Source organism: Martes martes, assembly GCF_963455335.1.
Source record: "Martes martes genome assembly, chromosome: 2".
Taxonomy (NCBI): Eukaryota; Metazoa; Chordata; class Mammalia; order Carnivora; family Mustelidae; genus Martes; species Martes martes.
The window spans coordinates 64,391,869-65,545,301 of NC_137889.1; the positions used below are offsets into that span (position 1 = coordinate 64,391,869).

General features: G+C 38.9%; 6 protein-coding genes and 2 pseudogenes across 10 annotated transcripts; 5 read left to right on the top strand and 3 right to left on the bottom strand.

Annotated features, from left to right (window-relative positions):
• The first annotated feature begins 1,113 nt into the window (after nucleotides 1-1,113).
• On the top strand, nucleotides 1,114-58,363 carry EDNRA (endothelin receptor type A). Its single transcript, XM_080796700.1, has 8 exons — nucleotides 1,114-1,527; nucleotides 5,450-5,923; nucleotides 31,047-31,174; nucleotides 45,196-45,394; nucleotides 48,783-48,935; nucleotides 53,367-53,500; nucleotides 53,924-54,032; nucleotides 55,987-58,363. The coding sequence occupies exons 2-8, from the start codon at nucleotides 5,504-5,506 to the stop codon at nucleotides 56,125-56,127; spliced, it is 1,284 nt and encodes a 427-aa protein (XP_080652826.1). The 5' UTR covers nucleotides 1,114-1,527; nucleotides 5,450-5,503; the 3' UTR covers nucleotides 56,128-58,363.
• Nucleotides 58,364-136,830: 78,467 nt separating this feature from the next.
• Nucleotides 136,831-161,903, top strand: TMEM184C (transmembrane protein 184C). The gene is made up of 10 exons (XM_080796701.1): nucleotides 136,831-137,523; nucleotides 144,709-144,839; nucleotides 144,938-144,974; nucleotides 145,693-145,898; nucleotides 156,257-156,331; nucleotides 157,424-157,517; nucleotides 158,482-158,594; nucleotides 160,140-160,239; nucleotides 160,726-160,897; nucleotides 161,121-161,903. The coding sequence occupies exons 1-10, from the start codon at nucleotides 137,305-137,307 to the stop codon at nucleotides 161,384-161,386; spliced, it is 1,413 nt and encodes a 470-aa protein (XP_080652827.1). The 5' UTR covers nucleotides 136,831-137,304; the 3' UTR covers nucleotides 161,387-161,903.
• Nucleotides 161,904-163,271: 1,368 nt separating this feature from the next.
• PRMT9 (protein arginine methyltransferase 9) lies at nucleotides 163,272-202,977 on the bottom strand. The gene is made up of 12 exons (XM_080796702.1): nucleotides 202,528-202,977; nucleotides 200,039-200,187; nucleotides 195,969-196,205; nucleotides 195,217-195,384; nucleotides 192,422-192,524; nucleotides 189,877-189,983; nucleotides 184,678-184,870; nucleotides 182,697-182,880; nucleotides 178,085-178,799; nucleotides 168,694-168,847; nucleotides 164,258-164,380; nucleotides 163,272-163,956 (listed from the first exon to the last, which is right to left on the bottom strand). The coding sequence occupies exons 1-12, from the start codon at nucleotides 202,714-202,716 to the stop codon at nucleotides 163,741-163,743; spliced, it is 2,538 nt and encodes an 845-aa protein (XP_080652828.1). The 5' UTR covers nucleotides 202,717-202,977; the 3' UTR covers nucleotides 163,272-163,740.
• Nucleotides 202,978-260,051: 57,074 nt separating this feature from the next.
• Nucleotides 260,052-600,517, top strand: ARHGAP10 (Rho GTPase activating protein 10). 2 transcript variants are annotated; one of them, XM_080797689.1, is made up of 23 exons: nucleotides 260,052-260,442; nucleotides 340,614-340,709; nucleotides 340,785-340,846; nucleotides 368,521-368,592; nucleotides 377,044-377,145; nucleotides 383,153-383,263; nucleotides 391,680-391,784; nucleotides 401,487-401,616; nucleotides 404,435-404,541; nucleotides 406,842-406,936; nucleotides 433,714-433,795; nucleotides 435,744-435,789; nucleotides 437,854-437,919; nucleotides 456,714-456,788; nucleotides 463,486-463,573; nucleotides 472,377-472,435; nucleotides 483,834-483,939; nucleotides 485,395-485,554; nucleotides 546,659-546,809; nucleotides 573,840-573,996; nucleotides 589,798-589,950; nucleotides 591,123-591,214; nucleotides 599,782-600,517. In XM_080797689.1, exons 1-23 carry the CDS (start codon nucleotides 260,289-260,291, stop codon nucleotides 599,868-599,870), a joined length of 2,358 nt encoding a protein of 785 aa, XP_080653815.1. In that variant the 5' UTR covers nucleotides 260,052-260,288; the 3' UTR covers nucleotides 599,871-600,517. The 2 variants fall into 2 exon arrangements, with proteins under 2 accessions (XP_080653815.1, XP_080653816.1); XM_080797690.1 differs by lacking the exon at nucleotides 456,714-456,788.
• Nucleotides 468,229-468,533, bottom strand: LOC308339234 (large ribosomal subunit protein eL43-like; the record flags this gene model as incomplete). The annotated part of the gene is made up of 1 exon (XM_080797691.1): nucleotides 468,229-468,533. One exon carries the CDS (start codon nucleotides 468,531-468,533, stop codon nucleotides 468,255-468,257), a length of 279 nt encoding a protein of 92 aa, XP_080653817.1. The 3' UTR covers nucleotides 468,229-468,254.
• On the top strand, nucleotides 505,367-505,762 carry LOC308339233 (peptidyl-prolyl cis-trans isomerase NIMA-interacting 4-like; annotated as a pseudogene). Its single transcript has one exon. The product of its transcript is annotated as a peptidyl-prolyl cis-trans isomerase NIMA-interacting 4-like (transcript).
• A 5,802-nt stretch (nucleotides 600,518-606,319) lies between the features above and the next one.
• On the bottom strand, nucleotides 606,320-943,510 carry NR3C2 (nuclear receptor subfamily 3 group C member 2). Of its 2 annotated transcripts, none has more exons than XM_080797692.1 (9): nucleotides 943,384-943,510; nucleotides 935,661-937,419; nucleotides 775,378-775,517; nucleotides 706,742-706,858; nucleotides 677,260-677,604; nucleotides 675,837-675,981; nucleotides 648,872-649,002; nucleotides 643,124-643,281; nucleotides 606,320-609,078 (listed from the first exon to the last, which is right to left on the bottom strand). In XM_080797692.1, exons 1-9 carry the CDS (start codon nucleotides 943,487-943,489, stop codon nucleotides 608,923-608,925), a joined length of 3,057 nt encoding a protein of 1,018 aa, XP_080653818.1. In that variant the 5' UTR covers nucleotides 943,490-943,510; the 3' UTR covers nucleotides 606,320-608,922. The 2 variants fall into 2 exon arrangements, with proteins under 2 accessions (XP_080653818.1, XP_080653819.1); XM_080797693.1 differs by lacking the exon at nucleotides 943,384-943,510 and adding an exon at nucleotides 942,702-942,901.
• Nucleotides 688,670-689,140, top strand: LOC308338996 (large ribosomal subunit protein uL23-like; annotated as a pseudogene). The gene has a single exon. The product of its transcript is annotated as a large ribosomal subunit protein uL23-like (transcript).
• Nucleotides 943,511-1,153,433: the final 209,923 nt, after the last annotated feature.

Consider the following 1,153,433-nt stretch of genomic DNA (forward strand, 5'->3'; position numbering starts at 1 on the left):
TTGACAGGTGGAGGCAATAGCCCCTCACCTTTAACCTGGGATCAGTCACTGATTTGTAATAGAATCCTGCAGAAGTGACATGTACCAGTTTCCAGGCCCAGACCTTACAAAACTGGCAGCTTCCACTTCCTGACTCTTTGGACACTCCTTCTTGGAATAGAGCCACCATGCTGTGAGGAAGCCTACAAATCACTCTCTACAAGTCTCTTTGTAGAGAGACACACATGGAGAAAAACCAACAGTCATCATCAAGTGAGCGAACTGTCTTGGAAGTGGAGCCTCCAGCCCCAGCAAAGATGAGCTGTCCCAGCCAAGCCCTGCTCAGATTGCAGAAGGATGAGTAAAGTAAATGACTGCTGTTCTTTGTAGCCACTACATTTTAGGGTGATTTTCTTTAGCTGCAATAGATAATCAGAATAGTCTGTAATATAATGTTACCAGGGCTCCAAACTCACCTTTCCACAATATGTTTCACACCGGTAGTGCCTTAAAGGATTCCAAGGGAGAACTTTCTCTAAGGAGCCCTGAATTTATTCTCGTATGTCACAAGCGATGGCATTTGTCCCTCACCTCCTCGCCCACTCCCCAATTTAGGGTAAAACTCTCTATCATAGAAGGATGCTGAGACCCACCTTCTGCAGTGTCTGCACAGTGTTTGGATTTCTTGAGGAATCACAGGTTTCTCTAAGCCACGCGCTGGGCCCTTTCACAGACTCTCCTGCCTTCCCCCCAGCGGTACGGAGCAGTGGGGAGCAGGCTTCTAGAGGTGAGACAGAAGCAAAACTTGACCCAGTCAACGTTGTGCAAGGTGGCTCTTTAACTTGGGTTAAGCTTAAGGAGGGGCGTGGGGGCCTAGAAGCCAAGCCAAGAGGCAAGGAATGCGGAGGAGACTCCCCACCCCCACTTGGATCCTGGCTCTAGCCATCGTCCTTTCCTCACGAATCAAATCTGCCTACACTTACTATGAAGGGAATGGGTTTTTAAGCAAGTCGTTCCTCACTTCTGAGTCTTGTCTGTAAAACGCTCTTCCTTTCATTGCCAAACCCCCTTCGTTTCGGGAAGGAAAGAGTTAAAAGACTTGCCCTTCAGGGCCTGGGAGGGGGCGGCAGCTTTGCGCTTTATAGTGGCAGCCTCGGGAGGGCTGGAAGGGTAGGACGTTCTTGGCGTCCCAAAGTGGAGGAGAAGGTCTGGGAGTGTTTCGAGGAGAAGGGGAGGACAGATCCGGAGGCGTGTTCCCCTGGAGTTCTCTTTTTCTTGCGAGGCTTCGCGCGCGCGCGCCTGCAGTCATCCCTTTGGTTTGGCGGTTGCGGGCAGGAGGTGGAGAGACTCCGTCCCACACGGTGGCCAGAAGACCTCCCGGGAGAAGCTGTGCCCAGGAAGCGTTCGGAAGCCGAGGCCGCCGCGCTCTCGGGCCGCCGCGGCGCGGGAGCCGGGGGACGGCCACCACCCACCCTCGCCGGCTCGGCTCCCTCCCGCCCGGGTGCGGCGCGCGGACCGGGCAGCTGTCTGAGCCCGCCAAGCTCCACGGTCGGTGCAACTCTTTGCTCTCAGGGAGCCGGGGAGGTTGGGGTGGGGGGCGCCGCCTGGGCCCCTGGGCTGGGAGGAGAGGCGAGCCGGGCGCCTTTACGGCCGGCGCCCTGCGGCTCGGCGACCCTCCGCGCAGGGGCTGGCACCCACCTGCCCGAGGGCGCGCGCCGGGGCGGGCGCCTTCCCGGGAAGGGAGCGCTCCGAAAACGTTTGGGGGCTGGGGCACTGAGCGAAAGCCCCCCAGCCTCCCCAGGCGGGATTCGGATTTTTAGAGGAAGATCAACGGTTCTCCCCAGGCATGCGAGAACTTTGTGGAACATCACGCCCTTGTCTGTTGGTGGCTCAAAAGCCTACTAGTGAAGTTTGCCTTTCAGACTTGCTTGCTTCTACCCCCCCGCATACCCGGGGTATGCCAAGGGTAGCCAAGGGCAGTCGGTGTGAGGGACTGATGTGTTTTGGAAAACCCCCAGTGCAGCTAGTTTGGAAACCTGCCTGCAGAGGTCTGGGCGTTTTGTTCTGTGCTCTCCTTTAAAGGGCACTTGTTGCGTTTCACGTGCAGAAAACAAGGGCTGTTTCTAGATAATCAGCCTCTGTTTACACCATCCTAATGGAGTTCCCGGATAGAGTTGGCGGCGGAGGGGGTGGGGTGGGAGGCATATTAAAGTCAGGCGTCGTCAGTAAGACCAGCTGCTAATTTATTACCGAGAGAGCAGAACCCACGGAAAACTAGTAAAAAGTTCCTGGTTTATTTGTTGAGGTTTGGGATTTTGTGGTTTTTTTTTCCTCTCCTCCTGTAGATATTCATGGCTTTCCCCCCACCACCTAGTACCCCCTCTGTGTTAAGTGTTAATTGAGAAACACCTTGATAATCATTTCAGTCAATTACCTGCTTTAAATTTATGCCATTTCAGTAAGATCGGAATTTCCAAATTACTAGTTATATAGGTGAACCTTAATCCTGAGAATCCAAGGTGTTAAATGCTTACAGTGTCAGCCGAAGGAGTCAGTCCTCTTCCTTAGAAATAGCTTTTTGAACTCCACCAAATTCTTAGCCACCAAATAGGGAGCATGCCTATAAACCTTGGGCTGAACCTGAGATGCCTCACTAGAGAGCCAGGTCTGATTATGACTGAGAGTTCCAAGCATAGCGTAACTTGGATCCATGGAAAAGGGCTACAGATTCATCCTTGGAGGAACATGCATTTGAGAGGGGGGTTTTTGTTTGGTTGGTTGGTTTTGTGTTTTTCACCCAATAATAATATGATACCCACATATCTTTGCCAAGTATCCCTGAATTCTGCAGCTTAATACATGTAGAGAGCTGACGGAGATGTCATCAGAAATGATCTGGTGGTGTCGTTGTTGGAGGTGGAAAGAAAGTGATTTTGGTGGTAGCTAGCTCGCACCTTGGTAAGAACCCACAGTCGTGGCCTCCTTAGTTCCTGCATAATCAGCTGACCAAGCAAACCAGCATGTTGATGCTCAGACACTAGTGGTACCTTTCCTGAGTGTCATAATCACCCATGATAGCCGGGTCAGTTCACTAAATACTCTCCTAGTGGATTCTACTGGGCAAAGAGCCACTCCATTTCCAGGAAAGGCCATCTCTCTCCCATATTTAAGGAAACTTTACTGAAGGGTCCATTCCAACTGGAAAAGTGGATTAGCCATCAAATAGCACAAGGTATTGAAGGATTTCTTTTCTCCCATATCTATGATCTAAAGAGGAGAATGACCATATGCTTTGTTCTTGGGGTCCTGGTCTCCACTGTGGAATGCAAATAGTGGCATTTTGTAGATCTGTCAACATTCAGTCAAATATTCACTCTAAACTGTAAAAAGCAGAAAACAACTGCAAACTACTTATAATTAAGCAAAGCAAAGTGAGGCATTATCCCTGTCCTGCCACTTATTGGCCATGAAGCCTTACCTTCTTCAAGACTCACTTTCCTCACAATTAAAATGGGAATATTGCCCCTTCCTACTTAGGGTTGCAAAGCTCAAGTCAGATACATACACAATAAATTATTGATATACATACAATGTCATTATTGTTTCAGGTTCCTGGAAAAATCTCAGGGGAAGGCAAAAGTATGTGGTATTTGCACCTTGTACTTACCTCAGACCTTTACAACCTGAATAAATCTTATTTCATTTTTATATTATCTAAACCTAAGCTCTATTGGTTTCCCAAGATAACTGTCAAAATTCCTACAAGTCATTAGTACCAACCATAAATAGACCAAGAAAAAGGACACAATTTTTTAAAAAATTAAATTATGACTGGGCCTGAAAATCATAGACACATGCCACTGCATTAATGAGCTTATGGGTCTTCATTTAAAGAATCATTAAAAACTCACAGAGAAGAAAAATTACAAAATATTTAAATGGGAAGAACCATTTTTATTTACCTTTGATTACTGTGTTACCACCAACCGCCTCATTTTCCCCAGCATCTTTCCTTAAGGATTAAAGTAGAAACCTTTACTTTCTGAGCAAGAAGGACCATGTGTTCTCTGCAAATCACTTAAGCAGAAACCACAAATGATCTTTTGGAAACATGTAATCGCCCTCCAGAGTCTATTGCTTCATCAAAACTCTGGAGACTCTGTTGAAACATTATAGAGTTAAGAAGGCAAGAGAATGGGAGAGAGTGTGGGCTAGTGGTTAGGAGCTTGGGTTCAGCATCACACTAACCTGCCTTATGATCAGCATTTCCACTGCCACCTGTGGACTTGACAAGATACTTGCCCTTATGAGCCCCAGGTTCCCTGTGTTTGTAATGGAACTATGTATTGGCTTCACAGGAACATGGTTTGTGTTGGATGGCACCGTGCATGCCAAGTGCTCAATAGGTCTTATAAGATTTTATTTATTTGACAGAGATCACAAGTAGGCAGAGAGGCAGACAGAGAGAGAGAGAGGGAAGCAGGCTCCCCGCTGAGCAGAGAGCCCGATGCGGGACTTGATCCCAGGACCCTGAGATCATGACCTGAGCCGAAGGCAGCGGCTTAACCCACTGAGCCACCCAGGCACCCCTCAATAAGTCTTATAAACATAGCTATATAGGATGTTTAAAAGAGAGCCTGGGACAGATGTCCCTTGGAAAACCAGATACTGTGCCTGACCTGAGAAAGCCATTACTGCCAGTTTCAGCCATTGGCAAATATTGTGATAATAATTTCTGAGGAATGGAAAAGAAAACATAGGGCCTGTCAGGTGGATTGTACCCATTGATCCTCAAGATTTTCAATAAAATAAATATTTTTTCTTTACCAATTATATAATTTTTAATCAAAATGAAGATTGTTAAATGTATCAATGGTGTTCACCACCAGAGTTCTGATTTTAAAAGAGCATTTTATAACACTTTAAATGGCTACCTATGCTACATTTTATTCCCATGTCCATTATTTATCATGTGCAAAACAGAACACATTTTGGAATATTGAATTACAGACTTGGGCGATTTTTAGAGTTAATACCATGCGACTTCTACTTGGCAAATAATGCCTTTTCTCTTCCATTAATAAGTAAAATTTTGTATCTCAACTCTTGAAGATTTTTGTAATTCAGGTTCTTATCAGCCTAGGTGTAATGGAGAAAAAAAAGTAACTTTTTATCTACTAAAGGAAAAACCAGCATATCCTCATCCATATTATAATCTAGATATAAGGATAGCTGTGGATGGAGATGAGAGAGGGAAAGAGAAGGAAGCAGAGAGGCATAGAGAGAGAGCCATAATGGAGCTTTGCTCTTTTTTTTTTTTTCCTGCCATGGGATAACCTGACACAGATTATCTTATCTGATTACCAAATATATACTGCTTTTTACTTGAAGTAGTAAATAATCAATGACTATAATTTTGTTGGCAGCTATATTTGGTAACCAAAATTATTTGTCCTCCTTTCTTTTCCAGGTGAAAAAAAAAAAGGCAACACAGTAAGAGACTTTTCCTCAAATTTGCATCGTGATGGAAGCCTTTTGCCTCAAGGTGGCCTTTTGGGTAGCGCTGGTTGGATGTGTAATCAGTGACCATCCTGAGAGATACAGCACAAACCTAAGCACTCCAGTGGATGATGCCACCATTTTTCATGGGACAGAACTCAACCTTCTGGTTACCACTCACCGACCCACTAATTTGGCCCTACCCAGCAATGGTTCAATGCACAACTATTGCCCACAGCAGACTAAGATTACTTCAGCTTTCAAATACATTAACACTGTGATATCTTGTACTATTTTCATCGTGGGAATGGTGGGGAATGCAACCCTGCTCAGGATCATTTACCAGAACAAGTGTATGAGGAATGGCCCCAACGCGCTGATAGCCAGTCTTGCCCTTGGAGACCTTATCTATGTGGTCATTGATCTCCCTATCAATGTGTTTAAGGTAGGAAGTAACCACAAATATATTTGCAGGTTTGAACTTATGCTCTGATTCCACAATAAGAGAGTCGCTGCTGACCTTCGGAATTTTAGTCCATGTTTTTGCTAAGTGATTTCTGCAGCCTTCAAACTCAGTGGCATTTAAAAATTTTATGATTTGTGAAATGTTACACTTATTGGCTAACTTAATTGTAAACAAAATCGTATTTCTGGGGTGACTTTTCAAAGTCATGGTCTTTCATGAAGCAGGTTCTCATGGCAACCCTGCACTTGCTGAGTGGTGGGCAACTTGGGAAGCAATGGGATTTTTCTGAGATTCATTTTGCAGGGGGAGATCTGTGGAGCCCAAACAGTACTTAAAATAAGTGTCTCTTCCGTTTCCTTTACCTTTTTAAGGTGCTGCTGTTCAGCAGCCAGACATTCACCGTATGTCTTGAAATGAAAAGTATATATTTTATTTTGACTGTCTGGATTGATATGGAAGGGCAGGCTGGCTTCCCTCCTTGATCTGGGTGACCTAGACTCAGTGGGGTCCACGGGATCATGGGCCAGTGCTAACCTTGTTGAACAGTCTCATTAAGCTGTTTCAAAAGGCATCAACTTACTGTCACCTCCTTTGTTCTTTGGGTTTATGGAGTTTCCATTTATGGAAGACCCACTGTGTGCCCACCCTTGAGCAAGGTAGTCAGGGTCCCAAAACCAGTAAGACAAAGCTGGTGCTTCAGTAGGAGAGGAAGATATCTAGCCCACTGTCACTGTGATCACCTCTCTTTAGGGATCGATTAGTACCAAAACAAACTAAAGCCAAAAAGAATTGGATAATTCATCCTTTCTCTAGTGGCTGTGAGGGGAAATTGCTGCAAGAATCCAAACGACCCAAAATTCACGTGAAATCACATGGTCTATATCTGCTGTTGTGGATGTCTTTATTCTAAGCTGGAGAGAAGTGCTTTCCTCAGCCTTTTTCTCTTCTGTGTAATTATCCATAAAAACAAAGTTATTCTGGGCCATAGTATTCGGCATGATGACTTTAAATGCAAGTTTTGTTCAAAGACATGATAAATTTTAGGTAAGTCTCTCAGTTTCCAATAGATACACTTAAACAGTGGCAAAATTGTACTCACCTCCCAGGAAAAGCCATGAAGTGCTAACAATAAGCTGAAAACAATAATTACAATCTCGAATGTTACAAATAAGAAACATTTCAGAAGTTCTCCAATATACTGTTTGCAACATTGGGGAAATTAGACAACAAATTATTTTTTAAAAATACACCATCCCTTTTCACAGAATAGCATGAAAACATATGTTTTCTATTTGAACTTAAAATGGGATTTTAGAACTGAACTATGATGCAAAACTTAAAATGTGCAATTAACTTTAAATGTTTAGCACATGCTACAGAACTTTAATTTTTTTAAGTTATTAATTTTATCTTTATAAAATATTATGTGTAAACACTTGACTTTCTCATGACATCTTTCTTCAATAATAGATTTAAAATGTTTATATGACTCTTATTCAAAATTTTACTCTAGCAGTCACATTGTAGAGTATTAAATATTGATTATTCATACTTACACACGAGTTAACCAACCCATCAAGTCCCAGGAGAGTAATTAACTATCTCCAAATGAACTATTCCCATTTGACCATTGGCAAAGAAGCTCTTTGGAAAATCAATGTCTGCAACTGGTAGGAAGGAGAGTTGCTTATCTCTTTGAGGTGTTACCTGCCAATCACCAGACAAAACGGCATTTCTGTTCCATAGCAACATTGGAAGTCAGATCATCTGTTTATCTCCAACTGGTGAAAATTCAAATAAAACTTTGTTTTACATTCATATAACAATGGATAATAATTTACACGTTCTCATTTGACCATATGAGTCTTCCCACTTGGGAATCCAAGACTTTATATACCTTATGTGTTTTTACATCACAGGAGTACATTTGTGTATTTCCTGTTTTTCTAAAACTCATGTAATGAGTCATTTAACCAACATTCATTTTAGAAAGTAAAACTTTGGGGTTAAAAAATATATATACAGTTTAGTTATTTTAATCTTCTTCCAAAGGAAAAGAAGAAAACATTTGAGTAAGCTAAAAAGCCTCACAATATTTAGGGGTTATTGGTCCTTTATTCTGTCAGCCCTCTTCTCTAGGTTAGGAGACCATAAGATGTTGTAGTTTCCCCAAATTCTGCCCAGGAGAGTTAAGAGAAATCCTTCCAATCGATTTGGAAGGATCATGCCTTTTGTCCACAGCTGCCTCCTGCTGTAAGAGTCTGATGCTTGAGGGTCTCACATACTAGACCTGTGGACTCCTCTGACCATGGCAGGCTGCCCTGTGTTGCAGGGCAAAGTAGCAGCTGTCCATCTCACTTTACTGTTTTGTTTAGTACTGAGTGGCTCCTGATGGTCTGTGAGAGTGGCAGAGGAGGTCATTCCACACTTGATTTCCAGAAGTTTCCTAATTGATCTATCTTCAGAGTTTCTTTCCCCCAGCTTATACTGGTCTTCACTTCTACTTACTGAGCATTGCTTTAATAAAAAACACCCAGGAGCTTGCGTGTTTAGTAGTCAAGATCCTCCCTCCTCTAACCATATTTCACCTGTTTCTTACTGGCTCCCAGCACGCATACACAGCTCTGGTCAAAATGCCATTGCTACCCCTGAGTAAATGTCATTCTCAGAGAGGCTAGATCTAGTCTCTGAATGGTTGCTGCTGAAGCATTAACAGATCTTAAATTGAAAAAAATGAGTCTGGAGTTAAATATGTTGCAGAGAGAAGAAATAAGCCAAAGAGTAGGGAGCGACTCCTCTGGCTCTGGCTTATACTTGCGCACACAGACATGCTACCTGGTGATAAAATCAGACAGTCCGAGACAATAAATGTAAAGCAGAAAGAACCAAAGAAGCCAAATAAATGCCAGTTTCCTTCTTGGTTTTTGAGCATACAAGGGCCTTGCAAATGGCAATGTTAAAGAAAAGTTATTACTGAGTTTATCAAAGGATTACTCTAACTTTTAATTATACAAAAAAGAGAATATCAATAATTACAAGAGAAGACTGACAAAAACAGGAGAGAGGAAGGGAAGGAAGTCACAAACCCTTTCAGATATCTACCCTGGTAACCTAAACTGATGATGGATTTGAATTGTCAAGAATTTTCATTATCTGATAAGTGCATTTTGAAGAAATGCACAAACTTAGACAGTAAATTAATCTGTTATGTAAATTGTTTACATTCATTACAATGACAAAACAAGTAAAACATTGTATCTGTGTTTAGGGTCACAAATAACCTCCCGACTACTAAATGCCGATATAGGTCGGAAGTACAGAATCTGATAATTGTACTCTTTAATGATTCCATGAGATGATGTTAACGCCTGAAGTGTTGTCTACAGGGAGGAGGGTTATAATTTTGAATAGATTGGAAACCCTGCAAATTATTTGTGTGCACGGGTAAGCCAAAGTAGAAACAAGAATGTGGGGAAATATGTGTATGACAGAAGTAGATCAGACGGGATTCGAATGGTGGCCAAGGGAAGAGGTAAGAAGTTGAGTCCTATGGGTAGAGTAGAATTGCTAACGTGTCGCTAGGAGTTGAAACCAGTGCTGTCCTAGATCTTACTGTAGGTGAATAAGGTCTCTATTCAGAATGGGGGGTAAACGCGGATTTGTGAGGACAAGCTAACCAGCCTGTGACAGAATCCCATAACTGATCGTCAGTTACTAATTTGGTCTACTCTAAGCATCCACCTCTTATTGAGAACAACAATGAAAAATAAACAAAGAAAATTTCTGTTTGAAATTATCAAGAATATTTTGCAATGGGAAATCGAGACTCAGTCCCTTGCTCTGGCAGCGGATCTGAGCAATGTGGAAACCAGAGACGTTCGCTTGGAGTCAGTTATCTCCGTGTTCACACAGCCTTTGACATCTTGTGCAACTGGAATCTGGCTTGTTGTTGGGACAGCCGTACCAAAGTTGTTTCCTGACACATCAAATCACCAGGGCAACTTCTGCCACAAAGTTAAATGGCCACAACTTACAAATTGTGTGTCTCCAGTGTAATAGTTGTTCAGTAAGTGCTTAGTGGTATGATTTGAATTGATTAGGGTTTTTATTGTTAAAACTCACTTCTAATCCGATTTCTCTGAGATTTTTACGTTAAATTATTCATGCTGCTGCTGCTGATGATGATGCTGATTTGTCAGAGGGAACTTCCATTCTTATACAAGACACAGTATCACCTGTGGTCTGTACATCCTATTCCAAGTTGATCGAATTACCCACCAAATTATTGCAGATGTGATAATGGCGATGTTTCCCTTTTACTCAGCGTCAACCAAATAAAAACAGATCTTTCTCATATACTCCAGTAATAGTGCTATAATCATATAATCATAAGATTAGGGCGCCTGGGTGGCTTAGTGGGTTAAAGCCTCTGCCTTCGGCTCAGGTCATGATCCTGGAGTCCTGGGATCGAGCCCCGCAACGGGCTCTCTGCTCAGCGGGGAGCCTGCTTCCCTCTCTCTCTCTCTGCCTGCCTCTCTGCCTGCTTGTGATCTCTCTCTGTCAAGTAAATAAATAAAAATCTTTTTTAAAAAAATCATAAGATTAGGAATAAAAACTGTATTCCCTAAATTTTGTGAAAGAAAAGTGTGTCCCTTAACCAAGATCTCTGCCCCTTGTTGGTGCGTTGCGTCCCAGCTAATGTTTCCTCTGGGGTAGTTCTGACCGTGCCTTCCCTCCCAGGGACTCCTCTGCACACTTTCCTCTCCCTCCATTTATCTCAGCTAGCCTGGCCTGTTTAAGGATATCAATACGGTCTTTCTACCTGGCATATTTTTCCTTCATGCCTCCTCTGACTTATTCCACTTGATTCTTCAGATCTCATCTTAAACATTTCTCTCTTGGGCAAGTATCTCTGACCCAAACTGGGTTATTGCCTTTCTCATGGCCGTGCATGACACCCTCTATTAACTCTGAAATAGCATTTAATGTATATACTCGATTATTGTATTTGCCAGTGCACTTGCCTCTCTGGCCCACTAGCCTGCAAGTTCCTTGAGGCAAGCTGCCATCCTTCTCATTTATCAGTGTATCTCCTGCATCCAGCATGGAACCCAACTTAAAAAAAAAAAATTGATAAATGAGTAAAATAAGAAAATGTACTCTATTTGCTTCTATAAGAATGTTTCTCCTCCCACACAATTCCAGGTCTAAAAGCTGACATGCCTTTAGAATTTACTGAATTTCTACTTTTTTCCTGCAAACCAAGAAAGTCTCAGGATCCATAAATCTGTGAGATGTGTGTGCAAAGCAGAGCAGGACATAACAACAGGATCATTTTCCCCCTCTGTCTGGGCATTGTGTCCCCTTCCTCTCTCTGGTACATACAGTCAATTGAAGAGTCTTTTTTTCAAGATTTCTGTGCAATATACATTCTTTGAGCACACTTGGAATTGGGATTGAAATATTAAACCTACAAGTGATTTGGAATATCAAAGCCATGTTCATGTTCTTAAAGATTGTATTTGCTCTGTAGAGGACAGGAAATAGGTTGAGTTTCTGGCATTACTAAGTCACATGCGCATTGCAGAAGTTCATTATGCTAACTAGCTGATTTCAGAATATCTGTACATAAAAGATGACAGAGTGATAAATTTATTACCCAATTTGCTGTTTGTTACAAGGAAGTTGCTGTCTGGAAAGGCTTTAGAACCCTCTCCAACTCTACCTCCCATTCTGACTTTTCGTTTCCTGTGTCTGGGAACCTCACTGCTTTCTCTCATGGTCATGTTAAGTAATTATTCTCATGTGAGGTTACTCTGCTAACCCTCAGCATCTGGCTCACAGCACAGGGTTTCATACTTCAGGGGGATGGGGGATGGAAACCGTCCATAACTATGCGATTGTTTCTCTGGCTGAAGAGGGAGGGATGGTTTCAGTCCTGTTCTCATTAGGAAGGTGTTGAGATGAAAAAAGCATCATGATGATATTCCTCCATCAAACACTTCAGGTCCTAGAAGAGGTTTCTGTGTTCTAAATTTAACATAAAATAGGAATGCATAAAAGCTTTATTTTTGAGAAAACAATTTTCACAAGCTATGCTCTGTGTGTATGTGCGTGTGTGTGTGTGTGTGTAAATGTTGCGCTCCTTTGAGCACTCAGGTCAATAAAAGCAGGTGTTCAGGCTATTTCGTTCCAAAATACTTCTATGTGTCTTCATCTCATGAGTTGCTAGGATATGAGTGTTAATTCTTTATTATCATACAAGTGTATGCAGTTGATAGAAAGAAAAGAGTGTGCGCACTAAAATGAAAGAGAGCGGGGAATCAACTTGTCTCTGAAGTTGATTCTAAGACTAGAGTGATTAAATAAGGACTGTTCTAAGAAATTGTCAAAATAAATTTGATATACTGCCAGAAATTCTACAACTGCTTTCTGGAGCTACCATACTCTCCTGGGAGTTAGAATAACTGCTTTCTATAGCTACAATTTTATTTTTAACTATGTCTAGTTTTTCTTGGAAATACTTTCCTGCATTATAAAGTTAATGGTTGAAATGGAATTCAGTAAGAGGACTAAATGTAGGTATCATTCAGTATTAACTTTTGGTAGCCTTATATTTAAACTTGAACATCAAAAATATTACAAAACCACGTGCTCTGAAATGTTTACTTAAATTTGTAAGATTTGAAGTCCCCAGTGTTACTGGACTCAGGATGCAAAGATCAAGGATGCCCTCAGGAAGATGTACTACTACTTTTAGATGTTCAAATAGAGGTTACTTTTAGAGTTTAAGTATCTCTATGAGTTTCGTTGACCGTTTGCTGTCTCAACTTTTTTTTAAACAACTTACATAGAAAAGATCATCAGTAATAGAAACCAGTCAAATCATGCTTCTCGTAACACTAATCCTAAACATAGGATCCCTATTATTTTTTTAAAGATTTTATTTATTTATTTGAGAGAGAGGCAGTGAGAGAGAGCATGAACGAGGAGAAGGTCAGAGGGAGAAGCAGACTCCCCATGGAGCTGGGAGCCCAATGTGGGACAGGATCCCTATTATTTTAGATCAAATCTTGTACTAGAAGATAATGGGGAGGGCAGTGGATTGGCCATTTGGTTACTCAGTGACATCAGATCTTTCTTCTCTCAATGTTGTTCTTTTATTCATTCAAAAGATATTTATTGAGCTCCTGCTGTATACTAGTCATTGGGGAAATAGCAATGAAGAAAACCATTCATCCTTCCCCTCCTGGAGCTTACATTCTGGTAGAAGAACAAGACGATAAGCATGTGAAATAACTAAATATATAGCATATGAGATAACTGCTGAGGAGAAAAGTAAAATGGGAAGAAAAAATAGAAGGAAGGGGGAGAAGATAATAATTTTAGAGTGGGTGGATAAAGAATGCCTCAATACAAGGTGACAGTTGAATAAAACTGAAACATTAAAGGAGTAAACCATGCCATTGTCTAAGTTAAGAGCATTCCAGCCAGAAGAAAGGGTGAGTGCAAAGGCCCAGAGGCAGGAATGTGCCTGGAGGGTTAAAGGACCAGCAAGGAGGCCAAAATGGTGAGTGGCAGGGAGAGAGTGGTAACGTGAGGTCACGGGGATAGGTGGGTAAGGTATGAGGAGAAACAGATAACATAGGGTCTGCCTAATAATAGGGTAACCATATATTTTAGCATCCAAACCAGGATAGTTTGAGTGTGAAAGGAGACATTGTCAATAATTGCATGTGGACAGTAGGCATAGACCCAGATTGTCCTAAACATACCAGGAAATATGGTCCCCCTACCTGTACATCTTTATAAAGCCCTTAGTCTTTTCCTCTGAGTGATAAGGAAAACTTATTTTTTTTTAAGATTTTATTTATTCGTTTGAGAGACAGACAGACAGACAGCACAAGCAGCAGGGGCTGCAGGCAGAGGGAGAATCAGGCTTTCTGCCGAGCAGAGAGCCCGAGGTAGGGCTCGATCCCAGGACCCTGGGATCATGACCTGAGCTGAAGGCAGATGCTTAACTGACTGAGCCACCCAGGTGTCCCGAGATGAAAAGATTTTAGAAGCCTGAGAGCAGATGAGTAGCATGATTTGGTTTTTATCTTAACAAAAGCATTCTTACTACTGGTTTGAGAAGCACTTCCTGAATCAGTGAAGGAAAAACATACAATTTTAAAATGCATTCTGTATACCAATGTATAACATGAGAATAGTGTTACCTGTGGCTTAACTAGTGCTGGCTTTGTGCCAGGCTAACTCATTTGATCCTCACAACAAACCTATGATGCACTGCCGTGGCCTGAAAATGAAGAAACTGAGTTTAAGGAATTTTCTCAGGGTTACACAGTGAGCAAGGGGCAGAGCCAGGGTTTGGGGCCTGTCTCATCTCAGAGCCCAGGCTGTCTCTGAGCAGCCATACTGCTTCTCTCTGACATACCTCAGAAGGCAAACTTTACAGTCATCCAAATGCCATCCCTTGTACAGAAATATAATTTCAAAGGCTGTCTTCAAATATAGTCAGACCCTTTTCTCTCCTCCATTGAACCCAACAGCTTCTTTAGTTGCTTATTTAAGACAGAAGTCACACATCATAAAGGAAAATGTGTGTGATACAGAGACTGCTCTCCAGATTAGCATCTATGTTGTAAATCTCGCAGATTGCATTGGCACATCTGGGAAACAGATTTTTATATTCCATACTCACTGTCATGTTGGTGAGGCCAACAGACAGAAAGGAGCCAGAAAGTAAAATAATAAGCTGAAAAGAAAGGTTGAGTTCTTGATGAACTGCTTGTCTAGAAACATGCATCTGCTTATCTGCTCAGAGGGACACATTTGCCAAATAGGTGTCTCACCCGGTTCTTGTTGGGAAGGCTGGGCAAATTTTCTGTGAACTTGAGACAGAAAATGAGTATCTATGGCTAGCCCATAGTTTTATTTGGGGTGGAAACATCAGATTTTATTGATGAAACTAAATGCATTCCTAGACTTTCCTTCTTGGTTTCACAGATGCACAAGAATTAAAAGGGGAGTGTGATACACCATGGATGACATTTGGGAACAGGTCTCAACTGATATTTAAAAAGAAGTCAGAATTCTTCAATAAAAAAATTTACATAAGAACTATAAGTTTTGTGAAGTGATTCCATTGACTCTAAAACTATTTAGGGATGCCTGGATGGCTCAGTCAGTTAAGCGTCTAACTCTTGATTTCAGCTCAGGTCATGATCTCAGGGTCTTGAGATGGAGTCCCGCGTTGGGCTCCACACTGGGCATGGAGCCTGCTTCAGATTCTTTCTCTTCCTTTCCTTCTGTTCCTCCCCACTGTTCTCTCACTCTCTCTCTCTTTCTAAGGAAGGAAAGAGGGAAGGGAGGGAGGAAAGGAGAGGAAGAAAAACTTTTTGAGTAAGGAACTTGAATAGTCCTAATTGTAAAAGCAACAAGTGAAGCAAATCATTATCGAACATGTTAAAAGTGTCCACAGTCATTGCCTGTCGAAGTGTGAAAGGTAATGGGCAAACATCGCTGCCAAATACTGAATGCTATACTACACCCCATCCCACATGAGCTTTCTATCTGATGAAGGAATTCTGCAGAATGTCCGTACCAAGAGAGAAAGAAAAAAAATCTCTGACTGCTGTGAACTTTTAACTTAGTTCCATAAAATAAAAATGTCTCGGACACTCCAGAATTTCTCCTTTAAAATAATGTCATTTATGTCATAAACACTATTTCTCGGCATATTTTCACCATTTCCCCAAATCTGATTTTCTTATAGAAGCCAAAACCTATGAAAATAGGGAAATGTTACATAATCTAAGAGCTGTAATACTGTGTGAACTTTTAAAAATTTTTATTGAAATATACATCCAGAAAAATGTCCGTCAGCTCCACGAGTTTTCACAAAATGAAGACATCTGTGTAACTAGAATCAAGAAACAGAACATTACCTACACCCAGAAGTCCCTCAGTCCCTCACCACCCTAACTCCCAAGGCAACCACTTTCCTGACTTCTAATGGCATGAATTTGCCTGTCTTTGTATTTTATATAAATGGAATCATACAATATATATTCTTCTCTTTATAGCTTCTTCTGCTGAACATTATGTTAGTGACAGTAACCCACGTTGTGTTGTAGCTTACTCATTCTCATTACTGCATAGTACTTGCGTGTCTGAATAGGCCACAATTTATTTATCCACTCCACTATATGTAGGCATTTAAATAGTTTCTAATTTTGAGCTAATAAGAATAGTGCATTTATGTATATTCTCAAATGCATCTTTGTATGCACACATATGCTGAAAAAAATATATACACACACATATATGACCTACATATGGATACATTAAAATACATATGTAATCCTTACATATCAATATATACCTATATATTAAATATATATTCTAATATAAACCTTGATTATAAATCTTTAATATAAATTTTGATCAGTAATTTGGAGAACTTATCAGGGCATGGTACAATATTAGGAATTGGGCAGGATTTCTTAAACAGGAATTATTTTCTAAAATGCTCCAAAGACCCGTGTGGCCTATGTGTGAATTTTGTTCATTGTAATTCTTCTTTTTTTTTTTTTAAAGATTTTATTTATTTATTTGACAGAGAGAGAGAGCATAAGTAGGCAGAGAGGCAGGCAGAGAGAGAGAGGGGAAAGCAGGCTGTCTGCTGAGCAGAGACCCTGATGCGGGGCTTGATCCCAGGACCCTGAGATCATGACCTGAGCCAAAGGCAGAGGCTTAACCCACTGAGCCACCCAGGGGCCCCTATTGTAATTCTTCTTTGCCTTTTAAGCAAATCTATTAACTGCCTCCGTAATGAATAATCCCCAAATCAACTCACACATTTGCTAAGTGTCTATAGAAAACACAAATCTAGGATAGTCATGACTTTGAGTGGCACACATTCTGTTTGAGAATACAAATGCATACAATCAAGTTAGCCCAAATGCCACTGTACTTTAGTGTTTTGTTGGAAGTTTTTGAGACCACCAAACACATACACATGAAAAACATTTTGAATGCTAAACACCTATTAGCCTTTTCTTTAAAAACAGAAACACTGTCATTTCTCCTTCTCCCAAAGTAATATATGCATCTAAAACAAGACTAGTCAAATTAATTCCAAAAGCTACAGAAATAAAATTAGGTTTCAGCATTTTCCATTGAGGCTATAATAAATGGTTATTTATTTTAAAATGTTGAAACACAGCATGACATGCAGATTTAAAAACCATGATTGCAGACAGTAAATGTTATGACAGTTTAAGTTGAATTGATGAAATTTTCCACACAATCTCTCTGAGGTTAATTTTGTTAAATACATATCTTGGCTGTGTCAGTTGCTAGGTAAAACTTGGAGATTTAGTTATAATCTGGTTACCACACTGGTAAGGGAGGGTTGCTATAGAAATTTACCAAGTTGTAGCTTATGAAGACAGTAAAATCCCTCTTAATGTCATCCACAAAATTTCCATTGCAGCATCCTGAAAAAGAAATTGTATTCAGCAAAACCACTGACTATGGGGCGCCTGGGTGGCTCAGTGGGTTAAGCCTCTGCATTTGGCTCAGGTCATGATTTCAGGGTCCTGGGATAGAGCTCCATATCAGGCGCTCTGCTCAGTGGGGAGCCTACCCCCCGCCCCCGCCCCCCCGCCTGCCTCTCTGCCTACTTGTGATCTCTGTCTGTCAAATAAATAAATAAAATCTTTAAAAAAACAAAACAAAACACTGACTTGATTTCAAATGGAACTTCAGTGGTCTTACAGTGCAGATACTACATACTCCCAGAAAGTATTCAGAAGTGTGTAAAATGTGTGAGCCCTGGGTTTTGTAATCTTATGAAAATGCATTTGAACTCAGGTAATGTGTTGAAACTTTTCCTGATTTTTGTTCCAAGGAAATCCTTAGCTTCACAGTAATATTTTCATTGGTGTTATGGACTGACCCTAAAGTTGCCTCCAGCTCCCGGGCCTCCTTAAAGGAGGGGAAGTGAATCTGGAAGGTAGTAGACACTAAAAGGGAGATTCCAGTACCTCATCTGCAAGCCCTCAGTACTCACCACTTCTGCTTTCTCCTGATTCTCTGACCCAGGGGTGGGCAAAATACGACCAGTGGGCCAAACCCCACCCAATGCCTATTTTTATAAATGAATTTTTATTGGAACATAGCCATACCCAATTACTTACATAAATAGTTTTGACAGATACCATATGGTCTGCAAAGGCTAAAATATTTGCTATCTGGCCACTTACCAAAAAAAAAAAAAAAATTATCAACCTCTGTGACATCTCACCAACTACCCTGCTCCTGTTTCATCCCTGCCTTTCATTCTCCTTCATTTTGTTCTGTAGCAGATCAAAACTCAAAACCCGAACTTCAAAAATATTACTACATCTTCCTACCTTTGATTTTTTTTTTAAGTAGCTTTGGCCTTCAATCCCCCACAAAAGTAAATGGGCATAATCCCAAGAAATTGAAATATGTTTCTTTTTTTTACAATGGTTTGTGACTGATCTTGAATAAATCACTAGATCTCTCAAGTCATTATTTTTAGATGAAAAAATTAATGAAGGGGCTCCCCATTTCATGGAGTCCCATTAGGCATAATGACACATAGTAGGCTTGTTCCTAAGGTGACTACCAATATCAGTTAGAAGAATAGCTAGGGGCTGTTATCATCTCTTTGTCTTCCCCATTTAGTTATCATGCATCAGAACTTTGGCCTCATTGAGGGTCTTAGTGACCAAGTATCCAAGAAGCCTATTGGACAAAGCATGTATCTGTGGTCAAAACTGAAGAAGTTCTAAATTCTTTGTCATGAACTTAGAGATGTTCACTGTATTGTCTTTCAAACAATGAAGAGCAGCACTAAACTAGGTGACCAGATCTTTGGGCAGCCATTCATGTTTCAGTTAAGAAAAAAAAGAAGTAAAGAAGATTATTCCATCTATTTTGGGGAAATTCATGCCAAAAAAAAAACAAAAAACAAAAAAAGAGTACTCTAAAAATCTTGAAGACAAAAAACCTTTACATATTTGGAATTATTTTATCAGAAAATCACTGCACTTTATATTTCTTTGATAAGCCAATTAAATTACATGGTTATAAGTTAAAATAAATGACTTCTTTTTTTTAATCTCTGTGATATAAAATTCAAGGAATTTGAGGGCCATGGGCCAAAGGGCCATAATGCAAAGGGGAAAGTAGGGAAAGGATCAGAAATACTCTGCATTCCTTTTTTATACACTGTGTGTGTGTGTGTGTGTGTGTGTGTGTGTGTGTGAATCCATGTAATTTTGTGGCATCAGATATTCTCTGTATATATTAACCCTTTCCTAGTTGTTGGGGGAAAGAAGGAGGTGCTATGGGGGCTGGAGGAAAGAAGACAATGTTGGGTGATGGATCCATCTCTGGGGCTCAACCCTTAGATACTATGTAATTCATCAGGTACACAGAAGACAGTTCATATATATTTAGGAAAAGAAGAAGAGATGGAAGGAGGGAGGGAAAGAGGCAGGGACCACAGATTCTCAGAATGTGAGGCGTCAACATCTTTGGTTCCAGTTGTGTGAACCAGAACACTGAGCTGTTTATAATCTTACAGAGATACTAATTCAAATCGGTCCTGCTTTCAGGTTGATAGAATAAAAGCAGTCCCTCAGCTGACAGACCAGAGCCCACCTCTACCATGGTTCTGAAATTCTTAACTTGTTTGCAGTAACTCTTAACTCTCATGAAATGATAGAAGTTTCATAGTTGGTGGAAATGGTCCAGAAGACAAAGCTGGTACAGAATTGATTATATCTAATAAAATATTACTGCTTAGCCAGAAATGGCTAAATGAATGAATGGGTAAATGAATATTTATTAATTTGGATATTCATTTAGATAAATGAATGAATGGAGAAAAGTAAGTGTCTTAGGACCTAATATTTGTTATCAGTCCCTTTTTAGGTTCCTTGATCCTCAAGTGCATCCCCTCATTCTGTTCAAACTCTCTCTTCTCTGCTAAAGATATCCATGACCAATGACTAATAGCTATTTTGGTAATTTTCATGTTATGTGTATTTTGCCACAATTAAGAATAATTTTTTAAACTAGGATCATAAATGAAAATGTAGAAATATAAAACTTTAGGGACAAAAAGTAAGAAAATCTTTGGGATCTAGGACTAGGTAAAGAGTTCTTAGACTTGATACCTGAAAGACAATCTATAAAAGAAAAAAATTGATAAATAGAACTTCATCAAAACTTAAAACTTTTGCTCTAAAGAACCCTCTTAGGAGGATGAAAGAAGGCTACAAGAAAATATTTGTAATCAACAAACCCTACAAAGGCTAATATCTAGAATATATAGGAAACTCTCAAAACTCAACAATAAAAAAAAATCCAAACAGAAAATGGGGAAAAATATGAACAGAAACTTTGTAGAAGAGAATATAAAGATGATCCAATAAACATACAAAAAGATGTTCAATGTCATCAGCCATTAGGGAAATACAAAATGGAAACCACAATGAGATATCACTACACGCCTATCAGAAAGGCTAAAATAAACATACATTGCTGGTGAGAATGAAAAATCGTAGAACCACTCTAGCAAGAAGTTTGGATGTTTAATATAAAACTAAACATGCAGTTATGGTCAGATCCAGCAATTGCACTCTTGGGCGTTTATTCCAAAGTAATGAAAATTGTGTTCATGCAAAAACCAATTCATGCATGTTCATAGTGGCTAATTTGTAATAGCCAGAACCCAGAAACAACTCAGATGTTCTTCAGTGGGTGAGTGGTTAAACAACTATGGTACATCCATTTCATGCAAAATTAAAAAGGAACAAGCTATTGAGATATATAATTTGGACGAACCGCAAGGGAACCCTGCTGAGTGAAAAAAAAAAAAAGCCAATCTCAAAAGATTTTATAGTATATAATTCCATTTATATAACATCCTTGAAATGACAGTTATAGAGACTGAGGACAGATCAGTGGTTACTAGGAGTTAGGAATGGGGAAGGGGACGCAAAGGGAGTGTGGTTATCAAAGAACATCAAAAGGGATCCTTGTGTGAAGGGCCTGTTCCATATCTTGACTAGTGGTAGATACACACACCTCCATGACCTAAAATTACATAGAACTAAATACAAACAAATGAGTAACATTGGAGGAATATGAATAATATTGCTGGATCATATTAATATAAAAAAGATAGTATCTGTTTACACTCCCAGCAGCATTATATGACATTTCCAGTGCCTCCACATGCTCACCAACACATATAATCAACTTTTTTATTATAGCCATTCTAATGATGTGTAATCATATCACATTGTGGTTTTAATTTCTATCTCCCTAATAGACTCATGATTTTGAATATCTTACATTTTCATGTTCTTAGCTATTTGTATATCTACTTTGGTGAAATGTCTATTTAAATCTCTCATACTTTTTAGTTGTTATTTATCTTTATATTTTTTAATTGTAGGAGTTTTTTATATACGCTAGACAGAAGTCCTTCATCAGAGATGTGATTTGCAAATATTTTTCCCACCCTGATTTTTCTTTTCATCTTAACGGTGTCTTTTGAGGAACAAAAATTTTTAAATTTTGACTAAATACAATTTATCAAATTGTTCTTACATGGATCGTGTTTCTGGTGTTGTATCTATGAAATCTTTGCCTAAATGAAGATCACAAAAAAATTCTCCAGGGTTTTCTCTAACAGTTTCATAGTTTTAGCTCTCACATTTAGATGTATGATCACAATTAATTTTTGTGTAGGATATGAGATAAGTACCTAAGTTCATATTTTCTTTGCATAAGCATATCCAGTTGTTCCAACACCATTTTTGAAAAGACTACCCTTTTATCATTGAATTGCCTTGGCACCTTTATCAAAACTCATTTGATGATAAATGTTAAAGAGTTATTTCTGGACTTTCTTTTCTGTTCCACTGACCTATGTGTCTATTGTTATGCCACTACCATTCTGTACCAAAGTTTATAGTGAGTTTTTAAACAGATATTGTAAGTCCTACTTTGCTCTTTTTTTTTTTTTTCAAAATTGTTTTGCTTATTCTAGGTTCTTTACCTATTACCTTTACCTATTCTAGGTTCTTATATATAAATTTGGAGATAGGGGTACCTGGGTGGCTCAGTCATTTAAGCATCTGTAGCCTTTGTAGGATTTGTTGATTACAAATATTTTATTCATTTCCTTGAAGTTAGATAGGAATTGTATTGACCCTTTAGATGATTGCCATCTTAACAATATTGATTCTTCCAATCCATAAACATGTATTTAAATCTTTGATTTCTCCAGTATTGTGTAGCTTTCAGTACATGTCATACATTTCTTTCGTCAAATTTATTCCTAAGTATTTGACACTATTTTGAGTGATATTGTCTCTTGATTTCATTTTTGGATTTTTGGATTTTCCATTGCTGGTATATTGAAATGCAACTGGTATTTGTATATTGCTCTTGTATGCTGTGACCTGCTGAACCCCTCACCATTACTCTTACAGCAACAATTTGTTGTTGTTTTTGTTGTTGTTGCTAGTGTGTCATGGTTAAGAATGCAATGACCATTAAAACAGTTTGGTGCCCCGTCTTGATTCCTGCTAAGGCACCCGTGGTTTTACCCACCATTGGTTTTGTACCAGCAGGGCAAAAGGCAGTAATCTGCTAGTGTTATCTTGATCTTGCAGACCCTAGGAAAGGTTCTCAGGGATCCTTAGGAGTCACAGACAACACTTAAAAGAACCACTGATCTAGATGATCTGTAAGCACCTGTTCAAGCCTGAAACAGCTTTGAAATCCTAAGATAAGTGTTGTTTACCAAACTTGTCTTAATAACATTTGATTAAATGGCTGATTTTCATGGCAGTTAATATTCCTTAAACCAGTACAAGTATTGCTAAGTAACTGAGTGTCTAGAAGAGGAAACTTGTAGACTAATTACATTAGACTGCAAACTTGTATGTTTTCTGTTCTGTTTCCTTAATCCTTTTGGACAGAAAGAAGGGCAAAGAGGACTAAAAGAGTCACAGATGGGAAAGATAAAAGAGAAATTGGGGGAAAAATCATATAAAATCAAGGGAAGGACTGAGGTAAGATTAGGGATAAATGGAGTTGATAATAGTTTCAGAGAAACCAGTTACAGACTGGAGTTCTGATGTGAAAAAGAAATCACACAATTTATGAGCTGGCAAAGAATTTAAAGATAAGAAATGTTGGGCGAGAACTAGATTATTTCGCAGAGGAGGGAAGCAAGGCCCAAAGATTTCTGACAGGACTGGAGCTGGAAGTCAGGATTTCCAGTTTCCCCCTCAGGATGTTCCATCTTCTCTCTTCCCATTAAATATAACTTTTATGGTTTTAATACTCTCTATACCACACATAGAACTTCCCCAGAAGATAGCCAGGCCTCCAAAACTTTAATAGTGAATTGTTAAAATGCACGGCATTCTTCGGTGAAGTGTCATCACATTACTGGTAATTCGAACATCTTAGGTAGGTTTTTTCTATTTCACTCTATGTCTCAGCTATTGGAAAGCTTGAAGTTTTATTGTCGAATGACTTTCTGTCATTAAATACTCAAAATCACCTCAAGCGTAGGTATCATAACACGTCAGCTTCAGCATCAATTGTATTCTCCCCACCCTCCCTCCAAGTCACGTAGGATACCATTTCTTCTCGCTTCATACCATTTCTTGGTTGGGTCATTGTTTCTAACTACGCATAGCATAATTAGTTTCCTGTGACCACGTGACATACTTTACAATGAAGAACTAGCTCCAGTTTTTAAGATTTTGTACATTAAATCATTAAATAAGCTGCATACCTTCAACTATGCCATTGGTTTTTCCCTTTTTCCTACTTATCACCAATTCTTGTTAAGTCTTTTGTAGGTACTCCCTAGATCTTTATGTGGGGATCTCTACCAGTTTGTTTTGTTTTGCTTTGTTCTGCTTTGGTTTTGCCTGCAGGTTTCTTTAAATAAATACCAGCAATGTACTACCATAGACAGTGCTGATTAAAAGAAACAATAAAATTTTTCATTAGGCTTTGGGCCTTACCGTGTGTCCAGGTCAGAGCACTTATTGTCTATAATTAACTATGTTCGTACTGTGTTACAAGAAAACGTAAGCCTCCAGTCATGACACATGTATAAAAGCTTTGCTCCATTCAGGAAAAACCAGGATTATTTTTTTCCAGTATGAATCTTCTCTTGGTTATGAATGAAATCTTAAAGTATTGATACATATCTTTGGCACTGACCTGTATAATTTTGATATTGAGTCCTTCTAATGTTCCTGCTTTAAAGAAGTTTCATTCTTCTCCACCCAATGATCCTTTGGTTTTCTGCATGCAAAATCAGCAGATGCTCATGCTTTTTTCTTTCTTTCTCTCTCTCTCAAATAAATGAATAAAATCTTTAAAAAAAATTCTCTGCCTCAATCCTGAAACAATTAAAACATAAAGGAAAAGCAAAACCCATTCTCAGTCACGCACAGTGATTTATTTTATTGTATCCAATTTGAGATTTGCAACAGCCAGAGAACATGTTCACATTAAAGGCTTGTCCTGGGCATCACAGGCATTATAATTAACTCAGTCTGCGCTATTGGAAGACGTTCTTGTTTACTACTGATTTGACTGCTCAAGTTCTACACCCTGTTCTCTCTGCCATTCTCTCTGTTCCTCCCCCAGCAAGGAAGAAAACCTAAGGACCCCACTTTTTGAAACGTGTACCTGGTCCATCATCTTCAAGTCCAAGGGACACTACCAGAATTCATGTTGAGGAGAAGAGAACAATTAATTTGAGATTTTCAGCTACTATCGACTGTGCTCATAAATCCCTCGTTCCTGTCTAGGATGGGTGGAGTGGCCCGGAGGGAGGAAGAGAATCCCTCAGCCGCACCGGATGGGCTGGGAGGAAAATTATCACACAAAAAAATGTGCCACTGGTTCTATTTATCCCACTATTAAGATGCCATGACAGTAACAAAAGTAATGCTCAAGCAATAGCATTAAGTGGCAAGAGATGACATCTGGAATAGATAAAGAGGGGTAAATTCATTTCTATTATCCTTGTTTTCATTAAGTTGTGCATAAATGGTACATTTCCACTTATGATTACAAATTATAGCAATTCAAAATAACTAATGTTTGTGTGGCACAGATTCAGTCTGGAGAATTCTTTCATATGCATTGTTCTGATTGAGCCCCCAGATGGTCATCATACCGTTGTTGGAGGCATGAGAACCACCCCACTTAACAAATACAGAAATGAAACTTACATGAGTTTACCCAAGGTCAGGTAGATCTTGATTTGGGGTTTTTTAAAAAATTATTATTATGTTCAGTTAGCCACCATATAGTACATCATTCCTTTTTGATGTAGTGTTCGCTGATTCAATACTTGTGTGTAACAGGTAGATCTTGGACTTGAATCCAAGTCTTATGCATTCACAACCTAAGTTGAATTGAGGGGGAAAACAGCCGTATTCTATAGTGCCAAGCTGGTGAGTCCTGAAACATCAGGCTATAACATTCAGTGAAGTCACCGGTTATTGAACTGTACCTTTATGTACTGATGCCTTCAGGGACTACTTGGGGGAGGGAGTAGTGGGATGCAGGCCCTAAACCAGTATGAGTTTTGATTTCATATGTCTATGTCCTATTCTATTTCTGCTCCTCCTGCACTACTGGGCGGTCAGCTCTCATTTTTTGTGCTCAAGGTGCTTCTAGAGCAGTGGTTCTCCAAGTATAGTTGATGGGCCAGCACTATCAGTATCCCCTGGAAACTTGTAAAGTAAGAGTGTAAAGGTGTAAAGTAAGTAAGTAAAGTAAGTAAGGGTGTAAAGTAAGAGTAAGTCATTCCGTGGTGAAGATTCAGGCAGTTTGCCTATAAGGAAAGTGCATGAGCTTGAGGGCATAAATTTCACATCAGCCAATTGGCTCATTACATTTTTGCTCACTTTCTGCTTGTTGTGTTCCAGAAAACTGACATAAACAGGCACAATGCACATTTCTGAAAGGTTCCTGCCACATAGACATTGCTTTGTATTAAACATAGTGGTGGACAGAGATCCTGCTTTTGGATCTAGTCATTCTAAAAACAGGTTGCTCGGGGCACCTGGGTGGCTCAGTGGGTTAAGCCTCTGCCTTCAGCTCAGGTCATGATCTCAGGGTCCTGGGATCGAGCCCCATGTCAGGCTCTCTGTTCAGCGGGGAGCCTGCTTCCCCTCTGCTTCCCCCCCTCTCTCTGCCTGCCTCTCTGCCTACTTGTGGTCTCTGTTAAATAAAATAAATAAAATCTTTAAAAATAAAATAAAAATAAAAATAAAAAATAAATAAAAACAGGTTGCTTATGGGTGTACCACGTGGTAGAAGTCCTTCAGTAAATCTGTTCTGACAGGTTAAAAAAATGCAGCCTGTCAATTTTGTATTGGTTTGGACAGAATCCAAATCAGCCACACACATACGTAATTTCTACATTAATTTCTGCCATTCAGAGGTACTTTAGTTTTCAGGTGATGATCGGGAACTTTATATTTCATCTGTAGAAAAAATCCCGTAGGTTAGAACCAAGGAAAGTATCCTTCACTAGCATCCATACTCAGCAGGTTGCCCTCTCCTGTCTCAGGGATTAGTCTGTGGTGTCCTCTGTATCCACTTGAGAATGCAGTTAGATGTGCTTCATGTCCAAGCGTCTGCTCTTTGGTTCTTATCAGGCTGGACAGTCTCATGACAGCCCAGACTGCGAGGGCTCCAAACTTTGTGGCAGTTCCTCTTTTACCTGAAGTCTTAACTAGAACAGTGTTCTCCCAGTTCCTCAAAGGACTCACTGACAGGTGCCTGGTTTCTTTCAATGTAAAAAATGGAAATATTACTCTGGGATACAGATAAACAACTTCTAAATAAAAAAGTAAATTACAAGATGAATTTGTTTTCAAGGCAAAATTGGTACTGCCTAATTTCAAAATATGAAAATATTTTCCTGAATTAACGATTGAGGATTATTAATTCATTCAACACCTACGATGTGCTAGGGACTATGTGATGTCCTTGGAAGTTATAAATATGAGGGTTCATAATAGCATAAGCCCTTGTATGACAAAAATAAGCTATGACTACCTGGTGCCTGATTAACCCTTTGAACCAATCCAACTTGTCAGTTTGTCACAGTGGTTTGGTTTTTCTTTCATTGAATTGATAGTGGCTTATGAACATTAACGAAATCAACTAGTTCCTTTGCTGTGGTCTAGATTTATCTTATATAGTTACTTATTTTTTCCTATCTTAGTCTGAATTCTTTCATTGATGTGCTTTTAAAAATCAAAACCTTTCAATTAGGCAATGGGACTACTTACCAGGAAAGTACACTAGGCAAAAAAGATTATAAGAAACTGTTAAAACATATTATTTCCATATGTTCCCACTCTTTTTTAAGGGCATTTGCTTTTATGTACAAAGGAACTTTTCTGGAAGAGAACATTTAACAATTAACAGTGGTTGCCCTTGGGCAGAGAGTTTAGGGGTCTTGATCACAAGGGAGATTTGCTTTTCATTTTATGTTTTTATACAGCTTAATTTTTGTCATTTTAAGTATTGTTTTCAATTTTGAATGCTAGTAAATAAGAGCAAGGATGCATTCCCAGCAAGTAGTCTTTCAGAAGTTCTAAAATATCTCTTCTAAATAAGAGAAACATAGATGAGCTACACTCTATGCCTTTTTGATTCCTTTATTGCTAAAACAGAGTGAACTGAGACTTGGAATGTAAAATTACTCCCACACTGGTTCCATGAAGAAAGATTAACAAGCAGAACCTACCCGATAATGGGGTCTCTTTGAGGAAGCCACCTTTAAACAGAAAAGGAAGAAGTTACCCCGACAGTGCCCTCATTTCCCCCGGTTGCATTAGGACAGTTACTATCCATACATCCTTTCAGAATGAAGTAGATATAGGTTAGAGAAGTCTGCACTGTGATTGTTTGGAAATTTCCTCCAATGATTTTTTTTTTTTAAAGCTTTATTTACTTATGGAGAGCGGGGTGGGGGGGAGAGGGAGAGAGAGAATCCTGAGTAGACTCCCCACTGAGCATGAAGCCTAACTTGGAGCTTCATCCCATGACCCTGAGATCATGACCTGAGCCAAAACCAAGAGTTGGACACTTAACCAACTGAGTAGCCCAAGCACCCCATCCAGTGATTTATTTCATTTCCCTTTGTCTTTAATTTCCAAGAAGAATCAATGCTCACTCCTGGGGAAAGGAAAAATAACAGCGAAAATAACAAAACTCTATTTCAAAGAAAGGCAATTCTATGATCTTTTTAAGGTGCCCACCAATTCTGTGATATCTTCCCCTTCAGTCCTTCTTCTACATATAACCCTAGTTGAAAGCTTTGCCAAGCATGAAAAAGGAAACAAGTCAATTGAGATTGGAAGGGCCTGAAAAGAGTTCATGCTCGGTTGTGTTTTTCTCTGGATCATTTTTCTTACCACTTGTCATTTAGAACCTCATAGGACTTCTTCGAAGTCTCCCTTGTTAAGCAAGAAACATCCTTTCTCTCATTATTGGATCTGTGAATTGGGAAATCCATCCACATGGATATCAGGATCCTCTGTTTCTGAAATGAACCAACCATAACAACTCAGTCACTGTAAAGCATACCCTGTAACTATTCCTACACATTTTAATTACATCTCTGTAGTCTTCAGGGGAGAATTGCAGTTGCATGACAAAATACTAAACTCTCATTCTATAAAAAGTCGTTTTCAGGTTTTTGTCTCTTTATGGGGGGAAATTCATCTCAGAAATAGTGTTTTATATCTTTACTTGTATCGAGCATCAACAACCAGCAATCAGCAATGGTATAATTATTTGTTAGTTTCAGGAAAACCGTCAAGAGTTTAGGGCAGTGTTCCTGTGAAAAGCCCACCCATTGTCCTTGGACAAAAGTTTATGCAAAAATTCTGAGAAGATAGTAACCAAGATTCATCAGAGTGCAGGGGAAAAAGAAAGAGATGAGAGGCAGAATTGCATTCCTCAATTCAAAATACTTTCAGAAAAGTATTCAAAAGAAAGGGAAATATACAGGAAACAAACTAAAAGTTGCTGAAGGGGAGGTAGGTGGGTAACTGCCTGATGGGCATTAAAGATGGCACTTGATGGGGCGCCTGGGGGGCTCAGTCTGTTAAGCGTCTTCCTACCACTCAGCCTTCCACTCAGGTCATGATTCCAGGGTCCTGGGATCGAGCCCAGCATCAGGTTCCCTGCTCCACAGGAGCCTGCTTCTCCCTCTCCTCCCTGCTTCTGCTCTCTCTCGCTATCTCTATCACTATCTGCCTCGCTCAAATAAATAAATAAATAAAATCTTTGAAAAGAAAGATAGCACTTGATGGAATGAGCACTGGGTGTTGTCAGCAGCTGATGAATCACTAAATTCTACCCCTGAAAATAATAACAGTGTAAGTTAATTAAATTGAATTTAAATTTTAAAACTTTTAAAAATGAAAGGGAAATATGTTTGAAGACTGAAAGGAGAGGATTTCTGAGATAAGTCATACAAGGTCTTAGCCATAAAAATAGAATTTTAGAGAGCCCTACATTACTAAATTCTCAAAATGAAGATTATGTTAATGACCACATTGACCATGAAATTAAACCTCACATAATCTTTTAGATATGTCAGAAGAGAAATTCAAAGCTCTCCTCAGAGCTACTAAGGCAATAGGTACTTTGCAAAAAAAGAGAAATAAGGTGTGTCAAGTTAGGACGGTTTTTCCTATTGTGTGGAATCCGTTTCAATTCCGAGTTACTAAGCAAAAATTAGAAAGGAAATCAATACCATATTTACTCTTAAAAGGCATCATGTGTTCAGCAGGGTCTCCCCTTTTAAGTAGCTGAGCTAGTATTTAAGCCCATGCTCTGGGTATAATACCTAATTAGATAAATACCAGCAACTCACAGGGGGTTTTATGATCTTGCTACTTGCCATGGCCACTAGAGGGTATCCATTTTTTCTTCCAACAGAGGTTTTAAATTGTCAACATTTAAGAAAAGACTTTCGGCGGGCGCCTGGGTGGCTCAGTGGGTTAAAGCCTCTGCCTTCCGCTTGGGTCATGATCCCAGGGTCCTGGGATCGAGCCCCACATCGAGCCCCACATTGGGCTCTCTGCTCAGCAGGGAGCCTGCTTCCTCTTCTCTCTCTGCCTGCCTCTCTGCCTACTTGTGATCTCTGTCTGTCAAATGAATGAATAAAATCTTTAAAAAAAAAAAAAAGAAAAGACTTTCGGGCAAATGCTACAAACAGATCACAGTAACCACATTTGTCTGTAGGATAAAGGGAGGTCTAAGCCTAAATAAAGAAAGGGCACTTATGATACACCTGGTGAAGCAGAGTCAGCCCCATCGGCACAGAGGAAAAGTTAAGTTCAAAATGACTCCAAGGTGTTAAGCTGCTGACAAGTCAGTACATCCTAAACTACTTCCTTTTTCCAGGATTCTCCATCACCTCGCATTCAGAGCCCATGCTGCTTGTCAAGAGATAATATAATCCTCCAATGCTGCTACTTGAAAACTAACTTTACTTATGGGTTAGTAAAAAAAGATAAGAGATAACTGCCTCCCTTCTCAGTCAAGCTGTCACCCAAACCTTAACCTTTTGCTGCTTTTTGAAAAGTAGGTGGTCATTTGCATCGACATGGATGGAACTGGAGGGGATTATGCTAAGTAAAATAAGTCAAGCAGAGAAAACAGCTATCATATGGTTTCACTCATATATGGAACATAAGGAATAGCATGGAGGACATTAGGAGAAGAAAGAGAAAAATGAGGGGGAGAAATCAGAGGGGAAGATGAACTATATGAGACCTTGGACCCTGATGGAGGAAATAAACTGAGGGTTTCAGAGGGGAAATGGTGAAGGGATGAGGTCGCTGGGTGATGGGTATTGAGGAGGGCACATGTTGTGATGAGCACTGGGTGTTAGATACAACTGATGGATGTAAGTGTCCACGTTTTCCATGCCACCTCTGTTGTTTCTGACCCCGGCGTCTCCTTCTTTCAGCTTCTGGCGGGCCGCTGGCCTTTCGATCACAATGACTTCGGCGTATTTCTTTGCAAGCTGTTCCCCTTTTTGCAGAAGTCCTCGGTGGGGATCACCGTCCTCAATCTCTGCGCTCTCAGTGTTGACAGGTAATGGGGTTCTCTCTCTGCACTCCTGTTGGGTTTCAAAAAGCATTTTTCTCAAAAAGAAGAGAAGTCAAGGAGCCTTGAGAGTTGGTGCACAGGACAGTTGTTAATTAGTTTCAAGTGAATTAAAATATCAAAAATCTAGCCCTACTGTTTAGAATCACTTTACACATTGGCTGATCATTAGCCATCTTTCGCTCAGCAATGTGTATCTAGAACATTTTGCCAGTTATAGCCGTTTGGCACCCTATCGCAGCAAAGGAGAAATGAACATATTGGATGGAAAGAACCTTGGAAAAGGAGATTTTAGGACATGCAAATGCTATATTTTCCATGGTGCATTTCTCATTAGAAAAAAAATATATCATTCAGTTATATGTATAATACTTGATTACTTGAGCTGAGTGGTGAATACATAATATTGTTATATTCTTCTCAAAGTGTCTCTGAATGCCTGAAATGTTTCACAGTCTTTAAAAAGAGGGCAACAACAGAAGAACTCCTTGATCGGATTCTGAAAAACCCATCAAGTTTCTCTAAGTCTTTCTAGAATTCTCAAACAGGGATGCCAAGACTTCTCTAAAGGGAGTCCTTCTAGACAATATTTTCTGCACCTCCTAACTTTCATAGCAGTAACTATAAAGAATGAAGTTAGGAACCATATAACATGTTCTATGGCGTCCCTTTATATTGAATATTACCCTATGCAAATGCTCTTTAATGTCCCACTTAATTGATCTACCACAATTTAGAAGAGGTTTCCACTTTTGTGCTCTCACACTCTGGCAATCACTCTGTCAGAGCACCTGAGTCCCACCATCATAGAAATAAAAGACTCCTTTTCTTAAAGAACATTTAAGCCTTTACAGACATTCTGTTATCTATCACCTGCAATCACTTTGGGGGACCAAATCATTATTGTTAAAACATAAAAATACTCATTCCTGGGGCGCCTGGGTGGCTCAGTGGGTTAAAGCCTCTGCCTTTGGCTTGGGTCATGATCCCAGGGTCCTGGGATCGAGCCCCACATCGGGCTCTCTGCTCAGCAGGGAGCCTGCTTCACTTCCTCTCTCTCTGCCTGCCTCTCTGCCTATCTGTGATCTGTCTGTGAAATAAATAAATAAATAATCTTTAAAAAAAAAAAAAAACTCATTCCCTTAGTAGATGAAAATTATCATGGCATCCTTATTATAAATTATGCCACGTATGCCTGTAATACCTGTGAAACACAAAGTGAAAAGTTTAGCTTTTTAAGTGTTCTTAAAAATAAATGTATTGCAAAAAAATGTATTGCTGAAATTACAGCACACAAAAATTCCTATAGTAGTTTAAAATGTCATGATTCTACTGACAGAATTGCTGCTGATGCAGTGGTAAACACGAGATCAGAGAGCATTTCTCCTTTACTAGTCGCATTCTCAGTTGTTCCCAGGAAAACCTGAGGTCTGTGTGCTTTTCTTCTGCATCATGGCAGGCATTAAGGGCCACTGTATTAACACATTTACGGAGTGTAGGTGGCCATTGTGTCACTTCCACTGGACAAAATAATTGACTGTGTTACCTGTGGCCACGTCCTAAGAAACTGAGTAAGCATTTGTAATCTGGATTTTATTCACTAATGAGTTCTCACTCTGCTGTTCCTATTCCTAGCATCCAATAGCACTATTTCATCTTGTATCTGAGGTGGTGTAGTATCTAAAAATTAAAGCACTTAAATTATATCTGTGACATTACTAATAAGTGTGAAATATTTCCTGTATTTATCAAGTTGTATATTTAGAGATGTGGCTGTGTATGCTTATTACAAAATCCAATTAAATTTTTAATTACAATATAACTCTAGAATCCCTGTGGGGAAAAGAAAGAGAAAATAATCATTATAGTTTAAAAAAGAATTATGTTTCCTACATGCATACTCTTCCCATATAATAGTGCTAAATGTTATAAAGCTACAGTATTGAAAACAGTATGGCACAGGGGCACCTGTGTGGCTCAGTCAGTTAAGTGTCTAATTCTTGATTTTGGCTCAGGTCATGATCTTAGGGTCTCGGGATCGAGCCAAAACAAGCAAACAAAAAGACAGTGTGGCACATACATATAAATATACTGAGAAATAAATGGGAAAGCCGGAAACAGGTGTTATAGTGTAGTAGAGTGTAATATAGACTGAAATCACTTTGAGTATAATGAGGAAAGGAAAAACAGTGCTATTTAGCCATCTTGGGAGAAAAGTATGTTAAAGTCTTATCTTTTACTATATGTCAATAATAATATTTATAATAGTTACCACTTATTGAGTATAAGTACATGCTAAGCCATGTTAAAAATACTTTACAGCAGTTCTTGTCCTCGGTCCTTCTGACATGAGCTTATGATGGTCCTATAATCACCCTCACTTTACAGATGAGGGACCTGAGGACAGAAGAGATTAACCAAGGCCAGTTGGTGACCAAGGCAGTAATCAACTATAAGTCGTCCACCTTGTTAACCACTACACTCCAGCATGTAGAAACTTATGCCATATAGAAGAAAATAGACTAATATCTTTTTGATCACTAGTAAAGGAGGACTTTTTGAACTTAAAAAGGTGGCAGAAATGCTGAATATAATTATAAAAGGATTTCAGAACATAAAACTTTAAAGCATGAAGATCAAGCATTCATAAATTTAAAAAACAAATTAAGCAAGAAACTGGGGGAAATATTTGCAGCAAATACCTGATACAAAAGCTACAACATGCTAATATTCTTGGTAACCAAGGAGGCTATACAGATAGTAATTAAAATCATAAGACTTCCATATAAAAAGAGCATGACTATAAAAATACCAAAGAAGAAACTTAAATGATTAATTAACATATGAATAATGTTCATGTAATCAAAGAGATTTCAGCTGAGGAAACATGTTTCTCAGTATCTGGTGGGAGTAGAGATTTAAACAGCCCTTCAGGAAGGTAAAATCCTACAAACGCTTTTGTCTTGTGACCCAGTAATTATAATTTTAAGGATTGATTCTAAGAAAACAATCTAAAAAATCTGAACAGAGAATTCATGCACAAAAATGTGCTTTATAAAATTATTTACAGGAAAATATAGCAATCTTATTACCCATGTTAGGCCAATGGAGAAGGAGGCTAAATGACGTGTGTAGGTATATGAACATAAAATTCCTTGAAGACAACATGACAAATATTAGCAGTAGTTATATCTCAGGATGGGATGATGGGTGTTCACAATGTTGTTCTAGGAGTAGAAAAAAAATTCTGAAAGTATATTTACTTTTATTGCCTATTACCCATTTTCCTTATTTACTCTATGCTATTTTATACATTTTATTTATCTCAGTTATGCAGCTCATTCCTGTGACCTGTGTCTATATCAAGATTAATTTTCTATGGGCAGGCAGCTCTAAAGGTAAGCAATATAGACACATAGACATGACCACGGAAGCTTCTGTATGTGGAGAAATACATGCAGGTGCCCAGCCCAGAGCTGCCTCTATCCCTATTAGTGCCTTTACAAAAACCATCATATTTTGGAAAATATCATTTTATTAAAAAAATAACTTTGTCCCAAAGGCTTTAAAAACCAGAACAATAGGTTACACCTGGGTGGCTCAGTCAGTTAAGCCGCTGCCTTCAGCTCAGGTCATGATCCCAGAGTCTTGGGATCAAGACCCGCATCAGGCTCCTTGCTCAGCAGGGAGCCTGCTTCTCTCTCTGCCTCTGCCTGCCACTCTGCCTGCTTGTGCTCTCTCGCTCTCTCTCTGACAAATAAATAAATGAATAAAATCTTAAAAAAAAAAAAAAAAAAGAATCAGGACAATAATGAGCGCTGGGAAAGAGGAACCCAGCTTTCTATAAGAAAACTGCACCTCTGAGGAAACATCCAACCAAAAGCCAAAGTTGGACAAGATCAGCATATGACAAAAAAGAATGAGAAACAGAATGAAGACAAGGACGATTCTTGTTCCCTATAAATAATAACATCTTTTTTAAGACATGTAAGTATAATCTCCTAAGGGGCATGGATAAAGAGAGAAGCCAAAAGAGAGGAAGAACTCATCATCAGGGAAATGCAAATCAAAACCATGGTGTAATATCATCTCACGCCTGTCAGAATAGCTAGTATCAAAAAGACAAGAGACAACAGGTGTTGGCGAAGATGCAGAGAAAAACGAACCCTGTGCACTACTGGTAGGAATGTAAATTGGTATAGCTACTGTGGAAAACAGTATGGAAGTTCCTCAAAAAATTAAAAATAGAACTACCATATGACCTAGCAATTCCAGTTCTGGATATTTATCCAAAGAAAATGGAAACACTAATTTGAAAAGATATGAGTAGCCTTATCTTTATTGCCACATTATTCATGATAGCCAAGATGTGGAAACAACTCATGTCTACCCATGGATGAATGGATAAAGAAGATGTGGCACATATAAACAATGGAATATTATTCAGCGGTAAAAAAGAATGGATCTTGCCATCTGTGACAACATGGATGGTCTTTGAGGACATTACATTAAGTGAAATGAGTGGGACAGAGAAAGACAAATACTTATGATCTCATTTATATAGAAAATCTAAAAAATAAAACAAGCAAAACAAATCAAAAACAAGCTCATAGATAGCACAGATTGGTGGCTGCCAAAGGGCAGGGTGGTGGGGGTGAAATGGCTGCAGGAAGTCCAAATGTACAAACTTCCAGTTATAAAATAAATAAGCCATGGTATGTAATGTACAGCATGGTGACTATAGTTAATACTGTGCTACATATTTCAAAATTTCTAAGGGACTAAATCTCAAAAGTCCTCATCACACACACACAAAATTCTATAACTGTGGTGAGCGATGTTCGTTAGACTTATTGTCATGCTCATTTCACAATGTATACAGATATTGAATCGTTATGTTATACACCTGAAACTGATAGAATGTTTTATGTCAATTATACCTCAATACAAATACATACATACATATATACATACATACATGTTTTAAAAGAGAGAAGATAGAATTTGCTTGTTTTAGTAAGCAATGTAGGCAAATTGTCACCCTTGAGATATATTTTCTAGTGAGAAAATTTAGAGTATATTTTGTACGTCATGTTATGTGGCATAGTTATGGTGTTCATTTTATATTTTATATAAGTCTAGGTAGTCAATTTTTTGTTGAAAAAATATTTTAAGGTACCTATTCCTTAGTGACATACTATATAATAAATTATCCCTAGATAGATTGAGAAGCATAATTCATAATTTAATTCCACAGGGGCTCAGGCAGGAAGGGGATGGTACACAGATGTGAAAAATAAGGCCCAGCTGCTGCCCCTTAGAAGTCTTCACACTTGTGAAGATGGCAACCTGAGGACAAGGGAGAAGGAAATGCATGAAGGTATTTAGGCTACAGAATGCCTAAATCCCCTAAGCCATCAAAACCCCAAATTGCTCTTCCCTCTCTTCCTTGGGGGAATCTCAAGCAACCATTTTGCAGTTTCATTCTCCCCAGTAGAAACTCTACCTGTAGGGGTTGAGGGGGGTTGGGGCATGGAGTGGATGGAGGGAATCAGTCATAGGTTCCCATGTCAGGTGTAGGCTCACCTCATCTTACCACATCTTCCCCACTCCCATCTCGTGCACGGAGAAAAATGAACTAAATGTCCCATCATAAATTATCAGCTGTGTATCCAATGACATGTTCTTGGTTAAAAGGAGGAAAGAAAAAATGGCATCAAAAGTCTATTTCATTAAGACGTGGGCTCAGTTTTAGATCAAGACAATAAATCATTTTAAAATTCCACTCCCACAAAAATCTGCCTTAATTCAGGTTTTCCTTGGTAATAAACTCAACATTCTTTGTTCCCTGGGTCCTTTCTTTATTATTTTACATTTCATTTGGTACTGACTCTAAGCTTTGGGACCTGAGTGTAGGGAATCTATTTTGACATTTCCAGTTCAAAAGCTTTCACCCTAGAGAATGAATCATTCACACTTAATTCTAGAAGATACGATTTGCTTTGGGTCTTGATTTGGTTGCATTATATTCTACTAAAAATAAGAAAATCCCTCTTTCCTTTTTTTTTTTTTTTAGAAAATCCTTCTGTAAAATAATAAAACTAAAACAAGAAATAATAAGAGGGAAATTGCAACCTATTACAAAACAATTTGCAGTTTAGGAATCCCTGCCTTCCTCTTGTGAGCTGAGTGAATCAAACTACAGTTCAGGAAGAGTTCTCGTGATTTTTTAAATATATTTTCAGTATAATTATCTCTCATTTCAGAGTTGTTATTTTGAGAGAAAATAATAAAAGGAACTATATATCCAAGTTCTATACAATTTCTTTATTACCTCATTGATTATTCAATGAATATGGAATACAGAAAGTTGAAAGAAAAAAATCTAGCTCTTTTCACTATCAGCTTTTAATCTAAATGAGGTAAATAAGAGAGTAAGAGGAAACCATGACTTGCCCCAGAAAAGATAAACTTTCATTGTAAATATTGACTATGGACTGCCTCCTCTACATTTTCACTAGTTCCTCCTCAAATCAAACTTTCATTGATTTTTACTTTGCATCCTTAGTCACTTAAGAAAAAGATAAACAGGAATTTCAGAAAAGACTGAGGAAATTTAGAAACAATTTTGACCTTTCCTCAGCTTTATCAGTGAAAAATTTTTTTAACACTACAGTAATATATTTCTAACATGAATGAATTTTTCCCAGCAAAATAGGACTAACCAGCCATTACCAACAATTAAAATGGGTATTTTTGCATGCCATAAATGACATATTTCAGATGTTACTTAGAGTTTGTTTGGGGGTAAAAAGGACGGAGCAGAATGGAAGGGGAATTCAACGCTGTTCTTTGTAAAGTTAACTGTCATGTTTAAAGTGGAAAATGATGGGGTCAGTCAGACCAGTAAAAAGGTCTGGGTACAGATCTAACTTGTAGTTAAAAATTGCCTGGGGAAGGAGGCTATGAAAAGATAAAACTCTCTTGACAAATGCTCCAAGAATGATGTATAATTAGATACCTGGAAAAGTTGCAGAGATGATTAATAAGGCAGTTTTGTTTGATAAGCCTCAAATTCAAAAGCCAATGTCACTTCTTCATCCCAGCATTTCACGTAATTGCTTATTGGTCTCTATGATGTTCTCAAAGGTTTGTCCTAAGTCAAGAAACATGAAAGTGGTCTTCTGGAAAGCTTCATTTTTATTTAGAGTCAGACTTGGTTTCTCCTTATTCTCCCGCTGGTATGATGTCCTGTTGCTGCATGAAAATAGGGGAGACATGAAAGGAGAGTCAGAGCCAGAAGAGAGAACCCAGGGCCAGGAGAGAGACAAAGCCAACGCTGACTGTAGGGCAACCTGGGATCTCATTTTGAGGTCTGTGCCCATGCACACAGTTATGTATTCTTTTATCTTAATTCTATTGACAAGATCAAGCGACTGGTTAATTTTGCTATCTTACTTTTCTTTGCTAACAGTCTACCCCAAAACTTAGCAGCTTTAGACAACCACCATTTTATTATTATCTCACCATGTGGTGGGGTAGGAATTTGGGCAATTCCTCTGCAACTTGTCACTTCGCCTGGGTATTTTGGTGGATTTTAGCTGATGGCTAAGCCTCTCTCTTGGGTCCAAGACAAATGACTAGCCCATTGGCAAGAAGACCTGGAAGTCTGAGCTCAGCGGAGCCTCACCCCCTCTCCTGCAGTCCAGCACCTCTCAACACGTTCTGTGAGACAGGCACGCGGGTGGAGCTGTGGCTCTGCTCAGAGACCAGGCCTGAAACCCACAAAACATCCTTCCAGCTCCACTCAGCCAGTCCAAGCAGTCACTGGCCAGCCCAACTGAAAGACTCAGCTGAAGAAGTGTGAAAGTGCTCATCGCTATCTTTTAATCCACTGTGCCTGGTTTGTCTTTCAAATTCTTCCTGCTGGTTTTGCCTCCAGACCTCTGTATGGCAGTTGGTTTGTCTATCCCGTAAGAGACAGAAATCAGAAACAAACATTATAAGTGACTGCATTTGCTGTTAGTTTAAAATGTGCCCAGGTGAGGATAGAAGTGATAACTGAAGGGAAGTGGCAGAATTGAAGGAAAAAGAATAATTTCTAATGTAGGCAAGTATGGACAGGCACCCGATAGAAACTTTTTAAAAGTATGTTAGCTACCTTTTCCTTCCCTTGATTCAGTAATCTCACTCAAGATAATTAATCCAGGAAAATCATTCAAAAACAGAAAAAACTATATGTACAAACATATTTGTAGATGTGTTATTCACAACCTTGAAACACTAGAATTGATGTGACCTTAGGAGAAATATTTAAGTCAACTCTATCAATACCCAGTTATACTGTGTAGCTATTAAATTAATAAATGCCATGCCTCTACAGAAGCATAAGGACTTTTTTTTTAAAGATTTTATTTATTTATTTGACACAGAGAGAGATCACAAGTGGGCAGAGAGGCAGGCAGAGAGAGAGGGGGAAGCAGGCTCCCTGCTGAGCAGAGAGCCTGATGCGGGGTTCGATCCCAGGACCCTGAGATCATCACCCGAGCTGAAGTCAAGAGTCGGATGCTCAACTGACCAAGCCATCCAGGTGCCCCTAGGGATATTTTTAATAATGAAAAGTGGATAAAACTAAAAATAAAATTTTAATTGATACGACTGTAATATATATTTAGTTTATGCATATGTGAATAGAAATAGACAAAGAATAAAAAGAGATAAAAATAGATTTTGTTGAAGTATTATCTTTTGAATTTGTTTTATTTTATATTGTTTTAAAGCACATTCAATAATAAATATTTTAAAATTTAGTGACCATCCCATACCATACCTCAAAAATTCAAAAACATGCATTAAATGCTTTTGGCCTTGAGAACATCTAAAAATCTATTTATAGACATATACAGTAACAAACATCTTTACATAAATAAAGCATGTAATTTATAGTTTTATTTTGGTACATCACATGACAGGGTAACAAGGTGATGTTGTGGGAAAAGACTCCCCCTGGGAGTTGGCACACCAGAGCCCTGGTCCAGGCTCTCCACATTCACAGGAGACCAGGCAGAGGATATAGTAATACTCCAGCCCTCAGTTCCCAACTAGTAGAACATGAAGGGGAAAAAGAGCAACCCAAGTGTCCCTCATGGGTTGTGTTTTTTTTTTTTTAATTATTTGATTCTAAGATTCTCAAAGTATTAGCTTTTTATCTGTTGCCTACTCAGGGATGGCTTGAAAAATAAGAAAATGCTCAGAATGTAGTATGTATTGGCTGAAGCCAATAAAGAGAAATGCATGGCCAGGAAACAAAGACACTTAACAGATATGGATTTGGCATCTATTGTTCTAGGCATTAGGACCAACATATAAAATGTCTGCCCTCATGGAGCTTATATTTTAAGAAAAGGGTGGACATAAGCAATAAAGAAAATAAATACAATCTTTGATTGGTCACATGGTAGTAAGTGCTATGGAGAAAAATAAATTGGGGTGAGCAGGTCAGTGTAAGTCTGGAGGGATTCCGGCAATTTCAAATAGCATGTTCAGGAAAGGGCCCTGTAAGAAGATATAAGTGAGCAGAGAAGGAGATGATGAAGCAGCTCTGAGGACACCAGTAGGCATTCTCCTGGGATGGGAAACCAGTGGGGGATTTGAACAGAGGGATGACATGATGGACTTCCGAGCTAACAGGCTCACTCTGGGTAGAGTACAGTAGGCAAGTCGATGCAGGGAGCTCGGTGCGGAAGCTACAGGAGAGCTGGTGGGAGGAGGTTACATTTGGATGCATTGTGAAGGAGGAGGTTGCAGGGTTTGCTAAAGAACTGGATGTGTGGTAACAAAGAGAAAAGAGGAGTGAAAGCTAACTTCAGATTCTGCGCCTGAGGTGGTAAAGACTGGAGAGAGGTTAGGGTGGGGGGTCATGGAAGAGGACCAGGAGTCTGGCTTGGGTGAGTTCCGATGCCTACTGGATATCAAGTGGACATCTCAATTAAGCAGTTGGATAGACAAGTTTGGAGCTAGAGGCCAGGTTCTAGGTTAGAGTTGTAAATTTGGGAATTAATGATCAGTATATAGAAAATTGATACTAAAACCATGAGACTGTATAAATCACTAAAAGAAAGTGTGTTACCAGAGGCGGAAAGAGGTCCAAGGACTAAGGTGGAATCCAATGCTACTAAAAGTTTGAGAATTGAGCAGTTTCCAGCCAAGGAGATGAGATGGGGAGTGGCCAGTCTTATCAGCTGGAGAAAACCCAGAAGAATGTAGTAGAAGCCAAGTGAAGAAAGCATCTCAAAAAGGAGACATCATTTCTGGAATATCAGTTGTTAGTGGTTCAATCTACACTTGCAGATTTTCTGTGGCAAGTGAGGATGTCATATGTACACATCAACTCCCCTGAAGGATGCTTTATAATCGCACCTAGTAAGGAGAACAGGTTTGCATATATGTATGTTGTATCATTATATTCCAAATAGACATCATTTTTGGAACATCCAGTATTTCTTACTTTCCGCACCTATTCCTACGCCCATCACCACAAACGATTGTTTCTAATTGCACTTAGGGTTGTTTTCTCATCTCATGGAAATGTTATCAAAATCAATGTGATTACAAAAGAATAATAATCTAATTCTCAGCCATGTGGGTTTGCTACACCACACACTAAACATTACTTCTATTTCTTTAAAAATGTTGAATTTACATTAGATTATAAATGTGTAATATTCTGGGAATGCAGCACATTATAAAATGAAGCTGCTGTGTGAATGTATTCATCATAAGAACATGTTGACCATATTTTCTTACTCAAACCATATTCTATCTCCAATTCTGCCTAAGAAATCTGGCTTTCTCACTCCCTTAGGAGATAAAGTATTTTATTTAAATCACCTTTCCTGATAGTTGATCTAAGGGAAGAGGGAAAAGAAATAGATATAACTCACAGCCTCAGGATATAGATATCCTGTCTCCATTCCTTTTAGCTTTTACTGGACATCAGGCTGCTAGTCTAATAAGGCAACAAAGAAAAGTAAACAGAAATGAAAAGCAAAATAAATAGCAGTCTTTATCCCACTGGAAATAACCATAAATTTAAAAATGCAACCTTGGCTATATCGTGAAAGGATTTTCTTGGTCTGTTTCCATAGCTGTATTTTATTCTCTTCTGAACTAATCTAGACTTTTTCTTAAGATTCGTATTGTACACCAGTCTTATTTACCCTAAAAATCTTTTGCAAAACAATTTCTCAATAAATCATGCTGTATCTATGCCATGTGGCATCGTTCTGCAAACCCAAACTATGGATTCTAAGCTATAGTGAAAAACTAGGTAGCATCATTTTTATGACTTGTGTTTTCATGGATGTACTGAGATGGAACACTAAATATAAGGGATACGGGTAGCTTGCCTTGGCTTCACAAATCTTTGATGTTAAGTCATGTGTCTTACAAACCCATGTGCACCTGTCCTCAATGCCTTGGTCTGTTTTACAGTCTTCTTTTGGCATTATCTAATGAAAGCTATAAAAAGAGAATGTTGGGGCGCCTGGGTGGCTCAGTGGGTTAAGCCTCTGCCTTCGGCTCAGGTCATGGTCTCAGGGTCCTGGGATCGAGCCCCGCATCAGGCTCTCTGCTCGGCGGGGAGCCTGCTTCCTCTTCTCTCTCTCTGCCTGCCTCTCTGCCTACTTGTGATCTATCTCTCTGTGTGTCAAATAAATAAATAAAATCTTTAAAAAAAAATAAAATAAAAAGAAAATGTTTCCTTCCTATTACAACAGCAAAAAAAAAAAACCCAAAACATTTCAAGAATGAAGCCAAATATGTCATACCACGTCACAGGTCCCATCTTAATAGTAGGTCTAAAAGTCATTAGCACCAGACCATCACTTCAGGTCAAAGCAGAATTTCAAAACCAAACCCTCTCTAGACTTAACATTGAAATGTGATTATTATCACAAAAATATTGAAGTAAAAAATGAGGTAAACAATTTCTTAATGTCATTTTGTTTTTTGATTTACATCATTGTTCTGTTACATTTATGTTCTGTATTTTGGTATGAACCATTGTTTTCTTTTTAAAAAAAATTTTTTTTATTAACATATAATGTATTATTAGCCCCAGGGGTACAGGTCTGTGAATCACCAGGTTTACACTTCACAGCATTCATCATAGCACATACCCTCCCTAATGTCCATAACCCAACCACCCTCTCCCTTCCCCCTCCCCCCGGCAACCCTCAGTTTGTTTTGTGAGATTAAGAGTCTCTTATGGTTTGTCTCCCTCCCGATCCCATCTTGTTTCATTTTTTTCCTTTCCTACCCCCCAAGCCCCCCACGTTGCCTCTCAACTTCCTCATATCAGGGAGATCATATGATAATTGTCTTTCCCTGATTGACTTATTTCGCTCAGCATAATACCCTCCAGTTCTATCCACGTCGTTGCAAATGGCAACATTTCATTTCTTTTGATGGCTGCATAGTATTCCATTGTACATATATACGACATCTTCTTTGTCCATTCATCTGTTGATGGACATCTAGGTTCTTTCCATAGTTTGGCTGTTGTGGACATTGCTGCTATAAACATTCGGGTGCAAGTGCCCCTTCAGATCACTACGTTTGTATCTTTGGGGTAAATACCCAGTAGTACAATTGCTGGGTCATAAGGTAGCTCTATTTTCAACTTTTTGAGGAACCTCCATGCTGTTTTCCAGAGTGGTTGCACCAGCTTGCATTCCCACCAACAGTGTAGGAGGTGAACCATTGTTTTCCATTAGGAATCTTCCCTAAAGATTAGAAACCAAGGTAAATTTAACTCCATTTTATCTGTTCTACACAGGACCATAATGGGAGAGATACAGTCATTCTTTGATATTTACCGAAATATTTACTTACTAAAACTGTCACATGGTACAAGGCCACTGTACCAGTTGTACAGTGAGAATAGAAGAAAGGCGAAGATGATGGGCTTTCTGTGGCTACTATTCACTTAAGGGTATCTAGATCTACCTCATAGATAATGTTTTGAGTTTCTTTTTTTAAAATTTAAATTCTTGTTAGTTAACATACAGTGCAAAGTTGATTCTGGAGTAGAATTCAGTGGTCTATCACTTACATATAACACTCTGTGCTCATCACAACAAGTGCCCTTTTTTTTTTTTTTTAAAGATTTGATTTATTTATTCAGCAGAGAGAGATCACAAGTAGGCAGAGAGGCAGGCAGAGAGAGAGAGAGGGAAGCAGGTTCCCCACTAAGCAGAGAGCCCGATGCGGGGCTCGATCCCAGGTCCCTGGGATCATGACCTGAGCCAAAGTCAGAGACTTTAACCCACTGAGCCACCCAGGCACCCCCCCTTTTTTTTTTAAAGATTTTGTTTATTTACTTAACAGACCGAGATTACACATAGGCCAGAGAGGCAGGCAGAGTGGGGGGGAAGCAGGCTCCCTGCTGAGCAGAGAATCCAATGCAGGGCTCGATCCCAGGACCCTGAGATCATGACCCGAGCTGAAGGCAGAGGCTTAACCCACTGAGCCACCCAGGGGCCCCAACAAGTGCCCTTCTTAATGCCCATCACCCAGCTAGACCATCCCCGCCCACCTCCCTCAAGTTTTTTTTTTAATATATAAAGAGGAATAAGATACGACCTTAATGAGTACCAGCAGCTTTCACTACTCCTTCCATCATACAGTTTTTCCTCCAGTGTAAAAAAAAAAACAGGCAAATCTATCTGATGCTGCCACATTATAAACTGTCACAAGATTTTGCTGAACCCCAAATTAAGATTTCAGACTTAGGCCTGCTGAAGCAACTGATTCCCAAAGGGATGAAACTCTTAAGGATCCCACTTATTTTTCACATCAGGACTCAGAGAAAGTGATAAAAAGCCAACGATTCGTCATTGGCCAAGGGAAAGATCTTTCCGGCATTTCTAATTTCTTTAATTTAAATAAATTATAAATTTTGTAACGACTGCTTTCCACCACCACCCCCTTCCCCCCCTTTTTTTCAGGTACAGAGCAGTTGCCTCCTGGAGTCGCGTTCAGGGAATTGGGATTCCCTTGATCACTGCCATTGAGATAGTCTCCATCTGGATCCTTTCTTTTATCCTGGCCATCCCTGAAGCTATCGGCTTTGTCATGGTGCCCTTTGAATACAAGGGTGAACAGCACAAAACCTGTATGCTCAATGCCACGTCAAAATTCATGGAGGTATGGAGAGTATAAAGGGAATTAACTGGGGGAGGTGGAGGAGGTCTTCATTTATACTTTATCATCGCCAAAACTTGTTGATATTTCTACAGTGCCCAGTGTGGTTTACTCTTTTAGTTTGGTCACATATTCTTCAGCTGCATGAAAAGTACACGTTATGGCAGGGTTTAGCTTCTTGAATAGAACTATTTTGTTTTCACTCTTATAGCACAATCGTAGACAGGACTGTTCTGCACCAAACAACTCAGAGTCTAAAACAAACGTACTCAGTGCTCACTTCGGTAACACATGTACTGAAAGAAACTGAGAAAAAAAGATCGATGTGCTATTTGTTTTTATAATAAGCAACAGCACAACAATTTCCATCTGACAGGCATGCTGATAGGCATTTTATATTACTTGGGCAAATGCACAATGCTCACATTTTTTTAAAAGATAGATTTATTAGGAATTTAGTAGGAAGCCATACTTACAGGTACTTATGGTCTTACAAATTCTGCATGTATTATACAAATAATATAAATTTGCAGAACTTTTTTTTTTTTTTTTTTTTTTTTTTTTTAAAGATTTTATTTATTTATTTGACAGACAGATCACAAGTAGGCATAGAGGCAGGCAGAGAGAGAAGGGAGGAAGCAGGCTCCTTGCTGAGCAGAGAGCCCGATGCGGGGCTCGATCCCAGGACCCTGAGATCATGATCTGAGCTGAAGGCAGTGGCTTAACCCACTGAGCCACCCAGGCGCCCCTAAATTTGCAGAACTTTTTAAAAGTGTTTTAGTTAAGTGAATTCCATCTTCATTTAATACACCTGACCATATTAATGTTTTTCTGCAGACTTTAATTATGTAATTGAGTGTATTGGAAAACATGTTTAAAATGCATATTTCCTTTACCAAACTAGTCAAATGTGGACGGAGGAGAAAAACCAAAAGGATAACTACTTCTCTTAAACCGGCATAATTTAGTGCTTTGATGTAGGTTTCATGCAGCTCAGATTCCACATTTAATCATTTACAGACATCTCCAGGTATGTTTTCCTAACTTGGAAAATTCACAAAATTAGTGGTTTTACAGTTGACCAGTTTTCCTCTTTGGAAATTCTTATTTTAAATTTAAAAGTGCTCTTGAAAACTGCCAAACTGGCAATGGTAAAATGAAGGTATTCTGTTTATCTACTGACCTTTTTATTAAGTCAGTCTCCAAAGTGAAAGAACAAAGAAGACGGCAGGAGGTTATCAGAATTTGGGCAGTGGGAATAAGCCATCTAGATATTCCAGAGTTAAGTGTTCGAGAGAAGAGTCTTGATATAAGAAGGGGCTTACTAATCATGTGAACCAGGCAAAATGAAAAGGGCTGTTTCACAAAGACAAGTCTCTCTTATGAGTGGGCAAGCAAAGGTTGGCTACCTTAGGGTTTCAGTAAAAGGTAGGAGTTTAAACTGATCATTTTTTACATTCCGTTCCAAGTCTGAAGTTTCCAGATTCTTTTTCTCCTCTTGTTCCTTTTTTCTCATTTTATTCCCCAGATTGTGTTCCATTCTTTCCTCCTCAACTTTGCTCTAACCCAGAGTGGAGGGAGGTCCTTTCATACCCTGGCTGATGACATTAGTTCAAAAGAAATGTGTGACCCCTTTCTCTACAGGCCTGTGCTTTGGAGGGGGCAGGGGCTCCACCCAGACCCTTCAGGGGTCAGCTTCCAAACCCTCTGCAGCTGCTTCTGTGGCATTCATACCCAGTCAGCAATGCATCTTGGAGGGGGAGGGTGGTGGTGGTAAAGAGTTCTAATTTTTTTTTATTTATTTTTTATTTTTTTGGTTTTTTGACTTCAGTACTGAAATCTTCTACAGTATGATGTGGAGAGGGTGATACTTGTATGAATACATCTGAATAAACCAACTACTTTGGTAGTTTATAGTAACTTTAGGACAGAATTCAGGGGTCTGTGAACTTAAATGGAAAAGAAATTACATATTTATTTTCACTAACTTCTAACTGGAATTTATCATTTTCTTCTATTATGAATGTAGGCAATGAACCACAAGCATATTTAACAGAACCATATTTCTACTAATAGGAATAATAGACATTTTCTTGTCACAATAACGGTTGGATAATCTTGAAATATCATTAATGCTCATCACTTTTCAACTTCTGATAGTTATTAGAACCACCATTAGATTTCTCCCTTAACTTGTTAATAAACACCTCTATTTCTGTATCAGAATTTTCTTTTTACTCTTTCAATAGCTGTGTTTCAATGTAAGTGGTTACCACTGTAATCTTACTTTTATGCATATAGAAGTGTTATTCTCAGAAAGGATTACAGTCTTCACGAGACGTTCAAAGGAATTGATGGCATAAGAACAGTTAAGAACCTCTGCCCAGAACTTTTTTTCCTCAGGAGCCATTTATAGATTATTTTAATAGACATGTTACAAGTGTAGCCTACTGGGCCTCTTTCTATATTCAGCAACTGTCCAGTTTTTCACAGAGCAGCATGATTATTTTTTACTGTGGGAACTGAGATGATACAGGAGGCCGCATTATCCTTCGTAAATAAACAATCTGGAGAAAGAACACAGGGAAAAGCATTTCTAAGTTAGCGATTAATTTAGTGGAAGGAAGAATGTAGATATAATTTTCTAATTTCCATTTTTATAGGGTACTAAATTTTCTCCTTTAAAAACACATAAAACTGAATAATCCTATTTACAAAGCCTGCACACGAGGAGATAATGCTAACTATGGCTTCAGATAAGATACTCGGCCTCAATAGTTTCCAGGTGATAAGTATTAAAGAGTGAGAAAGGGCATGGTTTTTGAGGGCTCAAACCCGCGGGCTGCAAGGTCACATAGCAAGCATACCAGGCAAAGGGTTAACTCCCAGTAACCAGAGCTGCACAGATAAGCCATTCATAACCTTCGCTGTTACCGAACAAGACTCACATTAAGTACACTTTAACCACAAGAGTCAAAAGGAAACCAGGCACTAGCAAAATGTTGAGGCTCATCAGTAAGTAAAGATAAATACATATTCTGTATATCTCAAAATCATACTATATGAGCTTTGGAAGGGAATTCTTTTTCTTGATTAGGGCTCTCCCATTGTGTAATTAAAACCAACTTCAGTTCATAATAAGTATCTTTGTCACGATCATTTATTTCGAAGTGCCATTCCTTCATGGGCTTTTATAAATCCAGGATGATTTTTGGAGTTTCCAATTGAATTGAGTTTTGAGCGTCACCCCCCAAGCCCTTTGCCACAACCAGAGGGTGTGTGCATAGAAACATTCCTGCAGGCGTGAAGATTTTGAAGCCATCTGAGGTACTGCCCAGTAAGTTTAGATTATAATATCCCTCTGTTTCTCTCCCTTTTCTTCACCTTACAGTTTTACCAAGATGTAAAGGATTGGTGGCTCTTCGGGTTCTATTTCTGCATGCCCTTGGTGTGCACTGCTATCTTCTACACCCTTATGACCTGTGAGATGTTAAACAGAAGGAACGGCAGCTTGAGAATTGCCCTCAGTGAGCACCTTAAACAGGTAAACTTCATAAGCTCGCGAAAATTTGGCCAAGACGGATTTGTCCAAACAGAAAGCCTATAGATATTGTATTCAGCTGACGTAGCCTCATTTCCTAAAAATAAAAATAGTGTCTTATAACTGTTTTCTTTATAGTTATAATATTAGGAATTTCTTTTGTGAATGTGGAGAGCCTACCGATAAAAGAGGTGGCCGTGGGGGCAGGGCCAGATAGAGAGGAACTATGATTTAGTTTGCCAAGAGTATATTCAACACGTGTGTTTGTGTGTCTGTGAACTGAACTGGGCTTGTTGGAACTGTGCCAGGACACAAAGAAGCAGGTGAAGTCTTGGTGCAGAAATAAAATACAAATATGAAACATTTGGAAAACAGAATCACAAGGTATGGTAGAAGTGGACTGTGTTGTGGGAAGCTAAGGAGGATGTAAAACAGAGTCACTGAGACACTTGTCATGAATGAGGGAGATTGAATTGTTTGTCAAGGATAAAGGCATTTGATGGGGAAGGAGATGACAGAGGGCATATTTCAAGTGCAAGGACAAGAGTCCAGTGGGAACATGGCATGGCACCACGCATTTGGGGAGTGGGGAAAAAGAGATGAACCTCATTAGAGAAACATCTCAATGTCCACAACAGCCAAACTATGGAAAGAACCTAGATGTCCATCAACAGATGAATGGCTAAAGAAGATGTGAGATACACACACACACACACACAAAATACTATGGAATACTATGCAGCCATCAAAAGAAATGAAATCATGCCATTTGCAACAACGTGGATGGAACTAGAGGGTATTATGCTGAGCGAAATAAGTCAATCAGAGAAAGACAATTATCATATGATCTCCCTGATATGAGGAATTTGAGAGGCAGGGTGAGGGGCTTGGGGGGTAGGGAAGGAAAAAATGAAACAAGATGGGATCGGGAGGGAGACAAACCATAAGAGACTCTTAATCTCATGAAACAAACTGAGGGTTGCAGGGAGGAGGGGGGTTGGGAGAGGGTGGTTGGGTTATGGACATTGGGGAGGGTATGTGCTATGGTGAGTGCGGTGAAGTGTGTAAAACCTGATGATTCACAGACCTGTACCCCTGGGGCAAATAATACATTATATGTTAACTAAAAAAAAAAAAAAAAGAAATATCTAAGGTAAGACTCATGATAGGATATGGGATTGGGTACAGAAAAAGTCAAATTTTGGAGAGCCCCAGGAGGCTGTCGTTGGTCCCCCACGCCCTTCCCCCAAGCAGCAAACAGAACAGATACAGAGGTGGCTTTAGAGGGCAAAGCTTTACACTTAGACTTGCTGGGCTCTGTGATTTTGGGCAAATTGCTTAATCTCTCTGAATCCCTAATTTTTCATAAGATGCATGTAATAATACCTGCATCTTTCTGTACAAATATTAATTCAAGTCTTAAAAAATTAAATAAAATGTATATAATAATACATCAAAGGGATCACCTAACGCATATACCATGTCTCATAGTAAGTACCCAGAAAATGTTTGTTATATATTAATTCAAAGGGTAAAACTAGGACCGCCCATAAGTTCTCAGTCTGAGCAGAGAAGTATATAACACCCAGCCGCACCAGAAGTTAATGAGTTGTTGATGGAGCCCATAAATCTGTCCTATACAATCACCATATACAAGCACCATTCTTCATCAGTGACTCCTTTCCACTACTGTACTGATTTTTCTGAGCTTCAGCTTCTTTATCTGTAAACTGGGCATATAGTATGTGAATTGATATCACTACAGAAATCAAAAGAATTAAGTGTATACAGGGGCTCCTGGGTGGCTCAGTGGGTTAAAGCCTCTGCCTTCGGCTCAGGTCATGATCTCAGGGTCCTGGGATCAAGCCCCGCATTGGGCTCTCTGCTCAGCATGGAGCCTGCCTCCCCCTCTCTCTCTGCCTGCCTCTCTGCCTACTTGTGATTTCTGTCTGTCAAATAAATAAATAAAATCTTAAAAAAAAAAAAAAAGAATTAAGTGCATACATATACTTTTAAAATCTGACATGCATACAAATGGTAGCTATTATCTTTCAGTAAAATTTAACAGAAAAAGTAGATCGAGTATGACTTTGTTCAGGCATGAATGCTTCAAGGGCTCCAAACAGGAACTATATTAAGCAATGCTGGCCTCTCACTCCTGCAGTAGAGGTAATTAATTAGAATAGATTTGTAAAAAACAAAAAGACAATGTTCTTCAGTGCTGAAATTTTCATTAATACCATAATTGAGCCTGTTTAAGTTATGAATGGTAACTGCTCTGAAAATAACTGAAAGGGATTGCCTGTGAGGATAATAGGATTCTGCTTCACATTTTCAGTGCATTCTTTACGTTTCCAAAGAGCATGTCATTTGTTTATTTGATTCCTCCAAGCACCCTGTGATATAGGCAGGACAGACCTCCTTATACACTTGATTATGAGATTGGCTAATCCAAATGCAGATTAAAACTGAAGTCTTGGTCCTATGAGGCATTGCTTAGTGTCACACCAAAAGTTGTTAACAGGTTTTAACAGCAGGAGAGCAGGCCGGGCTGGAAGATCTTCCGTTGGGGCTGTGGGGAACTAAATTCACAGTGAAAGGCCCTGCCACCCTTTGGCTAGTATCCTGCATGGCTCCCGGTTTTGCTTCCTGCGTGCTTTTCTCAAATTTCTCTTCATTATTCTGACAACAACTTTTATCAGTTAGGGATTGTGTTTGGATGCTGGTAGCAGAAAACCCAAAATAACATTGAGTAAAACAAGTGAGGGTTTCTTCTTTCTCCCACAGCAAAAAAATCAGATGTCACGGGTTCAGTGCTCAAGGGACTCGGAAGCCAGGGCTCTGCTCTTTTGCTGACTTTTCCGTTAGAAGACAGGAACTACAGCTCTACCTTCTCTCAGATTTCCAGGCAGCAAAAAGGGCAAGAATATAGACCATATTAGTGTTTGTGGATCTAAGGACTGGCCTCCACTTTTTAGTAGCTTTTCCAGCAAACTCACACAGCGATTTCTACTTGATCTCAGCGGTCAGACTGTGTCAAGTGGCCTTGAAGTCGATTAGCCTGAACTTCCCTGCTGCAGCAACAAAATCAAGGATTTGACTGATAGTAAGGAAAACAGGAGAAGAGATACTGGTTAAGCAAATACAAATACCAGACTGCCATGGCAACAAATTAATAATGGGTTTTGAAGGATCATCCTCTTTGAGGATTTGCTCAAGGGAGACAGCCTCTCCCCCAGTACCCTCCTTTTCTCTTTTTCTGGTCACACTTTCCATGTACACAAAAGGATCCTTTAAAATGAGCCCCTATTCCTACAGATCGGAACTCTTTATTTTCTCAATTGTTGCTCAGCTCGGATGTTCTCTGAAGCCCTAGTCAGTCCACCCAATAACTCTGAAAGATTAAAGAACCCCAGTCCTTCGGGCTAGAGCCACAATTTGTGAAGACTGCCTTGAAATCTTTTTAAACGGCTCTATTAATCATGTGGGTTTATTGTAGGCTGCCCATACTTAATGCTATATGCTTTGGGTTGAACCAACATTACCCTTCCAAATCCTGTTTTCAATCAATTTTATTTTGACATTAACTGATCCCAGTTACAGACAAGTTGCATTTTATGTTCCTAGTTAGGCTTTCAAATGCATGCATTGTAATACTCAAGCATGATGCACACAAATGTCTGGTTGCAGATAATTCCTAACCTATGATTTTTCTGGTCCTACACAAACTCTAAAGTATGTAAACCTTCAAACTGAGGTCAGTCCAGGGTTAACATGTCCCAGTCACTCTAATCAACATTGCTGATAATCCTTTTCCCTCATCCCTCTGTTTGCAAACAGAGGTCTTTGGAAGCTACATGTCATTAATAAGAGAATTTTAAAAGCAAAAAACTCCCAATGTTAGCTTTCTTCAACATCAAGAAATGGAGAAAACACATCGCTATTGGCTTTTTATCTTCTATTCCCTACTTCTGTTTTCCAAATATCTTCGTAGATTTGTTCATTCTTTATTATGTTGGGTTCAGTCACGTTGACTGCCATGCTGTCATTAATGCTAGTTACCCATCATTGAGGCTTTTAGTTAACCATTCCCCCCATATAGTCACACACATGGGTGCACACACACACATTCAGCTCGTGTTGGCTCAGCTCCAGCCAATTTCCATTTCCCTGACATCGAACTTCTATCCTGACCCTAATAACCAGCTTGAGGCCACCATCCTTCCTGGCAGCTGCCCAAAAGAATCATTAGCAACTCCTTGATTAGAAAGTTGGACTCCAAATTGAGGACATGGAGGCACTGTGAGGTGCACTCTTCTGGCTCTTTTTAAAGTAATTCTTTCTCTGCTGTCTACTACTTCCTTTGTGTAGCTCTCTCCTCTAGCAGAAAAACACTAAATTTATTGTGCTTTTTTTCCCCTCACTTTCCTTTAGCGTCGAGAAGTGGCAAAAACAGTTTTCTGCTTGGTTGTAATTTTTGCTCTCTGCTGGTTCCCTCTTCACTTGAGCCGTATTTTGAAGAAAACCGTGTACGATGAGATGGACAAGAACCGATGTGAATTACTTAGGTACGGTCCTGTGTACTCGTTAGGAAATTGGAGTTTCTCCAATTGTCATGCTTATGATATTTTTACAAAACTGTCTAGTCTACAGTCTCGTTAGCCCTAAAAATTAAAACTGCAAAGTTGATTATTTTTCTTTCGCTGACATAGCCCATGACTGATCCCAGAGTTTGTGTGAGCCGTATCTGTAATTTTGCGGCTCTCCTCCTGGGGCTGTACATCATGGTTTGAGCTAACCAAGTGGCAGGTATATCCGTAAATGTTCGGCAGAACTGAAACTGCCACTTAAACAAGGCCTTAAAAAAATTCTGACTGCCACCTATAAGAAATGGCTCCTGGGCAAGAAAAATGCTTATTCTAGGGATAAATGCTAGTTAGCAGGTTGAAAACATTATCTTCTAATTATTCCACTATTTTCTTCTATTCTAGTTTCTTGCTGCTCATGGATTACATCGGCATTAACTTGGCAACCATGAATTCATGTATAAACCCCATAGCTCTGTACTTTGTGAGCAAGAAATTTAAGAATTGTTTCCAGGTGAGACTGGTTTGCATATATCTTTTTAAGGACAACCAAGGGGGTACATGAAGTCACCAACGAGCTTGGCTAATTTCCAGTAGAGAACTGAAAATCCTATTTTGTTACCCAGAAAGAGGGTCAGATTGCCAGCGTAAAGCAATATTGTCAGAAAAATTGTCTGAAAGGAAATACCAATTCAGACAACAAAATATTCAGGGGCTTGACTAAAAAGAACTAACTTAATAACTTGTTAATTTAGTATGCTGCTTTATAAAGAAATGCTCAACTGTGAGCTCCAGGCTCCAGAGAATACATACAACCTAGTCATGCCTCCCATTATCTTAGATGTTAACCACAGCCTCAACAAAACGTGAAGTCTGCTGTCTAAAAAAGTTTTTGCTAAATAATAGGATATTTAATAATAGCCTATGCAAGGAAAGGAAATGCTTATTGCCCTGGCCATCTGAGCTAATATAATTTCATTGGAAATCAGTTTCCTTCTGTTCTTCAAACTTCCTTGCAGCTAAGCCAACCCATGTCTTCCAGAAGCTCCATGTCCTTCTTCCTGAGGTATCATCTCTCCAGTTCTTGGGACGATTAGCATGGCATAAATCCTAACTGGATTCTCTGGCCAGGATGTTTCACTGCGGTTTATGGCACATATTAGGAAGAGTAGTATAGAGGTCGAGGGTGCAGGATCTGGAAGCAAACAATTTTGATTTACATCACAGCTCTGTACTTGCTAACTGTCTAACTCAGGTCCAGGTGGTACCCCTCCTACCTCCTCAGTTCGATCATCTGTAAAACCAGATGATCACTGTATCTATCTCATAGCTGGGATTCAGTGGGTTAATATTTGTTAAGCACTTGGGACAATAATAAGCTCTCAGTAGGAGTTTTTTTATTATTAGGGATAGAGAAGAGAGGAAAAACACCATGACTGCCCTCATGGAATGGACAGGAGAATGGAAGGAGATTGACATATATTTACCAAAGAATCTTACAAACAGATGAAACTTGGTATGGAAGTTCTAGCTGCTACCTTTTTGAAGTCTACCTGACAATGTTTACACGTCATGAAGTGCTCTACGAAAGATTCTGCCCAGGGAGCCCTGGTGGCTAGTCTGTTAAGCATCTGCCTTCGGCTTGGGTCGTGGTCCCGGGGTTCTGGGATTGAGTCCCGCATTAGGCTCCCTGCTCCGTGGGGAGTCTACTTCTCCCTCTCCCTCTGATCATTCTCCCCACTTGTGCTCATACTCTGTCTCAAGTAAAGAAATAAAATCTTAAGAAAAGAAAGAAAGAAAGGTTCTGCCCAAGGAAGGATTGACTAAAATGCTGGTCATAATTAATCCATCATATAATCTGGAATTAATCTGATTTTAATTAATTTACATATTAATTAGAGGGGAAGGGAAAATCAAGGTACAAACTCTCAGAAATTAAACCAATCTTTGTATTAATCTTCATACAGAGGCAACATATGCAGGAGAAGGACCTTAATCCAGAGAGTCCTGGGTTCTAATTCCAGTTCTGCCTGTTTCCCCTCTAAACCTCCTTGTCCTCATTAATAAAATGGGGAAAGTAGCACCTACCACCTAAGGCTATGAGGAGAAATGAGGTTTCCAAAGCAGACAGCCACACAGGTGAGGCACACTGCAGAAATGCCAAGCCCCTCCAGACCCTTCTCTACCCATGCCCACCCCAAGTCATAGGACATGTTCCCTCAGGCCAACACTGCCTTCCCTTCCACTTGGATTTGGTGAATAAATTATAACAAGAAATAAGGGATCTATTTCTCTGCACTAGAATGGACGGTTTAATTTCTACCTAGAGATTACTGGCTCCATACTCTAGATTATTGTTCAGGTTCACATTCTCTCCTCACGTTTTGTTGGTAGGAGCCCAAGGCTTCTGTGTTCTGCTGGAAACAGGTTGGTAGGCTCATTTATTTAGACTTTGTTCCTTCCCCCAGTCCTGCCTCTGCTGCTGCTGTTACCAGTCCAAAAGTCTGATGACCTCGGTCCCCATGAATGGAACAAGCATACAGTGGAAGAACCATGAACAAAACAACCACAACACAGAGAGGAGCAGCCATAAGGACAGCATTAACTAAACATCTTAAGAGATAGTCATCAGTAATCCTTCAAATTCTATTGGAGAAAAAAATCACACAGCAACTGTGTTTCCAGAAATCTTTTCTCCAATCCTTCTCCTGTGACTCAGCCCCAAACCCAGAAAAATGCTTTCCAAAACATCAGAGGGTAGACTGGTTTATGGTCACAAATTCAATGAATCTTATTTCTTTAATTTATCTAATTAACATATTCTGCTTGTTATTTACATATTATGCACTAAAAAAATGGTGGGAGTTGGCAGGAGGAAGGGAGACTGTTTGGTTAAATCAGATGGGTATTTACTACTTTTGCATGAAAACAGTCTTCCAGTACTTGACAGCTTCTGTGGAATGTCCAGTGAGAACTAGCCACCATGAAAATTTAGCAATTATGACAAGATTTTCAATTTTTTTGAATTGGCCAGATGCAGTAAGGTAAGCAATCAGGTTAATGTTTTTCATGTCACTTTTTAATTTTTAAAACATCAATTCTCAAGCTGCGGCAAATACAGGCACTTAAAGCACAGGCTGATATCCATATGTGGCAGTGTAATAGCTGGTATTCAAAGAATTTTTAAGACCTATATTTTCTTTTGTAATGAGGTTTCATTACAGGAGCTCTGGAGCACATTTTTATGTGAAATTTTAAAATAATGCTTGAATCAAATAGTTCTATTTTTCACAAGCCCAATCTTTTTTTAATGTAGATATTGTATGTAAAATCAATATCATGTACTAAAATTTAAATGTGCATATCATTCAACCATACCCAAGACTTTCAGTGGAATGTATTTACATCTAAAGCACAACTAGTAGAAAAAGACAAGGTTTTTAGAAGACTTGGAAATTTTCATTGAGGTTTTTTTTTAAAAATAATAGTAACATATATGTGTGCATTTGGTAATAGCAACATGTATATGGACATATACGTATATGTACATACATATATGTTATACATATCACCTCATAATCTCTTGATTTCTCTAAAAATGTTAACTGTCGGTCCAACTTTTTTGGTCATTCCCTTTTCCATATAAGAAACCATTTCAAAGTGACCAGCGGAGTTTATCACATCAGTGAGATATAATTACCCCCAAATGCCACCATGAATTTATAGTTCTTCACTTCCCTGGGTTGCCAGCATGAATCTAAACACCTCTCCCACCCCCACTCTTCACATGGTCACCATTTCAAAGGGCCCACAGTGACTTTTGCTGGGCATGTTCCAAGATGTTTACAGACTGTGAGTACAGCAGAAAATCTTTTACTGTGGTGTATATAAATATATATATAAACAACTGTACATTTTTTTAGCCAATTTTTCTGTGATTGTCTTTATGGAATGTACTTGTGTGTGTGATATATGCATGTGTGTTATGGTATGTATGGATTTAATGTAATCTAATAACACTGCCCTGTAATCATACCGCAGGACATACTCTGAGTGGAATCTAAGTGGTTGCTCATCATGACTGCTGGCCTTAGTCAGTTTTAATCTATCTGCGTCATAATTCCTGTGAACATGTCACCATTACAAATGGGATATGGGAGGCAGCATGAATGGAGATGAACCATGGGTTAACAATAGTGTTTGTTGAGCCGGTTGGTGGGTTGGTTTGATAAAACAGCATTTGGGATTGTACTTTTTCCTCTGCTAGAGCAAAAGTCATTAAATATTGAAGTATTATATTGTCTTGGTTCCTCAACTCAGTATGCTGATGAGACTGACAAGAGGTCCGATGTTTCCTATCAGGTTTCACCAGACAGATTGCTGATGATAAATTAGCTAAGCTGACTTGTTGGGCTACATTTTAGCATAGTTGTATATAAAATGATACCAGGTTCCAGTTGATCCAATCGCAGGGCTCCTTTATGTGTTAGCAGTCGGATTCCATAACTTACTGGTGCATCACGTGCAGTGATATATACCTATAATATAAGCCATAGTTCACAGCATTTTGTTTAGACAATTGTCTTCTTTTTTAAGATGTTTTGTCTCTTGCATATGAAAATACATTTCATCAGTTCAGAAAATCATAGATTTCTGAATAACACACAGGCTTCAATGTGCATTTTGGTTATGGACCAGTAAGTAGCCATGTTTACTAGAGGGAATATTTCCAGTTTTTACCTTTATCACACCTTCCCAAGCAAATCTGTAGAAATGAGCCAGAAGCCAAGGCCCCTGCATTGGCAGTGGCCCACAAGTATAAAATAAAAGTTTACAGAAGCCTTGCAAGTGTCTCTTCATTTCTACATAGTTCTACACAGAAAATGTTGATTACATGATGCCTATTGCTAATATCATCTTAATAATAGCTCAGCAAGCAATTTAACTTTCAAACAGATACTTCCTAACTGTATCCTATTCGCAACCTACTTTGTCATACAGAACATTTACTCTTTCATCCATTCCTTCATTCACATTTCCAGTATATTTTACTAAGCATCTACTTTGCCCCAGTCATTCTTCTAGGTACTGGGGACACAGCAGTAAACAAAACAGGCAGAGTTCCTGCCCTCAGGGAGCCGGCATTCTAGAGGAGGGAGCTGGACAATAAACAGTGCATCAGGTGGATAGCTGGACGAGGAGACTCACATATATCCAAGCACTTATTTGACATCTCCAATTGAATGGCTAACAGACATACTGTATCTAAAACTAAGCTACTCGTATCTCTCTAACTTGGGCTACCCTAATATTCTTCCGCTCATGTATTAGTCAGGGTTTTTCTCTGGAGAACCCCAAAGCAATAGGACATATTAGATAGATAGATGACAGCTAGCTAGCTAGATGTATAGATAGGAAGAAGAGGACATTTATTATGGGAATTGGCTCACGTGATTATGGAGTCTGAAATATGCATGATCTGCCATCTACAAGCTGGAGAACCAGGAAAGCCTGTAATGTAATTCAGTCCAAGTGCGAAGGCCTGAAAAAAAAAAAAACAGGGGAGCAGATGGTATAACTCCCAGTCTGAGGCCCAAAGCCTGGGAACCATGGGGCAGCCTACTGGTTGAAGTCCCAGAGTCCAAAGGCCCAGGAGCCAGGAGCACCGAAGTCCTAGGGCAGGAGAAGATGGATATCCCGTGTCAAGAAAAGACAGGGTACTCACCCTTCCTCTGACCTTTTGCTCTTTTGGGGCCCTCTATAGATGGAGGATGCCTGCCCACACTGGTGAGAGCAGATTTGCTTTACTCAACCTCCTGATTTCAATATTAATCTCTTCTGGAAATACCCTCACTAGCATACCCAGAAGTGATATTCTTACTAGCTTTCTGGGTGTCTCCTGGCCCAGTCAAGTTGACATATAATGTTAACCATCACAGCTCTGTTAAAGACAGCCCCATCCTTTGAGCTGTCATGATATGTGTGTGTGTGTGTGTGTGTGTGTGTGTGTGTGTGTAGGTTTCTATCATGCCTACTTGTTTCCAGCCTTGTACACATTATACCATAATTGGAGCCGGTCTCTCGACCCCCATAAATGGTCTAAAGATATTCACATTTCCAAGCTAATTTGACCAGCATCCCCTGGGGAGTTTTCTCAGGAACAACTAAAGTAGGAAAGAGCCCTTTCCCACTGCGGCACACCTAGTAGGTCATGAGGCTGGGAGGTGCTCATGAGGGAAGTCAACCTAGAGTGTGTTACAAAGATGGAAGAGGGCACAGAAGTTCTTGGTGCCAGTTCTCCCTGATGCATTCCCATGACTTCAGTAAGCAAACCAACATATTTACTTTTGTGCCTATGCTAATTGCATTTGGTTTTTGTTGCTTATAATACATACATTCTAAGAACATCTCATCTAAATTATCTTGGTTTGTTTCTTCTTACTGCTTAAATTCAGAGACTTTGTTTTTTAGAGTTTTAGAGTAGATTGGAAAGTACAGACAATTCCCATATGCCCTCTTTTCCCCTTTCCCTACAAAGAGTTCTCCCACATCACCTGGGTAGCCCAGTCAGTTAAGCGGTTAAGCATCTGCCTTTGGCTCAGGTTGCTCAGCCGGGGAGCCTGCTTCTCCCTCTGCCTACTGCTCCCCCTGCTTGTGCTCTCTCATGTGTGATATATCTCTCTCTCAAATAAATAAATAAAATCTTGGGGCACCTGGGTGGCTCAGTGGTTTAAGCCTCTGCCTTCGGCTCAGGTCATGATCTCGGGGTCCTGGGATCGAGCCCCACATGGGGCTCTCTGCTCAGCAGGGAGCCTGCTTCCCCGCCCCTCTCTGTCTGCCTCTCTGCCTAGCTCTGATTTCTCTCTGTCAAATAAATTAAAAAAATCTAAAAAAAAAAAAAAAAAAAGTTCTAAAATCTTATAAAACAAAGAGTTCTCCCTATTATTTCCTTTTTTGTTAGTATGGTGTACTAGCTGAAGCAATATTCATACAATCTTATCAACTAAAGTGCATAGTTTACATTGGGGTTCACTATATTTTACATTGTATGGATTTTGATAAGTGGATAGTGACAGTTTTTCAGCATGACAGGATCATTCAGAATCTTTTCACTGCCCTAAAAATCCCCTACGTTCTACCTTTTCTTCCCTCCTTCCTTCTCCTTCTTGATTTATCTTTTCACCCAGTACAAATATAGTGACTACCCTCCATTATTACACTGTGCGAGTTGTGCTGGGAATACGAAACCAGATGTAGAAATAAATAAATGCACTGAAATGCTTAGTGATGACTCAGCAGAGGTCAGCACAGGGGCCTGTAAAGGCACAAAGACAAAGTAGTCAAAATTCTTTAAACTCCGGCTGGTGACATTAGTGAAAAAACACCGTGTAAGGGTTCTTGCTTCTGTGATTTTTATCTTAATGCAAAAATATGTCACTGCCAGGAGAATGGCATAATAAAAAGCAACAGACTATTGTCTGTACATTATGAGCTTTTTTAAGCCTGTAAATACATATTATTCTCTACTCAAAAATAAACTTAATATCAATGCGTTTAAAATTATTAAGGTAATGAAACAAATTGGAGATTAAGTCCAGGACAGAACCAAGACAAATATGAATCTTTTCCTTGTCTATTATCTCTATCATTTTTAATATTACTAGTCCATAAATAGTATTAAACAATATATAGGTGTGGAATGAAGAAAATGCACTACCAGTATTCCCAGGCCTCTCCAGTCCTGAAATTCTGAGACTATGATTCCTTCATTTGTAACATAATCTGGTACAGCACTCTATTGATTGATTTTTTTTTCCATACCTCAGACAAACGAAGTTATAGTGGCACAAGTCCACCATATGCAGTTGTCTCTGAAATTCCAGTGGGGTCTTCATATTGAAAACTGCCCCATTTTTAAAAAAAATAATCTTATATTTGGAGAAGCCTCTGTCACACTTTTGCCTAAGTACTTACAAAGACAAACTAATGTCCATATTTGGTCAGGACCAATACTCTGACTTTTGTGTTTCCAAAACTGAAAGGAGAGGCTACAGTTCCTAGAATGAGGGAATAATCAAGAACCCAAAAATAACAGGGCACCTGGGTGGCTCAGTTGGTTAAGTAGCTGCCTTTAGCTCAGGTCATGATCCTGGAGTCCCTGGATTGAGTCCCGAATTGGGCTCCCTGCTCCATGGGGAGTCTGCTTCTCCCTCTGACCTTCTCCCCTCTCATGCTCTCTCTCACTGTCTCACTCTCAAATAAATAAAATCTTTAAAAATAATAATAATAACGTTGTAACTGCAAAGTGGGGCTTTGCTCCTGAAGCAAACTAGCATGGATTAGTTTTGCTTTGATGAAGGCAGAAGTCCTAATACCTCATGGTTTCCCAAGCTTTAACAACAGTATTATTCAGTAGATGTCCTTATTTCTTCCTGGGAGGTAACAAATTAGGAATGGCATTGCTAAACCTAGATATAATAAGGAGAGTACTAGACTCTCCTGAGGAAATATAGAGTATTCCACATATTTTTCCTTCCTGGCCTTAAACCACAGTCCTCTTTCCTAATTTATCTACGTGGAGCTGACCATCTTTTGTTTGAATTGGATTCTATGATGATAGCTACAACTGCCTTTTAGAGTTGTTTGACAGATTTGTCCCAGATGGGAGACAGTAATGCATGCCGCCCAGACTGCCAAGTATCATATGATCAGTAAAATCACAGGCCCCAGCACCTACAGGACACAGCCCTGACTCACTCCACTTATGCACGTTTTCACAGAATAAAGCCATTTCTCTATGAACATGAGCTCTTCATTTTTCTCGAATTGTGACCATTGAGAGTAACTGTAGTTAAATGCTTAGGGTTTTAAAATATCTTGAAATAAGAAAATCTAGTAAATGTGATCAGGTGAAGGGAACATATGGGCCCTTTTAGGCTTTTCAGGCGTACATTTGTGCCTAACGCAAACCTGATCTCTTCGATCCGGTCTTTTGTCTACATCATGAAGCCTAATGGGGTTGGGCCTGGATCGCTTCTCTTCACTCCCAGGCAGAACCTTGTTGGGAGGGATGGATTTCTGCTGATCAGTTAAGGCCAAACAGGGCCAACAGGGAGGTGGGATGGGGGGAAGAGTGACTTCCCAAAGGAAACCCCACATGGCCTTAGAAAGGGGAAGGGAGAACAGCTGCACCACTTCCTCTCTTTTTTGAGGATACCATCCATATATCCTGCCACTCCTGATTTCTGCTGCTTTTTCACATTTTTAACTTAGTTAATTCTTCAATTTTTAGTACTTTCTTTCAAAAGAATTTTTGCTTTTCAAATTATAAAATCATACACAAAATAGATCTATAATATATTTAAAGCTCTTTCAGAACAAAACAATAATTAATGAATGATCCATGTATTCGGGGGGGAATCTTTATACATGAGACTTTAAATATAACCTAAGACATATATGCAAATATATTTACATAGATTGTTTACATTATATTTGCATATATTATAATCACATGTTTGTATTTACATATATATCTTACATTTATTTATCTAGTCCTTTCGTACCACAAACAAGGCTCCACCGTACATCTTTGTACAAGACTTCGTGGAGACTTGTGTGATTTCCCTGGGACAATTAAAAAGGAGTAGGACTGCTGCTGGGTCACTGGGATTTTGCACAAATACTGTCCTTATGTACTGCCAGACTGTCCCCACCAGGTCTGGGTGGAGCTGTGATTACTTCAGGGCTCCAGGTGCCTTGCAGTTATACCACTGTACACAAGCACTGTCACATTGAGGGAGCATATATACCTTTAGACATATGTACAGATGCTGTTGGAGACCTGATCAGATCCTCCTGGATCCCTTGTACCGTCTCTGTTCACCCATCCCTAGCTTCATGGTTTTTGCTACTATTTGTACCTGTCCTTGGACATCGGAGCCCCCTAGCTTATAAGGAGCAGAGGAAGTGACTGGGAATTTTATGTCCACCTATGACCCCCCACCACGACCTGTGGACAAGGACTTACTGGTGTGAGAGGACCAAGTCGAGCTCTTGTGCCTCAGGTGGGGCTAATACCCAGCACCCAGGAAATGGGGCCAAGTCTGTGACTTTACCTGAAAGCTCACCTCTCTTAGGTTCTTCCCTCTCCTCAGTCTGCTTCTTCTACTCCTTTACTGGTTTCTTCTTCTGAGTCTGGGTATTAGCAAACCACTTATGCCAATTCTTGGCTTGAAGACTGCTTCTGGAGGAACCTGACCAAAGAGAGCACACTTTTTATTTCACGGCTGAATGTGATTGGCAAATTCCAACAATGAACGTGTTAGATCCTTTAGCATACTGAATTGGGGCTCATGTTTGAAACTACTCTTGATTTCTCTACCTGGGGCATCTTAGGATGTATGAGATCTCTTCACTAATCGGCAGTCCAAACTTCCTCACCCTCAACTTCAGTCCCATTGGCTGTTAAGAGCATGTTTTCTGTTGGGTGCTCACACAGACCACTCTGGGAGCTCCACTGCAAACTCTAATGTTTTCTGTGTGTCTGACATTACTTCTAATGGAATGCGACTGTCCTTACCCTTAGAAGAACACACCTCTCCGAAGTGTCTGCCAAATGAAAGCATCAGTCATTTATGAAGCTGGAAATCAGTAAGAGAGGTAACAAGATTAGTCAGCTCTAGCTTGGGAAGTGCAGGTAGCAAGCACAGACCACTCTTTGAAAGGGCTGGACGATGAGAGTCCCAGAGAACTAGGATGGCGACTTGACAGAACAGCAGGGTCAAAGGAAAGGCTTTTGTTTCTTTAAGAGAAAAACCACCTAAGCACTTTTAAGATGGAAGAATTGAGGCCACTGAAAAGGAGAGGTCATGGAGGGGTGAAAAAAAAGAAGGTAATTGATGGATCAAATGCCCAGAGAAGATGAGAAGAGTCAAATATGGAAGCCTTTAGTAGAAGGAAAGATTTGAAACTAAAAAACTCTGTGTGTCAACTATATGAACATGAAAGGGAAAAAAAAGGAAGGGAGGGAGGAGAGAAGGGATGGGAGGGAGGGAAGAAGGAAGATTCTTCCTGACTGATTAATCAATAGCATCCATCTCTTCAGGCATGTGATCTCCTATTATCTTACATTTAATGTATTCAGTCCTTTACTACCACAAACAAGGCTACACTGTACAGCTGCCAACGTAAGAATGTCCTTTGTCTATGTTTTAGGCTTACAGACAAGAACAGAGCCTGTTTGTACTGTAGGTAGAAGAATGTCTTTTTTTTTTTTTTTAAAGATTTTATTCATTTATTTGACAGACAGAGGTCACAAGTAGGCAGAGAGGCAGGCACAGAGAGGGGGAGGAAGCAGGCTCCCTGCTGAGCAGAGAGCCCGATGTGGGGCTCGATCCCAGAACCCTGAGATCATGACCTGAGCCAAAGGCAGAGGCTTAACCCACTGAGCCACCCAGGTGCCCCAAGAATGTCATTTTTAAATCAAACCTTACAAGAACAACCTGGAAAGATACCAAGTGCACCTGTATGAATGATCTCTCCACTTTGGGTGCTCCCAGCTAGAGGGACACAGAGAAGACTGTTCATTCAAATGCTAATCTCCTCCAGACACATTCTCATAGACACACCCAGAAATAATGTTGGTGTTTTGTTGTTGTTGTTTTGGGTTTTTTCAGAAATAATGTTTTATCAGTGCAGCATCGCTTAGCCCAGGAAAGTGAAAATAAAATTGACACATAAAATTAATCATCACAGTTATACAATAAATACACAAGAAAAACCAAAATCATTTCATTACATGTTCATGTGTTCTTATAGAACCTATCAGGGCAAACAAATTTCCAATAAGCTGGAGACGCATACCAACTACGTAACTATGCCTAAAAGCCTTTATTTTATAAACATCTCCCAATCTCATAGCTGTTCCACATTAAAGAGTCTTTCTCACTGTTCCAGACCTATCAGTCAGGGTCGCTGGTGAAGAGTAAGCCTTGAAGCTGTTGTCCAGCATGCTTCCCTTCCCTTCCCTTCCTCTGTGTGTGTCCACAGAGAATCTCTAAAATGGTAGACCGTTTTCCAACTCCTCCCCTTCCACTGAGTGCTCCACTTCCAAATATACCTGGACTTAAAATCCATCTGGCAGAAGGGAGCCTGAGTTCCTTACTTCCTCCATGCTGATACCGTTTCTCAGATGCTACATCATCTGCAGATACTCGGCAATTGCGTTACAAATTGCACAACTCCTTGGGCTTGGTTAGTGAGTACAGTCTTCCATTTTTGTCATCAGCCCAGCATCCAGAATCTCCTTCAATCAAAAAGTAGAAGGGTCATGGGAACTTAATATGCTACTGAACCATGACTTGGTTCAGGAAAAATAACGGTATAATTTCTGACCACGCTTGGGATCACACAGCATTCCACCAGGTTGCCCCAGTACTCCAGGGAACGTTATGTGGTTATGCATGAGTAGTCTCATCTAGGAATTATGCTGTGTGACGTACAATCTCACAAACTCTTGCCTCTGTCGATTACACGGTATGCAACAAATAAAAGGTTGTTATTCTGATTTCAGCTTAAATGTCACCTCCTCAGAGAGACATTTCCTGGCCACACAATGTAAATTAGTCACCTAGTCACTCTACCATATTATTCTGTTTTAATTCTCTGCACAGCACATATCACTAAGTGATACTTTTTTTATTCACTTAAGTTTGTCTATTGTCTGCCTCCTCTGGTCTGTCTTGTTTTTTGTAATATCTCCAGTGCATGGGACAATTCTGGATGACACATAGTTAGCCCTCAATATGTATATGTTAAATTAATTACATCAAGGTGATATGAAAGAAAAAATGGCTAGGAGGATACCTTGAGGCGACTTTTAATATAGGATGGTCAAAGAAAGTCTTTCTGGGAGATGATTTTTGAGCCAAAACCTACATGACAATTAGATAAACGTATGAGGCTTTATTACATTGGCCTGCACATTTTTACTGTTGATATGAGACTTTTCTTGTGAAGAAAGGGCTTTATAACTATTGAAGAGTAACCCAAAAAAGTATGGGATTGGCCCAAAATTTCAAAAGAACAGGTATAGGACTGGACCTATAGAGTGGGTTTAAAAGAAGTAATGACAAAAATTATTTTCAAAGAGGTAATGAGAGAAATCATTGCTTCCCTGAACATTTTCCTTTTCAGTAATCCAGAATTATTTTTCCTAAAAGCTCCCTCCACCATTAAGGCTTAATCACCCAAGGGAAGGGAATGGCAGACACCACCTAAAACAAAAGTTCCCAGTGAAGATGGTAAGATTCCACCAGTTTAAGAAAAATGCATGCTTTTCTACTGAGCAGTGGGAAAGCTTAATTAAGAAGGAACAATATGTACGTCCCACCTAGGTTCCCTTGGGTTTCAGAGCTCACATCCCATACCCCTAAGATTTAGCCAGTTGAAGAGTTGATTGTGGAAACAGAAATCAGGTAGAGAATAGAGACAAGTTTCAGACTGGTAAATTGTGCCCTGTGTAGAAAGAGGCTTGTACTGCACACTGCAGTTTCTATTTGGAACACATGAGCAGACCATCTCATAGAGCGTTTGCTGACCTAAACCAGCATGAGTGTCTGCAGTTGCTGAGAAATAAGCACGAGTTGTTGGGGAGAATTGTATTAGCTATCCTCAAGCCTCCCATACTTTCCCATGCAATGTGGAAAAGATATAGGTATTCCTAGACTTGACCCTGGAACCAAGAGTCAAGAGCCAGAGAGTTTGCCATTGAGTTACTATAGAGAAAGGTGAGATGACACCAAAGTCCACAGGCTAGACAGGGTAAGGCAGACAGCCAGTCAAGAGCAAGACTGGACATTTCAGCAGTAGATGCAGAAAGGATGAAAGTCATTCACTGAGTATGTATCTCAGTTGATGATCAACAGAAGAACAGAGAATGATATCACTCAGTCAAGGAACCCTTTCCAAAACTATGAGGCTAAACAAGCTCCTCCTGGCACCTAGCTGCCATCTTTGGCATAAGGAAAAGGAAGGAAGACTCTTCAGAAGAGAAACAACTCTGGTGGGGCTTATCTTACAAATTTCAAATTGCTGAAACATATACGACCATAAAAATGAAACTATAAACTAGAATAGATGAAATTATCTTCTAATAATAAGCTTTAAATAATTATTTTCTGCAATCACCAGGAATTTAAGTGGCTCCAAAGGAACATGAAACAGTTACAGAAATACACATTTTAGATTGCTTCAATTTTGACCCTACTGTTGTGGATGGTTTAAGTATCCACTTCTATTGTTCTAGTTTGAGATGCTCAAGTATGCTCAGTTCAACTCACAAACCTCCACACTAGGTATCCAAGGATTCCTTTGGTCTTATAGTTGTCCTGGAGGCAAAGGTAGGGTATAAGTAAGAGAGTAGCTTCCTCTATTTGCTGTAGAGCCAAGGAAAGGAAACTTAGGTGGGTATTCCTTCCACACCCACAGTACTGTATGATTTATTGGCAGGACACTTGAAGGCAGTAATACAAAATTCCCAGTAAATACCTGGGCCATCAACGGTGTGACTTTGAACTTCTCTGGAAGTGACCCTTCTCCCCTAGCCCGTGTGTTCATCTCTACATTCCCTTATACAGTACTGCTTCCGTCCTCGACTTCTCCAAGTTAAACCTATGTCCCCCTTCTCCTGTTGCCACTACTAAAAAAAGTTATCTTTTCTCTTTTTCTAACACAGAGTTAGAGTTAATAGGTAGAGCCAAGATTATCCATTAAACCAGGATCCCATAGCATTGGTTCCTTTTCCTCAAAAGCTGGAAGACCTTTCTCCAGAAATAGATTTCCACATCTCCCACCCATGGAAGGGAAGAGAGAGCTTTGTTTTCCACGCTGGAGAAGGCTGCCCAAACATTCACTACTACTTTCCTCCTATTCCCAAATAAGACAAATGACTCCTATAAATGCCAAAAAGAAAAGACAAACCCAAGATGAGTTTTGGGGACAAAAGAAATTGACTCAAGTAAAATGAGGTGGTTAACCAAAAAAGAAAAAATGTAGAATGCAGTAAAACAGAGGCTCTAACAGAGCAGAGAGACAAAGAAATTCCTCAGAATAACAAAGAACAGCAGCAGGCCTAGAACAACAAGTGCAAATAGAAACAGGAGGACAGAAAGCTCGAGAAAGAAGAGCTTGTCCGCAGGGGAATAATGAGATAGAATTAGCAAATATACAAAACTGTCCAAATTGTGACATTGCTCTAATGGGGTAATCAGAGAATGGAAAGTGTGTGTGTGTGTGTGTGTGTGTGTGTGAGAGAGAGAGAGAGAGAGAAGAGAGAGATTGAGGTAAGACTTCATTCACCCTGAAAAGAAGCCAAAATAATATGTAAAATTGTTAAATCCAGGGAAATGACAGTGTTAAGTACATTGTTCAAGAGATGGAGTTAAATATCAGTGAAAACAAGTTAAAAGTTGAGAGTGATAGCCTCTGGGTAACAGGTATTAGGAGAGGTAAAGGCAAGGGGCTTCCTCTTTTCATTATTAGCTGTGGTGGATTAAAGATGACCACAAATTCCTTGAAACTCTTCCCACAGAAGGGTCTATTTCCCCTCTCCATGAGTGAGTTTGGGTTGACCTACGGAAGCTTACCAATAATATCCCAGTGGACATGATACTCTGCCATTTCCAGTCCTCGGTTTTTAGAGGAGTAGAAGCTTCCACTGTGGTCACATGAATCTCTGAACCAACATGTAAGAACACCAACCACCTCCCTTGAGAGACCACATGGAGAGATCTTTAGACTGCATTAAGAGAGAAATAACCAGCTGAGCCCAACCTTGTAGCCACCTCTTCAAGACACCAGACATGTGAATGAAGCTGTCTTTGAATTACCAGACTAGACCAGACACCAGCTGAATACACTCAGTTAATGCTACACAGAACAGAAAAATCACACCAGCCAACCCCTGCTTAAACTCCTGATCTATAAAATCTTGAGACTTAATAAGATTATTGTTGGTTTAACCCATTACATATTGGAGTAGTTTGTTACACAGCAGTAGATAATTGGAGACTAAGTGTTTTAGAGCTCAAAAGTTAAGTCTTTAGTAGTAAATTTTTAACACGTATATATATAATTTTCATAAAAATTAAAATTAAAATAGTCTAATCTGGGGTACCTGGGTGGCTCAGTTAGTTAAGTGTCTGCCTTTGGCTCAGGTCATGATCCCAGGGTCCTAGGATCGAGCCCCGCATCAGGGTCCCTGCTCAGTGGGGAGCTTGCTTCTCCCTTTCCCTCTACCTGCCGCTCTGCCTGCTTGTGCTCACTCTCTCTCTCTGTCAAATAAATAAATAAAATCTTTAAAAAAAATAGAATAGTTTGATACGAGTAAGGTCAATGAATTATATTGAGGTCAAGTTCATGGTTGCAATATTGTACTGTAGTTATACAAAATGTCACCCTTGGAAAAATGGAGTGAAGGGCATATGGGGATCTCTCTCTCTTATTTCTTACAACTGCATGAGACTCCATAGCTAATTAAAAATGAAAAGCTAAAAAAAAATTCAGGGGTGCCTAAGTGGCTCAGTCAGTTAAGCGTCTGCCATCAGCTCAGGTCATGATCCTGGGATCCTGGGTTAGAGCCCCACACGGGGCTCCCTGCTCAATGGACAGGCTGCTTCTCTCTCTCCCTACCCTTACCCAAGCCCCACCACCACCATCACCCCTGTTCATGCTCTCTCTCTCGCTCTGTATTCTCTCTTTCAAATAAATAAACAAAATTCTTTAAAAAAAGTAATTCAAACAGTTGAATGTTTCTAACTTGTCATTCTTATTCATTTTAAGCAAAAAATAGTGGCATACCTCACATATTATACTACATTTTTCCACTTAATATATTTTGTACGTATTTCCAAGTCAGCACTTATAGTTCTAGTTTATTAATTTTGATGGCTACATTATAGTCCTCTGTATGGATTTGCTGTAACTTACTAGCTAGCACCTTAATGATGGATATTTATGTTGTTTCCCTTTCTAGAGACTATGTACTCCATCAAATTAGAAGAATTCTAAATTCCCTTTGAGTAATAAAATCAAAAATTGGGCAATCTGGCAATATTCCTCTACTATAAACTGATAGAACTTATTTCTATCATTCTTAGGATAATTCCTTTCCTGTCTCACATCTTCAATAAGCAATTCTAGAATCAGTAAGCCTACTTCTAAATCCAGGAAGTGTCCACATATCTATACATAGCTAACTCAACTTCTGTGTAACAGATTGTAACTCCAACTGCTAGATGTCGGGAAAAAAAAATAACTAACTAAAACTCAAAACTCCAGCCCTGAGTCACCCTGACTGAAGGGGTTTCAGAAAAAAATGAAACCAGTAAAAAACACAGATATATGAGAGAATTGATCTTCAAAACTAAGTCTCAAATCATAATGCTTCCAAAACCCATCATCTCAAAATAATTATTTAATCTGACTAGCATGTTTTACATTAATTATATCATTAAGACCGAAAGGAAAAGTAAAAAGGATGTTCCAGGCAGATACACTGAATCTGCGGCCAAGAATAAGTCATTCTACCATCTAAAGACTCTGTGCTTTTAAGAAGGTGGATCTGAAGTGTATTATTTGCTCATTCATTCCCCAAATATCTAAATATCTGATAGTGTGTCAGAAGCATACAAAGGCAGCTCTTTCTCTCTGGAAGAACTCATACTCTAATGGAAGGACCAAGAACTAAACAGATAAATATAAACAATGTGGCAAAGGATAATAAAAATAAGCACATGATAGCACCGGGTTACACAGGAGGGCATGCAAGGCTTTGTGACAGAGACTTCTAAAATCTTAAAATAAGGATAAGCATCATCTGTGGGAGAGACAGCTTATTCCGGCCAGAGGGCAGCACGGACAGAAGTGAGGATAGGGTTGAGTGTAGCTTGCAGGGGTGGGTGGCTCTATATGTAGTTAAGTACTACCCGAGTATAAAATGGAGCATGGGGTTCTATTAGAGGAGCCTGGGTCCAGATCATATAGGGCTGGGTGCCTTTCTGAAGAATTTGACATACATCCCTCAAGCAAGGGGGATGAACATAGTTCCCAATTTGACCAAGACTGTTCCAGTTTATGCTTGTGGTCCCGCTGTAATTATTAGTAGTCCTCACTTTCACATTCAAATGTATCCTGGTTAAGATGACAAGCCTAGTTATCACTGTGGTTATGATAGATCTACTTCCAATGGTACTCAGATCATTGAAAATCTGCTTATGTGAGAAATAATTGACAGTACAAAGAAAGGAGGAAGAAAACAATCTATTTCCCACCCTGTAGAAACTGTTATCAATGTTAAATTAAACAGTAGTGAAAGAGTAAATGCAAAATTTTCATGAGATACATGCAGAAGCAATTTTTATAGTCTTTTGCAATATGAAACCCCAAAATATGTACTCTACAACTTTTACTGTTCTTTCTTATACTTCATTTTTAGGATTTTCTTTCCTCTGGATATACTTGTTGATTTACAAAAGGAATACATGAACATGATAATAATTATAAAAGTGTAAGAAAAGTGTAAAAGGAAAACTTAAGGTCTATCTTCCCTCCCCAACTCTGGCCCATTACCCAAATGACACTATATGAATTCAATTTACTAAATAGTATAAATCTAATTGGGCAAAATAAGAGGATAGGTTTTTTTTTATTATTATTCTATTGCCTTCGAATATGTTTGAACTGCCCCTCTCAGGGTTGGCTAATTCCTAAAATAGCCAACAAGTAGCCTGCAAGCACACCTTTCATAAGCAAAGCCACAGCACATACCCCTACAAATTCCTTTATCCAACTGTCACACTTAAAGCCACTATCCCCTGTCCTAATCACCCAAGGCAAACAACTAGGCAAAGCTCCCATGCCCCAGAGTGCCAAACAATTAGGCACAGCTCTCATGCCCCAGAGCTCCCCCAAATTATTCAACCTAGGGGTGATACCAGCAAGATGACCAAATAAGACATCCCAACTAGTACCTCCCCACCTCAACAATTTGGTGTCTTTGGCTCCCAAAACTGCCTTTGTGGGAGCTGTGGGACTCAGCACCATATGCCAAGGGATCCAGAAAGACCCTTGCCACATCCCACACCCACCCCTATGCTATGAGTAACAGGCATACAGTCTTTGGTTCCAGCTGTGGACCCTGAAGTGGACCATGAACCTGCTCCAGTCTCTGCCTCTCTTGGCTGCGGTCTGAGAGCAGCTGGAGAATGCACTCTTAAACAATCACCCATAAATGAGAGATCTCTGTGGAAGTCCAAGTTTCTAGCAGAGATGTTCCATACTGGAGCACTGGAGAGAAAAAAAAATCCAAGTTTGGATACACTGGAGAGCATAAAAGGAATAGTTTGACTTTATCAGTACTATCCCTCCCCCAAGGCAAAACAGCTTAGGGCCAAGAGAGTGATTTTTCTGCAAGGGGTTGGGTAGTGAGGTGAGCATATGTGACTAAACACCTGGCTTCCCCAGATTTGCAGGATGCTTCCAATGAGGCCTATTTCTCTCCCACACCAACTGAGTTGAATTATGAACTGCATGACTGGGGGGCAGAGAGTGACTGGGAAAGAGATAGATGGGATTCCTGAAGGCATTAAAGAGAAGAAGATCCTAATAACCATGTCACAAACTCTATCAAGAAGCCCACCCACAAGCCCCTGGAAACCCCTTGCCCTCAAATCTTCCCAACCAGCACCCCCAGAACTCCATGTACTTCACACACACACATACACACACACACACACCACCCGTGGTCAGCTCCCTATGTATGCTCATAACAGTAATGACAGTAAGCTTTGGTAGACTCAGATAAAATTAGAAATGAAAGAGGAAACATTACAACTGATACCACAGAAATATGGGGATCATCACAGACTACTATAAATAATTATATACCAACATATTGGATAATCTACAAAAAAATTGTATGACTTCCTAGAAATATACAACCTACCAAGACTGAATCATGAAGAGATGGAAAATCTGAACAGACCAATACCAATACCAATACCAACAGACTAATTATTGTAATTAATTAATCAATAATCAAAAACCTCCCAACAAAGAAAAACTCAAGACCAGATGGTTTCACTGGTGAAATTCTACCAAACATTTAAAGAATTTATACCAGTCCTTCTCAAACTCCTCCACAAAAACTGAAGAGCAGGGAATATTCCCAAACTCATTTATGAGACCAGGAATACCCTAATACCAAAGCCAGATAAGGACAGTACAAGAAAAGAAAACTACAGGCCAATAATCCCTGAGGAATATAGGTGCAAAAATTCTCAACAAAAACTAGAAAACCAAATTCAGCAGCATATTCAGGAGATCATATGGCATGATCAAGTGGGATTTATCCTTGGGATGCGAGGATGGTTCAAAATACACAAATCAATAAATGTGATACGTGATGTTAACGGAATGAGAAAAAAAAAAAACTCATGATCATTTCAATATATGCAGAAAAAGCATTTGCCAAAATTCAACAGCCATTAATAATAAAAATTCTCAACAAATTGAGTATTGGGAAAAAGTATCTCAACTAAAGACCATATATGGCAAGCCCTCAACTACTCTTCTGCTCAATAGTGAAATGTTGAAAGCTTCTCCTTTAAGATCAGGAACAAGACAAGTGTGTCCACTCTCACCAGTCCTAATCAACATAGTACTGGAAGTCCTAACCAGAGCAATTAGGCAAAAAAAAAGAAATAACAGACATCCAAACCGGAAAGGAAGAAGCAAAACTGTCTCTGCTTTTATATGATATGATCTCACATATAGAAAATCCTAAAGATTCCACAAAAAAAAAGAAAATGTTATAGCTAATAAACAAATTCAGTAAAGTTGCAGGATACAAAATCAACATATAGAAATCAGTTGTGTTTCTATATACTTACAAAGAAATATCTGAAAAAGAAATAAAGAAGACAGTCCCATCCACAATAGGACCAAAAAAAAAACCAAAAAAACAAAAAACTTAGGAATAAATTTAACCAAGAGGGTAAAAGATCTGCACACTGAAAAACTGTAGGAATTGGATGAGAGAAATTAAAGAAGACACAAATAAATGGGAAAATATCTTATGTTTGTGATTAGAAGAATTAATATTGTTAAAATGCCCATGCTCCCCAAAGCCATCTCTAGATTCAATATGTTCCCTATGAAAATTTCAACAGTATTTGTCACAGAAATAGAACCAAAAAATTTTTTAAAAATATTTTATCTATTTTTCAGAGAGAATGAGAGAGAGAGAGAGAACAAGCAAGGGGAGCTGCAGACAGAGGGAGAAGCAGACTCCTGCCTCAGCAAGGTGCCTGATTCGGGTATTGATCCTAGGACCCTGAGAGCAAGACCGGAGCTGAAGGCAGACACTTAACTGACTGAGTCACCCAGGCATCCCCCAAATTTTAAAATTTATATGGAACAACAAAAGACCACAAAGAGCCAAAACAATCCTTAAAAGAAGAACAAAGCTGGAGGCATCACACTCTCTGACTTCAAAGTTATCACAAGGCTATATTAATTAAAACAGGATGGTACTGGTATAAAAATGAACATATAGACCAACTGAACAGAATACAGAACCCAGAAATAAAATCTCATGTGTATGGTCAACCATTATTTGACAAGGGAACCAAGTATACACAATGGCAAAATGATACGCCCTTCAATAAATGGTGTTGGGAAAACTGATTAATCACATGCAAAAGAATGAAATTGAACCCCAAATCTTACATCCCTCACAAAAATTTACTTGAAATAGATTAAACCTTAAACCTAACACCTGAAACCATAAAACTCCTAGAAAAGAAAATTGGGGAAAGTGTCCTTGACACTGGTCTTAGCAATCACATTCTGGGTATGACTCCAATAGCACAAGCAACAAAAGCAAAAACAAACAAGTGGGACTAGACCAAACTACAAAGCTTCTTTTAGCAAAAGAAATGATCAACAAAATGAAAAGGCAACTTATAGAATTGGAAAACATATTTCCAAGTCATATATCTGTTAAGGGGTTAATACCCAAAATATATAAGGAACTCCTAAAACTCGACAGTCAAAAGCTAAATAATGCTATTAAAAGTGGGGAGAACCTGAATAGGCATTTTTCAAAGAAGGCATACAAATGGCCAACAGGTACATGAAAAGATGCTTAACATCACTAATCATCAGAGAAACAAAATATCCACGAGATACTACTCACAGCTATTAGAATGGCTATTATTTTAAAAAGGCAAGAAATTAAGGATGTGGAAGAAGTGGAACCCTTGTGTATTACTGGTGGGAGTGGAAATTGGTACAAAAACTAGTATGGAGTTTCCTCAAAATAGTAAAAATAGAAATACCACATGATCCAGTAATCCCACTTCTGGGAATATACCCAAAAACAATGAAATCAGGCTCTTACATAGTTATCTGCACTCCTATATTCACAATAGCAAAAAAAAAAAAAAAAAAAAAAAAAAGGGAAAAAACCTAAACGTCTAATCAATAGATGAGTGGAATAAGAATATGCAGTGTATACATACTATGGTTTATTATCTAGCCCTGAGGAAGAAGAAAATTCTGCCATTTGTGACAATGATGAACCATGAAGACATTGTACAAAGTGAAATATCTCAGAGGAAGATGAGTACCCTACGATCTCACTCACATGTACAACCTAAAAACATCAAACTTATAGAAACAGAGAACAGAATGGTGGTTACCAAGGGCTGAAGGTTGGGGGAAATGAGGTGATGTCAGTCAAAGGGTACAGACTTGCAGTTATAAGATGACTAAGTTCTGGGGATCTAGTGTACAGCATGGTGACTACAGTTAACAACACTGTATTATTTACTTGAAATTTGCTGAGAGAGTAGATCTTAAAGGCTCTTACCACAAAAAAGAAATGTAATCACGTGAGGTTTGGGAAGTATTATTTAACCCTATTGTGGTAATCATTTCAAAATATATAAGTGTATCAAATCATCACATTTTACACCTTAAACTTACACGATGTTATGTGTCAATTATATCTCAATAAAACTGAAAAAATAAAAGAAAATATTAAAACTAGCCAATTCTAAACCTACTGATCATTCCTCCCCCTTTTCTTCCAACAGACACCACAATAAAGTTTCTGCCTACATTTCCCCCACCCCTCTGCATCCTGATGGACACTGTGCTTCTCTCTGTGCCCCCCATGGCACTGCAGGGCCCCTCTTCTTGGGGTCTGTGAGTATAACAAACTATCTTTTCAATAGCAATCATCTCCTTATCTGTTTGCCTTGCCATATTTGAATAATAATAAAACCTATATTCTAAAGGAATGTTATAACAGATTCGCCTTCTTTATAGTTTAACCATTATCCCAAATAGATCTTACGGCTTTCTAGCCACTTTTATTACAGAGGCTTTGTTTTCAGATATTGAAGTGTTACTCCAGTTGAAACCAAAATTTTCACTTCTCATCTGTCTTAAAGCTTTCCCCCTTGCTCCCGGGCCTGGCCCAACTCAGAGCAGCGATGGAGAAAGGCAGAATGATCTTGCTTTTTCACGTCTCCTCTCTTTCTGTTGCCGGATTATCCAGGGGCAAGGGATGGGAAAGGAAGTATTAGAGGAGAAAGGAGTAAAGGAATTCTTGCCTAGACCATATTGGTGGTTGTTCTTTGGGCAACACTAGTCCCTTTGTTGTGGCAGGTATTCAAAGGGAGAATCAATAAGTAAAAACTATATAAAAAAACTACAAAGATCCCCAAACTGTACCATTTGTTGATTTAATTCACCTTTCAGCTGACGTCATGTCACCACTCTTCCCAGCTCTCCCCTTTGGCATTATACTCTGGAGCATTTTCTTCTGATGCCTCCCCACTCCAGCAGGCAGTTCCTTCAACATGACTGGAGTCTTGGTACCTCCACAGCATCCGCATGGCCTGCGATAACTCAGATACTTTTGTCCTCTGAATGATGAAAGTGTAGCTTGTAACCACTGCTGCTCTCTGCTGTTATAGGAAATGTCAGCCAGCATCTTCAGGTCCTCAAAATTCTCATTGTAAGAAATGAGCTCCTGAATCTAGAATCATCTACAGCCTCAAACTCCAGAAAGCACAGGCAAGCTCTCCCAAGATCTCTCTCATCGAACTGCTCCAATCTCATGGAGCTGATCTCACAGTTGAGAGCATCAGTCAGAGATGGTTCTAGTCTTGATTATGGAGAGGAAATTCCCATGGGTCATCACAGACATCTGCACTCTCCCACAGGGAGTCTTCTCTTATGTAGGCTGCTGTAGTAATGATTATGGTACTCATGTTGCTACCTCTAAGCAAATCCTTAGCAAATGACAGTATCTCTAATACCTTTCTTTAGAATGTGGAGATTCTTAACCATTTTTCCCTGCTTTTTTTTCTTTTTAAAGATTTTATTTATTTGACAGACAGAGATCACAAGTAGGCAGAGAGGCAGGCAGAGAGAAAAGAGGAAGCAGGCTCCCTACCGAGCAGAGAGCCCAATGCGGGGCTCGATCCCAGGACCCTGGGATCATGACCTGAGCCAAAGGCAAAGGCTTTAACCCACTGAGCCACCCAGGTGCCCCCATTTTTCCCTGCTTTTAGAGTTTAACCAAAATTCTGAGCCAATAAGAAAATTCTCATTCTACCTCCTGTTTTTAACAGAAATGAGTTACCCACTTTGGAAGCCATTATAAAAATTATAATCCTCAAGGAGTAAAAACCGACGCCTCTGTCCAGTCATAAAGGTCCAGAAGTGTGTTTGCAGTGAGTGTGTCTACTCCCAGAAACTTGATGAGATTGGGATGGGGAGGAGCATGAAAAAAGATAAAGGGGCCAATCAGAAAGGTGAGGAAGATTAGGACAATACCCAAAAAGAGGGTGGGGGAAGGCCCTTTCACCATAATAAAAGAACGGAGCCCAATGTGATTCAACCCAAGCTATCAATCCCATTTTCATCCTAGAACCATTCACCACTAATCAATCATGAGTATCCAGTTTGCAGTAATGCTCCTCAGTCTCTGGAGACTTTACTACTTTGTGGGATGACAGTAACATAATGGGAAAACCTCATTTCCAACCAAGATGGGACCAGGAAGAACTATCTAGATGTGCCCTATAACCAGAAGAAGAGAGAAACTTGCTTCAGTCTCTATCTGGACCATGTATGGCATAGAACTTCTTACCTTCTAATTGTCTTCTTTTTACTATTTTGATAACTGAAGAGAAATATGCTTTCATAATATTAAGATGCCCTGTGTTTTTAATCACACAAGTTATGGATAGATATAATTTTAAAGATATTCCTTGGGCTACTGGGTGGCTCAGTGGGTTAAGCCTCTGCTTTCAGCTCAGGTCATGATCTCAGTGTCCTGGGAGGGAGCCCCCATCGGGCTCTCTGCTTGGCTGGGATTCTGCTTCTCCCTCTCTCTCTGCCTGCCAGTCTACTTGTGATCTCTCTCTCTGTCAAATAAATAAATAAAATCTTAAAAAAAAAATATTCCTTACAGTGCCTCTGTCTTCCTCCCCATTGGGAACTATTCCTTCTAAGTCTACATGCAACTGTCACCCTGTAATTGCTTTACATTGAACTCCAGACTTCTACTGTGTCTGGATTCTGTACGTTCCTCTTAAGTTTTCTTTTTTTTTTCCCCTAGTGAATATCCTTGGGTAATTTTTTTCAGATGGCAGAAGATGTCTTTCTTTTGCAAGTACTGGAAATGTCTATTTTTCCTTCATAACGGAACGGTAATTCTGCTTATAATGAATCCTAGGTACAAATTCTTTTCCCTCAAAATGTGGCTGGTATTGCTTGTGTCATCAGTACCCATAGTTGTTGAAGAGACATCTAGTAACAATCGAATGTATATTTATTTGTATATGTGCTGCCGAAGCAAGCACTAGAATGTATATTTATTTGAAGTAAACTGTTCTTTTATTCTCTCTGGTCATATTTGAGATTTTTCTCCTTTTCCCTCAAATTGAGATATTTTCATCTGTTTATTCATTTAACAAATTTTTCCTGAACAAGTAATGTAAGAGTGCAAGTGATACAGCTGTGAACAGAACAGATTAGAATGTTGTTTTCTTATTTATTTTTGTTTTATTTGTTTTCTTGCTTGGAATTCTGAGTCATAAAATTCACATAAATGGATTAATTATTATTTTTTAAATTTTATTTAAGGAAGCAAGATGCCATCTCTTTTTCTTTTCAGCTCTCGATTCTGATAAATGCATTTTATCTTTCAGATTATGGACTTGATCTTTTCCCCATCAATTTTGTAATTCCATACTTCCAAAAAGTCCATACACTTCTTAAAATTTTGCCATTCTGTTTTTAATTTTGTGTATTCTTTCTTCAACTCTGCTTTCTCCTTTTATAGCAGCCTGATTTTGTTTGGTGGACACAATATTTTCTTAAATATCTCTGGGGATAGTACTTAGAATTTTAAAAATTCTCTTCTGTTCCTTGAATTACGTTTTCTCCAGAGTCAATTATCATTTCAACTTTGATCTTCCATTTCACATGTTTTGTTTCCTCCTGTGTCTGATTAGCTGTTTTCTATTCCTATCCATCAAAGATGGATGATACAAGTTAACACAAGGAGATGAGACATGTTTTCTCTCTAATTGTGTAGAGCCCCATTTCCCAATGGTCTCTCCCTTGAAAACTGGACAGTAGAAAAGTGGACAGAGTTGTGTTTCCAGGCAGCCAATATGAATGATTAGCCAAGAACCCTTCCAAATATCAAATCATGAAGGACTTCCTTAGTGTATTTTACCCCTGAAAACCCTTCTCCTCCATCCCTCCTTTCTTTCCCTTCCTCTTCTTCTTCATTTGGTTTTGTTTTAGAAGTCTAGAGTTACTTTAAATTCTGTGCTACTTTTTTCTCAGGCATGAGTAATCTCTCTAGGAGCCTCTTGCAAGCCTATTGTTGTCTAAAAGCAGTTATTAACTTGGGCCTAAGGGTAAAGTAACTGCTCCCACAGTCCCAATTTAGGGCATGGAAAAATAGAGTAGCAATTAGGACCCAGCATATAATTTCAGGCCTTGGTGCAAAATGAAAATGCAGGATCCCTTGTTTAAAAATTATTAAAAAAATTCAAGACAGTGATAGAGCTTTAAATCAAGTAGAGGCCACTTCCAAGCATGGGGCACTATGCCACTGTATGGTTCCATGCCTATGAAGACAGCTCTGACTTGCCATTGGGAATTTTTCCCAAGTTCTACCATAAATACCCTCAAACTCCTTGTTATTACCTTTCTTCTTTGCCTCTACTGTCCTGCTTTTTACATCAGTTCAACACCTTTTGCTTTCTACCAATCAGGAATTCCCCAGATCTTCTTGTCTGCTGATGGTACTTCACCCCACTTTCCAGTGACTTTTTTGGTTATATTCTCTTATAAAATATATTTCTATTATCTTGGAAAAGGAAACAGATATCCATTTGAAAGGAAACCTGGTATCTTTTAGTGACAAATAATCAGAAATATATGGGTCACAAACTGATTTTAAAAGCATCCAGTCCCCTATAATTTATTAATCTTAGTAGCACCAGAGCTTACATATTAACCAGGAGAACCAGAGCTATATTTAGAAGCAATAAATTACTACATTTCTAGACACACTTGTGCACTTCTCTTTTAAAAATTTCACATTACTTCCTATATGAATTCATTTTAAAAATAACCTCTCATATCAATTAAGTTGACAGGCTTCAAAGTTGGTGGGACTTTCCCATTATACAAAGGAACGTCACTTCACCAGAAAAGTCAACTATTTTTAACGTCTAGTTTTCTTCAGCCAAAGGATGTAATTTATATAGGGAGAGATAAATGAACACTATAAATATGAGGGAGGGGATAGGAATTTTCTGATTTTAGCTTCTTACTTTTTCTCTCTATGTGTATATCTTCACAAGCTCCACCCCATCATAAAAGAGATTTAACCGATAGATCATTACCTGGTAAAGGCCCTTCAGCAAGAAGAGACTTTCATTTGCCTCTCTAGAACCTATTGCAATTTTATTGAAAAGACTTATCATAAAGAGTTCAGAGGCCTAAGACTTCCTTGTACATTGACATAGTTTTTTTCTGTAAATTTTCTTTTGTGTGTCTAGCATTTGGCTGTTTCTAGCTATACGGTGTCAGTTAGGGGGAAGTGGGCTCTACTAATGAAACATCATGTGAGAACCATTGTTTCAAGTCACTCATGACTACTACTTCATGAATTTTGAGACAAGTTTTCTTGTTTTCACAATATTATCTTGCAACTTACAGAAATGAAAATAAATAGGCCAGGAAAATGAGACATAACAATGTCATATTTTTCCTAGAAATAATACAAGTAGATACACTGTTTTCAATGGACAGACAAGAGCCTTTAACACAACCTACACCTTTTGATCTAACACATCCAGTTCTGGAAATCTACCCAGAAAATCATCTGAAAAGCAAGTTGTATGCTAAAGATTTCCAGGTTTTTGAGGGTTTTTTTTCCCTAACAGCAAAAAATAGTATATCCTAAGAAGTATATCCTAAGAAGTGTCTGAGTATGGCTAAAACAGTGTCTAAAACAGAACCTGGGATTCGGACTCAGGTAGGTAGCTTATTTGAAAGATGACTCTAAGAAAGAGTAAAGGAGATGGAAGATTAAGGGAGAGAGAAGAAAGAAAAAGCAACAGGTGGTCTATTTTGAGCTGGTTCCATCTGTAGGTGGCATTGGTCTGGTCCTGCTAGGGACTCTCTGAAGAACCTGGCTTTGGGTATCTCAGAGTTGGGAGACAGAGCCCACAGGATGTTGTCTCCAGCTTTCATTGTATCTGAGCCTTTAATAGTCCATTCCAACACCTTCCAAGCTGATATAGTGGATCTTGTGGTAATGAGCCCATGGTCATACATCCTTTGCCCCCAAAATGAGTCACTGGGTCCAAGGTAATGTTCCACAGAGGATCCATGTCAGGAAGTTGAGGATAGTAGGTGATAAGACACTCATAATAGTAGAGGCACTGTGGGCAGGGAATATAAACCCCTATTCTGCTGTACAAAAGCTTGGGCAAGACAAATGAATGATAAGCCTGAGTACTAAAATAGAGGCCACACAGAGAAGCACTGAGACACTGAGGTGCCAAATAATTGGGTAGAGCCTTCTTGGACCTATAAAACCAGACCAGCCCCTAGCTGAGTGCAGCTAAATGAGTGGCTAACCCCATGTAGAACAGAAGATCCCATCCCAGCCTAGCCCAAACTCCTGATCCAGAGAATGATAAGAATAGTAAGTCATTTTTGTTTTGAGCCACTAAGTTTTGGAATGACTTAATAGCAGCAAGAAGCCAGTAGCTTCTGTTTTCATACTCTTGGAATGCTACCTCTTAGAAACCAGCTACCATGTGAAATGTAGGACTACTTTGATACCATCATGCTATGAGGAAACCCAAGCTAATAAGTAGAGGGGCTTTATGGAGGAGCTCCAAGTCTCTCTAGCCAATAGTCCTACTCAATCAGAATCAAGTAATGGAAAAAAAAAATCAAGTAATGCAGAATAACTACCTATGCAATCCACAGAATCATGAGAAATTTAAAAATAAACAAATAAAAATATTTAAATAAATTTAAATATTTAAATAATTTAACTAAATTATTAAATAATTTAACTAAATTATTAAATAAATTAAATAACTTAAATAAAATATTTAAAAATAAAACAAAATAAAATAAAACAAAAGAATCATTGTTGTTTTAAGCCCCAAGTTTTGGTATGGTTTATTACATTGCAATAGATCATTGAAACATATGGCCATTCCATTCCTGAGCGCATTGCATAAGCATTGACAGAGGCTGGCTAACATTCACCAGATACATCTGTCCATTCTATTGCCAAGTAACTCTACTGCTGTGGATGCTTCCTAGCAGATACCTGTTATGAGCATAAAGCCTTTGTGCCTACACTCATAGTTCCATCTGCCTCACTCTTTCCCTAGATCTTTACTAACTGCCTGATTGCCTACCAATTAAAAATTTAGACTTCAATCTTCCAATCTTGCTCTGTTCAGGACTCTGACCAACAAGCCAAGACATTTGCCAATGCTCAGACCATTTTTGTCGTACAAAAATAACAGAAGTGTACTGCTGAGGCTCTCCCCACTGAAAGGATTTCATCTCATCACTGCCTTATAGGGTGTACTCCAAGGAAGGACCATTGTGTAGCAGCAGTCCATTTTCAGGTATCACCAGCATATTGAGCTAACTCATCCATGAACTGGCTGGCTGGTTTTCTCCAATTTTGGTTGGTCATAGGGAACTCCTCAAGAAGCTATGGGGTGAGCTGAAGGAAAGGTAAGGGTACAAGAGAAGTAGGTAAATGGAGGGCAAGGCTACCTATCCCTGTTAATTTATGCCCTCTGATTAGCTCCCAGATGTACTATATTATCATACAATATTGCAACTTTCTTTCCAACATTATGATGTGGGGGCTCCAACACATGACAAAGTTCATGATAGGTAGTTTTAATAACATGGTTAGTTGATATCCCTATTTTCAGACATTCAATTTCTACCACAGTAACATTTGAAAAGCCTGTCCTTTCCTGTCCATCATGGGACTCCTCTACTCAGCAATCTTTGCACTGGGTTTCCCATTGGCCTAGGAAAGACTATCTCAGAGACTCTAAATTATTGTAATGTTACTATCACCAGTGATAAGGTTTCATTGTTATCTGGTTGTTAAATTACTTAGTCCAAATTAATAATTACAGCTTGATTGTCTAAGTTCTAGAAACACCTTCATACTCCCTGTCTTAGATACAGACTTGAATGCAAGTTTCTTTGGGAAATGATCTCAGAAAAAAGAAGAGTAAAGGAATGGGAGACAGAAAGGAAAGGGGCGAAAGTCAAATAAGGGTAAAATTTTACCCTTATTTGGGCAATTAGGGCTCAATCCCATTATGGATTCTGAGAGGAATCATGTTAATATACTCAAAATTATCTTCCCAAAGAAAGAAAGCTGGAATATTTGCCAGCTCCCACTCCCTTATTACTTGAGAGTTGTTCCAGGGTGTTAGTTTTTCTTGCTCTTAATACTTACTTCTATGGAACATAAGAAATGTTTTAAAAGCACAAGATTTTTCAAACTCAATCCCTTGGCTCCTTATTCAGGGTTTTTCACTGCCGGAACCACACTAATAAAGGGGTAGAGGTAGGTGTCCTCTTCTAGCAGGCACTTTCAGAAAGGCACCAGAAAGCCTTCCTGACTAAACAATGGACCTGTCGAACAGCTTGGGGATGCTGGAAATGACCTTCACTCAATGGAAATGAGACTTCAAATGCAAGACCCCTTGGAGAGGAAACTGGCAGAGTTAGCCCAAAGCTTGAACAACCTAGAAGAGACCCCCAAGAAGGGCAAGGGAGGGACTGCATGGAGGGACTGGTGTCATGGAGAGGACCAAGGGACTAGGAAGGAATTGTTAAAGGCTCTTTATTTGTTTCCTATGGCTGCTAAAACAAAATACCACAAACTGGGTGGCTGAAAACTACAAACGACTATCTAGATGCTACAAGTCCAAAAGCAAGATGTTGGTAAGATTGTTTCCCTCCAATTGGAGGGGGAGGTGAACCATGAGAGACTATGGACTCTGAATAACAACCTGAGGGTTTTGAAGGGGCGGGGGGTGGGAGGGTGGGGGAACCAGGTGGCGGGTATTGGGGAGGGCACAGATTGCATGGAGCACTGGGTGTGGTGAAAAAACAATGAATACTGTTACGCTGAAAATAAATTAAAAATTTAATTTAAAAAAAAAAAAAAGATTGTTTCCCTCCAAAGCCTCTGAAGGAAGAACTGTCCCATGTCTCCTAGCTTCTAGTGGTAGTAGACATTACTTGGCATTCATTGGTTTGTAGATTCATCACTCCATTCTCTGCCTCTGTCTCCACATAGTGTTTTCCCTTTGTATGTCTATGTATCTGTGTCCAAATTTCCCTCTGCTTATAAGAAAAACAGCTATTGGATTACAGCCCAATCTAATCCAGTGTCGTTTCCTCTTAACTTGATTACATCTACAAAGATGTTATTTCCAAATAAGGTAACACTCTGAGATTCATAGTGGACATAGATTTTGGGGGGAAACCCAAACCCAACCCAGTGTAGTCTCTAAGGACAAATAACTAACCATCTAGTTCTGTCCTTTTGGCCACTTAGATTTGTGGTTTCAGGGGCCCACAAAGTAGCTATTATTACACACTTCTCATCATTTACATCATGGGATAACCAGAAAATCAAAGTCTTCCCTTTGCATGTGCCAGAGCCAAAGCATAGTGGTAAACCGTGTCAAGAACATTCTCTAGTCCAGTGCCTTCTAAGTCCTTTACCCATAGAACTCTTTGTTCAAATGAAATTTTACTAGGAGTGTTCAGAAAAATATAATGGATAACAGCTGCTCTCATGGAAGTGGAGCTGGCAGGAGCCAGGGTCTCCCCCTCCTGGATGAGATTATGAGGAAAGGAACTTCACAGAACATGACTGGAAATCCACTTATCCACTTCTGTGTTTAGTTCAGGAAGCAATTGATAAGTGCCAGTAACAGCAAAGTAAGTACATAAGAGCTAAGAGAAGAAGTAAAGAGAAGTACAAGGTAAATTTAGAAAGGGCTAGAGAAGGGACAGTTATGGCCACCTTATGTATTTTGTTGGAAAAGGGAGAGGAAAAGTCACAAAATATCAGTCTGTGGCTTCCTGGTAATACCAGGGGAGAGGGTAAAAGGATGAAAGGAGCGGTGGTTGAGCATCCTGGGATCAAGCCCTGGATCAGGATCTCTGCTCAATGGGGAGCCTGCTTCTTACTTTCCCTCTGCTGCTCCCCTTGATTATGCTCTCCTGTTCTTTCTCAAATAAATAAATAAATAAAATCTTAAAAAAAAAAAAAAAAAAAGAAAAGGATGAAGGGAAAAGGAAGAAAGGACCTCCTTATACAAGGATTTAGAATGGTAGCTAGTATTTTATGGCCCATGGTGGACTTATAGAGGGAGCTCTAGAGTTTCCTGGGTCAAGTTTGAGGCAATTAGCTACAAAGTGCAACCAAGTTTATATTGAATGAATTTGAGATCTTCTGTTTCCCAAATAAGTGGATAAACAGAAGACTTAAGGCTCCAGACTCATTAATCTAATACCTCTGTGAGCACTCAGCATTCATTTGAGGCCAAATAAAAGCATTCAATATAAATAAATCAATAATAATTTATATCTCTTGATCTCTCCAAAGAGAACTGTTTATATGTAGAGAAAAAATAAAAAGAAAGAGCCATTCCTACTCACAAACACACAGAACATTAAAAAAAAGTGAGACCGGGCAGATGGGGTACTGGGTGATGGGCATTAAGGAGGGCACATGATGTGATGAGAATTGGTGTTATATGCAACTGATAAATTATCGAACATGACATCTGAAACTAATGATGTACTATCTGTCAGCTAATTGAATTTAAATTAAAAAAAAAAAGTGAGACACTAAGCCATTTGTTGCCATTTGTTGTGTCTTTAAAGTCTTTACCAAAGGAGGGAATTATCTGTCAACAAGCCAAGGCGTGTGAGTCAATGGGTCAGTTTTAAGTTTTTCTAGAGTCATGCTCCCAAGAAAGCACTTTAATTTTTATCTTAAATAGTTTAGTAATTTAACCTATTAATTAATTTTTTATTCAAAGATTTTATTTATTTGTCAGAGAGAGAGAGCACAAGCAGGGGGAGTAGCAGGCAGAAGGAAAAGCAGACTTTCTGCTGAGCAGGGATCCAGACACAGGACTTGATCCCAGGACCCTGAGATCACGACCTGAGCTGAAGGTAGACGCTTAACCAACTGAGCCACCCAGGCATCCCTAACCTATTAATTCTAATACCTTAAACTAGCTGAGTCCAATATAGGGTGAAGTAGAAGGTGGAAACCATTCTGATAGAAAAATACTGCTAAGCAGTATTACAATTTCTTGAAAGACCTGAATAAAGAGTGTTTTGCTCAGTTGAATACCTGCCACCTGACTAGTTCTCAGTACAAGGCTCTTCTCATAGAGGGACTTAGTCAGCTTAGGCTGCTGTAACAAAATACCACAGCCTGGGTGGTAAAACAACAGGAATCTATTTCTCACAGCTCTGGAGGCTGGGAGGTCCAAGATCAAGGTTCACAGACTCAGTGTCTGGTGCGAGTTGCTACCTGGCTTGAGGATGTTCAACTTTTTGCTATATCTCCACCTGGCAGAGACAGAGAGAGAGAAGGCTGTCTTTCCAGAGCAGGGGCTCTTCATCCTTTTGAATTATAGACTCCTGTGGAAGTCTAGTAAATAATATTCTTAAGTGCATTTTTAAAAGCATAGAATAGGATACCTGGGTGGCTCAGTCAGTTAAGCATCTGCCTTCCACTCAGGTAATGATTCCAGGGTCCTGGGATCAAGCCTGACATGAGGCTCCTTGCTCAGTAGGGAGTCTGCTTCTCCCTCTGCCCCTCAGCCCACTCGTGCTCTCTCTCTCTCTTTCTCTCAAATAAATAAATGAACACAATCTTTAAAAAATTTTTAAAAAGTTAAAGCATAGAATATATTCCTAGGAAACATAGAAAAGCTACAATAGACACGCCTGTGTATATGTAGGCACCCACATATATACCCATCGATACATATGACAGTAAACATCACTTGGAGACGGAATTACAGTTTAGAGATCAACTCTGCCTTCCAAAGAAAAGAAAAAATAAACAATAAGATAAAATACGTAGAATTGTATGAATACCAATTACATTAGAATACAGTTGTCACCCCACTCCCCTCCAAAAATATAGTTATCAGATTATTTTTTAAAACCAAAATTTATAAGGCAATATATGTCTTTTGTATTAACACATTAAATAATAAGATCTAGTGGCAGGTCAAACAACTATCATAATTTCAAAGGAATGATAAAGGTAGATGATATTTTAGGAGACCTTTTAATAATTGCAATATGATGTGAAAATATCAGTGGTTTCTATTGGTATAAGGTCAGAGGTACAGCTAACACTACTGGGACATGTTGCCCATATTCATAACTGAAGAAAAGGCTAACTGTCATTTGGAAATGCTTGAAAATAAAAATGCAATTTTTTTCCCATCCCATACTCAGCTCCCCAGATTCAAAACTCCTCTCTTTGATTTCAAAAGTTGTCCTTTTCTCAGTGCTCACAAGGGCCTGGATAAAGAAACACACCTTCAGAAACCCCTTCTCTTACAGTTCCTGCTCATGGCTCTCTGAATAAAGCTTATTCCTTATCCTACCCCCGACACCTTGGCTAAGGGTCTGTGCCTTAGAGGCTGCCATTCCTGGGGCATGGAGAGGAGGGTTGTAGTTATCATTTCCCAAACAATGTCCTGAACCTAGGATGCAGTTTGTAAAAAGACAGAGAGAAAAGAATGAGCATTTACTAAGAACCTACTATGTGCCTGGCACTCTACTATAGGCACTTTATAGTCACTATCTCAAGACGCCCTAAGGAAAGAGAAAGAAAATGGATTGGAGTGGATAAATGGGCTGTTGCCAGATAGCACATGACTGTCCTTGGTTTTGAATCCAAGTCTATCTAATTCTAAAGTGCACAATCTTTTTTTAGTACATTATGCATTGCTGACACTGAGCTGGCCTTTTGACCATTCAGAATCAGTTTCCTTATCTGGATATAAGATATTGTGGATCATTTGAGAATCTGTATACAAGTGTTCTGTAAACTATAAAACACTTAGCACACATTACTGTTGTTATAATCATGTCACTGTTGTTATTATTAACGTCAGAAATTTGGCATAACTTCCGCAATCATCGGAAATCCTGGGCACCTAGACAATTCTGTAATAAATAAGCCAAAGTCAGGAAGACTATGTCACAGTAATGCGGGGAATAATATTCTGATTTTTCCTGATAATTACCGTATTATTTAAGGAAATTGGGTCTTTTCTAGTGAGGAAAACAATTTGCAAATTAAGAACGATTAAATATAATATTCACTTTCTAAGAATTTATGTAAAGCAAAAAAAAAGTAATTAATAATCTAAATATGATAAGAAAATCTTATTCAACACTAAGGTAAGATAAGCTTTATTTGAGGGGTCAAAATTTCTCATAATTCTTGGGCAGCAGCTCCATGAAAATGGATGTACAATATCTTCTGAAATGCAAACTTGTTCTTGATTTCCCCAAAAGTTTCATTGAAATACGCATTCACTTAAAGTAAAATGGTTTGTTTTGTCAATTTTTAATACTCTTTTTTCCTGTTTACAAAAACACCTGCTTATTTTGGAGGGGAAAAGAGAAATGCAAATCAAAGTTAAAATACCAGACAGAGATAACCAATGTCAATTTGCTGCACAAACTTTTCAGCCAATTCTTAAACTTTTCAATAAATTCAATACTTTGTTTTCAAATTCTGACCCCTTTTAGCAAGCCAGATCCCTTTTAGTGGATTTAGCAACAGTGACTTTCTATATTGGGGGCAAAAAATCTCTTTCCAGATAAAAGGAATACGTTCCAATGACCAGCTATGCAGCAACAGTTTAAAACTATAGATGATCCACAGATCTTTAGGAAAGACACTTATTCTTAAAAAAAAAAAAAAAAATTAAGAAAAGTAACCATCTGAAACTCAAACTAAAGGAATAGGATTGTGTCAAAACCTGAGGACCTTGGGGAGAGGCAGAGGAGGACAGAGTTGGTTAAAAGAGGCAGGGAGGGGCGCCTGGGTGGCTCAGTTTGTTAAGCGTCTGACTTCACTTCAATTCATGGTCTCGGGGTCCTAGGATTGAGCCCCATATCAGGCTCCCTGCTCAGTGGGGAGTCTGCTTCTCCCTCTCCCTCTGCCCCTCTCCCTGATTACTCTTTCTCTGTCAAATAAATAAATAAATAAGGTAGAAAGAGGTTCTCAAGCCCCAAGCCTGTGTCCTATTTCCTAGGGCCTCCTCGTGGTCCTCTGATACTCTCACATTAGCAATCTGGCATGAGCTGGCTTCTCACCCCCATTGTCACTGTGGGGGTGGGAAAGTAGAGGGAAAGCAGTGCCCTAGTCCTTCTGACCTTCCTTTTTCTCACTCTGGCAAAGCAAAATTGGTATTCAAGTCTTCATGATCCACTAAGTTAAATAAAATGTAATTTCTGGGGACTGTAGAGCCCCACATTTTCTCACCAATTTGCTAATGCCAGCATTTCTTTTAACCAGGGCTAAATCCTTCACTTTAGAAATAGAAATAACAAGATTCAGCTCCCAAAGTCTGGCTGAGGTAATAGTGCTGCATAAGAAAGTTTTAATCAAAGTGTAATCAGGTGAGATGGAAAGTCATTTTGGAATACGTGTGGGGGCAGGGTACCCAGGACAAGAAGAGACTTGAATGAGGAAATTCATGAAGATCTGATGTTTCCCAGAATAAACTTTGTTTACTTTCAGCTGATGGAGAACAAATAAAGGCCAGGCCAAATTATTTTTGTCATTCGGTTGCAAACATAGATGACACTGAGTACATAACTCCCAAGATGTGTCCCTGTGTGTAAGACTGCCAGTCACCACACAGGGCTTCCCTTGCAGTTTATTCAACAAGAATCCAAGATGCTGGAGCTGGATGTGATTTTTCAAAAATCACCTAGTCCAACCCCCTCATTTTCAGAAGAGGAAAGCAAATCCCAAAAAGTTAAAGAAATTGTGAAAGATTGGATCTCTAGTTAATAGCTAGAATGCAGGTCCCCAGAAACTTCTTGCAATCTTACTTTTATTTTGTTCATGATCCCTCTGTATAATTTTAACATTAAGAGCTTCACAGATACACTAAATGGGGTTTACTTATATAAGGTTGCTGACCTATATCTCTGTTAACTCAAGATGTTGCCACTCACTATTTTTTTTTTATAACAAGTATACCATGACACTAAAGAATTAATCATGGACACAAAAGATAGAGTGACTATGGTTAATTTTATATGTCAGTTTGATTGGGCCACAGGGTGCCTAGCTGTTTGGTTAAACATTATTCTGGTTGTTTCAGTGAGGGTGTTTTAGGTGAGATTAACATTTAAATCATTACACTTAAATGAAACAGATTGCCCTCCCTCATGATGGGTGGGCCTCATCTAACCATTGAAGGTCCGAATAAAACAAAAATGCTGACCCTCACCCAAGTAAGAGAAGAATTCCTGCCTAACAGTCTTCAAACTGGGATATCAATTTCTTTTCCTACCATTGGACCCAAACTGACATACCAGCTTTTCTGCGTCTCCAACCTGCTAGCCTTCAGATTAAAAGCACACCAGTGAATCTCCTGGTTCTCTGGCCTACAGACTCAAACTTTCCTAGATTTCCAGCTTGTCAATTTACCCTACAGATCTTCGGACTTGTCAGTCTCTATAATCATGTGAGTTAATTCCCAATAATAAATACACCTCTCAATGAATAAATGAATATCTTATTGGTTCTACTTTTCTAGAGTATCCCAATACAGTGACCTTTCCTAATGTTTTTATGTTGTGTCTCTCATGTACCTCAAAATACACTTTCAAGGAAACTTTATGAGCTTTTGCCCAGCTGTCAATATAAACCATTAGGTACCACCACCATAGTTCATATACATTAAAGAACAAAGGAGTCGAATGAACATGAACTCCCAAAAGTCATTGTTAAAATGAATACTGTAATATTCAGGTTGTCTTAGGTAGCCCATCTGAGAAATATGGTTAGATTAAGTACTTGGACTGATAAAATTTTATTACCAGATCAGAAGTTCTCTGGGAAAGAAAGTCAGGCTGGTGGTGACTGGCAGAAAATGGGAAGAGAAAGAAGAGGCTGATAAAAATAGCAATAACCAGCATTTATTTGGTGCCTACTGTATTCCACACACTTTGCAATCATTTATTTATCCAACAGATATTATCAAGCACTTCTAATGTGCCAGACATTGTTCAGGGTGCTAGGGATATAGCTCTGTGTAAAGAGACTTGATTTTCTGCTCTCATGGATCCTAAAGTTTAGAGAAGGGAGATAGGCAAGTAACAAAACTGGTGCAGAAAAATAAAGCAGGGCGGAGGAAGAGGTAGTATGAGGTGGAAAGGGTTATCACTGTTAGGGTTGTCTAAGAAGACATTACCAAAGCCAAGGTAATACTTGAGACTAGAGCTAAATGAAGGAAGTCATATGGAGCACGTTTTTCAGGCATGGGACTCAGTAACTGCAAATGGCCTAAGGCAGATGGATGTTTGTATACTCAAAGAACAACAAGAAAACCACTGGGGCTGGGGTTGAGTTTTTAGCAAGAAAAGAGCAGTAGAAGATACAGTCATAAAAATAACGATGAGCCGGATCATGCAGAATCTTGAATGAGAAAGACAGTAATGGTGGTATAAATGAGATAACTGAGGCTCAGAGTGGTTTGTAATTTTCCCACAACTTAGCTAGTAAATGATGGAGCCTAGGATAGACCTGTGTCTATCTATTTGGGTCTAAATCCTTTACTCTTTCCATTTCATTACATTGTTTCTCCAGAAAAAGCTTCAAGCCTCTCCAGTAGTTTTGTGTAGCCCTAGTATAGTATTTTCAGTAAATATTTGTCTTTTTTTTAAAAACTCAACATATCACACATCCTTCCTCCTTGGAGGGAAATCCCCATTGTGAGTCTTGGCTCGCCATAGTAAAACCAAACCACCACACAGTCCTTCTCCCTAGCCCACAGCAGCTGGAGTGAGAGCATGAGACCTGGATCAACTTGATGCCACTACCCTAGACTTTGAGCCTTGAGGGTGTAGTCCAAAAGGACAGGGTCAGGTGGCCGTCAGGGGTATCTAGCAATGCTGGTAGCAGGGATCCAGCAGAGGCAGGGGCCGGAGGAGCACTTTGACCAGAGGTGCCTCCAGCAGGACCTTGGTTGTATTCCGTGATTCCTCCCATTTTCTTAGCCTGATTTCAGCACTGCTAACAATGCTGCAAGCCAAAAAAGGCGAGGGAACATCTCCTTCAGCTCCTTCAGCTCCATCTTCCCAACTCCTATTGGGAAAAATTGTGCAAGACTTTGGAAAGAAAAAAAAGATTACCAAGTGTCGTCTTTAATGTATCCATCCCAGGTATCTCTGCCTTTTATCGTTTTTGAGCTATTTTACAACTCTGTAATTTGTAGAAAGCTGAAAATAATGCAAATGATTCTTCTCCATACAAATGCAAATTAGTTGTGTCAGATAGAATGCATTCCCCCTTTCCTGTATCATTGTGTGGTAGTTTAAATTCACCTTTCAACCAGTTGTAAGTTCTCATCACACCCCCTCAGTAATTAATGGGTTAAAATCTGAGCTATGTCAAATCTTTTCCACATTCTGTATATACAAAAATGTATGGTGCATTGGAATTTTTCAACCAGTGACATCTTACTGGTTTCCTTAACAATTAGTAAGTTAAATAAAATCCATGATGCATTTTCACTTTATATTTGCATCAGAAGCATGATTTGCCACTTAAAAATAGTATTCTTTAACAACAGTGAATAGGAAAATGATAGCACTGTCCTCTCTTCTCCTGACCTCCACCTACGACACACAGCCATGTACTTCAAGAGACGGGAGCCCCAAATGTTGGCCTTAGCTCTCACATTAACCAACTATTAAATTCACATAGCCTCCCTGGACTTCAGTTTCCTCATCTTTGAAATAACGAGGATGAATTCAGTATTCTTCAAGATCCACCTCAGTTCTGGAATGCCTGGGTGGCTCAGTGGTCGTGATCCTGAGGTCCTGGAATCGAGTCCCACATTGGGCTCCTTCCTTCTCAGGGAGCCTGCTTCTCCCCTGCCTGCCACTCCCTCTGCTTGTGTTCTCTCTCTCCAGCTCCTCAACTCTCTGATAAATAAAAAAATAAAATCTTCTAAAAAAAAAAAAAAAGATCCAACTCAGCTCTGCCTTCTCATGACTGACTATGTTACATGCCCTTAGGTTTTCTCCCCACTATCTTTTGTGAGTTTCTCATCCCTTTTCCCAGGTACTGCTGTATTTATTTCCCCTTATTTCACTTTCTGCCACAGCATGCCCTATTTTCCTCTTCTTGCTTTCTCATGGTTCAATTCCTTGATACTCAGCTTCCTGTCTCCCCACATCTCAATAAACACACACAAGAATACAAACCTCTTGTGGGAACCAAAAGATAACAACAAACTTGTAGTTATTATAGGATTACATGGAAGAAACGAGTAATTTCCACTCTGCTTTGCCCTTAATCCCTCCAAAGGAGCTACCTCAAAATAAACAAACACTTCACTGAAAAACAAACTAGTTGAACAAACAAACCACTTTGATCTCACTATTCAGAGGTAGGTAATAATAGCACAAGAGGTGGGCTTTTTTTTTCTTCTCCATTCCCCTTGCCAGAACCACACTCGGGCTTCCCCAGCTGGGTGGGGAGAATGCACATTCTGAGGATGACTCTGTGGCTTCCATAGACAACTGGTCAGGCCTTCATACCAGAACTCAGGAGTTCCGGATTCTCTCCCAGCATCTTTGAGGTCAGCCATCCTCAGGGAATCTGCTCTTACAAAATGCTTTCATGTGTGATTTTGTACCAAGTTCCATTAAGAATTCAAATGGATCTAAAGAAAAGATCCAGGAAGAAAGCCAAATTAGATTCTCCAAAGAGTTGTTTCTAGCAGTCATTGCTGGCCAGTGTGATGTTCTTTCTGAGCTTTCTTATAGTTCATAAAATGTCATGGGGTGTTTGGAGTTTGAAGGGATTGTGCCAAACAGAAAGGCAAGAAGAACTTCCAGCCCAAGGATATCCATGTAGGACTCTTCAAAGGATCCCTGTAGTTCAATGTGGCTGCAGCAAGGGGGCCTGGTAGGGACAGGGAGCGGGGAGCGGAGAGGATGGAGAGGAGGCAAGCCCCGGAAGATAAGGGGAGAGCTAGACTACCAGGGCCACACTGCTGCCTATGCCACCAGGAAGCTCCCAAAAGGAAACCTCTGTCAGATTTGCCACCTTGTTAGTTTATAATTCCACAAAATGTGGCAATGTGACTTCTGAAATGTCCCCATTTGAGGTACTCATTCAAACCAATAGCATTTCCTCAGAGACAAATACTGCATAGTCATTTGACCCTGAATGTTTGCTGAAAATAGATGCGTAGCTGGGAGTTTTTGTTTTTCTCCATGCAAACATATGTGAGCGATTATCTTTCTCTTCCCACACCTCACCTTCCAGCAGCAAGAATACATGGAGCAATCATCAGTAAAATAAACAAGCATAGTTGCAATAATTCCAAATACTTTATGGTGCCTTAACGACCCAGGAATTTGGTTGGAAGAACATGATCATCTTCTGTCAAAGAATTTCAAACACATATTCACTTGACTGATTTTGGTCTCCTAGGGATAATCTGGACAGGTGATTCTTCAGCCACCTTGTTTAATGACTAGCACTGGGGAGGCATGGCTTCCACGCCTGGTGAACTTTGTTGAGGAGAGGCCTAGAAAGAGGAACTGCCACTTTGATAAATTCGAAGGGTTGCTTGAATCTAAAATCTCCTGGTCCAAGGAACAACCAGCCCCGAACAGACTCAAGAGAGCAGGTTTGCCTTTAACGTGCTCCCACCTCACGCGCAGCTTCATTCTTGTTCTGTCTCTTTCCTACTGAGACACACCAGGCATCTTAGTCAGCCAAAGCTGCCATAACAAAATGTCATAGACTGGGTGGTTTAGCAGGAATTTATTTGTCACAGTCTGGAGCCTGGGAAGGCAAAATCAAATTGCTAGCACGGTCAGTGAGTGGTGAGAGCTCTCTCCCCTTGAGTAGCAGACAGCTACCATGGGGCTACATCTTCTTGTGGCCTTTTCTCTGTGCTCAGAGGGAGCAAGAGATCTCCTCCTTTTTCTAAGGGCACTAATCCCATCATAAAGTCCCCATCCTCATGATTTCATCTAATCTACATACCTCCATTGACCACAACTCCAAAAACCGTCACATTGGAGGTAAAGCCTTCAACATATGAATTGAGGGGGAGGAGGACACAAATATTTAGTCCATAACATTCCACCCCTAGCCCCTCAAAAGTCATGCCCTTTTTGCACACAAAACACATTCATTCCATCCCAATGGCTCTATGACTCTTAACTCATTCCAGTGTCAACTTCTAAAGTCTAAAGTCCAAAGTCTTATTTAAATATCATCTAAATCAGATATGGGTAAAACTTGAGAGATGATTCTTCCTCAGGCAAAATTCCTTTCCAGCTGTGAACCTACGAAATCAGACAAGTGATATGCTTCCAAAGTACAATGGTGGGACAGACACATTTCCATTCCAAGAGGGAGAAATAGGAAAGAGGGGGAAAAGTGGTGGTCCTTAAGTAACTCTAAAGCCTAGCAAGGCAAATTCCATCAGATCTTAAGACATGAGACATCCTCTTTGGTTTAACGGCCTGCCCTCAGAATTCACTGGGACAGCAGTCCCACCTCCAAGGCTTTGCCAGACAGGAGTTGCACCCCAACATTTAGAGTTAGAGGGAGCTCCTAATTTACCATAGGTCAGCTCTACTCCTGAGGCATGAATGGGATCTTCCTGGTACAAAAAACAAGAGAGGCAGCCCTACCCTTTGAAAATGAGGAAGAGAGAGACTTGCCTCTGGACCTCTGATGGTTGTGGTAGTCCTCATGATCTCTGGATCTCCTTCTGGGTCATTCTTCCCTTTCCTTGAAGAATAGCACACATTCACAGCCAACTAGGTCGATTATCTTGTCTTATATAGAATCCAAGAACTCTGGTAGCCTTTTTTCATTTTGTCCCATCTCCAACCCTTCAGTTCAAACTGGCAGTGTTTCTTCTATAATCCTCTCACTTTTATCAAGTGATAGTACATTCATTCCCTTGGTGTTCTTTTCAGAACATACTTTTTGTCATTTTTTACAATATGGACAGGTGAGAATTTTCCAAATATTCAAGTTCTGGTTATTTTTTACATAATAATTCCTTCTGCAAGTCATCTGGCTCTTCTCTCATTTTACCCTACTCTCACCTCTCTGTTCTCTCATTCTTCAGTCAGGGGAGTCAAGCCACTCCTTCTACACTTCGCTTAGAAATCTCCTCAGCTAAATATCTAATTTCATCACTCACAAGCTTTATCTTCCATAAAACACTAGAACATAAATTCTTTGCCACTTCTTAACAAAGATCACCTTCTCTCCATTTTCGAATAAGATGTTCCTCATTTCCATCTGAGACTTCCCAGAACCATCCTTAATGTCCATATTTCTAGCATGCACCTCAAAACTCTTCCAGCCTTTACCCATTTCCCAGTTCTAAAGCATCTTCCACATTTTTAGGTACCTGTTACAATAGCACCCCCACTTCATATATTCATATATATATATATATATATACATATATATATATATATGAATGATATGGAGAGACTGATTGATTAATTGGTTATAAGTAATTGGCTTGTGCAATTATGGAGACTGAGAAGTCTCAAGATCTACAGTTGGCAAGTTGAGAGACCCAAGAGAACCAAACATGCAAGTTTCATTCTGAGTTCAAATCCAAAGGCTGGAGAAGACTGATGTGCCAGGCAAAAGACAGGTAGAGAGATAGAATTCTTTCTTTCTCAGACTTTTTATTCTATTCAGGCCTTTGACAGATGGGGTGAGGCCCACTCATACTGAGGGGGTGAGGGCGGCTGGCAGACAATCTGCTTTACTCAGTCTACTGATTCACGTGTTAATCTCATTCGGAAGCATCCTCACAGATACACCTGGATAGAATGTTTAACCAAATATCTGGGTACCTCAGGGCCAGGTCAAGCTGACATATAAAATTAAACAACACACAAGTCAATCTATCTTGAGCTGATTTCTCATCTTTTCCTCACATGTTTTACCCTAGCTTTTCTTGTTTCTCACAATTTTCTGACTTTGTCCAATAATCAGAGTCTTTCAAAGAGACTGCTTGATTGCCCTAAAAATTACTACAAAGATATTGATGAGTGCAAATGACTTAACAATTGTTCTACCTATTGCATTTAACTTGTACTTAAGAAAAAAATTTTCTGTTGTATTCTGGTAAATACACACAGCATAAAATTTACCATGTTAACCATCTTAAAATGTACAATTTAGTGAGGTTAAGTACCTTAACAATATCACATAGCCATCACCACTATGTATTTCCAGAACTTTTGCAACACCTCAAGAGGAAACCCCATACTGATTCCCTGCTCCCCAGCCCCCAGCCCCTGGAAACCACTAATCTGCTTTCTGTCTCTATGTATTTGTCTATTCTGGGGATTTCATACACTATGTAACCTTCTGGATCTGGCTTCCTTCACTTAGCTTTAAGAGAAATGTCAGAAGGTGAAAATGGAAAGTAGAATATAAACATTTGAGGTATCTTTAAAATTACACCAATTTTGGGGGCACCTGGGTGGCTTAGTGGGTTAAGCCTCTGCCTTCGGCTCGGGTCATGATCCCGGCGTCCTGGGATCGAGCCCCATATCGGGCTCTCTGCTCGCTCGGCGGGAAGCCTGCTTCTCTCTCTCCCACTCCCCCTGCTTGTATTCCCTCTCTCGCTGTGTATCTCTCTGTCAAATAAATAAAAATCTTAAAAAAAATAAAAATTAAAATAAAATAAAATTACACCAACTTTCAGGGTGCCTGGGTGGTTCAGTTGGTTAAGGGTCTGCCTTCCGCTCAGGTCATGCTCTCAGGGTCCTGGGATTGAACCCCACCCTGGGCTTCCTGCTCAGTGGGGAATCTGCTTCTCCCTCTTCCTCTTTGATCTCTCTGGCTCTCACTCTCTCTCTCAAATCAATAAATAAAAATCTTTTTAAAAAATTACACCAACTTTCTATTTAACTATTTTAGTTTACCAAGATTTAGGGAACTCATCTGTGATCCATCTCCCCCAGACATTCCACTTAATGTTATTCTTTCTTTCCATAGAGCTTTAAGGCAGCCAAACACAGGCTAGCATCAGGCCAGGAAGGAGACTGTGAAGACACTTCAGAGGGCCCATTTCCCCCAACAGAGAGGCCTTCCTTCCCTGCAAGTGACCTAGCAAAACCATGGGAGTCATAAGGTCATAGAGCCCTGAGGGACATGAAGATGTTTGTCCCCTGACACTTTAGGTCTTGATGAAAATAAAAGCAAGCACATCTCTGGCACCAGAGTAAATTATTCACGGGCTTTATTTTAAAAGACAGTATTTATAGGAAAAAGAAATGGACACCATTCCAATTTCCAAAATCATTTCCAGAAAAAAAACATTCCTAATCAAATGTGAGTCAAAGATACTGCCTTCACAGTTCGCCCAGCATAGCGACTGAATTATCAAAGGATCCCAGGTTTGCTTGGATACTGGTTTCTACAATGTGGCTAATTTGAAAGGATACATAGCTTTACTGGGAATGTGCTACACAGATGGCCAGCCCAGACTGCAAGTCTGCTAAGTTTTATGGGAAACGAGCAGTTTGGCAGCCCCCCAGTCTAAAGGGTTTGAGAATGGCATGCCAGCAGGGCTCAGGCCGCAGGAGTCATTCTGAAACACTGAAGCCTGGAGGCCCCACTTGAGGGTTTCAGCCTGCGCAGGAGATTTTATGTGCTACAAGCTCCCACAGCTTTATTAGGTCTAACGAACCTATATAAGCACAAAGCTTTACTTTTTCAGATCTTCATTTTTACTCAGTTCCTATTTTTATTAATAACCAAATGCAAAGAGGTTGTAAATGTTTTTAGTCTTTATTTCTATCCTGTTACTATTTCTATTTTTGCCAAGATCAAAGTCTAGATTCATCCTCAAATGAGTTCATGTGCCTTTCCTGCTCCTGTTTCAAAATACGGACTACGTAGTCTTTATAATTTTATTCCATGATGACTAGCTTAGATTTAATCATATACACAAGCCTCGGTAACTTTGTAAACAAATCCATGTGAGGATAAAAGAAAGACCATAGGCCCAGTCTGAGTACAAAAGCCTTTATATTTTTCTCCTTCTTTTTAGAAGTTTCTGAGGTTTGTAACTGAACATAGTGGACTCTGGTTAAAAATTCATGATTCTTTTTTAAATAACACCATTTCTCTTTTTATGAATCTGTCAGTCCATAAGGATCCCTATTTAACAGCATAAATATTTACATTCAAAAAACATGACTACAAGGTGAGGTCACCGGATTTTAACAAATACACCTGAATTTATCCATACAAATAAATGTCTCCCTTAAATAGGTAGCAACATTCCAAGGATATTGCTATTGTTCAAAAGGATTTTGGAACTTCAATGAGGAACTGCCTTTCTTCACACACTGAGGGAATTGCTTCAAATATCCTTAATGGTTAAAGATATATATGTGTTTCTCATCGGTATAAGCTTCATTTTCAGAAACAACCAAATCACTCAGTAAAGCAAATGGTAATTAACTGGATAGAACTGCTTTAGCCTAAATAAGAAGTGACTAAAATAAAGCTAGAAGACTAGCTTTTTCTTTAATATGATTCCTTAATTAATTATTTTTAGTGGTAATTCCAAAAAAATTTCCTAAAATATTTAGAACAATAGCAGTATAGTTGAAAGAAGTATCTAGACCTCCGAAGCAACTCCGGAAAAGGAGGACTTTCGTGTGAATATATGGAGGGTTTCGGTTGTTGTTGTTTTTTTTTAAGATTTTATTTATTTATTTGAGAGGGAGAGAGAGACAGAAAGAACATGCGTGGGGGAGGAGCAGAGGAAGAAGGAAAGGGAGACGCAGACTCCCTGCTGAGTATAGAGCCACCTAGGCAGGGTTTGATCCCAGGACCCCCAAGATCATGACCTGAGCTGAAGTCAGACACTTAACCAACTGAGCCATCCAGGCACCCCATGGAGGGTTTGGTCTTGTTTTAAGAAAAACAGACTATCCTACTTGATTTTCACAGAAACCACATGTTAACAATGACTAGATATGGGAGTTGGCTGTTTTTCAGCTTATGCCAGGATATAATTTAACAATTTGATCTTTGGAGTGAAGAGAAGGGCAAAATCCAAAATACCTTCATAGAACTCTGCTTTTGTGGTATCTTCCAAAACAAAATGTTCATATGGCTATACAATCTGGAAGTCAATATATATGCTAAACCTAAGAGATAAAAGTATATTCAATGTACATATGAATATTAACAAAATATTCAAAAATTAACTCTGCTCTTTAGAATTTATTCTTTTGGTTTCAAAGTCTTGTTTTCCAAAGCTAATTTCTTTTTTTTTTTAAGATTGATTTTATTTATTTATTTATTTATTTATTTATCAGAGAGAGAGAGCGCACAAGCTGGGGAAGTGGTAGACAGAGGGAGGAACAGGCTCCCCACTGAGCAAGGACCCACCCCCCACCCCCCCACCCCCCACCCCCGCCATTGTGAGACTCATCCCAGGACCCTGGCTTCATATTCTGAGCTGAAGGCAGACACTTAACCAACTGAGCCATCCCTCCAAAGCTAATTTCATTAAGCATGTTTATGATTGGGTTGCAAAAATAGAATGTACTGGAATGTTGGGCACTGTACAAATTGATTTAAATGAGTTTTGTATGCCATCCACATAGAGATAAATAATATAGGTAAATCTGTATTTTATTTTTGTATTTCTGTTGATGAAAGGGAGAAGGTAATTCTTGCATGCTGGGCACCTATTGTACACAAAGGCTGAACAAGGTTACTAATTTAATCCTCTCCACATCTCTGAAGTAAATATTTTTAGCCCCATTTATAGGTGAAGAAACTGAGACTTGGGGAATTTAAACAGCAGAATGCTGGCATACCACTGGCAAGTAGAAGAAACACACTCAGAATTAGCTGACCGGGGCAGAGAGAAAATTCAAAGGTCACACTCATGTGGGGTTTTTTTTCTCCCCCAAAAAACTGATGCTATCATTCCACCTAATTTTTTTCCATTAATCTCAAAATTCTTTTGTCATAATTTTCTGCAAAATGAAATAGTGCAATTACCTCCTGATCTGGGAAAAAAAAATATTCAATTAATTTTTATTGAGTTATTTATATAAGGAGCCTTTGGAAACCAGTTAAGTGCTTGAACTGGTTAAGTGCTGGGTGGGAGATATAAAAATAAAGCAAGCTAAATGAAGAACTGTTGAACTGAATAAAGCAAATGGAAAAAAAATCATGATCCTGAGTTATAAAAACCACTCGCAGCCTTAATCATCTATGGAGGTTATAGGTTAAAGATTTAACTTAGGAAAAGGATAAAGAGGAAATCCTTCAAATAAAACATAAGAGGAAGTTGAGAATCAACACCAGGGCATTTCATTTGACCTTAGAGACATATTTAAATTGGTGACTTTTTTGTTTTTAAGGGTGTTTCTGATTTGTTGTTGCTATTGTTGTTAATGGCCTCAATTTTCCAGTTATCTCCTAGTTTTATTCTGCCTAGTGAAGCTTGTTCATTTTTTTACCTTTTATTTTCTTGTTCAGCCCCTACTGACTGACAATTTGAAAGGAAAGAAAGTAAAATAAAGCACCTGGTTTAAGTAATGAATTTTTTTCATTATCCTGATGGATAACAATCCATTTTCCAAATAAATACAGGCTCTATAATTTACTAATATTTTGTGAGGTTCTTACCTTATTTCTGAAGAGTTTCATTCTCATTGTCTTCTCTCTCTCCATTCATCACCCAAACTAACACCCCCCAAATCCTAAAAGGGATTAAAGCTGAAGTGATTGATGTTTTGACAGTGATGTGGCCAAAAAATTATCTTATCCGGAAATTTTGACTTAATATGTTATCTGAGGAGCTCACAAAATCTCAAAATAAGTTGCATAATTCTGGCTTTTTTTGGTTTGTTTTCTATAAGTCTGTGTCTGTTTCTAAGCTAAAAGGATATACAGAAACTTGTATGCATTGTTCATCTTAAGTTGACATCTTATGAAGCTGCGCTGAGTACAGAATTTTCTTTCACTTCAAAGGGCAGACCACAGGGTACACAGAAAGAAGGAATTGGGTCCTTCCAGCCAAACACTGCCCTCTGGCACTCATACTCAACTCCCCTGGGATAGAAGAGGGCAAACTCTGGCCCCTTGTAGCCCTAGGTAACATTTCCCACAACCCCTGACTCATAAATATTGACATTTGGGAAAAACAAGAGCAGAAAAGAAAAAAAGAGCTTACCCCAGAAAAAAAGTTGTTTTCAAGTTGAAATGGTCATATATTTTCTGAAGCCTGATTTATATCGAAGATACTGATATAATTTTAAATAAAATATACCTCATCTTAATACTCAAAATATAGTCTTATCCATCAACAACTTGAGAATATAGAAAACAAAATTTTTGACAGAGTTTTAAAATGTATTTTTCCATCCAGAAAATGGTTTTAACTAACAGGACTGGGTTGATGCAATTTTTTCTAAAAGTAATAACAATGTTCTCAGAGAAAACCTTTTTTGCTGGATATCAATTTTTAAATCATTGTGAATTTAAAATTCTTTATTCTCAGCAAAGTCTTTTTTTTTTCCTCTTAAATACTTGTCTCCCCCACAACCACCACCCCAGGCTTCAAAAAACAGAAATAATATGGCTAGCTAAGACCTAAGAGAATTCTTCACAGACCCAGCCTGTGTTTTTCCACTGTGGAACTACAGCACAACCTCGTGGTGATTACTGTCTTTACAATGGTTTATGCCTGCGAATGACCAAAATTACAAACCAAAATAAAAGAATGCCTAGAAAATAGCCTTTTAGAAAATAAAGTACCAGGATAAAGAACTGTAGAGTGGCACTCTTAAATCATAATTATGATAGATCTCCTGATACTTTCTAAAATAATATACATGAAGAACGGTTTAGTAAGGTTACTGATGAGTCATTGACACACACTGATACAATTTTAACATTCATATATTTTCATAATCCCCCTTTTTATGACTTTTCCAATTGTGTCAACAATGCTGCAAAAGCAAAAGCATTTAAGGGTAAAGATATCTTTAGTAGGTGACAAAGTAAACTAAACATTTTATCAGCCGTGGCAGAATTCTTTTCTGCTTTGTGCCACAGGTAATAAGCACCATCAAAAGACCAAAAAGAAAAGATGTACTTGTCATAGGAGTTTCCTTAACTGTCAAATTTTAGCCAACAAGAATCTAGTCAATTAGGCTCATTTCCATTCTTTTTTTTTTTTTTTAAGATTTTATTTATGTATTTGAGAGACAGCGCACACAAGCAGGCAGAGCAACAAAGGCAGAGAGAGGGAGAAGCAAGCTCCCTGCTGAGCAAGGAGCCTGATGCAGGACTCTATCCCAGGACCTAAGCAGAAGGCAGACATTTAACCAACTGAGCCCACCCAGGTGCCCCAGACTCATTTCCATTCTTAAAAGCGTTCTTAGAATTGTTTCTCCTAGAAGCAAAGAAAATTTTATATGCTTTTCTTTCACAGCTAACAATACCATTGATGCAAGACCTTATGGACAAAATGGTGATTCACAGTATCTATTATCACTATGTGTTTTGAGGACTTTACATTCATTCTCTTATTTAATCCTTTTAATAACCCTATGAAATTAATGATCAGTATCTCCCTCTTACCGAGTATGACACTAAGGCTTAGAGATATAACTTGTTCAAGGTCACTCACCCAATGAGTGACAGAACCAAACCCTTCTCCAAGGCCATGCTTAGGCTCTGGCACATCATAAGTCCTCAAATATTGGTTGACTCAGTGAACAAAAACACCTGTTAGAGGATAGTAAAGGTAAGCCTGTATTAGATCCAGTCCTTTGACTCTCCATCTGGTAATTTTTTCAACAAGGTTTAGACATACTTTGACTTTTCTCTTGCATCCGCATGCAGTTGTACTCTTCTGAGCCTGTAAAGTGCCTTCTATTTTCCAGAAAAGAACAAAGCAGCAGCAGTACCAGGCCAGAGACACCTGAGCCTCACACCTGAGCTGTTTTATCCATGAGGTACTAACAGGATCTCTATAGTTTTTATGCCACAGATTCCTTTGGAAGTCTAGTGAAGCTTCCGGAACCCTTCCCAAAATAATCTTATTAAATATATTACAAAGAAAACTAACTTTAAAATATTTTCAAATACTTTTTTTAAGATTTATTTATTTATTTATTTATTTATTTATTTGACAGAGAGAGATCACAAGTAGGCAGAGCAGTGGGCAGAGAGAGAGGGGAAGCAGGCTCCCCGCTGAGCAGAGAGCCCAATGTGGGGCTCGATCCCAGGACCCTGAGATCATGACCTGAGCTGAAGGTAGAGGTTTAACCCACTGAGCCCCCCAGGCACCCCCATCAAATACTTTTTAAAAAGTAATTGGCAATATATGTGCTAATTTATTAACCCATGAAATAATGAGACTAGCATTAGTAGCAGATTTAATAACCACTGTGTTGATATAAATGGTATTTTGAGATATCTATAACTACTATAATAACAATATCTGTGACTTCTATTGGCAAGAGAGATATTACATTAATATGATATGTGACATTGATTCGTAATTAAAGAAAAAGCCAAGTTTCAGTTTGAAGTTAATGAAAATAATTTTTTTTTCATTCAAGTTCATGCTCCCCTCACTCCTAAAATTAAGAAATCAGGCTAATCTCCATCTATGAAAAACCCAAAGCAAATATTATTCTCAATGGGGAAAAATGGAGAGCTTTTCCCCTAAGGTCAGGAACACGGCATGTCCACTATCACCACTGCTATTCAACATAGTACTAGAAGTCCTAGCCTCAGCAATCAGATAATAAAAAGAAATAAAAGACATCCAAATTGGTAAGGAAGAAGTCAAATTCTCACTCTTTGCAGATGATATGATACTTTATGTGGGAAACCCTAAAGACTCCACACTAAAACTGCTAGAACTCATACAGGAATTCAGTGAAGTGTCGGGATACAAAATCAATGCACGGAAATCAGTTGCATTTCTATATACCAACAAAGAGACAGAAGAAAGAGAAATTAAGGAGTTGATCCCATTTACAATTGTACCCAAAACCATAAGATACTTAGGAATAAATCTAACCAATGAGGCAAAGAATCTGTACTCAGAAAACTCTAAAGTACTCATGAAAGAAATTGAGGAAGAAACAAAGAAATGGAAAAACATTCCATGCTCATGGGTTGGAAGGACAAGCACTGCGAAAATGTCTTTGCTACCTAGAACAATCTACGCATTTAATGCAATCCTTATCAAAGTACCATCAACTTTTTTCAAAGAAATAGAACAAATTGGGGCACCTGGGTAGCTCAGTCATTAAGCATCTGCCTTCAGCTCTGGTCATGATTCCAGGGTCCTGGGATAGAGCCCTGCATTGGGCTCCCTGCTCAACAGACAGCCTGCTTCTCCCTCTCCCACTCCCCCTGCTTGTGTTCCCTCTCTCTGTGTGTCTCTCTCTGTCAAATAAATAAATAAAATCTTAAAAAAAAAAAAAAAAGAAATGGAACAAATAATCCTAAAATTTATATGGAGACAGAAAAGACCCCAAATAGCCAGAGGAATGTTGAAAAAGAAAGCCAAAGTTGGCGGCATCACAATGTCAGACTTCAAGCTCTATTACAAAGCTGTCATCATTAAGACAGTATGGTACTGGCACAAAAACAGGCACACAGATCAATGGAACAAAACAGAGAGCCCAGAAATGGACCCTCAACTCTATGGTCAACTGATGTTCGACAAAGCAGGAAAGAATGTCCAATAGAAAAAAGACAGTCCCCTCAACAAATGGTTTTGGGAAAATTGGACAGCCACATGCAGAAGAATGAAACTGGACCATTTTCTTACATCACACATAAAAATAGACTCAAAATGGATGAAAGACCTCAATGTGAGACAGGAATCCATCAAAGTCCTTGAGGAGAACACAGGCAACAACCTCTTCAATCTCAGCCACAGCAACTTCTTCCTAGAAACATCGCCAAAGGCAAGGGAAGCAAGGGCAAAAGTGAACTATTGGGACTTCATCAAGATATAAAGCTTTTGCACAGCAAAGGAAAAGTCAACAAAACCAAAAGAAACTGACAGAATGGGAGAGGATATTTGCAAATGACATATCAGATTAAGGGCTAGTATCCAAAACCTATAAAGAACTTCTCAAACTCAACACCCAAAGAACAAATAATCCAATCAAGAAGTGGGCAGAAGACATGAACAGATATTTCTGCAAAGAAGACATCCAGGTGGCCAACAGACACATGAAAAAGTGCTCCACATCTCTCCGCACCTGGGAAATACAAATCAAAACCTCAATAAGATACCACCTCACACCAGTCAGAATGCTAAAATTAACAAGTGAGGAAATAACAGGTGTTAGGGAGGATACGGAGAAAGGAGAACCTTCCTACACTGTTGGTGGGAATCCAAGCTCATGTAGCCACTCTGGAAGATAGAATGGAGGTTCCACAAAAAGTTGAAAACAGAGCTACCCTATGACCCAGTAATCGCACTGCTGGGTATTTACCCTAAAGATACAAATGTAATGATCCGAAGGGGCACGTGCACCCAAATGTTTATAGCAGCAATGTCCACAAAAAACAAACTATGGAAAGAGCCTAGATGTCCATTAACAGATGAATGGATAAAGAAGATTAGACACACACACACACACACACACACACACACACACACACACACACAAAGGATGGCTATGCAGCCATCAAAGAAAATGAAATCTTGTCATTTGCAATGATGTGGATGGAACTAGGGGATATTAAGCTAAGCGAAATAAGTCAATCAGAGAAAGACAATCATATGATATCCCTGATATGAGGAATTTGAGAGGAAGGGTGGGGGGTTGTGGGTGGAAAGGAGGGAAAAATGAAACAAGGTGGGACCAGGGAAGGGAGACAAACCATAAGACTCTTAATCTCACAAAACAAACTGCAGGGGGATGGGGGCTAGGAGGGATGGGATGGCTGGGGGATGAACACTGGGGAGGGTATGTGCTATGTTGAGTGCTGTGAATTATGTAAGACTGGTGATTCACAGACCCATATCCCTGAAACAAGTAATATATTATATGTTAATTTAAAAATTTTAAGAAAAAAAAAATCAGGCTAATCCTAAAAGAGTTCCCTGTAGACAAATCTTTTCAAAACTAAATTATAAAAAATTCTTAAATTCAAGAAGTGCTTTCAGCAAATATACTTATTTACATTTATATATATTACCATTGATTACTAGGTGAGATATTCACTTTAATATGAATAGTCTGATATGAGGAGAGTCTCCAAAAATAAGCATGGCTAGGTTTGGGGAAGGTATTAGAACAGTACCTGAGTTTTATGACATTAATCAGCAAATAAACAAATGTTTATTGATTGCCTATAATAATAACTCCATTTGATTTAGCAAATATTTGTTGAGCAGCTACTGTGTACCAGACACTCTCCTGGAAGTATTAAGAACTAGGTAAAAAAACCGAATAATTTTGTATTATTTGTTTGTGTAGCACTTTATAATCTTCAACGCAGTTCTATATACCTCCTTCATTCAAGCCTAATTGTAACACTGAGAGGTAAGCAAAGTCTGGAGACTTACTCATTAATTCTGTATTTCCACAATAAATGCCACTTCAAACACATGGTAGATGTTCAATAAATGCAGATATTGTACTCTGTTCTTACCACTTAAGCCCCTGAATTAGGGTTACCAGATAAAATGTAAAACACTCAACTAAATTTCAATCTCAAATAACAATTATTTAGTGTATGTCCCAAGCATTATTGTAATATACACTGTATTCATTTAGTGGGGCTGTCATAACAAAGTACTACAGACTGGGGTACTGAAACATTTATTATTTTCTCATAATTTATTTTCTCATAATTCTGAAGTCCAGAAGTCCAAGATCAGAGTGTCAGTAACATTGGTCTCTTCTGAATCCTCTCTTCTTGGCTTGTGGATGTCCATTTTCTCACTATGTCCTCACACAGTCTTCCCTCTATACCTGTGTCCTAATCTCTTCTTACAGGACACCAATCATATTAGATTAGGGCCCACCCTAATGACCTCATTCTCTCTTATCTGTTTAAAGGCTCTATCTCCAATCACTGTCACAATCTGAGGTACTGGGGGTGATGGCTTCAATGTACAAGTTTGGTGGGGAACATAAGTCAGCCCATAACACACATTAAAACATAGTTAGTTGTTTATCTAACATTCAAGTTTAACTGGGCATCCTTTATTTTTATTTGCTTAATCTGGCAGCCCTACCCTAGAGTTCTCTGGATTTCTCTGCCTCAGAGCTCGCTCCACTGCAGAAACTCAACTATGGGTAGAAACAGGCCAGAATTGTAGGGAGATTCAGTCGGGTGCTAGCCACCAGCAATCAACGCTAGATGTTGTTTAAAGGATAAAGGCACCAGCTTCTCTCCATCTCTCTCTGGCAGATAATTATGAGTGTGTGCTACAAAGTCTCCCAAAGGTTCCCAGTGGGTTGGAGCCCCAGCTGCCCATTAACATCCCTTACCCTCACATTGGCTTCCTTCCCTTCCCTCCAACTCCTTCCCACACCCCTTCTGCACTTCCTGGAGTCATCTCCCAAATAAACCTTCATATGTACATCTTTGTCTCAGCATCTGCTTCTGAGGGAACTCCACCTAAAATAAAATGCTTATTGAACTACATCTTCATTTTCAGATGAGACCTTTGGGGAGCATAGCACATGTTGAAGAGAATGGGGGATGGGGGATGAGTGCACTGGGCCTTCTTTCTTCTATTCTGCACTGCCTCAAATACCAATCATTACGTTCCTATCCCATACCACGCCCTGGGAGAGTCCCTTTACAGTACCTTGGTTAATCCTTTCAACTACTCTGTGTGGTAGTTATCTATTGTCAAATTGCGAATGGGGAAATGGATGCTCCAAGAGATTTTCTTTAGTCACATAGCTCTGGCAAATGTCTTTTCCTTTGCTTAAAAGTGAATTGAGAACACATAGCACCTATATATGAAAAGATAACTACAAACACAAGGCAGTAAGTGGAAGTATATAACAGGTAGCTCAGAGAGGAAGTCTTACAGGCGTCCAAAGAGAGATAAGGGTGAAAATAGGGAGATCTTTATACCGGAGGTTGGACCTGGGCTGAGTCTTAGCAAACATGTTAGGTTCAACTGTGAGAGGAAGGGCAGGGAGAGCATTCTGGGGTGGGTGAGCACAATGCAGTCGCAGAGCTGGGCAGGTGAATATAAGAGGATGAGCAAAATAACTCCATCAGGATATTATCATTTCTCTAAAAATTACACTCTTAAGATTTTCTGAATGATCTGGAATCGAGACTATGTCCCCAGCTAGACTAAAGTAACTCAAACCTATGGATGAGGCATTTATTTCTTCTCTATCCTCCCTATCCCACACATGACCTTGCCTCGTGCTTAAGACCAGAATCAGTCAATTGCTAAACATAGAGGACATTGGTGGCTTCTGCTTGCCCAGTATTGCCCGGCCCCTCAATTCACCTGGTAACGGCATTCGTCTTTCCCATAGGGGTCTCATTCCATGCAGTCCAGGAGGGCCTGAGCTGCCACCATTCCACTCCACCCCTCCCCAACTCCCCCATCCCTAGGCCAGCTACAAAACTGTACCCCAAAGTTCATAGCAGCAATGGCCACGGTCGCCAAACTGTGGAAAGAACCAAGATGCCCTTCAACGGACGAATGGATAAGAAAGATGTGGTCCATATACACTATGGAGTATTATGCCTCCACCAGAAAGGATGAATACCCAACTTTTCTATCAACATGGATGGGACTGGAGGCAATTATGCTGAGAGAAATAAGTCAAGTAGAGAGAGTCAATTATCATATGGTTTCACTTAATTGTGGGGCATAAGAAATAACACGAGGACATGGGGAGATTGAGAGGAGAAGGGAGTTGAGGGAAATTGGAGGAGGAGATGAACCATGAGAGCCTATGGACTCTGAAAAACAATCTGAGGTTTTGAAGGGGTGGGGGGTGGGAGGTTGGGGGACCCTGGTGGTGGGTATTATGGAGGGCACTATTGCATGGAGCACTGGGTGTGGTGCATAAACAATGAATTCTGTTACACTGAAAAGAAATTAAACTTTTTTAAAAATGGGGGGAAAAAAGAACTTTCCTAGTATACTGTAGAGGAAGTATCTAAAGACTTAAGGAGATTGGAACTCTGAGTTCCTGTCTCAGGCACAAAGACAACAGCCCTACAAAAACTATTTAACCAGCTCCCACAATTGGTTAAGTTCAAATCTTTGTATCAAATGTGTGTGTGTGTGCACACACTTATCCTAGTGTTTCTGCTTTTCTGGTTGAATCCATAGTGATGAAGGAGAAGCCATTGTCCCTAATTCCATGTTCAAGTTGTAACCTTTTTGCCCCAGGACCTGGTGTTAGGCGTTAGTTGGATACTAAGGGCCAGAATCCCCAACAAGAAGATATGGCATCAGGACAGCTAAGATAAAATGGCACTAACATCCTGTTTTGCAGCTTAGACAGGATCACACTAGCATTCTGTTTTGTAGCCTTTGAAGAAATGACTTCTGCAAAATATTGTAAAATAAGACAATTAACCACAAGGCATTTGTCTCTATCACAGGCAAGGGGCAGTTAAGACCTAAGCCTTCTTGGGGCGCCTGGGTGGCTCAGTGGGTTAAGGCCTCTGCCTTTGGCTCAGGTCATGATCCCAGGGTCCAGGGATGGAGCCCCACATTGGGCTCTCTGCTCAGCAGGGAGCCTGTCCCCCCCCCACCTGCCTCGCAGCCTACTTATGATCTCTGTCAAATAAATAAATAAAATCTTAAAAAAAAAAAAAAAAGACCTAAGCCTCCAGATGTCAGCAAAAAAAGACCATCCACACGTTGACATTAACCCAATAGGTAGACAGATATGTGACCAAAACCCTGATTGGCAGGACTCAGCATACCCTGATTGCTTAAGATAGCTCTGCAAAAGAGCTCATAAAACCCCCTAAACTTAGAAACTCTGGGGATAATCCTTTGGGACCACCTCCTTTTCTGGGAGCATGTACTATTGCACAATAAACTTTACTTTGCTGCCCCCATTCTTTGTCTGGTCTACCCCTTCATTCTTTGAAGCAGAGTGACCAAGAACTGTGGCCACGAAAGACAGAAAATTCCTGTAACACTGGTGTCTTTCTAATGTACCTTCCTCAAAGTGTTATTACCTACATCTCTGGAAGAAGCAAAAGTCACACTGATTTTCTTGTTTGACTCAAGAGGTTCAAGACATAGTAGGCAATTTTAACAAAATCACCATGAGTTATTATCAACCCATTGTTTATGTATAAAAAAGAATAATGTGAGAAAATTTATGAATGTTTTGCTCCAAAATCTGTATTTTTTTCAAAAGCATTATCTTGATACTTCTCTGTACTCTATGAGGGTTTTTTTGTTTAAAGAATGTGAAAAATCTAAAAAATATATATCCTTTTGGTTTGTATGCAAGTGAAAGAGAAACAAACTGGTTGTAGCAATCAGGCTTCAACCAGAAAAGCAGAGTCATTAGAGTATTATGGGAATAAGAGATTTATTATAGAAAATAGACCACACACAAATGTGGGAGTAGCTGAGGAAGTGAAGGTCAAAGGATTTGAGAGAGAGTCTCTAACTAGTTCTCAAAAAGCATTGGCATGAGTGGGTTAGTTGGAGGTTGCAGGGAAATCTGAGAGGCAACTATATGCAGATCCTTCAGTGGGATTGTGAAGGGGGCAAATATTCCTTCTGTGGAGCTATGACCTCTGTGGGCCTGCAGCCAAGTTTTTGCATAAGGGGATAGGAAAGAACTATGCCTGCTTTGGATGAGCAGGGCCAGCAGTTGAAAACCAGACAGTGTGGAGGAGAGCTGGAATAAGATGGGATCTGGGGCATCTCTGTGTCTGTCTGCCTTACCAGGATGCTCTTCTGAAAATAATGGTCTTTGGTTCTCCTCAACCTTCCAAATCTTGTGGAAGTTGCTCTTTAGCCAACTCTGAAAACTGCACAGAAGAGGATTCTGGGAAATGTAATTCCCAGCTTAATGAGAAGTCATACCATCATCCTGCACACTAGCTTGGTAATAGAGGGATTTATTGATCCTAGGATTCCTCCAAGAACTGAGGACAGGAATGAGATTAGGTCTCGGGAATACTAGAAAACAGGAACTCCAACACCATCACCTCTCTCACTGTCTTGCCTCTCTTGCTGGTCTCCACTTACCTTCTTCTTTACCTTCCTCTCCACAGATGGACTTGTTCCCCTGCAGGAAACCTATGCAAACTGCTGACAACTCCTGAGTTTTTATTTATTTTTTTAATATTTATTTGTTTATTTGAGAGAAAGAAAGAGAGCACAAGCAGGGCTGGGAGAGGCAGAGGGAGAGGTAGAGGGACAAGCAGACTCCCCACTGAGCAGGGAGCCCAACATGGGGCTCAATCCCAGGACCCTGAGATGATGATCTGAGCCAAAGGCAGACACTTAACTGACTGAGCCACCCAGGCACCCCTCTTGAGTTTTATTTCCTACAACTTCCTCAAATGTATTAACTGGAGAGACTCTCCAAGTTCTGTCTCTTGGTGCCTAGTCCAAGACATGCTGAGAAAGGACTCACTGGCCAGCAGACTGAGTCATGTTATAATATTGCTGCTCCTGCTGTGCCATGTGCATTGGGAAGGAAGGAGCAGTAGTCACAGGAAAGTAAAGTATTTTTGAACAAAGCAGCTCATATATGTCCACTGCATGGGGAACTACTCTTAATATAATAGGCTCTATGCTAAGAGCTTTGCATGTATTATCTCATTTAATGCTTATGTCAACCCTTTGGGGTTGTTTTCCTTTTTGTTTCCATTTTACATTTAAGGAAATTGAGGCTCAGAAAGAAGGTATCTTACTGAGTGTCCCAGCATGCACAAGTAGTAAGATTGGTCTGGCTTTAAAGATTACTCTTTGTACTACATCAGTGGCTTCTAGTGTTTCAAGGAGCCCCAGTAGCTTTATCTGAATGTCAGTATGTGATGGGCTTTCCCCCAAGATTGCATTTCAACAAAACTTAACATTTTTTTAAAGTTCTTAAAAACCACTATGCCATATTGTACTACCTCCTTTCCCATTTCACAAGTAGCAAAGACACAAAATGATCACCTAAGATACACATCTGGAGAAAAGCTCTGACTCCTGGTACAGAGTTCTTTTTTCTATTCCACACAGCCCCTGTACTCTTTATCATCCGCTAATAGTAAATATGATAAAAAGTGACTTTTAATTTCTTACATGTAGCAAGAGAAAAGCTGTGTTCCCTCTCAAGTTCATTTGGTTTAGCATAATTAAAATAAAACCCACACTTGATATAATCACATAAATTGCTGATACTACTTCAGACTCAAGAACTTTCTACCACAAAGAAAGATAAAAGCAAAATGGAACAACAGCTGGGAAGTTCATTGTTTCTTTTCCTTCAAGAATTTCATTATCAAGGGGCGCCTGGGTGGCTCAGTGGGTTAAAGTCTCTGCCTTCGGTTCAGGTCATGATCTCAGGGTCCTGGGATCGAGCCCTGCTTTGGGCTCTCTGCTCAGCGGGGAGCCCGCTTCCTCCTCTCTCTCTGCCTGCCTCTTTGTCTACTTGTGATCTCTCTCTGTCAAATAAATAAATAAAATCCTAAAAAAATTAAAAAAAAAACAGAATTTCATTATCAATAGCAACCAACATATATTGAACATGCTATCATAAAGTAGAAAAAAGTAAGCATATAAAACACAATCTTAGACTTTTCTTTTTAAAGTTTTTATTTAAATTCTATTCAGTTAACATACAGCATGGTGTTAGTCTCAGGTGTACAATATAGTGATTAAACACTTCTATACATCACCCGATGTTCATCACAACAAATACTCTCCTGAATCCCCATCACTTATTTCACCCATTCTTCCACCCACCTTCCCTCTGGTAACCATCAGTTTGTTCCCAACAGTTAACTCTATTTCTTGATTTGTCTCTCTCTTTTTTTCTCTTATGATCATTTATTTCTTAAATTCCACAGATGAGTGAAATCATATGGTATTTGTTTCTTTGATTGACTTATTTCACTTAGCATAATACTTTTTATCTCCCTCCATGTTATTGCAAATGGCAAGACTTCATTCTTTTTTATGGCTCAGTAATATTCTATTATGTATATATACACCACATCTTATCCATTCATCGTGGACACCTGGGCTGATTCCATAATTTGGCTAGTGTAGATAATGCTACTATAAACATCAGGGTGTATACATCCCCTTGAATTCATATTTTTGTATTCTTTGGGTAAATATCTAGTAGTATGATTCCTGGGTTGTAGGGTAGCTCTATTTTTAACTTTCTGAGGAATCTCCATACCGTTTTCCAGAGTGGCTGCATTAGCTTGCATTCCTGCCAGTAGCACAAGAGGGTTACCCTTTCTCTACAACCTTGCCAACACCTGTTGTTTCTTGTGTTGTTGATTTTAGCCATTCTGACAGGTATGATGGATATCTCATTGTCGTTTTGATTTGTATTTCCCTGGTGGTGGGTGATTTTGAAAATCTTTTCAAGTGTTTGTTGGTCATCTGTATTTCTTCTTTGGAAAAATACGTATTCATGTCTTCTGCCCATTTTTAATTGGATTATTCATTTTTGGGGTGTCGAGCTTTATAAGTTCATTATATATTTTGGATACTAACCCTTTATCAGATATGTCATTTGCAGATATCTTCTTCAGCCTTTGTTGATGGTTTCCTTTGCTATGCAGAAGCTTTTCATTTTGAAGTCCCAACAGTTTATTTTTGCTTTTGTTTCCCTTGCCTCAGGAGACATATCTAGAAAGAAGTCACCATAGCTGATGTCAAAGAGGTTACTGCCTGTGTTCTCCTCCAGAACTTTTATGGTTTCAATACCAACAGCATTTTTCACAGAGCTAGAGCAAACAATCCTAAAATTTGTATGGAACCACCAAAGACCCAAAATAGCCAATGCAACCTTGAAAAAGAAAAGCAGAGCTGGAAACATCAGAATTCCAGGCTTCAAGTTATATTGCAAACCTGTAGTGATCAAAACAGTATGGTACTGACACAAAAACAGACACATAGCTCAATAGAAAGAAGAGAAAGCCCCCCCCTCAAAACCCACAACTATATGGTCAATTAATCTTCAACAAAGCAAGAAAGCATATTAAATGGGAAAAAGACAGTTTCTTTAATAAATGGTGTTGGGAAAATTGGACAATAACATGAAAGAGAATGAAACTGAACCACTTTCTTACACCATACACAAAAACAAATTCAAAATGGATTAAAAACCTAAAAGTCTCAGCCTTTTAAATTTGGTTGAGTGGACAGAAAATAAACATGGAATATAATCAATCGTTTATGCTAGCCTATTTTAGCCACTAATGAATGACACAGAATAGGGAATAACACCGAGTCCTGGAACAGCCAGAAAAGGTATCAGGGAAAGGGGCACATGTGGCTCAGTCAGTTTAGCAGCTTACTCATGATCTCATCTCAGGTCTTGATCTCATAGTTGTTGAGTTCAAGCCCCACCTTGAGCTCTGTGCTGGGCATGAAGCGAAGGAAGGAAGGAAGGGAGGGAGGGAAGGATGGAGGGAGGGAAGGGGGGAGGGAGGGAAGGAAGGAAAGGAGGAAAGGTATCATGGGGTACATTGAAACCCTTGACTTTAACACTTATTCCTATAATTTATTCGTTCATTCATTCATTCATTCATTCAATACTTATGAGTTGAGCATCATACTTAATGCATGTAAGAGTAAATAAGCAATGGCATATAGGCTGGATAAGAGGTATGGGAGACTATTATTCCACTATTTCAAAATAGTACAATTGAATGTCAAGCAGGCTCTGTGCTCAGCACAGAGATCGATCTCACAACCCTGAGATCACGACCTGGGCCAAAACCAAGAGTCAGACATTTAACCGACTGCATCACCCAGGCCCCCCTAGATCCCTTTTTAATGAAGTAAAAGACAGCCTGGTCACTGTCTACAAAGACACAGAAAACATCTAAATAATAAGTCTCTGTAAGAATAAATGTCTAAATAGCACCCTGTTGAGGACAACCACGTCTGTATCACAGAGTTGTCTCAAAGAAACAGCACAAGGAAAAGAGGATGTACCCAATACCCTCAAGTTCTTACCATCCAACTGCTTATGAGGAACATAGCCGGCCATACCATGTTTGTGCTCCAGAGAAGAGGCATAGATCCTCTGCCATTCTGCAAATTTATGGGAGCAATGAAAAGGGGCAGGAATTACTCAACTGACTTGGGAAATTCAGCCTAGCTGGTATAAGAAACACTCTTTGCTGGCATGTTAATGTACATATCAGCAATAGTTTTAGGAAGAGGCCTTGAAATTTATATCACCCCCTACTCAGTCAACTTAGTGCTAGATGCTTGAGGGAGGCACCTATTTCCAATAGAGAAATAGTATGTCTTCTCAGAACTGTAGGAAATCAGAGTGATGTGGGATGCGGAGATACATCCACAGACAGGACTTGACTAGGTAGGAAGAAAGGGCGGTTGGGAATTCTATATAAGGGGCCCGCACAGGTGAAGGTACAGAGAAAGAAATCAGGATGTCACATTCCCCATAGTAATTCAAGTGCTTAGTTCAGTGCCAAATAATAATGGGTAAATATTTGTCCACTGACTGAAAGATATTTAGGAAATCTGCATGCCAGAATCTCAAACTTGGCCCATAAAATAACTGGCTATGTCTTGGGGCATATTCAAAGCCACAAGAAATAAATGACAATTTTCCCAGATATAGTGATATAGTAATTTAAATATATGCACATATATTTGTTTTAATTTTCCACATTATATGTGTGTATATATAACTAGATTCTTCAAACAAAACATGAAATGAGATTTTTAAAAAATGAAATCTAGCCTTTGCAATGAGCTATAGAGTATTATTCTAAGCAAAAAAGGTCAGAGAAAGACAAATACCACATGATGTCACTCATATGTGAAATTTAAGAAACAAAATAACCAATAGGAGAAAAAAAAGGGAAAGGCAAACCAAAGGACGGACTCTTAAGTATAGAGAACAAACTGATGGTTGCTGGACGGGAGGTGGAAGGGGGATGGGTGAAATAGGTGATGGGAATTAAGGAGGGCACTTGTAATGAGCACTGGGTGATGTATGGAGGTGTGGAATCGCTATATTGTACACCTGAAACTAATATTATACTGTCTGTTAACTAACTGGAATTAAAAAAAAACTTCTAAAAAACATAAAATGACAGAAATTTCTTCCTTGCAGTACCTTCAGGTGCTATTTCAGACCCCTTGGAAGGACATGTTCACTCTTTTCCACTATTAGGAATACTGTGATGGAAAAACTTTAAAAGCATGAGTAATGGGTTCCTATTAAGCAAAAGTAAAAGAAAAAAGTAATGGAAATAGCAGCAGAGATGAGTTGTAAGGTTCCTAACCTTTTCTGGAAGAAAGAGTTGTTAAGACTAAGGAAAAATTTTTCTTTAAATCAGCAGTAACCTGGATTATGTGGCCTCCACAATAAATATTATTATAATATGTATGCATATAACATATATAATATGTATTATTATATAAATTTACATATAATACAATTAATTTAAACATAAATATATAAAATATCTAAGATCATTATATATTTATATTGTATTATATATAGTATATATAATATTAAAAATAAATGTTAAAAATAGAAATATTAGTTCATATCAATAAGAAGGTGTCTAGCTTTATAAATCACCTTTGGGGAAAAATAAAAAACTGGACCACCAAGATTCACTTTGGTATATTTTTGCATAAAATTTTACTAGTCTTCAGTTTCAAAATTTGCTCTCACTGCCTTGCTTCACCTCTTTCAGAAAATATACATTGTGCAATTGGGGGCTACCTGAGATTAACTAGTATGGTCAGTTCGATGTGGCTCTAAACTTCAGATCTGGATATTGTCCCCCATTTGCTTTTTCTAAAGATGCAGGGCACTTATTTCAGTATACCTGTCCTACTGTATTAGCTTAAAAAATGCTGGTGACAGTGTGGCTGAAAAGTCAAATGGAAAAGAATTTGAAAGGCTCAGCATCTTCCCTTCTACTGATTTTTTTAGACTGATTCTTGAGAAGAATGTTCCTATACAGAATGCCCAGGCTGTGACTCCTCTAATCTCATCACCACGAGCCCCGTCATAATCAGTGGAGATGGCCACACCGTTCATTCACCCCATAGTGATGAGAATCAAACGTGAAAATGGCTGAAATAATTGGGTCAAATCTGCAGCAGGACACATAAAAATGAGGGCATATTCAAAAATCATAATGGATCATACTGTCTGTGGGTAAAATAGGAGTGATGATGGGAAAGTATCCCCCAGTTTCAGGAGGACACTAGCAAGTAAAATGATGTAAATCATTCATATTTATACAGGTGTGGAATAAAAATAAATAATACTGTTCATTATATAAATTTAGGCAGCTTTATGTCCCAAACATCTAATTTCCAGCTCATTCCCTTTCATAATAAAAAAGTTAGCCAGCAATGGAAGCATTGGGAAGTCAGAATATTTTAAGCTTAACTATTATTTTTTTTTTTTTTTAAAGATTTTATTTATTTATTTGTCAGAGAGAGTGAGCACAGGCAGATAGAGAGGCAGAGGGAGAAGCAGGCTCCCCGCTGAGCAAGGAGCCCGATGTGGGACTCGATCCCAGGACGCTGGGATCATGACCTGAGCCGAAGGCAGCTGCTTAACCAACTGAGCCACCCAGGTGTCCCTTAACTATTATTTTTTAATACTGTTCCACTATGCTGGGTTGGATTTCTTCCATTTGTCATTCCAAATCCATCCTCTGCCCTTTTCTGCTGTGTTCCATGCCCTGGGAGGACAGTTTGTTTGGACTGGATCAACAGGCTTCCTTGTTCTCTGACTTCCAGTTCGGCCCATAGAGGGCATGAAAGAAGATAGAGAAAGGGAGGAGAGTGAGGTTGAGCATTGATTCAGCTCCCCTTGATGAGGTCATTCCTCCACAGAATGTCATGGCTCTTTCTAGATGGCCTATTCCAAACAGTCTATCTCCAGATTCCTGCAATTTATTCCTCCTCTTCACCCTGTTATTGCACCACTCCTACTGGTTTCCATAGTCCTCGTCCCAACCTTTGTAAACACTCTCTCTAGTAAACTCTCCTCAAAACACGAACCTATTTGACCATGTGTGATCTTGGCTGAATCATATGACCAGCTACAACCTCGAATGAATCATATAACCAGTAATCACTGTTTACAATTATTTGGCAATGCGTTCAAAGGAATTGTCTGATGATAACAAAAGGTGTGGCTGTTTCCCTTCACCTTTTGTATGCTTTCCTTGATAAACCTGAGACAAGATTCATGGAATGCACCTTCTGTATTATCTCAGACCTTCCTCAAGGGTATGTGGCCTTGCCTTTATTAAAACAGCTCTAAGTCTAACAGCTGTCTTGGGGATGGAAAACAACTAATTCTGTCAAGTTGATTCAAGTCAGGCCCCTATTCACCAAATGTATACTTTTTTGGTGATACAAGTCAAGGAGGTCTGCTTATCTAGTTTAATCTTTACTCTGGGACAATTCATTCATTACATTTCCTTGCTTTCTATCAGCTTTTGCTCTGAACCATCTTTTCAAGGATTTATATGCCAAACAGCCTTGGAATGTAGAGATAATATCTCATTGTAGGGCAAAGAGCACATTTGTTTCCTGACCAGGATAATAAGTTCTCCCTCCAGGGCAAAAGTTGGGCAGGTTTGCCTGCAGGTCATTCTAAAAGGTTGGGGTTTTCTAAATTTGAAATTCCTCAGCTGTGACGCAAATCCACTACATTCACAGCATACACTGGGAGCTTTTCACCTAACCTATGGAACTTGGAAGGCAAGGGAACAATGCAGACATGAAGCTCACACTTACTGCTGTGCTAGGAGTAGAAAAGTCCTTTGTCTCTGACCAAGATGTCTATCTTCTATTGGCGTTTATGAAACTATGGCAGGCTAATCTGTTAGTTTGCAAACAGGGTAAAAATCTTATACCCTTCACAGTTCTTAACAGTCCAAGGACTCCCACTGTAACTGTGACTCACTCCTTGGTGAGTCACAGATAGAAACTACAGCAGATGGAGTTATTGCACAAAGTAAACTTTATTTGCAACAGATAAGGAGATCATAAGGAATAACTTCCAAAGCCATGACTCCTCAAGTAAGGGCAAATAGGTTCTTTTTATTTAGGGTTAGGATGAATGTTTAGATGGGGAGCTTTGTCATCACATACAGAGGTGGACGTAGGGTGGGGGATTGACTTAAGGAAATATGCCTATACATACAATGTATGTTATGTGAAGGTGGCTTGTGCTCCTCCTTGGGCACAGATTTTAGTATTATGAGGTAAGGGTAACTGTTGGTCACTCCATGGGTCACTCCATGGTCCATCTGTGCAGGTGTTAGTCAGGGTTAAGTTAAAACTGGTCCGATGCCAAGTGATGTGGAGCATTTCTTTATGCATCTGTCGTCTGTCTATTCATGTCTTCTGCCCATTTCTTGATTGGATTATTCGTTCTTTGGGTGTTTTGAGAAGTTCTTTATAGATGTTAGATACTATAAATGTCTGATAAGACATTTGCAAATATCTTCTCCCATTCTGTCAGTTTTCTTTTGGTTTTGTCAACTGTTTCCTCTGCTATGTGGAAGTTTTTTATATTGGTGAAGTCCTAATAGTTCATTTTTACTTTTGTTTCTCTGGCCTTTGGAGACACATCTAACAAGAAGTTGCTGTGGCCGTGGTCAAAGAGGCTGCTGCCTGTGTTCTCCTCAAGGATTTTGATGGATTCTGTCTCACATTGAGGTCTTTCATCCATTTTGAGTCTATTTTTGTGTGTGATGTAAGAAAATGGTCGAGTTTCATTCTTTTGCATGTGGCTGTCCAATTTTCCCAACACCATTAGTTGAAGAGACTCTTTTTTCCATTGGATATTCTTTCCTGCTTTGTCACACATCAGTTGACCATAGAGTTGAGGTTCCATTTCTGGGTTCTCCATTCTGTTCCTTTGATCTATGTGTCTGTTTTTGTGCCAGTACCATGCTGTCTTGATGATAACAGCTTTGTAATAGAGCTTGAAGTCTGGAATTGTGATGCCTCCAGCTTTGGTTTTCTTTTTCAACATTGGTCTGGCTATTTGGGGTCTTTTCTGGTTGCATATAAATTTTAGGATAATTTGTTCCATTTCTTTAAAAAGTTGATGGTATTTTGATAGGGACTGCATTAAATGTGTAGATTGCTCTAGGTAGCATAGACATTTTCACAATGTTCTTCCAATCCTTGAGCATGGAACATTTTTCCATTTCTTTGTGTCTTCATTTCTTTCATAAGTATTTTATAGTTTTCTGAGCAGAGATTCTTTGCCTCTTTGGTTAGATTTATTCCTAAGTATCTTATGGTTTCAGGTGCAACTATAAATGGGATCGACTCCTTAATTTCTCTTTCTTCTGTCTTGCTGTTGGTGCATAGAAATTCAACTGGTTTCTGTGCTTTTATTTTATATCCTGCCACTTTACTGAATTTCCGTATGAGTTCTAGCAGTTTTGGAGTGGAGTCTTTTGGATTTTCCACATAAAGTATCATATCATCTGCAAAGAGTGAGAGTTTGACTCTTTCTTTGCCAATTCAGATGCCTTTATTTCTTTTTGTTTTCTGATTGCTGAGGCTAGGACTTCTAGTACTATGTTGGATAGCAGTGGTGATAGTGGACAACCCTGCCATGTTCCTGATCTTAGGGGAAAAGCTCTCAGTTTTTCCCCATTGAGAATGATATTTGCTGTGGGTTTTCATAGATGGATTGGATGATATTGAAGTATGTACCCTCTATTGCTACACTGCGAAGAGTTTTGATCAAGAAAAGATGCTAGGGAACCTGGGTGGCTCAGTGGGTTAAAGCCTCTGCTTTCAGCTCGGGTCATGATCCCAGAGTCCTGGGATCAAGTCCTGCCAAGCAGAGAGCCTGCTTCTTCCTCTCTCTCTCTGCCTGCCTCTCTGCCTACTTGTGATCTCTGTCTGTCAAATAAATAAATAAAATCTTTAAAAAAAAAAAAGAAAAGATGCTATACTTTGTCAAATGCTTTTTCTGCATGTATTGAGAGTATCATATGGTTCTTGTTCTTTACATTGATTGATCTGTGGCTGTTGAACCAACCTTGCAGCCCAGGAATAAATCTCACTTGGTTGTGGTGAATAATCCTTTCAATGTACTGCTGGATCCTACTGGCTAGTATTTTGGTGAGAATTTTTGCATCCTTATTCATCAGGGATATTGGTCTGTAATTATTCTTTTTGATGGGGTCTTTGTGTGGTTTTGGGATTAAGGTAATGCTGGCCTCATAAAATGAGTGTGGAAGTTTTCCTTCTGTTTCTTTCTTTCTTCCTTCCTTTCTTTCTTTCTTTTTTTTAATAGTTTCAGGAGAATAGGTATTAATTCTTCTTTAAATGTTTGGTAGAATTTCCCTGGGATGCCATCTGGCCCTGGGCTCTTGTTTGGGAGATTTTTGATGACTGCTTCAATTTCCTTACTGATTATGGGTCTGTCCAGGTTTTCTATTTCTTCCTTATTCAGCTTTGGTAGTTTATATGTCTCTAGGAATGCATCCATTTCTTCCAGATTGTCTAATATGCTGGGATATAGTTGCTCATAATATGCTCTTATAATTGTATTTCTTTGGTGTTGGTTGTGATCTCTCCTCTTTCATTCATGATTTTATTAATTTGGGTCCTTTCTCTTCTCTTTTTGATAAATCTGACCAGGGGTTTATCAGTCTTATTAATTCTTTCAAAGAATCAGCTCCTACTTTTGTTGATCTGTTCTACTGTTATTTTGGTTTCTATTTCATTGATTTCTGCTCTAATCTTTATTATTTCCCTTCTACTGGGTTTAGGTTTTATTTGTTGTTCTTTCTCCAGCTCCTTTAAGTGTAGGGTTGGGTTTTGTAGTTGAGACCTTTCTTGTTTCTTGAGAAAGGCTTGTATTGCTACATACTTTTCTCTTAGGAACACATTTGCTGTATTCCAAATATTTTGAACAGTTGTGTTTTCATTTCCATGTTTCCACGAATTTTTTAAATTCTTCTTTAATTTCCTGGTTGACCCATTTATTCTTGAGTAGGATGCTCTTTAGCCTCCATGTATCTGAGTTCTTTCCAACTTTCTTCTTGTGATTGAGTTCTAGTTTCAAAGCACTGTGGTCTGAAAATATGCAGGGAATGATCCCAATCTTTTGGTACTGCTGGCCCATACCTGATCTATGACCCTGGATGTGATCTATTCTGAAGAATGTTCCATGTGCACTAGAGAAGAATATGTATTCTGTTGCTTTGGGATGGAATGTTCTAAATATATCTGTGAAGTCCATCTGGTCCAGTGTGTCATTTAAAGCCATTACTTCCTGGTTGATCTTTCGCTTAGATGATCTGTCCATTTCAGTGAGGGGGGTGTTAAAGTCCCCTACTATTATTGTATTATTGTCAATGTGTTTCTTTGATTTTGTTATTAATTGGTTTATATAATTGGCTGCTCCCATGCTAGGGGCACAGATATTTAAAATTGTTAGATCTTCTTGTTGGATAGACCCTTCAGTATGATATAGTGTCCTTTTTCATCTCTTATTTATAGTCTTTGGCTTAATATATTTGTCTGATATAAGGATTGCCACCCCACCTTTCTTTTGATTTCAAGAAGTGCTTTTCAAAGGAAGAACAGTTATAGCATGAACTTCCTCCAGGCACACTTCTTTTTTTTTTTTTTTTTTTAAGATTTTATTTATTTATTTGACAGACAGAGTTCACAAGTAGGCAGAGAGGCAGGCAGAGAGAGAAATGGGGAAGCAGGCTCCCTGTTGAGCAGAGAGCCCGATGCGGGACTTGATCCCAGGACCCTGAGATCATGACCTGAGCTGCAGACAGAGGCTTAACCCCCTGAGCCACCCAGGCGCCCCTCCAGGCACATTTCTAACGCCATTAGATATGATCTGCCTTAAGGCCCAACAGGCATATCAGCCTGGACCTGTTGCAGAGTTCATTCTTGTTCCAGAACCCACTTAAAACTAGCAGCTGATGGCTTATCTCATGAACGGAGTGGTGCAGCATGCCCAAATGTGGTACAGATTGCCACTAAAATCCACCATACACCATGCCTTTCTTTGCCGTAGTAGGTGCAAGGTACTGCCACTTGTCTCTCTGTAGTAGGGATCTCCTAATATGTCTCAAACCACTGAACCCCTCGAAACTTCATCAAGGTGGCAGGGCCCTGAACTATCACAGTTTATCTCCCACCCTCCGGTATACATAGTTTCTACTTCCTGCTCACTAGGTTCAATTAACATTGCAAAAAAATCAATGTAAAAAGAAAAATGTGATGTTCCATAAAGCACAATTAATTAAAGGTATAGCATTGTCTCTGCTACCTAAATGAAAACTTTTCCTGATTGGGTGGGAAAGAATGCATTTGCCAGATCATTGGTCATGTGTCAGGTGCTAGGGTGATGACTTGTTCCAGTCAATACACACCTAAAACTATAGCTGCAATGAACAATACAATCTGATTAGGTCAACAATAATCTATCATTTTCCAAGACCCTTCAGGCTGTTGCTCTGGTCACAAGAAACATTTTATGCAGATATAATAGGAATCACTATCCCTGCTTCTCTCAAGGTTTTTATGGCAGTGGTAATTTCTACAATCCGTTCCAAAGTATTGCTTCCCAATTACCATTGGTGTATTGTACGACAAGAGTTCTAGAGACTCTAGATGGTTTTTCCTTTCATAATAGCTCTCACTCTGAAGGACAGGGAACCAGAATGGTTGCTTTGTTAGTTATCAAGTATATGTGTGTTCATTCTCACCATATATCCTGTAACTGTAATAATAAACATAGTGTGGATCTGCAGTTTCCACTAGACCCACTGTTAGCTGAATTTGGGTCAAGACCTTATGTAAAGCCTGACGTCCATAAGCACCTACTTTGGTGGACTTTTGTAGTGTTTGTGGTCTTTGGGGATCAGTGTAAAATCAGAGTCAGTATGTCATAGCTCCCAGAAATGCTGGGTTATTTCCCTTTCCTCAGTGCACATTCCCATGGGTAAATAGCTACAGGTCACTCTGCAGAAAGCTCTTCTCCACCCCGTGGAGGAAATTCACTGTATAGCTTCCTTCACTATAGTTTCCTACAGGGTTCTTTTGTAGAGGCATATAGCCCCCTCCTCTGCTGTGGGGCTTCAGGTCTGTACACTGGCTTAGTTCTGTGAACCTGGTAAGAAGTCATGAATCCCAACCGTGATGTCTAGTCAGTTTCTTTCCAGCTGACCTCAAAGTATTCCTTCTATGTAAACCAGAACTTGAGGAGGGTGCCCATTGATTCCAGAACACCCCTCTTACTAGTCTCTGTGGATTCATTGTACTAACTGCATCAAACATGTCTTTGTTAGGATCTACCAACTAGCTTCTTCCCCTTTGAAATTCCATTTTCCCACCGTAATCAGGAAATGCAATTTCTGTGGCATTTCTCACCATCTTCTCTGGATGTCAGGAGAGCCTCAGAGAGATGCCCTCTTGATCCCTTACTCAGTGCTTGGTGAAAGAAGTGGCCTCTAGGCTTTCCTAGAGGGCATAATTAGGCGGGAGCAGAGCTGGCAACCAATGATAGGTTTTAGAGAATCAAATCAAGAGGTTGCCACTGCCTCCAGTTTCATTGTGAACTCTAGAATGCTGCTGGAAGACCAAGCTGTGCTGGACACCTCATTCTGCCTTCTATGCATCAGAGGATGCATCACTGGAGAAACCTAATCACTATTCAGAACTTTAGCTCCAAAGGGTTTGAGAAATGTACCTTCTAGCTAGGTGGCCTTGTGCCTAACTACAAATCTTTTACTGTGGCAGAAGAGATGAACAAACAGATGTGGGGGAATTACTTCCAGTTGCCATACTTTCCTCTCCTTCTCTACTGATTCCCTCCCATCAGCATTTAAACATGCAGTTGTTTTCTGTCATTTTTGTAAGAGAAAACTTCTCCTCATCTCTTTATCTCCTTTATTTCCATCCCTTTATTCTATATGCTTCTATATTATGAATTATCCCCAAATACTTATTTATTGGTAGATGTAAGAAAGTCTGAATTCAGCATAGCAAAGGAAGCTATAGATATCCATATGCAATGTATGAAACTGACATTTCAGTGGACTGACCAAAAGTTGAAGACTTTTCCAGTGTCAGGTCATTTATTAACATCACCAGATGTGGTATGCAGAATAACGGGCCCCAAAGATGTTCATGTCCTACTTCCAAAACCTGTGAATATGTTACCTTGCATGGCAAAAAGGATTTTGAAGATGTGATTAAGGATCTTGAGATAATTTAAAATAATCTGGGTGGTACCAATCTAATCACATGGGTCTTTAGAAGTATAAGATGGGGGCACTGGGGTGGCTCAGCTGGTTTGGCATTTGTCATCAGCTCAAGATGTGATCCCAGGCTCCCTGCTCAATGGGGAGTCTGCTTGTCCCTGTCTCTCTGCCCCTAACCCTAGCTTGTGTGTTCTCACTCTCTCTTAATAAATAAAATCTTTAAAAAAATAAATAAAAGTATAAGATGAAGAAAAAAGAAGGGACTCTCAAAAAGAACTCAGCTTATTGTTGCTGGCTTTGAAGGCAGAGGAAGAAGACCATAAACCAAGGATGTGGACATCCTCTAGAAGCTGTGGATACCCCTCAGCTGACAGCCAGCAGGGACAGGAACTTTAGTCCTATAACTTCAAGGAACTGAATTCTGCCAATGACTTGAATGAGCAAGGAAAGACATTCTCCCTAGATCCTCCAGAAAGTAACATTACCTGGGCAACTCCTGGGCTTTAGCTCTTTGAGGTACATGCCTCCAGAACTGTAAGATAATAAATATTATTTAAGCCACCACATTTATGTTTGTTATGGCAGCAGTAGAAAATATATCAAAGCAAGGTACTTTTGCCACATAAATCTTCCTTCCTGGGGACACTGATTATAAAACCAGGGCCCCTGAGATTAGGGGGAGTTGAAAAAGATTAGTTGTGGGACAACTGCCCGACTCTCATATCCTGACTTAGAAAGAGTTCTAGGGAGAATTATCAAGCAGGAAGGGAAAAAACAAAGACACTGCTCTTCTGTTTTGTTCTCCCTTCCCAAATGAGAAAATTGGAAAGCATAAATCATAGGATTTACACAAGAGCAGCAAAAAATTCTAGTCCTACCTCTATGTAATAAAGATGATACATAAATAAAAGCACTGATTACACTGGCCCAAGGCTGGTGGGATTCCATTCAGAGCTATGCATGTACAGAATACTGGTTCTACAGTGGTATTCTTACCCCAACACCATATCCTTCCTGTGTAAAAGCACATAGGACATGCACTTTACATGAGTTTACACAAGTGCAATTCACAGCCTGAAATTACCCCATAAAGAGCTCTCCTCATAATTGAAGAAAACCATTCCTCCACAGTAGACCACAATCCTCCCATGAATTCTCCTTACCTCATATAAATCAAAGCCTTCTTTCTATGGGGATCACCATAGTCTAGCATCTAATATACAAATGAATGACATATTGATCTTTGTTTAAATTCTAAAATAATTTGTCTCAGTATAAAAATATTTTTCCTTTCTCACATTTTTATAATGCATAGAATCTTCTTCCTAACCAGAAATACCTTCTCTCCCAAATCTTCTGAATTATCTAGTTTTGAATCTAATATTTAATAAAGTTATTAAGGTTTTTCAAATTTCTTTTAACCTATAACTTGGTATTCAGAAGTGTCACTTAAATCAGCCTGAAAATAAAACATCCATGGAGATAGAGTGGGAAAAAAGAGGGGGAAAAAAGGGGAATGAAAAAAAAAAAAAAAAAAGCAACTTCCCTACCAGACAGAGCTATTGGAAAGTTATCTAGTGAGTAATAATTTATAGTAAAGGCAATTTATTATTTACCATGCAAGTTGTTTACCCCTTGTTGTTTACATCTTCTTCACTTTCGTGACAAAGGCCAACATATACTACTAAGGATTATCAGGTAGCTTAAGACACTTTATCACTTTTCTTGTGAGGAAACTAAAGAACCCTACAGTCATTAATCCAGTAATTCTAGTAACATACTTTTGAAGATGAGGGTGAATGTTCTACTCATTTAAATACTTATTTCAGTAATTTAAACACAGAAACTTCATTGAAAAAGAAACAATATAAAAGCTAATGAAGGAAGAAACAAGAAACCTGATCAAGAATGTAAAAATTAGGGGCACCTGGGTGGCTCAGTGGGTTGAGCCACTGCCTTCAGCTCAGGTCGTGGTCCCGGGGTCCTGGGATCGAGCCCCGCATCGGGCTCTCCGCTCAGTGGGGAGCCTGCTTCCTCCTCTCTCTCTGCCTGCCTCTCTGCCTACTTGTGATCTCTGTCTGTCAAATAAATAAATAAAATCTTTAAAAATGTATTTTAAAAAAATGTAAAAATTAAATCTGTAAGCAGAGAGTCATCAGAAAATATTGTACCAGGCAAATCCTGGAAATGTGGGAAATAGTAATTGGGGTAAAACAAGAAGCAAGGGCAAGGACAAATCAAATCCAAGTCAGAAACACAGGTAGATGACCCTAGGACTGCAATTCCCAAATTGTGTGCTCAGGGGCATAGGACACTGGAGTGAACTCAAAAAGCACCATGGGATATTTTAAATTTTTAAGAGAAGCACAGAAACATCTGCAAGACATTTATAAGAATGTCTATGATTAGGTTGTCTGGACCTAATGACTTAATAAATGAAACTATGCAGTATTTCTTAGGCTCAAGAACACCATGAAAAAATTAAGAGATTCCAATGGTGCTGTCAAACAAGAAAGTTTGGGAATCTCTGTCTTAAGGACATACTAGGATTCAAAAGACATAGCTTACCCAGAGCAGAATCAAAAAAGTAGAGCAAAAGTAAAAATGACAGTGCCTCCAGCCTCTATATGCTTACTTATACCTAGTGGAGCCTTTCTTTCACTCTATCCTGGCTCTAAAGAAGGGAAACTTTGTGCCCTATTACTCTGAATTTACCGCAGGATTCTTTCAAAATCAATGAATACTGATTATAAATCAGTGAATCTTACTCTTACTTAGTAACAAAAACCAAACCATGATATTTTCAATGTTGGTTTGGGGACCAAATAACTAGAGTCCCCCAAGTATTTAGTATAAGAAAGGCTACTAAAGTTTAAATACTTCTCCAGTGAAGAGATGAAGGAACTTTATGTTGAAATTCATTCAGCAGTAACAGTCATTAAACTCATTAAACTTCTTTAATGAGAAGTTTTAAAATTTACTCTAAATTAAAGGTTGGAAAACTTTTTCTGTTCTATTTTTTAACAACTCTAAAAATGTAAGAGCCAACTGAAAGCAGTGGGTATATTCACGTTGTTGTCAACCAATCTCCAAACCTCATTACATCTTAAAAAGCTGAAACTCTATACTCACTGAACTAACAGTTCTCCATATCCCCTTATATACCAGTGTACACAGCAGCACTAGACACCATTAGGAGATTGAAAGGGGGGCTCTGTGGTCAGGTTTAAAAGGTCAAAGTATATACACCAACATCACAGCAGCAATATTCACAACAGGCAAAAGATGGAAACCCAAAGGCCCTTTAACAGGTGAATGGATAAAGAGCATGTGGTATATACATACGATAGCATACTAGGCAGCCTTAAAAAATAAAGAAGTTCTGATACCTGCTATGACATGAATGGACCTTAAAAACATTATGCTAGGGACACCTGGGTGGCTCAGTGGTTAAGCCTCTGCCTTTGGCTCAGGTCATGGTCTCAGGGTCCTGGGATCAAGCCCCACATTGGGCTCCTGCTCAGCAGGGAGCCTGCTTCCCCCTCTCTCTGCCTGCCTCTCTGCCTACTTGTGATCTCTCTCTGTCAAATAAATAAAATATTTTTTAAAAAACATTATGCTAAGTGAAATATGCCAGATGTAAAAAGGACAAATACTTTATGACTCCACTTACATGAAGTACGGAGAATAAATTCAAAGAGACAGAAAGTAGGATAATGATTACCAGGAACTAGGGGAAAAGGGAAATGGGGAGTTATTGTCAAATAGATACAAAGTTTCAGTTTGGGACAATGAAAAAATCACATATGGATTTGGTGGTGGCAGTTTCACAATATGAATGTACTTAATGCCACTGAACTGTTAACTGCCACTTAAAAATAGTTGAATGGTAAATTTTACATTATTATATTGTTATTTTACTACAAGAAAAAAAGACGTAAAAACAGCTCTTAGCTCCTGAGCCATACAGAAATAGACTGCAGACCACAACTGTGTGGCAGCCCATAGTTTGCTCTGAATTCTAAGAACCACTGAACAAAACGAATAAAATGACGTGAACTAGTTGAAAAAATTTTCCAAGCTATTATAATTCATTTTTCTTTTAACATCAACATGTTAAACAGATTTTCACATTTCATATATTTGTTACATCTCCAAAACTTGCAAGTGCAGCCAAAAAGATACTTGAGAGACATCTAAGATGAGGTCAAAATCTATATAAAGACATACAGATATATATGAGAAATCTGGTAATAGACATATGTACAGCTTTACCTCTTACAGATGCAATAAATATGAATAAACCACAATGAAGCTTAAATGTAACCTGAACAATGTGGGAGGTAAAGCTGACACTTAATGGGCAAAAATACTCAGTTTTAAAGTTCAGATTTTAAAGTTTGATATTACAGCTTGTTCCACTTTTATTTTCTTCCCCTTTCATTTGGGACATGGTAGGCTATTTTCCCTCTGATCTGGGGGGAGGAGGAAAAAATGACACATACAGAATTAAATATAATGTAAAGACCTACTCACATCCCTTTCCTGCATTTGCAACCTTTAAATCTAACACTCACTTAACTCTTTCATTGGTTACCACAATCTCAGACTCTGAAGGCAACATATTCCTACAAAAGAAAACCCTAGATGCCTTTTCTAGGCTTAAAGTCAGCTCCAGGCAAAAAGTCATTCTAAGCAAGAAGCCTTTTACAAATAGGTAGAGTGTACACAAATATAAAGGACATGGTTCCAGTTATCTATTCCCTGGCACAGACACAAAACAAACAACCCTAAACAAAGAAGTAAAACAAACATTTTCATAATGCTTAAGGATTCTTTTTAAGATTTTATTGTTTTCTCAGAACAGTTTCAGATTTACAACAAAATTGAGCAAAAGGCACAGAGAAATCATGTATAACCACTGTCCCCCCATATGCACAGCCTCTCACATTATCAGTATTGTTTACCAGAAGGGTACGTTTTTTACCAAGGATGAATCTACATTGACACATCAAAATCACCCGAAGTCCACTGTTCACCTTAGGGTTCATTATTGGTGTTGTACACTCTATGGATTTGGACAAAAGCACAGTGACGTACATTTATCATTATAATATACAGAATATTTTCATTGTCCTAAAAATCCTCTATATTCTGCCTAGTCATCTCTTCCTTGTCCCCATCTGGCAATCACTGATATCTTTTACCGTCTCTATAGTTATGTCTTTTCCAGAATAGCACACAGAATCATAGTGTGTAGCTTTTTCAGTTTGGCTTCTTTCACCCAGTAGTATTCGTTTAAGTTTCCTCTAAGTCTTTTTACAGCTTGATGGCTCAATTCTTTTTAGTGCTAAATAATAGTCCATTGTCTGAATGTACCACTGTTTATTAATCCATTTATCTACCGAAGGACATCTTGGTCACTCCTAAGTTTAGCAATTATGAGTAAAGGTGCTATAACATTCAATATGCAGGTTTCTGTGTGGACATAAGGTTTCGCTTCCTTTAGGTAAACAGTAACAAGTGCAATATCTGGATCACATGGAAAGAGTATGTTTCATTTGGTAAGAAACTTACAAACTATCTTCCAAAGTGGCTGTATCAATAAATAAATAAATAAATAAATATTAAAAAAAAACAAACAAACAAAGTGGCTGTATCATTCTGCATTCCCATTAACAATGTATGAGAATCCTTTCACTCCACATCTTTACCAGCTTTTGGTGTTGTCAGTGTTCTGGATTCTGGCCATTCTAAATAGGTGTGTACTGGTAAGTCATTTTGTTTTACTTTGCATTTTCTTGATGGTATAATGCGGAAGATCTTTGCATATACTTATTTGACATCTGTATTATCTTCTTTGGTGAGGTCTGTTAAGGTGTCTGGCCCATTTTTTAAATGAGTTTTTATTTTCTTATTGTTGAGTTTTAGAAGTTCTTTATACATTTTGAGTAACAATCCTTTATCAGATGTATTTTTTGCAAATATTTCTCCCAGTCTTTGTCTTGTTTTCCAATTCTTTTAAAGCCATGGATTCTCCAAGTCAGGAATTAGGACAAGATAAAACAGGAATGGAACGCTTCTGGTCCACAAGTCTACAGCCTCAGCTGGCAAGACAGGGCTGAAGGGTGGCTCAAACGGCTGAGAGCTGGAATCTGCTTCCCCACTCACGTAACTGGTACCTGGGCTAACTGGATGGGGTGGCATCAGCTGTGATTGTTAATGAGAGTACTTCCAGAGGTCTCCCTATTGTTCTGGACTTTTCACACCACACCAGACTCAGGTAGTCAGACTTCTTACACGATGGTTGTGAGTTCCAAAAGTAAGTGTTTCAACATATAAGATGGAGTTGCATGGCCTTTTGTGACCTAGCCTCTGACATCACGTATAGGGATTATGATGACTTTCACTATAGTCTATTGTATAAATCAATCATAAGTCCATCACAAGGTATATCTTTTTATGGGAAAGACATCAAAGAAGTTGCACCATATTTTAAGACCACCATGACATATTTATAGAGATGGAAATATATGCCAAAGGGTTAACAGTGCCCATCTCTAAGGATCCCTCAAAGGGAATTCTATTAACTTATTATTTTGTCAGACTAACATAAACATAGCCTCCATAGATGGCAAAATTCCATCTACATATATTCATATAATACAGTGACAAACAGAAACTTCATTTTATCTATATAAACTTCATAAAGAATGACTAATATCTTACTTTTGGCCCTATTACCATCTGCCAGTTACAACCAGTTCGTATTTTCTAAACACCATCAAGCTGAGATCCATCCTCAGACTTAGGCTAAGTCATATCCAGAAAGAATACAGAAAATACGTATAGCAAGTAAAGCAAGTAGATTAGGGTCATGCCAGCATTATGACTGCTGAAACTCCTGGCCATTCTCTATTTCAGTGATTGCTAGATTTTAGGACTTCATGAACCAAGAAAAATTTCAAAAATAAACTAAACTAAATGGGAGGAAATAAAGTTAGCAATATTTTATTTTCCAAGGAAGAATATTTAGAAAACAACTACTGCTCTTTAACTGTCATCACATACAAGAAATAGAAGAGACAATTTCAAAATAAAGCACAATCCTTAAGAATAAATTTGACTAAATGAAAACTCACTATATGTATCCTTCTCTCATTCCTCCGCTGATCTGCAGAAACTTCACCATAGATGAACCCCAGTTCACAAACTGGTGTGTGAAACCACTTGTGCATCTGACATTCTGGTCTCTTCTATCTCTTGCTTTATTCTAATAGTTCTAGAACTTTAGCTTGCTCCTAGGAACTTGGTCCAAAAGACATACAAATAGGTAATTATCATACAACATGAATGCTGTAAGGATACAGAGGAAAAAAATCGCAAAAGGTTTCATACATTGGGTGAAATAGGTTTGCCCGCAGCAGGAAGGATTAAGACTATTAAAGGTGCCAGTGACTACAGCTGAAAGCACAGAGACAATCTGTGTGTGCAGTATGTCCAAGGAAGAAATACTGCGTACCAAAAAGTAAGTAGTGAGTATACTTGGTTGCACAGTAAGGGTTACTTTTCTTTATTCTTCTATTTTCTGAAATTTAACAATGGAATATGCATTAATTTAGTGACTAGGAAATAAACAACTATTTTAATTTTGTAGATTACCTTAGGAAGAACAAACAAAAGGCTCATTTTGCTTTAAGAAAGCATTTTGTATTAAAAGAGGCCAGGTTGGAAAATGGAGATGTTAAGGATTTGATAGATGGGTGCAGAAATCCAGCTCCATACTTCAGCTAGGACAGATGACATTGGGGAAGATAACACTCCCTCAGTGCTTCTGTGAGAATTCTAGGCTAAGTGCACTCAACACCAAGGTCTTCTTGTCCACAGAGTCATTAGTCAGAAATTCTCAGGTGGCAGGTACAGTCTGACAGGTCAAATACTTAGCAGTGCTTTTGGAGTCAAGAGACCAAGGTTAGAATTCCCACTTACCACTAACTAGCTCAATGAGCAAAAGCAAATTACTTAACCTGTTTTCTTACTTAACATGGAAAACTGCCTACCTTTCTGGATTTTTGTACAGATTAACTGATATAATGCAGGTAAAGAATTCAGTACAATGCCTGCCCCTCAGAAAATGAGAATTACAATATAGGACACTTCCCCTATACCTAATTGAGAAGTTTAGATATCTGTTTGGTTTATTGGTTTTGAAAGGCTTTAAGATCCTATTTGCCAAATTTGTTCTATAGGTTTAGCTAAAAGCTGTAAGCACATAAATAGTCTGTCAGTTGGAATGTCAAAGCCTTTTGAAACTTAAGGGTATGAGAGTTTCTAACACAAGTTCTAAATGCGGAAAGGATATTCATTGTTTACAGCTGCTTCTAAAATGAAGCTACCTTCAGAATGTTCTGCAGGATCCAGAAATAACTAAGTAGCCCTCCCCTGGAGTCTAACAACTGATAGAAAACCAGGAGGACGTTTCCCATTCTTCACGGACTTATTCCGGCTCCCTTATCCACTCCCAGAGAGAACCGGGGATCTTTGTTCTAACGTCTTACCCAGGCTTTCTTAATGCTGGAATACAGCGAGGAGAATGCAGTAGGTATTCCTCAAGTCTTTTCAAACAATTCGTCACAGCTTCCAGAATCCTGTTCGCCGGCCACCAGGAATCCCTACCAGTTCCAACAACTCCCAACTACCTCCTCTCTTCCCAACCTTCTCACCTTTCTACGCCTCTCTACTGCCCCGCCCCCTGCAAATGACCAATCAGAGAGTGTAAAGCGAGCCGGATGGGGTGGGCCCAGTTTGGCAGTGTAGACGAATCAGCACCCTCAAACAGCGGGGGCGGAAGCGGAAGCCCTGGGTTGGCCTTGGGTTCCGCTGGGGGGGATGTCCCGTGGGAGAGAGTGAGGAAATCCTGGCCCCCGCGGGTTTGAGTCCTCGCCTCTTGTCTGCCGGCAGAAACGGGCCAAGAGACCCCTGCAGGCACGGGAGGGAGGAAGCTCGACTACCCAAGGAAAGAGCAAGTGGACAGGCAGCTGCGGGGCAGAACCAAACTGTGTTCAGGGTGTTTAGAAGTCGGTCCTGGTCGGCGCCGCTGTCCTCGAGGCCATGGTGCAGGCGGAGCTCTGGGCGATACCCAGGTGAGGGCAGCGGCTCCGCCCGGGGATTCCACCGCGGAAGAACTGGGTAGATGAGGGGCAGGGAAGAAAGGATGCTGCCCGCACTGCTCCCTGGTAGCACCCTGAGCGGCCGCAGTTGCGGTAGCAGCAGCAGAAAGCACAGCGCGGGCCGAGGAGGCGGCTCGAGCTGCTGGTAAAGTCCCCCAACAGCTCTTCTCTGTAGTATGCGAGTTGACAAAACAGCCAAAGAACAGGGCTCCCCATTACAATCTCCTTCGAGCTCTTTTTCCTTGCTACTTGGAGCTGATTTATGCGGAAACATGCCTTGCACTTGTACCTGGAGGAATTGGAGACAGTGGATTCGACCTTTAGCAGTGGTCATCTACCTGGTGTCCATAGTGGTTGCGGTTCCTCTATGCGTGTGGGAATTACAGAAGCTGGAGGTAAGAGGGTCCTTCACCATCGGTCTCTACCCTTTCTTCTACGGTCCTGCCAATCCAAGGTTGCCCATTTTTTTACCCCAGATGCCCCAGACTTGATATCTTGAAAATTACGTCATGTAAATGAGCCCAGTCTTAGTTGATAAACCTGTCTGGTTTCTTGTTCACGGTATTTCAAAGCATGCTGCAGGTGGAAGGAGGGCCAGGTCGAGAAAATAGTTAGACTATATTAAGATTGCTGCTTAGAAGAGCACCCTTTTGCAAGTATTTATCAATTCCCAGAAAGTAAGGTAATTTTATTCCTGAAATCTGATCTGTTCAGATATTGGACTTGACTGGATCAAACAACCTTGAAAACCATGTATTTGAATTCTGTTAGCACTTAACTAGCTTCCTGGATTAAAGGATTCTAGTGGGTTTAACTTTGTAGTTTGTTTTTACTTAGAAATTAGCTCTTAACCCACAAAGATTTTGCAAAAAGTCCCTTGTATATTTTTTGATGTCATATTCTTATTGTGACATCAGTAAAGTACTACAAGCTGGAAGACCCCAAGATAAATACTCAACTTAGATGGGTACTTTATAAAAATTGTATAGTGAATTTTCAATTCTAAGTTAATAAATACCAGAAAGTACCTTTATTTAGCAACACCTATTTTACAAGAGCAATGGCAAGCCCGTGGCTATTTTAGGTTTTGGGAATGATTCTTACATAATTAAACAAAATGCAGCTTAATATACATTTTGTTTTCTCTATGTTCACTAAAGTATATTTTGTTGACTTTCCCATATTAGCATAGCCTATGTAGTTATTTGTCATGTTAATATAATATTCCACTATGTTAAATAGTCCCCATTTGTTAGATGTGTAGGTTATTCTCATGATTTGTCTACCAGAAATCAAGTATAGACATCTTCATACAACTAGGATTCTCTTACTTGGGAGTATTTTTTTGGAGTGTGGCATAGGAACTCCTTTTAAGGCTAATACATACAATATCAATCCAATGTAAGATTTCACTTAGTTGTTAGTTACCTGTGGTTTTTAAGTGCCAGCTTTTAAGGAACATTTTAATCTGCAGTCTCTACTGCAAACACCCTGAACCACGTTCTCTTCATGTCTTATCTGGACTATTCTCAATTCACCAGCCAAATTATCTGATTAAAACCTAAGTCACATTATGTGCCTCTTCTGTAAATTTTCCAATCACTCAGCGTTCCAGATTAAAAGCCGATAGCTCTAACTATGGCCATTATGGCCCAACATAATCTGACACCACACCTGCCTCATCCCCCTCTGACTTTCCCCATTTCTGGGCTTCTACCAGTGATTTTGCTCAGACATTTGGAGTAGGCTACGGCCTTTACATTAAATGTTCCCCATCTGTGGCATTCTCTTATCCCAGGTGGTATTATTCCTTTATGTCCTTCAGGTCCACTCATGTCACCCAGCTACCCTGTTTAAAAATTGCAAACTTTCCTTCATCCCAGTGATAAATCAGGCGTGTATTCGGTATGGTGAGAGCTAAAAACCTGGTTCCCACTTGCATGGAACTTATAGTGGAGACCACTACAACAAAAAAAACCAACCCCAAAACCAACCCCAAAAAACAAACAAACAAAACCCCAAATCAGTAAAATAAAATTGCACAAAATGCTATGGAAGAAACTAAAAAAAATCTAAGAAATGAACAAGTGGGCATCTTCAAAACACCACTACCAGCTATGGAAAATTAAGTGGAAGTAAAGGGACATTAGAAAGCTCTTCACGATAGTTAAGAAGTCATCAGTGCCTGAGTTACAATGACTTACGGCCCAAATCAGGATAGTAGAAATAGAGATGGAAAAGTGAATTTTAAGTATCCTTAGCAGTGAAGAAACAAGACTTTACCGAAGGTTGGGTTGGGGAGGAGAGGCAATGAAAGAAAGAAAGTAATCAAGAATGACTGGGAGTTTTTTTATCTTGAACAATAGGGTAAATAGTGATACCAGTTACTGAGATGGAAAATTGATTGGAACAGGTTTAAGAGAAATTTGAGTTCTGCTTTGGACATTTAGTTTGAAGTGGATGAGAGACAATCAGATGGGCATGTCAGATACACAGTTGGATATGCAAGTCGAGAGTTAGAAAGGTTCGAGCTGCAGATATTAAAATGAGAGTTGTCAGAACAGAGATGGTGTTTAAAGTCATAAGGATAGAGTGCCTGGGTGGCTCAGTTGGTTAAGTGCCTGTCTTGTGCTCGGGTGGTGATCCTGGAGTCCTGGGGTGGAACCCTGAATCAGCCTACCTACTCAGAGGGGAGCCTGCTTCTCCCTCTCCCACTCCCCCTTGCTTGTGCGCTTGCTCGCTCTCGCTCTCGCTCTCTCTCTCTGTCAAATAAATAAATGAAATCTTCAGGGGGAAAAAAATCCGTAAGGATGAATGAGATTATAGAAGCTAAGGACCTGGCACCAACATTTAGAAATCTGGTAGAGGAATAGGAACTTAACAAAAGAGCATCAGCCAGTGAGGAAACAGAATGCCAAAAGAGTGGTGTCTGGAAGCCAGAACAGGAGAGTGTTTCAGGAGTTGAATACTGAACAGTGTACAGTGCTCCTGAGTCTGCTGGTTTTCATAAGGTAGGAGGGTCATTGGTGATCCTAGTAATGGTTTCTGTGGAGCTGTAAGGACTGAAACTGTTGGAAGAATGAATGTGAGTCAAAGAAGTGGTATCAGGATACGAAGATAAGTTTTTTTGTTCATTTTTTGTTTTGTTTTGAGTATTTTTACTATGAAATGGACCAGAGAAATGAATGGCATTATGGATAGGAGTGTGGGTTAAGGCAGGTTTTTTTGTTTTTCTCTTGTTGTGTTTTGTTTTTAAGGTTACATGCAATAAGTAGAGCATGTCCCCAAGATTTAGGTGTAATTTTATTTGATCTTCTTAAAACCTGTGAAGCATAGGAATTGTCCTCATTCTATGGGTAGGAAAACTGACACAGAGAGATAGTGGCTAACATGACATTGGTGCTAAGTGCTTTATATACGATATATCATTCTCTTCATCATTATTCACTAAATGAGTTTATGTATGGAAAATGCTCAACATGGGGCCTGCCACATAGTAGGTGTTCAGTAAGCCCTAATTATCACTGTTGTTTTTAAAATTTCACTATTGCTTTGGAGCCCCAATTTCTTTTTCTTGTGGAATAACATCTTGGTTGGGATTGGGTTCTCAGTTGAACGCCTGAAGCAGAGTAACACACATTTGAGCACTAAATGTTAAGGAACAGTTTGCATGAAAAACATTTGTGTTTTAAACACGAGAATTCCTGTGCTTCCACAGTGAAAAGTCAGTGGGAACTGAGATTGTAAAAAATAGGAAGTTCATAGAGCCCATCCTATGCCCACGGTGGGGTATATACTTACTTATTGGAATGGGAAGATGACCATCTGAACTACTTAAACTATTTCTGTCTCTTATTTGGCTGAGCATGGATAATGGAAGTCCAGTAAGTTAAATGCACACATACTGTCAAACTACTCTGCTGTCATTTTACCCTACCCTACGTGTACTTATGCCCCAAGTAGCTTCTCTCTATGTAAGTGCTCCTCTCTTCTCCTGAGGATTGGATCCAGAGAGCACTCTCTTATTGCACTCTACTCCCTGCTCTGAACGCATTTGGCTCAGGTTTACTTAACTCACTCCTGGATGTTTGTCCTTAATGGTTTTTTCTTTCCTCTCTGCTTTCTTTAAGTTACCATAGGAGGAAAAAATCTACACTATGTATCTCCGCTTATGGCTGATAAGTCTAATAATCTTAATGATATCCTCATATCAATTCAAATGTGAATAATTTATTGAGAAATAAATGTAAATTAAAATAAAGGTAATAATTATATTAATAATTTGTACAGATACCTAACGTTTACTTAATTTCTTAAATATGTGTGCACACAAAACATTAAATTTCTTATGGATATAGCTTTTTTAGGTATCTCAAAAGTCAAAAAACTATAAAACCAATGATTCAAATTAATGGCATCAATATGGACAGATGATGTGTTTCTGAAACTACCACCTGCAATGTAAAAATGGTACTAACTCTTTGATGCAAGATTTTTTTTTTTTAATTTGGCATCACTGTACTGAAATGACTCAGTTCTCTAGTCACTTGTTTTATGATCATTTGAAAAGAACTTTCTTTTTTATAGCACACTGAGGATGCTTGGCCTTCATTAGTCACAGGCATATCATTTTTCTCTTAAGTCTACCACCAAGTTGGCACCAAGGAATTATAACAACAAACGTGGGCATTAAAATTATTTGACAGTACTGTTCTTAATTGTCACCTTATAACAGAGAAGATCTAGAATATGCTGCTATTATTATTCTAGGTCATCATTAAAATGAACACAGGTCTTCCTTGACTTATAATGGGGTTATGTCCTGATAAGCCCATCATAAGTGGAAAATATTGTCCGTAAAAATGCATTTAATGCACTTAACCAGCCAAACATCATCTCTTAGCCTAGCCACATTAAATATGCTCAGAATAACTGTAGCTTACAGTTGGGCAAAATCATCTAACAGCTATTTTATAATAAAGTATTGAGTATCTCATGTCATTTATTGGATACTGTACTGAAAGTGAAAAACAGAATGGCACTGTGGGTATACAGAAGGTCCTCAACTATGATGGTTTGACTTAACGATTTTCTTGACTTTACAGTAGTGTGAAAGCAGTATACATTCAGTAGAGACCATACTTCAGATTCTGAATATTGATCTTTTGCTGGGTTAGTGCTTTGTAGTATAATGTTCTTCTCGTGATGCTGGGCCTGGGCAGCAAGCTGTAGCTTTCCACCAGCCATGCAATCATGAGGGTAAACAACTGATACAGTTAAAGCCGTTCTGTACCCATATAGCCATTCTGTTTTTCACTTTCAGTATAGTATTCATTAAATTACATGAGATATGAGATCTTGAACACTTTATTATAAAGTAGGCTGTGTTTTAGATGATTCTGCCCCACAGTAGGCTAATGTAAGTGTTCTGAGCATGTTTAAGGGAGGCGAGGCTATACTGTTTGGCAGGCTAAGTGCATTAAATGCAGTTTCAACTTAGGGCATTTCAACCACTATGGGTTTATGGGTTTATCGGGATGTAATCCCATCACATGTGAAGGAAGTTGTAAGTGTATAGATTGTCTACCCTCCTGATCCCATCTCTGACTGGGAGCTACAGCTCCCTGCCCCTGCCCAGCATCAGAAGAACATCAGACCACACAGCAAAAAACTCAGGAAAAGATAAAAATTTGAAGTATAGTTTCTATTGAATGCATATTATTTTTACACCATTGTAAAGTCAAGAAATCGAAAGTTGAATCAGGTAAGTCTGGGACCGCCTATACTAAATATTAAATGAAATTGAACCAAGCAAAAGTCCTGGAAAATGATTGCACAGACATTCCTTTTAGAATCTTCATCTCCACATACTTAGTTTTCACTTACTGTTTTGATTATTCTCCAGCATTCAGCAAGACTTTTTGTGTAGTTAATCCTTGAACAGCATGGGTGTGAACTGCTATAGGTCCACTTATACACAGATATTTGTCAATAAATACAGTGTAGTGCTATAAATGTATTTTCTCTTCGATTTTTAATAGCATTTTCTTTTCTCTAGCTTACTTGCTTACTTTAAGAAAGCAATATGTAATATATGTAACATACAGAATGTCTGTTAAAGGACTATTTATGTGATAGATAAGGCTTCTGATCAGTAGTGGGCTGTTAGTTTTTGGGAATCAAAAATTATATAGATTTTCACCTGTGCAGGAGTTGGGGTGCTAACTGTCAAATTGTTCAAGGGCTAACTGTGTTTGCTTTTCAGGTTTTCCATACTGTTTAACGTAGAAGTTCATTGTTGTAAAAAGCATATGTTCTCTCTATACTTCTGTTTTTATGCCCCTGCTGAAAAAAAAAATGGTGTTCAAAAAAGTAAAACTAGAAGTTGTGAACTTTAGCTCTTTTAATTAACTGTTCACATCCCCAAAGTACCAAAATTAAATGCCCACTTTTTTTCCTTTAAAAAATGAGCATTAATTTGTACTCCTGCCTTGAAGAGTGAATTCACAAATTAATATAAAATTCATGCCCTCTGGCTCCACAGATAGAACAGAAGTTCAAAATTTGGGAGGAGAGGGTAGGAAAGTGAGTGAATTGCTTCAACTCTACCTTAAGATGAGATAGCTCAGGGGTGCCTGGGTGGCTCAATCAGCTAAGCATCTGCTTTCAGCTCAGGTCCTGATCCCAGAGTCCTCCAAATCCAGCCCTTCATCCAGCTTCCTGCTCAGCATGGAGTCTGCTCCTCCCTGTTCCCACTGCTCCTCCCCCTTGCTCATGCTGTCTCTTTCTCTCTCTCAAATAAATAAATAAAATGTTTAAAAAAAAATCATCCAAAGTATATTTTTAGAAATTGAGTGAGCTTTTAAAGGATAAAATATTGATCAGATACTGACCTAAAAAATGAAATTAGAGCTTTTTAAAATGTAATATCCTGAGTTGATACTGTTGTATATAAAAGAGGTAGCATGAATTAACACAGTTTATTTGGACAGTAGTTCTGGCAGTACTTATCAAGTGGGAGGGTTAAAAGACATAATGCATATAAAAAACTTAGCAATTGGGGCACCTGGGTGGCTCAGTGGGTTAAAGCCTCTACCTTCGGCTCAGGTCATGATCCCAGGGTCCTGGGATCGAGCCGCATTTGGCTCTCTGCTCAGGGGGGAGCCTGCTTCCCCCTCTCTCTCTGTCTGCCTCTCTGCCTACTTGTGATCTCTGTCTGCCAAATAAATAAATAAAATCTTTAAAAAAAAAAAGACTTGGCAAAGTTACTAGGCAATACTCTGTACATGTTCTATTAACATGTTGGGTAACAATAAAGTTCACAGAAAATGTGGGTAGGATTTTTAACTCTCCAAACATAAAATCAGAGGCGTAGACCATAAAAGATTTTTTTGGGGTGCCTGGGTGGCTCAGTCGGTTAAGTGTCTGATTCTTATTTCAGCTCAGGTCATAATCTCAGGGCATGAGATCAAGCCCTGAGTTGGGCTCTATCCTGAGCATGGAGCCTGCTTGTGATTCTCTATTTAGCTTTTCAGTTCTAATATCAGGATTTATTTTATTAATATTTATTTTTTTTAAAGGTTGGAATACACACCAAGGCTTGGTTTATTGCTGGAATCTTTTTGCTATTGACTATACCTATATCGCTTTGGGTGATATTGCAACATTTAGTGCATTATACACAACCGGAACTACAGAAACCAATAATAAGGTAAGTGTGAATATGTTTTAATTCTCCTAGTGTTATGTTCACTTATTTCATAACTGTGATGTAAAATGTTTTTAATTTATGCTTTGCTTTCCAACTAGGATTCTTTGGATGGTACCTATATACAGTTTAGATAGTGTAAGTATATTTAATTTTATCTCATTAGCTAAGAACTTGCTTGATGATATAACTATATTTACAGAATGCTTACGGTAATGAAAGTTTATTATTTGGCAGTAAGGAGTCAGATTAGTAAGAAAAGTGCAAAGATTCACTTGTTTTTAATATTAGTAAAAAAGATGAAGTATGACAAGAGAAAAGACGGGTGTTTTAAATTTTAAAAAATCTATAGCTATTTTCTTTGCTTAATCGTGTAAAATTCCTAAGTACTAGCTCTTAGTCCTTTAAAGAATATAATATTTAAAATTATATTATCATCCTTTTTATGTCGTAAATCTTTTGTTTGGGGGGGGGACCCTTCCCTGATGGATTCAAACATGCAGTTGTCATAGATCACTGCTTTAATTTGGTTAAATATAAAGGAAAATATCTTTAATTACATTTTCTGTGATCATCTCAAAGAAAAATTTCAGATTATATTTAAGAACCTAATTACAGAATAATTTAGCTGCTTCTTCATATTTACTATTTACCCCCCCAACACGAATGTTTTTACCAATATCCAGTACCTTTTTTGCTTTTAAAAATTCATTTCACAGATTGTCTGGTAGCTCTCATAAATTTTAGAAAGTTTGATGTAAATATCAAGTTTAAAAATTAGCATTGTGATAACCATGAATTGGAATGGCAATTCATTTTAGCTGCAACTATTTTTAACATCTGTGTTTTTTCATAGTGGATAGCTTTGAAATACCCCAGCATTGCAATATATGTGGATACCTGCAGGGAATGTTATGAAGCTTATGTCATTTACAACTTTATGGGATTCCTTACCAATTATCTAACTAACCGGTATCCAAATCTGGTATTAATCCTTGAAGCCAAAGATCAGCAGAAACATTTCCCTCCATTGTGTTGCTGTCCACCATGGACTATGGGAGAGTAAGTATGACTGATTTTAATCTTTTTATGTATTTAAACAAAATTTTTAAGCACCAGTCATTTCTCTGTAAAGCAGCATGTTAAGTACTAGGAGCAGGACTGAAAGTTTAAGAAGAGTTCCTACCCTCAAGTAGTTCATAGTCAAGTTTAAAGAGTATGAAAACACATTTTTATAATCCACACATACGAAGAACTCTCTTGTACATTATTTATCCTAAATAGACAACTTGCAGGGAAGAAAACTCTTATGAATCATTTAGTCAACATCCTTTTACTGTTGAGACCTAGGATCTACAGAGATTAAGATTACATAGCTAGTTAATGGCAAAATCAGGTGTAAGACCCAGGGATAAGATAGTCTAAGTGGGTAAGTGGGGAAACAGCATATGATATGAAGGACCAACAAATAGTGTTTATTCTAGTACTATATAATGGTCTGTTGGCCTTATTCAATAGCCATAGAGGACAATAAAGAAAAATAAATCCTGAAAATTTCAGTTGAAGCTAAGATTGCATTTTTTATATGAGTGAGCCATTGGATATTTTTCATCAAGGAAACTCTTGAAGGTACCATTTTAGAAAGATTAATTTTGCAATACTATACAGAATGCATTGGAGGGAGGAAGATTCCAGAAATGGAGAAATAAATTAGGAGGTTGTTATTTTAGTCCATTTGTGAGATAACCTGAGAAGGAGAGATGAAATTGGAATGAAAGGAAGAGACTGCAACTGAAGATCTGGTAGGACTTGATCACTGATAATGGGGACTAAGGTGAAAGTTGCCAGTCAAGATAACTGGAATGATTTGGAGTTACAGTAATCATTGTAAATCTACAACCTAGGGAGACCTGTATTGCAGAACCGTTTGTCCAACATTGGGACTATATATGTCTCTAGTTTACACACTTGGAATGACAGGGAGCTACCTAGCTATTTTAAATGGTAAGCTCTTAATATGTTCATTAACACACTTGATATGTATTGAGCACTTAGTATGTGCCAATATACAGATATATTCTAGCGCATATAACATGTAGAATTCATAGAACCTACATTTCGGTTCGGACGTTTGGAATTAAATGAAGACACAAATATAGAGTTACATCAGGAAATGCTATGAAGGTAAAGGAAAAGACTATGAAAGAGGAATAGTAAGAGAAAACTATTTTAAGTTGGAAATGGGGGAGAGATACTGTGCCCAGCAACAAATACAATATGGATAGAGAGATTTATAGCTAATGAGCAGATTGAGGTGATCACTGGATGAAAAATTACTGAGAGGAGACATCAAGAGAAGGGGGATTCTCTTTAAAATGGCATAATAGAATTCTTTCGAAGGGCAGACCAAGCACTTACACATCAAGACTGTGGGTGAGGAGCTTAGCAGGTATCAAGGGTAATCAGGTATCAGGAGTAGGGGGATGACTTAGCAGTATTCTTACTCAGTCTGACTTAGGCCAAGGACAAGACCTGAGAATGATGCCTAGTTGAAAAGACAACTAAGGGGGCGCCTGGGTGGCTCAGGTCATGATCCCAGGGTCCTGGGATGGAGCCCCACATCGGGCTCTCTGCTCAGCGGGGAGCCTGCTTCCTCCTCTCTCTCTGCCTGCTTCTCTGCCTACCTGTGATCTCTGTCTGTCAAATAAATAAAACCTTGGAGAAAAAAAAAAAAAAAAAGACTACTCAGAGGAGACCTGCCTGAAGTTTGTGAGAAGATAGTGAGAAGCCATTATAGGATGTTGAATAGAGGACTAGTGCCCAAATTTCATTTTCAGAGATTATTGTGCTCTTTGTCGACTGAATTGAGAGTGGACAAGGATGGAAGAGATTGCAATGATCCAGTAAATACAATGACGATGGCTTGGCTTTGATTAGGACTCTCCTCCTAATACTACAGAACCTAAAATGAGACTTCAGCTCTATCTTCAGGATGGCTCATCACAATTAGCTAGGGGTCCACTAAAACCCCAAACCTTTTTCAAGGGATACTACTGGTCAAAATCTCCCTAGTCTGTGCTTGTGGAATTGATTTGTTCCTCACTGCACAATTACATTTATTCTTGTTAAATCTCTGAGTTGGTTTCATTTTTTTCCTGAGACTTGAATTTTGACAGCTGCTGCCTGAATAATGTCAGCAGTGCATCCATGTTTATAACTCAGGTATTCTTTGCTTTGAAAAAAAGAATAAGTGTTTACCTATGTTATGTAATTTAGAGGTATGGTATTAGTAATAATAAAACGGCTCTTATGTATAAATGCATTGTGGGTTACCAGTCTCCCTCTAGTAGGTAACTGTTGTTACAAATATGATAATTATTCAGGCTCTGCTGTTTAGGATAATTCAGTATAGTGCTTTGGTTATAAGATGTAAATAGCATGGCAAGTTTGCAGTTGTTAATTGATTAAAAAACTAGGTCAGTTTTTTGTCCTCTTGCTGTAACGTAAACAGTGAGCACATTGAGTTTTCTTTCAGTGAACCTTAAATTTTGTATAGAGGAGGGGAAACCATTTACCAGTTGATTTAGTATACTGGTGAAAGAAATGGTTTCATGAAATGGTACTAATCCTTACTCTATATTTCTTTCCTTCTTCTTGTTTTTAAAATTCAGGTCATGGCCTAACAAGTTAAATTTGACAGTTTGAAAAAAATTGCCCTAGGGTGTGTACCTTGTAGTGGCATGCTGATAAGTCTTTAGGTTTTGTTCAGCTTTGTTAGTGGTAAATTGTTTTCTGAAGTGGCAGTACCATATTCCTCCCCACTGACAGTATAAAACACTTCTTGAACCACATCCTCACCTACATTTGGAATTACCTTGACTTCTTTATGTTTGCCTGTCAAGGGAATATAAAGTGGTATATTGCTGTGGTCTTAATTTGGATTTCCCTGATTAGTAATGAGGTTAAGCAACTTTTTATGTTTATTAAGTATTTGTATTTCCTTTCCCAAGGAATGCTTGTTTCTGTTTCTTTCTTTTTTTTTTTTTTTTAAGGTTTTATTTCTTAGGGTGAGAGAGAACATGAGAGGTGAGAAGGTCAGAGGGAGAAGATGACTCCCGGCGGAACTGGGAGCCCCATGCGAAACTCTATCCTGGAACTCCGGGATCATGACCTGAGCGGAAGGCAATTGCTTAACCAACTGAGCCACCCAGGCACCCTGTTTCTCATTTTTTCATGGGTTGTCTGTCTCATGGCTTTGTAGGGGATATTTATATATTTAGACACAAATCTTTGTTTAGTGTGTATAGAAAATACCTTTTTTACAGCTTTTGGCATGCTTTGCCACCTTTATTAAATCTTTTGATAAAAAGAAGTTTTGAATTTAATTTTAATATAGTTAAATTTATCTTATTTTATAGTCAATACTTTGGTGTGTCTTGTTCAAAAAATTATTCCAATTACAGGATGACAAAAACATTGTCCTGTGCTTTTCTTATAAAGATTTCAAAAATTTCTCATTAAGATTTATAAACATATGATGTTTTATGTTGTGTGAGGTAGGAATGCAGTTTCATTTTATTCTAATAGCTAATTGTCCTAGCACCATCCTCTCCCTTCTCCCTCACTCACTGATCTTGTTGTTTCTGTCTTATGTCAGGTTTCAACACGTATGGGTCTGTGTGTCTTGTTGTTTTGGGTTTTTTTTTTTTTTTCTGTTTTATTGGTTAACTTTTCTATCCCTGGACCAATTCCATACACTAACTACTACAAGTTAATAATAAACCTTAAAGTCGGGGCACCTGGGTGGCTCAGTGGGTTAAGCCTCTGCCTTCGGCTCGGGTCATGATCCCAGGGTGCTGGGATCGAGCCCCACATCGGGCTCTCTGCTCAGCAGGGAGCCTGCTTCCCCCTCTCTGTCTGTCTGTTGCTCTGCCTACTTGCGGTCTCTCTCTGTCAAATGAAAAAATATTTTTTAAAAAAATAAAAAATAATAATAATAATAGTAAACCTTAAAGTGAGGGGCAAGGGCCCTGACCCTATTGTCTGGGCTATTTTGGGGTCTTCGCTCATACATATAAACTTTAGGAATAATTTGGCAAGTTGCTTGAAAAACCTGTGGGTTTTTTTTTTTTATTGTAATTGAATTGTCTTTGGTTTATTGACATCTTTATGATTTTTTGAGTCTTACCTATGATTATGGTCTAGCTTTCTACTTATTTCACTCTTCATTTACCTTTCAGTAAAGTACATTTCCTCAGATGTACTTTGAAAAGTCTTACGTATCTTTGTTGATTTTATAAACATATTTATTGATATTATAAATGGCATCTATTTTAAAAATCATTTTAATTGCTTCCAGTGTGTAGAAAGGCAGTTGGTTTTGGCATGTTGGTCTTATATCCAAAAATCCTGTTACATTTTCTTAGTCTGTAGATATAAGTTCTCTGTGAAGATAGTCCTCTTCAAGTGAAGGATCTCTTTGCTTTCCAGTCTATACTATGTATTTCTCTTCTCACTGTGCTGTTGGTAGCCCTAGATATTCTTACATTATTCCTGATTGTAAAAGGGAATTCTTATAAAATGTAATTGAATTTTGTGTTTTTAAAGGTGTTTTGTAGGCATCCTTTATCAAGTTAAATGAGGTAGCTCTCTTTTACTCCTAGCTTGGTTGAATTTTTAATCATGAGTAAATGATTAAATTTCATCAAATGCTTTTTTTTTTTTTAAGATTATTTACTTATTTATTTGACAGAGAGAGAGAGAGATCACAAGTAGGCAGAGAGGCAGGCAGAGAGAGAGGGGGAAGCAGGCTCCCTGCTGAGCAGAGAGCCCGATGTGGGGCTCGATACCAGGACCCTGAGATCATGACCTGAGCTCAAGGCAGAGGCTTAACCCACTGAGCCACCCAGGTGCCCCATCAAATGCTTTTTCTGTATCTTTTGAGATGGTTGGTTTTTGCCTTAAACCTGTTAATTTAGTGAATTAGATTAATAGCTTTTCTAATGTTAAAACCCCCTGTATTTCAAGGATAAATGCAAAGTGATTAAGATGTATCATTTCCTTTGCTACACCACAAGGTTTGGTTTGTTCATATTTTGTTTAGAATTTTTACATCTATGTTCATGAGTAAGATTAGACTATAATTTTCCTTTTTTACATTGTTCCTGTCTGATTTTCATATCCAAGTTATACTGCCTGAATAGGCATTATCGCCTTTTGTGTGTCACAGGAAAAGACTGAAGATTAGACTTGGACTTTATGGGAGAACAGGTATAGAACTATTTAGGCATCCCGTTATTTCTGAAATCATTTTTTAAAAAATAAAATTTTTAGGAATTAGGCAGAATAAAAAATGTTTAAAAATGTATAGGCAGAGGCATCTGGGTGGCTCAGTCAGGTAAGCGTCCTCCTTAGTTTCAGTTTGGGTCATGATCTTGGGGTCCTGAGTTGGAGCCCCAAGTTGGGCTCCAAGCTCAGCAGTGAGCCTGCTTGGGATTCTCTTTCCCTCCCTGCTCCCCCTCCTGCCCCAACTCATACACGCACACACACTCTCTCAAATAACTAAATCTTTATGGGCATACATTTAAATCTTCTCAGTCTCTTCAGGATCTGTTATGATTCGTTTTCCATTTGAAATGCTGTTAGTATCTTTATTTTTTTCCTTGAACAATCTTGTGAGAAGTTTGCCTATTTTTACTAGTCTTTTCAAGAACTGGTTTTTGGGGGCACCTGGGTGGCTCAGTCAGTTAAGCATCTGCCTTCGGCTCAGGTCATGATCCTGAGGTCCTGGGATCAAGCCCCGCATCAGGCTCCCTGCTCAGTGGGGAGTCTGATTTTCCCTCCCCTGCCCCTGACTTGTGCTCGCTCTCACTCTGCTCACTCTCTCTCTAAACTAGATAAAATCTTTTAAAAAATTTAAAATGATAAAAATTTTAAAGAACTGATTTTTGGCTTTGTTGATTTTCTGTGTAATATATTGGTTTTCTCTATCATTAATTTCTGCCCTATTTTTACTTCCTTTTTCCCATTTCTTCTGGTTTACTATCTTTTCCTAACATGTTAGAGCCTTTGCTCACTGATTTACACAGCCTTTCTTTTTTTTTTTTTTTTTGAGAGTTTTTAAATTTTTTAACAAATCTTTACACCTAATGTAGGGCTTGAACATAACCACTCCAAGATGAAGTCACTTGGTCTTCTGATTGAGCCAGCCAGCCATCTCCTTTTTTAATACTGCATCGAGAACTGTATTATTTCCCTTCAAGTTCTGTATTCACTGAATTCCAGGTTTTTTTATAGAAATGTAATGGACATACATTATATTTCAGTTGTACAGTATAATTATTCAACATTTATATGTATTGCAAAATGGTCACCACAGTAAGTCTAGTTAATATCCTATTACCGCATAAATCCCAGATTTTATGTTCTGTAATTTCATTATCATCCCATTTTAAATTCCTATTGGGATTTTTTCTTTACCGGAGTTATTCTGGAATATTTTTAAACTTCCAAACAGGATTTGGAGTGGATTTTCATTTTATTTCTTTTCATTGCAGTCAGAGTATATACTCTCTGAGACAGCCTTTGGAATTGGTTAAGATTTGTTTCATGTCCTTAGTACATGATCAGTTTTTATAAAGGTTTTCTATATGCTTGAAGAGAATGTATATTCTGTATTATAATCAATGGCTGTGTTATATTTATGTGCATGATGGGGTCAAGCTTATGTGTTAATCAGCTTCTCTGTATTTCTTTTGATTTTGTAACTTGTACTGTTACTGAAAAAGATACTTAAATTCTGCCAGATTGTCACTTTCTTTCTGTACTTCTGTCAGTTTTTGTTTTATATATTTTGATGCTGTTTCTATTCCAAATAATCTTTTCTGTCTTAAGTGCCTGAGAGGCTCAGTCAGTTAAGCATCCAACTATTGATTTTGGCTCGGGTCATGATCTCAGGGTCATGAGATCAAGCCCTGCATTGGGCTCCAGGCTGAGCATGGAGTCTGCTTAAGTCTCTCTCCCTCTACCTTCTTCTGCCCCCCTCCCTTCAGTCTCAGGCATGCTTTCTAATTAAAAAAAAAAAAAAAAAGTTTTTGTCTTAAAGTTATTTTGTCCGATATTAATAGGTTTCCCATCTTTTGTTTAGTATTTGCCTGGCATATCTTTCTCTACTTTTGGCTTTCATCTTTTCCATTTCCTTATGTTTTAGATATATTACTTAAGTTTAGTGTTTTTTGAATTCTAATCTGACAGTTCATCACTTAAATTAGGCCATTTAGATTTTTTGATTATTGATACAGTCATTTAAAATCTTGCCATCTGTTTGTTTTCTTTTTGTCTTCTTTTATCACTGACTCCATTTTTTAAGTAAGCCTTTATTTTAGAATAATTTTAAATTTACGGTAAAGATGCAAATACAAGACAGATTTATAATACACCCTTACCCAGCTTCCCCTAATGTTTAACATCTTATGTAATTGTGGTACATTTGTCAAAACTAAGAAATACATTGGTGGGGTGCCTGAGTGTCTCAGTCAGTTAAGTGTCGGACTCTTGATTTCAAATTAGGTCCTGAGATCAAGCCCTGTGTGGGGGTCTGTGCTCAGCTGGCTTGAGATTCTCTTTCTCACCCTCTGCCCCTTCCCCCACTCACATGCGCGTGTGCACGCACTCTCTCTAAAATAAATAAATCTTAAAAAAAGAAAGTACATTGGTATGATACTTTTAACTGCAGACTCTTCACATTGCCCAAGTTTTTCCACTAATGTCCTTTTTCTTTCTAGGATCCGGTTCAGGAATCCACATTTTAATGAAGATTGTAGTAAATCATTTTAAAGTTTTCCAAACAGAGGAGTACAAACAAATGTAAACAGAAAAATCTGTTTTAAAACACCCATGTTTAACAAATAATATATTATAGATTTTTTATTATAAAATACTTTTTAAGAAACCTTGAAAACCAAAAGCTTTTTCACAGCTCACATAGTGGCAGAACGGGGTATAATCTTTGACAATTTATAATTTTAACATGACTGTTTTACCTATTATGAAAATATGTATTTTATTGCAGCTGTATCAACCTGTTTGCTACCTGGGTGCTACTCCAGATTCCACTGGTAGTTAATTATTTTGTTATTGTTGCTGTTTTCATTTTTTTACTCCATTTTTTTTTCTTATTCCATTTTTTACCACTGGTTTAAAAGTTACATAATTTCTGATGTTATCATGACTACTTAAGAGTCTAAAATTTACTGTGACTACTTAAAACCTAACTTTAATCTTAAAAATTAGACACTTTTTTTGGATAGGCTTTTTTTTCTAAGATTTTAGTTATTTATTTGACAGAGATTACAGGTCGGTGGAGAGGCAGGCAGAGAAAGAGGGGGAGGAAGCAGGCTCTCCGCCAAGCAGAGAGCCTGATGCCGGGGCTCGATCCCAGGACCCTGAGATCATGACCTGAGCTGAAGGCAGAGGCTGTAACCCACTGATAGGCGCCCCTGGATAGGCTTTTTTAAAATCTTCTGTAGATTTAACTACAAATATTAACAATTTACTTACTCTGCACTCCTTGCATTTCAACTCTCTGTGGGATCATTTCCTTCTTTCTAAAGTCTGGCCTTTAAAAGTTCCCTGTAGTGTCAATGTAGCAGTGTCAGATTTTCTCAGGTATACCTATCCAAAAGTATCTTTATTTGCCCTCGTTCTTGAAAGGCAGTTTTGTTGGGTGTAATTCTATGTTGGCAGGAATTTTTTCCAAGCACTTTGAAGATTTTATTCTACCTAATTCTGCCTTCGATTATTACTGTTAAGCTTCTCTTGTCAGTTTGTTATTACATTATAGATGATCTGTCTCCATCTGCATTTAAGACCGTTTTTGATGTTTTGCAGATTCACCATGAAGTACTTAGATTGTTTTGTTTCTGCTTTAGTCCTGCCTAATTTACAGGGTCCCTCAACCTGTAGATTTTTATCTTTCATCAGTTATGCAAAGTTCCTAGCCATAACCTCTTCTGATTTTGCCTTTCCTCTACTATAATCTGTAACTAAAAATATATGTTAGATACTCTGATTTTGTTCAGTTCTTTGTAACTCTCACATTTTCTCTTTGTCTCAGCCTTTGCTACATTTTGGGCAATTTCTTCAAATACATCTTCCAGTTCAGTAATTCTCTACAGCTTTCAAAGGTAGCTAATTGACTTTATAAAGAGGATGGGGCAGGAAGCACAGCATGTATAGCCAAGGCATTCTCTCAGGAGGTCTTCCAACAAGCCCAGGTGCACCCCGTAGGCTCCCACATGGGGCACACTTGGCTTTAAATGGGAGTGAACCACCTCAGCAGGGAGAAGGCTCTCAGCATACAGAACCCCAACAGTTTCTTTATTCAGTTTTATTAACATAACACCTCAAGGCTTGAATGCCAGATTCTCAGTCTTCTCAGTTTAGATGTAATTCTTTTTTTTTTCCCCCTAAGATTTTTCCTAAGATTTATTTATTCATTTGAGAAAGAGAGAGAGTGCACATGGGGAGAGGAGCAGAGGGAGAGAGACTTCTCAAGCAGATTCTCTGCTGACTGCAGAGGCCAGCATGGGGCTTGATCCCAGGACCCTGAGATCATGACCTGAGCTGAAATCAAGTGTCAGCCACGTAACTGACTGAGCCACTCAGGTGCTCCTAGATGTAGTAATTCTTAAAATTAGGGGATTTGTAATTCCTAACACTGATAATCAGTTCTCCTGATAGTAGTGCTAAATAAAGCATTTGCCCTCAGAGCAACTTGGTCTTTTAAGAAGGCTTGCACAAGGGTCACAGGTAGAGAGGCTTTTTTGTTTCCGGACTTTTTGTTTTGTTACTCCTTGTGAATTTTCTCCTATGTTGAGTGAGCCCAGCAATAGAATAAAAACTGTTTATGCAGGATCTTTTTTTGTCCTTTCAAAATATCTAATCAGTGATACTCTCTGGAATGATATTTAAATTCCAAACTTGAAACTGAACCTTAAATGTAAATAATACCTTCTGAATATGCTTTCACATTTACATGCATACAGTTCATTTGTTACTCAGTCTTTCTTCCAGAAACATACAGGGACACAATTCTTTCTGTGCTGCAGTAATCAGGAATTTTTTTTTTTTTTTTTTTTTTTTTTTTTAGTAATCAGGAATTTGAGACTGAACACAGAAAGGGAAATCTTTCAGAAGATGTAGTTGTCAAATAATTTTTAAAAACAGCATTTAAACAATGTTTGCCACCATCTAAATTCTTCCCCAGTTATCATTTAGAATGACAAGATTAAAAGAATTAAATACAAATATGGCATCATTTGTCAAAGTGATTTTAATTTGGGGGGCTTTGGAGAAAATCTGGTACTATTTAAATGAGTAGTTGAAATGCTAAGGTGTTTTTTTTTCCCACCCTTTGGCAGAGTATTGCTGTTCAGGTGCAAACTGGGTGTTTTGCAGTATACAGTGGTCAGACCATTCACCACCATTGTTGCTTTGTAAGTACAAAGAATTTATATTATCGTTTTTTAAAATCCTCATGCTTTGACTTCAGTGGAAACAACTGTTACACAAAGAGCATTAGTTTACTTGTTTATGCTATAAATCTAGTGTGTTATAAAAAACAGTATATAGAAACCCTACTATAAAAAATAAATAAGATGACCATTTATAAGCAAAAAATCACCACAGAATTCTTCTAAATAACAAGCTCCACAACTCTCTGGGGAACATTTTAAAAATGCTTTTTTTTTTTTCAAATATTAATGTTCACATAGCCCTACAAAAACATCTGTTACATGAAGTTAAAGTATGCTACCTTAAGTTCATTATGTAGTTTTATTTTTATATGGTTAACCTAGAATATGAGTACTATATTTCAAGGATGAATCATATCTTTCTTTTATAAGAATTCTGACAAGGCTTAGGAGATGAGGTAAAATGGCATATCATTAAGCTATCTGGTAAAACTATTCCCTAAAAATTTAAGAATATCAGATAAAGTGAATAGATTACATGTTTTATCTGCTAATCATAATTGTGCATGTTCAGAGAAGAGGGGGAAGAAGGGTGAAAGCAGCATTCATTTCTTTATTCTGCCTTTGAGCTAGCATTTCTTTAGTAACATTTACCTTAGAATTAAACTAATTTATTTATGAAGGCATGCTTTATTTGTCTGCAGTTTAGAAACTGGGGAATCATGTAAGTTAATTCCGAGATCTGGGTATTCATAAAATTTACCTCCCAAGATAGTTTGGGGAAAAAATTATAGTTTTATTTATTGACTTGCATTACATGCCTTAACAAGGTTTTCAAAATTAGGTGACATTAATTTTTTTTAATCTAGTAATTACCTCCTCTAATTCAATGTATATGTCTTATTTTGGATTTAAGATGGGGGATAATAATATGGTAGCATTACTGGAAAATTTTTTTCATTTTAAACCACCTCTGTGACCAAAAATCAAGTGGGGTCTTATCTATGGGTCTTTTAAATAAACTGACTTATAAATTTAAGTATTACTGTCAGTGCTGTTTTAAACTATATTTTGATTTAGTTAATCATAAATCTCTTTTTTACCATTTTTAAGAATCTGTGAGCTGCTTGGTATATATGATGAAGGGAACTTTAGCTTTTCGAATGCTTGGACTTACTTGGTTATAATAAACAACATGTCACAATTGGTAAGTAAATATTAATTTTAATTGCATTATATTAGTATCTTTGACTTTTAATTTTCTTAGAAGTTTCTTTGGGAATAAAGTTCATTATTTTTTAATTTTGAAATTCAATTTATAGGAAAGAACTTAAAGAAACTTTAACATGTCTTTATACATATATAAAAATACAGTATCTTTGTAAATTATCTGGTGACTTTTACCTTGACCTGTTGTTCATGTTTGTTCATTTGGTCCTGGTAGTCATTACATACTTGTGTGGATATCATAAATGAAAGCACAGTATTCTCCTTAAAAAACACATTACCTAGGCATACTCAAAAAGAGAAAATGTCTATGTCTTTAAAAAAAAAAGTATAATTGGTATATGACAGGACCATGTTTGTTGGGCTTTTTTTAAACATTTGGTTGTTTTTTTTTTTTTTTTAAAGATTTTATTTATATATATCTGAGAGAGTGCACGTGAGTGTGCACCACAAACAGGAAGAGAAGCAGGCTCTCCACTGAGCAGGGAGCCAGATGCAGGGCTCGATCCCAGGACCCTTGGATTATGACCTGAGCCAAAGGCAGACGCTTAACCAACTGAGCCACTCAGGTGCTCCAGTACCAGGTTTGAATAAAAATGGAGGAATAAGTGGCGCCTGGGTGGCTCAGTGGGTTAAAGCCTCTGCCTTCGGCTCAGCTCATGATCCCAGGGTCCTGGGATCGAGCCCCGCATCGGGCTCTCTGCTCACCAGGGAGCCTGCTTCCCTTCCTCTATCTGCCTGCCTCTCTGCCTACTTGAGATCTCTGTCTGTCAAATAAATAAATAAAATCTTTAAAATAAAATAAAAATAACAGAATAGAAAACCTAGAAAAAATTGCCTAAAACATTACTCTGTACCAGGTCTCTGGTTTGTAACTGTGTTATTTCTGTTACTGTATTTAGTTATTCTTATTTAAGTTTAACTGTTAATAATTTTGTTTCTAGTTTGCCATGTATTGCCTGCTTCTATTTTACAAAGTACTGAAGGAAGAACTGAGTCCAATCCAACCTGTTGGCAAATTTCTTTGTGTAAAACTGGTGGTTTTTGTTTCTTTTTGGTAAGTGTTGCTTTCTCTTAAATGTAAATGTTTTCATTTTCTACAGGGCAATAACACTGTTGATTAGGGAGGATTCTCAAAATAGTCTTAATATAGAAAATGAATTAAAATGTCTCTGCTTACCTTTTGAAAAGTTCATCTGTTTAGCCCTTCTTGGTTTTTCATAAAGAAATAATCAGATGGTCACCATAACATTTATAAGAAGAAAATAATTTGAGACAGCCTAACTGTCTCAGCACTAGAGGAATCATTAAAGAATATATGGTGGTCCTTTCATTTAAGAGAATAGTCTATAGTTTGAAAGATAAACATAAGAATATTTAATAATGTGAGGTAATGTTCATTTACTTAGTAAAATACATTTTTTTAAAGGTTTTATTTATTTATTTGACAGAGAGAGATCACAAGTAGGCAGAGAGGCAGGCAGAGAGAGAGGAGGAAGCAGGCTCCCCGCCAAGCAGAGAGCCCGATGTGGGACTCGATCCCAGGACCCTGAGACCACGACCCGAGCCGAAGGCAGAGGCTTAACCCACTGAGCTATCCAGCAAAACTGTACATGGTCCCAGTTTAGTAAAAAGGGTGGGTGATAGGGGACCTAGAAACAAATACACCAAATTTAACAGTATACAAGTACAAAAAGGGGAAAAAGAATAACCTTGAAATCCTACCACCCAGAAAGAATGATTAATATTGTGGTGTAGGTAATGTTACATATAAAATGCCACAGGAAGAGTTTCATACCATAAAAACTTGCTGAATTCAAGGATACATTCAGTATGCTGTGGATATAGTTCTCTATCAATAAAGTGAGGATACAGTTTTCTTATCATTTGGGGTTTTTTTGGTTTTACTCTGTATTCTGTTCTGTGGATCTAACTTTTTAACTACTCTCCTATTGACATTTAGGTTGTTCCTAATTCTTTGACCATTACAAGCAGTATTGAAGTAAAATTTTTATATACAGAACTTGTCTATCTCATTATTAGCTGTTAAAATTTAACCTTAGGGTCATAGCCATGGATGTGCTGGAAATGTTCATTGTGACTCCCACCTTGGGAGTCCAGTGCCTTGTGAGTTTGTCTGTAGTTCCAGCACTTCCAACAAGACTGGTTTCAAAATGTTTTAAAAAATAATCTGAATAATTAATATATGTGTAAATAACACTTGTCTGTCCTTATTTTAAATGTTTATTGTTCAAGGTTGTGGGCATTGTTTGGGTATAGGAAGAATTTCAAATCTAATTACTTGTATACACTTTCAAAACAAAGACATATAAACCAAGTTTTGAAGTTCCATGTGTATAAGAATGCATAATCAAAATTCGTATGATGAAACTGTACTGGAAGAATAAACTTTTAAAGCGGATAAATGTATTTACAATAGATGTGCAGTGTCTTCAGGAGTATGCTATGAAGGCAGGGTGGTGGTGGTGTGGTGGTCCACAAGTTGTGCTGGGGTTTAACTTTTTAAAATGGCATATTTTTAAAACACCTGCTCATTTTATGCTTGATATAGATATGGCGTTTACCTTTTCCTAACATATAGGCAAGCAGTAGTTATTGCTTTGTTGGTAAAAGTTGGCGTTATTTCTGAAAAGCATACATGGGAATGGCAAACTGTAGAAGCTGTGGCTACAGGACTCCAGGTTAGTGCTTTACTGTTTACCCATTTTATATATTATCTCCTGAACCTGACAACATGTAGGCTGTGGGGCTACTATTCTGCTCACTCTGCAGAGGAGGAAATGGAGGAACCCTAGAGAGACTAGCCATCATCACTAATTTGTGGTGGAACCAGGAATAGAACCTAGATTTGGTTTTTCCTAGTCAGTTTCTCTCTGGGCATTTCTCTTAGTCTTTGGGCAGTGGATTGAGAATGCATTGTATTTTGCTAAAACATACTTGACTGAGGTAGTATAAAATAGATATAAATTTTTGCCATTTTGTCCTTTTTTTAAGAGATCAAAAATAGTTATTTTAGAAAAAGAAAAAATGAATATAACCTTATGAGGAAAAAACAGCTGTTGATATTCAAATACTTATTGAGAAGAGAGAAAGATAGTGCTTTTCCTTTATCTACAAAACTAGATTTAAGCTTAAAGATGGCTGGTTTTTTGTTTTTGTTATTGTAGGACTTTATCATCTGTATTGAGATGTTCCTTGCCGCTATTGCTCATCACTACACTTTCTCATATAAACCCTATGTCCAAGAAGCAGAAGAGGGCTCATGCTTTGATTCCTTTCTTGCCATGTGGGATGTTTCAGATATTAGGGATGATATTTCTGAACAAGTAAGGCATGTTGGTAAGTACCAGCCATTTCATTCACCCAAATAGATAGGTTCTTGCAGTTCTCCTACTAGGGCAATTTAGTAGCTATTTAAGAGATGAAAAGACTTTGTTTAAAGCAGTACCAGTAAGGCTCTTCAAATTGAGAGATGGGAGGGAGAACTTATTCTTAGCATGGTAAGTTTATAGTGGTAAAAACAACTTTTGGCTAACTTGGAAACTTTTCTGTTACTTTAAAGGAAGGACAGTCATGGGACATCCTAGGAAAAAGTTTTTTCCTGAGGATCAAGATCAAAATGAACATACAAGCTTGTTATCCTCATCTTCACAAGATGCAATTTCTGTTGCCTCTTCTGTACCACCTTCACCCATGGGTCACTACCAAGGGTTTGGACACACTGTGACTCCCCAGACTACACCTACTACAGCTAATGTATCTGATGAACTATGTAATGATACTACAGAAGAGAAAAAAGAACTTATAGATAAATCCGTGGCCTCCTGAACAGTGTGCAAAAGCAAACTACTCCTGCTACCATGTTGTTTCATTACCTGGTATCCCATTGCTCAGGATTTTGTGCTTGGGACAAGCCATAAATGATAAATGATGGAGAACTTCAACACAAAGAAGGTGAAAGCCAGGTGGAACTACTGGATTTATATAACTGACTGAGTTTTGTATATCACAAATAATTAGTCTGAATATCCTAGACTTAGACTTGATTTCTTCTTAACATTAGAGTATCACATACTCAAATGGTAGAAAGTGATTCTACTAAATGTTCCTCATACTACATTGCTTTATCAAGAGGATGGACATTAAAAAAAAAAAAAAAAATCAATGCTCCCTACCACTGCTGCATGAATATAATGCTCTGGGTTTAGCAGAAAGTGTAATTTGGAAATATGAATTAGTGGAACTTAATCATAATCATGTGCCATATATGCCTACCTAACAATTATTTCTCTATTTCTCAACTGGATGTCTTTCAATAAATAAGAATTTATCATTTATTTTCTGCAATTTTTTGTCTCTCATTCTTTAAACATAAACCCTTAATGTTTTTACAAAAAGTTCTTGATTAGAGGCACAGCAAAAAAGAAGTACAGAACAATTAAAATTTAGAAATTGCATACCTACAATGAAAAGACACAATTAAAGTTTAGAAATTGCATACCTACAATGAAAAGAAGGGCATGCAAAGCGAATGAAAAGACATCTTCTGTTCCTTTTAGGAGAATTAGCTAGGACCTAGTATTAATCTTTAAAACAACTACTATCTAAAAATCCTACTTGCAACACTGGTAATAGATTAACAGATTATCCATGACTTTCAGATGAAAATAAGCTGGATAGAAGACTAGGAGAATAAATAAGAACCTTGTGATAGAAATGGGAGTCTAGGGATGCCTGGGTGGCTCAGTTGGTTGGGCATTTGCCTTCTGCTCAGGTCATGATCCCAGGGTCCTGGGATTGAGTCCTGCATTGGACTCTTTCCTTACTCGGAAGGGACCCTGGTTCTTCCTCTGCCTGCCTGCCCTGCCTGCTACTCCCCCTGCTTGTGCTCTCTCTCTCCCTCTGACAAATAAATGAATGAAATATTAAAAAAAAAAAAAAAAAGAAATGGAGTCTACTTTTCCTCAGTGCTTTTAAGGGTGTCAGCAAACAAAGCTAGGCTGAGTATTCTTAATTATTCATTAAACCACAGTCAGAAGATGTGGAGGTGCTATTTCAGAGACATTTATTACTTAGGATGGAGTTTCTCTAATTGCTAATCACAACCCACTGAGTAATGTTTAACATTATATACTGAAATCTAGAAAGTGCCAGTGTAGGATGTTATAAATAGCAAGAATATTTTTCTCAAAATCTTTGCTTCATATATTTATGCGCACACACATTCACATTTATGTACTGGTTCACAGTAATTAAATGCAGTCTTCATTCTTTCCACTCTTAAAAACACTTCTATTTAAAGTAAAGCAATGAGAATAGGCAATGTAGAGAGAAAGTGCATCTTACTTTCTTTGTGGCTTCCTTACAAAGAGCACACAGTAAATACAAGGCACAATAATCTTATTAATCTCCCTATTGCAAGTCTTTAAAAACTGGGCCAATTATATATTTCTTACTATGCATTCAGACCAGAATTTTTAAAAACACTGGTTTGAGTTTAGCTCTTTCTTGAATTTACAAGTTTTTAAAAATTTTCTTTGCCAAAGTAGACCAGGAAAAATGCTGTCTCCTACAGATTTTACTTCATCCCTAACTTTTACTCTCTTAGATTTAGCATATAGCTTAAATTCTTAATTCAAGTCTGCATTCTCAAAACACAAAACCCAAGGAGTTTCAGAAGTATAGTATTTAAGAGAAGCAGCCTTCGAATTTACAGGTAACCATAACCCTCAGTCTTTAATGGAAGCCAACTTTCTGATGTATCCCAATTAAGAAGTTTGGACTTAAAAAAACCAGGATGCCTTAAAATTAAAAGTTTTGCTCTACTTACTGGCATAGGACAATGAAGATGGGACTCAAATCCCTTATCATAGCTATAGAGTGTAGACTATTCAGCAAAAATGAAACCTCTGTGAAATATAACCAAGCAATAAAAACAAACTGCTAATTTGGAAAATCAGTGATAGCCTTTTTGAGAAAGGAAGTCTGCAGCAATATCTCTGTAATAATGCTCCTCCTTAAGATCTTTTAAATATACTTTATTAATCAATTTTAAAAAATACTTGACCATTACAAGGAATTAAATCTTTATACCCCCATTTTTCATCACAATTCCACTAATTCAGACCAGAATCGTGTACTTGCTGCTCTACCTGGACAGTTTTTCATTAGAAAACTGCTCTTCATTGCTTTACTGTGATGCTGACACTGCTTTTGTGGTGCTGGACACTGAGTACTAATTCCTCTCCCATTTCCACCTGGATAGGATTCTCTAAAACAACTGCCGCTTGTTTCCAGTGGGAGGCTTCACTTGAAGTATCCAACCTAATCTCGTCATCAAGGTACATATGATACCAAAAGGGAATGGCAGTCACTTGTCCAGATTTACAAATGTGTACCTATGAAAATTAAGAAATCATGAAAATTTTATCAGAGTAAGTAGAGTAGACCTGGATAAGTAAGTCTGTTTTTTTAGTCAATTTTAGCTCCAAATTTTGTAAAGATTTAATCACCCAATTCAAATTAATACCAATCTACTGTATTCACTAGTATTTACCCAAGCTCATTTTTGGATACTGTTTAGAAAAAAACATAACATTTAAATTGTCAAAGAAAGTGGCAAATACTATTTTGTGTACATTAAGTATTACCTAGCTTAAGATAATTCTAAATATGAAAAAAATAATCATTTTGTATTACCTTCACTTCTCTGTTAGAGGTGTTTAAATATGGAGTCATTAAATCTAGTCTTAAGAGTTCCACTGGCTTGCTTAAAGGTATACAGGGCAATGAGGACAGATCCAAAAATACGCGTATAGGTACCTAAAGAAAATACAAATTTTTCACTTTTACTCAATTCTTTTTGTGGCCATGTACCCTCTAGTGCTTACTTCATACTTGCATCCGTAGGATATAATGCTTTATATATCTAATACCTCATTTAATTCCCTTATCAACCTTAAAGCATAAGCACTTTCATGATTTCAAGCTTTGTAAGGATGAACGAACCAAGGCTTAGTCAGGTTAAATACTTTCAATTATCTACAGATTCTTTTCTTGGATGAAAGCAAATTTTTACTTAAGGCAAATAGCTCCAAAAATTTTAAACCCAGGATGTGCTTATGTGTGAAAGATGAACTAATAAGCAAATAGTACAGTATTATTTATTGTACTATTTGAGAAAATATGCCAAATTCAACCAAATAATAGTGGATTTCACTTGGAAAATAAAGTTTATTTGTATAAAGCAATGGTTCTCAGCTTTGGCTGCCAAGTTAAAATCACCTGAAGAGGTTTTAAAAGCCCCAACTGCTCAGGCCACATCTCAGATAGATCTGGAGTTGGGATCCAGGTATCAGTAGTTCTGAAAGTTCAGTCAAGGTTGAGAGTCACCACTATTAACGTGTTCCGTCAATTTTAATATCAGTGGAACATTCCTACTAGCAACTTTTAGCCTCTTCATTTGAAATAAAAAGGGAACTTGTTTTGAAAGTACCCTCTTGGGGTGCCTGGGTGGCTCAGTGGGTTTAGCCTCTGCCTTTGGCTCAGGTCATGATCCCAGAGTCCTGGGATCGACCCCTGCATCAGGCTCTCTGCTCTGCAGGGAGCCTGCTTCCCCCTGCCCCTCTGCTTGCCTCTGCTTACTTGTGATCTCTCTCTCTGTCAAATAAATAAATAAAATCCTTGGGGGAAAAAATGATTGAAAAAAAAAACAAAAAGAAAAGAAAGTACCCTCTTTCCTTTTGAGTAAAATATTAGAGCAACTGCGCATGGTGAAGCAGTGGACACAGATCTATCAACCTCTCTCCCTCGGCATCCTTGAAGGCATCCAACCTTCCCTGCCATAACAACACAGCAGTTCCATGCCATTTCCAGGACTCATTGCCCTTTATCCTCGTTTGTATCAATCACCAGAAGAAGCTCTAGATTCCTGTTACCTCTCATCACATGCCCTCTAACCCTCATAGTCTGTCCTCACTCCTGTTTCTCAACCTAGCCTCCTGGCCACTCCTGGCATCTGTGCTAATTCTTACATTTCCCATCTAAAGTTCATCATTTCATGAATTCTCTAGAGTTCAGTTCTTTCTACATAGCCCCAAGGTGATTCACTCAGGCTTTAAATATCATCTACCAATTTTTTTTCATCTATCAAATTTAAGTACCAAATTTTATCTCTAGCCTCAATCTTTCTCTGAATTCTTATCCTACTGTTCAATGATCCCACAAACACATGAACACAACCTGATCCTCATGCTATTTTCCCCATTTCAGTAGATGATAACTATTCTTCCAGGTGCTTTCATACCCCACATCCTATCTACCACAACCTACCCTCCAATGTCTCTACAATCACAACACTTGGCACCACCTCCACACTGCTACCACTTATTCTAGTCTTAAGTCACTACCAACTCTCACCTGGATTACTGCCGTAATACCTTTGCCTGCTCTCACAAGTGGTTTACTTCTAACACAGCAACCACAATAACTTTCAAAACAAGATACACGGTGTCATTCCTCTGTTCAATACCTGCCATGTGTCTTCCACCCTTTTCAGAGTAAAAGTCTTCATAGGACCAAAAGGCTCTACAAGATCTGGCTCCTAATACTTTTCCGACTGCATCTTTTACCTGACCTGCTGTTTCTGAACACTCCAGTCATGCTCTTGCCTCAGGCCACTGCACTTTTTGGTCCTTTGACTTGTTTATGGTTTGCTTCCTTATTTCTTCAGTTCCCTGCTTAAATATCACTTACCCATGAGTCCTTTCCTTAGTCTTCACCTATATAAAATAGTTTATCACATACCCCCATTCCCTATCTCATAACCTGCTTTATGTTCATAGCACTTTTAACCACCGTCATTCTAATCTTTTTACTAGTTTATTATCTATCTCTTGTTTGTCAATCTGAACAGCTCCATGAGCGCACGAACTTACCTCTAAGATGCACAGCTATATTCCCAAAACCTAAAGTAGCACAAATATGGTACACATTTGTTGAATGAATAAATTTCTGTTATTTTCTGTACAGTCCTCTTTGTGATTTCACTTCCCATGGTTTCAGTTACCAGCAGTCAACCAAGGTCCAGAAGCAGAGGATCCTCCTCCTGGCAAACTGTCAAGTCAATAGTAACCTAACACTTACATCATTTCCCTCACATGATCTCATTAGGATACTAATGAGAGGATACGAGAGGCATTTTATCATCCCACGTCATCACAGAAGGGTGAAAATGGTACAATAAGCTATTCTGAAAGAGACCACATCCCTGTAAGCTTTATTACAGTACATTATAATTATTCTATTTTTAGTTATTGTTATCTCTTACTCTACCTAATTTATAAACTAAACTGTATCATAGGTATGTTTAGGAAAAAAAACAGTATAGACAGGTTCAGTACTATCTGGTGGTTTTCACTGTGGGTCTTGGAAAGTATCCTCCATAGATAAGGGAGGACTACTATGTAGTTTTTCTCTTTTTTAACACCTCTCATTTTATTTCATTGGTTCACTCAGTTGTCTATGTAACAGATAATTATCATATTAGAAGAGAGGAGACAATACCACCTAAGAAAATGAGTAAGTGGACCAGGAAATGTGAAACTACCAGGCAACCTGCCTCTTGAGATGAGTAGTCACAAGCGGAGGAGAGACCAAAGTCTGCATATTCAGCTGCAGGGCTACTGGTGTAGAGAAGGCAGAAAGCTAGATTTAACCAAGGTAGGATTTTCCTAGCCCACTAAAGAGAATGGATATCTGAAAAGTATATGGACCATGGAATACACACTCGTAAGGAAGGGAGGATATAAAATGGGAAATACAGTGAAATGATGGCAGGATCAAAATATCATAGATTCTGATGGAATCAAAGAATTATAGACACCAAAATCAAGAGGGAATAAGCTAGAAAGGAGATAGTGGTATTTCTGAACCACACAAACAACTAAAACTTTTTTTTTTTTAATTGATTTTTTTTTAGTAATCTCTATACCCTACATGTAGACTCTGAGATTAGGAGTCATACACTCCTCCAACCAAAATAGCCAGGTGCTCCTAAACTTCTGTCTTCTTTTTTTTTTTTTTTTTAAAGATTTTATTTATTTATCTGACAGAGAGAGATCACAAGTAGGCAGAGAGGCAGGCAGAGAGAGAGGGGAGGTACAGGCTCCCTGCTGAGCAGAGAACCCGATGTGGGACTCGATCCCAGGACGCTGAGATCATGACCTGAGCCGAAGGCAGAGGCTTAACCCACTGAGCCACCCAGGCGCCCCCTAAACTTCTGTCTTCTGATAAGTATATTCTCCTTATTAAACTCTCCAAAATCTGAGATTAAACAAACACTAAAATCTCAGTTAGCCAGCCCTAGAAAAAAAGCATTTTCTCAAAAAATGTATATTTGCTGAGCAAGTACTACTCACAGATCTAACTGTATATTCAAAGCCTTACTATGTATAGCCATTAGATAAAAGTTTTAGATGTCACTTCTTTAAACATGTACTCAAATCCTACTTCCCAAAATTCTCCTTTGGCTTACATATCAGTATTCCACCTACTTCCTACCTCTGTCTTCAACCCCAAACCTCTTCCCTTAGACACTCCACCCACTCACACAATTTTAACTCACAAATTTGTATTCTGAGGCTAATGCCTCTGCCAGCACTAAATCTTGAGTCCTTGTTTCCCAAATAACAACTAACCCCTTTGCTTTGAGCTCCAGTTTCCTAGGTTTCTGCATTCCTACTCACAACAGTCTGACTGTCTAGACATTAGCTGCTTACATCTATCACCTGCTAACCTGAGTTTTCAATGTAATTAAGGGTTCCTGTTTAGAATGCCAGTCTTTCTCTGGCTGCTTCTGTTTTAGACAAGAAGCACCCTTTTCCCTAAGACTAAATCTGGGACCCTATTTTTCACTTGTAACAATGGTTCAGAGGAATATCTGTAGCCTTTTGTCAGTGGGAACAACAGACTTCCTTGGCTATTCTAATCTCTAGGGATTTTCACTCATAAATTCCTTTGCTCTAGGACACTGATTACCATCCTAATCCAGCTAAACACACTGTCTCAATAAAACTACAGAGAAAGATAAGGTAGATGGGGTTAACATCCACCTGGCTGAACTTCTAAACACTTACCTGAAATTGATTAATAAAAGGTGCTATATTTAATCCAAGAGTACGTTCTGTTCCTTGAACAGCACTCTCTTCTACCAGTGTCTGTGATTCCACAAGCAACCCGAACATCAGTACATACTGAGGAAAGATCTTGCCTCCAGATTGTAGCAGACACCTAGAGAAGGAAAAATATTTTAAAAAGCGTCTTGAGGGGCACCTGGGTGGCTCAATGGGTTAAAGCCTCTCCCTTCGGCTCGGGTCATGATGCCGGGGTCCTGGGATCGAGCCCCGCATTGGGCTCTCTGCTCAGCGGGGAGCCTGCTTCCCCCTCTCTCTCTCTGCCTGCCTCTCTGCCTACTTGTGATCTCTGTCTGTCAAATAAATAAATAAAATCTTTAAAAAAAAAAAGCGTCTTGATTCCCTACATTTTATAAATGCCAATAACTAAATCAGAATGAATTGGTGGGCTACAGATTGTACATAATCTAATAGATTTTATGTTATTGGCTGGTAGTTCAGAGTGGTAAACCACTGGAAATAATTTCCCAAAAAGTCAAAGTGGCCACTGATTCATGAAAGAGAAAAACCACCAGCTGGCTGGATGGATAGGTCTTTAGATTCAGGAAGATCATCAACTGATATTAAAACTAGTGACTGAAAGTCTTATTAGGAAAAAGATATTACAAAGTCTCAAAGTATTGCCCATCCCCCAAATAACATACTCATTACAAAGGGAAACACAGCAATTTATTGTGGAAAAACTTGATAGATACAACTTAAACCAACTGATCTAAATTATTACATCAACAATAATGGAATAAAGCAATACTATGCACCTTGTAATGTGACAAGACTTAGGTAAGATTCCTCTCTAAAATGGATAATCCAAATCTATTAAAAACAAAAAAATGGGGCACCTGGGTGGCTCAGTGGTTAAAGCCTCTGCCTTCGGCTCAGGTCATGATCCCAGGGTCCTGGGATCGAGCCCCACATTGGACTCTGTGCTCAACAGTGAGCCTGCTTCCTCCTTTCTCTCTCTCTGCCTGCCTCTCTGCCTACTTGTGATCTCTATCTGTCAAATAAATAAATAAATAAATCTTTAAAAAAAAAAATGAGGAACATTCTAAAAAATAAATGACCTACATTCTACAAAACTGTTTATGTCATGAAAAACTTCGGAACTGTTACAGAATTAAGGAGACTAAAGATACAGGACAATTAAATGCAGTATGTGATCCTCAACTGGATTTTGAACCAGAAACAAAAAAAAGCTGTAATGGATACTACTGCAACAAATGGTGAAATCTGAGTAAGACTGTACACTAGACATAGGTACTGTGGCCATCCTTCCTGATTTTGACAACTGTATGATGGTTATATAAATGAATATCCTTGTTCTTAGAAATATACACCAAAGTATTTAGGGGTAAGAGAACATGATATCTGGAACTTATTCTAAATGGTTCAGAGAGGGGGCGCCTGGGTGGCTCAGTGGGTTGAAGCCTCTGCCTTCGGCTCAGGTAATGATCTCGGGGTCCTGGGATCAAGCCCCACGTCGGGCTCTCTGCTCCCCCCTCTCTCTCTGCCTGCTTGTGATCTCTGTCTGTCAAATAAATAAATAAAATCTTTTAAAAATATATCAAATAGTTCAGAAAGAATAATAAAGCAAATGTGGCAAAATAGTAACAATTTGTGCATCTGGCTATAAAGTGTATGTTAAAAATTCTTTTTTGTTGCTGTTGTTAAAAGTTCTTTGTTATTCTTTAACTTTTCTGTAAGCCTGAAATTATTTCAAAACAGAAAGTTAAACACTGAAAGAAAAAAATGTAATTAAAAATCGAAATGTTCTAGTAAAGAACATTAAGAAGAGTATTAGTAAAGGGTTAATAAAACATTCTCCTCCTACAACTGATCTTGGGTTCACCTTTTGATTCCCTGGAAATCCCATAAAGGAAGAAGACCAGCCATCTTAGTGTGATCAGCAACACTGCTTAGGACAAAGATTTTTTTAATTGCCTCTTAGTAGGTAGAATGCATCAAGACTGAGAGAACCATGAACAAACTATAAGCACCTGATGTACCATCTTTCGGCTTCCCTGAGGGTGGTTATCTTGCAACCAAGTTTTCCTATTGCTACACCTACAGGAGGTATTAGTTCCTATGTAAAGTTTAGGGCTCTTAAACCAAGGCAGCTCCCATGTCCATCTATATAGTCTTACCTCCTCACATCCCAGCTGTGAGAAGCATGAGGCAGTAAGTGGGTCTTCTACTACCATCAAATGAAGCAATTGGGAGAATACTTTAAAGGACTTTAAACCAAGTCATTATTTTCATTTGCCACATTTAGAGTCACACATTAAATCCCTCATTTTTACTGAATATTCTAAGCTGGTTTCCACCTGAACTTCTAGGACAGGCTATTTATAGACAAATGGACTTCATATTATCATATGTATCTTTCATAGTAAATTTTTCCTCTTAAATACACAGGATTAGTAAGGATCTATCTATAATAACACAAGGCTAAGGTCTGGTTTTGCCAAGACATTTATCCTCCAAGTTACTAAAATTACTAAAAGACATTTATCCTACAAGTTACTAAAATTTTATGCTATGTAGTTTCCCTGAATGGGTCATTAAAATCTTGACAAACTTATATAAAACACCCATTCCTCAAAACCACTTTGGCATTTCTGCTCTTAAATTAGTTTCAAATCATTAATTCTTCTGTCTTTTACTAAACTGATTCTCTCAACCATTTAAAAATACTACATCTAAAACCAGAATGACAAACTATAACAAGACATGACAACTAAATGCAATGCAGGACCCTTGATTAGAACCTAGATAGGATATTACTGGGACAACAGGGGAAATTTTAATATAGACTATATATTAAACAATAGCATTTTATCAATGCTAAGTTTCCTGAGTGTGATTTTATTGTGATATGTAGAGGGGGGGAAGCCTTTGTTCTAAGGAGACACACACTAAATGTTAAAGTAAGAGTGAAGGTTATAAAGACAAAACAGCAGTCTTGTTTTCACTGTTGCAACGTTTCTTCAGTTTGAAATTTTGAAATATTTCAAGATAAAAAGTTGGTGGAAAAGTTTACAATAAGTAAACAGACTGTTCTTGTAACAATTCTCCCTAAAGATTAGCTAGCTTATCAGAAGCCATGTCATAACCAGATCATTTGAAGAACACAGAATCAGCAAGGGAAGTTAGAGATGATTCCTAAATATAATGAGACAAGTCATGATCCTAAATCAGGATAATCTCTCTTCAGTAAATATAAGTACACGATCATTTACATTGTAATAAATCCTATATATTACAAACTAGCCTAAAAAAGACTTCCATATTGACCCCAATGCTTTGCTTATTTTCGTTACTGCTTTCCTATCAACTTCTAATATTTTAGGTAAATTCTAGTAGAAATTAATCTCTACAATTAGTAAAATTACATAGCTCTTAACAAAATTCCTCTTAACAAAATTTATCTTCCAAAAAACTGAAGAAACCTGTTTTCCTCAAATGGATCAGGTTTAATTCTGAAAATTCATGTTACTAAATTTTTCTCAAGTTATTTGCTAATTGTGATCTGTTTAAATAGAACCAGATCAGGGCACCTGGGTAGCTCAGTGGGTTAAGCCTCTGCCTTCGGCTCAGGTCATGATCTCAGGGTCCTGGGATCAAGTCCCACATCGGGCTCTCTGCTCAGCGGGGTACCTGCTTCCCTCTCTATTTCTGCCTGCCTCTCTACCTACTTGGGATCTCCCTCTGTCAAATAAATAAATAAAATCTTTTTAATAAATAAATAAATAGAACCAGATCTAATTTTTCTTTTAAGGGCACAAGATCTCAAATGACAGATAGCCACAGAGCTTTATGCTGCTTGACTAATCCCCTCCACCCCCCCAAAAACACAAGAGGGTTACTATACTATGAAATCTGCAAGCTGAAAAAGCACACAGGTTAAAAGTCAATCTTTTAACCATAAAAATCTATGGAAAAAAGGAAGGGAGGGCAATACATAAAATCATTTTGGAAAATCAGACCAAATAAAGTATCAAAATTTTACCCACTGAACGTTTAAAAAGTTATAAAAGGCTGAATCAAGTACTAATGACCATGCCAGAGATAAATACTACACAAAGGCAGTATATGAAAATTATTTTAAAAGTCTGTAGTCCTATTATTTTAATCTAAAATCTAAATCCTTAACTCAATATTACTGTTCTAACAGAAATGCTTCTTAGTCACGTTAGATAAAACAGTAATCGCCTTGCAACTATGCTTAGCTTTACTGACATTGTTTTGTTGTCACTTATGCCACTGGAGCTGCCAGACTCCTCAACGGAATCTTCTTCAAAGCCAAATAGCACTTCTAAACCATCTGTGCCTTCAGGGGTGAAAAAATACATTCCAACTCAAAAGTTTAACCATAAATGGCAAAAATTCTGAAGCGAAGAAATCCTTCAGTTTCTTTGTGACCCAACACAAGATGTTTTTAAATGGGTTTAAATTAAAAAAAAAAAAAAGTACCAAGTTTTAAAACTTTCTCCTGTGTTTTAATTTAGTATGACTAAACATTTTACAACAATGACTACGAAAGTAATTAGAAACTACATACTGAAGTCTGCGAAATGACTCATTTTCCCTCGCTTTGGGCAGGGGGAGGGTGGAGAGGGATGGTGTCTGGGAGGAGTTCCAGTGAGAAAGCTCCCTTATCCCAGATATAATTTATTCTTCCAATCACTAATTGCACCCCCTTTCCCAGGCATGAGACTTCCCCTTTGTTAGAGGCTAAAGTAATAACAGCAAGCCTGTGTGAGAGTATCTACATACCTCTATCCCCAGAATCAAGATAAGCCAGGTAAGGAGGTTGTACAATAGCTTGGGCTAAAGGAAAGAACCACTGGTTCCCCACTGTTCCTCAGGAGGTATTTGGGGGAGAGGAAAGAATACCGGTTAAAACAATGATGACAGGAGCTACTAGCATTTAGTGCCTAGAGATGCCAAACATCCTGCAATCTATAAGACAATCCTATATAAGAACTGTATTTAAAAAAAAGAAAGAAAGAAAGAAAAAACAAAAATGAAAAAACAAACAAAAAAACTGTCCCACTCAAACTGCTAATAGGACTCCTCCCCCCACTAAGAAACACAGGGAAGAGGAGTTGGTAGCTTTACATAAGTCGTTTTCCACTATTATAACACAGAACACATTGCTAAATTGTTTTTATAACTTTTAAAAAATCCTTTAAAGGTTCCATTTAAATAAAATGTGACTGACTGAAAGCTTTCCCACTAAGATCAGAAACAAGACAAGGATACCCACTTTCACTACCTCCATTCAACATAGTCTCTGGAAGTCCTAAAGGAAGCAATCAGGCAAGAAAAATGAAGGGCATCAAAACTAGAAATGAAGAAGTAAAATTATCTCTGCTCATAGACAACATTATCATATATTTAGAAGCTCCTAAAGATTCCACACAAAAATGTTACAACTAATAAATTCAGCAAAGTTGCAGGATATAAAATCAACACACACAAATTAGTTGTATTTCTAAAACTAGCACAAACAATCCAAAAAAGGAAATTAACAACCCCACTTATAATAGCATCAACTCAGGAATAAACTTAACCAAGGAGGTTAAAGAGTTGTAAGCTGAAAACTACAGACATTGCTGGAAAGACACAAATAGGAGCAAATGCACGGCTCAGCCAGTTAAGCATCTGCCTTGGACTCAAGTCATGATTCTGGGGTCCTGGGATTGAGCCCCGTGTCAGACTCCCTGCTCAGTGAGGAGTCTGCTTGTCCCTCTCCTTCTGTGCACCCCCACCCCACCTCCCCACTCCTCCGCATACGTGCACTCCCTCTTTCTCACATAAATAAATAGAATATATATTTTTTTAAGTCGCGAATAAACTGAAAGACATCCCACATTCATGGACTGGAAGAAAATATTGTTAAAATGTAAATACTACTCAAAGTGAGCTATACAGATTTAATGTAATCCCTATCAAACTCCAACAGCATTTTTTACCAAAACAGAAAAATTGCCATCCTAAAATTCATATGGAATTTCAAGGGATCCAGAATAGCCAAAACAATCTTGAAAAAAAAACAAAACAAAAAACAAAAACAAAGTTGGAGGTTTTACACTTACCAATTTCAAAACGTATTACAAAGTACAGGGAAAATGACCATATAAGCAAAATGGTGAATAGGAAGCCTCCAACTCACCTCTCCCCGGAGACACTTAACAAAAACACACAGACTAAACTGTTTCTGAGATATCTAGAAACTAGTTAGGAGGTTCCTATACCCCAGGCCAGTGCACAGCCAGAAAGAACTACATGGAAAATGGTAGGAAAACGTATCACATTTACTTGCCATAGTCCCTTCCCCTAACACATACAGCATAGTACAATCAAGAGAGAACTCCCAATCCCCTGCTTCCCGTTGCAGAGAAAAAAAGATAAATGCTCCAAAAAAATGCTGGAGCATATATACAACATTCTGACTTTGGGTGGGGGGCTGTCCAAAGGACTGGTTTCTCTCTTGAATGAACCTAAGCAGCGACAAAAAAATGGGAGTCAGGTTGGGATCTCTGATAGACAAAGGAGATCATTTGACTTGGTTAAGGAGCATAGGGTGTGCGGTACCACAGAGAGACATTAGGGTGAGCTCTAGTACCATGGCTTGCCATAGCACCAAGGAAGCTGCAGTACTGAAGTTGGAATTATCATGACTCAACCGCACCCCTAGATATATATGAAACGAATTGAAAGCAGACTCTCAGAGAGATATATGAACACTCATATTCACGCACCATTATTCACTGTAGCTAAAAGGCAGAATAACTCAAATGTCCATCAACAGATGAATGGCCAATGAAACGGGCATCTTCATACAGTGGAATATTAGGCAGTTTAAAAAAAAGAAGGAAATCCTGCTACATGTTACAACATGAATGTACCTTAAGGACATTATGGTAAGTGAAATATATCAGTTACATAAGACAAATACCATACGATTCTACATATGAAGTATCTAAAGTACTCAAAAAAATAAGAAACAGAAATTGGAAAGGTGGTTGCCAAGGGCTTGCCAGCAAGGAGAACTAGTGTTTTGTGCTTATAGTTTTAGTTTTCAAAGATGAAAAAGTTCTACTGATCTGTTGTACAATAATGTGAATACACCTTAGTACTACTAAACTATATGCTTAAAAATGGTTATGATTTTTAAACATTTTAAATGGTTAATCATTAAATAATTTTTAATGGTTATGATGGTTTTATGATTTTTCCACCTAGGAATGCCTCGGTGGCTCAGTCAGTTAAGTATCTGCCTTTGGCTCAGGTCCTGGGATTAAGCCTCCTGCATCTGGTTCCCTGCTCAGTGGGGAGTCTGCTTCTCCCTCTCCCTCTGTCCCCCTACCATGTTCTCTCTAATGAATAAATAAAATATTTTTTTAAATGGTTAAGATGATAAATTTAATGTTTTTTTACCACCACCACCACAACAAAAAAAGGCTTAGCTGCTTAAAAACACACTTATTATAAAGCTTATTATAAAGAATAGGATGGTAGTGTCATAAAGACCAGATACGTACATCAATGAAATGGAAGTAAAGACTTCAGAAATAAATTTTTACATATATGGTAAAATGGTTTTTGCCAAGGCTGTCAAGACCATTCAATGTGAGGGGTGCCTGGGTGGCTCAGTTGGTTAAGTGACTGCCTTTGGCTCAGGTCATGATCCCAGGGCCCTGGGATCCAGCCCCACATCGGACTCCCTGCTCAGTGGAGAGCCTGCTTCTCCCTCTCCCAGCCTGCCCCTCTGCTTACTTGTGCGCTCGCTCTTTCTGTCAAATAAACAAATAAAATCTTAAAAAAAAAAAAAAAAAAAAAAGACCATTCAATGTGAAATGGATGTCTTTTCTACTAATATGATAACCATACTCAAAAGACTGAAGCTGGGCCCTAAATGTATGCCATATACAAAAATTAAATCAAAATGGATCAAAGATCTAAATATAAAACCTAAAACTATAAACACTCTTAAAAGAAAACATAAGAGAATAGCTTTAGACCATAGCATTTGACAATAATTTCTTGGAAATGACACCAAAAACAGGCAACAAAAGTAAAACAAAAAACAAAGTGGAATGTATCAAAAAATTAAATTTCTGCATATCAAAAGATACTCTCAATAAACTAAAAAGGCAACCAACCCACAGAATGGGAGAAAATATTTGTCAATTATCTGATAAGAGATTAATATCCAGATACACAGAGAATTCCTAAAACTCAATTAAAAAAAAAATCTGACTCAAAAATTGGCAAAGAACCTTTAGAGACATTTTTCCAAAGAAGATATACAAATGGCCAATAGGCACTCAGATCTGAGCAGCACAACTAAAGGACTTTGAAGCTTAGTCGAATTTGCTTTCAATATTAAATACAGGGTCAGTTTTTGCCTCCACCAACCAACACTAAAGGGAAAATACCTTGAAGAGAAAACTGTATTATAAAATAAAGATTTTAAGACCTAAGACGACTGGGACTTGTTTATAAGAAGCACTTTGCGGGGCACCTGGGTGGCTCAGTGGGTTAAGCCTCTGCCTTCGGCTCAGATGGATGATCTCAGGGTCCTGGGATCGAGCCCCGCATCGGGCTCTCTGCTCAGTGGGGAGTCTGCTTCCCCCTCTCTCTCTGCCTGCCTCTCTGCCTACTTGTGATCTCTCTGTCAAATAAATGAATAAAATCTTAAAAAAAAAAAAAAAAAGAAGCACTTTTCTCTGCCAATGTACCATCGAATGTGTACTATATGTTTCTTAAAGGTATTTTTTAAGATTTTATTTATTTATTTGAGAGACAGAAACAAAGATAATGACAGAGACAGCTGGAGAGAGCATGAGATGGAAGAAGAGGGAGAAGCAGGCTCCCCACTGAGCAAGGAGCCTGACTTGGAACTCGATCCCAGAACCCTGGGATCATGACCTGAGCCAAAGGCAGACACTTTACTGACTGAGCCACCCAGGTGCCCCATTTAAGATATTTCTTATATCATAAAGATGAGATTTGATTTTTTCCTTATTTACCCTGAATATCTTTTCTGTTCTTATAAACCTCTACTTAATTCTCTATACTATATATAGGCAGTCCAATCCCAAAGCAGGCTCTCTTCTTCACACCTATAGAGAAGGTGTTCCTTTAGATGAAAAAAAATGAGTACTGACATGCACACAAAGAGAAAGGGATAATGTCTCATATCCTGAAAAGCAATGTTTAAGGAACATACATGATCATGACTCATTTGTACAACTACGCCATTAAAGAATAAAAGAATTTACATGAATTTAAGCTCAAAAACCAGAAGTTGTATTTTATGTTTTACCTGGATATTGCTGCTTTTTCCATTATTTCCTGCTGAATGAGCCCAGATGGCTCAATGACATCCAATATAATTATACTCCACAACTTGTCTGATTTTGGCCTTTGCAACACAGCAGATTCATCTTCCACATGCCTTAACCAAAACTCAAGTGTTTCTTTAGGAAAGTGATTGGCTTCAGATATGAGGTCCAGAGTGATACGATGCTGGTCTTTTTCCACAGAACTGTAAGGTTTAACCTGCCCAAGTGTGCCAGCAATTATGGGCAGAATAGAGAAGCCTTCAGACACATCTAACACATAGAAAGGTTCAGGGATGATCTCTTGAGAATTACTCTCTTCACTTCCATAGCTCATCTCATTCTGACACTGAGTGTCCATGGCCTGACACAGTTTCTCTGGAGTCAATGAAGACAACACTTTTCTCATTGCCATTTTAAAGCCTTCATGATAGACGTTGTTATTAAGCAAAGCAATTTCTGTGGATTCCAATATACATATCTGCTCCACAGCATCTGGTTTACTGGTCTGAAGGTTAGCCAGGGCACTACAGAGTTCAGCCTCACTTCCTAAAGTGAGCAAGTCTTTATTTTTGATAAAATTTTTTCCAGTATCCACTTCACATTCTGGACCAAAAACACTGATATTCTGGATTCTTAAGTAACAATCTTGACAAGACACTTCCATCATCACATGGTCCCCACGTTTTATCTGGTAGTCTTCATAAAATAGTAAGAAAGAAAAAAATTGTAATTGATGAATATATTTATAAGTCTGAGGATCATACAAACTCCCCCACCCTCCCCTATTCTGAAATCACTACAGGAAAGATTACATCTATTGATTTAATGGAATTAAGTGAATTAATCTATTCATTTCCTACAAAAACCAGGAAAAATGCCTCTAGCTTTCTTAGCCAAAAACTTAAATTTGAAGACAATTAACTTATAGCATAATAGAGAGATTAGATTCAAGATCTCTACTATTAGACCCCAACTACTAGTACTACAGTGCTTTTAGTGCAATCACTAGCTATCATCGTCTCCATATTAGGGGATGGGGGAAGGGTTCCAGGGGACTCTTAGTCTTCTTCAGTAATGAAGCCAACCAAACCCTCACCTTAGCTTAAAGGGATATTCTTTTCTCTAAGAAATTTCCAGAAGAACAAGGCAAGATTTAATAGAATATATTTCTAACTGTAAGTATTTAGACACTTGGATGTTTAAGAATTTGATAATATAAGGAAGGATTAAGTCCTACAATAAAGACTATATCATGCTCTTATCCATGAGCTTTCAAACTCGGTAAAAATTTAAATGTAAATGTATAATCACAATTCCTTCTTATCAGCTTTAGAACCAGTTGCAAATACAGGTTATTCTTGTTTACACATTTAAAATGTCCTTTCCCGGGGTGCCTGGGTGGCTCAGTGTAAGGTTAAGCCTCTGCCTTCGGCTCAGATGATGATCTCAGGGTCCTGGGATTGAGCCCCGCATCGGGCTCTCTGCTCAGCAGGGAGCCTGTTTCCCCCCCTCTCTCTGCCTGCCTCTCTGCATACTTGTGATCTCTATCTGTCAAATAAATAAATAAAATCTTTTTTAAAATAAATAAATAAATAAAAAATAAAATGTCCTTTCCCTAAGAAAGATTAAAAAAGAAAGCCCACCCAAGTAACTATTAGAAAGAATAAAAAAATAACACATGAAAAGATGATCAAAATCATTCATCATCATGGAAATACAAATCAAAACCACAATGAGATATAACCTCACACCTGTCAGAATGGCTAAAACCAAAAATACAAGAAACAACAAGTGTGGGCAACAATGTAGAGAAAAAGGAACCCTTATGCACTGTTGGTGGGAATACTGTGGAAAATAGTATGGAAGTTCCTCAATAAATTAAAAACACAACTACTGTAATTACCGTACGACCCAGTAATTCCACTACTGGGTAGTGGAATATGAGAATGAATAATGAAAATGAATACAAAAAAGAATATGGAAACACTAATTCAACACTAATACCTACGTTCATAGCAGCCTTATTTATAATTGCTAAGGTAAAGAAGCAGCCCAAGTGTCCACTGATAGATGAATGGATAGAGAAGATGTGGTATAGAAGGGAGGGTGTGGGGATGAGTTAAACAGGTGATGGGGATATGGGGAATAAGGAGTGCAGTTGCTGTGATGAGCAAGTGATGAGCAGGTGGTATATGGAAGTACTGAATCACTATATTGTACACCTGAAACTAATAAATACACTGTATGTTAAATGGAACTTAAAAAATGTTTCTAAAAGATGTGGTATATAGATAGAATATTACTCAGCCATAAAAAAGAATGAAATCTTGCACTTACAACAATATGTGATGGATCTAGAGAGTATAATGCTAAGTGAAATAAGTCAGTCAGAAACAGACAAATACCATAGTACATTCACATGTGGAATTTAAGAAAAATAAATGAACAAAGAAAGAGACAAATGAAAAAACAGACTCTTAACTATACAGAACAAACTGGTGGTTACCAAGGGTGGGGGGCAGATGGATGAGTGAAACAGGAGAAGAGGAGTAAGAGTATATTTATGATGAACACTGAGTAATGTAGAGAATTACTCAATTATTACAATGATTATCTGAAAGTAGTATAACACCATATACTATACTGGAATTAAAATTTTTTAATAAACTCAAATAAAAAATGCTACTAACTGAGTGCCAGTTGCTATGCTGCTTATATGCATTTTACATCCATTATTTCTTTTTTTTTTTAAAGATAGATTTTATTTATTTATTGTCACAGAGAAAGAGAGATCACAAGCAGGTAGAGCGGCAGGCAGTGTGAGAAGCAGACTCCCTGCCAGGCAAGGAGCCCAATGCCAGACTCAATGCTGGGACCCCAGGATCATGACCTGAGCCGAAGGCAGACACTTTTTTTTTTTTTTTTTAAGATTTTATTTATTTATTTGACAGACAGAGAGACAGTGAGAGAGGAAACACAAGCAGGGGGAGGGGTAGAGGGAGAGGGAGAAGCAGGCTCCCCTCTGAGCAGGAAGCCCAACTCGGGGCTCGATTCCAGGACCCTGGGATCATGACCTGAGCCAAAGGCAGACACTTAACCGACTGAGCTACCCAGGCATGCCTTGTCCATTATTTCTTAAAATCCCTACAACAATCCTGCAAGGTAGGCAGCATCATCCCATTTTTGTATATCAAATAATAAAAGCTCTGGAGTGCCTGGGTGGCTCAGTGGGTTAAAGCCTCTGGCTTCGGCTCAGGTCATGATCTCAGGGTTCTGGGATGGAGCCCCACATCGGGCTCTCTGCTCAGTGGGGAGCCTGCTTCCTCCTCTCTCTCTGCCTGCCTCTCTGCCTACTTGTGATTTCTCTCTCTGTCAAATAAATAAATAAAATCTTAAATAATAATAATAATAATAATAATAAAAGCTCTGAGACATAGCAAGCCAGCCAGGAAGTCGGTAAGCAGCAGTGCCAAGACCTGAATCCAAGTCTACCTGACTGGCTCCAAAAACACCATACTAGCCACAAAACTATACTCATTTCAAGATTTAACGATCTTGCCAAATTAGATCCTTGACTAGGAAAACTACACAGAAATAGAAACTTATTACCTGCCCCCACTTAAAAAAGGTAGAATTTTTCTATGTAATACAACTTATGTGAACTATATTGAAATCCACCAAACTGCTGGTAAAAAAAATTTCTATACAAAAAATATCTTTAACACAGACTTCTCTAGGGAAGTCCGTGAATTTATAAACCCTCTAAAACTGCGAAATTTTGTTTTATATGTGTGTGTGTGTGCGCGCGCGCGCGCACGCACTTTTATGACCTGGGGCTCCACAGATTCTACAAGCAGCAAGAACTCCTACCCTAGTACTTTTCCACTGTTCTATAACAAATAGACTAGCATTTCTCTTATCTATGGATGACCAGAGTAATCAGAGCTAAAGAAATCACATTTTTAAAAGATTTATTTATTTATTTGAGAGAACATGCATACGAGCAATGGGAGGGGAGAAGGAGAGAATCCCAAGACGACTCCCTGCTAAGCACAGAGCCCTACACATGGTTCAATCTCAGGACCCGAGACCATGACCCCAGCCAAAACTGAGAGTCAGACACTCAACCAACTGAACCACCCTGGCACCCCAATGATAGGTATTTTTGAGTGGTATGCAGCAATTACATTTTAATTTCTCTTCTTAAAACATATATTAATTATTTAAAACTACTTTTTTTAAAAAAGTAAGTTCTGGGGTGCCTGGGTGGCTCAAACCTGTTAAGCAGCTGCCTTCTGCTCAGGTCATGATCACAATGTCCTGGGATTGAGCCCTGCATGGGCTCCCTGCTCAGCAGGGAGCCTGCTTCTCCCTCTACCCCTGTCCCTACTCAAGCCTGAATGCTCTCTTCTCTCTCAAATAAATAAAATCTTTTTCAAAACAATAAAAAGTAAGTCCTAAAAAACTTAACCAATCTCCCTTGACTGGAAATTTCTTATTCAAAGTAAATTTTTTTACACTAATTCAAATGATTACAGGATTAAAGCAACAAGATTTAAAAAAACAAACAAAGAACAATTAGATAAGACATACCTGCAAGGTCATGTACAGGGTAGACAGCTTGTTCCCAACATGTTTCCTCATTAGGACTTGTGGATAAACTATGTTCATCATCAAGATGGAGTACAAACCAAACCACAACGGCATCTAGTATGCCTTCTTTAATAACAGGAATATCAATTTTACCAGGTTTTTTAGTTGCAAGACTTTTTAATTCCTGACAAAAATGTAAAAGGAATGGAAACATTTTATATATTTAATATGTATATATCATATCACCAATATTATATCACTTTCCATTTCTGTAAATTCTCACATCTGCCTAGTATCCTTAGGAAAATCAATATCCTTACACACCTGCAGCCATTTGAGGCATACTGGATGAAAAGCTCCCATCTATCATAGTGGAATACTGTGTAACTATTAAAAACAATGAGGCAGATACATAATACTGATGTAGAAAGAAGTCCATGACCAAAAAAAAAAAAAAAAAAGGAAAAAGAAAGAAGTTCATGATATATTGTTGAATGAAGGCAGCAAGTGGCAAAAAAATAGGGATTTTATTTTTAAAAAGTGTGTGTGTGTGTGTGTGTGTGTGTGTGTGTGTGTGTGTGTTTAGAAGAATAGAAAAGCAACTCTAAAAAGATGCTCCTCAAACTCGTGGTCTGGGGAAAGTAGCACCTAGATTTTAAAAAGGGAGACGTGGGGCGCCTGGGTGGCTCAGTGAGTTAAAGCCTCTGCCTTCAGCTCAGGTCATGATCCCAGGGTCCTGGGATCAAGCCCCGCATGGGGCGCTCTGCTCAGCAGGGAGCCTGCTTCCCTTCCTCTCTCTCTGCCTGCCTCTCTCCTTACTTGTGATCTCTATCTGTCAAATAAATAAATTTAAAAAAAAAATTAAAAAAAAAATAAAAATACAAAGGAAGACGTATACTGTTTCTTTTCTTCTTTATTACTTGAAAGTGTTAAACAAGTAAATACTACTTCCAAATTAAAGCCTTACTAAAGTGTTTTTTTTTTTAAACTGTGGCAAAGAAAAATTAACATAAGCTCAAAATAAGAAAACGACAGCTTTGGAGTATTTAGCAACTATAACTGTATTGTTCCCTACTATAACTGTTATATCAGAAATGAAATGCTCTTGAAGCTCAGCCTCAGTAAGTAATGTCAAAAGTGTTAATGCAGCTCCAAACCACCTTAAGAAGAACCTAGTAACAATTAGTAGGGGATTAAATTATACTAAATTTATGAATTTTAAAGATCACAGGCTATAATGGCCCTTACAAAGTCTTCTGTCCCCAGACACATCTCATCTAACCTTAATGATCTTCAGAGCAGGACTCTGTGTAACCTTTCTCAATTTCCTTGGGCATTTTCTTTATGCAGCACATCTGCCCACCACCCACCAATACATACACAGATAGAGACATAGGGCAACCAACTTGTCCTGGTTTGCCCAAAACTGTCCTAGTCTAAAACTGAAAGTCACATGTCTTGGGAACCTCTCATTTCTGGGCAACTGATTTGGGTGATCACCCTGATACAGATATGATCTAGAGATTTGGGTTACTGTTCTTTTCAAGGAATACTGTTAAACTGAAATGGCAGCATGACATTGAGAAAGTCAGAAAGCTCTAGGTTATAACTCTTGCATTCACACCTGCATAATTTGGGGAAAATTAATGTAAGAAACAATTCCCTCATCTATATAGCACAAGGATAATCTTAACTGCAATTATAGTTGCAACACTGTTGTAAAAACCATCTAAGAACACATGTGAAAGCACCTGTCACGTTATACATTTCCAACAAACCTCAGGGATTTTTTTCCCTATGTATTTAAAGTAAGTACATAATTTCAGGAGAAAATACTGATTATAATTAAATCATTTTCCTTATATGTAGTAAGTAGAATCCCATGTAAATTCATAAAAGAAGACTGTCCTATGTATTACTTTAAAGAATGCTTGAAATTTAATGCTCAAAAATTATGTGTTCTTTCTTTTTTTTTTTTTACCTGAAGATTGTTGAAATCTACTGTCATAATTTCAAAGCGCTCTGTCAAAGCCAAATACCCGCCAGGAACTCGACTCATCTTTTCAGTTGTATATGGTTCAACTGTCTCATCAGTATCTAGAGAAGAACAAGCTGGACTCTGAAATTTCACGTTTGTTGGTAAACAGATCCCAGCAACATTCTTAGTACCCACCCTGGTAGGAGGGAAAATGAGAAGGGGAAGGGAGAAAGATGTTTTGGTTTTTTGTTTTGTTTTTTTGTTTTAGAATCAAGTAACACCATCTAATACTGAGTCCAGAAAGAACAAACATAAAAATGAAGTCACTTTACTGGCAGAAGTTTAAACACAATTCACACACAATCACTAACTATAAAGCAAAACAAATGACAAATAGGTCTATAATAAAACTAAAAACTCTTTTCATCAAAAGCTACTCAGCTTTAAAAAAGTACAAAGGCACATTGAGTAGAAGCAATTTATAATACATCTATTCAAAAAAGGGCTCATATCCAAAATATACCTTTAAATTTCAACAACTTCTGAAAAAAAGGGCAAAAGACGTAAACGGACACTTCACAAAAGAACATATTGCCAATAAGCATGCATTAGTCACCAGGGAAATGAAGTTAACACCTACACAACCACTAGAACTGGGAAAATGAAATAGTCAATACCAAGTGTTGGTGATGATACCATCTCATACACTATTGGCAGGAGTATAAAATTAATAAGATCACTCTGGAAGACTTTTCACAGTACCTACTTAAGCTGAACATAACCACTCTAGATTCACTCTTAATACAGGAACCTCAAGGTATTTGGCTTTCCTACTTCTGGGAATACAGCCAACAAAAATTCATAGACACAATCACCAAAAGAATCCTCAAGAATGCTTACAGATGTACTATTTCCAATAATCAAAGAACTGGATATCACCTAAATATCCATCATCAGTAAAAGCAAAAGTTTTGGTATATTCATCCACTGGTATACTATACATCAATGAGAATGTGCAAACTATATACACCAGTGAACAAGGATATTGAAAAAAAGAAGTCAGGCACAGAAAAACTTACTCTGTATGATCCCACTTGTACGAAATTCAAAACAGTCAAAATAATCTATGGTGTCAGAAGTCAGGATAGTGGCTACTCTAATGGGGGACAGGGAACCTGTAAATGGAAGGGGTTTCTTCCTGGGGACCTTCTGGGGTGGTGGTGTTCTGGATCTTGATCTGATCATTGGTTACGCAAGTGTATCAATGTCATGAAAATTCATCAAATCATAAATTTATGGTTTATGCACTTGCTTTAACAGTGTTCTGATGTCAATAAAAATTTACACCGGAAAAAAAAAAGCCAAAACCATTTCGTATACATTTTAGCAACACCATTTTATGAGAAATAAATACTCCAGGGACACCTGAGTGGCTCAGTCAGTTAAGTGTCTGCCTTCGGCTCAGGTCATGGTCTCAGGGTCCTGGGATCGAGCCCCACATTGGGCTCCCTGCTTAGCAAGGAGTCTGTTCCTCCCTTTCCCTCTGCAGGCGGAACAGCAAAGAAAGGGTTTTTTTTTTTCATAATTATGTATATATTATATACATTTTGGGTGTAATATTACATAAGTGATATATCCTCAAAGCATCAGATTTAGAAGAATCTTACTGGTGTCGTTAATTTTGATCACTTGGTTAACATGCTATGTGGTTTTTTCCCTGTGTAATTAACATTTTTCCTTTTGTAATAAATTATTTGTGAGAAGAAACTTTTAAACTTACAAATATCTTGACCTTCATTAAATTTTCCCCCCTTTGATTTGATCCATTCATAATTTTTGCTCCCATCTTTACATGGGGATTGCAAACAATAATTTTGCAACATTTGTTTTATTATTAGTCAACATTCTCCTGCTGGAAAGAACTGTCCTTTTGTCCCCATTTATGAATTTATTAATCTATTAATTACAAGTAGGAACTCATGGATTCTTATTTTATTCAATGGGTTTTAATTTGTAAATGCCCTTATGTATGTATGTATTTGGTGCTTAAATTCTCTCAGATTTGGCCAGTGGGAGACTCTTCCAAACATGCTTCTATATCCTTTTAATGGCCTGTAATTTTTTTTTAGTACTTCCTTAATTTCCAACGCAAAATGTTTCAGAGTCATCTTGAATCTGTCCTACCCTAATCCTGAAAGCAGCCATTTCTCCAAGGAGCTATAGTTCCCTTCGGCAAGGAATGGAATTTAGAAACCAAGACCTAGTGCCAGGTATGCTCACTGCTCCTAGGATTATACCTTGTCTTCTTCACTTAATAGTATATCATGAACTTCTTTCCATGTCTGTACATGTACCTTAAATAATTCTTTATGACAGTTGCACAGTACTACACTAGGCGAATGTTTTATCAAAAATTATTGAAATATTTTCTTATTAATAAGCCTTCAGATAGTTTTTTTCCCCAATTACAGCATTACATTAAGCACCCCTGTACACACATTCCTATACACACATGTATTTATCAGGACAGCTTACCAGAAGTGGAAATACTAGGTCAAGGACTATACAGATCTTTAGTTTTCTTAGATAATGCCAAATAGAGCTACTAAAATGTTGTACTAACAGTGTGTAAGTTTTCCCCACACCTGTGAGAAAACAGGATATTATCATTTTTAATGCTAATATAATTACTCAAAAAAATGTTATATTGACTTTATTTCCATTTCTCTGATTAACAATTTTAAGTATATTAATGCTTTGTTGTAAAAGTTGCAAATTTTTATCTCAGCCTGTCAACTGTCTTTTAACTTTATTTACACTTTCACCAGATATATTAAAATTTTTTTAAAGTGGTCAAATTTGTCACTCTTCTATGGCTTTTAGACTCTATCCTGTGTTTTCCTTTGGAAACCCTTCATCACTCAATGAATTCTCTACACTTCGATATTTAATTCACCTTGAATTAAAGTAAGAACCTAATATTTTTCCCTATATGAAAAATATCTCTATCTCCATTCATCCTTTCTCTGCTGATCTGAAATACCACATCTGTATCATTACTAAATCCCTATAAATTCCAAGGTCTGTATTTATTTTGTTCCACTGATCTGTTTTTCGATTTCTGCATCAGTGTTTTTTATTTCTAGAGGTTTGTATCTAATAAGGCAAATTTCTCACTTTTCTTGGCTATTCTTAAAAGATTTGCTTGTTCAAATAAGCATAAGATTCAATTACTTAGGTTCCAAACAGTGATTTTTATAACGGTAGTTAAAATTGTTTCTACCAGGGGTGCCTAGGTGCCTAAGCTGGTTGAACATCCAACTCTTGGTTTCAGCTCAGGTCAAGATCTCAGAGCCATGGAACAGAGCCCCACAATGAGCTCTACTCTCAGTGTGGAGTCTGCTTGGGATTCCATTTCCCTCTCTCTCTGCCCCTCCCCCCACCTGTGCTCACTTCGATGCTCTCTCTTGCTCTCAGATGAATAAATAAATAAAATTCTAAAAAAAAATTGTTTCTACCAGATAAAATAGTAGCACTCATCTCTATATCTTTCAGCACCTCTCTTCATGGTCCTCAACCCACACTTCTGAGCTTCATGAAAAATAAATACCAGGTCTAACTCACCCAGACCTACTCAAGCAAAATGTATGGCATTTTTATTTTTACAAAAAGTGCTCTGGTGTTTCTGTTGTATAGTCAGACCCTTATTTGCTATGTAAACGAATCAATGATAAAGGGATCCTTTTTCAAAACAGTAGACACCAGTCAATTTCTATTTTGCTTAGGCAAACAATTTTAGTGACTTAACTATAAAATATAAAGAGAAACTACTTATGGCAAAGAATCTAGAATCATGTGATAGCAAGAAATCTCAGCAACACACAACCTAGCTTTTCTGGTGGGCAATTCAGCTATGTGTCTCCATAAACTGAAAAATATACATACCTTTTAACTCAATTCTTTTTTTTAAGATTTTATGTAACTCGGGGTGCCTGGGTGGCTCAGTGGGTTAAGCCTCTGCCTTCGGCGCAGGTCATGATCTCAGGGTCCTGGGATCGAGCCCCACATCAGGCTCTCTGCTCAGCAGGGAGCCTGCTTCCCCCTCTCTCTCTGCCTGCCTCTCTGCCTATTTGTGATTTCTCTCCCTCTGTCAAATAAATAAATAAAATCTTAAAAAAAAAATTTTTTTTTAAATAAGATTTTATGTAACTCAATTCTTTATTAAGAAATTTATCCCAAGAAAATAATAAAGCCAAGTTCTAAGTACGAAGATATTTACCCTTGTTCTTATATGCAGAACAGTAGAAGCACCTAAAAATTCTAAACTCAGAACAAAAGGAAATTGGTTTTAAAAAATCATGAAGCATATCTATTAACATGAAGAGGCTCACAAAGAAAAAGCAAACATATTTACTGAAACTTTTGAAACAAAATTAAATTGATATACACACAACTTTACTTACACAGAACTGACACTCAACCAGCACACTAATTCAGCCAATCTATTCATTAAGGCCACTGCCTATTTGGTTGGTGCCCTATGCCCTACTGATAACTATTTTACTTCTTTATCATCCTGTAACATGCACAGAAAAGTAAGGAAGAGTATACAGCAAAGAAGAACAGTAGCTATCTAACAGTGAAGAGTTTAGAATAATTTTTATTTTCTTCTTTTACTCATCACTATGTCTTAAAATATTTATATGTTACCTTTACTACCATGAAGTTATTGAAGGGGGCCTCTTTAATCTACGACAAAAAAAAAAAAAATACTAAGTTGTACCAAAATTAATTTTCCACTAAGAAACTGAAAGCTGGTCTTAGTTCTACTTTGTTTTTTTTTAAGATTTTTTTTTTTTTTGAGAGCGAGCAAGCATGTGTGCACAAGCTGGGGGAGCAGCAAGCAGAGGGAGAAGCCGGCTCCCCCAGAGTGGGGCTCAATCTCAGGACCCTGGGATCGTGACCTGAGCAGAAGGCAGATGCTTAACCAACTGAGTCACGTAGGCATCCCTAGAGTTAAACTTTAAAGGAAAGTAAGAAAAAGGCAAACAGGGAATTAAGACTGGAACAAACATCGTGAATTTAAAGGTCACAAAACTGCAAATTCTCATCCAAATAAATACTCACTAAATAAACTTTCAAGTACTGTTTACTCTTTAAAATTAATGTTTTCTAGTATTTACTATTTAAATAACCACTTACCTATGATGTCTTCTTATCTCTGCACATTCTACTGCCATCCCAAATATGACAGCACTTGCTGGTATAACTTTCCCATACTTTTCACAATTACCATTTTCACCTCTGCTCTAAAATATAACAATAAAAATTATATTCAGTTATATTCATGTATATAAAAACATGTGTGTATGATTATGAGAAAGAAAACTAATAAGAAAAAAACTTTAAAAGCAACAGGTAAGGATAAACAAGGTCCTTTTTTCTTTCAAAAGATTTTTTAGGGGTGCCTGGGTGGCTCATTTGGTTAAGCAACTGTCTTCGGCTTGGGTCTCCTGGTATTGAGCCCCTAATCGGGCTCCCTGCTCAGCTGGGGCCTGCTTCTCCCTCTGCCTGCTGCTCCCCTGGCCTGTGCTTTCCTCTTCTCTGTTGAACAAATAAATAAAATCTTTAAAAAAATAAAATAAAATAAAAATGAATGAATGAATAAATAAATAAATAAGTTTTTTTTGGTGGGGACATCTGGGTTAAGCGTCTGACTCTTGGTTTTAGCTCAGGTCATGATTGCAGGGTCATGACATCAAGCCCTGTGGCAGACTCCACGCAATCCTCTCCTCCCTCTGCACCTCCCCCTATTCGCACATGCTCTCCCTGTCTCTCAAATAAATAAGTGAATAAATATATAAAATCTTTTTTTTTAAGATCTTATTTATTTATTTGACAGACAGAGATCACATGTAGGCAGAGAAGCAGGCAGAGAGAGGAGGAAGCATGCTCCCTGCTGGGCAGAGAGCCCAATGTGGGGCTTGATCCCAGGACCCCGGAATCATGACCTGAGCCGAAGGCAGAGGCTTTAACCCACTGAGCCACATAGGCGCCCCAAAATCTTTAAAAAGTTTCTTATGGGGCACCTGGTGGCTCAGTGGGTTACATATCTCACTCTTGGTTTCAGCTCAGGTCATGACCTCAGGGTCATGAGACAGAGCCCCACACTGGGCTGCACGCTGAGCTGAGTCTACTTGACATTCTCTCTCTCCTTCTCCCTCTGCCACTCCCCCTGCTCCCTTCCCCCCCCTAAAATAAAATAAATAAAATCTTGTAAAAAAAATTTTTTTTAATTAAAAAGTTTCTTTGAGGGGTGCCTGGCTGGCTTAGCTGGTAAAGCATGCAATTTTTGATCTCAGGGTTGTGAGTTCAAGCCCCACATTGTTTAAAAATGAAATCTTAAAAAAAAAATTGAAATTGAAAAGCTTCTTTTGTTTACTAGCCTTATTGTGGAGATCATTTCACAATATATACAAATTTCGAATCATTACATTCTATACCTGAAACCAATATAATGTTATGTGTCAGTCGTACCTCAATAAAAAAGCTTGAATATTACTCAGCCATAAAAGAGAATGAAATTTTGCCATTAGCAAGAATACAGATGGATCTAGAGGACATAATGCTAAGTGAAATAAGTCCAAGAAAGATAAATACTATATGATTTTACTCATATATGGAATTTAAGAAAGAAATAAAAAGCAAAAAAACAGAGATAAACAAAAAACCACTTAGATGGAGAGAACAAACTGATGGTTACCAGAAAGGAGGTGGATGGGGGGATGGGTGAAATAGGTAACAGGGATTAAGAGTACACTTATCATGATGAATGCTGAGTAATATACAGAACTGCTGAATCAGTATGTTGTACACCTGAAACTAATATAACACTGTATGTTCAGTATACTTAAATAAAAACATAGTAAATTTAAAAAATGAAAAACAATGAATGTGATGCCATGTTAATACTAATTTTATTTAAAAAGTTTATTTCACTTTCATTGCTATATGTGTGTTTGTATATGTATATATGTATATATATTTTTTTCAACAATAGAAATAGGAAGAGGAGGGTATGACTTTAACTGAGAAGCCAAAATCACTACTACCTATTTGAAAGACCAACTGCTCTTCTTTTCAGCCTTTAATTAGGTATTTTAAATTCAAATCATTTTCTGTAAATAGTAAATTCTCATGACATGAGACTTTCATTCACATTACATATTATAAAAGACTTTCATTCACATTACATATTATAAAAACTAAATCTATAACTCATGGGCCACCTTAGAGAATTTCACTGCAAAACACAATTTGGCAATTTTAAGAGTTAGTCCTGTCCAATCAATTGGTACCTTAAAACCACACCAAATCAGTTATCACTACACTCCCCTTTGATAGTTTGCCAAAAATCCAAGCAGTGAGGGCTACTGAGACTGAAAGTACTTCCCTTTCTCAATCCTACTCAAGAATTCCACAATAGCTGCCCCACAGTGTAGCCTCAATTACTATGAATTCCTTCCTGGAGTCTTTTTTTGGCCTATCTACCCCATGGAGGTACACAAGTATATATTACATTACATGATTAAACTGGTTTTTGCATGGATTTCTTCCCAACTACATAGTATAAACCTTGATAGGAGGGTGTGTTTCATACTGCTTAGCAAGTACACAAAGGGGCTCAATAAATACCTACTGAAATAATGAGTTCTTTATCAAATTTAAGTGTTTTCATGCTGCTTACCTTTGGCTGCAAAAGTAAATGCTCCCATGCATGAATCAAACTCTCCACAATTCCTTCTCCAAATAAACCTGCATCGACAGTTTCTGTTACAACTAGGGACACTCTATAGAACGATTTTTTAAAGATATATGTAAGTAAAATATCATGCTATTTAAGTAAAGATGTCAAAGCTGAGAGAACAAAGGAAAAGTATATTATAGAAACAGTTCACATATAAAATGTTCTAATACATTTCACTTTTTTAGTATCTACCCTCAGATCTTAAGGAACTTGACTCTACTGTTTCACAGGCTCCTCTGTTCTCCACTCACCCTCTGGGGGCAGGGAGACACACAGCCTTCACATGACCCTGGAGCCTCTTCAGGTGATTCTTTCACTGCTTAAATTCTTAAGAGTGCTTCATACCCATTATCTTTACCAGTCCCCTCTTTAATGTGAGTAAATGGATTTTTAACCCCAACACTCTATAAAAATATTCTCTATCATAAATAACTCCCCTACTTATAAAGATGAGTAATCTTTCTTAGTTCTCATTTTCCTTAATCTACAAATAACATGTAATGTACCTGAGAAGACTTCCCTCTCAAAATCCTTTCTCTCCCTTCATTATCCATGTTTACCTCTTACACATTCACTATAGCTCTCTGGTTGCTTCTTTTGCTTTACTACTACCTGTGAGTTTTCACAAAAGCTTAAGTCCACAGAGTTGGGATCTTCTGACCATTCTTTCTAGAAAATTTCACCCAAAGACATATAAAAATATTTTCTCCCTTCTCTGAACTTCTTTAGCACTTATTGCTAGTAATATTTATTTATATAATTAGAAGATAAAGAAAAGTTTCATGAATATTCCTTATCTTCCTCTCTAGATTATAGGTGCCTTGAGGAAAGAAACAACTTTGGATTCCTCAAAGTGCCTAAACCCAATATTATTTAATTACACAGAATTTTCAATATTGATGGTTGCATACATTTAAAATGTGGAAGGTATCTCAATCATCTAATCCAGTATCTTGAAATCTCTAGATTTGCTCAAGGTCAAAATAAATTAAAAACAGAGTTAGTACTGGAATCCCTATCTCCTAATTCAAAACCCATAGGTCCTTCTATAACACTATCCGTGAGAGAAATGAAGGTTAAATTAAGGTAACTGATTCATGCCACCAAAATTCATAAATTGAAGCCCTAACTCCCAAGTGACTACATTTGGAGCTAGGGTCTTTAGGAGATTAAAATTAAAGTTAAATAAAGTCATAAGGGTAGGGCCCTAATGTGACACGGCTGGTATCCTTATAAAAGTGGAGAAGACACAGGTGATCTCTCTTTCTCCTCACATGTACAGAGGAAAGGGCAGGAATGTAACTGTCTGTAAGCTAGGAAGAGAGCTCTCACCAGAAACCAAATTTGCCAGCACCTTTGATCATGGACTTCTAGCTTCCAGAACTGTGAAAAAGTAAATGTTTGTTGTTTAAGCTACCTAGTCTGTGGTTATTTTGTAATGGCAGCCTGAGTGGATTACGATAATTCAGGACATTGTTTATTTCTATAAAATGTGTCTCTCTGTTTCAACAAGTTAGTAAGACTTCTTCCATGAATATCAATGCTGAGCCCATTGGAAGTATAATTATTAAGTAAACAAATATTATTATATATACGGAAGAAGACTTTTAAAAATCACAGTCCAAATGACAACACAGTATAAAAGTCCTCTTTCAATATAAATTGAATTTAAGTAAGATGAGAAGACAGACCACCCAGGAGAGATATTAAAGAAAGTGCTACATTAAGAAAACTGTCTCGAGGCTCCTGGGTGGCTCAGTGGGTTAAGCCACTGCCTTCGGCTCAGGTCATGATCCCAGGGTCCTGGGATCGAGTCCCACACCAGGCTCTCTGCTCAGCAGGGAGCCTGCTTCTCCCCTGCCCCCGCCTCTCTCTGCCGGCCTCTCTGCCTACTTCCGATCTCTGTCAAATAAAAAAAAAAAAAAAAAGAAGAAAGGAAGAGAGAAAAGAAAACTGTCTCAAAAATGATAGTGTTGGACCAGATGATTTGTAAATCCATTCCAGCTCTAAAATTCCATCATCCTTGCAATATAGATTAAAGTGAGATGATATAGTAAAAAGCCAAGATTTATGAGATAATATCCAAAGCATCTGAAGAAGCCAGGCCAAAATACTTTGATGGCTTTCATTTTAGCCAAGGTTAACACAAAATATGACAAGTCCATCAAGCCAGATCTACTCTTGCATTATTTTTAACCACAATTTTTAAATAGTGACCACACAAAAGATAGTATCCATTTTCACAACCAGAATACTAAAATTAACAGAAGAAAAGTAACTTGCTAAAGGTCAAGTATATTTAGTAAATATCTTAGCACAAGTTTTTTTTCCAAGATCTCTCTAAATATTTTTTATCAAGAATATGACCTTATGGGGGCGCCTGGGTGGCTCAGTGGGTTAAAGCTTCTGCCTTCGGCTCGGGTCATGATCCTAGGGTCCTGGGATCAAGCCCCACATTGGGCTCTCTGCTCAGCAGGGAGCCTGCTTCCTCCTCTCTCTCTGCCTGCCTCTCTGCCTACTTGTGATCTCTGTCTGTCAAATAAATAAATAAAATCTTAAAAAAAAAAAAGTATATGACCTTATGAAAATCCATCTTATGCTAAATGATCCCATATTCCTATCTTTACAATATAAGGGTCTTAGAATTTTTATTTGGGCTAGAAGCTCTAAACAGAAACATCTGATTTTTAAAAATTATAAAAATAAAATTATATTACATAAATACTATATAATACCTTTCAGGAATGTGTTTTGGAATTTCTATGTCAAGTGACTTCATATGTAACAGTTTGATTCCTGCTTCCATCTTGTTTGCGGCCACTACATCACAGGCAAGTTCATACATGGTCTTGGACAACTCACAAGCATATACTGAGTGTGCTCCAGCTTTTTTAGCAAACATGCTGCAAGGGGTAAAAGTGCTCCATCAAGAAAAAATAATCCACTGCAGCTTTTCACATTTTAGTGTAATTATTAGGCTTGACATGCTTTTTTCCTTTTATTCTTTAACTAACACAACCATTATTCATTCCACATTTTAAAAAAAATGAACCAGTATTCTTATCAAGAAACAAATCATACAATAAATCATGATACTCATGTTTTTAAGAAGACATAATTGACATGAAAAATGTCGACAGGCTTTAACTTAGACAATTAGACTCAACCACAATATTAATGCAAAAAGTACTCTTAAAAGGCATTATTCAAAATTTCAATAGTAACCCCAAATTCTTAGTAGTTATGTCCAGTTCTTGATAAAATAGTTACAGTGAAAAAAACAATAATAGTAGTTTACATGAATAATCATAAGATTATAAGAAATAAATTGAACTCTATTTTTAAATTCCACTGTTAAATTTTCCATATTTGGTAAAAAGCTTTAATTTACCTTAGTGTGTGTGTGTGTGTGTGTGTGTGTGTGTGTGTGTGTATGTGTATGTGTGTGTGTGTGTATGCATATAATTAAAACACAATTAAAACAAACCTTAGTATTCCAGTTCCTGCTCCAATGTCCAAAACACTCTTGGACCCCAAGCAAACTGCATTTTGGATTGCTGCATTATAAACTGTATTCCTTTTGGTGTCATTAAGCATGATAAAGTGCCAGCGTTCCACCAACCAGTTTGCAACACGATAAAAATTCTCCTTTGCATCATTGAATTCAGGGTTTAGTTTTACTGCTTTATGAAAATATCCAGCTGCTTCATCTCTAAAGCCCATTCTACAGTAAAAAATGACAGACAAAATGTTCGGTTATTATGGTATCAATTACTGTGCCTTTGTTCATGCCACTCATCAGGCATGAGAATCACTCCAGCACCCCAAATCCTACTCACTCCAAGCACCATCACTTATGAGAAGTCTTTTGTAAGGATGACAATCTTCGATCATTTTTTTTCCTTTCTGAACCCTTATTGTATTTATACATTCTAGGAAACTGACTATAAATTACTATTATACTAAAATATAGTAGAAGCTCTCAGAGTCATCCTGCATTTAACCAACTCACTAGAAAACCAGTGCTTTCTAAAAATCATTCCTGTGTAAAACATACTAATGCCTAAAGCTAGTACGGGGTGTGACTGTATACCTTTTCTCACAGCAACTGAGTGAATTATCAAGAGCCAGACCAGTTTTTATCAGTTGTACTTGTTATTATAATTACATATAATTACACATTTCAATTAAATGTATTTAATATATAAGTATATAAAATATATATATTATATAAATGTAATAAATATATATGATAGAAACTAAATAAACATAACTGCAAAGAGAGAGCCACTGTTTCTGAGGACATTAAGCTAAATGCTTTGATAAAAATCAAAGGGGAGTCATCCAAAAGTTCCTACTGAATTAGATGCGAGCAAATCAACAATAAAAGCGGGAAAACTACTGAACTATCTAGAATAGGGCTTCTTGAACTTTCTGTAGTAAAGAATCCATCTCCCCCTTTTTAGATACATAAATATTTATGGACCAACACAGTTCTACTGCATGTGATTAGCATGCAACTCACCCATCAGATTTCAGCAGCGCCCTAACTGGTCCACACTCTCTTTCACAAGTGAGTTCCCTGATCACATGCTTGGATTTAAAGCAGTATCAAAGTGCTATATACATTTCTAAGCACTTACGCTCAATTTCTATACTTACCTGTCACTGACTGATAATCTGTGGACCTGCCCCAGTATGTGTTCCACAAATCGAAGAGACATGAGCTAGTAAAACCCTTTTACACTCACACTTCTTCACGAGACCTTTTAAGCATTTGAAAATCAGACTATTCATTCTAGGTATGGTTTACATAAAACAAACAAACAAACAAACAAACAAACATTCTGGAACTCCAAACAGGTAACTACACTCTAACAAAAGGTAATGGCCCTATGTCAAATGACTGGCACTCATGTTTAAGATTAAAATAAAAATGTTTAAGGTTAGTATCTGTTAAATTTTAAGTATCTTGAAGACAGGGTTATCTTATTCTACAACTGACACTACACAAAATACAATACGAAACACATTTTACATAATCATTACTCAGTGAGACAAAACTAGCAATGGGTATTTTAGAATGTTTAAATATCAACAATCTGCTGAATCAATGCCAAACCTGCCCCTAATAATTTCCTGGGGTTTGTGCTTCCCTTAAGTTTGATTCTTAATATATCATTCAGGTTTTTTTTTTTTAAGATTTATTTCTGGGGCGCCTGGGTGGCTCAGTGGGTTAAAGTCTCTGCCTTCGGCTCAGGTCATGATCCCAGGGTCCTGGGATCGAGCCCTGCATCAGGCTCTCTGCTTAGCAGGGAGCCTGCTTCCTCCTCTCTCTCTCTCCGCCTGCCTCTCTGCCTACTTGTGATCTCTGTCTGTCAAATAAATAAATAAAATATTAAAAAACAAAAAAGATTTCTTTCTTTGACAGAGGCAAACACAACGAGAGAAGGAACACAAGCAGGGGGAGTGGGAGAGAGAGAAGCAGGCTTCTTGCTGAGCAGGGAGCCCAATGTGGGACTCAAGCCCAGGACCCTGGGATCATGACCTGAGCCTTAGTCACTTAAGTCACTAATGACTTAGCCACCCAGGTGCCCCATCATTCAGTTTTCTTAAACCATAATGTTAATCTGAAAGATATATGGTCCACTCAATTAAAGTTTATCTGATATCGATAGACCCAACACGTGTGTCAGTATCAACAAACTATAAAACCACCCTTCTTTTAACTAGAAAAAAAGAAATATCTTCCTAATTAGCAACTTAAATGTTTTATTTAAATCTGATGCTATTGGACTATTGGACAAGGTTGTAAAGTTGAGACTCTCCAGGCACATACTGCATTTCACAAAGAGAAGGAAGGAAGAAAGGAAAGCTATCGTTTAAACTGGAAATTTTTTTCTCCTGGAGCTGTGATTCTCTTAGTGTGGAGTGAGTGACCGCTGTTTTTGATGGGGAAAGTAGAAAGGACAAAAGGTAAGAACGACTGTTGTTGAGAACAAAGACAAACTATATACCAAAAGCCACATTCACACTTTTACAAGTTCTGAATTCTCAAATATTTTGCATAATTACATTTCCTGAAGCAAACAAGCATTTTTGTCTCAATAATTGGTAACTGCTCAGACTAATATCTTAAAACAATAGGTAACCAAATTATGATCCATCAAAAGTGTACAGAGCTCCAATTTTCTGTTGAATTGAGCTTATCCTAAACATTAGTTTTAAAATGTTATGATCATTACACGCCTATAATCTGGAAATATAACTGAATCCCGTAGACTAACTGTCCTTATATGGACTGAAGAACTAAAGAAAATTTTGAAATTAAAATGTACACTTTTAACTAATGTGACAAGTTATTTAAAAACTTCTTAAGTTAAATTTCATTTAAAAGGCAAGCAATTGCTAATTAGTAGAGATGGAATCTGTGTATCAGGATCAGGTTAGCTGTTAGTGTAAGCAAACAAGCCTCAGTTGAAAAATCTGCCTCCTATTCCCAGTCATTATCATACTCTACAATTAGAAACTGTCAAATATTTGTCTCTTAAAGGAGTACTTATTTCACTCCCCAAGCCATGCTGATTAAGACTATTAAACTGTATACAGCTACATCCCTGAGACTAATACATTTTGATAAAGATACTTCCTTTATAGAACTTTTCATTGAATAAAACTCAATATGATTGGATGAACACAGCAGTAATACTAGAGGACAACTGCTGGAACATGTAAAATGATCTCACTATATAGAACAGGATATTAGCACGCTGTTTCTTACAAGAAGCCTCCTGCTAATTTGTACAAAGTGAAACCAAATTTAATAAAACAAATCCAAAACAAAAATTGAGGGTTTTCGGGACGCCTGGGTAGCTCAGTGGGTTAAGCCTCTGCCTTCGGCTCAGGTCATGATCTCAGGGTCCTGGGATCGAGCCCCGCATCGGGCTCTCTGCTCAGCGGGGAGCCTGCTTCCTCCTCTCTCTCTCTCTCTCTCTCTCTCTCTGCCTGCCTGTCTGCCTACTTGTGATCTCTCTCACTCTGTCAAATAAATAAATAAAATCTTAAAAAAAAAAAAAAAACATTGGGGGTTTTCATGTTTTCCTAGTTCTATAGTTTCTATGGAGAATGGATAGAATTTCTAATGTCAAGATTCCAGCCAGATCCAGAGAAGAGATTCACAAGTTCCCTGGCAAGGTACCACAGTGACTTACTTCACAGCCATCCTGCAACATACACCTTGGTCCCCTCCGTCTCAATCTTAGCCCAGTGAAGGGAACTCTTCCTCAGATACTCTGTGTCAACCCTTGGGGCAATGGCTATTATGTAGCACAAATATAATATTAAAATTAATCTGTTATTACATATTATATTTGCTATTCTTATATTCTTTTGAGTTCTCTCTACTTCTTACTAGCCAATCCTTCATTACTCTGATCCCTGGTCACAGTTAATAATTCTTTATATTAAACTTTCCTTTTCAAATTACTGTGAGATTTATCCCTGATCAAGACTGATACAGAGTAATGCTTAACAAGTAATACTGAAATCACTACAAACCTGAAGAGATGCTCCCCCATACTATTACAAATCACTTCATCATCAGGAAACAGTTCCAAAGCTTGTTCATAACAACCAAGTAAGTCTTGTGTTCGATTGAGAGAATCAAGTTCTTCAGCCCATCTAAACAGTGTATACTGAAAAGTTTCCTATTTGAAAGAGAAAACAGTAATTTAGTCAATAACATAAATGAAGAACATACAGCATCTGATGATTCCACAGAGAACAGAACTTAACTACTATTAACTGATTACTTTAAATTTTATTTAGCTTTAGTAGACAATTTGCCAAATAAACAAATGCACAAATGAATTTTACCACCTATGTAGCAATAACATGCAGAAGTAGAGAGTATGACCACTCTAAACTCTCTCCATTCTTAGCTATCATATCACATTCTCCACCTACCTCTCTTTTGTGGGCTCCTATGTTTTAGGAGTTGTTTTTGGCCGCCTTCTCCTTTCTCACCCATCTCCAATGCATTAACTATCACTCATGCATTGAGGGATGAAGCGACATCTACATCTCCAATCAAGACTCTCTCCTCTTTTGAACCCGACTCACAGACACAACTTCCTATTAGTCATCTCAACAAGGAACTGCACCCTCATCCATCTCAAATTGAGCTCAACTCAACTATTTCCTGAACAATCAGTATGCAAAGAACTGGAGCTAAAACACAGCAATGAACAACATAAATCCTGTTCCTGTCCTCACAGAAGACTTGCTGGGAGAAATTAAACATGCAATTTTAAAAAATTCAAAATGCTCTAAAGTGAACGTATTATATTCCTCTTACACAGGATATAAGGTTAAGGTACCACCCAACCTCAAACTACTTATTTAACATAAGTCATCTTATTTAACACTACCTTAACTCCAATGCAATTAGTTTCAAACCCAGCCAATTATAGCTCAACATCTTTAAGTCTGTCATCGTCTCTCCATCCCCACTGTTAAAACATAGTCTGGGCCTTCTAATACTTGTTGGACCACAGTAACAGCACTCCCACTGTCCCCAGCTCCAATCTCACCTCCCTCCAGCTATTCTCCACATCACAACACCATAGAAAGAGGGAAGGCTTTAGTCATGCCAGTTTTATGGTGAGCACATTTTACATCATCCTCACAGATTTACAGAAGAGTTGATACTTGTAACTGGATTCTGATGTAGTTTACTAGAGAGAAAAGGATATGTAAGAAGAGTCTATAGTATCAGGGGCTAAAAAGCACAGATGACATGAACTGGGTCAGGGAATCTACAGGTAATCAGCTTGGTGTGGCTGAAGTGTGGGCATGGGGAATAGAGTGAGTAGTGAAAAATAAGACTAAAGAGATCTTTTGCTAAAGCCCGCACAAGGAATATGGCCTTGGTTCTGCAGGAAACAGAAGTAGTTTCTGAACTCTACTGAACATGAAGCATTCAAATACAGGCTTTAGATACACTTTTGATGTGCACTAAACAGGTATAAAAAAGGTATTGTCACTGTTTTACAAAGGAGGAACCTAAGGAACAAAGAAAGAAACCACACTTGGGTTGATTCTACTGCTCCTACCGATAAGAGCAAACTGTATCTCAAGATAGCACCTTCTCCTCTTCTTGGGGCCAGCTGCTCATGAAATTTACACTAAATTTATGTTAACCACAAACATCTAGACATTACTGACATCTAGCAGGTAGAGGAGATCAACAATGTTGCTAAACATTCTACAATGCACAGGCCAGCTCTCCAAAACAAAGAATCACTCCGTCAACAGTCAGTAACGCTAATGTTGAGAAACGCTGGGTGAAATAAAGCAAGTAGCTTGAGGCTGAAAACTGAATGCAAAATTAAGTGAAATCATTTAAGTTAGATTCTAAAATAACTTGAAAAAAATTTCAACATTTAAATAATAACCATCACAATCCAGTAGTTGCAGGTTAAAGAATGCATCATCAAATGATAACTTTAGGCTACTTCCAAACTTTATTCAACTGTTGATACCCACAACATTCCTTCTGCATACAGCTGGGCCAGGGGCAAAGGTCCTGAGGCAGGGATACTAGAATTAGATATAGGAGGAGGGAGAAGATCCCTTGCGGCCTTATTTGCAACACAGTCTTTATATTAAAATGGAAGTTTTGAAAACGAGAAGTGACATCGTTTGACTTGTTATGAAATGATCACGCAGGCTGTATTGGGACAGCCTACCGGGGAATGCCTAGTTAGGAGCCTGCCGCAACAGCCAACAGATGACTGAGGCTTTAACCAAGGTGGTAAGGGAGAAGGTGGTGAGAAGTGGTCAGATTCTGGATATATTTCAAAGATGGAGCCGACAGGATTTTCTGATGGGCTGATTTCGGGCGTGAATAAAAGAGAAGTCAAGCATGAACAGTAAATATTAATAGCAACCACTAGCCACCCATCGCAGCCACCCACCTCCCCCAACTTATTTTACGTGAAGAACACAGATCTGCCAGCAAGTGAAAGAAGGGACCTCCTCCTCACCTTCACGTCGTCTTTAAGCTCCGGTGCCAGGCTGAGTACGAGGAGGTAGTGGGCATAGGCGGTGCCGAAGTCCTGGGCGCCCAGGCAGTGCTCTGCGCTCTGCAAGGACCGCGACACCAGCTCCTCCCGCCCGGCTGCCCCGCCGCCACTCCGGGCACCCCGACGGGGCCTGGGCCGCGAGTTCGGCATGCCAGAGCCACCGCCCTGAAACCTGCGCTTGTATAACCAAAGGGAAAATGTTTGGCTAAACGGTACAACAAAACTGTGCCGATGGCCACACTTCCAAGGGACTTAAAAAGAGCGCGAGAACCCGTACAGGAAAGTTATCCCTCTGCAGCGTCCGTGCGCGCCCACCACCGCCAGACAGAAGCCCCGCCTCCCCCCGACCAGGCGGGCTCCACAGACCGCGACTCCCAACCCCGCAACTAACGACACCGGCCGCCGGCGCACGCCAAGAGAGCGTCAGTGCGCCCGACGTGGGCACGTCGCGGTCCGCCCCCTCCCGCAGGAAGGGTGGTGTAGGGCGGTCAGTGCGCGTGCGCGAAGCGTGCCTTCGCTGGTCCTCTGTGGTATTCTCGCCTTCTTCTCCCCTTCCCTCCTCCTTCTCTCCCTCTTCTCCCGCACTGAATCCGAACTTTTCTCTTTCCTGGCGGCCAGGAGTGTGTGATTTCGACTGCTAGACCTCACAATGCAGACCCAGTCAACGCGAAGCAGCACCCAACCGTGAGGGACCTGAGTGGCTATGAGGAGGGAAGGTCAGGCGTTCGCGGTGATGCTTAAGACCTTTGGGTCCTGATTCATCAAATCTCAAATTGGCAAGACTGCAAAGAACCCCGAGATAACAAACGTACCTCAGAGGTGCTAGAGCAAATGCTTTCACAGGCATTATTTTAGATCACCCTCACAAAACCCCATGAGGTGGGCCTTTAAATCACAATCTTAAAGACGGAGACAAGGACACCCTGAGAAGTTACTTGCCCAGTATCACACAACCGGTTGGTGGCAGAGGCGTGGCTCAAACCCAAGTTCCATGAGTTGTTTTAAAACGAGTTTAGGGTCTATTTCACTGTTCGGTGTATCACCGCTGTACAGTGATTATATTAATACATAGAAAAAGTTTTTCTGCCTTCAAGTGTGGCCCCTAAGAGATGGATTCAAAACTTTAAAGGGGATGAGCTTGGGAATTAACACTTGAAAGCAGTCATTTTTGTCTTCATTTTCACACATGCCAGTGGTGAGTAATTTACTTAGCAAAAAACAACAAATAGAGCATCAGCGTATCAAACTAACACGTTGGGGGCTCCTCCAAGTCTCTGCCTTCTCTATTGATCTGATTCTCTGAACCACCCTTCCTCTGAGCGCCTACCAAAGTCATTCCTAATCAATTTTTCGGAGTCCTGGTCACTAGATTGTAACCTGCTCTCTTAGAAAGTCCCTCAAAGACAGTAACTATTCTTAACCATTTTTGTAACCTTTGCCCCTAGCAGAGTCTAGCTCAAAGTAAGGACTAAAAAAATTTTTTAATGGAAAGTACCTACCATACTACCAGGTTTTGTAGATTTCCCCAACCATTGAGGTCCTTATTTCTTGCCCCTTCTGATTTGCTACTTTTTGTACTAAACAATTTAGGATGTAACTATATATTTCCTTAACAAGACTGAAATGCTAGTCCCCAAAACCTGCAGGGAACCACATTAGAATGTAGTAGAGCAGGAAAAGACCACCAAACTTAAAAAAATTAAAAAAAAAAAAAGCATTCTAGTTCAAACTTGACCTTTCCTGCCCATCCAATTTTCTTTAAGAAGCATTATTTTAAAAAAAAAAAAAAAAAAAATCTTTAACAAAGCTGTATTTCCTACTTTGGACCAAAAATTGTTATAACCATCAAGTGAGATAATGAGATGTATAAAAGTATTTTATATATAAGATATATTTAATGCTAGGCATTGTTACTATTATCTAGAGTTATTTAAAATTTACCTGGCTTATTAAAATAAAAGTTAGGTCACTAACACCTTCAAGCACTTGATCAGAAATGTATGCAACTCATATCATTTAATAGTCTAAAGTAATTGGCCAGATTCTCCCTTCAGAATGCAGAGGGAGACCTACCAAACTTTCTCTGCAGAGTTTTTGGGTTAATGCGGAATCACTTAGAGGTCATCGTTCTAGTCACCTCTCTGAGTCCTTGATTCAGCTGAATTACTTCACTTCACAGCTTATCTTGTAGTCCAGGGCATCCTTTCCCATTCTACAGTGGCAAGGTTTCTCTTGTCTTGTTTTATTTTGTTTTGTTATTTTGATCTGTTGGTTTATTGAGATAACCTACGTCCCTCAAACACCTAAACTGCATGAAGTTTAATGTGGACATATATTATCAATATAGGCTAAGAGATGAAGGAGGGACTTGGCAGGAAGTGGAGAGAAGACAGAGAAGAAATGAAAGGAGCCAACCTGCCTTGTTTCATTATCATCTACAGTATCATCCTGTGGACAGTGACTACTGCTAAAAAAGTGCAAGGGGTGCTTCCTGCCATTTGTGAAATCCTTCACTTACCTCTGTGAGCTGCTAAGTTGCACTGAGTTAAAATGTGATTAATTTTCATAGAGAAAGCACAAGTGACTAACGTTTCTTTGTAGTTCATAGCTTGGACACTATGTAGGTTGATGTGTGAAACAAAGTCAGAAAAAAATTTTTAAATTTCCTTACAACCTACAGCCCATTGACAAGTCATTGAAACAGGCAGAATGACATTCCTCTAGGAACTCAACTGCCTAGATGTTAATACTTTATAAAGGGCAAAAAGCCATCCTAGTCTGACCAACCCTTCCCCCTGCCACCCCACACCAGGATCCTGTAAGTCTACTTTAACATATAAAAATTCCTTTGGAAACTTCCTTTCTCTCTAAACCTCCCTCAAGATATGTGATGGCAATCATCCCCCAAGCACATGGCCCATTGATACACATCTGAAGGGTCTCATGACTAAGGTTTTATTAAACAGTAATAAATGACCTTTTCCCAACAATAGTTAGCCCGCTCAAGGTCCTGGCAACCTTGCTTCCAAAATTCCTTAGAGACCTAACCTAGAGACTTACCTATCCCTAACCCCTTCCTAACTTGAAATTATATAATGGGCCACTCCTCATGACCCCATTGTATTTCTTTCTGCCCACAGGTCCTGTCCCCGTGCTTTAGTAAAATCACCTTTTTGCACCAAAGGCATTCAAGAATTCTTTCTTTGCTGTTGGCTTCAAACCTTAATGTCATCTTCCCTACATCAAAGGGTAAGCCATTTGAAAAAAATAGAACTGATACAAATAACATGGGACATATGGTTACCTTAACAAAATGGAATAAAGAATATATTTTGACTATTTTCCTTTATTACCTCATTTCTAATTAAGACTTAGAATTACTCAGATTGTTCATATTTATTGAAGGTCAACTGTATTTATTGTAATTCTTTTTCAGCCCTTTTTGAAAGAGTATTTATTTGATTAAAAGAACTCAAAAACATGTTGCAAAACAAATGCAGAATGTAGATTTTACTTCCTGAGACTTAATCAAAGTTTTCTTTAAAAATATTGAGGGTTGTGGTGCCTGGGTGGCTCAGTAGGTTAAAGCCTCTGCCTTCAGCTCAAGTCATGATCCCAGGGCTCTGGGATCAAGCCCCATATCAGGCTCTCTGCTCAGCAGGGAGCCTGCTTCCTCCTCTCTCTGCCTGCCTCTCTGCCTCCTTGTGATCTCTGTCTGTCAAATAAATAAATAAAATCTTAAAAAAAAAATTGGCATCACTCCTATGTTTCCAACTGCCTTCTTCCCACTCCCACCTCACAACCAAAACTATAATCTTTAATTACCTTTGAGAGGCTGTTTGATTCCTTCACTTATGTGTTCTAGCTCACCATCTTTTAGTGTTCCAAGAAAAACCCCACTGATTAGAAAACCACAGCTGACTCAGAAGCAAGTTTAATGAGGTTGTCTTTTACCATGTTCTGGGCAGCTTGTCAACAAACCACACATGCCAAACAAGGAAGTAAAACCAACTGAAAGGCTCTCAGTCAACTTTACAATGTGCAAAAGTTGAAAGTTAACAATCAAAAAAAGGGCTCATAGTAAGTTCATTAACAAGGGATAAATAGCTTGCTGGTCACAATGATCTTGTGTTTATACTTTCTGTGGAGATTCATACTTTTTTGTGTAATTTAGTTTGTTTTCTTTTGTGGTTTGGAGACCTGTTCTGAACTCTTGCATTTGAAGATTGTTTAGGGAGCTTTTAAACAATATCAATGTCTAGTCTTTGTACCTAGAGATACTGATTTAATTGGCCTGGGGGGGAGGGCAGGGAGAGGGTCTGAACCTGTGTCCTTTTTTTTTTTTTTTTTTAAGATTTTATTTATTTACTTAACAGAGAGAAAGTGAGAGAGCACAAGCATGGAGAGTGACAGGCAGAGGGAGAGGGAGAAATAGGCTCCCTGCAGAGCAGGAAGCCCAATGTGGGGCTCTATCCCAGGACCCTGGGATCATGACCTGATCCTAAGACAGATACTCAACATCTGAGCCACCCAGGTACCCCTGGACATGAGTACTTTTAAAAAGCTCTCTGAGTGAGTCTAAAGTGTGTGGTAGGGGTGGGAATGTGGTGCAGGCTTCTATTTTATCTGATATATTTGAAGTATTTAAGGTATTGTAGTATAAAATGTGAGGGCAATGTAGGGAGTAGAAATATAATTTTTTATGGCTTAACAAGAATTGTAAAAATTCTCTAAATTCTTTTGAAGTGATTGCTATGTGATGAAGAATAGAATGTTCATCATATTGAATTACTTGTTGGATAAAAAAAATTATAACTAGATCAACAAAACACTACCACCATCAACCAACTGATTGGGCAGGGAAATTTGCATTGATACATTCCCAATGCTTAATTTTCCCAGTTTCTTCTATCTTTTTTGTTTTACTAAAGTTAGGATTATTTTGTTGTTTTATAATAGCCCCTTTCTATTGCTCGTGGCATTTCAAAATACAAAACTCTAATAATAGCTAGATCAGTGTTAAATTCAGGATCTGGATGTACAAGGACATAAAATAACAGTTTCAGAGACAAGGTAAGAGAAGATTCACTTATGCAGTGCTACTGTGTACCAAGTACCATGCTTGCTTCTGGAGTACCTGCCTGAAGCCCCTGCTGGGGATACCTACCAAGGTGCTGGTGCTGGGACAGAGTCCAGGTAGTTTGGACAGAGCATGTCCTCACAGAGCATTCAGGAAAATGCTAAAATCCATTAGGGAGCAAAGAATCTAAAGCCCAGAGTCACCTCAGTTCTCTGTACTCCTCTCCCTATTCCCCATCAATCATGACTAGTCAGGTCTCTGCAGGAAAAAGATTCAAAAGGCTTAATTCTAGAGAGCTTAACCGAAGGACATTTTATAGAGATAGAGTTTGTGAGATACCCACAGAACATCAATAGCTGGACGCTATTACCATCCTCTGTCCCGAGGAAGCAAAATAAGAAGACTATATTACTGGAACCCAGAAAGAGCTGTAGCTGTGGAAGAGGGGCCACTGAAATATAGGTGTACTATAAGTAGAGGAGAATTCCCTGACCTTTTACTCTTACTGTCCTTGTCTCTCACTGTCCTCCAGCCCTCAATAATACACGAGCCAGAAAGGGAGCTTGGATGATACAGCCTATAGAGTCACGCCCTCCAGAGCAAAGAACAGAGCAAAGACATGTAGAAAATGGTTCAGTAGAGCAAAGGGTAAGTAACCATCAGAATTTACTATGTTTTGCCTCTTTTACTCAGTAAATTTTTTTTAAATCTGCCTTGTCCTTTCAATGCTTATTACCATTCTCTGTGTTCATGTTCTTTTTTTCTTTTCCCTTATATTTTATTTATTTATCTGACAGAGAAAGAAAGACAGCAAGAGCAGGAACACAAGCAGGGGGAGTGGGAAAGGGAGAAACAGGCTTACTGACAAGCAGGGAGCCCTTGTGGGGCTCAATCTCAGGACCCAGGGATCATGACCTGAGCCCAAGGCAGACGCTTAACTACTGAGCCACCCAGGTGCCCCTGTCTTCATGTTCTTTTAATCTTTCACATTGTCTGTTATAATGGCGTTTTCATCATCCAGCTTTCATTTACACACTCCTTAAATTCATCTTTTATGTTGTAGCTAGAATGATCTAAAATACAAATTCCCCATTCAAACTGTATTTTACAAACTGTATTTTACAAACTTTTTTCTTAGTTGTTTGTGTCAAAAATTTCCTAAATCCTAATTGAAAATATGATCATCTTTCATTAGGAAAGGGTTGTGTTGAATGTGTAGGTTTACACACAGAGATGGTTTGGTTTAGAATGTATTATTTGAATAAATGAATTGAAGATCATCTGGTATCCTTAGAGACAAAAAGCCAAAAGATTGTTTAGTTATATTGTCCACCCTGGGCAAAATAAAATGGTTGAGCCACTTAAGATTGGCCCTTAGAGGTAAATGAACTGATAAGGATGCAGCCCCAATTTCTTTTGTAGCAACCTTGGAGGAACTGGACCATCAGGGTACAGGCTTTTCTTTCAAAGGTAGGAGATGAGACAAATTGACTTTAAAAAATCTAAGCCAGGGGCACCTGGGTGGCTCAGTGGGTTAAAGCCTCTGCCTTCGGCTCGGGTCATGATCCCGGGGTCCTGGGATCGAGCCCCGCATCGGGCTCTCTGCTCAGCGGGGATCCTGCTTCCTCCTCTCTCTCTGCCTGCCTCTCTGCCTACTTGTGATCTCTGTCTGTCAAATAAATAAAATCTTAAAAAAAAAAATCTAAGCCATAGTCATAGGCTAGGCTTTTTGGAATTGGCCTTTTACATCCTCTGCCTTAAAGGACTCTCCTTAAGACGCACTTAAAAACACATTATAGCTCAGTGATTGTGAGATCAAATACTGGAGCCAGATAGTCTGGGTTTAAATTCTAGCCCTGCCACTTTCCTTCTAGGTATCTTGAATGAGTTAAAATCCTTAACTTCTGTACCTGAATTTCCTCATCCATAAGATGAGGATCACACAGTATCTGTACCTTAGCTTTGTTGTAAAAAGTAAATGAGTTAACACACTTAAAGTGCCTGAAACATACGAAGCCCTCAATTAAATATTAATTATTGCTGTTACTACTCCAGCTTTCCCTGGAGGAAGACTCTAGTTGTTCTCAGAGGAGCCAGGCTTCCACCCAAGAGGAGCCAGCGACTATCTGTTGGCCAGTCATGTAAGTCTTAACACAGAGCTTGGATCTAGAGAACTTTAATGGGGGTAAGAAGACAAGTCCTTCCTCCTCTGCCTACTGCCTCCCAAATAAACTGACATCTGTCTCAGAGCTGAACAATAAATGCTTAATTTGGTTTTCTCCCACAGTTGAGTTAAGGAAAAGGAGCAAAAACAGTGTTTTTCATGGTAAAGTAGATCTTAAAGGATAGATCTTAATCTGTGATAACAAGCCCTCTGAACAGGTTCTTAGAACCTGATGGAAAGCAGTGTTCACAGTAAATTCCTATGACCTATTTTTTGTGCAGAGTACCATTTGAATGTGAACCATGAAAAAGCCATAAAACAATGCAGAAATAATAACAATGTCTCATTCTGTGCTTTGTCTTCAGAGTAGAGTTCCTGAACTGTTCAGTCCTCATGCTTTCCAAGCCAAAGATATCTTCTCCACCCTCTTTATTTGTATTGTTTTGATAAGCACCCAACACCTTTAGGTAAGGGAAGTATTTGCAAGTGGTGGTGTGAAAGTTAGCTGAGCTGCTCTGATTAAAGTAGGTATCAGAACCAAAGCCATAAAGCACAGTTGGCCTTCTGCCCATCCCCCCCAACCATTCACCGAACTCTGAGGGGCTTTCTCTGAGGGGAAAATTGCAATCATACAAGATTAAGTCCAGGTTCCTTAATTAAGTCCAGATACGTGATTTGGTTTCCACTTAACCTTTCTAGCCTTAATCTTTAACATTTCCTACTTCACTGCCACCATTCACACCTTTGCTAAGGTGGTTCTTTCTCCCTATGTTTTCCATCTTAGTTTGCTCTGTTACTTTGTATCGCCCCTACTCAGTTCAATATTCTTCCTTCCAAAAATTGCTAGTTTAGAAGGAGCATTCTTTCTTTGATTTCTCATAGTGCCCTGTCCATAGCTCTCTCTTAGCATTCACCCAATTATGTAAGTGAAATGATATATTTGTCTTCCTGACTGAAAAGTGAGTTCTAGGCCTTAGGAAGTATACCTTTATTTATTACTTGTCTCCACCATTCAAAATAGTGACTGGTACTTAAAAGGTAATGAAATATGTGGTGAACTAAGCTAAAGGCAGTAGCAGGAAGATCAGAGAAAGGAAGACTCAGAAGATGTGTAGAGAACAGAATCTATTGGACTTGGAACAATTACATTTTAGGAGTACCAAGGACATAAAAAAAGGGGAAAAAGTTAAGGTGATGCCAAAACTTTTAGCATGAGCAACTAGGGACATGGTGGTGCTGCTGACCAGGGTAGACAATTCAGGCAACAGCAACAACAACAAAGATTTGAAAAGAAAGACGATGAGTTAAATGACCGTGTTTTAGATATTGATGGGATAACAAGTGAAGATGTCCAGTGAGAAGGGAAGAAAATGTATCTAGAGCTCACAAGCAAGATTTGCTCTAGAAGTATATTTGGAGGTTTTCATTATATTGGTAGGTTGAAGTTGTGTGAATGGTCATTATCCTCGGGAAAATGTGCAGAGGGTGGAAATGCTCAAACCAAAATATAGAATGAAGAGAGAACAGCAAATCCTCTGGCAGAATCTTCTGAAATTAGTAGTGGATGAAGGTAAATCCTGGGTAAGATGGAACATTTTGTAAAAATGCACTATTCTAAGGAATGGTTTATAAATGAGTTGCCAGTAGGATGAGTGTCTCTCCCAAATCAATCAGGGTAAGGGCATATAGAATAGATAAATATAAGGAATATAAGTGTTATATTTTTTTCAATAGACAGGTATAAAGTCCTCTTCAGATTTCTTTTGGTTAGTGAAAACAGGTATTAATGTAGGGGCTTTGGTAAAAGCAAACTGATGAAATGCAAACTTTTGGAAAGTGCAGGATACTCTTTATGCCATTTCAGCTTACAGAGATTTCATAGGAACATTCCACCTTCAGATAGCAGGAAGAAGCTGTGTTCTAACTCATTTTTATGAGGATTTTTTTGTGACTTATTAAAAGTGAGAATCGGAAAGTTGGAATTTATTGGTATCTCTCCAAGGAAGTCTATAGTGAATGTATTAAGTAACTTAATGTTTAAGTAATTTAATATTTCACCAGCCAGCATCTCCCCTCTCTTTTTCTGGGAACTGCTTGCACTTGTCAACTTTCCTGCTTATGCTATATAACAAACAACTCTGAGAGTTCACTGGCTTACAAAACAAAGTACTTCTTGCTTACATTACATACAGACTACAAGTTGCCTACAATGGTGCTTCAGGCTTTGGGAAGTAATCTACTGTGCACCATGTCTTATCTCATCCTGGATTCCAGATTGGAGAAGCAGGTCCTAATGTGAGACCTGCCATTCTCATGGTGAGAATGGGAGAAACCTGTTAGAAAAATTATGATGCCTTTTTTTTAAAAAAACTTTATTTATTTACTTGGTTGGTTGTTTCAGTAATCTCTACATCCAAGGTGGGGCTCAGACTCACAACTCCAAGGTCAAGAGTTGTATGCCTTTCCAACTAAGCCAGCCAGGCACCCCAAAAATCATGATGCCCCTTAAAGCTTCTACACAAGGGTGTTGTATGTCATGGCATTTCACTCCATTGGCTAAAGCATGTCATATGACTAAGCTCAGCCTTAATGGATAGGGGATATATATTCACCAGGAAAGAGACACTTCAAGTCACATGTACATGGAAAGGGAAGGACAAATAAGTCAATAATACAATTTGCCATACTATTCCTCTGTCAGCTTAATCTCCATGACTCTTGTGGGAAAATTCCCATGTTCTTACATGTTCCCAATTTTTTGGCCATAATTGAAAATGTAACTCAAACAGAGCCCTTCTATTTTCTTTTTTATTTTTTTAAAGATTTTATTTATTTATTTGACAGAGAGAGATCACAAGTAGGCAGAGAGGCAGGCAGAGAGAGAGGAGGAAGCAGGCTCCCTGCTGAGCAAAGAGCCCGATGTGGGGCTCGATCCCAGGACCCTGGGATCATGACCCGAGCCGAAGGCAGAGGCTTTAACCCACTGAGCCACCCAGGCACCCCGAGCCCTTCTATTTTCTAATAGGATTTGGTGGGGGGGACCCAAATTGTATATGTGGTGCTGAAGCGAGCACTCCAGTAGCCCAATTGTAAAATGTAGTGCCTGGGAGTCATCAGTGACCATGTTCCTCAGCATATAGAGAAAACTAGGCTGCAGTAGTAGGGAATAGAGCTGACACACAGAATAAAGTCAAACAAGGACAGGAAGTTATGGCATTTCTGCTCTTCCTGTGGTTTGGTTGTTCAGCCATTCCTTGGATTCTGTGAATCATGAAGCTTTTTTTTGTCTAAGCCAAAATTGTATTGGTTTTTGTCTTTTGTAATGATATCAAGGTAATGGATATGTAATTTCATACATTTAGGTAGTCACTGTAATTGACAGTTCACAAATGAGGATTAGAATTAGGGATGGAAGTTCTCTCTGATACCCTGGCTGGAAGAAATATTTAACAAGAACACCCAAATACATTATTCTACACTATTCTCACCAGCAGTTCTTTGTACTGGTTTCTTCCAAGGGCACTAACAAACTGGGAAACAGTGACCCAAAAAAAATGGGCTGATGTTGATTATCTTGCCAGAAATGTTTGCATTATGAACTAATTGATGTTATGATTTTTAAACTAGCTTTTTAGTGAGTTGGGTTAGTGTGAATCATTTCTAAGAATTTGAGTTAAGTATTTAGAATTTAAGAATCTGAAAATTGAGGATCATATTAGAGGCAAAACTTATCCGGGTCTGACCTTGCCTACAGCAGGTATACAACCTAATTTTAGGCATCTCTTTAACTGAACAATCATCATAAACCTGGATTTTTCAAGGTGTTGAAAGATAGAATTTCTATGAAGAACTGACTTCTGAACACAAAATTCAACTTCCTGATCATCTCTATCTCAAAAAAGATGTAAAAGATGTATGTTATCTACAGTGTTTTTAGCCCTAGACTATCAATGTTTAGAACAACCTGAGGTTATATTAGTGAAAATAGCAGAGTAACATACTCCAAATTTCACCCCCCTATAAAAGCAAATGAAAAATAGGCAAATGAAATAATGAAAAATGATCAGAATTAACTTTTTTATGACTTTAAAAATTAGCCAAAGGGCTATGGCAAACTGTCGCATATTTATTTGGCAAAAAGGGCTGATTTTTAATATGAACAGTAAAATATACAGTGTTTTAAACTGTGCCAGCCCTATCCTCTGCTCCCCAGATCAGTGGTAGCTGTGAGAGTAAGAGCCTGCATTCCTGGTACCAGAGGGAACAAAAACATACTTCATAAGCAAAGAATTGTAATTAATTGCAGTTGACCCTTGAATAGTATGGGTTTGAGCTGCACAGATCCACCTACATACAGATTTTTTCAATAAATGCAGCACTGTAAATGTATTTTCATTATTATTATCTTCATATTTTCTCTTGCTTACTTTGTTATAAAAATACAGTATATAATATATACAAAGTATGGGTTGATTGTTATTGGTAAGGTTTCTGGTCAACAGTAGGCTATTACTAGTTAAGTTTTTTGGGAACCAAATGATATAACTGGGTTTTCAACTGCCCAGGAGGATCATGAGGGGGCTCACCACTCAACTCCCATGTTGTTCAAGGGTCAACTATATTTGTCCTAACCATGTCTGGTGGCTCCCTGGAATATTGGCCCAAAGACTTGTCTTTATTTTGCCTAACTCCAAACTAGCCTAGTGCTAAAGCTCCTTCCCACAGAGCATGTGTTGAAAACATTTACAGTATAATATCTTGGGTTATTGTGCCTGCTATGATAAATAATAGCTGGGATAAACATAAACTAATCAGAAAGGCTGGGCTCTGAGTGTCTTGTAAGGGCTTACAAAGCTCCTAAGAATTTAGAAGGCCAAACACATGCTCAGGGTGCTGTGCATGCTCAGGAAAGATCCAAGCAAGCCCTACGTTCTCACTCCCTGCTGACTTTGAGGTTCTAAGAAAGAAGGACAGAGTTGTACAGTGCCTGGTGAATGTCGAAAGGATGGCACAACAAACATACATGGGTTCTCCTCAAAGACTGGGACATTTTTTGGTTCCAAGTATTTAAGGAAATCTCTGATCAATCATTTAGCTGGTCACTAAGCTACTGTAACAGGTACTTTAGGGGCTATATACAACAAAGAACAGACTGCAGAATTACTTCAAGGAGAGGCAGAAACAGGGGCTCCTGGCTAGCTTAGTCAGTAAAGCATTGCCACTTGTTATCTCAGAGTTACTGGTTTGAGCTTCATATTGGGTGTAGAGATTACTTAAAGATAAAATCATAAAAAGAAAGTCACTAAACAAACAGTACGAACTATAATAAGCAGTAACATCAACCAATCTTAGGGAATGGGAGATTTAATATAATCATTATCACCCAAAGTCTATATTTACATAAAGGTTCACTCCTGGTGTATAGTCTATGACTTTTGACAAATATATAATGCCATGTAGCTTCCATTGTAGTATCATACAGAATAGCTACACTGCCCTAAAAATTTTCTGTGCTCTGCCTATTCATCCCTTCTTCCCCTCTAACCCAAGGTAACCACTCTTCTTTTTACTGTCTCCATCGTTTTGCCTTTTCAGAATGTCATATGGTTGAAATCATATAGTATTAGCCATTTCAGAACTTCTTCTTCATTCCATTCCATTCAGCCATTCCAAAACTACTTCTATTTACTCATATGTATCAAAGGTTCCTCTATATCTTTTAGTGGATTGATAACTCATTTCTTTTTAGTGCTAAATGGTATGTGGTTTTCTGGATGTACACCATTTATTTATCTATTCATCTACTAAAGGAAATCTTGGTTGCTTCCAAATTTTGGCAATTATGAATAAAGCTGGTATAAACATTTGAATGCAAATTTTTGTGTGAACATAAGTTGTTTTTTTTTTTTTAAGATTTATTTATTTTAGAGAGAGAGAGAAAGTTGGGGGGAGGGGCAGAGGGAAAGGGAGAGAGAGAGAAAGAATCCCAAGCAGATTCCCCACTGAGAAGGGAGCCTGATGCAGGGCTTGATCCCATGATCTGGAGATCATGATCTGAGCTAAAATCAAGAGTCGAACACTTAAAACAACTGAGCCAACAAGCCACCCCAACATAGGTTTTCACCTCCTTTGGATAAAAAAATAAAGAGCATGATTGCTAGATTGTGTGTTAACACTATGTTTTGGGGGCAGTTGGGTGGCTCAGTTGCTTAAGTGGTCGACTCTTGGTTTCATCTCAGGCTATGATCTCAGGGTCCTGGGATGGAGCCTGGCGTTGGGCTCTGTAATTGGTGTGGAGTCTACTTGAGATTTTCTCCCTTTGCCTCTGCCCTCCCTCATGCACACTCTTCTCTTTCTCCCTTTCTCTCTCTCTCTCAAATAAATAAATAAATCTTAAAAAAAAAAAAAAAAAGATCATGGGGTGCCTGGGTGTCTCAGTTGGTTAAGCATCTGTCTTCCGCTCAGGTCTGATCCCAGGGTCCTGGGATCAAGCCCTGCAATGGGCTCCCTGCTCAGTGGAGAGCCTGGTTCTCCCTCTCCCTCTGTTGCTACCCCTAAGTTATGTGTGCTTTCTCTCTGTCAAATACATGAAATCTTAAAAAGAAAAAGCCTATGTTTAGTTGTTTTTTGTTTTTTTTTTTTAGATTTTATTTATTTATTTGACAGAGATCACAAGTAGATGGAGAGGCAGGCGGGGGGTGGGTGGGAAGCAGCATCCCGCTGAGCAGAGAGCCTGATGCGGGGCTCGATCCCAGGACCCTCGGATCATGACCTGAGCCAAAGGCAGAGGCTTTAACCCACTGAGCCACCCAGGTGCCCCTAGGTTTTTTGTGTTTGTTTGTTTTTTATAAGATTTTATTTATTTACTTGACACAGAGAGAGAGAGATCATAAGAAGGCAGAGAGGCAGGCAGAGAGAGAGAGGGAAGCAGACTCCTGCCAAGCAGAGAGCCCAGGGTGTGGGGCTTGATCCCAGAACCCTGAGATCATGACTTGAGCCAAAGGCAGAGGCTTAACCCACTGAGACACCTAGGTACCCCTATGGTTAGTTTTTAAGAAGCCTCTAGTCTTCCAAAGTGGCTATACCATTTCACATTCTCTGCAGCAATGGATGAAAGTTCCCATTGCTCCCCATCTTCACCGACATTTGGTACTGTAATCAATTTGGATTTTGGCTGTTTTAATAGATGTGTAGTGATATTTCTTTGTTGTTTTAATTTGAAATTTCCTGTTGGCATATAATGAGAAGCATCTTTCCATATGCTTATTTGACATTTGGTGTATCTTTTTTGATGAGGTGTCTGTTCATATCTTTTGCCCATTTTTTAAAATCAGGTCATTCGCTTTTCTTATTATTGAGTTATAAATATTATTTGTTTACTTTGGATAACAGTCCTTTCTCAGATACGCCTTCTGCAAATATTTTCTCCCACAATATGGCTTCCCTTCGCATTCTCTTGATAGTGTCTTTCACATATAAGTTTTTAAATTTAGCAAAACCCAATTTAATCATTCTTTTTTTCATGAATTGTGTCTTTGACGTTCTTTCTAAAAAGTTATCACCATTCATAAGGTCATGTAGATTTAATCCTATGTTATCATCTAAGGTTTTTATAGTTTTGCATTTTATACCTAAGTCTGTGATCTATTTTTAGTTAATTTTTGTGAAGGGTATAAAGTCTGCGTCTAGATTTTTTTTTTTTTAACATGTGAACATCCTGTTGTTCCAGCACCATTTGTGGACAAGTCTGTCTTTGCTCCTTTATTAAAAATCAGTTGACTGTATTTATTTGGGTCTAATTTGGAGCTCTCTAAACTATTTCATTGATCTATTTGTTATTTGGCCAATACCACCCTGTGTTGATTACTGAAGTTTTATAGCAAGTCTTGATGTCAGATAGATTTAGTCTTTTGAATTTGTTTTTCCTTTTCAATATTGTATTGGCTATTCTGAGTCTCTTAGCTCTCCATATAAACTTTGCAGTCAGTTTGTTGATGCCCTCAAAATATCTCACTAGGATTTTTATTCGGAGTGCACTGAATCTATGCACCAAGTTGTAAAGAACTGACATCTTGATAATATTGAAACTTCCTATTCATTAAATTTGTAATTTCTGCCCATTTATTTAGTTTTTAAATTTCTTTCATCAGAGATTTATTGTTTTCTTCAAATAGATCTTGTACATATTTTGTTGGATTTATACTTAATTATTTCATTTGAGGGGGTACTGATATAAGTGACGATGTTTTTAATTTCAAATTCTACTTGTTCACTGTTGGCATATAGGAGAGTGATTTATTTTTGTATATTAATGTGTCCTATAGCTTTGCTGTAATTGCTTTTTCATTCCAGAAGATGTTTTTGTCAGTTCTTTCTGATTTTCTATATAAGTAATCATGTCACCTGTGAACAAAGACCCATTTTATTTCTTCCTTCTTAGTCCATACACCTTTCATTTTCTTTTCCTGTCTTACTGCATTAGCTAGGGTTTCATTACAAGGTTGAAAAGGAGTAGTGAGAGAGGGGACATCTTGGCTTTGTTCCTGATCTTAGCAGGAAAGCTTCTAGTTTTTCACCATTAAATATGACATTAGCTTAGGGGTTTTGTAGATTTCGTAATCAAGTTGAAGGTGTTACCCTTTATTCTTAGTTTGCTGAGAATTTTTGTCATGAATGAATGTTGCGTTTTGTCAAATGCTGTATCTGTGATAAGATCATATGATTTTTCTTCTTAGCCTATTGACATGATCAATTACATTAGTTGATTTTAAAAGGTTGAATCAGCCTTGTGTATCTGGAGTAAATTTCACTTAGTTGTGGTATATAATTCCTTATACATTGTTGACTTTGATTTGCATTGTTGAATTTGATTTACTAATATTTTATTGGAGATTTTTATACCTATGCTCATGAGAGATTTTAGCCTGTAATTTTCTTTTCTTGTTTTTGTTTTGTTTTGTTTTGTTTTGAAGATATTATTTATTTAGTTGACAAAGAGAGAGCAAGAGAGGGAACACAAGCAGGGGGAGGGGCAGATGGAGAGGGAGAAGCAGGCTTCCTACTGAGCAGGAAGCCCATTGTGGGACTTGATCCCAGGACCCTCGGATCATGATCTGAGCTGAAGGCAGACACTTAGCAACTGAGCCACCCAGGCACCCCTTATAATTTTCTTTTCTTTTGATAGCTTTGTCTGGTTTTGGTATTGGGGTAGTGCTGACTTCATAGAATGAGTTAAATATTCTCGCTGCTTCTGTCCTTTGAAAGAGATTGTAGATAATTGCTATAATTTTTTCCTTAAGTGATAGAATTCATTACTGAGTCTAATCTGGGCAGGAAATGGTTTTTCAAACATGATACCAAAAGCAAAAGAACCAAAGAAATAAATAAATTGGACTTGATCAAAGTTGAAAACTGTTGTGCGTCAAAGGACACTATCAAGAATAGGAGAAAATATTTGTAAGTCACATATTTGTTAAGGATCTAATATCCATAATATATAAAGGACTCTTATAACTCAACTAAGAAAGACAAATAACCCAATTAAAAAATAGGCAAAAGATCTAATAGACATTTATCCAAAGAAGATAAACAAATGACCAACAAGCATAAGAAAAGATGCTCAACATCATTAGTCATCAGGGAAATGCAAATCAAAACCATAATGAGATACTACTTTGTACACACTAGGATGGCTATAACCAAAAAAACAGTAACAAACTCAAAATTAAAATGAAACTACCCTATGATCCAGAAAATGTATTACTGGGTATTTACCCAAAGAATACAAAAACAGTCATTCAAAGGAATATATATACCCTTGTGTTTATTGTAATATTACTTACAATAACTAAATTATGGAAGAAGTCCAAATATCCACTGACAGATAAATGGATAAAGAAGATAAGGTATACATATACAATGGAATATTATTCAGCCATAAAAAAGAACAAAATCTTGCTATTTGCATCAAAATGGATAGATCTAGAGAGCATAATGCTAAGCAAAAAAGTCAGTCAGAGAAAGGCAGTTACCATAAAATTTCACTCGTGGAGTTTAGGAAACAAAACAAATAAGGAAAAAAGAGACAAACCAAAAAATAGACTCTTAACTATAGAGAACAAACAGGTGATTACTAGAGGGGTACTAGGGGGGCAATAAGTGAAGGGGATTAACTATACTTACATTGATGAACACTATATGAAACTGCTTGTTCACTATTTTGTACACCTGGAACTAAGATAACACTGTATGTAGAATTAAGATTTTTTTAAAAAGCAGTAACAATTGTTGGTGAGGATATGGAGAAATTGGATCTGTCATACATTGCAATGCAAAATTGTGTGGTCTCTTTGAAAAAGCCACTTGAAAGTTCTTCAGAATGTTAAACAGAGGATTACTGTATTACCCAGTAATTCCACTTCTAGGTATGTATCTGAGAGAACTGAAACATGTTCACAGTAAAACTTGTACATGAATTTTCACAGTGGCATTATTTATAATAGCCAAAAAATGGAAACAAGCCATATGTAATGATGATGAATGAACCAAAAAATTGTATAGCCATATACAGTTTGTTTTTAGATTCCACATGAAATATTATTCAGCCAGAAAAAGGAATGAAGTACTAATACACACTACAATGTGGATGAACTTAGAAAACATACACTAAGTGAAAGAAGACTGGAACAAAATTCCTTGCATTGTATGATTCCATTTACATGAAATGTCCAGAATAGGAAATAGAGACAAAAGGCAGATTAATAGTTTTCTAAGGCTGGGGTAGGGGTGGACAAATAGTGGAGTAACTGCTAATGGGAATAGGGTTTCTTTTGGCAGGTGATGAAAATGTTCTGAAATTATATTGTGATCATGGTCACACAACATAGTGAAAATACTAAAAACCATTGGAGTATATACTTTAAAATGGTAAATTTTGAGATGCCTGGGTGGCTCAGTCAGTTAAGCATCTGACTCTTGGTTTTGGTTCAGGTTATGATCTCATGGGTTGTGGTATCAAGCCACACATCAGGCTCCATGCTCAGTGGGGAGTCTACCTGAAGATTGTCTTCCTCTGCTCCTCTCCTCTCCTCTTTCTAATAAATCTTCGGGTGCCTGTGTGGCGCTGTCAGTTAAGCATTGAACTCTTGGTTTAGGCTCAGCTTCTGATCTTAGGGTCATGAGATCAAGCCTTGTGTCAGGCTCTGTGCTAGCACAGAGTTTGCTTGAGATTCTTTCCCTCCCTATCTGCTTTTCCTATTTGTGCTTTCTCTCTCTCAAAATAAATAAATCTTTAAAAAAATAAAATAAAATGGAGAATTTTATGTTATGTGAAGTATATCTCAATTATATGCATATGTATATAAGTATATCTATACCTATATCTATATCTATATCTATATCTATATATGTTATAAGGGAGAAAAATAACCTGGCAGGGGTTACAATTTCTAGAGAAGAAACTAACATGAAAAATTAGAGAAAATATAAGCCTCTATTCAATTCAATTCTTATTTTTTTTTAACATTTTTAAAAATTTGTAGTTGACATACAGTATTAGTTTTAGATGTACAACATAGTGATTTGACAATTGCATACATTAAAAAGTCCTCACATGGTAAGTTTAGTTGTACCTTTTGTCACCATAAAAAGTTATCACAATATTATTGACTTTATTCCCTGTGCTGGACTTTTTATCTCCATGATTTACTTATTTTATAACTGGAATTTTGTACCTCTTAATCCTTTTCACATATTTCACCCATCCTCCGTACACTCTCTTTGCCTCTGGCAATCACCAGTATGTTCTCTGTATCTATGAGTTTGCTTCTGTGTTGTTGTTGTTGTTGTTGTTGTTGTTGTTGCTGTTGCTTTGTTCATTTGTTTTATTTTTAGATTCCACATGTAAGTGAAATCACACAGCATTTGTCTGTTTCTGACTGACTTATTTCAATTAGCAGAATACTCTCTATATCTTTTCATGTTCTTGTAAATGGCAAGATTTCACTCTTTTTCATGGCTGAGTAATATTCCTCTGTGTGTGTGTGTGTGTGTGTGTGTGTGTGTGTGTGTGTGTGTGTACATATGACCTTTTCTTTACCCATTCATCTTTCAGTGAACACTAGGGTTACTCCCATATCCTGGCTATTGCAAATAATGCTGCAATAAATATAGGGGTGCCTCAATTTAGTGTTTTCATTTTCCTTGGGTTAACACTCTGAAGTGGAATTACTAGAACATACAATATTTTTATTTTTAGTATTTTGAGGGACCTCTATACTGTTTTTTCATACTTGTTGCACCAATTTACTTTCCCACCAACACTGGGAACGTATGTTCCCGTATGTTCCACAGCCTTGTTTCCACTGGGAACATATGTTCCTGTATGTTCCACAACCTTGTTTCCACAACCTTGCCAAAAGTTATTTTTTCTCTTTTTGATATGGCCATTCTGACAGGTGTATGGTAATATCTCATTGGGATTTTGATTTGAATTTCCCTCATGGTTAGTAATGTTGACCATTTTTTCAAGTATCTGTTGGCAATCTGTATGACTTTGGAAAAAGTCTATTCAGGTCTTCAGCTCATTTTTTTTTATTAGATTGTTAAGTGGGTGTTTTTTTGGTGTTGAGTTGTAGAAGTTCTTTATGGATTTTGGGTATTAACCCCTTATTAGGTATATCATTTTTTAATATCTTCTTCCCTTCAGTCAGTTGCCTTTTTCTCTTGTTGATGGTTTCCTTCACTTTGCAAAAGGTTTTTATTTTGGTGTAATCCCAATAGTTAATTTTTGCTTCTGTTTCCTTTGCCTGAAGGTCCAGGAAAATATTGCTAAGGCTGATGTCAAAGAAATTAGGACCTATGTTTTCTTCTAGGAGTTGTATGGCTTCAGATCACATATTTAGGTATTTAGCCCATTTTGAGTTTACTTTTGTGTGTGGTATGAGAAAATGGTTCAGTTTCATTCTTTTGCATGTAGCTGTCCAGTTTTCTCAGCACTATTCACTGAAGAGACTGTCTTTTCTTCCATGTTATATTCTTACCTCCTTTGTCATAGATTAATTGGCCATATAAGCATGGATTTATTTCTAGGCTTTCTATTCTGCTCTGTTGATCTATGGGTCTGTTTTTGTGCCAGTACCACGCTGTTTTATTATAGTTTTGTAGTGTATCTTGAAGTCTGGGATTGGATACCTCCAGCTTTGTACTTCTTTCTCAAGATTGCTCTGGCTATTCAAAGCAATATTCAAAGCTTTGGTCTTTTGTCGTTTCATACAAATTTCAGGATTCTTTGTTCCAGTTCTGTGAAAAATGCTGTTGGTATTTGATTAAGAACTGCACTGAATCTGTAGATTGCTTGTGGAGTATGGTCATTTTAACCATATTAATCATTGCAATCCATGAACATATATACCTTTCCATTTATTTTTATTGTCTTCAATTTTGTTCATCATCGTCTTACAGTTATCAGAGTACAGATATTTTACCCCTTTGTTTAAATTTATTGTTAGGTATTTTATTCTCTTTGATGTAATTGCAAATAGCATTATATTTTAATTTCTTTTTCTGCTATTTTGTTAGTGTACAGAAACACAACCAGTTTCTATATGTTAATTTTGTGTCCTACAACCTTGCTGAATTCATTTATTATTTCTAACAGTTTTTTTGGTGGAGTTTTTAGGGTTTTCTGCCCCCATAACACAAATGTTATTGTGTTTGATGTTGTCCCAAAGATCCCTTAACTTACCCTACTTTTTTTTTTTAAGATTGATTGATTGATTGATTGATTTGAGGGAGAGAGAGAGAGAACATAAACATGAGTGGAAGGAGGCAGAGGGGGAAGCAGATTACCCACCAAGCAGGGTACTGTGGAGTACAAGCAGGTACTGTGGAGCTTAATCCTAGGACCTTGGATCATGACCTGGGCCAAAAGCAGATGCTTAACTTACTGAGTCACCAAGGTGCCCCAATCTACCTACTTTTTAAATTCTTCTTGCACTTCAGCTTGGGTGATTTCAATGCTCTGTTTTCCAGATTACTGATCCGTTCTTCTGCATTCTCTAATCTGCTGTTGATTTTCATTAGTGTATTTTTCATTTCAGTTATTGTATTATTCAGCTCCGATTGTTTCTTTTTTGCATTTTTTATCTCTTTGTTGAAATTCTGAGTTCATCTACTCTCAAGTCCAATGAACATTTTTATGACCATTATTTTGAACTGTATCAAATAAATTGCTTATCTCCATTTTATTTAGTTGTTTTTCTGAGTCTTTTCTTGTTCTTTCATTTGGAACATATTCCTTTGACCCCTCATTTTGTCCGACTGTCTGTGCTTTTTCTGTATATTAGGTAGGTCAGCAATGTTTCCTGGTCTTGAAAGTAGTGGCCTCCTATAGAAGGCATTCTGTGACACTCAGTAGCCCAGTCTTCCAGGTCACCAGAACCCAGCACATAAAGGGTATCCCCTGTGTAGGCTGTGTGCACCCTCCTGTTGTGAATGCTGTGGGCACACTTGCGGGCAGGGCTGACCCCCAGCCTGGTTGACTCTAATGATCAGTTGTGACTACTGTGGGCACACCAGTAAGCAGGACTGGCTCCTGGTATGACTGGCTGAAAGGCCTGCATTTGTGCTGGTGGGTGGGTCTGCTTCCCCAACCCAGGGCAATTAGTGCTTTGGAGGGGCATTGGTCCTGGCCAGGGCTGTTTGCTGGATGGGGCAGGGGGGCAGTTGCTTTTGATAGACACCAGTCCTGACCAAAGCTGTCTGCCATGTGTGGCATGGTGGGAGCTGCTTTGGAGGGCAGCCTTTCACGGTGGGTGGGTGGATGGGACTGGTTCACAGGGGAATACCAGATCATTGTGAGTGGTGTTCTCAAGGTAGATGGACAATGTCAGAACTAGCTCCCACCAATGTCTGGCCAGCTAGCTGAAGATAAGTTATAAAAATGGTGCCTACTATCACTTCTGTTCCTTGACAAAGTTTGTACAGATTTCTATCCCTTTACCACAAGCCTTAAAATTAGTCCATAAATCTCCTTCACATATAATTCAGGCACTATTTTAAAAGATTTTATTTCTTTGAGAGAGAGTGAGAGAGAGAAAGCACAAAAAAGGGGGAGGGGCAAAGGGAGAGGGAGAAGCGAACTACCTACTGAGCAGGTTGTCCAGTGTGGGGCTCTATACCAGGACCCTGGGATCATGAAACCCAGACACTTTTCAAACTGCTGCCTCTGTGCTGGGTCTCAGACCACATGATATAATGCATTGGCCCTTTACTAAGAACAGAGTCTCAGCCTCCTATAACTGTCTCCTGGAGGTAAGCCCCACTGGTTTTCAAAGCCAGCTATTGGCTTTGAAATATTGTGGGAGCTTGTCTTCCCAGTGCAGGTGAGGAGGTGCAAATTTTGGGCTTGATCCCCTGGCTCCTCTTGGAGAACCTCTGTGTCTATGATATCCTTCCCATTTTGGGGTCACTGGACTTCCAGGAGGTATGGGTCCTAAACCCATCTCGACCCCTGCTGCCCTTCTCGATGTGGCTTTTTCTTTATTTTTATCTGTGGAAGAGCTGTTCTATGAGTCTCTAGGTTGATTTCAGAGTGAGTTGCATTGTATGTGGTTGTAGAGTCAGTGTCTGTGGGAGGATGTATGCTCAGGGCCCTCCCACTTTGCCATCTTCTCCATCCTCCCAATTCAATTCTTAATTTCTCTAAAAATTGTATTATAAGTTCATTTTAAATGGCTGCAACAAGTGCCTAGACCTTTAGGAAGGTGATAGGACTCAAACCAGGTCTTGAAGAATGGGTAGTATTTGGGATATGTTGAGATAAGGGGAATGGTATTTTTCCAGGAGAAGACACCAGAAAAGCAGAAGCAAAAAGCTGAGAATGGATGCTGGAGAGAGTGAAGAAAGCTGTCTCCACAGAAAACTATTTATTGTTTCAGTTGAGTAGCAGTGGCAAATAAAATTGAGAGTGTAGAATGGGTCTAAATCATGGGAAACTGGAGAATAATACAGGGAAACTCTCAAGGCAGTAAAAAGAAAGTGTGTGTATTCATTTAAAAAAAAGAGAGAGGGAGAGAGAGAGAGACAGGGTCACTGGGGTGGCACAGTTGGTTAAGCCTCTGACTCTTGGTTTTGGCTCAGGTTGTAGTCTTGGGGTCTTGAGATGGAGCCAGGTGTCAGGCTCTGCACTCAGTGTGGAGTCTGCTTAGGACTCTTTGTCCCTCTCCTTCTGCCTTCCCGTTCATGCTTGCTCTCTCTTTCTCACTCTTTCTCTCATAAATAAATAAATCTTTAAAAGAAAATAAAGATAGAATTCACATTTCTTGAACACTAGAAAATTACTCTAATATCAGTTGCAAGATAAAAGAATTTAAAATAATTCAGGCATGAGCTAATTCAAGCCTGAACTAGAAAAACAGCCCTGGGATTAGGAATAAGGAAGATTTAAAAGGGTTTTGTTCCAAAGATAGAAAGAAAGATTATTTAAAGATTTTTTTTAATTTATTAATTTGACAGACAGAGATCACAAGTAGGCAGAGAGGCAGGCAGAGAGAGAGAGGAGGAAGCAGACTCCCTGCTGAGCAGATAGCCCAATGTGGAGCTCGATCCCAGGACCCTGGGATCACGACCCGAGCCGAAGGCAGAGGCTTTAACCCCCTGAGCCACCCAGGCGCCCCAAGAAAGATTATTTAGAAATAAATTGCTCGTGATGAAGAAAAGAACCAAGTGAAAATGAATCATTAGATAATTAGGTCAAAGAAAATTGAAAGAAAAATGGAAATTGGAAGAAAATGAGAACTTACAGATATATGAACAATATTGAGATAACCACAGTTAGTAAATAAAATTCCAGTTCAATAGTGGGACTAGGGAAGCATGATCAAGGGATCTTTAATTTAAAAGTCTTTAGTATTAGGTGCTGGGGTGACTCAGTTGGTTAAATGTCTGCCTTCACTCAGGTTGTGATCCCGGGGTCAAGAAGCCTCGAATCTGCATCTAGCTCCCTGCCTGGTATTATTGAAGCAATGAATAAAATTTTTCATTTTGATATAACCCAATTTCTATTTTTCATTTTTGTTGCCTTTGCTTTTAGTGTCATATCCAAGAAATCATGTCATAAAGCTTTTCTCCTATATTTGTTTTATCATTATAACAGATTCTCTATACATCCTTCTTTAATGAACTGTGATATCAAGCATTCATTCAATATTTGCACAAATCACAAAATACTTCACTAATTATTAGTAGTTATTCTTCGTAGTGAATTTATCATAGATGTTACGTCAATGATCATACAAAGGCACATTGAACTTAAGGGTTTTTCGTAGAACAATGGTTCTCAAACTTTTTGGCTTCAGGATCCCTTTACATTGCCCCAAATTATTGAGGGTACCAAGCGGCTTTTGTTTATGTGAGTTATAGCTATCTTATTTACCTTATTGGAAATAAAAACATGTTTTTAAAATATTTACTTGAAACAACAGTGATACATTTGTTACATATTACCATACATAACATTTTTATAAAAAATATTATATTTCCAAAACACAAAACATGTAGTGAGAAGAGTGGCATTGTTTTACATTTTCAGGTCTCTTTAATATCTAAGTCAATAAAAGATAACTGGATCTTCATATCTGCTTCCCATTCTATCAGTGCAACATGCTGTTTTAACTGAAGTTTATAAAACAAAAAAAAGTCCAGCCTGACTGGGCACCTGGGTGGCTCAGTTGGTTAAGTGACTGCCTTTGGCTCAGGTCATGATCCTGGAGTCCCAGGATCAAGTCCCACATCAGGTTCCCAGCTCCATGGGGAATCTGCTTTTCCCTCTGACCTTCTCCCCTCTCATGCTCTCTCTCTCTCTCAAATAAATAAATAAAATCTTAAAAAAAAAAAAAAAAAGTCCAGCCTGACATAGATATGTTGTTGTAAAAGTGAAGAGCATTTTAATAACAATTTTGGATGATTGAGGATATTTTTCTTTGTTACAATACTCAACAGTAATAGTTTTGTTTTCTTTTTTAAGATTTTATTTATTTATTTTAGAGAGAGAGAGCACATAGGAGGAGAGGAGCAGAGGGAGAGGGACAACCAGACTCTGTTGAGTGTGGAGCCTGATGTGGGGCTCAATCTCACAACCATGAGAGCATGACCTGAACTGAAATCAAGAGTCAGATGCTTAACCAACTGAGACACCCAGTGTCCAATAAGTAATAGTTTCTTAAAGGCTAAATACAATATGGTATTATTTTGTGCTTTATCTTACCCTTTAATGAATCTCTAACTCAGGCATGATTTTGTAACATTGTGCTTTAGTCATTTGGGAAGTAGTTCACTGAGTTATGTAGATCCTCCTAATGTTGGCACATTTTGTCATACGTTACTTTAAAAAGTCATATTTGTTAATATACCACCACTCTCATCAGAAAATCTCCGTGTTTTGGGAAGTTGGTCAGTCTAACAGTGGTAGATACAATTTCCAAAATTCTAATTTTTGCCTGAAAGTTGAATATTTTCATTGGTAACAAATACTGTAAATTATTTTCATAGAAGTTGGGGGCTTGCTTGACTCATTGACAGAAAAATGTCCGCCATATTTTCAAGTCTAAATAACCATAGTTTGTCTTTAAGTTCTTTCAAATAAAGGTGGGGTTTCATTTTAAAAAGCAGCTAGTTCTGGGGTGCCTGGATGGCTCAATCGGTTAAGCGTCTGCCTTTGGCTCAGGTCGTGATCCCAGGGTGCTGGGATCTAGCCCTGTGTCAGAGCGGGAGCATGCTCCTCCCTCTCCCTCTGCCACGCCCACTGCTTGTGTTCTACCCCACTCAAATAAATAAATAAAATCTTTTTTAAAAAGTGGCTAGTTGCCTTTCCTCAAGACAAACATTATACTTCTGTATGCAGAAGTGCTTTATGTATTATTCCTGTTTTGTCACCCAGAATATTAAAAGGATATGTATTCAAAGGATGAAATTTAATATAAAAGTTAGTAATTTTTACTGCTTCACTAAAGACTTCTTAAATAAAACTGGCTTTTTTCTTTTTTTTTTTTCCTGCCAATGTGTAGTACTAGAGAGTACATAACCACTAGTAATTTGGTACCACTGCCTTGATTCATACCAAGCCACTTGCAATTTAACACAACATTGTTTTCATATGATCATTGCAAATGTGAACACACTGGGGAAGTCAAATAATGCCATAATATTATTAAAAAATGTTTTGACCTCTTGGACCCTCTGAGGTATTTTGGAGGGATGTGAGGACCACACTTTGAGAACTGATGATCTAGAATATGAGCAATATAAAAGCAGTGAGTTTCTTTTTTTCACTTTGTATTTTCAACACTGTTCTATCTAGAAACAAAATAGGTGATTAACAAATATTTCCTAAATGTATTAATAAAATAAGGATAAATGGGAGATTAATTCTTTATAGAAAACAGAATAATAATTTTGGATGTATTTCTTTTTACCATATGTAACTCAATAATTAACCAATACAAGCCATAAATGACATAAAAATCTAGTTTCATTATTACCATTTCCTTTCATAAAGATCCCATTGACTACTAATTTATGAGCAAAAAGACTAAAAGATGTATGTAAAGGAAGAAATGTGCAATGTGCCAGAATCAGAATAAATGTCTTCCCCCCCCCCCCACAGAAGCACAGAGATTAAATGCTTTCAGAGGTCATCTAGCCCAGTTCCTTCAATTTTGCAAATGAGAAAATTTAGCTGCCCGGGCTGCTCAATGACTAGCCCAAAGTCTTAGAGTGAGTGGCAGGACTAGAATACAGGATCTTTCACATTTTTTCTTGCATAGAGAAATGATAGGAACAATCATGGAAGGCAAGAAAACTCTTGTATATTTCTGCTTTGAAAAGGGGCCAAGCAGGTCAGAGTCAAATCCTTAAACCACTCCATAGGTACTTTAGGACAGAAGAGAAACCCAAAGTTAAAGGATAGGACACTTAAGTAATACTTCCTGGTCAAGTACCCTGCTCCTTCCCCAGACAGCTCAGGCTGGAGACATGTAAAGAGTACATACGGAGTCAGCCTAGCCCCGCAGAACTGTGACGAGGAAAAGATTCAAGTTCTGAGAAGTAAGCAAAGGGCAGGTGGTGGGGAGGGGGGCTGATGCCTAAAAGGAGGAACTTGGAGCTGTACTGGATAGTAACATGGATTGGGCCAGGGACTGAAAAAGCCCCAACAGAGAAGAATGTCTTCGGTATTTGCCAGCAGGGAGTTAATTGGCATTTTGTATGAACTGTCTGGCACTTTCAGGCTGTTTACTATCCCTGCCCTCCCCCCACCAAATGACAGTAAATTCCAAGTCACTGTGACAATTGAAAATGCCCTGCACATTTTCAAGTGCCCACTAGAGGGCTTGTACCACCCCTGATTACCCTGATTGGCGTGTACCACATATTTACCAAAAAACACACTTCAGGATGGATGTGGTGGGACACAATTTGGAGATGCTTCTCTTCTTCACAGGCTTTTTGGTTTTCCTCCTCCACCACTGGTCCTCCCCTTTCACCCACTGAATCAATAGCATTCATGGCTTCAGGATGAGGGTAAACAGCTAAGAACAAAGAAGACAACTAAGTTTTGGAATGGGGTTTTTTGTTGTTGGTGGTGGTGGTATTTAGTTTTCTAGTGAGTGACTTTTATTTTTCTTTGACCTTATACAGTCAATTTCTACAAAACTTTCTCCAGAGAAAATCCGAATGGAATTTTAAAATCAAAGCCAAAACAGTAGGTTTTTATTATAACAGAAGGTTTCTTAAAAGAAGAAACAAGGGATTTTTTTTTTTTTTTAAGTTTTAAATCTGTTAGAGGTTGGAGAACTCAGGGCAGATTGTTTACACCATCAGCTGAAGAGTTATGAGGTATGAAGTTGTCTACCAGAAGAAAACAGAAGTTCAACCTCTTGGAAGGAGAAGAGAATCTGAGGGCCTGTTACTGTAATTTAGATGCTGGCAGGCACCTATGAAAGGCACCCCCCATTCATTCTTCTGAGTCAGCTGAGAGGACAGAAAATGTCCTGGAAGAAGACAGTAAGGACTTTAAAGCCAAGAGGATCTTCACCTTGCTTCCAGCAGACCTCATTGAGAGGGCCCCTGCTCACCACACAATTGAAGTGACTGAGTCATGCCTACCCACCCTCCAGGATACTGAGCATCCAACAGTTGTTTCCTGAGCTCCCCAAAGCAGCACATAAGTGGCTTGAGTGGGATGGCAGAATGGGAGGGGGCCTTGTGGTTAGGAGGGGGTTGCAGACGATAGGCAAGAGGGAAGGAAGCTGACAACCATAAGCTGGAGGTAACTACCTATCCCAGCAGATCCTGGACCAGCTGACTCTGAGGTTAGTACAATATACAAATCCCAAGAAAAGGAGAGTGAGGGGCAAACTCCTGGGTTGACTAAGTTTAAATCTGTAAATTGCAAAGTTTACATAGAAGGTCAAGTTTTAGGGTCTTAAATGAAAAGGGGCTTAGGTGCAGTAATGCTCTAGTGCAGTAATGCACTATAGAATGCAGGAAATTCATCCTCAATTCAGTAATGAATTTTACTCCCTCTTTGCTTAAGCCCTTTAAATTTGCAGAAGGTACCCAGATGCCAAATATCAGCTGTTTAGTTTGTTCAGGTTTTAGTATTTCTGTGGCTTTGATGACAATTGATAAACAAGTCCTCTTTTTACTTCTCTAGGTTTGGAAATACCACTGAAGTGGCTCCTAACTATATAGAGGAGGCTGAAGATCTGTTGATTTTGCTGGTTATCAGTGGTTGAGATACTTTGGCTGGAATCTGTCCCTTTTTAAATCAGTGGAATATTCACCCTCTTTTGTACAAACTGTAGTTTTAAAGTTAACTGTCACTCAAAATAGACTTTAGAACAGGGACTAACAAGAGCCAAAAAGGCATTACATAATGATAAAGGGATTGAGTCAACAAGAATACAAGATATAACACTTGTAAATATCTAGGCACCCAACATTGGAGCACCTAAATGCATAATGCAAATATTAACAGATATAAAGGGCAAAACTGATAGTAATACAATAATAGGAGGGGACTTTAGCACCCCATTATATCAATAGATAGATCAACCAAGCAGAAAATCAAATAAAGAAATGGATCTTTGAACAACACATTAGCCCAGATGAACTTACCAGTTATACACAGAACATTCCAGTCAAGAAAAACAGAATACACATTTTTTTCAAATGTACATGGAACATTCTCCAGGATAGATGACATGTTGGGCCATAAAACAAATCTTAATCAGCTTAGAAAGACTGAAATCATATCAAGCTTCTCTTTCAACCACAATGGAAAAAACTGGAAAACTAGAAAAACCCTGATGGGACAGATGGCATTCATGGCCACTCAGGTGGCCTTGGGATTGGCTATGGGACACATTGTGGATAGTACCCTGACCAGAGCCTTCAGTGAGGTGAACTCAGAGCCCACCCAGCCTGCTACTCAGGAGGTCCCCATCCACTCTATCCCCCTGCCCCTGCAAATGGGGCCCTGTGCCTCTGAGATCAAGCAGTTCCTGAATGCTTCCAACACTGAGTGACCTGTCCCTGTGCCAGAGCTTCAGTGATGCCCTGGAGCAGTGCAAGTACAACCACGGTCTGAGCTCCCTGCCCTAAAAAGATGGGGGCAGATTTGTGCAAATTGGCGGGCCAGCCCTGCAACCACCTTCCTCCACTTTACTGATGTCAGATCATACACATGTAGCTGGGATTGGGGGTGAGGATGGGGGTTTTCACCCCAGAGTTACAAATGTGCAATTAAAAGAGGTGTTTTTTTTTTAATCCTAAAACTTATATGCAACCACAAAAGACCCCAAATTGCCAAAGCAATTTTGAAAAAGAAAAGCAAAGCTGGAGGCGTTGCAATTCCAGACTTCAAGTTGTATCACAAAGCTGTAGTAATCAAAACAGTATGGTACTAAGACAAAAAAAGACACATAGATGAATGGAACAGAATAGAAAACCCAGAAATAAACCCATATTTATATGGCCAATTAGTCTTTGACAAAGCAGGAAAGAATATCCAGTGGGAAAAGATCATCTATTCAACAAATGGTGTTGAGAAAACTGATAAACTACATGCAAAAGAATGAAACTGGACCTCTTTCTTACACTGTACACAAAAACAAATTCAAAATGCGTTAAAGACTGGACACCTAGGTCTGAGATTTTATTTCAACTCAGGTCTTTATCTCAGGGCTGTGAGTTCAAGCCCCATGCCCTGTGTTGGGCTCCACACTGGGCATGGATTCTACTAAAAAAGAGAAAAATGTTAAAGACCTGAATGTGTGACCTGAACCCATAAAAATCCTAGACGAGAAAACAGGCAGCTAGGTCTCTGACAATGACTATAGCAACATTGTTCTGGATATGTCTCCTGAGGAAAGGGAAATAAAAGCAAGAATAAACTATTGGGACTACATCAAAATAAAAGGCTTCTGTAAAGGAAACAACCAACAAAACTGAAAGACAACCTACTGAATGGAAGAGATATTTACATATGACAGACATATCTGATAAGTGTTTACTATTTAAAATATATAAATAACTTATAAAACTCAACACCCAAAAAACAATCCAATTTAAAAAATGGGCAGAAGGAATGAACAGACATTTCTCCAAAGAAGATAACCAGAAGGCCAACAGACACATGAGAAGATGCTCAACATCACTGGTCGTCAGGGAAATCAAATCAAAACTACAATGAGATATCACCTCACACCTGTCAGAATGGCTAAAAATAAAACCACAAGAAACAACAAGTGTTGACAGGCGTGTGGAGAAAAAGGAACTCTCTTGCACTGTTGGTGGGAACACAAACTGGTATAGCCACTATGTAAAACAGTGTGGAGGTTCATCAAAAAGTTAAAAATAGAATAACTCTGTGATCCACTAATCATGCTAATGGGTATTTACTGAAAGAATACAAAAACACTCAGGGCGCCTGGATGGCTCAGTGGGTTAAAGCCTCTGCCTTCGGCTCAGGTCGGGATCCCAGGGTCCTGGGATCGAGCCCCACATCAGGCTCTCTGCTCAGCAGGGAGCCTGCTTCCTCCTCTCTCTCTGCCTGCCTCTCTGCATGCCACTCTGCCTACTTGTGATCTCTGTCAAGTAAATAAATAATTTTAAAAAATCTTAAAAAAAACCCCACACTCATTTAAAGGGATACATACACCCCTATGTTTATGACGACATTATTTACAATAGCCAATTTATGGAAGTAGCCCAAGTGTTCATTCGTAGATGAATAGATAAAGAAGATATGGCATATATGTATAATGGAATATTACTTAGCCACAAAAAAGAATGAAATCTTGCCACTTGTAACAATGTGGATAGACCTAGAGGGTATAATACTAAGTAAAATAAGTCAGTCAGATAAAGACAAATACCATGCGATTTGATTTATAATGTGGAACTGAAGAAACAACAAATAGACAAAGGGAAAAAACAAGAAAGGGAGTGAGAGAAGCCAAGAAACAGACTCTTAACTGTTGAGAACAAACTGATGGTTAGCAGAGGGGAGGTGGGTAGGAGAATGGGTGAAATAGGTGATGGGGGATTAAGGAGTCCACTAGTGATGAGCCCTGGGTGATGTATGGAATTGCTTAGTCACTATATTTTACACCGGAAATTAATATAACACTGTATATTGATGAAAGAAATTGAAGATGATATAAACAAATGGAAAGACATGCCATGCTTGTAGATTATAATAATTAATATTGTTAAAATGTCCATACTCCACAAGCAATCTACAGATTCAGTGCAGTTCTTAATCAAATACCAACAGCATTTTTCACAAAACTAGAACAAAGAATCCTGAAATTTGTATGGAAACACAAAAGACCAAGGCTTTTTGTTTGTTTGTTTGTTTTAATTTTAATTTTATTTATTTATTCGATAGAGAGAGATCACAAGTAGGAAGAGCAGCAGGCAGAAAGAGGGGGGAAGCAGGCACACTGCTGAGCAGAGAGCGTGATGTGGGGCTCAATCCCAGTACCCCTAGATCATGACCTGAGCTGAAGGCAGAGGCTTAACCCACTGAGCCACCCAGGCACCCCAAGACCAAAGCTTTGAATATTGCTTTGTATCCCCAAAGCAATCTTGAGGAAGAACAAAGCTGGAGGTATCACAATTCCAGATTTCAAGATATACTACAAAACTATAATAATCAAAACAGTGTGGTACTGGCACAAAAACAGACCTATAGATCAACAGAGCAGAATAGAAAGCCTAGAAATAAACCCATGTTTATGTGGCCAATTAATCTATGACAAAGGAGGCAAGAATATAATATGGGGGGAAAGAAAATCTCTTCAATGAACAGTGCTGAGAAAACTGGACAGCTACATACTAAAGAATGAAATTGGGCCACATTCTTATACAAAAAATAAACTCAAAATGGATTAAATACCTAAATGTGTGATCTGAAGCCATGCAACTCCTAGGAGAAAACATAGATAGTAATCTTTTTGACATTAGCCTTAGCAACATTCTTCTAGGTATGTCTCCTTAGGCAAGAGAAACAAAAGCAAAAACAATAACAACAACAAAAAATTATTGGGACTACACCAAAATAAAAAGCTTTTGCTGAGTAAGGAAACCATCAACAAAATGAAAAGGCAACCTACTGAATGACAGAAGATACTCACAAGTGATATCTCCAATAAGGGGTTAATTTCCAAAATATATAAAGAACTCTATAGCTCAGCACCAAAACAAAACAAAACAACCCAAAATCAATCTAATTTAAAAATGGGCCAGGGGTTGGGGAGGAAACACCTGGGTGGCTGGGTCAATTAAGTGTCTGCCTCTGGCTCAGGTCATGATCTCAGTCTCCAGGAATTGAGCCTTGTGTAGAGCTCCCTGCTCAGTATGCTTCCCCCCCTCCCTGCTCAGTATGCTTCACCCCCTCCCTTTGTTTCTTCCCCTTGCTCACATTCTCTCTCTCTCTCTGACTCAAATAAATAAAATCTTTTAAAAAATGGGCTGAGGAACTGAATAGAATTTTTCCAAAGAAACATACAGATGGCTACCAGGTACACAAAAATATGATCAACATCAGTAATCATTAGGTAAATGCAGGAAAAAAACCCTAGTGTGATATCACCTTATACCTATCAGAATGGCTAGTATCAAAAAGAGAAAAAAAAAAAAACAGTGTTGATGAGGATGTGGAAAAAAGGGAACTCTCATACAGTGTTGGTGGGATTATAAGTTGGTGAAACCACTGTAGAAAACAGTATAGAGGTTGCTCAAATATTAAAAACAGAAATGACATATGATTCAGTAATTCCACTACAGGGTATTTACCTGAAGAAAAAAACACTAATTTGAGAATATACATACATTCCTACATCTATTGCAGCATTATTTACAATAGCCAAGATACAGAAGCAACCCAAGTGTCCATCAGTAGTTGAATGGATAAAGAAGAGGTGGGATATACACAGAATGGAATATTACTCAGTCATAAAAAAAAGAGTGAAATCTTGGGGTGCTTGAGTCACCTAGCCGGTTGAGCATCTGACTCTTCTCAGCTCAGGTAGTGATTTCAGGGTCATGAGACCAAGCCACATGTAAGGCTCTGTGCTCAGTGTGGCATCTGTTTGAGTTTCTCTGCCCTCCTCTTTGTGCTCTCACTCTCTCTCTCTCTCAAAAACAAATAAATCTAAAAAAAAAAAAAAAAAAAAAGTGTGAGATCTTGGCATTCACAACAACATGGATGGATCTAGAGGATATGATGCTAAGTAAAGTAAGTCAGACAGAGAAAGACAAATACCATATGATTTCATTATATATGGAATCTAAAAACAAAACAAATGAACAAGCAAAGCAGAAACAGACCCATAAATACAGAAACAAATTGGCTGTTGTCAGAGGAGAAAAGAGTGGGAGGATAGGCAAAATGGGTGAGGGGGATTTGGAGGTACAGGTTTCCAATTATGGAATGAATAAGTCATGGGGATGGAAAATACAGCACAGGGGATATAGTCTCAATGGTATTGTAATAGCCTTGTGTGGTGACAGATGGTAGCTCCACTCATGGTGAGCACAGCATACAAGGGTGTGGAATCCATATTGTCCACCTAAAACTTATGTAATATTGTGTATCAACTATACTTCAGTTTAAAAAAAATGGAATTTAAAAATGAATAATATTAACTGTCACTAAGAAAACAAGGGTTCACACCTCATGGAGGTTTTTAAATTTAGATGTCATTAACATTCAGATTTTAAATTCGGTAGGCATACTCGGTGTAGAGACTCAGACTGCCTGTGGTGATGACCAAAATAGCCTTTCTTACCTTACTGCATACACTCATTCCAAGTCAACCTTGTTTTGATACTTGTAAGAAGCTCATGTTTTCATTAGTATGTTTGGCCTTTCTCTCTTTCTCTCTCTCTCTCCAGAAAACAAAAGAATTTCAGTTGTTCTCGGAGTATACCAAAATAGTCTGAGAAAGAAAGAAAGGGAAAGGAAAGGAAAGGAACAGAACAAACGGGAGGAAGGAAGGAAGGGAGGGATGATGGAAGGAAAGAAAGAGAGTCTTAAGCTCTCATAAGCACATAATCAGATCTTCCCCTCTTTCATGGGACCTGTTCTTTAATAAATTATGTTATGTTCCAAAAGAGCAAATGGCAGTATTGTAATACACTTCTGGTTTTGCAGCAAAGTCCTGTAAAATTTCATGTTCTCATTCTTAAATATGTGGGGTTTTTTTTTTAAGGGCAGCCTTATATCTAAGTGATAAAACAAAGAAATGTGCTGAAGTTAGTCAATTTTATGACAAATCTGACACCTTTTGTGGTTGAATTTGATTACTCCATTCACAAAAAAGTCTGCAGGCTTGGCTTTCAGGTAATTTGGATAGCCTTGTGGTTCATTATGTTGCTTTGGAGCTTTGCATTCTGCTTTTTATTTGTTGGTTTGTTTTATTTTTCAGTGAAAATAAGTTGGTAGTTCTAATGGTATTTATGTTTTAGTTAAGTAAAGAATCAAGAGAAGACTTTGCAGCCTTCTTAACCATATTAATGTTCTCTCTGGTAAAGATGGTGACAGACTGGAATAGGAGAGACAGTTGTGAATTTAGAATTTCTTTTCTTCTTTTGATCACTTCATTCTGTAAGTAACAAAAAAACAGATGAAACAAAATTCTGAGAACTAACTTTTAAGCTCCACCTTTAAAAAACAAGAGAAACTATGAGTTAAAAACTGGGTAATTAGTGACTGAGCATGCCAAAGCAACTTAACTTCTCTCTCGTAACTACTTTTTCTAACGGGTTAAAAACTGATAAGAAGCTCTTGGGAAAGTCTTATCAGTCATTGCAAAAAATAGGTTAACCCATCCTAATCTGGCAAAGACTTAAAAGGCCTAAATTCCTAAAAGCATTAGGGGATTTTTTTTTCTATTTGCTAAGTATGCTGTATAAGAATCATTTCTGTTACAACAAATTCAGGGTTAAAATATCTTTTTATTCATGTGACATGTTCTATGAGTGCATTTGCAGCCTATAAAAGAGACGGTTGCTTAAGCTGACACTGCAGAACATGGCAGGAAGTGTTGATTAGAATTTGCACATTTGTTCTGAGTTTGTGAATTCCAAGAAGGTGTACTAATGGAGAAGCAGTGGCTTTTTCACAACTGTTCAGCTGTAGATCATGGCTACTTTTTTGTGTTTCCTATGTTTGTTTCCTATGTGGTAAAGGCTATTAGTATTTAAGTATACATCCTTCCTAGTATATATCCATGTCTTTTCCTCTCTTCATATGTGTTTTTCACTTTGCAAAGTTAATCTCATAGTATACTTGCTATTTCATAATTTTTTCTCTAATGACAGGTTATTAATTTTTTGAAAAATTACTCTCAGTCATATAAGATAATCTATCATCTAGCTATAATATAATTTATTAAACTACTTTCCTATTGTTAGACACTTGGACTATTTCTGATTCTTACCTCTGTAACTATTATAGCTAGAATCCTTGAACTTAAACTATTGGCACATTTTTTTTTTTTTGAGATTTTATTTATTTGACAGAGCACAAGCAGGGGGAGGGGCAGAGGGAAAGGGAGAAGCAGATTCCCTGCTGAGCTGGGGCTCACAGGGCTTAATCCCAAGACCCTGAGATAATGACCTGGGCCAAAGGCAGATGCTTAACCAACTGAGCCACCCAGGTGCCCCCAAACCTTTGGCACATTCTAGTCATTGTTTCCTATAGATAAGTTCCCATAAGTAATACTATTGGATCAAAGGCAAATATTTTAAATGATCACCACCCTAAGATAGCCACTGCCAACAATTTGATGTGTATTTTTACAGTCTTCTAAAAAATTAACATTTATGTGCTTGAATGGATGTATTCATACAAGAAACCTAGTTAGGAGTTCATAGCAGTAATCCAGGAGATGGATCAGAGTGGCTTGCAGCAAGAGGCAGTAGTGGAGGTAGTGAATGGTGGTCAGATTCTGGATAGATTTTTTTCTTTTTCAGGAAGACATCGAATATGGAGTAAGAGAGAAAGAAATGAGTGAAGATTTACTCCAAGTTTGAAGGCCTAAGCATTTGGAAGGATGGCACTGAGATCAAGTGGCAGGGGAAATGCTGTTGGAGGAGCAGGCTGGGGGAGACGGAGGAGCAGAGTTCAGCTAGGAGAGAGGGAGAGTGAGATATCTATTCGGTATCCAAGTATAAGTATATGAGTCTGCACTTTGAGAGTGAGCAGGTAGCGGAAGTATAAATGTAGGAATCCTTGGCATATAGATGACATTTGAAGCCAGGAGATTGGGTGAGATCACCAAGAGAGTGAGTACAAAGAGAGGAGTCTAGACTGGGGAGGAGGGCATTCCTACCTGAAGAGCACCAGGCAGTCTTCTGTGTGCTTTGCATAGATTATAGGTTGACTCATTTAGTCTCCAAAGCAACTCAGTGAAGGGGTATGATTATTAACCCCATTTTACAGAGGAGGAATCTGAGCCACAGAAAGATTCATTTAGTAATCAGTAACTATTTCATGATAGGAATTGATGGAATAGGTTTTAACTCCCTTTTTGAATAATGGAAACTTGTTTTGAAATATATCACATAAACCTTTTCTGCATAGGCTTTATCCATTATGTCTCAAAAATCTTAGTAGATATGCATTCCAGTTATACTTTAACTAATCAGCATGACTAATCTGTTCAAAGGTACTTTTCTTTTCAGCTGACACCACATTCTAGAAGGGGATATTGAGGGGGGTGTCTCGGTAGCTCAGCTAGTCGAGGGTTTTGGCTCAGGTCACGATCTCAGATCATGATCTCAGATCATGATCTCAAGGTTGTGAGACTGAGCTCCAGGAGTGGCTCTGCTCTCAGAGGGAATTCTGCTCGAATATTCTCTCCTTCTGCCCCTGTTCACACTTGCACATGAGTGCATGTGCTTTCTCTTCCTCTCTTTCCCAAATAAATAAATAAATAAATCTTAAAAAAAAGAGAGAGAGAGAGAGAGAGTATTGAGAAGAGACTGGAAAAAGAAAAAGCTTATTTTCAAAATGTTAAAGAGAGCTATTTTTAGTGTTCAATTTTTCTTAAAGACCTTGTGTTTATTTGCTTTCATGAGTCTCTTCCTCAAGAACCATGTATTTTTTAATGATACTTAAGGATGGGAGAGGCAAGTTAATAAAGGGAGATTGTCATCACTCCTACCATCTCACTCTATGCCATATTCAGAATATCTCAGTGGGATGGCTTCTAAGACTATACCTCACCTTTAACAGAAATGTGCATAAGACAGGGAAAGACAAATTCACTATGATGGATTAATCATTACAGAAGGCTTCCAGAAAAAAATATTTCAGAGTGTCCCCTTGGTACCCTGGAGCTTTTAACATCTTGGGACAAGGTTGCAGATGAATGAACTTGCGATGTGCTTTTCTACCTTCTCCTCCTTGAGAGAAGGGTTAATGTGAAAGGGGAGGTGGGTAGGAGAACTTGCAAAATGCTTTTTCAGATAGTTGAGTTTAAGGAAAAAGGACATATAGAAGTTGAGGATCTGGAAATAAAATATTCCCTGCCAACAGTGCTCCTTGAAAAGTATTCACATACTTTCAAGGGTTCTTATAACTCAGGTTGAATACTATTGTTTTTAAAAATCCCAATAGGGAAGAATAAAAGAGATATCTTAACACTCCAAGAGTGACTTCAGAGGCATTCCTTTACTGAGGCCAAAATATGAAATGATGGAAAGATGTGTACATTTACATAAATACTAGAGAGTGGCATGACCCTTGAATAACAATACCAGGAAAAGCAGAATCCAGAATTAATACAGGGAAGTGAAAAATATTTTTAAAAAGGAGGGAGGTACACACCAGTCAGAATGGCTAAGATTAATAAGTCAGGAAATGACGGATGCTGGTGAGGATGCAGAGAAAGGGGAACCCTCCTACACTGTTGGTGGGAATGCAAGCTGGTGCAGCCAATCTGGAAAACAGCATGGAGGTTCCTCAAAAAGTTGAAAATAGAGCTACCCTACAACCCAGCAATCGCACTGCTAGGTATTTACCCTAAAGATATAAATGTACTGATCCAAAGGGGCACATGCACCTGAATGTTTATAGCAACAATGTCCACAATAGCCAAATTATGGAAAGAACCTAGATGTCCATCAACAGATGAATGGATAAAGAAGATGTGGTATAGGGGCGCCTGGGTGGCTCAGTGGGTTAAAGCCTCTGCCTTTGGCTCAGGTCATGATCCCAGGGTCCTGGGATCCAGCCCCACATCGGGCTCTCTGTTCAGCGGGGAGTCTGCTTCCCTTCCTCTCTCTCTGCCTGCCTCTCTGCCTACTTGTGATTTCTGTCAAATAAATAAATAAAATCTTTAAAAAAAAAAAAGATGTGGTATATATATACAATGGAATACTCTGCAGCCATTAAAAGAAATGAAATCTTGCCATTTGCAACAACATGGATGGAACTAGAGGGTATTACGCTGAGCAAAATAAGTCAATCATAGAAAGACAATTATCATATGATCTCTCTGATATGAGGAATTTGAGAGGCAGGTTTAGGGGCTGTGGGGTATAGGGAAGGAAAAAAAGAAACAAGATGGGATTGGGAGAGAGATAAACCATAAGAGACTCTTAATCTCACAAAACCAACTGAGGGTTGCTGGGGGGTAGGGGAGTAGAGAGAGGGTGGTTGGGCTATGGACATTGGGGAGGGTATGTGCTATGGTGAGTGCTGTGAAGTGTGTAAGCCTGACGATTCACAGACCTGTACCCCTGGGGCTAATAATACATTATATGTTAATAAAACTTTTTTTTTTAAACAGGAGGGAGGTGGTTGGTGGGAAGGGCCCTTTAAAGGTCATGTTCATAGCAAGAACAAAAACATAAAGACACTGGGGAAATATGATGTAATGTTTAAAAGATAACAGAGAAAACAGAACTAACCAAAGCCTCTTTTTCTCTGTTCTTCTCTCAAAAACTCCTTCAAATGAGAAGGTAATGGTAGGAGGGAACATTAATGAGTTTGTTTTTGATACCCAGATAAATTGTATCCTGAGATACTTAGAGAACTTGTAGGTATAATCATGTAACCACAGTTAACAACCTTAGAAAATGATTTCAGAAACAAAGTCATCATAGATTCATTAAGAATCAATGCTGTCAAACTAAGGTTACATCTAAGAACTTATTACTCAAGACCTAGACTTCGTATCTTTTTCATTTAATGTTATATTAGAGCATTTCTTTAACATTTCTCATCAAATATACTTCAATACTATAATTTTAGATAGCTACATAGTTCTCAGTAGTATGAATATAACCTAAATTGCTTAACCAATCCACCATGGTCAAGTTTAGAATGTTTCACATTTTTGGCTTTTAAAACTGTGCTATGGTTAAGATCATTTAACATAAAACTTTATAAATTATGATTTTTGAATTTTAGGTTGAATTCCCAGAAGAGGAATAGATGGATCAATGGCATCATATTTTTTTTAATGGCATGATATTTCAAAGGCTTTTTAATAACACCACCAAAACACCCTCTAGAAAGAAGTATCTATTTATATTTTCTTTTTCTTCTTTTTTTAAAGATTTTATTTATTTATTTGACAGAGAGATAGAGAGAGAGCACAAGTAGGCAGAGTGGCAAGCATAGGGGGAGGGAGAAGCTGACTCTCTGCTGAGCAGGAAGCCTGATGCCGGACTCGATCCCAGGACCCTGGGATCATGACCTGAGCTGAAGGCAGCCGCTTAACCAACTGAGCCACCCAGGTGCCTATTTATATTTTCAACAACAGTATATGAATGACTGTGTTTCCAACCGTTATAATTACTGGAAGATTTTGGTAGAAAATCTTTATATTGGTGATTTTTTTATAGTGGTGAAATATAAACAACATACAATTTACCATCTTAACCAGTTTCAAGTATACAATTCAGTAGCATTAAGTATATTCATAATGTACACAACCATCACCACTACTTTCAGAACTTTTTCATCATCCCAGAGAGACACTCTGTACCTGTTAGACAAAAATTTAAAAAATAAATATTAAAGAGACACCTGGGTGGCTCAGTCAGTTAAGTGTCTGCCTTTGGCTTGGTTCATGATCCCAGGGTCCTGGGATAAAGTCCTACATTGGGCTCTCTGCTCCTCGGGGAGCCTGCTTCTCCCTCTGCCTGCCTCTCCTCCTGCTTGCTCCGTCTCTTTCTCTCTCTGACAAATAAATAAAATCTTTTAAAAATATTAAACAATATTGCCATTATCTTGCTGTTTATTATTCAATCCCATCAACAATACTCTTTCCCCTTCCTAATATGTTAGAATTCTTCTGTATTAGGATAGGACAGGCTGTACCATGGTAACTACTCCAAAATCTTATGGGTTACACAAGAGTTTACTTCTCATTCAACTTACATATTCTATGCCAGTCAGCGAGTATACTTGTTTCTCAAACTTTCAGAGGTTCAGGCCCAATCGTATAATCGATTCATAGTTTGCATGGTTACCGCCAAGGCAGGGCAAGAAAGTGCTGTTGAGCCTTGAGGCCGCAATCAGATGCTTCAGCCTGTAATGGCATGTGCCATTTCTAAGTACTTGGTTACAACTAATAACACAATGAAGGGTACAGGCACATTCCTCCCATGTTACCTAAAGAGAGAGGAGAGTCCTACAAGTTCTACGTTTTCCTTTCTATGCTTACTGATCCACAGTTGGCTTCATTTAACTACTTGCATTTTTTTCCTATTTGCAAAGCCTACACATTAATGTTTCATTTTATGTATTGCCACAAGAAATTCTAGAATAAGTGAAAACAATTAATCTAGAAGAGTAGTAATTAGATTTAAGGGAAAAGACACATGTTACAGAGTAGTATATTGTGGCTAACATGATAAATTGCCATCGTTGGGCCCAGTGTTCCTAATATATTCTAACTTCTGAAGTAGGTACTGAACATTTCAGTGACATTGGGCCCTCTGGTTTTCATGTATCACTGTGTATGTCCCATGGAGGACAATAAATATTGGCAAACACTTCACAAGTTCATTAGGAACTTTATTGAGAAATGGGAAATCAGTACTTAATTTTTCATTAGACACACACTCTCTCTTAGCTCATTTCTGCCAAAAGGTGTTTTTCTTGTACAAAAAATGGTTATGAAACAGTAAAATATTTAGTTATATAACTATAGCCATGGAGTTCAGACTTTTCTCTATATGTTCTGTGGCAGCTCCAGTAAGCCTTCATTTTCTTTTTTTTTTTTTAAATAACATATAATGTATTATTTGCCCCAAGGGTACAGGTCTGTGAATCATCAGGCTTACACATTTCACAGCACTCACCATAGCACATACCCTCCCCAATGTCCATAACTCAGCCACCCTATCCCTCCCCCCACCACGACCCCCAGGAACCCTCAGTTTGTTTTGTAAGATTAAGTGTCACTTATGGTTTGTCTCCATCCCGATCCCACCTTGTTTCATTATTTCCTTCTCTACCCCCCACAACCCCCCCGCCCTGCCTCTTAAATTCCTCATATCAGAGAGATCATAAGATAATTGTCTTTCTCTGATTGACTTATTTTGCTCAGCATGATGCCTTCTAGTTCCATCCACATTGTTGCAAATGGCAATATTTCATTTTTTTTGATGGCTGCCTAGTATGTATGTATGTGTATATATATGTGTGTGTGTATATGTGTGTGTGTGTGTGTATATATATATATATATATATATATATATATATATATATAACATCTTCTTTATCCATACATCTGTTGATAGACATCTAGGTTCTTTCCATAGTTTGGCTATTGTGGACATTGCTGCTATAAACATTTGGGTGCACGTCCCTCTTTGGATCACTACATTTGTATCTTTAGGGTAAATACCCAGTAGTGTGATTGCTGGGTTGTAGGGTAGCTCTATTTTCAACTTTTTGAGGAACCTCCATGCTGTTTTCCAGATTGGCTGCACCAGCTTGCGTTCCCACCAACAGTGTAGGAGGGTTCCCCTTTCTCCACATCCTCGCCAAAACCTGTCATTTCCTGACTTATTAATAATGGCCACTCTGACCCGTATGAGGTGGTATCTTATTGTGGTTTTGATTTGTATTTCCCTGATGCCAAGTGAAATGGAGCACTTTTTCCTGTGTCTGTTGGCCATCTGGATGTCTTCTTTGCAGAAGTGTCTATTTATGTCTTCTGCCCATTTCTTGATTGGATTATTTGTTCTTTGGGTGTTGAGTTTGATAAGTTCTTTATAGATTTTGGATACTAGCCTTTTATCTGATATGTCATTTGATATCTTCTCCCATTCTGTCAGTTGCCTTTTGGTTATGTTGCTGTTTCCTTTGCTGTGCAAAAGCTTTTGATCTTGATGAAGTCCCAATAGTTCATTTTTGCCCTTGCTTCCCTTACCTTTGGTGATGTTTCTAGGAATGAGTTGCTGCGGCTGTGGTCGAAGAGGTTGCTGCCTATGTTCTCCTCAAGGATTTTGGTTTTTATTTTTGTTTTTTTTTTTAAAGATTTTATTTATTTATTTGACAGATGGAGATCACAAGTAGGCAGAGAGAGAGAGAGAGGGGAGGAAACAGGCTCCCTGCTGAGTAGAGAGCCCAATGGGGGGCTTGATCCCAGGGCCCTGGGAACATGACCTGAGCCAAAGGCAGAGGCTTTAACCCACTGAGCCACCCAGGTGCCCCTCCTCAAGGATTTTGATGGATTCCTAACTCATGTTGAGGTCTTTCATCCACTTTGAGTCTATTTTTGTGTGTGGTGTAAGGAAATGGTCCAGTTTCATTCTTCTGCATGTGGCTGTCCAATGTTCCCAACACCATTTGTTGAAGAGACTGTCTTTTTTCCATTGGACATTCTTTCCTGCTTTGTTGAAGATTAGTTGACCATAGAGTTGAGGATCCACTTCTGGGCTCTCTGGTTTGTTCCATTGATCTGTGTGTCTGTTTTTGTGCCAGTACCATACTGTCTTGATGATGACAGCCTTGTAATAGAGCTTAAAGTCTGGAACTGGGATGCCGCCAACTTTGGCTTTCTTTTTCAACATTCCTCTGGCTATTCAGGGTCTTTTCTAGTTCCATATAAATTTTAGGATTATTTGTTCTATTTCTTTGAAAAAAATCAATGGTATTTTGATAGGTATTGCATTAAATGTGTAGACTGCTTTAGGTGGCATAGACATTTTCACAATATTTGATCTTCCAGTCCATGAGCATGGAACATTTTTCCATTTCTTTGTGTTTTCCTCAATTGCTTTCATATGCACTTTCTAGTTTTCTGAGTACAGATTATTTGCCTCTTTGGGTAGATTTATTCCTAAGTATCTTATGGTTTTGGGTGCAATTGTAAATGGGATTGACTCCTTAATTTTTCTTTCTTCTGTCTTGTTATTGGTGTATAGAAATGTAACTGATTTTTGTGCATTGATTTTTTTTAAAGATTTTATTTATTTTATTTGACAGACAGAGATTACAAGTAGGCAGAGAGGCAGGCAGAGAAAGAGGAGGAAGCAGGCTCCCTGCTGAGCAGAGAGCCCGATGCGGGGCTCAATCCCAGGACCCTGGGATCATGACCTGAGCTGAAGGCAGAGGCCCAACCCACTGAGCAACCCAGGCACCCCTGTGCATTGATTTTCATATCCTTACACTTTACTGAATTCCTGTATGAGTTCTAGCAGTTTTGGAGTGGAGTCTTTTGGCTTTTCCACATAAAGTATCATATCATCTGCAAAGAGTGAGAGTTTGACTTCTTCTTTGCTGATTCAGATGCTTTTAATTTCTTTTTGTTGTCTGATTGCTGAGGCTAGGACTTCTAGTACTATGTTGAATAGCAGGGGTGATAGTGGACATCCCTGCCATGTTCTTGACCTTAGGGGAAAAGATCTCAGTTTTTCCCCATTGAGAATGATATTTGCTGAGGGTTTTACATAGATGGCTTTGATGATATTGAGGTATGTACCCTTTATCCCTACACTTTGAAGAGTTTTGATCAACAAATGATGCTGTACTTTCCCAAATGTTTTTTCAGCATCTATTGAGAGTATCATATGGTTCTTGTTCTTCCTTTTATTAATGTATTGTATCACATTGATTGATTTGGGGCTGTTGAACCAACCTTGCAGCCGAGGAATAAATTCCACTTGGTCATGGTGAATAATCCTTTTAATGTACTGTTGGATCCTATCGGCTAGTATTTGGGTGAGAATTTTCACATCTGTGTTCCTCAAGGATATTGGTCTGGAATTCTCCTTTTTGATGGGGTCTTTGTCTGGTTTTGGGATCAAGGTCATGCTGGCCTCATAAAATGAGTTTGGAAGTTTTCCTTCCATTTCTATTTTTTGGAACAGTTTTAGGAGAATAGGTATTAATTCTTTGTTAAATGTTTGGTAGAATTCCCTGGGACACCGTCTGGCCCTGGGCTTTTGTTTGTTGGGACATTTTTGATGACTGCTTCAATGTCCTTACTGGTTATGGGTCTGTTCAGGTTTTCTATTTCTTCCTGGTTCAGTTTTGGTAGTTTATACCTCTCTAGGAATGTATCCATTTCTTCCAGATTGTCAAATTTGCTGGCATATAATTGCTCATAATATGTTCTTATAATTGTTTGTATTTCTTTGGTGTTGTTTGTGATCTTTCCTCTTTCAATGATGATTTTATTAATTTGGATCTTTTTTCTTTTTGATATGTCTGGCCAGAGGTTAATCAATGTTATTAATTCTTTCAAAGAACCATCCCCTACTTTTGCTGATTTGTTCTACTCTTCTTTTAGTTTCTATTTCATTGCTTTCTGCTCTGATCTTTATTATCTCTCTTCTCCTGCTGGCTTTAGGCTTTCTTCGCTGTTCTTTCTCCAGTTCCTTTAGGTGTAGGGTTAGGTTGTGTACTTGAGACCCTTCTTGTTTCTTGAGAAAGGTTTGTATTGCTATATACTTTCCTCTCAGGACCGCCTTTACTGGGTCCCACAGACTTTGAACAGTTGTGTTTTCATTTCCATTTGTTTCCATGAATTTTAAAAATTCTTCTTTAATTTCCTTTCTGACCCATTCTTTCTTGAGTAGGATGCTCTTTAACCTCCATATATCTGAGTTCTCTCCAACTTTCCTCTTGTGATTGAGTTCTTCAGAGCATTGTGGCCTGAAAATATGCAGGAAATGATCCCACTCTTTTGGTACTGGTTGAAAACTGATTTGTGACCCAGGATGTGATCTATTCTGGAGAATGTTCCATGTGCACTAGAGAAGAATGTGTATTCTGTTGCTTTGGGATGGAATGTTCTGAATAGCTGTCCATCTGGTCCAGTGTGTCATTTAAAGCCTTTATTTCCTTGTTGATCTTTTGCTTAGATGATCTGTCCATTTCGGTGAGGGGGTGTTAAAGTCCCCTACTATTATTATATTATTATCAATGTGTTTCTTTGGTTTTGTTATTAATTGGTTTATATGAGTGGCTGCTCCCATGCTAGAGGCTTAGATATTTAAAATTGGTAGATCTTCTTGTTGGACAAACCCTTTGAGTATGATATAGTGTCCCTCCTCATCTGTTATAATCTTGGCTTAAAATCTGATTTATCTGATATAAGGATTGCCACCCTAGCTTTGTTTTGTTATCCATTAGCATGGTAAAGCTTTTTATCTCTCCTATTTTCACTGACAGCCTGGCTGGATATAGTATTCTTGGCTGCATATTTTTCTCATTTAGTGCTCTGAGTATATCATGCCAGTCCTTTCTGGCCTGCCACATCTCTGTGGATAGGTCTGCTGCCAATCTAATATTTCTACTGTTTTATGTTACAGACCTCTTGTCTGGAGTTGCTGTCAGGATTTTCTCTTTGTCGCTAAGACTTGTATGTTTTACTATTAGATGTTGGGGTGTGGACCTATTTTTATTGATTTTGAGGGGAGTTCTCTGTGCCTCCTAGATTTTGATGCTTGTTCCCTTTACCATATTAGGGAAATTGTCTACTATAATTTGCTCCAAAATACCTTATGCCTCTCTCTCTCTTTCTTCTTTTTCTGGGATCCCAATTATTCTATTATTGTTTTGTCTTGTGGTATCACTTATCTCTAGTATTCTCCCCTAGTGTTCCAGTAGTTGTTTGTCTCTCTTTTGCTCAGCTTCTTTATTCTCCATCATTTGGTTTTCTATATCACTAATTCTCTCTTCTGCCTCATTCATCTCAGCAGTACGAGCCTCCATTTTTTATCGCACCTCATTAATACCTTTTTAAATTTCAACTTAGTTAGATTTTAGTTCTTTTATTTCTCCAGAAAGGGATTTTATTTCTCCAGAAAGGGATTCTCTAATATCTTCCCTGCTTTTTTCGAGCCCAGCTAGGATTTTGATAATCATCACTCTGAACTCTAGTTCTGACATATTACTAATGTCCATATTGATTAGATCCCTAGCCGTCGGTACTGCCTCTTGTTCTTTTTTTCCAGTGGTGATTTTTTTCTGCCTTGTCATTTTATCCAGATAAGAATAGATGAATGAGAGTACAAAATACTAAAATGGTGGCAAAGACATCAGAAAACATATGCTAACCAAATCAGAAGAGACCCAAAACTGGGGGGGGGGGGGAGAGAAAGGGGGAAAAAGTTAAAAAAAAAATATATATATATATATATATATATATATATATATATGTTAGACTGGTGAATAGAACAGAGCCAGGACCTTGATTTTGGGTGTATTCTGGTCTCTTAGAAGAAACTACCTCCCAAAATCTTAAAGAAAGAAAAAGTTATATATATATATGCACAAAAATAAGGGTAAACATGATGAAGGGATGAAATATGAGTGTAAAGATGAAAATCAAAAAAGATTCTAAAAAGGGAATTGATAAGATAAGAAGTTGGTTGGGAAAAGAGAAAGGAAAGAGGAGAGAATGTGATCAGGCTGGAGAGTAGAACAAAGCCATGAATTAGATTTAGGATATATTTTGATCTATTAGAAGAAATTGTATCCCAAAATTTTAAAGAAAAAAAAACCTACATATGTATAAAAAATAATGTTAAATACAATGAAGAGATAAAATATGACTATAACAATGAAAATTTAAAAATATATTTTTTAAAAAAGGTATTGGTAAGATAGTTAAAAATGTTAAAATAGGAAAGAAGAAAATTTAAAAAAATAGAATAAGAAAAAATAAAATTTAAGAAATTTAACTTTGAAAGACTAAAGGATCATGGGAAAAAGCCATGAATTCTATGTGCTGCATTTCCCTAGATCTGGAGTTCTGCAGTTCTCAATGATAGGTGAACTTGGTCTTGCTTGGATATTCTTGCTGATCTTCTGGGGGAGGGGCTTTTTCCAGTGATTCTCAAATTTCTTTGCCCAAGGCAGAATTGTACCACTCTTGCTAGGGGCCATGCTAAATAATCTGCTTTGTTTTGGTCTTGGGAGCTTTTGTTCCCTGGATGCTTTCTGTATAGCTTTGGAGGACAGGAATGAGGATGGCAACCTCCCAATCTCCAGCCCCATAAGAGCTGAGAGCTTGGGGCCCCACTCCTCAGTACGCCCTCAGAGGAAAGCAATCAATCCCTCCTGTCTTCCTGGTCTCTGGCCACACTCCGGGCTCACTCGGCCTGTTACTGAGTATTTCTACCTCTGGTCCATGGCCCCGTTTGGAGTCTCCAAACCAAGCAGATTCCTGCCATGTGTTCCCACACTGCTTCTTCTGGAGGAGGAAGGGGGGGGGTGTCTCTCTGGATCTGCCATTTGTGGGGTCCCTGCTTGAAGAACCACGGCTCTACTGTGCTATGGATTATGGTTTAAGGTAACCCCGAGCTGAGAGCGGACTCCTTGCCTCTGTCTCTGTAGCCAGCTTCCCCGCTCCGATACCTGGGAACTCTGCCACACTCAGGGACCCCCAGTCTTTCTGTGACCCCGCAGGTCCTGAGACCACACTGTCCCTGGGAGGGCTCCACCCCTGCTTAGCCTCTGGAGCAGCATTCCTCAGTGTAGCAGACTTCTAAAAGTTCTGATTTTCTGCTCCGCTGCTCTTTCGCTTGCCAGAAGCCAGTCTCTCCCTGCCGCGGTTTATCTTCCTGTTGCTTCGGATTCATTTCTCCACATGTCCTATCTTCCAGAAAGTGGTCAATTTTCTGTTCCTATGTTTGCTGCACTTCTTCTCTTCTATCTCCTGCTGAGTTTGTTCCGAATGGTTTGATAACTACCTAACTGAACTCTTGGGAACTGATGTTATCTTAGTCTGCTACTCCTCCACCATCTTGCTTCCTCCCCCAAACCCTCATTTTCTTTTGTATCTTATACTTAACCTGAACATTTTTATGAATCATGTTGACCCTGATGCCCTGGCAGCTTTTTTCATCTTGTAGGTTATTGCATGAAACTTTCTAAAATTGGCTGATATATTAAACAACCAAGAGTAGTGGTGTAAACTCCCAGAAGGAGTAACTCTTAACTATAACTGTCTCTACCTGATCATATTCCAGGGAGCTTCATTAGACTCATAAGTGCCCTTCTTAAAAGTGTGCTGGTTACACTGCTTCTAGGAAGGTAAAAAAAAGAGAGATAGGTTGTCCTTGGTCACCTTTCAGATGTCCTTCTTGTCAAAGTAAGAACTCTGTTGACTGTGTTCACTGCACATATGTCTCATGCACTACTAGATGAGACCATGGCAGATCAAACACAGGGTGGAGGTCCAGGAAGCCATCTTGGCTTAATTTTAAAAATCTCTTCCATGATGGGGGACCTGAGTGTCTCAGTCGGTTAAGCGTCTGACTCTTGATTTGAGGGGTGTGAGTTCAAGTCCTGCACTGGGAGTGTGGAGTGTGCGTGCATACATACATACATACATACATACATAAAATCTCTCTAATGCAATTATTTATGTAAAACTCTATTTCAAAATGACACACCCTGTGGAAAATTGTGAAAGGACAACAGCTTGGCATATCAGCCTTGGAACAGGAAGCTGGATAGACTGCCAGGCAGCAGGTCTCTTTTGACACTCTTGGCTAGAACAGATGAACTTTGTTTCTTTTGTCAGTGCTTTACTACGCTTTAGAGTCAAAGTCCTGGGAAAAAGAATCTGGTTGGCTGAGCTTAGGACATGTGCCCCACCCTTGGCAATTGCAGGTCTGAGAGGAAGGATTAGCAGAAGGAATCTCCAGGGATCCCTTTGGATTCCCTAATGTGAAGCAGGCACATAAATTTTACCAAGACTCCATGCTATGTGGTAAAATAATTACCCAGGTGAAAATCAGGATGCTCTTGGGAAGCGGGAAGGAAGGCTAAGCCTCCAAAGATGCCAGTATCCACCATTAAGAGCAAAAAAAAGTGATCATTCTAATGGCATCAAAGCCCATGTACTCATTAATCTGTTGAGTTGATGTGTTGATTTATTTTACTATTTTGCAATTGCTAGATTCCTTCCTTTTGTTTTCTTTCTTGCAACAAATAGCCCTGAGCAGATACTTTTAAAAATAATTATTTTCTTAGGACAAATGATCAGGCCTGGAATTATTGGGTCAAAAGATAACACACGAGTATTTAAACCTTTTTCATTTTCTATTTTACTGAAGTGCTGATGGACTCTGAAAGTATGCCTCTAGTCATTGTAGATTGGCTTTCCCGTAATTGGATAATTGCCCAGTTGAAGGTCACCCTGTGAAACCTCTCTCAGGGTCATATCAGGGGCATTTGCGGTCCTGGGAAAAGCATACTCTTTAGAGCTCTCCTCTTTCCTTCTACTAATGTTTTTTTAAATATCCATTGCTATCTGGATGAAACAAAGTACAAGGTTTCTGCTTTGGTCAATTGATTCACATGTTATAGAAAAGAGGGCAGCATTTGCTGGAGGGATCTGTGGGCAGTGGGGAGTGGCTGCTGATATGTATCAGCATATATCATAGGATATGCCCAGCTCCCTCTTATCCCTGCCAAGTCTCTCCAAACCCAGAGGCAGGAAAATCAGTGATTTCACTGACAGGGCACTCCACCCAAGAAAGGTTCTGGTTGTGTGCCTTGGCCCACATGTTCTTGAGCCAGTTTCTTCTAACTCCAAATGTGAGCTGAGTCCTTAGGAAGCAGCAGTGTGCTTTGTTTTATAATTATCCCTATGTCACTTATTCCCCATGGCTAGAGTACACCAGATTGTAGATGCCTTGAGATTAGGAATTGTCTCACCTTGGTGTTTCTTGCAGCACTTTGCACAGTGCCTTGCTCATTCCAGGTACTTAATATTTGCTACATATATTGTTTTAAGATTTTATTTATTTGTGTGTGTGTGAGAGGGAATGCCAGTGGGGGAGGGCAGAGGCAGAGGCAGAGAGAGAGAAGCAGACTGCCCACTGAGCGGGGAGCCCAAAAGGGGCTGGATGCCAGGAGGCTGAGATCATGACTTGAGCAGAAGTCAGATGCTTTAACTGACTGAGCCACCCAAGTGCCCCAATATTTGCTGACTACCTTAAGTGGAATAGTTCTAGTACTTTCTTGGGGTCTAAATTCTTCCAAGTTATGTCTCAAGGTGCTGGAAAAGGTAAGCATCCCCTAAAAGCCATCGGGAAACCCTAGGGGGTTTTGAAACCCATGCTTAGCGATCCGGAGGAAAATTGCTAAGCCTGGTGCAGATGCAGATGGATGGGCACTCGCTCCCTTTCCAGGAGTTGTATCTTAGCCCACGGTGCTCCAGCCACATGGCCATTTTGGTTTCTTGTACTAGCTCTCTGACCAAGGTTTCACTGGGCATGTTTCTCCCCCTCTAGATCATATCCACTTAACTGGCACTCGTTAAATCCTCGTTCTTCAGATCTCAGCTCAGTTGTTAATTTCTCAGAAAAGGCCAAATTCCTGTTATATATAGCATCATGGACAGCTCCTTCCTAGCACTTATCAGTGATTTCATTGAATATTTATATTTGTAATTATTTAATATGTTCCTTCTCCCTGACTGGAGACATTAATCCATTAGGGCATGAATTGTACCTTTCACAGAAAGTGCTCATTTTGTTTACTTTGTCTTCCTGGTTCTAGGGTCCTCTCTGGCATATAGTGGGTACTGTGTTAACATTAGAGGCATGAGTAATAATTTCTCCACAGCACACACATGTACCCAATGTACTCCTGGGAGATATAGAGTATATTGGTCAGGATTCTCCAGAGAAAAAGAACCAACCAATGCGGTATGTAAAAATACATGTTTTTATTGTGGTTATAAATATTTATATTATTTTTATTGTGGTAAAATACACATAACATAAAATCTACCATTTTTAGCCATTTTAAGTGTACAGGTTAGTGGGATTATGTGTATTCACATTGTTGTACAACTTTCACCATTATATTTTATAGATTCCTCATTCACCAACTCATTGTATAACATCATCATATTTTGGTAGATTACCCCACCTTCAGCTCAAAGGATTTATATATACAATACCAAGACGTCCCATGATCTTCCATTTCCAAGCTGAAGAACCAGGACAGCCAGTGGTGAAATCCCAGTCCATGTCTGAAGGCAGTAGAACCAGGAGCACCAGTGTCTGGGGGTAGGAGAAGATGGACATCTCAACTCAAAAAGAGAAAGGGAATTTACCCTTCCTCTACCTTTTTGTTTTATTTCTGCCCTCAATAGACTGCATGATGCCTACCTGCAGTGGTCACCCCCAGCTCAAAGGGTAGCCCCTGGGTGGCCTAAGCAACTTCGCATCACCCCTACTCTGCCTCAGTGAGCATTTGAGGGAGAAGACTCCGGATTTAACTAAGATAGGTCATGGCAGTCTCCTAAACTGGTTTGATGCCCTGATGGAAGTAGTTGTGATAGGGGAGCATCTCTCTAGTGTAGGAAGTGACATTGTTTATAGGCAAATCTGGAAATGATGAAGCCATTCGATTCTCAGAAAGGAAGTGTCCAAGAGGCTAAAGTCAATACTTAGCTGGTGCAGAGCTGAGCAAATCACAGAAAAGTGAAGCTGGAGTGGTGATAAATCTACAGAACCCTGTCTTAGCTCTCCAGGGAGGATTTTAGTGATATGGTCCAATAATTTCTTGTTTACATTATTTTGACAATTCCCCCATCAATACTTGTGAGAAAAAGCAGTTTGATACAAATTTGGAAGACACTCAAAGATTTATCTTGCATTTCTTTATATCATTTATGTTTTGCCATAGCTATAATCTATGGGCCTCACTCATAAAGCTGTCACCCTGCAGCAGAGATGGTAGGTCTCTGCTCAAAATCTGTTGTCCTTTTTCTCTTTGTAAAAAAAAAATTCAAGTTTCACTTAGGTGACAGTGTACTTGGATAAAAGACCACCTTTTCCATTTTCCCTTGCAGTGAAGCAGTGAAGTGTGGCCCGGTGACTAAGTTCTGGCTAATGAGATAAATACAAAAATGTCTGAGACCTGCTGGAAGGCTGACCAAAGTGCTGACTTAGCTTGCGGGGGGGGGGGGGGGGGGGGAGGGTGCGGAGTACACTTTTATCCTTTCCCTTCCTCCTTCACAGAGGGAGCTCTAGGAGCCTCCTTGTATTATTGAGGTGAAACTGAAGATGGAACCCAATGCTTCCCTGGGGACTGTGGAATCCTGTTAGACTATCTACTTCTGGACTTCCTGTACATGAGAGAGAAATAAACTCCTTATGGTTTAAACTACTGTTATTTTACATTTCTCTGTTACAGTGTGTCTGAACCTATTTCTAACTGACTCAGCCTGAAACATATCCAAAGATTAAGTAGAGGCCATGTTTGATTTTACATGTGGTAACTTTGTTACTCATCAGGGAAAGACAACATTGTATGTAGCAAAACCTACATAAAGAGAAGATTTCATCTGTATTAACCTCTATTTTATCTAGACTGGAACCTGACCAATTTGCATTGTTTCAAATCCTTAGCTAAATCCAAGCATTCAGCAAAGCGTAAGAATGCTTACCTGACATATATACTTGAATGTCTCCCAGGCATCTAAAAATGAGTCTGAAACTGAAACTGATCTTGCCCATCCCAGTCATCGTTAATTACCACCACCACATGGACTTCTCTATCCCGTTTTCCTTTCAGTGAATGTGCAGTGAAGTTCATATCCACCCACCTTACTTATCATGACAAGAGCCTGGGGGCCATCTTTCACACCCTCCTCATTTCTAATATCCAGGCCATTGTCAACTCTCAGAATCTCCCTCTACAATATATTTTCATCTATTTCTGTCTCCGCTGTTACTTAGAGGTTAAAACTTTCCCATTTCTTGCTCAGACCACTCCAAAAGCCATTCTTCTGGACTCCCATTCTCCACCCAGCAGCTAGAGAGAAAACACAAACCAAATCACATCCCCATCATGCTGAAACCTCTTTAAAGGCTCCCAATAGCATTACAATACAATCCAAAATCATAAATATGGCCTATGAGGCTCCGTGCAATTGGGCCCCTTCCTCCCCTCCACCACCTGTGTTGTCTTGAGCCAGTTTCTCTCACTGACCATGCTTTAGCCGCCTGACCTCTTTTGTCTCTTGAATGTACCAGACTCTTTCCCATTCCAGAGGCTTCCACAGGCTGGTTCCATGCCTGGACTACTTTGTTCTCAAAGCCCTCTATTTAATGCTGAATTCCTACTGATTCTTCTGGTCACTGATTAAATACTTCTATTAAGTCTTCCTGACCCAACTCTTGATTTTTATCAGTCCCTCGGTTATAATGTCTCACACACTCTAACTGTATGGAACTTTCATTTTAAATTAGATATATATTTGTGGGGGGGGAGTTGGGGGGGTAGTTAACGTGTCATTTTCCCTCCAGAGAACAAAAGCACAGTGAGGACAGACACTGTCTGTTTTGTGTACTGCTGTATCACCAGCACCTAACACATAATACATAATACATGTAGAAACTTAACAAATATTTGTGGGAAGAATGAATGAGTTAATGAACAAAAACGAGACCTAGGAACCAAGTAGTATCTGCTTTTGTGATCACTTTCTTTGAATTCTGTCTTATGTGGTTTTAGAATAGATTCTGCTGCCCTGCCCCCATTTTCCCCATATTGATGGAATGTAATCTTCATCTCCTCTTCCTCCTCCGTCTTTTCAGCCTACCCTCCAAACTTCCTCCTCCTTCTATTGATCATCAGTATCATGACTTTCAGCAGGTACTTTACAAAAACAATTTTATTAAATCTTCTCAACCAACTTGCAGTTGCAAAGTCATCCTCTCCATGCCATGGATGGCAAGCCTGAGATTTAGAGAAAATTTACCTTTGCCAAACTGGTACAACTGCTATGTAGTAAAGGTGACAAGGAGCTCCTAAATTTCTATCTTTCCACTGTACCATAAGGTTTCCCTTCACTTGGCCATACTCGTTCTTTCTAGTTACTGATCATCTCTACTAGGCACTGCACAAGATGTAATTGAATAAAGCTAAACTTCTTAGGCCTTCCACTCCTGGTGATCACAGTAGACCTGTTGAGTGTTGAATTAAGATTCATATTCACCTGCTCTTTAACACTTTAGGGGTGTGCGCGTGTAAAAGACAGAGGTAGCAATGTTTTTGTGATGTTGTAAAACTGTTTTAAACAACTCATTTTCCTCCAAATATCTAAATATCTAAAGAAGAAATGGCCACACTGAATGAACCAGAATTTTTGTGGCTGGGAGTAGAAACTAATAAGGAGAGAGAGGAATTTTTGGAATAGCCCCCACCCCCTTTTTAAACTTTGTAATTCAGGTATTCTACCCATTAAAAGGTACAATTTAATGATTTTCAGTATAGTTACAGAGTTGTGCAATCATTACCAAAATCTAAGTTTCTTTTCATCATCCCCAAAGGAAACACTCTACCCCCACCCACCATCCAGACTCTGGCAATAACTCATCCACTTTCTGACTCTACAGATTTCCTTGTTCTGGACATTTCAAATGAATTGAATAATATATATGGTCTTTTATGACTGGTTTCTTTCACTTACATGTTTTCCAGGTTCACTGTGTTGTAGCATGCATCAGTAAATTTTTTCTAATATTCCATTAGTAGATTAATATTCTGCTGTATGGATACACACATTTTCTTTATCCCTCCATTCATCAGTTGTTGGACTTTAGGGTTGATTCCATTTTTTGGCTCTTATGAACAATGCTACTGCGAAGGAGTATTTGTAAAGACATAGGATTTCATTCCTCTTGGGTATATACCCAAAGAGTGGAGTTGCTGGCTCACGGGTTATTTTTATGTTTAGTACATTGAGGAGTATCTGCAGCCGCTGTGTATGAGGATAAGGTTAGGGTTTTGTCTAGAGGATTGAGTCAGTTTCTGTTTTGCCAGGTCTTCACTGCTTGTTTACATCCCTTTTATTCTTGTATCTTTCCCCCTTTATTTGCCTCTTCTCTCCTCTTTGTAGAATCCAGCCCCCTGCTGATTTTAGTAGGAACTGAAGCTTTCAATACCTAAAAGTTATTTGTAAAACATTTTGAACTCTCTGGAGGATGGACGTTAAAGCAATAATGTTTATGTTTTTCTTTGGGTCCGCCGCACGCAGTGCTATTTTGTAACAAAAGAGCTCATTGAGTAGGAGGCTTATTTAACTTGTTCCTGAGGGTTACACTCCAACAACATGCTGTCCAAACAGATTCTTAATTACCCAGAGCCGAGCCTGAACGTTTTAAACAAGCAGTTTGAAGTTTCTTGGAGGATATTAACATCTTTAATAAACCTGGATATGTAAACATATGTTAAGAGCTTGTGAAAAATGTATGTAGAGTTCCTGGTGTGTGCCTGGCACATAATTGCTTAATAAATTGCTAGTTGTCACTATAAAAAGTTGCCGTAACGAACAACCGATTTCTTTTAAGTATAAATCTCAACTACTTAAAATGTCTTTTTTTGGAGACACATTTGAGTTCTGTTTCAGAATACACAGGATACTTTTCCATGAGTGCTGACATAAATTCTCATTTAATCGTCACCCCCACCTCGTGAAACCTAGCATTTGTTTTCCAGTGGTTATTTTTAGAACAATAAAGATCATCTCCACCTACCCAAGCAAATTTAATCTGAATACAACAGAGACAACTCTTCAGTGGTTTATCCACCCGCTCCCTCCCTCCAAATCCTTCTGTGTAGATACGCAGAAGAGTATAATAGGAGCTGCCGGCCTCCAAGCTCTCCCTGCTCGGGTAAAGCTTTCAATTAAAGCGGAGATTTAACATGCATTTTACTTGAGATGAAGAACTGGAATAAGGAAAAGCGAGCCCTGCGTGCGAGAACTTCCACAGCTCCGGGTCGTTCTCAGAATAAATGAGATCAATGAGTCAATCGTTTCCCCTCGCAAGTCAGACATCTGAGCGCGATCTCCCGGCGGAGGGGATTAGAGGCTGCTAGGAAAACGCCCCTTCCCCGTTCTGGTCGAGTTCCCGGCCTCGCGGAGCTGACTTTGAGTCACCCCAAGAAGGGAGCCGGAGAAAGGGGAGGGGCACGCGCCCCGGGGGTGGAGGAGAGCCGCGGGACGAAATTCTAGACCGAGTGAGGCTCGGAAGGAAGAGGAGGGGCAACTGCGCGTGGGGAAGAGGAGAAGAGGGTGCTGGGGAAGGGAAAGGAAGGGAGGGAGGAAGAAGGAAGGCGGAGGATAAAGAAGGGGGCGAGCGGGGGCGGGGGCGCGGGCGGGCCGGGGAGGCGCCCGGGGCGGGCCGGCTCGCGCCTCGGGGAGGGTGTGCGGCGCGGGGGCCGGGCGGGGCGGGGCCGCGGGCGCCCGGGGCTCGGCGGGGGCTGCCGGGATTGGGGCGCCGCGGTTCTCGCTCGCCTCGGCGGCCGGGCTCAGCTCCGAGGGACACGTCCGTGCCGCGCTCGCCCGGGGCCGCGCGCCTCTCCGGGACTTCCTGCCCGCGCGCCCCGCACCTGGCCACGGCTCCGCAGCCCGGCTCCGGCTGTAGTGCGCGGCGGGCGGGCGGCGGACCGCGGCAGTCATGGGGCTGCAGCCCCTGGAGTTCAGCGACTGCTACCTGGACAGCCCGTGGTTCAGGGAGAGGATCCGCGCCCATGAAGCGGAGCTCGAGAGGACCAACAAGTTCATAAAAGAGCTCATCAAGGACGGGAAGAACCTCATCGCAGCGACCAAAAGTAAGAGGGACGTGGGCGCGGGCAGGCTGCGGCGCGGCGAGGCCGGGAGGAGCCTCTGCGGGAGGGAGACGGGCATTCGCGTGCCCGGGGTCAGCCGGCTGCGGAACAGGAGACTGGGGACTGGCAGGCCCCGGGCTTTCTCCTGCCCGGCTCCCCAGGCAGCGGGTGGCGAGTCCCCTTTCCCGCCCCTAGTGCTTTAGCAGCGGCCAGAGGCGGGAGCTGTGCGTGGGAGCGCGCCGCCCGCAGCCGGGTGCCCCTAGGTGCCTGCAGTTCCGTGCCCCACCCGCCCGAGGTCAGGTGGGATTGCGCCCTAAAGCTCAGTTTCACTAGTTTTGCCTTGTGACCTCTCTAGAGGACTTTCCTGGGGATTCTTTGAAAACCTGCTGTGTGATTTACTCAAAAGTCCCTTCAACTGCACCCTTACCCTATCATTTTCTGATCTTTTCGGATAGTTTCGGCCCGGATCCTCCACTGTGCTAAACCAGAAAGTTCGCCTGGCGTTGTGCTGCTTTCCGCACATTCTTTCCCTCCTGCGCTGGGGAGGGTTCAAAGATTGGGACTTGGAAGGGTGAGCAGGCAGCCTACCCTTTGGCCGGAGCCAGCGTTGCCTGCAACTAGGGAATTCCACCCACGTCGGGCTTGATGCCTTCCTCCCTGGTTCTTTTCTGCTTTTTGAAAAACTAGGAAGTGGCCACCGGGGAAATAGATCTCAATAGATAACATCTGTATCTGAGGATAGTCTAGGAGGGAGAAGGTCTAAAATTCTTGCTGAAACACCGAGTTGGTGATGCTGCTGGATGGGGGTGGGGGGTGGGGCGGGGAGCCTTAGCTCCAGTGAGGAGCTGGGCGGCCTGAGCACACCTGTAGTCCATAACCCTTCTGAGGACGCCTCTGAGTGTCCTCTTAGGAAGACAGCAGACGAGGGACAGGGCAGTACCCAGCCTCACAAGTCTGTGTTGTTAGGGTCTTTACCACTTTTCTAGTTTCTCAGTTCAGTAATTCCCAGCTTTGGGAGTTAGTCCCTTGTACACTTGTTTGCAGACATCACCTCTAGGAAAAATACTCCTTATCACTCTCCCCTCTACCACCATTTTGTATTAAGGAAGATTAAAATACACTGAACAAAACCGTCTCAAGAACCCAGCACAGTGCCTGGAACAGTAAATATTCATTTAATGAATGAGTTGATATAAGTTTTAATGGGAAGAATTTAGTGAGCCATCCCTGTAATTCTGGAAGCAAGTCACTGCCCTGGATGTCGTCTGGATGATGTTCTGTCACCTTGTTGGTGATGCAGAATAAGGACTGGGAATCACTTTGTTTGGGATATGTGACAAGTGGGCTTATTTGGTTGATGGCTGTCCAGTGTCTTGGCATTAGGTATGTGTGTTGGGTAGGAAGTAGGGAGGGGTTATAGATGTGTAGGCAGGAGTGAGAAAAGCAGTTTGTGTGTGTACATGTGAGTGCCCCTGAGGACATGAGGGAGAGGTCTCCTTCCTCTGTACTTGGTATTAACCACTGTCACTGGTGGTGGGAGTGTACCTTCTCTCTTACTGGCTGTAGCAGCTCCCTCTGGAGTTAGGATGATGAGGAGGGAGCCTTTGGTATGGGGAGAGGCAGATGGCAAAGCGAGTTTGGCCACTGGTAGAAAGCTATTTATGTGACTGCATGTAAGCTCTTCTGCCAACAGGACACATGCCTGGTGTTCCAGCAGCAGCTGGTGCATCTGGGGGGCCAGCTGTCAGCCTTCCTCCCCAGAATGTAGACTTTCTTGAATTTGTCAACTGCTGTCTTACTCCTTTTGATTCTTGTCCTTTACCATAAGAAACATAATTTATAATCATGATTAAGAGAGCAACCCAAGGGGGCACCTGGGTGACTCAGTGGGTTGAAGCCTCTGTCTTCGGCTCAGCTCATGATCCCAGGGTCCTGGGATTGAGCCCTGAGTCGAGCTCTCTGCTCAGCAGGGAGCCTGCTTCTTCTTCTCTCTCTGCCTGCCTCTCTGCTTACTTGTGATCCATGTCTGTCAAATAAATAAATAAAATCTTAAAAAGAGAGCAACCTGAAAGTATCTTTTTTCTCATTATATTTGATTAACTTAAAGTCCTTCCCAGAAGACAACAAAAATACAGCGTTAGCTCACATGCTTTAGGCCAGTTAGGAAGACCCTGCATTTGCCCAACTTGCTCCTCAAAGTGTAGTTCTAGTTCATATCAAATACTACGAGCACCTGACTTAAGTCAGGACACCTGTGTTTAATTCACCTTTCCTGTTGGTTCGGGCCTGGCCACATGACAGCTGAACAGGTCACTTAATTATTTTGTGTTCGGCTTCTCTTGTCCTACTTCTTAGAGGTACTGGTAAGGTTCTGCAGTGTTTGGAAATTGCAGTGTAGGTCAGTCATTTGCCTAACCAGTTGAGCCTTTCTATCTAACATCTGCGAGTCAAGAAGTCAAGGAAGGACGACGTGAGGTGGGGAGAGGAGCTGCAGAAAGAACAGCAATCACCTGGGTCAGACTGATTATATTTTCAGGTGTCTTATATTCCGTTGTGCATAAATGGCATTTGGTGCGTTTTCAGAATTGTGAGTTTAAGTGATTTGTTTTTAATTGCCCTGTAAGATGTCTCCTGCATGCACTAAATACTTGTTGGCTTTATGTAGTTTTGATGTCATGATGCTTTGAGTACTCCATAAATATTTAAAGAAATTGGAGGTGGCTCTGTGGGACTTGAAGGCTTACTGCTGAGTTCAGTGATGCAGCAATCAGCAAATATTTAGCATCTATGATTCATTAAATATTGGGATTGAGATACAAAGAGGTAATAAGACAGAAACCCTTGTCCTTGAGTTTATCATCATGTAGTTGAATTCAGCCCAATTTAGGGAATGTGTTTGAACTCCTGTAGCATTGTGCTAATTTCTTAAAGAAACAAAGGATACCCAGACACACACATATTAAAAGGTTAAGGGGTTCCTGGGTGGCTCATTCGTTAAGTGACTGACTCTTGGTTTGGGATCAGGTCATGGTCTCAGGGTCCTGGGATTGAGCCCTGTGTTGAGCTCCGCTCTCAGCACAGAGTCTGCTGGAGATTCTCTCCTTCTCCCCCCCCACCCCCGCATGTACATGCTCTCTTTCAAATAAGCAAATATTTTTCTTTCTTTCTTCTTTTTAAATATTTTATTTATTTGACAGAGCAAGAGAGGGAGAGAGAGAGCACAAGTAGGGGGAGCAGGAGAGGGAGAAGCAGGCTTCCTGCCAAGCAGGGGCCCCACTTCGGGCTTGATCCCAGGACCCTGAGATCATGACCTGAGCCACACAGGCACCCCATAAATAAATGTTTAAAAATAAATAAAAGTTTAAAAATATAGTGACGAGGAAGTATTCTAACTTTGCCAGAAACAAGAGTTTGTTGTAGGTTAGAATGAAGACATGTGACTGGCAGTTTGGGCACTTGTTTTAAGGAAGGAATAGAACCTTGTAGAACTTGTCAGATTAAAAACAGCTGAGAAGAAACCTGAACACCACAGTGTTTAAGGACCATGAGGAGACCAGTTAGGAATGAGATGAAGGGGGAGGTCAGTTTCAGATTATGGAGGGTCATAAAAGCGAGGTGAGGAATGTGGACTTTATCCTGTGGAGAATCACTAAGGTTTGTCAGCAGAAGGCTGACATAATGGAAAAGAGTTGATTTTGAGACAGGATTTGACATCTGTGTGTAGGGTGGACATAACAGTGGAGGTAGGCGGGAGCTCCAGAGAAGTCTGGGATCACTGATTTATGTGGTACATTTGGAGATCATTCACTGAGTTCAATGGAGTCTTTGTTTAAATGGGTTTTTTAGTCTCTCTTCTTTTTCACGCCTTTCCTTTCCTAGAATAACCAGTGTCCTCTTTTAATACAGTCTTTCCTTTTGTAAGCCTTTCATGTGCTGTCTGTATAGTTTCAGATGCTTATGATTCATAGAAATGTTTAGCTTATTTGCCAGGAACAGAAATAGGCCATATATGCTTTTCTCACAAATTTTACATTAGGCAGTCTTGAGAGAATTTGTTCTGTTTTTAGAGGGAATAATTTTTTTTAAAGGAAATAGTCCTTACAGTTATTAAACACTTATACAGTTATATAAAATGTTCTTTAGTAAGCTTAGATTGTTTAGCTTTCTTGACATGTGTTAAGCTGGAGAGCCCCTCATAAGTGAGCCTGCTTTTAGCCCAGATATGGAGAGAGGTGTTAGTGGCACCCAAGCCTAGAATTGAAGTCTTCCAAATCTTGGTTTTAGTACTTTTTTTAGGCCTTGGTATTTTAATCTTTGCTTTGCGTTTTCCTTTAATATTTCCTTGATTTTTTGCCTTGCTTGCTTTTTTTTTTTTTTTAAGATTTTATTTATTTATTTGACAGAGAGAAACCACAAGTAGGCAGTGAGGCGGGGGCGGTGGGGGGGCAGGGAGCAGGCTCCCCGCTGAGCAGAGAGCCTGATGCGGGGGTTCGATCCCAGGACCCTGAGATCATGACCTGAGCCGAAGGCAGAGGCTTAACCCACTGAGCCACCCAGGCGCCCTTGCCTTGCTTTCTTTAGGACAACGTAAAAGTTCCTTTTTGCTTTCTTTATGTTAAACGTTTCAGAGAAATTGTTCATGCGATAATGCCTTTTAGGGGAAATTTCCCAAGTTGCTATTGCATTGGAATATATAGAAGTTTGGAAGACTTAAAAGAATTTCACTTTGCAACTTGAGCCTCAGTTTCCTTATTTGTAAAATGGGACTATTGCCGAAAGCCCAGTCTGAGGATTAAATAAAATGGTGTGGAAGTGTTTTGCAGACACACATATAGAGGGGTTGTGTAAACTCTGTTGTTTGCCCAGCCAGTGTTATTTTTCTCTATCTGAATTTTGTTCAGGTGTCTATACCTTTTCTCGGGAGACACAGGGAAAGGTGATTGCGGGTAATTCTGATTAGTTTAACTCAGTTTCTCAGGCCCAGCTGATCTTAAGAATCACCTGGGTGGCTATAAAAACATGTGGTCAGGGTTAAGAGTCGCAGAACTCTAACTCAGTTATGGTGAACTTATTTTCTGGGCTGGTGACCGGTTTAAGAATGAGGCTATATCTCCGTTCTGGCCAGTGAGACATGATAGGAAGGCTGCTGGAGACTTTGGAAAAGATTTCCTTTTTTGTGAGGAGACTCCTAAAAACGGCTTTTGGGGTGCCTGGATGGCAGTGTTGGTTGAGCGTCTGACTCTTGGTTTTGGCGCAGGTCATGATCTCAGGGTTGTGGGATTGAGCCCCATGTCAGGCTCTGTGCTTAGCTGGGAGTCTGCTTGAGATTCCCCCTCTTCCTCTGCTCCTCCCACTCGTGTTCCTTCTGTCTTTCAAATATATAAATCTAAAAAAAAAAAAAAAGCCAAGGGGCTCCTGGGCGGCTCAGTTGTTAAGCGTCCACCTTCATCTTGGGTCATGATCCCCGTGTCCTGGGAATGAGCCCCACATTGGGCTCCCTGCTCAGTGGGAAGCCTGCTTCACCCTCTGCCACTCCCCCTGCTTGTGTTCCATCTCTCACTGTGTCTCTCTCTGTCAAATAAATAAATAAAATCTAAAAAAAAAAAAAAAAAAAGCCAAAAAGGTTCTTTACTCTTCTGTGATATCTGGTTGTGTTGCCTGGAGCTACTACCACCATCTTGCGACCGTTGAGTGGAGCCAAGGTAAGGATTGCGGAGCAGAGAGGTAAGTGTATCTGGGTTTTTTGACATCATTGTGGGAGCCACAGATTGTTCTATGACAAAAGCCCAGCTCTGGATATGTTGTTAAATGACCTAAGCCAGTTTGAATTGTGTTTTTTGCTACCTCATACCCCAATTTTTTCATACCCCAGTTTTGATGGAGTATAATTGAAGGAGTATAATTCTAAATTTCATGCTGATGCTGCTATTGAGTGGAATTTAAGGAGGTATAGAAATAAAATATTACTTAAAAAGTTGGCAAATTACAAATGTAATTTTTCCCTGAATGGAAAAGAGCACTCATATGTATTTTTGTCACAAAGAAATCATCAACAGCTCAGGGCATCGCCTGGATAAGTCTTTAACTCTCATTTGGGGTTTTAGTAAGGTTGGCCAGTCTCCAGGGTGAACGCAGACTTGCTGTAGAAAAACTATCAGACTGGAGCTAGGATGTGGACCCAGACAGGCTTTAAAGCTTCATAAACTTTACTCACCACAGGTAGTCCTTGACTCCATAGAGAATAGATTTTTTTTTTTTTAAGATTTTATTATTTACTTATTTGAGATAGAGAGAACAAGCAGGGGGAGAAGCAGGGGGTTGGGGAAGAGGGAGAATCAGGCTCCCCACTGAGCGGAGAGCCTGATGCAGGGCTTGATCCCAAGATCCTGAGAGCATGACCTGAACCGAAGGCAGATGCTTAACCAACTGAGTCACCAGGCGCCCTTATAGAATAGTTTCTGTTTAGAGCTCTCCACTGGCCAGCCATGTTCATTTAGAATGTTTTATGGGTTAGTCATCCAATGTTCTCCATGTCTTACTAACATTGCCTTTTCCCTGCCCTCCCATCTGGTGGGCGTCTTCTGACCACCTCCCTTCTGGCTAATTTTTTTGATGAGGACCAGGGAGCATTATTGACTTTTGGAAGAGGGAAAGTCAGGAGGGCATTTTTATGTTTTAATTTTAAAAGTAGCTGATGATACAGTACAGTTTAGAAGATTAAGAGCACAGGTTGAGGGTACTGGTCTGTCTGGGTCCTTATCCTAGCTCGACCACTCACTGGCAGTGGGGTCCTGGTCAAGTTACTTAGCTTTTCTCTATGTTGTCTCCTATAAAATGGAGATTATAATACTATCCACTGTATAGGGTTGCTCATTGGATTAAGTGAGTTAATACATATAAAGCATTTAGAATAAACATTCGGATGTGAAATGTTAACACTTACGATGTATTACCTAAATTGCAGGTCCATGTTTTAATATCAAGGTCCTTTTCTTGTCTGAAGAATGGCTGCTTGGCCTAGTGACTAGTATGTAACCTTTTGGTGCTTATTACCCTTAAGAGCATATGGGTTCATATCCTTATTAGCAGTGACCAAAGAGAGGCCCAAATTTGTCAAACTCTGGGAAGGCTTCCAATGTTTAAATGAGTGCAGGATACTGAAAAATCTGGAAAATAAGTTGATGAATCAAAGCTAAATGGTATCTTGGAAAAATATTCTTCAGAATTTATTTCCAATTCATAAGGATTTGAAGATGGAGAGGTGTCAGTAAGGCTGCTGTGGATCTCATGAGTCCCTGCATCTAGGGCTCAAGCAGTCAGCTGCTGGAGGACTGATAAGGAGGAGTTGAAGGTGACAGAGCTGTGTTGAAGGTACTGAGATGATAACATCAATGAGGAGACTTAACAATTATGTGATACTTTTAGAGGATACTAACTAAACTAGTGTTTAATCTGTAGGAAACCCCTAACAAGTAATGGACAGTGCTTGTGTCTGCTATTGGAAATTCACGATGAGAAAAGGGAGTCAGAGACCTCTCTAAGAGGGCTGTACTGAAGACCTATTAGGTAATCCTATTCTCTATGAAAGAATCCTCAAAGTCTCCTCAACAAATTCCCAAAGACGCTGCTTGGAGTTTGTGACTCCAATAGCTATTTATCACCTTATGGTTTTGTTTATTTTTGGGTCATAAGCTAGAATTTTGAAGGATATAAAAACACTGGGTAGTCTGCTACCATAAACCGTGCTTTAAGTGATTGCTGACTGTATGTGGCAGTGAGTAGGTACAATGTGAAGGCTTGTTCAAATCACAGTTTGTCAGTGGAGGAGCTGGAATGTGAACCCACTTTTGTCTGACTCTGAAACCCTTAACCACAATCATTAGCTGGCCCCATAAAGGGGTGTAACTGTGGTCTTGTGTTAAGGGAAGTTATTATGATAAATCTTGGTTATCTGGAATGTGTGTACATTTCATGATTCAGTGGGGAGGCTGTTCTTTTTTTTTTTTTTTTAAGATTTTATTTTATTTATTTATTTGACAGAGATCACAAGTAGGCAGAGAGGCAGGCAGAGAGAGAGGGAGGAAGCAGGCTCCCTGCTGAGCAGAGAGCCTGATTCGGGGCTTGATCCCAGGACCCCGAGCCCGTGATCTGAGCCAAAGGCAGATGCTTAACCTACTGAGCCACCCAGGTGCCCCGGGGAGACTGTTCTTATTAGCTCAGCACAAGGACCACGACTGACACAATTTCAGGCCTCCCGGGATGATTATTATGAATAAAACTGGCTTCCAGTTTGTATAATAAGTATAGACATTCAGAGATTGGTTGATTTAGAATCAATTACATTCAGATCTTTCCTTAGAACTCTATCCTTTCCTTCCCCTCAGTCTCTGTCTCTTAATCTCCACTCCCCCCTCCTTCCTTTGCTTCCCATTCCTTCTCCCACCCTTTAGTAGAATACATTTTCATTTTGTTCTTATATTTTGGCATTAGGCTTTTTTGCTTACCAAAATTATGAGATAGTTTAGAAATATAAAAAAATATGGAGAATCTCATAATAACTACAGTGTGTGTAATTGCGTCCTTCAGCTAACATCTTGTTTCATTAAGATGCAAGTTTGTGTAAACATGTGCAGAAGCGTATAGGAATAGCTGTGTTCTTAACTCATTGAGGGCACACTGTATAAGTTGTCTTTCAAGTAACATGTTCTTTCATTAAGATACAAGTGGTTGTAAATGTTAGTGAAGAAATATATGGAAATAGCTCTATTCTTAGCTCGTTAAAACTATACTCTGTGTGTGTGTGCGTGTGTGTGTGTGTATAAAGAATCTCAAAATAAACATTTCTGTATTTACATCTTAGTGTAGAAAAAAGCTTACTATCTGCCTCTCCCCAGTAGCAACCTGTCCTTCTTCCTAAACAGTAGCAGCTATCTCAGATCCGGTGTTTATTTTTTCTAGACATTTTAATATCTATGTACGAATTCTTAGATAATAGCATGTTTTTAGACTTTATATAATGGTTCTGATACTATATGTGCAACTTCGTTTTTTCCCTCAGTTTCATGTTTGTGAGATTTATCCGTGTGGATACATGTGTAGCTCTATTTCATTTAGTTCAACCTCTTTTTCCTCCAAACTGTGTTTAAGAAGACTTTGTTAATTGATGTTTTGTAGATGTTATATAAAAGCATAAGATGTTCTATCATGTGTCATATAATAATGCATTTTTTGATTGCCAGGCAACTTATTGGAGAATTTATGCAGCATGAAAACCTTACTGTAATTAATTTTATAAACTTTAAAACAGTGGCTTTGACAACAATCTGCAAATAATGTGCCCATGAATTTTGAAGTCCTTGGGTAAAATTTCTTTTTGATCACCTTACTCTGGATAATCGGAGCAAACCAATTTAAGTTTCAGTCACTGGTCTGAATCACAAACAAAATTTAAGGCCATTTTACTTCCCTGAAATCAGACTTCTGATATTGGTATCTAGAAGGAAAAAAAAAAGATACTTATATCCGTAAACACCGTGTGCAGTAAGACCTCTGGTAACTGTCAGTCTAGTTAGATCAGATGAACATGATTTTTAGGCAGGGATTGGTTGGTATTTTGCAGTAGCCCTCAAAGCCAACGGGAACCACAGCCTGCTTTATTTGATTATCCTAATATAGGAACATAATTTGTAGACTTGCCAAGGGGATACTTTTGTGATGAGGAAGACTTGACATCCCTGTCTTTTAAACAAACACACACATGCTGAAAAACCCCTGACACTTTACATTCTAAGGGCAGGCATCTCTAAGTCCTAAGCTCTACCAGTATCACACCCCTGTTCCTCCTGCTGGAGACCTGCCTCCCTGGTTGAACTGGAATTTCCTCCCTGTGTTTCCTGAGGAAGATGTTAATCCTGTGCCACGTGATATTTCAATGGTGAGTGTGATTTCTCCTTCCGTTTTGGCTTCTTCACCCATGGGCACTGTCTGCCCTTGGGTATCAAGGTGTGTGTTCTGCCACTGTCTGGGAGCGAGTCATGGTGAGGTATGTGGCTGGAGGAAATCCATTTGGCCAGAGTAAGGTCACTTCAGGTCTGAATACAGGATATTTAATACTCTCTAAAAAGATGAATGTGTTTATCTCTGTAAAGTTGGCTCCCCTACTTCTTAGTAGTGTAGACTGGTAGATTTTGGACAAATGAGACTTTGGGCAAATTACTTAAACCCTCAGTGCCTCGCTTTCTCACCCCCCGCCAACCTTTTTAAAGATTTTATTTATTCATCAGAGAGAGAGTAAGAGATCACGAGCAGGGGGAGAGTGGCAGAAGGAGAAGCAGACTCCCTGCTGAGCAGGGAGCCTGATGCAGGGCTTGATCCCAGGGCTCTGGGATCATGACCTGAGCCAAAGGCAGACACTTAACCAGGCATCCCATCTCACTTTCTGTTTCGTCATTAGTAAAGTGGAGATAGTGGGAACTCTTTCTGATGGGGTGTCATTATTTAACCCTGGTATTCCATAGTACAGGATCTCAGAACTGTGTCTGGTCCCTGTTAGGAGCCGTCATCAAAAGAGCGCCATTCTGACTTCCTTGGGTTGAACTTGGACATAGTTGTGGCTCTACTGGTGGAGATAGTAGAAATAGTCTGTGAATACATTTTCCTTTCTCTTTCAGGCTAACAGTATTTTGAAGTATAGGGCTGAATATAGGCCTCACATTTATGAAATAGAAGAAGCCAGCTGTAATAGCATGTTGAAATACAGTGTATTACTAAGCTCTTTGCTTGAAAGTTCTGGGGACAAGCCAAAGAAGTACAAGGGAGTAGAGTGTCATTGACATGTCATTACTTTTATTGGAGAATCTGGCAGATAGGACTTCTGTCACTGTGGCAGATAGTTTTGTTTTTCTTTTGTGAAATGCAGGTCAAAGGCAGCATAGCAAAAATATTGAAGAGCATGGTCTTTGATGTCAGATTTACTATGTGATCTTGGGCAACTTGTTTAACTCCTTTGTGCCTTGATTTCCTCTTCTGTAGAATGTGGGTAGTGTTTTATCTCCCTAAATGTTGCTAGAATTAAATTAGTTAATTATTTCCAAAGCACTTAGAAAACTGATTCATAATGACCCCTGAATGTGTTTGCTAAGCATAGGAAAAAAAAATCTATTCACCATCATCACTATAATAACCTCATTTATGACAGAGGGGACGAAGTGTCATCTGAAGTCATTAAACCCCACCTATTGTGGGCAAGTTGCTAGAGGTTTAGCAGTGAACAGAGACCTTGTGTATCTGTGCAGAAGGCAGAGTTCTAGTAGGGAAGATGGAAGATTAATTAAGTCTTGTCATTCACTTTGTTGAGTAAGATTGGGATGCTATGTCCCTAGTTAGGACTATCTAGGGAGTCAAGACTTAAGAAAGTAGCAACTTCTAAGCTGAGGCCACAGGGAGGCTAGGAGCTTTCCATGCTGAGGAGAGGGAAGAAGGGTTCTTCAAGCATGGTCAAATGCATGCAAGAGGACTGGAGGCCAGAGAGATCGTGTGCTACATGGCTGGAGGAGCAGCACCACTGGTGGGCTGGGAGTGAGTCAGGAGCACAGTGAGAACAATGGGGCTGCAGAGTGGACAGGTGCAGGGTTGGGAAGGACCTGCTGAAGCCGTTAAGGAGGTCTTCACACTTCATTTGAAGCACAGTAGGAGGTGATGGAAACATTTCCAGTGGGGGATTGGCATCATCGGAATTGCATTTTAGAAGTTTGTCCGGCAGGCAGTGGTTGTGAGAGTGAATTTGAGGAAAGGGGACCTGGAGGTTGGGAGGTCGCTCATCTAGGGCAGAGACTTTGGTAGCAAAAGAGGCAGATTCTTGAGGAGGAGAATACAGAGGCTGCAGGCTGTGGTGGGTGACTGGGTGTGGGGGTTGAGGAGGAGGCACCCAGGGTGATTCCTCAGTTCCTGCCCTGGGCAGTTGGGTGCTGTTCACCGAGGTAGTCCAGCTAGAGGAACAGGTTTTGTGGGAGAGAGGAGACATTTTTGGATTGGCTATGTTGAGACTGAGGTGCTTCTCAGCTCTCTAGTAGACACATTCAGTAGTTTGCTTCTTTTCTAAGTATGTATTTCAGGAACACGGTATAAAGCTGAAGGTAAAGATTCTGGAGACACAGCGTATAGATAGGAAAGGACACCGTGTAACAGTAGCAAACCTGCCCGGAGAAGGAATGTAAAGTGAGAAGGCAGGGAGGCTGGGCAAATCCTGGGGAATATTACTCTTTTTTTTAAAATTTAATTTTTAAAAATATTTTATTGATTTGGGAGAGAGAGTAAATGAGCGAGAGGAAGAGCAAACGAGAGAGAGTACAAGTGGTGGTGGGGAGGAGGGAGAGGGAGAAGAGTCCCTGCTGAGCAGAGAGCCCGATGTGGGGCTCGATCCCAGGATTCCAGGACCTGAGCGGAAGGCCCGACGCTTAACCCACTGAGCCCCCCCAGGCACCCAGGAATACAACTTTTAAAGGGTGGTTAGAAGAAGAGCTTGAGAAGGACATTTGAGAGCAGTAACCATGGGGCAGGGGGAGGGAGCAGATGGAAAATCTGGTGAGGGTTGCACATGTCATGCAGAAAGTAGGAGGGAGGAGAAAAGGTCATTTTACAAAGAGAACCAGTACCAGCAGTACAGGTGACATTGCATTAAGGCAGTGTCATTGGTCAAACAAAAAGACTCTTAACCATTGAGAGCAGACTGATGGTTACCAGAGGGGAGGTAGGAGGATGGGGGATGGGGGACATAGGTGACAGAGATTAAGAGTACATTTGTCCTGAAGAACACTGAGTAATGTGTGGAAGTGTTGAATCACTATATTGTACACCTGAAACTAATATGACGCTGTATGTTATACTGGGGAAAGAAAAGGACAGTGACATTGGTAATAACTGGGATATTAGTTTATGTTACAGCAGGGATGAGACCCTGACATAGAGGGTTGAGAGGGAGGGTATAAGGGAAATAATGAGCCTGTAGTATGGATAGCTCTCCCAAACTCTTGGTTAATGGGTGAGATTTGAACATGCTGAGGACGATATCCAACAGAGAGGAGGAGACTGAAGATTCAGGGAATATTCCAGACTACAAAGTACTTCTGCCTATAGAAAATGGGATTCAGAGCCCAGGTGAAGGCAGGACCACACCCTTCATCTACTTCAGTACTGGAAGGGGTGGAAAAGACAGATGCAGGCTCACATAAATTTGTAGATTTGTTGAAGACTTTGAGGAAATTATTACCAGTAGATTTATTTTCTCTGTGAGGTAGATGACAAGATAGTTTCTAGTAGTTAATTGTGTTTTAATTTCTCCTCCACCACATTCTTTTTCTCGTTAATAAATAATACATGACTTGTAAGACTTTCATTTCATAGTCTGTTTGAAATGGGGGTGGGTGGGTGGGTGGAATTTAGACATTAAACTGAGACAAGGTAATGGTAGGTGTATGGGGAGAAAAGATAGGAATAAAACGTCTGGATAAACATCATCGACATTAACAAATGCCTCAATTCCAGACTTTTATTCTGATGGCACTTAAAGTTGAATACTTTATTCAGTCTTTAAACTTGTGTGTGTGTATATGTGTGTGTTTTACGTATTAAATGAAAACAGCTTTTTCTTTTTCACGGAGTGACACTGCTGAGTTTTCTGTTTTATCTCCGTGGAATCATACTGGTCCTCTTTAAATGCCTACAGAGGCGCCCCAGAGCCCTTTTTCTTTCTTGACAGCTTACATTTTTGACATAAAACAGGCTGTATATCCTTATTCATTTCTTTCAGTTGCAAGTAAGAGAAATCCAATTAAAATCGTTGAAGCGTAAAAGAGATTTCTGGGCTCACATAAGTGAAGTCTGAGGAGTGGGGCTTGCTTTAGGTACACGTCAGTCCAGGGGTTCCAACAGTGTCATCAGGTCACTCTTCATATCTCGGGCATTTCCCTCAGTTGGCTTGACCCTCCGATGGGCACTCTTTGCATGGTGGTAATAGTTTAAGGCTATCTTTCTCATTGCTCTGGGAATTCTAGAGAACAGTGACTCCTTTTCCTTAGAGGACTTGTTCTCAAATGGATGAATTTGACCCGCCTGGATACATGTTTGGTTGTCCTGATTGGGAGGTGCTACTGGCATCTGGTGGTAGAGGCCAATGAGAGCGTGCTGGTGAGTGTCCCGCAATGCACTGGACAGCCCCCTGGAACGAAGAATGGCCCAGCTCTAAGTTAATTGTGCTGTGGCTGAGGAACGGACCATATAGTCTAACAAAACACTTTTGAGAATAAAATGATGCCAGAGCAAAGGGATAAACTGGGATCGTCCCAGGGAAAGCCTGGACCTGTGGTTGCCTTCCCTAAAGGCCCTATCAGTCCTGGGTCACTTGCCCAGCCTGGACCAGCCGCTGAGCACGGCAGATGGTATACTTGGGTCAGCTGAGTCCTGTGCCCCCACTGGGGTGAAGAAGCAGGCAGCAAGTAATTGCTTTACCAGAATGCTAAGGTTCATAGCAAAAGGATTTGTAGAATCCAGGAAAAGAAGCAGACAGCTAATATGTAAGAGAACTTCCATTTTTGAAAGTGACTTCTAGACCTATTTTGATCTGGGCCTAGGGGCTTCATGGGGCAAATGAGGGCTGTGAGAAGATAGAATAACTTTGCCCTTGGGCACCTGGGTAGCTCAGGTGGTTAGGCATCTGACTCTTGGTTTCTGCTCAGGTCATGATCTCAGGGTCATTGGATCAAGCCCTGATTTGGGCTCTGTGCTCAGCAGGGAGTTGGGATTCTCTCCCTCTCCCTCTGCCCCTCCCCCTGCTTTCTTTTTCTCTCTCAAATAAATAAATGAAAAAAAAAAAAAGTTTTGGGCACCTGGGTGGCTTAGTCAGTAAGTGCCTGCCTTTGGTTGAAGTTATCATCTCAAAGTCCTGGGATTGAGCCCAGCATTGGGCTCCCTGCTCAGTGGGGAACCTGTTTCTTCCTCTCCTGCCTGCTGTTCCCCCTGCTTATACAAGCTCTCTCTCTCTCTCTCTCAAATAAGTAAATAAAATCTTAAGTAAATAAACAAAAAAGGAAATATAAGAAAACAAAAAGAGTAAGGTTGCCTTCTATTTTTCCCATTGCTTCGTTGTTGATTCCTTTAAACCAAAATTGAAAAGGGCAGGAGAGATGAGAGGATAGAAATGTAGTGCGACTTGCCTGGATACAAGGTTAAGGTTGTTGATAAAGTGAGGCAGTTAGTGTCTGTGCCTTCCTGTAATTTACCTCTAAAATACGGAGTGACTGTGACACTTTTTTGGATCACTGTGGAAAAAGCTTAGACTAACATAGCTAATATTTGTAACATTTTAATTTGTGATAGCCCAAGAAAATACTTTAAAAATTAAATAGTGATTTGCTAGCTTAATTGAAATTTCTTGCACTGGTATAGTGCTTCCATTTAGTTTTGGAGAAATAAAGTATTGCTAAGAAGAACTGATATTTGTGAGTATAATTCATCTCACACAGTAGATTGAGCAATTTTACATTCTTTTTTCCTTTTAAGGAAAGAAAACTTTTCTTGAACAGAAATTAGAGGAGGTGTTTTTTCTTTGTTTGTATATATTCAACCTTATTTTTTTTTTCTTTGTATATATTCAACCTTAATTTTAAGTTTGAAATCAATTGAGATAATCCTGTAAGCCACTGGAAAACTTGTCCCAATAAGTTTATTTTCTTCTGAATTGTCTGATAGTCTCTGGAAATATTTCCCTTGTCTCCATTTTATTGCGCATGCCGGATAGTATTTAAAGCAAATATTTAGGGGTGCCTGGGTGCTCAGTGGGTTAAAGCCTCTGCCTTCAGCTCGGGTCATGATCCCAGGGTTCTGGGATCGAGTCCCACATCGGGCTCTCTGCTCAGCAGGGAGCCTGCCCCCCCCCCCCGCCTACTTTTGATTTCTGTCAAATAAATAAATAAAATCTTTAAAAAAAAATAAAGTTTTGAAAGTAGGTAAGTGACCTACTTGGACTGTTTTCTTTTCATTGCTAGTTTAGGGGAATTGTGATGGTTAAATTGCCCATTTATGATGTAAACTCTGAAATCTTTGAGAATTGACTGTTGTGTCTTAATTGTTACTGTCTAAAAGGCTTATATGGCGATGCAAAATTGTTGATGAGCAGTCATACATCCAGAAACCGGATGTATCACTTAACCACAGTTAACAGTTTTTTGTTGGCTTTAAGACGGTGCACTGCCTTTTGGCTGTGTCTACGAGTGTCTGCAGTACTGATTTATCTCGACAATCATGGAACAAACAGGTTTAAAAAGTGCTTCTTTGTCCAGAGAACAAAGAGGCAACTTTGTAAAGACCTTTAAGTTTTGGGACTTTGAAGTTTTCATTTCAAAAGCTTTAAAGCTGAGTGTGTAGTTTTGAGTAAATGTACTTCCTCAGTTTAATGTATGCGGTGAGAACAAAATAGAAAGGAACAGGGAGAGAGTGGGTTCCCTGATGGAAGCTAGTGCACCGGTGAGGATTTGACCTGTGGAAGGTGATGGAGGGCACCTTAGAGTGAGGCGTGCCAGACTGTGATGTGTTTATTGAATGTGTACCAAAACTCAGAATTTACATTAGGAAGGAAAGTTGGAATGGAATTAATATATAATCAGCTCTGTAGGTTCCATTATGTGTGTGTATATAATTTAATTATAGTTTAGATGTTACTAAACTGTTTTTTAAGAGGAATCAGTGATGATTCCTTTAAAAGGAATAGTCCTCTCCCAGCCTATTTTTGGGATGTGTATGTGAATATCCATTTTTATCTGTTGGATTTGTTTAAATGAAGGTGCACGTAAGATATCTTCAATTTAAAACAGCAGTGAGTAGGTTACTGTTGTTTTAAGTTGGAGATACTAGATTTTGCTTTAATTTGCTTCGTAATTATCAGTTGAGCTGTCAGAAAATAATAACTGAGATGTCCTAAAACATCGAAGCTTACTAAGAGTAAGGATAATACTGGTAGTTGTGGTAGTAGCAGATAGTATGTTTTTATTTATTGTTAATTTTTTGCGCTTACTGTATAAGTATGTAAGCCCCTCACATGAATTAACATTTACTTTTCTTAGTCTTATTTGGTGCACTCATTCTTAGCGCAAATACCATTTTGCAACTTAGGAACCTGGGTTTAGAAAGGTTGAGTTACTTGCCCAAGGGCACTTACCCAGAAAGCTGTGTGGCCCCTGCCACTTACACGCTGTCTCTGAAGCCTGTAGTTTTCACAACATGCATTATTGCCATTGACATAGTATTTCACAAGTCTTATTTACAGTGTTATCTTGTATAAAGACACAGTGTGGTGTGGTTATGTCTGCAAAGCACACTTCAGGAAATTAAAAAAAATTTCTGTGAAGGTGATAGAAACTTCAAGATATTAAAAGTCATGGGAAAGGAGGTCATTTTCAGATGTTCTGGAATAGTGGCAATACAGTTCTACTTGTATTAGAAGAAGTGAAAAACCTTAATGTTGTTGCCTTTTTAACCAAAGCAGAATTTTAAAAAGTAGTGTTATGGTTAATGATCCAAAGGGTGTGTGGGTTTGATGCATTCTGACAGCCTGATAGTGTTGCCATTTACAGCTTCCCTGTCTTATCATGATAGGCCTGTAGGAGTTCTTCCCTTAAAGAGAAAGAAATACTTTGTTTTGTGAAATGGATGCTTTACTGTTTATGCCAGTTTGGACCTTTGCTTACATTTGTTGCTCTTTTATGCCCCAAATTGTATTGGCATCTTATTTCTTTCACAAGCAATGACCGTTTCTTTTCTTTCTGGGTGCAGTTTCGTTCTTTTTGGTGATGTATTTTGAATGCATTTACACCGAAGTAGATTTTTTTTCCTAGTTCATCCAGGAAGAGCTTGCTACCCAGGAGTTTAAGAATTTTGTGTAGAGTCATAGATGGTATTAAGAAGACACTGTAGTTAGTTTAAAACTATTTTGGGGCTTTTTAATAAATCTTGAGTTTAGTGAATTTCAGTTTCCATATAAAAAGCTAGAATTAAAGTCTGGTCTTCTAACATGTGCCACAGAACTGGAAGGAATGCCAAACCCTTGTGTTCTACAGATGAGGAAACATGTTCTAAGTGGCCCCTTTAGGTATCTGCTTTGTCTTCTCTGTTGGTTTCTTGAAGTTCATTTATAGTGTTGAATTTACATGGTAGTAATTTTTTTAAGGTTTTTAATTTATTTATTTGACAGAGAGAGAGCGATCACAAGTAGTCAGAGAGGCAGGCAGAGAGAGGGAGGGGGGAGGCAGGCTCCCTGCTGAGCAGAGAGCCCAATGCGGGGCTTGACCCACGGAGCCACCCAGGTGCCCTACATGGTAGTAATTTTAAAAATTTATTTGCAGTATTAATGGACAAGTAAATTTGGAAGTCACATTTAAAGGGTGATTTTTTTTTTCTGCTTTTGAGACTATTTTCATGATGCTCATGTCATATTCATATATGTGGAAAATTTAGATGTGGATGAGAGAGCAAATTTTGAGACTTAGCAATTTAATTTACACGCGTGAAAGCCCTTCTTCCTGATGCTTCATTTAAAAATTAAAGTAGAGAAATTAGTGAATTGAATAAAGATGATGCGACATTGTTTGTGGTGGGGGTTTCCATTTGTCTGCTACTGCTGGTCCTAATAAAGACTGAACATTTCTAAAAGCTTTGCCCCTCACCCTGTTCACATTCTAGATTCCAGTAAACTCTTCGATCCTTTGAGGGTTCTATCTCCTTGGGGTCCTCTACTAATGCCTAGCACCATACCTGGTTCTTAGGTCTTGGATTAATACTTGCTTGAGTAAATGCCTTTCTGGCTCCTATGATGTTGGAAGTCCTTGAATTCTGGAGAGGTTAGGTGACACCAGTGAAGACACCGATAAGAATGTGAGAATCCAGGCCCTTTAGTTCCTGTCCTGCTCCGGAACCACTGATGTGAGGCAGAAGTTTCTTGTGTAACTTTGTATCGTATTGCGATCCCAGCTCTTCTGCAAATTCCCACTGAGTACTTTGCATCTTATGAAAACAGGAAAATCCTAATGCTCAGGAGGTAAAAGCTGCTGTATTTCTGGTTAGGAAGCTGTTTTGGGGGCACCTGGGTGGCTCCGTGGGTTAAGCCTCTTTCTTCCGCTCAGGTCATGATCTCTGGGTCCTGGGATTGAGCCCCGCATCGGGCTCTCTGCTCAGCAGGGAGCCTACTTACCCCTCTCTCTCTGCCTGCCTCTCTGCCTACTTGTGATCTCTCTCTGTCAAATAAATAAATAAAATCCTAAAAAAAAAAAAAGCAATTTTGGTTTATAGTTGATAAATGTTGGAGCGTGAAGTCAGACCTAGGGGGAGTTAGGGCACAGTTGGGCCAGCATGCCCATTCTTCTGAGGGTTCCAAACTGCCTCTGGATGCAGAGAAAGCTCAGCATGGTTATTGTCAGAAGGGTACTTCTTTTGGTTGACTTTCTGTTGTCACTTTTTTTTTTTTTTTTAAGATTTTCTTTATTTGACAGAGAAAGAGAGACAGCAAGAGAGGGAACACAAGCAGGGGCAGAGGGAAAGGTAGAAGCAGGCTTCCCGCTGAGCAGGGAGCCTGACGCGGGGCTTGATCCCGGGACCCTGAGATCATGACCTGAGCCAAAGGCAGACGCTTAACGACTGAGCCACCCAGGCACCCTTCTGTTGTCACTTCTTAACGATTGTTTCTATTTAATATGCTGAACATTGCATACTTATTTTTGTTGTTCTTGTTGTTGTTGATTTAGTCTCTTTCCACATAGAGATAAGTAGTATGGGTAAATTTTCATTGTTACACGTGAATAAAGGTGGGGTATTAGCGTTTAATTTGTTTCCTTTAATGAAAACTAACAAAAAAGAAAAATAACAATTTTGCTGCACAGTTAGGTTGTACATTCTTTTAATTGATTTATAATAGAATAAGGTTCCTGGAGAAATAGTAAAATCCTTTCAAAATGATAGCTTTAGAAAATTCCCATGCAGTCCCACAATTCTGTGCTCAGTTAGTCTTTGACAAAGCAGGAAGGAATATCCAATGGGAGGGACGCCTGGGTGACTCACTTGGTTAAGCATTTAACTCTTGATCTCAGTTCAGGTCAAGATCTCAGGGTTGTGAGATTGAGCCCTGAACTGGGCTTTGTGCTCAGCATGGAGTCTGCTTTTCCTTTCCCCTTTGCTCCTCTCCCTGCTCATGCTCTCTCTCAAATGAATAAGTAAATAATTTTTTTTTTTCAAAAGAATATCCAATGGGAAAAGACAGTCTCTCTTCAACAAATGGTGTTGGGAAAACCAGACAACAACATGTAAAATAATGAAACTGGACCAATTTCTTACACATACGCAAAAGTAAAATCAAAATGGATTAAAGACCTACATGTGAGACCTGAAACAATAAAAATTCTAGGAGAGAGCACAGGCAGTAATTTCTCTCATGTCAGCTATAGCAACTTATTTTCCTAGATATGTCCCCTGATGCAGGGTAAATAAAAGCAAAAATAAACTATTGGAACTACATCAAAATAAAAAATTTCTGCACAGCGAAGGAAAACATCCACAAAACTAAAAGGCAGCCTACTGACTGGAAGAAGAAATTTGGAAATGACCTGATGAAAGGTTAGTATCCAAAATATATAAAGAACTTAAAAAATCAACACCCCCAAAAACAAATAATCCAATTTAAAAATGTGCATAAGAAGTGGAAGACATTTCTCCAAAGAAGACTTCTGGGTGGCCGACAGACACATGAAAAGATGCTCAACATTATTGATCATCAGGGAACTGCAAATCAAAACCACAATGAGCTAACACCTCACACCTGTCAGAATGGCTAGAATAAAAAACACAGGAAACAACAAGTGTTGCAAGGCTGTGGAGAAAAAGGAAACCTCTTGCACTGTTGGTGGGAATGCAAACTAGTGTAGCCAATTGGAAAACAGTATGGAGTTTCCTCAAAAAGTTAAAAATAGAACTGGCCTGCCATCCGGTAATCGCACCACTAGGTATTTACCCAAAGAATACAAAAACACTCATTCAGAGGGATATATGTACCCTGATGTTTATAGCAGCATTATGTATAATAGCCAAATTATGGAAGCAGCCCAAGTTTCCACTGACAGATGAATGTATGAGAAAGATGTGGTGCATATGTACACACAACGGAATATTAATCTGCCTTCAGAAAGAATGAAATCTTGCCATTTGCAACAACATGGGTGGGGCTAGAGAGTATAATGCTAAGTGAAATAAGTCAGAAAGACAGATAACATATGATTTAACTCATGTGGAATTTAAGAAATGAAACAAGCAAAGGGAAAAGAAAGCGACAAACCAAGAAACAGACTCTTAATTACAGAGAACAAACTGATGGTTACCAGAGGAGAGGTGGGCAGGGGGGATGGATAAAATGGATGATGGGGATTCAGGAGTGCAATTGTCATGATGAGCACCAGTGATTAAAAGAAAAACTTAAAAAAATTCCCGAACAGTAATAATAAAATACAAGCAAATGTATTAATGGGTTAAGCAAAACCAAAACTGTGATATTAGAAGTACTTGTTATTTTAAGAAGAACAGACTGTCATTTTTCCTTGTTAAAATGTTTCCTTACATAACCAGTTCTTGTGAAACTAAGTCTGGACATTCTGTGTTCACAGCATCACTTCTCATCTAATTTCTCCTAGAAAATTGTAAGGCATTCCGTCCCATTTAACTGTAAACAAGAAGGGACCCTAGCTATAGGAATATCAGTGCTATGTTATAAAAAAGAAAGAGGGGCGCCTGGGTGGCTCAGTGGGTTAAAGGCTCTGCCTTCGGCTCAGGTCCTGATCCCAGGGTCCTGGGATCGAACCCCACATTGGGCTCTCTGCTCATCGGGGAGCCTGCTTCCTCCTCTCTCTCTCTCTCTGCCTGCCTCTCTGCCTACTTGTGATCTCTGTCTGTCAAATAAATAAATAAAATCTTAAAAAAAAATGGCTCTTTTTGAAAATATCATCCTTGGCCTTTTCTTTGGCAACCTACCAATATGATATTTTAGGGAGTAGCTTTGCTTTTGGTCTTATAAACATAGCAAATAGATGCTGCCCTCTTGTCCTTCTCTTGCCCTCATATAGTGCTGGTGCTACTTTTCTGTTTGTCTCTTTTATTTTTTTATTTTTAAGATTTTATTTATTTATTTGACAGAGATCACAAGTAGGCAGAGAGGCAGGCAGAGAGAGAGAGGGGGAAGCAGGCTCCCCGCTGAGCAGAGAGCCCGATGCGGGACTCCATCCCAGGACCCTGGGATCATGACCTGAGCCACCCAGGTGCCGCTATTTGTCTCTCTTAGAGACCAGACTATCACTAAAGAATGTAGAGATGTGCACAAATAAACCAAAGACAAAACACACACCAACAGCCACAGAGCAGGCTCTGTCTTGAGGAGCAATGCATCAGTCACAGCTGGTGGCATGTAACAGTAGACAGACCCTGACCAAGTTGGTGATTTTTTTTTTTTTTTCTCTCTCCTAATAAGTCAGTAGTAGGTGGTTGATGGCTGGTTGTGAAGGCTGAGGGTTCTACACATTGGCCTTTTCCTCATGGTTGCAGTGTGGCCCGGCCATTACACCCTTCTCCTAGGGCAACAGGAGGAGGAAGTAGTAGTAAGGAGGAAAAGTCTGTATCAAAGGCTTTCCCAGGAATCATCCATCGGCTTCTGCTTGTATCCCATTGGCCTCAGTTTTCAGGTGGCCTCCCCTCACTGCAGGAGGTCTGGGAAAGGGTTGTCTCTGGACCAGCCTTCATTGTAGAGGAAGGCGAGGGAAGAGAAGATTGGAATGGCTGTTGAATGAGACAATTTCTGGACCTGCCAAGAACAGTTTAGGATCTTAGTAGTGTTTCTCCACTTAACCTTAGCTAATCAACAGGGATTCACTGAGCACTGTTAATGTGAACTCTGTTGTTAATTGGTGTTGGTGAAGGAGAGAGAGAGGGTTGCAGAAATATCATGTGTTGTCATATTAGAATTTGCAGTCCAGATGTGGAAGTGAAAAACATGAGACAAAGGTTCTGTGGAATTAAGTGCTGTTTTCTCACCAGATTTTTTTTTTTAAAAGATTTTATTTATTTATTTGTCAGAGAGGGAGAGCGAGCGAGCCAGCAGAGGCAGAGGGAGAAGCAGGCTCCCTGCTGAGCAAGGAGCCCAATGTGGGACTTGATCCCAAGACCCTGGGATCATGACCCGAGCCGAAGGCAGCTGCTTAACCAACTGAGCCACCCAGGCATCCCTTCTCACCAGATTTTAAGAAGAGGGGCCTTCATGTATATGCAGTATAGTTAAAAAAAAAAAAAAAAAAAAAGACTCCATATAGAAGGTAGAGTTGGCAGAGCATGGGCTGATGGGAAGGATAGAACTTTCTGGAAAGGGGGAACAGCTTGAATACCCAAGAGTATTTAGGATTTAGTGAAAAATATTAAGGCCTATTGGAAGGATGAGTATGGAAATAAGTTCTGCCCTGAAACAGAACTGGGGAGTCGTTGGGGTTTGGGAGTAGGAAATAGGGAAATACGCTGTTTAAAGGGAAAATAATCAGGTACTCCTTTGTGTAGAGCAGGGAGAGCCTGGGACCGAGAAACCTGTGGAGGGCTGTCCTGCCCACTTGGAGGACAGGGGCTGTGGTCCACGTTGGTGGCAGAGCAACCGGAGGGAGAGATCATGCCGGAGGGAAATGAGCGATGCCAAAGGAAAGTTAGCAGGAGTCCAGGGCTTCTAAGATTTGCTGAAAAGGCTAAATCAAAGCTAATATTTCTGGCTTGGTTCGATAGGAGAACATTAGAGACCAGAACCAGAAAGTCCACTGGGAGCACAGGGCTGTCCAGGTTGTGCTAAAGGCTTTGTGACCCAGCTGGTCTTCACCGTCTAGGCTGCTCTGTGGCCATCAGCTTTACCCACTTCCAACTGTGTAGCGTCCACAGCTTTTGTTTGTTCATAGTTTCTGTGTCCTTCCGATTTTGGCTTACTTGTAGGCTGCTTCTCTAAGTGTGCCAGCGGCCTCACCTTCCTCTACTATGTGTCTGGGTAATTTCCATATTCTTAAGTCAGCTTCCTAAGAGAATCTAGTTGGCCCAGCTAATTACCCTTGTCCTTGTTTGGGGAGAGGTTGTCTGGCTCCGCTCTTGGGAGGTCACTAACCCACCTGTCAGTTGTCTGCTCTTGGATCTGGTGCCTGCCCCTGTCCAGCCAGCTGTAACCTGTGATACAGAACAGGTTTGTCTAAGACTGCCACCTCACCAGGGCCTGGAAGAGGAAGGGTGGGCTGATTGAGGGGAAGGCACAATTATTTAGTTATGTGTGTAACTAGTACATGTGCCATAGCTTGCTTTGCATTTTATAATCACTTCTATATGGGGAAGAGCTGTTTTGTATCTCTATAAAGAATGTAGTGCAGGGGCACCTGGGTGGCTTGGTGGTCGGTTAAGCATCTGCCTGTTGCTCAGGTCATGATCCCAGGGTCATGGGATCGAGTCTCTCACTGGGTTCCTTGCTCAGTAGGGATTCTGCTTCTCCCTCTCCTTCTCCCTCTGCTTGTGCTCATGCTCGCTCGCTCTCTCAAATAAAAAACATCTAAAAAATCTGTAAAAAAAAAAAAATGTGCAGTTACATATGCATAAGCCTTTGGCTCATACTTTGTGCTTGGTATTTTTAACCACTTTATTGAAATCTAATTTATACACCATATAAGTTACCCATTTAAAGTGTACAATTCAGTGGCTTTTAATATGTAAACATATTAAAACAAGTTCTCATATCGGTGTAGCCACCTCCACAATCAGTTTTAGAACATTTTTTTCATCCCGAAAAGAAGCCCTGGACCATGTGGACTACAGGTTTTTTGTGTTTCTGTTTTTGTAGCTGATAATGTGTAACATGCTTCTGCACTTCACCACGTTTCAAGGTGAGGCGTTTCTGACCACAGTGTTTCATTTGGCACCCCTTCCTCGTTCTTTCTCCCCCTTACCTGCCTATGATATGCCACAGCCCTTATCACCTGATATCTTTTATATTTTTGTATATCTGTCTTAATGTCTGCTTTTCTCGGAATGTAAGCTTTGTGGCAGCGTCTTTTGCCTGACTTAAAATATCCAGTGTGTGGCAGGTGTTTAGATATTTATTGAATGCATTCTTTAAGCTTCCCCGCTACCAGTGCGATGGTCTCAGCTCCTTATTTTTCACAAAAACCAGAGGAGGAGGTAATTCTGTCAGGTCCTAGTACCTATGCAGTTGACACAAAATTTTATAGATGACAGTATGGCGATCTGAAGAGTTTATTAATAGCTTGTCCAGATTCACAAGCTTTCTACTTGGTAGGGTCAGGGGTAGAATCCAGCTCGCTTGAGGCTCAGGCTAGTCCTTCCACATAAAGGGTTTGTCTCTTTGTCCCCCTGGTCCATCCTTGGCCTTCTGAGAGACTCAGTGTGTCAGAGAAACCCTGAAGTTCTTTGTTGTTGATTTCAGCCTCTGCTCATTTTGACACCTCCCATTGTCCCTCTTGTTTTGGGTGGCTGTCCCTCCTCCCTACCCTAATTCATTTGTATCTTCTCTCTCTTTCTCTTTTTTCCAGACTGGGTTGCTTTTAAGACTTTCTTGTTTTCCCCCAAGTTCTCCCCCTGAAAGTTCCCTGTTCTGTCTCTTTCATGTTAAATAACTTAAAAAGGCAAACAAATCTTGTAAGAAAAAGATCTATTAATGACTGATTTGATTATCTGAGGGCCCGTTCATCAATTGGTAGTACAGGACTAGACAAAAGATGTTCTTGTTCGTGACGTTATCTGAGGTCACGGGGGATTGTGTTGAAGGGGGGTTGTGTTAGTCTCTTCTGGGGGTGATAGAAGCACCCTGCTGCTGTGCAGGGGATAGGGGGTACTCAGGGCTGGGAGATGGGACCCCTGGCTGGACACTGTGGATGGGAACAAAAGCCTGGGCATGAAGTGAAGGACCCCCACCTGAGAGCTGGAAGGGAGCTATTTATGGGCAATTATTTCGGAGAGGTGGTTTATTTGATGAAGTTACGTAACCCTCTTTACAGCAACCTGGTGTTGTTTAAAACTGTCGAAGCCTTCTCTAGGGCTTCCCCCTTCTAAATAATTTCTTCACTGGCTCCAAGTGTGTCTCATGTGTGTTTTGTATTTGTAGGTGGCTGCTTTGGTACTTTCTGAGTGGGTGTGGCAACAGCATTCAATTGAAACCACATGAGTCTGTTGCAATACATAGTGGTTCCTCTCTGATTAAAAACTTGGGGTTTGGATTTGCTCCCCCTTCTCTCCAGAGCAGCAGAAGTCTTTCATGAGTGGAAGAAAGGACTTTATCGGGAACATAGCCATTACATCAGGCCTTTACATTTATCCACTATAAAATATAGTTGCATGGAATTCTGCAACCTAGTAGGAGCCAACAGTCTGAATTGGAAGATCTGTCCATTCGTAGTATGTGGGCTAGTTAACCTTGCACAGTACGGACTCTTCCTAAGCTTTTGTGCTGATGGGTGCTAATCAGCCTACAGGGTGATATTAAGAAGGCTTTGCTAGAACCAAGGAAGGAGAAAAAAAAAAAGTTAAATGAATTGAATTGAATGCGTGGCCATTTGCTTTTGCTGTTCTGAGCAGCAGCAGTGTGTTCCGTTCTTCTGACTCTGCTTTGCATGCTCACACCTAGATCAGAAACCGCGGATTCTCCAGCTTCAGAAACTTATTCCTTTTGAAATGTAAATGTGATATCAGTTAATATGTTCCTATCTCCTACCAGATTACAGTTGCTATTTTTTTCAGCTTACTGAGATATAATTGAAAAACTTATATTTAATGTGTACAGTGTGATTTGATATATGTGTACATCATTTTCCCCAGCACTGATGTACTTCATAAGGACTAGTTGAGGCAGATACAGAATGATAGTCTGGTAGGGGCGTAGGAAAAGGAAGATGAGTGTTGATGGGTTTGGTGAGATAGCCAAACAAAGAAATGATTTATTTTTTCATGGCCAAGTGGAATGGGGTAGGTAATTCAAGATCGGTTGTTGCTACTGATGCACTCTCTGCCCTATTTGCTGGGAATTATGAATGATAACAGATTTTAACAATTGAGGTAGGACATAAACTGTGACAGGACACCAACAGAAGGAAAATAAGAATGAGTCAACCAACTAATGATACGATATAAAAACAAAAGACCCATGATAAGTATGTATAAAATTCATTGCAAGGTACATGTTATACAACAGTGTTTCTCCATTCTCATTATGCACTAGAATCAAATGGGAAACTTTTGAAAAATTCTGATGCCTTATAAAATGATTGAGTGATTTTATTCTGCTTGCTTTGGGATAAAGCGTGGGCACTGGTAGTTTTGAGAGCTCCTCAGCTGATTCTTATTTGCTGCCAGGATTGAGAGTAACTGGTATAGATGTGAATTAAATCTTACATAGGGAGTGATTATTGAACTTCAGTGAGAGTCAGACTCACCTAGGATGCTCTTTAAAAATGTAGTTTCCTGGGGCGCCTGGGTGGCTCAGTCTGTTAAACATGTGCCTTCTGCTCACGTCATGATCCCACAGTCCTGGGATTGAGCCCCGCATCGGGCTTCCTGCTCAGCGGGGAGTCTGCTTCTCCCTCTCCTTTTGCCACTCCCCACAATCCGTGCTCATGCTCTCTCTTTCTTTCAAATAAACAAATAAAATCTTTAAAAAATAAGAAAAATAAAAATGTATTTTCCTGATTTCCACTCACATTCTCTCTGGAGTATGAGGCAGTTTCTTGGGCTACCCTTTGAGAAACACTGTGTTGGTATAGATTATTGGATAATAAGATCACTGGGCACTGACTGGGGTTGGACAGATTTCATGTGAAGTGGGACATGAGCAACTGACTGAGTAATGTGTAGGACTCAGAAGAACACAGGGTGGCAGAATAGAAGGTATATTCGGGACATTGACAGCATTGGTTTTGGTGAAGGAGTAATGGAAGGTGAGGTTGGAAGGTAGAGGGACGGCTGTACCACTTTATGGAGCTTACGTTTTGCGTTTTTAGGTTTGGAGAGACTTGAGTTTGGAGAGCCTGGCCTCAGCTAGTCCTCAGCAAGCTAGGTCAGTAAACAACACCGAGAGGATCGGCGTCCTTAAGTGTATCTGAAGTGATTGTTTTATGAGAGGCGACTTGGGAAGTCGGGTCTCCTTTCCCATCGGCCCCCTGCAGTAATAAAATAGTGACACTGGAGCTAAAAAACCTCTAAATCTGGAATAAATTAATCCAGCAAACATTTGTTAGGAGACTTTTATATTTATATTTAATTTTTAAAAAATTTTTAATAATTTATTCATTTGAAACAGAGATACAGAGAGAGCGAGCATGAGCAGAGGGGAGGCAGAGGGAGAGGGAGAGGCAGACTCCCCACTGAGCAGGGAGCCTGATGTGGGGCTTCATCCCAGGACTCCAAGATTATGACCTGAGCCGAAGGCAGACGCTTAACCATCTGAGCCACTGAGCACCCGTTGGGAGCTTTGATATGACCAATATCCTGAGGACCTCTAGGTTATTTTTAAATAACATGCTAGAATGCTTTGTTGGTAACACATTTATATAAATTCTGCAGACTCATCAGACACCAGCCCATCAGACTAGGAAGAAAAATAGCCAGTGTCACTTTCGTTTGTGCTCAGATTCTAGTAACATCGTCAGGACTTACCGGAAATATTTTAATCAGGACAACTTGCAGTGTTTTTGATGATCTTGATTTGACAAATACAGTTGTTTTGTGTTGGAAATATTACCAGAATAATACTGGAAGACTGTTCATTGGGAGTATTTTAAAAAATATATTTTAGGGCCCAGAAACCTTTCAGTATTGACTACAAGCAAGAGCTGTCTTTCCACAAAAATGCACAGATACATATAATCTTGCTTATAATTTAGGGCACTTAAATGCTGTAAAGTCAGATTATAACCCCTGTAGGTATTCACAGACTCTAAGTTAACACTTAGAATCGACTAGGGATAACCCTGATGTCATGTACATTTTGGGGAGGTGGAGAAATATGGGTGTTCATGACAGTTTCTCTTCTTTTAATTGTTAGCCACAGCACTTCACAATGTGTAATTCAGCATCTGTTTAGCAAATGTTTTTGAATGAAGTTTGCATAAGCCACAGTCAAAGTATTTCCATATCATGATGCTGTCATTAAGTACACTTTGGAACAGGGGCAAGTGTGTATGTGTATTTCAGTGTGCCACATCCATCTGCCCTCTGGACAGGCTGCAGACTATTGGGTTGTCTATTGTTGTTGGGTCTCCTGAAGTAAAATACAAGACAGGATTTAATCCACCAATCCCCAGTGTGTTTCTGGGGAATCCCATTTCTGATAGAAGCTCCATGAAAACAGTCTCAGAAGACCAAGTCCTTCTGTAACACATGACGTGTTCTATCCTGTCTTGGAGATACACTAAACATGTGATTATAGTAAAAGAATTCTGGCAATAAAGAAACCTGTTTCACTTGGCTTAAACCCACCGATTCTTAAGTTTATTTAACTAGGATTTCTTTTCTCAAAATAACCTTTAGCTTCTCAGAGATAAATATTGTGAAATATTAATTTCACTTACTGTTGTCAAAGTGGGCTGCATGAAATACAAGTGAAGCCTTAATGTGTGTGAGCTGCAGATTTTGCTCTCAGAAAACCCATGTGGAAAGAATTATGTTGGCACTCTGAGTGAGAACTTAGTTTCCCTGCAGATCTAGAGTTAGAATTTTGAAAGGCATTCTGAGATGACTGCCTAGACATTACCTTTTAAAAATGGCCATATTTGCTGGGCTCCTGGGTGGCTCAGTTGGTAAGTGTCTGACTCTTGATTTTGACTCAGGTCATGATCTCAGGGTCATGATATTGAGCTGTGCATTGGGCTCCACGCTTAGTGGGCAGCTTGCTTAAGATCCTCTCTCCTTTCCCTGCTTGTGTGCACTCTCTCTCAATTAATTAAATCTTTAAACAAACAAACAAAAAAAAGGTCACATTTACTCTTACAAAAAGACAGAATTCATGAAGAGATTATTGAGGATCATGTTGAAAATAAAACAGAAAACTTTTACAGTTTTCTTCCACTAACCCATGCCTTTTGCTCAACCGAAGTCCTTTCTCCAGTATAAATTGCAAATTTGAAAATAATAATTGATGGGGTGGAGAATCAGGGAATACCATATTTGAACGATCAAGGGAATGGTTCTTAAATAACAGGACGGATAAATTAGAGTGTTTATGTATGATGGAGCAAAGATTTTGGTTATAGAAATTAAGAATATTATGTATACTAGGGCATTACTATATAAGTCTTTAGGGATGAAAATCATACTCTAATGGATTATTCCTTCTTAATAGTTTATTGATTTTGGGGGGATGATTTTCAAATATTTATTTGATTTAGATCATGTATCTGACACTGAATAAACATCTCTAATTGGCTGGTACCCTAGCTGCCAGATATTCGGGAACAGTTAAGATTATGGCTCCTGCCCTTGAGAGGCTCATAATTTTGGTGGGAATTCCTTTCCCACCAATGTGATTTTCCTCTGGGTGGCAACTTTTTCTTCTCTGGGCTTTCTCTCCTGTGCAACCCCCCCCCCCCATTATTGCCGCCTACAGTTGCTAGCCTAATCTCAAGCTGAATGAATCATGGACCTGAGCGCGGTAGTGCTTATATTGCTTTATTATATTGTGAAACACTTCCCGAGGAGAAGAACATAGAAGTGGTTTTGAGTATCTGGAAATACTGCAAACCTATTGCCAAATAATCCTAAAGAATCCACTGTTAATGTCAGTGTAAAGATTTGTTAGTGACTTATTTGCCAATTCCTCCTTCCTGTCACAGCTGTCTGCTTAATTAAGAAAAAGTCATCAATGCTTTGGGTTTAGTGAATTTTACTTAATTTTCTTAGAAGAGACTTTAGCATATCCTCATAATAAAATTGTTCATTCTAAGAATCTTCTCTGCCAAAATTTTCATTTTTTTCAAAAAACTGTTTTTGCCAACTACTAAGTATAAATGAATGATAGAGACTCTAGAAATTGCAAGAGTTTTATATCACCTTTGCTGTTTTTGAAAGTTTTGATTTAAATACTTAACTACTTAAAAATGAGGGAAGAGATGAATAACACAGTGGCGATCCATATTCTTCATGTAGCACCAATCTGTTTCAGTGATGAGGCATTTTCTTACCATGTATAGTAGGGTAGTTCTGGTCTTCAGGGAAGTTACTCAGTGAACATTCTTGAGGAAGGAAGGAAAAATGAAAGTTATCCATCCTGGTCCATAATTTTTAAACTTAAAAACAATGAATTCTGTAACACTGAAAAGAAATTAAAAAAAAAAAGTAAACCCATAATCAGAAAATAAATGTAAGTTTTATAGGCATCTAGGTTCTTATATGTCTCTGTTCTGTATTGTTTTCTTTAATATGGACATTAAAAATAAACTATGCATCAATAGGAGTCACAGTGCTTATGTACATTGCAAATTCCCTATTAGCTAACATTCTGCTACCGTGGAATTTCCATATATTAAGAGATTCTTTCTACAGCGATGATTAATACTTGTAATGATTACCCTGAGGATCCACAGAATCCTCTTGAGTCATCCAAGATGACATTCAGTACAGCTTTAATGTCACATACTTACTGTCTTCTAATTGTTTGAAAATTGAGAATCTATTTGTGATTTTTTTTTTCCTCTTGGTTGAATGCCCTATTTCCCGATCATTTCATGTAAGAAACTGCAGGATGCTATCACGAAATCTGTTTTTCTTTGGTATCCCAGTTTAAAAACCAGTGGTTGTGATTAAGAAATGTGTTGTGGGGACGCCTGGGTGGCTCAGTTGGTTAAGCAGCTGCCTTCGGCTCAGGTCATGATCCCAGCGTCCTGGGATCGAGTCCGCATTGGGCTCCTTGCTCCGCAGGGAGCCTGCTTCTCCCTCTGCCACTGTGTCTGCCTGTGCTCTCTCTCTCTCTCTCTCTCTCTCTCTCTGACAAATAAATAAATAAATAAAAAATCTTAAAAAAAAAAAAAAAAGAAATGTGGAGTTTCAGAGAGGAGGCTGAAGTGACGTCTGCCTTCTCTAACTATGGAATACGGAGTAGAGCTTTGGACTAATGATTAAAAAGACGGGTATTGAAAAGTCCTCCCACTGTTTCTGCACATATTCCAGATAACAAAAGGGCCCAAGGAAAGCAGGGACTAAAGTGTGTGATGAATCTGTCGCCTTTGATCATGGAGATGTAGTGTGCATTCATAGATGAGCTCCTCCTCCCTAGCCCGTCACCACTTCCGTGGGCTAGGTCATTATCCGTCTCACCTGTGCTGCTTCATCAGTCATGTAATTGGGGCATTTACCCCAGTTCTGGACTTAACCCCAAGCCACTGAATTGCTGATACAGTAGCGTTTGTCTATCATAGCACTTAGGAATTAACCTCATCACAGTATATTATGGCTTTACGTGGGGATCCCGGATTCCAGTTTATAGTCAGTTGGTATAAATAAAGAGTGGTCAGTATTTATTGAGCACTTACTTTGTGCCAGGCTATGTATTAAACTTGTAGAGTGTAGTTTGTGTTTTGACCTAGATTCAAATTCTAACTACCACATACTAACCATGTGACCGTGGTTCAAGTTATCTTCTCTGGGCCTCAGTGTCTTTTTCTGTTATAGCAGTTACATTAATTTGTTCGGATTGGCATAGCGAAGTGTCACGGATTGGGTGGCTGAAACAACATGAATTTATTTTCTCACAGGTCCGGAGACTAGAAGCTGGAGATTAAGTATCTGCATGGTGTTCCCTGATGCCTTGTTTCTGGACTGAGATGGCTGCCCTCTCCATCTGTCTTCACGTGGTCTTCCTTTGTGCATGTCTCTCTGTCCTAATCTTCTCTAATAAGGACACTAGTCAGATCAGATTAGGGCCCACCCGAGGGACCTCATTTTAAGTGAATTACTTTTTTAAAAGACCCTATCTCTGGGGCGCCTGGGTGGCTCAGTGGGTTAAGCCTCTGCCTTCAGCTCAGGTCATGTTCTCAGGGTCCTGGGATCGAGCCCTGCATCGGGCTCTCTGCTCAGCAGGGAGCCTGCTCCCCACCTACCCCGCCGCCTGCCTCTCTGCCTACTTGTGATCTCTCTCCCTGTGTCAAATAAATAAATAAAATCTTAAAAAAAAAAATAAAAGACCCTGTCTCTAACCATGTACAATCACATTCTGAAGTATTGGCAAGTAAGACTTCAACACATGAATTTTGAGGGACACAGTTCATCAGCCCGTAAGAGCAGTGGACATAATATATGCTCAAATATTGTATTGTTGTGAGGATTAAATGAAATACACAAAGGTCAAGCCTGAGTATGAGCTTAGCGCATACTCATTGTTAACCTACTCCGTGCTAGAGGTGGGATGGAATCTTGTTTTCTTTGTGTTCTAGCCAAGTGTAAAAGTAAACACTGGTGAATTGTGCTGTGAATATCTAGATGTCTCTTTCCAGAGGCTTCTCATCTTCTTTACCCCCCACTCATCAGCCAAATGAGTGATTTGCTTCGAGGCTCCTATGCTCTCTTTTGGGAAGTTCTCTCTCCTTCGGCTCCGCATCCATCAGGACATCATCTCGAGTTTTAAAGTCCGTGGGCCTTTCCTTCCAGTTGGCAGGAATATCAGGCTTCTCCTGAGAACAGCCGTGCGCGTTGACTTGCTCTCTCCCTTGATTCTTATGGCGTTTCCAACTGCCAATAGCATGTTTCAGCACTTCACGCTTTTCAGATGTCATGGTTTATGTTATTTAGACCTGTTCTTCCCCATCCTCCCTCCCCTTCCTTCACTTATCAGTACCCTCTCCCCACCACAACCACATTTCCACACACAGACCAGAGGTTTACGGTGGGCTGCGATAGATGAGTGAGGAAGTAATGTTAAAGGAAATTGAGCACGGGCTTGGAATGACTTACTGTTTGTGTTCAGACCGGTACCATGTGGCCTGTGCCTCATGGTGAATGAGTGGTAATTCCTCTGAGAATATTCTCTTGAAGGATCATGTCTGACAAGGCATTAGCCAGGGTGTATCATCCAGGTAATTCCAAGTCAATGCACATGAGTTTAAGATCCTAGGGTATAATAGGTCACAAAATCATTTCACTTGTTAACTTTTGGGAGATACTATGTATAAGTGTTACTTACAAATCTTTTATGGGCCTTTTCATTGTTAACTATTGAGAAGTTTCCCCCCAGTGTTCTCTCAAGTTGAGAACGTGTCGTTTTCCAACTGGAGCTTGGTTTCCTGAAAGCTATTCTTGGTGTGGTAGATGAGTGCAGCTGTTCATATCTTAATGTTTCAGTTTGAGTCATTGGGTGGGCGGAACTGATTAGAATTCCAAATGCAATATACAGGGGGTTAGGTGGAGCTCTTGGAATTTACTAGGAGAGGGTTTTGACAGAAGTCCTGCATTCTGGGGTTAGGTGGCAAAAAGAACACTTTAAGTACAAAGTATCTGAATAAATGTCTTCTGCGTTTCGCTTTGGTTTTCTTTTTTGGTTGGTGGAAGGGACATTCTTCTTTATATTACGTGGTGTCTGGGTGGCTCAGTTATTAAGTGACTGCCTTCGGCTCAGGTCATGATCCCAGGGTCCTGAGATCCAGCCCTGTATTGGGCTCCCTGCTGGGCAGGAAGCCCGCTTTTCCCCTCTCCCACTCCACCTGCTTGTGTTCCCTCTCTTACTGTCTCTCTCTTTCTTTCAAATAAATAAATAAATATATAAATATCTTAAAAAAAAAAAAAAAAGAAACAGTTAAAATACGTTGTCGAGATAGGATTCTTTGAAAATATTTAAAATAATATTCTTCCCTTCCAAAAAGCGCTTATTTACTGTGGGTGAGCGTGACCTTATTCTCATGAATGTTCATATGTGTGTTCAAGATATCATTTTTTTCGGGGCGCCTGGGTGGCTCAGTGGGTTACGCCTCTGCCTTCGGCTCGGGTCATGGTCTCAGGGCCCTGGGATCGAGCCCCACATCGGGCTCTCTGCTCAGCAGGGAGCCTGCTTCCCCCTCTCTCTCTGCCTGCCTCTCCGCCTACTTGTGATCTCTGTCAAAAAAAAAAAAAAAAGATATCATTTTTTTCATTTAAACACTTTATGAAGCTTTATCATAATACCACTCAATTTACCACAAGTTGGAATTTTGCTGTATCCCATACACCACTTGGGAAGAGAAATTATATTTATTGGATGGAAAGTGGCTTTTGGGCTGGCTAATATAAACATCCCTGGAATGTTAGCCAGTGTAACAAAGAGGGGCAGTGGAAAGCTTCATATTTGAGGATTCCAGCTGCCCAGTGACGGCTTGGGAAGCAGTGTTGAGTTTTTGAGTTTGTGTTAGGAGTCAACCCCAAAACATATGTCTCAAATCTTACATTCTGAGTTATGACATAAACATTGTTATGTTTTCTAGGATGTGGTGTTCAGCATTGCCATGATGTCATAAGTAAGGCTTGGAAAACAGTGATTCACGGGTGAAGCTTAAAACAGTCTGTTAGAAAGCGTGCACTCCCTCTTGAAACAAGCCATAAATCAACGTGGAATGCTAGGGAATCCCTACGGGGCAGAGAGGGAAAGAGTGTTCTTGGTTCTCTACCTCAGGTCTTCAGAATGTGAGTCAACACAAGCAAGAACATGGATGGCTCTGAAGCAGACGCGTTTTAGAGCTCCTTGAAGCTCGTTTAAAGGGTTACTCCCTTGGGGTGCCTGGGTGGCTCAGTGGGTTAAAGCCTCTGCTTTCGGCTGGGGTCATGGTCCCAGGGTCCTGAGCGGGGCTCTCTGCTCCGCAGGGAGCCTGCTTCCCCTCCTCTCTCTCTGCCTGCCTCTCTGCCTACTTGTGATCTCTGTCTGTCAAATAAATAAAATCTTTAAGAAAAAAAAAAAGGGTTACTCCCTTTTCTCAGCCATTTAGTCCTGGATCAGCTCCAGAGCATAGCCTGAAATATGTTTTGACGGCATCTGTGAAGCTGCACATCAGGTTAGGTGGTACACACCTTGCCTGGGGGGGGTACACACCTTGGCCTGCCCTTCAAGCTATGTGATCTTGGTCAAGTTACCAACCTCTCCGAGCCAGAGCCACAGTTTCCTTGGCTATAAAATGGGCATGATAATAGCATTCATAGGGGTGTTGTGAGAATGAAATGCATTAGCATATGTAAGGCACTTAGGCCTAGTGCCTGGCACCCGGCCAGCCCTAAGTGTTGACCGCTAATATTATTTTAGCACATACTAAAAACCCATACATGACCCTGAGCAGACCAGGTTGATACCCAGTGGCATTGTTGTCCATCCCTGACCTAATTTGTCCCGAGTTCTCCAGCTAAACTCTACAATCCCCAGGCTAGTTAAGCATGAACTCTTGCTCCTGGTGGAGTGTTCATGGAAGAATTTGTTTCTGTAGGTATCTGATGTTGTTTGACAGGTCTGGTTTGTGTGTAAGGGCATAGGTGGTGCATGTGACCTGGGCTTGTGTCTGTATGTATGGCTTCAGGTGAGGGTGAGAAGGATGATTGTGAGATCAAAGTTTTCCTTATCTCTTTCTCTCATTAGTGCTCTCCATTCTGTAACATACTTAATTTTTTTGTTTTAACCTTTAAACAAACCCTTTTTATGTCCTGTGACTTTATTTTGTGGAATGGTGACACCCAGGAGTTAGAGAGCTTGCTGCCTGTGCATTGTGGGAGATTGTATAACCTTCACATAATGCTTTTACTCAGGCGCCTGTGTGTGTTTAATTTTTTTTTTTTCCTTGGGCTTGAAGAGGCAGAGATAAGATAAACCTTTCGGTGTTGACTGAGCCCCGTGGGACTCGGAGTTGACACAAGCAGCATTTGCTCTGTGTCTCCTCCATGCTAACACTTAGCCGTAGCTCCTTCCCCCTTGATGGGCCTTTCTGGCCCTCCACGTCCTCACCTGTGGAGTCCAGGTATAAAGCTTGCGTCCTGCCTCCAGGCCAGTCTGGAGCCCTATAGAAATAAAGGGGGCTTGAGACGGGTCCCTGCTGTTTGCTGCTTCATGTTTGTCTCAGGCGCAGGGAGGTGGCTTCTCTGCAAGGGCCGAGCTGTGCAGATGGGAGGCTGCTGGAGGGAAGCCGTGCCTGCGGTCTCAGGGCTGGCCCGAGGGCCGGTGATGGTGCAGGCTTTTTTTCAGAGTTACGTCAAGGTCCTGGTCTAAACCTCATTGTCACAGGGGCCCAGCTGGCGTAGTGTAACAAGGCCTGGTCAGGCCAAGAACGGTGATTATTGTTGGTACAATAATCACCATGACTTTTGTCTTTTTTTGGTTCACTCAGAAGGCTGTGGGAATATGGAAGGCAGCTATGCTCACCACTATACCACCAACGCGACTGTGGGAATATGGAAGGAGCACAGGCTTTGCAGTCAGGCTGACCTGGATTTGAATTCTGCTCTGTCGCTCACTGTATTATCACAGATCAGTACCTCCCACTGAACCTCAGTTTCCTCCTCTGGAGCATGGAGGTTCTCATTCTTCTTGCTCAGGGTTATGGAGTAAAAAAACTGGTGCAGCACACCAGGATGTGGCAGGTGCTGATGGCGGAGTGCTTGCTGGGCACCAGGTATCGTCCTCAGATAGGACGAATAATGAGTTACTCGGGCCTTGCCATGACAGCATCTCCATTTTGCACCCTAGGAAATTGAGGCACAGAAGGGGTAAGTATGTTGAACATGTTGGTACTGAAATCCAGACTCAAATCTAGGAACTCAGAAGTTTGCTTCTGCAATTATCCCGATGTATACCTTTTTGATGATTTCTAAGGCATGGTATTATACAATATGGTTCCTTCTTAAATCTTAGTGTCTGCATAGCAGCTTATTAGCTGGTACCTGTATCTTCTGCAGACCTACCAGTGGGCAACAGATAAAACCTACTGATGAGAAAATTGTCCTTCTGCAGATGTTATGAGGTTATAATGGTTGTTCTGATTCAATGTGAAGCCTATTTCTCCCCTCAGATACCACCTGTGATACCTCCACAGACAGCACACAGACTAGGAATTATTGTTCTAGAACTTTTGATACATTTGTGAAAAAGAAAGTCTCCAGACCTGTTGGCATCCCTGTGCATTGTTGCTTAATCCAAGCTGACCGGGAGTTCTGTGGCTGCTGAAGTAAGGTTTGAGAGGGGGCAGCTACCCTGCTCACAGGGCAGCATCAGAAGCTTACACACTGGGACTTGCCCTGGAGCATAGACTGTTCCCTTAGCTTCTGGGAGGCTCAGATGACATATAGTGGTTCATTTTGATCCTGCTAGAGTGTCGGGGACTTTTGCCAGGGCATGGTGAAAGCTTTAGGATAGGTTCTGTGCTGGGGGAGAACAGGTCTGCCCTCTTCCCTCGTGGCCTGCAGTCACATGGAGGCTTTGGGGGTAGGTGTTTGGCTATATTCGTCACTGACTAGTCCAGAAAAACTCTGGCTGGGCTTGACCTGGCAGCAGAAAGTACTGTGAGGCACTGGTCACAGTCACGATCGGTTTTCTTCATTTGGACTTGAGTATATATTCATGTTAGGCTGTTTCAAGATGGATGTGCCAGATCTGAGTTTCAACTACATATCTATGTCTGCTCACCATGGAGAAGTTTGGTGGCCTTGCTGTGCTAATTAAGTGACAGTCTGTGTGGCCAGATAGAGTTGTCTGCTTAGGGTGTGTTTTTCAAACTTGGCCTTATGTTGAACCCAAGGCTTGGAGATGTGGCCATTCTGTCAGGCAGATCTGTGAATCACACTGGGCTTCCAGGGTGATTCATGCGTGTGTCATTTCTGACTGTGTCTTTACTTCTGGTGGGGACAACTTGTGTCTCTAAATAGTAATACGAAGTGCGGGAGTGTACCCTGCTTTTTATTACCTTGAGTAACACCCATGAGGTTATACACCGGCGCCCATATTGTACCATAAATGTTGTGTTTTTAATGACCTAACTTTCTAAAATCTAGATTCTGTTTCATAAATGCGGGGAGATGTCTTTAGAAATGGGAGCCCTAAAACTAGAAAAGAGTTTTTTAGGTCTAGCCTGTGTGTGGTTACCTTTCAACACAGTCTGTGTGTGGCACACACACAATGGAATGCAATGGGAAAGATCCTCCTGGAAGTGTATGTTAATATGGGCACCAAGAAGAGCAAAATGACTTGCAATTGATGGATCCCTAGTCTCTGAGTCTCGCTTAGACATGATTTTTTTGGTGTGTGTGTGTGAATTTCCTAAACTCGGAGACAGAAAAGTTGGGTGTTGTCTGTCCTATGGCAGGTGTTACCATTCTTGACGGGAAATGGGTCTTCTTGTCCCTCATGTCACCTGGTAGAATATAACTATGGGATTCTGGAAAAAAGCGTGATATGCATTGGGTTTATAATGTGCTACAGCTCTTTAACCTGGGGCAGAACATAACTGATTTCTGCTGTGGCCTGGGCTGAGCTCTCAGACATGTCAGAGACCTGCCTACAAGGAAAATGGTACTCAGAAAGTCCTGCTTCCTGTAGTCTGTTTTGTCTCTGGGTCCTAGAGAGCCCTTTTCCTCTATTTCCTTTTGGGTTAAAACCCTAGAGCAGGAAAGAGACGTTTGTGATAAGTATGCTATGGCATTGTCCCTACTCTCTCAAGGAAACTGCTCATAGGGCTGTCGCTAGTTGAAATGTCCTTTTCCTACCTGGGTTTAGCTGCAGAATCCTTCTTAACACATGGTTCCTGGATGTCGCTACTTTTTGCCTCAAGTCGGCACATTTTATGAAGTTTGTAATTCCCACCCTAGAAGTCTGAGGTGTTGTCCTCTTCTCTGTTGCATTTTAATAGGGGTTGAGCGAGTGGTAGAGACCATAGGTTCCACTGGCATTCAAAAGGGAAGAACGCATTAGAGAGATCAGTAAAGATTTTATGGTGGAAGAGGGACGTTGTGGTCTGTGCTTTGAAGGGTGGCCAGGAGTTGGATGGAGGAGTTGGATAGTGGGGAGGAGTCTGTTCTGTGACTGAGGAACAGAAGAGGAAAGTATGAACATAACCTGGGGATGGTGGCTTTAGAGGATTTCTATGGGGCAGTGGGTTTCAATTTTACACTATCAGTCACCTGTTGGGCCCTATCCCTAAAGTTCCTGTTTTAGTAGGTTTGCAGTAGGTCCCTATAATTTATGTTTCTAATGGGTTCACAGGTGATGTTGATGCTGCTGGTCCCAGGACTGTCCTTGAGAACCAGGGCTGTAGGGGAGCAGGTACAGTGCTGTGGGTGGAGCTCTATTAAAGCAGAGGTGGTGGCTGGGGCGGCCCTTACAGCCAGCTGCGGGGATTACTGTTCCCATGCGTGCTCTATTTTGAGGGGGTGCAAAGTAAAAGTCCTACTGAGGTCTGGAGTGCCGGCCTCAGGACCTGGCGCTTGATCGTGGGTAGTGAGAAGCCATAGGAGAATTTTATCAGGATAGTATTGTTGGCATCTCCTTTCCCAGTTTACTGGGTAGCAGGGAGGGAAGTGGCCAGAGATGGGAGACAAGCTGGAGGGTCGTGCAGTGTCCAGGGGATGAGTTATTTTAGGATTGGATTTTAAAGAAAGATCTGGAAGGTAAGAAAGAGGAAGTATACAAAGGTGACCCAACATTTCCTTCAGTTCCAGAGCCTGGAGAGTCGTGGTCACATTGCCATAAAGGGGAAATCAGAGCCGTTGCTGTTTTTCCCAGTTATTTTTAAACTGAGTTTAAATTGTATATCTTTTTTTTTTTTTTTTTTTTTTTAAGGAATCAAGTTTAGCAAGTTAAGTGACTCCTTTATTTATTTTTTTTTTTAAAGATTTTATTTCTTTATCTGACAGAGACACTGAGAGAGGGAACACAAGCAGGGCTGGGGTGGGAAAGGGAGAAGCAGGCTTCCCACCGAACAGGGAGCCAGCCCAGTGTGGGGCTTGATCTCAGGATCCTGGGATCATGACCCAAGTCGAAGGAAGACACTGAACGACTGAGCCACCCAGGCACCCCAAATTATCTTTTCTTCCAAGAAGATTATTGTCTATCCTGTTTTCAAGATGAAGGTCTATATAATAGTCCATGTCTATAAAACTTCCCCATTTTTAAATGTCTCTGCTTTTTGTGAGTCTACACATGTGGTCACCTGTCTCTCGACATAATTTCCTCTTATCCTCAAATTTAAATGGGAGAATATTGTTTGAAAATCTCTTAGCCTTCATACTGTAATTTACTCTGGACTCTTACATCCCTGTCGAAGTATAAGTGAAGGACCCTGAGATCATGACCTGAGCCGAAGGCAGATGCTTAACCGACTGAGCCACCCAGGCACTCCCCCTCCTTTAAAAAAGTAATTAAATCTATTTTATTAATTTTATAATTAATTATACTAATTTATTAAATAAATTTAATTTATTACTTTAAATTTGGAAAAGGGACGCCTGGCTGGCTCAGTTGGTAGAATATGTAAGTCTTGATCTTGGCATTTTAAGTTTGAGCCCTACGTTGGGTGTAGAGATTACTTATTACAAAAAAAATTTGGAACATAAATATATGATAAGAAGTTGGACTCAACTGCGAACTACCTGTAAATCATGTCCGTAATATTTTCATTTATTTCCCTCAGTTTTTGCATGACTGCATGTGTATTCAGCAGTAGAGTTGGGCCTGTCAGGGTCAGAGCTGAGGCCCAGTATGCTGGTGTGTGGAGTTGAGTGACTGATTTTCTCCTACGTCCCCTCTCTTTAGTATTTGGTTACCCCCCATATTTTGGGTGAGGCCGGATGACTGGTAGTGACAGCAGCTCCCCTGAGAATGAAACAGAATGCCAGCATTGTTGAGGAAGGATTCAGGCAAGCAGGGCCTGAAATGAAGAGGGCAACGTTTGTATTTCTTTTTTTTTATTTTTTTATTTTTTATTTTTTTTTTTTTTTAGAATTTTTTTTTTAAAGATTTTATTTATTTATTTGTCAGAGAGAGAGAGAGTGAGCACAGGCAGACAGAGTGGCAGAGGGAGAAGCAGGCTCCCTGCAGAGCAAGGAGCCCGATGTGGGACTCGATCCCAGGACGCTGGGATCATGACCTGAGCCGAAGGCAGCCGCTCAACCAACTGAGCCACCCAGGCGTCCCAACGTTTGTATTTCTGATGAGCCGATACTGTGCTCATCTCAGTTTCTCCTGGTTCTGTCCTCCTGAGGCTTCAATGGCCTTTGGCAGAATTCTTGTCTGGGAAAAACAGACTCAATTAACTGTGTCACAGCAGGGACCACACAGCTCTTTTGTGGGATTCCCCTTGCCTAGTCCACAGAGAGGGACTCGAGGAGGGGAAGTCACTCGCCTATCACGCAGAGAGAGAAGGAAACATTTGGGGTCAGTGACAGGTCAGCCTCATCCTGTGATGAGCCAAGCAGGGCAGCAGCCATGGAGTAGGACATCACAGATGACAACGGATGCAGCCAGTGACAGAACTTAAGGCATAGCTGGGTGAGCAGATGCCTAGGGGCGTGTTGCTGGAGTGTCCTCCTCTGAGACGGGGTCTGGTGATGGTGGAGTGGGTTAATCTCTCTAGGGAAACCTAGAGAGACAGAGGCATAGAGAGCAGCCTGACTTTGGAGTGGAGGTAGGCCCTTTCTCCTCCACCTATCGCCTTTGGGAACTCCAGAGAGAGGGAAAGGAAAAAGAAAGGGCTCAGGTCTGGCACTTGGCCATAGGAGCCATTGATCCTGCAGACTTGGGGAATGACTGTTAGTGACCTTACCAGGGACCTGGAAACCACTGGGATATGGGTGTGGTGACCATTTAGCTTATTGATCAAACTGGATACAGTTAATATTTTCACTGGGCCTGGACCTGGCAAACCTGGTCATAGGGTCAACCGAAATTTTGGAGATACTCAGGTTACATACACCTATTTTTTAAAAAATGTGGGACTTGCTTTTATAACTTAAGTAGCTCCTTCCCAAGGCTCTAAGCTTTTTCATACTTTGACTTTTTTGTTCTCCTTAAAAAAAAAAAAAAGAAAGAAAGAAAAAAGGATAACAGTCCCTTTCATATTAGGAGTATTTTGGTATACTAAATATTGTACTGAAGATACTATTAATGGGTAATTGTGTTTCATCTCATAAATGTACCACAATTTCATTAATTGCATAATGTTACTAATGTTAATTCTTTTCCAGCTATTTACTATCAGGAATGAAAGCAAAATAAGTAAATCATGGTATATCTCTCAATACCTTCGTAAAAGTCAGATTCTTAGAAATACAATAACTGGATCAGACTGTATATATATATATTTTAAATGATTTTATTTATTTATTTGACAGACAGAGATTCCAAGTAGGCAGAGAGGCAGGCAAAGAGAGAGAGGAGGAAGCAGGCTCCCCGCTGAGAGGAGCCCTATGCAGGGCTGGATCCCAGGACCCTGAGATCATGACCTGAGCCGAAGGCAGAGGCTTTAACCCACTGAGCCACCCAGGCACCCCCAGATTGTATAGTTCTTGATATGTATTGCCAAATTGTAGGCATTTATTTTAAATTTGAATTTCTAAATTGAAAAATTCGGAGAGTTGAGTTGCTCTGATTTGGAAGTACTGTGAAATAAGTGAAAAAAAAATTTTTTTAAAGGCACTAAGTATAGTTTTTACCACTTCGTATTTCTCATCTGACCTTGGACAACAAAGGTGCAATACAGTGAAGTAACACTGGAATAAAGAAAACACTTTTATTGCTAATGCAGCCTGTTTCACGTTGCTGTAGAGGGAATGTCTCTTCGAGACTGGGATTACTAGATTTAGCTGTGGTGGGTGTGTGGGGTGTGGACACAGATATATTTGACCATGAAAATCCTTAACTGTTTTTATTGATAATTCACACAGTATGGTTGAAAGAACAAATATTGGGCATGGTTAGCTATGTGTAGTTTCCATGAGGAACGTGATTCTTTATGTCTGTGGTGACAGTTGTAGAACATATTGGAGTGCCATGGCATTTTTCATGTGGCTTATGCGTTTTTATCACCAGCATGAAACTAGCACATTTTCAGGAGTGGGTTCTTCTAGTGTGAGTCAGCTTTGCAGCTGACCAGTCAGCTACTAGTTATAGGATACTACTTTGTGGAATGGTCGTCAGCAAAAAAGAAAAAAAAAAAGTCTTCCTTACCTCAGCAAGAATTAGAGCTGAGAAATCAGCTTTGAGAGAACTGTGTGTATAGACAGTGGGTCAAATGAAGTGAAGGTGCTTTGTTGTGCTTTGTTGTAAAGCCCGTGTGGTAACTGGCTCAGTCACTGCCCGAGTCTGAATGCCGCACGCCAGCCCCTGTGTCTGAGGTGCCCATTACTGGCTCTGTTACAACTTGCTCAGAGGGGCCAGACCAGTTTGCAAACAGAAAAGAAGAAACTTCTGGAAAGTTAATGTATGGGTAAGGACTTCCTGGTTAGAGAGCATTCCTCAGTTGTTTCCAGTTCCACTGTCTCTAAAGATTCAGAAGACCCAGGAAAGATTTCCTCATTTTAAATATGACCGACTGTAAGCAGCGCTGCAGTATATGGGGGATTATGTTCTAACAGGGAGATAAAAATGTTATTAGAAGCATGACACTCAGAAAGTAACATCAAAGCTAAAAGGAGAGAATACTCTTGAATATTGACTTGTTTAGCTCTGCTAGCGTTTATGCCTCAGACTTAAGATGCAAACATGAGAGTTCATGCATTTGGAAGTAGCACTAAACCTCAAAATAAAGTCGCGCTGCTGGAGTTCTGCTTTCTGAGATTTCCCGGTTTTCTAATGATGGCCTGTGCTGTTTTGTATCGTTTGCTGCGGCTGTGATCCAGTGCCCCGTTTTGCTTCTCTGTTTTCTCTGGCCCCAGATTTAGCATTCACTGATTCAGGTTCCTCGTTGTTTTTGAAAGATGACTCGACAGTGCTGGGCATCAGGGGAAGCTGAGTTATGACCTTCAGATTAACAGCCTGTAACATCTAGACTGTGAGTCTTGCAGATATAGGGCTTTTGATACCTTAAGCACCTCCTTGAATTCCTTGGACGCCCCCGAAATGGACGTATGTGCCTGGTATCCAGGACACACGTCAAGTGCAGTTTATGTTTCTGAAGAAGTCATCCAGCCCATCTCCCTTCCCGCTGCCACATTGTCGCATCTGAGCTCTTTATTCTTAACATGCAGTATGAAGTCTGTTAAAGATAGTTTTCCCTCTGTCATTAGGTTTGACTTTGGCCCATTCTTGTGGATTTTCGTCCTCTCTGAGATTTCAATATTACAGTGGGTTCAAAAGTAACTATCAAGGCTTGACTCATAAATGACTTTTTTTATTAACAAATAATATGTTATTTGTATGACTCTTAAATGACACTCATTTTCTTAATCCTATAGGTATGCAAACCGCTCCCTATTGTCATAATTTACCACTGAATACATGTTTCTTATATCCCAAGTTAGTTGTGAGAGACTGAGCCCGTGATTGTCTTTTACAGGATAAACTTGTTTCCGACTGTAGGAAAACTGAGATTGGTGTGTTCATGTTTATTGACAAGAATTTTTCTGAGGTCGGTCACTTACAAGCTCTTGGTTTCTTAACTTTCCATGTGCAAGGTTGCTTTTTTTCGTTAAAGACTTATGGAAGGAGACCCTTGGCTAAGGAGCTGTGAAAGTTTTAAATGGAGCCTGCAAGTCGGTTGTTCCAAGGCAGCTGGAGTGCCTGGAAGCCTCTCTCAGGCTGGGGCAGCATATCAGATAACTGATTTGCATTAATGTTACTAGGCAGTGTCATTAAGTATATTTGTTTTGTTGATCTGGCAATACCAGCATTGTAGTTGCGTGACACCCCAAGTCATTCCCTGGGAATGTGGATTGTAGGGTGTAGGATCCTATGGGGGGGGTCCCTTGTTATGGAAGTCTAGTTCTTACAAAGAGCAGAGAAAAGTAGTGACTCAAAACATGTAGGGAGTATCTTCTTCTTTCCCGTTCATTCATTCCCTTAACCTAGATACTTTCCCATCTGTAGGAGCAAAAGAGGGAAAAAAAAATCCACACAACATTTTGATTTGCAGTGTGGGAGCAGAAAAGTTGTCCTATGTCAAAGGATAACTGAGGATAAAATGGTAACTTAAATTCTTGGTGATACAATGGAGGTCATGTATACTGGATGGCACCAATTAGTTTTTGTATCTGATTTAATTTATTGATTTAAATTATTCAAATTTAAATTTAAATTATATATAAAATAAATGTACATAATATATAATATATATTTTAATATGTTAAAATTCATATTTATATATAAATAAATTATATATAAAACACTGATTTAAATTATTCAACAATAATTGCTCTCTTGGACCTGTTAAAGTTATTTGGGGATATGGATGGAGGAGAAGTGGGTATACACATGAGTCTGTGTTCAGTCTCCATTTCATTTGCCTCCTGCTGTTTCATAGCTCAGACCATTGTCTTCTTTTCTGTCTAGTGACAGTTGTCCTCATCAAAGTCACACCCTTTTGAGTCAGTGTGGTGGATGCATTTTTTAATGTCTTAACTTCTTAGCAGCATGTGATACATGGTGAGCCACTCCTTTGTTCTGGAAGCACTCCCTTCCCCATTCTGAAGGGGCCCAGAATGCTCAGTCCTTACGCTGAAGAATGTCTCTTCGTCACTCCTTTTATCTCCCCAGCCAATAAGCAAGATGGAAGCTAGAAAATCAGGGCTGTAACACATGTGAGGTGCTGTAGGCCTCCAGAAGACAGGCGCGACCCTGGAGGACCGGGTGTGATTTCCTTGTAGAAGTAGTACTGAATTTTTTCTTTTGTTACATGGCATTTGAGATGCACTTGGCCCAGTGAGGGGTCTGTATTTGAATGGGTAAAGGCGGGGTTTAAACAGAGGTGGTGGAGGATGATATGTTTAATTTAGAAATCAGCACAGGCCACACGTCCTCTGCAGAGGGGGACGATGGAGCTGGTGAAGTAGAAATGAATCATTCTCTCAGCTGCAGTGGAGTGATGGCAGAGGGTGGGGCAGGCGGACAGTGAGTGTGTGTTCTTGCCAGACTCTGGAAGGCTGCGAACATCAGCCAAGGAATTTTGGGTTCTGTTTGTTAGGCAGTGGGTGGACTGGAAGGATTCTGAGCAGGAGAAGCTTTTGGAACTGGGAAGACTGATTCAGCAGCAGTTTGTCTGATGGGATTAGATTGAGAAAAGCCTCATTTTGGTCTCACTTCTGGGCTGCTTGAAGGCATTTGCCCCCCCAGAGGGGCGAAGCGCTGACCTCCTGCCTTCATGCTGCAGTGGCTCTGTCCTCATGACCGTTGCCTCATTGTCCTTTGGGCACTTTACCTGCGCTGCCTGGTTCCGTGACCACTGACCACTGAGTTCCTGTCAGCGTGTGTGCACAGCATATCAAGTAACAGCCGTGACTCTGGTCTCCTGATACCACAAATACCCATATGGTAACCTTAGCAGAAGTTAGGTACCTCGTGGAGGCACAGCAGCAGTGTGGCTAGGGTTCATGTGGAGCATCAGGTCTGGCGGGGTGAGAAGGCCTGCGATTTAGAACACGAGAGAGGAGGGCGTGGAGGGTGTGAAGTGGGCCCCTTGAGTAGGTTCAGGAGTGAGGGCTTAGGGAAAGATCAGGACTAAGTTTGTCTGAAAATCTAAATAGTTCGCAGATATGAAAAAAAATCATGAGAATGTACTTCAAAGTTTATCAGCTCTTCCTGTCTAGGCATCCTTCCCTCCGTATCCATAAACCAGTCACACCCCCAGGACCCCATATAGACACCATAATAGCTTTTTTTTTTTCCTTTAAAAGAGTAAGTACTTCTGAAGTCAAGTGAAAGTACGAAGGAAAAATTCTGAAAGTGCCACCCTTTGTCCGTATGTCTATAAGCTTGGGGGTGAGGACAGGGGTGGGAGGGGAGGGGGCATCAGCACACAGGGCTGGGAAGGGTAGTGCCCTTCACGTTACCTGTGCCAACCTACACATTTGGGAATGTTCTACGAGTATGATATGAGCAGCAGTAGTAGTCTGTGTTGTCATTAAATGATGTCTATGCTAGGTCTTTCTTGCTGATAAAAATGAGGATAATAGAATTATGAAATATTTGTAGAGAACTCTGATTCTAAGGGCTTTGGTAGATTCCTGTGACACCAGGAGAACTAGAGATATGAATATATCTTGGGAGCATATGAATATGCTTGGGAGCATATTCATGCTTCATTGTTGATAAGCTGAAAACATCTAGAAAGTCACTCACATGGAATAAAAGTAGGTCCAAATTAGAATGTCAGTGATATTTACCAAAGAACCATAAATATGATGCTGGTGGGGCACCTGAGTGGCTCAGTGGGTTAAAGCCTCTGCCTTCGGCTCAGGTCATGATCTCAGGGTCCTGGGATCGAGCCCCGCATCGGGCTCTCTGCTCAGCGGGGAGCCTGCTTCCCTCTCTCTCTGCCTGCCTCTCTGCCTACTTGTGATCTCTGTCTGTCAAATAAATAAATAAAATCTTAAAAAAAAAATATGCTGGTGCCGTAAGTCCATTCAGTTCTTGTGACAGCAGCGGCAATTGGCCTCAACCAGTGTCATTTTCACTGGACTGACGACATCAGTGAAAAATGATGGCAAGATGGTCTCTGCTCATTTGGAGGGTGGCCTCCCCTCTTAGCTATTCCAACTGCCTTTGGGAGGGAGGCTGGGAAAGAGGCTCTTTTAGAAGCATTATCTGCTTTCCTTTCCATCTTGAGGGAGTCATTTTAACTATAATCCTAAATTCAGCTGGGCATAATTACAGTCTAAGCACTATTTTGTCAAGATGTCTATTTTTGTGTAAGTGGGCAGTGTCCATTGGGCTCCAGGGTCCACATATTTTAAGTGAGAGGTGCAGAAATGCCTGATTAGTGGGACACTGAATTCGGAAGCCGAAGAGCCTTTGGTCCCCGGGACCAGGCTCATGTTTTAGATATGGTTGTCAGCTAACTAGAGATCAGCTAGCCTGCCTGTGTCCCACAGCTGTGCCAGACCTCAGACCTTCCTGGTTAGGACTTGCCCCAATAAAATAAACTTGTTCTGTGTAAAACAATGGTGGAAGTCATTTAAAATCAGAGCATTCCTGTTGGTCCAGGGAGACAGGATCCAAATTGGGTGGTACAAGTCTCATCCCCTCTCTTTGGCGGGGAATTTTGTGGGCTCACAGCAGGTGCTTTCTATTAGCACTTATGAAGGTGTGTGCGTAATGAGCAGAAAGGTTTTTTTGTTTTGTTTTTAATCCTAGTGTCGTAGTCATCTTGGACTGCTATAACAAAGTATCATAGACTTCATGGCTTAAACAACAGAAATTTATATCTCACAGTTCTGGAGGCTGGGAATTCCAAAATTGAGGTGCCAACAGATTTATTCGTGGTATGAGCCGTCTTCGTGGTGTGCACACCTTTTTGCTGTGTCCTGACATAGTGTCGGGAGGAGAGCTCTGGTCATCTTACAAGGGCACTGATGCCATCACGGGGCTCCACCCTCATGAATGCCTCTAAACCTAGTTACCGCCCAAAGAACCCATCTCCAAACTCCATCACACTGGGGGTTCGGGCTTCACCATCTGAATTTTAGGGAGACACAGATAAGACTCAGTCCATAACACATAGTGATGCTGTTTTTTAAAATAGGTTGGCTATCTGGTAGAAAGTATGTTTTCAATTTGAGTCCAGTGTATCAGTAGTTATAACTCATGCTCACAAATATTCAGAGACGTGATTAAAGGCTTTTGAAAACATCCAGAGACGGCTTTGTTAAGAATTTGACTTTTTTTCTACCTACTTGTCTTTATTCCACAAATGCTTGAGCACATCTTACAAATTGGGCCCTGTGCTGGGTTCCAGGCCAAAGGAATAATAAAATAAAGCTTTTTATTTATTTGAACCATTTAGTAGCCAGTACTAAAGTGACATATAGTTACTTTCCTCCTGTCTTCTTTCAGATACATTTTGTCAGGTTTCAGTCTTGTCCCGTATGCCTTTTAGAGGAAATATTATAACATACATAATATATAGATAATATAATAAACATATAAGTACTCAAACCTAGCTTTATCAGTTCTTAATATTTGAAGGAAACATGTCCAAACATTTTTTTAATATGAAAAATAAACATCACTGGGAATTGAAGATTCCTATACACACCTCCCTGTCCTATGTCTCTTTCTCCCTCTCTAGGAGTAACTACTATCCTGAATTTGGGGTATATCATGCATTCCATGTTTTTATACTTTTATTATGTGTGTATGAGTTTATGAGCAATAGAATATGTGTCATTTTTAAAACTTTATGAAAACAATAGCAAACTATATGTTCTCCTGTACCTTGAGAGAAATAACAGCCAGGTTATCTGGGATTTATTCCCCTTGATACTCAGCTCTAGTTCTTTTTAAGAAAACTGATGTATATAGTATCCCATTGCTGATTATTCTACATTATTAGTCTGTTCTCTTGTTGTCAGATATTTTTGGAATGTTTCCCTATTTTCATTATTGTAAATAGCACTGCTGTGGACATTCTTGTACCTGTCCTGCATATCTGTAAATTTCTCCGGGCACATAAGTAAGTGTGTAATTGCTGGGTTATAGGATGTGAGCGTCTTCAACCCCAGGCTTATCTCCAGCTTTCCTAGACAGTGCCACATCGCTCGGCATGGCAGACAGTTTGCATTCCCCCTACAGCGTATCATTGATCTCATGGATCTGTGTCTTCTCCAATACTTGGTTCTATCGAACGTTTGAGTTTTCACCCATCTGTTGGCTGTAAAGTGATATATTATTGTTTCTAGCTTTGGTACTGCATTTCCCTGACTGCAGTGAGGTTGAATATCTTCTCACACATCTCTTGGCCTTTTGGGCTTTTGCTTCTGTGAATTGCCTGTTTGTCACGTAGCCCCACTTCTTTACTGGTTGTGGTGGTCACACTCTGGTGCAGAGAAGTGGATCGATCATAATCCTTAATTCATGACACAGTATCACCATTTGGTTTTGCATGACCTGCTTCTTTATTCATATTTTTAGTAGAATGTATTCCTGAGAACTCATGAAAGTCTGAAACCCTGCCAACAACTGACCTCTGCCCATGCCTCTCTCCCTTCCATTCCTCTGCCTTCTGCCCCCATATATACTGTACTGAATGTCATCCTTCCTTGGCATCTGGTTCTGTATCTGGTCTTCCTTCTGAGCCTTGCTTTTCTCAATCCCCCATTATTAGCCTGATTTATCCAAGTTGTTGCACTGACTTTAATCTGTTTTCATTGCCATAGAACATTCCCCTGTGTTGTTATTTTTCTACTCTTTCACCTTTGAATAGGCATTTGGATTGCTTTCAGATTTTTTTTTTGTAATTATGAACCATTCTTTTAGAAGCGTTCGTGTATGTGAATCTTGCCATGATCAAGACAGTCTTTTGAGTTTGACGTGGGACTGAAAATGCTCGATTAGATACTCTGATGTCTAACTGTGTTCGCTAATGCCATTTCCCCCCTCAGAGTTGTACCATTCATATTCCCACAGGCTGTGGGTCTAGTTGCTCTGGAGCTTCTTTTTGTGTCTGTGATTCTCATGAGTCAACAGTTGTTGGTTTGGTGGGATTGGGTAGTAAAGTCTGGTTTCCTTGTAATATGCCTGCTGGTATGAAAGGGGTGCAGGGGGAACACATAAGCCTGCCCTGCTAACTACTGGAGGCCCTCAGTGTTTATGAAAAGACCCTGATATTTGCTGGATCGCCAGGTGGGCTTAGGTTCATGTGAAACATCTCTCTTTTATGCCTATAATCATTTTAAATTTATAGTGTATCTCACAGTTTGTTATTTAAAACTCACATGGGTTTAATTCCTGCTCTTCTATAGTGTCTACTCTGTTTTGTCCATGGTCAATTTTTTTCCCCCCATGTGCATGCTTTTTAGTTTTGGGTTGTGAGCTCCTTTTCAACTGAGCATTATCTATTGGGAATCCTGGGACACCTGGTCAAAGGTGTATTAAAAATACAGGGTAGGGGGCGCCTGGGTGGCTCAGTGGGTTAAGCCTCTGCCTTCGGCTCAGGTCATGATCTCAGGGTCCTGGGCTTGAGCCCCTCATCAGGGTCTTTCTTCTCAGCAGGGAGCCTGCTTCCCCCCCCTCCCCCGCCCCGCCTACTGCTTTGCCTACTTGTGGTCTCTCTCTCTCTGTGTCAAATAAATACATACAAATTTAAAAAATAAAAATATAGAGTAGGTGTTTCAGTTTCAAAATACTTAGTGATGTTGGATAAAATAGAACAAATATCCTTTTAAATGCAAAGCTGTGATTATTTATGTATATACATATATATAATTTTTTAAAGATTTTATTTATTTATTTGACAGAGAGAGACACGGCGAGAGAGGGAACAGAAACAGGGGAGTGGGAGAGGGAGAAGCAGGCTTCCTGCTAAGCACGGAGTCCAATGCGGGACTTGATCCCAGGACCCTGGGATCATGACCTTAGTTGAAGGCAGACGCTTAATAACTTAGCCACCCAGGCACCCCCAAAGCTGTGATTATAAAAAGAAAGCATGGAAACTCCCCAGAGTTGAGTCTTACACAGGGTCAATAATAAGGGTCTTAACACCAATATGGGGAGAGAGAATGAAGCCTTGAGCAAAAAGTTGTACCTGGGATCTTACCTCATATATGGTTAGCCAGCACCCTCCAATGGCTGCACCCTTGGTGAAGGAGTAGATCAGGAAAAGTCTGCCCAGCACAGAAATATAGAGAAGTTTGTCCATCTCAGCCTGGGTTCTGGGTAGAGGATAAAAATGCTCTGATCCTGTCTTAAAATTAGGAAGCACAGGTGTTTCCTTTCTTCTTAGGGTTCAAATGTATACTACCCACATTTTCAAGGAGTCACGAAGTCAAGAAATGAGCTTAAAAACCAATCCAGAGTGAGTGATTCTCCTCTGCTGAGATGCCTCCCAGAAGCAAATCTGTGCTATTTGTCTTCTTCCTTAGTAGTAAGCTTCTTGGAACGTAGCCATGTAAGTGATCTTAGGCACCTTTACACGTCAATGTATTTTTGAAATGAATGAACAGGTGAAAAGTAAAAACACATGGGCATCTTTAACAGAACCTAAAATTCATCTACACGGTGGATTTTCAACACATACTAAAATATAAAGGCTAGAAGAGATATTATTTTGCAATTAAAGTTCTTAATTTTCAAATCATTCTTGCATTAGAACCTTCGGCACATCGCCGAGTCAGCAGACATTCATTTATTGAGCATCTTCGCTGTTCTGTGTATTGTGAAGGATGCAAAGACTACCATGTGCTTTGTTCTTAGGGGGTTTTAAGTGTAGGGGAGTGACAGGCTTGAACACAGATAGTTACAGTGAAAAGTGCAAAGTGAGTGCTTTAGTAAATTTTCAAAGTAGTTTTGGGATTATAGAGGTTGGCACTGATTCATTTGGCCCGAGGACTTTATTCATTCGGTAACATTTAATAGAGCTTCTCATGTGGTCAGTATTGGGAGGGATTACAAGAGAACCTAATGGTTATTGTGTGATCACCCATATATTAGGTGGTAAACATTTTATGTACAGTTAATCTCTACAACATAATCTTAATTCTCATCATCCCTATGAAGAGGAACCTATAATTATCCTCGTTCTTAAAACTATTTATTGGAATTTAGTATATATATAGAGAAGTATACTTTCGTATGTGTACAACTGGATGGACTTTCATGAATTGTATATACCTGTGTAGTCAGTACCAACGGCAAGAACAAGCTGAACATTACAGACATTCTGGAGGCCCCCCTTTGCCCCCTTGACTTCCAGAAGCAATGTTTCTTTTCTCATTTCTGTATTTTCTGGAAACAGAATCATATAATATGTGTATAGTTTTGGATTGCTTATTCCTCTGCTTGCCTCATATTCCATTATCCCCATTTTACAGATGAAGAAACTGAGGCTGAGAGGTCAGAGTACCCTGACATCATACAACTAGTAATGAACATATTACAGTGCCATACCACCGAGTGTTTGCAAAACATGATTTTTAATGTTCCTGTGGTGTCCTGTCATGTACGTACAGCACCATTAATTTAACTGATCTGCTTCTAATGGATATTTGGGTTGTTTACACCATGTTATCATTTATATTTACCATAAAATTTTAAAAAATCACTTTAAATAGTTAAAGCGTGTTTCTGAGTTTCCAGCTACTTTGCCATTGACTATAATCAGTTCCATGTAAGTACAGCAGCTAATAGACATTAATTTCCCCTGTGGCTAACATAGCAGCTGCTAGTCAAGTGTGGCTTTTGTAGTTTCCATGTGGTCGACTTGTCTTTTCAAAGTGCCTTGTGAGAATGTGCAGTGTCCTTGCTTTTTTCTTCTTGCCATATTTATGCCTTCTTCTTCCTCCTCCTTTTTGGGAAACTCCTTATTAGAGTATCTCTGTTCTGCTGTAGGCCAAATTTACATCCCATTGCCTGAAGGAGAGCTCTCCCTCTGGCCTGCTGGTGTGTTCTGCAGCATGTTTTGTGTGGATCAGTCCTTCAGAGGACTTCATAAAACATTCTTCAGGAAACCTTCCCTAGTCCAGCGATTCACAAGGGAACTTGGGGAGTGTGGACCTTGGGAAAGGAGGAGCTGTGTGTTCTTCACCATGATGCCTGGCAGGTAGTAGGTGCTCACTGAGTGTGAGGTGACCAAAGGAATCTGTGCTAGAGCCTCAGACTGTCTTCTTTTCATTGACCTTTATCATGTTACACTTTATGCTTTTGGGGAATATGCATTAATTTTCTTAGGCTCTTTAAACAGAACTAGGATACCTAGGGTTGTTTGTTTAAACTTTTTTTTTTCCTGTTCTTGTAGTAGAATAGGAGTGATTTAAGAATCCAGTGGAAAATAAGTTTGTGGTGATTTTATTATAGCACGAAGTTTCTTATATTTTCTCCATTCATTGAACATTTGTTAAAACCCTACTGAGTGTCATGCAGTAGAGATACAAAGATGAATATAATAATTCCTGCCCTTGAGGAATCTAGTGGGAGATACACATGTCTAAGTATAATGCATTGTGGTAAAATGTATCCACATATAGCTGTGAGCTATTTTTTGTTTGTTGATTTGTTTTGAACACAGCAGAGAACTGCCAGGAGGGTCCTCTGGGAAGATCTGACCCCAGCACTGAATCTTAGGGGAAGTGCATAAATCCATACTGGATGTTTCATCCAAATGCTGCTCTCCTTTCTGTTTCCTTATTTCTAGAATGGGAGTGCTGCCCATAGTTACACCATTCTATCCTTTCTAACGTAGAAACCTCACTCTTGTCTTTTCCAGACATCAAACAGCTCTTTTTCAGAGTCCTGTTGATTCTAGCTCTGAAGTGACTGTCCTCTTCCTTTCCATCCTCACATTGATTCCTCCTTGTTTTGCAAGAACAAGCATGGGAGTCAGTCACCTTTTTGCTTTAAATATCTGACATATGGCACATAATATAATAGACTCACATTTTTGTTGAACTAAAGTGAACTGAGTGATCTGTAACTGGCCTGCCTTCCCCTAATACCCTTTATTTTCCTTTGATTCTATACAGGGTTTCACTGCTCTGCTTAAAGTTCTTCCATGGCTCCATATCACTCCTAAAATGGAAATCCAGCTTCTTGGCTGGGTCCTTAGCATTGACCTCAGTCTGCCTTAAGTCATTCTACTGTATGTCAGAGCATGTCTGGGGTTCTGTATGTCATTTTCATGGCCCCATGTGCCTTCTCCTTTGCTGATATGTCACTGCCATCCCATGTGTTAAGATCCAGCTCAGCTGTCACCAACCCTGTGAAACCTCCCCTACCTTTCCCAGGAAGAATTAGTGGTACCCTCCATTGGGTTCCCTGAAGTCTGTCCAGTTCGTGAGGGCTAGGAATTGTGCCCGATTCTTTTTTTGTCCCCTGATCAGATGCTTGTTACCTGTTGGACGAATAGGTCCTGCATGCACTGCCCCTTAAATACACCATCTGTTTTCACATCTCTTCAGTTTTGTGTGTGTGATTTTCATGATGGATACACCCTTTCAGCAGCTGTATTTAAATGTAGTGCATTATTCAAGGGTCAGTGCAAGTCATGCCTTGTTTGTGAAATTGTCTTTGATGGTGGCAGCGCAAATATTGGCACCTACCTCTAAACCATCTTAGTTAGTGCTGGCTGTGGCACTTACACAATACTTGATGTTATTTGTATTTTTGTTGTGTATATATCATCTCTCCCTACTTATAAACTCTGGAGTTAGAGGTTTCTCATAGACTGTTGTGGATCTTCTCTGTTGAAATATATAATTACTTATTTAATAGTCATTTGTGCTTTAAAGATAGGTCTGTTAGTGACATATTCTTTTAGTTCCCTTTGTTTGAGAGTGTCTATTGGCCATTCATTCCTGAAGGATACTTTTGCTGGGTATAGAATTTGCTTTTGACAGTTATTCCAGCACTAGAAAAATCTATTTTCTTTAGTCTCCATGGTTTCAAATGAGAAATACACTGTTGTTTTTCTCTGGCTTATTTCAAGATATTTTGTGTTTAGTTTTCAAATGTTTAATTGTGATGTATTATTATTAACTATTGACCCTGTGACATGGCTTTCTTTGCATTTATCCTGATTCACAAATTTGTGCAGTTTCTTAAATCTGTATATTTGTGACCAAATTTGGGAAGTTTTCAGCCATTGTTTCTTTGAATACACTTTTAGCCTAACTCTATTTCTCCTCTCCCTCTGGGACTCTAATGATACAAATGTTGGATCATTTGTTGTTCCATAGATTCTTGAGGTTCTGTTCATTTTTTAAGCATGTTTTCTCTGTTCTGATTGAGTGAATTCTCTTGTTCTTTCCCCAAGCTCACTGATTCTGTTCTCTGTCCTCTCCAGTCTATTATTTAGCCCATCAAGTGAGTTTTACTTTCTATTAGTATATTTTTCAGTTGTAGAATTGTGTGGTTCTTTTTTGTAACTTCTTTTTTTTTTTTTTTTTTTTTTTTTTTTTTTTAAAGATTTTATTTATTTATTTGACAGAGAGAGAGAGAGATTACAAGTAGGCAGAGAGGCCGGCAGAGAGAGAGAGGGGGAAGCAGGCTCCCCGCTGAGCAGAGAGCCCGATGCGGGGCTCGATCCCAGGACCCTGGGATCATGACCTGAACCGAAGGCAGAGGCTTTAACCCACTGAGCCATCCAGGCGCCCCTCTTTTTTGTAACTTCTATTAATTTGCTAAGAATTTCTATTTTTTCATTTGACAGAATTTATAATTGAGTGTTGGAACACTTTTAAGCTTTAAAATCCTTTCAGGTAGTTCCAATATTTGTCTCAGGGTTAGCATTGGTTGATTGGCTTTTCTTATTCAAGCTGTAGTTTTTCTGGTTCTTGGTATAATGGATGATTTTTTATTAAAGATTTATTTATTTATTTTAGAGAGAGTTTGTGAGCCAGGGAAGGGAAGAGAGAGGGAAAGAATCTCAAGCAGACTCCCTGCTGAGTGCAGAGCCTGATTCACAGCTCGAGTTGAGGCTTGACTTCACAACCCTGAGATCATGACCTGAGCCAAAATCAAGAGCTGGATGGTTAACTGACTGAGCTATCCTAGTGCCCTGATGGATGATTTTTTATTATCTCTGTTTTGCCTAGTCCTGTTAGGATATTCAGTGTCCCATTTAAGTTTTCTCTTTTAGCAGTTAGCCTATCTGGTTTTAGCACACAGGTCTTGACCTACACTTGGGCCAGGATTCTCCTGATGGTTAATTTTTAGAGCCTCTGTAGTGATGTTTTAATTTGCTTGGTGGTGAGGTGTTGCTGGAGCTCCCATTGCTCCCTGCTCACACTGGCTGTGGGGAGAGAAGGAGTTTCCCTAGGCTGGGGCACTGGGTGTCTGGGGGGAGGGCAGGTAGATGCAGGCTCCTGGGAACTTGGGGCTTCCCTGAATGTGATAGAATCCCCACTGCCTGCGTGGGAGAGAGGGTCACCTTGTTCCTGTCACTTGTTGAGGTGAGATCTTTTTACTGGTGTTCTGTGGCTTTCTCAAGGTCTTCTGTACATGAGAAAGGAGCGGATCCCAGGCCTATGGGACCAAAGAGACTTCTTGGGCCACTTGTGGCTGGGTTTTTGTTGGGTTGACTTATCCTTGGGCATATGTCTTGGTTCCCCTAGTTGGTTATTGTTGGCAGGGTTTCAGATAGGTCCCCCTTTTGGATGGTATAGGGCTTGTCTCATGTTTCTAGAGGGACTCTCATTTGGGTAGGAATCTACATGGTCCATCTACTGTTAGGACAGGGACTAGAAATGGTGGGTCTGAGTGGCTGCCTTCCTTGTGTGGCAGGAATGTATGCTTTCCCAAGGTCTTCTGGACAAGGGAAAGGAGGGAGTCCTTTTCAGTTATGCTGCTCCTCTAGTCTTGAAGTTAAAGACTGGTTTGCTTTTTTTCTTACCAGTTTTCAGAGTTCTTTGGTTGTCTCTTTCAACATTTCCAGGATTTATAGTGCTTAGTAGAAAGGAATAGAAAGAAATGAATCTATTCTATCTTGTCTCTTGTCATTCATTCTTAAATGTTGGATTTTTAAAAGCAATTAAAAATGTTAAGAAGTTTAACATTTATTTTTTACCTTTAGCAAATCATGTCATTGAGCTCTCTTACTTTATAGGTAAGGAAACTTGAGACCCAATCAGGTTAAGTGACTGGTCTAGGGTTCCCACTGCTAGTTAATTGCAGAATTCAGACCAGAACTAGGCTCCTGGTGAGGAATCTACTATTGGTTTTATTGTAGCAAACTGAGTCAGAGAGTTATCTAGAGGAGAAAACAAGGGAACCTTGCAGTGCAGTAGTATTCTGGGCTTTATAAAACATTAGCACACTGAAGAATTAACACCCCAAATGAAAAACCTGTCAGAATGCAAGGTAAAAGATTCAATTTTAAATTATATTGACTGAGATTGAATGACATGCTGTATATTTGTCCCCATTTTAAAACTGAAAATTTTTAATAAAGTCTAAAATAACATACCTCCTGTTTTTGCTATAAAATATCCAAATGACCTTATAAAATGATCCTTCTTACAAAAAAGTTCCATCACTGGTTATCATCACCATTCATATTCTACTTCAAAAAGAGTAAAAAATATAATTAAGATTGGTGGCATTACCCAAACAAATTAACATCCTAGCTTAACATTCTCTGTGCCTTTTAAGATTTTTTTAAAGGATTTTATTTATTTAATAGCACAAGCTGGAGGGAGAGGGAAGAGGGAGAAGCAGGATCCCTACTGAACAGGGAGCCCAGTGTGGGGCTGGATCCCAGGACCCTGGGATCATGACCTGAGCTGAAGGCAGAAGCTCAATCGACTGAGCCAACCAGGTGCCCCACCTCTGTGCCTTTTTATCAGATGATCTTTGTGTGCTCCACAGACTAGCTACTTCTCACAGTATTTCCCCACAAAGCTTTTTCCTACATCTCAGAACTGGAGAAATGGAGAAACCCAGATGTTAACTGTTCAGTTGTTTATAAATTTTTTGACGTCTCCAGGGTTTTAGAGCAGATAGGGTCAGAACTGAACTGATGCCAGAACTCTTTGGAGATCTGAGATGGGAAGCGTCTACTTCTTCCCCTGGGACCTTTCCCTGAAGCACAGCAAGAATGAGATACAATGAGGAGGGCTATACACTGGCTCTTTTTAATGTCATTTGAGTCATGAAGAATGACTGAAGGGGCCTTTGCGGGGGGAGCATTGCTGCCTCCTTTCCACGCCTTGTATACTAAGTTTCTTTCTTTCTGCTTTGGCGTTTTTTTCCCTCTTTCCTACTTATGCAGTCTTTCTGGAAAGTAGAATCTCTGCACTGAAGAGAGGAATTTAACATTGGGCTTTGGAGAACTTTTCCAGTCACTCATGATAAAACTCTACCATAGGCAATCCATATGCTAAAATCAGCTGCTTAGAATATGGAGTCAAGTTTCATAAAAATTCTGTACAGTACAATGGTTAAATTTTCAAATCTGTCTTATTTAATCCATTATGTGTGTACTCTCACATTGTGCTATAAAGGTAGGAAAGTATTAGTGCCAGTAATTCACCAGCTGTTGATTGGCTTAGAAAAAAAGTGTTTGCACAGGGCAGGACCTTTTTGGACCACTGCTCTGAAGTCCCACACTCAGTAGGGTGTCGCTACCATACCAGTTAGTGGCGATGTCTCATAATTGCCTGCCCTGTGAGATAGCCCATTATATTACAGTTAGCAAATTCTGCTTTACTTTAAATCAGATCTGCTCCTACCTATATTGGCTTTTGGATGAGTCTGTTAGGACCATGTGTGGTGAATTTAAGAACTGGTTTAATTAATGTCCCTCAAAATTCAGAAACCTTCCCAAGATTTTTGTCTTAATTGGTAGGGTTTTTGGAATCCCCATTATCCTGATAACTTTTCTTGGATGTTTGGTTTTGCTAGCATCCCTTTAAAATGTAGTCCAAACTAAACACAGTGGGCCCAAGCTTTCTTACTCATGCTGGAAATGTTTTTTCTTTAAAAAAAAAAAAAAAAGCCTAAAAATTAAAAACATAAAAGCAAGCTTGTAAAAAACAAAATAACTGTTTTATATGCTCTGTATAATATCATGTATGGAAAGGGGACATTTTTTTATTTTTTATTTTATTACTTTTTTAAATTTATTTTTTAAAATTTTTTTCAGTGTTCCAAAATTCATTGTTGATGCACCACACCCAGTGCTCTATGCAATATGTGCCCTCCGTAATACCCACCACCAGGCTCACCCTACCCCTCTCCCCAAACCCTCAGTTTGTCACTCAGAGTCCACAGTCTCTCATGGTTTGTTTCCCCCTCTGATTTCCGCCAACTCACTTCTCCTCTCCTTCTCCCGATGTCCTCCGTGTTATTCCTTATGCTCCACAAATAAGTGAAACCATATGATAATTGACTCTCTCTGTTTGACTTAATTCACTCAGCATCATCTCTTCCAGTACTGTCCATGTTGATAAAAAAGTTGGGTATTCACCTGGAGAGGGGACATTTATTTTATTTTATTTTATTTTTTTAAAGATTTTATTTATTTATTTGACAGAGATCACAAGCAGGCAGAGAGGCAGACAGAGAGGGAGAGGTGGAAGCAGGCTCCCTGCTGAGCAGAGAGCCTGACGCGGGGCTCGACCCCAGGACCCTGGGATCATGACCTGAGCTGAAGGCAGAGGCTTTAACCCACTGAGCCACCCAGGCGCCCCGAGAGGGGACATTTCTTAACTTGAATCTTCACTTACCCTTTCTATGTCCGTTCCCTCATTTGTAGAGTAGGAAGCACAACATCTGTTTCTGGAGCCCTTACCCATGTTAGAAACCACGTGTCAGGAATGCCTGCAGGAACCTGGAAAGTCAGTCTATGGGCAGCTGGCTATAAGGAATGGAGGCTCCTAATCTCTGTACTGTGTTGCCGTTTCGTGTTATCTCTGGGAATCTGTTTCTCCTTCTCAGGGATGGCTCCAAGTGCATAGTTTTATACTTTGGGGTTTCTCCTTTGCTGTATGGAGGTATGAATGTGATATATAAAAGTTGGGTGTTTCTGAACTCATTTATCAGCTTCTCTTTATTTTTTAAAAATCTAGTTCTTAGGGTGTACTGGGGCAGCTCAGATGGTTGTAATCTGACTCCTGATTTCGGCTCAAGGTCATGATTTGGGGTTGTGGGATTGGGCTCCACACTGAGTGTGGAACCTGCTTAAGATTCTCCCTTTCTCTCTCTCTCCCTCTCCCTCTCCCTCTGCCTCCCCCGCTCATGTATTCTCTCTCTCTCAAAAAAAAAAAAAAAAAAAAAAAAAAGCTAGTTCTTAGAAAACCAAAGCAAAAGAGTAATCTGGAAGTTAGAATTAATGATATTACTTGCATGGTATTGCTTACAGAGTGGGTAACAAGCCTGGTAAATCCAGTGCTAATACAAAGTGCTAATCTAAGAGCTGTCCCAATCCATCTCAGTACACTTAAAAGAAGCCTATAGGGGTGCCTGGGTGACTCAGTGAGTTGGGGCCTCTGCCTTCGGCTCAAGTCATGATCCCAGGGTTCTGGGATCAAGTCCCACATCGGGCTCTCTGCTCGGTGGGGAGCCTGCTCCCCCTCCACCCCGCCCCGCCTGCCTCTCTGCCTACTTGTGACCTCTGTCAAGTAAATAAATTAAAAAAAAAAAACTTTAAAAAAAAGCCTATAAATTTTGTACATACACAATATTTTCCACTCAATGAGTGGGAAATATATATTCACTTATAAAATTTATACCCTCACCCAATGAGTCCTTTATACTTATCTTACAAGAATTACCAGTTTTGTTCAAAAGTGTTTTTGTACCAGCAAATTGTAATGCCCTACCTGTCTTTAACTCTGTAAACCAGAGGACCCTATTTTCTTTCTCTACTATTAAAAAATGCTTGTATGGCTCAGTGTACTGATTTTATCACCCACTAAATCATAGATGGTGCACTGAAAAATGCTGCTCTGGGTGCTTTGAAAAATGCTGCTGTAGGTCAGTGCTACTCAAAGTGAAGCCTGTAGACTTATTCTGGCCCACAGACTGTTGGTTACGATAAGTTGACTTCATTTATCAAGAAGTTCTTGCTGTAGGGGCGCCTGGATGGCTCAGCGGTTCAGCCTCTGCCTTCAACTCAGGTCATAATCTCAGGGTCTTGGGATCGAGCCCCACATCAGGGTCCTTGCTCAGCAGGGAGTCTGCTTCTCTCTCTGCCAAATGAAGAAAATCTTAAAAAAAGGTCTTGCTGTAAAATAGTGTCAGCCAAACTAAACAGGTGTGCTCCATTAATTTATGTTTTGTCCAAATTCCTTGGGTCTCTGGGACCCTGTGACCAACCGTTCAGGGGCTGGCACCTTGAGTAGCATTGCCTGCAGGCACCACAAACCTTCCTTTGCCACCTAGTTCTTAGCCATGTGGCTCTCAGATTTCCAAGCCTCTGGTAGATTTGAAAGGTGAGGCAGTGCTACACTAATTTGGTATGTCAGTCAAACCGCCATAGCCCAGTGCTGCCTAGTGTGCGAGCAAGTAATTCTACCAGAGTTTAGGAATGAGGAGATCACAAGCTGGGAATCAAGAGTGACCTCGACTTACTTCCGGTTTTACTGTGTGACCTATTTTACTTCTGTTTCCCCACTCCCCCTCTGTCTACAAAATGAAGACATAATATTTACCTTTTTCATATGATTCTAAGGATGAGGGGTACATGATAGTAGTTGCTTATTGCTTTTAAGGATAATTCTGAAATGGTAGGTAAACTTGTGAAAAAGAAAAATGGTAGGGATGATTGGTTGTATTAAGTAAAAAGTATGGCATGAGGCTGTGGTTTAAAATGTATAGAAAGAGAGACAGAGGAACAGAATAACTCAGAGATGCCAGAATTGTTTGTTTTTTTTTTTTTAATAAAGTTTAGAACAATTGGAAATAGTCAGTTTAGTTTTCTTCTAAAATGTTCAGGGATATAAAGGGATGGGTGCTTTTTAAGTGTGCAAATGATTGAAGATGCTTCTTCAAAATAATGGGAAAAATTTGACTACTTAAGAAGATACAAAATTCAAAATCATAATCCAAAAAAGAGGCCACACAAAAAGAGGGGAAAATATTTAAACCAAAATTGTGGATCAAACTCTTTGGAGTAGAGAAAATAAAGTCAGTCCATTAGTAGCAATTTACACCATAGAAATACTTGAAATCAAGGAAATAAAGATTAAAGATGAGAAAGTACAAAAAAACTTAGCTTTAAAAAAATTTGGGCAAATGGAATAATGAACTCCCATGTACCTGTATGTAAGCTTTCTCAGGAATTATGAAGTCATGGTCCAGAGCTGAGGTATAATTTAGGCTTGATTGGAAGGTATCTATCAATGAAGTTTATAACTTACAGATTTGATCCTTGGGTTTCATTAAATTTCATTAAATTTTTAATGATTATATCTTTGCTTTATCAGTTTGTAGAACATGAAATCCAATATTTCCTTTTGGAAACTTTCCATCTCTAATTCAACTTTTTCTTTTCCTTTTGTGCTAACTGTCCCTGTGGTAGATACACTTTCTGTAACATAGTTTGGTGAATGAAGGATGTGGAGACTGAGAAAGTGAGCAGATCTGTGGGATATTTTGGATGTAGAGTTGGATATGTAGGGGGTTAAGGGAAAGGGAGGAGTCAGGATGGTTTGTCAGCCTTGCAAAACATTTGCCACTTTTGAGCATTCCCAATTTTGTGTCTTCTCTGATTCTGCACACCCCTCGTACCTCATTTTGGCTCTGTCTTTTCTCTGTCTTGTCTTCTTCTGCCTCCCCCTTTGTCTATCGTGAGTGTCCTTCATGGTTCACTTCTTTATTTTCAGCTCCAGATTTTCTCTACTTTTTCCTTCGGACAAGGAAAATTCACTTCAGTTACCTCTCTGCACATAATTGACAATGAGAATCTCTGGCCTTGACCTTTATCTTAGTTGCTTTCAGAATTTGTTTGTTCATCTGCTACTTTGTGAAATACCTAAAATGCAGTTGTTTCCTCACCTTACCTTGGCTTCCTCTCTTGACTTCCCCTTTTAAAAAAAAATTGAGTTCACCACTCTTTTATTCAGATAGGATAAAGTTGTAATTTTTTGATTCATTACTTTCCTTTATTACAATTTGTTATATGAAAACCAGTATTCTTCCCAAGTTGTCGGTGAAGCTTGGAAGGGATGTCTGTCTGCCTGCTCAGGGCCACCTGGCTGGTCCCTGGGGGCACAAGTGTGTGAGCCCCAGTCTGTCTGGACATTGTCCAAAACCTGTACTCTCAATCACTGTGCTGTGTTATAGGCCAGGGAGCTTTGTGATGAGGCTTTTTTGAGGGACAACTAACCTTACTTTGTAAAGTATGTCAGTTTTCAGAGGTTGGGACCTCAGCTATTAACAGTAGTCGTGTTGGCTATCTGAGTGTTTTCTCTGGAAATGTTGCACACATATTACCTTTTTTTTTTTTTAAATAGATATAAAAGAAATGGGTCTGCTGCCATGGCAGGTTGTTTGCATTCTTTCCTCTTTCAGGGGAAGGAAGTGAGGAGGAACAGTGAGCGGTAGCTGCAGATTCATTTTCTTCTCTCCCACCAATATGTGAAAGGTTATTTACTCATATGCTTGCCAATACTGAGTTTCACTGAAATCATATTGGCCATCAGGTGAAAAGCTATTCAAGTTTTCTTTCCTTCTTTCATTACTAGTGAATTTTAATTTTTTTTTAATGTTTGTTTATTTGTAGTTGAATCATGTCAATCCACATTGGGGAAAGCCATCTGCTTTGCTCAGTCTACCGACTGGAACGCTAGTGTCTTCTGGACACATCTCCCAGCCATACCTAGAAATAATATTTCATGTGATATGCAGGCATCCTGTGGCCCAGTCAAGTTCACACATAAAATTTACCATCACAGCCACGATGTCTTATACCTCAGTTTATCCTTATGATCAGATATATATTCTTCTTTTTTGTCCCCAAATACCATACCTTCTCTTCTCTTTTCTCTTCTCTTCCCTTCCCTTCTTTTTTCTTTTTTTCCAAAGATTTACCTATTCATTTGATACGGAGAGAGAGAGCGTGCACAAGCAGGGGGAGAGGCACAGGGAGACAGAGAAGCAGACTCCCTGCCAAGCAGGGAGCCTGATGGACTTGATCCCAGGACCCTGGAGTCATGGCCTGAGCTGAAGGCAGACGATGTAACTGACTAAGCCACCCAGGCATGCCCATCCATTCTTCTGTTTTGTTTTGGCTTTAACTTGTTTTTTGTCCCTAACTCTAAAAATAGTTTATGCTAGATGAGGAATATTTTGAAAATACAGAAAATTAGAACATTTAAAAAAAAATCATTGTTTAAGATGGGGCGGGAGAACTTTTAAACTGTTAGATGTGCACTTCTATACTTTTCTCATGCTTTCAGTGATTTACAAGTTGGCTGTGCCCTCTTTAGTTATATAACACCTCTTTCCTCTTTTTTATTTTTTAAAGATTGATTTATTCATTTGTCAGGGAGAACAGAAGCAGGGGGAGCAGCAGGCAGAGGGAGAAGCAGGCTCCCCCCTGAGCAAGGAGCCTGTTGCAGGGCTCAAATCCAGGACCCTGAGATCATGACCTGAGCTGAAGGCAGATGCTTAACTGACTGAGCCACCCAGGTGTCCAAACCTCTTTCCTTTTTAAACATGACTAGTTTTCAGGAGGCAGACTTGTGTCTGTCTACTCTAAGAGGCTTGGGTTGTGCAGATCCTGCTGTCCGGGGTCCTGGTGTATGTTGACTTTGCCCTTTAGGAAGCAGGAAACCAAGAAGCATACCTCACAGACCTGACTGCCTGGCTGGTACTTGTTTTCTAAGAGTGGCTTTTCCAATTACTCTTTCCTTCTTCCTGTTGGCTGCGGGTTCCTCTGCATACCTTTCTTATCCTGTCCTTCTTGTTCAGTTTTCCTTTCCTAGGGACGGTCCACAAAGCTGTTTTTTGTTTTTTGTTTTTTTTTCCCCCAGAACTAAAAAAAAAAAAAAAAAGTTAATTTCATTCTGAATAAAAGATAGAACTCTCGGAAATCCTCAAAACAATGTCATCACTATAGCAAAATTTCCCAGAAATCTTTGCACACAGTATGGAGACCAAGCCTGGGCCCCAACCAGTTGTGAAGCCTGCCTCTCTGAGGAGCAGCATGAAGGGAGCAGTGGCCTTGGTGGGCCAGGCACAGGTGGCGGCTGTGCCCTGTGATAAGCCCTGCTGGGTGCCCCTAAAACCAGGCTCAGGGCCCAGCCTTCAGCTGCCACTGTAGACGGCCAGGGAGTGGGCTGAGAGGCATCACCTTGTCTTCGCGGGCCTTCTATGTGGGAGCCTTTCCAGCTGCCTGTGCCCCATGTTGCCCACCACTGTAGCAGTGTTGCTAGAAATTCCATAGTTGGAGCAACTCCACTTCCAGGCCTGCTTGCAGGACCCTGTCCAGGAGCTCCCAGTCTTCCCCTCTCCTCCCCACTGGTTGCAGAGCTCCTCGTTGTTCATGTGTCGGATGCTGTCAGAGTCTGACTTGTAGAGAGACCAGCGAGGCCAAAGCCGTTCACCTTCCAACATGAGCTCCTGTGGTCCAGGCCTGTGACCACACGTGCAAAGGCCAGCAGCTTGTCCTCCACACAGTGTTTGCAGATGCCCATACAACCTTGAAAAAAAAAAATTCTTGACTTCTCCTCTAACGCTGCAACAAAATCCAGACATTTTGATGATTTATATATATTTTATAAGAGCATCATAAGGAAAGGATCTTGTGGCCCATCTGTGGCCTGCGTAGTTTTACCTGTGGGGAGGCGGCAGCATATTGTGACGATTTAGGTGGAAACCTGGAGCAAATCCTTGCTCTACCATCTAACTCAGTGTGACCCGTTTGTGTATTCCAGTGCTTGTCTCTAAAATACAGTGGCAAAAAGTGTGCCGAACTGGGCACAGTGAGGGTTAAATGAACTAATACAGGTAGAGTTCTTCCTCGCAGCCAGCAGCACATGGGACATGCTGTGTAACTATTAGATGGTTGTTGTACACATTTTCACCGTTTGGAAGCACTGGATCCGAACCCATGTTCTAGTTTATTAGGATTGTTAAAACTGCCTTATGTCAAACATAATTTCTTAGTCTAAAATGGCCCATCGCGTAGACTTCCGCCCTGCCTACTGCAGTTTTTCAGATGGACTGGTTTCTGTCTTTAGGGGCATTTTGTAGAATTTTTATGGTTAACATAGTAAAGTCTTCCCAAGTAGTTTTGACCTTTAAAGGAAGTACTTTGTCCTCTTTGGCTTTGTACCCAAGTTGTCACTCTTGGCATTTGCTACCTACTTCACAGCAGCTATAAGGGGAAATGGCTTTGCTCACAGGCGCCGCTGAGAAAGCTCTCTGAGGCCCACATGACCTCTCTCCTCTCTTCTCCCTGAGCTGGCTGACTTGCTTGGGGTGGGACACTAGACAGCTACTTCTGTCATGGCCTTCTGTGGGGAAAAAAAAAAAATGAGCTGGATACATTTTGTTCTCTTGAGAATTTTAATTTGGGAAACAAGGGAAAAGCAGGTAAGAGCTCCACTTCAGAGAACATGAGAGAGAGAGAAAAAAGTAAACACTCAGAAGCCAAGTAGTGTTAATGGCAACGGTCCAGAGAGGAGATCCCATGGCAGGCTATGCTGCGAGCTCTCTGTAAGGACATGTTGTTTACTTAATTTTTCTGGGTTCTTTGCTATTGTATTCTCATTATTTGAGTCTTTACTTCTTGTCTTCAGAAGGCCCTAATTTATATAGGGGGTGCAGTATAGATGGCCTTTCTCATTCCCATCTGGAGGATTCCCCTCATTTTGTTCCTGTTGCCTGGAATGTCTCCTCTGTGGTTTAAAGTGATATAAATTTAACTCACTTATTTGGACCCTCTTCAAGCTGCCCATTCCATGCTGGGCTTTCCTGATGCCTTTCACATTTCTTTTGAATTTGTCTTTCATGGAACTCTTGTGGAGTGTGTAATTTGGACCCCTCGGTGTGTATGCGGTATGTGACTTCATGGGGATCTCTTTCCAGTGGAGGTCACAGACTCCACAGCGCAACCGTCACATCCGGGTGTTTGTATGACATGTTCAGCTGTGCTAAGTGAGTGATGTGAGTCATGGGACATTTCTTGGGGCATTTCTTTTAGTTCTTGTGATCCTGTTTTATCTTGGGACACAAAAGAAGAGGTTTTCGCTCCCCCTTACAGTGACTCCTGTTTTACTTAAAAAAGATTATTTTAAAGGAAACAGATGATTAAAGCATTTGAGGGGAACGAGAGTTACATAGTTACCCTTAGCTTTGGCTGGCAACTATGTTTTTCTTTCGTGCGACTGGGGCATGGTGATGCTCGGATGGCAGGAGATGGGGAAATCTTTCAGTCATGAGCCAGATGAACACCTGACACCGCACGCCCTACCTGTTTACTTTGGGCTTTAAGCATGTACTGTGGTTAACACGGTAGCTTATCTTGACATTATCCCCTGTATATGGTTTTGTTTTTCTTTTTGTCTCCCCTTTCTTTGGCCATTTTGGAAACCACTTTGTTTGGCAGCTCGCTATAGTCAGTGACCAGAATGTTTGAATAATATTGTTTTGCTACAGAGCTTAAATCCCTGATCCGTAAGACCAGTACTTACTAATAGTGTTCTTATGCCTTTATTACTTACTGTTAACCCCAAGGTCACCTTATTTTCTTAAAAAAGTCGGAGGGGAGAAGAATCCTGTTGAATTAGGTTGCTAGGGCTGCCATACCGAAGTGCCACAGACTAGGTAGCTTACGTATGCAATTTATAGTCTCTTGCCCTGAAGGCTGGAAGTCCAGAACTGAGGTGTCTGCAGGCTGGTGCTTTCTGGGAGCTCTGGGAGGCTTCCCTCACAGTGGCCTGGAACACTGTCCTTAGCTTATTGATGGCCATCATCCTCTGCATCTGCACCTTGTCTTCCCTCGATGTGTCTGCATCCAACATTCCCTTTTTTAGGAGGACACCAGTCCTATTGGCTGAGAGCCTACCCTAATGATCCAGCTTTAACTTGATTACACATATAAAGACCCTCTCCCCAAATAAGGTCACGTTCTGAGATCCTGAAGGATAGGACTCTAATATACGAATGGGGGGGGGCACAATGGAACCCGTAACACGGCAACAAGAATACTTTACTCATTTTAAGCACTTACAAAGCAGACTTTCTTGGCTTTGAAGCCAAGAAGTTTCAAAAGTGATAGCTATTCTTGGGGAAGTTTTTGCACGTAGATTCCTCCGCACACTAGGTTGAGATCCCAGAGTCTTACCAGTTGTTGGCACAGTTTCCAGAAATTTTTTAAAGAGGTACTGTCATCTCTCCCTAGATCGGGGGAGTAACCTCCTAACTTGTTTTCCTGCTGCCTCTCTTGTCTACCTTCAGTCTGTTCTCAGCACAGCAGCCAGAGTGATGCTGCTGGATGTTCAGAGCTCCCCATCTCACTCATAATAGAAACTGAAGTCCTTTCTGAACTGGCCCCCCTGATCTTTGCCCTTCTTGCCTATTGCTTTCTCTGTCCCTCCTTGGCTTCAGCAGGTCTGTGTAGGAATGTCCCTCTGTCTGGAAAGGCAATTACCTGTATGGCTAGCTCCTTGCATCATTCAAGTCTTTGCTTTGGCGCCATATCTTCTACACCATCAACTCAGATCTACCCAGCCTCGCCCCAGGCATTCCCATTTCCCTTACCTTTCTTCAGGTATCTCCATAGCAGTTACCTGCTCCCAGCAGACCGTAGTTTATGTTTTATTATCTGTCTTCTCTATTCCCTTTCTACTCCTCCGTCTTGCCGTGGCCTGTTACCCACTCTCACCCCAGTTCATGTGATTTATTTGTTGCAGTATCCTCTGTGTCTAGAACACTGCCTGGCAAATATTTGGATAAATCCACAGCATGAGTAGAATGTGGGTGCATAGAATAATGTTTCTATGGAATGAGATGCTGAGAAGGGAACACTGGATGGAATTCGGGCCGCTTGGGTTCCTGGAAGTATAGGAGTGAGAGGAGTGTAGATGGGATGAAGGACAACAAAATGGTTCATTGATTCAGGGATGTGTGGGTGTCCTTGTTTCTCTCATTTTAATACATTGTGATCATTTTATTCTTTTGTGCTAATTATTTTGTTTTATGAATATCTACTACAAGAGTTGCAAGGAGAGATTAATGACCATCTGCATATCCCTTCGTAACCCCACCAGTTGTTTTACATTTTGTGGGCTTTACTTCATTTCTTTCGTTCTGTATATACACATTCCATGTGTTTGTGTCTCTGGCTGGCCTGTAGGGACTGTTCTTAGGTCACCTGTCTATCCCCCTTAACTCAGCCCTGGAGAAGTTTGGGTAGGGTCATGTGCCACAGAACCGGCCAGTATAGGAAGCGAAGGCTCTGGCTCAAGCATATTGTTCTAGAAGGGAAAGTGAGAGGTCACATGTTCCTTAGATGGGACATTCTGTGTATTTTCAGTTTATAGATGGGAAATCTGATACATATGGTGTATCTTGCCCAGAGCCACACCTGGGTTATGTCAGAGCCAATATTTCAAGCCAGCTCTGCCTGTCTTTTTATAAACCATACTGCTTCTAGCATACTGTGCCTTCAGTTCCTCATCTGTAAAATAGAGTCATTAGTCTAGGTTGTCTCTAAGATGATGTTCCCTGCTAAAGTTCTTTAATTTAGGCCCAGACTTGGAATCCCAGTGCCTCCAGGGGCCATGCAGATATTTTACGTATGTGAGGCAGAGGAGCAGAAGACTGTAGGGAGTAGGGGGACCATTGGTAATAACTGGAGGGTTTGAGAGATTCAGATTAAAACTGTAACAAAAGGGGTGGCCAAATAAGTCTATGGGACCATCGGTTTTTGATGCTCGGATTTAGGTATTTCCCTGGAAATGTCAAGCTATGCAAACGTCAGCGTGCAGCTCTGTTACTGTAATGTTTGTTGGCCCCTCAGCCGTTCTTGTTCTCTGTGAATTATAATCAGAGAGGGTGGAGCTTGGGAGGGTGTTCGGCTTAATATTCTTTTTCATACTTAAGCACGTCACCTCGGTCCCCTTCCCCATCTGTGTGTGAATGTACCCCACCTTTGCAGCCTTTCTCTGGGGTATACTGTCCACCTGCTGGGGCACACTGTCCACCTGCTGGACCATGTATTCCTTCCTAACAGGTGCAGCACTGGGTTATCCTGAAAGCAGGATTCTGTACTCAAACTTGGACTCTAGTTAGTGCTCACCTTGAACTAGGTGTGTGAAATTGAACTCGGTGTTCAAAGTTGCGCTTTCCTTTCCCAACTGTATAGTGAAGGGGAGAGACTGTCAGTGATTTTCAGATTGAGTTTTCTGCAGGGTGAGTTCTCATTGGGGAGCCCTTTGTGGGAAATGGGGACCAGTTGAACGGGATCTTTATCTTACCTCCAGCTGAGCACCTTTGATTATCTCTTGGTTCTACTACTTACTGGTTGTATAATTTTGGGCAAGTTGCTTAACCTCTGCATGACTCAGTTTTCTTCTCTGTAAAGTGGGTATAATAATAATACCTGTCTCTTAGAGTGGTTGGGATACTTAAAGCAGTCAATAAATATAAAGTGGTTAGGAGAGTATCTGACATTAGAAGGTCTGGTTGGCAGAATGAGGTCCCTTTCTCTTCCTGGAACCTATGAATATGTTATTTTATTTGGCAAAAGGAACTTTGGAGATCGGATTAAGTTAAAGGCCTTGGGGTGGCGAGATTATCCTGGGTTAGGATGGTGGGTGCACTGTAATCACAGTAGTCCTTGAAAGAGTCAGGGAAGATGTGTGATAGAAGTGGAGGCCAGAGTGATGTGACTGGGGGCCGGGGGCTCTGAGCCAAGGAATTTGGGCATCCTCTAGAACCTGGAGAAGGGAAAGAAATGGATGTTCCCCTAGAGCCTCCCAGAGGAATGCCTTCCAGTGAGACCGACTTTGGCCTTCCGACCTCCAAGACTATAAGAATAAATCTGTGTTGTTTTAAGCCATTAAGTTTGGGGTGATTAGTTATAGCAGCAGTGGGAAACGAATACTTGTTTGCTAATTTTTCTTTCTCACCGTCTTTGTGGACTCATCTTATTTTCCTCTACCCCATAGATTTGTCAGTTCAGGTCTGGAATATTCTAGTGACCTTAGAAGCTGCTTTTTCTGTGAGTAAGAAGATCTCACTCTAGGCACACCGCAGTTAGGCTGGAATTGGAGAGTCAGGGCCAGGAATGCCTTCCTGTAACAGTTCCAGAGATGGGGCTGGCCCTTGAGCTGCTCCTAGAACAGCCTGTGATTTGGCCTTCAGGCCTCGACTAGCCCAGTAATGCATTTTGGGCTCATGAGATGTTTGCATCATTTAAAAAATCTACAAAGTGAGTTATTTACTTTCTTACTTGACTCGCACAGAGTCAAGAGCACATCATGCTCTTCTTGGATATAGTGCCGCTGCCTGTTGTGTGAATCTGGAAAAGAAGAAGGAATATGTGAAGCCAGTTTACAGGCCTAGAGGAATTTTGTTTCGTTGCCAAGTTAAGTTGGATTAACATCGGCATTATTTCCTTGGCATGAATCTGGCATGAAAGATATTATGTTCTTAGAGTCTGTACCCTGTTCCTCTCTAAATAAAACGTTGAAGAATTTTGGTACCTGTTTTGATGTGCAGAAAGGGTGGCAGAGCTTCTCTTGGCAGAACGTTTGCATATTTGATAACCAGTTACTTGGGTCTCTACATGCAGAGGAATGTGAACATCTAGGTGCAGTTTGCCTCGTTGAAAAAAAAAGGCTAATTTAGAACCCACTATGGTGTGTGCAGTCTTGAATCTCAGACTTAATGAGTAAGAAAGATGTATTTATTTGCTGTTTCATTCTTCTTAAGCCCAGAAGTATAGAAGCTGCCACGTCTCCTCAAGTGGCCCCGTTCGTGCTTTGCTCGATGGTGTGGGAAGTTGCTGGAGACCATAGTCGCAGGGTTTATCACCAGAGTGGGGCCCGCCATTTCCCCGGTTGTACCTCGTGCAGAAGGCTGCCTCAAAGTGTAGGAAAGCTAGAGCAACCTGAACAGAGAGGCTTCCCATTCACCTCCTCTAACTGTCTGTATGTGTCTGAGTTCACAGTCCTAACTGAAAACTGTTAATGGGTGGGTATTCCGTAAAAAAATAATGCTCTCACCTCTAAAATCAGCAAGGGTGAGCTGTGGCAATTTGGGCCAGCATCTGGAGGCTATTCGAACCTGGATTGAAACTGTGGTCACATCTGGCCACGTGGTGCCCTACATCTCAAACCCACCAGGTCTCCAAAAGAACTCCTCATCTCCCACACAGCTCTTAACCCTGGGAAGGGTTCTGTTGCCTGTGCTTTCTTCTGTTTGTCTGTGGATTGAAGACGTTCAAGTTCTAGTCTGGGGGACTCTGAAGGGGCAGGTTCATTTGAAAGAGCACAGATCGCATGAATTCTTTACATTTGCTGTGCTTGTTTGTGTGTACCTTCAAGGTACTTCATTCTCAGTGCTCAGGAATTAGTCGGCTGGAGAGGACGGGGGCATGGAGCCCCGTGTATGCGAATTTTCCCGTTAATTACAAATCTTTATTAGCACCGTTCCGATAACTGGGTGAGATCCGGGCAAAGTAATAACACTCTATCTTCTGAAAGTTGGAATGATGTGATGGAAAGGACATTGGTAGAAGCTTGAGGGACTGGAGTTGATCCTTTGCCTCCAGAACTTATTACTAGCCGTCTGAAGAGGTCTGTGCCCTTGATCAAGTCACTGATCTATCTCTGAACTTAACCTATTTGTAAAAGAAGGTGACACCAACGGCTGCCCTCCCGGCTGATTATAAGGAGTAAGTGAAGTAGTATCTGTAAGTCCGTTAGCACAGAGCAGGCACTCTGTCACGGTTAGCACAGAGCAGGCACTCTGTCACGGTATTCCCATCCAGGGGCCCCTTGCCATCTTCGCCCCAGTGGAGGAATGTGGCCAGCTTTTGTAACTTGAGAACTAAAGACTGGTTGAGATTCATGTGCAGTGATACTGGAAAGACGAAACATTATCCTTCGCACAGAGCATCTTTGTGCTTGTTTGATGGACTGTACTAAATAAATATGGTGAACCGTCTTACAATTTTTGTGTTACATTTGAGAGGCAGAAGATAGCTGTGGAAGTATAAACTACATGGGAGAAGAAAATGAAAAGTACTACATGATGGAAATGTGATTAAATTTGTGATTCTTAAAAGGAATGGAGTTTGGTATGGTCAAATTTTTAAACAATAAAAATTTTGTGTAATGAAGTCCAATAATACCAGAAGGAAGTCAACAGAAAAGAAGAACCATTTATTTTAAAATAAAGTATTACTGTGACTATAATACTTAGGACTTAATAAGAGAGAAAAGTGTGCTATTTACATAGGAAGAAATATATTAGCTGTGCAAATGAACCCAAATTTAATCTGCCTTTACAAATATTTTAAACTAAAATGAAATTAGGTACTATGAAATGATAAAAAACTGGTGCCTTTAAGTTTTAACTTTCTAAAGAGAATCCTGCCCTGGCCATAGGAAACATGGTCTTTGTTTGTTTTATTTTATTTTTTAAATATCTTATTTGACAGAGAGAGTACAAGCAGGGGGAGTGGCAGGCAGAGGGAGAAAGAGAAGCAGACTCCCCACCCAGCAGGATGCCTGCCCAGGACTCTAGGATCATGACCTGCGCTGAAGACAGATGCTTAATCCACTGAGCTACCCAGGCACCCTGAAACATGGTCTTTAAAGTATACCTCACCTGGTGATTTGGATAAAATACTGCAGGAAACAGCTCCAGAGGGGAAAAGTATAATTTATGCCAGTGTTTATATCTTATATGAATATTATATATAAAATGTGTTTATAAGTAAATATACATTAACAAAACGGAATAACATAAAGTGATTCAAAATGATAAACCCACGCACCAGTAATATCTGAACATAAATGCATGAAATGCAGAAGGAAAATCCTGTTGCAGTCCCTGTTTCAGGGCTATAAGGAAGCACAAGACTGTTGGGTGTTGCCTCAGGGACTTGTCAGGATACTGTAGGGTAGGAAAACAGATGACGCTGAGTAAGTTGTGACTAAATAAGGTAGTTTCCGGTAGTCAGTGCTATGAAGTAAAATAAAGCTGCAATAGGATAGAGAGGGATTTAGGTTTGCGGGGAAGGATGGTAGGGAGGAGGACTGAATGGGCTGAGCCATCAGGGTTATGAAGGAGGCAGCCCAGTGGGGGTGGGGAAGGAGTGTTACAGGTGGAGCAGCTTAAGGGTGTCAGAATAATTAGATATTTGTTTGGATTACAGTAGAAACTAAGTTGCTTTGGAATGGTCTAAATAGCTAGGTTCTATGGTTTAAAATTTTTTATTTTTAGTTATGAGAATATGGCAAAAATACAGAGGTATACAAAACAAATCTACATTGTAAACAAGAACCATAAAGCAAATATCTACAGACTCACCACTAGGTTATGAACTAAAGTACCTTTAATTCCTTTGTCATTTTCTGTGTGTCTTACTGTCCTTGGTCCTCAGTGGTAAGTATTGTATGGCTTTTGAAGTAACGATTCACTTGCTTTTCTATAATTTCGTGACCTGTGTATGAAATTCAAAATGCAGTGTAGCTTGTTTTGAACTTTATATGAAAGAGCCATACTGTGTGTATTTTTTTGTGTGTGACTTCATTCTGTCCAAGTTTTGAGAGTCATCTGTGTTGACATGTGAATTTATAGTTATTTTTACCCTATAGTGTATGGGTGTAATGTAATTTTCAGTTCTATGGTTGATTGGTATTTGCGTTTTCCAGTGTTTGGCTATTATTGTGATTGTTCTGTTACAGATTTTCTAATATATGTCTGCAAGTGCCCATGTGTTAAGAATTTATCTTGGAAGTTACTTAGAAGGATAATTTCTGGGTTGTAGGAGATCATCAAATTTACTAGAAAATGTCAAAGTACTTAAATACTAAGTATTCCAATTTTTACTCTCTCTCTCTCTCTTTTTTTTTTTTAAGATTTTATTTATTTATGTGACACAGAGAGAGAGAGAGCAAGAGCAGGAACACAAGCAGAGAGGTTGGGAGAGGGAGAAGCAGGCTTCCTGCTGAGCGGGGAGACTGGGGCTCGATTCCAGGACCCTGAGATCATGACCTGAGCCGAAGGCAGATGCTTAACGACTGAGCCACCCAGGTGCCCCCCAGTTTTCACTCTTAACCAGCAATATGTAAGGATTTCTATTGTCCCACATAAAGGATTACACTAACACCTGAGCTTGCCAGACTAATTTTTGCCAGTCTGGTGAGTGTTATTGAGGTATGTTGAGATTTTCATTTTCATTTACTACTGCTAATGAATTTGAGTGCCTTTTCATGTGGTTATAGGCCATTTAGATTTCTTTCAGTTCCTTTTGTGAAGGGCCTATTCAAGTGTTTTGTTCAATTTTTTATTGGAATTTCTGCCTCATTGATTTATAGCTGTTATTTATGCCTCCTGGGTATGTGCTTATCTTCAACTCTTTTTATGTCTTAAGAATTTTTAAAGTTTAACACAAATTCCATTAATCTTTCTATGTTATCTATGGCTTTGTAACAAATCATTCCCAAACCTAGTGGCTTAAAGAGCAGCCATTTATTTATTTCAGTCTGGACTCGGCTTGTCTGGATGAGTTCCTGCATGGAGGGCAGGAAAGCTCTGCTTCTGTGGGTTGGCCATCTTACCACTGGGGCAGTAAGTGGGGTGACTGGGCCAGAGGTCTGATGAACCAGCGGGCTAGCTTGGGCTTGTTGACCTGGAAGGCAGAGGTGTACAAAGTTTCCTGAGATGGCTCTCGATTAGCACAATGTCACTTTCACTACATCCTGTGGGCAATTAAGACCAGCCTAGATTCAAGGGGTGGGAAGAGAGACTCCCCCAATTGCTGGAAGGGCGGCAGAGTCACATCAAAAAGAGCAGTGCCTATATGGAGGGGTGGAGAATTGTCTCCATGCTTGTAGTCCATCACAGTTTACCTACGGTGTGTGCTTTTTTCCCATATGCCAAGGGTAAGAAATTACAGTCCTGTATTATCCTCTTAAAGTGTTGTGATTTAGACTTCCACATTTATTTCTTCCAGTCTCTTCTTTATTTTAATGAGAGAAAGGATTTGAGCAGAGCAAGCAAAACATGAATTAGGTAGAGGGAGAAAGAAGTTTCAAAAACCATGATAGCGAGGGGGTGTTAATAATAGGGGAGGTGATGCATGTGTGTGTGGGCAGGGGGTCTTTGTGCCTTCTGCCCAATTTTGCTAGGAATTTAAAATTGTTTTAAAAAATATAGTCTTCTGGAACGCCTGGGCTTGTCAGTCAATTGAGTATCTGCCTTGGGCTTGGGTCATGATCCCAGAGTCCTGGGATTGAGTCCCACGTTGGGCTTCTTGTGCAGCGGGGAGCTTGCTTCTCCCTCTGCCTGTTCTGCCTGCTGCTTCCCCTGCCTGTGCTCTCTCTCTGACAAGTAAATGAATAAAATCTTTAAAAAAAAACACAGTTCTTTAAGAAAAACATTAAGAAACAAAACCAAGCCATGACAGTAGCTGAAAGAGCTGATGAGCATGACTAGAAAGTTGGAGAAGTGAGAGAAAGCAGCTACTGCTGGGGGTCACTGGGGGAGCCTTTGTACTTAATGATTGGATGTAAAGAGTTGGTAAAAGAAAAAAAAATCAGATAGCATTTTCTAATGTAAAAATAAGAATCTTTTGCTTTCATTCCTTGTTTAGTCAATGACTAAAATAAAAAAGAAAATTTCTTCTACTATCTCATTAAAAATAGCCCTCAGTGTTTTACATTCTTAGCTTTCCTTTCGTGTCAGTATTTATTATTTGCATGAGTACTCTGCCCAGCAGTTATGGATTGCATTTTTTTTTTCAACTTTTCAATTTTCTTGACATGAAACTTCAACACAATGTGTTGATAGTCACAGTATTGAGACAGGAAGTGTAAGGAGTACAGGAGTCACTGAGCAGCTTCTTAGAAAGTGCTTTAGACCCGTGGCAGGATTGTATCCTGGTCAGGGTATGGCTTTGTGCAAATAGCGCCTGAATAGAATCAAGCCTTTGCTATTGTAGTAACTGTGTAACTTTGTGTAAATTATTTAACATCTCTGAGCTTTTGCACCCCATTGTAAAATAAAGATAATCTTTATTTTGTATATGAGTATTGAATGAGGTAAAATTACCTAGCGTGATCTATGGCCCATAAAATAAATGTTACCCTATTTTAGAAGTAGAGTTTTCCATTATTAAGGGTTTTTTTCTTTGTATGTACTTCCTATTAATTTCTTATTGAGGAATAATTGTGTTAGTATCAATATAGTGATTCAATATTTGTGTACATTATGATATGATTGCCACAATAAGCCTAGTTACCATCTGTCACCATACAAAGTTATTACAGTATTAGCTATATTCCTTATGGTATACTTTACACCCCTGGGTGTTATTTATTTTATAATTGGAAGATTACACCTCTTAGGTCCCTTCCCTGTTTCATCCATCCTCCCCAAACCCCTCCCTTCGAGTGACCATTAGTTTGTTCTCTGTATCTGAGTCTTTTTCTGTTTTGCTTTTTGTTTGATTTGTATTTTTATTCCACATATAAATGAAATAGTGTGATATTTGTCTTTCTCTGACTTATTTCACTTAACATAATGCCCTCTAGTTCCCTCTATGTTGTCGCAAATGGCAAGATTTCATTCCTTTTATGGCTAAGTAACATTCCATTGTATATATAAACCACATCTTTATCCACTCATCTATCGATGGACATTAAGGCTGCTTCTGTGTCTTGGCTATGGTAAATGAAACTGCAGTGTCATTTTATACTATTTTCTATTAATCCCCAGTTTAAAAAAAAAATGAGAACCTACAGGTCTTTTGCAGAATAAATTCTTCCTACCACTTAAGGTTGGCCTTTAGTTACCTCCATGCTGCTGTCTTCTATGAAAACTCTTTGATCCTCCTGGGTTTCTCTGGCTGGAGTTTGCCAGTCAGTTAAGGGCATCTGACTGGCTGACTTTGAGCTTTGATACTTTTATATTTGAAACCTTGGCATCCAGCCAGTTCTCATACAGCCCTGGGAGAAACTGTCAGGTGTGTGTGTTCCTAATCATAGCATGAACCTTTGAATTGGGCAAGTTGTGACCTGAGTGTGCAGCGATAGGGAAAGAGCTTTGGGAAATGGGAACAATGAGGAGCAGTCACATCTCTGAGGAGGAAGAGGGTGGGGGAGGGAGTAAACATTTCTTCAGCACCTGTTCTGTGCCAGAGTCTAGAAGTGAAGACAGAAGCATCCCAGAGCGTGCCAGATTGAGGGCAATGGGCCCCTTGACAAAGGAGTTGGGTTGTGCCTCCTCATAGATTGCGTGGAGAGCTCTACAGCTCTGGTGATCTTAGGAGGAATACATTTCTTCTAAATCTGGACTTAAAACAAAGCTCAAGTAACCATAAACTTTTTCTTTCTAGGTCTTTCAGCAGCCCAGCGGAAGTTTGCACATTCACTCAGAGACTTTAAATTTGAGTTTATTGGTGATGCAGAGACAGATGATGAACGCTGCATAGGTATGTAAAGATGAGGTTTTATGGTTTGCCTTCCTTTGCTTTGGCCACCAAATAATCATAACTTTCTTTTTGTAGATGCTTCCTTACGTGAATTTTCTAATTTTTTGAAGAATCTGGAAGAGCAGAGAGAAATTATGGTGAGTTGTGGGATATAAATTAGTAAATTCAACTTTAAGCAGGGAAAATCTGGGTTCAGAAGCTGGTTCTAGTAGAAGTTTTTTTTTTTTTATTTTAAGATTCTATTTATTTATTTGAGAGAGTGAGCAGGGGGAGGAATGGAGGGGGAAACAGACACCCTGCAGAGTGCGGAGCCTATGACAGTTTGGGGTTCTGTCCCAGGACCCTGAGATCATGACCTGAGCTAAAATCAGAAGTCAGATGTTTAATCAACTGAGCCACCCAGGCGTCCCTCTGGTAGAAGTTTTGATGCATTTATCTCCAGATGAAGTAACACTTAATAGTGGAAAGAGCCCTGGATGACACTTCAGGAGCCTGGATTTCTAGTTTCATAGTGGTGCTGACTGCAGTAAGATCTCGGACAAGATGCTGGACCTCTGGAACAAGGCCCTGTTTCTTTATCCGTGAAATAGTGGTTTGGACTGTAGCAGTGCTTTCTAGATTTTTGTTAGCAGTGGAGCCCTTTTTGTTGAAATTGAGTCTCAGGCAGAACATTCGTGTACCCAGAAGATGAAGGCAGAAAAGCTTATGTAGACGCAGAGGGACAGCAGAGCAGCCTGACTCGTACTTTGGCAGATTTTTATGTTGTGTGATGGAGGAGAATTTGGGTCTGGTAGTCTTCAGAATCCCACTGTACCTTGAGATTTGTGATCATGGTAGTTCATCATACTAGCTGCTCTCCACATGCCTGATGCTATGCTGAGTGCACTGAGGGGATGATTTCATTTAACAAACACTCAGCAACGGATTTGGAGGATATTGAATCATATTTTCTCACCATTCTTAAAAGCATCCCTCCTAATATCTGTTATTCAATAAAGATTCATAGTCGAATTGCCCCCAGATCATTATATACTATCTATTCTCACCGGTGTTTAGACTTTAAAAAGTGACAACTATTTTTTCTATGTCCTTGAGAATGAATACTAGCTAGAATTATGTTCAAGTGTAAGTGTACCAGTAGGTTCAGATGTGGTTGTAATAATAATACGGATTGTGATAGCCAAGATAGCCTTCACTCTGACTGGTACTGGTTTAAGCTGTGAACTTAGTATTTCATCTAATCTTCGAGTGAACCCTGTGATATAGATTCCGTTATTGCCCCTGTTTTGCCATTGAGGAAACTGAAGGGTCGTGCCTTGCCCAAGATCACAGGGCCGCTGAGGGGTAGAGACAGGCACTCTGAACCACCCGCCATTTTGGCCAGCTTCCTAGTTGTTACGGTAATTAATCTTGTGGGGGGGGTGGTGGTGGTGGGATTTCTGTCTGGTTGAGTGGCAGGAAAGGAAGAAGTAGTGGTTTTTTATTTAAAACTGATGGGGAGGGGTGCCTGGGTGGTTCAGTGGGTTAAGCTTCTGCCTTCAGCTCTGGTCACGATCTCAGGGTCCTGGGATCGAGCCTGGCATCGGGCTCTCTGCTCAGCGGGGAGCCTGCTTTCCTTTCCCTCTCTGCGTACTTGTGATCTCTGTCTGTCAAATAAATAAATAAAATCTTTAAAAAAAAAGAAATACAATAAAAGTGATAGGGACATATGGTCTCTAAAAGCCCCAGTATAATTTGCACTGTACCTTACTTCCTGACATAATGTCCATATATGGTAAATATCGTAGAGAGTAGGCGAAGGTACTGTGGTCCCGTTAGGTTTTTCGGGCACAAACTGACCTATTCAGTGATTATTTGTGTGATTCCCGAGTCATTGATTTTTAGCAGTTTCGGAAAGTCTAAATGTGATAGTGAATAAAAATTGTGCTGTGACATTACCTGTCTACAACACAAAGTGGGTGTGGGTGTGTTCTTAGTTTATGTGCATAGGTATCAGCTTTTTTGTTCTCAGCCCTCCTTGATCCTTAATTGTACTTCTGGGATCCTCAGCATTCTGCACATGCACATTTGATCTGCTTCTATGTTCCAGTTACTGTTTAGAGTCTGAGCACACAGAGGCAAACTGAGCAAGGTCCCTCATGGAAGTTGCATCCTGGGAAGGGGAGGTGATAAATAAGCGTATAATATAGGTCAGGCAGTGGTAAGTCCTATAGAACAAAATAATGTAGGGTTAGTAGAGAGTGGGGCGGGGTGCTATTTTATCTGGTGTGGTGAGGGGAGGCCTTTACTGCCGAGGACTGTGAGAGGCGTCCTGGCATTAAAGGGAAGAGGGTTCTGGGAAGACTGGTGCCGGATTTTAGCTCCACTGAAATACTGTGTGACTAGTTCCTGTCTTGATGTTCTGTTTTTGTCTCATGTTCCTTGAGATGAACGTGGTCTTAGCTTCAGGCTGTCTGATCTCTATCAGACAGCATGGTTCTCAGAGCTATTAGTAGCTGGCATCTTGACTTAATCTTCACCTGTGATGGGGGTTGATAGGGTCTCTTAGATAGGGTGAGGATGGTGGGGCTGGGTTTCCAGTACAGGGTAGAAGTGGGAATAGGATGTTGTCCGCACAAGGTCATGAACCTCAGGGAGGGGTGGGACAGTGTGTTACCACACATTTGGGGGAACAGCAACTCTTTCTGCATAGCCCGAAACTCTTCAAAGCCAGAAAGCAGTTTGGGATGTGGGGGTGGGAGGGAGAAGCTATGACCAACCATAGAATTAAAAAGACACCTAATGCCTTTTAATTTATTTTTTTCTTAAGCTTTTCAGTTTGGAAGATTTTGAGCATGCATGAAAAGTAGAGAGAAAAATATAATTAAACTATGTGTGCTCAGTATTCAGCTTCAGTTGGTTGCCACTCAACCAATCTTACTTCTCCTATATGTCGTACTCCCTGTCCCAGTGAGTTTGACAGAAAGCCCATTATGCTGTCGTTTCATCCATAAATACTCTACTACAGAGCTCTAAAAGGTAATTCTCTTTTTGCTCCATCGTATTCTCGACACGCTTAAAGACAAGCAGTTAATTTCTTAATATTACAGAGAATTAGGCTGTATTCAGATTTTTCTGATACTCATTTACATCCGCCTTTAGCAGTTGGTTTGTTTGAATCTGCCTCCAAACACATTGCATTTGATTGATAAGTTTCTTTATTTTTCAAAGATTTTATTAATTTGAGAGAGAGAGACAGAGAAAAGAACGAATGGGGAGGGGGAAATGGCAGAGGGAGAGGAAGAAGCAGACTCCCCACTGTGCAGGGAGCCAAACGCTGGCTTGATTCCAGGACTCTGAGATCATGACCAGAGCCAACGGCAGATGCTTAACTGACTGAGCCACCCAGGTGCCCCTTGATTGATAAGTTTCTAAGTCTCTTTTAATCTGTAAGTTTTTCTTCCTCCTTTTTTCCTTTGAAAAGGATTCCTGATATTTTTTAATTCACTTTAAAATACCTTTAAAATAGTATTACTTCCTAAGTTATGGGTTAATAAAAAAATAGTAAAAGCAAAAGAGTTTGATATTTAACCCACTTTTGGTGTTTTTGTCTAATCTTGATCATCAGGTGTCACTTTTTCTAACCAAGAAAATTGCATAGAGTAATGGCTACTTTTGTTTTGTTTTAAATAGCTTTGAACACTTAGTAAAGAAAACTTGATGCTTTATTAGACACTAGCCTTAAACTTTGAATAAGAAAAGATACCTCTGTCAGGAAATGCTCAGTGTGGCTTTGGAGAATAGCTGGTAAAAGTGAATCAAAATCTATTCCACTAAGGGGCACCTGGGTGGTTCAGTTAGTAAAGCATCCAACAACTCTTGGTTTCTGCTCAGATCCTGATCTCAGGGTCGTGAGATTGAGCCCTGCATCAGGCTCCACACTCCCATTCTCTCTCTCTCTTAAATAAATCTTTTAAAAATTATTTATTTATTTATTTATCCTCTTAAACCTTGAAAAAAAACCTCTATTCTACTAAGTGTGATAACACAGGTATAGATGGGGTTGCGTGAAGTGGAGAGCAGCTAAGTCTGTGCTTGTTAGGAAGGACTTTGTAGAAGAAGTTGTATTTGAGCTGGAGTTTATGGAGCAGAGACAACAGAGGAGGGCCTTTGTATGGTTTAAGAAGTTCATATCTCCCCAACATGTGACAAAGAGATGAGGAAGGTCTTTAAGTAGTTAAATGGGAGACAGTGTATTGTGAGAACTTTTAAAAAACTCTAGTTTTACTTAAAATTACTACGCATAGGAGTGCCTGGGTGGCTCAGTTGGTTAGGCATCTGACCCTTGATCTCAGCTCGGGTCTTGATCTTGAGGGTCATGAGTTCAAGCCCCACATTGGGTTCCATGCTGGGTGTGGAGGCTACTTAAAAAAATGGATTAAGAGTACTATGATTATTAGTATTATCATTACAGTACCTCATTTTCATCTTTTATGTGACATAATGAAAAACCTACATTAAACACATGTTAAAAAAAGTCATTTCACACCAGCAGTACAGAGCCACATATTAAAAAAGGAATGCAAAATGACAGCTGTAAAATAGAGGTAGAAATATTCTAAAATTGGTTCCAAGAATTTAACAAAATCTTAGTGGTCACTTAATCTTTAAAAGCAATCAGGGGCACCTGGGTGGTTCAGTTGGCTAAGTGTCCGATTCTTGACCTCAGCTCAGGTCTTGGTCTCGGGTTGTGAGTTCAGGCCCCACCTTGGGTTCCATGCTAAGCATGGAGCCTACTTTAAAACAAAAACAAAAACAAGTAGTATTTTCTGAAGTCATAAATTGAATGATGTTGTACCATAATAATTAGATATTCATAATTAAGACTGAGTCATTGAAATGTGAAAAAATACTTTAAATCTAGTGTTTTAGAAGGCAAAGACCTATGTCAGAGAACTTTAAAAAAGCTTTCCATTTCTTAAATAAATGTTAAAATAGGATGCTTGGCTTTAGGAATAAAGTCATCAGACTAGAAGCTCAACAATAAGTTGAGCTTTGTTGGTTTTGAGCCCCTACACACACACGGGACTGATCTGTATCCCTCAATAGGCTTAGATATAAATAGTTCAACAAATACCGTGTGTCTATTACATGCCAAACCCTGTGCCAGGTGCTTTAAAAACAAGGGCATAGTTCCTACCTTCGTGTGGTTAGCTGTCCATTGGGAGAGACTGCTTAAAGCATGCTATGTGGTAACAGAGTTATCGGGGATTTCAGGGAAGACATGTTGGGACACCATTTCAGACCTGAGTTGACAGATGAATTGGAGTTATCCCAGTAAGAAAAGATAGAAGTGAAGCACTAGTTTCTTCCCTGTGAGGAAAGCTGGTGGAATTTGGGAAACAGGGAGGCATCTGTTTGCATATTTCCCACCAGTGTCTGGGTCTGTGGCTATTAAAGCCAATTTTATTGGGGAGGGAACTGGAAAGAAGGCCAGTCTGGAAGTCAGAATGTTTCCCCCCAGCCCCTGCATGTAAGTCCATTTTCTGTGAATGGATGCGTCATGCCCCTTACTAGGCCAATATTGACTTTTTCAGGGTAGTGTTTTCAAGTGAGTAGTTTTTACTGATAATTTTCCTAGCCTTGACTGTGAAAGAGAGTAACCCGACTTGGGGAGCTTGGTACTATTTGTGGCCAGAATTGCTGAGCTCACTTCTGTGCGTGTTCTCCAAGGAAAGTACTGTGTGTTTCACAGCCAGAATTCTGGAGATGTTCTCTCTGGCATGGCGGGACATGGCGTCCTTATCTGAGGTGGGCAACTGTCCAAGAATTTAAGGACTTTGAAAATAGTGACGCAGGGTGTGTGATGCTCCTCTAAAAGCCCTTCGTGCTGTATTTACTTCTCTTCATGGGTTCTTTGATCATAACTTTTTTGTTTCTGTCCTTTTCCTAAACATGTTTCTGAGGATTGAGGAAAATCAGGACAGTTGTGAAAGGCCCAGGGGTTGAGGAAATCTTCAGGGAAGAGGGGATGCCTGGAGAGAAAAGGCAGAGCTTGCCAGATGGTGCACAAAAGGCACTTGCCTCTCATCCCGAGGGGGCTGGGCGCCTGCTGGGCTGCCAAGCAGGGTGAAGTGCCAACAGCGTCTTACGCACCAGCTGTATCCCTTTTCCTCCTTGAGCAAGATGACCCTGTTTGCTGTTAGGAATTTTGGTGTTACTTAATCTGTCTTTAGCATTACTTAGGAGTTCTTGAAATGTGGTAAGTATCTCAGGCATTACATGCCATTGGGAAGATTGTGTCTGTAGTTTTATCTTATTTTTATAATACATCAAATCTATTTTAAACAGTTCTTTTACATACTCTTTAGGCTCTTGAGACCTCCTCCTCCTTTTCTTTTTTCTCTCTCCCATGTTTTTCTACACCACAGATTTCACTCTTGTGAAAAGTAGGGTAGGGAACACTTCCTGGGTGATTATGTCCCCATAAAGAAGGCTCTGGGCTTAAGTGTACCGAAGGCTTTCGTTAATCGTTTAGGTGGTTCCAGGCAAGACACAATGGCGTGTTTCCTCAGCACTTGCCTACTTGTTTCACTCCTTTCTCATCGTTCTTTCATTGTTTCAAGTGTCTCATAGAGTGATGTGCTTAAGTGATTTCTGTATCTTTTGAGGTTTTTGATACAGATTTTTACTCCAAACTTCCTACTTTCTTTTTTTAAAAACGTGTCACGATATTGTTAAAATAACATGTTGGTTAAAATGAACTTCTGGGGAGAAATTTTCATGCTGTCCTTTCATCAGTACACTCTAGGGCAGTGGTTCACAAGGCATGCTGGACATGCTAACTCCGCCCTATCCTAGTCCTACTGAATCAGGAACTCTGGGGTGCAGCCCCTCAGTGTGTGTTTCAAAAAGCCCTCCAGGTTATTGTGAAGCATGCTTAAATTGGAACCACTGGCTTGGGGTGCCAGTGAAATCTCCCCTGGCATTCCTAACCTTGGAGCTAGAGCAGTCTGAAAGTTGGAAACACTGTAAATTGCTTTTTGATGACTTTCTCTTTACCAGGAGGTTAAACTAGACTTAAAAAACCTAAGCTTGGGGTGCCTGGGTGGCTAGGTGGGTTGACCCTCTGCCTTTGGCTCAGGTCATGGTCTCAGGGTCCTGGGATCGAGCCCTGCTTCGCGCTCTCTGTCTGCCTCTCTGCCTACTTGTGACTTCTCTCTCTATCAGATACACAAATAAAATCTTTAAAAAAACAAAAAACAAAACAAAACCAAAAAAACCCTAAGCTTTCGTGTGTCATTTCCAATGGATTTTGAACTATATCTAGTTTAATTTCATAGAACAGGTTTCTGCTGTTAGGAATTTCAGTGTTACTTAATTTGTATTTAGCATTACTTATGAGTTCTTATAATGTGGTAAGGCATCATATGCCTTTGGAAAAATCATACCTTTAGTTTCATCTGATTAAAAATGTTATATTTTATGTGGTACATCAAACCTGTTTTAATCAATTCTTTTACAGTTAAAGTGACTTTTTTTTTTGCATGAAGTTCTAATGGAAAGCATATTCAGATGGGGAAAAATCCGTCTTGAACTTCTTTGTGAAAACACTTCTCAGTTTAGTTGAAAAGTTGTCAATGACCTAACTTTTTTTTTTTTTTTTTAAGATTTTTATTTATTTATTTACTTGACAGAGATTACCAGTAGGCAGAGAGAGAGGAGGAAGCAGGCCCCCTGCTGAGCATAGAGCCTGATGCGGGGCTCGATCCCAGGACCCCGGGATCACGACCCGAGCCGAAGGCAGAGGCTTTAACCCACTGAGCCACCCAGGTGCCCCGTCAATGACCTAACTTTATGAAGAATTTCACTTCTTGGAACTGACCCTTAAAATTTGACATCAGTTTTTCTTTTCCCCATACAAATCCCCCTCCCCCCCCCCCTTGTAAACTCACTATAATTCAGTCAGATGCAGATGTCATTGTGAAACCTGTTTTCTAGGAAGATAGCTTTTGCCAGTTGGATTTTGATGAACCTAGAATCTTACAGAGGTTATAGTCTGAACTAACTCAAATCAGAATTCTAAAGTGAGTGAGGATATTTTAAGAGGATTGGGCTCCTTGGTGGACCCCTTTCCGTGGAAGGCCTTGCTCATGACTTGGTGTCCTATCTTAGTGACTCACAGTCATCTGTGGTTTCGAAGCCTTGTCATCATCAGCTTCTACTTCCCTATTGAAACTTACGTTTCCTATATTTTATGTCCTTGGGCTCGCTCTCTGCTTCTGAGGAATCAGCTGTTCTGATAAACCAGTTACTACTGACATGAAAGAGGACACACGGACTCCCCCTCATCCCCCCTCCCCCCACCAACCTCACACACACACCAACAACAGACACCAGAATGTGACTAGCCCACTCATTTCATTGTCTTATGGAGAGGAGTGGTTCCATTAGTGGGAATTAAGTTCAGCTGAATCTACTGTTTCGTGAGAGACATATTTTTGTCAGGTCCAGTTATGAAGTACTCAAAAGTATGGCCTTGTCCCCTAAAACAAAGAGCTGAGAGAGAACTTAGGGAAACTTTTAACCTTTTTATTTACCAAAAGAAAAAGAAGGGAAACAAACTCAGTGAGATGGAGTGATTTGATCCACATCACTTCACAAAACGAGTTGGTGACAGTGATGAAAAGAGAATCGACTATCTCCTGGTAGCTCAAGGACATTGTTCTTTGCCTTTAGCCCCTGGTAAGATTTACCAACCTTTCCTCCATCTTTAAACATGGGTGAAATGGAAATGTATCCTTATAGCTGCCATCGATAAGGCAGCAGTCTTGAAGAAATGTGAATTTTGTTATTTCTCCTGTCCTGTTTGGACATGTGTAAACCACCCCCTCTGCCAACATTTCAATCAACAAACCACTTGGCCACTTAAGGAAGAAATATGAATTCTGGTGGATGTTTGAAAACCTTTCAAGGCCTTTTAGTTAGGTCAAAGAAATGCCAGCATCAGTAAATACCTAGAGTGGGTGCTATCCTCTCGGTAGAAGATCCTGGGACCCATACCATCGTGGAGCAGCCCTTAAAGAAGTAATGTACTTCCAATATTCTTGATTGCACAGAAGAGAAAAAATGTGTGGGCAAAACTTGCTACTGGTGACAGAGATGAAAAGTGATTCAGAAGAGCTGGAGTCTGAAGAAGTTTTAGAAATATCTTAGATATATTTTGATTTTTGTTTTTTTTTAATGTATGCATGAAAGGGACACATGATATAAATCTACCAAAGAGCTCTTTCAATAAATGTCAAGGTTCTGAGTATTCAATTTTAGTCAAGATTTCATTAGCAGTATTTTTTCCATGATAGTATATGAAAAGTGTATTTCAAAATAGTATATGAAAAATACTGTCAATATTATTATTATTTATTTATTTATTTTTTGAGAGAGAAAGTGCTTGTGAGTGGAGGGAGGTGCAGAGGGTAAAGGAGAGAATCTTAAGTAGGCTCCACGTCCAACCCAGAGCCTGACATGGGGCTCAATTTCACAACCTTGAGATCATCACCTGAGCAAAATCAAGAGTTGGATGCTTAACTGACTGAGCCACCCAGGTGCTGCTGGAGTGTCTTGTTATTAGTGTCATGTTGGATTGAATGAAATATAGAACTTCCTTGGTGATGGGGATTATGAGAGGCCCAGGGGTATACCAGTGGCCATGATAATGTAGTGGAAAGAATATGGACTTTAGGGGCAATGGCAGACAGGCACCTCTCAGTTCTACCACCGCAGGGAGTGGAAGGGACCATTGGGCCCCAGGGGCTGTATGGTTCCATCACTGCATTAGAGTGAAGGCCATGCCTCCCACAGGCTGCTCCCAGCCGGTGACCAAGACAGCAGGGGTACAAAAGCAGCTCGTTTCTGGGGACCCTGGAGTCCTCTGACAGGAAGCCTTGGCTCAGGACTCCCCAATGACCCTGCTGAACTTTCCGTAGAACTGCCCTGCAGTCTAACCTGTGTCCCCGCAACCATCCGACCTTCCTTTCCTCCCTGTCTCCTTCCCCTGGGGTCAGACCTGCATCACTGTCTGACAGCTCTTCCAGCCTCCTCATGTTCTCTCACAGATGTTTCTCCTCATTCATTTCTGGCATTTCTAATCTGGTTGTGATGTCTGCTTCTTAGAGGATGTGGTTTAATACAGAAACAGATGGTTTTGAATGGAGATAATGTGTAGAGGAGCCTCAGCACAGGTATTCATGGTTACTATTGTCACCATCAGCAGGGAGTGCTGAATTTCTGTAGAAACTCTATTCTTCATGTTATCTAAATTTGTAGGCAAATCCTACCTCATTCGTACAATAAATATTTATGAATGCCTGTTAGGAGCTAGGTGGTGTTCTAGCACCTGAGGATGCAGTGAGAAGTTAGGTCCTTGTGGGGATGAGGCACTCAGCTGCTGACTGCTTAGTGGAGAATGAGAGCCTTTCTGCCTCCCGCCCTCCTTTTCTGTCTCGGCCACTCTGATAGCCCAGGCACAGAAGGGCTGGTGATTAGACTCTTTTCCATTGACCAAAGGTTTAGGCGTTCTTTTCTGAACAGGTCTCCCCACCCTCCCCTCCTTCTCTCTGTCTTTCTCATATTTCCTTCATTCAATCATTTATGGCCTGATTTATGAGGTTCCATTAGGAGCTTTGCCTCTGATTTACACTGTTCACTTCAGAAATTAAAATATTCTCTGGAGGCCCCTGGGTGGCTCAGTCCATTAAGTGTCCACCTTCGGCTCAGGTCATGATCCTGGGGTCCTGGGATCAAGCCCTGCATCAGACTCCATACTCAATGGGGAGTCTGCTTCTCCCACTCTGCTCCCTCTGCTTGTGCTCTCTCTCCTACTGTCTCTTTCTCTGTCAAATAAATAAAGTCTTTTTTTTTTTTTTAAGATTTTATTTATTTATTTGACAGAGATCACAAGTAGGTAGAGAGAGAGAGGGGGGAGCAGGCTCCCCAGCAAGCAGAGAGCCCGACACAGGGCTCGATCCCAGGACCCCAAGACCATGACCTGAGCCGAAGGCAGAGGCTTTAACCCACTGAGCTACCCAGGCACCCCTAAATAAAGTCTTTGAAAAAAATGAAATGTTCTCTTATTTAAAGCTAAAAAATAAAATTTTAATTCTCTTGTGATACTTTTGCAGCTTTCTGTCAGGCTCCTCTTTCCCTCACTTTTGTGGGGTTTTATTGTTTCTCGGATTGTTCTGGCTGGGTATTTATTAAAAAAAAAAAAATAGAAGCTAGATCCTTATTGTCCATCATGCACAGATGGAAAGAAGATCAAGGTTAAATCTCTTATTTAATGTCCTCATTAGGTTAATTTATTCATAATATACCCAATTTTTGAAGATTCTCAGTTTTTCTTAAGAATAATTAAAAAAAACTTTATTGTTAGAGTCTATTTGATTTAAATAATTGGAGTAAAATTGCAACCTTTAATGAATGGCTTTCAAAATTGATGCAAGGCTTCCTTTTTATTTTTCCTTTCAAATAAACACGAAGATATTTGTTTGTAGAAAAGAGACATTAAGGGAAGCTTAAACTTTTGTGATGTGTAATGGCTTAACTTTTTTGAGGGCAAGATTATGGCCAAATAAGCCAGAGAGAAGAAATTGTCAGAACTTCAGCTCAAATCCTCTGGTTTTGTTAGGCTCTGTTTAGAGTTCAGGATTGAAAGTAGTCAAAAACTCTAGCAACTTTTTATTCTTGGACTTTCGGAAGAAAGCAAAGGTGTGGTGACTGATCTGGTGAAATTAGAATGTATATTTTATCAATTACAATTTCTAGCCTGTTAAATGGGACTGCTGTGGCCTAAAAGAATGAGACATTCAAGAAACTATTTCCCAATAATTGGTTCTTAATTTTCAGGTTTAAACTCTATAGAATTAACTTATTGCACCTCTGTACCTATGTCCCAGTTAGACCTTTGTATATGGGTTTGTTAAGATTCTCACCAAGTTGAGCTGGTGATTTGAGCTACCACTGCTCTAAAATTTAATTTTGTTTTTATGTTAATTTTTTTCCACCAGTAGGATTAACTTAGCTTGAGCTGTGCTCATAAATAAAATAACATCCAGGGGTTTGTTTGGAAGTTAAAATTGCTTCTAGTATGGCATTCCCTTCCTTTTTTTTTTTTTTAACACTTAACTGTGTTAAGTAGGTAGAGCAAGTGTTATTCTTTTTTTAAAGTTGAGAATATTTAGGTAACAAAAGAGAATTGTTTTTTTCTCTGGTCTAAGACCAGAACTGGTGGTTAGGACCAAGCCCAAATGAGAGAATATTGGCCTCTTGTCACTGTGACAAGGCTCTCTTAGCACGACCAATTAAATGTTTTCATTTCTTCTCAGCATCAGAGTCTTTTGCCTTCTTTCTCTTATTATTTTAGCTACTAGAAAAATAGGAGGGCTTTATTGTGCATTTTAATTTTCCTATTAGGACCCAAGTCTAGGTTGATGGGGGAAGGCTCAGTCCAGGGAGACACTGGCTAGATGGAGAAAAAGAGAGATCGCAAAGGATGAGTATGTATGGGGAATAATCAAATTCATCAAAAATAATACGGTTTAATCAGGTTAAAAAACTTACTTAAGAATTGAAATGGATAGTATTGCATTTTGACAAGATTGTTGAAAGTTCTGCAATTTAAACAAATGTCAATGCTCTGTTAGTCTAGATTCTCAGTTGCAAGGTCTAAGTCTTCTGAACAGAATGGGAATTAATTTAAAGAATACTTGGTAGTGCGCCTGGGTGGCTCAGTCAGTTAAGTGTCTGCCTTCAGCTCAGGTCATGATCCCAGGGTCCTGGGATTGAGCCCCGCAACCGGCTCCCTGCTCCTCGGAGGGCCTGCCTTCCTTCTGCCTCTCTCTCATGAATAAATAAATAAAATCTTAAAAAAACAATACTTGGTAGCTTGTAGGATCTTTATCTGGTTCTGGGAACCAGGAATAATAGTCAGAGTTGCACTTGCAGAACCCAGCTTGGAGAAGAACGTCGTTTGCTGCAGGGTGTGCACAACATGGCATGTCCCAGCAGCGCCGCTGCCCCTGCTGGTGATTGTGGAACAGCTCCTTCTGGAAACGATGGCGCTGCCACCCACCAGAATCTCTGGTCACTAGTTTCTTGAAGTTCTAGCTTCTGAATCCAAGTCTGGGGGTCTGGGGTGGGAGCATCTCATTAGTGGAACTCTGGCCAGGTCCCATGACCTCACTACCAGGTGGCTGAGAAAACAAGTGTCTGTCATTTCCAGCTTTTATAGTGGAAGGTGGGCTGTTCCTTATTTGATAGAATTCTCCAATATAGGAAGGTGTTTTAAGCGTTGTGTATCCCAAAGGGCAGATATGCACTACCTGTAATGTTTATGCCTGATTGTATGGCAACACCATTTTCCTGTGAGAAGATTAAACAAAAAATGTTTTGGGATGGCTTGAGTGGACACACTTGTAGATATGCCTATGTTTGTCTACTAGATAATCACATGCCTACTTTCATGTAGTTGATTAAATATGTGGCAGGATTTTAAAATCAAATTTTCAAAAAGATTTATTTGTCAGAGAGAAGCATGCACATGTGCACACATGAGCAGGGGGAGAGGCAGAGGGAGAAGCAGGGAGCCTGACACAGGGCTCTATCCCAGGACCCTGGGATCATGACCTGAGCGGAAGGTGACTGAGCCACCCAAGCGTCCCTAAAATCAAATTATTGATGTATACTTTAGAATTTTTCCCACACTTCATAAAAAGTTATTCTAAGTCTTGATCCCTTTTATGTTAATATGTTTATCACTGATATACTCTGATTTTTTTTTTTTTTTTTGCATACCTATCCAGAGTATTTCATGGCCACATTCGTCTGAGTTCTTTGAGATATGGCACCTTAAAAAAAAAAAAAATCTCTTTCTGATGCTTTCATTGGACATTTTATCTTAAGCTACAGGTACTCATCTGTAGCACATTTGGACAGTCTCTTTTACAAATTTTGTAATACAGATGTATTTTCATGACTTAAACACTCTTATTTCTTTTAAAGTGATCTTTACAAAAGCACGGAACTCTTATAATTTGAGGTTTTCTCAAGAATAACTACATCTCTTAAATTTCTTAGCTTCCTCTTGTTTTTGTGACCCAGACACTTTTGTGATCTGTAGCATCTGAAACTAGGTGTGATTGGGGGGGGGGCTTCAGGCTAAGATTCCTCTAACAGCTCTTTGTTGATCAAAGTAATGGAAAGCACACTCTTTAAGGAGACTGTAAGAATTCTTATATAGGGTTAAGTCCTTTTTTCCCCCCCGAGAGACAATTTTGGGAAGTATGTTTCTTAGTTCAGATATATATTATAGTTCCTTGACACCCTTTCTTGAGGTTCTGTTTCAAGAAGAAAGTAAGAAACATATCTTTTATACATGGTTTCTTGCTCTTATTCTTGATGTGGGAGTTGGAAAGTAGTTTTCCCTTTAATGAAATGGGAAGTATCTGGAAGGTCATGGGAGAAAATAGTGGAAATTCTCCTTTGCTCTCAGATTATGCATTCCTCTGGGGTCAAGAACACTTGGAATCCAGGCTTAAAATAACAAGGGCCATGGGGAACAGACGTAATTCCTTCTGTTTCATTAGACTCAGTCTATCCTTGTTAGTACTGAGTGATTAGAAAGGCATGGTTTAGTACTTACATGGACTTAATCACTGTTTTATCGAGACTGAGGCGTGAAAAAAATGTTACTAAAGATCTCATACAATGTAGTTTCGCCTTTTTACTGAATATAGGTTTCTAAACCCAGGCCCCATTTTCTTTAGATTTAGAATCGGAACTTAGCCTTCGATCTCAAATGGGGAGACTCAAAGCAGCAGCAGAGTTCCTCTCCAAAGCAGAGTCTGATTTTGTGCTTGTCAGCTCTCCCTTGTCAACAGGTTTCCTGGTGACTGCTTCAACTATGGAGACAGGCAGAGATACTGCCCTACCTTTTCTTTTCTTTTTAGACATTTAAGTTCTCACCTCCAGGTACCTAATAAAAGGGATTGCAGACTTGACTAGTTGGAAAACTTTTAATTCCCCAGGCTGTTATAAAATAATCCTCTTCTTTTACTTTGAATTGTGAAGTGTTAATGGATTCTGTGATTGGCCATTCAACATTGAGATGTGGCTTGTGTTTCTGCTTCTCGGAACTCCCACAGAATCCTGGAGCTGGTTAAGACCCCAGAGGTCTCCCAGGCCAGCTGTCTCTCAGTGCAGGTCTTACTGAGCTCCTCTTGACGGCGATCCCAGAATCTGATCTATAGTGTTTCCCTATTAGACCTGGTTTTGTCTTCTCTAAACAAATCAGGATGATTTTTTTTCTTCTTTCTTCTAGCATCTATTCAAATATTTATGGATAGCTTTCATGTTCCCTGTGAATATTCTCTTCCTCCCCAATTCCATCAAATACCTCTGGTTTTCTTATTCTTCCTAAACTATTGTAGCATTCTGGGCACATTCCTGCTTCACTCCAGTTAGAAAATCTCTCTTGAACCCATGCTACTGAGATAGGACACAGGTGAATGATTGCCTTGTTTAGTTTGAGCATATCCAGTGTATGTGTTCATTCTTTTTTAGGGCAACTTATGATTCCTTTGACTCACGCTGACTTCAGTTAACTCAGTTTTAGGGACTAAAGCCCTTATTAAAGCCTGCTATTAAGTTCACATAAATTGTTAAGATAGTTTTACACTTGAGGGGGGTCTGGGTGGCTCAGTCATTGTCTGCCTTTAGCTGAGGTCATGATCCCAGGGTCCTCGGATCGAGCCCCTGCATCTGCATCCCTGCTCAGCCGGAACCCGGCTTCTCCCTCTCCCACTCCTCCTGCTTGTGTTCCCTCTCTTGCTGTTTCTTTCTGTCAAATAAATAAAATCTTTTTTTTAAATTAATTAATTTATTTTAATAAACATATAAAGTATTTTTATCCCCAGGGGTATAGGTCTGTGAATCGCCAGGTTTACACATTTCACAGCACTCATCATAGCCCATACCCTCCCCAATGTCCATATCCCCACCACCCTCTCCCGTCCTCCCTCCCCCCAGCAACCCTCAGTCTGTTTTTTGAGATTGAGTCTTTTATGGTTTGTCTCCCTCCCAGTCCCATCTTCTTTCATTTTTTCTTTTCCTACCTCCCCCCAATCCCCCCACATTGCATCTCCACTTCCTCATACCAGGGAGATCATACGATAGTCGTCTTTCTCCAATTGACTTATTTCACTAAGCATAATACCCTCTAGTTCCATCCACGTCATCGCAAATGGCAAGATTTCATTTCTTTTGATGGCTGCATAGTATTCCATTGTGTATATATACCACTTCTTCTTTATCCATTCATCTGTTGATGGACATCTAGGTTCTTTCCATAGTTTGGCTATTGTGGACATTGCAGCTCTAAATATTCGGGTGCACGTGCCCCTTCGGAGCACCACGTTTGTATCTTTAGGATATATACCCAGTAGTGCAGTCGCTGGGTCATAGGGTAGCTCTATTTTCAGTTTTTTGAGGAAGCTCCACACTGTTTTCCAGAGTGGTTGCACCAGCTTGCATTTTCACCAACAGTGTAGGAGGATTCCCCTCTCTCCACATCCTCGCCAGCATCTGTCATTTTTTGACTTGTTAATTTTAGCCATTCTGACTGGTGTGAGGTGGTATCTCATTGTGGTTTTGATTTGTATTTCCCTGATGCCGAGGGATGTGGAGCATTTTTTCATGTGTCTGTTGGCCATCTGGATGTCTTCTTTGCAGAAATGTCTGTTCATGTCCTCTGCCCATTTCTTGATTGGATTATTTGTTCTCTGGGTGTTGAGTTTGCTAAGCTCTTTATAGATTTTGGATACTAGCCCTTTATCTGATATGTCGTTTGCAAGTATCTTCTCCCATTCTGTCAGTTGTCTTTTGGCTTTGTTAACTGTTTCCTTTGCTGTGCAAAAGCTTTTGATCTTGATGAAATCCCAATAGTTCATTTTTGCCCTTGCTTCCCTTGCCTTTGGCGATGTTCCTAGGAAGAAGTTGCTGTGGTTGAGGTCAAAGAGGTTGCTGCCTGCGTTCTCCTCAAGGATTTTGATGGATTCCTTTCTCACATTGAGGTCCTTCATCCATTTTGAGTCTATTTTCGTGTGTGGTGTAAGGAAATAGTCCAGTTTCATTTTTCTGCATGTGGCTGTCCAATTTTCCCAGCACCATTTGTTGAAGAGGCTGTCTTTTTTCCATTGGACATTCCTTCCTGCTTTATTGAAGATTAGTTGACCATAGAGTTGAGGGTCTATTTCTGGGCTCTGTATTCTGTTCCATTGGTCTATATGTCTGTTTTTGTGCCAGTACCATACTGTCTTGATGATGACAGCTTTGTAATAGAGCTTGAAGTCCGGAATTGTGATGCCACCAACTTTGGCTTTCTTTTTCAATATTCCTTTGGCTATTCGAGGTCTTTTCTGGTTCCCTATAAATTTTAGGATTATTTGTTCTATTTCTTTGAAAAAAATGGATGAGATTTTGATAGGGATTGCATTAAATGTGTAGATTGCTTTAGGTAGAATAGACATTTTCACAATATTTGTTCTTCCAATCCATGAGCGTGGAACATTTTTCCATTTCTTTGTGTCTTCCTCAATTTCTTTCATGAGTACTTTATAGTTTTCTGAGTATAGATTCTTTTCCTCTTTGGTTAGATTTATTCCTAGGTATCTTATGGTTTTGGGTGCAATTGTAAATGGGACCGAATCCTCAATTTCTCTTTCTTCTGTCTTGTTGTTAGTGTAAAGAAATGCAACTGATTTCTGTGCATTGACTTTGTATCCTGACACTTTATTGAATTCCTGTACAAGTTCTAGCAGTTTTGGAGTGGAGCCTTTTGGGTTTTCCACATGCAGTATCATATCATCTGCAAAGAGTGATAGTTTGACTTCTTCTTTGCCAATTTGGATGCCTTTAATTTCTTTTTGTTGTCTGATTGCTGAGGCTAGGACTTCTAGTACTATGTTGAACAGCAGTTGGTGATAACGGACATCCCTGCCGTGTTCCTGACCTTAGCGGAAAAGCTTTCAGTTTTTCTTCATTGAGCATGATATTTGCAGTGGGTTTTTCATAGATGGCTTTGATGATATTGAGGTATGTGCCCTCTATCCCTACACTTTGAAGAGTTTTAATCAGAAAGGGATGCTGCACTTTGTCAAATGCTTTTTCAGCATCTATTGAGAGTATCCTATGGTTCTTATTCTTTCTTTTATTAATGTATTTTATCACACTGATGGATTTGTGGATGTTGAACCAACCTTGCAGCCCTGGAATAAATCCCACTCGGTCGTGATGAATAATCCTTTTAATGTACTGTTGGATCCTATTGGCCAGTATTTTGGTGAGAATTTTCGCATCTATGTTCATCCAGGATATTGGTCTGTAATTCTCTTTTTTGATGGGATCCTTGTCTGGTTTTGGGATCAAGGTGATGCTGGCCTCATAGAATGAGTTTGGAAGTTTTCCTTCCATTTCTATTTTTTGGGACAGTTCCAGGAGAATAGGAATTAATTCTTCTTTAAATGTTTGGTAGAATTCCCCTGGGAAGCCGTCTGGCCCTAGACTTGTGTTTGTTTGGAGATTTTTGATGACTGTTTCAATCTCCTTACTGGTTATGGGTTTGTTCAGGCTTTCTATTTCTTCCCGGTTCAGTTGTGGTAGTTTATATGTCTCTAGAAATGTATCCATTTCTTCCAGACTGTCGAATTTGTTGGCGTCGAGTTGCTCATAGTATGTTCTTATAATTGTTTGTATTTCTTTGGTGTTGGTTGTGATCTCTCCTCTTTCATTCATGATTTTATTTCTTTGCGTCCTTTCTCTTTTCTTTTTGATAAGTCTGGCCATGGGTTTGTCAATCTTATTAATTCTTTCAAAGAACCAGCTCCTGGTTTCGTTGATTTGTTCTATTGTTTTTTTAGTTTCTATATCATTGATATCTGCTCTGATCTTTATGATTTCTCTTCTCCTGCTGGGTTTAGGCTTTCTTTGTTGTTCTTTCTCCAGCCCCTTTAGGTGTAGGGTTAGATTGTGTATTTGAGACCTTTCTTGTTTCTTGAGAAAGGCTTGTACCGCTGTATACTTTCCTCTCAGGACTGCCTTTGCTGTGTCCCACAGATTTTGAACCGTTGTGTTTTCATTATCATTTGTTTCCATGAATTTTTTCAATTCTTCTTTAATTTCCTGGTTGACCCATTCATTTTTTAGAAGGATGCTGTTTAGTCTCCATGTATTTGCGTTCTTTCCAAATTTCCTCTTTTGATTGAGTTCTAGCTTCAGAGCATTGTGGTCTGTAAATATGCAGGGAATGATCCCAATCTTTTGATACCGGTTGAGATCTGATTTATGACCCAGAATGTGGTCTATTCTGGAGAATGTTCCATGTGCACTAGAGAAGAATGTATATTCTGTTGCTTGGGGATGGAATGTTCTGAATATATCTGTGATGTCCATCTGGTCCAGTGTGTCATTTAAGGCCTTTATTAACTTGTTGATCTTTTGCTTAGATGATCTTTCCATTTCAGTGAGGGGAGTGTTAAAGTCCCCTGCTATTATTGTATTCCTTTCAATGTATTTCTTTGATTTTGTTATTAATTGGTTTATATAGTTGGCTGCTCCCATGTTAGGGGCATAGATATTTAAGATTGTTAGGTCTTCTTGTTGGACAGACCCTTTGAGTATGATATAGTGTCCTTCGTCATCTCTTATTATAGTCTTTGGCTTAAAATCCAATTGATCTGATAGAAGGATTGCCACCCCAGCTTTCTTCTGATGTCCATTAGCATGGTACATTGTTTTCCACCCCCTCACTTTAAATCTGGAGGTGTCTTCGGGTCTAAAATGAGTCTCTTGTAGGCAGCATATTGATGGTTTTTTTTTTTTTTTTTTTTTTTATCCATTCTGATACCCTGTGTCTTTTGATTGCGGCATTTAGCCCATTAACATTCAGGGTGACTATTGAGAGATATGAATTTAGTGCCATTGTATTGCTTGTAAGGTGACTGTTACTGTATATTGTCTCTGTTCCTTTGTGATCTACTAATTTTAGGGTCTCTCTTTGCTTAGAGGACTCCTTTCAGTATTTCCTGTAGAGCTGGTTTGGTGTTTGCAAATTCTTTCAGCTTTTGTTTGTCCTGGAAGCTCTTTATCTCTCCTCCTATTTTCAATGATAGCCCAGCTGGATATAGTATTCTTGGCTGCTTGTTTTTCTCATTTAGTGCTCTGAATATATCATGCCCGTTCTTTCTGGCCTGCCAGGTCTCTGTGGATAGGTCTGCTGCCAATCTAATGTTTTTACCCTTGTATGTTACAGCCTTCTTTTCCTGGGCTGCTCTCAGGATTTTCTGTTTGTCACGAAGACTTGTAAATTTTACTATCAGGTGCCGGGGTGTGGACCTCTTTTTATTGATTTTGAGGGGCGTTCTTAGCATCTCCTGGATTTTGATGTTTGTTCCCTTTGCCATATTAGGGAAATTCTCTCCAATAATTGTCTCCAATATACCTTCTGCTCCCCTCTCTCTTTCTTCTTCTTCTGGAATCCCAATTATTCTAATGTTGTGTCGTCTTACGGTGTCGCTTATCTCTCGAATTCTCTCCTCGTGGTCCAGTATTTGTTTTGTCTCTCTTTTGTTTAGCTTCTTTATTCTCTGTCATTTGATCTTCTATGTCACTAATTCTTTCTTCTGCCTCATTTATCCTAGCAGTAAGAGCTTCTATTTTTGATTGTACCTCATTAATAGCTTTTTTGATTTCAACGTGGTTAGATTTTAGTTCTTTTATTTCTCCAGAAAGGGTTTTTATCTCTCCGGAGAGGGTTTCTCTAATATCTTCTATGCCTTTTTCGAGCCCGGCTAGAACCTTGAGAATTGTCATTCTGAACTCTAGATCTGTCATATTACCAATGTCCGTATTGATTAGTTCCCCAGCCTTTGGAACTGCCTCTTGTTTTTTTTTTTTTGAGGTGAGTTTTTTTGCCTTGTCATTTTGTCCATTTTGCTTTCTCCTCCTCTGGAATTCCGCTGTTATTGGTGAGTGAAGTCGGTCTTGGCTGGGTTTCTTGTTGATCTTCTGGGGGAGGGGCCTGTTGTAGTGATTCTTAGGTGTCTTTGCCGCAGGCAGACTTGCATCACCCTTGCCAGGGGCCGGCCTAAGTAATCCGCTCGGGTTTGCTTTTGGGAGCTTTTGTTCCCTGAGCGCTTTCCGTAGAGTTCCGGAGGACAGAAATGAAGATCGTGGCCTCCCAATCTCTGGCCCGGAGGAGCTGAGAGCTCGGGGTCCCATTCCTCAGTGCGCCCTCAGAGAAAATTGCCCAACCGCCTCTGCCTCCCTGGCCTCCGGTCGCACCTGGAGGAAAGCAGCCAATTGCTGGCATTTGGAGAAAAGCGCCCGGTTGCTTCCGTCTCGTCTCCGTGGCCTCTGTCTGCGCTCCGAGCCCACCCAGCCTGCGACCGGCTCAAGGTAACCCCGGGCTGAGAGCTCACTCCCCGGCTTTGTCGCTGTAGTCGGCTTCACCGCTGTAATACCTGCGAGCTCTGCGGCACTCACACACCCCCGGTCCTCCTGTGACCCCGCGCGACCTGGGGTTACGCTGACCCCGCGTGGGCTTCCCCCCAGTTTAGCCTCTGGAGCGATGTCCCTCCATGGAGCAGAGTTTTAAAAGTCCCGATTTAGTGCTCCGTTGTTCCGCCGCTTGCAGGGAGCCGGCCCCTCCCCCCGCGGTCTGTCTTCCCATTGCTTTGGATTCACTTCTCCGCAGGTCCCCTACCTTTCAGAAAGTGGTCGATTTTCTGTTTCTAGAATTGTTGCTCTTCTTCTCTTCGATTTCCCGTTGGATTTGTAGGTGTTCGCAATGGTTAGATAAGCTATCTAGCTGATCTCCTGCTACCCGATGTCGTCTCAGCCTGCAACTTCTCCGCCATCTTGACTCCTCCCACCCAAATAAATAAAATCTTAAAAAAAAAAAAAAGAATACAAAAACAGATCCTGCCTTTAAAGAAAAAAAAGATAGTTTTACACTTGAACAGTTGCCTATTAGTATTGAAACCCCGCTGGTTTGCTTATCCCAGCCAAATTCTATAGCATCACTTTTGAATCTCTTTTCAGCCAGATAGCTACTTGAACTGTGGTTCTCTCATCCAGCAGTCAACCTTACCTTCCAAATTTTGGTCCCCTTCAAGTACAGTTAATGTATATTTAAAAAATACACAGTTGGTTGAGAGTAATTAGAATATCTTTGGCCATGATACTTGAGATGTTTCTCTAAGGCCGGGTTTGGTTAATTATGGTTCAAGCCCTCCTTGCCTCCTATATTTGTAAATATAATTTTGCTGGAATCTAGCTATGCTCATTATAGACTGTTTACAGCTGCTTTTGTGCAAATGGCAGAGCTGAGTAGTTGCAACCCAGCCTTTCGTCGAACAAGTTGGCTGACTCCTGCCCTAAGGTGAATGCAACTGGTAAATGAACATGTTTTATGTTCATGTAGATGCATTCTGTTTCTAAGCAAGACTATCTAAAATCCCTTCTAAAGCTCATTAGTGAAGGCTTTTTATGACTTCCTTTTGTTGCTTGTTCAAGTATTTTATGGGGAAAAATATGGTTATATAATCTTTCTTGTGGATTCTAAATTCACAGTCTGTGTTTGCTTTTTCTTTTTCTCTTTAAATGACTTGATTCATATCTAATCTAGTATTTGAACGCTTTTATATTATTACTTCAGCTGTATCTTTCAAATTGGGATACTGTTATTAGAGTAATTTCCTTTAGGGTTTTAGGGGCAGTCCTTGATTAGGTATTCACTTTTTACCAGGGAAGAAGCATCACATTTTGACTTTAGAACATTTTAGTAACACTCATTACTAACAAATATTATATAATACTTCTGTGAAATTCATAAAAGGAACTGAGAGATTCCAAGGAGTCTCCAGTCTATTTTGAGAAAAAGAAGAAAACAATCCTCGTTGCTCAACCAACATTGCCTTACTGAAGCATTTAGTCGTCACTGTTATTTTGTTCTTTGACAGAATACTTAAAGTTCAGTTCAGAAGTTACATAACCAGATTTTTTTAAGGAAAAAAAATGATAATTTTAAATTTAAGAAAATTTTAATCAAAACATTTTATGAAAAAATTGGATGTTGGAAAATTGGAAAAAACAGGTACTCCTTTCCTTATTCTGGAAATTTCCTTATTAACCTGCAAATAGTAAGACAGAAATCCCTTATATTCTTTTCCTACACTTGTGTTAGACCTTGGGAGCTCGATATTGCATCAAATTAATTCTCCAAGTGAAGGACACACTTAATGACCTACAATTGCTCATGTGTAATCTTTGTGTCCTGGTCCTTTTATAAAGGACATTTACTCCACAGTCTGGAGTTTTAGGGCTCACATTTCAAAAGGCCTTCACATGTCCCTGTTATTAATGTCCACATCTAGCATTCACAGGGCATTTCCTATGTCCTACTCTGATGGCGAGTGGAGCCCATTTGATCTCTTCAGCTGCATTAGTGACACCAGATTGCTTGCAGCTCTGTGCCCTGAGATTTCCGTTTTCCCCTCCTTGTTACTCTTATTCTTTGCCTGAAGAATTCCAGTGCCCGGTTTTGGGCTCAGGTCTGTTCTATCCCCTTCCAGAAGTCCTCTTTTACCCAGTCAGAGTCCCATCTGTGCAGCTTGCCTGTGCAGTGTGATGCTGATAAGTTTACATCTCCTGGAGATCCTCCTACCAGGGACGACCCTCACTGCTCACCTACTCCCTGCCTCACGAGAGAAAATCTCACAAGGGGGCGATGGGTGTCTGCACAAATTCCTGCTTGCTTATCTCAAAGGGCCTGCAGGCCTGCCTGGGAATGTTCATGTTTCTCTAGGAAGTACCCTGCTCACTGTTTGTGAGGATTCTTTCCTTCCTTCTCCTCTCTATACAAAATTTCCCCATGCCCAAACTCTCTTAGTAAGTGACCTTGCCTTGTACTTCATAGAAAAAAGAACCAACAGGTAGCAGGTCCCCAGCCTCTCTTCGTGAAATCTGCACGCTCATTTGTGCTGACACTTGTGTTCTCCTTACTTCCTGTTAACAAGGGAGGGAAGGAGCCCAACTCCTGTGACAGGGCAGCACCCATGTGAGGACAGCATCTCATCTCCTCCCCACATTCGAGATTTTGAACCATCCTTTCTGGATTCTTCATGTGGGCATTTAGGTATTTTACTGTCCTTGGGATGTCTCCTGGAATCTCAGATTTAATGTAATCCCTTAGTGCTTGCTTCCAGCTGCTTTCCCTCAAAATTTTCTTACTTTACTAAATAGTATTCTTGCGTATACTTTTGCTCATAGCAGAAATCTGGGAGTGATCCTGGAAACGCCCTCCTTTCCCACATTCAGTCTATCCCCCGTTACTTTGATTCTACCTGCAAATATCTCTGAAAATGGTCTCCTCTCAATTTTTGTTATCATGAAAAATTTTTGTTATTCTAGCCCCCCATCCTCTATTGTATGTGCCATTCTAGAAACCTCCTAGCAAGTCTTTCTCCTTCTAGTTTTCCTCACCTCTAATCTCTTCTTCTCAGAGAAGACTGAGTAATCTTTAAAAGATCTAAATAATCATTGTTTTAGTGCGTTGCTTAAAACCCTCCAGTGGCTTTCATCATGCCCCAAATCAAAGAACTCTTTCCCTGGGCCCCGCAGGGCCCTGCATGTTCCCATACCCTTGCCTTCACTCCTCTCTTTCCATCCACTTCTTTGTTCTTAATGCCCTCCACCCCTCAGCCTTTTGCTAGTTACTGTAACGCGCAGATTCCTCACCTTAAGCCTTTTGACCTCTGCTGGGTTCAGGCTGGAAACTGTTTCCCTTGCTCTCTGCACCCTTAATTCCTTCTCATCTTTCAGATCTGAGCTTAAATGTCATTTCTTTGATGGAACTCTCCTGAGTCTTTTTTTCCTTTTAAATCCTCTAATAAATTCCTCACCTTAGCCCTGCTTTTCTCCATATGAAGGGATTCCTAGAATTTGCAGTTAGACGTTTACTTATGCATTCATGAGTGCATCCTGTGTCTCCCGTGCTAGACAGTAACTTCCAGGAGGGCGGAAACTGGACTGATTTTGTTCATCATCGTGTCTTCAGCACCTGAGGCTGAATGCTCAGCAAATACTTGTTTCCCGAAATACAAGTTTATTGCAATGGCTGCTTGGAATGGGGAAGTCCCCATCTGGCACTTTTAGGGCTCATACTTATATGATTTGGAATCTCTGCTCCTGTCTTCTGTGAACTTGAATGGTTCCTGGTGTTAGGTCCCCCAGTAATGGGTCTGTGATTAAAGGAGTGAGACTGATATAAAGCGAAGGTCAAGCAAAGCTTTATTCGGCGCCAAGCATCAAGAATCAAACCAAACATTCAGGGCCACACCTCTTACAAGTGAGGGTGACCCTTCTCTGTTTCACAGACTAACTTTTAAGGGCAAAGGCCATCTGGTTGGGCCTGGCCACGCACAGGTGGCCAATGAGATTGTAACACACAGAGGAAACTCCACAGTCATGTTAGGTCACACATAAGTGACCAATTGAATTACAGTTTACCCTATAGTAGACATTTGACCTAGCCTATCACCTTGGTTAGAATTGGCACCCAAAAGGCTCCCAAAGGGCGGGGCTCATACTCCTTGGTAGCTAGGGAGACAGTATGCAACCCCCCACTGATCGGATGTCTCCACCTGGCCTGACTCACCCTTGTATCTGGGCTTTGTTACCTGGGGCTGGTTTCCGGGACTTGTTTTTTAGTAAGTTCCCTGGAGGAAGGGGAGCAGGGACAGTTAAAGTTTTAGACAACAAAGTTATCGTTTAACTGATGGAAGCGCTCTGGCTAAATAGGTCCTTACACCTAGCTCCTGTGTTCCCAGCATGGCTTGCTGGGCTGACTTCTTTCTTGAGTGGGCCAGCCACCATGGAGGATGTATGTGTATATATATATGTAGGTTTATGTAGGTTTATGCAGGAACACGATGTGGAAGCTAGACAGTGACTCTGGTGCTCATAGAAGTGTGCCTTAAATTATTTTGAGAGGTTGTGTGTGAGCTGGGTCACTTTGGAAATGTATGGCAGACCCTCTCCTATCTGCTGGAGGTATATTCCCTATTGTTCTGAGTGTTTGGGATTCCTGGCATGTGCTTTGTCCCTGCTCTCTTCTTTAGTCCAGAGAATTTTCTGGTTTGCCATTGTTGTAGGTCACATGCTCAACAGTGTAGAGAGGATGAAATGAACCCAGTTTGAAAATAATCCCTTTCCCTTGACTAGTTGTTGCTCTTAATTCTTGTAGTTCACTGTTGCCTCAGCTCCTTGATACCTAAGTGACAAATTGTCATGGTGGGAGTGAGCAGAACCTAGTTTTTGGCCCAAGGAAGAGAGTTCAACTTCTAGGCATCTCAAGTAGGCACAGTCACTTTTTTGAGGATTCCCTGTCTCACCATTCGAAGGGTCTCTTCGGGAGAAGTCCTTACCTAATGGAACATTGCAAAGGAGCCTTTGGTTAAATTCAGAATCCTTTCCTTTCCTTTCTTCTTCTTCTTTTTTTTTTTTAAATTAGAAAAAATGTGTTTGAAGATTTTATTATTTGAGAGAGAGAGATGGGTTGCCTCGGTGGCTCACTCCTTGAGCATCTACCTGCTGTGCGCGCGCGCTCTCTCTCTCTCTCTGTCTCTCTCTCAAATAAATAATAAATAAAATAAAAAGAGAGCACAAGAGAACATGAGGGGAGTGAGGGGCAGAGAGAGAGGGAGAAGCAGAGGAGCCCAGCTCAGGGCAGGATCTCTGGACCCTATGTCGTGACCTGAGCCTGAGGCGAATGCTTAACCACTGAGCCACTCAGGCGCCCCAGAATCCTTTCCTTTTCTAAGTCACTTATTCTTTCTGTAATTTAAAGCTTGGATTTCTAGGGGCCTTTTCTTTTTTTAAAAAGAAAAAAAAAAAAAAAGGAATGGCACATTGTTGTAAAGTATTTTGAGGTTTCCTTTTCTATCCTGGATGTTTTCAATATCCTGGAAATACACGGTGAGAAAACCATCCTCCACCTGCATATTGTTTAAATGCATTTTCCTTAGGTAATTGTTCTCTTTTGTTTGGATTTTCAGCCTTGTTTGTTGTATATTCCGTCTTAAAATGAAAAGCCCCAAACCAGTCACTATAAGAATGAGAGCAGTTGTGGTTGGAGTCTATGTGTGGTTCCTACCACGTAGGAGCTGTTTGCCAGCCCGCCCAATATTGACTTTGCTGTGAGCGGCAGTGACTGCTTCACTGATAATACCTTAAATCCTCAAGAGGAATTTCAGTAAGACTGAGTGTATTTAAACTTGTAACCACAAACCTAGCCCTTTACATAATGTAGTCTGATAACTAATAAAGGAATGTAATTGACTTGTAAATTTCTGAGGAGGGGGAGGGGAAAAAAATCTCAAACAGAAGTGTTCTGTTAATGAATGTGATAGACCCCTTTGTTGTTTAAAGACAACCCTCTCGCTATTGCCCTGAAGAAAGAGCTGTGTTGGGGCTGTGTTGCCCATTTCACTGGCACTTTGCCCCACCTCCTCTTCCCTGAAAATATTTATGGAGATCTAGCGTGTTAATAAATTTAGAAGTGATTTAATGGTTGCATTGGCGGGGAGAGATAAGGTAGTTAAAATATGTTGTTCATTTTATTTCTGGGTGGGGTGGAAGAGGGAAATGAAATACTGATTTTTTTTTTTCCCTTTGGGGAAACCTAATACTGTGTCCTTTTGTTATCATTCTTGTCCTCTAGGCATTAAGTGTAACTGAAACCCTGATTAAACCCTTGGAAAAATTCAGAAAAGAACAACTTGGAGCAGTAAAGGTTTGTGTCTAATTTGAGTGCACTTGTAAAGGGAAGATGGAGAGGCCGCCGCTGTTTCAGAAGAACAGCGTAAAGTGTACGCTTTCTTCACATTTGGCAGCTTTGAAGGAGATGCTGGAGTAAACCATCTGTTGTTTTATGTTTCAATGTGCTTTTTCCCCTTTGGGCGATATGAAATTGTAAACAAAACCAAAACACCTGGGCAGGAGAGTAAAACCTCTAGTCCTCTCTGGCTACACCTTCCCATAACAAGTTTTGAAAACATCCTTAACCAAACAGCACACTCGCTCCCAACAGAAACATCTTACCTCTGCAGGGAGTGCAGTGGCTTCCTTGAATGCCTCTGTTTTATGGAGGAGTGCAGCCACATGTGAGGGTTCAGGATTAGAAACGCTGCTACACCATGATGACACTGAAACTAGGAAGAGAATATTGGGTTATTGGGACGTAATTTCCTTCCATTGAGCACAAATTTATTGAGCTCCTGTTATGTGCCAGTATTGTTAGATGTCGGGGATTCAAAGATGAGTAACCCCACAGCCTGTGTGCCAGGATCTGGGAGTTAGCCAGGATTTCTGGGAATAATATGGTGACTTGACCACAGGGAGCCTGGAATATATGTAGCAACTTCTCAAGTTTGTGAACAGAGCTTCGAAATTATCCCAGAGAAATCATTTCCACCAGCCTTTCCTGAAGTTTATGTATTCACTTGAGGAACAAAAAGTAACATTCGTGTGTTGACTATTTTTGTCTTGGCCCAGAAGAGAAGAACATCAATTTTAGGTAGGGAAGAGAGTTTTTACATTTGCATTCCTCCCCCCCACACAACCCCATCCCCCAACATGGCTTGGGGATGTGATTCTTCTTCTTTTTTTTTTTTTTTCTTCCCTTTATCTTCCTAAACAAAATATTAAAATCCTTCTGTACAAATACACATTGTGACTTCAAGGGCTGTAGCTATACAGTTGGGCCCAAAGAGTACCAGCATTTCCCTTGCTATTTATAGAATCAGTTCTCCTTTAAGTGACTTGTTAAAATATTAGACATGTCCTTTTGGTATAGTATTTACCATTTTTAGTGAAGGGCTGTGTTTTGAGAGGGGTTAGTGGGGGTACCCTCCACATCCCTTTCCTGGGATTGTTTGCTGAGCTGCACCACTGACTGTGTCTTCTGGCTCTGCAGCAGGTCCCTGGAGGTCTGCTTTCACACCTGTGACCTTGGGCGAGTAATAGGTTTTAGTTCCTAATCTGTAAAATGAGAGATCTGGGGATCTGACTGCCCCCCTTTGTAGTTTATGATTCTGTTCTAAATCTTGAACATCTTGGTTCTTTCTTTTTTTACACTTCATTGGCAGGTATGGAACGGAAACAGGGTCCATTTCTTTTATTTTTCGTATTTTTGACTGGGTGAGGGTGGTGGTCAGTGAGGATGTATTATAGAAATGGAAAATGAATATGTCTTAGATAATATATTTTCTTTTTATTTGCCATCTACCCTATGGGTTTTTTGTTTGTTTGCCTGTTTGCTTTTAAGTGGGCTCCATGCCCAGTGTGGGGCTTGAACTCGTAACCGTCCCAGACCATGCTGTACCAGCTGAGCCATCCAGGCAGTCCCTTACTGGGTTTTTATAAATTTCTGACCCGAGTTTTCTATTGATGGACAGCTCCTCCCTCTGAAACTTTCCCCATTCCTTGTTCAGAGTACATCTTGTAGGTAGGATAGACTACCATATTAAAAGACGAAGTTATTTTAGTAGTTTTAGTCTATGCCTTGAGTTGTTTAGTGGCCAGATTCCATCCTGAAGTCTTTTTTTCTTTAATTCCTCATCGTTCTCCTGGCTTTAAGTTTATGAAGGATTTATCCCATGTTCTTATTCTGTACAGTATGTATGTTGGCTTTCACATCATTGATACTGTTTGAGGCAGCCGGTCCTTGTGGGTCACAGGGAGAAGCCCTTTTTTACTGACAGTTTTATATGTTATAATACAGAGTAGAGAAAGGTGATTTTCTAGGTGACCCAGTGCTACATAAACACCTATCTCTTTCTTTAGATTGTTAAGTGTTTCAGAGAAAAGGCTGTGCTTTCCTTATTTTCTACCAGCCTCGACTCTGCCTTATTATATAAGGTATCTAATAAATAGCCTATTTTGATAATTCTAGGAAAACCTGGGGAGGGTTTGTCATCTGTATACTTGATTTTCTACATCTGTGCTTCCTAAATATTAAATCATTTTTTTTTTAAATTTATTTATTTATTTGTCAGAGAGAGAGAGAGAGTGCACAAGCAGGCAGAGGTGGAGAGAGAAGCAGGCTCCCTGCCAAGCAAGGAGCCCGATGCGGGACTCGATTCCAGGACCCTGGGATCATGACCTGAGCCGAAGGCAGTGGCTTAACCCACTGAGCCACCCCGGCATTCCTTAAATCATGTTATGACAAATATATTTTTGTTTTCACTGGTTAACTGGGATACTTTAAAAAATGACGTAGGTTATATCTCTTAGGTTAAAAGTCTTTTTTAAAAAACAGAATAATGCTTTTTTTTTTTTTTTTTTTTTTTGTGGTGGGGATTAAAACAAAAAAAAGTCTTTAAAAGTTGACCACAGCAGAGTGTTTAAAATATCCTTGTCAGAATGTTGATGCCGTCTTTCTATTCTCCTTCCCCACCTGGCGTGTCCTGCTGTCTGCCGGTTCAACTAGAGCTCTTTCTGTTCCTTTCAGTCTTGGTTTCTCCAGTTTCCAGAATCCCTGTGATGCATTTGAATTGTGGTTTTCGTATTATCTAAACTGCTAGGTGGTTTTCACAGGTTGGATTTTTTAAAAGCCCTGAGCTATTCTTTTCTACTATTTGCCTCTACTTGGATTTGTTCTCCTTCTGTTTAGTTTGGGCTTATTCCTCTGTTCTTGGAGGTTCTGCGGATTTTCTTCCGTGCTTGCCAGCTTCTCCTCTCTGTTGGAAAAATTCCATTTCCTGTTGCAGGACACCAGCCCTTCTGTGCTGTGTCACATGAGGTGACTCGTCAGAGTTCCCTCCAAGGCCTAGACCAGCTTTTACTTCCTCTGCAGCTCTTTGTCCTTCCTCGGGTTCTCACTTCTTCCCAGTGTCTGCACAGCGCTATCCGTAGCTGCTGCCCCTTAAATGCTGAATTAGCCACAGGAGACTAGTACAGGTTCTGACCAATGCAGGAGCCTAGTCAGTTGTGTAAAATCTCCAAGAAGTACCCCAGCTTGCGAAGGCTTATGGTGGGAGAATTAAAAATTGCTCTTAGGTATTTGAGCAATCCAGTTATGACAACGTGGCTTTAAGCAAAGGGCAGCATGCAAATATCAAATAGATGCATTTAAACTATATTGATAATAGAGCCTATTCAAATCTGGGTTGGAAAGAGCCCATTACCATTTTATTCCATGGAGTAAAAAATTTAACCCGAAGGGTTGAAACAGATGTTCATTTCATTTATTGTAACTGCTTTAGCCATTCACTGGCCCTCACACCAAATGCCTTTTGTATTTCTAAGAATGTATCTAATGACTAAATATTTAATAAAAGTTGATTGCCCAGGATTCTGTAAATGACTGCAAAATATGGGTAAAAAGCAAATCTACCTAAATAGTCTCTCAAATTATGTTTGATAAAGCAGAAAAAAAATGCTGATTTAATTTAATTACATTTCTTTCATTTTAGTTATAACACACTTCCCAGGGCCTGTTACATGGCAGGAGGCACTGGGGTACAACTGTGAATTAAAACCATGGCTGGTTGGCCTTCAAGAAATTGACAACTCTGGAGGGGAGATGCCAAATAGAAAAGCAATAAAAATACACTAAAAAGTGCCGTAATTGCGGTGGGCATAGGTGCTCTGGAACGTGCCCCCTGATCTTTGGAGTTCCAGGCATGTCTCTCAGGAAGACCTGACTCCTTCTTGTGTGAATCCCACATCTGCCCCTTAGCTCGCTGTTCAATTCAGAGTGAGTTACTTTCAACCTCTAGCTCTCAATTTCCTGATCTTTAAAATGAGACAAATGACCCCTGCCTCGCGAGCTTTTTTGTGAGGATGACATGAACATGATGCTGTATTTTCCATGTCTAGAGTAGGGTCTGGCTTACAGAGTCATGATTTATTTTATTGCCCCATTTACAGCTTGTGCTGCACCAACTTGCCAAATGAATTGCTCAGGTTTTTGTCCACTCTCCGCATACAAGCTGCAGAGATAACATGCCACATATGACCCTTCTGGCCAAGTAGTGCTGAGGCAATGTGTAGGTGACTCTAGAGCGGCTGCACGGGACCCCAGCGTGCCCGTCAGCTTTGTTGTTGGTACCTCTGCAGCCATAGCTTCTCCCTTCTCTCCTCCTCCAATGGGCGATGGGTGTCTCCTGGGTGCGGTGTCAGTTGCTAGATACTGTGGGGAGAAAAGCCGAATTCTTATTTCTTTGAATAGGTTGACAGGACTTTACAGAAAGAGGGACTGTGGGATTGGATCAGGCAAATAAAGTGTCAGGCAGGGATATAGGTGACACTTGGTTAGGACTTAAGAGGGGGGAGTGCTGTTTTTATGTCCCCGAATGGTAGAGGGGTGCCTCTTGGAAGAGGTGGCATTTCACCTGCGCCTGTAGGAGGTTGGTAGATCAGGGGAGGAGGAGAACAGGGATGGCAAAACTCTGGTTGGCTTGGATATCAGGATTCCATTTGAGAAGGTGTCCTGCTGGGTGTATTACCTGTGGATGAATCTTGCTTCTTGAATGTGTGATATTACTCCCATCTTCTTATTTAAGTAAGGGAGGGAGAGTTGGAATCTCTGAGAAAGTAGCTAGTTCTCCAGACTAGTCATGCCTTATTATTTAATGTGTATCGTTGTAAAATAAGTCTTTTCATTTCCTCATCCTAGGAAATTTGTGAAATAACCAAAACCTTTTAAAAAGATATCTGGGAACTTTAAAAACTGCCCCCCCTTCTTCTAAAACAAAAAACCCCCAAATTCTAGTACCCTAAAGAAATGTGGACAATTCACACTAATATTCAAGCTTTTGTGAGTTCTTTATATGTTCCTTACTCATTTTTCAATGGAAATATTAAGTGATTTTAGCAAAAAAATTGCTTAACCTTAAGAATGTTTTATGCATTAGGAATATTTGCTTCCTTTCTTATATATTGCCTCTTCTCTCTGCTTTGTGGTTGGCCTTTTAGCTTGTTTATTTTGTGTGTGTGTGTGTGTGTGTGTGTTTAATATCTAGAAGTTCTTACGGCTTCTCCCATTTCTTTTTTGCTCAATAAGTATGCCTCTGTTCTGAGATCTGATGAAACTGTTCTTTTTTATGGCTTCATTTTTTACTTGTGACTCTTTCAATCCATCTGGAATTAGTTTCAAATGACATGTGGTTCTCTGTTTCCATGTAGTTAACTAATTATATCAATACCATTGGCTGAAGAATATTTTTTTACCCGATGAATTATGATAAAATCATATATATATGTTTACTTCTAACATATTGAAGACACCTGATTACTTAAGTTTTATTTCATAGGTTTCTGATCTTCCTTTACCATTTATATAGCATCAACTTACTTAGTTTTGCTGCTTTAAATAATTGCTCTTCTTTACCTTTTTTTGGGGGGGGATGGGTGGTTTTGTAACAGATTACAAACTGACTTTCAGTGAGTCATATTTAACCTGTAAACATAATTCTGCTTGGCTTACTCATGTGAAAGTGTAAAAACAAAACAAAAGTAAACTGTTGGCACCATTTAAAAATCTTTGGATTTTTCAGCTGGTCCAGAAAAATCAGAGGACATGGTTTATATATTAGCCTATATTCCCACATGGTAAAAATCTGCTGGAGCCATGATATGGCCACCTTCCCCTCTAGAATAGTTGTGGACAATCTGGTTTTCCATAGCCCCTACCTCTCCTACACTTGATCTTAGTCAAAAGGCGGAGAAGCGATCCCACCTCTCCTTAATGAGTTCTCTCTTGCTTCACTCATTGTGCCTGAGTTCAGGTACAATCTCATTGCACCTGGCTCAGACTTACTTGAATTTGTACTGCTGTTTTTATAAAAGAAATTTTCATTGTATTAGATTCGATCCTTCATAGAACCTTTTGTCATAAGTTACTCAATTTATTATATATATATCTCCACTTTATATAAATTATATTTATATAAATTATATATTTATATAAATTATATTTATATATTTATATATTATATATATCTCCACATATATATATATATATCTCCACACACATCTATGTTACATATGTCAGCTCTAGCAGTGTTGAAGAAAAAATGCTGTTCTTTACTGAGTGCTACTTGAACATAGTCCCTTTTAAAATTCGCATTATTTCAGCGCAAAAGCCACGTGAACACAAAGAAACAGCAACGGCATTGAGAGAAAATGCAAGAAGAAATAATTATTTAAGTCTTCAGGTTTAACAACAAAACTGCATTTGTATGAGCCGTACGGTGTGTGAACGAATGCGTTTCTACTCTTTTGGTGGGTGGAATGTTGTTTCTTGGCTGAATTCCTTCTTCACAAAGCCTTTGATACCCCCGCTTTCTTTCATTCTCAACTTTACCCACGTGTTAACTTACAAACCCCACAACTGCTGAGTGTGCTGGGTGTTTTGACTGCTGATTTTAGCATCACTGCTTCCTTTGTCCCATTCTGTGATTCACATGAAATCAAATGAGTAAAAATATTTTCAGTATTCCTGCGAAGGATGAATCTGCGAGGATAGCAAATAAGTTTTTTCCTATAAGATCCGGCTTAGCAGTCCTCTTGTGGTGAACGCAGGGGCGGGACTTCTCTTCCTGTTTTGTTTCCACCGGAGAAGCGGATGCCCAGAGAAGGCTGTGACGCTAGTGCAGTAGAAAGTGGCCCGGACCAGGATCTGTCTTCTCACACCTAACCCAGTGTGCATTCCACCATATCAACTTTTTAAAATAGTGGGGATTCTGAAATGGTGGCCACATGTTTGTTTTACATTATTTTTCTGTTAGTCATCAAAACAGTTGATGAAGAGTATAGTAATAAAAAGCAGAAAAGAGTAACCATGTATTAATGCCTTAAATTTTTTTTTAATAATTGTAAATTAAGAGCATAAAGAAAATGTGCTTCTGTTTCAATAAAAGTGTGACTCTTGTCACACATAGGTGAACCATCGGATCACTGAAGTTTAGGATTGGATCAAAGAATGAGCTAGTACCAAAAAAAAAGTCCCTTATATTTTCAGTAAGAGAACTTAGGTTCTGTGTTGTTACATTTTTTTCTTCTAAATTGTGCAGCTAGTTTGTAATTAAACTTGGAGTAGAAATGGGAAGAAATGTCTGTTCTGGAGACCGCCTGTCTTCCCCCAGTGTGGAATGAGTTCAGGGTCTCTAGATGAGCCCACACAGCAGTTTGTAGTCCCTTGTGGTGGTGGTGGGGGAGAGATAAATGTGAAGAAATAGACTTTTTACACTTTGTTCAGTCGCTTTGCCTACCAGGAAAAAGATCATTATCAGAAAAGATTATTTTTGCTTTAGAAGATAGAAGTTGGAAAATAGGGAAGGGAATGTTCCTTTCCAGGAGCCCTTGGAGAGTTAGGAAGAATTTGAAGTTAATGGAAACATTTTGACAGTGTGAGGACATAGTGTGCTCTCATTGGTGCTCAGAAATGTTTATTAAAAATCCACTCAGGTTGGCAGGCAATGTTAGGGAAGATAGTCTGTCTTTTCTGTATTTAACAATTAGGAGACTTGTTTTCTCAAAAACTTCTATAACAAAAGAAAAGCAAATGCTAATTCTAGGCAGTACTGGAGAAATGTTTGTAACGTCACACCAACGAGTCTCAGTATGAGGGTATCTGCGTTACTTTACGCCCTGTTGACCTAGTGATACATGTTCTGAATGATGTTATAGAAATCACTGTGAAGGTTTTGGAAAGACGATGTTTCTGATCAGCAGGTCTTATTATTAAATTCACACTGGACAATTAAGGAAAATCTTTCCCAAGTTTTTTTTTTTCTTCCCCAATTGTGATGATGATTTTTTTAAAAAAAAATCTAGACCAAAATGTACTCAGTTTTAAAAGAATCCCATTTCTTTGCCAAAGTCTGTACAAGTTTGCTGTTTTAAGCCTGTGTTGTTCTTTTTATTACTTCTTTCAACGAGGGACAAGTGACATGGCTTTGTTTCTAAACACTAAGAGTAAGTATTGAAAAATACCGTGCTCCATAAAAAGTACATTAAAGGAAAAACAGAAAAGATAAGTGACTCTTCAGTCCTAACAGTGTTTTGAGGATGAATAAGTAGTGGCCTGGGTACAGATCAGGTTTTCAGATAACTTCATCACACTTAGTGGTACTTTATTTTTAGATACTCATCCTATTTTGAGCTTCTCAGTAGATAAACTGTATTATGCATTTCCCCCCCTGTTTAATCAGAGTTGTCTATGTGTTCTGACTTGTAGGAAGAAAAAAAGAAGTTTGACAAAGAGACGGAAAAGAACTATAGTCTAATTGATAAACATTTGAATTTATCAGCAAAAAAGAAAGACTCACATTTACAAGAGGTATTGTTTTTACTTTTCTGTTTATTTGTTTCTACATTTCAGTAAGCAGTGCATACCTTTTCTTTTTAAAATGTGCTTTTCTTTTGTAAACTAGGATTATTAGGGATGAAAAAAAATAATCTAGGATTATTAGGGATGAAAAAAAAAAAACGAACGGGTATCACCATGAATTAAGAAAAGAGTTCTTGTGGAACAAGACACAAAGTAATGAATACATCTTACAGTGATTAATTCAGTAGAGATTCATAGTATTAACATTTTTGGTTCTGAATATATTTTCACAGGAACAATTTTATCTGGCATTACTGAAGAACAGATATATTATTTTCAGGAATAGATTCATTAATTGGCTTTCAAGATTTTTTGAAGAAATGAGTTAAATTTAATAAGCTCATCTACCATTTTGCTTTTATGTGAAGGCAGCATTAATCTTATTTAACGCTGAAGATTCAGGAGTTCAGCATCATTGGGAGGAGAGAATCTGTTTTACTTGTGTTAATAGACTTTTTTTTTTTTTTTTCCTTTGGAGGGAGCCCTGTGTAAGGAGAAAGGAATTTATATCTTATCTCTCATTTTCTCTGTCTTTCTCTTGTCTAAATTCCCTGGCACTTGTGTTTTCTCACTCACACACTTGAGTGGAAACTCAGTGGCTTGCAATTTGGAACATATGTTTTCATTAAAAATAATGGTGTTTTGCAGCTGTTGGGATCTTGACTCATTCCACAAAAGTGTGATTTTTTTCTCATTTGTTTATTTTTAAACACACAAGGAATCTGGGCATAATATACACTTATTGAAGTATCATCAAAATGACACTAACAGATTGGCTCCAGTATATTTAAATGCCAGATATGTCGTTGCACACCCGGTGTGTGTATGTGTGTGTGTGTGGTCATTTTGACATTACCCACATGTCGCATTTACTCTTTCCTTTTTAATAATTTTGACTGACATTTGGAAGGTGTTTGACAGTTTATAAAAAAGGAGGGGGGTGCACCTGGGAGGCTCAGTCAGTTAAGTGTCTGCCATTGGCTCAGGTCAGGATCCTGGGGTCCTGGGATCGAGCCCCGCATTAGGCTGCCTGCTCAGAGGGGAGTCGGCTTTTCCCTCTCCCTCTGCCCCTCCCCCACACTTTGTGTGTGTGTGTGTACACACGCACACACACAAGTGCACGCTCTCTCTCACTTATACACTCTAAAATAAATAAAAAATCTTTAAAAGAAAAATAAGAGAAATGAGCTTTTATATTACTTAATCCATACTTAACAGTTCTGCAGGTAGGTAGGACCCCTTTTCTGCTTGGTCCATATTATGTAGAAAACCATACAGATGTTACAAACATTCCATTATCTCCTCCCCTCTGTCCATTTTGATACGACAGCTGTTGTTTTACTCGGCTCTCCTTATGCCAGCGGCTTTCTACCTGTCTTCTCCCCTTATTTTTCTTTTCAGGTATTCCGAAGGGATTTTTTCTTTAGAAAAAATTATTTTCTGTGCTACAAGTAAATTTCCATCTTCACTTCCCTCTCTAATTACGTATCTTGTTTGGGCTGTTGCTCAGGCAGAATCTTTATGGCCATCCTTGGCCCTTCCTCTCCTACGCCACACCTAGTTTGTCAGCCCGTGTTTTCCTTAGCTTTAGGATATTCTCAGGATATGGCCACCTCTGACTCCTACCGCCATCATCCTGGCCCATGCCCCTTGCGTCCCTTACGCGGATTACTGTAAAGACCTTTTAGTTCATTTCCCTGCTAACACCAACGTATCCCTGTAGTTTACATTCTATACAGTGAGCAGGGTGAGCCTGTCTTTGTGTTGCTTCTCTTCCCCAGACCCTCCCTAATTGATGTCTCCAGAGGCCCAGGGCCCACCCTCCTGTTCTCACACCTACGTGGGCTGCTTTGCCCTGACTGTCCTGGGACGCGCCTACTCCATGCTCAGGGCCTTTGCTTTTGCTGTCCTTACTGCCTAGTACGTTTCCAGCCTAGACTCACATGCTTTACTCCTCCACGTACTCTCAGATACTCTCCACTCAGAGTCCACTTTACTGGAGATGTCCCTGAACATCTTATTTAAATTGCCCCCTGCCTTATGCTGCTTTGATTTTTTTCATACTCTTAGTCCCATTGGACAAACTGTATATTTGGTTGTTCCATGGCTTCTTGCACTCGCTTGTAAGATCCTTGAAGGCAGCAACATTGTTTTATTCAGTACTCTATCCTTTACACCTAGAGCACTGCTAGTCAGGGAGGAGGCACTTAATAAATATTTACTGAATGAAGAAGGGTGAAGTGCTTGCTCAGTGAGCTGGGGCTTCACTAATTTCATCGTTCCCCAGGATAATTAAACTCCAGATCAGAAATTTGAAGAAACCCTCGAGATGAAGAGTTTTCGTTTCATTTAAATTGTATATTCTCTCCTATCTTGGCTGTATGCGCTTTACAAACGTACAGATTCCCACTTAAATCGGCTTTCTGTTGAAAGTGTGAGGGTTTAAAGGGGGGGGGGTTGCTCTTTAAAAGTAAAAGGTTAGATTTGGATCTTCATTGTATATGTGCTGCCGAAGCGAGCACTAGATTTGGATCTTCATTGATCTTGGTATTCGTGTATGTGTTCCTCATCTGCAGTGAACTGAGTTGAGGTGCTGGGGATGTTTATAAAGGTTGCTGAGAGTGGTACGAACAAAGGCATAGAAACTTGGATCATTCTTTCTCCTTGTTTCAAATGAAAATAACATAGGAGATAATTGTCGCAGACAGCCGGCTGGCTATTCAGTAATTCTGTTAGGACGATTACCTATACCTCTACATTTATTGGGCATGATATCATCTACTTCCATCCACATTCCTGAATTCAAATTAATATTTGCACTAGAACAGGTATCAGAGATTTGAGAAAAATCTATTTCTGTTAATTTTTGAAGTATATTTTTGATTTTCTGAGCAGTCAAATGATTATATTTCAGTACATATGACTAGAGAAGTACATATTTTGACTACCTTTGCCTGAGATTAGTCTGTTCTCATATGTTACATATTTACAGCAGGAATGGCCAGAAATTAGATGATGATCAAATAGAAATTTGTTTAAAAAGTCACTTTTGCTTGGTATGGCGAAAAGTATAGTTTGAATGTGTGTTTTCTCACAGCACCCAGCAATTAACTCAGTTCTCACAGTCTACCTGGAGACTGCATCAGTCCCAACAGGTTAAGGGCTCCGTCCCACAAGACGGTCCCTTCTTCAGATACCAGCTGCAAATCAAGGTTATTACCTGTGCTTCTGACCTACTGGCTCTAAATTCGATGTTCCCTCATCTCCCTCCTCCAGTTCGATTCATTTGCTAGGAGTGGCTCACAGAACCGAGATAAAACACTTACTTACATTTACTGATTTATCATATAGAATAATATAAAAGGTAGAGATGAATAGCCACACAGGGTGGGGGCTGGAAGGGTCCCAAACTCAGAAACTTCTGTCCCCATGGAACTGCGGTGTGTCCCTCTCCCGGCACGCGCATGTATCCAGCCACCTGGAGTTCCAGAGTTCTTACAGAGCTCAGTCTCCAGTGCCCCTCCCGCCTTCCATTGCGAGAGGTCAGTGTGCAGGACTGAAAGGTCCAGGCCCCTAATCAGCCTTCCTGATGTTCTGTAGAAGCCCCACCCTGCCACCTCCGTAGCATAAACTCAGGTGTGCTCCAGAGGGGCTCTCTATCTAGGTATAAAAGATACTCCTGTCACTCAGGACCTTCTGAGGCTTTAGAAGCTTTGTGCTTTATTCCACACATAGCACATTCACGTTCTTGTGCAGCCACCACTACCTTGCATATCTCAAGCTCTTTTCATCTCCAAAGACTGAAACTCTGTATCTGTTGAAGACTACTTCCCCAGCGGCCCACCCCCAGCTCCTGATTACAACCCTTCTGCTTTCTGTCTCTATCAGTTTGTTCTAGATACCTTATAAAAGTGGAATCCTACAGTATTTATCCTTTTGTGACTTGCTTATTCCATTTAGCATAATATTCTCAGGTTCATCCATGTTATAACATGTGCCCAAATTTCCTTCCTTTTTGAGGCTGTATAATATTATCTCTATCTATATGTCACATTTTGTTAGCCATTTATCTGTCAGTGGACACTTCGGTTGCAGCTGCTTAGCTTTTGTAAATAAGGCTGCTATGAACAGGGTTATATAAATCTTTTAAGTCCCTGTTTTCAGTTTTTAGGAGTATATACCCAGAAATGGAATTGCTGTATCATGTGATAATCCTGTTTTTATTTTTTTTGGAGAGCTGCCATGGTGTTTTTTCATAACAGCTGCGTCATTTTGCCTTCCCACCAACAGTGCACAGGGTTCCAGTTTCTTCACATCCTCAATGACACTTATTTTCTGTTTTTTGTTTTTTTTTAAGTTAGTTTTGTGTTGTTACTATTATTATTATTTTTTGATAGGTGTAAGGTAGTATCTTGTATTTTTATTTCCATAATACTTAGTGATTTTGAGCATCTCTCTAGGTGCTAATTGCCACTTATATATACTCTTTGGAGAGATGTCTGGATAAATACTTTTAAAATTGGCCAACTTAGGAAACCTGTGATGCCTTGTAAGAGTGGTTTCTAGGATGACCATTCTTGCTCTGCTGTTCCCCCATGGAGCCCTGTTTCTCCCCCAGGTCCCTTCTAGTTAGACAAAATAAGCTGGAACTCCCCCCTCCCCCCCGCCCCGGAATAGTCTCCTGACCATCGGTGTCTGTTTACTCCCAGAGGATGACACATTTTGAGGGCCTATGAGCATGATTATCTATAGATGGGCTTTAAGCCCTGGCCTACTTTTTGAGAATCAGGTTCTTTTATGTTTTTTTTAATTGAAGTATGGTTGACACACAACGTTACATTACTTTCAGGTACAGCTATCAGTTGTCATCATAGAACACTGTTACAGTACTGTTGACTATATTCCCTAGGCTGTCCTTTCATCCCCATGACTCATTCCTGCCGTACCCGGAAGCCTGTACCTCCTCCCCACTTCATGCATTTTGCCCATTCTCCCTACCACTCCCCTCTGGCAACCATCAGTTCTCTATTTTAACGGATCTGTTTTGCTTTTTTATTGCTTAGTTGTTGTTTTTTTTTTTTTTTTAGGTTCCACAAATATGTGAAATCATGTGTTATTTATCTTTCTCTGACTGACTTCACTTAGCATAACAGCCTCTGGGTGCATCCATGTTGTTGCCAGTGATTGCCGCCCCACCCCTGCCTCCCCCCCACGCAAATCTCACTCTTTTTTGTGGCTGAGTAATATTCCATCATATGTATATGTACCACATCTTTATCCATTCATCTATCAGTGGACACTTGGGCTACTTCCTGTCTTGGCTATTGTAAATAATGCTGCAGTAAGTCAGTCTTCTCAAAGTAGTGTTCCTGTTTCCTTTGGGTTAATACCCAGAAGTGGAATTACTAGATCATATGGTATTTGAGAACCAGATTCTTGACATGGTACCCTAGTTGCCACTTCCTCACCACCTGCCTTCAGTCATGAATCCTGAGGTGACTAGATTTCCCAGGTCAACTGCATTCTTAGAGGGTTTGTCAATGGAAATAATGCTTATGTGATTTTGATTGTGCGTGTATGGTTCAACCTTGGGTATCAGTTGGGGTTGAGGTGAGTTTTTCATGAAGAGCCACACTATTTGATGTTCAATCCTTGGGGTCAATCTCATAAAGGGCAGAGGCTGGCAAACTTTTTCTACAGAGTTAGATAGTAAAAATTACTTTTTTTGTAGGCGGTCAGGTCCCTGTTGCAACTACTCAGTTTGGCTGCTGCAGCAGGAAAATAGCCATGGAAGACATATGAACCAGTAGCTGTGACTATGTTCCAGTACAACTTTATGTAGGAAAACAGGCTGGGGGCCATATTTGGCATGGGGCTTAGAGCGTTGCCAACCTCTGATCAGGAGTTTCACTCCTCACCATCTCTGATTTAACCAGCCTCTGTTGCTTTACCACAGGCAGATATCCAAGTGGAGCAGAATCGGCAGCACTTTTATGAACTGTCTCTTGAATATGTATGTAAGCTTCAGGAAATCCAGGAAAGAAAGAAGTTTGAGTTTGTGGAGCCTGTAAGTATCACAGAAGGTTATTCCATTGTTAGATTTTTGTGATATAATAGAAATATTTTTCTTCCTAGATCGATTTTACCATTGCTGGGGGCCATTGTGCGTACACGTGAAGCACAAAGCATCATAAATTAAAAAGAGTAAATACATCACCATGAAGTCAAGGAATCACCTTACAAATTCGTGGTTCTCAGCCTTACTGGCACAGCAACATATATGGAATATTATTTCTCAAGGACTCGGCAGTCAGGTGCAATTTCTGCCACCCTATCGTAGGTCTGCCCTTTAAAGAAAAGCCCTGTGACATAGATGTTAGGATGGGAGAGACAGTGGTGCTGTTGATGGATAATCTTCCCTTTGCTCGAGTTTGTTCGGAAGCAAGCACACCAGTCCAAATTTTGGTACTTTGAACAATTATCAGTAACAAATTATTTCTAACACAAGTAAGTTATGGCAACCTAAATTAAGAACCAGCAGGGGAGGCACTTGAAACTATTTTGTGAGTTACTCTGGCTAATCTATAGACCTGTTTACAGACATGTGATTTGTGTTTGTGCTTATATGGATGTGTTCTAATAGCTTCAGTTCTTTATATATATATATATATATATATATATTTTTTGTGTGTGTGTGTGTGTGTGTGTGTATATATACACATATATATATGTATATATATAATGTGTGTGGACACATGCATATATGTAAAGGGTAATTCATACTGTGGGTTTTAGTAAAAAAAAAAAAACCAAGAAACACTGGAATTCATGATTCTCAAGATTAATTTTTTTTTTTTTTTAATTTTTTATTTTAATAAACATATAATGTATTTTTATCCCCAGGGGTACAGGTCTGTGAATCATCTGGTTTACACATTTCACAGCACTCATCATAGCCCATACCCTCCCCAATGTCCATTTCCCCACCACCCTCTCCCGTCCCCCTTCCCCCCCGCAACCCTCAGTCTGTTTCTTGAGATTGAGTCTTTTATGGTTTGTCTCCCTCCCAATCCCATCCTTTCATTTTTTCTTTTCCTACCTCCCCCCAAACCCCCCCACCTTGCATCTCCCCTTCCTCATATCAAAGAGATCATATGATAGTTATATTTCTCCGATTGACTTATTTCGCTAAGCATGATACCCTCTAGTTCCATCCACGTCGTCGCAAATGGCAAGATTTCATGTCTTTTGATGGCTGCATAGTATTCCATTGTGTATATATACCACATCTTCTTTATCCATTCATCTGTTGATGGACATCTAGGCGCTTTCCACAGTTTGGCTATTGTGGACATTGCTGCTATAAACATTCGGGTGCACGTGCCCCTTCGGAGCACCACGTTTGTATCTTTAGGATATATACCCAGTAGTGCAATTGCTGGGTCGTAGGGTAGCTCTATTTTCAGTTTTTTGAGGAACCTCCACACTGTTTTCCAGAGTGGTTGCACCAGCTTGCATTCCCACCAACAGTGTAGGAGGGTTCCCCTCTCTCCGCATCCTCGCCAGCATCTGTCATTTCTTGACTTGTTAATTTTAGCCATTCTGACTGGTGTGAGGTGGTATCTCATTGTGGTTTTGATTTGTATTTCCCTGATGCCGAGTGATGTGGAGCATTTTTTCATGTGTCTGTTGGCCATCTGGATGTCTTCCTTGCAGAAATGTCTGTTCATGTCCTCTGCCCATTTCTTGACTGGATTATTTGTTCTTTGGGTATTGAGTTTGATAAGCTCTTTATAGATTTTGGATACGAGCCCTTTATCTGATATGTCGTTTGCAAATATCTTCTCCCATTCTGTCAGTTGTCTTTTGGTTTTGTTTACTGTTTCCTTTGCTGTGCAAAAGCTTTTAATCTTGATGAAATCCCAATAGTTCATTTTTGCCCTTGCTTCTGTTGCCTTTGGTGATGTTCCTAGGAAGAAGTTGCTGCGGTTGAGGTCAAAGAGGTTGCTGCCTGCATTGTCCTCAAGGATTTTGATAGATTCCTTTCGCACATTGAGGTCCTTCATCCACTTTGAGTCTATTTTCGTGTGTGGTGTAAGGAAATAGTCCAATTTCATTTTTCTGCTTGTGGCTGTCCAATTTTCCCAGCACCATTTGTTGAAGAGGCTGTCTTTTTTCCATTGGATATTCTTTCCTGCTTTGTCGAAGATTAGTTGACCATAGAGTTGAGGGTCTATTTCTGGGCTCTCTATTCTGTTCCATTGATCTATATGTCTGTTTTTGTGCCAGTACCATACTGTCTTGATGATGACAGCTTTGTAATAGAGCTTGAAGTCTGGAATTGTGATGCCACCGACTTTGGCTTTCTTTTTCAATATTCCTTTGGCTATTCGAGGTCTTTTCTGGTTCCATATAAATTTTAGGATTATTTGTTCTATTTCTTTAAAAAAAATGGATGGAATTTTGATAGGGATTGCATTAAATGTGTAGATTGCTTTAGGTAGAATAGACATTTTCACAATATTTGTTCTTCCAATCCATGAGCATGGAATATTTTTCCATTTCTTTGTGTCTTCCTCAATTTCTTTCATGAGTACTTTATAGTTTTCTGAGTATAGATTCTTTGCCTCTTTGGTTAGATTTATTCCTAGGTATCTTATGGTTTTGGGTACGATTGTAAATGGGACTGACTCCTCAATTTCTCTTTCTTCTGTCTTGTTGTTAGTGTAAAGAAATGCAACTGATTTCTGTGCATTGACTTTATATCCTGACACTTTACTGAATTCCTGTATAAGTTCTAGCAGTTTTGGAGTGGAACCTTTTGGGTTTTCCACATATAGTATCATATCATCTGCAAAGAGTGATAGTTTGACTTCTTCTTTGCCGATTTGGATGCCTTTAATTTCTTTTTGTTGTCTGATTGCTGAGGCTAGGACTTCTAGTACTATATTGAACAGCAGTGGTGATAACGGACATCCCTGCCGTGTTCCTGACCTTAGCGGAAAAGCTTTCAGTTTTTCTCCATTGAGAATGATATTTGCGGTGGGTTTTTCATAGATGGCTTTGATAATATTGAGGTATGTGCCTTCTATCCCTACACTTTGAAGAGTTTTAATCAGGAAGGGATGCTGCACTTTGTCAAACGCTTTTTCAGCATCTATTGAGAGTATCATATGGTTCTTACTCTTTCTTTTATTAATGTATTGTATCACATTGATGGATTTGCGGATGTTGAACCAACCTTGCAGCCCTGGAATAAATCCCACTTGGTCGTGGTGAATAATCCTTTTAATGTACTGTTGGATCCTATTGGCCAGTATTTTGGTGAGAATTTTCGCATCTGTGTTCATCAAGGATATTGGTCTGTAATTCTCTTTTTTGGTGGGATCCTTGTCTGGTTTTGGGATCAAGGTGATGCTGGCCTCATAGAATGAGTTTGGAAGTTTTCCTTCCATTTCTATTCTTTGGAACAGTTTCAGGAGAATAGGAATTAATTCTTCTTTAAATGTTTGGTAGAATTCCCCTGGGAAGCCGTCTGGTCCTGGACTTTTGTTTGTTTGGAGATTTTTGATGACTGTTTCAATCTCCTTACTGGTTATGGGTCTGTTCAGGTTATCTATTTCTTCCTGGTTCAGTTGTGGTAGTTTATACATCTCTAGAAATGTATCCATTTCTTCCAGGTTGTCAAATTTGTTGCCATAGAGTTGCTCGTAGTATGTTCTTATAATTGTTTGTATTTCTTTGGTGTTGGTTGTGATCTCTCCTCTTTCATTCATGATTTTATTTATTTGTGTCCTTTCTCTTTTCTTTTTGATAAGTCTGGCCAGGGGCTTATCAATCTTATTAATTCTTTCAAAGAACCAGCTCCTAGTTTTGTTGATTTGTTCTATTGTTTTTTTAGTTTCTATTTCATTGATTTCTGCTCTGATCTTTATGATTTCTCTTCTCCTGCTGGGTTTAGGCTTTCTTTGTTGTTCTCTCTCCAGCTCCTTTAGGTGTAGGGTTAGGTTGTGTATTTGAGACCTTTCTTGTTTCTTGAGAAAGGCTTGCACTGCTATATATTTTCCTCTCAGGACTGCCTTTGTTGTATCCCACAGATTTTGAACTGTTGTGCTTTCATTATCATTTGTTTCCATGAATTTTTTCAATTCTTCTTTAATTTCCTGGTTGACCCATTCATTTTTTAGAAGGATGCTGTTTAGTCTCCATGTATTTGCGTTCTTTCCAAATTTCCTCTTGTGATTGAGTTCGAGCTTCAGAGCATTGTGGTCTGAAAATATGCAGGGAATGATCTCGATCTTTTGGTACCGATTGAGACCTGATTTATGACCCAGGATGTGGTCTATTCTGGAGAATGTTCCATGTGCACTAGAGAAGAATGTATATTCTGTTGCTTTGGGATGGAATGTTCTGAATATATCTGTGATGTCCATCTGGTCCAGTGTGTCATTTAAGGCCTTTATTTCCTTGTTGAGCTTTTGCTTAGATGATCTGTCCATTTCAGTGAGGGGAGTGTTAAAGTCCCCTGCTATTATTGTATTACTGTCGATGTATTTCTTCGATTTTGTTATTAATTGGTTTATATAGTTGGCTGCTCCCATGTTAGGGGCATAGATATTTAAGATTGTTAGATCTTCTTGTTGGACAGACCCTTTGAGTATGATATAGTGTCCTTCCTCATCTCTTATTATAGTCTTTGGCTTAAAATCTAATTGATCTGATATAAGGATTGCCACCCCAGCTTTCTTCTGATGTCCATTAGCATGGTAGATTGTTTTCCACCCCCTCACTTTAAATCTGGAGGTGTCTTCGGATCTAAAATGAGTTTCTTGTAGGCAGCATATTGATGGGTTTTGTTTTTTTATCCATTCTGATACCCTGTGTCTTTTGATTGGGGCATTTAGCCCATTAACATTCAGGGTAACTATTGAGAGATATGAATTTAGTGCCATTGTATTGCCTGTAAGGTGATTGTTACTGTATATTGTTTCTGCTTCTTTCTGATCTACTACTTTTAGGGTCTCTCTTTGCTTAGAGGACCCCTTTCAATATTTCCTGTAGAGCTGGTTTGGTGTTTGCAAATTCTTTCAGCTTTTGTTTGTCCTGGAAGCTCTTTATCTCTCCTTCTATTTTCAATGATAGCCTAGCCGGATATAGTATTCTTGGCTGCATGTTTTTCTCGTTTAGTGCTCTGAATATGTCATGCCAGTTCTTTCTGGCCTGCCAGGTCTCTGTGGATAGGTCCGCTGCCAATCTAATGTTTTTACCCTTGTATGTTACAGACTTCTTTTCCCGGGCTGCTTTCAGGATTTTCTCTTTGTCGCTAAGACTTGTAAATTTTACTATCAGGTGACGAGGTGTGGACCTATTTTTATTGATTTTGAGGGGCGTTCTTAGCATCTCCTGGATTTTGATGTTTGTTCCCTTTGCCATATTAGGGAAATTCTCTCCAATAATTGTCTCCAATATACCTTCTGCTCCCCTCTCTCTTTCTTCTTCTCCTGGAACCCCAATTATTCTAATGTTGTGTCGTCTTATGGTGTCACTTATCTCTCGAATCCTCTCCTCGTGTTCCAGTAGTTGTTTGTCTCTCTTTTGCTCAGCTTCTTTATTCTCTGTCATTTGGTCTTCTATGTCACTAATTCTTTCTTCTGCCTCATTTATCCTGGCAGTGAGAGCTTCCATTTTTGATTGCACCTCATGAATAGCTTTTTTGATTTCAACTTGGTTAGATTTTAGTTCTTTTATTTCTCCAGAAAGGGCTTTTATCTCTCCGGAGAGGGTTTCTCTAATATCTTCTATGCCTTTTTCGAGCCCGGCTAGAACCTTGAGAATTGTCATTCTGAACTCTAGATCTGTCATGCTACCTATGTCTGTATGGATTAGGTCTCCAGCCTTCGGTACGGCCTCTTGTTCTTTTTTTTGAGGTGAGTTTTTCCGCCTTGTCATTTTGTCCAGGTAGGATTTGCTTTCTCCTGCTGTGGAATTCCGCTGTTCTTGGTGACTGAAGTTGGTTTTGGATCGGTTTCTTGTTGATCTTCTAGGGGAGGGGCCTGTTGTAGTGATTTTCAAGTGTCCTTGCCGCAGGCGGAATTGCACCGCCCTTGCCAGGGGCCGGGCTAAGGAATCCGCTCGGGTTTGCTTTCGGGAGCTTTTGTTCCCTGAGCGCTTTCCGTAGAGTTCCGGAGGACGGGAATGAAGATGGCGGCCTCCCAGTCTCTCGGCCCGGAGGAGCCGAGAGCTTGGGGTTCCGCTCCTCAGTGCGCTCTCAGAGCAAAGCGCCCAACAGTCCCGCCTCCCTGGCTTGCGGTCGTGCCTCGAGGAAAGCAGTCAATTGTTGGAGCTGGAGAAAAGCGCCGGGTCGCTTTTGTCTCTGTGGCCTCCGGCCGCGCTCCGAGCCCACCCAGCCTGCGACCGGCACAAGGTAACCCTGGGCTTAGAGCTCACTCCTCGGCTTTGTCGCTATAGCCGGCTTCCCCGCTCCAATACCTGTGAGCTCTGTGGCACTCAGACACCCCCAGTCCTTCTGTGACCCTGCGGGTCCTGGGGTTATGCTGACCCCGCCTGGGTTTCCCCCCAGTTTAGCCTCTGGAGCGATGTCTCCCAGTGGAGCCGACTTTTAAAAGTCCCAATTTTGTGCTCCGTCGCTCCGCCGCTTGCCGGGTGCCGGCCCCTCCCCCCGGGGTCTATCTTCCCGTCGCTTTGGATTCACTTCTCCGCAGGTCCTACCTTTCAGAAAGTGATCGATTTTCTGTTTCTGGGATTGTTGCTCTTCTTCTCTTTGATTTCCCGTTGGATTTGTAGGTGTTCACAATGGTTAGATAAGCTATCTAGCTGATCTCCTGCTACCCGATGTCGTCTCAGCCTGCTACTTCTCCGCCATCTTGACTCCTCCTCAAGATTAATTTTAATGTAGGTGCTTTTGCCTATGATTTTTTAAAAAAGCTTTACTGAGATAGAATTTATATCCCATACAATTATTCATTCTATGTGTGATTTTGAGAAGCAAAAAAAAAAATAACCACTAATGATAAACTTAAAATTGGCATTCATAGAAGCAGTGGTCTAGTTAGATAATAGAATTAACTTTATTTCTTTAAGATTTTATTTAATCAAGAGAAACAGAGATAGCAACAGAGATAGGAGACAGAGCATGAAGTGGGCAGGGAAATGAGAAGCAGGCTTCCTGCCAAACAGGGAGCCGAATGCAGGACTCCATCCCAGGAGTCTGGGATCATGACCTGAGCTGAAGGCAGACATTTAAGCAACTGAGCCACCCACACACCCCTAGAATTAACCTAATTTAAACAGAAAAATTCATCTCCATAAAGCTTTCTTTTATGTGAAATACTAATGATGACCTGCGTTTATTGAGCATTTACAGTGCTCAATCATTGTTCAAGTTGTTGTTCTAATACTTCACCATGCTCATGTGTTTATTCCACACACTAACTCCATAAGGAGATATTTTTATGATCCCACTAAGCAAATAAGGAAATAGAAGTACAGAAAGTTTCAGTAATTTGCTCAAGGTCTCGTAACAGAGCTGAAGTTGGGGATTGACCCCTGCTGGCCACTTGACATTAGAGTCCCAGATTCCTAACTTATGCAACACAACATTATAAGGAAATTGAATTTCAGAATTTCCCTATTTCTTTAAAGATTTTTTTTTTTAAATTTATTTATTTGACAGACAGAGATCGCAAGTAGGCAGAGAGGCAGGCAGAGAGAGAGAGAGAGAGAGGAGGAAGCAGGCTCTCCGCCGAGCAGAGAGCCCGATGCGGGGCTCGATCCCAGGACCCCGGGACCATGACCTGAGCCGAAGGCAGAGGCCCTAACCCACTGAGACACCCAGGCGCCCCAGAATTTCCCTATTTCTGACCCCAAATCACTTTTTCTCACTTTAAATTCACTCACATGTTGGGCAGAAGCAGGTGCCCTTTAATCAAGAGGGGCAGGTGAGGGTAGGTCAGAACTCAGAGCTTAATGATCACCCCGTCTCTACCCATCTCTGCCCCAGTCACTGAAGGTCCATAGACACCAGAGGGAAGTCGGACTGCACTGAACGCCAGTGGAGAGAGCCTCTAGCTCTTCGTTTCTGTGATTTCACTTTCATTATAGATTATATTGACATATGGTGATAAGATTTCAATTATTAATGAATATAGAGATTCTCTTGATTGAAAGAACAAATGGGTGATATTGAACTCCATTTCTCCAGTACACTGTACTCTCAAAGCTATCTAATGGCTCTGATTTTTAAGGAAAAATCACAAACCTTTCATTTTGTAAAAGGACAAATTAATAAATAATATGTAGTTAGATTTAGTTGAATTCTAGTGACTTCTTTTAATTATCTTCAATAGAATCATAGTGGGATGTGGGGGGCGTGGGGGGGCGCAATACATGACTGTTTCTATTCTTTTTTTCCCTCCATCCTGAGTTTGTTTGTGCTAATGTCATTTTTTTTCCCTTTGTCTTAGATGCTGTCATTTTTTCAGGGAATGTTTACTTTCTATCATCAGGGCCATGAACTTGCCAAAGACTTCAATCACTACAAGATGGAACTACAGATCAACATTCAGAATGTAAGGAAATGAAAGCTTTCTGGTATAAGAGGATGTTTGAGATGTGTATTTTCATTTTGCTATATGAAAAGCCTTAAGCTAAGACCAGGCTGAGCTGTTGGTGTCGAGAAACTGAGGCTACGTTGCCACCTTCTGGTCAGTTCTCAGTGTAACAAACTGCTCTTCAATTAGGTTAGCCTCAGGAATTCTGCCACCTAGTGGCGCTTTTTTTTTTTTTTTTAAAGATAGTGAATTTAAGATTTGTTTTCTTGTCTGACATTCAGATAAGTCATTAGGTATATGTTTTTAATCAGGAGCCCCAGAATTTATTTTTATTTTTTTTTCCGTTTTATTGAGATGAATCCACATACAGTACTGTATATGTTTCAGTTGTACAGTGTATTGATGTGACATACCTATTGCAAAATGATTACCACGATGAGTTTAGTTTATGTTTACCACTTCATAGAGCTGCAGAAGAATTTTTTTCTTGTGATGAGAAATTTTAGGGTCTACTCTTAATAACTTTTAAAATATGTCCTAAAGCAGTGTTAACTGTCACCATATTGCCTTCCGTAGGGATAGTTGTAAGGGTAAACTTAGTTATATAACTCTTAGTCTTTCGTGTAGGGAACAAACAAAGGAACACTCTACTTTACATGTAAGGCATTTCAGTTATTATGACCTCATTTCTATTACCTGCGTATCTTACTTGATTTTTAATCCCAAGTAGGCATCTGGTTCAAGAGGAATTTCTTCCCTGTGTTTATGCATATTCACTAATGTATTGAGTGCACGGTTCCTGTTGGTCTATATTATTTTCCTAGAAAATGTATGCTTTCAGAGAAGTCTTGGATAAAGAGATTTAGGAGAGCGGTATCAAATAGTATAACATAGATGGTATTGATCAGAAAGTGGTGGATGTTTTTCCTCTCAGCACTTAAATTGACTTTGGAAGTGTCCTCATTGAAATTCTTTTCATGTTATGTTTAGTATAATGTTAGACCTCATTAGGGAAAAAGAAGTGAGTGAGTTTTGGGACAAGCACATTCTAGCTCATCCTGAAAGACATATGAAGGATGGGACTGTGCCTGACTTTGAATTTGATCTCATCATAGAGACTGAGGAAGAATGGTTTTGTGTAGATTTCGGTTCTAAGTATTTTGTTTAGTTCCCTACATTTGGGAGTGTAGATAAATCTTTCTGTCTCTCTCTTTTGGTAATTCAAGTGTCATTTTGAATTTGTAGATTATTTGGATGTTGAGCTGGGTTAAATAACTAAAAGAATATCCACCCCCACGCACAGCCCCCACTATCAGTGACTATAGTGGAACAGAATTCTAAAAAAATGTCAAAATGTATCTGTATGTATAGGTTAGTTCTAATTTTAAAATTGTCTCTGTAGGTAGTAGAATAGTCTAATGTTGCTGCGATTTTTCAGAGTACTCTTACAGAGAATGGAATGCAGTTTTGTAAAAAGAACGCTGTATAGTTAGTTTAGAAGATTAATTATACTCTCGATTTTTTTTCCTCTACCACCTGGCTATATAACTTATGGAAATTTACTTCTCCTGTCTGGATGTCATCTGTCAAATGCAGGGCTGGCCTGGATGAGAACCTTCAGGCAGAATGGGTTCCATAATTTGTGGGGCCAGTGTAAAATGGGAAGGCAGGGTCTTTATTTAAAAATGAGGAATTTCAAGACTGAAACAGCAGAGTTTGACACGACCTTGTCCATGAAACTATCCCTGCACAACTTGCTTGTGGATGGACGTAGTCTGTAACACGCCTGTGTAGTATAAGGGATACGGTTACCTTATTTACACCAGAATGATTTTGAGAGATTAAATATTTTAGTGTAAATGAGCAATGCTCGGTCATGAAGTTTTAGAAGCAAAACCTAAAAATAAGCTATCCCTTAAAATGGTTTGGAAAATAACTTGGTTAATATCCTTACGACATTCTGAAGTTAACTTACACCTTTGATAACAGTCATTTCCCATAGAGAAATGGGCAAAGAATGGTTGGCTGGAAAATTTCTCTGTATCCTCTGCAATTCAAGGGTCCTCATCAGTAAATGGCCCTAAGAACTCTTCTCTAAATACCTCTTTTATTCTGCGTCTTTCATCCAGAGCCTCCTCTTTCCACCTCACCTGCAGTTCTGAGAACACCTGGTCCAGGTGTCTCTGCTGTTACTGTTTGTTCCTAGTTCATTCTTCTCCCTTCAGAAATGCCGACACCTTTGAAACACGTGCCACTCCTTCCATGGTACCCGCCCGCTGTACCCGAGTGTTGCTGTGCTTTGGTCATTTCTTGGCCATTTTGCTCATTCCCTGATGATACCAGCTTTTAGTGTAATAAAGGGAAAATGCTGGTGGTAGAAAACTACAGATTACAAAAATCCCAGTTATATGTCTTTTTTTTAATGCAATGTATATTTATCTATTAAGGAAGTAGACCCACATATTAAAATCTTAACATAAACTATCTGTGCGCTCTAAGGCTATGGATAATTTTGGTCAACTTTTAAGTATTTGTAGTAAAAAACAGCAAGATCCTTTTATAAAATCAGAAAAAAGGTAAAAGTTACTTAAAAATGAAAACAACCTAGTTTTCCCCATCTGGTTTCACCTTTTCTGTTGTAAAAATGGTAACACCTCTTTTATTTTTTTGAAAGCAATTTATTCCTCTTCGACTTTCCATAATCCAGAGTAAAACATGAAAAGCAAAACAGCAAGATGGCTTTTAGAAAATAGATTTTCAAGAAAAATATAAGTTGCATCAAAATTGAAGTATATTTTAAAAAACTAAATTTAAACTTTTGTTATCTTTATCCCCAGAGGAATGTGGGGAAAGAGAAACTAGAATAGAATTCTTCCTAGAAGGAAATATAATTTGAGAAATCTTAGAATTCCCAGAATCCCCAGAAGAGCCTAAGAATAGTTAAGTTTTTAAGAATATCCCCAGATATTTTTGTTACAGTGTTGTGAGAAAAGTAGAACACTAAAACAATAAACTACTTTTTTTTTTTTAAAGGATTGGAAGTGATTGTGTAAAAATATGAAAGTGCTTATTTCTGAGGGATAGATTTATGGTCACTTTTAATCACTTTTAAACATTTCCTTTCTGCCCCCAAGGCAGGGCTGTTTATGCTCCTTCTCTCTTTCTATTTTATAATGTTGTGGATTTGTTTTTATATTCTGAAAAAATTTTTAAAAGTATGCTTTCACTTACAATCAGCTTTACAACAAAGAACTATTAGTCTGATACTGAAGATTTTCCTTTATCCTTTGACAGGGAATAACTGTCACTTTACGGTGACATTGTAATAGTCATCATAGTAGTAATGTCATCTACATTTATTTTGTTACTGTGGACCAGCTATTACCTGTGTGCTTTATTTGGAATTTGCACATTTCGTCTTCATAGAAGTCCTATGATGTAGATTTTGTCATTCATATTTTACAGATGAGGACACCGAGGACAGTAACTTCCTGCTGTCCTACTGCTTTTGGGTCAGGTCCAGCATTGGAACTTGGGCGGACTCCCTCCAAGTGACCATGGTGGTTGGTTTCAGATTCTGTGCTGGGATATAAATGGGTCTCTCATGGCATGTCTGGGGCCCGTTAACATCGAAGCTGGGGAATGTATTGATACGGCCATCTGCTTGCCCAGACCTCAGCAACTTGTGGGTGACACAAGAGTCCCTTCAATTGTAGAAACTCAGATTTAGGCCTCATGGGTGAATCTCCGTTCACCTCCACCTCTTACCATCATCCCCATGGAAGGCGTCTTATATGGGATTTAGACTCTATTACCTTTTCACCTGGGGTCTGTTGCCTGCCGTTACTTTTTCTGCCACCTCCCCTGTGTGGGGGCGTGGGGGCGTTCCATAGGGGAATATGGGGATTATAGTGAGGGTGCGTGTGTGTGTAGGGCCTTATCTCTTTTCTGTTACGTTAATTTGCAAGGTTACTAAAGCAGGGCTGCATGGAACCCACCCTCATGTTTTACAGCTGTTTCCTGAAACCTTTTTTGTATTTTTTTTTAAAGATTTTTTAAAAATTTATTTGACAGAGATCACAAGCAGGCAGAGAGGCAGGCAGAGAGAGAGGAGGAAGCAGGCTCCCTGCCGAGCAGAGAGTATGATGTGGGGCTTGATCACAGGATCCTGGGATCATGACGTGAGCCGAAGGCAGAGGCTTTAACCCACTGAGCCACCCAGGAGCCCCAAAAGTTTCCTTTCTCGCTGAGCAGGGAGCCCACTGCAGGACTCAATCCCAGGACCCTGTGATCATGATCTGAGCCAAAGGCAGATCTTTAACCACCAAGCCACCAAGGAACCCTCCTTTTTTGTATTTTTTAATTACACTTTGCCTTCCTTTCCTCTCTGAATGAGGTCGTGGGGCCAGGATGGGAAAACTTAAAATGGCTATCTGTGCTTGGAATCAGCCTTTTCCCTCTGCCTTGAAAGCTTTATTTCTGGATGTAACACTGTGAAAAGCTCCTCCTCACTCTTGGCTTCCTTTTTCCCTTACTATGGGAGTGAGCCTATGTTAAGCCTGACCCACCAGGTTTCTAGACATACTCAAATGTGTCTTAATTCCGGCCTGGTCCCCAAATTGAATCCTCCTCCTCCCAAAGAGGTGATGTAATAATATATTTTATTTATAAGGCTTAATTTAAGACTGGTTTATTTGGGAATTTATTTAGGAAAGCGTGCTAGGAAAGGAATTTCCTTTTCCTTTTCCTTTTTATTGACAATGGATAGCACAGACTCTCTTAGAGGTTATTTTGAAGATTTAAAGCACCAAAAAGTATTTTCAGTTGTGCTAGCCACAGTGTAAACACTCTACTGGTCACTTACTGTACTGTTTCCAGTCTAACATTATTATTATTTGATGATAATATTTACCTGGAACTTAGAATTTGAGATTGCGAGTTTCTAGCCATTCTATTATTTATATTCAGATTTTAAAAAATGTAGGGATACCTGGTGGCTCAGTTGCTTAAATGTCTGCCTTTGGCTGAGGTCACGGTCCCAGGGTCCTGGGACGGAGTCCTGCTCCACGGGAAGTCTGCCTCTTCCTCTGACCCTCCCCCCACTCATGCTTTCTCTCTCAAATAAATAAATAAATAAAATCTTAATAAAAAAATAAAAAATGCAATTTTCACTCTTATTCATAATTTACCTAAAATGGTAAAATCCTTCTTCTCGCTCCCCAGTGCAGAGTCCTATGCATCTGAGAAAGTCGGACAGTAAGGCAGGTGGTACTCCTTGGCGGGGTCTGCAGCAGGGAAAGTGGGGATGATGGGGGGGTGGGGAGGGTATAGAGGCAGCCTGCAAAAGAGGTGGCTGGAGTGTTTGGGAGATTGATTATATTGAGCAGACGTGTTAATTGAACAAGTAAGTAAATAGATTGAGAATAATGGGAGCTGGAGTTCTCACTCCCTGAAAAGAAATGTATCAGATCAGGAAGCGAGGGGTGCCTGGGTGGTTTAGTTAGACTGCTGACTCTTGATTTTGGCTCAGGCCATGATCTCAGGGTCATGAGATCAAGCCCTGTGTCGGACTCCCCGCTGAGCAGGGAGTCTGCTTGAGATTCTCTGTCTTCCTCTCCCTCTGCCCCCTCCCCTGCCTGTGTGTGCTCATGCACGTGCTCGCGCTCTCTCTCTGTCAAATAAATAAGCAAATCTTCCAAATTGGGAAGGGATAGGCTAGAAAGAAACTGGAGTATTGGATTGGGGTTATACTTGTTGGTGTGAACATGTGAGTTTTTTAGTATAGCAACACATAGAAATGTATGTATGTAAAGGAAAACTCCACCTATCTTTGTGTACATATACATACATCTGTGTAGTTTTTCTGTCTGCCAAGAACACACAGAAGTAGTGACACCCCTTTAACTGTGACACACTGTGACCAGATTTTGGTTTCTAAATACTATACTCCACTAAAAGGAACAAGGGCTTCTAGGGGAAAAAAAATTGTTGCTTCTAGGACCGGGACAGAAAAAGTATCAGACTCCTTTTGGGACCAGAAAGTAAGGGATTACTCGATTAAGGGAGCGTCTCAAAAGATTCAAGATTCAGCTAGAAGGGGCCCCTGCTGGTCCAATCCCAGGACAATTTGAGCATTACTATAAGTAATGAAAGTATTGGGTGCAACTCATGAGATTAACAGGAATGTCTACGTGTGTGCAGGTGTGTGCTTGTGTGTATGTGTGTGTGTGCGTGCCGGCGTCTGTACACACATGGTATGCACGTATTTGTATCTGTGTATATGTACAGGCATGCCTCACTCCGTTGTGCTCTGCTTTTTTAAGCTTCAAAGATCCTGTGGTTTTTTTTTTTGTTTGTTTGTTTTTGTTTTTTACAAATTGAAGGTCTACGGCAATCTATGTCACACAATGTGTTATTTTTTTACAGTAGCAGTTGCTTACCTTGTGTCTCTGTCTCACATTTTGGTAATTCTCGTGATAATTCAGGCTTTTTCATTACTGTTACATTTGTGATCATGATCCATGATCTTTGATGTTACTATCGTAATTGTTTTGGGGTGCCACAAACTGTGCCCACATACGATAGTGAACGTAATCAGTGAATGTTGTGTGTGTTCTCACTGCTCCACTGACCAACCGTCCCACACCCCCATCTTTTTCCCTCTGCTCAGGCTTCCCTGTTCTCTGAGACACAACAATATTGAGATTCGGCCGGTGAATAACCCTATGTTGGCTTTTCAGTGTTCAAGTGAAAGGAAGAGTCACACATTAAATCAAAAGCTAGAAGAAAGCTTAGTGAGATAGACATGTCGAAAGCTCAGATAGGCTAAAACCTAGGCCTTTTGCCCCAAACAGTTAGCCAAGTTGTGAGCGCAAAGGAGAAGTTCTTGAAGGAAATTAAAGGTTCTACTCCAGTGAACACACGGATGCTAAGAAAGCAAAACACTCTTACTGCTGATATTGAGAGAGTTGGAGTGGTCTGGATAGAAGATCAAACGAGCCACAACATTCCCTTAAGCCAAAGCCTAATCCAGAGCAAGGCCCTAATTCTCTTCAGTTCTGTGAAGGCTCAGAGAGGTGAGGAAAGTGCTGAAGAAAAGCTGGAAGCTGGCAGAGGTTGGTTCATGAGGTTTTCAGGAAGAAGCTGTCTCTCTCATGGAAGAGTGTGAGGTGAAGTGGCATGGGCTGGTGGAGAAGATGCAGCGAGCAGCCGGATCCAGAAGGTCCCGCTGAGAAAACCCGTGAAGGTGGCCTTGCTCCACGGCAGATTTTCAGTGTAGATAATGTTTGGCTTCAAAGCTTCAAGGGACAGACTGACTCTCTTGTTAGAGGCTAATGTAGCTGATGACTTTAAGTTGAAGCCGGTGCTCATTCTGAAAATCGTAGAGCCCTTGAGCATTAGACTGAATCTGCTCCACCTGTGCTCTCTGACGGGCGCAACAAGGTCTGGATGACAGCACATCTGTTAACAGCGCGCTTTACTGAATATTTGAAGCCCACTGTTGAGAGCTAGATGCCACTAAGAACATTCTTGATTCACGGGAAGAGGTCAAAATATCAACATAAGCAGGAGATTGGAAGAAGCTGATTCCAGCTCTCAAGGATGACTTTGAGGGGTTCAAGGCTTCAGTGGAGGCAGTAACTGCAGATGGGGTGGGAACAGCAAGAGAACCAGAATTAGAAGTGGAGCCTGAAGAAGGGACTGAATTGCTACAATCTTATGATAAATCTAGAACAGATGAGTTGCTTTTTATGCATGAGCAAAGAAAAGGGTTTCCTGAGATGGAAGCTTCTGCTGGTGAAGATGCTGTGAAAGTTGGTTAAAATGACAACAAAGAAGTTAGAACATTCCGTAAAATTGATTGATAAAACAGCAGCAGGGTTTGAGAGGGTTGAGTCCAGTTTGGAAAGAAGTTCTATCGTGGGTAAAATGCTACCAAGTATCATTGTTGTCTTATTTCAAAACATGGCCCCAGGGGTGCCTGGTAGCTCAGTGGGTTAAGCCTCTGCCTTTGGCTCAAGTCATGATATCAGGGTTCTGGGATCGAGCCCTGCATCGGGCTCTCTGCTCAGCAGGGAGCCTGCTTCCTCCTCTCTCTCTGCCTAGATCTCTGCCTACTTGTGATCGCTGTCTGTCAAATAAATAAATAAAAAATCTTAAAAAAAAAAAAAAATTGCCCCAGCCACCCCAGCCTTCAGCAGCCACCACCCCAGTCAGTCAACAGCTGTCACTATCAAAGCAAGATCCTCCACCAGCAAAATGATTATGACTGAAAGCTCAGATGATGGTTAGTATTTTTTTTTAAGCAAATAGTGTTTTACATGTAAGGTATGTACATTTTTAAGACATAATTCTGTTGTGCACTTAATAGACTACAGTATCGTGTAAACATAACTTTTAGATACACTAGGAGACTCCAAAATTCATTTGACTTGCTTAATCACAATATTCGCTTTATTGCAGTGGCCTGGAACCGAACCTGCAATATCTCTAAAATCTTTATATGTATAAATATTATACACACACAGACACACATTCAGGAAGAAGTGAGGGTTGACAGAAATCTAAGTAAAGTGACAAACGAGGCATATAAATAAAATCAGGGTATAATCGGTATTAAAATGGGGACAAGAAATCCTGGAGGCATGAGAAATAGGAAGGGAAGGAGGGGACAGGCCGTTAATAGATGAGTCCCACCCTCCTTGCAATCCTGCATTTTGTTCTAGTACATACTTTTTTTTTTTCTTACTCTCAGCTTGTGCTTAAAATAAGCTTCTGCAGATAAGTTTTCCCCTTTGCAATCCACATTTATCAGACTCCCATTCCCCTAAAAAATGTGTACCATTCTACCATTTTTCTGTTCTAGGACCTTTGGTAACCTCTTTCATTGTAGGGAGGAGAGGGGAGGGATCAATAAAGAAATTTTTTTATCTCCAATTCTCCGCAACTTCACATCAGCAGTTTTTTGATGTTAATACAGTTATTTTAGAGTGTGGATAAAGGAAATGTCCAGAAACTTGGTGGTGCTGACTCATCATGCTTGCCTTGGTAATTTCGTCACTTCACCTTGCATGTACGTTTCCAGTGTGTCCGTGTGACAGAGATATTAGCATTCCAAGTCTCCTGGGTTTCAGAAATGTGATTTGTCTCTCCAGATATCAAAGACATTATTTGTACATGAGATTCCTTCCCCTGCTCTCCTTTATCTGAGAAATGTCATTTCAAGTGCAACTACCATGACCTGCAAAAAATGACCTCATAATTATCAGTTGGCAGAGAAGAATTAACTTTTTTAGGTTCTGAGTACCTGATACTGCTGGTATAATACTAGTGAGTCAGATTGATTGGGCAAAGGAAAGACTTCTCAGATCTTTTGTGACCTACTTTTAAAAAAAATCTAAGATTTAGTAATATTGTGGGATGTGGAGCTATGAATTCTTATGTTGAATAACACAAGCATTCTTGCTGTTCAAAAGCTTCAAGAGTAAAGAACTTTCAGTTACCTTAGCTTAGACTCCTCTATTAGCTATTCTACCACTAATTTTTTTTCTTTTAACGGTAATCTTAACAAAGAGACACACTGGAAAAGATGTGTATATTTCAAGAATTTTATAGAAAAATCCTACCAATTTAATTATAGTTATCCAGAGACTTAAAAATGTACATGAAAAAGGTCATATGAGAACTTAAAACTTACGTGTGTTTTTTTATCTATTTCAGACACGGAATCGTTTTGAAGGAACAAGGTCAGAAGTGGAAGAGCTTATGAACAAAATAAGACAGAATCCCAAGGACCACAAACGAGCAAGTCAGTTCACGGCAGAAGGCTACTTGTATGTACAGGAAAAAAGTAAGAGGACCTCCAGCAGTGATGAATGACTAATGAAAAATTATTTTTAAAACTCTTACTGTAATTACTCTATTTTTGGAACAGTTATTCCTACTACCTCCTTTGCCCCCTCTTGTCTTAGAAGGTATATTTTATATTGTGAGGGAAAACACATTCTTGCTCTAGGGAGAGGACAGTGAAATTAGGAACTCAAGGAGCACCCCACTTTCCAGATGCACCCCGGAATTCTGCATCACACTTGGCTAAAACTTGCTTATAAGGATGCCAGAACTTGGTGTAAGGCTGAAAGCAAGGCGAGGTATTTTTCCTCCCTTCCCTTCATCCCTCACCGTCCTTATCACCTACGCACACACATATGCACATTCATATACATATGCACACCCTCCCCCTCCCACAGCCCTCCTTCTCCATGCGCAAGTCAACAGGGACATGTTCCTCCTATTCCTTTACATCAGTTCTTTCCACACCGATCTGAGATCATTTGTTCTTGCTAAAATTATCAGGGTGATTGCAGATGGCTATAAAAAATAGTCCTAGATGGCATTCTAACTTATCTCATGGAATTTTTAGTATTGTTGCTCTCAGTGGATATGCGGTGCATAAAGTGTCCTTATTTTGAAAATTAAGGCACCTAAAAATTCTTGCAAACTTTTTGATAGTTTGGTCTTATTTTAACTGTTCGGCTCTTAAACTTTCCTTCATTAACTGTAGAACCCGAGTACTGTTTAGTAGAAGGGAGGAGAATGCGAAAATATTTCTGTATTTGCTGTTTTCCTGCCTTCCCACACCTGACTGTAGCCCAGCGCCCTTCAGTTTTCAGTAGTGTGGCTGATTTACAGGACTTTCCAACTGGCCACTGGAGTAGGAGAGCGTACTCAGGGAAGAGCTATGGGATATCTACGCTTCCAAGTGAAGTTAATGCATATGTGGCCGGCAGAGTGGTTCTTTTTCCATTTGTCCTTATTCAGTCTGGGCTTACCACAGTCTTCATGTCTCACGAAGAGGAGTGGCATGGCGAGTAGAACTTGAAATCTTTCTGATGCTTTAGCTTTTTAATCTCAGTTTGTTTTGAATTTGAAATAACTAAATTAATGTGTAGGTTGGAGACATAAGAAGGATAGAATTTTTGTATTATATGCCCCGATGAAAGTGATAGGAAACTTTAATTTTTAAATTCGTAACTGTTGTTCAACTTACTGTCTTTGAGAGGAAGTGGGCTGAGTCTAGTTGGAAGAACAGAATGAAAACATTAGGAGCAAAATCTACTCTTATTAACTGCATGCCAGATACCTTGCTAAACTTTTTATACACCTTGTCTCATTTAATCCATTAAAAAAACCCTATGAAGTGCACAGTACTATTGTTACTCCATTACTATTATTACTCCATTTACCGTTGAGAAAATGGAAGCACCGTTGAGAAAATGGAGAGAATATCCCCTAGATCACAGGTTCTGAATGCTGGAATTGTTAGCCTGTGTCACGCTATCTAGGATATTACCTGGAGTATGGACAGCTGTGAAAAAGTCTATATGCTCGGGTCAGATGGGAGTCAGGAAAGGACAGTGGCTTAATGAGTGGGAAGATGTTGGTATTAGGGACCAAAGACTCCAGTTTGAGGATAGGCTTTGTCATTTCTCGGGCATTTGGTCTAAGCGTAAGTTCTTTAAAATTAAAGAGATAATAATGAACCATCCATTCCCCCCAAAGTTTTTTCTTAGTATTTAGTGAAATATCTGCACAGTATGTTCTGAACCGTAGAATAGGATGCAAATACTAGCTATTTGTAACACACACACCAGTGGTCCCTGGATTTTGGTCTTTGCACTCCTGATGACCTGAGGTGAGATTTACTAAGGTCTAGTAACACCTGTCATTCCCCACTGCCCCCAAAACAATGTGAATGGCTACTTTTTAAAGCTCAGTGGATTCCTTTTGAAAGAGTTCTTTTCTCCTTCCTAAGCTTGTCCTTCTTGATTTTTAGGTATAGAAATTTTGTTTGCAGGTGAAATGATGATGATAAAAGGTGTTACTTTTTTTTGTTGTTGTTGTTGTTCTTTACTTGGTAAAAACACAACTGTCAACTTCTTTGGGGAGTTAATTTTGTTATGATTGGACTTTTACTGGTGTGTGAAACTCTAGATTGCTAGGTATTCCTGACACAGACCCCTGTCTTCCAAGAGCTCAGGTGGTAATAAGACTGACTTTACAAGAGGTAGAAAGAGGTTCTGAGAATGTTCTGGTTGTATGTGAATAGCTCACCTCTCTATGCTTCAGTTTTCATTTTAAAGCTTAGCTTTACCATCGTTAGTAAGGACAGCTGCCTACCAAGGTGCTATAGTGGGTTTAACACTCTTGTAGATGCTGGACTAGATGCTTTTTCTCAGCATTGTGATTCTTTGATTGCATCATTTTGAGAGGCCAGAACTGAATCCAAACCCGTCACGTACATTGAATGGAATACTTGAAACCCTTGTGAGATCTTAATACCTGGAAATAAACAAAAAATATAGTTCACAATGAAGAGATTTTTAGGTGTAAGATAATGGCCCAGTCTGGCAAACTGTTTGAAGAGTATGTCTTCAACTCATTGCTTTGTTGCTGAAAAGTATTGAATCTTCTCTCAAATAATCTCTCTCAGCCTTCATATTTTCCCTACTTTTTTGCTTTTTAAATTGGAATCAACAGTGTTGCTGGTTTGTTTCCTGGAGCTTTATTAGTTGCTGCTTAATGGGTTTCTCCTCTTTAGTAAAATGTTTGAAACTCTGTGTATCTGCTTATTTATGAGGAAAAATGTAAAGTTCTACTTCTTGTTGAAGGGCCCGCTCCGTTTGGTTCCAGTTGGGTCAAACACTACTGCATGTATCGGAAAGCAGCCAAGAAGTTCAACATAATCCCGTTTGAGCACAGATCTGGGGGAAAACTTGTAAGTATTTGATTATATATTATGTATTCTATATGAGAGGTAGTTTTTGAGGCTGACAGTTTATTGATTGATTGATTGGTTTTATTTCCTTGAGAGAGAGCATGAACAGAGAGGAGGCAGAGGGAGAAGCAGTCTCCCCACCAAGCAGGGAGCCCAATGCGGGACTCCATTCCAGGATCCTGGGATCATGACCTGAGCCAAAGGCAGACGCTTAACCCACTGAGCCACCCAGAGTCCAAGGCTGACATTTTAATGGTGTTTATATTCTCTAATGATAAAGACATTATATTTTGATTTTAGGATTAAAATCTTTGTTTTCTTTCTAAATAAAGTAGGCCAGTGAACAACAATTCTTGTGGTTTTTGGATTGTATGTATGGGTTTTTATGGTCAGGACTAGAATCCTTTTATGTCACTGTTCTTGGAGGATAAAATGAACACCTATAATGAGCTTTCATAACTCAGTGTTCTGTCAGGATGGTATTTGCAAAGATCTGATATGCACATGTGTATTCACAGCCCGAAAACATTTTACGATAGTTTGTAGTGAATTTTGTTGTTTTACATTTAGACTTACAAAGTTCTCACTTAGGCCATTTGCAGTTAGTTAACTACTCCTCCCACAGAAATGAATTACAGAACAACACATGATAGCATGTGTTCTGCATGACCTCAGGAATTGGCTCTGTAGGGAAGATGATTGTTATTTGGGTTTTAAATAGAAATGGCACCTCATAGCAATAATTTATAGTCTGGAGGCAAAGCTCTTCCACCAATATTGAACACAATTGGTAACACATTAAAAAAAAGGGGGAAGACATTGCTTGTTGGGTAGATGGGCATGATTTTGCTTGGGTGAATACAGAACGGACTCCAGTTCACTTCTGTTTACATATATTTTGCCTCTTCATGAAATACATTTAAAACAGCTTATAATACAGACATAGTTTTGTAATAATGAAATAGATGTGGAAAATCAAGGCCATGGAGAAGAGGACAAAGTGAGGATATCACTCATAAAGGCTGTTGGGCTTAAGATTGAGTATGAGGTTCCTGTCAGGACTAATTCAGGTGCTAATGCATGTCTGCTTAGCGATGTCTCTGTTTAACCACCACATAATAAAAAATACACTTCAGAATAGAATGACTGACATTTTGAATATTGGCATACTTGAATGTTTGTTTAATATTATTTGGAGATTCTCCTATTTTAGAAAATATAAAAATGTCTAGAAGGAGGTACATGGGGTCTTAGAGTTTTTTCCTTAGAACCTGTGTTCCTGCATTGCTTCCATTATTTCCCTTGGATGGTTTAGCGAGGTAAAATAGTACCATATTAAAACAAATTAAATATGAATTCAGAGTGATCTTCTCTGGAAACAAAACCCACATTGATTGAGTGGTTCTAGCTTCCTATGATCACAGTAGCTACTCGGCCTTTTGATACATAATACCTTTTAGGTAGATTCATATGGAATTGAAGTTTTTGTAGGCCAAGAATGGTCACATACTGCCTATTTCATATGGTGTCATATAGTATGAATTAAAAAATTATTCCTTTTTAAAAAAGAGTATAATAAAAGAATAGCAAATATTCTGGCATGGGGAAACTGTTGTTAATCTGTCTTTTAAAATTAGTGCTCACGAGGTCTGGTTTAGTGTTATTGTAATCAAAGCAAGATCTAGAAAACTTTAAGGAGAAGAGGATGACATAAATGATTAAAATTATAAATAGGGATGCCTGGATGGCCCAGTCTGTTAAGCATCTGCCTTTGGCTCAAGTCATGATCTCTGGGTCCTGGGATCGAGCCCCATGTTGCGCCCCTGCTCAGCTGCGAGTCTGCTTCTCCCTCTCCCTCTGCCCCTTCCCCCCACTCATGCTTTCTCTTTCTCTCGATTTCTCTCTCTCTCTCTCATATAAATGAATAAAGTCTTAAAAAGAAAGATTATAAATAGTGTTTAAACAGATTTGTTTGAAAGAGAATAGGATAACTGGACTTAAAATCTTAAAACTTGAGGGGCGCCTGGGTGGCTCAGTGGGTTAAGCCTCTGCCTTCAGCTCAGGTCATGATCCCAGGGTCCTGGGATCGAGCCCCGCATCGGGCTCTCTGCTCAGCGGGGAGCCAGCTTCCTCCTCTCTCTCTCTGCCTGCCTCTCCAGCTACTTGTGATCTCTCTGTCTATCAAATAAAAAAAATCTTTAAAAAAAAATTGAAACTTGGGGGCACCCCCTCCCCAATATAGGGCTCTTTAGTGTGTCTATATTATAATTTTTGAGAATGTTTAAAATGATTTTTTGCAGGGAGATGGAGAGGTGTTCTTTTTGAAAGAATGTACCAAGAGGCATACTGACTCCATTGACAGAAGATTTTGCTTTGATGTGGAAGCTGCTGACCGGTAAGTGATTAGAATTCTTGCACTTAATGAAAGAGTACTATAAAAAATGATTTAAAAAACGGAGGTTAATTGAAACTAAGATTTCCTTGGCCTGAAGAATTTTATCTTGTTACATTTCCAGGCTTTGTATTCCTTTTGACCTGTTTAGTCTTTGTCTCTGTGTTTAGCTGTGGAGTGATAGCGTGGTCTTGGCTGGAGTTTGAAGTCCTTCTAATAAGTAATTAAAAAATTACCTTGAAGCATTTCATTGTTGATCGAAGCCTAATTGTGGCCTGAAAGAATAATGAATGAAAGTGAGGAAGTGGGTGACAAAGCTGACAAGAGATGGTGGGTTGTTCATGCAGAACAATATTAATTTTCGTGTGTGGGAATTTTCGGTCTGTATATTTTGTATGTGATGGAGGCTCTTAGGCAGACTGTTTATTTAAAGACTGCTTATCTTTCCCCTTGTGTGACTTTCCATTATTATAAAAGAATCTTTGCCAGAGAGGAAGGAGTGAAAAAAAGAAAAACGTATTTCCGATAATATTACTTCTCTGGCATTTCTTTCTGTGTCCTCCTGTCCTACTAAGAAAAATCTTGGTACTCATAGACTCTTTCTTCAGTAATGTCTGACAGTGTGGTGGTTCCTCGCCAGTGCTGGTTTTGGCAACACTGGTCTTTAGAGAAGGCTGTTTCTTAGTTGTATAACAAAAGTTTACCGTATGAGATTTCTGTAATAAAAGTTCATTTCATGTCAGGATCCACGAATACAAAAATAATTAAGGCTTCCTTAGTTATTATGGAGCCTAGTCTGTGGGGTGGATGCAGAGAGGGAAGAGCTATGCTTTCCTTTCCAGTAAATGAACTGAAGACCACATACATAAAAGCATGCCACTAGGCACCATGATAAATTTGGCACCATCATGAGAAAGGTAGTTGAACAAGCATTTTGCCAAGAGTGGAATAAAATGAAAGAGAATGTCATTGTGGAAGATGTTCAATTTCAGGCCAATAAGGACTGGTTCAGAGACCTTAAGAAGAGTTTCAGGCTGTGTAGTACAACTTGAGCATCTGCGGGTGTCGACCCGTAGTGGGCATTTACTGAGTCCTAAGTGCCAGAGAGTGCCAAGTGTTCTAAGTTCGTCTGTGTTTTATCTCATTGAATCCTCACCACAGCCCTATCAGGCAGGTATCATCCTTCCCATTTTATGATTGGAATCTGGGCCACAGAGAGCTTAGGTGATTCTTCCAAGGGCATGGAGTTGGTTAGTGGAAGGGCGTTGATTTGAACTTCTCTGCATTCTGCCTCTAGAGCCCATTCTACCTCTCAGCCACTATACTGTAAGTCTGAGTATCGTGTGTAATTGTGACAGTCCCTGAATAACTGACAGAGGTGAGTCAGCAGTGATGTCTACCAGAAAATGTGTTTAATGGGGTTAATCTGATTTGATTTGAAAGCAGGACACTTCTAGGGCTTTCATATATCATTCTAATAGAGCATGTATTGTTTTTGCCTAACCCCATATTTTCTCTAAGACTTGGTCATGCCAAATGCACTTGGTCAACGATGATCCTAGATTGACCAGGGATTACTGTGGAGTTATTTTTGCCTATATAGGGTAATACCTTACAAATAGAGAAGGGGGTAGGAGCCTTTAGAGGTGATCTAGTGGTTTTTAAACTGCTTTATAGGGCTTATAGGCTTTTTGAATAAAATCTTACATTTATGTATATGTGAAACAAAAAAGAAAGTTCCCTTATTGAAGTAGGGTAAGGGGGCCTGGTTCCTTACTTTTTCAACTTCCTTCTTGTAGACATCTCTAATTTACTTCTGTTGATACCAAGAGCTTCTTTTTTGGAAATTGTGGCTGGGGGACCATTAATCTGGTCTAGATAGATGGTCAAAGAAAGGCATATAGAAGGTCCGACATCTAATTGTTGACTGATGGATTATTTAGAGTCAGCTGGGATGGAGACTCCTAGGCAGAGTGGATGGCTCATGTGAAGGTCTGGAGTCAAGAGATGTGGTCCAGAGACACCAGCAACACTGGAGCAGCCAGGAGGAGTAGGAGAAGAGGCTTGAGATATGGGGTCAGTAGCCTGACACTGAGATTTTTTAGTTCAGTCCATTAAATGGCATATTTTTTCAAAACCCACTCTGGCCGAGTAAAGCCTGCAGGCTGCAAGGACAGATGAAAGGGCCCTATATTAGTGTTGGTAGCAGTGGGAATGGAAACTAAGGGATCCATTTGAACAAGAAGTTTAGAGCTAAATTTAGAGACAAATTGAATGTTGGAGTATAGAGTGCAGGAGGGAAAGGTTTCTGGCTCAAACAACTAGGTAATGCCAGTTACTAAGATGGAAAACCAAGGAGGCCTAAGGGTGGAAAACAATGAATTCAACTGTGGTCATGTTGAGTTAGATTGCTGTGGGTCATTCAGGAGGAAATCCAGTGGGAGATTGGGTATAGCATTGGCAGCTTTGGCAATATTTGACCCCCATGGCTAAATCATGTTCATTGCCCCAAATTTCTTGGACCTCTCCATTTTCAGCTATTGCTTTTTTTTTTTTTTTTAAATTCCTATGGCTATCTTATTCTTTCCTTCCTTCCTTCCTTCCTATTCACATGGTTTCATTCTCAAAGTGAATCACTCTGCTGTCGGTATTTTTCTTTTTTCCTGTGTTTGGAGCTGCTTTTAGAATCTTTAGCTACTTATATGGTTTATTTCCAATTCTACTCCTTTTATAATTCTTGGTGATTTCAATACTGCTTGAGATGATCCTTTTCAGCACTTTGCTTCTTGACTCCTGGAACTCCTCTCCTTTGCTCATCTTGTCCTTTACTCAACCTCAGCCATTCACTCTCATGGTCATTGCTTAGGTCTTGTCATTACAAGGACCAGCAACCACCCTAGAATTTCAACCACTAGGCTTTCTCTTTTCGGCACCACCTTTTGTCCTTCTCTGCTTCTTTCTTGGGAAGTATTCTTAGAGTCTCTCTCATCAGTTGAGCCTATTGTTACTCAGTTTCTTACACCTTCACTTCCTTTCTAACCTGGTTTTAATTTCATGGTAAATCATTATAGTTATTCTTTTAAATATGCTCTTTTGTCTTTCTCTTCCTTTATTAGACTTGCTGGTACAACCCCAACTAAACTCTGCCTTCTCTCTTCCTAGAGAGACATATTTAACCGTGTTCCCCAGGATCACTTCAGATTCATGACCACTAGCCTCATGAGCCATTAATTCTAACTACTAATTGTGTTACATTTTCTGGTTCCTTCATTCTCCTCGTTGATGAATATTTCATATATTTCTCTTTTGGAGCCTCTGACACTGCCTCATTCCTGATAATTTTGTGTCCTATTTTGTTGTGAAAGTAGAAGCAATGAGAAGAGATCATCCACTGCCATAAACGCCCCCTCCATCACCACGTCCAGACACCCTGCCTTCCCTTGGTCTTTGTGTGAGCTGTGTTCCTGAGCCTCTCTGTTCACTTCTCTCTCATCCTATATTTCTACTCCACAAAATTACTCAAGCATTCTTCTTTCTTGTTAACCTGCAGATTGCCTTTTCTACTGGATTATTCTCATCAGCACACAAAACACTTTTTTTCATCCATCTTGGAAAAAAAAAATGCCACCACTATCACCAATGAAAGACCCTGTCTTGACCAGTCTTCCCTTTTGTCTGTTGCCCATTTCTCTCCTCTAATAAACAACACAACTTCTTTGAAAGCTGTTGTATTAAGGTCTCATATTTTCTTCCTCCTGTGCTCTTCTGAGCCCTCTCCGGTCTGGCCTTTTCTCTCCTCTCCACTGCAGTTGTGTTTGTCAAGCTCTCACGATCTCCATGTGCAACATCCAGTGTCAGCTGTCCTGTCTTTCCTCTTCTTTGTTGGCAGCAGCATCTGACATGGCCAGTCACACACTCATCCACGACCTACTTGCTTCACTTCTAGAAATCATATCTGCCTGATCGTTTCTCCCACCCCACTGGCTTTTCGATTCTTAGACTCATTTATAGCTAGCTGCTTATTTCCCAGACCTCTTGATGTTAGAGTTCTCTGATGTTCATCTTAGAGCTCTTTTCCTCATCCTCACCCTTATCTTGTCCAGCCTCATGGCTTTAAGTGCCATCCTTATGTTGGTAACTCCAATATTTATTATCTCTACCTACATCTTTTCCCTGAATTTCAGGTTCTTATCTGGCTGCCTACTCAGTATTCTCAGTATTGCTTCTGTGATGCATTTTGAACAGTGTGGAGGTGGGAGATCTTGTTTGTTTTGTAAATTTTCCCAGAATTCTTGGAACGAAAACAGTCTCTTTATAGGATCTAACATTTTATATAAGTCTATTCAGTCTTATGTAAATACTAATATCATAGAAATATGTTTTCAAAAATAATATATGCTTATTGTGTGTCTTTTTCCAAAGCTTTTTGGTTAACTTGGAAAATAACTTTCTTCATGTATGTGTCTCCTTGAGTCTCTAGGATTATGTTACTTTTGAGTTAAATTACTGATTCCTCTTGTGTTTGCTTATTTCTTCATTTCTAAGCAGGGAAACATCTATTCAGACTTGATGTTACCAAAGGATAGTGTTCGTGGGGCTGTTAGGTTTCTGCTACCAGCTCCCTTCACCCTCGCCCACTTTTGAAACAAAATTTGGAGGGAGTGTGAGGGTACTTTGAGGTCACTCCCCTAATTCTGGGGTTTTGAAAAGCTTATTAGTGAATGAGATAGGCTCTTCTGTTGTCTATTTCTCCAGTTCCTGGCCAAGTAGACTACTGGGAATTATAAGGAATTTGTTCCTTGTCTATTAGATTATGAATTCCATGAGGGTAGGAACCCTGTTTTAGGATTACTTGGTACTGCAGTACCAAATGTAATGCTTTATATATGGTGGGCATTCACCAAATTTGTACTGAATTAAATGAAATTGAATTGTTGTTTAGAAGTGACAGAACTGGGATTGGATTCAATCAAGCAGCTGTCAGTCAGCTGTCCTTTTCTTCTATACCATGCTGCAGAGCTGTGAGCTCCAGTGGTTTTTTGTTTTCGCTTTTTGTTTTGCTTAAAAAAATAAACTTAACCCATTATGGAGCAGGTGGGTATTGTAAATGGGTTTCTGATGGATTTTGTAGAGAATTCCTATTGGGTACTTTCCTATAGTAATTTCACAATTGATTGCATATGCTTAACATAAACATATTTTGTCATCTTTCCTGATATCAATTTTTGCTGGTTTTTTTTTTTTTTTTTTTACTTCTTGGGTTGGAAAAACAGTAACATTTTGGCAATAGGCAATGCTTCCAAAACTGCAGAATGGAGCCTGGGCTTGCATTTGATTATGGAGATATAAATCAAGAGCTTTCACTTAATTGTTGCATGAGTTGAGATCAAGTTTGATTGCATGTAACAGAGAAACTCAAAGTAAGATGGCTTAAATGTGCAAAAGTTTATTCGTTCCCATTTGGGAGAACCTAGAGGAGGTCAGATCAGGGTGGATATCATGCTTCTTGGTGCCAGATCTAGCTCCCCCTTGTGCAGGGCTTAACCTCCCAGTCACCTTAGGTCCAGGATCCCAGATTCCACTTCTACAGCACTACCTCTTGTAGGAACACTTTCTAGAGGTTGAACATAGCACTTCTGATCACATAACAATGTGAATGGAGTTGTGTGGTTATACCTCATTGCAAGGGAGGCTGGGAAATGGTGAGTCAGGGAAGTTGCTGTCTTTTGTTTCCACACATCTGTGTGCTCTTCTGATTTGGGGGGAATCTGTCACTGACAGTGAAAGAGAGAATGGTTGGTGGTGGAGGTCCAATTCGCCATTACTATTTTATCAATGTTAAATGGATCTGTGCTTCATTTTCCTCCTCTCGGCTCACCAGAAGTTTACTTTGACTATTTCAGCTAAGAACATTTAGGAACATGTGCTGAGAATACCATCCAAAATGTGAAAAGGCAGCCCACAGAATGGGAGAAATACTTGCAAATGGTATATCTGATAAGGGACTTGTACCCAGAATATATAAATAACTCTTATAACTCAATAATAAAAAGACAAGTAACCCAATTAAAAAATGGGTAAAAAATATTTGAATTAGACATTTTTTTCAAAGAAAATGTACAAGTAGCTGGTAAGTACTTGAAAAGATACTTAACAGAGTTAGCCATTAAGGAAATCAAAACCACAGTGAGGGATGCCTGGCTAGCTCACTTGGTAGAGCATGTGACTCCTGATCTTGGAGTCATGAGTTCAAGACCCATGTTGAGCATCGAGCCTACTTAAAAAATAAATAAATAAACATATTAAGAAAAACAATGAGATACCACTTCACACCCACTAGGATGACTATAATTAAAAAATCAGATAATAACTAGTATTGGTGAGGAGTGGAGAAAATGGATCTTTCTCATACACTGGTGGTAGAAATTTAAAAGAGTATAACTGTTTGGAGAAGAAGTTTGGCAGTTCTTCAAAAAGTCGGTGGAGTATGTGACTCTTGATCTCAGGGTTGTGAGTTTGAGCCCCATATTGGGTGTAGAGATTACTTAAAAATAAAATCTTAAAAAAGAAGTTAAACATGAAGTTATCACGTGACCCAGAAATTCTGCTTCTAGTTATATATATACAAGAGAAATGAAAACCTATATCTTCATAAAAATCTTGTACGTGTATGTTGATAGCAGCCTTATTCATAATAGCCAAAATGTAGAAACAACTGAAATGTCTGTCAGCTGATGAGTGGGTAGATAAAATGTGCTATTCATACAATGAAATATGGTTTGGCAATATAAAGGAATGAAGACTAACATGTGCTATGATGTGGATGAACCTTGGAAACCACATGCTTAGTGAAATACGTGAGTCACAAGAGACTACATGTGATATGATTATATTTATATAAAACAGCCAGGACGGACAGATTGTTATAGGCAGAAAGTAGATTAGTGGTTGTCTAAGGCTGGGGGTTTTGAGGGAAATGGACACCAACTGCTAATGGGTATGGAGTATTTTGGGGAGATGATGAGAATGTTCTAAAATTGATTTTGGTGATGGGTTATACAACTCTTAGAATATATTAAAAGCTGTTGAATTATATATTCTAGGTAAATTTGATAGTGTGAATTGTATTTCAGTAGAGCTTAAAAAAACACAGCTGCAAATAAGGACCATAAGTAAAATAAGGCTTTTAAAATGATATAAACATTCAGTACCTCAGACCAGCCACATGCCAGATACCACAGGCTGCGAAATGATCATGTCACTCATTTCTTGGGGGAGAAGAGGATTTTGGGTGGCTAGTTTCTCCCTGGCAAGTTATAGCATGTCAGAAGATGCAGCTTTCTTCTCTAAAGGACGAAACACCATCTCGTTCCTCCTGCCCCAACAATTTTGTTATATAAGGTGCTTTTGCTTCCTTTGCATGCTTATCACATGCCTCATTGTGCTGTGACCCCCACACATTTGCTTGATAAATAATTACCATTGTGTGAGGTTCTCCCACACATCACATTCAGGCGCTGCTTAAAGAAAATGCTTCCCATTTTGCTCTCATTAATCTGACATTTCAGATATTCTGTTTGGTTTGGTTTTGCCTGATTCCTAGTATATTTGTCTTGAAGGATGGCAAGATACTTGTTATGTTTATAATTCACTCATTTATGTTTTCATGATGACAGTGTGTGGAGGCAGTGGCCCGAGTATCTGGAGCAATAAGCGTTTTTGCATGCTGCTACGCCGAAGACTTTATTTCACAGCTGTGTGCATGGTACCATCTTGTTTGTCCCTTGAAAAGTGAGTTAAGAACAGGTTGCTTCCAGAAGCCCATGCAGTTGGGCTGAATAATAATGTTTCCGTAGCACCTTAACTGTGGTAGCATTTGTAAGTATTTTATAGAGCATGTCATTCAGGTACCTAAACTATCATTGACGGTGTTTGGCACTTAGGAGGCAAGAATGAGAAACTAAAAGGCCTGACCTTGAGGGAACTCATAGGCCAAGAGCGTTTTCAGAGGTCTGAGGCGCTTTAGGGACTGTGAAGCAATAGAAGTGGGGCTGGCTGGGAAAGCTTGCTAGACAAATGGATGGTTAAATTGGATCTTGAAGATCTGGTAACAGTTTAGAAACTCAGAGGAAGGGTTGCCCACGGCAGAAGGAGTCATAGGAAGTCTTGAGAAAACATATTGAGATAATCCTTTAAGTCTAGTTCTCAACTGTGAGTGTTTGTGTCTGGAGACACTGAGATTGTCACTCCTAACATCTAGTGGATGGAGGCCAGCCCTGATGCTAAATATCCAGCACAAGACAGTACTCCGCAACAAAGTATCATCTGATTCAACATATCCCTGGTGCGGCTGTTGAAAAGCCCAGCTTTAAAGAGTTTGTAAAGGTAACAACTCCATCACATTTGTGGAATTGAATGCAGTTGTTGTTATTATCATTGTTGTTTTTAATGACTATATTTGTGGGATATATATTTCAATTAAAAAAATATAACAGCTAGGGGCACCTGGGTGGCTCAGTGGGTTAAAGCCTCTGCCTTTGGCTCGGGTCATGATCCCAGGGTCCTGGGATCAAGCCCCACATTGGGTTCTCTGCTCAGCGGGGAGCCTGCTTCTCCCTCTCTCTCTGCCTACTTGTGATCTGTCTGTCAAAAAAAAACACAAAACAAAACAAAACAAAACAAAAACAGCTTAATTGGTTCAGGGGATGAATAAAGCCAGAATGTGAAGGGATCTGTCAGGGCTGATGCATCATTCAAGAATTCTTAGATTCTACTGTAGAGATACTAGGAAAGGAAGTCATTTTAAAAGAATTTAGGTAGAGCTGGTAGAAAATGGATTACAAAGAATTAGAGACAGCATTTCTTGTCTATGAGCTTCTGTGTTTTTCACAGTGTGTAAGATTTTGCCCTAAAGATGGTAGTTGATAGTGGCATACTGAAATTTTATTATACTTTTAAAATTGTATTTTATTTAAAATCAGTTAATTAACATACAGTGTATTATTGGCTTCAGGGGTAGAATTTGGTGATTCATCAGTTGCATATAACACCAAGTGCTAATTACATTACGTGTTCTCCTTAATGCCCATCACCCAGTTACCCCATTCCCCCACCCCACCTCCCGTACAGCAGTCCTCAGTTTGTTTTCTGTGGTTAAGAGTCTCTTACGGTTTGTCTCCTTCTCTGATTTCGTCTGGTTTTATCTTTCTCTCCCTTCCTCTATGCTACTCTTGTTTTGTTTCTTAAATTCCACCTATGAGTGAAATCATATGATAATTGTTGAAAGACACATTTTATATTGGTTCCAGTTTTTAAAGATTTTATTTATTTATTTATTTGACAGACAGAGATCACAAGTAGACAGAGAGACAGAGGGGGGGGGGGAAGCAGGCTCCCCGCTGAGCAGAGAGCCCGACGTGGGGCTCGATCCCAGGACCCCGGGACCATAACCCAAGCCGAAGGCAGAGGCTTTAACCCACTGAGCCACCCAGGCGGCCCTGGTTCCAGTTTTTAAATGGAAAACTAAATTTACATTAATATGAATTTGTTCTTGAAATACTTGCTGACAGACATTGGAATGTGGATCATAGTGCAGTTCTTAGCTTTTGTGGATAAAGTTGTAATGAACAATTGTATAGAAGTATGGACACATACTTTCATTTCTCTTCGATAATTACCTTGGAGTGAGAATGCTGGTGTGTGTGTGTACATATATATTTATGTATATTTGGCTTTTTATGAAATTGACAGTTTTCTAGGGTAGTTTTCTCCTCCTAACAACAATAGGGAGAGTTCCAGTTGCTGTACCCCCTTACCAACCTTGGACTATGGCAGTCTTTTTCTTTTTAGCTAATTGTGGTTACTGATGTTGAATAATTTTTCATGTGCTTTTTGGCCATTTCTATTTCTTTTGTGAAGTGTCTATTCAAATCTTCTGCTTATTTAAAAAATTATGTTGTTGATCTTTTTGTTATTGGATTATAGGAATTATTTTAAGTATTCTGTATACAAATCCTTCAACAGATATTAGTTATGAATATTTAATCTATGGCTTGCCTATTAATTTTCTTAAGTGTTTTTTGATGAGAAGAACATCCTAATTTTGATAAAGTTGAATTTATTAATTATTTTTAAAGATTTTATTTATTAGAGAGAGAGAGTGCCACATGTGAATGGGGGTAAGGGCAAATGGGGAGGAAGAGGGAGAGAAAATATGAAGCAGACTCTGAGCTGACCTTGGAGCCTGACTCTGGGCTCAGCCTCACTACAGTGAAATCATGACCTGAGCTGAAACCAAGAGTGAGACACTCAACTGAATGAGCCACTCAGGCTCCCCTGAACTTAACAGTTTTTTAAAAATTTTAGTGGTAGAGCTCTTTGCTCTAAGAAATCTTTATCCCAGTATTATGAAGATATTTCCCCATGTTTTCTTAGAAAAGTTTTAAATTTGTTTGCAACCTGTGAAGATTTTGGGTGGTGGTGTGATGTGTAGAGAGTGAGTGTTATTTATTTTTTCTTATGTAGGTATCCAATATTTCTAGCACCATTCAATGAAAAGGACTTTGGCGCCATTGAACTGTTTTGGCATATTTATCATAAATTATTTGACTGTGTGTGTAGGTCTATTTCTAGATTCCCTTTTCTGTTCCATTGATCAATTTGTCCTTTGCCAGTTTTACACCATCATTATTTCTGTAACTGTATAGTAAGTCTCAAAGCCAGTTGTGAGTCCTCTGTTCTTTTTCAAAATTGGTTGGCTATTGTAGATCCTTTGCATTTCCATATAAGCTTTACAGTTTATTTCTACAAAAGCCTACAGTTCAATATCACCAATACAGAGTTTTAATAATTCCTGAGTAATTACCATTTATTTAGTCTTTAATGTCTCTCAGTAATGTTTTATAGTGTTTAATATAGGGGTTATGGGCATCTTTCATTAAATTTCTCTAAGTAGGGGCGCCTGGGTGGCTCAGTGGGTTAAAGCCTCTGCTTTCCGCTTGGGTCGTGATCTCAGGGTCCTGGGATCGAGCCCTGCATGGGGCTCTCTGCTCAGCAGGGAGCCTGCTTCCTCCTCTCTCTCTCTGCCTGCCTTTCTGCCTACTTGTCTGTCAAATAAATAAATAAAATCTTAAAAAAAAATTTCTCCAAGTATTTTATGTTTCTAAATGTTATTTTTAAGGAATAAGTTTTACTTTTCATTTTCCAAAGTACTGTTAATACATAAAAATGCACTTGCTTTTTGTGTCCTACAGTATCGCTGAGTTGACTTATTTCTTCTTAAAATGTCTTCATGATTTTTTTATGTACACAATGGTATCATGTGTGAAAAAAACAGCTTTCTTTTGGATTGAAGATGTATGTTTTTTATTCCTTTACCTGTCTTACTGCAGTGCCAATACCTCTAATAAAATAGAATTGATATTGGAAATCTTAATCTTATTCCTGATCCTAGGGGAAAAGCATTTATTATTTCACTATAAAATATGATGTTAGCTGAAGATTGTTTGTAGAAGCCTTTAACATGTTGAGGAAGCTTTTATCTATTCCTACTTTTAATAATGAATAGATACTGATTTTGATCAAATCTTTGTTATTGTCTATCAAAATGATCATTAAATATTTTTCTTGAACCTGTTAATGGGTGAATTACATTGAATCTTCTAAGTTAAACTAACATTGCATTCCTGAGTTTACTGTACCTGGTCATGATGTATTAGCCTCTTTATCTATTGTCTGTTCATTTTGCTAATATTTGATTAAGGATACTTAAATGAGAAATTGGATGTTATGTTCTTTTTTTGTAATGTCTGTGTCTGATTTTGATATCGGGGTTATGGTGGTCTCAGAAAAGAGTTGGGAAGTTTTCCATTCCCCTCTACTACTTAGAAATGTCTGTGTAATATGGTATTATTCTCCCTTAAGTGTTTCAGAGAACTCACCTGTGAAGTCCTCTTGGTCTGGCATTTTCTTTGTGGGAAATTTAAAAATTACAGGTAAAGTTTAGTGAGTAAAGAGGTGTTCAGATGATCTATTTTTCTTGTTAGTTTTTCTTTTTTTGCTTAATTTTTAAAAATTTTTAAAATTTAATTTAATTTTTTTTTGTGTGTGTGTGTTCTAAAATTCATTGCTTATGCACCTCACCAGTGCTCCATGCAGTACGTGCCCTCCACCACCAGGCTCACCCAATCTCCCACCTCCCTCCCCTCCAAAACCCTCAGTTTGTTTTTCAGAATCCACAATCTCTCATGGCTTGTCTCTTCCTCTGATTTCCCCCAACTCACTTCTCCCCATCTCCCAATGTCCTCCGTGTTATTCCTTATGCTTCAGAAGTAAGTGAAACCATATGATAATTGACTCTCTCTGCTTGACTGATTTCACTCAGCATAATCTCCTCCAGTCCCGTCCATGTTAGTACAAAAGTTGGGTATTCATCCTTTCTGATGGAGGCATAATACTCCATTGTATATATGGACCATATCTTCTTTATCCATTTGTCTTTTGAAGGGCATCTTGGTTCTTTCCACAGTTTGGTGACTGTGGCCATTGCTGCTATGAACATTGGGGTACAGATGGCCCTTCTTTTCACTACATCTGTATCTTTGGGGTAAATACCCAGTAGTGCAATTGCAAGGTCATAGGGTAGCTCTATTTTTAATTTCTTAAGGAATCTCCACACTGTTCTCCAAAGTGGCTGCACCAACTTGCATTCCCACCAACAGTGTAAGAGGGTTCCCCTTTCTCCACATCCTCTCCAACACGTGTTGTTTACTGTCTTGTTAATTTTGGCCATTCTAACTGGTGTAAGGTGGTATCTCAATGTGGTTTTGATTTGATTGTCCCTGATGGCTAATGATGATGAACATTTTTTCACGTGTCTGTTAGCCATTTGCATGTCTTCTTTGGGGAAGTGTCTATTCATGTCTTCTGCCCATTTTTTGATGTAATTATCTGTTTTGTGTGTGTTGAGTTTTTGGAGTTGTTTTTTTTTTTTTTTTTTTTTACCCCCTGGGCCATCCCAGCAAATCTCAACTTCTATTTTTTGAAGAGTTAACCAGTTTTACTCAATGAAATCTTATTTTGATATCCAAGATACAAAAGTAGACCTGGCCTGGTTGGGGGAAGAAGTGAGGGTGGAAGGAGAAAACTTTGTTTAACCTCCCCATTCGCCATCCTCCATCCTCTTGCCCTTTCACTGCCCTCCCAAGACTTGAAAACTCCTAGGATACTTTCAGGGTCCTCCAGGGTTCCATGAAGCACAGTTTGAAAACTGCTAGATTCTGGAGTTGTTCAGATCTCTTTCTTTCTTTTTTTTAAAAGATTTTTATTTATTTATTAAATTTTTATTTTAAAATTTTTAAATAAACATATAATGTGTTTTTATCCCCGGGTCACAGGTCTGCGACTCACCAGGTTTACACATTTCACAGCACTCATCATAGCACATACCCTCCCCAATGTCCATAACCCCACCACCCTCTCCTGTCCCCACTCCCCCCAGCAACCCTCAGTCTGTTTTTTGAGGTTGAGTCTTTTATGGTTTGTCTCCCTCCCGATCCCATCTTCTTTCACTTTTTCTTCTTTCCCTACCTCCCCAACCCCCCCACATTGCATCTCCACTTCCTCATATCAGGGAGATCATATGATAGATGCCTTTCTCCCATTGACTCACTTTGCTAAGCATAATACCCTCTAGTTCCATCCATGTCATCACAAATGGCAAGATTTCATTTCTTTTGATGGCTGCGTAGTATTCCATTGTGTATATATACCACACCTTCTTTATCCATTCATCTGTTGATGGATATCTCTGTTCTTTCCATAGTTTGGCTATTGTGGACATTGCTGCTGTAAACATTCGGGTGCACATGCCCCTTTGGAGCACCACGTTTGTATCTTTAGGATATATACCCAGTAGTGCAATCACTGGGTCATAGGGTAGCTCTATGTTCAGTTTTTTGAAGAACCTCCACACTGTTTTAAAGAGTGGTTGAACCAGCTTGCATTCCCACCAGCAGTGTAGGGAGGGTTCCCCTCTCTCTGCATCCTCGCCAGCATCTGTCATTTCCTGACTTGTTAATTTTAGCCATTCTGACTGGTGTGCGGTGGTATCTCATTATGGTTTTGATTTGTATTTCCCTGATGCCGAGAGATGTGGAGCACTTTTTCATGTGTCTGTTGGCCATCTGGATGTCTTCTTTGCAGAAATGTCTGTTCATGTCTTCTGCCCATTTTTTGATGTGATTATCTGTTTTGTGTGTGTTGAGTTTTTGGAGTTCTTTATAGATCTTGAATATTACCCTTTATCTGTAATGTCATTTGCGAATATGTTCTCCTATTCCGTGGGTTGCCTCTTTGTTTTGTTGACTGTTTCCTTTGCTGTGCAGAAGCTTTTGATCTTGATGAAGTCCCAAAAGTTCATTTTCGCTTGTTTCCTTGGCCTTTGGGAACATGTCTTGAAAGAAGTTGCTGTGGCTGATGTGGAAGAGGTTACTGCTTATGTTCTTCTGTAGGATTTTGATAGATTCCTGCCTCATGTTGAGGTCTTTTATCCATTTTGAGTTTATCTTTGTGTATGGTGTAAGAGAATGGTTGAGTTTCATTCTTCTATACATAGCTGTCCAATTTTCCCAGCACCGTTTATTGAAGAGACTGTCTTTTTTCCACTGTATATTTTTTCCTGCTTTGTTGAAGAATATTTGACCATAGAGTTGAGGGTCCATATCTGAACTCTCTATTTTGTTCTGCTGGTCTATGTGTCTGTTTTTGTGACAGTACCATGCTGTCTTGGTGATCACAGCTTTGTAGTAAAGCCTGAAATCAGGCAACGTGATGCCCTCAGTTTTTTCTTTTTCGATGTTTCGTTAGCATATAGGAAAGCAACTGATTTCTGTACATTGATTTTGTATCCTGCCATATTACTGAATCGCTGTATGAGTTCTAGTAGTTTGGGGGTGGAGTCTTTTGGGTTTTCCATATACAGTATCATGTCATCTACGAAGAGAGTGAGTTTAACTTCTTTGCCAATTTGAATACCCTTTATTATTATTTTTTGTTGTTGTTGCCTGATTGCTGTTGTTAGGACTTGTAGTACTGTGTTGAACAACAGTGGTGAGAGTGGACATCCTTGTCGTGTTCCTGATCTCAAAGGGAAGGCTGTCAGCTTTTCCCCATTGAGGAGGATATTCGCTGTGGGTTTTTCATAGATAGATTATATGAAGTTGAGGAATGTTCCCTCTATCCCTATACTTTGAAGAGTTTTAATCAGGAACAGATGCTGTATCTTGTCAAATGCTTTTTCTGCATCAATTCAGAGGACCATGTGGTTCTTCTCTCTTCTCTTATTGATTTGTTCTATCACATTGATTTGCAAATGTTGAACCACCCTTGTATCCCATGGATAAATCCCACCTGGTCATGGTGGATAATCTTTTTAATGTACTGTTGGATCCTATTGGCTTGGATCTTGTTGAGAATCTCGGCATCCATATTCATCAGGGATAGTGGTCTGAAATTCTCCTTTCTGATGGGGTCTTTGCCTGGTTTGGGGATCAGGTTAATACTGGCTTCATAAAAAAAATCTGGAAGTTTTCCTTCTGTTTCTATTTTTTGAAACAGCTTCAGGAAAATAGGTATTATTTCTTCTTTGAATGTTTGGTAGAATTCTCCAGGGAATCCATCAGGTCCTGGGCTCTTGTTTTTTGGGAGGTTTTTGATCACTGCTTCAATCTCGTTACTAGATATTGGTCTATTCAGGTTGTCAGCTTCTTTCTGATTCAGCTTTGGAAGTTTGTAGATTTCCAGGAATGCATTCATTTCATCCAGGTTGCTTAACTTATTGGCATATAGCTGTTGATAATAATTTCTGATGATTGCTTCTATTTCCTTGGTGTTAGTTCGTGATCTCTCCATTTTCATCATAATTTTATTAATTTGGGTCCTCTCTCTTTTGGATTAGTTTGGCCAGTTGTTGATCTTTTCTTGTTAGTTTTTATAAATTGGGGTTTCAAAGAATTTATTTCCTTTAAGCTATTGTCTCTGTTAACATGCCTTTCTTCGTAGTATTCATTTCTTACTACTTCATATCTATAGGATCTGTAATGGTACTTCATTTTTTATCCCTGCTATGGGAATTTTTGTTTCATTTTTTTGTGACGTCTTGCCTAGAGCTTTGTCAGTTTTGTTAAATTTTTTTTTCAGATAACCCATATTGTTCATTTTATATTTCATTGGTTTCTGCTTTTATTTTTATTATCTTTCTTTTAATGCTCCTTAAGATAAAAGTATTGATTTTCCTTTTTATTTTTGAATGTAGACTTCTTTTTTGAGAGAGCACCTGTTGCGGGGGAGGGACCGAGGGAGAGTCAGAATCTTAAGCAGACTCCACACCCAGCAGGGAGCCCCATGCAGGGCTCAGTCTCACAACCCTGGGATTATGACCTGAGCTGAAACCAAGAGTTAGACACATAACTGACTGAGCCACCCAGGTGCACCTGAATGTAGACATTTAAATTTATAATTTTTCTTAAAGAACTGCTTTAGTTTGCATCTTACTTTTTTTTTCATCCTACAAACTTTTATGTATTGTGTTTTCATTGTAATTCAGTTGCAAATATTTTTTTTTAAAACGTGAATAGGACATAAATGTTGAATTTTAACCTAGGTGTTATTTGGGAATACGTTTTACAAGTTCCAAATGGTTGGGGATATTTCTGTGTGTACTATTACTGTTTTTCTATTTTTTTTATTATTTTCTGTTTTTCCTTTATATTCTTTTGCTCAAAGAACATACTCTACTTTATCAGTACTTGGAAGTTTACTAGACTTGTTTCACTGCCCCAAAGGTGGTCTATTTAGTAAATGTTCCATGTGCACTTAAAAACAATGAGTTTTCTGGTGTTGTTGGATATAGTGTTTTCTAAATGTCATTTCGATCAAGTTAATGATAGTGTTGCTTGACTTCTATATTGTTTTGATTTTTAAATATTCTGTAAGTTACTAAACTAAGGGTGTTAAAATCTATGATTAGAATTTGCCTGTTTCCCTTTAATTTTGCCAATTTTTTTGCACATATTGAATATTTGAGATTTGAGCGTTTGTGCATTTTTATGATTGTTACATCTTATTGATGAAATGACTCTTTTACTGGGGTGCCTGGGTGGGTCAGTTGGTTAAGTGTCTGCCTTCGACTCAAATCATGATCCCCGGATCAGGGAATCGAGACCCATGTTGGGCTCCCACTCACTGGGGAATCTGCTTCTCTGTTGACCCCTCCTCCCAGTTCATGCTCTCTGTCTCTCGGGGCGGGGGGAGGGAGGAAAGAAAGAAAGAAAGAAATGACCCTTTTATCATTATGAAATGTCTGTTCCTGCTAATCTTTATTTTGAAGTCTACCTTGTTTGATATTGATGCAGCCATTGGTATATCTTTTTTTTCTTTTTTATCTTTTTCCTTTTACCTGTATGCCTTTATGTTTAAACTTTGTTTTTTATAAGTAGTGCGTTATTGAGTCCTGATTCTAAAAAACCCGGCCACTTAGTCTTCGCATTTTAGTCAAGGTTTCAGTTAATTTATGTATAATGTAATTACTGATTGTATGGGTTTAAGTGCACCACCTTGTTGTTGTTGTTGTTGTTTAAAGTAGGCCCCACACCCATTGTGGAGCCCCGTGTGGGCCTTAACCTCACAAGATCTGAGATCAAAATCTGAGCTGAGGTCAAAAGTCAGACAATCAGTTGAGCCACCCAGATGCCCCTTCGTTTTGCTTTCTATTTGTCTTATTTTTCTTCTGCTCCTATTTTGCTTTCTTTTTAGTGAATTGTCTTTTAATATTCCATTTTCTATTTCTAGTTATGCTTCTGTGTATGTACATTTTTAAATCTGTGTACACTATGAACACAATATACATTACTATTTTTACTTTATGAAATCAATAATTAGTAATCTTTTAAAAATTTGATATTTTATTTGTGTATGTGATTATCTTTTTAAAAAAATCAATATATTTATCCATTTTGATTTTGTTCATTTCTTCCTATAGGACTGAGTTTCTATCTTGTGCCATTTCCCTTAATTTCCTTAGGCTAAGTTAATCTAAGCATTTCATGTAATGCAGATCTACTGGAGAATTCCTTCATGTTTCATCTGTCTGAAAATGTCTTTATTTTGCTTTCATGTTTGATAGATGTAGATTTCTAGATTAATAGCTCCCCCCCACCCACAGCACTTCAAAGAAGTCATTCTGTTTTCTTCAGGCCTCCCATTTTTTTTTAATCATGATAAATCATCCATCTTTCTTATTATTCCCCTGTATGTCATCTTTTTGCTGCTCTTAAGAATTTTTTTTTTTTTTTTTTTAATGACCTGCATAGGTGTGGCTTTCTTTTATCTTGCTTTGGGTTCATTGAAATTCTTGGATATTTGGGTTTATATTTCATAGCAAGTTTAGAAAATCTAAGTCATTATTTCTTTTTTTTTTTTTTTTAAAGATTTTATTTATTTATTTGTCAGAGAGAGAGAGGGAGAGAGAGAGAGCGAGCACAGGCAGAGGCAGAGGGAGAAGCAGGCTCTCCGCCAAGCAAGGAGCCTGATGTGGGACTCGATCCCAGGACGCTGGGATCATGACCTGAGCCGAAGGCAGCTGCTTAACCAACTGAGCCACCCAGGCGTCCCTAAGTCATTATTTCTTCAAATACTTCTCCATTTTCTCTTTCTTCAGTTTCTGGGATTCCAGTTATATTATCTCTGACCATTTGGTATTTGTTTTGGTTGTACCTGCAGTATTTTAATTTGTGGAAGTGACTGAGTGACGACGTGGACAGACTAATAGCACTGAAAGACCATTTATTAAGAGTTTCTAAGAGAAGAGGGCATTCCATGCCACATAGGACCACATGGGGAATGCCAGGTTTTGGTCAGGAGTCAGGAAGGAGTGAGAAAAAAATCCCAGACCAATCTTTATTGGGATTTTCACAGAAAAGGCAAGGCAGAGAAGGAGAAGCAATTTAGGACTGGCTAGTTTGAATAATATTGGCAGGCTGTCTCCTCTAGGGGTGGTTGTCCTGGGTGACTTAGGGCATAGGAAATAGTGCCTCCCTGAGTGTAAGTTAGATAAAGGAGATGGTTGCAGACACTGACTCCAGACTGGTTGGTTTGCATATAAAAGGTACCCTCCTGAATTCTTCATCACTCTTTTTTATTTTCTATTTCTTACATATCCATTTGTCTCTTTTTAGTAGTTTTCATTTCTTTGCTGAAATTCCCATCAGTTTATGCATGTTGGCTACCTTGTATGCTAGATCCTTTATTTATTTAAGATTGTATTTATTTATTTTTTTAAGATTTTATTTATTTATTTGACAGAAATCACAAGTAGGCAGGGCGTGGGGGGGCGGGGGAGAAAGCTCCCCGCCGAGCAGAGAGCCACAGGGCCGGATCCCAGGACCCCGGGATCATGTCCCAAGCCAAAGGCAGAGGCTTTAACCCACTGAGCCACACAGGCGCCCCTGGATCCTTTAATATACATATTGCCGTTCATAGGTTCAGTCTGATTTTTTCTTCCTCTAATATCTGGGCTATTTCTGAGTCTGGTTCTCCTAACTGCTTTGTCTATGTTCGGTTACATTTTCTTGCTTCTTTGCATGCCTCATAATTTTTTAGATGAAAGCCAGATATTGTAAGAGAGCAGTAGAAAGAAAGTAAGTAATATTTATGCCTGGGAAAGGATATGCCCTTTCTTCCATGGGACTGCTAATGTGCAGGGCTGTCCCTTTAGTTGGCAGTTGAGCTGAGAATCTATATTGTGACTTCATTTAGATTCTGTTTCTCAAGTGTCCATGTGATTTGAGAACACCATCAGACCTTCTCTGGAGGTTTTTCTGCTCTGCCCCTCATACTTAACACACAAACCTCAGGGGATGGGGGTGGGTCTCAGCTCCACTCTCCTATTTCCTCCTGAGCACTTGATGAAGTCCCATGGGAGGGAGTTGGAGGATGGGTTCAGACTCTCTTTGTGTCTCCGTTTTATAGGGATTTGAAACCATCACACTCACCCATACTCTGCCTTTCAAACTCCAGTTCTACTGTTGTCCTCCTCTCTGCGGTCTTCCTCTTTGTCCTGTTGCTTCTCAAAGGATCAAAGTAGCTGTGTGTACATGTGTGTTTGTTTTCTCTTTAAGAAAGGGCTTGCTGCTGTCTGCATTTTAGTTCATTAGGTTTTGGTTTGGTTTGGGTTTTGTTTTGTTTTGTTTTTGCATCTTCAGTTCTCCAGTCTTTATTTGAACACTGTGATTTCATAGGTTCTCCATCCTTCTGTTGTTAGGAAAAGAACTATGTTCTCTTACAACTTCCTGCATTCTAAAGTAGCAGTTCTCTAATGATTAATGGTTTGAATTCACTTTTATTAGAGGAAATAATCATACTTCTAACTCTATCAGTGCTTACTTCCTCTATTTGAAACTTTTTTTTTTTGGTGGACAGAAGAAGGAAGTTATTATAAAGTTTTCACCCTTAGTAAAATCATGCACCTTGCTTTGATCATTTCTGGAAAAATGTAAGATTCATAGGTTGGTACTAAAATTTTCCCCCCAGGAATCTTTGTAAGAAACTGATTATGACAGCTATGTTTCTATAACTTTAGAAAGTGTTTGGTTTGGCTTTGGCACTTTCCCCTTCTCATAGTAAAATTTAGTGCAGGACTTACAACATGCCTGTTGGTTTTTTCCTTTTCCTTTTCAACATTCGTCTTAGAAAAACATTAGAATATTCCTAATTGTTACCGTTTTAAGTTTTGATAGCTGCTTCTTAGTTTGTTCTCTTAACTTCTCTATTTACAAAATCTCATTAATTGGCATCTCATAAATGTCTTGTGGATGTTTCTATTTCTTACATTTTCTTAATTTATAAGCTCATTGAGCTATCATATAGAATATAAGGAAAACAAAGGTCTTCCACATGCTTTGATTGAACTGTAAAAAATGCAGTTGAAAGAGAATTAATAGATATGGGGTCAAATGTAGAATATAGATAATAGGTCTCTAGACCGCTTCTCATGTGTGGGCCTCCGTAGTACTCAGTAGTGCAGAGTAATGCATATTTTCTTAACGAGTGAAGGAAAAAAGATGAATTGCTGATTTAAGAACAAGAACTTGCTTAACCTAAGTGTTTTTCTTCAGATTTCAATTCTCTACCTTGTGCTCTACAGACAACAGTTACGGTTTTAACAAAAGAAAGATAGACTCTCTGGGCAAGTGGTGCTCTTTTCCCCCATTGGTTTTTTCTTTATGAAAATCGCACTGTTCCTTTTGTATTTGCTAAGAATTAGTTTTGCTTACTGTGCGTGATTACTCAGAGCTTAGCACAATGCCTGGCACATATGAGGTGCTCAGATGTTAGTTTGGTTGAAATGAATTTTCTGATGAAGAAGAGAATATTGTGTCCTCAGTGGACCACGTAGTACATGGTAGCAGTATCAGCTCCAAGAACCAAGAGTTAGAATTGTGTCAGTTCTAGTTCCAGCTCCAGTGGCGTCACTGATGTTACCGTAGCTTCTCCATAGAATGAAGATGCAATTGGGAATACTCTAGCACACTAGAATTTTCTCTTCTTTGCTATCCATATATTCACTGTGTTGTTCTATGCATCCAGTAAATTTCATGCATAAAACATGTCTTTATTCCAAAAACTAAAGAATTTTTATAGTTTGGTTTAACAGGGAGATGTTGTTAATATTGTAGTTTAAAATGTGTCCACTGTTTCCTAAAGTCTCATATTTGCAAAATGATTTCCTAGCAATTGATTATTAAAAGAAACTTGAGAAATTAAAAATATTTAAAGCATGTTTTATTTTTTACTTTTCCTACACTAGTGTTTTAGAGGTGAGGGCTGAGCCATGGGGGATGAATGTGAGCCATCTCTGTGATAGGATGGGAACCCAGCTTTATGTAGTATTAGTGACAGATCCCTGTCTGTAATGTTACAAGTGTGAAGTGTTCTGAACATGTGTACTGTGATGAATTAATTCTCAAAGGGGGAGTTGTTTTGAGTTACTGTGCTATTATTTGTCAAAATGCAAACAGAAATAGACTCCTCTCCTTGTAGGTGATATATTTCTATTTAATCTCTCATCTTTCAATAAGTTAGTTTGTTTTCTGCTGTATTCCATGAAGGGCTAGGTGGCTCAAGTTTGAGTTATTGTCCTTGGAGATAAGGCATATAATAATACTTTGGTTTTTATGCTGCATTGGGGTTTTATACAGAAGGACTCTGGCTACTTCACTGGAAACCTGATAGTTTTTTTTTTTCTTCCCCCCTGCTTACTGTGCGATCTGTAGTTCTAGTTCATGACTCTTTAGACTTTTCATCATTCAACACTTTTTTCTTGGGTTTCAAGTTACCAGAACCAGTCATCCTTTCTCTTACCCAACATCTCTATTTGCCGCTCTACATGAATATCCAACCATCTATGTGTAGTAAATGTTATTTCCCCTCACATATGCATGGAGAATCTTAGGGGGAAACAAAAAAGTGAGTAGAAAACATAGGAATCTCATCAGGCTCAGTGTCTGTTTTTGTTTTTGTTTTTTAGGGTAAAAGTATTAAGTCCTTATTTGCTACAGTTGTTTTGACTTTCATGGAATCCCTTTACTATTTGTTGTATTAAATATTTACTATTTATTTACTGGTTATTGATGAAACATTGTAATCGACCTGTCCTTCACTATTGATTTTGTTGTTGGTGGTGGCGCCTATAGCATAGAGAAGCAGCCTCCCATTTCCAAGTTCCTGCGTATTTTCCTTCATTTGTGCCTTTCCAACTCATCCCCTCATCCTGCTAACAAGCCTCTGAAGCCAGCTCTTGCCTGTCTTTAGTCCATTTCCACCCAGCAGCCCGTGTTCACATACACCTTCAATCGTGTTATTCCCCTACTAAAAACCTTTGGTGACATGTAGGATAAATCAAATCCTCTGCATAGGCAAGGATCCCTTTGTGACTGGACCCCCGGGCTGCTTCTGTAGCTTTCTCCTGTGCTCCTCTCCAGCTGGGTGGGAGGACAGTTGATGAGGCTGACCCAGCTCCTCCAAGGTATGCTCCTTCTCTTCTGTGTGCCTTCTCGGCTTGGGGGATAACTCTGGCCCTGGATGCTCTGACATGACCCATGTATCCTTAAAGCCTTGGGTTAAATGTCCCTTTCCCAAGGAAGCCTGACTTCCTTGGTCAAGGTAAGTAAGGTAAGATCTTTAGCTTACAATAATCACTGCAATTTTACCTAGCTTACAAGGTAAGCTAGGTAAGATCTTTCTCTTTCTTAACCCCCTCTAGCACCTTGAATGTTGAAATTTCCTCTGAGACTGGCAGCCGAATTAGCCATAGTCAAGTCTTCTTGACAACAGTTGAACTCAGTCATGTCTTCTTGACAAATGAACATCATTGAAGTTGAATGCTTTTGTATTTGGGCATACAACTTCTGATGTCTTTATTACTCCCTCTTTTTCTCCTAGGTAGCTGACTTTTTGCAGGACTCCGTATAATCGTAATTAATAGATTATTTGTAATTTTTTTTTAACATTCTTCTTTCTCTAATTAGACAGTAAGCCCTTTGTGGGTGGGAGGCCCAGCTCAGGGCCTAGCCCATGGTAAGGTATTCGATAAATAATGCCCAGCGCTCCTGGCACAAGATCTAGAGCATAGTAAGTACTCACTCGATGTTTATTGAACTGAATGTAGACTCTGTGTCTTTCTGTGATAAAAGTTGACTTGTTTGGCCTTCTGTCCCATTTTCTCTGCTTATTTTTCCATTCCTGGACTAGAGAAGCTGTCTGCTTTCTATTATGTATTTGCTACCACATCTCATTTTACATTTTATATTTTTGTTCACTTAATTACATACTAAATGTTTGAATACATCTCTGTTTTAGAGAGGTATCTAGATATTTTTCCTTCTTGACAAGAATGGAGCATTCTTGCAAACGTGAGACCCCCATATGTAAATATTGTTTTATCACTTAAAGAATGTAAAGAAAAACATTCGTACCATCTGAAGTTTTCCCTCACAATTTTAATTAACTCCCTTGAGCCCAGTGTGGGTTACTAAGAATAAGGGCCAAAATCTTCACGTCCCAGTCAAGGAACTTCTTGAAACAGACTGGTTGTCTGGGCATCTTGCCTTGATTCTTGCTCCAAAAAGATGCTGTGTGTAGTAGAGCGGGAGGAGGTGGGACCTTGGGTCTGTACTGTGTGGTGCCAAGGTGATGGAAAAGTGGAACCATGACAAAAAAGTGTCGGGTAGACAATTAAGAGTCATTTTGCTATTTAGGGGTGGGGGAATAGTGATGTTTTCCCCCCCTACCCCTCTACAGATTTCAGTCTGGAGAAAATGATTGTAGACAAGAGCCTATAATTTGTAGCTATAGTTACTTTGTAGTGAACCCTAAGCAGATAACTTCTCTTGTGCTGTATAAGGATCATGTGGGAGAGAGCACAATGCCCGTGTGAGTGAGGGTTGGGAAAACTACTTATTCACGTTTGGCTCGTTGCTTTTGGAGGACTTTTTACTTTACAGTACTTTATAAAAATTGCAGTGATTATTGAATTACAGTTGATTATTACTGCTTGCTTTACTTGAAAAAGATTATCTGTTAGTTAAAAGTGAGTTTTGAAATACTACCACAAGAATGAAAACTTTAAAAAGTATATTCCATGTCCAATAGGAATTAATATTTACTTTTTGTTTCAGCCATCTACTTTCATTTCTAGTTTTCTGTGTTTTGCCTTTTAATTCTTTGCCAGAAAAGTTCTTTTCGAATACTAATTCATAATATTTGAATCAAATATTCAAAATCTGTTTCATTCGAGAAACTGCCCCCAGGTGAAGAGGCATTATCAATGGCTTTTCTACCTAGTTATTCCTTCCTGGTATAGAGAATTTTTCTGGCTGAATCTTTGAACAAATTGAACTGAGAAAGATAATTTGGCCCAGAGGACCAACACAGGGCTCTAAGAAAATATGAAGGAAACACCAAATGGTGAACAGTCTGCCTCCTTGAACATAGAATTGGGATGGGGTGGAAAATGATTATTCTGGTTTTACACTCTATCTGTGCCCAGGGAACACTAAGCATGTATCTCTTTTATAAATAAAATTTAGTCATCGCTAGCACTTCACACCCATTATGATGGGTACTTTAAAAAAAAAAGATAATAACATAACAAGTGTTGGTGAGGCTGTGGAGAAATTGGAAGCCTTATGCACTGTCGGTGGGAAGGCACAATAGCTCAGCTCCTGTGGAAAAGGTGTGGCAGTTTCTGGAAAAATTAAAAACAGAATTACCATTGAGCCAATGGGAGGCAAAATTATTTCTCCCTACCCACATAATACTTTTGTACTCCAAATATGTGGGTTTTTACCATACCTAGCAAGTCTCCAGTTCTCTGCAGAGACCGAATATCCTACAGCTTAACTGAATTTTGGCACTACCTCAAGTTAGTGAAGACGTTTCAGGGTAAGGGCTCGCTCGTACCTGTCTGCCCCCACCACCTCAGATGCTAGTCCAAGTCCAGGTTGTCACCTGTGCTTTTGGCGATAAATTGGGGATTTCATATCTTGGGTTTGATAATTTTCTAGAATAGCTCTCATAGAACTCGGGAAGACTGTTTACTTACTGCTGCCAGTTTATGACAAAGGATTTTCTAATGGAAATAAATGAACAGCCAGATGTAGAGATACCTAAGGCAAGGTATAGGGGAAGGGGCTTGGAGCGTCCATGTCCTCTCTGGACATGCAACCTTGCTCGTGCCTCCACGTTTTCACTATCCTGGAAGCTCTCTGATACTTGCAGTATTTTATAGAATCTTCATTGTGTAGGAATGGTTGATTGACTCATTGGCCATTGGTGATTGAACTCAATCTCCAGCACCTTCCCCCATCTGGGAGGGATGTCGGGTGGGTGAGGCTAAAAGTTCCAATCTCCTAGTCACACATTTCCCTTGGCAACCAGCCCCCATCCTGAGGCTGTCCTGAAGCTCCCAGCTCTGTTATCTCATTAGTATATAAAATGACATTTATTTTGGAGATTCCAAGAGTATTAGGAGCTTTGTTCCAGGAAACAGAGTCAGAGACCAAATGCCTCATTTCTTATCATGTCACACCTAGTAATTCCACTTCTGGCTATATCCCTACAAGAAATGACAGGTAGGTCTTGAGAGATTTGTACACCTATGCTAATAACAGCGTTGCTTAGAATAGCCAAAAAGTAGAAGCAACCTAGGTGTCCATGGGCGAGTGAGTGGATAAGCAAAATGCAGTGCATACGCACCAAGGAATATTACTCAGCCTTAAAAAGGAAGGAAATTCTGACACATGGTACAACATGGACGAAAATGGAGGATATCATAAGTGAAACAAGCAAGTTACAAAAGGGAAAACACGACATGATTCCACTTATAAGGGTTACCTAGGAGTAACCCAATTCATAGAGACAGAAAGTAGAAGGGGAGCGTGTCAGGGGCTGGGCAGGAAGGGAAAGGGGCGTGGTTTCTTGTGTATAGAGTTTTAGTCTTACAAGATGAAGGGTTCTGGGTTTGGTTTCCTGATAACGTGAACATACTCAACACAGCTGCACTGTGCAGTAAAAAATGGTTAAGATGGTATATTGTACGTTATGTGTCTTCTGACGCAATTGAATACTCACCCCTGCTTCCTCCCCACAATAAAACATGAGAAGGTGGAAAAGAGGTTTGTTTTACCAGCTCCGGGCTCACCTGCCGCATTTCTGGTGTCTTTCAGGCCCGGCGCTGCTCTGACCATGCAGGCATTCTCCGAAGAGGAACGGAAGCAGTGGTTGGAAGCTCTGGGTGGAAAAGAAGCTGTAAGAACCCTCACCAGTGGAATTGTAGTCCACATCCTTCAGCGTTGACTTGTATTCCTTTTTATGGGATTTTTGCTTTATGGTATTTGGAAAAAGAAGTTCCCTGCTGACGCTGGTGTTTTGAGTCCTCTTGGAAGCGTTCTGCGTTCCAGTCGTTTGGCTGGAGGTCGTAGCCACCCACGGAGGACCTGTGTGTCCCTAGTTTTTACTTTTGATTTTTCTTGACTTTGCCACTCAGATTTGCTGTGCTTGAGGGAGTCGTGGAAATGCTCATTTTTTTTTCCTTTCTTACCTGACAGTTCTTTGGGTGATGAACACAATAAATGTTTGCGGTTCATTTTGATCTCAGTGGAGACAGAACAGTAAATACGAGGCAGTGAGCGACTCCTGTAGTTATTTTGCTTGATTTAACAGTTTCTGGTTCAGGCTCGTGGTTTAGGGTATGCAGGAGCAGGTAGCCTTAGTGAACGGGCCTCGTGTGATTGGTGTGAAGAATAAATTAAAGGTCGTGGTAGAGATCCAGAGGCACACGAACTAGTCTGTTTGCGACTTCACTCAAGCACAGCTTTTGTTGCAGTGGACTGGGGCCTTTGGAAATTGAGAATTGGGCAGATCACCTATTGAACTGGAGACTTAGAATAATTATAGAAAACACCATAGAACCAATTTAAATAAACTGTGCTGAAAGTATTACGACTCTAAGTAAACTGCCAGTGCAGGTAACCAGGTGGGCTTAACTGGAAAGCGTTTGTCATCTTAGCAGGATTTAAAGAAAGGGAAAGAGTGCCTTGCAACGTGAAAGAGGGGTCATATATAGGAGAAGGAGAGGTGTCAGAATAGAGTTGTGAAACTGGCAAAAGATAATGTTTTCTGATGGTCACAGACATGTTGGTAGAAGTATAGGGTATGGGGGCCGGGGAGCTGGGCCACGGTGTGTGTGGCAGTCCGGGTTCAGTGTTTGAAAAATGAAAACCCAAAGTATATGTGTTAAAAATACATGCTATAAAGGAGAATATATCATGCTTGGGAAAACAAAAAAGTAGTAATCCAATTTGCCTATTATTTTATTGTATTTGACCTACATTTAGCCTCCATAGTTTTATTTCTGTCTTGTCCTTGAAGTTTTTAGCTAGGAATCAGGAGTATTTACAGCATTTCTGGTTACTGAGATGCACAACACATTATACTGATCTTCTCTAGAAAAGGCAGTGCAGTGACTAGGACTTCTCTCCCCAGAGATTCAAGAAGTGCTTTGGAAAGTGACTTTGGGTAGCATAAAGATCACATGACTAAGTCTTTGAGAAATAAATCTGTTGTCAAAGGCAGTGTAACCTTGAAGACATATATAACCTCTTTTAGAGCAAAGAAACAAGTAATTAATTTGAGATACACAGACAAAGGCAAATCTGCAGAAAGGAAATATTTAGCTATATATTTATGTGAGGACACTTAAGGTTGCATTTTTTTTTTTTCAGGTGTTATATATACCTTGCAAATAATGGGTCAGTGCTGAAGTTCTTTGAGGCAGCCTGGAATTAGCACCTAGCTATTTCAGATATGGTCATTTAAATTATGAGCAAGAGTCATCTCTTAAGGAAATACCAGATTTTAGTAACAGTGGTGAAAAAAATGAGCTTCATCTTATGGCTTAGAATGCAGCAGTTCCTTTGTCATTCTGTACCTATAAGGCTGAGCATTTCAAATTTACATAAACTTCCAATGAGTTCCTAAAGAGTCATAGCTCCTTCATCTTAACCTTTGCTACTGTAGGAGACGAAGTTGACTCAGAGATGCCCTTTATTGTTACTTATCTTAGTATTTGAGCACATTAGTATATAATTAGCCAGTATTGATGTGGGGTTTTTTTTGCGTTGTCCTGGGTATGCTTACTTGAAGACTTTATATTGATGTGTTAAAAATACTGTTTTCCCTTTTTCTCTTTTACTAGCTGTTACACAGTTTTAATAGAGCCATCATCCCAAGACCAGAAGGAAGTAAGTGTTAATTCATGAAAAGGACTGTTTGTTCCCCTTTTTCATGAGTTTGTTCTTTTTCATTACTGATGTCAGACTGTTGCTGAGTGCTCTGTACCCTCTCTAAGCTAGTCCTCCAAATAATATATGGATTCTCTTTGACCTACTGGGGACCAACCCAGATTTGCCTGGACTGCTGTAATCCTCATTGGTCTTTAACATCTCTGACATTTTTTTTTTTCTTCTCTTTCTCTACAAAACCCAAAATGCTTCCTCCACAACCCACTTTGTTATTTATTCTCATAGCTGTAAATAAACACGTAGCAGTTTCAGGGATGCACCTTCCAGCTTCCTAAATTATAAGCTCCCGTGGACCTGTTCATCAGGTCCCCTGTTTGCAACCCCCTCATCCTGACCCTTGATACTTTTTTATCCTTTAAGTCTGCGTATGGACTCTATAAGTAGCAAATCATTGCATTTTAGAAAATAACAGCAATCAAACAAATTCAGATATTCTAGGACATCGATCTTCACATGTGTTGTATGAGCTTGAGGAACATACAGCCTAGCTCTGTAATCTTGATTTTTACAGAAATGAAACAAAAATATGATCAGAGTTGTTGGATTCTTTGTAAATTTACTTTGGATATTTTTGGAGAAACTAAGGCCATGTTTATCAAATGTGTACAGTTTGGAAACTTTATGTTCTCTAACACACAATTTCAAAATTACCATGATATGTGTTTCATTTGAGCCAGTGCTTGAGTCAAAGACGTCTTGAGCCTACCATTGAAAATTGCTGGTTGTAAACCTACTTGAAGTGCTTTCTTACCCTCTTCTCTCCCTCCCTCCCTGTCTTTCTCCTCTTCTTCTTTCCTCCTCCCATTCCTTATCTCCTTCCCCCCTTCCTTTCTGTTATTTTTTTTATAGTGAAATAAGAACAAGCACTTTTTTGAAAAAGAGTTTTGCTAAACATTTCATAAGATGTTGTGGAGAGTGGATCCTTAAACAGTAAACCACTGCTCAATTGTTCTCCTTAAAGTTCTCTTCAACCTTAGCATTTAAACCTGCACAGTTTATATTCATGGATTGTTTGTGCCGTCGCCTCTGAGAGACAAGTGTTAATATTAGTGTTCCCTCGTTCTAAATAGACTCATGTATTCACTTCCCTGATTTCATTTTTGAAACAAGAGACATCTTTTATTAGGATACTCTAATGTGCCAGCCTAATCACAGGCAAGCATCTATATTAGAAAAAAAAAAAAAGGAAATTTTCAAAATAATTTTTTCTGCTACATGTATCATTTGTTTTAAATTCATTATGAAAATAATAAAATATTAAACACTTAGAAAGTGGCATGAAATGTGAAATTCTTTTTCAAGCTCATGGCCCAAATAATACCTTCTTTTCCCCCAAATAATAATCTTAGAAGTGTTGAAAACAATTTTTTTTTAAGATTTTATTTATTTGAGGGAGAGAGAGCATGACCCTGGGGTGGGGAGGGGCAGAGGGAGAAGCAGGTTTCCTTGTAGGGCTCCATCTCAGGACCCTGAGGTCTTGACTTAAGCTGAAGGTAGCCACTTCACTAACTGAGCCACCTAGGGACCCCTAAAAATCTTTTTCTTTAGGTTTAAGGAAAAAAAAAAAAGCTTTGTGTTATTTTTCTGTCAAGTATTTTACTTCATTTATATATAACTAAAAAAAAAAAAAAAAAAAGTCCTGAGGTGGTGGTAGAATTGTGGCAAAATGTATCTTAACCACCTTTAGATAGATTCCCCCTAAAGATTTGTACCACATTCTTTTCCGCTGCTTAAAATAAGTTATATTTATTAATATAAAAATTATTTTATATTATAAATTTATAAATTATTGGTAATAGATGTCCTAATGTTCCAGTAAGTGCTTCTCTAAATATATGAAATTCTCATTTACATTATTTAAACAGGGAACACATGGCCTTTAGCTTTTTTTAATAGTGAAATAAAAATTAAATTGGATTTAAATAATTTTTTCTATTTTTGTAAAGAAGAGAAACGTAAATAATTCATTGTGCCCTTAATATTTTATAACTGTATTTCTTTTAGGCGCACAGTTGGATAAGATGGGATTCACAATTCTCAGAAAATGTATCAGTGCAGTTGAAACACGAGGTAACATGATTGAATCATTTTATTCATGAAAGGCTATAGGTATGTAAAATCTAAGAGTCATTTAAAATGCCTGTTGCATGGTTAAGAGTAGCATGGAATACATCGATGCAAAATGTACATTCTGATCGTCAGAGATTGAGCTGTTCTTTTATCATGACAGGGTAGGGTTTTCCTTTCTGTTTATATTTCTACCTCCCTCTGCCCCCATGGAGACTTGAAGTCAGAGCTGAAATGAGCAGCATTTGAAGAATCAGCTATGTTGGACAGCCATTCTGAATCACTTTTTGTTCACTATTAAGATAGTCTCACCTTCCACTGTCTTGTTGGCCTCCTAAAAAGTCTGTTTCATCAAGGTGTCCTTTACATGAAAAAGAATTCACGGACTTTGTAGAAATTGGTGACTTTTGACAAATGTACTGTTGTGTACCTGCCACGACACAGAAGTAACAATCATAGAAGACTTCTAGCTTTCCTCCCCTCCCCCATTCCTTTGTGCCCCTTTGTAGTCAGTCCCCACTCCTTGCTTGGCCCTTGGCAACCACTGAACTGCTTTCTATCACTTTAGTTCTTCCTTTTTAAAATTAGTATTTAATATATAATTATAAATTTATATTACATTTATATTTCATATAAATGGAATCATAATGTATAGTCTTTTGTCTATAGCATAATGCTTTTGAGACTTATCTCTTTGGGTGTATCCCTAGCTCCTCTCTTTTTATTGCTAGGCGTGATTTCATTGCGTGGATCTACCATAATTTGTTCACTCATTTGCCCATTGATAAATACTTGGATTGCTTCCATTTTAAATTTAAGGAACACTATTCCCTCCCCTCACCGGAAGCTTTCTCTTTATAGTCCCTCGAAAACAGGGCCCTTGCACTTTGCAGGCATGGTAGCAGACCTCGAAGGAACGAAATATTGAACATTACAAAATGGGCTCCTTCTGGAGGTCGAGTTTCTCTTTGTTTAGAGACCTACTGAGGTATGGATAAATGGATATTTAATTCACTCTCACATATTGCATATCCCAGTCCCGCCTTGGCTGACTCTGTGGGTTGAGGCATTGCCTTTATACTTTCTGTCAAAACAAGGTCTTTGTGGTGACGCCAGGTGCCTGCCATGTCTGAAACGAGAGTGTCAGAGGACAGAAGACCAGCCGCTTTATGATCTGGGGATTTGCCCAGCGATAGTAAAAGCTCAAGCCACAGATTGCCTTTTCTCCTGTGCTCTCTTAGAGTGGCAATTTGGACTGGAACAGATTTTCCTTCATTTCAGCCTGCCCTCAAGTTGAGCGGACAGATTTCTTCATTTTTCTAGTGCTTCACACATTTCCAAAATTTAGATAAAAATACTGTGATTTTCATATCTCTCACTTCATCATTCATGGTTCTCTTTCTCCTGAGCTCCTGAAGTGAAGCACCTTAATTGTACCGCTTGGGTGCTTATTATTTTGATAAATTATGTTCCTTCCCCAAAGGATATGTTTTATACATACTGGCTTCTGCCTGAACAGATTAAAATCTATCTTGAATGCTTTCTGATTGGTAGGTGTAGCTTTATGGAGTGTTACATATGTTGAATGGAATATGTACATACTAGAATCTGTACTGAATATGTTTTTATTGTAAATTTATGATTATTGGATTTTTTTAACAGAAGAATGAGTCTACACAATTTTTTTTTTAAGATTTTATTTCGAGAGAGAGAGTGTGGAGGGCGGGCAGAGGGACAGACAGACTCCCCACTGAGCAGGGAGCCCAACTCAGGGCTCCATCCCAGGACCTTGAGATCATGACCAGAGCCGAAGGCAGACACTTAGCTGGCTGAGCCACCCAGGTGCCCCAAGTTTACACAATTTGAGTTAGATTTTCTCACTTAAAAATAACAAATAGTGTATATTTTCTTTTTCAAATCTTTTGTTCTTAAAGGTCTTCCATTACTGAATGGAGTCTTTCGCTTTTAATGGAATATTAGACTAATAACAATGTTAGAAGAATCAATGGTCAGATTATATTATTAAAAATGATGAGAAACATTGTAGAATCTCTGAGGCTTTTATCCTAAATTTGAAGTTCCTTCAAGGAATATTGCTTTTAATGATTTCCTCCAAATCAGTTATTATGGCTGTTGATTTTTTTTTTTAATACTACAGGTATGGTTGCCTACTTTTTTTCATCAGAATAAAGTAGCTATCTATGTCCTGTAATAAGAAGCCCACAAGTCCCCATGGCTTAAAACAGCAAGACTTATTTCTCACTCAAGCATTGGTTGGAGGGCTTTGCTCATCACCAGTACCTTGGCTTACGGGTTCCTGGTTGCCTTTGCAAACCAACCAAATTAAATTTTCCTGGTTGCCGTGCCAGAGGGAAATGGTTCTGGAGGGTTTGGGCCAGCAAGTAGAATGGTCTGGCCTTAAAGCAAATTACATTCGCTTATAGCTAATTGGCCAATAGAAGCCTTATGGCCCCACTCCACCCCAAAGAGTTTGGGTTGAACTAACTCTCCAGAGGAGACTCTGGAAAACACACAGAGAGCTGGAAATATTTGGTGAATAGCATTAATGACAACTGTGTATTTTGTGGACCTACATGCCTAAAGATCAGGGGCATTTAATGAAATCTGACTGGAAGATTATTTCTAATCACTGCTTTTAGTGTTTAAAACATCACTATCATTGTCTGAAAACTACTATTTCATGTATTTGGATTAAAACCATTCATGTGCCTTTTTCCCTAATATGTTCTTATAAAAATGACTTTTGGCATTTTAATTACTATCAACCTTAATTGTGACATCACTGAAATATTTGGAAAGCATCAGATAAATGTCTAAAATCTACTGTGGTCCTCAGTATCCCAAGAAGAGGTAACATTTTTAGTGTACTAACATATTTTTGACAACATATATAATATATATGACACTAAGATAATATATATGACACTAGCATGATACCAATACATGACACTAATATGTAATCTGTGTGGCCATGTACAATATACACTGCCATATACAGATGCTCACATCTTGATCTGAGTGGGACTCTTTAGCAGTTACTCTGCTTTTGAGATAAGAAGAAACTTGTTTCACTACAATATCAGCCTTGGTTAACAAATCATACTCATCATTTCCATAGAGTTGTTTGCTCATGAAGTTAGGGGGTATGTGAGAGTCAGATTACCTGATCTTTCAGCCATTTACTAAATATTTGTAAATGCTTTGTACTGGCTCTTCATGGATTCAGGCCAACTGACTACAGCTAGGAAATTACTGCTTATGTATACCAAGCTGAAGGCCTTCCTAAAGCCATGATTCCCAGATATTGCTGCACATTGGAATCATCTGGGTTCCTCAAAAAATATGACCTCTCAGCCCACTCCCCCACCCCACCTTATCAGTCTGACTTCACTCTTATGTGGTATGAACTGGGAAGTGGGATTAAAAAAAAAAAAATGTTCTCCAGGTGATTCTACTATGTAGCAAGGTTTGGGAGCCACTGTCTTAATGGAAGGATTGCTTGTGTGTTGGGGAAATGGGGTACGTGATTATTATCTTTATGGTTATAGTATTCTGCCATGTGGGGAGCTTTTCTTTTAACTTCTTCTTAAAAAAACCCAACCTAAATCCAAACAAACAGTGAAAACAGAGAAGTTCTGAAAAAATAGGACAGTGTTCTTTTCCTTCCCTCAGTTATCAGGTGACCTATCCCAGTTAAATCCTGGATCTAACATGAAGCCAGTCAGCTAACCAGTATTTACTTATTGAGCAGTCACAGTATATACATAGCTTTGTTCTAGTACTTAGAAGGACTAATATATTAAATTAACTAACAAATTAAATTAACATATTAAAGGTTAATTACATATGATACTGGATACATTAATAATAAACCTAGAGATTTGTAATATAAGTATACCATGCGATAAAATAGAAGTGTTAACGTTTGCAAGAATTGAGAATTTGAATGCATATCGATAGATTGCAGTATATTTGATGTTAATTGAGGACTGTGTTTTGGAAAAGGTTTCCTTAGATTTAAAGAATTAGGAAGGTATATTTTGGCATTTAGAGACACCTCTGCAAAGGTGTGGAGACGGAGTGTGACAGGAACAAGGCAAATTTGATTGGAAAGGAAGAATGAAGAAACAGTATAAAAGCAGGTACTCAAGCATTTGAATTTAATTGTGAAGGAACTGGTTAAGTCCTTGAGGGTGGTGGATAGCAGAGTAGGAGGCTTTAAGGTAAATTTGGAAACTAGTATTGGTAGGAACCTGTGGGATGACTGAGTGCAAAGGAGCCCCAGAATTCTGCCTAGGTTGGAGGACCCGGCAAGGCAGGTAGCTGATTCGGGATGGGAGATTTGGCAGTGGGGTCAGATAGCATGGAGGCACCCCAGTGATTTAGCAGATGAAGTAGGGATTACATTTCACACTTGGTCATACGTAGAGGATCAGAGTTCTACAAGGCATTTCACCTTCAGATTTTAGTTTAGAAAACAAAGGATATCAAGGAAACTTCAGGGTCCATGACAGACTTGTTGTCATGTATCAAGATCACCAATGGTGCTTCTTGAAATTGCAGATTCCTGGGCTCAGTTGCATTGAACCATAATCACTGGTAGCTGGGCCTCGGCTGTAGAGGATGTGAGTTCCAATAAGAACAGTTGAAGGGAAACAGGAATTTTCTCACCTTCTGCTTTTAGGAGGTAGGTAGATGAAGCCATGAAGTTTTCCTGAGAGAGTAGAGTTTTTGAGGGCCCTGGGTCATGGATCCATGTAGCTTTGGGGATTATGAGTGTGAGTCTAGCAGATGTAGGGTAGAACCTCCATCTAAACTGTGCAGTTGAGAGAAGAAATAAAATGGCTCGAAGTGGCCAAGTCTCAGTCAGAAGCCAAGGGCATTTCAGATTTCCAACATGTTATAGGTGGATCCAAGGCAAATTCTGACGTGTTCATGGTGCCTGCTGTTCACTGATCCTGTGCTTCCCTCCAGCCCCTTTACCTGCTGTTCCATATGATGCCTAGTTTCTGGTGCCCTGTAGTAGTAGTTTGTACCTTTGTGGGAAAACGCCTGGTTATTCTCAAGCTGTTTTACACCACCTTTCCTCCATTGTGTCTAGGTTGAAAGCCATGCAGCCACCACGTCTCTGCCATCTGATGATGGAGAATATGATGGGCTCATTTGCCCTGTCCCTACCCCCCAACCCCACCCCCAGCCTCTGAATCACCACTGACTCAGGGCTTCCCTGGGGACTCAGCACATAAGCTGCATTCTGAAGGACAAGGGGAAATTGGCCATGTGCACACGTGTGGGGTGTCGGGAAGGATTTTGGTGGTGGGGTTGAAGTGTAGATGTTTGACAGAGCGTGATGCATCTGGGACCTGGGTGTCATGGGCGAGACCAGAGGAAGAGAGGCGCTTGGATTGCTCTGCAGAAGGTATGCACCTCTCTGTTGGCTGGTACGAGAGATCAGGTTTACACTCTAAAATGATGCAGTAAAATAGGCATTTTGGAAAGATTCTTAACCCTTCGGACCCTTAGTCTTCAGAAGAATGTGACTAGGAAGTTCATTCACACTGTCTACCCACACCCACATTTGTGAGGGTTAGAGCTAATTTTTGCACATAGTAGATATTCATTAAATGTGTTTTTAAAACTTTCCTCATGAAAAGGAAGTTCCTCATTTGGCACTTATATTGTCTGATATTGTTAATTATATTTGATCTATTTATTTTGTTTCTGGAACTTTATGGTTTCCTTGGAGTGAAAAAAAAATATCTTGTTCTTTGCTTGCCTCTTCTCATCTCTGCATATAGTCTGTAGCGGTTGTGTTTGCTTGAGTCTTCAGAGATTTAACTAATGCCACATCAGAAAATTATGTGTTCCAGCAGTTGGTAAAATTATTGGAAGGACTTTCTCCTCTATATGTGGTTAGAATTAGTACTTTTGAATAACATATAGGATTGGTTTTCATTCCTTTAGAATTTATGTCAGCATCTCTTGGAATTACTGGTAATACTTTAGACATAGAAAGATATGTCACGTTACATGTTGAAGCATTTTATGATTTCAGAGCTTGGAGAGTAATTACGCGACTTCCTTAAGTAAATTACTCCCATTCCTATGAAGGGACCAACTCCCACGACCAGTATGTTCACTTTCTCTGGAACTGCACGCCATCTAGTTTTTCAGGTGCGCGCATTCATTGTAAAATACACAAAAACAAAGTAAGACTCTTAAAAACTTCCTCTGGTTGCTGTTTTTTAAATAGTCATCATGATTTAAAACTAAATTTGTATGCTACTTTTGTTTATGAAGTTTCTCTTAAAAAAATCTTCCATATGTGAATAATTTGAATATTCACTTTAATTTCTAGAGTATGGCATTAAAATGTCGGTCTAGGCAAGCTGTCAGTTATCCAGTTCAGCACTGTAACAAGCTGTGAATTCATGGGGTAGAAGGAGAAAGCCTCATCTAAGATGTGTCAGTCTTTGATTTGTCGTATGTAAAAGTGAATTTCTCTTCCTTTGAAAAACAGAGTTTTAGGTTTTTGGAAAATCTTTTTGAAGTCAGCCTGAGGGTTTTTCTACTTCCGGAGCACCCCTGGAATTGTTTGGGGTCTCGAGAATGGGCCTGGTAGAAGATGATGCTGTATAACTTCAGTATTAGTCTTTGTGGGAGGGAAGATGCCCAGAGTGAACTTGCAACATATTTTACCGTGATTGCACATTAATCTTAAATTGCCAAGGGCAAATTATATGCAAAATGAAGAAAATAAAGAACAGCTGTCCCCAGAAAATTTACAGCAAGCAAACTTGAGTTTCTCGCTCACTGTCTCTTTTTTAATCATAATGGGTGTGAGATGGGAGTGGGTGGAAAGCAGAGGACAGTCTTATGTGGGAGGGAACCAGAGAGTCTTGTGGTGTCTGCAGAAATGCAAATGCAAAACTGAAATACTAAATTCAGGCGAGTCAGGATTATTCATTTTCTTAATTAGTAATCTTATTTAAGAACAAATAAGCTTCCAAAGCTATTAGTTTCCAAATGAGTGGTTGCATAAAGTTAATAGGGAAAAATGGTTCAACTGTCTTGCTACAGAGTAGGCGTGCTAAGTTCTCTGGGTTTGGTTCAGATCCTGATGAGGTCCATGGCGTGTTATTGCAAGGCTATGTCAACACTTTTAGCATAGTCCTAAAGGGCATGAGCTCAAAGGTTAGTCTTGATTCAAATATCTTTCAGCACTTACTAGCTCTGCAACCATGGCGGGTTAGCTCCCTGTGACCTGGTTTTATCATGTGTCACCTGGGATAACAGTGGAATCTCCTTTGCGGGCAGGTGGTGAGAATGAAAAAGGAACTTGGGACGTTGGCTCACATGGAGTGCTCTGTAAATCTGAGTCTCTTGTTTAGAAATATATCTGCGAATTGAGGCCAATCACAATTAAGTAGTTCCATTATTGATTCAAGGCTCTGGGAGCACTGAGGAACTTAGTTTAGTTCACCCTTTTTTTTTTTTTTAAATAGTAATTTACATAGGGAAATAAATCACTTGCGTTCACTTTAGTAATTTTATGTGGTGCTTGTAACAAGCAGTAACAGTAACTGCTTTGGCTTTCACTCTTCTCTTTCTAGGGTCTTGTGGACCCTTGAGTGAGAAGGTGGCTGGGAGGCAGTGAAGAAAGGAAGGAGCCTCAGGAAGGAGACCATGGCTTTTAGATTACCTCAGGCTCCCCCCTTCCCCACCCGCTCCCCTTAAAAAAGAGATTGCCCAGAGTTGGCCAAAATTGGTTTAGTCCCTGATGTCGCAGCTGCTCTGAGGTGGAGAGACAGATGGCAGCAGCGAGACACCTTTAGGCCTTTCCTGATGTTCTGCTCTCTGTAGAGAAGGGAGGAAACAGAGTCTTGCAAAATATAATAGCCAACTTCTGCCTTGAGTTTGAGTCTCTTTTCTGATACATGTAAGTAAAATTTTTTGATGACTTAAGCTTAAGCTGCATGAGTGAGTTTGAAAATAAAATGCATTTATTTTTTATTTAGCTGTTCCATCATTCCAGCTTATTTGATACTTACGTATTCCTGGGCATGCACGTGTTAGATGGGATTCTTTTGGGATGTTTCCTACGGGAAAAATACTGGAAGAGAAAATGGTGGTGATATGCTTCCTTTTCTTAAAGATTATCTTCAGTCTAGTTTCAAGGCAGTGAAGGCCCTGATTTTATGCTTTCACGTGAACAAGTTATTTTGCAGTTTCATGGATGCTAGTAGAAAACTCAAGACTTCTGGGGCGCCTGGGTGGCTCAGTGGGTTAAGCCTCTGCCTTCGGCTCAGGTCATGATCTCAGGGTCCTGGGATCAAGCCCCGCATCAGGCTCTCTGCTCAGCAGGGAGCCTGCTTCCTCCTCTCTCTCTGCCTCTCTGCCTACTTGTGGTCTCTGTCTGTCAAATAAATAAATAAAATCTTAAAAAAAAAAAAAAAGAAAACTCAAGACTTCTGGATCAGAGATGAAGGATAATTTATCACTCTCAGTAGCCAGAGTAGTAAATTTTGTGTTGGTCCCTGATTCCCAAGGGCACTACGGAGACGGTCATATTATAAAAGCAAAAAAGCCTCTGAACTTGGGAAACTTGAGTCTTTCATTATGGCCAACAAGCATGCCTACCCTTTGTTCTAGATGGAGACACTATCTCTATTTTCCAAGGTTGCAGGCAAACCTGTTCTTTGTTCCAGAGGGAGATGGTGGAACAGATGGTGTTCACCTGCCTTGGGGTATTGCTGGCAGAGTGGGTGGATGGGTATGATGTGACAAGATGCTTTGTGAACAGTCGAGGCCAGAGTGTGGCAGATCCCAAGGGCTGTGCTGCATGCTTGCCTTGGTTCTATAGGCAGTGGTGAGATGTTGACAGATTTGAGCGGGAGTGTGTTCACATCTTTCAATGGGAGGAAGTAGATTTAATGGGAGCCGGCTGGGATGGAGGGGATGGTAGGCAGCATGCCTGGTTGGATTTTAGAAATAATCCACAAAGGAGCTAATGGAGGTTTAACTGAGGGCGTTGGCCATGGAAAGAAGGGGTAGATAGGACGAGAGACTTGGCAGAAAAACAAAATCTGATGACATGTTAGCTGTAGAAGGTAGGGAAAAGGGAAGGTAAACTGTAAGCTTTCCAGCCAAGGTAGGTGGAAGACACGTTTAGCCAAGACAGAGAATGCAGAAGGAGCAGTAGGTTTGAGAGGAATAAAGGGATTGGGATTGGTCTCTGGTACGAATTCAACGTGCCTGTGACATTTCTGTCAGAAATAAAATGAAGGCAACAGAAGAGACGGTGGGCATGATTTTCAGAGAGGTGAAAGTTTGAGTGTCATAAAGTCATGGGAGGTGGATGGTGAGGGAAGAAGATAAGGGTGCAAAAGGCAGAATCTTTGGGAGGATCTTTGCATTTAGAGAGTATGAGGGAAAGAGAATACTTAAGGAGCACAGCATAGTCACGGGTCAGAGAAGGAGCCCAAGACGATGTGGTATAAAGGAATCTAGAAGAGGGGCAGTTCCAAAGAAGAGAAAGTCCTACCATACCTATGTCAATCAACTGCTCTAGCAAGTTCAGGCAGGAAGAAGACTAAGAAAAAAACCACTGGGTGAAGAGTTGGGAGGCAAGAAGCTAGAGAGTAGCCAGGCTGGACAGGTTGTACTTCTTCCAAGAGCCCTATGAGATAATATTTCTCCATTTTACGTGAGCACCTGAAGCCGAGAGACGTGATTTGACTTGTGTTTAAGCTCAGCTAGAAAGCATTAGCCTGCAACTCAAATCCAAGGCTGAGTTTTTAGTGCCGATGCTCTCAGCATCCATGAACACAAGGAGATGGAGACTCTGTAGGCTGATTTTCTAAGGATGCTGGAGATAAATGAAAGAATACAGACACATTTTTATTTTTTAAAGATTTTATTTATTTGACAAAGACGGTGAGAGCGTACAAGCAGGGGGAGCAGAAGAGGGAGAGGGAGAAGCAGCCTCCCCACTAGGGAGAGAGCCCAATGCGGGGCTCAATCCCAGGACCCCAAGATCATGACCTGAGCGGAAGGCAGACGCTTAACTGACTGAGCCACCCAGGCGCCCCTAGACAAATTTTTAAAGAATAGAGGAAGTTAGAAACTGTAGATAGCAGAAAAGGGGAGCAGGGAGATTTAAGTGTCAGTCTCCGAAGTGCTCATCCGGATTTGAGATGAAGCCACTCTAAAGTGATGCTGCTTCTTTCCTTATCAGCTCCACCATGGACTTCTGAAGGGGCACCATCAGCCCAAGAAAGATTTATCCCCTTTGCTGAGAATCCTTGCAGCACCTTGGAAAGTCTCTTAGTGGAAGACATAATATCAGTGTGGAATCTGCATCTGACACTATTTAAAACCCTAATAATAAATGGCATTTTGTTTTCCAAGTATTTCGTGTACTGTAGCTCACCCAATGCCTACGAAACTCAGTAGGTGGTTGAGGAGATTGATCTTGTTTATTAGGCTCAGGTGCAAATGAGGATCTGAGGCTTGGAATACGTTAAGGGTCAACCTGTCATAGTTCGCACAACTAGAAAGTGGCAGAGCTGGGATCTGGATCTTCACCTCCTGCCTCGAAGACAGAAGTAACCTGTGGCAGTAGAGTAAGGTGAGAGGAAGGTAGGAGGGGAGGCCAGTTCTGCCGGGCGGCCCAGGGTCTGTGAGACACTCCTTTCCCCAGGACTTACACTGTGAGGAGACATGGAAGGACACATTGAATGAGTTGTAGTTAGATCTGTCAGATCTGGGACAGCAAAACGTCAGACCTCTGGAGAGAGTTTGGGACCGCAAGTATTACTAATGAAAGAGGAAACTTCCTGTTAGTTTGTAGTTTCTCCCCAGCCCTGCTGGGGGCGCCCTGCCCACTGGTTTGGGTGTTGGTGCAAGGAATAGTGGCAAGTCTGGGGGTTGTCTGAAGCAAAAATGCTTTTCCTCACGTGGGCTAGGAACTAGAAATGAGCCTGGCCACATGGAATACTAGGAATATATATTCTGTACTGACCCTGATGTCACATAGCAGCTAATAAACCAAATACCCTTCGTACTTGAGACTTGGATTTGAGAGGATGAGTCTTAGAGTCAAGCCTGTATGTGTCTGAAGAGTCCTAAAGTGTTCATTGCTTCCAAAAACATTGGCTTGGACTTGGACTTGGATATTTGCCTTGCACTTTGTCCATCCTCATGGCTTCTGCTGGGATGGGATGCAGTAACGGAAGTGGATGTGGTCGCCCGCCTCAGTGGGCACCTCGGCCCTCGAGCACCCAGCTGTCGGGGTTCTGAGCTCAGTCCAGGGTTGGTTTAGGCATGCGAATACCATGTGAATGAAATCACGATACCTTTCCTCAAAGTCCCTGCTGGTGGAGAGGCCATCCATCACAGTGCAGAAGTGGATTTATCTGAAAAGAGTGTGTGGAGGCACCTGAGAGTGAAACCCCGACTTCGTAGGAGTCGTTCCCCCCGCAGACAGTGGCTGTCTGTCTGTAACTTTTCTCTGTCTGCGCCCACATCATCGTCCTGTCAGGGAGAAATTCCAAATGTGATCAGTGAACAGGAATTTCACATTTTCCATGAGCCCATTCATACTGAATAAACTTTGACCCTCTTCTCAACCTGTGCTTTATGGTATACAAGTAGGCTATAGACGACACGCCTCAGGCAGGGCAACGTGTGTATGTATTGTGGCTTGTACCTAGCTGTTCTGATACTGATTTTGAATGTTATGCTCAACTAAAACTTGTGATGAGTGGTTGGTATGTGAGGCTCATGCACATGCTTTATACATGTTGTCTCCTTTCATTTCCGTGACAACCCCATGCCACCATTAACCTCATTTTTCAGATAAAGAATCTGAGACACAGATTGAGCAACTTACCAGGTTGTACAATGGGGGTAGTGGTACAGTTGGAAGTTTCCAGGACATCAGCAACCTTAACTCATAATAATTTTCATCTTACAGACTTAAGCTCAACAAACTTGTATTTCCTGATTATGCTTTTTTTGAATGAGGGAACCAAGATCTAGAAAGCTTAAAATGTTCTTATCAGCTGTAGTCAGTCTTCTCTTTCAGAGCTTAAAATCCGTTTCTTACCCTTTTTGTAGTATTTAATTCTTTGGATGTGTTAAAAACCATGCATCATTCTTCCAAAGTTTTAGAGTTCTAAAATTCTAGAAATCCTGTCTCTTAAATTGATGATATTGAATGGTATGTCCCTTTGGTGGACTAGAGCAGATGATTCTTGGTTTTGCCTGCTTATACTTAAAAATAATTTAATAAAATGTGTGTTTTTGACAGAACCTTGAAGTATTATGAATTGTCCTGTATCTTGGAAGGGCATCTTTGTATATGAAACTGTTTATTTTTATGTAACCCAGTTATGTGGGTAGCCTGGAAAGTACTTACTAGATTTGTGCAGCCATGTAAATAGAGTGTGTATTGGGGATTAGTTATAAATAGATGTAAGGGACACATTATCAATTTTTTGTAATTCACTGATGACCTGCAGCACTATTCACGAGCCTCCTCCTTGCTAATTTGGGGTCACCTTTATAGTGTATCATTCTTAGCCTTGTTGCTGGGTCATTTCCTCACAAGTTTTTCCTAATCACTTTACCTATGGTGCTTTTTTCCTTTTATTTTCAAGAGTCTCTCAAGGTTAGTTAATATTTATTATATATGATTATAAAAATGCACTTACAACTATGATTAATATTTATATATGCATGCAATTATATGTTTGTTCATTACATAGCCCAAAGGGGAATTCATCTTTGCGGCACTGGGGGACATGTAGACCTACATTTGTATTTATGCGTGCGTGTGTGCGTGCGTGTGTGTGCGTGTGTGTATGCTTTATTAATGATGGCATGTGGCAGACTTTTGATGTAAATTCTGTGAATGTGAGCCTGGATATTAATGACCTTTCATTAAGGTCATTGACCCTGTTGTCAGCTAGCACAAATGCAAATAAATGACTCAGTCCTTCCACAAATATTGATCAATTACTTCATTCCATGCCAAGCACTCCGCTGGTTACTATATGAGCACTGAATGAATGTTAGTTGATAGACCCATAACATATGGTCATTTATTTCTGTAGAATCATACACTTGGAAAATTCTTTTTAATAGTTTTGTGCCTGTTACCATCAAAAGTATTTAGAGTTCCACTTTGAGTCTTACTCTTTTTATACTGTTACATCTCTCTTTTCTACTAACAAATAACCTTTTCTGTCCCTTTTCATTTTTTGTCCTTATCACTTTACAAATCAACCATCAACTTATTTTTATTTTTTAAAAAATTTTATTTATTTATTTGACAGAGAGAGAGAGGGGGAAGCAGGCTCTCCATCAAGCAGAGAGGCCGATGTGGGGCTTGATCCCAGGACCCTGAGATCATGACCTGAGCCGAAGGCAGAGGCTCTAACCCACTGAGTCACCCAGGTGCCCCAATCATCAACTTTTTAATCATTTATCCAGTTTATCCATTAATTTATCCAGTTCATTTGTTAAATGTATACCATGTGCTGAGGATCCTGCAAGTTATTAAGAATCCTGAGTTACCAGGTTTGGAATCTGCTCCTGAAGCCAGAAAGGAAAGGAAAGACAAGGCTTTATGGCTGGGTTGGTCCCAAGTTGCTCTCTCTTTTAATTTTAGTTCTCTTCTAAATTTTACCTGGTCTTCACTTTATTCTACCTTGGCACTTAAAATACAATAAGTACACAACGTTTTATGAAATTAATAAGAATTTAAATGTTATATAATTTCTAGTCTGTTATCTTCTCACTTATTTCCCATTACTCCTTCCTTTCATTCTGGTTTTGTTGACCTTTCCTCTGTGTGTGCGTGTGTATTTTAATTATCTGTCTTCTCTCTTCTGCTTCCTTTACTCTAAGTGCCACTTCCTGTTTTCTTCTTACTCAATACATTTATTTCCCAGTTGCAGCCACTCCAGCCTTTGCCCCCACCTCTGTTGTTTAACTGAACTTATCCACCCTCTTTGGGTTTCTTTTCCTTCTGCATCTAATTCTTTTATTGTCCCAGAGCATCTTACTTTTTTGCTTCTTCAGCCCACCTACCACGGCCTCTGAGTGCCCGCTGGTGTTGGGTAGTTCTGTCAGGTGTTTTATAGAATAGACTAGACTCTAGTTCTGGCAGCATCATCTGGTCTCTGAGAGGAAAGCTGTTGGGCAGAGATGATGATGAAATCTGACTCATTTCCACTTATTAACTTTCTCCTCAAGAAAGATGTGGCTGGTGCTCAGTGACAGGACTGTGTGAGATTGGAGGAGACAGGTGGTGGGAAGGAAGACACATTTGATTTTACCTTGTCCATTTTGCCCAGGGACAGCTGTCAGCAGGTGCTCACCATGGTAATGGAGAGCACTTGCCCTTTCTTTACTACTGATCAGAAACAATCTTATTTATTAAAAGAAAAAAAACTTTGGGTCTGTAACATTTTGATCAGGTGACAAATTTTTGTCAAAAGTTAGAAAGTGTTGTAGTAATGACATCAGAGAATGTTGATATCCTGAAAAGATTGTAATAACTTGGATATTTTAAGTGTTTAGTTCCTAATTGCAATGTCTGTTTTAGACCAAGTCCAATCTATCTCTGCAGTTCCAAGTTAATTTCAAGTCAAATCACCCTGGCCATGTCTCTTCTTTACTCAACCATTCTCTGCAAGGCACCATGAAAGCTATTAAAAACAAAAACCAAGATTGACCTAGTATCTTTCCATGTCTCTATGTATTTGGGAAGAGAAGGTAGAACACATGTATGAAAATCATGAGGCTGGATGTGTTTTAGAAAGGTAATGTAGACAGTATATAACATCTCCAGATGGGTTGTGTGTGGAAATTACCTTTAACATGGTTAATTAGGACTATTTACACTGAGTGGGGGAAAAATACAGACATAAATAATCCGATATCAGGTCAAGCCTTCAGATTTTTATTTTGGGAATTACGAATAAGAGATTGTGGGCTTGTTTTAAAATGTGATCAGGTGTTAAGAGGAATTAATTATGAGTCCCGTTCAGAGAAAGGGAATATCACTGTGGGCTGGTGGTAGGAAAGGTGGGACTTTATCTGGTTTTGAAGGTCTGGATGGGACTTCATTTTGCTCACTGTTGAATCTTGGGCAGCTAGAACAGCACCTGGCATGTATTTGATGAATAAATACTTGACAGATGAGTAATTTGTGAAGAGAAAGGGAAGAACATTTCTGTCAGGTGAGACCTGTGCCTCAGGAAGGAATGAATTTAGTTCCTCCGGGTGATAATCTGGGGTCTGTTCTGAAGAAGGTGAATAGTCCACGATAAATGTGGGTAGGTGAGATAGGGTCCATGTTGGTATTTATGTGTTTATGCCTTGCCTGCTTGTTCTGGAATTGAGACTTGATCTGATGGCTTTTTTTTTTTTTTTTCTTTCTGATGGCTTACTCTTAAATGGGGATGGAAGAGAACTTAGATAATCAAAGTTGTTTGAAAAACAAAAAAAAAATGATGATGTTCAGAATGAATTATGGTCATGTGTGCTTCCCTGCAAGGATGCCTTAATAAATGTGTATGTATAAAATTCAAGACTGTTGAAGGAGCAGAGATTAGCCTGAAGTTTGAAGAAATTGTGCACATTGACCTATTGAATTTGGAAAGTGACAAAGAGGAAGTAAATAAAATTTCAAAATTCTAATACTTGGCGATTAGACATAGTGATTCCTTTGGCTGAAAGGGGAAAATGTGGAAGAGAAGCCAGAGAGACTGTGTGATAAACCCACTCATGGCACTTGGCATATTGATTGGTTTATATTCTTCAAATGTATTTATTTGTTGTCTTTTATAAGACATGTGTGTGTTCGTAGATACAAAGTATGTTCCAATTTTCTTAATTCAGAGCTTTTAAGGACATTGTAACAAAAACCAAAATCCTACATGACTTGAGTGTGTGTGTGTGTGTGTGTTTTACAGGCTGTTTCCAAGCTGCTTTGATATAAGGTTTATTTAAATTTCACCTTAAAAAAGTAGAAACTGTTGAGTCGCATCAATTCCCCCTTGCACCTTTCATTATGCATTAGCAATTAACTCAGCTTCTCTCAGGTTGATGAATTTGAACTTGATCAATTATCTGATAGTAATTACCAGCACAGAGTGATGATTATTGCTGAAGTAACATTCTTATTTCATTTCTCTGTGTATCTCAGGCCCTTCTCAAAGACACATGTTTGTTTGACTGCAGAATATGACTTACTCTTGGCTTCTGGCACTGAGGTCAAATTATTTTAGGTTTCTTAAATAGAGGAGTATTGAGGAAACAAATCCTCTGGTATTTTAAACTCTCCGGACGTGGCCTTCTGGCCTCTAGGAGAAGGAAGGAATGAGGCCCAGTCTTTTCTCGTGTAGCAGCCTCAAACTCTGATCTTTGTGTTTCTGGACAATTTCCTTTCCCTTTTATCAACTCCTGGCAGGGCTGACCTGAATTTTTCTCTCTCTCTTGGAGTCTGTGAGCTTCCCCATCAGGAAGATGCCTCTCTGCTGCTTTGATTCTTTAGCATTCAAAGCACCTTTAGAACAGATATGTGTAGACTGAAAGGCTAGCCTTTGCTCTTCTGGTTCTTTGAGCTCTTTGGAGATAATTGAGAGAGAAGGGGTATGTGTTTGCTTGGACTGCCATAGTGAAGTACCACAGACTGGGTGGCTTAAACAATAGACACTTATTTTCTCTGAATTCTTGGGGCCAGAAATCGGAGGTCCATGTGTCAGCAGGGTTGGTTTCTTCTGAGGGCCCCCTCTTCTTGGTTTGTGGATGACTATCTTCTTCCTGTGTCTTCACATCGTCTTCTCTATGTCCCAATTTCTTATAGGAACATTGGTCCTGTTGGTTTAGGGTCTACCCTAATGACCTAATTTTAACTTAATTACTTCTTTTAAAGACTTTATTTCCAAACAGTCAAATTCTGAGGTAGTGAGGGTTATAGAATTTGGGGGGATGCAAAATTTTGCCTATAATAGACAAGTAGGACATTTGAGAAGCTTAAAAGATGATTTTTATTTATTTTTTTTAAGATTTTATTTATTTGCCAGAGAGAGAGAGAGAGAGAGTACACACAAGCAGGCAGAAAGGCAGGCAGAGGCAGCGAGAGAAGCAGGCTCCCTGCTGAGCAAGGAGCCCGATGCGGGACTCGATCCCAGGACCCTGGGATCGTGACCTGAGCCGAAGGCAGCGGCTTAACTGACTGAGCCACCCAGGCGTCCCTTAAAGATGATTAAGGAGAAATATATGAAAGGCAAAATAGAGAAAAGGAAAATAAAGACTTGTTTTCTTGCAAGGAATAATAAAAGCGTGTATGTGTGCCGTGTGTTAGAACTGACAGTATGTGTGTTAATATCGCCACAATATCCTCCCACTGTAACACAAGGTGCAAGATGCTATCCATGAACTCAGATACCTTATCAAGACTCAGAGCTAAGTCTCCCGTCTTGCCCAAGGTCTCAGAGCTCAGGAGTGACTGAGCCTTGACTGGAATCCAGCCCTTCAGAATCTGTTTGGTATTCTATTCATCACCCATGCAGGGAGGCAAAAAGAAAGTAAGCTTGCTTGGGCAAATTCCATGGCCTTTTGGGTGGTGTTTTGTTTTGGAAACTTGGAGGATTAGAGGCATCATCTTCCTTTTAGCCAGTTGTGTTCTTGTTAGTGTTAACATTGGTGGTGCAGACCACAAACACAGGGAGCAAGCTGTAATTCTTTTGAGAAATAAAGATAAGTCTTGTTTTTTTGAAAGTCATTTTATTATGCAAGGTTTCAAGCATAAGAACAGTAGAGAGTGGTACAGTCAACTCTTGTATTCCTAGTACTCAGGCTCAACAATTATAAAGGTTTTACTAAAATTGCTTCATCTGTCCCTTCTTTGCTCTTAATGCAAATCTCGGATAGGTTCCTTTCACTCTTTCCCGTATGTACCTTAAAAAAATAGGGACATTTTCTGAGCTAATCGTCATGTCACTTAGACTTTCCTGATTGCCTCAAAAATGCCCTTTTACAAGTTGGTTTATTCAAATCAGAATCCAAACGTGCCATGTATTCAATATACTAAATTATGTTGGACAGTACATTTTCTTGCCTTTACTTCTTGTCTGTTGTGCAAAGACATACTTTGTTTCCCCTGGCTCTGCAGAGAGAGAATGCTGTGACTTGATTCATTTCGATGTATACTTTGTAGTAATGTTCCTTGGAAGTTTCAGAGCTCCTCACTGGACAGAGCATGTAACAGCTCTTAAAAACAAAAACAAAAACAGTTCTGCCTTAGTTTTGAATGCATTTCCATGGTCTTAAAGAATCATGCAGATAATGATTTCTTTCTGTATACTAATTAACACCATGCTATTCTTAAAAGGCTAAAACTTCTCAAGAAAAACGTCCAGAATAAGTAAACATAATAAACATGAAAGTTACAATGCATCTTTACAGAATGCATTGGTACACATGAGTACTACTTAAGGAACTTCTTTCATTAACATTGACTCATTACATTTTGTCCACATGGAACAATGTTTTTATGAGATTATTTTCCAACCATAACTCATGAATACCAAGCTGCTAAAACAAGTTGGTAAACACTTGCTTTTGTCAAACGTTATTTTTATAGTCAACAGGAATGCTGCTAATGTGAGTTAGCAAAGATTCTGAATGCAATTGTTTGTTGCCAGCTTTTAAACTATGACAGTCTTGTATTTTGCTAACAACTTTGTCTCTCTCAATAGGTATAAATGACCAAGGATTGTACAGAGTTGTGGGGGTGAGTTCAAAGGTCCAGAGACTTCTCAGTATGTTGATGGGTATGCCTCTTTTCTAATCATTTTCCATGCATTATTTATTTATGTTCATTGACTTCACCACTTAATTTTTCATAGTAATGTACATACAGCATACTTGTGAATCCATTCTGTTCTTCTCCAGCCTGGATGAGCTTTCTCCTGAGCAGAGATAGCTGATGCAGAGTAGATAAGTGTTCGCCTCGGCACAGATTATCCACTCCCTCTTTACTGACTAAGAAATGGTATGGGGAGGGGGGTGTGGAAAAAGAATGCAGGCTCATGGCTGAAGGTCTTCTTGCGCTTGCTTCTCAGAGGAGAGTAGCAGGCAGGCCTCTGCGATTTGCAGGGCTTCCAAATTGCCTGTCCAGAGTCTTGACAGTACATTTGGTTGGACAAGACCACTGGGACTCACTCATTTTTATGTTGCTTCCAAAACTGTCACTTGACAGCAAGGATCTGATTCTCCGGGATTCATTGGTATTCACAGTGGCTTGTTTGTAGTTTGCACCAGGCTCTTCTCCAGAACCATGCCTGCTCCATCTGTGCTGATAACACAGTGTTCTTTGGCATCGCAGGCTAGAGGAAGCCAGAAAGTGAATTCATTTCATTACCCCAGACATTACGTGAATGACAAAGCGCTTTTACATTACACGCTGCTGTCATTTCAGCGCCACCTGTAAGGGGCCCTCCTTCTCTCCCCACCCCAAAGCAGGCTGCCTCTTGAGGAGTGATGATAAGTCATCAGGCTTGAGGGCCTGCATGTCAAACCAATCTGTCATTTTGACCTTGCTAAATATTAATTAACTTGATATCTCACTTTAATTAATCAATATTAACAATGCCCTTAGGTATGCTGTCAATGCATCTAAACCTGTCTGCATCTTAAAGCATTGTAGGGAAGACTCAGTTTTCGGAAGAATAAACCAAGATGAATCAAATCAACTGACATGTTGCAGATAGGATTGCTTGTTTGGCTGTATTTGAATTAAAGATTTAATAAGCAATAACCTTTTTTAGCTATTAACCGCAGGAAAAATTGCCCGTCATCCGTTGGAGAGCTGTCTTAGAATACATTCACTTTCATGAGCTGTTTTCATTTTCTGCCTCTCTGGTTTAACTTGGGTGTGTAATTTTGGCAGTCAGATTTTCCTTTTTACCATTAGTGGGCTCCAAATTAAATAGACTCAGGTTGCCAGTGGTTCAGTAGCAGCTGGAAGAATTTAATGGGACTCCAGCATCTGCTTTTAGTTAATTTTAAAATTAGGAACACTTCTCTCATTTCCAAGATGGTGTAATAATGATTAGAATTGGAAGACTGTTGGTATCAGAAGGGGATATTTTGGCTGAAAGGCACACTTTGGCAGTAAATTGGTCACAAGGATCCTAGCATTATTTTTATTATCTTGTTCATGTTCAAGGGAAGTTCAAACAAGGGTGTCTCTGTGGTCACACTGAAGTGTTAAGCTGTCTCAAAAGTTGTTCTTAATCTCATAAAATCCCACTTGATCTGCATCCCTGAACTAAGGTGGTAGTTTCCTCTGCTCTCATGGGAAATGTCTCAAGATAATCCTGAACTGGCAAGGTGTTTTAAAATACCTAAACCCTCAAAAATTCATGACCTGGAAAACGGTTTTCACTTTCCATGAGACTCAAGAGCAGAGAAGTTGGGGATACAAGCATGATACAACCTGATTTCAGCTACTCATAAAGGAAATGCTATGTTTTTCCAAGAAGTGATTCTTCAGGAAGTTGAAGAATTGATGAGAGGGAAAGATAATGACTTGTTATCTCCTTATGGGGGAGGGGTGAGCGCTACAGAGTAGAATATTTTTTTTTATTTAATCCATAAATAATTCCTAGTATGAATTTAAAACTGCCAGTCACAAACCTTGCATTTTTATTAGGATTAATACCACTTTCTTGTTGCTTTGTTACCACTCAAACTTTAAGCTCTTAACAGAATAGACTTATTCACTGTATCCTAATTCCCTTAAGAGGTCTCTTTCCATCAAAAAAAAAAATAAAATCTTTCCATCTTGATTCACTAAGTGTTCAAAACATATAATTTATACCTCTTCCACAAAAAGGGATTTTAGAGTTTCTGTATATTTGTGTATACCCTGTCCCCTCGACATTCTTTGTTTCCATCTTTGCTCACCTCCCTATGTTGTTCCAGGGTTCTTTATCTTAAAGAGAAAAAAAAAATTGGATGAGTACACCAGAGTTTTAGCTTTGCTCTTTTAAACCAATCCATAATTCCTCCCCTCTAGATGAGTTAGTTCTAATGATTTTAGTGCCCATTGTGGTACTAGGCAGTTGTTATTATTTATTTGTTAGGTTACCATTTCTCTAGGTAGTGTTTATTTCAAATTTGAATTTTTCAAAGTACAATTTCTGTGTAATGCTTTTGTTCTTTGTAGAGATGAGAAATAATTTAATTTTTCAGTATCTGAGGAAAAATTCCAAGACATTTACAATTTTTTGACAACTTCCATTTATTTGGTTTCCTTAGTTCTGGAGAGCTAATTATTTACTTGGATGTTTTTCTATTATTGCCAGTTTCTATGTAAGATATTTGTATATTGTTTGAAATGTTTTAAGTATATAAGTACGCTTGTGTAAATGTGATAATTTCTAAAGAAAGGATGCATGCTTTGTATCTTTCATGTTTTCTTCCCCTGTCTTATTTTTTGGTGTGTTTTCACTCCTTGTATTTAAGATTAAAATAAGAAATGTTTCTTTCCATTCTTTTCCTCTCCCATCTTCTCTCCGCACCGCCTTTTCCTCCACCCCATTCTTCTCTCTTCTCTGCCAACCAGAAATCCTAATGACAATGGACCATACAAAGTCCTCTAAATAGGCCTGTCATCTCTGCTCCTCCTGGTCAGGTCATGGTGATGGGTGGTGTTTGTCTTCTTAGTCGTCTTCCATTCTGGGAGCAGAAGTTAGAGGTCTGCTACATTTCCTGGACCAACCTCCTTAAGTTTAAAACAAAAAACCAAAAAACCAAAAACCCAAGTGAGCAATTGTCTTCATTCCCTTTCCAGGTGTTTTTCTTTCCTTCCCCTTTTGCTCTAACAGAGGGCATGCACAGACATAGTTTTGTACAAGTTGTTTGTTTGTTTAAATAGAAACTTGGAGCACTTGGGGAGGGAAGGGAGAAATATCAGATGAGGTGTCTTTGGGTGAGTCATGGATTTTTAGTAAATGGGGTGAGAATATAACAGATTAATTACAATAGCTATTGGTAGGTTAGAACTGAGATGGGTTAGAATTGTCAGTATTCTTCCCACCTCCCCACCGAGGAATGAAAACATCAGAGCAGGGTGGGGAAATGGTGAGAAAAATGGGGTGGTAGCTTATGTGTGTTGGTGAATTTGGTGGCTATTTCTAAATTTAACTTGCAAAACAGGCTGGGTGATTTTTTTTTTTTTTTTAAAGATTTTACTTATTTATTTGACACAGAGAGAGAGATCACAAGTAGGCAGAGAGGCAGGCGGGGGTGGGGGACAGGCTCCCTGCTGAGCAGAGAGCCCGATGCGGGACTCGATCCCAGGACCCTGAGATCATGACCTGAGCTCAAGGCAGAGGCTTTAACCCACTGAGCCACCCAGGCACCCCTGATGTGTGTTGGTGAATTTGGTGGTTATTTCTAAATTTAACTTGCAAAACAGGCTGGGTGATTTTTTTTTTTTTTAAAGATTTTATTTATTTATTTGACACAGAGAGAGAGAGAGATCACAAGTAGGCAGGCGGCGGGGGGGGAGGGGGAAGCAGGCTCCCCGCTGAGCAGAGAGTCCCATGTGGGGCTCGATCCCAGGACCCTGAGATCATGACCTGAGCCGAAGGCAGAGGCTCAACCCACAGAAACATAGAAAACAAGAAATAAAACTAATTTAGAAGTTTTACTTTATAAAATATTACCTTGTTTATTTGTAGGACAACTTTTTTATGTAGATTGGAGGGAAAAAGTAATATAGGTGAAAAAATTCTGATTTTGATTAAAAAGAATGTCCTCAAAATTCAGTCAGCGTGCTCCGTCAGGTACTTTAAAGTGGGGCCCAAGTCAATATTCAGAAGTGTGTCAGCACTTTGTATTTAGGTGGGGCCAAAAATTTCCAGTTTCAAAAAAAAGAACACTGGTTACATAATTATGAAACATTAGCCCAAATAAAAAGTCAACTATTTGTATCTGTGCTTGTTCATTTAGAGTTTTAACTAATCCCTAAGGGTGTTGTCCCTTGGTCAGAAAGGAAGCAAAATCCCTTCCTTGTTTAAAGTAGAACATATATTCTGATATGAACACTCAGGTGCATATTTAAGTTTGAATCCCAAATAAGTTATTAGCAAATGTACCTGGTCTCAGTGCCTCCACTGATTGTAAAGAACTGCTAGGGATGATTGAGTTATTTGAAAACAGTGAAAATTTAATAGAGGATTAGTACCATGGGCACTGTGTAGTCATTAGCTTCTGATATGACAGCTACTTTTTATCCTGTGAATTCAAAGGATGGCTTGTTTTTCCATAGAAAGAATATTATCCTCAAAATATAGACTGATTATTTGATAGAAAGATGAAAATAAAAGATTTCCTTTAGAAGCCTCCTGATTTTAAAATGCTGATTTGCCAGTAGCAAGTTGATTGAAAATGTTATCTGACTTGTATGTTAAAATGAGATTTAAATAATTGATTTAATGAGAAAGAGAATATTCAGTTACTGAAGTAATTGGTTGGCAAAGCCTTTAGAACAGAATTATTTAGTCCTAGTTATAAAGGATTGCACCTTTAATCAGGGTGCTTAATTTGATTTCTTGAATGTATCTGCGGCTTGTCTGACAAGCTCAGTAACAAATGAGTTCTGAATTGTAGGAACTGATCAAAATGTAATCAGTGTCAATTGCCATTGTTGTAGTTTATTGCATGTTGCTGTCAGTTGCTGTAATCAAGAACTGTTGAAGTGCTTTAAAAAGTCTCCGGACTTGGGAGTAATTGACTTCCTGTGTATGATGTTACGGCTGTGGAAGAATCATCACTTCCTGTTTTACTTTGTTTTCAGAGAGTTTGGGAATAACATTGAGTTGCCATCTATCCTTCCTCCTGCCCAAGCCCAAAGCTTTATCAGTGGCGCGTCTGCCTGAATGCAGTGGTCCCATTCTGACAGGCTTTTCTTTTCAGTGCCTTTCAGGAGGAAATAACTAACAAGACGTTTCCTCCCCTATATAGACAAACACAGGGTAAGGGAGGGAAAAAAGAAGCCTGAAACGACTCGTTTTCTTAGGTCTTAGTTGAAACATCATTCCGGAGCGAGGGAGAAATAAAATCTCTTCCAGGAATGTCTGATTTTTTTTCCTTTGGATGATGGGAGTATAGAAAACCAGGCAAGTTCTGTTGATTGTTTAATATCACTCATCATAACCCATTTGCTGCCCCCTCCCTTTGAGTAGGCACCACCTCTGAACGCTTATACTTCTAGTGACTCAGCTGTGGTAATTGCCTACTCATTTAAACAATTTATGGGAGTCTGTACACATTCCTGATGTGCTTTGCCGCTTTTCAGAGTTCTCTGAGAGCATTTACTTAATTTCCATGGTGCAGACGAAAACCTGAAATTCAGATAGGTTTGGAACTGACTTGGTTTGGGTGCTGTAGAGAGCTACTCGGGGTGGTGGCGGGATTTAAGCCCAGGTTTGTGATAACATGCCACCCCACCCCACCCCCGCCATGCCGAGCCAACAGCCGGTACAGTAGCCCAGCCTTAGGAGTATTAAAGGTACTACCCTACCCAGAGTACTGGCCTTTCCCTTTTGCACTATTCTCTCCTTTTATTTCAACCACAACTCACTTTTTCCTTTTCAGACTTTACTACCTCCCTACCCCTGCCATTTGTTTGTTTGTTTAAGCCCCGCATCTTTTTCTGTCTAGTTTTTTAGCTATCTAAAAGGGCATTTGGAAGAAACACATCATTAACACTTTTAGGACAAAGAAAACTGGTTTCATTCAGAATGAATGTCAGAAGTTTTGCATAGAGGCTTCTGATAAGTATTTCTTAGATGAGCGTATTAACTGTGATGTTAACGTGAAAGTTGAGTTTTACTGGGCATATCATTGTATTGTTATTTTGGTGGATCATGCGCTAATCTTCAGAAAAGTAATGTTGAGTACAGACCTTAGAAGCATGGGACCAAATTCACTGTCCTTTTCTTCCCTCTGACTTGCTGCCATTTTGCCGTTAACAGTGCTGTTTCCCTTGTCATAACAAGTGTGATGACCGTAATACCACCCGAGACACAGTAAAATATGTAGACACTGCCAATGCCACACACTCGAAGCCATGGCTGCTGAGTATTGTCTTTAATAATAGTAATAACTATCCACATCGTGGTCATCATGGCTGCGTACACTTTGAGTTGTGGATATTGAAATGCTCCACTCTGTCCAGGTCTTCCCTTCGCCCAGCCCCATCTTGTCCTGTTCCTTCGATCTCCACTACAGATCTTCTGAAGTTGCTTAGGAATGTCCAATATAATAGAACACAGCTTATACCAGAAAAAACTGTGTATGTTTTCATAAGGAATCCTAGAATTAATTATTTGTGGTTTGGCCATTTAAAAGTGGAAGCTTTGTGAGCCATTTGGGGAGGGGGGTGTCATTGAATGTTCTGGTTTCTAATTACTGGTTTTTTTGTTTGTTTGTTTGTTTTGCTTGCTTGTTCACTAGATGTAAAAACATGCAATGAGGTGGACCTGGAGAATTCCATAGACTGGGAAGTGAAGACAATAACAAGTGCCCTAAAACAGTACTTGAGGTAAGCTCCTCTCAGTGACAGAAGGGAAGTGTGCGCTCCTGGGCATCTAACACACGGCAGATGCCGACTCTGCCTGGAGGGACCAGTCATTGAGTTAAACCTTATGAAAAAAGGGGACATTTCTGTGGGATCTGTGTCTTCAAAAGTGTGCCAAGTAGTAGCTGCATGTCAGTTGTTAGGTAAGTTGCAACACAATTGGAATAGACTTGGTTTTTGAAATAGATGTCTATGGTAGACGTGAGTTTTAGGAGATAAGTGTTAGGAAACAGTGAGGAAGAAGGCTATTTCCTGAATTCATTAAATCTTTTAGGCAAAAATGAAGATTTTTTTTTCATTTAAATTTAAACCATTGAACTTAGAGGCTTATAATGATAACATGTAAATATAAAGTTATTAGAAAAGAAGTTCACTTGATATTTTAAGCTCAACTCAAGTCATATTTATTATGGAAGATATTTAGGACTAGGGTTAGACAAGGGTTCAGCATCTCTATAGGTCATTACCCTTTTTATAAAAAAGAAAGGAATTTAATGATAAAAAGCTTCAGATTAGATGAAGAACAATGCCAGGAGAGGGGAAAAAAGAAGTGAGTAAAAGAATGGAAAAAAGACCATGACTAATTCCTCTGCTGTGGTGCTCGGGAGGACTTTGATCTTTGTGTGGCAGACAAATGGCAGTGCTCCCTCAGGACTAACTCTTGGTCACCAGCACGTAGGATTGTGTTTCAGGTATCTATTATTTGGGTTTGAATGAGCACATGAAATGAACTGCTATTACCTATTTCATATTTTATGCAATCCATCTATTGGAAAAATTCCAAGTCGGTAACCCATGGAGGTTAGGTATACTGAATCCTCATAGCCCCATTACCCTGTGTCTACAGTTATCAACGTCCTACCCTTCTTGTTTCTTCAATCTCCCTACCTGCTACTTCTTTTGGATACTTTTTGAAGGATTTTCTAAAACGTCATATTGCTGCCCCCATAGATTTGTAAGTATATGTCTACAAAAAGATAAGGACTTAAAAAAGACAATATAAAAGTTAAAAAGAATACCATGATCATACCCAACAGAATTAATATCATCCAGTACTGAGTCCATGTTTGATTTTTTTACTGATTTTGTTTTTCAAAAGGTCTTTTCATACTTATTTAAATTCCTACAGGGTTTGAATAATGTCAACACATTTCATTTGATTGATAGGTTTTAAGTCACTTTTAATCTGCACAGTCACCTGCCTCTGCACAGCTTTCTTCTCCCTCAGCATTGTTGTATGTTTCTTTATAAACCTGGCTCCTTTTTCTTTTTTTATTCTTATTTTCTTAAGGATTTATTTATTTTAGAGAGGGAGCGAGGGGTGGGGCAGAAGGAAAGGGGGAGAGAGAGAGTCTTAAGCAGACACCGCATTGAGAATGGAACCCAGTGTGGCGCTTGGTCTCACAACCTCGAGATCCTGACCTGAACTGAAACCAAGAGTCCGATGTTCAACTGACCATGCCCCCCAGGTCCCAGCCTGGGTCATTTTTAAGTAGAAATGGCACATTGTGTCATGGTGTCATTTAACGTGTTTCTCTAGCCATCAGATTTCCTGTAAAACAGTTAAATCTATAGAATTCATTAGATTCAGAGAAGGTTTTTAAAATATTGATTTATTCCAAGAATACATCATAGTGGTAACATATTAGAAGGCCTGTTACCTGGTTGTCCCACTTTTTTGTCCCCCCCCCCACCCCCGATTTATTTATTTATTTTAGAGAGGGAGAGAGCGAGAAAGAGTGCTAGTGTGGGGAGAGAGACTCTCAGAGAATCTCAAGCAGACTCCCAACTGAACATGGAGCCCGACATGGGGCTTAACCTCACAACCCTGAGATCATGACCTGAGCTAAAATCAAGAGTCGAACACCCCAACCGACTGAGCCACCCCAGTGCCCCTGGTTGTTCCACTTTTTAATGAGATTTAAATTTGTCAATGGATAGATGTGTATTACCTATTTTTGAGTATTTTATTTAAATAAGTTATTTTTAACCACTGCTTGAAATTTTTTTTCTTAAACTGTGAAGGATGTTATTATTGTCCCTCGTTGATAAAGGGATAAAATTAATGCTTAATCTATGTGTTAATGTCTCCCTATCTGCCACTGATAGCGACTAACTAGTTTGGATGAGAATTATGGACAAAATGAATCTTCTTAGCTCCCACCTGGGGATTAGAATGTAAGCTTCCTGAGGACAGGCATCATATGTGTCTTGTTCATTGTAGTATCTCCAGCATCTAGAGCTGTACCTGTCACCAGGATATGAGGCTTCTTGACTGGGGAGATTTTGCTTTCCCTAGGAGATACCTGGCAATGTCTGGAAATATTGTTGGTTGCCACGATTGCTGGAAAGGGGGTGCTACTGGCATGCAATAGGGGGAGGCCAGTGATGGGCTTCTGAACATCCTACAGTGTGGGAAGCAACCTACCATGGTCTCTAAAGGCACAGAATGTTAGTAGTGCTGAGATTGAGAAAGCCTGTAAGAGATGGGTGAAGGAAAGGATGGGAGAGGGATATAAAAATACAGTGAGCTGCACATGTTACTTGATGAGCAAAGGATGCTGGCATTCCAGGAGGTAGCTTTAAACCCATTTTATTCTTTGGTAAATTCATGGCTAAAACAGTTAAAGGGATTGACCAAGGGGACTCAGTTATTGGTGGGAAACTAAAGGCAAAAATCCAGTTGTTTTATAATAAATTGTATGAGTGTTTTTTTTTCTTTTTTTCTTTTTCTTTCTTTCTTTCTCTTTCTGTTATTTTTTACCTGTTCCACATGGTTCTTTTTTCCTGGTGGAGTAAGGAGTTTAATAAACTTAGGGGATCTTTTTGTTGAGCACTGCACATAAAATTTCTTTTTGGTTCTTGATGCTTTCTGAAGCTAGTTCCTTACTGCTCCTGGTCTTGTGTTGCTTTTTCTGCCTTTTTCTCTCGTTACGTTGCTTTATCCTTCTGAATTCTGCTTTGAAGCAAACATTGCCTACAGAACAACATTATGAGATGCTATTATTATATAACTTCCCTCCTAACAATATACACAGTCTGCCTGAATGTGATAAAGTGATTATCATAAAATGGCAGATGCCTTGGGAGATTTTGAAAGTTAGGTTGCTGTTCTTTCCCCTTGTTATTTTTAGCAACTAAAAATGCAGTAATTAGGATTTAAGTAATACTTTCTCTGGTGATGCACCAAAGGGGAGAAGATGGAGATTTTATTTTGGCTATCTGGTTCTGGCCTGAGCCCGTGCATTTCTTTCAGCACAGGAGGTCGTATGGTGTGATGGTCAAGAGCATGGTGGGAGCCAGCCTGTGTGGGTTGGAATCCCAGCTTTGTCACCTAAGGTACCCTAGCACAAAGTTGAATATAGCTTTTCTCACCAAAAAAAAAGCTGTTGCTCTTGAATTCTTGTCACTGCAAATAACCCAGCCATCTTATTGGTTGGAAGATTGGAGATGTTAGAAGGGAAGTCGCCAAACCCCTAAAACACTAAGAGAAGGATAAAGTTGTGCAGCAGATACATGTATGGCATCTTCGTATTTCTTCTACTGACCTGAGACAGGAATTTCTTAGTTTAGTGTTTTAGAGGGCTGAATACCAGCTCCCTGATGGATCACCTATCTATTCAGACCATAATTTTGATTTCCAGCAATGTGTGCATTACAACGGTTTCCCATTGTGAGGGGACAAATGAGCGGTTTTGTGAGGTTTTTCGTAAACTGATTTGACCTAGAGGAAACTTTTAAAGCCTGGAAATTGGAGTGGAACTTTTTAGGAAGAAAGTGCCAGCTTAGATAAATATTATGATTTATATTCATAGACAGATCCCAAAGGGTGGCAAAGGGAGGTAGCTTTAAACCTGTTGGATGGCAAGTTGAGAGATACAGTGATTCGGTATGATATATTTTGTATGGAGAATTTGTCATGTTTATTACTGCTTCCCTACCATCAACAATATTTAATACTTATTATTTATGCTGTATTGACTAGCAGACATATGACAATGGTAGAACTAGCTCAGAGAAGGTATTTCGATGCAAATTCATTTTTATTGGAAAAGAAATTCTCCCTCTGGCTTTTCTAAGTGTTCTCTTCCACCCCCTCCATTTTCTTTTCAGGACTATTTTGTTTGCCTTCTGTGCCAAGTCATCATTTTCCTTCCTTGCCATTTTTCACGTATTTTGAAACAAAACCTGAAGGTTTACTTCTTTTTATCTAGACTATGATATAATTGATTTTATTTTTCTTCTTTAAATGAGAGTGTAGGAGATGAAGGGGAGGGAGAGAGGAAATAAGAAAGAGCTTTTCTTCACGAGGGCTTTAAGTTTTAACTGATGTGCCTGTTGTTGTCAGTGTGTGTGTGTGTGTGTGTGTGTGTGTGTGTGTGTGCGCGCACGCATGCGCACGCGCATGCATGTGCATATACAGTAGTATCCTAGGTTGTATGTAGGGAATATGACCTGTAAATATATATATATATTTTTCCAACAAAAATTAGAAGGATTTCTAATTTCCAAGTCCTCTGAGAACGCAAAATTAATGCAACATAAATTGAAAGATCTAATTAATAAATTTAACAAGCCAGAACAATTTTGTTACATAAATTAACCCATTTATTATAGGCTAGCAATGTTTCAAACGGTGGCGCTTCTACTGGTCTTTCAACTCCTTCAGTCTTCTGAGGGCAGACTTTACTGTGACAGCAGAAGTGGTGTTGTAGGTCCAGGCACCACCAGCGACGGTTTTCATGCAGGAGCCACAATTCCAGATCCCCACAGCTCGTCTTTTCATCTTGGTTTTGCCACAGAAGGAGCAAGTGTACTTGGCGTGCTGGCTTATCTCAATCTTCTTCACCGTCTTCCTCAGGGAGGTACCATAACGGGTCCCGTATTTGCCCACGATTCCGACCTTCTTGGTGTGTTTAGCCATGTCGCTGCAAACTAGGTCTGAGCCCAGAGTGTAAATATATTTTTACATCTGTTTTATTTGTTTTTTAAACAGCTTTACTGAAGTGAAATTGACCTTGGTAAACAGTGTATTTTATAGTGTACATCGTGGTGAGTTTGACATGTGCATACACCTATAAAGCAGTCACTGTAATCAAGATAGTGAACCTCACCACTACCCCTCAAAGTTTCCTCATTCCCCAGAGGAATCCCTCTCTCCCACCCTTCCCTTTTTCCTCCCTCATTCCTAGGCAACAACTGGTCTGTTTTCTGTCACTGTACATTAATTAGCATTCCTTAAAATTTCATATAAATGGAATAAAAATATATCTTCTTTAAAAAAAATCTGGGTTCTTTCATTTAGCATAATTAGAGGGTTCATTTATGCTGTAGCATGTGCCAGTAGTTCATTCCTTCTTGTTGCTAACCAGTGTTCCATTGTAGGGATACATCACAGATTTTTTTTTTTTTTAAGATTTATTTATTTGAGAGAGAGCGTACACATGAGTGGGGGAGAGGAGCACAGAGAGAGCGGGGAGAGTCTCAAGCAGACTCCCCACTGAGCATGGAGCCTGATATGGAGCTCACTCTCAGGACCCTGAGATCATGACCTGAGCCGAAATCAAGAGTAGACTTGAGCCAACAGAGCCACCCAGGTGCCCCTCTGTCACAGATTTTTTAAAAAATCCATTCACCTCTTGATGGATCTTTGGGTTGTTTGTAGCTTCTGGCTATTACAAATAAAGCTGCCTAAATCCTTTCTGTACACATCTTTGAGTAAACAGGCTTATATTTCTCTTGGGTCAAGCGTAGGAGTGGAATGTCTATCTACTTCTATATTGGTTGTGTGTTTAACATTTTGGGAAACTGACAAACTTTTTTTTTTCCCAAAATGGTTATATTTTTTTGCATTCTCACCCTTAATGTGCAAGAGTTCCATTTCCTCCGCATCATTGTCAACTCTTGATATGGTCCATTTTTTTCATTGTAGCCATTCTAGCAGGTGTACAGTGGTATCTCATGTGCTGTGAATTTTCACTTCCATAATGACCGATAATCTTAAACTTTTCTATGTGCATATATGCTGTCTCTGCATCTTCTTGGATGAAATGTCTGTATTCTTTCATGCAATTAAAAAAACTGAACTATTTGTTGCCTTATTATATTTTGGTATTTTTTAACTGTATTTTGGATACAAGTTCTTCCTCAGCTTTGCAGATGTTTTCTTCAGTCTGTGACTTGTCTTTTCCTTCTCTCAATAGTGTCTTTCAAATAGCATCAGTTTTGATGACGTTCCACTTTATCAGTTTTTCTTTTTTTGAATTGTCTGTTTGGTGATATATCAAGATGCCTTTGCCTAATCTAAAGTCACAAAGGTTTTCTTTTGTATTTTCTTCTAGAAGTTTTATAGTTTTAGGTTATACTCTTAGATCTGTGATCTGTTTTGAGTTCGTTTTTATTTAAGATATGAGATACAGACCCAAGTTTGCTTTTGAATATGAGTGCCCAGTTAATCTAATACCATTTATAGGAAGAGCTGTCTCTTTTCCCCTGAACTTTTGAGATGAGCATACAGTTTTTCTATTTCAGTTTGCTACTGTGGCGAATTGCATTCATTTTGTTTTAATATTAAGACAATATCACATTTGTATGATAAACCCAACTTGGTCATGATGTATTATCATTTTTTTAATCTTGTTTAATTTGAATCTTGTTGATTTTATTTGCTTTTGCTTATTCAGGGTTTAATTTCCTCTTTTTTTTTTTTTCCTGACTCCCCAAGATTGAAAGTGAAGTCATTGGTTTAAGACCTGTCTTCTTAATATAGGTGTTGAATGATACAAATTTACCCCTAAATACTGCTTTACTAATAGTATCCCTTAAATTCTGATATGTTGTGTTTTCATTTCCATTTTGTTCAAAATACTTTTCTAGTTTCTCTTTCTTTGGGGTTTTCCAGATTTTTCTGTTACTGATTTTTAATTCAATTTTTATTGTAATCAGCAAAATAGCTGGTATAAATTAAACCCTTTTAAATTGATTGAGATTTGACAGCCTGAAATATGGTTTATCTTGATAAATGTTCCATGTATACTGGGAAACAATGTCTTTTCTGCTCCTTTTGGATGGAGTATCATTTAGATGAGAGACATATCAATTAGGTAAAATTGGTTGATAGTTTTATTCAAATCTTCTGTATCCTCATTTCTTTGTCTACTTGTTATATCAGTTATTCAAATGGAGAAGTATTTAAATCTCCAGCCATAGGTGTGGATTTGCCTGTTTCTTCTTAAAGTTCCATCAATATTTGCTTTATGTATTTTGAAACTCTTGTTATTACTAGACACATTAACACTTAGGATTGTTATGCCTTGTTCATTTTTTTTTTTTTTAATTTGACTGAGATCACAAGTAGTCAGAGAGGGAGGCAGAGACAGAGAGAGGGGGAAGCAGGCGTCCCACTGAACAGAGAGCCCTATGTGGGCCTCGATCCCTGCCCCCTGGGATCATGACCTCAGCCAAAGGCAGAGGTTTTAACCCAATGAGCCACCCTGGCGCCCCTGTCTTGTTGATTAATTGTCCTCCTTAGCAATACAAAATGAACTCCTTTATCCCTGTGTTTTTTTCTTGGCTTTTGTATATGTCTTAGATTTGTGTGTGTGTATATATCTTTGATTTTTCTTTTTTCTTAAGCATTTGAAGAGGAATTTCTGGGTTACACGATTTAAATCTCTTAAAGATTTATAGTATCTTGCCAGATTGCCCTCCAGGAAGACTGTGCAGATTGATACTTGCCTAAGTGTTCTTTAACTGTTTTTACAGAGTTCAGAGATCTGTTTTTTTATAATTTAAGATATGTATACAGATTGACTGAACTGCAGCATTCTGTTGACCGCAGGACAAAATACACTACCATTTGTGTTATCTGGTTGGTAGAAGGTTAAAATTATGTGGGCATTTTCCACATTGTTACATATTTCATATCTCTTTTATTTTGTACACATAAGTCAAAAATGGACATCATATTTCTGTAATAGAGATTTGTAAAAGGAGAGGATATGATCTTTAACGTTTTTAATGTTTTCTTTTTTTTAATAATTTTTTAATTTTATAATAAACATAAAATGTATTATTAGCCCCAGGGGTACAGGTCTGTGAATCGCCAGGTTTACACACTTCACAGCACTCATCATAGCACATACCCTCCCCAGTGTCCATAACCCCACCACCCTCTCCCTACCTGGCAACCCTCAGTTTGTTTTGTGAGATTAAGAGTCTCTTAGGGTTTGTCTCCCTCCCGATCCCATCTTGTTTCATTTATTCTTTTCCTACCCCCTAAGCCCCCCACGTTGCATCTGCACTTCCTCATATCAGGGAGATCATATGATAGTTGTCTTTCTCTGAAAGATTTTAATGTTTTCTTATAGCATCATCTTCAGTTAATATCCTAGAGATGATTTTCAAAACTATATGCTTATATTTGGTTGAACAGAATGTTTGACTTTAAATAAGTTGTACGTGGAAAGAAGTTTTGTATATAATCCCAGTTGTTTGTAAAGGCATTTTCCAAGATTAAATATGAAATATTATGTGATTAAATCTGATAAGGATTTGTGGCTGTTAAACTTTGTTAGTGCCTGGTACAGATAATAAATAATCCATTTGATTTATGTATCTATTTGATATGTAAAAAATTTCTTAGGGAACGTTCTACACATTAACTGAGAAATGCACATGACATTTATAACCTTTTATAAAAAATGGACACCAAGAACAGTGACCTCTTTGTATGTGTTTGGTAATTCTGGGCTGTCCTTTCATACAGGAGTCTTCCAGAGCCTCTTATGACCTATGAGCTACATGGAGATTTCATCGTTCCAGCCAGTAAGTATTATGTGGAGGTGTAGTGGTTGATAGTGTGTCTAAAGTTTCCACATGAAGAATCTCACTTAATGTTCTTGTAATCTGTTTTAATTTCTATTTTTAATAATAGAAATCACATTAGAAGATGTTTGATCTCTTTCCTCTTTTAGAGGGTGAAAAAGCAGGACTATTGATATTCATTCATTCACATTTATTTATTGTCTACTATGTGCTAATCACTGGTAGATACTGGCTATGTGGAACCCTGAAAGGATTTCTGCCCCCAGGGGTCCATTCTCCAGCAAGTGTTGGGGCACACACGCCTCCCATTAACCCATAAAACCTAGAATCATGACATGAGCAAAATGCTTTGGGAACGCAGAAGTATTTAACTTGCAGAAGGTTGGGGAAGATTAGCAGATTTGGAGAGATTAGCAGGTTGGAAATGGCTTCACATAGATATTTAGATGGAAATTACAGGCAGAAGGAGTAATGTGAGATAATGCCAGAAGCCCACACAGTATCCAATAGTGAATTATATGTGATAAAATGTTAAATAAAAAAGGCCTATAGTTGGTAGAATTTTAATTTGTGATTAAATTTTTCGTGAGTCATACTCATTTGAAGCTGTCTTGTTTTCTCTCTCTTGTTCGTACACCTCAGTTTTTGTGTTGACACATGGTGTTTAATCACCAGAATCGTCTGAAATACATTGGTGTGAGGTATTTAATAGTTAAGGAGATGAAGGTTGAGACATGTGAAGTCACTTGCCAGATTATAGGGATCTTTATTTAAAATTCAAAACCCTAGCTCCAATGGCTAAAACCTGCAGGATTGGTTTTCACAGGTGCATTGACAGTAGCTATAATTGTGTTTTCATTTCCTTTTTTTTTTTTTTTTCTTCCCCCTTGGATGTATTCCACAGTTTAATCTGTTGAAAAATTTAGAGCAATCCCTTTGGGTCCTCTGTTACTGCTGCCTGAACATTGCTTTAAACGTTATCTTCTTGTGAGGTCTTTATGGCAGCCTGGGTAAAGGTTCCTAGTGTGTTATAGAGAGAAGCAATGTGTAGGCCCAACTAGACTGTGCTTATAAAATCGGCCTTTGGAAAAGGCAAAAATATGGGTCTACCCACTTCTGTTTTCACGTGGAAGTTTTTTTTTTTTTTTTTAAAGAGAATTGTGTGATCAAGGAAGTGGGGGAAAGTTTTCTTGGCAAAAACTCAAGCAAACGCTTAGTTGTTTTGATTCCTTCCCTGTGGCATTTTTGGCAAGCAGGGAAAAGAAAAATTAAACTCTAGTTGGAGGACAATTGCTTCATGTTGTTCGCCTTAGAGACTGGAAAAAGCAGAAGAGTGCCAGTTTTCATCTAAAATCTTTTGAGAATGGGAGAAAGATAAAGTGATTATGGAGTAAGGTTTTAAATTACCACAAGTTAGTGTCATTATGATTATCACGCCTTGCAACTGAGGCTGGTGTGTTTGAGATTCTAATGTCAATGATTCTTACCAGATGAAGGTTTCGTAAGAGGCAGGAACTTGCGAGTGGCAATGGAGTCTGTGGCGGTAGGAAGGGAGTTTAAAGAGTTTGTCGAGGCCGTCCTTGAGGGATGTGGTAGCTTCGCCTACTAGCCCGGTGCCTTGTGTTTGGCCTCCCGACTTTCTGGGGATGCTGTAAAAGAGTCTCCACAATGATTTGAATAACAGTCCCTGTTCCAGGGAAGTACTATAGCTACTGTAATTACTGGCATGTGTTTGTACCCAAGTGGAGTTGCGGTTGGAATGGGACCTGTAGTTACCTTCTTTAATGAGAAAAGTACACGTGTTAAACTGGTGTATCCAGTATTCCCAGCGTGGTCTTTAATTTTTTATTTGAGTCTCTATGAGTACCCCCTCTTGGTCCTCACTGTGCCTGTCTTAGGAAGGAGTGCGGGAGCAAATTCTCTCATCTTCTGCACATGGGCTTGCAAGAATTACATAAAAACAGTTATAGAAGTCAGGTGGCCAAAATTAGTCTCCCCTTTTGAATATTGTTGGAAAAATTGGGACCGTGGTCAGGCTATCATTTTCCATTAACAACGGCACAGATGACCTTGTTATGCAAAAGTGTCTGTTAGCAGAGCTGACTGCTAAAATTATCAAGCATCGCCAGTCTTTGTTATTGCCTCTCACACCAGCACGGAAACTAATTTTTGATTCCTTTCAGTCAAGTGTGGTTTCCATCCATTCTGGGCTGTTGAGATGGTCTCTTTTGCCTTCCCTGCTGAGAGTTCTGGAAGTTTCTCTTGGGTCCCTTTATTTTCTCTCCTCAGTTTCTTCTCTGCAGGCTTCTGTTGAGAACCTGTGGGTTAATTTCTGGAGTGCCTCATACAAATATGAATTTTATTTCTTTTTTGTCACCACAAGACAGACATTTTTTGTTCTTCATTCTTAAAAAATACTGACTGTTCAGTGTTGAATACATTGGGAAATTAATTTTTTAAAGAGAAGATTAAGAGAGTGAACTCTCTCAGCTGAGAAAGTTAACTAAAATTGCTGAAAGGAGCTGGAGTCTCTCTGTATAGAAAACCATTCCTTTGTTTCTTCTTTACTCACACACAAAATACTTCACTTGTGACACCAACGGTGTGGTCACCAACAGTGTGGGCTTCTTTCCCCACGCCAACCAATTCTGCAACCAGCCGAGCATCCTACGATTAGATTCAGTTCTGATTCTACCTGGAGTTAGCATCGGGTCCCACAGGGCAAGGGCTCAGTCCCACAAGCCTACCGGCACTTGAGCCATCAGTTGTGAGTCCCAGGTTGTCTGCAGGACTTCTGATTAACTGGCTGGAAATCAGAGTTTCACAACCCTCACCTTAAGCACAAAGTTGTATTTGCCAGCTTGTTATATAATAAAGGATATGATAGAGGATACAGGTGAAGAGCCAGATGAAGAGATACATAAGGTGAGATCCGGAAGTGTCCTGAGTGCAGAAACTTCTGTCCTTGTGGAGTTGGGGTGTGGCACCCTCTGGCCATGTAGATGCGTTCACCCACTCTGAAGTTCACCAGACTCTACTGTGTTTGTGGAGGTGTCATTATGTAGGCATGATGGATTATAAACTCTATTTCAGGAGAATGAGAGGTGGGACTGAAAATTCTGAACTTCTAATTATGGCTTGGTCTTTTTGGTGACCCTTTCCCGTCTGGGAGCCCACCAAAAGTCACCTCATTAGAATAAAAGATGATCTTAACACTCAGGGAATTCCGAGGGACTTAGGAGCTCGGCGTCAGACACTCCTCTGTCACTTACGAAATTGTGGAGGTTGTCGGAGCTTTGTGTCAGGAACTAGGATCAAAGACTAAATATTAGAACAAAAGATTCTCTGAGCACTCCTATTCACAAGACTTTTAGGAGTTCTATGTCAGGAACCAGAAGTAGAGATCAATATATATTTCTTATTACTTCATACCATCCATCTTGTGAGAAAATATAATGAACTCAGTATAGAAATTCGTACAATGAAAACATAGTTTACTTGGTCTGTGCAGGAATGCAAATGATTGTGCCCATCTAGGGAAGGCTATTAGGTGTCTGTGTGGATGTCTTTCTATGGTGTTTATTACCTCTGAGAATGTTAGTCCATGGTCTGTGTCTGAGCCTTTAAGGCTCAGAGTTCTTGATATGTCATATTGATAAAAATCAGACCCATTCAGGATTGGACTCATGTTAAGCTTAGCTTGAGAATGACCACCAAAGTCTGGATGCCTAATATGGCGTCATACAAAAATAAATTCCTCCTGAACAAGAATACTTGTCTTGCTACATTCTGCATGTTTTCTTTCAGTTATCAAGTTACCTGGGAAGCAAAATCATAATCACAAAGCTCTTAAGTCATTTATGATGAAAAATTTAACTATTAGAGGATCTAGGGCACTGGTATTTGCCTAAGTGGAATGTTCTATTCTAGTTGGTAAACATGCGTGGGAAGCAGGAAAATCATGTGGTCTTAATTGGGAAGGACTTGAAAACCTGGACATTGAAGGAATTGAATGCCTAATGACATTGAGCTATTTTAGACAGATATATTCATTTCCCAGTGGATAGGGTCACCCACAGAAGAACTCAAATACTTGATGTCTGTTGAGTGAAGCACCTTGGGTAGTGTTTGGATGTTTACTGCTAATATTTTCCTAAAATTACTGTACTATTGATGTATGACATTTAAATATTGAAATAACTTAATATTTACCTGCCTAGGTATCTTTGATAAGCTCCAGTAAGCTATGATCATATCTTTTTCAGTCTCTTTTAGTTGGCACAGCATCATAGACATTAAGTGTTGTGGATGCTGATTTTTAGTTCCACAATTAAAAACACTTTGGTATTACAGTAAACTAATTCCTGGCTGAGGTTAGGGTCTGGTGTTATGATTAATTCAGTGTCCTAGATTTTAAAAAAAGTTATGCTTTTCATTATATAATTTATACAAGTTAAAATGAAATGCATATAGCATAGGCCACTAAAGATAATTTATCTAATTATATAATTTATCATTTAGAAAACTTCTCAAGTGCCTTAAAGTAATTATTATGTTACAGCCACATGGAAATGCCCACTTAGTAGGGATTTCTGATTAACATCAAAATAAAATGGAGGAAAAGTAGTTTTACCTTAAAAGCCTTACTTTTGGGGCGCCTGTGTGGCTCAGCTGGTTAAGCATCTGAGTCTAGATTTGATTTCGGCTCAGGTCATGCTCTCGGGGTTCCGGGATCAAGCCCAGCATTGGGCTTTGTGCTCAGCGGGCAATCTGTTGGAGATTCTTTCTCTTCCTCTGCCCCACTCCCCTGCCCCCCTCAAAATAAATAAATAAACATTAAAAAAAAAAGTGCCTTACTTCCAAATATCCTTCTTTTTGAAAGAGGGGAAAAAGCAGACTTGAGAAAAATGCGTGTGTGATTTCAAACGAAGATGGCTGTGAGAGTGGCCCTCAAAGAAGGAAGTGGAAGGTTTTGATTCTGTTTTTCAAAACTAATTCTACTGTTTTTAGAAATGAAGAACCTTAACCTTAGAGAGTGGGAAATGATTTCTCTGTCTTGTGTTTCTGAATAAGTAATAAATCCCCAAATGTTAAAATTATATTTTCTTTTGAGAGAAATGATTATTAATGGCAAGGTAGACAACATCAGTTAGAAGTAGCTTTTTAGTGCAAAGTTTTATAAAATTTTCAGCTTTTGAATGCATGAAATTCTTATTATAGGGAGTTATCTTTTTATTCCTTTGGAATTTTTATTATATTTCAGAGTCCTGGCTTTAAATTTTCTCCTAGTTTATTTTTATTTTTTAAATTAAAGCTGTGAATTGAAAATGTTATTTTTTAAAAATGTCTTTCATTTTCCTCCAGCTTTGATTTAGTAAGGTATTATCTTGGTTTTAACTCCAGACAAAAACTTGTATAATTTATCACATAATTTTTATTTTTTTTAAGTATTGTATATGAAGTATTGACACACAGTGTTTGTTACATTAGTTTCAAATATACAATAGAGTGACTTGACAAGTCTATTTGTTACACTGTATTCATCACAAGTGTAGCTGTCACCTGTCACCGTATCTCACCATATCATTGACTACATGCCCTATGCTGTACCTTCTACTCCCCTTCACCCATTTGCCTGTCTCCCTACCTAACCCCCTCCTGCAACCACCTGTTTGTTCTGTGTTTATGAGTCTGTTTCTACATTTTTTGTTCGTTTATTTATTTTTTTTTAGATTACACATTTAAATGAAATCATATGGTATTTTTCTGGTGACTGATTTCACCCCTCTAGGTCCATCTATGTTGTTGCAAATGGCAGGATCTCATCTGTTTTTATGGCTCAGTGATATTCCTTATTGACTCTTTAGGTAGTTGTACTTTTGTTTTCAGTGGCAAATTTAGTCTATACCTAAGAGGGTTTTTTATCCTTTTTTTTTTTTTTTTTTTTTTTTTTTTAAAGATTTTACTTATTTGAGAGAGAGAGTGCAAGCAAGAGGAGTGGCAGGCAGAGGGAGATGGAGAGGTAGACTCTCCACTATGCAGGGAGCCCAATACGGGGCTCAATCCCAGGACCTTGGGACCATGACCTGAGCTGAAGGCAGACACTTAATGGACTGAGCCACCCAGGGGCCCCTGTATCTGAGAGTTTTCATTTATGTGATATGATTTGATTTTTCTGCTTTATCAGATGCCTTTTCATTTCTTAGCCTTTCTACTTCCTTTGTCTTTAGCAACAACTGTGTCCTGTGTTGTGAAATCTCATTCCTCACTGTAAACCATTACTATTGGAAGTGTAAACTTGAACAGACTTAACTGCACAATCACTGGAAGGAACTCAGATGATCATAGAATTGATGGTGTGGGGCTCCTTTTAAAATGACACGGAGAGATGTCCACGGTACCTTAAATGAAATAGCCGGTTCACACATTTCATTTTGAAAAACCAAATTCTGAAAGGATTAAACCTAAAATTTGCCAGCCTCAGTTAGGTGAGATTTATTATGGGTAGCTTAATGCAAGTGAACTTTTTGTTGAAACATAATAGAAATGCACATGAATAATAAGTATACAGCTTAATGAACTTTCACATATTAAGATAGCTGTGTAAGCAGCCCCGGATCAAGAAATAAGGTATTGTCAGAGTCCCAGAAACCCTTTCTCACACCCGCACAGTCCCCGTGACATATGAGCACTCCCCTGACTTTTTTTTTTTTTTTAATTGATTTATTTGACAGAGAGCACAAGCAGGCGGAACAGCAGGTAGAGGGAGGGGGAGAAGCAGGCTCCCTGCTGAGCAAGGAGCTTGAGGTGGGACTTGATCCCAGGACCCTGGGATCATGACCTGAGCCAAAGGCAGTCGCCTAACCAACTGAGCCACCCAGGTGTCCACTCCCCTGGCTTTTGACACCATAGGTCCAGAGGTTAGGCTTACTGCATTTGCATTGTATCTAAATGGAATCATCCACAATATCCTCTTTTGCATTCAACTTTTTTGGTCATCTTGTGACATTCCTCCATGCTGAGTGAATGAGCAGTTCATTCTCGCTTCTTGTGGTATAGGATTCCTTTGTACGAACACACCACAATGCATATATCAGTTCAGTTGATGAGACTTGAATGGTTTCACTTCTGGGATTATCAAGAGTGCTACTGCTATGAACGTTCTAAAATGTGTCTTTTAGTGAACGTTTATGTGCATTTCTCTTGGTTTTGAGTAGAATTTTTGGGTTGTGGGTTGGAATGTGTGTGTTCAGCTTCAGTAGATACTGCCAAAGAGTTCTCCAAAGTGATTGTGCCATGCCATTTAATTATTCCCACATAGAGTTCCATTTACTTCATATCCTTGCCAGAACTTAGTACTACATTCATTTAAAGTCATTCTGCTGGGTGAGTGGTAGTAGCTCATTGTGGTTTTAATTTTATTTCCCTGATAAGGAGGTTTAGCACTTTTTCATATGTTTATTGGTGATATGGCTAGCCTCTTTCCTGAAATTCCTGCTCCAGTCTTTTGCCCATTTTTCTTTTGGATTGTCTCTTTCTTTTCAGATCGATTAGTAATTCTTCATAGTCTGATGGCATGTTCTTTCCCTACTATATGTATTCCAAATTATTCGTGATTGCTTTTACTGAGTTGTTTTATGTATGTCTTCTAAAATGTTAACAGAACAGATACTTAGTTCTTACAGTAAGGAAAAAGTAAAACCATCAGCATTTTGAAGAAACAGATTCCTGAAATCAGACAAAGACAAAAACTGTATTATTTCACTTATATGTGGAGCCTTAGAAAAGACAAACAACAGCAAGCAAGCTGATAGATACGGAGAATAGATTGGTGGTTGCCCAGGGCTGGGGAGTGGGCAAAATGGGTGAAAGGAGTTGGAAGATGCAAACTTCCAGTTACAAAATAAGTAAGTCGTGAGGATGGAATGTGCAGTATGGTGACTATAGTCAGTAACACTGTATTGTATATTTGAAAGTTGCTAAGAGAGTAAATCTTAAAAGTTTTTTTTTTTCCCTAAGATTTTATTTATTTGAGATAGAGCTTGAGAGAGAGAGAGAGCATGGTGGGGGTTAGGGACAGAGGGAGAAGCAGAAGCAGACTCCTCACTGAACAGGGAGCCCGATGCAGGACTCGATCCCAGGACCCTGGGTAGGTGCTTCACCAGCTGAGCCCCCCAGACATCCCAATCGTAAAAGTTCTCATCACAAGAAAAAAATTTATAACTGTGTGGTATTGGATATTAACTAGATGTATTGTGGCGGTCATCTAACAATATATACAAGTATTGAATCATGTTGTACATACAATACAATATTATATGTCAATTATATTTCAATAAAAACAAATTCCCCTTTCTTGATCTGGTTTACCTCTCTTCCCCCTTCCCTTCCATTTCTTGATTTTTGAACCAATGATCTGAAATTCCACTCTCTCTGTCCCTTCTACCCACTCACTCTTTAACCTCCTTGTATAACTGGAGAAGGACTCCCTGCTGGCCAGCTTAGTGGTGGGTGTGCAGGCCCTCCTCCTCCCTGTCTTGCTCTTCCTCCGTCCCTCGTTAACTCTGGATACCACTGGCTACCCAGGCCTTGCCTGTTGCTTCTCATTTGACTTTCTCATGACATTGAACCTCCTGGCCCTCCCTCCTCTTCCTCCTCCTGTGCTTTGTTTAGCCCCCAGCTGGCATCTCCACTGAACCCCAATGGAGCTGTTTCCCCCACAGGATGCTCTGTTGGCTTTCTGAAGTAGTCAGGCAGCTTTGACCATGTGCTGGAGGTCCCCGTGCCCCTCCAGAGAATATTGCTACCTTCATCTCTAATGCCTCCTGCCATTCCCAGCTCCCTGCCAGACATCTGCCCCTTGCACATCCCTTCCTCTGTCACTCCCACCGTCATTGTCCCCTTCAAACCAGCATTGTCTCCTCTGCTCCTATCTGTCAGTGGGACTGACCATACTACTGCATAACCCAGGCATGAAGCACTGGTTATCTTTGCCTTCTTCCTTCTGATCCATGCGGTCTGCAGCTAGATCCTGTCAATTCTACGTATCCCATAGGAGCGCTCACATAGTAAGAGTAATGCAAACAACGATGGAGATGATGGCTAACAGAGATGGAGCGCCTGCTGTACCTGCCACCGGTGCTCAACCCTTTGCAGGTGTTACCTCACTGAATCTCATAATGGCCTTTGGAGATAGTGCTGTTAACTTTATTTTGCAGATGAGGAACTGAGGCCCCAAACCTTCTGTTAGCAGGTATCTTGCTCTTGTTGTCAGTTGGAAGCAACAATTCTGAAGCCTGCCTGCCGACTCTACTTCCTTACTTGTAATTCTGCCACCAGCCCCCCTTCCTGCCTCATTGTTACTTCTTGGCCAAATAGCATTTCCCTCCTAATTTGCTTTTCTCTCCATTTGAATCCGTCCTCCAAAAATGTCAGGTATATCTCCCCAAATTTGACTCTGTTCATATCTCTTCCCAGCCTTATTTACAGGGACGAATTTAGTAGCCAATGGCAGAGACAGATTCTTCAAATTAGCTTTTACAAACCAGAGTTTGGCCTCGGACTTTCCATAAGCTTAAGGTGCTCTCTCTGAAAAGGCTGTGCGTTTTCTTATATCGTTTGTAGAATCTGGAGTGTGTCCCTAACTCCTCATTTCTGCCTTGCTTTAAATTCTTCCCTGCTCTTCAAGACCCAACTCAGATGCTGTCCTTTATGTGAAACCCTCCCTCAGCTTCTCCTGCCGGCTCTCTGTGAGCCTCCAAGCAGTCTGTACTCACTGAATTCTCATCAGTTGCTTCTTTGACATCCCCTGAAAATTCCAGGGGAGGTCTCAATAATAAGCATTTTATTGATTTGGTATTTTCTGTCAAGAACACAATAAAAGGAATTTGGGCGTGTTGCTAATAAGAGCCATGGATAATTCATTCCAAAATCTCAGGGGAAAGTGAGTGTGTGAGTTCCCTCTCATTGCTGAATAGCTTCAATCAATCAGTCAGTCAATAAGTAAGTAAATTCACTTACTCACTCACTCACTCACTCACAATTCTAGAGAATGGAAGTCTAAAGCCAACGTGCAGGTTGGTGGGGCCGACCTCTACAGGCTCCAGGGAAGGCTCTTTCCTTACCTCTTCTGGCATGTGGTGGTTCCCAGCCATCCTTGGCATTTCTTGGTTTGTACATACATCATTCCAATCTCTGCCTGCATTGTCACATGATAGTCTCCCCTGTGTCCATCTTCATATGGCCATCTTCCCTTTGTTTTTTTGTTTGTTTGTTTTTTGTTTTATTTTTATTTATTTTAATTTAATTTAATTTCCCTTTGTGTCTTTATTTTCTTATAAGGGCACCGGACATACTAGATTAAAGGACCACCCTGCTCCAGTATGATCTCATCTTAACTGATGGCTTCTGCAATGACCTTATTTCCAAATAAGGGCATTATGCTAAGCATTTCTTTTTATTCTGATGTTTTGGTATCTGGGGCTTTACTGATCCTAGGGAGAATGCCCTTTCTGGGGCTAACCAATTCCTTGAGGTAGTAAACTGAGCGTGCTCTCCATATACCAACAAGTCCAGAGCCCATTTTCTCTTCCTGACTCTGTCTTTTGGGCTCTTACACTTCAGGTCCAGATCCTCCTGCCCTAGTCACCTCAGGGACAGGTACCAGATGTCTCGGCACAGCCCCTGTGCTCTAAATCCTGCTACAGTAATTCAGACCAACCAGTCCTGAGTCTGCTTACTCTGCCTCGCCTCTTCCTTCACATGGAAAACAGTAAAGCCTCTTGCCCACATTTTCCCCTTCTTCCCTCTGCCTCTTGGCTGACCCTGGCTTACCACACCTCCTGTTTCTAGGGGGTATAACTATAAAACTCTTCCTTCAACTCCGTCGTTTCCCTGTCTGTGTGTCTTACCATACCTGATTGAAATAAATCCCAGGTATGTTTTCAAAACAATTATGTTCTGAGACATTAGGGGATTATAACCACAGTGTATCTTTTGGGGGGATAAAAATCAACCCTAAGAGGGAAGAACCTATTTGCTCCTATTCTATTTGTGGGGCAGTGACCCAGTGACTCGACTCCTTCAAGTGATGAGCCGACTTGAAGTGTAGAATGCAAGAAGGAGAAGCTGTAGTAGCCCTCTGTTCTTAAATATCACCCTAAGGAAAGGCACTCATTGCATTCACACTGGAATTATCTCCCAGGGCAGGCACAGAAGACCAAGAAGAGGCCGAAAGATAGATCCCCCCACCCTTTTTGGGAAAGGTATCGAAATACGTTTAAATTCTCTGTTGAAAGATGTTGAACAGATGAGCTGTTGTCATGGTTGATTTTTACGAATATATTTGATTCTATGTAAGCTAACTATTCTTTTCTTTTCTTTTTTTTTTTTTTTAAAGAAAGTGGAAGCCCAGAATCTCGTGTTAATGCTATCCATTTCTTGGTACACAAGTTGCCAGAGAAGAATAAAGAAATGTTGGATATTTTGGTGAAACACTTAACAAAGTAAGCCCCTTTGTCTTCCTAACTTTCTTTGTTTCACTCTGGGTGCCATGTGGGGTTCTTGGATTCGTGACGGTTGGAAGTGGGGCTGTCTACACAATACCAGGGACCACGCCTGGAAAGGCAGGCTGGACAGTTGACTCACTGTGTATGTTTTGGACAAGAACATTGAAATATGATGCTTTGGTGAAGTCGTATAATTATTTGCTTAACATCACTGCCAGCAACTTGGGGTTTGATTGGAGGTAAAAGAAGAGAATATTATACACTTCCCTGTACACAGATTCTGGAAATGTGATTATAAGTCTGTTAGCAAATTTAGCCTGGTTTCACACCTACCTAAGTTTGAACATGGCCTTTAAATTAGTTTAATCCAGTAATAGGTAGTTATTTCTTAGGATCTTTTTATTCCCTCTTTAAAAAGCGAGCAAAATCTGATCATTTAGTGGAGAAATTAGCCCTTTCTTCATGTACAAATGACTCTTAGATCACTGTAGTTACAGAAATTTGGAGGTAAAAGGGAGCTGAGGAATGCTGTTTTAGAATGTTTTTAATTTTCTTTTATTATCCTATTTATTTTATTATGTTTTTATTTTACATAAAAAGAAACTGAAGGCCAGAGGATATTATGACCTGCGAAGTCCAAGTGTCCTACAACTAGTGAAACCATATTCATTCATTTAGTCAACACGTATTTATCGAATGCCTTTTTTAGGTGCTAGTGGATACATAGTTGAACAAGATAGACAGATAGATAGATAGTCCCTGCTTTCATGGAGTCCCTTCTTTATAAGAGGGAAAAGATCATAAACAGAGTACAAATAAAAATACAAGATAATTTCAGGTGATAAGTGATTTAAAAAATAGAATGAGGAGATAGAGAATATATATTGGGTGTGAGACTATAAAGAGGGTTATTATGGAAGGTATCTTGAGGATGAGGCTTTGAATTGAGACCTGAATTAAGCATCAGTGCTTCTGAGAACAGTTGTCTGGGTTGCTCACTGCACAGTGTATTGGGCCAAAGGGTAAATGCGGGAGCTCTGACCCAAGTTCTCTGTGCTTGTGAAGCTAATTCTTACAAAGGTGCCATACAATCTGGTTATTAGTGGAAGCCAAAGATATCATAGTCTGGGGAAAGAGGGGATATTCTTAGTAGAAAGGAATGGTAACAGAAGGTCTTCGGAGGGACACAAGCCTAGCATAAACATGGAATTATTAAGAAAGCCATTGGGGTTAGAGCAAAGCATCAAGAAGAGACGAATAGTAGGATGGTAGGCAGGGGCCTCATCCCCTAGGGTCTTGTCAGATCTTGTTATTTCAGAAGCAGAAATTAAGGACATTTGAGTGTCTTGATTACTTGTTTTTAAGGAAACACACAGCTGTGGAAGATTGTACATTCCCCAGCTGTTGTCTCTCTGTTAACTGAGACTTTCTCCCCCATCCCTTCCCTACCAGTGTTTCGAATCACTCCAAGCAGAACCTCATGACTGTGGCAAATCTAGGAGTGGTGTTTGGACCAACTTTGATGAGGCCACAGGAAGAAACTGTTGCTGCCATCATGGATTTGAAGTTTCAGAACATCGTGGTGGAAATCTTAATTGAAAACCATGAAAAGGTAGGGGCACCTGGGTGGCTCAGTGGGTTGAAGCCTCTGCCTTCGGCTCGGGTCATGATCCAGGGGTCCTGGGATTGGGCCCCGCATCAGGCTCTCCGCTCCGTGGAGAGCCTGCTTTCTCCTCTCTCTCTGCCTGCCTCTCTGCCTACTTGTGGTCTCTGTCTGTCAAATAAATAAACTCTTAAAAAAAAAAAAAACATGAAAAGGTAAACTCTATTTGTTTTTTTCCTTAAGGGAATTCCTGGTTTTGGCTTTATCACCCATCTGAAACTAGTCTTTAAGAGCCCCCACCACCATTAATGATTTTATTATTATTGTGACGATGAGTTTGGTTCTGAGAAGTTCCCACTGAGCTTCTGTCTTCTGATGGATTTCCATAAATTCTGATATCTCACTGGTTTAAGGAAGAAGCATTTCACCCAGATGCAAATGACGATCTGCAGTATAATACTGGACTGTTTGGATTCTTTGCAGCCTTCAGTCCTATCCTTGGGTTTCTCAAATTCTATTTCTGTAACTCACGGAAAATATTTTTGCCAGTCTGTGTCACATTAAACACAACATATAACTCTCCCTTATCTCCCAAATTGTGTGGACAATTTCAGGGGATTCACATGCCTCCCCGAATCTGGGAACCCTAGGTTAAGAATCTCTGGTTTAAAATGAAAAATCTTAGTGACAGGTCTTCTTACTTGTTTCTCTATAATCAGGGAACTGCAGGAGTTTTCAAAGTAGGATATATTCTTTGAAGAACTTTTATGTAGTTTTTTCTCATTATCATCATAGATCCAGACCTCTGGTAATAATTTTCCTCAATTCTTTTAAGATAGGGAATTTGAAAATTGTTAAAATGCTTGGTTACTCATTTGTTTATTAAAGGTTTGTTGTAGTTTGTTTTCAGCTGATATGCTGAGCATGTATGAGGTGCTAGGCTATGAAGACGAACATTGCAGCCCTGATGGAGAGTAGCTCACAGTCTGGGAGGTGGAGCGCCATTTTGGGACTTGTATCCCAAAGCCCTTATCTCTGTCTAACCTGTTATATAGTTTATTTATTGTCATAGACGTCTGTTTTTCCCTGCCAGATCCTTGAGGCAGAGATTGTTTTTTACACTTAGAAAAATACCTGGTACATAGTAGGTGTTCAGTTCATATTTATTGGATGAATTAATGAACTCAGGAAATTTTAAGGGGGTGAGAGGAGTGGGAAAGAGAGAAACAGAGGTGTAGTCTCTATGAGCAAAGCATTGAAAGAACCTCGTTGCATTGACTGTTTGTTAGAGCAATTGTATCTTGTGTGAATATTGGTTCCCACTGAAGAGTTAAATGTGAAAGCTGGTCAGAGATTTTCTTGCCCAGTATAGTAAAAGTAGCTTGTTTATGGAAGTAAAAAGTTTAGGTCTTTTTGTTTTTGTTTTTGTTTTGTTTTGTTTTGTTTGGTTTGTTTTTAGGTAGCAGGTGGTGTTCTAAGCTATCCAGATAGCTTTAAGTAAAGATGGCTTCTAATCATTTTAGAAAAAGAAATAATGAAGGACACCTGGGTGGCACAGTTGGTTAAGTGTCCAGCCTTTGGTTTCAGCTCAGGTCATGGCCTCCATGTTGTGGGATCGAGTCCCACATTGGACTCGGTGCTCAGCATGGAGGCTGCTTGAGATTCTCTCTCTCTGCCTCTCCCCTCGCTTGTTCTCTCTCTTTCTCAAATAAATAAAAAAAATATATATTTAATAAGATAAAGAAATAATTAAACCCACAAGCTTTGAAATAGTGCTGAGTGGTATAATTGTCCTTAGATTAAGTCCCAGTTAGGCAACTTTTATACAGTTTATTTGTGATAATACTGGCTCTGGGTCTTGCTCTCAGATAAAAGGATCTCCGTGGAATGTTGCAGCTTCCTATTTTCTTATTTGAAACTGAGAAGATAAGTTCATGATTTTTCTGCTTGGGAAGTCGATAGTGCTGCCTTCACCTTGTTAACAAATCTTACAGGAATTTCCAAGTGGCAGTGGCGAGCCAATTACAAGAACGATGGCATTGAAAGTGGACCCACTGTCAGAGATCAAGCTCCGTAGAGTCAAGCAGAGGGCTCTCCCTGTTCCCCTCTGCCTTTCTGCGGCTGTGCTGGAGAATGCTATAAATGCACGGCCAACGTGAGTCGACACACTGACTTCCCTATCAGGAAGGGGGCATGTGGGATATCGAGTTTCAGATTCTCCACTGAGTGCGTGGGTTTATGTTCGGAAGCACAGGGTTGCTTGGGATGGGGAGCTGTTAGCTTGGATTAGTTCATATTTCCGAGAACTTAATTTCCCCATTTCCTCTTCTTTTCTCTCCGATTTCATCCTTGTCCACTTTCACTCCCAGCTCTTTGTTCTTGCTCAGCTGGACGTCACTTCAGAGTCCAGGCTCTGCTCTGAGAAAGGATATTTCTGCTGATGAGGGTGGTTGTGCAGGAAAACTTCACATGGACGCATGTACCCATAGGAGCCTGAGGTTTCCTTGGCAACTGATCCATGTCTACCACCCAAAGATCTTGTGTTTGACTTGAATGTGGTGAGGGAGGGATAGGATTCCTCTTAGTAAATGTTCGAGAACAAAATGAGATAGAGGAAGGAGGATAGAAGGGTTAAAAGGAGGAGTCTCCTGGGGGAGGAAAGAGTTCCGATCGATGGGGAGGCAAACAAGGGCAATGAGAGAGGGAACGGAGAGTCCTAGGTTGTGTCTGAGAAGGAGAACAGAGGGGAAAGTGACAGTAGAAGGAAGGCCTTTCTTTTCCTCAGTTACTTATTTTTTAATGTTAGGAATGTGAAAAATGTTGACTCTGACCAGGAACGTCACTAAAGCAAAAGAAGAAATTTTCAGCATATAATTAAAGCAAGAAAGCTCTAGATTAATTTTAGAGTTAGAAAAAGACCCAAGTTAATCTGCCTCGGAGATCACATTTTATCCTAGCCTCTTTGCTGTTTTCATAAAACCCATATGTACTCTATAGGAAACTTAATCCACATGTTTTGGCCTCATTCCCACACAATACATTAAGATGTTGTTTTAAAAGAAGCGTTTATGGGCCAAAAATATTATCGAGGTCTTTCTTCCCGTGCACACCAGAAAATTGCATTTCCCAGGTGGAAAAGGGTACTGTGAAATTCCCACAGATTTTCAAATTGGGATTGCGCCTTTTAATTTATGAGCTTTACATAAATATTTTTTCTTTTTTCTTTTTTTTAAGATTTTATTTATTTATTTATTTGACAGAGAGATCACAAGTAGGTAGAGAAGCAGGCAGAAAGAGGGGGAAGCAGGCTCCCCGCTGAGCAGAGAGCCAGATGCAGGGCCCGATCCCAGGACCCCAGGATCACGACCCAAGCCGAAGGCAGAGGCTTCAACCCACTGAGTCAACCAGGTGCCCCATAAATATTTTTTCTTAAAGATTTTACTTATTTATTTGAGAGAGAAGGAGAGCCTGAGCTTGTGGGGGTGGGGGTGGGGGAGAGGGCGGCGCCCCAGGGAGAGGGAGAAACAGGCTCCCCACTGAGCAGGGAGCCCAATGTGGGGCTCAATCCCAGGACCCTGGGATCATGACCTGAGCCACTCAGGTGCCCCATAAGTTTTGTTCTTGACAAAGTATACTTCTTATGGATCAGTGCAGTATGTTTGTGGTGAGCCCCTGCTTGGAGTCAGATGTGGTGTGAGATTTGGGGAAGATTCCCGCAGGGGAAAGATCTTTCCACCAGTAACTACAGGATGCCATAGAGAATAGTGCTCTCGGAGCGATGCAGAGACTTAAGAGGAGAACTTATGTCCAACTGTGAGGAATCTGGAATGTTTCCTGACTAGGTGGTTTGCATAGGTTTTAGAATGTAGTTTGAACAGGTGGTGGGGATGTTTTAAAAGAGGACATTTCAGGTATGGGGAAGTCGTGTAATCAGAGAAGTACAGAGAGTAGGCGTGTGTTCTGGGAATGCAGCTTCTGTGGGAACAGCGGTGAGGGGCATGAGAGATAGTTGTAAAGAGATTTGGGCCAGGTGTAGGGAGGTTGGGAATGCCACCCTAGGACTTTTGGATTTCGTTTTATGGGTATCAAGGCCTCTCATGGTTTTTAGGTAAACTGCTTCAGGAAGTTTAATGTGGTAGCAGGTTAGCAAATAGAAAATGGGAGAATCACAGCCGGGTGAGAGGTCAGATGGCTGAGGTCATAGTAGTGAGAATGGGAGTTCAAGGGTAGTGGGCATCATGTCCTGAGGCACAGTGGACACAGTCCAGGGACTGGATCGGTGGGCCGTCTCAGAAGAATGTGTTAGGAATGATAGTAGGTCACTGATGAGGACCCAGAGCTGGAGGAATATAGGGATCCTTAATAAAAAGAAGGAAAAAAAGTAGGTTCGGGGCAAGAGTTCAGTGTTTAATGTGCTGAATTTTAGCTGTCTGGATGTCTAACAAATAGCTGGAGATGTGGGGCTCAGATTTGTGAGAGAATTTAGTGGTAGGAAGTGTACGATAAGAAGACATGAGATTAGCGTAGGGGAGCATGCTCACTGTGCTATAGGCTTGGTCCAACTACATGGTTGGGGTACTTACCTCCTGTAACCCAAGTGTGTACCTGTGTGTACATAAAATAGATATAGTTACTTAAAATAGATATGCTAGATACTTAAAACAGATAAATAAAGTAAAGAATATATAAAGGTCCTATTGCATGCATATGTAATAGTATTCCTTTATATGTGCAGAATTCTTATGACAAATATTGTCCCTTCAAATCATGGGAGAAAACTGAAGGGTGAGAGATTAGCTTGTGTATGGGCACCCCGCTGGTGAGTGGCAAGGCTTGGGTTTGAACTAAGGGTTGTTTGACCCCCAAACCTTTGCTTCACCTCCCTAGGAGAAGGTTAAGAGCGATATCCTTGAGAAGCACCAAGATTTTTCTATTAGCGGTAACACGGGAGCCAGAAGAAACCCAGGCAGGTTTCAGAGTTAGGGTTGCCAAGGGGCCTTGTCAGTGATGCTGGAGCTGTCACTACGGGAGAGCGTGAGTATTTACTCTGAGAGTAAAATGTCTGTTGAGAGCAAGAGCTGAAGTTGACGTCAGTGAATGAGTGTTTGGGAATAGGTGATAACAGGTACGGATTTACGTTTTATTTTTCCCGCACGACAGAACGTAACAGAGGAAAAAGCAGAGCAGACAGGACAGGGGAGGGAAAGGACTGGCAGCTCCTGATGTGTACACAGTTTGCCAATCAATCTCAGTTCTAGTTTTCTGTTAGCTAAATTCTGGGATTGGGGGCTCTTTAGAAGAACTTAGGGATGGAAAGAACCCCCCTGGGAGTTCATAGAGTTTGTCGAAATGGAGCCCGTTCTGCTGTTTTTATACATTTGTAGTGTCGTAAAAGAAATTTGCGTTTATAATGTGACTCTCTTCTGGTCTCTCCCCAAGTCCCTGAGGGCCCTTGAAGATTATGAAGACCTTTGGGAATCACCAAAGAAATCATTAATACCAGTGTGTTTTTCTTTTATTATCTGTCATATTTTGTGTTAATATTTAAATTGGCAGTTCATATAAAGTAAGATATAATGTTACTCTCAACTAAATCACTTTACATAATATATGTGATTTTAATCCAGATTATAGGCATGCCTTGTTTTATTGTCCTTTGCTTTACTGCCCTTCGTAGATACTGTGTTCTTTACAAATCAGAGGTTTGTGGCAACCACGCATGGAGCAAGTCTGTCGGCGCCATTTTACTTTGTGTCTCTGTCACATCTCATGTGTTGGTCCTTGCAGTATTTTAGGCTTTTTCGTGATTCTGTTTGTGATGGTGGTCTGTGATCAGTGATTACAGCTTGCCGATAGCTCGGATAATGGCTAGCATTTTTTAGCAATAAAGTATTTTTTAATGGATGTACATTGTTTTTTTAGACATCATGCAGCTGCACTCTTGATAGCCTACACCACAGGGTAAACATAGCTCTTCTATGTCTTGGGAAACCAGAAAATTCACTGGACTCGCTTTATTACAGTACTCGCTTCGTTGCAGTGGTTTGGAACCAAACCTGCAATATCTTTGAGGTATGCCTGTGTATTTATCTTGTTAAGGATTATAATTGGATTTTCAGTGGGATCGGCCAGATGTGGTGCTCTGGTTGCCTTCAGCTTTGTGTGGTGCTGCGGTTCACCTTGATGTTCATGGATTCTCTGGTGGTCAGTAGGGCATGAAGTTGTTTCCGAGTGTTAGCCTTTATCTACTGTGATTTCTGTGGACCCCAGGGTGCCGAGAGATAATCACATTTTATTTACATAAAACTTTTCCTCGGTTAAGATTCTAAAAACTTTGTCGAAATAAACAGTGTTGTCTTTGAAATGGGTGTGCTGGCACCCTGTGCCTCATTTTTCCTGGTGAGAAAAAGGAGGTGATTTGTGATGCTCACGCTTTGTGAAAAAGGCTGATGTTACGTTCCTGTTCTGAGGTTTCTTCAGTAACCCTCTCTGTAACATATGTTGCAAACTCCTTGAAGAGGTGGTGTCCCTCCAGCACAGAAAAGTTGAGAAGGGCATAATATACATTTCTTCTCAGGTGTGCAACACAATCAGAATATTAAATAACACACACACATGATGAGTATCAAATGGTACGTTGCATTCCTCTGTTGACCTTGGGTTCCAGTTTCGGACCTACACCCCTGTCTTTGCCAAGAGCTAGAAGAATGTGTCCCTGCCCCCAGGCTCTGCAGTGGCACGGATTCCCTCGTCGGTCCCAGCCAGCAGTCTGGCAGCAGCCACATGTGGACTGGGTTCAGTTTGGGGCAGCCTGTTCCTCCGCTCTTGTGGCAGCAGAGACCAGGCACATCCTAACCCTCTTCTGCGGGCTGGTCTCTGTCATTCTTGACTGGAAAGGAGGCCCCAGGGGGTATGCAAACTGTTTTCCTGGAGACACAAGGAACCTTTAAGTCTTAGAGCGTGCCTGCCATTCAGTGGAAACAAGAAATCTCTCTCTCTCTCTTTTTTTTAAAAATTCAGCCTAAAATGCTTCTTGATTTAGCTTTGCTGGCACTGGGTTGCTAGGCAGCACCAGTTTTCATGTGAGAGAAAAATAAATATCTGAAACAACAGCAACAATGGTAAAACTCCGAAGTTTCTAAAAGCTTTATGTTTGCCTGAGTAGTGACGCTTCAGTGTAGAAGTCAAAACCCCACGGCAAGAATAGTAGAAAATTGCAGGAGGGTGACTTTTTCCTTCTTCCAGGTTTCTTGAACGTTGGCATCTTTGGCGTAGCCACGGAGACTTACTTTACTGCTGTTTTTTCCCCCCTCAACAGGGCCTTGCATTCTCTGGAGTGTTTAAAAAGGAGCTTTAAAACCACAGACAACTTTCTGTCTGCCTTTCTCCTTCCTCAAAGGCGAGTCAGAAAATAATGACGACATTGTTTTCCCAGTTCTGCCGTCTTCATTTAGCTCTGCTATATAGGAAGTCCCTTCTTGGTGCTGTCGTGTGGCTCTGGAGGGGGCAGGTAGCATTTTCCCAGGGTACTAGTGTGGTTTGATAAGAGAAAATTTGAAAGGCAAGATTCTTTCATTCTGCATTAGTGTCTGGTATAGATGGAAAACCGGGACTGTCTCAAGAAAATCTAAGAGCTGCGATACAAAAGGGTGGGGGTAGATTTATTCTCTGTTATCTGTGAACGCATAGTCAGTACCAGCGAGCAGAACTTTCTAGGAGGTGAGTGTTTGATTCAATACAAGGAAGAACTTTATGATATTTTTCATAATGAGAATGTGTTCATGTTGGAGATGAGGATTGAGGAGCTGGAAGAAGCAAGCAGGCCTAGGAGGTCTGGCCCACTCAGAAATTCTCTGCCAAGGTCTCTGGAGACGCAGAGCTGTGAAGACAGGTCTCAGAGCAGAGCCCTGGGCTTTGGAGCTTGGCACTCGGTTGTGTGTGTAGAACTAAGGATGATGAGGAACAGGATCCTTTTGTTCATCTCTCTTTTATGAGCAGCATCAAGAGTTCTTGGAAGGGAAAAATAAGAATCCAGGAGTGAGGGGCTGGGAGTAGTGGGAAAATGGGTAGGTGAGCAATGGAGAAGGTACTGAGGGATGCCTTTCCTTAAGGGACAGGATAGTGTGGGGCATTTATGGGCTTGACTCTTTGCATGGATGTGCTCATTTTTATTTTCTCTTATAAAATAAAAACCCCCAGCTTTCAGCACTATCTCTTCCACATCTCTCAATATAAAATTGAGAACAATAATAATTATAATAGCCAGTACTGACAGAGAGATGATTATGTGCTGGGCACTAGACTTAGGTCCTTCTGTGACATTTTATTGAAATACTCTGTAGCCAGGACCACATAATGTAGCACAGTGAGCTCTAAATGAAATTCCTTGGGTTGGCATCTCTGTTCCACCAGGTTATGTGACTTCTGTGTGATCTGGCCACCCTGTTGACGCTCACTGGCAGTTTCCTCCTCTGCAAAATAGAAATAACTTAAGTACCTCTTCAACAGAGTGGTTGCAGAGATGAGATAAGCTGACCCACCTGAGATAATCCTCTCACTGCTGTTGCACAAATGAGGAAGGTGAGGCTCAGGGAGGCTCCATAACTTGCTCAAAGTCACAGTCGTAGAAAGTGGCCAAGCTGGGATTTGAACCCAGTCTGTCTCCAAAGCCTGTCCCTTAACCTTACACTGTCACTGTCAGATAATGTCTCTGCAGCCACTCAGTATGTGTTATAACATATATTCATCATTATAATAGCAGCGTATTTCCACAGTCCTAAAAATCCCATGTTCTGTCTGTTCATCTCTTTTGTTGTCTGCCCTACCCCGCCACCCCCCATTTCCAGGCCCACCACTCACTGGTCTTTTTACTCTCTGTAGTTTTGCTTTTTCCAGAATGCCAGGTAGTTGAAGTCCTATGGTAGGTAGACTTTTAGACCGGCTTCTTTCACTGGCTAACATGCACTTAAAGTTCTTCCATGTCTTTTCATCATTTGATAGCTTATTTCTTTTTAGTGCTGACCTGTTTGTGTTTTGAGAGAACCAAGGGGTTTATGTGATCACTGTACCCAGCAGGCAGTGGCAGGAAGGGCAACTTCTCTCAGCTGGCCATCTTCTCTCCCCTCAGGTCACCCCTCTTTTGCCGCATCATGTACGTCACGCAGCCTGCTTCTGAGATGCCTTCTCTTTGGGGTCGACAGGTTGTGTCAGGCCTCCTAGCTCAATTTTGCCAGAAATTCCAGTGAAGAAGCTGTGCTCCTCATCTCTCTCCTTGTGTTCCTCGCCATCAGGATAACATATAATAATGCAAAGCCTAATATTTATTAAGTGCTCATACTGTTAAGTATTTTACATTATGATCTCATCTAATGCCCCACTCAACAGGTCTGTGAAGTAGACATTGTCCTTATTCTACAAATGAGGAAATTGGGGCTTAGGGTAAGAATTTGCCCCCGGTCACACAGCTGGTAAATGGCGGTGGTGGGATTTAAACCCAGGACTGTCTGGCTCTGGAGGTCGGACCGTTAAATTCTAGACTGTACTGCTGTTCCGTCCATTCTTAATGGCTTTACGTGGAAGGTTCTGTCTGTGTGGTCCCTGGCTCATAGACTGGGCAACCACCTTCTGATCCTCGGAAACAGCAGACCTAGAGCCTATGCAGACTGAACGAAATCACTAAAAACAGAATGTTTCAATGTCTCAAATAAATTTTCAGAAATCCAAAAATACACCAAATAGTGTAAGTGGGGAGATACCCACATGAAGTATCACTTCAAACGTATGATTTTTCTAGACTGTAAGAGTACTAGGAGTAAGCTACCTATTTTTTAGCAAAAACTTTAGAATCAACAATAGAAGCTTATATTAATGCAGTATGTATTCTCTTGAAGCCTACCTAATAATAATATGGCTACTTGCATCCGACTAGGATGCTTGCAGAAGAAAGTTTTTTTCGTTTTGTTTTTTCTTTTCCTGGAAAGATGGCCTACTACTACGTAGATAAGCAGGGCTGGGAGAAGGGTATTTTTCTGGCCTCTGAACTCCGTCTCTTCCCCTTTTACCTCTCTCTTGTCCCCCTCATCTGTACTGCCCCACAGTCATTTAGCCCAAATATGTCCTGGCAGACAGGCCCGTGCCTCTGAGAACTGCTTACTGTAGACTGGATCCCTAGGTTTATAAGACATGGTGCCACACTAATCTTGATCTGCTGGTGAGAGCTGGCTAGGCCCTCGAGGAGTCTCACGGGAGTATGGGCAGAGTCAGGTTCTCTCCTCTCGAGAGTTGGAATTGGAGGGGGAGAAACTCAGCCAGTTACTGTGACATTGCCCTGGGCGGGAGGCTACAGGAACCCTGGCGGAGGGTCAGGTGCCCAGCAGAGAAGGCAGAGCGCTGGGAAGGATGGGAATCTCATTAGAAAAGGGCACAGAGGTGAGAAGTGGAGAGTTATTAGTTGACTCCTGATGGCCTCAGAACAGTTTTGAGTTCCAGCTCCTTCTACTTCCTGCTGATTCCTTTTAATAAATCCCTTTTTACTTCTGTCAGTTTAGTACTGTTCTGGTTGCAACTAAATCATCTTTGGGCAGTGTGAGAAAATTCACAAGGCGCTATACCTGCAGTTTGATAAATTAACAGATGCATGATTTATTTGTCGACTTTGATTTAACTCCGTTTATATTTTGGTGCTATCAGGTAGCTTAGGCATGTTCTTGGGGCTGGCTGCTGCTCAGGTCTAGTCCTTTTGGAAACAGATCAAGTGGGTATGGTCAGCAGAGTTTTAGGTGGAACCTGGCATTTTGAGGTCGTCCAAATCTGAACCTGTTGCTCTCTTCTCATGATTTTAACTAGAACTTCTTTAACTTTCTTCTTCAATTTTCTCAGACCAGTATTTAAACCAGAAGTGACTTTTCTCTCAACTCTAACATAATTTCTTTTTTTTTCTAGGTAATTGTGTTCCCAGTTGTTGGTCTCCAACCTGATAGAGCCATTCCCTCCCCTGCTGCGTTCTTACACATCTCCTGGCAGCATGGGCCTCAGTCTGCCACTCAGTCATGTAGCATTTTAACGTCTACTCTTGCATGTGTCACACCCTTCCTCTGTCTAGAGCAGTGGTTTTGAAGTTTTATTACATTAGGACCCAGTTTGAAAATTTAATGAAGGCTTTGGGTTCTGTTCCCAGGAAATGGTATTATTGTAGATATACAGAAGAAATGTAGGTGCAGTTCTGGGAATTTCAGGTTAAGAACCTAGAACCATGGGAAAACCAAGAGCTGCCATATATCCAAGTGAGGTTAGGGTCTGGAACATGTCTTCAGGCTCAGCCTTTCTTGTCTTTCGATGTTGGCTTATTTTCCATGTTTTTGCTCAGAAGCTGGAAGGGAATAGATAAAGATGTTGCTCATCTCAGATTCACGCTTTATTTAATCAGTGACACTTCGTTGTTTCTGTTCCTTACCCGGGCCAGCCATGAAGGAAACCCTTTATTAAAATACTGATGGCTCAGTTTGGCCATGGAAAGAATGAGCCTACACTGAAAGGCATTGTCCTTAAATAACGAAAGGCAGCCGTTTTCCATTGAGATGTGCTGATATTCAGACTTCTCCCTGAGTCGGAAGCAGAAGGAAACTGACTTGGGGCAGACTGAAGAAGCCACCTTTGTCCTCGTCAGGTTTTCACGGTGCAACCTTGTTGTCTCATTTGAATTCCGCTGACTTGCCCTGAAATTAAAACCGTTAATTTTAATTTTAATTAAAACATTTAGTAATAACCGAGAGCTGACCATGTGCTAGTATTTTAGCTCCTGCCTCTTTAGCATGGCAAACACTAGTGTCCTACCTAAATAAATGTTTTCACTAATGAATGGTACCTGGAAAATGGCTAAATTAAGGGTTGACAGTTTCAGCTCATGCACAGTGGGGCATGACAGTTCTATTTCTGCTAGGCTTCCACAAATTCTCCAATTTCTGTTGTAACTAAAAGTCAGAGGAGCTAAAATGTCTACTTGAAGAAGCAGGCCACTATGCCATATCCTCCAAATTGAAGTCTTCCTGGTAAGTGTAGTGCCTGCTTTAGTGGCTGTGTCTGAGGTCCTCAAGACCACCCCCATGTTCGGGGATGTGCTGGAAGGACGCAAGGTTGTACTCACAGCTAGATTCATCACAGCAATGTAGTAAGGATGCACAGAGAAGAAGACAACCTGGGTGGAATCTGGAGGAGTCCGCATGTCGTTTTGCTTATGCTCTCCCCTTCCAGGAGAAGTCACGCAGAGCAGACTCTTCCTCCAGCCCTGAAAATGTAGAAACGTGTGTTCGATACTTCTGTTCAGGAAAGCCCATTGGAAACCAGTGCCTGTGGGAGGTAGTCACATAGGCATCCTTTGCCCACCATATACCAGAATTCCAGACTCCCAGATGGGAAACTGGTATTCCACATAACCCCCACATAGGCCCACCATGCCCAAACTGTTTGAACACAAACTCAAAAAGTTTGGGCATGGTGGGCCATCCTAACCTTAAGGGGAATGTTTTCGATCAGTTTAAATAATTGTTTACCAGCCTAGTCCCTGGACACCAACTAAAGGCCAACTTGGCAAGTAGAGCAGGCCTTTCTAAGGATGCCCATCTTAGGACTGCTGTGTTTATTCTCTTCTACACACTGGGCATCTTCTAACTGTTGGGGTGAGGAAGTTGAGTGCAGGGGTGACTGTGAGTTACTATTTCTCCTGCGAGGATGTTCTCTGTCTTTGGAATTTAGAGCCTTTTCTCTTTTGCTTTGGAAGTGTCTTCTCCGTGCTGTTGGGGAAGTGTGTGTTGTCAGCCCTATTAGGAAGTGCAGGATTAACTTTATTGAGGAGCATGGGAATTGAGGCGAATGTGGTCAGTGCAGGTCAAGTAAATTTCAAGCCATGCAGCCTTATGTCGCTGGACTAATTTGGCACAGGATGAAAAGTCCCTTAAAAGCTCTCCTTGTTTAACTTTCCAGTTGGTTGATTTCTCCTTGAGAATGACCCCAAAGGGCAGGAATCAGTTTTGTCAGCTTTATTTCTGTTCTCACTCTTCGGCTCATCAAGTGCTGTCATTGGGGGCCCCACATTTTCTCAAAGATCAAGGTCCGTGCCCTGTCCTGCCCTCCCTCCTTGGCATCTGGTCAAAACCCCCTTTTCACCCTGGCCTGGGCTTTGTAGTATCTGGCTGATACCCTCCTCAGATCTGCACCCTCTATTTAATCTTCTGGATTTTTCTCTAAAAAATCCTTTTACTAAATAGTTTAAGTTAAAAACAAATCTGTAGCCTTTGATGAGGATTTGTTAGGTGAGCTTGTCATCCGATATTAACACTGTGTTCCTCCTCCCAAGTCATTGTTTTTCCTCAGACAGATATTTGTAGTAGTATTGTTTCTCTCTCTCTCTCTTTTTTTTTAAAACTACCAGTACCATCTAACCCATAGTGATTTAGAGGAAGGGCTTGATTTCCTTTTGTTTGTGTCACAGCTCCTCTCTTGACCAGATAATGATGACTTCTATTGATCTTGACATAGTATTGTTTCTTGTTACTGTAGAGATACAAGTGTCTAGAATTCTAGAGTCTACTAGACTAATATAGAATTCACTTTAAGTAAAACCTAATTACTTAAAGCTTCTTAAGCAACTTGTACTAAGTCTGGAATCTGCTCGAAAATAATCGAGGGATATCGATGAATTGAGCTGACTGTCAGTTAATGATTGATGAAGTTAGGTGATGTGGACATAGGAATTTATTATATTATTTTTTACTTGTATATATATCTCAAATTATTCATGATGGAAGTTAAATGACCTGATACTTGGTGTTGGCATCATTTCTTTTATACACTTACCAATTCATTCACCAGACATCTATAAAGCTGCTCCTTCATGCCTTGTACTGTGTGGACAGGCACAAAAAATTAAGAGGGTGGGGGGAAGCAGATCTTGCTTTCTGGAAGTCCAGTGTGTAACAAACTCTGACATAGTGGTAGAGTTCTAGTAACATGGCCTGAGGATTGTGTGTTTGGAGTTTGGACCTTCAAGAAGCCAGTAGCTTTCTTTGTCCAAAGCCAGGTTAAGGCCATTTCTATACTTGGAAGACTTATGTAGCAGGCATTCCTTTGTGAATCAATCAGTTGTTTCTTCAGAAGGTATGTACCCATTCCCTTCACAACAGTGACCTAGGCCTGCAGGAGATCTAGTGGACGTAATTATAAAATTAGAAATTGTTTTTCCTAAGCATCTAGTCTGTGTAGGGCAGAGGGTCGGCACCAAGGCCATCTTGAGTACCTGATGTTCCAGCCACTGGCTAGGTCTTGTTCGTACGACCCATGAATCAGCCAGTCAACCCTGAGAGAGTAGGTAGTATTTGTTGTGTGTTTGTTTGTTTGTTTGATGTCTTTTAGGTAGTATTGTTTTTTCTGCAGTTTACAGACTAATGCAAGAAACAGAAGCTTTGGGAGTTGAAATTAACTTACCCAAGGTCACACAGCTTGCTTTATTCATTGACAGTCTGCCTCATTCCAAAAAGGATTTCAGGCAGTTAAGCCACACAGTTAGAAAATTCTTTGTGGTCTTTCTACTGTCCCAAGAAAAACAAGACCATATTTTTTTCTTTTTAAGCTTAAATGATGCATAGTGTTTCAGTCAATATTAGTACATGGATAGCTCCAAGTTTAAATTGTGCAAAAGTGCTTACGTATGTCTCTGTTGGAATGTGTAGGAGTGAGAAAGGAAATCTCTGTATTTGATTTCATAAAGGCATGAGCTTTATATAGTTGCTTGAGACACACATGCCAGTGCCTGGTTGTGTGCATAAGACAGTTCTTATTAATCATTGCACAGCTGGTGTGTTGTTTGTCATCATTATTACTTATTCTTAATTACCAAAAGTGCACATGGGCTGCAGACTGTAGATTGTGCCAAACCAAACCTCTAAAGTGGTTGGACTAATAGGTTTTGAGGAAGATTTATAATCCTTTGTAAATGATAGCAGTGCTGTATATAGTCACATAAAGAAACAGTGTACATCAGAAACTCACACAGAATCTGGATCATAATCTTAGTGTATGATCTCAGTATCTGCCTCCTGTTCTCTTTAATTTGTTGCTGAATCAACTTCGCTTGTGTTGTATATTGAGAATAGAATTTATTTATAGGTTCTGCCTCTTTTGAAGTAATTGTTTCTCTTTCCCTAACTCAGCAATAAGTGAAAGTGGAGACATTCTTTCTCTAGGAAAGCCTTTAAACCCTTGATTTTTCTAGAATGTCATTTCTGTTTAGATGGAAATGTGGGACATGACTACTAAGAGGATTAGTCATCATTTTCAAAATTTAATGAAGGAATTAGGTCATTTGTGCTTAATGTGCTAATAAGCTCAGAGTAAGCTGTACTTACTGATGGATTGATGTGGAAGGGTCCTCGGAATAATAATTGTTTCTTGTGTCTACTCCTTTTATTCCACAATTTCTGTAGGACTGTGTTACCTGCAATGCCCAGGGTCACCTGTGGTTGAACTCTTTTGGAAGTCCTCTGGGCTTTATCCAAATTCCGTGTAACTGAAAAGAAAACTCTCACTTGACTTTATTATTCGGATGAATCCAAACTCTTATAAATGGTTTCTAATTCTCCATTGTTTTCTGTTCTTGGCAGCTTTTCTGCTCATTACTGTAGGTCAGTGATTCCTAACCAGTTTTTATGTTTCATACTTCTTGGAGAATTTGATTAAAGATAACAATCTCATTTTCTAAAAAGAAAATAATACAAGTGCATAGATACCATTTACGGACAATTTGAGGGTATACACTAATACCAGAGTCCGTAAGGAACCTCAGTTAGGAATCCCTGCTTTGGGGAAACGAACTTGGGTGATACTGAAATAACGTAATAAAAACATGTGGCTCTTTGACACAACTGGGAGTAAGGAAACTAGTGAAGTTTGGTAAAGTTACAGGCTTCTACATGTGATGGTGTGTTACCTTTTACTTACGTCTTTAAAGGTAGTATTTATTGTCCGTTTCTTATCTAAAACAGATACCTCAAACACATGCTCTAAGATAACAAGCTCAGATCTCAAAAATCTTACAATATAAACCAAAAATAGGTTAAAAGGAGAAAAGAATAACACCTTGGTCTCAGTCAAATGGAAGAAAAGCTAGAGACCAGCACGTGACATTTTTAAAAATTGGCACGGACCACATCTGTTTTACTCCTAACTCAGCCTTCCACAGATGCGACACAGAACAGATGCATATGTAATCTTCACAATCCCTTTTTGGAGGGAGGTGTAGAAGATGGTTTGGCCAGCCTTGGGTTAGACTTGCAAATTCCACAAAGGTAGAGGCTCCTCCTGACCATCCTGCTCTCCTAGCCAGGGAGACTAGGCGGGGTGTGATGCATCACGGACTCCCTCTCACAGACAGCGTGGGGTGGTGATCTCCAGCAATAAACAAAGTCAGAAAGGAAACCTCAGAATCAAGACTAAATTAAAAAAAAAAAAAAGCTTCTATAAGAGAAGAACATGGGAAAAATGAACCCCAAGATCAGAGAGAGGAATACCATTTCACGCCCTGATAGCTTGTGATATGAGCATCTAGAAATCCTCTTACCTGGTCCATCTTCTGCCTGGAGAATGATAGGAAGTGGTGATAGCGGCCACCAAGGTCAGAGACTCCTGGTGAGGGCTGAAGGGCCAGGACCTCTGCTGGAATTGTGGGCAGCCCAGGCAGGGGGACTGAGCACAGACACAGGCATTTTGGCAAAACCCGAGATGAGGTGAAAGACCAGGTTGTGTGCAGCCCCGGCTGCACTGTTGTCCTCCCCCTCCCCATTGGTCACGGACCAGTTGTGTCCTCTGAAAATGTTCAAGCCCTAACCCACAGGGGAGGAGTGTTTTGGGGTCGGGGGTCTTTAAAAAAGGGAATTAAGATTAAACAAGGTGATAAGGATGTGGCCCCCGTCCAGTATAAGGGGAAAGGACACCAAGGATGTGCATGCACACAGGAAAGGCCATGTGAGGGCACAGCGAGAAGGCAGCCATCGACAAGCCCAAGTGAGAGGCCTCGGGAGCAGCAGACCCTGCTGGCACCTTGAGCTTGGGGCTCCAGGCTCCAGAACTGTGAGAAGATAGATTTGTGTTGTTCAAGCCACCCAGTCTGTGGGGTTCTGTTGTGGCAGCCCAAGCAGACAAACACACCATTCTCCAGCTACAGAGCGCCGGGCAGGCAGAACTGTTGTGTGTGGAAGAAGAAAACAGACCCCCGCAACATGGGAAGAGATTCAAGGACGTGTCACCCATGGTGTCATGGTGTGAATAAAGTGTTGACAAAGCTGCCCGTTTAGAACACAAGTAGAATTGAAATCAACCAACCAAAAATACTGACTGTGGAGTCTATATGAATGTATTGCAGCAGGAGGGGAGAAAACGTAAACTGTAGTGGAAGAATCTGTTTTGGAAGAAATACTGGTCTAAGGGAGAGAGGAAAAGAACTTACTAAAATTTGTCTCTGTAGAAGAATTAAGTAGTTAATGAAATGGGAGTTGAAAAAATAAAATGATATAAGGAATTCTTTTTTGAAGGTACTTGTGGAGCTAAGAAAAGAGTACACACGTACAGTATTTTGAAACAAATGAACAAATTAAAACATGTCCAAATGAATAGAATAAAAAATTAAATTATGCTCATTGGTGAAACAGTCACGGTCAGTGGACGGGGAGAGACAGGCAAAAGAAGTCAAAGAAACAGGTGGAGGGAAAAATGACCTGTTCTAGGTCACCACGGCAGTACAGAATGAAATGCATAGAATAGAAATAATCTTAATGATAAAACAGATGATAACTTTTTTCTGAATCAAAGTGAGACCATAATCTAGCTGATCAGAAGCCTCAGTTCTGATTTTAAGTTCTTCAGAATTAACCATATAGAAACAAACTGTGATTAAGTTATTAGATTTTGAGGAAAAATAGAAAACCCATTAGGAGGATACATCTGGTTGCCTCATATTTTCCTACAGCAGCTCAGAAGACAATAAAGCAGTGTTTATAGGTTTTAAGTATCTGTTTTTGGCCACGAAGAAAAATCCCAAATTTCAAAAGGTAGAAATAACACAGACCGTTTTTTTCCTGATCTATATAACATTCTAAATCTGGGAGTTGGAAGAAAAAAAAAATGGTCCCTGGTCACCTGGAAATTTAGAAACTTTCATGATTCATGGATTAAAATAGAAATAAAAAAGTTGGAGAATACCTAGAAAAATATCATGAAAACAAGAATATCAAAACCTAAAGATTCGTGCAGAAATTATGTTCTGAGGGAAATGGATAACCAAGTCAGTAAGAATGAAATACGTTATACTTCCACCCACTTCCCCCCAAATTTGGAGAAATTAAGAAATATAAAAGATGAAATTAATTAATTAGGAAAAAGTGTTTTTTAGAAAACCTCTTGCATTTTTGGTGGAGTTGGGAACTTAAAACAGATTTCCTTGGCTAAGCTAGTCAAGAAAAACGGGTGGGAGAGAAGGCTCACAAATATAAATAGAAACAAATATGGAAATAGCCATAGATACATAGTGCACAGAATTTTGAAAATCAGAATAAAATTCGTGAACCAATAAAGAAATGGAAACTTTAAAAGAGCTGCCATCCCCAGCAAGCACCATGCACAGGTATTTTCACAGGTGAATTTTAAACTTGGAAGAAACCGTTTAATCTGTTAATGTTTAAACTGGTCCACACCGTGGTAGAGGAGAGTTTCAAATTCTTTTTATGACGCTGGTATGGCACCAGAGCTGAAGCCAGTTGGAGATAAAGTTGTAGATCGATTTTACTTAAGCATATTGTGCAGAGACCTTAAATAATACATCAAGAAATAATAGCAATACTTTGTGTAATATTTCAGTCTAAGTTGACTTTATCTCTGAAGTCTAAGGGTGGCTCAATATTATGAAATACATTAATATATCATATTATTAAGTCAAAGGAAAAAATCTTATAGCCGATGCCTAAAAGCATGTGACAGAATCTATGTAATTCCTAGGGAAGTATTCTAGTAAAACAGAAATTTGTGGATACGTCCTTAAAATGATCTAAAATGTGTATTTTATTCCTTAAGTTAGTAGTATTCTGTTTACTTACTGAAACACAGAATGTTGAAATTGTGACTTGGCTCACTGTTACTAATTAACTGTTGTCCTAGAATTATTAGACAAGAAAAGCGAGAAAGCAATATGAGGTGGTTTGGAAACTGGAAGGGGGAAAGTTTGCATTATTTACGGGTGTGATTGTACACATAGATAGCCCCAGAGAGCAGATTGAAGAGCTCTTACATACACTAAAATGATTCACTGGGATGAAGGATTAAAAGTAATTACCAAAATCAATGGCTTCCGTATATACCACAAGCCATCAGAAAATACAGTGGGAGAGCAGGCCCTATTATCAATGTTATCTGAAAAGATGAATTGCCTGATGTAAGCCTAAATCAAGAAGAGATAAATCACCAGTGTGTAAGGTTAAATGAAGAGATGAAGAACACCTCTTTGAAGAAAGTTAGAAAGTTCCACCGAGAATTGAGGGAAATCTCCTGGAGGAGGAAATGAGTATATGTGAGCTGGAACAGACTTTTTGTGATGGTTTGCGTGTCCAGCAAGGCTTAGAATGACCTCCTGCTTTGAAGCCATCTCTCTGTTGCAAAGGACTCAAAGGATTAAGTGTCAAGATTTTGCACAAAATGTAGAGCATATTCACTGCTATTGCATGTCCACCATACCTCAGTGCAAAAATCAGAAATGGGTTGAGCGTTCTGCCGCAAGTTTCAAAGATGCTGCCCAAGGGAAAAAGTGGTTCTAGGAAAGGGGCGAGAGGGGATCAGCCTCTGGGAGTGACAGTTCTGACAAGAAGGCACAGGGTCCCAAAGATGGTGATAATGCAGTAAAGGTCATACACATTCTGTGTGGAAAAACATTCCAAAGTCATGGAAGCCATGGAAAAGTTAAAGTCTGAAATGAGATTCAGTGAAGTGGCCACACAGTATAGTGAAGATAAAGCCAGGCATGGGGGTGATTAGGGGTGGATGACCACAGGTACCATGGTTGGACCATTTCAAGAAGCAGCATTTGCCTTGCCTGTAAGTGGGCTGAATAAGCCTGTGTTTACAGACCCTCTGGTTAAGACCAAGTTTGGATATCCTATCATTATGGTTGAAGGGAGAAAATAAAATTGTATGAAAGACTTAAAAAAAAAATCAGAAAAAGCCTTCAGTGGCAGGGAAGAGGGTTAAATAAATTATGGGATGGCCATAAGGAGAAATGCTCAGCAACCCATTAACAAGAATGGACTCATAAGCACTGATACCAAGCATGGTGGACGTGCGCTAAGGTGGCTCAGTGGTCTAGGCCCTTGGATGCCTGTGGGACCTATGGCTTGATTCTCACCAGTAGAATCTGGGGTGAGGGGCAGTTTTCCCTATGATGGTTTTGTTATAGAAGACTCTATGGGAGCAGACTAGAGACAGAGGTTCTTGGTGGCCTGGAAGAAGCAGATAGTCATGTTGGGCACTGCCTTCAGAGAGGACCTTGACAATGCAGAGAACTGGGGGCCTCCAGCCCTGTTCATCAAAAAGTCAGAACCCTCAGTCCTGACTGAAAGGAAATCAGTTCTGCCAACAACCCAAATGAGTAGGGAAGCCGATTTATCCCCAGTTTGGCCTCTGTAATGCTGGCTGGCAGATACTTTTGATTATGGCTTCATGAGTTGAGGACCTGAGCAGAGGGACCCAGTTAAGATGTGCCTGGACTCCTGATTCTTGGAGGCTCTGAGAGAGATGGTATCTTTCTCATACACATCACAAGTCAGAAAACACAGTATTGGTAAATGTGTTGTTTTTAGGCTTTGAGTTTGTGGTAATTTCTTATATGGCACTAGTAAATGAACACAGTGAAACTGAATGATATCTAAAACACTGGTGTGTACTCCCTCACTCTGAATTAAACTTAAAAAATCTCATCCTACTCACTGACCCAACTTTTCTTTCATACCCTCATGACTCATGGTCATCATGGCCTCTTTGGCATTCCTGGAACATGCCGGGCACATTTCTCCCTCAGGGCCTTCATGCTTATTTATTTCTAAGGTCCAGAACATTGTATGTTCCGTAGTAAGCATTCAGTTAATAGTTGAATAGTTAAAAATTGAGGCTTGGAACTGTATCTCTGTTAGGATCTTCTGTGTGTTAAAATACGTACCTAGAAATTGTGTGTGTGTGTGTGTGTGTGTGTGTGTGTTTGTTTGTGTATGCAGGCATATACATAGACAACTTTTAAAATTTTCTTAGAAGAAATCAAAGAAGCTTTTGGCGATGATTATCTTCGAGGGGTGGAGGAGAGGACTCAGTATTTTTCTGGTATTATGTGTCAGTACCCTCATCAACAGTGTTATTAAGACAGGGACATTATCGTTCATTTATAGTCCCCTTGTTTGACTTAAAGCCAACTACCACATACTTAAATTTACATTATGGAATAAATAAATACTCTTGTTCCATATCTCACAGTGTAAAAATATCTGTCAACTTGACTCAGCGACTGGAAGAAACTGGAAATTGCTAGAGAGGTCAGACTTCAGTTTGAAGAACCTTAACCATGAGTCCGATTCTTTTTTGAGTTTGAGCTCCTTACATTCTTCCATGTCCTTCCATGAATGAAGGCCTATCAGAGCCATTTTGTCTTTAGATGACAAAAACGTGAAGCAGTGATGAGAGAAGTATTTGTATGTATGACCTACTGAGCACGTTTATGGCAGAGTGCTTACATTGTGAAATTGCTTTGGGAATGGTTATTTTGCTTGTATCCAAACTATCATCTGGTTGTACAGGGTATCAGATGAAGAAATGAAATAAATGTGTCTCTTTATGACAGATTACATAAAGATGAGCACAAATTCCTTTACATTCCTTCCATCAAGATAAGAGAATCTGTTTCCTAACTTTAGATCTTGGTGACCCCTGGGTTTGAAACTCCGAGGCTTTGGAGAGGGCTGTTACGCAGCAATCAACAGAAGGAATGTCCCACCATTTCACTGAATTGGTTTAGTAACTTCTGTGTCCCTATTGACTTCCAGAAGAATGTTCTTTTAGGTAGAAAAGAGAATATTTTTAAAGGTTACATATTTAAAAAGCAACACATTATCTGCCTATTTTCATACAATAATAATAACTCTAAAAGTGAAAATACAGTGCCGGCTCTGTAGGTGGTTAGTTAATTTCTCATTTTATTCCCCCCAAGTTGACATTAGTTTACAGCTTTAGTCAGCTTTCACCAGTTGCCTAAAATTTCCACCTACCTTCCCCTCCCCCCCGCCCCCCGCAACTGTTCGCCAACACACAGACTTTATTATCAGTGGGACTCTTGGGTCTCTTGGAGCAGTGCTCAGTATTACTACTATAGTACCTGTATGGTTTTTTTTTTAAATTAATTTATTTTAATAAACATATAATATATTTTTATCCCCAGGGGTACAGGTCTGTGAATCACCAGGTTTACACATTTCACAGCACTCATCATAGCCCATACCCTCCCCAATGTCCATAGCCCCACCACCCTCTCCCGTCCCCCCCTCCTCCCAGCAACCCTCAGTCTGTTTTTGGAGATTGAGTCTTTTATGGTTTGTCTTCCTCCCGATCCCATCTTCTTTCATTTTTTCTTTTCCTACCTCCCCCCAACCCCCCCACATTGCATCTCCACTTCCTCATATCAAAGAGATCATATGATAGTTGTCTTTCTCCTATTGACTTACGTCGCTAAGCATAATATCCTTTAGTTCCATCCGTGTTGCCGCAAATGGCAAGATTTCATTTCTTTTGATGGCTGCATAGTATTCCATTATGTATATATACCACATCTTCTTTATCCATTCATCTGTTGATGGACATCTAGGTTCTTTCCATAGTTTGGCTATTGTGGACATTGCTGCTCTAAACATTTGGGTGCACGTGCCCCTTCAGAGCACCACGTTTGTATCTTTAGGATATATACCCAGTAGTGCAGTCGCTGGGTCATAGGGTAGCTCTATTTTCAGTTTTTTGAGGAACCTCCACACTGTTTTCCAGAGTGGTTGCACCAGCTTGCATTCCCACCAGCAGTGTAGGAGGGTTCCCCTCTCTCCGCATCCTCACCAGCATCTGTCATTTCTTGACTTGTTAATTTTAGCCATTCTGACTAGTGTGAGGTGGTATCTCATTGTGGTTTTGATTTGTATTTCCCTGATGCCAAGTGATGTGGAGCACTTTTTCATGTGTCTGTTGGCCATCTGGATGTCTTCTTTGCAGAAATGTCTGTTCATGTCCTCTGCCCATTTCTTGATTGGATTATTTGTTCTCTGGATGTTGAGTTTGATAAGCTCTTTATAGATTTTGGATACTAGCCCTTTATCTGATATGTCGTTTGCAAATATCTTCTCCCATTCTGTCAGTTGTCTTTTGGTTTTGTTGACTGTTTCCTTTGCTGTGGAAAAGCTTTTAAATTGATGAAGTCCCAATAGTTCATTTTTGCCCTTGCTTCTGTTGCCTTTGGCGATGTTCCTAGGAAGAAGTTGCTGCGGTTGAGGTCAAAGAGGTTGCTGCCTGCATTCTCCTCAAGGATTTTGATGGATTCCTTTCTCACATTGAGGTCCTTCATCGATTCTGAGTCTATTTTCGTGTGTGGTGTAAGGAAATAGTCCACTTTCATTTTTCTGCATGTGGCTGTCCAATTTTCCCAGCACCATTTGTTGAAGAGGCTGTCTATTTTCCATTGGACATTCCTTCCTGCTTTGTTGAAGATTAGTTGACCATAGAGTTGAGGGTCTATTTCTGGGCTCTCTATTCTGTTCCATTGATCTATATGTCTGTTTTTATGCCAGTACCATACTGTCTTGATGATGACAGCTTTGTAATAGAGCTTGAAGTCCGGAATTGTGATGCCACCAACTTTGGCTTTCTTTTTCAATATTCCTTTGGCTATTCGAGGTCTTTTCTGGTTCCCTATAAATTTTAGGATTATTTGTTCTATTTCTTTGAAAAAAATGGATGGGATTTTGATAGGGATTGCATTAAATGCGTAGATTGCTTTAGGTAGAATAGACATTTTCACAATATTTGTTCTTCCGATCCACGAGCATGGAACATTTTTCCATTTCTTTGTGTCTTCCTCAGTTTCTTTCATGAGTACTTTATAGTTTTCTGAGTATAGATTCTTTGCCTCTTTGGTTAGGTTTATACCTAGGTATCTTATGGTTTTGGGTGCAATTGTAAATGGGACTGACTCCTCAATTTCTCTTTCTTCTGTCTTGTTGTTAGTGTAAAGAAATGCAACTGATTTCTGTGCATTGACTTTATATCCTGACACTTTACTGAATTCCTGTACAAGTTCTAGCAGTTTTGGAGTGGAGCCTTTTGGGTTTTCCACATATAGTATCATATCATCTGCAAAGAGTGATAGTTTGACTTCTTCTTTGCCAATTTGGATGCCTTTAATTTCTTTTTGTTGTCTGATTGCTGAGGCTAGGACTTCTAGTACTATGTTGAACAGCAGTGGTGATAACGGACATCCCTGCCGTGTTCCTGACCTTAGCGGAAAAGCTTTCAGTTTTTCTCCATTGAGCATGATATTTACGGTGGGTTTTTCATAGATGGCTTTGATGATATTGAGGTATGTGCCCTCTATCCCTACACTTTGAAGAGTTTTAATCAGGAAGGGATGCTGCACTTTGTCAAATGCTTTTTCAGCATCTCTTGAGAGTATCATATGGTTCTTATTCTTTCTTTTATTAATGTATTGTATCACACTGATGGATTTGCGGATGTTGAACCAACCTTGCAGCCCTGGAATAAATCCCACTCGGTCGTGGTGAATAATCCTTTTAATGTCCTCTTGGATCCTATTGGCCAGTATTTTGGTGAGAATTTTCGCATCTGTGTTCATCCAGGATATTGGTCTGTAATTCTCTTTTTTGATGGGATCCTTGTCTGGTTTTGGGATCAAGGTGATGCTGGCCTCATAGAATGAGTTTGGAAGTTTTCCTTCCATTTCTATTTTTTGGAACAGTTCCAGGAGAATAGGAATTAATTCTTCTTTAAATGTTTGGTAGATTTCCCCTGGGAAGCCGTCTGGCCCTGGACTTCTGTTTGTTTGGAGATTTTTGATGACTGTTTCAATCTCCTTACTGGTTATGGGTCTGTTCAGGTTATCTATTTCTTCCTGGTTCAGTTGTGGTAGTTTGTATGTCTCCAGAAATGTATCCATTTCCTCCAGATTGTCAAACTTGTTGGCGTCGAGTTGCTCATAGTATGTTCTTATAATTGTTTGTATTTCTTTGGTGTTGGTTGTGATCTCTCCTCTTTCATTCATGATTTTATTTCTTTGCGTCCTTTCTCTTTTCTTTTTGATAAGTCTGGCCAGGGGTTTGTCAATCTTATTAATTCTTTCAAAGAACCAGCTCCTGGTTTCGTTGATTTGTTCTATTGTTTTTTTTAGTTTCTGTTTCATTGATTTCTGCTCTGATCTTTATGATTTCTCTTCTCCTGCTGGGTTTAGGCTTTCTTTGTTGTTCTTTCTCCAGCTCCTTTAGGTGTAGGGTTAGGTTGTGTATTTGAGACCTTTCTTGTTTCTTGAGAAAGGCTTGTACCACTATATATTTTCCTCTCAGGACTGCCTTTGTTGTGTCCCACAGATTTTGAACCGTTGTGCTTTCATTATCATTTGTTTCCATGAATTTTTTCCATTCTTCTTTAATTTCCTGGTTGACCCATTCATTTTTTAGAAGGATGCTGTTTAGTCTCCATGTATTTGCGTTCTTTCCCAAATTTCCTCTTGTGATTGAGTTCTAGCTTCAGAGCATTGTGGTCTATAAATATGCAGGGAATGATCCCAATCTTTTGATACCGGTTGAGACCTGATTTATGACCCAGGATGTGGTCTATTCTGGAGAATGTTCCATGTGCACTAGAGAAGAATGTATATTCTGTTGCTTTGGGATGGAATGTTCCGAATATATCTGTGATGTCCATCTGGTCCTGTGTGTCATTTAAGGCCTTTATTAACTTGTTGATCTTTTGCTTAGATGATCTGTCCATTTCAGTGAGGGGAGTGTTAAAGTCCCCTGCTATTATTGTATTCCTGTCGATGTATTTCTTTGATTTTGTTATTAATTGGTTTATGTAGTTGGCTGCTCCCATGTTAGGGGCATAGATATTTAAGATTGTTAGGTCTTCTTGTTGGACAGACCCTTTGAGTATGATATAGTGTTCGTCATCTCTTATTATAGTCTTTGGCTTAAAATCCAATTGATCTGATAGAAGGATTGCCACCCCAGCTTTCTTCTGATGTCCGTTAGCATGGTACATTGTTTTCCACCCCCTCACTTTAAATCTGGAGGTGTCTTCGGGTCTAAAATGAGTTTCTTGTAGGCAGCATAATGATGGGTTTTGTTTTTTTATCCATTCTGATACCCTGTGTCTTTTGATTGTGGCATTTAGCCCATTAACATTCAGGGTGACTATTGAGAGATATGAATTTAGTGCCATTGTATTGCCTGTAAGGTGACTGTTACTGTATATTTTCTCTGTTCCTTTGTGATCTACTACTTTTAGGGTCTCTCTTTGCTTAGAGGACCCCTTTCAATACTTCCTGTGGAGCTGGTTTGGTGTTTGCAAGTTCTTTCAGCTTTTGTTTGTCCTGGAAGCTCTTTATCTCTCCTTCTATTTTCAATGATAGCCTAGCTGGATATAGTATTCTTGGCCGCGTGTTTTTCTCGTTTAGTGCTCTGAATATATCATGCCCGTTCTTTCTGGCCTGCCAGGTCTCTGTGGATAGGTCCGCTGCCAATCTAATGTTTTTACCCTTGTATGTTACAGACTTCTTTTCCCGGGCTGCTTTCAGGATTTTCTGTTTGTCGCTAAGACTTGTAAATTTTACTATCAGGTGACGGGGTGTGGACCTTTTTTTATTGATTTTGAGGGGCGTTCTTAGCATCTCCTGGATTTTGATGTTTGTTCCCTTTGCCATATTAGGGAAATTCTCTCCAATAATTGTCTCCAATATACCTTCTGCTCCCCTCTCTCTTTCTTCTTCTCCTGGACCCCCAATTATTCTAATGTTGTGTCATCTTATGGTGTCGCTTATCTCTCGATTTCTCACCTCGTGGTCCAGTATTTGTTTGTCTCTCTTTTGCTCAGCTTCTGTCATTTGGTCTTCTATGTCACTAATTCTTTCTTCTGCCTCATTTATCCTAGCAGTAAGAGCTTCCATTTTTGATTGCACCTCATTAAATGCTTTTTTGATTTGAACTTGGTTAGATTTTAGTTCTTTTATTTCTCCAGAAAGGGCTTTTATCTCTCCGGAGAGGGTTTGTCTAATATCTTCTATGCCTTTTTCGAGCCCGGGTAGAACCTTGAGAATCGTCTTTCTGAACTCTGGATCTGTCATATTACCAATGTCCATATTGATTGGGCCCCCAGCCTTCGGTACTGCCTCTTGTTCTTTTTTTTGTGGTGAGTTTTTCTGCCTTGTCATTTTGTCCAGATAAGATTTGCTTTTCCCCTCCTCTAGAATTCCGCTGTTCTTGGTGAGTGAAGTTGGTCTTGGCTGGGTTTCTTGTTGATCTTCTGGGAGAGGGTCCCGTTGTAGTGATTCTCAGGTGTCTTTGCCCCAGGCGGAATTGCACCGCCCTTCTCAGGGGCCGGGCTAAGTAATCTGCTCGGGTTTGCTTTCGGTAGCTTTTGTTCCCTGAGCGCTTTCCGTAGAGTTCCGGAGGACGGGAATGAAGATGGCGGCCTCCCAATCTCCGTCTTGGAGGAGCCGAGAACTTGGGGTCCCACTCGCTCCTCAGTGCACCCTCAGAGAAAATCGCCCAACCACCCCTGCCTCCCTGGCCTCCGGTCGCACCTGGAGGAAATCAGTCAGTTGCTGGCACTTGGAGAAAAGCGCCCTATCGCTTTTGTCTCTGTGGCCTCTGACCACATTCCGAGCCCACCCAGCCTGCAACCGGCACAAGGTAACCCTGGGCTGAGAGCGCACTCCTCGGCTTTGTGTCTGTAGCCGGCTTCCCCGGTCTAATACCTACGGGCTCTGCGGCACTCAGACACCCCCGGTCCTTCTGTGACCCCGCGGGACCTGGGGTTACGCTGACCGTGCTTGGGCTTCCCCCTGGTTTAGCCTCTGGAGCGATGTCCCTCTGTGGAGCAGACTTTTAGAAGTCCTGATTTTGTGCTCCGTTGCTCCGCTGTTTGCTGGGATCCGGCCCCTACCCCCACGGTCTGTCTTCCTGTCACTTTGGATTCACTTCTCCACAGGTCCTACCGTTCAGAAAGTGATCGATTTTCAGTTTCTAGAATTGTTGCTCTTCTTCTCTTTGATTTCCTGTTGGATTTGTAGGTGTTCACAATGGTTTGATAAGCTATCTTGCTGATCTCCTGCTACCCGATGTCGTCTCAGCCTGCTACTTCTCCGCCATCTTCACTCCTCCCCCCACCTGTATGGTTTTTTTGTTGTTGTTCTGTTTTATTTACCTATTTTTGCGTAGTAGGACATAGGAAAATAAGGTTAAAATGCCTATAGGTGCTGTGGCTCTTAGGAAACTCCAAGAGGGTTAATCATTATGCTCTTCAACAAACATCTCTATATTCATGGCTGAAGAGCTGTAAGATCACTATTTCAGAAGCCAAATAAGGATAACTTTATGTTTAATAAGTGCATTTATGAAATGTTAACAGTTCACAAAGCTTTTTCGTATATGATATCTGACACGTTCTTCCACTGCAAAGGGAAAACCAGAATAGAAGGAGTGGTAAGACGAGATTACTCCATTACAGTCAGGGCCACCCCTGTGTCACATTAGCTGTGTATCTGGGACCTAAAGAGAACTCAGAGCATGGCCAACTTGCAGCGGGAATTAAGGGAGCTCAGGTGTCAGCATGGTACAGTGTGAATTTATCACAGGGGTTGTGGAAAGGTTACCCTGTCTTGCAGAAAAGGGTGACAGGTCAGCTTGACATGCTTGTTTCTATATTGAGGAGTCAAGCACTTGGCTCAAATAGCTTGGCGAGTGAGACTATCTTTTGGGGGAGGGGAAAATACTTTCTCATTCATGGGTTCATGGGTCAACTCTTCAAGCCCAGCCTAGTCTTACCTTTGTAGGACTTGGTAAAACTTTGGTGACATGGAACTCCTCGTCTCCCAAATTCACTGCCAAGAGTTATGTAACTTCATTAGTTCAGAAGTATTCTGTTGACGTATGCCTTCTTAAATTCTTAACCCATTAGGCCTGGTTTTAATCTCCAGGCCAAGTAAAAGATAAATCCCTCTTTCACATCATAGTGTTTTTAGAATTAGGTGACTCGTAAATTGCATGACTTTGTTTTCAGTTTCCCACCTTCCTAGTCACATTGTGCTGTGTTTTATAGCAAGTGATATCCCTTTGGTCTTTGTCCACCATTCCTGGCTCCCAGTTCCCAGAATTCTTGGAATTTCCTGAGCCGTAAGAGCAATGGGAACATCTTTGTTGAGTTCGGTCTCTTGTCCTCAGTCCCTGAATCACTTCAGGTAAAATGGGAGTCTTATTATTCCTGAAAAGCTTTCTCTGCCACAAGTGGGCTTATATAAATGAGGTGACTTTTGTAAAGTACCTAAGCATGGGGACTCTGCCAGAAGAGCCAACAGTGAATAGAGTATTGAAACTTTCAGCCCTAACCCCTGATTTAGGGTTGAAGAGAGAGGGTGGAGGTTGAATCAGTCACTAGTGGCTAGTAATTTAAGCAATGATGCCTATGTCATGAAGCCTTCATAATGAACCCAAAAGCAGAGGGAAGCCACAAAGCTTCCCACATGTCACAGCACCAGATCCCAGACTCCATGAGAACAGAATTCCTTTGTTTGGCACCTTACCCTAGGTATCTTTTCATCTGGCTTTTGATTTACATCCTTTCATATCCTTTGTAATAAACTGGTAATCTAGTGAGTAAACAGGTTTCCTGAATTCTGTGAACTGCTCTAGCAAATTAATTGAGCCCAAGAAGTGGATCATGTGAGCCTCTGATTTATAGCCAGTCAGGATCCCGGATTAAAACCTGGTCTTACAATCTGGCATCTGAAGCAGGGGTTGGGGGATGCAGTCTCATGGGACTGAGCCCTTAACCTGTGGGGTCTGATGCCATCTCGGTAAATACTGTCAGAATTTCGTTGAGTTGCTCTTGTGTGGTGCAGTCAGTAAGGAATGCAGTTGAGATTAACATCTTCCTTGCTCTACATGTTCTATCTGTCAATCCTGTTGGAGATGTCCTCAGCTTGCCAGTCATGACAGGTGGAGGCTTCACCCAAGCCATACTGTCCACATTGACTACTCATGGCTGTGCCTGAGGCATATGTTCTCGTACTGTACTTGTGTGGCTGTTTTTATACAGGTTCAAGTACTGGCCTGACAGTTTTTTCTTTTCAACCCTGTATTTCCGGTCTGTTTGTTTCCAATCTGCTGAAACCTGCTTGGGCACACTTCTTGCTCCAGAAATTGTTTAGTATCTCTGCAGTTTTGTGTCCTCTGCCTCTGAAGACAAGCCATTACTAACAAATACTGAGCTCTGAGGCATAACACTAGCATGTTTCTCTAGATGTATAGTGGTGGATCTCAGTCGCTAGGGAAATTTGGCAATGCGTGGAAACATTTTTGATTGTTAGAACTGAGTGGGCCTGCTATGTGTATCTAGTGGGTAGAGGCTAGAGATACTGCTAACCATGCATGGGGTGCTGCCTCCAATAAGAATGATCAGGATGTCAAGAGTGCTGAGGATGAGGAATCTTTGTCCGTATTAATATAGTTCTCCCAAACAGTGTCTGGTGAGCATGATAATTTTAATTGTGTTAATCAGGTTTATTAGCTCCTAAGACAAGGATTCTCAAAGTGTGAATGGGGGTCCCCTGAGACCCTTTTAGGGATCTCTGAGGTCATAGCTATTTTTATGATAATTGCCTTTCCCACTCATTCTTTTACAATTGTAGAGAGGAGTTTTCCAGAGGTGATAGGATATCATAATATGGAAACAGATTGAATGAAGAAGCTGATATGAGAATCCAGCTGCCTTCTCTTAAATCTGACATTGAAGAAATTTTTCAAAATGGAAAACAATGCCATTTCTCTCATTAAATTATTTTTGTTTTGGAAAACCATTGTTTTTTTATAAAACATGTTAATATGTAATGGATGTGTTATTTTTAATCAACTAAAATGTGGTTAAATATTTTTTAAAATTTTGTTTCTTATTTCTATCACTAAGAATGTCAGTGGACATAATCCACACAAACAAACATCCATACACTTCTTTGGGATCCAAAGAACATTATGGATAGTTTTTACTAGTATGTATAAATAGTTCTTACTAGTATAAAGAGGTCTTGAGATGATGAATTTTAAGAACTTAATTATTTTTAAATTTTATTTAAATTCAATTAATTAACATATAGTGTATTATTAGTTTCAGAGGTAGAGTTACGTGATTCATCAGTCTTATATAATAACCAGTACTTATTACATCATGTGCCCTCCTTAATGTCCATCACGCAGTTACTCCATCCCTCCACCCCCATCCCCTCTGGCAACCCAGTTTTTTTCCTATGTTTGAGAGTTTCTTATGGTTTGTCTCTTCAGATTTTGTAGTTGTTTTTTCTCCCTCCTTTCCCCTATGATCCTCTTGTTTTATTTCTTAAATTGCACATATGAGTGAAATCATATGATAATTGTCTTTCTCTGGTTGACTTATCTCACTTAACATAACACTCTCTTGTTCCATCCATGTCATTGCAAATGGCAAGGTTTGTTTTTTTTGATGGCTGATTAATATTCCATTATGTGTGTGTTTGTGCGTGTATGTGTGTATGTGTATATACCACATCTTCCTTATCCATTCATTTGTCGATGAACATCTGGGCTCCCTACATTGTTTGGCTATTGTGGACATCGTTGCTATAAGCACTGGGATGCAGGTGCCACTTTGGATCACTACATTTGTATCTTTGGGGTAAAACCTTATAGTGCAATTGCTGGGTCATAGGGTAGCTGTATTTTCAACTTCTGGAGGAACCTTCATACTGTTTTCCAGAGAGGCTGTACTAGCTTGCATTCTCACCAACAGTGTAAGAGGGTTCTCCTTTCTGTGAATCCTTGCCAACATCTGTTGCTTCCTGAGTGGTTAATTTTAGCCATTCTGACTAGTGGGAGGTGTACATCATTGTGGTTTTTATTTGTATTTCTCTGATGCTGAGTGATGTTGAGCACTTTTTCATGTGTCTGTTGGCCATTTGGATGTCTTCTTTGGAGATATATCTATTCATGTCTTCTGCCGATTTCTTGACTGGATTATTTGTTCTGTGGGTATTGAGTTTGAGTTAAGTTCTTTATAGAACTGGGATATTTTCCATTTATCTGATAAGACATTTGCAAGTACCTTCTCGCATTCCATAGGTTGTCTTTTAGTTTGTTGACTGTTTTCTTTGCTGTGTGAAAGCTTTTTATCTTGATGAAGTCCCAATAGTTCATTTTTGCCTTGGTTTCCTTTGCCTTTGGAGACGTGTCTAGCAAGAAGTTGCTGTGGCTGAGGTCTAAGAGGTCACTGTCTGCATTCTCCTCTAGGATTTTGAGAGATTCCTGTCTCACATTGAGTTCTTTCATCCATTTTGAGTCCATTTTTGTGTGTGGTATAAAGAAATGGTCCAGTTTCTTTCTTCTGCATGTGGCTGTCCAATTTTTCCCAGCACCATTTGTTGAAGAGACTGTCTTTTTTCCATTTGATATTCTTTCCTGCTTTGTCAAAGATTAGTTAGCCATAGAGTTGAGGGTCCATTTCTGGGTTCTCTATTCTGTTCCATTGATCTATGTGTCTGTTTTTGTGCCAGTAGCATATTCTCTTGATGATTATAGCTTTGTAACAGAACTTGAAGTCCTGCATTGTGATGCCACCAGCTTTGGTTTTATTTCTCAGCATTCCTTTGGCTATTTTGAGTTGTTTCTGGTTCCATACAAATTTTAGGATTATTTGTTCCAGCTCTGAAAAAAGTTGATGGTATTTTGATAATATTGCATTGAATGTGTAGATTGCTCTAGGTAGCATAGACATGTTAACAATATTTGTTCTTCCAATCCATGAGCATGGAATGTTTTTTCCATTTCTTTGTGTTTTCCTTAATTTCTCTCATGAGTGTTCCTTAGTTTTCTGTGTATAGAAACTTTGCCTTTTTAGTTAGGTTTGTTCCTACTTATCTTATGGTTTTGGATGCCAATTGTAAATGGGATTAACTTCTTAATTTCTCCTCCTTCTGTCTCATTCTAGGTGTATAGAAATACAGCTGATTCCTGTGCACTGATTTTATATCCTGCTACTTTGCTGAATTTCTGTATGAGTCCTAGCAATTTTGGTGTAGGTCTTTTGGGTTTTCCACATAGAGTATCATGTCATCTCTAAAGAGTGAAAGTTTTACTTCTTTGCTGATTCAGATGACTTTTATTTCTTTTTGTTGTCTGATTGTTGAGGCTAGGACTTCTAGCTCTATGTTGAATAGCAGTGGTGATAGTAGACATCCCTGTCGTATTCCTGACCTCAGGGGAAAATTCTCATTTTTCCCCATTGAGAACGATATTCATGGTGGGCTTTTTGTAGATGGCTTTTATGATATGAGGCATGTCCCTCTATCCTACACTGGGAAGAGTTTTAATCAAGCAAGGATGCTGTAGTTTGTCAAATGTTTTTTCTACATCTATTGAGAAAGTCATATGGTTCTTGTCCTTTCTTTTATTAATGAAAGGGAGCATGTTGATTGATTTGCATTTCTTGAACCAACCTTGCAGCCCAGGAATAAATATCACTCGGTCATGGTGAGTAATCCTTTTAATGTACTGTTGGATCCTTTAATGTAGTGTTGGCTGGTATCTTGGTGAGAATTTTGCATCCATGTTCATCAGGAATATTGGTCTATAATTCTCTTTTCTGGTGGGGTCTTTTCTGGTTTTGGGATCAAGGTAATGCTGGCCTCAGAAGCAGTTTGGAAAATTTCCCTCCATTGTTAGTTTTTGAAACAGCTTCAGAAGAATTGGTATTAATTCTTCTTTAATTGTTTGGTAGAATTCACCCGGGAAACTGTCTAGCCCTGGACTCTTGTTTGTTGAGAATTCTTTTTTTAAAATTTATTTATTGTTGAGAAATTTTTGATTACTGCTTCAGTTTCCTTGCTAGTTTTGTGTTTGTGCAGGTTTTCTATTTCTTCTGTTTCAGTTTTGGTAGTTTATACATTTCTTGGAATGCATCCATTTCTTCCAGATTGTCCAGTTTGTTGGCATATGGTTGCTCATAATCTGTTATTATATAAGTATTTGTATTTTTGGGGGGTTGGTTTTGATCTCTCCTCCTTCATTAATGATTTTGCTTGTTTGGGTCCTTTCTCTTCTCTTTTTGATAAGTTTGGCCAAGGGTTAATCAATCTTACTAATTCATTCAAAGAACCAGCTCCTAGTTTTGTTTTTCTGCTCTGTTGTTTTTGTTTCTACTTCATTGATTTCTGCTCTGATTTTCATTAATTCTCTTCTCCTGCTGGGTTTAGGCTTTATTTGCTTCTTTCTCCAGGTCCTATAGGTGTAGGGTTAGGTTGTGTTTTTTTTGAGACCTTTCTTGTTTCTTGAGAAAGGCTTCTATTGCTATATACTTTCCTCTTAGGGCTGTCTTTGCTGCATCCCAAAGGTTTTGAACAGTTGTGTTTTCATTTTCATTTGTTTCCATGAATTTTTAAAAACTCTTCTTTAATTTCCTGGTTGACCCATGCATTCCTTAGTGGGATGTTTTTTAACCTCCATGTATTTGAGTTCTTTCCAACCTTCCTCTTGGGATTGAGTTCCAGTTTCAAAGGACTGTGGTGTGAAAATATGCAGGGAATGATCCCAATCTTTTGGTACTGGTTGAGACCAGATTTATGATCCAGTTTGTGATCTATTCTGGAGAATGTTCCATGTGCACTCGCGAAGAGTGTGTATTCAGTTGCTTTAGGTTGGAATGCCATGGATATATCTATGAAGTCCATCTGGTCCAGTGTATCATTCAAAGCCCTTGTTCCTTTTGATCTTCTGCTTAGATGATCTGTCCTTTGCAGTGAGTGGGATGTTACAGTCCCCTATGATTATTGTATTATTATCACTGTGTTTCTTTAATTTTGTTATTCATTGTTTTATATAATTGGCTGCTCCCATTATAGTGTCCTTCCTCATCTCTTACTAGGTCTTTGGTTTAAAATCTAATTTTTCTGATATATAAAGCTGCTACCTCAGCTTTCTTTTGATGTCCATTAGCATGATACATTGTTTTCTACCCCCTCACTTTCAATCTTTAGGTGTCTTTGGGTCTAAAATGAGTCTCTTGCAGAAAGCATATAGATGGGTCTTGCTTTTTTTTATCCACTCTGATATCCTGTGTCTTTTGATTGGGCAGTTAGCCCATTTACATTCATAGTAACTATTGAAAGAGGAATTTAGTGCTATTGTATTACATATAAAGTCACTGTTTCTGTATATTGTCTCTGTTCCTTTCTGGTCTGTGTTACTTTGAGGCTCTGTCTCCGTTTAAAGGATTTTAATATTTCTTACAGGATTGGTTTAGTGGTCACAAATTATTTTAGTGTCTGTTTGTCCTGGACGCTTTTTATTCCGCTTCTATTTTGAATGACAGCCTGGCTGGGTAAAGTATTCTCAGCTTCATATTTTTCTCATTTAGCACCCTAAATATATCTTGCCATTCCTTTCTGGCCTGCCAAGTCTCTGAGGATAGGTCTTCTGCCAGCCTAATGTTTCTACCTTTGTAGGTTATGTACCTCTTGTCCCGAGCTGCTCTGAGGATTTTCTGTCTCTGAGATTTGCAAGTTTCACTATTATATGTTGGAGTGTTGACTTACTGGTATTGAAGGGGGTTCTCTGTGCCTCCTGGACTTGAATGCTTGCTTTCTTCCCCAGATTAGGGAAGTTCTCTGCTATAATTTGGTACAGTGTACCTTCTGCCTCCCCGTTTCTCTCTTTTCTCTTCTGGGATCTCAGTTATTCTAATATTATTTCACTTTATGTTATCACGTATCTCTAGAATTCTACCATTGTGATCCAGTTAGTTTCTCTTTGTTCTCAGCTTGTTCTGCATCATTTTATCTTCTATAGTCCTAATTCTCTCTTCTATCTCATTTATCCTAGCAGTTAGAGCCTCCATTTTTTATTGCATCTCATTATTAGCTTTTTGATTTCAACTTTGTTGAATTTTAGTTCTTTTATTTCTCCAGAAAGGGATTCTCTAGTGTCTTCTTTTTTCAAGCCCAGATATTATCTTTATAATTGTTATTCTGAATTCCAGTTCCAACATCTTAATTATATCTATACTAATTAAGAACCTGACAGTCAGTATTGCCCTCTTTTTCTCTTTTTTGAGGTGAGTTTTCCCATCTTGTCATTCTTGCAGAAAGTGGTTGCTTTTGTATTTGGAGAATTGTTGCAATTCTTTTTTTAGGTCTCTGGTTTAGTTCAGTGGTGTTCAAAATGATTTGATAGTTATCTAGCTGATTTCATGGCACTAGACAGAATTAAGGCCTCCTACTCCTCCGCCATCCTGGACTCTCTCCACCAAATTTTAGGAACTTCTGACTAGGCTACATTTTTTCATTTTATATGTGAAGATATCATATCATGAGGCCTTATTAGAATCTAGATGTATATATAGAGTGTTGATACTTCCCAGCCTAAAAGGAAATTAAGTGCAGGTTCCTAGTAACCTGTGGTAGTTTCTGGTTATCCTTTTCTGCTCTTCCAAGTGATTACCATTCCTTTAGTAATAAATCTGAGCCCAGTTTGTGATCCCCATTTGTTGGGAGGATTTCCTCTGCTTCAATTCCTTTCCTTTATTCATGGGTACCTTTTGTTTTTGTTATTGTTGTTTCAGAGTTAGGATTAAATTTTTTAAAAAGCCTTTGGCCTTTGAGAAGGCTTTCCTTTCAATTTTCCTTGCAGGACCTCAAAGGATGGAAGCATACATTACTTTACTGAGACCATTTTGATGTCTACTTTTGTGAAACCTAAGTCTGGTATCCAGATAAGGAACAGTGCTATTCCTTGGAGAGAATATGTGGTTTACCCTCTGATCTTCTTTAACTTTTGAGATTATATTTCATATAGTTAACCAATTCAAAATATCATTGATATCTGTCATATGGATATGTTTTTTGGGTATGTTTACCTCTGCTCTTTTATTCTGCTGTGAAAGTAGTGGGGGAAAAAAAAAGACCTGCCCAGATGAAGTGTGTGAAGGATGTAGTGGTTGCAGGGTGCATTGGCTTATGGGAAGAGCATGGTGTTTGAGATGCTAGACATCATCTGGTCTGGTGCAACCCTTTCAGCTGGATCAGGAAACTGAGGCCTAGATAGGCTATTACTTTCCCAAGGTCATAGTATATTTAAAAGCAAGGAATATTATTACTTTATGACCTTTCAGCACTTTACTAGTAATATGATTGTGCATAAGTTATTTGATCTCTTCAGGCATCTGTTTCCTCATCTGCATCATTGAAATCAAAATAGCAACCTTTGTAGGGTTGTTGATATTAATTTACATAATACCCTTTCTGTTGAAAAATTTCAGACCACAGAAAGGTTGCAACATAATGCAATAAACATTTGTATAACTATAGAAGTTATTACATTATTATTGTTATTGTTGTTGAACCATTTGAGTTGAAGTTCCATTTCTTCATGACCCCCTTCATTTCTAATTACCGTGGCATATGTATTCCAAAACTAAGGACAAATTCAGGAAGTTTGACACTGACACTGTGTTGTTATTTAGTGTAATGCAACACTAAGTGTGACCCACAGTCTCAATACATTGAGGCTAACTGGGAATTTGTTGGAATTGAGAAGCTTGGGCCCCATTCCAGGCCTGCTGAATCAGAATCTGCATTTTGAAAAATTTATTTATTTTAATAAACATATAATGTATTTTTATCCCCAGGGGTACAGGTCTGTGAATCACCAGGTTTACACATTTCACAGCACTCATCATAGCACATACCTGCCCCAATGTCCATATCCCCACCACCTCTCCTGTCCCCCCTCCCCCCAGCAACCCTCAGTCTGTTTTGGAGATTGAGTCTTTTATGGTTTGTCTCCCTCCCGATCCCATCTTCTTTCATTTTTTCTTTTCCTACCCCCCCCCCAATCCCCCCACATTGCATCTCCACTTCCTCATATCAGGGAGATCATATGATAGTTGTCTTTCTCCGAGTGACTTATTTCGCTAAGCATGATACCCTCTAGTTCCATCCACATCATCGCAAATGGCAAGATTTCATTTCTTTTGATGGCTGCATAGTATTCCATTATGTATATATACCACATCTTCTTTATCCATTCATCTGTTGATTGACATCTAGGTTCTTTCCATAGTTTGGCTATTGTGGACATTGCTGCTATAAACATTCGGGTGCACGTGCCCCTTCAGAACACCACATTTGTATCCTTAGGATATATACCCAGTAGTGCAATCGCTGGATCATAGGGTAGCTCTATTTTCAGTTTTTTTTTTTTTTTTTTTTTTTTTTTTTTTTTTTTTAAGATTTTATTTATTTATTTGACAGACAGATCACAAGTAGGCAGAGAGGCAGGCAGAGAGAGAAGGGAGGAAGCAGACTCCCTGCTGAGCAGAGAGCCCGACGCGGGGCTCGATCCCAGGACGCCGGGATCATGACCTGAGCCGAAGGCAGCGGCTTTAACCCACTGAGCCACCCAGGCGCCCCTCTATTTTCAGTTTTTTGAGGAACCTCCACACTGTTTTCCAGAGTGGTTGCACCAGCTTGCATTCCCGCCAGCAGTGTAGGAGGGTTCCCCTCTCTCCGTATCCTCACCAGCATCTGTCATTTCTTGACTTGTTAATTTTAGCCATTCTGACTAGTGTGAGGTGGTATCTCATTGTGGTTTTGATTTGTATTTCCCTGATGCCAAGTGAAGTGGAGCACTTTTTCATGTGTCTGTTGGCCACCTGGATGCCTTCTTTGCAGAAGTGTCTGTTCATGTTATCTGCCCATTTCTTGATTGGATTATTTGTTCTTTGGGTGTTGAGTTTGAGAAGTTCTTTATAGATTTTGGATACTAGCCCTTTATCTGATATGTCATTCATGAATATCTTCTCCCATTCTGTCAGTTGTCTTTTGGTTTTGTTGACTGTTTCCTTTGCTGTGGAAAAGCTTTTAAATTGATGAAGTCCCAATAGTTCATTTTTGCCCTTGCTTCTGTTGCCTTTGGCGATGTTCCTAGGAAGAAGTTGCTGTGGTTGAGGTCAAAGAGGTTGCTGCCTGCATTCTCCTCAAGGATTTTGATGGATTCCTTTCTCACATTGAGGTCCTTCATCGATTCTGAGTCTATTTTCATGTGTGGTGTAAGGAAATAGTCCACTTTCATTTTTCTGCATGTGGCTGTCCAATTTTCCCAGCACCATTTGTTGAAGAGGCTGTCTTTTTTCCATTGGACATTCCTTCCTGCTTTGTTGAAGATTAGTTGACCATAGAGTTGAGGGTCTATTTCTGGGCTCTCTATTCTGTTCCATTGATCTATATGTCTGTTTTTATGCCAGTACCATACTGTCTGATGATGACAGCTTTGTAATAGAGCTTGAAGTCCGGAATTGTGATGCCACCAACTTTGGCTTTCTTTTCCAAATTCCTTTGGCTATTCGAGGTCTTTTCTGGTTCCCTATAAATTTTAGGATTATTTGTTCTATTTCTTTGAAAAAAATGGATGGGATTTTGATAGGGATTGCATTAAATGCGTAGATTGCTTTAGGTAGAATAGACATTTTCACAATATTTGTTCTTCCGATCCATGAGCATGGAACATTTTTCCATTTCTTTGTGTCTTCCTCAGTTTCTTTCATGAGTACTTTATAGTTTTCTGAGTATAGATTCTTTGCCTCTTCGGTTAGGTTTATACCTAGGTGTCTTATGGTTTTGGGTGCAATTGTAAATGGGACTGACTCCTCAATTTCTCTTTCTTCTGTCTTGTTGTTAGTGTAAAGAAATGCAACTGATTTCTGTGCATTGACTTTATATCCTGACACTTTACTGAATTCCTGTACAAGTTCTAGCAGTTTTGGAGTGGAGCCTTTTGGGTTTTCCACATATAGTATCATATCATCTGCAAAGAGTGATAGTTTGACTTCTTCTTTGCCAATTTGGATGCCTTTAATTTCTTTTTGTTGTCTGATTGCTGAGGCTAGGACTTCTAGTACTATGTTGAACAGCAGTGGTGATAACGGACATCCCTGCCGTGTTCCTGACCTTAGCGGAAAAGCTTTCAGTTTTTCTCCATTGAGCATGATATTTACGGTGGGTTTTTCATAGATGGCTTTGATGATATTGAGGTATGTGCCCTCTATCCCTATACTTTGAAGAGTTTTAATCAGGAAGGGATGCTGCACTTTGTCAAATGCTTTTTCAGCATCTCTTGAGAGTATCATATGGTTCTTATTCTTTCTTTTATTAATGTATTGTATCACACTGATGGATTTGCGGATGTTGAACCAACCTTGCAGCCCTGGAATAAATCCCACTCGGTCGTGGTGAATAATCCTTTTAATGTCCTCTTGGATCCTATTGGCCAGTATTTTGGTGAGAATTTTCGCATCTGTGTTCATCCAGGATATTGGTCTGTAATTCTCTTTTTTGATGGGATCCTTGTCTGGTTTTGGGATCAAGGTGATGCTGGCCTCATAGAATGAGTTTGGAAGTTTTCCTTCCATTTCTATTTTTTGGAACAGTTCCAGGAGAATAGGAATTAATTCTTCTTTAAATGTTTGGTAGATTTCCCCTGGGAAGCCGTCTGGCCCTGGACTTCTGTTTGTTTGGAGATTTTTGATGACTGTTTCAATCTCCTTACTGGTTATGGGTCTGTTCAGGTTATCTATTTCTTCCTGGTTCAGTTGTGGTAGTTTGTATGTCTCCAGAAATGTATCCATTTCCTCCAGATTGTCAAACTTGTTGGCGTCGAGTTGCTCATAGTATGTTCTTATAATTGTTTGTATTTCTTTGGTGTTGGTTGTGATCTCTCCTCTTTCATTCATGATTTTATTTCTTTGCGTCCTTTCTCTTTTCTTTTTGATAAGTCTGGCCAGGGGTTTGTCAATCTTATTAATTCTTTCAAAGAACCAGCTCCTGGTTTCGTTGATTTGTTCTATTGTTTTTTTTTAGTTTCTATTTCATTGATTTCTGCTCTGATCTTTATGATTTCTCTTCTCCTGCTGGGTTTAGGCTTTCTTTGTTGTTCTTTCTCCAGCTCCTTTAGGTGTAGGGTTAGGTCGTGTATTTGAGACCTTTCTTGTTTCTTGAGAAAGGCTTGTACCGCTATATATTTTCCTCTCAGGACTGCCTTTGTTGTGTCCCACAGATTTTGAACCGTTGTGCTTTCATTATCATTTGTTTCCATGAATTTTTTCCATTCTTCTTTAATTTCCTGGTTGACCCATTCATTTTTTAGAAGGATGCTGTTTAGTCTCCATGTATTTGCGTTCTTTCCCAAATTTCCTCTTGTGATTGAGTTCTAGCTTCAGAGCATTGTGGTCTGTAAATATGCAGGGAATGATCCCAATCTTTTGATACCGGTTGAGACCTGATTTATGACCCAGGATGTGGTCTATTCTGGAGAATGTTCCATGTGCACTAGAGAAGAATGTATATTCTGTTGCTTTGGGATGGAATGTTCCGAATATATCTGTGATGTCCATCTGGTCCTGTGTGTCATTTAAGGCCTTTATTAACTTGTTGATCTTTTGCTTAGATGATCTGTCCATTTCAGTGAGGGGAGTGTTAAAGTCCCCTGCTATTATTGTATTCCTGTCGATGTATTTCTTTGATTTTGTTATTAATTGGTTTATGTAGTTGGCTGCTCCCATGTTAGGGGCATAGATATTTAAGATTGTTAGGTCTTCTTGTTGGACAGACCCTTTGAGTATGATATAGTGTTCGTCATCTCTTATTATAGTCTTTGGCTTAAAATCCAATTGATCTGATAGAAGGATTGCCACCCCAGCTTTCTTCTGATGTCCGTTAGCATGGTACATTGTTTTCCACCCCCTCACTTTAAATCTGGAGGTGTCTTCGGGTCTAAAATGAGTTTCTTGTAGGCAGCATAATGATGGGTTTTGTTTTTTTATCCATTCTGATACCCTGTGTCTTTTGATTGTGGCATTTAGCCCATTAACATTCAGGGTGACTATTGAGAGATATGAATTTAGTGCCATTGTATTGCCTGTAAGGTGACTGTTACTGTATATTTTCTCTGTTCCTTTGTGATCTACTACTTTTAGGGTCTCTCTTTGCTTAGAGGACCCCTTTCAATACTTCCTGTGGAGCTGGTTTGGTGTTTGCAAGTTCTTTCAGCTTTTGTTTGTCCTGGAAGCTCTTTATCTCTCCTTCTATTTTCAATGATAGCCTAGCTGGATATAGTATTCTTGGCCGCGTGTTTTTCTCGTTTAGTGCTCTGAATATATCATGCCCGTTCTTTCTGGCCTGCCAGGTCTCTGTGGATAGGTCCGCTGCCAATCTAATGTTTTTACCCTTATATGTTACAGACTTCTTTTCCCGGGCTGCTTTCAGGATTTTCTGTTTGTCGCTAAGACTTGTAAATTTTACTATCAGGTGACGGGGTGTGGACCTTTTTTTATTGATTTTGAGGGGCGTTCTTAGCATCTCCTGGATTTTGATGTTTGTTCCCTTTGCCATATTAGGGAAATTCTCTCCAATAATTGTCTCCAATATACCTTCTGCTCCCCTCTCTCTTTCTTCTTCTCCTGGAACCCCAATTATTCTAATGTTGTGTCATCTCATGGTGTCGCTTATCTCTCGATTTCTCACCTCGTGGTCCAGTATTTGTTTGTCTCTCTTTTGCTCAGCTTCTGTCATTTGGTCTTCTATGTCACTAATTCTTTCTTCTGCCTCATTTATCCTAGCAGTAAGAGCTTCCATTTTTTATTGCACCTCATTAAATGCTTTTTTGATTTGAACTTGGTTAGATTTTAGTTCTTTTATTTCTCCAGAAAGGGCTTTTATCTCTCCGGAGAGGGTTTGTCTAATATCTTCTATGCCTTTTTCGAGCCCAGGTAGAACCTTGAGAATCGTCTTTCTGAACTCTGGATCTGTCATATTACCAGTGTCCATATTGATTAGGCCCCCAGCCTTCGGTACTGCCTCCTGTTCTTTTTTTTGTGGTGAGTTTTTCTGCCTTGTCATTTTGTCCAGATAAGATTTGCTTTTCCCCTCTCTGGAATTCTGCTGTTCTTGGTGAGTGAAGTTGGTCTTGGCTGGGTTTCTTGTTGATCTTCTGGGAGAGGGTCCCGTTGTAGTGATTCTCAGGTGTCTTTGCCCCAGGCGGAATTGCACCGCCCTTCTCAGTGGCCGGGCTAAGTAATCCACTCGGGTTTGCTTTCGGGAGCTTTTGTTCCCTGAGCGCTTTCCGTAGAATTCTGGAGGATGGGAATGAAGATGGCGGCCTCCCAATCTCCGGCCCGGAGGAGCCGAGAGCTCGGGGTCCTGGTCCTCAGTGCACCCTCAGAGAAAAGCGCACAACCGCTCCCACCTCCCTGGCCTCTGGTCGCGCCTGGAGGAAAGTGCTCAGTTGTTCACACGTGGAGAAAAGCGCCCAGTCGCTTCCGTCTCTGTGGCCTCTGACCACATTCCGAGCCCACCCAGCCTGCAACTGGCTCAACGTAATCCCGAGCTGAGTGCCCACTCCTCGGCTTTGTTGCTGTAGCCAGCTTCCCTGTGCTAATACCTGCGAGCTGTGCGACACTCAGGCACCCCGGTTCCTTCTGTGACCCCGTGGGACCTGGGGTTACGTTGACCCTGCGTGGGCTTCCCCCCGGTTTAGCCTCTGGAGCGATGTCCCTCTGTGGAGCAGACTCTTAAAAGTCCTGATTTAGTGCTCTGTTGTTCCGCCACTTGCTGGGAGCCGGCCCCTCCCCCCGCGGTCTGTCTTCCCGTGGCTTTGGATTCACTTCTCTGCAAGTCCCACCTTTAAGAAAGTGATCGATTTTCTGTCTCTAGAATTGTTGCTCTTCTTCTCTTCGATTTCCCATTGGATTTGTAGGTGTTCGCAATGGTTAGATAAGCTATCTTGCTGATCTCCTGCTACCCGATGTCATCTCAGCCTGCTACTTCTCTGCCATCTTCAGAATCTGCATTTTAACCACACCCCTGATCTGTATGTGTATGAATATTTGAGAAGCACTGTTCTGAGTAGTCCATATTTATACTTCATTAGTTTTTACCTGATACTTTTGTTTTTAATTTAAGTAATCTCTTTGCCCAACATGGGGCTTGAACAAATGACCCTGAGATCAAGAGTTGCATGCTTCACTGATAGGTTTTATAGAAAAATTTACCCACATGCAGGATCCAGTCCAGTATAATCAATTGTGTTTTAATAATTGATATATCTCTTTAGTTTTCTTTAATTTAGTTTAGTTTTTCAGTCTGTCTTTCATGATACTGATACTTTTGAAGAGTATAGACCAGGTTTTTTTTTAATTTTTTAATTTAAAAATTTTAATTCTAATATAGTTAACATACAGTGTTGTATTAGTTTCAGGTATACGATATAATGATTCAACAAACCTGTACATTACTCAGTGCTCATCAAGGCAAGTGTGCTCTTTAATCCCCATCATCTATTTTTACCCATCCCCCCCACCTGCCCTCTGGCAACCCCCAATTTGCTCTCTATAGTTAATGATCTGTTTTTTGGTTTGTCTCGTTTTTTGGTTTGTCTCTTTTTTTGGTTGTTGTTCATTTGTTTGGTTTCCTAAATTCCACATATGAGTGAAATCATACAGTATTTGTCTTTTCTGACTTCTTTCACTTAGCATTATACTCTCTAGATCCATCTGTTCTTTTTTATGGCTGAATAATATCCCGTTTTGCATATATAAATTACCTCTTATCCATTCATCTGTCAATGGACACTTGGGTGGCTTCCATAATTTGGCTGTTGTAAAGCTGTAATAAAGTTATGTCTGCATATATATGTATTTAAAAAAATTTTATTTCTCTCTCTCTCTCTCTCTCTCCATATATATATATATTTGGAAGAGAGAGTGAGGATGAGTGGGGGGGCAGAGAGAGAGGGAGAAGCAGACTCCCCACTGAGTATGGAACACATGCGGGGCTAGGTCCCAGGACCCTGAGATCATGACCTCAGTTGAAGGCAGATACTTAACTGACCGAGTCACCCAGGTATCTCAGGGGGGCATATATTTCTTCAAAATAGTGTTTTTGTGTTCTTTGGGTAAATACCCAGTAATGGAATTATTGGCTCATATGGTAGCTCTATTTTTAATCTTTTGATGAACCTCCTTACTTGTTTTCCACAGTGGCTGCACCAGTTTGAATTCTCACCAGCAGTGCACTGAGGTTCCTTTTTCTCCACATCCTTGTTAACACTTGCTGTTTTTTCTGTTTTTTGATTTTAGCTATTCTGAGAGGTGTGAGGTTCCATCTCATTGCAATTTTGATTGGTATTGCCCTGGTAATTAGTGATGCTGAGCATCATTTCATTTACTTCTTGGCCATATGGATGTCTTCTTTGGAGAAATATCTGTTCATGTTTTCTGCCCATTTTTAATTGGAATATTTTTGTGTTTGTGCGTTTCAAGTTATATATGTTCTTTATGTATTTTGGATACTAACCCTTTATCATATATGTCATTTGCAAATATCTTCCTATTTGGCAGATTGTCTTTTAATTTTGTTGATTATTTCCTTTGCTGTGCAGAAGATTTTCATTTTGATATATTCCCAATAATAAGTATTTGCTTTTGCTTCCCTTGCCTCAGGATAAGTTTTTAGATGTATCTATTTTAGCCATTCCTATGGCTTGCATTAGAGAAATTAGTGCCTGTGCTCTCTTCTAGGACTTCTTTGTTTTCCCATCTCACATTTAGATCTTCAATTTATTTTGAGTTGATTTTTGTGTATGATGTAAGAAAGTGGTCCAATTTCACTCTTTTGCATGTGATTGTACAGTTTTCCCAACACTCTTTGTTGAGGAGATTGTCTTTTTCCCATTGCATATTCTTGTCTTCTTTGTCATACATTAACTGATCTTATAAATGTGGTTTTGTTTCAGGGTTCTATCTGTTCCATTGATCTATGTGCCTAGTTTTGTGCCAGTACAATAATGTTTTGATTACTAAAGCTTGTAGTATATCTTGATATCTGGGATTGCCATACTTCCAGTTTTGTTCTTCTTTTTCAAAATTGCTTTGGCTTTTTGCAGTCTTTTTTGGTTCCATACAAATTTTAAGATTCTTTATTTTAGTTCTGTGAAAAACGCTATTGGTATTTTAATACAGATTGTATTAAATGTGTAGTTTGCTTTCAGTAGTATAGACATTTTAACAATATTTGTCCTTTCTGTCCATAACCATGAATTTTTTTCCATTTGTGTCATCTTCAATTTCTTTCATTGGTATTTTGAAGTTTTTGGAGTATAGGTCTTTGTACCTCCTTGATTGAATTTATTCCTAGGCATTTTATTATTTTTGGTGTAATTATAAGTGGGACTTTTTTTAAATTTCTCTTTTTGCTGCTTCATTATTAGTGTATAGAAATGCAATGAATTTCTTTATATTGATTTTGTATCCTGTAACTATACTGAATTCATTTATCAGTTGTAGTAGTTTTTTGGTGGAATCTGTCAGGTTTTTTACATGTAGTATCACATCATCTGCAAATAGTGAAAACATTACTTCTTCCTTATAAATTTGGTTGCCTTTTATTTCTTTTTCTTCTCTGATTGGTATGGCTAGAACGTCCAGTGCTGTGTGGAATAAAACTGGTGAGGATGGATATCCTTGTCATATTCCTGATTTTAGGGGAAAAGCTCTCAGTTTTTTACCACTGTGAGTGATGTTCGCTGTGAGTTTTTCATATATGGCCTTTATTATACTGAGGTATGTTCCCTCTAAACCTACTTTTTTGAGGGTTTTTTTTTTTTTTTTCCCATGGAGGGATATTGTACTTATCAATGCTTTCTCTGCATCTATGGAAATGAAAATTTGGTTTTTATCCTTGTGATGTATTTTTAAATGCATTGTTGGATTGGTTTACTCTATTTTGTTAAGCATTTTTGCATCTATGTTCACCAGAGATATTGGCCTGTACTTCTCTCTTTTTGGTAGGTTTTTTTTTTTTTTTTTTTTAAATCTGGTTCTGGTATCATGATAATGCTGGCTTCAGAAAGAATTTGGAAGCTTTCCTTCCTCATCTATTTTTTGGAATAGTTTGAGAATAGTAACTGGTTCTGGACTTTTGTTTGTTGGAAGTTTTTTGATTACTGATTTGGTTCATTGCTAGTAATCAGTCTGTTCAAGTTTTCTTCTTCCTCATTTAGTTTTGGTACATTATATGTTTCTAGGAATTTATCCACTTCTTTTAGGTTTTCCAATTTGTTGGCATATAATTTTTCATAGTATTCTCTTATAATCCTTTATATTTCTGTGGCATCTGTCATTATTTCTCCTCTTTCATTTCTGATTTTGTTTATTTACCACTTCCCCCACCCCCAGAATCTGGCTAAGGTTTATCAGTTTTGTTGATCTTTTCAAAGAATCAGCTCCTTGTTTCATTAATTTGTTCTTTGTTTGTTTGTTTCTGTTTTGTTTTTCTCTGGTATATATTACTTCCTTCCTACTGCTGGTTTTGGGTTTGTTATTCTTTTTCTAGCTCCTTTAGGTATAACATCAGGTTGTTTATTTGTAATTTTTCTTGCTTCTTGAGGTAGGCCTGTATTGTTATTAACTTCCCTGTTAGAATTGTTTTTGCTGCATCCCAAAGAATTTGGACTGCTGTTTTCATTTTCATATATCTCCATGTATTTTTTGATTTCCTCTTTGATTTCTTGGTTGACATATTCATTGTTTAGTATCCTGTTATTTAACCTCCGTGTATTTGCTTTTTTCCAGATTTTTTCTTGTGGTTGATTTCTAGTTTCATGACATTTTGGTCAGAAAAGATACATAGTATGACTTCAGTCTTTATGAATTTGCTGATAACTTGTTTTGTGCCCTAACATGTAATCTATTCTGTAGAATGTTCCAGGTGCACTTGAAAAGAATGTGTATTTTGCTGTTTTAGGATTGAGTGTTCTGAATATATCTGTTAGACCCATGTGGTCCAGTGCGTCATTCAAAGCCACTGTTTTCTCGTTGGTTTTCTATCTTGATGATCTATCTATCCATTGATGTAATTGGGTGTTAAAGCCCCCTACTACTATTGAATTACTATGGATTATTTCCTTTATGTTTGTTATTGGGTGCTATATGTATTTGGTTGGTTCTATGGTTATATCTTGTTGGATTGTTTGGTTTATGATTATGTTATGTCCTTTTTTTTGTCTCTTATATTTCTTTTAAAGTCTACTTTGTCTGATGTAAGAATTGCTACCCCAGCTTTCTTTTCACTACTCTTTGCATGACAACTGCTTTTCCATGTCTTTACTTTCAACCAGCATGTATCTTTAGGTTTGAAATGAGTCTGTTGTAGGCAGTATATAGATGGGTCTTGCTTTTTTATTCATCCTATCACTCCGTGTTTTTTTGATTGTAGCATTTATTCCATTTACATTAAAGGTAACTACTGATAAGTATTTACTTACTGCCATTTTTTTATTTGTTTTATGGTTGTTTTTGTACTTTTCTGTTCTCTTGCTGTCTTTTCTCATGGCTCGTTGGTTTTCTTTAGTGATATACTTAGATTACTTTGTTTTTATTTTTTTGCATCTCACTGGCTTTTGATTTGTGGTTACCATTAGGTTTGTGTATAACGTCTTGTGCATATAGCAGTCTATATTAAGTTCAAGGTCACTTAAGTTTGAACCCATTCTTTACTTTTCTCCCCCCCCCCCCACGTTTTAGGCATGTGGTGTCATACTTTATATTTTCTAATTTCAACATTTATATTCACTAATTTTTATTTTTTTTTCTAAAAATTCACCCATTTATTTGAAAAAGAAAGAACATGAGAACATATGTGGGGGGAGGGGCAGAAGGAGAGGGAGAGAGAGAGAGAGAAACAGACTTGCTGCTGAGTATGGAGCCCAATGTGGGGCTCAGTCCCACAACCCTGAGATCAAGACCTGAGCCAAAATTAATAGTTGGATCCTAAACTGACTGAGCTACCCGGGTGCCCCAGCCTTGACTTATTTTTAAAAATATAATATTACTGCTTTTGTGCATCCTACTTTTCTTACTCCTACTTATGGTGTTTCCTTTTCATTCAAAGAGTCCCCTTTAATGTTTCTTGTACGGCCTGGTTTAGTGGTCATAAATTCCTTTAAGTTCTTTTTGTTTGGGAAAATCTCTCTTTCTATTCTGAATGATAGCCTAGCTGGATAGAATATCCTTGGTTGCAGGTTTTTTTCCTTTTAGCACTTTGAATATGTTATGCAACTATTTTCTGACCTGCAAAATTTCTGCTGAAAAATCAGTTGATATCCTTGGATTGAGTTTCCTGCATATTTTACTGTTTTCCTTTTCCTTGCTGCTTTTAAAATTCTTTATCAGTATTTTTTGCCATTTTAATTACTATGTGTCTTGGTGTAGACCTCCTTGGGTTGATTTTGTTGGGGGCTTTCCATGCCTCCTGGATCTAGATTTCTGTTTCCTTCCCCAGATTTGGGAAGTTTTCAACTTTTATTTCTTCAAAAATTTTTCTGGCCCTGTTTCTCTTTTTTTTCTATCTGGAATCTCTACTATATGAATCCTATTCCCTTTATGGTATTGCTGAGTTCCCTTATCTGTTTTCATTTTTATTATTTTTTTTCTCTCTTGTTCAACTGGGTTGCCCTGTGTCCCAGGTCACTGATCCATTCTTCTGCTGTCTCTAGTCTACTATTTATTCTCTCTAGTGCATTTTTAATTTCAGCTATTGAGTTCTTCATCTCCGATTGGTTCTTTTATGTTTTTTATCTCTTTGTTGAGGATTTCACTGACATCCTTTACTCTTTTCTCAAGTCCAGTGAGTATCTGTATTAGCATTATTTTAAATTCTCTATCAGGTATATTATCTCCATTTTGCTTCAGTCTTTTGCTATGATATTCCTTTTCTTTCATTTGGGACATACTCCTTTGTCTCCTCATTCAGTCTAACTCTCTTTGTTAGTTTCTATGTGTTGGGCAAGTTAGCTATGTCTCCTGCTCTTTAAAGTAATGGTTTATGAATGAGAGGTCCTATAGTGTCCTGCAGTGCAATGTCCTCTGTTCACCAGGACATGGCACTTCACGGGAATCTCCAGTGTGTATTAATTGCATGCTGCTGTTATGGCTCATCTGGCTTTGTTCAATCCAGTCATGTGCCATGGCTTTCTTTGCGTGTTGTGGGCAGGGTTTGGTCCCTGGGTTGTTAGTGGGCCAGTCTGGGGCTGCCTTGGGCTTGAGTTGAGTCAGACTATGCATTTGCCAGAGGAACAGTAGCACTGAACTGCAGGGTGCTTTTCCTGAGTTGTCCCCTGTGAAGCTTTTTTTTGGTGGATCTGTTCTGCAGTCAGACTTAATGTCTGCAGTTAGAATGACATATCTAGTTATCTTCCCCTCTCTCTCTGGGACAGGAGTCACTTTTCAGTGGTGTTGGCCACTGTCAGGGCTGCTTGCACAGTGCCAAGCTTTTGGCACCACTTTGGATGGGCTATGGCCAAGGGTTTATTGGAGGAGACCAGGTGCATGGTGACAGCAAGGTCCTCAGCAGTGCTCTGTGGGAGAGGACCTGCAACAGCTTGGAAAAACTGCTGAGGCTAGCTGGGTTATGGGGGAGCATGTCCACAGAACTGTGATAGGGGCAGGGTACTTTTAGCAAGCTAGGTGGAGAATGTTGGTACTGTGCAGATGTCTGTATATCTAGGCTGGGAAGCAGGGTAGGTAAGTTGGTGCCACTAGCTCTTTTTTTCTTGGAGAAGTCTTCCAGAGATCCATGTATCCTCTGGTCTGTGCTCTGAGATTAGTAAATAAATCTCCTTCCTGTATACTCCAGGTGTTTTTCAAACTGCTCTTTCTATGCTGTATCTCAGTAGGGTTGTTTGTTGTACTGTCTGTTTAATGGTGGTAACTCAGTTTCCTCTTACCCTTTAGCTCCCAAAGCTGAGCCCACTGATTCTTAAAGTTCAAGTGCTAAGCCCCATCAATTGTAAGAAGTTATAAAACCAGGCCCCTTCAAAGCCAAATGTTATGGGAATTCCTCTTCCCAGTGTGTGTTCCCCATGCCTGAGGTATCTGGTGTGGGGTCTGGTCCTTTCCATGCCCACTGTGTCCCTTCATCCTGAAGATAGTCCAGCAGGTCCATTTGGCTCCTGATGGTGTCTTTGCCCTTCCTACCCTCTTTGGTGTGGCATCTTTTCTACATTTAGCTGTGGAGAGTCTGCTCTGCCAGTCTTTGGGTCATTTTCTGGGTTATTTGCACTGATGTGGGTGCTGTTGAGTTGTAACCATGAGACAAAGTGGACTTAGGATCCTACTACTCCACCATGTTCCCTGGAAGTCTAGACCAGTTCTCTTATAAAATGATCTTTATTTTGAGTCTTTCTTCATGTTTAGGTTCAGGTTGTATATTTTTGGGAGGTAAATGATGTTTATTTCCCAAATGATACTCTAGGCAGATAAGCTGGGATGTTTGAATGGCTGGGACTGGAATCATCTGGAGGCCTCCATGCTCACATCTGGTGCCTAGGCTGGGGTGATTCAGAGGCAAGGCTCCTCTGGAACAATGGAACAGAGCCTCCTACACAAGCTTGTGTTTCCTCACAGAGCATGGCAGCCTAAGAGAGTATTCTAGCCACCAAGACAGAGACTGTAAGCCCTTTTATAATCTAGCATCCATAGTTCTATACCATCACTAATGCATATGCTGTTGGTTGGCATGGTTAGGAGCTGCCCAGATTCAAAGGGAAGGGATATAGATGCTACTCTCTCTCTCTTTTTTAAAAAATCTTTTTATTTTTTACCTTGTTATTTTAAAATTAACATATAATGTATTATTTGTTTCAGGGATACAGGTCTGTGAATCATTAGTTTTACATAGTTCGCAGCACTCACCATAGCACATACCCTCCCCAATATCCATCACTCAGCCACCCTATCCCTACCCACCCACCCCAGCAACCCTCAGTTTTTTTCCTGAGATTAAGAGTCTTATGATTTGTCTCCCTCTCCAGTCCCATCTTGTTTCACTTTTCCCTCCCTTCCCCCCACAAGCTCCCACCCTGCCTCTCAAATTCCTCATATCAGAGAGATCATATGATAAATATTTCTCTGATTGACTTATTTCACCTAGCATAATACCCTCTAGTTCAATCCATGTCATTGCAAATGGCAAGATTTCTTTTTCTTTCTTTCTTTCTTTCTTTCTTTTTTTTTTTTTTTTGATGGTGGATAGATGCCACTCTTGATGGAAGAGTGTCAATGAATTTGTGGTTGTGCTTTAAGAATGTCAGAGGTGACGACTGCCAGATTTTTTAATTGTAAAAACAGGTATTTTTTCCCATTTTTGTAATTAAGTTATAGCCTCAAACTATTTTTTTTAATATTTATTTGAGAGAGAGAGAGAGAGAACATGAGTGGGTGAGGGAGAAGTAGACTCCCTACTGAGCGGGAAGCTCAGCACAGGGCTGATCCTAGGACCCTGGGATCATGACCTGAGCCAAAGGCAGATGTTTAACCGACTGCGCCACCCAGGTGCCCTACCAATAGTCTGAGACTATTTAAGAATCCTATTCCATGGTAGACTTTTATCCGTTAGTGATAGGATTCATTGATGGTTCCCCAACATTTATGATTTGGGACTTAAATTACATAAAGATCTTAAATATGCTCATCTCCCAGTAAATAAACATATAATAATGACAGTGTTGGATTTTTGAGTAATTCCTATGACAGAGATGAGCATCTGTGACCCAATTTGACGGGTACTAAACAATTTATACAGATGTAAGTAACAAGCACTTAAATTATTAGTGTCAACAGAAATACAGATGAAGAGGTTCTGCTCTCTGTGTGTGGTTCTGTGGTGGTTTTATCCCGACTGTTGTTTCCTTCCAATTAAAGGAGTGCACTTAAGGCATAGCACCATTCATCATGATTGGAAACATTTGTGTCAAAGCTGGTTCTAGGAGAAGTGAAATCAGTTGAGGGAGATCTTCCCTTTTACACTTCAAACACAAGCTGTTATAACCGAGAGTTATCACGTTCCGGACTGAGGTATAATGCAGGAATGTAAGCATTAACCTTTTTAGCTTCACCTTTGAAGGTGCAGGAACTAGGTAAAGATTATGCTTTCATCATATTTAAGTCTTACTAGAATGAATTGTGCAGTACATACTGAAGGAGTTGTTATCGTGTGCCGTTATGTGATTTCCACAGAGGCTTGAGTTGGAGGGGTGAGGTTGAAACATTGGGCTGCTTGGAATATTCTTAAAATTATACATGAGTATTTTCTAAATTCCTGATTAGAAACATTTCAACTAGGAGGTGAAAATCTAGCTATATGCGAAGGTGTTTAGAAATCAAATCTTGCCTAAAGCTTATTCCTAACAATTATACATGGCAGAGGTCATCTATCAGTGTAGCTAAGACTGAATACTGGCAAATTCTAGGACACCGAGATCCGTATATTTTTATAGCCATGTATTGACTGCTTTAAAATGAGACAAATGTTACATGGGGAGAAAAAAGCTCTGAAGAATAGTTATTAAAATTTTAACAGAAATGTTTCTGTGTGTGGGATGATAGGTGGTTTTAGACTTCTTTAAAGAGTTTTCTTTCTTTCTTTCTTTCTTTTTTTTTTTTTAGTTTACCAGAATTTCTACAAGGAATATAATGTGTTTTAGTTATCAGTTTTGTAACATGAATAAATTGTACAGTTGATGTTTAAACAATATGAGTTTGAACTGTGCAATTTCACTTACACACAGTTTTTTTAAAGATAAATACAGTACAATACTGTAAATGTATACTCTCAGTAAAATTTTCTTTAGCTTGCTTTATTGTAAGGATACAGTATATAACACATGACACACAAAATATGTGTTAATCAACTGTTTATGTTATCAGTAACAACATAGGTCAAGAGTAGGCTATTACTAGTTAAGGTTTTGGAAAGTCAAAAGTTATATGTTGATTTTTGATTGCCTAGGGGAGGGGAGTCAGCACCCTAACCCCCACATTGTTCAAGGGACAACTCTAATTTGAAACAAAAAAAATTGCCAATAAAAAATTAAACCAAACTGTTCCTATAAATTTTAAAACCATTGATTTAATATGAAGACTGGTAAACATCCCCTGCCCTGGCCATGCAACTTCTCATAAAGGACCACCATTGACCACCTTCAAAACATGGTTTTGCTTTAGACATTTCATTTTTATGAATGTTAAAAATGGAGAGAGAAAAAAGAAAGGCTGTTGCAATATCTCTTAAATATGTAGGCCATGCCCAGGGGCATATATACTTGAAAAAGGTTTTAGATGATTCTGATAAATATAATCACATACATGCCTTCAGGAGATGTTGTCTTCACTGTGATTAAAATCCACACACTTCTTTTTAGAGAATTAATAGGTCTGTGGCTTATTTTTCCTTTCTAAGGACATGGTCATTTTGGCCTACTCAAATGACTAGGGGTAATAGCTTGTATTCCAAAAGAAAAATGTCATTCTCCTTGAAAAGGTCATAAAATGATGAGTGTGTTTACTCATGTTTACTTGTACTCGGTTTAAAGTGTCACAGGTATAATTGAAGGAGGGGCGTGCTTTTTGTCATGGCTAGAGCTAGTGCTGGGTTGGGGAGGCCTCTTCTTACGGATCCCTAGGCCTTTGGGGATTGCAGATGGTAGGTTTCCTGTGTTCTGATCCTCTGTGCTGCTGTTAGGACCAAGTGATTTCTAAGGGAGTGTTGAGTCCTGCAAAGATAAAGGATGAAAAAAAACAAAAAAAATCTGGGAGAAGTGGTACACCAAAATTGGAGAAAGAGGATAAGAGAGAGAAAAAAAGGAAAGAATATCATGTATGGAGTATGCTTCATTGTTGGTGTAGAGTACCTCTATTTCCTTAACGTTATTCTAGGCTTTTGTATTGCTGAAAGGAAAACTTTTTTACTTACTGGGTTTTTATTTAGTGAAGAATATTTGTTGGCATTTGGGCTTTGAAAGTCAGAGTTACAGCTGTGTTTGGGAAAGTGTATTCTTCTGACTTTGGAAGGTGTACGCTTGTGTTTCCCAAATGTTTGCAGGTGCAAATTGATAAAACAGCACCTGGAGTGTTTTCAAAGTTTCGCAAACCAGAAAACAACATTTTAGAACTGGGAATATATGTTCACACCCTGAGTGTAAGAGCCGTGTAGCTTTGGCTTGATCAGGAGAAGTTTCTCTTGTGAATTGAGTGGGGAGAATGTTATTTAGGGAGCCTATAAACATTTTATTAATACCATTTAGTTCCCATTATATCAGAGTTATTAATTATTATCACTACCTGTGTCAGTTCTTGTTGAACACTAGAAAAACCAGGGCACAGATGTTGTATGCACAGTTAATGGCACTGAAAATATCCATGGTTTGGGGTAGGTAGTTCTGGGATATGTTTCATTATATAAAGTCTGATAGATAAAAGTCATTTACTGAAATCTTGAAGTTGAAATACCAAAGTCAGTTGTGTATTACTCTAGTGCATAGAGTGCTGCAGAAATCAATGTGGTATATACCCCATTAGGACTTGGGAAGGGGTCTAAGAAATTAAGCTAAAAACTTGGAAAGAAAGGAAAAGAGGAACTCTGGCAATTTGATAAATTCCAAAAAAGCGCTCTTTTTGCTTTTCCCCCCTCCCCTCCCCTGCCCTCTGCTCCCCTCCTCTCCCCTCCTGGGAGGGTCTTGTAAACCAAAATTGAAGTTTTTTTGAAAAGCTGAGGGTAAGTCAGGGCCACAGTGAAAGCCTGAGCCCATAGGATGAATCGGCTGGGACTGGGACTGTCTTCTGCCCACTGTGCCCCCCCCCCCCCACGGTCTTCTGTGACACAGTGGGAGGGGCCTCCTGCTGCCTGGAAGCTGGCTCTCTGAACCAAACCCTGTAACCCTTCCCAGGGTCAGCCTCACAGATCTCCATGTAGAAGCTTGCATCAGATAACACATATGAAAGCACTTGGAGGAACTGCAGCTGTATAGCAGAATCTGCCCTGATAAGGAAGCAAATGAATACAGAACAGTGTGTTGGAAAGAAAGAACCAGAGCCAGCAAGACGGGGAATAGCAGTTGGCATTGAGGGCTTGGTCTGGGAACAAAGCTTGGGTTTACCACTAACTAGTAGTATAAAAATGAGCAAATCTTTAACCATAGGAGCCTCGGCTTGTTCCACTGTGAGATAAAGGGCTTGGCCTAAGTGATAAGTAGGATATTTTTCAGCTCTGAGATTCTGAGTTCTAATGAACCAAAACAAACATGAAGCCTTAAACTACTTCCAGCGTCAATACCAACTGGTATTTCACTGTCAGCCCCTGTTGTCGATTCTAGTTATATTTTCTGCTAAAGACCTGTATTTAGTCATGGGGTCAAGCTGGTTCAAGGACAGACAGCTTGGAAGGTCTTCGGAGTTCTCTGTGTAGTGCTCACACTGTAGCTGACTTCCGAAGTTTTGTTGTAGATGGAAGTTTCAGGCCACCTTGGTGCCAACCTAGAGTCATACGACCTTAAGGTGATGAAAGTTTGTCTAAATACACTATAGACTCTGAAGGTGGAAGGAATATCTGGCCATTCTGTAGTTCAATATTGTGGAAAAAAGATTGGAAATTTTATCTCTGTCCCTCTTTGTACATTAAATGTTCACTAAGGGGAGTAGGCATTGATTTCCAACTGCCTGCTCTCCATCTCTCTGTTTCTGGGTAGATAGTTAGGTGAGATATACCATCATCAAAGAGGACATAGTATGAATGGGACTTAATGTGATTGGAAATACTGGAGACACAGCAGCATAGTGACTAACATATCCATGCTGGAGTCAGGAAATCTGGGTTCAAATCTTTGTGGATCAAGCACTTGGTCATAAGAATATGTCAGGTATATATTTCAGCTACCCAGTGGTTGCAACTATTATTACTAAAGAGGATAAGAATATGCACAGGCATTAATAATCTTCCTGTTGCAGTAAAGATCAGTGAATTCTTCTGCGCAGACATGTAAAAAAAAAAAAAAAGAATAATCTCATCCCCCTTAATTTCCTTTAACCATATTACTAGTTAATTTAGTTGAATCAAATGCTGCAGGTTTGAGTTGGGTTTTAAAGCAAACTTTTTAGAAACCATTTTTATTTGCTGTATATCTCCAAAGCATTTCTAGCAGATGCAGCCCCATCATTTCCATATGTGGCCCCTGGTGGCAGAGCAAGAAGGACTTGAGGAGGTATTTATCTGTATGGCTGAGTCCCATGGGCATAAATGTGCAGTTTGTTGAGTCTGAGGAATCTGTGACTGAAAGGTGGTGCCAGACTTGTGTTTGCGCTGACGCTCAGGAGACCTGAATACACGCTTGCTTACCTGACATGCCTATGTGTGGAGTTTTGTTTTTTGTCATTGAGTTGTCTGGTTTGAGTTTTTCTTTGTTGTAAAATACGTAGGTGCAGTGAAGAAACTTTCTACCCTGAAAAAAATGTTTTGAGTAGACTTGATCTTTTAGAATTGTTTCAGATGAGTTCATCTGCCCTACAATGAAGGTAGCATGGTGTTAGAGAAGTTAGGAGAGTCCAAAGATTTTGGAATCATAGTGTTTAGAATACACAGTAAATTGGAGGAATATTCAAGACCTTAAGAACTTAGAGCACTCTTAAAATAGTGGTTGAACTGAGTAATGAGGGTCTAGATCCATTCTTACTATCATTATCTACTATATGTGATCTAAGTAGAAGTATCAGTAGCTCCCTTTTATTTCTGGTTACAGTGGGCCAACTGCTGTACTAAACTTTATAAATGTTTTCTCATTTAATCCCTGTAATAACAAGAGATCTAGTTGTTAGAGCCCCATTATACAGATGAGAAGATGAGGTACTCTGTTTTAAGCAATATGTCTAAACTTCCATAGTTGAGAAGACTTAAAAGCTAGATTAGTGCCTTCTCAAGTTAGCAAATGTGCCTTGGTACCCCCTCATTCAGATAAAAGGTTAACTCTTTGAAATATTAATACAACATGGAGTTTATTGAGGGAGTGGTTGATATTTGGAATCTTTGAGATATTTTATTCTGATTAGGAGTTGGGAAGGTTCCAAGGAATTGATTGTGTATGTTCAGTGTCAGTTTTTCTGAAGTAATTTTTCTGTGTTTTGATTTTGGCTTTGGTCTATCCAACAAAAATGTAGAGTGCTATATAATGATTGTCTAAATGGGCACTTCTCAGGCTTGGGCTACACAGAAGAATCGCCTGGAAGCTTTAAAAATGGAAATCAAGGGAAAACAAAACAGTTCCCCATTCCCAGATTTAATTTCTCCCCAGTTTTATTCAGATATAATTGACATAAAGTGTTCATTTTAGTTTAAGGTGTACAGTGTAATGATTTGGTCTTTGTATGTATTGTGAAATGATTACTACAGTAAGTTTGGTTAACACCCATCACCTCACATACTTAAAAATTTTTGTTTCTTGTAATGAGCACTTTTAAGGTTTATTCTCTTAGCAGCTTGCAAATATGCAATACAGTATCATTAACTATAGTCACCATGCTGTACATTCCATCCCCAGAACTTTATCTTATAGCTGGAAGAAGTTTGTATCTTTTGACCACCTTTATCCATTTTTCCCATCCCCACCCTCCTACCTCTGGCAGCCACTAATCTGTTCTATTTCTAGGAGTTAGGGTTTTTGTTTTTTTTTTTTAATTTATTTTTTTAAGATTCCTCCTATATGTAAGATCGTAGAGTATTTGTGTTTCTCTGTCTGATTTCACGTAGCATAATGCTCCATGACCATCCATGTTGTCATATGGCAAGATTTCCTTGTCTTTTTATGACTGAATAATATTCTCTCAGATATTTTGATGTAAACTAAATATTGTCATAAGTATTCCAGAGGCTTCTGGAGGCTCAGCCCTGAGATGTCTCAGATCAGTCCCCTGAGAACATTGGAGTCACACTCCCAGGTCCTGGCTTGCTTGGTAGTTTGACTCTCTAGACTTGAGCTGCCCCACAGCTCACCCCCCGCCCCCCATACTCCTACTCATCCTCTCCCCCTGAGGTGTGTGGGGGAACAGCAGTCATCAGTGTGGATCTTGGAGGAAGGTATGTTCAGAAGGTTATCAGCTATCTAGCATCAGTTCTGGGGATATGACCTTGCCATTGTTTATCCAGGCTTTGGATGTATTGCCTCTGTGTATTGTTTGGTTTCTGATTTCACTACTGTCCCAGAGGTATTAACCATATTTGTAAAGATCAAACACAGGTAAATCAAGACCCTATTCCAAAAGTTGGCCACACACATGTGCTGTTTTCTTCCAGTGGAAGTGAGTTTTCCCATCTTTTCTTCTCTCCTTCACATTGTCATGCATTTCTCAGTCCAACTTCTCTTCTGTTCCCACTACCCCACAACCTTCTTTAATTTGCGCAGTGACAGATGGTAATAAATCCAGCTGTGGACAGTAGTTTAGACAGCAGAGGATTTTTTTTTTAAGGCAGATAAGTAATTTGCTGTTTGCCAGAGTGCCTGATTGGAACACAGAGTCTGTGGAAATATGGTGTTAGCAGGTTACCAGTTGGAGCACTAAATTACATTTTCACTAGCAAATATTTGTCCAGAGTAATTTAAATCATTTTGTATTCCATTTACACATGAGGGGGCAGTATGGTACTATAAAGCAAAGGCTCTCTTGAAATTGTCTATTTTTATTGGTATATAATAGTTTTTAGGTGAGAACTTTTAGACTCTGCGATTATAGCTCTGCTATGGTTGTTAGCTGTTAAGTGTGATACGCGTATGTGATACCCTCACTCGTATACCCGGGTCACACGCCTGTTTTTATTTAAATGCATAAATAATCATTTCCTTGCAGCAGTGGGGTTTTCCCACAGTGCCTTTTATTGTCAGTTTATATTTATGTTTTGTTTAATACTAGCTAGCTTTCTTCCTGTTTCCTGCTTCCTTCCACTTGGGGAGCATCAGCCCTCTTGGAGATGCAGTGTCTGTTAGGTTGGTATGTCTAAATATTTTATTTTATGAGTTCATTGAAGACTGAAGGGTCTGCAGTTTTGTTGGGGACAGGAAGCCTCTGAGCCCAGGTCTTGGAAGGTCTCTATATAAATCACCTCTGCACGATATGCTTCCCTTTACAGATTGCTTTTCTCAAAAGAAAAAAAATTGCTAAGCAAAGAAGCAGCACATTTTAATTAATGTTATTATTGCTGATCTGTGAGTGACACTGTAAGATAATCAAGGTGCTAATATTCTAGGTTTCATAAACGGAAGGGAAATTATTAAAAGAAGTTGGAAGGTATTAACTGATAAAATCTATAAAGCATTTTATGAAAAATATACATGGGACTCTGAAAGGTAATTTCATAAGCATAATCTATTTTTAAGTTTGTAAAAATATTTGCAGTCATGTGTTTCTGTTTATGTAGTTAAAAAATTGAGACCGGCATTTGGCATAAATATAACCCTGTATGAAATTTAATGGGGTATTTACTTTTGACGCTTTATCCTGGCTAGTTTCTTTGTGGATGGATAGCTGTGGTATTGTCTACACCTGGTAAAGATAATTATATGTATTTAGTTTGGGAATGAATTTATTTTGCAATGTAATGATTGGATGTTGCTTTTACTTAATTTTAATGGGAAATTTTATTTTGAAATCTTCTGTTAAAAAAATAAATGAAAAGCTTAGGACCTGTACCCAAAATTTGAAGGAATGGGTTTTTGGCTCCAGCGTGTTTTGGATGAGCTCCAAATCAAATGTTGTTTGATCCTGGTTTAATATTGCAACACACAGGTTTCTGTTCATTGGAAACGATTAATGTCCTTTATGCTTTGATGGCAGATTTTTAGGACCCTGCCTGATGCCACATTCCCAGAGCCAGTCTCCCTGTCAGCATCACCCCCAAATGCTCCACCAAGGCAATCGAAGAGACAAGGCCAGAGGACTAAGAGACCCGTGGCTGTATATAATCTTTGTCTTGAGCTGGAAGATGGTAAGATGTTAATTATATTTTTCTGCTTGACAGGAGAGTATGGTATATTGTATGTCCCCAGGGAAGGCAATGGATTTCCTTCCTCTGTGATTTAACTCCTTTTCTCCTTAAGATGATAATTTTTGAGATTAACAAGGAGGGTAAAGCTTCCTTGGCAGAGAGAGAATGCAAGTTTGGGTTTGTGTTTGTATTTGTTATGCATGCTTCTTTTTTTATTTTTCAAAGACAGCTTAAATTTCTTTTTTGGGAGACTTGTGTGACCTCCTGTGAGGTTATATAACTCTGAGACAAATGGAAGGGGAACTAAAATTAAAGCAGATCTTTTGAGAGGAGCTGATAGTCTAATGTTAAATGCATCTAGATTAGAGACACAGTCTTCTGTTGCCCTAGTGTTTAGGGCTTCTGCATCTTACTTAGCCCATATTTCTGACGTTCTTGTGAGGCTAGCATCTCCTCATCTAGCAGGAGTGTCAAAGTGACCTGCCTGAGGGGCCACGCTGAGTGGAGTGAGCATAAGCTGTAGTGGGACTCGGGCGAATGGAAGTTCTCCTGTCTCATCCTGGCTACCACGTTCCTGTTACTTGTTGTCATGCAGCCACATTGTTTCAGCATCGCCAGACTGCCTCACTGTTTAAAGAGAGCTCGGAAATCGGAATTTGAAATGCTGATCTCTACAAAACAAGACTGTGCCATGTAGAAGTCACCGATTGCCAGTTTGTAATCATGTGGTTATTGGTATGGAGAGGAAGATGATCCTGGTCTCAGAAACTCCAATTTCAGTAGGCCTGTCTGAAATGGGGACTCATTTGTTGTGGGACTTCACATTTCCTGAGGACGTTTCCTGAACTTGAAACTCATTGTCATTCTTTTTCTTCTCATCCTTTTTTTTTTCTCTTTGTCTCTTTCATTAATTATCCTTTCAAGCCATTACAGTTATATCGGTTTGGAAGTTGAAGGTGAATGTCAGAGGGAGGAAGGGAATGAATGCAGACAGAAACAAATACAGTACCTGCATCATGAGGAGCTATGTAGTCAGACGTCCAGGTAGTTAATATCCAAAGATCGATGAGAGCAAGTGACAACTGACTTGGGAGTCTCCCGGGAGGACTCGGAATGCTTCCTGTAATAACATGGAAGGTGAAGGTGTGCTGGTATACTTTTACATTAAGACATGCATCATATGATACAACTGTTAGTTTTACAATCAGATCCTTAGTTTCCAGAGGAAAAGCCTGAATCATTAAAATCAACCTATAATTTCAGAGCTTACTTTTAGACATCAGTTTCAACTTCTGATCCCACCTAACTTTTTTGTTCTCTTTTTTTTCTCACCTTCACTCCCTCAACAGAGTTGCTAATAAGGAGTAAAACTGACTGGTTTGAATTGCACCTTTTCTTGTATCTCACTTGTCCTCTGGTGGAAGTGTTAATAAATCGTGAAAGAGGCTATTGTTGGGAAGTAGGAAGAGAAAAAGAAGAGAAAAAGAAAAAAAAAATCAAGGAGATATATCATACATTATGTAGAATAGTATCTACATTGGCTTATTGGCCCTTGAGCAAAACTGAATTGACTGTATTTCATAAAGGAAAAGACTGAAGAGGGACTGTTTGTCTTAGAATCATATCTACTATTTTGGTATTTTAAGGAATTAAATCATAATACACAATCATGTATACATGGTATACTGACCTTTTGATCATTGGGTTGCTAAGTGATTATTAATGAGTAAGAAGTTGCTGAAGTGGTGTTTGGCACGTCTTTTATGGGAATGCTCAAGATGGTATATAATCATAGCTTTCCTAGTTTTAGGTCATATAATAATTCTTAATTATTTGATTATAAGGGGAAAAGATTGTGAAATACTCAATTCCTTTAGTCTGTTTTTATGTTCATTATTTATATGATGTTTTCTTCTGCATTTTGTACTTTATAACTTTACATTAATCTTGCTTGATTGCAACCTTGGAATTTGTTGTTGGTGTTGCAAGCTGTCAGAATCAGGAAAATCCGTGCTTTTGTTGTAGAGTGATTTTATTTGACTTCAGAGGTCATAAGATAAAACAATTAAAAGCTATTTTTTATCCTCCCCACCCATTAATTGTAGCTAAGCTTTAGTGAAACTCAAGTTTGTGAGAAAGAATTAATTCAGAGAGAACCGTAAGGTCTACATATTGCATTTTCCAAAAAGAGAGTAAGTTGGGCATAAATGAAGAGAAGAACTTTTGAAAGGAAGCATATAGGAGAAGGTTACTAAAAAAACTGTGTTATTGAATACCACTTATCATATTGAAAACTGTGCCCCCTTCTGGGGGGGGAATCTATTCTTGCCATTAAGATGTAGTTTTTTTTTTCCCCAGTAGCTTAAGTTCTGTTATTGTCAACTCATAGTTTTCAAAAAGTTCATCTTTTTTGTATTTCTTCTTATCAGTGGTGCCAGTCACTTTCTGTGTTTCTCTAGGTTTGGTTAAGGTATGCATTATAGCCAACGTTGGTGGATTATTTTTCTCAATTTTGTAGCTTATATGAATGTGATAGATAATTTAAATGCAAATATGCCCTCTCTCCCATTTATGCACCGTAGTATAAATTAATCTTGACTTAATGAAACCCAGGGCAAATAGTTTTTCTTTAAATTTAGGTGGATTATCTGTCAAGATTCAAGGGACTGGACAGGACAACTGGAGATTTTCGTTAGCCCTATGATTTGGTCACAGATTTGGTATTTGAGTTTGTAGTGTGTTAGTTCTTCTTCTGCATTGAGTAGGGTATGAAACTGTGTGACGTAGCAAATAGCCAACCCTGGAAAGCCATCAGAACTGGCTTCAGTGAAACATCAGGCAGATCAAAAAGTCATTATTAGTGAAGAGTCAGCAAGCCTGTTATATGAGTTGGAGTAGGATAGGCGTGGAAGCAGAGAATCCAAGCGGGCATAAAATGAGAGTGAAACCCTCTCCTGTTACATGTGACTTTTATTATGATATGTTCAACCCCACCTTCATCCCAATTGAGAGATGACCAATTTAATTAAAGACGCCTAATATCTTTACTTTGTTGAAGACTTTAATTGGCTTTGGCACATCTAGTCATACTGTATAGACAATGCTCATTATTTTTCTTTGTAATATATGATTAAATGATATTAAACTTACTATTTGCAAAAGACTTTAAAATTCCAGTTAGTTGCTTAAGGATCCTTACTGATGATTAATATGAACTGAAATGGATATAGTTTCTGGTTAGATTTCTTTCAATAGAGTAGCTATTAAATCTTTACTGAAATTCTTATCTTTATTTTGTAGAAGCCATATTGTTTGTTTTCATATAGCATTTAGTAATCTCATGAACTTCAAAGTTGAGGAGATTTGGCTAAGTCTGTTGTGAAATAGCAAAATATGAGGTAGACCAGAAAGTACTAAAAGGAGAACTAAAAATCAGAGGTCTGCATTCATTCTCCAATTATCTTTCTGTGTTTTTATTTTCTTAGAATTAGTAATAAAGTAACTCTAAACAAGTTCAGTATATAACGTATGTTCCTTTTCTCCTGCCAGCTCCATATTTATGTCCTTACTACCACTTATATAAAGAGAGACTGTTTTCTTTTCTTTCTTTCTTTGGGGTGGGGAGGGGCAGAAGGGAGGGAGAGAGAGACTCCCAGGCAGACTCCCCTCTGAGCACAGAGCCTGATTCCAACTCGGGACTCTTATCTCACAATCCTGAGATCATGACCTGAGCTGAAATCAAGGGTCGGGCGCTTAACCAACTGAACCACTTGGATGCCCTGAGACTGTTGTCTTTGTTGTAATTCTCCCAAATATAAGGAAGGTTCTTGAGGCTACATGAAATATATTCTTTGTTGTTTCCATTCATGGCAGAAGAAAAATTTTAAAGGCTTGGGGAGTGGGAGAGAAGGATGATTGCCGTCTAAATTTTGACTAAGCTCTCTCTTTCTTTATGCTAGCTCTAATTTTAAACAGAACTAGGCATTCACAGGACAAGTTTTTATTTGTAAATTCTTGGGTAGTTAGGTATGCTGTGCCCATCTTCTTTTGTACATGATATAGCAGTTTATTTGTTTAGGCAACTGAAAAAATATGATTTATGGTGAGTTGAAAACAGAATCATCTTGCAAGCCAGTTGGTAAGATTTAATAATATAGAGTAGGTCTTACTTGGGTATCGTTGGGTTGGCACTTTCACACTTGGATGCTGGATGTGCTAACTGCAGCACATTTTGTTGAACATGTGTTATTGTAGTCCTACAGTGTGACAAGGATGCAGAGCCTTATAAGCAAAAAGTGAAAATGTAACTGTTGAAAGGGAGATAGATAAACAGTGAAGCATGAACATTTCCCTTCTGTTCTAAGGAAGAACATACTGTGACATGGATCAGTCTCTAAAATTGGAGTAGGACAAATAAGTTGTATAAATGTCCTTTCAGCTTAAAATGATAACAAGTTGGATTTTTTAAAATGATCACCTAACAATTAAATGTCCCCTATCTTTGAGAATAATGCTGATGAGATAAATGAGGCACCTTAGGTATGTCAGAAAAAATCTTGTTGAATAATGAGGCATAAGCAAGAGAATAGAACTAAAAAAGTAGGCTACTGTATGGCTTTTTGAAATGTAGATTTTAAATCCTAAAATATGGAATGCTTCTGGCAGTTTGGAGGTTTTTTTTGCCTCTATCATTTATTAGTAATTTTTCTTATACTGGATACTAAAATCAGACTTCTGCATATCTTTTTTTTTTTAAAGATTTTATTTATTTATTTGACAGAGATCACAGGTAGGCAGAGAGGCAGGCAGAGAGAGAGGGAGAAGCAGGCTCCCCGCTGAGCAGAGAGCCCATGCAGGGCTCGATCCCAGGACCCTGGGATCATGACCTGAGCCAAAAGCAGAGGCTTTAACCCACTGAGCCACCCAGGCACCCCTGCATATCTTTTTTAAAAAATATTTTACTTATTTGAGAGAGAGCATGCACAAGTGGGGGGAGAGGCAGAGAGAGTGGGAGAAGCAGCCCCACCCCCCCAGGCCCCGCTGCCAGGCAAGGAGCCTGATGAGGGACTGGATCCCAGGACCCTGAGATCATGACCTGAGCCTAAGGCAGACACTTAACTAACTGAGCCACCCAGGAACCCCTATACTGGCTATCTACTGAAGAGCTTTTATAAACTCCGCATCATGTCGCATAGTGTTTCTGTTTTCAGGAGTAGATATTCTACTTCCCTTCTGTCACTACATAATGAAATAATGAAACAGTATGGCAGTAAGGGCCCAGTGCTGGGGGATCGGCTGTGAGGGCCCTCGGGAAGCAACTCCAGGGCTTCAGGAGGTGGGGAAGTTTTCCTGGTTTCCTTGAGGGGAGCCATTTTGGCAGTTGGACGGGGAATGATTTCAGGTGAGGGACTAGCTTGAATGAAGGCGTGGTGGCAGAGCTGAGCAAGAACAAGGCAGGGGCTTAAAGAAGAGGCTTGATCCAAAGGGAACAGCACTGAGGGGTGGTGATGGGCAACCTGATGAGATGCTGCCAACCCTGGCAAGGTCTGCCTAAGAAAGGAACAGGTGATAGGAAGTCTGGGCTGAGGAATTTATATTCTGATTCAACTGGTGGGCAAATAGCTTACCCTCTCTACATCTGTTTCATTACCTACAAAATGGGAGTTACCATAATGTCTACTACTGTGGATGGTTGAGAAGATTTTAGGGGGTTAATATACTTCATCTAGTGTTTGGCATATAGTAAACGCTCAAGTACTAGCTTCTTCTGTTCAGTATTGTTGTTAAAGCCAGAGAAAGGTGCCTTATCGTTAGAATGATAAGAGAAGTTACTATTTTTCAGCAAGGGAGAAGAGTTGTAACATGGAAAATAATACCAAAAGAAGTTTAGTGGGACTTAATTTGTCTGTAGGAATCAGGAAGACTGTGGCAAAGGCTGGTTAAGTAGTTTAGGCTTAGGGTGACGTGGTCTTGAACCAGCACTAGGGATGGAAGACGAGTCTGGGAGAGATGTTCAAGCACGTTGAGGGGACTTCTTAACTGACTCAGTGTGGAGGATGAAGGCACGTAATCAAAACGAGGTCTTCAGCCATGTGTTACGCTCATAGATAAATGTATCATTGCGTTTATGTCTTAGGTTTTGCTTTGAGGATTTTTTTTTTTTTTAATATTTAGACCACCTTTCCATCAAGAGGAAGGAAGTATCTCATTTTGTTAGCATCTTCAATACATACTGCTGTATGTAACTGCTTTGGAAAATAGGTTTGGTAAAAATAGTGTTAAATGTATTAGTATAAATATTGCATATGGAAAGTCAGTTTCCATACTGCCTATAGAAAGTCAATGTTAAGAAGATATTAGAATTTTCTGAGTATTTTAAGAAGAAATATTAAATGATACAGTGTTACATCTTCTTAGAGAAAGAATAGTCTCATAACTGTGAACAGTAGAGAACTCATTTTTTCCCCTCTACTTTACCTCACAGACTTATATCCTCATTCACTCAAAGACTGGAGGGTACAAGATGGGAGAAAAGCGCTACACTAACAGACGCTCATTTCAGTAGCTGTCAAAGGTGGATAGCGGGCAGTCATGGCAGCTATGTACTCTCTAATCTCAGTTCCCAAGAGAGCATCTTTAGAAATTGCTTTCATGAAAACATGCTTTTGTAAGTGAATTGTAACTGCTCTGTCCTCCCTAGATGTAAGAAGAACCACCGTAAAACCATTGTTGATGTGAATTTCCAGTGACATTCTACAGCTATTGACGTTTTCTTGTAGACCTATCTGATCAGCTTGACACAGAATTATAACCAGCCTAAGTAACTGAGCACAAACAGATCTTTGGTTCAAGCTTGGCAATCTTCTCTCAATTCTTATCATTTTTTTGGCATGACACTTCATGGATGGGCTCTAGATAATAACTTCCTGAGTGCCAGGCCTCTTGCCATCTCTCCAGAGCAATGTTATGATTCCCTGACATGGAATTACTCTATTGTGAAGTTAAATCTAAGACCAGGCTTGAATCAGTGACAGTATATGTAGACAGATTATTTCTTAACTCGATTTTACAATGATGAGATCAATGGGTTGGAAAAGGCAGCCAGAAATTTCAGGGCTGTAATTGAGTTGTGGTGTGCCCATTAATCATGCAAGCTGCCTCCCCTGCCTTGGCGTCTCCCCAGAAGCCTCCCAGAAGCTCAGCCCCCCTAATGTTAGTGACAAAGCACACGGCAACTTCTTATATGACTTCCTATATAATCTTAACTCTGCTTCTGTGTGGGATGAACATTTCCCCTTTTCTCTGGAGGGAAAAAGCTTATTTAATGCCGTCAAAAAAAAAAAAAAACATAGCTGCTTCTGTGGTGAAAATAAGTTCATGGCAGGTAACTAGAATTTATAGAAGAGAGAAAAATTCTTTAAAGCTGTCTCCCTGTGGTGTGGGTTTTTTCTTCACTTCTAATAGCTTTTATTTTAATTTCTAGTTCTGAATTCAAGCAGCTGTCATTCTCTTTATAGCCCTTTTTGAAACTCCTACAGCGTAGGAGGTAGCCGGGCTGTCTAAGAAACATCTTTTCAAACCAACCAAAGTATTGTTTATCCTGAATGAAATAGAATTTTTAAGGCTGTCAAGAGTGAGTGATTTGAAACGTTTTCTTTAATAGCCAGGAAGATGAGCAGAAATCTTGAAGGGGAGGAAGGTGTTATCTCAACGTGGCCAATTCCAAGTAACTTCTATTACTCAGAAAACTCTTTGGGACCAAGATAAAAGTTACCATGAAGTAAGGATGTTGTCTACAATTAATATAACAAAACAAACCTGTGACAGCTCAGTTTTATTTCCTGAATCCTTACCAGCTGTTGAGGAAAAAGAAAGAACGTGAGATGGAGTCAACAGTGGAGAATATTCCTATGAACTAGTCATCTCTAGTTGCCTTTTGTGAACTCTGAGTAGCAGCTCTGCTGCTTGGCTTGGTTTCCTCTGAGGGCTCATTCCACTTCCCATGGCATTGCTGTGTACCCTCTGCACGATATCTGGAAGGAGTCCAGTGTCACCCTTGGATGAAAAAAAGAATCTTCAAACCTACTAAAATGAATTCTTGGGCTGGCATTTTGCATGTACTAATATTTGCTCTCTAAAATCAACAGCATGGCTTCTCAAGCTTCAAATGCGATGATGGTCCTAATTTTATTTTTCTCTTCGGGTCAGAAGAGAATAGTACTTTTTAAAGTCTTTGTTGATTATCTTATTTTTAAGGTATATTCTTTTTCTTAAACATTTTAATTGTTTTTTTTTAAGATTTTATTTATTTATTTGACAGAGAGAGATCACAAGTAGGCAGAGAGGCAGGCAGAGAGAGAGGGGGAAGCAGGCTCCCCGCTAAGCAGAGAGCCCGATGTGGGGCTCAATCCCAGGACCCTGGGATCATGACCTGAGCCAGAGGCAGAGGCTTTAACCCACTGAGCCACCCAGGCACCCCAAACATTTTAATTGTTAATGCAAGAATAAGATACAGAATTTGGAGGGTGATGATGGTGAACAGTTACATATGCCATTGTATGCCAGACACCGTTTTTAGCAATGTCGGTCCGATAATAGATAGTGCTCATAACCGTCCAAGAGCTGCTTGAATCCAGAACTAGAAATTACATTTTATGGTTCAGGAAACTGAGGCCCAGGGGTCAGGAAGGCACCCAAGTTTCCCAGCTGGCCAGTGCAAAGCCAGGACTGAGCCTAAGCAGCACGATCCCACGGTCTGGCTCCTTTCCTCCCATCTGGCGTGCGGAACACAAGTGCTGCAGCGAGAGCTCCTCTTCAACACACATGGCCTGTTGGCCTCTGAGTCTTTCAGAGATACTTGGTGCCTTTCAAACAGTGTGTCGATGTATTCTTTTTGAACTTCAGGAATGATTCTTAGGTTTTCCATTAAAAAAAAACACCAAAAACCAAAAAACAAAAACCAAGGGCCTTGTTTCCATGTACTGGATTCAGAGTAATGGTCCTGATGGAGGAGATGAAAGAGAAGAGGCAGAGATATGCATGGTTTTAAATCTGGGACACAGTTGGCAGAAACGGGCTCTCCAAAAAAGAAAGAAAGGAAGAAAGCAAACAAGCAAGAGAGGGAGGAAGGTGGTGGGGGGGAGGCGGGGGGAGAGGAAGGAAGGATGGAAGAAAAGGGTGGGGGCTGTGCCTGGGTGGCTCAGTTGGTTAAAGATCTAAATTTTGATTTCAGCTCAGGGTCCTGAGAGCAGGCCCTGTGTCGGGCTCCGTGCTGAGCGTTGAGCCTGCTTAAGTTTCTTTTCCTCTGCCCCTCCCCTCTGCTTGCTCATGTCCTCTTTCTCTCAAAAAAAAAAAAAAAAAAAAAAAAGAAATGGGCTCTCGATAGAAAAGGGGGTGCTCATTTTTATGGAGAATGAGGAGGGAAAACACTCATTTTATTTCAGTGCTGTATTTGTTTTTTTGTGGAGTATGCAGCCATTTACCTAAACGGACAAACACCCTGTCTCATGTTAGCTGTAGTGCAGATATCTCAGATACCAAACTGTGTAGCGGGTTGTCATAGAAGTAGAAGGGGAATGCAATCAGCATTGTAATGCTGCCTGAATATCCTGGATTTTGCTAGTATTTTTTTCCCTTCTCTTTCTTCCTTCTATTAAAAATAAATCTAAAAAAACGTAGATAACATGTTCCCTGGTTGGAAACACTGGAAAGTATAGAATGATGTAGTGAAAAGTCTCCATTCCACCCCGTCAGTTCGGTGCCCACACCCTGCGGCGTCTGCGCAGTGGGTCTGTGATCACTGATGGTCGTGGCTGGAGCCACATGAAAGTGCCAGCTTTGGGTTCCACAGTGATCTAATCTTGGCCATTTCAAAAAGAGCTTCTCATTTAGTAGGTAAAAAATACGAAAGCCATCAGAAATTTCATGCAGTTCAACCTATAGTTTCTTAAATCATTTCAGGGTGGAGATCCAAGCTGGATTGCTAACCACTGTTGTTGGAAGGGTTGTACCAGTTGAAACTGCTGTTCATGCGTGTCACAAATGATTGGAGAGCCTCAGTTTCCCCTGGCTGAACTTGTGGTTTCTCATTCATCTGTCCAGAATTCTTTATGTATTTATAAGCAAATATGAATAGAGGTTCTTACTTTCTTATGCATCCAACAGCCAGGTGTACCTAATTAAAAAAATATTAAATAGACTCATTGTTGCTTTTCATATTGCTACAGAGCTCTCCTTCCCCGTTTTTCACTGCTGTACAGTATTCTGTAGGTTCTGTTGTGCGCATGTACTCCTAAGAGAGCCTTGTGTTCCAGAGTCCAACCGAAGTGGATAATGCAAACCCCTTACTAACCACACGCAGGCTGTAGTCTTCCAACGATAACCAGAATGTTTTCACAGAGATAATATACGTGGTATGTTTTTGAGTGAATAAAAGCAAGCTATAAACAGAATTTCCAGAATGATCTCACTTGTAAAGGAAAACTGTGTCAAGAAATGTAGAAGCATAGAAATAAATCTGGAAGAATATGAATCAGTTATGACCTTGGTTATACTTAAGAGGTGAGAGTCGTGGTTTTCTTCTTTATTCCTATCTGTGTTCTTTTTTCCTATATTACTTGTTACACATTCCTTGTGTGATAATACGTGTATTCCTTGTTATACACAAGAATTATTTATTATACACATATGTACATATTATTTTTATACACAATGTTACGTACACGTACATGTAAATACAAATGAATACACAGGTGCCACATAAATGTATATGTATCCAAGTTTAAAAAGTTTCAGCTTAACACTGATGCAAGTTGTGCTTGGTATTTGGTGTGCTGGGTGTAAGTTTAAGATTCGAAGTGGAAAGAATGAAGCAGATCCCTAGAAGAAGGGTCTGCAGCCACTCTGGCATGAGCTGGTGTGTACAGACTTCATTGGTGCCACATTGAGAATGGATAGCTCTTGCTGGTTAGTGGTTTTCTGTTTGACTTCATATATCTTTCATCTTCAACTTGGGCTGCTCTCTGAGTCACAATGTGCAAGCATTTTGGGAATCACTATCCCTGGAAAGACTTAGGTAGCAAAGAGTTTTTTTATTGACTGGTAGAATTGCTTGTGGTCAAGTTTGGATTTAAAGTAATCTGGATTTAAATCCTTGTGCTCTTTCTGTCTTTTATGATCACGGCAAATTCTCCTCTAAGCTTCTTGAGTTTGGTGCAATAAAATTTCACATGGGTTTTTTGCCAAGAACAAATGAGCTGATAGTTGTAAACCGCCCAATATTTTGCAAATACTCAAGAGTTTTAGCTTATTTTTCTGAGGGCCTGCTGTATGAGGTAAAGGGTGTCAAGTATATTTTCATATAAGGTAGACTTCCAAAGAGAGTGTAACTCCATCTTCTATTTTTGTCAAGCGTAATACCTAGGCATATTGGCTTCTAGTGTCTTAATCCACCATTTGATGATAATTAACATTCCTCAGGAGAGAAGAATGTCAGGGGAGGAGGACAGGTAAATAGCTAGGAGTCCAGCAGCCCTCATTGTCTCAGCTGGATTGGAGTTTGTGTTCTGAGCAGTGATCTAAATTTCCTGAGCTGTCAAAGTGTCAGCCTTCCTCAGAAGTTTATGGAAGACAGTTTGATTCAGTATCTGATTACTTTTTGGTTCCTCAGGATAATAGTACATGGTTGTTATATTTTTTGTTTGTTTATGTAGGCAGAAATCTGAGTCGGTAAATAATACTTCAGGACTGTTGATGATGGTGTAAAAATACTCTCAGGCTTTACAGAGTAAAGTAATTTGCTTTGACTTCTATTGACACGGCAAGTGAACGGGTCTTATTCACTTTATAATTGAATTGCTACAGACTTCCATCGACCTTTGCAAGTAGTAGAGGTGGTTCCTGGAGTTGTAACCTAATGCCCATTAGCTGCTGCTATAATGTTATAATGGGGTTTGTGTTTTATGTCGTGTGATATTAACTCATCAGCTTGTCCTCGCATATGTGGTTGGTAAATCCAGGCTGTGTAGTAGATTTGGGGGGCGAGCATCATCCTTAAGTTTTTCAATCTGCAAGCAATAGAAAATAGAATTTGCCTAATAATTTTATTATAACTTCATTACATCTTTTATGCCTTAATGTGACGCATGAATTCGTAGTTCAGGAATTGCCTTTTTCCCTCTTATACAAGTGTTTTGGTAGGTGCATATCTATATGTAGTTTTGTTGTGCTTTTAGGATTGGGAGTAGGAGGCTATTCTACTGAGATAACCTTTCCTAGACACAATTTCAGATAAAGAAATTGTATTACCCAAGTGAATTATTCTCATTTAGCCACTGAGTGTCATTAATCTGCATGTTATTTAGCTTCATTAAGGTTTCCATTATCATTTGTCTTGTTGCATGAGGGCAAAATGAAATGAGAGGAACTGGGACATTTTGCCCCCTGCCCAGCATGACATTGCCTTAACTTGTAGCGGAACTGAGAATTGGGTAAGTGGGACCTTAGGAACCTTTCCTTCCACTCGGCAGTGATAACCTGTCTCAGGGCACCTCCCACTGCTGAGAAACACAATTAGCTTTCTTCCCTTAATGGGCATTTGGCAGGGTTAATCTCTTCTGCCTCCTCCCCTTTCTCCCCTAATGTAAGAGTTAGGGAAGATTTTCTGATCAAAGAATCTAGAGTGTTTTCTAACTAATCATTTACCACCTACTACTCTAGGAACACTTAAGAATTCCCTTTGAAAGGTAGGGTTGGATTTGCTTTTTTAACAAAAGATATCCAATTACTTTAGGAATTTTAAAAGTTCAATTTTAAAGTAAAACTTTGAGTTTCCTAACCTTTCTTGATTATTCTAATTAGTTTAAGAAAGGAACTGTGTGTGTGTGTGTGTATCTACTTTTCTAGTTAAGGAAAGCTGATGTGTAAGATAATATGATGTAATTCTTCTGGTTGAAGTTTTGAGGAATGGATAAGAATAAATATCTGGCCTGAAAAATATATCAACTTTAATTTTTTTCTTGCTTTAGATTTTTTCTTTTTATAGATCTTGCCTGTTTAAGGGCACTATTGATAGTGTTTCATAAAGCAGATTATCTCAGGTCTTTGGCTATTTTGGGTACAGTAGACTGGCGTATGGGAAGATGTGAAGGGAGTGCCAGGTTTTCTTTGGCTCGTTAGGTATTAATTGGGTGTTGAATCTGACCCTGACCCTTCCCAGCCCTGCTGCTCACAGACTGCTCTGCTGTGCGTCAGTCCTTCTGTTTGTATACCACAGCTTTCAGTTAGAGAAGGTCACAGAAATCCGTGAAGTTCTGACCCAGCCAGCCATTTGAGTAGGTTGTGAAGAAACAAGCCTGTTCACTTTTCTTCAGCAACCAAAGAGTGGGCTACTTGGATGAAATCAGTGTTAGGCAAACCACCTAGGCAAAATAGGCTGTTCCCTTATTTTTACCATTTTCCTCAGTCTCACGGTAAATTTGGGTATCTGGCCGCCCTCATGACATCAATATAATCTCTTTCGAGCCATAGCCATCTTTCCTTCTAATGTTGCCCAGGACATAACATGTACTGAAAAGGAGTGCCCTGTATCAAATACAGTACTCCCAAATTCATTTCCTATAGTTTCTGACATCATTAAGAATTACGTCAGTAATTACAGGAATACTAGTGCTAAGGACAAGAGATTCAAAAACAAAACACTGGGGGCACCTGGGTGGCTCAGTGGGTTGGGCCTCTGCCTTCGGCTCAGGTCATGATCCCAGGGTCTTGGGATCGAGCCCCGCATCGGGCTCTCTGCTCGACAGGGAGCCTGTTTCCGCCTCTCTCTCTGCCTGCCTCTCTGCCTACTTGTCATCTCTGTCTGTCAAATAAATAAATAAAATCTTTAAAAAAAAAAAAAAAAAGAGACCACATACCTCATGACACCCCTTTAAAAAACAAAACAAAACAAAACAAAACAAAACAAAACAAAACACTGGATGAAACCATAATCTTGCCTTTGGAGCAGGCACGAGTGATAAGCCATTCTGGAAGTCATGCTTCTTACTCAGAGGTGCAGCTAGAGAATGTTTCACTGTCTGCAATGATTTTACCCAGTAGTCTGAAAGCAAGTAGGAATTACGACGCACATCCAAGACTTGGATAGAAAGCATGAGGCCATGGACAACTGCATTGTCCTTAGATGTCCTTGTTAAAGGTAGAATTCTGTCCTAGATGGGTTTTTCTGCTCCAATATGACAATTCTAGGATGTCTCATTTCTCACGAGTCAAGTAGCAGAGTTTGAACGTCTACGTAGTAAACACATTTCGGGGAAGAGCCTTGCCTGACGCATGCTTCTGTTCCCATGCACTGGATCCTTATTGAATTCTCTGATTTCCATTTGCCTTAAAATTCCCTTATTGGTCCCCTTCTCATCTTTGGGAAAATCAGTGGAAAAATACTTTCTTCCTACTGTTTAATATATCTGAAGCTTCTCACCAGCTCCTGAACCTATTTAGCTTAATTTACATAGGTTGCTTCCATATTTGTTATCTGGTTTTGACGTGGTAAAATACGGTGACTCAGACTTTATCTTAGCAAAGTAGAAATGATGTCAGAAACTATAGGAAATGAATTTGGGAGTACTGTATTTGATACAGGGCACTCCTTTTCAGTACATGTTATGTCCTGGGCAACATTAGAAGGAAAGATGGCTATGGCTCGAAAGAGATTATATTGATGTCATAATATCTGCCACATGGTGGAAACTAGGGCAGTGTGAGTATTTCCTGCTTCATTCAAAGGTTGTGTTTTGAACAGGCTTATATAAGTTAGCAAAAAAAACAAATGAAGTTCTCTTCCTACTGCAGCATTTCACTGACACCTCCCACCGCCCCCTTCACTTACAGCCTCATCCCATCAACTTCATTCCAAAAGCTGTTGTCTGTCGGCTACTGTGACAGATGTTGATTCTTGAGGGTATCCTCTCTCCCTTTCCCACCTGCTCAGCCCTCCTCGGCTTCGGTCTTTAAGCCTAAATGTTTGGGTGCAGCATCATTAGAGAAGATGCACCAGTTGGGCAAAGAGGTCAAAATACTCTCAGCTAGACCATAGTGATTATTATTGGGCAGCCCTATTTTAAAAGATGGAAAATACAGAATGACAGGAGAATGGTTCCAGGCACAAGGGGAGGGGATTAACCACAGCGGCTTTGTTCACCCCCTGAGGCTGAAAGCGTCCACCTAATTTTGGTTGAAATCAACCTTCAGAAGTTTAATAGATCATATTTAGTCTTCAGACCTATTTCTCTGTACTTAGGGTGAGTTTTTATTTGCTGAATCACATTTTCTCATGGATTTCCCCTGTGATTTTTGACACTTTTTTTCCCCTAGAAAGTTTTAATGCCAATAAATATTAATGATAATAGTTAAGGATATTAACTTCTTACCTTGCAATATAGCTTGTATTTACTAATTATAATATACAAGTAATTCCCCTTGGGTCATGCACTAAAAAAGTATATCAAATGTATTTCAGTAAATTTTAGTTTTATTGAGAGTTTACTCTAACTGAATTTTTAAAAATCACATATATTATTTGTTTCAGGGGTACAAGTCTGTGATTGATCAGTCTTACACAATTTTTATCACATACCCTCCCCAGTGTCTATCCCCTAGCTACCCCCTCCCCTCCCAGCAACCCTTAGTTTGTTTCCTGAGATTGAGTCTTTTATGGTTTATCTCCCTCTCTGGTTTTGTCTTGTTTCATTTTTCCCTCCCTTCCCCTATGATCTTCTGTCTTGTTTCTCAAATTCCTCATATCAGTGAGATCATATGACAATTGTTCTCTGATTGACTTATTTTGCTTAGCATAATAGCCTCTAGTTCCATCCACATCATTGCAAGTGGCAAGATTTCGGTTTTTTAATGGCTGCATAATATTCCATTGTATATATATCACATCTTCTTTATCCAGTCATCTGTTGGTGGACATCTAGGCCCTTTCCATGGTTGGGCTATTGTGGACATTGCTGCTATGAACTATTTGGGTGCATGTGCCCCTTTGGATCACTACATTTGTATCTTTGGCCAGTAGTGCAATTGCTGGATCCTAGGGTAGCTCTATTTTCAACTTTTTGAGGAACCTCCATGCTGTTTTCCAGAGTGGCTGCACCAGCTTGCATTCCCACCAGCAGTGTAGGAGGGTTCCCCTTTCTCCGCAACCTCACCAACATCTGTCGTTTTCTGACTTGTTAATTTTAACCATGCTGTAACTAAATTTAATTTGATCATTTAAACAGCCATGATGACTCTCATTTGACTATCAGTATTTTGGAAAATTGTCTGTTTAAATATGGCATAATAATGTTCTGAACCTTTTTTGTTTTCCAATAAATATTTTAGAGCTATAAAGTTTGCTTTGTTTTGTTTTGTTTGTTTGTTTGTTTGGTGTGTTTCATAAATTTTGATGTGAAATGTTTTTATTATCATTGAATTCTAAAATTTTTAAAATTTCCATTATGATTTTCTTTTTAACCATATTTAGTTTACCAGCATATGGAAATTGTTAAATCTGTACCTTTGTTTATGAAGTTATAAATAGTTTGCAATTTTAATCTGAGATGACAGTATGTATAATAGTCAATTTTTGGTATTTAAGACCTTAGTCTTGCTTCAAAAAATATTCTGTGTTCCTCTTCTTTATTGTTGTTTAAGTGTCATTGACACAAAATGTTACATCAGTTTCAGGTGTACAACTTTATAATTGGACAGGTCTCAGCATTATGCTATACTCACCACAAGTGAGGCAACCGTCTGTCACCATACCATGTTATTATAATATCATTGACTATATTCTCCATGCTGTACCTTTCATCCCTGTGACTTATTCATTTCATAACCAGAAACCCGAATCCCCCATTCCCTGTCACCCATTTTTCCCATCCCCTTACCCTGCTTCCTTCTGACAGCCATCAGTTTGTTCTCTATATTTATGGGTCTGTATCTGCTTTGTTGTTGTTATTGTTCTATGTGTTTTTAAAAAAAATTTTATTTTATTTTTTCAGCGTTCCAAGATTCATTGTTTATGCACCTCACCCAGTGCTCCATGCAATCTGTGCCTTCCTTAATACCCACCACTAGGCTCATCCAATCCTCCACCCACCTCCCATCCATAATCCTTGGTTTGTTTCTCAGAGTCCACAGTCTCTCATGGTTTGTCTCCCTCTCTGATTTCCCCCAATTCACTTTTCCTTTCCTTCTCCCAGTGTTCTCCGTGTTATTCCTTATGCTCCACAAATAAGTGAAACCTATGATAATTGACTCTCTCTGCTTGACTTATTTCACTCAGCATGATCTCCTCCAGTCCCGTCCATGTTGATACAAAAATTGGGTATTCATCCTTTCTGATGGAGGCATAATACTCCACTGTATATATGGACCATATCTTCTTTATCCATTTGTCTTTTGAAGGGCATCTTGGTTCTTTCCACAGTTTTGGCGATTGTGGCCATTGCTGCTATGAACATTGGGGTACAGATGACCCTCCTTTTCACTACATCTGTATCTTTGGGGTAAATACCCAGTAGTGCAATTTCAGGGTCATAGAGTAGCTCTATTTTTAATTTCTATGTGTTTTTAAGATTTTTTAAAAAAATTTATTCATTTCACAGAGAGAGATACAGCGAGAGAGGGAACACAGGCAGGGGGATCGGGAGAGGGAGAAGCAGGCTTACCACAGAGCAGAGAGCCTGATGTGGGGCTCGATCCTAGGACCCTGGCATCATGACCTGAGCCGAAGGTAGATGCTTAACAACCGAGCCACCTAGGCACCCCATGTTCTATGTATTTTTAAAGAATATGTATCCCATTTATTGCCGTGTGTGTGTGTGTGTGTGTGTGTGTGTGTGTGTATGTGTGTGTGTGAAATAGATCACCTCTGGGGGCTCCTGGGTGGCTCAGTGGGTTAAAGCCTCTGCCTTCGGCTTGGGTCCTGATCCCAGGCCTGGGATCGAGCCCCGCATCAGGCTCTCTGCTCAGCAGGGAGCCTGCTTCCTCCTCTCTGTCTGCCTGCCTCTCTGCCTACTTGTGATCTCTGTCTGTCAAATGAATAAATAAAATCTTAAAAAAAAAAAAATAGATCACCTCCGTATTGTTGACTATGGATATCTCTCTTTTTTTTTTTTTTTTGGCCTGCCTGATAGCATCTGAGAGTAGTGTGTTGAAATCTCCAATTACAGTTGTTGATTATTCTGTTTTTCTTTACAGTTCCACTTGTTCCTTGAGGCTTTATCCTTAGGTGCTTACCTTCTTGTTAGATCATCTTGTCCCTTTACCAGTATAAAATGACTCCCTTCATCTCTCCACTTTGTTAAGATCATTATCTTAATATTTGCCCATTACCTCTGTTATTTTTTTACTCTCAGCCTTTTTTTAAGCATTTTTTTTGTGATCAACATATTGTTGGATTTAAAAAATATATGTATTTGGGCAGTCCCTGCCTTTTAACTATTGAGTTTAATCCATTTATGTTATTGTATTTACCATTATATTAGGACTTCTGTCATTTTATGATTTTTATTTAATAAACTTTGATACTTTTTTTTCTTGCTTTTTCTTCAAAAAAGCAAATGTTCTTTTGCTTCCAGTACTGTTTTTGTTCCTAAGGCGATTCTTCTTATGTTGGGGCATATAATCCCATTTATCTCTTGATATCTTAAACTTAATTATATGTGTTTCTCTCACCACTCCTAATAAGACAAATTATTTAATGCACTCTCCTCTGCCTCTGGGCTCTCCTCCCCAGTCATGTTGATATTTTCCAGAATTTTTGTTCTGGATCATTATCATTATGTTTTTACCTTTTGTCCTAAAGTTTTTATAAGGTAACAATAGACATTATCAAGTTTGTTGAATATACCATATTACTTCTTTTATTTAAACAATTGAATGTTTTCCTTAAGAGTGTTATCAATGCAGTTCTTTGTATGGCAAACCTTGTGTATTTTTATGTCTAATAATACATTTATTATGGTCACATTTGAATGGCAGTTGGCATTTTGAATATATAATTCTTTGCTCAAAATTCTTTAATACTTGAAAAATATTACTTCATTACTGTGCATGCAGAGTTGCTGTTGAGAAGTCTGATGTCAGTCTGGTTCTTTGTAAGATCTGCTTTTTATATTAGGAAGCTTTTTGTTTCTGTTTTTTTCCTTGTATTTGATATTCTCAAATTTTGCAATAATGTATTCTATATTTTCTCTCTCTCTCTTTTTCTTTTCTTCCTTATTTTAAAATTTTTAATTCCATTACCATACAGTGTTACATTACTTTCAGGTGTATAATACAGTGATTCATTAATTCCATGTCTCTCAGTTCTCATCATAACAAGTGTACTCCTTGATCCCCATTAACAATTTCACCCCTCTCCCCACCCTCTCTGGTAACCATCAGTTTGTTTGCTGTAGTTAAGAGTCTGTTTCTTGGTTTGTCTCCCCCCCACCCTTTTTTTAAAGCTTTGCTCATTTGTTTTATTTCTAAAATTCCACATATGAGTGAAATCGTACGGTATTTGTCTTTCTCTGACTGTTTTGTTTTCTTTTTTTTTTACTTAGTATTATACTCTTTAGCTCCATCCATGTTGTTGCAAATGGCAAGATTTTACTCTTTTTTTGGTGGCTGAATAATATTTGTATATATATTTTATATATATATGTATATATATATCTCCTCTTTATCCATTCATCAGTTCATGGACACTTGGGCTGCTTCTATATCTTGGCTATTGTAGATAATGTTACTATTAATGTGGAGGTGCATATATCCCTTAGAATTAGTGTTTTTGTGCTCTTTAGGTAAATAGTGTGATTACTGGATTGTAGGGTAGTTCTATTTTTATTTTTTTGAGGAACCTCCATACTGTTTTCCACAATGTCTGCACCCATTTGCATTCCCATCAGCAGTGCAGGAGGGATCCCCTTTCTTCACATCCTCACTAACACCTGTTGTTTTTTTTGTGTGTTGATTTTAGCCATTCTGATAGGTGTGAGGTGATATCTCCTTGTACTTTGATTTGCATTTCCTTGATGGTAAGTGATGGTGAACATCTTTTTTTGTGTCTGTTGGACATCTGGTTGTCTTCTTTGGAGAAATGTCTGTTTCATGTTTTCTGCTCATTTTTAAGTAGATTATTATTTTTTTGGATATTGAATTTTATAAGTTCTTTATATATTTTGGATACTAATCCTTTATCAGATATGTCATTTGCAGATATCTTCTCCCATTCCACAGGGTGCCTTTTAGTTTTGTTGTTTCCTTCACTGTGCAGAAAGTTTCTATTTTAATACAGTCCCAATAGTGTATATTTAGTTTTGTTTTTCTTGCCTCAGGAGACATACTTAGAGAAAAGTTGCTTTGGCCAATGTCAAAAAAAGTTACTGCCCATGTTTTCTTTTAGGATTTTTATGTTTTCAGGTCTCTCATTTAGGTCTTTAATCCATTTTGAATTTATTTTTATGTATGATATAAGAAAGTGGTCTAGTTTCTTTCTTCTGAATGTTGTTGTCCAATTTTTCCTGCACCATTTGTTGAAAAGACTATCTTTTGCCCTTCGGATATTCTTTCCTGCCTTGCCGAAGATTAATTGGCCATATAATTGTGGGTTTATTTCTGGGTTTTCTCTATTACTCCACTGATCTGTGTGCCTACTTCTGTGCCTATACCATACTTTTTGATTATTACAGCTTTGTAACATAACTTGGAGTCTGGAATAGTGATGCCACTAGCTTTGCTTTTCTTTTTCAAGACTGCTTTGGCTATGCAGGGTCTTTTGTGGTTCCACACAAATTTTAGGATTGTCTGTTCTAGATCTGTGAAAATGCTGTTGGTATTTTGATAGGGATTGCATTGAATCTGTAGATTAGTTTGGGTAAGTATAGACATTTTAACAGTAGTTTTTCTTCTAATTCATGAGCATGAAATGTCTTTCCATTGTGTGGTATTTTTTTTATTCCCTTGTTTGGCACTCTGAGTTCTTTGGATTGAGGTCTCTGAAGTTCATTTAATTTTGAGGAATTGTTGTTTTTTCTTTAAGTATCCCTTCCTCTCAATTTATTTCTTCTTTTGGGGCCTGGATGTTGGCAATTTCACTTTCATTCTATATTACAAAGCTCTAAATATCTGAATTTTTGTACTTGTTGAGTTTGCTATCCTAGCTTTCTTTGTACTCTAGAAATTGTATAATTCTGTCATAAAGGAGGATTTTGTGTGTATACTCATGGTTGTGGTGAGTTGGAACCTTCTTCTCTCTCCTTCTGTTTTCTACTCCCTCTCTGGCTCTTCCCTCAACCTAAGTGCTTTGGTTGAGAGCTAAGTCTTATTATTCCTGCTAATAAATCACATCCTGTGGGGTGGGAGGGTTAGGCATGTCAAATCTAGTTTCCCAGGCAAGTGGGGAACTCAGTCATAGATTTTGGGCCTCCATTTAGTGTGGAGAGTTCTTCCAACCCCCAGTTCCACATGGAGAGCCTAGCTCTAGCCACCTGCCCCATGCCTGGTGGATTACAGGTGTGTTGTACTTGGGATACCTCAGGATTTTTAAATGTCTGTCTGGTTCTGCTGATTTCCACAGGTCCTGGAGCCAGTAGTCCTTCAGTTTATGCTCCCACTGACCTCTGAAACTGTGTTCCCTTTGTTTCACAGATAAGTTTAACAAAAATTAGAGTGCAGTTATATCTTTTTATTTATTTATTTTTAAAATATTATATTATCATATTGTTGGTGGTGGTGGTGGCAGTGGCAGTGTATGTGGGAAGGTTGGGTGGGTTTCCACTTAAAATTTCATTGCCCTCTTGAGTGGAAATTTCCTGACCAGCCTTTATTATATAAGTGTTACTGTGGTGTTTTAAGTGTAGTTACTTTGCTCTCAGCAAATGCTTCTTTGACCCTAGTGATGAACTGTTTGATATTTAGAAGTACCTATGATTTTCCTGACCTGACAGGGGGCGTATGTGTGTGTCAGTGGAGTGGCAGCAGTCGTCTCATTAGAATGAAGCTCAGTTAGTAACTAGATCCTTTCTTTCTGTGCATTTTTCTTTCCTTTTTTTCTGTTCCACTTTCCTTTTCTTCCCTGACTCTTTAACAGTTAGGAAATATATTTGTGAGGAAGACGAGAAGGAAATGCATGAAATGGAAGGGAAACCTCAAAGCCTTGTTCCCTCTGATCCAGAAGCACTTCTTACATGAAATGACCAGAGATGAATAGGGAGAATCATTTGTCATCATCAGAACAAGAAAGTTCACCTACTAGAGTAAAAGTCTATCTGTCTATTAAAATTAAAGAGATGAACGTCCTTTGCAGTATTAGATATGGTAGAACTGTGAAGTCCTTGTTTTGTCTTCTTGCTCTGATTTTCTGCCAGTCTTTGAAGTTTCAGTCTATCATGAAAATAAAACACTGCTCATGTCCTCAGAGTCATTAAAAAAAGTCAGACTCAATAGTGAAATGTAGTAGCCATCACAAAAGGCATTTCCTCTTCCATGCTTTTTTGCCCAAGGTTTATGAAAATGTATGCCTGTGAGAGAATCCTAAATATTTGCAGAATCACACTTCTTCTTTGTATTTATCATACTAAGCATAGCAGCAATCACCACCACTACTACCACCACCACTACCAATATTCTTGCTTTAAGGAGAAGCTTCCTCCTTGCATCTGAGGCTTCTCCAGGGTTCCCTTACATTTCCACATCATTTCCTTTGTGTCCATCTAGTGCCATGATTTCAGTTCTACCTACCTGACACTCAACTCAAAACAACTGTCCCCAACCTCTTTCCTGGGCTCAGGGATTGTATAACTAGCTCTCCTCTTGGTATTTTCACCTGGATATTTTATTGACACCCGTGGCCCAAGATGTCTACAACTGGCCTTATTATCTCCCACACGCAATTTGTTCCTTGCTTTTAATTCCCTATTTCAATTAATAGTTCTACCATTTGCCTTGTTGCCTAAGCCAAGAACTTGAGGGTCATCTTAGGTTCCTCTCTCCCCCTTCACCTTTATGCACAGAGTCCTAGTGTCTATACTACTGAACATCTAGTGTCTGTACTACTGAATATCTCTTGAATGCATTCTCTGGATCTTGTCACTTGAGTGCTTTACCCCCCACACTAACTTCCGAATGCCTATAGAACCAAGTCAGGCACTTTAATGTTTATATATCATCGCACTTTGTATCCTTACTCTCCACCTTTGACCTTATTCTCCAGCCAAATCCAACTATCCAAGGCTCTTGAAACTGCCACATTCTCTCTTGTTTCTATGCTTTCAACCATGATATTGCTGTATCAGGGGTTCGTCCCTTGCACGTTTGGTAATAATTTCTTCCTTTTCCTGTTACCTGACTCCCATGTCTTTCTCCCTCCACCACTGGCAGGTTTGGAAACTTCTTTCTCTGGATCTCAAAGCTGCTTGATACAATCATAGTATGACTGACGCCACCTTCTACTGTTTGTCTTTACCTTACTGTCCTTGGTACTGTACTGTGAGCACTTTTGAGTTAGGGACTGATTCTTCACCTTTATAACTCCACAGCCATGATGTCTCTCGTACGTTAAGTAGAGGCTTAGTATACATTTGTTGATTGATAAAGAAGGTGAGAGATATTTGTGGTTTGAAAGGGGAGAGGATGTTAATCGGAAGCTGTGTGCAGATTCTGTAACAATACTTTGAGGGTTATAGATTTTTTTTCTCCTCTTCCTCAGTTCCTAGAGGCACTGGCTTTCCATATTCATAATATTTCATGTGGCAGTGAGTCCATGGTATTTCCTGAAGATTCCTGGCTTGTTTGGTCCTGCATTGTGTCCTTTAAGGATTACCAAGACTGAGGCCTGGTCTCCACCCTCAAAAAATGTATAATGGAAATGGGGAATTAAAACCAGGTCATGAAACCATTAGATGATAGTGAATGCAAACTTGCTTACTGCCTCTCATTGTGAGAAAGGAGAGAAGGGGCAGAACAGGCAGCTGGCAGGTGCTTTGTGGAGAAGGTGGGAATGGAGCTGGATGCTGTGAAGAAGTCATTTTCTCTTCTGGGTGGTGGTAGTTCTATTTCTAGTGAGTTTCTTCTCTGGGAGTCTGTTCATAATGAAAGTCCTTCAGCACCATTTCGGCTCGCTTGCCGAAACAACCTTGTTACTCACAGGTGATTTGTCTGTCTGTAGGTGCCTGTTAAAGGGTAGCACCTACAGGAAGAGGTTGTGTGACACTCAAAAGAAATGGAAGGTGAGAAACAATGAGAGTATCCGACTTTAATTCTCAAGTACAAATCAGTTTCGTAGGCTTTAAAATCTTTAATTCAGAAATCATTTGGATATGGAGGTTTTTTGGAAAAAGTTTTATTATTTTCAAACTAGTTAAAAAGCCCTTGTTTGATTTGGGGGAACTAAAGTTTCAGAAATGGTTATAAGTATTTAATGTTTATGTGCCTGAGGTGTTCTGTGCCCGTTTCATCGAATTCAATGATTCTCAAGTAGATAAGCTCAGTCCGGAAGAGTGAAGGAGAAAGGAAATCTGTCTACCCAGAAAGTAGGGAGAGGTATCTCTTCATTTGATCAGTTTGTGTAAACATATTCCCTTCTACCAATATTCTTTTCACTGGAGGGTTTCAGATCGCTCCTGTTTGGCGGGATAGGAGAGAGAAATTCTCATAATAGAATGTGATTTAATATGTTGAATGACCGTTTGTGCTGTGTCAGTCTGCTGGGGAAAAGGATTTGAGGCCTTGTGGATGAGCTAGTGTATCCGGTTGTCAAAACATCTCAGGCATCTTTTGGAAGTAACATTAGACCCTTGCTTTCCACTTCCCTGAAGTTGCTTCTCATTGAAAGGCTTCTCCTTGTAGGAATGAGTCAGGAAATATCTGGCCCCAGACTCTCATTTGCTGTTTTTGCTATGTCATGCCCTGCCCTAGAGACAGGGCATGAGGCCCAGAGAGCAGAGGGCCAGGATCCAGCCTGCCAAAGCCAGGAAGCTGCCTGCGTCTGACTCACTGTTGAGGTGATCTTGTTCTGCTTCGGAGTTGATCGTATTTTGCTCCTTCTGGCCAAGCCCCGATTTGGCAGCAATCACATACGTATGTGTTCAGGAGCTCCCAGGGGAGCTGGAGCTCCAGCCCTTATTCTTGGGCGTATTCACAGAACAGAACTGGATGCATGCGAACTCTCCAGACGCAGGAGGAGAAGTAGCTTTAGTTTCAAAGTGGACTGTAGCCCAGAATGAAGATGAAGCAAAGGGAAATCATAGTGGCCTATCAGTGGGTTATGGTTTATTTTCCTGAATGGTGCCCCATTTTTGGGGGGCCGAATTACTCCAGTTAGCTGAACACTGTTGTAGTGAAGGGCTGTGGAAAAAGTGACTTCACCGAAAGAGGAATCATACAATACTCTAGACTGCATATTTGCAAATGGGCACTGAGCAAGGCTTTATAGGGACACTGAGGCCACCGAGAAAACCTGCTCACAGAGGTTGCATTCATCTCTTGTTGCAACTTCTCTCTCACCTTCCCCCAACGACAACACACTTAAGGAAAGAAAAAGCTCAGAAAATGCTCGCTTACCAGAATCCTCTGCCCACAGTCGTCTTGGTAGTTCTTCCTAACTATCCCCATAAAGAATTCCTTTTTCCAGCCATCACCACCATCTGTGACTCCTACTTTCCTGAATTCAACTTTTCTAGATCTCCATTTCTAAGATTCTTTCTCACAGCCTGAGTTGTAAGCTGGGTCAGAGTTAAATAAGAACTGTCTAGTACAATCAATTTTCAAGGTTAGCATCTTGGGATCTAGCTTAATCAGAGCCCAGAATTTCTCTTGTGCTTCATTATTAGTAGAACTGAAATCCATCTGAGATGGTTTTCTGAGAGCAAGTTCCTTGCTGTTCCTGGCGTTTGTGCATACCCTCTTTCTAGGACCTGGGACTAAAGGACTAAGGAGAAATGAAGGTTTGATCGGCTAGAAGCTGTTTGGCTGGGGTATGGTCCTCCAGGTCTGGTTCCGTGGCAGATTCTGGATCTACTGTTGTGACCTCTCATCGATGAAATCAAGGTCAAATCGGTGCCTCTTGATAGAATATTGCTACTTCTGCAAGGCCCCCTGAGGCAGTTAATATTTTAATGGGGACCATGAATGGGAATGTGGCCGGATGGCCCCAGCTCTGATAGGTGCTGTTCCGGGACTTTATGGTAGGTGGGAGTACCAGGAAGATAGAGACCAGTTGAGGAAAACAGCTGCTTTTGTGAACTAACTTTTCCATCTTCTCCATTTCTTCACCCCAGCCTGTAATATGTACAGATGATACTAAATGCATTCCATAAAATGGTCCTCTGTGAATGAATAAATCATGTCACCCATTTAAAAAATGCTTTTCAGTTTTGGTTTAAAGTCCTCCCTGCAGTCACCGCAGGGGCCTGATTCTTCTGTAACATCTTCCCTAATGTTCACAGGGAAATGGAAGTTTCCCTGTGTCTGGGATTTTAATAAATTGGACTATTAAATTGTAATCTAAGATACCAGCTCGGAAGACAAGATCTCTTTGGAGTTGCTGAATTTATTATGCACTAAGTGGTGACTGTCAATGTCTTAAAGAAGCTTCGGGTGACTAGAAAGGGAGAGATTGGCCATGTTGGGGTTGGTGTACTGCTCTGAATTGTTCTTGGAGTTATCACTGATTTATAACTGTGCTCCTTAGAGATTAGGAAATCATTGTGGCCGCCATTAAAGCTCTCATCTTCCATTGGATCTGATTTTGATTATTGTGTTTTCTTATGGGGAAAACACCCCTCAATGTGTATAATCTGTGATTTAGTTTAAGCACCTTTGGTTAAAAACAAAAAACAAAAACTTAAAGAGAGGACACCCAAAAAATCTCAGGGTGAATTATAAGTGTAATCTTGCATTTAATTTGATTTGAGTTATCAAATGACACCATTTAATTATTGGTGGAGTTTTTTCCCTTTTGAGTATGTGTTTGGAAGTTTATGCTATTTTTTTCTTCCTTAGGTGACAGTGCTAACCTTCCTAAGGCAGACACCACAGCCGGGAATCTAGATTCACTTTCCTCTCCATCGCCCACGACTGCAGCTGTCCCTGGGCCTCTTGGACCAGACAAAAACCACCTCGCAGATGGGGGCAGCTTCGGGGACTGGGCATCCCCTGTGTAAGTAACTGTGCTGCTCTTTGGTGCTGAGGAAAGGAGGGGTGTGACCTTCATTTTGAAGTTCACATGGCAAGTGGGTACTAAAGTGTTAGGTCTGAGGATCTCTGCTCTCTGGTTAGTGGGATGCGTAAGGAAGGATCGTTCATAAGGAAGTTCTTCCTTGAAAGCATCTCTGTATTCCCAATGTGGAAAAGTGGATGGGTGCTCTTTCAAATCTGTTTTGAGTTTGATTTGTGGCAGTTTTGGGTTGCATGAAGGAAATTTGTTATTGTTCTACTTAGATACTCAGGATGTTTTCTCACTAGTAATGCAAACTTTTAGACATAGGAGAATGCATGCATTGTGATCCATACATAGACTCTTGAAACTCTGTAGAATGATATTTTAGTTGTTTGAATTTTCAAGACCTTTGTGCTAGTGTTCTCTATCTTTTCCATAACACCCTGCGTACTTGACAACTGATGGATGAAATACCTGATTTTATCTTCTTAGTTTGGATGTGCAGATCAGCTCGGGTATATCAGACAAATAATACTAATACAAACAATATCATGGACATGATCTGACTACATGTTTGTCTTTCTGCACTGACCAAGCTGTGAAATAAATGCATATAGGTGATGGTTTGGGACATCCAAAGAGCATCAAATTTCAAACAAATGCTCGGAGAACAACAACAAAGGAACCCTACTAATAATTACATGCCCTTATTTGATTAGTCAATCAAATTACGTCCAAAAATACATTTATAATTTAGCCTGAGAATATTTGGGTGTCTTGTCTTCAAAGTTAAAAAAAAAATTTTTTTTTTTTAAATCAAAGTTGCCTAAAATAGGTCCTAGATAATGATGTCATCCAACCCTAACTGGGCATTCTTGGGACTTTAAATGGAATTGGAAAGCGTCCCTCCCATTACTTGGCTTTTTATAGTTACTGCTGGATTCACATGAAATCATTATGAACTTAATTAAGTATTAAAAGAGGCTGGGAGAATTTTGGTATGCTAAAATTTGGGGGTGACCTCAAGACTGAAAATCTAACTGAAACTGCAAGTGAAACTCAAAATATGGAAACGTTCTCCAGATGAGCTCTTTTTCCCCAAGATTGTAATATATGTATATTTATATGCTGGAGACTGTGTATTGTGGACTTAAATTGCATATTACTCAAACATGCTTGTCATTTTTATTATTCTTTTTCTAGATTAAAAATTCTCTTTTCACTTTAGTACTCCAAGCACCAGTGACAGTGGTTACATAGGAACCAAGAATCTAATCCTGGGCACTCTGGGGGTAGAATTTGCATGGGTGCGTGTGGGTGCCTGTGTGTGTGTTAAAGCAAAAAACAGATTTCTAATTACTTCTTTCAGTAAGCATGTATCATAGTGGAGAGCTAGTTCAGTTAGTCCTAGTTCAGAGTGGTTCTGTAGGAAGGTGACATTATGAACCATGATATAGCCAATGCTCAATTCGTAGCACGCTCATGCCTGAAACATGAAGGGCTTGATATTTTTGGTCATAAATCAAACGAGGAGTGAATTCCCCAGCTTCCTATTCATACAGATTTTAAAATGTCATGGAAAGCACTCCAGCACTGAGAGGCCAAAAAGGGAGAAGAGAAAATAAGTAGTTGAAACGAATCTGAAAAGGAGATTTGTGTTATAATGTAGACTTTCTCCTACTTCAAGAATTGGGGTTTTTCCCCCATGTGATGGATAAAATGCATGGATATTTCTCTTAATTATGTAGAGTGTTTCTTGTGTATCTTTTGAAGGGTTCACTTGTAAGCATATTTCAATCCAGATTTATCATGAAGTCAGGAGTGTGTCCCAAGCTTGAGCACTCACCAAGATCACCTGGAGGGCTTGTAAAGCCCCCACTGCTGGCCCCCTGCCCCCAGAGTGACCCTGAGGCTTGAGGGGCTGCCTCCAAGTATGCATTTCTAACAGAATGCCAGGTGATACAGACAACTGCCCCCCTTGGCCCCTTGGAGCCAGGCACGTGTGGATTGTAAACAGCTTCCCCCAGGAGAGGAGCGTAATTAGGGGTGAGTGATATCTCTTCTTGCCTCCCCTCCTCCCCAGCTCTTCTGGGATGGTGTGTTTGCTGTCTTGAAATTCCCCTGGCTGGTTCCCCCATCCTTTGATTCGCTGTGCCTGAAGTATTTCCCCCTTTCTTTGCTCATGGCAATCTGACCTATCTTTAGGGTCTAATTTAGTTTCCGCTTTCAGGAAGCTTTCTCTAGTGCTGTAGTCTATAGGAAGATTCTCAGTATCTTTCTGTCTATACCTGATGCTGGACATGGGGAAAATACTGCCTTCTAGTATTAGGTAATGTTTACCTTTTAGTGTTAGTCGATATTTAAGTGGTGTATGCGTATGTGTATCCGTATATTCATATCAAAGTCTCTGTCTGCCTGTCTGCCTATCTCTGTATTTTAGTCCGTTCAGACCGTGATAACAAAAAAACTTTGAGTGGCGTATAAATGACAGAAATTTATTTCTCACAGTTCTGGAGGTTAGATTTCCAAGATTAGGATGTCCTCGTGCCGGGTTCTGGTGAGAGGCTGCTTCTGATTTACAGGGTGCTGCCTTTGTCATTCTCATAAAGACACCTAATTCCATTCGTGAGGACTCTATTGTCATGACCTCACTGAATCCTAATTACTCTCCAAAGACCCCACTTCCTAACAGCATCACACAGAAGGGTGTAGAGTTTCAACATATACATTTGGGAGGGACGCAAACGTTCAGTCCATAACACTGTCTTTTTCTCACTCTAAGATAGGTTATAAAATTATTGATGATACAAATTGGGTTTTATAACTCTATGAATTTTTCGTGATCTTGACATAGTTCTTAGAATGGGAAATAAAATATTATGTATTTGTAAAAAGACCTCCCTCTTGGTCATCTCATTTCTTTCTGTATATCACTGAATGCCTGTTAAGCAACTGTGGTTTGTTTCTGGTCCATCTGCCTTCTTCCTTTTAAAGATGAATGAGTCTTCTTCCTCCCGGAATTTCACGGAATTAATCTCACCATTTTCTCTTTATAACATTTTTTCTGTGTTTCCTTAGCATCTGTAAATGTGGTTTTCATTGTGTGGTGTTTTGTTTGTGTGTGTGTTTTTTAATTCATGATCTCTGTATGCAAGCTGTACAGTATTGAATGTGAGTAGGCTCTGAGTAAATACCGATTAAGATTCCTTTTAATGAAACCAAAATTGCTCTGGTGTCATTAAATCTCTACCTAGGGCTTTAAGAAAGGAGGCAGTGCCTGGGCTGCCTGGTTTTACTCCAGGGTAGTGATTTTCCATTCCAAAACTTACACTTGCTTTATCTCGTGTCCTGAAACACAGACAAATGTATGTGGATCACATAGGACCCCAGTAGCTCTGCCGCACAGAAATGCCGTGACCCTAGCCACTGGAAAGCAAATTTGCAGAGGAAAACCTATAGCAGCCGAGATTCAGATAGAGGCAGTGTGTAAATACAGCTGTAGCCTCTGACAGGTAGAAAACAATACAGCAGAATTGGATTTCTTGGGTTTCTGCTGATGTTTATGACTTGTGGGTATTATTCATTACAGTCAATCAATCAGGAGCTATTACTTACCTGTACACTCAGTAAGGTGATGGGTGACTTAATTGCCAGTTAAGAATTGCTAGCTCAGTCTCCTTGGAGGACATTACATCATAGGTCAAGGTATTTCGGATGTTCCGAAGTCATTTTTTTTTTCCCCCCAATAAAGTGGTTTTCTCTAAACAGATTTTCTTCAATTGTAAATGATGGAACAGGTTCTTGACAAGTAATCCTTTTAGGTTCCCTGCCACACACACAAAAAATCTCTTTTAAGAAATACCCGCCATTGCCATCTGCTTCCTCTATAGATTTCAAATGAAAACGGCCACCCCCATTCTTGCCAGCCCATCCCCACCTCCAAGATGGCAGCATCATAGAATATGTCTGTGTGGTTGGGAATGTTGGTATCCCAAGGTACAACTCACCCTGTGCTCTGGCGGGCCGGGAGGGCGGTAGATCTTTCTGTCCCGTCTGACGAGAAGCTTGGCTTAGTTTATCCTGAATATTAAGCAAGTCCTGACCCATGTTTGCTGCGCAGAGCTGCTTTGTGCAACAGATTCATGCCTACCCGGACTTGATGCTAGTTGCTTGCAGTCATTAGACAGTAGACTCCCATTCTTATTTGCAGCCTTGTGCTGCAGGTCGCCCGTAGACCTTGTATGCACTCACTGGTAACCAGTTGTATGCTTATCAATGAAATAACTCAATTCCTTTAAATTGGGCAGTTTGACGTTATCCATAAACAGCTACTTGGCATTTTAAATTACTTGACTGTTGGTTCCATGATTGCTTTTTAGGAAAAGTTGATGAAAACATTTTGCTAGGAGCCCTTCAAGTTTGATTTGTGGCTTAGTATACCACAACAAACCATGAGTGATTTGTCTGAAGTTCAGAAAATTAGTCATCTTTAACATTTTTAAACAAATTTCTGTGAAATTTGGCACACACCTAGAAATTAGAAGATAGCAGTCATATGGAAGCTCTGTCTTCACCTCCTCGCTTCATCTCATTTTCTTTCCTTTTTGTGTCTTTTCCACCCCTTCAGGGAGACTTCCTCTCAATTTTACTGCCCCCCCACCCCGGTCTTGGCCAGGGGCAGTCAGTTCACCCTAGAAATTGGTATCTTATATTTTTCCCCTCTCTTATTATGCTTATTGTTTAAAAAGAAAATAAGAAATTTATCTCTTCAAAGTTCCATCCACATCATTGCATATGGCAAGATTTCGGGTTTTTTGATGGCTGTGTTATATTCGTGTGTGTGTGTGTGTGTGTGTATGTGTGTGTGTACCACGTATTCCTTATCCATTCATTTATTGGTGGACATCTGGTCTCTTTCCATAGTTTGGCTATTGTGGACATTGCTGCTATAAACATTCGGGTGCACGTGCCCCTTCGGATCACTACATTGTATCTTTAGGGTAAATACCCAGTAGTGCAATTGCTTGGTCATAGGGTAGCTCTATTTTCAACTTTTTGAGGAACCTCCATGCTGTTTTCCAGAGTGTCTACATGAGCTTGCATTCCCACCAACAATGTAGGAGGGTTCCCCTTTCTCCGCATCCTCTCCAACATCTGTCATTTCCTGACTTGTTAATTTTAGCCATTCTGACTGGTGTGAGGTGGTATCTCACTGTGGTTTTGATTTGTATTTCTCTGGTGCCGAGTGATGCTGAGCACTTTTTCACGTGTCTGTTGGCCATTTGGATATCTTCTTTGCAGAAATGTCTGTTCATGTCTTCAGCTCATTTCTTGATTGGATTATTTGTTCTTTGGGTGTTGAGTTTGAGAAGTTCTTTGTAGATTTTGGATACTAGCCCTTTATCTGATATGTCATTTGTGAATATCTTCTCCCATTCTGTCAGTTATCTTTTTGTTTTATTGACTGTTTCCTTTGCTGTGCAAAAGCTTTTAAATTGATGAGGTCCTAGTAGTTCATTTTTGCCCTTGCTTCCCTTGCCTTTGGCGATGTTTCTAGGAAGAAGTTGCTGCAGCCGAAGTGGAAGAGGTTGCTGCCTGTGTTCTCAAGGATTTTGATGGATTCCTGTCTAACATATAGGTCTTTCATCCATTTTGAGTCTATTTTTGGTCCAGTTTCATTCTTCTGCATGTGGGTGTTTTCCCAACAGCACTTGCCGAAGAGACTGTCTTTTTTCCATTGGACATTCTTTCCTACTTCATTGAAGATTAGTTGACCATAGAGTTGAGGGTCTATTTCTGGGCTCTCTATTCTGTGCCATTGATCTATGATCTATGTGTCTGTTTCTGTGCCGGATTTTGGGCAGTTTTTGTCCTGGCTATTTCCTTGAATCTTCTCTCCAGCTCTGTGAAGAGCTGGCTGCTTAGCATCCTCACGACTTTCCATACCATCCTGTGTGTCTTGCTAGGGCATTTTTGGTATTTGTATTATATACTGAGATTCGCATGTGGTTTAATTCACATCTTCCCTTGTGCTATAACTGCGGGTTCCAAAATTTGAAGGTTTTTTTTTCCAGTTCAGAATGTTGATGGTTCATGTAACTTTAAAGCCCCATAATGGAAAGTTGACTTTCTAAAATTAAGACATCTGTCGGAATTTTGTCATAGCTTTTCTCCTGCTTAACTCAAAGAACCAATTATGTCTTCTCATGATTTTATGTTTCGTTGGTTTTTATTGTTATAATTTATCATTCGCTGTGCGTGCATTTGTTGGCACGGTCTTTACATCAAAATGAAGGCAAGGACCTCCTGAGTCCTCTGTAAAGTGGAAGATCGTTTACACTGGTATAGCATTGAGCATAGAATCAGACTTGGCTTTGTATCCACATTCTGCTTCTGAAAACCTTGGAGGCCTTATATAAAATATCTAAACAAACCAGGGCTTAGCAAGATTGCCTGTGAAAGGGGAATCACCACATCTGCCCTTCCAGATTGTGAGGTTTCAAGGTATAACATCTAATAAAACCTAGTCACTGCTCCCTTGGGAGCGCCAGGTGGCTGCCTATCTGGATTGCTTCCCTCTGAGAACCCAATTTGATACTCTTAGTTTAAGTTGACCTGCCTTCCTGGTTCATCAGTTCCATAATCTCCTTACCATATAGCTCAGGGAAATAACCTCTCTGGTCCTCGGGACCAGGAAGCCTGAGAGGGTGGTCCAGGAGGACTCTGCTTGGGGATCCTCTTCTTGCCTCTCTGTGTAGGATCCTCCTTTGTAGAACCCTGTAAGAATAGGGCCTTTGGTTATTACATGACCAAGGCATGGGGTACCCACTGGCACCAGACCAATCTGTAAATTATTCTGAGCAGTATGGATAGCTTACCTGTTAGAACAGGTAACTTATAAAACCAGCTTGGTAAGTAACTGAGCTTTTTCTTAGCAGAGTAATGCTGTACCCCTTGTGATCTGTGCTTAGGCCTTGTGTTCTATGTTCAGGCCTCACACCGGGTGGCAGCTGTTTTCCACATAAGAATTGAGCTGGTGGAAACATTTCTGTCAGTTATCCCGCAAGACCTCAATGCTGAGACCTCTAATGCCCCATCATTTTCTGAAATGAAGCTTCAGTTCCTTTTCTGTTCAGCTAGCAAGCTAAAGTGCAACCCTCTTACCTCATTCCAGTGATCATCTAGAAGGAAGAAAAATGGGACTCAGGGAACAATCTTTGAGTGAAAGATGGGTCAGAGATATAATTTGAAGACAATTCTTTTATAGTGAAACCCAAGAAAATGATCAGCTATGGAGTGAACTTCGTAATCTGTAGGATGACTGGGTGGTGGCATCCTTTCTCCTTAAGGAGGGAAACCCCCAGGAGCCTCAGCGTCTCATAGCAGGAGGGGAGGACCGCGTGTTCACTGTGGCTGGGTCCAGCTTGAAAAGGCTGTGTCTTAGCTGTGCTCTAGTGATTTCCTGTGGGCTCTTTCTCCTCTCCCCACTTGCCCCACTCCTGCAAAAGACTTTTCCTCAAGGGTGATCAAGTTACTGCTTTTATGTGCTGGTTTGATACATGGGTGGTGCTCATGAGCAGCTGGTGAGGAGCCTTTCTGCTGCAGGTAGGCCCTGGGCATTTGCAGATGGCTTCTGGCACATAGTGGGGGCCCCATGCCACAAAGCCAGTGTAGATGGGCTTGGCGGGCAGGGGCTTCTCAGGCCCAGGGGAATTTGCCATCATTGTCATCTCCCTCAGTGCTCCACTCTGAACTGGATTCTCATCTGGTCCCTCTAGTCCTGGGGTCAGCACACTGTGGCCCACTTCTGCCTCACTTCTGCCTGTTTGTATACATAAAGTTTTATTGGCACACAGCCACCCAGTCATTGACATTGTCTCTGGCAGCAGAGGGGAAGAGCTGGGAGACCCGGCATATGGCCTGCAAACACTGAAGTGTTTAGTGTCTGGCCCGTTCCAGACAGTTTGCTGACCTCGATCTCATCTATAAATAAAACAAATATTTTTGGAAAAAACACCTTTCTCATAACCCACTTTCAACAAGTGAGGCTAATTGCCTTAAGGTGGACAGTGTAGGTGATTTTTAAACATAATCGTTATGAATCTTTTCTTGTTGTTGAACCAAGCAAAAGGTTTCCTTGTGGCTTTTGAATGTCAAGTGGTGTGATCCTAATTTCAAAAGGTCTTTATATGGGGCTTTTTTTTTTTTTTTTAACAACCTATTGTTTAAAATTTTTATTTGAAATAGTTGTAGATTTACAGAAAGGCTACAAAGACACTACAAAGGCTTCTTTTAAACCCATCAACCAGCTTCCCCTGTTGTTAGCATCTTACACAGAATCATGGCAGTTTTATCAAAAATAAGAAATTAACATTGGTACAATACTGTTAACTATAGACTTGATTTGGATTTCACTAGTTCTTCCACTCATGCCCTTTTCTTCCAGGATCCATTCCAGGATACCATATGGCATTCACGGCATTCAGTGACTTTTTTTTTTTCTTTTTTTAATGATGACATCCACCGAATATCTCCAGTTCTTCCTCTTTGATAGAGTTTAGATGTTGTCTTTGGGTAAAGAAAATGACTTGTTTGTGATGATGTAACCCTGGAAGGCAGAGGTGACCTTTGACTCCCAAGTCCCTAAGGCTTGGAATCAGGGCTTCATTTATGAAGTGTTCAGTGAGCCAGTGAGCGCCTGTCACTGCGGGATGTCTCACATCAACACCCCACTGAAGCCATATAGCCACTTCGCCTGTTAGTGAATCCTTTTGTTTTTGTTAAGGAAACTGAGACCAGGGAGTTTATTCTTACCCAGGTTTCAGGTGTGGATGACCCTCAGCCGAGGTTGACAATGCCGTGGCGCTCCGAGGTCATTCTCTTGCTGCTTGCCACCATGGCCTCTAGCTAGTGAGAAGTGTCCTCTCCGTCTACCAAAAAAAAAAAAAAAAAAAGGAAAAAGGAAAAAGCATAGGGAGATTGGTCAGAGCTGGCTTGGGAACCCAGGTCACTGTTCAGAATAGTGGTGCTTCCTGCACTTGTAATTTGTGTGATTATAATCCTTCTGTAGCCACACAGTCCTGCCCCCAACCCCTACAAGTGGGTCTGATTCCCATCCCTCTCCATTCCTCTCCTTGTATCTTGTTCCAGCCGCCCAGAAGGACGTGAGACTGTGAGCTCCATGCAGACTAGTCAGAACGGGCTTTAGCACGCACATCACCTTGAGTAAATCCCCTTCAGCTTTCTGAGATGCTCTTCTCTCCGGTCCTGTGAGATGGGAGCGTGGCTGGCACGAAGTGCGTCAGCGTGCGCGGGCTGTGTCTAACACAGTGCTGGAGCATGCGGCTGGGCTTCGCAGGAGCAGGTTGCGGTGGGGGACAACGATATTGACACTGGCAGCATCAGCTCAGGGCAGACACTGCGTCATCCAGAAAGCCTTCTCAGGGCCCACGTGATCGTTGGATGCTTCCTCCTCTGTTCTCCCAAAGGACCCTGGGCAACTCTCTACATGGCAGTCATCACACTGTGTTATGATTACCAACTTGTCATTCTCTACTCACTTGACTGGGCACTCATGGAGAGCAGATGTCCTAATCTCCTGGGTGTCCCCAGGGCCTAGCGTGGGACCTGACAGGTAGTTCTCGGACCGTAAATGATGAGTGAACAAGGTCCCCATCCAAGTCTCCTCATGGGCAGTGAAGGCCTCCTCGTCCACCCCTGGATGATGGCGCCTCTCTTTGTCACAGGCATTTGCTTAACGCCACTGCTGTCCCCCCTCAGTTTGCTCATTTGGAACCGACAGTGTGCCGGTGGTGGAATTCTCCTTCTCTGGAGCTTAAGGAAGAACTGTGGCATTTATTTGAACAGAGATTTCCCATAATATACAGATCTACAATATTTCCTTCTGTCTTTATTAACATTTTCAAACACTTTTGCCCAGGACAGCTGTTCTAGACTTATGCTGTACGTTTCCCAGGCTGGAATGAAAGATCATTTCACTAATGTGTTAGCTTCTGCTCAGAGACCTTGCAAATGAGGTTTTAAAATCTTTCATTCCAATGCAAACTTCTGATGTGGTTCTGACATCATATAATCAGAGTCAAATATCTTGGTTGGGGGGGATTTAATCATTTCATATGAGCAATCATTTCTTTCCTTGATATGTATTCTCCCTGGTCTGTGTCCTTTGAATTTTAAAATGATGCTTATTGCTCAAAGAGCCCAGAATCGGGCACTTGTGTCAGCAGCACTGCCCAAAGCCTGACCCGTCTATGTTATTCAAGAAATGTTCACTAGATGCAGAAGTTCTCTAGTGACTGGTGCAGCTGTTGTCGAATTTTAACAGTTAAGGCCCTAACTCCCCTCCCCCGTTGCTGAAATTCTTGTGCTCTTCTGCTGCCAAAAAGTTTTTAATATGCATGGAGCGTCGAGTCTGGTATTGGAAAAGATTGGGTCACAGTTTGAATCAGAAGCAGCATATATTGCTGATATGTTACATTTTATAAATATAAACTGTAAAGTATGTACATACACAGCTACCGTCATAATTTTATGTGTCTGAGGGTTTATTCCTGCTTACCACGAAAGCTACAGAGCCTTTCCCTGAAATACAGACATACTCCAAAGCAAGAGTGTGCATTTTTTAAATTATTTTTTTAATAGAAGTCTCTCAGCACTTTCAAAAATGCACATTCTATCCCCCGCTTATGTGTTCCAACCCCCACCCCCAGAGCACAGGAGCCTTCTCTGTTGCCTTAGGAATCGCCAGATAGGCTTTCGGTATAAGTGTTTTCAAGAATGAGTTTCTGAGTTAGCTGTATGAACTCTCTATGTGTTTTTAGTGAGACCGTCTTGTTGCCATTTGTTCCTTTTCTTTGAGAAGGAAATGTTTCTCCTCGAAGGTGGTTGGTACTGGCTCTTCTGCACTAAAAATGGAGAGGGGTCCGTTCAGAAGAAGGTTCTTTCAGTTTAGTGTGTGAAATTGGGAAGATAGCAAACAAGCAGATATTAGTACTAACCTTTAATTTATTTCTGTTTTGGTAAATGTGGTTTCTGAGCTTTTCAGGAAGAGTCGACTTTTGCCTCGATTTTTGCAAACCACAAGTTGGCTTTCAGGAAATATGTAGTACTTAGGTACTTTGTTGTAATTGGTTGCAGCTCATCATTAAATAAAATTGGTGGTTTGTGATCATGCCAGTCCTACTTATCAAAAATTTGTAAAGGGGCAGCAGGAAGAAGGATATAAATGTTTTTTGATGCTTAAATTTGGGAGGTGGTGGGAGAGGACACTCAAAATATTTCATTATGTTTTAGCAGGTAATAAGCTTTTTATTCTTAAGAGTACCCATTATTTTTGGGTTTTAACCCAAAGACTTAAAAAAAAAAAAGATTTATTTATTTATTTGTTTATTTATTTATGTGAGAGAGAGACAGTGAGAGAGAGCATGAGAGAAGAGATGGTCAGAGGGAGAAGTAGACTCCCGTGGAGCTGGGAGCCCGATGTGGGACTTGATCCCGGGACTCCAGGATCATGACCTGAGTTGTAGGCAGTTGCTTAACCAACTGAGCCACCCAGGTGCCCAAAGACTTTTTTTTTTAAAACCAGAATTCTCCTCTGAACCACAGCTCCCCCGCCCCCCCAAAAAGAAAAAAAGGGCCCAAGCATTTTCTCAATTCTCCCAAAGATGTTAATGTCAAGAGTTTTGAAGTCTGAAATCTTATTCTGCTTACAAGTCACTAAATTTGTGTGTTGTGGTTTCATGGAGGCTGGTAGAAGATGCGTGACTCTTGGTCAAAAGACTGATCCCAGCAGGTGCGGTTAAGTTCCCTGACTCCTACTTCCCGCAGGCTAATGCCCCATCGGCTGCATGATACCTGCAGGTGAGGTGTTATAAGAGAGGAACCTGGAGCTTAGGAACCACATCTTTTATGATGGGCAGTAAAGCCTACTTTTTTCTTCAAGGGGAGACCCAGTCTCTATCTTCCCATGCTGTTTGCTCTGCAGATACCCTTGGAAAGATAGTCTAGGACAAAGGCAGTCAGTGCCTCTCTGTTCAGTAGGCGCGCACAACACAAGAAGCCGTCAAGAATTGTCTCCCACCACGTGGGTAGCTGGAACCATTCTAGACGTATAGAAGAGATGTTAATTTTATGTACCGGGATGCCTTAGGGCTTAATTCTCTCCAAGGGCTCAGGATGAGAAAAACTGGGAGACCGTTGCTGGGGGCTGCCATTTCCAAAATGCCCCGTGTTTTAAATCAAAGAATAGAAAGCAAATATCAGAAACAACATTTTCCTCTGCTGCTATTTGGGAAAACAGAAGTACTATATTTGAAGCATTAAATAAACAGTTGACCCTTGAACACTCAGGTTTGAACTGTGCAGGTCCATGTCGATGTGGATTTTTTCAGTACAGAACAGTAGTGTAAATGTCCTTTCTCCTCATTACGATTTTCTTTAAAACATCTTTTCTCTAGCTTACTTTATTTTAAGGATACGGTACATAATGCGAATGTAACATATAAAATATAGGTGAATTGACTCTTATCGGTAAGGCTTCCAAAGGTCAACAGAAGGCATTTGGGCGAGGGTTAAGTTTTTGGGGAGTCAGAAGTTAAATGTGGATTTTTGACTGTGTGGGGGTCAGTGCACTTAATTCTCACATTGTTCAGGTGTCAACTATAGTTAAAAAAATTTCAGAACTTCATTACAAAACAAAAAAAACCAAAACCCTGAAACAAACAAACAAAGGATCCCACCAAATTCTGTGGAGGAAGTAGTTTATGTAAAGAAGCTTATGCTTACAATTTCTTGCCTTCAAAAAGAATTCGGGAAGTTTGCTTGTGGGAAACACCTATGAAACACGTCGTTATCGGACCTCTGTTGGCTGAGGTGAGAACTCGTTTTAGGACTTTCTATTTACTTAACCACTTCTTGCTCCCTCCTCAGTCCTTCCCAGTGGAGAAACCTGTGAAAAGTTTCTTGTATCCAACCCAGCAGCTGTTCTGTTTGTTTTCCAAACTTTGTTTTGCCACATAGGTCTCTTTCTGATTCTCCATGTGACTTCTGATGCCTCCTCCCCGTAGACACTGTTTCCAGACTTGGGTTTTGCTACCTCTTTTGAATATTCCACCTCACAAAGTTTGTGGCCCTGTGGGATTCTGAAATCCAAAGGAGAAGTGACTGGCACAGGCTTCTGAGATACTGTGGGGGAGAACCCAGGAAACTGAATACAGAAACAGGTCTCAGTTATGTGGGTGAACTGGTGAGTGCTGGGTCGCTTTGCACATCTATATATTGAAGGGCATCAGAAAGATCACAGCACACAAACAAAAACAGCTCATGTTGAGAACTTGACCCCGAACAAGAATAGCTAAGTCTGCGTCCTTGTTTTGGGACAGGATGGAGAAGGCTGAGCTAAAGGATAGGCTTAGACCTAGAGCACCTGCTATACCAACAATTCTTTCACTTTCCAAAAGGAGTGCTTTTCCTTTACAAAAAAGCAAACCACTTAGGGGCGCCTGGGTGGCTCAGTGGGTTAGGGCTTCTGCCTTCGGCTCAGGTCATGATCCCAGGGTCCTGGGATCGAGCCCCTCATCGGGCTCTCGGCTCCGTAGAGAGCCTGCTTTCTCCTCTCTCTCTGCCTGCCTCTCTGCCTGCTTGCGATCTCTGTCAAATAAATAAATAAAATCTTAAAAAAAAAAAAAAAGCAAACCACTTAAAGTGAGGATTAAGTAGATAATAGCTATAAAATTTATGATCTTTGTTTTTAAAGAGCCTTGTAAGTATAGTCACCATTGTTACTTTATCTTCATCCTGTAGCTGTCCTCCCTCTCTGCAGATGGATGGCCACCATTTAATCACTAGGCTATTTATGACCTGAAAGAGTTGATGGGGGTGTGGTAAAACATCTCATCTGCGGCCACCACCGCCCTCCCAGCACCTTGAATAATTGCTGGAAGATGAAATGGCAATTGTTTGGCTAAGTGCAGCCTTAAATTCTCTGTCAGAGCTTCAGTCACTCCTTCTTCTCCCTTCCTGATTAGTAAGACACCACTTAAGATTCATTTTCTGATAAGGCAATACAGACCATTTGAGATTTATAGATTTCTCTGCTTGGTTATGAGATAGGTTTTATGACCTCCATGTGAATTGGCTAGATGGGGGGATTGTAAATAAATTGTTCAAAATTGTTCAAACATTTAAAAAAAAAATGTGAGCCCCTCTCCCCCTTTCTGATCAAAGGATAGGAGACCTGCTGGCGTACTAAGTATCTATCAAGTCATGAATGCAATATTTCACATACTCGATTTGTAAAATCCAATTTTAGTTGTAGAATGGTTGTTCAGGTGTTCATAGAAGACTGCACGTGCCTAGCACTCTGCCTGGCTCTGTGAGGTCTATGGAAAGAGTTAAAGACCGATTTTTCCCCAAAGGCAAGAGAAATCTCTGAAACCATCACAGAATAACTCCTGCCAAGCTGCCCTCCCATTTCTTACTGGGCTGGGCCTTCAGAGATCTGTGACTTAGACCAAAGGAGAAGCATTCGGGGAGGCAGGCCTGGAGCTGATCTGAGGAAGGGACAGATTGGGGCCGACAGAGGGGTTGGGGAGCCTGAGAGCTGAGAAGAGACCTAGGCAGGGTGCAGGACCATCAGGAGAGCAGGCAGAGGGCAGGTTGGGGAGTGCACTCATTCTTGGGGAGATGGATGGGGCAGACTGGGTCTCAGGTGGCTGAAGCTGGCTGGTTGAGCTACTTGAGTTGGAGGAATTGGACTGGGGGCTGAGCCAGGAGACCACAGTGGTGACACAGGCATGAAGCAACGTGATGAGAAGGTAGAGAACGGAACAGCATGAGAGCTAGTGGAAGTAAAAATGGACAGAATTCGATGTTAGCTCTGCTACAGAGGAAAGAAGCAAAGGTAATGCTCAGGAATGTGGAAGGATAAGGGAGCTGCTCATGGAAACTGGTTTTAGCTGAAGCGGGTGAATTTGAGGTGAAGAGCGTCTGGGTGTAGCAGCCACTGAAATGCATGTGTGTTGAAAATGTAATTGAAATGAGCAACTTTTGTCACTGTGCTTTTAAAGTAAGCTTCATATGCCATAGTCACAAGCCTCCAGTTTAGAGATAATTAAAGAATAACTTAATTCAGATCCATACCTATATATTGCATTCTTTTTCATGTTTAGAGGCCCTCCATGAGTCTGTTCCCTGACCTTTTTACATTAGCTTTTTTCTTGCCTTTTTTTTTTTTAATTTGCAAATATTAGGGAACATTAAGGTCCCTAAAGATTTTTTTTGCTGTTCATGGCTTTCTGTCTTAGTCTTTGGTCTACTCTAGAGGAATCTTGATTCCTAGCTGCAGTTTTGTCTGAGTTGCCCTGTGTATGTGACCAGAGGAAAGGGCTTTAAACATTGAAAGGCCATGGGTTAAGTTTTTGGAGTGAAAGGTCATAAGTTAGACTGTAGATTCTGACACTTTCCTTATAAGCAGAGAACATGAGCACCTCAAAGTCCAAGTAACTGGTCATGGCAGTTGGATTCTAGTGTCCTAATTAGTGAATTGATATGGTGCTAGGTTGGACAAGACTTGATCTTGTCCACATACCTGGAGAAGTATAAAGCATCCCTCTTTTGGACTGTGGTTCTTGGGGCTACAGACCATTGAGAATTCAGTCCTGTTCTGGTCACTGGGGGAGATAAGGAAGCTATCATCTTAGCCATTTGGGAATGGGGTGTCACGTATTTGGTGTTCTGTGGCTTTTATACTATTAATCCTGTCCTTCGAACTTCTACCTGCAGCCCTTGCCAGACGCGATCGCCCATGGTCCAGTGGCTTAACACACAGTCCCCAACCACACCGAGCTGCAGCCCGGCTGTTACGCCTCCTTCACCCAAGCCCCCGCCTTCCCCCCTCTCTCTGCCTGCCGCCATAGTGGACAAGCCGCCGGAAAGGTATGGGGTGTGGAGAACGATGTTGAAGACCTGGGCAGCACCCAGGCCTGGTCAACCTGAGCAGCTTCTTGGGTTCCCCACATGAAAGCGGTTGCTCAGGTTCTTCAAGCCTCCTGGAGCTCATCCTCGACATTGACCACCTTGTCTCGGGCGGTGCTTAGTTCAAGAGCAAATACATTCTCTGGAGAAATTTGCCTTATGTGAGAGCTGCTTGAATCTACTGTCCTCCTCCATTTTGTTTGGTGCTTGTTATGCACTGATGAAACCATTTATTTTGGAAGAACTTATTATACATGAATATAGAGCACTTTTTTTTTTTTTTTAAGAAAGTGAAAGGGGTCCTGGGAACAGGGGTTGACATGGCCATTTAATGGGCCCAATGTGCAGAAGCCAAAGGAACTGGCCTAGTAAGCGCTTCGTCCTGGGTGGTAGGCTGAAGTTCTTGTCTTCCCTGGCTCCCCCCACTCCAGTGAGGTGGGGCACTTCCTTCTGCTTCAGTCTACATCTGGCCGACACCATGGTCTCCCTCATTGCCTGGTGTGCTCTTTTCCCAGAAGGGCACAGAGGGCATTGGGACAAGCGGTGAGAAGCTTAGCCTTAAAATGCGTTTTGGAGGCAGGCGCAAGGGGGTCAAATAGAGAAGACCCGACTCAGAGCCGTAAACTCCTTCCAGAGTGCTGTGGAAGCAGACTATCCGTGTGGACAGATGGACTTCCGCCGCGCACTGCCCAAGTCACTCGGGGCACGCGCGCCTCTGCCCTTCGCTGCCTTGCCTTCTGTCTCAAGATAGGGGGCTTTTCCTAACAGAGGAACACGGTGCTTAGGAGTAAACACCCTGTGGATCCCATAATGCTGAACGATAGGAAAGGGCATCCCACCGGGCAGAGAGGAGAATTAGGTGATGAGGTTCAGTGAAAGCTGCTCAGAGAAGCTCCCTGAAGAAAGATTTGAATTTGAAACCCATCATTTACTTGAAAATCAAGTGCTGTAGTTGTGCCTGGTGTTCACTTCACCGCTATTTGGTTGGTCGGTTGGTTGGTTTGTTTGTTTTTGAAGTTGTCCCACTGGTGGTATGTAAATGAGATTTGGGAAGGGGTGGGGCTGGGGGGAGGTGAGTTTCCCCCTCCTGGTTTTTCACGTTTTAATTTGTGTCTTTCATGTTCTCTTCTCAGTGTTGTCAATCGGAAGGCTCGAGCAGTGTATCCATGTGAAGCAGAACACAGCTCAGAATTATCTTTTGAGATAGGAGCAATTTTTGAGGACGGTGAGTGTTAGTGGGGATTCCGTGGTAGCATATGTTCTGTCCCCGCTCCGAATGTCTACAATCCAGAGTAAGCAGTCACTGGTTATGAGGTTGTCAGGGGCACACATCCCTCCCTTGACCTTTGGACGGGAGAGAGCTGGCCCAGTTGGCTGCCAGGAACTGAACCCCGGGGGCCGGGAGCAGGGAGGGTTATGAAACTCCACTTCTGCTGTCAGAATCTTGATGATTCTCCAGCCCTTTGAACTCTTGTGAATTTTCATTTAGGATACCTTTCTCCTGATGTAAAGAAGCTAGTGCCATTTGGAATTAAGAAATACTTCTAATTTGCATCCTTTGTTTTCCTCTTCCACAGTCCCCAGCCAAACCTCCTAAATGTGTCAGGTTTGCCAAATCTGAGTTACAGAAGAGTACTCTTGTCAAAAAATGTTGATTTATAGTTCCCTTCCCATTCTTATGCTTTCCGTGATTTTTGCTCATTTGGTTAATGTGTGACTCTCTGGATCTGGGTGTTGCCTTTGTGTATTGGATTTTATCTGAGTCTTTAATATTCACACACAAGCATTTAGGAGCTCTACTTGGCTTAATGTTTCACAGATTTCTCTTATGGTTCATTGTTTATCTCTTTTCCCCCTCTCCTGATTTCTTCCTTAACAGTCTTGCTCATTATGAAATTCACTGGTTGCTGTGGAAACAGTGATGCGTGTGGGTGGAGCTGCCCAAGAGAGTTCTGGGGAGGCAGTGAGGATCTTAGATGTTTGAATGGAATGGTCAGTCAGCCAGAATGTTTGGAATATGTGGAATATATCAACACAACACTTAGTGGTATATCATCAGTCGTGCAGTGTTTGCTGGCGATTTTTTTTTTAATTTTTTATTATTTATTTATTTATTTGACAGAGAGAGAGAGAGAGAGAGAGAGAGCGATCACAAGTAGGCAGAGAGGCAGGCGGTGGGGGGGGGGGGTGGGAAGCAGACCCCTTGCCAAGCAGAGACCCCGATGTGGGGCTTGATCCCAGGACCCTGAGATCACGACCCGAGCCAAAGGCAGAGGCTTAACCCACTGAGCCACCTAGGCGCCCCTAATTATCTTTATTAGAAAGCAAGTTGTCTGTTTGTTTATTTATTCATTTATTTAGAGAGTCAGGGGGAGGGGCAGAGGGAAAGGGAGAGAGAGGGGATCTTAAGCAGGCTCCACACCCAGTACAGGGCCTGATGGCCTCAGTCTCATGACCCTGAGATCATGACCTGAGTCAAAATTAAGAAGTTGCAGACATTTAACCAACTGAGCCACCCTAGCGCCCTGCCAGTTGCCTCATTTAGAATACATTTCTGTCTTGGGGCACCTGGGTGGCTCAGTGGGTTAAAGCCTCTGCCTTCGGCTCAGGTCATGATCCCAGGGTCCTGGGATCGAGCCCCGCATCGGGCTCTCTGCTCAGCAGGGAGCCTGCTTCCTCCTCTCTCTCTGCCTGCCTCTCTGTGATCTCCATCTGTCAAATAAGTAAATAAAATCTTAAAAAAAAAAAAAAAAGAATACATTTCTATCTGTGTGTGGTATGTACTCTTGAGAGCCAGGGACTCCTGATAGTGCCAGAAAACAAACAACACTCCCACCAGAACCCTGCATATGACAGAATTATACTTTATGGAGGAATTTTGTTCTTGGAGTAGAAGCAAGGTCATTCCTCTATCACTGAAACACATATACGTGTGATTTTTGCCAGGAGAGTGTGGTAAAATATCTGCCCTACTCTAGGCCTGTCACACACTGGCACACCACATGGCAGGAGGGAACGCTGAGGCAGTAGTGTCGAAACCCACCCATTTGAGAAATGATGGTGAATTTTTACATTGTGTGATTAGACCTGATTGGGAGCTTCTGAAATCTCTTAGGCTGTATTGTTCATGAGATATTTACCTTTGTAGAAGGTATATCTATGAGGATGCCTTTGACTGCAAGTAACAGAAACTGATACAACCAGCTCTCAGTCATGAAAATGGATTGGCTCTTAACGGTGATTAAGTCTGGAAGGTTTGGTTAATTCACATTCTCAAAGATATCATCAACATCACGGTAGATCTGTCTCTTCTGAGCCATTCACAGCTTGTGGTCAGGGACCTTTGGCCGGCTTCCCCAGTGGGATGAGATGGCTGCCAGTCCAGGCGTCATAGCTATGCTGGACCCTCGCAGAAGGGCATGCCTCATCCTTATGTTTTTTAAGAATGGGAAAACTTTCCCAGAAGAGTTTCCCTAGTTTACCTGCCCTCATGTTTCAGTAGTCAGAACAAGGTCAGATACTCACCTTAAACCCATCACTGGCCAGGGCTTAGGGCAATCTGAACCACGGGGACCCCTCCTCTGGGCACACAGACATGTGAATGAGGGTCAGGACCTCAACCAAATCCGGTTTCTGCCAGCATGGGTAACAGGGGAAAGTCTAGCAGATGTCAGACATGAGAGACTGAGCTTCTCTACCTCTGAAGTCCCTAAATGATTTGCAGGAGACACACACACACACACACACACACACACACGCACGCACACGTCGTTATTTTGCTTAAGATCAGATTGGTTTTTCTACTTTCCCTGTACCTTTGGAGAAGTTCCTTAAGCTCTCTCTGGATCCAATTCCCCATCCTCATGTTTAAGGATGCCTCATCTTCAAGGATGTGGTGTCAGGGTAGCCTTTGAGGCCACAGATGTAGGTGGGGCTTTGAGAATAGCACAGATGTCCACAGAGGATGTTGCCAAGCAGGGAGCCATGCTTGGCGCACTGTGGTGTACCATGAGTGGGCTCCGTGCTTCCTCCCCCAGACCTGGTTCCCTGGAGTGCTGGAGTCTAGCTCTGTCTGGGTCACTGGCTCAATGGTTCCTCAGTCCCTCCCTCAAGGCCAGCTGCTTTGCACCTGCCTTGTTGACATGTTGCCACCTTCCCCTACCCAAGCATGTGAGCATCTTATTTTATGTGAGCGCCTTGTCCTGTGTATGCTCCCTGTGGTCCTCCTACAGGGGCACAGAGAAGCATGGCAGACACAGAGGAACACATTCAGAACCTATACCCTGACACTTGCTGTGTCTTAGGGCTAGTTCTTAAAAGGTACAGAACGTCAAAGGCTCTTAAACAGCATTTATTCTTTTTACTCTGTATTTTCATCTCTGTGCGTAACAGATCTCTTAGCAGAAAATGTATAATTCATTGTGTGCTTGCTTAGAATGTGTAGAGAAGCTCTTCCTTGAGTGGTTTGGGGTCTTCCCTTCTGAGGACTGACACAGAGTAGCACAGATGGGCAGCTCATCTGGCCTCAGCTTCCATGAAGCAAGGCAGAGCTCCTGGTGGCCACCGTGACAGCACTGGCCATGGGAATACGGCCAGGACCACTTCCTTTGTGCACACCAGCAATACTCTGGCCTCCAAAATGTCCAAGACCTTTTCCTGTGTTCACTTGCCCACTGGAGCCTTAGCAGCTATCGTAAAGGCTCTTGCAGTGTAATCCCCTTTTGTACCTCGTATGGGCAACATAGGAAATTGGTTTATGGCATCCAGTGGCCTTTGGTAAAGACAAAATCCAGGTTAAAGTGGCCCATGGGCTGCATCATTGGTAGTTCTGTGGTTTGTAATATATACAACAGTGAGAAACCCTGAACCAGAGTGTGGAAGAGAAAGGGATCTTTAGTAATGAAGTAGCTTGATAGTTCTTCCTTGCTCTTTTCCTCTTACCGTGTGGACCTGGACATAAGTTTTGAGTTTAAATTCTAGGCTGAAGATTCATCTGTACTGTAGATACAAGAATGCTTAGCCATTGTTCCGGGGAAGTGTCTCCCACATCCTCTAGGGAGGATGATGTTGGTGAAGTCTCAGGGCAGCCTCTATTCCTGGGACTGCCATATGGACCTTCCCTTCTCTCTGGGCCCAGGCAACTCCGGAAACACATTTACTGGGTGGCCAGTCAGTCCTGCTCTCTTTCCAGATAGGCGGTCCTTCAGCTGGCAGACGATCAGAGTGGGGAGCGGTGTCCCTCCATAGGCTGCCAGGCACGACTGGAGGGGGCCCTCTGGTGGGAGGGTGTCTGGGAGCGGGCCATCTCTCAGCAGCGCTTCCCAGACTGTTCATTTCCATGTGGATACGTGACTGAGCCAATGCTTTAGGGAGCAGGTGTGGCCCAGATTAATCTTTTAAAACTCCAAGTGATTCATTTTAAAGATCTCAAATATATAAAGAGTAATCCTTGCAAAACAATTTAGCATTATCTTGGCAGGTTGAATCTGTACAGACCCCACAACCCAACAATTGTATTCCTAGATATATTCCTAACCTTTGGGAATCCTTACATGTTAAGTTTAAAAAAAAAAAAAAAAGTGAGTGCTGGAAGGCTCTATATAATGTGGTTCTGGCCAAGCTCAGAAATAAGCAAAATAAATAGCATATTATTTTGAGATCTGTACATGTGTGACGAAGCTATGTTTTCACCATAGCTGGGATAAGAGAATGAGAACTACAATGTTCAAGCTCCTGATGAGCTCGAGGTGGTGTGGGGGGCATTAGGTGAGGATCTGGCAGAGGAACAGCTCTGTGTCAGTCATGTGCTGTAGCTCCCTGGTGTCCACTATATTACGATGATGCTTCATAACACTTGAATATTTGTCATATGTGTTGTTTTTATTATGCTTAAAAAAACCCCACCCAAACCAGAACTGAGTCCATATTCTGTTCTGGAGAAAGCTTCTTGCAAATTATTCTTGTAACTGGCTCCCGTGCCCCTGTTGATATGGGATGGTAAATGAGGAGGCCATGGGAAAACCACAGTGAGATTTCACCTTGTACCCATTAGGATGACTGTTATCAAAAACACAGAACAGAACAAACATGGGCGACGATGTGGAGAAATCAGAACCCTTGTGCCTTGTCGGTAGGAATGTAACATGGTACATGTAGCTGCTGGGAGACAGCGTTGAAGTTCCTCAAACAGATGAGTCACAAGGTTACCATCCAGTCCAGTTCCACTTCTGGATGTGTACACAGAAGACTGAAAGCAGGGACTCAGGTGTTTGGACATCCATGTTCACAGCTGCATTTTCATAGTAGCCAAAAAGGGGAATACCCGAATGTTCATTGATGGATGAGCAGATAAACAAAATGTAGTAGATAAACGTATAACAGAATAGTCAGCCATAAAAGGAGTGAAATGCTGAGACATGCTCCAACATGGGTGAACCTTGAAGGTATTATGTTAAGGGAAATAAGCCAGTCACAAAAGGCCAAATTGTGTATAATTCCATTTATATGTAATATCTATAATAGGCAAATTCACAGAGACAGCAATTAGCATGGAGGGTCCCAGGAGCCCAGGGAGGGGATGGGAAGTTAGTGTTGAAGGGACCCAGAGTTTCAGTCTGGGAAGGTGTAAAAGCTCTGCAGATGGAGATGGTGCTGGTGGTCACACGACATTGTGACTATTCTTAATACCGCTGAATTGCATGCTTCCAAATGACTAAAATGGTAAATTGTATATATATTTTATAACAATAGAAACAGTTGTGCTAGGGAGCACTGGTGTAATTGTCCTCACACACTGATTGGGTTCCTCAGGATGTGTGACTCGCCCAGGGCCACACGACTCATAAGTGGCAGGACAGGGCCCTTTCTCGTGGTGCGGAGGGTGTAGACATGATGTATGTGTAGCATCACAGTTCATGTAAATTGTCTCATTTTAGTCTTTGCAGTAACTTCAAATGAGTTATCGCTTCCCCTCTTTTGGAAGAGAGGAACATGGAAGTCAGAGGAGGTGAAGTAAATCACCCAGGGTTGCTTAGTCCTGAAGGCGCCAGGGTTCTAGCCCGGACCTTGTTTCACTTATACTCACTGCCTCTTGGAGTCAGAATCTTCCCCCACAATGAGGCACTTATTTCTGAAACGGCCTGTGTTAGGGTTCTCCAGAGAAACAGAACACATGGGACGTGACTGTGTCTGTGAATGAGTGGATCACTTTCCGTAGATAGCTATTGGCTCATGCAGTTGTGGGAGATGCACATCCTGCAGGGTAGGCCAATGGGCCTGAGACCCAGGGAGTAGTTGTAGTCTGTGTCCAAAGGCAGGCCAAGGGCAGGGTACCCTCTCCTTTGTGGGAGTCTTTGTTCCATTCATGCCTTCAACTTATTAGGTGAGGCTCACCCATATCCTGCTTGACTCAGAGTCTACTGATTTCCCGTTCATTACATCTAAACATCCAGAATAACACGTGGGTACCATGGCCTCACCAGGCTGCAACATGGAACTTTCATACTACCATTGGAGGAAGCGGTTTGATCAGCCAAGTATATAGCATGGAGCCTAGGGTGGGTCTTCTGGGATCTGATTCTCCCAGGAGGGGCTAAGTCTTCATACAGGTGATGAGACCCTCACAGGCCTCATCTGTGGCCCCTGAGCCACCTTTCCTGTGCCTGGGCAGGCCCAGCTGTGGGTGCTTTGCTCTCTTCCATCCCCTTCCCAGCCATTGGCCACTTCCAGGCTCTTGGATACTGTGAGAGTCTCCTCAGTCCCTTCTCTACATTGGTAACCTTTCTCTCGTGCCCTTTGGGGAGATGAGGGCTGCGAAGGCAGCAGGTGAGGTGTGGAGAAGGCCCTTGGTCTGTGAGAGGGTTGGTGCAGGATTCCCGACCGCGCTTGGTTTCCCACATTTAGGCCTCCTTTACCCCCAGCTTTATGGGAAATTATCTTTCTTTTTCTTCTGTTCGGCCCGTGTCTATTAATACCCACTCGGGGGAGAGTGGTCATTCATTGTGTATAGGAGAAGATACAGTGAGCAACTCCAAGGTGTTCTTCCATAAGCTATTTTACGAACTCCTTGTAGCGGTCCTCCAGGCTAAGTGCTGGTAGCCCCATCTCACAGTGGAGGAGGCTGGGCGGGGCTCCGAGGGTTCAGTAGTTCCCCAGGTGCACCTGGCTGGCATCTGTCAGCTGGGAGTCTCCCCTCCAGGCTGTCTGTCCTGAGCCCAGGGCCCCTTTCCATGGAGGCTCTCCAGGTTGCTGTTCTGATGACATTGCCAGCTTGGGGGCGGAGGAGGTGGAATAAGTGAGAAAATCCTGCTCCGAGGACCAGTTCCCGGCTAGAAATCAGTGAGCGAGCAAAGAAGGTGACCGGCTGCTGGACCACCCGGAAAGCATGTGCCTTGTTCATTTGTTTATTCATTCTTTAAACAAATCCTCTTGTGCCGGGCATGATGCTGGGGGTGCAGGGTCCCCGTGTCATGTTAGAACCTAGAGTAGAAGAAGGAGAGTCACAGTCAACCTCCCACCCTCTGTCTCTGTCTCACTCTCGCTCACACCCCCGCCCCGCCCTCCCCCCCCCACAACCCGGAACATGACCGGTGTGTCCCCGGGGGCCCTGACCTAGTCTGGAGCGCGAGGCTGGCCTCGGTGGGTGGGATGCCCCAGCTGCTCTTTGCAGGCTGAGGAGGTGTCATCCAGTCCTGAGCGGACGAGGAGCCTCCGAGCCGAGGGAGCGGGTGTGCGGAGGTCGCACTGTGGCCGCCACACATGAGTGGGTGACGAACTCCGTTTGGCTGAGCTGGAGTCTGCTTTTCAGAAGAGAATCTAGAACGTGTGATGCACACTGAGGAGAGTACTGTTTCATGCAGCTTTTGTGTGGTGGGCCCGTGGCTGGGTGTACCAGTTTCTGACACCGGGTAGTTGTTCTTCTGGGGGGCAATCCCAGCTGCATGGCTCAGCGAGCTCCGGGCCGTCTGTGTCCTCCCCTTTCCGCACACAGCTGCCACTTTGCTCCTGGCCCTGGCCGAGGCCTGAGTGCAGCTTGCCCACAGTTTAGGCCATTAAATGCTGCTGTATTTTACTTCCAAACCCTGGTGACCAGTGCCTGGACCCTGTGCCCTTTGCTGTCCAGCCTGCAGTCCTTTTCTTTTGTATCTGTCATGGATACTTCTGGACGCCTACAGTTTGCCCCGCACTGTGTTCAGATGTGTGCGGCCTAGGCCCCAACTGCAGGAGCACCCCATCCTGTGTGGCATAGAGACAGGTGCCCAGACATGTCCGTGAGGCCTGAGGAGTGCTGGGAATGGTCGAGGGAGTCTTCCCAGAGGACAGGGCATTTAGAGGTCTCTAAGAGGAAGACCACCTGGTGAAGAGGTGGGGGGCACTGTGTTGGTGGGGAGTAGGAGGGGAGGCTGGGGATTTGGGCAGGACTGGGTGTCTGTGCACCCGACTAGTAGATGCTGAGGTCTGTTTCTGTCCCTGCCAGCCTTTAAGCAGGGGAATGTCATCAGCTCCATGTTCTAGAGAGTTCACTGAGCTCCTTTGTGCATGGGTATTAGAAGGACCCAGACGAGAAGCTAGGGGACCGGTTAGGAGGCTGTTGCAGGAGGAATGATGGGGACTGTAGTGGCTGAGGGGCAGATCCTATAAATACCACTTGTACACATTTGTAACGAGATAGCCCGGCCATGGGCCCCCTTCTCTTCTGGTTGAGCCTTTAATGTACACGGTGGTGCAGTGAATTCCACAGGAAGCAAGGACTTGGGAGCGTTTTGGTAAAAAGTGATTTTTCTTGCTTTTCAGTGCAAACCTCGAGGGAACCTGGCTGGCTAGAAGGGACCCTCAATGGCAAGAGGGGGCTGATCCCACAGAATTACGTCAAGCTGCTCTAGTGCCTGGCCAGTGAGGCCCCACGTGGACGTTGGCACCTGGGAACCAGCCTTCTGCCTCCAGGGCGGAACCCGCAGCCACCTGGACACAGGAACTCCACATCACTAATGGGCACTCCAGGGGCAGGGAGGGGGACCTACTGCCCGAGGCAGGGGCAGAGGATGTACCGCAGGGAACCGCTTAGGCCTGTGGAGCTGGAGAAGGGCGTCAGGACTGACAGGATGGACTTTTCACGTGTCAAGCCTTGGGACTTTGGACTGTGAGTTTTTAATTATCCTGTCCTCAGCCTGCCCAGCCTCCCCCGCGGTGACGGCTCCACCGGGCAGCTCCCTGCACACCTGCTGCTGAGATGTGAAAGGGAACTTCACTTACTCATGGGGGTGTTTGCGGGCTGTGCTCTTGGCTGTGGTGGATGGGGTGCGGAGGGGGCTGCTGCTGGCAGGCGGGGATGGGTCCAAACCCAGAGGGCAGCGGAGAGATGCTCCTGCTTAGACGGCCTCCCAGGGCCCCACATACACTCTACTTAGAGCGCACTGGCGTATTTATAACAGGCTTCTCGTTGGTGCTTCTCACCTGTGTGCTGTTTTCCAGACACCACCTTTTTGCCCCAACTTCTCTGTAAATGAAATAAAATGTAATTTACTATTTGATTGGTGTGTGACAATGTGGGGAAGAGATCATGGAATTCATTCCCTCTGTAATGTTTTATGATTGGGTACCCAGTGCGTAGAAATTCATTTTCCTCTGATGTTGGCACGTGCCCACAGGTAGAGTTTATCAACAAGGAGCTGCTTTTTCACAGCAGGCCGTGTTCCTGAGGGCGGCAGCCTTCTCTGGTGTGCGAAATCCTGGATGGCCACCTCTAGCCCCCTGAACAGGCCTTCCCCTATGGTGTGCAGGGCTGGGCCTCATGACTCACTTCACTGGACGGCTCCACACTCCCTCCCCTTCGAGCCCGTGTTCCCTCTGTTTGCCAGGTCTCAGTGCTAATCTCTCCATCTGCCTTAAGCTGGGCAGCAGAGCGGCTGGTCAGGCATCCAGACCGTTCCTGGAGGAGTCTCAGCCATGACCCTGCCCATGATGACACCCACACTGTGTCGGGGGTGGGGGGGGGCGGCCACCGGGGGGCTTCCTTCTTTGTCCCAGGCACAGACCAAACCAACTTCTCCCTCATCCCCTGATCTGGAGTCCTTGGAGTGTGGAGCTCCTTTTGAGGGGCCTCGTGATCTGAAGCCTGCCCCACCCTGCTGTGGTGGCCTGGGGGGTCTCTCTTCCCCACAGGAGGGAGGCTCCTCAGCCTGTCAGACTTTGCTCTGAAGAATTTGCTGCAGGAAGGATGTGTCTGCCGCCTCTTCTCCAGATGAGTTGATTCGAGAGCTTGCTGGTTATCAGGTTTGACGTCACCTACATGGACCATGTTGGGTGTCAAGTTTGGGGTGAAGGGTATACAAAGGGAATGGGCCTGTTGAAAAGCATCCATGTTTTACATAAAAATAAAGACAGTCCGAGTGCGATCTAGTTGAGAATACGGACCTGTGGGCCCAGGGGAGAGGCCTGAGATTGCCAAGGAGCCCAGGGCCACTAGACGAGGGCCAGCCCGGCATTCTGTTTTCTGAGTTATTGCTTCTTGCTCACTGCGCTGCCTGGGGATGTGGAAGGGGAATTTGGTTTATGAGAAGCCCTTAACTGATGTGTCCCACTTTAAGAAAGCCCTCTGCGGGGCAATGCAAAGGTCTGGGTACTCAGAGTGGGCTCAGTATAGCACTGGGGGTGATCTGGCAGTTTTCCCAATTGCTAGATCCCTGTGGGGCATTACAGACAAGCCCCACTGCACCAAGACCTGATTGATTTGCTTGCTTTCAGGCAATTTCCATCCTTGACAGTGAGGTGCACCGTACCTGCTGTTCCCTGCCCAATGGCTGGCAACCCCCAAAGTGTGTTTACCACCCCTTACTTGGTCAAAGAAATTGCTACTCAGTGACTTCTTGTGTGATTCTGGGTCAATTAAATTGACTCTGTGGTTCTGTTTCTTCCTCCTAAAAAGAAAATGATAGCCAGAGGTTTGGTTTGGAATGATGTAACCCAAGTGGCATGCCCAGCATGTGGTATATGTTTAGTAAATGGGACCTGCTTTCCCTGTATTGTTTCTACCATGACTCAATTGCACCTTTGGCGTCAGGGCCATTTGTGTTCCATAGGGGGATGATGGGGTGGTCACGAAGCCCCAGAACATGCTGGGTACAAGGGCCCCAACAGCCCCAGGCTCTGAAGGCCCCTCCTGTGGCAAGCCGGGGAGGAGCACCAGGGAGCAGCCAGGGATGTCTGCCTCTGCCAACGGGACCGGTCGGCCAGCTTGCCGGGACCTCCAGGTAGGAAGCTCCCCTCTGGGTCTGGCCCAGAGTATACTTCGTAATGGGGTCGTGAGGTGTTCGCTTACATGGCAGATCGTCTTCGTTCCCCCAGATGAGAAATAGGGTGGATTTGTTTCTGTGTTTCTGCTCAGGGCATGGCCAGTTCCCTGACCACCTGCAGGGCTCTGACCTCTCAGCCCACTGTGTTCATTGAGAGTCACCAAGGGAGCTTTGGCCAAAAGCAGACACTCAGATTTTGTGTTTCTGCTAGCCATGGGACTGTCTAGGGGGCTTTCTGACTGTATCATCCAAGAGCCTGGAAATCATCATCCAAGTTCTGGAAATCTCTGTACCTATAAAGGAGATGCCATGTGAGATTAGAGCCAAAGAGCTTGTGGGGTTCCTCCTCTCCTTTGTGGTAGCAGAAACATCAGCCGTTGGGGGAATGGGGCTGGGGGGTGGGAGCAGTGGATTGTCTGCCAGCAACGGATGTTTTTAACTCATTCTTTCCACATACAGACTGAATGACCCAGGAGAATTTGTCCCATTTTATAGATGGGGAAATGGAGGCCCTCAAGGACAAAGAGTTTTGCTCAGGTTCAGTCAGCTAATCATGTTCTTTCTGCTGTACCATCATGCCTCTGGGGGCCAGCCAGTAGGGGACAATGGCTGTTTTGGGTTGATTTGCACTCCCCATCCCAGATTCATGGGTTGATTTGCATTCCCCTTCCCAAATTCGTATGCTGAATTCCTACCTCAGAATGTGATCTCATTTGGAAATAAGATTGTTACAGGTGTAATTAGTTAAGGTGAGGTCAGTACAGTTGGACTCTGATCCAGTATGACTGGTATCCTTATAAAAAGGGGAAATTTGGACACAGAGACAAATGTACATAGAAGGAGGACAATGTGAAGAGACACACAGGGAGAGGATAGCATTCCACGAGGCAAAAGGGGAAGTCCAGAACAGATCCCTCCCTCACGGCCCTCAGAAGGAACCAACACTGCCAATACTTCGATCTCAGACTTGCAGCCAATGGTTTGTGGTACCTTATACAGCATTCCTAGGGGACTAATACAGTGGCTACCTGTATGGGTTTTGAGTTGAAAAGAACCTATTTTGAACCTTTTTTCACTATTTTGTACCCTGGGCAAATGAACTTCATCTCTTTCTGCTTCTGTGGAGAGAGCACAACTGACCTCATTGGGATGGTGTGACCAGCAAGTGACATTAAGTGGCTGAGGGGTGCGCAGCTGGAAACAGAGTTTGGTAAATGGAGCTGGGAAAAGACAGCCGGCAGGGTACCCTGGTGGTGGGAATTAGTCTCTGCCCCCCTTTTGCCTCCTGGCCACCTGCTGCTTTTCTCCAGGTCCTTCTCCAAAGGCCAGTTCTTGGTCTTTCCCTGCCTTCCCAAGAACATACTCTGCTTCTGTCATCTTGGCCTTGTCTTTGTTCCCTGTTCACCTTGGTGCTAAGCCCCTTCTCACCTTCTTGTTTCCCCTCCAGTCTCTCCAAGTCAAGTCTTGGTGACTCCTCCTCTCAACCAGATGTTTTCCATGACTTTCTGAATCTGCCTGAGCCACATAACTTCCCTTCCTTCCTCTTGCCCAAAGATGTTATTCCAGGAGCGTGTGGCTCTGCAAATGTCTTCTCAGAAGCTTGTCAGCACTCCTTCTCCTTCACTGGCCGGGGTGGTATTTTATTACTACCGCACTTGGGTAACCTGACATAGCCTCTTGATGCTCATGTCTGCAAAAAGTCTCAATCTACTGGTTACCTTGGGGAATTCCTTGCTATCAGGAGCTCAACTCGATTGGAAAGCAGATTTCTGCATTTTGCCCAAGAAGACACCCACACTTTGGACTCGGACAGGTAACACACCAGATTCCCCTAGGCAGCTCGGTGCCATGTGCTGGTGTCGTGAAGTTCTCCTTCCTTGGAGGATTTAGCAAATGAGGCAACGCTGCAAACAGCAACTCAGAGAGCAGGAGGAGCACGACCCAACCCAGCTCAGCCAGTCTTCCCAGGAGCTGTGACCCTCTCTGGACCAGGCTGGCCCAGGGCATGAAGAGCCAAAGAAATGGGGTTTTCAGACCACCGATAAACTGGAAAGTGCTGTCCTGGTACCATCAGTTCTGTGAAAAAGCATCAGAATAATTGCCAGTGGTAGATTGATTTAATGATCCCAAATTTCAGCCCTTTCTGAATCCACATCCCTTTTGTAGAGCCCTCCTATGCTGACTCAAGGTTTGACCTTGTAACCGGTTTTTGGCTAATGGAACAGGAGCAAACTGGATATAATCAGAGGCGTGAAAAGTATTGCAAAACCACCCTAGACCAGTCCACTGCTGGTTAACTACAGAAGCACGATTAGGGCTGACTCAGCCAAGTCTGGTTCAGATCAGCAGGACCCTCCAAGCTGATTCATAAACTCATGAGACATAATAGTAAAAGGTTGTTAAAACACCACATTTTGGGGCACCTGGGTGGCTCAGTGGGTTAAGCCTCTGCCTTTGGCTCAGGTCATGATCTCAGGGTCCTGGGATCGAGCCCCAAATTGGGCTCTCTGCTCAGCAGGGAGCCTACTTCCCCCTCTCTCTCTGCGTGCCTCTCTGCCTACTTGTGATCTGTCAAATAAATAAGTAAAATCTTAAAAAACAAAACAAAAACAAAAACCCACTACATTTCGGGATGCTTTTCAGCTAACTATCTGCTACTCTGCTCGGTAGTTCATTTTGCTTTGGGTATGGGCTTGGATATAGTCTTGGTCCATGCTGACCATTCAAATCATATTGTAATCTTCTCTACTCCAGCGTTGTTTGGGAAGCCACTGTTTGATTTCCAAGAAAACTGCTGCACGAACAATTGGAGACTTGAAATTAAAGTGCCAGAGATACTCATAATCAAGTCATTTTAGTCTGTGTACACTTGCAGTTTATAAAAAGTATGTTAGCACTGACTTTAACATAAAGGGACAATGTTTTCTATTTGCTTGAGGGGCATTCAACATACAGAGGCAAACAAACCCCTAATTACATATGCATCACCATGCATAATTTCTGCTGCTCTTGTGTACAGTGGCTGGCGGGCTTAGTGGCAGAGACTTCGTTCTTAGCTAATGATTCAAGATGCAGCTGGATTTTTTGCATCTGAGCACTTTTAGAAATTCTTAGAAACAGTGTCACCCTTTTCCCGAGAATGAGTCTGCTCTAGGCAGAAAGGACACCCACTTTAGTTAAGGGTGTACATTGGTGTGGCCTCCAGCTGGTCTCACCCTTGCCCCTTAATAGGTCAAATTCCGTAAGTTTTGAGAAAAAATTAACTGCATGTATAGATATTTTATAAACAAATTTGTGAACCCAACTCTAAAGTTAAAACATTTTTTCCTCCTGTTCTGTGTTTCATGGCCATGTTGTGTTCCAGAAGTCTTTCTATCATGTTAAAATGAAGTTGAATTTGTTTAATGCTCAACTGGTCTTCTCTTTCTGGAAGCAAATAGTTTGAATGATCACCAGTTAAATGACATGTTAAAAATATACTTGAGTTTATCTTTACATGTTTTCTAGTTTTAAGATGAGCTGATAATTGTTTCCTGTTCTTCTGTGGTCCAATATTAATGAGTGAAACCAAGGGGAGTGTGAGAAGCATTACAGCCAGCGGGGAGCAGAGTCTCTCGTCGGCCCCAGAGGACCCAGGGTGAAGGAGCATGAGAGGACTGCGTGGAGGAAGAACACTGGAGTCAGACGAGACATCTGGTCTACTCAGGTCAGTCCCAACGCCTGACAGATGATCAAGCTTCCCTGTGGCAGTAGAGAAAGGAGGCAATGTGCACGGAGTGTTTAGCAGCTACGCAGCGGGCAGTTCTTATTGTTAAACTGTTACAGGTTGTTTTAGTGACCCACATATTATCAGCAGTAAGGAACAAGACACTGAATTAGTCCCAGAAGAGTATAATTAACATGTGTCTAGCGGGGGCTCTAACACGGGGGAACTGTCTTGTATGCAGGCAGAAGTGCGTGTTCTCCAGATGTAGAGGGGCACAAAGTCCAGGTGTGCCTGCAAACACCCAAATGAAATGTTTCCAGAACAACAGGTGATTAAAGTAAAGGATTTATTGTAATCTGCTTACAGTCCTTTGCAAAGACAGACATATGTTTTTGCATAAAGATATAAATTGCTTCATTTTAAACTAATTTAGTGTTTTTTAATTATATGAAGAAGTTTTGGTGAAATATGAATTGTACCAAACCAAGATTTTTAAGAGCAATATGGTACAAAAATAAGAGCAGACAGACAATTTGGACTGGGACAGGCATTCAACAGTGAATTTAGAATATGGCTTTGCTGTTTAATCAAGCAAAGTTACCTGGAGACACATAAAGAGCCAGTAACTTTGTTAATACAAAAAGCTGATGCAGACTGTCTCCATCCCAAACCTGGTTACACTGAAATTCCAATTTCATAAAACGTAAGTCTGAGCTAAAAGCTGCTCTTGTAAGCCGTGTCTTTTCTCAAAACTCCCAGTCTGCATGCCGTGTATTTATCACCCTCCAAGTGTGGCTTTCATATTGCTGTGCATGTAAGTTGACTGTATTTAAAGATCTGCCTATAAATTAAATTACTGAAATTGCAAATTATGTAAGAAAAATTCCTCCCTCTGAATGCAGCTTTCACAGGTTCCCCCTTGCATAAGGCAGGTGTCTTCTGAAAGACAAGGTAATGTTGCCTGCATGGTGAACCCTAGAGAAAAGTGTGGATCCCAACGCTGCCTTCTCCTGGCCTAGGGCTTCTCCAGCGACAGCTTTTAGGTTCTGGAAAATAATGCGATTTCACTGAGTACCTGATGATTATCATTACTTTTAAAAAGATTAATTTGGCCTCTAGTCAAAGTCGTTTGTTTAAGTGCAATCATATTGTGAAGCTTCCCCAAAGATAGATAGGTTTGTGATTTGGGGCAAGAGAAAAGCCATAAATTGCATCAGTGCCAAACAGATTAATGAATTAAAAATTTTAGTGCCACTGTCTTGCTTATATGATCTGTAGTTTTTTTTTTCCAAAACTGTTTATGTATAAAATTTTTAAAACCTACCTTTTAAAAATCTAAAAACCCTCTAATTATCATAAGGTCTCCACGCCATTCTGACTGAACCGTGCCAAAATGCATCTTTCCTGGTGCATCCTGCGGCAGCCTACGTGTCCCCATTACCAGTTCTGAGAGCGCAAAACCTCCTTCCCAGACCTGAAATGAACATGCCACCTTCTACAGATGGAGAGAGTGCCTGGAATTTCCTTTCCCGAAGGAGAAAATGCCGTTTTCTAAAACGGGACAAGACTATGCTCTCTGGGCCATCGCACTTCCAGCCTCGTGCTCCTAAAGCGGATGCTGCCTCAGGAGGAAAGCAGGAGAAGAGGCCGCTCTCCTACAGCTGCAGCCCTCCCAGGACCTTCGCTCACATGTGTTGTCAAATGACCCCTTTGAGGAGCTGCAGACACCACAGCCTGTTGTTCCCCGACAGACGCAGGACAGAGCAGAAGCCAGAAAACCTGCTCAAGTCCCAGGAACACCCCCAGCGGGAGACCAAAGACAAAATGAAAGTACAGAAAAAGTAGAAAGGCGGAAAGACAACCAAAGAGGTTTAAGTGTGGTTATTTACAACAGAGACTGTAAAATGGTAAATTAGATATGAAGCTAAAAAAGGCACAGCTTTCCCTTTCTTAAATACACTGTAAACGGTTCATTATGCATGCAGAACATTTCACTTTACAAAAAAAATTTTTACCTTGTTTAGACAAAGATAGTACTTAAATAGTCTCCAGCAAAATAGAATTCTTTCAAAAATACTTTCCCCTTCATCCTATCAACCATTAAAGTTTTTTTTTGTGTGTGTGTTTTGTGGTTTTTTTTTTTGTTTTGTTTTGTTTTTGTATGTGTCTCATTTACAAAAGTTCCTTACACCTTAGTTCAGGTCCTTCACAATTTATACATACAGTAATGTACAGCACAGCAAAAGACTGCAAAAAATTATTTGTAAAGCCAACACAATAGATACTAGAAATCGAAACCAAGGCATTTGTTTAACATCTTATCTGTTCTAATTAAATAATAAATGGACGCTAAGGGTGTGTATACCAGTGATGCAGAAGCCCGTGGGTGGACAGGAACCCCCAGGGGGGCTGCTGTTCCCCTCCACGTGCTCTGTTATTACACAACAGGAATCTGTATATATTTTTTCTTTTTTGTGTGTTTTTTAAATAACAAAAGAATATTAATGCCCCATATTGACTATACGTTTTATGTGCAACCGAGGGTAAGCTCTAAAAAGTTCGTTAGTCCTTGAACCCTTTTAAAACAAGCGAATGATACCAGAAACTACATGGCATAGTTAAAACTTCCATCTGTTAAAATATCAAAATCAGAGAGTTATTGACTAGATATGGCTTTTCATCCAGAGGAACAGGAACGTGTTTCTAAGCGCTGGGGAGCGGAGAGGGAAGAATCCTTCCGACTGCTCAGGTCTTGCCAAATCCATGTCACACTGCTTTCCCGGCTCCAAACCCTTGACATGATTTTAAACTTGAGAAACTGCTGAACAAGTAGGAATCAGCCATCACATGTGAAAAACTGGATTTCTTGGGTCCTTCGTGGGTGTAGAACAGCATGGGGAAACTTAAGGCAAAACTCTCCTGGTGAGATGTCCTCCGTCACTTCCTGTGAAAGTAAAGGGGCTTGGCGTTCCCGGACTCCACCTTTGGCAGCTGGTCACTGATGATCTCCACCAGCATCGCGGGGAACTCCACCTTCAGGGCCTGGGACTCTCGGAAGGTGTAGAAGCAGAATTCCAGCAAGTCGCTCACCAGCTGCAACACACAGGACATGACACTGAGGTCTCCTTTCCATCCCTATGCCCCGCCATGTCTTAACTCGGGCGTAAGCTCCAGCAGCCTTCAGAAAGCTGACCAGGGAAGCGCGTCTGTGACGCTGCCTGATTTGGCTAAGTCCCCTGTGCTGGGGGAGGAAGGACGCTCACCTCACTTGTCACGGAAGGTGCCTTTCATGCAAAACAGATTCAGCCAAGAGCTGAGTATGAAATACTGACTCTACTGCTGGCAACGGGGTCAGGTAGAGTTCAGAGTGGCTGAGATGCTGAATAGCTCTCACCAAATTTCTCATTTGTAAATGTGTGACTCTGGTGGGGCAGGCATGTATGTGTATCTCTGGGCACTGGTGATGGGCTGGGGTCGGGGGTGGGGGGCGGGCAGGTGCTGGCTCAGGGTCTGCAGAGCAGAGGCCCAGGACAGTGAGGGGCAGGACACAAAACCTTTGTTGGCATGTGTCCTGCTCCCTCTAGTCCAGGTGGGCCCTGCCACCCTCTCCTCCAGCTTCTCACCCTGAGCTGCGGGCAGGGTTGAGACATCTCAGTACCCACCCTGAGCTCTATTAAAGTATAATTGATACATAACATTGAGTAAGATTAAGGTGTCCAATGGGCTGACTGGATACTTACACGTTGCAAAATGATTAACACCTTCATCATGTCATATAATTCCCATTTCTTTTTCTGTGGCAAGGATATTTAAGGTCTACTCAGCAACTTTCAAGTACATGGTACAGTATTAACTATAATTACCATGTATACTCCATGCCCAGAACTTATTCTCTCAGCACTGGAAGTTTGGGTCCTTTGACCAGCATCTCCTCATTTCCCCCGTTCCTTGGTACCACCACGTGAGTTTGGGCTTTTTTAGATTCCATGTATGAGCAATCTCATACGGTATTCTAATCTTTCCCTGACTTCACTTAGCATACTGCCCTCAGGTTCCATCCAGTTATCGCCAACAGCAGGACTTCCTTGTTTCTCATGGCTCAATAACATTCCTGTGTGTGTGTGTGTTTCTTATCCATTCTCAACCACTTTCTATTTCAGCCTGACGGTGACAGAGTGCAAGCAGCAAGGATAACCTCTTGGTCTACTTGCCTGTCTGGCTATTTCCCCTCCTTGTTTGGCCCAAGGACCTTTTCCATCCTCCTGGACCTGAACCACTCCCATTTCTGTAAGTTAACAAAACAACCACCCACAAATGCAGTATACCATTAATTCCACACCACTCTGCAGGGCAAATGAGTTTTGGTCATTTCCCACTGTATTAAAGCAGACATTACATGCCATAAAAATCACTCTCGTCTTAATAAAAGCATTCTGGTGAAAATACATGTGTAACTTTCAGAGCTTTTTCTTTTACCTTAATTAGCAACCTTAAAGACAGTAAATAACTGCATGGTAAAGGCCTTTAACATGAACCAGAAATCAAAAGAATGTCATCAGGAGAAATATCTGGTGCTTCTGTTTGTGCCTGAGTTTGCCCTCAATCTGAAGAGGGACACTTCCCTCAGCAGGTTCCAAGGCCTCAGAACTTTAATAAGTGTTCCTCATGCACAGAATGCTGGGCCAAACAAGCTGGAAAATAGCACAAGCCACTGTCCACTCTGAGCAAGTCCACATTCTGTGCTTGCCTTGTGAAGGCTGGGTCTCAGTTTCTACATCTGTAAAATGGGGTCTATCTGCCTCACAGGGTTAAGAGGACTGAATGAGTGAACTGGGACACAGAAGGCCAGTTCTCAGTCAAGCTATGGAGAGGTATTGCTGGTAAAACCCCTCTAATTCTGTCCTCCTGAGTGGTCATCCCAAACTCCTTCAAACATAAAATATCATTTTTCTCTATGGGACATAGTTTGCAAAATCTGCTCTGGGTAGTCTTTGTATAATTTGGTGACCTTGGGTCCCCCTTCTATAAACTGAGGTACAGGACAATTTTGTGTTTCACCTTTCCAGGAGAGATTCTTAGAACTGAGATAGTAAATTTCTTAATTTTTTAAAAAAATATTTTATTCATTTATTTGACAGAGAGAGACACAGCAAGAGCAAGAACACAAGCAGGGGGAGTGGGAGAGGGAGAAGCAGGCTTCCCAATGAGCAGGGAGCCCGATGTGGGACTCGATCCCAGGGTCCTGAGATCATGACCTGAGCCAAAGGCAGACATACTTAAAGACTGAGCCACCCAGGTACCCTCATATTTTATTTTATTTTAAGAAGGGGAGTGGCAGGGGCAGAGAGAGAGCAGGAGAGAGAATTTTAAGCAGGTTTCAATATCACAATCCTGAGATCATTGCCTGAGCCAAAATCAAGAGTCCAACACTTAACCAACTGAGCCACCCAGATGCCCCTTAATTTTTTTTTTTTTAAGATGGTGGGCTAGTGGCTGTGAAAGCTACAATCCTTGCTGGGCCCCACTCTCCGGATGTGGTGCCACAAATGAGCTGGTCGTTTTGACTGCAGGGCACACCTTTCAGTGGGTGAAGGCAGAGCTCTGTGCACCAGCTGCGGGCACATAGAACCAAGTTTAAGTTCACCCCCATCTCTACCCCTCCCTGTTCCCAAGGGCACTCTGTGTGGGATGCCTGCAGGACTGTGGAAGAGGATGGTTTTTCCTTTTAAAAAATGTTAACCTCCAGGGGCACCTGGGTGGCTCAGTGGGTTAAAGCCTCTGCCTTCAGCTCAGGTCATGGTCCCAGGGTCCTGGGATCGAGCCCCGCATCGGGCTCCCTGCTCAGCGGGAAGCCTGCTTCCCTTCCTCTCTCTCTGCCTGCCTCTCTGCCTATTTGTGATCTCTGTCTGTCAAATAAATAAATAAAAATTAAAAAAAAAAATGTTAACCTCCATATAAAATTGTATCAGAAAAAATAAAGTACCTAGGAATCAACTTAACCAAGGAAACCTATACTCTAAAAACTATAAAACACTGATGAAAAAAGGTGAAGACAACACAAAAAAATGGGAAGATATTTCATGCTCACGGATTGGAAGAACAAATATTTTTAAGATGCCTATACACCCAAAGCAATCCATAGATTTAATGCAATCCCTATCAAAGAACTATAATCATCCTAAAATTTGTATGGAACCATAAAAGACCCCTAGTAGTCAAAGCAATCTTGAAAAAGAACAAAGCTGGAGGCATCACAATTCTGAATTTCAAGATATACAACAAAGCCATAATAACACAGTATGCTACTGGCACAAAAACAGACATATAGCTCAATGGAATAAAGAGCCCAGAAATCAACCATGCTTATATGGTCAATTAACCTGTAAAAAGGAGACAATAATATACAACAGGGAACCACAGGTTGTTTCAGTAAGTGGTGCTGGGAAGACTGGAGCACCTTCTCATACTATACACAAAAATGAACTCAAAATGGGTTTAAGACCTAAATGTAGGATCTCAAAACATAAAACTCTTGGAAGAAGACATAAACAGTACCTTCTTTGACATTTGCCTTCACAACATTTTTCTAGATATGTCTCCTGAGGCAAGGGAAACAAAAAGCAAAAAGAAACTATTGGGACTACATCAAACCAAAAAAGCTTTTTTTTTTTTTTTTTTTTTTTGCACAGAGAAGGAAGCTATCAACAAAACTAAAAGAAAGCCTATTGAATATTTGCAAGTGATAGACTGGATAAGGGGTTAATATTCAAAATATATAAAGAACTCCTACAACACCCCCCAAGACCAAATAATCCAATTTAAAAAGGGGCACAAGACCTGAATAAACATTTCTCCAAAGAAGACATCCAGATGGTCAACAGACACATGAGAAGATGCTCAACATCAGTGACCATCAGGGAAATGTGAATCAAAACCACAGTGAGATATCACCGTATACCTGTCAGAATGGCTAGAATCTAAAAGACAACACTAAAATAAGTGTTGGTGAGGATGTGGAGAAAAAGGAACCTTCATGCACTGTTGGTGGGAATGCAAACTGGTGCAGCCACTGTGGAAAACAGCATGGAACTTCCTCAGAAAAATTTAAAAACAGAAATACCCTATGATCCAGTAATTCCATTACTGGGTATTTACCTCCCTCAAATGAAAACACTAATTTGAAAAGATATATGCACCTGTATGTTTATTGCAGCATTATTTACGATAGCCAAGATATGGAAACAGCCCAAGTGTCCACTGATGAATGGATAAAGATGTGGTGTGTGTGTGTGCATCTGTATACATATACACACACACACAATGGAATATTATCCACAAAGAAGGGATAAGCCATAAAAAAAGGATATGTGTGCGTGCGCGCACACACATACACAGGAATATTAGCCGTAAAAAAGGATTAAAATCTGGTCATTTGCAACAACATGGATGCAACTAGAGAGTATTATGCCAGTCCGAGAGAGACAAATACCATAGGACTTCACTTTCAGGTGGAATCTAAAAAACAAAACAAATGAAGAGCAGAACCAGAACCATAAATACAGAGAACTAATGCTTGCCAGAGGGCAGGTGGGTGGAGAGATGGGCAAAACAAAGAGGGGTGGGGTACAGGCTTCCCGCTACGGAATGATGCTACCTTTTGTCTAAGTTGATAATTAGTCAGGGAGCCAGGGGTACCATCTTCTCTCTCTCTCTCTGTCCCTCTCTTTTTAAAGATTTATTTATTTGACCTGGAGAGAGAGAGAGAGAGAGAGAGAGCGCGCGAGAGCGCGAGTGCGCGCACGTACAAGTAGGCACAGAGGCACGCAGAGAGAGAGGGAGAAGCAGGCTCCCTGCCGAGCAGAAAGCCTGATGCGGGGCTTGATCCCAGGACACTGAGACCATGACTTGAGCCAAAGGCAGAGGCTTAAACCACTGAGCCACCCAGGCACCCCCATCTTCTCTTTTTTTGCAGTGGTTTGCATCTCTTCTTAGTGTAACTTTTCACATTTGCAGGTCCCTGAGCAGCCTACAAGCTCCTTGGAGGCAGGAACCACCCACCCACTCAGCTCCACTGCATCCAAGAGAGGCCCCCTTCCCACTCCTTCTGTGCAGCCCTGCTGAGAGCTCCAGGGACCAGAGCCCCTGTTGCTGGAGCCTTGCTCTTGTGTTTCTCCGACTTCTTCCAAACTCTTAAGTGCTCAGAATTAACTAATTTCAACAGTGTTTCCTTAGGGCAGTGTATTGCTAGTTCTAATCAATGAACCCAAACAAAACTGGTAATTTAGATGGGCATCTTCATTTTAGTGGCACTAAGTAGGTAAAGCAGACTCAATACATAAAGCTAACCTCTTTCATCAATACTCAAAGCTATCCCCTTTCATCCTGCCCTGTGATTCTGGGCAACTCACTGATGCTGGGTTTTACAATGTGACTTCATACGTACGCCATGCCATGGTGCCATGAACCCCAGTCACTGTTCACTGGGGTTGGAGGGACAGGTGTGGGGAGGGGAGTCACAGCTAAAGAGATAGGAGTCCTATTACTCCACTGGCCCACCGGCATGAATACGTTAACTGCAATGAGACAAAAGGCCAGACGCCTTAATATCGATCCTCACCAGCCTTTCCTGGTAAACACCAGGCTAGAGGGAGAGGCAAGAATCCTCATTGTTATCAGAAATGAGTCTCACATTATTAGGAATCAGAGAAAGTCCTGTGCACTGACTTTTCATTCTGTACAAAGTCTACCTGCTGGATCACAGAAGTTTAGCTAGTTGCCAGACATGATTTATCCCACCTGAAGGGCCACAGCGATCAAGGTGGTAGAGGATGCTGGTGAGGTCTCAGGGCAACTGATGGCATTTTACTTGCACCAAACACGAAGCTGTCAGGTTCCATGAGTGCCCCCTCCCCCACTGAATCATCGCCAGCAGCATGGTCACTCCTACCCCAAGTGACAAATGGCCTCTGGGGGCACCATGCAGGGAGGGTCTGCCACCACTGTTCTAAGGTTACACAGTCACCAGGTGGTGATGGGAACACCTGAATGATAACAGCCTCTCTGAAATAGGGTCACGCATATTTTCAACAGCACATTCACTTCTTATAAGTTATCTGCTGACTCCAGAACTTTCCCCCAATAGGATCAAGCTTTTAGCCTGAAATGAGCACAGGGTGGGGGGTTGGGGATGGTGGTTAAAGGTTTATTTTCAAAGATCAGAATTTTAGCCAGCTAGGTCAACAGGGCTACCTGCAAAAGATACGCAGCTTTAACCCTAAATGCTGTTATACTAACAGAAATGGCAGCAACCATTTACTCCAGGTATTCCTGCAACAGCTTTGTGAATACTGGAAAATGCTACTCAGTGATTGTATAAGCAGTCTGGCCTTCATTCCGAACCCTACGCTCCACCTGTTGCAAATCAATGTGGAAGATGGCTGCACATGCACATGTGGGCCCTTTAGGGCTGTTTCTCTCTAGCTGGTGATGCCTCAGTGAAACATGATGGTAACGTGGTACACGAGTAACAACAGCAACCCAAATTTAGTAGCATTAGCTTCTATACCCAGAAGGTAATATAACCTTTAACAATACAGTTATACTGCTATTTACTTGTGGGTTCCCTTTGGAAACCCAAGCCACACAATGGCACTACTCTGCTGAGTGCTCTTGGTGGGCCTACCTACAGGCTGCATTTGGGGGAGGCCTCCTAAAGGCCTCCTAGATGTGACTGAGAGAGAGGGGATTGGGAAAACACCATCAGGAAGTGATGTTAGCACACAGCAGTGGAAGGCATTCCTCCTTTTTTGTCCCTCTTTTTCAATGAAAAGATAGTCATCTATCCATGAACAAAAGTGCCTTTGTGGGAACTGCAGGATCTGACACCTTATAATAAGGAACCGGGAGGAGTCTGGCTCACCTGTGTATCTGGTTATGGGCACAGGCTGTGGGACCAGTGGGGCAGTGAGCTTGCCCCAACCTCTCTTGCCATAAATCAGGAAAAAACCCTAAAGACTGCTGACCTGGGCTGATAGCCATAGACAACAGAGAAACTTCCCAAAGCTTAGTCCATATGAAGACAGACTCCAGCATGCCAAAGGAGCAACAAACAAGTCTGGACACAGCAGAGATGGTAGAAAGAACTTTACCAACACTGTCCTCACCCCCACCAAGGGAACACTGCATTGGGCTGAACTAGCAGGTGGCAGTGATCTCTCTCATAGAGAAAAAGAAGAGCAGTGAGTGTCTAGCTAACCCAGTGGTGTGGAATGCTGCTGGAGAAACCTGTTACTCTTCAGCAGCACCTGGAGAACTTACTTAGGCAGGATCTTCATGACTGGGAGGAAAGACGAGGTAAGAATACCAAAGGATATTAAAGGGACTCAGGGTGTGCTGATTGTACTCAGCAAGAAGTCCAAGCATGAGCCCCTGGGAGTACTACATCTGAGAATCTCCCTGTGGGGCCTGTGGACAACTCTAATGCCCCAAGGGCTAAATCCATACCTCCCTGCACTCTGTGGGTGGTTACATGTGTACACTCCCAAGTGTGGTGGCAAGAGCAAGCTCTTTCGGAGTGTGCTCAGAATACAGGCCAGAGTCTGTGGACAAGGGGGAAACCACAATCTTGAGCTATAACACCTTCTTCTGGAAAATAAAAGAAAGGTTTCCAATAGCCAGCCTGGTGAGTTTTAAGAACCAAAGATGTAAGAGCTTAAGAATTTTGCCACAAGAGGGAGCAAGAAGAGTGGAACAGGTGTACCCATACAAAGGCAGAGAAAATCCTAGATGGAAATAGCACTAATGAACCAAATACCCAACCTAAAGGCAACAATCAAAGATTTAAGGAGGTGGCTGCTACTTCAAGTGTGAAAGAAGCAATTCAATACTACAAAGAACATGAAAAATCAAGGAAATATGTCACTACCAAAAAATAACAATTCTCCAATATCAGAGCTCAAAGGCAAGGGGTTTTGGATAAAGAAATCAAAATCAGTGTTGAAGAAACTCAATGAGCTACCATAAAACTCTAAAGATAGTTGAAATCACACACACACGCACATACACAAATGTTCAAGATGAGATATTACTAAAGAGACAGAAATCACAGAAAGGAACCAAGCAGACATTCTGGAGCTGAAGAACTCAATAAATGAAATAAAAAATGTAACAGAGTAGAGCAAATGGAAGACAAAATAAGTGAGTTAGAAGACAGAATTTTGAAATAACCAAGTTAGAGGAAAACAAAAACGAATGAAAACCTGCGAAGAAAAACTACATGATCTAATCTATGGGATTTCATCAAAAGAGCATATATTAGGATAATCCAGATTCTAAAAAGAAAAAAGAGGATAAGGGGACAGAAAGTTTATTTAAAGAAATAATAGCTGAGAATTTCCCAAACATGCAGAGAGAATTGGACATCTAAGTTCACAGAGCTATAGAAGATCACCCTATTATCTCATGCAAAAGGACCTTCTCCAAGACACATTATAATGAAACTATAAAAAAAAGTTAAAGATTAAGGAATTTTAGAAGTATCCAGGGGAAAAAACTGTAACCTACAAAGGGACCACCATTAGGCTGTCAGCAGAGTTCTCAATAGAAACACCATAGGCCAGGTAAGAGGGGAATGACATATTCAAAGTATTGAAAGAAAAAAATTGTCAGCTAATAGTACTATACCCAGCATAGTTATCCTTCAGATATGAAAGAGAAATAAAGACTTTCCCAAACAAAAGCTGAAGGAGTTCTTCACCACTAAACTTGCTTTGTAAGAAATGCTGAAAGTTCTTTAGGCTAAAATAAACTGATACTAATCAGCACCATGAAAATACACAAAATTATACAACACACTGGTATGGTAAATACAGTGGATGGATGTTATAGTATAGTATACATGTCAAAGAAAAAAGGACTAAAAATAATTAGAGCTAATATAATTTAACTATAGCTACTATAATTTTGTTATACAAATAAACAACATAAAAAGAGGTAAACAAACCTCAACGTGAGGCAGGAATCTATCAAAATCCTAGAGGAGAACTAAGGAAGTAACCTCTTTGACACTGGCCACAGCAACTTCTTTCAAGACACGTCTCCAAAAGCAAGGGAAACAAAAGCAAAAATGAACTCTTGGGACTTCATCAAGATCAAAAGCTTCTGCACAGCAAAGGAAACAGTCAACAAAACAAAGAGGCAACCCACGGAATAGGAGAAGATATTTGCAAATGACACTACAGACAAAGGGCTGATATCCAAGATCTGTAAAGAACTCCTCAAACTCAACGCCCAAAAAAACAGATAATCATGTCAAAAAATGGGCAGAAGACATGAACAGACACTTCTCCAAAGAAGACATACAAATGGCTAACAGACACATGAAAAAAAGTTCATCATCATTAGCAATCAGGGAGATTCAAATCAAAACCACACGGAGATACTACCTTACACCAGTTAGAATGGCCAAAATTAATAGGACAGGAAACAACATGTGTTGGAGAGGATGTGGAGAAAGGGGAACCCTCTTACACTGTTGGTGGTAATGCAAGTTGGTGTAGCCACTTTGGAAAACAGTGTGGAGATTCCTTAAGAAATTAAAAATAGAGCTTCCCTATGACCCTGCAATTGCACTATTGGGTATTTACCGCAAAGATATAGATGTAGTGAAAAGAAGGGCCATCTGTACCCCAGTGTTTATTGCAGCAATATCCACAATCACCAAACCATGGAAAGAGCCAAGATGCCCTTTGACAGACGAATGGATAAAGAAGATATGGTCCATATATTATATACAATGGAGTATTATGCCTCTATCAGAAAGGATGAATACCCAACTTTTGGGTCAACAAGGACCAGACTGGAGGAAATTATGCTGAGTGAAACAAGTCTAGCAGAGAGAGTCAATTATCATATGGTTTCACTTACTTGTGGAGCATAAGGAATAACATGGAAGACACTGGGAGATGGGGAGGAGAAGTGAGTTGGGGGAAATCAGAGGGGGAGACAAACGATGAGAGACTGTGGACTCTGAGAAACAAACTGAAGGTTTTGGAGGGGAGGTGGGTGGGAAGTTGGGTGAGCCTGATGGTGGGTATTATGGAGGGCATGGATTCCACGGAGCACTGGGTGGGGTACATAAACAATGAATTCTGGAACACTGAAAAGAAATAAAATAAAATGAAAAGCAAACAAACAAACAAAAACCCCAAAACAAAAACAAAGAAAAAAAAACAGAAAAAGAGGTAAATAATCACATCATAAATAAACAAGGGGGGATAGTTAAGGGTGAAACATTTGTAAACAAATGAAGTTAAGTTGCTGTCAGCTTAAAATGGCCTGTTTTATTTATGAGAAGTCTTATGTAAGCCTCATGGTAACCACAAAGCGAAAACCTAGAATAGACGCACAAAAGATAAAAAAGAGGGAAGCAGAGCATACCACCATAAAAAATCACTAATTTACCAACTTAGGCAGAAATAGGAGACTACGCAAATAAAAAATTATCAGAAAACAATAAGATGGCATTATAAGATCTTACATATAAGCTGTTATAGTGTTCCATGATCCATTGTTTGCGTATATCAAAAACTAATGAAGTACTGTACGGTGACTAACATAATAAAAAATAAAAAAATAAAAATATTTGAAATTAAAAAGATAAGAATTCTAAATGTAAATGGAGTGAATTAACCAATCCCAAAGCACAGTGGCTGAATGACTAAAAAAATGAAACAACTATATGCTGCCTACAAGACACTAACTGTAGCTTTACACAGGATACACATAGGCACAGAGTGAAGAGCTAGAAAAAGGTATTCCATTCCAGTGAATATCAAAAGAAAGTAAGGGTAGCTATACTTAAATCAGAAAAAACAAACTTGGAGCCAAAATGGTAACAAGAGACAAAGGTCAATATATAATAAAGGGATCAATTCATCAAGAGATGTAACAGTCATACATGCATACACACCCAATATTGGAACACCTAAATATATTAAGCAAATATTAATAGATCTGAAGGAAGAAACAGACAGCAATACAAGAATAGTAGGGGACTTCTAATACTCCAATTTTAGCAATAGACAGATCATTCAGACAGAAAACCAACAAGTGAACACTGGGCTTGAGACACACATTAGGCCAAATGGATCTAACAAAGATTTGTAGGACATTCCTTCTAACAGAAGAATACACATTCTTCTCATGTGCACATGGAACATTCTTCAGGATAGGCCACATGATAGAACACAAGTCAAGTCTTGTGAATTTAAGATGACTGAAATCATACCAAGTATTCTTTCTGCTTACAATGTAACGAAACCAGAGTAACAAGAGGAAAGCTAAAATATGTGAAAAGCTACAAATATATGAAAATTAAATAACATACTCTTGAACAACCAATGGGTCAAAGAAGAAATCAAATGGAAAGAAAATATTTCAAAACAAATGAAAATGAAATGCAATATACCAAAACCTATGGGATGCTGCCAAAGCAGTTCTGAGAGGGAAGTTTATAGTAATAAATGCATATATTAAAATAAAAGGATCTCAAATAACCTCACTTTATATTTTCTTTTTCTAGAAAAAGAAGAACTAAGCCCCAAGTCAGCAAAAGGAAATAAGTAACAAAGATTAGAGTGGAAATAAATGAAACAGAGACAAGGAAAATAACAGAAAAAAAATCAGTGAAACTAAGAGCTGGTTTTCCAAAAAGATTAAACTGTCAAATCTATAGCTAAACTAAAAGGACAAAGAGAGGACTCGAAATCAGAATTGGAAGAGGTGACATTACAAGTGATACTATAGAAATACAAAGGATTGTAAGAAACTACTATGAACAAATTCTATGCTAACAAGTTGGTTAATCTGGAAGAAATGATAAATTCTTGGAAACCTACAACCTGCCAAGAATGAATGAGGAAGAAACAGAAAATATGAAGAGACCAATAGTACATAAGGTGATTTAATCAGTAATTAGAAAGCTCCAAACACTGAAAACTCCAGGACCATTACCATGATACCATACCATTACCAAAGCCAGATAAAGACATAAGAAAACTATAGACTACTATCCCTGATGTATACAGATACAAAATTCTCAACAAAATAAAAGCAAGCCAGACTCAGCAATGCATTAAAAGGATTGAATACCATGACCAAGTAGGATTTATTCTAGGAATGCAAGGATAGTTCGTTCAATATTCATACATCAATAAATGTGATACACTACATTAATAGAAAGATAAAAATCATGGTCATATAAATAGCTGCACAATAAACATCTGACAAAATACAACATACTTTCATGATAAAAACCCTCAACAAAATGGTTATATAAGGAGTAAACCTCAACATAGTAAATGCCACATCTGACAAACCCACAGCTAACATACTCAACAGTGAAAAATTGAAAGCTTTTCCTCTAAGACGAGGAATAAGGCAAGAGTGCCCTCTTTTATTCAACACAGTACTGAAAGTCCTGGCTATAGCAATTAGGAAAGACAAAGAAATAAAAGGCATCCAATTCTGAGAGAAAGAAGTAAAATTGTTATTTGCAGATGATAGGATCTAATATAGAGAAACCTTTAAAGACTCAACCCAAACTGAATCAATGAATTCAGTAAAGTTGCAGGAGATAAAATCAACATACAGAAATTAGTTGCATTTCATACACTAACAACAAAACATTTGAAAAAAATAAAACTATCCCATTCACAATAGTATTCAAACAATAAAATAATTAAGACTAAATTTAACGAAGGAAATGAAAGATCTGTATAATGAAAATTATAAGTCATTGATGAAAGTAACTGAAGAAGATACAAAAAAATGGAAAGATATCTTGTATCTGGGGGATCAGAAGACTTAACATTATTAAAATGTCCTTACTACTCAAGGCCATTTCTATATTCAATACAATTGCTATCAAAACCTTAACAGCATTTTCACAGAAATTAAAAAAAAAAATGTATGAAACCATAAAAGACGCCGAAGCAAAGCAATCATGAGGAAGAAGAAATCTGAAAGCATTATTTTTCCTTATTTCAAACTATACTAGTGAGCTACACAGTAATTTAAATATACGTTTGTTATAAAAATAGAGAGCAAAGGAACAGGAAGTCCAGAAGTAAACGCCAACATTAAGAGTCAACTAATATTTGACAAGGGAGCCAAGAACACTCAATAGGGAAAGGATGGTCTCTAGAATAAATGGTGTTGAGAAAACTGGACCCTATCCTGCACCATACACAAAAGTTAACTTGAAATGGATTGAAGACTTAAACATATAACTGATACCATAAAACTCCTAGGGGAATAAAACATAGGAAAGAAGCTCCCTGACATTAGTCTTGTCAATGGGTTTTTAGATATGACACCAAAAGCACAAACAACAAAAGCAAAATTCAACAAGTGGGACTACATAAAACTGAAAAGCTTTTGCAGGGCAAAGGAAACAATCAAAGAAAGAGAAAAGGCAACCTAATGACCTAATGAATGGAAGAAAAATATTTACAAACCATATACCAGAGATGGGGTTACTATCCAAAGTATATAAAGAACTCATCCATCTCAGAAACAATAACAACAAAAAACCTCAAAACCCAATTAAAACAAAACTAAAAACAAAGTCCAAACACACACACACACACACACACACACACACACACACGAGCAGAGGAACTAAACAGACATTTTTCCAAAGAAGATATCCAAATGGTCAACAGGTATGTGAAAAGATGCTCGGCATCACTGAATATCAAGAAAATGCATATCAAAACCACAATGAAATAACACCACACACCTGTTAGAATGGTTGTCATTAAGAAGACTACAGAAAACAAATGGTGGTGAGGATGTGGAGAAAAGGGAACGAACACTTGTACCTATTGGTGGGAATAATGCACAGTTGTTCAGCCACTATGGTAAACAGTATGGAGGCTCCACATAACATTAAATATGTAACTACCATATGATCCAACAACCCTACTCCTGGGTATATAATCCAAAGGAAATGAAGATAGGGCATGGAAGAGAGATCTGCACTCCCATGTGCACTGCAGCATTATTCACAATAGCCAACATATGGAAACAACCTGTGTCTGTCAGTGGATAGATAAAGAAGATGTGTGATACACACACACACACACACACACACACACACACACGGATATTATTCAGCCATAAGAACGAAGGAGATCTTGTCACTGGTAATAACAGATGGCCCATAAGGGCATTATGCTCAGTGAAACAAGGCAGAGAGAGAAAGACAAATGCCATATTATCTCACTTAGATGTAAAATCAGAAAAAGCCAAACTTGATGGCAACTTTAGGAAGATCCTGAATTAACCTCCTCTAATGGACACACCAAAGTCTACACCTACATATAAAGCAATTCCTCCTGAAGAATTGTGGGTTGATTGAACAGCTTTTTCACAATAAAGCATTGTGGGCCCACACACATAATGGCTGGAGAGACAGAGACATGGTAGTGATGGAAATCTCACCCCCAATGTGGTAACCTGCAGTAGGGAGGGACATCACAGATGGGCCATGTACAGATTCACCTGACCTGGGTCACAGCAAAAAACCATTAGTTTAAAGGGCAACTAGACTGCAAGTGAAGGAAACCCGTTTACTAACTCTGACTGCCAAATGGTGGGGGAATTTCTGTAACTCTCTTGAGGGTCAGTGGTGCTGGCAAGAGCCTCCCCACCTTGATAGCACAGATAGGAACAGGAAGCAGGTTCTCTAGCCAGCCTGCTGACTCAACAAGCCCTAAGCCTCTAGCCCACACCAGCTCCAGCCACTTCATGAAGGCTGCCCGAGCATGGCACACCCTGGGAAACCTGTGGCCTACATCTGATTCAGCCTCAGCCATCCCCACCCAGGGCAGCTCTGGCACCCTGCCAGGATGTCCCCTATGCAAAATGCCCTGGTCTATGCCTGTCCCAGCTCAAGCCATCTGCCAGGGTGACCCTGGTGTGGAGCAACCTGGGACCTCCTTGTCCATGTCCGCTACATCCACACCCCAGGTGTCCAGTGCCAGCCCTAGCTTGTAGCACTGACCGCATCTCCAGCTATTCCTCCAGGGTGTCCCCTGTGCAGAGCACCTGGCCCATACCTGCTTCAGCTCCAGCCATCCTGCTAGCATGGCTCTGGTGTAGAGCATCCCGGATCCCCTGGCCTGCATTGACTACAGTTCCAGCTGTCTCACCAAGGTGGCCTAGGTACAGGGCAGCTTGGGACTCCCCATAGAACCCTGGGATCTCCTGGCCTGTGCCACCTACAGCTGCAGCCAGCCAGCCTAAGCCACCAGGAACACAATCTACACAGGGGACATTCTTGTTCAAGGCCACTCCTTGAAGACTGGCAGAGGTAGCTGTTTCACCTAATAAACACATGAAGTCAAACAAAATGAGACAGAGGAATATGCCTCAAACTAAAGAATAAGACAAAACTTCAAAAAAGAATTAAATGAAACAGAGATAAGCAATCTACCTGATGAACAGTTCAAAGTAATGGTCATAAAGATTCTCACTGGACTTGAAGAAAGAATGGATGAACTTAGTGAGAACGTCAACACAGACAGAAAATTAAAAAAAAAATCAGAGTTGAAGAATACAATAACTTAAATGAAAAATATATTACAGGGAATCAATAACAGATTAGTCAACATAGAAGAACAGGTCAGCATCTGGAAGACGGGGTAATAGAGAATACCAAAGTGAAAAGAAAAAAAAGTGAGGATAGGTTACAGGACCTCTGGAACAACATCAAGCATACTAACATTTGCATAATAGGGATTCCAGAAGGAAGAAAGAGAAAGTTGCAGAAAGCTTATTTGAAGAAATAATAGCTGAGAAATCCCCTAACCTGGAGAAAGAAAGAGATATCCATGTCTAGGAAGCAAAGAGAACACCAAATAAGATGAACCCAAAGAAGTCTACACCAAGATACATAATTAAAATGGTAAAAAGTGGGGCACCTGGGTGGCTCAATTGGTTGAGCATCAGACTCTTGATTTCAGCTCAGGTCATGATCTCAAGGTCCTAGGATCAAGCTTCATGTTCGGCTCTGGGCTCAGTGGGGAATCTGCTTGAGGATTCTCTCTCTCCCTCCCTCTGCTCCTCCCCCTGCTCTCTCTAAAATCAATCAATATTTTAAAAATAGCAAAACTTAAAGATAAAGAGGGAATCTTAAAATGAGCAAGAGAAAAGTAACTAGTTACATACCAGAGATATCTCATAAGGCCACTAGCATATTTTGTAGCAGAAACTTTACAGGTCAGAAGGGAGTGGTCTGATATATTTGAATTACTGAAAGGAAAATATCAGAAGTACTCTACCCAGCAAGCTTATCATTCAGAGTTGATGGAGAGAAAAAGAATTTCTCAGACAAGCAATGTTAAAGGAGTACTTTACCACTAAACCGATGTTAAAGGGGCTTTTTAAAGCAGAAAAGGAGAGACTGTAAGTAGAAGAAAATTATGAAAGGAAAAAATTTCATTGGTAAAAGCAAATATATAGTAAAAGTAGTAGAACAATCACTTATAAAGATAGTATGAAGCTTAAAAGAAAAACACAGTAAATCAATTATATCTAAAAATTCAGTTAAGGGATTCACAAGATAAAAAGATGTAAAATATGACATCTGATACATAAAACATGGGGGGGAGGAGTAAAAATGTAGTGATTTTAGAATGTGTTCAAACTAAAGCAACCAACTTAAAACAAACTGCTATATAATTGGGATGTTATATATGAACCTCATGGTAAGCACAAACCTATAATAGATACAAAGAAATAAAGAGAAAGGAATATAAACTTAACACCAAGGGAAGTCATCAATCACATGGGAAGAGAACAAAAGAAGAAAAAAGGAACAGAGAACTACAAAAACAAAGCAAAACAAGAAAAGCCTAACTCATAAAAAAAGAGAATTAAATGGTGGTTACCAGAGGGTGGGAGAATAGAGGAGATGTTTGAGGCTACAAAACTGAAACCAGTATGTAAGTCCTAGAGATTTAATGCACTGGATTCATGTGTGTCCCTGAAGCATGAGACAAGGCTCAATGGAGCTGCTTGCTGCCATGTGAGCTCTGCCTGCAAATAAGGGAACAACCCCCACCATGAGCGTGGCCAAAGCCATGGCTCCAGGCCAGGACAGGTGCCTCTGAGAGCTCTGCCTCCAGAGAGGCCTGGCTGCCTGAAGAAGTGAGACAGGGTTGTCCTGTGTGGCCTCACAGGGATAGTTCCAGAGTCTAAGCTGGTGTGGGCATGGGCATTCTGGGCCACACCAGCTGCTCACGAGGAAGGGGTTGGCTTCTGGGGTGGGAAGTAGAAGATGCTCCACATGTTATGAAAAACCAAGAGCATTTCTGAAACTCTGTTATCTGAGGCTACTTTTTAATTTGTCTTCATTACCATTTTTATATTAAATTCAGTAGTAATGCTTGATCTCTGGTCAGTGATGAATATTAAATCTTCCAAATATGTTTTCGGATGCTGTGCTAAGCAAGATGGGTTCAATTTCCTTCTAATTTTTTTTGTACTTAAATTTATTTAATTTCTAGCCTGTTTAAGTTCCCTTGTGTTACAAGCCTCATTCTGGATCACAGCTCCGCCTTCTTGTGAATAAGGTCTATTGTACATGTGAAAAACACAAAGAAAAATGACACAATGGAAACAGAAAGTAGAGCTTAAAGATAAAGGGATAATTAGAACATTGTCGAACAAAGGGAATCTAAGGGAAGGGTTGTGTTTGAAATGCACTGGCATGTTACTGTATATAGAAGTATGAACTTTTCTTTATTTTGTTTTCAATATTTCCTAGATCCTTCTTGCCAAGGTACACTGTACTAAGCAATCTAAAAATCTAAACCAATTCCTGTCGGTAAGTTACCAACTTTAATATCAGGTTAACTCAGGATTAAGCAGTTAAAATCCTTATTTCAATTTCTGAAGGAAAAGGAACACTAAACAAGGGGTACACCCCACTGGGCAGGTGCAGCCTCTTTTGATCCAACTAAGGACACTTGAGAACGAGGGGTCTCATCTATTCCCCTGTTCCACTGAATGAATCAGGGTTTGGCAAACTATGGCTTGCAGGCAAAATCTGACCTAATAATCGTATTTATAGGTTTTTTCTTTTAAAAGATTGAAAAAAAAATAAAAAGAAGAGTATTTTTGTGCCAATACCATACTGTCTTGGTGAGCACAGCTTTGTAGTAAAGCTTGAAATCAGGCAACGTGATGCCCCCAGCTTTTTCTTTTTCAACATTTCCTTAGCAAGTCAGGGTCTTTTCTGGTTCCAAACAAATTTTAGGATTGTTTGTTCCAGAACTTTGAAAAATGCACAAAAACAGACACATAGACCAATGGAACAGAGTAGAGAGACCAGATATAGACCCTCAACTCTACGATCTAATAATCTTCAACAAAGCAGGAAAAAATATCCAATGGAAAAAAAGACAGTCTCTTCAATAAATAGGGCTGGGAAAACTGGACAGCTATGTATAGAAGAATGAAACTCAACCATTCTCTTACACCATGCACAAAGATAAACTCCCAATGGATGAAAGACCTCAACGTGAGGCAGGAATCTATCAAAATCCTAGAGGAGACCATAGGCAGTAACCTCTTCGACAGTGGCCACAGCAACTTCTTTCAAGATATGTCTCCAAAGGCAAAGGAAATAAAAGCGAAAATGAACTTTTGGGACTTCATTAAGACAAGAGCCTTCTGCACAGGAAAGGAAAAAGTCAACAAAACAGAGGCAACCCATGGAACAGGAGAAGATATTTGCAAATGACACTACAAAGGGCTGATATCCAAGATCTGTAAAGAACTCCTCAAACTCAACACACACAAATCAGATAATCACATCAAAAAATGGGCAGAAGACATGAATAGACACTTCCCCAAAGAAGACATGCAAATGGCTAACAGACACGTGAAAAATGTTCATCATCATTAGCCATCAGGGAGATTCAAATCAAAACCACATTGAGATACTACCTTACACCAGTTAGAATGGCCAAAATTAAAAGGACAGGAAACAACAAGTGTTGGAAGAGGATGTGGAGAAAGGGGAACCCTCTTACACTGTTGGTGGGAAGGCAAGTTGGTGTAGCCACTTTGGAAAACAGTGTGGAGATTCCTTAAGAAATTAAAAATAGAGCTTCCCTATGACCCTGCAGTTGCACTATTGGGTATTTACCCCAAAGATACAGATGTAGTGAAAAGAAGGGCCATCTGTACCCCAGTGTTCATAGCAGCAATATCCACAATCACCAAACCATGGAATGAGCCAAGATGCCCTTCAGCAGATGAATGGATAAAGAAGATATGGTCCATATATACAATGGAATATTACACAGCCATGAGAAAGGATGAATACCCAACTTTTGTGTTGGGTATTCCTCCTCCAGGACTGGAGGAGATTATGCTGAGTGAAATAAGTCAAGCAGAGAGAGTCAATTATCATATAGTTTTGCTTACTTGTGGAGCATAAGGAATAACATGGAAGACACTGGGAGATGGGGAGAAGTGAGTTGGGGGAAATCAGAGGGGGAGACAAACGAGAGACTGTGGACTCTGAGAAACAAACTGAAGGTTTTGGAGTGCTACTCATGGCCAGTAGCACTATAACTCATGCCAGTCTAAACTTCCCAAACCATGGGAAGTTGGGTGAGCCTGGTGGTGGGTATTATGGAGGGCACGGATTCCATGGAGCACTGGGTGTGGTGCATAAACAATGAATCTGGAAACACTGAAAAAATAAAATTAAATTAAAAAAAAAGAAGAGTATTTTGTGACATGCAAAAATTATATAAATAGCAATTTCAGGATTTTTACTAGAATACAGCCAGGCTTACTCATTGACGTAGTCTCTATGGCTGCTCTCCTGCTACGACGGCAGAGCCAGGTAGTTGCAGCAAGACTGTGGGGCCCACAAAGCCTATAGTATTTAGCATTTGGCCCTTTACAGAAAAAGCTTGCCGGCCCTGGACTGGAAGGCATGCCAGGGATTTACTAACAGTCTATGGGAGAACTGGTTTTGGTTGGTTGTTAAAATACATAAATCAAGTCTAAGATGTCTCCTGGTTTCAGAAATCCTGAAATGTGGGAAAAAAAAAAAAGTCTGTGAACCAAGCAATATGGTTGGTAGCTAGAGCTGGCTTTGTAAGTGTTATATGGATTCTCTGAGCCTTTAGAAATGCTTTCCAAAGAATCCTTGTACATCATGGTCAAGCATAAAGGTTCCAGAATTTGTCATGTGGATGGAGAACCACTGTCTTACAGTTCTGGCTGCTCTTTCAGAGTCATTTCCCTTCGAGCTTGGAGTCCCTGCAGGTTACACACATTTACAGTTGTCATTATGCATGGTAGTTCCGTTCTATTATGTCAAGGAGAACAGAATGAGCAGATACTGAACCCTTGTTCCTAGGGAAAATACAGGGTTAGGTTTCCATGAATTGCTGGTCCCATTGTCAGCAAACAGTACACAATCTTGTTTTATGTGTTTCTGTTTCAAGACACCTTATTTAATGGATACCGATGATTCTTTAACATTGAACTCATGGCCAGTAGCACTATAACTCATGCCTGAATGAAGTTCACCGAACACAATTATTTTCTCCATAAGGCACATCACAGCCTTCTTTCCGCTTGGGAACATGAGACAGTGCATGAGTACATTTGGGGACCACTGTGAACAGCAGAATCAACAATAATGCAAAAACTATGTCATTAAACAGATCCTGAAAAGGACACTTATTTACTACATGACAGTTGAAACAAGAAGGCAGAACATCACCTTGTTTGACCTTCGTTGGAAACACACACATTTTTACTGCTTGGCGCATGTCTGTGAATGACTATAAAAGGGCCATATTGATTCTGGGGTTTCAAATACATTTTAGCCAGTAGGAGAATATATAAGTACGGATTCTGAAAATAATGAGAATCAACTGTGTTTGAAACCATAGTCACTTTCTAGTTCCTTTAACCATGACCTTGATAAACAAAATTGATCAACTGGCATCTTCTGGGTCTTAGCAATCACAGTCATTTAAAATGATCTGCTCCAGTCTAAAACAGCCCCAGTTGTAACATTCCTCTTTTCTACTGCTTGACGGTGTCTCTCTCCCTTCTGAAATTTCTCCACTCTTTCTTTTTGTATCAGGTTAGGCCTGAGTTTTTTAAGGCTCCTTTTCAGTGTATGGTTGAGTCTCTTAATTCCTTCAATTCTCCTACCCTGCTTCACTTAGCTTTCCGCCTTTCATATCCTCCATTGCCTCCTTTCACAGACACATCTGTGCGGTGCCCTGTTAGCTGTGAAGTGCCTCCCACGCTCATCATTGCCTCGAACCAAAACCATCTTAGATGGTGATACTGTGCCCAGGACCACTAGCATTAACTTTGGGGCTCCTCGTTCAGTTTGCTACAGATTTCAAGATGGTGAGAGCCAAACATGAAGCCAAGACTGGACCCCTAATCCACCAGGGGCAAGAGAGCTAACCAGGGGCAGGGCTGTCTCCGCTCTGATGTGTCTCATATATGCTCCCTTTCCTCCTGCACCCCTGCCTTCCGGTTCTGCCTCACTTACAAACCTGGGAAAGCATACTTAATCAGTCTCTGTTTTAATTTTTTTTCTCTGTAAAAAGGTAAAAAATATCAGTAAATGTTACTTTTATTCCCTTTTTATAGAGGCAGGAATTAAGATGAGGTGATTAAGTGTAAACAGTAGTATTTACTCATCCTTGCCTCATGGAGTTATTAGGAGGATTTAATGACAGGATTTAAGAAAGAAAGGTACTACATAAATCCCAGGTATTATACAGTTATTTTATATTGTAAGAAGAGGGATTTAGGCTGCATAAGAGGGGGCTTTTTGTTGACACAGGTGTTAGACAATGAGATAGTTTTCCAAAATCTTCCTTAGATATATTTTAGATTAAAAAAAGATTCCATGTGTCTGGTTAGATTTTGATGTGATCTTCTAAGAGCATGGCTTCCAGGACCCTCAGTGGTCTTTTCTACCTGTTACTTTGTTTTTGTTTTTTATTTTTTCATAAAGCTCACCTTATAGCATCATAAGTCTTACAGAATCAGATGGGAACAGAATGCACAGTTCTTTTATACCTCCCCAAACAAGGCAAATTCCTAGCTTCCCCCCTAGCATTCTTTCAATACTAGCTGTGAACAGTGGCACATGTTCTGTGGGTATGCAACTTTTAAAATGTTAATTAATGAATGCAAAGAAGTAGTTATTACAAGAAAATATGCCTTTCTCCCTTTTCTTTAAATAAATTAGGATCAGACATAACTTTTAATTTTTCCAGTTAAGTATTAAAAGGAATAAACTACTGTCTGCTATCACTGTAAGTTCATAAGGGAAAGATTCTGACACCAATACAGATCATCAAAACCCATGAAATGAGAGAAATACTTACGAGTCATGCATCTGATACAGGGTTAATAACCATAATATATAAAGAACTTGTATAACTCAACAACTACAACAAAAAACTGGTTAAAAAATGGGCTAGGAGGGCTGTCTGGGTGGATCAGTCTGTTGAGCATCTGACTCTTGATTTCAGCTCAGGTCATGATCTCAGGATTGTGGACTGAGCCTGTATTGGAACTCTATACTCACTGGGGAGTCTACCTGGGATTCTCTATCTTCCTCTCCCTCTGTCCCTTCCCCCCACTCACAGTCTTTTTCTCTCTCTAAAATAAATGGATAAATCTTAAAAAAATGGGCAAAGGGCTTGAATAGACAATTCTCCAGGGAAGAAATACAAATGACCAATAAACACACGGAAGATGCTCAACATCACTGATCATCAGGGAAATGCCAATCAAGACCACAAGATACCACCCTCATGCCAGTTACAATGGCCATCATTCAAAACAAAATGAAACAGAAACTCAGTAGCAGCACATACCCAGTGCTGGTGAGGTTGGCGAAAAATTGGAACCCTTGCGATCTGTTGGTGGGGATGTAAAAAACAGTGAAAAACAGTTTGGGGGTCCCTCAATAAATTACACTTGGAATTATCATATGCCCTAGCAATTCTACTTCTAGGAACACACCCAAAGAACTGAAAGTAGGGTGTTGAAGAGAGATCTGCACACTCACGTTCATGTTGCACTATTTACAATAGCCAAGAGGTAGAGGCAATTCAAGTGTCCGTCAGCAGATGAATAGATACACAAACTGTGGTATGCACATACAGTGGAATATTACTCAGCCTTAAAATGAAAGACCATTCTGACACATGATACAACATGGATGGACCTGGAGGATAATATGCTAAGTGAAATCCATCAGTCACGAAAAGATGAACACTGTATGAGTCCATATATTTGAGGCACCCGGAGTAGTCAAATGCAGAGACAGAAAGTAGAAGGGTGGTTGCCAGGGGTGGAGGAGGGGGAATGAGGAGTTGTTCAATAGTATATATAGAGTTTCGGTTTTACAAGCTGAAGAGTTCTGGAGATTGTAGGATAAGGTGAATGTACTTAACACTAGTGAACCGTACATTTACAAATGGTGGAAGTGGTAGTTTTTATGTTTGTGTATTTTACCACAATTAAATTAAAGGAGTGGCAAATTCCTATACTGAAGTTCTTTCCTCATTTCCTAAAATCTAATACAACTGCATCTCAGAATGTGACCTAGCTACTGACCAGCAGTTGGTAGGCACTGCCACAGTCTAAACATTAGCCACTGAAAACATTCAATGTTTTAAATCAGCCTTTTCCAAAGACGTAAGGAAGTAACCCAGATTTGGCATTAAGTCAGCCACAGAAAACCATGACCAACCACGAATGAATGAATGATAAAGTTTTGGGCTGCATGTGGAAATTAACTCTCATTGTCATTAAGATTTCATAAGAACGTGATGGGTGAGAAAGGACTCAGGACCAGTATTATTGATAAAATTGCGACTTAAAATGCAAGATCAGCCCTAATGCACCATGGGTTGCCTCTGATGCCTGCCCTCCACCTCCTTCTCTAGATAGATAGACAGATGTATGCGGTACGTACACTTGTATTTAGTGTACAGAATACATATGCTTGTATAGAGTGTATAATAAAGCTTTTACTAATTCAAAATTACTCGTGTGTGACTGGATTGAGTTCTGTAATAGTTTGTTTTGGGGTTATTCACAAAGACAGAGTTTGCTAAGCCACTGTGATTTCTTAGCTATACTCAAACACAAAAACTGCATGTTCTTTCATCCACATATAAAATACTCATTTATATACATGCTCTTACATGACAGAAAGATTCATGCTTCTATTTATTAAAGCAATTTCTCGAAGGAGGTTTACTGGAAAACACCTTGAGTGTTCTTTAAAAAAAAAAAAATCTTGTCCCAGTTTGCTTTGTGGCTTCTGATACAGTTATTGGAAACTACTGAACATTAACACAAGTTGAATCAGTCAGCGATTTTTCATAATAACCTTCCTGTTGCTATGGCTATTCAAGTTTTCAGACTGTTTGCTGACTGACCTTTCTGCAGCTTCTGCCCCTCTGACCCCTCATTTGCACAGTGGGAGATAAACTTTTCTGGCTTGTTCCCTATATCCCTTTCTTCTTCTTCTTCTTCTTTTTTCTTTTAATTTTTTTATAAACATACAATGTATTTTTATCTCCAAGGGTACAGGTCTGTGAATCGCCAGGTTTACACATTTCACATCACTCACCATAGTATATACCCTCCCCAATGTCCATAACCCCACCCCCCTCTCCCTCCCCCCCTCCCCCCAGCAACCCTCAGTTTGTTTTGTGAGATTAAGAGTCACTTATGGTTTGTCTCCCTCCCAATCCCATCTTGTTTCATTTATTCTCCTCCTTTCTTTTTTTTTAATTTGGATCAGCAGCAGCTCCTTTGTAGCCTTTCTGGAATCTTCCCATTTGGAATCCACTGGCCATTTCTCCCTCCGGGTTTGGTTCTAGGCTCTCTGCTCCACACCAATGCCTGGGCCCATCTGACCCTAGGCTTCGTGACCACCATGTGCAGCCAACTCTCCCTTCTGCATCAGCATTCCATGTTCCTTTTCTTCTTCTCCAAGGAGCCTCGTATCTATCTGACATTTCTCCTGGGTTGTCCTAAGGACACCTCAAATCAGGACATCCAAAACCTACTCATCATATCCCCTCCCAAAGCTCTTTCCCTCACCCCTGGTCAGTGCTGGTTCCAGCCAATCCAGCCATCTATGTCTAAATCCAGGGTCATCTTTGACCTCTTCCCTCCTCTCTCAATCTCCATGTCCTATTCATCACACCAAGAGCCATCCATTCTACCACATGAATGTCTCCTCAGTCCCCCTTCCCCCTAGTGCTTAATCCCCCATCTCTTACCTGGACCACCTCACCAGCATCCCAACTGGTGCTTTGTTTCTCTTGCTCCTCCCCTAATAGTCTCTAGAGCAGCCCTCAATTGTCAGACTTTCTGCATTACCCCAAATGGTGGCAACTAGCTACGGGTGGCCACTGAGCACTTGAAATGTGGCTACTATGACTGAAGAATTCAACTTCAAATTTCACTTAATTTTAATTAACTTCCATGTAAATAGCCACATGTGGCTAATAGTTACTGTACTACATAGAGCAGGTCTAGATTCTCCACAGATGTGCTCAAAATCCCTCAACAGCTCCCTTATGGTGGTTCACAGATCCCTTCATCATCTCCATTGTCATTTCTCTCAGTTCCTCCCCAACAGCCTTGGATGCAATGAAATTCTCCATTCCTCAAAATCATGCTTTCTCCCCTGGGATATTAACTCCTTTGGCTTGAAACAGCTTCCCTCCATCTGTCTGGCAAACTCCTACTTTGCCTTTGGGGCTCAGCTTAGCAGTCACTACCCTCACCTCAGGCCAGGGGCCATCTCCACCCTGCCTCTTCCTCTTCCAGATATGCCACCTATGGGCCTTATAGCCCATACTGAGCACCTGTCACACTGGGTTTTAGTTCCCAGTTTGTTTATATTTCCCATCAGACTGCACTCTGAGGTCAAGGACCCAGGCTGCTTTGCTGCAGTTATATCCTCAGCACCAGCAGAGTACCTGGTCTGGTGGAGGCTGCTATATACATGGGCCTACTCTGCCAGGAGCTCAGGTCCCAGAAGGAGAGCCCCTTAGCAGCACTTCCTCTACACACCGCCTGGAGACGGTCAATAGGAAGTGTAACTGACATATGGATGTGTCATTCCACAGAGTCTAAAACAAGGAGTCACTGAAAGATATCTTCTTACATATTATCCTGGCTTTTTAGATCTTCTTTCCAACAGGTTTAGGAAGACAGCTATTCTGTCTGCCTCTCAAAATATGAAGTGATTACAAACCCTAGGGGAGCTTTGAGAGTCACAATCCTGACCACTGACTGATGCAGCCCTTAATTCACATGAGAAAAAAGAATGAACAAGAGGTAAGGCCATCCTTCATATCTGTGGGGGGTCACATCTTCTGTTGGGCTTCATGGCCAATCCTACACCTTTCCAAGCCACACCCAAAGTCATGAACTTCCTATTTATCCACAATATCAAAATAATAAAATATTCTATTTTTTTCAATTTTTCCCATTCTTATTTTTTAAAAAATCTGATGCATTTTTTTCAACTATATAAACATAATAATGGTCTAAATGAAAATAAGCACTCATTGGCACAACTCACCCTGGGCAATGCATTCTGAACTATGCTATACCCTTGAAACTGGGAATCTGTAAAGGCAAATGCCAGTTTTTAGGTACTATATTGAAATGCAAAAACAGATGCTGTAAACCATTAATAACTGTCCCACTGGTATTAACAACTAGACAAAGACTAAGATCCGCCATTTCAATTATTCATTTAATTTGAAACCTTCACCTATGATGATTTCTTTTTCAAAAGGAGAGGGTCTTTGCATAATTTGTGTCCTCCCCTCCACTGGTGTCTTAGAAGATAAGGCTTTGCTTATGTAGCTGACTCTGGAATAAACATCTTTTCTTTTACTTAGACTCTTTCTTAGTCATGGTCTTGTCACATAAGAAGGCAGTATAATGCTGCTAACAACTATATTAAATAGTTATTTTGCTCAGTGAAACAGAATGTGGCTTTGAACTTGATCTATCTTACACATGAACACACACACACACACACACACACAGGTGTGCTACCGCCAGCACTGTATTACAAATAATCAAATAATGTCATTTCCTTGTCACCCGAGCAACAGGAAGAGAGGGAAATTTCTCTCCTTGTGCTGAAGCAGCATGGCCAGCCTTTATTCATTGCTCGAGGTGTTCTGATAATATCTGAGGCAAGCGTTTATAGTTCACCAGCCTCAATCCTCCTGATGGTCACCTCACAGCAATCTGCCATCATTCCATCATCGAACACCCTTAATCCTTCCAGCAAATTATAAGGTGGCTCAAGCTCACCCCAACATGTTTGTAACAATACCGATTTCCCCTGGTAAATGTCCAGCTGACGTGGTCTTGCCCTGGGACCTGAAGGACTATGGAAATGCTTGCAGACTGACTGAATTCTAGTGACTCACTACCAGACAACATATGTGCTTCCTGCCCTGCTCTGTGGAGTGGTCCTTACTGCCTATCCTGCCAACTGTAGCCTGTCATTTCCTTGAAGGTCCATGCTATATCTAAAGGGTTTGGGTGTCTTTGAATTTAAAAGCGGATGAAAACTGCCTGAGGGAAGTTTTTGGGTGGTGCAGGACATGATTTTGGGGAAATTCTAACACAGTCTGGGGAAAAGGGGATGTGGAGGGGTGTTTGTTGCCCACTCTGTGGCAGATGCCAACTCAGGACCTGTGTTATTTCATTCATTCTTGAAAGTTCCCTATAAGTTGGACATCATTCCCATTTTATAGTTGAAGAGACTAGGGATGGAAAATTTAAGTGAATTGCCCAAGTTTACTGGGAGAGATGGTGGTGGAGCACCACAGGCCATCCCCTGGGGTAACATTTCTGCGGTGGGCTCCTATTTTGGTCTCAGAACGTTTCCTGAGGAGAAGCTGACTGGGAAGACATAAACCAGAATCTAATGTGAAAGAAAGCGGGCTGCCCAAATGGTGGACTGAGCCAAACTTGTGGCTTGCATTCTTCAGTGTGGGGTGAGAAAGGCTGAAAATAGGTTTGTGTCGATCTCAAAACCACCTATAGTGTAATCACGATGGAAATTACCACTACCACAGCCCGGATGCAAAAGCACCCACTAATTAAATGAGCAATGAGAATCTCAAAATAATTTGCTAATAGTCTCGACTGCTTGCAGCAATATCTCTTTTGTTGGTGATCATGTCACTGAAACTTAACGCCCTCTTCACGTACAGAATGAAGTCTCCCCAGTGTGCACGTGGAGCATTTACTGTACCGCCAGATGTTCTGCTCCTCCCCCCTCCCCCCACCCCCACCCGCGGAAGGGAGACCTTCGCTCTGAGAGAAGAGCCACTTCAGTTGTCGAGCATTCCCTCTGGAACCGCAGAAAGCAATTCTTCAGCAACATGACCCTCACAGTGTTTCCTTTTGTCACACAGAGAACAGCATCTAAGGGACACACCAGTGCCTGCCCAGGCAAGGGATAGGTTCTTACCTGGGCTTGATGATCAGATGCAGAGACAAAAGCCTCCACCCCCAAGCTGGCTTCGCTTACACTAAGACCGACCTAACATTTTGTTTTGGGAACTGCTAAACATGCATGACATTTTAATACAATGCCAGGTTCACTGCCTTCAAGATGTAACCTCATGCCTCACAAAAACAACACATTCCAGAAGATGCCAGGGAAGATCCAAACGAGTCTGGAAAGCTGGAGAGCAATGCAGCTGTTTTTAATGTTCCTAGATGCTAGTTTTCTGATCTGCAAAGATGCAGACCGGCCTTAAACTGAACAGCTGCTATTAGCCTGAAGCTCTCCCTCATGGTGATAGTGGTGTCAGGAGCACGAGACAGTGAGTCAGGAAGGTTCAGCAGCCACCAGCTACGTATGGACCCTGTAAAGTCACTCTCTGGGCATCTGTCTCGTCTCTTCTTCTATTAAATAAAGAGTCTCTGAATCCCTTCTGGAAGCCTTCCAGGACCCCTGCCCAGCACAGCTGGCTCCTATGCCTTTTCAATCAGGCTTTCTATCAACTCAGAATAAACATCAGTGGCCCCACAATTCATGGCATGCTCACCTCCTCAGAAGTCCCAAGCACACTGCCTGTACAGTGCTGTCTGGGGCCCCTGGGCCGACTGCAAGCTCCTGGAGGCCAGGCTTCGGGTTTGTTCTCCCTCGTGCACTGACTGCCTTGTACTTTCAGACATTAAAGCATCTGCTTCATGAAATGAAATCTTCTTGCAATAGGCAAGTGGGATTCTGAAGGACATTCCATTCACACTTGCACCATTGGTCCTAGAACACGGTGGGTTGGGGGGGGGGTGCTCACTGGCTCACGAAAGAAGGAGACCCGTGTACTCTCAAAGGTTCTACTACTCTGGTGGCCAGTTGGGGCACCCGATTCCCTTCTGTTGTGCACTGTTCTCCAGCCACCTGTCTAGAATCTAAGCTATTTGAGGGTTGGTTGGTGTCATGCATTTATTTTGCATCCTTTGTAGCGTTGTCAATAGGGCTATGCACGAGGCACATTTTTGCTAGTGTGTATACTGAAATAAAGATGATTATAATAGTATGATCTTGAAACTAATTAATACAAAAAGGGCAATTTTTGCTTCTAAAAAGTACTATTAATATCATCATTTAACATTTACTAGTTCTACACAATGATCGTAACACAGTTCTTGATCTCTATGAACAGAAGTTACCAATAACTTCATTAGAAATGTGCTTCTTGGGGTGCCTGGGTGGCTCAGTCAGTTGAACATCTGCCTTTAGCTGAGGTCATGATCCCAGGGTCCTGGGATGGAGCTCCGTGTTGGGCTCCCTGCTCAGTGGGGAGCCTGCTTTTCCCTCTCTCTCTGTCCCTCCTCCTGCTCATGCTCACTGTCATTCTTGCTCACTCCTGTTCTATCTCAAATAAATAAATAAAATCTTAAAAAAAGGAAATGTGCTTCTTACATGTGGAAAATTAGTTGCCTGTCTTAGCAACAGCTAGAAAACGACCATTAATTATCAATTTTCTTTAGAAGAATAAGAAATCTATATGCCTTGCATATAACACCGAAACATTTACAATGTTAAAACACATCTATTCATAGCAGCCTGACCACAGCTGCTTTCTTTGAAACATTCTTTGGGGAAAGATTGATGTTCAGGGGGATTATGATTCATTAAAGCTGCTGACCGATTCAAATACTTAACTGGCCAACCTATTTTCTCAGAGAATGTTCCATTCACACACCTTGGCACTGTTCTGCCAACAACATGTGTGCACCATGTGGGAGAAATCCACACAAACTGAGATCTTTGGACATGTGTCCTGGGGGGTGGCATTCTATGCATGCTATTGAAGCAGAGCTTTGATTTGACTCACAGGGTTCATATTCGTGTGAACCTTAGGCACAAATGCTCTTTTTCCACAAGGTGACCAAAACCAGGCTCGAGTACAGAGCCAGTCATTGTTAGCTCTTTGTTCCCTGGAAGAAAATTCCACAAATGTTGATTCACTAATTTACTCTAATGAAAAAGCTGTAGGCAGTCTCAAGTCTGAGTAAGCGTGAATGTTAGAAAGGTCCCTCTAGACTTACAATGCATTTTTCAATGTTCTGTCTGGAATAGGAATATAAATAGAGCATTCAAGATGCTCTGTTAGGCTACTTCTAAGTGCAAACATTTTTGATAATTTAAAAAGGGCTTCAGAATTAAAATGACTACAGTGATTCCCCAAAGAATGTTCTCCTTCCAGCCATGGTGGAGTAAGGTGGATTGGATTTGCCCTTCCACAAGGAAAAACAAAAAATGCTCTCAAAAATCAAAATATTTAAAAAAAATGGTTTTCAAGTTATTCCATATCAGTCAATGAAGGATAGTGATCTCTAGAAGAAAATAGGAAAAAAGCTTTGTGACATTGGCTTGGGCAAGGATTTCTTGGTTACAACACTAAAAACAGGATTCATAAAAGAAACAATCAATTGGGCTTTATAAAAAATTGGAAACTACTGCTCTTCAAAAGACATTGTTAAGAAAATGAAGATAAGCCACAGACTGGGAGGAAATATTTGCAAGTCATAAATCTGATAGAGGATCTATATCTAGAATATCTAAAGAACTTTTAAAATTCAACAACCAGATGATCCAAATTTCAGAATGAGTGAAAGAGTTGAATAGGTACTTTATAGATGATGACATAAGGATGGCAAATAAGCACACAAAAAGATCCTTGATCATTAGGGAGATGCAAATAAAAACCACAGTGAGATACTAGCACATGGCTATTAGAATGGTTAAAACTAGAAAGACTATCCATACCAACTGCTAGCAAGGATGTGAATCACTTGAGTGCACACACACTTCTTAACGGAAGGTACAACTGGACAACCACTTTGGAAAAGAGTTTGGCAGTCTTATAAAGAAGGAAAATACCCCTACCACATGACCCAGGCTTTCCACTGCTAGCTAGCTATTCACCCAAGGAAAAGAAAGCAATGTCCATACGAAGACTTGTATACAAATTTTAGGGAAGCTTTATCTGTATTAGTCCCTAACCTGGAAATCACCCAAATGTCCATCAACAGGTCGCTGGACCATCAAACTGTGGGATATCCAAATGGTGAGATGCTACTCAGCAAAGGGCAGAGATGAACTAGTGATACATGCATTGATGAATGTAATACAATGTGATACATGCTAGTGATCCACGCATTGATGAGTTTGTGATGAATCTCAAGATAATTATGCTAAGTGAAGAAAGCTAGACCAAAAAACCTACATACCACATGATTCCATGTATATGAGATGCTGGAATATATTAACAAATCTACATAAAAAACTAATGAAGTACTGTATGGTAACTAATATAATAAAAAAAAAAAAACCATTTCTGAAAACAACAACAACAACAACAACGAAAAAACAAATCTGTATTGCCAGAAAGCAGCTGGGGAGCAGGAGGTAGCAGGAAAGGTTAAAAAAAAGGGGGCAAGGAAATTTTGGGGGCCATAAATATGTCTATTATCTTGATGGTGATGATAGTTTCTCCAGTGTGTGAAAAACTTCCCAAATGTATGCTGTAATAATGTTCAGTTTATTGTGTTATCAATTATGCCTTGACAAAAAAAAAAAATACTAGGAAGACACTGATTTACCTTGGGGAATTTTGCAGAATATCATCATTTATGATCTAGCCCTTTGGGTCAAGGATTCATTGAGTTCCAATCTTGTGCCAAGCATGGCTCTAAAAAACCAGTGGGGTGAGGACAGTCTGACACACGGACCACAGGTGTGGACTCTGAGTGTTTCTTTAGTGCAACTCTGTTTATGGCACAAAGATTCTGAGAGGTTGTGGAAAAAACCAGTTTTTTTTTTTTTTTTAAGATTTTTTATTTATTTGACAGATGGAAATCACAAGTAGGCAGAGAAGCAGGCAGAGAGAGAGGAGGAAGCAGGCTCCCCGCTGAGCAGAGAGCCCTATGTGGGGCTCGATCCCAGGAGCCTGGGATCATGACCTGAAACGAAGGCAGAGGCTTAACCCACTGAGTCACCCAGGTGCCCGAAAAACCAGTTTTAATTTCCGTTGTCAGTTTCATTACATGTAAACTGCCTTAAAGTGTATCATCTATTATCGTATGTTGCAGTGATGACAATCACATACTAATTCTGATTTTGCACTTGAGCCTGTCCATACATTTGAACAAATAAGAGAATTCATCAAGAAAGAACCCAAGAACCCGTTCTGAGTCCACCATAAAGGGCTTTCCATAAAGCTCACAGGAGAAAGCAAATCTGTTGCCTATTGTCATATAGGTGACCTGTGCTCCAGGCTCTAGTTTCGTTTGTTCTCTGTGTGTTGTGAAAGGCAGAGTTGTGATCACTCTAAAGATGCATTTGCCATCATCTCTTAATCCTATGATTTTCCATTAAACCATGCTCTTTAGGCCACTGATAATTAGCCAAATTATCACTGAATTCACTTTGTGGGAATTTGACTTAATACCATATGGAAAGTTGGGAGAAAGCAAAATCAATGTGATATGTACCGACAGTTCAGTGTAAAACACTGACAAGTCACATTCCTTATCTATCAAACCACACATTCCATTGGCATAAACAAAATCTTAAAGGATGACTCATGATTTCAATACAAATACTAGTATAATACTAGCTAGCCGTGGAGCCTTGCAACACTTTTCTGAACAGAGAAATATCTGAAAGAGGATTTCTTATACAAATCATATGGGCTGAACTTAGGCAATAAATTTTTCAAAAGAAAGTATGAAAGCCTCACAAACATAAAAAATGAAATCAGCATGACTGCGTACAACTTTTTCTTTGAGCTAGAGCTACAGAAAACTGCTCGCAAAGTGAAACAAGAAGCATACTTCAAATGACATAACAAAGCAAGTTATCCAAATCGATATTTTGTAGAAACTGCTAACACCTCGGCTATATCTATAATTGATTCATTTAGAAACAAGCTCAGAATTAACTTTCTCTATTTACATAAGACAAGAAAGGTGACTCCTGTGAAGAATGAATATAGGATTCAAAATTTGGCAAAGACTGAGATGATCCAAGTTGGCCCTGGACCACTAATAATGTTTTGGGAAGATTGGGTTATTAGATTAACAGTTGTAGAAGATGGACACTATTTATGCAATGTTAAAGCAAACATTTTTATTAACCAAACATTTCCTAAATTGTAAGCAAAAATGTGAAACTTGATCTGATACCTGCAGCAAATCTGAGGGCCTTCCCTGGCCCAGGACACAGAGGTCTTGCCATGATGGTCCATGCCACTCTCATCCTACTAAGAATGGAAGACAGCCACACCCTTTACCTGGGTTTGTTTCAAATGTGATCTGAATCAGTTCTCAGCACTTGCTGCCTCCCACTGAATAATTTAATTTATCCCTATTCTTCCCAAAGCCCTGAGAACGCTTCCTCACCTCTCCAGTTTTGTGGAGTCAACAGGGTGTGATGGTTGATCCCTCATTTTCACAGGTACCAAGAGGCTCTACTTACGTCATGCATGGAGTCCAGAAGCTTGGTCAGTTGGTAGAACCTTTGCCAGCTCTGCCCAGAATTGTTGGGACACTTAGTTACCATCTTCCTCAGTTCTTTGATGTAATTTGTCCTCATTTCTTCAAATGCGGCCTGGCTTTTGAGGCCATCCTTTGGAACTGTGTTTAAGAAACACAGACATGTAAATCCCCAGGATGGAAAACAGCATTCACATTGTAGCAATTAAATAACCTAGAATATTTTGAGGTTTTTAGGCTCACATTTTCAGATTGATACTGAATCGCAACTAATTGCATTTATGAACAAATATGGCAGTTATCTACTGATAAATTCTTGTTCACCTCTATATACAAAGAATAATAACTGCTATTTATTTGGTGTATGTTAATATACATCTTGCATATATTAACGTGAGCTTGACCTCAGTTTTATGGCATAATCATTACTCTCATTTTATAGATGACAAAACTGAAGACTGGAGGTTTAATTCTGCCCAAGGACACAACAAATTAAGGGCAGAGAAGGGGTAGAAACCTAGGTCTATTTCCAAAGCCTGCCTCTTAACCACAATGCTATGTTGCCTTGTGGCCTGTCATCTAAGTGTTTTATGGATCCCAACTTGCCAATACTTCAGAGGTAGGAAAATATACTTTGATTTTCCAGGACAACTGGAAGAGTCACACACAATCTAAGCTGGGGCTAGAATTAGAAAGCAACATCTCTAAATTCAAATTCAAATATCAAAGACACTTGGGGAGACTGACCGTCTTTAGGGTGGGGGAGGACAGGCATGCTGGGAAGCACTTTGCATCTTCTTTGCACCAGGATCACATGACCAGTGGGGCCCTGTCATGTGGTCTCCCAGGCAACCAGGCTGTGGGTCTATGCACTGGTTTGTGTGTGCAAAAGAGTAACACCACAGTGGCTCTGCATGTAAGGCAAAATCTATAACTTTCAGAGGATAAACCATGTTCTCCTTTTTCTTTGAACAAGTAAAACATTAAGGATCATGTTTTCTTTCATGTAGCGGCTGGCTTTTAATTTAAAATTTAAAAATCTCATTTAGAAACAATATTTTGGGATTCAGGGCTTGGAAGCATATCAAATGTCTCTGCGTCCTGCTGAAAGGAGATGCTTTGTCCCAGGATACATGTGAAAGCCCTTATGGAGGAAAGGTGCTCCTGTGCTGAGAATGTTCTAGAAGGAGGTGCAAGGCAGAGGGTAAACTATTCCCTCTGAAAATCTACCTACATGTTTGCTTTTTTTCCACCATAGCGAATAAATAGTTATGTGTATGCTTTAACTTTGAAAAACAAAACCACTTAAGAACTTTATTTTTAGGAGTTGGAGACCTAAAGAAAATTCATCTTGTGAAATTAATGTTCTGAGTTTGAAACTGCTTTTACTTTCACTTCTTAATTATACAGCATATTTGCTAATTTGTCATAACTGGGATAAATAATAATTTACTCAGGTCATCAGCCCTTTAGAATAGCTAAGTACATTTTTGACTATTATGAGAGCCCTGGAAGCTGGGAATACTGCTGTTTCCAAATTAAACCCTGTTGTCCTGTACAAAAATTATCTTACAAGTTATATTCACATCTTATGTTAATAGTCTCCTTGAATTTAATTGTTGAGGCTTTTGATTTGTGGTTTACCTAAATCTACTTTTGTGGGGGGAAAAGAAACCCCTAATAGCAATTGCATGCATTTCCTGAGGCTGCCACAATATTAGCTGTGGTTTCAAATATTTGACATTCACATTAAAAGTTAAATGCCACCCATTATATAACAAATAGTTTGTTTTCTTTAAAAATAAAGCCTTGTTTTAAAAGTATAAAACATATGAAGGATGGTAATAATCAGGATGTTAACAGTAGAACTATAGATCTACTTTCTACCAAAATTTTAATTTTAACTTAAAACTTTCTGAAAGAAATGGCAAGTTTGCAAATACTTTGCAAATATTGCCCATACACAGGTTAACAATTATTTTTTTAAGCTATAAAATATGGAGTAAACCTTGTGCTTTTCAACATAAATGTTTATGGAGCTCATCCCATACATTAACAAATTACCTGAAATTAGAATGGAGTGAATAAATTTCACTACTATATTTCACTACTGTTTGGTGTATCTGTTAAGATTAAGCAAAGACCTACTTATGGATAGTTCTGTATCAGAAATTCTCAAGATTACAAACGATTTGTGTCAAATATTACTTATATATTGTTGCTATAACTCAAGTATATTGTACCAATTTCCCAGCCAGATTTTTTAGAAGTTGAAACAAACCCACAAATAAAGAGAACTTAAGCAAAACCTCAAATTTTGGAGGTTTGCCCAGATTTTCTGAATTTACTTATTAAATGCAGCAGGGCTGCTGGAAACCATCCAAACAACTGGGGTAGAAGTTTGTCTGTTTTCCTCCATAAGCATTAAGAACACAAGATTCTCTCAATGTCATTGCTAAAAACTTTCTTGATACACTGGACATCAGGTGTGCAACTTAACAACCTAAAGAAGAAAAATTCTAACACATTCTATCACAGGTTAGCAAAATAAACTTACTAAAGCCTGCAGCTCTATGACTCATACAATTCTTTACTTATGTTTTCCTGCCTTCTTATTTTGCTTTTCCTGCATCTACAAAAATCAGAATTCAAAGTACTGAGCTATTTGGAAGCTAATAAATTAATTTGGGTAGCTTCAAAATGCTATCAGGATTGATTATAGGCTGACTGATTAAATGGTCTTAAAGGATAAGACACCAATGAAGACGGAGTAGTATCACATGCATTTTTTTCATTTAAATTCTATCACCCATCTGATCTATCTACATCTAGATCTATACTTGAAACATTTTTCAAGCCAGTAATGGTTAATGACATGGCTTGGAAACGGGAACAGAATCACTGTCGCTGAATTTAAAGATTCTATTTCCAAAGTTATATTCCAAAAAGGCTAAATGGGGGGGGTCGTCAGAAACCTGGAAGGTGAGCAGGGCAGGGAAAAAGAGCCCAGTTCTCCAGACCCTGGACCCTGAAACCTGCCGATGAGGGGCTGCTCACAGGACCCTACAGGAGATTGGCTGAGTGTAAGTAGTGAGGAATGGTAGGGCCTGCGGCAAACGGGAGAGAACATGCCCTGCCTTGGGCAATCGAACTCAATGAAAATAAAACAAGACAAAAGGCCAAGAGCAACCTTAAATACCTGTGCCCGCCAAACAAAACACAGCTGTGAGGTGCTGGTCCCACCTCTCGGCTGGGGCTGCGGGTCAGCCCCCCTCGGCTGGAGTCTAGGTCCCGCCTGCTAAGAGCTCCACGCCCCCTGCTGCGGTCACGTGCCACCAGCCTGCCTTTCCGGCCCTGGCTCCCCGCTCTGGAGAGAGCAGGGACGACACTGGATGTGAAGTCCAAAGCCAGGGCTCTGAGTTCTAATGCACAGAGGATACTGGACAAAAACACACGTGTGCCTCCTTTTTGTTAGCTTCAGAAAGGGGTTATCAACTCACAGGGTTCCTTTAAGCATTAAATTAGATGTATGGCAAACCCTTCAAAAGCAGGGAGCCGCTACACACAGGGAAGCAGATGCTTAACCGGAGTCGCTATGGCATCTTCTCTTCCTGCTCTTGTCACTACTTGATTCAGGCTAACTCCTCCTCAGACCCAGTCCCTCTCTGGGGGGAAAAAACGTCTCTTTTGACCCCTCCTATTCTCATTACCTTTAAGAGTGATGCCACTTTTTCCTAAATGAGTCTACTGAAAACTGCTCCTTCCATCACGCCCCTGATTCATGAGACAACGGGAGGGCTGCGCATGCGCTGGATTCTCTTCTCTGCTTCCAGGTGGTCAGTCAACAATCTCTCCTCCTTTGAAGTCCATACCTCTCACCCTAGCATCCCTGGCACCCAGAACATGGCCCAGTTTCTTCAGTGGCCACAGCACTTGGCTTGGAGATTTCTTCTCCATGCTGCCTCCTGCCATCATTCTTGTCTTCCTCTCATCTCATGTGAACTTTCTCAGATTCTTTCCCCTCGATTTGAAAATGTCCGTGCCCTGTGCCGTTGCCCCAGGAAGAAGTGCTCAACACCCTTGCCAAAGCTAATCCTGTTCTATCTTGTCTCTCTGGCACTTTATGTCATCAACTTCTCTACTTTCATACCTGGTTCCAGAAGCCTAAAAAAGCTTCTCATCAATCTACCAAGTCCCTGGCCATCAGGCACCTGCCTGAGTCCTAATGGTCAACTCTAGTAGGCCTTGCTCTGTGCTCTCAACTTTCTCTGTGGATGCTCTGCTGTTAGTCATGCTCCTTTTGGAAACCAGTTCTTGGCTTCTAGTTTCTCTGCCTCACTGACAGTCCCCTCTGCCTCTTCAGCCCTGCCATCTTCCTTTCATGTGGCTCGACTGGACCATTTCTCTTCTTCCTGTGCCTTGCCAACTCCACTCACCATTTTAGCTTAGATGATAATTTTCTATGAGGACAATTTTATGTTTATGTCTCAATACCCAAACCTGTCTTCTGAGTGCTAGACCCAGATTCTCCCCATCTTTTGACCCATTAGGATACATCTGAAAATTAACCCATTTGAAATAGAAGTCATTTTATAAAACCCCCACCAAATCTTTTCCAAGTCCCAACATGAACATATTCCTCTTTATGGTATCAACTGCCATCCTAGCCATTTCTCTGTGAGCAAAACCTGTGTCACTTCTGACCTGAACCATTTTGTTTCCCCTTCTAGTCCACTGTCAGTTCGGCTGTGTTCCTTGAATGCCTTTGCTCCTATCCATCATGCCACTTACCACTATCATTCCTGCTATTATTTCAATAGCCTCACAGCAGTCTCTGTGCTTCCAATCTGGCTAAGTTCTCTGTCTTTGCCTCTCTACCTCCCCCTCTTTTTCCCCTTTAATTCAGTCTACTACCAGATACATTTTCATAAGGGCACAGAATTTAGCCTGGGTCACGTATCCCCACTGCACAAAGCCTGCGGTGCTGCACTCCTCTGCCCACACAATGAAGGTCAGGTGTCTTCAACAGACACTGAATATCCTGGTCCAACCTCCATCCCAACCTTATTCCTCACTCCTCTCCAACACAACATCACCTTATACACCTTGAAAAATTAAATGAATAAAGAAGAAAAAAATTTGAAAATTAATGGGTAAACCACCTCACCCAGAACAAAATTCTAACACCTGGATATGTTTTCCCACATCTCCATACTCGCTCACATCATCCCCTGACAGGAATGCCATCTCAGACCTCATATCCAAATCATAACCCTTGCAAAGCTTGCCAAGACTCAGCTTTACCATGAATCCCTCTCTGACCTTCAAAACTAAATATGCTCCCTCCTTTTTTGAGCCACTGTGACCCTCTTTATCTTCTATCTTGATTGGATGATCCCTTTCTACAACATACTAAACGTATCTTTGAATTTATCCTATAGTAAAACTCGCTGAGGGCAGAAACTGTACCCTGTAGAATCCTACTATACGGAAAATATACAGTCAATATTTAGTGGTGGGATGGATGAGGAAATGAAGGAATATGCTCTTACTTCACCCAAAGCCTCCTACTCTCCAAGTAACATAGTTCACCAAAGAGCAAAGACCTACTCTCACCTCCTCAATTTTTTTTTTTAAATACCAACTACCTGACACTGAAAATAGGCTCATCTCCTTAGAGATCAGATCATCTGGCGATGTAGAAAAAGTGCACAAGTGGACATCAACTTACTTGTGCTTAGCAGCAGCAAAACTTTCATTATGGTGTACTCTTCAAAGGTGAGCTGCAGTCGAACGAACTGTAGGCTGATCTGGTGCATCCCCTGGCATAGTTCGTACATGGCAGACTGATGCATCTTTTCTCTGCAAAGGAAATGAAAAAAAAATTCTGAGAATACACGGTTCAGTATCAAGCCCAGACTGGTGGCCCAAGGCAGCTTAGTAAGAGATCTGAGTCAGAGTTTCTCCTCTATCTTCAACATGGAGCAGATACGTATCCAAAGACAAGTTAGATGCTTTTCCCACTGACGGCTAAATTGCTTCTAGATCAACACTGCCACCCCATTTCCTAGTGCCCTGTAACAATGTGCCAGAAGCATGAACACCAAACTTTTTCAAAGCGTGCCATTATTTCATGTCAAGAGTAATGACTGGTTGTGTTGTGTTATATAGTGAGATCATCCATAGAGCAGAGGGGCCACTGTGATGTGGGGTGAAGCCCACAGGCTTCTGTTCCTTTTCAGCTAGAGAGAGCAGGCACTTTACTGTTTTTGACAAACACTAGATGCTGTGAACACGGGACAGTGATGACCAGTCTTATTTCCATGTGGACCTCCCTTACACAAGTCATAAAACATGACTGTTAACTGTTTGAAGCAGTACACTTGAAAAGGAAATTGAACAAAATTTTGAAATGTGAGAATCTTGAACAGAATCTTTCTGATAAAGGGAAAAAGCAATGTGGGAAACAAAGGCAAAAGAAAAAATTAAATTTCCGTACTACTTATAGCCCATTGACAAGTTATTGAAAGAGGGAGAGTGACTTTCCTCTTGGAACTCAGCTGCCTTGATGTTAATACTTTGCTAAGGGCAAAAGGTAATCTTAGCTTAACGTTATCCTGCCCCCCACCAGGGATCCAGTAAGTCTACTTTAATATATAAAAATTCCTTTGGAAACTTCCTTTATCACTACCCACTCCAAAATATAGGTTGGTAATCCTCCTCCCAGCATACGGCCCACTGATATACATCTAGAGTCTCATGACTAAGGTTATATTAGACAGTAATAAATGACCTTTTCCTAATAGTTAGCCAGCTCAAGGTCCTGGAAACCTTGCTTCCAAAATTCCTTAGAGATTTACACTATCCCTAAATCCCTCCCAACCTGGAAGTATATAATCGGCCACTCCTCATGACTCCAGAGCAGCCTTTTCTGCCTACAGATCTTGTTTCCATGTTTTTTTTTTTTTTTTTAAAGATTTTATTTATTTGACAGAGAGAGACACAGTGAGAGAGGGAACACTAGCAGGGGGAGTGGAAGAGTGAGAAGCAGGCTTCCTGCTGAGCAGAGAGCCCGATGTGGGGCTCGATCCCAGGACCCTGGGATCATGACCTGAGCCGAAGGCAGATGCTTAATGACTGAGCCACCCAGGTGCCCCCTGTTTCCATGCTTTAATAAAACCACCTTTTTGCACCAAAGATGTCTCAAGAATTCTTTCTTGGCTATTGGCTCTGAACTCCAACATTCCTAGTGTCAGGAGTTTGGGGTACTATATGCATGTTTCTACTTGGACAACCAACCAATCAATCCTCTCCCTCCACCAAGTCTAAATGTCTTCTTTCTTTCCTTCCTTCCTTTCCCTCTTTTTAAAAGATTTTACTTATTTATCTGAGAGAGTGAGTGAGAGAGAGAGCAAGCACAAACCAGGGAGGAGCAGAGGGAGAAGCAGACTCCCTGCTGAGCAGGAAGCCGGATGACTCCAGGATCATGACCTGAGCTGAAGGCAGACGCTTAACTGACTGAGCCACCCAGCCATGCCACTTGCTTTTTTTTTTTTTTTTTTGATGTGGGAGGAGGGCACACAGAGGAGCATGCATACTAGTAAGGAGAAGGGCAGAGGGAAAGAATCCTCACTGGGTGAGGAGACTCCCCACTGGGTGCAGAGCCTGACGCAGAGCTTAATCCCATGACCCATGAGATCATGACCTGAGCCAAGACCAAGACTCAGACACTCAATTGACTGAGCCACCCAGGTGCCCCAAAATGTTTCCATAAAAATCTACATTATATAACAACAGAAGTCATCATTGTCTCTTTTCATGAGAAGTAAACAAAGCATCAGTTATTTTTTAAGATTTTCCTTCTCAAAGTAGGAAATCTTTTGGGAAGTCCTCACAACTATTGCTTTATGATGACTAGAATCTAATAAATGAAAAAGAGACTATCAGTGAAAAATGGGAATGGACTTGATAAAGGCCAAAGAAACAGAAAGAGGTCCTGATGGCTCATCTATTTCTATGGGTGATGGACAGCAGGCGGAAGTCTGTAGGACAGCAACACTGCAGGATGTCTCCCAGGATGCATTCTTGGGTTCCCCTCATTGGCAGAAATCCCTTTCACCTCAACTCCGAAAGCCACCTGTATAGAACCCATAATGGAACACAGAACATTTTCTCTGCATTATTATTGTATGTCTTTTGTCTCCCATCATCTGGAAGATATTTTTAATTATGTAAATGTTTTAAACACACACACACACAGAATAATAGCAGGAGCCTCTACATCTGCCATCTAGAACTAACAATGTAAATAAATGCTAATATTTTTGTCATATTTATTTCAGATCTTTAAAAATTAAACATGGCCGAGTTACGCCCTACTCTCTCTTCCTCCCGCTTCCTATTCATCTTCATTTGAGAAGGGAACTGCCCACTTTGGAGGACTACCATTTCCTCTCAGAGGTATATATTTTAATGCCACATGTATGTGTCTATAAAAAGAGCATACACTACCTGCTTTGTTTTATGTAAATTTGTAATTCAACATGCACATCCTCTGCAACTTATTTTTTATTCAATGTTATAATTCTGAGATGTATCCATTTTAATACAGGTAACCATAAGTTAATTCGTTTCCACTGATGCAAGTTTCATTTGTTTAAATATATCACAATTTACTTATCCATTCCATTACTGATGGTCACTTGGACTGTTTCCTCTTTATCGCTATTATGAATGATGCCCAAGGAACATCCTAGGGCATTAATCTAGGATACAGAATGGAAGCAGAATTGCTGAGTCACACATCAGTGCACATCTGCTGCTTTCATTCCAACCAGTAAGAGATAAGAATTTCCTTTTATTCCACGCCCCCACCAAATTTGTTGCCAGCTGACAGGTGTTGAAAGGATAGCCCCATTGGTGCTTTTATTTGCATTTCCATTAACACCAGTAGGCGGAACATTTTTCAAATGTTTTCTGACCATTTGGGTTTCTTCTTTAGTGATTTGTCTCTTCATATCTTTACTCATTTTATTGTAAGCTTTTCCTCTTCTATCACTAAGTAACACCATCTTTAATCCTAGTATTTTTTTGCCTTAAAAATTTCGTCTGATAATAATTTTGTTTCTTTTCTCTCTTCCTTCCTTCCTTCAACTTTCTTCTGCTCTCTCTTTAGAATTTGCCTGTTATGCTTTTTTTAATCCCTTATTTTCAAATGTCCCAAATAATTATATTTCACATGTCTCTTACATAAGCAGCAAAAAACTGGATTTAAAAAGTCTGAGTCTCTGTATTTTAACAACTCAGTTTAAAGTGTTCTCCTTTACCGTGATTACTGATGGTTTTGGATTTTTTTTTTCCCTAGCATTCTAACTTTCTCTCCTCTTTTCCTTCTCTTTATCTACTTTACTGCCTTTTACTGGGTTGATTCAGCTTTTAAAAAGTCTCCCTCGTGGTTGGCCGGTTAGCTCAGTTGGTTAGAGAGTGGTGCTAATAAAAAGTCTCTCTCTTTGCTCCAGTACTGGATTTAGAAAGTACACTTTTATTTTCATTCTTTAAATAATTATCAAGTTGTGAATTTGTATACTTAAAAGTCAAAAGTTAATCAACAGCTTTTCCATGAGCAACAAGCAAACAAATAAAGTCAACTATCTTTGGTCTACTGCTTCCAGTTCTCCTTGTTACAGGTCTTTAGAATTTAGATTACACCTGTTTTCACATCTCTCCTAAAATCAGTCCTCCTCAGACCCACATGCCCTCATCTGTCTCATTAATGATGGGTTTCTTTGATTACCACTGTTTCTTATACCTTAGCTCACACTTCAGGGTTTTTTGTTTTTTTTTGCTTTTTTGTTTTTTTACATATTAAAGAATACTTTTTTTCATAATTCTTTAAACAGTGGTCAGTCATTGAAAGTTTAAGTCTTTCTATCTTGATTTGTCTGAAAATCTCTTTATTTCACCTTCACTCTTCACAAAATTGTAGATTTCCAGCTTGACAGGTAATTGCCCTCCGTACTTTGAAGCTAGTACTCCACTATAGTTAGGCCTTAAGACCTGCTTTTGTGGAAATTTGTTAGTCTAGTTGTCATTATTTTACAGGTAACCTGCATTTTCTCTTTGGTAGCTTATCCCAAATTCCCTGTTTATTTGATGTCTGCAGTTTCATTCCGAAGAGCCTGAGTGCAGAGTAGTATTTCTCCTCTTGGAATTCAATAGCCCTATTTTATTGGAAGGTGTAAGTATTTCTTTAGTTCTGAAATGTCCTTAGACATTGTTTCTTCAAGTATCACCCCTGTCCCATTCCTGCTACTTTTTCTTTTTGAACTCCTATTAGCAGTGCATTGGATCTTCTCACTGTGTCCCCCACATCAACCTTCCTTTTGTAGTCTAGATGATTTTCTCAGATCTGTCTTCTAACTATATATATTTGTGTCTAATATGTTTAATGTCTACAGTATTTTAATGACAGTATTTTTTCATGTCTAGGTGCCTAGAAATATTCTATTTAGTTCTTTCTCAGACATCTCTGTTATTTTCCATAAGGTACTTCTTATTTTCTGGCTATTATATCTTCTTTCTCTAAATTATGTCTTTATCTGTTATATCTCTAAATACTTTTAACATTATATCTCATAGTTTCTTTCAGATTTTTCTTTTGTTTGTTCAACTTTTGCGGCTGCTCATATGCATACCTACCACACACTGTTTTGGCCTGGGTGAATCCCGGGGCACTGACGACGGAAGGGACTCTACAGGAAGTCTCAAGATTTACAACTGTCAGAGGTAGAAGCATTCCACTTGTTCTGGACCAGTTTTTATGCTAATTTCTTAGGCTTAAATGCTTTTTGCAAGACTTGTGTAGTTTAAATTTAGATTCCGCATTTGATGTGATACAGGCTTGTGTTTCTTATTTCTTTCAGCTTCCCTGCCATGTCCCTGGGCTGGCTGGCATGTTGAGTTGTGCTGTCCTTGTTAGGAGACAGTGAAATTCGCTGCAGAGCCATGGCTTTATGCAAGAGGCTCCATTTCTGGCCCCAGCCTTGCTGGAGTCTATGTTCTTGATTCCCGTTCCTGTTTGTGTTCTTATATGCACCCCTAAGGCATTTATCTACAACCAGGAGTCTGTGGGCCAACTACAGCTTTAGCTCCAAGTTACACCACTCTGGCTGTGAATGCCCTCTTCTTGCACCTGTTCTCCACACCCCCCCCCCTTTTAAAGCTTGCCTATATATTCAAGACTTTCTTTTTTAAATGCAGAATTTCTATGTGTTCAGAGGAAAAAAAGGCTCAATTCAGTTTCACCGTTCTGATTGCTAACTACAAGCTTCTTAAAAGCAGGATCTATGTCTGGCTCACCTTTCTGAATGTCAAGTAGAATATGATAGCCAAGTATCATGTGTCAATCTTTGCTCAATAAATATTTCATGAATGAATGAGAGAAGAAAAAAGTGAAGAACACAAAATGATTTGCATATGATGATGATTAGAGCAAGAGAATACTGAAAATTTACACAAAGGTCAAATGTCTAATAAAATAGGGCATTTATAAAGTTCTTCAAAACTTTCTCCAAAAAAGGAGAGATTTTGGTTGTAAAATGGGATGGAGTGAGTAACAAATCAGGATATCCGTGGAATACAGCACAACATGCATTTGATGCTTGACAAATGAAAGAGTGGACTCCTGTGCATTTGATTCCTTAGGCCACCTGGTGCTGGAGAGAGCACGGGCACCCTTGACTTTAGCCCAGCAGGGTCTTGCTGATGTGCAGCCCATTGGCCCTTCAGGGTGCTGGCTTTGTCAATCTGTGATCACATCACTTCTGAGACCCAGACTGACTGCATGTCAAACTGGGATACTAATAATAATTCCAACCTTGCAGAAATGTAGAAACCAATTATAGGCAAATTCTTAAATTATAAAGTACTATTAGCTTTTTTTTGTTTTCTTTTTTGTTTGTTTGTTTTTTTTTTTTGTATAATAAAGAAAGTAAAATTCTTCTTGAGAGACCAGTGATCATTTCAGTTAAAACAAAGCAAGGAATAATCAAATTCTTGAGATGACTTTATAGGAAAACAATATTATATTGTTACCATTATTTCCCTATGTAGGGTAAGGCAGGAGAAAACTCCGAGAGTGTAGGTTTTCAGGGAGGTGGAAGGAACTTGCCCGGAGTAGAACGTGAGGGCTCAGCACCTCCGTGTCAAAGTGTTTCTGTTCTCAGATGTGTTGACAAAATATCCACACACTGATTAAGGTGACTTAAAGAGAGACCTCAGATGCTACTTGAAGAAGATGAGAGCATGAGCGACCACATGCCTAAAGGAAGCTTGCTTTTGCCCTTTCAGTATGAACAGGATCTCTTTACCTCTTTCTTGAGGTCTTATTCCCTGAGTAACCTCCATGGTCTTCACAGCTATCACTTATGGGGTGCCTACCATCCACCAATGCTAAATTTAGTCTTGCTAATTCTCACAGTGCCCTGTGAAGAATTATCCTCATGTTCACGATAGGGAAATGAAGGTACATGAAGCAGCCAGAAGTGGACTCCATGTTCTCGGCTTCGTACCTCAGGTCATGTTCTCTCTCCACGCTTGCCAACAGCTCAGTGCTGTTTTAGCTTTTTCTCCAGAGGATCTCTTTCCAACTATGAAGAGATGTTTGGTACCTCATATGTTTTGTTATTACATTCACTTATTTGTTTATTCTTTGCTCCCCATTACGTGGTAAGATTTTGTGTTTTCAAACTCCACTGCGTGAAATTGAGTTCTCTAAATGAAGAGCACTGGGTACTCAATATAGCTTGAAATCTCAGGAAAATAGGCCATCTTAAAAACACATTTTACATCACATCGTTTTTGCACAATTAGATTAAATGCATGGAAATGTACATCCATAGAAGTTGAAACAAGGACAACCTTTTTGGCATGACACTGGTATTAATTTTGCAATATTACTTCACAGAAATACTCTTTGCTATATGCTTTTATTCATTTTATAATCTTACCTCATCTTCAGTAGAATAATGTAAAAATACATGAACGACTTTGCGAAAAAGGTGAAATCTGTATAATGCTTCTAAAATATAAAAGTCAGTGCAGAAGTTATCCCTGAATGCTGAACTAATATGGAGGCAGTGGAAGATTACTAAAGTAGGAAATAGCCCTGTATTCAAGTGAACATTAGACCTGAATAACTGACAGCCTTCTGAACAGGGGGCACATGTTACGCATTTCTAAACATCTCATTTGCAGGAAAAGAATGAACTCTATTTTTGGATAAATAAATAACAACAACCAAAATGGGCACAGAGACCCAGTTCTGATTCCAAAGGCCTTGGGATAAAATATACAAGAATGATAGTCCTAAAATATTTTTTAAAAACACTTTGAAAAAAAAAAAAAGAAGAAAAAGAAAAAAGAAATATTTCAATAGTTTTGAAAACCTATCATTTTCTCAAACTAAGAAACCAATTTTATTCATAGCTATAACTTCATCTGGTTCTCTCTGAGAACACCCATTACACTAAACTACAATCACAGGGTCATTTGGAAATAGTTTTAAAATATTAAAATAATCTAACATCTCCAAACCTGATTAACTTGGAACAAAAGTGAATAATTGAAGAGTTGGAAAATATATTTTTCCTGGCCTTTGAGAGAACTTGGGGTTGAAAATGGAGTTCATTTTCATGGTAACAGTGGGAATGAGAAAAAGCCCTATTATAATCAGAGTAGGAAGGATGTTCCCAATTTATTTTTTGTTATTTATTTACTTATTTGGAGGGGACAGGGAGGGCAAGCAAGCAGGGGGAGGGGAAGAGGTAGAAGGAGAGAGAGAATCTCAAGCAGACCCCCCACTGAATGTGGGGCTCCATCTCACAAGCCTGAGATCATGACCTGAGCCAAAATCAAGAACTGGAAGCTTACCTGACTGAGCCGCCCAGATGCCCCACGAAGTTCACAATTTAAATGATCTGTATGCTAATTTCCAGCTTTTAATTTAACTAAAGAACTGAACAACTTTTGTACCTATAGGGCCCATGCCATCTTTGCCATTATTACGTTACCAGTGTTGCTCGACTTTATGAGGCTAGTCTTCTGAACTATGGGTCAATGGCTGTCAGAATGGACACTTCTGTTTTGGTATTCAAGTACTGGCTTACCAAGACACTACTCAAAATGTATTTGAGAAGCTTCGTCATTCGGTTACCTGGAGGCTCATCTGGAAGCAGTTGATTTGGGAAATTACTGACCCAAATTTAAGGAAATCCTGGAATCATATTTATGTTCTGTTCTGTTGGAAGTAAATATCTGATAAGCCCAAATGACAAACCATTCCAAACTATGGGTATCTGCAGAACTCAGGAGCTCTAAGTATTAACCTGAACACCTATTGTGGGTCCTCATGCTCTGGCTTCTACAGGGAGGATGCAAACGAACTTCTTAAAAGAGACTCTGCAAAAATTTAAAGCAGGGCCTCAGAGAGACATCTGTACGTACATATTCATAGCAGCATTACTCACAATATCCAAAATGTGGAAGCAACCCAAGTGTCCTTCAATGGGTGAATGGATAAACAAAATGTGGCATATACATTTGATGGAATATTATTTAGCCTTAGAAAGGATATTCTGACACATGAGCCAATACAAACGCACAAAATGATATTCTGTTGAGTAAATGAGCCAGTTACAAAAAGTCAAATACTGTAAGATTCCACTTAAATGAGGTACCTGGAGTAGTCAAACTTCTAGAGACAGGAAGTGGAATGGCCACTCCCAGGGGCTGGGGGAAGGGAGGAAGAAGCACATATTTACATAACATTGTGAATGCACACAGCATTACTGAGTTGCATAATTAGAAATGGTCAAGTTGGTACATTTTACATTATGGGTATTTTATCACAACTGAAAAAAAATTTAATTAGAAACAAAAAAGAATCTCTGCAACCCATGAGACTATGTGCTATACTCTGATAGAGATTAAGAGACGAGGGTTTGTGTTTAATTAAGTAACTTCTCTTAGAGTTCAGGCTTTTCATTCATTCTTCTTCTTTTATAATATATAAAGTATCTCTTTTCTTCACTCTTTTTACTACTTGCTTTTGGCCTTTTTGTGTCTTGATGGACTTTCACTGTATGTGCTTTTACTGCAGGCTGTGCTAAATGCTTTTTAAAAGCAGGAAGGGTAAAAATTCTTTTAATAAACCATAATTTCAATAAAGTCAGTCACAGAAACACTTTCTAAAAGGCCTGTCTGTCGTAATTTTGGTACCCTAAGGGAGAAGGGAAAATAGAACTACCTTTATCACTCTTTTCTCTTTCTAAGAATTCACATTTAACAAACATAATCCTTTCACATTGGCTGATTTTATAAATGCCAAAGCAAAAAAGTTCCCAGCTCTTCCACCTATGGGAGCCTATGAAAGGTACAGTGACATTTCTTAACTGAAGATCCTTTAGCAATATTGCACTAAACTGTACCGTGGTCACCTGCATGTCTTGTAGGAAAGGAAAGCATCACTTTATTTAGTGAGGAACTACAAAAATAAACTTCTGAAACATGTCTCATCAGCCCACGGATTAAACAATCACCAACTCCCATCACTCTGCAGGTCCATGTCCTCCTCCTGAATAATCATCTCTGATTGATTTTTGTTATGTGCACAGGTCCCAAATGACACCAGTACTAAATAAATATCTGGTAGCCCCTGAGATTAGATAAATCCAATGGATCTCACAGACCTTGAGATGCTCTTAAAATGTACATATATTGGGGCACCTGGATGGCTCAGTTGGTGGAGCGTGTAATTCTTGATTTCAGGGTTGTGAGTTCGAGCCCCATGTTGGGTGTAGAGATGACTTAAAATCTTAAAAAATATATATATTTTATATAAATATATACATATATGTATTATATATATAAATATATAAGCTATATATATATTATTTATATATATAAACAAAACACAGCAAAGCTCATTCAGGGCTGGACTCCTTGAAGCCCCTGGCATCTCAGGAAGGCCCTTCAAAAACATGTTTGCTAACATGCTACTACTTCCGTAAATTGCTCCTAGGAAGGCATGCGTGTATTACATTGCTGGAATGCACACAGCAGCCGTGTCAATCTTACAACACAGAGTAAAATAACTTGAGTGCTACGGTACACGTACAATCACAGCCAATCTGAGAGGCCAGACCTTACATCTGATGCTGCAAAGGACACCATCATGTCTGAATCAATGTGACATCTTGTTAAGTGGTCAGTATAACAGATGGTCCTTGTCTTAGGCATGTTATTTTTCTAAAAAAATAACGTGCAGAAACAGGTTTTTTTTCAAACCTTAATTAGAATAAAAATGACCTCAATTTCAACATTCAAATCATTCCAGTTTATGGTATACATTTTTTTTTTCATAATCTTACCAGATTTTCCCCTCACTGACAAACAAGATCTATCTGTAGAAGGCCCCTCACGCTCGCTGCAGTTCTGGTATGTGTTAGAGCACCTGTGTCATTTATTTACAGCCAGGCCAGAACTCAGCCACTTTGGTCTAGGAATTGCTGGAAAACGTTTTTTGTGGTTGCCTTATTGTACCCGTGAGTGGCATCCCAGTGGTCTCTGTGACATCCACTGATTCTCTAATAATTTTACATGGTCAGCTCTAGTAAGAGTTAAAAGATAATTCAGTGTTTTGTCACCTTAACTGGTGCCCCAAAAGGGAAGTGCCCTTTTTTTTTTTTTTTTTTTGTTTTTTTTTGTTTTTTTTTTGTGGAAGTGCCCTTGAATCTAAGAATCACAGTTGCCACTGACTGTAGTAGATGTTACGCAGATCTAAACAGTATTTGACAATCTAAAAATTTAGAAGGGGCTTGGTTACATGGCAACCATAATTTACCACTGACAGTCCTAGAAATCATCAAAAAAATTCTTTTAACCATATATTTTATATATAGTGTTTTGTAAAAAAAAAAAAAAAGTCTTTGGTACCTTAGATTTTTATATACTTACATAGTTAGTATTTCTTTTGGATACAAGGACACATGTTTCTGGTAGAGCAAAGAAAACGTGAAGTCATAACCCACTGTGAAAATTTCCTCTTAACTGCTATATTAAGGTGGAAATATCCAACAGCATGCTTACAACCTTATGAGGACTTCATAAAATCCAAACCATGTTAAGACTTAACACCTGAATTTCTCTCCACACAGAAAGGATACAAACACCCAATATTCTCTGGTGAAAGAATTTTTAAAAAATTATCCAAGCCTCATTTTTGTAGGATATAGACGCTAATATCCTACAAAAGACTCTAATACTAACTTTCTGCAGATTTAATGGTATGCAGAACACAGACGTTTCAATAGAAGACAGAAAACCTTCGTGACTTCTTATCGCTTCAAACAAGGACATTTTGGGTATATACTTAAAGACACTGCTTAACTTCAATAAACGACCACAGTTTCCTCACTTGTAAAAAAGGAGTCGTAAAACAGTAAAATTCCTACCTGATAACTAGTGAACTTCAAGAATGCGAGCAAAGTTAATTGCTGAATTCGGGAGTATGGCTAGACTGTCATGGGCATAAAGGATGACAGCAAATCACTTTTCCTAGTACAAAAAAAGATTTGTATTAAATTGCAACTTATGGAGTCGTATTCTTCATGAAGCAAAAGGCACATTCCTCTAGCAACAGACCTGGCACAGGTTATAAGGACGGACATTTACTCTGATAAAGCCCAGGTATGTGGTTATGCTTCCGAGGCAAGAGCGGAGCGTGGCTCACACTTGCAGAGGTGACTTTCCCAGTGTGTTGCATGGGTTGGGGTGGAGATGTGGAAGGTAGCGAGCAGCTGTGCTCCCATTCCAGGATCACAGACTCCTTCTTCTATCCGCAGTGCCTTTCTTTGGAAGAAGAAAATAGCTAAACCTCTAGAGACTGTTATCACAGACACTATTGCATTCACTAATCAACCTGGGTCCTAGAAAACATTCTCAGGTGCCATCGCTTTGTATGAAAGGTAGTTTATTTTGTTCGTGTGAATCCTTCTAAAAGCTGACAAGTCATCAGCCTAAATAGTAATAAAAAAAGATGATATTCAACTCAATTAATCTATTAGAGATGAGCCATGTTGTCCTTTCTTATTATTCTGAACATCTGTCACAAAGCAGATTTTGTTCAGGACACGATGAACAACTGCATCATTCATGACTGGGTGAAGTAAGTATGATAGTACCAGGTCACTACACCAGCAGTGACATCTGTTTCCCGTAAAACATCACCGGTCAGACACATACTACACATGCACATGAGGTGGCGGGAACGCCATGCTTATTCAAAGCGTAGCCTAACTGCTCCTCATCTTCTTTATCCACGTGTAGAAAATACCTAGTCAATACAGCTGAGGAGGACAGCCGATGTTCCTAACCTTCTCTACTCAGAAATTCTGTGACCTTCTGAATGTTCTCTAATCAGAACAGAATGGCCATGCGGTCTTTAAGGACAGACAAATGATTCTTTGGGTTTCTGTTTTCATCCACTAGAAGAAACACACATTGAAGGCCAATGCTTCAAAAGCGTTAGCCCCCGAGCGCCTGGGTGGCTCAGTTGGTTAAGTATCTGACTTTGGATTTCGGCTCAGGTCACGATCGAGGACTCTTAGGATTGAGCCCAGCATCTGTCTGGCTCTGTGCTCAGTGTGGAGTTGGCTTGTCTCTCTCCTCTGCTCTTCCCCCAGCTGGCACTCTCTGTCTCTCTCTCTCAAACAAAATAAAATATTGAAAAAAAAAAAAAAAGTGTTAGCTTGCTGTGATCTCTTGAAAAGGCAGGACCTCAGTCCCCAGCCGGGCACTGGGTCCCGCACCCTGGTAAAAGAGTGTGAGTCGAGACCCTCCCTCACTGTACTGCTGGGCACAAAGAACTGGGGGGTGGTTCGGTAGCCAGTTGACAGCAGTGTTTTTCTGCAACAAGTATAAAGAATAGCAGTCAGGAAAGATATAAAATATAATAAAAATTAGAAAAGCAAAATCACTCCTCTGAGTAGTTTCTGGTACAGAATTTCAATGATTTGAAGACCAAGACTGGTGGACCTTGAGTGAAAAAGTCTCCCACTTCGGGTTATGACTCCAAAGAAAAGAGCACAAGGGGTCATACTGAAGCCAAAAAGCAACTTTTTGTGTTTACTGTTTTTCTTCCCCTGCAAAGGTGCAGGACAGCCTTACTACACCTAATTTCAGAACTAAGACAATAGCGTACAGCATAGTGGCTGGTTAATAACACTGTATCGCCTATTTGAAAGTTGCTCAGAAAGTAGATCTTAAAACTTCTCATCGGGAGAAAAAAAGTTTGTAACTATGGTGACAGATGTTAACTAGACTTACTGTGGCAATCATTTTGCAATATGTGCAAATATGGAATCATCATATTGTATACCTGCAACTAATACAATGTTACATGTCAATTATGTCTCAATTTAAAAGCTAAGCTGACAATGGGATATGACATTTTTATTTGATAAATGAGAGATAGTGTAGGGCTGTCAAGTCACAGGGGGAAGAGGACAGAGGAGAAAAAGAGGAAAAGAGAAAGCCAGAAAAAGAGTCAAGCTGAAGGGGAGGGCTGAGACAAGAAAGAAAAAATAAATGTCAGTTATGGCGGGAAGGAAGTTAGGGAAAGCAGAACTAGTGAGAAGAAAAGGGGAGTGGGAAAGAAACAGCCCCTTCCATTCTGAAGTGTGAGCCCACAGTTCTTCATGCCCCATGCACAGTTCGATAGCTTCAACACTGAAATTCAGAGACTCGTCCCCTGTGCCGCTCAGGTACAATTCCTCATGCCTGGACCATAGAGCATCGTGTTCACTGTACCCATCCGAATTCTAACCCTCCTTTGGAGGCTAACACAAGTTTTAAAGTCAGATAATTCTGCCAGGCAACTTTCTTTGCTCTTTTCAGCCCAAGGGAATCACCTTCTCTTTAAATTCCTGGAGCCCCCATCTCAAATAAAACTTATTTGTCACACTTGTCATGTGGACTCCATCCTGTTGGGCCACCACTCTTGTGTCTTGGTCTTAATTCACCAACCGCCCGACAGAATTCTGAAGGATGGAAATTGTGTCTCTCACACTGGGTTCCTTGCAACAGCCACCATGCTGCTTTGCATATTGTAAATATTCTCATCATTTATTAATGACCAGTGAAACGCAACCATTGTTCATAATTTTTTTTTTTAGCTGAACAATAGGAAGACATAAATTTCACATTAGGGGAAGCAATTAGGATATTCACTTATAATAATGTCCTCCTCCCTTTTAATTGGCCTCATTTTAGTCACAAGTCCTCATAGCTATAAGTTATCTTGCTGGTAAAACAGAATCATAAACTATAGGAGGTTGGAAGAGACCCTAAGACCCTTCCATTTCCATTACTTTATAGAGGCATGGAGACATAGGGCATAACGAGAACAGCATGAACTTCCACGGAGATTCTGGGCTCAAACCTGAGAGCCACCTCTCAGCGGCTATGCGATCTTGGATAACCCTACCGAACTTCTCTCTGCCTGAGGCAGCTGAATTATTTATAAAGCAGTGATAATAGTATCTGCCTGAAGACAGCACTATATAAACAAGACAGCACACATAAAAGCATCAAGTAGAGAAAATGGCACATAGTAGGCTCTGTAAATGTTCTGATACTAGACCGAGAGCCCTTTAAGCATGAGGACCACATTCTACTCAGGTGCGAATCTCAGATACCTTGAGAAGAGATTAAGTCCTTCCTGAATGAGAAAACAGAGATCCAGACCACAAGTGAGGCTTCCCCAAAGCAAAGCAGAATAACAAGTCTGGGTTGGGTTTTACCGATCACCTTGTCTAGTGTTTCTCAAAGTGTGGTCTGGGGACTCTGGGATATCCCCAAGACCCTTTCCAGGAGTCTACAAGGTACTCCTTTTTCCAACTAACTACCTGCTGAAACAGGATTTTTTTTTTTTTTTTCCATATACTTCAGCCAAAACAACCTATCACCACAGACTAAATATGAGAAGCAGACAAGGGAATACAACAGTCTTCATTTAAGTCAGACTGAAAGGATTTATAAAAAAGCAAAAAGAGTGCCATTAATACTTTTGTTAAAAAAGTTACTTTCCATAAAATATTTATGCTATGCTGTTTATGTTATTTATATAATATGTACTTGTTGTTTTAAAGCGAATGATAAGACCATATTCTAAAATTTTGTTTTAATTTCTTATATGGGTAAATAAATATAAATAATACAAACAAAAGCTCTAAAAGCACCAGCTCATCATCCACCAAATTCCCCCTCTAAAGCACTTGATTGTACCCTATTATCCATGTAAGTGAAGATGATAAAGACTGAATGTTTGTGTCCCCCAAAATTCATATGTAGAAATCCTAACCCCCAAGGTGATAACAATGGGAGGTGAGGCTTTGGGGAGTAAATAGGTTAACATGAGCACAGCCCCCATGATGGGATTTACAAAAGAAGCAGCAGCAGAGACACCAGAGCTTTCTGTCTTCCCATATGAGGACACAGTGAGAAGGCAGCTGCCTATAAGTCAGGAAGAGGGCCCTCCTGGAACACAACCATACGGGTACCCTGACATCCAATTTTCAGCCTCCAGAACTGTGAGGAATGAATGTCTGCTGTCTAAGCCACCCAGCCTGTGGTATTCTGTTATAGCAGCCCAAGGTGACTAAGACAGAGAGTGATATCATACCTGCAGCAAAAAAGAAATTAAGAGTTTATGAACTCCTAGTTCCATTGATTCTACTGAGGCACTGGTTATCTCAAGGTGGAGGAGCACAGGTGAGGGGCCATTAGACAAAGGATGCCACCTCTGTAAATATGGACCCTGACTGGGGCAGTATTCCTACTGCAGAGACACAGAGAGCTTTTTTTTTTAATTTTTTTTTTTAGAAGATTTATTTTGAGAGAGAGTGAGAGTGCATGTGCAAGCGTGGGGGGCAGGAAGGGCGAAGCAGAGGGAGAGGTAAACTGAGAATCTTAAACAGACTCTGCAGAGCCCAACACGGGGCTGGATCCCAGGACCCTGAGATCATGACCCAAGAGCTGGAGGCTTAACCAACTGAGCTATCCAGGCATCCCACAGATGAGCTTTAATAAGTAGGAGGTAGGTCACCAAATATGGCCCCTTTTCCCCTTTTTCCCTTCTCTACTTATTTTTTTCAGAAAAGTATCAATGCCAGAACCAACCTCCCGCCCCTGCTCAAAAATTAACCTCTTCAGAGCCCTCCAGATACACAAATCTATTATTTTGCTTAGGTTTCATGGGTGGACGTGAGGGATTGAAACCCAAATCATCTCTCATGTATGATATAGTAAAAATGGATAATCATGTGATTTTGGCTTTAGAAGTGTCTAGAGATGAAATTAACTGAATAGTTTATATATCAAGACACATTCAAGTGCGTTCTCCTCCCTCACTCTGGAGGAGGATGATCAAAGACAGCATCTATGTGTCTGTGATGACCTGTGTCAAGGGAGGAAGCCTAGCACTCTCCTCAGTTTTGTAACAAACTTACACATTCCTCAGCACCTGCCCCAATCTTAGAATGTAATCATTGCATCGAAATTAATTTTTCTCTGTTTATTGATTATTTAAAAAAAAAAAGAAATTCATCACAGTGATTTTATCTTGTATTGAAAGGAAGAGTATTTTTAGCTCAAGGGACCAAAGTCTTCGGCGTGAAAACTGAAATACAAAGCAACACGTTAATATTAGCCACACTAAGCCTTTTACAGATAACATGTGACCTTAAACTTGTTTTGACTTTTAATCAAAATAAAAAAATAGCTCCCTCTAGTTATTCAGAATAAAGCTTGGACATTTTTCTTGCATCATTACTACTTGGTGCAATTTTGGGGCATCTGGGGGTTTCAGCTGATTAAGCATCTGATTTTTTATTTTGGCTCAGATCACTATCTCAGGGTCATGAGATTGAGCCCTTTGTGCGTCTCCACAATCGGTGTGGAATCTGCTTGAAGATTCTCTTTCCCTCTCCCTCTGCTCCTCCCCCGTTCAGGTTCTCCCTCTCTCTCTCAAATAAATAAATAAATCTTAAAAAAAAAAAAAAAAAAGACAGCCAGTGCCTTTCTTCAATAGAAGACTGGTTATAAAAAACAAAACAACAAGAGCAAAACCAGAAAAATTCCCGAAACCCAACCCCCCAACCTCCTTCCCCTAAAAAACTACTCTGGGCAACCTCTATATAGTTCTACAGAGCTTAAACAGTGCATTCCATTTACAGTCTCCTTTCTGTTTCGATTTCATACTATACTGGCAATTACCTGGCTTCATTAACTAAGGAAATTTCTCAAGTATGCTATAAGATGCAACATGTAGCAGTGTTCCTGAAGGAAAATTTGAAATAATGCTATAAAAATGAATCTTTTTCATTAATTTCACATGCTGTGCCTTAAAAGCATTGTAGAGTAAACCCGTATCAGGAATCTAGCATCTGACATGTGTACTAGAAAGAGCACTCATTAACAGACCCCAAAAAGCCACTGAGTGCCAATATATACAAAGTATTTTGCTAAACATTAAGGAAAGTTTTTTTTCAAGTATGCTTCCTACGCTCTAGAAGTTTACAGTACAGCTGGAGTGAAAATGTGTATAAAACATAAAAAGCAGCAGACAATTGATACAGAAATAAGTAATATAGAAAACACAGTTTTGGGGGCAAAAAGTCCCTCTTGATTTTGAAGATAACAGAGGCCACCAGAGAGGAGGAGTCCTTCAGGGTAGGTGAGGGAGAGGAAAGGAAAACGTCAGGAGCAAAGGCACAGCGGTGGGAAGACGGGACTAAGGGAAGAGAAAGGTTAATTTGGCTTGTGCAGAGTTTATGCAGAGAAGCAGCAGGAAATAATGCTGAAAACAGCATTTCAAAATTAATTAGTTCATCAAGCACTTACTAATGCCAGACAGTATTATAGGTGCTGGGTCTGCGAAGATAAACCAGACAGGCCAGGTTCCAACCTTCTCTGAGTCTACGTTACGGTGGCAGGAGACCTACCACAAAGAACAGAAATGTGCGATATGATGGGGAGGGACTGGGCAGGTGGGTCTCTCTAGATCTGACGTTCGGGCTTCTGGACAAGGAATACTTCCAGCTGAGACAAGAAGGGGAGAAAGGACCACCCTCCTGCACAGAACAAATAGCAGGCAGAAAGGGTCTGAGAAAAGGATGAGCTTAGATCCTTCAAAGTACTGTAAGGAGGTCAACATGGCTAACCAAAGGCGCTCGTAAATCTTCTGAGAGAACCGAATTGCACCTTATTATTTCAAACACCACTTTGTCGTAGTCGTACACCAGGATGATGGTATGTTCCCTGAGCTACGGTCCTGGGAGACACAGCAGGTAGGACTTCTTCACCTTGCTGCCTCCACTTCTGCTCTCCCACCCACCCCCCACCACCAGCACGTGACCCGTGTCTTCTCCCTGTTGTATTCCCAGTGCCTACAACAGTGCTTGGTTTACTGAAGTTGCTCAAGAAACATTTGTTGAGTGAATGGACTGGATAAATATCACTTACCACCTTCTCCTAAGAACAGTCCAAACTGAGAAGGCTGGGTTTGGTGAAGAAGGAGACAGGTCGAGGAATGAGTCAGAAGGTTTACCTGCAGTCCTGGTCTTAATCTCCTCTCTTGGGTGTTCTTGCCTTCCTCAGGTAGGGTAGTGCCTGACCCCTGCATGCTCATTTCAAGAACTTCCCTTAATGTGAGCAGGAACCCAGAAGCAGCACCCACGGCCAAGTTACCCATTTATTAAGACCTTCCCTCCTCTCAAACCTTTTGCCGGAAATGTCTAGAAGTAACTTTTTGCTCTGACTCTACTTCTTATCACTATGCTAGCTGATTAAAGGGAAGAAATACTGTTTTCAAAGAATGGGAGAAAAAGGAAGAGAAGAAATACCTTTTGTTTGGAGTTCTGCACCTACCTTTCCTCTGCTTTCCTATGTAACTGAATGCTTATTTCTCTTTTGTAGCTTATAAAATCTCCTCAGGTTTCATTGTAGCGTTGCTTACAGATCCCTCTGCCTTCAGATAGCAAGAGGTCTTCCACACCCTACCTTTGTGCAACAGAAAAAAGGCCATTCTGCAATGTTTCTGCCACTTGCAGGCAAGGACTGACCATTTTCTAATTTGTGCCATTGTTTTTCTTCATTCATGAGTGTCGATCTCCATAGTCTACAGGGGCTGGGCATGAGGGAAAAGGGCCAGGTTCAAACAGCAGGCAGCAGTGGGAACCATGGGGAGAGGGGCAGCATGTGCACCCTCTAAAGGGGGAGCTGTGGCTCCTGTCCGACTCACAAACGGCCACACCATTCTGCTGCAGACTCTGGCTTTCTCGCTGGTAGAACAGGACCCAGTTTCATAGGGTCCAGTGGAAAGATAAGGCATAGAAGGGGGACTTTTTGTTCTTTCAGTTTATCTCTTCATACTGACCCAGAGGAAAAAAGAGAAGAAATCTCAGAAGACAGGAGGTATGAGTAGGTATGTGTGTGTATGTGTGTGTGCACGTGTGTGTGTGTGTGTGTGTGTGTGTGTGTAAGACACAGAGAGAGACAGAAAGAGATGGAGAGGGAGGAAGGAAGGAGGGGGAGCAGGAGGAGGAGAAGGGCAGGTGGTGGGAAAGGTTGGAGGTCAGATACTGGAAACTACACAGAACAGTGTCCCAGTGAGCACAGGGGAAGTAAGAAATCCTGTCTGGAAGCCACAGAGAGGGAAGAGAAGAGGGGAAGAGCCACTGGGGATAGAGAAGAAAAGTAAATGAAGCCAGGGAAGGGGAAGTTGACCCAGGCTCATCCTACTTCCGTGGCTCCTCTCATCAGAACTCCTGTCCCCCACCATCACTGGCTCTCACCCTGCTGGAACGAGGGTCCAGGTACAGAAGTCACCTCTGGAGTACCAACCATGCTGCCTTAGGAGGGGTGGGGGAGGCTTGCCATGTCCTAACTCCATCCACTCCTGGCCTTCGTGGGGACACCCTGATCCCAGCTGGCACAACAGTGACACAGCCTTGGTATACACAGCCCGAGTATGAGCCAGGCCTCTCAGAGCTTTAGGACCTTAAGTGAAGAGGGTCCATAAGGGCACTGTGGCCTGGGGAGGGCCTCTCATTAAGGACAACTGGACCATGGCAGCACAGTGATCCCCTACTGGGGCTACAACAAGGACAGACAGCACTCCATGAAACAGGAAATGACTGCTAACTGAATCTATACTTCCCTCCTGGTGCTGCCACCACACAGTCAATGGCCGGGAGGAGGGGTTCACTTTCCATCACTAAGAAGCTGAGGTTAAGGAGTCTAGGTCCGGGGCAGACACACTGAGAGCACTCATTCAGAGGGGCTCAGAAAGTGGCACCAAGATTTAAACTCTTCCTCCTACCATCTCTGAACCAAAAATATAAATAAATAAAATTAAGGTTCAGGAACCACAGAGGCAGTGCAAGATCACTCAAGAACCATTTTTTGTTGGGCTACCACTTGGTACAATATAAACACGCTTTTAAATATACTTTTGATTCTAAAATATTGGCCAAGACTTAAAAGAGAGTAGTAACACGGAACCTGCCTTTCAGAAATTTAAAAAAAAAAAAAATTGGAAGAAATTTCATTACAGGCTTAAATGGCAGTTTTAATATGTGTACTGAATTGATAAGAAATTTGAATACTTGCAGCGATCTGTAGCAATATATGATAAGCTGTTTCAAGGTACAATTGAATAATTAATCATTTAATACATATTTGAAAAGTTTCACATTTATAATAAGAAAAGTTCTATGCTAATTTAAAGTATTAACTCATATCTTCACCCCAATGTTTAATAAAAAAAAGATGGGAAAGAATGTTTTCCTTAATTATTCCCTGCTCCCCACCTTTCCTCCAACTCCAATAAAGCCAGTACACAGTATAAGGATAAGATCTTTGGGAACTTTCAGATGTGTTTCACAGGAGAAGGCACAAAGAATCAACTATTAAAGTTTTGGTCACGGTTTTAAATATAGCAAAGCTTTGGTATGAAAACTGCATCCCCTATCACACTTCTTTATCATAAACGTCATCCTCATAATTAGCAATGATAACGTAGAAAGCATCTTCTAGCCTAATTAATAGATTGTTTGCTTCATTTGGTCAATAATTCATTCATTCGGCAAATATTTAGAGTTCCTCCTTTGCCTTGGACACCATGCCAGGTGCTGGAAATTAAAAACTGATTACGACAGAGCTCGTGATTTCAACAAAGAGGTACCAGGGAAACAAAGTAGGGATACAGACACCCAAGAACTGCAGGTGCAGGTGAGAGGTGGCCTGAGCCTGTGGAGGTTGGCGGGAGAGCAAGGGAGGATTCCGCAAGAGCGGATCTACCTGCCGCCAAACGGCGTATGTTACTTCCTTGCACCCTTGGAAGGGTACTGGCTGAGGGAAAGTCCAGGGACATGTTGAGCAGACAAGAATGTGAAAGGTGTTGGCAGGCAAGTGGGAGGCGTCCTTCCCGCTTTCCGGTTCAGCACCCACTGGGCTCACATGGCTTTTAATGCTGGTAGCCATACTTTCTGAAAAAACTCTCTTTCCTTGGGATCTCTCCTGTCTTGGGTCCTTTACCGCTTCTTAAGTGAGCTGAGAATTTGTTATCTTCAGCTGGAACCTCTTTCTAAGCTTCAGGTGTGGATAATAACTGCTTATTTACTATCTTTCCTTGACTAATATTTGAAAAGCAATTCAATTTTATGTGTAAGACTGGCCTCACACTACCCCTTCCTCTTCCCTTCTGAACGCTGGTCCTCGACCCCTGCTCCCTTTTCCCAGGCAGTGACACCACATCCTACCTGGCACTTAGGGCAGAGGCCTGAAGTCTTCCTAGACACCCACTTCTCCCCCCCTCTCCATTCTCTACCTGAATCTGACCACCAGCAATTCCCGTAGATTTCGCCTTTCGACATCTTGGCATTTCTCTCCATGTCCCATCACTACACAGCTCTGCATGGAGTTCCTTCCTGCTGCTGGGTCTGCACATGCTGGGCCGTCAGCCTCCATCAGCATCCCTCCTCCTGTACTCCCTCCACCTGGGTGACACTAGTTTAAGCAATACCAGGGAAGCTTTCCCGACTAGATTAATACCTCCCATTAGCTGCCCCCAAAGTGCTTGCTCTTTTAATACTTACAGTCATAATTTTCGGATCCTCTGATCAAGATCTGTCTCCCTGATTAGACCTTACGTTCCATGAGCCAGGGACTGTCTATACATTTTTCCCCTATTCTGAAGGTACTGTTCAGAACACTGGCAACAGTTAGCAAATATTCCTTCAATAAATGCGGGACGAAGCATGCATGTGCGTGCAGACCCTAGCTGCAGTCCATCCTCTCTAACTTAGTAGTTTCCCTAACAGATACAGGGTCTGTGACAGCATCTGATAACAGAACTACTGATCAAGCTCTTTTTGTCGGTGTGATCTGATCAAAAGGCTTTACATTATTTCCAGGTGTTTTCTGGAAGTAGGTTCTCTTCTTTCTCAACTTTAAAAAACAAGCTCTGCCCTATTCTTTCTAGTTGAGAGAAACCTACAGAACTCTAGGGTGAGGTTAAGGTCAAAGGTTTAAGAACAAGACAAAACTTTCATTCTAATAATTATATAATATATAATATCATAACATTTAACTATTTATAACATTAGAAAGCCATTACTGTGTTTCCGCTTTATCTGTATTAGTATTTTTTACAATACGAAAATGTACACAAAGTGTATATGACCTCTTCTATCTTTGGTTTCTTATTTATTTCCCAAACCTTTCAATCACGTTAATTTAGGCTTCAAATATAAGCTTTCTCCTAAATCTCATTTGTTAAAAAGGATTCTAACAATTTTGTACTGTTTCGAGAATGTATATACTCGGATATGTGCATACAATTAAGAACTAATAGAGTACACTGAAAGCATAGGCAACAAAAGAAAAAAAATAAACTGCACTTCATTAAAATAAAAAACTCTAATTTTAAGTGCCTCAAGGAATACTATCAAGAGTGAAAAGACAGCACACAGAATGGGAAAAGTATACAAAACACATCTCTGATAAGGGTTTAATATCCAGAGTATATAAAGAACTCCTACAACTCCAGAACAAAAAGACAAACAATCCAATTAAAAATGATCAAAGGACTTGAACAGACATTTCTCTGAAGAAGATCTACAAATGGCCAATAAGCTCGTGAATGGAGGACATACATCATTAGTCATTAGGGAAATGCAAATCAAAACCACAATGAGAAAGGACTTCACAGCTCCTAAGAGATAAATCAGAGAAAGACAGATGCTGTATGATACCACTCACATGTGGAATCTCAAAAAGGCTAACTGGTAAAAACAGATTACAACAGCGGTTACTACAGGGTGAAAGGAGGGGGAAGGAGAGGTGTGGTTTTAAGGGTACAAACTAGCAACGAGTCGACAAGTTCGGCAGACTTAATATACAGTATAGGGAATTTATGAAATATTTTATTATAATCGTCAACCTTGCTAATGGACTAGATCTTAATTACTCTTACCAGAAGAAATAAATGACAATCATGGGACTTGACAGAGTGCTAAGTACCAGCTACAATGGTAATCATATTACAATATATAAATATCTCAAATCAACGTGTACACCTTAAATTCACACAGTATTATATATCAAATATATTTCAAAACCAAAAAAGAAAAAAAGAAAAGAAAAAAAGAAAAACAAACCCATCCCCAAACATTTTATACTTACTAGGGTAGCTATTAAAAACAAAAAAACAAAAAAACAAAAAACCTAGGGGCTCCTGGGTGGCTCATTTGGTTAAGCAACCGACTCTTGATTTTGGCTCAGGTCAAGATCTCAGGGTGCTGGCACGGAGCCCCGTGTCTGGCTCTGCGCTTAGCAGGGAGTCTGCTTGAGAGTCTCTCTCCCCCTTTCCCTCTGGCCCTCCCCTATTTCTCTCCCTCCCTCCCTCCCTGTCAAATAAATAAATAAATATTAAAAAAAAAGAAAAAAAAGAAAAAGCCCTAAACAGAAAATAAGTGTTAGCAAGGATGTGGTGAAACTGAACTCTTGTAACTACTATTGCATTGCTGGTGGGAATGTACAATAATAGCACAAGTCCTGTGGAAAAGAGTATGGTGGTTCCTCAAAAGTTGAACGCAGAATTACAGTATGCTTCAGAGATTCTACTCCTAGATATACACCAAAAAGAAATGAAAGCTGGGACTCAAACAGATATTAGCATACGAATGTTTATAGCAACGTTATTTACAATAGCCAGAGGTGGAAATAACCCAAGTGTCTATTGACAGATGAATGAATAAACAAAATGTGGTCAAAGCTCTTTACTTGGTAAAGATAAATAAGGTAGTTATATTTTATAAAGTTGCAGCAAACACTGAATCCGTGAATACTGAACTCTTCCTCCTAAGGGAAATACAGGGTTGTGTTCTCGAGAGCCACTGATAACTTTCATCGCCTGATCTATATACATAATTCTGTTGTATGTCTATTTCTGCTTAAGGGCACCTTATTAATAGATATATACCTGATTCATTAGCATTGAACTTACAGCCAACAACACTATAACTCATGCCTGAACGATGCTTATCGAAGACCTGAATTTTTTTCCCCTAAGGAACGTCAGACTTCCTGCTTTAGGAACACCAGATAGCACTTCAGCCCTCTGCTTAGAGGTCACTTTAAACAGTGAAATCACCAACAAAAAGCACAAAAATGCAAAAAACTTGGTACTAAATAGACCATGAAAAGGCCACTTGTTCACAGTATGAGAGCCGGAACAAGACGGCAGAGAGTCTCGGCTGAAATGTACACACTGGGCGTCGCAAATGTATTGCTTCTCTGGGCACATCTGCGGAGGACTATGGAAGTGCTGTGTGTGTCCGCTCTGGGGTTACAAATACATGTAGCCAGCAGGTCAATTCACAAATACAGAATCTGCAAACGATGAGCATCGATCCTAGATACATACATTGGACTATCATTCTGCCATAAAATGAAATTCTGATACACGGTACAGTAAGAATGAGCCTTGAAAACCTTATGCTTCAGTGAAATAAGCCAGACACAAAAGGATACATATCATATGACTCTACTTGGTTGAATTACCTAGAACAGGCAAAGCCATGGGTTAGAGGTTATCAGGTGTTTGGGGGAGGGGAGACTGTGGAGTTCTTGTTTGAGGGGTTCGAAGTTTCTGTCTGGGACGATGAAGAAGTCCGGGAGATGGGTGGTGGGGAAGGTTGCACAGCAGTGTGAATGTGATGAATGCCACTGAACTATCCACTCAAAAATGGCTCAAGTGGAAAAGTTTTATGTTATATGTATTTTATGGGAAACTTAATAGATGTACTCAATAAGACCAAACAGATCATTTAAATCGCCAGTTAAAATCAAATGGAGACATGCTGGATGGCATGGAATAGAGATTCTTGTTTACCCACACTTTTAAAACAAGGAACATGTTTTTCTTTTGGTTTATAGACCATATTTGAAAACAGGCTTCCTATTTAATAATATCAGCTGATTAATGAGGAAAACAAGTAGATGAAAATGTGCATGTCAGTTGTTTGGCCTCACTTCATGCTTTTGGTGAAAAATTATGCAGTAGAATTATTCTTTCTGACTAATTGCCGAAAGAAGAGTCACCTTGAGAACAAACAACTGATGTTCCTAATTTATATTGGAATAAAACAGTCTTTGTGTCCTACTGTATTGGGGTGAACTGGACTTTGTAGGGAAATTGCTACGGTACCATTTAGGTATCTTGGCACTAGGAGTCCACTTCTAATCTTTTGCATTGCTTTTCTGTCTTTTATTATCAATCTATTTCTTATCTGCTTCCTTCCTTACTGAAAACCCCTATTTTCCCTATCTAGAGAGAGACATCTGTTAGAATATGGCTGTGGTTACTATCGTAATTCAAATGTTCCTTTTTTATATTAGGTGTTTCTTGACCCAACAATTACAAAGAAGCACTGATGGAGATAAACATAAATGAAATGTGCTAATGTAAACTTAACATAGGAAGGGATTCATGGCCAAAGAAATCTCTCTTACAATTCTTTTGATCTTTTAAAATGCATCATAATACCAAAGATGTTTCACTACAGAGAAGCGTTTTTGGCTTTTTTTTTTTATGATTTCAAAGAATGGTAATTATGAGTGTCATGAAAACACATTGAGCAGCCGTATACTGTTAACAATAGAACCACTATATGAATGTGGCTAAAACTGGCACTCCGTACGTTCCCATTTCCTAGAAACTAGAGAGTCTTCTCAAATGGAGTAGATACCAGAAGAGACTGTTTTCTATTAATCGTGGCGTTGTACCAGTCAAGTTTTTAGAGCCAACTGGATCATCTTTCTTTTGGGACAATTCCCACATACTATTATATGAGATCTATATATACTGATTTATATATACTCAGACATGTGCATGGTAATTCTGCAAAAAGGAATTTTTAAATCCTTAAATGATAGGATTTTTTTCCTCTTAAAAATGCTATGTGTCAGTGGATTCTTTCACAAATATACATATGATTTATATTTAGAAATCGTAAAAAAGGCATAACAAATAACTCTGCAGTTTATTTTATGAAGGCTAATTAATAGGTACTTACTCATTAAAGACTAGGTCTGGCGCAAAATAGAGAAATTGGCTGTTTGTATGTTTGTACGATCTCCAGCTCAAGGCAAATGATGATAGACACATCCAAGAATACTGGATTAGGGTAATTTGGTCCTCAAGAGGCAGGTTTCTAAATCCTGAAGAACAGAACAATTAATCACAGAAATACACTTAGCATTTAAGTACATTCCAGGAAGAAGCTTCTTAAGGCAACCCTAAACAGTCACCTGTCTCTAACAGACTCAATTTAGTTCAATAGTCATTTAAGGAGCACCCACCCTGGGCATAACCCTATTCAACATTTCATTCTAAATGCACCTTAAATTTTCAATGAGGGTGAACTGCCAGGACAAATAAAACCAGGGAACTCCGGCAGTTTCATTGTGGGTAACGTCTAAAACCCGTGGTTAGACTGGAGGAGTTTATCTTAACCTGTAAAACTTGCTTCATTCTACTCACAATAATATTAAACTAAAGAATATTTTAATAATTGTTAACTCCTGCATATCCGCTATCATGGTGGAAGATTTTAATTTTCGTGAATTTGGGGTGGTTGAAAAAATATCATTCCTTGTTCCTTTTCTTCTGGGGGTAATACTGGACTCTGATAAAGTTGTGGAGTAGAATGAGCATCCTTGGCACCTGTCCTGCCCTCTCCCACAGTCTGGTGTGGGCCTCTGATAACTCTTCTTTTGTTCCTTTTCTCATTGCCTGTATTCCCAGGGGCATCATGGTATTCTTCCATTTGTAGAGTTTTACCTGGGCAAGCTCCTCTTCAAAGGAACAACTATCAGAGCCTTCCCCAGTCTTTTCTCTTGGGGCCCTGGCTGACCACAGATAATCCAAGAAACTGCTTTGATTAATGGACTGGGACAGTGGGATAGCCATTCTAAATGATGTTTCTGTAGATTAATAGGGGCCTTATTAATAAAATTCTAGAGCACAAAAAATGACTAAAGTAGGAATTTCAAGGACAATTTAAAGGGTGCTGGAGGTAAGATGACGTTTTCAGAAAGAACAATCTTTCAGGATCTCATACAACTTACTCGGTAGGTCTTGGTTTCCTTGTCTGCGCTTATATTGACCCTGGTCATACGACGCTGATAATGGGCTCACTGCATTCTCACAAACAGAATGTATTTGACTTTATGAATATTTTGGGTCTGAAATGTCCCCTTTCAATCATCAACACAAGAAATGTATATTAACAACAGAACCCATAGCCCTAACATCTCAGGAGAAATGAGCACACCAACAGTTTCCCTACACACTTGATTAATTTGATATTGATGGAAAAATATGGTATGAGGATTAAACGGGGAGCTAACTCCAACTGCACTGTTGGAGATGGCGAAATCTGTTGCCCTGACTTCTCTAGTTCGGGATGCAGAATGTGACAGGAGAGACGTTCCTACCTGGAAGTACCTTTGCCCACTTCACCACTTGGATCATCTGTTTGCCTGCTAAGCGGTTTAGAGTGGAGAGCAGGTTCTCGGCGGTGTCTGGTTTTGAGCTGTCATAGCCTGCATACACAATCTCAGGCTCGATGTTCTCAAGGATCATAACAGGGGAAGGCGTGAGTGCTCGTGAGATTGTGGAGAGCTGAGGGACCAGCGCTGTGTTGACTGAGGGCTCTTTTGCGGGAGGGATGTACGTCGTCCCTTCCTCGGGGCTCTGGGGGGGTGGGGGCGGGGGTTGCTGCTGCTGGGACTGTTCCTCGTGAATACCTTTCAACTTGCCCAACTTCTTTGACTTTCGCGCTGTAAAAAATTATAAACAATAAGGGTAAATTAAGATTATGTTTGGGATACATCACACGAGGTAAGTTACAATTAAACACTGACTTAAACTGATGACTTTCTTTGAAAGATGTCTTGCCACACTAACAGAAATAGTCCCTTGTCAGTATTTTTCTAATACCAGGCACAGTCCTATTTCCTATCAATTAAGCAATTTAGCAATTTTATGAATAGGTACTATTAAGATTCTTATTCTATAAGGAAACAGACCAGAGGGTTCAGAAATCTAAGATCACACAGCTAACACGTGATAGAGATGGGAGTTCTGAGGAAGGAAAATTATTTCGTATGCCAGTAAGTTACATATGCCTCAGTTAAATCTTACAGAAGCCAGTAATTCCCTCTATTACCCACCCATGAATTGTCAACAAGTGCCAGAATCGGTCTTATTATTCCAGTGCTGTCTCTGCTCCCTCTAATTAGCTCTCCCTGGCCCCTTTACTAGTTCTTCTTGGTGCCTCTCTACCACGTTTCCTGTTCTGGTCCATGTGCGATTGCTGGCTTCTGCACTTATTTTGTGTAAACGCTGCTGGGGCTATGTCCCCAGCTATACTAAGAAGCCCCGGAACACAAAGCCTGGGTGTCCCTCCTCGTTTACAGCCCTCTGGCCCCTGGGAAAATGCTGCACCTGGAGATAGGGATGTGCAGATTTCCAGAGTTAATGGGACAGCAATCAATCCTAAAGCAAGGCAACAAAAGGGAATCAATTAAGTATCTAGATGATTTCAAATGAGAGATCTAGCTACTATATGTGCAGGAATTAATGCTACAAAAAAATCAGGTTTAAGTTACACCAATACACCCATATAAAATCTTTAAAAACCTGTCTCACTATTTTTGATATAAACAATTCACTTATCATATAATCTAGAAATAAAAAAATATAATACTATAATGGAATCCTACTTTAGATTTTTAGGAGAACATACTATGTACAAGTGACCTTATGTTCTGATTTGCTGAGAACAGTCCTGGTTTATGCTGGTTTTCTCAGCATGACTACCAGAAGCACCCTGTTTACTCTTAGGAGTGCCAAATTTTGGAAAATGAATATAATGTGGTCATTTTAATGAAAACCAAAGGGTCAGTATTAAGTTTAATAACAACTGTTTCTCTTTCTCATTTCCTTCAAGGGCTCTTAAAACAGACAATGAGAAATGAAAGACTGGGGAGGTGGAAGGGAGACTGGAAGGCAGATGGGAGAACTGGGGGGTGGACGGCAGCTGCATGGGGGTGGATGGGGAGATGGACAAGATAACTAGAAAGATGGATGGATGACTGAATGGATAAAAAGGAAAGAAAGCTTAGAAACGCCAAACTAAACTTCGAGCTATGGTGATAACTTATTTGCAAATGCAAGGTTTCCAATTTTACTGAATACTTTATTTTAAAATTCTTGAAAGACCAGCTACTTTCTACTTAGTTCTAACATGTAAGGGACTTCTAGAATACAAATTTAATGTAAACTAGAAATATGCCACCCTAATTAACTTGATTGTAAAAAAACAACCATTCATGATTACAACTGTGGCCATTAATATTGATCACATTCATCACAGAAACACTTATGATTTAGGTATAAGACAAGTCACTGGCCAATGACAGATCTATCTGCCACACATCCATTAAATAGTGGAACTGGGCTTAAAAGATAAAATTCCTATCCTTAAGGAGTTTAAAATTAGCAGAACAATTTTAAAACAGTCATTTCAAATCATTTCATTTCTTTATAGACTGTCTCCTTCAATAAAAGATATGTGTCAGAAAAATCTGATTTTTCAGAATTGCTGCAATGAAAAGCAAATGTATCATATTCACATATGCAAATGGGAAGCTGCAAACGAGTTCTGCCCAGGGGTGCTGAGCTTACAGTGGAGAACTCAGATGCTTCTGAGGAACGGATGAGTGAGAGACCACTAAGAAAAGAAATCAGCCAAGTGCCTCACCAATAGCATATAGTGATCATTTGGGGAATCAGACATTTCAAACGGCCTATGTCACGTAAACTTTTCTCTAAGCCTCAACTGGTTCATCTGAAAAATGGAGACGATGGGGCTTCCCTCTCCTATCTCGCAGAGGGCTAACTTGGGAAAGAAAAATAAAACCATGTTAGAAATTATTACTAACATCTGAAATAATATTTTTCTTACCTTTTTGATATAATATTTCAATGGTACTGCCATTCTTCCCAAAATTTTGCAAATATTTAAAATATTCTGGTTCATTAAAATGTCCTCATTCATTGTAAGACTACATCTGATGATAACCATAATTTGATTGACTAGGAATAGACAAGGGTTATATTTTCAACTTTTATTAAAAGTGATATTTGCTTGAAAATTAATTATAAAACTCATATTTGTTTTAGGCCTTAGGTCTATCATGCTGTGTTTATTCTCCTGGCTGATTTAAGGTCAATGCCATGAAATATCAAAAAGAAGAGAGCTTAACGTTTTCTCTAGCACTTATCCACAAGACTATGTCCTGTAGCATAAGCTAGTGAGCAGATTATCAACATTCTGTTTGGTATTTCAGGTACATTTAACTTTACCCTGTGATTTTGTGAATATATGTGGGACACACTTGGAATCGAGTAATACTCTGTATTTATTTAAATAGCTCAGGGTAATATTTTCAGTGTGCAGATTTTGCAGCCATGTGTATTCGTCCAATATCTTTTCTAAAAGTACAGGGAGCTACATAATAAATTACACTTTTATTACTCAAAGTAGCCTTTCTAAAACACTTGAAAATTTTATGCTGTTCTTCTAATACATGCTGTATTCTAAAATGAAAGCTCCTAAAAGTTGGTAATAGTGTCTTATGTGTTCCTGTAACATCCTCTCGATGATGCTTATGGGTACTCAATAAATGTTGAATTATTTCAAACTCAAATTTTAATAAACTTGGATAAGTTATTATACTTTAGTAATGGAGTTATATTACGCAGCTTCCCTTCTAATCCTTTTCTCTTTGTCTAATTTGCATCATTTTTATACTTTAAGATTAGCACAAGCTTCAAGTCCAAGTGTATAATTAAGATGTTTGCTAATTACACAGGAAAATCTTTTGCTAAAGATCCTTAATAAGCATGTTTCCATTATCCAAAGCATCAGTGAACATAAATTTGGGGTCTTAACACTGCTTACCAACCACCTTACTAAATTACCGTGGAGCTAATGGGCATAGGGCTTGGGAACGCATGCGTCCAGGTGGCCAGAGCCCTACTTCATTTCTTGAGTGCCAACGACAGCTGCGGGTGGGTGTGCGCACGTGCATGGTGTTGGGGGAGGTGCAGTAACGTGACTGTGTACATGTCCCAGTCCCACTTAGGCCTAAAGGAGATTCTCTTGTTCTACCTGGAAGTTACAGTAACTAGGATGTGCTTACAGGCGGCCCTCAGCTGCCAAGTCCTTAATTACTAACAGCATCTTGGCAGCCACTTTTTCCTGGCACTGCTGGGAGACAGAACTCTATAGATTCTCCATGAATTGCTCCCCCAGGAGCTGTGCAATGGGGAGGCCCTGCTTCCCATCCTGACCAATATGCAGAAGCAAGCAGGGAGCATCTGGCTGGACTTTCTAAAAAGTGTGAAAAACTCCCAATGAGTTCTAAGGATTCACAAAGGCCTTAAACGTGGCATGGTAAGATTTCCTTTTCGGTTTACCCTCTCTTCTGAGGCTGACAGAACCTGTAAGATACCTTTTTGACAAACTTTTGGGGGAGTAGTATGATGGCCAGCTAGGATTTCTGTCATTCTTATATCTCACAGCAAAATGAAGGGATAAACAAGGTTCTCATAGTACTTTCATCGTGATCTTTCTCAAGTACTAATTACCCTAGAAATGGGTAATTAGCACAGCTTTTTTTTTTTTTTCCTTTCCTTATTCTTCTTCTGGAGTAGAATAAAAGACTGGGGTGGGATTTTTTTCAATCACAACATTTCACTGGAAAAATTTAAAGTGAGAATTCTGTCATTTTAGAGAAGCTCCATGCTATGTCTTGAAATTCTAGGTCTCGGCAGGAAATATTAGAGAGGATATACTCAGGTTATGTGAAAACATGGATTTTCTGTTCACAGGCCAAATATAACTTCTAGATTGAACCCACAGGACAATAACAGTACCCATCCCGTCATCCCTCCTTTAACAGACCATTTCTCTTGTCACCCTCTCATTGGTCATGTTTTCCTACCCTCCTCATCCTCTCTATTTGCATGGCTGCTCTTTGCCTTTCTACTGCCAGAGAAGGCACACTCAGGAGCTGGGAGAACAACCAAATATCTCTGTGTTGTAAAAGCAAATGGGGGAATGTCATCTTTCTAAAGGTTTCATTGGTTTTGCAGCAAAACCTCTCTCATTGGTACTAACAGGAAAAAGAGCATCTAGTATTCACTAGGCTGGATGCTGGGGTGAGTGTCCAGCACCCTCATTTATGACTAAATGATTAGCTTCTCAATTGATAATAAACAAGTGGCATTTCAATTGTTTATAAATACTCCTTGAGTGGTTGAAGAACTTGAAAACAGGGTGTTTTAAAAATTATCTCTAAACATTCTCATGTTAATGTACATAACTTAATAAATTAACAGGCATTGTTTATATTAGCAACACAGGAAACATGCCATGGCAAACTCAAACCCAACTTCTGACCATTTTAAAAAGCATTACACACACACACACAAAATGGTAACCGTATGAGGTGATGGATATATAGTAGCTTGTGGCAATCACTACAGAGGTATATTTATATCACAATACCACATAGTACACATTAAATAATCTTTTGTTAATCATAACCTTGATAAACCTGGGGAAAAAAGATGTTCCAAATCAGTGGATCTCCACATATTAAATTTTAATGTGTGTACAAATATACCCACAGATATCCTTACATCTGTAATAGACATAATTTTGTTGCTGTTAGAGAACTCGTTTCTTCACTACTTAGCCAATGACCAGTATCTAACCACTGCATAGAAGGTGTCTTGTTCTGTGTGTGGTGCAGTGTTGAATAACAAGATCTGAGCCTTGACAAGAGATCAGAATCTTGGGGAAGGAAGTTGGATCAATACACAAGAAAGTATTTAGGCTTGTAAAGCAGACCATGATAAGTGTGGGATCAGTGGTACTGACAAGATACTTAGGAGAGTTGGACGATGGGAGGGAGAAGTTGTTTTATCTTTCTCTGGGAGGTCACATTTTCCTGTATCCCTCTGCATTAATTCCCACCATGCTCTGGTTTGCTTCCGGTGTGATTCAGATTACACTGAAGACCCACGTGGGCCAGCCACCTCCCTCTATGAGGATCACCCAAAGTTAAGCCCCACTGACTCCTCTAAGAGGAGAGTCCCAAAGACCAGAAGCCAAATCTCATCAGACAGACTTAAGGGAATCTGAGGCAGCCAGAATAGGGGGTCTACTAATTTTGCAGAGATAGCAACAAGGTTCTAGAAGATAATCCCCAATGACATATTCTGATACTTTCCCAGCTGGAGACAGGAGGTGGGAAAGGTGCAAAGCAAGCATCTGCCTACAAGGTGCTTCTAGGGCTAGACAGATGATTAATATGATTGTTTTTATGGCACTTATATTTTATTTTATATATGTATATGAAATTTTTTCCTCTAATAGCAACATTTTTTCCCCTCCCTTTTTTCTTTCAATGCCAGTCAGACTCAGGAATGTGTGTACGATGAGGCTATGTATGGAGAGGGTTCCATTTTGGGCCAGAGTTTTGAAGGTAACCCAGCAAATCTTCCAGGTGTGGCCAGGCTGGGACTACCTTAAACTAATTTTATTAGTGGGGGAAATAGTGATGGTGAAGAGCTGCCATTCACTGAGAATCTGTATGTTAAGTGCTAGGATGGCATTATTTCCAATATTTTCTTGTAAAAATGGATTATTGCCAATATTTTCTTGTAAAAAGATCTCAATTGACTCCTCAGAAGGACCTTGTGAGGTCAGTACTGCTTGTCATCACCACCACTCAGATGGGTACGGCGGTATGCACAGGGTCACAAGGATGGCACTGATGGGACTGTGGCAGAGGAAGTAGGCAGTGAACTACTGTAATGACAATGGAAAAACAGAAGACAGAAGCCCCATTACGTGTGCAAGTGACATCAAATCAGGAGGTCAAAGGGGGGTGAAAAAAGGCCTGGCCCTCCAATGACTTTTACAAGTTCAGCAAGGTTACCAAAGGCTGCCTCTATTGAAGAGATTAATCTTTTCAGTAGAAGGCATATTATGACATGTACTGATTCACAAGATATTTTCTCTCCTCATTCCCTGGGCAGAAGGGCCAACTTTGGTATACTCTTGGGCTGCTACTGCTGTAGCAGGTGTCCCGGGCTTTATGCATTTGCTCAGGTGAGGGCACCTTCATTCTGATGGAAGAAGGTACCAAAAGATGCAGAATTCAGACTGGTCTGTGTAAAAAAATAGTATATATTGGGGCAGAAGAACTCACTACTTCTGATCAAAGATAAAGGTCCTAAGCTCCACTGCGACTGAGAGTTGAGTTCTTTGGTCAAATAGATCTTTGAAATCAGATGAACATTCTTGAAAAAAAAAATACATATTATTCATCTGCTTTGTAAATTCACATTCTTTAGGAATAACTATGCTATGCTCAAGATCGATATATCTGTGGGCGTAAAACAAAACACAAACAAATAAGCAAAAAGGGGAAAAAAAGGAGAATAAAAACCTCCATCTAGCTTTATAATATACTCAAAATAAGAAAAACAGTGCCATGCTGGCTGTGGCTGCCAAGCAAAAGGTCCCTCCCTCAGTTAAAAAGTTAATTCTTTAACAGCTGCAAGGGTTGCCTTCTTGGCATATGTTTGAGCACAGAATTTATAACATGAAGCATGATCTCATTGGGTATGCAAGGTAAATAGTCTCATTAAGAATGTTTTATGAAGAAACATTACTGTTCTAACAAGGTCAAAGGGTGAACAAGGTATGAGAAAGAGGCAGAAGTCAGTGACCTGGAAACAGACTACAGTGCCCAGCTTAATTTACTGTGCTTTCCTGCACCCTAGCGTGATCTTCCATTGGCTCAGGCCAAAAAGAACTGGTCAGATGCTAGGACACATGCTGGGCAAAAAATCCACAGAAAGGGCCCCATGCGTACCTTCTCAAACCAGCAAGCTGGCTAAGTGGGATCTACCTTAAGTAGTATATTATACACACACACACACACACACACACACACACACACGTTTGTTTATTTATTTAGATTTATAAATATATAAACAAAAGCTTATCCAATAGATACATTAGGTTATTTATTCTTGATGAATGGCATTTTTCTTTATAACATTTTCGGCAAAAGAGTCTATAAATAAGCTCTAAGAGAACACTTAAAATACAATGCTTTAACATTTGCCTGCACATCACTTTTTAGGCATGTTTCGATTGTTCTGTTTTTCCCTCTTAGCATTTGCTCCTACTTTAGTGCAGTGGCTTCTTCCTCTTGGTCCCTTTCATTGTACCCAGTGACCTTACAACTCGCAAGTATTCAAGAATTCGAATGCAACGAGGCCTAAATTCAATTTCAGATTTTTTTTTTAATGACTACTATTTGTGCACCTAAGAAAGAAAAGCTATGGAGTGGAATGCAAAAATATGCAGACTAGGAGGATAGTTTTATCTCCAATACCAGTTTTCTTCAAAAGATTTTATGGCTCAATATTCTTTCTGTAAAATAATTACTTAGAGCCACATCATTATAGTTTTAATTATTTTTAAGGACTGTTACTTAACAGCATATTTATATAAAGTCATCTCAATTTTAATCAAATTATAAGTAATGCTTTACATTCCTTACATGAAAAGTAAACTGAAGAGGTTTTAGTTGAGACTACTGATGTGGAGATTATAACTGGATGATTAAAAATTATTAAAACTTCTTAGCAAGAAAAAGAATTGGTGAACTAGATAACCAAACACAGAATAATAATCCCATGAATTGATATAAACATGTATTTTTAACAACTGGCATAACACAGAAAACACTCTGCATTTCTGAATATGATCACTTTAGTATTTCAACATTAAAAAAATGCAAGACAAAGAAGCAAAGCAGAATTTTTAAAAAATCTTCATATTAGAAGCTAATGCTAATAGAAAAAAAGGATAAGTAAACACGTTAACAAGTTAACAGGATGACATCAAGTCGGGGGGGAAATTAAATAGCCCTGAGGAAACAGAAAACAAATGTCAATATTTGTAGCTTTCATGCATTTTAAATAAATATTACTCTACATTTTATTCCACTGACATTATCAGAATAAGTCTAAATTAAGAATTAATAGTAGCCAATGATGCATGTACTTGAAAAAAAATTATTTTTCTAGGCTGGGATCTCTTCAGGATACAGGCTGAATTGGTCTGGAAACTCCCAGATAAAGCTGAGCCAAACCAAATGGCCTTTTTTGAATAAGTGATTCTCTTGCATTTGCTTCTCGTGTTTTCATTCCAGCTTTTCTCTGCACACAGGGTTAGCGCTAGAACATTCTGAGGCACTCTGATGATGTCTGTGTTGGTAGGTCTCAGGTCACAGCTGAGGAGGAGCCTTCTTAGCTGCCTGGTGGTGAGCAGAGCCATGCCAGGGTGGGGGTGGACTCCCATGCCTGACCTCTCTGCTCTGTTTAGAAGACGAACAGCTATTTTTTTCTTCTGGTATTCTGCCACAGTGTAAATTCCAGAGCTTTGGTGGCTCTCTCAAAACCTAATTCAGCACAGCAAGCGGGACAAAAGCATCTTTAAAAGAATATGCTTTCCATTTAAGTTTCAAAAGTAGTCTTCAAATTTATATCATTTAGCTACATTAAAAAAAAAAAAAGGTCCAAGAAAGAATTTCAGGAAGTTTTTTTTTTGTTGTTTGTTTGTGTTTTTTTAGGGCAAAAAAGGTGGTTTGATTAAAGCACAGGGACAGGACCCGTGGGCGGAAAGAACTCAAGAAAGTTCTTAATAAATATGATCCTAGCCCATAAAAAGAAACTTTTAGGAGAAGTAAATGTTAAATCCCCTTTTATATTCCATGATTCCTTATAATCTATTTTTCCTTCACATAGGAGATTGAACTATAGATTTAGATGAAAATAAGCCAACCCTTCTCCATCAAAGCTGGAAGATGAGCTGCCCTGAGGAGGTCTTCTGGAGACCAGTTTATTAGCACAGGAAGGATAATTGGGCCATTCTGAAAATTTTTCTTTCAGGCTATAATTCAGATTCATGACACTGTAAGTAATTTTTAAAGTAACGTCACATTTGCAATAAGGAGATTAAACAAAAACAGTTAGGGTTTCTTCTCATAAACTGCCTGCCATTTTCCCATTAGTATTCTGCTCATATTCCAAAGATGGGTTTCCCTTCATTTAAAACACAGTCTGCTAGGCTGTTGTGATTTTTAACACCCCTCTATGTAGCTCTGAAGAATGGATGGTGCCTTTGATGATAAACTGCACTAATGGCTTTGCTGGTGCTTGAACAAGCCTCTTCTAGCGTCACGGGGTGGCCCACGGCTGTCAATCCCAGAGCACAGGTCTTGGCTAGGAGTCAATTCTTCATTGCTGATTTGGGTTGGGGCCAATTTCATGCTATGATTTTCAAATGGACAATGTGGTTCTAAGGCACATACAATGTAAAACACCACTTTTAGTGCCCATAATAATTTTTAACTTCCATAATTGAATGGGGGAAGACACAAGTCTATAACATTCCCATTCGAGAATTTGTAAGCTTTCATGGGAATTTCTTTGGGCCCAGAGTTAGGATTCAAAATTCTTTCTTAGATTCAACTATTCTCCCTTTATAGGTAAGAATAGAGAATAAAGATCATGAGACATGCCCAACATAAGGATATAGTCTATACTCATTTGTTTGAGTTCTATATTCTCATGCTTAGAACTTATCAAAGCACACAGCAGGTATTAAATAAGTGCTTACTGAACAAAGAGGAAAAAGTGAAAATGAATGAATGCTTTGCTGATATTCTATAACCAGTCGCATTTCTTAATGTGATGACTACAGTCACCATTCTCTAACAAAGTTCTTGAGGAAAACAATATGTTAGGTTTTGTCCCAAAGCCCAGTGAGCTAGGCCAGTCTATTCAGAAAACAGCTCTAGCCAAGGCTCAACCCAGCCTTAGTTTGATCACAAAGGCAGGTCAGGTGTCCTCCAAGAAGAAGAAAGTCAAGTACAGTAGTGGAGGGCAGGCAGCCCTGCTGGTTCTAACCTTCAGAGAGTCTAATGAGAGACGATAAAGGGAAAAGCCAAAAGTAAGTTTTTTACCTCTTTAACCTCATAGAAGAACTATTCCATCTAGAGACAAAATCCAGGAAAGAGGTACTCAACATTCCTAATCTTAGGGCCCAATTAGTATCACCGAGTTAGACACAGCAGCATGGGTTCCTTTTTGTGGGCACAATGATGGGAAATGATTCTGCCCTTAACCCTGACCCATCCTTGGGGAAGAGCGTAGGATGCAGGGAAATGCTGTGGTCTTCTCCTGCCCCAAATGACTCACCAATTCAACACTTGATATCCAAATTGTGGGCACTCTAACAGAATCATAGCCTTTTAGAACCAGAAGGGACATCACAAAACAGTCTAATCTCCTCATCTTAAATCAGAGGAAATAAAGTTCCGGAGAGTTGAATTTGTTGAGATTCCAGGTGGTTAAGGTGAAAGATACATTCAGCCTCATCATTTCAAGTTCAGTAGCCTATTAGCAGTGTTAGCAGCAATTTTTATAGAGGAGCGGCTCAGTAAAACATTTATCTGTATTTATTTATAGGACGTTGGAAGGCATTTGATGAAAATTATGAGGGAGACGCTGAAAACCTTTTCTGGCCATCCGATAACTACTTTAATATCTTCTCATTTGGCATGAACATGAAGTCAACCAAACAGGATTCTGGTTTTCTTAAAAATAGTTTCTTCAGGATTATTATGAGAAAGTGGTCAAAGTTGGATAAAAAGTTATGACTCTTTGGAAATCCCTTTTACGAAGATGGCACCGAAAGCTAAGAAGGAAGCCCCTGCCCCTCCCAAAGCCGAAGCCAAAGCAAAGTCTTTGAAGGCCAAGAAAGCGGTGCTGAAAGGCGTCCACAGCCACAAAAAAAAGAAGATCCACACATCACCTATGTTCGGATGACCCAAGACTCTGCGTCTCCGAAGGCAGCCCAAATACCCTCGAAAGAGTGCCCCCAGGAGAAACAAGATTCATCACTATGCCATCATCAAGGTCCCCCTGACTACCAAGCCAGCCATGAAGAAAATAGAAGACAACAACATGCTTGTGTTCATTGTGGATGTCAAGGCCAACAAGCAGCAGATCAAACAGGCTGTGAAGAAGCTCTATGACACTGATGTGGCCTAGGTCAACACCTTGATCAGGCCTGGTGGAGAGAAGAAGGCATATGTTCGACTGGCCCCTGACTATGATGCTTTGGATGTTGCCAACAAAATTGGGATCGTGTAAACTGAGTCCAGCTGGCCAAATCTAAATACAGTTTTTTTCATGATTAAAAAAAATTTTTTTTACTCATGACTCTTGGTGGCAAGCTGGTTAGTAGACTAACACTGTTTGCATGATCCTAAGTTGTCTTATTTGTGTATAGGACATCTGTTTTGGTAATGACATCTCAGAGGATATGCCTTATTAGTGACCCAATAATTGCCATGTATCACTCTAATGATAAATTTCAAGCCACTGAATAACTGCTGTAGACCTCTCAAAGCCCTGTGATTTGCACTTAGCTGTTATGATGCAGAGAATGCCAGGCATGAGTCGAAGCCCCTGAAGGCAGGTATCTGCATAAACAGGCCGTTTTCCTAAGTGTCAGGCAGGATTTGGAGAAATGGGTCTTATGTACCTACAACTGCCCTCACCTTTCTGCCTCCATGGAACAGGTACGTGGCATAAACTACCAACTCCAGGAAGTTAATTTTTTTGTAACATTTCATATGCATCAGTTTGGCTAAGGAATCACTTACACGGATTATTTCTAATATTTTCAGCTCTTATAGTCCATGCTCTTTTTTTTTTTTTTTTTTGTCTTGGTTCATACATTTAAAAAACAAGCTTTCAATTTTGTATTTTCAAGGAACCGCTCTCAACCAGTGAGAAGACATAAGGTATATTACAAAAAAAGTAGGGAAAAGAGACCAGAAATTTTGGGAAGAAATCTATAAGCTATATTATCCAGCTACTTGGTTGACTTGTCCATAGATACATTTTATAATCCCAAAGTATAAATAATTATTAAAAGCTATGTATATTTTAAGGGCTTAATAAAAGTAACAACATAATTGAGAAGTTCAACAATTAGAGGATCTAAACAAATGAAGAAAAGCAGACACTCCGAAAACAAACATAATCCTACCACTCTAACTGTGGTCTACGCATGGTCTTCCTCAGGATCACCTGGAGGCTTTTCAAGATGCAGAATCTTGGGCCATCCCAGATCTACAGGTCAGAATATCTACAAGTGGGGGCTGAGGGTCTTCAGTTTTTAGGAACTCCCATGTGATTTTTTTCTTGCATTTTGAAATTGAGAACCACCACCCTAAAGGTTCTGAGTGAGATTACAGAAGGGAGGAGAAACAGAGGACCTAGGAAAAGGTTCTTAAAAAAAAAAAAAAAAAAGGAAGGGAAGGAGCAAGACACAGAAATTAAAACACGGGCTACAGCAGGGTTTCTCAGTCTTATCACTACCGACATTTTAGGCCAGATAACTCTTTGTTGTTGGGTTCTGTCCTATGCAGTGTAGACTATTTAAATAGCTACATCCCTGGCCCTCTACTCCCTAAATGCCAGTAGCATCCTCCCACTCCAAGCTGTGACAACGAAACATATTTCCAGACTTTGCCTAATAGCCCCCTGGGGATATAATTGCCCCTGATTGAGAACCACTGGTTTACACTATGGAAGTTGATAAAAACAGTAACAGTGAGCTAGAAAGATAATTAAATTCTTAGACTATATAAAAAACAATCAAATGAGAACTGAAATAAGCAGCATACTAATTTATTATGCTCCTAAAGTTAGTTTCCGTGATCGCAGAAGTCATAAACTGGAAAGTGAACTAAGTAAAATTTAAAAACTTCGTTTTCATCTTTCAGACTTTGGCATATTTCACCAGAAATTTTATAATTCTGATATCTCAAAAAGAAATCTTAAATTCTAACAAGATCTGCGTATTTTCCCCCATGGCAACGAATGCTTGGAGCTGAGAGCTGGCTACTTCCCTCAGACAGAGCACTGGAGGTCTTCTCCTGTGCTTCATAGACAGGTTAATTCTGTACAAAATTCCCTATATGCATTGGTAGTGTTTTAAAAGATTAGGACCTACCCATAAACTTAAAATTCACGTTTAGCCTTCTAAAAATCCTAATCTTATTATCTGGGCTACACGGCAAACATAATTTACCAGCAACATGGGCACACACACCGGCACACTAGAGGAGTTCCCGCAGCTTAGTGTAATCCCAGCGTCAGGTTAGCAATTCAAAAGCCACGGCCAAGTACCCTACCATGCTCAAAGCGTGTGTGTACTGACTGACAAGTGCATATCCTGCATGTTATTACACTCATAAAAAATGAGTAATGACTGACTGACTTCAACATTCTCACATTAAACTTCAAGCTGGGTTTTATACAATAAGCTTCCTTACTAACCATCCATTAAAAGAATATTTGTTCCTGCAATGAAACAAAGCAGTCTTCCTTCAGCTGTGTTCCTGGCACTGCTCCCCATGGTCAACTTCCTGCTGACACCACCTGGAGGTAAAAAGGTCCACACCCATAGGTTTATAGCCTACTTCTTCGGAAGTTGCACCTTTCCCCCCATCCCATGAATGGTAGCCCTGCACGCAGCCAAATGAAGCATACAATTAAGCATGACTATAACGTAAAGGAATTTCCAGATATAACCTGCACAGAGCTGCTTCAATCAAGAGTGTAGTTTTACACCGTTCAGCTCGGTAGATTCACATTTTTCTCATGGATGAGAGCCTTATAGGTCCTCCGTGATAACACGCTCCTTCTTCGGCTGGCAGGCTTCTCTACTTCCCAGAAATGGGACCAGAACACCGTCTTCACATTTATGGTCACGAACACAGCATTGCTTATATCTGTTCACTCAAATGTCTGCCCAAACATGGGCTGAGCACTTCCGTCAATCTTGGTGAAGTTCTTGGGAAGATGGTTTCTTTTCTCACCTGAAATCAGCATATATGCCTGACTTTGACCTTGGATACAACTGTTCTGGAGACCGTAGATTCCACCGATGTAATTAATGAACCTAGGGACTTGGGATCCCACTAAGCTGCTTCACCAAATCTCCGTCTTAACCTACTCATCTCAGGTCTTCCGCACTCCTGTATTTTTTTCTTTTCTTTTCTTTTCTTTCCATTACCTTGTAACCCTGTTTTTTTTTACATTTATTTTGAAGGCTCATTTCTCCAGTCCTTTCACTCTGGGCCAACTCAAAGGAGCCTCTCTAGACCTTGAACTTAAAGCTTTACTACCAATCATCAGACCAGGGCTAGAATTTCCACCTTGACAGCTACAACAGCTACCCCAAAATTCCATCCTCCCACGCTGGTGACAAAAATTGTGGTTAGATAAGCATAATTAAGAAGTTCAAACATCACATAAAATCCCCCATCAACGAACAAAGAGATACACAAAAGCTTTTTTGCAATATATTATCATTTAAGAAGTTGCCAGTTATACTATATAAGTCAACATTATGATCAAGACTTTTCATAAGTTTTTTGGAAACTGTACCTTCTTGGTAAGGGGATGGAAACAATAATATTTATAGTAGAACTTTCTTAAAATATCATCCTCGGAGTCTTTGTTATGGGACTGGTTTCAAAATGAGAATACTGTGCCTTAAATAACTGTCTAACCAAACTTAGAATTTTTTGCTATGGTCAGCTTAGTTATATTTGTGCAAAGTTTAATGCATGCTCATTCATTCACTCACTTATCCCATGAGCATTTATTACACACTGATTTGTTTAAGTGCTCTAGATATAAAGACAAAGGGAGAGCTCTGTTCCTGAGAAATTCAAAGACTATTTGACAAGAAAAACCTATAAACAAATAATTGTAGTCAAATCTGAGAAGTGCTCCAACAAAGGCTTTGGAGTTACAGAGGAGGTACTAATTAACTTCATCTGAGGAAGTCATAGAAAGCTTTATACAAGAAGTCTTAATAAATTATATACATACATAATATCCTGAAACTGTCTAAAAAGGAATGGAAGTTCTCCCCACTGTGCGAAAGACTCATCTGTGAGGGTTGTCCTCAATGTGGAGGTGATGAGTTTTAAGAAGGAGGAGTGGAGTGGGTTAGAGACTTGTCAGCATAGGGGAGGAGTATGTAGGCCATTTCAGAACTGTGTGGACAAAGGCACAGCCAGAAGGTTGTGAACAAGAAATCAGCGTGGCTTTAGGGAAAGATGGGGTGGTGTCAGGGGGTAAGGAGAGAGGCAGATGAGCTGGGTAAGTATGGACAGGACCCAAATCAGGAAGCCATCCAGAAATCCCAGACTGGCAACTGTGTTTTATTGGATACAGATGGTTAATAGTGTGATGGCAAAAGAATGGTTCCCCAAAGACATCTACCTCCCAGTCTCCAGAACCCGTGAATGTGTTACCCTCCAGGGCAAAAGGGACTCTGCGGATTTAATGACATTAAAGTAGGGGAGATGCATTTAATCTGGCTATGAAGATGGAAGCAGGTCACAAGCCAAAGAATGTGGGCAGCCTTCAGAAGCTGGAAAAGGTAAAGAAATGAATTTTCTCTTTGAGCCTCTACCTAGGATCACAGCCTCCTGACACATTGATTATTTTAACTCAGTGAGACCCCTTTTGGATTTCTGACCTCTAGAATTGTGAGATGACAAATGTGTGTTGTTCTAATCCTATGGTACTTTTTATAGCACTGATAGGAAACTCATACACTTAGGAATATAGGCGGCTTCCTTGGCCTGCCTGTGTCTGCTGCAAATGAGAGGCCCTTGCTGTGCCTGACAAAGGGACCCCGTCACTCACAGCAGTGAGGCTGACTTGGCAGGAACTTCCCCACAGCACCGAAGCAGAGGGAGCTGCGGGGTGGGGGAAGTCACCAACTGTGTGGAGGGCACAGCGGAGTGGCTGGCAGGACCAGTCGCACTGGCCGGTGCCTAGGAGCGGTACAGACCCTTTCCGGGACCCGGGAGAGCAGGTGGAGGTGAAAGGGATGTGTGCAGGCTGAAAACAGACCAGCATTGTATTCACGGCTTTATGTTCAGTCACAGGATCCCATTTATTTTATTTCAAATAACCTAAGGGGAGGCTTCAGAGTTTCTTTATTAAAGGAGAAAATGAGTCAAACATTTTGAAAAAAATCGACCTATTGGATAGGAAAGCCTGCTGGGAACAGGGCAGTTAGTGAACCTTACAGTAAATAAATCAAATAGAACTAAGTCTTTTAAGTTTTATTTTGAATCTGTTTTTTTAATCCAGGGCATTTTAATCAAAGCCCTTATATATTTTAAGCCTGATAAGGAGTTTTGTTTAACCATGAAATAACTGGAAATGTGTCACCACTATTATCTGAAAAGTTTAATGATGTGGCCCAAACCATCTCTACTGAGCCAGGATGGAGAAGCGGGTCAGAAGGTCCTTTACTCTGAAGAACAACTGTGTGGGGAACAGACCCACTTGAGGGCCTGGAAGACGGAACGCACACAGACATCTTCAGGCCCGTGATGACTTGCTGAGAGAGGAGCACTGCGGCAGGGGTGGTGGCACTGTGTGTGTGGGAAGATGGAAACTTGCTCCCTTTGGTCTCCTCCCAGCTCTCTTCAGGGGTGCAAATGTCCACACATGCCCAGGGTATGAGGTGGGAGCGAACAAAGAAAAGTGACGTGACACTGAGGATGGCGTTTCTAAATCAGTTTCCTCTCTTACAACAAATCACAGTCCTGTCCACATCCCCTTCTTTCCCCCCTTAGCGTTCTTCCCGAGATTATTCTCTGCCTCCTCATCTCCTCCACACATGGCTCCCCAGAAGACAAGTCTAGGGCCCTTGTTTCAGACTTGTCCTCTCTCAGGATAAGAAACCAACATTCATTCTTTGCATTTTGAACACTCTGCCCCCCATTATTTGTAGCATTTAAGTGTATAATTTACAAAGTACTGCTTTGAAAAGCACGGACCACCAAAGTCAGTGGACTAAAAGCTAACATAGCCCTCTGTAAGTCTGTGTTAGGGTTAACAAGGAAAATACAAATATGTTAACTTAAAATATCATTTTTAGGGGACTTCCCCCAATAAAGAAATATTTTCTAACTGCTTAATGATTTACTTGCAAAAAAGAAAAGTAACACTAAATAGAAAAAAAAAAAAAAAAAAAACTAAGGTGCTTTAAAAAACCAAACAATGAAAGGGTTTTCTTATGCTAAGAAAACTGCTACCAATGTTCTAGTAACCCCTAGAACAGTTGTTTTCAGCTCTAGTGAACTGATGCACAATGTAGTTTTATTCAAAGTAAAGATGCCCATGCTCCTTAAGATTTACTGCATGAGGGCTTCTGGGAGCAGGGCAAGGGTAAGTGTGAATCTGATATGCAGCCAGAACCAAGAACGACCACCCTAAAATATCCCTTAATTGCAGAGTCCTCCTGGGCTTCCCTTTTTTCTTCTGCATAATCTTTTGAATGTGGCTTAAAATTTCTAACCTCACTCAACTTAGCTTATCTAAATATATGAATATATACAGAATGGGAAGTTGTTTTTATTCTATAGGATTTAAAAGAAAAAGACAAAAAAGTGAGTTGGGGTGCCTGAGTGGGTCAATCAGTTAATCGCATGACTTGATTTTGGCCCAGGTCATGATCTCAGGGTTGTGAGGTCCAGCCCCACGTCAGGCTCCACAGTGGGCATGGAGACTGCTTAAGGTTCTCTCTCTCCCTTTACCTCTAATCCTCCATCCCCACCCACCCATCAAAAAAAAATAATAAAGGAGCTAATTATCATATGCAAATGTTTCTAAGTAATTATCATGAACTGCCAAATGAAGGTGAAACTGAGTTTTCACTGGTGAACTACTCCAGTTTTAGAATCAAGAATGGCTAGAGGTATCTGGGTGGCTCAGTAGGTTAAGTGGCCCAGGTTACGATCTTGAGGATCTTGCGGTCATGGGACGGAGCCCTGCATCATGGTCTGCTTCAGATTCTCTCTCCCTCTCCCTCCAGCTTACTCTCTCTCTTTTTCTCGAATGAATAAAATATTAAAAGAAAGAAAGAAAGAAAGAATGGCTTGATTTGGCTATTTCTAAATTAAGAAAACTGTGTGAGAAAAGAAATCTTAAAGAATTAAAAACATTACAAAAAAAGTTCTTCATAACAGTTTGTCTCCTGACTTCTCTGGCAGTTGTTGAAGGTGGGTTCTGAAGTTTCTGGGGAATCAGTAACATGCTAGGGTGGTTCAGGAACTGAAGGGGGTGGGCAGAAGGTTAGCTTCTAGAAAGTGGCTCCCAAAGTTCCGGCCTTTCTCTACAGACGTTTCCTCTCATGTTACAAGAGCTACAAAAGAGATAGACATGGAATGTGTTCTCAGGAGACTAACCAGAGCTGCCTCAGTTGTCCTCAAACTAGAAATGATGGAAAATCCTCTAAAGATGGCCATAAATCTTCACGATAAAGTCAGTTTAATTTTTTGGCAAGAATGTGAAGGGCCTAACCTCATAATTTGAGTTCAGGGAGCAGCATCAAGTGAAGACAGGTGCTGAAGTTGGAAACGGGGTGGTGTGCAGTGGGAAGGGGCTGTGTGGTCCTTTTTTAAGGCTTCACGATGCAGAGCTGCTCCTTTCCAGACAACGTCCCACACAAGGATGGGAAACTGCCATAAAGCCATTTGGTGGGATCAATGCACAAAGAAAGCAACCAGGATGCACCACATATCAAGGGACAGAGTCATGGGAAGCCATCTTGAGGGGCCGCCACGTCAATTGATAAATACGAATCAAGAAGTTAGTGGATAATACCACTCCAAGGCAATGACAAAGAACTCTAGGGATCTGTGCCACCGTCAACACTAATGGTGCTCTTAAGTGCCCTGCTGCAATTCTTAATGCTCATCTGGCCCATAATAAATTCTTCATTCTTAAAGATTAGGTCTTTGAAAGCAAGGCCAGTGCCTGCCTTCTCATGCCACACTGGAGACATCATGGGGGGATATCGGAATTTCAGATTCACGTGATACAAATTTGCTGAACAAATCAATGAACAGATGCAGCAGAGAGGCCCTTTTATAGAGAGTATGATTCTCTACTATACAAATCAGATTCATCGTAATATAAAAAGATAAGTATATGGTAACAGAGTAACTGCTTATCTTTATCACTATTAAACATATTTCATATTATTATCCTCTCAAAACAAATACTGTACAAAACACTAAGGGAGAAATATACAACAATTACATTTTGGAGTTTCTTATTTTTATGACCTAACTCAGCAACTGCCTTTATATTGTTGTTGATAGATCTTCTTTTCAAAATAATGAAGCAGCACATTCTGAAGAAACCATTTTTGTTAGCTTTGCTAGTTCAGCTTTTAAGAGCCTCTCATCAAAATGTAAATCATTATTTTTTAATCAGTAAATAAAGTGCTCAGCAAACGTCCATCTTTATTCTCTCAATATATTAAAGAGAACTATTACTTTATTAATCACTGTAGTATGTATTTTATAATTCAATAAATCAATAAAAATATTTTAAAAATCTGTTAGAATTGGGTTAGCCTTTAAAAGGTATGTTATCTGTCCCAGAAAAATCATCATCTTAAAAGATACTAATGATATTAAATATACATATTACTACCAAAGGCTGAAGAACTGTTGGCAAGTTAGCTGGATGGTTTTTTGTATATTCTAGAGGTGAGGACAGAGGACTTTATTGTAACATAAATAGTTTCTGCTCCCCATCTTCCCACTCGTAACACTTTACTATGAATATGGGGAGAAGATACTTATTCAGAAAGCCAACAAACAGATGACCATTAGTCTCTAGGTTTTCAAATGGAAAAAGATTAAGTCATATGCCTTAGTGGACATACCTGTTAATTGAGTAAATGGGTTCAGTAATTTTAACTTCGTGAAACCAGTGTTTGAGGTAGTAAAGTGAATCCTACAGAACAGGTGGGGACTTTACCTAGAAAGACTGTCCACCACTTTCTAAGTTGATTGAGTATGGTAAACCTGGGATGCTTGATTTTAAGTGGTTTCATCTTCTCTAATATTTCCTTCGCCCTTATTCCCTACCTTTCCTTAACCCCAGAGCTCATCCTCTCTCCTAGAGCCTGGCATTTAGGGACAGAGAACAATTGGAGTATAGAGATGTTCTACAAGAGAATATATAGTTTACACATTGATTTTTTTTTTAGTTAAGATTTTTTATGTGTGTATGTGTGTGCTTTTTTTTTGTTTGTTTGTGTATTTTCAAAGTAGCTATGTCAAAAACTCTTGAACTCCAAAATAAAGCCTTAGTAGTTGTGTTCCAAGAAGCATGAGAAGTTATTTTCCTGTATCAGTTTGCTAACTAAAAACAAATGTTTTTTTACTTTTAAATGTATGGATAACTTATAACACGTGAATAAAAATCAGAGTTGAAAAAATTAACTGGTTTAAGGGATTCTCTACAATTAACAGATGACTGTAATTGTTATGAGTTTGTACTGAATCTATTACACTATGATTGCTATCCATACTTCCAATTCCTTTCTGAAATATGGGATCACAACGTTTCTTGTCAAAAATCATCAAGTGTTGTGCCCCAGGGGTCTATAACCTGCCACACCAACCTGGGTAAGGTAGGGGCAGCAGAGGCAAAGACAGCTATTTGTCTATAACCTCTGGAGGACTCTACCCAACCAGAAGGTCCATTCTGGTAGGGATCAACCAATTGGCCCAGATCCTTTCTTGGGAAGTTTGAATACAGGATACTTAGGTGACAATGAAGCTGAGAGACAAAGAAGGCAGTACATAGAGACAAGTGTAGTGAAAACCACGAGTAAGCAAAAGCACCTAGTGACGGAGAAAAGAACTTCTTCCTTGAAAAAACAAGCCATAAAAAGAGGGAAAAAAATTAAAGAGAAAGCCCTAGAAATTGAAAACTTGACGTGTCCAAAGAATATCCCAGGATTTCCCAAAGACTAATTGTGAAACCAGCAATTTTCTTAAAATAAAACTCTATCACCTGAGGTAACTTCAAAGAGTGTAACAATATGAAGCTCCAGGAACAAAACAAAACTGAAACCAAAACTCCCCATAGTTTATCAAAGAGCTGGAAAACAAGTGTATATTGCAGAAAATGTCAGTGAGTGTATGAAAGGCTGCTGTAGTCCAGCCTAAAGAGAGACTGTACACATGAGGCACTGTGCAGGACAAAGGGCCAGGTCTGACGCTGGGTCTCTGGAGATCACTGTGGCCAGTGACAAGCTAGCCTGGCCCCAAGAGGTCAAGACTAAGCTCTCCCACCCTTTAAATAAGAGGTAGTGACAACCTACAAGGAGAGACCACAAATGAAAAAAAAAAAAAAAAAAAAAAGAAGAAAAGAAAAGAAAAAGAAAAAGTTAAAGGAAACATGGACGTAACAATGGGCCTCTGCATACCAAACAGAATTTTTCCAACATCTCTGGGTTATATATTTAAAAAGACAGAAGGGAAGCAGCCTACTTTAGTAAGCTTGCCAAGGCCCAAGTATGTCCCTACAAATGTGTATATCCTTGGGACAGATGAACCTTTGAATTGAATGCCTCTACTACTTCTAAGGTATTATCAGTCACAAAATAAGACCCCAATATAATTAAGAGTATTGTGAAACTAACAAAAATTAAATGCACATATCGACTGCAAATTATATAATCATAATAGCTAAAATCTGAAAAGAAGAAAAATGCCTTGGAATTGAAGAAATACAGTAAATCTTTAAATTCTGCCTGCTTTGGGATCAATCCTGAACTTTCCTCCATGAAATTTTGCAGGGTAAAAATGCCAGTTATTCAATTCAAGTTATATTACTGAGACAATTAATATGGCTTAACTTATACATGAAGATTAAAAAGAAACATACTTTCACTGATTTATAAAAAAGTGTTATTTTCCCCACCAGTTTACTGTTCAACAGTCCCACTGAAATTCTTATTGTCTACAAGCAAGAGGAATTGGAAAGAAAAAAAAAAATCCGAGGAATGGTATTTCTTCATAAAACTCAGTACACTTGGGCTTTCTAAACTTTTACAGACTACTGCATATCCTGCCTCGGGAGACCCTTAAAGATATAAAAATTGTTTTTCTTATTGGATTTCAGATATTAAACCTACTCTTCACTGGCGTTGATCCTGTAATTTCTCTCACCAGACCCACAGTGCATGTGAGTTTTGCAGGTGACCATGCCAACTAGTTGCAGCAAGTCGCTGGCAGGTAAAGCCAATTTCCCTCAAGTAAACAGATCCCTCTCCTTGGGCTTGGTGCAGCAGTTATGACTCTGTCATATTCCCATCTCTGGGTCTTTTGTTTTTCACTCACTTCTCCATTTTGGTTTTTAAAGCATTTCACAGCAGGAGATTGATTTACTGAGGTCTTTAATCTCTCTTCTCCTTCTTCCTCCTTCCTGTCCAGGGACAACTCCTTTGGTTATCTGTATATCTGATTCTCTATGTCTTCTGCTCAATAGCAGTATTATTTTCACGTGTCCCTTCTTTTTTAGTTCAAAACTGTGACTTCTATTTTAAGTTTTATTATAAAACATGCTCATATTATTAAAAAACTGGAAAGGCAAAAGAAAAACTTGGACTATACCCATTCATATATCCACTATATTCCTACACCCACTGTACTCACAAACCCAGCCATGTTTGGTACTCTGTGATCTCCCAGCAACCTCTCGACTCCTGCAAGTCTTTTCCTATAGAGCTGTAATCATGAAATAAGTAACTTAAATAATTTTGCATACCAAGTTTTCATTATTACTTTTTTTAAGAAAATTTCTGTGTTGTTATGTATTTTCATTGCCATTTTATTGGCTTATTAATATTGCATTATGTGGATGAATTTTAATTTACAGATTTTCCTCTCTTTGGTTCCATTCTCATCAGTCCTATACAAGAGTTCTCTGTTTCTTTGAATGCTGCTAGCATTAGAGTTATGTTTTGTTCCGTTTGTTACCGACTTGCCTTGGCTCTGTCTCCAGAAAGCAACTTGGATGTCTACTGTTGCTTCCTGTGCCTGACATCCTCTCTTTGCATGGGGCATGGTCCATTCCAAGAGGAAAAAGTAGACTTGCCTGACAGGGCTACCCTTCAAAGGAAGGCTCCTGCTGAACTGAGTGAAAGTGATGGGTGGCATTCAGGAAAGCTGCCGATACGCTCTGGAAGTAAACTGGAACCCAAGTTAGGAATAGCCTGTGGTTTGTAAAGTTTAATTTCTAAAGCTACAGGAAGGAACATTTTAATATTTTAGAGTCTTCATTAAAGGAATGTGAAAGTGGACTTAAGATTAGTTAATGAAAAATGAAACGGGGGGGGGTGTGCTTTGGAAGAGAGAAAGACAACAGAATTAGAATCCTTACGTTGCATTTTTTAAGTCTCTGATGATATGATCTTGGATTCCAAATTCCTCATCTGTAAATGGGAGGAGTAGAACAGAAAAATCTTGAAGACCCCCTCTGTGTTCTATGGCCAGAGTACAGTCAACTGGAAATACCTTCCCCCTCCCCACACACTCATTCTTGGTCTGAGGGCCACTTGGCTTTAATGCTATGTTTTATCTAGTTTTGGAGAAGCTCTAAAAGACCTGTATAGATCATCCTCTTCAGAACACTGGCAAGTAAAAGTGATTAATTTCTTTGGAGAAAGCTATGCAAAGCAGTAAATTCTCATGCATATGGAACCACGACTTTTTTAGATCTACTGATAGGGGCTACAGCAAGAGTGGCAGGCCCAGCTTGGGGCCAGGAAAGCTGTTATTTTCCTTTCAATTTCTCTGTTGACATTCTCACATCTTCTGCTATATTTTCCTTTGCATGCAGCCTAAAGCTCAGCAGGATTTTAAAGAAAAGGAATAGTACTTGTGGTAGGAAGGAGGGAGTGGATCTAGAGAAAAGGGAAGAGGCACATTTTGTGGCTTTAATTTTTGAGAACTAAAAATCTACTTGCTCTTCTTCCGTCCTCCCACTCTCTAGGGTAGAGGCCAGCATGGGGACAATGGTTAAAATTACACGCCAACCAGCTGATAAGATAGGAAAAAAAATTATTCTAAAGTATTTTGGATTCCTGAAGCCTTTAGGACGGGAAGGCTAATTTTGTTCCCAGAGTCATGATCACTCACCAACAGAAAATGCCTTCCAAATATTACACGGGGTTGGCAGCTGCCTTATCCCCCAAGAGAGACAGGAGGGAAGAAGAGTGGATCAAAAGAAACCGGACAGCCCTGCTCTGTTAAGAACATGGGTGAGACTGGGACTTGTATAGATACAGGCTTGTAATTTAACTCACATTTTTAATTTACAAAACTGCTTCAAGGTAAAAGGTGAAAATTCATGTTTTTTTGAATATAATAAAAATGCTTGCATTTCTTATTGCCCACATTGAAACCAAGAGCAAACCTTCAAAATAAATTACAGAAGAAAAAGAAAAAAAATTCCAGTGTATGTCACTGCAACTGGATAATTAGTAGAAGTTAAGGATGTAATCTATGAGCCAGAAGTGGTTAAGTTAGAACTTGAGCCTAAAGAAAACAGTATCTTCATAAATATTAATTTCTACTCTGCCCATTTTTGACTCAGTACTTTCAATGACAAAGATTCACAGCACGCTTTCTCTCTAGTAAAATGTTTTACCAAAACCCACAGAACCTATGCCGTATATACAGAAACCAACGACAAACGATGTGAATTCTAGACCAGGTCCTGTGCCAAACCCCACTCACAGGTCATTACAGACACAAATGAAACAGCAGGATGCTGCGCTGCCATTAATAGACAATCTGGGCCATTTTAGAAGGTCCAATCTACAAATAGCGGACCTATGTTGAACCACAGTGATGCTCGACACAGGTTTTGATGCCAGGAACGAGAGCTGAGTTCCCCGGTTCTGTGGCCTTAGGCCCAGTTCCTTAACCTCTCTGTGCCTCTGTGAACTCATTTCCAAAATGGACAGATTTAACAGTATGTATGGCATATTGTAATGTGTGGCTTAAAAAGGATGACACCTATAAAAGGCCTAGCAAAATGCTTAGGAACACAAAAGCCCTCAAAAATGCCATTCATTCATTCATTCATTCATTTGACAAATAGCTCCTGAACACCTACTTTGTGCCAGGCACTGTTCTAGTCACTGGGGAAAAGGCAATGAAGACAAGAGACAAAACTTCTTTCCCTGCTGGAGTTTATATCTTAGCAGAAAATATCTCATTGCATAGTGCTTACAATAATTTACTCTTATAGCTAAACCAGTGGGTCTTAATGCTACCCAGGGTACATTTACCAAAGTCTGGAAACATTCTCGGTTGTCACACCTGGGGTGAAGGGACTGCTGTCGGCATTTGGTAGGTATAGACCAGGGATGCTGATACACAAATGACCCAAAATGTCAAACAGTGCAGATGTTGAGAAACCCTGTTTTACAGGTTATGGATGGGCTTGGTTAACCCTTAACAAAACCCTACAAGGTAGGAATTATAAATATGGTTATTTTGTTATTTTATAATAACTAACAGTACTTCTATTTTATAGAGTATAATTACATGACATTTATATGATATTTATGTATTAAAGTTTTATGGTATTTATAAAGTACAAAATATACATACAGGCACTTTAAAAGATACCTCAGTAGTGTGCAAGTATATTTAATTTCTGATTTTGGAATTTACAAAATTGATTTAAAATTTATTTCATAACCAATGGCTGTACCCTTGTGCCATCTAGATCTTAAATGCATAATTTCTCCAGTTCTCACTCACATGCTTAAGGAGGTGATCTTTGTGCCACATTTGCACTGATTCAGACAACAGAACAAGGGAACAGTGTGGTATACTAGAAGCACCAGACCAAGAATCCAGAGCTAGAAGACCTATGTTCATCATGTCACTGGCTGTGGCATTTTTGGGCAAGTCACTTAGCCAGTCTGGGCTGAGATTTACTATCAGCAAAACGTGGAGCAAAAACGTCTTTCAGATCATGTGTGAAAGCGCTATGGAAATCACAATGAGCACTGCCACCACCCACCGAACCACTGACATGTACTGAGTGATCACTTTCTTTTCACTGCACACTGACTCAGTCAACCCGCATCACAGCCTATGAGGTAAGCACGCCAATTACTGCAAGCTGAAGAGAAGGAAACACTGCATGGAAAGGTGGTAACTTGCTTGAGGTTATAAGGTCAGGAAGTGGTAGGGCAAGGGGGTTCCTACCCAGGCAGTCTGGCTCCAGAGCCCATCCTCTTAACCAGCATGAGTCTCTCTGGCTGAACTGTTATGTAACATCTTCTGGCCCCACTTTGACATGAGCAGCCTCAACTGGCCACAGCCCATACTCCTCCTGATTTCTAAGAGTCGCTCTGCTCTGTGTGCCGCCATGTTTACTCCCAAGTCCTGACTAGTGGCCAGTTGCATTTACCAAAGCAAAAAAGAATGAAGTCTCATTTCTTTTTCAAATTATTTTATTTTATTCGTATTAAACACAATAAAAAATTCAAAGTCATGGAGGATAATAGAGTGATGATAATTCTCCTTCCTGTCCTTGTCTCTTAGCTATCCACTCCTTTCTACTGAGACAACCAACATTACTTATTTCTTATAAACTATTCAGAAATGTTCTATACAATATATATTCTTTTTCTAAAAGAGTTAAATCACTTGTAGTAGGCAAAACATCCTATACTACAATCTTATTTTTTTCACTAAACAATATTTTGGAGATCAATCCATACAGAACTTCCTTTATGGTCTGAAGAGGATCTGTAATTTATTTAACCAATCCTGAACATATGAATATTTAACGTATTTCTGATGGTCAGCAATATTATGATATCTTATGAATGTCTCATTTCTTATATTGCAAAAATATACTTAGGACTCATTAAGTCAACGGATATGTGTCCTTTACCATGTTACTGAAATAACTGAATCACTCTCTATACGGATTGTATTACCTTATACTTCTACCTAAAATGCATGAGATCACCATTGAATTTTACTTTATTTCTATATCATTAAACAATATATCATAAAAATGTTTTATTTTTGGCATTTATAAGAAATTTAACTCATAGTTTTAATTTGCATTTCTGTTACGATTAGATTGAGAATCTCTTCATGTGTTTCAGGAACCAATTATATTTCTTTTGTCTAAAATGTTCTGTTCATATTCTTGTTTTGTTCAATCTCACTGTTTTTGTTTGTTTGTTTTTTGTTTTTTTCCGAGAAGGGGACAGAAAGAGGGGAAGAGGGGGAGAGGGAGAGAGAAAATCTTAGGTAGTTTCAACACCCAGCACAGAGCCTGATGCGGGGCTTGATCTCACCACCCTGAGATCATGACCTGAGCCGAAATCAAGAGCTAGATCCTTAACCAACTGAGCCACCCAAGCACCCCTCAATCTCATTTTTATAATAAGTTGGTTTCTTTTTCCTATGGAATTATAGGAGATTTTTATGCAAAAAACAAACCCATTATCTATAAGTTGCCAGTACTTTCCCCAGTTTCTTATTATTTGCCTTTGTAGTAATATTTGATTTGTAAATAGTGTTGATTTCCTTAATTCTCTTCTTTCATAGCTTCTGAGTTTTATACTTAGAAGGGTATTCTCCACTTGGAGAGTATTAAAAAAAAAATCCTTCTTTTCTTTTAGTACTTCTATGGTTTTATTTCCAAGTTTAAAACTTTGAAAGATTACAATTTATTTGGGTGGGTAGTATGAGATTGCACTCAATTTTCTTGTTTTCCAGATGGTTTCCCAGTAGTCACAATAATTTCTGTTGAATAATCTATCCTTTTACCACTGATCTGGAATGACAACTTTATTATATACAAAATTCTCATATTATTTATTTCTTTGAATTTCTGTTATTGTCTTATAATCAATCAATAAACATATCATTTTAATTATTGTAGTTGTATCATATGTTTTACTATCTGGTAGAGGTAGTCGACCTCATTATTTATCTTTCCAGAATTTTGCTGGCTGTTCTTTAGGAACTTAGAATCATCAATTGGTAATTTTGTTAGGATTGTGTTATATTTATAAATTAATTCAGAGAAAATGGATACCTTTAGCAGGCTGAATCTTCCCATCCATGGACATCATATACTTTCGTGTTTGGTTCAAGTCTTTTAACCATCCCCTCACCAGCCTGCCCCCCTCCAACCCCATCTTTGGGTGGGCTACTGTGACATTTTTAAGTTTTTTCATATAGGTCTTCATTTATTACGTTTATTCTTAGAACGTATTCCTATCTGGCTAATATTATCACATGTTAGGGCTTATTTCTAAACAGACACTGTAATAAAAACTGTTAGTTATGGTTTCATATAAAAAGTCATTCATCTTTGTTTTGGTTTTGGTCCTGTTCTGAGTTTTTTTTTTTTCTTAAAGATTTTATTTATTTATTTGACAGAGAGAGATCACAAGTAGGCAGAGAGGCAGGCAGAGAGAGGAGGAAGCAGGCTCCCCGCTGAGCAGAGAGCCAGATGCGGGGGCTCAATCCCAGGACCCTGGGATCATGACCTGAGCTGAAGGCAGAGGCTTTAACCCACTGAGCCACCCAGGCACCCCCTGTTCTGAGTTCTTGAAAACTTAGCAAACTCAAGGTTGAAAACTTCACTAGGACCATAGCCACATAACATACTTCTTTTAAACTCCTGCTAAGAAAGAAATACTAAAATGATTTATCACAAGCTTATTAGATTTTTAGAAATCTTTGCTCCATGTTAGTTTTATCTTAGATTTTGGGAGTATACAGACCTTAGCAGTGTTATGTTACATATTAACAATTTTTATTGAACTAAAAACACAAAACTTACCTCCTAAATTCATTCCAGCTTGAAGACATTTCTGAAGTCTGCAGGCAGGACAATTCTTCCGTCGAATCTTATCAATGATACAATCATTTCTTCCAGCACATAAATAGTTGTGTTGCCCTGAATAACAACAACAAAAAAAAACACAAAAACCAAAACTGTCAAAATAAAGACTACTGCACTAATATAAAGTACTAATAAGTATAATCAGAATATGAAACTTCATTTTCCCTGCCTTGAAATTTCTTCTTCAGAAAAATAGAAGAGGAATAAGATTTACAGGTAATATAGGTATGGGCATGGCCAGTTTAACACAGGTGAGATTTTAGATTACAGATAAGATTAATACTGCATTTATTTCCAACTGACTTTCATATACGTGGAGCGACGCTCCCCCACACTGAAATTATTGGTAGCTGCCCAATCCCTCTCAGGCAATGGTGCAATTTTCATTTACACATCACAGCAGCAACAGAGTGGATTGTTTGAAGGCTCTCCTGCAGTTGCTGGAGTTGCTATGCTGCCCACCATTTACACACAGGTGATTTCAGTGGGAAGACTTACAGATTATATAACTGTAAATGTTTAACTGTAACCGTTAACAATATTTAATAAATATTTATTATATATTAATAAATAAATATTTAACAATATTTAACTGTAACTTTAACTGTAACAGTTAAATGTTTAACTGTAGACCAAACTGTAATTTAAAATATTCAGATGTGGGACTATACTCAGAGAGAGGCATCTACTAGCAAAATGTGAAATTGTAGCCTAGCGCTATTATTAATTTATTTATTTCAAAACATTTATAGAACATCCACTAGGTACCGCACATAGCAATGAATACGAGCAATGAATGAGACGGTCAGAAGTCCCTGCTATCATTAACTTTCATTCAACTGGGAGGAAGCAGTCAACAGACAAGGTAATTAGGTAAAATATACAAATGCTGGACAGCTGTAAGTGCTAGGGAAGGGGCACATAACATGGTGGAGGTGTGGGAGGATGCTGGCATTTTAAAAAGAGTATGGAAGGCCTTACTCAAAGATGCTTTAAATAGAGGTCTGAAGGAAGGAAGGCACTATGTGGACATCTTGGGGAGAAAAATATACTACACAGAGGGAAAAGTAAATAAGGTAGGGGCAGGGCTGGGGAGGATACCTGGCATGTTTAAGGAACAGACAAGTATGAAAGAACAGAAAGAACGAGTGGAAAGTAAGAGATAAGGAAAAAGAGTTAATGTGAGTTAGATCATACCGGGCCACAGTAAAGATCATATTTAAGACTCGGACTTTTAGTTTGAGTGCAATGGGAAGCTTTGAGCAGAGAAATGACTTGATGTGATTTACATTTAGCATGATCACTCTGGCTGTTATGTTGAAAACGGACTCAATGGATGGAGACAGATGCAGGAAGAACAGGGGTAGGAGGCTATCACTACAACCCAGGGGAGAGATGATCGTGGGTCAGGTCAGTGTGGTAGCACTGACAGTGGTGAGAAGTGGTCAGATGCATTTTAGAGGTAGAACTGCTAGCATTTGCTGATAGATCAGAACAAAAAGGGGAGGTAGAGGCATTAAGAGTCTTGGGTTGAACCCTTAAGAAAAATGGAACTGCCATAAATTGAAATGGGGAAGACAGTAGCATGTGGTTTATGGGAAACTACCCTAATTCAGTTCTGGACATGTTAAGTTTGAGATGCTTGAGAAGTTTCTAAGCGGATGTGCCAAGCTGGCAGTTAGATACACAGGTCTAGAGTCAGGGAGAGGTCTGGGCTGGAGGTATAATAGTGTGCAGTCATTATTTTAAGCCATGAGACTGGATGAGATCATATGGAGAGTGAGCACAGACTGGAAAGAGAAGAGGTCTGAGGACTGAGTCATGGGTCATTGAAAACATGCAGACAAAGGAGAGAGGGAATTTCATCGATTGCTATAAAGCAGTGAACAGGATCTAAAGCACTCCCTTCAGCTTAGGACTATCATGCTCCCTTGGTTGAGACTTACTAAGTAAATTACAGTAAATACTCAATAAAAATAATGTGTATTGCTTAATGTAATTGAAATAATTTAATCTAGAGCACATTCTCAGTAACATTATGGTAAATCTTAGTAATAATAACAATAAACAGTACTAGAATAGGGAAATCTATCAAAGTAAAGAAAAGAAAACCTACCATTATAATAATCTAATGACTTTTTAAAAAATCGGAGGCTCTTAGTAGATATAAGTTAAGTATAGATAATTACACAAAGGCAATCAATACGCATGGTAAAGACCATAACTGATTCATATAACATTTCATGATGCTGTACAGTATCTTAAGTAATTGATTATCACCTTTAAAATAAAATTTTAAGATCCTATTACAGCACTATCTTATTCAAGCCTCACAACAACCCTATGATATAGAAGGCCAATATTATTACTGCTATTTGCTCACAAGAAAAAACTCATGCAAGCACTGGTAAAGTGACTTCCCCAAATGGTGGAACTGGAAAAATTCAGGAAGGCTGACAGTATCAGTGTGCATTAAGGGCCAGAGTCTTAAACATCAACTTGCAATATGAGTTACTGGTGGTCCAAAGGGAGGCTAAAAGTGCTCTTTGGAACCAAGAAGCAAAGGAACACTATTTGAATGAGGAACATTCTATCCGTCAGTATATCCAGTGACAACCAGCATTATGTGACTTTTGCGTGGTGTGAAATTGAACACAAAACCATAGATTTATCTACAACTCACACTGAACTGAACAAACTTTAAAGTCCAAAGAGAAAACTAAATGTAATTTTAATTGGTTTTAATTCAGCAAGTATTCACTGGGAACCTACTATGTGTGCAAGGCTGCCAAACATTTGCATAAGGGGCTGGGGTAATCTAAGGTTCTTTTCCACTTCTGCCAATGTGCAGTAAAATGTGACTAAGTCTCTTAGATTGCAGGCATACAAGAATGCATAAGAAATGACCACTGTCTTCCGTACACACTAGAAGATTTTCTTCTTTGGGTATTCAAAAACAGAATATGAAATAAGAAAATAAGAATCTGTAAGGATTCTTAAAAAATGAAGATACCTTAAAAATCCATGTTACTATAATGGTTACAGGATAATTTCCTTCCTGCAGCAATATTTGAAATTGTATACCTGGTTTCTACCAACCAGTGTGGTTGCAGCCACCAATTCATTTTCCAAAAATAGGATGGGAGCATTGTAAGGGACTGCTGCAGCAATGGTCTAAGAGTTTTCACACAGTTTTCCATCATGTATATTTTTAGTTGTGCAAACATTAAAGTTTTAAATTGTACCTTACACTAGTAAGTAATGTATGTCCCATCCCTCAATCTATATTAAAACACCAAAGCAACAACAACAAAACCCGCAATGAAAACAAGAGAATGCATCTAGAAGATCTAAAAAACTTTAATATGTCTTACTTAAACATTGTGTTCTCCTGGTATTAAGATTGCTAATCCTGAGTAAGTCAAATCCCAGGCATTTTCAGGTGAACGATTTTCTATGATGCTAATGTAGGGCAGACAACCAGAATGCTGGGGACCAGACAGTGGAAGCTTTGGATGACAAACTAAAGCACTCAGATTTTATTCAGCAGGTGATGGGATATCACTGAAGATTCTTGCTTGCAATATGTTGAGTTCAGAGCTGTGTTTTAGAGACATGAATCTTAAGTTGATATACCAAGTAGATAGAACGGAAATAGGGAACACTATTAACAGTCTACTTGAAAGTTCTCAAAGATGGCCTCTATGCAAATTAGTAGCTATATATTTGTCAGACTATATAGCAACAGAAATAATCCTGTAGTTAAAAAGAATCTTGGTGGTAAAGGAAACAAAGATTTCTCATTCAAATTACATGTCCATTATGGGGAGAATTCCAGTTCTGGTAGTGGCAGAACAGCTTGAATCAGATAAACCTCCTACGGATAACAATTATAAACTGTCCACAAAAGGAGAGAAAGATTTGAAGGCACTGGGGAGTAACAAAAAGCAGGAAGAAACTGGAAGAAAATGGACTCTTGAAAAAAGACAATCACCCCAGACAAGATTCACCTTTGAACCGGTCTCTCCTTGAGGGCCTATATTCCACTCAGTGCAGGGTTGATAGAAAACAAGCAAAATCCTCAGTCTTACTAACTTCAGAAGACAGAGAACAGACTTGGGGACTGTCAGAGTAGCTAGAAATTGAAGGATATTCTGGAAAGAAGAGTGTCATAGGGGGATGGAGGTAGATAAAATGTACATATTAACTCCCCTCAAATTCTTGGCTGACCCCTAAACTGAACATGAAATTTCAAAGAGTCTAGGGGTAAAACAATTTAAAATAAAAGGGCTGGGCAAATTATTTCAGCTGCTGCCCATCACAAAAAGTTTGAATCCCACTAAATCAGAAGGACTCCTTAAATACCTCAGGCTTTCCATTTTAATATTGGAAGGTTCCCTACCTTAGGAGGAAATACGGTATTCCAGGACTGAGACATTCAGCCTATGGCGTTTATCTTAACCAAAATAGACCTATCTTTAAAAAAGTTTAAAGCAAAGGCTTGACAATTTCAAAGTGATCTGTCAGAAATATAACTGACTACTAGAACAAAACTCAATACTCTTTGGAGAATTATAACAGAATCTGGATATTCCAGAAAGTCTAGAATACAATAATAATCATTAGAAATATTTAAAAACAGAAAAATCCGAATAAAGTCAATATAAAAATTTATCAGTAGAAACAGATCCAGAGGTTGACATTAACAGATAAGGATTTAAAAACTGGTATGTTAGACTGTATAAGTAAATATGATTAATAGGAGTTATGAATTGTGAACTGTCAGAAGAGGTGTGGAAACTATAGAAACAAAATAAACAAAACCAAATGGATATCCAAGAACTGAAAAATATAGTATCTAAAATAAAATATTTATTGGTTAGAATTAACAACATACTGGGCACTAAATAAAAATGGGCTATTGAAATTAAATAAATATAAGTAGAAATCACCCAAACTAAAGCACAAAGAAAAAATTTAAGTGTAAACGAACAAGGTACTAATAGCCTGTAGGATAGCTTTAAGTAATTTAATATGTGTGCAGTTGGAGTTCCAGAAACAGAGAGAAAATAGGTCAGAAAACTATGTGAAAATTTATAAATTTGATTAAAGCAGCAACTTGAAAATCTAGAAAGCTTAGCAAATGCCCCCTTAAAGGATATACACAAAGAAAAGCACTATAGCACAATATAGTTAGGTTGCTGAAAAACAGATATAAAAATAATTACAAGCAGCCAGAGCCAAAAAAATTACATATAAGGGAACAAAGAAAAGAGCAATATTTGATTTCATATCAAAGCACTGAGGCCCAGAAGACAACATATAATATCTTGAAAAACCATCAACCCAGAATAACCAATGAAAATATTTCTCAAAATGAAGGTGAAATAAAGACATTTTTGGATAAACTAAAGTTAAGAGAATTTGTTGCTAGTAGAATCACATTATAAGATATGGAAAAGGAAGTTCTCTTTGCTGAAGGAAAATGATACTAGATAGAAGTCTGGAGGTACTGAAAAGAAAAGCAAGAATTGGAAATGATAGATGGTAAAATGTAAAAGAAATTTTCTTTCTAAAAATTATTTAAAAGTAAAATGATTTTTTATAGAAAAAAGAATTAAAATGTATAATGGGATTTATAAAACATATGTGAGTGAAATATCTGAGAACAAAGCAAAAAGAAGGGATAGAAATGAAATTCTATTGCTGTAAGTTTATTACATTTTAATTAAAATGGTATCCTTGAAATTAATTGAAGGTAGACAGTGATAAATTAAGAGTACATCCTGTGATTCCTAGAACAATGGTTCTCAAAGTATGGTCCCTGGACAAGCAACATCAACATCACATAAGAACTTATCAGAAATTTAAATTTACAGGTCCAACTCCAGACATATTAACCAGGAACTCAAGGGTGGGACCTAGAAATCTGTGTTTTATATAGCCCTTCAGGTGATTCTGACACAAATTAATGTTTGAGAGACTGCCTGAGCAGCCACTAGAATAATAACACTAAGAAGTGTAGCTGAAGAGACAGAAGAGATTTAAAATGGCATTCTAAGATGTACTTAATCCAAAACATACAGAGAAGGAAAAACAAGGGAACAAATAGCAGAGGGAACAAAAGGAAACAAACACCAAAGTAACAGATATAAGTCTAATATAGCAATAATTACATTAAATGTAAATGGTTTAAACACTTTAATTAGAAGTCAAAGATGGTAGACCAGCTAAAAAGAAGCAAGACTTATATATGTGTTAAGGTGTATTTTAAATATATAGGCACAGACAGGTTGAAGGTTAAATGATGGGAAAACATACACAATGTAAAATGTAATGTAAGAAAGGTGATGCAGCTATATTAAAATCAGACAAAGAAGACTTCAAAACAAAGAGTATCACCAAAGAAACAATGTCATTTCATGATGATTATAAAGACAGATAACAATCCTAAGTATAAAATGCATCTCAGAGCAGAGCTTCAACATACATCAAGCAAAAATTGACAGAACTAAAAGGAAAAAATATAAATCCAAAATCACAGTTGGAGATTCAAGAACCCTTCTCTCAGCAACAATTTCTCAGAACAATCACTATCTATCTAGAGAAACAGTTAAGATATAGACGATTTGAACAATATTATCAAACACCTTGACCCAATTAACATTTAGGTTACATAATTACACAATATACATGCTCAACTGCTCATGGAACATTCATTGAAATAGAGCACATCTTGAGCTATAAAAGCAAGTATCAAATTCTAAAAGGACTGAAATCACGAATAGTGTGTTTTCTCACCACAAAGGAACTGAGTTAGAAATCCATACCAATATAGGTTAAAAAGCTACATCTACCTGAAAAGTAACACCCATCTAAAATAATTTTTGGGCCAAAAAAGAGATCAAAATGGAAATACTGAATATTTCAAACTGAATGATAATGAAAACTCAACTTATCAAAATTTTTGGATAAAGCTAAAGCAGTACTTACAAAAGAATTTTTAGCTTTATATACTTATATTAGAAAAATGAAAGGTTTAAAGTTGATGATCTAGGATTCTATCTTAAGAGATGCTAGAAAAAAATAGAAACTAATCTCAAAGCAAATAGAAGGAATGAAATACAGTATAGAAATCAACGAAATAATGAAATCAATAAAGAAAAATACAAGCAACAGAGAAAAACCAAAAAACCAAAAAGTAGTTCTTCATAAAGCCTAAGTAATTAGGCAACAGCAGACAGGCTGCAAATTCCGCTCCATGTCTTCTCACCTCCAGCCCTGGGCTGATGGAGCAGCCACCACAGCGAATGCTGTGAGTCTCATGGCACAGAGGCTGGTGAATCTACTTAGGAAATCCAATGCTCCAGCCCAGAAAGGACAATTCACTATTCATTGCTCAGATCTAATCCAATAAACCCACCCAACCACAAGGAAGGCGGGAATTGGAATCCTACCTTGTGCCCAGAATACAAAGAGCTGGAAATATATGAGGAAACTCGCTGAAGACTACCTCCATGAAGGGTAAATGAAAACATAAAATTCAGCCCCTATATTAGTTCTTCTCAAAGTATTAGAAGATTTACATTATTGCTTTTTTTTTAATGAATTGATTTTAATAGATAATGCTGAGAGCTCTTTCCATAAATAGCTGAACTTTTCAAAATGTTAATGGGAAGCTACTAGTGTGTAATACATTTCCATTTAAAAGAAAACAAACACCAATGGACTATTTTAATAAAGAATGTAATCCATTGACTGCCCCCAAGTCCCAAAACCCCAGCCTATTTTATCAATGGTAGTATACTAACATGTACATGTATTCAGAATTTGTACCAAAAAGGAAAAAAAAAAAAACTAAATAAATTAAAAGCTTATAGGGGAAATGCAAATGTCCCACAATTTTCAAATAGATTATAATTATTTTTCTTCATAAAAATTTAGAGAAAGTTCCATCTGGCTAGTTGGTAACAAGCACTGTAATAGATACTCCAAAGAAAAGAATGTTCATTTCCACAACATGGAGGGAAATAAAAGCTTAAAGTAAATAAGATGCTTTGAAGATTCCAAAATATTACTTTGAAGTAAAAGCTTTTGTACAAAATTGCTGAACATCCATCTATGACACTCTATTAGGCACTACGAAGAACAATACAGCACAAACAGTATACTTCCTGGTCCATACCTGCTACTGAATAAAAGAATGAATATAAACATACTGATAAATTCAATTGTGTACAACATACAGAACTTAAATGTTCATACAGTATGTTGTATATAGACAAACCTACAGTAATGAATGTTCACAGGAGTCCCACTGACTCCTAGGTAATTGACTTTCACAAAAGATCCTTGCATACAAATTCTTTCTGCTTATCTCCAGCATCAGACCTTTCAGATTCTCCTACATGCACACAAGAATGGAAAAAGAGCTCTCAGGATTTACAAGGAAGCAGCAGAGAGTTCTGTGAAAGGCAGAGCTTAAACCAGGGTCAGAATCCCACAGTGGATGAGTGTGCCTTCCTGGTGTCCTAGGTCCTCAGTAATTTCCCCATGAAGCCCACATGGTGCTCCACTGAAGTTGGCTAGGTATCCATTATGGAGCCACTTGCCTGTAAGAGCATCTTGTTTTAAGAATGAAAATCTGTTCGGTGGAGCTCAGGGAACTTTAGTCACTCATCCATCTGTGTGTACTAGTTCAATGTACCTCCTGCCTGAGGAAGTGGCAGCTTTTTGGAGAAAAGGCAGTCATTTCCGAAAACAGAAAGCCGCCAAGGTTAGAGCAAATCTGGATGGGGCACCAGGAAGCTTAGTTAGTACATATGTAATATAAATTCATGGGTTTACAGACTAACCAGAAGTACTCAAATCAAATGGAAAGTGCCCATGGACTTTAACAAAGCTGAGCTCAAATATTTAAAAAATGAATCAACAGTATCATTTTTGCCCTATTGTTCTCAACTGTGGTATTGCTTTTAAGTGGAAAATAATTCAGAAAGTGTCTAAAAATTAACATCATTGTTTTAAAAGTTACTGAACTCAAGAAAAATTATCTTTTAAAATTTTCAATTACTTTGAAATCAAGAACCAAGTTTTTGTTGTACTTGGGCTGGGCCCAAATGAGAAAATACAGATTGGATGACATATGGGTCTTGCCTTAAAGCATCAATAATGCTAGAATGGAAAGAGTGGAAACATGGAAGGCAGCAGGGAGGAGACATAGTGGGAAGGGCACATCTTTGTCACCAGACACACCTGGGTCCCAACCCTACCTCAGTCAATAGGGAGCTGTGAGATGCTTGGCCAAGTTGCTTAACTTGTTCAGAGCCTCAGCTTCCTGATCTATAAAATGGACATAGTAATGCCTGCTTTGTATGTTGTCGAATGGATTCAAATTGATATATATACAACAAGAAGCACAAAGCCAGGCCTAAGGTAAGAACTAGGGGAAAAAAAAAAAAAGATGGTGCTAGTGATATCACTTTTTTTTGGTTGTTGTTGTTATCTCGGCCTTAAAAAAAAAAAGTAGAATGAGAAAATCCAAAGAACAAACACAGCCTACTCTTAATTAAATATGTCAGTGAGGAACTTCCTGTGGGAAGAGAATATCACCACTGAGTGAGGAACACCTGTAGATAAAAAGAGCCCACCTGAGATGAGAGAAATACTATACAGCTCTGATCTCATCTTCAAGTCTTAACTTTTTCAACAAGCCAGCAAAGATATGAGAGTGGGGAACAACATCCTTAGGGTAAACACGGGACAGAAAGCTGGGACTCAGATCTGTCTGTAGCTCAGCTAAGAATTCCAGATGAGGGCCCAAGACCGTAAGAGGGTATAAGACTCTGGAAGGTTACAGCTTCCTTGCACAGTTGCTCCCTCTCTGCTTTCTCTCTTTTCCACTGTTACTTAATACCAAAACTCTTCAAAGTAAGTAGGCACACATTTTAAAGGCAAAACACAGTCCATTCCCTCCATGATCTTTCTAGAAGGTGGATGAGGCTGGGGAAATGTGGTAAGATAAATCACATGAGGTCGATGTGGTATGACTTTAAAGAAGGAAGTGATTACACTGGGAAGAGACGGATGAGGAAGGCTTTGCGCAGAGAACAAGCATCTGAGGTAAGCCTCAAAGAATGCTGTGGATTTGAAACATGGAGAGAACAAGCACACAGGCATCCCAGGCAAAGGACCGGAGCAGAGAACAGCAGGGACATGGTTAAATGTGTGGTGAGCAACTGGTCTGGCCAGTTGAGGCCCAGGAAGACAGGGGAACAGAGAAGGAACAAGCTGTATCTACACATTCTGGTGACCAGAGGACATCCAGGGAGCTGTCAACACTATGAGGGCTCCCAAGCCCTCTCTTCCGGGTTTTAGATGCGCTCATCCACCTGACTCAGTGGGTGTCTTCCGGGTTTTAGATGCGCTCATCCACATGACTCAGTGGGTGTCCCCACCTGAAGGTCTCTGACCCGTCAAATCCTCCATGTTCACAAATCAAGTGTAATGTGTTCACCCCACAGATAGCCCTCTTCCAGCCTCCCATAGTCCCCTAGCCTTAAAGCTATAGCCAGTTATTAGAACTAGAAGCTTTGGGGTCATCCTTGATTTATATCTTGCCCACCTCCCCACAAACTCCCACAATCTTCAATATTCAGTGAGGTCCTGAGGCTATGAGGTCCTGATGATTCTCTGCCCTGAGTTTCTCCTGAATCCTGTCTACATCCGCCAGTACTTTTGCTCTTGATTTTAGGCTCTCTTGGTTATATTTCTGAGTTACAGTTTGAATCCTTGTTTACTGTCTGTGTGACCTGAAACAAGTTACTTCACCTTTCCATGTATCAGTCTCCTCATTTGTTAAACAGGAATTATCAACATGCCTATCTCGTGAATTACTGGGAAGATGAATACACCACATAAAGTACTTAGAATCATCCCTGGCATCTGGTAAGGATCCGGTGAATGGTAGCTATCATAATATTATTACATATTACATAATATTATTACATATACATATAATATATTATCACATATTATTATGATTGTAACTAGTCTACCTTGCCTCTACCATGTCCTTGCTTCTAAATCAAATGACGATTAAATTTTAATATGAAAGCTGTCTAAAAGAAATGAACTCTAACATAGCCCATAGTATCTAAGAACACAGAGTGAAGAGCTACCCTGATTGAAATGCCCATGAGGACCCTCCCTGGTGCTGCTCCCCATTCTGCACCTGCCAGTAATCCAGAAAGCACTGTGCTGCAAACCTAGGGCTCCTCTGAGCACACATTCAGAACCGTGAGCCTCCACCTTCCAGAGAGCTGTGCAGTGATCCTTAGGAATCACAAATCTGATCATTTCATCCTTCTGCTTAAAGGCCTTCAAGGGCCCTTCACTACCTAAACTTCCAAGTCCAAACTCTTCTGTATCTTATTCAAAGCGACACTGAGCCACTGGGGCACAAAGAGGGGAGGCAGGCTGGCAGGCAGAGCTCAAAGATGTGCTCAGCAAAACTTACTGCTATTTCAGGAAAAGTAAGCAAAGCTGGGATCAGAGGCATTTGATACTGTAACACTGGACTGTTTTTTTCTACTGGCGTTTTAGTTATGGTGTTTTTATTGTCATTTGATTGCTATTACAATGGGAATGAAAGACACTGTGTCTGGTGACTTATTTTAACAAAATGGAAAAATTGAGAAGATCAGTCCAGAATTACAAACCATCCTTAGAGACATCCTAAAATTGCAGGTGGGCAGCGCAGGGTGCAGTGAGCATCCCTGCTTGTCGGACCCTGGCTCATGTTCCATCTTAGGACTGTGGCCGTACCTGTGGTACATCTTCCCCATTACTTCTTTGCTTTGACCTTAGGAAGGATTTCTGCTTTGCTCTGGCTCAACTACTTTCATATTCAGTGATATCTAGGGATACACACACCTTCTTCAATTCCCCAGCAATGTTCTGCTTCTCTGCATCTGGAAAAATACACCATCCTCTCTTATTCCATCAGGGAGCTAAGCCATATCCCCCTTTTTTGCTCTTACCACTAATTCACATCCTTCAACTTATCTACCACTTGCCCCTCCCCCAGGTTGATATTTTATTTACCACCAGCTACTGCTTTATTTCTTAATTTGTTCACCATTCAGGTAGGGAAACGTGGTACTAGATCTAGGTTTCTTAGAGATAAAGACAGAAGCCCACACCAGTGTCCCTGAGACTCAGATCTCAAAAATAGGGAAATACAAAATACAAAATAGGGAAATACAAAAATTAAAAAAAAATACCAGGTGGCTCCCCCAATGTGAATCCTGTGACAAAGATCCTATAGTCCTTCTCCACCTACTTCCATGGAAACCTGCTCCCCAATTCCTGACTCCCCAGATCTGCAACATGCTTGAAGGCAGGGAACCCAGAGACTTTATGGAAATGTGAGAATCCAAATGTCAGGGTGCAAACCTCTTGATGACAGTTAAGACATATTCTAGATCCTCTGCTATGATTGTTTTCATTTTCCTTTTAAAAAATAATCTATCAAAGAGATTTCACCAAAGATTCTCATTTTCCTTAAAAATTTTATTTTCACGCTTTCCATGCTATGTGAAATGCAATTTTCTTTTTCACGCCTTGAAACTACAAGAGAGTTTAACTAAAAGGGGGCAGAAATGAATAACAGTTTAATATTTATCACTATCTGAAAGATATATTGCTCAATAATTTCTTATATGCCCAAAGCCATTAATGAATCTGAAGGTTTTGTTGCTGTTACTGTTATTAAAACTTGAAAACTCTGTGCTTTAGCAGAAAACCAAACTTTTTGAGTCCTCTTTAACTTAACTACCCCTGATGGATACTCTTAAGAATTTCTAGGCTTTATGTACACTGTAGTTTCCTTTTTTCTGAAAAAGGCACACATTTTCAGAAAGGCCATTTCACCAGATCCCTTTTAGAATTAACTTTTGGCTTAAATTTCTTTCTGATTTTTAAAGGTCCATTTGTTATCCTGCTGGAGGATTTTTTTTTTTTTTTAAAGCAGTTGACAACTGCCCAGCAACAGCAGCCTGTGTTTGCAGTCACTATTTTGGGCTACATCACATGTCACTTACATAACCTTGTTTAACTGCTCTTGAACTGGTTTGAACAACCTGGGAAACAGATTAGGGCAGTCCCAGAAAATTCCCTCATTGCAGATTCTGATGGGTGATTTCCCAACCCCCCACCCCCTTCTTAAAAAGTTGCACGGTGAATAAGACGGTGTCCGACAAGAACTGGTTATTCATTGTTAGAGCCAGCTAAAACATTTGATAATTAACTTCCTCTGCTCAGTTTAAACCAGTCCAGTCTGCCCATAATAAACCAATGAACAATGATCCCCTGCTGCTGGGGTTTATGAGTGAGCCTGGATTAACATGCTTTAAAATGCTAGGGGTGGGGTGGGAAGGGGGACTCTCTTGAGAAGTATAGGTTGCCTCTGCCCCCTTTAAACACCAATCCTTCAAAGTTATGTTTTAAGGAGTCTAAGATTTTAATTTAGAAGTCAGATTAGACTTAATTTTTTCCCTGTAGTGTTTCAAGAGTTCTTCTCATGTGGGTAAGCATGAAATTCCCAGATAAACATTCTTCTTGGTGTGGAAGGTGTTAGTTTTTCATTAAAAAAAAAAAAAATATATATATATATATATATATAAAACTTCTAATTATCGTAACTTAAATTTTAGGCACTCAGTATATTTTGGTGAAAGATAATCAAATAAAATACATGACACAAGCCAAGCACAATAAGCTTTTAACCTCGAGAAACATGTATTATGATGTGCAATAAGAAAAGACAAATACGTTATTGACAAGGAACAAGGAATGTTTTTTTAGGAATGACTTACATCCTACACATATTCAGTAGTAGGAATTTAACATAGTTGTACTTCACTATGCCAAAACATCTGTTATCTAGATAAACTTTCTTTTAAATAAGTTATTCAGGGCACTGGGCAGGGAATTAACATTTGTTGAATTCCTATTATGTGACAGGTGCTTTACAAATCATATAATTTAATCCTTAATTTAAAAATCCTATGGGATGTGGGAATGAATTCTCTGAGACTGGTCATATGTTCTCCATTTTGTCAATGAAGCCACACAGAGAGGTTAAATCGTGTGGCGGGCTTAGCTGGGATTTCTCCCTGGTGCTCTTTCATCACAGCATTTTCTCTTTCTGTGGTTCCATAAATAGTAGAAATATCCTTAAGATATTTACACTCAGGGGGTAAAATGGAACAGAAGGAGGATATTCTCATGAAAAGACATTCAGGCTACCATATAGGAATAACTTGTATACTAAAGTATTAACTACTCTGACACTTGAGAAGAGAAATGGCATGAATTGAGGCCTGTCTTCAAGTCTAAGCCTCAACTGATGTTACGCAGGATGGCAAACTCCCATACTGCCCAATCTACCACTTTTCCCTGGTCCAAATATACCTGTAAACCCTGGAACCTGAAGCAAACATATTCACAGTCTTGCAGAACTGAATCCTGTGTGCTGTGTTCTTAATGATCAGATCTCATTTGTTTTTGCCCAACTAGCAAATTCCCCAAGATCTTAAAAGGAGAAATGAGGCCTGGCAGAGAGAACGGGTCTTGTTCAGCCACCCTGGCCTCAAACTATTTGTTAAGATTTGAAGGTCTCAACACAGCTCAGTGGGTCCTTATTTGCCATACGAGGCATAACCTGGTTTCTAAACGCCCTTCTAGTTCTAAACCCAAATGAAACTCAGATGAGAGCTCTTTTGGTAACAGAGAAAGACCGTATCATAAACTTATACTGACAATCTAAATTTTTACTAGAAAAGAAATTATGAAACTTTTTGATACGAGGTTGTTCTGCTCACACATACACACATAAATTAGACTAATTTGCGTATATAATGATATAATGGCATGTGCATGGTACAGAATTAAAGCAGTATTACGGGTCATATGACATAAAGGTTCTCTCTGTCTCCACTATCTTCCGGCCACCCAGTTCCCTTCCCCAGTGACAACCATTGTTATCAATGTCTTTGTAGCATTCCAAAGGTTTTCTACGACACATGTCTTTTAAGCACAGTGAATATGTTCTGTTTGTTGAGTTAAGCACTATTAATTCAGTATGTCTCTTTGTTATTTTACTAATTAACTCAATAAATAGTTATTGGGTGGTTATCTCGTGCCAGTTATTGTGATCAGCACAGGGGCTGAGAGATAAATAAGGGAAGATCCCTGTCTTTGAGGGACTCATACATGGCCCAGTGTGGGAGACAGGGTGCTAAGCAAATCGAGCCCCGGAGCAAGAACCTGTGGGCAGAGCACTAGAGGAACGCGGAAGAGGAAGGACTGTTGTTTCAGAAGTCAGAAAACGCCCCCTTGGAAAAAAGCAACACTAGGCCAGCTTCTTGAGGAATGTTCATTTGATGGAAAGGGAGAGAAGTTTTCTTTTTCTTTTTTTTTTTTTTAAATTTTATTTATTTATTTGACAGGCAGAGATCACAAGTAGGCAGAGAGGCGGGCAGAGAGAGAGAGAGAGAGAGGAAGGGAAGCAGGCTCCCTGCTGAGCAGAGAGCCCGATGCGGGGCTGGATCCCAGGACCCTGGGATCATGACCTGAGCCGAAGGCAGAGGCTTTAACCCACTGAGCCACCCAGGCGCCCCAGGAGAGAAGTATTCTAAGTAGAGAAACAACATATTAAAAAGTAGATGCTGGCAAAGGGTATCCTTCATAAGGATGGGAGAGCCTGGTGTGGCTGGAGCATAGAGAGCGTATATGGAGGGCGTAAAAAGTAAGACTGCAAGGACTTGCCGTGCCATGCTACACAGACTTGCTATGGATCTTTAGGCAATGGGGAAGCCAAATCCAGGTCTAATTTGTGTTTTAGGAAGTTCACAGGGGCAGCTCAGTTGGAAATACTCAGAGTAATGGCAAAGGGACTGGTTAAGCTCAGAATTCACATGAGTCTTTAAGAGGGTGGTTAGGAGACCTAATTTCCAAGTAGTAATCCTAATCTCTATTACTCCCTAGCTCCAAATGTGTTTTTCTATATCTTACTTGCTTCAACATCCACTTATTATTCAAGGGAGAACAGTTGAAACCATCCTAAATTACTTCTTTTTGGTCCTCCATGCAAATATTCTACATCTTTCTGATTTCATAACCCAAAGTTGTTGACTTCTGCCTCCACGGTCTCATGGTCTCAAAGAAGCAGATACTGTGTATGCTTGAGGTAAAAATGCTAGCCTTTGAGTTACCTTCTTACCTTGCCAAAGCAGAGTAGATATTTTCTTTTTTAGCATTCTAAATTGGGAAGTTCCCCTTTATCCAATTACTCCCAATAGAAATTACTCACAAATTTTAGGCTCTTTGAACCAAAATTCTTGTGCTGATGAGGAAAAAGTGGTACAGGATGTAGATCTGCATACATTAGGACTTTGTGTAAGATTATTTTACCACTTGGAGTTAAGATTACAATCAGAGGAGACATGGTGGAGGAACCGTGGGAAACTGTCCTGTGAAATAAGATGAGCTGTTGGCTGAGAAGGAGAAGCGCAGGGGCAGATGAGAGAGCAGATCTTAAGTGTGTGGAACCGTCATGAGAAGATGACAGACAGAACAAGCTAGAAAGGCAGAGGACTAATGTTTGGTGAGTAGCTACAGTGCTCTCAGCTACCAGGCTGGAAAAGTTATATTCTCATCATATTCAGTGTTTATAGATAATATTATCCTCGTGTTCTGGACAAGAAAATAAGTTAAGCAGCTGTCCACGGTGCTTCTCATGGCCAGTGGTGATATCAGGATTTGAAGCCAGATCTGATAAAGCCCAAGGTCACCTGGCGAGTGACTCAGGAGCAGTCCTAAAATCTTAATGCGCACGCTATCTATTCTTGCTTTCTAAGAAAGCTTTGAACTTACACATTTTAACCTTGCACATTTGATCATTTGACTAAATTGCTTAAAATCAAACAACTTCCCTTTTAGAAAATAGCATAGTCCTTATTTATAGCTGAAACTCAGAACAAGACAAAGTTCCTAATGTAGTTCCTAAGGTAGTGATGTCTTTGGGCTCAGACACATGTGGGTTATATCCAGACTCTACCACTTATCAGCTACGTAATACTGAGCAAACCTTGCAATTGCAATATATTTTCTCACCCACAAAGTCAGAGTAACCAAACTTACCTCATGGGGGAGGCAGGTTTCTCCCCCAAGGTCACATACTTGAACTTAAGATCAGGGAGAGGAGCACTGTTCCTGGAGCCGAATGCCTCTGGCTCCCACCTCGTTTCACCACACCCTGACTGTGAGAGCTGGTTAGCAGGCCTCATGAAGCCTTCATATCCCATCTATAAAGTGGGGAGAGTAATAGTACCACTCCCTTAGCGTAGCCCTGTCTAGGCTAATCTTGACTTTGAGCAGGAAGGAAAAAGTCCCTCTATTCTAAACCTGGGATCTCTGTATTAAGTCCAGTATAATCTAATTATGCTTATATTCTGGGTTCACTTTTTGTTAACTGGGCTTGTGCCTCATTCCCCTGTGTCCCACTGTCTGTTTTGTAGCTTGCATAGCAGCACCCCCGAATTCTTATTGGACAAACTTGCTAAAACCCTGGCATTCCCTGAAGTCCAGCTCCCAGACTGAGGCTGTGACACTTGTTTCTCGAGAGCCCACCCGGCCGCTCTTGTGCTCAGAGACTGTCATGATGCCCTGCCCAGACCACAGGGGCTTCCGTGCTCTGCCCTCAGAATTCTGTTCTTCCGGCCTGAGTGTCCATTCTCCAGTTATTGTCCCATATGGGTGAGCAGGTCTGGTTTCATCCACCAGGCCTTTCCAGGTTGCCCCATCATTACTTATTCTACAAAGATGTATTTTCTTTCCCTAATTCTTGTCATTTCTTTTACACAGAAGAGATGAGACACACAGAGAAACAAGCTATTTAGCTTATTTACAACTGTACTATGTTTCTCCCCCTCTCGAAAAGCAAGAGTTTGTCATGAGGAACATATAAAACTTGTGTGACTAGATCATTAAGAAAGTACACAGATTTACAAATTGATTGCCTACGGATCATTGTGGTCACTTTTAAATTAGAGAGACACATTCACCTTAGTGGCTGCTGTAACTGGAAAATGGCCTGATGATTTTTAGCTCATCCAGACAATCTCAATAGGCCTGGGATGGTTGTTCCCAGCTCCTACTGGTCTGGGCCTTCTCCTGCTCTTCCAAGTCTCCCCTCTTCAGGCCTCATCTAGCCATGGGTCCGGGGTTGATACTGCTTTGGGTCAGAAATTCACAGAACATTCCAGCCCTTCTCTACTCCTATTTCCCATTCATGATGCTAGCCTCCTACGTTTGCTCAGAGCTGCACTGCTGCATAATGTGCTCTCACTGCACAAGAGTTTTCCAGGCCTAAATCTCCCTACTGGACCCCAGGTTGTAAGTCAGCACTTCCGTGCAATGTCCTCTTCTCCTTGAAGGGGCAGCTTCTAGAGGATAACCACTTTTTGTTAATAGAGAATGAAAGTGGGCAGACAGAGGCCTGCTTTGGTGTGATGCCTGAGTTTCTAATACCCTCTCCTGTGGGGTTTAGACCCAAGCACAGTGCCCTAGAACAAGGTAATTTGCTTCCCTACTTGTTGGTGTTCCTTATACACACCCTAAAGAGAGAAAAAGACCTGGGATTTAAGGTAGGGTTGGGCCTTAGACTTGGTGCCCCATCCAAGCTACTTTTCCAGGTCCCTGCCTGACACTGCTGCTGTGTCCTTACCGTCCCGACCCTTTGTTGCTCTACTCTACTGTATGGTTTAAGCTCCACAAACCACAGGTAAGACTTTAACATGCCAACTGTCTGCCTGGATTCTTAGTCCTACACCCTGTCATCAGCTACGTGATCCCCGAGGCCTCCTACCTGCCATATGCTCGGACTGCAGCTCGGAATGGCAGTGCCCCTTGGACTCTCGACTTTATTCCTATTTGTCCCAAGATATGTTGTAGGTACAGTACCATGCTGTGAGAATGAAGAAATCCTGAGACATAGCAAATGTAAAGCAACCATAATGTGGTTTTTAAGCTTTTTCTAGCCATAAAGCCAATAAATTATTACTTTAATAAGTTAAATAATTGTATTTTTAATTTTTATTTATTTTTTAAAGATTTTATTTATTTATTTGACAGACAGAGATCACAAGCAGGCAGAGAGGGAAGCAAGGTGGGTGGGGTAGGAAGCAGGCTCCCCACTGAACAGAGAGCCCAATGCAGGCTCAATTCCAGAACCCTGGAATCATGACCTGAGCCGAAGGCAGAGACTTTAACCTACTGAGCCACCCAGGCACCCCAAGTTAAATAATTTTATATATAAGTTCCTGAGTAACCTTTATAAATCCCTAACTAGCTGGTCATCCTGGTTAAGCTGTAGCCTTCCTAAATCCCTTCTCTTAACTGTAAAATGGAGAGATGGGATTGTCTCCACTGTCTCTGTGGCTCTGTCTCTTTGCTTTTATGGTCCTGAAAAGAGGAACGATTGAGGGAAAGATACAAAGTCATCATTAGAATGAACGGGCAGTAAATAGGGCAATGTAGCCTTACCCTGTGGCCCGTGTAAATACACAGTGTAATTGGCAAAGCCAAACTAAGAGCAAATTGCTAAAGACAGGAGAGGGAGCTGTAATCACTGTCCTTATCCCACACAAGAGTCTTAGAATTGCAAATTAGTTAAAAGAATTCAAAAGCAGTCACTATGGCCCTTGGTGAGAAAGGCAAAGATAACAGAAATTACTTTTTTGAAAATAACTTCCAAAGAAAGTACTCCAGGAGAGAAACTAACAAAATCATAAGACTGAATGTATGTGTACAGATATCTATGCATACCTACATCTTAAAGAACTGTAACACTGCTGAAAGTTAAAAAGCAATCACATTACAATCCTGAAGATGTGTTATGTAAAAAAAATTCTTTTTTCCACTGGGAAATTTTCACTAGGTATTCCAAGATTTTTAAAAAATGCAGAAATAGGTTTTGACCCCCTCCACATTTTCCATGCTCACTCCTACAAGTTTTTAAGGAGGCTACTTGTTTATGTATTTATCTTTACGCTGCAATTATAAAATTGATAAAACATGCTGGGGAAAAAGTCTAGAAGTCATACTGTAAGTCAAAGAGAAATCAGAGATTATTACAGTGGAGAAGCTGTGGCTTCCCAGGAAGAGAATTAAGGAAAGAGGTACTCTGTGGTTAACACCTAAGATCAAGTAACGTGAGATAATATGCCTGTATGAAGCAGGATGGTGATAAACATAATACAGCTTGTAGGCCAAAAATAGCCTAGTTTTTCCCAGCTCTGAATTCCATCTGTCAGAATAAGGTGGATGGCATCCATCAGATACCCGCAGTGCATATATAGCTGGACTGATTTAATTCTCTGGGGGACTTAAATTTTCTTACCCATAAAAATAATCAAGCAACAATTAATAGAATTTGTGTAAATTCTTACATAATGGAGGTTTTGGACATTATCATCAGTCCATTCTTCCTCCCTTCTCAGAGACCAAGGTCTTTCTACACATGTCTAACTAAAGTCTTGACTAAACCTCAACGCTCTCTTCAAACTTAACTGACCTTGGACACATACACCTTCTCTCCCGTAAACACCCTCACACTTTACTTAAACCTCAGGGATCTAGCTTAGATTATCTAAGAACTATTATGAGTTGGGCCCCACAGTGCTGCATTATTTTAATTAAGATTTGTAAGAACACCATACACTATTACAATTACTCCCACTTCATGGTGTTCTTATTGCTCTGGCAAATTCTCCCTGGCAATTATTGCTTTCTTCCCTACGTGAAGAGTGGGTGTTTGTGAGCCATTTTTTCATATCTATATCAGAATACTTTCAAGGGAGGAAGAATGTCTTATGTATCAATAAAGCCCCATGGTGTGTATCACCTGGTAAGTGTGAAATATGTATTTATACCATTCTCAAAAGAAAAGAGTGCGGTGCTCTGGTTTAACACCAGGCCACTGCCCGGGGCAGGGAGGCTCTGTCTTCTCAGCTGGTGCACCAGCCCTGGGCTAATAATGGCAGTTTCCTCCCAAACTTCTCAATGCCCTGGCTGGCAGAGTCGTAGGAGTTAACACTTAAGGTCTTGCACCAGAGGAGTCAATAATTATTGTATCACCATATAATAAAATAAATATACACAGGGGGCCAAAAAAATATCTGAAAGTGAAAGAGAACTTCATTTGAATGAAATGAAAATTTAGACGAAAAGTACATTTTGGAGATCTTTAGTGGTCTGCAACAAGATTTTGAATAACAGATTCTCATTTAACCAAAGTTTAGTTTTATGATACAAAATGATTTGTCCTGTACCCCTGGGCTAATAATATATGTTAATTAAAAAATAAAAAATTAAAAAATGATTTGTGATAAAACAAGTGTTTTCTAAGTATATGGCTTCAGCTTCTGTCCCTTTATACTCACCTACTGTGTGACAGGCATTGTGTTTATTGACATATGGCAGATATAAGAAAAGAAGCTACAAAGTTGTTCACAGAACTACATACAGAACTATTTACAGGTATAAAAAGTGTTAGGAACTTCATGCCTGTTAGGATGGCTGTTACTAAAACGACAAGAAATAACAAGTGTTAGTGAGGATGCGGAAAAAAATGAAACCCTTGCCTTTGGCAGGATTGTAAACTGGTAAAAGCCACTATGGAAAATAGTTATTCAAGAGATTACAAATAAAACTACCATGTGATCTAGCAATCCCATTTCTAGGTATATATCCGAAGGAATTAAGAACATTATCTCCAAGAGTTATCTATACTTCCATGTTCATTGCAGCTTTATTCACGAACCAAGGTACAGAAACAACCTAAGTGACTGCTGATAGATGAATGGATAAAGAAAATGTGATACACGCACACACAATGTAATATTAGTTATCCTAAAGAAAGTCTCCTTGCTACAACATGGATGAGACTGTTGGGAATTATGCAAAATAAAATGAGCCAGACAGAGAAAGATGAATACTGCATGGTATGTATCACTTGTATGTTGAATCTTTAAAAAAGAAAAATATCAAACTCATAGAAACAGAGTAGAATGGTGATTGCCAGAGGCTAGGAGGTGGGAAAATAGGGAGGGACTGATAAAAGGGCACAACCTCTCAGTTATAAAGATGAATAAGATCTAAAGATCTCACATATAATATGGTGACCAAAGGTAATGATACCATGTTGTATAAATGAAATTTGCAAAGACAGTGGAACTTAAGTGTTCTCACCAAAAAGAAAAAGAAAATAATAAAAAAGAGATAAATATGTGAGGTAATGTATTTGTTAATTCAACAGTGGGAATTCTTTCACAAGGTATATGTACATCAAATCATCACATTATATACATTAGGTGTGTTATAATTGTATTTGTCAATTCCACTTCAATAAATCTGGGGGAAAAAGTGTTATGAGATCACAGAGGAGGAGAAAATTAATGAAGGAAGAAGGAGAGATAGCAAGTGGTATTAGAGAGGCTTGATGAAGAGGTCATCTTTATCTGGATCTCAAAAGAGAAATGCAATTTCTCCACGCTGAGAAGGAGAGGGAAGGACACTGATGCTTTCTTTCCCTTGAGACCATACCTGCCCCTGTGGGGCTATAGCTGCCATAACATGGTCCCAGAGCACACTCAGCGCCTTCCACATGGGACTCAGAACAGTTTGGTTGAATAGCAGTATGGTAAAATTCAATGAAGTCATGGAATTAATTTTAAAATCAGTATAACAAAGACAGCAAAAAAATATTAGTAAAGACAATCTTATCACCAAACCCAAGGAAAAACAGAAATCAATAGCCATGATTCCAAAGTCCACAAAATGTCAAACAAGAGGTGAGAAACTGAGAGAATGTTTAGGTAGGTTTGGAGTTACATGATAACTTACTAAAGAATCAGTTTTCTGCTTTAATATTTATAGTATTCTGAACTGAGTATGTTTATCTCGTATGAAATTAAAGCTGAGTATTACCAGGCAGCATTTCCAAAGGATACGGTCTTTCACGTGTACTCAACCTTTAAGTCAATACAATCTAATCGCTTAAGAAACGAAGACATTACATCTCAGACAGCCATTCTGCCTAAAAACACTCTAAATTATTTAAATTGAATTCTGATTAAAGTTAAAATAAAATCGTCTTCAATAGGGCATGCAAGGTTCCTTAGAACTTTTGCAAATGAGATCTTTGTAATCTGATTCTGTTTCATCCAGTAAAACCATATAATGAATATGCCATGAAAGTGCAGTCACCATGGCTGTCTGTGGAGTACTTTTCAACTTACACAGCCCTCTTGTTCTTGCTTGAACTCTAAAAAGACAGGGGGAAATGGTACGAATGCTTCTCCTAAAAGTCTGAATGCTACCTTTAGTGACTGAATTGAGAATTTTGTTTCTTTTGTTTATTTTAGAAAATCATATAATTTTAGAGCTGGAGGAAAAGAGTTCATCCCCACCCAGGGGTTAACCAAGGTTATGGAGATAACAGAGAGATGTTAGACTTTAAATCAGAAGAGCTGGGTTTGCAATCAAACTCATCTAGTCACTAGCTGTGTGAATGGGGGGCAGGTTACTCTACTCCTTAGGGTTTACTTTCTTCATCTGTACATCTGTAAAAATATAACCTGTGTGATCGGCTAGAAGATTGTAAAGGACGGGGGGAAAACCCCATATTTAAGGTGTGAAGTACAGTGTTTAGCAGGATTGGTATGTAAGTAGCTTTGTTTTTAACATGGACTGTAAAGTTGAGCCCGGAACCAAAAAAGATGCCCGGCTGTCAGCCCACCATCCTGTTTGGGCTGTTTTTATTACACTCTGCTTTAAACACACACACACTGAAAACCACAGACGAATAGAATAACCATGTACCCACTTTCTATAATCTGAGTTGCTTTTCAACCCTAGAAACGAAGTAAGACAGAACAGAGAGATTTCCGAAGTCACGGGCTAGGTCACAATGAATGCGTTTGGCTTTGGGACCATTTTGCGTTTGGGATGGACAGGTGAAAATCGGCGGGAAGTGAGGACGCGGCGGAGAGAGCAGACAGTACTGCGAGGGGCTGCTGCAGCCCCGGCCAGGCGGAGGGGGGCCGGGAGGCTGCGACCGGCTGGGGCCGCGCGACGCCGCGCCGCGTGCAGCAGCAGGAGACCGCAGGCCCTGGCTCGGGACTCGAGCAGCTGCTCCAGCTGCTCCGTGGGGCTTGCCAAATGCTGGCATGGGGAACGCCGGCGGGGGCGGCGGTGCCGGATCTTCCACGGCTTCAGGAGAAGCTGGGCGTCCAGGTTTTGTGTGAAGCCTCCCAATGCCTAAGTGCTGGCAGTTCATTCGCAAATACAAAAAGAAAAATGGTACGGACCAAATGAAACACCTCACAAGCTGGATTTCAGTCTGGGGGAAGTGAGCGAAGACCCTCCCGGGGACAAGAGCACCCAGGTGTGGCGGGGGCCGGGGCCGGGGCCGGCCTCAGTAACCGGAGGGGGCTGGGAGTGAGGAGCAAACACAGCGCTGCTCTCGGGAGCATGTGGACTTCTGTATTTTAATTTGTACTTCGACGTCTAAGAACTCACAACAAATCCTGGAAACTGGCATCAGGACGGATCATATAAACCCCGTTCGGGGTACGAGAAGGAAAAGAGGGCATCTAGAACGGAGGCATGTCCCTGATTTTCGTTACCCTTATGTCCTTGGGATTCACTGCTATATGCCTCTGGTGTTTCACAGAGTATTGGGAAAAACATTCAAATCGACTCGCAGCTCTCTGGAAAACCATTCCAGTTCACTAAGCTGCAAATGTTATTAAATGCCCTTGAGGCGTTTAGCCACGAACTTGCTGTATGCCGGTGGAGACTGTACTCAGCAAGCTTACAGAAGCTGATCCAGGCCTTCCTTGCGAGGAAGCAAATGCTGTGGATAAACAATATGGAGAAAGTGGAGGTCATTTATTAACTCGAATTACAGTAATGCCACACATGACCAAAGGGATGCACTGGTAGCATCAGGATTAAAACAGCCATTAAATTTAAGCTTCTTTTAAATAACCTGGTAAGTAACACTGGGCATCAAGAACAAGAATATTAAGGCAAAAAGGTTTCCTCACTCCATATCCTATTTGAGAGAAGGTATGATTACCCTGCCAAGCTCTGAGTACTGCAAGGACCTATCTAGAGCCAGGGTAAACAAATTTTCTGTAGATGGGCCAAACTGTAAATATTTTAGGCTTTGTGGGACATATAGTTTCTGTTACAACTACTCAATTATGCCATTGTAGTGTGAATGCAACCACAGAAAATATGTAAATGAATGAGTATGGCTGTATTCCAATAAAACTTTATTTGTAGACACTGAAATGTAAATTTCATGTATTTTTTCCCCCATGCATCATAAACTATTATTTTCCTTTTGATTTTTCCCATCCATTCTTAGCTGAAAGACCACAAAAAAGAGTCGGTGGGCTAGATCTGGCCCCTCATCCAGACAAACAAACAAAAGGAAACAGAATTTCCTGGTCAATTACCATAATTCATTTAACTAGGACAACAAACCTATGAAATACTCTTTTTATCTCCATTTTACATATGAGAATGCTGAGACTTGTCTAGTGTATACAGATAGGAAGTGAGAAGCCGGGATTTGAACCCAAGCATAAGGCTGTGGGCTCCATGCTGAGGGCCACACATGCACATCATGGTTTTTGACTCTGGCTAGGCATCAGAACCTTACTGGAGACTTTTCAAAAATACAGATACCCAAATCTGGCCCCTGCCTCAGTTTACCAAATCAGAATCACTGGACATGGGACCCAGGCATCTGGATGTAAAAAAAACAAAAACAAAAACAAAAACAAACCAATTTCCCACTAGTTCTGGAGTAAAACAAGGATCTACTCTATGCTTAGAGCCTCTGTGGGAACAAAGACTATCAGACGTGGTCCTCCTAATAAAAAGCTTTCATATCCTGAATGTAAACCACTCTGCTATTTGGACCTGTTACTTAGCTCATGCTCATAATCATAGGCAAATTCTTTAAAAGAATCAAATTACAGATCAGGCTCACGAGAAGCTAAGTCCCAGATGGTGCCCAGAGTCTTATTACCAAAGCCATATTTGCTCAAAACTACTGCCACAGAACTGGGGATGAGCCAAAGTTGAACTAAAGCTGCATGCCTAAACCATACCAAGAACAAAAAGGGGCAAGACAGCTAGAAAAGGCAATACAAATCACCTAAGAACTTTAAATACATTTAAACAGGGCAAGCATAGATAAGTCATCCTGATTTGGGGCAAAGCATTTATTTGCATGACTGCAATGGATTCCCAGTGGTCAGGATTCTCCCTTATAGCTCTGGGAAGTAATTAAGTCTCTGCCTGAGAAAAACTCACCCTAAGAAGCCCCTGTGATTTCCCCTGCTAGATTTAACCCAATGGCAGCAATCTGCCCAGAGAATGTGCTTCTACCTTAGAACAAAAATAATGGACTGTTCTAGGACATGCACGGGATAAATGTGTCACGGTCCCGAGGGTCCAACCTTTACACCCTCAGAGATTTTCAACCTGGGGACAGGGGCAGTCATGTCTTCCTGAATTTCTCCTTGTCAGAGGTCATTAGTGCAACAGATTATATGGCACTCACTTGAATGATATGACTGTCCCTACTGATGTCTTCCTGGGGCACATCCACTCTCATACTATGACTTGACCCTTGCAAACAGAGTTTCTGCCTCTTTCCACCTTTTCTTTTTGATGACCCATGCTGATATACTTGCCACTAGCCAACCTTTCTTTCCTTTTATCTACTTGCCTCTGACACCACATGTGGGTCACGGCCCTGTGACCCAGGCTACTCTATAGGTTTTCACTTTCGCTGGGACTGAGTGCTTGCTGTTATCAAGTACTCAAGAAGGTTGGAGCTATGAAAGGAGAAGACAGATATGGAGAACTGTGTATTGAAAGGGGCAGACAGAATGTGTAGATAATGAACGGTAGCCCTTGTAACAAACATCTTTGCCACTAGTAGGAAACTTCAACAATGGCACATTTGAATATAAAAGACAATGAAAACCTCCCAAAACCCTGGCAAATCTACTGAAGCTACATGCCTTTTCCTTGCTGGGAGGTTGACTCAGTCAGATAAAATAGTGTTGTTGTCTTGTTTTAATTTTTTCAGGGGTACCCTGTAACTCTGGCAGAGCAGTACAAAAGAAAAAGTCACCAACATTTGATCTTAACTTTTTAAGACACTTGGAGCCAGTGTCTAGAGGATGTTAAGATTATGAATTTGCTACAAGCTTAAGTACAAGAACAAGAGTAAGTGTTATAGTTGTAATTGATAAGTATTACCTTAATGAGAAAAAATGAAAAAAATGAAAGTAAGAGAAGGTTTTAGTAACAAGAATGTATGGATACCATTAGGGATATATATATACACACACACATATATATGTATATGTGTATATATATGTATATATGTGTGTGTATATGTGTCTGGATATATATACACACACACATATATGTGTGTATATATACACACACACACTTACATATGTGTGTATATATATACACACACACACACATACATACATATATACACATAGATATATATGTATATGTATATATTAGAAATATATATATAAATATATATATATATATTAGAATGGCAAAAACAAAATAATACTTATGAGAGTGTGCCCCAAAGAGATACTCAAGCAAAAATATGTGTAATGATTGAATCGTCCATCATACAAATGATGCAGGATTGTGCAGAATCTTGGGAAGTGCTATGTTCTAAGAGATCTAAAAGGCTCTAGGATAAAGCCACCCACTCCCTCATAGATAACAAGCATCCAATATTAGTGTCATGGTTTTGTTTCGTTTTGGTTAATATTTTGGTGTATTTCCCTTGTCTTATTTTTCAGGTGTCCATTTTTTAAAACACAGAAATATCTATTTTCTCACCCATTTTAAGTGTACAACTCAGTGATTATTAGTTATTTTACATACCTGTGGAATCATCATCACAGTCCAGTTTTAGAACATTCCCATCACCCCTAAAAGATGCATTATGCTCACATGCACTTATCTTCTTCACCTGCTCAACCATTAACCGGTTTTCTGTCTCTTTAGATTCGCCTTACTAGACATTTCATATAAATGGAAAAATAATATGTAATACGTAAGATTCTGCTTCTGGTGTGTTCCACTTGGCACAATGCTTTTGAAGCTCATCCATGTGGCACGTTACTAGTGGTCAGTTCTTTATCACTGAAGAATATTCCATTATGTGGATATACCACATTGTTTAGTCCTTCACCAAATGACAGACGTGGGAGGCTTTCTACATTACTGTTATACCCAAAAATGTTAATGTGGACATTTGTTTATAAATCTTTGGGTGGGTATGTACTTTCATTTTTCTCGAGTGGACACCTAGGAGTGGAATTTCTGGGTCTTAAGTTTAATTTTCTTTTTAAAAGATTTATTTATTTATTAGAGAGACAGAGCGAGTGAGCACGTGAACAGGGGAAGGGGTGGAGGGAAAGACAGAGAATCTCAAGCAGAAAGACTCCCCTCTGAGCAAGGAGCCCAATGCGGGGCTTGATCCCAGAACTGAGATCACGACCTGAGCCAAAATCAAGAGTCGGACACTTCACTGACTGAGCCACCCAGGCACCCTGGTAAGTTTAGTTTTTTTTTTAAGAAACTGCCAAATTGTTTTTCAAACTAGCTGTATCATTTTACATGTCCACTGCCAATGTGTGAGAACATCCTAACACTTAATTTTACCTGTTTTATTTTATATTTTTATTACAGCCATTCCAGTGAGTTTGAAGTGGAATCTCCCTATGGCTTCCACTTTCATTTCCTTAATGATTATTGGTGCTAAACATATTTTCATGGAATTGTTAGCTATTTGTGTATCTTCTTTGGTGTATGTCTATTCAAATTTTTTTGTTCATTTTTAAAAGAGTTGTCTGTCATCGTATTACTGGGTTCTAGGGGTTCTTTATATATTCTAGATGCCATGTGCCCAACTAGTATTTAACTTTGGATGGAACTCTCAACTTTCAATCAATGAGTTAGAATAGGAGCTCTCAAACTGTAAAGTAGGGTTTATAGGACTGTTTTAGAGAGGCCAAGAAGTCATAAATATTGTCATAATGATACCAAGGCAGTTTTTGCACTTCTCATTTTTTCATGGGTATACAGTGGAGTTTTCCAGAGACTAGAAGTATCAACAATTATCTGAAAAGGTTCTTAAAATACTCTTCCCCCTTTTCAACTATTTATCTGTGTAAAGCCATATTTTCTTCACATACTTCAAACAAAACGAGAATCCAGCTGTCCTCCATTAAACAAGATATTAAAGAGATTTGCAAAAATATACACCAGTGCCATTCTTCTGCTTTTTTTTCAGAAAACAGTTATTTTTCATAAAGTATATAATTTATGTTAACATGTAAAGAGTTTATTGTTATCCTTAAAGAAATTAATAAATAATTTTAAATGTCTCTTCTAATTTCTAACATAAAAAATATAGATAGGTGTAACTCACATAGAGAGTTTTTGGCATCTTCAATATTTTTAAGTGTGTCAAGGAATCCTGCAACCAAAGCCTTGAGAACCACTGATGTAGAGAACACACAAGTTAAGAAAACACTGGAGTGGGGCGCCTGGGTGGCTCAGTGGGTTGAGCCTCTGCCTTCGGCTCAGGTCATGATCCCAGCGTCCTCTGATTGAGCCCTACATCGGGCTCTCTGCTCGGCAGGGAGCCTGCTTCTCCCTCTCTCTTTGCCTGCCTCTCTGCCTACTTGTGATCTCTGCCTGTCAAATAAATAAATGAAATCTTAGAAAAAAAAAAAAAAAGAAAGAAAATACTGGAGTGACTTGTGATTACAGAGGTCACCAGAAAGCATTTTCACATGTCAGAGTCCAGCAAACAAAATCTATAATCAAAGGAAAACGTCCTTGTGGAAGCCAGTTCGAGGTGCAACCAACAAGAAAGTGGCTCAGACATGGAGAGGTGGAGCGCACTCCTGGGCAGGGCTCCGTGGCAGGGATCTCAGCTCCTCATCTGGACTGGGGTGGGAGGGATGGGGGAGCATGGAGAGAGAGCACGGTGTTGATGTAAAAGAATACACAGGGTGGACTCCAATTAATCCCAGGTTTTTAACGTCTGCTTCTTCAGATCCAACAAACATTTTTGAAGGCTTTGAGGTCTTTGCCATCACACGCTGAGGAGTAAAAGATGCTAGCAAATATGAAAATATGTACAAAGAGTATCTGAAGGTGAGACCAAATTTCTGATTAGATTACTGTTGAAACATGTTAAACTCTATGCATTATGTAAGTCTAGAACAGATGGCCTCTGGGATGACGTTATTCCAATGGTAAGCTGACCATCTACCTCCTGGGACACTTGTCAGAACAGAGTGGCCGAGGGTTTGAAAGGTAAATTCTAAATCCTTATTATTATGTAAACCTACCAATCATTTTCTTTGGAATACATATGCCAAATCTCAAACAAGATTTCCACAGTCATTACACTAAAAAGTCATATGAAGAAGATGTACAATTCATAGAGTAATTCTTTCTCAATCACTCTAATATATTCTCAGACATCCTGCAGTTTGAAGGGGACTATCTGTTTAATTACCAGTCATAATATGTCATGAACTACTACAAATGAAAAAGAAAATGGATGATAGAAATTGGAAGAGGAAATAATCGAATAAGTTAGATAAGCTTCTTCAAAACAAACTGATTAAAGTTTACTTATCTTTTTTCTATTTATTGAGACTAGAAATGAACAAAACCTTCTATAATAAGAAGATTTAAATCAAAAGTAAAACACATCCTTATTACATTTCAGAGTCAGTTTAGAAATAGTACTATAATCTTAATATTCTAATATGGAATAATTATAATAACATAGCATAGATTTGGGTGTGTATGTATGCGTGTATTAAATGAATACAATCCACAAAAAGCTAACTATGTCTGCCAACCACTCAACTTATTTGCTTACTCAAGAGTAAGCAATCAGTAAGGGTTAGCTATTATTATTATTATTGATTGTTATTGATGCAAAAAAACCTCTCACTGATACCAAAACTCACTGATACTTTTGTCTGTTTAATCTATGGAATGACATCATTATATTATCTAAAAATTAAATGAAACATCGTTGGAATTAGAACATACCTTAGGAAGAGTCATAAAGCACCATCTGAAATGACTTTTCCATTATTTGCAATAATGGGAATAGGGAGGCATAAACAATTAAAATTCCTCAATAGATATCAATTTCTTAGGGGGCCAGGTGTTAAGTATGCAAAAGCCTGTTGATTTAGTTGATGAGCCCAAAGCCCACTTTACCTAACAATGTTTGCCTGAAAGAAGTTCGCCTTAGTTATCTAATACTACTAAGGAAAAGCTAGACAAATTCATATTTTTTTCAACAGCAACTCTGCCATTCAACAACTGAAAATTTTCAGTATATTTTATTACAAGTGGTAGCATTTAGGAAATTAACGAAATATAATAAAAATGACATAATTTAAAACATGGGTTATACACTCTGCTTAAGATTCCTCATTTAATTCAGGGGCACCTGGGTGGCTCAGTGGGTTAAGCCTCTGCCTTCGGCTCAGGTCATGTTCTCAGGGTCCTGAGATCGAGCCCTGCATCGGTCTCTCTGCTCAGCAGGGGGCCTGCTCCCCCCCCCCGCCCCCCCCACCTCTCTGCCTACTTGTGATCTCTGTCTGTCAAATAAATAAATAAAATCTTTAAAAACAAACAAACAAAAAGATTCCTCATTTAATTCAGATAATTTTATAGCTTGCATGTGAAATGTTCACTAGGAAGGAGAAGAGAAGGTAGAAGTCTGCTATTTATTTCATAGCAATTTCAATAAAATAAGTTTTTATTGATCATGTACTATGTGTCCACCAACTTCTTAGACACTATGGGAATACAAAGACATTTCAGGTAACATTTTGTGCCCTTGGGACTTCACAGCATAGGTTGAATGTGACAGGATCTAATACACAAGTGTGTGGGAGAGAAAGGGGAAAGGAATCAAGGGTAAAAATATGTGGTAAAGATAATATAGGCAATTGGGTAAAAGGAAACTGTGAACTAGAGTTCTTTAGAAATACATTAGGAAGAATATTAAAGAGGCTAGAAATTGAATAGCTAGAGAAGTAAAAGATATTCTGGTTCCCTCCCCACTTTTCAACCTTATCCATCCATCTGCCCTATACTGGCACTCACCTTCAGCAATACTTATTTTTTATTTTTTTAAAAAAGATTTTACTTATTTATTTGAGAGAGAGAGAGAGAGAGAGAGAGAGAACATGTGAGCAAGCAGGTGAGGGGTGGGGGAGCAGGGAGGAACAGAGACCAGCAGACTCTGAGCTGAGCACAAAGCCCAATGCAGGGCTCAATCTAATGACCCTGAGATCGTGACCTGAGCTGAAACCAAGAGTCCACCACCTGACCAACTGAGCAACCGAGGCCCTCCGGCAATATTTTAGAGCTATACATTAAGCTCCAAATATTTCCTATGTCTCCTTCAAATCTCCACTCATTCTTTTCCCCCAGTCTCAAATGCATTCCTCCTCTCTGCTTCTGTAACTTAGTATTCTCCAAGATGCAGCTTAAGACCCATAAGGAAGCACTCACTTGGTCCTCATTAAGCACGACCATGTATTGTTAGTGTTGTTTTCACACATATGTTTTAATTCCCTAACTAGACCATAAACTGCTTGAGCACATGGACTGTGTGTTATACAAATCTGTGTATTCTCCACAGTGCCTGGCAGGCTTTCAATAAATATTTGGTAGTTGATTAAGGTAGAATCTGATTTAAGAGCAAAGTCAGACTGTTACTGAGCTATGGTAAGCTCTTATTCAAGAGAGGCACAAAGAAATAAGCATTGGGGAAATACCGGCTGAGCAACAGCATGGTTAGTTTAGGGATAGGAAAGAGTCTGCCAATTGAAAGAAAATCAGTACCTGATTAAACAGGAGGAGGGAAGGCAGAGATACTCTGAAGGAAAAGTTAATAAGAGTTAGAGACTGACTCTATGAAAGGAACAAAGATAAGAGATAAATCCAAATGACTTTAGGGTTATAAACCTTAGTGCGAAATAATAATGGTGTTATCATTAATAGTAATGCAGAAGTTGGAAGGAACTGCCAAGTTTATGGGAGGCTGGGAAGTTAAATTTTCGTCTTGTTATGTCTTAGGCATCTACAAAATCTATGCGTAGACAGACTGTAGAAACAAACGAACAGACAAAACATGACTGAGAACTGAAGCTGAATTTGTTGACTTGGAGATGTTCACAAACCTATGTTGACTGAATATACCGAAGGGATTAAGCCAAGAAAGGAAAACACCAGAGAGTCAAGAACCTCAACTTAGGTGGGAAGAACATGAATGAGAGAAAGAAAGGACCAAAAAAAAAAAAAAAAAAAAAAAAAAAGTAAACTAGCAGAGACAGTACAGAACTGCCTAAACTTAGGAAGAAGTAGGTTATCTTGCAATAAATTTCATGAGCTGGATAGTCAAGAATTTTATGATTAGGGGACATACTGACTTTTAGTCTAAATATTTCATAAAGGACTATATCCCCCCCCACACACACATCAAAATGGAATATATTAGAATGACATTCAAAGCACAATGATTTTATCTCTTTTACCTCTTCAGCCCTCCTGGTAAAGCTCAAAGCAAATAGTGAATAAATGTTTGTCACGTGAATGTGCAAAATGTTTCTAACTTGAAAACACTGAGGTAGCATTACACTGTGGATTACACAGACAACCGAAAATGAGACTCTCAATCCCACGGTGAGTCCTGTGTACAGTGAGTCCATTCCATAGCTGGTGATCATTTCAAAGTTTTTTTTGCTTTTTATGGATTTCAACAGATTCTAAATTTCAAGAGATTATGTGACATGTGGGAAAGTGTTTGGGCTTTGGAAGTGAACAAGATGGGTTAGAATCCCAACTTGGCCATTTGCTTTAAAACTCTGAAGCTTCTGGAAGTAACAGTTTCCATGTCCTTACTTAAAAATGGTAGTAACGGTATCTAACAGGATCGTTATGAGGAGTAAGACATACAGTGAGAAGGCCTGACTCGGAGAAAATAGTTCATTTCCCCTCTTATTTCAGAGAAACTACCTTCAGAAAAAACCTTCCAGCACTGAGATTGCAGCTCTTATTTCCATTTTAATCAAGTATCTCCTCTTCCTGCTGAAGCAAGGAGAAACTGATGAACAAAGAGGGATGTATTATTAGGAATTAAGTATTGAAAACTAAAATTTAAATAGGGGTATCATCTAGAAAACTGGAGTTTTAAATCTTCATTGAGCCCACTAGAAGCCATAAAAATGTATATGGCTGATGAAACACTGATTATTTTTCTCTTCTTTTTTTTTTTTTTTTAAAGATTTTATTTATTTATTTGACAGACAGAGATCACAAGTAGGCAGAGAGAGAGAAAGAGGAAGGGAAGCAGGCTCCCTGCTGAGCAGAGAGCCCGATGCGGGGCTCAATCCCAGGACCCTGGGATCATGACCCAAGCCGAAGGCAGAGGCTTTAACCCACTGAGCCACCCAGGCGTCCCTGATTATTTTTCTCTTCTAACTGGACTCTCTTCAACCTCCACCCCAGCTGACACAAGATTCTAGAGGATCCTGTCCCAAGTCCAGAGAGTTCTGGTGAGGCTTGACACCTGACAGAAACCTTCTGTTGAATGATCAGTAAAACTAGTCTAAAAAATGCTGTGTGAGTTTCTAGAAAAGTTATCCTGTATCAGGTAATATGAGTTCAAGTTTGCCAATACAATTCATTATGAAACAACATAAAATAATGCCTTGAAAGACAGATATAAGAACATAAATTCTCTTATCTCCAGAACTTTGTTTCCAAAAGTTTATACATAATTTTATGAATTCTCTAGTTTAATTTTTCTCTGCTGAAACTGACACAAATATTCATTTAGAAATTAGTCATTCTATCATTTCCTAATGAATTACATATAATTTGTGAAATTAAAACTTGACTAACTTTGAAACAAATTAGAGTTCTCTTGAAAAGAAAATTTCAGTATCATTTCTATACCACTAACAGATTTAACTCAGTTCTAAAAAAAGTTACAAAAAAAAAAATCCACACATGAGAAACATTTTCATTAACAAAAACCAATGTTCTGAGGAAATAAATGCAAGGTATTTAGTGGCAGACTCATCCAGAAGATTATAATCCTAGTATTTTTACACTCTGCCTTAAGCTGCTCTCAAACATCTGGCATTCTAACTCTATTTATTACTCATTGGGTCCTTTTCTCCCTTTCAGAAAGGATGTTTATGACTTAGTAATAAATGTTCTAGCTTTATACAGAAATTTACCGAAGTAAGAGTAAATATTCTCAGATGTCTGCAATCTATAGTACAAAATATATTAAACTTAGATGAAATGGCAATATGCTTTCCTAAGATATGTCTTATTAAAATAACACATTGAAAAAACAATATATCGTAAAATTTCCTGAAGACACCTACCACAGACTGTTAGTGAAAGCTTTATATACATAAATATTAACTTAAGTTTCCAGTTTTATACACGCCGTTCTTGCTTAAGTTACAAGTCCTTCAAAATTCTACTTAGAGCGTATTCAATGCCAGGCAGTCTGCTCCATTTTGGGCCTTGCATTTAAGTGAGAAAAAGTTTACTGTCTAATTCAACATGTTGGGATAAAGACACATACCCATCAAATCCAGATACAGACTATTTCCATCACCCTCCTTCCAGCCAATCCCCACATACCACTGGACAATCACTACTGTGATTTCCTATCTCTACAGCCTGAGTTTTGTTTGTTTGTTTTTGCCTTTCTTGAATTTCATATGAATGGAATGGCACAGGCGGCTCTCTTTTGTCTCTGACCTCTTCTGTTCAATATTGACTTTTAAGATTCATCCAGTTGTATGTATCAGTAGTTCATTTTTTCTCCCATTGCTCAGTACTATCCTCTTGTATAAATATACGGAGTTTATGTTATGAATACTGATGCTGTTGATATTCATGTACACATATTTGTGGGATATATGTTTTTACCTTTACGGATAAATACCAGGAAACAGAACCTCTGGGCTGGAGGCTAGGTATATATTAGATAGGCAGAGGGCACATACAAACATTATAGGAAACTGTGAAATTCTTTTTCAAGGCAGCTGTACCATTTGATATTCCCACCAGCAAATTCTAAGAGTGCCAGCGAATACACACACTTGCTGCTATTTGGTGATGTCCATCTTTATCATCAAATTCCGCAGCTGTAAAATAGTCCCTATGCAGTTTTAATTTGAAATTTGTGTTCTTTCTGACAATGTTCTTAACATCTTTTCATGTGCTATTGGCGAACATCTTTTCATGTGCTATTGGCGAGCATCTTTTGGAAAGTGTGTGTTCAAGTTTTTCTGCTAACATCTCTAACTTTTAATTTTGAAATAATGTCAGAATTAGAAAATAGCTAAAAAAAAAAAAAAAAAAGTCCCAAGAACTCCCGTATGCCCTTCACTCAGCTTCTCCAAATGTTGGCATCTCACATAAGCCTCACGCAATGACCACTGAATTATGCTACAGTGCTGTTAACTCATCCACAGACCTCACTTCTATTTCACCAATTAACCCACTTAGCTCTTTTTCTTTGGGATCCAATCCAGGATTCCGCAGTGCATTTGGTTGTCATGTCCACTCAGTTTCCTTCCTCCAATCTGAGACAGTCGCTCAGTTTTTGTTGTTCATGACCTTGACACTTTTGAAGACTACTGGTCAGTTATTAGGTAGAATGTTTCTTAGATTGAATTGTCTGATACAGCCTTATATTTACCTTCAGGTTAGGCATTTTTGGCAAGAGAAGAAAGCAATGCTGTACCCTTCTCAGGGCATCACAGCAGGTGCTGTGCGATGTTGACATTTCTTGTTATTGGCTTTGTTAACTTTGACCACTTGGGTTTCTCACAGGTTTCTCCCCTACAGTGCTGTTATTTTTCTGTTATTAATAAATATCTTGTGGAGAGATCCTTTGAGACAACGTAAATATCCCGATTCTTCTACTTTCACTCACTAATTTAGCATCCACTAATCATTCTTACTTGTAACAATTTTTACCATGGTGTTGGCCAAGTACTGGTTTTCTAGTTCCCTCATTTCTTTCACATTTACTAATGGAATTGTACTATAAGGAGTAATTATTCCTTTTCCCTCATCTATGTATTTATTGTATATGGAGTTATGGATGTTTAATTTATACTATGGGTTATAAACCATGACTACCATCCACTTATTTTGTTATTTAAGCTGTCCCAGATTGGCTATTGGGAGCTCCTTCAGCTTGGCTCTTGGGCACTTCTGACATGCCCCCCTCTTTTATTTTTGGAAGACCACCTTATTTTCTGGTTCCATAAGTTGTTCCAAGATCATAGCATATGTTCCTGGCCCCAGAAGTGAATGGGACCATTTCTCCAAATATCCTGACCTTTTTGTTTGTTATTTACTAGAAATCAAGATCTAGAGCTAGGTGGGCTTAACACTACTGGCTATCACTGTTTCTGGACATTCTCAGAGACAGAACAAGAAGTGTTTGTGGTGTGTGTGATACATATATGTGTGTGAATACACACCCACATGCATACATATAGATATATAAACAAACATATAAACCTATTTCTGTACTATGTATGTATATACTGATTAAGAATCATGAGTTGATAATCCTATTTCTTATTCCAATCCAATCCCACAGGGTTCATTCCTCACTTAGAACCAAACTCATTAGTTTCTGGTTTATCCTTCCTGTACAAATAAACATAAATATGCATATGCATATATATGTATATTAGATATTGTATTTTCACCTATCTTGAATTAACAGTAGCATTATATAGATACACTTTTGCAATCTGCTTTTTCCTTTTAATAAAATGTCCTCTATATTAATTCTGAGATCTTTCTCATTCTTTCATAAAGCTGTACCGTACTCCATGGATGGACGGATCAGCCCACCGTTGATTTAATCATTCTCCTATGTATGCGTATTTAGGTTGTTTCCAAAATTCTGTAATAACAAACTAAGCTACAGCAATTTTTTATTTTTACTGGGTGATCTGTGTTTTTCTTAAGAGCAATCTACGCCTATTAAATGTATTCACTCTATGTCATGGAAATAAGCCATTGGTCAGATGTGTAAGATGTACCTTATAAATATTTTCTTCATTCTGTACTTCCCACTGTATTTTCTTCATGGTATCATTTGATGAACAGAGTTTAAAATGTTGATGAAGTTCAAACTTTTGATGAAAAGAAGGCAGAAAAAGGCTTTAAAAAGTTTCAAGAGTTACTGAATAAGAGTTATTTATTTTTAAAAATAGCTCACATATGCAAACTGTAAATATACAGTTTAGGCAACTATTCAAGCCTATTACAGTAGCATCAGAGAAACAGAAAGTATCTTTTCACTGCAGCCAGATTGCTGGCAGGACAGAAAGGCGAGCACCTCGTCCAAACTTCTGTATCATGCAGATAAACGAGCCGGGAGGCGTGGACGAGATGAACAGTCATGTGAGAGATGGAAGGACTAAGAGACACACTTGGTCCAGACACCATGAGAAAGGCTACTGAGCAAAGAGAACGGATACAGGGTGAGAAGCTCTCTCTTAGCTTTTTTTTTTTTTTTGCTGAAAGCAGACCGAAGCAAGTGAGACCAGTGTACATGGCCAGTTCTGGGACTGGAAAGGGTCTCAAGAGCCTGACTCTAAAGAAACCAAGGCTGTCTGGCTGTGGCTTTCCTGGCAGAAAGGGATGAGATATGGCTGCAGAATAATGATGTCCGTAGCTCACAGATGCCTGTCACGATAGGTCATAGAAACTCCTGTGACACTCAGGTCTTCTAGTTCTGAGATCTGCTACAGCAAAGAAAAGAGACACCAAAATGAAATTCACCAGGGCGACCTCTGGCCAAAGATGCCACTTGAAAGTAAGAAGAAAGTTTATTTTTTCATGAGCTGCTTAAAATTAAAGAGACCTTGTAGTGGGCCTTATTTTAGCTCAGCTGTGGCCCATTTCCTCCTTCTCCCTTCCCCAAAGAACTCGAAATACGCCCCCTTTCCACCTCTTCCCACACAGTTTATCTACTTGAAGGGTGCTAACTCCAATCTCAGCCCAAGGGAAATTCTTAATCCTATGGGGTAATACCAATCCCTTTGTCAACAGCTCTCACAAGCCACCACGTAACTCTAAGGCCAAAGGTTTGCTGAGGACGTCTGGAAAAACAAAGCTCTCTTATTTTTTTTTTTTTTAAATGAGAATTCTCTCCTTGCCTGTGCATAAATGAGAAAGCATAGCTCTAGTCACTTCTGGAAGCCAGCCTTGGAGTAAAATGGGCACTCAGAGGAGAGAACAGAGAGAAGAAAAGAACCTGGATCTTGATATTGTTATTCTCCTGTATTAGCCAATCCTGACACCTGCTTTCCCTCTGGATTTTCAGTATGTGAGCCAGTAATAGTTTTTATTATTGAAGTCTATGTGCATTGGATTTCTGAAAATCAATTACAGCCAAAAGCATCCTAAGTGACAGAATATCCTACTTAACATCCAATACCTTTGCCTTAGCTAACTAATTTCTTCCTACATTGCATTTAAGCTTGGTGTTCAGTTCTAACCGTGTAGTAGGAGGAAGTAAGAGTAAGCACAATTCACGTTCCATGAAAGATGGAAAAATGTAATTATGCTTTAAGTCTCAATCCTGAATTCAGCAGAATATGTGGTTTTTTCATATCTCACCAAAGTTCAGCAACAGCCAAAGAATGAGAAGGATGTGTCAGCAAATTTTCAAAATTTAAGTATTAGTTACTAAAAAAGCTCTTGTAATATAAACTCAAAATTCTAAGATAAACTCTAGAATTCTAATATAAACTCTAGAATTCTAAGGATGCCTGGGTGGCTCAGTTGGTTAGGAGTCTGCCTTTGGCTCACGTCATGATCCTCGGATCCTGGGATCCTGGGATCGAGACCATCGGGCTCCTTGCTCATCAGGGAGCCTGTTTCTCCCTCTCTCTCTGCATACTGCTTCCCCTTCTTGTGCTCTCTGTCAAATAAATAAATACAATCTTTAAAAAACTGAATTTTAAAAATGTGCATGTGTGATAATCACATGGCCTAACAAATAAGATGGATTTTTCTTCTTAGTATCATCTAAAGGATGTCTTAGATCCTATTCGTCAAGGTAATTTTCATCCATTGGTGAGTATTCCAATTCCTATGACAAATTAATCATCTCAAAGACTATTCTGTTAAAAGCATAGCGCTCTAATGTGACAACTGGAAGTACCACGTTCTAGAAGACATAATCTCTACTGCGAGTGAAGAGCTAAATTCTAGGGTCAGATAAACAATAATTTTGCATAACTAATTGAAACTTTAAAAATTCAGCTCCTTTGCTCTAAAAAGCAAAACATAAACAAGACTTGCCACAGCTATGAACAAATATTCATATATTCATTGTTGGGACAAAACAACCTACCTATAAATCACTTGAAATAAATGGCCCACACTTACTGAATAATTACGAGGTTGAACATTACCCCCAAGCAATCGCCAAAACGCAATCTCTACATGCAAGTTTGGTTACTGCCATGTACAGTCAAGGTCCTAAAGTATTCTGCCTACTAAATAACACTAGCAATGTGTATGGCTTTCCACCTTAGATTCTGGAAAGGTGACATAATCATCAACGACTTTTAAAACAAACTAGAAAGATTTGCTCCACATGAAAATATTTTCACAGGATATTTGGGCTAAACCACATCTGCTGTTTTATGGTATCATGAAAATATTTACAAGACGTTTGGTACGGTTAATAAATCATATTTAAAATTACAACTCCTATCCCCCAGGATCCTAGTTATATGCTATTTAGGACATTAAGCTCTTGCTTAATGTCCTAGCTTGCTTCGTTCCTGATTTGAACAAATTATAAAAAGATATTATAAATTATAAAAAGATATTTGCAATATGATACTAAAGAAAATTTCAATGATTACTCTTAGTAATAATTCTATTTAACACTTTTAAGTGGCAATTTTAGTTACATTTTTTTAAAGAGACTTATCTCTTAAGATACATATTAAAGAATTTATGAAGGATGGACATGATTGAAACATAACCCAGTAAGGCAGAAAAGGGGATATATTGATAATTGTGGAATCTGAGTGATGAATACATGAGGATTCATTATACAATTTTATGTATTTTTAATGTAAAATTCTCCAAAATAAAGTAAAAAGTGTTTATTTTATAATTGGAATGAAAAGCAGACTGGCTTTTCTTTTTCAGCTTAAGGATAAACAAAACCACTCTGAAATAGGATTTTATTTTTTTTAAATTTCAATTGCTTTACTGAAATATAATTTACACCCCTACAATTCACCCATTGTAAATGTACAGTTTATTGATTTTTAGTTAGTTTATTTCATTGTAGAACTATCAGAACAATGATTTTTAATTTTAAGCCAAGAGAATTTTTTTTCATTTGGGAGTATTTTTAATTTTTTGCTATCGTGAAACAAAGTTCTACTCAACAATGGTTATCGTAACAGCTTAGCTATGCTTTAGAAATATGCCTCTTTTTCTCTTCTTGAAATATCAGTAATCCAAAAAAAAAAAAAACCAACCCAATATTTATCAGCAACTAGTTTTTGAGACTGAAGCCATCTTTTTTCCCCCTCTATCTTTATGGACATATTTTCTCCTTGCCAAGTTATGATGAAGAAACACACATTTCCCCTCCTTTTCCATGTAACTTCTCCATTGGCAGACGGCCACACCAGCAGCAGCGGGCAAACTCGAGATCTGAATTGGCTCTTCTGTGTTTCTACAGCTAGTTCAGGGCAGCCCCGGGGATGGTTCCCACCCCCCATTCCAGGCCCCCTTAGGAAGAGCAGAATATAATCTATCTTTCCCACTTCTCAGGAAATGAAAAAAACCAAAACAAAACTGAATACACTAGAGTAGGCCTGCACAGCACGGTGCTATCAGGTAAACCAATTTTGCTGCTACTGCACCACCACCTCTAGCCAGGCCTAGAGGCTAGAGCTAAGTTACCATCCAGCTAACAATGGCTCCCGGTATTTATTTCTATATAAATCCTCTATATTACTTCAGTGGCACCCATAGGAATTGGCATGTGTGCTTTCATTTTCAAATTTCCAGTCTCAGCTGAAAAAGAATAATGGAATCCTATAGGCTTTTCATATGGGTGAAAAATAACTTAATATTAGAATAATTCATTTTGGACACTTGCCATTAATATATACAATTTGCAACCGATATCCCTTACTTTAAAAAAAGAAAGCGTAGAAGACTTTTGTTGGAAGGTTTATAAATACCACAAATAAAATATTATGATTTTATAATCACTCATAATACTCAAATCTCACTGTTTGGAGTATTTAGAAAAAAAAATCCATGCTTCTGGGGAAGTGTTGCATATACCTGGGCACTCATGATCACAATTAATCATGCATCAAACACAGAGTAACTGGTTTATTATCCAAACACTTATACGTGTGAAAGGAGGTGCTATTAAAAACTGCACCAGGATAACAGGAAAAGCCAAAACTATCCCAGGCAAACTGGGTCACATGATTGCTCTAGTTACATGTCAATGCAAAAAACATTTTAGATCAATGGGACTTAGCTATAATTCCCAATTCTTTGGGGTCTATAGTGAAATCTCTACAATGGTTATTCTCAAAATTCTTTGGAAAGCTGTAGCCAACAGTACGGGAGAAACTAAAAGGGATCTCTTTTTAAATCTCATCCTTTGAACTCTGATATTTTACCTTTATACCATTAAAATCCTTATCCCTTTATACTTATATGTCAATGAATTACAGATGTGAATGAACTATACTGAGTATAGGAAAACATTACAATTTATCAAACAAAAATTATGAAAATCACCCAACTGTAGAAATTATTTTTTCACCCAATTGTAAAAGTCTGAAAACAACATCCAATTCTAGGGAAGACACATTCATTTCCCAACTAGATCATTAAATTGTTTAAGAAATATATTGCCAAAAACCACTAGCACTATAAAATACCAATGACAATTTTGAGACTCAGAGTGTGCACTTAAATTAGAAATCCAAAATAGAGAAAAAGAATGACCCTGGTGGTGCTCCCCACAACTATTTTTATCATTTGGATAGTTCTAGAATTTAAATAGCATTTCGATTTCTTTTAAGGTCTCCTCACACTAAAAATGCCATAATTAACATTCTCAGCAGCATTTATGTCTATGAACGTTAAAACCCAAATCAAACTAAAAAATTAAAAACAGCTGGAATTTATAAACCAAAAGGATTTTCTCCTCTGGTAAAGAGATTATAATGAAGTGTGGCCCAATTTTATGAACTTATTAGTCCGACTAAATGAATTTACATTCTGCAGCACTCCAGTAACTTTATAAGTTGGAGCACTGCCCAAAAATGAAATGGGGATTTTTTTCTTGTTGCTTTTTATGCAGAAGTCAAAATGATTTACATTTAAAAAGTAAATTACAGAATAAAATACATGGCATTAAGAAATCAAGTCAAGAGTACTAATGCATAAAGTTGAAACATGATACAGAGTTATGTGATATGCTTCTTTTGTGAAGCTAAAATGGTTACAATGGGTGACTAATAACAATGTGAGTTTCCCTCTCAAGAAACAAGCAAAACACAGGCTAAAATTATTTCTGAATGAACTTCTAAAACGATTAGCATCATTCATTTAGACACTCTGGTATTAAGATGATACCAGCTTCAATATGGGTTCTGACAGCTTGTTCCATTTATGTAAGAAGATCTCAAGCAGACTCCACTCTGAGCATGGAGCCCAAGGCGAGGCTCCACCCCACCACCCTGAGGTCACGACCTGAGCTGAAATCAAGAGCGGGTGGTTCAATCAGCTGAGCCACCCAGGCGCCCCTATACTAGTATTTAGAGCAAACCATCTGAGGACACCATCAAATATTCTTCCCTTTCCCTAAGCAATCACTACAATATCTGCTCGTACTATTTTGTATTTTTATTTAAAATTACCAACTGCTATTTGCAAAAGTCTCTATTTTCAGGCATGGCCACTTGGCGTGTTCAGTATCTGAATCTAGAGGAGAGATGAGGTAACACATAGCCACTTGAGAAGTGCCTTAACAGGAAAGACTGTGTATGCAGTCACACATGGAAATAAAGGACATTCAAATTTACCTTTGATATCTGTTGCCCAAAACAATGTTTTCCCTCAGCTGAAATTTACCATTGCATTGATCCTGTATGTCAAAAATGACTTGAGTTTCTTAATGTCATCCGTAACAATGTGAGAAATTTGAGCAAATCACTATGACTAACACCCTTAACAAAAAGAGTCATTTTGGCAGACAAAGGAGAGGTCAGAAAAACCAACACAGAAAAGGAACTGAAGTAAGCTATCAAAAGTGTTGAGAACAATTTAAAAATAGTAATAGATATAAATTGCATCCAAAGACCATCATTAAGCATTGAATTACAGTGCACCGCAGACACCCAATTCAAAGGTAATAATCTTCCATTTTCTCCTATAGTTAAAATTTTTAATATTGTATTTCCCAAGATCTGATACGAGACAGACACTCAGCAACTACCTATGACCCTGAAGAGACTCTGGAAATCCGGATTTATAGTTCATTCATTCATTCCCCTACCATTTACTAGGTACCGTGTAACTTGCAGGAATAAAAGACTAAACAAGGCATGGTCCCTGCTCTTAGCAGTCCAGTAGAAGACATAAACGGGCCATTTTAATAGAGCTTGTTAAGACCTGTGGTGAGCAAGCTCAGGTGTCACGGGACACACAGGAGTCAAGGGAGCTTCCTGGAGGAAGCCACCTCTAAAATGAGAACTGAAGCTCTAAGGGGGAGCTGGCTGGCACAGCACAGAGAGGGGGGAGGAAAGAGTGAGTGATCAAACAGGGGACTGCATGTGCAAAGCCCCTGGGTGGGATGGGCAGCCAGACAGACACATGGGAGGGACAGACACTTTCGTAAGTGAAGTGCAGCTTCACTCCAGTCAAGCTGAGGCTTGACTGGAAAGCAATAAAGCTGGAGCGGTAGGCAGGTTCCAGAGCTCATACAGAATGCTGAGGAACCCTGAAAAGCAAAGCAGAGGAGAAGAGTGAATGCTGGGGGTGGCCTCACTTGCTCTCTATCACACGCTCACCCGCACCACCCTCGCCGCATACACGGATTCAGAGTGGGGCCTCGGCATCCGTACTGTTGTGTGCCTTCTGATGGAGGCCAGGCTTGCAGAAGGCAAGGGGAGTTGTGTCAACACGGTTCATGACATGTGGTGCCTGCAGGCCTTCGGCCAGGCACGGGGTCTGCAGTTCAACTCGGGCTCCCATCTGTCCTCCCCTTTCCCCAGCTGCCCTCCGGATGTCCCTCCGGGGCATCCGAGTCTGCCTCTGGTTTAGACTACTGAGAGTGATGCCACAGGGAGGGGGGAGTGTGTCTTCCGGGCTCTCCAGGTTCCTAATCTGTGACAAGTATGAGGACAACTACAAAGAGGCAGAGGACATGCACTTGGCTAGTTGTCACAAAGCACCGGAAGGCATAGTTCTTAACACCTGCTAAGACGTCCCATACACCTGGCTGTCAGAAGCTGTACGGGGCCCACAGTTCTCTAAAGACATCTTATCAGGTTTTTTGTTTTTTGTTTTTTTTAATATATTGGGGAGATAAAACAAGTAAGAACTGAAGTGTAAGAAGAAACTCTCCATTGTTTAGAAGAATGTGGGACCTTTCAAAGTTCTGTGGACAGATGTTCAAGTTTTTTTTTTTTTCCTCCTCTGTGATCAAACCCTAGACGCTCCAGAGACACCGTATGTGAGATCTGGTGTTGTTCCCCTCTTTTCTCACCAGGATGGTGTTTAGTTAGTACACAAAGGACAGTCTGATGGTCAGAGCACTGCGTGAGGTCCTGCATGGGCGCATGCATGTGCATGCGTGTGCGGGAGGAGGAGGCAAACAACAGTTAAAGGAGAAGGGCACTGAGGTCAGTATTTGAAATTTCCTGGTCGCCATATTAAAAAGTAAAAATAAACAGGTGAAATTAATTTTAGTGCTTTTACTTAACCCAATTTCACCAAGATGATAATTCAATAGTCTTATAAAAATTACGAGAGGTATTTCATATTTTTTTCCTATTAAGTTTTCAAAATCTGGTATGTATTTTACATTTACAACACATCTCAGTTAGGACTAGCCACATTTCCAGTGTTCAAAACCCACATGGGGCTGGTGTCTACCATACTGTATAATTCAAGTTCAGAGTATTTTTACTAAACCTTCCATCTGCAACAAACCATAAGCCCATGAGAAGATAGAGACATTTCTCAAGGTAGAAGTAGCTAGCCTGGGATTAGGGGGAGGCTCTCACTGCCAGGAGATGGTAGTTTCACTGGGCTCTTGACAAACTGCCCAGGGGCAGTGGAAATGCAGAGTGACAGTGGCTGGCTCAGGGGTGTAGTGATGCTGCACAGGTGATCGACTTATGTAACATCTACCAACTCCCTCTTAGAGGACCAGAGCTATTCTGGATGTAAACTCTGTTAAGCTCTGTTTTCCAAAACACCTTTTCCATTCACTTCTATTATTTATGACTGAAGGTCTGGGTACAGCTTTTTACATGTCAATCGTATCTTAAAATGGTTTTTTAAAAAAATTATTTTTATTGACATATAATGTATTATTTGCCCCAGAGGTACAGGTCTGAGAACCATCAGTCTTACACAATTCACAGCACTCACCATAGTATATATCCTCCCCAATGTCCATAACCTAGCCACCCTATCCCCCACCCCCAGCAATTCTCAGTTTGTTTCCTAAGATTAAGAGTCTCTTATGGTTTGTCTCTCTCCCTGGTCCCATCTTGTTTCACTTTTAAAATGTTTTTTAAAGACTAAAGGTCTGGGGACAAAGGTCTGGCTCTTCTTTGCTGCACGGAGCCACTGGGAAGCAAGTCTTCGGTTTCTTTTACCTCACCTATACAATGGGAACAAATTAAAAATAAAATAAAATAAAATGGGAAACATTTCTAGATGCTAAGTGTTATATCTGACAGAGTGGGTCCTTTGTAACTTCTCTCACTTCCTCCGGGACTTACTGTTAAGGATGAAATGATGCACCTCTCTGGAACTGTGAAGGGTGCTAACCATTCTACGTCTTGGTTCCAAATGCCTTTACACAGATAAATTCCAACCTCCTAACCATGGTCTTTGAGATCCTACAAGATCCGGTCTCACCTCTGTGCCCTCACTCTATCATTTCCTTCATTTCATCTCCCCTCTTCCCACTTTCCAGCCACATGGGCCACTGCCTATTCCTCTTCCATTCTAGTCTCCCTTCTGCTCTGGGACCTTTGCACTGTGCCCAGGACAAATTTAGGGCTCTTATTTCCACTTCAAACTTTAAGTCCCAGTTACCTCTCCACGGAGCTTGGAGGGACCACACTGTCTAACATAACCATTTCCCTGCATCCTAGATACTCTGGGAATTCTTCACCCTCCTTTATTTTACCTATTTGGTTATTTGTAAATTGCTGGTCTTCCCCTCTAAGCTGTACTGTCTCTGTTGGCAGTAGTGTTGTTCTGCACCGTGTGCCTCAAACAGCATCTGACACCCAGGAGATGCTCAAATTTTTCATCACTCCAGGAATAAATGAATGTCATTCAAATACATATTTTTTATCAGTAACTACCAGGGCAAAGCCTTTCTTGGGCAGTTTACTTTCATCATAAAAAGTATCTTTTCATTGACATTATGCTAAGTGACCAAAAGCTAGTCAAAAAAAGACAAACACCTGATTCACGTACAGGAGGCACTTGCAGTAGTTAAATCCACAAAGACAGAAAGAAAAGTAGAGGTTACCAGGAGCAGGGGAGAGGGACAAAGGTGAGTCATGGTTTGATGGGTACTGAGTTTCAGCTGGGGAATGAATGGAGAAGGACGGCGGTGAGGGCTGCATGACCCTGTGAATGCACTTAGTGTCACTCAACACGCTCCGGCAGCAGTTAGGATGGTAAATTTTACGTTAGGTGTATTTTCTCACAGTTTTTAAAAAGGTCACAATGATACAGATACCTGTCAAACTAGCATAAAGTAAAAAGCATGGTAATACCCACTGCAGGTAAGGCTGGAAATAGCTACTGGTCAAAATATAAATTACTGTAACCTTTGGAAAGCAATCTGGCAACAACCTCTTAAAAATCAAAATCTTCATGTGATTCAGAAATTTTAGTCTGGAAATCTATCAGAGGTACTAAATATAATGATGTGTACAGGAAAAATCTTCTTGGAAGCATTCTCCCTCCGTGTGGGAAGAGCCCATTGCACATATATTTTTGTACTCCTGTGGGCCCTGCATTTACTGGACGAGTAAAGCAAACATCACAACACCAACTGGCTCTCATATAATTCCCTGCTATGCTCAAAGGACAGATATTTATTCGGTCTTCATTCTTGTTTTCTAAAATTTCACAGAAAACATTTTCTTATATAACAGGGGAAAAGACTACTTATTAAAAAGCTGGCCAAATGATGCAATTTAATCATCAAATCAACTATCCCCCAGGTTAGAAGTTTTAAAGTCTACTACAAAGAGAACTAGTTCCTATGTATAAGAACTTATGTATAGTTCTTATGTATAAGAAACCAAGGCATATGAATGAATCACATTAAGCCTCAAACATTTCCTGAAACATGATGCAAATCAAAACTTTTATATCTACTCAGGGAGACAAAGTTAAGGCTCTAAGGAAACACTATCAAAATGATTCTAACAAGGGGGCGCCTGGGTGGCTCAGTGGGTTAAGCCTCTGCCTTCGGCTCAGGTCATGATCTCAGGGTCCTGGGATCGAGCCCCGCATCGGGCTCCTTGTTCAGTGGGGAGCCTGCTTCTCTCTCTGCTTCTGCCTGCCTCTCTGCCTGCTTGTGCTCTCTGTCTCTCTCTCTGTCAAATAAATAAATAAATAAAATCTTTAAAAAAAAAAAAAAAAGAAACCAAGGCATATGAATGAATCACATTAAGCCTCAAACATTTCCTGAAACATGATGCAAATCAAAACTTTTATATCTACTCAGGGAGACAAAGTTAAGGCTCTAAGGAAACACTATCAAAATGATTCTAACAAGGGGGCGCCTGGGTGGCTCAGTGGGTTAAAGCCTCTGCTTTTGGCTCAGGTCATGATCTCAGGGTCCTGGGATCGAGCCCCGCATCGGGCTCCTTGTTCAGTGGGGAGCCTGCTTCTCTCTCTGCTTCTGCCTGCCTCTCTGCCTGCTTGTGCTCTCTGTCTCTCTCTCTGTCAAATAAATAAATAAATAAAATCTTTAAAAAAAAAAAAAAAAAAGAAACCAAGGCATATGAATGAATCACATTAAGCCTCAAACATTTCCTGAAACATGATGCAAATCAAAACTTTTATATCTACTCAGGGAGACAAAGTTAAGGCTCTAAGGAAACACTATCAAAATGATTCTAACAAGGGGGCGCCTGGGTGGCTCAGTGGGTTAAAGCCTCTGCTTTTGGCTCAGGTCATGATCTCAGGGTTCTGGGATCAAGCCCCGAGTCGGGCTTCTCTGCAGCAGGGAGCCTGCTTCCTCCTCTCTCTCTCTGCCTGCCTCTCTGCCTACTTGTTATCTCTGTCAAATGAATAAATAAAATCTTAAAAAAAAAAAAGAAAAATGATTCTAACAAAAGTAGGAACATTAATTGGTTGCAAGTTTACCATTTTAGGTAGAAGGATTTCTCTAGATTTTTTTTTCCTCTTTAAATAAGATAGGTAGTTGGCTGTAAAGGCATTTTTTTAACTCTGGGAAAGATGATCCCATGATAAATAGGAATTCAACTATCACTAAGGAGCTGATGACTATTATGAAAAATAACTCAGAGAAAAAAGCTAATTTTCTTTCATTTAATTGCCCTAGTGATTCATTTTAAAAAGGGTTTCCAGTATCCCCTGAGTTTCCGTTCTGAGTTCTGTGTAAGACTAGACCTGCTTTCCTGGATTTCAAGGGTTCCATGGCACCTCCTGATGCACAAGAATAAGATGTGCCATGGGAAGACTCGTTTTTAGCATTTTTATTTCAACAAATACAGACTTCATTAGGGACGGGCCTCCTTTAAATGAGGCACACGTGAACGGCTCTCAGTAGTGCTCATGGCTAGCTCCCTGTGCCCTAAATACGTCAAAGAAAAGCTAAATGAGATATTTGCAAATCGAAAATATGAAGCCATACCAATGTCTTATGAAGGTATAGAGCATCTGAAGTCTTGGAAAGAGAATCATCTGTTGATTTTAACAATGCACCAAGTATGACCTTGGGACCAGTTTATTGAAGAAAAGTGCTGTGTGATTCCTGCTGTAATTTCTGCGGCGGAAAAGTTTCCTGTAGTTAGATCTTTACAATGGGCACTATGCAAAGTTATTAAAATGGGTAGGTTTGAGGGATAGTCATTTATGTAAGAGAATGAGTTTGTGTTACAGTAAGTCCTGGCTAATATGTACCAACAGGGTTAGCCATATATATAGGTGGGACTGCCCGTTAACTACTGACCAAATCACCAGCTTGACAGATGGAGCCTATAGTCCGAGCCGGAGACATTTATTGACTTCCTTGGTTTAAAACGCCAGTGACACAACAGCCATCCCCAGTGAACAGCACCCTCTTCGTCTAATGCATGTATTCGCTTCTAGAGGGTCAGCCATAGGTTTTGGGATGAGTAAGGTGGGCATCCCAGGCATTCCCAGGGAAAACCATTACAAGTTAAAGAATATATTTTTGGACACTGTAAATCAACTCCTGGTTAAAATTTTTAACCAATGGCACACTCTCCACTTTTCTCCAATAAGTCAGACCCTAAGGGTTAGCTCCTTTGTCAGGACCTTATGGAGTCAGGTTCAGACTGAGTCCAAGCTTTGTCATTCACCAGCTGTGTGAGCCTCAGACACTCAGCTGCAAGTGTTTACTAGTCTGAAGACACATGCAAACATAAAGCTGTTGTGATCATAATGGTACAGAAAGATATGGAAGTGAGCTTTGCTGTGTATTTCTTCCTAGGAGCAAGCCCACAGCGTCTTAACTTAACCTACCAGCATATTTTGGTTTCTGTAGACTTGGTCTTGAAAGGAGACAAACTGACTAATGCAGAGATACATATTTTTTTAGCCCATTATTGCTTTTCCTTCTCTTTCTTCTAAATGTTTTTTAAAAAATACTTCCGTATTAGGACTATGTAGGCAAAACTGTAGTAAAATTTTGTTTCAAGTAAGAATTTAAACTACTCTTTTTAGAAAAATTACAGTTTAGGACTTTTGATCTGTGCCCATACCTAATATCACGCAGTGAATCTCTTCTACAAAATAGTATTAAATAGTATTATAGCTTTTAATGTCACCCATTACCCTATTTGATAACAGAACATAGCTATTTTAACAACTGAGAAGGCTGCTTAACCCAGGTCTGCATCTGATTTCAATGGTATTCATTCTCACTAGGATTCAAAGAAGCTCCTTACTGGTTTTAGAAACACATTTTATATTTAGTACCTGAGGGGAAGGTGTTTACAATGTGATACACAAAATTATTGTTCCTCTGACATTTCATACGCTATTCCACCAAGTATCCACTTAGAGAGTTTTGCATAATCTGTGGTGTATGTCCAGTCTGGCAAGTAACAACAACGTGAACAGCTATCATTTACCGAACAACTATAACAAACCAGTGATTGGCATACATCATCTCCAACTGCCAAAACACCATGCTGAATGAGGTATTACTTGGTCTTCATTCTACAGCTGGGAATCCAGGAGCGACTAATAACTTGCCCCAGTAATACAACATGTAAAACCAAACAAAAGAGAGCTTGGTGTCACAAAGACCTGCATGTACTCCTGCCCCTGACATTCGCTGGGCGACTGTGGACACAGAACACCACTTACCGTTTACAGAAACCATACCAAAATAAAACCGCAGAATCTCCATTTCAGTGCCTTGCTCATCATGGCAGTTAACAGATGTTCACAGTGATGAACAGCCTGTACAGTCACCCTAGACTCTGAACACAGGCTCCAAAGGTTACTATTGTGGAAGAACATGGCACATCTCAACTGAATGTAAAAAATGAGATCTTATCATCTAGTTTCAGTTATGATTAAAATTAAAAACCAAGACAGAAAGCATAATGGTGGCTGCTGAGGGCCAGGGGAAGGGGAAAGTATATAGTTCTTATTTAATAGGCAGAGAGTTTCAGTCTTACAAGATGGAAAGAGTTATGGAGATGGATGGTGGTAATTGCACAGTGACACGGATGTAGTTAATACCACTGAACTATACATTTAAAATGGTAAGTTGTAGGGGCACCTGGGTGGTTCAGTGGGTTAAAGTTTCTGCCTTCGGCTTGGGTCATGGTCCCAGGGTCCTGGGATCGAGCCCCGCACTGGGCTCTCTGCTCAGCAGGGAGCCTGCTTCCCTTCCTCTCTCTGCCTGCCTCTCTGCCTACTTGTGATCTCTGTCTGTCAAATAAATAAATAAAATCTTTAAAAAAATGGTAAGATGTAAAATGTATGTATATGTATTTATATGTAATATATAATGTTATAATAAAAACTAAAACAAACAAATATAAACACTGAGCTTTATTAGACTGAATCTGAATATACTTAGATGGAAACTATGTTTTAGTAAGTGGAATCATGACATATTTTCCATGTGACAGCAAAAGTACTTTATTATATGATCCTAAACAATATTTATCCTATGATTTACCTGTGTAATATAAAAAAATCACTGCCTGGCATTGATATAGAATGGATTCTTAATTAGTCCTTCAATAAGTGGGTACATGCAATGTGTTCTAGAAACCTGAATATAAGAAAATGTTTGGTGTCCCCTTGTTAGAATATATGAAAGAGAACAGACGCTCTTCCTATGATTCTATATATAGCAATTTCTATTTTAAAAGACTGGTATAGGTGCATGTGGGTGGCTTAGTCAGTTGGGTGTCCAACTCTTGATTTTCACTCAGGTCATGATCTCAGGTTTGTTATATCGAGCCCCGTATTGGGCTCCATGCTAGGTGTGGAACCTGCTTGAAATTCTCCCTCTCGCTCTGTTCCACCCCCTGCTGATGTGCGCACGCTCTCTAAAATAAAAAAGAGAGAGAGAGATACTGGTCTACAGTAGGCAGCATAATGCATCACAGGTACACCCCTCTCTACATAAAGATGTTCCTTTTAGAAATGGTTTTTCCCAAAGCAAATCACCTATAATGCATAGTAGAATGATATCATAATGCAATTATTAAAGGAAAAACTACACAGTGAAAGATGTTTGCTAATGTTTCAACTTAAATCTTAAACATATTTCAGTAACCAAAAAAACTGTTTCATACAGGGTGGATTTAAAAAAATTCTTTATTGAAAGTACCAGTCACAACTATCCAAAATGATACTCTTCTTGCAGTCCAGTCAACAACTGAGGTCCTCCAAAAAACCATAATCAGATATGTTGAGCACATTTATTTATTTTAAAGATTTTATTTATTTACTTGTCAGAGTTAGAGAGAGAGCGTGTGTGCATGCACAAGCAGGGGGAGCAGCAGGCAGAGGGAGACGCACTTAACAAGGAGCCCACTGGGAGAGTGGATCCCAGGACCTGAGTGGGATCATGACCTGAGCTGAAGGCAGACACTCAACCAACTGAGCCACCCAGGAATCCCTTGTTGAGTACATTTAATTTAAAAAATTTAAAGGGAAAGTTACAGTAATTTTATATCTAAAGTCATTTAATAATGGTATTTCTACAATTAATCTATTCTCTTTAAAAACAGTGACTCTTATTAATGCCTATTAATACTCTTTTAAAATTACTATTCCTTTTTAAATTGTAATATCAAGTCATATTGGATAGTAAAAAAAAAAAAAAAGCACAGTTACTACTTATGTAATAGTAAGTCATGGTAAAGACAAAACAGGAAAGCCTACTCCATTTTCCCACATAAATGAAAACCCATATTTTATGTTACACTTCTCACTTGTTCCCCTGACTATAAGAGATAATTTGCTTGATTTTTAAAAATAATTTAAAAATTGCTTTAATCTTCTCATTTGTTTCTTACAAAAGATGTACTAATGGCCCAGGAAAGATTAATTTTTGATACTAAAATAATTTCTTTTTTGTTCTCATCCCCTCCTTGTGGGTCAGGACTATAAATGACAACTTACTCAGTCTCATAAATAGCTACCAGGACTTGAAAATTCTGCAATTTTCTGTTTAGTAAAGGAAGTTCAACAGTGAGAATCTTTTTTTTTTTTTTTAAATCTTTCCTGGCTCCATTAGACTTTTACACAATTTGTACTGCTTTACTGGAAAAGACAAAGTTACTTCCTAATGCTCAATATGATTATTTTGCTTTATAGGTAACTTTCAAAATATACTAGATGTATTTTAGGGGAAATAAAAAAAACCCACACTGCTTAGAAGGAAGTAAGGAGTGGTGTCTGGGATTGGCATGCCTTTTCATTAATGGGAATGGCAGCACACTCCCAGGGCCTTGTGTGTAGTAAGCACTCAGGAGTTGGCCAAACTGCAAGAAGGTATCTGGGCTGCTGTGTGGTTCTACACTGGGGTGCACCTGGGGCGTTTTCCTCTCCATTTTCAATGACTGCTTTCCCTCACTGGCCACAGTCCTGTTATGTCCCTGCCTCTTCACCTGTCCTCTCAAACATGTGCTCTCCAGGCTCTGGACCTGGCTTTCCATGTTTCAGTGAGATCTGACCTTAGTCACTATTACAGCTCTGTTCTTTGAGATGCTGGTTAAATTAATCAGGCAAAGGTCAGCTATTTCAGTATTTAGGAGATGGAACATAAATATTTTGAATTTTAAGTACCACCAATTAGAGGAACTAAAGCTCCTCAAATAAATCTAAATCTTAAGAAGATGTGTCAGTCCCACATTTGCTTTTAAAAAGTGAAAGGGAAGGTTGTTTGCAGGAATTTTTTGGTCTAACATCATTTAATAATGGCATTTCTGGAAAATTTCTTCACCCATTCTTTTAAAACCAGTAATTTTTATGTTGAATCGCCACATTGTACATCTGAAACTAATACAATACTCTATATTAATTATGTTGGAATTGAAATAATTTTTTTAAATAAAAAAACAATAATTTTTAAAGGACTTCTAATTAATGGCTACCAGTACTCCACTCCAATTCTTTTTCTGAATGCAACTCTAGTTCATATTAGGTAGTGAAAAACGAAACAAAACAAAACAATTAGTACTTATGTAACGTTAGCAATATCAAATTGCTGAGCCTGGTCCAACTGGGAAAATGCTATGGTGTGGGCCAGATGAGAAATAATCAACCTAGACTCATTCTGCACTGGTTTTCCAATTAAGTGGTTCAACAAGAGTGGGAGGGTAAGAGAATACAGTATGTTTTAGAAATCATGGTACAGTTAATTTAAAAAAAAGATAGTAAAAAGCAGTTGTGAACTTGCAAATGGTGAAGATGTTGTAAGTGTGTGAAAATGGTCTTTGTTCTTTATCTGTCTCTGTATTTAGGTGGATTAAATTTAAATCTGACCTTAAATTCAAAGGTTTCCCCACCGTGCCCCCTTGGCACAATACTCACGAACAATATAGATCTGCCTAAACTGATGACAAAGAGGTCAAAACTCCAAGTCGTGCCTAAAGTAATACATGCTTTCCTTAAAGTTTTATTGGTTTTCCCTTCAAACCAAATATTTAACTGTACATAAAATAGCTACAGTTTAAATATTCCACACTTTATTGAGAACCAACGTATATTGATTAAATTACTTCCTAAGAAGGGGAAAGTTCTTTTTTAAATGTAATGTTTGTAAAGCAAGCCATTACTGCTTTTAAAGGAGTTTAAACATATATAAACTCTTTTATATCTTCCTAACTCTGAGGGATGGGTAGGGGCTGATACTTCAATATTTATTTTTTCTGGTTTCTAGAAGAGGTAACAGACATTCAATTATTTGCTCAAAGCATCAGAGTGAGCAGCACTATAGACTGAAGCCCACGTTGTCTGACCCAAAGCCAACTCTCATTCTACTCTACCATCATTCTACATAAAAAGGACTTTATTATTTTTAAAGATTTTATTTATTTGAGAAACAGCAAGAGTAAGAGAGATCACAGAGGCAGAGGGAGAAGCAGACCCCCTGCTCAGCAGAGAGCCTGATGTGGGGCTTGATCCCAGGACCCTGAGATCATGACCTCACCTGAAGGCAGATGCTTAACTGACTGGGCCATTGAAGCGCCCATAAAAAGGAGTTTATTTTTTATTTATTTATATATTTTAAAGACTGTATTCATTTATTTGACAGAGAGAACACACAGCAGTGGGAGTGGCAGATAGAGGCAGAGCGTGTGGCAGGCTTCCCGCGGAACAAGGAGTCCGATGCGGGACTCCATCCCAGAACCCTGGGATCATGACTTGAGCCCAAGGCAGATGCTTAACCACCCAGGCACCCCTAAAAAGGAGTTTAAAGCCTATTTTGGTAATGTTTTCTTATACAGCTTCTTACTGGAGGGCTCCCACAGTAAAGTGTGCAAACTGACAGGTAATATTTAAGTAGCCTTTCACTAAAAAATTAGTAAGTGATCAGTATGGCTTACAAGAGGGAGGTATGAATTTGGAAACTCAAGCCCTGGTTCTTTCTGCTGAACTGGAGAAGAAAATAAAATATAAGAAGGGATTAGGAGGGAGGAGGAGGCATCTGCCTTGTAGTTTTCAAATTATATAATTTTGAATCCACTGAAATCGAAGAATATAACTTAATGAGTCTGAGCTATCCTACAGTGATACATGTACTTTGAAATGTATGTTAAACTTCCTAAAAACCTCATCCTGTCTACTCCTTGGCTAATTTGCTATAAGTGACTCTTCACAGTTCTTCTTGACAATTATGATGTCCTTCTAGATTTAGATCCTCTAATCTATTGGTTTGTTTCATTCGCTTTATTTCATGTTTTACCATTAGAAAAGTAAACAAAACATTTTTGTAACTATATATTAGGCTGTTTGATGCCAGCAGTTTAATGGAGCCTTTGGTCTTCTACCTGTGGAGAGAAAATATATTTCTCACTCTTCCTTAGGGATTGTTCTTTGCTCTCTGGAGTATAAAAGTTCCCTGTTAGTTAGCATCCCAGCACATACAGGAAGATGATGCTTTTGTAAATGTGACCTTATAGCCAACAAATTCCAAGAGCCAGCATTTACTGAAGAGCTCCAAATAGGGCCAACCTGGGGCAAAATGGAAAAAATCTACATTGCTTATGAGAGTTGTGAGCTTCACTCCTCGCTGTCAGTCTGCTCTTCTCTAGGTGCGGATTCTGTCTATGATGCGGAGGGAGGTGTGTGAGTGTGAGAGAGCGTGTATGGGTGCGCAGAGGGCTTTATGATAATAAACGTCTTCCTGACTCGTGAGGCTTTCCCTGCTCCTTAGCCCCAGAACAGCCATCACCGGGTGATCGAGTGAGGTGAGGCAGAGCTCTGGAAGTGTGTACGTGCTGCATGTATCTGCTTATCTCTAGAAACATCATTATCAACCTCTCTCTGTTTCCTATCTAAAAAGTCAGGATGAGTAGTGAACACAGATACCACAAGGAAGGTTAAAAGGAAAAAAAAAATCACTACACTACACTGGACATGTCTGTCCTTAAAAAGCAAAACGTTACAGGGCAAATTTTAGGGGCTTGAAACACTGGCATCTTTTTACTTGGTATGGAATTTTTCTGTCTTCTCAACCATAAATAGCTTCCTGTTGTGGCTCCCTATGGGGTCATAAGCTGGTGAAATCATCATTTGGTACCTCTAATAGGAGAAGTAATAACAGCCCAAGTCCCCGCAATGATCACTACAGGCAGCAGGCCTGTTCCACTGGTGCTGTAGGCCCGACACCTTCGCCAGGCTTTCAGTTTCATTGTGTAGCTTCCCACACACCACAACAAAGAGCCAGAGGAACCACTGACAGCTATTGCCTAAAACTAAGCCCATCTGCCAAAATGCTGACTACTGAATGACGCAGTTTATTTTAAAATTTTCAAGAAACTATTTCCAGGTAGAAAGTGAACTTTTTCTGAATTTTGTCTCTGCTTTTCCTTTTCTACTTACCTGGACTGTTTTTTCCGTTTTGGAGAACTGACTGCCACAGCCTAACCGGTTCTAAACTCCACTTTTCCATCATCTCTATTCTTAGAGTTCTTCCTTCCTCAGTCTCTACCAGAGACTTCCTTCTCCCAAACGAAACTACCATGGGGTCTTTCCAATTCTTCCCTCTCACCGCTCAAGTCAGGCCTTCCACTGAGTGGCAACAATGCCATCCCAAATTAGGTCCTTTCTCCTCTCTACAGTCCTATCTCAGTAGTCATCTCCTCCTCTAGGTGGCACCTGTCACGAGTCACTCACCATTCCACACCAAGAGACAAAACCACCTAAGCCACTGTGTGATTTTTTCCACTGTAAAGAACTTTATAAAAAGACCTGACATATTTAAGAGAAGGGCTGCAATTTCTCATTCTAGTATGAGGGCCTTACATAAGCTGGCCCTCATGTCTTTGTTCAGTTGCCAACCTGCACATCTGGGCATGGGCCTTCTCTGGCCAGGCTGTCACTGACCAGGGCTTGCTCAAGCAAGTGGGCTCAGGTTCAGGCTCTAGCTTTCCATTCCTTCTCCATTTTCTCCTCCTGATCCTCCCCATCTTTCCAGGACCCTATTTTGGCATTTGACTGTGGTCAATTTAGCAATTTTCATTTTCAGTAACAAAGTATCAAGTCATGTAAATTGTCCAATCCTAATTACACCATGAATGCAAGGTCTGTGAGAGCAGCTTTGTGTCCTATGGCTCCTGGGTCCGTTTCTAAGCCACACGGTATAAAGCAGACAACAAGAGCTGAGGAGTTAGCAGCTTTCAGCTTTGGATGAGGGGGGCCATTCTCACGATGGTTCTCTGAACCTGATAGACTACATCTAATTTTTATCACACACAGGAAATGAAACACAGGAAGATAAAATTTTTAAATAAAGCTTTAGATTAATATCAAGATGTTAAAGAGTACTTCAGGATGGTAATGGTAATTTTTTAAAAATATGAAGATGATGCCTTAAGAAAAAAAAAAAAAGAGACTACTCAATTTCTTTCCCATTAGGGCAACAGAAATTCAAATTAGAATTTCAACTTGGAATGGCTAGGAGTTAATTATTTAGAGTATAGCGAGATAACTGTTAAATTATAATGTGCTCTTCATAAGTGTTCTGAAGCCAGAGATGTTGCCCTACTTTTTGGTGGGTAAAAATAGTTGGGATCTTTGTAACTCTGTGAGAGGCAGTATAGCTTATGTGTTAAGCACAAAGAGTCAGAATGCTTGGGCTTCCTGAGTTCAAATCCCACTTTCTTCAAACTGAGGGATCTTCAACTACTCACCTCTCACATGCCTCTGATGACAGATCTCTCATATGCAGACAGATAATAATCATTCCTATTTCATAGGATTATTAGGAGGATTAAAATGAGCATATAGAATAAGGTTCTTAGCAATGATGAGCACAAAATAAGTACTCAAATATTTACTATTATTGCTATTAACTTCAAGAGTTGAAGGATCATAGCATAAAGGCTTGTTAAAAAATAGTCAATGTTTCAGCCACTCTGGAAAACAGTATGAAGTTTCCTCAAAAAGTTAAAAACAGAGCTACCCTATGACCCAGCAATCACACTACTGGGTATTTACCCTAAAGATACAAATGTAGTGATCCGAAGGGGCACATGTACCTGAATGTTTATAGCAGCAATGTCCACAACAGCCAAACTATGGAAAAAGCCTAGATGTCCATCAACAGATGAATGGATAAAGAAGATGTGGTATGTATGTGTATATATATATATATATAATACATACATACACAATAGAATACTATGCAGCCATCAAAAATGAAATCTTGCCATTTGCACTGACATGGATGGAACTAGAGGGTATTATGCTAAGCAAAATAAGTCAGAGAAGGGCAATTATATGATATCTCTATCATGAGAGGATATGAGGAATTTGAGTCAGGGTGGGGGGTTGTCAGGGTCGGGAGGGGAAAATGAAACAAGATGGGAATGGGAGGGAGACAAACCATAAGAGACTTTAATCTCAGGAAACAAACTGAGGGTCGCTGGAGGGTGGGGTGGGAGGGATGGGGTGGCTGAGTGATGGACATTGGGGAGGGTATGTACTATGGTGAGTGCTGTGAATTGTGTAAGATGATTCACAGACCTGTACCCCTGAAGCAAATAATACATTATGTGTTAATAAAAAAAAAGTCAATGTTTTCCTTATAACAACAACTGCATAGAGAGTTTAGATTTAAAGATTCAAAACTCACAAACCTTACAGCTGTAGGAAGACTGTCATGAGGAAAGAGTGAGATGAAACACGGAGGACTGGGCAGTGTGTGGCATGCAGTAACTGCTCAATAAGTGGTAGCTGTTATTATAGGAGCAGGTGGTTGACAGAACAAAGTATTTTTTTTTTTAAAAGAACTACTCCTTAAGATAAACTCAGATATTCCATTAACAGCAAAAAAAGTTACTTTACAATTCGCATGGAAGGAAGAGACACATGAAAACCAATGATCATGAAAATTTTCTTATCAATAGGCAATCCTCTACACTAGTTTTTAAGAACATCATAGGTCTTTGAGTTGACTGTTGGAAAGACAACAGCCAAAGGAGTGAGTGGCCAGTCTCTGCAAAAGTCTCAGGGTATATATTCTCTATATCATCCCCATTCCTGGCTCTATTTTTCTCTTTCTTGCTCTCACCTTCCCTTTGTCCTGTTTTGTTTTTTTTTTTTTTTCACTAATTTCAGATTTCATTTTAACTTATGTAAAGTTGTCAGTTTCTTTGTATGTTTTTTTCTGGAATGAGATGGGTAGCAAACAAACACATAAGCATTTGAAAATTACTGGGCTTCTGATTTATACTTTACAAATTTGCTAAGTGAAGTGCACCTTAATTTAAAATTTTAAGCTACAAGAAGTTCTCCTTGGATAAATGCCAAATTACTCTTGGCTTACCTGTCCCTACTTCAAATCATTTTCTTTTTCTTTTTTTTTTTTTAAGACTTTATTTATTTATTTGACAGAGATCACATGTAGGCAGAGAGGCAGGCAGAGAGAGAGGAAGGGAAGCAGGCTCCCCACTGAGCAGTGAGCCCAACGCAGGGCTCGATCATAGGACCCTGGACACATGACCCGAGCTGAAGGCAGAGGCTTTAACCCACTGAGCCACCCAGGTGCCCCTCAAATCATTTTCTAATAAATCACTTCAACATATTTTCTACTTCAGAGAAACAGTGACAGAAACAAGGGTGAATGCCATATATAAATAGTCAACAGACAATCAATCAACAAATATTGCACACGTTTAGCATTATCTTTGCATTGATCAGCAAATCAAGTCTCCTTTATAGCATGTTTAGTTGTGGGCCCTGGACTAAGATTCAGTAATAATTAAGGCTTAATGATGAATAAAAACAAAAACTGGGATTGAAAATTCCACATATGCAGTAATGTCTTAAGTCTAGCTAAACTTGGAATAACCAGAGACCAAGGTAACTAGGACTTTCTGTGTACAACTTGGAGAAGAGATAAAAATTATTCACACATGCATAAGACAAACACACACACACACACACACACACACACACACACACACACAAGGACTTTCTGTGTACAACTTGGAGAAGAGGAAAATTATTCACACATGCATAACACACACACACACACACACACACACACACACACACACACACACTCTTCCAGATTTATGTTCTCAAAGGTTCTAACCATGGTACATTCTTTAAGTACCCATTTCTTGGGCAAATGTGTCTATTTTCATGGATGATGATTCCAAAAATCTTTGTTTTCAATCTTGCCTTATTTCCCCCACGCTTCAAAATCTCACAATCAACATCCTGTTAGGCACACCTGAATGTCTTCTAGACATTTCAAACTCATGGTCCTAAACCAAACCTCATTCCAGTCTTCTTTGTCCTGACAATGCTGGCCCCCACCACTGCCTTTTCCCATGTGCTCCATAAATGGCTCCTTTCTTATGTTTGTCTGATCTCTCCATCACCCCTCGCTAGAATGTACACTCCACCAGGGTAGGGATCTTTGTTCACCTGATCTTCATTCCAGATGTACCTAGGTATGCCTAGAATAGTGTCTGGCATTTGGTTGGTATTAAATAAATATTTGCCCAGTTAATGAACCTTTCCTCCCATGCCCCCAAAGCTACTCCCTCTCCAATTTTTCTAATATCAGCAAATGAGCCTGGGGAATCATCCTAGATCTTTGCTTCTTTACGTCCAGTAGAGAACTGCCAACGTTCCTTCCCAGATAGTCTCATTAACTACCCCTCCTCTCAATGCCTAACACTGATGGGCTAGTTCTTTCCCTGGACATCTCTTATCAAAATGATTAAAAACAGCCACTGGAACTGTCCCTATTTAAATAGGCATACTGTCCTGAAGCCAGATATTAAATATAAAACTGAGCCTGCCATTCTGTTGCAGAAAACATCAGAGATTCTGTTTGGCCCAAGGATAAGTTCAGGTCCCTCCTGATGGTCCAAGACCTGGACCCAATCTGCACATTTACTTTCACCTTCTATTACCCCACGCCTCAAATTTTTGAAGTGGCTAATGGAAAATTGCTTTTGGTGCTGTGCAGATAGCCTATCCTCATCCTTCCTCACCATTGCCGATTCTAATCTTTCAAGATTTAGTCTGGGGTCAATTCTTTAAGAAGACTTCCCTGACCTTCCAAGTTGGCCAAAATGTCATGGCTTTGCATGTTCCCATAGCAACTAACTGAAGGGATATAAAAAATCTAGGCAAACATTTGCAATTAACACTAACTAAAGCCTTATGTTTATTTAAGGAGGAAAGGAGTGTTCATAAAAACCAAAAATATGATCTACTGGGTAGGTATTTATTTAAGCTCTTAAAATAAGTAATTAAAAAGAACCAGGCTACTTGGTTCCTAATATGTAGTAAAGGAAAGAAAAAATCTTTAAAGAATTTTATGAGAAAACTGTAAGCCAGAACAATCCTTGGTTTCCTATTCTGTCTCAGAAGTTCTGTAAAAGTGACATGGACTTTAATTTTCTTTAGCCTCCTGTACATGGCTCATGGGGACACTGAGGGCTATATCATATCATGAACTGAAGACATCTAATAAATATACATTATTTCCTTGCATTATCATTTCCTTAATTTTATATTGCCAGTTATAAGGGAATGGCTATATTTAAATTATTATATAATACCATCCTAATTAGTTTGTGCCTACTAAATTCAAGCTCTCTATTTTGGGGCACAATTGTATAATGCCCATCCCCCACACCCCTACACCTCCAACTTGTTCATATAGCATTGATAGGGCAAACATGGGTATGACACAGTAAGACATGTTTTCCTCTGGACTTGTTCAGTTTAATCATTAATTTCAGAAAAGCAAAAGAAATTAACTATTAACCAATCACCACATTTCCTTAAGAACAGTTTTCCCCAAAGAATAATCTATAAATTTAGAGAATTTTTAATCTATATGCTGTGAACTATATCTGAAAGGACTGCGGTATAAGTTCATAGGCTTGGTTACCTTAAAATTCTGCATTTTTGAGGAATCCTTTGATTAATGTACAATTATAGCTCTTAAAGCAATTTCATTTCAGGAAATATATTTGTAAGTCTCTTAAAAGGAAATGTCTGAGTATGGAAACCGACATCACATGATTTGGCTGACCTTATCAAAATATGGACTCTTTAGCCTAATAGGTCTGCTTACAAAAGTATAAATCCAGTTGACTTTACATAATAATGAACTCTCCCTCCCTCTCTCTCTCTCTCTCTCTCTCTTTTTTTTTTTTTTACAACCTTGTAACTCTTCAGTGATTTGTGGTAGCTGTGTCTACCAGACACTGCTTGTATACTGAGTATCCAAAAAGGAAATTAGGTTATAAAATAGTGTACTGAATGTAGTTGGCTCTGTTCACTGAGGGAATCACAAAATAAAATACACATGAGATGAAACTAATGGCAATTTACAGTTGGAAAGAGACTGAGAGAGTAAAAACTCAGACTAGAATCAGAAGTTGCAGATTAGAATGCCAAAGGCCTGCATAAACTCTTGGGCCGGTTGCACTGCTAATTTACTAATTTGGTGGGAAGTCATTTAACCTCAGCTACTCTCATGCAACATGTTTACATTCATGTGTATCTTCAAACATTTATTTGGTAGCTAAATATCTAGAGTCTTGTGAGGTTCTCTAGATAAGGCTCTGTCCTTCCCTAAAGACATCTAACAGAGGAGCTCAAAGTCCAGTTGATGGCTCTTAATATTTTCTTTACTATGCAACTTCCAAACATGAGACCACCCCCATCAGTGACAAAGGGTCATTAGGAGAGTAAATCTCAACAGTTCAGGCTATATTGGAATATGTGAGACCGCCTCTCTAGAAAATTTTGGCAGACCCTCTGTTATTCCCACTTTCCCCACATGCCCTTTGAGGACTTTTGAGAACTGCTCATCTAGAAGGATCTTACAACCTCCAAGGGCAGCTCTATGAAGAAAATAACGTATTATACAAAAAATGAAGATCTAATGAAGAAAAAACAAAAGCCTAACAGTGCCACATTATTGTATTGTTAACATATCTCTCTGCAAATATATTAAACAGAGAACTGTAGCATTTGATCCTAGGGAATTGAATATTAAAATAAAGATCTAATATTTTTATGTACTTTGATTTATAAAATTGGCAAAAACATTTTGTTTTCATTTAATTTTTCTTAGTAGGTAGGACAATACTACTTTTCCTATTTAGATATAAAGAAGCCGAGATCCAGGCAAATTAAATAACTTGCCTTAATCTCACATCTACTGAGTGGCAGAAATTAAAACTAAATCTTCTGACCCTAAAACCAGTCCAGTCTAGTTTCTACCCAATGGAGAGCCCTACCTAAGAAATATAAATATATAAACGCTTATCCTTTTTCAAGATGGGAAGGTCCTGACAAACCTTCAAGGCAAAAAAGCAATTCAAATTTAAAAACGAAATTATAAACTTCCACTTGTAAGGTCTAATAATATGGCTCTTAACTGACATTATTGGAAAATAAGGTGTTCTGGATGAAACGTCTATGGATTTTTATATTAGATGTTTAAGATGAAAAAAAATAAGCACATATATACATCCTATTAACCAGAACACAAAGAACATAATTTATACTTTTAAAAAATGATTTCAGTCTCCCTACACACTTACAACTACACTATTATACCAGCCTTTAGAGTGGAGTGCTCTGGGGCATAAAGCCTTAAACCAGTAAGCTCAGGACTCAGATTGCTACATTCTTCCTCCAGTCTCCACTCTAGTGGTCACTTCCCGTTCTTTTGGTAATTGGTGGTTTCAGCTTAACTGACTCCCCTCATCCCAGCTCCCTCTATCCACTGCAGCTTGGAATTCTCTGCTTTTGTATTCTAAGGAGGAGCTTAAGGTTATCAGGGAAAGCCAGAAAACAAACTTAGTAAATACTCAAATTTAAAAACACACACACTTTTGCATATGTGTATGAAGATAAACCCACAGTTACCCACACACAGGCACACATACCAAGGGTGCCAGATTATGTCTTCTCAATGCTTGTATCACTCCCTTCGTTATCAGCAGGTAGGCGTGAACAAATGACATAGGGTGGAATGTCCATGAACTTGAGAATTACAGAAAACGAAAGAAATAGATTGTGAGATTTAGAGTCGTGGGATGTTAGGTTGGGTCTAGTATGGAGTCCTAAGACTTTGCTATGGGGTCCGAGTTTTTGGCCTTATGATTTTGAATAGGTTGGTAGACTAGGTCTGGTTCTAATCATCTTCATCTATAAAAGGGGAATAAAAAAGAAATCTATATACCATAATTTGATAACTAGTGCCTCAAACTATATAAAATATTATAAAAATAATTTATTAAATCAAAAAGTTCTGATACAAAGATAATCTAATTTCTCATATATTCTCTCTCTCATACACGATAAAACAGTTAAGAAATACAAGTACAAAATAAAAACAAGTCCTCACTCTCACGAAGTTTATATTCGTAATTTATAGCCTTTTTTCATGTAGGTGAGCTCTAAAATTGTAATTTCCCCCCAAAATAGGGACTACGTTAATAGAAATTTTAAAAGGCACTTATTAAGTTTCATTATCCATTATTGATTAGCTTTCCAATGAAAGAAGATGTATAGATATCAAGGCTTTTCCTTATTTATTTATACCTTAGTTACAAAAACAGTTATTTCCTCAGTTACTTCCATAGAAATTATTTAAAACAAAAACTAAGCAAGAGCTTGGGAAAACCTTTTGCTTCAGAAGCAGAGAAGCGCAGGTTCTGTAACCAGCCGAAACCTGGGTCCTGATGACCCAGATGTAGGGCAACACAGAGAGTCCCTCTCTAAACACCCTTCTCCACACTGCTTTATTTTTACATATCTCCTTACTTCCGTTCAGTAATCAGTGATCGGGGAAGTGGGGGGCGGAAAGGAGTCCTTATATTGGAAGGTGCAAAGTGGCATTAGGAAGGAATCAGAGGCAATTTTTCCTATTTATCTTCTACTGGGCTAATCATAGAGTTAAGGAAAGAGAAAAGGGGATAGCTGAGGAGGAAAGTGTGACAAAAATAAATTGACTGCAGTTTTGTACAAATTTATTTTCTAGGGATCAGTTTCCTGGTAACAGGATCGATTTTTCCCTACGGGAAATATTCTTCCCCACTGTTGGTCTAGGTAGCTTAGGTTGGCTGACTCCAGCCAGAAGGAGCCTGTCAGATCCCTGCACTGTCAGATTCCCAGGCACTGGGATTGGTTCAGAGGGGAACACGGAGCCAAGTGCAATCTTAGGAGATTTAACTGGGGGGTTTTATAAGAACAATTGCGAACAGAGAACCTCTTTTTCATGAGGGCCTGGTGGCTGTCTCATCACCATGAGAGAGCCTGGACTGGACGAGAAGAGAGCCAGAGCAAAGTTAAGGGGAAGAAGGAATGGGATTGAGTTCTAACAACCTGGCTTAAGACCACGTCTTGTCGGAAGCCAAGCCTACACTAGGGCTTTAGAGTTATGTGAGTCAATGCATTTCCACTGGTGCTTAAGCCAGTTCGTGTTGAATTTTCTGTCACCTGTAACTAAGAGCCCATGTTTTGCAAAAGAAATACAGAACTATCACCAATTCAACGCTGGATTTGGGGACTGTTCAATAATTAATAGCGTAAATAATGTAAAATCATGTAATATTAATTAAATAACACAAAATCAATCCTAGAAGCACAGAAATAACTACTTGGTCAGCTTTTGCATCCGAAATTGAAGACGTTTCCTCGCAGTGACCAGCAAAACAAAGATGAAACATTCAAGTCCTTAACCCTTAGGTCTCTGAAGCACTGATATGTCCCCCAGAAAACGGTCCTGAGAAATAAATCTACAGGAGTCTTAATGCTGAGCTCCTTGGTAAAATCAGTGTTGATCACGCTGATAACGCTGCTCCGACGAGCAAAAATTCTACAGTTCAGCCAGTCATGTAGTCAACACGAACAAAACCATCTGGACTAAGTCTGATGTTAATTAATTGCATATAAGTGAGGATGGAGGGAGGCAAAAACAAACTAAAAGAGGAAGTACAACTCCTTGGACAGAAGCAAAAGCTAGTCTCAATACACCTACGGGATGTTTCACTTAACTTCCTGGTTTGGAAAACCTTCAGTTAGAACAAAGGTAGGACTTTAGCAGGGACCTGGAATCCGAAGCAGCTGCTAAATGAAATTATTCCATACGGAACACAACTTAAATTACAGACATGATTCTGCGATTAATGTTTTAATTTGCCACAAACACATGTATTTGATACAGAAACACAGAAAAGACATGATGCATTCTGTGTGTGCCTAGTAAAATGCTCCTGCACAGCATGCAAATTAAATTTATGGAGAATTATATTTCTAAGGCTCACTGAAAAACAAAGACAAATAAACAAAAACAAAAACTCCTTTTTGATTAATTGCAGTTCTCCATGTCAAATTCTGCCCATTAAATAGTGCTCATTGGAAAATCTCCTTTTGGTGTTAAGGTTAGATATCACGACTATTTATCACGGACAGACTGCCTCAAAAACGTTTTGGAATTATTTCCCAATAACGATTTAGACTTAGCTATGTAAGTAAATGACACAGTAGGAAAGGAAATGTGTAAAAGGAACACCCACATGAACATTTACCTTCCACTGCTCTTTTGAAGAACACTTTGCAGCTGCCACAGGTTACTACCCCATAATGACATCCTGAAGCCTCATCCCCACACACCAAACATATTTTGGAAGGTCGTGAAGATCCAGTAGAAACACTTCGCAAAGTAGAGCTGAGGAAAGAAATCAAGATTTAAATAAATACACTGTAGGAGCACATTTGATAGGCTGTATAGCTTAGCTCAAAATTTGTCAATACTCACGGTTCCATAAATGAATTCGGGATTTACTGGTCACACATGTGACTTAGAAAATGAAGGTAGAACCCTATCTGTGGAGGAATGTTATCCAGAATTCTGTATAGCAAAGCAAAACCTTTCCTCGGTACCAAGAAATAAAAACCACATGTACATATTTCCCCCTACTTTTTTTTTAAGGTTCAGGAGAACTGACAGTTATTATTATAATTTTTTAAAGATTTTATTTATTTATTTGACAGAGACAGAGAGACAGAGACAGAGAAAGAGAGAGCACAAGCAGGGAGAGGGGCAGAGGGAGAAGCAAGCTCCCTGCTGAGCAGAAAGCCCTAGGTGGGACTCAATCCCAGGACCCTGAGATCATGAGTGGAACTGAGGGCAGACACTTAACCCACTGAGCCACCAAGTGCCCGGGGGCCCCTCCCCCTATTTTTGGGAAAATTGATCAGAAAACATTATTTGCATTCTAGGTGGCAGGGAAGAGAAGAATCGAGAGCCGAGTCATCAGGAAGTATTTTTGGTATCAAAGAACTAATACAGTACTTTACTCTTTTCACCCAGACTCAGATTGTATATCTCAGTTATGCCAGATTTAAAAACAACAACAACAACAACAACAACAACAAAACCAACCAAACAAACAAAAAAAACCTCTCCCATTTCTAAGACAATCTACTAATTAAAATTTAAAAATTCTTGCCTCAACTGCCAACAATTTTATCCCATCAAGCTTCTGCATTTTTTCATCTTACCTTATGTTCCAATCACTACATTCTGCTTACTAATTTGAAGGGACACAGTCAATACTTCAAAAAAAAAAAAAGCCATATACAGTAAATATCTCAGATATCTTTCTGGTAAGAAGCTGAAGGGTTTTGGGTATCAGTTTTTAGGGACAAATTGAAACCTTTAAGCAAAAATCTATATGAATACTTCTGAAGGGGAGTCTTCTCATATATATTATGAAATATAATACACTGCTAGCTAATGGCACAGTTTAAACAAAACTGTTTTAATGAATTCCAGTTCAGCAACAGATGTGCTGTGAGCCGGCAAAGAAGGTGATGTTACTCATTCCTCGTCCTCATGCATTTATCGAATACCTACTTGCAGGTCCCATGCAAGGTAATGAGGAAATAAATACCCAACCTAGTCTCTGTCCTTCAGTTAGTGGGGACACGAACTATTATGGTGAGTGCTACAGTGCAGGGTAGTACGGTGGCACAGACTGGGAAGGGGAGGAAAATGCCAGTTGGGGAACGGTTCCTGAAAGGTGACCACTGAACTGAATTTGGAAGAACTGGATGAGAGCCGGACCAAGAAAAGGGGCAGGGGAAGCAGAAAGGGCAACGGCTTGGAGAAATGCCAGCTGGACCTGTTCGGAAAGCTGAACAGACTTCTTGTATGTAACCACCATCACCTTGCTGCCACATCTGTCTCCATGTGAAATAACAGGCATGTGGGAAAAAGACTCAAAGAAAGGGGCGCCTGGGTGGCTCAGGGGATTGGGCCTCTGCCTTCGGCTCCGGTCATGATCCCAGGGTCCTGGGTTTGAGTCCCATGGCGGGCTCTCTGCTAGGCGGGGAGCCTGCTTCCCCCTCTCTCTCTGCCTACCTACGATCTCTCTTTCTCTATCGGGTAAATAAATAAAATCTTAAAAAAAAAAAAAAAGACTCAAAGAAAACATAGTAAAAGCCTAGAATGGTTACATTACACTGATGCTTTTTCTGTTTTCCCAATTAGCTAAAGTATAATAATAGTTCTGACCTGGTAATTAAAAAAAAAAAAAAGGTTTGAACTATTTTAACTGTGCTCTCACCAAAAAACAGGAGAAGAAACAAAATACTCAGCTGTTGGAGAACTACAGCATGACTGACTTTCTAGAAAAGGACTTCTTAAATCAAGGACTGAAACAATGTTCTCCAAAATTGTTTCTCCTTCTGAGAAGAGTGCTCTTTGTTATTTTTATTAGTGTCCTTTGACTTCTTTATGGCATTCAAAACATTCCATTTCAGCATCAGGAACTTCTTCCGGCATGTTAGCCAGTGAAACTCAATCCACACTCTGTCTTACACTTCACAGGGAAATACCTCGACTCCTTAAACAATTAGAATGTAACTTACAATCATCATTAACATGTAACTGCTTTTTCACAACTGCTATCATTCATGGGGCTTGTCTTGGTCCCCAAACTTCATAATCTGTTGACTTCAGTCTTTGTAACTCTCTTCTATCCAAATTTACTTTCTCTGCGATCTCGCCTAGTTTCTTGGCTTTAAATATCATCCATATGACCAGGACTTCCAAATATTTATCTCCAGCCCAGACACCTCCCTGGAATTTCCGACCCATTTATCTAACTGCCTGACGTGTCCATCCGAGTGTCTGACGTATACCTCAAACTTAACACGTCCTTAAGTTTGCTGACCTTCTCCCCGCTCCCCCTACAGACAGACTTTGTCCTTTCAGTTAATGGCAACTGTTTGGGCTGAACTGTGTCATCTCCAAAACTCCTGTGTTGAAGTCCTCGCCCCTAGGACCTCAGAGTGTGACCTTTTCTTGGGAATAGGGTCATAGCTGATACAATTAGTTAAGATGAGCGCATTCTGGAGCAGGGTGGGCCCCTTATCCAATAGGATTGGTGTTCTTGTTAAAAAGCGGAAACCAGCATGTGAGCATGTGTGTGTGTGCGCGCGCGCGCGCACACACACATGGAAAATGCCATGCGAAAATAAAGGCAGCGATGCCTTTACAAGCCAAATAACACCAAAGATTGCCAGAAAACCACCAGAAGCTCGAAGACAGGTATGGGGCAGGTTCTTGCTCACACCCTTCAGAAAGGAACAACCCTGCCGACACGCTCATCTCGGACTTTGGGCCCTCAGACCCCTGAGACAATACATTTCTGCTGTTTAAGGCTGTGGTCCTCTGTTGCTGCAGCCCTGGGGCAAACTAATGCAGCAACTTGGACTCATCCCTGACTCTACTTTCTCTCCAATCTGTTAAATTCTATTCACTTTGCCTTTGGGTTCCCCTCACTTCCCATGCCTCCTCTGGGACCACTAGCCCAAGCCATCAACAGTTCCTCCTCAGCATTTGCAGAAGACTTCTAGCTGATCTTCCTGTTTCTCCTTGGCCCCTTCCTTCCCCTGTATCCAGAATGATCCTTATTCACTCCTTTGCTCAAACCCATCTGGGCCCTTTCCCTCACACTCAAAGGAAAACTCAGTTACCCATGTGACCACAGGGCCAGAATCTGGCCTCCCAGACTTCTCTGACCTCTCCTGCTTGCCTACACCACTCCAACGACACGGGCCTCCCCACTAGCCCCCAAGCCCACCATGTGTGCTCCCACCTCAGGGCCTTTGAGCTTTCTGCCTCCTCTTCACCTAGATATCGACAGAGTCCCCTCCCTTACCTCCTTCAGGGCTTCATCCAAATGTCACCTTCTCAGTCCAGCCTTCTCTGACTATGCTACTGAAAATGCCCCCTTCCTCAGAACCCTCTATCCCCTATCTGCTTTATTTTTCTTCCTAGAACATATCACCGTCTCATACACTGTCCACTTTACTTCTGTATTCTGTTTATTGTCTTCCGAATCCACACAAGAAAGTAAACTCAAGAGTAGCTGGGATTTTCTTCTGCTGTTTACCATTGTGTCCCCAGTGCCTGGAACAGTGGCTGGCGCAGAGCCGGTCCCCCGTCAGCACTTGAATAAATGAGTGATTTCGAATAACTGGCACTGTCACAACAGGTATCATAAACCCCACCATATTATCAACTCCAAAGTCCTACTACACTCCTTATATAAAGGAATGAGATTTGTTTTTAACGGTCTTGAGAGAGCAAAGTATACAGTGGAACCAAATTAAGAGAAGTTGAAAGTCTAGCATTAAAAAGAAACACCATGAAATCCAAATTAAAACAATTTTAATTATAAAATTAAAGCAAACATGAATTATATTTCCCTCCTATTCACCACCATCTTTCAATGACACAAGAGCAAATTTGCCTCTGCACACCTCTTGCATCCCTCTGCCTCCTGGGTTTCTGTCACACTGTACTGAGCCCATTCTCCTTAACACGCCTCCTCTATTTTTCAGACTCCTCATTTTCTAGATCATCAATGCAGCGTTTCTTCGGAGCTTGACCTTTGGCCATCTTTTTTTCTTATTTCTGTACTTTATCCCTTAATGATCTCATTCACTCTCCTGGCTCCCACAGCTCTCTTGGTGAATGACTTCCCAAATCTTCATATCTGGCTCTAGCCGCTCCTCCATGTCCAACTGCCTATTTTTACTTCCTTTACTTAACATCTCTGCCTCTGCATTCTATGAGTTTCTGGAAGGGTCCTGCCATCGGCGACCTGCCGGGGCAAACCTCTCTAATTGTCAGATCTAACAGTTACCATGGCTGTTCCTTGGCCTCACCGCCTGCGGTGAACAGGGTACCAGGCCCCTGTCACTCACTTTTGAAGGGTTCCTCCCTGACGCCGGCGTCTCCTCCCTCCAACTCCTCCTCCAGTAGTGGAGAAATGAATTTTCCTGTTGGACAGTTCTGATTGTATGACTTCCATCCCCCATCCCCCACACAGTGAATGATGACCTCAGTAGGACAGCTAAGTCCTCTTCCTCCTCCCAACCTTCCCTGCAGGCCCTCTCATGTGCCCAGCCTTGTGCCGGCCACATGCTGACACCCCTCCTGGTGTGCACACCTGCACTTGCACAACCCAGCTTTCCTCCCGTGCTCCCACTCCTGGCAATGCATCCATCCTTCCGGGACCTTGGTGTTCTCCCAGTTGCAAGCACCCCTCGCCCTCCTCCTGAGTCACTCAGCACTTGGCTGACTCCCCCCACCCCCCACCATTGCAGTCCTCATTTCTGGCCTTACATTAGTGACTTGTGCACTTATCCTAACCCCTGGAGGGCAAAAACCTTGCCCTGTACATCTCTGTGCTCTCTGCTGCCATTAGTGTGGGGGTGCTACTATTTATTGAATGAATGAAATCGCACTCCTCCTCTCATTCCAGTAGAACATAAATTTCCAAGAGGCGATCGTACAGAAGGTAAATTAATGAGGCCAAGGTTATAGGTTCAATTCCCATGCGGTTCATTTAGCTTTGCACAGAGAAAAAGAGGGGGAAAAACATCCAGGGACACAGACTACTCTCAAAAGCTCAGCCAGCTGTCTCACAAACATATGCATTATTAACACAGAAGACAGGCCACATAGAGTGGATGGGTCAGGAAAACACTGGTTTCTACTGACACTTTATCATGCAGTTATCTTTGAACCTGAAACATGGCACATTTGGGGGAGTTATATATGTAGTTTCAAGCAACACATCAGTACATTTTAGAAGGGGGTAGGTAGAGAAAGAAAAGGGGAGAGAAAGCAGGAAGAGAAGGACAGAGGGGCAGACCGTGAACTCACTTTGACACTGAGTGTTATCAAAATACAAAGCTTGAGTGAATGTGTCGGTCAGAATTCTACTTGATAGCACAGTCTATTTCCTGGGCAGCTGCAGTGGCTGTGAGACTCAGACTGCAGGGCCAAATATGCGGGGCAAAGGTGGGGAGGCTCAGGCTCCAGTTCTCACCCAGATGTTCCCCGGTCAAACCTGAGCAAAACCACCTCTCCTCTTTGGACCATAATTCTCATCATAATAAGTTAAACAGGGAATCTCTAAGATTCTTTCCAAGATATTCTTTTAAGACAAAGGTGGATACAAATGATAAATGTGACAGCCTGTCTTGATCAAGTTTTATACAAATCAGATTGAAGCTCCAATTAAAGACAATGTATTATGCACCACAAATAACCATCATTTGCTCTAGATCAAGCATAAAAACATCTCCATGTAAAAATGGAGACTCCATGTAAAAATGGACTCTTTCTAGAACAGCTAATCACATGGCACTTAAAAGTCTCTTACATCTACATGATTGTATCTCTGCTGATTTTGGTTAAAATTCCTTTATAAATGCATGCATTACGATGGTACTCTACCCCCTAAAAGCCATTTTAATATTGACAAGTTGGGAAAAACTACCCAAACTGATAATTTTTTGGTCTTGGTAATCAAAGAAACATTGTTCACAAAAAGAAGTTCATAATCAACAGACAAAGGGAGTTAGTTCATAGGAATTCATACAAATGTTAAAATACTATAAAGCAAAAATCTATGAACATTATATATCCATTTGTAAAGACAGTGTCTCTTTCAGGGAAATACAAGTAAGATGCAGCTATTTTAGTATCAAAAATAGTAATTCTAATGACCCAGTGAAGAGATTAAAGACAATAATCAAAGGTTCAAGATGCATGCCGATTTTGGTGACATTTGGAAGGGTCACAAGCCAATCATCAAAAACAGTCCCTGAAATGGTGGGATGTTTAGGAAGAAGCAGTAAGAATCTATGTAAGAAAATATGATTTTTAGTGATCAAAACATGACTGAAAAACAAAACAAAACAAAACAAAAAAACATGACTGGAGAAACCAGCTCACTGAGAATTACCATATGTAAATTTTTACCAAATTTTTACCAAATGTAAAATTTACCATATGTAAAACTATCTTTCCCCACCTTTATAATAATTAGAGGACAACACAGTAGTGATTAATCCACTATTCAGTATACTGAAATTTCTTCATATGAAAATACTGTCTTGTTTCTTAAAAGGATTCAATGTGGATTAAAAAACCTATCTTTTATACTGTCACTTAATCAGATCTATGCTTCCACCAGCACCACTAGCTGCTAAAAAGAACTTTTCCACATGTAATCAACTCTAGTGTTCAGTCAGCTACCTTGAGCGGGGTGACAATTTTCAGGAACAAAAAAACATTCAATAAGCATCCTTGTATCTGAACATGCTGGTGTGTTTAAATCACTCGGTAATTAAGCGCTCCACGGAAGGCCTACCATAGGCACCATTGTGACAAGAGAGAAGGTTCCTATCGCTGTGGAGTTTCTACTGTAATAAGAGAAAAAATACGGAGGTAAACGAACAATTGCAGATAGTGATAAGTGCTATAAAGAAAATGACAGATTGAGATTGGATGGGGTGGTGGAGCATAGGATTCTTTTTTTTTTTTTTTTTAATTAACACATAATGTATTATTAGCCTCAGGGGTACAGGTCTGTGAATCATCAGGCTTACAGAATTCACAGCACTCACCACAGCACATACCCTCCCCAATGTCCATCATGAGCCACCCTATCCCTCCGTCCCCACACGCAGCAACCCTCCATTTGTTTACTGAGATTAAGAGTCTCTTATGGTTGAGCACAGGATTCTTTAGAAAGGTAGTCTGAGAAGACGTCTTTGGGGACACTGAAATGACAAAGTGGCCAGCTATGGGAATGATGCCAAACAACAGGCCAATTAAGTGCAAAGTCCCCGAGACAGGAATGAATGTGACATTTTCCACAGACAGAAAGGAGGGCATTGTGGCTGAAGGGCAGGCAACAAGGAGGAAGAGGCGATGGGAGATGGGATGTAAGGCCCAAAAAGAGGGCAGAGAAGGACCACGTGGGCCTCAAAGGCTATGGGAAGGAGTGAGAACACTGTCCTGAGTGCCATCGGCAGTGATGTAAATACTGATATGTTTTAAGCAAGAGAGGAACAAGATCTGATTGACACTTAAACACCTTACTGCGGCTATTGCGTGGAGAATGGACCAGAGGAGTGGGTGGTTTTTAAATCAGGGAGGACAGCAAAGGAGACTCCAGTAATGCCCCAGCCAGGGCAGGATACTGGGTTCCACAGATCAAGCTTAAAGTAGTAAAGACAGTGAAAAAGGACTCTCTGTCTTTCTCTCTCTTTTTTTTTTTTTTTTTTTTAAGTAGATAGTACTGACAGATTTGCAGAATAATTGGATGGCCATGCTATTAATATATAAGATAGGGATGAAGGGCAAGTGGGAGGGTAGGGAGTTTGTTTTGGATCCCAGAGGTAGGATAAAATTGGTACGTTATATTCTATTTTTGTAAATAATGTAATAACAATTAATTAAATGATAGTTTACTCAGGATAAATGGGGAGTGATCTATATCAGTCTTACTTAACCTTTCCAGGCCAGTGTCTTCATCCATAAAGTATGATAACAAAGCTTCTACCTTATATTACTCAATATATGTAAGAGCTCTAAGAACAGAAACATATTTTCAGTGTTATTTAAATTCTGGTGATGATTAGTCAGTGTTACTGTAGGATCTACAATCTGTAACTGATTGCCATAACAGTTAAATTACAGATAATTCCACTTTTCTCTATTATATTTTTCTGTACTGATTTTAATTTATATAAGCAGGTATAACATTGGGAAGCAGCAAAAGAAAAGGTTTTTAAAAGTATACTATAAAATAGTGGTACTACAATAGACATATTGTGTATGCATAAGCAGCGTTTTGTGTGCATATGGATTTTTTTTTTCAGCATAACAGTATTCATTGTTTTTTCACCACACCCAGTGCTCCATGCAATCTGTGCCCTCCCTAATACCCACCACCTGGTTCCCCCAACCTCCCACCCCCCGCCCCTTCAAAACCCTCAGGTTGTTTTTCAGAGTCTGTAGTCTCTCATGGTTCACCTCCCCTTCCAATTTCCCTCAACTCCCTTCTCCTCTCCATCTCCCCTTGTCCTCTATATTATTTGTTATGCTCCACAAATAAGTGAAACCATATGATACTTGACTCTCTCTGTTTGACTTATTTCACTCAGCATAATCTCTTCCAGTCCTGTCCATGTTGCTACAAAAGTTGGGTATTCGTCCTTTCTGATGGAGGCATAATACTCCATAGTATATATGGACCACATCTTCCTTATCCATTCATCCGTTGAAGGGCATCTTGGTTCTTTCCACAGTTTGGCGACTGTGGCCATTGCTGCTATAAACATTGGGGTACAGATGGCCCTTCTTTTCACTACATCTGTATCTTTGGGGTAAATACCCAGTAGTGCAATTGCAGGGTCATAGGGAAGCTCTATTTTTAATTTCCTGAGGAATCTCCACACTGTTCTCCAAAGTGGCTGCACCAGTTTGCATTCCCACTAACAGTGTAAGAGGGTTCCCCTTTCTCCACATCCTCTCCAACACACGTTGTTTCCTGTCTTGCTAAGTTTGGCCATTCTAACTGGTGTAAGGTGGTATCTCAATGTGGTTTTGATTTGAATCTCCCTGATGGCTAGTGATGATGAACATTTTTTCATGTGTCTGGTAGCCATTTGTATGTCTTCATTGGAGAAGTGTCTGTTCATATCTTCTGCCCATTTTTTAATACGATTGTCTGTTTTGTGTGTGTTGAGTTTGAGGAGTTCTTTATAGATCCTGGATATCAACCTTTTGTCTGTACTGTCATTTGCAAATATCTTCTCCCATTCCGTGGGTTGCCTCTTTGTTTTGTTGACTGTTTCTTTTGCTGTGCAGAAGCTTTTGATCTTGATGAAGTCCCAAAAGTTCATTTTCGCTTTTGTTTCCTTCGCCTTTGGAGACATATCTTGAAAGAAGTTGCTGTGGCTGATATCAAAGCCACAGCAAATATCATCCTCAATGGGAAAAAGCTTGCAGCCTTCCCGTTGAGATCAGGAACACGACAAGGATGCCCACTCTCACCACTCTTGTTCAACATTGTATTAGAAGTCCTAGCAACAGCAATCAGACAACAAAGAGAAATAAAAGGTATCCAAATTGGCAAGGAAGAAGTCAAACTCTCTCTCTTCACAGATGACATGATTCTTTATATGGAAAACCCGAAAGACTCCACCCCCAAACTACTAGAACTCATACAGCAATTCAGTAATGTGGCAGGATACAAAGTCAATGTCCAGAAATCAGTGGCTTTCTTATACACTAATAATGAAAATACAGAAAGGCAAATTAGAGAATCGATTCCATTTAGTATAGCACCAAGAACCATAAGATACCTTGGAATAAACCTAACCAAAGAGGTTAAAGATCTGTACTCGAGGAACTACAGAACACTCCTAAAAGAAATTGAAGAAGACACAAAAAGATGGAAGACCATTCCATGCTCTTGGATCAGAAGAATAAACATCGTTAAAATGTCTATACTGCCCAGAGCAATCTATACTTTTAATGCCATTCCAATCAAAATTCCACCAGTATTTTTCAAAGAGCTGGAGCAAATAATCCTAAAATTTGTATGGAATCAGAAGAGACCCCGAATTGCTAAGGAAATGTTGAAAAACAAAAATAAAACTGGCGGCATCACGTTACCTGATTTCAAGCTTTACTACAAAGCTGTGATCACCAAGACAGCATGGTACTGGCATAAAAACAGACACATGGACCAGTGGAACAGAGTAGAGAGCCCAGATATGGACCCTCAACTCTATGGTCAAATAGTCTTCGACAAAACAGGAAAAAATATCCAGTGGAAAAAAGACAGTCTCTTCAATAAACGGTGCTGGGAAAACTGGACAGCCATATGTAGAAGAATGAAACTTGACCATTCTCTTACACCGTACACAAAGATAAACTCGAAATGGATAAAAGACCTCAACGTGAGACAGGAATCCATCAGAATCCTCAAGGAGAACATAGGCAGTAACCTCTTTGATATCAGCCACAGCAACTTCTTTCAAGATACGTCTCCAAAGGCGAAGGAAACAAAAGCGAAAATGAACTTGTGTGCATATGGATTTAAGTATTTCTTGTAAGCATTCTCGTTCCTCTCATGTCTGTGATGTGCAAGTTGGGAACAGCCACATTAGATTATTAGAATAAACATCAGAGATTCAAATATATTTTTATATAAAGAACACTGAATCTAAGAAACATAAGTTTCTGGAGAACACTTAAAAAAAAAAAAACCTTTCAAGAAGATAAATCAACTTTTAACAACTGGTTTACTAAAATGCTATTTTCACCCACACATAAAATATACCGAAAAAAAAAAATCAAACAAAAAAACAAAACCCAACACAAAACCTTTTTTGCTATTTCTTCTTGCTTTGATAAGCACACATTTTGAATCATGATATTTAACTTAAGGTATCTCATTCTAGTTTCTTCATTATCTAGGGGGAATATTTGGGAGTGATTCTTGTGGTTTATTTTCCTTTACAGTGTTATCTTTGATGATAAATGCATCATTAATTTTGGAGGGGGTAATTCATCACTAAACAGGGTTCATCCTCCTAAGTCACAATTCATGGTGTGCCACGGATAGGAATTTAAAAAATTGGTATCATATCTTATAATCTCTGTGTGAAGGTTATAAAGTTACTCAACACAGAAAATTCAAGGATATAATTAGCTTGGAAAATGAACATTTAAAGCACAGCTACGGTTGATCAGTCTTTTCCAATTGACTTTTTTGTTTGTTTTCACAATAGTTTATACCATTAATAATATTAGAGTGGCTCTGTTTAATGAGATATGTATTTTCTACACTCTAAATTTCATTTAAATGAAGGAAATTTGCCCACAAAAGACTTAAAATCATAATTAAGAAAGCATAGCTTCATCAGAGCAGAAAAATATCTTGACATAGGTCAAAAAGAAAAAAAGGTAGAAGTATTTTGATCACAGCAAACTGAAGCCCACACTACTATGTGTGGAACTTCATTTTAGAAATAAGGATCTATATTGGAGGGCATTTGAGTAACTTTTTCTCCTTAAACTATAACTAGACAAATTAGCATTTCATCAAAATATACAAAACGTATTTTTGGAAAATAGACAAAAATATTTAAATCTAGATTAAAATGTATTTTTTAACAAAGCAAACAGTCAAATGTAATTATAGGCCACCGTATTATTAATGAATCATTTTAATCAAATGATTTTACTAAATACAAGCTATGTGAAAATCCTTCTGAGAATATAAAGATTACAAATGGCTTCTACTCTCAATAAGTTTAAAATTGAGTAGGGTAGATAAGACCTAGAGATTGGTAAATATTAGTCATTACATGATAAGAGTCATCCATGGCTTAAAAATAAATCCAAATTCAAAAATGAGCTGCACCAAGTAAAACGTCCAGACAATGGCAAAATATACTAGGCTCCAAACTCAAGGAACACATTCTAGAGATAAGTGTGAAAAATGGCCCAAATCATGGAGGGTCTCTCACACTAGATTAAGTAGTTAGAGATGACTGTAGGACACTGAGTTGAAATATCTGGTAGCCAACTGAAAATGTGGCTTGGAAAATGGAGGTGGATACAAAAATCTACCATGTTAAAGGTCATAATAAAAGTGACTTATGATGTTCAATGTATACAATACAGACAATGAAAGCAAAAAGACCGGATGAACTGGAAGAAAAGTAAGAACCAATAGATAGTACAAGCACAAAAAGCAAGGGTGGAACATAACTTGAAAGATTTATTTGACAGAGAGCGAGTGAGCACGGAGCACAAGCAGGGCAACAGCAGAGGGAACCCGTTGAGCAGGGAGCCCAACATGAGGCTTGATTCCAGGACTCTGAGATCATGACCTGAGCTGAAGGCAGATGCTTAACCCACTGAGCCACCCAGTTGCCCCAAAATTATTCTTGGACAGCAAGGACTCTAGATTTTATTCACAGAACAATGAATGAATTCACCCAGGGAGAAGTTGAAATGAGGAGAAAAGATCACAAGTGGAAATCTACAGAAAACAAACATTTCTGGTTAGTCAGTCAAACTCAATAAATAAACCTGGGGTGGGGGGAACCCAGGGAGTGGGGAGGGGGGCAGAAAGGCAAGATAACCCAGACTTAGCAAGAAAGGGAGGAGCGCTTCAATGGAAGGTCAACAGCATCAAATGCCATCAAGATAATAAGACTTAAGGTTGACCCCTGGGATGTCGTCATGGTTGACAACACTGACTTTAGGAATGATTATTTTTATGCATACATAAAACACATATATAAGCCATAATGATGTGAAAAGCATTCCACAGATTTCTATTAAGAAGTTTCTAAATTCAGGGAAATCCCCTTCTTATAAAACTATACCTGGTAGTACAATACACTTGAGCATATGCAGAGTCTCTAAAAAGACCTAACATCAAATTATATCCAGAAATATTTGTTAAGCATGTATATGTCAATCACTGGCTGCTAAGACATGGGCTAAAAAATGTGCTTACATATTTAATTTTGCTTCTGTGATCACTGGCATATGTGAGTGTATTATACATCATAAGTTAGTTATCTAGAATCCTCTGGAAAGAAATAATAAACTTATCACATCAACTGTGGGTCAGTATTTTATGAAGTATGTTTTAAGGAGATTATTTCTAAATGCATGCTTGAGCATATAAAGCGTGTTTTAAAGAGATTACTGCAAAACCCTTGCTTGAGTGTTTTTAATTACAGTAACTTTGCTTTTGAAACATACTATATATAGTACACATGATTTAACTTTTTACCCTGAATGTTAACTATCCTTATGTTAAGATGCAGGCTTAGATGCTGATACAGATGGCACAAGACACTGAGTACTAATGGGTACTGAACCTAGCTATGGACCTTGAACCTGAGTTATTTAGAAATGACTGATCAAAGTGTGTTCTGTTTACCACGTTTTCAAAAAAGTTGATGCAAAACATGCTTCACCATGGCCTTTCTGTGCAGTAGAATGCGGTGTCTTTCTATAAATTTAATTAATGAGTCAAAACTCCAAACTGCTTTTTCCCTGAGTGTTTTTTCTTACATCCCGGAAATTATAATTTTCCTTGCCACTGGTATCACCTTCTGATTCACCAACTCAATTCCACTGCACTGGTGCTATTCAAGAATTGGACATGAGATTACAGGGGCTTTTGTAAGAACTTGCAACCTCCTATTCTACCTGCCTCATCCTAAATTTTTTCACATAGGATAAAGGGATATCCCTCATTATTTCATGAATGTACATGTGATAGGTTTATAGAAGCTCACTCAAAAATCTATAAATGACAATGTGACGGTATTTTTGCTGACATGACATCCTGCCATATTTACTTTAAATCTACTCAATATCTGACTTTGAGCAGAGTTGGCACCCCTCAAAATATTAAAATTAGCAGCTTCATATGATAGATATCAAAGTCCTAAAGAGTGGTTATAATTAATGGAATTAAATAAATTCATTCTTTAACATTTCAGTTTTCAATAATCAGTGAGAAATCAATTGAGAGAAAAAATTGGAAAAAAGTTTCTGAGTAATAAACTTACTTTCTTAGGGTTCACTCTATAATTCTGAAATAACATTATTGCTTCCAGGTCAGCTTAATACTCTGAGATGGATCTTTCAGTAAAAATAGAAGGATTCTATCAGAAAAAAAAAAATCTTTCTTATACACACATTAGCTTATAACATATAAAAAAATACATCCTTTTCAAAACACTAATGAACTTTTCTAGTTGTCAGGGATTTTCTTTATGGAAGCCTACAGTATAACCACACACAGAAAAAAAGTAACTTTGTCCTTATTGTGCTAAAAGGCAGCATGACTTGTACCTGGATCCTGTTGGCAGGCATCAAAAGGACTGATTCAGTCAGCATTGCAAAATGCTACCCAGGGGACAGACCAGCCTCACTGGTAAGCTCTGAAAATAACGTGTACACACACACACACACACACACACACACACACACACAGAAGAGGAGACACATATACACACACATGCAAAAATCTTCTGCAGCGTCGCTATGTGCTGCTGTTCAGGTATTTTTCATTAAGAATTTTCTGGGAAGAAAATAGCAGAGGTGGGGCGCCTGGGTGGCTCAGTTGGTTAAGCATCTGCTTCAGCTCAGGTCATGATCCTGGGATCCTGGAATTGAGCTCCATGTTGGGCTCCCTGCTCAGTAGGGAGTCTGCTTCTCTCTCTCCCTCTGCACCCCTCCCCATGCTTGTGCTCTCTCTCTCACTCTTTCTGTCTCAAATAAATAAATAAAATCTTTAAAAAAGGGGGGGGGCACCTGGGTGCCTCAGTGGGTTAAAGCCTCTGCCTTTGGCTCAGGTCATGATCTCAGGGTCCTGGGATCGAGCCCCGTGTTGGGCTCCCTGCTTAGCAGGGAGCCTGCTTCCCCCTACCCCCCTCTCCGCCTGGCTCTCTGCCTACTTGTGATCTCTGTCAAATAAATAAATAAAATCTTAAAAAAAAAAAAAGAAAAGAAAATGGCAGAGGCTTTAGGTAGGAGAAACCACAGAGCACTAGTCAGAAGGTTTAGATGACTGAATCTGCAGAGAAATTCAGAGACACCTTTTCTACCTTGTCCCCATGCCCTTCAGGACGGACGAATCAATGCTGTTCTATTCCAACAGTTGCCCATATTCCCCATAGAAGTAACTCCCTTTGAAAAATTCTCCCATTCGAGCACAATTTGTAGGATTCAGTCATATGAAATAGGTGTTTTTCAACCATTTTTGACCTGAAAAATCAGGATTTTGTTATGGTTCCACGTAATGGAACCATGTAAAGCCTCTGGCTTTAATAATAAAACCACAGAATAGAATAGAATAGAATAGCCTTTGAAACTCAGTAAAATGATCATTTACTATTACGTGGGTAATAGGACTCTACTCAGTATGGCGGCTCTAGGCCTTCAAAGTAACACATGGAAGTACTGGGGTGAAGTTAAATACCGGTCATCCCCACCCCAGCCTGCTTTCCTTTCTGCCACTATATTCTCCCTTCTACCAATTTTGGCTAAGATTTAAAAATCTGTTGTTCTATATTTTTCTTCATTTTTTTCTAATCAATTTGATTACTTTTACTTTTACATGAAAATGCTGTTTTTTAAATAACTTTAATAAACCAAACTATATGCTAATTTCCTGACTTGGCGTGAATAGAACAATGACAGAATCCTGACTGCTTTCTTTGGGTCTTTGTTTTTCTTAGGGTTTGAAGTTTGGGGCTGTTTCTTTGATTTCCTCCCTCCAAAAATATTTGAAGCCTAACGTTGCAGTCTGGCTATTCTTTGGTTAGCTAAGATTGTTTGCACACATATGTGCTAACACACAGCCACTGAATTATTGCCATTCTATGTGGCCAACACAAGGGGTACATAAAAATGCTGTGTTTATTTCATGGGCTACCACCTTTCCCAGATATCTTGCACCCTACCCTACACTTAAGGAAAAATCAAGGAAAAAAAAATCCCCCAAATATTCTGCCTCTTCCACCTTTTCTCTACCTCTTCCTCTTCCTATCTCTGTCCCCCTTCCTCTTGTCTCAACTCTACTCTCACGCATACTTTGGTTTTGAGAAAAAGAAGCTACAACTAAAATCAGGGATGCGGGTATATCTGGTCCTTATTAGAGCAGATATTAACATTATTTAAATATTTAATTTCAATTAAAAGGGCCAGTAGTTGGGAGCAGAAGACAGAAGAACTAGTTAGAGCCCACTGTTCTAGTTAGGCTCACTTGGACCTCCTCCTTCACCCTATCTCCAGGGCTCTTCCGGTACTGAGGAATAGGGATCGTTACCTTCAAGCATCTCTCCAAGCTTGTTTCTCCCCCTCTTTTCATTTATTCAACTCCATTACTGAGTACCTAGCACATACCAGACACTGTTCTGCCTTTGACACATACCAGCTAACAAAATACACTAAAATCCCTGACATTTGGAGGTCATATTCTTGTGCCAGAATGGAGGTGGAAGGCCTGGTGGTGCAGACAAATCTCCACTGGAAAATACACAGATGTTAATATATATGTGTGTGTGTGTATTAACTTCTGAAATAGTTTCATATTATTTTCCTCCCTTAAAAAATAGATGAAGTCTCTTAAAATACCCCTTCTCAAGGCAAGAAAAACTAAATGACAGTTCTAGATTCAGTTAACTAGATGTCACTTCTATGTCTCACAAATGAGATGGGAATCACAGAGATTCAAAAAAGTACTCCCAAGAGTACTGAATCATAAACAGGATTTAGATACATACTTCTATTGCTAAGTCCTGGGGGTGTGTGTGTGTGTGTGTGTGTGTGTGTGTGTGTAAATACCCATGGCATTATTTAAGTAAACATACCACTCTTTGCTTGCTTTCAGTGAGATGTGGTAGTCCTTCAAATGAAAAAGCTACTCATATTTACTACTGGCTTTACGCTCAATTTTTTGTCTTCCAAGGGTGCAAAAGCTGTACTTATTAAAGACAACTGTTAACATCAAAATTTCCGTGATGTTCATAAAAGCAATTACAGAAGCTTTTCTTAAAAGTTTTATAAGTTAGGCTTTCCCTTTTGGAAAAGATCTGAGAAGAGATGAAAAAGGCTTTTAAAACAAGGCAAATGGCATAGATATCAAAGCAAATAGGACATTGTTTAGTGGTCAGAAGTAGTTCCAATGGAGTTTGTGGGGGAAAAAAGATTTCAGTGTACCTATAAATAGTGATGAAAGATGGTGAAGAAGTTGAGGAAGGAAGGGCATTTCTTCAGTTGTAACTGACAAGGCAAGAAGGGGTATAGAAGTCATTTAGATCTACCTAGTTTCAAAAATGTCTTCCTGCCTTGTACTGCTGCCAGATGAGAAACGGGATAGTTAACAGATACCAACCTGATAAATTCCTATGTTTAATTTCAGTGTCTCAGAACTAGGACTGCTAGATGTCCGGACGTGATTTCAAGGACACTACATATGTCCTCAATTAAAACTATACAATCAACCCTTGCTTGCAATATAAACTATTTAATAAAGATTTTATTTATTTGGGAGAAAGAGTGAGTGAGAGTGAGCACAAGTGGTGAGGGGGGAGGGCAGAGGAAGAGGGAGAAGCAGACTCCCCCTGAACAGGGAGCCTGACGCGGGGCTCCTCTGAGGACCCGGGGGGCCATGATCTGAGCCAAAGGTAGATGCATAATCTACTGAGCCACCCACGTGCCCCTGCTATACAAATTTTGAAATCTACACCAATATTCTCTTTCTAGTGTTTGAAACAGTACATATATACTATATGCACTCTCCAGCAGAGAGAGATTAATATAAAATATTTCCACACACAACATAATGCAAATGTGTGTATGTACATGTACTTCTGCCTAGGCAAATTTCACGATACTTTAAAGAATATGGTCAGCAGTATAACTTTTTTAAATACAGTACTGAGAAGGCGCTGAGACAGGAAGATGGTCAGGAAGCCAAAAGAGAAGAACGAGAGGCAGAGGAGGCATGCTAGGAAAGCACTGGGCAACCAGCTGGGGCCAGTAAGGGCAGAGACGCTTGAAACAGAAATGTTTCAATTCAGTGAGACCCTTGGAAAACAGGTAGCAGAATCACGGCCATCTGGGCAGAGGCAGAGGGCCAAGCTCCAGAGCAAGAGACAGGTAACTGGCTTTGGCTGGGTCACTGAGGGGGCAGATAAACCTGGAAGCTCTTCTCACCCAGGGAGGCCCCCTGGCTTGTCCAGGGACACTGAAACCTAACTCTAGGCTTGGGAGTGGCTCAGCCCAGACCCCATCAGGTGCAGAGAAAAACCGGCCAACATGTTCAATACAGATAACAGAAAGCCAGTTTGTGGGAAAAAAGTAAAGTTAACGCAGGTGAGAAAGGAAAGGGAGAAAAATAAACCTTTCAAAAAAACTAGGTAGCTGGAAACAGCATAAACTTTCCGAATATGGTAAGTGTTTCAAGGGAACTGCTGTTGAGAACAGATGGTGTTCAAGGAGACAAACGGCAATTTATTGGAGTCCTAGAAAGGTGGATATATACAAGCTTAGTCAGAAAAGTTGCCTAAAAATGGCAGGCATTTCCAAGAAAGAAATGGGAAAATAATGGTAAAAATAAATTTGTGACAGAGGGAATATGGTTCTGAAGTATGCATTTAAGTTCATGGTTTATTTTCTGAGCAGAGAAGACTATTTATTAGTTGAAATAATTACAGCCTTGCTAACCGGAAAGATCATTAGAAAATGATAAGTGTGAGAAATTAAAGGTAGGGAAAGGATTTGTTAGGACAGGAGAAGGAATTTTCTACTGTATACTTGCAGGGTCGGAAAATAATCTGTTGAGATTTAAAAGTAAGCTAGAAAGTTTTGCTTACTTTTATTTTCAAAATTTAAATAAAAAAGAGTTGATGAGAAATTCTATTTTTTAATAAAGTATAAAGCTAATCTTTTTATAAACCAATTAAAAATTTGAGATAAAGTGAAAATAATTGATATTGCCATATGCCATTCACACAACTAATAGAAAAAAAATCTGGAGTTTCCAAGAGTCAACAGATACCAAACAACTCTGAACAAATTTCTAATTCAATCTGTAATTCCTGAAGTAGGGAAAAATAGTCCATCATAGGCTTATTTAAATGAGCATATTAACTATGATCAATATAAAATGATTGCAATAAAAATGAGATAATTTGTCCTATGAAATTTTGTGCTACTACTTGATTTTTACTCATAAGTCCCTTTTCCCCCTTAAAACTAGTATTAAAATCATTCTAAAACATACAGAATACAGTGAATCTAATGGAAGATTTTCACCTCAGAGCCTTAGGATCCTCACTGTGAACATTTTTTTTTTTTTAAATTTGACAGAGAGAGAGAGATCACAAGTAGGCAGAGAGAGGAGTGGGGGGAAGCAGGCTCCCCGCTGAGCAGAGAGCCTGATGCGGGGCTCGCTCTCAGGACCCTGAGATCATGACCTGAGCCGAAGGCAGAGGCCTTAACCCACTGAGCCACTCAGGCGCCCCCTCACTGTGAACATTTTAAGGCAGCCTTAATATGTTTGACCCAAGAATATTTCTTGAGTGAGATGCTATTTTGCTGACGATTCCCTATTAACTCCTTGAATTCTGCATACAAATTAGTAAGTGCAGGTTCTGACTAATTTGTATATATTTAACTGTGGTTTTGGAGCGTTTTTAAATACGAGTCTGATGTAATGGGTCTTGTGTGCATTTTATAGATCTTGGGGTAGACCCAGAACATAGTAATGAAAGACCAAAGATGGCAGAGTTTACTCTTATTACTCAGTTGCACAAAGTTAAAAGACTTTGTGTAAGAGTTAAAGAAATAAAGGCAGTATTACTGAGACAGGGACTTCTTCTTCCTAATGACAGGCAGAGTCCCAGCAAGACATACCCAAAACTAGATAAAGGACTAGAGTCTGGTAACAACAGTTCCATTAAGGTGTATGTTTCTCAAGCGGAGCTGGATGAGCGTAGATGGGTATGGGCACCCTCCCTTTCCCACAATCCCAATAGCAATTGTCTCTTCCTGAGAAACACATTTTAGTCATTCTTAAAAGTGTACCACAACTTCCTACTGTTTGTTCAAGAGAAACTTGGGGTAACACTTCACAGAGGTATAAGGGAAGGCAACAGTTTTACTCTTTTTCTTTCACACTACTGAAACAATTTATAACAGTAATTCCATAACCTAGTGATAAATTTCTCTTTTACAGAAATAGTTTCAAGAGTATTGACAGCTGTCTTTTACTCTAGTTAAAATAATTGATTACATTTGTTTGTGTACTATTACAAGTACAGTTGAGACTCAACCTACTGTGTGTTCAGTGACTTGATAAATGCCATTTATAAAGGGAATCAAAATATCATAAATGATATCTTCTGTAACATATGTTAAAAGTCAAACCTTTTAGGGAAGCCAAATCTATGGTAGCAACTTGAAGATCAGCATCACCTAATTTTTTTTGATAAATATTAGCATAAAATCCTACAAGATGGGATTTTCTAATAAAAGCTTAAATTTCAGCTCTAAAAAAATAATTCAAGTCTCTTACTTTGTAATATTAAGCAAGATAATGAGTACCCAAAGGGGACATTTAAGGACTATTAGAACGATATGAATCATCACTGTATAGAAAATAATACGCCTTGGAATCCTCATGGCTATGGGTCATCCTCACAGGCATATGAAGTATTACATGATTTTAAATATTATAATACAGTATCCAAATCTCTAACAAATTAATCTACATCAAAATTATATGTGTTCTTTTATTTGCGCTGCGAAATTCAAGTGAATAACAGGAAATAAAAGTTTTACAAATGGTGTCCAAATTTAAAATAATCCACAACCTCCGGAAGGCTGCTCCCATTACCTCTACCCCACCCCAGCACTCATGCCAGAAATCCTGCTAGCTTTGTGGCAGCAGCTACACTAGTCATCAGCACCCAAGGCCAACTGCCAAGGCCAAGACTTGGAAGGCAGGAGACAGAGAGCTCTACGCCTATAGGACCTCATGAAAGGAAAACGTACAAATTTGGTCTCCATATGAATTACCTTCCTGGGAGCCAAAGTGTGTTTTCTAAAAGGAAAGGAAAACAGATTCCCAGCATCCAGAGATGGAACCCTGCTATGAATAACATTATTTAGTTAAGAAACTATCTTTCAGGAAATGTTTCACAGGAGTTACAGAATCAAGTTTTGAAATACAACTTATTTTTTAAGTTGAAGACAGCTTGCATTCAGATTGGCTAAATGATGTGTAAGATTTTCAGAGGACCCTAATCTGATTGCAAATAACTTGGGAAGACTAAATATGAACTGATAACCATATATATAACAACATATTTTTAAAAGTTTTGTATAATGCCTGGTTCTCCCTACTTACACCCCAAACTTTTCACCTCTCAAGAAAGCCCAATTTTTCTTAAGACTCTGTCAGGGAAATAGCTGGGGGAGGGGGAGTATGGAGAGGGTGGCTGGGTTAAGGACATTGGGGAGGATATGTGCTATGGTGAGTGCTGTGCAGTGTGTAAGCCTGACGAGTCACAGACCTGTACCCCTGGGGCAAATTATATATGTTAATAAAAATTTTTAAAAAAGGAAAAAAAAAGAATCTTTATCTGGTAAGAAATGCACTGAATTTTTAAACTTAAAATACATGTATAAACACGAACATAACATATGTAGACTACTATATCTCACCTCACACTGCTACTTAAAGAGACAAAGTATGTATTCTTTAACTAAAATAAGAACTACTCATTTTTTTTTAAACTTTCCAGTTTAAGAAACCAATCTTGAATTTTGAGCCCAAGAACTGCCAAAGGGAAAACAAAATTCAAGACTGATTCCTTGCCTTATGAAATAGCTAAATCTCACCCTAACGACTGAAGAAAATTTTCAGAAATTGTTATTCTAAAGCAAAATAATAAGTGATTAAATTAGACAAATTTGGTGGAGAGCAGAACATTAAATGAGCATAATTTTTAATTCCTTTTCTTCCTGTTATTGGGAATGCTGTAACTATCAAAAATATGCATTTTATGCAAGACTTATATAAAGAGAAAATACACTCTAAAAATTCATGACTAACAATTCAAAAATAAAATATGAGCAAAGCAAAACTAAGTCTTTCAGCTCTATTAGCCAGAAGGGTTCAGAGTCTTTTCAGAAAAGCAATGCATATGTTGACAAATTTGTATATAATATGTACCTATTATCCTTGATGTAGGACAAACTAAGAATTTAACTTGAATCAAATCAAGCATTGCATTCATTCTTTACAACACTTTGTAAAGCAGTAATTTTAGCTGGCTTCAAACTGATAAAAATATCTTATTTTTACCTTAAAATAATCTGTTTACATCAGGAAAAATAAAAACTTAATAACAGCAGATAAACTTATCCTTTAACAGAATTCCACTGAGTTCCTATGGGAGAATAAATCTAGTTTTCACCAACTGTTCAAAGAGATTTTAAGGCATAATATATCCTCACAATTTTTCTGAAGTGCACTTTTTACTAACTACTATCAGAGTTAACACGATCCTAGTCCCTGGAGAAATAAAAGTAACTCGTTCTGCATTTTTTCAGTTTATAAACACAGTTACCTGTTCTCTTAGGAGAGTTAACATGGAAAGAAAGTTATGAGTAATACCAAAAAGGATGTCAATTACATGAAGAAAACTCTAATGTACTTGGAAATGTAGGCATACCTTGTTCTAGTGCACTCTGCTTTATTGCGTTTTGCAGATATTGTGCTTCTTACAAACTGAAGGTTCAAGACTTCAGTGGAGGAAGCAACCGCAGATGCAGTGGAAATGCCAAGAGAACTGGAAGTGGAGCCTGAAGCTGGGACTGAATTTCTGCCATCTCATGATAAAACTAACAGATGAGGAATGGTTTCTGATGGATGAGCAATGAAAATGGGTTTTTGAGATGAAATCTCCTGCGGTGAAGATTGTTGAAATGACAACAAAGGACTTAGAATATTCCATAAACTCAGCTGGGAGAGCAGCAGCAGGGTTTGAGAGGACAGACTCCAGTTCCGAATGACGTTCTACTGTGAGTAAAAGGACATCACGGCATTGCGTGCTACATTTGCGAAGGGAAGAGGCAATGAATGGGACAAATCTCATGTCTCATTTTAAGAAATTGCCAGAGCCACCCCAACTTTCAGTAGCCACGACCCTGATTAGTCAACAGGCATCAACAGGGAGGCAAGGCCTTCCACCAGCAAAAAGATTAGGACTCACCGAAAGCTCAGATGATGGTTAGCATTTTCTTTTCTTACCAAGAAAGTATTTTTTTACTTAAGGTATGTAGTTTGTTTAAGACATGATGCTACTGGACACTTCATAGGCTGAGGTATTGTGTAAACATAACTTTTATATGAACTGGGAAACCAAAAATTCACTTGACTTGCTTTATTGCAATATTTGCTTTGTTGCGGTGGTCTGGAACCGAACGTGCACAATATCACTGAGGTCTGCCTGTAACAAGCATGGGATAAGGCTTTCAGATATATTGGGCCGAAAAGCCTTGTATAACAAGTCACCGAATTAATTGTTTTAGAGCACGTATAGGAGAGCTCCTCTGGTAATTTCCTCATATTACGGCAGGAGAAACAGACTCATATGTGCACAAATTCCCCTTTCATGCTAATTTTTCATTGTTAAAATGTGTTTGAGAGAAGGGGTGAAGGCTAGTGGGGAAAAACAATGAGCTGAAGGAGAAACTCTCTGAGTCCCAGGCTATCTGTGCTCCCTGGGTCAGAACTGCAGGCACCTGCTTGAACCATTTCCTTGAGAATTCCACTGTGACTGTCTCTCCCTTCATCTCCCAGTGATACTTCACTTTTTCTTATTCCCCAGCTCTCTAAAATCAAGCTGTCATGGTTTTGACCTCCCCTTGTTTTCTCTTTTATCCCTTTGTTTAATTACAATCCCAAAATGAAAGGAAACAGTCTGTGACACTAGCCAGTTAACCCCATGAGAAAAAAGCGTGTAAAAGATGAGAGAAGGCATTTTTTATTTTCCACCATAAAACTAGTGCCTGTGGTTATATGCAAATGCAGGAATAACTATGTGAACTGTAGTAAATTATATTTAATTGAAACAAAAGTTTCAATTCAAACATGATTAAACACATTCTACAGTTTTACATATTATTGTAATTACTCTGTGTCTTTTCTTAATTAAAAAAAATGAGCACTTTATGTGCACTTAAACACTTTCAGTCATTACCAAATATTTTTATTTACATTTTCTCTTTCTCAGTTATGAAAATTTAGCTGTAAAACATTCAAATACTCATTACATATTTTAAAGCTTTAAAAATCAGTGTTTTCTGAGATATGTCCTATACCTTGTGCTTTTTCACTTTAAGCCCAACTCTTTGCTTTAGGTTTGTTTCTTATGCCTTATGAAAAGATGTGTTCAGTATCAACATTCTTGGGATTTTCACTTTTTAATATTCTTTCCACCTCTCAATTCAGTATAACAAACATTCAACAAGTATCTGTGCTATGTGGGATATCATGCTAAATGCTTTGGGAAATATAAAGATGATTCCTGTCCTTTCAAGGAACTAAGAAGGAAGCACAGATACATGTACAGATAGACATATATAATATTTATTAATGTTATAATATATAGAGAAAAATGGTAACATGAGAATAGAATAGGAAGATATTAATTCATTTTAAGCAGTAAAACTTAAGGTGGGCCTTGAAGTATAGGTAACATTTTAACACGTTAAAGTTTTCATTAATGTTTCTGAATATCCCTTTTAGATTATTATTATTATTATTTATTTTTTTTTTTTTCAGAAAGGGACAGAGCAGGTATGTGAGCCACGGTGGGGGTGGGGGTGGTAGGAGGGACAGAGAGAGAGGGAAACAGAGAATCTTTAACAGGCCCTGGCCCAGAGTGGAGCCTGATGTGGGGCTCCACCTCATGGCTCTGAGATCATGATCTGGGACAAAAATCAAGAGTCAGCCATTTAAAAGAATGAACCACCCAGGTATCCTACAGATTATTTGTTTACAATATGGTAGGCTCAGACAACAATTAAAAATAGAACTATTTTCTATAGAAGCACAATTAAAAGGAAATTTGTTCAAGATAAATACTGCAGGCAAGCCTTAAATATCTTACAGCATAAGAGTACATGCAGTAGGGATAAAAGTAAAAATGTCAAGTAGGCTATTTCTTCCACACTCACTCACTGAGCATGTCAGTAGAATGCAGAGAGGAGGGTAACAAAGTCCTTGCTGGGAAGGAGCAAGGAAACAAAGAAGAAAGTCCCAAATTAAAGTCAGTATGCACATGTGTGGGTGTAGATACCCAAAGGGAAGAAATACCAGAAAACTGCCTAAAACTCATTTGGCAAGAGTAGTCTAAAGAATTCAAGGGTGGTAATGAGGGAGGGAAAATCACGTCCAGGAGAGACGGGGGTAGGTAAAAAGAGAAGCAAAGAAGGGATACAAGATGGACACAGGTGGAACACGGTGGTATAGGAAAAAGAGGATTGACAAGACTAAGGAGAGAAACAAAGGGGATGGCCTAGAAGGCCAAGAGCTGAGGGACTTTGTAGGGAATCTGAGGAAAAGAAAACAACAAAAAAGTGAGAGATGAGGCTAGAAGGAAAAGGAAGGAAACACATATTTGAGGAAATAAAACCACCATACCTAGCGAACTACAAGGAAAAATGCCTTTAAGTGCCCTATGTGCTACAAGTAAAAACATCTAGCACTTGAAAGAAGTAAACATTAAAAAGAATAATTGGGTCATTTTAGAGATAAGCAGCATGTGAAGGAAGGAGATAACTTTTAGCAATTAAAAATTAAGTAACTTTCTTAAGACTATGGTCAGGTAAACCGGTTTTAGCCATACTGAAAGGAACAGAAAAATATAAGCACCGTCAAGTCACAGTCTTACTTCTATAGAAATTATAACATTGAAAAAATGATGAGTTTTTTTCAAAGGAACATTAAATTTTTAAATAAATGATATCAGGCATATAACGCTTAGGGTTTATAAATAGGGTTTCCTTCATGCTAAGAGATCTTTTCGTAAAGAATCCACTGATAAGAGAAACCCAAGAGTGACAATAACCATAATAACTCTCAGTGTTCTTCCCATTGTGATTGCTTCTGACAAGTATCTTAATCTTAAAAGACTATCAAGAAATTTAAGTATTAACTACCTCAAATTCAGTTGAGTGCTGTTTTTCAGCTGAATTGCATTTACAGTTTTATATTCAGTTCCTATCTACCTCTTTCTGTAATCCAACTGGCAGAAGGCACTCAAAATTTTTCTATTTCCAGAATACAGCAAGAAAAATGCTAAAAATTATGCAATCCATACAATAAAAAAAAACTTATAATTCAATTCTTGGTTAATTCATAACTGCTGCTTAGAAAACAAATGACTTAGTTCATTAATTCATATTTGATTACATCAATTTCTGGTAAATCATTATTCGATCTTTAACAGTAGTGACGATAGAAATTCAAAAGGACATGAACCTTTTTGAGTCACACAGGGGACAAGTGAGGATGAGGACAGTTACCAGGCCATCTCTAACCATGGGAGTAATTACTACTTCCAAGGTACTTCCATGCCAATTAAATTCACTTTAGGGAATACTTTATTGACCTTCGACCACATGAGAGAGAAGCCTGTAAAGAAGAATGGGACAAGGCAGTAATGAAGAGTCTGGGCACTAAAGGAGCACCAAGGAGGGCTCCTGTGGATATATGTCTACCAGTATTTATTCCCAGCTCCTCTTTGCATACATATACATCCCCCATAAGCCCATGAACTCCTTGAAAGTAGAGACTGGCCTTCTAATCTTTGGGTCCCGAGCAAAAGATGTGACATAAATTAATACTCAATACACATTTGCAAACATAAATGCATGAATAAATGAACCAAAGGACAAATGAATGTGTCTGAGTTTTCACAGATCGGTCAAGGCAGAATCAAGTCTAGGTACTGATTCAGTGATCTTTACTTTTACCTAGAAGAATCACAGAGTTGTTTCTTTTTGCAACAAATCAGGTAAGCAAATAAATACATTCAGGTTGTTTACTAATAAGGATTCCTGCTGATCTATTTTATAGTCAAGGATACTTACTGGTACAGCCTTCTGACCAGCAAGGAAGGTGAAAGGATCCATGATTTTCTACCTTGTGGGCCAAGCTTTTATTTTACACTGACATGCAGGGCTCCAATTAGTGCCTTCTGCCATCAGATGGCACATTGGCCCATAGCACTATAATCCCAAGCCACTATCCAAACCTGACCTTCAAGGGCAGGAGGAAGGAAGTTTAAAATGTGCTGAACCCAAGAGCACTGAGGGGTCAGAGGCTTTACATGCATTCTTTTATTTAATTCTACAAACAAGTCTTCCTGCTATTGGTTATTGTTCTCATTCCATGGATGAAAAACTCAGGCCCAGGAGAAGCAAAACAGAACTACCTCTGGTTACAGAGCAGGTACCTGGCAGAGGTAGACTTGAACCTGGGTTCATAAAACTCAAAAGCCAATTCCCGTTCTAGCTCTCAGGATTATACAACACGTGGTTCATTTCCAGAGCCTAGCTCCCTTGATGTGAGCTATAGCAGCTCTGAGACTCCTACTCTAGAAGTGTCATGGGAATACATCACGCCAAAAAATGAACTGACAATGTCAGAAGAGACCAAGGGCCAGAACGTTTTCTGCAAAAAAGAAGTGATTTCTGCCTCGTTGCAGCCTTTCTCATGGGATGAATACATAAAGAAGTGCTCAGGTTTTGGAAGGGAGGGGGGTGGGGGGATGGATGAGCCTGGTGGTGGGTAATAAGGAGGGCACGTATTGCATGGAGCACTGGGTGTGGTGCATAAACAATGAATCTTGGAACACTGAAAAAATAAAATTAAATTAAAAAAAAAAAGAGCTCAGGGCCTTCTAATCTGTAACTTGCATTATGGAAGACAAAGAAAAACCAACTCTTCTGAAGAATGACAGTGAAGTTATACAGAGTCTAATGGTACCAATAAGAGAAACAAGAAGCCTGGTTTATAGAAAAGGCAGGAGAGGAAGCATACATACTTTATCTTTTGAAATTAAAATCCTCCTCCCTCCACGGGCAGATATTGCAGCTGCTTCTCTGTCTCTCCCACGTGGAGACAGGACAAGTCAAATATACTGTTACCTTAAAAAGTGTGATGGTTTCTTGTATAATTTCTATCAATTTAAAACATACTATGTTATAAAACACGTTTATTTCTCACAGAATTTAATCTAGAGGAAAATATCAACATGTTAGTTTAATTCAAAGAATGATTTTACAATGTGTATTTAAACAGATGATTAAAAACAGAAGAAATTTTATGCATCATTTGTTTTCTAATTAACATGTGACTAGAAGAGCTGCAAAGCAATGTGTTAAATAAGAATCATTGGAGAAATTTTTCTTCATCTTAAGTAACATTGCCGGACAAGCCTTGGTGTGTGTTTGGCACAAAGAATTCTGTTATTTAAATTTCTGTCAGCGTTCAAAATTGATAAAAGACCACGATGAACAGAAATACAATTTTGGGCTAGGGGATGCTGAACTGTTAAGATTATAGTATTTTAAAGCCAGTTGATAATAGTAACAGAGTGAACCAGCAATCACTTTAAAAGACGTGGCTACTATGAGTGGCTTTTAAGCGTCTCTGTTGTCTTTTGGGGGTACTTTCAACCAGCTCGTCTTGAATGTACAGGTCAGTAAAAATCAGGTCGTACAGAGCTGAGGGAAAATAATCTGATTATAGATGATCAATCCTTTGGATTCTAGAGCAACAGAAATTCTCTGTGATTCACTTCCACAAATAATGGCATGGATCTTCAGGATGACCATATGGTCACTGAAAAGAGAAAGTTCAGTCAAATTTGTTATTTTATGAAATAAAATAATAGCCTGAATAGTCATTCTTGGCTCATTCAGTGGAATGTGGATGAAGGAGGGATGAACCTCTCTCCTGAATAAACCCAAGAAACAACCACAGATTGTTCAACCAAGATAAGGAAATTATGCAACTGTCAAGTGCAGAAATGTTTTCTCAAGAGTTGTACTCAGCTCTTTTTCTAGGCATGATATGGAATACAGGGTTAAAGAAATCCATGTCCAGTTGCGGAAGCATTTGAAGAAATTCAGCATACTTAACAGACAGCAACATAAATCCAACTGAACTCAGTTACAGCAAAAATCTCCTAGCACAACTTCTGCCCATTATTACTTTACAATCAAGTACAAAGGGAGTCATGATTCTTCTCTGAATGGGGAAGTGGTTAGGGAGTCAAGTGCTCTAAACTCTCCTGCCCGCACCACATTCTTATTCTGCATCTGTATTTCCTGCTTGCTTGAGGCAGAATGCTAATTTCAACTAATTTAAATGAAAGCCCCACATAATGTGGCACTCTCATTCTATTTAAACAAAAACTAGCGATAAGGAGCAAGTAAGGGATGGCCCATGAGGCTGCTCAACCCAGCTTTCCATTATTTAACAGAGAATTATTAGCTATGCACGGTAACCATTTTTTCCTCTAATGTTTTTGAATTCTGATCAGAGCCATTACTACTGTTTCTAACTTTGTACCCTCTTTTGCAAGCTTTCACAAGCCCCTTATTAAAGCACTGGGAAGGCTTCCTATCTGATGCTCTGCCAGGCACTGTCCTTTTGGACACAATGCATTCAGGTTATTAGCTTGATGTGCATCATTCAGCAAGCTGTCTTACAATTTCACTGATCATCATCTAGTAAGACTGAATTGCTGCCTTGCCCATGGCTTTTAGATTTATATAATTAACCAAAATTAGCTTGATGTTTAAAACACAATGCCAGCCTACTCATTTATTTTTGGAAGAACACTTTAGTGAACACAATGAGTGGGCTGATTTGGAATTGCCAACTTAAACTGTCAAAGTTTTCCTATAAAATTACTATGCTTAAAAAATTCAGATTCTATTAAGGCAAATACCATTAAAAGAAAAACTATGTGATAAAATAATCAGGTACCATACTATTTTCATTTAGGTTCATTATTATATTCGACTAAATTCTAGTATAAAATATTCCATACAATTCCTTGGGTGTGTATTGTAAATATTAGTTATACATAGAACCTTTGGGAAAAGTGTATAATCGTTTTGGTTATAAAGCCCTACAGGAACATAGCATGTACAAAATAACATGTGAAAACGATCACTTAGAAGCTATTAATGTCAGACAGAAAATTAAAAATAGCCAACTACATGCTAAACATTATAGTAGATAGTAGGTAATACCTTGGGGTATTGAGCTTGAGCCTGAAGTTTTTCCAACACACTTTTGCTTACTTACATCAAATTTACCTTCATAAGTGATTCAGGAAAACATATTTAATTACCAACATTTTTCATAAAGGGGACTGAAGCACATAAAATGAAGCAGTACAGTCTGTAAATAGCATGTAGAAGAGCTGAAATTAAAATTAAAATTCAGCTCTCATGGCTATTTCTAGTTCCACTAAAACCAGTAATATGTATTTTAGAGTTTGCTGGACCTTGGTTTGAATAGTTTTAGGCAAATTTGAACTTCTCTGTAACTCGTTTTCATTATATGCAAGATGGAGTCAGTAATAACCTACCTCATAAGGATCTACTAGCACATGAATCCCTTACAAATTATGTGAACAGCACAAAGCGTAACATATAACATAGGTGATCTGTAAATGCTAGTTCATTCATTATTCATTCATACTTATATTTATTCAGCCAGTATTAACTGAGCACGTGTAAGTGCCAGGCATTGTCCTAGGCCCTGGCCACGTGGAGCTATCATTCTAGGAGGATAACCAGAAAGAGGTTGGCTTATGGCATAAATGCCAATGAATGGCCCCTCAGCCAACTTGTCCTCACCCCTCCATTCAGCACATGGTTCCTGGGCATCGGCCAGTTGCACTGGCATACAAAAGGTTCTAAGATTTGAATCCTGCCCAGCTAGTTCACTTTTTCTCTCTTGTTCATTCTATCTGCTCCTTTTTTTTTTCTTTTTCCCCTTTCTACTCTTTTAGTCTCAGTAATCTACAATTTAAAACAGTAGCTTCAAATTGTGCCAGACACAGGGGTTCAGCCAGGAAGGTGACTGGGAGTTGGGTGCAGATTGTGGAGACAGGTCTCTTAGCCCTGCCGAAATCAGAACAGGTATCTCTATTGTATCTGTTTCATGCCGTCTACTTAACATCCTAGGCTTCCAGGACAAGACTTGGGTGTGAATAAATAACTTGAGTGCTAAATGAATGTTTGGGGAAAAGAAAAATGCACCAATTTAAAATATGTCCCACTCTTTAATAAGGTGATGTACAGGAAAAAGAAATGAGGGTGGCATAGAGAATCTAATATACAAAAAGAAACTTATAAGACATAAAAGACAAGTGGGATATAAGGTTCTTGATAGGATGTTGGGTTCAACAAGTCAACTATCAACAGCATTTTTAAGACAACCAACGGAAATTTAAATATGAACTGGGTATATAATAATTAATTTTAGTGTGTATCACTATGACAGTATTATGTGGCAAAATATACCTTTTTTCAGAGAAGAGCACCGAAATATTGAGATGAAAAACAATGATGTCTGTAATCATGCTTTAAATATTATAGCCCCCCAAAAGATGATATAAATATGAAAGTCAACAATTGTTAAACCTCAGTGATTACTGTGCATTATACGCTTCTCTTGACTTTCAATACTTTGGATATTCTTCATAAAAAAAGTTTATAGGAGTGCCTAGGTGACTCAGTCGGTTAAGCGTCTGCCTTCAGCTCAGGTCACAATCCTAGAGTCCTGGCATCAAGCCCCGCATCAGGCTGCCTGCTCAGAGGAGAGCTTGCTTCTCTCTCATCCTCTCTTGCTCCCCCTGCTTGTGCATGTTCTCTCTCTCTCTCTCTCTCTCTCTAATACATAATTTTAAAAAAGAAAGTTTTTAAATGATCAATACCTACTGGCATTCATTGGCCTTAATACGCCTCAAACTTCCTTCAGTTGCACAAGTTAAAACTGTATGCAGGTTTGTTTTGTACTTTAAAAGTTATATAATCCTATTACAGCATTTAAAAAAAATATCAAAATAACTCACAAACCACCACGAAGAAAAGAGATAGTTTACAAATTACATATAATCATTACTGAATGAGGAGTCTCCACGCATGCTCTGATATTTTTCTGTTAAACAAATAAACTTCAGGGCAAGGATATACTTAAAAAGACTCTATAAGCAGGTGTACTGAGTGGTCTCTAAAATGACCCCTAATGAGCCCTACTTCCCAGAATTCAAACCTTTTATAATCCTTCCCCCTTGAGCACTAGGCTGGACCTAGAAACTCCATTCTAACCATGGAATACAGCAAACATGATGAGAGTTCACTTTGGAGATTAGACTGTAGAAGACCAAGACTTTCAGATTCCCTCCCTCCTTTGTCTTTCTTTCTTGATTTCTTGCTCTGATAAAGTGAGTTGTCATGTTGTAAGCAAACTGCTCTATGGAGAGCCCCACATGGCCTCAGAATAGTAGTGAATGGGGCAACTGAGCCCCCAGTTGAGAAGCCAGCAGAGCACTGAATTCTGCCAACAACCACATGAGTGTGCTTGGCCCAAATCCTTCCCTCACCCAATCTTAAGATGGGTGCAGCCTATGAGACCCTGCCTTAGTTTGCTAGGGCTGCCATTACAAAATATCACAGACTGGATGGCTTAAACAACAGACATTTATTTTCTCACAATTCTGGAGGCTGGAAATAGGATATCAAGATGTGGGCAGGTGTGGTTTCTTCTAAGGCCTCTCTGCTTGGCTTGCAAATAGCTGCCTTATCTCTGAATCTTCACATGGTCTTTCCTCAGTCCATATACATGTATGTGATGCATGTGTGCAAATTATCTCTTCTTAAAAGACATCAGTCATATTGCACTAGGACCCACCCTAACTGCTTCATTTCAATTTAATTACCTCTCTAAAGGCCTTAGCTTCAAATACAGTCACATTCTGAAGTACAAAGTTAGGACTTCAACATACAAATGTAGAGCAGATACAATTTAGCCTATAACAGACTCTAAAGCAAAGGACCTTGCTAAGTTACTATTGGATCCCTGATCTACAAAAGAAAATGTGATATAATAAGTGTTGCATCAAGCCACTAAGTTTGGGATAATTTGTTATACGGCAACAGATAATTAATATACCAGGTCAAATAGTTACACCATTCACCATCTGGGCCTAGTGAAAAACAACTTTATTAAAACTTTTTATATGAACTTGAAGAAAATAAGCTCAAATATTTATTCCATATTTTCCTGAATAAATATATTCCTGAAATGGCCAATGTCCTTCTAATGCAAATAATTGCTTGGCTGTTGTCACATATGAACTTGGAACATATCCACCCTATAAACACCAATTCCTGATTTCAAATCTCTTTGACAGGTTCTAGTTTATTATGACTTCCGGTACTTTTTCTTGCACTCACACTGTCAAAGCACAATATTTTGAAACCTTTGATGTTTGTCAGTTTTAAGAGAGGATGGTCATCTTCTCTGCTCTACACATGCAAAATATTTTCATTTTTGATATATAATAACCTATTAGAATGAGCAATATGATCTTTTTACCTCTATATTATTTATTTCCTTCCATTCAAACTTGTATACAAGCCTGCCTGTATTTAGCACTTTTCTACTTAAAACCATATCAAGTAAATCAGCATTTTTATTGCAAGGATGGTGCATATAACAAATCAGCTTTCTAGATTGACCTCTCATTTCATTTTTTAAATTAAAATGATCACATTACTTAAAGACCAAAAACACCATGTTCTCTTCCATTTTGGTTATATTTCCCCCACCAACTAATCATAAACCTATAACTACATTATGTCTTCAAATTTTTTTAAAACAATTGTAAGCAAGGTTTCCCATTAAGTCTTTATGTCAAGAATTTCTATACTTTCATATATGAAAAAAATATGGACACTATCCTGAGTTCGGCTTTATGATACAGTATTTGCCAAAAATGTCTCTGGTCTTATGTTTTCAGGGATGAAAACTATCTTAGAGGACTGCTTTGTACTCTATTTTTTGTTATCTATTATTTTTATTGATCTTACTTTTGGGGTTTGACAAAGCTTTCATATCTTTTCCTATTACTATCAATATTTCTGGGTGTTGCTGAACATTAGCCAATGAAACCAATTCTTATCTACAAACTTTTTAATTTAGTTCTTACTCGTATTTACATATAGTGAAGCAAATGTGCTCAGCTGCCTTTTCTTCAACATTTTCATTATTATCAGTGATGTTTAGTTACTTTTTCTTTAGTTTCTTAAAATTTTTCAAAACATCAAATTTCCCACTGAGCAAACACTATGGTTTCGTTGCCATTCTCAACGTTGCTTTGTAGTATTTATTCCTAGTAATGTGTTTCTTTTATTTGGAGTAGCCTAAGTCTGTCTTCTTTAGGTCCTTAACATACTCTACTACCACTCTCTGGATGTCATTTATAGCATACGAAGGGTAAACCACAATATGCACATCAAATTAGCAGTCATCCTGATATTCCCTGTAAGAAATTATTATTCTGGTTCTAGACTTACCTCTCCTGGGTCCTCAGCTGAAATGCTAGCTGGTATATAGTAACATGCAGTAAATATTTGTTGCTTTATATAATCATACTTTAAGAAGACAAATACAAAATACCATGGGGATACTGCTAAAACCCTACGACACACATTTTTAAAAGATCTAAAAGAGGAAACTCTAATATTTTAGACATTTTGCTATGTTGGCTGATAAAGTTGGAAAGAAAAGTGCTACATATAAAAACATATATATATATAGAGAGAGATATATATATCTCTATATATATACTAGTTCCCTGTCCAACCACCATTAGAGTCCATAGTAATCCCTTCCAGGTTGGTGGCCACAGTATGAGGTTTCTCTCAGGTTGTGGTCTGAATGAAGGTGGAAGGATCAGAACACAGAGAACTTGGTAAGGTCTTTTAAAAACTCAAACAGCTGAGTTCTTGACTGGTTCCCAAATACAGCTCTCACAGGTCTTTGGACTACTCAGGGCTCTTGCCAGATACTGGGCAACGAAACCAGTCATAACACTAAGGCGATAGGTTAAAGTCTATAGAAAAACTGGATTTGATAGCCTTTTAGAATGTATCTATTTTATATACTCTTATTTTTAAAAAAGATTTATTTATTTATTTAGTTAGTTATCAGAGAGAGAGAGAGAGAGCACGTGAGAGAGAGAGAGAGAGTGAACGCACAAGCAGGCAGAGTGGCAGGCAGAGGCGGAGAGAGAAGCAGGCTTCCTGGTGAGCAAGAAGCCTGATTCGGAACTCGATCCCAGGACCCTGGGACCATGACCTGAGCGGAAGGCAGCGGCTTAACTGACTGAGCCACCCAGGCATCCCTATATACTCTTTTAAATAAGCAATTCAAAGTATACTCACTGGCTTCTGGACATTAGGGCTATACCAGGTAAAGGGGATACAGAGATACTATTGAGATATAGCTATATAGAACACTAAAATATATACTGAAAAAATGCACGATATGAAAGAAGGTTAACAATTAACTTCATGGTTAGACCTTGAAAAATCTCAAAATAAGAACCCTTGAACTCATGGAAGGCATTTTTTTAAAATTTAACTTGGAATTATAATGAGTAAAAATTTAAACCCTTGTTCAACAAATACAGTACATCATGCATATTTTTCATAGGTAATATCGATAGTGTAGAGAAGACCAAACTAGATATAAACAGTTCTAAAAATAAAACAAAACAAAACAAAAACCCCTGAGTCAATTTGTAACCATTCATTTAGAATGGTTTCCTCACTAGGAGAATAATTTTGTTATGGTAGTCCTCAGACCAGTCCCTGCATCAGAATTTATTGGTAAAATACCATTTCATCAGATCATGCTGTGAACATTTTGGAAATCTAGAGACAGAGATTGCTTGGGAACTCTTCCTATGCTATCTCATGGATAAGTTTACGGATTCTGAGGCTGGTTAAGTGTGCGTGTGTTGTTCCTTCCTCTAATTCATTACTGATCAGAAATGCCTTAATGACAATACATATTCACCTAAAATGCTGACATTTAAGTTACTTTCCTATAATCCCAAGTGATATTCCTCTTCATTCTGAGAAATTTGTGTTCCATGTGAAGGTTTTCTGTGTCTGCCATAAACTAGTCAGAGTCTGGTCTACACACTCAATTCATTTGAGAGGCAAGGAGAAAGGAAGACATGTCATGCTATCTCACTGCTTTTAATGGTGTAAGATGTCAATTTGGTGATTTACCTGTTAGAGATCACCATTTCAGATTTTTCAGGAGTCATTGTTATAAAATTCCTCCTACCAACACATGCTGGTTGCCCCTAACTGAGTCTCTGTGTGGAGCACAACACTCTCTAGGGAACAGGGTCCAGCTTCCGTGCCAGGTCATGGAGGTAGCCTTCAGTACTCAAAGTCCCTCTTCTCCATGTACGCTTTCCCCAAATGGGGGGTTTGGCTGTCTTGCGTGTTCTCCTAGGTACTTGCATATGCCTTCAAAAACTGATCCAGCAAAATTACCCGTGGTTACAAGCACCAGCTCAAAACAGAGCTTGGTTCAAATCACAGTGTCTTACTAAACCATGAGTGAATTTGAATTAAATATGTACTGCCTTGAGTCACAGTTTTCTCACCTGTAAAATGGAGACGGTTCTGAGGGTTAATGGAGACAAATACTTGGCACAGTACTAGGGACATAATCAGCACTCAGTATTAATCTTCAATTACATGCCATAAATTTGATTAAGTCCTGAGTGGTAGTCCCAAGGGATTTCCTCTATATCATATATACAACCACCTCATGTTTCCCATATACAGACAACCTGTGCATTGCTGTTTCTGACAATACAGGATTTAAATTGTCCAAAACATTTTAAGCATCTCACCACCCACTTCCTCACAGAATAGCCCTTTATCCTGTGTTCTATTGCAATTTAATCCAATACTTTAACTGTTGATAATCTAAATTTTAATCCAATACTATAGTACCTCTACCTTCATTCTAGGTCAAGAATTCCTTTCGGAGTTCCTCATTGATGTAAAAAAAATGTTGTTTTGTAACTGTTAATCAAATGACTAAGTAAGCACTCTTGCATTATTTAAATACTGACAAAACTATGAAACATTAAAAAATTTAAATATATTCATAAAAAATTAAAAATTAATATAAAAGATAAAACAGGAGAAGGGTCACTAATTTTTACCTGATTTTGGACATTTCACAGAATGGAAATTTCCCTTTAAGATATGGTGTAAGAGCATCTTTTCTGAACCCAAACTAATATTTAAGATATACTGATATAATGAGAAGAAAAATTCTGAAGCAAAACTCTGTAGAAAAATTAAGAAAACTGAATATACCGGACAAGTACATTTAAATATGACAATAAACATTGTCTCCAAAAATGTCCAAAAGTCACAGCCTTGACTGGGAACCATCACAATAAGGCTCATCTGTAGCACCTAATTCCCTTCTATCCCCATGCTAATTCCCTGTATGTACTCTCTACTCTGAAGAGTAAACACATAAATGTTTGTGGTCCACGTCATTCCCTCCAACTAGAATGCCTACTCTCACCATCTTTGCTTACCACAAATCCTGCTGACCTTCTAAGGCCATGCCCAAATAGCAGCACCCCCACACACCGAGATGGGAGGGCTCTTTCTTATACCATCACTATTGGCACTAACACGTGTCTATCCTCCTCTATTAGAACTAAGCTCAATAAAGACAATAGTCTTACAAATTCATCTTCACTGCACCATATCTCCCAGCAGAGGCATGTGCATAAAGCATCAACAGATGCATCCTGATGGGGATTTAACAGGAGCAGCCCATGTTGTCCTTTTCCTCTCCATAAAACTTAGGACACATGTAAACTGCAACCTGACAGGAGCTAGAAAAGTTACATTTTTACTTCAGAATCAACCCATTTCATCCAGAAATACAGCAAGCACAGAAAACAGAGGTTAATTTTGTTCAAATTAATACTTTGCTTGAAACAGAGAGACCTTTAATAGGAGTGAAAGAGGGAATAAAGGGGAAAAAGAATGTAGTTAGGTTCTAAGATTGGACCAGCAGATCTAGAATGAGCTTAGGAAGGTCACAAAATATCTTATTGAACTCACATCCTTTATCAAAATCAGTTATCAAAACTTGCATTTACTTAACATTGATTATTTTAAAAGATTATTTTGAATGACAACAGTAATATTTTTACTGTCAACTGATTTAACTGTGCTCCAGCCACACTTACAATGTTACCACATTTCTGGGAATTGACCCAAAAAAAGCAGTATTCACAGTTATCCTTAAGAATGCCTTTTATTCCTATAAAAGATTCTAGACTGGAAAAAAAAACCAGAAACAAGTAATATTTTATTTTCTCCTTTTATGTTCAGTAGTAAAATAGAATGCTGTCTAATTAGAATCTTTTATTTGTTTTCTTTCTTCACACCAAGACATTATACCTTTCATAATCACATAATCATTGAAACCGAATGACTTTATTCTTAAGAAAACGGGATTGTTTTTAATGATTCATTGTCTTTATGACTTCAATCTGCTCAGTAATGATCTAACCAATTAAAAAAGCACATGTGTCTATAACATAAATGGAACAGATGAGAAAGATTCTAACACCATAAATGGAAGGGGGTCTGATTCAGTCGCCCGTTTCATTTTATGCATAGAAACAACTGACCGGTAGAATGAATATTTTATAAGTGGCTATTACGCTAAATCTAAGCACTGGATCAAGTATCCAGAAAATTTAACTCCACATACTGGGAATTCTGTATCTGCATCTATATCAGTGTTCTGGTTGTGATACTGTACTATAGTTTTCCAAAATGTTTCTGGTGGTGGGGGGGGGGAGCTGGGTAAACGACACATGGGATCTTTATTAAGTTTTACAACTGCATATATATATCTAAAATTATCTCAAAAAAACTAACCAAAAGGTAATAAAAACACAAAATAAAATTCCAAATATCAAAAATTCAAGTGAATTAAAGGCAATGATTACAGCCAGACTTGTACTTTTAGTATATAACGGAGACAGACATCCTCTATATTTTACAATGTAAATACAAGACCAGACAACACCTGAATATATTTATATGGCCATGCACTCTCCAGTAAGTAGCCACTAGCCATAATTAAGATAAACTGGAAAAATCCATTGCTTAGTAGCAGTAGTAGCATTTCAAGTGCTCAATAGCCATACGTTGCTAGTGGATAGTCATTCTGAATAGCACAGAATGACCATGTCTATCAACATGGAAAACTCTACTGGACAGCGCTGTTAGACAATTCTGATAAAAAAAAAAAGTATTTGTGAATGAGTCAATCAATGAATAAATGACTTAGCTAGTGAACAAACCAACCTATTAAAAACATAAGTTTTCACATTAAATGTGATGAAAGCTCGTAATTATCTTGTTAGCTTTTATTATCTTTTACCTAATCCTCAATCACTATCTATTATCTTAAATTGTTAAATTTCTCAATTCAAACCAATCTACAAAAATGTCTGTGCAATTCTGGAAAGAGTCCACATTTTCTAATTAGAATATGTAAGCATAACTTAGAATAATTCATAGCATTCAAATTAACCTTATAATTCTGAAAATTTGCCTATATCTTAAAAAATTACACACTATACATCCATAAGAATAGCTAAAATTAAACACATGGATAACACAAAACACTGGTGAGGAGGTAAAGGAAAAAACCCTCACATATTGTTGGAAGTACAAATGCCGTATCTACTGTAGAAAAATGTCTGGCAGTTTATTGGAGATTAAACACCGACCTCCTCTATGATCCAACAATTACTTTCCTAGATATTTTCCCAAGAAAATAAAAACATGTCCTGGAAAGTAGGGCTATGCATAGAAGCTTTATTCTTAATAGCCACAAACTGGAAAAAGGCCTAGGTGTCTATCGATAGACATATATTCTGACAATGGCATACGATGCAGCAGTAACAAGAGAAGTTTGTAACACCACGGATAAATCTGAAAACCATTAAGTGGATGAAGAATATACAACATGATTCCATTTATGTGAAGTTCTAGAACACACAAAACTAACCTGTGGTAAAACAAAACAAAGCAAAACAAAACCCAGAACAGTGACTGCCTCTGGGGGAGAGCCAGGAAGGGGAATGGTGGGTGTGAAGGCCAGTGTTGTATCTTAAATGCTCCTTTTAGAATGTATGGATTTTGTTTTTTAACTGAAATAAGGAGCTAGAAACAAAGAAGAATATACTACTTCCTAATTTAGTTTCCTTTTTACCAGCAAAGGCTCAGCTAATTTAAAAATCAGTAATGCCCAACTGAGACACTGATACAGGACATGCTGATCAAATGACTTATGTAGAGTCTTAGAAAAGATAGCAAACATTGAAGAGTAGTTTCTGCAGAACTCCTACTCCTTGTTAGTCTCTCGTGCACTGGTGGTCAGTGCTTAGGCTGATCAGAGTTCAACAACAAGCAAAGAAATTCCAGTTATTCTGTTGCAGAGAAATTACAAATGCCACTGTATATATGCTATGTCTCCCATAACCTAAGGCTTTCATATTTAAAATTTATCCTTAATGAATAAACAACATGCAATTAGTTTTATATGTAACTTACCATTTCTTACAGTTCTTGAGTGGTCAATGAAATAAAATAAAAACTTTCTCATTTACAAAATAATGAAAAAGGCACAAAGCATTTTTGGTGTCAACTGGAATACTTTAAAATTCTGGTGTAGATACATTTGAAAAGGGAAGTACGAAATTGCTCGTTTTCCATCTAATTAATTTGGATTCTTAATTTTTTTTTTCCTCAAGTTTTGTTCTATTATCTTCACTTAGGGCTGTGTGCATAAAAGCTTCTCTGGTTGAGCAAAGCAGCACTTAGCACATGAGTGAAAATGTATGACTTAGAGCTAGGAAAAAGTTGGGACTTGCAGGCAGTTAACTCAATCTGGGTATGTGGAATTAAAGAAATGTTACTAATATTAAAACAGGTGACAATTCTCTCAGGAATATGAATATTTTATAAAAATTCAGATAATTTATATACTTAGTATGTGTCCTGGGCTATTCAAGTTGCTTTTATTTCACATACAGAGCCAAATAAGCAGCTGCTCCCAGAGTTCTCAGAAAGGAAAGACTTGCGGGAGCTAGAGTGCCGTGGAAGGGATTCTGAGGACAGACTAATGAAAGGACAAGAGCTGACTCCACTTTAAAATGAAACCGTCCATGACAGCCATCTGGCCAGCAGCGTGCACTGTACCACCGCCTTGTATATTCTGCATAGCACACGACAGTGTAAGGCATGCTTTCACAAACTGAACTACTCTTCTGCTGCCTATCGTGCACCATTCTATGCCATCTTCCCCACATTTCTTAAAAATAGGAAATAAATAACTGCCCAAGGAAGCAAGAGGTAGAATCTAAGGGGTTTCAATGTGCAGACTTTTTCTGGACTGAAATAAAATGCCCCTTCTTGGGGCGCCTGGGTGGCTCAGTGGGTTAAAGCCTCTGCCTTCAGCTCAGGTCATGATCTCAGGGTCCTGGGATCGAGCCCCACATCCAGCTCTCTGCTAAGCAGGGAGCCTGCTTCTCCCACCGTCTCTCTGCCTGCCTCTCTGCCTACTTGTGATCTCTGTCTGTCAAATAAATAAATAAAATCTTTGAAAAAAAATAAATAAAATGCCCCTTCTTCTGTCCCACATCTCTGAAGTACCTCTTGGTGGCATGCTGGGAGTAAGCAAACGATGATGACCTCTTCTGTTGAAAATAAGACGGACACCCAGCGCACTTCAACTTCTTTCTGCCGAAGTTGTAATTGGCAATGTAAGATGCCATGGGTATCAGAAAGCCTAGATCACAAAGTAATGTGTGGGAATCATAAACGACTCATATTTTCTCTCTGCTCTTCCCACCTTTTAGTTGGAAGATGTTCAAACCTAGAGAAAAGCTGAATAGTGTGTAAACACAGGTATACCCTTTACCTAGATTAACCAATTGTTAATGTTTCCCCACATTTATGTTCTCTCTTTATATATACATACATAGGATAGAAATAGTATGCTAGTTGATTTTATTGTCAGCTTGACAGGGCCACGGTACCCAGATATTGGTTAAACATTATTCTGGATATTTCTGTATTTTTCAATGACATTTAAAATAGGGGGTTTTGAGTAAAGTCAATGCCCCTTATAATGTGGATGAGCCTCATTTAGTCAGTTGAAAGTCCAAATAAAGTAAGACTGACCTCCCCCAAGCAAGAGGGAATTGTGACAACAGAAGCCCTCTAAGACTTGAATTGTAACCTCAGGTCCTCCCTTGGTCTCCAGGCTGGTGGCCCACCCTGCTGATTTCGGACTTGACAACTTCTATAATTTCAAAAGCCAATTCCTTAAAATAAGTCTCTCAACAGATAGAGATAGACCTAAATACAGATACAGACATAGATCCATTTTACTGGTTTTATTTCACTGGAAAGCCCTAATATATGTAGTTTTGTTTGTTTGTTTGTTTCTATTGCAACATGTGAAAATACATGTAGACATCATACAATCTTGCACCATCTATGATCAATATATATTTCCTAAGAGTAAGAGATTCTCTTACATAAACACAATTCCATTATCACACCTAAGAAAACTAGCATTCAATCAATAATATCTAACATACAATCATTAAAATTGTCCCAGATGTCCCGAAAATGTCTTTTATACTTTGTTTTCATAAAGATCCAATCAAGGTCTACTACTTGCATTTGGAAATTTTTTTTTAATGAATCAGACTTATTTAATAGGGTCTACATTCTAAATTTGTCTTATTTTCTCATATTTAGACCTACAATAAACTATATTGGCAAGAATACTACATAGGTGATACTGTTTATTTTTTATTGTGTCATATCAGGAGACACATAATATCAGAGTATTATCACTGATGATATACATTCAGGAATTTTATTTTTTTAAGATTTATTTATTTGTCAGAGAGAGAGAGAGAGAGAGCGCACAAGCAGGGGGAATGGCAGGCAGAGGGAGAAGCAGGCTCCTCACTGAGCAGGGAGCCTGATGCAGGACTTGATTCCAGGACTTAATAACCTGAGCCGAAGGCAGATACTTAACCGACTAAGCCACCCAGGCGTCCCTACATTAGCAATTTTAAACAAAAAAATTTATTATGAAGTTTATGCCCCTTGACTTCTAGTCCAGATTCTGTTATAATTATTCACAAAATACTTTTAAGTAGATTGCATTAAAATCTACACCATACAGAAACACAGGGCCATGACCCCACGCTTAAGGTCTGCAGATTTTAAAGTAAAAACTTGCAAATGGTGAAACTGGCTTTAATGAAGTAAACAGCAAGGTAATTCACCTCAAAGGACTTATTTATACAAATAATTGCTGGGGAAGGACCAGGAATGATGTCAGCCTGTCAAACTTCTCCTCATGTATGAAGACCAAATCCTGGTTACTTCCCTTTTTTAGTTTTCCGTATATTCCTTACTTGTTTGGTTTTGGTTTTTGTTTTGTTCTCGTTGTTTAGAATAAAGAAAGAAAAGTTAAAAAAAAATGTTTATTTCCAAATCCATGGGGAAACACAATTCTGAGATGAAGCCTACTGAGAAAGAGGATTCTCTAAATTATCTTGTGGAAGCTAAACCCCAACCATCTCTTTAAGATGTTCATGGTTTTGTTGTTGTTTGACAACTTGACTGTTTTATGCTATTATGCGAGTAAAGTGAAATTCTATAATTTACCTTTCTTTCTTATAAGTCATACTTGGAAATTCAGAAGAAATACGGGATAAATACTTATCAAAGAGGAAACAGTGACTGTTAGGTGGAAAAGTCTGGGATACAAGATTCTTTAGTGAACTCAAAATATAATTTTACTTTAAGCTGTACATGGAAGATCTGTCCACGCAGGTATATTTTCTCACTTTCTTTGTAGCATCTCCATATATACATTTTCGCCTACAAAAACTAGGAACTTGAAAAAACAGTGCCAACACAGCTTTGGAATCCACAGTGCTCTCTGCGTCCATCTTTCCTTCTTCTGCTGACCGTTCTCCAGGAAAGGGAGAGGCAGCATGGTTGTTCTTGCACACGGACAGCCTCGTTGCTGCTCACTCTTAATCGTTCACTGGAAGGCAATGAGATATTTGCACCTGCAACTCTTGAGGGAGTGTGTTTATTTTAATATTGAAAGCCACTTCCTACAACTTGGCGGGGGGAGGGTTTAATATACGTTTATAAAAAGGTCAAGTGTCTTAGATAATAAGAAAGACAAATTGAGAGGAGAGAGAACAAATGTGATAATGTTCATTCATTTGTAAAGGGATAAAAGAGAGAAGGAGGATAACTTTCTTAAAGCCATTACCTACAAATTGACGACATGAAACAAAATCTTCCAAACCTCTTGCACTCCTCTTTCGGACTCATCATATCCCTAGGTTATGAATTATTATGCATACTTTACTACTCTAGTAGGCTTCCTCAAAATCTGGGACTCTTGTATTCATTTTCAAATCCATCCCAGACTTCACCTTCTCCAATTGCCTGAGTAAAATTTCAAATAAACGGACTTATCGTTCCTATACGTGAGGACAAGTATATTATCATGAATGATCCTTGAACGTATTCTAAAGTTTAAATTACTACTAACTGGACACACTTCACAATTCTCAAATATGACAGAACACAAAGCAGTAAAGTTTGGATCCCCCTGCGGAAACAAATAAAACTAATTTTCAATAATGTGTCTCATTCTTTAAAGCTGTGAACTAGGAAGGATAATATTAAATGTTTAAGTTCCCCAAATAAGAGAGCACATTAATGAAGGAAGGTTCTATTTTCCAATAAGTTCTAACAGATGGTTTCCAAACACATACCATAGATTTAAATGCATAATTTCACCCTATAAATATGCTGCAAAACATTAAAAATAGATTATAGCACATATGCCTTATGGGGCAAATGAAATGATAAAAGGAATTTTGTAGTGGATAAGCTCATAATTAAGAGATCATGCTTGTTTACAACTACATGTCCCTTTTAATAGAATTAATGGATTAAATGAAACAGCTTTATAAATAACAGTTAAGATTATTTCCTTAATTTACATCTTAATATCTTGACACAATATAAGAGAAAAGGTTTTTCCCTTTAACATAAATATTTTTTCCGACAGGTTAGGCTTTTGGGAATTTTTTTTCCTATTTCTACCTCACTGATAAACAACCAAGCCACATTCAAATACTAAAATAATTACTATGTTACATTACACTAGGTAAAAAATGCAAAAAGATAAAACTGGGCAAAGAGAAATGGCAATCACCTTTGAAGGAATTTTCCTATTTAAGATGGTTTTCGCTGTTGAATTCTCTCTCACAGCAGTCAGTTTTGATGATTTCAGATGTAACTTACTATTGCAATTAAAATGTGTTGTGTATTAGAAGGTGAAAATAAAATGGTCAGTTAAGGAATTAATCAGTTATTCTGTACTGTATTTCTATAGTACTTTATAATTTTCAACATAATTGCCTGATATTTACCTTGCAGATTCACATGAGGATGAAATGAAATCAGTAGACAACATGACAAATGAAGACGCTTAAAAACGTTGAGTTGTGCGCATGACACAGCCCAACTACTAAAATATCCTTTAGATCACAGTCACCACGAACCTATACCTGATGCATGCCCTTTAAGACAAAGCAGAAACCCAAACATGGCTGGATCTTTGCTTATGAAGCTCATATTTATTTAATACGCATAAGGATCTAGGGATGGTACCAGCACTGCTTTGGGGTGGAGGCCCAACTTAGCTGAGAACACTTAGAATAAGCCTCTTCCCCAAAGGGAAAAATAAAGTGGCAAAAGATGACAAGAAACATGCTTTCTACACGCAGTGGGTCCTACTAAATGAAAGGAAGATGTTTGCTTTAAATAAGCTTCTGTGTGGGAGAAGAGTTAGTATGAAGCTAAACTCCACATCATAGAGGGAAAGGGCATCTGAAGATACTTTGAAAGAAAAAAAAATCTAGCATAAGTCCAGTAATTATTATTTTTTTTTAGGAGAAAGCAAAAACACTTTGAGTCCCATACCCAGCCAGCTCTTGCCAGCTTCTCCATCCTCCTTCACAGCAAAGCTATAGAGAGAGTGCCCCGTGTTCGCCGTCTCCAAATTCTGTCCTCCCATATCCCCGGGGAACCCAGTGTCTGGACATGGTCAGCCCCAGCAGAAGTGCTCTCACCACAGTGAAAACGGACTTTGACGCTCTAAGTCCAAAGGACAATTCTCAGTTCTCACCTTATCTCACCTATAACCCTCAGCATCCGACATCTTGGATCACTCTCTCCTCGAAACACGCACTTCACTTGTTTCCCAGACACTACGTGCTCTTCGTTTCCCTTCTAACACCCACGCCATCTTGCTTGGGCTCCTTCGTCAACTCGCCCTTATCTTCCCACGGCACTGTATAGCTCTTGGCCTTTTCTCTTCTCCACTCTTTCAGTAGCCTCGTCCACATCTATTCTGATGACTCTCAAGTTGATAGCTCCAACCCAAACCCCTCCGCAGATTCCTACACCTGACTGCCCACCCAGCATATCTACGTGTCACCGTCACCTGGAATGTAGCATATTACGCAAACAAACTTATTTCTCCTGCCAAGTCTATAGCGGTCTCCCTCACCTCAGTTAATAATAACTCCATTTCTGCTCAGGCATAAGCTTTGGAGTCACCCTTTCTCTCCCATGCCTCATTCTGGTGAACCCCATCACCTCTACAAGCAAACCAGAAGCAGCATTTGGTTACGTCTTACCCCCTCTAGCTCTACCGCCACGGTCCAAGTGACCTTCAAATGCATTACTGCAGTAGTGTCCTGATGGGTTTCCATACCTCCACCCTTGTCCACTAGAATCATCATACAGCAGTCATGAGTCATCCTGTGGCATCTGAAGCACAGGTCACTAGTGTGTTCCAAAATTCCCAATAGCTTTCTACCTGGAGCGAACAACTGCTTAGCGCCTAGCAGCGGTCTACAAGGGCCTATACCATAAGGCTCCAGGAATCACTGACCCCACTGCCTCTTACTCCACCCTCTCCCTTAGTTTGCACCAGCCATGCTAGCATCCTCGAGGATTCTGGAACATGCCACATCGCTCCTGTGTGGGTCTTTTTCATCTGCTAGTCACTCTGCCCAGAATGCCTTTCCCCAGAGGTTTGTTTTCTTTTCTCCTTTCTTTCTTTTCTTTTTCTTCTCTTTTCTTTTTTTTCTTTCTTACTTTCTGATTTATTTATTTATTTGGGAAAGAGAGAATATGTGCGTGAGTGAGGGTAGGGGCAGAAGGAGAGGGAAAGAGAGAAGCAGACTCCCAGCTCAGCACAGAGCCCGGCCTGGGACACAATCCTGAGATCACAACCTGAGCCTAAATCAGGAGTCGGACCCTTAACCGACTGAGCCACCTGGGTGCTGCCCTACCCTCATGACCCTGTCACCCCGCCCTGCCGGAGGTTTCATCATTGTCTCCTTTACCTCCTTCAGGAGGTAAGTTCAGGAGGTTTCTCAAATGTCAACTTCTCAGTGAGGCCTCTCTTGACCATCCTTTCTAAACAGCACAGGTACATGCATGTTGCACATACAGAGCAATTCCTCGTTCCCAGTTTTGCTTTAGTTTTTCATCACACATCACCTTTTAACATACCATGTTTTATTTTTTAACTTTTGTTTGTTTCTCAGCACTGCACTGGCGATAGCTTATATTGGCTCATGGAAGCCAATGTTTACATTTTCAGGAACTCTGCAAATTGGTTATTAAACTACACCTATTATTAAAAATCACTTTCTATAAACTTACAGTTAATCACATTAAAAGGGTAATAATGACTCAAAATTTATCGTTTCCTATTTCCCTCTATGTTCGTTATTTACATCTGCTCTACTGGCAGGAGATACTATAACTGTACTGGGTAGCCCCTCTTCCCCCCTTCTCATTCAGTAACGTCACCTTTGTAGATTGAAATCAGTGGTGGTGGCAATATTTACCCTACAAAAAGCAGCAGACACTCAAAGTCAGGGCCTTTCCTCCCAGACGAAGAGCCAGTCACTGAACAGTTACCATGACAAGCACTGATGGGCTGACTACTCTAGCTCGGCATGTGGTGGGCACTAAAATCCTGAAGGGATGACAGAACACATTTCTCTGGAAGTCACTGGCAAAAGTATGATGTGAAGAAAGAAACTGCAAAACTATAATGTATTCTCATCTGACAAGTCACATACAGTTTTATATGGTACTCTATTAAATAATGTCACATGAATTCAAATAAACATCTCATAAAATGATGATTCAACTTGGCTGTAGTTCGCATTTTTCCAAACAAATAATCATACCTTCAAAATTAATTCATTGCCTCAGAGTTTCATTTAGCACTTCATTTCAGCAAATTTACAAAAGTTTTTTTTTTTTTTTCAGTGTATGTCTTTGGTTAAAGATCTGTAATGCAATTAAATGTTACAGAATTTTTAACTGTTGGAATGATTCACCTTTGAACTACTAGAAGCTGTAAGCATAGACAATAAATACATCATTAACCCACAACAAATAAAATTAACACTTTCAAAGGCAAGAAATAGTAAATGGTCCTCTTAATTACTTGTTTAAATGACCCAGGATTCTCTTTTATTACCAACTGCAAGGAATAAGCCATACCAAAATAAGATAAACCGTGATGGATAATTTACCAGAGAAAGGAAACGTTACAGTCTTTAGAAAGTCCTTGGGCTGCAGTCCAATAACGTTTATCTTATAAGGAGTACGTAGATTTATTACAATCCATTAAAAAAAAACCATAAAACATGATCACTTTTTAACACACTTAAGTCCTGAAAAACTTCAAATTTGTAACAAGTCATGTCACTCACAGAAAATTTTGATGTATAAAATATTTTTAAGCCATCCAGTATGTTAAATTTGGGAGAAAACCTAGCTGATGGATAACAACAATACACTTTGGTATGGTTCCTACTAGATTTTATTGACTGAAGAATCTTTCAATCTAGATTTTGTAAACTAAAAAGCAGAAATAAAACATTGTTATCATAAATTAGCAAAATGCTGAAATCTTTTTAAATCCAAGGACAAACCTGCAAGGTACGTATTGTATCACTGTCCCCATTTTAAAAGTGACAGAAAACTGAACTTCAGTGGCTTACCTAAGCCTCCAGTCAGTCAGATGGGAAAATGGGCCCAGATTTCAGCTCTGAATGCTCTGCTCTTTCCATTATACTCTGTAGCACTTTTTTTTTTTTAAGATTTTATTTATTTACTACTTTATCAGAGAGAGAGCATGCACAAGCAGGCACAGTGGCAGACAGAGGCAGAGAGAGAAGCAGGCTCCCTGTGGAGCAAGAAGCCCGATGTAGGACTCGATCCCAGGACTCTGGGATCATGGCCTGAGCCAAACGCAGTGGGCTTAACCAACTGAGCCATCCAGGCATCCCATACCCTGCAGCATTTTTAAGTGCTCTTCATTTGAAAGGTTTTTTTTTTAATTCAATTAGCCAAAATATAAGACATTGTTAGTTTTTGATGTAATGTCAATGATTCATTAGTTGAGTGTGACACCCAGTGCTCATCACATCATGTGCCTTCTTTTTTGTCTATCACCCAGTTACCCATCCCCCCACCCACTTCCTTTTTCACAACCTTCAGATCGTTTCCCGGAGTCAAGAGTTTCATATGGTTTATTTCCTTCTCTGATTCCCACCCCCCCTTCAGTTTTCCCTCCTTTCCCCTACAATCCTCTGCACTATTCCTTATGTTCCACATATGAGTGAAACCATATGATAATTGTGTTTCTCTGATTGATTTATTTCACTTAGCATAATACCCTCCAGTTCCAGCCATGTCAATGTAAATGGTGGTTATTCATCCTAACGGCTGAGTAATATTTGTTTTGATCTTATGTACCGCAGCCTAGCTTTACCTTTCCTGCATGTATTCTGTCTTGCAAAGATGGCAAAGGTACCCCCAGGTGAAGTAATTTTCTTGCTAAGCTCAACAGTAAAAACTAGGATCCTCAAATCCTACAGCAAGCCTTTCCTGCTAGCACACATTTGCAGGCTTTATGAAAATGGCTAGTATACCTGTGCCTTTTACTTTTTCTAGGAGGAAAGCAGGTAATGGGAGGTTCTCATTTACAGAAACTGCAAATATTCCGACTCCGATCTGAAAGAGGTGAATTTTATTGTAAGAGCAAGTGCGCGATACCGCAGTTTCAAATCTAACTAAGGAATCACAAACTCGAATGAGAGCTACTAAAAGTGGATTCTGTGAAAATAAACAAAAGGACTGGGGCAGGGGTGCGGGGTTGGAGGGAAGATCTTCAAAGATAATAGGATCACACAGTTTGAGGTGCAAATGAAGGGGAAGAGCAAGAGTGACATGAGGGAGATGAAGCGTCCACCTTTCCACACTTCACCAGAAATCACCACAGTGTCAGATGCAAGCGCACTATTTTTAGCACAGTATTAAACTTGGCCATTTTTTAGTTCTGTGAAAAATATTATCATTCTTTCAGATCTATAACCATGTTTAAAATACGAGACTTGTTACATTTAAGAGCTTTATTCGGTCTCAGTAGTGGAAAAGATGTTGAGTTTATTATGCACATAGTTTTATAGAGGTTTTCACCCACTAATGGTCTAGTGGGTATAAAATTGTATTTTATGTTTATATTTACAATTTACACAGTAATGAAAACTGAGTACCTACAGGCCTACATTCCATACAGTATTTTAATGAAACACTGTAAAACTACCTGCATGTCCATATTTTAAACATGATATAAGGTTATTAACAATCATTTACAAATAGTTTTATAATTTCCTAAAAAGGATAATTCATTGTGGAAGTATCTTAATATCTACACGGTTTCTGAGGTGAAAACTAATTAAATCCAGAAGATTTTAAAAGAAAAATTAAAATCAAAAGCCTTCCTTTATAACTTATTTGTAAAAACAGTGGGCAAATGCTATGTTCTCTTTTTTTTTTTCCTCCCAAGTTTTAATTTAAATTCCTGTTAGCATATAGTACAGTACTGGTTTCAGGAATAAACTATTTCTGCTATCAAAATAAATTACCATAATGTTCTCATAACTATGAAAACATAAATCCAATAATTACAGAATCTTTAATTAACATGGTAAACAATTTGAGTGTTTTATACAATGAAAAAATGTAAAATCTCTCTTATGTAAAATTCTAACATTAAAAAACAGCATTCTACAAACATCATACAATAAATGACAATTATGTACTTTTAATGTTGAAAACTCTTGATTATCTACAATTCAGGCAAATAGAAGTTTTAAATAACCAATGTTTTGACAGTATCAAAGTTGCTATGAGGATTTATTTTTAAAAAACAGCTTTTGCAGTATGTCAGGGGACCAGAATAGTTAGGGCCAGCACTTGATTTCCTCCTACATCATGGCTCACGATTCAGTCACTGTGAGCTGCCGATTACTCCCAAAGCCCAACAGGGTCTTCCAGGGTTGGCTGTCCCTGGGTTTTCATTCCCTGGACACGCATTCCACGGTAAACCACAACCGCTCTCGGTGGTTTGAAGCTGTCACTGGGCCTGAGCCCACCTGTCATGCAAAACGATCTGCAGTGTCATCCCCAAGCCACCATGTTCAGTTGTTATTCCCCACCGCCCAACACCTCAATACAACTTGAGCCAGATAAAAATAAACTCTTCTGGAAAACTCTGAACCCCTCACTGTCTACCCAACCAATACGTCATGTTGCTTTATAATGACAACCTCAGACTGCAAGGTCCTACAATACCTTCTGAAAAATGTTTATGGTGTGGCTTTTAAGGATATTTTGCTTTCACAGAACTGAAAATTTGTGCTGACAGTAAGTTTTACGACATTTTTAAAAAGTTTTATGACTTGCACTTTCAAAAATTCTTACTCTTTGACCTTATAATCCCCCTTTTTGGAATTCAACTTAAACTGTCAGAATTTAGATGAAGATTTAGGTTCAAATATGCACATTACAGGATTTATGGGAGAAAATTTGACACAAACTTGAATTGTCAAAAAAAGAAAATGTAAACATATGATATGTGATATAGGTTGTAAACTTTCTCAAGCACTAAAAATGTTTTCCATGTTAAAAATGCTTATGATATGCTAACTGAAAACGGCAAAAAACACTTGTAAGACATGATCTCGTTTGCATTCAATATATGTTAAGTAGTACACACACAGAGAAAAGATTAGGAGGGAATATATAAAATATTTAATAGTGATTATCTTTGGTGTGGTTGAAATATTAATTTGTTTACTATTTAGTTTTATATAGTTATTATGTATAATAATATAAAATAAAGTTTATTTATATATTCATAGTGAACATATGTTATTTTTAATCCCTCTTTTAAGGGGGAATATTGGATTATTTACTTTCTGGGAAGCCACAACCCATGTAAATGTAGCTTTAATTTGCTGTAAACAAATTTCTGTAAGGCACTGACTTACTATAAGTAACAATTCTCATGGAACATTAGGGGAAAATATTATCCATTTACAAAAGGGAGGGGATAAAGAAATTGGTATAATTGATCATGCAAAGTGTCACTTAGAATTACAAGAAAGAGGTATTTGTGAAATTCTCTTTTCAATTTGCATCAAGAAGGAATTTTTTACACAGATTTTATTTATTTATTTATCTGAACAGAGAGAGAGAGCACCCATGAGAGAGAGGGAGAGAAAGAGGAAGAGCACAAGCAGGGGGAGCAGCAGGCAGTGGGAGAAGCAGGCTCCCTGCTGAGGAGGGAGCCCAATGTGGGACTGGATCCCATGACCCTGAAATCATGACCTGAGCTGAAGGCAGACACTTAACCGACTGAGCCATCCAGGCACCCAGGAAATTTTTATAATTAGGCAAAATTATGCTTAGTTATATAGATTTTTGAGATTTACGGATATGGCTCTAATTTGATACTATGTATTTATGCTTCACATTATTTTATAAAAATATGCATTCTGGGTTCCAGTATTCCACTTAAAAATAAAATGTTCTTTATTAGAATTTTTAAAGTGAAATCATAGTCCCATTACTGTTTAGGAATTTATTGACTTAAGATACAAGAAATTTAATCTTTATATTTAAAAGAATCTCACAAAAGAGAGTTACTTGAGTGGCAGAAAGAGTATTTTAAAAAATTCCAGTTATAAAAATGAAGACATTATCATTTTATCATTTTCTTCATAACTGCCATCACCCAATGAAGTATAACTAAACCAGGTTGTTTTGTACCTATTTTGAACAAGTCCTAAAAAGATTGAAGCCACCTAAAAGAAAATACAACTGACATGGTTATAATGAAGATGTAGAGAGGAAGTATGGGGAATTGATGTTGCCCAAAAATGATCCCAAAGAGAAAGCTATTTAGTTTTAATTTTCCTTGAGAGATACATCATAAATCACTTAGGCATTGTTTTAAATATATGTACAAATAAAGGAGAGGAGTTATGGTAAAAAATAAAACCTGATGGATCTGTAGGAAAAACAAAAATTACAACTATCTCATTTTTTAAAAAAGTCTTCAATCCTAAGGTTTTTCTAAACTTTATACCATTTAAAATATCTGGATTTGTTTCCATTGCACAGATTACTGACTTCCAAAGTCTACACAGCTCTGACAAGAACAAATCTAAATCTCATGCAGAATGACAACCAGCTGGTGAGACCAGCATCTACGACCAGTTCATCATTTTCCTATATTCTCCAGTATTGGCCAGAGAAAATAGTGTAACTCTGAGGAAGACTAGCTATCTCTAACTGGGTGAAGAATCATCCTACCTGCCTTCACAACGACTGTGCAAGTCTTGTTATTTTTTAATTGCCGCAGGCCAGCAAATGAAAGACGTGCAAAATATCAGAAGCCAAAGACAGAGGCCAAATGTTAACTTCAAATATTACAGGGGCATGAGAAAGAAAATCAGTATCATTTTGCCAGGCCATCTCCAGATTACGGAACCATTCACTTAAGCACAAATTTACCAGGATAATTATCCAACACAAGCATCACAAGGTCTGCTGCTGTGCCTAAGCAAGGCATATGGGAGGGCGTATGCATACATAGGGAGGGGCTCAGTCATGAACACAAAATCTCAATCATACAAAAAATCACTTGGCTTTGCTACCAAACAACTTTGTAACCTTGAGCAAGACATCTTGGGTCTTGGTATCTTTATCCACAAAATGATGTCTTCCCTATATATTATAATTCCCTAAAATTACAGGAGGTAGGAGAAAAGTAAGCAGACTGAGTAACTGAAGTTGCAAAGCAGCCTCTGTGCATATGCGTGTTTTAACTTCTTCTTCTTCTTCTTCTTTTTTTTTAATCTCTAGTGCATTATGCCTGTTGTTTGTCTCCCCTCTAACAACAGAGATGTCCCAACACACAGATCGATGAGAAAGAGATGACTGGGCTTAACGGCAGGCAGGAAGTCAGGCCACATTAAGTACAGTAACTCTGCATGAGGTACTGCAAAGGTATTCTCTCATGACAACAGCAGATGTGGATTTTTCACACACGTGACTGTCATCTGTTGAGTGTGCTAAGCATGAAAAGGGTAAGATCAAAACAGATTTAAACAAGGGATAGTTTATTCATTAGGGAGAAACAACCTAGACTTCTACTCCCGCTGTTAAGTAAGCAAGCTGCTAGCAAATGGTAAAGGAAGTCTTCCCCCAATGGTTGTGTCAACAAAACCAAATACTTGGGGCACCTGGGTGGCTCAGTGGGTTAAAGCCTCTGCCTTCGGCTCAGGTCATGATCTCAGGGTCCTGGAATAGAGCCCCGCATCGGGCTCTCTGCTCAGCAGGGAGCCTGCTTCCCTTCCTCTCTCTGCCTGCTTCTCTGCCTACTTGTGATCTGTCAAATAAAGAATAAAAATAAAATCTTAAACAAAAACAAAACAAAACAAAACAAATACTTCCCCCTACCTATAATGATTGATAATCCTTTAATGTAGTCACAGGTGAATCCTTACAGTAGTATATGGTATCTAAGATCTTGTTTCATTGTCTGTAACTAGGAAATACATACATGTACCAGTTTGGCTGCATTTATCAAGATCCTGTTTTAGTTCTAAGGTTTAAGTTTAAGATTCAAGAGTTTAGTTTTATTTTGTTTTGTTCAGTGAATCACACCACTGTTAACAAATTTGTGGGTAAGTTTGATCCTCAAAAATACACTTAGTTTCTACTGTATAATTCACTGTAGATGTGAACGTCAACCAGCAAGAGGCAAGATCACAGGACCCAGGTTGTCATAAGAACTACAGATGTTTCATTTTTAAAAATGTATCTTTTTCAAAGTACCTTTATAAACTTCAAGTTTTCCAGAATTACTATACCAAGATGAGAGAGTTCTTTAAAGAGAAGGTTACACACAGCTGGAGTTGGTCCAAGAAAGGGTTTTATTATTACCCATTCTGTCTATTGTTCTAGTATATAAGCTGTCAATCTTTCAAAGACTTGAGATTCTCAGGTTTTTGTCTTGTTTTTTTCTTCCAGGATTTGAAAGATTTTGACCCCAACTGTTTATGAAACAAACAGATTTAAATAACACATTCAGAACAAGGACTGACAAAAGTTAACCTCCGTGACAATGAAGCTTCACCACTACTAACAACGTTCACCTTTCAAGAAGGAAGACTAGGCCAGTGCTGAGAAATCCCACTGTCTAATGCTTAAACTAAGTATTTTAATATTCAAATACTCTAAAAGAATATCTGCTTTGTAAATTAATACAAAAAGAAAAATGACTAGAAGACGTAAAGCTCAGTAATAAAGTACCACTGGAAAACATTATATTCATAAAGCATAACTTAAACAGATCTAAAATACTAATTACTTCTTTACAGATATACTATCTAAGATAAGGTCATAGTTGAGTAAGAATTACTTTTGTCTGATAATTTAGTTCTATTATTTTCAGCTCCATTGAAAGAGGAAGCAGCTCCATTGAAAGGGGCACCCTCCTACACTGTTGGTGGGAATGCAAGCTAGTGCAACCACTCTGGAAAACAGTATGAAGTTTCCTCAAGAAGTTGAAAATAGAGCTACTCTATAACCCAGCAATTGCACTACTGGGTATTTACCCCAAAGGTGCAAATGTTGTGATCCAAAGGGGCATGAGCACCCAAATGTTTATAGCAGCAATGTCCATAAGAGCCAAGCTATGGTAAGAGTCTAGATGTCCACCAACAGATGAATGGATAAAGAAGATGTGGTATATATATACAATGGAATATTATGTAGCCATCAAAAAGCCCACCAAAACCTTGCCATGTGCAATGATGCTGATGCAACTAGAGGGTATTGTGCTAAGCGAAATAAGTCAATCGAAGAAAGACAATTATCATATGATCTCACTGATATGAGGAATTTGAGAAACAAGACAGAGGATCAGAGGGGAAGGGAGGGAAAAATGAAATAAGATGCAACTAGAGAAGGAGACAAACCATAAGAGACTGTTAATCTCAGTAAACAAACTGAGGGTTGCTGGAGGGGAGGGGCTGGATGAACGGGATGGCTTTGTGATGGACACTGGGGAGGGTATGTGCTATGGTGAGTGCTGTGAATTGGGTAAGACTGATGAATCACAGACCTGTACCCCGAAACAAATAATACATTATATGTTAATAAATTTTAAAAAAGCAGCAGCAGCTCCATTAGTAGGAAGAAATTAAAATTAAACTAGAAGAAGATGTCAGTTGGGTGAGGGCATTAATCTTCAACAATCAGTGCAGTTCAATAAGAATATAAATAAAAATATCTAATTTCCTCACTTCTTTGTCATTACTGATGGTTTATGATAAGCACTGACTGATGCAGAAAGGAGTCTCTATTTTACTGATTGAAAGAAACATCTCAATTCCCAGACATCCAAAAAGCAGAAGAAAGAGAAAAAGTACATTTCAAATTAAGGATATGTAGCTCACCTGGTTGAAGATATGTGAATCTTTAAACGGAAGTTCAACCTTCTAAAGCCTCAATCTAAAAACAAAACAAAACAAAACAAAAAAAAACAAACCAAAACAAAAAAACCCCAAAACCAGAAAACACCCTAATCACGGACAGTCCCATACATCTTTCAAACTCACCGCAATGATCCCTTAGAGAACTGCAGGATCCTGGGGGCTAGTATTGTGGCAAAGACATGTCTATAATCTGGAGCACCTCCACTACACTACACTGATGGTTTTCGGATCTCCTGTTCTTCCCCACAGTCCGTAGTTAGCCGATAACTCTGGGGCACTGAAGCTCCCAAAGTCCCTTCTGTGACACCATCCTGATACTGACTTCGCCAAAGGAGTGGAAAAAGCAAGGCACAGGAATGGATCCAACTAGACAAGGGGCAGAGTGGCTGTGATCTGTGACGGGAGTCCAAGTGTTTGTCTGTCAGTGTTACGGAAATGGTCTCATCTCTCAGCACAGACAACTTGCTAGCCTTCACTGCGTTCTCTCCATTTCTTTTACAGGCTTCCTCTCACATACACGCTCCCCCCTGTGTGCAGAGCTATGCAGCTTAGCCAGGCCGAAGCATGTGAACCAACATGTTAATGGCCAAGTGTTTTTCCAGCTCCAGCCCCTAAAGCCTCTTCCTTGTTGTGGGGGGATTTTGGTCTTTGCAGTTTTCCTTTCTTGCCTTAATATATGCCCCAGCTTGTCCTTTTCCAGGGGCAACAGGGAGCCCCAACAGCTATGGGTATTTATTCCGACACTGGCTTCCTGCCAAGGCTCTGCCACTTTTAGCTAGGGCTGCATTTGCTATAGAAGTGACTGGAGTGATGGGGAAAGAGGTGGCAGCAGCTGCAGGAGGACTGAATTGTTTTACTGCCCCTTCTGCCTATAGCAACCAAAGCTGGCATAGGGCAGTGGCACTGCAGGGCTACACACTGACATTCTACTTCCCACTGTAGAAGGAGGGGAGAGGTTGAAGGCAGAAGCATCAGCACGGGAAGAAAGATACACTTAAGAGAAAGAGAAGCATTCATTCTTGTGGCACAAGAATGCTCACCATCTGAACATTCTACAAATTCTACTTCTTTCTTGCGAGGAGGACACAAAAATATCCTCCCATGGAAGAAAAGACAGAGAGCCAAGGCCCTGCCTTTTAAGTACACCTCAGTATTTTTCTTTGTCTCCTCTGCCAAAGAAACAGAAATGATGACAACTTGGGACAATGTAATGGGAATAGGAGTAGACTCCATTCACCTCCCACCCCCAAAAGACGAAGTCTTCTCCCCAGTAATAGCAACCAAGGTACCTGTCCTCAGTTTTCAGGAATTATCCACGCAGCCAATCCAGATTTTTAAATTTGTATCCATTAGTTTGAAGAGTAGAGAAGGCATCATTAATACAGAACTATATTCTAATTCTCAATGACAAAGGGAGTAAACTAACAACAGGTTAACTACCACCAATGAGCCAGGCACCGTGCTGGCTCAAAGAATTTATCCGAGGCCTCAAAGCCAATAAATGGTAGAGTACAAATGATAACCCTGGGTTTTCTAATACCAAAAGCATTCCATTTCAAATGGAACTTTAGCACACAGTCTTAGCCAATCTCCAACCACATTTCTGCTGGACTGCTTGATGATACAGCTAGTTTTTATGCTTTCCCCATTCATTCTCTGTACCTGCAGAAATGTAAAATCTTTAAATTGATAAAAGAGTAGAAAATAAGATGATGTGATGAAGGTCTATCAGGGGTCAAAAATGCAAACACCTTCAGGGGGCCTGGTGACCAGGCACAAAAATGAGGAAATGAGAGACTATGCATACTGAAGGAGCCCCAGTCCCATGTCCCACACAACATACATGGATTAGAATTGTCCTTATCCTAAAGACCTATGAGGATTTCCTTCATTTACACTTATAGAGTATATAGATGCTTATAGAGACTACACTTTTTGGTTCCTTCTTCTACCACTTCATCTCCCTTCCTTCCACAATACCAATTTGGCATCACAAGAGATTTCTCGGTAAAATGGTAATCTTCTAAGTAAAATAAAAAGAAGGAGGTAGAAAGAGAACTTCTGTTTGCTGAACACCTCTCATGTGTTAAGTAGTACACTGGCAGATTTACATACACTAGCCTCAAGCAAGTCCTGGAAAAATTATAAAACTTATATATAACTTATATAAAAACTTCTATATCTTACAGTTTACATAACTTGCCCAAGGTGGAGAAGACTGGATTTGAATTCTGACCAATTCTAAAGTCAGCAATTCATTCAACTAACAAACAGAAGATTAAAATGATTCTTCATGAATTTTAATCTGTTAATTGGCTTTCATCTTAAGTTTTAACTCATTAGTCTAACCTGATTCCTAAGTCACAGGGTGGTACCTGATGGCTCTTCATTCTGTGATTACCTCCTACTTTTGCATGCTTGGCCACTGATCATCTCTTATCTATTTCTGACTAGCCAGGGAGACCATGTTCCAACAATGCAAACATTTCCATAATACTAATTTGAGGCCAAGTTTTAAAAAAATGGATAAACTGAAATTTGAATTTCTAAGGTTAATCTCTCATTATCTAAAAAATATTTTGGTGTTACGTGGAAAAAATATGCCTCCCAACATCTACATGTGCTTTTTATCTTCATAAAACTCGGGAAATACTGGCTAATTAATCCTAGCAAAAGCCCCACAACATACATAAGATCCGATTCATTCTCAATGGGCATTTATAAACTAGACAGTTATGGTTTCAAAATTTATGAGTCTTCAGCTCATGAACATTATGAAATATAGCCCAGATCCACAACTGGCCCATCCAAAGTCCCAACGAAATAACAAGCTCTCCATCATCAATTTATAACCCAGTGTTTCGCAGAGGTTCCTTTGGGTTCTTCCACCGCCTCCAGTCTCACAGCGTCTCAGAAAACAATGCCCTTCGTGTCACAAGCAGAGGCAGGCTAACTTAGACACCAAAGTGTATATATATATATATATTTTTTTTTTTACTGCATGTGAAATTTTTATATATTGTTAATAATATTTTTCTTTCTCTGATTTTGGCAAATAAAGACCGAAGAAAAAGCTACCAGCCTTTAAAAACAAAAAACAAAAAACTTCAAGTTTTAGGCATATGTGTATATTCATGGAAAATACTAACACTTCTCTTCACCTGTTTCACTTTATATTCAAAAGTTCACTCATGGTATATGAGATACACATAGTCTTCAAAACTGGTCAGTAGAAAGTAGATCTAATCCTAACCTTTGACATTCATTAGGTTTCTCAATAGGTGCAAAAGTTTAAAAAAAAAAAAAAAGTCACTCTGCTACTTGTTAAAGTTGTATCTAGTACTCCCTAGAATTTTCTTAATGACAAAAAAGATGGGTTAAGAGAAAAACTAAAATGGCTATGAGAAAAGACTGCCCCAACATGAAAAGAATCAGTCGAATCAGGGTTTGGGAAAGTCACCTCAGCAGACTACACACATCAACATCATCAACGTAAGGGAAAGCACAGAAGTGACAGCAACTTTCAAGTGGAAATACATTTTTTAAAAAGATTTTTATTTATTTATTTGACAGAGATCACAAGTAGGCAGAGAGGCAGGCAGAGAGAGAGGAAGGGAAGCAGGCTCCCTGCCGAGCAGACAGCCCAATGCGGGGCTCGATCTTAGGACCCTGGGATCATGACCTGAGCCAAAGGCAGAGGCTTTAACACACTGAGTCACCCAGATGCCCTGGAAATACTACATTTAAGGGCCAAGGTAATTCTCCTAATTAAAAAAATAAATACATGACAAGTAGTAAACTTTTACAGATTAAAGGTATTTCTAGGATGAAAGTTATATATGACGTATCTATAAGGTTTCTAAGTAACAGCTTAAACCTAATTTTTCTTCCACACTTATGCAAAACTTAAAGAAATCCTATGGAAAAACTGCCTTTTTCATAAATATATAAGGACACCCCCTTTGACTTTAAGAACAAAAGAACAAAGAAGGTAGAATTCCACTGGGAATGTCTTTTTTCTTAATACTTAGGTGATACCTATGTGAATATACACACCCCTCCCATTTATCAGATTTGGAAGAATATATATCAAAGTTGGTTAGCAGTGGTTATCTACAACATAGTTGCTTGTTTTGATTTGTATCAAAATACCCTGTATTAAAACGGCTATTAAACTGTCCTTGGTATGGTACTATCTATGGCAAAATATCCAAGTCAAAACATTACATATCTACAGCAAGGCCAGGATAATGCTGCCATTTGACCTAAAAGCCTTTCTTCTCACCCTGGGATACTGGTATCCCAAAGGACATGCAGTACAGTGGAATACTAGACAGCCATGGGATATGGAGCTACACTTTCATGGGGGATATCAATTCTATTCAACTTTGGAAAAAGTTTTAGTTCTTTTCCAAAGGACTGCTTTTGTGTGTGGATTTTTTGTTTGTTTGTTTGTTTGTTCTGTCTTGTTTTTGGACATAACAACACAAGTAAAATCTATAGAAACTTACTTTTCCAAATGTACTAATTTTGTGTTTATTTCATTTTTAAAAAGTTCAGAATTAAAAAAAAATTATATGCTGAGAACAGGCAGAAAATTTGGCATTTCTGTATCACAGGTGGATAATTAATAGTAACATAACTGATTTTAAACTGCACACACTTCTGCCTACCAAAAGGACACTTCCAAGTCTCTTTTGCAGCTGGATGGGACCGTGTGACTAAGTAGTATCTAATGAGACATGAGAGGAACTATTGCTGGGAACTTCTAGAAAGTCTCTTTAAAATCTCCCTAGTGATAGGAGAATGAAAATTGGGAGGACCTTAATTTTTTTTAAATTTAAATTCAATTAGCTAACATACAGTACATCATTAGTTTCAGAGGTAGTGTTCAATAATTTATCAGTTGTATATAACACCCAGTGCTCATCACATCACATGACCTCCATAATGCCCATCACCCAATCATCCCCTACCTACCTCCCTCATCCAGCAACCCTCAGTTTGTTTCCTATAGTTAAGAGTCTCTCAAGGTTTGTCTCTCTCTCTGATGACTTCCCATTCAGAGGACCCTAAATTTCCACCAGTCTCTGAACCTGGGAGCCACCAATAGCCCCAGCCACTTCCTAGGTTCTTTTACAGGAGAGGGAAGTCTTAATTTAAACCACTATTTTGTGTGTGTATAGCTAAACCGAAACCCAGAGGGTTGCTGGAGGGGAGGTAGGCAGGAGGATGGGTTAAATGGGTGATAGGTATTAAGGAGAACACTTGGGATAAGCCCTGGGTGTTAGATGTAACTGATGAATCACTAAATTCTACTCCTAAAACCAATATTACACTATATGTTAACTAACTAGAATTTAAGTAGAAACTTAAAAAACCCCACCCAGCTGATATAAGTAAAATTGGGAACAGCAAGGCAGTATTAGTGTGAAAGCTGTTCCAAAGTGAAATGAACATTTCTTGTGGCAAAAACAGACTGTAGCCAGGACCAGGACCCTGCCCCACTGGACCAGTCCTAGTCCGAAGGAATCAGAAAGCTAGAATTAGCGATTTCAGGGCCCATCCTCTAAGATGCCCACACAGCTAACTTTCTGCAAAATGAGTTTACAAAAACTAGATAAAAACCAATGTTTTGCTTCTGTTTTTGACTGTTATACTTCAAAAATCAAGATAATTTTATTTTCAATTGAGAATATGTCTTGATAATGAAAAAATGGAAACGTGATACTGAAACAAGGGAGAACACCCAAAACAGTAAGGTGGATTTGCAACAACCAGAAGTCATGAAATGTCCTAACTGACCTTATCACAGAGGTCATACATGCCATCAGGAAAATTATGACAAATACTAGAAACACCTATAGTTAAAATAAGAGGTTTTTTGATTTAGAGAAAGCACCAAGCACATGAAAAATTGCATAAAGCAGCCTTCAAGGACAGTATCAGAATGAACATAAATCGGGAATAGCACACAGCAGAAACTTGGGCACTGATGTGAGCATAATTTGTTCTAGATGACAAAGAAAAGGAGCAACCAACTTAAAAAGGGGGGGGGATGTCCCCCCTGGTTATCAAACGGATTACTATAAAACTTTCTTGAACTGATCGATTAGTTTGCTGAAAATGCCACAACAAAGTACCATGAACTGGTGGCTTAAACAACAGAAACGAACTGTCTCATAGTTCTGGAGGCCAGAAGTCCAAGACCAAGGTTGTTGTCAGGGTTGGCTCCTCTGAGAGTCAAATACTGTTGAGAAAGAGAAAGGGCTCCAGGTCTTTGGCCTAGCTTCAGGTGGTTTACTGGCAACCCTTGGCTCCTGCTGTATCACTCTGATCTGCCTCCAGGTCCACATGGTATTCTCTTTGTACGCTTGTGTCTGTGTCCCAACTTCCCCATTTTTAAGGACACCAGTCCTATTGGAATAGGAATTCATATTAACTACTCCAATAGGAATTCATATTAACTAATTACATCTGTGACGACTATTTCCGAATAAGATCACATTTGAGGGATTGAGGGGTTGAGACTTCAACATATGAATTTTGGCAGGGTGAAACTCAACCTACTAACAACTGGTGAGAGGCCAAGGTCATTCCGATTTTTCCCCATTACAGCTGGCTGAAAGTAAATAGACGTTAACAATTGTGCCATTTAGTATTGATTTTTATTTGTATTTATTTATACATGTCTGTGACACATGTTAATTTACAAAGCATTTGATCACAAATAACTAATAACGTCAAGCCAGCTAAGAGCTCTCAGTGGTAATGACTAGAGGAAAATGTGTAGAGAGGTGCACAGATGGGGCCCCATCTAAAACAGGCAAAACCAAAGGAGTGATCGCCCACAGAAGAGCTACTATTCAGCCCGAACACAACAGCGCCACTAAATCATCCACTGAACACACAGGCCTCTCTCAAGTATCTCACTGTGCTCAGTCAGTAGGTTTGGTGAAATTGGAAAAAATTATTAAGAATAAGCATCAGGAATGCTCCAATACTCACCATTTTAGAAAAACTTGAAACGAAAAGGGGAATGACTTTGAAAAGTTGCTCTACTCACTACACAACTGTACCCCTCACAACGTTCTTATTCAGTTTTCATTTTCATGTTGGCAAGCATTTTGGCTATATAGTGTGTAAGAAGTCATTAAAAAAAATAAAATGTCACAACCAGTAATGTTATTTTAGAAAATTCCCCCTAAGGAAATCATAAACAGAGAAAAAAGTTTACGTATAAAAATGTTCACCGCAGTGTTATTTCTAACACTGAAAAAGTAATGAACAACTGTCTGAGAAAGGGAGATAGTTAGCCAACTACAGCATAACCAGGATAATCCTATGCAACAGGGCAGAAAAACATATGCCATTATGGATTTCTGCTTTGTGTCCCTTCCTCTGCCGCTCTCCCCAAGTGGCCAGGCACTGTATGCCCCTTGGTTGCCTCCAGTGACAGGGTCTCAGAGGGCCAGAGGCAGATAGTGCTTACAGACAATCTGATTTCCTCACATTTGTGGAAGGCTGAGATTAGACCAACTGTTCCTGTGGGTGGGAATGGAAGAGAGAAGCATGCCTTCGCAACCTGTGAGATGCTGGCAGCATAAGGGAGATCTACCCAAGGCAGGACTAAGACAGGCCTATGGGAGTGGGTGGCTTGCCAGGACAAAGGGTTATTCATTTGGTCGATCAATGCAGAGATCCAGAGGAGACAGATCTGACAGGATTCTTATGCTCCTTTGAAGGCACATATCCATCAAAAACTGCAGGATCGTGGTGGCTTAATAACGATCTATCAGTAGTGAGGGCACTGCACCTCATAACTGGGGGACCTCCATAGTGCTATGTCACCCCCCCTGTCAAACACACACACCCACACTACAGGACCTTTGCCAGACCCTGGAAAGAGAAAGCTATAGTTGAGAAACTCAGTGTCCTTTTCCCTAGCCTGTCAGAGCAGGCTCTTAGATCCAGAAGGAAAAAAACTACAAGCCTCTTGCATACCCTAGTTTGTGGATTAAGAATTATATGTATTAGTTAGGCATTAGAATAGTATGAAAACATTAAAATTATGCCAAGAAATTTGTAGTGTTATGGAAAAAAGGCAGAGCACATAAATATACACAAGTATGATGCCATATATATGTTGTTGTTGTTTTAAAGCACATAAGAAAAACGTCTGTAAAGAAATGTATCAAAATGCCAATTGCTGTGGCTTCCTCTTTTTCAGGGGCATGGGAGGAGGAAATATTGCTTTTCTTTTTCCTATAATATGGTTTTGGTACTGTTAAAATGGAAAAACAATTCAAAGTAAACATATGTAACTAAAACATTCTTTCATTTCAAACCTACATTAAGTTCATTTGGGGTTCATGCAGACTTCTGCTGATTATTTTTCTGACTGTTGACTTCCATGAAAATTCTTGCTGATGGAGAAGTTATAGTGGTGGGCTTACTGGATTTTAAGCAGGTACAGGGCAAAGCAGAAACATTAGAAAGAAAAGGTCTTTTTTAGTAAGATTAGTTGAACTTTCAAGTATATTTAAGAATTAGGATTTGCTACTGCCAACAAGTCAGAACATAATAATTTATCTATTTTTATAAAGGATTTAATTTGGTCTAGAAATCGTTGGTTTCAGTATTGGGTAAACATTTAGGTTTGATGGTCTTTTAACAACTGAAAAGAGAATCAATGTTTGAAAAGCTCCTTCAAAAAAGCAGAAATATATGACATATTACTCAAATTAAGCTAACATTTCAGGCAAAGAAAATCAGTATTTTCATTAACACACTTATAATGCAATGGTTTCAAAATACAAAATGGGAATTCAATTTCTGTTCTTTGTTTTTTTGAGGGAGGGATGTTTCTCTTTTTAAATTTGGGAAACAGCATGGTGGTTAGTGCTTATAAAGATAGGAAACCTGGATTTGTATCTTGGATTTCTCACCAAAGTTGTGACCAGCTATACAATTTCTAAACTTTACATCCCTCATTTTTTCCCCCATCTGTAGCATTCGGATAATATAAGAACTGGCCACACTGAGATACTGTTAAGATTAAATACTGTATGTAAAATACCCAGGTGCAAAATGAACACCAATCTAGGACCCTACTGTGATTATTCCTTTTAGGAACAGGGCTTGTCTCAAAAAGGAAGGCTTCCTTTCATTAAGGGGAACAGCAAAACTACAACATAACTCACAAAGGTCACTTTTCCTTTAGAAATCCCTGTTGTTCCCTACAGTATTAATAGCTGCCTTAGAAGAAAATGTATTTGGTTATAAATGTGCTTTTCTTTGCTGGACTGTAATATTTAGCATCCACCTAACCAAGAAATGTTAAATAACAAATGAAGGAGATCCAGTGCTCCATAAATTAAGGCATCTGATATACCAGAAGTATTAAGTTCAGACAATACGTGTATAGACGAATATTCAAAAACAGGATATCTAAGAGCTAAATGTAATGTGATTTTTAAAATAGTATGTTTTGGGGGCACCTGCGTGGTTCAGTGGGTTAAAGCCTCTGCCTTTGGCTCAGGTCATGATCTCAGGGTCCTGGGATCGAGCCCTGCATCGGGCTCTCTGCTGGGCAGGGAGCCTGCCTCCCCCTCTGCCTACTTGTGATTTCTGTCAAATAAATAAATTAGATCTTTAAAAATAAAATAAAATAAAATAAAATAGTATGTTTTTTTCTAAAGAGGCAAGGTTAAAATGTTTTTATTTTTAAATAGTGCAGATGAAGAATCTTATGTACATTTAACTTTGCTTGTGGTATAAAAGCTTCTCGTGATTTATCTAGATTGGTTTATTCATTAAAACTCAGGGGTCAAAACAAATGGTTTAGAGGAGGTAAGCAGGTCAAATAAAGGAAGAAAGCTGCCAGGGTGGGCATGGTAAGCCCGATGTTAAGGGTAACCAACCCTTGGTCTTAGCAGGAAGGAGCAACAGGGGACAGTGGCAAGTTCTGTGACCTGGAGATAGGTCCCACCAAAAGAAGGCAGCTGCTCCAGACAAGACAGAATTCAAATCCAGTCATGCCAGTCTGGTCTTTCCCCTCCCCCAATAAAGAACCAGAAATAACTCCATTTTAAGAGGTAGGGACTAATTTAATTAAAAACATAACAAAACAAAAATGTAGGGGCCAAACCAAACACATCACAGGGTCAAATTTGGCACTGGTGCCAGTTTGTGACCTATGATGTAAGTGTTCCTAATCACCTAAAACATTTTCAGTAACATCCCCTTTGGAAGGTTTGAAATAGAAAAAAAAAATTTAATTTATGAATTGCATTATGTATACACATATCCATTTTAATATAGCTACTTATTTTTAAGTTTAAATATACCTGAAAATTAGAGTCAAACTCATCTATCTGTAATCAAGATACCCCTAAAAGCTCCCCACCCACATGTAGTCAAAAGCCAACCCACAACCAAAACACTTCTAGGCAGAAAACACCATTGTCAAAAATACACGCACTAGATTTGTATGGAAATCTCTGGTGCCTCCTTCTAACTTTCTTACTCTTATTTCACATGTTTTATAATCAGTCTGCTGGAGAGAGTAGGGTTGCCAAAGACAGCCCCATGGATGACAGATTTCAGGGTGCAAATGGAGATGACTAGAAGACTCAATTCAGAGGGTGACAGCTACAAGCAGTCAAATGTCAGAGCCTGAGATCTTTGGGGGAAAGGTCATGTTGCCCAATATGACACAGGGAGCTCAGAGTCTTGAACGGACTTTATTAGAAGGACCTGGTAGTTTTTCTATTCAGCACAGTAGCTTAAACTAGTACTATAAATAATATACAACACACACACACACACAGACACACACACACACTATCATGGTCTGGGTTCTCAAGACAAAGATACATAATTGGTCAACATTACACTTTAGAGAGATATATGTTTAATTCAACAAACATTTATAAGAAATCTATCAGGTGCAGGGCCCTGGGCCACCACAAATACTTGATAAAAATTATTTTAAGGGCTGATGTCTCCTTGTAGGTTAGTCTACATCTCTGAAGTGCCTTATGTCTCTAAAACCAGTCTGTGCCTTTTCAGTAAGGGGTTAAACACTCAAGCTATCCAGAAAATCAGATTTGAACATTTAAGAGTTCCTCATGGTAGAGATAAGGGTTTAGTTTGGTTTTGCTTTAAATCAGAACTGTGATTATAGATAACAAATACCAAAAAAACCAAACTCCTATGTTTAGGGATATTACCTACCAATGAATTGATCAAAAATAAATTTGCTCCAATAAGCAATCACTCAAAGTTTGGCCAGTAACTAATCAAAACATTTGTGCAGATGGACTAGATTTTAATACAGACTCTGCCATTGCTGATGGCACATTCTGATGAAAATAGGAGGTGGTATCCTTTCCCTCTTAGCTAACAATGTCAAGGAAGTAAGAAGCTGCAATTAACCTTCAGCTTAATGCCCACAATGTACTGTAGCAATCAGATATGCCTGGTTTTGTTCTGCTGAACCTCTTGCCAGTTAGCATTTAAGAACTGATGCTGTGTATTTTTGCTGTTATTAAGTTGTGGTTATTTATTTCTCTAAGATACACAATTCCCAAGCCTAGAGAAAACAAGAGCTACTGAAAACTGTAAGTAAAAGAAGTATAGGTGACTTATTTAAATAAGTTATTTCTATGTCTTCACTAACTCAATATTACACTGAGTTCTGCTTCATTTTAAACTTTTTTGTTGTTTTTACTTTACTTCAAAGAGTTTGATTTCAAATAAATTAAACATTAAGGTGAGGAAAGCTGCATTTCTTCTATCACTTAGAATGACTCTAAGTTTGGCTTTTAGGAGCACAAGGACAAGACTACAGTATACAGCAAATAAAACTCTTCCCAGAGTCAAGCTTGATGACGTATACCAGGAGCCAGCAACAGCAGTAAGGAGATAAAGAGTGCAGTTCAAATTAAGAAAGACCAGAATTGTCAACAAAACAGAGAAAACACAGCTGAAAAGGTGAGACAAGGAAAAGCCTTATGAGGAAATCCATCACATCATTTCCTTAATGCCAGGGCTATTTCAAAGCATCAACTAGCATGATACTGAGCAGCGAAAAGCCCAGCAGAAAGTTCTCCAGTAGGGTGCTCCATACATGCATTGTGACTGGTATCAAATGGCACAAAATAAAACAACTCTGAGAATACACCTGTATTTTACATCTGATGAGGCCCTGGTTTGCTGATCCATAATAAGCCCCTTATGAGCTAAGCTGTGCTTTCACTATAATCCTTTCCCACATATCTGAACCTGCTGTGGGATTTTTTTAAACTGCTATTAGCAGTGACTAAAACTTCTAATCCCCTGCTATGCCTTTATTATTAACACATACAATTATCATGCTGGAGCATTAAAGAATGGTGGAAAACCTTATCTTATTTCTAAATCTCACTATTTCTAAGAGATAACAGTAGGATTTTCACAGAAATACTATTTCAGTCATTTCGTCTGTATTTTTGCTGTAAATTACTTCAGCTGTAAGGTTAATTGGCATCTCTTTCAGGCTACGAGAAACTTCAAAGTACCTGGAATGAACCCATTACTAATGCAACTACTTCAGATATAAAGTAATCTTTCTTTAGTTTACTAAAGACAAGGGCAGATTTTCAGCCCACTCTTGGAATGAAAAAATACAAACCATTTTGGAGATTAATATGGTAGTTGGACACAAAGGAGTTCACGTGACTCCTAGTTCACGTGGTAATTATTAAATCAAATATCACAGCTCTTTCCCTAGTCAAACTTAGGAAAGACTGTGAAGCAGCCCGAATTCTGAAAGCTGCCAAGCAAAGACATATATCCACTTAGAGGACTCTGAGGCAAAACTGATGGCACTCTACTACCCCTTACTGCCATGGGCAACTTATCCCCACCACCTTCCTTCCATTTCCTCAGTCCTTACTATTTTATCTCAGGGTCAATTATTTTGCCTTTATCAGTTTCTGCGTCACTGAACAAGAATTGCTAAGCAATAAAGAAGTTTCAACCCTTTAGCCCAAACTCAGGGTTTCTGCGCTCACAGAATCAAGCACCGAGGCAGTGGGGGGAGGGGGAGGCATACCAAAATTTTGACCTATCAGAACTCCCATGTTAGAGAGGTAAGGGTACTGGCTGCCTTCTCCCCACTGACACCTGCACTGCCCGGCATGCTTTTGGTCCTCAGAATTTTACTAGGTTTATTATTTTTAATCCTCAGGGTATGGGGTGGAGTTGGATGGTATGAAGCCCGGTTTTCTCAGTGGGTCTGTAGACAATTCCAACCCAAGCCTTTAGAAATTAGGGCTAAAACTTCCTACAAATGAGAAATAAAATTTCCCCAACAGAGCACTTCAAAAGTAGATGATGAAAGTGAAAGTCCATTAGGGGACAAAAGTCACCAAGTGACAAACCCACTAAACACATACACACGGTCCAACAAAATAGCAAAGGGAAAAGAAAAAATGTAGTAATTAAGGACGAGTCTTCTCCTTTTGAGTTTGGGACATTCAAATTTGAGGGTTAAATCTGAGCAGGACGCAGAGTGGAACCTGGTTCAGTTACAAAAATTACAAGGCTGGTTGCATTCCTGTTTGCTGAGCCACAGGAATGATAAGTAGGACTAAAGTTGTTGACAATTCCTGATACAGTTTTAAATTAATTGCTGAATGCCAACTAAGCCATAAGCGATACCTAGGGAAAGGAGGATAGACCCACGTTTTACGGAAAGCTTCACAAAGAATAGTTCTAAAGCCTTTTACTCTTTCTTCTAGGATTGACTTTATTTCAACAAGGTGGAGAAAATTCCAACCAATTGCTCTCTTAAAGTAACACAAAGGGCAACTTGCAGGTTTACATCTTCACAAATACTAATTACTAGAATTTTTAAACTTCCTAAAAATACTCAAGTATATTCCTTATATTCAGCTGGATTAAAATAGCATTTGAATTATATGCAATATAGTGCAATCACAGAATTTTAAGGAATATCAAAGCTAATAACTCATGAAATCTGAACAACATGGAGGGAGTGTGGCTGGAAAAAGCATGGGCTTTAAAGCCAGATACCAGGAGTGCAGATCAAACTTCAGTGGGAGCTACCTCAACCTGTCAAGTTACTCAATCTCTGCAATTTACAAAACAGAGACACCACTGTGTCCTCAATAGGAGAACAAACCCACAGCACCTAATGCTGTGCTCGGGACCTTGTCAGCATTCACTAAGTGTCAGCTGCTCTGAGCAGGAGCTGGACAACACAACATGGCCAGCCAGGATCTCAGCCCAGCTCTGTCTACCTCCAAAATCCAAGTTTTTTCCACTGCTTCTCTGTTATTAGTCTGAGGTCAATGCTGCTACTATTGCTCAACATGCTTAATATAATTAAGAGGTTTAGAAATTTTAAAACTAGATGATGAAATCTGAATTCTCTTGAGGAAGAATCAGGATAATACACATGATCAAGATTTGCTTCTCTGCTGGATCTCAATCTGACTCGAAGAGTGGAAAGAATACTTAACCCATTAAACTATCTGGTTCCTTGTAACATTATTCCAAGCCATATAGGATTAGCAATTCCTCCAGTTTACTTTCCACTGATTAGCAAAGGATTAAAGACAAATTCAAGTTGGTTTTCAGATGCACAAAATTAAAGATTGAGAAAACTTGGTATTTTCCAAGCATACACCAATGAAGGATTTCTCTTTAATTTTAATTGTTCTTTCCAAAACTTTTAAACATTCAGTGAAATAATCTCAATTTGCTTTGCTTTGTTCTTTGCTTTCAAATACTGTAAATGGCTGGATTCCAGATAGAGTAGTTATCCTCAAATGCCTTCCAATGAGGCCTGCCAGATTCTGTGGTTCAGAAGTAATTTAAAAGCAGAAATGTGTAACAAATGAGACCTAATGGAAAACACTGGATGCTTTATAGTCAGAAAGATCACTTCTTTTTTTCCAGTGAGAAGCAGACAATACATATACACACATGTGCATATGAACACAGACACATGCAGACCCATGTAAACAAGACAGAAAATGAACTGACATGTGTTTTATTTATCTTCATTATAGACATTAATTGGCAAGAATATATGTGTGTGTGTGTGTGTGTGTGTATATATATATATATATATGCGCTGTTTTTGAAAAGAAAAGAAAATTCATGATGCAACCATTAACCAAACTCAATAATAACAATCAAAACAGAACATTTGGGATAATACAAATGTTTTATGGGGGGGTGGGAGAGCATATTACTTGAAAGATCACAGACCACTTTCTTACATAAGACAAATTCTTTCTGCATACAATGAAATGGATTTTTAATAATGACTTGTTCACAAGAAGAAATGCCCACCTAGTTAGTGTGACTTCCTAGTGAGATCTAGTATTCAAGCAGAAGTTGGGATGTTCCAAAGGTAATTCATGTACTAGATAAGGGTTGATTAAATTTGGGGACCACCCCACTGGATTCTTCTGGATTTGTTCACTTGTTCATCTCTCCTAATAGTCATGATTTACTGATCAATGATCAGTAAATGCCAGGTACCTTGCTACACACTACATGTATAGCAGAGAATCACAGGACAGACCCAGTTCCTGCCTTCCTGAAGCTTAGAGTCCAGTAGGGAAGATGAAATACAAAGATTTATAGACACGATGAATGCCATGGGGAAGGTCAGGAGAGAAACCCAGGCAGGAGGCAGTGAGAGACTTCTCTACAAAAACCATTCAAGGGACAAACTGAGGTTAGCTGCACAAGGGGAGAGGGTAGAATGCTCCAGGCTAGGTAAAGTGTGAGTGAGAAGTAAAGGAAAGCCAGGATGGCTAAAACGAAGGCAGAGAAGGGTGAAGCCTGCAAAGGAAGGTAGGGAAATGACCTTAATGAACACAATTAGGCATGTGTGGATTTTATCACAAGAGCAATGGAAACTTGAAAGATCTTAAACTGTGGAGCAACACTTAGAATGTCCCAGGAAATGTGGGTAACACTATGTAATGGCACGAATGGAGGCAGGAAGAGCAGAGGGGAAGCTCTTACCTACAGCCCACAGTAGGAAGGAATGATCATATGGCCTAAGGAGATGGCAATGATGATAGTGACTCAAAGATACCCGATTTTTACATATGCTAACATTGGAGGTGAGGGTGAGCAGTGTCCAAGAAAATATTCAGGATTCTGGCATCAACCAAGTAGATGGTAGAGGAAGGTGTTTTCACGGGATGTGAACATTGGAGGCAGAGCAGACTGGAGGTAGGAAGGGAAGGTGATATGTTTTGTTTTAGATGGGTTAAGTCTGAGGTGCCTCCTAGGCAAATAGATAATGGGTCTAGAGCCCTCAGAAAGTTGAGGGCTAACGAGGAGGATTTGGTTTTTGTGAGCATATGGACCTTTAGGGTCCAATATGGCAGCCACTATCCACATTTGTCTATGGAGCATCTGGGATATGGCCAAATCAAGATGTATAAAAAAATAATCCTGGATTTCAAAGAAATCAATATGACAATGAAATGTAGGAGCTCACTGATAATTTTTATATTGAATGGGTAATATTTTTGATGAATCAGTTGAAATAATATTAAAACAAATCCCTCTTTAAAAAGTATAGTTAACATACAGTATTATATTAGTTTCAGGTGTGTTAGTTTCAACAGTGACTCAACATTTACATACGTTATGAAATGATCACCACCTTCTGTTTCTTTTTACTTTTATAACGGGGCTCTACTAAAAAAAATTAGAGTTAATGGGAATTTTGTATTATGATTCGTATTCTATTTCTATGGGTGTCACTGGTATAGACAGTAACTGAAGTTTAGAAGAGGAAAGAAGACCATGAACTAGAGCTTGGTCTCTAATGAAGCTGCAGGATTCAACACACATAGAATGAGTGTGATGGGGGGGGGGTGCTGAAAACATGGAATAAGCTGATAAAGCTGGATTATATGGTACAATAGAAGAAAGGCAAGCATAGCCTCTGACCAGCAGAGAGTGGACGACAGGGCTGAATTCTGCTGGGTAATCAAGTAAGGACTGAAAAGCATATTTAAACTAGAACACCAAAGAATAAATAGGGTTACTAAAATATTAATTTATTAAAAAACCATAATTGTATTACTATAATTTAATTTTCCCGAATTTATGTAGATTTTACTACAAAGTTCCAAATTCTTATTGTATTGACTTCCAAATGGCATATTATTTTAAACCAAAGTTTTAGCACCTTTTATTAACCCATACTTCTCAGCACCATCCCCAAAATGCTAATTCAGTATCATCTGAAATCCTTGAGATGACTGAGAACAATCAAATAGAAGAAAAAAACCTCCGCTGTTTTCAAATTACATCTCCTCTGCCGTGTGACTCACACATTCCCCCTCTACTGAGTCATCCTTGCTCACCACCATATAATCACTGATCATCTCCAAAATTCTTCAAATTCTAAAATTATATGTATCTGTTGTTAATGTCTATGTAATTCTTCATCCCATCCTCAATAAAACCAGTGCAGCTTATAAGATATGGTGGCCTCACTAAAAGCACCCACTGTGAATAAAGTAGGCATTTGCACTTTTTTTCCCCCCTGTTTAACATTCCCAACGCAGGTATTCAACACATATTTCTTAAGAGCCTACTGTGTGCCTCCAGTGAGTCTACAATCTGTGGCACAAAAAATAAGTATCATTGTTTCATAGCAATAATAACAAATAACAACCATCATAGATAGCAGTAACAGTTTTTAACACTTAAAATTGCTAGAAAGGGTGTCATCCAGCCCTTTCCACCTGTGACTTACATGGTGTTCACAATGAACTCATGTGTTAGGTCATTTGTTAGGCCTATTTTACAGATGAAAAAAGTCAAGACCCAGCAGCCAGTCCTCGAGCCACACTCCACGTACATAAATCAAATCACCATCACCTGGATGGGCTTTAATTTACATTCCTCCACCAGCTGTGTCCAGCCAGAAACTTGATATTTCAACAGGCTCTGTCCTCCCAGAGAAGCACCTATTGAGGTGGTAACTTCCACTCTGATTTATGCCTGATTCACCTACTGTTCTATACGCTCCCTGACACAGGATTGTATGTTACTATGTCTTCAGCATCTAGAGAAATGCCTGGAACATAGGGGGTACTCATAAAATATTAGTTAAATGAAAGAAAGTAAGCTTTCCAAATCTAAGAAATTTACTCATGTTCAGGCTCAAACTTTACCATTCAAAGGAAAATCGTTTATCCTTGTCTATCTTCTTAGATAGGGCAGAGTAAATGTAACAGTAACTTCCCAGGGTCATCATTATAAACTCTAATTTTTGTACTTGGTTGTAAAGGCAGTGATGCTGTTGGGGAGCTAATGAGGTTTATAGGGTCGTTTGCCTGGATAACAGATAGCTCCCTAACTGCTGTGCTAAGTGTTTGTATGGGTTTTTCTGTCCTATCCTACCACTTTCAATATGTTTGTTCTTATCCCCTAATTTGCTGCTAATATATGATATTTGATACTTGTTTACTCACCCTATCAAAAGGGCATGGATTTTTAGTGTAGAGATTTTGTTATATCTATTTTAAGGACTAGAATATCTTCTCTGCTTTCTTCCTTCTGATTTTCCAACCATTTTCAAGTCTTAGGATTAACCTGTTTTAACTCTATTTTTGCCGCATTCAAGGGAATATTGCCAAGCACAAGGAAAATAGCTAGAAAGAATAAATAGCTGAACATATATTAAATTAATTTACCCAAATGTTACAGAGAAATGCAAACAACTCCCAAAAGCCTGGAGGGGATGCTTCCTTACTATTAACCAGGAACCAGACATGGATAAAAAAATGGTTTTATAATGTATCACCTTTTGGTATAGAAAATTCCATTACATACTATGCAAAATAATCCTTCATATTTCTGGCATTAAAGTGTTCTCCCTCATTAGGGTCCTCTTTGTTGCTCATCATTTTATTTGACTTTCTCTACATTTTTTTTTCTGGTTTCATTGTGTCTCTCTTGTACTATAACTTGAGTCTGAAATATAGCAACTTTCCGGGGACCCCTCATCATTTTGCTTGTTGGAAATGTTAAGGTCACCTAGAAAACAAGACTAAAATAACAGAAATTATACTCAAAGAAAGAAGGGTGTATGATGAATGTTTATCATTTTTAGTGTAGCCCCATTGGGTTGATGAAAGAAGTGATCACATATGCCTACAGAGTTGTGTCCTGGTCTAGTGCTGAACAAACTTGTTTAATGAGAAATGACTCCCTTCTGTGAAGGTTCTGTTGGTTGCTTGGGAAAGGAGTTCATAATGACCACTTTCCTTAGTGTTTAAAACACATTAGATTTTTTGTTGTTGTTGATGTTAATGTATGACACGCAATATCCTAGTTAATTTCATGGCTTCCATTTCCCATTAGACAATTTTCCATTATTCGCTAAATTTCTTTGAGTCCCCAGAAAGGCTTATGGTGTATATTGTTGGTATCAAATAACATTACAGTATACTGCTCCCAATGTAATGTTATGAGGCTGAGGGAAAATATCTAGAGGAAGAAGAACAAATATATAAACATAAAATCGAGGAAATATGCAAACAAGGGCCCCGTTATACAAGTGGCAAAATAAACCAAGCAGTCCCAAATTACAATATCATTTTCTTTCCTGAAAGACAAGTACCTTATTATAAATAAAACCAAGTAACATTTACTTATTGCTTAGAATGTGAGCTAGTATTGTGCTAGGTGTGTTCTGTTCCTAATTTCCTTGATCCTCACTAACTCTATAAGCCATGTAATTGGGCACAATGCCCATTTTATAGATGAGAATATTGAGGTTGAGAGAAATTAAATTGCCCAAGAAACATAATTACAAAGTACAGAAGGAGGTCTGTTTGACTCCAAAGTTAGTTCCCCTGCATTCTGACTCTTTTGAAATCATCTGTACTCTACCTTCCACTGCAGAATATGAGAATTTCTAAGAAATCTCACATCGTGGGACAGAAACCCTAGTTTATATTCTTAACATATGAATAAGACTTTTAAGTACTGTACATTTGGGTAGACCAAACAAAAAGTAACCAACTACATACACTTTAATTTTTCAAATAACTGGCCCTAATATGTTAAGGGAAGAAGCTCAAAGGTTTAGGACTATCTCTAAAAGGCTGTTTAATTCTTAAACTCAATTTTCCAAAGTATACCCTCAATTTAGGCCATGCTATTTTCTCAGACTACTAGATTAGTCTCCTAACTGATCCCCTCAAAAATTTCTTTTACATTGCTACCACAGTCGAATATCTAAAACACAATTTTAAAACTTCCTCTCCTCTGCTTAAAAGCTTTCAAGATTCCCATCATCTACAGAAACACTAATCTTGGCATAGGATATAGGGTGGGCATTTAGTGGCTGGCGCCCATCACTCACCTGTCTTAAAATGGCTGTGAACTCAAGGGCAAGAAACTACCAAGTCTTATGAGTTCAATAACTATTTACTGAGATGAATTAAATTAATAGCCATAAACTTGGTACAAAATATTGTTCTATCCTTCTATTGTTTTTTTTTTTCCATCCTGAAAGAAACTATATTGTATACATCTCTGATGTGCTAAAGTAGCTGGTGTGCTGTAGCACTGTTCAATAAAAAAAATTTAAAAATTATAAAAATAAAATCCTTACCAGGCTCATGTCTGTTTCAATGTTCTCAGGTAACACTTAAAAGGTGTTGCCCAGGAAATCTGAGTCTTCTGTTTTAACATCCTTTTCATGTTCTAGGCTAACTTGTCTTTTCTAATATGTAAATCTGCCTCCTTCTTCTCACTGCTCAGGAACACCTAGTACCTCGTCTTTCAGGGGATGTCCTATTCTCTACCTTTCTTAGCAGCTGCATAGTGACCAGAGGCCTGCAGGGGTCCCCACTGCTAATGATGACCTTGGTGAGGCTATCAACTACCCGAGGGCAGGGACAGTCTCTTGGTCACTATGTATCCCCAGCCTCTTCCCAAGGGAATTGGCAGGTGATCAGCAAGTGCTTGTTGACTAAATGAGGGAATAAAAGAGTAAATAAATTGACTCACAGTGACCAACTGAATCTAGGTTTCCTCAGCCATAAAAGAGTAATAACTGTTTACCTAAAAGGTGACATTGGATATTGCAGGTAATATTACTGACTCATGGGAGCCAGTCTCAAAATTCAGTCTCCATTTTTTCTTTTCCTCTTTTTTCTTTTTTTTTTTTTAAAGATATCATTGCCAAGCACACTGTATTAGTTTTAGGTGTACACCAGAATGATTTGATGTATGTATGCATTATAAAATGATTACCAGAATAACTTTAATTATATCCATCACATCACACAGCACAGAGTTAGAATTTTTCTTGTGTTTTAAGATCTACTCTCTTAGAAACTTTCAAATATACGATACGGTATTATTAACTATAGTCATAATGTTGTACATTCCATCCTCAGGACTTTAATTAACCTTACAATTGGACATTTGTACCTTTTGACTGCCTTCACCCATTTTGCTCACGGCCCACCTTCACCTCTCCCACTCACACCCCTGGTAAGTACCAAAGTGTTGTCTGTATCTATGTCAGGCTTCATTCTCTTTTTAAAGCCATGGCTGAGATCAAGTATCGAAATTCAGGACACTGAAATGGTGGATAATCTGTGGTTAACAAAGAAATGAATTTTGGAGTTCTTAAATAACCAATGGAAATATGGGTTACTCAATCTTCCTGGCATGCTGGAGGAAGGAGATCCGCTTCCTTAGAAGCCTCCTTAAACTAGGAGGACGGATTTTACAACATTAGTTCTGGAAGAAAAGTGTCCTACTCATTTTCAAGCAAAGAGACATCTGAAAATATTTTTCTGGATTTCGCTCTCAGTTTTTGGAAGTCATTCTGAGAAAAAGTAACTGGTGGAGTGATACTGATGGGATGTTATTTTATTCTTTATTTTTGAGATCACTCAAGAGTATTTGTTTTCTGTGTTAATTAAAATGATAAATCTTAACTCTACATACAACTATAACAGTATATATCCTTGTTCATCTAGCCAAAATGCTGCCTGGCATCTTTTGAATTCTCTTCAGCCAGGGGTACAAACTACAGGGTGACTCACTATGGGCTTCTGCTCAGACGGAGCTGAAAGGCCCTTCTTCCTAATAGCATACTTTGTATTTTCTCCTACTGGCATCAGCAGGTCATTAGAAAAGGATGAGAAATTGTGGTCATGGATCTCTATTAATCTTAGTCCTAAAATCAGTCAGCAACAAGCTTCTTCCCCAATGAAACCCAATAAAAGAAAACTACAGAGTCTTCATATTTTTATAATGGTACCTTACCTGATGTTTTGGAAATGCTAAACAACCAGGTTGTTTTGATTTTTTTTAAAGTATAGATATGTAAATACTAGGAATGCTAAATCACAAGGAAGACCCCTGAAAAACAATGATTGTTATATAACATGGTTAAAAAATGCAGGGTAGCTAACAAGTTACGTAACACATTTTCTGAGATAACATAGAATAAAAGTCAAACACTGAATGGATAAACATTAATGGGAACACAAGTGGTAACAAGGCAGGTCTTAAAATTTTTCTAAAATCCTCAAAATGGTTTGCGTAGATTATAGGTAGCAAAAAAGTGAAGTACTCACTTTAGGGCAAGGCATCAGTTTTTACAAAACTAGAAAGAACTTGTATTTTTGCCCAAATAGGTAGACCCTATCTCAACATGTTCCTAAGATATGATTAATCCAGATACCATATTTTAAATTTACCTATATCCTGCCTTGTTCTAAAAAATATAAGGCAGCTTACAGTAAAACCATTAGTTAAATTCCAAAACCCTGATATACAATTGAAGCACCAATATATTTTCATTAATACAAATTCACTTTAATTTTCGAATTATAAAAATCCCAGAGTCAAAGCTAAATTTGTAGTGTTAAAACCACAGTAAGAAACAGCTTGTCTAATAATAGAGTTGCTTATATACACAAACATAAAAATTATATATAAATTTTCTATATAAATCCCTAACTATTCATTACATCTAACAACACTGGAAAGTTTTCATGAGATATGGTAAGTGCTAGTAATTGCAAAAAGACAGTTGGTACAAGATCATACCACTTTTATTTTTAAATAAAATATATGTATATTCAGACAAAGAAGAGTGGTAATAAAACCTGGATTTCCTAGTTTTCTACAAAATGAATGTGTTTTAAAAAGTGGGAAGTTATACTTTTTAGAAAAATGCATAATTGGTCCTATGGTTGTTTCCCTGTATGAAGAGACCATCACTGCTATTCACAACAACTTCCTGTTAGAGGAGAGGACCTATTCTCACTCTTCTTACTGACTTCACATGTTTTATTAAGGTTTTATTGTTTTACAGGACAGAGTTTCACCCTAATTCAACCCATATACTGTCAATAAGGAACCATATCCTAGTGATGTTTCACTGCATAGGAAATGGGTTCTACCCATTCACACCCCTTAAAAATGGTCTTATAAAAATACCATTACTCAAAAATTACTACACAAATTACTTAAAATTACTTATTTGTGTAATTATTTAAAAATTATTACACAAATCACAAGTCGATATTTCTGGATGTGTAAAAATTATTTTAAACTTACACAGCCTTGCAAATATCCACTTACCCAATGAAGAAAAATAACTGAATCAAGAAACAGTAAATACATATTCTGAAGAAGGGTGTTATAAAATAAATTATGTTACTCTGTAGGATAAACAGCTATAAAGGCATTTTTTTTCCAAGCCTGTGCAAGGTATCTTAAAATAAAAGATCCTGCTACAAAATAATGATATAATACAATAATTGTAATACAGATTTTTTCTATGTTGCTGGTATATAAAGTATCTCCAAAAAAACACAGTTCATGAATTTATTTTTATGAGAAATATCATAAAACTGTACCACACCCAGTTGTTAATTATCAGATTCATTTTGTAACTAGGAAAAACATGAAATGAGGACAAAAACATTATATTCCAAATTAACAGTGGAAATTAAGAAGTAATGAATTTTTTTTTTTTGCTAAGCTTATGTTATTTTTTTAAAGTAAATACCTCTCTCGCATGATATCACTAAATTATTTCAATGGAGGAACAATAACAGTTTCTAATGGAACTGAGCAAAATTAATCCACCCATTTAAATAATCAAAAGTTTACAATGAGCTGTTCTTATAGTCAGAAACTGCCTACATGTAAATGTTCTACATACAGTAAAGACTCCTCTTGCTGCTCCCACCCCCTCCACAATTTATCAGTAGGCTATCTACACCACCCTTCTCAAAGTAAAGTCCACATACCTCCTGGGGGAAGTGAGGTGTTCCAGAGATTAGAAATCCCAAGAAAAACCATATTATGTCACTTTGGGTTTTTTACTGTATGAGTAGAATGCTTCCAATAAAGTATCTTAGACAAAAGCACCAGCATGCTTACAAGCCCTACATTTACCATAATGTCTCTCTCTCGGTCTTCACATTTTCTATCTTTTCCTCTAAACACCCTACTCTACTCCCACTCCAGTTCCTTTCCCAATTAATAACTAACTTCAATGTTGGTGTGACAGCCAGAAGAAAATTCTTGACTTTGCCAGGTGGCGCCCCCTCTGGGGCAGCATCGTAAGTGCCTCTCCTACCAGAGGACACGCAGGGGTGCTCCCTCTGGTGTTTACTGTTAGCACATCGCTGGTTAAGCAACAAATACACAAGCTGATTTAAGGCTTGCAGGTCCACCATGACCATGGAAGGTCCTGGTAAGCCACTTACTAATAAAGCTCAACACAAAGTTAAGAACAATACTTTGAATAAAAAGGTTTCTTGTCAGAGACCTGAAATTTAGGAAAGGTAAAGTTTAGGTGTTGGAGATCAAATTCTTGTCCTGCTACCTGATCCGAGCCAAATTACTTAACTTTTCTGTGTTTCCTTGTTTGAAAATGGGAACAGGGGTAAAACCCATCATACTGGGTTAAAGTGTGCATTAAATGAGCCACATGCATAACATTCTTAGCAACAGGACCCAACAAGTACTTAGTGTTTTCTGAGTGCTGCTATGAATCAAGATCTTGAAAGTGAAAACTGCATAATGTTCACGTGTATACTCTTCAGATATACAGAATAAAATTATCATTATTCAATTGAATGAAAAGGGACCTATTAAAAACATTTTATGTTATACTTTTTAAACAAAAGCTATTGTTGCTATAATAATGAAAGCATGCGTTCTGTGTAATTGAGAAAAGTTCATTTATAGTACTTAAAATACGGATAAGAACGAAAATCTACTGTAAATGTACAAATAGTTTTGCCAATTCCATTAAAATGTGTGTACCTATGTATATACGTATACTATGTAATCGTGGAGAAAATGATATGAATATGTACACACAGTAAATTCTCATTTAAAGAAAGACATTTGTGAAATATACATTCAGAATAAAAAAGGAATATTTTTTCATAGTTGCCCCTATAAAGGCTGTGTATCTAGGATATAGCTTATAGAGCCACAATTTTCTACATGTTAATTATTGGGAATTTAATGTTAAAGGCACACCATAACTTGGAATTTTCTAAAGGGATACTTAAGACCTATATATTACTATGTCATTATTTCACAATCAAAAAGACTCATTTACAAAAACATTGTCAAAGGAGCATTAAGTCTTTGTATATAAAAATAAAGTTGTGGGGGCGCCTGGGTGGCTCAGTGGGTTAAGCCTCTGCCTTCGGCTCAGGTCATGATCTCAGGGTCCTGGGATGGAGCCCCACATCGGGCTCTCTGCTCAGCAGGGAGCCTGCTTCTCCTCCCTCTCTGCCTGCTTCTCTGCCTACTTATGATCTCTCTCTGTCAAATAAATAAATAAAATCTTTAAAAAAAAATAAAGTTGTGACTCTTAATCTCACAAAACAAACTGAGGGTTGCCGGAGGGAGGGGTGTAGGGAGAGGGTGGTTGGGTTGTGGAATTAGGGAGGGTATGTGCTATGGTGAGTGCTGTGAAGTGTGTAAACCTGGCGATTCACAGACCTGTACCCCTGGGGCTAATACTACATTATATGTTAATAAAAAAAATAAAGTTGGTACTAAAACAAAAATTTCACTTTCCTATAGTTCTCTTGTCAAAATTTTATAACTCTGGCCAAATCTTTTTTTTTTTTTTATTGCAGTTGACAAACAATGTTATATTAGCTTCAGGCATATAGCACATGATTCAACAATTCTATACATTACTCAGTGCTCACTAAGATAAGTGTAATCACCATCTGTCACCATACAAAGTTATTACATTATTATTGACTATAACCTCTTTGCTGTACTTCTCATCTCATGACTTACATACTTCATAACTAGAAGTTTATATCTCTGAATCCTCTTTATCTATTTCACCCACCCTTCCTCCACCCTCCCCTCTGGCAACTACCAGTTTGTTCTCTGTATTTATGAGTCTGTTTCTGTTTGTTTGTTCACTTGTTTTTTAGATTCACATATAAGTGCAATCATATGGTATTTGACTTTCTCTGTCTGACTTTAGGTCCATTCATGTTGTTGCAAATGGCAAGATATCATTCTTTTTTTATGGATGAGTAATATTTCACTCTATATACACACCACAATTTCTCTATCCATTCATCTATCAATGGACATTTAGATTGCTTCTGTATCTTGGCTATTCTAAATAATGCTGCAAATAAACACAGGGGTGCATGAATGAAATTAGACCACTTTCTTATACCGTACCAAAAGCAAAACAAAACAAAACCTCAAAATGGATTAAAGACCTAAATATAAGGCCTGAAACTCTAAAACTCCTTAAAGGAAAACAAAGGCAGTAATCTCCTGAACATTAGTCTTACCATCATTTTTCTGGATAAATCTCCTTATACCAGAAAAACAAAACCAAAAATAGAATAATTAGGACTACAAACTAAAAAGCTTTTGTACAGTGAAATAAACCATCAACAAAATAAAAGGCAACCTACAGAATGGAAGAAGATATTTGTAAATAACATATCCAACGAGATTAGTATCCCAAAATATATATTAAAAAAACTCTCATACTACTCAGCACCAAAGAAACAAATAATCTGACCAAATCTTCACTTGTAAATCTTTAAAAACTAGGATCCATTCATTTCTATAATGAAAGCATGAGTGTTAATACGATATAAGCCCATTTATCTGTGGAAACAGGACCTACGCTTTTAAATGTCAAAAATTTCATCATCCTCTGTAGTGAGAGGACTGAATTCTAAGGCTCATCTCCCAACATGAACTCATGTACTTTTAAATGACTAGACTGTCAGTATCTTTCCACTGGGTAGCTATAACATGGAAGTCTCTCCCAAATCACAACTTTATCAAGGTAAAACAAATATAATGCACACACATATTGCTTCAAATACAAAACATTTCTGTCATAACTACAGATTTTAAATTTATTCCTAGAAAAATCTGGGAAAGTAGTAACATAACAAGCTTTTGTGTTAAATACAAATAAATCTCCATCAAAGGCTCATTATTTATCTAACATTAATGATTACTGCTAAATTGTACCATATTAGATTGCCTTTTCTCTGTTTATAAATCCCCATCATATTTTTCTTCTAATTATCATTTTAAAAAGTATAAAAGAAGTATAAGTCACTTTAGTTCCTGGCATGTTAAAATTAAAAGTATGACAGGCTAGGGGAAAAAAAAAAGTATGACAGGCTACAAAGATGAGGGACAGGTCAAAAAAAGGGATAAACACACTGAGACCAGAGATTTTTACTTCTCAACTTATAGAGTATTATTATGAGAAAACCACAAATATCTATAAATTATGAAAATGCACTGAAAGTGTTCTCTTTCAAAAGGGCTACATTTATTCAACTATGTGTTCCCAATACAAGGTAAACCCCTTATTAAAATGCCATGCCTCACTTCTTTGTTTGCTAAATTTAAATTATATGAAACTGCTTAATCGCTGAGATTCTAAAAGCGGTAGGTCTTAGAATCTGAAGAAAAAAAAAAAAGATTCCATTTCAAGACACTCATATCTTTGATTATAGTGACCCATTAGAGTACTTGGCTAACAAACTGATATTTAGTTGGCAATTTCCTTAAATCACAGTAACAGCATATCAAAACCAGTATTTCCATAAGACAAGCTTGATCCTGAAAAAGGGAAAGCATCTACAAAAACACGAATATAATAAAAAACAAGCTAAACCACAATTCACAAAAACAGCAAAATGCAAAAAAATATTCACTTGGTAGGTCATAAAAGATACCTAATTTATCAGACATCCTTTTTTTATGGATCGTCATGCCAGAAGAGAGCTGTTTAAAGGAAGAATTCATGCTAGAATTGATAAATGAATTGCTTTTGCTAATCTGTAATTTTGGTCCAACTTTCTTATACAGTTCTCTCTCTTTATTAATTTTGATTTTCTGGACCATTCAACTTGGATATCATGCAAAAAGATCATAGCTAAACATGTGAGGTCAAATGTGTTTACTTTTTCCTGCCCTGCCTTCACCATAGCTATAAAAAAAAAAAAAAAAAGGTAATACTTTGAACACCTTATAACCTAGATAAAATTTTTAGAATTTACTGGACCACATGGTTCTTACAAGTTCCCAACAGAAGATACTTCTCACATCCAGTTGGGTTATATGTAGGATCTGTAGCTCCCCAAAGCAAAGGGATTCCAGTTACCTTTGGTTTCACCACTACCACTGGCAGATGTAGCTATATATATAAAACTTATAGGAGAAACAAAGGAGTACAAATAAATTTTGCATATACCAAAATAAATCAGCCACCACTGTATCTTTCAGTGCTGTTTACAAATCAGAGTTTAGTTCAGAGAGAGAGAGAGGATATAATGGTAATGGCGGTAATCTAAGAGTTAGCTCCCATTTTTCCTCCATATTTTTGATGTCCCAATCCCCTTTGACAAACAGCTTATGTACCCACATCTCTTCTATATGTGTATATACATACCGATTTTAGGTATAACTTCAAGAAGCCCATAGAAGCCCCCAAATTAAGGCTTTATAAATTTTAAAAATGGCAATATCATGTATTGGGGAGCTCTATCTTTACATATGATTGATTAGATTATTCTGTGCAATTGATCACGTGGGCTAGAGACAGGTGAGAGTGCAGGATGAGAGAATAAGGCAGGTTGGGATGAATGAGCAACTGATGTACAGTGCTACAGCAGAGTCCCTGCATGTGCTCTGCTCTCACCTAAGAAGGAAGCGAAGGTAGAAAAATGAAGTAGAAGGAAGTTACAGATAGAAGCTGGAATGGAATTTTCAAGGTAGCCTGTTCAAAGGCAAAAACAGGGAAGAGATACCACAGTCGTTTAGCAAAATCTTAGCATAAAAATGGCATGTTTTCATCTCCCTTTGCTTCACACTGCATTATCATTTTGCTTATTTGACATCGAGCACTGTAGAGAAGAACTTTATGAAAATAAAATTATATAATTAAAATGAATAATTCATATATACATACACATAAGTCTACTGTATATAGGTTCTTTTCTCCACTTAATAGAGTGTGCTTTCATCTTGAAACAAAACCAAAAACAAGTTTCAACTGAAACTGGATCATGGTAATGTAGGCCAAGATCCATACTCTGTAACTGCAGTAAGTATGCTCATTAATTTCTTTTCTGTGCTGTGGGTAGTAAAAGGTCTTACTATGAAGCTAAGGTACTCACAGAAAAGACAACAAACTCAGCCAAAAGCATTATGAAACTGTAGTATTATTAGAATTACATTTTCCCTAAAAAAAACTTTCTGAAAAAACCTAGAAGCCTCTGACATATTAATCAAAGATTAATCATCCCTATTTAGATTTAGGATGTGTTGGGTTATAAATAGAATCATGCTATTGACTTGCTGCTAGAAACATGATTTCTCAGATTCTGGAACATTCCAAGCCACATAGTAATTTGACTGGGTTTATAAAAAAAGAATTTTAAAAAACCCTTTAAGTCCTATGTGCCAGGTATTTTAATAGGAAATTTCATATAACTTTTCACCTTAATTATATAATGCTGAAATATTTTATAACACACTATTAAATATGGATTGGCAAGAAAAAGCAATGCTCAATTATATTTTGACGCATGAAGTCCGGGGTTCCAAGTCTGGAGTGTGTCACTCCAGCCACGAGCTATACATCAATGAATCAATTTATACATGAGAATTCTCAATAACAAAATTAAAGTGTTAAAACTTTAATCACTTGGAATAAAAAATCTCTAGATGATGATATTCTTTTCTCTTTTAAATGTAATATAATTTACATTCTCCCAGTGACACAGTAATTACTGTGAACACTAGTTATTATACAGAACTCTGCAGGTAAGCTGTAACTACTGATGGCACAAGCCAAAGAATGAGAGAACCATACTAAAAGCTGCCCCAGCAGTGGCCCTGCAAGCGATGCTGGAGACACTCCTGACACTGTCCTGCTCCGTCCTCCTCAAACATGATGTAGCTACTGGAAAATTATGGGCTCTGGTTTTAATCTGAGCTCTGACACCTTATCATCTGAATCTTGGGCAGGGTAACACTCTCTGGTCCACCATGTCTTTACCTGTTAATTTTGTGTTAACACCACTTCCCCCCACCAAAAAAAAAAAGCAAAAAACAAAAAACGAAAAAACAACCAAAAACTGTGATAAATAGATAGCCACTCAAAAAACAAAACAAAAAAAACCAACACAAAACAGAACAAAAAACAAACAAACAAAAAAAACACACCCACTCACTACCTTCAGGGCCTTCCCTTCTCCGTCCATTCTTACAAGGTGTACCTTACCTTTAATGGTTACGGAGTTATACATGACCATACCTTCAGAACCAAAAACTGAGGGACATGACCACATAACTAGATTAATATTTAAAATACGGATTTCCTGGGAAGTTCAGGATACACAACATTCCCTAAGATTGTACGCTGTCTGCCCTATTTCTCTTTATTAAAAGTTTCTTGGAGTCTTTACTCCTAATTGGCCTTTCTATGATTTCTATCCATGTATAGAATGGTATATAATCATTCCTGCTTTCAACAGCTCAAAAGCTACAGAGGACCAGGCATTACACTCTCAGACTAAAGCAGGGAAGAAATGGGCACTGTTCCCATTGCAATGGCATTTACAATCTAGAGCTTTGAGGAAGAAAGAGCCATTTAACAAAAAAAATTACACAAATAAGTAATTACCAATTGTGATAACTGCTGTGGAGCACAAGAGAGTGAATCTTACCACAGGGAAACCAGATTTGGCAGAGAGTTGGGCAGAGTGTGCGGGAGGCTAGGCAGGGTCTCTGAGGAACGTACGTTTAAGCACAGTGCGGAAGGCTCTCACTCTGCTTCCGTTCCCTACGTTCTTCTACCTTTCTTCCTGCAGCTTTCCATTTTCCCCATAGTCTCTCTTCCTCCCAAAAGGTGCCCTGACATTGAATCTGAAGATCTTGCTCTGAGTCGCATCTGTAAAGGTGATAGAGTTACTTCACCTTCCTGGGCTCAATCTGGAAGATGGACATCTGCCCCAGGTACCTCAGAGTTCCTATACGTGAAGTGACAGACGTCAAAACTCTTGGTGACTACAGAACTACTTAACAATGCAAACCTATTTTTCTCACTACATATTTCTTTTTTCTCACCATTTCTGTTTTCTTATATTTGGTGATCTCCTTACTGTTCTTAGTGTTCTCTGAAAAGAATGGACATTTCAGATATTCCAAGTCAACCCTCCATTTTCTTCTAGTTAGAATTTAACCCACCAGAACATGCCTTCCTTGTGTTTTTCAGTCACTCACTCACTTAACAGACCTTCAGAATGTGTTTGTTATGTATCCAAGTCACAGGCATTAGGAGACAGGATTTTAAAAATCTTTTAAAAATATGGCACTTCTCGTAACAGCTAAAGTTGACTTTTCATGTATCTCTATACCAAGTCTTATCTGTAACTTCAAAGGGGTAAAAATACTCCCCCGACCAAACTGTATATTCAATCTCAAACAGCAATGAAAAATGAACAATGTGCTAGAAATAAAAACTCTAAAGAGATTTCACATATCAAAATTAATTCTTAATTAATTTTACTCATTAATTATATTTTAATTCAATCATATGGCTTTACAATTAGTCTTGAATATGAATCCAGGTTTTATAACTTCGGAGTAACATGACCATTTCATAAATTGATACTCATTTCAATTTACTCATCTGTTAAACTGTATAATATTTATGACCTACATAAGGCTCTCATAAAAACAAAACTTTTATAAAATATCAAATACAATACTCAGTATCTTTGTTCTTCCCTCCTCCTATGTATTTTTGATTACTTATATTAGACGGAGGAGCTTCACCACGCTGCTACATGTTGGTTTGCTGTAAACAAAACGTGTGCTTTCCTCCTGCGCTTTGCCTGATTGACATATTGCTTTGGGGAGCACTGAAGCCCATCAGTTTGGATTAGAGGATTGGAGAATATAGGGATCAATTTTAAAAGAAATATTTAGGGGAAAGTAATCCTTGTTTCTTCCATGAATGGTAATGTTTTAGAGCTATATTGAAATTGGCACGTTCCCGGAGCTGTTCATTGCGAAGTGTAATGACACTGAGCCACACTGAAACTGGAGAATGAAAGCACAATTTATATTAGATCTAGATGGCTCACTTATATTATTAACATTTATTAATATATGTCATGTTCTTAGGAAGGAAAAAATACTTTTGTAACATCTTCTGTATGCATAATACTAAAGTTTTTCAAAACTACTTCCCTTCTTTGTCTTATCTTTACAATTAATTTCCCAAGTCAGTGCGTGTCTCATCATTCTTTGTGCCACATGGCCTAACTGGCCCTGGTCATACAGTGAGGTACTGGTAAAAACAGCTCTAGAGGACCCACCTGCTCAGTTTCCTAGCCCAGGGAACCCTTATTCATGCCAGGATACTGTAGGCAGTCTGATGAAGTCTATGGACCCCTTGTCAGAATGATGTTTTTTTTTTTTTTTAAGTGTGCTACTAGATTACATAGAAAATCATCAGATTGACAGTTATCAAAATATTTAAAATGTGATATAATAATGTACTACTTAATAATGTATTAAATAACAAGTTCTAACTGTGGGTCTAATAAATGCTGTAATTTCAAAGTAGTGATGAGCTTCAATATTTTGAGATATCTGTAACAACTATAATGTAGGATGAAAGTATCTGTGATTTCTATTGGTGGCAAAGTTACAGCCTGCCAATATTGCTAGGGTTGATTGCCTACATTCATAAATAAGAGAGAGGCCAAATTTCAGTTAGGTACTAGTGAAAATAAAAGAGTAAAATTTTTCCCCATCCAGGCTCACAAATTCCTACAAATTCTGGCCACTGACCCCAGGTGGGTCTCCTGTCAACTCTCATAACAAATTTCACCAATTTATAAGGTAGCCACAGAAATTCTAAGGTGTTTCAATATATGACAAAAAGTTACCCTTAATATCAATGTCAACATCTAAAAATCAAACAAACAAAAAAGCCAGAAAACTCTGTTTCAGAAATTCAAAGCTATTATTTCCCAACCTTCACCAATGTTAATATTCCAAATCTTAAGATAAACCTCTAAGATTATTTCAGGAAATACGAAGCTCTTAAAAACCTGATCTGCTGAAAACATATATGTTGTTTGGCTTCCAAATCAAAGGGAACAATGACACAGTAGGTGTAATCACATACAAGGATATTAAAAATCATGAGTAGGGATCATTTGCTTCCACCCCTTTCTGCAAGCTGTCCCCCCTGCAGAGTGCTCTCCCCCATTGTTTGTGCCCTTCTCACAGTTTAGTGCACTTGTTGCTTGATTCCTGACTTCAGTCATATCGTGTACAGCTCTAACTAATGCCAAAGTACCCCATGTAGGGAGATCTCAAAGTAGCTCCAAGTCCATTCTTTGTATATCTAAAGACCACAGTTTCTGAAGAACCCAAACGTGGTTTGACAAGTGTATTGGTGGAGACAACTGGACAAAATACTTGATGTCAGGAGGTTCCCAGAAAATCCATAAGGAACAATTTAATGCATATATAGGCAAGTTCTCTCTCCTCCTAAAAATAGGGTTGACCTTCCTGAACTATAATTGGGACACATGCCTATTCTACACACTGTACACTGAAGATTTAGCAAGACTTTTGCCAATTACCTGACTGTTTAGGAATTTTTGAAGTAATTTCAGTTGTTTTATATACTTTTTTAAAAAAACATAGCAATATTATAGAAGATATACTTGAAGAGAAAAAGTTACTGGCTCTCAAGTTCAGTTATACATTTTAAGATACAAGTACTAATTTAGAAAAATCTAAATTAACAAACTCTACCAAATCAATGTCTCCATTCTTCCTCATCAGTTCACAAGGCTTCTCACATAAGAAGCGAAGACCCTATCAAATCATCAAAAAAAATTCTGATTTCTCTTTCCTCCCACATACTTAAATCCTGAGTGATTACATTCCATTCTGAATATCAAAAGCTACGATTACAAAAAAAAAAAGAAAAAAAAAAAACCGCCTCTTATAAGAGCTATAATAGAAAGGAATTTTCTAGAATAGCAAATCATCAAACAGTGAAAAATGACCTTCTATTAGCTATGTTTAGATTTTATTAACAATAGCTAGCTGTACAATTACACTGGCAATGTGATTTCAATAATACCAATCTACAAAAAAAAAATAATTCACTCTTAGGTTTTATGTATGGTGATTTATTTTCTTTGGGGATATGCTAACACTTTACAATTCATTCATAAGTAAAACATGGCCCTTATAAAGTTCAGAATGAAGTATGTTACACTCTGAAATGGCTACCCATTTTAAAAAGAGTTCACATCACTTAAAAATGCAAAAAGGGTTCCAGTATCTCCATATTTGAGAGTCGGTGTTCAAAAAATATATATAATAAAATGGTGCTGTCATGAGGTTGTGTCCTTCATTACATTTGGAAAGTTGCTGAAAAATTATAAGGTGGTTTCAGTAAATGTAAATGTTGGAGCAACCCAATATTAGACATAAACTTTCAATACAGAAATACCTCAGTGATGCTGTGGATTTGGTTTCAGACAGTCATAATAAGCAAATACCACAATAAAGCAAGTCAAATGAATTTTTTGATTTCCCATAGCATATAAAAGTTATGTTCATGCTCTAGTCTATTAAATGTGCAATAGCATTATGTCTAAAAAAAAAAACAAACAAGGTACACACCTGAATTTAAAAATACTTTACTGATAAAAAAAAAAAATGCTAACCATATCTGAGCTTTCAGTGAGTCATGATTTTTTTGCTGGTAGAAGGTCTTGCTGCTGGCTTCATGCTGATGGCTGCTGACTGATGAGGCTGTTGAAGATTGGGGTGGCTGTGGTGATTTCTTAAAATGAGACAGTAAGTCCACCACATCAATGGACTCTTCCTTTCACAAAAGATTTCTTAGCAGCACGTGATGCTGTTTGATAGCATTTTACCCACAAGAGAACATCTTTCAAAATTGGAATCAATCCTCCCAAACCCTGCTGCTGCTGCTTTAACAACTAAGTTTATGGAATATTCAAAATCCCTTGTTGTCATTTCAATAATCTTCACAGTAGTAGATTCTATCTCAAAAAGCCATTTTCCTTGCTCATCCACAAGAAGCAATGTTTCATTGGTCTTATCACGAGATCGCAGCAATTCAGTCCCAGCTTCAGGCTCCACTTCTAATTCTGGTTCTCTTGCCATTTCCACCGCCTCTGTGGTTACTTCTATCTTGAATCCCCCAAAGTCATCCATGGGCATTGGAATCAACTTCTTCCAAACTCCTACTAATCCCATGAATCATGAATGTTCATAATGGCAACTAGAATGGTGAATACTTTCCAGAAAAATTTTAATTTATGTTGCCCAGATCCATCAGAGGAATTGCTACCTGTGGCAGCTACAGCCTTACCAAATGTATTTCTTAAATAGTAAGACTTGAAAGTTAAAGTGACTCCTTGATTCATGGGCTGCAGAATGGATGCTGTGTCAGCAGGCATGACAACAACATTCATCTTGTTCATCTCCATCAGGGCTCTTGGGTGACCAGGGACATTGTCAGTGAGCAATCATACTGTGAAAGAAATATTTTTTTTCTGAGCAGTAGGTCTCAACAGTAGGCTTAAAGTATTCAGTAAACCAGGTTGTAAATAGATTTGCTATAATCAAGGCTTTGTTGTTATATTTAAAGAGCACAGGCAGAATAGATTTAGCATAATTATAAGGGACCTAGGATTTTTGGAATGGCAGATGAAGACTGGCTTTAACCAAAAATCAGTAGCTGCATTCTACCCTAAGGGACTCAGCCTGTTCTTTGAAGCCTTAAAGCCAGCACTGACTTCTCTGTAGCTACGGAAGTCTGAGACAGCATCTACTTTCAATAGAAGGCTGTTTCATCTACACAGAAAATCTGTTTGTGTAGCCACTTTCATGAATTACCTGAGCTAAATTTTCTGGATAACTTGCTGCAGCTTATATAAGAGCAATCTTATACCTTTATGTTATGGAGACCAATTCTTTCCTTAAACCTCATGAAGCAACCTCTGCTGGCCTCCAACTTTTCCTCTGCAGCTTCTTCACCTCTCACCCCTCACAGAATTGAAGAGAGTTAGGGCCTTGCTCTGGATTACTTTCACTTAAGGGAATGTTGTGGGCAGTTTTATCCTTTATTCAGGCCACTCAGACTTTCTCCACATTAACAATAAGACTGTTTCACTTTCTTAGTACTCTTGTGTTCACTGGAGTAGCACTTTTCATCTTCTTCAAGAACTTTTCCTTTGCACTCACAACCTGACCAGCTCTTGGCACAAGGGGCCTAGCTTTCAGCCTGTGTTGGCTTTTGACATGTCTTCTTCACTAAGCTTAATCATTACTAGCTTTTGATTTAAAGTGATAGATGTGCAATCCTTCCTCTTACTTGAACACTTAGAAGCCATTGCAGGGTTATTAATTGGCCCAATTTCAATATTGTTGGGTCTCAGGGATTAGGGATGCCCAAAGAAAGGGAGAGATGGTGGGAAGGGCCAATCAGTAGAGCAGTCAGAACAAATACAACATATAACATTTAAGCTCACCGTCTTATATGGGTACAATTCATGGCACCCCACTACAATAGTAACATCAAAGATCATTGATCACAGTCACCATAACAAATAACGAATAAATTTGAAATATTGCAAGAATTACCAAAATGTGACACCAAAAAATGAAATGAGCAAATGCTATTGGGAAAATGGTACCAACAGACTTGTTCAATGTAGGGTTGTCACAAACCTTCAATTTGTAAAAACAAAACAAACAATCCAGCAAACCCTACAAGACTCAACTGTGAAGCACAATGAAGTGCAACAAAAATAAGGCATGCCTCTATAGTATAATTGTTCTCTTGGTCTGTAGCATATTACATAAATACTACCATAATGTTAAATCAACAATGCCATCATTTAAATGTATAAAATATTAAAAAGTTTAAAGATACTCTCAATAAACTGAAAAAAATGTCTATTAAAATTCAGCTTGGGTTTTATATGAAAAATGTTAACGTACCAAAAGAATTCTAGCTAAGCAATCATGTATAAACATAGATATTAGCCTGAAATTCAAGACAAGCTGCTGGATTGAATGATGAGACCATCAACTTGAGTTCTTCAGTTCATTAGCTTAACCACAATCCCAACCTAATATCCATAAAGTCACAAAGGCAAATGTAATATACCTCCTAAGTTTAGAGAACTACACAAATTTTTCATTATTCACATCATGAAGGATTTATGTTCAGCATTACTTTAGTGACAGTGAAGAGAGAACTAGAACAGTCCTTGAGGAAGAACTTTTTAAAGAGCACTAAAAGCCTGTTTTTCTTGAGTTCCATGCCACTATATTGAAAAGCAGAACTGCATCTCTTAAAAAACAAAAGCAAAAACCTCTGCAAATTATTCAGTATGCTTCCACCCAGAGATACATCAAAGCAACACTCTATCTTCCTCTACAGACTTGCCCTCCCGCTGTCCTTCCTCTACCACATCTACCTAAATGCCCAAATCCTGAACTCTCCTCCCTCCCCAAATCCTCACGCACCAATCACTCACCAGGGATTCCACCTCAGTGTCCCTCTCCCTTCCCCACCTTCCCCCTTAGATCAGCATCCTGATGCCCTTGCTGAGGTAGTGGGTCCACCTCTCCCCATACAATGCCAGTCATCTGTCCTCTTCTTCACTTCCGCAGGCACCGCTGCACCCTTGCAGGGTCTCTGCCCTCTGAGCCCTGTACTTCTAGGTTCACCTACGAGTCACTTCCTGTGGGAGGAGGAAGAGCTCTAACAATAGGTACTCTCTTCTCCGGTAGGACATGTCCTAACATGAAGAATGTGTTTCGACTGAATCGCTGCTTCCTCAAAAAAGAGAACCAAGAGAAGGGAACAGAATTCTGAACTGTGCAGTGGCACTTTAAATGTCAGGGTGGATTTTTAGCTCCCCACCAAATCCCTCACTTCTGGCCTCTGCTATTGTTATTTCATATCATTACTATTCATGATAATGTTATTTTGTTATCAATATTTTGTTCTCAATAACGTGACAGGGTACGTTAACATACACAATTATGTATTTAATCCTTCTCTGGTTCTAGTTACACCGAGCCCAAGAGGTGCCCTACACATTCTATCAGTACATAGTGATTCACTAATTCTAAGTGTGGGTGAGAGAGGAAGCAGCAGAAAGGGATCTAAAGACTGGATGGGTATATAAACTAGCACTGCAAGGGAGAGAGGGAGTGAAAGAAAAGACAGGACAATGTAAAAGGGACAAAGAGATATTCAGGAGATATCCATAGAGAGACCCCAGAAAGTGGGGCTCAATTCATAAGCAATCTCAATTCCTAAGTCTCCGCTCCACTTTGTTCCACATGATTTCCCGAAAGACGCAGCCCTGTGGAGATCGAGTTTGTTTACACCATCCTGGGGATACTCACGAACTTTCCGTCTTGGCCTTTTCTAAACTTGTTGCCTTCAGCTCTTTTCTGGTTCTACCCCTCTGCCGCTTGTTACCATTAACTACATTCTGTAAAAATGCAGTTTGCACTTTAGAATTCTTTGCAAGCAGTGGGGCGGGTCACACTTGGCAATTATCTGTTAGTAAAGGAAAAAATCATTTCCCTTAATAGAGTTTATGCAAAAATTATCCAGAATGGATTACAAAGGCAAGTATCTAAATTGTGATTCTACACATAGCATGGCATTAGCGATTTTATGTGGTTTGAAATGTTTGCTATCGATGAATGAAAGGAGGGGCTCTTTAGAAATTTTGTTTAAGATGCCCATAACATGAACTAAAAATATATTAGAACACACTTCTACCGTGACATATATAAGCCACTTTCTCATTTGTACTTCCCCCACACATTTTATGACTATCGCATTTGCCCAAAGAAATTTAAATGCCCCAAATGGCAGCATTAGCAGAAACATATACCTCCCCTGAAATACAAAAAAATTGAGTTGGATTAAAAAAATAAACCGAAAGAACTTAACTGATAATGGATCTGAAAACTGACATTTAAATACTTCTTCAGCACTTTGCACATAATCATCATGCTCACCATTTCTCTTAAATCCGTCACGGTTTCTCTAAATTTTAAAGCATAAGCTACTGTTTCTGTATGGCAAATGGATTCTGCCCACTCTGATGTCATTACATAAATCCTTATCCGGTGATACCTACCTACCCCCTTGAGAGGCTCTTAATGAAGAGAACAAAACAAACATAATTAATTCTGTATAAGAAAAAGCAGTAAAGAGGAGCTACATTGCAAAAAGCAGCAAGACTTGCCTCTGAGCTCATGGTTAGCTATCCCGGCCTCTTCATACACTGCCCAGAACCACACAAAATCAGACACAATTAATGGGCACTAAGGAGTTAGAACCAAGCACCACCTTTGTAAAAGCAGTTACTTTCTAAATCAATAATAATGTTTTCTTATATACCAAGATGATACGGCCAGCCCATCTACTGGCAAGCATGCGCTGTGAAGTACTTTTCTCGCAGTGGTGCTGGGTGTAAGATTTGCCCCGTGGGGATAGATGGCTAGTGACAGGTGCAAGACAACTGGCCAGATCCAGCCATGTGATCTGAGTACAGAACAAAACCGAGATCCTGCTTCTTCTGGAAGAAAACTTTCACCTTGGGCCCCATGAAACCTATGCCTGACTTGGTTGGATAGGCTCAGGCACAAAAACCAACACAAAAGTTTGGAGGGCAATTTTTCTGCCTACTGAATACCTATTTTCCTATGGATTAATATTTAGAAGAAGCTCACTACAAACCAATTAAAATAATTCAAAAGTAAAAAAAAAACCTACTTTACTAAGCAATGAAAATGTTGCTATTCAATTTATTTTGTAAAAGTCTTTCTTGTGAGTGTAATCATGAAAGTGGTATGGTTAGAAGAATCATATAATTAGCCTAACTTTTTTTTTTTCAATACTGTATTTGTGTGTCAGTATGTCTGCACATAAAAGAAACAGATGTTTATTTTTCTGGATAAATACTTGGAATGGAATGCTATCACATGGAATGTTATCAAAATCAAGAGGTTTAGATACGATTTTCCCTAACTATACAATTTATATGAAATTTTGAAACAGATGAATGGTAAGGGGTGCAGAAATTTAGATACATGGAAAAAGACAGAAAGCACTCTCTCTGGTTTAAAGTAAAGCAGATGAATCAGTCTTATCAGTAGCCGTTTATTCAGAGAATAAATTATGAACATTAAGTTCCCTTCTTTACTCTTAATTACTCTTAATCCTAAAACAGGACACCTGGTAAAAATGTCTCTGGACCTGTCTGCATAGGGAACTAGATAAACAGTCAAGGACCTCTTGGCTTGATGACGTTACAATTTTACAATTCTGTAGATATTCAGAGACAAAAGAGGCCCCCAGAGACAATGCTATACCACAGAATTAAACAGGCATATCCCACCTTATAGAAAGTAAAAAAATTTCATACCTAATAACCTTGTGCATAAGCAGTCTCTTTCAAAACAGTTTCTATTTTATCAAAGGAGGGGAAAAAATGAAGGAAAATATATTTAAAAGCACCAAGAACTTAGGAGGGATATCTAAAATTTTGCTAAAACAGAACATTATCTATGCTCATTAACCTGAGATAGGTACTACTGTGATAAAAGATTATCCAAATGGAGGATCTAAAGACTAGATGCATTAAATGAGGTCATTACCTATAATGATAAGCTTGGTGAGGGGCAGCACCCACACAATACAAGATTAAAAGGACAAGGTGGAGAAACTCAACTTTCCAACATTTCCTCATAGAAATAGCTATCCCTTAATTTTTCATTTTTCATTCCATGAACATCTGTTATTACCTTATACCAACTATTGTTGGTAGTTCTTTTCTGACCATTAGTCAGAAAAGAAACAACAAGGGATGAATATTGCTCATGTACAAAAAGCTCATGGTCATAATTTTAGTAGAACAGATTTAAAAGTAGAAATAAAATACACTTGCATGTCTTAGCAAATACAGCATATTGAAATTAAGATGTATTCTCTGATAAAAACATAACATTAAATATCACGTTCCACCTTAAAAAGTGTTCTGTGGGTAAATAATCCAAAGCAGAAAGCTATCTCACTTCTTGAAAATCTCCTACTGAACTAATAATGATGGCAGAAACAGATTTCTAGGTACTATACCATAATCTCCTGTTTTAAAAATATGCTATATTCCTTCTCATTTATATTGTGCTACTAATATTTTCTGCAAACAAAAGCCCTACTATTTACCACTGTTTCTCAGTGATTCCATTCATACCCTTGGAGGTGATGCGACTGATAATCTCATCATACCCAAAAGTTGAAGAGATGCCAAACACAAAAGAAGCTTTCTTAACATGGAAGAAAATATTTGACTCGAGGTTTGATAAAAAGTGCCTATAAGCAATCTTATTCACTGTAGCTTATTTTAAATAATCTATCACGAAATAGTATTTCAGACTGTTTGTTGACAAATGAAAGGTGTATGAAAGGAGAACGCCAATAACTTCTTTATTTTTCCAAGTTATTAACACTTAAATGCAGATACTTACTGAATCAATTCCAGAGAAAAGTTATTCAGTTATAACATGATTTTAAGGGATCATAACCAAGATTAAATATGCCAATCCTTCCACTGATTTTTGAGTATGCTTCAGACAGTTTAATCTCTTTAAAGAATCTTTGCTCTTAAGTTGTTCAAAAATTCAAAAGTACGGAGTAGAACACTCTTCTACTACTAAAGGAATTTATATGCCACTTGTAATGGAAAGATTTTTCAGCAATATCTGATTGTGTACATACACACACACACACACGTTATATGATCTGGAAAAAGCATCTAAAGAAGGTAGATGTCTTTAATAAGACATTAGGATAAACAAGCACTAAAAACTTGTAAGTTTCTAACATGTAATAGGATTAAACATTACTTCTTACTATATAAAGCAATGCTATACTTCGATTTCCTTCAAAAGTCCCTTCTATTTTTCTTTCCAAGGGAAACTGGGTTCCATCGATGGCTCAAGTCCTCCAACCCTGATGGCTTTCTCTGTCCTGACTGGAAGCCCCCAGGGCTCGCTCTTACGTCTTCACTCACTGGTGAAATTCCACCCACCTTTCAAGCCCAGCTCAAGTCTATAGTCTTATACAATATGACTTTTGAAATCCATTGTTCCATCTCTATTATTTCACTCTCGTTTACTGTTTTGCAACTGATTTTCCAGAGTATGCCTTCCATTCTCCTTATCCATGTGTATACACCCTTCTCCTTGAATACACTTCTTTAGATGCTCAACAAAAGGTCTGCCAGATTGAACTGAAAGATTTTTTTAAGATGCTGAAACTGAAGTTAAGGATAGATCTGTGAAATCGCCATAAATTATCCTCATTTTAGAAATAAGGCAACAAAATCGGAGTATTTTAATGAATTATATCAGGGATCAAAACTTTTGGGTAATAGAACCAGGACTGAAACCCAGGGGCTGGGGCTCAAAGTCTTGTAGCACAGTGATCAGCAGCTGTCTCTCAAGATAGGAGATGGAATTTCCTCCCTAGAAGTTTTTATCTGCACTGGAACTCTTCAAAATTACAAATGCCCTAAACTATAAGCCATTTTTACTCACAGTCTCCCAATGAATGACACCAGATGGCAATGGCTTACCATAAATAAAAGAAAAAGGAATCAAGTGAGAATTAAGGAGGTAAAAATTTCTTCAAATTATACAACATTACAAAATTATATACCTACATTCTATAAATGTAAATGAAAGTCTATATTAGCATATCGTGTTCTCATTATTCATTAAATCTAATCTATTAAAAAGGCGAAATAACACTTGTCTAGACTCTTCTCACTGAAAGGAACTTCTAAGATCATCTTGCTCTACCCACCACCTTACAGATGAGGAAACTGGGCCCAGAATGAGTCAATAGCCTCAAGGTCACATTATTATGAAACAAAGGGCAAGATGAGAAGCTGGCCTCCTAATGCTCAGCCTAACTGCTTTTTCCACGATACTGGTAAAATTGCGTACCATATTTCTAGAGAAACACTGAAAGTAAGAACTATTAGTTACATACTTGCCTAAAAGAACCTCATGAATATTTAATCTTTAGTTTAACAACCTAAATTTTATGAAGAAACGGAGGCAAAAGTAGCCAATATATTTTGCCCAACGCTTTTTTTTTTTTTTTTAAGATTTATTTATTTAAGAGAGAGAAAGAGCATGTACATGTGTGAGCAGGGAGAGGGGCAGAGAGACAGGGAGGAGAGAATCTCAAGCAGACTCAGTGCTGAGTGTGCCCCAACATGGGGCGCTATCTCACAACCCTGAGATCACCATCTAAACCGAAATCAAGAGTCAGACACTTAACCAAACGCGTCACCCAGGTGTCCGATTTTGCCCAACTTTTAAAATTATTTTCAACAAGTTCAATGAAAATCCCCCCTTAAAAAAATTAAAAATATGAAGATATAAAGAAAATTCATCACAATAACCAAGAGAGCATCTCTGTAGAAGCAGACTCCCTTTCTTTGTTAATCATCTAAGCTTTCTTAGATTCTCCACATATCCTGTAAATACTGTCATAAAACCTATCTGATTATAAACATAATTTCCTCCACCTTTAACTGCATCTAAAACAAGACAAATATCCCCTAATTAGATCCTAGTGAAGTTGTCTTTTATAAGAAACAGAGATTAATGAGCCAAATGAAAAATTAAGTATGTTGACATGTGTCTATTGTACAAAATAGTTTTAATGTCAGGGAAGTAGGAAAGAACTGTACACTCAATTTTAGCTTGCTTTTCAGACAAATACAATATACATTGAATTTCTACTTGGGTCTAGAAGTTTCCATGTGCAAGATTAATCAGTAAAACTGCAAAACTTAAAAACGTTGACAAGATGATTCTATCAAGAAAGTATCTACTTCTTTCTGGCATCTCTATTTTAATATCATGAGCAAATAATCCTTTCAAATACATAATACTTCCAAGACTTTTCTCGCATTTTAAGTTTCAAAAGGGACACACCCCATAGTTGAAAGGCAGAACTCCACACCCTTCATTTCCCTCTACCTCTTTTCAATTCAGCGGCAGCCGCTGAATTCCAACACAAGGGGAAGGCAACTTTGTAATGTCAGAAGTAAAGCAGGCACATTAAAACTAGAATCTGAAACCAAAAATATTCTAGGACAACAGGAAGTAAAATCATGATAACAAAGAAAAGTAACAAAACACCAGTACAGAATTAATTTTTAAAGCCACATAGTATTAAGTGTTCTGAATTCAACTCTGTTCACACTTCTCTACTCAAGTTATTTTCATTACCAAGAGAGAACACTGTCCTTTTAAAAATTAAAAGTAATAAAGTTATTCTGTTTATTTCAGCAGAAAGTTACCCAAGGCTAGGAGTGAGGGAGAAAAAAATGGGCCGTTTGGGTACTTTTTCCCTAACGACAACAACTGTTTTTCTATCTTATGATAGAGGAAACTCTTCAGTATGGAAGGAGAAAGCAAATAAAAGGAAGAACTGTAATTCTTGAGCCTGTGCCAGTTTACAGTATTTAAAAAAAAGAATCTGCGCCACAGCTTGGCGGTCGGCCATATTTACAGTAAGCTATCTAGAGTTTTGCCCGACAGGAAGAACAAAGGACTCAGTGTAGTGCTGCTGGTTTTGTGTGCTTCAAATATTGTACAGAGTAGGAATGCAGCCCCACATGCAACAGACCCTTTGCTTTCTGCAGCTCTCTCTCCTCAAGGACTCTCAAAATGTGGTCAGAGTCTATAAAAGGGCAGGAGAAAGCTTACCACTCTAAGAGTTTTAGCTTAAACTTCAAATAACCATTTTCTTTCACTTTTAAAAATGCAACTTCTCTATTAATTTAGCTTGCACTTTAAAATTTCAAAAGCTTAAAAGCATATGATGTTTAACAATATAGGTAATTCTATCTTCCAAGAATAGCTAAACCTGAAAAAGAGCCCGGACTACAATTTTCTTGGTGAGATTTAATATATATTCCTTCCATTATGTTATTAGAAATTTTAAGCAAATAACTGGAATAAGTAACACCAGGAAAATTATGTTAGGGACTCAATTACTATTTTAATATAGTACATTCCTGGTCTATTTCCAGAAATAAATAAAAATTTAAAGGCATAATTTTATGACCATAGTATTTAAATCAACAACCAAAAATCTTTTCCCTCAAAGTTATACTTCCCTTGAAACTTTGCCCGATACAGTATAAATTCAAATTTAAGGATGTTGAAATTTTGATTTAATTATATATACCTGGGTTTACATATTTGCCAAGGTCAAAACATTTTTTTTTTTATTCTAAGCAGACACAAAAGACAACACATTTCTGATTTAACTTTCAGTTTTCTCATTGACATTTTGTTCTAGTGGGGAAGGAAGACAAAAGAAAGGTACGTAAGTATAATACAGAGACTATTAATGAAGTTTGCTAAAGAGAAAAGATAAAGAAGGCACGAGGGGATATGAGTTGGTGGCGAGGGAAGAAGACTATAAAATTTTGGGTAAGAAGTCATGGAAGGTCTTTGGGAAACTAAATTTGTAGCCTGTACCTGTATGGGAGAAGGATAACTAGCCTGGGAATATCACAGAGAGCACGTCAGCCATTGTGGCCAGAAAAGGATGGGGTTTCTGATGGAATACATATGTATCCTCAAATATTGTGACACTCTTCTCACAGGTTGGGGGGCAACAAAGATAGTTTCATTTAAACATAGATGCTGTCCACAAAATGAGAAAAGGGCTGGTGCTCGGTCAGAAGGAACAGCAGCAGCTAGAAAGAATTTAAAAGGAGAGAAGGTTAAGGAAGGAGTAGATGAGTAAGGGAGAAGCAAAGCTAGAGACACTGAGACTGATGTTGAGAGAAAAGTTAGTGCCCTAAATATTAATACTTACTATAACAGCTGGACATCAGACATTTGTAAAGAGTCTATAAACTGCTGCCACCTGGAAGAGGCTTCTCCTGAGAGTCTGGGTAGCTAGGCAGAAGAAACACCAAGATAGTGGCAGACGCTTGTAGTTTACTTAGATTTTGTTTTTGAGGTTTCCATTGTTTTGTTTTGTTTCCTTCCTTGTGGGAAAAAGACGGGGGAGTGAACTTCTCTGGGATCCAGGCTGTGGAGTCTCCCAGTGCCCAAGAGACAGCAGGAGGGAGGAATGGGTACATGGTGCAAATACAGACCATGTAGGTATGGCATCTAGAGCCACTTCATAGCATTACAGGACTCGGGTGCAAAGACACACCAGATATGTGGGGGAAAGGACAGACTGACAACCAGAGGAACTCTTCAAATAGTCTACTGTGCGTGTAACTGCTGGGTCCTTGCTCCTGGCCATGGAGGTGGTTAAAGGAGAAATCATGAGTATGAACTAGAAAGATACAATTTCTCTCCAATCTGGGTGCTTGGGGGCTCCTTTGAAAGAAAAAAGACAACAGTAAGAAAACACTAGTAGCTTTCAGAGCAGCGTAAACTTTTAACTCATTAGTAACAGTGTTGGCAAAAGTGTGAAGCAAGGAGGAGTCTCATACACTGCTGGTAGGACTATAAATTGTGGAAGAACCTGGGAACAACTAGGGAAAAAAAGATATGCATCCTCCATGCCCTATCAATTTCATTTACAGGAATATACTCAGAAAAATTGTTGTGCCATGGTACATTTGCACAAGGAAACATAAAAGTATTCAGTGTGCTATGCTTTGAAATAAAAATTTCAAAGAATTTTCATCAAAAGGAAACAAATCGTGTTCATTATAGTAGAATATTATATAGCAATGAAAATAAATTCACCAAATCAACCTGTGTAAGAAAAAAAAAAAAGATGAACAAAGCAAGCTACAAAATAATTTACAGCATATTACACAAAAATTAAAAGCTGGAAAACAACACTAGAGAATTAAACAGCTAATAAAATAAAATGAAAAAAAGGATTAAGAATATTTATCTCAATTCAATCATGTATCCAAATTTAACTCTACAGAAAATCTAGATACCTCTTTCAGAGTATGCATGTTATTTTAAAATAATTCTTTTTTTTTAAGATTTTATTTATTTATTTGACAGACAGAGACTACAAGTAGGCAGAGAGGCAGGCAGAGAGAGAGGAAGGGAAGCAGGCTCCCTGCCAAGCAGAGAGCCTGATGCGGGGCTCGATCCCAGGACCCTGAGATCATGACCTGAGCCGAAGGCAGAGGCTTTAACCCACTGAGCCACCCAGGTGCCCCTAAAATAATTCTTAGTTAAGAATCCATTTTAAGAATGTGAGCCAAGTATTCTTTATGACAGAAATTCTCAAACAGAAGTGGTTAGGAATTCATCAATAATCCTCCTCCCCACATCCCCCTGGGGAAGAGAGGGAAGGATTCAAACCCTGGTGCGCAAATGGGTGGAGCAGAACCTATAGTGTAGCAGCAACACCTGTAGACAGTTCACCCTCTTTCCCAGTGTCCCACAGCTGAACAAACTGGGCTGTCTCTGCTTTGAGAGACAAGATCTGGGAGAAGCACCCTGAAGGCATCAGGAGAGCTGCTAGGTGGGATTTTCAAAGAAGTCTAAGAAATCATCACTTTATAAGGACTAGTTAAGCTTCTACTCAGAAACAAGAGCTGATAAGAGGTAAAGGGCCAATTCTGAATTAAAAGAAAAATTTTATAGTAGTCTCCCATATTATTTACTAAATAAGCAACGTTGATTTTCTAATGATGCCAGCAATAAAAGGAAAGATGAGATGAGTGAACAGTTCGGAGAATAATTTAAAAATTTACTTCAATAACTTAAAGATATTAGGAAGCAGGATGACCTCAAACATAGACTCTGTACTTATTCTTCCTCATAGATGCTCCCTTATTAAGTCCATATTTCAGTATGAATATTCTTTAATACTAAGTAATACCCTATTTTCACCTAATTTGGAAAACTAACATTAAGAATTACATGAAAAAGTTCCCAAAAATAGATTAAATTTTTTTTTATTACTCAAAAAGGCATACAGGAAAGTTAGACTATCTTTTAAAAATGTAGTGATTTTGGGTAAATATGACACCAGTGGCACTGCACAGTCTCTTTTTCCTTGTTTATTGAAATATAATTCATATACCACACAATGCATGTTTTTAAAATATATGCTTCAGTGATTTTTAATACATTCACCAAATTGTGTAACCATCACTTCTAATTCAAAATCTTTTTATTCACCCCAAAAGACACTGTACCCATTAACAGTCATGGGCCATTCCTCCCTGTCTCTAGCCCCTAACAACTATTAATCTATGTTTTATGCCTGTAAATCTGCCTACTCTGGACACTTTCATAAATAAATGGAATCAGACAGCATGTGGCCTTTGGTGTCTTGGCCTCTTTCATTTGGCAAAATGCTTTCAACTTTCGTAAGTTGTAACATGTAGCAGCTCATTTCTTTTGTGACTCAATAATATTCGACCGTATAGCTATGCCACATTTTGATTACCCATTAGTCAGCTGCTGGACATTTAGGCCGACTTTTCTGGCTATTATGAAATAATGCTTCTGGGAACATTCATGTACAAGTTTTTGTGTGAACATATATTTTCAGTTCTCTTGGAAGTTCTGGGTCATACGGTAATTCTATGTTATTAACCTTTTGAGAAACTACTTTTTTTAAGGTATTATTTTTCTGAGAGACAGTGAGAGAGCACAAGCAGCGGGGAGAGGCAGAGGGAGAGGCAGACTCCCCACTGAGCAGGGAGTCCGACTTGGGGCTTGATCCCAGGACTCAGGGACCATGACCCGAGCTGAAGGCAGATGCTTAACTGACTGAGCCACCCAGGCGCCCTTGCCAGACTACTTTTCAAAGCACTGGTACCATCTTACATTCCTACTAGAAATGCATGAGAGTTCCAATTTTACCACATTCTCACCAACACTTGGCATTGACTATCTTACTATAGCCATCTTGGTAGGCATGAGTGGTATCTCCGTATTGTCTTGATTTGCACTTCCCTTATTACTAACGATGCTGAACATCTCTGCAGTACACAAACTTTCCCAATAGTTTTCCATATAGTTTAGATTGATCTAACAAATCTATTAACAATAATGATGAATAGTTTTTCAATTCTTATATAATTTTTACATCAGACCTCACTAAAGAGACTTACATACAACCAGTGAATGTTTATTTCGCAAATGAAAAAACTACTAGAAGATGATAAAAAGTGTATCTTTAAAAACTATATACACTGACATAAGATTTTATACATTTATATACTCATAATACAAACACTTTGTCCTTTAGCAAACATGTTTGATCAAAGGAAAGTTCAGGTAAGAATGAAGTTTGTGAGAAGCAGTTCAATATCTTCTAGCAAAAGAGTAAAGGGTGGTAGGCGAGCTAGTCCAGTTGTTTAAATGCCATTTATTATTTCTCCAGAAAAATGTAATGATTCTCAATAATCACTGCAAGTTTCATCACTTGTTAGTTTCTAAATTGCTTTATAATTTACTTCTGGGACCTTTCCACAGACTAAAATAAAATATTAAACTATATTCAGAAACATTTCATTACTAAGTACCAGAAAGTATATTTTGTCATATGACAAAATATATTATTGCCCACACTCATGACCTATAAATCCCCGTACAATGAAAGTTAGTAGGGAAACCGATGCTTAAAACATGGAAAATGCAATTAAAATGTTCCTATTTCAAAAAACATAAAACAAGGAACCGAAAGCTCAAAGTATGGCTGATAGTAACAGTTTACTCACTCCGGTTATGATCACTTTTTAACTCATTCAGGAAATGCTCGCATAATCATTTAGTAAATGACACCATAATGTTTTCCACTGAAAGTACCAAACCCAGTGAACTCCATGAACATTTTGTGTGTGTGTTCTAGATATTCTGGTCTAACCACTATGGCACCTCCCACTATGCTTTCTACTTTCAACCCCAAATATCTGTCCCCACGTCTGGAATTGCCCCTTGTCCAGTTTTCTTTCCCTCATCATGCAATCTGCCCAGATCCAATACCAGCTCTGTACGTGATAGAAAGACGGTCCTGACTGTTCCTTCCACTGAGTAGCTACATTAACTATCAGTGGGGGCAATTAAATCCACAGGTAGGTAAAAGGAGCTTGATTCTGAAGTATCAAAGATGACGCCCAAGTTTTTATTGTGGCTGACTGTGTAGACGGTCACATCCTTGTCCACATAAACCTTTATGAAGGTATGAGTCAAATCAAAGAAAACAATCTTCAAATGTCAAAGCACAAAAGTAATTGCAATCCTTTCTGGATCTCTAAATTAGTTAGTTAGTACCTATTCTATGTCCTCCTAACTGGACTCCGACCTAGGTGCTAAGGATAAAGACAAGATGGTCCATGAACTAAATATCTAATATTACTCAAGCACTTATTATAACAGTTACTTCACTTCTACATTTTCACAGAAGACCCTACTATTGTGCCCCTGCATAGAGCAAACAAACTCAGGACTTAAGTGGTTTGCCCCAGCTCGTGAACCAACCAATACAGAGGCCAAGATCAGAAGATAGACCTTTCCAACCCCAAAACCACCCAGCCTCAGTGCTTTGAGCAGCTCTATAAGTGAAGTGTGTATGAAAGGTACAGAATATATATTATACAGATGCAATCATTATGTATTTATAGCATATAAAAATGTCTGTAATTTCCAGAACATTATATATTAAATAAGCCAGTCTGGGTATTTTATTTCTAATCTGTAACATCATCTATCTCTTTTTAAAATATGCTACAACGGGCACCTGGGTGGCTCAGTTGTTACACGTCTGCCTTCGGCTTAAGTCATGATCCTGGGTCCCAGAATGGAGCCCCACATCGGGCTCCCTGCTCAATGGGAAGCCTGCTTCTCCCTCTCCCATTCCCCCTGCTTGTGTTCCCTTTCTCGCTGCCTCTCTGTCAAATAAATAAATAAAATCTTTAAAAAAAGACGCTACGAATGGCAATAATCAGTAGAGTTTTTACAACATAACCTCTTTACAGGTAACTAACTTCCTACCGCCAACCAAAAGATCTACTATGGAAACAAGAGTAAAAGCCACTCTAAGTAATATTAAAGGAAGAACACGGGTAAGATCTCTTAAATAAAGTAGGAATGCACATGAAACAGTGAAACAATATTACCCCTTCTCTCCAACAAAAGACACCTGCTCCCTACTTATATGCTTTAAAAAAATGTGAATGGTTGAAGTCTTCATTTACTCAGAGACAGTATGTTCAAATCTAGTTTGTAACCACAGTTCCCTTACCCAAAGTGTAAATTAGACAACCTATAAATTAGACAATCAGTAAACATACTCAGAATATTCTCAAAAATAAACTGTAACAAGAGTTAAATTATTTACAACCTGATTATTTTAATATATAAGGACTTAGAGAGTAGCATGAAATATTGTCATGCTATATGTTTCATTATACTGTATAAAAGTGGCTATAGGGGCGCCTGGGTGGCTCAGTGGGTTAAGCCGCTGCCTTCGGCTCAGGTCATGATCTCAGGGTCCTGGGATCGAGTCCCGCATCGGGCTCTCTGCTCAGCAGGGAGCCTGCTTCCCTCTCTCTCTCTGTCTGCCTCTCTGTCTACTTGTGATCTCTCTGTCAAATAAATAAATAAATAAAAATCTTTAAAAAATAAAAAAATAAAAAAAATAAAAGTGGCTATAATAATAAGAACTAGAGCAGTAATTCTGAATGATTTTCTAGAATTTCTTTTCTGAGCTGAGGAAAACCAAGCCTTAGGCAATAAGGACAGTGATATATCTACTATAGCAAGAGGCATGTTAACTTCGTGTAAATCAAGACAACTTAGTTATAATTTTCTTATACTCCAGGTTGTAGTAGCCTAGAAATTCTAGTAGATCTTTGTTTTTTTTTAGAATCATTTTATACTTTTGCCTTTGGTTAACAATCATGGGTTTTCTATATTTTGAATGTATCTGAAATTAAACATGACAGCTTTGCCACAATTTTATGAAGTTTTATAAATGTTAAACAACAGCTGTTTGACTAGGGGTTTATCATACCAAAATGTAAACGAACATCACCAGTGCAAAGGGCCTAAGTATACAACTTTAACACCATAAGCCAGACAGTTTGACTTCACAGAGTCTATAAATAAGCACCTTTTAAAGCTGAGTGACAGCAATAAGGAAATAGATGCTCAGTAAAATGACAGGAGTGTTTTTTGTTTTGTTTTGTTTTTGTTTTGTCTTATGAATCAAGATTCATTAGAAATTTCTGGAAAGGAAAAACATTTTATGTAGACTACATTTGGTATCCATTGTTTTGCCATATTCAAAACAGGATTCAAATGATCATGTATGATAATTCACGTTTTCTATTACCAAAAATATTAAAAATGTAAAAAAAATCTATATATAATAATAGAGGCTGAAACTTCTTACATCAATATGTGAATGTTTGCAGTAATTTTATTTCTTATTCTTACACTTCAGTTTCCTATATGCTGTAAATCTTTGTATCTATTTAAAAGCACACTTGAGGCACCTGGGTGGCTCATTCAGTTAAGTGTCCTACTCTTTGATTTTGGCCCAGGTCATGATCTCAAGGTTGTGAGATGGCGCCCCACGTTGGGATCCATGCTCAGCATGGACTCTGCTTAGATTCTGTTCCTCTGCCCTCTTCCCCACCCACCGCTTGCACTCCCTTCCTCTTAAAAAAAGAAATAATAATTATAAATAAATAAATAAAAGTACACTGGATTTTCCTTATAAGAAAATATGAGAATTGTATCACTAGTGTTTTTTTTTTTTTCTAAATGTTACTGACAAAGAAAAAAAGGCATACTATACAATATGGTCCAATCAATTGAGTTTTTTTGTAATTCAAATTGTATACAAAGAACCTACTAATATTATGCACATCAACACCACGTGGTTTTGAACTCACTACTCAAGTCCAAAATTCAGTACACACTCTAAACAAGAAACAGTATTTGCTAAATTTAATTCCCCAGTTGTGTAGCATAAGTTTTCCTATTCTATTTGGTGAAAACTACTGATTTTTCCTACGCTTTTTACCAATTTTTATCCATAATGTTCTACTATCTGTTCTTCATAAGATATAATGTAAATGGAGAACTTGCAAATTAATTTAATGAAACATTTCATTGCCTTTTACGGTTTCTTCTTGAAATTGGTCATAAGAACACCAGTAACGAGGTATATTGGTAACCAGCCTGCAATTGCTGGTCCTATAATAACTACAAAGGAAGACCAAATAGTGACGAAAGCCATCAGGGTAAAATCTGTTCCACTCTCCTCGGGAAGCATGATCTCCCTGGATACCACTTTCCGGAGGACAGAAAGGAGATCCTAGATCTTCCTGTGTTCATTTCATCAAAACGGGGGCATATTCCTCTGGTGTTTATGGGCATTCAGAGGTTAGCCCACACATAAGTATGAATATGACATGGACTCACAAGCCCGCATCATAACCCCGCAGATCCTCCTACAGGACAGCAACACTGAGGCTGCCAAAGGCAGGATCTGAGAAATAAGCTACCACCTAATGAATGGACAAATTCCCAGGAGAACAGATTTATCCTATCACCATTATATAATAGGAAGAAGCCTTATGCATCATGCAGCTTGTGCTAAAATGCTTAGTGATCTCATTCCTACCATAACAAATTATCTGCCAGAAAAGACCTTCAAGGTCAACTCTGGCAACAATTAAAAAATAATGAAAAGCATTCATCCCTAAGGCAGAGTTAGAATGTTTTAGTTTGAAGCAATGTGCTGTATATTTTATTAGCTATAACTTGTTTAATTATTCATTGCAACTCTTCTTATATTCCATACAGAAACCTCAGGTTGCTCAGATTTCTATCTGAAATCCTTTCTCCCCCTTCCCTTATTCAAGGGCAAATGCCTTAAGAACCCACATTTCTATCCATTATTTTCAAATGGACACAAAGATGTATTTGTTTAAGATAAAATACTAAATTAAAGCCAGCAAGATAACAGAGTGAGAAAGAGGGAAGCAGGGACAGAGAGGAAAAGACAGAGAGACAGATGCACTATTTCATCATCCTAAATCATGTAAACCTCTCACGAGCCTTTCCACAGGGATCCTCCTTCTGCACCTCAACGGCACCCTCCCTCCGAGAATTCCACTGCGTTCTATGTACTCCTCTGGTGTTCTCAGCATCCAGGACTCCCTGCAGTCTGAAAGCCTGACTAAAGCATTGCTAGGGCACCTTCCAGAAACATCTGTGTGGCATCCCATCAGTGAGGCCACCACTTCCTGGCACCTGCCGCCACATTCTGGCACCTGCTGCCCCTAAGGAGAGAGCTACTGGCATTCGCCTCTTTCAGATGCATGGGTGCACGGCAGGTGCTCTCTGATGGAGGAGCACACAGGGGTATGCAGGAGCTCAGGGGCAGCTCTGCCCTCCAACGCCAACACAAACGGAGGAATGCTGTTGGTGTCTGCAAGCCTGAAACCACCCCCATGGACATGTGGGAAGAAGCGCTCCTCACTCACATGAAATAGAGGAATTCCCTCCCTCCTCTCTACAGCCCTGAACATGAGAGTCCAAAAACAAAACAAAAATAAAAAATCATACTTTAACACCAAAATTAACAGGGCCATTTGCATGTGTGGTCTTAGGCCCAAGCCACAGGTGAGTCTCGAAGGGGTGACATACCTAAAAAACAGCATACCTTAGAGCTTTCCATACAAATTAAGGCTTTTATGAGTAACCGAATGGTAATTTTTCATAAAAATGACCACAAACACTATATACACTTAACTTCACATGTGGTAATGTAAAAGAGCTAGATTCAGAGACAAACTGAATAAACTGTAAGCCAAAGACCCAGATAAGCAGAACGTCTTATACCTTAGATGGATCACAGTGACTAGTTGAACTCCCTCATTTTAAAGGTGAAGGGAGGAAACCCTTATGCCAAGAAGAATGCAGGGATTTGTTAGGTTGACAAAGTCACCCATCAGCAGCTTCAGGGCCCCTAACACCAGCTCTGTAGCATTTCTACTGCAGGACCAATTGCTGTAATTCAAGAACTCCCTGGGGTCAATTTCAAAAGGAAGGACTACAGAACGCTAACTTCTTTTTACTCTATTATTCCTTAGAGCTTTGCCTTGTTCCTAAATCGATGATTAAAAAAAAACAAAAACCCCACAACCATACTTCTCCCACATCTGCCATTTTCCTGGGCTTTGTTTTGGGTCTCTGCCAGGAAAATCTCTGCACACAGGTGTGGCAGATCCTTCTACCTACCTCTACCTACTTACTCCAGTTTTACCCCCCTGCCCTTATTCTTAGTGACACAAACTCTGTTTTGTGCACAGCAGTGGTTCCCAGCTAACAAAACCTATATCCCTACCTCCAGCTCAGCACGGATGGCAAAGAGTCTTAGCTCTGGCCAAGGACACATAAGCAGAAGACACCACTTGGAGCTGCCAGGAAAGCTCTTTAAACGGGAGTAGATTTGACTGGGTTGTGCCTTAGGCTTCTCGCCTTTCATCTTCTTTGTTCCTAGGAAGATCCTTGAGGCCCAGTAGCCACACTGTCATCATGAGGCAGCAAGCATGAGGACGAAAGCTGCACAACCAAAAGGAGGGCCAAACAGGTCAGAGAGATCCTCAGATCTGATGACGCTGGAAAGCTAGAGCTACCTGCCTCAGGCTGCCTTATCTAGACTCTAGAAGAAAAAAAAGTGTTTTGGTTAAGCCACTGTGGTTTCAGTTTTCTGTTACATACAGCTGAAATTATTGCTGATTCATATATCAGGTGTCAATGGATGTCACCATGAACAAGAAAAAGAGAATCACAATTGTTTATTTTTAATTGCATACTTCAATTTTTTTATGGAAGCATGTTTAGTTCAACCACTGACTGAATGCTAATTTATCTGGACTAACATGTGATAACATTGCTGGGGGAGGTGGTGCTTGGAAGAGGTATCAATATGTCCCACTGTCAAAAACATACTAATCTGATGTATGAAGTGTTAAAAATGGTTGTATCCCAGGAAAAGTTGATGTAAATTGTATCAGTAACTCGTGGTAAGTTCTAAGAATCTAAGAGTGACAGCAACATCTTCTATATGAATTCCTCCTCCTCACAAGAATGTGTTTTTATTCTAAATAGCGGATGTCTCAATATCTTAATTCTGAAATTTAGAGCAAGCAGTATTATCCAAGTGGTACAAAGAACATCTAGGTAACTGGTTACTGATTTCCTCATCAAATACTTTGTAGCCAGAAACAGCACATGAACAAACTACTGAGAATCTTGCCATGTACACTGCATTTCTGATAAATCATTTTAGTTTCTATATCCAGATTCATTCCCGAGATCACCCAAGAATTCTGAACTGTTACTACCTCTGCCAGCCATACTCATTTTTATTCTTGTCTCATTTGCAGATTCTAATAAGCTGAAATGAGAAAATGGCTCCAGAAAATAATTTATATGCTACAGTAGCTTTCTTTACTTTTTCTCTAAATATTAGGTAAGTAAATAAAAAGTCCAATATGTTAGAACAAAACAAAGGACTGTGAGGGTGCATCAACCTCTTCTAAATTTTAAATTCACAAGTTTTATTCTTCAAAAGGTCTATTTATATCACAACATGACTTCACATAGGAAACTATCAGCCATCAACACCAATTCCAACATACAAAACCAGACAGAAAATGACAAATGCTTAGATATAAATAGGGAAACACTGAGCAGTTATTTATTTGGAAATAAATAAACCCATCTCTCTCTCTCTCTCTTTTTTTTTTTTTTAGATTTTATTTATTTGAGAGAGAGAGAGCATGCAAGCAGGGAGAAAAGAAGAGGGGGAGGGACAAGCACTGAGTGTGGAGCCCTCAGTGGGGCTCAATCTCACCATCCTAAGATCATGAACTGAGCCAAAATCAAAAGTTGGATGTTTCACCTACTGAGCCACCCAGGCGCCCCTAAACAGACCAATTTCTTAAAAATGCTTATCATTTAGCCACCATCTAGCCCACATACTAATACAGGTGTCATAAGTGGAACTAGTCAGGATGACTCTGAACTGAAAGGCACTCTAGAGTCACAGGAGTGTAGAAGACCCAGCCAAGAAAGAGGTGTTCCTCTGACTCCCCCACAGATGAGCCAACCTCAGACGAGGGACCTGGGTGGCGTACATCTGTGGCAAGCCGGTTGGAAAGGGGCATATTCAGTCATAGACACTGCTTCTGCAGGCCACCTTACAGCATACTGGTTTATAAGAGAAGGCTTTGCCTGGCTACTATAGCATCATTACATCATGCTACATGTTAGTATTTTAAAGATATACATTATTCCTCAGCTGATTCAACGTTCAACAATAAGGTCTTTCATCTAAGATTTCCACTTTCATTTACCAAAGCATTATACATGGCTCTTCCTAAGACTTCAGAAAAGCCTGTCCCAGCCACACCTCCAGGCCTTTGAAGCATTTTAACCTGCACTCAACAGCAACGAGGGGCCTGGCCACATCTTGCAGAAAAAGAAAAGCTCCAGGTAAAAAAGGGTTCACTGCAGAGAGATTTTCGTCTCTGTGTATACCAAGAGGATGGCAGGTGCTCTGCCATGAACCTGCAGTGCACAGATGAAAGGTGATTCAGCTGCAGGATTTAATAGGTAGGTTCCAAATGTAAATGTACTATTTACTAATGTAGTAAATGTCCCCATCCTTCCTCTTTATGGTATATTTTAAAAATACATAGATTTGTAGTTTTAGAAGTCTTCTCTCCTCATTTACATTCTAGTATTACTTCTGTAAAATATGAGGCTTTGTTCTCTTTGTAATTACAGGAAAAAGTCCTCATTTAGACAGGGTGCCAGTTTAACTTTTAGTAAGATAATCTACGTAGATAAGAATTTTTACAAACTAAACTGTATAAAAAATACTTTCTTTGGACTGATAGAGATAGATCTTGCCTCTTCCATGCATTTCATAATAACTATACTGAGATAATCAAGTCTTACATATATATTATTTCATTTAAATATACAGAGGCATTCTGTTGGTTATTACTACAACAAAATACTGAGGACAAAAATACGAAAAGGATAAAGGATATTGCGAGGGCAAAAAGCCTAGATTCAGAAATTACTGCTTCATATTAAAAACTAATTGAGAATTTTAAACTGTAAAGAACATAACAGTATTTTTTAAGAAGTTTCACCTGCACAGCTTAAGCCACCAGGGAAATGCAAGTTACAACCTCAAGATACTACTACACACATATTAGAATGCTCAAAATCCAGACTGCTGACAATACTAAATGCCAGTGAGGACGTGGAGCAACGGGAACTCTCATTCACTGCTGGTGGGAATGCAAAGAGGTACACGGCCCCCTTGGAAGACCGTTCGGCAACTCCTTAGAAAACTAAATGCTCTCTTGGGCACCTGGGTGGCTCAGTGGGTTAAGCCTCTGCTTTCAGCTCAGGTCATGGTCTCAGGGTCCTGGGATCGAGTCCCTCATCGAGCTCTCTGCTCAGCAGGGAGCCTGCTTCCCCCTCCCTTTCTGCCTGCCCTCTGCCTACTTGTGATCTCTCTCTCTCTGTGTCAAATAAATAAAATAAAAGTCTCTTAAAAAAAAAACACAACTAAACACACTCTTAGCTCGCAATCACACTCTTTAGCAGTCACCTAAATAAACACAAAACTCGTATCTACACACAAACCTGCACACAGATGTTTATAGCAGCTTTGTTCACAACTGCCAAAACTTGGACGTGACCAAGATGTGTTTCAGTAGGTGAATGGATAAACTGTGGCACATTGGGACAAGAGATTATTATTCTGTGCTAGAAGAAATGAGCTATCAAGCCATGAAAAGACATGGAGGAGTCTTAAATGCACATTAGTAAGGGAGAAAAGACAATCTAGAAAGGGATATCTACTGTAGGATTCTAAGTACAAGACATTCTGGAAAAGGCAAAAATATGGAGACAGTGCAAAGACCAGTGGTTGCCAGGGGCTGATACAGGTAAGGAAGGGATGAATAGGCAGAGAAGAGAAAATGCTGGGGGCAGTTAGGTGCTCTGAATGGTACGATAATGGTAGATACATGTTATTATACATTTGTCCAAACTCACAGAATGTGTAGGACCAACTTTAAACTCTACTGTAGACTTTGACTCTGATAATGACGTGTCAGTGTAGGTTCCTCCTCTAAACAAATTACCGTTCTGGTGAGTGATACTGATAATATGTGAGATTATGCATGTGTAGGGAAATCTCTGTACCGTCCCTTTAATTTTGCTGTGAACCTAAAACTACTCTTAAAAAAAGTCTTCAAAAATTCACTTGTAACACTATGCCTGAATTTTTAAAATCATTACCTTTTACATAGGCAAATTTAAGAATGTGTAATGTAATGGTTCATGCTGTTTGTGGATAAATAGGAATGTGGTAAAAGTAGAACACATGTACTAGAATGGAACACACCAGCATGTACATTTCTGGGGAAGGAGTAAAGGAAATGTAATTAGGAACCCTTCAATAACACATTACTTAAAAAAAAAAAAAAAAAAAAAGAGGTGGGGAGGTCAGCAGTAATGTTAAACTAAATACTGACAATTAAATCAGAGATAAATGCATGGATGTTTATTAGTATGTTCAATTATTTTCTTGTCTTTTCTACATTAAAACAAAAACAAAAACAAAACAACAACAAAACCTTGGGGTGGAATTACAACATTCTCAGATGAAAACATGACCAAATGGGATGTGGAGTTAGGTAAGAAGCGTCAGGCTGTGGTAAGAGTTGGAGTGGCAGAGAGTGTACGCAGAAGGATCACCTGAAAAGAGGACAAGGTAGGATTGTCTGGCGAGACAGGACACTGAAGGCACTGTGTGAATGGAAAACACAACAAGGTCTTATTCAAGTAGATGCTGTTTGCTTGGTGATGTGTGACCCCAGAATTCAGTGCTGTATATATCAGCTTACTATGGACCAAATAAAAAAGATGCTTGATTTGTTGCATAAAACAAAACCTTAAATACAGAGGAAACCACTAAAATAATGTTAGGAACAACAGTCTTGAACAAAGATTTGGCAGCATACACACACACAAATTGTTATAAAATACGTGCTTACCTATAAATATAAAAATTATGCCTGCTCATAATATGACTTTTAAGAGTGAAGTCAGGAATTTATTTTATCTGGTACACCACAGTAATTTGCTATAAAGCTTTATGAAACAGCTAAAATAATGGTACAGCCAGAAACCAATTGTTGCTAAAATGCATTCAGTTAAAATGGAAAATATAGGGAAATAAAACACTGTAATTGTGTCTCAACCCACATTATATATTATGTTGCTAAATTATATACTATTATATTCTCTACATTTTAATATGCTTTCCCATGGAGGAATTGATAACATAAGGAAATGATTCTCTGCTTTTATTTCTGAAGACCTAAAACATATCTCACACATATTTATAAACCAAACAGGGCCTCAGCCTCTTATTAGATCCCAAGGCTTATAAAATCTTTTTCACAAAACCACAACATGAAATAACGCATGAAATAGCTAACACAAATTTTCTGTTCTACTTCTTACTCTGAATCACAATTGGGGAGTTATATATTTAAAGTGAGCTATAATATGTGAGAAAAAAATCAAGGTTTTCTTAATTTTAGAAAATCTTTTAATAATTCATACAAATGTTATCTTTGGCCTTGATGATATTTATTTTAACCTTGTCCATCCACTGAATTGTTGGTGCAAGAAAGCTGAGATTTCTCCCCAAAGGGATGAAAGAATTCCATAGCCCTGGTCCAAATGTAGCAGGATGTTGACAAACCACATACTAGTAAGGAATATGTATACTACTTAAAAGGGCAAATGTCTCCTTTACTAGGGGCCATGTGAGAATTTTCTTTTAATGTAATGAACCATCACAATTAATAAAATAGTAGAAAAACCTTTGGGGAAGTAGAAGAAGCTTACGTACCTTAAGAAAGTGAGTAATTTTCCAAACAAGACACACTTATCAAATATGAACGGAGACACTTAAACCAAAAGAGATAGATCGTGACAGAGGTTTTATAGAAACCACTTCATAACTCCTTCTAAGTTATGTTTTCAGTCCAGATTTTTTATGAATACCTTAATATCTCAAATAGGAAAGACAATAATGTGCTTGCCCCCTATTAAGTTTGAGACTTCACTGAATTCACTCTAAGGAACTAGAGTGCTTCTGAAATATTTGCCAAAAGCAAGATTTAAACTGTGCGCTTCTTGCAGACTTCCAATGTAGATACAAGGATGCTCTCTCAGGAGGTTACAACCATCCCCCTCTCTTGTGCTCTCTGAGGGTAGGCACTTCCGACTGGTGTCCCGGGATCCAGCCCAGCACCTGCTTCTGACTCTGTGCTCTACAGATAGAGAAGACTGGACTAACAAAATTGGGAAAGCAGGTCAAGGAAAACAAAGGCTGACTTTAAAACATGGTTTCGTTTTGAATAATCTCAAATAAACATTGCCCTTATGTACAAAAAAAAAGAGATGACTTTATTATTGTAAAGTGGAAGTGTTTTACTAAAATAAAATATTGTAAAAGCTGCTTTCTGAGACAGAGAAGTGGAAGATACATTTAGCGTGCTTCTAAGTCCCTTTAATAATATAAGGCTTTACCTTAATTTCAAGGTAAATGGTATAAATGGTACCATCTCCATGATTAGCTTCTATAGGTAATCAAAGTTGACGTTCACAATCCTCTCCCATCTTTATAAAGACATCTCTGAATAGGTAGAGATTCAAGTGCTAATAAAAGGATTGCTACTAAAATTTATTGCTTCTACTTGAGTTTCCTATAAGTGGAAAATCCCTAAAGCTATAATAAATGCTGATTTTTTTTTTAATGAGAAGGTAGAGTTTCAGGAGCCAAAATTAAATTCCCTAGAAATTCACAAATTAATTTCCCTATCTTATTTCATCACATACTCTTCATAGGGAACTTAGGAAGAAAAATAAATGTGAAAGGATATGACATTTTTTTAAAGTAGAGAAATAAGTAAATTCAAAGTACAGTCGTTTCTCAATTATTCAAATATGTGGAGACCTTATCTTGGGTCAGTGGTTCTTAATGAGGGGTATGTAGAGCCACCTGGGAACCTATGGGACAATGCATGTGCCCAGGCTCTGCTTCCTATTCAAAGGGTCTGAGGTGTGCCCTGGAAGTTGCAGCTTTAGAAGCTTCACAGGTGGTAGATGATGAGCTGTCACAGGTTTAAACACCTTGGGAGCTGGGTAGGTAATCGGAACTAGGGAATGGGCAGTGGCGGGGCCTGTGACAAACCAGAGAAGACACCCCCGAATAGCTCCTTGGGGACTTGTGGATGCGAGCCTCGTATACCAGGGCTTCCATTTTTTTAAAGAGAAGAAGAAATTCAGCTTCAGTTTAGTACAAAATCTCTTTAGTTCTCAATGTTTAAACATGCTGATGATCACACAGAGGCCCCAGCAGTCAGTTTTTGATCCTTGGTTTAAAAGATCAGCTATACTGGGGCGCCTAGGTGGCTCAGTGGGTTGAGCCCCTGTCTTCGGCTCGGGGTCCTGGGATCAAGCCCCGAATCGGGCTCTCTGCTCAGCGGGGAGCCTGCCCCCCCCACCCCGTGCCTGCCTCTCTGCCTGCTTGTGATCTCTGTCAAATAAATAAAGTTAAAAAAAAAAAAAAGATCAGCAGTACTGAATAATTGGTATTTTGCAGCTCCTTGCATCAAGCAGTGGGGTCCAATTTCCCTGCCCCCTTGAGTCTAGTTGGCCTGGTGATTTACTCTGAGCAACACAGAAGTGACACTGTGTGCTCCAGAGCTGGGGCCTCCAGGGGCCTTGCAGCTTTCCCCTCTGAAGACCCCTGCTGCCCTGTAAGCAGGGGTGCGGTAGGTCACTGAACAGTGAAAGACCACATGGAGCCAGGGGCCCGCCCAGCATGGAGCACCAAGGCCCCAATGCAGGCGTGAAGAGAACACTTGAAACTCTCCAGCCCCCGTCCTTCACGCCATCCGATGATCACAGCTGCCTGAGCTGACCCAGCTGAGCCCACCCAAAACGCAGAATCATGTTCAAATAAAGAGTTATTGCTTTAGCCACTAAGCTTGGGGAGGTGGATTAAGCAGAGATTGAGAACGGCTGCAGAAATTATACTGAAAGTAAAGTGTTGCCATCATAAAAATAATAAAAACCCAAAACATGTGGCATCAGTCTGGGGAGTGATTGGTAGACAGAAGCAGGGAAAATTATAAAACAGTAATTAAAGATGGGCGGAACAGCAGCCTGTTGTGAAATAACCGATAGCATTTCTGCTTGTGATAACTTAGAAGATAGAAAATGCATCTAATGAACTTGCTGATGTGGCTAAGAAGATCCTAGAAAGAAGGCTGAAAATATAATTTGTTTCCTTAAGCTGCCTATGATAAAGGCACGGTGGGGGAGGGGGAGTAACAAGAGCTAAAAAAGGAACTTTCCAGTTTGCAAGCAGAATGTAGGGGAAAATAGAGTCCAGAATTTGGTGGTTGGAAATAAAACTGTCTCTCATGCTCTAAGTTTTCAAAATTATAGATAAGCAGTGTGACGGCAGGGGGTGGGGGGAGAAGTAATACTTGAGAAGAAGCAGAATATAAACTTAAACAGAATACATACTTAAACAGACATGCACACGTGTGTGTAGACATAATGTTTTTCTATTATTCAAAGTATTGTTTTACATTAAAATAAATAGAAATATACTACATACAGATCCTAAATTGGCATGAATTTTCCAGTGTAAGACTTCAAAGAAATTGCATTCTTGTGGCTAGTGGTTGGGGATTCTCCTCTACCACATTAGGGGTAACTTGGTGGAAAAAGTGAGCTGCTGTGAGGTAAGCCACCAGGTAAGCCTCACTTCATGAGGTTTGGAAACATGGCATCCAATAAAAGTCCCCACCAGGTAGGGAGCAGGGCAACAAGGAGTTGTGGAGCCACAGCTTGTCCAAAGAATTATCCCGACTCTCACAGATTCATTTCTCAAAAGAAAAGAACTGAACCAAATGGCAGAAAAATTAAGAAACACAGACCTCTGGAATTAAAACAGATGACCCAGAATCCATGTGCCAAAAGTGCTCCCGTACAGTGACAGGCAGTCAGGCTCTTACTTAGAGCTTATTTGCTCTCACTGTACATAATACTGAACCATACTCAATTCAATTTTCCAGACTCATGAGAAAGGGAATACGGTATTTAGGATGAGCTCTACAAGCTAGACAAGATTATAGCCCCAAAGCAGGGAGCAGCAACAGCAGTCAGTGGTCATTTATTTTGATGGCAAAGTACGCTAAAAATATCAGTTGGTATTAAGGGCATCATAGTTTGGCATAATGGTTTCATTCATTCAACTAAAATATTGACCATGTGCCCTGTGAGGTGCCAGGGATAAAAAATGTTAATCTTGCCCTCAGTGGCCTTACAAGCAGGTAGAAATGGTTGTCATCCTAGGGTAGGGATATGGAATTCTACTACGCTTACAAAAGCCACTAAGCTCTGAGGAGCTTAAAATAAACCCTAGTTTGATCATTCATCAAGGAAAGGTTTTTGCTCAGTACAATCTATTTAAGACAGGAAAACGGGCAATTTATTTTAGACAGACTTCTATTCCAAATGTCTAAAACAAAACAGTCTTGAATTTTAAGCAAACTCTCAGCTCTGGAACAATCCCAACGCCAAAGTTGTACTGAACATATCATATGCAATATTTCATGATACATCCTATAAATATAAAGCAGAACATAAAATAAATTATATATATAAACAGAGACAAAAATTCATATGTTAGTACTTATGAGTAATAAAACTTGAAATACTTATGTTTTCCCTGGGGCAAAGTTTCTTCATTTTATCCATTAAAAGTTCAAGGCAATTTGAGAAAAATTTATATCCAACCATTCTGTATACATCTAAATTACCCTCAGTGTTGTATAACTGAAGCAGTTCTTACTAACAAAGACTAGAAAAATAAGTGAAGTCTAACTTGAATTTTTTAATTGCAAAAGAAATTATTTTCCTTCCACAGTTAACAGAATAAGTTGGTAGAAACAGTTTCATTAAACTATAAAAAAAAGAAGCAAAACTTCCATACCATGAATTTGATATTTTTTTCTATCTAAATGATAAAACAGGGACAAAATCTTTAAATCCCTGGAAACAGGTGCCCATAAAACTGCCTCCTTGGATAACACTGCAGGCGCTAAAGAATATTTTTAATTCATTTAGAAATCATACAATAGCTCATATGAATGTATTCCATAAAGTAAATTTACTTTTGATGAGCTGAAAACTTAATATACTCTAATAAACTTTGAAAATTTTTGAAACAATTTCTAATCTTTTCACTAACTTTTAAACTTTTTTTTTTTTTTTTTTACATTACATTACAAAAGTGAACACGGTTCTCTCCAATCCCTAGTTCTGTTTGTAAAGGACAATTCAATTTATAGAAGTTGATGTTGTGCTCATTTCTTCCCTGTTGGAAATCTAAGAACCCTTCTTTTTGAAGAATTCAGAGGATTTAGGGCGCCTGGGTGGCTCGGTGGGTTGGGCCTCTGCCTTCGGCTCAGGTCATGATCTCAGGGACCTGGGATCGAGTCCCGCATCGGGCTCTCTGCTCTGCGGGGAGACTGCTTCCTCCTCTCTCTCTGCCTGCTCTCTGCCTCCTTGTGATCTCTCTCTGTCAAATAAATAAATAAAAATCTAAAAAAAAAAAAAAAAAAAAAAAAAAATCTTGAAGAATTCAGAGGATTTAAGCATTAAGTATAAACTACCAATTAGAAATGTTCTCTAGAAGTTTCAGTATCAAAATCTGCCACATGAACCTCACTGAGATTTGTAGTTTGAACAGCTACTTTGGCATTTTACTTCATCAATCATATACCAACTTACAAAAGCAGCTGCTTTCACTGAACCTCCCTCCCTCCAGAGTCCCATAGTGGGAAATTCCAGTGAGGACCAGCCTCGCCCTTTTGCCTCAGTCCCTGACTGGCTGCCCGACCAACACCCTGGGCCATGCATCCCTGAGGGGCATGGGTCAGCCCTTCTCCTGACCCTGGAGAGCCATGGGCTTTCGTTATGATCCCATTTCTGAAGGCCCTGGGCAGTAAAAATAGGAAAGCTGTTGGAGTCATAGTCCTGGGCTCTAATCCTGGTTTACAGCCCGAGAACTACAGAGCCTGGGACCAGTTGGATAATCACTGTACAGTAGATACAGTGACCAATCTCAGACATGCTACCAAAATGTATTGTTACATTCTTAACTACATTATGCAATCTAAGACAAGAACCTAAGGTATAAGCACTCCAAATTCATTAATGAGAAAAACAGACTCAAGAAATTAAATCATTTGCCCATGGCTCATACAGTTAGTGAGGAATGGTGCTAGGGAGAGGGTTCAAACTCCTGATTCATTCGCTCAAAAATATTTACTGAAATGCTCCATATGTAACAATCATAAATCTCTAAATATAACAAATACCTCTTCCCTCATGGAGTTTACATTCTATTAGGTAGACCAGAACTTCATAAATTCACAACAACTACTTACTGTGGTAAGCTAAGAAAGAAATAGTCACAGTAATGGGAGAGTAACCCTGTATGGGGGTGGGGGGGGGGTGAGGAGTTCAGAGAGTATGTCCGGGGAAGGCCTTTCATGAAGAGGTTTACTGCTGAGCCACCATCTGAAAAAAGACATTTCCATAAGGGAAGGACATTTTAGCAAAGGATAATAAATTTATACTTAGGGTGGCACAGAAAAGACTCTATAAACATTCTGGTCATTTCTCAAGGCTTATTTCTTGTCTCTGTGCTCAGCTCAAATTCTATGCTGCCGTCCATTCAGAAACACTTCTAGCCGTTAAAACTGCCTGCCCACCTTTGCCCCTGGCCTTTGTGTAAATGTCTCGGTATGCCTACTTGTACTTAGAATACATATAAGATTATTCTGCTTTTATATTATAGTGCACATTCTCTATGCTCTTATGATCTTCATGATTATGTTAAAATGGCAACATAATATTCCATTAGGTGTCATGCCATAATTTATTATCTTACTTATTTTTTTTAATACCTAACACAGTATTTTTCAAGTATGGAAGTATACTGGCTCTAGGTTCCAAAAAGGGACACTGGTTTCAGGCTATGTGCAGATTTTTAATCTTAGCCCAGTGAGGTGGTCAGTATTATATGTATAGTAATAAGCCTCATGGACAGTAGACAGACACAACAATTACCTTCTAGGCTTTGAATTCTTAACAATAAGCTGCCCTGTTTCAGTAATTACTCTGAACTAGGAATAACGGGAGACAGGAGGAGGAGAAGATGGAACTATCCAGAAGAAGCTCTTAATAACAAAGGCATCTAATATTTAATAAAAGAAACATCAGAAACCATATCTTTACTGTAGCAGATGATCTATGACTATGACAATATCTGGCTAAGATATTGTCATATTTAAATCAATAAGCAGTATTTACTGAGTCTCAGGTTTTGTGGGAGACATAAAATTCTCATGACATAGCTGAGAACAAAACACCTCAGAGAGGGACATAAAGACCCTGGAGTCACTGGGCTCCTCTTTAGTAAGACCTGCTAAGTTTGCAGTTAGTATCTTTGATGTTTGTATTATTTTTGTGTACAGAAACAATAAAAACCACTATATAAGTCCCTGAGGTCTGGGAGCTACATCTTCATTTCAATATCTCTAGTACCTATGCGGTAAATGACTGGCATTCAATAAATATTTTATAAAAAAATAAATGCCTTGAGTTTATTTCTTTAAAAATTTTAAGATTAAAACATATACATGCCATGGAAAACAAAATAAGATTAAAAGGCTTTCCTGACTGATATGGAAATAAGTCCAAAATGTATTATTAAGTTAAAAATGGCAAGTTGCAGACAAACAGTGAGTAATTTGTAAATATATCAAAAAACTTCTGATAGGATATACACCAAATAGTGGCTTCTTTGGTTTTGATGGCAGGTTTTTGGTCTTGTGGTGGTGGTGTTTTTGGTGGTGGTAAGCAACAGGGAAACTTTTACTCTCTATAATTTATCATATATGTATATATATAGATAGATAGATAGAATATCTATATCTATAGATATCTATAGATATATAGATATCTATCTATATATATCACATACTTTTAAAGAAACACACATACTTTTCAAATATGCATTCTGAAAAGAGGAGTTAAAGTGATTTTTAAAAATACCTGAATAATCTAAATGAAAAGTGAGTTTTATCCAAATAGTTTCATTCACAAAACTGAAATAAAAAAAATTTTAAAATGTTTCGAATGGAATCCACACACTTTCCTTTTTTTTTTTTTTTTTTAAGATTTTACTTATTTATTTGGGAGAGAGAGAGTCCACAAGTGAGGGGAGGGAGAATTAGGCTTCCTGGTGACCAGGGAGCCCACTGCAGAACTTGATCCCAGGCCCCCAGGATCATGACTTGAGCCGAAGGCAGACGGTTAACTGACTGAGCCACCCAGGGGCTCACACTTTCCTTCTCATATTACTATAAAGCTTCAATTGTATGCTTCAATAAATTACTAGTTGAGATCCCAATCATATACTGGATGCTGAAAAGGAAAATGAGTTTTCTCTATTCCACCAGCCATTAATGTTTACACTCTGTTAAGGTCTGCTTTCTATTTACTGGGTGACAATAACTTTACTACAGAGGAAATCCCCCTGGCTTCAAAAGGAAATCTTCCATTAGAGAGTAGTCAAGTGCTGAAAGAAGGTGATCAAGCCCAAAGGAAAACAGAAATGTAGAGAGATGCTCTGTTTTCTAATGACTGAAAGGAAAATATCTACTTCCAGCAGATTTCAATGCCTGCCTTCTCTATATAATGTTACCCAATCTTATTTTAGAATATTCTTTACAAATTACTCTCATGCTTCAGAAAATATATATTTTATACAGAGCCAGATACTGATTGAAAAATGAGTATCTACTACACTAGATTTGATCACAGTAATTTGCAAATTTAAGTGTTCTAAATAATACAGAGTGGAAAATAAGTACCAGTGTAGAAGTTCAAGATTCTAGCAACTATGAGAACTTTTTATACTTCTGATAACTAGTTTATGTTTTAAATGAAGGTATATTTTCTGAAATCTTTTTAAATGCCAAAAAAACCTTCACATTCCGTTTTGTATACTTTCTGTTTTAAATGTACCTGGGGAACTGTTTATACACTGGGAGGAGGTCAATGATAATTTGTTAAATATATAAAGTTTCACAATCCACTACAAACTTTACCTGTCTACTCCTTTTGGTAAGTATGATCTACATTTCTTGTGTGGGAATCCAAGAGTGGAAACAGTTACAACTTTTGTTCAGGCTCAGAGTGCTGGGTCAAATTTTAAACTCAAATATATTGGATTTCAAAAATCTGTCCTTCTGATGCTTTCCACTTGGAACTACTTTGTAAAGTATACATTCATTTCCAATTTATCTTGATTTAATTTTGTAGATCAGGCTTAAAGCCAGGTACACCTGCACAGAATAGCTAAAAACTCTAGTTTATAAAAATGTACATTTCCAAGGCAGAAATGGTTCACTGATTATTTACATTTCATATTTTTCTTTAGAATATGATTCATTTAAAATTAAAGTTCTTCTGTGTAAACTTTAAATGTGACATATGAAACTTAAGTTTACAAAAAAGGAATAAGAACACATTTATTAATTGAAGTATAATAATATTTAATAGTTAAAACTTTGGTTTTGGCCAAAGATCATTTCCAGTCTCTCAGAGACTTTGTTTTATTTTTGTCTGTCTGATGGTGGGAAGACAAGTATCTGCACACAAAAATGCAAACAAAATATTTGGGTATCATGCCATAAGCATAAGTATGATGCTAGTATAATGTTCTGTTAATTTCAAGGAATCATTTTTGAACACTTACGATCTACCATCTCATCTAGAAATTCAAATTCAAACTAATATACTTGATGAATTTTTTGGAAGGAAAATGATAAAATGATTTTAAAACATAATATCAAAGCATAAGAAAACATAATAAAAATGGAGCAAATGCACTTAGGGGCATACTTTCAGTAATGATGAAAGTCTATGTAATGTTTTTCATTTACATTCACAATTTATTTGTAATATTTGCTTCTCAGAATGTTACCTGAAGGAAAAAATCATAATCAAATTTAACTGACTTAAAATAACCAGAAATAGGAGCATACATTTAGCAGAATTTACTAAGCCTATAAGCTAAAATGCATGTGAGGAATTAAATGGGTCCAAATTCATGTACTGGATTTTTTAGCAAATTATTTCAGCATACAAGGTCAGTGGACTGTTAAATTTCAAATATTTTGCATTCTTGAAGATTAATTTCTAATAAGATAGCAACGTTTTAGAAAGGTCTTCTGCTCATATTATATTCAAAATCCAGAATGAACTTATTTTGTTTCAAGAAAACTTAGTAGATGCAAGTAACAAACCATGGCAATGACAATTTAACATGTAACATGCCTCTGGAAAGAAAGATACACTACTCTCTATAAAAGTCTATAGGAAGAACAAAAGGCTATAGAAGTCTATAGGAAGAACATTATGCATAGCCATCACCCTTCTCTCTCCAATTCTCTAGAGTGAAAATATCTTGCAAATCTTTCACCAGCATACATGTGCAGGACATGTGGGTATGTGCCCAAACATGCACCCCCACACAAACCCCTTTCTGGTCCCAGTATCCCAAACTGGGCCTCGGAAAGGGGGAATAGGCTGAAGTTAAGACATGTCAACGCCCAGAACCACATCACCTCTTTTTACAGGTAACATTCACATCACAGGTGCCAACATTTCCTTCATTTCTCCTGGGGAAAGGATTTTACTTTTGGGACTTATAAAGGTTAACAAAATTCCATCACAACAAAATGCTGACCAGTTGCTGAACCAGTCCTAACTGGGTTTCACCTCCAACAAGAGGAATCAGCCTCTTTCTAGCAAAGTTTGAATGCTCTATTGTGATAAAAATGAGAGATCCTTAGATTTATAAAGCATTTCACAAATGCAAGGTCTTTACTAGGAAGTTAGAAGTCTCAACAGGGAAGTTCCTGATAGATACTCAAAGGGCGGGCAGCAGGGCACCTGTGCTCACACCTGCACAGGTAACAGCTGTCCAACAGAAGCCAAGCTGTGCACCCCCCTTCCCCTCTGCACCCCCACTGCAGGTCTGCCCCACCTTGACACTATTTGCCAACTCTGCGGCTTTCCAACTTTCAAATGCTAACCTCTGTAAGAGCAGTGAGCAAGAGAGATACAGCCCTGTCCTAAGAGGGCATTCATTCTAGAAGGGAGGACAGTTAAATAATAAAAAATGGTAAAAGAGTAGTGGTACTAATAATACTTGTGATGTACATATTTAGTGGAGAAGTATGAAGAGCCATAAGAATATCTAGAAGAATTTAAGGCCACAGAGTTTGGATGCCTTCTTGACAGAGAAACGTTTGAGCGAAGCGCTGTGGTAAACACCGGCAGGACACGCATGTTGTTGTGGTGGTTACAAGGTACGCAGAGAAAACTGCCCTGGGTATACGGAACTGCCCCCAGAGGAGAGTAGTACACTGATGGAAAACTTGGAAGAAATTCAGCACGGTAAGAACAAAGTTGAACTAAGGATCCTGATTGATAAGCTGCTAAATATTGACATTTAGGATTTTTAAAATACTAAACCTTAAGAATGTCAAACAGGAAAACTCATTATTATACAGAGTAAGTGTTAAGAAAACACTTTCCCCCCCCTCCGATTCCTTGAACATCAGGCTGTGTGATCTACAAAACACAAAATAGTGTTAGAATCTCACAGTTGACAGTCTCAGGGAGATGTGAATTTAAGTTGCAGGTTTTAGGCTTAGAAAATGTAATACCAAGCAGTTAAAATATCTATACATATGTGTATACACACACACATACCTTAATTAAATAATGCCAACCACTTGCCTGGAGTTAACATTTAGGTAAGTTCCAAGCATTGTGGTAAGGGCTTTGTGTGTATTATTGGGTCTTCACAAATTCCCAGTGAGTTAAATAGATGATCACAAATGGAGAAACAGGGTTACAGAAGTAATGACTTTCCTGAGGGCACAATACTGACAGTTAACCAGAACCAGAATACAAATGCAAGTCAGTGCAATTTTAATTCCTGCCACTACATGGTAAAAAAAAAAAAAAAAAAGTCAAAGATATCTGTTAGGAAGATGATTATCATTAACACTAGACAAATATGGCCTATGAACAACAACAAAAGCTCTGTTACATGTAGAATTCACTTGATTATGTTTTCTTCAACTAAAGAAAGTCTTAAAATCAGAGTCTATAGCTATAAACTGCATGGTCCTAAAAATGTATCTCTTGTGATATAATTTCCCATATTAAAATGATTTTATCATGCCTCCCAAACATATAATTAGTTTTGATTGAATGGTTTACTTTTGTGAAATTGTATTGATCCATTCATTAAACAGCTTATTCTTCAAAGAAAACAGTGTTAAAGTCTGCACAAATTACTACTGATAGACAAGATTTCACTAGACTTCCAAGTATGCCAATACCTTTTTTCATAGTTCTAGAATATGATTTGCAAGCATATGCACATAATGAATCTAAATCAATAGATTCCGATCTATCAGAGGTCCCACTTCATTAGGAATACATTTTTTCTCTACACCCAGTGCTCCATGCAATACGTACCCTCCTTAATACCAACTACCAGGCTCACCCAACCCCCCATACCCCTCCCCTCCATAACCCTCAGTTTGTTTCTCAGAGTACACAGTCTCTCATGGTTTGTCTCCCCCTCCAATTTCCCCCAACTCACTTCTTCTCTCCATCTCCCAATGTTCTCCATGTTATTCCTTATGCTCCACAAGTAAGTGAAACCATATGATAATTGACTCTCTCTGCTTGACTTATTTCACTCAGCATAATCTCCTCCGGTCCTGTCCATGTTGATACAAAAGTTGGGTATTCATCCTTTCTGATGGAGGCATAATACTCCATTGTAAATATGGACCATATCTTCTTTATCCATTCATCTGTTAAAGGGCATCTTGGTTCTTTCCATAGTTCGGTGACTGTGGGCATCGCTGCTATGAACATTGGGGTACAGATGGCCCTTCTTTTCACATCTGTATCTTTGGGGTAAATACCTAGTAGTACAATTGCAGGGTAATAGGGTAGCTCTATTTTTAATACTTTAATACTTTAATTTTTAATAGGAATACATTCTTCTAAAAAAATTAGTTCACAATCCCATCTTTACATTAGTTAACAGCTCTTTTAACTACTTTAGTATTACTGCAGTATTATAAAATGCCACACTTATTTTTATAAAAGGTATCTTTGCCCCATCACTATTTGCTACCAGAAGAGTGTTCAATCTAGAATGGTAACCCTAATATTAGAGTATTTTCTTCTAAATAATTCATATTAGCAAACTGATGTAATGAGAATTCCGAAAACCTGGTGACTGGCCTTTAGTAATACCTTTCTGGAATTTAAAAAACAATAATTTTTAGATAAAAAAACAAAAACAGGGCACCTGGGTGGCTCAGTGGGTTAAAGCCTCTGCCTTCAGCTCAGGTCATGACCCCAGGGTCCTTGTGATCTCTGTCTCTCAAATAAATAAATAAAATCTTAAAAACAAAACAAAACAAACAAACAAACAAACAAAAAACAAAAACAAAAACCTAGAGAATCCTCTCTCTCACCACCTTCCTTCTGCTATTTTGTAGTTGCAGGAGGCAACCCAACATGTGGCCAAATTAATACCTTAGCTGAAAAATTAAAAGGTTCCGTTATTACCTATCACATATGAACTAGCAGGGACCCAACACCCATGAGTAAATGTTTAAGTTTTAATCTAAATGTGGAAAAGGTGGGGGGGGGGGTGTAAAGGGGGGTAGGGAGTGACATGGCACAGATGGGCAAACCAGGCCTTAATGAATTGGAGTAAATAATCAAAATTATTAATCCTATTACTCACTGCCGGTTATCTGATAGTTATAAGGACACAAATTAGATTTCCATCCTCCATTTTAATGTAACTGTAGAGGTAGTTTCTGAAACCTCAGAGAATTTACTTGTAGGATTTTTAGTAGAGATTTATCTTGCCTCTCCTATTAAGTTTTATACTTCTGGAAGGCAAAGATCATACCATATTTCTTTTCTTTTTTTTTTTTTTAAAGATTTTATTTATTTATTTGATAGAGATTACAAGTAGGCAGAGAGGCAGACAGAGAGAGAGGAGGAAGCAGACTTCCCGCTGAGCAGAGAGCCAGATGCGGGGCTCGATCGCAGGACCCTGGGATCATGATCTGAGCTGAAGGCAGAGGCTTAACCCACTGAGCCACCCAGGCGCCCCTCTTTTCTTTTCTTTTTTTTTTTTTAAAGATTTTATTTGAGAGAGAGAGAGAAAGAGAACATGACCAGGGGGAGGGGCAGAGGGAGAGAGAGAAGCAGACTCCCTGCTGAGCAGGTAGTCCAACTTGGGGCTGGATCCCAAGACTCTGAGATCATGACCTGAGCCAAAGGCAGACACTTAACTGATTGAGCCACCCAGGTGCCCCATACCATATTTCTTTATACTCCATAACATCAAGCTCCGTAATTATACTCAGTTGAAATAATCAAATCACCCATAAAAATGTTATAATTAAAGAGTATTACTTTTTTTTTTAATGCTAGGTGGTATTTTTGCTTAAAAAAGGGCAGCTGCTTTAACTATTTAATTTTCTGTTTATAAAAACAATAGATTAATTGTAGGAAACAGAAAAACTGTTGAAAAAAATGAAATCAATTATAACAGACTATCACCCAGAGATATGTATCACCCAGAGAAATAAATTAGCATATTTCATCTCTGAAACTATTTCATCTGTATGTCTAAGAATGTATATTTTTGCATAAATGGATATTGAAAAGATCATGCTGAAAATGTTGTTTTGTATGCTGCTTTTTCATTCAGTATTTTCCTGTGTCCTGAAATTTAGAAAATACTTAAAATATTTACCGCTATAAAGCCCAAAATAATAGGACTATACCAAACTTTGTTGCATAATTCACCTATTAGTTTTCATTTTTTAGGTCTTGCTAACACTGTGGTGAATCTTTGTCAATGTCCACATTTCTCATTATTCGCTGAGGTTAGTTTCCTAGAAGTAGAGGTACTGGGTCAAAAAAGGAAAGGCTACTAACATACTGCCAAACTGTCCTCCAAAAAACATCCCTCATCTGTGCTCTTGTTAGAAGTACAAGTGTTTCTCATTTTAAAAAAAGGAACTTACTTTAAAAATTTTGCCAATATGGAAAGTAAGCAATAGATTCTTACTATCTTAATTCATTATTTCTTTGATATTAAATGAGGTAAAACATCTTTTCTTATGATTATTAACCATTTATATTTTCTCTTCTTTCTATACAAAAATTCTTAGTGTTTGTCCTTATCATGAGCCATGAACTATTCAGAACCTGATCTCAGAAACCCATGAGTTGCCATCTTGAGGGAGGTCTATACACTTCCAAGTATTTATCCACTAAACTTAGGCTATATCTTTATTAACACAATTTTGTTTTTGTCAAAACTTGTAAATCTAGAAGCACATGGGTGGCTCAGTCAGTTAAGTGTCTGCCTTGGGCTCAGGTCATGTTCTCAGGGTCATGGGATCGAGTAGTCCCACATCAGCTCCCTACTCATCAGGGAAGCTGCCTCTCAGTCTTCCTCTGTGTTCTCCCTCTCTGTCTCTCTCAAATAAATAAATCTTAAAAAAAGAAAAAAGCTTGTAAACCTAGATTTCATCATTTCTGATGGAACTTTTCTCTAGTTACAATAAGTATATTTTAATTTCCAAAGAATTACCTTTGAAATCATCCTTAATTAAGTCAAGAAGTCACTTTCTAGGTTAATATTTTAAAAACTGAGAACAATATTTAATAAGATGTTGAAAACTGAAGACATTAAAATCGAAATATAACCACATTTCTACTTAAAGTCGTGTAAAAATATAATCTAGGTGGTCTTCTTCACTGTCATGTCTTACACATAAATTCATAGTAAAATGTCCCAAGGAAAGTATGTTTTAGTAAAGAGAAAGTATGTTTCCCCTGAAGCTCTGAGGAAAAGCATTGGTTAAAAACAGAATTTAGGGGATGTGGGGGTGGGAGAAATGAGTATAGGGGGTCAAAAGGTACAAAATTCCTCTCATAAAATAAATAAGTCCTGGGAATGGAATTTACAGCATGATGACTATAGTTAATGATACTGTATTGTGTATTTTAAAGTTGCTAGGAGTATATTTGAAAAGTTCTCATTACAGGAAAAATTGTATAACTGTGTAAGGTGATGGATATTAACTAGACTTATTATGGTGACCATATCACAATGTACACAAATAAGGTATCATTAGTTGTACACCTGAAACAAATATGATGTATGTCAATTACACCTCAATTTAAAAAACAGCAGTTAGAGGATGCCTGGGTGGCTCAGCTGCTTAAGGATCTGACTATTGGTTTTTGCTCTGGTCATGATCTCAGGTCAAGAGACAGAGCCCCTGGTCAGGCTCCCTGCTCAGTGCGGACTCTGCTTGGGAATCTTTCCCTTTCCCTCTCTCTCCATCTGCTTCTGGACCTCCCATCCCCACCCACACTCTCTCTAAAATAAATAAATAAAATCTTAAAAAAAAAACAAAACCCACCCAGCATTTAGGACTAAATAAACTACTTTCCTTGGAACATTTTACCATGAATTTATGTGTAAGACATGACAGTGAAGAAGACCATCTAGTTAATATTTTTACATGACCTTAAATAGAAATGTGGTTATATTTTAATTTTAATAATGTTTTCAATTTTCAACATCTTATTAAATATTGTTCTCAATTTATAAAATATTAACCTAGAAAGTGACTTCTTGACTTAATTAAGGATGATTTCAAAGGTAATTCTTTGGAAATTAAAATATACTTATTGTAACTAGAGAAGTTCCATCAGAAATGATGAAATCTAGGTTTACAAGCTTTTTTCTTTTTTTAAGATTTATTTATTTGAGAGAGACAGAGAGGGAGAACACAGAGGAAGAGTGAGAGGCAGCCTCCCTGCTTAGAAGGGAGACAATGTGGACTCGATCCCAGGACCCTTTATACATAATGGAGGGCTTAAGAATGTCCCTATCGATTGAGCCCCACATCAGGCTCGGCGGAGAGCCTACTTCCCCCTCCCCCTCTGCCTGCCTCTCTGACTACTTTTGATCTCTCTCTCTGTCAAATAAATAAATAAAATCTTAAAAAAAAAAAAAGAATGTTCCTATCGTCACATGAGAAGGATGTTATAAGGCTAAATGTCATATGTTTCTAAAGTCCTTTAAACTATTTTATATTTAAAAAAAAAGTAATGCTTTCTTAAAAAAAAAACAGTAAAAGTCACACTAAAATTCTGGTACTTTTAAAGGGCTATGTCATTTTTAATGTAGAAGAAAGCTCTTTAAAGACCCTATAGTCATTCATTTCTCAATTTACAGACTGTCATTCAAAAATACATCTCAAGTTTTAGAAAGCATGCTATTAATCTTATATATATATATGTGAATTTCCTATTATTATTAAATAATAAGTAGTAACTAAATGGCTTTCTGAACTAAGCTCATCTCACACCAGCTGCTGCTTCTTTCCCATACTATTCTAAATCAAGTCAACTGTACTTCCAATAAATGAAACCATGCTTAAATTATCTATTAATAAAGTTTTAAAGAAAAGTCCACTCTTAAAATGAGGCAATGGGGCCGCCTGGGTGGCTCAGTGGGTTAAAGCCTCTGTCTTTGGCTCGGGTCATGATTCCAGGGTCCTGGGATCAAGCCCCGCATCAGGCTCTCTGCTCAGCAGGGAGACTCCTTCCTCCTCTCTCTCTCTGTCTGCTTCTCTGCCTACTTGTGATCTCTGTCTGTCAAATAAATAAATAAAATCTTAAAAAAAAATAAAATAAAATGAGGCAATGGACAGAGAAGTCTCCAAAAAACCAGACCATCCTCTAAAAGATATCAAATCAGCTTCTCTGAAATCCTCAGTTCATAGCATATTCCTCTTTAACTGAGCAATAATGGGAGTTCACGGGCTTCAAATTTATAAGACTTAATTCAGAGAACAGTTAACACCACATTTTAGTTTAATTGTAGACACTTAAATCAAAGTTTAAGATACAGAAATAAAATTAAAATACAAGTTAGTGTCTTGTGATCTACCAACATGGGACCTTCCACTATATTTCAAAGAAGCAGGGTCTTACAAAGAAATTATTTTTCTTCCCTATCTGTGAGTTTCCCTGAACATCATGGACTGTAAGGAGAAAAAAGTAACTCCAGGCAGTGAGTACTTGCAGACTGGCCGTTCAGATTTCTCTCTTACCTATAATAACTGAGGTTATACTTCTATCATTTATGTGCCCAGAGGCAACAGAGTCACACACCATTTGGCCAGGAGCATGCTTTATAGATGACTGTGAGTTCACAGATATACAGGACACATGCAGCCACCAAAGATACAAACCAAACCCAGTTATGCAAAGAAGCCTCAGAGAACCCAACTCTCAATTTAGTGTTACCTTACACAGTTTGGGGGTCCTAATACCGCAGTTCCGTGCTATATCCCAACTACGTATTTTTATTTTTGGCAAGAGCTCAGTGGCAAGAAGAGCTCCTCTTGGCTGGTTGCATCAGGCTTCTTCTCTTTTCAATGGCCCAAACAAAGAATTAAACTATTTAGTTCTAGGTTCCAAACTATTTTTGTTTGGAAGCACAGTAATTAGCAGCAAATCTTCCTGGCTTATGACCACTTTCTGTTGTGGTGGTTAGTTGAGGGGAAAAAAAATTCAAATACAGAAAGTAAGTTGGAAGCAGGTTTGGTTGATAGCTTTATTCCACATTTTTATACTTCCATTATACTACACATATATAAACAATAAGTGGACATATTCTATGTGCTTTTAAATTTTTATACAAATGGCCACATGATCTATATTGTTCTATAAGCTGTTTTGTTTTTCTTTTCCCCCCTAACTCAACATTGTGCTACTGAGACCCATGCTAAAACATTCTGGACAGTGTGGTCCTATCCCCTATCCTACTTTATGTTGTCTTCAGACAATGGCACATCACAAGACACTTATGCAGGGTACCATCTGTGTATATATCCAGGACAAGCTGTAACATAAACCACTGGGCAAGCAAACTTTAGTCTTCAGTGTTGCTAAAATAAGTATTCTCTTTTCTCTTACCTTACCTCCTCTGCAGATACACAGCAAGACAGAGGAACCCCATGACTCTTCTACTCAGGAATATAAAAACCCACTCATGCCAAGGCACAAAGTCATAAAATTATAAAACCACTGCTCATTTTAATTAAGATGACAGTATTCATAAGAAAAGGTCTGTCAGAGCTGGGCTGTAAGCTGGGTTCTAGCCATTTTACTAACTGTGAGATCTAGAACAAGTTACTCAGCCACTTAAAAGCATCCGTTTCCTTATCAGCAAAGCAGAGGTTAGCACACCTGTCTTCTACAGTGGCTGCAAACACTAATGCTTGGAAAGAACACGGCAGCTAAGGCTGACACGTGGGCAGTACTGAAGCCAGGCTTGACCGCTGCTGCAAATGGCTGCCTATAACCCACCAATGGGCTACTTTCATTTTTGCAAGGAAGGGTGGGGGCAGTGATGTTTTGCTTACCCTTAGGAGAGCTGTGAATCCTTTATGCTTAATAACTTATTTTCTAGGGACTGGCATTCCTAAAAGTATAATTTAAATTAGTTAAATTTCAGAAGATTGAAATTGTGTTAGAATATGTAAGTGAAATAAAAAAAGATCAAGCTGGAATTGTAAACTAGTTTCTTGGCTAAGTAGTCACAGTTTTGGGATTCAGATTTAGCCTTTAAATGATAGAATGCAGGCAGCATCTATTGGTAATTTAAATTGAAGAGAGGCAGAAGCGAGAGAAGAGGAGAAAAGGGTAAAAAATGTTCCTTCCTTTCTTAGGAAGAAAAAACAGGGTTTGTCTGAGAGCCTTATAATGGCACCACCAATTGTAGCTTCAAAAACTCAACTGCCAGCACTTTCCAGTCTTATGGACATTCTTTTTCTTACTTACAGTTTCTAAAAATGTGCAATTTTTGTCTTTTAATCTGTGACGGAGCCTCCTCTCTGACCCAGACCACACCACTGTGAATATCAATGTGCTATCCAAGGGTCATCCCCAAAGACCACCGAGAGCTTCTACCACACTTCAGGTGGCAAATTCTGTTGAGAGTACAGAACAAAATTTTATATCATTTGAGCTTTTTCCAGTCTGTGGGGCCTTTTATTTTTTTTTCCAAAGAAGTTTAAGATAATAATCTAAGTCTACACTGAATAACTGGGATCATCAAAATGAGAAGTTTCCCCTCTTTTATCTTCTCACACCAGCATATTATTTTCACAAATATCTGAACCTCAAAACCAAATAAGAAACAAACAACCCTGACTTCTGTGTTTTATCTTGTGTTTACTGAAAGCTTCTAAACAGCTAGGTAGCAGTCACTTTTGGTAAGTCAGTGTATAACTGGTTTTGGTTCTTTGCTCCTTAAATATCATAGGAAATTGTCCCTATTGCTATGAAGATCACTTCTGAGGATAGTAATGGCAGTGCCTCATTTCCTAGGGAAACCTCATTTTCGAAAGCTAAACTCTTTTATCAATTACTACGTGAAAGTGTTTAGACTTAAAAATAAATCCTATGAAAGTATATATTGGAAAATATCTTTATGGATATAAGGAAGAAATTCTTGGGCAAAGCACATAAAGCACAAACCTCATGTAAGAAAAAGTGAAATTTTACATCAAAATGAATTATTTAAAAAATACCATAGCAAGGTTAAAGGACAAGTCACAGATTGGGAGATCCTATTTTCAGCTTATATAACCAAAGGTTTAATGTATGGATTGTTTCTATAAATCAATAAATAGAACACAAGCCAAAAGAAATCTGGGTAAACAGGATATGAATAGCAATTTACAGAAGGGGAAACCCAGTCTGATAAACCTATGAAAATATGTCCAACTTCACTAGCAATGAGGAGATTCACATTTAAACTACAAATGAGATCTATTTCCTTCTCATAATATAGAGTGTCAGCAAGGACATGAGGAAACCAGTAACTTACACATGCTTTTGACAATGTAAATCAGTACCATTACACTGCCCCGCACCATGCAAAGTTTGTAAAATTTAAGATATATACATTCTCCATTCAGAAATTCTATTTCTAATTTTAAATTCTAAAGAAATCTCTGTTCATGTGTATAAGGAGACATTTAAAATTGGTCTTTGCAGCACTATTTTCTTTTTTTTTTTTTTTTTAAGATTTTATTTATTTATTGGACAGACAGAGATCACAAGTAGGCAGAGAGGCAGGCAGAGAGAGGGGGAGGCAGGCTGCCTGCTGAGCAGAGAGCCCGATGTGGGGCTCGATCCCAGGATCCTGAGATCATGACCCGAGCCGAAGACAGAGGCTTTAACCCACTGAGCCACCCAGGTGCCCCTGCAGCACTATTTTCATTAGCAATAAAATCGGAAACAACCTCAATGCCCACTAGTAGGGAACCAGATAAGCAACAAAATTCTATAAAGCAATTAAAGTGGAATGAATTAGATCTAAATGCATCACACATAGAGCTCAAAATTGCTTGATGTTTTGCAAGGGTAAGATTTTATTCCTGTATAACTGTTAAATATGTGTACATACGTATATATGTGTAGGATAAAAACATGGGGAGAGGATACACATGACATTCTTCACTTTGCCCTGCAAAGACAGAGGAAGTGAAAGGCTGAGAAGGGATTCAAAGAGGACCTGAAATTCATTCATAATATTTTGTCTCAAGTTTAAATAAAGATCTGAAACAAATGGTGAATTAACGTGTTAACTGGGTGGCAAAACAGGGATATTATTTTCACCTCTGGAAACTTAATTTTAAAAAATAATAACGGAAAGGACAAAGAAGGCATCAAGTTAAAATTCCTAACCCCCATCTAGATGATTTAGCCTGTTTGGTTCAACTGATTCAGCTTCCTGGAAAATAACGGTAATCTTCCTTGATTGTCATCTACCTTAAGTAATTCTATTCTAAGCTTCATGCCACTTTCAAAAAATACACCCAATAAAATTAATACCAATAGGTCAAACTTCCATATATTAACAAGGTCTTTTGGGAGATAATTTGTCATAAATACTGATGTTAAACATGAGGACTTCTGAAAAAAAAATGTATAAACTGAAAAAAAATGGATAAACTTCTTGAAGAAAAGTATAAATTCCTTAATTCGCTTAATGAAAAAATTTTTACTACAAAGAATTATATCAGTAACAAGAGAATAATTATAGATATAAATCGAGACAAGACAATTTCCATGGTCATCACATTCTCAATGAACATAGTATCTAGTCAGTAGACCAACTCCAAACCATAATATTATTAACAAGATTAGGGTGGGTTTTTTTTTTGTTTTTGTTTTTGTTTTAAATAATAAGAATTTCATATTGTGCAGAAAAACCAATCTAAAGTATCTGGCAATGATTAGCGCATCCCCCCCTCACAAATCTATTAGGCTTACAAAGTTTCCAGTGATTTACCCAATATCAAATAATAAAACTCTTCCTGTTTATCTACATCTAACTTCTCTTCATATCATTGAGTTAAAGTATCATTATGGGAGAACAGGGCAACAACAACAACAAAAAAAGTTAAAAAAAATCAAGGTTGTGGATCTAATCTAAGTACCTGACAGAATCATTCTTACACAATCACAGAAACTGAAAAGGTCAGATTTCGGGCCTGACAAAACAGGGACCCCATGGTGGAATAAGAGGAAATATCATTAAAGTAGAGTTGAAATACATATGAGGATAATGGATTTTTTTGTATGCAATATTTTTATTCTGCCAAAACAGCTCTTTAGTTCCTTTATTAGTTTAGGAAATAAACTAAATTATGAAAACCTTGCTTTATTCATCATGCTTGCTTATTCAGATAATTATAAACAGAGCAATTTAATTTACTCTCAAGTAGTTTTAATAGATACTACAACAAATGATCCTACAACCTTAAAGAATCTAGAAGTAGGCAGAACGTGCAAGAGGCAAAGTAACATTCTGAAAGGCAAGGGCAAGGCCTTCACCGCCCTCCCTCTACACCCACCCAGATCTTCTAGACCTGGCCTGGAAAGAAAGGCAAACATAATCTTCAAGCACAGATCCAAAGGAAAAAAAATGCCTATCAGCCCAGAATTCTTGACTTCTCTGTGAAAATGGCAGTGCCACCTGGAGGCAAAGATGATCTTGTTCTTCTACATGAGAGGTTTCCTGTACTCTCAAATGAAAGCATAGCTGATGCTCTTTTAATAATTTATTATAGACATAATACATTCTCATTGTAAAAACTTTGGTAAATATAAGAAAGAAAAATTAGCAAAGCAGTAATCTAAGTACTCAGAAATAACCACTAATGATTTTAAGACAACTTCTATTCCACTGAAAATGAAATACATATTCATTTCCACTGAGAACAAAATACACACACACACATAAATATGACCACACAAATTCTGTAAATACAGTTGCATATATAATGTAAAATGAAAAATATTATATTTTAATGATTTCCCATGCTACTAATTTTTCTCTATAGGAATGACTGCATATATCACACAGTAATATTCAAAATAAATGTATCAGTCCATTAAAAAAGCTATTTAAAATTTTATAAGTTATGCTAAAATGAACACCATTATACATGAATCTCTGTCCACACATATAATAATTTCCTTATGATACAATCCTAGAAACTGGACCTTTTAAGGTACATACAGCCTAAGATGCCAAGAACAAGAAAGAAAATAGACTTGTGTAGGGATTACTACAGGCCAAGTACTTTTCTAAGAAGTTCACATATACTAACTCAATAAGCCCTTACAATAATTGGTAAATTCTATCAGTGTCTCCATTTTACAGTTGGGAAAACTGAGGTACAGAGAAGTTAAGTAACGTGCCCAAGGTCACACAGCCAATAAGTGGTAAAGCTCAGATCCATATGGCTGGGGAGTTCATGCTCCAAAATCATATTATACTACTTCTGATGGTATATACTATCTAATTAATTGTCTCTATTTATATTCCTCACTGGCATCTTTCCACAGTGGCATCCATCCATCCATCAGTTGTTCTCCTCTCTGAAAATCTGATAGATGAAAAATGCTATCTAACTGTTGCTTCTACTTGTTTCTCTTTACTAGCATGACTAAATGATTTAGAAGTTCATACACTTCATCTGTATTTGCTTTTCTATGAGCTGTCTACCCATGTTCTTTGCTTGTTTTTTTTTTCCCCCACCCCTACTGGAAGTCTTCATGGTCTTCTCATTGATTTGCATTAGCTCTTTTTCTAATTTTATTTTTTTTTAAATTTTTTTTCTTTATTTTGTTTCTTTTTTCTTTCTTCCTTTTTTTTTTTTTAATTTTTTTTACAAACCCTTGTGTCGAGGCTTGACTTTCAATAGATTGCAGCGAGGGAGCTGTGATTTGCATTAGCTCTTAATAGAGTTGACCTAATCACCATTTCTCATCTTTGTCTTAATTTTATTTGGCATACAGGCATCTAGAATTTTTACATAGTCAAGATTTTTGGTTTATGTGTATGTACTTTCTTCCTCTACTCTAGTCTTATAAAGCACTTCTCTATCTGGAGTCAGATATGCATTCAACTGAATGTTTTCCTTGACTGAATTTCTCTTTAATCCATCTGGAAATTATCTGGTGTATGGTGTTGGCATTAAATCTTAAGCAGAGTGGAACTGTAAAGATTTGATACTATAGATGGTTTTACATAATATGTTTTTTATCCTTATGTGGTTTTTAGGCCAGACAGCAACATATGCTGACTTATTACAACAGAATTACTCAATCTGAAGAAAAGGCATAATCTAAGACACTTCTATTCTGGTTACAGCCACATCAAAAACATCTCAAACATGAAAATCATTCTCACCTTTAAAAACCCACAGAGTGAAAAATGAATGGGGGGTTTGGAAATCAGAGGGGGAGGTGAACCATGAAAGACTATGGACTCCGGAAAACAAACTGAGGGTTTTAGAGGGAGCGGGGTGGGAGGATGGGTGAGCCCGGTGACGGGTATTAAGGAGGGCACATATTGCATGGAACACTGGGTGTTATACGCAAACAATGTAGCATGGAACTCCACATCAAAAACTAATGGTGACTAACACAACATAATTTAAAAAACTAAAAAAAAAAAAAAAATAAAAACCAACAGAGTAAGAGCTGTCACGGACCTTCCCTGAACAATAATTCTAGCCCAATGTTCAATATAAAGTCAGCAGATTTTTCATAGCTGATCTAAATCCCTAACAGGGCTTCTCATTTTATTCTCTTGTCCCAAGGGAAGAACAACTATATATTTGGTATCATCAGCTTAGCAGTTCTTATATTTGAATATCACTATTATACTTAGTGATTTTAACTGTGTGGAGGAAGAGCAAGCGTCTGGACATTTTTACTGATGTCTCAGGCTCTCCTCTAAATCACTGTACTATATAATAGGGCATGATCAGCTGTGAGCTATGTGCCAAGTACTTTGTTAACAATAAGAACGATATTGATGTTTATAAATGACTTTCAAAACAAAAACACAAAACAGGTTCATGATTCTTCTCGTAATAAAGCCACTTGTCGGCACCCTCATGTTTTTACTGGCAGAAGAGGTAGAAGTTAAGACCATTACTGAATATTACCATGCAGCGTGTATTCCCTATGCAACAGCACATAATAAGGAATTCTTAGTGAATACTATTTTTATGCTGAGTATTGATATTTTATGAATACCATAAAAACAAAAACCTCATGGTGCTATCTGCTCTACTGCCCACACACACGCTCATACAAGGCTTTTAAATCAAATCTGCCATTGAGTATGTGATATATGCGAATACTAATCTTCATTTGTATTTTATTCTGAAAAAGAGTTGAGAATCCCTAAACTATCTTCATAATCATTTCTATTTTTGGAATTCATAAAAGAATTGAGTTCTCAATTAAGGATCTCATGAGGGCACAAAGAATTGGAAGGATTTCCTCTCTCTAAAATAATGTTAGTTTTGTGGCTGAATCTATTAAATCTACATTGCTAATTCTTCTCACAATGGAAAATCTTAGGTCATACTTTTTTATGAGCAATTATTTACCCATGTAGCTCCTATGTGTTCCTATTCTTTTCTATCAATTCTAATCAAAACTAATAATAAAAGTCAACAATAATAAGAACTAAGATTTTATTTTCACTGAGCCATCACTATATGCTAGCACTTTTATTTACGTGGATTGCCGCAGATAAATTTCCCAACAGCTGTAAGGGTAAGGACTATTATTGTCACTATTTTAAAGATGGAAACTCATTGTGCGGGAGGTTAGGTAACTTGCCTAAAGACATACAGTAAACAAGCAGACATGTAATCCCAACATTGACCTCACTATCCGCCATCATTCTCCTACATAATCATTTTGTATATTTTCTCCAATTTACCAAGACCACTCTGACTTCTGATTATACCCTTCCTAAATGACACTATCTGTACCTACAATATCTGCAAGCTTATTGATTCTTATCTTTTTCAAATTATCAGACATCAACTAATCAGCTCAACTGATACCGCTGGCCTCTTTATACAGGCTTCTCCACACTCCCTATTTCATGGGATTCTTTTGCCCAAATAGCCATCTTGCATAAATATTTACCACGTTAGGAGATGTGGTGAGCAACTGTATAACCTAACACTACTGTTGAATAAACAATTCCAATTGCATTTTCAACTATAAATGTTCTCTTGGTAGTTGATCACTATGCTTCTCTTTCTGTTGTTCTATAATTATATTTTAACAATGACCAAGATAAGCAGTTCTTAACCTGGAGCTAAGGGTTCATAAACTGGTCTGTGAATCTTCTGAAGCCATATGCAAAATTATGTGTGTAAATATGCATGTATTTGAACTTAGGTTTAAGCTCATTTTTTAGTAATCCTCCCACACTAAGAAAACATCATTTCCAATGAGAATGGCAGAGACTCTCAATCAACAGGCCAAAGAAAATAACAGATAATAGAGACTTCTTAGGTGTTCTGAAGTAGGCAATGATAACCAGCTCTGGATGGTCTAGGGCCATATTTATTAATGGGGTCAATTCAATAAGCCTTTTAGAGTTCCATTAATGCTGATTTTCCCTATGTATCAGAAAATGAAACTGAATCTGCAGCGTACTGCTCTTAGAACACATTCTGGTTACTAGTAAATTTTCTTATCATTAAAGCATCTGTAAATGTATTCCACAAAAGAGACTATCGGATCTCTCCCTCTAAAAAAAAAAAGTCACCTTGGCCTTTCCAACCATCATTTTTCTGTTCTCCACAAGTTCTCACTACTACTATATAGTTTACTTCAATAATAGCGAAGTCTTATTAATGAAAACTGCAGCTTTCACTTCTAATTAAAGGATAATTAATAACTGCCTGTTTGATTGGTTTTGAAATTACTGAAATAGAGTACAGTGTCTGTTTGCCTACGACACTAAAGAACCACCTTCCCATGTTCTTAGCCCACTGGGCTGGGTGAAGGTAAGCACCTACACCCCCCCCCACCCCCCACACACATACACACATGCACACACCCATACTATCTCTACTCAAGGCTAGTCATAAAACCTGAGCCAGGCCCATCATAATCCATCAAGAAAAGGGCTGATCCTTTCACCAGGATCAAACGCTAATGAAAATGCAAGCCCGGAGTGATACTGTCCATTGCTTCCAAAAACAAAGTTGAATGAAAGGAGAAAAGCTGCGATAGATGGAGAGACAAACTTACGATACCACCATTTGAAACCTGGGATCTAGCCAAACCTGAGGTTTACCCCTTGAGCTCCTCCCATTTTGTGAGCTAAGAGATTGCGTTTTATTTAAGCTAGTAGGGGATGGTTTCCTGTGCTGTCGTCCACAAACCAAGAGTTCTGGCCAATTCCATTAAATTTACTTATGGCCATCATATAATTTTATAAATGAAATTAATATTTAACTTCCAAGTATTCTCTCCCTGTGTTCTCCAAAGAGTATTTGGTACCTCCCAAAAAACACCTGCCACAATCTACTTTGTAATGGGATCTTGGATTTATCTTGGCTGGGTGTCCTAAACGATGAGGAAGTTCTCCTTTTTGCCCTGACCACACACCCAGGATTATGCTTTGACAGCATCAAGAGCTTAACAAATGCTTGCTGAATGAAAATCAGTGCTGAACAAAGTACATATATGACACTGTACTTATTAGACAGTGCAAAAGAGTCAAAGCTAAGTATGACATGGTCCCTGCTTAGTCTTTGCTCTCAGGGGCTCTCACAGAGGACTTGCAGTACACCTCAGTATCTTTCATCAACGCAGGGCACCCCCATTTTTTGCCAAGATAAAGTGCTACTTTATTTGCCATAAGATATACATACATAAAATTTACTATTTTCACCATTTTTAAGTATATAGTTCAGTGGCACTAAGTACATTCACACTGTTGTGCAACCATCACCACCATCCATATCCAGAACTTTTCCAGGTTAGGGGCCTTTAATGTGCACTGTTGTTTGTTACAGATCCCAGGGAGTTCAGTAAATAGAATTGGTGTTAGTTATTTATAGGAGGCAGTGCATTCCTCTTTGAAAAATCTCCCTTTCTGCAGTCTTGTAATAGTCTTTCTCTCTTCCCTCTCCTGAGCTTCCCTCTCCTGACCAGGGAAGAGCAGCCCCTTTTAAGCCAAGCAACTGAAGCATCAACACTAAAAATAGTATGACAAACTTCAATCATTCTTCATTGATTAAAAGCCTTGAATAACTCAGGGTAGCATGCACAGTATCAGTTACATGTGTGGAGGAGACGGACTGCACACAGACGCTGACACATTCATAGAAATTTAGTCATTTTCCCTGTTAAAACAACATTGATCTTTTTAACACTTGTCTTATGTCTATTCTCCTTAAAACCCTCATAATACTAGATTTGATTATTTCTGCCACAGTAAATTGGCAAGAGTTAAAATTTTTTAAAAAGCACATTTCATCTGTGTTATGAAATCACAGAGGCTGGGCCATGTTCACAGGTTTTTGGTTTTTATTTATTCCATTCTCAGGTACTGGCAACAAATTCATCCTTCAACAAATGCACAATGCACGCAGTTATACTCTGTCACAAAAATCTTTAGCTTTTTAAATGAACACTAGCTTAAAAGTAAGGCATAGCTGCTAATAGACACCTAAGACCCTTCCGTAGAGTGGTTTCAGAAGTTATATAAGAGTTCCTAGCTCTAGATTTTCACTATGAAAGGTTATCGCGCTTATAACCTCTCCTTCCCCTACTTTACCCATCTGTCAGTTTCTTCAGTTTGCTAAAAAAACAGTATTTAGGAGGGGGAGAGTGCTGTTTTCACCTGAATCATAGCAACCAAGTCCAAAATACAGGGTATATGTCAACAAAATTATCATATTTCTGCCACATACAGAAAACTCAAATGCTTCCAGAAGTCTCAAAGGAATACCTCACATGTACATTTACCTCGGCTGGGTCTGAAAATGATGGAGAAACAGAGAAAAAAAAATGTTTTGTATTATGGGACCATATATTCTTCCACATTACCTTAGTTTCAAGAACAAAAGCTGCTCTGAACATAATTTCCATTTCAAAATACAGGGAGAATCTAAATTGGAGTAAATTAAAGAATATCTGCTCCCATCTAAAACCTCAACACTCCCAAACTTTGCACTTGGAATCTCTTCTCAAACTTATCAGAAAAATATTTATTAAGTAAATACAAACTCTAACATGTGATGGAAGAAAATGAGCACATTTCCAGTTCTGGAAAGGGCACTATTAATTCAAACACCAATTACTTGAGGACACAAGAAATGGCCTTCCACACACGCTAGGATTCTGTTCATTTATATACATGTGTGCATGCCTGAATTCCATACATTGACATTTCTGATTCATTTGCACCACTTTTTGCTTTCCAACTTTGTCAAACCAGGAGGTGGCTCTTCCTGTTTCCGTTTCCCGGGGTCATTTTTTTCCCCCCGTCTAATGAAAAGTACTCTATTTTGGTATCAAAGTGATCAGATTTACTTTCATCCAAATAAAATTATTTCACTCCTTTTCTCTTAGTCATAATTATGCTCAATTTTTTTCTCCTTATTACTATTTTTATTCCTTATACCCTGCGGCAATCTACGTTTCGTGGGGCTGTGGCATAGTGGAATAGTGGAAAGGAACAGGCTTTGGGCCCAATAATCTGGCATTCAATTATTTCTTCCTTCAAAACTCTAACTTCCATCCCTTGCCCACCATTCCGACAACTCAGGCACTTATCCTCTTAGCTTGAATCACCAATATGATGGTCTTTCAAATGCTTTTTTGTTTCAGTCACTATTTCTTATCTCCCTTACCATATTTACCTTTCTACCCTTTTATGTCACTTTCTAGGTTATGAGAATGTGTAATAATGCTATATTAAAAGTGCCAAACACTTCTTTTTGGCACTCACAGATTTCTATCATCTAGTTTTCTCTAAATAGCATTGAGGCATATAAGCAGGCTTCATTTGTCCTATGTCCAAACACCTGGCCTGCACTGTTACTCATTCCTCTGATACATCTCTACTCTCCACCAAATACCACCGATCTTCAAATGTCAACTGAAATTCACCTCCTTTATGAAGCTTTCCTTGGCTATTCCAGCCCACATAGAACTCTTTCTTTTCTAATCTTTGGAAACAGTTCTTATCTGCATCATGCAATCAAACACATAATTACAGAACAACCAAAAAAAAAAAAAAAAGGCTGTATAAACTCATGTGAGTCATCTCCCCAGCTAGAGGAGAATACAGGGAAGACAAGTGGTTTGCTCACCCACTGTAAGAACAGAGCAGGTACTAAATAATTTGAAAACTATCTATTATTTTCCCCCTATTAATCCAGAAACTTAAATAGCTATCTTTCTCTTGGTTCTAGGTCTTCTGTCAAAAAGTTCACATTAATATCCACTGATAAAAGAACTCAAGAAGAAGGAAAAAAAAAAAAAGAACTCAAGAAGAAGAAAGCAACCCAATAAAAATGGGCAACAAAGTTCACAGGCATGAGAAGGCAGCCTATGAATGGCAAGGAAGCACATGAAAAAGTGTTCAGTATCATTTAGGTGGTAAAGAAATGCCAATTTACATGATAATGAATTATCACTACACACCTATCGTAATGTCTAAAATTTAAAAAGACAGACTCTCTAAGTGTGGGCAAGGATATAATGGAACCAGAGCTCTCACACACCGCTGGTAGAGTTGTAAAATGGTACAAACGCTTTGGAAAACAGCTGGACAGTTTCTTAAAAATTAAACCTACACCTACCATATGACCTAGCCATTCCACCTACAGGTATTTATTGAAGAAAAATAAAGCATATGTCCACACAGAGATCTGTATGTGAGTATTTACAGCAGCTTTATTTGTAACAGCAAAAACTGCAAACAGGTGATGGATGAACAAACTGTGGTGTAGGCACAAACGAAGTACTACTTGGCATTAAAAAGAAACTGATAATACGTGCAACAACATGCATGAATGTCAAGTGCATTATGCTAATTAAGAGAAGCCAGAATCAAAAGGCTATAAAAAGTGTAATTCCATTTATATGACTACCTAGAGAAAACGATTCTACAAAGATGGGGAACATATAAATGGTCGCTAGGGTTTGGGAATGAAGAGGGGGTTGACTGAGAAGGGACAACATAAGGGAATTTTAGTGGGTGACACAACTATTCTTATCTTGAGTGGGTGGGTGGTGGTTACAGGATTATATATTTGGCAAAACTTTAAGAATTGCACACCAAAAACTGAATTTTGCTGTTTGCAAATTAAAAATAAACAAATGACCTCAAAATACTGTGTCACCATACAGCTTGTAATACATCATTACCAACTACTTTATTATGTTGCGGCCAGAAAAAAACAAGAACAGCGTGTGTTGATTATTTTTATGAAAACCCTTAAAAATATGCTGATAGAAGTCACCACAATTTTTTGCTCGGTTATTTGACAATAATTGTACTAGTCTTTCACAACCACTAACACTTACCTAGTCATTCCAGATACACGCCTGCTCCAAGTTCCTCTGCTAACCAACTCATTCGTTCGTTCAGTGGGGACTTACTGAACATCAACAATGCACCTGGCCCTGTTTTAGGTATGGCAAATGGACTGGTAAACAGGACAGCTAAGGGCCCTGTCTCAGGAAGTTTACATTCTAACTAGAGGAAGCCAAGTAAACAGATAACTTCTGATAGGTATGCGCTATGAAGACAACAAAAGCAATGATGTGTTGTTAGAAGGTTGGGGGGGGGCACCACTTTAAACAGGATGTCAGGAAGGCCTCTGACAGGGTGACATCTGAGCTAATGCCAAGTGACAAGAAGGGGCAGACAACCCAAATCTGGAGGCAAAGCCTTCTTGGTAGGGAGAACACTAAGTACAGAGGCCCCCAGAGGGAAGGGGGCTTGGTTGGTCTGAGCCACAGAAAAGTCAGTGTGGGGACTGAGCAAGAAAAAAAACCAGTTACTAAATAAAGTAGTCAGAGGTCTGATATTTCAGGGCTTTTCAGGCCCTCGATTAGTTTACTTTATGCCGCTTGCAATGAGAAGCAGCCAGAGGGCTTTACATCAGCTGCACAATCTGATTTATGTTTTTAAAAGAGCCATCTATTTGTTTGGTTAGGACATTCAGTTTTCTTTTCTATCTCAAGTATTTGTTTCTTTATTTACCTCTGCTATGTGCCTTAGGCAAATCACATATACCTGTTGGGCCTCAGTTTCCGTATCTGTACAAACAGTGACGCTGGCTGCCAGTAACTGCTGACACACACTGGTTCAATGGGGCAGTTAAATATCTGACCCTGTGGCTAACTGCAGTCTCCCTTTTATTCTCAGCATCCCAGAACACTGCCCCCATCAGGCATCTGCCCGGCTTCTTACACCTTGTAGCTCAATCAGGGTGCAGTCCCATCGCCACCCTCTTCACAGCTCACCTGTCCAACAAAATCCTTAGACTCTAATGCTGCGGCTCCTCTCTCATCCTTTCTCTTTACCACTGAACAGATGCCTCCTGCAACCCCCAAGTCTCTCCTCTTCCTTCTTAACTTACTCCTTAGCCAATCACAGTCTGATTCCCATTCCCACCACTTGACAGAATTTCTTCTTGAAAAATCACGAGCACCAACTATTCAGTCCAATTTCCAGTCCTCCTCACCCCATCATTGGGTTTTGAACCACCACCTCCTACTGAAGGAAAGGATAATGTAATAGACAAAAGGGCAGGATCTACTCCCAGCTCGGTTACCAACTGCTTTACGTGATCCTGGAAAAGGAATGTAATCTCTCTGGACCTTAGTCTTGGGGTTGGATTTATAGATAGCCTTAGAGCCCTTGTAATTTGGAAAATCTCTGACTACCGATTCTTCCCCTTGGCATCCATGACTTGGCACTATCTTGATTCTCTAAACAACTCCCTGTCTCCTTTATTAGGATGTGTTGCTCATCTCCTAAATGGGGTTCTGTTCCTCCAAAGTCCTAGCAGAATGCACTTTAAATGACACTTGAGTCATATATACAATCTCTCCATGGGCAATAGCACCCACACTGACACCCTCAACCACCACTTCTAGGAAGAGGCCTCCTAGATCTCCAGATCAACATTTCTGCCTGTAGAGAGAACTCCTCCAGTTACACGTAGTCTGGAATGGAAAACTCCTATATCCAAGACAAATCATTACTTCTTCTCCAAGGCTACTACTCTTTTTGACCTCTCCATTTCTCTTATTTCTCATCGTTACCCATGACAGTCAAACTTACAACATGTTGCGTTTTCGCTGATTTTCCACACACTTGACCCGATCCTTCCATTTCTATGGAAGTATCAAGTGCTCTCCTTTCTCTTCCTTCACACTTCACTCCTAAAACCATTTGGCAAGACACAGTGAAGTCGAGGTCCACAGTAGAGGGTAGGGTGTGGACAGCTGTCATGGCTCACAGTGGGGCACCAAGTCCAAGGGTAGCTCTGATGCCCAGCGCAAGGGTGGGGAGGAAGAGTCACACATCCATGTGTACACAAGGTCTAGTGCATAGTATCAGAACCCAAGCAGGGAGAGGATAGCCCAGCAGGGGGAGTCAGTGTTAGAGTGGAGTAAGGAGGGCCTCTGTTGGGGGAATGTGGCCCTGTGACCCAGAACACGAGTTGACCCCCAGTCATAGGCAGAAGAGTATCTGTGGGAATGGGGGCAGTCTGACTCTGCTGACGCAGCTGACTCCAGGACTGGGGCAAAAAAGTACAAGGTGGGTCTAAAGCAAGTAACTTAATGTTAACTTCTTGATTTTGATGGTTATATTGTGGCTACGTGAATGTCCTTCTTTATAATTCTTCATAATGGACTTAACTTTTTTTTAAAGTTTGTGATTATTTAAAAAAAAATTATACAAAAATCAACACCCACAAGGGCTTCTTCTGTAATCTCACATCTGTCCCTTTTTTTTCATTACTCTGGACAGAGAGTCAAGTTCCTATCCCCCTGTACTGTTGCAATAACTTCTTAACAAGGCTCCACCCCACAACCACTGCCTAATTAAGGTTTTTCCAAAGTGCACTTCAGCTCATGCCACTTCCCTGCTCCAGCATTTCAGTAGTTCCTCACTACCTCCCAAATTAAGTACAAATTTCTTAGTGTGACTTTCAAGTTCTACTCCCTTCTAGTCCCAACTAACTAACCTCTTCCAGGCTTTCTTCCCCTCAGTTCTCTGTGTGTCGCAGTCAGCCATAAAGCATGACCACATTCAGTGTTTTCTGCCAATCTCCAAGTTTTGCTCATGTGACTCGCTCCATCAGGAAATGACCACTCCTACTCTCTGCAAAAATTTTAAGACTAAGGATAGCTATCAGTTCTGACCACCACCACCCCATCTCTCCATTTTCCAAAACTTGCCTAGATAATCTTATACTGTCAGAATACCAAAGCTGACTTTGCCCATTATAAAACTTATTTCATTTTATTAGATTACAATTCTTGTTTGTATGTCTCCACAACTCCTAATCTATAAGGTGAGGATACATCCCAATGAAGGAATCCTCATTAATAAAATGAAGTCACAGCCACAGTTATGAATCCATATCACTAGTTATTAGCTCACTCTCTCTCCCTAGTGAATTTTTAAGTATTCAAATTACTTTGTGTTTCTCCTCTTTCCTTCCTTATACTACAGTTTTCTATTTCTTGCATAAATATAAGGAATGTCTACCTCTTTTCTACAAAGAAATTTTGGCCTAGGCCTCACCACTGACAATCATAAATCCAGAGGTTTCCAGACATAAATTAAGTAACAGGTGCTTATATGTAATTACACTTTAACTTCATCATTACTTTACTATATAAAGAACAAAATAAAACTCTTAAAACTGAACACAAAGCCTATACTTGACAAGTTTAAAACTAGAAATTCTAAAATTTAAGATGAAGATCTATACATTTAACATAATTTTATTTCCTTGGTTTTCACTAATAAACTTTGAAATGCAGTCCACAAAAATACACAATTTAATGGCTATATTTAAATTTAATAATGAAGCAGATATTTTTTTCTTGATTTGAATTTAGTAAAAGAAAGAAAATGATACATTATTTGGCAGAAGAGCTGAAATTTTATCAGTAGATGAGTAGTATGAAACTAAAGCAACAGTTGAAAGCCTGGAAAAAAGTATTTAAGAAAAAAGTTAGTAACATCAAAGCATTAGGGGAAGTGAATGGTTACTCCTAAATTACTTGTGATCAACATAACATCTGGTATTCCCCTAAACATCACAAGTATAGAAAAGATCAGACACATCCAGAATAGTGCAAAAGGCATCAAATCCATTAAATGCTACACCTCCAGATCCTGGGTTTTTTGTTTTGCTTTAAGATTTTATTTATTTGACAGAGAAAGAGCACAAGCAAGAAAGAGCACTAGCAACATGCAGAGGGAAGGGAGAAGCAGGCACCCTCCTGAGCAAGGAGCCCCATGTGGGGCTTGATATGGGATCCTTGATCCCAGAACCCTGGGATCATGACTTGAGCCACCCAGTTTCCCCTCCAGGTCCTAGTTTTAACATAACACTGCTGTGCATGCAAACAGCCTGAAGTTGAATAACTTGAGCTTATTTAACTGAAACCACGGCTTTTATCTCCATTTTTTAAGTATGAAGTAAACAGTTCTAAGTATACTAATACTCTAGATGATAAAAGGTGGATATATATAAACCTAGGACACTTGCGATGTTAAAAGCAAAATTTATCAAACTGTGCTGTACTTAGTGATTTATTCGTTAAAAAGCACAAGGGTTTGTTTCTTTTTTTTTTTTCAATAAAATTATCACTACTCTCACCAGAAATACTATAAATGAATGGAAGTGAATGAATCATCAGGAGAAGCAAGTCTCATTGTGAAATCATTTCTAAAAATATTATTTAGAATACTAACCGGGAGAAATTCTAGGTACACTAGCAATTTCAAAATCAAAATACTGTGAGACAAATAATAAGAAAAAGAAAGTTCCATGTTTTCACTTCCAAATGACCTCAGTAATTCTCAATGATTTATTATAGTAAACACTAATAATCAATCCAATTCCACATCCCACCCCAATCATCATTTTTTCATACTTTTCATACTTTGCATTACACAGAGATATTTAGATCTCAATGGTTTACTCATAAAGTTTGCTAAGAGACAGGGCAACTTTTGTAACTCCTTGAATTCTGAAGCTTTTGCTTTATTACAGAAGGGGAGTTTTAAAAAACTCTAGGGACAACTGAAAAAAAACTGTAGGTTGTTTACTAAATTGTTTTCTTCTTTCATGGAAAAAAATGCAGCACAGATTAAGTTATAAACACCTGACTGTCTTGAAACCTACCAGAATATGCCCTTTGAAACAGTGAACTTTATATTCAAAGGTCTAAGTCAATGTTAGCGCTGTTATGATGCTATCAAAGTGACTATGACCATCGCCATAAACATCAATGCTGTATCAACAGAAAAACGCTGCTTTCAAAAGGAAGAGTGTAAATTAAAAGAACGAGAAATTCACCATGAGTATCAAATTTTATAAAAAAGACATGATTAAAAAATACTCTGCTTTTTCAAAGTAAAATAACTCACCCCTACTCACTTTTAAAAGATAAATGACAATGACATTTTTCTATCCAAAACACCCTGGAAACTACACAGCTACACCTGTGATTCAAATATAGTTGACACCAGATCAGCAAATATGTTAAAAGATACTCTATTTTGATTTTTAACATACAGAACTCCAAGGAAACTTCACAGCCACTTAGTAGTCTGGCTGGCAGACCTCAGAGAGCACTTTTTATGAAGAAATTGAGGCCCAGAGAAGCAGTGACTCACCAAGGTCACAGTTTTGTTTGTGTCCTAGCTGACAGGGAAACTCCAATCTACATGACACAACCAGGTCCAGTGTCCATCCTCAAGGCTTTACATTCAGCTTGTCATAATTTACTTTACACTTTGGTGGCCTGGCAATTCACTCACTAGAAATGATTAACAGACAGATGGCTTTCGTCACTGCTCTCTCAGGATGCCCACAGACGGGGATGAGGATAACACACACTTCACAGCCATTACTCACTTCTATCAGCTTGAAAAATTAACTAGATGAGAATCATTCTTCTTATGTGAATAGGGTACTCCTTCCTCAGCATAATATCCAGTGAGGCTAATACAAATAAAATAATAACCTCTTTTTTCATTAACCTCCAAAGGGTGTACAGAATAAAAGAGACCAGCACCTCTCAGCTTTTGGGTCTTAGGATACCTTTCCACTCTTAAAATATACTGAGGATACCAAAAAGCTTTTTGTTTATGTGAGTTACAGCTAATGGCATTTATCACATTAGAAATTAAAACTAGTATTCATTTTAAATCATTTAAAACTAAGAAGTTGTTACATGTTAACAAAAGCATATGTTTATGAAAAAATAACTGTTTCCTAACACAAAAACTTGATTGAGGAGGGTGACACTGTTTTACATGTTTGTAAATCTATTATCTCACTTAATAGAAGACAGCTGGATTTTCATATCTACTTCTACATTCAATGTGTGGTGATAGGTTTTGGTTCAAGTGTATGAAAAAAATCTGGCTTTACGCAGGTATGTTGTTGGAAAAAGGATGAGCATTTTAATGATCATTAGAGATAAGCACAGATGTGATTCTTTAATACTATACTGAAAACTGCCTGTAAGTAATTTCTTTTTTTTTTAATTTTTTTAAAAGATTTTATTTATTTATTTGACAGACAGATCACAAGTAGGCAGAGAGAGAAGGGAGGAAGCAGGCTCCCTGCTGAGCAGAGAGCCCGATGCGGGGCTCGATCCCAGGACACCGGGATCATGACCTGAGCCGAAGGCAGCGGATTTAACCCACTGAGCCACCCAGGCGCCCCTGTAAGTAATTTCTTGAAAGTTAGTTGCAATATGGATCTGAAACCAAATTAGTGAACTTTTCATACACTATTGCATTAAAAGCCACTGGCCTATCCTCTATTTTGAATGGATCTTTTACCAATGTGTGATCTTTCAATTCACAAACCTCCCTGAAAGGGTCTCAGGAATCCCAAACACTTTGAGACCTATTAGAAAACAGCTCAGAGTTCAATCTAAAGACAAAGGTTATTATGAAACATAGGAACAGTCACACTCTATCTTGATCTTCCACAACCTGGAATTCTTTAATTTATTCCATGTCCCCTAGAACAGGGTATCATCATCCCACATTAAGATGCAGACCAAAAGGTTGGATTTTGATCCAGAAGACACTAAGATGATGAAGTATGGATGAGGTTAAATGAAAAATTCTAACATGCGCACTGAAATCTAGAAAAATATCTAAGTATCTTCCAATCCTTGAGCCTTTATTCTGAGAATAATCAAAACAAACAAGTTTGGATAATACTCACCAGAAAAAGCTGTCAAGAATCAGTAAGCTGCAAGAGACTTCATAACATTGAAGCTTTGTTATTAGAGTTTTTGGAAAACATATACTAACTAGCATAATGCCAACATGTATGTAAACAAAATGAATCCCCTCTGACTATATTAACACATGTGTAAAGAATTTTGGCATACTCCAGAAGAGACATTGAACACCTTGGTGCCCACAAATGCACAGCAGGCTCAAGGTCAGTGACTCACATTAATATGTTTAAGGCTACGGGTCACGAGAACATCGGGAGGGGCTTCAGGAATTGAGTGTAAAACCTATAGTTCAAATAGCAGAAATAGGATGCAGAACAAAACAAAGCAGAGAACTAATGATTTTATCTACTACAGCCCTACTATTGCTACCAGAAATATCATTACCCAAAGCAAGAGCCTTAAAAAAACTATAAGAGCAAATAAATATGTAGTGGCAAATGTATGATGCATGTGTAACCATAAAAAATAATAACAGAGTAGAATTTAACAAAAATTGTCGCCAAACTGTGGAAAGAACCAAGATGCCCTTCAACAGACAAATGGATAAAGAAGATATGGTCCATATATACAGTGGAGTATTATGCCTCCATCAGAAAGGATGAATACCCAACTTTTGTAGCAACATGGACGGGACTGGAGGAGATTATGCTAAGTGAAATAAGTCAAGCAGAGAGAGTCAATTATCATACGGTTTCCCTTATTTGTGGAGCATAAGGAGTAACACGGAGGACATTGGGTAAAGGAAAGGAGATGTGAGTTGGGGGAAATCGGAGGGGGAGACGAACCATGGTTTTGGAGGGGATAGGGGATGGAGGGATGGGTGAGCCTGGTGGTGGGTATTAAGGAGGGCATGTATTGCATGGAGCACTGGGTGTGGTGCATAAATAATGAATTTTAGAACACTGAAAAGAAATAAAATGAATTGAAAAAAAGAATTATCAACAAATATTTCTTTCAACTATGTATAAAATATTTCTTTAAACTATTTTGTAATTTCACATAGAGAAGAAAACAGAAAACTAAAGGATATGAAAGCTAAAAATTGTGCACACTAATCAAATGTTAACAGTAAGAGTTAAAATGTATGTAATACCTATTGCATACCAGAGGATATGCAAAATTAACTCAATTATCTTAACTATATTTGAGATGCGTAATGTCGAATTCTTTTTTCTTTTCCCTCCAGATGAGAAAACTAAAAGCCCAGAGGGGAAGGGGTATGCACAGGGACACAAAGCAATTAGGTGGCAGAGCTGGGATTTCAACCAGGGCAGCCATGCTCATACTACCAGGCTGTACTCCCTCATACTAACTCACTAAAAACATCACTTACAAAAATATCGACATCATGTGCAAAATTTCCTTCTCTAAAAGTAAAACAAAGCACTAGCAGGAGACCACATGCTGAGTTTGCTCCTGATGAAAGCCATGCTATCTTAGGCTATCTCCCATTAGGGTTCAGAATTTAAGAGATAGAGGCAGTATCAGAACATGATTGTTCATGCTATCGAGAACAGTAATAACGTATCATTTAAAGGAATGTTTGCTTCCATAAAGGCAAGAGGAGCAAGGTTTGAATCAACGACAAGGAAAAGAATGCATGAATTAAAATTTTAGCTTTTGGCTCATAAGAAAAAAGAACAGGAGGAGAAAGATGTAGAAATACACGTAAACCCCATGTTAATGGGATGAAAGTATTTCCCAAAACGTAAGTTTTTAAGGGAAAAATCCACATATTCCTAAATGCCAAGTGAAAGAACTGTATCTAGGACATCTATTCTTTATATGTTCAATAAAGGGACCATTTATCACAACCATGTAATAAAAACAGTACTGAAGCAAAGTCCAATGCAAGTATTCATTGTATAACTTAGAACCACCCTTCACAGTCATATCGAAAACCTCTTCCTTGTTTTTTTCTAAATATATACAATATGCTATAAGCAAAAAGCAAAGTCAAGAGTTATTTTACAGTAAGTAAAGTATGTCTTCTTGCAGATCTTATAAGTTATACCAACTCAAAACTGCAGTGACATATTTCACTTCCAATATGAGTAAGAAAGCAAGACTGTCCACTTAGTAATTTTAGATGTGCTGAGTCTTTAAAAGCCCTCAACAGTTAAGGAAATGATTTATTTGTATTGAAAACCATGACTGACATACAATTAACCTACTCAGAAAAGGAAAAAGAGGGTGCAGAGCTTGTGGGTAACAGATTTGGGGTCCAATTTCATATTTCATAACCAATGAAGTGATTAATAAAAGCTAAGAAAAAAGACTAAGACCACAAGAAACAAATTTAAAACAATTCTAGTGAACCAGTGTAGAGCTAAAGAAAAAAATAATCTAGCACTAGTCTGCTAAAGTAAATATAGTAACAGGCAGCAGAAAATAAACTTTTCCCAAATACCTACGACAGGCAATGTGGAAAGGGGGAGGGGATACCCACAGACACTCCTTCACAATCAATGCAAATAATTTTCAAAAAGATTTTAAGAATTTTTTGTTTCTCTACTTCAAAAAAGCAGTGACATTACCCAAACAAGGAAAGAGGGGGCACTAAATGACCATGTGGAAAACAAAAATAAAACTGTAAGCTGAAATGTGTTTAAATTTATCAACTGTGAATACTGACCTTTTCAACATTTTATAAAGCCATGATTTTCAAAAAAGGAGGAAAAAACAAACTTACCTTGTTACATTTTCTGGAATGTATTCTAGAACTGGATATCCATCACTTCTTCTAGATGACAGGTCGCCATGTGATTTCCATGACTCCACTAATGTATTAACAGGAGGAAAGGAACTCAGGTGTTGGAAAGATTGGTCTCTAGCCGATCGTGATAAAGATATTGTACCTTGAGCACCAATCCTGTAGTGAAAGGACTGTCCACCTGAATTCACACCAACAATAGCAGATGAAGGGATGCTGGCCTCTGGATAATAGCTCCCATCATCTGGTTCCTGTTTAATACCCATTGGGAATCCGCTGCCTTCACAGTTACCATCAAAGCCGGGCACAGGTGGTCCTAAGATTCCTGATAGAGAATAATAGTCTTTATCATCCATAAAGGAAAAATATGAGCCATCCATAAACGGAAATGGGTTTACCGTTGGATTCCCTTTAAAAGATGTGCCTGAACATGAATGCTTGGTTGATTCTTGTTTTATTGGTACTGAGAACGGGGAATCAGAATTTATTTTGCTATTTCCTCCCAGACATGAGCTGCTAAAAGCTCCATCCGGCTCCGGTTTTATGTACTGGACAATGCTAAGCTGGCCAGCCACACCATTGGAGATGGCATTCTCGACTTCCTCACTCTTAGGAAAAGGGCCCTCTTGAACACCTTTCTCCTGTGTGTCAGGACTAGGAGCCACATCCCGGGCTGCACTGGATCCAGCTGGGGCGCCAGAAGCAGCGTAGCTGAAGGCATTGTTTACCGGGCTACAGGTAGATCCCACGGTGCTAGCAGTTGGACTGGAAAGCGTGGATCTGTTATTTGTGTTGGAAGGGCTGGAAACGGAGCACCTTGAGTTGTTGATGTTTGCAGGGCTAGACACAGAGGATCGCAGAGTGACATTATTAGGACTGGAGACCGGAGATTTTACGCTGCAATGACTCGGAGGGCTGGATATTGGGGATTTCATGCTACTTAATGGACTTGAGAGAGGAGAGCCCACATTGCTGGCATGTGCTGGGCTGTGCGACCTGGAGCCTCGGTTTTCAACATTAGGGGAGCATGTCAAAGGAGTCCCCTGGGTGATAGGGCTGTGCACTGTGAAATTGCCAAAGCTGGCAGAGGTGGAGGACACAGAGCTGATTCCAGCAGGGCTGCAGACTGAAGAGCTCATGTTCAGAGGGCTGCAAACAGACGGGCTCTTCTCATGACACATGATAGGGCTTTTAACAATGGCACGCATGACCCCACCATTCACAGAGCTCCCAGAGTCAGGCATGAAGGATCTCAAGGGCCTGTTCACACTGCCTAGAGTGGAAGAATGATGGCCATTTTCTTTGTAAAATTTCACCAGCTGTTCAACATTTTGATAAATCTTTGCTGGACTCATGCTTCCTTGTTGGTTCTGCTGATCATAGGTGTAGTCGGCATCTCTTACAGAATCCATGTATAAACCCATGGACTCAGCCACAGTTGCTGAAAGTTCCTTAGACTCCAGCTCAGTTTTAATATCAGATGTTAAAATCCCAGACCGATTATTGTCTTGCTGAAGGCAAGGGAGTAGCTCATGTTTTTCTTTGCTGCTTCCTTGAGTACTGTTGTTTGGAATAGCACCGGAAACACAGCTTACGTTGACAATCTCCATGTAGTTATTCTCATCGGTCCTCTCTGGAGGTCCCAGGGAAGAATGTTCCACAGCCTGAGAAACTTGACCCCACCGTCTTTCCATATCTAGACCTTCAGGGAGACTGTGGTAGCCTTTGGTCTCCATAGCTAACAAATAAATTTATATTAAAAAATTGAATTAGAGTCATTTATAGCAATATTACTCTAGAAGACATTCGAAAATTCCATTTACTAAGCTATATGTACATATTCTACTTATCATAAGCAACACTTCTAGTTATATTAAAACTGTTACCTTTTTGGTACTCTTATTAACAGTTCTGACTATGATTTGTCCAGAAGCTAGACTATAAGCAGCAATCACATAAAATTATTTTGCATCTAAATAAAAGTAACATGTGGCTATAATACAGCCTTTATATTTGCACAAAATATCTACAAATATTAACTTATTTAATATTCAGAGTAATCCTGGGGACTGATGAGGCAGGCAAGGAGGAAAGGAAGGGCTTAGTGATATGGGTGACTTGCCCAAGGTCAAAGAAGTGATATGTAATGTAGCTGGGTTTAAACTAAATCTTCTGACTCCAAAACCTTTGGAGTTTTTCAAGCATATGGAAGCTGTTTTCCATATCTAACACATGGCTTTATTAAAAACAATACGGAAATACAACCAATGTTACCTTTTCTCAATATGAAATTAAAGTTATCAAGTGAATTATCACAGGAAAAATAACTTAAGAATTATTTCTTTAAAAATTATTTCTTTAAAAAATAAGATTTTCTTAAAATGGATTAGTGATAAGGATAACATAATGTCAGTACTGAAAAATAAAGATTCATGTATCCTGATTAATTAAGATGGTCCATAGCTCCATAGAGAGGCAGTATAACAACTCAGGAATGTCAGCACTAGATTCTCCGTATCTTGATGCTGGCTGGGACTTTGACATGCATCCTTACTTAGTGGTACCTCCGCTATAAAGACTTCCAGCAGAGACAGTTTTCTTTTCAACAGTAAATGGAGGAAGTCTGAGATGAGTCCTGACAATTTATGTGTTCATTCATTCGACAAATATTTACCAAGTGTGTGCTACATCCTGGGCCTGAATCTATAGTGATAAACAAAACAGGCACAGTCCTTATCCTCAGGGAGCCCACAGGTTTTTTTCTTAGATACACAACTATATCCACTGGCTCTCTATGTAAATTTATTTCATAGACAAAATAATTATAATAGGTTATATTTACATAATCCTACACAGGTTATATTTACATAATCCTACACACTACATAATTCAATGCCACATGATAAGCCTCTTATTTACCCTAATAACCCTATAAGATTCATGTAAGTATTATCCAAATGATCTGTTGGGGAAACTGAGGCACAGGCCAATAGCTATGTGGCAGAGGGAGAATTTGATCCCAGGTCTCTCTCTACACCAGGGTATCTCTGCCTGGGCACTACTGACATTTTGGGCCTGATAATTCTTTGTGGTGAAGGTCTGTCCTATGCATTGTAAGATGTTTAGCAATGTCCCTGACACCTATCCACTAGATGCAAAGCAGTACCCCATATCTGGCTGTGACAACCAAAATGTCTTCAGACATTGCCAAATGCCCCCCTGCTTTGAGAATCACCACTCTAAAGAAACTTATCTTAAAGAAAATTAATGCATTCTTAGTAAAAATGTCACTTTTACATTTTTACATTATAATATACAAAACTGCTAAAATCATTAAGTACGCATTTTTCAAATCCTTTCAGGTGTGTCGACCTGACCCAAATAAAAGTCTGATGCAGTTTCTGCAGTTCTGTACACCAATATTACTTTAGGCCTCTCATCCTTTTCACCCTTGGCCACTCACTATACCCATCTTCCCTAGCTTCCCCTCAGGAAAAGAAACTAGGAAGTCCTTCTGCTACAGAACTTCTATTAATTAACATAGAAAAATAATAGAATGGCTCTACTAAATAAACTGGCAATAGATATCACAAGGCTCTATAATGACATGTAATGCCTAAATTTTCTAACTATTGTAATTATCTCTGACTTCATTGTATTCTACACGACATTTTGAGTTCTCAGGAGGCAGAAACTTAGTCAATTTCACCACTGCATCCCAAGCAGATAACCCAGTACAAATTAAAAGATGTTAACTCTCATAATACTCAATTTTTGAACACTAAAATCTAGCATACAACCTTTTATTTAAACATTATTCTATAAATTCCTAATCACAAGTCAATCACAAAGCAGAGGAAAATAAATCAAATTACAACAGTTGAGGTGTTTATCTGATAATTCTAGCCAAAAAATTTAGTGTAGATAAAAAACAAGTTGAAATACACACACACACACACACACGTCATGAAATGGGACTTAAACTGCTAATACTGACCTCTTCTACTATACTGAAAAACCATTTACCTGTAACCACAATATTCTGTGCTTCTACTTCTACCTAAGAATACTCTGTCCTCCCCATATTAAACTTGAATAGATACACATCTAAGGTATAGATGTTTCAGGTCCAAATTCATTAAACAGCAGAAGAAACATGTCCATTCATCTTCAAAACTGAACATCTATTGTGTATTACCCCCTCCCCACCTCCTGCCCTGAACCCTGTCCATAAACCCACATTCCCTTTCTCAGTGAACCGCACCACCCTCTACCTTAATTCCAGCAGATCACCCTTGCCTGGGGACCCTTGCCAAAGGCTTCCAAAGTCTCCAGCCTCCACACCTTCCACCTACAGCTTCCTTCCTCATCTCCACTCCCCCCACCCCACCCCGACCCTAAGCAACAGTCTGAAAGGAGAATCCTACCCCCAGATCCCTCTCCAAAAATCCATTTTCCAAACATACTCTTGGAAAGGATGATCAGGTACTGCTTTTCTGAAGTTTCACAGTGTAAACCTGCATGCTGAACTCCTGAGATGTTTTACAGTGCAGAAACCTGTTACCTTTTTATTCCAGCATCCTCTAAATAACTTGGCCACTGCTCCCTTTTTGTACAACACCTACTAATATTCTAAGGGATGCCTTTCACCACCCTGCTCTAAAGCAGGAGCCAAATCTCAGACTTGTGAGGGTACATGAAGATTCGAAGAGAATCTACAGAGAAGAGAGCAGGCAAGTACAATCTTAAAGCACTCTACAAGGAAGCATCTTATCACTAACATCATGCAGCTGATCACAACTTTCCAAGTCCTATTTGGCTAGCCTCGAACTCTTAACAATAACATAAAACAGGCTGCATTTCACCACCTTATTGACAGGGCTATCATTAAAGAATTTGCAAAAAGCTTCGCTGAAATCTAAATTAGTTCTGTGTAAAGTATTGTCTTCATCTACCAACTTTAGGTGCACCTGTCAACAAAGAAAATAAAGGTTGGCAACTGTCAGGCACAAAAGAATAGAGGACTTCTAGCATCTGCATGACTTTCAATGCAAATATTTTTAAAGATCAGAGTTCTTAAAAACTTAGGAGCATTAAAATATTTTATGCTGAGTTCCCATTATTTTATCAGTCTTCTCTGTAAACAAATAGGTTAGGTTAGGCATTCATTTCCTATGTAGCCCAGGAAAAAGCCAGGTTGTCTTTTTGGAAGTGGCGTAATAACTATGGCTTAAGCAGAATTTAAGTTAACCTGAACTTACTAATAAATACTGAAAATACTAGTTGATGATTATACTCCTCATAGAACTTAATACCCAGTGGGTAAAGGGAAAGTTTTTGTTACTAAAGTATATGATGAAGCAGACACTTCATGTATACATATCTAGCTTCTATATAATCAGACTTGTCTCCCTTTCAGCAGGAACTATAAGAGGCACTCCTGGGACAAAGACAAAAACCATTATGAGCCTTTATTTTTCACGCAAATGGCCTCCCTCAAAACATAAAGGAAATTTCACAAAAGTAAGGAAAAGTGCTAATGAAAGTTCTACCTTAAGCCATTTGTATGCTCTTAAGCACTATTTTTGCAAAGGAAAAATCTGACTTTAAAATTTTATGTTTTACAGTCTATGTTAAATTGCGTTTTTCCTAAGGAAATAGTTTTTTTTTTTTTAGGAATATTAACAAAGATTCTTGCGAATTTGTATTTTGTCTGAAAACACTTTCACTTTTAATATCCCCAAAACAGTCCCACTTAAAACATATCATTTTCTATAGTTATTTCACTGTAATAGGGCATCTTAAAGACAGAACCTTAATAATTTCACAATTTTCAGTGGCTGTATCGCTATGAAAGTTTGCTGTATGTGACTATTTTTGTCATACCTACTACAGTACTATTATTATGTTCTCCTCTTTTATACACGAGGTAAATGATAGAAACCTGCCCAAGGTCACCTAAGAGAGCTGGAGAACCAGTTAGAACTGAGCACACCTGATTTCTATTCACTCACCTAATTCACTGAGCCACCTGATCCTTCCAAAATCCCCAAGCCAAACTACGTCTCCCTTAAAGGAAAAAGCTCCCCTTTATTTATTTTTTTAAACTTCTATCCTCAGGTATTTCAATGCTAGTGTGCCTTGAGCTCAAACATAAAATTAAAACTTCACAGAACTTCACAGATGGAGAATGCTGTTAACATTACTTTGTAAATACCATCAATAACAGCACCTACAGAAATGGCCATACAAATGTTAAAAAGCAATTTAAGTGCATTAGAAATTCACCGCTTTCAAAAACTTGTCTGTTATCAAACAAAAGTTTTTCTAACTTCTAGGTTATAATAAACAGTTAAAACTGATGGTGCCATAAACCATTCTGATTTAAACCCAGTCTTTTAAAATTCAGTAGGAAAAGCCATGCACCTAAATTCAGTATAGTAGGCTACGGATGACACCAAAAAAAGCTTCATCCTTTCTCTCCTGCCTTTGGAATTCCAACTGATGCCACAGAAAGCATTAGCCTCTCTCCGGAGTTTTATAAATACTAGGGAACGGGAAATGCACGGATTTCCAGAGCCCTCTTCATACAGGCTACATCAGGATCTGTATCTCCTTCAACTGCCCTTTTTCGCTACACCTCCAGCTAAGATTTGGGTGCTTCCGCAATTGATAGAGTTAAGAAATATTATTCAAACGTCCTTTAAAAATTGTAGAAGGAAAACGATCCGAAATTCATCCTTGGGGAGAGGAACGGAGGTAGACCTCCCACTGCCAAAGGCGGTTGAAAGCTGCTCGTTAGAGGGCATTTATCCAAAGTGGCCAAACTTTCCCAAAATAGTCCTCTGGCGGCCAAAGGGGGTAAAAAGTGGAAAACCAAAACAAAACAACAAGCACACAGCACCATACTGACTGTGCCTCCGGATTACGCAGCCACTTCTCCCTGCAAAGTGCACGCTCCCGCGCCGCGGCCGCAAGCCGAGTCCGGCAAGCGGCGCCCCGCGGCGCACCCCTACACACCTGCCTCGGCCGGGGTCCGTCTCTCGGCGTCTACCTGTTGCAGCGCTCGCCAACGCCACGACACCCCTGCTGCGGAGCCCCCCTAAATCCAACCACATCCAGGCCAGCGAGTGCCGCTCTCCCCGCAGCGAGAGAGCCCGAGGCAGCAACGCTCTTGCACCCAGGTGACTGCACGGGCTTCCTCCGAGCAGCCTGAAGTTGGCTTGCGTCTCCCCGGTCCAATGACACCCCGGGCGCGGAGGGGCGGAGAAGAGGGGGCAGGGCCAGGGCCAGGGCCAGGGCGGGCGAAGTGGGAAGGGAGAGAGCGAGAGAGGGCGGGCGAAAGCCCGGAGGGGGAGTGGGCCAGCTCCAGGGCCGGGGTGGTCACATGTCCAGATAAAGTTCAGGTTGCTATCCCGCCCCCCTGAGCCCTTCCTATTGGCCCGGAGGGAAGCAAGGCTCCACGCTGCACAGGTCAGGCGGGCTTCTCATTGGACAATCCCCGCTGTCAGTCACCAGGAGGGCGACATGACTGATACAAAGTTGCTGCGACACAGCCTAGACTCGGCAGCTCCCTTAAAGCCGCAGCCACGGCGGGCGCTTGGGGTGCTAGGCAGCAGCTACGACACAGGGCACTAGACACCCTCCGCACGTTGCCCCCCCGCCCCTCTCGCTCGATTGCCCCAAACTTGCTCGCGCCCACCTGACTCTCCTCCTGCCGATCTCAGGCTATCTGGAAAGAGGTGAAAAGTGTGGTGACGCGGAAGAAGTCGGTTTTTCCGAGATCCAGTCAAGGTGTTGTCCCTCATACTCTCCACCTGCAGCGCCAGGTGAGCGGCAGCCCTGGCCCAGGCACCGCCCACAGCGTCCGCGCGCAGGGGAGGACTCCTAGTGGGCTTTACCCGACCCCCGAGGTTCCTCTCCCCGCCCCTTTCCTCCGTCTTGCGAGTTACCTCTCAGCAAAGCAGCCGCAGCGTCGCTGCCAGCGAGAGAGAGGATCACGTTCCCACTCGATTTGAATTTCCTTGTTTTAACAGTGCAGCCAAAGCCCTTTAAACGCAGCCTGTCTCCCACCCACCCCCCACCACCCACCCCCCCAAAAAAAAGTGCCAGGGTCAAGAGCTGCTGCTCTCCTTTATGATTTTGTTGGTGCATTTATTAGTTTAGTATTGGATTTTTCCACTAGCTCAATTTGAAAGCTTACCATCGAGGATATTCACTTCTTTATGATGGGTGGGAGGCAGTGCCCATAATTGGGAGAAATACACAGGAGGGGAAAGGAATCAAAGTGTTTTCTAAGGATCGAGTGTCTGCAAGACACTCCAACCGCCCCCTCCTCGACTCTCCTCTCGCCCACCCAAACGCTGTAGTTACTAAGCAAAAGGAAGGGCTTCTTAACTTTGATTTCTAAGGACTTTGAGGCTCCGCGTCTGAGGCTCCGTTTTGGGCTCCCGGCTGGCCCGGAGTCAGCACCAGTGACGTACACACCTAAATCTGGTCCCCCAGCCCTCGGCGACCCGCAGCCCGGTGGTGGCAGCTGTGCAGCCTCCCGCCTCACCCTTGCCTCGCACCCGCCAAAGTCGGAGGGCGGGGGGGTGTTCACCCTGTCTGTGCCCAAAGGCCCCCTCCTCTCTTTACAGTAATTGAGCTTCGGGATTGCAGACCCCGAACCCAGGAAGACTCGAATTCGCCGCCGCTCCAGGTAGGGGAACTCCCTGGCGGCGAGGGCGACTTCGGTACTCAGTAGTCCCCTGCGCAGAGCGGCCCCCGGGACCCCGCAGCCGGGAGTCCCCGCCAAGTGTCCCAACTTTCCCGCGGGGCCCGCCGTCACGCGCGCTGTCCGGGCCAGGCGAGCAGCCTGGCATCGATCGCACCCGGCCGAGCGCAGGCGGCAGGCAGGAGCGAGGGGAGTCCCGGACCTAGCTAGCGCCGGGGCAGGCGAGGAGGCGGCGGCTCAGCCTGCGCTGACAAATTATTCATTATTAAAGGAATGGACGTGTGTCTTTTACTAAGTTTTTACCTCCTTTACGGAGGGCCGGTCTTGCCCTGGATCTCAGCTTCTTGTAAAATCTAGGTTAGATTTTGCAGGGACAGCCGCTGCGATCGCTCGCCTGCCGCCCAGCACCCCTGCCCGGAGGCGGCCCGGCGGGCACCTGGTCTCGTGCCCACAGCCCACCTCGGTTCGCCCACTCGCGCCCTCTACGCGGACCATGCCTTCCCCAGGGCCCCCTCTGCGCTCCCCGGGCCCCCTCCCGCCGCTGTCAGCGCAAAGTGACTGTCGCTGCACTCACCTTTTCTAGGACATGGTGGGGAAGCTGGGGCGCGGGGCGGGGGGTGGAGGGGGTGGGTGGGGGTGAGGGCAGCGAGACTCCCGCCGCCGCCGCCGCTGCCGCCACCACCAGCAAGTCCAATATTAGCAGATCGGCGGCAAGGATGGAGAGGATGATAATCCCGGCAGTCGCCCTACTAACGGTGGGTAGAGCTATAGACCAGTAGTGGTGTTACCCCGCAGGAGGCGGCGAGGCGGCGGCGCCAAACCGCGCAGAAGGGGACGCGGGCGCCCGCTCGCCCCCAGCAGCGGCGGCCCGGCCTCAAGCGGGCCCCTCTCCCGGGGCTGCTGGTCTCCCCGGCGTTGACAGCGGCAGCCTTGGAAGCCGGGAAGTAACGGCGGGATGATTCCGCGCCTGAGCCCCGCAGCGCGGCTCTCCGCGCCCCCTCTTCGGGCCTGGGGTGGCCGGTGACAGCTCGGGCGGCGGAGCGTGTGTGTCTGTGTGTATGTGAGGGGGCGGCCGCAGGGGGAGCCCGCGGCGCCGCGGCCCCCTCCCCGGGTCACACCCTCAGTCGCCGGAGGAGGCTGCAAAGCGTCCAGCCACCGGCTGGTGGGAAATCGGGATGGGGACGCCAGTGGCTGGTTGCCCTCTCACCCTGGCCCCTGGCAGCAGAGAGGCGGAGGGAAAAAACGAACCCCCGATGCACGTAACCCTCCCTCCACCACTTCCCACGTCCTCCCAAAGTCTGGGCCTGAGCTCGCGCCCTGGCCTCAGGTGCAGTCCCCACCCGCGGGGGGCGAGGGGAACACGGGTTGGGGACCAAGCGCGGGGGGCGGGAGTGAAAAGTTTCTTTGCCTGCTCCCTCGCCGCCCACCCAGTGAGGCTGCTCTTCTCCCCCTCTCTCGAGCTTACGGCGCCTTTGCCCCACCCCCACCGTTGCGGGGGGGGGGGCGCTGAGGAAGGACGGGTGGCTGCGCGTGGGGGCGTGTGGGGAGACTGGTGAGGAGCGGCGGCCGCGACAGGTCCCCTAGCTCTGACAGCGGCTGAGGTGCGGGCGGTGGTGCCTCGGTGGAGCAAGCTGAGGAAGGGGCGCAGCGCCAAGACCCCTCCCCCCAAGCTCGGCGAGCGCTGCGCGCCCCCGCGCCGCCCCGCGCGCCCCCGCGCCCTCGCGCCAGCCGGGGCAGACACCTACGCAGACGCGAAAGTGAAAGGGGGGGGGGGCGACCGAGCAGTGAAGGCGGGCGCACCGCGAGGGGCAGAAGGTGAAGCTGTGACCCGCGATCCCGGGATTCTCCCGCTCCCTCTGCCCTACAGAGCTGTCTGCCGAATCCCGGCTCCGGAGCCTCCCCGAAGTCCCACGTCCGCCACTCTCTGCCACACAGATTACCCCCATCAGGGGATGTGTGTGTGTGTGTGTGTGTGTGCGCGCGCGCGCGCGCGGGTTCACGCTCACTCACGTGTGTGAGATATACGTTCAGCCCAACTCTTCCACCGCACCGTTACAGTTAACCTTGGTGGAATATATTGGGGGGAGAGTCACTACCCCTTACACGCTTCCCAGCTTGTGCTCTATGATTCAGTTTTTTAAACCCCGCGAACTAACAACCCCTCCACCCCCAACCCCTTTCCAGTTTAACACTTCTTTTCGTGCCGGATCTATAGACCACCATCCTAACCGCCCCGCCCCGCCCTTTTCAGAGTTCTTTCCCATTTTCTTCCTAAATAGCTGTGAAAGTTGCTAATCTCTTCCCACACAAAACCCTGTTAAACTCGGAGCTGCCCTGTTGAAACAATCACTGCCTTTCTTCAATCACATTCCCACTGTCCGAATATCGAGCTTCCCTTTGCGTCCATCACCCACACAGCGTTGGCACTACTCAGTTCTTAGATGGCTGAGGGTGGCATTTTGGCCTTTAATAAAACAACCTTTTGCCTCAGTTCCCTTATTTGTAGGTAATGTGAAGTTCTTAAGGTATTATGTTTTAAGCAAAATCAAGAAAAAAATAATATATTTTCAAAATGAACATATTAATAATTAATTACAAGTGTCCTGACAGCAAAAACTGAATCTTGAAATGTATCAAAAATAAGATGGATTGACACTGGTGGGTTGATAAAACACACAGAAGAATGCATAGATATGTGATGAAGTATGTGTATATTGAAGTACAATACTAACAGTAGAACCTAGTTGGTGGGTATACAGGTGTTTGCTGTAAAATTTTCTCAACTTTTTGGTATACTTGAAATTTTTTATAATGAAATGTTAGAAAAAACCCTTATTTAAGGAAACCTATATTATGTAAATTCTGTTTACAAAATTAGTAAATGAGGTATCAATTATCTTTCCCCCCTTTAAAAATGATTTACCATAAACATTCTTTACCTAAAACTCTACCATGATTTTAATCAATAATTTCCATTACAGACAACTTGTCAAGGATCAGACAGGTGCAAAGATGATGCAAAGATTTCTTCCTGTGTTTTTTCTTGTCCATTCTCAAATTTTTATCTTCCCTGCCTTAAAAAACATTTGATATTATAAAATTAAGATTGAGTTTTTAAGCGTATATAAGTATTCTTTTGAAGCTTTTTCACACCAAAATAGTTGGGGGTATGGAGTAGCATATGCCCATATATAGCAGCTTCTCTTATCCTTTGGAAAGGGTATTGGGGATCCTGCAATTATTAATAGTCAAATCTTTGGGGTTATCTAAGTATTTAGCTATTTGCCCAAACATTTGAACAAGTAAGTTTTCCTCTTCTCTTTATTTTGTTGTGCCATCTGTAAGACAGGAAGTGGTCCTGTGCCACCCTAAGGGAGAACAGCTCTAGGATAAGGTCTGTGGCTCCCTCATCTGAAGAGAAGGTGACGTTTTGCTTGGAATCACCCCATAAGTGATGCCCCTGAGAGACTCCATCAAAGATGGGGATACAGGGTTTTCTAGTTGTTTGGAATGCTCTGTGCCAATGCTTGTTAATAAAGAGCTCTGTCACCTTAAAAAAGTGTACACTTAAAAATGTCATTATTTGCTTGTTTTTTAAGCTGTCTCAACAGTTTGTTCTTTTCATCCTTTTAGATAAGCATATTTTCTCTTTGCAAAAGGATGAAAAATTTTTTTAAATAAAATTAAGAAAGGAAAAGAACAGAAAAAGAACTTCATCAAATAGAGACAATTTGCAGCTGCCAAATAGTCTTAAATCTTGAAGCAGCAGCAATAGTTATCTCCCTCTTGAAAATAGATCACCCTCCGTTTATAGTCGCTATACCTTAGGACATCACCCTCCTTCATCCCATTAGTGTCAAACTCCCCGAGGTTTGCCACCATAAAATGCAAGACTCAGCGTTTGCAATTTACATGTGTGACATCACATCCTCTATTATATAACTTCAGATACAAAGCCTAATATCATCTAAGTTTGTGTTGGAAAAAAATTCTCCCTTGCTCTTTGTTTTAGCTTTAGCAGAGCCACCCTTTAGTTCCCTGATGCTAATCCCATTTCTTCAAAGAGCTGACTCTGGGGGAAGGAAAAAAGCATAGAGTTGTTTAAGCCATGAAATCATTACTCACCCCCCAAAAAAATCTTCTCAATTTTATTCTGAAATGTATTAAATACATCTCCTTTATATCTTTGTAACTAACAAGAAAGTGAAGACCATTAGGTATCATATAATTTAGTTGTATTCAATAATTTTTAAAAGTTAAAGGCTAAGCATTTGGTCATAGTTAACTTCATTAATAAGCCTAGCCATGCTGGCATTTTTTTCTTTCTAAAAAGCTAGGCTTTCTCCACACCCCCCCCCTCCGCCCCCCGCCACTGTCTCTTACCAGCTGTTGGAAAGAGTTGAGAAAGACAGAGAGAGTCAGAATGAGAGAGGAGGGGGGAATTGGAGAGAGAAGATAAATAGAGGAATAATAGAAGATAGAACTTTTTCTTTGTTTATTGCAAAACACACATGTTACAGTTTATAAACATTGCAAGCAAATAAGAAATTGTGGACCAGAAGATAAATACAAAACATATCAGGGTTTTTGTTAATATCTGAAATAGACCAAACTCAATTTTCTAGACTATTTGGGATATTTTTATTAGCTTTCATTTCTGTATTTGTTTTCCTGTTTAATCATCTATCTATCTTAATTTCATTTATAGTCATTTTAAATAAAAATACATAAACCTAATGCATTTCTATGGCCAGATTTTGAGATGACAGAGCACCCAACAGCATATGCATCACAATTAGTATGCCATATTATTAGAAGCAAATCAGATTTCACTGTGCCTACACTGCTGTTCTAAATTTAGAAATAATGTACAGTAGTTGAAAAGGGGGAGAGGAACTTAGAGCAGTATATTTTAATAAAAATAAAGATATTTTCAATTTCTTGTCTTTTTCTCTCCTTTTTTTCTTGGTTTAGTACAGGAAATTCATCACCTTTAAATAACTGTGCTAATCTTACATAAATAAATTCTTGGTTTGTTTGCACATTAGGACTATGCATTGGGGCTGTTTCTCTGATATTATGTGCAATAACAACCACAGAAAAGTGAAACAATCCAGTGGGTCAGGTGTGAGAAACATAAGAGTCTCTGTTGAACTTGATGAAAAACTCATTTAGAATTTCTCATTAGGACTTCACAGGAGCAGTTAGCTTTTCAGTAGTTGGCACTATATTTTTAGCAGCATTTTAACAGCTGTCAGTAACAACTAAGACAACATTTTGATCAACACTATTTTTTTATTCTAACAAAGATGATTGCAAAAAACCCAAAATGCTTCAGGATTTTGATGTTTAGCTATGAAAATCACAATTAAAAATATTTTTTGTGCTATAAAATGTTAATACCTCAAGGGCAGGCAATAAGTTATCCATATACAAATGAGGCCAAGTGGATTTTTAAAATTTTAATTTTCTGATGCCTAGGTACATCCAATAAAGATTATTTTATTCTTAAAAGATATGTTCAATGTCAGAAAAAGAAATGTCAGAATGAGAGAATGTGCAGTGTATCTTGTTATATATTTGCAAGTAGGTCAAGAATAGCCATATGGGCACCCAAAATGAATAAAATCTTTTCCCTAACATTAGAGTTTATAAAGGGAGGTTATCATATGTCAGATACATGACACTGGAAATAGCAGGCAGGAAAATGTAAGACACTTTATGGAGAATGTCATCTTTATTCCTAAAGATAGAGGTGAATTTGCTATGGGTAATGCATTACAAAGCAAATGAAAACTAAAATCTCTGCAAGTGTCAAATTTCCCTTTCACCCATAGTGTCCCCAAACTGAGTGATTTTTGTTCCAAGGCAAGTAGGAGTAATGGTATATTATTAAAGAAACCTACTGAATCATCTTACTCAGAGGTCATCTACTCATTTGGAGGACCTAATCCAAGTTTTGAGTTTGTCCCAACAAAGGCAGCTGAGTATTTCCCACTTCATCTAGCTGGCACAGTGGAGGAATTGATGCATTCTTATGTCAAATGATATTTTTATTATATTGCATTTGGTTTTTCTAACCCTTCTGGGGGGCACTTATCTATTAGCTCTTTCAATATGAAGCATTTTTAATTGCTTGGTAAGACTTTTTTTCAACAGACATAGGCACCTTTAGTAAAAACTGTGGTTAGATATCCTTTCCTCTTTCCCAGCCTCAACTCCTGCCAGATGCAAATCTTTTGGTGTTGACAGTTTTTCACAGAGCATTATATGGTTTTCTTGGTGGATAGATTTTGGACATTAAATGTCCATGTATAAAAATGAAACACATATAAAACTTTCTATATGGAAGGTATATGCCACATCAATTATTAATATTTAGACCACAATCTATTTTGAAGTACTTAGTGCCAATTATAGCTAGCCTTTAATATTTTATCAAAACAAGTAGACATGTTTCCATTTAAACTAGTACATTTCTTAAAAAAAAAAAAAAGCTTTTGGATGGCCTTTGCCATGCGTATAAGTAGAACCATATCCTGTAAGTAGAAGTTAAATAGACTTATGATGCCTCTGTACAATGACAGTAGGAATTGCTTTGTTATGTGAAGGACCAAATAAGCACCTAACGTTTTCAGATTTTTCTAATACATTTATGAATATGACTTTTAATCTGTTGTTTGATACAATACAAAAACATGTATTTTTATAATAATTGTATATCTCAAAAAAGAAAAAATTCCAGGAAAATTATTATTATAACTACATCATTTCAACCTATACTACTCCCTCATTCATTTATAAATTACTGTTTTTATTTCCAATTGAGTATCACATGAACTGAAGTTTTTTTGAAAATATAATTAGTTCTTAAATTATCTTTATTGTAAAAAATATGTATATATTATTGTTATAATTCAATAAAAACTTCCAAGGAACAAAACACAATATCATATGTACATATCTTTTTATTTACTCTAAGTTATTTCCATGGCACCATGAGATTATAATACTAAAATTCAACTACTAGTACATTAACAAACTATGGACTCAGGAGATAAATCAAGATTATTAATCACAGCGAGTGTACTCACTGAGAAATTTAAACAAACACTAACTTCTGCAGATAATTCAAAAAGCTCAAGGTACAAGAAAGAGCCAATGTTCAATCTTCTTGAATGAAAAATGTAAGCAAAAATTTTTAGCCTAGAGCTATATTTCACTACCCCTTTTCACAGAACCAGGAAATCAAACAGTACTGTAGAGCCAGCTTACATGGTTTAGCATTCTGACTTCATCACCTACTAACCTTATGACCCAGTGCAAATTACTTAATCTTTCTAAATTTAGGTTTCCTTATTTGTAGAATGAGATTATTGATACCATAACAGGATATGTTCTTAACATAGTACTTGGATCTAGTAAGTGCTCTCAAAAATGCTAAATATCCACCTCTGGAGGTTTGTCAAATCAAGATTGATTCTTTGGAGGATTAAAAATCTTGCTTCCAGTTCAAAGGATTTTCGAGGTCCCTTGAGAATCAGTGATTCTCCTTAAGCATTTCACACTTCAAGAATTCTCTTTCGTAAAACAGAGATTCTCAAATTTTAGTATGTATCAGAATTACCTGGAAAGCATGTTAAACAAGATTTCTAGGCCCCAACCCCAGGGTTTCTCATTCAGTAGGTTTGGGGTGGGGCCTGATAATTTGCATTTCTAGTAAGTTCCCAGGTTGTTGCTGCTGCTGCTGCTGCTGCTGATCTGGAAATTACTCTTTGAGAACCCCTGCCCTACAGTATGGTGAATGAAACAACTGGCCCCAGACTGCTCATTTTGAGGAGCTTAAGTTATCACTGGAAGGCGCTGCTGGGGTGGGGATAAGAAACAGGAAATAGGGGATAGAATAAAGGAAGTGTCAGATAGTGATAAAAAGGAGTAGGGTAGAAGTGGGCCTTCATATCACATAATTATAGTAATAATGAGACCTCTAGTTGATGTTGAGGACCTTCTCTTCCAATACACACCCCTTGGATTATATGCTGATTTTCCTAGACTTCTGGATTCCTCCCCTGAATCAGTATTTGAGAAGTACTTTATCACTTTCAGGCTCTTAAAGTACCTATTAGTTTATTATTGTATTATCTTAAGGCACTAACTAACTTTGGTTTATTTGGAGGAGATGAGAATTGATAACCCAACTGCTTTAATTACCTTTGCACACAGTTCACTGTAGTCAAGTCCAGATCACTTTTCTCTCTCTACCCTGAGTGTATCACGAAGATGCATCTATTACTCGAGTCAGATTTTAATTGATTTCTTTTTTCAGCTTTCATCCTATCAGAAGGGAACATTAGACCCATTGGCTGTGATAAGGTTTTGACAATGCCATAGTTGTCATTCTTAGTTTTTAACCAATTATCATTGGAGGAAATTTCTAATATTTTCTTCAGGAACCCAGGCCTACTGTTTATACCTATAATAACTGCATCACTTTGTTAAGAACTGATCTTGTCCACTGCAGGATTTCCCTTCCTTGAGAAGTTGAAAAATAAAATTTAGTCAAGATAGATGAAATTCCCATATTTATAGAGTTGAACCTAAAGAACAATCAATTAAAGCCAACAGGAATAAAATAATGCTGTATTCCTAGTGTTACTTAAATCAAGCTTGACCTGGAATGAGCAAGATAAAAAGGGGAGAATGGAATATGCACTTGTGAGAAAACTTGGTGTTATAGTTAGCAGTGGACTCCAACTGGAGCATTATGTCATTCATAGGTTGTGAAAAAAATTCAGAAAGAAAACCCAATGTTGTTAGCAGTTTTTGAAAGTAAGATATACACGAAAAAATTAAAGTGATTTGATTTCCTTAACCTGGTAGATAGTGACATCATACAAAACTATTAATAACAAATTAGGTAACCCATTGAGTTCATTTTATTTTTTGCTACTGTAAAAATCACTTTGAGTTTTTGACCGCTTCTTTTAAATGTTGCTATATTAATATTTAATTATCATATTATAAAGCATAACATATTTCATAAGTTTATAAATGTTTCATAAAGTATTTCAAGCATACCAAAAAAATAATCACAGGCTCCAAGGTAGTCATCACCTTTATATTATGAGGTGGGAACATTTTGTCATATTTGCTGCAGAAGTATAAAAACCTGTGGGAGGAATACATTCCTATTTCCTGATAGGGGCTACTGTTGGAGGAGGAAGCCAAAAAATATAAAGGGTAGGCTTTCATCACCTGGGGGTTTCATTCCCACTGTTACAAACCTTGGGTATTGTACTTTCTTCCCAAGAGTTTAAGAGAGAATTAGTTCTTAATATATGCAAATAACTCTCAAAGTGGGGCTCTCCTAGATAATCCCAGCTCATGGTTTCAGTTGAGGGAAGGGATTTAAAAGTCAAACTATTCTCTCTGAGATCCTCAAGAATGAAAATGACTTCAGGGCAATGAGAACTGCCCAGCTAGGAGACTATGGAACCTTGGAACAGAGCAATTCAAATTCAGTTCTTTTCAAAGCTACGGCTTATGGGTCACTTTCTAATCATCTTTTTCTTAGCCCAATTAATTCCAGTCACCTTTTTCTCAATGAAATGCAGGATTCATATAAGCCACTGCTTGTTGATTTAAGTTATTACCAGAACTATTCTGATTGGTTGGCCTATGTTATATGAATTGCTAAATATTTTGACTCCAATCCTAGAGAAAAGTGTTCAGTCCAAATTGGACAGATATCTTAGTTTGTTTGGATTTCTAAAACAAAATACTACAGACTGTTTAGTTTATAAACAGCAGAAATTTATATCTCACAGTTCTGGAGGCTGGAAATTCAAGATCAGGGTGCTAAAATGGTCGTGTGGACCCTCTTCTGGGTCACAGGCTTCTTGTTTTATCCTCACATGGTGGAAGATGTCAAGGCACCTCTTTTATAAAGGTAGTATTTCCATTCATGAGGGCTCTGCCCTTATATCCTAATCACTTCCCAAAGGTCCACTTCCTAACATCAACACCTTGGGGATTAGGGTTTTAAAATATAAATTTTAGAGTGACACAAACATTCAGACCACAGAAAAGGGCTTAGGAATTCAGTGAGTTTAAGAAGTATTCAGCTCATTTTATTTGGCAATATGTTGCCCTTTAAGCTAAGAATAATCTTCAAATACTTCTTTTATATTTTGATGTATTAGTCAGGTATAGATGAAGCTCCTATACAAAGATACCCCCAAATGGGTGGCTCAAATAGAAAAGAAGTTTAATTCTATCTCACATAAAATCAAGAAAAATGAACTTTGTTCAGGGTAGATAGGTGGTTTTGCTTAACGAGGTCTTCAGGAACCCCTGTAGGGGAGTAAATACTACCACCCCAAAATATGCCTCTTTAGCATATTGATTATTTTAAGCTGGTTATTTTTAAGAAACTCTGAAAGCCAAAAAGAAGTTACCCTTTTGTAGGAGACATTTACATGTATAAGGGAAATCTCCATTTGTAAAAGTGTCTCCCTTGTTATACCAAGATAACTCTAAAATCTCTAGAAACTGTTATTGATGGAGAAGACATGAATTAAAAATCCACTTAATAACATTACACTTCTTTACCGTGCTTTTCCTAGTAACCTCCCATAACTGACACTCCACCCCCAACATCTTTTGTCTTTACTTGGAGCTATTTACAGTATGGCTCTGGCCATTTTGGATACTTAGTTTTCCTAGGTCTCTCCCATGTATATAGGAAGTATACATCTTATTAAACTTTTGTTTGATTTTTTTCCTGTCAATCTGTCCCATGTCAATTTAATTCAGACTAGCCAGGGAAAACTTGAAGGGTAAAAAAATGTTTTCTCCCCAACAGCCCCATCCCATAGAGTGTTGTTCTCATCCGTATGGTGAAAGTTGTATCACCAGCATCATATCCACTGTTGTTTTTTTTTTTTTAATTAAAAAACAAAAGTTTTGACCAAGTAGTTTGTACATATCACTTCTGCTTACATCCCAATAACCAGAGCAATTTTTAAGAGAGGTTGATTGGTCATATGCTCTCCCAAAGCTGGAGTTCTTCTGCTAAAAGGAAGAAGGGGAGAATTAAGTACATGGAACAATCAACGGTCTTTGTCACATGATGACCAACTCCAATGAGCAGAGAAGAAAATGAGACAGACTTAAGCTGTGGCACAAAGATCTAAAGTTATAACTGAGGGTATAAACAATGATGGGTGGAAGGGCAGGTGAGGTCAGGGGCCAGAATGTAGATGCTGGGATTAGGATTTACACACTCATAATCAAAAGGGCCATCTTTTACAATACACCTAGACAGTGGAATCAGTGATAACTAAATATTCTAGTGAAGGTGAGCTAATCTTTCACTCAGCCACATGGTAAGTTTACAGAAAAAGTTATCTTCAATTAATGATTTTTTTTTAAATGAGAAGAAACATCCAATACAGACCAATCTCAAAAAAAAATCATTGAAGTATAACAAGAATTTTAGCTATTTGATATAAATCAGCAGTGTTTGAAATGCAATTAATACTATTCTATAGAGAGCCAAAAAAGCTCAGATTTTAACCTGCACCTGACACAGAGAGAGCTAGTATGTTCTCCTAAGTGTGTATGTTAGCACGGAGGGAATATGCAGGAGATTACAACTCATTTAGCATGCCTGCCAGAACACCACAACACAAGGTTAAGAGCAGGTCTGATGTTCAGTTGGTCAGTACTGGACAACAGGACTTCTTGCTTACATTACAGCCTTTGGCCCTGCTGATTGACTGATATGCATGCCTGATTGGTCAGTGCTGCCCTACAAGTCATTAAATATTAACATTACCCCTGCTTTCAGGGTCTATTCAAAATTTTTTTGAGAGATGATCAGACTGCAACAGGCCAAGGAAGAAGATTCTTAAGGAAAAAGTAGTAGTTTCTTCTCTAGTCTGCAAAAACTTTGCATATAGGACAGATAAAATGGAGAAAAAAGAGACAACACCCAGGTTTATTTGTCAATCCATCTTTGAGATAGTAGTGTAGAGGGTCTGCAGAAAGGATACATTTTGCTAGTTTTGATTCATATACTATTCATAATTTACTGGCCTTCCTGGAATTTTGATGAAGAATTCTAGATCTCCCTGGAGATTCCTTAAGAAATTAAAAATAGAGCTTCCCTATGACCCTACAGTTGCACTATTGGGTATTTACCCCAAAGATACAGATATAGTGAAAAGAAGGGCCATCTGTACCCCAGTGTTCATAGCAGCAATGACCACAGTCACCAAACTGTGGAAAGAACCAAGATGCCCTTTGGTGGATGAATGGATAAAGAAGGTATGGTCCATATATACAACAGAGTATTATGCCTCCATCAGAAAGGATGAATACCCAACTTTTGTATCAACATGGACGGGACTGGAAGAGATTATGCTAAGTGAAATAAGTCAAGCAGAGAGAGTCAATTATATGGTTTCACTTATTTGTGGAGCATAAGGAATAACATGGAGGACATGGGGAGATGGAGAGAAGTGAGTTGGGGGATATTGGTTGGGGAGACAAACTATGAGAGACTGTGGACTCTGAGAAACAAACTGAGGGTTTTGGAGGGGAGGGTGGGGAAGGCTGGGTGAGCCTGGTAGTGGGTATTATGGAGCACTGGGTGTGGTGCATAAAAAATGAATTCTGGAACACTGAAAAGAAATAAAAAAAAACAAACAAACAAAAAAAAAAGAATTCTAGATTTCCCATACATTCCAGATGCCACATAACTACTCTATTTACAGAGTATGAAATGTTGAGACAGATTACAAAGGAAGTTGTGAACTTCCTACTCTAGAAAAATTTAGAAGTAGCATTTCCTCTGATCTGAAGTGGCAAAGGCAGGGGTCTATAAGCAGGGTGATGGATAAGGTATATATCAGTTTGTTTAGCCTTTTAAATAATTACTTTGCAAAGAGGGAATGAGATCAGGAAGAAAGGCCCTATATAGCCTGATAAATCAGTGGTTGATAAAGTACATTGGAACTTTGACATCCTTTTACATTTTCTTTTGAAAAGTTGCCTCTATGTCATAAACTAAACATCACTTAGAAGAGGAAATTCAGCAGGGTTTGTCTTTTAGAGTGGCAATAAAGTATAAAGGTTAAAACATAGACTCTGGAGCCAGGCTGAACTTGGGTTTAGATCCTACCTTTGCCTCTGGGTAGCTGTGTGACTCTGGGCCTCAGTTTCATCACCTACCAAATGAGATACTACAGCTTACCTCATAAGGTTGTTAATACCTGCAAACTGACTTACGTAAACAACAATAACTATGATATTTTTCATACTAGTAATCCTAAACCATTTTATCCCACCAATTACGCTAACCATATTCTTTCCTGCTCTCCATGCACTTGACGTCTAATCTTATTGGATCACTTCTCCTCTTTTTGTATTTTCCTTACTAGGGTTATTAGATATTCAGGGCTGTCTGTCTGGCTTCCTTACATTCACATTCATGTAGACTTCCTTCTGATAGCTCAACCCTTCTGTCACAAAACATGCAACTCTCCTGGTACAGTTCCACTCCTGATGTAGTACCCTCATGTTCTACAGCATAAACATGACCTTGACCTTTACATAATATTCATAGGGTCTTTTTGCTATGTGAAGTAAATTTCCTTAAATAGTGTAGAAGACATAATGCTATGGATCCTCCAGATTTGATCTCTCTCTCTCTCTCTCTCTTTTTTTATGAGCACACAGAAAGGCTACATATCTCAGCCTCCCTTGCATTTAGGTTGGGTCCATATGACTGGGTTTATATCCTGATATATTGGTGGAAATGATGTGCTCCACTGGTCATAAGACCTCTTCAGTGATGATCTAACCTCTCACTTCCCTTACAATGAATGCCTGGGAGGTCCCAAGTTTAGGATGGCAGTATCATAGTATGGAAGGAGATTGGATCCCTGAGTCACCTCTTGGAGGAAATCTACCAAGGAGAGTTGCCTGAACTTCACTGGACTGTGATGTGAGTGACAAATCTTTATTGTATGCATTCCATGAAACTTGGGTTCATTGCCCTGATTAATTTAGATAGGATAGAATATAAATCTATAGTGAGCATTATAGGAAGTTTGAATGTATTTATACTGGGATGCTTCCTATATTTAATATTACTGAATTCATTATGGAGTTTAGGTAGCAGAATATTGTAGAGAAAAGGATATAGACAATAGAATCCCCAGAACTAGACTTGAATTTAACTTTGACTTTAATATGTTCGTTCTCTGGAATTCAAATAATACTTCCTTTCTAATAGTGTTATTGGGTAGGTCAACTAAAACCTATTAGGTAACTATCTTCCATCCTTATACCCTTTCCAATATTCCAGTATTTCCAATCCAGTGTCTAATTTCTGTAATTCTCCCTTCTAAACTGCTTTTCATAAGCTATACTTTATAACAGCACTGGACTAAAATCTTGACAATGAAAGGTAGTAATTTGGTCTGGAGAAAGTATCCATATCTTTAATTTGTGCCCAAATAAAAGAAAATCATTACAAAATTTTATGTGTGGAAAATAGTACTTAGTAGAGAACAATTTTCCCTTTATTTAGTGCATTATTCAGAAAGTTCCCAACTTAGAAAGCCTACGCCATGCACCATAGCACAATTTTGAAAATATTGTATTTAATTAAAATGGGAATTTCTGAAATGACTACTATAGAATTTATCTTTCCATACCTCACATAAAATTTTTGACCCATGCAATATTTATGAGTTAATTTTCCTTCTCCCCATCTCATCTTAACAATCAGAAGAATAGCCTCCATTTCAAATTGCTGAGGGTGGTCCATTGGAGAATGTGCACCAGCAAAGATAGAGACAAGTAGTGACCACCTATTTTTCAACCTCACTGTTTATACACACGCAAAGCCATTTGCATAGACAATATAAACACAGACTTCAAAGGCACACCTGCAAGAGCTGCCTTATTACATGTTTAATATTTAAACAAATTCTTTAGAATTTATGACATATACTTGCCAGCTTTTTAAATTAAAAAACAAGCTAATACATAACTTATTAAATTAAATGATAAATAAGACAATATTGTACATTAGGCATACAAGAAAAGAGAGTTAACAATTCAATAGGTATTATATTAGTTTATACACCTTGCCCTACATTCCACGGTATTGTCTTTAAAAGATCAATATTGCAACAAACTAAGCTCTCTGTGGCACCGGTTCCTTTTTATAACATTTGCAAACTTCCTTTCAATTATCAATTAGATGTGCCTGAAAATTGATGGAGTAGCTATGTGCTCTCTCCATCTTCTTTGCCTTCACTGACTCTTATCTTTTCTCTCTCTCTCTTTTCTTTCTTCTTCTTTTTTTTAACCATCCCAACCTCTAATTTCCCTCCAAGCTTTATCCTAAGACCTCTACTTCCCACCACCTTTCGCTTAATGTGGAGTGGCTTTTTACATAGTTTGATTCTTAAGTCAGTGAGCAAGGTGAAAAATCATACCAAGTCAGAAATACCCTAGGAAAAAAATCCCTTAAGGCATAATTTACATGGCCATTTTTGTGCACATTTGGGGCTGATATAGCATCCAACTCAGCCAGTTTTTCCTCCAGCATTGGAACAGATTGCTGTTTTCTCAGCTAAACACCTGATGAAGTAGTTGGCTTGCATTTAGGGGCCATGTTGTACAAAAAAAAAAAAAAAATGTATCTTAAAACACTTGAATCACACTCAGCATGGTAAGATGCTCATTCTATGAGAGCAATTCAGGAACTGAGACCAACTGAAGGAACATCAGATTCGCATCTCCCATCCTGCGCTCCTCGGGGCATATGCTCTAGTGGAACGTGGAACAGAATCACCCACACTATTTACATTCTTCTCTTTCTCTCTTTCTCTTTCTGGCAGAGTAAGTAGAGTTGAGTATGGATAAGAACTTTATACTCTGTGTGTTAAAGAAAAATTCTATTCAAAACCACAATTTTTTTTTTTTAAGGGCAGCTTGTGTTAGAGGACATTTCAGGGTCTCTGTTGCTCTTGTGGGCAATAACAGTCCCCTTCAATTTAATGGCGGGAACCACCTCATAGGTGATGGACATAAGATTGAAAGACATGAAAGTCCGAGAGTATGAAGATTGGAACGAACAGACTTACTCCATATCATGTTCTCTCAACACTGACTCTATTGACATTTTGGATTGACTAGTTCTTTGTTGTGGGGGGGTGTCCTGTGAACGTAAGATGTTCAGCAACATCCCCAGTCTCATCTCACTAGAAGCCTAGAGTAAACATGCCCTCAAGTTGTCAAAATCAAAAATGTCTCCAGACATTGCCAAATCACCCCAAGGGAGCAAATCACCCTTAATTGAGAAACTCTGCCCTGAATAATTCAGTAAAGTGAGTTTGAAAATCTTTGGGGGGGGGATAAATTATGAATGAAAGAAGTAAAATTGAAATATAGAATGAGATAAAAGGAACTTTCTAGATAGTGCAAGGCTGAGCACAACATAAGGTGAAGTGGCTTCTGAAAAGTCCTTAGTCATGGGACAGCTGAAGGCTTTTAAAAGACAGATATGTCTAAAATCCCATTTGAAGCTGTTTTTTGTTATATGAACCCCCTTCCATTTCCCCAAACCTTCAATAAAGTCTATTGTCAACAATAACACCATGTGAGAGCAGTTAGTCTGTGGCTACCAAGGAAGGGATGAGTTCCCTCATTGGGCTAAGATGGAATAGGAAGGGCCCACATAGAAAGGTCACTTAATTCAGAGGAAATGGCATCTTGGTAAGCATTCACAACACGGATTGTGCAAAAATCTTTGGATTTCCACAAGGACTAGATTGTGGTTTTGAACAACTCTTATCTACATCTTAAAGGGCAAAGACTTTCCAGTGGTGCTATTAATTAGTGGCACTCTGAGGTTTTACAACGTGTGGTTCGATAGGCCACACTGAGCCACCACCAACTCTGGCAAGTGTTAGTGTGGAAGACAAGGAGACTTGTCTCCATTTTTTCAGTGAGTTAGGAATCTTGGGCCTCCTGAAATGGGAGGTGATCTCTTCTACTGTGAGAATGGTCTTTACTAGGTAACATAAATCTGCCCAGGACACTGCTCTTCCCCAATTCTGTCACTCTCAAAATCTGTCTCTTTTGTTTTTCCTTCTTAGCTGCTTCTCTATTACCCTGTCACAATGTCCCATACATTTTTCTATAAAAACGTTTTAGATGTATTTTTTGTCACCTTCCCATGGCTACCTTGCATTGATTGAATACAGATTTGGAAGGGTTCCACTTCTGTTGGCCCATTCCCCTTTTAGGATCAGGTCCATCCTATCAGATATGAACTGTTTACTCAACATATTCTGCTCTTTATTACTTCCATGCTATTCTGGTCTCAAGCTATTCCTTACTATAGAAAGTCTTTCATTGCCATTATCTTCAGGTCTTAATTTGATCTATTCTACTTAAAAAAAATTGGTTCAATAATACTATTTCTTATAGTAGAACAAAGTCTGAACTCATAGAATTTTATGTATTCTTTTTAGTGGCATTTATAATGTTCTATCCTCTGTAAGAGCTATTTGCGTACATGGTATATTTACTTTTAGACTAAGAGCTCCTTGAAAACAGGAACTGTGTCTTATCATAATAATTGGTTCATAACAGCTGTTAAGCGGTTGATTTTAATTTTTTTCTATTTTTCCCCAAAAGAATTTAAGATGCCTTAGAAGGACACAACATATTGGCTGATGACTTAAATTAGAAGAAAATGAGAAAAAAATGAGAAAGATATGATAGCACTTAAGAATAGTAGGTTATAAGTAAATGCTTGCTGAAAAATAAATCAATTTTCTTTACATAAGCATTGCCAGTGCCAGTCCAATCATAGACACAAGCTGCATTTAATTCCTTACTCACAACTCTGTCACAATGATGACATCCATGCTTAATCCCCCTTCTTTATTCTCTATTTTTTTCCCTTTCTCAAATCTAGGCATGCTTTATTATGTGGTCCTTTAGAAACTACCAACTTCTTCCACAACATTTTACCTTCCTGACTGCAATGCTCATTCTAGGCATGGGCACTCGATTTAAGCCAAACCAAATAGAATCCTTCACTTGGATTTTTGGAGCTGGAGGAAGAGGTAAGAGTCTTTTCTCCATGGATGGTAAGCCAGGAATCTGCTGAATCACCATACTCCCTGGGTAGAGAAAACTGATTTTCAGGAGAAAAAATTGAAGACAACTTACATAAAGAAACATAAGTCAGAAACAAAGAATTCTTTTTTCTTCAATTCTTCAATTCTCCATATGACATTTGTACCCCCAGTTCTTATTTCTGAGGACCCACCTACCTCTCTAATCCCCACCCCAAAGCTTCACTTATCCCCTGCCTTTCAAAGTATGTCTGTTAGAGCTTCTTTTGATTTTTATTGGATTAAGTCCAAGCCCTTGAGTCTGACAATCCAGCATTTCCAGCACCCAGTCAGGCTTATCTTGCTTCTAAATTCTCAGTTGAGAGCTGCCGTCTCCCAGATGCCAGGCTCATTCTTTCCTCTGTGGTTTTCTTATAGTTATTTCCTTACCTTGAATGACCTCTTGCCTCCTCTCTCTGCAATACTAATTCTAGCCTTTCTTCAAGATCCAATTCAAAATCTATCTCCTCCATTAAAACTCTCCTTGATTAATCTTTTCCTCCTCTGAACTACTGTAGCCCTTATTTCCCCAGTTTTTAACCATGCTGTATAAAGCACATTTGTTTTTCTGCCTCAGATTGTTCTTTTATGTGTTTTCTGTGTAAGAGAATGTTTTGGTTTGTTTATTACTTACAAACTTATGTACCTTTAAGAAATGGTATCTCCTCTTTTGTTTGCTGGCACTTTAATTTGTTTGGGTATGAGAGTTTGGGGTGAGGATTCAGGGAGCACTGCATTGGTCTACCTTAAAGAAAAGAACTGAGAATATGAGGCTTTTGCAAGCAACTCAGAAAAGGAGAAATGAGGAGCAGAGGGGGAGACTGACTGGGAGGGAGGGGAGAGTAAAGCAGTGAAGCGGAAGAAAGTTGTAGATAACCCAATAGGATCATTTCCCATGATCCTCAATTGCTCAGGAAATTAAAATAAACTTGTAAAATGCTTGGAAAGCATGCATATTTTATGGAAATTGGTGAAGGGCTAGAGTTTGGGTGAAGGCTTTTAAGGGGGAAAACAGAAGAGACATACATGGATGCAGGTGCTACAGACCAAATGATCCTGCAAGATACAAGCCCCTGGTGATCTGGAGAAACCATGAAAAAAGTTTCAAAATACAATCAGGTGTGGATTCAGGGGTTCAAGCCAAAGGGCAAGAGGTTACATCTGAGGCAAAGATCTGGATTATAAGTGTTTATTAGTTTAGTAGTAGACACATTAATCTTGCTTTCCCATGTTGATTCCAAGTTTCATGATGCAGGGACCATCCTGTCTTCTGTCTCAGAGCCTCTCATGCTGTGTCAAGCTCAAGATAACTGTTTTCATCTTCTGTCCCTTCACTTTCCAACACTTCCTGCATATTAATGTAGGGGTAATAAATCTTATAATTTTGCTTTTATCATATCAGTTCTCTGATGTATGAAAAAAGAAGGAGGAAGAGAAGAATGAAGAGAGTATAAGGAGAGTCTGTAATTGGTCTCTGCAGCCATATTATATTCTACTGCTGGTGGTCAAACTCCTTGGCTATATGGCCCTCATCTGATTTATCCAAACTCACCTCCTCTTACCCAACATGAATCTCTTTTCCAGGAATGCTGGGTTCCTCTCTATCTACTCACAGGGCACAAAGAGTCTCTTCTCAGTGTCTTTTTTATGCAGTCTCAGTTTCCTCTCTACCTATCAAATCCTACTTGTCCTCAAATTCCAGCACAAAACACCATTTCTCCAGGAAAACTATGTCTCTCAGCCAATCTCTAAATATCTTTCTGGTCAGAACTTTAATTGCATTTATAGTTTGGACCATGCCACATAGCATTGATTATTGCTCTAGTGATTTAATGTTGGTTAATCTTCTCATAAGCACCTTGAGGACTAAAAGAATGATTTATATCATTTTTTATACAGTGGGTGCTCAGTGATACTGAGTGTATAAGAAGTCTCTTTCCTAAGTGGATTCACAAAGATCAGGGGCTTTACTTGGTTTTCTATTCTTTCCTCAGTGCCAGAACATTGCCTGGAAAATAGTGGTTACTCAATGAATATTTGTTTAATGAATGAATGAATGAATGAGTAACTATTGGTCTACCAAACTTTATGACTCTCAGTAGGAAGACCAGTCTTTTTTCTTTCCCATCACCTGTATAGGCCTTTACATCACTCTCTTGTCTTTTATAACTATTCTTTCTTTGTCAGATTTCTCAGCCTTTCAAATAATTTCAAATGGTGCTTTATAGCTCCTTCAGTATGGGGTCAGTCATTCTTAAAGAACTGCACTTATTTCAAATCACATTTGTGCCAAATTTAATCTATTTATACAGAAAGAGAAAACAGGAGAGCAATGCATATGTGTAGCCTGCTCCTTCACTTCCACACTCCCTTCAGTGCATCACAATATTGAAAAAGTGGGACTTGAGCATGTATATGGTAAAAAGATATCTCTTTAGAGAGATACCATTTTCATAAATGGAAATCTTCAATATTATAAAGATACCAATTTTCTCCAAATTAACATATAAAAATATGATGCAGTTCTAATCAAATGTCAACAAAGAATTTCATTTGGTGAAAGTTAACAGGTAGATTCTAAAACTCACTTGGAATAAAAAGTTGAGAATGGCCAAGGTAATTTTAAAGACGGATAAAGAAAAGGGACTTGACTTTTCAGACACCAAAAGTTATTGTAAGGCTATAGGAATAAAATCAGAATGATGTTACTGCAGAAATAGACAAATAGACTAATTAAACAAGACAGACGGCCCAATACACATGAGAACACATGTGCATACATACACACAGAAGTTGCATTACATATAGGGATATCAGGCTGGAAAAAATAATGCTGAGACAATTAATTGACCATATAAAAAAGAAGTATATCTCTACATCACATATGAAAATAAAATAAATTCCAGTTGGTTTAACAACTCAAATGTGGAAAGCAAAAACCATAATACCTTCAAGAAAAACACAGAATATTTTAAGGCTTAGGGTAGGGAGATTTTTTGCATAAGTCATAAAGGAAAAATATGAATAAATTTGGCTACATTAGAATTTGAGGTTTACTTATAAAAAAGACATCATAAAGAAAGTTGAAAGGTAAGTTATAGACTGGAAAAAATATTTCAAACCATATGTCTGACAAATAATGGTATCATATATATTTAAAGCTCAGTTTAAAAAATCAAGAATCCAACAGAAAAAAAATGGGCAAAGAGATGAATAGGAAATTCCCAGAAAAAAAAGGGGGGGCCATTTATTCAGGGAAATGCAACATCCAATAAAATTGAGAGTGCACATACCTCATTTTATTGCAATTCTTATTTTAGGTATATATAAATATATATTTTAGGTATATGTATTTTAGGTACATATATATTAGAGATTTACATATACATATATCATAATATATGCATAAATACTTTTACATATATGTTAAATAGTTTTACATATATTACATATAAAATACTTTTATATATATGTACAGATATACACAAAGAATCTTAGCAAAATTACAATTGTAAAAAAATGGTTCTCACTAATAGGGGACTAAATTGTAGTATTTTCCAAAAATCAGTTAAAATAAATGAATTAGAGCTGTATGAATCAACATGAATAAACCTCAAAACGTGATTTGAAGGTAAAAGGCAAATTGTAGAATATGTACTACACAATAGTATTTACATAAAACTTAAAAACACGCAAAACAATATTTCATACTACTACTATTACAGTAGACTGGGGTCCCCATAAAGCAGGCTCTGAGATAGAGATTATCAAACAGAAGGTTCTTTAGGGAGTGCTTTTGGGAACAACATCTTGAGAGAAGGACAGGAAGGAAGCAGGGCAGGGCAGGGCAGAGGGAGAGTCTGAACCATGATATAGCCTTAACAATGGCCTTAGTCAACCCCTCTGATAGCCAATGAAACTAGGATTGCCCCTCAGAATTGTCTGGAGTTGGGATGAGGGCCCTTGGCTTTATATGCCCGTGATCCCACTGGATATGGGAAGGTGCATGATCTTGGGGAGGCAGCTCTCCTCAGACTCTGTGTAGTCATTAGGGATATTCACACAAATATTCTAACTTTCTTCTCCTGGACATATGATAAAATTATATTTTCCTGTGTCCTTCGAGTTAGGTAAGGACATGTCACATGCTTTGGCCAAATGGAATGGAACCAGAAGTTGTACAGGTCGCTCCTAGGGAGAATTTTTTTTTTTTAAAGATTTTATTTATTTTAGAGGGAGGAAGAGAGAGAGAATGGGAACACTTGGGTGTGGAGGCGGGGTACGGGGGAAGAGGGAGAGAATCTCAGGCTGCTCTATGATGGGAGTGGAGCTGAGGAGCTGGCTCAGGGTTTGATCTCAGGACTCTGAGCTCATGACCTGATCTGAAATCAAGAGTCAGTCACTTAGGCGACTGTGCCACCCAAACTCTCCTAGATAGAAGCTTTGAATAGTCCACATGTGATCCTTCATATTCCCTTCCCACTGCCATGGTGATCAGTGCCTTTGTAGATCTGTGGAAGCTCTTCCACCTGCATGTCTGAATGAAGACAAGGTAGAGCAGAGCACTCAGCCATCTTGTGATCAGCACTAGGCATGAACAAAAATAAACAATATCTGTTTTAAATCACTAGCATACTGTTTTGTTTTGTTTTTGGTCACTGTAACATAATAACCTAGGTATCCCAACTGATATCACCTCTTGATTCCAAATGTCATTTTTGCCATCTTTGATCTCTTCTTCTTGCCATATATATTTACTTAATAGCCTTTCTGTCTTGTTTCCTAGATTGAGTTTCATAAAACATGTTCTGCAGAAAACTAGTGATGTGAACCACTCTCCAAAATCATGGTTTTATGGTCAACTAGGTAGGAAACAATATACTTTATCACTTTTTCAGGAATTATAATTGCTCATTAGCATATTTAATTTCCAGAGCAGTTTTTTTTTTCATAAAGAAACCTGTTTTAACTAATTTTAACCTTCCATTTCACAATCTCATTTGACTATGGAACCCTAAAAATAACATCTATTAACATCTGACAGAGGAACACGTTTTTGGAAACTATGCCCTGAGCAATCTTCCTCTTTCCAGTCCAAATTAAACACATCCAGCAGGTCTACTTGGAAGTAAAAAGAATGGAACTGGGACTTACTTATGATGGATTTAAGAACGAAAAGTCTTTTTATAAATATAAAATTCAATAGAATTGACTTGTAAAAAAAAGCAAAACATTAAATCTGTAGCAAGATCAATCAACTCTCACATAGAACATACAGACTAGAAAACACAAGTATGTACTGAATATACAGTTCTTAATCACCTAAGGATGGCAATATGTTTTCAAATATAATAGGCACATTAAAAGAAAAACAATTAGAGTAACTAACATTATCAAACAAGTTGGTATAGACCGAACCTTCAGGATAATCTAAGATCACACAATGAGTGAAGGCCAGAGTGGTGTCTAGATTTCATGTATTAGATCAGAGAATCATGGATTCACTGAATCACAGAACACTCATCCTTTGATACTATTCTGAATCTCTTACCTGAAATATGATGTATAAGAACTTGAATCTTAGGCACAGACAATGAGGGTGTGTATTTCTGTCATGGCATCAGAAAACGAAAGAATACTTGCCAGTTTCCCAGTCTGGCAAAGTAAAAAAAAAAAAAAAAAAAAAAAAAAAATGCCTGCTTATCTACCTTATCAGTGTAGCAAATTATAGCATCATCTGTTGGTTGAAAAAAATGGCCCACTGAGAATGAGGAGGCAAGGCAGATGGCTAACTGTACATTTATAATTTTTTTCCTTACAGAATTTAGAGTTAAGGAATTATGTCTTTTGAATGAAAACTCCATATTTTAATGAATTTGATGGTCAGCAACCTGGAATGCATGAAGTAGAGTGTTATATAATTTCTAACCTCCTCCTCTTCCTTTTCATGTGTTCTGAATGAAGGGGGAACTATTTTAGCTGACAGAAAGAAAAGACAAAACTTCAAAAGAAATACAAAACTACCCAAGTATTGCCTTTGCCTACACACATAAGAGTTTGAAATAGGAATAAATTTTACAGTGTAATGTATTAGAGACTCAGAATCCAGATATTTTGGGAGTAGATGGCTCAGCAAAAACACAAATTACTTTTAGACCCAATCTATTATTTATTATTTCAATTTATAAAAAAATGCACCCAATGCATCTTTGGGATGAAGAGTTCAAAGTCATTGTGATTCTTTAGCTGGCTTATCCCTGGCATAGAGAAATCTGCATATTTTATGTTGACTTGAAGTTGTATTCTGTATGAATTGTCATGCCATCAAAACCAAAAGCTAGTTTTAAAGAATAACATTCATCATGTTATCATATATATATTAATTACTTTTAGGTTACATACCAAATAATATCCTGTCAATAAAAGGTTGTAATTAAATTATGAGAAATGGCTACTGAGATTTAGAGTGGGACATTATTTTTATCAGTATAGTTAATCATTCTTATTGCCTTGAAGCCAGAATAAAAAATCCTCCACAGAATTAAAAGTGTGAACCTCATTATTTGTAAATTGAAGTAATTAGTTTCTTTAGTTGGATTGTCAGAGCTTACATTAAATCATCATTTCTAACACCTTCCTTCTTCCTTCCTCTAATGTTTCACCTACCTCCCAACTTCCAGAAGTTTCTGGTCCACTTAGTAGACCCAGGTTTTCAAATGTCAAATTTGGAATGTCAAATGTTTCCAAATTTGAAAAAGAGAAAGTGATTATGCTGAGCTCAAAAGTTTCCCTTATCACTTAATTTTGAGATTAGTAACAATTTTTAGGAGATTTTAATTTTGATTCTGAGACTCTTCTTTCTAAAAGAATTTACAATGATGAAAATAGTCTTTCTAATGCTAAAAATTATTTTTAAGTGGTACATTTAATTGAAAAAATATGACTTAGTAATTAATTTCTTGATTTTTTCTAAAATATACCATATGTAAGCAGATAAGAAAAATTAAACTGTCTTGTAAGAAACATTAGATTGTTCTTTCAAAGCCGAATTGTACATACCTTCTTACATAAATATTCAATTCTTGAGTGTGGGTTCTATTTTTTACTTGATTTTCCAGTGTTTCTTTCTTGTGTAATATTATATACCTGATGTATATAATATGATACAACTATTTTCAAATACAGTAAAAGTATTGCTCTCTTTATTAAAGGTGAAAACTATAATACATTCATAAATTCATAAAGAAGCAGTCAGTTTGGCAAACTTCTTATATTAAATAAGATAGCATTTAATTATTAAAACAAGTAGGCAATGAATTCAATGCTAATTAAAGCCCCAGTGAAACAGCTACTCCCCATTCCCTATTTCTAATTCAGTGTTCATCAAAAAAGTTAAATAAAGGTCACTGTATCTTCTGATATTTGAATATCTAGGAAAGAAATCTGGCTGTTGAGTCCAGCATGATTAGACCTAAATCTGAACTTGAAAAAATAAGCATATAAAACAACCAGCCAAACAAATAAGCTAAAAAACTCTATAGCAGGAGATTTCAAAAATGACAAGGCTATAGGACAAACTACTTAGAAAAGTACATTTCACATTTTTGTGTGAAAAGTGAGAGCTATGCATCATTTTCAAGCAGCAAGTAAATAGTCATTTGTGTTGCTGCATCACGAGCTCAACGTGATCATAATAGGGTGAATAAAACTGCATGGTAAGGAAATAGATTCTTAAAAATTGAGTTCAAGTTCTATCTTGCTCATCCTATGAATGTGAATGAAAATAATTCAGAAGCTTAATCTGAACAAACTACTTATCATGGTGCTCTTAATAAAACACTGGTTTCAAACAGCATTTAGGATATAAACTACAGAATGAGGAATCAGAGATCCCATTTCCTGGTACAATGAAGTGTTTTTGAAGCTACTTTAATTCTTTCAACTTCCAGTTGATAAGATAATTGGGGCATCTTACAGGAGGAGGCTGGGTGAGTCCCCTTGAGGTGGTCTACCTAGAAGTTTCTAGGGACAAACTCGGATCACAATAAATAATTTTGCTGCTTTCTCTGCACTGCCTTCAGAAGAGCACAAAACCACCAAATGTTATTGTGAAATGCCCAACTATCCAAAGTCTAAGGAAATAGGAAGTGTACATTTTCTATAAGATTAAAGAGGGCAGGTGATATGATGAACATTGGGTGATATACTCAACTAATGAATCATTGAACATTATATCAAAAACTATTGATGTCCTATACCTTGGCTAATTGAATTAAAATAAAATAAAATGTTAAGTATTTACATCTCAAAAAAAAGATTTCAACTCTGTGTTTATAAAATAGGTTTAATATGAGTGAAGAGTTTACTTAGTTTGGTTTACCTGGTTAATTATGGTAACCGTAGGTGGTAGGGTCATTTACAATGATTCAATTAATTAGTCAGTCAAACACCTTTTTTAGTGAAGCCAAACTCTCTGCTGGGCACTGGTAGAAGTCTACCTGTATCATCGTTCATACCCCCCATCCCCACAGCCCGCTTTCTCTGTCCATGCTTTTAGCCAGATCTGTTCATCAAGAGGCAGATTGCCAGATGCCTGGGTGGCTCAGTTGGTTGAGTGTCTGCCTTGGGCTCAGATCATGATCCCAGCATTCTGGGATTTAGTCCCTTGCTCAGCAGGGAGCCTGCTTCTCCCTCTCCCTCTGCTGCTCCCCCTGCTTGTGCTGTCTCTTTCTCTCTCTAAAAAATAAATAAATAAAATCTTAAAAAAATACTTAAGAGGCAGAGTCCATATCTCTGCTCTCTTGGGACTTATTCCTCCATGAGGTAAAAAAGCCCTGGCTATATATCTAAGGGATGAGGGACCACTGGGACCAGAACTATGTCAGCTCAGTTGCCCTAACAGAGGGCCCCAGACACGTGAGGGAACCTTACCAACCTGAAGCTTCAGATCTGACCTGAAGTTGATCTACAACTGATCAAGGAATGAAGGAGCCCAGCTGAGGTCAGAACAACTGCTCAGCTGAGCTCAGCCTAAATTGCCATGAGCTAAACAAATAGGCAGCTGTTAAAAATAAATTATAAATTGATAATATTCTGTTGTCCTCAATTACTGATGTGACACCTAAGAACTGAATCAATAAATTCAGGGCCAAAAGATTAAAACCCATTCAGCCACATCTCTGTATGGACTATCACTTTAAAATTATCTGTGGAAAAAATAAAATAAAATAAAATAAAATAATCTGTGGATAGGGCGCCTGGGTGGCTCAGTGGGTTGGGCCTCTGCCTTCGGCTCAGGTCATGGTCTCAGGGACCTGGGATCAAGCCCTGCATCAGGCTCTCTGCTTGGTGGGAGCCTGCTTCCCCTCTCTCTCTGCCTGTCTCTCTGCCTACTTGTGATCTCCCTTTCTGTCAAATAAATAAGTAAAATCTTTAAAAAAAATAAAAAAAATAAACTATCTGTGGGTAATTGTTTATTTTGCAAGGCAGTACATAAATTAAATGGATAGTCACTGCCTTTTGGTAATTTAAAAAATTATTTACCATATAAATCACATTTATTTTCCTTACCTTGGTAGAACTATCCAAAAGAAAGTGTAGTCATGCTTGATTAATTGGCATATTTCATATATTAAATAACTTACCATTGAAAACCAAAAAAGGTGGATCTAAGAAGCCCCACATACCTACTAAAAACCAAACAATAAAGTCAATTTATGTGTGACTAACCATTATATGTATATGTGTATGATATTGTGAAAGTTCATCAATTCTCCCTTCTATCTAGGCATTTCACATCAGTCAAGGACCAAATGGTCCTCTCAAAGTACAGACAAGAAGTCCCTCTTCCCCATCCCAAACCTTTCACATTATTATGATCTTATTTAGGCCATTATTGCACAACCCCCAAATTCATCAAGAACCACAGAGCAGACAAGTGATAGAATTTTAAAGTTAGTAGGAACTTCAGAGGTTACTGAATGTATTGGTGAAAAAAACAACAATATATGCAGAACCTGATTTTATTCCTACCTGAATCACTTGTACCTTTTTTAGCCAGTAGTTTTGATTGATACAATAGTAAAATGAGAGTTTTGGTATATAAAACTTCTGTGTGTGAGAGGACAACTAAAAAAAATTAATTCTTCTCCGCATTCTGGAAGATGGTCAAGAAGTGTTGAATTGCCGAGGATAATAGAGAAGGTTTTCAAGAAGCCGAACGAGGAAGGAGACAGAGATGTCACTAGACAAAGTAAGTCTAGTGGAGGAATTTGGGGAAGTTTCTTTTGCATAGTATGCGAATTTCCCCATTCACCCTGCCAACACTTTTGGAGTTGGAATATTGGAGCAGGTGGGGGAGGCAAGCAGACTGAGGAGTGTAACTAAGTGCTCCTCGGGGCTCTAACATGGGCTAAAAGTGAGAAAAGAAGCTGCCCCCAAAAGCCCAGTCGTACTTGAGTTACATAAGATTCCTTGCATGTCTAAAAATCTCTGGCTGTGAAGGCTGTCTGCGCAGCATTTATACTAAATAACAGTTCGCTGTATTCTAAATTCCCTAACTCAGAATTTTTGATGAGCCATTTGGGACCTGGCTGATGTATAACTTTATGCTATATATAAAGAAAGGATTTGTCAAGGAAATAAATGGCACACACAAGATCAGAAAAATGACACTCAAAATGTTTGAAAGAGCAATTTTCAAACACCCTAAATATTTTAGGAACATGATTTAGTCAATTGTCCTCCATAAAATTCATTAAAATTATGACCGATGATTGAAAATGATGTATGTATATGTTTTCTCTAATGTTGCAGAAGGATAATTGGAAGACATTGCCTTTTTAATGTGTGAATTATAACAAGATTTACAGAAATTGGCTAATAATATGGCAGGCTGATGAGATGAATTAGTAAATTAACCCAAGCTGTTACTGTACATATGTAAGTCCTCTGAGATGGGAATTTTTAATTGATTCCTCAAGGGTGCTTGTTAAAGTAGCAAGATGGCTGCTTGACTGTTCATGTAAATTAAAAAAAAAAAAAAAGTCAGTTAACTAGTGAGAATGGTCTTCATAAAGACACCCCAAGCCCTGAATATCAAAGTTGCAGCTGAAACTCAAGGCTAGTTAATTTTATTTGCTTTCCTGTTTACCTCCCAACTTCCTACATGCCCAGTGTCATTGGTCAGTAATGGCAGGCCCCTATTGCCAGCTACGCTTGCTCATGCTCTAATCTCATCTAGCTCATTTTCTTCTCAAATTTTGCCTCTGTCCTCTACTAGTTCTTTGAGCATCATGCCAATGTTTATATTATATTCTCATCTCCCCTATAAAACACTGGTTTAATGCAGTGAAGTGGAGTGGAAAGGGAATGAGATTTTATTTGAGTTGGGTTCAAATCCTGACTACTCCGTTTAATAACTGTGCAGTCTTAGGAAAGTTACTCGACCACATTCCCTGTTTCCTCATGATCTGAAGGGAATAATTCTCACCTTGCATGGCTACTATGGAAATTCAAGATGATATAGATAAAGCTCCCAGAACTTAGCACATAATTAGTAGCTAAAATAATTTTCTCTTCCTGTTTCTTTTTCCTGAAACCCAGACTTGCTCCTAGTGACACTGCTCCCCCCTCAACACTCTAGGTGTTGCTCCTATATTTTGGCTTTTGGAAGAGGACTTGACATTGTCCTGGTTCCCTGCAACTTCTCCCGGCAATTTTATGTAGTTTTCAGTTAACAATCTCTCGTCCTTTGGAGGACATGCTGGCTCCTTGTGTCTCTTATCTCCCAACAAGAACACATATGATTACTTTTTATTTGATCCTCATAAGAATGTTGAGTGATAGGGAAAGCCAATATTATCTTTTTTTTTTATAAAGATTTTATTTATTTATTTGACAGACAGAGATCACAAGTAGGCAGAGAGGCAGGCAGAGAGAGAGGGGGAGGCAAGCTCCCCACCAAGCAGGGAGCCCGATGCAGGGCTTGATCCCAGGACCCTGGGATCATGACCTGAGCCGAAGGCAGAGGTTTTAACCCACTGAGCCACCCAGGCGCCCCAAGCCAATATTATCTTGATGAAATTATATGTGTTCTTATCCCTGTTACCTCTGAGTCATTTTTTTTTCTTAATTCTCAAGGACTTTGGAAGCTGGCTCATGCATCTGCTGTCATCTTAAGTGACTTCTCACAGTCTGCTCTCACACTGACATTTACCTCCATTCCACTTTACCGATCCCATGTACAGAGAGGTATACTTTGGCCCTTTTACTTGCTTGGAACTGCTCCTTGAAACAATTCTCTCTGCCCACAACTTTGTAGTCTTTCTTTTCCCAAACTCTCTCCTACAAAACCTGTTCTTCAGCCTCGCTGTACGCTGCTGCTCCTCCAATCCTTTCTAGTCTCTCAGTTTAGGAACGTCCTCCAGCTTCATCTCCCACACGATCACCCTGAATGTCAAGTAAGCACTCATTCATACATTCATTCATTCCATATCTCTCTAGCACCTCCTATGTGTCAGGCCCTGTGGTGGGAATCATGACAGGCCATTACCACAACCCTGAAACATCTCAAAGTGGACTTGGTCAGTCCTTCTTTTCATGTATTCATCAACACTTCTGGATTCTTCATCTCCTCTTCTTTCCTTTGTTTCTACCAGGGAAAATATCAGTTTTAGTTATTTATTTTCCCCGTCTTTAGACCTTCTGGCTCTAATGTCCGCTAGAGGACATCCTATCTCCTTATGATTCCTTGCCAGAGTTGGGTCTTTGGTGTACATCTAATTTTTCACATTTGCCAGATAAAGCCCTCTTTCTCTGAAGCTGTCAATCCAAACTTGATTCTTCTCAAGCCTTTACCTACTCCGTCACTGAATGACCCAGCCTAGCCTCACGAAGAAAGTAAAGGGTGTCAGTTATGAAATACCTCAATATTTCTCACCATTCATCCCGACTTAATCAGTATTTTCTTTCTTTCTTTCTTTCTTTCTTTTTTTTTTTTTTTTAAGGGCAAGGGTAAGATCAGGCAAGACAAGACATAATTTGCACAACTAGCTTCTCCATAGGTACTTTGGTCTCATCTCCTCTGACTCCCTCCTTGATTCCTTAATTTATGTGCTCTTTCAATCTTCCACTTCTTCTCCAATAGATTCTTACCTTCAGCATCACAAACACCCTAAACAAGCTGTCTCTTAACTCGACCACTTATGCTTCCATCACACAATTCCATTTAACATCAGCAATCTTGAGAAAGATGTCTTCACTCACTGTCTTCACTCATGAACCTCTCCTTTACTCCAAAGCAATGTGACATCTACTTCCAAAACTAACAAAATTGCTTCAACACTTAATTTCAAATCCTTAATGATCCTTCAGGCCTCTTATTACTGGAAATGGTTGACTATCTCTTGTGTTTAGCCATACCCAGTCTGCATCTGGCCAAAACTTGATAAGGAGCTCTGGCAAAAATCCTGGACAATTTTGCCATTTTGGAGTCTTGTTCCTCCACCTTCCTAGCTGTGCATTTAGTTGATGCTTTACTTCTGGCTCCATTTCTGGTCTCCAGCCAGCATTTGTCGCTTGCCTTTGATGACAGATTGGCAATCTTTGGCAAATCTTTGGAACATGCTCACAGTGTCTGATGTAATTCCAGAATCTATAATCCTACTTATGACTAGTTATCATATTGGTTTCCCTGCTGGGTCTAGTCTGAACCTTTTTATGTGGGTGGGACTCTTAAAGTCTGTCCTTCCCTCGTTTTCATGATACCCTTCTCTCCTGATGCTTTTTATACTTCTCTAACCATTCTTTCAAGTATCCTGTGAAATCTCTTCTTCCTTCGCTTCTCACTCTATACACTTTTCTTGGCAGATTTCATCCACTCCCATGGCTTAACCATCATCTCTATGTTGCCAACTCCCAAATTTATAATTCCAATTTTGAATTTTTTTCTGAGTTCTATATATATAATGCAAACTGCACACTGGATAGTTCCTCTAATTTGGACTCCAAATTCAACATATTTAAAAACAAATTTATCCATCTTTTCCTTCTAACCTGTACTTTCTCTTGTGTTCCCTACCTCAGTTAATGTTACTTTAACTTCTTTTTCCTAGCAGCTACTTGAACATTAAACTTTTGGAATGCCTCCTCTGAGTGGCCTCTTATATCTGTGTGTGTGTGTGTGTGTGTGTGTGTGTGTGTGTGTGTGTGTGTGTTTAATGAGTTTCTTCTAATGCAGCCTAGATTAGTCCCTGCATTGTTTCTTGCCTAGATTTCTTCCAGTGGCCTGGTAACTTGGGTCCTTCTCGTATTTGCTTCCTCTTTCTAGCTGTTTTTCACACTGCCTCAGAGTTTACCTTTTAATGGAAGGTTTCATTTATGCCACTTCACAGCTTTACAACTTTTTAATGTACTTGGAGCTTCCTGCAACTTAACCCAAGATGTTCACATTTGAAGCTCTGTCTATGCTCCCTCCTCTATCCAAGGTGAATTAACTTCCTTTTCTTCCAATTTAAACCTTAATTCAATGTCTATCTCTGATACAACAACTCTGAAAAGCCTTTCCCAAGACTTTCTGGTGTGTTTCCATAGCATGTATTTCTCTCCTCCAAATGGTGACTCAGAGACCCAGGTTCCTTCTATTTTGTGGCTCTGCCATGTCCTGGGATTCAGAGTATTCCATTAATTCCACTGCATCTGGTTGGAAGATGAGGAAAAGTGGAGGATCACATGTGGGAGGGTTCTGTGGTATATGCCACTGGGGTTGACAACCCAGTGACCAGAAGTCAGTCATATGGCTACTGGTAAGTACAATCCTGGCTGAAAACAGTAGTCTTGCTGTGTCCAGGAGGAAAAGGGTTTGGTGAACAGCTAGTGAATGTCTCCCACACTGACACATGGGAGGTGGTTAGTATATATGTTTGTAAAGTGAGAATGAATTACCTTATAAAATGAGCATTAGCTGAGGTAATTCTATATTAGTGTTCCTGTCTTTCAGATTCCTTATTGCCTTCCAACACTGTAATTCAAGAAAAATAAACATTATATCATATGGCCATATAAAAAGGTATATCATTGGTCAGGAGTTTGATTTTATTGCTTAACCAAATACTTCATTAGTGACCTTATAATAATAATGTTCAGAGATAGACCCCTATCCAAACAACACCACAGTGATTTACAAATCACTCAAAATTACTTTGCAATATTGTCATGTTTCAAGACCATTAATTTCAGAATCCATCCATTTAACAGTTTGGGAATGACAGACCTTGTTGAAAGTGTGATCTGACTGTGTGTAGTAGAAATTCTCACTGCACTGCTTCCTGGTTAGATATGACTGATAAGACAAATAGCCAAAATTTCTTTACTTTCAAAAATGAAGGGTTTTAGGATAAGGTGTCAGCCCTCTTAGAATTTTAACACTCACTTCTAGAATTTGTTTGAAAGTGTTAGTTAATTGTGGACAGATTGGCAGTCAATGGAGAGTTTACTATTTCTAAGTGAGTTAAGCTAAATCAAGTTGTATTTAGTATTAGATGTCTACTAGTGATCCTTAAAAGCCAGGGGAAAATACTGTCTAAAATTAGGTAAGGTCTTCTTTATTGCTATATTTACAATCAGACTGAAGCACTGCAATTATCAGGTCTATTTGCAAAGGCTGTGCCCCTTTCCAGTGCTCATGCAGTAACACATACCTGTCACACTACTAAATGGTCTACTGCTGAGAGTAGCCATGAGTTTTTGTTATCTGAATAGCATCATCTCTCAAGATGCTATTATTATAGTAGAAATAACTATTTGCTTATTGACAAAGAGTACTTTGGAATGGTTCATAAAGTGTTCATAGAGGACCATGTAAGATTAGCACCCAAGAAATGTGCATTAGTTCTCAGTGTGGTGGAGATTGCTCTGCTTATACTGTAGCTTAGAAATGTTCTTACTGGGACGCCTGGGTGGCTCAGTTGGTTGAGCGGCTGCCTTCGGCTCAGGTCATGATCCCAGCGTCCTGGGATCGAGTCCCACATCGGGCTCCTTGCTCCGCAGGGAGCCTGCTTCTCCCTCTGCCACTCTCTCTCTCTCTCTCTCTCTCTCTGACAAATAAATAAAATCTTAAAAAAAAAAAAGAAATGTTCTTACCATCCTGTCTACTATTAATAAATGTGACCTGCTTTAATTTTTTTTGACTCTAGATAACACTCATGAAATTGTAAGATAAGTTTCCAAATCTCACACTATTGCAGAAATTAATGCCTCTAAAGTAATTGTCAATCAAGTTAGCATGATATCTCTGTAGTGGCCTGAAAATTTAGCAGGACTTGAAATTTATACCTGTGATCCAAAACCTAATCTACCACTCATTAGATGTGCCATGTTGGTCAAATCTCTTAAGCCTGATATTCCTGGCTCATGATTTATGAAGTGGTACTAATGCAGTCATTGGTTTGTTTATTGAGCATCTACTGTGTGGTAGGCATTATTGCAGGGCTGGGGAAATAGTAGCAAACAAAATTAATACCCACCCACATGGAGCTTATATTCAAGTACAGAAAGGCAAATAAAAACCACATCTTCTCAGATGGCAAAAATGCTATTGGAGAGTGAGATACTACTTTGTTTGGGTAGTCAAGGAAGGGTTCTGAATAGTTGACACTTATGTGAAACTTAAAAGAAGTGAAGGTGAAAGCCATGTGTATATCAGGGCGAAGTATGTTTCAGGAAGAAAGGTAGGCACATGTATAAAGCCTGAGAAAAGTAATATCTTTTTTCATCTTCTTCATAAAATTGCTTTGAGGAGCAAATGAAATAATATAAGGAACTTATATATTGTTGCATGTTATGTTAACTTTCACTGTTATTGTAGTTTGTGTTTTTCTATACAGCTTATTTTTGCAAGATGAACTATTTTATGTTTTATTAAAAGAGAGAAATTCTTAAAGAACATGCAGCAAATGCCATAATCTTGAGGTTCACTGGTGAAAATACACTTCATTTCTGTCTTCAAAGAATTTATAAACTACTAGGTGAAGTCTGTAGGAAAAACGTGGAGTGTAAGAAAAAATACTGCAAGACAAGTGTCAGGGTGATGCAGCAGTCTAGCGAACAATGTCTGAGATTTAAGAATTCAGACTCTATGACATAAGAGAAATGGATTTCTCTATTTAGGGACACTCTTCTCTACATCAGGTTTTCCTCTCTCTCTCTTTTTTTCTTTCCTTTCTTGTTTTCCTGCCTTTTGCACACAGATCTTCAGGTGGCTTACAAGCAATAAACACTAGTTAAGAAAGAGGAACTTACAACATTCACATGAACGTAGCTAAGAAAACATTTCTTAATGCTAAACTCAAATACTGTTAGATATTCTCATGAAAGGTCAAGGAGCAGAGAAATTTTATAATTTCCTAAGATAAACAGGAGAAAAAATGGCTCCTTGCTTCTGGGCCTCTGATATTGGGAACAACTGGCTTGAGTACGGAAATACTCTTGACAAATATTTGTATTTGTTTCTATATACACATGGAACAAATATTCAAAAATTTTTGTGAAGTGAGGCAGGGTATATGCAAACATGTAAACAACTAACTTCGAAACAGAAAAACAGAATTGAGAGAATGTTCATGAAGGTGCACAACGAGAGAGAAATTCCATCGAGGGGTTGTTTGGCATTAGTTGAAATACCAGTTTTCAGAGTAAGTCACATAATATTTAGTCATGCATGTTTATAGATAAAGCCATTATTCATTTTAAATATCATTGAAAATTTTAAATATATTCTCCAGCCTCAACACTAACCCGTACCCTAATCTGAAAATCAGAAGCTCTTTTGTAATGAGTTGTAGACAATAGGTTCAATATTCTTTCATTTATTCATTTATTTAGCCACCTTAATTTCAAGATTTGCTGTGCTTTCTGAGCATCTTCTGTATAGCTTTGAGGTCACTGCTTCATAGAGCCTGGGAAAGGAAGCAGGTCCTAGAGATGTAGAACACTGGGACTTTAATTACTTTAGTTGGCAAAGAGAAAAGGATTTCTGTCTGAGTCCTCGCAGATCACATTTCTCAAGTTTATGCCAAGTCCTTTTCCCCCTCCCCCCCACCCATGAAATGTTTCCCAGGAGACTCATGATTCTTAAACTTGAATGTCCCAAGGCACACCTGGAATGGTTGCTACAAATCTAGAGATCCCAATTCAGGATGTCTGGGGTGTGGCCTGGAATCTGTATTTTCAATAAGGACCCAGGTGCTTCTGATGCAGATGGCTTGTGGACCACACTGTGAGAAACACTGTTGAGACAAATTTACTCAAAGGTAAAGAAGTCTTTAAAGAAGCTGAATGTTGTAATGAAAGACAAATTGTTGACAGGTGGTTCTGCTTGAGCAGGAGTCTGGGAGTCCTGTAAAATTGGTGGAGACAGGGAGAAATTATTTCAACAGATAATTTAAAAATTTATTTTATTTTATTTTTTCCATCATAATAAATATACTCTTTAATTCCTATCACCTATTTCACCCATCCTCTTATTCACCTTGCCTCCAGTAACCATCAGTTTGTTCTCTACAGTTAAGAGTTGTTTCTTGGTTTGGGTCTCTCTTGTTTCTTTGCTCATTTGTTTTGTTTCTTAAGTTCCACATAAGAGTGAGATCATATGGTATTTGCCTTTCTCTGACTGACTTATTTCACATAACATTATACTTTAGCTCTATCCATGTTGTTGCAAATGGCAAAATTTCACTCTTCTATGGCTGAATAACATCTCACTGTATACATATACCACATCTTAATCCATTCATCTTTCTATGGACACTTGGCCTGCTTCCATAGTTTGGCTATTGTAAATCACGCTACAAAACACATAGGGGTGCATGTAGTCCTCTGAATTAGTGTTTTTTGTATTTTTCCAGTAAATACCCGGTTGTGTGATTATGGATTGTAGGGTAGTTCTCTTTTTATTTTTTTTTGTCCATACTGTTTACCACAGTGGCTGCACCAGTTTGCATTCCCACAAACAGTGCAAGAGGATTTTCTTTACGTCCTCATCACAGGGACATCTGAGACCAAGAACTGGAATGTACTCAAGGCAGCAACACTCCCTTGTCTTAATTCATCTTTGTGTTATCTACTTTCTCTCTGCTGACACCTCTGATTCTAAGGCTCACATAACAAAAAAACACGACCACTGACTTCCCCAGTCCCAAGTGTTAAAACCCAGGCAAAGAGACCTACAAATTATGGCTAAAGTCATAATGCAGCTCTCATGGAAGCCATATATACAGATAGGAGCAATTACTTGAGAAAGGATCCTCCAATGTCCTTAACACTCTATGTTACAGACTGATAATTTTCCTAAAAGTAATAAAATTTTAATAGGATGGCAATATGACCTAATTTGCATATTAGAGAGGTGAGTTTGTCCATAATTTGGAGAATTGTTTTGGGTGGTGGTGATAAGGTCAAAGAGAGAAAAATGAGTTGGTAGCTTGCTGCAGGTGAGAAAGAATGTGGTGTGGGTAGTGGCAGTGGGACAGTGAACACATGTGCTGAATTTCTGTTTACTTTATACTGACTTGAGTGTTTCAAACTGTGTCATTAGTATAGTCTTCCAGAAAGTTTAACACCCAAAGAGGGCTGGTAAATGTTTTCATGGCTAATGAAATGACCTTCTCTAGGAGGGGAGTAAGTTCTTTTTCCTTTTGTGATTCTTACAGAATGAACATGATTCACTGAAGCTCACTGTTTTGAGCCTCCTTAATGCCTGTATCTCTATCCTTTTTTTAAATTCTCATTGCCATAATAAGGGGATAGATCCAAGTTTAGGAAGCCCCATTTTATTTTATTTTTTTTTAAGTTTTTAAAAGATTTTATTTATTTGACAGACAGAGATCACAAGTAGGCAGAAAGGCAGGCAGAGAGAGAGGAGGAAGCAGGCTCCCTGCTGTGCAGAGAGCCCGATGTGGGGCTGTCGATCCCAGGAGCTGAGCTGAAGGCAGAGTCTTAACCCACTGAGCCACCCAGCGCCCCAGGAAGCCCCATTTTAGAAAAAAAGTATCAAACATTATAAAAACAAAATTAGACCAGGAACTTAATTTGTATTTAGACTGGTAAAAAGAATCACAACTGATAAATACCACAACCATTACAAATTCCATAAAAATAACATAAAATTTGGGGCACCTGTGTGGTTCAGTGGGTTAAAGCCTCTGCTCTAAAACCTTCTGCTCAGGTCATGATCCCAGGGTCCTGGAATCGAGCCTGGCATCTGGCTTTCTGCTCAGTGGGGAGCCTGCTTCCCTCCCTCTCTCTCCGCCTGTCTCTTTGCCTGCTTGTGATCTCTGCCTGCCAAATAAATAAATAAAATCTTTTAAAAAACTAAAAAATATAACATAAAATTTTTATTAATTAACTGTTTTATATACCTCACCGATTTTTTTCCTGGTATATGTTTTTTTGACTACAAACTTGATTACCTCTTTATAAGCTAAGTATTGTGTAATAATTTTTTAGAGAAATTAGAAAGACAATTCAATCTTTCTCCAACTTAGTAGAATAAAGTTTAAAAATTACTAATAGTTCAAGAAATTTTCTTTCAGCATCACAGACCACTATTATATGTCATGTAAATTGTTCTCAGTTATAAATGAGTCTGAAACTTGTGAAAAATCTATTAATTTTTTTTCTCATAAATGAGTTGCTTTAGACTTATGAAGTGGGGCTAAAAGTACATATATGTTTTGTAAATCTAAATGTTTTGAAAAGTTTTATTTTGTATAATTCCATTTTAAAAAGAAACAGTATGGTGTATTTATAACACAGTTAAACATTTATAATGCATATGCTGCATTGTTGAATATATTCCAAACTGGAGAAGACATCTATTTTGGTTAGTTATCAATAAGAACCAAATCTTCCAAGTCCAACTTTACATATCTGATAGTTGGTAGAGTTTTCACAGACTTGGCTTCTGGCTCCATACATTTCAAAACGCCTTTCTCCTCTACCACCTACACCTTTGGGCCTAATGTGAGGGCAGATTATGTTGCAATCCAAACTGTGGCCCTGCACCTTCATGTCCAGACTCTAGGTAAAATGGCACTGGGGCACAGGAGTATTTCTGAAACCATTTCTGTGTAGGGAAAGATAGTAGTAACTTGATTATACAGGGATATGAATGAAAAGCACACAAATATTACTTAACCCAAACTAAATCTCTCTCCAACTCCAATTCCTCTTAGTTCATTCCCATGATGCCCATAGTCTCTCCAGAGCACAATGAAAGGAAAGTGATATGGAAGAAAAATAGAGGTGTGCTATAGACTGAATGTGGGTAGCCCCCCATTCATATTTGAAGCCCTAAACTCTGATGGAATGGTATTAGGAAGTAGGGTCTTTGGGAGGTGATCAGGGTTAGATGAGGTCATGAAGATAGTGACCTCAGTATGAGGTCCTTACAAACATCCTTATGGAGAAGAGGAAGAGAGCTCAGTCTCTCTCCCACCATGAGGACAGAGGAAAGGCTGTGGGAATACATAGCACCTCACATGGCTATCTGCAAACCAGGAAGTGGGCTGTCATCAGAATTTGACCATGCTGGCACCCTGATCTCAGACTTCCAGCCTTTGGAACTGAGAAAAAAATGCTTATTATTTAAGTGTGATATTTTGTTATGGCAACCCAAGTTGACCAAGACAGGGTGAAAAGAGAGAGTGGTCTTAACCAATTAATATTTCATTTTTGCAAAGTTCAAAAACCCACTTAACTATGTGAAGGTATTGCTAGGGTCTTTTCTGAAGATTTAGATGAGGCTCATGCAAGTGTGGGACCACAAATTAAGCTTTATTAGCTTCAGGTAGATTCATCTTTGGTCGCAACCCTAATTCTAGTCCTTAACACTTTGTGCTCAGATCATCACATTAATCTTCTAATGAATTTCTCTGGATCAAGTCTTCTCCCTCAACCAGGTTGCATAACTACTGCAATAATCTTTCCCAAATACTTTCTCCACTTAGAGCCATCAGACATCTATGGAATCAAATCTAAATCCCTTAGTCTGATATTTGAGGTCTCTACACTATGTGTGCACTTTTTGTTTACAAATTTTTATCCTATGGCTTCCTACACACACACACACACACACACACACACACACACACGCGCGTGCGCGTGCGCGCGCAATTATTGGGAGACTTTTTAGCAATAGGCATTTTCCCAAATGTTAGTATTTTAAATTCTTATAACAACTCTGCACAATTTACAAATGAAAGAACAGAGCTCAGAGTCAACAGCTGGAGTTGGAAGGTGGATCTGTCTGACTCAGTTCTCCTACTCTTTTGACTGTATTATGTGCCTCTAGCTCAGTCCTTATTTCTCCCTTTGAATTTGGATATGATTAAACCTCTGTTTTAATCCCATCCTCTTAGGAAAGCTTTTCCAATTTACTCCCTCAAATATGGGCCCTTTCCTACTTTGAAATCTGCAGTATTGGGAATCTGTGTTATTCAGTGGGCATATATCCTTCGCTGCCTTGTGTTCATAACTTAATCCACCCTATGTGTACCAACTGTAACTTGGTTATAAGCTCTTTGGAATAAGAGAGAATGGTTGTTGTTTTGTGTATCTCTTGCAACACATGGCAAGTCTCCCTACATCATTTCATAGATAAGTCTATAATGAGTGTATTTGTTCATCAGTGGGACCCACAAAATTAAGGTCAAAGGAGCCATGCTGCCTCTTCCTATTTCTCTCACCCATTATTAGATTGTTAGGGAAGGACAGTTGCCACTGGTGCTTGGTTTTAAACTCTTCTCAGAAATACAGCTGCTGATTGACAAGACCTTAGAGAATATTAAAACAGCACAAGCACCAGTTGGCACTTGCTGACACAGTGATGCTATTCCCCAAAGCATTACTCTCAAAGGTGACTGGCACACCCATCAGCTTTCACAATGGTGACAGAAGATAAAAGAGTTTGGTTCTCTGGGGACTCCAAACACTTTAACTGGAGAAAAAGTTGACATTTTCCTGAATCACCCTGACACTTGTCTATCTAGTGTTCTCTGGTAAAGTTATATTTACCTTCCTATCATATTTACTATTGGTTTTTATTTTTTTTAAGGATTATGACATTCATTTTTTAAGTTTTACTTGCTATTTTCCAACTTTGTATCATAGAACATTTAAAATATGTACAAGGGACACCTGGGTGGCTTAGTCAATTGAGCCTCCAACGCCTGGTTTCTGGTCAGGTCCTGATCTCAGTATTGTGAGATTGAGCCTTGAGGCTCTGCACTCAGCAGGGAGTCTGCTTGAAATTCCCTCCCCCACCCACTTCCCTCCCCAACTCTCTCACTCTCTGTCTCTAAAATAAATAAATAAATCTTTTAAAAAATATATACAAAAATAGAGAAAATATTAAGATATATCCTCATATAATCATCACAAAACTCCTAAAACTAACATTCCATGGCCAATCTTGTTTCATTTCTCCTTTAACCCAGGATTTTTTTTTTTTTTTTCAACTCGGGATTTTTTTGAAGCACATCCTAGAAAGCATATTATTTCATCCTTTAGTCTTTTTAAAATATGACAAAGTAAGTCTTGACAAATGAAGCTCAATATGGAAAATTTTAGTGATAACACTTTAAACATGACAAATTTTTAAATTATGACATTTGATTTATATTTTATTTAATTTTACAAAAAATACTAATGTGAAATATCTCTTTATTTAAAAATCCTGAGTATAGAAGTCCTGAATAATAGTAAAAAGATAAAAATTAATCTTGTTCATCTTATTCAAATATTGGGAGCTAGCTAGCAGGAATAAGTAAAATATCCAACTAGTACAATTTTTGATCTGGTGTTTTAGCTGGAAAATGTTTTCAACCCTGTTTACCTAATTTATATCTTTTTATTATGTTAATCCAGTTCCTTAACAGCACATAGAATTTGTTTGACTCTGGAATGGTCACTGGGTTATTGAGGCTTCCCCATGTGAGGACTTTTACAGCACTTTGGATCTCACTGGAACAACAGAGTTATAGATAATGGGGAAGAATGTGTTGGTGGCAAAAGTCATTCCTCTTCCCTCTTCAACTCTCTCCTGATATCAGTTTTCCTCCTGCCATGAAAAAGACTGAAGGCTCATTAGGACACTCTCAACAAATGACGCAGGGCAGGTGAAGAAAGTAAAACACAGACAATTTAAAAGACATTTAAAGAGCCTATAATGAAATTCATTCAACTTCTTTATATTTTTAGTTTCTGATGTCTCTCATTGTCTCTTAGAAAGGATTCATGCCTTCCTCTTGGTTGCTATGATGAGACACATGTGGAACTTTTCATTTTCCTGGATTGTGTAGACTTTAGCCGTCATCTTTACTGAATAAGCCAGCCTACAAGACAGCTCAGTTCAGGCCTTTTGTTATTTTAATTTTTTGTAATAGTAAGAAAAAAAATGACTGATGTAAAAAGAAGAATACATTTCTAAACTCTACCAAGGGGACAGTATCTGTAGAAGGGTAAATGATGAAGGAACTAAAAGTCTTAGTTTGGAAGAAGGTGTAGAGATCTCTTAATCACAGAAGGGGGACAAATGGATAGTTTGGAGGCTCAACGAATAGTAGAAATCTTTGCACTGTTCCTTTGCTCTCATTATTCTCCGGACATAGGGCCCCAGGTGTCAGGTTCCCAGACTCACCAAAGCCCCACCCTACGTCTCAGCCCTGGAGGCACTGCGTGGTTTGGACAATAAGCAGGGGCAATGGCCAGTGTGAGCTAGCAAACAGTGGGTTTCTCAGCCACAGAAGACTTTTAGATCTACGTTGAACCTGGACAGAAGGGAGCCATAGTGCTTGAATAGTAACCAAAATCAATTTTCCTATAGCCGGTTGATTAGATTAAACATTATTTAGAAAAATAACAAATGTGCCATTTCTTAAACATGAGATGTGAACTAAAATTTATGACAGGTGCATTTTATATTTTGCCTAATTTACTTGAAAGAATCCTCAGAAACATTGAGGGAAGTTTCTTTTAATGGGATTATTATATTTATGATTTTTGAGGTTTTGTTTTTTCATATGTTATGGACTGAACTGTGTCCTGTCCCCCTGCCCAGCCCTAAATCCGTATGTTGTGATGTTGTGGACTTGGTCTCCTTGATGTGACTGTACTTGGAGACAGAACCTTTAAAGAGAAAATTCAAGTTAAGTGAGGTCATAAGGGTGGGGTCGTATTTCAATAGGACTTATATCCTTATGAGAAGAGAAAAAAACACCAGGAGTGTGTGCACAGAGGAAAGGCCATGTGAAGACACAGCATGAAGGAGGCCATCTATAAGCCAAGGAAGAGGCCTCAGGAGAAACCAACCCTGCTGACGCTTTGATCTTGGACTTCCAGCCCCCCAAACTGTGAGACAATAGATTTCTGTTGTGTAAGCCACTCAGTTTGTGGTATTTTTGTCATAGAAGCCCTGGCAGATACTATATTTAATGTACCATATTTAAAACTTTCACATGTAGGTCCTTATTCTCAGAGAAAATCTATGATATTGTAGCCTAATAGACATCCTATTGTTGGGTGGCACTGGTTTACACTTGACTAGGAAAAATGATTCATTTTCTGAAAAGAGTGTTGCAATGGGTTACAGAACATACTGGAAGCCACCAAGCAAATACACGGCAAGTAAACGTTCCCCACACAGTGACTGACACAAGGAGAGAGTATGTGCAGGTGCAAGGGGAGGGGCCACCACATTAAGTTCCACCGTAAATACTTGCCCGAGATATGTAGTAATGCTAGCATCACATTACCTTTTGTCAGTGTGAAGTTGCCTGATACATGTTAGTTAACCAGGGAGATGATATTAAATTATAAAAATTACTTTCTTAACTCCTGTATTTGCCTGTACACTGCCATTACAATTCTGCTTAAAATCTTTAAAGATTGAGAGTCAATCTGCTTATGACTTTATAGGCTTCTAAAATTGCTAGTTAAATTTTATATGTACTGTCAAAAGAGAGAGAGAGAGAGAACAGGAAAAAATGCAAAGATAAGGAATACATATGGTTAAACTGTAAATTTCTAGAAATCAGGGATATATCATTGTAACCTTGAGATGCTCAAACGCACTATTTTACATGTGGCTGGCATTTATGATTGGTTTAACATGCATGCAACTCTGAAAGAAAAGCATACAACTAATATGGTTGTAGAATAAAGATTAAATTTTGCATATGGCATGCAAAATTCATTTAATCACTTTATAATTATATACTGTATATGAATGAAAATATGAGAATAGGTTTTAACTGGGTCAATATAGTGACACAAATGTAGGTATTCCTGAATTTCTAGGTATTTCCAAATATCTATGGTATTAAATATTATTAAAAACAAATGGACTGTCTAAATTGGTCACTTTTTACTTGGTTGGCTTCCCTCTCCCCCACTCTGTTGAGGTATAACTGACAAATAAAATTGCAAGATATTTAAAGTAACCGCATTAAGATTTGATATACACATATATTGTGAAAGGATTTCCACAATTGAGTTAATTAACACATCACATCATCTCAAATATTTGCTTTATTTTGTTTTGCTTTTTGTAAAAATATTTGATATAAAAAGTATTTTCCTAGAGGGACCCCTCTTATACTGTTGGTAGGAATGCAAACTGGTGCAGACACTCTGGAAAATAGTATGGGGTTTTCTCAAAAAGTTAAAAATAGAGCTACCTTATGACCCAGCAGTTGCGCTATTAGGTATTTATCCACAGGATACAAACATAGTGATTTGAAGGGGCACATGCACCCCAATGTTTGTAGTAGCAATGTCCACAATAGCCAAAATATAGAGAAAGCCCAGATGTCTATCAACAGATGAATAGATAAAGAAGATGGGGTATGTGTGTATGGATATGTGTGTGTGTGTGTGTGTGTGTGTGTATACATGTATATACATATATATATATACATGTATATATATACATATATATACATGTATGTATATACACACACACACATATACATATGGAATATTACTCAGCCATCAAAAAGAATGAAATCTTGCCTTTTGCAATGACATGGATGGAACTAGGAGATATTGTGTTAAGCAAAATAAGTCAGTTAGAGAAAGACAAATGCCATATGATTTCACTCATCTGTGGAATCTAAAAAGCAAATGAACATTAGGAAAAGGAAGGAAAAGTAAAATAAGATGAAAATTGAGAAGGAGGCAAACTATAAGAGATGCTAAACTATAGGGACCTAATAGGGTTGCTGGAGGGGGGATGGGAAGGGAGGTGGGGTAACTGGGTGATGGGCATTAAGGAGGGCACTTGATGTAATTAATGAACACTGGGTGTTCTATGCAAGCAACGAATCATTAAATTCTACCCCTGAAACGAAAAAAAGAAAAAGAAAAAGAAAGAAAAATGCCTAGAACAAATACTAGCAAAGATTAATAGTGTCTAAGTTCCCTAAATATATCAACCTGGTAATATGATCATTTGATTTACAATTTTTCAGAATTTGTTAGAATGCATCATTACATTAGTGGCATATATCATATATTAAAACAAAAAGAAAACCATTATTTTTCGATCCCAGATAAGCACAGGATTCTCCCAGGAGGCAGTGAGAATTGAGTGAAGTACCTGATGCAATGTCTGTGGAACCAAATGCAGGATAAATTTCCCTTCATGAATCTATCACTTCGCCTCTAAGCTCCTGTGACAAGCAGAACACAGGAGAGGGAGAGAAGGACCCGGGTGACCAGCGGATGTGGGAGTGACCTACATGTGTGGCTACATACATAAGCTCCAAGTGACCGTCATGGCTGTGCCCTCTGCAGGCCTTGCAGCCTAATCATAAAAGCAATAACATTGGAAAGTATTTATTTAGTGTAGACAAATCATAGAATCTTGTGCTAGGTAGTTTCATTGGTTATGTTTAATCCTACCAAAAATCCATGGCAAAAAAAGTTTCTCTTGGTTTCTGCTCATGGGAAGAAGTCTAGCAATGGTACAAGAAGCGATAGAATAGAACTGTGCCCCTGCCATGGATCAGTTTAACCAGAACCTAAAGAGGCTTCCTTGAGGTGGTCACTTTGGAACTGGACCTTAAATGATGGCTCCAAACTTGCCAGGAGAAGAAGAAGGTGCTGGGCACTCAAGACAGACAGAACCAACTTTGAAAAGCATTTAGGCATGCTACGGCATGACACATTCGGAGAACACTTCAAACAAATGTCAGAGTTTACCGGAGCCCCAGTACATTTCTCTTTCTCTTTGAAAAGAGAAAACAAAAGTGAGCAAACGCCATGGTGACATAGTGGTTATTTTTTTACTGAGCCCTTTCTGTCAGCTGTTTGACTTGGTATTAACTTTGTAGGAGGCCCTACTAGACATTCTACTTAACAGAACTGTTGGTGGGTGTAACTTTCATGTTCTATCCTTAAAAATCTCAATTAAGGTTTCTACAAATCTGGAGGGAGGCCCTATTCAAAAGGCTATCATATTTTATATTTTTAAAAATAAATATTTATACTTAAAGATAAACTAAATGAGAGACACTTTTTATATTTACATAAAGCTAATTTATTTCCATTTTGTAATTTGTACAAACTCTAAAGGATAGTGAACTTTGGTCCCCAACGTTCTCATTTTTAAGACAACATGTAAAATGAGATGATTATTTGTTTGGATGATGAACGGAAAACTTTGTCATAGCTATATCCGTGAATAAATGGCTTTCTTTTCTAAATTTAACAGAGATAGCAGCATGCAGCTTTAAACTATTAAATAGTATTAGGACACCCTAAATAATGAATTGCATTTAAAAGAGACTGTGATCTATAACTCATAAATGAAACCAATAATTTCACTATTGTCTATCAGAAAAAAGTCCACCTTCCTCTTAACTTTCAACATGAAGAAGGCAAGTTTGAAAATTTTAGTGTGAAGCAATAAAGTCCAAAACAAAGGTATAGGTTAGCAAAGGATTGAAGAGAAAAGTAGTGGAGAGTTTTGGTTTCTTCTGCATGCAGTGTGAGCATATTTACTTACTTAGACTGAAGCAATGTGATGCATTTGCAGTCACTTTGCAATATCTGCCTTTTTTTGGAGTAGCTGGTTTTGGGGGTACATGTCCCTTTAAGGGGTTGCGGCTTTAGCTAATGGCATGGATGAAGTTTTGCCCACGGGGTGCTGTATTTTTGAATCCTTCTCTCTTATCCCTTAGTGTCTTTCTCATCCCTGGAAGACTGCCTGGAAAGAATGGCATTGTAAGAACCATGGCAACCTGTGCTTCCACAGATCTGTTTCATGAAGAGGGTCAGGGTCAGTTTCTGGCTATGAACTGTAGAAACTGACCTCTAAACCAAGAGGAAGTACCAGGTTTACAATTTGTCCAGGAACTCTAATCTTAATATTTCAAAGATGTACATGTTTGATAAACTATTAAACATCAACTAGGTCATCCTAGGGAACTACTTTGCATATTTCTACAATGCAATGTACTTTAGAAGTTACTGAATCAATGGAAAGAAAAGATTAGAATCAATTAAGTAGAATTTCATATTGCATCTCAGAATTCAAAGCTATGTTTGTCATCAGTGGAAGGTGAACTTGGCTCGTATGTTCTAGTTTAACTAATAAAGGCGTAAAAACATAGCAAGACTATTAGTTTAAATAAACTATTACGTAAATATGGTTACCTAAGAATGCTCAAAAGATCAGTGTTCAGTTTTTTTGGCTCAATCAGTGTCTGCCTTTGCAAAATTTATTTGTGGCTCCAACTACACAAGTTGGAGAACATATAAATCATGCTATGGCTTTTTTTTCTGGGAAAACTAAGTCATTTCCAGACTCACAACATGAGTTGAATTATATGGATTCTATGGTTTCAAGCTACAAAACACTTTCCCTGTTATATGTAATCACATGGTTCATTACTACAGAGCTTCTCAAGCACTTTTGGTCATGACACACCAAAAATGTCTTAGTCACATGGCACACTGGAGTAAACGGAAGAGGGTTCTCCCAGTGATGGGACCAGGGGTTCCAGCTTCCTCTGTCTCCTCCTCGCAAGCCTGAAAGATAAGACTCTTAACACCTTGGTACACTTACAATCCATTCATAGGCATACAGTTTGATTTATTTAGAACTGCTTTAATAGCTCATCTAAGAAATCCAAATACTCCTCTACTATAGTCAATTATCACATTTTAGAGTTGAATGGGGCCAAAGAAAACTTCTGGAGTGACGATTCCACTTACAGATAAGACAACCAAGGAAGAAAGCAAAAGCATGATAGAGTGAGGAAGGAAGGGATTTTAGTAAGAGAACTAGGTCTCAATCTTGGGACTATTGTTGAGTAGTTTGTAATACTAGGCATGGTACTGAGGCACTCAGAGTCTCCATGTCTTCATCTGCAAATCAAGGATAATTTTAATTACCTTGCTATAATATTTTAAGATTAGAAATAATGTTTGTGTTACATACCTAATATGGGATGTGACAACATAATTAATTGCTAATTTGCTAAGTGACTTTCCTACTTTATAGAGCAAGATATTGAACCTGAATTAAAATTCTATACCTAACTTCCAGCTCAGTGCATTGTTCATACATTGTGGTGTCCCAGATTTTAAAAAATATTTTGACCCTCTATGGTAAGGACTGAATGTGCCTCCCAAACTCACATGTTGAAACCCTAACCTCCAATGCGATGGTATTAGGAGGTGGGGCTTTTAGGAAACAATTAAATTTAGGTGATGTCACAAAGGTAGAGTCCACATAGTAGGATTAGTATCCTTATTAGAACAGGAAGAGACCAGAACTCTCTCTCTCATCACCCTGTGAAGATGCAGCAAGAAAATGGCCAACCACAAACCAAGAAGAGGGCCCTCACCAGACATCAAATCTGCTTGCACCTTGATCTTGAACTTCGTAGCCTTCAGAACTTTTTTTTTTAAAGATTTTATTTATTTATTTGACAGATAGAGATCGCAAGTAGGCAGAGAGGCAGGCAGAGAGAGAGGAGGAAGCAGGCTCCCTGCTGAGCAGAGAGCCCGATGCGGGGCTCCATCCCAGAACTCTGGGATCATGACCTGAGCTGAAGGCAGAGGCTTTAACCCACTGAGCCACCCAGGTGCCCCGCCTTCAGAACTTTTTGTGAGAAACAAATGTTTGCTGTTCAAGCCGCCGAGTGTATATTTTGGTATAGCAGCCCAAGCTGACTAAGACACTTTACTTTTATTACTGGAGCTCACCGATGTTGTAGCTCATCAGTTTAGTGGTTATCAACTCCCAGTTTATCCTAGCAAGTAAGCATGGAGGGAGAACGGTCCTTTGGGGATAATCCTAAAGGCAACCAATAGGGACGCCTGGCTCAGGTCATGATCCTAGGGTCCTGGGATTGAGTCCCATACCAGGCTCCTTGCTCAGCAGGAAGTCTGATTTTCCCCCTGCCTGCCCCTCCCCCTAGTTCTGTGCTCTCTCTCTCTAACAAATACAATCTTAAAAAGAAAAAAAAAGCAACCAATATTTGGGGAGCACTTGCAGTTTTCAGTGCATTCTTAAAAACTTGGAGCTTCTGAATAACCTTGGAGAACTGCAATAGTCCATGTTTTTGCCACCCTTGATATACATATGAGGTAACCTCAGTCAAGGAAGCAAAGTATGGCTGAGGCCTATTACCCCTGAGTGACAGGACACGAACTGAGTCTGTCTGGAATCCTTGTGTTTCCACTGCTCTAAGCATTTCATTGCTGGACTTGGCAGTGGACTGTAGATGAAGATGCTGATGGTTCAGACCCTTAACCACACCCAGTGGATCAGTACACAGTGATGAGAGAGGCAGGAATAAGACGTGCACTGGTGGTGGAGAAGACAGTTCTAAAGGAAGAAGCAGACACAGGAGGAGACCGCTGTGCTGGAAGCTAAGAAGTGGATGAGCCTAAAGCTTCTCCAGATGTTCTCAAGCCATTGGAATAATTTCAATTTGCTAAAAAGAGTAGCATGATTTGAGGCCTCTGTAAAGTGGCAAGACGCCACCTAACAGTATCACACCTTGCTTTAGGCACAGACTAAGTTTTTCTGGCATTTTGATAAGATGAGTATTTTACCAAACATTATTTCACTCCTTTTTTTTTTTTAATATTTATTTATTTATTTGAGAGAGAGAGAGAGAGAGAGCGCGCTTTGCATGTGGAGGGGAGAGGTGGAAAGAGAGGGAGAGAATCTTAAGCAGACTTCCCCCCACTGAGTGTGGAAAGAGCTCAGGGTTGGTCTCGTAACCCTGTGATCATGACCTAGGCTTAAGTCAAGAGTCTGATGCTTAACTGAATGAGCCACCCAGTGCCCCTATTTTACTCTTAATTAAACTTTAGAAAGTTGAAGTGATACATTGAAAAAAAATTGAAATAATCTAGTTCAGCCAGTATTCAGGACAATCTAAATTAGTGTATACTGCAGTCATTTGGAGAACTGATTCATCATGCACAGATTCTAAGTTTATTTACCTTGTTTCAAAGGCAGAGAAGCCATAAAAATATAAGAAGATTAATATAAAGAGATAGTAATATCCACATACATATAGTTTTGTGGGGCCTGGGAAAAGATACGCTGAATTATGTCAAAATGTATGTGCAATTAAAAGTAGAGGACGGGGGGCGCCTGGGTGGCTCAGTGGGTTAAAGCCTCTGCCTTCGGCTCGGGTCATGATCCCGGGGTCCTGGGATCGAGCCCCACATCGGGCTCACTGCTTGGCGGGGAGCCTGCTTCCTCCTCTCTCTCTGCCTGCCTCTCTGCCTGCTTGTGATCTCTGTCCATCAAATAAATAAATAAAATCTTAAAAAAAAAAAGTAGAGGACGGATCCAGTGAAATCTGCCTTCAAACCCTTCAGCAGGAATTGGTACAGACCCCTGTTTCTCTGAAAATCACTAATTTTTGACTCTTCAGCAAACTGCTTGTTCTTTCTAATTTTTCTCATTTATGAGAGTCTGCACTAAGCTTTGGCTAAGCTTTTCATTTTGAACTTACTTTAGATGATCTAAGTATTAAATGGTAAAAATAATTTCAATTTATTGAACATATAGTAAATATCAGATATTCTGCTGGACTGGTGTGTGTGTGTGTGTGTGTGTGTGTAGTGTGTGTACAATATCTGTAATCTATAACACAGCCAGGCAAAGTGAGCATCTCATTTTAGATAAGGAGAAACTGAGGTTCAGTTCATTTGGCGATCAGCCTAGATTAGTCTAGTCTGTCTACTTATAAAGTAGTCCAGCCCTGTCTACTTATAAGGCATACACTCCTTCTTCATCATATACATTCTGAAGATGTGTAGACATGTTTGATTTTCAAGAAGCCAGTTTGAATATAGAGTATATTTCACTCATTGATTCTACAACTATTTATTTAACTTTTATTATGTTCCAGGTACTGTGATAAGAACTGAGTTTAGATTGATGAACACAACCAACAAATGGCCCCTACCCACAAGGGGCTTCACCATCTTTTTTTTTTTTTTTCTTCTCATACTCTGCTTTATTTTTATTTTTTTAGCATTTTTAAAAAATAAACATATAATGTATTTTTATCCCCAGGGGTACAGGTCTGTGAATTGCCAGGTTTACACATTTCACAGCACTCATCATAGCACATACCCTCCCCAATGTCCATATCCCCACCACCCTCTCCCGTCCCCCCTCCCCCCAGCAACCCTCAGTCTGTTTCTTGAGATTGAGTCTTTTATGGTTTGTCTCCCTCCCAATCCCATCTTTTCATTTTTTCTTTTCCTACCTCCCCCCAACCCCCTCACATTGCATCTCCACTTCCTCATATCAAAGAGATCATATGATAGTTGTCTTTCTCCCATTGACTTATTTCGCTAGAGCTTCACCATCTTGAGGAAGACTCTGTTACTTAACTATTCCAGCAAGGAGAAAAACATAAATGGTGTTATTGATAGGTGCTACTTTAAGTCTTCAAATGCTTTAAGAAAAAGAAAAATAATAATTATAAAAATAATATAATGTAACCATTTTTATTTTTGCATTTTGTTTCTAAAGATAGCAAAGTTTTCTTTTTTGTTTTTAAATTTTATTTATGCATTTATGTATATATTTTTATTTCAGGTTTTTATTTAAACTCCATTTAATTAACATGTATTATGTTAGTTTCAGGCCTAGAATTCAGTGATTCATCACCTACATAAAACATCCAGTGCTTATCACAAATGCTTTCCCTAATCCCCATCACCCATTTAATCCATCCTCCCCACCCACCTCCCCTCCAGCAACCCTCAGTGTGTCTCTATAATTGAGTTTGTTTTATGGTTTACCTCTCTCTTCTTTCCCCCTATGCTCATCTGTTTTGTTTCTTAAATTCCACGTATGAGTGAAATCCTACGGTATTTGTCTTTCTCTGACTGATTTATATCACTTAGCATAATATACTCTAGCTCCATCCATGTTGTTGCAAATGACAAGATTTCATTCTTTTTTTTTTATGGCTGAGCATATATATATATACTGAGTATATACTGAGTATATATATATCTCACAACTTCTTCATCCATTCATCAGTTGATGGATATTTGGGCTTTGTCCATAATCTGACTATTTTGATAATGCTGTTATAAGTATCAGGGTACGTGTATCCCTTTGAATCAGTATTTTTGTATCTTTTAGGTAACTACCTAGTGGTGCTCAACCCTTTCAAAAGATAGTGATACAATAGCCAAACTATGGAAAGAACCTAGATGTCCATCAACAGATGAATGGATAAAGATGTGGTATGTATATACAATGGAATACTATTGCAGCCATCAAAAGAAATGAAATCTTGCCATTTGCGACGACATGGAGTGAACTAGAGAGTATTATGCTTAGTGAAATAAGTCAATCAGAGAAAGACAATTATCATATGATCTCCTTGATATGAGGAAGTTGAGAGGCAATGTGGGGGGCTTGGGGGGTAGGAAAGGGATAAATGAAACAAGATGGGATCAGGAGGGAGACAAACCATAAGAGACTCTTAATCTCACACAAAAAACTGAGGGTTGCCAGGGGGAGGGGGTAGGGAGTGGGTGGTTGGGTTACGGACATTAGGGAAGGTATGTGCTATGGTGAGTGTTGTGAAGTGTGCAAACCTGGTGATTCACAGACCTGTACCTCTGGGGCTAATAATACATTATATGTTAATAAAAAAATTAAAAAATTAAAAAAAAGATAAAGTCATCCCTCCCTATGTAAACATATACACTGAATTCTTCTGAAGACTCACCATAGGTAGTCTCCCTCACTTTACTTCTTAGGAGTCAGAGTCTCTGACTACATCTAGAATTAAAAATAATTAAGAACATTTCCACTTGTGCAAAGAACCCACTTCAAAAATACAGATAGCATGAAAAGCACAGGCACACTATATCTAGATATTGACTTTTTTTGGCTTAGCATTTCTAACATTAATATTAATTAGCAGAGAATTAAACATCATCTCTGAGTGTTTATTTACTTTGGGAAATGTGAACTAATTAAGAGGAATGTATATGTATCTAACTAATTAATACTTACGGTTCCTCCCCAATGTGTTTTCTTTCATTTCAAAATGTAACAGGATCTACTGTTCATTGCCTTAGGAACAGATTAATGAGATTTGTGGTATTTAATATATTCTTGATCTCATCTCTCTGTCAGCCTCTCTGCCTTACTCTTGCTAAATTTGGTCATATCCTGAATCTAATAGTCGCTGCACTTTCTCCCCATTCATTACTAACCCCAATCTGGTTTTGATGCACCTGTTCTTATTTTAAATGAATCTCAAAGTGAAAGATAATCATATTCAATTTCCACTCTGTCTGAGAGGGAAAATCTTCCAGTCAAGTGGAGAACTTCATTGTGGAATTTTTGGTTTCCTTTAAATGGGACTTAGTGTAACTAGATTTGCCTAAATGTGCCTGAGAAAGAGTGTCAAAAGGAAAAGATCAAAGTAAAGGCACTAATGAAGCCAAGAATAGTTGTCTATTGTTCTTGACTCTTAGATCATTTTTAAAAAATGAAATGCTTGATTGACAAAGATTCAAATGCTTGCCTTTCTTGACAAAGGTTAGCACAATGTGTTGACATATTGTGCAAAATGCCTTACTAAAGTGCCAAATAAAACAAGGCATAAGTTCCAATAGACGTTGCATTGACAAATACAATTAAATTTTTAAAAAGATTTTGCAGATGATAAAAATTATTCCTAAGAGATTTAGAAATTCAAATCACCTAAGAGAAATCTTACCTTCACTTCTCTTGATATTTTCATGTTTTAACTGTCTTTTGAACATTATTTGTTGTGGTATTATCAACGTTTCCATTATTTCCTCAATTCTTATTGACATTTTTATTCCTCTAATACCCTGTTTTCCTTATAGCCTAAGGCCTGCAGGAATGGAAGGAAGCCTCACATTCAGACTTTGTTAAAGGTAAAGGTCACTTAAATAAAACTTTCAATAGTCCAAGTTCCTGACTTGTAGGTTGGAGGTTATTCTGCCCACTTTCTCCAAGTATATGAAGTAACTTCAGAGCGTAGAAACTATTGTCATTACATTAAAATAGATGACTCATGGTGTGTGTATTTCCAGGTTGGAGAGTTAGTTCCTCCTGCATTTCTTTCCCTGTAGCCAGAGCAGAGGGTCCTCCTCCTAATCCTCTCTGACTTCAAAGGAAATATTATATTCCTTTTTCCTCCTAGTGTTGGAATAGGGGTGGAATTAGAGAATTTAGGCAGACAAGTTCTCTCCTTTCTAGAAATATCTATATGTAAGTAACATATACAGAAATTTATCTAGGTGTCCTTGCATAAAACATATAAGGAATTTATATGGAGAAATTTATCTAGAAACATATATATACATAGAGAGAGAAATTTTGAAAATATTTGACAGTAATCCAATTTAGTTTATTTTGTAGAGGAAAGAATGCTGAACTCTGAGTTAGAAAACCTGCACAGTTACTAGTCATGGGCGTTTAAGCAACACATGAAACACCTCTAAACCCAGATTAGTTTACTCAATGGCACACAAATGATAATAACTCCTGTCCTACTTCCTAGGTTATTGTGAACATGAAATAAAGTAATATGTGTGAAAGTGGCTTAAAACCTGTAAAGCTCTTAACAACCACTCAGTGTTATTATTGCATGACACCTTTTACTTGCCTGCAGTGGTCACTAAGTTAGCTTATGGGCCTATGAACCCCGTCTACAAAATCTATATTAGAGGCCAAAGGAAAATGGTTTGATCTATACAAATGCTCTTTTTTTTTAAATCGACAACATTTACAGCTTAAGGAGCAAAAAAATGCATTTGTGTGTATAATTGTGCCTAGAAGAATGCTAATAAATGAAGTAGAAGGAAAGGTTAGCATTGTGCCCTAGTCAAGGCAGTAATTATGCATTTCAGGGTGAAAAGTGCGAGTTGCAGGAGATGCCTGTTGGTGCCAAGACAGCTGTGTGTTTAATCTCGGTAGCCCAGCCAACTGGTACCAGCTCTGTTATCACTCGTCACCTGCTCCTACCTCTGCTGTTGTGTAAGAACCAGTGAGACTCTTGGCGCATACTATAGCAAACTTTAGTTTGGATCTTCTCTGGTCAATATATTGGCAATCTGACATGATCTCAAACTGAACACTAAGGCAGGGTAATTTATCCGAACTGGTTTGTGCTCACCTCCTAAACATGAGGATTTGTACCTCTTTTCATGCCTGTGTTAGCACACATCCTTGATTCGCTAGTAAACATAAGGAGGCTCTATCCCCTCAGTGTTCTTTTTTTTTTTTAAGATTTTATTTATTTCATTTTACATATATATATATAGACAGAGAGAGAGAGCGCACAAGCAAAGGGAGAAGCAGGCAGAGAGAGAGGGAGTAGCAGGCTCCCCACTGAGCAGAGAGCCTGAGGTGGGACTGGATCCCAGGACCCTAGGCTTATAACCGGAATCTAAGGCAGATGCCTAACTGACTGAGCCACCCAAGTGCCCCATAACCAGTGTTCCTGCAGCGTGTTTAGCTTTGGTCTGAGCCATTCACCTTAGCTTTCTTTTTTTCCCTTCTTTAGCCAAGGACACCCAGGTGTGTTTTTTGGCACTTCGACATTTCTATAATTAGTCTGTGCAAGTGTGCATAACCTGCAGGCTATGGCCTTACCCCTGATGTTTCCCAGATATATCCAGACACCTACAAAGGTGAGTTACATGCTCTTCCTTAAGGCCCAGTTCAGAATGGCCAAGTGCCACTGTGCCTCCTCGTTTCTCCTCTGCAAACATGGGTGCTGCTTGGCTCTATATTGACATGCTGGTGTGAGTTTGCTAAATTTAGGTCCTTCTGGAGGTTGTGTTTTCTCAACCACAACTTCTGAGTCTTATGCTATGTATATGTTTAGGGCTTGGAGTCAACAAAAATTGTCGATATTTTTATAGATTTCTGAACTACTTCCTCTAAAATCCAATTGAATATTAATATTATTCAGTCACTACAGATCCTAGCTGGTGGCATTCTTTCTTTCTAAATATTCTGATATCTTTTTTTTTTTTTTTGAAAGGAGATAGTTAAACATTTCAGCGATAGGTCAGTGTGCAGAGATCACTAGAATAAATTTGTGACACTTTTTTGCCAAACAAGTACCAAGATGTGGCATATTAAAGTTTAATTCAGATTGAATGAAGTCATTTTAAAATTAGCAGAAGAGCAGCAAGTAATAAAATTATGGTAGCATTTTGGCACATGTTCTTGTATTCATATATTCGCAAGTCTACCTTTCACTTGCTGAAATGGTAAATGGTTACTATATCTGTGATATATTAATCATATTTCTGTTTCCTGGAATCACAAATTCAGGTCCAATTATGCTTGGTTAAATCTAACATCTTCCAGAGAAATAATTGATGTTTTCAAAAATTCCCAGGTCAGAAATTTTGCATCACTTTTTAACAGTGAATCTCTATTTCATCTGTGATTAAAATGCAGTGGAAATTTTCAGAAAGGCTACATTCCACCTTAATGTTCATGGGTAGAATTCCTAGAATGCTGCTATATATCCTAAGAAGTATTTCTTACAAACATGTTTAACATGTATATGTTTATAAGTATTAAGCTTAGTAGCTGTATTAGATATTAAAAGAAAAATATTCATAGCTGTGGAAAAACTATCTTTATACAATATTTGCATTCTTGCAAATTTGCATGTCCACATTTCTAGAATTGCAATATTTTTCCATTGACTTAATAGTAATTTCAGAAATATGTTTTCATATAGACTTTTCTTTCAAACACCATACAAGTAATTTTTCAGAATGTGATAAATCTCTTTTCTTCTTTGTGCATTTTCCTTGCAGAAGTCTTCAGTGAATATGAATTGCTTTTGTTGTGAGAAAATGTATTTGTTTAAAAATTTCATAAATTTCAAAAAATATCCAACACAAGATTAGCTAAACTTGTGTTATCTTCATATAATGAATTAATATCCCATCACTAAAACTCATATTTTAAAAGAATACTTGTGACATGAGAAAATAAACAATATATCACACAAAACAGCCTATTATAAAATAGTAAAAATTAAATTTTGGTAAGAAAACTGTGTGTATACATGGATAGAGAAAAATACACAATGGAATATTAATTGTGGTTGTCTCTCAGTGGTTAGAATGTGGATGCTTTTTTTTTTAAAACTTTTCTATATTTTTTTTTTTTTTTTTTTTTTTTTTTTTTTTTTTTTTTAAGATTTTATTTATTTATTTGACAGAGAGAGATCACAAGTAGGCAGAAAGGCAGGCAGAGAGAGGGGGAAGCAGGGTCCCTGCTGAGCAGAGAGCCCGATGCGGGGCTCGATCCCAGGACCCTGAGATCATGACCTGAGCCGAAGGCAGAGGCTTTAACCCACTGAGCCACCCAGGTGCCCCCATTTTAGTTATTTTAAGGTAGAAATGGGTTTCTCTTGATATCATTTGTGGAAAGTTCTAGTCTAGCACAGTCCAATAGGGCTTTCTGTATTGAGGAGAATTTTTTTATATTTGTGCTGCCCAAAATGCTAACTTAAAATTGAGTCTTAAATTATATTACATTTTACTTCATTTAAATTTGAGTTTAAATAGCTTCATGTATCAGGGCTTCTGCACTGGATAGAGTAGCTCTAGATTTTTGTCTGCGAGGTGTGAGAGAGACATCTGGCCTGTAGATGTAGCTTTGTGAGGGATCAGTTAGGTGCTGGATGAGTAAATTCATTTGACCAGCAGACCTGGTATATTGAGAAGAGAGGAGGGTATCATATATAAGAGATTACTAGAGGAAGAGGAGTCTGCAAAGAAGACTCAGGATTAATCAGAGGATTGGGGGAGAACCAGGAGCAAGAGTTGGTTTTGTAGCCAAGGAAATTGAGAGTGTCAAGAAGGAAGAAATGAATAGTAATCAAAGGTCTTGGGCTGTAAGACACTCAAGTAAAATGGACACATTTTGGAAGGACGGAAGCTAGGAGATTATAGATGTATGGAGACATTTGGAGATCAACAGAAGAGTCTAGGTCTCAAAGAGTTGAACTGCTGTTGAAACTCCACTCTCAAAGGGAAAGATATGGGAGAGAGTTCAGCAATAGTGGAATCTGATGACTGATTCAGTGTTCTGGGAATCACGAGGGTAAGATTCACAGCTGACTAAGAGAAGACAGTGTTGGTGAAAAGCAACACTAAGAGTTGAAGTTATACAGCTTCTATAAAGGTTGAAACACAAAAATTCACTATGCCCCAATTCTTAAGGAGTCATAGAGCAGATTTCTTGATGCAGCTACTTTCATAAGCAATGATGGCTGTGCCAACCAGGAAGGAAACCTGTTTCATAAAGGCAAGGAACTGCTTTATTTTCTTCTTTGATGATATCAGACAAGAACCTGAAGGTTTGTTTATCATTTCAGCAGGGCAACTGCAGCAAAGGCCCACAGATGAAAGAAAGGTGGAATCCAACAAAGGAAGACAGAATCAAAACATCCTCTCAATACAAAGAATGATTACTGAAGAACAACTCAAAGTTTATTTTAGGAACATTAGGATGGGAAAGATGCAAATAATTGTGTTCATCTGTAAGCTGCATTTGGGGAGGCAATGTGATGTAGCAGGATAAAAAATTGAACTGGTAGACCATCCAGTAGACAAGTTCTAATGCTGGTTCCACTGTTAATTAAATATATGACCTTGGCACATGCACTTTTTTTTTTTTTTTTTTGGCACATACAACTTTTAACTCTTCTGGGTAACAGCTACTCATAAAAGTAGATTAAAGTTTATGTTTTCCAACTTTAAAATTCCATTACTGTAAAGGTCAAGGTAATATTATGTCTAATGTGCTATGATAAATCTGGACCCATGAAACTACACTAAATTTTGTTGACTCGTGTCACAAAATTTCACTCATTGTTTCAGTGAATACATTTGAAATGGATCTAATGGCTGTATTGGCCATCCATATGTAGGAAACTGATGCTAAAACAGATAATACAGGGATAAGCCAAGTTTATTTTCAAATTATTAAAAAACAAATAATGAGGTTGTGTCTAAGCTGAGAACCTGTAAAACAAGTTTCAGTTCAAAGACACTGTTGAAGACTTCTTGATGGTGCCTGGAGGCGTAGACAGTGTGGTGGGTTAAAGAAAGCAATATTTTTAATCTTTGGTTTCCATAGTTATTCAATTCAAAAAAAGGAAGAAGGAATGAAACAAGGAAGAAAGGAATGGAGGAAAGAAAGGAAGAAAGGAATAAAGAAAGGAAGAAAGAAAAGAAGGAAGGAAGGAAGGGGAAAATGAGAAATGGAAAAAAAGAGAAAGTGCAATCTGTTTGTTTATTGTTGCAAGAAAAGTTTGGTGTGGTAAAACATAACTACAGTTTCAATCCTAATCTTCCAGTAACTGTGTAGCCTTGGGCAAGTAATTACCCATCTCTAGGCCCCCATTTCTTCATCAGTCAAGTGAGGGGTTTGGGCCAGAACATTTTTTTTTTTACTGATTTATTTATTATTTTCCTATTTTTAAAATTGTGTATGTTAGTCACCATACAGTACATCATCAGTTTTGATACAGTGTTCCATGATTCATTGTTTGTGTATAACACCCAGTGCTCCATGCAATATGTGCCCTCCTTAATATCCACCACTGGGCTCATTTTGTAAGTTCCTTCTAACTTTATGGTGTTACAACTTTGACAATGTTAACTTCCATGGTCCTGGATTGTGGGTTTTTGTTGCTCAGAAAGGAGTAAAGTATAGTGTGGGGGAAAGTTATCTACTCATTATTTCACTTTAATGCTTATATTCAGTTTTAGGAAACCATGTTCAGCCGACTAAAGTGAGAAAATAAAAAGCAGTCTTACCAGTTATCCCTACAGCTCCAGCTGTGATGGAGGGGGTGCCTGGAATCACTAAACCTGCCCAGGAGTGGAGTCCTGAGGACTCACCTCTTCTGTTCTCTCTACCATCCCTCTTCCAACATCAGTCCTACGAAGATGTACTCATCTCTACTGCAGAAGACAAAGGTAAGCCTCTGTGCTAGAGAAGGGATGTGGGGGAGAATGAACAAATACCCTGGGATATGGGACCTGTGGAAATTCATGTATTTTCTGCAACCAATAAGTGTTTAATGAAGATTTGTTATAAATTGTTGGGTTCTCTGCCCTCATGTACTTTGATTACCCCTTTTAATCGTGGAGGTTACTCTGCAAAAACATGAGAAATATCTTTGTTGAGAGATGGCTTGCCCTGGTTTTCATGTGCCAAGCTCCTTTCTTGTACCGAAACAAAAAAAGATTTTCTTTGAAGATATTGCAAGTTTCACAAGGGGTAGAATTCCTCCCCCCCAAGTAAGGTTCTTTTAAAAATCTTTCTTTTGGGCGCCTGGATGGCTCAGTTGGTAAAGCGACTGCCTTTGGCTCAGGTCATGATCCCGGAGTCCCAGGATCAAGTCCTGCATCAGGCTCCAGGCTCTGCAGGGAGTCTGCTTCTCCCTCTGACCTTCTCCCCTCTCAAGCTCTCTCTTTCTCTCTCTCTCTCTCTCTTAAATGGATAAATAAAATCTTTTTTTAAAAAAATCTTTCTTTTTAGAGCAGGGTTGGGCAATTCTTTCACTGTCAAATCTTTAGATTTAATCAAAGTGCTAGCTGAGATTCTGGAATCAGGAGGGTCTTACATGTTTAAGATTTCCAGAAATCACTTAAGTTTGGGCTGTCCTTAAAGACAGGGTGAGGGTAACAGAGTTCACTCTGCTTGGATTCCCAACATGCACATTACTTTTCTGTTTCATGTAAACAGCTAAAATGACAGAGTGTGATGACTCCTCTTAGGATTGCTGTATTTTTTACTTTTATTACAGAGATTGGCAAAACACTTTCAGTGATACAAAGGGACAGAAGAAAAGCAGTGCTTTTTAAAAAATATTAAACTTTGTGGGACTTTAAATATCAGGTTTGAGGAAAAAAGGGTTGTTATTTTGGTTATAATATTCTTGACCTTTGAGTGTAGACCTGACTCACTTTCAACTGCTTTTTATCCTTTTTGCATTTCAACCTGTGAGGCTATGGTATAGAACTTTCCTTTTTTTCTTTTCCCCCACATGGAAACATTTTTAAATCTTGACTACTTGGCACCATAGCTATTCAGTATAGACATTTCTTAGAGATCAGTGAAATGATGCGTTATCCACATTTCTAATTGCTAACATTTACTATTTACTGTTTTCTCAGCTGTCATTCAAAAACAAATGAACTTAGTCCTTATTCTTTAAGATTACTATTCATATTGGGCTTCCCTTACCAACTTTTTGCTCTTGAAATTTTCCTTCTTTGACGTGTCCAACAACATCACCACTCTGGTTCTTCCCCTTACTTATCACCTTTCCTAATTAATTTTTGTTGTAAGTTTTTTCCACTTAAATTCTTTTTCAAGCTTGGCACTTTTCTCTCTCCACCTTTTTCTGGAATATGAGCTCTTTCTTATGGCTTCATCTATTATTTCTAGTTTGTTAACTCAAAATCTAAATCTCTTGCTTTGATTTGGTATCTGATTTGCACTCTTGAGTCTCCAAGTGCTTCTTAGGTCTTTTTAACTTGTGTAATTAGTGCTAAGTGAGGTGAAAGTTAATTGTTTCCCGTGAGTGAATTGCATTGAAAAATTACTAGAAGCTTTTATCTGTGGAGGCAGATATTCACTTTGGGGCAGAACTTGGCTTTCTTAAGTTACACAAATATAAGGCTAATATTTAATCTTGGGCTGGCCCTGAAGTTACCTATTTCAGAGATGGCCTAGTGTTCTTTTTTTTTTTTAAGATTTTTATTTATTTGTTTTTCAGAGAGAGAGAGATCGAGCGAGCGCACAAGCAGGGGCAGCAGTGGGCAGAGGAAGAAGCAGCCTCTCCGCTGAGCAAGAAGCTGGGTACAGGACTCCATCCCAGGACCCTGTGATTGTGGTCTGAGCTGGAGGCATACGCTTAACTGACTGAGCCACCCAGGTGTCCTAGAGATGTCTAGTGTACTGTTTGAGAAGATAAAAGTATTCTCTTGCATCCATATGGAGACTACAGAAAAAATTTATTAACAATGCATTTGAAAATTCAAAATAAATAAGGACCTTTACAACTATAATATATTGGGGCACCTGGGTAGCTCAATTGGTTAAACATCTGTCTTTGGCCCAGGTCCTGATCTCAGGGTGCTAGGATGGAGACCCACGTTGGGCTCTCTGCTCATTTTGGAGCCTGCTTTTCTCCTTTTCCCTCTGTTGCTCTCGCTGCTTATGCGTTCTTTTTCTCTTTCTGTCAATTAAATAAATAAAATTAAAAAAAACCCTCAAAACTATAACTTATTGGGGCACCTTGGTGGCTCAGTAGATGAAGCCTCTGCCTTCAGCTTAGGTCACGGTCCCAAGGTTCTGGGATTGAGCCCCACATTCAGCTCCCCACTCAGCAGGGAATCTGCTTCTCCCTCTACCCCTCCCCCGGTCATGCTTTCTCTCTGTCTCTCAAATAAATAAATAAATAAAATCTTAAAAAAAAAAAAACCCAACCCCATATAACTTATTAAAACTGATGCAAGAAAACAAGGTGAATAATTTTATTTAGGAAATGAAATCCTTTTAAAAAAGTCTTTGCAGAAAGAAATATCCAGACCCAATAAACGCTCCAGATATTTAAGGAAGAAATATTGCCAATGACAAATTATCAGGTGATTACAAAAAAAGGATCAATAGGTCAATGTCACTCATAAACATAAAAGCAAAATCCCAAACACAGTATCAGCAAAGAGAATCCCACAATATGCTGAAAGGATGGTATGTCACCAGTGTTGCAGATTTGGTCTATGGAAGGGTCAATGTTACTTTACAGTATATTCATTTCTTGCCTGAGGGCTTTCTCTGAACCACATGCATGAAGGCCACAGATACCAGAGAATTAACACTTCTCAGAAGCAGTTCTCAACAAATGATTGATTGGTGGGGAGGGGAGTGTTATAAATATTCCAGTTTCCTCATCTCTCAGGTGGGATAACTCTGAGACACCTGCCTATGCCATTTCCTGGAGTTTCTTGGTAGGCTTAAGCTCCAGTCACAGACCATGGCTACTGGCTTGATAATTCACACTTTGTTGGCTTCCTTTTCTTCCCTGTCTCACTTCTCCATTCCCTATCAGAGTTTTCTTCAACTCTTCAATAAACCACTTGCAACCAAATCTTTGTCTCTGGGCCAGCTCCCTCTCTTTCTCTCTCTCTCTTTCTCTCTCTCTCTCTCTCTGTGTCTGTGTGTGTGTTTGTTTGAGATTGGAGGTGGGGGATGGAACCCAAGCTAAGAAAAAAACCAAGTTGGATTATTCCAGGAAGGAGGAATAGAAAATGCTTTTGACATTCAAAAATCAGTCAACTTAATCCATCACATTTACAGAATAAAAGAGAAAAAAAAAAACAACGCCATAGCGTTATCTCAATAGACGCTAAAAGTATTTTCTAAAAGTCAGTATTTATTTATGGTAAAAATTCCTACCATAAAAGGGAATTCTTCACTCTGAAAAATAGTAGGCACAGAAAAAGGAATTCCCCAACTGGAAATTGTGTACGTATACACAAAAATCCTATAGGAAACATAATACTTCGTCATGAAATATTTAAATTTATATCCTTAAAATAGGAGACAAAGATATTTGCTATCACTACTTCTATTCAACATTGCACCAGAGGTCCTAGATAGTGAAACAAGGCAAGAAAAAAATCATACACCCTAGAAAAAAAGAAACTGTCATTATTCATAGACAAAATAATTGTTGGTATAGAAAATTCCAAAGAATGTGCACATAAATTATTGGAATTAATAAGTGAATTTAGTAAAATAACTGGAGATGATAGGGTTAATATAAAAATATATTTTATTTCTATGTACTAGGAACTAATAATTAGAAAATAGGAGTAACTGGGTGATGGGCATTAAAGAAGGCACATGATAGGATGAGCACAGGGTGTTATATTCAACTAATGAATCATTGAACATTATATCAAACACTAGTGATGTACTATACCTTGGCTAATTGAAATTAAATAAAAATAATAATAATTAGAAAATAAAATTCAGGGATGCCTGGCTAATACAGTTAGAAGGTCATGTGGCTCTTGATCTCTGAGTTGTGAGTTCAAAACCCATGTTGGAGATAGAGGTTGCTTAATTAAATAAACTTTAAAAAAAAAGAAAAGAAAATTAAAAAAAAAACAATGCTATGGACAATAATATCAAAAGCAACAAATACCTAAGAAAAAATCTAACCAAAGATGAAAACAAATCTCCCCATAAAACTATAAAACATCACTGGGATGAGTTAAAGAACTAAATAAATGGAGAGATTTTTCATATTTTCCATTTGCATTGACCTGGATGGAACTGGAGGGTATCATGCTGAATGAAATAAGTCAGTTAGAGAAAGACATTATCATATGTTTTCATTCATATGTGGAATATAGTAAACAGCACAGAGGATCATAGGGGAAGGAAGGGAAAACTGAATGGGAATTCATCAAAGAGGGAGACAAACCATGAGAGACTCTTAATTATAGGAAAAAAACAGGGTTGCTGGAGGGGAAGTGGGTGGGGGGATGGGGTAATAGGGTGATGGACATTAAGGAGGGCACATAATGGGATAAGCACTGGGTGTTACACAGAACTGTTTGAAAACTAACTTGTTGAACACTAAGAAACAAAACAAAACAAAAAGAATAGTGAAATATTGATGTCAGGATACATAAGCCTTTATATGATATATATTACACATATAGTTGCTATCTCTGTGTCTCTTGTTTACCAATCCCCACTGTAAATACTCTCCCTCCCTTCCCATCCCTTGAGGTTAACCACTTTTCAGAATGTGTTTCTCTTTTCCGTGCAGGTCCTTATAGTTCCATATATAGACACACACACACACACACACACACATACATATATGTGTGTATGTGTATACACACACACACACACACACACACTACAAATAATATATATTACTTTATTAGTCAGGGTCCCAGCAGAAAAGTGATGGCATACCCAAATGGGTAAGTGGAAAAAAGTGCAGAAAGACACTCTTTGCAGAGGTGTGATAGACTGCAGGAAACCTGAGAAGTACTCTGGGACTAGTGGCTTTGGAGTTCCACTCTTATCCCTGAATTTCAAAGCTTAAAAAAGTTATCAAAGAAAGGCTGGGGGAGAATAAGGCTGCCTGACCAGAACCCAACCCTTTGGTCAAGGTAGGCTCCAGTCCATGAGACCTTGCATGGAGGGAGCCAAGAGAATAGACTCCTCTGATCTCACACTCCTGCTCCATGATGTTCCTCAGTGAACCCAACTGAAATCCAGAAGTTGGGGAGTGGTGGGATGGGCAATGATGCAGAGGACAAAAGTCAGCCTTCCAGAAGTGTAGAGAAAGAAGAGTGCAACTGGGCATAGATGAATGTTTCCTCCTGTCAAATATGCATTAGCACCTTTTGCATATTACATTATTATAGTAAATTTATCATGGTCTCTATGTATCTTTTTGCCCCTTGACTTTCTCCCTACTTTTCTAAAACTTGCTCTGAACTTAGTATTTTTTACTAATATATATACTTCTTTCTAGGCAAATATTGATTCAAGAAGCATATTTTGCTTTCACCAGTTTGGTCTCTGTTCAGGTTTGTAGTTGCAAACAACAGAGCCCACCTGCACTATTTTAAGCAGAATAAGAAATTTACAAAAGGGTAAATTTTACACCACAGAGTCTCTGTAATGGCCAGTGAGTCAAGGTTGACAGCTTTGCACTCAAAAACGATCTCCAAAATGCAGTATTGCACCACTCCACTGGGCAACTTGCTGTGGGCTCTGAATGTTGCAGGAGACACTATTGTGCCAGCATCAATTTAACACTGCCGTCTTTCACTCAGTCCACCCTTTTCCAAGTTCGTGTCTCATGTCTCATGCCCAGGTCATGAGCCCATCTCTAGCTTTGAGGGAAGTTGGGAAAACAATTTTCTAGGTTCTACTTTGGGGAGGTGATTGTCTTGTCTTTAAATTCCTTTAGTGCTAATTAGTGGTGCCATTCAATTAACCATTGATTTTGTGTTTTTAATAATATTTGTGATTTTTGCTAAATAGTATTAAATCTCATTTTATTATTGCCCATATATCTCATTATTTGGCATTCTCTCTTTGTTAAAATTTTAGGACCCTTTGGGGAGGATAATAATCTTTTACTTTTCACAAGAACTAGCATATTACTATGAACGTAGGAAGTGTACAATAAATGCTTGTTTTGTGATTCCTCCATGGTTTGAGTCTTGAAGGACTAGAGATCATGGTCAAATAATTTAAAAAAAAACATATTCATGTGCATTCTACTGTCCAGACCATGATACAAGGCAATTCGCACAATCCCTGTTCCTAATTATCCAGGAGTATACTTGTTTATTAACACATTTTTGAGTTTTCTTTCCCTCCCACTCCAAATTTGTCCTAGACTAAATAGGGGGCAAAAAATGGGAAATAACATGGTATTTATAAAAGTCCAAAGGGAGATGAAACTTGGGTAATAAAATGTTTAACTTTTTTGAATCCAAATTTAGGAGTATAACCCAGACCTTTTCAGGGGTAGAATTTTTACTGAGTGAGAAACTAGAAATTGGGTATAGGTAGGATTTGTCAAAGAACATTTACAGTAGGAATATGTCAGTAGCTCCTTTGGGGATTCCTAAAATATGGTCTTGGGAATAAATAACCAACTGGCCAACAAACTATTAAGATGGTTGAGACCATGGGGCTCAGAACGAAGGTAAGTGAATGGTAGACTTGTGTTTGTGTTTACTACTCACTTGTTATGTGTCTTATCTCCATCTGATGTGGGTGTTTTGATGAATACTGGTGTTTGTAAAACATGGAGGGAAGGTGAGGCAGCTCGTAAAGACCCATACAAGCCTCCATGACAAATCGATGTCATGAACCCATATTTTCACAACTAGATGACCATTGAAGCACTCAGGAAAAATGTTAATAAAATATATGGAAATCTTGGCAGAATAAGTATGGGACCATAGACTTGGTACAAGTATCAGAAGATCAAAATCATATCCCAGCTTGAAGAGAGAAAACAGTGGTGTCAATTACTTATTTTGATTAGCAAAGGATATCTAAAAGCAGTCATGATCTTTGTTACCTAGGCAGTAGAGAGATCCATGAGATCCAGGAAGCAGGAGTGGAAAGTGGAATCAGTCAGAAGTCCAGTGCTCTCCAAGGCTTACTGGCTGATAAGGGGTATGTATATATGTGTGTACATATATACATATGTATATAAGAATATACATATATACTCAGACTCTAGCATAGAATGAGGTTTTCTGACCTGCCTTACAAGCATGTATTAAGCACTTATTAGGTGTTAAAGAGTTGTCTAAGTGATACCAAAGAAGAGTTACTATCTCTGTTCTGTGGTGGGAAAAGCAATGTTCATCACTGTGATAAAAGTTCCGTTGTGGAAGTGACTCTGTTTACTGCTTTATTCTCAGCACTCAAAACAGCCTGGCGCTTCAATAAATAAGCACTAAGTAAATGAATAAATTATTTCTTGAATAGGCTCATCAGTTCCTCTGATGTGAGTGATTAACTTTAAGTCAGACAGGGAAGACCTAAACTTAGCTAGTGTATGTAATTGTCACGGAAGCATGAGGCTTTGAGACTGGGCAGGTGTGAAGAATGTATGACAATAGGAGACTCATATAGATGCTGTTTGCCAAGCTGGAGGGTGGCAAGCAAACACAGAGTCAGTGGAAGAAAAACTGTAAAGATCCCACAAAATAAAACTTCGTATGACTCAGTGGAATCCTGGAATTCCAAGTGATAATAGGCAATGCATCTTTAGTTGCACCAGTTAGAAGTCTAGCTATATATGAATGATGGTAGTGGGCAGAGGAAGATTTTAAATTGTGGAGAGTCACAAATAGCTGTGGGCTCTGCAAATAGGGCTACAGCTGCCATCCATAGAATAGCCTTTATGTGTATACAGTGTGGAAAGAACAGTTGGTCAGGCAAAGGTTTTTTCAGCCACACCTGTTCACTCAGATAGCAATCACTAGCCCTGGTATCTCTAAATATAAAGATAAATATATATTTTATATATCCATAACTATATACACATCTTGTAAACTAAGTGAAAATCAGCTTGGCTGATTTTGCTCTTTTAAAAGAAGAATGCTATCTATTATAGATACTGGGTTGAAACTGGTAAATCTAACATCATGTAGAGGGCTCTCTTAGTTGAGATGATTCCTTTGGAATAATTTGTGTGGTTTCATTTATGAGCACAATACCAGTAGAGCCTTGTTATGAGTGACTCTTTAAATGTATCGAGTCACATATATCATGGGTCAGATCACTTCTCCTGAAGTACAACAACCACATGTACTAAAGCCTGAAACAGTGTAATTGGCCTATTAACCATTAACTCAACTCAAACTTAACAAACATATATCAAATACCTCCTAAACTGGGGAGACTATGGGTGATATAAAGATGAATAATTCATAAACTTTGTCCATAGCTATCTTAAGAAAACTAGGTTTATCTTGTGAGGTGGGTAAAGAGTTCTTTCAGTGTTCTGTGGCAATATTAATATCTGTTATGAAATATTGCATCCTAGATTTCTTGAGAAATGTCATGGCATCCTTTTCAAAGTAGTTTTTAAAACATCTATTGAATTTTTAAACAAAAATAAAATAAAGGGTAGGTAGTTAAGTATCAATGTGCATTTGGATAAAAGCCTGATTAAATGTCTTCATTACAGTTCTGAAGTTTAAAAACTTACAGCTACAGGGTAAAAACTTGTGAGAGCTGCTTGTCTCTCAACTCAGACTTAATTCAAGCTACTAACTATCATTAAAATCCAAGATAGGTAATTGTCATGATTTAGAATAAGTCTATGCACTCTACAACATGCTTAAGTAGAATATGTTTTTCTGGTTAAAGTCATAGAGGAGGTAATGTTTGCCTGCTCTGAGATTTTCTTGCTATATCAGAGATTATAAATTAAAAATTATTTAAAACAAATTAAATGATTTCTTATTCATTTTTAGAAGGTGGTAGTGTCAGTTATCCATTGCTGCATGGCAGAGCAACCCAAAATTTTGTGACTGAAATTAAAAATCATTTTATTTGTTCACAGTTTTCCGGGTCAGCTGGGAGGGTCTTCAATTCTGAGCCAGCTTTGTTCAACTTTATAAGCAGTGGGCAGGTCATCTGCAGTTGGATGGTCTGGGATCATTTCATTTCCATGTCTGTCAACTGGAAGGTCAGGTAGTCTACAGCCTTTCAGCTGGGATGGCTCATTTTTGTACATGGTCTCTCATTTTCCCCTAGGCTTACCTGGGCTTCTTCACAAGGTGGTAGAAATTTTCCCAGATGCAATAGAGTGCAGGTTCCAAGGTACAATTCCTTTAAGCTTCTGCCCACATTAATGTTTGTTGATGGCTTTTTGGCCAAACCAAGTAAAAAACCCCAAACAAGCAACTCAAGATTCAAGGAGTGGAGTAAAGATTCTCCCCGTTGTTGGGGAGGGGGGTGTCAAAAAAGTCATATTGTGTAGGGGTGTTCTTATAGAAATTGCAGGAATTTATAATCATTTAATTGTAATCTATTATAGTGTGTTCTACAATAAGTTTTCCCCTCCTCTGTCAATGAATGCCAATGAACATAATATTATGTAGATGTTAGATTATTTGTAGATTGATTCAGGTTCTTGAAGTAAGAAAAAGAGCCAATATTAATTCAGGAGCTGTTTTAAAAAAATAACATTTACTTATAAGAAGAGATTAAGAAACATACTTTATCAAGAAGAAACGTAAACATTTAAGAATTATTTGATAGAATAACCAGGGTAAGTTGGTTGGGATAAAAAAAAGCTGGCCTCTGTCTTAGCTCTAAGGTTAAGCCTTTTTAGCTCCACTAAGTAGGACACTCACAATCCTTTAGTTGGTATAATGTGTATAGGTCTCTACTGTTTTTGCTTTGCTTTTCTCTTTGTCCCCCTCTCAATGGTCTATACCTTCATCCAGATACCATCACCTATATTATAATGATTCTCAATATGTATCTTCAGCTTTTACCTGTCTTTTGAGTGAAAGACCTATTTAATTGATTGACTCCTTGATTATCTCTAGAAGGCTTTGCTCATGGGTATTTCAAACTCAACATGTTCTAATCTGAATTCATTGCTATGTGCCCAAACATTTTTCTCCTACTGCAATCTCTAACTTAATGAGTGGTAATGCTAAAATTAATTCCATGTCCAAATCAGAGACAGGAGAATTAGCTGAAGTTCTTCCTTCCCTCCCAACATCACCTTCTTTTTGCCTCTTTAACATTTCTAGATTTCAGCTCTTCTGATTCCAATGCATCTGTCCCAGTCAGATGCCTCAGCTCATCTCCCTGCTTTCAAGTTTTTCCCAAATGTTTCCAATCCATTGAATTCCTAGAGAATTCAGAAAAGTTTTAATATTTGCATAAGCATGAGGCAAATTAAGAATGTAAATTTAACGTACGTAATTATGTTCTCAAAACACAATTTCTAGGAGAAGACAAGATGGCGGGGAAGTAGGAGGAGGTGCTGTTTCAACCTGTACCCTAAAGTGAGCTGATTACCTACCAAAGAACTCCGATCACCCATGAAATCAGCCTGAGATCAGAATTATACATGTCTGGATCTCTACGGGGGCAGAAGATGCCAGTGGGCAGATAAAGCAGAGTGGGAACGTAGGACTGATATTGGAAGATAAACAAAAGGGGGAGGGAGCCACCAGAGGCGACCCATTGGAAAGTAATACCCCAATACGAGAGTGCCCTGTGTCTGGGGACCAGCATTAACTTGGAGTCTGGTTGAAAGCATGCAAAAAGAGCAAAGGATCAGGGGGGAAATTGTGGGAATTGGGCGGTTAGGGACAGGGGCTTAAGTCCCCGGACCCAGGACAGCCACCCCTGGCACTGAGCCAGAGAGAGTGCAGTGGAGAAACCAGGTCTTGGTCCCTGAGCTGCCAGCACACCTGAGAGTGCATGCGGTCTGGCTCCCGTGAGGGACTGGGAGCCTTGCTTGAAACGTGCGCGCCCCACACCCTCCCCTGAGAGAGGTGCGTGCAGGCGCCAGCCCGGTGCTCTCGGACCCGGAAAGACCAGGCACTCCCAGCCTGGGCCAGTGGGAAAATCTCAGTGTGTGATCGCTGCTTGGAACTTCTCTGGTGGTCTGGAGCTGCCCAGACAGCTGCCACTGTTGTGGTTTGGGGTACAAGCAGGAGTTCCTGTGTCCCCAGGGACGCGACTTGGAATGTGCTCTGCCAGCAGCTGAGGGGGAACTTATGTGTTCTGCAGCACCCAGAGGGGAACAGACTGAGGCTTCTGTCTGAGAGGGAGGTTGGGGTGCAGTTTGCTTTCCTCTAAACCTCCAAAAACCATCAAAAGCTATCAAGGCAAGAGAAAAAAAAAATTAACAAACAAACATGAAAACCTCCAGAGTACAAAAGCCTGAAAAACCGGTTTCCTCAGAGCCCACCCCCTTGAGGGGGGCGGGAGGACTTAACTCAGGGAACATTGCGTGAAAACCCAAGTGGCAGGCCCCTCCCCCAGAAAACCAACCAAGAAAAAAAAAAAAAAGACAACAAGAGAACAACCACCACTACTTCATAGATACAACTTTTATTTTTAATTCATTCCCACTATTCTGGTTCATTTTTTTAATATATAGATAATTTTTTTAACCTATTTACCATCACAGTGAGATATCCAGTACATCGAATTCCATAATAACCTTTTAACCTGAACTTTGTGATACATATACCCGAGTTTTTCTTTTGCTTTTCTATTTTTAAATTTTTTTAAAAATTTTAGTTTAGTTTAGTTTATTCTTTTTTTTTTTTTAAATATTCATATAGAGTTAAACTTCAAGGTAATCCCCTTTCCCAAATCAATGCTACCCCTATAGGTAAACCAATTTTTAATTCCCCTTTATCTTAGGAAAGTTGAGTCCTTTAACAAAGATATCAAGATACATCTAGGAAGAATCAAAATAAACTTCCTCGCCCACACTGAGAATTTATAACCACTCTCCCATCTTTTTCTTCCACCAGTGTATCTGTGTATTTGTGTTTGTCCTGATAGTATATAAATCTTGTCCTTGTGGTTCTTTTTGACGAGGTTCTTTTTTTGTTGTTGTTGTTGTTATATATATATATATATTTTTTCTCTTGTCATATGCTTTTATCAGTCTTTTTGTTTGTCTGTTTTTGTTTGTATACTTCATAAATCTTACCTTGGGGTCCATTTGAGCTGAGCCTTCTCTTTTATCTTCCTTTTTTTCCTGTCTCTCTCTCTTTTTTTTTCTTTTTCTTTTTTTTTTCTCTTTTGGGTGGGGACTCCTGATTGCTCAGAAGCTTTCCAGGGTGCACCTTGACTGCACCATGATTGATACATCCAGCTACATCTGTTCAGCCATCTCTCACCAAAATGACTAGGAGGAGGAATGCCCAACAGAAGAAAATTCAGAGGATGGGCCTTCTGCAACAGAGCTAATGGCTACCGACATAGACAATATGTCAGAAAGGGAATTAAGGCTAACAATTATCCAGGCAATAGCTAGGTTGGAGAAAGCCATGAATGACCAAACGGAATTGATTAGGGCAGAACTGAAAGCCACCGGGGATAATGTTCACAATGTTAGGGCAGAACTGAAAGCCACCAGGGATGATGTTCACAATGCTCTCAATGAGTTCCAATCTAATCTAAATTCTCTAAGAGCTAGGGTAAATAAGACAGAAGATAGAATTAGTGATCTGGAGGACAAACAGATAGAGAGAAAGGATCAGGAGGAAGCCTGGAACAAACAGCTTAGAAGCCACGAAAACAGAATCAGGGAAATAAATGATGCCATGAAATGTTCCAACGTCAGAATTATTGGAATCCCTGAAGGGGAGGAGAAAGAAAGAAGTCTAGAAGATATAGTGGAAGAAGTTCTCCATGAAAATTTTCCCAATCTAGCGAATGGGGAACCAGCGTTCATGTACTAGAGGCAGAACGGTCTCCTCCCAAGATTATAGATTCTCAAAAGTCCTCGAGACACCTAATAGTAAGAATGAAGAATTATAATTGTAGGCAGACCCTCTTGAAGGCAGCTAGGACAAAGAAGCTTCTTACGTACAGAGGAAAGCCCATCAGAATAACGTCAGACCTGTCCACAGAAACCTGGCAAGCCAGAAAGGGTTGGCAAGATATATTCAGGGCACTAAATGAGAAGAACATGCAGCCAAGAATACTTTATCCAGCAAGACTGAAATTCAAAATGGATGGAGAGATAAAGAGTTTCCAAGACCAGCAAGTCTTAAAAGAGTATGCGACCACCAAGCCGACGCTGCAGGAAATATTAAGGGTGGTTCTATAAAAGAGGAAAAATCCTAAGAATATCTTTGAACAGAAATATAGAGACAATCTACAGAAAGAAAGACTTCAAAGGTAACATGATGTCAATAAAAACGTATCTCTCAATAAGCGCTCTCAATGTGAATGTCCTAAATGCGCCCATAAAACAACACAGGGTTGCAGATTGGATAAAATGACAGGACCCATCCATATGTTGTCTACAAGAGACCCAATTTGAACCTAAGGATACACCCAGACTGAAACTGAAGGGTTGGAGAAGCATCTTTCATGCCAATGGGCCTCAAAAGAAGGCTGGGGTAGCGATTCTCATATCAGATAAATTAGATTTTAAACTAAAGACTGTAGTCAGAGATACAGAAGGACTCTACATAATTCTTAAAGGGACTATCCACCAAGATGATCTAACAATTGTAAATATCTATGGCCCCAATATGGGAGCAGCCAATTACATAAGAAAACTATTAATCAAGATAAAGAGTCATATTGATATGAATACATTAATAGTAGGAGATCTTAACATGCCTCTCTCAGTAATAGACAGATAATTCAAGCAGAAAATAATAAAGAAACAAGAGCATTGAATGGCACATTGGACCAGATGGACCTCATAGATATATACAGAACATTCCACTCTAAAACAACAAGTTTTATTGCACATGGAACCTTCTCCAGAATAGACCACATACTGGGTCACAAATCAGGACTCAACCGATACCAAAAGACTGAAATTATTCCCTGCATATTCTCAGATCACAATGCTTTGAAACTGGAGCTCAATCACAAGAAAAAGTTCAGAAGGAACTCAAACACCTGGAAGCTAGAGACCACCTTGCTTAAGAATGATTGGATCAACCAGGAGATCAAAGAAGAACTTAAACAGGGAAACCAATGAGAATGAAAACACTTCAATCCAAAACCTATGGGATACAGCAAAGTCAATCCTAAGGGGGAAATACATAGCCATCCAAGCCTCCCTCAAAAAAATAGAAAAATCCAGAATACACCAGCTGTCTCTACACCTTAAAGAACTGGAGAATCAACAACAAATTAAACCAACTCCACACAGAAGAAGAGAAATAATCAAGATTAGAGCAGAGATCAATGAGGTAGAAACTAGAGATACAGTAGAATGTATCAATGAAACTAGAAGCTGGTTTTTTGAAAGAATCAATAAAATTGATAAACCATTGGCCACACTAATCCAAAAGAAAAGAGAGAAAGCCCAAATTAATAAAATTATGAATGAAAAGGGAGAGATCACAACTAACACCAAGGAAGTAGAAACAATCATCAGAAGTTATTATCAACAGCTATATGCCAATAAGCTAAGCAACCTAGATGAAATGGATGCATTCCTGGAAAACTATAAACTCCCAAAATTGAACCAGGAAGAAATTGACAACCTGAATAGACCAATATCTAGTAACGAGATTGAAGCAGTGATCAAAAACCTCCCAAAAAACAAGAGCCCAGGACCTGACGGATTCCCTGGGGAATTCTACCAAACTTTCAAAGAAGAAATAACACCTATTCTCCTGAAGCTGTTTCAAAAAATTGAAGCAGAAGGAAAACTTCCAGACTCTTTTTATGAAGCCAGCATTACCCTGATCCCCAAACCAGGCAAAGGCCACACCAAAAGGAGAATTTCAGACCAATATCACTGATGAATATGGATGCTAAGATTCTCAACAAGATCTTAGCAAACAGGATCCAATAGCACATTAAAAAGATTATCCACCATGACCAGGTGGGATTCATCCCTGGGTTACAAGGATGGTTCAACATTTGCAAATCAATCAATGTGATAGAACAAATCAATAAGAGAAGAGAGAAGAACCACATGATCCTCTCAATTGATGCAGAAAAAGCATTTGACAAAATCCAGCATCCGTTCCTGATTAAAACGCTTCAAAGTATAGGAATAGAGGGAACATTCCTGAACTTCATCAAATCTATCTATGAAAGACCCACAGCAAATATCATCCTCAATGGGAAAAAGGTTGAAACCTTCCCACTGAGATCAGGAACATGACAAGGATGCCCACTCTCACCACTCTTGTTCAACATAGTATTAGAAGTCCTAGCAACAGCAATCAGACAACAAAGAGAAATAAAAGGTATCCAAATTGGCAATGAAGAAGTCAAACTCTCTCTCTTCCCAGATGACATGATTCTTTATATGGAAAACCCAAAAGACTCCACCCCCAAACTACTAGAATTCATACAGCAATTCAGTAACGTGGCAGGATACAAAGTCAATGTACAGAAATCAGTGGCTTTCTTATACACTAACAATGAAAATACAGAAAGGGAAATTAAAGAATCGATTCCATTTACTATAGCACCACGAACCATAAGATACCTGGGAATAAACCTAACCAAAGAGGTAAAGGATCTGTACTCAAGGAACTACAGAACACTCATGAAAGAAATTGAAGAAGACACAAAAAGATGGAAGACCATTCCATGCTCTTGGAACGGAAGAATAAACATCGTTAAAATGTCTATACTGCCTAGAGCAATCTACACTTTTAATGCCATTCCAATCAAAATTCCACCGGTATTTTTCAAAGAGCTGGAGTAAATAATCCTAAAATTTGTATGGAATCAGAAGAGAACCGAAATTGCTAAGGAAATGTTGAAAAACAAAAATAAAATTGGCGGTATCACGTTACCTGATTTCAAGCTTTACTACAAAGCTGTGATCACCAAGACAGCATGGTACTGGCACAAAAACAGACACATAGACCAGTGGAACAGAGTAGAGACCCCAGATATGGACCCTCACCTCTATGGTCAAATAATCTTTGACAAAGCAGGAAAAAATATACAATGGAAAAAAGACAGTCTCTTCAATAAATGGTGCTGGGAAAATTGGACAGCTATATGTAGAAGAATGAAACTCGACCATTCTCTTATACCGTACACAAAGATAAACTCAAAATGGATAAAAGACCTCAACGTGAGACAGGAATCCATCAGAATCCTCGAGGAGAACATAGGCAGTAACCTCTTCGATATCAGCCACAGCAACTTCTTTCAAGATATGTCTCCAAAGGCAAAGGAAACAAAAGCGAAAATGAACTTTGGGGACTTCATCAAGATCAAAAGCTTCTGCACAGCAAAGGAAACAGTTAACAAAACGAGAAGGCAACCCACGGAATGGGAGAAGATACAAATGACAGTACAGACAAAAGGTTGATATCCAGGATCTATAAAGAACTTCTCAAACTCAACACACACAAAACAGATAATCATATCAAAAAATGGGCCGAAGATATGAACAGACACTTCTCCAATGAAGACATACAAATGGCTATCAGACACATCAAAAAATTTTCATCATCACTAGCCATCAGGGAGATTCAAATCAAAACCACATTGAGATACCACCTTACACCAGTTAGAATGGCCAAAATTAGCAAGACAGGAAACGTGTGTTGGAGAGGATGTGGAGAAAGGGGAACCCTCTTACACTGTTGGTGGGAATGCAAGTTGGTGCAGCCACTTTGGAGAACCGTGTGGAGATTCCTCAAGAAATTAAACATAGAGCTTCCCTATGACCCTGCAATTGCACTACTGGGTATTTACCCCAAAGATACAGATGTAGTGAAAAGAAGGGCCATCTGTACCCCAATGTTTATAACAGCAATGGCCACGGTCGCCAAACTGTGGAAAGAACCAAGATGCCCTTCAACGGACGAATGGATAAGGAAGATGTGGTCCATATACACTAGGGAGAATTATGCCTCCATCAGAAAGGATGAATACCCAACTTTTGTAGCAACATGGACGGGACTGGAAGAGATTATGCTTTGTGAAATAAGTCAAGCAGAGAGAGTCAATTATCGTATGGTTTCACTTATTTGTGGAGCATAACAAATAACATGGAGGACATGGTGAGATGGAGAGGAGAAGGGAGTTGAGGGAAATTGGAAGGGGAGGTGAACCATGAGAGACTATGGACTCTGAAAAACAACCTGAGGGTTTTTCAGGGGTGGGGGGTGGGAAGTTGGGGGAGCCAGGTGGTGGGTGTTAGGGAGGGCATGTATTGCATGGAGCACTGGGTGTGGTGCAAAAACAATGAATGCTGTTACGCTGAAAAGAAATTAAAAAAAAAAAAGAAAAAAATAACAAAAACACAATTTCTAGAAAAAGTGTTTTAAAATGTGAATTTCATCATGTAATTCCAAAGCTTCCATCAAAAAAAATCCCCATAACCTTTACGATATGATCCACTTCCTTATCTTGACATACAAATCTCTCCATGGTCTGACACACGTGCTCCATCTGAGGAAACTGCAAAGATGTTTTATGACACCTCTTATTTCTTTGTCCAAGCTGATCCCCTTTATTTTATTTTCCTTCCTATTTTATTTTCCAGTTTATTTTCCTTCCTGATCTCTTTCCTTCTCCAGATGATTAACTCTTGCTCATTCTTTAAGAACTCTAAAGCTATCTTCCTTGGGAAGTATTCAGAAGTTAATGCCAGACCTAAGTTGGTGGTCCACTGCTTTACCTTATATAGCACACAACTATCATAAGTCATATCTCATAGTTTTTAATTGGTAATTTACTTAGATCATCTCTGTTGTTAATCTGTGTGAAGTTATCAGTTAACACAGCCCCTGACACAGAGTAAGTTCTGAATACTTGAATTATTACTGAGATTGAGTGAGTTGATAGAATGAATGAGTGGATGAGGGATGTGAGAAGAGTATAATTAGATTAGAGTTGTCCACCTGCCCTGGCTGTATCTCCACTCTACACACAAGGTGGAACTATTTATTATTCAGAGGTAACTTACATAAGCCTGGGTGTTGGGAAGAATGTACATGGAGTTTAAGTCAAGATTTGGCTGATGGTATGAGTGGCATCAGGTTGAGAAGGGGAACAGTTCTGCTTCTGAAAATTTAGGAGTCATTTATCAGTTATTTTATCATTTATCAGTTATTATATAATTGAAAAGGGAATTCTGTTAGACATTTGTCTCATAACAATTGAGGGGATTCATTTTCTTTATTATTTGTTGCTAGCTCTTAATCTCTGTTGGGATTCTCTCTAAACTCTAGTCCCCTTCTAGTATCATGAGTATCTTCCTAGAGAATTTAAACTAATTTTAATATTTGCCGAAGTGAGGCAAATTAGGAATGTAAATTTAATGTAAACGATTATGTTTTTCAAAACCCAACTCAAATAATTTTGGGATATCTGCTGTTTTAGATTAGTTAGATCAATGCTTCTCAAATCTAACCATGGATAATGAAGTTGTAGATGATTAGTAATTGAACCTGATTCTCTGTATTTAAAAGCAAGTTTGGTCTGGCAATAGATTGGTAGAAATATCTTAACACTACTCTTGATATATTACAAAGATGCAAATCAAAAGAACTCCATGTATAGCAGATAATCTCTCCTTCAAATCAGAATACACCAAAATGAGAGTCCAGGAAAATCCATTGTGTGTGTGTATGTATATGGTCTTACATTACTTTAAGAATATCTATTTAGTGAAAATAAGAGTTATATCATTAATTTTTTGTTCTTCTTTCTTTCCTAGACACAATGGGTTCTTAGTCAATGTCTTCATTCTTCCTATTACTCCATTTCTCCACCATTTACCATGAACTACTGACTACTCCATTTTTTCACTTACGCTCAGGCTATTATTTTCTTTTCTATTTCATAAGAAAAGAAAGCTATTAGAGCAAACACTTTTAACTTCCTGCCATGAGATTGATAAAGGTGGTAGGAACTATACACTTTCTTCTGTCTCTTACAAAGTAGGAGGAGTCCATTCTTTAAGACCTGACCTGGCATCCTTGTATAGAATCCATTTTTCTATAGACCTCAGTGTTTCCCCATTAGCATTTGGACACACTCAAGACTATCCCATCTCGTAACCTCACATTCAGGTCCAGCATTTGCATTAACTCTCTATCTTGCCCTAGAGCCAAATTTCTTGAAAGGGTTGTATATATTCATTGTCCCCCTTTCCCTCCTCCTGACACATTTCCTATTTAGGCTGTAACTCATTTCATTCTGAATTATGAACCATCTCTTTACTGAAACTTGTCAACTTTATCAATGTCCTTGTCTTTGAATCCAATGGGTATCTTGAAGTTTTTATTTTCTTATTTTGAGCATTCAATACCGCTAACCATCCCCTGTCAACAGAATAAGATTATCCGACAAGTAGACTAAGCAAGTGCTTGAGGCTCTTCCAAAATCAAAGAAAAATTGAAGAAAATTAGCTTCAATGAACATACCTAGATTCTTCCATTAGAAGTTTAGAAAGAAACTATATCAATTTCAGCATATGTTTTGGTTTCATGCTTCATGAATGGACAGATATAAAATAGATAATAATTTAATTTTAATATACATATATGAAATGTATATTTAGGTTTTAATTTCTTATGGAAGAGAGAATACCACAATGTTTAGTGTCTCTAAAAGCCTTAAACTAGCTCCCACTTTCTGGAACTCTCTTCTGTTACTTTTGTGATACTATTAACTCCTAGCCTCTCATCAACATCTCTTATTACTGTCACTTCCTCTGCAGGGACTTCAAATGTTGGGGTTCTCTGGGGTTCTGTCCTAACCTGTCTTCTTTTCTCAGTCTAAACACACTCACTGGATGAGCCCATCCATATCTAAGTTTCAATTTTTCTTTTGTGATTATGTCTCCAAAAACTACATCTGTGTGTTAGACTTCTTTCCCAAGTTCTTCATTAGTATACCATCTTCTAGATGTTACTGCTCAGATAATATTGTGGAAATAATTCAAGTTCAGTGTGCTCTCAAATGATCTCAGTGTGTTTCTCCACAACTCTCTCCTTTATTCTCAGTGCTCATCATTTTGATGAATGACACTACAGTCCAAATCAGAAACCTAGAATTTTGACATAAGTCCTGCTCCTTTATAGTTATTACCTCCCAATCACCAACTCCTAGGATTCTGCTCCCTGTTATGCCTTGATTATGCTTACTTCTCTCCACAGCCACTAACACACTATTACAGCCCACCATAATTTCTTTTTTTAATTATTATGATAATCTTCTAATGGATATCCCTGCAGTCTATTCTCTAATTTAGAACCAAAGTGATTTTTTAAAATAATATGATCCTGTTTCTCTCCTGTTTAAAGTCAATACTTTTAAGATGACTTAAAAATCTTTCATGGGTACATCCAGACAATGGAACATCATTCAGCAGTCAAAAGAAATGTGCCATTTGCGACGACGTGGATGGAACTAGAGGGTATCATGCTTAGCAAAATAAGTCAATAGGAGAAAGACAACTATCATATGATCTCTTTGATATGAGGAAGTGGAGATGCAAGGTGGGGGGTGTTGGGGGGAGGTAGAAAAAAAATGAAAAGATGGGATTGGGAGGGAGACAAACCATAAAAGACTCAATCTCAAGAAACAGACTGAGGGTTGCGGGGGGAGGGGGGACGGGAGAGGGTGGTGGGGAAATGGACATTGGGGAGGGTATGTGCTATGATGAGTGCTGTGAAATGTGTAAACCTGGCGATTCACAGACCTGTACCCCTGGGGATAAAAATACATTATATGTTTATTAAAATAAAAAAATTTAGAAAAAAAAAAGAAATGTGCTATCAAGCCATGAAAACATATAGAAGAAACTTACATTCAGCATATTACTAACTGAAAGAAGGCAATCTGAAAAGGCTACATACTGTATGATCCCAACTGTATGACATTCTGAAAAAGGCAAAACTACGGAGATAGTAAAAAAGATATGTGGTTGCCAGGGATTAAGAGGGTAGGAAGAATAAATATGTAGAGCACAGAGGATTTTTAGGACAGTGAAACTATTCTACATGATACTGAAGTAGTGGATACATGTAATTATACATGTGTTAAAATCCGTATAATGTAGAAAACCAAGAGTGAAACTTAATGGAAATTGTGGACCTTGGGTGATAACTATATGTCAGTATGGGTTCATCCATCAGTAAATCTACCACTCTCATACAGGATGTTGATAGTGGCAGAGGCTCTGTGTGTGTAAGGACAGGGGTATATGGGGACTCTGTACTTTGTGCTCAGTTTTGTTGTGAACCTAAAATTGCCCTAAAAAATAAAATACATTAAAGAAACCCACAACTCTCCATGGCATGACTTCTTTATATCTCTTTAAAATGATCTCTTCCCCACTCTGCCCTTGCCGTATTTTTGTTGTTGTTTTCATATGCAACTTCTTTGTTTCTTTGAACTAGCCATACTCTTGTTCATCTCTGAGCCTTTGCCTATTTCTGTTTATTTTTCCCCTTTGCTTGCTGTCTGCTTGTCATCCTTGATCATTTATCATACTATACTGTTACTGTGTTTTCACTTTTCTGTCTTCTTTTGCCAGACTCTACATTCTGAGTCCATCTTGTTCACTGTAGTATTTCTAGTACTGGTCATACAAAACACTGAATAAATGAATGGGTGTCATAGGGTTTGGAACAGTTTTCTCCCATTCTTATCTAGACCTACCCTGGTTTGGTTTTCAACTGCTCTGAGCTCTTGTTAAGAAAGTACTCTAAAAAAAATTACCAGCCTAGGTTGCCAGATTTAATAAGAACAAAAAGTATAGGACACTCAGAGAAATTTGATTTTCAAGCAGACAATGGGTAGTATTTTACTTTGACTATGTCCCCACATATGTAATCTTTTTATAATATTTAATTTGATATTTATATATTATTTGGGGTCATTTATGCTAAAAATCTGTTCATTGTCTGGAATTCAAATTTAACTGAGCTTCCTCTATTTTATCTGGCAACACTACTCGGTCCCCAAGAACTGTTTCCTGGTTACTGGAATCATTTGTTTGAACATAGATAATAGAATTGGGTAACTGCTTCCATCTTAAGCTCTCTGTAGTAAATTTCTGCTGAGGACTCCCCTTATCCTTTGCAAATTTTCACTTTTCAGTGCTTGCAGCAGGACATTTCCATCTCTATCCATGGAGAAATCTTTTGCAATTTACTAGGAGGAAAAAGTTTTGCCTTTGAGCTATTGTCTTTTGAAATGGTGTTATTCGCATATAATTCACATATCATACAATTCATCCACTTAAGGTATACAGTTTAAGGGGTACAATTCAGTATAGGTAGAGTTGTGCAACTGTCATCACAATCTAATTTTAGAACATTTTCATCACTCTAAAAAGGAACCTGGTACCTGTGAGCAGTCACTCCCCATCTGTCACCTACCCCCAGCCCTAGGCAACTATTCATCTGTTTTCTGTCTTTCTAGATTTAGACATTTCATTTAAATGGGATCATATAATATGCAGTCTTTTGTGACTGTATTCTTTTCCTTAGCAAAATATTTCCAGGGTTCATTTATGTTGTAGCATGTAACCTATTTCCTTCCTCTTTTTTTCTTTGCTGAATACTATTGCACTGTGTAGGTGTACCACATTATGTTTATCCATTCATTAGCTGATGGACATTTGGGTTGTTTCCACTGCCTTTTGTAAAGGTAACATTCTAAAATTGATTTTTGTCAATTTTATGTTTATTGTGTATTGTCAAGATTTAGAGAAAAATAAAGAAAACACTATGTTTGTCTTAATAGTTATAGGATTTATTTTGTTTCTGAAATTTCTTTGGATTCATTGATCTTTCCCTATTTTTATCCAAATTTTTTCTTTCACATAGGAATTGTTTAATATAAGAGGTATATTGGATGTTGTGATAAGCAATGCAGATTTTGTCAGACTGTACCATTCTGAGATCTTAGAAGCTTTAAATTTGAGAATTTGTGGTATAACACGTCTGTCTAGTGTAGTATTTTCCGTGACTACAGAGAATATTATAGACTAGGGCATCTGCAATTGATTATATTCCTAGGCACAGATGTGTGAAATAGTGGTTGTGAGATTGGAATTTTTATGTTATATGTTTTTACATAATATACTGTGGTCTGATCTGTGGATAACTGCACCCAAGATGGTAAGTCAAAATATAAACCTAAAACACATCAAGGTAATAAGGATTTTTGAGTCTTCACAGACACAGAAATGTCAATTTAAAAACAAGTAATTTCTTAGAGAATACAAGTACATGAGAATCAACACTGACTATTCACTATACAAAAATATTAATTATAGCCCCATGGGCACCTCACAAGGCTATGTTTAAATTAAACCAAAAATAATAGAAGATTTGTAAAATTAACTATCAACTTGCTGTGCTTATGTTATCAATGCATGATTTCCTTCCTTCTCCCTTTCCTTCCTTCCTCCCTTTTTCTTTCCCTTCCTTCCTTTTTCTTTCCCTTTCCTTTCCTTCCTTCCTTCCTCCTTCTTTATCTCTCTTTCTTCTTCCTTTCCTTTCCTTTCCTTTCTTCTCTTTCTTTCTTTCTTTCTTCTCTCTTCCTTTTATGATATCCCTGAGGTCACATGGGTAGAATAAACAGTTGAAAATTGCTTAAAGGAACCATAGTACTTTGGGCATTTTAACATACATATTGATGAATACGAGGTAGAGATTTTCAAACTCAGGTTTTGTGATAACTTAGGGAATATATAATTATTTTCAAGGGGTATGAGCAAATCTCAAAATAAGATGAATATAGATTCCGTTTAGTTTTTATAAGTACCTATCTTAATTATTGTTTATAAATAAGATGTGAATCAAAAACTACTAGGATGTTGACTCTTTATAAAGCTTGAATGAAGTCTTAATCTATTGGAGGTTGTGCATTAAGCTGTTTGAAGTACACTCCTTTTTAACACATGTACTTTATTGAAAGTTGTCTTTTTAAAATATTCCTAAAGTTGATTCTCACAGACATAAAATAGATCACTCTGATATACTAAACTGCATATTTGCTGTTTGACTTTCACTCAGAACTTACTGAGTGTTCATTGTTTGGGATTCTGTATTATTCTTTATGTTAACATTTTAGTGACCCTAAGACTCCATCACATATCTACCACCAAGGAAAAAGACAGAGACTAATGAATTTCAATGAATTGTAAGCAATATCCTGATTTCATAGATGAAAAAATACATTGTAGAGTTAATGAAAAGTACTAGCACTGTTGAAAGTATAAATATATACTCAAAAGGCAGCTGTACTCTAAAATATATAAGGCATTGGTCAATTTCATTCAGTTATAAATTAATTAAGCACTTTAAATATGCTTAGCTCTGGCCTTAATCCTAGTCCATAACTGGGCTGGAACCATTTACTTATCTAGAAGTTTCTGTTTGTTAATCACCTTCTATGTGCACCACTTTATGCCAGTTGGAATGGGTGGAGTAGGTAGCTGCCCATGAAGTGTGGGTTAAAGTTCTCTGGGAAAGTCTTTATCCCTACTATTCTTTTACTGATGCCAGAAAATTTCCTGCAAGCATTTTATTCCTTTGGCCTTATGTCCTTTGAACATGTGGATATTTCTGGAAGGATGTATTGAGTATTTTAATCATTAACTCTCTGGTGTGGAATCATTGGTTACATTTTCCACACGGGATAGCAACTAGGGCTTTTATTTTCTTTCCTTTTTTTTTTTTTTTTTTTAAAGCACTCCATCATACCTGATGAGGAATCAGAGCTTCAGAGACCTTGTGTAACTTATCCAGGAGTGCACAGCATGTAGGTGATTGAACTGGGCTTTCAACTCTGTGCTATTTACTGGGTCAGACTCTCTTTCATGAACACAGAAGCAAAGCCTCCAATCTAGCTGATCTTCTGAAAGAGAAGAGCATAAAGAGAGAAGTGGAGAGCTTGAGAGCACCAACCCTAAGGACAGGACTGGGGGTTGGTTTGGGCAGTGAAAAGGCAAAGGTTTCTGAAGGGGAAAATGGAAAATTCTAGAAGTGGACTGGTTGGTTCACAATTTCCCCTGTGCTGGCATCAGAATTACTGATTCCCAGAATGGAACTCATCCACCTTTCACATATGCTAGGTTTACTTCAATTTGATATTTTACTGCAGTTCCTCAGAAAGACTTTAAGACTCACTTAGGAATCCTGGCGAATTTTTTTTTATTTTGACTCTAAAGCTGGAATTATTGCATTTTTAACCTATACTGAATGCAAATTTTTCTGACCAATATTAAGACATTGGAGCTTTGTTTTCTCCATTTTTTTCTATCATTGTGGTAGAAACACAGCTAAGAAACTGTACCAAATAGTAGTGTACAAATGTTTGAACACACCCACACCCCTATCTGTATGTGAATCTTAATGGCAGTGTATAAGGCCCATGGAAAGATAAGACATATTAGTATCATTTTTTTCTTAACAAGGGTAATATTGTCTCTTTGCCCTTTAATAACACTGAAAAGAAAGCTGTAGATTTTGATATGAACACAGGGATGTCATGTAGTATTATTTGTGCAGGAGATGTGTGACATGCATAAATGATACCACTGCAGACCCTCAAGTCTAATCATCAGAGTGAACTTACCAGGGTTCCTGCTTGGAAGCTGTAAAGCAGAAATAGTGTTATGCTGAATTTATTTATTCATTCCACAAATACCTATAGAACTAATACTGTAGATCACCATACATGCATTTTTCTGGGAGATGGATACATAGCAATGCACTAATCAGACAAATCTTCCACCCTGAATCTAGTGGAGGGATAGATGAGTACAGTAGGAACAATTAAATGCTTAAGGTCACTAGTAGATACAATAATTTTCACACTTGTTATTCTCTTTGCTTCAAAAACTTCTCACCCAGACTTTCACTAATTCTAAAATATATATTTTTAAATTTATTTATTTGACACAGAGAGAGATCACAAGTAGGCAGAGAGGCAGGCAGAGAGAGAGGAGGAAGCAGGCTCCCTGCTGAGCAGAGAGCCCGATTCGGGACTCGATCCCAGGACGCTGGGATCATGACCTGAGCCGAAGGCAGAGGCTTTAACCCACTGAGCCACCCAGGCGCCCCAACTTTCACTAATTCTTGTTTCCTCTCAAGTCTCCATTTAGATGGCTTTTCCTCTGGAAGCCTTTCCTGACCCCCAAATTCAGCATATCTACCCTTCCCATCTACTCTCACAAAACTTTGCATTATTCATCTTTCAGCTCTTATGCTATATTGCTTTCATTATATGTTTTCTCTACCAGATTACAAACACTAAGACATTAAGAATCACAAATATTTTGTCTGTATTTGTACCCTCAGGAACCTGTGTTGTGTTTGACATGGGATGGGAATGACTGTTTACTCCGTAAATAAACGATTTAATGAAATGACTTCTTCTCACATATCAGTAACTTATGGAGTAGTTCAAATTTATATTTTCCCTAATTACAGATTACTAGATGGTATTTCAGGAGAACCCTCCAAGATCTCAAGGATGTGCGACCCCAGTTTACTGAGAGTCTAATCACTGAGTTCCAGGTCCCTGGATCAGTGTAGTAGAGTGGCTGACAAAATTTTAAAATGTTCTTGTCTGGGGTGTAGGGTGTGTGTGTGTGTGTGTGTGTGTTTGAAGATGTTAACTTTGATTTGCATCATATTGGTACATGAATCCTAAGGTATGCTTCGTATCTAAACCCCTGCAAATATATAGTGTAAGAGCATCAAGGACTGACATGGCATAAAAGCAGTGATATGGGAAGATAAAAGTCATAGTGATAGCAGTATACACTTATTAGTCTAATTACGTGCCAGGCAATGAATGTTATAAGCACCTCATCCATCTTTACTCATTGAAATAAACCCACAACTCTATGAGGAAACTGAGGCCTAAGGAGTTTAAATAACTTGACTACATAGTGAGTAAATAGTGGAAAAGGATGTGAGCTCTAAAGCTAAGCTCTAGAATTTACGTTTTTCTACTCCTTCCATTTGAAAACAAAACAAAACAAAACAAAACTATGGCTCTGAGAAAAACTAAGGAAAACCGAAAATAAGAGAATAAAACAGCTAAAATACCACTTGAATTGGACCTAAGCATGTATTGATGTATTAAAAACTGATACTTTGTAAGTTACCACTGATGCCTATTTTTTTTTTTTTTTTTTACCAAGGGAATTAATTGCTTATTAGACAGATGGAAGAGTTCAGTTGAAGGGGAAAGCGCTAAAGTATGTAGCCAACGTGAGAGAAAGGGCAAGCTTAGCTCACAGTGATATGCCAAAAATACTTGCAAAAATATGTCAGAAAGATAGCAGGCAGGTGACTAGCATCCCAAAGTCCACATGACTGAGGCCAACATGGGAAACGAAGAGAAGGCAATGAAAAGAAAGATGACAGGTGAACAAAAACCTTTTATCTTTTAAAAGAAATCCTGTGCAATGAAACAGAAGAGATGAGTCACAGTGCTGTAATTAGATAGGTAGAACATTGTACATCATGGATTATTGGCAGAGTAAAAAATTTTAATGACTTAACCAATTAATATCAAATAATATTTTTGCAAAAAATAATTTTTGATAATCACCCTTTTGATGAAGATTTTACAACATCAAGGCAGGTTTATTAATAACTTACCTATAAATGTTGAAGAATTTCCACAGTCCAGGACTAGATCAGGTTGTGGGAAAACGGAAAGAAAATTTGTAAATTCCTTTGAGAGATCTTAGAAACATGAATATGATGAATTAAAACTTGAACATAGGCAATATGGGTTTTACGGTAAGGATGAAACTTTTTTTTTGGTGAAATTCTAAAACAGAATACAAACATCTCTTCTGCTAGCGTATGATACACACTTTCCCGAAAAACATCATGTCTGGCAAAAATCATCTCTAAAAGATAAACAAGCTTAATGTGAAAATAGAATTGGGGCAAGTCATTCCAAACCTATACAACTTATAACCTGTGCAAAAGAATACCAATCTTAATTACTAACTAGTTAAAAAGACACGCAATACTCTTAAAAAAATTACACAATGGTACATTTTAGATTTCACCCTTGGGGGGGAAAGGTGAAAGCAACTGAGTCGAGGTGAATGTAAGAGAGGGTTGAAGCATCTGAATTATGGAAATGAGGGAAGAGAGATAAGTTGCAGGTTGAGGAAAAGTTTCAGGTTTTACACAAAAGAAGAGGAAAACCTCCCAACAAGTGCTTCCAAGACAGTACTTGTTTCACTGCTCTAATACTGTTTCTGTTTGCAACCTGTTCCTGTTACTGTGTTATTATATTGTGTTTAGCTGTTGTTACTCAGTGACACAAAACTTTAAGGGGCGGGGAAATTTCATCTATGAACTAAGATGACTTTTGTGTACAAGCTCTCACATTGTAGAGAATCTATCAATTGTAACTTCATTTCCATCCATCCACCCACCCATCTATCATCTGTCTGTCTGTCTCTCTACCTAGCTACCTACGTACTTACCTATGTACCTAGTTGGCATGAGGGACTGAGGATGTTCTTAAAATTAGTCTTTCCCTCTTAGTACCCAGAAAACTGTGATCCTTTTTGTCACTGTAGCACCTAACAACTCGCATTTGGATTTCTTATTGTTTGAAGCTGTTCTTCATATCTGTGACTCTTTGCCTCTATTGTTGACTTTGTAGTTCAGAAATTATGTTGATATTTTTTGATTCAAATAAATTCAATATTGAGATTCTTGATTCAAAAATATTAAAATCTCCAAATGTTTTTCATTACAACAAAATTAGTCTCTAAAATCCCCCAAATTCCTTAAGAATATGGAAAATCTGAAATATATATTTATCCTATGAAATTAAAGTAAACACAGGCAATTTTCTCCTTTGTATTGAGCTAAATTGCTGTTAATGCTTTTCTAGTTCTATTTTTGTACTGAACGACTAGGTTATATGAATTTTTATTGCATGATGCTTCCTTTGCATTGGTAAAAATCATTTTGAGTGAAGAATTATTTCTCTCAATATAGTTTAATTATTTCTGAAGAGTTGGCAGATGAAAAAATGACAGGAATATTATTGCTTGTGTTTAGCTTTTAGCATATTTAACATGTGTAGCTAAGATAATTAGAATGAAAAGAATGCTCTTTTTATTTAATGAATTAATGGAACGGGCCTCCAGAAGTCGCACTGTGAAAGTTCAACCGAAGCTTTGTTTAAACCTTCTTCCATAAATCGACTGAGTTTGTTCTGTAATTTCATAGCCAATAGGATAGTAATGTCTTCCTTTGCCTTGCTTTTATCTTCTGCATCCAAGTTATATGCACACACTCGTTTGATATACAACTTTACTTTTAAGTTTATATGAAAGATGCAACATAATTTTATTCTAAATATGAACTTGACAATATGGATTCAAATTTGATTCACTGATGTGCAACCTTGCGTGTGATATCTGAAACCAGAAATTGTCAACTGGTTTATCAAATAGGTAAATTAGCATTTTCTCAGTGCAACCTGACATGACAGATGGGTAGGAGAAGTGCTGTTATCTCTGAGAAGAGACTAAATATATTATAATTTGGATGTATACACAGACTGGATAAAGACTTTCATAAAAGAATTTTCAATGCAAAATCTATTTTCCATACTCATAATAATTAGTTAAACCCCCTCCATCACTCACTTCTTTCTGTGCTTCTATGAATTGCTTTGCAAATCATCCATGCTTAAAAATTACTTTAGAGGATTTGTGTTTATTGAGCACATACTAATTCTAAGATACTATGCTAGACTCTGTAGAATAGATCGGTAGGTCATTTCCATGACAATAATACTAGTAGTAGTAATAATAAGAATACTCATATTGATAATTGCTAATAGTGATTGAATACTTACCATGTGACAGGAGCCACTCTAAGTCTTTTGCATGTATTTTGACTTTCACACACAGATATACACCACACAGTCAACTAACAGTAAATGACAAGTGAGTGATGTGGGCAACATTTGTTTCTAAAGATCAGAAAAGGCTTAACACCTGAAGGGTCACATGGAGAAAGTGGACTGAACTAGGGCCAGAAATGAGCCAGAGTTGAGTAGATAGCATGAAGAGATAGGGCATTTTTGGGCAAAGAACTGGGAAAAAGCTCTGTGGGCACAAACTTAGCGGTGGGAAACTGCAGTCTGGAGAAACAGAATTTATAGTAGGAAAAAAGTTATGGTAGACAAGGGGGGGCAATGTATAGTAGGAAGAAAGTTATGGTAGAGAAGGGAATATGGCTCTTGAGCGCAAAGCTGAGGGGCTTAGATTGAATACTGCATAAGTCATGGGGATCTACTGAAGTTTTTTGGATAAGGAGGGTTATTTGAAAGCAATAAATTTGGAAGACCTATATGGTGACAGTGTAAGTTGTGTTGAAGGGAGGAAAGGTGGAGTTAGAGCCTGATGAGAAGGCTGTCCTGTCTAGGAACTGACATAAAGTGGTGATGATAGGAAGTTTCACTTGCCTTCTGTCAGAGGTGAGGAAAGAGGAATTGATGATGGCTGATTTTGTTGGTGTAGATGACTGTCAGGATGAGGATCTGTTTATGAGAGGGAGGTGATGAGTTGAGTTCTATAGCAGATCTCTGTGCATAAAGTGCTGCAGAGCATGGTCTGAATTTTATAGGAAGAGCTCAGTTTGGGGTGTCATCAGCCTGGAGCTGAGAGCTAGACTGGAGAGAAGGACAAATTCTGTTCTGCAGAGATAGAGAGTGAGAAGTGTGGGAGCCTAAGGAGAAAACCTGACAAACAGTGGAGGCAGAAGAAAATCCGGACAGAATAGGACTGAAACAAAGTTAGCATGGCATAGGAAGGTGGAAAAGGAGAGTGGTCCAAGAAAGAGGCTGTCTTCCTTACCATCTGATGTTGTAAGTGTACATGGAGAAAAGGGGCTGTGTGCAGATGCGTGCACTGTCATTACGAAGTCGCTTGGCACCTGCAAGCACGTGTTAGTGAAATGGGCAGATTAAGACCTTAATTTAGACTGTGTATTTTTATTGATCACAATAAGCTACTTGGTGTTATCAGTTGCCTGCATTCTGATAGTTTCTAGGTAGGCTAGAAAAATGCCTAGAAATTTCTAGAAAAAATGTCTAGAAAAAATGCCATTTTTTTTCTTTAGGCTTCCTACAATGATATGAGCCGTAGGTAAGGAAGCAAGACAGAGCACTGCTGGGGATTCTTGGTATTACTAAATTAGAGAAACAAAATAATGTGAGAGGCTTAGAGTTATTTAATCATTTGATTAAAACTATTCTTTCTAAGGGAGACAGAGAGTAAGTGAAGGTTGCTATCAAACCATATACTTAGTTTTTGAGGAAAGTCTTCCTGTCCAAGAGGTCTTTAGTTTTTGTTTATGTTCTTAAAACTTTTTATTTTTTTAAAAGATTTATTATTTATTTTAGAGAGAGAAAGAAGTAGAAAAAGCCCATGCAAGTGAGTAGGGGGAGGGGCAATGGGAGAGGGAGAATGAGAGAGAGAGAGAGAGAGAGAGAGAGAAAGAATGAATCCCCAAGCAGTTTCCCTGCAGAATAGGGAGCCTAACATGGGGCTGGATCCCAGGACCCTGAGACCATGACCTGAGCCAAAATCAAGAGTCAGACACTTAACCAAATGAGCCACCCAGGCACCCCTGTTCTCAAAACTTTTTAAAAAGGAAATATGACTAGTTTATGACTCTTAGAATGTTGATAGATTTAAAAGCATGAAAGTTTTTCTATACACTAATAATTATACTCAATGGGGATTAAAATTCAAATGCCAGCATTACCCAGAAAAATCATATTCTGTCAACCCCAACCAAATAATGAGAGAAAAAAACCAATGAAAAATAATTCTCTTAGGAGACACAAGTTTAATTTCTGTGGTAATTGGTGATGAAACTATAGGCCTGTTTAATACAGTATTCCAGAGTGGCCAAATGTGGTTATTAAATTAAAATTAATTAAAGTTAAATAAAGTTATAAATCCAGTGCCTCAGTCTCACTAGCCACATGTTAAATGCTCAATGGCCAGTGCAGACGAAGAAACTCTCTGCACTGCAGCAAGTTCTGTCAGATAGCACCGGTATAAGCTACAGAACCACCTAAAGCAGAGCTGGGTGTCATAACAAGATGTGGAGTGCCATATATAGATGATAATTTCATTGTTAAAGGATACAACAATATTTCAAGACTGCTTTTGTGTTTGTTAAATCTTGTTACAATGGCGCTTATTTGCTACACAGCCTTGGGTTAAATTTTTTTTTATAAGTAGCGTTTGCACACAGCTACAAGCTGTTTTCCAAATAACTATGAATGGGAGTGAGAGGTAGGAAAAACATCAGATGTTTGGAGAACCTCAAAGCATCAATTTCTTGGGATGGGGCAGGGTGTTGCTCTCTCTGTGTTTATTCTCTCAGCTGTTTCCACTTCAGTTCTCCCCATTTTCTGATCTGGATGGATAGTGAAACCTTCCTGGAGTGCCGAAGCCAAGTCTGTGTCTGGAGGAGCCCATCTTACAGAGTAGCTCAGTAATCTCATGGTGTCCTGAATGGGGAGGATCTAGACCTCTGAGTGGAGGATGTGGGGATTGGAGGTGGAAGAACAGGGGCACTACTCGTTTCTCGAGCAGAGATTTTCTGTTAGGTAGCAAAGAGTGGAGGAGCCCAGAGGGGAAGAAAACTGTGACAGGAAGCCGCAGGCAGCGTCTGTAAATTCTGTGTTCCACAGCTGGAAGAGATGGCAGAGCGGGGTAACATGGATACAGGTACTCAGCAAGTTACAAATCACAACATAAATAGCACTTGTTGCGGCGGACATGATAAGGTTGGGAGCATAAGGAACGGACATTTCATGAAGTCATTGCGTCGGATTTTAAAATGCAGCTTTCTGGTGATAGCTTGTGTGTCAGTTTGGGATCTCTTGAAGGCAGAAGGGGCAGTGGGAGAGAGAGCAGACTTGAGAGGTGATCTCAGGAAGCTGGAGAGAGAATGAAGTATGAGATGGGGAAGAGGAAGACAATATGAAGATACATTATTATGGTCCCTGCTGTGGGCAAGGAGCCTCTCTTCTGCTGGAACCTCCACAGTTCTCCTGAAAGACAAGAAACTGCTGTCTGTCATTTGTTGAGGGTTGTGTCAGGGGTTCGAACTCCCCTGTATTCCTGGGGTGCATTTCCATCTGGCCCAGCAGCATTCCCAGGGCCTGAGACAAAATGCAGAAAGGCTTGAAGCACCTTTCAGAGATGGGATGCTGCCAGTGCCTCAGGCGTCTGAAGCATATAAGTCTGTCCACCCCATCTGTGGCTGCAGTCAGAGGGAGCCTAGGGGATGTGAAGCTACTCACCAGAGGCATCTTCTACAGCTACTATTTACTTAGAATAATCATACGTGTCAAACACTGTGCTAAGACGAAGCATATACAGTTTCTCATGTAGCCGTACAGCTCCCCATAAAGTGGGTGGTATGCGCCTGCATTTCACAGAAGATATGGAATTGAGAGGTGAAGTTAACCTGCCCAAGAAACAATATATCAAAAGCCTAAGATTACAAACGGCTGATATAGGATTTTTACCCTGACTTTGGCCCATATACCTAGTTCCACTCTCCTTCATGTTCCCTCAATGGCTCTAAACTTGGCCTTCAATCTTGCTGTTTTTCAGAATACCTCCCTCACAATTTTTTCCCCATTTGCTCTTTGTAGTGCAGCATTTCTGCATGTTTTGGCAAATACATACAACCCTGTCACTCCCATCACCACCATAATCAATATGTGGAATAATCCTATCACCCTCAAAACTCCCCCTTTCAAGTAAGCCCCTCTCAACATTTCTAGCTTCCGGCAACCACTGATTTCTTTTGTTTCCCTGTAGTTCTGACTTTGCAAAGATGTCATATAAATGGAATCATACCATTTACAGTCTTCTTAAGTCTGGTTTCTTTCGCTTATCGCTACACACTTGAGAATCAGTCCAATCGTGGGGAGTGTCAATAGTTCATTCTTGTCTATTACGAAGTACTATTCCATTGTATGGCTGTACCATAGTTTGTTACTTCATTCTCTAGTTGAGGGACATTTGGGTTGTTTCCAGTGTTTGGTGATTACAGGAAAGCTGCTATAAGCATTTGCATAGAGGTATTTGTATGAACAAAGGTTTTCATTTCACTTGGGTAAATATCTAGCAATCAGATTAATGACTCTTACTGTAAGTGTTATGTTTAACTTTTTAAAGAAATTGCCAAATCATTTTATACTGACTTTACCACTTGGCATTCCCACTGTTTAATTACTCCACTTTCTCACTAGAACTTGATATTAAAAAGATATTTTTAAGCCATCCTAATAGGTGTTTAGTGTTATGTCATTGTAGTTTTAATGTATTTCCCTAGTTACAAATGATGCTGAACATCTGTTCATGTATATACTGTATCTGTATATCTTTCTTGGTGAAATATCTGTTCAAATCTTTTGCCCACTTATTTTATTGGGTGATTTATTTTCTTATTATTGAATTTTGAGAAAGCTTTCTATATTATGTACACGCAGCTTTGGTTTTTTTTTTTTTTAATAAGATGTGTGTTTTGCCAACATTTTCTTCCAGTATATGGCTAGTTTTCAATCTCTTAATAGTGTCTTTTGAAAAGCAACTCTCAATTTTTATGGAGTCCAATTTGTCATTTTTAAATTTTTAAAAATTTTTATTTTTTAAATTTTTAATTTTTCATTTTTTTAGATTGTATTAGATCAGATTGTATTAGATTGTAGGCAGAGAGGCAGGCAGAGAGAGAGAGAGGAGGAAGCAGGCTCCCTGCTGAGCAGAGAGCCCGATGCAGGGCTCGATCCCAGGACCCAGAGATCATGACCTGACCCGAAAGCAGAGGCTTAACCCACTGAGCCACCCAGGCACCCCTAAAATTTTTTATTTTTTAAAAAAATTAAATTCCGTGGACACCTGAGTGGTTTAGTTGGTTAAGTGATTGCCTTCAGCTTAGCTCGTGATCCCAGGGTCCTGGGATCAAGCTCCATATTGGACTCCTTACTCAGCGGGCAACCTGCTTTTCCCTCTCCCTCTGCCTGCCACTCTCTCTGCTTGTTCTCTTTTAAAATCTTTTAAAAAAATTTAAATTCTATTTAGTTAACATATACTGTATTATTAGTTTTAGAATTAGAATTTAGTGATTCATCAGTTCCATATAATATCCAGTGCTCATTACATCAAGTGTCCTCCTTAATACCCACCATCCAGTTACCCCATCTCTCCACCCACTGCCCCTCCATCAAACCCCAGCTTGATTCCTATAGTTAAGAGTCTCTTATGGTTTGTCTCCCTCTCTGTTTACATAGGTAACCTACAGAATGGATGAAGATATTTGCAAATGACTTATCAGATAAAGGGCTACTATCCAAAATCTATAAAGAGCTTATCAAACTCAACACCCAAAGGTCAAGAAATGGGCAGAAGACATGAGCAGACATTTCACCAAAGTAGACATTAAAATGGCCAACAGATACATGAAAAAATGTTCAACATCACTTGGCATCAGAGAAATACAAATCAAAACCACAATGAGATTCCACCTCAACTGGTCAGAATGGTGAAAACTGACAAGTCAGGAAACAACAGAGATTGGTGAGGATGTAGAGAGGGAGGAACCCTCTTACACTGTTGGGAATGCAAGCTGGTGCAGCCACTCTGGAAAACAGTATGGAGGTTCCTTAAAAAGTTAAAAATAGAGCTACTCTATGATCCAGCAATTGTACCACTAGGTATTTATTCAAAGGATACAAACGTAGTGATTCACAGGGGCATAAGCACCCCAATATTTATACCAGCAATGTCCACAGTAGCCAGACTATGGAAAGAGCCTAGATGTCCATTGAAAGATGAATGAATAAAGAAGATGTGGAAGTGATATATATATATATGTATATATACATATATATATATAATCAAAATGAATGAAGTCTTGTCATTTGCAATGACATGGGTAGAACTAGAGGATATTATGCTAAGTGAAATAAATCAGTCAGAGAAAGACGAATACTATATGATTTCACTCATATATGGAATTTAAGAAACAAAACAGATGAACATAGGGGAAAAGAAGGGAAAATAAAATAAGACAATTTGTCATTTTTTAAAATATAGTTTGTACTTTAAGGGTCATGCCTAAAAATCTTTGGCTGCCCCAGGTCACAAAGATTTTCTCTTGTTTTCCTCTAAAAGTTTTGTGATTTTTAGGTTCAACTGGAGGTATATGATCCATTTTGAGTTAATTTTTATATGCAGTACAAGGTATAGATCAAGATACTTAAAAAAAAAAAAAAAAGGATGGCTCATTATTCCAGCCCACTTGTTGAAAAGATTATCCTTTCACAATTGGATAGCTTTTACACCTTTATTGAACATCAACTGACTATGTTAGTGTGGGTCTGTTTCTGTACTTTTTACTGTATTCTTGATCTACGTGTTTATTACTTCTCCAATACATTGCTTAATTACCATAGCTTTATAAAAAGTCTGGAAATGTAATGTTATTCCTCCAACTCTGTTCTTTTTTAAAAATTATTTTTGCTATTATAATGCTGTCTTATTTTGCCTTTTCATATACATTTTAGAATCCTCTCAATGATTTTCCCAAAAAACAATTCTGCTGGACTTTGATTGGAATTCTAATGAATCTATAGGACATTTTTGAGGAAAAGTTACACCTCAACAATATTTCCCTTACTTTATTACTTATTAGTCATCACACAGTAGGACTGAACAAAAGCAACATAATGGAAGGAAGACATGTTTTTTAAAGTGTGACTGCTAACTTGTTAAAAAATTGTGAATACTACTATTTCCCAAGTTTAAATATAATATAAATATCAACAAAATAATGCAACCTTGTGTTGTTGGCTAGGAGAAGGAAATAGTGTCTGTTGCTCAGGAGAAAATGATATTTGAGTTTTGTTACTGTCCCTTCTAACTTTGCTAGTTTCCCTTCCTGTGTGGCTGAAATATCCATATCTGTCAAATATAAATTCTATATCATTTGTAAGTCTTTATGGAATCCAGTAAGTTGTTTAAAAAATAATTACTTCTTCAAATATGTTTCAAAGTGAAATATTCCCCCAAATTGGGACACTTACAGGAAACAAATGTATTTATTATTATTAAAAAAAAAAAAGTAGAACAGGCACAGGGTGCCTGGGTGGCTCAGTGGGTTAAGCATCTGCCTTAAGCTCAGGTCATGATCTTAGGGTCCTGGGATCGAGCCTCACATTCAGCCCTCCTTCAGTGGGGAGACTGCTCCCTCTGTCTCCCCTACACCCTGGCTTGTGGCTCTCTCTCTCTCTCTCTCAAATAAATAAATAAAATCTTTAAAAAATAAAAATAAATAAGTTAAAAAAATGTAGAACAGGCAAATAGAGAGATGATCTCCAATGCAGTTCTCTGGCATTAAAAATTTCAGAATTTCTTAGGTTTGCATGCTTTTCAGTGGTAACTCTAATTGCTGGAATTTTCTAAATGTCTGTGCATGGTTTTTAGTTGGTAATTGAAAAAAGCATAAATGTTTCTTATACAGAAGGAAAGGCTTTTTTCAACACTGGTATCTTAGATTCTGTCACCTTTACCTCTGGGTGTCAGGCCTCCATTCTGTTGTTCATGCCCCAAATTCAACTTTCAAATCATTATTACTTGCCAGCTCAGTGTTTTAACCTTTCTCAGAGTATTACTGGCTCCTTGGCAGAATGTCAGCCCTGTCCAGGCAGGACGTCAGACCAGTCCAGATTCAACTAGCTTGATCGAAGAAACAAGCCAGTGCAAAACAGCAAGATCCTCGTTAATCTTAATTAACAGTTCCAAACAGAGTTGCACAACAAGGTCATTTTCCCTAAATGAATTATTAGAGATAATATAAGAAGTAGACTTCTCCAAGCAGTATTTTTCAACCCCAGGAGTTGGCAAAAACTGTCCCAGAGAATTTCTGTCTTTCTGAGTCAGTTCACTCTTAAAAAGTTGACGTGAATATTCCCTTGAAAACACTGAAGTCATGGTCTATATCTGTTCCCTGCTGCCCTTACCCTAAGAGTCAAATTACAAAATTCAGAGCTTTTCAGAGAATGCTATAGAGTGATATTTCCTCACCTGGGGGTGAGGGGAGGATTAGAAAAATCTCAGAAGATCAGAAAATCTTTCCTTATAAATTGAGAATATCCAATGTCTTCCAAAGAACTCTAAAAAAGCTTCTTTCCATGTCTACTTGCTTGTCCATTTTATTGACTCTTTGATTTATTAAAAATTAATTGGGCACATTTTTCATAAATGTGGCCTGTGGGTTTTTTTCACATATTTTGTCTTTCGCTTACTTGTATGTGATTATCTTATTCTCTTCAAAAGCAAACAATATTGTTTCTATGAAAAGACTTTAATTTATGATGAAAGGTACAGAGAATGGTATTTTTCTAAGCATTTGAGATCCTACCTTTATCAAAATACTATTTAAACATCCGAATAAAATTATTGGTAAAAAATGCTAAAACATTTAACTTGGACACATAAATATAAATGTCAAAGTAGATTGACGGTTTCTCAAACTTCTTAGTAAATTCTCAAAGTATTTATAAGTAAATACAAACATGCATATAAGTATTTATATATAAAAATAAATACACATGAACATTGTTGGCTTCTTTGGCAGTCTTGTATCCCAGAGAAGAGAGAACAGCACTTAGCTTCAAAGTTTATCTAAGAAACTCAGGTTCAGAGTTACTGTAACAATTCTTGTGAAAAATCAAAACACTGCCAAAAGCAGCTGAAGCCGCTGACCTGGCAGCCTGAATCTGAAAGAGGCATGCACTAAAAGCTGTAGGGGTTGAACTAAACATATGGTATCGGATTACTATTAATCTGGAGAAACAGACCATCAGCAAATTGAGAAAAGAATCTCTTATTGCAGTGATTTGTCAAGGCTTTGAGTTTTCATCCTTTTCTTCCTTTCTGATTTGTCTTCTGGTGCTTGTCTTATTGTCCTGTAGGGGTAAGGGTTTTCATAATGAATAGATTTCCCCTACCGTGCTTATACACACGTTCTCACCAATAACTATCAATTTCAAACTGACACTGACATATATGCACATGTATGTATATATATCTATATTGGTAGTTGCTATTAAAACTATATAGTTATAATATTTTGTATATAACATATATGCATATTTGTATGTATTATATATTAAAGACATTATCAATCTATCTATCTCCAGGTAGTTCTTTTTAAAATTTTTTTAAAAGATTTTATTTATTTATTTGACAGACAGAGATCACAAGTAGGCAGAGCAGCAGGCAGAGAGAGAGGGGGAAGCAGGCTCCCTGTTGAGCAGAGAGCCCGATGCGGGGCTCAGTCCCAGAACCCTGGGATCATGACCCGAGCCTAAGGCAGAGGCTTTAACCCACTGAGCCACCCAGGCGCCCCTCCTTTTACATTTTTAAATTCATGTTTAACTTATTCAATAATTTGTTCAAAGTGAGTATAATAGTCTATGCAAACTATAAGAAGATGGTGTGTAGGCTTAGACACAGCTTGGTGGTAATGGTTGTTTTACTCTGCCAATTGCTTTACCAATCAATGTATGAGTAGAACAAGTTGATTGTTTTGTTTCTGGCCTTCCAACCACATTAGATGCAACTGTTTGAATAAGTTTTTGAGATATGTGAATATATGAAGATATGAGGAGGAAATAACAGTTTCCTACTCTGATTTTGGCATAAGATGTCCTAGAGAGGAGAAAAGAGGCTACATTTTATTGAGAACAGTTACCTGATGGTTAATGACATAAAAACAAAACAACAAACTAAACCAGCAAATAAATTGTTTCAACACATTCAAAGATCAATTCAACCAAGGTGAGTTCAATTAGTAGCTCTACAGAAGTACTTTTATTTACATGTGGTGTATTACAACTTGATGATATATGTGCATTCTCTAAACCATCAATGTGCCTAATAATTACATATTATACACCTTGTCATATTACGTCGAAACACACTGTCTTGTGCTTGTATCTGCCACCAGTCCCTTAAGAGTCAGAAAATCTGTTCCCTCCCACCATATTTCCAGTGATTAGCTTAGTGCTCAGCGAATTACAGGGAGATCTTGCAAGAGTGGCTGGTGAGTAAGGTGGCAAGTAGAACAAACAGTGAGTTGTTGGAAGCGACTGAGCTAGGACCTGTTTCAGAAACCAGAAGCTACAACCCTTGAGAGATTTGGTGATGTTAAATCCTGCTCTTCTAGGGGGGCAATCATACAAATATTGAAATTAAGTTCCTTGCTATAATTGTCTGTGGGTCTAGTTCCCTCCCCAATTCCTCTAGACTTACGAATCTCTGAACCTACTACATAAATTTACTGTGGATATAATTTTCCCATTATTTTTTAATTTCTTCTGCCTTAAAACTATGGTCTTTAAAAATGTAAAAGCTTTAAGCAGAGAACCATATAAATTCTATCAGTTGTCTATTTGACTATAAGCCACTACTTAGCAAGAATAGATTCTTCTCTGTAGGATGAGTCATTAGAAAAACCATCAGACTTATGAAAAATCATCGAAGCTCAGAGAGAGAGAAAGAGACAGATTATAAAATATGGATGTGGGTGTCATTATGAAAAAAAAAAAACCCTAACAATCTATGTTCTGGAAGTACTGCATGAATATGGGAAATTTAATTGTTAAATGAAAAGATAAAATGAATTCAGTATAAACAAAATGATGAAAGTTGAATGGATGAAATAAAAAACAAATATAATCACACATAATTAAGAGCTTAAAAGGAGAAAAAGAGAGACATAGATGACATCAAAAAGTTAACTTATATGAAATAAATTCTCTAAGTAGAAAAATAGAAAGAATGAATCTAGAGCAATGATCAGGAAAAAGGAAAACTCCATCATGGCAAAAATTATATTCACAGCCCTCAAAGCTTGAATACATTGAAGTGTACTATAGGTCAACTTTATGAAAACAGAACATTAACTAGACATATTCTAATGCAATCCTTAAAAATCCCAGTGAAGTTATCAATGTGTGAAAGCAACAGAAAGGCATTCTTTGTTATGTGTGAATTAAAAATATGCTATCCTGACATCATAAATACATAATTTGAAAATCTGAGTTGTAACAATATAAATAGTGTCAAAGTTCAAAATTTTGACATAGCAAATAATGGCTGCTAAAAAACAACTAGTCTAGTGGTGCCTGGCTGCCTCAGTGGGAGGAGAATTTGACTCTTGGTCTCAGGGTCATGAGTTTGAGTCCCATACTGGGTGTAAGATTACTTAAATAAATAAAAAAACTTTAAAAAAATCAACTAGTCTAAATCATTGGTAAAAACTATTAGACTAATATCTAAATTACCACATGGGTCACAAAATTTGGCTTTTATTGTGTAAGATATTAAAGAAGAAAAAATACAGGAAAAATTAAATTAAGGTCTAGAAATTGAAGAATATTCAAAAGCAAAGGCACAAAGCATTTTCTTTTCTATCAGTGATGGTTAACAAAAGATTACTTTGCCCTAAATCTAATGGTTACTTTAATATAATTTTACAACTGTCTTTGAAAAGTTTAAAGTAGTTGCTTAAGGGGTAGGTATAGATATTTTTCTTTGCAAGTCAAAGAAAATAAACAACAGCAAAAACAACAAACAAACAAAAGCCCCAACCAAACCTCTACTTAGGGAAAATAAATAAAAGAAAATCAGGAAGCAAATATTTTTAAAAGGATAAAAAGAAAATACATATTGGTAGAAGCATGGCCAATTATTAATTAGACTAATAAATGTGTATTAATTAATTTATTGCAAAGCTATAGTAATCAAAACAGTATGATATAGGCATAACAACAGACACATATATCAATGGAGCAAAATAGCCCAAAATAAGCCCTTGTATATATGATGAATTTCTTTGCAACAAAAGAGCCAAGAAGATAAAATGAAGAAAGGATAGTCTCTTCAATAAATGGTGCTGAGATAACTAGACAGCCACATGCAAAAGAATGAAACTAGACCCCTATCTTAAACTACACAAAAATTAACTCAAAATGCGTTAAAGATTTGAACATAAGACCTGAAAATATAAAACTCCTGGAAGAAAATATAGACAGCAAGCCTCTTAACATCCATATCCACATTGATTTTTTTTTTTTAAATTTGACATGCAAAGTAATGGCAAAAAAACAAAAATAAACAAGGGGTTCAACTAAAGTCAAAATATTCTTCACAGTGAAGGAAACTATCAATAAAATGAAAATACAACATATCTGATGGAAGAAAATATTTGCAAGTTATGTATTTGCTAAGAGATTAATATCTAAAATATATATAGAACTCATACAACTCAATAGCAAAAACAAACAAACAAACAAACAAAAACAACCAACCCCAGACAATCTGATTAAAAAATGAGCAAAGGGGGTGCCTGGGTGGCTCAGTGGGTTAAATGAAGCCTCTGCCTTTGACCCAGGTCATGATCCCAGGGTCCTGGGATCAAGCCCCACATCGGGCTCTCTGCTCCATGGGGAGCCTGCTTCCTCCTCTCTGCCTTGTCTCTCTGCCTACTTGTGAGCTCTAGCAAATAAATAAATAAAATCTAAAAAAAAAAAAAAATGAGCAAAGGAACCAAACAGAAATTTTTCCAAAGGAGACCTACAGATGGCCAACAGACACATGAAAAGATGCCCAACATCACTAATCATCAGGGAAATGCAAATCAAAACCACAATGAGATCCCTTACATCACTTAGAATGGTATTATCAAAAAGACAAGAAATAACACCTGTTGGCAAGGATGTAGAGAAAGGGAATCCTTGTGCATATTGGTGGGAATGTTTGTACAACCACTGTGGGAAACAGTATGGGGTTCCGTAAAAACTTAAAAATAGAACTGTCATATGATCCAGCAGTGACACTACTAGGTATTTACCCAAAGGAAAAGAAAACACTAATCTGAAAATATCTATGCATACCTGTGTGCACTGCAGCACTATTTACAATAGCCAAGACATGGAAGGAACCTAAATGTTCATCAATGGATGGATGAAGAAATGTGTTCTGTACATACAATGGAATATTAGTCACCATAAAAAAGAAGGAAATTCTGCCATTTGTGACAACATGGATGGATTTTTTAAAGAAGATTTTTATTTATTTGAGAGAGAGAAGGAAAGAGAGCACGAGTAGGGGGAGAAGCATGAGGAGATGGAGAGGAAGAGGCAGACTCCCTGCTCAATCTCAGGACCCTGAGATCATGCCCTGAGTTGAAATCAGACACTTAACTGACTGAGCCACCCAGGTGCCCCAGCATGGACGGACCTTGAGGGCATTGTGTTAAGTGAAATAAGTGAGGCAGAAAATTAAGTACCATATGATCTTGCTTAATATGTGGAATCTTAAAAAACAATTGAAATAGATACAAAGAACAGAGTGGTGTTTGCCAGGGGTAGATGAAATTGGTAAGGTGATCAAAAGGAACAAACTTTTGGTTATAAAATAAGTAAGTCATGGGGATGTAATGTATAGCATAGTCATTATAGTTAAGGTAGGATTTAAAGGAAAAAACATTAAATGCTATAAAGAGGTTCATTTTAATCAGGAGATGGTAAAATTAGTGACAAAGATAAAAACATTAAAAAATCCTCATGCATGGAATGTTATAGTGTAATCAATAGAGAAGGTGAATGCTTTTTGAAATTCAAAGTAGTTTTAGCAAAATTTAATTATTGTGAGATTTTCACTACCATGATAGATCAATTAGACAAATAAATTATTTAGAACATTAATACTGGGGCACCTGGGTGGCTCAGTGGGTTAAAGCCTCTGCCTTCAGCTCAGGTCATGATCCCAGGGTCCTGGGATTGAGCCCCGCATCTGGCTCTCTGCTCAGCGGGGGGCCTGCTTCCTTCTCTCTCTGTCTGCCTCTCTGCCTACTGGTGATCTCTGTCTGTCAAATAAATAAATAAAATCTTAAAAAAAAAAAGAACATTAATACTTAATTTCAACATCATTAGAAGTAAAAGAAAATAGGGGTGCCAGGGTGGCTCAGTCAATTAATCATATGCCTTCGGCTCAGGTTATGATTTCAGGGTCCTGGGATCGAGCCCTGCATTGGGTTTCCTATAGCGGGGAGCCTGCATCTCCCTCTACCTCTGCCTGCCACTCCCCCGTTCATTCTTTCTTGTTTGCTCTCTCTTTCAAATAAATAAAACCTTAAAAAAAAAGAAAATAAAATTAAAAGGAGAAAACTTTTTCTACCTATCAATGAGGAAATATTTTTTGAAAATGACATACTCGGGGCACCTGGGTGGCTCAGTGGGTTAAAGCCTCTGCCTTCAGCTCAGGTCATGATCCCAGGGTCCTGGGATCGAGCCCCGCATCAGGCTCTCTGCTCAGCGGGGAGCCTGCTTTCTCCTCTCTCTCTGCCTGCCTCTCTGCCTACATGTGATCTCTGTCTGTCAAAAAAATAAATAAAATCTTAAAAAAAAAAAAAAAAAAAAAAAAAAAAGAAAATGACATACTCAATGTTAATAAGTGTTTATTAAAATGGATCCTCTCATGGCTGATAGTTGTGTAAGTATATCAATTGATTAGAGAAATAGCTCGGTCATATGTTTCAACAGCCCTAAGAAAGCTCATATTCTCTATCAGAGTATTTTCACCTCTTGTAGACAGATTGTACAAAGATTTATGTTTATGCACGTTAAATTTGCAGAATTTTTTAATTGAAAATCACTGTGAATAAATATCCATTAGTAGAAGAATGGTTAAGGAAATATTTTTGTCAAACATTTAATTATTATACTTGAGATTATCTATGATAATATTTTTGGAAAAATATTGATTGACACAAGGAAAAGGAAAAATAATGTTTATTACTATTATAAAGAAAATTTATTACACAAGATTCAATGAGAGAGAGAGAGAGAGTGAGCAAGCAAGGGAAAGAGCAGAGGTAGAGGGACAAGCAGACTCCTCACTGAGCACGGAGTGGGACCTGCTTCATGCCCCAAACATGAGAGCCAATAACCTGAGGGTTGAACAAGAGTCATATGCCCAACTGACTGTGCCACTCAGGCAGCTTTCCCCTTAAGTTTTTATTAGGATTAAATTTTTCTTATTAGGATACACATGGTATTGTTATTGTGTAGACCCACGTAACAAAAATGGAGAAACATTTTATTCCTGAGTGATATACTATGAAAGATTAATAATACAAACTTTCTTAGTTAGCAAGAAAATTCATAGTCATTTTGTTTTACTTTTCATTTGGTTACCAATTCTGAGGCACCTAGAATCAACCTACAGTTGTAAAATTGTACCTATTTTTTTTTAAAGATAATTTTTTAATAGCAGTTTTAGATTCACAGCAAAATTGAAGGGTAGGTACTACACCTGTTATCTTGATGTCTCTGTACAGTCTGCAAGTCACATTTGATGCTGTGCACTTTTGCGACTGAATCTAACGCTACATTTATTAGGGACTTTGGTCTACATGTAAAAGTCAGCCAGGCATTAATGGGAGAGCCACTGGGTATTGAAAGTGAGTATATTCAGCATTTTGTCTGGGCTAGAAGTCAATCAGAATGCAATCATTCATTAAGGCTCCTGCAAGCAATAGCCACTGTGCTGTGCCAACATTCATCAAGTTAAGGGCCAGGAAATGTGAGTGCCAGGGCACATCTCACAGAGACAGCATAAAAGTCAGCTCGTCTCAATTACAGTGCAGCAATGACTGCCTTCCTCAGAACTACACTCTTGGAAGGGAATTTGGGAGGCAATTCAGTCTTTTTGCATTGGGTTCATTCCCAGCAGGGATACCCTATAAGATTATAAACAAACTAGGATACTTATTTTCCTGTTCTTGATTTTCACAAGAATGGTTGGTAGACAGTGCCTGTGTCTTGCTGACTCAAGAAATCAAAGGATCAAGAATTAAGAGGAGCAGTGACTATTTGGTGTCATGTTGAGGGAGAATGTTGAAGTGGGAACACTAAACAGCTTTTCATGAAGATAGTTAAAATCTTGGCTCTACCTCTTGGTGATCAGGCATCCCTAGGCAAATTCTGTAAGTTTTCTGAATTTTAGTATTCTTATCTGTAAACTATCTAATCCGTAGGATTGTTGTAATAAATACATAAAACAATGTAAATAAATTACTTGAGAAAAGTGCACAATATGTGGTAGCTGTTATGATTAGGGCAAAATATCACCATGATTAGAAAATTTTCTTTCTTTTGAAATTTGGATGTGGATAGCTACGTTTTTAATAGTCAGTCAGATAAAGAGTTAAACTTTGGAAGCAAATGATAGTGATCAGGGAAGTGAAGAAAGTCCTAAGAGTTCCTCAGAGAATCTTCAACTTCCATGGCTTTCATTATGAAATAACATCGATGTATCCTTCTCGCATAAGCCTTAAAAGATGTTTGAAGTTCACCTGTCAGCATGGAGACATCCACAATAATTACTGAAAACAAATGAAGGTTTTATAAGTCCTAATTGTTTTGACAGTGGAGGAAATGTCTAGAAGCAGGCTTCACACTTGGTAACACTCACTCATCTTATTGTTTTGGGGTGCCCTTGTGAATGGGTATGTGTATTTTGAGGGGGTTGAATTATAAAAATGCAACTGTTTATCTAATGTTCCCCAGAATTAAATGTAAATATGATGTAGTGTCATATGTTAAAATGATATAAATATCATAATGATGTAAATGCTCCTATCAACATGGCAATGTACTTTGTATCTATTCTGTGATTTACCACGCATCAGTAAATGGCCCTGCATCATCCCTAGAATAGTCATGTAGCAATGAGAATTCTGTTTGAGCTCACGGTCAGTTTCTACACCTGTGTGTGAGGAAAGCCCACGGTACAAATTCACAATCAGAGTTTCCTCTTTCACTCAGAAGCCTATGGCATGCAAGCCTGTAATTCTGGTATGCATGACTCCATGGATGAGGAATTGGAGTCTTGCTTCAAGGGTTGGGCTTGATGTTACTGTACGGCCCATTGCCACAGTGTTGCTGGGCAACGGGGTTTGTTTTCCTGCTGCTGGGATTCCCACTTCTGCTTTCATAGACCTATGCTACATAGTTTATCTGTGTGATGTGTTCTAATTCTGTTTAAGGAGGGCGGCTGCCAGCAACCCAGGATTGGCAAGGGGGAGACTTAGGTTATATAATATCTGTCTCTTTTGTTATAAGGGTAAGAAATAATATGAATTTTCCATTATAAAGATGAGCTTTACTGTCACACTCTGGCAGGCCACCACCTGTTCAAAAATCTTCAGCCATTGGCCCCAGTCCCACTCTTCTGTGGGTGTACTAAGTTTTAATTTCTGAGGAGTCCATGTAAAAGTAGCTGAGAGTGGATAAAGGAATGACGTATGTGTCAGCAAGGATGGTGTTTACGGGAACTGTATTTCAAACCAGTCTGACAGAGGAAGCTGCTTACTTGTTTGACATGGATGTGACAACGTTCTTTAGAATACTGGTCATCTTAGCCAAAAATACACAAATCCAGAACTACTTTCAGACGCTGTCCTGTGGGGGGAACTGGAGCTATTTCTACTGGACGGGATTAGCAGTAGTTGCAGTTGGAGAAAAAAATAATTAGAACTTTATACCAGCTAAGAAAAGCAGTATCACATAAACATAAAAATTTTAAATTGTCTCCACCTGCTTCTTTGCAAAGATTAGAAATGTTTTGTTGTGCCTTCAGATTTCTATACTTGTATAGCAACATTGCAGAAGATGCCTTTTTACTTCTTTTGCTTCAACTTCTATTCTTCCCTCAATATATTTTTTAGTGTTTCAAAAATTTTTTATGCATAAATTTTAGTGTGCTAGGAGTAATACAATTTTGATTTGATTTTATGGATTATAAATGAAGAATGTAACAAATTTACGATTATTGAGGACAACCAGATTCCAATAAAACAAAACAATGTAAAGGAGAATACTCTTGTGTTTCAGAAAATGTTGAGTCCTTTAGAGTGGTGTGCTGAAAATTGCTTAACAACCGGCTCTGGGGATAGGTGGAGTCTTGAGTGGTAATGTTTGCTGATTTCCATGGTATAAATACTCTCACTATAGCTGATTTCAAGCTGCCAACTCAATGTGTCTGAATGCAGAGCTGGGAAGAGAGGAGCACGACTGGATCTCTGTACAATTTGACTCCAACACACCATGGCTGCTAGATATTAATGGGAATTTGGGAAGAAAGCATTCATGGTTTTTTTTTTTTTTAAATGGGAAATACTGGGTACAGCTAAACATGTAGAAACTCTTGTAACATTTAAAATACTAATTTGTATTTTGAAATTCTAAGATATTCTTTATACTTTATTTGACTACTGAACATTTTAATTGGAATACCTGTTAACATCAGGTAGGATACTAGCATTCTAGGAAACACAATTTAGAAAATGCTTAAGTTAGAGTTGTAGCTTTTGTGATTTTAATCTTTTAAATCTTATAATTCTTTTAACTTATGAAAGTGACATTCAACTCAAATTAATAAATCAGCAATAGAGATTAAAAGAAGTTAAATTATCTCTTTTAACTCCACTTCCCTGCATTAATCAATGCTAAGAATTTGATATATGTCCTTTCATATTCTTATCATATCAACATATAAAACTTGTAACTACATATATAGCAGAAGTTCCCCCTTTGAATTGCTAAAAAACCACTTTATTCTGCAATTAAAAATCTTTCAATTTTTGTATTGTAAAATAAGAAGTAAAATCAACAAACTACATAGAACAAAGGTAGGACTCAGTGCAATGATTCTCAAACTTTAGCATGCATTGGGAAACTTGGACTGACTGTTTGAATGCAGTTTCTGACTCAGTAGGCCCAGGCAAGGTCTGAAAATGTGCATTTCTAACAAGTTCCCAGGTGAAGTTGATACTGTCTATCTGGACCCAACTTGGAGAATCACACGCTTAGTGAACTAGTTATAAGATAAATATCTTCTAATAAACACAAGGCAGGTGAGAAAACAGAACTTTGTTGCCACTTGGAAGACCCTCTGTGTAGCCCATTCTAACAAGAGTTCTTCTCTCCCTTCCAGAGTAACCAGTATCCTGACTCTTAATCACTTTCTTGCGTTGGTTATGAACATATTTTATTAAACAAATTAGGGTCATCCTGGACACACTGTTTGGACATGCCCACAACATGTTCCCATGTCAGTAAAATAGTAATCTATATTATTTTTAAAATTAATAAACAATTTTTTAGAGGAGTTTTAGATTTATATCAAAATTGGGTGGAAAGTCCAAGGGAGTTACCATATAATCCCTGCCCCATCCCCCTTTTCCACCCCCACAAACTTACTTACTACTGACATCCTGAACTGCAGTGATACATTACATTAGTTACATCTGAAGTCCATAGTCTGCATTTGGACTCCCTCTTGGTGTTGTGCATTCTACGGTTTGGACAAATGTATAATGATATGTATCCACCACTATAGTGTCATACAGAATAATTTCCCTGCTCTAAAAGCCTCTGTTCTCTGCCTCTTCATTCCCCTTTCCCTTTTTTATTCCTGGCAACCACCCATCTTTTTACTGTCTTTGTAGTTCTGTCTTTTCCAGCATATTGTAGAGCTGAAACTGTACAGTATAGAGACTTTTCAGATTGGCTTCTTTCACATTTCATGACTTGATAGCCCCCCTTTTTTTTTGGTGCTAAATAATATTCCATTGTCTGGATATACTACAATTTGTAGTTATCCATTTACTCACTGAAGGACATCTTCGTTGCTCATGAGTTTTGGCAATTATGAATAAAGCTACTATAAACATATGTGCACAGGTTTTTGTGTGGACTTATGTTTTTATTTTTTATTTTATTTTATTTATTTTTATTTTTATTTTTTTATTTTAATAAACATATAATGTATTTTTGGACTTATGTTTTTAATTCATTTGGCTAACTACCAAGGAGAATAATTTCTGCATTGTGTATGCTAAGAAATGTTTAGTTTTATAAGAAACGGCAAACTTGTGTTCCAAAATGGCTGCACCAATACACATTCATACCAGCAATGAATGGGATTTCCCATTGTTTTATATCCTTACCAGCATTTTCCATTGTTAGAGATTTGGATTTGGGTCATTCTAATAGGTTTCTAATGGAATCTCATTCTAATTTGTAATTCTTTAATGACTTAGAATGTTAAACATTTTTTATATGTTTATTTGACATCTATATATCTGCTTTGATGAGATGTTTTGTCCACTTTTAAATTGGGTTATTCATTTTATTATTGTGGAATTTGAAGAGTTCTTCGTATATTTTAGATAATAGTCCTTTACAGATGTGTCTTTTGTAAATACGTCCTCCTAGTTTATGGCTTATTTCTTCATTCTCTTAACATTGTTTTGTTTTGTTTTTAACAGAGCAGAAGTATTAAATTGTAATCAAGGCCCACTTATGAATTATTTTTTTTATTTTTATTTTTTTTTTAAGATTTTATGCATTTATTTGACAGAGAGAGAGGGATCACAAATAGGCAGAGAGGCAGGCAGAGGGAGAGGGAGAAGCAGGCTCCCTGCTGAGCAGGGAGCCCAACGCGGGGCTCGATCCCAGGACCCTGAGATCATGATCTGAGCTGAAGGCAGAGGCTTAATGCACTGAGCCACCCAGGCGCCCCTGAATTATTTTTTTTTGAATTTTTATTTTATTTTATTTTTTTCAGCGTAACAGTATTCATTGTTTTTGCACCACATCCAGTGCTCCATGCAATACGTGCCCTCCCTAATACCTACTACCTGGTTCCCCCAACCTCCCACCCCCCCACCCCTGCAAAACCCTCAGGTTGTTTTTCAGAGTCCATAGTCTCTCATGGTTCACCTCCCTTTCTGATTTCCCTCAACTCCCTTCTCCTCTCCATCTCACCATGTCCTCCATGTTATTTGTTATGCTCCACAAATAAGTGAAACCATATGATAACTGACTCTCTCTGCTTGACTTATTTCACAAAGCATAATCTCTTCCAGTCCTGTCCATGCTGCTACAAAAGTTGGGTATTCATCCTTTCTGATGGAGGCATAATACTCCATAGTGTATATGGACCACATCTTCTTTATCCATTCGTCCGTTGAAGGGCATCTTGGTTCTTTCCACAGTTTGGCGACCGTGGCCATTGCTGTTATAAACATTGGGGTACAGATGGCCCTTCTTTTCACTACATCTGTATCTTTGGGGTAAATACCCAGTAGTGCAATTGCAGGGTCATAGGGAAGCTCTATGTTTAATTTCTTGAGGAATCTCCACACCGTTCTCCAAAGTGGCTGCACCAACTTGCATTCCCACCAACAGTGTAAAAGGGTTCCCCTTTCTCCACATCCTCTCCAACACATGTTGTTTCCTGTCTTGCTAATTTTGGTCATTCTAACTGGTGTAAGGTGGTATTTCTTTTTTTAAAATTTTTTATTTTTAATTTAAATCAATTAATTAACATAAAATGTATTATTAGTTTCAGAGGTAGAAGTCAGTGACTCATCAATCTTATATAGTACCCAGTGTTCATTACATCATATGCCCTCCTTAATGTCCATCACCCAGTTACCCGATCTCCCACCCCCCTTGCCTCCAGCAACCCTCAGTTTTTTTTCCTATGATTAAGAGTCTCTTATGGTTTGTCTCCCTCTCTGATTTCATCTTGTTTTATTTTTTCCTCTACTCCCCTATGATCCTCTGTTTTGTTTCTTAAATTCCACATATGAATGAGATCATATGATAATTATCTTTCTCTGATTGACTTATTTCACTTAGCATAATACCCTCTATTTCTATCCACATCATTGCAAATGGCAAGATTTCTTATTTTTTTTTAAAGATTTTATTTCTTTATTTGACAGACAGAGATCACAAGTAGGCAGAGAGGCAGGCAGAGAGAGAGGAGGAAGCAGGCTCCCTGCTTAGCAGAGAGCTCGATGCGGGACTTGATCCCAGGACCCTGGGATCATGACCTGAGCCAAAAGCAGAGGCTTTAACCCACTGAGCCACCCAGGTTCCCAAGATTTCTTATTTTTAAATGGATGAGTAGTATTCCATTGTATATATGTAGCCCATCTACTTTATCCATTCATCAGTTGGTGGATATCTGGGCTCTTTTCATAGTTTGGCTATAGAAGACATTGCTGTTATGAACATAGGGGTGCAGGTGCCCCTTTGGATCACTGCATTTGTATCTTTGGGGTAAATCCCTAAGTAGTGCAATTGCTGGGTCATAGGGTAGCCCTATTTTGGACTTTTTGAGGAACTTCCATACTGTTTTCCAGAGTGGCTGCAGCAGCTTGCATTCCCACCAACAGTGTAAAGAGTGTTCTCCTTTCTCCACATCCTCACCAACATCCATCATTTCCTGATTTGTTAACTTTTGCCATTCTGATCAGTGTGAGGTGGAATTTCATTGTGGTTTTGGTTTGTAATTCCCTGATGCCAAGTGATGTTGAACAGTTTTTCATACGTCTATTGGCCATTTGTATGTCTACTTTGGAGAAATGTCTGTTTATGTCTTTTGCCCATTTCTTGGCTGGACTATTTTTTCTTTGGTTGTTGATTTGGTAAGTTCTTTATAGATTTTTGGATACCAACACTTTATCTTATAAGACCTTTGCAAATACCTTCTCGTATTCTGTCAGTTGTCTTTTGGTTTTGTCAATTGTTTCCTTTGCTGTGCAAAAGCTTTTTATCTTGATGAAGTCCCAATAGTTCATTTTTGCCTTTGTTTCCCTTGCCTTTGGAGATGTGTCTAGCAAGAAGTTGCTGTAACTGAGGTCACAGAGGTTGCTGCTTTTGTTCTCCTCTAGGATTTTGATGGATTCCTGTCTCACTTCTAGGTATTTGATTCATTTTGAGTCTATTTTTGTGTATGATATAAGGAAATGGTCTAGTTTCATTCTTCTGCTTTTGGCTGTCCAATTTTCCCAACACCATTTGTTGAAGAGACTGTCTTTTTTCCATTGGATCTTCTTTCCTGCCTTATTAAAGATTAGTTGACCATAGAGTTGAGAGTCCACTTCTAGGTTCTTCTGTTCCATTGATATATGTGTCTGTTTTGTGCTGTTACCATACTGTCTTGATGATTACAGCTTTTTAATAGAGCTTGAAGTCCAGTATTGTGATGTCCCAGATTTGGTTTTCTTTTTCAACATTCCTTTGGCTATTTGGGGTCATTTCTGATTCCCTAAAAATTTTAGGATTATTTGTTTCAGCTCTATAAAAAGGTTGGTGGTATTTTGGTAGGGATTTCATCAAATATATACATTGCTTAGATACCATAGACATTTTAATAATATTTGTTCTTCCAATCCATGAGCATGGAACATTTTTTCCATTTCTTTGTGTCTTCCTCAATTTCTTTCATGAATACTTTATAGTTTTCTGAATACAGATCCTTTGTCTCTTTGGTTAGGCTTATTCCTATGTATCTTATGGTTTTGGGTACAGTTGTAAATGGGATCGACTCCTTAATTTCTATTTCTTCTATCTTGCTGTTGGTGTATAGAAATTCAACTAATTTCTGTGCATTGCTTTTATATCCTGCCACTTTGCTGAATTACTGTATGAGTTCTAGCAATTTGGGAGTGGAGTCTTCTGGGTTTTCCACATAAACTATCATGTCATCTGTGAAGAGTGAGAGTTTGACTTCTTTTTTGCTGATTTGGATGCCTTTTATCTCTTTTTGTTGTCTGATTGCTGAGGCTAGGACTTCCAGTACTGTGTTGAACAGCAGTGGTGATAGTGGACATCCCTGCTGTGTTCCTGAACTTAAGGGAAAAGCTCTCAGTTTTTCCCCATTGAGAATGATACTTGTTGTGGGCTCTTTGTAGATGGCTTTTATGGAGGTATGGTCCCTCTATTCTTACAATGGGAAGAGTTTTAATCAAGAAAGGATGTTATACTTTGTCAAAGGCTTTTTCTGCATCTATTGAAAGATCATATGGTTCTTGTCTTTTTTCTTTTATTAATGTAGTGTATCACATTGATTGATTTGCAGATGTTGAACCACCCTTGCACCCAGGAATAAATCTCACTTGGTCATGGTGAATAATCCTTTCAATGTACTGTTGGATCCTATTGGCTAGTATCTTGGTAAGAATGTTTGCACCCATGTTCATCAGGCATATTGGTCTGTAATTCTCCTTTTTCATAGGGTCTTTGTCTGGTTTTGGGATCAAGGTAATGCTGACATCATAGAATGAATTTGGAAATTTTCCTTCCATTTCAATTTTTTTTTTTTTTTTTTTTGGCACAGCTTCAGAAGAATAGGTATTGATTCTTCTTTGAATGTTTGGTAGAATTCCTGTGGGAAGCTACCCAGCCCTAGACTCTTGTTTGTTGAGAGATTTTTGACTACTGCTTCAATTCCTTTGCTGGTTATGGGTTTGTGCAGGTTTTCTATTTCTTCCTGTTTCAGTTTTGGTAGTTTATACATCTCTAGGAATGCATCCATTTCTTCTAGATTGCCTAATTTTGTTGGCGTTTAGTTGCTCTTAATATATTCTTGTAATTGTTTGTATTTCTTTGGTGTTGGTTGTGATCCCTTCTCTTTTGTTGATGATTTTATTTATTTGGGTCCTTCTCTTTTCTTTGGGGTAAGTCTGATCAGGGTTTTTTAAATTTTATTCTTTCCAAGAACAAGCTCCTAGTTTCATTGGTCTGTTCTACCATTCTTTTGGTTTTGATTTCATTGATTTCTGTCCTAACCTTTATTAATTCTCTTCTCTGCTCTGCTCTCTTCCTCCTTCTAGGCTTTATTTGCTGTTTTTTTCTCCAGGTCCTTTAGGTGTAAGATTAGGTTGTGTATTTGATATTTTCTTATTTCTTCAGAAAAGCTTGTATTGCTATGCTCTTCCCTCTTAGGGCCATTTTTGCTGCATCCCAAACGTTTTGAACAGCTCTGTTTTTATTTCTATTTGTTTCCATGAGTTTTTAAAATTCTTTTTAAATTTCCTGGTTGACCCATTCATTCTTTAGTAGGATGCTCATTAGCCTCCATGTTTTTTGAGTTCTTTCCAAATTTCCTCTTATGATTGACTTCAAGTTTCAAAGCACTGTTGTCTGAAAATATGCAGTGAAAGGTCCTCATCTTTTGGCACCAGTTTAGACCTATTTTGTGACCTAGAATGTGATCTATTCTGGAGAATGTTCCATATGCACTAGAGATGAATGTGTATTCTGTTGCTTTAGGATGGGATGTTCTGAATGTATCTGTGAAGTCCATCTGATCCAGCATGTCATTTAAAGCCCTTGTTTCCTTGTTGGCTTTGTGCTTAGATGATCTATCCATTGCAGTGAGTGGGGTGTTAAAGTCCCCTATTGTTATTTTATTAGTATCACTGTATTTCTTTAATTTTGTTATTAATTGCTTTATATAATTGGCCACTCCCATGTTAGGGGCATAAATATTTATAATTGTTAGATCAACTCTTTAATTATGATAGTGTCCTTCTTCATCTTTTCTTACCATCTTTTGTTTAAAATCTAACTTGTCCGATAAAAGGATTGCCACCCCAGATTTCTTTTGGTGTCCATTAGCATGATAGTTTTCTGCCCCTTCACTTTCAATTTGGAGGTATCTTTGTGTCTATAATGAGTCTCTTGCAGAATAGCATATTAATGGGTCTTGCTTTTTTATCCAATATGATACCTTGTGTCTTTTGATTGGGGCATTTAACCCATTTACTTTCAGAGTAATTAGTGAAAGATGAATTTCGTGCCTTTGTATCACCTGTAAAGTCACTGTTTCTGTTTATTATTTCTGTTCCTTTCTGGGCCCTCTCTTTGAGATGCCTTTTAATATTTCTTGTAAGGCTGCTTTATGATCATAAATTCTTTTAGTTTCTGTTTGTTCTAGAAGCTTTTTATCTCTCCTATTTTGAATGGCACCCTAGCTGGATAAAGTATTCTTGGTTGTATATTTTTCTCATTTAGCTCCCTGAATATATCATGCCAGTCTTTTCTGGCCTGCTGGTTCTCTGTGGATAGATAGCTCTGCTACCATATTGATGTTTCCACCCTTGGAGGTTATGGTCCTCTTGTCCTGAGCTGCTTTCAGGATTTTCTCTTTGTCTGTGAGATTTGTAAGTTTCACTATTGTATGTCGAGGTGTTGACCTTTTTTAATTAATTTTGAGGGGTTTCTATGTGCCTCCTGGACTTGAATGCCTGTTTCCTTCCACAGATTAGGGAAGTTCTCCCTATAATTTACTCCAGTAAATCGTCTACCAAACCCCTTTCTCTCTTTCCTCTTCTGGCATCCCAATTATTTTAATTTTGTTTTGCTTTATGGTAACACTTACCTCTCACATTCTTCCCTTGTGACCCTGTAGTTGTTTGTTTCTTTTTTCCTTAGCTTCTTTATTCTTCATTGTTTTGTCTTTTATGTCACTAATTCTCTCTTCTGCCTAATTTATTTGACCAGTTAGAGCCTCCATTTTTGATGGCCTCTCATTAGTAGCCTTTTTGATTTTGACTTGGTTTGATTTTAGTTCTTTTATTTCTCCAGAAAGGGATTATCTTATGTCTTCTATGCTTTTTCACATCCAGCTAGTATCTTTATAATCATTATTCTGAACTCTAGTTCTGACATCTCACTTATATTCATACTGTTTAAGTCTCTGACAGTCAGTACTGCCTCTTGTATTTTTTTGAGGTGAGTTTTTCTGTCCTGTCATTTTGACCAGACAAGAATAGATGAATGAGAGAACAATATTCTAAAATGGCAGCAATGATCCCAGAGAAATATACACTAACAAATCAGAAGAGACCCTAAAATGGAAAAAAAAAATAAAAAAAAGAGAATATAATCAGACAGGTGAACAGAACAGAGCAATACACTGGATCCTGTGTGTATATTGTCCTGTTTGTTAGAAAACTAAATCCCAAAACTGTAAAGAAAGAAAAACTTTATATATATATATATATATATATATATATATATATATATATATATATATATAAAAGGGTGGGCAGAGTTGCACCACCCTTGCCAGGGGACCAGACTAAGTAAGTGGCTCTGGATTGCTTTATATGGCTTTTGTTCACTGAAGGCTTTCCATGCAGCTTTAGAGGATGAGAATGAAAACCATGGCCTCCCAATCTCTAGTCCCAGAGCTGAGAGCTCAGGGCCCCACTTCTCAGTGTGTCCTCAGAGAAAAGCAGTCAATCCCTCTTGTCTCCTGCATCTCCATCCACACTCTGTGCTCACCCAGCATGTGATGAGCTTTTCTATCTCAGTCATGTGACTTTACTTTGAATCTCCAAACCCTGCAGACTTCTGTGGTGCACACCCATGCTACTCTTCCCATCAGAAGAAAGGGAGTATCATGACAGTTTTGCCACTTGCTGGGCCCCTGCTCAGAGAACAGTCACCGGACTGGTAGGGGTTTGTAGTATATGACAACCCTGAGCTCAGAACCTATTCCTGGACTCAATGATTACAACCAGCTTACCTGCTCTGATGCCTGGGAACTCTGCCACACTCAGTCACCTCTGGTCTTCCTGTGACCCTGGGGATCCTGAGACCACACTGTCCCACATGGTATTCTGCCCTGCTTTGCTATCTGAGCACCTTTCAGGCAGGGAAGTCCCTCACTGGAGCAGACTTCTAAAAGTTCTGATTTTATGCCCCACTACTATATCACTTTCTGGTAGCTGGATGATGGAGGCTCCTTCACCCTATAGTTTATCTTCTCAAATATTACCTTGGATTCATTCCTCTGCACCTCTTACTTTGCAGAAAGTGGTCACTTTTCTATTTACAGAGTTGCAGCTATTGTTTTCTTAGATCTCTGGTTGAGTTTGCAGGTGTTCAGAATGATTTGATAGCTATCTAGCAGAATTCAAGGGACCAGGGAAAACTAAGTTCTCCTACTCCTCCACCATTTTGGATTATGTCCCTCAATTATTTCTTTCATACATTTGTTGTATTTAAAAAGGTGTCTCCATACCCAAGGCTTCATAGGTTTTATCCTCTATTATTCTGTAGGAGTTCTCTTGTTTTGCATTTTACATTTAGGTTTATGATGCATTTTGAATTAATTTTTATAAAGGATGAAAGGTCTGCGTTTAGGTAGGGTTTTTTGTTTGTTTGTTTGTTTGTTTGCTTTTTGCTTTTTTTTTTGCATAGACATATCCCCTCATTCCAACACCATTTGTTGAAAAGACTATTTTTGCTTCATTGTATCATTTTTTGCTCTTTTTTCAAAGATCAGTTGACTATATTTATGTGGATTTACTTCTAGGTTTTCTATCTTGTTCTATTGATCTATTTGTCCATTTTTTAAAACAAAGCCATAATTCAGTCTAACAGCCCTTCACTTATTCCTTTTCCAATGCTCTTGCTTCCTTTATGTAGATCCAAGTTTCTGACATGTCATTTTTCTTCTCTTGGAAGAGATTCTTTTTACTTCTTCTTTACTTTACTTTTTACTTCTTTACTTTACTACTTCTTTACTTCTTTACTTCTTTTTACTTCTTTTTTTTTTAACAGATCTATTTGCAACAAATTCTCTCCATTTTTATTTAAGAGAGTCTTTATTTCTCTTTTACTTTTGATGGATAATTTCACAGGGTATAGAATTCTAGGTCAATGTTTTTTATTCTATCAACACTAAGTATTTCACTTCAACCCCCCCACACTTTCTTTCTTTCTTTTTCTTGCACGTTTTCTGAGAGGACAGATGTAATTATTATCTTTGCTTCTCTGTACAGAATGCATTTTTCTTTTCTGACTTCAAAATTTTTTCTTGATCATTGATTTTCTGTAGTTTGAATATGATATACCTAGGTGTAGGGTTTTTGTTTTTGTTTTTGTTTTGCTTTGGAATTTATCTTATTTAATATTTCCCAGCTTCCTGGAACTGTGGTTTATTGTCTGAGGTTCTTCTCAGAAATTCTCAGTCACAACTATTTTAAATATTCCTTCTTTTTTTTGGATCCCCATTTTGTATTTGTTACATATTTTGTAGCTGTCCCACAGTTCTAGAATACTTTGTGGTCTTTCCTTAGCCTTTTCTCCCTACTCTTTGCTTTTCAGTTTTTAAAGTTTGTATTGCCATATCTTCAGGTTCAGAGATTCTGTCCTTAGTTCTATCCAGTCTACTAATGAGCCGGCTTAAAGGTATTCCTCATTTATATTACTGCTTTTTTTTTTTTTAAATTCTAGCATTTCTTTTAGAGGTCTTTTATAGGATTTCCATCTCTCTGCTTATGTTATCTCTTTGTTATTTCAGGTTGTCTAATTTTCCCATTAAAGCCCTTACATATTAGCTATAGTTTTTTAAAAAAATTAATTGTCTGAAAATCTCAACATTTCTGCCAACCTGACTCTGGCTCCGATGCTTACTCAATATCTTAAACTGTGCTCCTTGCCTTTTAGTATGCATTGTAATTTTGTTGTTGTTGTTGAAAATTGATTTGATGCACTGAGTAAAAAGAACTATGATTAATAGGCCTGTAGCATGTAGTAATAAGTTATGGGAGGAAGGAAAACATTCTATAGTCTTGTGATTAGGTCTCAGCCTTTTGGTGAGCAGGTCTCTGGAACGTGAACTTCACCAGTGCTCTTCAGTTGTAGGACAGAGTAGCTAGAGGGAGTTGGACTTGAGTACTTCCTTTCTCCCAGGTTGGTTAGGCTCTGATTAAACTCTAGCAGGTTATGCCTTAGTAAAATAGTTTTTCCTGAGAGCAGGTCTTGTTAAAAAGTAAAGACTACTCTGGCATATTTCAAGATGGTAACATTTCCCCTATTCATAATAGAAACACAGAAGGGATTCTTCTCTGATATTTACTGTGAGGACCTTATAGAACTCTTGGAGGTAAAATTCACAAAAGCATGAAGGCCGATTTGTGACTGGGTCCCCTTGGAGTTTTTAACTCTCAAACTTGCTCACACTAAGCCTCCAGTAATTTCTCATTTACAGTCTAAATTTTCCGCCCCAGCACTGGTTCCTCTAGACTTTCTGCTCATGGGTTTCTGATCCAGGGAGTTGTCTCTGTATATACTTCTCTTTCTCTCCAATTTGGCAGGGGGGGGGGTGCGGGGAGCAACAGTTTGTTCTGTTTTCTCACTTCACTGATGAATATAAGAAGAATTGTTTATTTTCCAGTTGGTTCAGCTTGTTACTTGTTATGAAGGATTGGTGACTTCCAAGCGTCTTACATGCTGGGCTGGAATCTGGGAGACTGCTTTGTGTTTTTATTAGTCAAGTGTGAATCCCAGTACATTATTGATTAAGCTTACCTTTCCTTCCCACAATTTGATATACCTGTAAAACTATCTGTTGAAGAGACCTGGCCATTTGACTTATAGAGTTGTTGAAGAGACCTGGCCATTTAACTTACAGAGTTTTCATGATCTGTATCTTGTTGATTTTATAATGTTGGTACAATTTAACACAGCCATTTGTCTTTTATATTCCTTCAAATTAACAGGTGGATCCAGAGGCTTACTCAGATCCACATCCAAGAACTTTGGCAAATGCATAAGTCATTTGAATTCCTTCAGCATGAGAAGTCTGGCTTTCCCTCTATTTTTAAATCAGTTTTGTAGCATAATTTATGTACAATAAAATTCACCAATTTTACATGTGATATTTGATGAGTTTGACAAATAGGTATAGTCAAGAAACTGTAACAATGATGAAATTGAACATTTCCATCATTCAAAAAGTTCTCTACACCTCTTTGCAGTCAAACTCCTGTGCCCACTCACTATCTCCTGAAAATCACTAATTCTTTCTTTTCTCTAGTTTTTGCTTTTTCTATAACTTTAAATGAATGAACTCATACACTATGTAGTCTTTTGTATGTGTTTATCTTACATTACATAGTGCTTTTGAGGTTGACCTCTGCTTCTGTGAATCAGTAGTTTTTTCCTTTATAATTACACAGTATTATACACAGTGGATTTATCACAATTTGTTAATCTGTTTACCAGTTGATGGACATTTGAGTTTTTTCTTGTTTTTGGTTATTAAGAATAAAACTGTGCTGAATGTATCTGGCTCCCAGGTAAATTCATGCAAATGGAAACTCAGTAGATATAACTCTTTTCCTTTGAGCATTGTCTCCCCACCAGAATACGTCAGTTTTTGCTCACTCAGCAGTGCTTCCAGGCAGCGTGCTTTTTGTAGTTCTGTATTCTGTATTTGTATTATAGTTGTTTTTTGATCCATTAGGAAATCAGTTTGCCATTACCCAAAGTATTTGTTCTCAATATGATGATATTCTATTATTTCATTTTCATTTATTGTTTTATTTATTCAAAATATATTATTTACCAGAAACAGTTCCCTCATCTACTATTTAATTACCTATGGGTAAAGTTTATATCAGGATGACAGGAATAATGCTTGATTCTGTCCTTTTATTTACCTGGTTTTCAAGATAATGAATTGGAGTCTAGTCATCCTTAGAATATGATTAATTAGTTTTTAAAAATAAATAACTCTGATAAATAATTAATAACTTTCTAAAGCAGAAAGTGCCAAGTCAAAATGAGTCCACTAGTGAATTCTATCAAACATTTAGGAAAGGAATTATACCAGTTCTCTACAACCTCTTCCAAGAGATTAGAGCAGAGGAACACTTCTTAACATAATATGAAGCCAGCACTACCCAAATACCAAAACCAAGGGCAATAGAAGAAAAGAGAAGTGCACACTAATGACTCTCATGAATACACATGCAAAAATCCTCAACAAAATATTAGCAAATTGAATCCAGTCATGTATAAAGAGAATTATAAACCATGACTAAGTGGAATTTATCCCAGGGATGCAAGGTTAGTTCAATATTTGAATTGATTAATGTAATCTATCAATAGGGTAAGGAAGAAAAATCACACAATCATATCAATAGATACAGAAAAGGCATTTGACAAAATCCAGTACTCATTCATGATGAAAAATCTCAGCAAATCTAGGAATAGAAGAGAACTTCCTCAACTTGATAAGGAATATCTGGAAAAAAAAAAACAACTAGAGCTAAAAGACAAAAAACAGAATGAGAGAGGATATTTGCAAATGATGTACCAGATAAAGGGCTAGTATCCAAAATCTATAAAGAACTTCTCAAACTCAACACCCAAGGAACAAATAATCCAATCAAGAAATGGGGCAGAAGCCATGAAGAGAATTTTCTGCAAAGAAGATATCCAAATGGCCAATAGATGCATGAAAAAGTTCTCAACATCACTCAGCATCAGGGAAATACGAATCAAAACCACAGTGAGATACCACTTCACACCAGCCAGAATGGTTAAAATTAACCAGTCAGGAAACAACAGGTGTTGGCAAGGATGAGGAGAAAAGGGAACCCCCTACATTGTTGGTGGGAATGCAAGCTGGTGCAGCTGCTCTGGAAAACAGTATGGAGGAACCTCAAAAATTTGAAAATAGAGCTACTCAATGACCCAGAAATTGCACTACTGGGTATTTACCATAAAGATACTAATGTAGTGATCCAAAGGGGCACATGCACCTGAATGTTCATAGCAACAATGTCCACAGTAGCCAAACTATAGAAAGAGCCCAGATGTCTATCAACAGATGAATGGATAAAGAAGATGTGAGATATATATATATATATATATATATACACACACACACACACACGCGCACACACACACACACACACACACACAATGGAATACTATGCAGCCATCAAAAAAGGAAATCTTGCCATTTGCAATGATTGGGATGGAACTAGAGGGTATTATGCTAAATGAAGCAAGTCAATCAGAGAAAGTCAATACGTTAAATGTTAAGGAAAAACAAGTGTAATTAAAAGTAAAAAAAAACCAAACAAAAAATGAAAAAACTGAAAAAGCTAGACCTAATTATGAGCAACTTAAAGCTTTCTTACTAAGATCAGGAACAAGGCAAGATGTTCCTTCTCACCACTCCTTTTCAACATTGTACTGTAAGTCTTAGCTAATTGTACAAGAAAAGAAAAATGTTATGAAATCATGTATTTAAACATACTTGTTGAGTTTTAATACAGTGCAATTCTTATTCCTACTGAAGTTCAAAATTTCTATCTTTGGATAGTGGACTCTTCTTCAAGATGGTTCCTATAGATTATATAATAATCCTGTTTTTAATAGTTTCATGCTATCTGGTATATCAAGATATTACATACTCTTTTTGTTCATCTCCTTTCCTAGATGAGAATCAGTTGTTTCCAGGAAGCACCACCCCTCTCTGTTTTTAATTGGGAAACAGTATTTCAAGGCCACATATCTCAGGCCCTATTGATGCTCCTTGCTATTGGAATGATGATTATTTCTAGGCCTTTTCAGTGGACAGATAGGACACAAACACATACTCTAAAAATACCTTATGTGTTTCTAATGATATTTCAAATTAAAATTCAGAATGGCATGGTTTTTCTTAATCTGCTCTGTGTCACACTGTTATTTTTGTTCTTGCATTCTGAAAATCCTAGAGTCATAGGAAATGTTATAATTAAAATATCCTATAATTATTTATTTGTTTTACTCCATGCATATGAATTTTATCAAAATACTAATACTACGAATCAAAATAGTTAAAACTGGGGGCGCCTGGGTGGCTCAGTGGTTTAAGCCTCTGCCTTCGGCTCCAGTCATGATCTCAGGGTCGTGGGATCGAGCCCCGCATCGGGCTCTCTGCTCGGCGGGAGCCTGCTTCCCCCTCTCTCTGTCTGCCTCTCTGCCTAGCTCTGATTTCTCTCTGTCAAATAAATAAAAAAATAAAAAAATAAAATAGTTAAAACTGTTTTATATATGTTATCTCGCTCTTTTTCTTTTTATAGTTATAATACATCTAAATGTGAGAATCTATAATCTATTTTAATTTTAATTAGTTTTATATATATTTATATATTTACTCCTTACTGTCAGTCCTTGTGTAAATATCATTTTGGTTGATTTAAGTTATTTTTCTAGTAGATTTCTTAAGAATGTCTCTTGGGAACAATAGTCCCTAAATTCTTGGCTATTGGTAACAATTAGTGCTTTTTAATTTAAAGATCCATTTCATTGCATAGAAATCACTTGGCTCATGTTTTATTTCCTTGACTACATTAAATATATTACTTTATTTCCTTCTGGCATAAAGATGACAAAGAATCTGATAATAATATATTTTTATATTTTTTACAAATCATGTGCTTTTTTTCTCTTGAATACCAAAGGTTTTTAATTTTCTATTACAAGTCTAAAAAAACTACTAGAATGTCTTGGTTTGGTTGCTCTGAGTCTATTTACTCAAGTACACATTGTGCCTTTTTAATATATAGTTTCAGAAATTTTTTATTATTATTTTCAGAAAGTTTTTATAATCTTTTAGTTATATTGATTTTCCTGGTTAGGGCTCCTCTTATCCATATATTGGATCATTTTTTTCTTGCTATATGTTACTATTTGAAATCCTTTTCTTATTTTATTTTGATTTAAAAAATCCTTTCCCTTTTTTATCATTTGTATTTAAAGATAATTTTGGGGTGCCTGGGTGGCTCAGTCAGTAAATAGCCAACTCTTGATTTCAGCTCAGGTCATTATCTCATGTTCCTGGTATTAAGCCCTGCATCAGGCTCTGCACTCAGTGGGGTGTCTGTTTCAGCATTCACTGTCTCCCTCTCCTTTGGCCCCTCCCCTTTCATATGCCCTCTCTCTGTCTCAAATAAATACATAAAAGAATAAAGATAATTTTTGTTGTGTTAATCCACTCCTGTTTCCTTTTAGGTTAGTTTTCATTCCTAAAATGATTTTATATCTTCTTTCTAATTTGTGAATTCTCTCATCTCAATTTGTAATTTTTATAATATTGAATTATACTGTTTTTTCATATTTTGTACATTTTTAAATATCTTTTAGCTTGTTTTGAAATAGTATTCTACAATATTTTACTGTCTTTTGAATACATCTTTCTGGCAAGTTTTTATTGCTTATAGAGATGTCATTCTGGTTCTTATTATTTTTAATGCAGTATTTTTGAATGGGATTTGATTTCAATAATTTACACTGCTCATTTTAATATTAATAATTTCAGTTCTTCTGAAATTTTATAAGGAGCCTGGATCATATAGTCTTCTGCCTTCACAAAATTTCCTTTTCTGCTTTTGTGCAGTGTTAAAAATATGACATAATGCTTTCTAAGATTTCCTGGCTTTATTCACTTTGTTGAATTTTTTTTTTTTTTTGACTCTTCTCTTTTCTTTGTCCCTCTTATCCCAGTAGGATCAGTTTTCATTTTGTTCCCATCCATTTTTCCTCAGTTTATGGCCTTGTACTACAAAGGAGCCCTGCAAATTCAGTTTCAAGAGTTCACAGGGGCTAGGCTGATCTGAACTCTTTAGTCCTTACCATGGCTCTTTACATTTATTCACTATTATAGGGTGCAAAACCCTTCCTAGATGCAGCTACTGTTCTTGAATTGGCCTTCCAGAGTTTAAGGTGACTATTCAGCATTATACTATTCTTAGATCAGTCAGGTGCACCATTGCTTCCCTCTGCTTTCTCTCATACAAATGTCAATAACATTTAGATCTTATAGGTATTGGTGGTTTATCTGTATCTGTTTGTATTTTGGGGTTCACTTGTTATTGATTTTGTTGTAAATATTTTGTTTTCGCTCTCCAGGCACGTTGACTATTTTTATATAAGCACTCAGAAATGTCTGAAAGCTGTGCTACTGCCACCATTTTCTCAGAATGCACATCTTTTCCTTCTTAAAAGACATGGTCATTTTCGAGGTCAATGCATATGGATCTAATGCATTCTTTTTAATAGTTGAATAACATTTAGCTTTGAAAACACAATTTATTCAGCCATTTTATTTTGTTATAAGCTTTGTCATATATATTGCAAACATATTCTCTCAGTCTATCTTTGAATTTTGACAGAAAGTTTTGATTTTTATGTATTCAAATCTGTTGATAATTTTTTTATGGTTTCTGAGCTTTACAATATTCTTAAGTCATCTTTCATTTCAAAATTACACAAATGTGATTTTAAATATTCTACTACCTATTTTTTTAGTGTTTAGTTTTTAAGTTCATGTGTGATTTAGTTTCATGTAGTATCTAATAGGGTATAATTTTATTTTCCTAGATGGATAGTCATTGAAAAAGGTGCATTTTATAAACCATTTCTATTATATGTAAAATTCATGTGTATTGGGATAACTTTGTAGACTCTATATTTTACTATTTGACCATTCCTGTTTCAACATATTCTATTAAAATTATGGTAACTTGAGACTAATGCTTTGTATTTAGTAGGACGAGCATCCTTTTATCATTTTATTTTTAATTTTTAGTTATCAATTTTTAATAATTTATTTTTTGCATGAAATTAAAATATAATTTCTACATTACACAGATACCTTATTATAATTTATTTGGAAATGCATTAACTTTATATATTAGTCTGGGGGGAAAACTGACATATCTATGACATATTTTTTTGTATCTAGGAATATCTATCTTTCCAAAGGTATTCAGGTATCAGTTTTATGAATGTGTATATGTATAAACAAACATAGATTTCACAATTTTTCTTTTATGTCCTTGGAACATTTTAAATAGTTGTTCATGTACTTGGTCAGAAAAAAATTTCACCTTCCAAAATGTAGATATTTTTCAGAGCATTTTCTCTGAGTATAATCAAATAAAGATTGAAAAGAGTAATAAAAAGTTGTTCAGGATAATTTCCATATACTTCTGGTGAAGGTATAAACTGGTTTAAGAACTTTGAAAACTATTTGAGAGATTGAACTCAACATTGAATATACACATACCCAACAATTTTACAACTAAGTACAAGCCCCTTGGACAGATGTGTACCAAAACGTGAATGTACATAGTATTACTATTTATAATAGCCCCAAACTAGAAACAACTGAAATATCTTTCAACAGTAGACTTCATAAATAAATTTTGGTACCTCTAGACAATGGAATATTAAACAGTAATGAGAAAGTATAAAGAATTGTTACATAGAAAAACATCAATGATTTTCATAAAGATTTTAGTAAATAAAGGAGCCAGAAAAGAAAGAGTACCTACTGTATAATATCATTTGTACAAAGTTTAAAAATAGGCAAAACTAATTTATGGAAGTTGGGATAGGGATGTCCTTGTGGGACATAAGGACTGGGAAGGAATAGGGTGACCATTGCAGTACTGGGATGTTCTCTTTTGTGAAAAGGTATTAAGCTGTATGTTTATGATTTATGAATCATTTATCCATGTGTTATACTCTAACAACAAATACAGTTAAGAATGTGTTCAGGATATACTGTTAATTGTACTTATTTTCTAAACTATTAGTGAAAAACCTCTCCCAAACCATACAACCAAATAAACACATATATCAATTTCAGTTCACAAATAAATGTTTTTCTTCAGATGGAACAGCCGGGTTTTTGTTGTTGTTCATCAATTATTATTTTTTATCTCATTTTTTACCAAAAAAAGGTTTTGATAAATGACTCTGGAAGAATTACAGTGTTGAGAAAAGATGAATATTGATGCAAAGGAAGAAAGTATTTGGTCCTACCTGCTTCTTTTATTTTATTTTTATTTTTTTTTAAAGATCTTATTTATTTATTTGACAGAGATTACAAGTAGACAGAGAGGCAGGCAGAGAGAGAGGGAAGCAGGCTCCCTGCTGAGCAGAGAGCCCGATGCAGGACTTGATCCTAGGACCCTGAGATCATGACCTGAGCAGAAGGCAGCGGCTTAACCCACTGAGCCACCCAGGCGCCCCCTACCTGCTTCTTTTAAAGCTCTCAGACTGACCCAATGCCATGTATGTAGTACCCATAAACGCAGAATTCCTAAAGACCTTGCATTATTTAAGGTTTTAAGTCTGAAGTTTTTGCTCTAATTCATTTCAAATCTTGCTTTCCAATTTCCTGCAAACCGGAATGGCTTCTGCTCCATTATTCTTTCCACATTCAGGGCTCTACACATCTCTTGTACATCTTTTCTTCTCTGACCATGACTATACCCTCCTACCGAATCATGCTGCCATGGCCAGCCTGAGTAAATAGATGCTCAGTCTTCAGCATCCTACTCTTGGCTTAGCCTCTCTCACCCTTGTCCAGTGTCTCTAGATTGTTCTTGGCCCTGAAAAAGGTTCTAGATGAAGAGTACAGGCTTTTTTTTTTTTTTTTTTTAACATCATTTAAAAATTCAAACTTAACACAGAAAATGGTAGAGTCTTCCTTCAGATTCTCGAAATTAACATTTTATCACTTCTGCTTTATCAGTCACTCTAATTTCTATTGTCATTGTTTTGTGGTAGGTTTGTTCTACAAAGGCACAGCAAACACTGAATTAGCAAATGCTGAGCTCCTGGGGGAAATACAGGTTTAGATTCCCATGAGTCTCTGCTCACATTTCCCTCAACTGATCAATATAAAATCTTGTTTAATGTGTGTTTCTGTTTGAGACACTTTTAAAAAACATGTGTTGATTCATTAACATAGAACTAAAGGCAAACAGCACTATAACCCATGCCTGAAGGGAGCTTATTTAAACACATCTTTTCTCTATAAGGCCATCACAGCCTTCTTGCACTTAGGAACACTAGACAGCAATTCAACGCTATGTTGGAGACCGCTTTAAACAGTAAATAACCAACAAAAAACAAAAATGAAAAAAAAAAAACCCACATGGCATTAAATTAACTGTGAAAAGGACACTTATTTACAGTGTGAGAGTTTAAACAAGAAGGCAGGACATAAGTTGTTTAGCATCAACTGGGAAGTGCACATTATGTGACTCAAATTTTCATTGCAGGGCACATGTCCGTAAATGATTTCATAAGTGCCACAGGTATTATTTTGTGGTTACAAATAAATTTTAGTGAGTAAGTAAATTTGCAAATATGGAACCCATGATAAAAATTTCCCATATGTAGGCTCATACATATACACACATATATTACTGAAATATTTGAAAGTTGAGTATATAATACTTTTTTAGTTTTAAATATTTTAGTTTGTATATATTAAAAACAAGAACATTATCTTATATAACTTCATTACAATGATCAAAACCAAGAAATTAACCTTGATGAAGTACTATTATGGCTACAGATTTAGTTTGTATTTCAACAAATATTTCACTAATGTCCATTATATTTCAAGATGCAATCCAGAAATTTAACTGTCATGTCTCTTTAAGTTTCTTTAATTTGTAACAGTTTCTTAGTCTTTATTTGCCTTACATTGATGCTGTCTTTACAGTGGTATTGGAGAAAATTATAAAAGATATAAATGAAGGGGGAGACAAGAAAATATTTTTATTAAACATTGTTGGATTATTGTGATGATAATACAGAGTAAAAATAGTAATGGGAAGCAAGAACTAACACTGTGCCACCTACCACACTATTTTCACTTTATTCTTTCTGAATTAATCACCCGTGATTCCATCTTTATGCAAATGAGAACACAGTTGATCAGAAAAAGTAAACCTTTTTGGAAGATCAATTAGTTATCACTGGTGGGATTAGAAATCAAACCAGGTTAATAAGGCACTAAAAATCAGTGTTCTTTAAAATATACATTCTAGTACTATTAAGATGGTACCCAAAGAAATATTAAGTAATCTCTTGTACAATATAATTGCTATACTGCCCTGATATTTTTTATCCCTTATCTTAAGGAAAAAAAAAAACCCCACAAAAACAGTATAAAAGAAACAAAAAGGCTTTAACAAAAGAATTGTAAATCCAAACAGAACCATTAAAAACTTTCGTCAGGAGATGGCCTAGAGGCAATCTCATTATCATTTTTCCCATCAGCATCTCCCATGAGTATGCATTTAATTTTATTGTTAAACTTGACTTTTAAGATTTGTATAAAGCAGTATTTACAAAGTTGTTAGCAGTCTCCCTTAAGGTAGGAGATATATGGATTTGATTAGTCTGTGTTCTCAGGCATGTTGGAAAGGGATACATCCTGGGAGTTAAGTTTGAATTTAGGGACTGTAATTCCAATCCAGGAAAAGTCTGTCTGTTTAACTAGAATACTTGTTCTTGTCCCAGTGGTCTAGTGAATACACCACATGGTCAAATTGTTCTGCATATGCTGAAACCAACAGTATGTGAGAGCACCATGGTGTAGATGGGATGTATGGTGGCATGTGAACATCTACATAAGAGTCAAGAATGAATTGTTTCTCTGACTCTTCTGTCTTTGTTTGGAATTATAGAATCAGAAACAGAACTGGAGAGGATTTAAGATATCATCTTGTCTAACTCTCTAATTTGCAGTACTTTTTTCCTATTAAAATAGATTTTTGTAAAACAAAACAAAACAAAACAAAACCCCCCAAACCCCTAACATTCACTGAGACCTTATGATGTACTACATATTGTGTGTTTGATTACTTAATTTTCACAATTCTCTGAGGTAGCTATTACTATTCACAGTGTGCAGATGGTGAAACAGAGGCTCAATATCTTGTCCTAAGTCTCACAGTTAACAAGCGATAGATTGAAGTCTAGAGTCAAACCTTCAGAAAATGTGTGCTCATTTCATTACATCACTGATTTTCTGGGTATAATATTTCCATCTCTCTGAGGGATTTGTTACACTAATAGTTACTGATAACTACCAATAGTCTTAAAAAATTGAATTATGTGAAATCTATTCTCGGTGTTTTCCTAGTCATCATCTTAAACAATTAGTTTACAAGTGTGGCTCATATATCTTGACCTGTGTCTTTAAAGATTTATTTCCATTACCTATCATCCTGATTTTCTCAGATCCAAAGGTGTTACTGAGATAGTCAGATAAATTATACCTATAAATGTGAAAATGGGAAATAACTAGATGAATACCTTTTGGGGAAAATATGCAATTTTTTTTTTCCTAAGAAAGACTTAATATTGGTGTCTAATTCATTGAGGTGAGATTTTTTCAGGCTAATCTACAGAAAGTTGTATGGGATTCAGTCTGCTAATGAAATTGAGAGAAGGACATCTGTGAAAATGGATTATTAATGCTCAGGCCTTCTATGTTATCTATTTCATAACTCCTGACAGGTTAGCAAAATAGATATAGGAAATTAAAATGGTACATTAGGGTTGTAAAGGAAGCTTGAGTTCTGGGTTCAAATAGGTTATTATTATGAAATTAGGAACAGAGAAGTTTAAGATGCTTTGCTAAAAGGTTTCCATTATCTTTCAGCACTGATATTTATAAAGAATATAAAATATAGTAACAAAATATCATGGTCTGAATAAAGTAGTAATAATCTTTAACTGCATGTTGAAATCAACTAGCAACCTCTAAACCCACAGCATTTCAGTCATTTCATTGTGCAGAAAAACTTCAAATGGCTGGGTTTTTTTTTAATGCTCTTACTTTCTGGAATGGAAACATGAAAAAGTTTTCATTGCAATCATAATGTTTGAAGATTATTGCATGTCAAAGGAAAATTCACATCTGAATGCCATGTGTTTAACATCTGCAGAAGAAGGAAAAAAAATGGAATACTTGACCAATTTATTACAAAATTCTAGATACAATTAGCCTATCCATGTGTAGAAGCATGGAGACTTAAGAAATAAAATGAGAAATCACTGTTACTAAATGCCGTTGATCCTTACACAACATGGGTTTGAACTGCATAGGTTTACTTATACATGAATGTTTTTCAATAAATACATTAGAAATATTTTGGAGATCTGTGACAATTTGAAAAAACTTACAGATGAACTGCATGGCCTACAAATATAAAAAAAATTAAGAAAAAGTTAGGTATGTCATGAATGCATAAATATATGTAGATACTGGTCTATTTTATCATCTACTTTCATAAAATACATATAAATTTATTATAAAAGTTAAAATTTATAAAAACTTATGCATATAAATACTTATAGAACATACATGACACCATTCACAGTTGAGAAAAAAATGTAAAGAAATGTGAAGGTACCATATCAGAACTGCATAAAAATAACTATTGTACATGCTATGCTACTAAAATAATTTCCTAGATACCTCCTGTTGCTATTGTTGAGCCCAAGTGTTGCAACTATCTGCTTGGAATGCAATGTGATGTTAATCACCTTCACATGAGCAGTTTGTTGCAAATAAATTGTACTGCCGTAAAAAGTGATCTCTCACGCTTCTCACATATTTTTCACCATGTTCAGTGTAATACTGTAAACATTGAATAACACCATGGGAGCCATTTGAAATGCCACTAGTGATGCTAGAAATTCTCCCAAGAGGCAGAGAAAAGTCATAACATTACAAGAAAAAGTTGAATTGCTTGATATGTACCATAAATTGAAGTCTGTAACTGTGGTTGCCTACCATCTCAAGATAAATGAATCCAGTGTAAGGACCATTGTAAAAAAAAAGAGAAGAAAAGTCATGAAGCTATCACTGCAGCTATGCCAACAGGCATGAAAGCTTTATACTTTTTGTGAAATATTTTTTTTTATCTCATATTGAAAATGCAGCTTTTATGTGGGTGTGGGGTTGCCGTAAGAGAGGCCTCCTTATGTACTGTAATGTAATTTGAGAAAAAGCAAAGTCATTATATATCAACTTAGAGCAAAAAGAAGTGAAGGATCTAAAGCTGGAGAATGTAATGCCAGAAAAGAATGGTTTGATACTTTTAGAAAGAGGTTTGGCTTAAAAAATGTCAAGATAACAGGAGAAGTAGCTTCTGCCAACCAAGAGGCAGCAGAAGATTCCCGGGTGCTATTAAGAAAGTCATTGGAGGAAAAAATATCTTCCTGGATGGATTTTTCATGCAGAAAAAAGTGCCCTATTCTGGGGAAAAATGCCACAAAGGATATTTATTAGTAAGAAAGAGAAGTGAGCACCAGGATTTAAGGCAGGAAGGGATAGGCTAACTCTACTATTTTGTGCAACTGCAATTAGGTTTATTGTCAGATCTGCTCTTACCTACAAAGATGTTAAATTCTGAGCCTTGAAAGAGAAAGATAAACATTATCCGCCGGGCTTTTGGTTGTACAACAGGAAGTCCTGGACAATAAGAACACTTTTTCTGGATTGGTTCCATTGATACTTTCTTCCTGATGTCAAGAAGTGCCTTTCCAGTAAGAGACTGCCTTTTAAAGTTCTTCTGATATTGGACAATACCCTTGGTCTCTCAGAACCCCATGAGTTCAGCACCAAAGATGTTGAAGTGGTCTACTTGTCCCCAAACACAGCATCTCTAATTCAGCCTCTAGATCATAAGGACTTTTAAGGCTCATTGCACATGGTACTCTATGGAAAAGGATTGCCAACACTATGGAAGAGAACCCTGATAGAACATTATGAAAGTCTGGAAGGACTATACCAATGAAGATGCCACCATTGCTATAGAAAAAAGCTATTAAAGTCATCAAGCCTAAAACAATAAATTCCTGCTGGAGAAAACTGTGTCCAGATGTTGTGTATGACTTCACAGAATTTACAACAGAGCCAATCAAGGAAATCATGAAAAGGACTGTGAATACGGTAAAAGAGGTAGGGCGTGAAGGGTTTCAAGATATAGATGTCATAGAAATTCAAGAGTTAATAGACACCACACAAAAGAAATTAACAGAAGATGACTTGATGGAGATGAGTACTTCTGAACCAGTGCCAGACCATGTGGAGGAAGACATAGAAGAAGCAGTGCCGGAAAACAAATTGATGTTAGACAACCTGACTGAAATGTCCTGGTTATTTGAGACTATTATTGACTTCTACTAGGACATGGGCCCTCTGTGATATGGGCACTGAAACTACAGCAAACAGTGGAAGGATTGGTATAGTAAAGAAATATTTTTAGAGAAATGAAAAAGCAAAAAATTCAGACAGAAATTACTATGTACTTCTGTAAAGTTACACAGAGTATGTTTCTCTCTCCTGCTTCCCCTTCCACCTCCTGCACCACTTCACCTTTGCCACCTCTGAGACAGCAAGACCAACCTCTCCTCTTCTTCCTCCTTCTCACCCTACTCAATGTGAAGACAAGGACGAAGACCTTTATGATGATCTCCTTCCACTTAATGAATAGTAAATAACCATTATGCCATATAGTTAATGACCTTAACTGTTGTGTATGTGTGTGAGCATCTTCATGTAAAATCTAGTAACTGTATGGCAAGAGCTATGTGAGACATTTTTGTGTCATTATCATCATCATCGCCTAATATTCATCCTGTAGAACATTGTGTGCAAGACTTGTATGGAAGTGGGTGGTCTATCTTTACACAGGCATAAGGTAAGTGATATAGAATATAAAATTAATGTGTTAATTTTCTTACTGTTCTATAACTTTGCTTTCAAAAAATTACATTACCATACAGTATGCTTCTCTCATAATTGGAGAAACTATATATCATCAGCCTATCACCACAGGTTTTTTTTTTTAGAGGTAACAGTTTTTCTAATACTGTATTATAAATATAACTGCAAAACTGAATGCCACTAAAGTTTTATAATAGTTCATTCGTTAGTGTATAGGGTAGACCACAATAAAGCAATCTTATTGCTGTTTTTTCATTATCAATGCATGAATCATTAAACCTATAAAAATATGAATTTTTCACATTATCTTTTCATTTTTGATATCTAGTGTTAGCAATAAATATAGCATCTACAGTTTTTTAAATATTTTCTAAGACTTTATTTATTTGTTGAGACAGAGAGGGAGAAAGAGCATGAGTGGTGGGGAGGGGCAGAGGGAGAGTGAGAAGCAGACTCCCTCCCCACTGAGTAAGGAGCCTGACATGGGGCTCAATCCCAACACCCTGAGATCATGACTTGAACCAAAGGCAGGTCCTCAACCAACTGAGCCACTCAGGCACCCCAATCCACAGTGTTTTGTATCACATAGGACAATATTGAAATAGGTTCTGACAGATAATTCATCTTATAAAGAGATGATGTAAACTAATGGCATTGATAAATGATATAATGTAATGTTTTTCTTTTCCTTATGATTTTCTTAATTACATTTTCTTTTCTCTAGTTTACTTTATTGTAAGAATCCAGTATATAATACATATAACATACAGAATGTGTTAATCAACTTTATGTTATTGGTGAGGCTTACAGTAAACAGTAGGTTGTTAGTCGTTAAGTTTTTGGAGTCCACATGACTCTTGACTACTTTGGGGGTTGGTGCCCCTAACCCCTGTATTATTCAAGGGTCAAATGTATATTTTCTAGTTAGTAGTATCAAAGAAAAAACCATATACTTACATTATATATATAATTTTTCTATTATTTACTGCCAAATTAAGCGATAAACTATGACAGAAAGGGCAAAAGTTAACTAGCTCTGAGGCAGGACAGTGAAAGTAAACTGCTGTCCTTGCAAAGACAAGGTAAACTGCATCTAATCCTTCATAGTTATGGAACTTTTATTTCATAAATAAATTTCAGAAGCTGTGCTGATCTGCTCCAGTAAAGAGATTATATTGCACATAGTAACTGTGACCTTGTTACGTTTACAGAGGTTCACCCTCATTTGCTGTGATCCATCTTAGGTTTATGAAAGCCTAGATGAGTTGATAGAGATTTGATACACTGCCACTGCATCCTTCGGTTCTTTGATGGTGGTGGATATCTCTGCAATTCTTTATGAGATTGGCATTTCTACTGATTTATTTACTTTGATTACTTCTGATTATTTACCTTAGCTAGGATGCAAATTTCAGGAACCTCCTTTCATGATATCTCTTGCCCCAACTTATGTGAGCTGCTACATATATCTGCATCAATTATACATTCAGAACCTGAGGAATTACCGAAGACTAGGCTCAAGGACTTATTGGACCCACTATCAGATGATTCTGAGCTATTATCACATTGATTACCTGGCTTCATAAGCTCTCATTCAGCTGGAGAACTGTGATAGTATTTTGTATCTCCTCAGAAGGTCTGAGTATTACTTTTTCTCTGGTGGCCCTTATCCTGGCATATAACTGCAGGTTTCATTAAAGCAAGAAAGAAGGTATATTATCTAAGTAAATATAGTATATAACCCATGGCAGCATTGCAGGGCCATTCTTCAAAGGGATCTATCCTCCCCTTCAAATGATGTTGATAAATGTAGATCTGAAACCTGGATGGAAGTAACGATTTTCCATTATAGTACTGACATCAACCTTTCCTTCCCAGATCTCAATTTCTTTAATACACAAATCAAACAATACCTTGATTAGCTGTTCTTATATCTCAACGCTATAGACATAATGATCTATTCACCTTCATCAGAGATCCCTGTGTGTCAAGCACATTTAATACCTCTCTGGTCTTGATGTCATGATGTTCATGACACCCACCTTGTTTCTGATGGTTAAGTGTATCCAACAGGCTTTTGTCATTCTGGAGCCCAGTTCAAAGACAGATGGTCACTTTGTTTCTCAAGAATTCCAATGTCCCCTAACAATAAAGCATTGATCTCTGAGGTTAACTCAGGGATGGACAGTTGACAAGAGCCCAGAAGTAGGTACATTAGGTATAAAACAGAAATAGATACATGTTGGAGGATATGGTATAAATTGGTAGAGAGTCAGTGAGGAAAGTTTTAATAAATGGGACTATAAGATTGATTTGTCTTAAGAAGAAAATAATTATATCCCTAGATTATAACCCTGTTGTATATCATACTAAAGTAAATTCTAGGTGAATATGTTTTGAATGTGAACAGCAAAACTAAAAACATTTTATAAGAAAATATAAGACAATAACCTCATGATTTTAAGGTAGGAAAAGACTTCTTAAACATGAACAAAAGAGTACAAGAACAAAAGCCATCAAGTGTAAGTGAAATATTGACAAATCTGTCAACTTAACATAGAAAACTATAAGCTAAAAGACAGCAGACAGATTTGGAGAAGATATTTGCAGTATTTTAGCACAGTATTCATAGCCCAAATATTAAAAGGTCATCTACAAATAGGTAAGAAAAAAATTGAGTATGATATAAATAATATGGATAATCAATTCCTAGAAGAGGTTATCCAAATATCAAGTAATAATGAAAAGTAAAGACACAATGACATACTATTTTACACCAACAGATTTCCATAAATCTAAATATCTTGCAATCCCAAGTGTTGGAGAGGACGTGGAGTAACAACAGTTTTGTACATTGCTATTGGTAAAATATTTAGTAAAGCTGAATATATCCATATCCTACAATGTAGCAATTCCATTTTTAGGATGATTATAATTGAAATCACACAGAAAATGTTTTCTTCCCCAGCTTGTCATTATACTTAAAAGTCCTAAAGATACATGCTTTTAGATTAAGTTACTGTTTATAAAAGCTCATGATTGAAATGCAGATAGTTCTCATTGGGTAAAATTAAGCAGCAACATGCATTATTTTACAAACTTAGCTTTTCTCTCCTGGACAAGAGTACTGAGGAAGGACACATGGGAAGAACAAATAGAAGTCTTAAAAGTGAAAGTTACTATTCAGAAGGGATTCAAGAAAATGACAATAGGCATATTGTCATCTTTTCTTCCTTGTCCAATTTTGATTTAATTGCATATTCTTAGTTAAACATCTACTGAGGCCTATAGCCTTCTGTGTTCAATGAAGCCGTTGGTTTTGTGGGAACATTAGTAGAGAATACAAATGAATGGGATTTTTTTTTTTTTTTTTTTTTTTTTGCCTTGTGAGCTCAGTGAGCACTTAGGAATCTGCATAGGGGCACTGGAATAGAGATCATAAAGTGAGCAACCCTGGAAAATAGCTTGATTTACAAGCATTGTGGATCAAGGAAGTTATAGATAAGAGTAATATTGGCTATATATCATGAATATGATAGGTCTCCCTGGCCTACAATGGAGAAGTGGCTGAGTCATGTCAGACCTGTGCTTGAGAGACTGAGGAAAAAGGAGGCTTCCTCTAGGTTTCTCAGCAGGGTTCTAGAGACTGTGGTAAGAGTCACCATTTAACTCTATCATTTTGGGGAAATGATAAAAAGTACCTCTTAGAGGTACTTGAGAACTAGATCATGTGCATAGTGAATTAGAACTACTGAAATAGGCAGATGACAACATGCGTAGAAAAATAATAAACATGCTTAAAGAAATTAAAGTTGAGCAACATACATTTGAGTCTTGACTGGCCAAACTGGAGTATTTTGTTGAATTCTCAGGGCATCCAGAAGTCATTGCCTTAGTATTAGAACAAATCTAACTCCAGGCAAAAAACTACCCTAGGTTTGTCCTAAGAATGTTTAAAAACAATTCTTTGGGGGACCAAGTATGCTAATAATTTTATAACTTAAGTGCAAGTCCAGAACAAAGTCCACACTCTTTAAAGAAAGAAAAACATTAATCAAGTATTTAATAGTATGAATTTTATAATCTTCAATATCCAATAAAATTACTAGATATGATGAGTCGGGAAAATGTAATAGCAAAGAAAAAATCAATCAATAGAAACAGATCTGAAAATGGTAGGGATAGTAGAAATAACAGAAACAGACTTTAGAAGAGCTATAGAATTTAAAGAGAAATGTGATATAATGAGAAGAGAAACAGAAGATATAAAAATGACAAATGATACTTCTAAAAGTAAAAAGTGCAACATCAGAAATAAAAAAATACTTGATAGGATTAACAGCAGTGTAAATTCTGTAGAGGAAAAGATCAATGTATTAGAAGATCTGGCAATAGAAACAGTTCCAACAGTGGAGAGAAAAAAGAGGTTGGAAAAAAAAAATGAAGAGACCAGAAATTAGTTAAATAGAAAATGAACAACAGTAAAGAAAATAAGTGAAACCAACAGCTAGATCTATGAAAAGTTCATCAAAATCAATAAACTATAGATAAATCAAATGAAAAAGAGAAAAGACATAAAATACCAATATCTAGAATAAAAGAGGGAAAATTACTACAGATTCTACAGACATTGAACAAATAATAAGGGATTATTATGATGAACTATAGTCTAAATAAAATAGAAAAACTGAATTCCTTGTATCTATTAAACAATTGAAATCACTCTGTAATTGAATCATACCCACGTCCTACTCTTCACACCCTCCACCACCACCAAAAAGAAACCCAGGTATAGGATATTTCACTGGGTACTTTGATCAAATTTTTAAGAAAGAAAATCAACATTCTAAAAACTTTCAGAAAACAATGAGGGGGGTACTACTTCCTAGCTTATTTTAAGTCCATCATTATCCTGATACCAAAAGTAGGTGAGACATATAAGAAAAAAAAAAAAAGCTACAGATCAATATTCCTCATGAACATAGATGCAAAAAGCTTTTTAAATATATTAGCAAATAAACTCATGAATACAGAAAAAGGATACTATATCATCAAATGTGTTTATTCCCGAGAATAAAATAAAATAAAAACGTTTTCAGACAAAGAAAAGCTGAGAATATTTGTTGCCAGCACACATTAACATATAGTAAGTGAAGTCATCAAGTTGAATAAAAATAATCCCACATAAAAGAAAGAAATGCAAAGCAGAATGAAGAGTACTAGAATGGTGAACGTGTAGATAGATATAAAAGAGTAGATTGTTTAAAACAAAAATTATAATAACATATTATGAGGTTTTTAGCACATCTAGAAATATAACAACAATAGCACAAAGGTTGGGAGGAGGTAACTTGTTATATTTCTTCAGTGTTTGTACACTATTTGGGGAATTCTAAAGATGTTGAATTAAGTTGGACTGTAATAAGTTAAGCATCCATATTTTAATCTCTAGGATAACTACTAAAGGAAAAAATACAAAATATTATTACTACAATGTTATTGAATTAGGTAAAGTAGAATTTTTTTTTTGGTAAAGTAGAATTTTTAAAAGTACTTGATTAATCTAAAAGCAGCAGCAGGAAAGAAGAAATGAAAGAAGAACAGATGGGATAAATAGAAAACAAATAACAAAATAGTAGAGTTAAATTAAGCAAATTTAACCAAATTTAAATACCAAAAATTACATGAATCATAAATTGTTTAAAACCTCTAATGAAAAGATAAAGATTATTAGAGTATATTTGAGAAAAATAAGACTCAACTGTATTCTATTTACAAGAGACAAACTTTAAATATAAGAACATTGGTAAGTGGAAGGTTAAAGAATAGAAAAATATACAGCATGAAACATGAAGGTGGGGCCACTACTGATATCAGACAACACAGACTTAAAGGTAAGAGGCATATTTCATACTGAAAAGAACAAAAACATAGTTCTAAAATTGTTTGAAGATAGTAACATAGATTCAAGTTGTATTTTTAACCAAAACGTGGCAGAAATGGAAGAAAAAGAATAAACATATCCAAAATCAGAGTTTGAGGTAAAATGAGCAGAGAAAAAAATTAATGAGGTTATGTCAAATTTGAACAGCCTGATTAACCAATTTGACGTATTGACATAAGAAAGAATACACAAATTTTCATGTGGCCATGGAATAGTTAACAAACGAGAACCTATGCTGAGCCATGAAAAAACTCTTAAGAAATATCAAAAGAACTTAGAGCATACAGAGTATGTTCTCCTACCAGATTGGAAGTAAGCTAGAGATCAATAGACAGACATAGCTAGAAAATATGCAAAAATTTTTGAATTTCAAATTTCAAAGCAGTGTCTTTCAAAATAGCTCATTGAGTCAAATAGGAAAGCCTGATTGAAATTACAAAAATATTTTGAACTGAATAATAATACAAATATGACATATTAAAATTCACAGGACATAAAGCAGTGCTTAGAAGGAAATCTTTAGCTTTAAGAACACATATTAGAGATGAAGGAAAGTTGAGAAGCTATGATTAAAGATTTTATTCCAAGAGCCTAGAAAAGGAATTACAAATTAAACACAAAGAAAATGAGGAGAAGGACATATAAATATACAAACAAAAATAAATGAAGTAGAAAGCAAAGAGGTAGTCAAGAATATTGACAAAGCCAAAAGTTGTGTGATGACTAAGGTGTCAACTTGACTTGGCCATGGGTGCACATATGTTTGGTTAAACATTATCTGGGTACGTTTGTGAGGGCTCTTTTGGGTGCGATTAACATTTGCATCTGTAGACTGACTAAAGCAGATTGCTGTTTCCAAAGTAGGTGGGCATTTAATTCATTAAAGGCCTGAACAGAACAGAAAGGCTGGCTAAGGAAGCATTACTTTTTCACTGATTGATTGTCCTCAAGCTGGGACATCCTGCCTTCGGAACTAGAGGAAGTCAGAAAATTACGCTGTCTGTTTTGCTTCTCAGGCCTTTCGACTCAGAGTGGAACTATACGATCAACTCTCTCCAAATTGCTGCCTTCAGATACTGGGACTTCTTAGCCTCAACAGTCCTGGGAACCAATTCTGAGTGGTTTTCTTTCTCTGGAGAACACAATACAGATTTTAATGGTTGTTCTTGGATTTTCTCAGCCTCCATAATCATGTAAGCCAATTCCTTATGATGACATATGTATATATATGGTAGTTCCCCATTATCTGCTGTTTTGCTTTCCATGGTTTCAGTTACCCGTGGTCAACTGCAGCATGAAAAGAGATGCTCCTCCTTCTCACATATCTTTAGTAGCCTAACACTATATCACCATGACTTTGTCCTTCTCCTCACTTCACCTCAGTGAAGTTTTCATCTCACAGCATCACAAGAAGAATAAGATATTTTGAGAGAGAAAGGGAAAGACCACATTTATAACTTTTATTATATATATTCTTATAATTGTTCTATTTCATTATTAGTTATTAATCTTTTATTGTGTCCAATTTAACTTCATCATTTATATATCTATGTCTATATCTATATCTCTCTCTCTGTATATATATGAAAAAAAACAGTATGTATATATCGGTCAGTACTATCCATGGTTTCAGGCATCCACAGGGGGGTCTTGGAACATATCTCCCATGAATAAGGGGGAACTACTGTATTTCTCTTTGGGTCTGTTTCTCTGGAGAAATCTGCCTAATACCAGTTGCATCTTTGAATATTTCAATAAAAGTTTGTCAATATTTACCAAAACTGATCAAGAAATAAAAGAAAAGGAAAAAAGAATTACTATTAGGGATGGAAAGTTTTTATCATCATACATTTAGGAGATATGAAATTAAATTGAAAATATAATAACACACATTTTATACAACTCTATAACAATAAATTCAACATCAAACATGAAATGGAAAAATATCTTGAAAAACACTTACCAAAAATGACATGAGAGGTGATTGAAAAATCTCAATAGTTTTTATCTGTTAAAGAAATTGAATCTTCAAGTAAAGATCTTCCCACAAAAAAAAACTCCAGGAAAGGAAGGCCTCATTGTCTAATTCTCCCAAACTTTTAAAGAAGAAAATGTATCCATCTAACATAAACTCCTTCAGAGACTCCAGAAAGAGGGAACACTTCTTGTTTTATTACACCAACATAAACCCAAAACTAGAATCTGAAAATAAAATTAAGAGAAGAGAAAGTTAGAGACTTTAACGGGGCGCCTGGGTGGCTCAGTGGGCTAAAGCCTCTGCCTTCGGCTCAGGTCATGATCCCAGGATGCCTGGGATCAAGCTCTGCATTGCATCGGGCTTTTTGCTCAGCAGGAAGCCTGCTTCCCTTCCTCTGTCTCTGCCTGCCTCTCTGCCTACTTGTGACCTCTGTCTGTCAAATAAATAATAAATAAAATCTTTAAAAAAAAAAGAAAGTTAGAGACTTTAAGATCTTATGACAATGGATGTGAATTCTTAAATACAAGATTAGCGAATTGAATCTGGTAAAATGTGAAAAACATAATAAATCATAACTAAGTGAAATTTATCCAAAGAACGGAAGGTCATCTTAACATTAGGAAATCAACCAATAAAAAGTCAATCTAGTTCATCACATTAACAAAATAAATAATAAAAAAATGATCATCTCAATCCATATTCATAAGAATTCCCAGAAAACTGAGAGTACAATGGAGCATCCTTAACCTGATAAAGAGTATATATAAAAATTAGGGTTTCATAATTGGTATTAAATATTGAATGTTTCCCCCTCTATCCCAAGTTTGGGAAGATCACAAGTCCACTACCACTATATCTACTTAACATCATCCTGGAAGTCATATTCTGGACAAAAAAAGCAAGAGAAAGAAACTGAAATGTAAATACCAGAAAGAAAGAAACAAAACTATTATTTTTTTCAGTGGACATGATTATATATGCAAAAAATCCAAAATAATCTACAAACTGTTCTATTACATGAATTTAGCAAGGTCTTTGGAGATAATGTCAATATAAAATTATTTGTATTTCTAATGCATTTCTAATAATAAATAATTAACACAATAACACCAAAAATTCATTAAAATTTCTAGGAATTAGTTAGTAACATGAAATATGTATAAGAGATCTTCCCTGGGAATTACAAATATTGTTGAGAAATTAAAGAAAATCTCAATAAGTGGAATGATATACTATTTTCAAGGAATGGAGGACTCAATGTTTTTAAGATGTCAGTTGTCTCCAGATTGGTCTATAGATTTGTTACTTTCCCGATCAAAATCACCACAGGTTGTGTGAGTAATTTACATGTTATATGGAACAGTTAAGACAATTTTAAATAAACAAAACAAAGTTTAAGAACTTATGCACTACCAGATATTAAGATTTACTAAAAGGCTACAGTAATTAAGACAGTGTGGTATTAATATAAGGATAGAAATTTGTCCAATTGAAAAGAATAGAGAATTGAGAGATAATTCTACTTGTATCTGACCACCTGATTTACTACAAGAATACCACTGTATTTGGAGTGAGGAGGGGGAAGGTAGTCTTTTCAACAAATTATGGTAGAATAATTAGGTAACTCTATGGGAAAAATAAACTCTGACCCCTTACAAAAATTTTATTCAAGGTAGGTCAAATATCTAAATACTAATGGGAAAATAATAAAGCTTCTAGAAGGAAGCAGGAGAATATCTTCATTATCTTGAGGCATGTAATTTTGTTAAATAGGACACAAAAACATTAACTATAAAATAAAAGATTGACAAGTTGAACTTCATTAAAATTAAGAACCTCTGTTTTTCTAAAATGCCATTGAAAGAGTGGAAAGGGAAGCCATATACTGTGAGAAGATATTTGTAATACATACATCCAACAAAGGCTTGAATCCAGAAAATATAAAAACCTTCCAAATCATTAATTAAAATACAAATAACCTGATTACAAAGTAGACAAAAGATTTGAATAGGCATTTCATAAAATTGGTTTCATAAAAACCAGAAAGAGCATGAAAAAAAGCTAAACATCATTACTCATCAAGAAAATGCAAACTAAAAGCATATAAGATCCCATTTCACACCAGAATGACCAAATTAAAAAGACTACCAATCAATACCACATATGAACTAAGATATGGGGAAACTGGAGCTTACATGTATTCTTTGTGAGAATGTAAATTAGTACAAAGTCTTTGGAAAACTATTTTGCAGTATATAAACATACGCTTACCCTATTACCCAGTAGTTCTTGTCATAGGTATATACCCAAGAGAAATGGTTATGTATATTTGCTAAAAGATACATAAAATAATATTTTTGTAGCCCTATTCCTAATAGCCTCAAAGTAAAAAGATCCAAATTTTTAAATTATACAACATTCATATATAAAAAGCAATGAAAAGACTGATTGCTTCCATTCTCTACAATATAATTGAATATCATATATATAACATTGATTAAAAAAGTTGACAATAAGGGTACTTGGGTGGCTCAGTGGGTTAAAGCCTCTGCCTTCAGCTCGGGTCATGATCCCAGGGTTGTGGGATCGAGCCCCATGTCGGGGGTGGGGGTGTCTCTGCTCAGCAGGGAGCCTGCTTCCCCATCTCTCTGTCTGCCTCTCTGCTTGCTTGTGATCTCTGTCAAATAAATAAATAAAGTCTTAAAAAAAAAAGTTGACAATAATGAGCTCACTATATGAACTATTTACATGAAATTCAAGACCAGTCAAAGTTAATCTGAGGAGATAGAAGTGATAGAGCAGCGATTCCCTTTGTAGCTGGAGTGAGGTAGCAGTATATATAAGTTTGCAAAAGGGCACTAAGAAGACTTCTAGGATGTTGTTAATATTTTTATCTTGATCTGGGAGATATCTATTTATGCAACAATTCATCCAGCTGTACACATGGGATTTATATGCCTTACTATATATATGTTATACCTCAATTTAATGTAAAAATAAAAAATAAACTGGAAACACTTAGAAAAATCAATCCAAATGGCCAACAAAGGAAAATATGCTTAAATTTACAATAAGCAATTGCATGTTAAAGTAACATGAAACATCACTTTATACATATGAGGCTGCCAAATAACTAAAAAGCAGGTATCACATTGCTGGTAGAAATGTGAGTTATTACAATAGTTTGGAATGCAATCTGGCAAGATCTATTAAAACTCAAAATATATAATACTTTTGACCATCAATATCAGATCTGATTATCTCTCTCAGAAACAAAAGTTCTGGGGTGCCAGGGTGGCTCAGTGGTTTAAGCCTCTGCCTTTGGCTCAGGTCATGATCTCAGGGTCCTGGAATCGAGCCCCACATTGGGCTCTCTGCTCAGCAGGGAGCCTGCTTCCCCCTCTCTACCTGTCTCTCTGCCTGCTTGTGATCTCTGTCTGTCAAATAAATAAATAAAAATCTTAAAAAAAAAAAAGAAACAAAAGTTCTGGTACTCGATTGGTATTTATAAAAGTTGTTCATTGAAGCCTTGTTTACAAAGAGAAAAAATGGAAACACAGTTAACGTACAAATAGAGTAAGCTACTGATTTAAAAAATTTGGATACATATACATTATACTATAGCAAACAACAACTAAACAGGGTGAATTACAGCTGCATAAATTGACTTGATAAGATATAAGTGAGAAATGGAAGAAAGAAATGGATATATTTTTATTTTCAGCTAAAAGATGAGAAAAATTCTATATGCATGAATATTTATATAAAATTGTATATCTATATATAATTCTACATATACATGTCTACATGTCTATATTCTTATAAGAATATAAGAAAAAATAAAGAATAATATACTAGAGTTTTAGTCATAGATAACATGGTGGAATGGATTTTACAGTTTGGAGGGTAGAGACATTGATTAGGGGAGCTAAATAAACAGAAAAATTAAAAGTACTCAGAAATGTCCATTGTATGTAGGCATTTATGTCAAATTATGTATATATATGTATATGTAAAAAGGAATTTAAAACAGGCATTTATTTATAAAAATTACCCAAAATGAAACACATGATTATTTTACTTGATGCATCAAAGTATTTCTACTTATTTAGTAAATCTTTTACTTATTTACTTACTTAGTAAACAAATTAAGTTATAAAGTTGTATTTTTTTCTCTTAGTTTTATCTGTAGATACTGTTTTTGGTGTCTCTATGACCTTAATGTTTCTACATTTAAATGGTTTCAGATTTCCTTCTAGATAATATTTCACAATTTTCTCATTTTCTGAATGCTGAATCACTTTATTCTTAAAATCAGAATTATATTAGCATTTTTGCCTTAATCAATTTTACCTAATTTTAACATTTTTCATTTCATTAATTTAAATTTCTGGGAATGTGGTTATTGAGTCAAAAGTTTTGAACCAAAAAAAAAAAAAAAAGTTTTGAACATTTTTATGGCTCTTGCAATGTATTGCCAGATTTTTATCCCAAAAGAAGGAAACAATTTATACTAATACCAGAAATGCATGGCCCTGATTCTTCAAATTATGTTTTTATTTTTTATAATTTAATAGATGTGAAAGGTATATTTTGTCACTTTAAAGGTTGATTTTTCTTTAATATTGAGATAATATTGTCATTCCATTTCTTTAAAGTATTTATTTTTTTTTAGAGAGAGAGATTGAGAGAGAAAGTAAACAGAGGGAGGGGCAGAGGGAGAGGGAGAGAATTCCAAGCAGACCTCACAAAGAGCACAGAGCCCAACCTGGTGTTCAATTCCAGAATCCCAAGATCATGACCCCAGCCGAGACCAAGAGCTGGAGGCTTAACGAACTGAGCCACCCAGGCACCCCTTGTCATTCCATTTTTGCCTTTAAATGACATTTCCCCTGGGGCTTTGGTATTGTTCTTTATAAATTGATATATATGTATAAATTTATATCAATTTATATCTATCTATCATCTATCTACATTTATTTATTTTAGTGAGGGAGAAATGGGAGAGGCAGAGGGAGGGGGAGAGAAAATCTTGAGCAGCCTCCACACACAGCATGGAGCCCAATGTGGGCCTTGCCTACTGAGCCCCCCAGCACCCCTAGAAGGTGATATTTAAAATGTTTTTTCAGATATTTACTATCTGGAAAGCATATTGGAATTTTATGAGAAATAAGAGTGTACTGCAAATATAGTATTGCCTGGCCACTCAAAACTCGGGACGTAATGGGGATCCTGGGCAATTGAGGGGAGAATGGAAATCCGCAAAGTGGAGTATGTGCTAGCTGAGTAGCTGTTTTTGAAGATGATTATTATGCAATGCATTATCTTTTGACTCTCTAGTGCTTATTCATCCTGTCTGAGTTTTGAAGTCGCTCACGCAACAAGGCTGCCTTGGTATTTCCACTCTTAAGCTTCCATTATAACATAGCACCTAGAAGTGTCCCTGCTGCTTTCGTTTAACATCCTGTTTTTATAATATTTTGGTTACTTGTTTATCTCCCCATTGAACTGGAGACATGTAAAGACTGAAACTACCACCCAGTAGAGTACCTAGCACATAGTAGGCGGTTAATAAACAATGAATGAAGAAATTTATCTTAAGCAGGAAATAATTATCTTCTTTAGTATTGTTGATAATTAAGGTCTATATAATCACGATGAAAACTCTTAACAGGAATAGACATGCTTGTCCTTTCGTCATCTAAGAAAGTTACAAATTTGGGAGAAATCTCAAGTTAGACAACCACATAGACAGATAATTATATATAAGTGTTCAATGAATGGGGTTTCTAGAACTCGTTATGATAGTTCATTCCAGTGTACAACCAGTGAAAAATTATGAGTACTTCATAAAAAGATTTGTTATACTTGACTATGTGATGCCATGGGAAATTATATAAAATTAGAAATATATTATTCCATAAAGTGATATATACCTCTAGTTTGTTTTCCATGTTTTTATGGCTTTCAGCCTTATATTTACTACAGTTATTTTTCTGATATCCCGGGCCTTGAAAAGGTATAAATAGAATATTATCACCAATAGATAGCACTTTGAATGAAATGATTCTATCATTGCAGAAGATTTAAAGATTAAATACTAACTGTTCATATAGAACCTGTAACAGAAATAACATTAAGAGCTAACACTTCCATTGTGTATGCACAGTGTATGCTAGGCATTGTCTAAATGCTTTATTTCTAAATGCATTTATTTTTCACAAGAATGCTATGAGGTATTATATTTACAACATGTTGGCACTCCAAGATACTCTCATGTTAACCTCATTCAGTGAGGACATCACCCACAGAGAATGTAAGTGATTATAGTCACATAGCCAGTGTAATCAGAAAGCCAATGTTTGGTCACAGATTTCCTGGGTAGTATTCTCCAGATATACCTTCCCTCCACTAGTAATTTCTAGAAATTTGGATACTATGTTATTTTTTTTATGTTTATTTTAAACAAAGAAGGAAGAGCTAGCATAATGTCAAACGTTTTTCTTATTTGAAGTTAGATGATTAAAAGACAATATTTTTACTCAGAAAACAGGAACAGCAATTAAAAAACACAACCAACAAGAAGTGATGAATAGTAACAATAATAATGATCATACTTAGCTTTTTTTTTAATAATTTGTCATTAGCCAGGCACTGTGCCAACTTTTACATGGATTATCCTGTTTAATCCTCACACAATCCCTTGAAGTAAGTACTATTATTTACATTTTGCCATTATCATTTGGTAGTAAGTATATTTTGTCGAAAAAATAAGTAGAAGGGACGTGACTTTAGAATAATATTTAGTTCTTTAAAATGAATAAAATTTACCTTTTGAAACACTATTTTGTATGTGTAGATTTTTGGTTTCCTTGTTTGATTTTCTGAAAACTGTAAAACTAATCCATGGTATGATGCTCTAATGGTGGGCACAAGTCATTATACATTTGTCTAAATCCACAGAATGTATAACACTGAGAGTGGACCTTAATATAAACCATGGACTTTGGATAATAATGATATGTCAGTGCAGATTCATCAGTCATAACTAATGTACCACTTTGTTGGAGCATGTTGATAGTGGAGGAGGCTATCCGTATGAGGGGGCAGGAAGTATATAGAAAATCTCTCTCCTTTTCACTCAGTTTTGCTGTGAATGTAAGCTGCTCTAAAAAAAAAAAAAGTCCAGGGGCGCCTGGGTGGCTCAGTGGGTTAAAGCCTCTGCTTTCGGCTCAGGTCATGATCTCAGGGGCCTGGGATCGAGCCCCGCATCGGGCTCTCCGCTCAGCGGGGTGCCTGCTTCCTCCTCTCTCTCTGCCTGCCTCTCTGCCTGCTTGTGGTCTCTGTCTGTCAAATGAATAAATAAAATATTTAAAAAAAAAAAAAAAAAAGTCCTGAAATATGAAAAAACAAAAACAAAACCTCTTAATCATGGACAAGTATTTGCTAACGCTGACGCCATATTGCTTCCCTACCAAAAGACCGAAAAAGTTGAGCAGCTGTTTGGAAAACTGAAGCAGGAGACTGCAGGTTCCAGAAGAAATGTTAAATTGACATCCTGAAATATAATTTAAAGCTTTGCTGTATAGTTAAGATATTCTGGGTATAGCAGCAGCCAAAAGACCCACTTGGCAGTGAGTAAATCCATGTAGCTCTTTTAGAGCAAAGACATTAGTAACCCATTGAGCAAAGAGACAGAGTCATGAGAAGTGATTTGTTCTAAAATGGTCTCTAGAGCTACAAAAATAGGACAGTCCTCCTATGAGTCTGCCCATGTGGCAAGACTGTTATTCTCCCTCTGAGATTTTTAACCTTATCCATATATATGGCAAACAACTCCATTAGTAGTGTTATCTGTGAATGCAAACTACAACAATACATTATATATGTGCACTAACATATTTGCTGAATTTTAAAGTATGCAGCAATGTGAGAGTTGGAGTGAGGCTGTTGTTTATAATGTATATCATGAAATGAAGAACAGATGATCTAAGAATGAACATTTGTTGGAATGATCTCTCTGGGCTTAAATATTTATTTTACTTCCTCCATCCCCCTCCCTTTTTGACAAAGTACTATGTTATCCAAAATCTACAATATGAAACCATGGAAAGTTTATGACAAAATCACCTCAAATTGCTACCATAAATTATTACCTCCTACATAGTCTTTTTCTGCTATGTGCAATTAATCAAGGAAACAACTTATTCTTTCTAATTAAAGAATTGGTTCTAAGAGTTTTATTTTAGGTGTAGAAGGGCTGTTGAATTCTGGGAAAAAGAATATATGGTCGTGCTAAAAACACTGTGCTTTTATTTTGTCTTTAGGGTTTTGTGAATGATCCCAAGGAAGGGATGTCCCTTGTCCTATTCCTCAGGGAAAACTGGAACCCATAGTGAAGATAGTTTTGAAGGAAACATTGTCTCAATAGGTTCCCATGGCAGATTTTGGGGAGAAACACTGAAAACAGTGTTGAGGATCAAGACGTAGAAATCACTGGAGACAAAAAGATTTATTTTCTCTTTTAGCTCCTGCAGAGCATGATGAGGGTCCCACCCCCTATTACAAAGGGTTTTTAGATTATCTGCTTATTCCTAGTTTTTTACTTGTTTTGATAAATTATTTCACCCCAAGCTCATTTATCCCTGAGGTGTAATGATTCATCTATTTATTCACCCATCTATCCATTCATCTAATCATCTTCTAACTAACCAACCGGCAAATATTTGCTGAGCATCTACCAAATGTATATGGTGTAAGGTCCTAAAAATTCAAGTATGAATGAGAGATGATATCTGGCTTTGAAAACTCACAGATCAATACAGTCATGCAAAAGAACATTTGCTTCACTCCTTGAATTGTTCTAAAACTGGATCATGCCAAGACTATTCAAGGGGGTCTGCATATCTATCAGAATAGAAGCAGTCATTGTGCAGTCTGAAGTCTGGATTCATCCTCAGTTACTCTTGTAGCCTCACTGTGTACCACAGTCCTCAAGGCTCTCACTTTGACCCAGGTGTTAACTGCAGCCCAGCCCAGGTTCTTCCTGCTTCAGGGAGTTTTTCTGGTTTTGTTGTTGTTGTTGTTGTTGTTTTTTACAATCCAACATTATGTTGTATCTTTCTTGACAGGTTCCAGCCTCCTTTTTTCACAACCGATTTTCAGAATGATTGTCTAAAGCACAAACTGGGTTGTATTACTCCTCTATTTAAAACCAGTACATGGGGGCACCCGGGTGGCTCAGTGGGTTAAGCCTCTGCCTTCAGCTCAGGTCCCCGTCTCAGGGTCCTGGGATCAAGCCCCACATCGGGCTCTCTTCTCAGCAGGGAGCCTGCTTCCTCCTGTCTCTCTGCCTGCCTCTATGCCTACTTGTGATCTCTCTGTCAAAAAAAATAAATAAAATATTAAAAAAAACAAAAACCAAACAAACAAAAAAACCAGTTCATGACTTTCTGTAATGCGCTTAAGATAAAGTTTCAGTCCTTTAGCGTGGCATCCCAGATCCTTTACTATCTGGCTCCTGCTCACCCCTTTAGTGATGTCTCACTGCTCTCCTTGCCCCTGCCATACAGAATCCTGTAACGTTCCTTGAGTCCAACCTGGTCTTCTGTGTATATAATCCTTTGCACAAGTTATTTTCTTTTCCCAAAATGTACCTGTTTCCTTTTTCTACCTGATAATTTCCTGATCTTTCAGGTTTCAATTTTGGTGTCACTTCCTCCAGAAAACCTTTCTAATCCCTGAAGTGTCATAATCATAGTCAAGTATCTCCTATGTGTTCCCACAGTGTCTTATATTTCCCCTAGCAAAGCACAGCAGGGACCTTGCCATGTTCACATGAAAAAGGTACTGGCAATGGGTATTCAGTGAATGTTTGTTTAGTTAAGAATATCGAATTGAGGCACCATAATTTCCCTCAGGAAATGTGTAAGCTGATTATTAATGGTAATGGTTTACCATGTGGTCAAGTAGCACGTGGGAACTAGAAGGAAGTTGGTGAGCCTAGATATTGCCACTCTAATACGCTGAACTAAAGTTCCTCACGCAACTTGGTTTGAAGTTTACGTTTCATGGGGTAAGAATAACAATTCTCTTATAGATTCAAAGACCAAATCACTAAGAGCTATAAAATCAATTCATGTTTAGGGCCCAAGCAGTTTTTTTTTTTTTTTTTTTTTTGGATTTTGTCTGTCTTTGGGGGAGAGGAATCCCTGCACTCTAGGTTAACTGACAAAACTTTCCATACTAGCCATGCAAACAGTGAGCATGACTCTGGGGACAGGGCCATTTCTGCAGTATATTCAGGTTCTATCAGTTACTCTTTAAGGACCCCAAGAGAACCAAGTTCAGCAGGTCAGGCTCTCTGGAAGTCATCAGTTGTGGAGATCTGTGCAGAATGTGTCTGATTCACAAACCAGAATAAAATAACCTGGGAATCCTTTATAATTTGTGTATGTGTATCGGCCTAGGAGATACTATTACTGTTCTGTGGAGGGGGAGATTAGGGTCACTGTACACTGAATTTTAAAGGTAACGCAATCATCAGTTTGTGTAGTCACAGTTTGGGGAAGATTGGAGGCTGTTGAATTATGTCATTAATTAAGCCAAGACAAATTTTCTCTTTTCAAATACTTCATAGTTTGCACATTTTTAAAAAACCTATGGTGCATAGGTTGTTAACAAAATACAGTTTGGTTTCTCTGTCTCCAAGCAGGTCTTCATGAAAGGAGTTTTTTACTTGACTTTTCAAAATCTTCAAAGGGGAAGATTCTGTAACTTCTTTGGGTAACTGGTTCTTTTGGCTTCCTTGAAGTAATTTAGTTTACTTCTGTAATAGTTCCTCTGGTAGTAATTTAAAATCTTGTTTTCTTTCCATGGTCTTAACTTAAAATGACAGCTATATCATTTTGGTTAGTGTGCTAGGATATATGAAGAAAACTTTCAATTATCTATGCTAATGGGCAAGTGAGGAAGAGCATGAATGAAGAAGATCTAACATAATCTCCAAACCTCAGTTTAGTTATTAGTTTTGACTTTTTCTCCATAAAAATTTCTAGGGGTCTACTAAAAAGTAACACACTGATTTGAATTTCATGCCTTTACTTTTTCACTTTCATATTCTGTGGTGGAGGTGTTAATGATCATTGAGATCCCCAAAGGGGAGGGAGATAGTGGAAGATGGAGAGGTCTGGGATGCAGATAAATTGGAGACTACATTCATGCATTTATAAAAGCTTTAGATTTCTGGCTTACCAATCTGCTTTCTCCAATTGCTCTATAACTTCATTTAGCATTGTAAGTTGTGAAATCATTGTGCATGCATGTCATTTTGGATGTGCAAAATGTACACTCTTTTAAAGAGTATTCTGCATTGAGCAATGGTAATGTAGCTAGTCTGAGCTCAAAATCCATGAACTACATGACAATTAGGTGCTACAAAGGGAACTGAACATGCTCTTTTGTAAAAATGGGACAGTAAAATAATAATTGCTCCTTAGTAATTAAAAATGCAGCCAATTAAAGACATGCAAATTTACATAAATGGAAGAACCTTAAGTTTTGCATTTCCTGACTGATAGGATTAAACTTCCAAAGAAAGTGTGAATTAATGCAAATGTTAACATGGCATCTCCTAAATCCTTTTCTACTTTTACCACCAAGAACAGAATATAGAAAAGTAAAAATTCATAATGAGAGGCCAGTCTCCGCTTGTTTTGTCATTTACCCAAAAAATACTAAGCATCCTTAGAAACCATGGAAAACTTAGTAAGATTTCAGGTGGCAAACATCTATGCAGATCTATCTACATTTTTAAATCTGCATCTATGTCTGTATGGGAGAGACCTGATCTCACGTGATATAACTATAGATTTCAAACTCTCTGATAAGAAATATCTGACTTTCTTTTTCAAAGGCTGTCATATTGGTGATGCCACTCCTTTAATTAGAACTTCCTCTTCCACATCTTTCTAAGATGACTTCCTGGTTCCCCACTATCTCTAGCAAAAAGTTTCTTTGTTTCCTTTTTTTCCTCTGCCTGTTCCCTTTCCAGTGGGATCTAGGTTCTATGATGGCAGTCCATTCTCTTCACACATTTCTTCTTTCCAACCGGACGCCCACACTTACTGTCCTGGGCTGAAGTGGTGCAGGTCCCTACAGGGTTGTCTTTGTGTACCTGTGACCCTGTAAGGTCAGGCTTGTTCCAAAAAAAGTCATCCCAGTTGGACCACAAGCCCCACAATGCTAGGTTTATGGTTACAACTATGGCTTTGTTGACTGTAAACTACTTAAGACATTTGGACATTTGGATTCTTGGACTGATGCTTATTTACTAGACTTTCTTTGGTGATGAGTATAAGAAACAGTATTCAGAGGGTCTCTACTTTTCTCTGCTTTGCGTGTTTGACATTGCTAAATAAACATTCATGTATATTTCTTCTCATCTTTACCTGCTCATTTATTGAATATCTCACTGACATTAAATATTTTCTAACCGACAAATGCAAAGCTTATGCTTATTTTTATGAAGATTCATTTAAGATAAAATTTTCAGAAGTCTTCTGCATTGTAAAAGCTGGAGTTATCTGTCAAAAATAAATGCCTATCTGATAAACCAAAGATATAGAAAAATACAGGGTTTTAAGAAATGAGTTTCCATAAGAACACAAGTTATAATGACCCATAAAACATTGTTCTTTGCATACCACCATGGACAAAGTCTTCATTCAGTTTCAAATAACTTTTAAATAGTTTCTGTAGCCCATCCTCTCCCGACAATAAGTATATTTAAGCTTTATTTCTCACAGATGAAAATCACTTCTGAAATTTGAACTTTTATGATTCTACTATGTTGAGGTGACTCACTGCTAAAAATAGCCATCGTTAATGGCCTGTTGCTTCATAATTTCACTCCCTTCTAAGGCACTGAAGGGTGTGCCCCAAGCTGTGACCTTTGTTAACTTGCATTCCCACCAGAGTTTCTGAACTACCACCAACCAAAGAAAGGACCTCTGGTTGTACTCTCTCCACTTAGAATGTGGATTTGTCATCAAAAATGTCTCAGTCTGGGTGGGGAAAGGTAAGGAAGGGCAGCCTAGAACCTCATGGTGTTGGGACTCTCAGTTCCTTCCTACTGGTTCACTCCTGTCTTTTCTTTTCGCTGACACAATACTACATTGTTTTGTTTTTAAATCTCACAGTTTACACAGAGGAGGTCTTTTGTTGGTGTCTAGAAGGTTTTTAGAGTTGTAATAATTTTATCATTTTTATTTTTTCATTTGAACAAACCATCTTCAATGTCTAGGAGCATTTCCGATTTGCTACTATAGCAGAGTTTTTTATGCTTTAAGATGGAGCCCATGCCCACTCTCTTTTTCCCTCATCACTCTTCCCAAGGGGTTCTGTGGGCTCTACAATCCCCTCCTGGATATATCCTATATGGGGTCATAGGGGAACTTTTTCCCCCCCTAAAACCTTTTTCTTAAGTTCTTTTATCTTGTCCCAGATTGGGTTCTCCGGAAGCAGATGCTGAGTCAGAGACAGGAGTGAAGTATACATTGAATGAAGTATATTCTGGGTCAATACCTTTGGCAGGAAACGGCACTGGGCAGAGGGAGAAGTTGAACTTCATTACTGGCCAGACCTCCCGCTGGAGCTCTGGAGTTGATCTATTCCATCAGAAATTTCAGAATGCCATTAGAATGGAATGCTGAAATGGCCAGGCCTTTATATCCTTGCTGTAATCAGTCACTGGACCAGCCCTGGAAGGGCATTGCTTTGTTGAGGAGAGCATCTGCTGCTGAAGCAAACCTAGAAAAACTAGCAACCGGAGGCCCTTTCGTGGCAGTATTCTCAGCAGCTGGTACAACAGTCTTTTCCTTGAATGGAATTTGGATATCACAGTTCCATGTCTACTGCAAGTATTTTTACTAATGTGGGTCTCAGAATATGCTATAAGTAACCCACACTTTCTTTAGGTAGATATATGAACAGAAAAATAAAAGTGGTGCAATAATTCTTTTGCGAAGTGGTTAGGGGCAGGAAGGTCCTGCCCTGTACATTGGATGGTGTTGTCAAATGTCCCCTGGGGGACAAAACCGTCTCTGATTGACAACTACAGTGTGACATGGACAAAAAGCAAAAGTATAGTTTTGCTCTCATCTATTAAATCAGCTGATATGCTTTATCAGAAAGAAGGAAAAAACCATCTTTTGATAATAAGAAGGAACATTCATTCATAATTATTGTGCCAAAAAAAATGATGGCTAAAGTAATTAGAGAAAAAGGAATCTGGTGCTTAAGGGTGGAGATTACTTAATTAATTAAATAACTTTGCATGTGAATAGAATGCTACAGTTTGTTTTTTCCCAAGTGTTCTGTAAATTTGCCTAGGTACTCTTCTTTTCCTCTCTTTTGTTTGAAGGTAACGTGATTGCAGGTTTCATCTTTCCCCTTGTTTTTCTAATCTGGCTTTAGTATATCATTCTCGCCTAGACAAGTTCTATTCTGGGTGAGGATATTAGGTGGAAGTGGCTTCTAACTAACTAGTGTGGTTATGACTGAAGTAAAAAGAAAAAAAAAGGAAAAGCAAAGAAAACTCCAGAAGTTGAAATAAGACATTTTTAGTTCTTCTTTTTCCTCACCTGGATGGTAGATGACTTTAATTTATGTATAGGCATCATTTTAAGAACTGATGTAAAACTGATGTTGATTTCTTGTATATTTTTTTAAAGTTCCTCTGGGGGAGCAGTTGATGTTTTCTCCTTGTCAAGTAGAGAAGCATGAAGTAGAAGAAAACAGGAACTCAGTTATATTTGAATGCTGGAATGAGGTTTTCCTGAATGTTTCTTTCATGACTGCTGAAGAACTAATGATTAACATGACAGAAAGTTTTAGTTATGTTTCAAATAATGGCATAAACTAGACACCAAGATATTCTCCCAAAAAGGAAGGACAAGATTTTGTCTGAATGGAAAATTCACATTTGAAATGTCTATATGAGACAAACCATAAGAGAGTCTTAATCTCAGGAAAAGAACTGAGGGTTGCTGGAGGGGAGGGTGGGTGGGTGATGGACATTGGGGCATGTATGTGTGTGGTGAGTGCTGTGAATTGTGTAAGACTGATGATCCACAGACCTGTACCTCTGAAACAAATAATACATTATATGTTAATAAAAAAAAGAAATGTCTATATGAAATATATAAGCTATAGTATCTCCATTTTGGAGCAAGAGAAAGATTAAGGAAAAAATTAATTATGTAAAATAACTACAAAGAATTTTTATTTGGCAGAGAAAAATAGATGTTAATTTTAGAAAACAGATTAATGGTGAATTTTGAAACCTTGTATATTTATAAATATTTAAAATTGCTTTTCAATATGTGTCCCTTTACAATTGTTGGCAGGTATTTTTCTCCATTAGTGATTTGTGATTCTTTCTTGGAATTATTAAATCCCATTAAATCGACAGGTATTATGAAGTATGTTTAGTGCCAATAGAGATAAGACTAATACATAACACCTGCTCAAATTCTTGAGTTAAAGTACTTCCAGAATAGTGATTGTTCAAGTGATTTGAAATTTATGACAAATCTCTTTGAAGACTTCTCTGAAAATGCACAAAAAGATCATTCTGTACTTTTTGTCTCTTTTCACCAATTTTGCTCGTCCCCTTGCTGCCTATGTCTGGCAACCACCAAACTGTTCTCTGTATTGATGAACTTGTTTTGTTTTGCTTTGTCTTAGATTCTGTATACAATTAAGATTGTATGGTATTTCTTACTCTGATTTATGTCACTTAGCATAGTGTTCTCAAGGTCCATCCGTATTTTTGCAAATGATAAGATTTCATTCCTTTTTATGCCTGAATATTATTCATATATATCCACAATTTCTTTCATTTATTCATCCATTCTTGAACAATTTTTTAAAAAAGAATTTTATTTACCTAACAGAGAGAGACACAACAAGAGAGGGAACACAAGCAGGGGGAGTGGAAAAGGGAGAAGCAGGCTTCCTGCCAAGCAGGGAGCCTGATGTGGGGCTCAATCCCAGGTCCCTGGGATCATGACCTGGGCTGAAGGCAGATGCTTAATGACTGAGTCAACCAGGTGCCCCACATCATTGAGCACTTTGATTGTTTCCACATCTTAGCTGTTAATAATGCTATAAGACTTGAAAATGGGCATATATACATCTTCTTGAGTTCATGGGTTTTTTTTTTTTGGTGAAATTTATATACTAATGAAGGTTTAACCCATCTGGATTTATTTATTATGAGTACCAATATATTTGAAATTACTTCTGTTGTATTATTTTTGTTTCTATTTATAACACTTTGCTTCTTCTTTTCTAAGTATTTCAATGAAGTGACTTATTGACCATTTTCTTTCTATGCTACTTAATTTTGTTATTCACATATTTTTTAAAAAAATGACTTAGAGTCTACACACAGTGTTACATTAGTTTCAAGTACAAGTTTATATGTCATGCTATGCTCACCAGAAGTGTAGCTACCGGGGCGCCTGGGTGGCTCAGTGGGTTAAGCCTCTGCCTTCGGCTCAGGTCATGATCTCAGGGTCCTGGGATCGAGCCCCACATCGGACTCTCTGCTCAGCAGGGAGCCTGCTTTCCCCTCCCCCTCTGCCTGACTCTCTGCCTACTTGTGATTTCTCCCCCTCTGTCAAATAAATAAATAAAATCTTAAAAAAAAAAGTAGCTACTATCTGTCACCATACAATGAATGCTATGACAATACCATTGACTATATTCCCTACACTGTACCTTTTATCCCTGTGATTTATTCATTCCATAACTGGAAGTCTGTATCTTCCATCCCCCTTCAATCCATCTCCCCCACCCACCTTTCCTCTGGCAACCACCAGTTTGTTTCTGTATTTATGGGTCTGGTTTTTTTTTTTCTTTTTTTTTTTTGTATGTTTACTCACTTGTTTTTTAGATTTCACATGTAAGTTAAATCATATAGTATTTGTCTTTCTCTGTCTGATTTATTATCTCACTTAAAATAATATCCTCTAGGACCATTCATGTTGTTGCAAATGGCAAGCTCTTATTCTTTCTTTATGGCTGAATAATATTCCAGTGCATGCATATGTGTGTGTGTGTGTGTGTGTGTGTGTGTGTGTGTGTGTGTGTTACATCTTCTTTATCCATTCATCTATCGATGAACATTTGGGTTGTTCCAATACCTTGGCTATTGTAAACAATGCTACAATAAACAAAAGGGAGCATATATGTTTTTGGATTAGTGTTTTAATCTTCTTTGGGAAAATGCCCAGCAGTATAATTACCAGATTGTATGGTATTTCTATTTTTATTTTTTTGAGGATACTCCATACTGTTTTCCAAAGTGAGTAAATCAATTTACATTCTAAACAACAGTACACAAGGGTCCTTTTTTTTGTACATCCTTGCCAACATTTGCCTTTTTGGTAATTGTCATTCTAACAAGAATGAGGTGATATGTACAGCATGATGACTATAGTTAATACTGTACTTGAAATTTACTAAGAGTAAGTCTTTGAAGTTCTCATCAGAAGAAAAAATTCTGTAACTGTATGTGGTGATAGATTCTAACTAGACTTACTTTGGTGATCATTTCCCAATATATACAAACATTACATCATTACGTTGTGAAACTAATCTGAAACTAGTATGTTGTATGTCAATTATACCTTAATTTGAAAAATAAGAAATAACATTCTGTTATTTGTGACAGAAATAACATTCTGTTCATTGCATCAATACAACCCCTTTTATTATAGTTAACATACAGTAGAATTTGCATACGTTCTTATTCATGGATAAAGCAGGCAATTGCCCACAGAGTCTGGTTGGATTGGCCTAGAGAAAGCAATACCCAGTGGGGGAACATGTTTCAGTGCTAGACAATGTTTTGCTAGAAATGCTTTTGTGGGAGGATTATTTTGTGTCCTACCCTGGGAGCCATAACTCCTTTGGAAGTTACTGCAAACACTATTTGCACAGTTACTATTAGATGAGAGTTTGATAAACTTTTTAGGTTAGCAAGGGTACTCATACTGAAAAAAAGGTTGGGACTACACAGACATTTATGTAAAATTGGAACATTATTTACTTAGGGCAATAAACCTAAGTTCTGTTGTCTCTGTAGCTGATGTGCTATAGGAATCTGAACAAGAAAAAGAATTGATTGAATAATCCAATATACATGATGCCTGATTTAGCAATGCTTGCCCTCTTTTCAGGACAGTGCTGGAGATATTCTTCAGCTCCTTTCCTACATACATCTTGCAGACCCATAATACTGAAAGCCAATATTGGCCTGGGGAGAGTCTTTTTAAAAGGTAATTCCTTGTAAGGGAAAATATATTTTGTAAAATATCTGTAAAAATATTTAGAAGGGATTTTTATTGATAATATTGTTAGATGTCATTCTACTTTCTTTGGAATAATTTTTCTTAAAATATCCAGGCTATGTTGATTATATTTTGCATTCTTCTGAACCTCTTCAATCTCTTGCACAGTGCCATTTTCTTGATATGTTACACATGCATAAAAGTGCATAAAAGTAAGCATATAGTGCAGTGAATTTTCACAAACTGAACATACTCATGGAAACAATCTCTACCTGCTCACCAAAGGGTAAACATTATTCTGACTTCTGCAGCATAGAATAACTTTGTTGAGGCAAGGATAGTTTGCTTCATCAGAATTTTGTTCCCAGACAGTTATGTTGATTTCCACCTTGCTGTTGCCCCATGCCTGTATGTAGACAGGACACTGACTGAGGAAGGTCTATCTGAACTGATCTGGTCCAACAGTGTGCATGTTTTCTAGGCAATCAAGATATAGGTAGAAGGATGGAGTATGGCAGGACTGGGCATCATGGGAAGAGGGCTTAGAAAAAGTGAGATGGGCAAAGGCCAACTAAAGAAAAACTTCCTTGTTTTCATTCTTCTACTTAGGAAAATCTCTACAGAGCAGAGTTCTCATTTCTTTTTGCAATTTTCCTCTTCAGACTTCTGTATGGTTCTTATTGTTGACTTTGCCATTTGTGCTTATAGAGGAAGATCAAGTGTTGCTTTCAGTATAAAATAACTTGGTGAGTATTAAAGACATAAATACTGAGATTTATAAGAACATTGTGCTTACATAAGTATTTTACCTTAGTGCATTTCCAGGGAATGCCTCTTTCAAGGCTGAATAGGACCTATATTTTCAATTCATCAATGGAGCATTAGTCACTAAAAGAAGTAAAAAGATCAGTCAAAGCATAGGATTATATCTTAATGAGAGGGTGGAGGATTAGAAGAAACTGATGGCTTCAGGTATGGATTCCTATTGGTCAGGAAGAAATGCTGAGACGAAAAAAAAAACAACAACAACACTGAGTATCTTAAAGGAACTTACATTAGCTCTCACTTGCCAAGAGCTGAGGTAATCCTTTAATTTTTTTTCTTTCTCTCTTTAAGAAACATAGGTCTAGAATGCACCTTTCTAGAGAATGGAGTAGTTGGTAACAGTGTGATTTATCTAACTTAGGCCTAGGCTGAGTGCAGCACCTTCTTTTCTTACCCATAGCATAATTCTTAGAAGGTCCACTTCATAGAAGAACATGACTCAAGGAAACTGTTAATAGCCCTGAATGCTTCCTCTTTTATTTGAGTCAGACTCCACCTTTCCGAATGCAACACTGGTCTCATGCATTAGAACATGTGACTTATTAAAGCAACTTATGAGAGTTGTTGTCTCTTCTGTCAGATCTACTTTTACATGGTTCCCTGTGTTTTTCTGAACAGAGTTCGGGCTTAGACTAGAGCCAGGGGAGATGGAGAGTTACATTAGGCTGGAGACCGACTGAGCAGTTCCTCCAAATGTGCAAAAAAGCAGCTATACCTGCCAGCTGGAAGTAGGTTTGCATGTCCTATCTTGATATTCACAAGGCTGGGAATTGAAGACCACTTAAGTGTTAGGTCTGGATTTTCCTTTCAGGTTCATTTTGAACCCTTCAAATCTCATTGAGACCCACATAAAAAGAATGTTCTGGAATGCATCCATATTTACAGCTTGCTTTATGTCACGTTTTTTATTCTTGAGTCTCAGTTCTCTTTGCCTTCTCAATTTTGATATCTATTTCCCCCCATTTTTGTCCCTATTTAAATTCTTCTAACTCTAACGTTCCCAGTAGGTTTCTTTTGACTTCATGTAACACTCAATTTAGCTCCACTTTATGAAGTTGGATCTACGAAGGCAAAACTCTGATGAATCCTGGTTTCTATGTCCTAGTTTTTCCCAAGAGAGATAGCAAAAGCTGTGGTGTAGCACTGGGTTCTCTCTCTCTCCCTTCACCATCCCTCCTCACCTCTTTCTTTTTCCATTGGTGCCAATTTATCAGTTCATAATGAGAAATACAAATGTCAAGTTATTGCTTCTTTTGTTAGATTGGTTTATTTTTTCCCCTATACATAAAAGAAAACTTGCTTAGTGAGCATGGAAAAAGACATAGGATAGTAAATTATTATTTGATTGTTTAAGCCATGCATCTCTGAAATAGGAGAGTACTTTCCACCTGGATCATAGGCTTGAGCTTGGGAACCCTTCTGCCATGTTGGATGGTACCGGTGTTTTGTATGTTCTTTGGAGCTTGAGGACCCTCCTTTTTCATGCACAAATATAAGCAGGCCACAACCTTTTCTTCCACCTTCTCAAAGTCTCTTTATAGCTTTGTTTTCTTTTTTTTTGTTGCTTTAATGATGCATTTCTGCACTTCTCTCCTTTTTCCTCATCTTCCTATCTCTTGTTTCTTTTCTGGACACTCTCTTGCTGCACATCATATGTCTTTCTGTATACTCCTTGCACTGCACCTCCATCTCTGTCTTTCTGCCCTGGGTTTCTGTTTTCATGTAGTGAAAGGACTGTTTATTTGCCATGGAAAACCAGATCATCATTGATATCTAAAGGCAAGATATCCTCCAGAATCTATGTTTCCTTAGCATTTCCTAGAAATAGGAAGGTACAATCACCGTTACTTTTTAATTTCTTTAGTTTAGCGATATGGCGGAGACTAAGGTACAGCAAATGTTTTCGGACAACTTCAGCCATTTGACAGCTATGGTAGTAGCCCATTGAAATACCAATTTAGAAATTCTAATGGATTATTATTTTTATTGAGTTTTATACAATAACATTTGCCTTGAAAAATATTATTTATTTATCTTACCAAAGGTTGGTGTACAAGGTGGAGGAGGCACATCTTAGGATCTGTTCTTAGTCTCTTCAGGACTTGCTCTCAGTAACATTTCTCTCTCTCTCTCCTCACTCTCTGTCTGTGTGTATGTGTGTGTGTTTTCTGAGTAAATGAGGAAGTAAGTAAATGGAGGAAGTCCCATGATAGGAAAATGAACAAAAGAAGAATTAAAGATGGATAATGATATTATTTTCTTTGGCTTTTAGTTGTTCATTAACTAAGAGGAAGGCAATATATTTTTTATTTTATTTATTTATTTATTTAATTTTTAATTTTTAATTAACATATAATGTATTATTAGCCCCAGGGATACAGGTCTGTGAATCGCCAGGTTTACACACTTCACAGCACTCACTATAGCGCATACCCTCCCCAGTGTCCATAACCCAACCACCCTCTCCCTACCCCCCTCCCCCTGGCAACCCTCAGTTTGTTTTGTGAGATTAAGAGTCTCTTATGGTTTGTCTCCCTCCTGATCCCATCTTGTTTCATTTATTCTTTTCCTACCCCCTACTCCCCCACATTGCATCTCCACTTCCTCATATCAGGGAGATCATATGAGAGTTGTCTTTCTCCCACTGACTCACTTCGCTAAGCATAATACCCTCTAGTTCCATCCATGTCATCGCAAATGGCAAGATTTCATTTCTTTTGATGGCTGCCTAGTATTCCATTGTGTATATATACCACATCTTCTTTATCCATTCATCTGTTGATGGACATCTAGGTTCTTTCCATAGTTTGGCTATTGTGGACATTGCTGCTATAAACATTTGGGTGCATGTGCCCCTTTGGATTACTACATTTGTATCTTTAAGGTAAATACCCAGTAGTGCAATTGCTGGGTCATAGAGTAGCTCTATTTTCAACTTTTTGAGGAACCTCCATGCTGTTTTCCAGCTGGTTGCACCAGCTTGCATTCCCACCAAAAGTGTAGGAGGGTTCCCCTTTCCCTGGAAACAAGATCTTATCTAAACAATTAATAACAGAAGCCAAAGATAATTATGATTCTTAAAAGTATTATGTAGGAATGACCACAATAATATGCCCAGTTTACCTATCACTCACTATTTCATGGCTTTTATCTATGATGGTATCACATCTGAAATGTTTTTCTCTTGAGATGCTACTTCTTCCTGTTCCTTGATCTGACCCCATCACTTAGACTTGTGGTAACAAAACTATTCAGAGGGATTTCCTACCTATCACTTTTCTGGTCCTGAGGTAGATGGAGCCTATTTTTCCTTCAGTCCTGATTCTGATGCCTTTCTCTCTATTTGGTTGGCTGATGGCATGGCTTTTCAGTAAGTTTATCTAATAGACTCATGACCCCCTTTCCTTATGGAAAAACACACTCCATGTAGATGGTAGAGTATGTCAACAAGAAAATAAAAAATGGTGGAGTGGTATTTTCCATTTTGTGGAAGGTTTTGGGTCAAAGTAACTTCAGTTCCCTCCAATTTCACTTCTATATCTTATAAATAATCCCCCAAAGAAAACAGGTCTTTCCATACCCTGCTGAGTTCTATAACAAATAAGGTCTATATGGTGGTGGTGTTGGGGGAAGGACAATGCAGAATCAGTGGTTCCATGAGATCTGTCTGTCCTTTCTTGAGCAAATGGGGTCCTAAGTGCTACCTCACAGACTGAAGAGCCAAGGTGACTACTTTGTTAGGGAAGCACGAACAATGGCAGTTACAGAATCCAGAGGATGTCTCGGGGGCATGTCATTAGAATTTTATGTTGTGGTTGCTAGCTTTATGGAATGCCAGAGCCTACTAAGTGTGGGGATGAAGCTGTTGTAATTATTGTTGTCCCTGTAAAAATAACTCAGAAACTAAGGAGGGTCTGAGGCTATAAGGGTCAGCAAAAGTTGTGGACCATGTGCTATGAGAATCCTGTGTCCCAAGTAATCTGGTCTATTTTTCAATTTTATTTAATTCAACTTAAGACTATACACACACACACACACACACACACACACATACACACACACATACATACACTGGATACTTGGCATGATGCTTGGTGCAGGAGATATAAATTAGATAAATATCTCATGATTCAGTAGGAGAGACCAAGACATGCATATTTAATTTAACTGGGTAAGTATTAGATTATGAATATTTAGCTATTGGAAAGGAAGGTAAATGATTCTACCTGGTTGTGTCTGGAGAGAAAAGATAGGGAAACCTTCACAGAACACATGAAAATGTGTATCTAAAGTGTCTAGATTGAGTTGATTCTTGGAAGGTGAATAGGATTTTAACAAAGAGCCTAACACATGAAAGAACATGATATGTTCAGTCATGATGAAGGTTTGAATTGGATAAAAGGCTAGAGATGAGACAGAATAGGAAACTGAGAACTACATTGTAAAGGGTTTCAAATCCAACATAAATTGATCATCCATGAGAACCCAAGCACATGGCTGTTCTGATGGTACAAAAATGAATAAAAGTCAGTATCTATTTTTGAGATGTTCTCAGTTATATGCATGAGTCAGATTTGAAGTAGTGTAGTGAAGAATTGCAGGTACAGAGAACAACACATGCGAAAACAGAGGCCTGATGATGTCTAAGATTTCAGGAAACAATACTGTCCCAGCACTGCTGGATATAAGATAGGGATGAGTAGAGATAAATCTTAAAAATCAGATTGAGATGAGATTGGAAGCCCATTATGTATCATAATTAAAAGTTTGAATTTTATGCTATAATTAATGAACAGCTATAAGGATTTTAAAGTGAAGATTAACATGGTTAATATAGGATTTATAATTGATAACTTTGGTGGTGGTGTATGAATTGTGACTTGACAGAAAGATGGGAAGAGAGATTGGAGACCAAAGACCAGGTAAGGACAGGTAAGTGGTTCAGACAAGAGGTTTTCTGATCTAAGGCAGCTAGGTTTTATCAATAATGATATAGCATTTTATGGGGCTTGGGAAGACAGGGAAGGATAATTTTCCTCTGCTTGTTTTTTGGTGAGAAGAAGGAGGTCACCTTAAGTTTGAGGTATCTGGGTTATCCAAATGGAGCAGTGAGGTACACAGTTGAGAATATGTTATATTAGTATATATTAGTCTAGAGTGTATATTAGTCTAGATTAGAAATGTCTATCTGGTGTCAGCAGCTTGCAGGGTATAGATGAAGCTATGTAAACACCAGAGATGAACTAACTCTTGGGGAAAATAAACATTTGGTGATGGATGGAAGAAAGGAACAGAAGGAGACAAGAAAACCAGAGGAAATCAGAGGGATGAATATTTCACAGGTTCAGATCTCTAGACTTTAAAGAGAAGGTAATTTTAAGAGAAATACATTGGTCAACAATGTGAAATACTGTGAATTCAAGAAAGATAAAGAACTGAGAAGGAACACTTCTAGACTAAGTTTCATGAGGGCAGGAACCACATATGTGTTTGACATATATTAGGCACTCAATCAATATTTGTGGAATTAATGGATGTGTGTATGTTCTGGATTTACCTGATGGGTACATGCTGTTTCTGTTTTTCAGTTTACTCTCACCTATGTATAGCATTACTTATAATTCAATATGTAACCCATATTAGATGTGGACATTTCTCTAGTTTTCAAAAACTGGAGGCAGAATTAATCTAAAAAGAATATGATCATGTTTTTCTAGCTAAAAAATAGGCATTACTCTGCATGAAAGGTTTTTACCATCATCATTTCCAAATAAACGAGATATTATGCATTAAACAATGGAAGATGAAATAGCATACATTTAATTTCCTATGTCATCAGAAGTATGTTCTTTTGACCTTTACAAGTTAAATTCAAAATTTAATTCAATTTACCCACTAAAGGGTATTAAGGTTCTGGAGCAAAGGTTTAGGTTGGATTCAGAAAGGTTTTAATGAGTTGGACGTTGGTCAAAAAACATTTACTATTTATTTTTTAAAATGCTCCTTGTTCATCATGACTTTCTTCCCAACATTTTCATAGTTTATCTTCTATCAAAATTAAGTCCTATTAGCTGATCTACTGCTATATCAATATGAAAGTAGTAAATTTCTTTCAAGGACCTAAATAACTTATGGAGTATTTTAAAAATATCACTTGAAAGGAATTTGACTTAAGTTTTTTCAGTAAAGAATCTTCAAAACTGGGGCACCTGGGTGGCTCAGTTGGTTGAGCGACTGCCTTCGGCTCAGGTCATGATCCCGAACTTCCAGAATCAAGTCCCACATAGGGCTCCCAGATCCTTGGGGAGTCTGCTTCTCCCTCTGACCTTCTCCTCTCTCATGCTCTCTCTCACTCATTCTCTCTCAAATAAATAAATAAAATCTTAAAAAAAAAAGAATCTTCAAAACTCCTACAAATCTAAACATGATTTTCAAATTTTTGCTAATTTGTACTCTTCTAAATTTCAATGTGATATTCATGTTTAATAGTGTGATTTTCTTTTTGTATTCTCTTTGAAGGAGAGGTTTATGAAGGTAAACAACAGACTATGGAATTCTACTTGATTAATATATACTAATTTAGAGAAAATTCTGTTTTTGAACATTACATATACACACACTACTAAATATAGATGAGTATGAAATGGAGATGATATTGTTTAATTAGTGGTTTGAGCTACTGTCTTGGGTTAGTTTCTCCAGAACCAGGCTCAGAGAGGAGGATTTGTGGCCAAATTATTTTTTTAGGAGGTACTCTTTGGGAGAAGCTGGGAAATTGGGCAAGCCATGCAAACATAGGATTTCAAGCAATGTCTTTCTTGGCCTCAGATTGAGCCCAAAGTGTTGCTCTGAAGTATTAGGTGCACCTCTGAGTTTCTTACGGTAGGCAAAAACCGAGACAGTCTTGTTCGGTATCAACTGGTCATTTGCTAAGGGTTTTGGAGAGTAGGGGAAAAGTGGAATATATTTCTGGAACTTCCATCTAATTATACAGGCAAAGTGGGCCTCTGAAGAGAATCTGAGCTTGGCCATCAAAATCCAAAGGTGCAGATGTAGGGGATGAGGGTGGGGTGGTAGAAATGGTAGAAGGGGTCTGAAAATATCTGAGTGAAGAAATATATATATCCTTTATATAGTCAAAAACTAATTTTCTTGAAAATATTACAATTTCCAAATTTGCCTAATTTCTCTTATTTCAGTTGCTGATCCCAAAATCCACATAAATATGGTTTTATGTAACTAGTTATAGTACATTTGTTGCTTGGTTGCTAAGTTAAAAATGTCCTCTTTTCTCTATAGACAAAACCAGGTAGAAATGCACTTAGAGATATTCTAGCTGGCTAGAAGGAAATGTTCTTTATTGCTCCATTTTATTTAGAGAGGCTCCCTTCTGGTCCTAGCACAAGCTATTCCACATAATGTGTTTCCATAGTACAAACTGGTATGTGATTCACCAAATAACTTCCATATTACATTTGGTAAGTGACCATTTTTCTCATTCAAGAGTTTTTCCAGATCCATACAAAGTTTGTTTTGCTTTTGTTATGGGCAGCTCCTTTTTTAAATCTCTGCCCTGCTAAGATATTTGTTGGTATAAGGATAAAGAAACCATACAAATGCATATGGTGATGTTCTAGCTCAAAAGAATTTCACAGAAATCTCTACATCATTAGTTTCTCTTCATTAAATGCATGTGAAGCTAGTTGGTACAAAAGTTACTTCATGGTTTGGAGTAATGGCTTGAAAGATTCAGAGAAGTTATTTAAAAGACATGTTAGCTTTGCTTTTTTGAAAAAGAGTAATATCTGACCTTCATTGTCCTCTGGGAAAAAAATTCAAATTTTGATGCAAGAAAATATCTTGACAGAGGTCTTAAGAAAATAGCTAGTATTTGTTGCTCCAGCTGAGGGAACTTGTGGTTTCAAATATTTCATTATTATGCTGACAAACCACCATCAACAGGGAGACCATAGTAGAGACTGGCAGTCATTTTCATCACAGAAAAGCATGGCCATCTTCTCCTGCCTTTCACAAACCTAAAATCAGTACTAATTTACCTTTCAGGGCAATTGCACAATCAGGCATTTTCCCCTTCCCTCACCTTCTCTCCTTCTTACAATTATCCAATGTGAGGAGAAATAAATGAAAGGAGGTCAAATGGCTTCACTTCTGGAAACATGACCTTGTATTAGTTTCCAAGCAAATTCTTCTAGATTGTTTAGTGAAGGTAGTTCAATCACTTACTTGAAGCAATAAGGTTATCTTTTTGTTTGTATTTTCTTTTCCTTCTTTTTTTTTTTTTTTAGATTTTATTTTTATTTATTTATCAGAGAGAGAGAGAGAAAGAGAGAGAGAGAGAGAGTGAGCACAGGTAGACAGAGTGGCAGAGGGAGAAGCAGGCTCCCTGTGGAGCAAGGAGCCCAAAGTGGGACTCGATCCCAGGACGCTGGGATCATGACCTGAGTCGAAGGCAGCCGCTTAACCAACTGAGCCACCCAGGCGTCCCTGTTTGTATTTTCTGTAATTATTTTCCCTCACCCTCAAATGTTAGCAAAATGACTTCAAAAAACACCCAAATTCATACCTACTTATTGCCAAAAATGTAGTAGGTACAAAGTGAGATATGTAAGGATAGGGCAGAATGGAGACAATTATAAAAAAGCAGAGAAAGTAGAGGGAAAGTGCTCCTAGGTATTTGATATGAATGGTTTACTATACCTGGACAATTCATTTAACTTCAGACTTCTTGTCATTTAAGGTGAAGGAAAACACATTTTATTTGTTTTTTTTTTTTGTTTTTTTTTTTTTTTGTTTTTTTTTTTATTTGACAGACAGAAATCACAAGTAGGCAGAGAGGCAGGCAGAGAGAGAGGAGGAAGCAGGCTCCCTGCTGAGCAGAGAGCCCGATGTGGGGCTCGATCCCAGGACCCTGGGATCATGACCTGAGCCGAAGGCAGAGGCTTTAACCCGCTGAGCCACCCAGGTGCCCCGGAAAACACATTTTAATTTCTCAACTTATCTGTTGTCAATGTCAGATCACTTTGACACAGAGAAATTGTCCACAAGCTGAGAGGAACTTGGCCCAGTTTATCCCCACCAGGTCTGTCTTTCCAAATTCCAGCCAGAAATCACAAAGTTTAGAGGAAGTCTTTACATGTGAAATATATATCACCTAAATAGTGGTGAATAAGATCCAGAAGTGATGTGATTGCTAAAGAATGTGTGTAGTAATGGAAATGGACTTAGACATCACCCCCACCCAGATCTTGGACCACTGTATTTATCAACATTTTACTTTCAGAGTGGAGTGAAAACTATGTTAGGAATGACAATGGCCTTGAGAGACTACAGACCCTATGAAACAAACTGAGGGTTTCAGAGGGGTGGGGAGTGGGGTGATGGGTTAACAGGGTGATGGGTACTAAGGAGGGCATGTATTGTGATGAGCATTGGGTGTTATGTGCAACTAATGAATCATTCATTGAATACTACATCAAAAACTAATGATGTACTACACAGTAGCTAATAGAACATAATAATAATAATAATAATAATAAAAGGAATGACAGTGGCTACTCTGTACTCTGAAACTGTGGTATGAAAACACTGATGGAAGAACGGTGGGAAGCTAGGCTGAGGTGACCACCCCTTTCTTCCCCTTTTCTCTCTCACTTTTTATTCCTTTTGATCTAAGCGTCTTCTTTCTCATTTCCTTGTGGTGAGTTTTATGGGACATCCTTTAGTCCCATATATCTGCCTCTGTGGCCAAACAGACAAATCATTGTCCCTCATGAACATCTGCTTTTATCCCTGTAAAGCAAAGAGGCTAACCCTTGTCTTCTTTCTCCTTTATAAGAGTTTAAGGAGAAGGAAGAAGAAAGAGTGCATAGAATGTCATAGACATCCGGCGAAAAGGCACTGCATACCAAAGGTTATCTACCTATCTCATGGGACTCTTGTGAACTGAGATAATAGGTGAAATATTATGAATTCCATGAAACACAAACAACGGATGTATTTGAGCTATTATGATTAATGTTCTGTGAAGTTATAGCAGCATTTTACTTAATATGTTTATTCATTACTTCATTCATTCTATGGCACACTCCACATGGGCAGTGATTCAATAGTGGAAAATGAGACTGTGTTTAAAAAAATTCCTAAGGAAATATATAGTTGTTCAATAAATATTGTAGCCCCTGTCTGCACATCACCACCAGACTGTGTACTATGATTTATATTTTCCTTCCAATGAGGAGGCAGGTGAGAGAGGTGGTAATGAAGGGAGAGAGCAAAGAAAGAACAATGTCAGAGAGGTTTATATTTAAGTGGTTCCAGGTCTTCTAACACTCGGATACTGAAAGTGCCTCTAAACATTAAGATAATAAAATGTCTCTTTTGGAATGACTCATCAGTGGAATGGATTTGAATTCCTCTGTTTGTTACAGAATGACAAGCCTAAAAAAAATTTCCTGGAAATCTATTTTAAGAAACATGGGCCATACGGATCAACCCCCTCCATGGCCCATTCAATTCCAGAGCATCATGAAAATGTTTATTAAATGTTTAAAATTTATTGCAACTAACATATTACTTTTAGACAAGCTAACAGAAAACACCGACTAATTTAGTAAACAAAAATATTTTCAGGGAAGCTGAGCAGCCCACACAATTTAGGAAAGAACTGAACCAGCTGACTTTGAGAAAGACCAGAACATCTGCCTCTGCCATATGAAGGGCAGGAATTCAGGGCTCTCTCTCCGTTGGTTGGGCCATCACCCAAATTTGTTCCTGTGCTCTGTTTAAGATACAACTTCTTGGGAGAAGGTATAATTGGATTAGGTTGGATCAAGTACCCATCTTGGTATTGATGATGATGAAGGGGTTCCAGGGATTGACAACCTCACCAGAAACAACGGACCTGGGGAGGTGCAAATCTCCAAAGGAAAAGATGTTGGTGGACAAAACCCAAGACATCTACTATTTCAAAATGATTCTCTATACTACAGTTACGTTGGTTTCTTAAATTATGTGGTAGGTACATTTTATAGTATACTGGGCTCCTGACAACTTTAATGCTCTGGTTGTATATATTGTTTAAAGCTTATGTAAAGGATGCAATGGGGCAAAGTGGTCTGTATTTCTGGGTTTGCCTTGGAATGGCCATTAATCACCTGTATGACATGGGCAGGAACCTTAATCTCCCAGGGTCTCAGTTTCCAGAGATGAAAAATGAGGAGATTTTTAGACTTACCTTTTTTTTTCATTTGTTTTTGTTATTGATCTGAGATACAGAATTGAATAATTGTACAACTCAGTGTAGAGTATACCATCACATTCTTCTAAGCAAGGTGCTTCTTTTGTTTTACTTCATTTTCTACTTTATCCCTAATCTCCATTCTTTTCACTCCATGGACAACCAATCTAATTCTTTCAATATATGTTCTTGTATATGTAAAATGCATTTTTTGTCCTATGGTTGTGCATATATACTATATATACACACACATTTAAGCTCTTTGTAACTGGTATTATGATACTAGTCTCATTCCATTTTTAAAAATTGTTTTCATGCTACATCATATTTTTAAGGAGTATTTACACTGGCTCCTGTATACCTAGTACATTTTTTCCAATTGCTTTGTAGCATTCCATTATATTGACCCACTATTTTTGTATTTATCTATTTTTCTAGTGATACATACATAAAGCAGTACCGAACTTCTTGCTTGTGTATGTTTAGGTTTTTGTTTGTTTGTTTGTTTTGTAGGACTTGCAAGGGTTTCTTTGGGGTATTCCTAATTTATTAAGGTTAAAATATGAAAATTCATAATTTCGCTATAGATAGTCTGAATGTTTTCCATACGGGCCTTACCACCTACCACTCCTATCAGTTCTGTATAAAAGCTCTTACTTGTCTATATTCTTTTTAAAACTTGATATTATCCAGCTTTCTATGTACATTTACATGTATAGAAATATATACATGCATATATATATATATGGTTTTTGCTTTCTAGGCACTAAGATATTCTCCTACTTTTTTTTATCTGTTTGCTTTATCATTTTAACTTTCACATTGAAGTCCTTAATCCATTTGAAATAAACCTTGTTTTTCATTTTGCCTTTCTGCATGTAAACAAATTTTTTCAAGACCATCTACTAAATAAGCCATCTTTCATCTTTTCTCACTTATTTTTGGTGTCAACTTTATGATATAGCAATTCACATATAAATATTAGCCTCTTTTGAACTCTCTATTGTTTCATTAATATTTGTTTTTGTACCTATACCACACTGCTTCAAATTACTATAGCTTGTTTCATGCCTTAATATCTGAGAGGTTAAATTCCTGCTCTTTTTATATCTTCAAAATCAGCCTACTGGCCAACTAGCTATCCACATGGAAAGAAAGAAAAATATACCATATTATAAAAAAATAGATTCCAAATGAATAAAGACATAGATATAATTTAAAAATAAAACTTTGAAAATCTATGAGAAGAAATGCACAACAGATGCATTACTGAGATCTTCCTACCAAAACTGGAAATCTAGAGGCTATAAAATAGGAGATAGAAATAACTGACTACATAAAAATTTAAAACTTTTGTATGGCAAAACATTCCAATAAAGATCAATAGGCAACAACGAAAAAAGAAAAATACATTTGTAACTCAAAGTGTTAATTTCTGTATTATTCAGAGATGAACAACTCAGTTAAAAATGGACATAAGATATGAATAGATAATTCAGAAACAAACAAATTTAAATAGCTAACAAATGTGAAAAGATGCACAAATTTAAAAAAAGAGAAATCCACATTAAAGAAACAATTAGATAAAACTTTATATTCATTGAACAGAGACATAAAGAAAAGAATAATGTGATACAAATTAGTAGTAGGAATGTTAAAATATATAGCATTTTGGGAAGGGAAGATGGCAATATCTATGAATATTAAAAATACATATTCTTGGGGCACCTGGGTGGCTCAGTGGGTTAAAGCCTCTGCCTTCGGCTCAGGTCATGATCCCGGGGTCCTGGGATCGAGTCCCGCATCGGGTTCTCTGCTCTGCAGGGAGCCTGCTTCCTCCTCTCTCTCTCTGCCTGCCTCTCTGCCTACTTGTGATCTCTGTCTGTCAAATAAATAAATAAAATCTTAAAAAAAATACATATTCTTTTCTATTCAATACTTCTAGTCCCAGAAAGCTCTCCATTACAGAAACGTAAGTACAAATCTTGCCTATAAAAGTACAAGTCTATATGAACATTTTACTCACAAGGCCCTTTACTGCAGCATTGTATATATTCACCAAAAATCGCAAATGAAGTTGTACTAATGAAATGGATATAACTGAATTATGGCTCAAACATTATGTAATAGTCTACCGTCCTGAGAATGAATTAAATCACATGTATGTATATGTACAGAATATATGATTATGGAGAAAAATAGAATGTTAACATGGCTACATGGAATTAAGGATGAAAGTGGAAAAAAGATAGCCATGATAAAGAGAGAATGTATGATATGCTCTCATCTATAAAATTATGTGTGCCATGTATGCATAAGGAATGCAACCATGGATAATTAGAATGTTAAATGTGGTTATCATAGGGTAGTGAAATACCAGGTGACTTCTTCACATGTTTATATATAGTCATGATTTTTTAATGAACATATTTTGTTTACATAGTCAGAAAAAATAAAGATATTTTCGTTGTGTAAAAAAATTATAAAAATGCAAAACAAATACAAAACAATAATTGACAACTATTTGTGAACCTTTGTTCTTCCATATAGTATTAGAAAGTTTGTAAGGTGAGCAAAAAATTTCTACTGGTATCTTTATCAGCATTGCCTTGAATTCAAGAAAAATTCCTTACAGATCTGATATCTTTATAATGTTATATATTTTATATTTATTTAGTTGTGCTCATTTTTTAACCTTAAGAGTTTAAACATTTTCTCTGTAAAGGTCTTTTTCATCCTTTATTAGTATAATTCTTAAATACGTTGTTGTTTTTGTTGCTATTACAAAGGTTTTTTTATTTTCTATTTTATTTTGTAGTTTGTCTTGAGGTATAGAATAACCTTTTTCACATTTATAAGTTGATCATTATCGGTAATTGTACTGAATTATTAGTTCATGTGGTATTTTGTTTGTATTTATTTTATAGTTAAAATTTTTTATTGTGGTAAAATACAAATAATGTAAAATTTACTATCAACCATTTTTAAGTGCGTAGTTCAGTGTTATTAAATATCAGATTGTTGTTTAATGATCACCACCACCTTGAACACTTTTCACCTTGCAAAACTGAAACTCTGTACCCATGAAAGAATAACTTCCATTCCTCTCCTTCTCTCAACCCTTGGCAACACCGTTCTATTTTCTGTCTCTATTAATTTGATTGTTCTAGGTATCTCGTATAAAGGGAATCATATAATACTTGTTCTTTTGTGACTTTTGTGACTAAGTTTATATATAAACTTATAAATGTTGGAATATGGTAGGGCATATATGTATGAATAAAAAATATGAAATATATATATATCACATTCTTTATTCATACATACATTGATGGGCATTTGTTGTTTCTATCTCTTGGCTGCTGAGAATAATGTTTCTATGAACATGGGTATAAAAGTCTCTTTAAGACTCTGTTTTCAATTCTTTTGGGTATATACCAAGAAGTAGAATTGCTGGATCATATGCTAATTCTATTTATAATTTTTCGAGACACTGCCATACTGTTTTCCATAGCAGCTGTACAATTTAACATTCCTACCAACAGTGTATAAGGGTTCTAAGTTCTCCACATCCTTGCCAACACTTTAATTTTTTTTTTTTTTTTTTTTTTTTTAGTGGTAGCCATTTTAACAGGTGTGAGGTAGTGTTTCATTGCGGTTTTGTCTTGTATTTTGGTAATGATTAGTAATGTGGAGTATCTTTTCATGTATTGGTTGCCTATATGCATATCTTCTTTGGAGAAATGTCTGTTCAAGTCCCTTGCCCATTTTCGAACTGAGTTGTTTGCTCTTTTTTGTTGAATTTTAGGAATTCTCCTTTTTCTGGATATTAGTCCATTATCAGATATATGATTTGTAAATATTTTCTCCCATTCTGTAGTTTGTCCTTTTAATCTGTTGATGGTGTCTTTTCATGCACAGAAGTTTTAAATATTCAGGATGTCTAAATAGTCTTTTTTTTTTTTTTGGTCTTTTTATTGTTATTGTTGCCTGTTTCATGTTAGAGAAATCATTGTCAAATCCATTCTCTTGAAACTTTTGTCCTATGTTCACTTCTAAGTTATTTGCAGTTTTAGCTCTTATATTTAGGTCTTTGATCCATTTTGCATTAATTTTTGTATATGGAATCAGGTGAGAGTCCAACTTTATTATTTGCATGTGGACATCCAGTTTTCTCAGCATCATTTGTTGAAATCAAGAGTTTATTTTAATGTGGATTGTATCATTTGTAAATAATGACCATTTTCTACTTTTCCTTTCACTTCTTACAACCCTTTTTCCTTTTCTTATTGAATTGGCCAGGATTGTGAGATACCATGGTAAGGAGAGGCAAAGTGAGCATCTTTATCTTGCTCTAAAATTTAAATGGGTGTATCTAGTGTTAATTTGTGAAAAAAATGAGACTTGCTGAAGGCTTTTGGTGTACTGTCTTTTCCAAATTAAGAAAGTTGACTTCTATTTTTGGTTTATGAGATTAAAATATTGGTGTGTTGAACTTTATCAAATACTTTCATGGTACCTATTGAGCTATCATAATTTTTTTTCTTTTAGTACATCATGTAAACAAAAATTCTAAATTATTTATAACTATTAATTGTGTTATTCATTAATTATGATATCCCCTGCCTCTGTTTAACTATTTTCATGCTAACTGCAAGAATTTCTGAGAGGGTTTTGGTAAAAAAAAAAAATAAAAGACCTTTGGTAAAATATCTAGCTATAGTTGTTGATTCATTTTTTTCTAGATGTCAATTCTATCAATTTTTGCTTTATATAATATGAAACTATGTTCCTTGTTAATGTATGCCTTTTATCTGTTGTTATCAGCATATAATATTCCCCCCAGACTTATATGAGAATTTTTGGTTTTTGACTTTTATTTTAAATATTATTTTAATATTTTAAATATTTAAATATCTTAAAATTATTTTAGTTTAAATTTTAAATTTATTTTAAATTTTGAGTTTTATATTGTCTGATATTAAAATTGTTATTCCAGCTTACATATTTTTTAAGTAATTTTTTTATTTTAGAACAGCTTTATCTCTATAGAATTATTGTGAAGATAGTACAGAGAGTTCCCATACACCCCACCCACCCCTGCACAGTTTCTTCTATTATTAACATCTTATATTAGTATGGTATATTTTTCACTATTAATAAACCAATATTGATACATTATTATTAAAGAAAGTCTATACTTCATTCAGATTTCCTCTGTTTTTACCTAATGTCCTTTTGCTGATCAAAGACCTCGTTCAAGATTTAGTCATCATGTACCCTTAGGCTCTTCTTAGTTGTGACAGTTTCTTAGACTTTTCTTGTTTTTGATGACCTTGACAGTTTTGAAATTACTGGTTAGATAGTACGTAGAGTGTTCCTCAGTTGGGATTTATTTGATGTTATGAAAGATTGGACTTGAATAATGTCTTTTTAAGTGGGAAACACAGAGGTAAAGTGCCATTCTCATCCCATCATATCAGTGTTGATATTAACCTTCTTCACCTGTTTGAGGTAGTGGTTTTCAAGTTTCTCCACAGTGAAGTTCCTCTTTTCTTCATTTCCATACCATAATCTTTGGAAGAAAGTCATCATACACAACCCACATTTAAGGAGTAGGGAGTTATTCTACTTCCGTAAGTGTAGAGTATCAACATAAATTGCTTGGAGTTCTTCTTTATGGGAGACTTGTCTATTCTTCTCATTTATTTATTCAACTATTTATTTATATCAGTATGGGCTCAAGGATATTTATACTGTAGGTCATAATCCATTACTACCTTATTTTGTTACTAAAATTGGTCTAACATTGACCATTGGGTACTCTTTCAGTCAGTTCCTGTATATCTTGTGTGTGTGTGTGTGTGTGTGTGTGTGTGTGTGTGTGTGTGTTGAGAACATTTAAGATCTAGCCTTGTAACAAATTTTCTTTTCTTTTTTTTTTTGTTATGTTCAGTTAGTCAGCATATAGTACAATTATCATATGGTTTCACTCCTATATATCTTTGACATATATTTTCATTGCTATTTTTTTTAAAGCCCATTTATTGACTAGATTATTTGTTTTCTGGGTGTTGAGTTTGAGAAGTTCTTTATAGATCTTGGATACCAGCCCTTTACCGATAACGTCATTCCCAAAAGTTCGTTTTTGCTTTTGTTTCCTTTGCCTTTAGAGACCAGTCTTAAAGTTGCTGTGGCCAATGTCAAAGAGGTTACTGCCTATGTTTTCCTCTAGGATTTTGATGGATGCCTGTCTCACACTTAGGTCTTTCATCCATTTTGAGTTTATCTTTGTGTATGGTGTAAAAGAATGGACCCGACATTTGCATCGACATGGATGGAACTGAAGGGGATTATGCTAAATAAAATTAGTCAAGTAGAGAAAGACAATTATTGTATGGTGTCACTCATATGAGAACCATAAGGAATACTGCGGAGGGTGATAGGGGAAGGGAGGGAAAACTGAATGGGAAGAAATCAGAGAGGGATACAAACCATGAGAAACTCTGGACTCCAGGAACCAAACTGAGGGTTAGAGAAGGGAGGGGGTCAGTGGATGGGGTAACTTGTTGATGGGTATTAAGGAAGGCAAATGTTGTGATGAGCACTGGGTGTTATATGCAACTAATGAATCGCTGAACATTACATCAAAAACTAATGATGTACAATGTGTTGGCCAATTGAGCATAATAAAAAATAAAATAAAAAAATTTAGAAAAGCACTTTTTAACTCCTAGTACTATAAGATACTTTAGACTCATCTTGTTTATTTTGTGCTCCAGTCCTAGAATCAGTCATTTCTCCAAGGAACTCTGGTTTCTTTTATTGGAGAATGGTATTAGAAACCAAAGTTTGGGTGCTAGATGTTCTTTTTTTTTTTTTTAATTTAAATTCAGTTAGCCAACATATAGTATACATATACCTCATTAGTTTCAGATATAGAGTTCAGTAATTCACCAGTTGCATATGACACCCAGTGCTCACCACAACACATGGCTTTTTGTTGTTAATGGCTGTCATTTCTTCTTGGCTCTCTCAGCTAACAGAACAAAGAAATATGTGTATATATTAACCATGTACACATATATCTATAAAAGTTCCATATGTATGTTACCATGTGTATCTATATAAAGCTAAATATGAGATCATGTTTATGTCTTCAATTCTAATTCATTATCACATGATAATTCTAGAATTTCCCTCTTGCTTATTTGTAACCTCTCACTCTCACAGGGAGAAACGCTCACCATTTGCCATTCTTTGTCTTACCTTATAAATTTTAGAATTTGTTTGTATATTCTTTAGGAAATAGCTTATGAGATTTTTTCTGAGATTTTAATTGGGATTGCACTAAATCAAATTGTGAAGAAAGGACATCTTAATCAGTCTTCAAATTTATAAACACAGAATATCTTGCCCTTTTAGAGGTCTTCTTTGATTATATTTTACTGGTAGTTTTGCATTTTGTTGTTTTCCATATTTTCCATATATAATTCCTACATATTTTTTGTTAGATTTATACCTAAGTATTTAAATTTGTTGGGTGCTATTATATATTATATGTGCTGCCGAAGCGAGCACGTTGAGTGCTATTATAAATGTATTAAAAAATGCCAAATCCCAGTTGCTCATTGATCTTTTTGTATTAATCTTTTTGTAGATCTTTTTGTATTAATCATGTATCCTTGTGACTTTGCTGTACTCTATTATTTATTTCAGGAGCTTTTTCTTTTTGTTAATTTTTGGAATTTTCTATATAGACACATCATCTTGTGAATAGAGACAGTTTTATTTCTTCCTTTTCCAATTGATATGGCTTTTTTTTTCTTATTTTATCACGTTAGCTACGAGATTTAGTACAATGTTGAATAGGAGTGGAAAAGAGAACAAACATGCATTGTTTCTTATCTCAGGAGGAAAGGATTCAGTTTTCATCATCAATTGTCATGTTAGCTGTAGGTGTTTTAGAGAGGTTCTTTATCAAATTGAGGAAATTTTCCTCTATTCTTACTTTGCTGAAAATTTTTGTCATAGTATAGCTGTTGGATTTCTGATATGATCATATACTTGTTCTTCTTTAATCTGTTGATATAGTAGATTACACTGGCTGATTTTTAGATGTCAAAACAGCCTTGCATGCCTGGAATAAATACCGTTTGTTTGTGGTATATAAATTTGTGTATACATTGTTGGGTTAAGTTTGGAAATATTTTGTTAAGGATTTTTAATCCATGTTTATGAAAGATATTTTTCTGTTGTTTGCCTTCCTTTTAATATATGTATCTGGTTTTGTTGTTGTTGTTTTTTCTTTTTTGTATCTGTTTTTTTTTAAAGATTTTATTTATTTATTTGACAGACAGAGATCACAAACAGGCAGAGAGAGAGGAGAAAGCAGGCTCCCCGAGGAGCAGAGAGCCCAGTGTGGGGCTCTATCCCAGGACCCTGGGATCATGACCTGAGCTGAAGGCAGAGGCTTGTAACCCACTGAGCCACCCAGGCGCCCCTGTATCTGGTTTTAATAGTAGGGTTATGGTGGTCTCATAGAATGAATTAGGAACTACTCCCTCTGCTTCTGTCTTCTGGAAAAGATTGTGGAGAATTAATATCATTTCTTCCTTAAATGTTTGGTAAAATTTACCAGTGAAATCATCTGGGCCAAGTATTTTCTTCTTTGGAAGATTATTAAATATCAATTAAATGTATTTAATATATATAGGATTATTCAGGCATCCTATTTCTCCTTGTACGGGTTTTGGTTATTTGTGTCTCTGCAGAAATTGGTCCATTTCATCTAAATCATCAAATTGGTGGTCATGGAGTTATAATATTCCTTATTATCCTTTCCATGCTGATGGGATCAGTATTGATCCCGCTTTCATTTTGGGTATGGGTAATTTGTATCTTCTCTCTTTTCTTGGTTAAGCTGGCCAGAGGGTTTATTAACTTCATTGATTTTTTTCAATGAGTCAGTTTTTTAATTCATTGATTTTCTCCATTGTTTTCTTATTTTCAATTTTATAGAATTCTGCTCCAGTTTTTAAACATTTCTTTTCTTCTGTTTGCTTTAGGTTTAAATGATCTTTCTCTATTTCCCTATGATGAAAGCTAAGGTTATTGATTTTAAATCTTTCTTCATTAAAAAAAATATGCCTTTAATGTTATACATTTTCTCTAAGCATTACCTTTATTACATTCCACACATTTTTATAAAAAATTGAATTTTCATTGAGTTTGAAATATTTAAAATTTTCTCATGAGAGGTTTTTCTTTGTTCGTTTGGTTTTATTTTTATTTATTTATTTAATTTTTACCCAAGTGCTATTTTAAAGTAATGTGTTTAATTTCCATATATTTGGAGCTCTTCCGGTTATCTTTCCTTGATTTTAGCTCAATTCCATTGTGGTATGAGAGTGTACCTTATATGATTTCTATTATTTGAAATTTGTTAAAGTGTATTTTATGGCTAGAATGTGGCTTGTCTTGGTGTTTCATGGAAGGTTGAGAAGAATGTGTAATCTGCTGATATTGGATGGAGTGCACTACAAATGTCAGTTAGATCAACTTGATTGATAGTGTTATTCAGGTCAACTATATCTTTATTGATTTTCTGCCTGCTTGATCTATCAATTATTGAAAGGGAGGTGTTGACCTCTCCAACTACAATTGGGCACTATCTATTTCTCCTTTCAGTTCTATCAATTTTTATCTCACATATTTTGACATTTTGTGTTTAGGTACATACGTGTTTAAGATTGTTAAGTCTTTTTGGAATATTAATTTTTTTCTATTATGTAGTTCTGTTCTTTATCTCTGATAAGTTTCCTTATTTTGAAGTCTGCCTTGTCTGAAATTAATATAGCTACTCCAGGTTTCTTTTGGTTAGTTTTCTTTCTCTATTTCTCTGCTATTAATTTACTTTTGTATCTGAAGTGGGTTTCTTGTAGACAATTTAGTTAGGTCTTATTTTTTAGTCACTCTGATAATCTCTGTCATTTAACTGGTATAACTGGACCATGCATATTTCAAGTGATTATTGATCTATTTAATATAAACTATGTTTTTAACTATTTTATATTTGTTGTTAGACTTTTTCTAGTTTTAATTGAGCATTTTACCTGTTTCCATTTTATTTTCTCTCAGCTTATATATTATACTTAAAAAGTTGTTTTTAGTGGTTGCCTAGAATTCATATTATACATTTTTAACTAATGTAAATCCACCTTCAAATAAAATTATTTTGCTCCACATGTAATACAAGTATCTCATAACAGTATTTCTTTACCTCTTGTTGTCCTTTGACATTGCAATCATCTATTTCACTTTTATATATGTTGTAATCACTCAACATATTATTGCTATTATTAAACAGTTATTTTCAGATTAATTAATAATAAAAATAAAAATATCTTATCATATCTTTATTTCTTCCTTGATGACCTTTATTTATATAAATACAGGCTTCCTTCAGCTTGAAAAAAACCTTTGATCATTTCTTGCAGGACAGCTATGCTGATAATGAAGTCCCTCAATCTTTGAAAAACTCTTTTTAATTCTCCTTCACTTCTGAAGCACAATTTTACTGAATATAGAAGCCTAGGTTGGTGGATATATATATGTATATTTCCCCCCCAACACTTTAAATGCTTACTTCAATCTCTTCTTGCTTGCATGATTTCTGGCAAGAAGTCTGCTATAATTCTTATCCTTATTGCTCCATAGACAGCATTTTTTTTTTTTCTTCAATCTGGCTTCTTTCAAGATTTTTTCTGTCTTTGGTTTTCTGTAATTCAATATGCAATGTATGGGTATGTTTTATTTTTATTTTTTTGGCACTTATTTTACTTTGTGTTTTCTGAGCATCTTAGGTATATGGTTTGGTGTCTGTCACTAATTTTAGAAAGTTCTCAGCCCTTATTGCTTCAAATATTTCTTGTACTCTGTTTTTGTTCTCTTTCTTGTAATCCAACTTCTTTCAAAATTTTCCGAAGTTCTTGGATATTTTACTTTTTTTGTTATTTTGCTTTTTTTACATTTCAGTTTTTAGAGTGTATATTGATATATATTTAAGCTCACTGATTCTTCCTTTGGCTGTGCCCAGACTATTGATGGGTCCATTAAGAAAGTTTCTAACCTCCAACGTTAACTTTTGATTTTTTTCTGAAAATTTTCACCTATTTGCATTATCCATCTGTTCTTATATGTTGTTTACTTTTTCCATTAGAGCCCTTTACATAGAAAACATAATTTAAATGCTCTTCAGATAATTCTAAAATCTGTGTCATATCTCAGTCTTGTTTTAAAAATTGCTCGTCTCTTTGAACCTTTTTTTTTTTTTTTTTGCTTTGTTTTATTTTATCTTTTGGTATGCTTTGTAATTTTTTTTGTTGTTGTTGGAAGCTAGACGTGTAAGCGGTTACAGAAACTGAGGAAAATAGGCCTCCAGTTTAATAATGTATGCTCATCTGGGTAAGAGTTGGGATTTGTTTAATGTGTTCTGTAGCTACAGGTGTCAGAGCCTTTAAATCACTTTAGTATCTGATTTTTTTTGTCTCCTTTCTTTAATTTTGGTTTACTTGAGTATTCTCCCTCAGAAAGAATCTGTTTCTTTTTCCTTTTTTTTGTATTTTATTTTTTTTTGTTTATTTTATTTTATTTTATTTTTTAGTATCCAAAGATTCATTGTTTATGCACTGCACCAGTGGTCCATGCAATACATGCCCTCCATAATACCCACCACCAGCTCACCCAACCTCCCACTCCCTCCCCTCCAAAACCCTCAGTTTGTTTCTCAGTGTTCACAGTCTCTCATTGTTTGTACCCCCCTCCGATTTCCCCCAACTGACTTCTCCTCTCCTTCTTCCAATGCCCTCCATGTTATTCCTTATGCTTCACAAGTAAGTGAAACCATATGATAATTGACTCTCTCTGCTTGACTTATTTCACTCAGCATAATCTCCTCCAGTCCCATCCATATTGCTACAAAAGTTGGGTATTCATCCTTTCTGATGGAGGCATTAAACTCCATTGTATATATGGACCATATCTTCTTTATCCATTCATCTGTTGAAGGGCATCTTGGTTCTTTCCACAGTTTGGCGACTCTGGCCATTGCTGCTATGAATATTGGGGTACAGATGGCCCTTCTTTTCACTGCATCTGTATCCTTGGGGTAAACACCAAGTAGTGCATTCATAGTAGTGCAGGGTCATAGGGTAGCTCTGTTTTTGATTTTTTAAGATAATCATGTCAAAAAAACCAGTCTGTTTCTTGCAGCTCTTCCAGTTTTAATTTATGTTCATACTGCAACCAGATTAGTATGGTTATAAGGTATGGGAGTGAGAGAGTGTTTTATAATATTCCAATTAAGTCTCAGCCTTTTGGTAAGCCAGTGTCTTTTGTGACCTTCAAAGCATGTTTTGTTGAATAGCTCTGCAACTCCCTCTTTAAGTGATACAGGAAGACTACAGGGGGTTGGAATGAGAGAGACATCCTTCTCCCCACAACTATTACACAGACAGTGGTAAAGGATTTCTTCCCAAAGTGTAGACTTTTATTTTAATAGAGAAGTCTCTGTGCATATTTACCAAGGATTACTTTTCTCCTTTCCCAGCTAGAGACACAAGAGGATTTTCTTGGGTTTTTATCTTAAGAACCTGGTGGGGTTCCTGGAGATAAAGACCACATGGCCTTAATGTTTTTTCATTCTTAAGTTAGCATACACTGGGACTCCAGCAATTCATCCAAATTGCCATGTACATGTCTAACTAGTTTGAGGTCTCAGCAACTTCTATTCCAGGTGAGTAGATCTTGTCTTTGACTCTCTGGGTTTACCATTCTCTCTAGATTTTGAGGTAGCAAATAGCCCTGCAAACGTAGATCTTTCATTTAAGAAATGTCATTGATTTTCTGTTTGTTCAACTTTCTGTTGTTATGAGGACAGGACATTACATGTCGGAGTTGAAACAAATTTCAGCTTATATCTAACATTTTTATTTGATGTATTCCCTACTCCCCTAACCATTCTATTATGTCAGCATTTTAATAACCCCCTGCTGAGTATGCCTACTATATTGGATGTACTACTGGTCTTATTTTTTTGGTGCAATCTTAAAGTCCTTTGATCTGTGATTTTTAGCATTTTATATTTATTATAGTCATTGCGAAAAATATAAGTTCTTCCACATTATTTTGTTATTCTATGTTTGCTTCTTTTTAAAACTTCCTTTCTTGTCTTCTAGCTATTGCATTTTTTTTACTTTAAGATTATACTTTTATCTTTATTCTTTTTTAAAAGATTTTATTTATTTATTTGACAGACAGAGATCACAAGTAGGCAGAGAGGCAGGCGGAGAGAGAGGAAGGGAAGCAGACTCCCTGCTGGCAGAGAGCCCAATGTGGGGTTGGATCCCAGGACCCTGGGATCATGACCTGAGCCGAAAGGAAGGGGCTTTAACCCACTGAGCCACCCAGGCGCCCCTGTTTTTATTCTTTGAGAGATTATTCCTATTAGGGCTCATCCCTAAATTTATTTTTCTTATTTGTTTTTAAGTTTCTGAATCTTATCACTTCCTGAACTAAATGACTACTTGAATACCTACAACTACTTCTGTTTTATCATTACAACTCTACACTCTACCCCATTTATATTGTATGTTGGTATATCTCTAGGTTAATGTTCAGATGGGAGAGCCATCAAGCATGCAATTTGCCATCTTATCAGCTATGGAAAATCTTTGCCGTAACATTCAGTGGATCAAAACTGTAATTTCTACCTCATCTATCACTTGTTAGGAACAGCAACAGTACACCTAGTCGATTTAGAATTAGAATCATAAAACTTTTGTGCAGAAAGTGATCTTAGAGATTATTTAGTAAAGTAGTCCTTACTTAATAGGTAGAGGATCATTTTCTCATGGTTCTTCAAGCAGGTTGCTCCTACCATGCTCATGTTAGAGAAAATGAATGCAGTTAATTACAAAGCTTAGCTACTCTACACAATATATGTAGTGTTGCTTTTATCTTAGAGAAGCTTCCATAAAATTTTTAAAAAAGGACAAATATCAATCTAATGTCATAAAGGGCAAGTGATTTAGTCTAGTTTCATGTTTTCCAGAGAAATAAACAGAGAACTAGGTGGATTAGGTGACTATGGTCTAGGTCATGTAGGATGTTAGAAGCAGACCCCTGTGCCTGCTCAGTCCCTGGAACCATAATGGCTCCTATTTAGAGTCTATTTTGTGTAGGAGTATATGAGGAAATAGCTTCATCTGAGTAGTAAGAATTCCATATTACAATACAATGCTGTGTAAGAAGGAGAAAGTAATTTTCATTATAAGCTATTCCTTTCAGTCATTCAAAGCCTTTGAAATAATCTCTTTTAGATTTAAATTATCCATGCTTGAAAAAAGCACGGTTGAAGATGGAGGTAATTTTATTTTGAAAAATTTGGGCAGACTCTTTTTTGAGATACATCAGATTAGTAGAAAGTTATAGAAGAAAAAAAATTGTAAAAACTCACAAACTTCTTAGCTTTCATTTAACTCTCAACTTGCTGAATTGGTAACTTTCTTTGAATTAAATTCTTTATTTAAATGGAATAAAATCATAGAATAGTTGAATAATTTAAAAATGTTGGGCCATTTAATTTTTAATGTATTAATTGAAAGTACCAATAAACATTATAGCCCCAATTTTCTCATATCAGCTAGCACCAATTTTTCTTTTAAGAACATCGCAAATACATACAATAACAGAACCACACATACAAACCTATATTTGGGTGGATCATTTGAATGCTGTAAAGTCAGGAGTTTTCAAATTAAACATTCTTTCTGAAATAAAACACAAATTCATTGTTTTCTGCTATTTCCTTTTTCTTGCTGAGTATTTAGTTATGCATTTTTGCTTTGATTGAAAGGAACAGAGAACTGCTCTAAAACCCAAGCAATGGAGGCTTACTGGGACACCTGTGGTCTGGAATCAGAAGAGGAAAGTCATTGAGAACTGAACTGCTGTTTCTTGATCTCACTCATACATACCAGTCTTAGCTACTTACTCGGTGTCTGTTCTTGCTCCTTTCTCCCTTCTAACAGATTCCCTCAGTTATGTGAAGCCTCAATTCCCTCATGACTTCAATGTGTACTAGGTTGTTGCAATCTCTCTGACCTCCCTGTACATTGTGACTGTTCATCTCTACCTTATCCATGGAGAACAAAACATACCCACCAACAGGTTGCAGTGATTTCCACTATGATGCACTTGGTTTTAGGTAGGTGCCAGTGAGGACATGTAGTATATTACAGTATTTTAATATAATCCAGACATATTGCATAAATCTCAAAATATCCAGTTGCTATACATCACAACATCTAAGGAGTTTCTATTTACAGTTTCATTGGGTTTTGGGTGGGGTAGACAATGCATGGTTTTTTTGTTTTTGTTTTTTTTTTGTTTTTTTTTGTTTTTAACCTGAACACCGTACTTGTCCCTGGTGTAATTGTGAGTATGCAACTGGAACTCATGCATCATGTTGTTCCAAACAGGTTGTAGGAAACGAATGCAGGAGATTAAGAAGAAAAGGTCCTGCCCTCTCCACTTTGTGCTTTCAAAGACGTAGAGCTGCAAGGGAAATAGGAGACTGGAGAGATACAGGAGACCAAGCTCCTTCTAGATTAAGGGGCTTCCATCAGTGGAGCAATGGAGGTCAGGGATCCAAACCATCAAGTCCTAGTCTACCTGCTTTTAAGTTTCTACAGTCTGCTGATTAACCAAGTGGTTCATGTGGAAACCATAATATTATAGTTTGAAAAAAGCTCCACTGAACTGTTAATTTTTATATGAATGCATCTGGTATTTGTAAATCTGCAATAGTAGAGGCTCTGATCCAGGAACATTTCTATAGCAGGAAGATTCACTGTGGTGTAATGGAAAAACCCTGGAACCGGCATCAGAGTGTCAGAACCGGGTTTTGTCCTGACAAGCTGTTTGACCTTGGGCCTTCATGGGACTGAAGTCTTCATCTGAAAAATGCAGGTGCTTTGCTTTCTTTTTTTCTTTTTAAACAGCAGAACACCCATTCCATTTTCCTTCAAAGGAGTTTGTAAATGGAAACCTATTACTTATAAAACTTAAGGCTGAGTTGGGATACTAATTAAGCTTTCTCTTCACTCTTATAGCAGTCTCTGAACTGTCCCTGCAGAATCCTAGGACTTAGAAAACAGTTAAAAATGATTGCATTATCTCAGTGGTTCCTGGGCTTGGCTCCCAGAGATTCTGATTCAGAAATGTTGGGGGGAGTGCCTAGGAATCTGAATTTAATTGTCCCTTCCCTCAAGTGATTCTGATGTAGGCCTTGATAATTTATTCATTTCTGAAAGTCTCTTGGTTTAACTTTCTTTAGCTTTGTGAAATTCCAGTTTGCTCATCTGCAAATATGAAGATTAAAATATCATCCTACTTCAAAGGTTTTATGTGTGAGGGGGGGATCAGATGAGATAATGTATACAAAGTTATGACTTTTAAAATGACATCTGTTGAAAGATGATTTAAATACCTAGCAGACTATAGAATACTATGCTATTCTAAAAATAGTGTTATGTAAAAATGCAATCCAGATAGTATAAAAAAGAGTCTTCAACTCCAAAACTTCTATATTAAGATCTTCTAGAAAGAACAATCCTAACTGGGTGTTTTTCTTCTGTTAGCAAAAGGAAAGTGATAAATGTATAATCTGATTGATTAAAGCAATATAGTTTTTAAAGGAATAATACTTTACAAGTGTTCTTTATGGAACTTTCTATATAACAGGAGGATAAAAAGGAGATCTTTCCTATTAATGTATACTCATCCCATAACAGCTCTTGAATCTGGTAAGTGGTGGAGGAGCTATGGCTAATTTTCACTGGATATAAAGAACATTCCTTCTTTTAGATATAAACAGACTTGTGCATATTTGAAGAAGCTCAGTTCTAGGATATATTATGGTCAGCTTGATACTCAAAACATGTGTTCATTTCAAAAGTCTCTAGAACTTTATTCCCTCATCTATAAAATGAGCATACAGATGATCTCTAGGTCTGTCAACCTAAGTATAAGCTCTTATACTGTTTATAAATAGCACTTTAGAAGGGATAAGTTACCTAAAAATATTTATGTAGTCAGGAAGAGAGTGAAGCTATTGTTTGACTCATAGTCATGTTTAACTTTATTTTTGTAGTAGCTGATATTTTCTGGTAATTCTATACAATTTCCTGTTTAATAGGATTGCTACTAATTAGCCTACAGCCAGAAGACACTCTGAGCTAGTAGTCCTTAACCAGGCTCCTCTCAGACCTATTAAGTAGAATTCTGACCACCTACATTTGGAAACCACTGCACAAGAAAGCCATTTGTTGCACACAGGATTTCTCCTGATGTGATTCATTAAGAATGGGTGGTGGATGTGTGTGCATGTGTGTGTATGTGTGTGCATGCACATACTTGTATATGCTGTGTGTACCTAAGTGTCAGTCTGTCAAACTAAAACAGCAATAGATGGTGAACTTTTCAGTTATTGTGCTGAATCCACTGTGTGTGTGTGTGTGTGTGTGTGTGTATGTGTGTATGATTTGTCAATGGTGCGTCCACTGTTTCAAATAGTTCTAGTAAGTAGTAACACGTGGGTGCTCAAAAGTAAAATACAATATATTTTGCTATAATGTACGTACAGTATGCCATTTTATGGCTATGGAGAATTTAATATTAAATAGAAGTATGCAAATAAGAAGGGCCATATTCTATGCCCAAATGAAATAAAATGAAAACCCTTCTAGCACTTTAGTCAATATGCCTGAATTTCTAGAGCATACGCTGCTTTATGCCTGTGCATATGTATATTTGTGTAAACTATTGGTAACACCTGACAGGTGCTGAGGGCTCAATTATTCCTCCTTGACTCTAGAATTTCTTTGTAGATGAAGAAAAATACTTTAAAATAGAAAAATATGGGGGGAAATCTCCTATTGAATTCATTATAAATTAGTTATAATACATTTATATATATTAAACATATGTATAAAATTATTATAAATAGCCCTCTTTAAACCCTGGTATAATAGAGAAAGACTGATGTAGAGCTTCTTAGATTTTTTTTTTAATTGTCTTTGACTATCTTCTACTTATTCTTTTTCAGCTTGGACATCATCCTTACATCTGTGTTTTCTCTTATAACTGGCTTAGAAGATGTTTTTGTTGGTTGTGGGACAATGGGTAACCTTAACTTTCACCTCAATATGTTCTCCTGAGCTCATTGTTTCGACTGCAACCAATTTCCAATCTCCATTATTCTGTATCCAGTACAAATATGTAACGTGGGCAGTCTGAGTTTCTTTGGGTGTATTTAATATTAAATCATAATAAAATTTCCTTTTCATGTATCTCATATATGTTATCACAGGAATCATAAAGGAAAAAACTTCAATCTGAAACTTTGAAATAACTACTCTTATAGCTGACGATCTTAGGGATGGTATGTCTTAGCAAAAGCAGAAACCTATTCAAGGTAGCATAAAGGAGGGGGTGCATCTCATGATTTTTCACTGGGAGCTAAAAAGTCAGATACCTCCTCATTTCTCTTCTCCTTATTATAGATGTAAGGCCTTCAGCTAGTCTCTCTGGTTGCCATTTCCCAGGAAAGAGAATCTGGTTGGCTCATATGTCATGTAATGAAATTATCCTTCCTAGGGCTGAGAGTTGGTGGGGAGCAGATAATACAAGAAATGTCATGGGAACTGGGTAGAAGTGATAGTCTTTCTAGTAAATGACGATTGCTACTTTTTGAATTTTGGTCATATCTATTTTATTGATTTCTTCTTCTAATGTGCTTTCAAGGTTACTGTATTTTAAAAACCAGGTTAATTCAATTCACTAGCATCCTTGTTTTATTACAATTATCATAATTATTATTTTTTATTTTCTGATGGTATGCTGGTTTGGGGCTGGAGTGTTCCAGACCTTTCCCTTCTCTCCTTCTGGTCTGTGTTACAGGGTGCAGATCCCTGCTGTCCCATTGCCTGCCTCGCATTACAGCTTGGTTAGCTATTAAGCGGCACTCACAAGAGACCGGGGTGAGTGGAAGGGAGAAGCATGATCTCCTTTCCCCAGGTATCATTTATGTGTGTCAAGCCTTCTCTGCCACCTTAGGTCCTATGGGCCATTGGGTTCCAGGTTTCTCTACGCCCTAGCCCCGGGTTGTCATAACGTGTCTTCCCCTTTGTCTTTTCAGCTTAGACGTTGGAGATGCTTCCTGCTATTGCAAATCACTGAGGTGGCCTCCCTGTGAACACTCCCTTTGGTGTTTTATCTCACACCTCATCTACGTAACCAATACTTGATTGATAGATTGCTAACAGTTTAAAGTAGTGTTTGGACAAAGTGTGATATAGTATAGAACTTACTCTGCTTGTCTTTAACAAAAATTAGTGGACTTTATTTTTTAGAACAGTTTTAGGTTTACAGAAAAATTAAGCAGAGTTTTTATATATGCCCTGTCTAATTGGCCCACAGATTCCTCTATTATTTACATTTTATATGAATGTGGTACATTTGATAAAGTAGATGAGCAAATAGTGATACATTATTAACTAAAGTCCAGAGCTTAGAGTTCACTCTTTGTGTTGTACATTTTATGTATTTTGACCAGTATATACTAACATGTATGTGTGGTTGTAGTATCATAGAGAACTGTCTCACTGCTTTAAAGATCAGTCCCTGCATCCCAACTATTTATCCTTGCCTCCTCCTGACGATTCCTGGTCTTTTACTGTCTTCATAGTTTGCCTTGTCAGGGTGTCATATAGTTGGAATTATACAACCTTTTTCAGATTGAGTTCTTTTACTTAGTAATATGCATTTAAGTTTCCTCCATTTTTTTGTGGCTTGAAGTTAATTTTTCAAATTGCTGAATAATATTCTCTTGTATAGATATACCACTATTCAACCACATAGTGAAGGGCTTCTTGGTTGCTTTCAAGTGTTGGCATTTATGAATAAAGCTGCTATAAATATTTGTGTGGACATACAATTTTTACTCATTTGCGTAAATACCAAGGAATGCAATTACTGGATGGTGTGGTAAGAGTGTGTTGTTTTGCAAGAAACTGGCAGAACTGTCTTCCAAAGTTTCTGTGCCATTTTTCATTCTCACTAGCAATAAATGAGAGTACCTGTTGCTCCATATCCTTGTCAGCATTTCAAGGTGTTGGATATTAGCCATTCTAGTAGCATTTTTTCCACTCTTGATGACAACCCAGGCACAACCCAGGCTTTTTCTTTTCTGGTGGTGAACAGATTAGATCAGTGACTATATTATGACCATATAAGCATATTTTATTAATCATTACTATTTCTTATGGACTTATTTGTTTTGAAAAACTTGTTATCCATTTGCTTCTTTCAGCTCCCATTGTTTGTTTGTTTGTCTTTTGGCCTGTTATTCTTGCATTTTTTTCTTAGTTGGCAGTAAAACCAGAAATTAAGAATGGGTCGTGGGTATGTACATGGGTGTGTGTGTGTGTGCATGTACATAGTTGTGTGTGCTGTGTGCACCTAAGAATCCATACCCAAGGCAAATGAATAAAAGATTTCCTGTGTTGGCTACATTATCCCTATCCATGTTTTCTTTGTTAGATGCACAGACCAGGAAGCCTAAATCATTATTTACTATGGTGGCCTGTAATTCAGAAAGGAGGAACAAGACTGTGCCTTTTCATGATCATTTTGTTTGGAAAATGTTCAGGACTTAACCTATTTCTGCAATGTCTTTTGTGTCCACTCCCAATGCTACAACCTCCATTCCAGCCCTCCTATCTCACTTGATTCACTGCAACAATTGGCTGAATGGTGTTCTTGCCTGCATACTCTTATTCACTTCATGAATAAATTGTCATGAAGAACCTATTCTGCGTCAACTTTGTGTTAACAGACAGGGATACACAGACCAGTGAAATATGATCTCTGCCATCAACATATTACCTTGTAATATTATATTACAATATAGTATTATATTACAATATCATGTTATATTGTAATATAATATTTCAATATAATAGGAGAGAAATTAGGTAATAGCATGCTCAGAACAGAGTTTGGTAGGTCAAACAATAGATATCACACAATAACCATATTTTTATTCATGAATACCTCCAGGTAATTAGTTTTGGGCAGGAGACTATGCTATGCTCTCTGGCGATAGCATGATTTCAATAAATATTTGTGAATCAGTGAAAGGATGAATTCTCCCTCTCTGAATGCCATCTGGTCTTCGTATTTGCAATCTGAGAGTGTATAATTCTTAAGGAAGCATAAATCTCAGTGTCCTTCCCACCCAAAGGCCCAGATTCAACTGAACAATAAAAAACCATACTTTTTCTGTTTCTATCGAAAGAAGCAACTCGATGTTTAGACTATTGCTTGTTCTCACAACTTTTCATTCAGGCAGTACATAACACTCTATAAATTCTACATCCTCACCTACAACTTAGCTACAGTTGTTTTCTCCTCTGGCTCTAAGGGTAGCCTGTGTCTAGAGATTGTCACATTGGGAAGTCAGAAGTCTTCCCTGCAAAGGAGGCTCTTTCTCCAGGCCTCTGTGGGAAGGAACAGTGAACAGGTGGAGTTACCACATGGGAACATCAAAACCCAACCCACATGCATGTGTGAGATCACACAGCTGAAAAAAACTGGTCCTTGTAGTCCCTAACAATCAAGCTGGGGTTGATATATGAGTGGTTATTGAATACTTTTCATGTGCCTGACCAGGTGCTAGGCACTTTTACATGTGTTATTACCTTGGAATAAACATGTTACCAAATTTGTCAGCAAGGAGATGGTGTGGTGAGAGTAGCTTTGAGGAGATGGATGAGTACACAGAAGTGGCCCCTGCAGAGAAGCTTGTGTTTGAGATACAAGGTAATAGGGAAATCTTATAGTGGGAAAAAAAACCTAATAAAAGCAATACTTTGGGAAGACTTTCATGGCAGTGCTTCCCTCAAGCCCAGGGAGGTTGACATGTGAGGTAGGCCTTAGCAAAAAAGACCTGTGCTTGAGAAGAGCTCAAAAATTCTCTCCCTTTTTTGGGGGGGATGAGTAGAATCTGGTTTTATTTATTTTATTTTTTCAGTGTTCCAGCATTCATTGTTTATGCACCACACCCAGTGCTCCATGCAATACGTGCCCTTCTTAATACCCACAAGGCTCATCCATCCCCCCATGCCCTCCCAAACCTTGAGTTTGTTTCTCAGAGTCTACAGTCTTCATGGTTCATCTCCCCCTCCGATTTCCCCCAACTCACTTCCTCTCCATCTCCCCATGTCCTCCGTGTTATTCCTTATGCTCCACTAGTAAGTGAAACCATATGATAATTGACTTTCTCTGCTTGACTTATTTCACTCCACATAATCTCCTTTGATCCCAGCACCTTGTTCCCTGGAGCTTCTTATAACCCTTGCAGCATCTGGCTTTTGTGTGCTCTGCCCTTCTAGTTTGGAGGTATACTCAGCTCAGAAGATAGAGATGAAGGGGTCAGCAGCACAGATGTAGCAGTTGACCCATGAAAGGGAATAAGGTCAAGACAAGAGAGTCAGGACTCCAGGACTAGAAAGTGGGGAGGTAGACAGAGAGAGGAGCCAACAAAAAACCTGAGGGCTTTGCAGCAAGAGTGAGATATAAACAATGAGTCAGTCTACTGTAATATCAGCAAAACCAAGTTTAAAATTTTTTTTTTAAGATTTTATTTGTTTATTTGACAGTCAGAGATCACAAGTAGGCAGAGAGACAGGCAGAGAGAGAGGAAGGGAAGCAGGCTCCCCGCTGAGCAGAGAGCCCGTCTCGGGGCTCAGATCTCAGGACCCCGGGATCATGACCTGTGCCGAAAGCAGAGGTTTTAACCCACTGAGCCACCCAGGTGCCCCAGCAAAACCAAGTTTTAAGAAGGAGTGCTTTTTGGTATCAAGGGCAGTAGCGCATATTAAGAACCCAGAAAGTCTGTACCAGAGCCCCATTAAAATGGATTACTTCTTCCTCTCTCATCATCCCATACACCTATAATTTTTTAAAAGATCAAGTATATAACTTTTTACACAATCATCTCCGTCATTGTAGCAGGTTCATTAAGTAGGTATCATCAACCATCGTTTATTTATTCCAGAATTGAAAGACACTAACTCAAAGACATTAAATACCTTGCCCAGGTTTGCACAGCTAGGGAGGCTGGAATTATAAGCCAGATTTGTCTGTTTTCCAAGTCTGAGGTTTTAGTATCAGCATTATTTTATGTCACTTGAGACTTTGTATGTGTGTCCCCCTCTCAAAAAATGTTAAATCCCTTTTCATTGCTTTTTTCCTACACCATCTTACCCTCATAGCAAGAATACAATGCAGATTAACTGAAAGGCTGAAAGAAGTGGAATGAAAAAGAACAGGCTATAATAGAAAAGACAATAGGGAAGTACTTGCTACCTCTTGAAATCAGATTGCAAAAGAGTTACCTCTGACCTAAGTTTGGTTTACATTTTCCTTCCCTAGGTAGTTTGCAGCCACCTCCAGGTTCACATTTGTATTTATCTGGCTGGTCTAAGAATTATCTGGGGCACCTGGGTGGCTTAGTTGATTAGGCATGTGACTCTTGGTTTCAGCTCAGGTCATAAGCTCAGAGGTTGTGAGATGGAACCACACGTTAAGCTCCATGCTCCGTCTGCTTGAGATTCTCTCCCTCTGCCCCTCCCCCTGCTTTCTCTTTCTCTCAAAGTAAATAAATAAATCTTAAAAAAAAAAAAAAAAAAGAATTATGGCCCCATGACCATAACTGTTAAAGGTAACATTCTGAATCTAGAATGATTTTTGTCTCACTGGTTCTTTCCATTTCCTGAACATGTTATCTAGCAGAGCTCTTATTCGCATAGAGTTTTCTACAGTTTTCTAAATGCTATACAGGCTGATCATGGTAGAAGAAAATCAAGGAGTGTTGAGTGAAATAGAATTATTTTGCTCACTCTGAATATATTTGATTTGTCCCTCCTTGTCATCTGAAAAGGAGACTACCTACAGACTAAAGATAGAAGGCTGCAGATCCTTGAATAAATGCGATAGGCAAAAGGTCTGAATAGTCAACTCCATTTATAGACACTCCTGCAAAAATTAGATGGTTGGATTTTCCCCTAGGTAAGTGAATGTTGGAGGATATTTAAAATAAGAGGGTCTCTCTCTCTCTCTCTCTCTCTCTCTCTCTCTATATATATATATAGGAGTGTATGCAATAGAAGTTTGCATTTGAATGAACCACGGGGATCACTGGATTCACGTTGGCTCTCAAAGATAAAGAAATTGAGAGAGTTAACTGGCCTTAAACATCACAAAATTAAGAAGGTGGGGAGTACCCCAGACTCTGTTCTGGCCTGTTCTCTGGTTACTGTGGAATCCAACCACCCAACCACTCTGCAAATCCTCCTTTCAACTCCCCTGAAACAAAATACTGAAGTTTTCAACTGTTCCCAATCTTGAGTTATAAAATTTGTTTGGGGATATTAATACCAGTGTCCACTTCTTGATGCATATATAATAAAATAATTGGAGGTGTGGAGAACATGGTTCTAGAGCTAGTTTGATTCACTGACTTAAGAAGTGATTACTGAACTCCTGTTCTGTGCCAGGCACTGTACTAAACATGCTAGACTCAACGGATGCAATGGTCAGCAAGTCATGGGCCCTAAATTCTAGAAGCTTCAAGGATAGTGAAACTAGCTTCTTATTCTGCCACTTAGGAGTTTGACGTTTGGTTAGTTACCTAACCTCTTGGAGTCTCAGTTTCCTCATCTATACAATGGGATAATAATAGCACATAGAGTTACTGTATACAGGAAGGTAGGCACAAAAATGTTAATACACAGGAGCACAGTAAATGGAGCTATTATCAGCAGCTTCATTTTACAAGCAAGGAAGCTATGGTCCAGAAAAGCCAAGCAACACTCTGAAGTTCACAGCTGTAGGCAATCTGATTCATCCACAGGCCCAGACTGATATGGCCTGGGGAATCCCTGAGCATGCTCAAGAATATACAAATCACTCAAATTTTGTTGACTGTCCCTTGGGTCATAGTTACTTCTTGTAGTACATTTTACATTTCAATCTCATGGAATGTAGAAGAAGATGATCCAATACCAAAGATGATTTAACAGGTGTTAGGGGGGAAAAAAATCCCTGATGTTCCCGAATTGAATCCTTCATTTCTCATAATGAAAGGAACTTCACAGTCCATTTAATGCACCTTCCCTATTTTGTCATTCAAATCAAGTCCTGTACTACTGGCTTTCTTAATTTTAAAGGCTGCTTAAGTATCAGATAATCATCATATGAAAGCACACTCATGGTTACAGACCTCTCCTGTTCAGATATGTTCTCTCCAAACCAGCATGGTGGGCTTGCTACTGGGTAAGGGAAGATGAACACATAACTGGAGCCCATTCAATAATGTTCAAATACTTTCAGAAAGATTTAAATTTAAAGGTGAATGAAATTTTAGTAAGTACCAATATTTTCTGTTATCCTATACCAAACATCATTTTAGAGAAAAAAAATCTGTTACCTCTTTCAGGACTCAGTTTAGTGCACTCACTCTGGAGAAAGGTGAGGAAGAGGTCCTTATCCTCAGCTCTACCTCTTTGCTCCTTCGTCCTCATCAGCCATCTCTTCCCCAAAGCTTCTCCTGCCTTGGGATCACTGGGAGCTTGTTACAAATGTGGATTCCTAGAGTTCATCAGACCAACTGAATCTGGTCTTCTGGGGGTTGTGTGGAGTGGGTTTGAGAGGATCTACAATTTAAACAAGCTCTCCAGGTGACATTTTCCCCATAATAAAGTTTGAGAACAACTGCAGGTGTGTCTGTTTATTGTTTCATTCTGGTCCTTGTTTTTAACCAGTGGTTCTCAAACCTGGTTGCATGTGAGAACCACCTGGGAAGCTTTGAAAAAATACTGATGCCAGAACCCCGCCCACAGTGATCCTGAAATAACTGGTCTGGGATTGAGCTAGCCACCAGTGTTTTCTCCAAGTGCTTTTCATTTGAAGCCAGAGTTAAGAGCCATGGCAATGCTTCCTAGATCCCCACCCCCCTCACCCCCTGTACTTTCACACTTCCACTCTCTGACTCCATGTTCTGTCCCCTTTCTATCAAGTTCCAATTTGCTGCTTCTTTTCCTTGTCTTGTGCATCCCTAAATCCTGACAGATGGAATTCACAGACCATTTGGCATATGAAAAGGGATACTGTAAAGCACGAAAAGCAGGAAGTCACTCAGTACTTAATGTCCGTATTGCTGGTTTTTAATATCCAGGAAGGTTGTGTTCCAGTCATCATCGTATAATTTAAATGCTGCCCTTTGCACCTGGCTCTGTGATTCTGATTATGGTGGTGACACACCTTAAAAATAAAGCAAAGAAAAAGAGTGATTGGTCTCATTGTTGCTGATGTTTCAATTTACTATTATGAGATGGGGGGAGAGTGGTGGGACACATTGAACCAAGTGGTATATCTCCCGGTATTAGGAGACTCAGTTTGAAGACTGGAGTGTTGGTCCATTTCCTTCATTCCACAACATGTAGAGATTTATTTCCTCTTCTGGATTTTTGTGATTATAATTTCATTCATTATCTTTATTTTATAAATATTTACTGGACACTAGTGTAAGGAGAATGAATGATCAGTCTATAGCCACCTAGAACACTGTGGATGTATCTCACTAACATAAGGTTGAAGAAGAGAATCCATACATAAAAGCAATGTGCTATATAATTTATATAAAGTAAAAGTAAATACAAATTAATCTATGCTATTGTAAATTAGGATTGTGATTACCCATGGGGTTGTATGGACTGGACTGGGCACAATGGGGGACTTCTGGTGAGCATGCAATGTTCTATTTCTTAATCTGGGTGTTGCATACAGAGTGTGTTCAATTTGTGCAGTGTTACTGAGGTTGTTACTTATGATTTAGACATGTTGTAACTATTTTATATTTTCATAGAAGTTAAAACTTCATAAAGAAAAATATTTCATGAGCACTGCAAGGCCCTAGAGTTTCAGAAGTGAGTACGTCAGACATGTACCCCACCCTCACAGTATATATAGTCAGGTGGGGAGCACAGGCAAGTTCCAGCACATACACTATGACAGGGTTTCCCAGGCAAAATGACAGCTAAGAGATTTGAAGTGTAAATAGATGTTTCCTGGTGTAAGTAAGTGGTAAGGAAAGGAGGAGTGCTCATGGTTGCAGGAACAGCATGGGCATGACGCTGAAGGATGAAAGCCTGTGGGGCAGATGAAATAAAATGGCAGGCATGCAAGATGAGACTGGATAGAAACTAGGGCCAGATTAAAAAAGACCTTTTAAGCCACTTCAGAAGTTCGATACGTATCACACTGAAGTCATTGAAAAACAATTGAAGGGGACATGGCAGGCTGCAGTCCTGACCAGATGTGGTTTTAGAAAAATTACTGTCACCATGGGAATAGATTGGAGAGGGCAAGTTTGCAGGGTGGGAGCCTGTAATCCAGGCAGGAAGTAATGGAGGTCTAGCTGTGATGGTGGCGGGGGTGGGGTGGGGGTTGTTGATTGAAGTATTGAGGGGCATTTAGGAGGTAGACTTGCTAAAATTTATTTAGTACTAGATTGGAAGTGAGGAAGAAAGAGGGGTCAAGGTCGAGCAGCTTGATGGATGGTGGTCCCTGGTAGGAAGATGATGAGTACAGATCTGGGCATAGAGAAAATGATTCCCACTGAGAACACTCTTCCAGTTGTATGTTTTCTTCCTGTGCCTACAGTCCTCCCTAACAGCAAGGGCTGTTCAAAACAACTGCATTAATGGTGAAATGAAAAGACGCTATTAGGTCCATTCATTGGGCAACTTGAAGCATGTCTCTTAACCACTAGGTTCTCAGCTTCTTTTTCTGTAAAACAATGACAGTTAAGAAGCCCCACCTCTCCACAGGGAAGTAGAGAATGTAAAATGGAATCCTAATTGGACTCATGCTCCCTAAATGCAAGGAGCTCTTATTTTTCACCATATTTAGTCTTGGAGAGCATTTCCCTGTACTTCATTTTGCACCTGATGTTAGATAATATAAAATGTCTGTTCTCTCTAATGTCACATTCATAGTAAAGGTGTTTCTGATATCTGTAGGAAAAGGACTGCAATCAGACCCTCCCTCATTGTTACCTTTGAGACAGGATCTTTCTGTGTCTATCTTTGCCATTTTGGTATTTGGTTCAATCTATGTTCCCAAAAATTTGTACCTGAGGGGTACGCTTCTCCTGGAGCTGCTCTCAGCACTTTTTGTTAAAGAACTGGTACCACCATCCACAGGTTGGGTACACAACTTTGATCTGCAGCCAGAAGATTAGTCTGGAATCTTGACCCCCTACATGGAAAGACCCAGTGACTACCCACAGACTCTCCTGCTGGCTAATGAAGAAAATCACAGATGCCAGTTTCTGATTACTCTCCAATTTTATTTGTTGTCTAGGAAGATAAATGAAAATCCTTCTTTTAGCATGTGTGTTTGAAAATCACTCCAGTAGGAAAAGCCAGGTTCACATGTAATCATTATTTAACTATTACTGAAGGTATAAAACTATAATCGTAATTTAAACTGTAAGTCACAGAGGTAGAGATGACTTGTATGGCTGCCTAAAGTTTCCGTGTTATGTTCAGTGTATGGTATTTTGAGGGGAGGTCCTGCCTCAACCATGAACCCTCCCTCAATTCTGAAATAATTTCTGTAATCCTTATATATACCACTGTGGTATATATTAATATTAGGCAAAATATGGAGAACTGTCTCATAGAAAATATCATGAGAATCATTCATATAGTTTTGCCCCAGAAAAATTAAATAACTTGGTAGCTGCTGAATACATACAGTAGTACATGGTGTTAGAAACAGTCTGACTGAAGAATTTATTATACTTTGCTTTCAGTATCTTGGGTACCTAAGGGCCTTCTGAGTACTGAGTTTGTGCCATGATCTTTGAATTCAGAGATTGCAGGTGTGGGTTAGACCATTCTCTTTTTCGTGTCTGTCCTCTAATTCTTTCCTTACCTGTGCCCAGGCTGTTCTTGAATCCATCCACTGTTTTTTTTTTTTTTTTTTTTGCACTGATTGCACATTTTGCACCCATGTTTAGTTGCTTTTTAAATCTTGATTTTGCTTTACAGATTATGTAATTTCCTTTGTTTCTTGTGATGTTTAAAACAATCTTAGGTTGCTTTTTACCTGCAACTCTTTACCTGCAGTTATACTCTTTGTTTCATCAGCAGATTCTTCTGTGATGTTTTGTGTCTTTCTGTTTATAAATTTTGACTGTGGGGAACCTGGGTGGCTCAGTGGGTTAAAGTCTCTGCTTTCGGCTCAGGTCATGATCTCAGGGTCCTGGGATTGAGTCCCGCATCGGGCTCTCTGCTCAGCAGGGAGCCTGCGTCCTCCTCTCTCTCTGCCTGCTTCTCTGCCTACTTGTGATTTCTGTCTGTCAAATAAATAAATAAAATCTTAAAAAAAAATAAATTTTGACTGTGACCCCCTCTTCTATGTGCAATCTACCACATGTTCTGGCTGATGGACAACATTCAGTGAGACTCAATTTCCCCCAAGACAGATCCTTTCTTGCACCTTCCTTGTATCTTCTCTTATACCTTTCTATTTATAGTTTCCTATTTTCAGAACTGCCTTCATCTCTACTTCTAGAAGTAACGGGTACCACTGATTTCTGGACCATTGTTCTATGGAAATACACTCTTCTATTTTCATTTCATCCATATAATAAGAAAGAACCATATTTGAATGACTCAACTGAGAATATTTTAAAGCACACTATTATAAAGCACATTAAATATGACCAGTGGATGATTAATTGCTTTACTGTTCATACATTAATAAAGCACACATGTGTTGATCACATACTGTGTGTCAGGACCCTTCTGGTCTGCTCAGATCTAAAGCTAAGCAGGGTGTTTCTAGCTGAGGAGACTGACAAGCGAACAATTATTATACAATCTAAGAAACACTGTTATAGAACTATGACAAAGACTTCTGAAAGATCAGGTGGTATTAATTATCACAGCAGTGTATGGATATTTACTTTGTACAAAGATTTAATTTTACTGATAACCTTGAGAGGCAGCTGACAGTGATAAACACATGTTAATATTCTCATTTTACAAATGAGGAAATGAGTCATCCCATGAACAGAAGTTATATCCCTACTAAGTGGCAACACTGGATTTTTCAAGCATCTCTCTCCTAACTCTAAACCATTCCTTATGAGTAGAAACTGAGGGGACTTCATGGAGGGGATGGCAGCTGAACTGGGACTTGGATGAGTAGATATTAGCCAGTCAGGGTTGTTCTTGGAAGAGAGCAGTCACATAAGCATGGGAAGGATCTAAGAATGGGAATAGCAATTCCTATTCCCATGGGATATAGGGAACACTGAGGAGGTGGGTAAGCCATGGACAATGAGCCTGGAAGGGGAGAAGGGATCAGATCCTGAAGACTTTATTGCCACCATTGTCTCTCATATTAGCCAGCTCTAGCGTATCACTGGGACTGGGGAGAGAAGTAAAAGGGTTGGGGGTGGGATTGAGAGCTGGGATAAGTACGTTACTGACATGTATTTAAATAAGGAAAATATAAAGTTAAGATACTGGCAGTGTGTGTGTGAATTCTCTGCTTCATTTGCCTCATGTATAATGGTACCACAGAGCTACCTTCAAATGAGCAGTGTGTACCTACCATCCTGATTCGGTGTTTACCTTGTAAACACTTACTGCCTCATTGCACCCTCCTCCCCTTACTGCACAGCATCTGTTTCAGTTGATGACTAGACTCCACCTCAAAGGTTTCAATGAACAACTTTTTAAAAAAAATGATTTGCTGTGGCTGAGCTTTGCAAGGAAGAAATTCACCTCCCCCCTCCCCTCAAAACCCCCTGTGTTCTGGAGAGTATGTGTTCTGTTCAATGACCTCAGTCAACTAAGCTATAACAACAACAACAACAACAACAACAACAATTTGTGATAACATTTAGAGGAATGCCGGTGATCTACGGTGTTTTGACTTTTGGTAAGCATATGCACATTTGATTACCACCTAGGTAGAAATATCTCCCTATAATAGACATCACTCAGGTGATGGGCTACATAGTGGGGAAATTTTTCTTCCTTCCTTCCTTCCTTCCTTCCTTCCTTCCTTCCTTCATTCCTCTTTCTTTCTTTCTTTCATGCAACAGTGACAGGTTTTCAATTTGTGTGACACACAATGTTTTGAGGCTCTTTTTTTTTTTTTGCATTCACAAAGAGATTCCTCTGTTTTACTGGTGTGTATTTTAGAGGAAGTGAAGACATAAGGAACTGCTACTTGCTGTGGTCCTTTGTTGAAACAGATATTTTCCTCTCAGGTACATGTGCACAGTGATTAAATACAGGCCGTCTGAGCACATTATTTCATTTGAAATCCCAATTAAAGTGTCTCATAACTATTACAAGTTTAGTTGAACTTGTGTTCTTGGATTGTGCTCACTGTCAGCCACTCTTTTTATCTCAGTGCTGGATAATCACTAAATTCTTGTATTTATTTCCATTTTCCCAATTAGCTTAAGTTGTTAGTGCAAATTTATATGTCCTGGTTCTTCTAAGTTCTTGCCAATTACTTTGCAACATTGAACACTTTAACTGTGCTTGCTCGGGGGTACTAGCAATGAAACAGTAATTAACTGAGATACTTGCCTCTTTTCCTTGAAAGTTAAGAGAATGAGATTATACTCTGATAAACAGGCTTAAAGCAAAATGATGGTAACTCTTTTGATAACAAATTTTTAATCATAGTTTACATGTAATTCGTTTTTTACATTAGTGTAAACCACAGAAATGAAAACAAACCAAATTAGGTTTTGTCAGATATAATAAAATGCTAACAGATCAAGTCTGGCTTGGCTCAGTGATACTCTACAATTTACATGACATTTTAAATGAATCATAGAATGTTAATCAAGTAGAAATCTTGACCAAATCCAAGTAATCTGATTGAGTTCTGCTATAGATATGAAACAAATGGAGTTTTCTCTTCTTACTGAATTTTTTATCTTTAAAAAATTCATTTATGGTTATTGAAGAACAGACTTAGAAATAGTTTTTAAAATATTCTAAAATTATTCTCTTCCTAACACCTTCGGTATTTTGATCATTTTTCTGTGGAGAAAAGTGAAATGGGGATAAATTATCCCAAATGTTTCGATAGCTAAATTGAATTTCAGACATACCTAGGGCAATGAATAGATTATCAACATTTACTAAATTTCTAATAATGCATCTGGATAAAGATGCTAAGGAACTGAAAAGATACTATGGAATAAATTGTGTGTGTGTGTGTGTGTTTGTATACAGTTGATCCTTGAACATGAGTCTGAACTGCATGGGTCCACTTACACACAAAGTTTTTTCAATAAATACAATACTGTGCTGTAAATGTATTTTCTCTTAAGATTTTTTTAGAGATTTTATTTATTTATTTGACAGAGAGAAAGATCACAAGCAGACAGAGATGCAGGCAGAGAGAGAGGGGGGAAGCAGGCTCCCCGCTGAGCAGAGAGCCCAATGTGGGGCTCGATCCCAGGACCCTGAGATGACGACCTGAGTCAAAGGCAGAGGCTTTACCCCACTGAGCCACCCAGGTGCCCCTCTTAAGATTTTCTTAAATGACGTTTTCTTTTCTCTAGCTTACCCTTGTAAGAATATATTATATAATACATATAACATACAAAATATATTTTAATTGACTATTCATATTATTAGTTAGGCTTATTGTCAACAGTGGGTTATTATAGTAGTTGAGTTTTGGGGAAGTCAAAAGTTGTATTTGGATTTTTTACTGTACAGGGGTCCGTGCCCCTAATCCTTGTACTGTTCAAAGGTATGCACACACACACACACACACACACACATATGTGTGTGTGTGTGCATGCATATATATATATACACTTCAACCTATTCTGATTTTATAAGCTATTTTTTATGGATCTAGTACCATAGAAGCCTAAAATCTAGAGACGATGTGAGAGGGTTTTTGTGTTGCAGGAATGTCAGATACTTGGTTTGGGGCAAAGACTGGGATGGAAATGAGGGATATCTGAGTTGGGAAGTTCTGCAAATGTCACCAGAGGAAGAGATTCTGTAGCTATCTGAAGGTAGAGTGTTTTCAATAGGAGTAGCAGCCATCTATTCTTTTGCTTCTTTAAAGTCTTCAACTCAACTTACTGGGAGATCATTTCTTTTTTATTGTCAATATATAGTCAATTTTATTATGTAAATTTTAAAAATTAGTTTTAAAAAGGTAATATCTTACTCTTTCCTTCATTAGATTCTACTAAATTCTCTTGAGGTGGGGGGACTGTGCACGATCCATTGTTCTATATCCTGAACACCCCACTCCCACCCACTACACAGTATTCCCAAACTGCCTACTCTGCCCTGTTTTTATCCCGCTAGATTTATCATAATCTAATATTCTTCTATATATTATATTTATGTTGTTGTTCATCTCCTTTTCCTAGAATGTGTGCTCCATGAGGGAGGATACTGTTGTCTGTTCTTTTTGTTTTGTTTGCCAAATATCTAGAAAAGTGTCTAGAAGTTAAGTGTTGAGTAATTAAGCATTGTCTAAATTGTTGGGTCCATAGTTAAATATCTTGGTTGGTTCCATATATCTTATGATTGCACTGGTCTTCTTCCCTTGCAAACAGAGCTACAAAGCCAGACATTTATATCAGCATGGTCTTTCTTCCCTTTTCTATGATTTGGGAGCAAATCATTGGCCTGAAAGGGAAGAAAGACCATAAACTGATACGGGACTGACTTGGGACCTGGAAAGACTGAGCACCATGAAGAAAGAGGGTTTTCTGCTCTGCTCTATGGTAATTCAGAAAGGCCCAGAATTTGCCTCAGTGTCCTGAGCTTATAGGTAGGAGACCTTGGTTCTTGTTCTGTCCTGTCACTAATTTACTATGGGACATTGAACAAATCACTGTCTCAGTTTCATTGTTTACAACATGGGGATAATAATAGTTTTAAAAGTTTAGGATGTTATATATTTGTAAACACATTATTATTATTATTGCTTTTATTTAAAAAATATTTCCCTAAGATACCATATCTTTATGTGTGGAGTAAGATTTTAAAGCATAATATATGATACATAATCATATATTTGCTTAATATGCATATGAAATATTTCCTAGTTTAGAATATCAATCATTTCTGTAAAATATTATTTTGGAGGATATTTTTTTCGTTCAGATATGAACATCAGTCACTCTGTTGGCGATTAGAAAATGAAGTTTGGCTATTTGAGATCACTGCTTTTGGCTGAGAAAATACTGGTTTAGTGAGATCCTGTATGGAGGTTGCATGGAGGGTCCGTGGGGAAGGCTTAGGCAGGTAATGGGCACTGACAAGGAATGAGTTTGTCATGAACCAGCCCATCAGGTGCAAGGGCCATAAAATGAGGCCATGAGGGACATGGTGTTCCTGATGACAGTAGTAAATCCGTTTCAAATAAAGTGAACTGTTTGCTTAAACTTTCCTATGTTCTGTCAGACCTTTGGCTCTGAGAACCAACTCAATATAGAAATTAGCTCAGCCAGAGGCTGCAGGGCAGAAAGACTCAAAGTACAGACTATTGCATCAAAACTGTGTTTAGTAACACAAAACTCTCATGAAATGTTTGATATGTTGCTTTTTAAAACTTTCTAGTTTGGGCAGAATTGTCTCTTCTTATATTACTGTTTTTTTTTAGCATAATACGTGGAAGGAACAAAGTTCTCACCTGATAAAATACAATATATTCAGCTCTCTGACAAATCCACAGGCTTTTACTTTTAATTTTTTTATTAAAATTATACATGGAAAATTATTTTGCATCCCAAGAAAGTGTTGACTGCACTTATCCTCATGGACATTTCATGTTTTATTTTTATTCTTATGTGGACTTTTTCTACTTCCTTTTATCCAGTGAAGATTGTTTCAAATAAAGCTGTCTGATCTAGAAAGACATGGTTGCTAGGGAGCCCAAGTCACAACGGCTGATGTTACTAGGGAGGATACAGAGGTGAGTCCCTGATTATAGAAGAGAACCATTTTTCATTCTCCTTGAAAGTAGTCTTTATATACAGATGACAGGTTCACTAACTCAGTTAGGAATAAGACTCCAGAAAGAAATAT

Excerpts from the sequence above, each read along its gene's own strand:
- NR3C2 (XM_080797692.1), bottom strand. The coding sequence starts at position 943,489 with ATGAGGGACAACACCTTGACTGGATCTCGGAAAAACCGACTTCTTCCG. Across the intron at positions 706,859-775,377 it reads CTTCAAAAGAGCAGTGGAAG|GGCAACACAACTATTTATGT; the intron begins GTAAATGTTCAT and ends GTTGTTATTCAG. Across the intron at positions 649,003-675,836 it reads CCAGACCTAGTCTTTAATGA|AGAAAAGATGCATCAGTCTG; the intron begins GTAAGTACCTAT and ends TTTCCTTTGCAG.
- PRMT9 (XM_080796702.1), bottom strand. The coding sequence starts at position 202,716 with ATGCCGAACTCGCGGCCCAGGCCCCGTCGGGGTGCCCGGAGTGGCGGC. Across the intron at positions 195,385-195,968 it reads GCAGGAACTGGAATACTAAG|CATGTTTGCTAAAAAAGCTG; the intron begins GTTTGTTTTAAT and ends TACCCCTTGCAG. Across the intron at positions 168,848-178,084 it reads GAAAAAGCAGCAATATCCAG|GTGTCTGCTACAATCTGGAG; the intron begins GTAAAACATAAA and ends TTCCTTCTCTAG.
- ARHGAP10 (XM_080797689.1), top strand. The coding sequence starts at position 260,289 with ATGGGGCTGCAGCCCCTGGAGTTCAGCGACTGCTACCTGGACAGCCCG. Across the intron at positions 401,617-404,434 it reads CTTGTATGTACAGGAAAAAA|GGCCCGCTCCGTTTGGTTCC; the intron begins GTAAGAGGACCT and ends TTCTTGTTGAAG. Across the intron at positions 435,790-437,853 it reads CATCCCAAGACCAGAAGGAA|GCGCACAGTTGGATAAGATG; the intron begins GTAAGTGTTAAT and ends TATTTCTTTTAG.
- TMEM184C (XM_080796701.1), top strand. The coding sequence starts at position 137,305 with ATGCGAGTTGACAAAACAGCCAAAGAACAGGGCTCCCCATTACAATCT. Across the intron at positions 144,840-144,937 it reads CTACAGAAACCAATAATAAG|GATTCTTTGGATGGTACCTA; the intron begins GTAAGTGTGAAT and ends CTTTCCAACTAG. Across the intron at positions 158,595-160,139 it reads GTGGTTTTTGTTTCTTTTTG|GCAAGCAGTAGTTATTGCTT; the intron begins GTAAGTGTTGCT and ends CCTAACATATAG.
- EDNRA (XM_080796700.1), top strand. The coding sequence starts at position 5,504 with ATGGAAGCCTTTTGCCTCAAGGTGGCCTTTTGGGTAGCGCTGGTTGGA. Across the intron at positions 45,395-48,782 it reads CCACGTCAAAATTCATGGAG|TTTTACCAAGATGTAAAGGA; the intron begins GTATGGAGAGTA and ends TTCACCTTACAG. Across the intron at positions 48,936-53,366 it reads TCAGTGAGCACCTTAAACAG|CGTCGAGAAGTGGCAAAAAC; the intron begins GTAAACTTCATA and ends ACTTTCCTTTAG.